The 1,153,433-nt window shown below is 38.4% G+C and overlaps 1 protein-coding gene, 9 long non-coding RNA genes and 1 pseudogene across 28 annotated transcripts; 8 read left to right on the top strand and 3 right to left on the bottom strand.

The window, feature by feature from the left end:
• Nucleotides 1-988: 988 nt before the first annotated feature.
• RWDD3 (RWD domain containing 3) lies at nt 989-149,495 on the top strand. 11 transcript variants are annotated; one of them, XR_006584566.1, is made up of 8 exons: nt 12,811-12,949; nt 19,795-20,282; nt 22,245-22,360; nt 22,459-22,595; nt 24,968-25,059; nt 55,114-55,161; nt 135,436-135,547; nt 149,259-149,495. XR_006584566.1 is itself a non-coding variant. In XM_045036238.1 (4 exons), exons 2-4 carry the CDS (start codon nt 12,160-12,162, stop codon nt 24,970-24,972), a joined length of 846 nt encoding a protein of 281 aa, XP_044892173.1. In that variant the 5' UTR covers nt 989-1,361; nt 6,767-12,159; the 3' UTR covers nt 24,973-25,059. The 11 variants fall into 11 exon arrangements, 6 of the variants coding, with proteins under 6 accessions (XP_044892173.1, XP_044892172.1, XP_006934992.1 ...); XR_006584565.1 differs by lacking the exons at nt 135,436-135,547; nt 149,259-149,495 and adding exons at nt 90,563-90,629; nt 91,283-91,627; XR_002744608.2 differs by lacking the exons at nt 135,436-135,547; nt 149,259-149,495 and adding an exon at nt 91,283-91,627.
• A 23,950-nt stretch (nt 149,496-173,445) lies between these two features.
• On the bottom strand, nt 173,446-177,942 carry LOC109502482. 2 transcript variants are annotated; one of them, XR_002744615.2, is made up of 2 exons: nt 177,865-177,942; nt 173,446-174,299 (listed from the first exon to the last, which is right to left on the bottom strand). It is a non-coding gene; the product is annotated as an uncharacterized LOC109502482 (long non-coding RNA). The 2 variants fall into 2 exon arrangements; XR_002161091.3 differs by having other exon boundaries at nt 175,653-177,930.
• Nucleotides 177,943-181,844: 3,902 nt separating this feature from the next.
• On the top strand, nt 181,845-247,490 carry LOC111561776. Of its 4 annotated transcripts, XR_006584570.1 has the most exons (5): nt 182,372-183,266; nt 184,608-184,716; nt 184,809-184,872; nt 187,817-187,906; nt 247,377-247,490. It is a non-coding gene; the product is annotated as an uncharacterized LOC111561776 (long non-coding RNA). The 4 variants fall into 4 exon arrangements; XR_006584568.1 differs by lacking the exon at nt 184,809-184,872; XR_006584569.1 differs by lacking the exons at nt 182,372-183,266; nt 184,608-184,716; nt 184,809-184,872 and adding an exon at nt 181,845-182,069.
• An 84-nt stretch (nt 247,491-247,574) lies between these two features.
• Nucleotides 247,575-252,459, top strand: LOC111561775. Its single transcript, XR_002744611.2, has 2 exons — nt 247,575-247,771; nt 248,052-252,459. It is a non-coding gene; the product is annotated as an uncharacterized LOC111561775 (long non-coding RNA).
• A 31,026-nt stretch (nt 252,460-283,485) lies between these two features.
• LOC109502481 lies at nt 283,486-288,237 on the top strand. Its single transcript, XR_002161090.2, has 2 exons — nt 283,486-287,261; nt 287,989-288,237. It is a non-coding gene; the product is annotated as an uncharacterized LOC109502481 (long non-coding RNA).
• An 82,375-nt stretch (nt 288,238-370,612) lies between these two features.
• Nucleotides 370,613-404,503, top strand: LOC111561779. Of its 5 annotated transcripts, XR_006584571.1 has the most exons (10): nt 370,613-370,674; nt 370,813-371,022; nt 371,553-371,654; nt 373,800-373,932; nt 375,551-375,625; nt 382,056-382,421; nt 385,894-386,059; nt 397,207-397,287; nt 397,598-397,793; nt 402,106-404,503. It is a non-coding gene; the product is annotated as an uncharacterized LOC111561779 (long non-coding RNA). The 5 variants fall into 5 exon arrangements; XR_006584572.1 differs by lacking the exon at nt 402,106-404,503 and having other exon boundaries at nt 382,056-385,006; nt 397,598-398,607; XR_002744617.2 differs by lacking the exon at nt 402,106-404,503 and having other exon boundaries at nt 397,598-398,607.
• Nucleotides 377,553-921,788, bottom strand: LOC123379706. Its single transcript, XR_006584574.1, has 6 exons — nt 921,673-921,788; nt 625,545-625,668; nt 385,505-385,610; nt 382,402-384,631; nt 379,961-380,148; nt 377,553-378,599 (listed from the first exon to the last, which is right to left on the bottom strand). It is a non-coding gene; the product is annotated as an uncharacterized LOC123379706 (long non-coding RNA).
• Nucleotides 565,712-579,198, top strand: LOC109502485. Its single transcript, XR_002745025.2, has 3 exons — nt 565,712-566,533; nt 573,704-573,754; nt 577,855-579,198. It is a non-coding gene; the product is annotated as an uncharacterized LOC109502485 (long non-coding RNA).
• LOC109502486 lies at nt 884,699-904,346 on the top strand. Its single transcript, XR_002161101.3, has 2 exons — nt 884,699-885,014; nt 904,190-904,346. It is a non-coding gene; the product is annotated as an uncharacterized LOC109502486 (long non-coding RNA).
• Nucleotides 921,789-921,861: 73 nt separating the features above from the next.
• On the top strand, nt 921,862-925,006 carry LOC101083354 (annotated as a pseudogene).
• Nucleotides 925,007-1,004,567: 79,561 nt separating this feature from the next.
• LOC123379707 lies at nt 1,004,568-1,005,446 on the bottom strand. The gene is made up of 2 exons (XR_006584575.1): nt 1,005,167-1,005,446; nt 1,004,568-1,004,998 (listed from the first exon to the last, which is right to left on the bottom strand). It is a non-coding gene; the product is annotated as an uncharacterized LOC123379707 (long non-coding RNA).
• Nucleotides 1,005,447-1,153,433: the final 147,987 nt, after the last annotated feature.

The following is a 1,153,433-nucleotide window of genomic DNA, read 5'->3' on the forward strand; positions in this document are numbered from 1 at the left end:
GAGAGAAACTGAGCCCTTTTGGGGTCCTGTGTTCTTTGAGCTGGATTTCCCTGCTCCCTCCTCCACCCCTCGCTGTGCTGATTAGGGCATACAGAGGTCCCCCATTATCTGCGGGCAGACACCTGAAAACGTGGGTAACACTGAACCCTGTATATACCATGTTTTTTCCCACACAGGCGTTTCTATGATAAAATTTAATTTAGGCCCAGCAATTGCACTACTAGGCATTTATCCATGGGATACAGGTGTGCTGTTTTGAAGGAACACATGCACCCCTATGTTTATAGCAGCACTACCAATAATAGCCAAAGTATGGAAAGACCCCAAATGTCCATCGATGGATGAATGGATAAAGAAGATGTGGTATATATATATATATATATATATATATATATATATATATATATACACATACAGTGAACTATTAGTCAGCAATCAAAAAGAATGAAATCTTGCCATTTGCAACTACGTGGATGGAACTGGAGGGTATTATGCTAAGTGAAATTAGTCAGAGAAAGACAAAAATCATATGACTTCACTCATATGAGGACTTTAAGAGACAAAACAGATGAACATAAGGGAAGGGAAACAAAAATAATATGAAAACAGGGAGGGGGACAAAACAGAAGAGACTCATAAATATGGAGAATAAACTGAGGGTTACTGGAGGGGTTGTGGGAGGGGGGATGGGCTAAATGGGTAAGGGGCACTAAGGAATCCATTCCTGAAATCATTGTTGCACTATATGCTAACTAATTTGGATGTAAATTTTAAAAATAAAGAATAAAATTAAAAAAATTAATTTATAAATTAGGTACAAGAAGAGATTAAAAACAATAATGATATGGGGCACCTGAGTGGCTCAGTCAGTTAAACTTTTGACTTCAGCTCAAGTCATGATCTCACGGTGCTTGAGTTTGAGCCCTGAGTCAGGCTCTGTGATCACAGCTCAGAGCCTGGAGCCTGCTTTGGATTCTGTGTCTCCCTCTCTCTCTGCCCCTCCCCAGGTCTCTCTCTCTCTCTCTCTCTCTCTCTCACACACACACACACACACACACACACTCTCTCTCTCTCTCTCTCTCTCTCAAAAATAAATAAACATTAAAAAAATTTAACAAGCCAATAATGCTAGAACAATTATAATGCTATAACTGTAATAAAAGTTATGTGAATGTGGTCTCTCTCCCTCAAAATACCTTGCTGTGTGGGACTCACCCTTCCTGTGATGATGTGAGATGACCAGATGCCTGCGTGAGGACATGCGGTGAGATGAGTGACCTAGACGGGTGATGGGGTGACTACTGACCTCCTGATGATTCGTCAGAAGGAGGATCATCGCTTGTCCACAGCGGTTGACCCAAGTAAGTGAAACTGCGGGAAGCAAAACAGATAAGGGAGCGCTACTCTAGTTTAAGTCCAATAAGAATCAGGTGCCTCTGGGGGCTCAGTCTGTAACCGAAACATTCCTATGCGGGCTCAAGTAAGTCGGTAAGGCTCAGACTTTGGGTTGAAGGTGTGTTAGAAGGAATATTTTATTATCACTAGTAAAATGTGTAAATGTATTAAAACTGTGAATTGTTGCAGGGGATACAATCCCAAAAAGAACCCGCTAAGGCAAAGAAAGGGTGTTAAGGATGTTAGGATTCTGGGGTATCTCACGCAATCGAAGAAGAGCTGCATTGCCAAATCAAGATAAAGTTGTTTTCAAGAACAGCCTGAACAGAACTGAATGCTGCTAGACTCTCATTCTCTCTCTCTCTTCTTTAAGCTTCCACTTGGAACTTCTGGGGATGGTGGAGTAGAGGTGTTACTCTACAATTACAAACTGAACAGAGAACTGGTTCTGAACTCAGGTTTGGGTGCTTGTGGTTCCAAAATCAATACTTGAGAGAGAAGTGATGATGGAAAAGGAAAGATTGTTTTATTCAGGAAGCTGGCAACTTGAGAAGATAGTGGACTTACGTTACCAAGACAATATTCCCAGTCTGGGGGAAGACAGAAGGCTTTTTTTTTTAAGTTTTATTTATTTATTTTTGAGAAAGGGGAGAGAGGGAGAGAGGGTGGGGAGAGAGAGAGATAATATCCTAAGCAGACTCCCCACTGTCAGTGCAGAGCCCAACGTGGGGCTCGAACTCATGAACTGAACCATGAGATCATGACCTGAGTTGAAATCAGGAGTCGGAGGCGCTTAACTGACTAAGCCACCCAAGCACCCCAGCCAGAGGGTTTTAAAGGGGGAAGGCATGGAAAAAGGGAGGGGGACTACTGGCAGGAGAAGCAGGTGCCCAGGCAGTGAGTTGTATGTTGACCTGACCCTGAACAGAGTTGGTGGCAGCCATGACAGCTGTCGTCAGACAAATGTAGTCAGGCCTTATTTTCTGGCAAAGTCTGGTCCTTCACTCCTCAAGGCCAGTGGTCTGCAAATCTCAAGGAAGGGAAGTTAGTTCCGCTATAGACCAAGGAGTGCAAGCAAGCAAGGAGTGCATAAACTTGAAGCAAGTTAACCCTTAAGACTAGTTGGAGTGCTGGGGCTCCTGGCCAGCTCAGTTGATAGAGCATGTGACTCTTGATCTCAGGGTTGTAGGTTTGAGCCCCATGTTGGGCGTAGAGATTATTTTTATTAAAACAAATTTTTTTAATGTTTATTTATTTTTGACACAGAGAGAGAGACAGAGCATGAGCGGGGGAGGGGCAGAGAGAGAGGGAGACACAGAATCCGAAGCAGGCTCCAGGCTCTGAGCTGTCAACACAAAGCCCAACGCGGGGCTCGAACTCATGACCTGAGCTGAAGAGAGAGATCATGACCTGAGCTGAAGTCGGACGCTCAACCGACTGAACCACCCAGGTGCTCCTGGGTGTAGAGATTACTTTTAAAAAATGACTAGTTGGAGTGCTGTTATGGGGGAGAGGTAGGCGAAGAAGTTACTATACAAAGATCAAGAGCTTTGGGGGTCAATCAAAACTAAGTTCAAATTCAGCTTTGCAAATTTACCTATTTAATAGCTCTGAACAGACGGAAGTCAGTTCAGCAATAACTCTCTCTCAGACTTTTTGGGGAGAATTACATGTATTGATATACATAAGGCACTTAGCGTAACACTGGCCTATAGTAGCTACTCAATAAATAGTATTATTGTTATAGATTTAATATTCTTTCCTGCCTGCTCTTTCATCTCTCCCTGGCTGAAAAGCTAACATACAAAAGTTGCAAAGATCAGCTTTAATGGCATCTAAGATGCCATCACTTGTAAGATAAGCCATTATTTTATGCACCATTAAAAAATAAGATATGCTGCCAACTATACTACAGCTCACTTTCTAATCACTTAGAATTTTTCTTTATACTTCTTGAGAAAGCTTTTTTAGACGTATTTAGACACATTATCAAATACCACTATTGTGCATACATAAAAAGGAAACTATAAGCAAAAAACCGGTTAAAATATTCCTGAAACTCCTTCACATTCTGTGTCTGATGACTGTGAATCAACATATCAAGTCAGAGACATCCATGCTTGTGTTTTTCCACATGTATCATCCTTTATTCCATCAAGAACATCAGTGAGATGCATTTCTTTTAAAGAAGTCACTTCTACTAACACTAGTGTTCTAGAGTCTTTCCCAAATTGTTAATACCATCCTGCCATTCTGCAAGTTCTGAGACTGCTGCTTTCATGATCTCGTCAGAAATTGTGGGATCAAGGAAAACATCCAAATTAATGCATGTGCAAGCCATATTGATGTCGGCTGCCTGGCCAATAGCCAATGCAAAGTGCCATCAGTGGTATTAAAATTCTCATCTTCAGAGTTGTTAAAATGTGAAAAATATGTGCATCTAAGAATTGAGGTACAAATGGTAGATAGCCCATGTCATTACAGGTCCCTCACTTAGAAAAAAATGTCTCTATAAAATTATTTGAAATAGTGAGCTTGCTCAGCACATTAAAAAATATTTGAATAATTCCTCTTTAGTCCATATAAAATGAAGGGTACTTTTATCAATCACATTTTCTTTTTTGTATACCAACAGGGAATGATAGGCTGAATTTTAGGCTAAAGACAACTTGCCCTAAGTGCAGGAATGGTTTTCTTCAGTTCTATTAGCATCCTACTCATGGAGACAAGCTGGTGCCATTTGAAGACACTCGAAACCTGCAGCTTTTTCTTGCCATGATTTGTTCTTATAAAGATCAAGCAGCAGCAAGGCTTAAAGATTTTTAAAAGAACAACTTCATTCGGTTTTCAAGTTAAGGGCATACTCAGCTCAAATTCAGGAAAAAAAAAAGAATCTTATAAAAGTATTATGAATTTACTAACCTGTCTTCTTCCCCCAGTACTCTTTTTTTTTTTTAACTGAGATATACTATATATAAAATAAAATGCACAGGTCTAAAAAGGTACAGTTAAAAGGCATAAACTCATGTAACCAGCACCCCAATCAAGAAATAGAACATTTCTGGGGCACCTGGGTGGCTCAGTCGGTTGGGTGTCCTACTCTTGGTTTCAGCTCGGGTCATGATCTCGCAGCTTTGTGGGTTTGAGCCCCACATTGGGTGCTGTGCTGCTTGGGATTCTCTCTCTCTTCTTCTCTGTGCCCCTCCTCCACTCGTGCTGTTTCTGTCTCTCTCAAAATAAATAAATAAACTTAAAAAAGAAAAAGAAAAAAAAAAGAGAACATTTCTATTATGACAGAAAAGTTCCCTGAGCCCCTCCCCAATCATTAGCTCTGGTCCCCTTCAACGTAACATGGTCTTTTAACCTAACTCACGGTCAACAAAACCGTCACGGTCAACAAAATCATGGTCAACAAAATATTGTTGAAAAAGAAAAGAAAAGAAAAGAAAAGAAAAGAAAAGAAAAGAAAAGAAAAGAAAAGAAAAAAAGAAAGAATGAAAGAAAGAAAGAAAAGAAAAGAAAAGAAAAGAAAAAAAAGAAAAGAAAAGAAAAGAAAAGAAAAAAAGAACCTTCTTAAGTGATCATGAGTTATAGGGTAAAAAATCTGTTTAGTAACTTAATTTTAATTACTACATCTATGTTGTTATATACAACTAGCCTGTCTTCAAGTGACTTTGTTATTTTTTAAATGATTAATATTAACTGAGTAGTAAATAAAATACATACCCTAGTCACACACACAGGTGGAAATATGATATATTTTTAGCCAGGCTGGATCAGGTACCATGTAGTGTCCCATTTCAGTTCAGGACATAAACACTATATAGTTTTACCTACCCTATGAATTCCAGAAAGCCCAGCAGTCTCAAAGCTTTATATTGTATATTAGCTGTGATAATTACTTTAAAATTTATTTTTTCTTTGCATATGATAAAGTGAAGTGGCAACTGTGGGAAACTATTACTCAAACATAGAATTACTATAAAGGTGATAATATACTTCTCCCATTCACTTTCCTGTATGAAACTGTTGGGTATTAGTAGGAATAATCCACTCTTTATTGCCCGTTACCTCATCACTCTGAATGTGATCCCAGTAAAGACACAGGTAATAATCTGCTTGCCTAATTGTTGATGTGTATTTACATGTTCAAGGGCTAATAAAATCTGGTGGGAATCGGAGTAGAATAAGAAAAAATGAACTACAGTCTATTTACTTTGACACTCTAACTCTGGGTTCACTCATTCTTGGTTTATTCCACAAATATTGCATGCCTTTTAATGCCAGCCACTGTGCCAATGTTGGAGATACAACCAAAGATAGAATAGCCAGACCAGAACCAAAGACAATTTTGGACAGAGTCAGGGCTCATAAGTTGTCCACCCAGCAAAGAGTCAATCACTGTCCAGAGAGCTAGGACAAGCACAGTGTCTATTACTCATCTCATGAAAGTCATTCTCTACTGGAGTTACAGACACGTGAGCAATTACAGTGCAGTCTCGCAAGTGTGTAAATACGATAAGTGGTGGGCCCTCAACTCAGACTCAGAGGGAGGGGTGCAATTCAGATGTAAAGAATGAGTAAGAATTTACCAGGCAAAGAGGTGGGAAAGTATCTTATGAGAAAGAGAGAGGAGACAGGACGAAGTATTTGGTAATATGATCCCAATAGTAGGAACCCTGGCTATGCTTCTCCTTAAAGTATAAAGTTCCTTTTAAAACTAAAGAAGCTATCAGTGAAGAAATTACTGGCCAATTAAGGTTTCAAACAGCAATGAGAATCACATAAATAGAGCAGGATTTTTATCTGAAACAATAGACCAAGTATTCCAGCTCAACTTTCCTATTCTAAGATCGTTTGTGTATTTCTAAGGGAGACCCTTAAAAGGGTCCCTTCCAAGTGATAAAGGTGCCACAAAGGAATTTTTTTTTTTCCTGCTTTCTTGACTTGGTTTGTCTCTCCATAGAAAATAGAACAAAACAGAAAAGTGAAAACAGTAGGGAAATACAGAAACCCTACCACAAAGGGACTATTGTCTTGATCCAGATTGTGTTAGAAACACTAGCAAACCAATGCTTCTCTGTTCCAGTTCCTGGGAAATACATCACTGTCATTATGAAATTCTTGAGATGCAGGCAGAGAATCTCACCTACTCCCATGATTTCAACAGACTGCAGATTACCAAATGACTTACCTCTCAAAACCTATCACCTGTACTCCACTACAACTTCTGAGAGGTCTGTGTCAAAAACCATTTCCGTGGGACCTGGCATAATACTAGGCACATCATAATGAGCTCAATAAATGCTTACTGAATGAAAGTAAAGTTTTATCTTCCAGCCATTTTGTACTCTAACTTTCCTCCTTGTAGCCTATGTTGGAGAATGTCTAACATGATGGCCAAACCAGGACTCCTCGGCCTTCTCTGAAAGCTCTCAGTTTACCTGGCAGGACGCTTATCGCCTGGTCCCAGGAAAGGTTGGTGCCTCTCCCAAACTGCATTTGGAGCTTCTGGAGGACAGTGACTGCGTCTTGTTCAGTCAGGGAATGCCTGAGAGCTCCTAAAGTCACTAGCATATAGTAGGTGCTCCATAACTCTGTTGAATAAGAAATTGTATAAAGAGTTACACTTTGCAGTGAGCTTATTTGTATCACGAATACTCACTGAATTCCTAATTTGCTAGGCACTCTTTTAGGCATGGAGGGTACAGAGGTGAACAAGACTGATAAGGCCCCGAGCTTCATGGAAATCAAAATTCTCATGGAGACAGACAATCAGCGGGTTGGACTCTGTTTTTGATGTCTGGCTGCTGACAGCTTTCAAGCCCCAGCCCTCCCTTTTCTCTTCTGTTCCACCTCCAGACAAGTGGGTAAGAAAGTCTGGGCACTCCCTCCCTTGTTCAGGCCACAGAAACCCCAGGGAGGCACAGGAGAATTCTAACCCCGGACCCACCCCCTAACCACAGTGAACAGCAGAGCCATTTGTCCCTGCCTTCAGTTAGACCATTTTGAATTGCCCTGCTCTTCCCAGAAAGCCTCAGCATGTGAGCAATAAACCCTTTCAGACCCTCCTGGTGCATGTGTGTCCTCATCACTTTGTATATCTGAACCACTTTGGTGGTGCTGGTGGGGCACCGATCCTGTTTTCTGTGGAGCAACCACGAGACACATGTAAACAAATAAACAAGTTGATTTCATATAATGGTAAATGTTATGGGAAAAATAAAACGAGACAATGAGACAGACAGTGAGGGGTGGTCGCGGTCAAGGGATGGAAAAAGGGTAAATTATGTGTGTGACGACTTAATCTCTTGACTAAAACTCCACTTGATGTGGTGGGGACTGCCAGCTGCCTCCCAATATTTTCCCTTTCTCCATAATAAGAAAGGAATAATAATAATAATGGTTCATTTCTTCCTCTACTTTTCGCCTGATACATGGCCTCTCAGTAAAAAATGACATTTTCCAACCTCTCTTTTTGCTGGGAGTGGTCATGGAACTAGATTCTAGTCAAATAGATTGGACAGAATCCTATTCTCCTGCCCAGATATAGACTTGGTGCTTGGAGTTCCGATGGCCGCCCTGCAGCACAGCACGGCATGCACAGGGGATCAAAGCTGTGCAGGGTAGGGCCACCGAAGGGAAAGACAGTAGGTCCCTACGCTGTGGGGTACCCCAGCGCTGCCTGCCTCCCTCCTCTTGAACCTTTAAGACAAAACCACTTGTCTCTTGTTAAGGGCACTGAAGTTTCAGGTTTTATGCTTTTTCTTAGGAATGAATCCTAAGCCACACATTTGTTGAACACATGTATGTGAACACATGTATGAACTTCAGAACCTGTTATCTTCTTTTCTTTTCCCTTCCCTCCCATTTCCTCCCTTTCTTTTCTGTTCTTTTTTTCCTTATGAGCAGTATGCAAAACTCAAATATCTGACGTATTTTCTATTGAATACATTTTAGAAATTAACTGTTATTGTAGAGAATATAAAATACACGAGAGTAGACAGAATAAAATACCGAATCCTTCTGCACCAAAACTCTGCCTCACCAACTATTAATCTGTGGTCAACTCAGCCACATCCACACGCTAGCTTCTCCCCACCTTCCTACATTATTTTGAAGCAAATCTCAGATCGCATATTATTTCCAAATGAAGTTTTCAGGTCTCTCTGTTGCTTAAAAAGCAGATGAAGCAATATTCTTCTTTTGGAAATAAAGCCAAATTTTAACTCATGTTCTTCTTTACCTCATAAAAAATCATCCTTTCTGTATCATCTTCTGAAGTGTTCCTATTTCCCACCTCTTTGCTCCTCCTCCACTCCTCTTTTTCTCCCTCATTCCCTTGTTCCCTCCCTCTCTCTGTATCTAATACATCTTTTGCCTATAGGTCCCCCACTTTAAAAAAAAAGGAAATCCAGGTCTAATTTTCCCATAGATGTGGTTCTTTGATCTACCTCCCTCTTTCAATTTTCAACCACAGAGAATCTATTTTGCCAAAATGGCAGAGTTTCCTCATTTATAGTCCCTTTATGAGTCTGAAAGGAAGGATTTTTAAAAAGTCACATAGTCTCCAAACTAACCCCCCCCCCCTTTTCCTCATAATAAAAACTGGCTACATTGTAGTACAATGTGAGAAAATATAATTAATAAGAGGAATCCAGTTACAGTAATTGCCAAAGTTAAGTATTGGATGTTATTTTAACTATACAAACTCTAAAACCCTAATGGTACTGAAGACTTGTTTTTATAAATTGATAAGGCATTGTGGGCGTGGGCCATGTGGATGTTTTCCCACAAAGCAAGCCGGAACTGTTTTGCTATCACTCATGCATAAGAATCAAGCGTGTTTTTCGTAGGCAGAGTGTAACCAATCTTTTGGAGTTAAGTACAGATTATCTGGACATGGCAGAGGCAGATCTTGCCACAAAATGGTATAAGAGTCACTGTCAAATTCTCATGGATTTTATTTGCTCTTATTTTGTTATCTTGGTGAAAAATAAATTTGTTGACTTTCACACTGTAACAGAACGAAAAGAGCTATGACCAATCAACACAACTGACTTTGTGTACTTTTGGAAACCTACGGTGTTCCCAAGCATTACAAACATATTTCTCCTCTGGGAACTTGTGGGAGGTACACCCATTGCTTTCACCTATTGATACTAAACTTCGCACCAATATGGAAAAGTGGTGAAAGAACCTGTAATTGTTGCTCATTGTGTTTACCCAGCTAACCGAAGACTTAAGTCTTTGAGAACAAGGTTCGTTGCTTTCATCTCTATATTTCAAAACACTCAGCTCCTAGGGCCAGACCAGTCAACAGTCCAGGTGTGCCCAAGAACGTTTTGTGAAATAAGTAAATACAGAAAAATACAGAAATTCTTTAGACAAAACCAGTAGCACAACTTAACTGAAGTTCAGGTTCATTTAGCATGTTGGCATTTAATGCCTCTTTTGTTCTTTAAGTGGTTCTCTCTCTCTCTCTCTCTCTCTCTCTCTCTCTCTCTCTCTCTCTCTTTAAGTTTTTATTTTAATTCCAGTTAGTTCTTAACAGTGTTATATTAGTTTCAAGTGTACAATCCTCTGGGTGGTTCTTAAAAGCATTTTTACTTGTCTTATAGTTATGATCATTTTCCTTACCACATCTCATTACTTCAGTATTTAGCTTTTTTGACATGATACTAACGTTTAACCAACCTTTCCTAATACTTTTTTTTTTTTAATGTTTATTTTTGAGAGGTGGGGAGAGGCAGAGAGAGAGGGAGACAGGATCCAAGGCAGATTCCACAAGGACAGCAGAGGGACGGATGCAAAGCTCAAACTCACAAACCACAAGATCATGACTTGGGCCGAAGTTGGACGTTCAACTGACTGAACTGCCCAGGCGCCCCTGTCCTAATACTCTTAAAATTGTGTGTTCCACTTCTATGCCCAAGTGGGGTTTGACTTAAAATTTCAGATACAGAGTGAGTATTTAGATCTACACACTACTCACGATAAAGTGAATAGAAGTGTTTTCCAAGAGAAGTTAAAGGAACTATCTCCTGGGCTAGTGGTTTTAACTGGAGATGAAAGATTGAAAACTTCTCCCCCTTATGGTCTTGGGAAAACAACTATTTAGAAAAGTTGTATGTATAAATAATATTCTAGCCACCCATACACTGTTTGAGGGAGAGGAAGTGGCAGAGAGGCAGAGAAAGAGACAGTGATCTAACTAGACATTCATCCACATGTCTAGACATTCATTCCACATTTAAATATTTAGAATTTTCAGTAGCCTGTGAATACAAGAAAATTTATTACATTAAGGTAGGCTTTAGATATTTGACATGTAGCTGATATTTTCATAGTGTGAGAAATATCAAGCTGACATTATACTTTCTCTGTGATGATTACTTCCAAATGTCAGAGAGTAGAAACTTATTCATGGGATTTCAGGGCCTTAGGATAGTGTCAATTTAAAAGACATTCACATCGACTTCTTTTTTATTTAAACATGCTAAATGGAGGATGAAAAGCAGGTTAAGAAATCAACAGAGAAAGGAAGAGCAAAGAAGAAACCTATTGACAAGAAAATTTTGAATAGATTGATGTACTCTTACATAAATTTCATGGAATCCTAGCTGACAGCAGCCTTCCTGATTGTCTCCTAATATTTCTGACAACTGGAGTCTTGCTGTTCACATTACTTCACTCATATCACTTACATTGAATTTGGGAAATTAAAAAAAAAGATACGAACTATTTGATTTTTTTATAGACCACTTTTAATAAGTCAAATAACTAATATTTGTATTTTAATACTGACATTAGACTTTAAAATTAAATAACTTAGTGATATTTTAAATTAACAATTTATTCTTTCGTTCACCAAACTCCTTAGAAACTAGTTATGAACCTACTGCACTGCTGCTATTTTGGAAATAACTCAAAGAAATTTAAAGAATTATTATTAAACAAATTGGCCACCTCAGAGATAATTGTGAGTTTAAATAAATCTTTGTCTTTCCAACTATGCATGGCAGTGCTCTTAATTACTTGGGGTCACGGAAATCCCATGGCAGGGCATCCTGTGAAATGCATTTCTCCCGCAGTCTATCTGGTTAGATTTCCTTTCTGTTTTTGGAAGTCAGCATCTTTCCTTTTTAAAATCCCTCTTTAGCAACAGTGGTAATGATGTTGAGGATGGTAACATGGATTCAGAATCTTAAAACCAGTCCCTTTTGTTGTGACTTCTGTAGGTCAGTGACAGGAGTCACTGTGTAGCCATCTAAATTCTCTGATTTATCTTACAAAATGTTATTTCTGATACAAACAAAAATTGTGGAACTTCCAAGAGCTAGACCAGCTACTTCTTGGCGTTGCAAAATTTTAAATTGTTATTTGGAAAAACAAAAGGACAAACCAAACATGCTGACTGATAGAACTATCACAGAGGATCACTGTAATCTTGTTCACTAAATCAAAACTGGAACAAAAGGGATTGATAATTCTAAAACCCTATTGGTATTGCTCAAATTCTTAAACTGAGGTGCTGGATTCAAGGATGATCATTACATTATTAAGCTTTAAGAGTCACATGTTTTGTAAGCATCGAATATCACAAAATGAATAATACTGAAAAGCCAGCGATCGCTACATTTACACTCGATTGTACCCCAAAGACCAAGGAGTCTGGGCTATCCCCTGTAAAGGCAGGAGACCAATGGGGAAGGTGAAGACGTTAAGAGGCCTATCCAGGACCACCCCAGTAACATCCGTAGAATGGCAGGACCGGCAGGTCCAGCCCTCTGCTTTTGCCGCGTTGAGAGAAAGAGGTCCCAGGAATCCAGCCCTGTTCCAGAGTCCCAGCGCCAGTTACAGCTCAGCATCTGGGGTTGTTACTGCCCCGGGGCCTTTTCCGGGAGTCCCACGCTGCCAGGGTCACTGCAAGCTTCATCGGACAGAGTCTCACCTGCTCTGTTACCTCTCATGTCCCCAACACCTACTTCAATTCTGAGCCGGACGAGGGCTCACCTCCCCGCTGGTCACTTTCCTGCTTGTTTTTGTCTCCCTAATCGCCAAAGTTCCTTTCGCCCAGACTGTTCTCTACCCAGGCAGCCTAAGGCCAAGTCTGGGAGGGAATGGTGGGCGTTCAAAGCTTTAGCCTGGGCTAAAGCTAGGGGATCTTGGGCTTTGCCGGGAGGCCTCCTCCCTCTGTCAGGAAAGCAACGGGTGAGCTGCACGATCGCCGCAGGCCTCCGGGAAAAGTACCCCCAGAACCACCGGGCCTCGCGTCCGGAGTCAACCAGCAGGAGCTTGTGGGCGGGACTCCTACCGCCGCGGTCCCCTCGCGGTCCAGCGCGCGGGAGAGGCGCGGGGCGCCCCCCAGTGGCTGCCCAGCCGCACCGCTCGGGCCGATGGAGGGAGGGACGGCGGCGGCGGCGGAAGGGGAGGGGCGGCGGCGGCGGCAGCGGCGGCGGGGTGGTCATGGCGGAGTCGGCGCGGGAAGAGCTCTCGGCCCTGGCCGCGATTTTCTGCGGGCCCGGCGAGTGGGAAGTGCTGAGCCACTCAGGTGACTACCCCGCGCCGGAGGGGCCGGGCGCCCTTCCTCCCCACCACCGCGACTGGGCTCCCTGCCCCGGGGCCCGCCCTGGGGGACCCGGCTAGTTGAAGGACGGAACGACCCGCCTCGGGACCGGAGATGTGTGGGAGCTGGCGGGAGAGTGAGGAGCCCCCCCCTCCGACGTGAACAGTGGAGCGAAGCGCTCGCCGGCCCGCCCCGCCCCACTGGCACCGGCCGAGCGCCGGGCCCTGCTCCCGGAGCGCGCTCCCCCGCGCTTCCCCGGCCGCCCGTATCGACTTTAGATCTCACCTTGGAAAGAGGCCTACCCTGACACCCTCTGCTTAAACCCAGCTGCCCCAAATTGCATTTTGTGCTTTGTAAGCTCTGCATTATTTCCTTCAGGGCATTCGCCATGATTTTAACTCCATCTGGGCATTCAATGTCCCAGCTTACGGGATGGCAGGCACCCTGTGTGTTACGTAATCACAAAAGTCCACGGCCCCAGGACAGTGCCAGGCATACGGTAGTCAGTAAATGTGAAATGAATTTTTGAATTCGCCCAGTGCTCTATCCAAACGTTTTCTCGGTCATGTTTCCAAGTTGATTGCTTTTTTGCTTTTTTCTAGTCCACTGAAGGGTGGCTGTCTGTTGCTCTTGGGGACTCGAACCATCAGCTCACGTGTGCTTATTCCCTTTAAAACACTGACAAGGTTTCAAAGACACCGCCCGTGCCCTCTAGGAGCTTACAGTCTAGAAAGGTTCTTTTGGCTATTTTTTGATGATAGTTCAAGCTAATTCTGTCCCTGTCTGTGACTTCTGCTAAGTAAAAACCAAAACTGCAGATTATGAAAAAGTGCAGTGATGCAGATAATTTTCAGTTTTCATTTAGATTTTAAATACATTATGTACATTTTTTGGCATGGGATTCAGCCTTCTGTTATGTTTCAGCAACTATTAAAATTGCCTTTGTGGCCATAACTTGGTTGACCTTTAAGTAGGTAGTCTAAAAATGGTCTGGGTGTTGTGAGAAAGACATCTAGGACTAAGGTTTCCTGGTATCGTCTGGTGGCCTCTTCACACAGGAAGCCAGAGCTGGGCCTTTTCGTTTATTCTTCCTTGCATCACCTGTGTTCGTGTGACCACTGCTCTGTTCCAGACACTGAAGCAATTCGGATAACAGAGCTTTATAATCCATATGAAGGAATTTACTTGTAGTGTTTTCTTGTCATCCCATTTCTTATTGGATAGCATTCATAATTTCTCATCATCTTACTGTCTCCATGTCTCTTTTTATTGGTAATTACTTCTGTCTGAGGCAGGCTGTTTGAGAGATCATCAGTTTTCCTAAGTTCCTTCATTATGACTCAGCTGGGAATAGCCTGGAAAATTGAACATATGGTTTCCCATCACACCTCCAAGAGGATGAAATGGTAGTGGGCTGAGCGTAAGACGCTGCTAACAGGTCAGAGAAAACCCAAAAAAGTCAGCGTAGAAAGAAAGCAGTTTCTTAATAGTGAGAACACTGTGGGCCCTTTATCTGCTGTTAAATTGAGCATGACTTTCAAGCCATGCCTCCTAATTAATTTAATTCAGTGTTCTGGCATCAATAAGTAATTGAATTATAAAATAATTCGGTGTAACAACTTAGGACATTTTGTTGCTGAAAGGTTCGTTGGAGAATAGAACAATTCAGTGACTCAAATAGGGATGTTTGATGTTCACAACTGGGAATTCAGGGTAAGGTAAGGACTTCTTTAACAGACCACAATAAACATACAGTGGGCTGCTGGCTGCCATTCTCATAGGCACTGTTAGCTTGGGTTGGAGGATATAAGCTTGATACCAGAATATTCTTAACACCATCACTTCCTTTCTGGCCTCCCCGCAAATACGCTGCTTCTTGTTTGCCACTGGAATCAGGAGAACATCATGGGACATTGTGGGTGGGATTGTACTTCCTGTATGAGGTAGCCCAGGAAGGGTTAGGCTGTCAACCCGAGGGTCAACTAAAAGGCCTTGAGATTGAAGAGGCTGAATCACTGGAATCAGTTAAGTTGGCCTAATTTGTGCTGGGAATTTCAGGGAAGTTAAGCACATGGCCTCTTTACAAAGGTTATAGTAAGCTTATAATAAGAGGCATCAGGTATAACTGTTCTCTTACGGATACGAATTATGTAAACCCTCACACTGCTGTCTACTAGGCAGGGTTGTGGGTAGATCAAATCAGGAATATTCTGCCCTTCCCTGTACAGTGCAGTCGGGCCAGGTGCCAGATTTAATGGAGTCACCTACCATGTACCTGATACTTCAAGCGCATTGAGAAGTTAACAGATGCTCAGGCTGGTTCAGTAACCACCTGGCACCGGAGTGTATGGACCCTTGCACTGTATCATACTCCTTGATAGTAAGGGGGCTGCTGCCTGAGGAAGATAATTCTTAGCAAGGATAACACTTGTGAAAGAGCAATAATGAGCACCCAGAGAAAAGAGATGGGTATGACCCAACTTTTATTCAGAACGATTCTGAAGGGGAGTGTTGTGCATGTATATGCGTGCACGCCGATCAGAGGAGAGTGATACTGTTATAAATCCTCATTTTCCTGATGAGATACTTGAGGGTCACAGATTGTATTGCTGTAGTCGGTGCTCATTATATGTGAAGTTGCATTTCTAGAAATTATCTTGCGGATCAAAAAGTTGTAAAATGGGAGGTATGTAAGACTCAATAGCATTTAATATGCTTGCACGGTAGCTTCAGAGTGAATTTTTGTATTCTGCTAACACTCATGTTCAGATTGCATTGGGCCCTCTTGCAAAATGAATCATGACTGTCACCCACTGACCCCTCTAAATCTGCTCAGCTCTGTTTCCTGCTGTTTGTCAGTACTGAGCTCACCTCTGTAAAACCAATTCAGCCTTGAACTTTACTTCTAAAGGATGGGATTGCCACTTTTAGCTTCCCTTATTTTTAGTTCCCCTTTTTCCTTTTTTCTCTAACCACATTTTAAACACCTAAAAACCCAGCTGTAACATAAAAACCAGCACAAGGGGGACGCATGCTTGTGGTGAGCTGCCTGGGAGCAAGAGGAAAGAAAACCCTGTGCCGTGAAGTATCAGAGGACACTGGGGGCCTCTTATCGGTTTTCTGAACAAAGTCTTACTCTGAGGATATTTAAAAATTGGAAAATAAAAAGCAAGTATAAGGAAAGCCAGTTGTATATGGTTTCTTAATGAGTCTAAATGAATCTTGAAGAACTTCTGTTAGATTGTTTACACTTTCCGATGTCTTCTGTTATTGGACAGCATTTATTAAGTTTCTCTTGTGTGACTATGAAGTAGGGGAAAGCCTTAAAAGTAACATTGCTGTGGAATTTCGTGTTCAGTTTTTCTAGTTTGAATTTCTGTTGTTTGGAGTGTGGTTAGGTATATAATTTCTTTCATGTATTTGTAAGGAAGAATAAGGTTTGAAACCTATTTTAGTTTGTGTTTTCTTGTGAAATTGATACACTTATTATAAGGCAGAGTGACTTATTTAAAAAAAAAAAAAAAAAGACTAGGGAATTTGTTAATTCTCAACCAGAGGCAAGACCTACATGTTTTGTGGGGTCTTTAGATTAAAATCGTTTTGGGACTTAGGAAAATTTTGGTTTTCTAGGGCAAGCATAAGTTTTCTAGGGCATAGGTGTTTATTGACAATGATGAATTTGTGAGTTAAACTTAATAACGAGTTTTTTGAGGCCAGGGAATGGCAGAGCTTAGCATTAGATTTAGAGCATGATTATTTTTCTGTTAATCGCTGTTTCTAAGCTGTTAATAATCTTAAAGCAGATAGAGACAACTTTGTTTTTTGAATCTCTTTTTTTAACGAAAAAATCAGATTGACAGTACATGTGGTTACATGAAAAATTCTGACTTGAGAGACACCCAGTTTAGTTGCATGTACAAACCAAGGCAGATATGAAATGGAGGGGTAATATGCATACTTCTAGAGTTTTAGGAAGAAAACGAGTTTTTAAAAGAATATGTACTTTTATTATATCAGCAGAGTGGTGTATGTTATTGGGCTTTTCGTTTTCCTGCAGCGATAATATCATTTTGTGTGATTTTAGTTTGCAGCCCCAGTGTGTGTGTGTGTGTGTGTGTGTGTGTGTGTGTGTGTGTGTGTGTGTTGGCAGGGGGGAATGGGCAGGGAGTCACTGTCACCAAGAAGACCAATTAGGAAGAATGTTAATCCTTTCCAGTTTTTGAATGACTCAAAGCAATTTTCCTTCTAAACATACACCCAATAATTTTACAATTTTCTAAGACAAAAGTCAGGATTTCTCCCATTGCTTTTCTTTTTGCTGACTGGGACCAGAAAATTACTAGGAGAGGAAAATGAAAATTGGTAAGGATTTGAATGGCCAGCTCAGTAGCCTTTTCATACTTTCTCCCTGGACTGCTTGTTTCTGTCAATTGGTTATCTGCACTGGGGAGGAACAGGTGGGTACTTATATGACAGGGATTGGAGAACACTGTGGGTTTCAGAGTTTTGTCAGAAAGAGATCCTGGCTCAAACGGAAAAGCTTGCTTTGTGGGCACAGGTATAGTATTAGTTTCCTGTGGCAACTGTAACAAATTTCTGAAAATTTGGCGGCTTAAAACACATATTTGCTTTTATAGTCCCAGAGGTCAGAAGCCTGAAATCACTTTCACTGGGCTAAAATCAAGTGGTCAGCAGGGCTGTGTTCCCACTGGGGACTCTGAGGGTGAATCCATTTCTTTGCCTCTTCCAGCTTCTATAGCTGCATTTCTTGCACCCCTTGGCTCATGGTCCTCCTCTGTCTTCAAAGCTGACATCATGGCATCTGGCTTCAGTGACTATATTGCCTTCTGTGGTACAGTCTCCCTCTTCCTTACTCTTATAAGGACACTTGTGTTATATTTTGCGCCTGTCTTGGGGTCGTTAACCTAATCACATCTGCAAAGGCCCTTTTGCCATGTTCTGGGCATCAGAACACATGCATCGTTGGACCATTGTTCAGTCTCGCACAGGTAGCAGTGACTTCTGCACCTGTGAGACCCATGGTGACGAGCTAGCCACATAATGCTTAGAGCTGTGTAACTGTAGAATGAAAAAGTTTCTTATAACTTGTAAAATTACTTCTTGGTTGTGGTCTAAAAAGAAAATTGAGATATTCCAATGTGAAGAAAATAGTTCATTTGGTTCAACTGCAGTAATTCTGGTATGAAAGTACCACAAAATAAGTTCAAAGTACCATGGGAATCATAAGACAGATTTTAGGTGAATATTTGTTGACTGATGAATGTATGAAGATCTTCAAAAGTTAAGCTTCCCCTCGAGAGAAAAATTGGGCTCCCTCGAGGTTTTCTGGACAGTTTATTCACCCTAATGGTTATACGTTGCCTGTAGGTGTATTTATAATGCCCATTTCACATAGTGAAGTGTACTGATCTGACATATACGGACCCTATTTAATAATAAAATATTTAAAAAAATGAGGAACTGGCCGGAAGAAACAAGGGTTTTGAGAAATGTGATGGATCGTAGAGGAATGTACTAAAATTTAGAGAATTTTTCTTTATACAGTACACATTTTTCTTACGTCCACAAATTTTGGCTGTATCACTTTAATACGATCTTTATAATGGTTACCATTCGTGTTTCTGGGTGGTGTCTTAAAATAGTAGTGCTTTGCAGCTGATACTGAAGAGTCTATTAAAAACAAAAAACAAAACACGACAAAAACCTCTGTGCAGCAGATATGTTTGGTCCTGTATGAATCAATGTCTGTCACAACAGCTTCTGTATTAATGGGATCAGATGGCTAGAAAGCCGTTTTAATGTTCCGTTTGGTTCTCTTAAGGGAGACACATTCAGGTTCCAGTTGTTGAGGCTGTGGGGCAGCAATCCAGGTATGAAAATGAGAAAGGTTTGCCTGCCTCTCTTGTGAAGGAGAATGGAACGAGGGCGTGTGGAGAAAGAAGTAGGGGTAGAGAGAGGCAAGTCGGCTTCAAAGAGATCCGTCTGCACCCAGTTCTCTTCTACTCTGCTCTTCTGATCTGTGTGCTGCTTGCCCCCTGCAGAATGAATCAGCCTGACGTTTTATCAACTTTTTGAAAAGTGGGGTGAAGTGGTGTGGAACACATCAGAGGGGTGAAGTGGAGCAAATCTGAAAGAGAGCAGAGTGTTTCATCTCCTATCCTGTGTGTGCTTCCCCCCTCCTCCTTCTGGAGCCAGAAAGGGCTGAATTGATGTCCGCCCCATTTTAGTTCATCTTGCTACCTTCATGTTGCACTGATACTAATATATTTGAAGTAAGAAAAGAGCAGGGCCGGGCAGTTACTGTATCATGCACAGTCATCGGTTTCTCTGCCCCTGCAACCACACAGCATCCCAGTGTTTGCTTTGACTTGAATTTGCCCCAAAGTGACCTTCCTTGAACGTACTGTATCACTTTTTAATTAATTACTGATTTTATATATACACAATACTGTTTCTCTGAATGTTCATATGAGTTTATTACGAGTTTCCAGAATTATAACTAGGTCTGGGTGGGAAAAAAATTTGTGATGAGAAACCCTCTGGGAAATCTGAATAAAAATGGGGCAATAGCCGGTGTAAATGCCAGAGAAGTCCTGGGTGCTGGTATGCATGAATCCATGAGTATATATGTATGGCTGAAGGAGATCATCTGTAATTCACAGCTCGCTTGGTATTATGTGTCTCTTCGCAAAATAACTCAAGTTTTCTCATGAAAAATAAGTAGATCTGGAAACACAAATTTTGACTTCTTAGTGTTCCATTCAAATCACATTATGTATAGCTAATAATTATTTTTGGGTGCTTTCCAGAGACAGATGGGACCGTGTTCAGAATTCTCACAAAAGCTGAAGGACTTATGGGTGAGGATGTACCTTTAGAATTGCTGTTCCACTTACCGGTAAATTACCCGTCGTGTCTACCTGCCATCTCGGTTCACTCGGAACACTTGACCCGGGCCCAGTCCATGACCGTGAAAGAGAAGTTACTTAAGCAAGCAGAGAACCTTTTGTCGGAACCTATGGTTCATGAGCTGGTTCTCTGGATTCGGCACAATCTCAGGCACGTCCTCAACCAACCAGAAACTGGAAGTGGCCGTGAAAAGTGTACCTTTGCAACAGGCACGACTGTGGATGGTGGACTGTGGATGACTCTTTTGCATTTAGATCACATGAGAGCAAAGACCAAATATGTCCAAACTGTTGAAAAGTGGGCTTCTGATTTACAACTGACAGGAAGACTGATGTTCATGGGTAAAATAATACTGATTTTACTACAAGGAGACCGAAGCAATATCAAGGTGCCAGAAAGTTGAATGTTGAATATGAATTTGGCTATTTTCTGCCAAAATGGTGTTAATGGATCTCTATCTTCTTAGGAGTGTCTTTAACTTCTAATTATATCTACAAACTTGTAAAGCTTGAATAAGTAGATGATATTTGAAAAATCATTCCAGGGGCGCCTGGGTAGCTCAGTCAGTTAAGCGTCTGACTTTGGGTCTGGTCTTGATCTCACAGTTCCTGGGTTCAAGCCCTGCATCAGGCTGTCTGCTGTCAGCACAGAGCCCGCTTTGGGTCCTCTGGCCCCCTTTATTTCTGCCCCTCTCCTACTCTCTCTCCCAAAAAAAATAAGTAAACTTAAAAAAAAAATCATTCCGCATAGCAAAAGTAAGGGGTTATAAAAAAGATCTCTGTGGTGCATGAATGTTTGTAATTAGCTTTGAGCCTTAGCTTTATAAATGTGCACGAAAAGTTTGTGCGTGTTTGTATTTCATTCTTTGGCACAGCACGGTGTCTATTTGTGGGTAGTCTGTGAAAGGTTAAACTTTTTGGCAGTTAAAAACACATTCTGACACTTTAATTTGGCTCCTCTAATACCTGGAAAGAGGCTCTGGTCCTTCCTAAGGAGGATTTAGTGTTAGTGGAAGTAGAATCGTTAGGGCTGTCAGCTTGTCACCACCCACCTAACTTTTGCTTTCCACCTGACTTGTCTCAGCAGCTGCTTTCAAAATCATCATCTTCAGATTTTCCAAGTTCGAATTCTCAACTCATCTCACCTGTTTTATGTGGTACCAGACAAGGAAAGCTGCTTATTATATTTTATATCTTAAAAGCGCTACAAATCACTTAATAGGTTTTGTGCTTTCAGATAGGTTGGGTCAAGAATACTTACAATTGAATTTATTCAAAACCGATTAAGCTTGCACAACCTATAATCTGAAAGATTTGTAAAATAACTACCTAGCTTTTTTTAGGGTGGGCGCTTATCACAATACGTAATTGGTATTTGGTTAACCGGATGAGTGCTGGGTTTATAGCATACAGAGACCACAAATAATTAAAGCTTAATCTAAATCTTGGTTTGAGGTCTGACCAAAGAGCCAGGTGTTTTAAGGTGATTTATAGTATATCTACAAAACTTGATATTTCAAGTAAACTACTGACTGACAAAATGAATACAAATTAATTTCCGTGTTCGTATTTCCCTGAAAGTCTCAGATTTTTCTTTAAGCCAGCTCAGGAACGTTAGTCTAAGTGCAGCTGTTCTGCAGATGTTCCGCAGATTGGATCCATCAGTCAATTAGAAGTATTTATTCATTTGACTCGAACTTTGCTAATGTAGAGAAATTACACTTTTTAAGGAATTCTTTTATTATTATTATTATTATTATTATTATTATTATTATTATTAGCTTTCCCTAAAATGCCACTTCATGTAAATATCTCTGTTCAATTTTCTAAGATTGCGTATCAGGGTGGAGAATTACAGGTACATATTTATAGATGCCATGCCATTTGGAATGGCAAGTGCTGTGTGCCTGTTAACCTCCTCCAGACATGGAAGTAGTGACATTAATGGCAGTAGTTGGTACTATTAATTGTGCCATAGCTGTGTGTGGCAGCCTCTCTGAGTGCTTTGCATGTATTAACTCATTTAACCATCACAGCTTCCCATGAGGTAGGTGCTGTTATGAGTACCATGTCATGGAGCAGGCTCTGAGGCACAGAGGGGGTAGGCGGCCAGACTGGAATCTGATCTAGTAGGCTGCATGGTCCAGATTTAAACCTGTGTAGTTTGCATCCTTCCACCAGCATATTATGCTGCCTAGTGTAGAAAGACACCATAGCCCTCTTATTGCTTGATTCAGAAAGGGGGTACTCTTTACGTAGGAAAATAAGCCTGCAGATTTATGGCTCCTTTGAAACCAGGACTTTGAGATTCAGAGTAGCATCTGTTTTTAATGTACTGATTTATCATTTAGGAATACCTGATTCTTCAGAAAACCTCCAAAGTAGATGTGGACTCAAGTGGAAAGAAATGCAAAGAGAAAATGATTAGTGTACTGTTTGAAACAAAAGTACAGACAGAACACAAAAGGTATAATTTAGTACTATTGCAGAACGAAAAGTAACTGAATCGATAATTATACTCTGACAAATCTAGGCATATTCATGAGTTTCTCTTGTATAATGCAGGTTTCTGGCATTTGAAGTCAAAGAGTATTCATCGTTGGATGAGTTGCAAAAGGAATTTGAAACTGCAGGACTTAAGAAGCTTTTCTCCGAATTTGTGCTTGGGCTGGTAAAATGAAATGGAAGACAGGAATCTTTTAGTAAGATAGCAATGGTTTTTTGTTTTGTTTTGTTTTGTGTTTCACATTGGGTTTTGGGAATGGCTAATTGAAATCCTCACAAGGGAACAATTTTAAAGTTTCTCTGAAGCAAAATGATAGCTACCATTCTAACTTCAGGAACAAAACCCAATTTTGTTTATGGAATATTAAACAGTAAAAACATCCATGTATTCTAATTTTTGCCAGCAAAGACTAGGTTCAATAGATGGAATGTTATTTGCAAGATAAATATAAGATGATGATGGTAAATGAGCCCTTGTGTTTGTATAGCAGATTTGTTTGGAACTGTGCAATTTTCTGGCTAATTTTCTTGTAATTAAATGAATTTTTTTAAAGGTTTGTTTTCGTGTTTACTTTTTTCATGTTTACATTTTTAGCATTTGATCACGATTTTCTCCTATTCAGCTTATTATATCTAATGTTTTAAGTTGAATGTTAAGAAAAATATAACACTGATTTCTTTGTGGAAGTGCATGAATTGTCAGCTTAAATAAAATCAAAGAAGTTCTGCAGAACTTGATTTATGATCGTTTTCTTTGAGGTACCAGATAGCACAGTACCTGCCAGTTACAGGACTAAAGACTCTATTTAAATTAAAATTCTTTTTTGAAAAATTCACCTTCTGGTTTTACAAGGGGAAAACTGTTTCACACAAAATGAACTTGACTTGTTGGATGGAGGAAATGATATAGAGATACCATTAAAAAAATTTTTTTTTAATGTTTATTCATTTTAGAGGGAGAGAGAGAGAATGTGAGCAGAGAAGGGGCAGAGAGAGAGGGAGACAGAATCTGAAGCAGGCTCCAAGCTCTGAGCTGTCAGCACAGAACCGTACGGGGGCTTGAACTCACAAACAGCGAGATCATGACCTGAGCTGAAGTCAGACGCTTAACTGACTGAACCACCGACTGCGCCCCAAGATACCATTATTTTATTTCTTAAGAAATCTGTTAAAGTATGATAATCTTAAAATATATTTACTATAGGGGCGCCTGGGTGGCTCAGTCGGTTGGGCGGCCGACTTCGGCTCAGGTCATGATCTTGCCGTCCGTGAGTTCTAGCCCCGCGTCGGGCTCTGTGCTGACAGCTCAGAGCCTGGAGCCTGCTTCATATTATGTGTCTCCCTCTCTCTGACCCTCCCCTGTTCATGCTCTGTCTCTCCCTGTCTCAAAAATAAATAAACGTTAAAAAAAAAATAAAAAATAAATAAAATATATTTACTATATAGTAAAGAAGAAGAGAAGACACCAGAAAATTAAAGGCTTGCATTAAAATCTCTAACAAGTGTAAGGAGCCATTTACATTTCAGAAAGGATATTTGTGTTCACAAAGCCAACTGTACTTCTGAAATAAGGGGCCAAGTGATGGAGGAAAGGCCACACAAATCCCTCTCCCTGCGATCTATGAAGTACAGTGATGTAATTATAAAATCCTAACCGATGGGAGGCATAAGCGAGGGCACGTTCGAGCATGCCGGTAGTGTTTCTTCACAGCGTTGCTCTGGCATCATGGTGGTTCGTTCTGATTGTCTCACTTTTCAGGCACCCTTACAATTAAGTTATTCCTACCTAATGATCATTTTATGGGGTTCCAACGAGGGGGGATTTTCGGTTCATTTTATCTCATTCAAGGATATTTGTGATTTTTTTTCCTGGAGAACTGGTAAATGTTGTTAGGTTGTTCTATGGGAATGGTATGGCAAGGAGACACTAGGCTACTGATATGCTAAATTGAAAATAGGCTTGAAAATTTGGGACTGGACGTTATTACCACTTTCTTTGATTTACTAAACGAGGGGATTAAAAGTTACTGCCATCAAGGTTGTAGCAGTAGCAGTAGTAGGAGGCTGGGTCTGAATTTTATCACAAGAGAACTGCGAGTGCTTCATTTTGCCTTGACTCTTCTGTGCTCAAGTGTTTGCCACACCATGATTTAATTTATGGTTCTCCTTCAAACTCTCATCTTCAGATTTGACCTTCCACCCCTAGAGAAGAGCTTGAATCAGGCAAAATTGAATGTTGGTAATGACTTTCTCCAAATTAATTACATTTCTATTTGCTAAAATGTTTTAAAAGTATTGGTTTTGATTTTTTTTTTTTTTGTGGATGTTTACATCTAAGTCTTTCACAAATGTATACACATTGGAATGCAAAACTAACCTTGACGGTGTTAGAGATTTATATGAATTTAATTTGATGATCTCTGAATAAAAGAAAATTTAAAATCATGTGCAAAAAGTCTGTAAGAGTCTCTGGTATTTTCGTAACTGGAGGGAGATATTTTATCTTCTTATATTTTTATTTTCTTAACTAGAGGAAGATTTTACTAAAACCCTGATGCTTTCTTTTCAGCTTGAGGTACTTCTGAAAAGCTAATTAGGACTTCCAGAAGATAGAAGATGGGGGGCCAAGGGCTGGGACCCCTGAAGGACTGCACTGTAAGAGTAAGTACTAGTTGTCCTAGTACTATAGCTAAAGTTTGTGGATTCTGTTAGGTCCAGAATGTCTTAAGCTTTGAATTTGGATTAGGGTAGTCCATGATTCTAATGTCCCATAGCCTCTAAGTCTTCTTTGGAATAAGATAACATTATCCTACGTGTCAAATTTATAAGTAATTTTAAAATTCAGTATTCAGCAAATAATCAGAGATAATTGGACTCATGAAGAGACAAGATACTATTAATGAGAAACAACAGAAATAATAGACAATAGAAATAGAACCACAACGGGGCGACTGGGTGGCGCAGTCGGCTAAGCGTCCGACTTCAGCCAGGTCACGATCTCGTGGTCTGTGAGTTCGAGCCCCGCGTCGGGCTCTGGGCTGATGGCTCAGAGCCTGGAGCCTGTTTCTGATTCTGTGTCTCCCTCTCTCTCTGCCCTTCCCCCGTTCATGCTCTGTCTCTCTCTGTCCCAAAAAATAAATAAACATTGAAAAAAAAAAAAAAGAAATAGAACCACAGGGACTCTACATGCTAGAATTATTAGACATAGATCACGAAACAGGCTTAATATGTTCCAGGAGATAAAAGCCAAACTTGGAACTGGAATTAGAAAATGTAAAAGGTGACATGCTGACAAGGTGACATTTATATTTGAAAAACAACAAAACAAAAAACAAATAGAAATTCTAGAACTGAAAAATATTAAGAATTCAAGAATGGTTCATTAGTTAAAGTGCAGTTAGGAACCCAGAAACCAGCCTAGGTATTTCAAACAGTGAATCTAAAACAGGAAGACCAGAAGACCAAAAGAGCAAAAAGGAGAGGGAGTGGAGCTAGGTGACAGAGAAGAAAAAAAGAGGGGAGGGCGATCTACTCAGCGTTTAGAAATTATGAAACATTTACCTGCTGCTGCACTTTAAAGACTATTGTAGTTGGTCCCAGAGCTACTGCTGCTGATAGGTACTATCTCTGGTCTATTGGAGTTGCCACTTGCTGCCACTGCAGCAAATGCCAACAGCTGTCACAGTGCTGGAACCTGTACCACTTGCAGAGTTCCCAGCAGTGCCTCCTATTGAGCAAACTCAACAGGAATCCACCTGGTAAAGAAGTCTGGGAAATGTAGTTTGAATAACCCAACCCCAGGAGAACCACAAAATGTAGGAGGATGGGTGTGTGTGTGTGTGTGTGTGTGTGTGTGTGTGTGTGTGGAGAGGGGAGAAACCTGTGTGCCTATAGTAAGTAACCAGCACAACCTTGCCTTTTAGCTTTTAAGCATTCACACCTACTCCCTACCCATATTTAAATTTCTATACAAGTACAGGTTTATGCTTCTATCAGATTTAACTATTTTTTTCTGTACAAATGAAGACTTTTAACTTTCCCCCCAAAAGTGGAGAAATAAGGTCCCATCAGTTACTATTAGACTCACTGGTGTTAATTCTTTTTCTTTTTGTTTTTGAAGTTTAATTCTATATTTTGAGAGAGCATGGGGGAGGGGCAGAGGGAGAGAGATGTGGGGCTTGAACTCACAAACCGTGAGATCATGACTTGAGCAGAAGTCAGATGCTTAACCGACTGAGCCACCCAGGCGCCCCTGGTGTTAATTCTTGTTCAATCACAATCCCACCTGGATGTTCTGTAACCTGAAGATAAACTGTAAAGTTCACCACCACCAACCTTTCTTATATAACTTGAGAGAAGGAAAGGGAAAAACTTGAGGGAAGTGGGAAGGAAAGACAGTTAATATATACAAAGATACACAGAACAAGCAATGAAGCAAATTTGTATGAGTACTCTGATCTTGTTTCTATAACTGATCTTGAAGCTGTAGCTGATATTTATAACTTCTCCTTCTACTCCATTTTTCTTTGCTCTTGGTCAGCACTTTCTCTAGTTAAGGCTCTCTATCTAGTAGGGTAGCCAAATCTTCATTTTGGAAGGATCTACGTTTTCAGGAGTTGGGTTTAAACTTTGACTATTGAACAAAAAATATTAAGAGGTATTCCCTGGGCTCTTGACATAGTTCTTGTCAACCCCATGGTGTAGCAGTAACCCAGTTTTCCCGTAGTAATCTGGATCAATCACCCCTGCCGTTTTGCGAACCTCTTTCTTTGCTTGTTCATTTAGTGTTCTAAGGAGCCTAATATATTCAGGTGTCAGTCTCACCTTCTAATTCATTTGAGCCCTTTTGTGTGGCTGGTAGAAACATTCCTTCCATGAGAACTAAGACTCCAAACCAGCATAGCCCAAGTTTACAGAGTTGGGAATAAAAATTTTGTGAGTGGATTATAAGTATAATACAGAAATCCATCTTATTTTAATTCCTTGATTTCTGGACCCATGTATTCTGGCAGTGGGAGAAATATCTTATATTGATCACGGATTCAAAGTACATCTTTATATTGTATGATAGCACCTCAACTTTCAGAGTCTTGTCTTCTAGCTAGCCAGATAACTGACTCTTTTGTAGGTCATTATATTATTCTATCAAGCTAGCCACTTCTGGACAATTTGGCACATGGAAGGCCTATACATTTCATAGTCATGAGCCCATTGCTACATTTCTTTTGTTGTGAAATGAATTTTTCACTTTGAAATTATATTGTGCTCTCACAACGTCTATAATATTGTGGTTGGTAGTATTATAGAAAGGAACTTCTGATTTATAACTGAAATAAGTATTTCTCTGAGGACAAATTGCTGGCCCTTCCACTAGAGAAGAGATCCAATGTAATTAACTAGTCATGAGGCAGTAGTGTCTCCCAGGATATGAGGCCCTACTGGTGGCTCAGCATTGATCTCTGTTCATAGCAGGTTAGGCACTCAGCAGTGATAACAGCAAGATCAATATTGGGGAGAGAAATTTTATGTTGCTGAGCCCATGTATAACTTCTATCCCTGCTGCCATATTTGCTTTGTATTAGAGCCCACTGAGCAAGCACGGGGGTGCTAGGGAAAGAGGATGACTGAAGTCTGCAGAATGAGTTAGCCTGTCCATTTAATCAGTGAAGGCTTTCTCTGCAGTGGTTGCCCTTTTATAAACATCACATGGGACGTAAATATTCTCATATTTTATGTTCATCCTGAGGGGTCCATTCATATATATCTGCCTCAGATCTCTGTCATTAGTCTTCTGATCTAGTTCTTTCAAAGTGACTGATTTCCCTGGCCAATCCATTAGCCATTGCCCATGATATACTATAGATCTACACCATGGACATTTCTTTTTTAATTTTTTTTATTTTTTAATGTTTATTTATTTTTGAGAGAGAGAGAGAGAGAGAGAGAGAGAGAGAGAGAGAGAGAGGCAGGCTGCAAGCAGGGGGAGGAGCAGAGAGAGAGGAAGACACAGAATCAGAAGCAGGCTCCAGGCTCTGAGCTGTCAGCACAGATCCTGACGTGGGGCCCAAAACCACAAACTGTGGGGCGCCTGGGTGGCGCAGTCGGTTAAGCGTCCGACTTCAGCCAGGTCACGATCTTGCGGTCCGTGAGTTCGAGCCCCGCATCAGGCTCTGGGCTGATGGCTCGGAGCCTGGAGCCTGTTTCCGATTCTGTGTCTCCCTCTCTCTCTGCCCCTCCCACGTTCATGCTCTGTCTCTCTCTGTCCCAAAAATAAATAAAAAACGTTGAAAAAAAAATTGAAAAAAAAAAACAACCCACAAACTGTGAGATCATGACCTGACCCGAAGTCGGTCGCTTAACCGACTGAGCCACCCAGGCACCCCACCATGGACATTTCTTTACCTAGATAAAGTATATAACCACAAGTACAACTCAGAGATTTACCCACTGAAAAGGTTTTTTCTCTTCACTTTCACCTCTCCAAGACACTTTAGCCTGGAATGGTAATGCTGAAGAACCATCCTCAGAAAGCCTGAGTTCGTTCTTCCTCGGCTAACAAGTTATGGGTACTCCCCGTGACGCTGGAGGCATGATCCTGGAAGAAGCAGCTATGTAGTAGTTTCTGTGGTCATCTGAGTCACTTGGTCATGCAGCTTGCCTGTGCCTTCAGGACCTGCTGGAGCCTGATCTTGGACACATCACTTCATTGTACATACCCATATTTATGACATCATGGATGAAATAATATCCAGTTCATGACAGGTAGCTCAGGTCACATAGTCAGTTGGTGTCCCACAGTCAAGTGTTCAGTGTCAATGAAGAACCAGGAGCAAGCTAGGAGCTCTTTTTCAAGAGAAGGATAACTATATGTAAAAGAGCATGGCTTTGATATAAAACCTTGAGTTCTATTGTACTCTAACTACATTGGGCTCCATTGTGTCATCTGGGCTGCAAGGCCCATGCAGCAAGACAGCTTATACTCAGTTAGGATCTGCAGCCTTTTCTTGCTCTGGGCCCCACTCAAAACAGGCAACTCCAAGGGTTAATCATCAAATGGGGCAGAAAATCACATTAAAATATAAAATACATTGCCTCCAGAATCCAAACATGCCTAGGAAGCATTGTATGTTAGCGGTAGGAGTGTAAGGTGAAGCAACTTGGGATATTCTGGGATATGCCTCAGAACACTGGACCCCTAAAAATTTCACCATGCTGGTGAGCTTCTGAATTTTCATGGGCTTTTATCTCCCTCTTTTTGGTAAGGCATTTAGAGTACTTGCTACTTTCTGTTTGCCAGGTCCAATCAGCATCATGTTCAGAGGGATGTTAAAATGAATGAAGAAGTCCTTGAATACTGAATTATGACACAGAGCCAGAGAGCTGACATAGTCCTAAAGTAAGATATAGTCCTGAAGTGAAAGTGTCAGGCTGTACTTGCCAGGCAAAAACCAACTACTTCTAGTGGTCTTTACAAATTGATACCAAGGAAAAGTGTTTGCCAGATCCAGAGCTAGATACCACGTACCCAGGGCTATGTTGATTTGCTCAAGGATAAGAGTACATCTGGAATAACAATTATAATTGGAATCATTACCTACCCAAATTTGATATTCTGCAGCCATTCTCTGAGACCCATCTGCTTCCGCCAAGCCCAATTGTTGAGTTAAATGAGGATGTTATAGGAATCATGCTTGGAAAGGACAGAACAAGGTTCTGGAACAACTGAGTGTCTGCATTGGAAAAAAAAAATTAAATTTTGCCCCTACTTCACAACCAAGATGAATTCCAGATGTATTAGAGGCCAAAATGTGAAAGGCAAAAATACTTTAGAAGAAAATACAGTAGCATATTTTCTTCACCTTCAGATCCTGGTGTTAAACAGGGCACAAAAGCAAAATCTTGACGGGAAAAATTAGTAAATTGGACTCCACTAAAATTAAAAATGTATGTTCATCAAAAGATACCATTAAAGATAATGGAAAGGCATGCCACAGAATGGGGAAAGGCATTTAACATTTTATTGATACAGGTCTCATTTCCAGAATATTAATAACAAAATAGACAACCGGATAGAAAAATGGGCAAAGGAATCTTGAATAGGTACTTCACAACTGAAACTATCCAAATGGCCAAAAACAGTATGCAAAGGTACTCAATGCCATTGGTAATCGGGGAGGGAATGCAAATAAAACCACGATGATACTACCGGCCACCCACTGGCAGAATTTATTTATTTGTTTCATATTGAAAGACTTTTAAAATGTGTTTTATTTATTTTGAGAGAGTCAGAGAGGGAGAGGGAGAAAACCCAAGCAGGGGAGGGGCAGAGTGAGAGGGAGAGAGAGAAAATCCCAAGCAGGCTTCCCTGTGTCAGTGCAGAACCCGTAGCAGGGCTCTATCCCACGAACTGTGAGATCATGACCTGAGCTGAGATCATGACCTGAGCTGAAATCAAGAGTCTGCCACCTAACCGACGGAGCCACCCAGTTGCCCCCGACTAGAAGAATTTACAAGATGATTAATAATAAGAGTTGACTAAGAAGTGGAGCAAGGTCCATACTGATGCATCCTTGGTGGGAGTATAAACCCACCCAGGTACTTTGAGCGAAGAGTTTGATATAATCTAGAAAAACTGACAATTGCATATCCTATAACCCAGCATTTCTGCTGCTAGGTATGTACCCTCCAGAAACATGTGCATAAATGTGTGAGGTTACCTATACAAGAATGTCCATAACAGTATTATTTTTCATAGCCCAAATGTGGCAACCCAAAACCTCCACCAACGCGGAACGGACAAGTAAATTGTGGTATAGTCATGCAATGGAATCCTATAAGCAAACTAAATGACTGAGGTATGGCCACATAGAGCAACATGGATTCATCTTAAAAAGGCAATACTGAACAAATGAAGTGAACACAAAAGAATACGTAGCATATGATTCTAAAAGTCCAAAAGCAGGCACAGTGGCACTAAATTACAGATGCATTCTTGGCTTTTATTATATGGCTTACAGTTACCTGTGGGGGGAAAGGATGGGGTTGTGGTTGGTGTTGCACGTGGCGATTATTTTTGGGGGGTGGAGGTGGAGATGAGGGTGGAGGAGGGAGAGCAATGGCTATGCTCTACTTCCTGACCAGGTGCTGGTTTCTCAGACATTTCAGTTGTAGTAATTCATTAAGCTGGATATTTAATGTATTATTTCTACTTTTTTTTTTTCTCTTGTGAAAGTAGGCCTGGCTTTTAAAAATGCCGGTTATTACAATATATTTCGTAAATAAGAAAAATATTGAAGGCGATTCTTAAATCTTTGTAATTAATGGCAACTTTTCCCATCATAAAGGCTCAGCCACATTGAAAAATTGGAAGGGAGGCACAGAAGAATAGGCTATTTTAAGTAGAGTGGTTAGGGAAATCTTCTCTAAGGGGGTGACATTTGAACCAGTGCCTGAATGAAAGAGACCAACCAGAGAAAAGTAGGCAGCGGAGAGTTCCAAGCAGCAGGCCCTGTAAGTGTAGCAGACACGAACCTGAAGGAACATAGCCTGTTTGAAGTAGACTCAACTGGCTGAGGTTTCTGTGCCAGAAACTGTATATCCGCCTCTCTTAGCATGCCAAATGGTCTCCGTCTTCCCTCAGTGATGCTAGCTTTATGAGACTTTTGCTTGTCAGCACTATTTTTGACCCTCCAATTTGCTGTTTTCCACTTACTTTTATACAAATGGGAAAATGTAGCATTCAAATAATTGTACAAATACAGCGATAGAAGATGAAGATGTTAACAGTTCTGGCATTGTCGCACAATAGCTTAATTTGTCTGTCTGTCAGTTGATGCACCCAAGTCTGAATTGGATAAATGAAAAACTACATTTAAAGTTTCACTACTATAGGTTGCAGAGGGCACAAAAATGAGTTTGAAATAAGAAGACTAAAAACAGGGGCAATGCCCCCGTATTATGAAAAATAGACAAAAATGTCTGAGGATTGCAAACCTGCCATTGATGTATAAAAATTCTCAAGAGATGAGAAAAGCTGGGGAATGGAATCTTCTTCTCTGATCACTTTGTCATTTCAGCTACTCTGATGCCTCAGTTTGCTTTCCACCATTTGGTTTTTGACTAGATTTTTTTTTCCCCCAAACAAGCTGGACCATAGATTTCAATTGCTTCAGATCACCTGAAGTGATGTTGCTTTATTTTTTCTATACCCTCTTGTATTAGTTAGGGTTCTCCAGAGAAACAGAACCAACAGGGTATATATTTATTTATTTTACGGAATTGGCTCAAGTGATTATGGAGGCTGGTAAACCAAACATTTACAGAGTGGGCCTGCAGGCTGGAGGTTCAGTAAGAGCCGATGTTGTAGTTTAGGTCCAAGGCTGCCTGTGTGGAGCCCCGGGGAAAAAGCCAGTGAAGGCCCTCAGTCTGCTGGTAGAATACCCTCTTGCTTGCGGGAGGTCAGGCTTTTGTTCTATTTGTGTTTTCAACTCATTGGGTGAGGTCCACCCACATTTTGGTGGGCAATCTGCTTTCTCAGGGTCCACTGATTAAAATGCAAACCTCACCCTGAAACACTCTCACAGGAACATCCAGAATGATGTTTGACCAAATATGTGGGCAAAATGGCACAGCCAAGTTGACATACACAGTTAGCCCTCACACCTCTCAGGAAGTTGCCATCCGTAGCTTTGCTTTTAGAGGGGAGGAATGTGGCTTTCAGTTCCTAGCTGCTTCACTCATTGCTGTCTCTTACTGTATCCGTGTCCGTTGGCTACAAAACATTAGATACTGATATGAATCTGTAGTCGTACTGGTAAGAAAGATACTGTTTACAAAACAAGTTAACAGCCTGACAAACTATAGTTTTCTTTGGCCTGACTGGCTCCTTTTGAGTCAGAACTGGCCACAATAATAAATTCCACAAAGAGTTGCATTTCTACTAGCCCAGGAGTATAAAAAACGTAGACTCAAAGACATGTATTGATTTTTTTAAAAAAAGTGAACTCACTTGCTTTGGGACAACTTTCTAGAGCTCTAAACTTGTGTTTGCTTAGTACATTGCTGGCAACAGACACCCTGAAGTGTTATTAGGAGAAAATTCCAGAATTGTGCTCCTTCTGTGTGAACTCCAGCCTAGTTCTTTTCTGATGTGTCTGACAATCCTGCTTCTCCATCACTGGGGGACAGTTAGTCTCTGCTAATCTTCAGCAGTAGACCTTTCATGCAACCAGGAAAGTTATGTTGTAAAGTGCTAGTGGTTTCCAAATTTCTATGCATGGAGTTTTTCACTTCTTTATTACTTGAGAATTTCATCCATTTGCAGAGCTTTCATTATCCCCTCCGTGTAGCCCAGGCTCAAGTTTACACCTCTCAGGTCCTGACCTCTTTCCTGAGCTCTACACACCCATTTCTAATTCTGCCTGACATTACAATCTAGATTTTGGATTGTACAATCTACACAACTGTACGCATCAAATCTAGTATGATTAAAACAAACGATTGCATTTTTCTTGTTGTTGATATTGTTACCGAAACTGTCACTGGGCTCCTAGGATTAACCTTGGATGTTTGCATTGACTTCTTCCTCACTTTCTTGCATCCAGTTAGCTGTCACGTCTAGTTTCTACTGATTCTTATATTCTCCCATCTTTTCCATTCTCTTGGGCACACCGTATGCCAAGTTCTTATTTTTTTCTGGCCAGGACTATTGGAAGTCTCCAATTTAGTATTCTCATCTCTGTTCTCCCTCTGTCCCATCCTATCCATTGCTACAGTTAATATTCCCTCATATAAAACTTGGGGTCAGATATGTTTCAGAACCACAGATTTTTCTTTTGGATTGTTGAAGTTTTAGAAAGGTAACACGGAGGGGCGTCTGGGTGGCTCAGTCGGTTAAGCATCTGACTTCGACTCAGGTCATGATCTTGCTGTTTGTGGGTTCGAGCCCTGCATAGGGCTCTGTGCTGACAGCTCAGAACCTGGGGTCTGCCTTGGATTCTGTGTCTCCCTCTCTCTCCCTCTCCCCTGCTCATGCTCTGTCTTTCTCTCAAAAATAAACATTAAAATTTTTTTAAAAAAAGAAAGGTAATATAGAGAAGATACTTTATATTACAAAATCTCCCTAATGGAGTCTGGAGAAGCATCCTATAGTCAAACCTTGTTTTTCTGCAGTGAAATGTATGAGTATTCACTTTAAGGAAGATAAATAAAAAGTATCACTGGTTTTGTATTGTTCGTGTTAAACTTTAATGCCAAAGGAGTTTAGATAAGACTGGCTTTTGTCTCCAAGTAAACTAGCAAAAAAGAACCAAAATAACATCCCATCATTTTGATCTTTAGGGCTTTTGGTTTTGGAACTGTGGGGAAGACGTGGTAGATCTGGACTAGGTAAATCTTCCTCATGTAACCATATCACTCCCATTTCCTGCTGGGTTCGTTGTAAACTCTACACTCTGCCATTTCAAATGCCTTCTCGATTTGACCACAAGCCATTATTTTCTGCTTTTATCTTCCACTCATCTTCTACATATTGTTTTGATCTACCTCAACTGGTTAAATACTTCTCATTTTTTCTTCTACATATACTCAGGTTCATCCTTTTTCCTGTAATGTCCTTGCCTCTTGTCCATTCTTCTGCCAACTCACTATCTATTGACATTTTTCTCTGTTTTCAGAACGTTTCCCTCCATAAACAGTTTGATCCCCATTCTGGGATCAATAATTGATCTTTGGTCTGAATTCTTGTAGCAAGCTTCAGTTTTCCTGTATGCAAAATGAGAATAATATCACTGTCTTACCTCTCAGACTTGTCACTGGATTAAATCCTGCACAAATGCACCTAGCACAGTGTGAGACCCATTGTAGAACTCAACTGGGGCAGGTCCTTTTTCTTCTCTTCCTCCTTCCTTGCTTTTACTTAGAATACTCTGTAGTTTATGTTATTGTTTTAAATATACTTTTAATTTCCCCACTACTAGATCAGAAGTTTTTTTTTTCTTAAGTTCATTGATTTATTTTGAGTGAGATAGAGACAGTGTGTGTGTGGGAGGGTCAGAGAGAATGGGAGAGAGAGAAACCCGAGGAGGTTCCACACTGCCAGTGCAGAGCTCTATGCGGGGCTTGAACCCATGCAACTGTGAGATCATGACCTAAGCTCAAACTAAGAGCTGGATGCTTAACTACTGAGCCACCCAGGTGCCCCACTATATCAGAAGATTTTTGAGGGTAGAACTTTGCTTATTAGAAGCTCAGCACTTACTGAGTTATGTGAAACGAATATGAATGGTATTACTAGAGACATTTCAACTCCTCCTTTGGATTCTGGACAGCCTGATTTCTGTGCCTATGAATGTACATTCAAAAACTCAAAACCAAATCAAACCTATGATCACAAGACCCATCTTGATGTTTAGTGTCATAATTTCTGTTTCAGTGGAATTCTGAACGTCCAGAGGCCTTATAATGGAGACTGCCCACCCAGGATCTTGGCAAGCCTCACGGCCTAGAGGGGCACATTCTTTCACATACACTAATAGCCAACCACTGGGCAGCCTTGCCAGAAACCAGTGGGTGGGGCGACCTACACAGTTCTTCCACATTGGTGAGATGTGGTGCTCGCTTGCATGGGAGAACACAGATTCTGTTCCTGTGCCATTTTCTGGGGCTCCCTGGAGTAGCCCTGGGCCCCCTCTGGGAGCAGGAGGTCTGAACATGACCTTCGCTTTCGTGCACTGCTCCTTTCAGGTTGGTTCTTCTTATCTCCAGGCTCTGCTGTCTCTCTCCCAAAACACCTCCTCCAAAGCCCCTTTCATCCCTGGCCTCCAAGAGTAGTATATCCTCTGGAGAGAGAGAAAAGCTAGTGTTGGTAGAGATCACTAGGTGTTTTCCTAATTTCCATTCTAACCTTCTTTCTTAGTAAATTTTCTTAGTAATTTTCTAAGTAATTTCTTTCTTTTTTTAAATTCTAATGTTATTTTTTAAATTTACATCCAAATTAGTTAGCATATAGTGCAACAATGATTTCAGGAGTAGATTCCTTAATGCCCCTTACCCATTTAGCCCATCACCCCTCCCACAACCCCTCCAGTAACCCTCTGTTTGTTCTCCATATTTAAAAGTCTCTTATGTTTTGTCCCCCTCCCTGTTTTTATATTATTTTTGTTTCCCTTCCCTTTTGTTCATCTGTTCCAAGTCTTAATGCCCTCATATGAGTGAAGTCATATGATATTTGTCTTTCTCTGACTAATTTCGCTTAGCATAATACCCTCTAGTTCCATCCACATAGTTGCAAGTGGCAAGATTTCACTCTTTTTGATTGCTGAGTAATACTCCTTTGTATATATACCACACCTTCTTTATCCATTCATCTGTCGATGGACATTTGGGCTCTTTCCATACTTTAGCTATTGTTGATAGTGCTTCTATAAACATAGGGGTGCATGTGCCCCTTCAAAACAGCATACCTGTATCCCTTGGATAGATACCTAGTAGTGTAATTTCTGGGTCATAGGGTAGCTCTATTTTTAATTTTTTGAGGAACCTCAAACCATACTGTTTGCCAGAGTGCCTGCACCAGTTTGCATTCCCACCAGCAGTGCAAAAGAGATCCTCTTTCTCTGCATCCTCGCCAACATGTGTTGTTGCCTGAGTTGTTAATGTTAGCTATTCTGACAGGTGTAAGGTAGTATCTCATTGTGGTTTGGATTTGTATTTCCCTGATGATGAATGATGTTGAGCATTTTTTCCTTGTGTCAGTTTGCCTTCTTTGGAGAAGTGTGTATTCATGCCTTTTGCCCATTTCTTCAGTGGATTATTTGTTTTTTGGGTGTTGCATTTGATAAGTTCTTTATAGGTTTTGGATACTAACCCTTTATCTGATATATCATTTGCAAATATCTTCTCCCATTCTGCCGGTTGCCTTTTAGTTTTGCTGAGTGTTTCCGTTGCTGTGCAGAAGTTTTGTTTATCTCAATGAGGTCCCTGTAGTTCATTTTTGCTTTTGTTTCTCTTGCCTCTGGAGACATGTTGAGTAAGAAGTTGCTGTGGCCAAGATCAAAGAGGTTTTTGCCTGCTTTCTCCTCAAGGATTTTGATGGCTTCTTGTGTTAAGTTTAGGTCTTTCATCCATTTGGGGTTGATTTTTGTGTATGGTGTAAGAAAGGGGTCCAGGCTCATTCTTCTGCATGTCGCTGTCCAGTTTTTCCGGCACCACTTGCTGAAGAGACTGTCTTTATTCCATCGGATGGATATTCTTCCCTGCTTTGTCAAAGATTAGTTGGCCATATGTTTGTGGGTCCATTTCTAGGTTCTGTATTCTGTTCCATTGACCTGAGTGTCTGTTTTTGTGCCAGTACCATACTGTCTTGATGATTACAGCTTTGTAATACAGCTTGAAGTCTGGGATTGTGATGCCTAATGCTTTGGTTTTCTTTTTCAAGATTGCTTTGGCTATTCGGGGTCTTTTCTGGTTCCATACAAATTTTAGGATTGTTTTTCCTAGTTCTGTGAAGACTGCTGGTGTTATTTTGATAGGAATTGCATTGAATATGTAGATTGTTTTGGGTAGTATCAACATTTTAACAATATTAATTCTTCTAATTCGTAAGCATGGAACATTTTTCCATTTTTTGTGTGTCTTCTTCAATTTCTTTCATAAGCTTTCTATAGTTTTCAGTGTATAGATTTTTCACCTCCTTGGTTAGTTTTATTCCTAGGTATTTTATCATGTTTGGTGCAATCATAAATGGTGCAATTCCTTGATTTTTCTTTCTGTTGCTTCATTATTGCTGTATAGAAATGCAACCATTTCTGTGTATCGATTTTATATCCTACCACATTGCTGAATTCATGGATCAGTTCTAGCAGTTTTTTGGTGGAATTGTTTGGGTTTTCCATATAGGGTATCATGTCTTCCGCAAAGACTGAAAGTTTGACTTCCTTCTTGCCGATTTGGATGCCCTTTTATTCCTTTGTGTTGTCTGATTGCTGAGGTTAGGACTTCCAGTACTATGTTGAAAACAGTGGCAAGAGTGCAAATCCCTGTAGTGTTCCTGACCTTACGGGGAAAGCTCTCAGTTTTTCCCAATTGAGGATGATATTAGCAGTGGCTTTTATGAATTTAAGCCATTTTTATGGCTTTTATGATCTTGAGGTATGATCCTTCTATCCCTACTTTCTTGAGGGTTTTTATCAAGAAAGGATGCTATATTTTGTCAAATGCTTACTCTGCATCTATTGAGAGGATCGTGTGGTTCTTGTCCTTTCTTTTATTGATGTGATGTATCACATTGATTGTTTTACAGGTATTGAACCAGCCCTGCATCCCAGGTATAAATCCCACTTGGTCGTGGTGAAGGATTCTTTTAATATATTGTTGGATCTGGTTGGCTAGTATTTTGTTGAGAATTGTTGCATTCATGTTCATCAGGGATATTGGTCTGTAGTTTTCTTTTTTAGTGGGTTCTTTGTCTGGTTTTGGAATCAAGGTAATGCTGGCCTCATAAAATGAGTTGGAAGTTTTCCTTCAATTTCTATTTTTTGAAACAGCTTTGAAAGAATAAGTGTTAACTCTTCCTTAAATATTTGGTAGAATACCCCTGGAAAGCCCTCCGGCCTTGGACTCTTGTTTTTTGGGGAGATTTTTTATTACAAATTCGATTTCTTTACTGGTTAAGGGTCTGTTCACATTTTCTATTTCTTCCTGTTTCAGTTTTGGCAATTTATATGTTTCTAGGAATTTGTCCATTTCTTCCAGACTTCCCATTTTATTGGCATATAATTGCTCATAATATTCTCTTATCATTGTTTTTATTTCTGCTGTGTTGGTTGTGATCTCTCCACTTTCATTCTTAATTTTATTTATTTGAGTCCTTTCCTTTTTCTTTTTGATCAAACTGGATAGTGGTTTATCAATTTTGTTAATTCTTTCAGAGAACCAGCTTCTGGTTTTATTGATCTGTTCTCCTGGTTTTGTTTTCTTTTTGTTTTGTTTTGTTTTGTTTTTTGGTTTCAGTAGCATTGATTTCTGCTCTAATCTTTATTATTTTCTGTCTTCTGCTGGTTTGGGTTTTATTTGCTGTTTTTTGTTCAGTTCTTTAAGGTGTAAGGTTAGGTTGTGTATCTGAGACCTTTCTTCCTTCTTTAGGAAGGCCTGGATTGCTATATATTTCCCTGTTATGACTGCCTTTGCTGCGTCCCAGCAGTTTTAGGCTGTGGTGTTATCATTTCATTGGTTTCCCTGTACTTTTTAATTTCCTCTTTAACTTCTTGGTTAGCCCATTCATTCTTTAGTAGGAAGGTCTTTAGTCTCCAAGTATTTGTTATCTTTCCACATTTTTTTCTTGTGGTTGATTTTGAGTTTCATAGCATTGTGGTCTGGAAATATGCATAATATGATTTTGAGCTGTTTGTACTTGTTGAGGGCTGATTTGTGTCCCAGTATGTAATCTATTCTGGAGAACTTTCCATGTGCACTGGAGAAGAATGTGTATTCCGCTGCTTTTGGATGAAATGTTCTGAATATATCTGTTAAGCCCATCTGGTCCCATGTATCATTCATAGCCATTGTTTCCTTGTTGATTTTCTGTTTAGATGGTCTGTCCATTGTTATAAGTGGGGTGTTGAAGTCCCCTACTATTATGGTATTATTATCAATGAGTTTATGTTTGAGATTGATTTATATATTTGGGTTTCTCCACATTTGGAGCATAAATATTTACAATTGTTAGGTCTTCTTGTTGGATAGACCCCTTAATTATGGTATAATGCCCTTCTTCATCTCTTACTACAGTCTTTATTTTAAAGTCTAGATTGTCCGACATAAGTATGGCTACTCTGGCTTTCTTATCTACCATTAGCATGATAGATGGTTCTCCATCCCCTTACCTTCAAAATGAAGGTGTCTTTAGGCCTAAAGTGGGTCTCTTGTAAACAGCATATAGATGGATCTTGTTTTCTTATCCATTCTGTTACCCTGTGTCTTTTGATTGGAGCATTTAGTCCATTGACATTTAGAGTGAGTATTGAAAGATATGAATTTGTTGCCATTATGTCGCCTGTAGAGTTGGAGTTTCTGGTGGTGTTCTCTGGTCCTTTCTAGTCTTTGTTGCTTTTGATCTTTTTTTTCCCCCCATCTTTTCTCCCTTCAGAGAGTCCCCTTTAAAATTTGTTACAGGGGTGGTTTAGTGTTCATGAACTCCTTTAATTTTTGTTTGTCTGGGGAACTTTTAATCTCTCCTTCTATTTTGAATGACAGCACTGCTGGATAATGAATTCTTGGCTGCATATTTTTCTGATTCAGCATGTTGAGTATATCCTGCTACTCTTCCCTGGCCTGCCAAGTTTCTGTGGATAGGTCTGCTGCAAACCTGATCTATCTTCCCTTGTAGGTTAAGGACTTTTTTTCCCTTGCTGCTTTCATGATTCTTTCCTTTCCTGAGTATTTTGTGAATTTGACTATGATATGCCTTCTTGATGGTCAGTTTTTGTTGAATCTAATGGGAGTACTCTGTGCTGCCTGGAATTTGATGTCTGTATCTTTCCCCATGTTAGGACTAAGTTTTCCACTATGATTTCCTCCCATAACCCTTCTTCTACTCCTTTTTCTCTCTCTTCATCTTGTGGGACCCCTATGATTCTGATGTTGTTCATTTTTAATGAGTCACTGATTTCTCTAATTCTTAAATTGTGCTCTTTTGCCTCAGTCTCCCTCTTTTTGTCTGCTTCATTATTCTTCATAAGTTTGACTTCTATATCACTGATTTGCTGCTCTGCCTTATCCATCCTTGTTGCTATTGCATCCATTTGAGATTGCAGCTCAGTTATAGCATTTTTTTTAATTCATCCTGACTGCTTTTACTTTTATCTCTGCAGAAAGGGATTCTAATCTATTTTCAACCCAGCTAGTATTCTTATTATCATGATTCTAAATTCTGGTTCAGATATCTTGCTTGTATCTGTGTTGATTAATTCCCTGGCTGTCATTTCCCCCTGCTCTTTCTTTTGGGGTGAATTCTTTTGTTTCCTCATTTTGAAGGAAGAAAATGAATTAGTAAGGTAAAAAAATAAAATTAAAAAATTAAAAACTACATATATACACACAAAAAAATCAAAAGATGATGCTAGATCCTAAGTGTGTTTTGGTCTGGTTGTTGAAAGGAGCTTGGTAGATCAGAGAAAAAAGATCTAGAAAAAAAAGATAAGAAAAGGAAAAAAGATCTAGAAAAAAGATAAGAAAAGGAAAAAAAAAGGAAAATGTTTGAAAATTTGAAAAAATGAACACAATGAAATAGAATACAATGAAATGATGTAAGTAAAATAGCGTTTGAAAAATTTACAAAAAAAATAAAAAATTTAGTAGAAAAAACATTAAAGAAAACTGTTTGTAATAAAAATTGGAAATAAAAATATTTTTTTCTCATTCTATAATCAAGAAAAAGAAAAGAAAAAGAAAAAGAAAAAAAAATGAATAGATGGACCAGCAAACAAACTGAAATACAATTGAAATAATATCGGTTTCCCCTAGAAGTGAAACTATGAAGCACTTTATAGTTCATAAATTAAGCAGGCGGAGAGACTTGCGGTGTTCCTGAAGAGCGAGCTTGGCCCAGTTGGGCAGGGCTTAGTGTAACACCTCTGTTCTCACTAGATGGTGCTGCTTAGCTTACTGGTGTCAATTGTTGTGGCACTTGTAGGTGCATATGCGCATGTGCGGGAGGGGTAAAAATGGCATCACGCAGCTACCCAGACTCTAGTAGCAGAATTCTGTCCTCCCTGACCAGCAATTGTGCACCCCTCCTTTGTCTTTGGCTTTTGTTCATTCCCCACTTTTACACTGTCCGTGACTAAGCAGTCAGGTGGCTGGGTGGCACTTCCCTCCTGTGTTTTATCTCAGATGCAGCTGTGTTTCCCAACCCCTCACTTCTGAGGGACTGCAGCTTTGGCCCGCCCAGATCCTCTGGGGGAGGGTCTCACTGAGCAATGGCTGGGTGCCCATCCACCCCCAGGGACATTCATGGGACCGTGCTGCTGCTGATGCCCAGAAGCTGCAGCTAGGTGCCAGCCCACCCCAGAAAATATTCATGCAATCATGTAGTAGCAACGTTTCAGAGATTATAGTAAGTCACAACACACATCTGGCACCAGGCTTCCCCCTTAATGTCTTTGTTCCGGCATCAGTGAATGTGGTTGTTCTCCAAAGTCCACTGGGACCTTTGCCTGTGGGGTGACCACACAGCCTCTACCAAATGTCCTCCCAACAGGAAAACTGCCTCTCCTTGTTTGGCCCGAGGACCCCTCAGACCTTGCTCTCTGCTCCTGGGAATTTGCCTTCCCACCAGAGCACTGCCTGGTATTGAGCTGCGGAATTTCAGACTCTGCACTTCCCCTGTTTATAGAGTCATAATGGAATTTAAACCCTCTCCTTTCTCCTTTCTCCCCTTTTTTTCCCTCAGTCCCTGTGGCTGTTTACACTTTTCCACTTTCTCTTCAGCTGCTTTTTGGGGGGTCCCATACTCTCCCCCTGTCTCCATCCTCTCTCTGCAAGTAAAAACAGCTCCCTGTCCTCCGCAGCTTCTCTCTCTCCCAGTTCACCTCTCTTTACTGCGTACCTGCTGAGTTCTGTGGTTCAGGTTGTGCAGATTGTTGTGTTAATCCTCAAGTCAGTTTTCTAGGTGTGCAGGAAGGTTTAGTGTTGATCTGTCTGTATTTCATGGACAAGAGATGCAAAGAAAACTTCCATGCTATTCCTCCATCTTGGCCTCTCCCCCTACAAAGATGGTTTAATCCAATTGCCCCCCCCACACACACCTTTTTAAAAGCAGAATACTGAAGTAAGTAATTTATCTTAGAGCGTTCATATATCTGGTAGCAAAACCAGGACTAAGACATAGATCTGTAAATCTTCATTTGGAAGAGAATTATATTAGCTCCTTAGTCCAATATATAATGCAAGGAGACCTCAAGGAGCCAAGCAAACAATTGTTGTCCAGTAACTACAGTCTCCAGGGAAATATCTGCTCCATTCTGTTCTGGCACTTTCGAGAGGAGAGAGAATCTCCTTTATTCTTGATTTGTAAAATTATCCCTAAATGTATACTCATAGTTACTTCACAGAGTTTCTTCACAAATGAAAGCTGTTTTCCTATGATTGCAATTGTTTATGTATGGATAGAACATACATGACCCAATGCCTGAAACTTGCTTCATACATACTGTATGTTTTATTTAAAAAATTTTTTTTTCAACGTTTATTTATTTTTGGGACAGAGAGAGACAGAGCATGAACGGGCGAGGGGCAGAGAGAGAGGGAGACACAGAATCGGAAACAGGCTCCAGGCTCTGAGCCATCAGCCCAGAGCCCGACGCGGGGCTCGAACTCACAGACCGCGAGATCATGACCTGGCTGAAGTCGGACGCTCAACCGACTGCGCCACCCAGGCGCCCCAGCATACTGTATGTTTTAAACAGCTAAATGATTCTTTTTAGTCAGGGGTAAGCACTCTGAATATCACAGAGTCTTATACTTATCTTTTTAAAAACCTTAAAAACATCTTACACACAATAATGGGCATATAATAAAAATCTTTTACATTGAATTTGGGTATTTCACCTTCTCTAGAAAAGTAAATTCTGAGACTTGGACAGAAACGTAGAGTTTTAGTTCAACTCCCCACCCAGTGCAGGAATTTTTAAAAGTTGTAACTCTGACAAATACCCAACTTCTGCTTGAAAACCTCCAGAGACTGGTATCATCCTTAAGAGGCAGCTGTTATTGTTACTGGACGGCACAAGTGGATAAAAATTTTCTTCTTGCATTGCATCAGAGTCTGCCTTCGTTAACTTCCAGCTTTTTATCCTAGTTCTGGCCTCTGGAGCAACACAGAATTAGTATACGATTCTCTCCATGACAGCCCTTCAAATATTTGAAAGCAGATATTATACCTTTTCTTATTCTTTCCTTCCCAAGTTGCTTGAATAATTTATCAAAAATTACAGCTTCTCCTATTCACCTGGACATTTGCCTTTCATTACATTCTAATTGGTCAAAGTCCCTCTTAAAATGTGGCACCCGGAATTGAATTCTATATTATAGATGTGGTTTAACTAGCTAGAAATCCAATAGAACTGTCATGGGTAGTGATCTGTGGGTAGTAATTTCTCATGGAAGCCTCCTAAGTTCCTTAAAGGAAGGTGGCTTGTATGAAAACACTTGGTAAACTGTAAAGTGCTTTATAAATGAAAAGCTTTGGTACATTCCATTTAAAAATACAAAAAATAATCAAGGAATTTTTCCCTGCCATTAACAACATTGATTTCAACCTTTGGGTCTATAGAGTTAGCAAAAAGGCTGGTATTTTTTCCTTGGCAAAAGTGTAAAAGCAATTTTAAAAACTCAGCCATTATGTTGTAGTACTGGTTAAACAAGTTTTAAATAATGAAGTCTTTTTGGAACATGTGATAAATGCATTAAAAGCGTATGATAAATGCCATTTTTAACCCATGCATACTTATTTAATAAGAAAAAGGCAGAATCTCCTATTGATGAGGCATTTAGTAAGCAGAACCATTTTCACATTTAAAGTACAGTTGCAAATATGTAATCTGTATTTCTTCCATTTTAAAATATAAATTTTAAACTTTAATTCTAAACATTTCTTATTTTAATTTTGAGTAAAGTGGGAATATGGTTTAATATTGTCATCTGACCATTCATTCTCAATTGCTTATTGAGTGTTGATTATGTGTTAAGGACTTGAAAAAGACATTAATAAATTGTTTATCCTTCTTTCTTCACTAACTCTACCAGAGTTTTGGAAAAATAACTTTTTACCTACAGTGCTTGGCATAAATTTATATCTTGAACATTCTGACCAAGGGTTTAATGTGCTGCTGAGTGGAATAATCTCAAAACTAGCTGGAGCAGTTACAGTTGGTACATATAAATGTGTATAAATGTAAATGCAAAATATAAATGTGAAACCCAAATGGGATAAAGGTATTGATGGGGGGCCCAACACACCTCCTGGCACATGCATTCTTAATCATTATTGGCCTCATGAATACTGACTATTAGGGAAGAATTACTCCTAATCTGGTAGTGAGCTTGGTGTGACAGCTGGAGGTTGAGTCCTGTAGATTGATGTCCCATCGCTCAAATGAGTGAGACACATTAGAGACTACACTGTATTTTAAGACCTCATATCTCTTTTGTAGGAACATTATTTCTTGGTTAAGAGAAATTACTACATTTTCTAAAACATGACAATGTTGTGGTGGTTATAGTTTGATTTGCAACATATGTCACGTACTCTAAAAAGAGCATAAATTATTTAAAACTACATAAATACTCAGATTAAAAATCCATTTATTCTGTACAGTCCAAACTGGAATGACATTTATTAAAGAAAATAACCCAGTAAATCACTTCCAAGGATTATAGTTTTCTGATGTTTATTTAGAAAAATAAGGGAGAAATCAGAATTCTGGAAAATCATCCATATGTTGGTACACTTTAAAAAAAATTGTATAAACTTCTTTTTTCTTGTGTCAAATCCTGGTTAGTGGGGCTATGTAAATTGGAGTGGGACTGCTTTGTAAACTTGGATTGGAGTCACATAATTTACATTTATATTACTAGGTCCATAATTTCTTTCTATTGGATTTTCTTTCTTTTTAATAATTAAAAAAAACTATACAAATAGGTAAACCTTTGTAGAGAAAGATCGTGTTCTGTTTATATTTTGTACGCTTAGTGTTCCAAATCTAGCTATTATTTGGTTAAACATACAATTTATACCTATACATAGACTGAAGAAATATAAATATTCTAATAACATATAGTTATTATTGTTTTTGGCTATACTGATATATGGGCTTTTATATCAATATTAGTGTTATCTACACTTCATAGTATTTTCCTCCAGCAAAGAACTGTCACTTGGCTGAGAAGGAAAAAAAAAAAGCTTGCTTATAAAATGAGGCCATTTTGCATATTAATTAGGAGGTCTTTGAACTTGAAGAATAAAATCCGTTAATGCTTTGGGTATGGAACAATTATGCATTCAAGGACTTTGATTTTATGCTAATAATGCGACAAGCTTTACATTTTTCTTTGTTTTGTTTGCATTTCCTAAAGATAATTTAATGCAAATAATCCAGCCATATACAGCACAGAGCGTGTCGGATGGTTTCCCTATAGTTAAGATTGTATCAGCACTCCCATTATAAATCTCTATTACCCATGGTTTATAATTTAATTGAAAAAACCCACTGCAGGCAGAAACTCAACACTTAGGGTTTCAGGCTAAAAGCAATATTTCTCTTTTAAAAATTGCCTCCTCTCTTTAATTTCATAGTTAATGGAAATGTAAGAAGGATCATCCTGGAGCTGATTTTGAACAAAGCCAAACAGATCATTGTCTCTAACTAAAATAATTTCTAAATAAAAGTGGTTGATATCTTATCATTTGCCTAATACTACAACATTTAACCAAATGAGAAAAGACAACAATGGAATCTGCTTATCCTTTCTCCATGCAAAAAATACACGCAAGGAGGGCAAAAAAATTCTGTAAGACCAGCTATCTATAAAAATGTATGTTAGACAATACGGTGTGAGGCATTAACGTCTTTACTCGATTTTGGAGCATACACTTCACTCCTTTGAAGTGGATTGGGGTGAAGCCTTGTCGAGTCTGCTTTTTGTCAGACTGAGATCGGAAGAGGGCGCAGGGTGGAGAGACGCAAGAGCGCTGATGCTCCGCAGTGCTTTACTTTGCCATGTAAACCTTATCTTAAGTTTACGCTTCAATTATCTTGACGGGATTCAGGGGTTAATTAACAGGCACAGCCGTTTCAACCTGCTTACACAGTAGAAATGAAAAGATCAGTTTTTAGACACATGGTGGTTTTGTCATCAGCTTTTGAACCCAAATCCCGTTGTGTTGAAAGAAAGGTTAACCTGCCAGGTAATATGCAACCTCCAATCAAGACTTCACCATAGTTTTATCAACCCGATGAGACAAAGAAACTGTGAGTTAGTTAGAACAACATGTTCTCTATTTCCTGTAACCCATCAACTTTTTCCTATTGAATTCTTACTGGTAATGCTGCATGAGAAATATATGCCATGATTACTTAACCCTAAGCAGACATCAGAAACTTGCTTAAAGATAATCTGGCTCTGTCCACGCAATGTATTGTGTTTCTAAATCAGTTGCATTTACGATCCAAGGGTGATTATCAAGGACAGTAGTAGAAACTCACATCTTACAGTGCTTAGCAGTTCATAAAGGGCTTCAGTATACCTAATATACACAACTGCTCAGAAGTAGAGAAGGCAGACGCTAGGAGATTAAGTGGTGGTTAGCATTCACATTCTGTCTTGCCTACGACTCTCTCTTCTGTGGCCTAGTGGCTCGTTAGTTCTCTTAGGGGGACTCATGTTTTTCACTTTGAGAAATAGAGTCTAGTGATTCCATGATGAGAATCTCCTGTACTTACTTGATATCTATTGTCAGAGACCATAAGGGAATTCATAGTTTCTTTTTTTTTTTTTAAAGTTTATTGATTTTTAGAGGGTGGGAGGAGGGAGAGGAAGAGAGAAAGAAGGAGAGAATCCCAAACAGGCTCCATGCTGTCAGCTCAGAGCCCAGCGCAGGGCTCAAACTCCTCTCAGGTGAGATCATAACCTGAGCCAAAATCAAGAGTTGGACGCTTAGCTGACTGAGCCACCTAGGCACCCCAATACAATTTCTAAGTCCAATTCTTAAAACATTCTATATTAGCTTAGATTCATAAATTAAGAAACTCAGAGCCTAGTTAAGATTCATATACACCTAAGCTACACAGTAAGTCAGTGATGAAATAAAAGGAAGTCATGGATTTACTGTCCCATGTCTCTGATTGAAATTATTCTTAATGTTGATATTTTGATTATATTAGAAACATAGCTTAAGTATAAAGGTTATGAGAAATTATTTTCTGAACACCAGTGATTGTATAGTCTTCAGAGATTTTTGAGAAAATAGTAGATAACTATTTTCCGAGGATGGTATAAATCTAGTACTGGTATAATGAAGCAGGGAATACACCTTAGGGCTGCTGTGAATCTGGCAGTCCATACTGCTTATGTATAGTGAAAGGCAGACTAGCAGACTAGCTTCTGATATTTACAAACTGATTCAAAGTTTTTTAGTTTCCATTTTAAGAATTTGAATAGGTCATTCTTTACTCCATGCCCTCCATTTTTTTTTTTTTTTGCTTTAGAATAGTTTTATAAACTTAAAATGTCATGCAGGATTTACTTCTAAATTTATTAATACCAAAAAAGTTTTCTGGAGTACCTTGCTGGCTCAGTTGGTTGAGTGCTCAACTTTGGCTTAGGTCATGATCTCACAGTGAGTTCAAGCCCCATGTCGGGCTCACTGCTGTTGGCACGTATCCTGCTTTGCATCCTCTGTCCCCCTCTCTCTCTGCCCTTCCCTACTCATGCTCTCTCTCTCAAAAAAAATTTTTTTCTGACCCTACTAGGTGTTGTGAATGATGTGTGATACTGTGTTCAGGAATTCAACTTAACATTTTATGTAAGTGAATGGTCACACCATGTGCCATTGGGAACCAATAACCTTGTTTCCTTCCCCTCCTCTGTCCTAAGCAGATGTCATTATTTGGTGCATTTTTTACCTCACCTCCCATACAAGTGCTAACCAGGCCCAACCCTACATAGCTTCTGAGATCAGGTCAGTCAGGGTGGTATGGCAGCAGACATTTTTTTACCTCCTTTGTTGTTCTCCATCCCTCAAGATGAACTTGGCAGATGCTCTCCTATTTTCTTGCATTGAAATACCCTTGCTTGGGCCGCAAGAGACCTTTTAGCGGCATCATCCAGTAAGTTTTAGACAGTATCTGGATAGGTAGTAAGAGGTCCTTGACAGACAATGTGTTTGGGATTTAGACCAGAGTTGGCAAACCTTTTTCTGTAAAGAACCAGATAGTGAATATTTTAGTCTTCTTGGGCCACATGATCACTCTCCCAACTCTACTCTGCCATCGTAGTGCCAAAGCAGCCACCAAGAAGATGTAAATCTATCTTCTCTGGCATAAACGGGCAGGATTGTGTTCCAATAAAACATTTCTGATGGACACTGAGATTTGAATTTCACATAATTTGTATGTGTCATAAAGTGTTCTCTTCCTTTGTTTCCACAATTCAAAAGTGAAAAAACCATTCTTAGCTTGTGGGCAATAAAAAAACAGGGGGCAGGTGGGATTTGGCCCACAGGTTATAGTTTGCAGACCTCTTCTTTAGACAGATCTGAGTTTACATAGCAGTTTTATTAGCTGTTGGCTTTGTGTCCTTGGGTAAATTAGTTTAATTCTCTGAGTTTAAATTTTGTCAGTAAAATGGGGACTGCACCAATTTTATGAAGTCTTTGTGATATTTAAATTTGATTAGGTATAGACAAGTAATTATTAGTAGTAGGTATTTTGTGAAGAGTCAATATAAAAGTAATACAAATTTTAAGTAATTAGTAATTAACTTAACCTGATAGCTCTTCCTGAATTAATGTTGTTGGCCTCTCCTTTTTTTCTCGAAATGGAAACAGATTTCTTATTCATGATTAAAAGCAAAATGTTCTTTTAAAACATGAAATAATATAGAAATACAGAGATAAAAAGAATAATAAGAGAATAAGAATAAGATGAACACCATCATCTCCTTTATTTTACATATGAGGAAACTGAGGGTCCGAGGTTGCCATTTATATAGTATTTATTTGCTTTTCTAGTGTCCGGAAGAAAATTTCTCATTTAGGGAGATTGTGGTTCTTCTATCCCAAACATGTGGTTGTGGTGAAAGATAATCAAAATTCTCATGTCCTTTTTTTTTTTTAATTAATGTTTCCTTATTTACTTTGAGAGTGGGGGGACAGAAATAGAGAGGGAGAGAGAGCACAAGTGGGGAAGGAGCAGAGAGAGAGAGGGAGAGAGACAATCCCAGGCTCTACAATTATCATGGAACCTTTGGGCTGACCTCATTGCCATGAGATCATGACCTGAGTCGAAATCAAGAGTCAGACATTTAAACTACTGAGCCAGCTAGGCACCCTAAAATTCTCATGTCCTTTAGTCACAGAGTGGGGCATTTGTTCCAGAAAGGGCCAGTCGCCATGCCCTCATCCTGTGGCCTACCATATGATTCAGTCATGGTTGGCCATGTGATCTACACTTGTCCACGCAGTGGCATTTTGTAGAAGAATCTCAACTGAAGTACCTGGGAAACTCTTTTCTCTCTAGCCTTGAGGCTTGAAGAATATACTTTTATCACTGCATTTGGCTATGGATTGAACTTGTGGGAACAGCTGGCCTGAGAGAATGAAGCCAACTAGAGGGAACAGAGCTGGTAGCCTATGGGAGGAAAGGGACAGTGGATGGAAGGCAGAGAGAGAGAGAAAAATTTGATAAGGTCTGAGTCCCTGGATCCAGGTATTTCTGAAGGCAGACCTATCCCGAGCTTCTCCATGGTTTGGCAGTGTGAGCCTTGATGAAGACTGAACTGTCTTCATCAGGTCAGTTTGATTTTCTGTCCTTTTTTTTTGTAGTCAAAAAAAAAAATACTAATTGAGCAGCTAGACTCAGGATGCAAACGCAGATCTGTCTGACCCTGCAACCCTGAGCTTCCTTCCCAACCTTCCTCAGAGACAACCTCTTCTAATGATTTGATATTTTTCTGTTTTTGTCATCTTTTTTTTTAATGATTGCACAAATATTATGGTAAGTGTAAATGTTGCCAAACCGTCGTTCAATTTGGCTTTCCTAATTTATACTTTTCCTAACCCTTACATGCTAGATATCTTCTGTTGCACCTTGGGGTGTACCCTCTACCCTTTTCTATCCTGTATTGAGCTCTGAGAGGCTGATCTGGATGTGTAGGTCCCTAGCCTTTGGGCTTCTGGTTGGGCTGCGTTGTCTGGGATGGGGGCACTGGCAGGAGATGAGAAGGAAGGAGGAGAATTAGGAGGAACTACTTCTCCTGGCTCCTCCTGTGGGATTACTGGGGGCTGGCTATCTTCTCAGACCTAAGGTCACAGTTTTCTCTGCTCAGCTCTGTTTTTCTCATTCTAGCCCTAGAGACTGCCCTATTTCTTGTGGGTTCCCTCCACCCAGCCTGACACCCTTATGAATAAATAACCCTTTTATTAAATGCTCTTCAAATTACCCAATTTGAGTGTACTCTTAATTTCCTGTCAGGACTCTGAGTAATACCACTCACAGAAGGGTATGTTTTCCCTCCACATTTCATGTCAACATGGGGTATTGCCCACGTTTTTAATCATTTCAATGCTCATAAGGGGAAAATGGTATCTGGTTTTAATTTATATTTTTTGATTATTATTGAGTTTGAACATCTGTTCCTATGTTAATTGACTATTTGCATATTTCTCTTAATTGCTTGTTAATATTCTTTGCCCATTTTTCTTTTGGGTGATCTCTCTTTCTTTCTGTTAAATTCATATTATGAGTAAAATATTTTTTCCCATTATATTTTCCAACTGATTGTTAGTATAAGTGAAAATTATTGCTTTCATATCTTGTTATTCCTCTAAATTCTTTGTTAGTTTTAATAGATGTTAATTGATTCTCTCAGATTTTCTAATATCATTTGCAAAGAATGATAATGCTCTCTCTCCTATTCTAATGCATGCCACATTTCTTTAACCCATTTTACTAACCCATTTTACTGGCTAGATTCTCCAAAACAGTCTTGGACAACAGGGGTGTCCGTGGGAATCTTTGTCTTATTACTGACTCTAACTCTGCTTTTCCCAGAGTATGCTTCACAGAATGCAAACACTGGCAGATACCCCTTGAGAAAAGTTCAGACTACATATTCTTAGACAGTCCCAATGCACATGAGCATGTTAAAAGCTCTAAGTTGTTGTTGTTGGGTTTTTGTTTGTTTGTTTTTTGGTCTTTGCCTAATATAGCTTTGGTACTGAATTTTATGTAGTACATTATCAGCTTGGTAATTTGAGTAGGTCCTAGAGGATCAAAATACAAACAAAATGTTTTGTAGTAATATAGCACTGTGGTTTTATGCAAAAACTCTGAATTCTTCTAAGCCTTATTTAATTTATTCAAGGCTTCTCAATGCTTATTAGTGTAGAAACTATAAACCATTGTATTTTGAATGTAAGGAATCATATGCATCATTGGCCACTTTGGTACATTTTACTCTCAAAAGAAACTACCGAGATTAAAAAACTAACTTAAATGGAAAGATGGGTATCAGGAAATCACTCTGGCCTCTCTCCCTCTCTTCCTTCACTGTTTTATGCACACACACACACACACACACACACAGCCAACAAACCGAACAAATAAAACATTCCAACCAACAGACCATAAGTTACCGTTTTCTTTCATTACAGGCTTCCTTATTTTTTTTTAAGTTTATTTATTTTGGGAGAGAGAGAGAGAGAGAGAGAGAGAGAGAGCGCGCATTCATGTGCATGGGCAAACAGAGGAGGAGCAGGGAGAGAGGAAGAGAGAGAATCCCAAGCATCCTTTGCAATGTCAGCACAGAGCCAAGTGTGGGACTTGGTCTCACGACCCTGAGATCATGACTTTTGCTGAAATCAAGAGTCAGACACTTAATGGACTGAGCCACCTAGGTTCTTCTGTACAGTTTTCCTTATTAACCCTGCGTCCCTTCTTTCTAATACTTTTCTGTTGTTCCTTCTCGCCTCCTTACCTTTGTCCCAACATGCGCGAGCATGTGTGTGTGTACATGTGTATGTGTGTGTGCTTGTGCATGAGCATGCGTGAGTCTCCAGGAAAACTTCTACCATCCCTCTTTTGCCATTGCAATTATCAGTTAAAAATTACTGTTATCATTGTTGATGAAAATCAAGTGAATATTAGAGATTACTTGCAACAAGAAAAGGGAGGAACACTTGTTTTTAAACTTACCTTTACCACGTAAAGTAATACATGTTATGTTTTCACATGAAATTAAGACTTAATACCGGATTGGTGACAATAACCTCCAAAGACCTTGAAAAAGCTCAGAAGTCCTGTTCAGAATTCTCATAAATGTCTCATCTACATTTGCTTTCTCTTCCAATTAAGTCTATTATTCCCAGAGCATTTAAGAATAATAAACTATCTTTTATTCAATTTAACTTTCCATTTGCTTTAATTACTAGTATTGAAACAGTTTTGCTTTCTGCTATATTTCATTGCAAGTCTTGCAGCTATGCTATAAAGCTAAATTAAGGCTTTTATAGATTTTTTTTAGGATGAACCTGATCCTTATTTATTGCTTCTAGGGTAATATTCATCTTAAGTTTTAAAAAACTGACATGTAAGTAAACTCTTAGAAAATAACTCACTCAAAAATTGGTGATTTTCTGTGTGGCAAATAAAAAAATAACAAAGCATGGATTTGTATTTTTACAGAATTTTTTTTACCTTGTTCAATTAGGCCATTTTTGTGGGTATGAATTTATTTATTTATTTATTTATTTATTCTTTTAAAAAAGTTTTTTCATGTTTATTTATTTTTAAGAGAGAGAGAGAGACAGACAGAGTGCAAGTGGGGGAGGGGAAGAGAGAGAGGGAGATACAGAATCTGAAGCAGGCTCCAGGCTCAGCACAGAGCCCAATGTGAGGCTCAAACTCGACAAACTCCGAGATCATGACCTGAGCTGAAGTCAGACTCTGAACCTACTGAGCCACCTAGGCATCCCTGAGGTCTGAATTTAAATCACATTTCAAGGTTAATATAGAATTACAGAAATTCAGTGTTACCTTAGCTTAATTGTTATCCAATGATTTTAGTCATATATTTATTTTTCATTTTTAGTAAAATTTCTTTAATTTCTGGAGTTGGAATTCTAGTGTTTAGAAGAATAGATCCCTGACTTTATGTTAAATGAAATGGTATACTGATTTTTTTGGGGGGACATGGTAGGGGGTGGTTTCTGGCAAAATGCCTTTTTCATTAAATAGATCTATGAGAAGAAAAATTCATTATTGCTAATGAATGCAGGGATTTTACTTACTGGAAGTAGTCAAATAGTCTGGTACAAAAATGCACATTGCATTATGAACCATAACATTGTGAGGTTTGTAATATAAGAGCTGCTAAATATATTTTAAATATCACAAAGTCTGTGCTTCTTCCCTGGAGCATGCTCTTTGTTATACCCTGCTTCTCATATTCTTATCTTTTTCATGAGGAGTGAATCTCAATAAAATCTATGGATTGTGTTATGTTTAAAGGCTATTTACTGAACCAATATTTTCACAGATAAGATCAATAATATATGTGTAAACCTTTGAAATTTAGATTGGAGAGGAAGCTGCCTAATAAAACTCTGGTACCGAATTTTATACAACTTCTTACCAGCCTTTTAATTTTATATTCGGGTCCCGAAGGATCAGAAGACAAACTGAACACTTCTGAAATTATCTGGATTTAGCCCGGATGGTTTTATGTAAAAACTCTGAATGCATTTAAGGTTTATGTATTGTGAAGGCGCTGTGTAATGGTTACTCATTTTATTTCTTTGTTAAGAACCTTTGTCTAATGTTAAAATTTTGAATGAAAGGCTTGATGTTTACATCTATTTAGCTGGACCATTAGTTCAAGATACAGACTAAGGAAGTGCTATAGTTCTAAAGCATGTTTCATCTGATGATTTTTTTACAGAGTTGGTATCTAATGCGGTATTTGTAAGGCCATCAGTTATCAAACCACGTAAGTGTTAAATTCCTTTTGAAGCTTTCAAGAGGTATTTTAATTAAGTTTTCAAAATTGCTTTTGGATCATCTTCACAATTCTTTAGTGCTTTATTTCCATTAACAAAATAGTAATTAAAATTAAATTTTAAAGGAAATAACCACAGTAGGTCAGACTTTTATTAACTTGAGGCAGATAATGAATCTGTCCTATATAAAAACTGAACTAAATCTGCTGAGAGGCTGGGGATAGTATATTTTAATTAAGGTAATCCTTGTTTGCATCTAACAAACAGCATTGCCACTTAGAAATTTAAGATCTTAGTGATGCATATTAGTACATTACCTCAACAATCTCATAGAGATTTAATACTTGTATTTGAAAGAGCAATTTGTCATAAATTAAGAGCATTTGCATAGTAAATTTCAAGGATGTTATTCTTTGCAGAGTTTTCTATAATTAAGGAATGCATTAAACATTAAAATTTTACAATTTTTGTAGTCCTAGGAAAGCTTGCTTTGTTATTAAACTGAGCCTTATTTTCAGCTACGCATAACCCTATGGAAAAGTGTGGCCTTAATAAAGACATAATGAATGTACTGTCACTAAGATTTTTTGCCCTCTTAAATCTTGAGCGAAGGTTTATGCATTTAAAGAATGTTTTATCATGCAAAATGCGGCTCTGAAGACATCTATTTACTTGGATGGAGAGTATTTAATCATTTAAAAAGTAGGCCAAAGAGACTTAACCCAACCATACCGCTAAGTAGTTATAAACTGCATCATATATGAATGAAGTGTTCTCTAATTGGGGATATGGGTAGAGTCTTTCTTTAGTTAGCCAAGTGTTTCCAGTATTAATATGTACTTTAGTTAAAGGAATTAAAAAGCCCGTTTTAATTAAGAATGACAACGTTATTCTCAAGGTTCCTTTTATTTTGATGGTTAACAAGATAACTTCAGCATTTGCATTTTATTGATCCAGAGAGAATGATTTTATAAAATATAGTTTAGGATAAGGTTCAGCAGCCCAGTTCACCTGTGGTCATATGGATTTTTGACTTGTGGTGAAAGTGTCTGTCACTTAGACATTTTTGCCTGGAGATTACCTTAGGATATGAAAGGATATGTTCCTCGGAGAAGAAGGATTTTATACCTTATTCTGTTTACCTTAGACTGCTGTGTATTCTTCCCTCTCGTTATCTTCTCTTGTGAACCACCTCACTTCCTTTTGTTTTTCCAACCAGGAGGAAAGGATGTAGAGGGTCTTTGTCACCAGTATGTACAGAGTTCATTGGCTCAAGCTTACAGTAATTTTTAAAAATTTCCTCTTGGCAGGGAATGCAAATGTTTATTCAGCATTCACTCAGTGAATGTCTTCTATCAAAGGACTAATTCAGGTTACGTGGGTGTGGACACTATGGCTCGTAATTTTTAACTCAGCACTGCATCAATTCTACCAATAATTATAGAATATTCAGATTCTTAGTTTATTGTATATCAGAGCCAGTATGGAAGATGATGTTTCAAGCTGCTTTCATAATTTACAGATTTCTATGCTGTTCATATATATCATCATCATCATTATATAATTAGCTAAGAGAGTCTAATAGTGGTAATATGTTAAAATTAGTTATACCTAAGAAATAATAGTAATGAAAGAGGATGTTTGAATTCTTCCTTTCCTTAGAAGAGCAGGTTAAAGTTGTGGAAATAGGCACCTGAGGACAGTAGGCTGTGAGTTCAAATCTCAAAATTGTAATTACTGGCTGGGTGATCTTGGGTCTGAAGTTCTACATTTGTACATTGGGATGTATGAATTTTGTTCAGTTGCAGCTCCCACTTTCCTTAACTTTCAAAAGTTATATTGATTTGAAAGCTCTGGTGGTTTCATTGACAGCATTGTGGTGAAGATCCCTTCTAATTCCTGTTTGCACCACCACTTGCTCATCTCTACCCCTCAGTATTCACAAGTTGGAAAAATTAAAGCCCGGAAAGATGAAATGATTGATTGAGGTAAAACACTAAATAATTTAAAAATGAAAATGAGTAGTGGATGCAGATAGACTTATCCAGGTCACTCAGTCCTCGGGTTGAACCAAATGTTCCCTGGGGGGATGGAGCGCTGAATTTTACCACTGGGACTTTGGAGGAATTGCCCAATTGTCCTTCATGGCAAAGAATCTACAGCCTGAGGTCTAACATTAAAACCACTTTCAGGCTATTTCGTTATCTAGGTTGCATTGTATTCAATGCTCAGTAAAGCCTAGTGATTGGAAGCTGGTCAGTGAAGATAGTGAATTGTGAGTGACCAAGTCTCCACTCTGTTGTAGCTGTTAAGAGCTGGAGATAGCATCTGACACCATTCAGCACTTTCTATGTCAGGCACAAAGCATTTCACATTTACTAACCTATTTAATTATCACTACAGCCTCATGAGGTTGGCATTATTTGCACTCCCATTTTATTTATGAGAAAAGTAAGGCACAATGAAGAAAATTGTCCACACAAGGAAGTCAGAGGACTGGGAAGCTAATCTAGGCAATCTGATACCATAGTCCAACAGCTAAATACCTTGCTCTTCTGCCACTTACAATCTGTGGGTTATCTAGAATTGGTATAAAGGTATGTCTGAAGACCAGATCTTTCCTTCAGTGATTGTTTTAGGTTGGAAGTAGCTCTAGTGGAGGGCATACACGGGAAAGGGTCTGAGAGAAGAGCGGTGCAATAGAGTAGTTGTGTCATAGGACTTTGGAAGCAGGAGATGTGACTTTACACATTGGCTGTGCAACACCCTAGCTTGACCTCCGGATGAGCTGCTGAAGCTCTCAGAATTTCCTGCTTAGTGCTTAGTAAAGTAGTGATGCTAATGTCCACTTGATGGGCTTGTCGTTCCATGTCACCCACGCAGCAGATGCCTGGTCCAGAGCAGGGGCTTTATCCACAGTAGCTGTTGTTAGAATTTACCCACTTATCACACCTTAGAGAAATAAAGGATCTCAGTTGTACCCTTTTGCCCAAAGTGTTCCTGTTCAAAAGTTAAGGTTGGCTTTATTTTTGTTAATCTTGGTGGCTTACGATGGCCCTTGTTTCTATGATATGGATTTTACAATTGTGTTTTCAAATAGATATAACTTTCTCTTCTGGTGCATCTATTTGACCACATGACAGGGTAATAAGCATCTGCGTGAGACTGGAGGTTCAATGAAAAATTCCAAGATATTTATATGAGGCACTTATTTGCAGTTAATCTCTAAGATAACACTTGGTGGGAATTAGTACTGTTTATGTTGATTTTGGAAGGACAGCCCTAACATAGAACATAGTAGGTTTTCATTTGGAAAGAGGAGAGGAAGTATTGTTTTTTCATTTCAAGAAATATTTAGAGAATACCTACCATGTGCCAGATACTGTGTCTGGGTAGAGTGAATACATTTCTTTTTAAGAAGTCATTAAGCAATTGATGGAAGCTGTTTGCAGTGTAACACAATTACAGCTGTGTTGAGGTGGATTGTGATCCCTAGCAGACAGGAAAGAGTGCCAGGGGTTGAAGGAGGGGGATGACAGAATTGGCCTATGTATTTACTGCATATAATGTAACTACAACAATATGAGCAGAATCCAAACCCAAATCACGTTGTATTAGAATCTTCCTATATTGGGATGCATGGGTGGCTCCATCGGTTAAATGTCCACCTCTTGGTTTCAGTAAGGTCATGATGTCTCGGTTTCGTGGGTTTGAGCCCCGACATTAGGCTCCATGCTGACTGTGGGGAGCCTGCTTGGGATTCTCTCTCCTCATCTCTGTCTGCCCACCCCCCACTTGCATAGTTCTGTCTCTCTCAAAATAAATAAACTTAAAAAAAAAAAAGAATCTTCCTGTATTTATAAAGTGTTTTGAATGTGTTGACTATTTTGGACCTTTTTCTATTATACATAATTTGTATTATGCATATATTATATGGTCATTGGTATATTTTGCCTCACCCATAGTGTCATTTTATACTAACTTGGTATGATCAGTGTATAGGAGCTTATCTTCAGAGAGACGTTATTAATTATTTTCACGTATATAACAAAGACACGGACACTTCTCTTGAGCAGTTTAGAGTTTAAATCAGACAGTAGTAAGACCAAAACACTCTATAAATATCAAACAGGTACCTACATTGAATAAAACATTTTGTATTTCCAGAAATGTCACTTACCTACTTTAATCAGCATGTGTGCTAGTAATTTTTGCTTCTGTTTCTGCAAAAACAGAAAGAACTAATGATTCAGTCCTAATGGGGAAAGAGCAAGATGTCACAAAATCACACAGTTCTTTAGTTTTTTTTCATACTTCTTATTAGGATTATGCTCTTTATCCATGATTGCTGCTCTAAAATATTAACCTTTAAAAAAGTTCATTGCAAAGTCAGTTGTAGCTCTGTGTCCTGCCCAATTACAGCATTCTGAATGTTTATACATCTTTGGGAATCCCCAGCTGGTCTACCTAACTTCCCTGAAGGGAAAGAAAAATTCCAATCATTGTTCCCCCCTTCCTGCTTTTGTTCCCAGAGAGAACAGACCTGTTCATCAAGAGCAAACACATGGAGGTGAGAGATCAGTGAAATTGTAGGACAAAGCAGCCAAGTTCTGCTTTGTTGGTCATTATCAGAAGGAGTGAGTCCTACAGTGTCCAAGAGGTGTCTCGCTGTCTGCCGAAGATGTGTGTGAACTGTCAGTTGAAAGCATTGACAGTGTTCCATTAGTAATGAATTATGGGAGTAATTTCATTAATTTCTGTACCTCAGTCAGTACATGTTAGTGTAAGTTGCTCAACCAAACATCAAAAGAACCAGTGCATTGTAACCTTTTAGTCTTTTACTGTGTAACCAGGAAGAGCAAAGAAATAAATTAGCGTAACGTTCCTTTAAAAAAAAATGACTGGAGATAAGCAGTGGACATAATTTTTCCTGTTTTTAATTTAATAGCAGGTTTATGGTTTTATGCAAAACCATTCACATTACATTTGACCCTCTGGGAGCTGCCTGGTTTTTTTTTTTTTCCCTTCTTCTTCTGTGGGTATAATTTTGAGTCTTTAATAATCTGTTGTTAAATCCGGTCTGAGTTTGATTAATGAATTGTGATGAGCCAGTGCATTAATTTGCAGGTTTGGTCTAATGCCCTAAAAGGCTGCTTTGTTGTGAATGTTATTAATGCTAAACTCCTCAGGAGGAGCCATGGGATGGCAGTGTGCCCCAAATAATGGACAAGCTACATCTTTGGGAAATCCCAATGAGGGAATGATAGCTCTACAAGTGACTACAGAACTATGTTATTGAAGGAGAAAATCCTGACTGAGCTTCATGTCTTAGAACAGGGGGCTGCAGCCCAAGGGTTCCCTGGGTGGAATTTAGGAGAGCCTGTGGATTTAGATAGTAAAACAATTCTTTACTTTCCTTAAGCTCTAACTGAAATTTCACATTCTGTTCAATTATAAATGTAGGCACCAGACTGCAGAATTATTAATAGTGTCTGTGACTTTGTCATCAATAAACATCACAGATATTTTTATAACACAGGGTTACAAGTAGCTCAGCAGGCCATTTGTGCTCATCACTGCTTCAAAATGATAGTTGTTCTTGGGACAGCTGCTGGATCTGGTTATTTAATGTGTTAGGAAAGAAATGCACATACCACAAATTGTAAAAATGATAACCATACTTCAGTGTAATTGGCTGCATTTGTACTCTTATGTTAGACATTTAAATACATGATTCTGAGAAGGGGTCTATGGCCTCCAAATGGTGATGAACTCCTCTTTCTAGAGTGGCTGTTGTCTTTGCTGCCTGCCATTTTTCTCTTTGGTAAATTGATACTTTACCTCTCCCCAGAGCTCTTTTCAGGAGCAGGTCCAAGGTCCGGATGTGTTACCCATGTGGCCACATGGTAGGCATGAGTACATGGTGCTAACATTACCAACTTCTCAGTTATTCCCTTACTTTCCGCCTTCTGGGTTCCTGGAAGCTATGGACTGTTTGTCTTTATTCGCTGATGATTTCTCTCACACATATTGTACTGTTTGATACATAGTAGGCACTTAGAAAATATTTAATGAATGAATGATAGTTTAGGTGGAAATCATTTTTCCCCCCATTGGAATGAATCTGGGTTTTCAAATCATTTTTTAAAATGAAATAAAAATCTGGCATCCACATTCTAAAGAATTTATTGCATTATAAAAGGTATTTATAAAGCATTAGGAATGCTCATAGGAACTAATATTAACCCGTTTATTGTCCAGCAACTCAGCTTATCAGGGAACTGTAGACTCTTGTAATTGATTTTTAAAAAGTATTGTTATCATTAAACAAAGAGAACTGGAATTCTTCAAAAGCAAATATAGCTGCAGAGAGATAAGAAAATTAGATTAAGGAAAGAGATTAGCATGTGTGTTGGGAGTGTGTGTAAGTGTGTGGATGTGTCTTTTGTGTGTGTCTCTGTGTGTAAAGAGACCCAGTCCACATGAGAGTCTTTAGAGCTTTAAGTTGCCTGGGAGATTATTTTTCAATTTAATTTAACAAGTATGGAAACTGAAGCACAAAGAGGTTAAATGATCAGTGACCTCCTAATTGCTAAATCCAATAAAGCCTTTCCAGACCTTATCTTACTTGACCATGCTATTGCATTTATGTTGTTTACCTTTTACTTTTTCTGGAAGTCTATGCATATGGTGTTTGCACCACCCAGAATACCTTCCTTTCCTGCTCCTTTCTATCTCTACCCCTTCTTCCAGAAGAACACATCTGTCACACCAACCTAGTCTCCATCCCTCAGGTAGAACTTTGCTCTACTTCCGTGTTTATCAATTTGTTTCTCATTCTTGCCATCCCTAAGTAGTCTTTTTAGATATTTTTAAAAGGTCTTCTCATCCTCTCTTCCCCTATCCTCTGGTGTAATTTTAGAATCACAGATATACTATAGATCTGTTTATGTATGATAGCCTTTTGCAGGGTAACATACCATTATAATATCTAAGATATTCCTACCTCCAAGAATCAATTTCACCTCTCTGGGAGTTGGATCGCTCCTGCTGAGAATGCATGCTCTTGTAGAACTCAAATGTTGCCAGATTGTGGATTCAGAAGAGATTACGAAGGGTACCAACCTCTGCCCATTTTGCTAACAGAAATTCCAGACTTTTCTATGGGATTTCTTCCCTCCTCCAGATTTTCAGGAGTGTTTACCTGTTTTGTATGAAAGTAGGTTTTGTTCTGTCTGCCTCTTTCTACCTGTGGGGAAACTGGGAACACAGTCAGTCTCTCAAGGATGGACTGGAAAAGAATTGTCCTCCATTTTGTCCTTGGTCATGATGGTCAAGCCCAGTGAGATGCAGCTGGTGGGCAGTGAATGTCAGAGCCCTCTATTGTTGGGGGCCTGGGTGGCTCAGTCTGTTGAGCCTCCGACTCTTGATTTTGGCTCAGGCCATGATCTCAGCATCGTGGGATTGAGCCTGGCACTGAGCTCTGTGCTGAGCATGAAGCCTGCTTAAGATTCTCTCTTTCTCCCCCTCTACTCCTCTCTGACTTGCACTCTCTTTCTCTCTTTCAAATTAAAAAAAAAAAAAAAAAAAAAGAACCCTGTATTGTTGCTGCCACAACTGCTTGGTGGATGGGAAGATGGTCTCCCTTGCTGCTCTTGCTTCTGGTGGCAGGTGCCTGTGTTTGCTGGCCTTTGCCTAGGTCTCTGGTAGAGTAATTGCTCAGCCACGTGTGCTTTTTGGAGATGTTAACTCTTCCGATTCCCGTCTCACACAATTATGTTCTCTAGGTATATCTAAGACACCAGGTCAACCATGCAGCTTCACAAATGTCCCAAGGTCTCTTTGTCCTCTAAGCTTGACCTACATTATTCCATCTTCCTGGGATGCTTTTCCACTTTTCAACTAGATAACTCTACTCTCAGTTACAATATGCACAGTCTATGTGTGATACCCTTCCTGTATGCTCCCATGGTGTCCTGGATTCCTGAAGTTATTATATACAGACTGCTTATTTTTCTATATATCCCATTATTGTTTAGGTTCCTTATACTCAGAAAGCATAAGGGTTGTCAGATTTAGCAAATAAAAATACAGGATGCCCAGTTAAACTTATTTTCAGATAACTATTTCCCATAATTGAATTTTTGTCTATGGAGCATACATATTTGAATGTGGGACATTTATATACTAAGAATGATTCATTATTTATATGCCATTCAAATGTGGCCTTCCATCCTGTATTTTATCTGGCAATCCTAAGAACATGTCATATGTTTTGATGCGTTCCTAGAGCCTAGTGTAGTTCCAATCATACAGGAGGCACTCTATAAATGCTTATGTAGTAGATGAATTTATTCTAGAAGCTGGTGATAGAGCAGTGAACAAAACAAACAAAAGTCTTTGCCTTCTTGGAGATTATATTCTAGTGGGAAAATATAGATAATAAATAAGTAAGTAAATAAAGTACATAGCATGTCAGTGTGGATAAAAGCTATGGAAGAAAATGAGGCAGAAAAGGGTTTATAACATGTCTAACATAGAGCTGTTTTTTTTTCTCTTCAAACTTGCTCTATGGTCATTCTTTCTCATTTCAGCTGATAGCGACTCCGTACTTATAGTTGGTTGGATCAAACCCCTGGAAAGTTATCCTTCCTCTTTCTGTTACACTCCTCATCCAATCTTTTAGGAAATTTTACTTGTTCTACCTTCAGAGTACATCCAGAATTGACCACTTGTTATCATCTCTACTAAAAAATCATTGGTGCAAGCCACCATCAACTCTCACCTGGATTATTGCAATAGCATCCATGATGGTTTTCCTTCTTTCACACTTGTCCTTCTATGCCCCATTTTCAACACAACCATAAAAAGAGTTTTTTAAACATTCCACTGGCTCCCTGTTTTCCTCATTTATTTATTTATTAATTTTTTTTTTAACATTTTTATTTTTGAGAGAGAGTAAGCATGAGCAGGGAGGGGCAGAGAGAGGCAGAGAGAGACAGACAGAGAGATAGAGAGACAGAGAAGCTGAAGTAGGCTCTGAGCTGTCAGTGCAAAGCCCAATATGGAGCTCAAACCCATGAACTGTGAGGTTGTGACCTGAGCTGAAGTTGGACATTCAACCGACTGAGCCACCCAGGCACCCCTATTTATTTATTTTTTAAATTGTTTTTAAAATTTATTTTTATTTTTATTTATTTAGAGAGAGATAGAGAGAGCAAGTGGGGGAGGGGCAAAGAAAGAGGGAGACACAATCTCAAGCAGGGTCTGTGATGTCATCACAGAGCCCCACGCAGTGCTTGAACACACGAACTGTGAGATTGTGACCTAAGCCAAAATCAAAAGTCAGGTGCTTAACTGACTGAGCCACCCAGGCACCCCTAAATATCTATTTATTTATTTATTTTGAGAGAAAGAGAGAGAGTGTGTGAGCAGGAGAGGGTCAGAGAGAGAGGGAGAGAGAGAATCCCAAGCAGGCTCCGCACTGTCAGGAAAGAGCCCAGCACAGGGCTTGAACCCATGAACACAGAGATCATGATCTGAGCCAAAATCAAGAGTCATCTTAATCAGTCATCTGACTGAACCACCCACGTGCTGTGCTGTTTTCCTCATTTTAAAAATCAGGGTCCCTAAAATGACCCTCATAGATCTTCATGATCTGGCCCCATTACTTCTTTGACCTCACCTCTTTCAACTCTTTCTCTTTAGGGTGACCAACCAACCATCTCAATTTGTCCTGGATGCCCTGAAAGTCACACATCTCAGGAAACTTCTGAGTTCCTGGCAGACTTGGACAGTTGCTCACCCTACCCACTGTTCTAACCATATGTGCCTTTTTACTGTCCTGCCAACATGCCAGGCACATTCCTACTTCAGGCTTCTGCACTTACTCTCCATTTTCAACAATCTTCTCCCTATATCCATGTAGCTAATTCCCTTCTACTTCCAAAGTTTTGCTCAGATGTTATTGCTTTCAATAAAGCTTGCTCAGAACACCTTATTTATAATTTAAACTCCTTTCTCACCCCCTCTTAACAGTCTGAGAAACATTGCTTAACCTGTCCCAGTATTATTTCCAGAGTATTTATTTACCTTCAACTCACTGTATAATTGGTGTATCTATGTTTATTCCTTGTCTCCTCCTTCTTGAATGTAGGCCCCATGAAGGCAGGGATCTTTGTTTTGTTTACCTATTTGTCATGAGCACCTAAGTACCTGGCTTGTATTGGCACTGGATAAATATCTGGTGAATTTAACTGAAAAGGGATTGGAACTTGTTGTTTATGGGAAGAATTGCAATGATAATGGTCAGGGATGAAAGTTATATTTATACAGAGATCTGAAGAAGTAAGGGAATAAGCTGTGTGGATCTAGGTGAAGAAACATCCAGGCGAGATGGAGACATGAGTACAAATCTCACAGAGCAGGAATGTGCCTGGCAGTTGTGCAAAGAGCAAAGAGGCAGTAAGGGTAGAACAGAGTGGTCAAGATGTGGGGGTAGGAGATGAAGTAAGTGATGGGATGGCAGTCCAGATGATGTAGGCACATAGTCGTGACAAATATTTGGCTTTTATTGTGAGTGAAATGAGAAGCCAATTGGACAATTTTGTGGAGAGTGGTAACATATTTGATTCAGCTTTAACAGCTCACCCTAATGACTGTGTTGGTAAGTGGCAATAGGGAGCAAGGGCAGAAGCAGGAAGACTAGACATGAAGTGGAGGTGAATCAAGAAAGAGATGATGTTGGTTTATACAAGATTAGCAGCTGGAGGTAGTGAGAAATGACCAGATTCTGGATAAATTTTGAATTGAAACTGACAGGAAATGTTGATGATCTGAATGTGAGGTGTGAGAAAAAGAAGAGTCAGGAATAATTTCTGATATTTTTAAAGTAAATCTTATTTTGCAGTATAATCATGCATACAGAAAAATGCCCAAATCATAAGTGTAGAGCATGGTGAATTTTTCTCAAAGGGACAACATTCATGTAATTACCTCCTCCAGCAAGACAGAATATTACCAGGCTCTACTCTACTATTTCTCAGTCATCTTCCCTCCTCAAAGTAACCATTGTCACTGATTTTTCCCACTAAGTGAAGCTTATCCTGTGTTCCCAAGTTTTGATGTCATGTTTTCATAATCTCTTAGTTCAAAGTATTTTCTGACTTCTATTTTGACTTCTTCTTCGACTGATTTCCAAATATTTGAGCGATATTCTAGTTTCCATTTGGTTACTGATTTCTTGCTTAATTCCACTGAATCTGAGAATACATTAATGGTTTCAATATTTTGAAATATGGGGGAACTTGGGGACTCATTCTATGTCCCAGAATATGGTCAGTTTTGGTAAATGTCTCATGTTCCCTTATTAGATAATTTTACATATATCAATTAAGTCAATTAATACATCATTTAGTCTGATTGTTCAGTGAGTAATTTTTGAAAGTTTGTTGAAGTCTCCTACTATAATTGTGGACTTATCTCTTTCTATATTTAGTTCTGTTAATTTGAAAGACTATGAATTTAAAATGGTCACATCTTTCTAGTAGATTAAGTTTTTTTTACTATTTAAAGAGTTTTCTTATTGTCAGATAAATCATACACACAAAAGAGAAATAATGTCTCAAATATATAGTTTAAAGAATAATAGAAAAATAAGAGTCTGTGAATCCACAACACGATTTAAAGATACCCTTGTTCTCCTCATTTATGTTCTTGCCTAATTCTCTCTTATGCCACTGTCCTGAATTTTTTAATTGCCTGTGCTTTTAAAGAGTCTTATCAGTGGCCAACTGACACATGAAAAAATGCTCAACATAACTCATCATCAGGGAAATACAAATCAAAACCACAATGAGATACCACCTCGCACCTGGCAGAATGGCTAACAGTAACAACTCAGGCAACAACAGATGTTGGCAAAGATGCAGAGAGAGAAGCTCTCTTTTGCACTGCTGGTGGGAATGCAAACTGGTGCAGCCACTCTGGAAAACACTATGGAGTTTCCTCAAAAATTTAAAAATAGAACTACCCTATGATCCAGCAATTGCACTACTCTTTATCCAAGGGATGTGGGTATGCTGTTTCAAAGGGGCACATGCACCCCTATGTTTATAGTAGCACTATCAACAATAGCCAAAGTATGGAAAGAGCCCAAATGTCCATCGACGGATGAATGGATAAAGAAGGTGTGGTATATATATACAATGGGGTATTAGTCAGCAATCAAAAAGAATGAAATCTTGCCATTTGCAACTATGTGGATGGAACTAGCGGCTATTATGCTAAGCGAAATTAGTCAGAGAAGGACAAATATCATATGACTTCACTCATATGAGGACTTTAAGACACAGAACAGATGAACACAAGGGAAGGGAAACAAAAATAATATAAAAACAGGGAGGGGGACAAAACATAAGAGACTCTTAAATATGGAAAACAAACAGAGGGTTACTGGAGGAGTTCTGGGAGGGGGATGGGCTAAATGGATAAGGGGCATTAAGGAATCTACCCTGAAATCATTGTTGCAGTATATGCTAACTAATTTGGATGTAAATTAAAAAATTAAATTAAAGAGTCTTATCATAAGTATTAGTATCCCTAAATTATTGTTTAGTTTTATCATTTTTTCATCTTCATATCTGGCAGATTAGCTTTTAAATATTCTTATGAAATGCCCCTTTTTATGTTTAATGATAGTATTTACATATCTCTCCATTCTTTCTCTGTAATTTCAGAGTACTTATTTAGCAAGGTAGAGTTGAATTTTGATTTTTTAATTTATTTTAACAAACTTTATCATTCAGTTGAAGTATTTAGTCCATTTACATTTAATGTAATTAATGTAAGGATATATTTTGGAGTATATTTACTGGGTATAACAACATGCATCCTTTACTTAATAGAGTCTAATATAAATTACCACTTCCCAGACAATGCTAAGATTTAATAACACATTAATTCCATTTATCCCCTTTGGCTATTAGAATTACTGCTGTCATGCATTTAATCATGTATGTATTTTAAACTCCAAGGTATATTAATATTGCTTTGTAGCTAATAGTCACTTATATTTATACTCATATTTACCTTTCTGTTGCTCTTCATTTCTTCCTGCACTTCTGTCTTTCCATCTGGGGTCATTTTCCTCCTGTCTAAAAACCCCTTCAGTATTTCTTTTAATGTGGGTCTGCTGACAACAAGTGCTCTTATTTTTATTTATTTTTTTGATGGCTTTGTGTTTGAAGGATGTTTTTACTGTATATAGGCTACTAAGTTGTCAAAATTTCTTTCAGCACTTCCAGATGTTATTCTGTTTTCTTCTGGCTTCCATGGTTTCTGTTCAGAACTTAGTTGTCATTGTTGTAGCTCCTTTGAAGGTAATATGCTTTTTCATCTGGCTGTTCTTATATTTTACTCTTTGTCTTTGCCTTTTGGCAGTTTTACTATGATGTGACTAATACTCTATTTATCATACTTGGGGGTTGATATCTTTCATGTATTTTATTTATTTATTTTTAATTTTTTTTCAACGTTTATTTATTTTTGGGACAGAGAGAGACAGAGCATGAACGGGGGAGGGGCAGAGAGAGAGGGAGACACAGAATCGGAAACAGGCTCCAGGCTCTGAGCCATCAGCCCAGAGCCTGGCGCGGGGCTCAAACTCACGGACCGCGAGATCGTGACCTGGCTGAAGTCGGAGACCCAACCGACTGCGCCACCCAGGCGCCCCCTCTTTTCATGTATTTTAGAAAATTCTCAGACATTATGTCTTCAAACATTGATTTGGCCCCATTTCCTCTCTAATGTACTTCTGGAGCTCCAGTTGCACTTCTATTGCACTTTTGTCATCTCCCAAGTATCTCTTGCACTTTTTTCTATATTTCCATTTTTTTTTCTTATTTGGTCTGAATATTTTCTATTGAGCTATCTTACAGTACTGATACTCATTTTACCTGTGTTTAATCTGCTCGTAAACCCTTCTGTTGACTTCTTAATTTTAATTATTGTACCTTTCACTTCTAGAATTTCCACTTATATTTTTAATAGATTCCATTTCTCTAGTGAAGATATGTTGTCATCTACTTTTGAATGTATTTATCTGTATTTGATAACTTTAACATCTGAATTATCTGTGGCCCTGTTTCTATTTTCTTTCTTTTTCTTTTTTTCTGACTTTTTGGTATATCGGCTAATTTTTTATTGAATGCCAGACACTTAAAAAATTGTAAAGGCTCTGGATGATGCTATTTTCCTCTAGAGGTGGTTAACTTTATACAATGGTAGGCAGCTGGAATAGGAGAAGAGCAACTCAATCCAATCAGGGTATGACTGAATAGAATCTGGGTTTCAGAATTTGAAAGGCTCTAGAGTCATCTGCCTGGGTTCAACTTGTAGGCTCGGTCGTCTTGGGCAAGTTATTTAATACTTCTATTCATCACTTTTTTCATTGATAGTACAGGGAAGATAGTAGTACTTTCCTCACAGGGTGGTTAAGAAAATTAAATGAGTTCATATGTGAAAAGTACTTAGATTAGTACCTGATACATAGTAAATGGTCAATAAGTGTTTGCTGGTGTACCTATTAATTCTTGCCCTGATCAGACAGACATCTAAGGCCAAAATCTCTCTCCATTCCTGCATTTAACAAATATTAATTGGAGTGGCTACTGATGGAGCTCAATATGTGGAGAAAGATTAGACCTTGTTAGAGGATAGGATCAGGAAATTGGGTGGAAATGTAAACCTCTTAAAAGCTTTTGCTATATTGACAAGTCAAAGATGTAATGTAAGCATCTCAGTGCTGGTCCTTTGTTTATCCAGGTAATTTCCTACATGTAATTCAGTTAGTTCTCATAATACTAAGTGGAGTTTCAAGGTGCAAGTCTTCCACTGTGGAGGTGATTTTAAAGACTGGTCAAGTCCTTCTCAGTATCCATGAAGTGGGACTGAGGGGTGGTTAGAGAAACAAGGCTCAGCAAAAAGGAGTAAATCGTTTCTAACATTCTCTCCATTCTATTACTTGGGCTTTGTTTTACTTCCTTTTGGAGTGCTGCATTCTTGATGTAGGCTCCAGGAAAGATGTTCCATCAAACCTTGAATTAGATATCATTTCATTAGAGAAGTTCCCAACTAATGTTTCTTCTTCACTTTTACAAGAATCATCCGAGTTGGATCATTCCAGTTTGATCGGATTCAAGGTACATGATTATGCCACAGACACTGTACATGAAGCAATCTGTGTTTTGACTGGTGATAAATTGATAATCACCTAGCCGGATAAGCCAGTCCACAGAGAGGCAGTTAATATTGTGAAACTTCAATAAAGTCGGCTGTCAATGCAATAGATATTACAGGTGAACTCCTTGATCTCTCATTGTAATCCTTTGAATCTCTGTTATCCATCACTCTATAATACATTTGTTTAGGAGGAAAATAAGCTTCTAAAATCTCACCATCAAAGTAAGTCTCCACAATAACATTTCTAAATCTGACATACAAGTCTCAACAACACTGTCAGAACACTATTTAGCTATCAAATTTAGTGTGGTGATGAAAATTTGCAAGAGGATAGCAAGAGATTGAAAAGTGCTCCCCTTTGTTTTCTTGGACAATAAAAAAGTATTAGAAGCATATCCTTTTCCACTCCCCTTACCAATCAGCCATTTGAGTAACAGGTTTTGGTACTAAGCTTCTGAAATTTCCCTACTGCTACGTGTTAAGTGGTACAGAGTAAGAATTAGATTACAAAAGGTACAGCTTTATTTTTATGAATGGAAGCAAAACTCTGAAGAAGCAAATAATATTGACAGATTTTTTTTATTTAGGAAAAAGGATTAAGTTTTTTGTTTTAGTTATCTTGTACTTGGTTTCATTGTCAAAATGAATTATCACCTCAGTAATTCTTCCTGGAGAACTTTAATCACACAAAGGTCAAAACTCAAGAGTAAAACCAATCATGGCTCCACTTAGCATTTGTAGGGTGTTCTCTTTTAGGAAGAAGACATTTACTCTTCCCGTGGTATATTTTGAATTTATATGAAAATTATAATGAATGATCTTACTGTATGTAGTTTAGTCTCCAGAGGAAAGAATTTTCTCCTATTTAATCTCAGGAAATAGGATCAGCTCTGCCAAAGTATTATAAAGCCCAAGGAAATACTTCCTGTATTTAAATGAAGCATATTTAAAATTGCTTACAGGGGTCTACTAATTAGAATTCCAGTGGAAAAAGCTTGGGAAGGTTTCAGAATGGTGTAACTGAATCCACTTCTCTTCTACTCCTGGTGGGAATTTTGAAGGGATTTCATGTAGTTTCCCTAGGAGATCAATTACAGACCTATTTTCCCCAATAATTTTTGAATTCATTATTCTCAAATATCAAATGCACAAAGGAAAATATAGTCTTTAAGCTATGGTATGAGACATAGTGATTGAATCAAATGCTTCTTATAGTTTAGAAAAAAAAATTGATTTTCCTCATCTTTATTCAGATTAGGCTGGGGAGAAGTATGGAATCAAAATCTTCTGAGGAAATGGACTTCATAACAGTAGGCTCCTTGAGGACAGGGATATGTATGGTGTATCCTAACTTTTCTTGGAATACCATGCACAATATTTTGTGCAAAATTTATATTCAATAAATGTGTGATTAAATCTACTGATTTATATTGCTTGGAAAAATACTTATCACTTAGGTATTCTAGAGCAGCTGGATCATTTTGAAAGAGATGGATTGTTTCAAGATGTGTTGCAAGTAAATCTTTAGAGTGTTTTACTTGTAGTTGACCTCTCATGCCAGTTGGACTTGCCTGGTGTCAGTTGGATATCGCTAACTAATAGGATGTTTGCTCTGGCTTTTGACCCCATCATAACCAAATTTAATAAAAGGGCTGGAAAGCAAGCAAGGCAGAAATAGGATTAAAAAAAATCTTTTTTTACATATAATACATTATTATTTCCAAAAAGAAAATTATATCTAACATTGTAATTAAAGCAAATTTTCACAGACTTGTTGGAGGCTTTGTGTAATACTTTTAATCATAGTAATAAGCAGTAAGTTGAAATGCTCAGAGAAGAAATAGTATTAATAGCTAAATTTGTTGAATACTTAGATGAACCATGTTCTTAACCTTTAGGAGTAGTGCCTTCCAGAGATGGGTCACATTTTCCTTTTTTTTAATTGAATAAGGTGGCCAACTGTATTTTAGGCCCCGCTTAATTTCTTTTAGTCCTAGGTATGTAAGGCTATGGTAATTTTCATAGTTATGTTAAAGGTTTTGAATCTTTTAATAGCATTTCATCAAATGCTTGTAAGGACCTGACAAAAAATTCTGTGCCCCATTTACCTTGTGTCTCTAAACCACATTCAGTTCTTCATTCTGGGACATCTTTAGTCATTGGACTCTGAGGAATTTGGAGAGCTCACCGAGGCACTTCATTTTGTGAAATGCTCCCAGTGAGCCTCCATGTGGTATGTGGAATTTCATTAATTAGGAACTCAATGTCATTGCATTCAGACAAGGCCAGTCTAGAGGGCAGGATTTCAGAGGAAGGATTTCACAGAAAGGAGGATACTAGAATACCCAAAGGAAAAACATAGAGGTAATATGCCAATATTGCTATTTACCACACAGAAGATGAGCTTCAAAGAATTTTCAAACCATTTTAAACCTATTAGTATAAAAAAGCTCATGGATAAATAAATTTATTGGATTTGGCGAAGACATGCGGCTCCTACATCGTGACACACAGTGACAAAGCTGTGGGCAGATAAACAAGAGAGCAGAAGTAGTCACTTCTCTCTCACTACTGTCTGAGGCTGGTGCATAGAAAGAGTCCAATTAACTTTTGGTGAGTGGATGAGAGAACTTGCTCTAAAGAAAGATTTTTTTAGGACATTAGAACAAAATACCAAAAACATGATCATCTCAAAAGAACATTAACGCTGGATTTACTTGTGCAAAGGAGAGGGACAGTGCCAGGGCAATGGGGACAAGTGATAAAAAATGCTTGCTCCCTCAAGAGTCAGTGTGCCCATTCACCAGCACACTTTACAGTGTAAAGGAGGCTGGTATAAATGGGGACCTGTGGAGCCAATTAAGCTTTTGTTTGAATTTTTAAACTGTTTTTGCTTATTTGCCTCCTACCTTCAACCATACTGCTATGTAAAAACAGTGGGGTGAGATAATCTTAGATGAGTCACTTGCCTTTGGGTTTTTCATCTTTAAGGAAATGGGGTTGAACAGGTGAGACTTGAATTTTTTTTGATCTATTATCTTGGATTTTTTTCTTTTTTTCCCTTTCTATCTTACTTGCAACTTACCTCCACTCACTTGGTTTTATTTTTTATTTATTAAAAAAATATTTTTTAATGTTTATTCATTTTTGAGAGACAGAAAGACAGAGCATTGGTGGGGGAGGGGCAGAGAGAGAGTGAGACACAGAATCCGAAGCAGGCTCCAGGCTCTGAGCTGTCAGCACAGAGCCGAAGTGGGGCTTGAACCCATGAACCGTGAGATCATGACCTGAGCTGAAGTTGGACGCCCAACCGACTGAGCCACCCACGCGCCCCTATTTTTTATTTATATTTTAGAGGCTCACCCCCATATTGAAAACCTCCAGGAGAATATACTTATGCTTGTCTTTGCTGTTTACTATTTGAGTAGAGCCCAGGCACTGTGAGGGCACACCATTAACTTGTAAATTTCTGTCTGATGGAAAAAAATAATCTCAAAGATTTAATTAATTACCCTGAGGACATTAACCAGTTTTGTACCTAATGTGACAGTTTTACTCTATCATTCCTTTATCAGATTGCCTGTAAACCCCAATTCCTCAACTGCTCTTTGTTTTTATCTTTTATTCAAATATAATTAACATATAGTGTTATATTAGTTTCGGGTGTGCAATATAATGATTCAACAATTGTATACATTTTTCAGTGCTCATTAAGATAAGTGTACTCTTAATGCCCTTTATGAACTAACTGGGTTGTCTGTATGTTGGTATACACAGAGTTTCTGGTTTTAAAAATTACCTGCAAATAGAGCACAGAAAGAAAATGAAGGATTGATTGGGGTGTGGTAGTGATGTACATAGGGACAGTTGAAGAAAGACCAATTCCCTGGTCTCTTCTTTTAAGGAATTTAAAAAGATGAAGAATGGGGGCACCTTGGTGGCTCAGTTGGTTAAGCATCTAACTTGGACTCAGGTCATGATCTCGTGGTTTGTGGGTTTGAGTCTCGCGTTGGCCTCTGTGCTGACAGCTTGGAGCCTGGAGCCTGCTTCATATTCTGTCTTGTCTTTCTGCCCCTCCCCTGCTCATGCTCTGTGTCTCTCTTTCAAATATAAAATAAAACATTAAAAAAAATAAAAATATGACGAATGGATTCCCCAACAGGAGAGACAGAGCAATGGATTCCTTTCTGTAGTTCAGATGTTATATAATCTTTCTAGAAAGACCTGTGCGAATCTCAACTCTGGAAATTCTCAAGCAGGAGATCTTCCCCCACCTGCGTCCTGTTTCCTACCCTCACTCACACACCTGACAGAGAAGCAGCCTGCTCCTCCCTTCTAGGAATTTGGGACAAGATTCCCAAGATGGAATGGTCTCGAGATATCAATAGGCTACCATCGTCCCTCAGCTAACATGTGTCTCTATTTGTTTCTATAGGTTGAATAAGGATGTGCTTTTCCTTGTTTTAGGAACTACCTTATTGGGACAAGCAGCTGTTGAGTTATATGATGGGGAAGAAGGGTTATCAAGTTTATTGGTCTGAATTCTCACTTTTTGAAAGCAATTTATCCTGTAATTACTTCAGATATCAGTTCTAAGTTTCATAAAGTTAAGCTTATTGAATGTTGGGGCATTATTTCCAGTGAGCCCTGGACTGTGTATGGAAAGATGAATGTGACATCTGAGAAGCAATTCCTTAAAAAAATTATGAATAGCACTTTATTGTATGTTAGGAGCTTCATGGATTTTTTAAAAAATGTATTTTCAAAAATTAAATTAAAAAAATATAAGTTAGCTATATCCCCCAGTGAATTAGGAAACTCATGCCTTTGATAATAATACTGTTTACTTGGGACTAAAATAGTCCCCAGTATCCCTAATCCTGGATCTTACTGTATCCAGTCATGGTGGAATATTAATGGGGCATCATTAGAAGTCTACCAAAGAGTCAACAACTACAGCCAGGGGTCCAAACAGAAACGCTCAGGTAGTCTCGGTAAAAGAGGTCTTGGCATGCAGAAGATGTTCAATAAACGTTTATTGAAAGAATAAACCCAAGGAAACTGCTCACTGCATGGTGGAGATGAGGAGGTTTCTGCCCATTTTCTAAGACATAGCAAAAGTAAACAATTACTTCATGCAGGAAACCACAGCATAGCAGGATTGACATGGGTAAACTAGGTGCCCGAGGTGTAGCTCAGCCTCTGCTATAAACTTGTGTCTGCAGACAAGTTATTCTAACCTCTGTGGGCCTCAGTTTCCTCTCTGTAAAAGGAAGTGGTTTCCAAACTGTGGTTTTCCTTTTTCAAACCAAATCTTCTGAAGAATTCTAATATATACAATAGGAAGAGTAGACTCTCTTGGGTTGAATCAGGGAAGGCAGACTGTATCCCGGCCAGCTCTACCTCCCCTGTCACCCCCACGGTACACAGTTTGAAAGCAATTGGACTTCATCTGTGAGGTCCTCTCTGGCCATGGCATTTGTGGGCAGTGTTAATACCAGTGTTACAAGCAGCTGTCTGGAGGTCAGTAGAGGGTACTTGAGGACATAATTTGAGAAGTATTACTTTAGAGTGTCATCTTCTCCCCTCAAACCTATTCTGGCCCCTGTAGTCTCTAAGTCACTTGACGACATCACAATCTACTTTGTCTCTTACACCCAAACCCTGGGAGTTATCCAAGACAGCCCCCTCGGTGCCCATAACCACTAAGTCACTAACTGCTCTCGGTTTTCACCTGTGACTATTTCTGAAACCTACCATTTCTTCTCCAACCCCGTTGCCACCCCCAGGATTCAGGTCTCTATCCTCTTTCTCTTGGACAATCACAAAAAGCCCTGACCAGTCTTCCAGCCTCCAGTCTCAGTCCGCTCTCAGAAGAGCAACTCCTTAAAAACTCTTTTCATTGCTTTCCATGGCCTAAAGGACAATCCCAATTCCCTTGGAAGGCACGCAGGCCCTTCATGACTGGCCTTACCCATTTCCCTACATTCTATTCCTATTTACCATCTTGTACTTGGTGTTCTAGCAGTATCAAACTGCCCAAAGTTCTTTAGATCTACTGTGTAGTTTTACACCCTTACCCTTGGGTCCTAGTGATTCTCCTCCTATCTTGCCCTCTACCTCTCTTTTCTGTAGCTCATTTATAATCTTTCTTTAAGAATTTGTGCAAGTGTCATCCCTATAGAAAGCAAGATAAAGGTCTCACTTTGTCTGTTAAGACTCTGCATGCTGCTACCACATTATATTAAAATGATCTAGATAGATATAGTTCCTCCACTAGATTGCAATTCATTGGAGACTGGTATTATTTCTTTTTATACCTCTTATTCCCTAGTGTCAAATACAGTGCCCATGAGGTTCTCAGGAGGCAGCCTGTCATGGGATTATCTCTGGTCTCAACATATCAGCTCGCTGATTTGGTTTCACATGAGATCAATCAAGAGATGTAAGCGGCCTCAGGGGCAAGGGAAGGGCTAATGTAAAGTATAATGCTTTCAAAATTTAAAAACCACTTTTTAATAGGAATATTATTCTAGTACTTTTTTAAATTTTTTTTAACATTTATTTATTTTTGAGACAGAGAGAGACAGAGCATGAATAGGGCAGGGTCAGAGAGAGGGAGACACAGAATCTGAAACAGGCTCCAGGCTCTGAGCTGTCAGCACAGAGCCCGACGCAGGGCTTGAACTCACGGACCGCGAGATCATGACCTGAGCCGAAGTCGGCCGCTTAACTGACTGAGCCACCCAGGCGCCCCTATTCTAGTATTTATCATAAAGCTATTGAAAGCTTCAGAAGTTCTCTTTGCGTTTCCTTTTAATAAACTGCATCATGTAAGAAGTGAAAAGTCGAAACACACAAGTGAAAGATGGTGAGTAAATTTACTCAAGTAAACCTTTGGGTATTTTGAGCAAATCACCCATTGTTCCTTTGTCCTCACACGAGCCTCATGGAGGTGAATGCCTACCATGTCCCCCAACCCTGTTACACCTGAGAATCAGGAAAGTGAACTTCATCAGTATATAATTCTCTTCTTTCCTTGTCTAGGACCAAGGCTACCTCTAGCCTATATGGCTCACACCTTTGTGTGAATGAGGAAAAGGCAACCTCTCTGCAGCTCCAAAGGCCCAGGGCTCAGCAACAGAACCATGACTTTGTGTTAAGACACAGGTGCCTGTCCTCTAGGCAGATGGCTCCCTAGGAAGGGAAGCTGGATTTGAGCGCCTCTACCAGGCACCTTTAGGAAGTGCACAGACTTACCCTGCCTAAGGCAAAGAGCCATCTTCGTCCCCAAAGATGTTCCCATCTCCTCCTTGTCCCCAAATGATAATCCGTGGCTGCCAACTAAGCAGGAAAATGAATAGTCATGATCTTTCTGAAGAGCATTTTGGTGGGCTTTCTTCTAAGTCTAGCTTGCCATTTTGAGGGGGCCAGATAGTGGCATTCTGTGGTACTTTGGGAGCTGTGACCCAGAGAAATCCCTTCTTTGCATAGAATTGTCGTTTTGTATAGCTCATTTTGCTAAGTGACAAAGCTGATTCTGTCACAACATAAGCCAAACAAAATGGTGATCGCTGGCTCATGTGTGAGGGATCTCCTCGTTTCGGCGCACTCTGTGGTAAGCATTATTCACGAGCAGTTAATTATTGGTCTTCATGCATAAAATGAATGTGACATTTGAGACAGATGTTTATTGATTGTTACATATATATTTTTTTCAAAACTCCAGCTACTGAAATTGGCTACAATTACCATCACAAAGCACAGCTTTTGTACATTCAGGGTTTTATTCTGATCTCTGACCTGTAGGAACAGCATGCAGGTGTGGTGATAGGCACATGGACATACTTTTCTGTCTATTGACAGCAGGGATGGAGTTTCTTGAACAACTGTGCTCAGGCTGAAACAACTGCTGAGTTCCACCAGGGGCTGCTGTTGAACTTCTAAAAAAAATCATATTTTGGAGAAGAAGGGGGGGTGGTGGTGGATGGGGAGGGAGGGATGGGAAGGGGGGAAGAGGAATAGAAGGAAAATCTTGGAAGAAAACCTGACATTTCTGTCTAAGGTGGAGCATGCTTTGCTGATGCCACACGTGGAGTGTTTCAGAAGTGTCAGTAATAAATACTTCTATCAGAAATCTTCCCATTCTATATCTCCGCATATTATACCCCAAGGAGAGTCATACAAAGACATAGCTGTCAGGGTCTAATTTTGGATCTGAAAACTATGGCGGTTGTCAGGCATCATTTCCCATGTGTGATATTTATCTCCTCTCACAAACAAACTGAGTGCAGAGTTTTTAATTAATTTCCAAGTGTCTCCCATGATAATTTCCCCCCTTAATATATTAATACGATGATTTAAACCTTCATTCAGAGGCAGACTTTTGGTTGGAAATCACTAAAGGCTTAGACAGTGTTTAGTATTATCAATAAGTTACACGTTCGTGGGTTTGCAGGGAATCAATAAAGTTGCCCTTTCCTCATTTTATTTTTAGAGGCATCAGTGGGATTGTATCTCTTTTAAGTATATTAAGGAAATCACGAGTGAGCTGATTTTGTTATTTTTCTTCTTGTGATTGGAGGCAGTTCTTAGGCTGCTCCTCTTATTGCTTGTGCTTAGAGTTACTTTAAGAAAAGTTCTTGATTTGATGATAAGGGAGTGAATTTTCTTCTGTAAAGTATTCCCTTCAGAGAAACTTTTTTTTTTTAAATAAAGGAGCCAGAAATAGACCATGGAAAGGGGCATATCCCTGAAATGTACAAATCAATGGGGGACAGCAAGTATATTCACCTCTTCTTTCCCTGCCCAATCTCTCTCCTAACAGAAAATATGGAATAAAAAGCATAGCATCATAAAAATTCTAAGGACAGGAGTAGGTTGGAGTTATAACGTATGTTTCTTAAATAGCATATTTTAAAAAAGAAATGAAAATAAAATTTATGTCTTCCAAAGGAAGAATTTTATTTATTTATTTTTGACAATGCTTATCTCTTTATTTATTATTATTATACTCTTAGCTAAAAGGTTGCTTCAAATTTCACAAAGATTTTTTTCTCAGTTCACCTTTAAGATATTTGATTACTGGGGTGATAGGGCAGTCCTTGAAGAAATATTTATCTTTCTCTGAAAAGGACATTCAAACACCATTGGAAAATCATGGCAATGAAAGGTAAACTCCTAAAGTCTTATATGAGGGTTCTAATTATCGGCAATCAAAATATTAAATTCTTGGAAATACACAAAACTCCTTCTTCTTACAGGACTGCAGCTTACATTTGTTACTTTTTTTCCGTATGAGGATTTATTGCTTTTCTTCTCTCTCCCAACTCCCAGCATCTGCTATACAAACGCTTCCCCTAGGTCCCTTAGGAAAATTTAATAACCAAATATCTATCTAGTGAGAAAGGAATTTTTTAAGGTTCAATTGCTCTGTTAATAATTTGTATTTTTTTCCTGTCTTGCAGTTTCTATGTAAGCGCCACAAAAATCAACCTTTTAAACACAGATTGATTCTGACAGTTTTTATTTTACGTGATTTCCAAGAATTGGTATAGAAATGCTTCTTAATTGAAATAGTTCTCCTTTTTGGCTTTTATTTTATTGTCCTTTACTTCTTGACATCTTGTACATTAAATCAGAGGCTGTTTTAGAGACATGAAATGACAGCTTTTTCAGAGCCCGATTCTGGATCCTGATAGATCTGCACTTCTCAAAGCAGACAGGCTGCTCTCCACAGCCTCCGAGAAGCTTCCTGCGTGATGGGCACGTCACCGGGAAACACAACCATAAACTGCAGGTTAATCACCAAGGACCGACTTGTGTCAATTCCCTACTGCCCCGCTCCCCATCTAAGAAGAATAAAGCCAAGAACTATTTTTTTTCTTTGCTATTTAATTTAACAGAAACTGGGCTCAACTTTAGTTTGAAATTATATTTCCTCTCCACCACGATGGAAAGGCTACTCACGTAATTTAGTGGTGTGTTGTAAAGAAAAATCAAAGCGTCCTCGCGGAATATTTTCCCCTATTGTATCTTCCTGTGATGAAAGAACACATAAAGTGAATGAGATGTGACACAGGCATGAACAGAGAACCCATTTGTTACACTGAAATTCCGAGAAAAATGCTATTTATATTACTATGGTGTTTTGGAGTTAGAAAAGGGTTATTTGGGGGAAAAATATGTATTTATATCAGAGTCAGTAGGAATAACAATGAGACAGGATGCAAAAATATGATAGCACGGGAAAGAACAGCTCCACAGACCAGACCAGTTCTCCTTCAAGGTAGCAAGCAAACATTTCATAATGGGAACGCTAACAAGATGAGTGTTCTGGATTTGTTTTTCAGTTCCACCTAACTCTTTGTAACTTTACAATGTAAGATTCAGAAATTGGAGCCAATTACCATAATATGTGGTGGTTTGGTGGGAGCGTGTTCTACATCAGACAGTTAAAAGGTTTTATTGCTATTAGGAGCATGTTAATGCCCTTGATAATGTCTCTACTTGCTTTGTAATGTCTCTCGTTGAAGTATAGAATTCTTTTATCTTCTTATTACATTATGCAAAAACTTGAATTGAAAAGATATTTGCAGGAACATTTAAAGTAGTGCATCAATCAGCTTCAAAGAAGAGAAAATGTTCTCGGAATAGCTTATAAAAGGATAACTGTCAGTTTTATTTTGGATGAACAAAGGCGGCAACGTAAAAAGCACTTTATTGTAAAAGCATACTGTGCAATTCAATAAATATGCCATATAAATATAAAAGAGAAGAAAGTTCATAATTGTCTGATGACTTAAATGTAATTTAAGTAATACTTTTAAAATGCATCTAACAGTGAAGTACTCTTTTTCTTTTGGGTTCCCAGTTCTAGGCTCTAAGCCCCCATCAGGTGATAACTTAACTCTCCCTCTGTCTCTCTTTTCTCTCTGATAACGTAAGGACTTGAATGGATTAGTCATGGTCCTGTTTTTAATATATCTCAGAATGATACGGAAAGGAGTGTGTGTGTGTGTGTGTGTGTGTGTGTGTGTGTGTGTGTGGAATGCATTAGCAAAAATTTTAACAGCCACTTACTGGTGCAAGCTTTTCAAAATGATTTGTTCTTATCTGCACTGTGTTCAGTGTTTCTCATCCTGTGCCATTGCAGCTATAAGACAATTTTTCATTTGAATGTGACTGTATTGTCACTTGAAATAGCATTTCTGAGTGTTTGGTGTTTGTTAGGTAAATTTAGTAGCATTGTAAGGTCTGGACTTTCTCAATCAGGGGTCTTTTTTTACTTTCTATATGAGGATCCTTGCACCCTTCCTTCTATCTATATCTGTCTATTTATCTATCTACCTACCTACCTACCTACCTACTTACCTATCTAAAATTGTAGAAAGTTGGCTTTTAACTATAAATGTTAACTATATAACTTTATTTTCAAATGTATTTCCCAGGTAATAAACTTTAGCCTGACAAATCCTGCAGAGATCGCTCTTTTTGACAAGGTTTAAAACTCTACAGTGTGAACTGTCTATTAAAGAAAATGTTCAGATCCAGCACATGGAAAACATATGTAAATATTTAGAATCAGAAAAGAACCATCTACAGAACTCAATTTTTCTATAATTTGTGTTTCTACACGTATCTATGCACATCTAGGCACAGATAATTAGCTCCCTGCATGTACAAAGCACGTGATAAATATTTGTTGATTAAGGTTAAAATATGAAAAGAAAAATATCCCACCCAGTAAAAATCTGTCTTCTGTTTTGTAACCTGACAAAGGGATGCTAATCTCTTATGAAAATAGGAATATACATTTTTTCCCAGACTCAGGCCTTGAATGAAGATTCAAAAAAACTTCATTTGAAGTCAGGTAACCAGGCTAATTCACTCCCCCACACTGTTGTAGCTTATAAAATTATATTAATGTTTGTGACATTTCTAAGAAATAATCTCCGTTTATTTTAAAACTGTAAATATGGCACCTTGTAATAAAAAATCAATTCATAACTTTATTTGTAACATCATTTTGCTAGCAACTTCTTTCTCATCACTATTGTACATGATGCCTAATTCATTAAAATAATGTTCTCATTTCAGTCAGTGGGTTCCATCCAGACTCCGTAGGAAACAGTCCTCAGTCTGTTGTTACTCTCTGATATCCCCATTTTCTCATCCCTTCTTTCTCTCAGCCTGCCTCGGAATGCTCTCATTTTGAAAGTACAAGGAAAATTATCTCATAAAAGAAATTGAATAACAACAGAACTTCTGAGATTTCAAAAACGTAGAAATCTTAAGTTATTGAACTATGGGAAAAGCCATAATTTATAACCAGCAAGTTAGTATGTTGTACACATCTGTGTACTGTTTCAGAAAATAAAGGTTGTTACTATAGCAACTGCCACATAATATGCAACATACGTTATTTGTGAGATGCCAGGCTTCCTGTTAAACACACACACACACACACACACACACAACTACCTCCTCATGGCTGCTCACTGATGTTTCAAGGATTTCCACCTTTTCCTTCACTATTGTAGGGGATTCTCATCTTTAATATTGTGTTGTTTTAAATCTTTTTCTTCTTTTAAGTTTCCTGTACTTTTGGAGTTTGTTGGCTAAATTACTAAGTTTGCATAGGACTGCTAGATTTGGTGACTACTACTGAGACATTTTTCTCAGTCTTACTTTGATTTTAAAAAAATTCTAATTAATGTTTTTGATATAGTGATAAATGCACAGGAAGGATACATATAGCACTGTGAATACACAGATGATATACACCTAGTAACATGTCATTTGAGTTGGCCCTTCCAGGGTTTTATAATTCTGTATTGTACAACCCTTCTGGCATTAAAACCTCTTTTTTGAAAAATAAAAATGTCACAAAGTATGCAACTACTTTATGGATATCATATGCCATTTGCAAATGTGTCTATCATACTTAATTTCATTTGAAACAGTTGTTTAGACAGTATGGATCATTTTATGATGAGAAAATTAACTCCTTGTGAAGGGTAGATTTCCAGTCTTTCTTGGTCATGGTGTGTCAGAGAATAAGAAAATTGACAAAAAATTCTGAAATTTCAATTTGGGGAGCGGTCCTTTTAGTTTTCTAGGCAGGATAATGAATCAATAAAAGAAACGAGATAATGATATAGAGACTCCCTTTGATGTGGCTGGACAAAGCATCACAGTGTCCAACTGTTTTGAAGCAAAAGTCTGAAAACAACCTGACACTAAGAACAATATTTTTTGACTCTTATTGGGTCCACTTTGTGACTGAGATTTTTGATACGTAGATGGTGTCTGATATGTGTGAATTTCTTGGGTATGGCGACTTTTTAGTCCAGATTTCATATATAATTACTGTCATTGACATATTTTGTCGTGTTAGAGGTTCATGGGGAGCAGTATCTGAGTTTCCCTTTGCACCAGAGGCGGCACTAGGTACTAGCTCTCCATAGAGACAACTACCTCTGTATCTTCAGAATGGTCTGTGCCATCAAAATATACCACCTCATGTCTGGTGAAACAAAACATGTCTGGTGAAAATGGCAGAATGAATAATACCTTTCCTTTTTTCAAAAAAACCAAAAACGCCTTGATAGTTTAATCAATAAATATTTATTAAACATCTACCATGTGCCAGGCACAGTTTGGGGGATATAAAGATGAATAAAAGCTTCCTGGTTTCCAGGGTACTTATAGGTCTAGTCAGGGAGAGAAGCGTGCCACACTACCCAGCACGGAGAGGCCCATGCTGGGACCCAGTGCTCCATGGGCCTCACCAGTCAACAACAATGACTCAACAACAGAACAATAATGGCTAACATCCACTGAACACTTACTTTTTGACAGATACCTCAGGTGCGTTTGTAATTTAACCCACACAATAGTAGTCTGAGGGTTTTACTGACAAGAAACTGAGGCTGAAAGCGTTGGAGTAACTTGTGTGTGGTTATACAGCCGAGTGGGGATTCTCATGCTTGTTCTATACCTGAGCCAATACATCTTGACTACTAGTGCCCATCTGCATGGATAGCATCCTCATAACTGGCTTCCCTGCTGCCACTTTGCCCCTGCAGTCCCTCTCTGTGCAGCTCCCACAGTGGAGAATGTGAATTAGATCACGTGTCTCCCTTGCTTGGACCCTTTCAGGAGCTTTCCATCATGTGTGGAATATAAGCTGACTTCTCTGCCATGGTCTGTAGTACCCTGCAGTTTGCTGCCTCCCGGCACCCCTTAAACTTCAGTTCCTATGGCTTTCACCCAGCTTGTTCACTAGGCTTTAGTCCAGAGATTGGCACACATTGTGTAAAGGGCCAGATATTAAATCTTACAGGTTTTGCAGGCCATTCAGCCTCTGTGGCAACTATTCATTTCTACTATTATAGCACTCAACTCTGCTATTATAGCACGAAAGCAGCTGGAGACAACAAATGAGTGTGGGCTGTGTTCTAATAAAACTTTATTTACATAAACAGGTAGCCGGCTGGATTTGGCCCCCACGCCGTAGTTTGCTGACCCTTGTTTTGGACTTACTATCTTTTTTTTTTTTAATTTTTTAATGTTTGTTACTTTTTGAGAGAGAGAGAGAGAACGAGTCAGGGAGAGATGAAGAGAGAGGGAGACCTAGAATCTGAAACAGGTTCCAGGCTCTGAGCTGTCAGTAACCGAGCCCCATGTGGGGCTCGAACTCAGGAGCAGTGAGATCATGACCTGAGCTAAAGTTGGATGCTTAACCGACTGAGCCACCCAGACGCCCTCGGACTTACTATCCCTCTTTATGTCCCTCTAATATGCCAAGTCTCCCTATTTTAGGGTCCCACACTCTGTCCCCAGATCTTCCCTGAGCTGCCTCTTCCTGGCTATTAGCCCTCACTGTGATGGAGAGACTTTACTTGGCTGCCATATGTAAGCAGCTCTCTCCACCCAATCTGTACACCATATCATCTATTTTATTGCCTTCATGGCTCTTAAACAGGCAAGATCCCATTAATTTGTTTTCTTGTTATTTGTCTGTGTCCCCTCTCTAAGGTAGCTCTATGTGAGGAGGAATCCTATTTGCCTTGTTCACTGTAGTATTTCCACCGACCAGAGCAGAGCCTGGGGCATAGAATAGATACTTAATAAATACTTTCAGTTGAAGCACAAGTCTGTCTGAAACCAAAGCTTGTGCTTTTAATGGTGTCTCAGTATTCCCTTTCTGTAAAAATAAAGCCACACCGATGATAATTTGAGGAATTGATCACATTGCACCCTAGAGGACCTCTGCACCCTGGCAAAAGCCCTCCTCCTAAGTATTTTTGGGTGACCTAGAAAATATTTCCATGTGGGTAAGTCTGATGTCTCACCTCGTGGGGTCCACGGAGTCCTGACCCTTCTTATGCTGCCATCCCTGTCTTTGTTGACAGTTGCCGTGTCCACTGGGTGGCTTCACTTGAACCAGGCTCCTCTATCACTTACGTTGCTCTGCACTCACCCGACACCTTGGATGTCTTGCAACATCACCTCTGAGTATGACAAAGGCCACACAGTGATGGCCATTGCTCCTGATGGGCACTGCTTCTGTCTCTGCTGAGAATCGACCCCTCTGAGCACAGCTGCCCCTGTCAAGCATTGGAGCCCTCTATTTCCAGTCCCAATAGATGCCACCACTTCAAAGCGCCATGCTGCTTCTGGCCAATGGTGGAGTTGGGAAGAACACCTATTTTTGTTTTCTTTCAACTTAGTGGTTCCAAGTTAGTGCTGCAGGTGCCCTAAGGCCTTATAGGATTTTCAGTTTTTTACTTAACTGTCATCTCTCTTCCTAAGTATAATAGGTGATGCTTATTATATGATGCTTACTGTGTGACAAGCACTGTTGGGGAGCTTTGTATTCATTAACTTGTATAATTCTCATGACAGAACCATGAGGCAGAAGCACTATTATTACCATCTCCCCTGAAGCTAGAGAGGTTAACTGACTCATTCAAGGCAACTAGTATGTAACAGAAGTGAAATTTGAATCCAGACACAGAGCTTTAGAATTCACACTCTCAATCCCAGTCTATATGACCCAGGCATATGTCTGTGGGGGTAGGCTAGGGACAGATACAGGAGACCAACACCACACTGTACTCCAATTCTCCCTTCCCCTGTCATCCTGGGGCTTGTTACCTACTCAGTTAGCCCTCTCAGTGCCCTATGCGCACAATTCCTGCATGCAAACCATTGTCTTCTAGATCTGTGCAGATGTATCTAACCATAAGCCGAGGGAGAACTGCCCTCCTGATACCCTTGATCAGATAAGTGCTAAAGTAGACGCTTGAAATGTGTCTGTAACACACAAAGGAGAAATCATGAACTCTTTAGGGAAGGAAGTGTAATTTGAACTGGATTCTGAAAGATGAATATGATTTTGCCATTCAGAGACTTTGGATAAAAGGGTATAACTAGACCGAGTACAGACTGCATGATGTATAAGGGAACAGGTTAAGACATGGTGAGAGGTAAGCTGGGGAAAGGAGAATGGGGTGGATCTTAAAGGGCCTTGATGCATGCTAAGAAATTTGGACGTTATTTTGTAGGCAAGTATGGGGTGGAAAGACGGGAGAAGTAGCAACAGCTTTAATGCCTGAGTGCTAGAGAAAAGAGCTCTCTAGTGTTCCTGTTGAGTAGAAGGTTTCAATTTATGGTTTAAAGTCTACTTGATCTGCTTGGTCTGTGGACTTTTATAATATTGGTTGAGACAAGATCGTATCTTCATGGTTCTAATGTTAACTGAATACTTACAATGCCTTTATCAAAATCAGTTCCATTTTGCTCATTCCTTGTGATAAAGTTTCCTCTCCCTGTGCCTGTTCCCACCCCACCCTCAGCAGAAGTGGGGGTGATTTCTGAGTATTCTATTCTACTAGAATGGCCCTAAGAAGTTCTAGAACTTCTGCTCCAGACGACCTCAACCATGGGAATGATGTCATACCTGATTGTCTTCAATGGTTTCATCCAAGTTAACCAGTCTTCTGGAGACCTCTGCGGAATCTTCCAGCCTCCTCTGTGAAGGTTATGAAAGCACTGATTCTTAGTCTAAGAAGCTGCCTTCCAAGTACAGTCATCTCTAACAACTTTGGAGACTCTTCAGTTTTTCACGGACACCTAATTAGGCATTTATTTACATTTCATTTTACTTACTCTCATGGCTCCCTTCTAAGTGGTGCACTAATGAAGTTCCTCTGTGACATCACAATGCTCCAACTGATGAAGTTTGTCTTCCCTTTGGGAATCAAATGCCCATTTGAAATTAATGAGTCTCTTGTAACCAAACTACTTTTGAATTTTGTCAACTCTGTCTGTAAGAAATATTTAGACTTGCCTGACTCTTGTCAGAACAGGTATCTTATTTCTTTGGCAAATTTACATAAAACAGTAGGGAGAATAACCCCATCAATCTAATCTATGTGTCCCTTCCACCCCACAAAGAGTAAGGGGTATGGAGAGTGGGAAATGATTTCTAAGGTCACAGAGGAGCAGGATCTAACTTAATGAGCCTTTGAGGAATTAAAAAGAAATGATCAGTCTGAAGAAACATTCACCATCCTTATAATTGGTTCTGTTTTTCCAGGGTCAATCCGGGAACATGAATTTTTCTATTCCCATGATTTTCCAAGTTTTAAAAACAGGGGCACCCTTTTATTTAAAAAAAAAAAAAGGACCATTTTTTTTGATTCCCATCTATCAGACAGGTAACAGTGGAGTTACAGTGGTCAGAGGGGATAGTGCAGTCCCAAGAGCTTGTCAAATAGTGTCTCCTTACCCTACAGCTCCTCACCCCAGCCTCCAACTACTGCAGTGCTCTGAAGAATTTGATGGGAAAAGACCAGCTCTATCCCATCCATTCATTCTAACATTTACTCTAGGAGGTACAGCTCATATGGAAAACGGTGTAAAGAAACATTTTAAGAATGGTCTGTTTTCTCTTCAGAGTGAATTACTCTAGATTTCCCTTGATTACCATTTGAAATGGCATGACTTCTTCAAATTACTACAAAGAACACCAAAATACAGTGGTTCTCAGAAGCATCCGTCTGAAGGTCTTTGTCTTCTTCCAGTCCATTAATTATTCTTATATTACATGTATACTCTTCCCACCAAGAGGAGGAAAAGGGTCCATTTGCTTCAGCTGTAATTATTGCTCTATTTTCAATGTTGGGGGTGGGAGGAGCACCGAATCATACAAAATATATATCCTAGAACCATTTATAAGTGGAAACCAACTTAGGACTATTTTTAGACTAACTCTAGTCTTTTTGGAGAACTGGAAATATAAAACTTTAAAGTCATCTACATTTAAAATTCAGAAGAAAAAATGAAAAACTTTATAGAAAGACAGTAAATAATGAAAAACTAGATTTCTATGCCCCCATTGTCATTTCAGTTGATGAAAGACAGGAGAAGGGAGAGGGCCGGAGGGAAAGCATAAGATGTGGAGTGGCATGGAGCATGGGGAGAGAAGGATGGCTGGCAATTCAGGCACTTTCATTTGCTTCCGCCTCTGGGACTCCACCCAGGGTCTCCTTCATGGGTGGCATCACCCCAATCCTGCCCTGATGTCACCTGCTGAGCTACTAGGAATAACCTGTACCTTGTCTGCAACTTGGCCAACACTCTTTTAAAAAAATTTTTTTTTATTAGTTTTCTTTATTTTTGAGAGGCAGAGAGAAACAGCGCGTGTAGGGGAGGGGCAGAGAGAGAGGAAAACACAGAATCGGAAGCAGGCTGCAGGCTCTGAGCTGTCAGCACAGAGCCCAGTGCTGGCCGAACTCACGAACTGTGAGATCATGACCTGAGCCGAAGTCTGACGCTCAACCGACTGAGCCACCCAGGTGCCCCCGGCCAACACACTTCTTAATCCCTGCCTCTCTTGGCTTCTTGTGATGTGCCTTCTAGAAAAATTCCTGAATCTTCCTGAGAGTGCTTGCTCCCAATCTACTCTCTGTGTTCAAGGCAAATCACTATGCTGTAGTGGTTTTACTCTTCTTGAGAAGTGTTTTCCATGAATCCAGGAGAAAAGTAAACATTAAAATAGTTTTTTCTTTCTTGAGGTGTTCATTTTCCTTGAAAATTTTTTTGAGAAATGCCCTTTTAATTTAAAAAAAAAATTAAGAATTCAGGGGCACCTGGGTGGCTCAGTCAGTTAAGAGTCCAACTGCAGTTCAGGTCATGATTTTGAGACTTGTGAGTTCAAGCCCCATGTTGAGCTCTGTGTTGACAGCTCAGAGCCTGGATCCTCCTTCAGATTCTCTGTCTCCCTGTCTCTCTGCCTCTCCCCTGCTCATGCTCTCTCTTTCTCAAAAATAAATAAACATTAATTTTTTTTTAATTAAGAACTCAGCCCTGATAGAGAAGTGATTTTCTAGAATACTGTTTCTTAAACATAAGTCATTTCTATAACTCTTTCATGACTTTGCTATGCCTGCATACCATCTGTGATATTTTTCTCCACATTTTTCTTTAAATCAACTTAATTTTTTTAAATGTTTATTTATTTCTCAGAGAGAGAGAGAGAGAGAGAGAGAGAGAGAGAGAGACAACGCACCAGCAGGAGAGGTCAGGGGAGAGAGAGGGAGACACAGAATCCAAAGCAGGCTCCAGGCTCCAAGCTGTCAGCAAAGAGCTTGACGTGGGGCTGGAACTCATGAATCATGAGATTATGATTTGAGCTGAAGTCGGGCTCTTAACCGACTTAGCCACCTAGGCACCCCATCTTTAAATCAATTTAAAAGGGAGCAATTCTAAGTAATAAAATTGGTGAAATCAAAAGTATAATGTGATGTTATATTTTTTAAAAAATAGGTAACAATGAAAATATTTGGATATGTGGCAACTAAAATTATCCCCCCAGCAGTAAATGTTCTACCATTTGGGAAATACCATGCATTATGGTAAATGGTCTGCTTCTGGCTTCTGACTTTGGATATAAACTTAGGGTTTATGCACCAAGAAGAAAAGAAATGGGAAAGCTATTAGACTAGATTGCCAGGAGCCTACAGGTCCCAGTATAAAATTTATTAAAATCCTAGAATTTTTTTCAATATAAATAAAATATATGTGTAATCAACATAAATAAAATATATATGCATATGTATTTTTCATTTTGTACCCTAGTTTGGAGTGATAAAATTATTCCAAGTCTGGGGCACAGAAGATGATGATGCACCAGAACATCATTTAGGTAATTTGCTTGTTAGTTTCAGCCAGTCATTCCAAGTAGCGGCGCATTGTCCTGAAGGTGGTGTGGTGGCCCTCTCACTGTCCTGTATTTGTTATCCCGTAAATAGACAGGGTTTCTGTGATTAAAAAAAAAAATCATGCTACTTAACAATACTCTGAATCAACCCGGCACCTTTGTGGTTTCTCAGGAAAAAGATAAAATAAGGTTATGTTATTACTTTATATTTTCCTTTTGCCATAGAATTTCTTTTTCAGTTTCCAGGGCAAATAGAACAAAGGATAGGTTTTTATAATTTGTTTTTTTTCCAAGAGTATGTTCTGGTGTCTCATTATTTGGAAGATTGCTATGAAAAGAAGGATCAAAAACATAGAAAAGCATACTTAATTGTGTAATTCATAATAATAGCAATTTTTCCTGTTCATATGTCTTTTTGGATGCATTTTTTTTTCCTGAGAAAGACTGAATGGAATAATTTTCTCCTTTTTCTCTCGTTTTTCAAAACTATTGATGCGACACAATGCATGTTCCATAATAATCACGGTTATCATGACTTTGGGGACGCAGGATTTCAAGTGCACATGCTGTACAAAGTATTTTATGAAAATTTTGATTCTCACGTTTGAGGATAATAAAAGGATTCCTTTGCTTCTTAGAAAGAAACCCTGAAAACAAACGAACAGACGGACTCAGTGCACGGACACCTAGCCGAGTCTGCGTCTGGGAAGAATGACATGCCTTCAGCATGAAGTAGCTACAAGAAAAAGACATGTAATTAAGGAGGGGAGAAAATCAGAAACAGGAGCCATTAAAGAGACTGTGATATGAAGAACACATTGTACAGGAGATGTGACCACAGATTTCAGATCTGAGAGCTGAAAGGAAATGAAACTAGTTAAAATTCCACTGCTCATTCACTCCACAAGAGAAATAACATTCCTGTTCGATGCCACTTGCCACTTCTGTTTTAGAAACAATTAAAAGATGCAAATATTTGTGAATTGCTGTGTATGTTGCAATCCTGTTTTGAAAGCAAACAGTGCCCTGTACCTTAGGTTCTCACTGCTGGTTATGTTGGGATTCAGGGGTTAAAGCAAACCCTTCAGAATGAGTTCACCACTGCTACTCAGACAAAAGGACACAACTCTGAGACTGTGTTCTGTTTGCCTGCAAGCTGTTGCCTATGCCAAATGAGCATTTTACAAACCATTCAAATTAAGTTGAAAATTTGTAATTATATTTTCCCTTTTAATTGTAACTTATGCAAATGTTATATTCCAGCTGTAGAAATAATTTTCGCTTCAGACTACAACATCCACATCAAATCTAGCATGTAACACCCCGATACAAGATTCTTCCCAAGCTGTAGTTGCAGATTTAGAAGGCTGGAGTTGGTGCTGTTAGTTATGGCTTCCATTGCTGTTACCCTGCAGTTAAGTATAGATTGCAAAGTGGCAATAGAGAAGAGAGACACCTTTGCTATAATTTGCTGGAGACAATTTATGAATAGAGCACGTAGAAAGAGAATAGAAGGCAAACAAACAAACAGGCACGAAGCCTAAGAAACCTGGATGTTTGGTAAAGTGAATATTGTATCCTTGCTGTAATTGATGAATCTGGCTTGCAGTGCATTAGATACAGGAAGAGGCTGCTTGTGACTCATTTGTTAATTGTCATGCATTTTAAACCATTTAGTGCAAACAGAAATTGAGTATTTTCCATTTTCAATGGAAATTTCACTTGGGGAAATCATGAATACCCTTAAAATTTTTAACCAAGAGTGAAAGAAGCATGGATTGTCTTAAACACACACACACACACACACACACACGACACATGTGTGAGAAATAAAAAAGAAAAATCCCCCCAACTGCAGTATATTCTGATTACTGAAGTGCTTTCTTTACATAAATTTGGCAAAGTTTTCATATTCTTGCTAGGCAAACATGCGGGACCTTGATTTACTACAATCCAGTTGACCAAATAATTAGCTTTTTGTGTTGAACTGTTCTGGAAGCAATGGGAGAGATGGAAGAAGAAAGTTTACTTCACATCCTTAAATAATTCACCATCTTGTTGATAAACAAGGCACTATAATAAATGACACTTGGGTGTTTGTAGAACTAGCAGAGAGCTCAACACTTCATGTCTCAGTGGGGCAAATAGATCTAGTGTGGCCTAGTGATTTGTTCAAGGTCACACCTAATAGTGGTGAAAACATGTTTCAAACTTTGGAGGTCTAACTTCTTTTCCTCCGTTTCTTTCCGTCATTAAGGCATCTGTTAATTGAAAGTTGTACAACTAAAGAATCTATTTGCTAAATATGGGTCCTTCCTATACTTGCCCATAAAATGAACTTCAACTCAGTTAGAAATTGTATAGGTTTTAAAATACTTTCACAGGTCCTAGATAGAGATTGGAAGCTTTTGTTGATCTCTAATTAGCTCTGATTAGTTAAGATTGATTTTTAAACTGGGAAAATCCAAGATAAAGATCCCATGGCCCTGAAAAGGATGCTGTAAATCCATACGCTTTAGGTCAAAGAGCAAATGATTAAAAGTCCAGATTGATTCTTCTGTAAAAGGGCAGCGCAAGGAAATGCTAAAAAAGAATGTCCATGGACAAAAACTCTGGTGGTGTGTGTCATAGCCTGGGAATGCTAATGACCTAAGCCTCATTTATTACTGCTTTTGGCACAGTCTGTTACATAAGCAGCTCGGACAGTGACTATACTCGTGTAGAGCTTAGGGGCCAATGTCTACAAATACAACTGGTGATAGTAGGGCTGGTGCTTTGGTCTGTGTGCCAGGATTTCCTACAGATAAGTATGGCTATGCTTAGTTCTTTATAAACCTATTCATTCATTTAGCAGTTTATGTATTTACTGATTCATTCATCATGAATTTATGGGGCATTTACTATGTGACAGGCAATATTATGTTTAACAGTGGGAATACAGGTTGGCAAAGTAAAAATTAAGTAATTTATTTAATGAATATCTACTAACTACATGTAAGTTAACAGTCTGATGGACCCAGAAGTTCTTCATTTCCAGTCTCAGCTCTCATCCATAATGTCAGCTGTGCTGCCTATGTCCAAAGCCAGGTTAGTGTCCCTAGATCTCTCGGCATCTCTCATCTAGCCAAAATGAATGTAGACCCAAAGATGGAGCCTCTCCCTCCTGTGTATCTTACCAGAAGGGCAATTTTCAAGCGTAACTCACTGAAGGGATCCAGCCTCTGTAGGATTGTGGGTAAAAGCATGGACTTTGGAGTTAGATTGTACGGCTGGCTCCACTAGTCACAAGATGAATGTCCTTACCACATATTTAGTTTTCTCCTCAGTAAAATGAGTGTACTCTGGAAAGGTTGCGGAGAGGATTAAATTTAAATGAATTAATGCGTGACACTTAATAAGGCCTGACAAATGGTGGCTAACGAGTACCATTTTGCTAAAATTTGTTCTTCTCTCAATACTCATTTCCATTTGCAAATGATGTCTCTTGCCTGCCATGTATTAGCTTCATGTGCTCATGACATTTTGCTGTGTGAGTAGTGACTTAGACATCTGGAGTTTGCAAGAATTTTTCTGGCTCCTTTTGGCTACTTTGATATACTGCTAATTGTTTAATTTTCTAGTGGTCACCTTGAGTGGGGCCACTGAGCTCATCTATGGATACTTTCTAGAGGGCGTCTGGAAGTGCAGCCTTGAAGAAGGCCGACCTATGCTGGCTTCCTTCCACAGGATGACTGTGATTTCTGGTGTGTAAGTTGCTTCGGAGTTCCTTGATCTGTTCTTCTCCTCCCCTCCCCCACCTTTGCTTTCTACTTTCTTTCTTTTTCTTTTTCTTTTTTTTTTTTTTAATTTTTTAATGTTTATTTTTGAGAGGGAGAGCAAGAGCACGCAAGCAGGGGCAGGGGCAGAGAGACAGGGACAGAGGATCAGAAGCGGACTCTGCACTGACAGCAGAGAGCCCAATGTGACACTCGAACTCAGGAACCATGAGATCATGACCTGAGCCAAAATCAAAGTCGGAGGCTTAACCAACTGAGCCATCCAGGTACCCTTCACTTTCTACTTTCATTTCTCTCTCTCTTCCTCCTCTTTCCATCTAGTCTCTGAGACATTTACAAACACACATTAGCTCCACAGTTCCTGACTAGGGTATTATCTTTATTAATGTTTGCAATTTGTGTGGATTATAGATCTTTCATGACCTCTGCAATGCCCCAGGATATGCCACTGCCGTTTATGTGTATAGTCTTCTACTTTGATGAAATGCAGATAAATTGAAAAATCTGCCAAGAATCGTTGTCCTCGGGATATTGGGAAACAAGCACTTTCATAGTTAATTGCGTGCGCGTTTTTAATCGTGGTCTAATAAATTGGCTTTTCCTTTTTATGCCTTTAAATTTGCTCTCAGAAATATCTCAGAATATTAACATTTTTGCTTCACATGTGGTCAAATGTTCATCCTCAGAGTACATGCTGAACTGGGCAGAGCAAACAAAATCAGGCAGAGTAGGCAGAGATTTTTTGTAAGTAGGAAGTAGGAGAAATTCCTTCAAGCCTTGAAATGCTATTAGGCATTGGGGTAAGGAAAATTCATATTTTCCCCATCTTGCTAACCTTTTTTTTTTCCCCCTGAGCAAGAGGTCTCTATCCAGAGCTTCTTAGTCTTTAGGGCACACAAGAATCACTCGGGTGGCTATTAAAATGCTGATTCCCAGGCACCACCATCCAGAGATTCTGAGTCACCGGATGACTTGGGTCCTGGCATCATGCACTTATCTTTTATTTTTTAAATGTTTATTTCTTTATTTTGAGAGAGAGTGAGAGAAAGTGAGTGGGGGAGGGGCAGAGACAGAGGAAGACGGAGAATCCCAAGCAGGCTCTGCACTGTCAGCACAGAGCCTGACGCGGGGCTTGAACTCATGAACCATGAGATCATGACTTGAGCCGAAACCAAGAAATGCTTCACCAGCCGCCCCTGGTATCCTACATTTAAAACCACAATGATGCACGAGGACTGCTTTACTCTGTCCTTTGGTTTCTACTCTTGGCTCTGCACCTTTTTGCAGGCTTGGCTAAGAAAGCTGGTGCAAGAGGAGGTGCCTGGTGAAACAGATGCAGCCATGTCAGAGCTGTTTATTCAGAGCTCACAGCACTGCCTAATACTCAGTGCCATTGGGTTGTTGCTCAGGGAGACACCTATGATTCCATTAATTATTTAGGGATCCAAAGTAGCCACCATTAATGAATTTGAATGTATTACAATGATCCTAATCAGAGTAACAGATGCAAAATGACAATATGATACACACAATTTTCCCCCAGCGAGTTACACACTATTAAGGTCTGTTGCAGTCAATGAATCCAGATGCTTCCACACTCTTACTGACCATGAAAGATCCTGGTTTCATTACATGAAAGAAAATAAGTTCATCCTGTCATCTTGCAGAGTTAAAGCGGGATCCAATTCAGCAGCTGGTAAGGCATCATAAGTTGGTTTGCAATAATCCTGCTTCCATTTCAGGATTGACTGAGTGGAAGAATTCTATTGCATCTGGGCTTATCATTCCCTTTACATTATTTTTATGCTTTCCCAGATGAGATGGTTTACTCTAGCTAAGAAAGCCTCTGATGGACTAAACAAGTTTTATACACACACTGAGTGAGAAGAAAGTGAACTATTTTTATCGAGGGTAAATTCATTAAAATCAGAGTAACAAAACCAAAGTCAACCATGATAAAATGGGAAGCATAAAGCTTCTCAAGAGAAGAGTATATCCCTAATAATGTTGTCAGACTCCTGGTATGCATGAGGCTGCATGACAGCACTTCCCCCCTTCTTGTCTTAGGGATCATACAAAAGGAAAAGAAAGAAAAAAAAACAGAAAAGGAAGAGCCCCTGTCATTTTCAACCAGGAGACAAATATAAACCACAGACTCGGCAACACCTGTTAGAGCTGCCAAGAGAAGCTGACACTGTGTAGTAGCTGTAGAGGAGGAAACAAAAAGAAGCAGCCCAGATGGTGAGACATCCCGGGGATGGTGGAACACAGGGGGTGCCGGCAAAAAGTACTCTTCCTGAAGGGGCAGGGCTCACTCGCAGTGCTAATGTTAACAAAATTGCACAGGAATTCAGGTTAGCAGGGCTGGTGTGGGAGTGCTCCTCTCCTGCTTTGAGAAATACAGTAAAGGGCTTAATAAAGAATCTGAAGATGAGCTGTATTGGCAGGGAACAGCCTAATTCTAGGGCAGCAGTGAAGGAGAATGGAGCCTGGAAGGCTACCCTGGCCCCTCCCTAGTAAAAGAACTTCTTGAAAATGGCTGATTTGGGAAATTGTAACTCATTCACTGATGAAAAGTTGTTTGTTTGTTTTTTAATGCATTGCTAGAAAGATCCTGTGATGAAAAAATGTGGGAAAAAGCAACAAAACTAACCAGCAGATGGAGAACACTCCTAAGTAGATAAAAATCTTGTCCTCACAATTTTCCATGAATTAAAATAAAAATATACTCAATGAAGCAATTACCTTGATGAATGAAGACCACAAAGCAGAAATAGAAGAACACAGAAGAGAGGTGGGAGTCAAAGGAAAATATGAAAGATGTACTGAAATGCAGAATAAGTTTGCTGAGTCCTCATGGGGAATAACTGACAAATTATTTTATTTAAAGCTGAGAGATAAAGTAATAAAAGTGAAAAGTTTATTTATCAGTACAAAGATAACAGAAAATTAATAATATACCAGTGGGTGATGAAGGGGAGAGAGAAATGAGTAGGAAAAAGAAAGAGAGGGAGAGTAAGAAAACAGCACAGGTGACTTTGCTGCATAGTATCTGGGGCCTCATCTGAATGGCTGGGGGCTAGACACATCTGGGAGATTCTTCACTCACATGGTTGGTGCATGGACTGAGACGACTAAAGCCTGGGTTCAGCTGGAACTCAACCAGAGCCCCAAAGTGTGATATCTCCATATTGCCTGGGCTTCCTCACAGCATGGTGGCTTCGGGATCACCAGACTTCTTACACTGGCAATCTAAGAGCAAGTGTTCCCAGAAAAAAGGAGAAAGCTGCATGGCCCTGTATGAAGTAGCCCTAGAGTCATGTAGCATCACTTCTGCTGTGGTCTACTGGCTGAAGTACCAGTCCACACAGACTCAAGGCAGGAAGCAGAGACACCTCACTTCTCTAGAGGAAGGAGTGTCAAAGAATTTGTGCCCATGTTTCAAATCTGCCACAGTGTTAAAGGATTCAAATTTTAGTCTAATAGAGTCGTTATAAATATTTATCCCAATAATATAGGGATAGATGAATATTTTCTTAATGTGATAAAATGTATTTGGCTCAATGGAAACGCCAGAATCAAGTTGACTGGCAAAAACAGAGGCATTCCTTTTAAAGACAAGTAAAAGTTCAGGATGTCTGCTATTGCTAATATTACTTAACATTGCTTGAGAAGTACTAGCCAAAGCAGGTACCTGAAAAGAAGGAAATAAAAACACCATTATTTGTAGATAATATGTAATCTTTTACCTGAAATTCTCAAGAGAATTAGTTGAAAAAAATGCTACAAATAGAGAATTTGGTAATTAGTGGGAACAAAATTAGTACAAAGAAATTGATAGCTTTCATATATGAACAGAAGATAGGATGGGGAAAAATACGCTAGATATAGTAGTGACTCATAATATTAAATACCTAAGAATACATGTTTAAATGACCTATTTAAACAACAGTAAGAATAACAACAAACTTTAAAACACTCCCTAGGAAAAGAATTCTACTGGCAAACCTTGAACAAATCAATAGAAATGCTTAACATCATAAAGATGTCATTTTTTTTCTGAGCTAATTCTAATAAAAATAAGAATTTGGTTTTTTGAAACTAGATAGTTCAATTACAAAATTTGCACTGAAAATTAAGGATAGCCAACAAAATGCTGAGAAGGAAGGGGATGGTGGTGGACCTGGTGGGAGGGAAACGAGACAGGTAATACCATATATCAAATCATATTTTAAAGCTTAAGTAGATGAAACCATGTGCCAGGTAAATGAATAGAAACAGATTAATGAAACAAAGTAGAGAATCTAGAAGTAGTCAAATATACACAAAAATAGACCTCAATGTATATTGGAATTTAGTACATGGTGAAAGTAGATTATTCAAAAATTAGTGTTGGGCCAACTCTATAAACATCTGAAAAAAAAAAAGATCTTCTCAACCATTATGGTAGAATATATTCCAAATGGATCAAAGATTTAAGTTAAGGATCGAAGTCTTGACAGTACTGGGAGAAAACATGGAGGCAAAGGAAATTCCCTTAAGTCCTTAGAGTGGGAAATCTTTCTGACAATAATGTAAAATCTAAAAGAAGAGCATGATAAATACAACTACACTAAAAAAAACCAAAACAAAACAAAAAAAACTTTTGCACGTAAAAAACACCATAATCAAAGTCAAAAGACAATATAAATTGCAAACATTTTCAACTTCTTTTTTTTTTAATTTATTTTCAGAGAAAGAGAGAGAGAGAGAAAGAGAGGGAGTGGGGGAGAGGCAGAGAGAGGGAGAGAGATAGAATCTCAAGCAGGCTCCACACTGTCAGCGCAGAGCATGACCGGAGGCTCGATCTCAGGAACTGTGAGATCATGACCTGAGATGAAATCAAGAGTCAGAGTTTTAACTGACTGAGCCACCCAGGCGTCCCCAAAATTTTCAACTTCTAAAGGGTTAATCACTCTAATACATACGGGTAAGAAATGGATAAGAAACAGGCCAATAATATAGCAGAAAATGGAAAAAAAGATACATGTAGATTACAGAAAAAGAAATCCCAGTGGCTTTTCAATGTATAAAAAAAATCCTAGACTTCATGCACAGAAAAATGCAAATTAAGTCTGCTCTGAGATGACATATTTTAACCTACAGACTGGCAAAAATCCATATGTTTGATGACACACAGTGTTGAGGAAGTTGTAGGGAATCTCATCGATTGCTGGTGGAAGATGAATACAAACACTGTAACTTGTATTTGATTCTCATCTCAATGGCTAGGAAAAGAAGAAAATAAACTATATACCTTCCTCTTGATTTCTTTAGTATTTTAAAAGCAGTAGAATTCCAGAGTTTTTATTAGCTCTTCTGTATGATGATGAATTGCTAACTTAGTCATTGTACCAGAGTGGATGAAAGCCCTAGATAGTGGAGTAAATATTACCCTCGCAAATTACTTAACTACTCTGACCTCAGTGTTCTCATTCAGGAAATGGAAGTGGTAACTACTTCATAAATTTGTATTGACAATCAGCAAGAGTTTTGACACATGATAAGGATGCAATAAATGCTAGCTAATAATAATATTACTTCAAACTATATCTTCATAAAAGAGTGGAGTTTTTTGGAGGGAGGAGGGCAAGGTTGGAAACCTTACCAAAAATACCACTTAGAAAATTCTCTCATCAATATGGATGAGTCTTTTTTTAAAGTTATTATGTGAAAAAATTTTATGTGAAGTAATGGGTACATTTAAAGGGCAATGGCAGAAAAAAAATGGAGTGATAAAAATACTCCTTTATCCCTCCTTAGCTGCTATTCTACCAATGGGGTTAGGTTGGGGTTGGGTAGACTAGAGGAAATGGATACTTTTCCTTTAGTTATCCTTTCTCTCTACCTTTTTCCATCTATCCTCTTCTCTCTTTCCACTTGGTCAAAAAAAAAATCATAATGTTCATGTCTTCCTTACCTTGGACAACATCTTCCTTTGGTTTCGTCGTCTCATGGAACTTTCTCTCTGACCTCACTAGCAAATTTTTGGTGGAGGATGCTACCTTTGCTGCCACAGGACCATCCCCTTACTTCTTGCTGCCTGGGGTCGAGCTCCTCTTTTCACACTCCCACTGCATCTGTTGACTCTAAGGATACAACCACTCAATGACGAAGTCAAAAATTCTTGGGGGCGGTCTTCTTCCTGGACTGTACCTGCATTTAGCAGTTGATTGTCTTTCTTTTGGTGCACACTTCATTCTCCTACTTCTCCCACTCTTCTGCCCATTTCTTTACTGTCTTTCTCTGACTTTGCTTTCTTTTCATTCCTTACTCATCAGTATATGCACATCCCAAAGTTTACTCTTTATCTTTCTGTTCTTTTTCACCATTTTCTCCCTTGGAGATTTTATGCAGTCTCACAATTTCAACTCCTGGAACACTATAAACTATTCTGTGCAAGGAATCAGGCTCTCTCTCTAAAACTATAAACCTTCTGGGGGGTGGCTCAGTCGTTTAAGCGTCCAACTTCAGCTCAGGTCATGATCTCACAGTGTGTGAGTTTGAGCCTTTCATCGGGCTCTCTGCTGACAGTGCAGAGCCTACTTCAGATTTTCTGTTCCCCTGTCTCTGCCCCTACCCACTTGTGTGCTCTCTCTCTCAAAAATAAATAAATTTATAAAAAACAAAATAAAACAAAAAGTGTAAACCTTCCAAGTTAGAGGCAGGGAGAAGAACTCTAAAGGGTCACTTTCTTTTGAGGCAGGGTAGCTATATACATATCCCTGACACTTGTTCCTCTTTCCCCATTTTTCTTCTCTTAAGGTTTCTCTAAATGTTTTCTTCTTTAGTTGTGTCTTTACCTGGGTTTTTCCACAATAGGGAGAATTTTCAAGAAAAGATATTTGGAAAATTCCAAAAAGAAAAAAAATGAAAAGAAAAATAGAGAGGGAATAGAGAAGTAAGGGTGGATTTGTGAGATATTTATTGAAGGCAGGGCTGTGATTGATTTGCTATGCCACTGAAGGTGAAGGAGGAGTTGAAGGTGACTCCAAGGTGACTCATTTGGGCAACTAAGTGAATAGTAGTGATATTAATCAAAATGGAAGCACAGTCAAAGGAACTCACTTTGTAAGGAGGATAATGAGTTTGATTTAGGACATCGTGAGTTTATTTATTTAAAAAAAATTTTTTAATGTTTTATTTATTTTTGGCAGAGAGAGAGACAGAGCATGAGCGGGGGAGGGGCAGAGAGAGAGGGAGACACAGAATCCGAATCAGGCTCCAGGCTCTGAGCTGTCAGCACAGAGCCCGAAGCTGGGCTCGAACTCACAGACCGTGAGATCATGACCTGAGCCAAAGTCAGATGCTCAACCGACTGAGCCACCCAGGAGCCCCAGGACATTGTGAGTTTAAGCTACCAGTAGGCACTTTGGAAATATGAGTATAGGGGTGATATTATTAAAATGTGTTTTATAATTTTCTTCCTCTCTGGGAGTCGAAGATCTCATTCATCCTCATAGCTTCACCTGTTGTCTACATGACTATGATTCCTATGGCAGTCATCAGTGTTGGTCATCCAATATTTTGGGTTTCTGCTTCCCAGATATATGGCAGGATGTACTTGCTGCCCTTTTGAAATTAGCTGTGATGACAGGGCTTTGTTTGCTAATAAAATGCAAGAAGTGACATGTGTAATTTCAGTGTGAAAGCTTGAAACCCAATACCTTATTGCCACATTTCCTCCTCAGTCACAATGGGATTGTGAAAGTCCTTTTTTAGGCATAGCCTCCTTCAGCTAAAGGCCCTGGTGAGTATGACACAGAGCACCTGGGCATGTCATGATTTTGAGAAGCAAACCTTTGTGATTTTAAGCTAGGTGTTTGTTACCACACCATAACCTCCTATTCCAATGAATATAATTCCTAAATGTTTATCTCCACCCCCCTCCTCTACTGAGTGATCATAAATCCACAAATTTTTCAGAGCAGACCTCATTTTGGGTAATTTTATCCTTTCAAAAAGGGTCAATTACTAAATGTAAAAGTAGATTTGACTTGCTTCTTATATACCTTTATAAGATCTTAGAACAATGGCTTTAAAACTCTTTCAACCATGATATATAGTAAGAAATAATTTTACATTGGGACCTAGTAGGCACATCAATCAGAAATAAAAACTTCATGAAATAATACTTAGTGTGAAGCATGATAGTTTATTCTATTTTATTTCACTTAAAAACACTTATTGCAAACCCCTAAGTAGATGTTATGACCCAGTAATGGGTCTTAACCTATAGTTTGCAAAACCCCAACTTAGGATGTGAGCTTTGGGGTTGGAGTGTCTAAGTTCAGTCCTGGCTCCTCCATTTACTACTACTGTTGTGTAACATTCAGTAAGATGTATGTTACCAGTGAGGGGCACCTGGGTGGCTTACTCGGTTGAGCTCCTGACTGTTGATTTTGGCTCTGGTCAGGATCCCAGGGATGTGGGATTGAGCCCTGCATCAGGCTCCACGCTGAGTGTGGAGCATGCTTAAGATTCTGTCTCCCTCTGCCCCGTCTCCCGCTCTTCTCTCTCTCTCTCTCAAAAAAAAAAAAAGGAAAAAAAATGTATAACCAGTGAGTCTCAGTTATGTCTTCTATAAAATGAGATACTAATTTCTACCTAATTACTTATTTTGTAATTAAATTGGATTAAATGAGAACACATACAAATATATAAGCATTTGAATAGATATACAGATATACAAGTAAAATTATGTATATGTGTGTATATATATAAATTTAAATTGCTGGGCATATTTCCTGAAACATTTCAAGTGGTCATAAGACCCAAACCTTATTTTTGGTTGAGAAGATAAGTCCTGGCAAGACTACAGATCTGATGATCCAACTTTTCAGGACTGTGGTGGGACAGACATATCCGTTGCTGACATATCAAACCTCCCTGGTCTACCTGTTCCCACGGCCATTGACTTCCCCCATATATGCTCAGTTAACACATTCCTTCTATGCAAGTTCAGCTCGTGCCAGCTCCCTATGGATGTGGGGCTTGTATACAGGGATCCCATGCATGTTGGGGACCAGAGTTTGCAGTGCCTGAGGATACTCTGCTCTTATGACCATATCATGTTTTTTCTCAGCCTTCTTCCTGCCAGTCTCAGTGACTTTGTTAAAAAGAACACCTCCCTGGGTCACCTGGGTGGCTCAGTCGGCTAAGCACCCGACTCCGGCTCAGGTCATGATCTCATGTTTTGTGGGTTCAAGCCCCACATCTGGCTCTGTGCTGACAGCTCAGAGCCTGGAGCCTTCTTCGGATTCTGTCTCTTTCTCTCTCTCTCTCTGCCCCTCCTCTGTTCGCACTCTGTCTCACTCTCTCTCTCTCAAAAATAAATAAACACTAAAAAAAAAAAAAAAACAAAAAAACAAAAAACAAGAACACCTTCTTGCCTCAGGACCCAGCTCAAATTATTAACCTGTATGAACCATGTGCTCATCTTTCTTGATGGTCTGGTGGCCTTATCTCCCCACATGATTATCAGCTCATAGAAGTTGCTCAGTAGGTGTTTACTGATGAGGTCTTCCTGTAATTGTCTTTACCTCCTTTTTGTTTTCCTAGACAATGCCTATTAATCTTTCAGTTCTCTGCTTAAAAACCACTTCCTCTGTGTGCTCCTATCTTGAGCTCCTAACGTCCCCCTTCATTTTCTTATCTTTTAATACTTTCCAAGCAATTATGAAATTCCTTGTTTAATTGTCTGTCTTTCCTGCTGGAGTATGTTTTGAGAAGGTAAGGGCTATTGTGATTGGTTGTAACCTAGGACCAGTCACAGTACTTTTTACTAAAGAACATTTTGGTGTAGATCATTCTAGACCAAGTGTCACATACTTGAATGTTTGTACAGGTGCGACAGCTCATATATGTGAGTCAAGTCAGCAGGTGGGATTTGAGGAAAGTGGAGATTGGGGGCCTCTTTACATCAGCCTAAAGGGGCAGCTACTACTTTACATCAACAGAACATTACACAGAGGAAGTAGCCTCTCATTGCTAAAAGTTCTGATTTTTTTCTTAAATTTGAAATATCCTTGGGTTTTAAATGTTGGCAGCTAATGTTATTTTTAATTTTTTTTAAGTTTATTTTTATTTGTTTTGAGAGAAAGAGACAGAGAGCAAACAGGGGAGGGGCAGAGAGAGAGGGAGACAGAATCCCACGCAGGCTTCCACCATCAGCACAAAGTCTGATGCAGGGCTGAACTCACAAATGCCAGATCGTGACCTGAGCCGAAGTTAAGACTCGTATGCTTAGCTGGCTGAGACACCCAGGTGCCCCTAATGTTTTTTTTAACTAAAAATAAATCCCTATAAAGTACTAGATAACAATCTTTACATTAGATATATGGAATATATGTATATATTTATAAATACATATTTATAACCTGATTTTTTAACCTTATTTGTGAGCATCTTTCTTAGTTTTACCTATAATTTTCAGTTCCCTTATTTGTCAGGTGGGGATAATAAGGTATTATTTCATAGGATTGTGTGAAGATTAAAGGAAATCGTGCGTGCAAAGCCCAGCGAGCAAAGCTAGGCCCACTGTAGGTGATCCACGAATGGGGTCCCTCTTCCTTCTCTTGTTGAGGCTTCACGTTAGAGAATCAGCAGCTCGAGAAGTGGCTAAAGAGAATGTGCTCCCTAGAATGCTCTGTAAGGTGTTCATAGATATTGAGGTGGAGGGGCTTCTCTTGGCAAATCAACTCGGAGATTGTGACCTAAGCCAATTTAAGCATATATCTTTACAACTTCTTAGAAACTTTAATATGCTAATGTGCCCGTGACCCTTCAAAAAGAGAATAGAGATGCAATATTCCTGAAATTTAATTGACCTGAATGAGTGTCTTATGAAGCACACTTTGTAAAAAGCTGAATCCCAATGCCTGAATCCACTGAAGTCTGACTTCAAAGTTTCTTTGGACACGGTGGTCAGAGCCCAGGACACAAGCTTCCACCATGTGGGCCTGTGTTGCCCAGCTGCCTACCTTGCTAGCCTGCATGGGGTTGGCGCTAGTAATCCTACAGAGTAAGAAATCCAGGGCCCCCAAACAACTTCATTGATCCTGCAATGCTTTTGTAGCAAAGCCATAAACAAATGTGCCCACTGAACAGCAGTAAGTTGATGCTGGCTAACGAAGCCACCCCTCTTGCTAGCATTGATTTTTATCTTTAACTAGCTATTCTCCCAGAAGAACCAAAGGAGGTGATTTTATTTCTGTTGATTCCATTCTTAAGATCGTTATGTTGATTATGTGTATTCTCTTTTTTCGTGTAGATGTTTGAAATTTCCCTAGGAAACATTTTCTTCTGCCTAAGATTGCATAGAGCATCATTTTAACACGTAGTAAATGTTGCTGAGTAGAAAAATGCATGCATTACCACGTATTTTTGCAAAGTAAGAGGTTTATATCTTTGTAATTATTTTCAATGTGTGTTTATTGATTTTTATAATACAGGGATATTAACTTGAAAGGGAACAAATTACATACAACAAATTAAGCACTTGCATGGATTAGAAAATCGAGGTAGTGCACTCAAGGCATGACTAATATGAAGAGTGTTGCACGATAGAAGAACCGTGTGGTTTTACATCACATCTGGGAGAATTTCATCCAGCCACTTGTCTGAAAGGATCTTTAACTGAAATGCAGGTGCAGGATGGCATGCATTTATAGAATTGTAGTATTTGAGAACTGGAAGAGAACTGTAGCTAGGGAAACTGAGGACAAGATGAGTTAAGAACCGTACAGAAGGTCACAGAATATTGTTGGCATGACCAGAACGAGAACCTAGGTTCGTGGACACTGACCTGTGCCAACTTCCCAGCCACCCATAGTGTCTCCCTATAACCATTTATCAGCTCTGTGTCCTTGGGCAAGTACCTCTTTCCTCATTCATAAAATAAGAACAATACCTAGGTGATGGAATAATGTACATGGACATGGCATTAGTTTAGTACATTCACAATGAGTAATGTTTCATTCATTTCTTTGAGATGTATATACTGAGTCTCTACTAAGTTTCAGGCATTAGATTCTCAGAGAACAGATTTGTCCTTCCAGTACAGATACTTACTATGAGTTTTAACATAATTTATATGGTGTATTTTTAAGTGTGTAGGCATAATACCTCACATTTGAATGGGGAAAAAAAAACTACAAAGAGGGTACATTTAATAAAGCAAAAATTCTAGAATCCAAGCACTTGTAATATGAATCTAGAACTCAGTAGACTAAAGTTGCTATATAAACTACCTTATTAATGTCATTAACCTTACCATCTTCTCATGTCTTTTTAAAAAGGGCAGTGATGAGTGATTCTCACCCTCTTAAATAATGGATCAAAAGTTCCAGGAAGGTGGAAGTGCAGGGGGGCTTTCAAATGATTTAGGTATCTCCTGTCTGTCCTATATCCAGGAGTTTCCCTTCAACTTGTTTTCTTCCCAGTTCAGTGATCTTGTTTGATTTATACTTGAGGTTTTTGGGAAAGAGGATTTCAAAATGGGAGACAAAAATTCATCAGAATCCTGGAAAGATTCAGTTCATGGTGCCCATGCCCTGGGTCTGCTTCTTTGGAGAGGTTGGAGTTGAACTTTGTAGAAATAGAAGACATGGTGAGTAGTGATCATGTAGGTCATGTAGCATTTGTTGAACAGTGCTGGGCACTTCCACCAAAGATAACCTTAGATCCGCTAGTTTTTTAGAAGTTGAAGGTGGGGTTGGAAGGAGTAGGGTGTGGAAACAGTAATAGATTTGAACATCCTCTTCATCAGGACCTGATATATATGACATATCTTGGCTAACTCTGGGCAGGGGAACTTCTGCTCACGACTATAAGAGATTGGAATTGCCTTACAGTTTCAGACTGAGAACTGGGGGATTCCGAGCAGATGACATCTACTCTTTAGGGGAAAGTCATCTCTAGATATCTCTGGTTGATTTCATTTTGGTTGATTGTTCTTCTTGGTTTCTAAATGCCACAGAAATACTGTTGGCTCTAGAACACTTTTTTTTTTTAAGTTGTTTGGAGCAAGTGCCAACTTTTCTAATAAGGTAGACAGATTTATTCTTCAATTCATATTTGGCAACCCTGGTATTGCAATAAAGTTTTCCACTTTCATAGATAATCAGTAATTATACATTGGTACTTGCTATCATCTGATTCTTGGCTTTATCTTCCTCTGTTTCATTAAATTTGAAAATACATTTTTCTGAATGTTATTATATTGCCTCAAATCTTACATATTATGTTGGTAAATGGGATGTCATCTATGGGATAGTCTTCAATTTACCGATTATTTCTTCCCTATAAATTTACTTATTTATTTTTTAAATGCTTATTTGGAACTCTGAAAGCACTTTTCCCACATAAATATGGTGAGTTTTCCATACAACTCTTTTCATCTGTAATGCAGCGGAAATACCGTACATTTATATTGAAAAGTAGAGAAGAAAACAATTACTAAAATAGCAAATAAGACTAAAAATATAAAGATTGAAAGATAAATAAACCAATATTTATTTATATTAATTGCTACATATTGGGAAAAATGATTTTAAGTAGCAAAGAATTTTTAAACCTTTAGAAGAACACCTGAAAGGGGTTTTCAGGATCATTAAAAGGGTTTATTATATGGGCTCTTTAATATGTCAGCTTTTGTTTTTTGATCCTTTTATATGAGGGTACTAGCAGCATTATTCTTACATAGCCTCAGCTATGACCAGGTCAACTCTTCGGCTTTATATATAAATTTAAGAGATGAGGTATGATAGGTATCAGTAAAAGAATTCCTGTTAAGCCCTGAAGGTCCTGAAGAGGATGTACATCAAGAATTGGAAATAGGGCTGCTATGGACTCAATGTGTCCCCTGCCTTCCCCCACCCCATCTGTATGTTGAAGCCCTAACCTCCAATATGATGGTATTTAGAGATAGGGCCTTTGGGCAATACTTAGGTTTAGATGAGGTCATGAGGCTTTACTGTGATATTCATATTTGGAATTTGAAGCTTTATGTTTCGTTTTTTATAAAAGTAAACCTATGGCTTTTCAATGTCTCTACTTTTTACATTAGAACACTATGAGATAGTTTTCAAGACCTCATAATAGGGCACTGTGTGATGTGCAGTTCTTTTGTTTAATGGTATTTTCTAAGCTTTGGTTCCTCTCCCTGAGTAATTTTCATATTTGGTGCTTAAATGAGGCATCACAGATTCTTGTGTGATTGTCTAATAAACTAGCCTTATTTAATTAATTTAATAAACTAGCTATTTGTACTACAAGGAGAAAAGTCAAAGTCATGAAATATTCATTGATGTCACACGTGAATATGTTGAATCCAGGGCAAGATGTTGCTGAAATATATCCTTCCCACACCTCCCTCCCAATTTTGAAGGGGAGTGGATGTGGATGGGTTTTCAGAATTTTTTCTCAACATTTTATAGATGTTTCCAAATGTCTTTTGCTGCTATAACACATGAATGCTTTTTTCCATTTGTCTCCTGAGGTTCTTTTAAGGATCAAGTGAGATACTGCTCATGTAAGCACCTTGTAAATGGTCAAGTTCTATGCATGTGTTAATTCTTCTCTGCCTTGCTACTTAGATACAATGGCTGTACTCAAACAAATGCACTGAGGGCAACTTCCAGGACCATGAGCTATAGCTCCGCACTCTTTCCTGCTACACTCCTGGGCTTACTTCTTAGTGAATGCTAAATGCATGTGGCAGGATCCTGACCCCAAATCATTACAATGGATAGACTGTGCGCGCAGAGCTTAAACTATACGTGTGCTTGCTGCAACATGATGGATATAACTGCTTGCTGAGAATTTGATTTATTTTCCAATAGTTTAGCATCCCTCTGCTTTTATCTGATATGACTATTTTACAAGCGTGTGTACCAAGCATGGCTTCAAAATTGCAGGTTATGAAATACAGAAAATGGAACAATTGCCGTGCATAGCAGAAATCTTCCTGTTCAGTCTGTGTGCTGTATATTTTAAAGTAAGATGGACTGCTGAATGGTGATGGGGGCTTTCCTTGGGCTTCATCATTTTTCCCCCTATAGGTAAAAGGAAATGCAAGACTTTCTTCTTCATTTTCAACTTCATATTGTTAGTTGGTTTTTCACAGGTTGGTTTGTGATGATGGGTTTTTGCCTTATCATTTGTTGGCATAATAAAAATGACATGATGATGGGGAAGAGAGCAGTTCCCTTTTAGGATGGAACAGAGCAGCTGATACTAGCAATGAAAACATAGCAGGCTGATGGGGATGCCTCCCCCTTCCCATTTCACCGCAACCCAAATCTCTATTTTTTAATAATACACTTGCTTGCCGAGAAATGCCCATCAGAAATGCACTGTTATTATGTATATGCATATGTTTGTGTGTAGAATAGGCTAGCTAGTTGGCAGTCTGTGTAGCTGATGGACCAGAATAGGGACATAGTGTCTACTAGGACAGCTTGCTTCGTTGGAAGCTGTATTTATTTCAGGGTTCTTCCCTCAAATATCCCTTCTTTCCCCCCTGGTCAAAATTGACTCTGAGTTGTGAGTAATTGGTGTCTAAGAACAGAGCAAATCAAGAGCTCATTTTGACTCTGATAATACCTCTACTCTGCTGGAGGTTTCCTTTAGGTCACCTGGGCGGAAGGGATTGCCGGGCAGTATGGGACTGTGATTGGCATCATTTGGAGCAGACTTAGGCAGAAGCCAAGCGTGACAGACCTGGGAGCTTGTGCTGGTGTGGCAGGGAGAAGGTATATTAATGGACAGTGCAGAGGCTGTACCTCTCTGATGAAGTGTGTACCTACTCATTGGATGTTTCCGGGATGTCGGTCATCTGGGACCTGGCCTGAGTCTTCACCTATGCATTACAATGCCTGCCGAAAATGCAGATTCAGACCTTGTGGATAAATACCCCACTTCCAGGTTAGGCAGCATCCTGTCAACTTATGTCCCATCTGTGCTTGGCACTCCTGAGTTTTTCCATTTTGAAGACACTGCATTTGCATCTCCTTCCGTTGCTTCACTGTCATCTTGGATGATTGATTGCTTGATTATTTTAAGTAAGTTAAGGTTATCTAGAATTTAGCAGTTATTTGGGAGGAGCAGATGGTTTCCCATTTCTTTTTGATAATAGCTCCTTAAGTGGCTTTTCATATAAAATACATGCCCAAACTTTATTGAGCATTTACTATGTTTCAGACACCGTGCTGGGCTTAGCATTTTACGTGGTCCTCCTAGCACTCTTATAAAGTAGATGCGATAATTACTTCCATTTACAGAAAGGAAACTAAGCTGTAGAGAGGTTCAGTGACTTGTCTAAAGTCACACGGCTGTGAATGGTAGAGAGGGATTTAAATCCAAGCATTTCGATTTTGGGGTCTGGGCCCTTAAGCCCTACCTGATGTTCCTTGGCATGGCATCTGTCAGGCACAACAAGTATTTAGTGAATGTTTCCAGTGTACTAGATTCTGATGTAGGTGCTAGAGTTGTACCTAAAATAGGTCAAATATCTCATGGAGCTTTCATTCTAGTGATACGGGGGAGGTCAGATGTCAAACAAACAAGTAAGATAATTTTAAATAGGAATAAGGAAGTATGAAAACCCAGGATCAGGTACTTGAGTGACTGGTGGAAAAGAGAAGGAGTAGACAGGGTAGTTAGAGAAGGTCTCTTTTAGGAGATGGCACTTGAACTTGGACCTTAATGAGAAGGGGCCAGACATGCCTATTTTGTGGGAAGAAGGAGCTGATGGCAAAGCCAAAGGCCATGTGGTGGGAACACATGTGCTGTGTTTAAATGCCATGAAGCAGGTCACTGAGTGTACTGAATGGAGGGAAAGCAATGAGAAATGTGAGCCAGAGATGCTGAGGGACATCACTCTTATTTTTTTTTATATGAAATTTATTGACAAATTGGTTTCCATACAACACCCAGTGCTCATCCCAAAAGGTGCCCTCCTCAATACCCATCACCCACCCTTTCCTCCCTCCCACCCCCCATCAACCCTCAGTTTGTTCTCAGTTTTTAACAGCCTCTTATGCTTTGGCTCTCTTGCACTCTAACCTCTTTTTTTTTTTTTCCTTCTCCTCCCCCATGGGTTCCTGTTAGTTTCTCAGGATCCACATAGGAGTGAAACCATATGGTATCTGTCTTTCTCTGTATGGCTTATTTCACTTAGCATCACACTCTCCAGTTCCATCCACGTTGCTACAAAAGGCCATATTTCATTCTTTCTCATTGCCACGTAGTACTCCATTGTGTATATAAACCACAATTTCTTTATCCATTCATCAGTTGATGGACATTTAGGCTCTTTCCATAATTTGGCTATTGTTGAGAGTGCTGCTATAAACATTGGGGTACAAGTGGCCCTATGCATCAGTACTCCTGTATCCCTTGGATAAATTCCTAGCAGTGCTATTGCTGGTCATAGGGAAGGTCTATTTTTAATTTTCTGAGGAACCTCCACACTGCTTTCCAGAGCGGCTGCACCAATTTGCATTCCTACCAACAGTGTAAGAGGGTTCTCGTTTCTCCACATCCTCTCCAGCATCTATAGTCTCCTGATTTGTTCATTTTGGCCACTCTGACTGGCGTGAGGTGATACCTGAGTGTGGTTTTGATTTGTATTTCCTTGATAAGGAGCGACATTGAGCATTTTTCATGTGCCTGTTGGCCATCCGGATGTCTTCTTTAGAGAAGTGTCTATTCATGTTTTCTGCCCATTTCTTCACTGGGTTATTTGTTTTTCGGGTGTGGAGTTTGGTGAGCTCTTTATAGATTTTGGATACTAGCCCTTTGTCCGATATGTCATTTGCGAATATCTTTTCCCATTCCGTTGGTTGCCTTTTAGTTTTGTTGGTTGTTGCCTTTGCTGTGCAGAAGCTTTTTATCTTCATAAGGTCCCAGTAATTCACTTTTGCTTTTAATTCCCTTGCCTTTGGGGATGTGTCGAGTAAGAGATTGCTACGGCTGAGGTCAGAGAGGTCTTTTCCTGCTTTCTCCTCTAAGGTTTTGATGGTTTCCTGTCTCACATTTAGGTCCTTTATCCATTTTGAGTTTATTTTTGTGAATGGTGTGAGAAAGTGGTCTAGTTTCAACCTTCTGCATGTTGCTGTCCAGTTCTCCCAGCACCATTTGTTAAAGAGGCTGTCTTTTTTCCATTGGATGTTCTTTCCTGCTTTGTCAAAGATGAGTTGGCCATACATTTGTGGGTCTAGTTCTGGAGTTTCTATTCTATTCCATTGGTCTATGTGTCTGTTTTTGTGCCAGGGACATCACTCTTAAAAGTGACTTCAGGAATGAGTGTCCCATCTCCCCAGGCTCCGTATGCAGTGCTTTGCACTTGACACAATGCTTAACTGCTTGTGATTCCCTAGACCCCATGCAGTTTCACTCCTCTGTGCCTTGACCTTTGCTTCTCTTGCCTGGAACATCTTTTCCCCACGTTTGTTCCTGGCCAACTTTCATTCTTACCTTGACACTCAGCTCAGGGGTCATTGCCTCTGGTGGAGCTTCTCAAATTGGGCCTAATGTTTGCCCCTCCTCTGGATTTCCCCGGATTTCTGTCTGAATACTTAGAATGCTTTTATAATTCTTCATTTACATACTAATCTATAAGAATAAGAGCTACCTGAGGGCAAAGAGTATGTCTTGCTCATGCTTGTATCCCCAGTACCCAGCCTGCGTCTGACTTATGGAAGGTAATAAATGTGTGGTGAACTGACCTGAAGGCAAATTGAAGGGTCACAAGTGGAAGCACAGCAAATTCAGTGGCACTTAGAGTTCCTAGGGGTGGGTGTTAGATGTGTGTCATTCATCTATCCCTGCTCCATTATAAGGGTTGGCCAGGGCTTCCTAGCTTCTTCATAATGAGGGATGATCTAGTCATTATGGCTAATGGAACATCTGCATTATCCCATTTAATTTTCTCAATAACCCATGAGAAGGGCACTCCTACTGTTCCATTTGACAGTTGAGGAAACTGAGGACAAAGGAGATTTGGCAATTTCCCCGAGGATGCACAGCCATTTAGAGGTGGGGCTGGGATTCAAGCGGAACTTTGACTCCCAAGTCATTCTGTTGACCGTGACACAATGGAGCCATTTTAGGCAAAGGCTGATTCAGCTAGCGTTTTCATCATGCGTGGCCTGATGGCTCTGGAAGCCCATAAGATCACCCAGAGAGTTTAGATGTAGGCAAAAATGCTCAACAGCATCCATCACTTTGAAGGGCAAAGGATTCTGGCCTCCTGGTCACCCCTTTCCTGAAGCCAGATCACCATCCCCCTGCTTCCCCATATACTCTGTGTGCATTCCTGCCTCAGTGCTCCTGCTCAGAGTGCCTCCCTTCCACATGCCTTCCCCAATTCCCTCCTCCTCCAAGGCTTTGCTCACTTGGGGATTGAACTTCATGCGGCAGAGATAATAATAACAATCTAAAAAGAGCCAGCATTCATAGAGTTCTTACTACATGCCAGACATGATCTCATTTAATTCTGCAATACTTTGGGAAGTTGGTATTATGACTATGTTACAGAGGTGTAAAAAACACAGAGAAATGATATGCAGGAATAATGACTACAGTATGGTGGAGAGTTTGTTTTCTCCTCTCTTCTCTCCTCTGTCCCTTTTCTTTCTGCCCCTCCCTCCCACCTCCCTCCCTTTTCATTTTCTCCTTTTCTCCTCCCTTCTTCCCTTTCTCCTCTCTTTCTCTTTCTCCCTCCCTCCTCTTCTCTCTCTCTTCTTTGTCTACTAAGCACCATGGCCCTTTTCTGTAGCTAAATAGTTAGCTCCCTGATGGCATGCGGAATTACCTTCCCCACATTGGGTGCAGCCTTGGTGAAATAGTCAATCAGGGTGACTTCTACCCCTTCTCTGTACTGCCACCTGCTCCAGCCAGGCAATGATGTGTGACCCAATCTGGGCCAGTTTTTCTCTTGAGACACTAAACTATGGCAGAATGGTACCTGGATGGAAAAGCAGCTGGAGATGATTTATCCGAGCTGTACCCTGTCAGGATATCAATTTGCTGCTGCTGCCTTGATCCCTGGAGCAACCTTTACTTTTGCCCCTTCTGCATCCATTTTTAAGCTACTCTTTCAATTCTGTGAGCCACGCTGTAGCTTTGCGATAAATCCCCATTTTGGTTGAGCTAGCCAGAGTGAATTTCAATAGTTTGTAACCAATGGATCCTATCAGATATAACTAATAACACTGACATCCATCCCATATTGTGTGACAGAACTTCCTGGATCACCTTGAGCACCCCCAAAATATCTCTTCCTTCATGACTGTCGAAGGTACCTGAAGCATTCACCATAATTGCCAAATCTATTTTCTGTCAATCTAGGCTTTGGGTCTCTTAATAACTATTCAACAAGTATATAGTTGGAATTATATTTTGATTCTTTTTTACTGAGTAAGTGGTGGACATTGGGGCCGTCCCCCACAGAGTGTGGAACATAAAATCATCTATAAGGAGGCATAACATCTGGAGCAAACTGAAGTGTTTCTTTCTGCTTCCCCCAGTTGTATGCAGAGAGACTTCTGGCTTATCACTTGAATTTTGATCTTTGCTCTGGTGGTGCTGTATTTAAGAATTTGTTTTGACATGACTGGTTTCGGATGTTTATTGTAGAGCTCTGAGTTTAAAATTCAGTTAGCTATTGGTGTAGCTGAGCTTACCTGTGGTCTTGTTGACCTACCATCAGTAAAGAGGGGATTTACATTAAAAGAATGTTAGATTTAGGTGATCATCAAGGACCACTTGGGAGGGAAAAGAAAGGAGCAAAAAAAGGTCCTATTCTGCAGCCTTAGGGTGAGGAAGGTGGGCTGGAAGAGGAAGAATAGTCGTTCACTCAGTTTTCTAGGGATGGCGGTGGGCTTTGGTCCAGGGTGTGTGATCATACCCCTCAACGAGGAAAATCCATCCTTTTCTAGCACAGCTGGGTTAGCGTACACTGTTTCCTTCCTCTCTTTACCATCTGATTGTGCAGATCCTCCAAAACACTGAGTGTGGGAAACTTGACAAATTCTAGGGTCAGCTGGAAATGAGTAAAATGCTTGTGGATGGGCTGAGGGTCCACCTTCGTTCATCTCCCTATAGGGAATTCTTGTCTTTGTCCAGTGCTTGCTCGCTTTTTTTCTGCTAACAACACCTTGATCTCATTTGCGACCATTTCTCCCGTGACTCACAGTTTATGCGGTTCTGTCTATACCCTCACTGTCAGCTCCTGACTGGGCTTGTGCTCTATCTATTTTACCCCCTAGGGTCATGGCAATGACGTACAATCCTAAGATTTGCTTGTGAGCTTCTTGGAGGAATCCCGCCTTCCAGTAGGCTTTACGGGACAATAGAAAATGGATGTGGAGCTGCTGGCAGCCTGCTTGCCATGCAGTGCAGGGGGATGGCATTGAAAGAGGCAGCTTTCTTTTCTTTCTTTTTCTTTTTGTTTAAAGTTTTTATTTCTTTCTTTTGAGAGAGAGAGAGAGAGAGAGAGAGAGAGAATCCCAAGCAGGCTCCACGCTGTCAGTGCAGCAGCCAATGGAGGGCTCGATCTCAAGAACCATGAGATTATGACCTGAGCTGAGATCAAGAGTTAGACGCTTAACTGACTGAACCACTCAGGTGCCTCAAGAGGCTCCAGTTTTGGAGCACCTGAATTCAGCCTTGCCATTTGTTGTAGCTTTTGACCGACATGAACCCATACATTTCCTTTTTGTCTCAAGGATTTTGGTTCCTAACAGATCCACCTACCAGGACGCCTGCTTAGCTTCAAGGTCATTGCATCTCACAGAATGGAAGGCTAGTAAATTTGGGAGACAGGAACTCTCTCAGCCTCCAAAGTGCTTCTTGTATCTTTCTCTATGCAGTTCCATTGAAGAATAGCCAGAGAAGGGATATAATAACTCCTCTGTCAACTTGAACTAAAGTAGAAAAGATCTGTGCAGGTGATCAAGGTGACAGCCCCTGCAGAAATGTCCCCATGGTGTAGGTGGAGTTTCATGGGTTGGATTATTACAGCAGAGAAATACCTGGATTGTCAAAAACAGTTGTATGAAAGGAAAGAAAAACATCTTTTTTTATCCTTGTCCAGTTACTTCCTTAAAAATTTTTGTTGTTGTAAATATGAACTGGGGAAGCTTATACCATCAAAAACAGATCCCCCCACCGCGCCCCAAAAAACAGGCATCAGAGTTTCTGGAAGATCTCATACTTTTATTTGAGTGGCTAGGAATAACCAGGAGCTAGCCTAGGAAGGAGAAGGGATGCCCCCTTTTCAGTTACCACTAATAGTGCCCCCTGTCTTTCTTTGGTGAAGTCTCCTCACTCCTGACAAGCTTCTCCAGGAACAGGGTCACAGTGTCCAGCAGAGTGACATGATATGATTTATCCTAAGAAATCAACTTGTCACAAACCTAAATTCTTGTTGGTTAATTAGAGCAACAAACTGTAGAATACTTCTCTGTAGCCACTTGATTTCCCCTGGAGTCACGACATCAAAGAAGCAGAGAAAAGTTTGTCTGATTGAAGGTTGAGTCACATAGAGAAGGGTCTAACGACTGCATGAAAATGAAGATATAACCAAGAAAGTGGAAATGCAGAGAAGGCTTGGTATGGAAGTGGGCAGAGCCAGATGTTCTGATTGTGAGTGAAATGGAAGATATCAGGATGTTATTGGTGAGAGAGGAAGATAACGGAAAAGGGGGAAATCTCCAGGGAAATAAGACTTGACTTGCTTTCAGAACTCCTCTGGTGCTGGAAGTTGATTGGCTAAGGTCAGTCTAACACCTCAGTGACTTTTAAAATAAGTTGCATTGGCAAGGGAGAGGAAAAGAGGAGAATATGCTGATCCTTTAGAGTTGTCTTAGGAAACTGCTTTATGTATTTAAAGTGGAATGATGTTTAGATTTAGGAATAAGGCAAAAGAAGCAAGTGAGGTGTTTCATATGCTACAATTTCCTTTTACGTATTAACTCTTCTGCACTTCTGTTATTTATTCAGATCTATGTGCACACATTTGCACAAATTTGCATTACCCAGGGTGCTGTGCTTAAAAATTAGTGGGTTTTTTTTTTCTTTGTCTTTGCTGCTCTACTTTAGGTGAAGGAGTGTGGTTCTAAAGTGGCAGCGAGGCACTGTATGGAAAGGACCCTCTGGTAGTCATCATTTCACGGAAGCAGGGGATATATGGAATCAGACAGGATTTGGAGGTTGGAATAAGCTGAATGTCATTACTGATTTCACCTAATTGTTAGACACATGATAACTTGGACAAATGATGTTTCTTCAGGGTGTCAGTTTCCTCATCTCTAAGGCAGGGATAATAATGCCTTTCTCCCAGGAGTGTTGTGAAGAGTAGAGGAGATGATGTATGATGTCTGAGTGTCCCCAACAAGGCTGCCATCTTGGACCCAGACTGTGATGTGAATGATGCCCTCTAGAGGTGTGCAGTGAGATTCTAGTCCCCATAACCTCTAGTTATCTGAGACCTACCTTAACTTTAAGGTAAACACAAAATGACTTAAGCCACCATCTTTTCGGTTGAGGCAAGACCAACTCCTTTCTCACGTTTCCTAGGATTCTCTTGGGTGTGGTTACTGGGAGCTCACATTTGCCTGGTTGTCTCTGGCTTTCAACTCTGGTCCCTGCTAAGACTTTGGTTGCCATCTTGCTTTCCACAGTTGCTGTTGCAGATGTGGTCCTTTCTCCTTCTTCCCCTAAAGATAATACCACAAGCCTTCAGATTTTACTGAAGGTTTAAATAATGGAGCAGAACTAGAGCATGAGATAGGAAATATATTTAAAATGAAATATTTTTAAAAAGGAGGCCACCTGCATGGCTCAGTCTGTCGAGCATCTGACTTTGATTTTGGCTCAGGTCATGATCTCTTGGTTTGTGAGATTGAGCCCTATGTCAGGCTCTGCACTGACATCAAGAATCCTGCTTAGGGTTCTCTCTCCCTCTCTCTCTGCCCCTCCCCTGCTCATTCTCTCTCTCTCTCTCTCTCTCTCTCTCAAAATAAATAAACATTTAAAAGAAATAAAATGAAATGTTTATTTTCACTGGTCTTAAACTCCCTGCCCATTCTGGCCCAGGGAATTCCCATTTGCTGTCTTGCCTCTTCAATTTTGGCAGCCCCTCATCCCTTGGGATCCACTCCCACACTCCCTTCCACCTTTTTTCAGATGCTCATATTTCCAGGTCTCCTAATCCCCATCTCCACATCTGCCACTGGAAAGCAGAAGCATTTTCTCACTTGATTATGTAGTGCGTTTAATATTGCCATTTCACATGAGGTTTCTGGAGTCCACTGTTGTGGAATCTAAAAATGCACCTAAGAATCCATCTGTTCTGTAAGGAATGTCTGTCCCTCCTTTACTACATGAAAGTGCTGTAGTCCTTTCTTCTGTGAAACAGTAATTGTTCCTCTACTCATTAAAACTGCAAAATATTAAGCCTGTGCAAGATGCAAATGAAAGCTAATGATAGAATGAAAACAATGATATTAACAATAAAAACAAGGCAGACATGGAGTTTATCTCTAGTCTATGGAGTATGTGATTCCTATGCTAACATTGAGGGAAGGTTGCTGGATCCTGGGGTTGACCGAAGAGGAGCTCATTCAACAACTGGGCACTGTCCCAGACACCCCAGTACACAATGTGTTCTCAGATAAGGTGCTCATGTGGCTTGAGTTTGTGCCTTTGTGTTACCCGTGGCACGGGTGGCACTTGGCTAACTGCCCCAAAAGTGATATAAGAGGGTAGAAATATTAACAAATAAGGAAAATTCTGCAAATATTCTGGATCACAGTTGTGTAACGACCAAGTATATCCGAAATTGGTATCAACAAGTTGGCAGGTGGACTTCATCCCCTCCTTTGGGTTTTGGTCAAATTGTCCTTCTTGCTGAGGAAGCCTTCCCAGTCACCCTTTCTCTGGATTGTAACCCCCTCCCCTCAATGTTCCCTCTGCTCATTTTTCTTCTTTATTTTTCTCTAATGCACTTACCACCATTTGACAAACTATATTTTTTTTATTTGTGGTGCCCTGTCTTCTCTCTGTTCCCATACTAGGATGTAGGTGCCACATGGGGTGTGATTTTATTCTGTCTTACTCATTGTGTCCTGGAGCCTAGCACAGAGCCAGGCTTGTTCCCGTCTCAGTACATATTCGTTGAATGTTTATCAACTTGCTGACTGGGAAACTGGATATGATAACAATGTCCTATTCTCCTAAGTGCTGCTTTATTTTTTACAGAGAGCTTTCATGCACGACATCCTGCTTAACCTCCCACCAACTTGGAGGGCAGAGAAGGAAGGCAGGCTAGCATGGTGATGTACGCTCTCGGGGTCATCTAGCTTATGCATAGTCAAACTGGGGGCTTGAGCCCTTCTCTTTTGACTCCAAATCCCAGGGTTTTCCCCACTGCATATACCAACTCTCAGCAAACAAGTGTTGTTTGCATAAAACGTAACAAATACTTTGGGGTAGAGAGAGTGATGGAAGCATTTTGAGCTAAGCATCCCACAGCATCTCTGTCGTCCCATTATCCTAGTCTGAAATGCTTGGCAGAGTCGGTCTTGCCTGCCAAAATGAGGCCAGGTACCATATACATCATAATGGCACCACACCAGCTGCAGTCTCAAATGTTGAGGTTCCATGCCAAGTTGAACAAAACCAGGCCAGATTCCCTGTAGGCCTTTCACACGCACATCTTAACTAGCTCAACAACATGGGGATGGGGGCACAGGAAAGAGCAAACCCCTGAGGGCAGATGGGCTTGGGGGCTCAGGCTCATAATAACAAACACTCACATCTGTCAAAGGATTTGCAGTCACATTTCTTTAACATTCACCATCAAATTTGATTAAAAAAAATTTAAAGGAAGTCTCTTGATTAAAGGGGAGGCAGACATGAATTTGTCTGCTTTACAGATGAGGAAGCTGAAGCCTGGACAGATTGTGCAATTAGTCTATTGTTAGATGATTCCTAAGGGACAGAATTGAATTTTCAGGAGTTTTGAAGCTAAGATTGGCGGGTTCTTCTTTTTATTGCAGAATGTTTCTCAAGGTTTAGAGTAAATGAGAATCACATGGAGAGTTCAAATACCCCCACAGATTTGATTCAGTAGATCTGGGTGACTTCCAAGAATTTGCATTTCTTTCTTTTTTTTAACATTTATTCATTTTTTGATAGAGGGAGATAGAGCGTGAGTGGGGGAGGGGCAGAGAGAGAGGGAGACACAGAATCCGAAGCAGGCTCCAGGCTCTGAACTGACAGCACAGAGCCCGATGCGGGGCTCGAATTCACGGACTGTGAGATCATGACCTGAGCTGAAGTCGGATGCTTATCCCACAGAGCCACCCAGCCGCCCCAAGAATTTGCATTTCTTATAAGCTTCCAGGTGAGGATGCTGTTGCTGATCTGCTGATCACACTTTGAGTTAGCATGGACATAGACATTAGAGCCAACTTTATAATTTCCTATCCACCTGGGCTTCCTTCTAGCCACCTCTCCCCATCCCTTGTATTACACATTTGATATTATTTCCTGCTACACACCCCTTGCTTACTGTACTCCAGCCATGCTGGCCTCCTCACCAGTTTTTGAGCACTCCATGCGTGATCCTACCTCAGGGACTTTGCACTTGCTTTCTCTTCTGCCTGCAATGTTTTTAACCCTAGATAGCCACCTGACTCACACCATCTCTTCCTTCAGCCTACTCAGATGTTACCTTTGTAGTGACACCTTCCTGACTACTCCCACTCCTAATCCTCTGTATCTATTACTTTCCATAGTATTTATCACTTTGTAAGGTACCAGGCAATTATTTCTTTAATTTCTTCATTGTCTGTCTACCCACTCTTTTATGAGTGTCAATGCTGAGGATGGCTCTTCTTTTTTTCACCATTATATCCCCAGCATCTAGGACAGTGCCTGCCATAGAGCAAGCCCTTAAAAAAAAAGTAGTTTCTGAAGGAATGGAAGGAAGGAGGGAAGGAAGGAGCAAAATCAAGGACTCTGACATCTTTTAAACCCAGATTTTCTTTTTTTCTTTTTTTTTTTTACCAATAAACCGAGATTTTCTTATAAAAAGATTTGTTTTTGTTTATTTAAGTGAGAGAATAGGAACATATTTTCAAACCCTTAATATATTTACTTAGTTTTGAGAGATTAAAAAATGGCAGAAAAGCACAAGGAAATCACCCAGGTATACCTCATACACAATTAGCAATTGTTGCTATTTTGTCAGATTTACTTCAATATTTAATACAGTAAATAAAATTACAAAGTTCACATGCCTGTTGTCTCATTCTTCTCTCCAGTTCCCCAGAAAAAACCTCTGTCATGAATGTTGAATATTCTCTTCCAGTCAGTGCCAATAGATTTATCGGTATGCAGCATTATGCATCTCAAAAATCACAACTAGACGCAAAAGGAAAGTTGCCAGATGGATTTTTATAGTATGATGTACTTAATTGAGATACACACCCACCCACAAAAAAGTGCTATATTGTTCAGGCATTAAATTAAAACTTCTTTAAGTATAAGAGAGCACTTGGATAAAGTTTCAGAAAGGTCAGTGCTATTTAAGAATAACTCTTCATAAAGGAAATCTTTATAAAGGAGGGAAACAATGATCTAATACCATTTAAGATAATGTCATTTTCATTTTACATGTTGTGTTGAGCTTGTGAAGATTTTTTAAAACTTTATGGTGATAAGGTCTAGAGGAATACTAACATAGGTGGGTTTGATTTTATTCATTGATATAATTGTACAGTTCAAAGAAGTCCTGGGAATGAATTAGATGCATGATTGATTAATGATTAGTTTCATTCATTCTTGGTGTAAGGTACTTGGGGATAAAGCTTTCCATACTGTGTTTGTTTGCAGAACTCTATTTAGCAAACCTTTGGTCTTGGTGACTATATAAATTGGCAATTACATGCACTTTAAACAGAGGAATATTGTGTTGAATTAAATTGTACAGTGGTTTGGCTTGAACTTGGTTCATGCTAGCAAGTCTTTTGCTTATTAAATCTGTGCAGCAGCTATAAAATCTTTATATTATCTGAAGAGTTTTACTCTTTTACAAAACAAGCACATTATCAGATGGTTTCTCAGAGTGTGAAAAGAATAAGACACCAAAACGTATTTGAATTGTGAATCACATTTGATAGCATATGTTCTTTTCTCTTTGCTTCGTTTACACATAGGGCTCAGTACTGGGCAGTGCATCTGAGGGCCGCTGTCAAAGTAGCCCTCCTGTCAGAGGAAGGAGAAAGAGGGCTCAAGGGCGCTGAGGTTTTGCTCAATGCTGCCTCCTGCAGGCAGGAAATATTTCTTTGAATGTTCATGTTTTTTAAAAATTTCTTTTCTTTAAATTAAATTGCATTCAATTCTGAAATAGTTCCATTTAAAAGGTACATATATTTGGGGCGCCTGGGTGGCTCAGTCGGTTAAGCGTCCAACTTCGGCTCAGGTCATGATCTCACCGTTCGTGGGTTCGAGCCCTGAGTAGGGCTCTGTGCTGATAGCTCAGAGCCTGGAGCCTGCTTTGCATTCTGTTTCTCCCTCTCTCTCTGCTCCTCCCCCACTGATGCTCTGTGTCTCTCTCAAAAATAAATAAACATTAAAAAAATAAAAAAATAAAAGATACATATATTTAAAATTATTAAAGTAGTTCACTTCTTTATCCCCAAATCCTGACGCAAAATGGATACTCCAAAGAAGATGACCCTGTTTACCCTGGCATTCTGTCATATTTCCCTGGGTTTGACGGGAATATTAGGGCGATAAACATGACTATAAAGTACTATGTTAAATTTGAGGACAAACTATATTGTCATTGTTTGTGATTTTCATTGCCTTACTATTGCTTAAAGTCATCTTACTGGCAATGGTTTTTTGGTGGTTTTGTTTTTGTTTTTTTCCAAGCCAATTTTTTTCTCTCTCTGCCTTGGTTTGTCCATTTATAAAATGGAGTAAGAAAAATACTGAGTTCCTCAGATTAAGGTAACTGCACACAAAATTATATGACCAATAGCTAACATTCACTGCATGTTGATCATGCATCAGTCAGTGTTCAATGGTTCAATGTACTGCCTGTGGATTCGTTTCTTCTCACAGCTGTCCCGTGGGGCAGCCACTTTGATCATATTCATGTTTGGAGTAAGAATCCACAGTGCTAGGAGGTCAGGAGATCACTTTACTAAAGTACGGAATTTTTCAGAAATTTTCACAATTATGATCGCATAAGTTTTGGAAATCCTGCTTATAATACTGGAGAGTCACAATGACAATATAGCATAAGCCCTGAAATGTGTTGCAGTGGAAAAAAACAAAAACAAAATGATATTTCCTTAATTTTGTTTAATAAAAAACTTCCTAAACTGATTTGATCCCAGGGTGTTTTTCTCCTGTCTCCTCCTGCAGACCAGCATTACTACCTCCCAGAATTAGTGTCCTCAGAACGAACTTGGAGAATTAGCAGGCACAGCTCCACAGTTCTGGGAAGGGACACGGGGCTTATGTGATTGGGAACAAGAATTCTTAATTGTGATACTGCAAAAACTGAGGGAGCAGCTTGCTGGGTCGTGGACATTGCTCTTTGGAGAGAAAGACAGTTCATTCAACACAGATGAGAATCTATCCATAAATTAATGATAGCTGAGAATTAGTGAAGATTTTTCAATTTAATCAAATAAATGTCGGGTACTTCCCATGCGCCAGATGCTGTTCTAGATGTTTGGAATATAACAATGAGTAAAACAGACATGTATCCCTGCCCTTATGGAGGAGATAAGCAATAAACAAAATAATTAAGTAAATTACCTATTACATGAGAAAGAGAATTATCCGAAACCCAACTTTTTGGATTTCTGATAAAATGCTTCCAGAATACTTTGTTAGATGAGAGCTGAGGCCTAGCAAGGGGAAGACAATGGGAATATCCACCCCAGTGCCAGCAAAAAGGGCTTGAGAGTAACAAAATAGTGATGAAACTGACACAAAGTTGGTCTTCCTGTAATTGTCACCATAGACTGGTACTTTTAAACAATGCCAGTAATAGAGTATTCTTCTTTGAGAAAACCTTTTGTTGATCTAATTTCTAAACAATTGTTATGGTTACTGTTCAATTTTAATATACATGTAAACACCAAGTAGTACATGCGCATTGCCTATTTAATAAATATTGCGTTGTACAGGAAAATCCATGTAGATAATTCCTACTAATAAAGTGTTCTCCCCTGCCCCTGGCAAAGTAAATGCAGTATTATTAGGGTTTGCTTCAGTACATGTCCTCTATCCCCAGCTTAGTATCTGTGTTTGCATGTAAATAGTAGATTTGATGTAAACAACAATAGCTGAGTGATTGTTGAGGCAAAGAAATAGAACAACTCAGGTTGTATCAATTCTGTCATTCCTTATGACCACTTGAAGATTTTATCTGTGTTTGCAATTTAAAACAATGAAACAGAGTGTGAATAGTGAAGTGGCATATTTTTGCTTGGTAAGTGAAAATTTCAGTTCATACATGAGATATTCTACTGCATTTGAATAATATCTTTAAAATAGAAATTTGTTTTTAGAAAATTCTTATTTTTCCCCCCTGTCTTTCATCTTTATTGTGTGGTGACCCAAAGTGTTGAGGGAAGAGTCCTGTGCTTTGGTCTTAGTCACTGACTGACGGAAAGCCCAGGTCAGTCCCCCGGCGGACATGAGAAGGGGAGGGTTGATGGCCATGCTTCTCACCTGCAGATTGGCCATCACTGCATTCGGGGTGATTTCCAACACCTGTCTCATTCTTAGAAAATTATTATTTGTTATTAAACCGAAATGTATTCATTTCTGAGGCAAACATTATGTAGGCATTCTATTTCTCTTTTTTTCCAAAAAAGAGAATAAATGCGATGAAAATTATCAACCCATTGCTTTTATTCCTTTTTTGTACTGTGATATTTATTTTTTTTCTTTGTTCATTGTTAAATTTTATTACTGGCATGCATGTGTGTAGAAGGATCAATGATAGAAAATGTCCACAGTTTCTGATTCTCCTCTGGCCATTATTATTGCTAATTTCATGATTATTCCTAAAACGAATTCTACTGTAAGGAGGAGAGAGAAAAAATGGTCTGCTCTGAGTGTTAAATATGCTACTTATGTCACTACACTTGAATGAGATTAAGGTTCCCTTTTGGGAAGTTAGATTTTTCAGCTCAGCTAATCATCTGTCTTGTGACAGTCCTAATAACTTTTAACCAGACATCTTTTGTTGTACCTAGTCTAACAATATTATCTAACCACTTTCCCCATGCTAGAAACGTGTCTAACAAGAAAAAAATCTGGGAATTGGCTTTCTCAGGAGTCTTTTCCCTGTGGTGAGTTGAAATAAAACTTGGGCCCGAGTTTACAGTTAGTCAGTTTAAAAAGTTGCTTTAGCGTATGTTTAATAAGACCTATCATTAAAAAAAAAAAAAAAAAGACAAATCGAAGCAGGGAAGGATAAAAGCATTGGTAGCAGGGATGGGGTATGGTGGGTTTCAGTTTAGAGCAGAGTGGTTAGAGAAGTAACACTGAAGCAAAGATGTGAAGGAAGTGAGGAAGTTCACCAGTCAAGTATCTGCAGGAAGAACACTCCAAACAGAAGGAATTATAGGCGCAAATGCCCTGAGGTAGAGAATTGCTAGTGAGCTTGAGAGAAAAGTGAGAGGTCAGTATGGCTGGTGTGAAGGGAGTGAGGGGCTTGTAGGAGATATGGTTGGGGGCCTTGGGAGCCCAGTAAAGACTGCAGAGGTCCTGTCTCTTCTTGGATGTCATTCCTTAAGATCCTGTTTAAAGCCTCATGTTTTTCCTTTCCTCCTGGAATGGTTTCTTCTTTAAAAATTTTTTTTTTAATGTTTATTTATCTTTGAGAGATAGAGCATGAGTGAGGGAGGGGCAGCAAGAGAGGGAGAAACAGAATCCAAAGCAGGCTCCAGGCTCTGAGCTGTCAGCACAGAGCCTGACGTGGGGCTCGAACTCACTAACTGTGAGGTCATGACCTGAGTCAGTCGGATGCTTAACTGACTGAGCCACCAGGTGCCCGTCTTCTTTTAAATTTATATAGAGTTTTAATTGCACCTTTTAATATTCTGCTTTGTCCTAAATCTTTGGTTTCTAGTCTTGTCCACCTTTCTAGGTTTTGAGCAGTTTAAGGGCATAACTGTAATTTATCTCCCTTTGTAATTCCATTCATTCACTTATCCATTAGACATTTACTGAGCACTTACTATGTGCCAGGAATTGTGCAAGGCCCCTGTTAAAGACATAACATAACCTTGAAGGTTATGTTACCACAAAATATGCCACTCCAAAATATGTTACTTTGGCATATCGATTGTGTATGTTAACCTGTAGGTACTTGAAAAGTGGCAAATGCAGGAAGGGACTTTCTATGAACATCCTTTATCTGCCCCAAGACAGATCCTCCAAAAAAGAACTCAGTTGTCATACATACCCTCTTAAGAGTTTTATCAACCAGGGAAGATTGTCTCTTATCACAGGAGAGGAGACTGGAAATGAACACCGCAGCCAGACAAACTTTGTCACAAACTCTCACACCTCCTATCTACTTTTCTGAGGGCCCATTCATCTTTCCTAAAAACCATTCACTCTCCTCTAAGTTGCCTATATATACCCTCTCCCCGTTTCTTATTTTTTAAAATGTTTATTTATTTTTGAGAGAGAGAGTGGGGGAGGGGGAGGGGCAGAGAGAGAGAGAGAGAGAGAGAGAGAGAGAGAGAGAGAGAGAGAGACAGGATCCGAAGCGGGCTCTGTGCTGACAACAGAGAGCCTGATGCAGGGTTTGAACACATGAATCATGAGATCATGACCTGAACTGAAGTCAGATGTTTAACCAACTGAGCCACCCAGGTGCCCCTCCCCTTTTCTTATTAAGATTTTTTTTTTTAAGCTTGAACTCTAAGCCTCCCCTTTGAGTTACTCATTTTTCCCTATGTGTATCTGTCATGTAAATATGGGCTATACATTTTAATCAATGTCTATTTGTTTTCTGTTATTAATCTTCTCTTAAGTTTATTTATTTATTTTGAAAGAGAGAGAAAGAGAAATAGTTGGGAGAGGAGCAGAGAGAGAGGGAGAGAGAGAGAATCCCAAGAAGGCTCTACACTGTCAGCATGGGACCTGTTGTGAGACTTAATCCCACAGACTTTGAGATCATGACCTGAGCCAAAATCAAGAATTGGACACTCAACTGACTGAGCCACCCTGGTGCCCCATTAACCTGTTTTTTTATTGGAAGAGTTTCAGACAAAAAACTCAGAGAGGTAGAGGGAGAATTATTTTTCCTTCCCTATAACTTCTACCCTCAAGGAACACATGGTTTACAGGAAGACATAGGAGTAGGGCAGTATTTACAGTGCAATATAAAAGGTCTCACTGGATCATAGACAGGGGCATCTAATGGGGGAACTAGAGAAGGGACAGTTGTGATCAGAGAAGACTCTCAGGAGGAGGTGATGATTGATCTGCACCTATAGCCCTCTGGAGGAACTTTCTGGTATTGAGGAGATTGTGTTTTGAAGTAACTCTCCTGTAGAGTAGAAGGGGTGGGGGAGGGAAGGTGCAGCCTATTTGCTTTTGAATAAGGCTACTTAAAACTGTCTGATGCCCAGGCTGCTGCAGCCCTGGATCCCATCACTGGAAGGGACATAGTCACCAGCTTCAGCCTTTTCTTGGTTCAGTTCCTTCTCTCTTGGTTGGAATGTCCTTTCTGATCCACCAATGTTCTTCAGCAGTCTCACTCTGATACCTCGGGGTGAGTTATTTCAGGAGACATGACATCCCTCTGTTTTTGGAATGTCTTTGATTCACAGTGAGATTTTTCCTCTAAGAGTAAGAAAGAATTTTGAGGCACATCCCATGAATATTCACAACCTTCCTGTGAAGCTAATGGCCAACACAAAATCATTTGAATGCATTGTTTTACTTTTATAGATGGGAAAATGCAGACACGGGTTGGATGAATGCCTTTGTTAGTGTCCCATGGTAAGCTGATGACTGAAGTGGAAGCAGGTCTGCAGATTAATAACTTGGGGGCCATTGTCCATCAGCTGCTAGCTGGCCTGGAGCCAGAGACCTTGACGTATAATAACTGCAAGTTTCTAGACTTTTGTGTTTAAAATGCAGAAAAATAATGATGCATTAACTTTGCATTACATGGATTTTTTTTTTAAATTCACTCATTTATTTTGAGAGAGAAAAAGAGCACATGCACACAAGTGGGGGAGGGGCAGAGAAGGGGGGGCGGAGAGAGAATCCCAAGCAGGCTCTGAACTGTCAATGCAGAGCCTGATGTTGGGCTGGAACCCACAGACCTTGAGATCATCACTGATGAGGGAGTGTGAGGCAAACTGAGGGAAAGTACAGGCTAACAGCACCCCCCACCCCCATCCCAGGTGGGACATGTATGGTATTCCTTGGACACTCCTGGCTACCCCAAAACAGGAGAGGACAAAAAACAAGTAAGAGTCTCACCCATTTTACAGGAAAAAGGCAATTCCATCAACGGCCTAAAGTCCAAGAATTCTCTACTGTTTTAATGTTAACACTTTGCTAGAGGGAAAAACAACCTCAATGTGACAATAGCTAGGCCTCCAGTAAGTCTCTACCTTGTGAAAGTGTCTTTGGAAACTCCCTCTTGACTTTATTTCTCCGAACTCCATAAAATGGTCACCCCCTACACTTGCCGTGCAGCTCTTCCTGCCCAAGGGTGCTGTCCCTGTGCTTTAATAAAATCACCTTTTTGCACCAAAGACGTCTTCAAGCATTCTTTTTCGGCTGTTGGCTCCAGACCCCATGAACCCCAGCATCCCCCCAAAACTTTATCAGTGACCTAAGCTGAAGTCGGATGCTGAACGAATTGAGCCACCCAGGTGCCCCACGTATTACATGACTTTGTTGTTGCTTTTATATGTATGTGCATGGGTGAGAGCATTTTTGTTCTCTTTTTTTTTTTGGAGTGAAAAAAGAGGTCTGTGTGCATGTAATCTGCTTGACTTTGGAGACTCTACACTGAGGGCATTCATTTGAATGACTGCATGGTTATTCACCCTGTTAAGTGCTTTGAGGTATTTATTTTGTTTTAATATTCAAGCACCCATGACACCTTCCAGCCAACAATAGGAGGTCGGTTACCCTGTCGTATATTTTAAAGTACTTAGAAAGTATTAACTTATTCTTCACTCAGCTTTTAGGAAGCTGACGGTATTGCTTGTTTTCTTCTGTTCAGGGGAGCAAGCCTATGTAAAAGAAACAGCCTGCCCTAGGTGCTCAGTGAAGAGCCTGGCTAGTGCTTTGTAAGACGGAGGATGGAGTCCCCTCTGATAAAAACATGGCACGGTAGAGTTCTCCAGCTTGTTGTAACTGAAAGGCTGTAACTTGAAGGAACCAGGGGAAGACAAGAGTAGAGAATCATGCCGACAGTCCTCGCCTGCTGGAGCTTGGATGGTCTTGGGCTGAATTGAAACTCCTCTATCCCCTGCAGGAACAAGATCTTGTCTGGGTCAACCTTTAAACAAAATGCAACTTTTGTGGGGAGAGAAGGTTTTATCTAGAAGGCCTCAAAGTGTTGTTGAGCAGGGTAAGTTGCTCGGAGAGGAAAAGCTCTCCCAGCCAAGGGGCACCATTATTTAAATTCCATCTGGGAGCTACACTCTTTAAATTTGAATTCAGCTTCTCTTGAGCTCCCTGACTTGCGTACTCAAGAAATATCTGTAGATTTATTCATTTCTTTGGGTTAAGTGATTGCCCTCTCGATTTGGCCTCTTTAAAATGCAGGCTCCCTGGAGAGAGAGCACATTAAGCTGTTAATATTTACACCTTAGCAGCAGTAGATTTATAACATTCTTTTTCTTCTCTGATGAGGGACCATTCAAGCAGCAAAGGAGGATTGAATTGATGCTTTGCAGTGAGAGGTATTGCAAATGGGGAAAACATTTAGTCCCTCCCCCATTTGGGGGCCCAGGAGAAGTGGTGTGGGTGGAATGGGTGCATTGCCCAGGTGCGCTGATGCTGAAGTTGGGTGCTGGGACCCTAAGTGCTGGAACCTGAGACCGGAAGGCGAGAGAAAGAACTAGAACTAAATAAGAGATACTGTTTAGTCTGGGTCCTCTAAGGAGCAGATGTCAGGCTGGGTTGGACAAATTAGAGATTGATGAGAAGAAATATTTATGGGGGGACATGAGGGGACACATTCTATTGTAGGATGCAGTGTCATGAGTGGATAGAATGCCAGAGCATTATAATTGGTCCAACTTTTAGCTCTGCTGCTTACTGGCTGCATGGTCTTGAGAAAGATACTATAGATCTCTGAACCTCAGTTTCCCCATCAGTAAAGTGGGGATAATAATACTTATCTCAGAGGAGACTGTGAGGATAAAATGAGATGATGTCTGTACTGTGTACATTCCATAAGGGAGCAGTGCTTGTGATTCTGTTTTAGGGTTGACTTAGATTTTCTGTTCGCTCATTGGTGTGTGTTTTAAAATGTGCTTAAGACCAATTTGACAATAAATTTCATATATTGAAAAAAAAATAAAATGTGCTTAAGAATGCTTTTGAGATAACAAAAGCATGCTTGTAGACCCCTCAATTGTCATATTTTGGCAGATGACTCCAACTTGTATGCATCTGTGTGGTCAGGCTGGCTGAGAACTCTAATAACATGTGACCAGGTTCATTTAATTTAATTTAATTTAATTTTTTGAAATTTAATTTATTTTATTTTTTTTGTAGAGAGAGACAGAGAGGGAAAGAGAATAAGGGCATGCAAGCTAGGGGTAGGGGGAGAATCTTAAGCAGGCTCCAAACTCAGTGCGGAGCCCAACAAGGGGCTCGACTCCCCAACCCTGGATTCATGATCTGAGCTGAAATCATCAGTCGGTCCTGATGATGTTTTTTGGGGGGTGATAATGGGGTTCGTGGGGTCCAGAGCTGACAGCCAAGAAATAATTCTTTTTTTTTTAGCCTTCCTCACTTTATTTTTTTAAATATAATTTATTGTCAAATTGGCTTACATACAACACCCAGTGCTCATCACAACAAGTGCCCTCCTCAATGCCCATCACCCACTAAGAAAGAATTCTTGAATGTATCTTTGGTGCAAAAAGGTGATTTTATTGAAGCATGGGGACAGGACCCATGGGCAGGAAGAGCTGCCCCAGGACCATGAGGAGAGACTGAATACAAACCATGGAGTTGGGGGAGGTAAAGTCCAAGGGAAGTTTCCAGTGAGATTTTCATATGCTAAAGACTTACAGGACACTAGAGGCCTGGCTAAGCTGGTCAAGCTAAGGTTGTTTTTCCCTCCAGCAAAATCATTAGCATTAAGACAGTAGGGAGTTCCTGGAGAAACATTTTACTCTGCCTGCCTCAAGTTTGTCAATGGGCTGCAGGGTATAAGAAAACTTAGTTCTATCTGTCATTTCCTTCTGCCTTGTTTCCCCACATCTCTATAGAGGGGTGATGGAGACTTAGGTCCTGCAGGACTCTGATCTCTATCAGTTTACCATTTGTTTTCCCCCTTTCCTTTGTTCTTGGGCAGCCAGGAGTGCCTGAGGACTATCACGCGTTTCCTACCTGGGAGGGGGCTGGGGTTTGCGGCCTGTCAGCTTGCCTTCTGCTCCCTCAACAGGACACTTAACTGATTGAGCCACCCAGGCATCCCCTAAATTCATTTTCTGTATCAGGACGTCTTAAGGCTGATTTGGCTTGGGATCACATGGAAGTTTAGCAAAGGCTATTCTGTTTGTTGACTACTTTTTTTTGACACATATTCATGATGTTTTTTAACACATCAGAATGACCAAGTTGTCCCTGATGAGAGGAGTGGCATGGGGTAGCAATAAAGAACAGTAATCAAAAGATAATGACAAGTCATGTATGTAAAAGGACTTCACAGTTTTTAAGGTCCTTTTGCAAAAACTGGGCTTCAAGGTATGATAGGTAATAGCATTCCATGCCACAGATATGGAAAACTGAAGTACATAAGTCTCACTATGCATAAGAATGTGTTGTGCGTGTCTTTAGGAGCACATGAGGAAATCAGGCCCCTGTTATGTACATGGTCCTGGAAGGGAGTCAGTGTACTTTACAACACTTCAAGAGAATTATGGGCTTGAGTCTTGGTGGGTGTGGGGGTGGAAGACAATATTCTTTAAGGATAGTCACTGGACCTGACCCTGGGGGTTGGTGTATTCCCAAAATTTGCTTAGGAGGAAGCTAAAAAAAGGTAACAGAATGGAATACTACCTAATGCAGTTTTAAGCAAATATGAAATGCTTTTAAAGAGCTATTTCTTGGCAAATAAGGATAATGGCTATGCCAATCATTTGCCCATTTACTTTCAACTTTATTCCCTACCTTTATAAACCCTGACCTATATTGGAGGAAACTATAATTTCCTGACTCCTGTGCCTTTTAGCTTGTAAAGAGGTTTTGATGTAGGCGGGCCAGGTCCAAGGACCCAGAGGGGGTCCCGCAGGACCAGCCAAGAGGGTCCTTGACTTCACACAGGATGGAAATCAAACGTGAGCCAGCAGGAGGTGAAAGCAGTTTATTAAAGAGAGAGAGAGAAAGCAGATATAGATGAACCATCCAGGAGACTTGGAAAGGAAAGGAGCATGGGTCTCGTATTTGTTCTGGGTCTGGGGGTTTTTATTGAGGACTGTGGTCTGGTGCTTACGTCCTTTTGGACGAGTCCATCATAAGTCACTTACTCCCTGAAACCAGGGATCTTGGCATTAAGATGTTTAGCACCAGTGGTATAGAATATGCCTATGGTACCTTCACCAGGTCATTCTCACCTGGTCCTTACTCAGATGTTATCTATTCTAGAGAAACCATTAAGTCTTTGTCCCTTTGTCCGAAGGAAGACATACACAGGGCACCTGGGTGGCTCATGTGGTTAAGCATCCAATCCTTTTATTAAAAATTCATTCATTCATTCATTCATTCATTCATTCATTCATTCATTCATTCATTCTTTACTTTACATCCAAGTTAGTTAGCATATAGTGCAACAATGATTTCAGGAGTAGATTCCAGTGATTCATCCCCTATGTATAACACCCAGTGCTCATCCCAACAAGTATCTTCATTAATGTTCCTTACCCGTTTAGCCCATCCCTCCTCCCACAACCCCTTCAGCAACCCTCTGTTTGTTTCTATATTTAGGAGTCTCTTAGGTTTTTTCCCCCTCCCTGTTTTATATTCTTTTTGCTTCCCTTCCCTTATGTTCATTTGTTTTGTATCTTAAGTTCCTCATAGGAGTGAAGTCATATGATATTTGTCTTTCTGTGACTAATTTCATTTAAGCATCCAATTCTTAATCTCAGCTCACATTATCAGTCTCAGTGTCCCAAGTTCAAGTTCTGCGTCAACCCCTAGCATGGAGCCTACTGAAAGAAACAAAAACAAAAACAGAAGGACATACAGTGTTTGCATTCTGAGGCGTATATAGAGTGGAGTGGGGGCGGGGGTGCAGGTCCTAGTAAGAAGAGAAGCCGGATAAGAAGCAAAGGGAAAAAAAAACCCAAACCCAGCCTTTATTCTCACGAGGTACCTTCGGTTTCCCTGTCTCATAGGTATTACGATTATTTGTCTGATTGTTCTGGGGTGAACTGGGCAGATGCCTGGCCCTGGAGTCTAGACCCAGCCAGACCCGAAGGAGCCAGGGAAGGTTCTTGGTCTTGTTAGGAGAATGAATACAAGGACAGACACGCATCACACTGGACAAATGACACCAGCGGGAAAGTTTATTAAAGCGAATAGCACACAGGGCAGGTGAGCTCCAGAGAGCCCCGCGCCTTGGGGGTTGGGTTCCTTTCCTTTACTGACAGTTGCTAACTACTGGGCGGAAGATTCATTACCTGGGCGGGAAGCAGGGTTTCCGCGCTTTTTCTTCCTAATATGGTCAGGGGTTTCCGGTCATGGTATCCACCATCTTGGTCCGGTCTGGTTTGATCCAGGCTTCTTACGGACTGCTGCCAGGACAGACCTCTGACCTTCCCGAATGCTGGCCATGACTTCCTGGTTGCCCACCTCCAGGTATGCTGTTAGAACCTAACTAACTGCCTAGTCTAATAGATTTACAGATGAGCAATGCGAAACCGGAAGCACTGAGGTATGATGCAGTGAGCCCAAGGTCAAACAAGTATCCAGCCAGGAGCTGTGCTAGGGTTTAAACCCAGGCGCTCCGGTGGAGCGAATATCACACCACCTCTGTACGACAGCCTCAAGGAGCTCCCTATCTGCCTCTAGAGGTGACATGGGCAAACTTGGAACTCGACATTTGCTTCATAGGTTTTAACTTTATTTTTCATTTATGATAAAAAAAAAAAAAAAAAAAAAAGCAATCTGGAACTCCAGGCAGAGATTGCAGAAATAATAGAAAATAGAAGTAGAAAAAAAAAATCACACATAATAATACCTTCATCTAGCAATCATTATTAATATCTGGGCAATTTTTTTCTTCCAATCCTTTTTCCTATGGAACTAAATGCCATTCAAACTGTTTTTGTGTAATTTGGGGGAAAAGTCGACTATGATCGGGGATTATGTCTTGCAAATGCGAGCATGTGAAAAGAGAAACTAATATATAATAAAAATGTTGTGCTCTATTGACTACATTGCCCTGAAAGTTTGCTCGCATGAGGCACTATAGGTATTTGGCCAGGTAGACCTAAGGTTAAAGAGGAAGTGTAAAATCAGCAAAACACGGGCTCTGTGCATACCCTGGAAATGTGCCTACTAAATCTTATTCAGTGTGTGTCAGACTCCTTACATTTCGGTTTTCCCAGAAGATGACTTTGGGATGAAATATTGGAGCTCTTTCAACTGGAACAAAACATTCTCTATTTGTTATACCAATAATGCTTTAACTTCTTGCATTTTACTAGTGTTCTCCACCTGAATTCTCCCTGTCCACCTAAAAAAGCGAAACCCAGCAATAATTCAAACCCCGGAGGTACATTATGAAAAACACGTGCAGCAGAATGACTGCATGCTAAGGTAGGCTCCAGGGATGAAATCCTGAGTTTTATTTCCCGAACTATCTCTGCTACTCTGTTATGTGGTGGGTGGTTCACTCTGCTTTTTACCATGCTTCGATGTTTCCAATCGAAGAGAGGCAAGTGGATGACATATTGGGCAGGGTCTTTTGTAAAGGCATTGTGGGAATGTGGGTGATTTGGGGAGGAACACTGTGTGATGCTTATTGGGTCCTATTTCAGGTTGGACTTAAGTCCTGAGTCCTAAAAATGAACTGTGACTCAGAGGCAGTCATTTGGGATGCTTTTGTGAATGTAAAGGTTTGACTTGAGCTTCTCCCTAAATTACAAATGTTTGTACCCATTCGCCAGTCTTGGAGGCTTCTTTGGCGCTGTCATTGTGCATAGGTAGATTTTCTTTCCGTCCTGCAGTTTTTAGCTTCTTCCAAGATTGCCGTGTGTGCTCTGCCCCCTCCCTAAGGACTGTCCCAGCAATCACTTTGGCATAAGGTATAAGAGAAAACAAGGAGACAAGGGTGGCCGGAGGCACCTGCCTGGATGGGGTATGGAGGCATTCTCACCAGTGACATAGGGAAATGATAGAGCTGGTGGATGTTCTGTTAGGAGGGAGAGAAGGAAAAGAGGAACATGTAGGAGAGCAGGGCCCAAAGGCGTCATAGGAAAGTGCAGGTGAGAGTCTGAGGCAGCTCTTTGACCTGGAGATAAGTAAAAGAGACTGATAAAGACTGCAATGTGCTTTGTTCCAAAAGGCTGCTTAATTGAAATGATGAGGTCAGGGCTGGAAAAAGGAAGGAATCAGCTGCGGTCTCTTTGTGGCAAATAAAGATCCTGCGAGGAAATGCAGTTAAGCCTGGGATCAAGGAATTGGAACGAGGAAAGGTCTTGATTCCAGCTTTTACTGTGTTAGCTCATTGCAATCTCTGGCACTAATAAAGATCTCTGGTGGGGACAGCTATACAAATAAGATGACTTTATCATTTTCTGGGGCAGTGGAGGAGAAAACAAAAACCTGGTACTTCATAAGACCATCATGTAGTCAAACAAGAGTATTACTCAGGATGGTGCATCTGAACATATGAGACGTTTTCTTAAAATCCCAATTTTTCTTATTTTTCTTGTTTTTTTCATAAGTTAATGTTCAGTTTTGTTGATTATTTGTATCTTTTTTTTTATCTGTTTGTAGTTTTTTCATAAATAACTGTTCCTTGGTGACCGTGTCACACACTGATGTATTATGTCCAGCACAATGGACACCTATTGTTTGAGAGATCAGGAATGCCCTTCCCTTGATGCCCTTCATGAGGGAACAGTACACCTTGTATAGTAGACACCGGATGATTTCACCAAAACCCATTGCATCTTCCTCCTCGGCACCCTGTGGAGAAGAGTCACCTGACCAGAACTATGCCATGAGCAAGAAATAAACTTTCATCATGTGAAACCACAGAGACATAGGGGCTTACCGATCACCAGTAATTAGTATTACCCCGGCTCAAACATCTTCTTTTTGTGGAAGTGCTTTTCTTCTCCATGCATGTAGGCAAAGCCACGTTCTTCAAGTCCACAGCTCAGCCCCATCCCCAGATACACTTTATTGATTCAAAGGTGGCATCTGATCTAAACTGAGCCAACTAGTATCCTATCTCAGGATTTAAGAACTCATACCAAGAAAGAGAGTCAGGCCTTCTCCAGTGGTGAAAGATGTAAGATGTGAAAAAAACCATCAGAAGTAACTGGGAGGGAAAATGAACACAGAGAAAGCCAGAGAGAAGGAGAGAGGGTGTGGGAGACATGGACAGAGAGGGAGGTGGAGAGAAAAAGAGAGAGACTTCTTTTTGAATCTGTGAGCCCCCTTGATCTTTGTCCACCTTACACCTCTGTCCTTTCCATAACTTAGATGTGGTATTCTCTGATATTTTTCCAATACATTCTCATTTCTTGCCTAAGCGAGTTTAGGTTGGTTTCTGCAATTTGTGACCAAAACTATAGTGGCCAATACATGTCATAGATGGTTGCTTCTTGAACTGTAATAAAGTGTTAAAGTTTATTATAATAGATGCCCAAAGAATCAATCTCCAATGAGTATTTAAGTACCTAATGTGACACTAAAGGAAATACAGAAGCAAGAAAATAAAAACAGGTTTTGATGTTTAAAAGCGTGTAATCTAGCTTGGGAATTAGATACTGTATAAACCAATGCCAGACTCCATGGCACAGAGAAGTAGGAAAAGACTACAGAGAAATGGTTAGGTATCTGGCATGGAGAATACTGATGAAAATCACTCTCACTAGAAGGGACCGAGGTCCTGCTAGAGTTGATGGAAAATGCTAGAGAAGAAAGGTTTGATTGGAGTATTTCTTTCTTTTCTCCTGAGACATTGACCAGTTGATAATGTTTTAACATGGGGGAAAAAGGACTCATCAAATCTACTTTTAAAAAGGTGGGAAATACATAAAAATATTTTTAGTTCATTTAACCAATAAGCAACAATTTACACGTGTCATGTCTAGGAGTACTCATCAGCTAGCAAAAAAAAAAAACAAAACATTTACACCATTCTCTTGTTTTTTAAGTTTCAGGAATACTGAGCCCCTGTGAGTTCCCTTTGCCTAAACACAATTAGTTTGCCTACTTCCTCCATTTGGAGGTGACTTCCACCCCACTTAGGGGCTGAAGAAATAGATCTAAGCAGCCACCTTCACAGTAGAACACACCAGCCACAGTCGATTGGACTGGGGGTGATTACCTGACCCAAGCTGGACTAATCAGATTACTTTTCTGTATATAGTTTGAACAGTGAGATGTTGAAGCTTTGAGGCCTTTGGAATTAAGGCTAATGTTCCCAGGTAGCCCTTCCCATACAGATACCAAACTTAGGAGAATAGGCATAAAATAGGAGGCAGAGGGAGCTGATTGCCAGAGAGGAGAATGGGTCAGATGTTCGGGTTAAAGTGGAGAGAAGAGGTTGTGTGGCACTAGTTCTTGGCATTACTGCCTGAAATTGGTTTCCTTACTCTTCCTTTAAGTCCTAATAATAGCCTTCCTTTTTATTTGACCTTGAAGCAGAGTTGGTGTCTGCTTTTTATAGGCTAATAATCCCTGATCATGATATCCCCAAACACATGTTTCATTCTCGGGCATGTATTTCTCCCACCTGCAGTGCTCTGCATGTTACAGTGCTTTGAAAACCCAGCTCAGCAGCCAGTCCCCTTCTTGGGGAGGGTTTTAAGCTGTTACTGAGAAGTAGATAGGTGATAGGAGGGAGAACAGAGACTTTCAGGAGCCCATTGACAGAGAAGACGTTGGGGCAAAGGAATAGAGTAGTGAGGACCAGGATCAAAGCAGAGATTTTGCTGTGTTGGAGAATAGAGGGAGGAACAACCTTCGAGTATTTCTGCGAGGCACATATTTGTGATTTTGGCGCCATTTTGTCTGAAGGCAAAGGGCTCACAACATGCTGGATGCCAGGGAGGGGTCACACTGTAATTTATCCCAGCAAAGAGAAAAGCTATAGCTATTCTTAGGTATCCATAATAACCCATTTCTGTAGCACGGGGAGGTTCAGTTCAGGACAGGGGGCCACTCAGATATACCTCAACTGTTTCTGCTAGAATTCAAATAATCACATTTGAAGACACTATACTGCTTCCCATCAGGGGTGAGAAGTGTATGTGCAAAATAGTGTAAGCTCTGAAGGGCTGGGAGGAGCAGTTCCCTGGCATTGCTGAGGAAGGCCATAATGAGGAGTGTCTTCCTGCTGAGAAGCACCAGGATGCGTTTATTGATTGGAGGTGAATGCAGTGAATGTAAAGTTGGGGAGTTTTGCAGTTTAATCTGACATCTGTCATTCCTGGAAGAATGAACAGTTCAAAGTAAAACCTTATCCATATTGATGTGTACGAAGAACTCCAGGTTAGGAAAAATGGGGCCCACGAGATCAGCACTTGGAAAGCTAAGACAGAGCAAACGTCTTCCCAGTAGCTGTTCACAACATGTGGACCAAGCGAATTGCCTTGTTGGAAGAATTAAGACAATGCTGTACCGAAAGCAGCTAATACAATGCCTAGCTCAAAATGGAGATTCAGAAAACGTTCTCTTCTCCTTTCAAAGAGTAGGGGGAGCTTTAGAAGCAGACTCCCTGACTTCTAGAGAGGAAAAATGGATTGGGAAAACACAGATCTGTTGTTCTGGTGTGCAGAGAAGTTGAATTTTTCCATTCTGGGGAGGAATTTTGCCCGGGGGTGGGGGGGGGGTGGGGAGGAAGCAAAGACAGAGAGGGTGCATTTTTTTCTTCTTTAGCTGAGGCTACCCAGACCCAGGCTCCCCTGATCTCCCTGTGCCTCCATGGTTTTCGGCAGTGTTGCTATTTGGCCAGGCAGCCCGAATCACATGCCCAGGCATCCCAGCTCTGTAAGGTGCAGCTGGTCTCGGGCCCTGTCTCAGGTAAGTAATGGGCACTTTGGGCTGCAATTTCTATTCCTGAATAGGCCTCCTATCTCAGAGTCATGCTTCAACAAACACTCAATTAAAAGGAAAAAACCTCTGGGTGATGGAAGGCACCCTATTACTGAGAAGCAGGGGATGTTTACTGAAGAGAGTGACTTCTCCCTAGTTACTAGTAGCCTAGCGAAGATTTATGAGCCAGTCTGTCCCACAGCAATCAAACTTGAAATGTGAAGTTTAAACCGGTGCGTTTTTTTTAATCAACAAAACAAACTAGGTCATGAGAGTTGCTTAGAATTGGGAATTAGGCAAAGCAGTGGAGTGTTAAGGCCACGGCTAAGAAGGAGCTAGGCCTGGGGTGGTTCTGGTAGCAAAATACACTAATTTTAGCATCAGACACCTACAAATGAGAAGTCGATATTATTTTTTCTTAAATGCTCGCTCACAACTCATGACCGTCTGAAAAAAATACATTTTCTCTCTGGAATACAGGAGTCATCAGAATTTATTCACGAGGGCTGACTCAGAGTTTTGACGTCCAAGGGCAATCCTGTCTGATTGATACCGCTCAAATGGCAATATTGTTTGAAGACATGTAGTTAGAGAGATGGCAATTTAAAGGCTGTAAGAAGTTACAGGCAAAACGAGTGTAACATTCCACACTGATTTCTGACACGCGATACTACACGGTACTGAGTTATCAGTAACTTGTACGTTTGGCCTTCCAGAGATGGAGTGTCTGAAAGGAAAGGGAGGAGGAAATGTGGTTTTCAGGTGTATTAAATACACCACAGTTAACTAGTTTTTCCCCTGGAGCACTCTTTGTGGTAAATGAGAGCTCTCGTATCTAATGTTAATAAACCATGGTCATTTCTCCCACGTGGGTTACTTTGAAAAACAGTTGTTTTCCCTCAGACAGGATTTTGTGAATAGGGACTTTAGAGCCATCCTCTCTCCTTAGCCCCAAAGAGGGTTCTCCAAACAGAAAGTGGCATGCGTGTCACCATGCATGTTTCTGAGCAAGACCTTGCTGTTCACCACTCTGTCCCAAAAAGTCCAGTATTGCCTGTGGCCTGCCCTCTGAAAAAGCCTTAGGGGTTAAGAAATTCCAAACAGGGAGGGAGAGGGGAGGGGACACTGAATTAAAACTCGTTTGGTCGCTTTAAAATTCTCAACACAATTATTTTCTCATTGGTCGAAACCAAAGTGACCAGCCTGTGGCTGTGCTAAAGATAAGGGGCCCAGACATCACGTCCCTTAAGCACACAGGTAGTGCCGCGCGAGATTTCTGCAGGGTAAAGCCCGGGAGACTGAGGGAAGGGGTTGCGGAGGAGTTGAAAGCGGCACAACTTTCAGTGAGCTAGAGGTGAAGAGATGTCAGATGAAACTGCCAGTTGAAAACAGTCTTTGCAGGAGGCCTGGATTGGGGGCCGCAGCTGGGAAGTGACTGCAGAAATGGAGCAGCCGTCAGCCTCGTCCTTGTCTCTCCCCCTGACCTTGGGTCACCCAGCAGCACCACACTGGGTGCTGGGTTCCAGAAATAAAATGGGGAACAACACACCCCAGTTCCTCTCCTTAGGGGGCTTATAGTCCAAGGGAGAAGAGAGAGAAGCTCAAGGAAATAGCACCCCAAATGATTCCAAAGTGGAATTAAGTGCTATGGAGGAAACAATCAAAATTCTGAGTTAGGGGATCCCATGAGGGTACAGAGCTTTCATAGAGTGGGTAGGCTGTGCTTTTGGAGAGACTGACCTCCAAACAGTTGTGCTGTGAGGAGGAGGGAGGATTGCAAAGTTTGCAGGGGGAGAGGTTGGTTAAGTGTTGAAAGAAGGGTGTGGTTGGAGAACAGTATGCCTCTGGAACAATAAAACAAAATGGAACCAAAAGGAAAGGAAAAATCAGCCGTGGCCACAAGTTCCATTTTGGTCACGCGCCTTCTGTTATCATAGTACCCTTCATGCTCCCTAGGCTTCCATTAGAAAGCCCTTTTAAGGAACCTGGATTCTTTAAATTACAAGTGACAGAAACCCAACCCAAACTAACAGGGGCAGTGAAGGGAAGTTACTAAATTGTTAGCCAGTCAGGGTGCAGCTGACTGCATGGATAGCTGGAACCGGGGGTAAGGGTCATTGAGGCTTTTTCTTCTTCTCTCACTTGACTCTCCTTCATTTCTCTCTAGCAGACAGGCTTATCCCACAGATGTCTGGGAAATAGTGTTTCCAGTTGCAGCCTGGTGCACATCTTCCCAAATTTGCCACCAGAGTGGGAGGGGGCCATCTTCCCTTAGTTCCAGTCTGACTCACCCTTGCCGAAAGTTCTGCTTTCCTTGGCTTAGGTCACATTCCTCCAAGGAGACAGGGTGCCCTGAGAGGCAGAGTGGGAGAAAGGGCATCTCCCCTACCAATGTGAGGTGTGTGTGTGTGTGTGTGTGTGTGTGTGTGTGTGTGTGTGTGATGCTCACATGTGTGTATGAGTAGTGTGAGAAAGTATAATCTGGATGTGCAAGTGTATTTTGAGAATATGTGGGTGTGTGTATGAGTATGTGGGAGAGTTTGCTCTCCAGGAGCAATTCATATGCTTGGATGTATGTGAGGGTATGTGAATGAGTCTACGTGTGAATGGGAATGTGTGTATGTGCGATTGTGTAGGTGTATGGGAGTACATGTATATATGTATTTGTGAGTATATATGTATGTGTGAGTGTTCTGGGATGAATTTTGCCCCCCCCCCCCACCCCCTCAAACCCCCTCAAATTCATATGTTGAAGTCCTAACTCCCAGTACCTGAGAATGTGACCATATTTGGAGACAGGGTCTTTACAGAGATCATCAAATTAAAATGAGGTCATTAGGGTGGGCCCTAATCCAATATGACCAGTATCCTTATAAAATGAAACCTTTTGACACAGTGACACTCAAAGAAGGAAGATAACGTGAAGAGATCCAAGGGGAAGATGGCCATCTCCAGGCCAGGAGCAGATTCTTCCTCATAGACCTCAGAAAGAACCAACTCTTCCCATGTCTTGATTTCCAACTTCTAGCTTCCAGAACTTTGAGACAATATGCTTCTGTTGGTTAAGCCACCCAGCCTGTGGTACTTTGTTATGGCAGCCCTAGCACACGGATATAATGAGTATGTGTATGACTATGGGCACCTGAGTGTCAGTGTGTGTGTGTCTGAGCGCCTGTGTAGAGACTGAGAGTTGTCTCCAGTCACAAATTACAAGGTGTGCATAATGCCTCCTCCTATTCTTTGCTTATGTAATGCTACCCATGTTTGACAGCCCATTACAAATCCCCCTCCTCCTTGACATCTCTTACAGGTTCTCTCAGTTCTCCAGGAGCAGTTCATGCTGCCCACCTACTAATCATGTGATTCACAATAACCTTGAGGGAAAGAACCTCCCTCATTAATCGTTGCATCCCCAATATCTGTCATATGACCCTGCACACAGTAGGTACTCAAATAATACTGATTTTGTGACTTACCCTTTTATTTGAAACTTTTACTGTGAAATAAAATGAATACAGAAAAATGTACAAAAGAAGGCTTTACAGCCCAGTGTGTGATCACAAAGTGAGCACTGTGTCCCTACGGCACAGGGCAAAAACTATGGTACTGGCAGCATTTTGAAGGCCCCTGCCCCACTTCCATTGCCCTCAAGGGTAACCATTGCTCTGATTTTTATGATCATTGCTCCATTGGTTTTCTTTCTAGTTTAACCATCTGAGCTTGCATCCCTAAATACCAGAGTTTAGTTTGCTTGGCTTGTAGTGAAAAGGGGTTGAACCTGACTAGGAATCAAGAAGACGCAAATTAAAAACATGATATAACACTACCCCCACAGCAGAATGATGAAAATTAACATGACTGGTAGTGGAGACAGGTTGGTTTAAGACAGGAAATTGAAACATAGCCAAGTAAATTAAACAAAAGTGTATAAACACTTTTGAAAAGTTTGGCTTTGGAGCACCTGCGTGGCTCAGCTGGTTAAGCATCTGACTTCAGCTCAGGTCATGGCCTCACTGCTTGTGAATTGGAGCCCTGTGTAGAGCTCTGTGCTGACAGCTCAGAGCCCAGAGCCTGCTTCAGATTCTGTGTCTCTCTCTCCCTCTGCCCCTCCCCCACTCACACTCTGTCTCTCTCTCCTTCAAAAATAAATAAACATTAAAATTTGTTTTTAATAAAAAAAAGAAACATTTGACTTTATCTTGAGTTGACCTTCTGCAAGCCCTTAGGACCCAACAGAACTGCATTCCCAACAGAATTGCATGTGCATGTGCACTGATGACCTGCACATGAATATTTGTAGCAGCATAATTGGTAATAATGATGCGATGGGAAAAACGCATTTTGCTTTTTGTTTGCTACATCTTGATTACGAGTGAAGCTAAGCACCTCGTGGTTATTGGTCATCAGTGGCATGGATTCTTTGACTGTTCTGAAGTACACCTGCAGAGATTCCTGCTAGACATCTAAGTGGTGATGTCACGTAGACAGTTGGATATATGTGGAGTTTATGGGAGAAGCCAGAGGAGGCAGATGTGAATTTGGGGCCGTAGCACATAGGTAGAACTGAAAGCAATGGAAGAGATCAAATCATTTGAGGGATATGAGTGTTGATAGAGAAGAGATCTGAGGATTGAGCCTCAGGTAGGAATGAGGAATCCAGTAAATAAAAGTGGGAAGTAACAGACATCAAGGTAAGAAATAAACTAGAAACACAGCATGTTCCAAGTTTAAGGGAAAAAAGTGTTCCAAAAAAGAGGGAGTGATAAATTATCAAATGATACTGGAAAGCCAAATTAGGTGAAGTCTAAGAAAAGATTTTCAAGTTTGACAACACACAGCTCATTAGAGACCTTAAAAGGAGTGGCTTTAGTGACACGGAGGGGATATTAAACCGAATGGAAGGGGTTCAAGAAAGAATAGGAAGTGAGACATTGGGTATAGGGAGCATACACACTCTTTTAAATAGTTTTGCTGTGAATGGGAGCCAAGAAATGGAGAGTGGCATTAACAGAGCCTGGAGGAAGATGCGGGGCCAAGGGAGGGCTTGGTTTTATCAAAACGAAAATATTACAATATGTTTGCTGATGTGTGTGACCTGGTAGGCAGCCAAACATGCTTACTCAGGAGAGACTGGAGATAATTGCCGTGCCAAAGTTCTTGAGCCAGCGAGAGGGGATGGATTCACTACATAAGGGGAGGGGGAGGCCCCCGAAAGGACATATGGTTCCATCACTGTTATAGGAAGGACAGGTGAAATGTGGGCACAGCAGGAGATAGGATGTAAAATTGCCTGCAGGATGAGAATGTTCTCTTCTGAGTGTCTTGTTTTTCTTAGTAACATAAGAAATGAAGTTATCACCTGAGAGAAGAATGTATAGGATGGGTTGGAGTTCTAAGTGAAGAAAGGAGTGGGAGATATACTTGTCTCCGAGGGTAGGAGAATGAATTGACTAGGACAGTACACTGCCATTCCTGGTGACCCTTGAGGGCAGAGTCGACATTTGTGGTCATGGACTTAAATGGAATTATTTAGAAGGGTTGTAGATTTGTCTCTGACACTTTGTGTTAGTTTGGGTGTAGGCATGGGGTAGGCAGAAAGCCGAGTTTAGCCAGGATTGCAGTATTGACAGCTGAGTACCTGGGAGGAGAGATGAGCATGAGAACCAGGAATGGATATGAGGCAGTGATTTTAGACATGGACCATGGAATTTAAGCTGTTGCATGGGGGAAGTGAGAGCCTGATGGACAGAAGAGTGGTGAAGCCAATGATTTGGATATCCTGAGGGAGCCAAAGCATTTTTAGACTTGAGGTAAAAAGAGAAATGAGTTAAAAAGATCATGGGTTATGATAATTAGAGAAAGGGATACTTGAAACTGAAAATTTGAAGTGAAATTATTGGTGATGAAAAGAGAGAGGGTGTGATCCTGAAAGCAAGTGGCTGAGATGGGATACAGGATGATTCCAATGGCAGGTGAAAAAAATCAAGGATTCTTGTGGCTGTTGAACCCACCAAAAAATATTACAGGAATAGAAGTGGAGAGAAAGAGAGTGAGCAAGGGGAAAATTCTTTCGGTTGGCAGAGAGGAAAGTAGATCATTGCATTGAAAAGTGTAGGTGGTAAAGATGAGGTTTGCAGGGCAGAATCAGGAGTATTCATCTGGATGTGGCAATGAGAAATGAGATCTACCCCTTCGATTGAGACAGATGGGATCAGAGAACAGATAACCACCACTTGAGGGAGCTGCAGAGAAAGCAGTACCTGTAGGATCTAGTTGAGCTATCAGCTGGAGTGAGAAAGTAACTTATGTATTCAGAGAAGTTGAATATATGGGTGTTTTTAGTCCTGACAGACCATGAGTTCTAGAAGACCCACGGGAAGGGTCTGGAGGATGGTGAGGGGAAAGGAGAGTGGGTTATATGGAGGGATAGAGACTACTATTTGGTGCCCAGAAGGTGACAGAGATAAAAACAAAACAAAACAAAACAAAAAAAACAACATTGAAATTCATTCCCAAATCTTCTAAGGAAAGGGTGGATAATTTTAAGCAGAGTGTTCTTTTTTTAAAAATTTTGTTTAAATGTTTATTTATTTTGGGGAGACAGAGAGACAGAGTGCAAGCAGGGGAGGGGCAGAAAGAGAGGGAGACACAGAATCCAAAGCAGCCTTCAGGCTCTGAGCTGTCAGCACAGAGCCCGACATGGGGCTCAAACTACAAAGAGCCGGATCATGACCTGGGCTGAAGTCAGATGCTTAACCGACTGAGCCACCCAGGTGCCCCTAAGCAGAGTGTTCTTGAACTGGCCTGCCAGTGAGCAGTGATCTGGAGAAGTGGTGCATGAATGTGCCACCAGTACTCACTTCAATCCTGCTGTAAGTGGGTCCAGGCCAGGGGAGGGGAATTTTAACTCTTCAGTCTTGCTAGTAAGATGTCAAGGCTAGTGGAGGGGCCAGTCTTCCCAGTACGAAGTAATCTCATTGACACAATTAGGGAGAAATAAGATCATTTAGGTGAAGAAAGCTCTGGGTTAGCATATTTACTGACTTTCGTTTGCTGATCTCAGAAGAAAATACTAGGACATGGTCTTCTGTTGAAAAAAAAATTGTTTAACTCATAAGCAGATAAAAATGCTTTGATACTCAAAGAATATTCTTGTCTTAGATGTTTTTAGCAGCTTATATTTAACCAGCTATAATTCTTTTTAAGCACCATTTTGTTCAATCTTTTGAAACTGAAGATTAGTCTTTCAATGAGAAATCTGCATTTCATTGTAAAGATGGAACACAATGCCTTTGGCTCACTTAGTCTGTGGAGAAGCAAGCTTATTTTGGTAATATATCTTTAGCATATTGTAAAACAGTGATTGTAGGAAATTTATTTCAGGCAAGACAGACTGAGACATGCACATGTATAGCTCAAGGGCCGTGAGAGCTATAACCTTCACTTTCCATACTTCAAGTAATAAAATCTCAGAAGTGACGTCAGTTATCTTTCATTCAAGTTGGGTGTCTTTGATGAAAGAACCAGTGGGGGGGGGGAGAGGAAGCAATTTCAGAATGAGAGATTATTGTAGTTAGAATCAGCAGCAGATCTCTGTGGTATGGAGATGATTCTTTACTTCCTACTTCCTTTGAGGAAATACAGAATCTTGAGAATTTTTCCCATTAGCTCAGACCAGTGGTCATTTCTGCCCCAGATTCTAAATATTGTACCTTAGTAGAAATTGTATGGGATCTTTCATGTCCTTTCCACGGCCTTAGCCTCATTCCTAATCAATTTTCTGGCAAAGAAGCATCCATAATTTTATCTGCCATCAGCCATGTAGCCGTGACCATTTGACCACCATTATGGATTTTGAATCTATTTTCTTTGTGGATTCTTGCTACCAGTGTCCTAACTCAGGCCCTCAGTGTCTTTCAGTTGTCTAATTACTGTAACTGGGAACAAGGTGGGTATGATGACTTCAGTCTGGATCAGTTGTAAGTGAAGGCTTTTGTGAGGTGGGGATTTGAATTAGTATTCAGGAATAGTTAGAATTTTGAAGGATACTCTAGGTGGGGCAGATGTTTTGAGTGAAGGAATCATGATGAAGAAAATAGGGCCCATTTGGAAGGTGCTGAGCTGAGCAGCTGACCAGAATTTCCTGTTAATGAAGATGAAGTAGAAAGCTGGGTTAGGGCATGATTTAGTTGAACCCTGGTTGCTCAGTGGAAGAGACGGGCTGGATTTAGAGAGTTGAGTAGCACTCCCCTCCTTTGTTTTTGGTAAGAAAGAGCTAATTTTTAGTTTTTGGATGTTTTAGATCACTGTGAGGAAGGAAGTGGGGCAAGGTTTATAGAGGATGGTAGTTACAGCAAAACCCTCTCCTGGAAGAGAGTCCTGCAAATAGTAATGGTGGGGAGAGGGCACAACAGTTAACAAAAGCTGCCACAGAGACCTACCAGCTAATGTGGCTCTTACTGCCAGTGGGAAGACACTTAGAAGTCAATAGAACACTGCCTCTGTTCGCCATCAGCAGGTCTTTGGAATATTTTTTGAGTTATAATGAACTTTTTTGTTGTAACTGCTGTAGAAGGATCTGGCCTGAGGACTCAATTTTGCTGCAATAAAATGTCATAATTTTTAAAACCCTAAGTCTGATAGAAGGCTAAGCGGAAATGCAGACTCTAACAGAAGTTGTAATTTTGCCCAGAAATAGGACAGCAAAGCAATCTCTACAAAAAAGCCTTTTTTGCTAATGAAGGAGATTGTTCCCTGGGGTGAAGATGGCCAGTGGCACATTCAAAATGCTAAAATAGGGCATCTGGGTGGCTCAGTTGGTTTAGTGTCTGACTCTTGACTTCGGCTCAGGTCATGATCCCAAGATCATGGGATCAAGCCCCACATTAGGCTCTGTGTTGAGCTTAGAGCCTGCTTAAGATTCTCTCTCCCTTTCTTTTTCTTGCTCTGCCTCTCTCCCCTGCTCACATGCTCTTGCTCTCTCTTTCTCTCTCTCTCTCTCAAGAAAATGCTAAAACATAAAAATGCACCATCCGCTTTGCTATTTCCTGTATTGTGCCTAGTACCAAGCCTGACAGAACATAAGTGCTTGAGGAATGACTTTTGAATGAATGAATGTGAAATGTTATGGGCTCGGGAAGTGGTACTTGCAATATTCACTTGGCTTAAAATTATTTTTCAGTAGTCATGTACAAAGACTATGCAGTAAAAACAAAGCAAAAAAAAAAAATACCCACCATGTCCTCCAAATTTTAAGGTTCGCCGGACCAAGATGAGGAATGATTTGACTGAAGAATCCATAAAGCAAATAGATTCTGGACACTTGATTCTGGCAGACTTATCATAAATTTGTTGAAGCCATCATAACAAGAGACAAAGGCAAGATATTAACTGATAACTGAACATTTTGAGTGCATTGGAGAGTGTGGATTCTGGTTACCAGATAGCTCGATTTGATTTCAAAAATGCAAAAATTACAGCAGAGTGATTTGTACCTCACTGTTGGCCTTTTCTGGAACCTGTATTACCTTTCCGAGTTTCAAAGCCTTTTCGCTGCTGACAATGTTAGTAGGATATGTAAGGTCCCGCCCTAGATCAATTGTTTGGCGGTGGATCAGGCCTGAATGAGGGTAGAATTATATATATTAGCAGCTACAGGAATTTGGGGTTTAAGGGTCTCACCCTAACGTCACAATCCACACATGAAGAAATGGGGTTTGGGATAAGGAATGAGATGCAGATGGCTCTTGGGCCGTAAATACTGCGTTTCTTGCAGGGTCTGCAGTATTTATGACAACATCCAGCAAAGCCAAAGGGCTGAACATAAAGGTCTGGTTTTGACAGGGGAGTGAACAGAGATGCCTCTTTAGCAGGCTCAACTTGAACCCGCTAAAGTCTTATTGAAAGAGAAAAGGCAATAGGGCTAAGGTGGGAGAATTTTCTCCCTTCATGCTTGGGAGAAAAAAACTACTCGTGCCCTCCAGCACACTGGAGAATGGAATTGTTTTTTTTTTTTTTTTAAACTGAATTTGTAGTTGTTATAAAAAGAAGTTGAAAATATATTGTCATAGAAGGTACACTGGGATTCTTCTTCTGGGAGAGAATGCGCCTACTTAGGTGAGGGGTGTACCTGGGATTACAGGTTGAAGGTGCAAAATGAGAAGAAACCTTTATCTGGTGGTTTCTTTATGTCTCCTCCAGTGAATTCTGGCTTTCGATCAGAAAGAGAGGATGGATTTTCTTGCCTTACAGCTTCCGGGGAGACATGCTGTGGGAGTCTCTCTGCTTCGAAATAATTCGTGGATGTTTTGTGAAACCTTTTGACCTGGCTGGGAGCCTGGGGCTTTTGAGCATTCAAGAATAATAGGCAGCATTGAAAAGGAGTGGATAGAATGTTTTATTAACTGTAGCTATTTTTATTAACTGGAGTCAGGGGAATATCAGAAAGGATCAAAATTTAGGAATTCTTTGAAAAGCCTTTATTTTACATTGGTTTTATTTTACATTGCTTCGATGCTTTACTCCATGGTATAACAGACGCTGCATTTTCTGCCCTAACAAATGAGAGGGCCAGGATGAAGCTTTGAAATTTTTATTTGTTGTTGAAAGTGGGCGGGGGGGGGGGGACGGTGTGGAGTGGAAGCAAGATAGAGGGAGAGAGAGGCAAAGAGGTAACAGTGACTTTTTTGAGAGCTGTTTCTTTCCTCCAAAAGGTCTACTGTTCACAATGTTTTAGCACCATTTATTCCTCTCTCTCCTAGTCATATTCTCCTAGTAAGTTTTATCTGTGCTTCAATTCAATAAATATATCTTGAGTGTCAGCTCTGCATAAGGTGTGTGCTAAATGTGTAAGGATTTAGACACAAGTAATATAGGGGCACCTGGGGTGACTCAGTCGGTTAAGCGTCTGACTTTGGCCCAGGTCATGATCTCATGGTTCGTGGGTTTGAGCCCCATATCGGGCTCTGTGCTGACAGTTCAGAGCCTGGAGCCTGTTTCAGATTCTGTGTCTCCCTCTCTCTCTGCCTTTCCCTTGCTCATGCTTTCTCTCTCTCTCTCTCTCTCTCTCTCTCTCTCTCTCTCTCTCTCATATAAATAAACATTAAAAATTTTAAACATAAGTAATATAGAGTCTGGGCTCATGGTCTCTTGGTTGGGTGTGGTTACCTGACAATTGTAGGTTTATTACCCTCCTTACCCTCTGTCTCCTGATCCCAAGACTTCCAGGCTTGATCTTTGTTCTTACTACAGGAAACTGTTAGGAATTTTTGGTTGTAAGCAATAGAAACAAATGCTGGCTAATTTATGCAAAAGAGATATTTATCAAAAGCTTTGGAAGTTGCTCATGAGATCAAAGAACTGGGTTTGGAATACACAGGAAATATGCATCTCCAGAAGTTCTACCCAACTGTCTTGTCAGGGTGGAGGGCTGCCCTAGCAATAAAAGAGTTCTATTTTACTGTTATTCTCATGATTCAAATTCTAGGAAGGGAGCACTTGATTGGTCAGTTAGGGTCATATGGCTGCCCCTTTGGCTGGGGATGATGGGGTCTCTTGGTTATTAGACATACAGGGAGAGAAGTAGCTTGTCAAAAATTGGGATCTATTACTAAATTAAAATGGAATAGATGCTAAGCAGTCAGAAAACTAACAAAAACACGTTACATTAGAATAAGGTGGAGCAGAGATTCTCTCCACTGTACTCCCACCTGTGTTAGGTTCTGATCTGGGTCACAGAATGTATAGGACCTTGGAAAAGGATGATGGTGAGTTGAGGAGTTGGGGGGAAAGCTGAACCTGTCTCTTCTACTCCCTCACCCCTATCCCCATGAGAGACCATATCCATCCAGAAGAAGAGGGATTATCTCAGCAACTGGAAGAGGGGACTCCTTGGTGGAGAGTTAGATCGTCTCTGACACTGGAATGCATACTCTCAGTTTGAGGCACCCTTTGTGAAGTGGCTGTATAGTAGAGAGCCAACAAGCCAGGTGTTTGGGGACTGATCCCAGATCAAAGGGATTTCCACTATTCGAAAGTCAGACAGGTACACTTCAGAACAGTCCATAGTGCTGACCAAAGGACAGCACACCCTACATCTGTCCTTCTGGAGCATGTCTGGCTTCCATACTCAGGATCCAGACAGATCATTCTGTGGCGATAGCTACCCATATGACCCAGTTTTTTTTCCCCAAAGGTTCAAAGAGTTTTACTGTATAAACTGTTGTTTCCTGCTTCCTATTGAAGAGTTGATGGGTCTTTCCAGAAGTTACTTGGAATGAACAATAAAGCTCTTTATGAGAGTCTTCTGGGAGAGTAAGGTTGTGCTGATGAAAGCAGCCCAGTAGTGATGTCCCCCTAGTGTAGACACTGAGCTGTGAATGCACAGCTGGATGGTCCATCGTACCTAGGGCCAGCCCTGTACACCTTCATGTGGTTTGAGTGTCACCTGGGGCTGGTCCTTTCAGCATCTGCAGGCCGATAGCATGTGGGATCTCCCATTTTTCTGGGCCTCCTGGTTAAAGAATCCACGGTGTGTCGTTGCACTGTGCATTGGCACTGCATTTCCCTCAGCATACAGGGGGAACAAAGTCACACATCTTCAGTCAATAGGCCTTCATGCTGATTTACAAATTCCATGAATAGAGAGTAGCAGGCCTGTGTCCTGCTCCCTGTGTACCTGTGCCTGTCTCCCTAGGTGAAGTCACTTCCTTTGGGGAAGGTCCTCTTCTCTCCAACTGGTCCCTGAGGTGACTGTGACCTGTGCTCCCAAGCCTGTCTCACTGGGGTGGACATCCCCCACCTTCCCCCACCACTGTTGATAAGCCTGACTACCTTGTGGAAATCAAGACAGAGACAGAAAGAAAATTTTGGATGTTTACACTGTCTTAGCATTAAAAAATTTACTGATGGAGTGATTCTAGGCTTGAAAAGCCAAGTTTTCTAGGAACAAAGCTAGTGCCTGCTTGATCTTTCTGTAACTGGATCTAGACTCCTTAGGGACTGAATTTCCTGTTTGTAATCTCCAGATTTTTTGGGGGTCTATGAAGACTCTCCAGTAGATATAATCCACTTGATTTGTTCAGTTGATTGAATTTTATTATATATATATTGAGTGTGCATGTATAATGGATATGCCCTGAGCTGAGCACCACAGGGATACAGAGTTAAGGGTCATGGGAAACAGGGAGTAAGGATGGGCAGTCAGGCTTGTAGCCCAGCTTCCATGCCCTCTTTAAGGGAAAATGGTGGCATAAAATGAGTAAGGTACATATATATATGATATGTAGATCTTAAGTGATAAGCCATGCTGTGCTGGGATGAACTGTGAATATGACATTGTACATTGGGGTTTGCCAACGGTGCTTATATCAGGTAAGGTTTGGCTACAGATAGGATGAATGGGCTGTTTTTGAAGCAGTATAGGAGAAACTATGGTGTTTTAAAAATATTTTTTTGACTATGGCTCACAGTAAGAAATACATTTTACACTGGGATACATATACCTCTCCACACCCACATACTCTAAGAACAAAAGTTTTAGAAGAATAATACTTATTCTTCCTACATGTGATACACTCTGGTATTTTTCTATTCTATTCAATCATACTCTATTCTATACTGGCCCAATCAATTTCCTAAAAAAAAAAGACTGATTATGAACCATTAGACTGAATTCAGGGCCAACTAAAGGATCACATATAGTGTGATAAATATTGCAGAACAGCTGAGTAAAAGTTTTGGAATCTGTTCACCCAGGTTCAAAGCTTGATTCATGAATTTCCTAATTGCCCTGAGTAACTTGATGTATTGTCAATTCAGGCTGCGATAGACCAGGTTAACAATAGAAACAATAGAAATTTAAACAATAGAAATTTATTTTCTCAAAAGAAAAAAGGAAGAAAGAAAGAAAGAAAGAAAGAAAGAAAGAAAGAAAGAAAGAAAGAAAAAGGAAAAAAAGAAAAAGAAAAACCAAAAAGAGGTGGGAGGCACCTGCGTGGCTCAGTCCATTAAGTGTCTGACTTTGGCTCAGATCATGATCTCGCAGTTCATGAGTTCGAGCCCTGCGTTGGGCTCTGTGCTGTCAGTGAATAGCCCGCTTTGGATCCTCTATCCCCCCTTCTCTGTGCCCTTCCCCTTTTTGTTCTCTCTCTTTCTCTCTCTCTCTCTCTCTCTCTCTCTCTCTCTCTCTCTCTCTCTCTTTCTCAAAAGTGAATAAGCATTAAAAAAGTTATTTTCTCAACTTTCTGGGGGAAATCTGAGATCAGGGCACTAGTATGGTTGAGTTCTGGTGGGGACTCTCTTCCTGGCTTACAAATGGCTGCTTTATTCCTGTGTTCTTACATGGCCTTTTCTTGTGCATGTACATGGAGAGAGAGATCTTTCTCTCTCCACCCCTCTTTTTATAAGGTCACTAATCCTATTGGACTCTTAATGACCTCATTTAACCTTAATAACCTCCTAAGAGCCCTATCTTCAAATTCAGTCATATTAGATGTTAGGGCTTCAATATATGAATTTTAGAGAACTATAATTCAGTCTATAACTCTTAAATAAGTTATTTAACTTTTCTACATCTCAATTTATCAGTAAAATGAGGGTAATAATGCAGTGTGTATACCATTCATTTATTAACAATATTAATTGTGTACCCAACATGTGCCAAATCCTAGAGTGGAGACTCAAAAAAGCAGAGTAAAATCCTTATCCTATAGAACTGTTGTGAATAACAAATCAAATAAAGTGCTTAGCAAAATGCAGTGCTCAACAAACATTAGTTGTTGTCATTGCTAATTGGTACAAGACACACCTGGTTGAACTTGGGTCCAACTCCTGGATGTAGAGGAGGTATCTGCTCTGTCACATTATGAGCGAGATGCTGGATTCTATTGTTAATGTGGTTTCATAAGCCTATCCACATGCTTGAATATGCCCTTCTGTGTATTCTTCCCTCCACCCGGAGAGTCAGGCCCAGCTCTGTGGGGAATGAGGCTGTATCAAGATAAATGGCATGATTTTCCATAACTGAGATGGATAGGAATCATAGGGCCTCATAATCGAGATGGATAGATAGACATAAACACAGCTCTAATGCATCAAATCAGGGCTATAATAAAGTTATGAACAAAGAGCTGTGGGAGTACAGGAAAAAGAGACCAGCTCTGCTTCAGGGTGGGAAAGACTTCTCAGAAAAGTAAGATTGGAGCTTTTCCCTCTTAATTTTCAAGTAAAAATTTAAGGGGATGGCGAGGATGTTTTCAGCAGAGGGAGAAGTGCGGGCAAAGATGAATTCCCATGCCCGGGGAAGGACAAGGACCCAGGGTGGCTGGAGCAAGGTCTGAATTCTGTCTTAGGAGATACAGAAAACAAACCCTCAGGGATTTTAAGCAGGAAAGTGTCCAGCAGCTTGGAGGAAGGTGGGAGGCCTTCCAGCTAAGAGGCTGTTTAATTCAGGTGAGAGATGATGAGGGCTTTCGTTGCAGGCGGCAGGGGAGGCAAGTGGGCACCTGAGCGAGATGTCTAGGAAGTTGCCGTTATGGGTCTCGGTGACTTACTGGATGTGGCAGATGAGAAAGTTGGAGTCAAGATGACTTGAAGGTCTTTCACTTTGGCATTCAGTGGGACCATAATCTGAGCAGGAAATACAGAAGGAAGAGTGAGTTTGGGGAATAGAAGGAGGTCGTGTTGGCCATGTTGAATTTGCGTTATCTGCATGGTTTGTGTAAGCAAGAACTTTAAGAGAAGTAACCAGACTGATTAATGAGAGGGTGTTCAGCTTCAATTAGCTGCTGATAAACTTGTTAATCTAACTCCCCCCCCCCCCAAAAAAAAACCATATCTGCAAGGTTGAGTTTGAAAACTACTTTGAATGTCTAGCTGTGACTGCATTGACAACAAGTGGGGAGGATGGGGCCTGACATGTTGCCTGTTTCTGATAGTGCATTCCCTGTTTCTTTATTTAGAACCTCTTACCAGTATCAATTAAACCCCAGTTAAATTTGACATTCCTTAACCTTGCATTGGATCAAATTCATTGCTACAGCAGAACCCATATGGCACAGAGACAGTTGTAGGCATCAGTTCATTGCTTATGTAGAGATACTGGCCCAGTGCCAACCAGTAATCACTGCTTTTTGTTAATAGACATGTTTGCTTTGCAGTCATTTCTATACACAGGGCTCTGGATTAATTAGATTGAAATCTGTCATCCATCTAAGAAACCACAAGAACTCATTCTCTGTGCTTCCAAGGGAAAGAGAACAGCAGATTTGGGCAAATTAAAAAAAAAATGTGTTTGCTTGTTGCCATAAGAACTTAGCAGACTATCCAAATAACCAGGGCATATGAAATTTTTGATAATTAATAAGGAGCATAGAGTGAGTTGGGGAGTTTAAGAGATGAGCCCTCAAAGGAATCAAGGTGAGATTCTTCTCAAGATATGAATTAGTCGAGTCTTTAAAAAACACATTTTGTTTTTGTATTTGCTTCCCTGAAAGTTGACAGATAGATTTTGTTTGGGTGTGAAGATTTACAAAGAGAGCCCCCCTTAGCCATCAGGTCAGAGGTCTGTTCAAGTTGAAGAAGTAAATAGCCACCAGGTTTCTTTGCACTCAAGTTTGGTAGGAAGAGAGGCGACCTTCCAGGTGATTCTGCAGCAGAGTCCTGCTGTAACACTGCCTTTGGGGTGTATATCACTGAGCTGCCCCAGGCCGAGATCCCTTCAGCTTGGGTACCTTCTGCTCCACCACTAATGAAATCCCCTTAGACATGCCTTATGCTAAATTCTTTTCTGAAGTCAGTATTTCCAGACCTAGTCTCTCTAACAGATATTGTTTATTGTTTCTTATATGGAAGAGACAAAGATTCAAGTAGTATCCTAGAATTTCCACTCTACGCATATGAGTAATATAGCCTTAATTCCCGATACATGTTTGTTGAATGAATGGAAGATGGAGGTAGAAAGTGTCTTTCTATGATGTTTCTATACATCTGCATTAGAAAAAGTCCCAATTGGCTATGTATCTTTAGCCTCTTAATTAAAAAAAAAAAAAATCTATGCCATGCAGGGTTTAAAAAAAAAAAAGAGAGATTGGTTAACCTGTTATTTAAATCATCTAGGTTGTTGCAAATATGAATGTTGCATTTTTAGCAATTTCCTATTTCATTTTTTTCAACTACCACTTTATATTTGTTGACCACTCATTAATTGGGTCACCATCTAGCTCTAGTGGGTGTGCAGAGACTGGCAGGTTGAGGTTGATGGATCTTTTCCTGCTTTCCATAGCAGTTTCCTCAAACAGTTGCATAGTGATCACACAGTAAACAGTCCCAGGCCAGCATGTTAGGGAGTGCTTCTAGGAACCTCCGTCTCTTTACCTACCCTGATCCCTGTTTCCCAACTTCCCCATGGAGAGAGGAGGATCTCCATTTCTTTACTTAATACTAAGTGAGATCTTAGTTGTAGTGTAAAGTTACCAGTGACATCAGCCAGGGGAGAAGAGCCGTGGACAAGGGACAGACTAGGCAGAGGCAGAACAGATGGAGGAAAAGTGGTCAAAGACTTGATGCTTAAGATAAGGCAGAACAAAAATGACATCAGTGCTTATCCTCAAGAGGATCTCAAGGGCTGTGGATGCCTGCAGTGTGTCAGGGAAGGTAAGTTACAGCCAGGAGAGCAGGATCCATATGGTTGGATATCTGTTGCTGTATCTTATTTCTAGTTAGCTGGTTGTCATATACACAAGGGCAAATAGCCAAGCAGTGTTCACACAGAGACTTTTGGAGCAGTGTTCGTTGGGGAAACATTCTGAGCTGAAACAGCAATGGTGTGAGGTCTGCCACTGTCCATTGCATTCCAGGGCAACACATGGCGGTCTGGCAGGGCCACATGAGCCTGGGAGATGTACCAGCTGCTTGGGTAGGGAAGCACTGGGCCCTCCTTTGACAAAATCAGTGGTGTGGATATAACAGTAATATGACGTGGCAGAGCCTTGGCTCCAGCCCTCTCTTGCCAGCTCAGTGTTAGTGGTAAAGGGAGAACCAGGCCCTCACCTATGGGATTAGGGAACAGAGCTCTAAGCCTCGCAGTTGAAAATGTCTATCAGGGCAATCTAGGGGAAGGGTTCACCACATCCATTTCTCTGGTACTAGCTTCTCCCTTGGCATGTTGTGTGTGGCATCCAAGCTTGGGGTTGACCAGGATTGGTCATCCTAAGCACTAGGCCATAGGTCGCCTCCATGGAATTGCAGGAGCCAGAATCCTAGGAGGCCAGAAAGAAGGGGATTATTCATGAGCAATTTAATACTTACCTCTGACCAGCTGACCAAGGCCTTGTCTTCATAACTTACCAGCATGTTCTGGGAAAGACCTAGAGACGAAGAAATAATAGAAACTACCATTTATTGAATGCTTACCATGTGCCAGACATTGTGTTAAACATTTCATTTGTTTATGAATTATGTCAGTAATTGATTGCACCACATAAAGTTCAATAGCATTAGAGGTAAGGAGACTGAGACAATCAGAGATTAAGTCTCTGGCTCAAGATCATTTGAGTCATCAATGACAGAGCTGGGATTTCTACTCAGGAGGTCAAACTTGTATGCACTGTGCTTTCCTGCCTCATTGCCTCCAGTGGATTCTGTCCCAAGACTATGGAATCCAACTGTGTGTCCTAGTGGTTCTGTTTCTGGGAGAATCCTTATATTGAGTTATGAAGCTCAATAATAGATATACCATCCCATTAAAAAGTACTGGTGCACATGCTATGTGAAATATAGAAAACATGCAAGTTATTTATTTAGCCATTTTAGCAAGCACCTTCTCTGTGTTGGTTCTGTGCTAAACAGAATTTCTGCCTGCTTATCCCTTTGGTAGTTATTTTTAGATTTTAATGTGAAGCCTTGCCTTAAAAATTCAGAATTGATCATCTTGTGAGCCTCCTGAAGAGCATATGGACGGACTTAAAACAATTTACTGACTGACTTTATTAAGCCCTCCTTGTTTCCATGTGATTGTTACTTAGTATTTTAATTCTATCATGTTTTTAACTGCCCAATATTAGTCATTGTTTTGCCTTTTTAATTTTATTTCAGTCAATGGTTATTTAGAATTCCTGAAACATTGGCCCATTCCTTTGCTCACCCTTGTTTCTTGCAACATACTCATTTCCCCCAGGTTTGATTTCCTTCTTATGGAAGGACATCTGTTTGCCATTTTTTCACCCAAAACCTTTTCTTGATCTTGGTCTGAAATGCTTCCTTTAATCTTAATTTGTGATGATTGTTTAGCTGGTTATAAATATTATAAATTGATAGTCATTTTTCTCTCAGTACTTTTTCCCCCCATCTTTATGGAGATATAATTGCCATATAACATTGTACAAGTTTAAAAAAATTTTTTTAACGTTTATTTATTTTTGAGAGACAGAGCACAAGTGGAGGAGGGGCAGAGAGAGAGAGAGAGAGAGAGAGAGACAGACAGACAGACAGAATCCAAAGTGGGCTCCAGGCTGTAGGCTGACAGCACAGAGCCTGACTCAGGGCTCCAACTCACTACCTGTGAGATCATGACCTGAGCCTAAGTCAGATGCTTAACTGACTGAGCTACCCAGGTGCCCCTAACATTGTGTAAGTTTAAGGTGTATGAAGTGATGCTTCAATATACATATATACTGTGAAACCATTACCACAATTAAATTAGTTAACACACCTATTGCTCATGTAGGTACAATTGTGTGTGTGTGTGGGGTGAGGAAGTTTAAAATGTACTTTCTTAGCAACTTCCATATATAAAATACAGTATGGCTAACTATAGTCACCATGCCATATATTACACCCTCCCAACTTATCTCCCCGCACTGCCCTGCCACCAACCCAAGTCAACTACTGTTCTGCTTTCTGTTGCTAAAGAATACTTTGCATTTTACAGTTGTTTCCCCTACAGTTTTACATAAATACAGTCATCCAATACATACTCTTTTTGTCTGACTTCTTTCATTCAGCAAAAGAATTTGGAGATCCACCCATGTTTTTGAGTATGTCAATAGCTTATTAATTTTTGCCTCTGAGTAGTATTCCACTGTGTGGTGTGATAGGTAATGTTATGTATTAACTTGACTGCATAAAGGATTACCCCAAAGCTGGTGGAACATTATTTCTGGGTGTGTCTGTCAGGGTGTTTCAGAGGAGATTCGATTTGAACTGGTGGACTCACAAAGTAGGATGCTCTCCCCAATGTGAGTTGTATCATACGATCTTTTGAGGGCTTAAGTAGAGCAAACGTGGAGGAAGCAGGTATTTGCTCCTTTTCTTCACTGCCTCATTGTTTGAGCTGGGACATCTCCTCTCCCATTCTCCTGCCCTCAGACTGGGGCTCCTTTGGCTTTCATACCTTTGGACCCAGATCGAATTACACCACTGGTTTTCCTGGGTCTTCAGCTTGCAGATTGTGGGATTTCTCCATCTCCACAATTGTGAGGGCAATTTCTTCATAATAAATCTCTCTTTAAAAAAAATTTTTTTTAAATGTTCGTTTATTTTTGAGAGAGATTGAGAGAGAGAAAGAGAGCATGGGCTGGGGAGGGGCAGACAGAGAGGGAGAAGCTGGCTCCCTCTGAAGCAGGCTCCAGGCTCTGAGCTGTCAGCACAGAGCCTGACACAGGGCTTGAACCCATGAACCATGAAATTATGACTTGAGCCGAAGTTTGACACTTAACTGACTGAGCCACCCAGGAGCCTCATTAATCTCTTTTTATAGTCTATTGGTTTCTGTTGCTCTGGAGAATCCTAACTAGAACAAATGTAGATACTACAATTTATTTATCCATTCACCTGTTGAGAACATCTATGCTGTTTCCAATTTTTGGCTGTTACAAACAAAACTGCTATGGCATTCATGTGCTAGTCTTTATATGGAAATATGATTGCATTTCCCTGCAAATGGAATTTGTGAGTTATATGGTAGGTGTGTTTAATATTTTAAGAAACTGCTTAGTTATTTTCCAACTAAAGGAAAAGTACCACTTTTCTTACCAACCAGAAGTGTATGATGGTTCCAGTTCTTCAAAATTCTCACCAGCACTTAACTTTGTATTGGAGGTAGGTCATTTTAATTTTGGACATTCTAATAGATATGTAGTGGTACCTCACTGGGTTTTAATTTGCATTTTCTTAACGACTAATGACGATAAACATTTTTTCATGTGCTTATTGGCTGTTGTTATTTCTTTGGTAAGATGTCTAATCAGACTTTTGTCCATTTTTAAAATGTTTGTTTATTTTCTTATAATTTCTTTAAAGGGTTCTTTATGTATTCTGGACACAAGTACTTTAACATGTATGCTTTGCAAATATTTTCTCCCTGTCTTTGTCTTGTGTTTTCATTCATTTAACAGTGTCTTTTGAAAAGCAGATGTTCTTAATTTTGATGAAATCAATTTATTAACATATTCTTTTATGGATCATTCTCTTTGTGTCCCATCAATGCAATCTTTGCCTAACTTAAGATTACAAATATGTGTTGTCTTCTAGAAATTTTATGGTTTGGGGTTTACATTTAGATATATAATTCATTTTGAATGAACTTTTGCATATTATATAAGTTGAAATTATTTTCCATTATTTGGAATGTTAATGCAAAAAAATGGAATGTTAATTCCAACAACATTTATTAAAAAGACTTATTTTTCTTTTGCTTTTGTTCCTTTGTCAAAAATAAATTGATCCTACCTGGAACAACATGGATGGATTTTAAGGAAAATTTGTGCTCAGTGAAAAAAGCTCACAATCTTGTACACTGCATGATTACATTTGTATAACATCTTTGAAATAAAAGTATTATAGAAATGGAGGAAACATTAGCGGTTCCCAGAGGTTAGAAAGTAAAAGGTGGAGAGAGTGGGTGTGGCTATATAGGGGTAGCAAGAGGGAGCCTTGCTGATAGAACAGAGCTGTCACTTAATTGCGGTGTGATTTCATGAAGATACGCATGTGACCAGATTGCATAGAACTATATACACACACAGATGAGATGGTAAAACCAGCTGTATCTGAGGATGTCAGTTTCCGGGTTGTGATATTGTACTGTACGTAGTATGCAAGTTGTTACCATAGCAGGAGGCTGAGTGAAAGGTTTATAGGATCTCCCTGTACATTTTGTTCAACTTTCTGGGAACCATAATAATTTAATAATTTCAAAATAAAATTTTTGAAAGCCTCAAGTGGCCATATGCATGTGGGTTTATTTCTGGACTCTCAATTCTGTCCTATCAATTTATTTGTCGTCTTGATGGCAGTGCCAGACTGTCTTGATTACTACAGTTTTATAAAAGGTTTTGGAGTCACTTAGTGTAAGTCTTCCAGTTTTATTATTTATTTTCAGAATTGTTTGGTATTATATTTCCTTCTCATTTCCACATGAATTTTAGATTTAGCTCTTTAGTTTCTAAAAAAAATCTTGCTTAAGTTTATTGAGTTTATACTGAATCTCTAGATCAGTTTTGGGGAAATTGACATTTAACAATATTTAGTTATATGACCCATGAACATGACCTATCTTTCCGTTTATTAGATCTTTAATTTCTCTAAGCAATGTTCTAATGTTTTCAGTGTACAGATTTTACATATCTTTTGCCCCATTTATTCCTAAGTATTTTATTTTTTGAGGGCTTTAAATTATATTACTTTAAAATATTAATTTTTGATAGTTCATCATTAATATATATAAATACAAATGATTTTTTTAAATTGATCTTGTACCCTACAACCTTATAAAATTCCACTATTAGTTTTAATAGCTTTTTAAATAGTGCTTTGGATTTTCTACATAGACAATCATGTTCTCTAAGAGTAGAGACAGTTTTACTTTTTCCGTTTCACTCTCAATGTCTTTTTTCCCCTTGTCTTTTTGAAGTTCTTATAACCTTTAGTACTATGTTGAACAGAAGTGGTAAGAAAGGACGTCCCTGCTTTGCTCCTGATCTTAGGAGGAAAGCATTTGGTCTTTCACTATGAAGTATGATGTGCATTACTTTTTTCATAGATACCCCTTTATTAGGTTGAGGAAGTCCCTTTTCTTCCTAATTTATTGGGAGATAAAAACGAATTAGAAATGACTGTTGGATTTTGTCAAATGCGTTTTCTGTATCTTTTTGGATAAACATACACTTTTTTTCTTTAGTCTGTTGACACCACAAATTACATTGATTGATTTTCCCATGTTAACCACCCTTGCATGCCCAGGATAAATCCCACTGGTCACCACATATTACCCTTTAAATATATTATTAGGTTGGCTTTTATAAAGTTTTGTTAAGAATTGCATCTATATTCGTGAGTGAATGAGCAGGTTTTTTTCTTCTTCTTTTCATAGTACTTTTATCTGGTTTATTACCAGGATTATGCTGATAAAATGAGGTAGGAAGTATTTTCTCGTCTTCAATTTTCTGGATGAGTATGTATAGAATTGGTATTATGTCCTCCTTAAATGCTTGGTATAATTTACCAATGAAGCCTTCTGGGCCTGGAGTTTTCACTGTGGGAAGGTTTTTAACTACAAATTAAATCTCTTTAGGGGTGTCTGGATGACTCCGTCAGTTAAGCGACTGACTCTTGATTTCAGCTTTAGGTCATGATCTCACAGTTCCTGAGATCGAACCCTGTGTCGGGCTCTGGGCTGACAGTGCAGAGCCTGCTTGGGATTCTTTCTCTTTCCCTCTCTCTCTCTGCCCTTTCCTCCCTCAAAATAAATAAATAAACTTAAAAATAAATAAATAAATATCTTTACCAGATATAAGGTTGTTCAGATTATCCATTTTTTTTCTTGAATAAATTTTGGTAGTCTATATCTCTTCAGAAATATATGCATTTTATCTAAGCTGTCAGTTTTATTGGCATAAAAAAACATGCTTAGAGTTGCAACTTTTTATTTTTTTTTAAGTGGTCAATTTAGTATTTATACTGTACACCTTTAACTTATCATAGTCTACCTTCAGGGATATGCTAATCACATATAACCTAAGAAGTTTACAGCAGTAGACTTCCATTTCTTCCCTCCCAGACATTGTGCTTTTGTTGTCATAATTTTACTTCTGCATGGAGGGGTTAACTCTTGCTTACTGCTCTTTTTCTCTTCAACATCTCAGTTTTTCTTATGCACCTAGAGTTGTTTTTGTGTGTGTGTTAGAATAGATATTTAAAATTTAATCTAGCAGTTCTGTAGTTTCTAGTCAGTGGGGAACGACAGTCTCAAGAGCTTAGACTCTAACGGGAGAAACAAATAATAAACATAATTATAGTTATTGAATACAATTATGATGTATACCATGGAGATATTATGGCAGGAGAGTTTCCTAATCTAGGCTTGGAAGTCTCTAAAGAGAGGACTTTTAAGAGGAGACCCAAAGGGTGAATAGCAGTTGGACAGAAGAAATGATCTTGGAGTAGAGAAATTGCGTTTCAGGTGTAGAAGACAATGTATACAAATGTGTGTTAAGGGAGTTGATAGAAAAATCAACATGACTAAAACATGTTCATCAAGAGATAGACAAATGAGAAAGAGAATTTTAAGAATTTTGAAAATTTCAATTGTTAAATGTTAGTGGATGAGGGTGGGGACTTGGGGGAAAAATTCAGGAAGAAAAATGAAATGTGAAGTGCAAAGAGAAATGTCCTCACCAGCAGTGGAAGCTGTTAACCCTGACAGGTGTACTATAGCTAAGATAGCCAGCTATTCATTTACTTTATGTATTTTTTTCCGCTTAACATTTATTATGTGTCTACCCAAGAGGAACTGTGCTTTCGATATCATCTAAGAACAGACATATAATTAAATGGTTAAAATATGTTTGATAAAGAGAAAGATAATTTATTAATTTAAGTGTTAAGTAAAGCTGGCATTTTTTTATTACTTTTTAATTTTTAGATTTTGGACTTACAGGCAGATGAGTGTGGGAGCTTACAGTATTGGAGACACATTTGAGACAGCCCAGCTGTCAGCCCCACAGAGTGGAGGTTGGAAGGGGACAGTGCAGAGACTCGTGTTCACGTTTAGGAGCTGTGGAGCTTGGGACTAAACAAATTGTATTTCCATCACCCTCCTACCTTTTAATGGAAGAGAAATTTGGGTTGAAATGAGCACAAAGGTCATTCTTGATCAACAAGTGTAAGAGGATCAAGGAAAGCACTTGGTGGGTCCCCAGGGGCCAGGAATAGGTCTTCTTTAAAATGGAAGACAGTGAGAGTTAGGTTCTTTTTTCATGCTGAAACCTGACCTACCAGACATCAGTTCTTCATCTCTACCTCTTTCTGCTGTGGCTATGAATCCCTTCAAAATGCAGGACCTGGGGAATCACACCATTGTACCAGCTCTCAGTGATAGCTCTGCATAAGGTAGTGAGTGTGAGAAGGGAAGCACAGAGGTAGGGTTTGGGCTTGGCGTTGGGATGTGGTCTTTGAGATTAGTGTGGTTAAGGAATACACATTGAGGACACATATCACTCTTTCTTTAAATTTGTTCAAATGACTCCTCCATATGACATCATGAAACAGACTCACTGAGATGGCTAAAACATCGTATGCTTTAGTGATCCCACCGAGAATGGCAGCTTTCCTCTATTCATTTGGAATTTGTGCTTTATTTACTATTTTCTTAGAGTCCCGTTGCCATAAAACTGAAGAGAAGTTCTTGGTATATTTTACTAATGTGAAAAAATATGTATCCCTCCTTCCAAGTAAGTGGTGTGTGCATGTGTGTGTGTACGTGTGCACTTGCCTCGTCTTATCATTGTAGAAGGACAAAGCATTGTGTTTTGCAGAACCAGATGGGGAAACTGGGCCAATTGTGTGTCTGGATACTTGTGTCTAGAATCCACAAGCCAGAACAGTTGTGGTTGCTGTGACAGGAGCAAGTTTTACAGCCACACAGCTAAGAGAAAACTTGCAGGTACAAGCACTGCTTGCTGGGAAACTGTGTTTGTGTGTGCACAGAGTATTTTTGTGGGGTGCTCACTATAGAGAACAGCGTCTCCTATCAACATTTTAAGACTGAATATTTCTCAAATACAACTTGACTTGCTGCTTGTCTTATGAAAGACTGGAGGCCTAAAGAGTCCCATAGATTATGTTCGTGGCCTGCCCTGGTGATACATGTGTAAATTACTATGCTCCAAACTCATTTTCTGGCCTGTTGTTGTCCTATAGAGGTTTTTAGTTTCTGCCACAAATAAAGGATGGATGGCTCCTACAGCGTGCAGTGTTGCTGAGAGTGAGAAGCTATGGTTGGCCAACGGTATCCAATGTATGCAAATATGTTCTAAGGGGTCCTACCATGACACTGGATATAAAAATATTTTTGTAAGGACAAGGTTTAATAACCATTTCAGACTCCACTTAAAGGCCACAAGGGAATTTGGCTTTAATGGGGCTGAATGTGTGTGACTAATGTGCTCAGACACTGTGGCCAAGAACTCAGGTGTTTAGAGCACAAGAGTAACTAGCTTAAGACTGTATATGTTTAATCATCAGTTGTTCCAGTTAATCCTACTGGCTAGTTAACTGCTCACAAATGCATAGGGTTGGTAAGTATGACAGGGACAGCACAAACCCCTCAGCAGGTCTGGGAGAAATGATGGGACATGTGCACATACGTATGTATGCATGCAGGTGTGTATGTAAGTATACATGGAGGTAGGCAGGGGTGGGAGGAAGAGATACCAGTGGATTTAAAAATTGTGAGGATATTCTCTGACTCGGAATAGCAAACTCTTTCATTTCATAAGATTAAGGTCCAACCAGGCGCCTGGGTGGCTCAGTTGGTTTAGAATCCGACTCTTGGGGCACCTGGGTGGCTCAGTAGGTTGGGCATCCGACTTCTGCTCAGGTCACGATCTTGCGGTCCGTGAGTTCGAGCCCCGTGTCGGGCTCTGTGCTGACGGCTCAGAGCCTGGAGCCTGTTTCAGATTCTGTGTCTCCCTCTCTCTGACCCTCCCCTGTTCATGCTCTGTCTCTCCCTGTCTCAAAAATAAATAAAACGTTAAAAAAAAAAAAAAAGAATCCGACTCTTGATTTTGGCTCAGATCATGATGTCACAGTTTGTGAATTCAAGCCCTACATCAGGCTCTGTGCTGACAGCATGGAGCCTGCTTGGGATTCTCCCTCCCTCCCTCTCTCTCTCTCTCTCTCTCTCTCTCTCTCTCTCTCCTTCTCTGCCCCTCCCCCCACTCACACTCTCTTTCTCTCTCTCCAAATAAATAAATAAACTTTTTTTTTAAAAGGGAAAAAAGATGATTCAACGGAAAGAAAGAGGTATTTGAAGTTTGAATACAGGAAACACTAGAACTGCTTTTTCTTGCTCAGAACAACAGAGCAAGATAAGCAGCTGAGAGATCAGAGCCCAAGATCTGCACTATGTGGGAGACCTTGAAGAGGGTATGGACTCTTGGTTCCATAGTTGGTATGAGGCTAGTGCTGGCCTGAGGTGGGTCTGCACATAGGGACAAGAGTGACTGGAGAAGTCAGTAAGGCCCGAAAGGCATATGTGACCAGGGGAGATGTGGCCAACATGGTGTTCTTTAAAACCATATGTTAGAGGGCCAATTTCAAAATAATCACCTGCTATATGACTCTCCCTTGACCATCTTTCCAGTGATTACGGTTGTAACGCGTTTCTTTCCTCTGTCTTCTTTTCATTTCAGGTCTGAGATATAGAATGCCGAGATTTCAGTCATCAGCAGTAGAATTCCAGTCAGGAAACATTGCCTAGAGGGCTTGGAGACATAAGGCTAAATGACTAAAGAGAAAAGTTCTCTTAGAGCGAATGTGCTTCCTGATTTCCTAGGAAACTCCCTTTATCAACCTCCATGGTTAGCAGCTGTCACCTTGACTATCTTCCCCAAACCTCCACCTCATCCATGCCCTGTTTCCATTAATAGTTGACACAAGTTTGTGGAGAAAATAGAAGCCATCAGGTATAAACTCCCATAGTTTCTTTGTTCTTTGTTCTGACTCTGTTCATCTTCATCTTCCCTCTTGACTCGGGTTGGAAAGACTAAGGCCACCCTACCCATGTCCTCTTGATCTGCTCTCCCTTCGGTCCTGAAACTACGACATCCACTCTCCTGAAACTGACTAGCCACTGTCACTACTGATCTTATAGTTGCAAAAGCCAATGGCTGTTCTTTAGATCTTTTATTTTTGTAACTTTTCACATGATTGATCGTATTCTCATTTTCAGAAGGTCTCTTTTGTGTTGGATTTCATGGAACTATTTTCTTCGAATTCACTTACCTATTACTTTTGATTAATCCTTTTTCATTTTTTTTTCTTCCTTGGACTGCCTTTAAATATCAGTATATTCAGCAATTTATTAATTACAAGGGAGAATGAATAACTTCAGTGGAGAAGCCTAGCAGATACCAACTTAATTAAGTGATCAAAGTGGACATAAGTAATGAGACAAATCAAGATTCTGTGCCCCTTGAGAGGAAACAATGAGAAGAACACAGCATCTCCTGTGACATTCATGTCAAAGATGTATAACCCGTTTCATGAGAAACATCAGAAAAATCTAAATTGAGGGTTGTTTACGAAATAAATGGCTTATAATCTTCAGAAATGTTGAGGTCCTAAGAGTCAAGGAAAGACTGAGTAACTTTTCCAGACTGAAAGAGATAGGTGAGACATGACAGCTAAATGCCCTGTGTGATTCTGAACTGCATTCATCTGATCTATAGGACATTATGAGGACAGTTGGCAGAATTTGAAGGGGATTCTGAGGATTATTAGTGATGTATCAGTGTTGATGTCACGATTTTTTCTGGTTATACAGGGGAATGTGTTTGTCAGATACACATAGTAAGGTTTTCTGGGATGATGGAGCATCAGGCCCGCAACTTACTCTAAAATCTTTCAAGGCAAAAGTTCTTTATATTTGCAACGTCTCTATAAGTTTCTGGGCTTTTTCCAAATTAAAAATAATTATATAAAAATTATAACCTGTGGTTTGGATCAGGGCATCTAGGTCTAAAAACAGAGTAGAAGAGGTTGATGAGTAGTGTGGGGCATATAGGATGGGGCAAGGTTGCTTAAACAGACTGTAATCTCGGACGGATCCCAAGTCCTTGAGTTGTAATAATTATACACTGAGAAAAATACTGAAGGAATCTTAGTGACCTTACACCCAACCATTGAGAATCAACAGAAAATCAAAGAGAAAGAAAAGAAAGAAACTCAGACAAAGCATGATCACACGAGAATGCCAGAAATGAGAATTTATTTTTCACTGGCAATGACTAGAAATGGGCATCTCTATCTCTGTCTCCTCTCTGTATCTATCCCTATCTCTCTCTGTCTATCTATTTCTTCTCCCCCAGCTTGTTATTATTTGATGAAATCTGATGTTAAAAAGACTCTTTAGTGGGTATGTAAAACCACATTCTTGAACTTGAAGATTTGGCTGGTCATCCAGTTACAGTTTAGGCGTCTAAGAGAATATTCTTCTTTTTGGATTTTAGCAGGTCATGAGTCACTTAAACATGTCCCCTAAGGGGGCCCCAAAAAAGACAGTCTCCCATCTGACCTTGTCCAGCATAGCAAGTCTTTCAAAATGGCACCTCCCCAGGGACTGCTCCTGTTCTCATCCGTCATGCAGGACTTACCCTTGTTTTATAGAGGGTGGCCTGTAGCCTCCTTGCCTTCTCAAGACAACTTTTTACTTAAAAATAGAGTGCAGCCTTCTTGTATCATATACGGCCTTAGGTCATGTTGGTGCATTTCTGCTGAATGGATGTTTGCACATGCACATTTATGTGTATTCAGCTATCGTGTATCTATGTATTTATTTAAATTTCCCAACTGAAAAATGGTCATAATAAAAAAAATTTAATGGAAAGCAACAGACAAAAATAAAACAACCAAATCATTTGAAATCCCATCCAGAGAAAACCATTGTGGCACTTTGTTGTGCATTCTTGGAGACTTTTTTCCTGGCAAATATATATGTACATATATATGTATGTGTGTATATGTATATTTATGTGTTAACAAAATAAGATCATACCAAAGTACTCCTCTGTCACCTGCCTTTTTTTCACTGAATAATCTTTTGCGATTATCTTCCCATTTCAATAATTATAGACCTATAAATTTTTTTGTTTCCCTAGTATTTCATTGTGCAACATTCCACACCATTAAATGCTTATAGTATTCTCAGTTTTTGTTATTGTAAACTTCAGGTCAGTAGATATCCTTATACATATACATTTGTGCATTTGTTTAATTATTTTCTTTGGATAAATTCCTACAAGTGGGCTTTCTGAGTCAATGGTTTGGGGATGCTTTTGATATCTATTAACAGACAGCATTCCAGAAAGGTTGTACCAATGTACATGCCTGCCAGCAGTGTTATGACAATTGTTTTGAGGCATAATTTATACAGAGTAAAGTGCACAGACCTGAAATGTATTGCTCAATGGATTTTTACAAATGTATGTATTTGTGTTAACTAACATTCAGACCAAGATATAGAACATCCCCATTACCCTAGAAAGTTCCCCCTTGAAATAATCACTATTCTGAGTTTTGCTATCCTAGTTAGCTTTGTTCTTGAACTTGATATAAATGGAATTCTATAATACATACTTTTGTGTATCTGGATTCTTTTGCTAAACATAATATTTTGGAGATTTATTTCTATTTTTGTTTATATCAGTGTAGTAGCACCCTTTATTCATAGGAGACTTTTAGTGGATGCCTGAAACCACAGGTAGTACTAAACCCCTATATATTCTGTGTTTTTTCTTATATATACATACATATGATAAAGTTTAATTTCTAAATTAGGTACTGTAAGAGATTATCAACAAGAACCAATAACATAATAGAACAATTATAATAACATACTATAATAAAAGTTATGTGAATGTGGTCTGCTTCAAGATATCTTATTGTATAGTATTTACTCTTCTTGTGATGATCTGAGATGATAAAATGCCTGCAAGATGAAGTGAGGTGAATTGTGCAGGCTTTGTGACTCCCTGTTAGGCTACTATTGACCTTCTGAAAATATGTCAGGAGGAACATCATCTGCTTCCAGACCATGGTTTACCCAGCATAACTGAAACTGTGGAAAGTAAAACTTAGGATAAGGGGGATTCTTGCATTCCCTCTTTTAAAAAAAATTCTAGGTATATTTCACTATATAATGGTACTGTAAACATTTTTAATCCATTCTCCTGCTGATGGGTATTTGTGTTGTTTCAAGTTTGAGGCTATTTTGAGAAGTTGTGGTGAATATGCTTTACATATCTTTTTTGTGAATATATTCATTCATTTCTACTGGGTGTATATTAAATAGTGGAATTGCTGGGCCGTCAGATTGGGATATATTTAGCTTTATTAGAGCTACTGCTAAACAGTTTTTTATAGTTATTGAGGCAATTTACATTCTCATCAGCAATGTATTAAACGTTCTAGTTGCTCTCCATCCTCCTCAGTACCTGAAAGTCCTTTTCTGGTCTTCTCTGGCCATCGCCATTAAAAATATGATGGGAAGCATTTATCTCCTCTCTTGGTTTATACGCTTAATCCAGCTCTTAAGTAAACTCATTCATTCATTAATTCTTATATTTAGCTAATAAATATTTATGAAGCAATTTTTATATGTCTGGTACTGTATTAAGCCTTGTGGATACAACAAGTAAGAATAAGCTCTTAAGAAATGTATAGCCTAACAGAAAAGACAGATATAAGCACCTAATTAAATAGATGATGAATGGCATAGCATAAGCATGTACTTGCACAGAAGCACGTGGTCATGCAGAGAAAAATTAACTAATATCAAGGAGTGAGAGAGAGGGGATGGCAAATGAGAGCCTGAGGTTCCAGAAAAGAAAGGCTAGTCCTAGCTGTTATTGAACACACAGTATTCTAGATACTGTGCCAAGTGCTTTCTGTGTCTTCCCCTAGTTAGTCTCCGGGGTAGGTTATATTTTTACTATGCTCCTTCTAGGAGTCCACTGTGGCATGGGGAAGTTAGGTAACGTGTCCACAGCCACACAACTGCCAAGTGAGGAAGCTGGGATTTGAACCCAGGAAGACCGACTCTAGAGCAAACTCTAGACCCCTGCCTGGGAGGTGTGTAGCGGGAGGGTCTTGCGAAGGCATTCTAGGCAGTGAACGCAGCTGTACGCAGGCAGGAAGATAGGATACAGTCTAGCAAGTTTGGGAAACCTCCAGCAAGAGGCCCGAGGGTACATGGTAATCGGAGCAAGAAGAGATTGGAGAGGAAAGCTGGCAGGGGCCAGATCTGGGGAGAAGGGAAGCTAGCATTTGTGCGATGGCTTTTCACTGGGGGTCGCCTCTCCCTCCGCCCCGTCACCAAACTCCAAACAATACTTAAAATGTTTCATCACGTCGTCGAATGAGCCATTTGGGCACACTTGCCAAACAACTGAGCATTCCAGTTTCCTCGAATGGAGTGGAAAGAATTACTTGAAAGTGTGCGAGCAGACCCTGGTTTCACGCGCCGGCACCCTTGCCCGGTGCATTCTGTTTAATGCACCCATCTGCTGGTGAGGCGGTGGCTTTCAGATGAGCTGAGGTCAGTGTTCCTGAGCCCTCGGAAAGGGACCAGTCATGAAAGGATAAAGCCCACGCAAAGGCTCGGATGTGTAGTGCGGTGGGCGACGCCAGATTCTGCTAAAATAGGAATAAGTTAAAACACGCACACTGTGAAGCATTTGTCTGGTTAAATAATTTAACAGGTCTCGCCTTCCTGCTTCAGTCAGTTTGAACAGAAATGCTTCTCTTGGGGCTTCTCCTTGTGAACATCATCAGACTAATCATGTGGAAGCCTGCCTGGTGCCAGTTGGATTGGGGGAGAGAGAGTGGGTGCCTGGTGGTCCTGGTGATGATGGGAAAGGAGGCAAGGCAAAGTATACCTTTGGGGAAAATGCAAACTTTTCTTGCCCGCGGAGTGTGTGTGTTAGTATTCAGAGACTGTTGGCCCATTGTTTGCGACTCCAGCTTTCTCAGCAGAATGCGTGGCAGATGGCTTACATTTGCATTAGCCTTCTGGAGAAGGAATTCGCTACCAACAACAGAAGCTGCAGCTTTTCTTTTCAGAATTTACAACAAATTGGCCAGAATGGCAATTTAAAAAAAAACATTAGCATCACTATTTCCACATTCCCTTTCTGAATAGGGTAAATGATTCCCTCTCCAACTGTGTCATTTGCACTCCCCCCCCCAAATGTTTATTAAAATGATTTAGGTATTTCATTATGCAAAATGACTTTTATAAAAAGACCTTTCTTTTTGCCCCACAGTCACACATAATTTCTTTTGTCACTTGTTATAGAGTGGAGTTATGTGAAGCTAGGACATATTATTTGTTCTAGTCTGTATTGGATAATTTATTACATTAAGAAACCAATAATTTTCAAATATAATCAGATTTAAGTTTTTAATAAGATTCATCTTCCCATTCACACTTGCTTAATTTAAGGATATTAAATCTGCTCAGGAACGAGCTGCCTCTCAAAGCCTTGTGTGCCCATTAAAGGGCTTTATTCCTGATGTGTTAATAGGATTTAATTACATTACCGTCTTCATGCAGAGTCACAGTGCAATAGTTAACCGTGATAAGCCAAGCAAACAACCGCCTGAAAAGGAAGTGGTGCATGGTGGTTGGTTTATCGGCTTAGAAAATCAAGACGATTATTATTTTAAAATTGATGGTTGCATGCATTTGCATCATGTTTGGTTCAAATGGTGGAGAGAACAAACTTTCTTTTCCTTTAAAAAGAAAATCACTTAAAAGGCCACCCACATAAAAGGTGAACAATAAACACTTAACAGAAACTACTTAATTGCCATTTATCTTTTGAATTGCAATGAGATTTTTACTATCTACTATAAAGAGATTGGTTTCAACAGTTTATCCTGCTATTCTTTTGTCTTTTTGACAATCACATCCATGATTTGGGGTTCAGAATAATAGCTGTGTTCATTGTTAAAAAGTAATGATTTTAAAATTGCTCTTTTATCCTGTCTTAAACTTTTTTTTTCTGTTCCTGACCTTGCCCCAGCACCAATTCCTGGGTCCCCCAGTTAGTTTAATGACAGATCACAGAGCTTGGGGATTCTATGGCCTGACAAGAGAAGGCGCCTGGATACATCCCTCAGTAAATCTTGTCAATTTCTCCATCAAGATCATTTGCATTGATTGGAAGTGTTGACTTCTGTGAATTTCCGTTTCGTGTGAACTTGACAGAACTCAGTACTTTTTGCTCGTCACAGATGCCTGTGAAATAGAAGAATGATTTTTAGAGCATTCCAATGAATGAAAAAGAAAAAAAAGAGAAAGAACCTGGCAATATGTTATCTGGTTGAACTTTTCACTTCCAAAGTGATTGACAATTTCTGCACATTTTCATGAGACATCACAGACCTGGCAAACAAAATTTGAGATGGTATACAGTCTTGTTTTACTCTATTAAAAGTTGTTATGGAGATAGGGGGGAAAAGTATGAAAAGGCCCCAGAGCTAATTTCTTTTTTAAGTTTATTCATTCTTGAGAGCAAGAGAGACAGAGTGGGGGAGGGTGGGGTGGGAGGGGCAGAGAGAGAGGAAGACACAGAATCCGAAGCAGGCTCCAGGCTCTGAGCTGTGGGCACAGAGCCCGACACGTGGCTCAAACTTAGGAACCATGAGATCATGACCTGAGCTGAAATTGGACGCTTACCCAACTGAGCCACTCAGGCACCCCTGCACCAGAGCTCATGTTTTTTAAAAGTCACTTTCTACCTTGGTCTGTCAGGATGATATTTCCGATGCCACTTTTTTCCTGAGCTATGTTGGTGGGAGGTGGAGAGAATGGGAAGAGAGCTCTGCCCAGGCCGTTGTTCAGCTTCTCTCCGAGCCATCCACTTTGATCTCTTCCATGTATCGGGATTTTGTATACATTTTTAAAGAAGCTCCACTTTTCAAAAAAAGTTTGAAAATCAAAGAACACTACTTTCTGTTCATCCCTCAGCTCATTTATTTAACATTCCTTAAATTGTCAATTACTGCATGTTCCTGCCATGTTCTTCTCAGACATTGTGGTCCACCGTGGGAATACAAAAGTGAGTGAGAAATCTCCTCATCTTCAAATATATCTAACTACATTATAACCAACCTGGAGAGATAGAAGATATGAATGCAGAATACTGTAATATTCCTAACTAAATGAAGTATGTATAGTTTCTGCCATTCTAGCAGATCTTAATAGTACTTCATAAAATATTAATGTACTTTATTTACATAGTTAATTATATACACAGTTAATATTTTCTCAGAGTTCACACTTAATGAATCTAACTTGAATGAATCCATAAGAGGACAATGAACAGCTGTGCACACTCCTATAGCTTTCAGAAACCATAAGCAGATACTGCCAAAAGGCTCTGTGACTTGGTGGTTACTGAGAGGCAACCAAATAGAAGACTATGTTAATCATAATTACGATTTTAAAAGTTAGGCCACACAGAACAAAGGGCATGTGGAGTAGGAGGCCGGCGTACAAGTTCAGGGCTGAGCAGCACCTTTTTCCTTCACTGTGTTCCTCCACGTTGATTACAGCCCTACAGTTATTCACATCTATCTGAATGATTACCCTCCAGCGTCTTGCCCCAAGCTTTCAATCATTGTTTTCTTTCTTCTGTTCATCTTCATCTCCCTGGAGCTTCCTTTTAGTGTTGTAGTTCCCCCGTTACTCCTCTAACGTTCAAGTAGCATCTCTTCTGAGATTCTCGTAGAGCACACATGCGCATGCGCTCTCACACACACATACGTAGTTGCACAACGGTAAAGAGGTAAAGAGAGGCCGCGTCCTATGTGGCCAGTGAAAAGTTGTTTGGTGTGGTTGAAGTGCAGGCGCAATAGGGGGAGAAAAGGGTGGGGGATTGCCAGGGGCTAGCGCTGGTGGTGGTGACACAGGTGCACTGGCCTGCAGGTGGAAGAGAATTCTGGATTCAGAGTTTGGCAACAGGAGCTACAGCTATACCTTGATTTTCAGAATAGTCATAGCTCTGGAAAAGTAAAGTGAATTTCTAAATCTCTTTAAATTGTTTTCGTATTAAAATTATTAGAGTCCTTTCTTTGGAGAAAAATTTGGTCTTAATGTATTGTAAAATGATACTTAAAGCCTATTGATGTCTACTTGTCCTTTTCTTCTTTAAGGCCCAGTTCTATGTGAATCTCCACATTTTCCCAGTGTGTTTTACTTCCTCTGAAGTTTTGTGGTACTAGTCAGATGCCATCTTTGTCATCTATTTTTTAAAATACTATTGAAAAAGTTATCAAAAACCTGTATATTAGACTATAAGGATAACCACATATCCTCTCTCGGTTTATTTCCTTTTCTGGGAGAGGGTACTGTTTATTGACTTTGTTGTCTATCAATAATTAAGGGCTCGAACTATGTGAAGTTATACATTGACTTGTGGGTTTGTAGGTAGATGGTTTGCTAGAAATCATCTTTGTTAAGCAGATAAGGTAACCGTAAAGGTTTTGGTTTGGTGCCTTACAGGGCACTAACCAGTTCCGTATCTAATTTAACAAACTGTTTTAACAGCCTTTTATTAAATTTCCAATGCTCTTTGAGCCAGTTTACCAACTTACTGTTTTCCTCATTCACTCATGAGCTCGATACATCCTTTCACGTGCATTCATTCTGTTTTGTAGGAGAGTCATGTTTTCAGCTTTTTGGGTGAATAGTATACTTTGATAATATAATCATAAATACTTTATAGGCTTTAAGAGACTAAAATACCAGAACTTGTATATTGTCAATGCCATCAGAGCTGGTTTACGAGTCATTTCACATGATAGCTTTGACTCATTTCGATCTAAAATCATACTTTATGGCTGGATCGTCCTCCTTGGTTAGTAGATATCTTTGTATAGTATTCGTTTGTTTTTTTTACCTCCTAAATCCAAACCTTTCAAAAGGATGGGTGGGAATTTGTTATCACTGAGGATACATGGGAAAACAGCAGTGATATAGGATCTGCTGGAAGTTATAAAATAGGACTATCTTAAATGCTTTTCTTTAAAGGTGGCATTTGGGAATACATCTACAGCTTTCCAGCCAACTACTCAGGGTTTAGTTCAATTCAACTAACTTTTATTGGGCATTTACTCTGGACCAGGCACTGTGAATGGGCCCTGGGGTATAAAGATGAATGGGTTGTAGCTGTGGGCTTCACATATTTATAGCAGAACGTGATGAGAACAACAGTGTATATATATATATCCAAGTTCCATTACAGAGGAGAGAATTGGTTCCATCTCTAGGTATTAAGGAGTGACGTTTGGATTTCTTTCCAGGATAAACTGGTGTTCCTCAAGCCGACATGTTTGGGGGAAGCAAATGTTCAAGTACAGTATTAAGGAGCTTGGCATTTTTGGAATTGGATGTGGTTTAGCATGACCGGAGCTTCAAGTTCAGTGTGGAGAGATGAGAGAGAAGAGGCATGGAGTGAGAAGGAGTTGGCCCACTGAGGACCTGTGGAGGGCTTTAAACAATGTATTGTCTCCTGTTGTTGCTGTAACAAATCTCCATGAATTTAGTGGCTTAAAGCACTAAATATATTCTCTTACAGCCTGGGGGTAAGAACTCTAAACTCTGCTGGCAGACCACCTCGTTCCTTCTGGAAGCTCGAGGGAAGAATCTGTCTCCTTGCCTTTTGCAGCTTCCTTGCCTGCATCCCTGGGCTGGTGTGCTACCCTCCACCCCCATCATTCCAATGCCTCGTTCTGTTGTCAAGTTACCTTCTCTGACTCTGACCCTCCTGCTTCCCTCTTCTAATAACCCTTGTGATTACCTTGGGCCCAACTGGGTAATTCAGGATAATAATCTTCCCATCTCAAGATCCTTAACTTAATCACATCTGTAAAGTCCCTTTTGCCTTGTGAAGTTACATATTCACAGGTTTCAGAGATTGGGATGCAGACATCTTTGTGAGGTCACTACTCAGCCTGCCATGAGCATTGTATCATTTTGGGAAAACCATTTGAAGATTATGAACAGATGATGTACTGATAGAAGTGGTTCTCGGGCCACCTGGGTGGCTCAGTCGGTTAAGCGGCCGACTTTGGCTCAGGTCGTGATCTCGCGGTCCGTGAGTTCGAGCCCCGTGTCGGGCTCTGTGCTGACAGCTCAGAGCCTGGAGCTGTTTCAGATTCTGTGTCTCCCTCTCTCTGACCCTCCCCTGTTCATGCTCTGTCTCTCCCTGTCTTAAAAATAAATAAAACGTTAAAAAAATTAAAAAAAAAAAAGAAGTGGTTCTCAAATTTTAGCGTGCAGGAGAATCAACTGGGGTGTTTATTAAAAGTGTAGGTGGTTCTCATTCAGTATCTCTGGGGTGAGTCTGGGAGCTGCAGTCTGAACAGGCATCCAGATGATTCTGATGCAAATGGTTTCAGAATTACTCCTTGGGAGACGCTATTCTGATGTATGGACAGATAACAGACTAGAGAGGAAAAGGACAGCAAGACCTGTGGATAGACTAATGCAGTAGCACACAGTAGAGGGTGAATACGTTGTTAATGATTAACAAAAACCTTTCCAAACAAACCTCTGGGACACAGTATAGTATGTCCATTAGGTGCAAATGCGATGATGGACTTAGATCTAGTTCTATCACACCTGTCACTGTGGCAAGTTACTTCATTTTTTAAGTCTCAATTTATTTACCTGAAAACGGAAATAATAACTCTTACATGGTGGATTTGAGGATTAAATATGTGTCAGAAAAGCACTCGGCTCAGTGCCTGGCAAATAGTAAGCACTCATGAATAATGACTATTGTTGGAAGTATCATTATATCTAAAGGATGGATGTTATTTCTTAGTAAAATGCTCAATTTAATTCTAAAATGAATGCAGACTATCTGTGGGTTATTCGTCTGTTACAACCTTATCCAAAGTTCTATGGAAAACAACAACAACAACAACAACAACAACAACAACAACAACAAAACCAGGAAGAGGCCCTTCTGAACACAGAGTCAGCCCATCTTGCTTTTAAATTTATAAGCCATTCCTCAGGACATGTTCCTCTTTGGTTCTACAGATGCTGTTTTCTAGCACTTTGTGGGCCCGGAGGTAATGATCAGTCTAAAGCAGAGGATGTAGAAACAGCAGAGGCAAAACATCAAATGCAACAGAGATTGAGGAGCCCTTAGGAGAGACCACTTGTTAGAACACACATGTGGAAATAATGGAAAATTCCACCTGTCAAAATATTGGAAGCAAGGAAATTTCATAAAATAGGACTCTGGGTTCAGAAACTCCTCTACTTATAAACTTGTAGAGAATGTTAGGACCTTTCGGAGAAGTGAAAACACAATTTATCTCAGAAGGAAAGATGGCCAGCTTTGCCAGCCAGGTGATTTTACCGGTCACACATAGGCACTACAAAGATGGGAAGCAGAGTGTTCCTCTGTGTTTATGAATACATGGATTTAGGAATAAGATTTTCAGCACTAACCTGTGACCAGGTAGAGGAGCTTCTGTTTCTTGATTCCAACGGAGTCCCCGTTTTATTAATTTAGTGATGAAAAATTCCCCTGAAGAGAGTTTCTGTATAATGAAGTAAATACATGTGCCTCCTGAAGAAGGGTGGGGAGCTCAGATTGTGTCGGGGGATGGGAGCAAAGTGAAACCCCTGGCGGCAGATGGTATCCCCACCCCCCCCCACCCCTTCTCTTCATTCCTGCAGTCAACCCTACAGATGATGAATACTGGACATCACTGTGGCAGAATGGATAAGAATGGAAAAGTGCAAGAACTGTATAGGTGTGTGCATTCAGATTAGGCTAATGTTGGTAGCCCAGTTGGTAGAACATTATTTGTTAGAAGAGCAAAGCCATCACCTACACGGAAGTCCAAGGGACTGTTTAACTTATTTAACATAAGAAATTGCTTTCAGGTGTGAACCACCTGTTAACATTTGAATAATCGCTATACAATGACTATTGACAATTATGCTTAGCTCTTTAAAGTTAGTCCTTAAACGGCCAGTACTTGCCAATTTTTGTTAATGTAGTTACAAGACTGCATTTTGAACTATATTAAAACCATATGTTTGGGAAAATATTTACACAGTTCCATTTGAAATAGTGTGGTTGTACTGAATTATCCCATTTTACAGGTGAAGAAATTGAAGAACTGATAATTAGCGTGCTCAAGATCCTATTGTAAGTTTGAGACTAGTAGAACCCTAGACAGGGAAAGGGAGACAATCCAAATAACATTTTCTAACAGTGAGCACATCAGAACTTTAGCAGTGAATATCCATGAGTTAGCATCTTTAAACCATAGCAGAAAAGTGGCTTTACCTGTCTTTTTTAATTAAAAAAGTTTTTTTTAATGTTTGTTTTTGAGAGAGAAAGACAGAGACAGAGTGTGAGCAGGACAGGGGCAGAGAGAGAGAGAGGGAGACACAGAATCCGAAGCAGGCTCCAGGCTCTGAGCTGTCAACACAGAGCCCGATGCGGGGCTGGAACCCACGAACCATGAGATCATGACCTGACCCGAAGTCGGACACTTAATCAGCTGAGCCACCCAGGCGCCCTACCTGTCTTTAGTTAACCAGTAAATGTTCCTGAAAGACTTTAAGATACATTTATGGTATTGAGCTTAGGCAAGAAATCCAGAAAGAGAACATTCAGCAAGATGTATCCTCAGTGAAAGGAGGGTACATGTCAGTTTGGCAAATTTTGAACAGCTGGTTCATCGAGATTTCTGTTTCTGGTGAACGGAATATCTCCTCTCTCTTCTCTCTCTTTAACCAACCTCCTCTCTCTACTGCTGATGTTGCTTTTTGATATTTCTCTGTTCATTTACACCTCACCACAGGGCAGAGAGGGAAGATAGGTGGGAATCAGTATGGGTCATGGGTTAAACCTCTAATTACAGTTCTTAAGGGGACTGGAGGAAGGAGGGTAAAACAAGGCGTGGGAGTTATTTGTTGTTCTGTGTCCCTCCTCCCATCCCTGGTGCCATCCATCAAGTTGTTCAGACAAGGCCTCTGGAAGTGTAGCAGAGCTGAGTTGAAATGTAAGTCAGACAAAGATGAGGTGTCTCTTTTCTGCTTAAAAATATTTTCCACTGGAATACTGAATTCACACTGCAAAGAAAAAAGCAAAATGTTTTAAACAGACATAGTAATATTGTTTTATCTTGGCAAATGTTCTAGTGCGTGTATATGCACACACTTGTAACATGTTCTCTGAATATATTTTTGGTGATTTATGGGAACAGATGGAGATGTGATCCATGTCGTGTTTTGTTTGGATAAATTGGTGTTAAGACTTCAGTTTTGGCCATCACTGCCCAGCACTGCTTTTCTCCCTAATTAAAACTTAGACGGCAGTCAAGAATTAAATGAACAATATTTTTCCTTGTAGAACTGGAGATACCTGCTGCTCTTGACTTCGGTAAAGTCTTGCCTGCTTTTATCATTTTCCACGGACAGATGATGCCAAACGAAGTTAGTTAACCGTCTTAGTTGTTTGACAATACTGTTTGGAGGAGTTTGATGAGAAAAACAACAAATTCCTGATTGTCTAAAATGCCTAGAAAATAGCTCTGTCTTCTTCCCATCCTCTGTCCCCTCCCTCCTTCCATTCCTTCTTTCCACAGACATTTGTTAAGTACCTACTAAATGCCAAGCATATGTACTATGCACTGCTGATGCAGTCATAAATAAGATAAATACGGTTTCTGCCACCCTGGCATTTGCAGAAATTCATTATTTTAAGTGCATAAGTAATTAGTTGAATGGAATTATGATACATGTTATCAGGAAAGTTTGGGGTGCTGGGGGGAATATAAGACAGCAGAGCAGGGGCCTCCTCTCTGGTCTTGGGGAGTCCTGAGAGATTTATGATGTCACAAAGGAAGTGACATTTAATCCGGGCCTTAGGGGAACCCGGGTGAGGGGCTGGGCCGGGTGGCCTGACAGGTTGTGTGCAAGGAAAAGCGGTCCAGGGATAAAGGATGGCTGGCGTACTCAGTCTCTGAGGTGGGGGAAAGCTTGGCTCGTCCAAGGAATGGCAATGGCATGAAGATGGCGAGCGGGAGAGGAGTGGCTGTTTGGACCGGGTGGTCGGATGCGCCCCATCACGGCGGCTCTCTGCCCCGGTGCTGTGCAGGCCTAGAGGATCTCAGGAACATTGGGGAGTTTCATGCAACAGTGACGGCACCAGCGTGCTGCTCTTCAGGGCTGGACCTGCTTCTGTGTGGAGAATGAATTAGGGGACGGGCAGGAGAAGATTTAGGGGACCAGACAGGAGACTCTTTAACTGCTGAGGGTGAGAGGTAACTGGCCCAGACGGGCAGTGGTGGAGGTGGATAAAAAGTGGGTGACTGTATTCAAAATCCGGCTGGGCCCTGTGATTGCTCAGGTGGGTGGGTGAGGCCAAGTGGCCGCCCAGGACGACTCCAGCCTTTGTCCCGCGTCCTGTCTTTGGACCGGAATGAGCGCAGCGAACATCCCTTTCATCGTCTTAGGTTTTACCTGCCTTCCTCTTTGTGGAAGTAAGGAGTGGGGTGCCTTGCAGGTCTTCAGACAACTCTCTGTCCTGGCCACCTTCCTTGCTTTCACAGAGAGGGGACAGATGCCATCGTGGCCTCTTCATCTGGGGTTTCAAGTCATCACTGGTCAGCTTCCTTGGCATCAGCTCCTCTGTCACTTCCTTTCTCTTCTACCAGTCTTTTCCCTCTATGTCCCCTTCTTCAGCCCGGAGGGATCTGTTACTTAGCTCCTTAATTTGGGTCATTTAAGTTATGAATCTTCCAGGGGTCACACATGCGTCTTTGAGTCAGGCCCTTAGATTTCCTTCCTCCCCTTTGTCTATGTCCTCCCCACAGGGACACGTCTTGCCTCCAAAAGAGCGTATGCCTGTATCTCACATCAGGCCACAGTCTTGGCCTTTCTCTGCAAAGCAGTGTGCAAAACACTCTTGTCAATCAAATCTTTTAGAAATATATGTTTCTGAGGTATCCTTGTAAGGAATCATTTTGTAAAACGAATAATCCTTCTGTCCTAATCGCTGGATTTCCCACTCTGCCCTGCCTCTTCCTCCGTCTTGAGTGTGAAGGCTCTGTGCTCCACGCTGGGCTGTGTGGAAGAAACGTTCACAGTCTGTGTCCACAAGAAGCCGAGGGTCTCATGCTGGCTTCTGCAGGCAGTCCCTCCATATCCTGCACACCTGCATCGGTAAGCTTGGCCCAGCATCAGATGCATCAGGACAGGCACCGTCGCCGGCAGCTGACGGTGGCATGCTTGAGAGCTTGGGGTTGGCAGAGAATAAAGATGGCGACGGAATGAGAAAGGAGGGAAAGAGTGGATGGCAGACTTTAAGACACGTGTGAGACGCCTGCAGGGAAGTCCCAGAACTATCTGGGGGGACTTTGAGGAGTAAGTAAGAGTGGGCGGGGGCCAAGTCAGAGGGATACCGTTTGCTGACTGATACCACCCAATTGTATCGCCTGGCTGATGAGTCCAGGGAACATGGTTTGTGGAAGGCGAAATTACCAGTGGAAGAATAGTAAGCGCAGGTTACATTATTGACTTGAATCTTTTCAGGGCGGTGCTCTGCAAGTGGGATTCTGAGTTAAATGTGGATTCTGACTCAGTAGAGCTGGTGTTGTTTGGGGCCGGGGTATTATAATGCTGCATCTGATGAGCTGCTGGTCCTGGGGCCTCACTTTGAGTAGCAAGGCTCTCTAAGTTAAAGAATATAAATTGTATGTAGGGAGACTTGGTGGAAATCTTTGATCAGAAGCCTGGGATGGCAGAAACGTCCAAGAGATTGTTTCTCAACTTGTAGTGCTCTAGGATACCAGAAGTGTGTAGCTTGGGAGTCAGTCTGGTCTGAACTTTAGCACTGGCATTCAGTACTGTGTGACCTTTGTGAGTTATCTAACCTTGTATGGTCTTGGTCCCATCATCAGTAAAATAGAAACCTCATAATAGTGCTTATTTCATAGGGGTTGTTGGTTACATTACTTAGTTGGAAGAATCTGGGTTAAAGAAAGTAAAGCTGGTATCCTTACTGCAGGACTTATCAGAACCTTTAATGTGCAAAAGTGATGCTGCAAGAAGGAGCTATAAGTGGTGTTTCCCAAACTGGCTTGACCATTGAACCTCTGATTTTCTTGGAGCCTTTCATGGGCCTCTGGAACCTCTCTTTTAGGAGAATTGATCTGGTGGCAGACAGAAAGATGAGTTCATTTGGGAAAGACTGTGGCTGGAGAATTCTCCAGGACCTGAGTCTGGCAAGAAGGGGGGCAGCAGAATGTCCAGGTGTTGAGCCACTGAGGCAGTGGTGTGGGGTAGAGAGGAAGGAGTGGTCAGAAAAAAACACTCTGAGGTTGACTCAGGCTGGAGACTTGTTAGACATGAGGGTTGGAGGGAAGGAGAAGTCATGTAAGATTCTTTCCCACCTAGAGAGAAACAGAAGGCCAGGGGAGAGTGCCATGTGTTTAATTTTCCATCCTGATTTAAATTCTGCTGCTTCTTGCCCACAAACTAACAGCATGCCTCTTGAGTCTCTAGGGCATTTTACAGTAAAGCCACATATTTTCTGAAGCTGGGTCAAGATTGAGCATATGAAATTCCTCAAGTGTGAAATTCTACTTAACCCCATTAATGCTTATAACCCTGAGTAGGTATTGTTTATAATTCACTTCTAGTTAACCAGTGGGTATTTACGTTTGCCAAATCTTTGCAGTTTCATCTCAAACTGCTTTATTTTAGGGGAGGAGATTTGCCTTCCTGTCAAAAAGCTGAGAAGAACCAGCCTCCCCCTCCTACTCCTACGGTTTGCACATTTGTCTATAACTCGTGTGTGTGTGTGTGTGTGCACTTGCGAGCATGTGTGTGTGTGTGTGTGTGTGTGTGTGTAATAGTACTCTGAATTTCATAATACTTAGGATAGTCACACCTTCATTGATAAGAGCCTCTACAGTTTACCAAAGGTTTTGACATAACGATCTCATTTTATTCTGACAAACCATGAAATGGGTATTATTTAGCATATCTGTTATTTTCCCTTATGAGGTGAAGGAAAGTGGGAATGGTATACAGTTTCATAGGCCGATCTATAGATACTTTCCTTCTCCTGGGAATTTTCTCCAGCTTTTATATAGAGCTTTCATACACGGTTGGTACTGAAAATACTAAAGCAATTACTTGAATTACAAGGATAAACCCATTTACGTGTAAGTGCAGTTACTGAACCGTGCTCCCAGTATAAAGAGCCTGGTTGAAATGCAGCTGGAATCACGTTAGCTCCCTCGTTCCTGCTCCCCGGTAAACCTGCTACTGTGGCTTCATTGAAACACACCCCCCACCACACATACGAACACATGCTGATAATAAACTCACATGAGTCAGTGTTCACTTAGGTTTAAAAATTTTTCAATGGCCTTTGACTTTCTGTAAAGTAATAACTGTAGTTAATATTTTAGAATCACTTGATAAAAGTCCAAGATATAAATCTTTTTGAGTGGCCATTCAAGAGCACTCCAGGATGAATGTGAAGCTCTGCATTTTCTGCAGATGGAGAACTCTGTTTTGGCCACCACCTAGATTTTAATTAGTGAAAGTCTCTCATCGCACTTTCAACACTGATTTAGAAATCAAGCTTTCAGATTCTATTCAGCATTGATCAGTAAAAGCCACTGCTCGTGGCACATTTATTTTACTTTGTGTTGAATCCTCTGAACGCTTCTGTGAGGCTAGGATTTGTGCCTCGTTTTCAGAAGAAGAAACTGCGGCTCGGAGAGATGAAGCAACCAAGGAGGAGTGCATTTGCACCGACCCCACAGCCTGCATCTGCCACTAGCTTGTGGGGCTGACAACTGCTGTTTGAGATTTTTGTCTAGAGAGTTTAGGTTACCTAGAAACTCGGAAATATTGCAAAACATCCGATTTAACTTTCACTCTTTATAGTCTGTCACTTCTTTTTGTCTTCTACAAAAGGGAAGGAGAAAACAAATCAAGGGTTGAATTGCTGATGATAATTTAATCTTTCAGTTTTAATGAAGAGCTTGGCTGTGGCTTTTGATCTGTAAACATAGTGGACAAATATACACATATAACAGCCAGGATGTGGAATTGAAAGAGACCGAGACCGTGCCGGTTGAGGGGTCTAGGGGCCCTGTTGAGGTCCCCCTTGAGGCTGGTGAGCCCATCCCCCACTTTTCAGAATGGGCCTCTAATGCTTACAATGTTCCCTCCTCAGGAGAAGGGATGTGTTTGCCTCACCTGGAAGTCTCTCCCTCATCTCCAGGTTGGGGCCAATACCAAGTGTCTCACAAGCGACTAAAATCCTGGTTTGCCCAGGACTGTCTTAGTTTTAATGCTGACTGTCCCATGTGCCTGGAAACCCCGCAGTCCAAGGCAAACCAGGGTGACTGGTCAACCCCTTGTCCCAGAGGGCCCTCTAGGCAAGACCCATCCTTATAAGAGTTTGCAGAACTTCTTCACCCTTAAGCCATGTGAGGTCACAGCAAGAAGATGGCAATCTATGAACCAGGAAGTGGCTTCCCACCAGATATTGAATCTGCTGGTGTCTTGACTTTCTGGCCTCCAGACGTGTGAGATATAAATCTCGGGGTGCCTGGGTGGCTCAGTCTTAAGCGTCCAACTTGAGCTCAGGTCATGATCTCCCAGTTTGTGAGTTTGAACCTTGCATTGGGCTCTGTGCTGACAGCTCACAGCCTGGAGCCTGCTTCAGAATCTGTGTCTTCCCCTGTCTCTACCCCTCCCCCACTCGCACTCTCTCTTTTTCTTTCAAAAATAAATAAACAGTTAAAAAAATTTAAGGGGCGCCTGGGTGGCTCAGTCAGTTAAGTGTCCAACTTCAGCTCAGGTCATGATCTCACAGTCTGTGAGTTCGAACCCTGTGTCAGGCTCTGTGTTGACAGCTCACAGCCTGGAGCCTGCTTCCGATTCTGTGTCTCCCTCTCTCTCTGCCCCTTCCCTACTCATGCTCTGTCTCTCTCTGTCTCAAAAATAAATTAAAAAAAAAATTAAAAGAAATTAAAAAAAAAAGAAATAAATGTCTGTTGTTTATAAGCCCCTAGTTTATGATATTTTTGTTATAGCAGCCCAAATAAGCTAAGACATATGTCAAACCAGTAACATTTTTATTTTAATTCTTCTCTGCTGATGCTCCGGTGTGAAGTGAGAACTGGATGTATGTCTCTGTATATTTCCAAACCTGGCTCAGCTTTATAATAATGTTTTTAAACCACAGTTCATGTTGAGTGTTTCTGACTTGCAGAACGTAATGCGAAATCTCTGCATGTATGTGAGGGTGTGGTGTGTGTCTGTGTGTGTGCTCACACAGTGAGGCTCCTTTTGTCCTCCAAGTCCTGAAGATGAGCAGGCTAATTCTTAGCTCCGGAGGACAGAGGGCCTGCAAGCTAACACCATGCATTCAGACTCAGATCCTGGCCCTGCTGCATGATCCAGAGCTGCATGATCTTGGGGGAAGTTGCTTAACTTTGGGAACCTGTTGGCTCATCTGTAGAGGGGGACAGACCGTAGTTTTCGGGTTTGTTGGGAGGAATAAATATACTAACACACAGTGCCCTGTTGACAGTGAGTACTCCATACATTGCTATTATCATTTTTCTCCTGGTATGATAGGTGACTCAATTAGTTTTAAGCCCGATTTTGGAGTATTTTACATAGATAACAAGCACACCACTCCTTTTTCCACCTTATACTTACATAGAGCTTTTGTTTTTCAACAGGCCTTAAATGAGGTATCTCATCTGAAGTTGACGGCCACTCTGTAAGGTCAGCGGAAAGGCATTTCAATCCCCTTGGTCAAGGCTACAGAGGTGAGTCTGGAGTCCATATCTCCCACTCACTGGTATTGCTTCCTAACATAACACGGGCTTGTCTAAAACAAGGGATATTTCTTTTTCATCTGAGGACAATGAGTACAGCAATTTCTCAGGTTTTTCAGAACCTTCTGAACCCACATTAATCCACACTATTCCTCTGAAAGGAACACAGGCAAAGAATACAGGCTCTCTTGTTCACAAGAATTGCCAGTGCTCTTTTTTTTTTTTTTAATTAAATGAGGATGGATACCGTCAGTCACCCACCCTCTTTTTAATTTCCTATGTTCAATTTGATTAAGATGTGTTTCTTGAAGATATGTGCTATCTGGTTCTTGTTGTATAAAAAGTTTAATATCTTTCCCCCTTTTATTGGACTAGTAAGGCATTTGACATTAAAAATAATAGCTTTGAATTTTCCTGTTGCTGTCTGCATTCAGTAGGGGGAATATTAAGAATAGATGGGAAAATTCATTTAGTTCTTTCTCTGAAGGGTCCTTTCAAAGCATGATACTTAACATGATCTACTCTATAATCCACAGATGCACAGAATAAATAAAATAGAGTGATAACGTAAGTTCCTTAGTGTCTAATCCAGGAAATGAATGTCTGTTAAAGAAATATGGCTAGCAATCTTTTAAAAAGTCACTGGAAACTTATTTCTTCCCTGTGTGTTTAGCTGAAGTGAGCATGTGAATTTATTTTCGAGGAGGGGAATTGCAAGAGAACTTAAAACCGCATTCTGTTTTGCAATTTAAACCTGTCAAATTACTACAACCTCTGAGTTGTGTCCTATGCCCGATCCCAAGTCTTTGTTTTTGGACGAAGACTTTGTTTTGGACAGAACTTATAATATCTCACTTTGGGGGGGGGGAGGAAGAATAAGAGAACAGGCTGAGGGTCCTGCACTAAAGTATGCCGGGTGCTGATAAGACGTCAGCCATGCTGGAGTCAAATGGAGCGGAAACTCTCAGGTTGGAGCCAATATGGGGTGGCTTTCAAATAAGAAGGGGGTCTGCTAAGTCTGCATGTTGTCCTCCAGATTGGCTCCATAATAGCTTAGTGGTTCTAAGGACTTAGGGCTCCAAATAGAGTAACGACCTCTGGGTGTAAATCTTGATTTCTCTAGTACAGCCTTTACACTTTGTGCATCAATTTGGTGATAGCCAGCTTCCAACTAGATTTATGACCCTCAAAAACTGTATGAAATAATACATTTGCTGTTTTTAAGTTTCCTATGTTTTGGGAATAATTTGTTATGCGCTAGTAGATAACTAATACAATTTTCTTACTGGCAAAGTGAGAATATTAGTAGTATTAGTACCTGCCAACGTACTAAGTGACATAGTATATATAAATGGCACAGAGTTAAATATTCGATGAATAGTGGTTGCTATTGTTATTGTACTTAACACTCTTGACTTGGCCAGTTGACTCTTCTCTCAGATCTAGAAATAGCTTTCATTACTGTGTAGTGCTGGGACTTTTGCTAGTGTCATTGTTTGGATCTCCATTTAGCAAATACTCTTCCCTTCTCTCATTTAACCAGCGCTGTCCTGCCTCGTCACTGCTTCTTGTGGAGGGATGGGGAGTCAGCTAATTTACCAAATAGTGTTTGTTGAGTCTCTGCCTTGGTGTCCTAGACACTGGGTCAATCAGCCTGGAAAATCAGTCCCTGAGAACAAGAAGGATGCTTTGGAGTGAGACTTTTGTAATTCATTTTTCTTTTTTGACAAATTTTTCCATTTTGAGAGAAGATGAAGAATAAGTTGGGCGATGGAAAGGATAAGAGTGTTGAATGGAGTGATTTAGAGTGATTCTAAATTTATTTTTTAGTAAAAATGGAAGAAAGCTCTTTGACCCCTCTATACTTTTTATTTTAATTTGTTTTAGTGTGAGATATCAGTATGTATTTGTAACACACAGTGGTTATATAGTATTGATTTTCTTCTCCTAGAGAAGGAAAATGCAGCTACTCTCAAATATTTATCAGAGAGGCACTCCTGCTCTTTTGGGAAAGTCTTCCTGGTTCTAACTTCTAGCTCTAGGAATTGTATGAGAGGAAAGGAGCACCTACCTAGTTGGCCAGAATAAGGGAATCGAACTTGGCAATCAGTACGAGAAACAGATGTCACATATGGATGTCACAGACTGTTCTCACAGCCTGGTTCTTTTAGCATTCACAGCTGTGTATGCCATGGATGGGTCAATACCCTTTGATAAATGTGTTATTTTCCTCCATAGTTAAAGATTTTGGTCAAAAAATGGCCTTTTCTATGAGGGGCATAGAAGATAAACAAAATAATGTCTTTCACAGTGGGGTAAACTGACAAACTGAACAATTATGTTATTTATCTCAAGATAGATAAAACCAAAAGCCAGGTACTTAACTTGCACAGTAATCTGCAAATTGATACTGTTTCATTGTTATCAGTGCTGTTATTTTTAAATCAACGCAGCAAGCACACAACGAATGCCATGGACTATGTAGATGGTAAGTTTGTTTTTGTGAAAGTGATACCATTTTTAATTGATTTACTTCAATTAAATATATTCAGATGAATCACTTAGATGTCTATGAATCTTTAAATCCCCTTTGGTCACCAAATCTTTGGATACCAAAGATACTCTGGAATAGTCTGTGGGTAAAAGAAAGCAGCAGATTTATCAAGAATAGACCTAGAGAAAAGAGATGTAAAATAGTAACCTAAGGAGTCAGGATGGTTCTCTAACCTTTATGTGAAGCTGTTGGTGGACCTGGGGCTTGATTGCTTGTCCTTGGAACAGTCTCAGCTATGTTTTAGTACAGCCTGAAGGCTCCTGTTTCCTTTCTCTTTTTCTGAGTCAGTGCCCAGTTATTAGCAGAGATGTTTGCCCTGGGGCCTAGGGCAAACAGGGATGAGTAATGAGAACCTTTCATTTGTGTTTAGCAGAGTACTGTAAATTTAATTGTTCTAAATCATGCTGTGCTATAGCATATTGACTTGCTAACTATAAGTTGAATGTTACTTGAGAAATGGTTCTTGTTCTATTTCTACCAATAAATTTCCAGGTTATTTTAATTAACAAATTCTTACATTTAATGCAGTGGGCCTCACTTGTCGAAGCATATTTGCATGTAATGCTTGACCGAATCTCACATAACATCTCTGTCCATATAGCTGTGCATGTACCTGAGGGCATTTCTGAAAAGTTCTCTGTCATTGTGATGATACATTTAAATTTCTTGTTCAGGGACTTTCACGTGAAATGATCTGGCAAACAGGCTTGTACTCTTGAATAAATTACCAAGACTGCTGCCCAAGTGGTTCCTAGACAGGGAAGCTATAGGGCAAATCTGTTTTATAGAATAACTAGCAACTTCTAGAAATAACTGATGAAATAACTAAAATAAAATCAGAAATGAGAGATGACATGGCATCCGGTACAACAGAAATACAAAGGATTGTGAGAGACTACCACGAGTAGGTATACACCAACAAACTGGGCAGCCTGTAATAAATGGATAGATTCCTAGAAACACAACCTACCAAGACTGAATTACGAATAAATACAAAATCTGAACAAACCAACTACTTGGAAGGAGATTAAATGATAATCCAAACTGTTCCGACAAAGTCCGGGACCAGATGGCTTCACTGGTTAATCTTACAAAACATTTAAAGAAGAATTAATTGCAATACTTCTCAAACTCTTGAAAAATAGACAGGAGGGAACACTCCCAAACTCAATTTATAAGGCCAGCACTACCTTAATATCAAAACCAGACAAGGGCACTACAAAAACAAAACAAAACGAACAAAAAAAACAAACAAAAAATGAAAAACAAAAGACAAAAAAAAAAACAAAACCAAAACAAAACAAAAAAACAGGGAAATATCCCTGATGAACGTGGATGCAGAATCCTCAACAAAATATTAGCAAACTGAACTCAACAATACATTAAAAGCATCACGCATTATGATACGTGGAATTTATTCCAGGGCTGGAAAGATGGTCCAATATCCACAAATCAGTTGCTCTAATAAACATTAGTAAAATGAGGCACAAAAATCATATGATCATCTCAATACATGAAGAAAAAGCATTGGACAAAATTCAACACCCTTTCATGATAAAAATTCTCATCTTGATAAAACCTCTCAACAGAGTGGGTTTAAAGAGATCATACTTCAACATAATAAAGGCCATATATGACAAGCCCACAGCTAACGTCATACTCAGTGGTGAAAAATTGAAAGCTTTTCTTCTCAGATCAGGAACAAGATAAAGATGTCAACTCTTGCCACTTTTATTTAACATAGAATTGAAAATGCTAACCAGAGCTATTAGACAAGAAATAGAGAATCCAAGTTGGAAAGGAAGAAGTAAAGTTGACTCTATTTGCAGATGGCACAATATTAAATATAGAAAACCTGAAGGACTCCACCCAAAAAAGTATAAGAATAAACAAATGCAGTACAGTTGAAGGATACAAAATCAGTATATAAAAATCAGTTGCATTTCCATACACTAATAACAAACTATCAAAAAGAGAAATTAAGTAAACTCATTTACAATTGTGTCAAAAAGAATAAAATACCTAGGAATAAATTTAACCAAGAAGTGAAAAACCTGTATAGTGAAAACTGTAAGACACTGATGAACGAAATTGAAGAAGACATGAATAAATGGAAAGATAATATATGCTTATGGATTGGAATAATTACTATTGTTAAAATGTCCATACTACTTAAAACAATCCCCAGATTCAACACAATCCCTATTAAAATTCCAATGACATTTTTCACAGAGATAGAATAAGCAATTCTAAAATCTTTGTGGAACCACAGAAGACCCCACATAGCCAAAGCAATCTTGAGAATGAACAAAGCTAGAGGCATCCCGTTTCCGGATTTCAGAGTATATTACAAAATTTTAGTCATCAAAACAGTATGGTACTGACATAAAAATAGACACTTAGATCAATCGAACAGAATAGAGAACCCAGAAGTAAACCCACATGTGTACGGTCAATTAATTTATGACCAAGGGGCCAAGAATATACAATGGGAAAGGGATAGTCTTTTCAATAAGTGGTGTTGGGAAAACTGGACACTCACATGCAAAAGTATGAAACTGGACCACTATCTTATACCATGTACAAAAATCAACTCAAAATTGTTTAAAGAGTTGAATATAAGACCCAAAACAATAGATCTCCTAAAGAAAACATAGGAGTTAAGCTTCTTAGCATTGTCTCATTAAAAAAAAAAATTGAGTAATAGAATCTCTTTGACTACTGTGGATATGAAGCTTTTTTGGTTACACGTGTTGCAAAATCTTCTATTTGTTACTTACCTATTTACATTTGTGATGGTGTATTTGATAAAGAGTTCTTAATTTTAATGTGAAATTTATTAACATTTCTTATGGTTAATGCCTTTTGTATCCTGCTAAAGGAGTATTTTTATCTACCTGCAGGTCATGGAGATATTCTTTACTTTTTCCTTCTGGAAGGTTTATTAATTTGCCTTTCATATTTTCATCTATGATAAATCTAGAATTAATTTTTTTGTGTATGGTACATAGTGAGGGTTAAGGTTTTTTTTTTTAATTTTTTTTAGTGGATATTTAGTTGACCCAGTGTCATTTCTTAAAAAGAATTATCCTTATGTGGTGCCAAACTTGGTTGTAAATTAGGTGTCCCTATATATATGGTTATATTCCTGGGCTCTTTATTCTGTTCCATAGTCTGTTTTTCTATTTTTGCCCCACTACCACACTGTCATAATGGAGCCTAAAGAATAAGTCTTGTTATCTGGGAGAACAGGTACTCCTAACTTTTCTTCTCTTTCTCTGATTGTCTTTGCTGGTCTTGGTCCATTGCGCTTGGTCCATTCATGTAAAAGTTGAAATTCTCTGTCAATTTCCACAAAATATATCTTTTGGTAATTTTATTGAATTTGCATTGAATCCATACATCAATTTGAGGAGAATTATCATCACATTGTTAGGTTCATTAGTTCATCAACATGGTAAATGGTTACATTTGTTTAGTTTTCTTAAAATTTTCTAAGTTATGTTTTATAATTTTCTGTGTAGTAGTCTTACAGATCTTTTGTTAGATTTACTTATATTTATCAAATTTTTATAGTATTATAAGTCATATTTTAATATGCCTTTTCAAACTGTTTGTGACTAACATATATAAATAAAATTGATTTTAAAATATTAAACCTTATCCAGAAAACCTGATACATCCATTTGTTAATTCTAATAATTTACTTGCATATTTTTAAAACACAAAAAATAATAGCATCTGCAAGACAGTGAGAATTTTATTTTTTTTCCAATCCTGGTATATTTTATTTCTGTTTTTTGCCTTAATGGACTGTATAGGCCTCCAATCAATTAGAATAGAAATAATGTTAGAGGTTTTCATATCTTATTCCTAATATCAGGGAGAAATTTTTCAACATTTAATATTTAAGTATCATGCTTGGTATTTGTTCACTGTGAAATTTTGTAAGATTAAGGAAGTTCCCTTCTTAGTTTATCTAAAAACTTTTAAATTCATTAATTTTTTAAAATTTACATCCAAGGTAATTAGTATAATGCAACAATGATCTCAGGAGTAAATTCCTTAATTCCCCTTACCCACTTAGCCCATCCCCCCACCCACAACCCCTCCAACAACCCTCTGCTTGTTCTCCGTATTTAAGAGTCTCTTATGTTTTGTCCCCCTCCCTGTTTTTATATTATTTTTGCTTTCCTTCCCTTGTGTTCATCTGTTTTGAGTCATAAAGTCCTCATATGAGTGAAGTCATATGATATTTGTCTTTCTCTGACTAATTTCGCTTAGCATAATACCCTCTAGTGCCATCCACATAGTTGCACATGGCAAGATTTCATTCTTTGTGATTGCTGACTAATACTCCATTGTATATATATACCACACCTTCTTTATCCATTCATCCGTCGATGGACATTTGGGCTCTTTCCATACTTTGGCTATTGTTGATAGTACTGCTATAAACATAGGGGTGCATGTGCCCCTTCAAAACAGCATATCTGTATCCCTTGGATAAATACCTAGTAGTGCAATTTCTGGGTCATAGGGTAGTTCTATTTTTAATTTTTTGAGGAACCTCCATAGTGTTTTCTAGAGTGGCTGCACCAGTTTGCATTCCCATCAGCAGTGCAAAAGAGAGCCTCTTTCTCTGCATCCTCGCCAACACCTGTTGTTGCCTGAGTTGTTAATGTTAGCCATTCTGACAGGTGTGAGGTGGTATCTCATTGTGGTTTTGATTTGTATTTCCCTGGTGATGAGTGATGATGAGAATTTTTCAATGTGTCTGTTAGCCATCTGGGTGTCTTCTTTGGAGAAGTGTCTATTCATGTCCTTTGCCCATTTCTTCACTGGATTCTTTGTTTTTTGGGTGTTGAGTTTGATAAGTTCTTCATAGATTTTGGATACTAACCCTTTATCTGATGTGTCATTTGCAAATATCTTCTCCCATTCCATCGGTTGCCTTTTGGTTTTGCTGATTGTTTCCTTCGCTGTGCAGAAGGTTTTTATTTCGATGAGGTCCCAATAGTTCATTTTTTGTCTAAAAACTTTTAAAAATAATTGTGAATGGATGTTGAATTTTATCAAATATTTTCTCTGTATCTATCAAGTAATCTTATGATTTTCTCCTTTATTTCATTAATTTGGTTAATTACATTTTATATATCTGTTATAAATAGCATATACTTGAAAAAAAAGTGTAGTCTGATCACTTTTGTTCTTCAATTGGAACATTTAGTCCCTTAACATATGATGTAATTTCTAATATACTATATTTAAATCAATCATGCAAAATTTTTTTTTCTTCCTCTTCTATGTATTTTTTTCTTGTCTTATTTGCCTTTGTTTTGTTTGTTTTTGTTGTTGTTGTTTTCTTCCTTCTTTCGGATTTATTATGTTTATTATTCCTTTTCTCTCTCTACTCACTTGATAGTAATATTAATACATTCCTTTCTTAGTCTTTTATTGGTTATTCTAGAGATTGCAAGGGTGCATTGTGTGAAATATATCTACTATCAAATATTCCCTGTCTTGCACCCCATCCTCCTGTGTCATTCTTCTCTTGTGCTTAAAACTCCAAAAATTTTCACCAAAATGGTAAAAAAGAATGGTGATATTGATAACACAGTAAAAATCTAAAACAGGCATGGAGCTCATGAGAGGCAGTTCTGCCCTCTCAGTGCATGCCAGAATGTTCTCAGCCTACATCTCCTCAATGCTGAGCAGCAGGGGAGAAAATATGAAGGCCATTGGCACTATCACCATCACCACCACTGTGGGGCCCCCTGTCTCAATTATGATACCTGGTCCTCCTGGTCTCTGCTGTCCTAGCCCATCCTTCACTGTTAAGGTACTATTTTTAATAAAGGCAAACTGAATTATTATTGTTATGACTTTCTTTTGTCTTTACAACTTCTGACAAAGATTTCATTCTTCCGACTTATTCTCACAAGATTTTCATTGGTATAGCTCTGCATCTTTGACCTTCACTTTTGAAAATGGTAATTTTTAATATTTTAAATGTTTCCAAAAGATATAAAATGTTCTCAGGTGTTGAATTGAACTCTTAGGAAAGGAGTCAAAACAGTCTCCTTAGGCAGTTTGGTCACAGGCATATTTTATTTGGCCCACAGAGTGTTTTTAAACATTATTTGAATTTTCATATCTTTCGGTGAACCACATAATCTCCATCCTCTCTCCTGTCTTAATGCCCAACCTCCCACACTAGTGTTACCCCTTTCTGGCCCCCAATATTTGGCAAGGGGCCTTATAAGAAATTGCCCCGGCTTTTGCAGTCAGAGATTTGTCTCTTCACAAGACTAGAACTGAAAACATTCTGAAAGGGACAATTTCATTTTCTTTTGTATTTTCTTAAAGAGAACTTGAAGATAGATTACTGAAACACTGCATCTCTCTCTATCCCTTTGTCTTCCTCCCTCACTCCCTCCCTCCCTTTCTCTCTGTCCCCACTTGAGTGATGTTCATCTTTGCTCACAAAGATCTAGGGTAAGTCTACTGGAGTGGGGACCCTAACAGAGCTGCTAATGTCATCTCTTTAGAGCGGTCTTTTCTAATTATGTCCTGCAGAGTAGTTTTCCTTATTATTCTGTTTCTCACCTCCCAGTTTCTTGCCTTCAAGCTGTTTATGAGTTAGTAGTTATTTTACTTCATTATTTGCTTACTTGTTTGTCTGTCACTCCTTCTGGACCTGACACTCCCTAAAGGTGGACGCTATTGTATTCTTGGCATATAGCACAATGCTTTGCAAGAGGAGACACTGAATAATGTTTGGTTTAAGTAATGAAAGAGAGAGGAGTCATGGTCATGCAAACTCTGTGTACGGTTTCCTCCCTGTGACCATGCTCATCCCCTGTAGAAGCTGCAGCCTACAGAGGCAGGGAGTTCGCGTAGGCACCATTGCTGGTGGTCAGCCCCATGGTAATTTTCCCACTGGGAGCCTGAGAAAGCAGTGAAAAATCTCTTAAAATGGAATCTCGATATCTCTCCTGGGGAAAATATGTGTGTACGTGGCATGTGGTCTAAACAATGAGAAAATTGATTAGGTCATACACCTGGAAGGGGAAAGGTGGGGGATTTCAATGTTATTAATCCATGACCTGATAAAAGCCCAGATTCTCTCTGCATCTCTGTTCTGTTGTCCTGGGCTGGCTTCACACTGGGGCAGGAACTCCTTGTGGTTGTAACATGCAGTACTGGTGCTACATCCTTCGTCTTTCACATCTGACTGTGTGTGTGTGTGTGTGTGTGTGTGTGTGTGTGTGTGAGAGAGAGAGAGAGAGAGAGAGAGAGAGAGAGAGAGAGAACCTCTTCCCCAGCCACTTAACAAAAGACTTTTTCTTTCCTTTTGGGTGGATTGGACCAAATTGGGTCACATGCCCATGTCTGAACCAATAATTCCCTCCAAGCTTTATTCAGAAATCACCTCCTGGGGCACCTGTGTGGCTCCGTTGGTCAAGAGTCCAACTTCACCTCAGGTCATGATCTCGCAGTTCTTGAGTTTGAGCCCCACATTGTGTTTGCTCCTGTCAGTACAGATCCTCTGTCCCCCTTCTCTCTGTCCCTCTCCAATTTGCACTTTCTCTTTCTCTCTCTCTCTCGAAAATAAACATTAAAAAAAAAAAAAGAAATCATCTCCTTCAGTCCTTCCCTGACCATTCACTCTAAAATCACAATCCAACTTTGCAGCTTCATTTCTGTCTAATTCACTTACTATCATCTAACTAGCTATACCTTTTACTTAGCTTTTCCTTTGTTTGCTTATTGTTCATAGTCTCCATAAGGGTAGAGATTTTATAAGTGCTATTACCTGTGGTATCTTCTTTGTCTAGAACAGTACATGACTTAGAAGCCATCTAATAAATATTTATTGATTGAATTAGTGAATGAATGTGGCCAGGGATTTCATGGGACTGTTGGCTTTGGCCCTTTTTTCTTTTTAACAGCTTTATTGAAATACGATTCCCACACCATACAATTCGCTCATCTGAAGTGTACAATTCAATGGTTTAGTACATTCACATAGTTGTGTCTCTGCTACCACAACCACTTTTAGAACATTTTCATTACCCCCCAAAGAAACTCCCCATCATTTAAACATTATACCTCATCTCTTGCATTCCTCTCAACCCTGGGTAACCACTAATCTACCCTCTGTCCCTATAGATTTGCTTTTTCTGGATGTTTCATAGAAGTGGAATCAGACAATACTTCTTTCACTTAGCATGTTTTCAAGTTTCACCCATGTTGTAGCACGTATTGGTATTTCATTTCTGTTTGTCGCTGAATGGCATTCTGGAGTATGGATACATTGTGTTTTATTTATTCCTCTATCCACTGATGGACTAGCTTTGGTTTCTAAACCAGTCACTATTAAGGGCGATGAGTGTGCGGTGATTGGTTTATGATACTCCTGGCCCCTCTTCTCAGTTCCTCCAACTGTCCCACATAAAGGGAGGGACATAGTGGATCTTAGTGGACAACCATCAGCAGATCAGTATTGTGTTTCTTCTTTTTTCTTTCTATCTTTGTATTGTAATATTTTCCTCCTTCCAGTCATTATTATTATTATTTTTTTATATTGGAGGGTCAATGGCTTGTGGCGTCAAAACCACAGTAAGACAGAAGGTAAGCCAGCAACACAGGGAATCATATTAGCTCTGTCTTCAGTTTAATTTCTTCATAAAAAAAATCTCTCATTTTTCAATGGACACTGAGGTGTTACTCTGGAGGACTGCAATAAGAAATATCACCATTCACCTAGGATGTAAAATATTTTCCCAAGGCAGTCTCTTCTTAATTTCCTGTGTTCTGTCTGTTGGAAGGCTCGCTGGTGCAAAGCCAATATGAGCTATGCTATATTTCAAACAAATGCCTTTTTGTTCTGGAGGACTGGGTATTCTTTTTTCTTTTCCAAGTAATTAACCCAGTCAGGGAAAAATATCAAAAGTCATTTTCCCCGGTTTTGTTTCCCTTTTCCTCTCTGGTCAAGGTTGGAACATTCTTCTCATCAAGAGTATTTCCAAAGACAACTTTGTATAGCCAGTGAGGACATTGTCCGCACTTTTTAATTCAGTGGCAGAGACTTTGGGAAAACAGCATGCTACTTGTAGTCCAAGCAAAAAGGTGTAAATGGCTTTATTGAAAATCAATATGCTCTTGTGAAGTGCTGCTCATTTCTGAGTTCTTCACCTCACCGATGAGAGTTGGAAGAAGGTTTACAGCTATGGGTCTCTGAGTCTGAGGTTTTATTTTTTTCCCGTGTTTTCTACCGTGAGCATAAGGTTAAGGGATCATTTGGTGTTTTATTTGTTTACTCTTCGGAAGAAGAGAAGTATGGCATTTCCCCCCCTCTTTGATAGCCAGAGTTGAACTCCCACTAAGGGGTATAGCTGTCATTCACAATGTGGTCTCCTAAGTGAGGTCAGATTTGGGCAGACTTTGGAAAGGTGTTTAGAGTTTAAAAGTTCCCTCAGGAGACTGTGGAAACCCTCCTTAAGCCCAGAGAGTGAAGTTGAGGCACTGGAGTGTTGAGTTCCGTCAGTGTAGGAAGGCAGATGTCTTCATACTCTATAAAGAGTGCTCAGGTGCCTAAATTAGGTCTAGTTCTGACCATTATTGTAAGAACACAGACTGGTTTTAATTGGTCGCAGTTTTGGTGACAGATGAGCTGTGAGATTGGATTTATCAAAATTTATGTGCTAGTTGCTGTTAATATGGCAGCATTTGAGGAAGATCAGGGTCATTTGTAATGACTTCATTTGATTTGTACAGATTTCGATGAATTACAACATTTTTCCTGTTGTAATTTACAACATTTTTCCTGAGAAACTAGATATTTCCTCATAAATTTCCATCAACCCTTTAAAAAGTTTAACCTTCATTTTAAGCCTAGAGATAACATAAATCTGGACAGTGAGGTATGGGTGATGGTAGCTGTGTCACAGCAAGGTCTTAATGAAATAGAGCCTAAGAGGGGGGCAGAGAAGAGAGAAGACTGGAAAGTATGCCCTTGGACAATTTCTTAATGAATCAACGTCGAAGGGTCACTTTATTTATTTATTTATTTATTTATTTATTTATTTATTTATTTATTTATTTATCTATCAGTGCCTTGCAAATACATGGTATTCCGTGCATTTAGTTGACCTGAACTGAATGTGACCTATAGAGACATGACCCCAAATAATTTTAACTCCTGCTTGCAAACAAAGTGTTTTACTTTTTGGTGTTTTGGGTTAGGAAGGAGGTGAGGACCAGCCCAGGAGTAAATAGTCTTATTTCTTAGCTTCACATTTTTTTTTCCTAAAAAATTCCTGCCTACATCAAAGCAAATAATATTTATCTTTGGCCTCATTTGCTACATCCTTTACCCAGACTGGTGCTTTCATTTCTTTTCAGTAACTTTGGATCCTGTTGTGAGAACTTTGAGCAAGCCCAGCAAGGCTTGCTAAGTCCCTAGAGAGGGGCTCTTACTACAAAGTATTACTAATATTCCATACTGTAACTTAAACATTGCCTACTGTACAATTTGATTACCAGTTAATTAGAATTCTGTTTAATTTGATCAGAACCTCTGGAATTAAATCATTTTATATTAAAAAAATTATAAAACTTGATTGTTCCAAGAAAAGATTATTAGAATGCCAATCAGGTGGTTAGAAAAAATTGTCATCAAATAATAAGACTAATCTTATAAACGAATTGGAAAACAGCCAGAAAAGCCAGCCTAAGCTTGTTCTCAAAGTGTGCCTCCAGGGAACTGAGAGCTGTTGAAAATCTTCCTAACAGTTCTATAGGCTGACCTCTTGTGGCTCAGATGGTTTTAATAAGACAGTGGCTACAAGTTTATCATTGCATGGATTGAAAATTTATTCGTGATATTTAGTAAAATAAAGTCTAGGCATAACCACCATTGTTTTGACTCATTCGGTGATATTATTCATTTACTTACGTGTATGTACATACCTTTATTTATTTGGGGTGATTCTTCAGGTGAGATAAACAGTATCACACCTGAAAGGTTTTCTGGAACATAATCTATTATGCAAAATTGAATCATTTACCTGGTAATATTTGGGCAACCCGATCATCCGTTTCTTTCCTTCTTGTGTGGGTGCTACCGTACATCAGATTGTAGGTTAGGGTCGATGCCATTTATTTAAAGTGTGTTGAGAGGAAATGGCATTGCAGGCATCTGTTAGGAAGATTTAAAATAGTTTCCTGACACATTTGACTCACCTCGGTGTGACTTGACCAGGTGAGAAAAGGCAAAAGGATGACAGCTAGCACTGGCCAGCAGGTTTGGTTGCCTTAGTCACTTATAACTGGACATCTCCATGTTGAAGTGACATGATTGTGAATTTACCTTTTCACAAAATATGACTAATTTGGGGACATTTAAGTACATAATACATGTTATTAAGTAAAAGAAGAATACCATATGGAGTTTAAAAAAAAAATAATGAAGAAACTTCTAAGTACGAATAGTTCATTTGAGCACTTGATCTAATATGCTATGTTCAATTTCCTTACAGAATTTCACAGAGTTAGCCAATTTTGCTTATTCTCTACTGTATTGTGTTTCTGTTTGCTTGATTGGTTAGTTGTTCGCATAAACAAACATTTTATCTCAGATAAAGAGCCCTATTAATCTAACGTTCAGAGAGATATTTTTCTATTGCCTCAATTCTGTCTTGGCAAAACCTGATGGGTTTCCTTCACCTCTCAAAAACCATGTTTTGTTTCTTTTGTTATTTTTTGCCATAATATCTCTTAAGGAGAAGACAACGAAGTAGATATTTTTTCACAGATGTAAAATGAAATTTTGGAAATTTTGTAAATTATTATTCTTAAGAAATTGGTATTATTAATATCGTTACTAGAATGTGTAATACTATGGCTTTTTCTTTTTTTTTTAATTTTTTTTAACGTTTATTTATTTTTGAGACAGAGAGAGACAGAGCATGAACGGGGGAGGGTCAGAGAGAGAGGGAGACACAGAATCGGAAACAGGCTCCAGGCTCTGAGCTGTCAGCACAGAGCCCGACGCGGGGCTCAAACTCACAGACCGCGAGATCGTGACCTGAGCCGAAGTCGGCCGCTTAACCGACTGAGCCACCCAGGCGCCCCTTATGGCTTTTTCAGAGAGTGTATCTGTCCCACTGGTCAGATTCTGGAGATTACAAGGAAAACACTCAATTATTTCCTCAATAGAGGAGGATTCCTGGAAGGATATAGCAATAACTTGAGTCTAAAAGAAAGTTCTTTCATCAATTTTCAATTTTCCTGGACTCTGTAATATTCAGTAAGTTTCTTAAATAGTAATATCAATGACAATGATAAAATGTTAATAGCTAACATTTATTGAGAAGTTCCTAGGTGGTACACATGGTACAGGGATTATGTAATCAAGCCTTCAAAGTGGCTCTATAAATTAGGTATATTACCTTCATTTTATAGATGAAATGGTGACTTGGTGAAGTTAAATAATTGTCCACGGTCACACTATTTTTAAGTGGGGATTGGACTCCAGATAGATTGAATCCAGACCTTGGACCATGTTGTGTGTTGGGTTCACATAGATTTTTAAATGATTAAAATTGCATTCACTGGCTCAAAAACCTGAACGTGAAGATCATTTTTCCATCCTTTATCTATCTGCCACTCCCAACCCCTCCAAACCGTTTAAGTCCTCTTAGTAGTTTCTTTCTAATCACTTGGAGTTTTCTTAATGCACGTATGAACAGCTATGAGTATATATTCCCTCATGTTATAAAATATAAATTGAAGCATTTACATACACTAGACTGTCATGCTTGTCTGTATCTTGTAGAGCCTGACCCTTAACTCCCTACTCACTCCACCTTTCATGACCGTCTTTGAACTGTTAAACTCTATAGACCAGCCACCTTGGTTGGGTGGTTTAAGCACATTCAAAAATGGAAAGACTTAACGCCAGCCTTCTAGAAAGTGGCTGCTCCTCCTAATGTCCAGTCCACATAGGATTATCTTACAACGCATAAACTGGTTCCTCCAAGGAGGCTAAGACTACCTCCATCTAGCATGGGTGAGGAACAATGAGTTGGAAATGCTCTGCTCAGAAATTAAATGTAAATGAGATAGGTACGGACTTTCTTGGTTTCTCTGTATGTCCATGTATTATAGTAAGATAGATAGTTGATATATCTATATATCTATAGTAAAATATATACATATTATGTATATATGTATATTTATGTATATATACACACATACACACATGTTATATATATAAGGTATATGTATAAAAGGTATATATATTATAATAAGATATATATATATATAAGGTGTGTGTATGTGTGTGTATATACATATATATGTATATATATCAGACTCTCTCTCTATATATAAATCTATTTTTTAGAGAAGTTTTAGTTTCACAGAAAACATTGAGCAGAATGTATAGAGAGTTTCTATAGACCCTCTTTCCCTACATATGCATAACCCCCACTCTCAATATCCCACACCACAGTGGTACATTCTTACGTTAAATTATACTGTCTTGTTTGCTTTTGTAATATGCTAACTCCAAAACAAGACTTACATTTAGTTGACAGTATATTGAGGGCACCTAGTTTGCTCAGGGCTCCATATAGTCTTGGTGCAGTAGTGAGTGAGGAGAGGGTGAACAGAGGTCCTAAAGGAAAAAAAATATATATATAGTGGTGCGTGCTTTCAGAAATTTGGGAAATCGGACCACATACATAAACTGACCAGAGAATTCATTTCCTGAGAAATAATACACTAACAAGTGCAAAGTAATCCCCCCATGAAAGACACAATTACTACTTAAGCAATATAGACCTTGAGATCATGTGAGCATGGTTTGGGTTGAAATTTACCTTCTATACCACTTCAGGTAAAAGGTAGCACCGAGGGTGTAAATCAGTTTATGGAGGTCACACTAAGTCTGTTTAAGGCAGTGAATCATTTTCTAGTATTTACCAAGCCACTTAAATGGCAGCCATGTGTTAGTAATTACTATAAATGGTTCTTAGTCATTTATTAAAACAGGTCCAATGAGAGCTTTACTTGACAATATTTGGTCTTTATTCAACATTTTTTGAGCCACTTCTCTGTGACCACAAGAGGCAACATGATACTGTGAAAAGAACGTAGACTTGGGTGCTAGAGACTGGCATTTTCTTTCTTTTTTTGTACCTTAACCACTTACTAGCCTGTGACCCTGATCCCATGACTTTACTTTTTAATGCTTCAGCACTTTATAATGTTGATATGAGGATGGATGAGACAACTCCTATCGAGTGTCCCACGTGGTGACCAGCACATGGTAGTTTCAGCATAAATATATAACCTATTTGTTCAAAAAGTTGGAGAAACCAGATCTGTTTAATAGAGCAAGACTGCTGAATTTTAACCAACAGGGAACATAACAAAATGATTTTAAACATATACATATTATAATTGAAGTCGGCCTACCCTTAAGCTCTTCTGAGAAGTGAGAGTTCACTGTGGAGCTGACTTCAGTGCAGTGGATAGAAGAGCAATTAACTGGAGAGGGCAGCACCTGGCAGCACTGCGGGGTATGTGGCCACTGAGGAAAGACCTTGGGCATTTAGGTAGAAAGGCCTTCGGAATTTGCCACAGTTTGAAGGTCTCAGATGACTCAGATGACTTCGTGTTCCCCAGGCTGAGCTATTGTCAACATCTTAGGTGCTGAGAGGCCGCCCCCCTAGCGGGTCCCAGTCGGGATGTTGCCTGTGGATCACAGGATTCTTGGATGGTGTGGTTGCCTTTCAGCAAATGGGCGGTGGGGTCAGTCATTGATTACCCCCAGTGAAAGCAAGATACTTGTCCAGGATGCAGCTGCCAGATTGCCAGACAGCCTGGAACATTTTATCCACACACTGCTTCCAAGGTAGCCTGTCTTCTAAAGGGGTTTCTGTCATTAGTTTTGGAGAGAGGATTTCAGTCTACCCTGCAGTCCCATTTTTTGACTGGTGGCCTTACGAGGGTTATTACTTTGTTGGCTAAAGAGCACTAAAATTTTATGACATGCCATATGGAACTAAAGAATTAAGGAGGTGACCTCCTTTGTCTGGAATTATTAATTCTAATTGTCACCCACCTCCTGCCTTCAGCCATTTCTCTGGCCCCTGGATGAGGTCTGTAACCAGTGGTCTGAAAGGGTATTGTTTTGGCTTCTGAAAGCTGTAATTTTCCTGAGGTGGCAGTTGTGGTAGAGGACTTTTTCTCTTTCCAATTTCCCGGATACATCCACACATGGAATTGAAATGGCCTCTCTCTACCTGCTGTGTGCATAGGACCTCTACACCTGTTCAGTCATGAAACCACTAATGAGGCCTCTCCTGTCCTATTCAGGATTTTGACGGAATATGAAATCTCATTACCAGAGTCAATGAATGACATCTGTTCCCCATCCCCCTCCTGAAGCCATCATTTCAAGCTGCTCAGTGCTGTGAAAAAGATGCGCCACGCAGAGAGAGAATTAGAGTCCAGAGGAGAAGGTGTCCCTCCCTTGTCCAGCAAGAGGGCAGATAGAGCTGTCTAGTATTTTGGTTCCTATTTAGACCTTTGCCCTAAAAGAATTAGCATAAAAGGAAATTTCAGTATTACAGGCTTAAAAAAAAATTCTGACTATTTGCTTCTGAAACAAATTGAAACCTGGCAATACAGGGTTTTCTTGCTAAGGAAGATATGGAAAATCTTAACCTGAAAACATCCAGCTAAATGGGTAAGTGATTAAATTGATTAAATGTTAAGTTGATTTAAAACGGGTATGAATTAAAAAGGTTATTTATTTAGTTTGGCCTCTCTCAAATCTTTTGGGAAGAGGAGGGCTATAAATAAATATACATGAATATAAAAAGTAAATATATATCATAAAAATTTTTATCTGGGGACTATTCATGCCTAGTAACATATATGTAATACAAAATCAATATAAAATGCCACACAATTAATTTATCCAAAATATTTCATTGTTTCCATTCATTATTCATTTATGGAAGTGGTCACTAAATCAGCATTTGTTGAACATCTATTATGTGCCAGGCATTTTAATTGCTGCTGTGGATACAAAGATGAATAAAATCTCAATGTTTAGAGAAGGAGACATGATAGGGGCCACCTGGGTGGCTTAGTTGGCTGGGCGTCTGACTCTTGATTTTCGCTCAGATCATGACCTCACAGTTCGTGGGGTCGAGCCCTGCGTTAGTGCGGAACCTGCTTGGGATTCTCTCTCTGTCCCTCCCTCTCTGCCCATCCCCTCACTTGCGCTTTTTCTTGCTCTCTCTAAATAAATAAATGAACATTGGGGCGCCTGGGTGGCGCAGTCGGTTAAGCGTCCGACTTCAGCCAGGTCACGATCTAGCGGTCCGTGAGTTCGAGCCCCGCGTCGGGCTCTGGGCTGATGGCTCAGAGCCTGGAGCCTGTTTCCGATTCTGTGTCTCCCTCTCTCTCTGCCCCTCCCCCGTTCATGCTCTGTCTCTCTCTGTCCCAAAAATAAATTAAAAAAAAAAAAAAAAAGTTGGAAAAAAATAAACAAATGAACATTAAAAAAGAAAAGAAAGGGCGCCTGGGTGGCTCAGTCAGTTGAGCGTCTGACTTCGGCTCAGGTCATGATCTCACAGTTTGTGAGTTCGAGCCCGCGTTAGGCTCTGTGCTGACAGCCTGGAGCCTGCTTCAGATTCTGTTGTCCCTGTCTCTCTGTTCCTCCCCCACTCGTACTCTGTCTCTCTCTCTCTCAAACATAAATCAAAATAAAAAAAAAAAAAACTTCAAAAAATAAAAAAAAAAAAAAGAAAAGGAGGCATGATAAAGTAAATCATTGTAGGCTTTGTGGGAAGTCCTATAGCTGATGGATTGGAGAAGCAGAATCACTCCTCCCTGAGGGGTGAAGGCCTGACAAGGATGGAATTGCTAGCCAGGGTCTTGGGGTGGCCAGAAAGACACAGGCAGGAAGTCATTCAAGGCAGAGGGAGCGTGTATGTATGAAGGTGAGCAGGAAGGAAAAGGCATCTCAGGTTTGGAGTCTTACCAGTACCTTGATGCAGGGGGAGAAGATGCTCTGAGAACAGAAATGATGTTAGATAGGTTCTTTGGGTCACATCACACGGGGCTTTTTATGCAAGTAGAAAGTTTGGGCTTTTTGCTGCAAGAGGAATTTTATTCTTCTTTGTCAGGAATAGACTCTCAATAAAAGTTTATTGAGCAAAGCTGAATTGCACTGAAGATTTTCAAAATTTTTATTTGTCTTGCAAAACTGTTATGTGCACATGGTAACAACTGAACTATAGTTGATTGTTTTATCGTGAAAACAAGCCTGCAATTCTATTCCTTCCTACCCCTATAAGGTATCACTCTCCAGAGGCAAACTCTTCCTCTTCTCCTCATCCTCCCCTTCCTCTTCCTCCTCCTCCCCGTGCGTGGTTTTTGCCATATTTTAGATAAGGCCTTTCGCTTTTATTTCTTGTTTGGTCAATTTTAGGTGACACCTAGTGATGTCAGAAGTAAAGGATGATGATTTAATTCACTTTTTTTCTGCCCCTTACTCCTTCTTTTCTGTTCTCAGAGTTAGATTCTCAATGTGGTCGTTATTTTTATTTCTTCCACTAATTACCATCATAACTGTTAACAACATGCTTACACCTTCAGCTCCTGTTCAGTCAGATTTGGTAGTGGCTTTTGATTCGCCACTTCATACAACAGATACCTTTCCCTTGTGCTTTCTTTCCCGCTTCTTCCCCTCCCCAGCCCTGCTCAGTCCACCTTTGTTAGCTGCTCCTCTTTTAAGTTTGCTTTGTCAAGGTAGTCAAGGTTTACATCTTGTACTGTGAATACATGTGAATGTTGGTCAGCATTAGTCAACGATGACAGGTCACTGTGTGCTAGGATAATACTTTGATCTCTGTGAGCCCAGTGTTGTAGTCCAAGCCATGCAATGCAGACTCTTCGTAGCGTTAAGATCAAAGGCAAATGGATTCTTCTTTCTTTCATTCCATGAATTGCTCAAAAATGATTCATTTTACTTTGTAGTTGGAGCCTCACTTCCGTGTGCACCTTCTGTTGTTTTCCTAGAGTTCTATTGCCTTTCTGTTGTTCTTGCATGGTTTTCTCTTAAGATAGCTTTAGTTTCTTTTTTAAATTATTAATGCTGCCTTCAATCCTATTGAGGGCTCATTCTAATTTTTCTGGAATCCTCCCTCCTGCCACCCTCTGTTCTTCTACTGGAGTCTGAATGGTAGCTCCCTGGGTTTGCTGCACGGCCGCCCTCTTGGGAGCCGTAGATACTGCTCTCTTGCATTGTCCAGTTGTTTCCTGGTTCCTAGTCATCTGTTCTTTTTGTTTCCTTGTTTCACTGGAGCCTCTCCTTAAGGAAATTCTCCCCCAAATAATCTTTCTCTTGTTTTTCACATCCCTTCAATCTTTATCTCCAATCCCTTTGCACTTCCCTTCTTCTACTCAGGCAACAATTTTAATGTGCTCAATGTGCATGTTTTTGCATGTATGTGTTCTTGCAAAAATGTGTGTTTTTTTGTTTGCGTACTTTTTTTTTTTCCCCATTTAAGTAAATGGCATTGTATTACTGTGCTGGTCATTTGTCTGTTTCCCTTCAGATCCATTTCCTGATTTTTCTTGCTGGGTTCTATATCACACACCAGGGCATGACCCCTGCAACGTGCATTTCCCAGACGTCACTGGCTTCTGGCTGGGTTTGACTAACGGAAGGCACCGGTGTGAGATTAGAGGAAAGGAGGAAGGGACAGGGAGGGAATATACCACCCTGGCCTCATGGCCTCGGCCTCATGGTGACTTGGACAGTGGCTGTATCACCGCTGCGCTGCCAGCACCAACCAGGTGACCCCGGCTTCTAAGCTCCAGTAACATCTTTTCCCTTTATTCCTCTAACACATGCATCTCAGTGGGGGAAATTTTGCCTCCATGGAAGCTACAGTGGTTCTTGGCAGAGGGGAATCTCACTTTTTTACGTATCGTGCACAAAGAGATGCATGGTGCATCACGGTAGGGGATGATTAGGGAAAATCTATCTAAAAAGTCTCAGAGGAATGATAATGAAAAAAACACACACCAGCAGTTGTTGATTTGTGCTTTGCCTCAATACTCCTCTGTCTTTTCTTTCAGCTCTTCTAAAATATTCTTAATTTTCCGTATTAAATGGCCTCTATTTAACTACTTGGCCTAAGTACTGCTTTCTGGGAAGATCCTTACTGACATAATTATATATTTAATTTTGTTCCTTACATTTCCCCCCACTAAGCATTATATTTGGTAGAGCAATCTTTGTTGCTATGTATATCTGACCCATTGCTTCTGGCTGCTGTTCGGTATTTTGTTTTGTACTTTTGGCATAGTTAACATAAAACCTCTCTCTCGTTATAGATAGTTAGATTGCCTCCAGTTTCTTACTCTACAGAAAATCTACATCAAGCATCCTCCTATATGAACCCCTGGTGACCAGTGAGAATTGCTTGGAGATAGAGATGCAGGAGGGGAATTGCTGAGTCAGGTGTAACATCATTTTGACTGCCAGCTTGTATGCCAGAAAGTCGGCATCATTTTACATTCTCACCAACTTCATAATTTTTGTCAGCCTGATGGAAATGATATCTCCTATATACTTTAATTTGAATTTCTCTGTTCACTGTTTTTTAAAAAATAACTCTTCATATATTTGTTGGTCTTTTGGGTTTCCCCTTTTGCAAGTTGCCTATTCTTATATTCCCATTTTGCCTAGTGAGGTTGTTCTTTTTCTTGTTATTTTGCAGATGTTCCTTAAATATTCTAAATAGTGACTTGTTTAGACATAGATATATATCTCAGTCTTACGTGTGTCTGTTGATTTTGTCAATGGTTTCAAATGGTAAGTGGAGCTTAAATTTAAAATTTGAATGTAACAAATTATGAATTTCTTTTTAGTTTGGTAGTTTATGCTTTAGTTTTTTTTTTTTTAGTCTTCTTTAATGTTTATTTTTGAGAGAGAGAGAGCAAGTGTGTAAGTGGGGGAGGGGCAGAGAAAGAAGGAGGACAGAGGATATAAAGCAGGCTCTGTCCTGACAGCAGTGAATCTGATGTGGGGCTTGAACTCATGAACTGTGAGATCATGACCTGAGCTGAAGTCAGATGCTCAACTGACTGAGCCACCCAGGGGCCCTAGTTTATGCTTTAGTTTTAAATAAAACTCCCAAAAATTCCTTTCTAGTCTTTAAACAGTGAAGATATTCTCCCACATTTTTACCTTAAAAGTTTACAGTTTTATTCTTTCATTTTTAAGCCTTTAATTCATCTGGAGCATATTTTTGTATGGAGTTTTCAGTAGGGATCAACAATTGTTTTCTGTATAATGAAGTAATTGCCCTAGCATCATCTAATGAAGGCAATAGATGTCTCCATGCTTTCTGTTCTGTTCAATTCACTTATTAGTCTCTTCTTGCATGAATACAACATGATTTTGATTACTATGGTTTCATAGTTTCCCTTAGGGAAACTCTCACCTCCTCTTATCTCCTTTTGTTAAGGCCGACTTAGTTATTCATGGATGTGTATTCTTTCTTATAAAATGTTAGAGTGTATCTATCAAGTTCCTCATAAAAACCCAAACTGACATTTTGAGGTGAAATTATATTGAAGAAAGATAAAATTTTGAGTCTTTACATGACTAAAATATCTTCACTTGCCCTCAAACTTAATTGATAATTTGGCTAGGTACAGAACTCTCAGTCTAAGATGATTTTCCCTGAGAATCTTGAAGGCATTCGTCTATTGGCTTCTAGTATCTGCTGTGTTGATGAGAAAAGGCATCCTGGGTAACTTGCAGGTAACTTGTTTTTCTCTGTAGAAGCTTTTAAAGTCTTTTTGTTATATTCAGGGTTTTGATATTTCACAATGATGTATTTAGATAGAGGTTTCTTTTTTTCCCCCCCTTTTCTTTTCTTTAATTCATCATGCTAGGCATTTTGTTTGTACTTTTAATCTAGAGACACATGTCTTTCTTTAGCACTGGGAAATTTTTTTATATTATTTCTTCATTAATTTCTTACCTTTTAATTTTTTCATTTTCTCTTTATGGAATGTTTATTAATTGGATGTTGGTCCTCTGAACTTTTTGAGAAATAATTTTTGTGTCTTTGTCTATTGCTTCAAGTTTAGGAAATTTCTTTGACTTTATATTTATTTTCCTCCTAATAATTTTATTTTGGGAATGATTTTAAATGTCCAGTATCTTAATTTGTAATTTGCACTACTTACTCCTTTGTCATAGCACCCTGATTTTGTTTTATGAGTGTGATAGCTTTTTTACTCTTTTTGTCTACATGAATTAGACTTTTAAAAATTGCTTCTCCTCCCTGACTTACTTTTGAAGTCAGTTTTTCTATTTCTACTTCATAATTCTGGTTCTCCTCAGTTTCTGGTCATCAATGGCTATCCCTTCATGTATAAGAAAGTAGGATTAGGGGCGCCTGGGTGGCTCAGTCAGTTAAGCGGCCGACTTCGGCTCAGGTCATGATCTTGCGGTCCGTGAGTTCGAGCCCCGCGTCGGGCTCTGTGCTGACAGCTCAGAGCCTGGAGCCTGTTTCAGATTCTGTGTCTCCCTCTCTCTGACCCTCCCCTGTTAATGCTCTGTCTGTCTCTCCCTGTCTCAAAAATAAATAAAAACGTTAAAAAAAATTAAAAAAAAAAAGAAAGTAGGATTGGATTTCTTCTCCCATTATAGCAGTAGGAATGTTTTCCTTGCAGTCTCTTCTCTGGATGAGAATTCTCAGGGGAACCCAGCATGGCAGGGCATGGCAGTATTTACTTTATGATGGGCCAGAGGGAAGCACCTCACAGTCCCTGGCTTCAGAATGCCAGATAAGAAGGTCTTTTCTCAGAAAAGAAAATCAGAAAACATGGTGTAAGTATTTGCTATTCCCATCTGTTCAGTTTCTTTAGAGAAGATCCAGTGGCTTTTGATCCAGGAGTAAATGGTCTCTGCCTTGGCCGGGGAGGGGATAACTTGCATTTTTATAGATAGAATTTATCTTGTACCTGGTTTTAGAAGCTCCCCAATCAAGACAATGTGTTTGTCCTTGTTCATGGGAAACAGATGGCACCTTCGGTATGAAATAATTAAAGGAGGTTTACTTACCAAGGGATTTTTATACAATGATATGGGTTTGAAGAAACCGTAAGAAATGGTGTAATAACTCAGTATCTTGGCAGCATCTGAGCTGATACAATGCTGAGACCCAAAGGTACCAAGAAGGGAGGGAAGTTTTGGTAGTCAGCCTCCTAGAATGGTGGACAGACAAAACCATCCATCAGAGACTCCTTCGGGAAAAAGCCACCACTCTCCTCCTTTCCATCTCTTACAATTGCTCCACATTAGCTCAACCAGGGTGCAAGCCACAGGGCGTGGGAACCAGCTGATATGGTCTATCCACATGATCTCCCAGGGCAGAGACTAGGCTGAAGAAGGGCAGAGAGGGGTCTGGCAGGGCAAATGAAAAATAGCACAGTAGTTCTATATTGTTGAAGCTCATCTGTGATTCCTTGACATCTGGAGCTACTTTTGTTTGCGTACTGGAGATAGACATGAATCAAGGGACCTTCTAGCTTTGGGTGAATTTGGTGCCACTATTTATTAATATGCCACAGAGGTGATCTTAGCAAGGGTATATAGGTTATTTTTTTTCTAGAAAATTATGCATTATGTGAAATTGGGAAAAATAGTCTGTTCTGATTCTTCAAATTGTCTTTGGATCTGAGATATTTTTCTTCTTTTATTTCTTACTATGTATATTTATTTGCTTTTACTCTGTTTTATTAGAATTCATAATGGTTTGTCTGATTTTGATGTTTTTAACCAGTAAAAAATTTTTTTCTCTTTAGGGGCACCTGGGTGGCTCAGTTGGTTAAGCGTCCAACTTTGGCTCAGGTCATGATCTCATGGTTTGTGAGTTTGAGCCCCACATTGGGCTCTGTGCTGACGGCTGGGAGCCTGGAACTGCTTCGGGTTCTGTGTCTCCCTCTCTCTCTGCCCCTCCCCTGCTCACGCTCTGTCTGTCTCTCTCTCTCTCAAAAAATAAGTAAACAGAGACAGAGAGGCAAAGTGTGAGCAGAGGAGGGGCAGAGAGAGAGAGGGAGACACAGAATCCGAAGCAGGCTTCAGGCTCCGAGCCGTCAGCACAGAGCCTGTCGCAGGACTCGAACTTACAAATCACGAGATCATGACCTGAGCCGAAGTTGGACATTTAACTGGCTGAGCCACCTAGGCCCCCTAAAAAATTTTTTTAAGTACAAAGAATTAAATTTTTTTCTCTTTAAATGTGTTCATTTTCCTTGTTTTTATTATTTGCATTGTTCTGCTTTTAAAAGGCTTAAATTGTATTTTTAAAGTTGAATGCATAATTTGCACATTTCCCTTTTTCCTTTTTGTCTTCAGTGAAGTATTTGAGGCTATTATTTTCCCTCTGAATTCCGTTTTAGCTATTTTCCATCGATTACCATGAGTTTCTGTTTGGATTTCCCCTTGCATCATTAAGGATACTTTATTAAAAGATTGGGAAAGGCAACATAAGGGAATTGTTTTAACTGATAATATTCTAAGTCATTGAACTTATGAAAATTAAGTTCTTAGTAATGAGAGTCTATGAAAATGTGTGAAAGAGTTGAAGTGATTTCTCTACACCAGTAGCAAACTGCCTTTATGTGTGGACTTAGAGCCAGCTAAGGCTGGAAGAATTGACCGAGACAATTAAAGGAAGAAGTAGAGGGCAAGTTTAGTGAAAACTAAAAAGCAAAACCTGGCTGACGTGTCAGCATTTGAAGCACCTTCATGAAAGAGCACTTATCCCATTTCCTTAAGCCCTTAGTGATTTCTTAATGTCCCACTGACCCACACAGTGCAGCTCTTGACTACATCTTGGGCTGGATTGTCATTGCTCATGCATTACCCTGCAAATTCCTTGAGGCCAGAGACTGTCCATTGCAGTAATAATCCGTGCTGTTCACTTGACTTCATTGTGCTGTGGCTGATCATGGCTGGTGAGACCAAAGTTTCACGAAACCATTGAAATACCATTAAGTGTATTTTAAAAGTAAATAAAACCTTGGGAATGCAAGCTGGTGCAGCCACTCTGGAAAACAGTATGGAGGTTCCTCAAAAAACTAAAAATAGAACTACCCTATGACCCAGCAATTGCACTACTAGGTATTTATCCAAGGGATAATACCAACAGGTGTGCTGTTTCCAAGGGGCACATGCACCCCAGTGTTTATAGCAGCACTATTGACAATAGCCAAAGTATGGAAAGAGCCCAAAGGTCCATAAATAGATGAATGGATAAAGAAGATGTGGTGTGTGTGTGTGTATACATATATATATATATATATATATATATATATATATATGTATACACACACACACACACACACACACACACACACACACAATGGAGTATTACTAAGCAATCAAAAAGAATGAAATCGGGGCACCTGGGTGGCTCAGTTGGCTAAGACTCCGACTTCAGCTCAGGTCACAATCTCACGGTCTGTGAGTTCGAGCCCTGCATCGGGCTCTGGGCTGATGGCTCAGAGCCTGGAACCTGCTTCTGATTCTGTGTCTCCCTATCTCTCTGCCCCTCCCCCGTTCATGCTCTGTCTCTCTCTGTCTCAAAAATAAATAAACGTTAAAAAAAAAAAAGAATGAAATCTTGCCATTTGCAACTACATGGATAGAACTGGAGGGTATTATGCTAAGTGAAATTAGAGAAAGACAAATATCATGACTTCACTCATGAGGACTTTAAGAGACAAAACAGATGAACATAAGGGAAGAGAAACAAAAATAATATAAAAACAGGGAGGGGGACAAAACATAAGAGACTCATAACTATGGAGAACAAACTGAGGGTTACAGGAGGGGTTGTGGGAGGGGGATGGGCTAAATGGGTAAGGGGCACTAAGGAATCCACTCCTGAAATCATTGTTGCACTATATGCTAACTAATTTGGATGTAAATTTTAAAAAATAAAAAATAAAATTAAAAAACATTAAAAAAATAAATAAAAGTAAATAAAACTTGTAGAAGGCATCTGTTTCTAATGTAACGTAGATGAGTTGGCATACAAATCTGTTTTCGATCAATCACCCGTTTGAACTGTTTGGGAAATATTGCTGCCCTGTTATATATATGCTGATGCAGACTTTCTGAAAGTGAGTCTTTAAAGTTTTCACAGTGTCCCTTACTTTGAAATTATATGCCTCTTGCACTTGTATATTCCTTTGTTTGGCTTTCTCTGGTCTCAGCAAAATGCTTGTGTCTGGCCTTTTCACAAATTATGGAAGTACTTAACGGTGTACTTTTCTGGGCTTGGTCTTCTCTCAGTGCATAGATATCTGTATCACATTCAAAGTGCTTCCTGGATCTGCCTGCTTGGGCTACAGAAGTAGGGGCAGTCATTGCTCTGGGTGTTTACAACGTACCACGTGCAGAGTGAATACACTACAAGTACATAAAAAGATAATTTATTACAAGTTTGTTTATATGAAGATACAGCATGATATTTAAAAATACATAGTGGGGGCACCTGAGTGGCTCCGTTGATTAAGTGTCCAACTCTTGTTATTGGCTCGGGTCGTGATCTCACGGTCTGAGTTTGAGCCCACTATTGGGCTCGGCCCTGGCAGTGTGTAGGCCTGCTTGGGATTCTCTCTTCCTCTCTTTCTGATCCTCCCCTGCTCTTGTGTGTGCTCTCTTTCTGTCTCTCAAAATAAATAAAAATAAACTTTAAAAAATCCATAGTGGGTGAAACCATTGTGTTTAGTGATTATTGCATCTTTTTTCATTAATAATAATAATAATAATAATAATAATTTATAATAGCAACAACACAACAATAACAACAAAATAGTAGTTATTGTTTATCAAGTACTTACTCTGCATCAGATACTGTTCTTAGCCCTTTCCATGGACTGAGTCATTAAATCTTCACAGCCATTGTATGACAGAGTAACTATTACCTTCCCCATTTTGCAGATAAGAGAACTAATACACAGAGATCAAATTTCCCAGATTTCTGAACTAGTAAGTGACAACTGTGGAATTCAGATCCCAAGCAGTACACCTTTGTAGTCCTCAAATGTTGCTATTACATATTGCTTTTTTTCTGTATCTCAGAGAAAACTATTAATTTAATTTAATTTTATTCCATTATAGTTGACATACAGTGTTATATTAGCTTCAGGTATACAATACAGTGATTAAACAATTCTATGGGTGCCTGGGTGGCTCAGTTGGTTCAGTGCCTGACTTCGGCTCAGGTCATGATCTCACAATTCACGAGTTCGAGCCCATCATCAGGCTCTGTTCTGACAGCTCAGGGTCTGGAGCCTGCTTCCGATTCTGTGTCTCCCTCTTTCTCTGCCCTTCCCCCACCCACGCTCTGGTCTCTCTTTCTCTCTCTCTCTCAAAAATAAATAAACATTAAAAAAATCTTAAACAATTCTATATATTACTCAGTGCTCATCACAAGTGTATTCTTAATCCTCCTCACCTATTTCACCCATTCCTCACCCACCTCCCCTCTGATAACCATCAGTTTGTTCTCTGTAGTTAAGAGTCTGTTTTTTGGTTTGTTTATGTTTTTTTCTTTGTTCATTTGCTTTGTTTCTTAAATTCCACATATGAGTGAAATCATATGGTATTTGTCTTTTCTGATGGACATTTCACATAACACTATGCCCTCTAGATCTATTTATGTTGTTGCAAATGTCAAGATTTCATTATTTTTTTCTGGCAAACTAACATTCCTCTATCTATCTATCTATCTATCTATCTATCTATCTATCTATCTACCTTTCTATCTATCTATCTATCTATCTATCTATCTATCTCACCTCTTCTCTATCCATGAGTCTATTGATGGACACTTGGGCTGCTTCCATATCTTGGGTATTGTAAATAATGCTGTAGTAAACATAGGGATGCATATATCTTCTTGAATTAGTGTTTTTGTTTTCTTTGGGTATATACTCATTAGTGGAATTACTGGATCATATGGTAGTTCTATAATTTTTTGAAGAATCTCCATACTGTTTTTCAGAGAGGCTGCACTAGTTTGCATTCCCACCAACAGTGCACAGGGTTCCTTTTTCTTCACATCCTCATCAACACTGGTTTTCTTGTCTTTTTGATTTTGGCCATTCTGACAGGTGTGAGGTGGTATCTCATTGTGGTTTTGATTTGCATTTTCTTGATGATAGTGATGTTGAGTATCTTTTTATGTGTGTGTTAGCCATCTGGATGTCTTCTTTAAAAAAATGTCTGTTCATGTCTTCTGCCCATTTTTTAATTGGATTATTTGTTATCTTGGTGTTGAGTTGTATAACTTCTTTATATATTTCGGATACTAACCCTTTATTGGATATGTCATTTGCAAATGTCTTCTCCTATTCAGTCGGCTGTCATTTAGTTTTATTGATTGTTTCCTTTGCTGTGCAGAAGCTTTTTTATTTTGATGTAGTCCCAATAGTTTATTTTTGCTTTTGTGTCCTTTGTCTCAGAAGACATATCTAGAAAAATGTTGCTATGATTGATGTCAGAGAAATTATTACCTATTCTTTTTTGAGTATTTTTATGGTTTCAGGTCTTACATTTAGGTCTTTAATCTATTTCAGGTTTGTTTTTATGTAGTGTATAAGAAAGTGGTTCAGTTTCATTCTTTTACATGTAGCTGACCAGTTTTACCAACACCATTAGTTAAAGAGACTATCTTTTTCCCATTGCATATTCTTGCCTCCCTTGTCAAAGATTAATTGAGCATATAAGCATGGGTTCATTTCTGGGTTTTTTATTCGATTTCATTGATCTTTGTGTTTATTTTTGGGCCAGTACCATACTGTTCTGATTACTACAGCTTTGTAGTATATCTTGAGATCTGGGATGATGATACCTACAGTTTTGTTTTTCTTTTTTAAGGTAGCTTTGGCCATTTGGGGTGTTTGTGGTTCTATACAAATTTTAGGGTCATTTGTTCTAGTTCTGTGAAAAATGCTTGTGGTATTTTGATAGGGATTGGATTAAATCTATAGATTGCTTGGGTAGTATGGACATTTTAACAATATTAGTTCTCCCAATCTGTGAACATAGAATATCTTTCCATTTGTTTATGTCATCTTCAATTTCTTTCATTAATATTTTATAATTTTCAGAGTATAGGTCTTTCACCTCCTTGGATAAGTTTATTCCTATGTGTTTTATTATTTTGGGTACAGTTATAGTGAGATCATTTTGTTAATTTCTCTTTCTGCCTCGTTGTTGGTGTATAGAAATGCAACAGATTTCTGTATTTTGATTTTGTATCCTGTGAACTTACTGAAGTAATTTATTGGTTCTAGAATTTTTTGGTCACATCTTTAGGTTTTTCTGTATTTAGTATCATGTCATCTGCAAATAATGTAAGTTTTACTTCTTCCTTACCAATTTGGATGCATTTTTACTTCTTTTTCTTGTCTGATTGCTGTGGCTACGACTTCCTGTACTATGTTGAATAAAATTTATGACAGTGGATACTCTTGTCTTGTTCTTAACTTTAGGAGAAAAGTTTTTCCCATTGATTATGATGTTAGCTGTGGGATTTTCATAAATGAAAAACTATGTTGAGATATAGTCCCTCTAAACCTAATTGTTGAGCTTTATATCATGAATGGATGTTGGAGTTGTCAAATGCTTTTTCTGCATTTCTATCAAGATGATTATATATTTTTTTATCTTTCTCTTATTGATGTGGTGTATCACATTGATTGATTTGCAAATATTTAACCACCCTTGCATCCCAGGGATAAATCCCACTCGATCATGGTAAATGATTTTTTTAATGTATTGTTGGATTTGGTTTGCTAATATTTTGTTGAGGATTTTTGCATCTATATCATCTATATATTGCTGCTTTTACCACAAAAGTGTTGGACTTTAAGTTAATACCTCTTCAGTGGCTCAGGCATTACTAATAACAACCTCCAGGAAAATAAAACAATAGGGGCCAATTATCTAGTCCAATATCTTCGGTTTTAAGATGACAAATTGGAGGCCCAGAGAGTCGGAAGAGCAGAATCACAGAAGTAGAAATGGATAGAGACAGGTGGTGAATTCAGGTCTTTTGCCTCCCAGGGAAAATTGTCTTTTCAATGATGTCATGTTGTCTTTTCTTGGTTTTTATCACACATTACCTTGTATAGAAAGTGGGAAATTTGGCTATTCTATTTTTAGTCTCTAATTGTGGAAAAAAAGGGATTAGAGGCATAATATTTGTTGAGCATCTGTTATATACTGGCTCTGTAATAATTCTGGGATGCAGATACTATCCTCTTCGTCCAACTGAGGAAGCTGAGCCTCAGTGATGTTAAAAAACTTGCCCCAAGTCCTAGAAGCCTATTTTGAATTCTTATTCATCTGGCTCTGAAACTGACAGTCTTTGTTCTCACTAGGCTGCCCCCTGGCTAAGGCCTTCAGAGCACAGAGACTTCATCAACTATGTATTTTTAGCTCTAGCTATTTATCCCCTTTTTCCTATTGCAACGATCCTTGTGGCTTTGGAGATGTGCGCTCATCCAATTTTGCAAATATGCCTGCTTCGGCTATCAATGATGTGCTGAAAGAAGAGGTTTCTACATCTCTCTGCTTTTTGGTGAAAAACATTCTGATTGATGTGCCTCCTGAAAAAAAATTTTCCACTAGTGAGAAACCCTTTTATTTGTAATTGCTTCTTAGGTAAGACTATCAGAGATCTCTCCCTAGCTGCAATATCTGGTTCGTAAATTGTCTGCACTTTGTCTTGTTGGGATTTTGTGGTTTAATTCTTCCATGCCACTTGCAGAGGGCTACATTTATAGGCACAAAGAGAAGCTGACTAATGTGTAGCTGTCTTGCACCAGCTTGCACTCTGGATTATCTAGTATCCCAGAAAAAGGGTTTGTATCCAAGATAATCCTTCCTCTGGACTTGTTTCCTTTCTGTGTTTTGCCCTCCCCAGAAGCAAAAGACAGTCACCTTGCATCTCAGAAAAAGCAGAGAAGGAAAAGGATTTTTGAAGTACCAGGTAGGATCGGGTCTCTTGCTCAACATTTTTCCCATTCTGCACAAGAAATCCTCTCACTACAGTTTTTGTTGGTGGATCACAGACTTCAAATGCATGGGATCTCTCTCAAAGTAAATCTAGTGCTTTAAATAGTTTAATAAAAATGAGGTAGAGGGGCTGTGAAATGTCTGTAAACATTTGGTGAGAAATTGTGTTCTTTTTGTTGTGGTTGTTGTTGCTCCAGCTATTAAAATTCCTTTTTGGGCCAATAGTGTTTGTTTTTCATCTTTATCGATACTATCTCTTTGGCTCGTCATGAAATCTGTTTCAGAAATCTGATACAAAGGCGCACAAGGACCCCCTTTTTCACTCCAGCAATTGTTGTGACAGCGGTGAGTTTGAGTAGAGAAGACTTAAATGATGAGGCAAAGGGTGAAAGCTCAGACCTAAGCCATTGATTTCCTTGTTTCTCCCATTTGTCTGTTATTCATAAGGCCAGTGGTAGTCAATCAAGCAACAAGAAGGGGTCCCAGTTACTTTTCTTGCCTTCCTCATAAAAGCAGTCACAGGAGATGGGTAAGTAGCAGAGCTTACATGTTGTCCACGCCTTCTACACGTCCCGCTAGCCTCAGCACTGAAAGGCCATTTCCACCTGGAGGACCCAAGCAGTTCTTTACAACATATCATTTTAGCAGCACTGCTTCCCTACTGCATGACAACCCCGGTTAGCATAATTGTATCCTAATGGAGCACGCCACTTTCAACTTGCCAAATATATTTAAAGTACATTTCTCAACAGCACTGTCATACCCAGTCAATCAAGTAATCCATTTACCCAGTCAGTCCTGGCTGAAGGAAAGGTCGTATGTCTGTCTTGTAAAGCAAAAGAGAATTGTTACAGGTTGAGGCCAATTGTAGTGTGTTTCAAATGCCTTTGGCTACTCGAGCAGCCTAAACTTGACTAATCTCATGGTAGGGGTGAGACCTACAGAGCCAATTCTAATAACAAAATAAACAAACAGACAAAGCAAATACAAAACCTTTCCCCCCTTTGATGCAGGGCATTACTTCAGCTTTTGTTTAGAAAAGGATGACTGTTATTCACATTCAGGAAGTCTCTGTGCGTTGCCAAATGTGACATGGCAATAATCAAGAATGCCACATGAAGGAATATTGGAAAAGTAATTAGATTTTCCTCAGTTCATTGTCTAATTAGAGGGCAGGTTAAAGTCCAAAGTAATGAAATTAAAATCTAACCGCGGTTAAGACAGTGATGTTTTTTGCTGAGTGCCACCAGAGTACTTGGCACCATAGGGGATGTGTGAGGACTCAGAGGCCCTGAGGCTGAGGAGTGTAGACAGCTTTAGGTAGAATTTGACAGCATTTGATTTGAAACAGGGAGGCTGAGAACAGACCTGCAAGATGCCAGAACATAAGTATAAATCCTTTGTAGAACAAAGAATAATATTAATGTACAGAAGTCTCCATTTGTTTACCTTCCAGGTTTTTCAAATCATGCTAATAGGACTAATGAATGGGTACTTTCCCTTTGTTAATATACTTTTATGGGAGATGGGCCCATTCATGAGAAATATGAACTTGTTAGTCACAGCAGTAGCTATGGCACCATTGGCAAATAATGAAATTATTTGAGAAAACCACATTAGAGAAAACCCAGGGTCAGCATGACAACCCTCAGAAGTCCCTGGACTCAGTCCATTACATTCTTAACAGGAGAAGAACAAACAACAGAAGAAATACTCTATCACACGCACACATGCACAGGCATGAACATACCATAGCATGGAGAGCCATAAATTATTGGCTTCCTTCCTGCCTGGATACAAAGAAAAGGCGCATTTAAAAAGCAAAGCCTCCTCAGGCAACCTTCCCACTCTCCCCTGGGTGGGCTCGTTGATCTGGCAGTGGCCAGCCAATGCTGGAGGCCTGAGTGGGCTTTTGTCTCCCTGGGAAGAAGTGGGTTTCAATACTTGGCTTCTTACCAGAGAAGAACTATATACAAAAGGAATAGCTACATTGGCCTGAGGGGGCCAAAGTGGACAGCACATAGAATTTTAGGTTTCCAACATGGTCAGGGATTCTATTACTTGAGAGTCCACTTTTCCTTCCCCCGTAGAGTTCCCTCCTATGACGACAGAGGAAGGAAGAGGGGCCATTTCATACCTGCTGCCACATTGCCCACCCTATCGTCATGTACTCCTTCCATTCCCCGCACGTCTCCAACCCCTCCCACCCCTGCAGTTGCCCCTGCCTGAAATCCCTGCTCCTAGCGTCTCCACTGTACCTCCCTCCGCAGGAAGCAGCTCCCTTGGTGCAGCCACAGAGGAGTGAGAATGTGGCCTACCAAGCTTCCTTTGGCTGCCATCTCTTGTTTCTGCAGGACCGTCTCACAGAGTTGCCAGGTATATGATTAACTACAAGGATGTTTAAAGCTGTGCCTATATACGACCTTTCCCAGACCGTATTTCATGGCAGACCCATCTTTAGATGGGAATTCTCTTGTCAATTCCCTGGTTATTAATTTTGCACTGTTTCTAAGTCAGGGTTTTCAGCAGGAGTGTGTCCTTTTTTCTTATCTTCACCACATGACTCTCTATGTACCTGCCATCCACAGAGGATCTTAATCCCCATCCCCAGTTCTTAAATGTGAATAACTCAGTCTGGACTAATAGCTCCCCCCTGTAGCCTCATATATACGAAACTCTGAGTCTGTGTAGACAGTCCAGAGTCTACCTGAACGCCCAACCTGGTCACCGAGGAGGTTGTCCAATGGGTAGAGATGGAAACATACTTCTTTATTTTTCTCAAAATTCAAGCTGTTGGAACATGCATATATACAGACAGAAAGACAGACGGATACACACACATGCACACTTCTCAAGGTCAACTGTTAATTCTCTGAGACAGTATGGTTGCAACTCAGCAAGAAACACTTTCATACCTGCCCCACTTGTTTGTATCCACCAGTTGAGGTGTTCGGATGATAGTACCCCTCGCTGTTTTATGTAGCATAAGAGTTTAACTCATCTTCCTTCTTCTCTTCTCCCACATTTAAATTCTTTTTAAAAATATTTTTAAATTTTTTTTAAATGTTTGAGAGAGAGAGAGAGACAGAGTGTGAGCAGGGGAGGGGCAGAGAGAGAGGGAGACACAGAATTTGGAGCAGGCTCCAGGCTCTGAGCTGTCAGCACAGAGCCCGACGCGGGGCTCAAACTCACGGACCGTGAGATCATGACCTGAGCCGAAGTCGGCTGCTTAACCGACTGAGCCACCCAGGCGCCCCTTTATTATTATTTTTTAATCTTTGAGAGAGAGAGAGAGAGACAGAGTGTGAGCAGGGGAGGGGCAGAGAGAGAGGGAGACACAGAATCTGAAGCAGGCTCCAGGCTCTGAGCTGTCAGCACAGAGCCCGACACGGGTGTTGAACTCACAAGCTGTGAGATCATGACCTGAGCCGAAGTCGGACACTCAACCGACTGAGCCGCCTAGGTGCCCCTATATTGTGTTTCTTTTGGTCCAAAAGGAATAGAAAGAGAGCTACCCCAGAGCCACATATGTCATGTAGATGCTCACCTAGCTGCAGGCAGAGCAAGGGCCCATCAAGAGCCTCCTAACGGCTCATTAAATGCTTAGCCCAAGTCATTTCCCATCTCAGCCTCTGCCTGGGGGTGGAGGAGGGGTTTGCGCACATGGAGGTTTGTTCTTCCAGCTTCTTAAGTAAATGTTGATATCATTTCTTAAAATATGACACAAAGCATATCACATTTTAACCTCTGTCAGATCACGTTCTATTTAAGGCACATTTTACAAGATCAGTGGCAAATCTGCTCTTTTACTTGATTTTAAAAATCCCCCTCTTGCTATGGCTGGCTTGCTCCTTCCCGTGCTTACTCAGAAATGTCACCTTTTCTGAGAGATCTTCTCTGGCCACACACCTAAAAGTGGTCCTGTGCGTACCTTCCACCTGTGCGTACCTTTATTTCTTGCATTGCTCTTGTATTTATGTATTTACATGTTTGTTATTTGGTTTTCCTTTCTAGAATGTAAATTCCTTGAGGACAGGGCTGTATCTGGCTTACCATTGTTGAATATACAACATAAGGTACATAGTAGACAGCCAACAAAATGTTTGCTAATTTGAGAGGGCAGACCAGGATGGAGGTAAAGAGAGTGCCTCCAGAGACATGTTGCCTGGGTATGAATCCTGGCTCTTCTCCTTCCTAGCTGTGTTCTGTTCCTTCTGGAAGCTCAATGTCTAGTGGAGCTTCCAATACACAGATCCTGTTTTCAGGGTACTTGTCTGTGCCTCAATTTCCCCATTCATACAGATAATAATAGTGCCTACATCAATCACAGAGCTATTGTAAACATTCAGTGAAACATTAAAGTACATAAGTGAAGCACATTAAATACTATATGAGTTAGCCAGTATTTTTAAATGATTTTATTTACATTGATCAAAAAGTGTATTGAATGTCCTGTGTGGCCGGCCCTATGTTAGCATAGCCAATATGCTGAACAAGCATGACTTATGAGATGTAATCGGTAGGCACCTCTAGGTTTCCTACTACTGTTCCTTGAAATTTTTTAGATATGGATGTTGTTTTCCTGCACAGAATAAAAACTCTGGCAAACTCCATGACTTTTGTAATCTTAGTTCCATAACTAGAATGCTTGGTCCAATATAAAACCTAACTTGACTTCGAATTCAACATTCTCCTTTCCCCAAGCTTCTGGTGGGTATTGACCTGCCTTGTTAAGAGCTACAGTATACTTCCTTCTTTTTCTTTTGTGCATTCTTTCCTAGGTTGCTAGTTGTAGGTTCTGGCCCCTTACTCTTGGAGCACAAAGGGGCAGGTGGGAAAAGTGAGAATGGAAAGTTCTCACTTGACTGGTACTATCATAAGATAGTTTTGCATTTTCGGGGCTCATTTTCTGACTCAGCTATTCAAAGCTGAGTTCCTTGCACTGGTTTCCATGGATTCTTAGGAGCCTCTCTGCTGGGACCCTGGAATTAAATGCTGGAGGAGTACATTTTCTCCTGGTAGCCAATATCTCCTTTAGCCCCTAGCTTTCCAGGGGTTCAATGTAGATACTACTCTCTCTGTTGGCATCCTTGACCCTTCCATGTGGTCCTCTTGGGCAGCACATAAACTAGCTCCGGGCTGTATTCCCCCCATGTGGGAAACATTTATGTATTCTTTGCCCTGATGCTGGTGGGGGTACAGTTACTTCTCAAAGAAAGCCCTCTATAATACCTTAGCACCACCTCAGGCTGATGAGCACAACCTCTCATTTCCAGATTCTTCAGATATGCATCAAGACCATTCTCCTGGAGGGGTACCTGGGTGGGTCAGTCAGTTAAGTGTCCAACTTCAGCTCAGGTCATGATTTCAGAGTTTGTGCGATCTAGCCCCACATTGGGCTCTGTGCCGATAGCTTGGAGCCTGAAGCCTGTTTCAGATTCTGTGTCTTCCTGTCTTTCTTTCCCTCCCCTGCTTGCACTCCATGTCTCTCTCTCTCTCTCTCTCTCAAAAATAAATAAACATTTTTAAAAATTAAAAAAAGACCATTCTCCTAGGCTTTGCACCAGAAATATAGGGGACACGGGGTGCCTGGGTGGCTCAGTAGCTTAAATATCCTACTCTTGATTTCAGCTCAGATCATGATCTCCTGGTTGTGGGATCAAGCCCTGAATCAGGCTCAGTGCTGAGCTGGATGTGGAGCCTGCTTAAGATTCTCCTTCTCCTTCTGCCCCTCCCCTGCACATGTGTGCACATGCGCGTGTGCACAGAAACACCGACACACACACACACACGCACACACACACACATGCCTTCTCTCTCTCTCTTAAAAAATTATTTTTTAACTTGAAATATAGGGTACACACGACAAGGCCTCCATCTTTCTTTATTTTAATTTTTTTAATGTTTATTTATCTTTGAGAGACAGAGCATGAGTGGGGGAGGGCCAGAGAGAGGAGACACAGAATCCGAAGCAGGCTCCAGGCTCTGAGCTGTCAGCACAGAGCCCAGTGCGGGGCTTGAACCCATGAACAACGAGATCATGACTTGAGCCGAGGTCAGATGCTCTGAATGAGGCACCCAAGCACCCCACCTCCATCTTTCAATGGTCAAGTTGAAGCCCCTCCTGCTATGCTTGAGCTGAGAGGTCAGGCAGCTCCTCTACCACCCTTGGAGGCAGAGAGTATATCATCTCCAGAGTTTTCCCAAAGAAGACTGTCTCATACATCTTTTTATCTCCATTTTCTTAATGCATCGATTTTCTCCTTGAGAGTTTTAGAGCTATCTAACTGGTTCTTGGTGCTTGTTGTGGACTGAGCTGTGTCCTCCCCCTGTCCCAAATTCATGTTGAATGTGACTGTATTTGGAGATAGGGCTTTTCAAGAGGCAATTAAGGTTAAATGAGGTCCTAAGGATGGGGCCCTAATCCTACAGAACTGGTGTCCTTATGAAAAGAGAAAGAGATACCAGGACTCTTTCCCTCTTTCCTCATGTACACAGGGAAAAGGCTTTGTGAGGACACAGTGAGAAGGTGCCCATCTCCAAGACAGGAGGAGAGGTCTTACCAGAAACTAACACTAATAGCACCTTGATCTTGAACCTCTATCCCCAGAACTGTGAGAAAATAAATTCCTGTTGTTCAAATACGCAGTCTGTGATATTTTGTTATGGTAGCTTGAGCTGATTAATATAGCACCACTTTGAAACTTCTGTGAGTTGTTATCTCAGTTTGGAATTTTCCATCATATCATGGAACCTCAGTGACAACTTCCAACTTAACAATCAGGTACACTAGGAACTGGGAATACAAAGTAAGCTTCAGTCCATGCCTTTGGAATGCCTTTGGAAGTTGAGTGGAACTTCCAACTCATACCCAATTTCTGTCTGACTCTTATCAGACTTTATGGTCTCCCCAGCCTCTGTCTTTGATTACTGACTCACATTCATTTTGCTTTCCCTTACATCTTTTTCTCTGTGCTACTCTTGTTTTCTCCTTTCTTTTGTCTTTCATTTTATTTTCCATCCTTTTCTTTCTCCCTGCCTTTTCTCCTCTTTTCTTGCCTTTCCTTCTTTCATACCTGTCCAGTTTATGTCATTACCAAGCTCAAAAATACCTCTGTTATTTTTATTATATTTTTCCTTCTTAATTCTTCCTTTTCAGTTTCTAAACAGATGGGTTACTTTGTTCCTACAACAATTTTATTTTCTATAATAATTATCTCTTGATTATTCCAGGCTGACTTTCATCCTCCACATTCTTTGAAAGCTGCCTACTTTTTCAGTTTTGTAGATACCCACAGATAGTGATTGATGTCACAAAAACCAAGATCTATACACTTTCCTTCTAGTTTATCTACTTCCTGTGGCTCTTCTTTGGTAGTTCTTGATGAATTTGGTTTTGGGGATGCTCCTTCTCAAAGGCAGAGGAACATTTGCTTATTGTTGTATCCAGCTTGGACATCACAACAAAGCACCTGATAAATATTTGGAATGGTTGAATAAATGGAAGCAAAGCTTACATTTGCACTGTCTTTGGTATTCATTTATTTGTTAACTCTTCTCACATTTTATTGGGTTCTTACTATGTGCCAAATATTCTTCTGTGTAGTAGGGATCCAGAATGGCTATGGTTCTTGTTTTCATGGAGTGTATATTCTAATGGGGGTGGGGTAGAAAATAGACAATTTCTAAAAATAGTGATTTCAGACAGTTATAAATGTTATGGAGGAATAAAGTAGGAGGTTTTTATAGAGAGTGACAAAAGGAGATAGGATCGGTGGACTATTTAGGTATGTGGTCAGAGAAGTTAATCTGGAGTGATTCCATTTAACCCAAGATCTACTATGACCAGAAGAAACCAGCCATGGCAGATTCAGAGGAAGAAGCTTCTAGGTAGAGTACATTATTTGTGCAAACATTTGAAGTGAGATAAAGCTCAGTATGTTCAAGGATTAGAAAAAGAGCCAGCATGCCTGGACTGCAATGAGGGAGAGAGAGATAAGCTCATTCAAGTCAGGGGCCAAATCATACAGGGCATTGAAGGCAGCATAAGAAATGTGGATATTTCTCTAAGAATGGTAGAGAACCACTGGAAAATTTTAGACAAGGGAGAAACATGAACTGATTAATATTTTAAAAGTTTTTTTAATGTTTATTTTTTTGAGACAGAGACAGAGTGCAAGCAGAGGAGGAGCAGAGAGAGAAAGAGACACAGAATCCAAAGCAGGCTCCAGGCTCCAAGCTGTGAGCACGGAGCCTGATGCAGGGCTCAAACTCATAAACCGCGAGATCATGACCTGCACCGAAGTCTGACACTTAACTGACTGAGCCACCCAGACACCCCAATCTGATTAATATTTTAAAAGATTTCCTTGGTAGCCAGAGAGAACAATTAGGAGGCTATTGCATAAGGTCAGGTGAGGGAAATAAATTGTGTCTTGGGCTAGGGTAGAGGGAGGGGTAATGAAGATAAATGGATGCATTTGAGATATTCTATGGAGTTAGATTATTGGACTTGATATAGGGGTGATAAGGGAAAGAGGTTAAGGATGATTGTAGGTTTTGGCTTACAGACTGGGTTCATGATAAAGACATTACTGAAACAGGGAAGTCTGGAAGAGGAGCAAGTTTGGGGGAGAAAATTAGGAGTTTTGCTAAGTTTGAGACCTCTACACATTAAGTTTGAGATCTCTACTAGGCATTGATGTGGAAATGTCACCTAGATGTTTGAATATCTGGCTAGAGTTTAAGGGAGATACTTGTACAGGGATCTCTCATGGAAGTCATCAATATATGGGTGGTATTTGAAACCATAGGACTGGATGAGATCCCAAGGGGGTAAGGGAAGACAGAAAAGAGAGGCCTTGCCCCAGTGTTGGACATGTGAGGGTTCAGAGGGAAGCAAAGGATGATGAATGGCAACTGAGACCAAGAAGGAGACACCTGTGTTTAGTAGGAAAACAAAGATACCATAATGTCATAACTGAGAAAAGAAGAGAATTTTACACTGAGGTGGTGGTTGGGAAGTTGAATTGAATAAGATCAGGAAAATGACCATTATATTTGGTAATGTAAAGTTCACTGGTGACTTGAAAAAAAGCAGTTACTGTGCCATCATGGGAACAGAAGTCTGATTAGAATGGGATGAAGAGAGATTGGGGGGTAAGGAAATAAAGATGGTGACTATTAATAGCTTTCTGGATGTTTTTCTTTGAAATGGTTGTAACAGGTGAACAGACACATGGAATCAATAGGAAATTTTTGTTATTCAGTATAGAAGATTTGCAGTGTTCCTGGTAAAATTTGTATGCTTTTTGGAGCAAGAGATAAATTGGTGGTAAGAGAAAAGTAGTTGTGATGACTCCTGATCTATTTATTTTTCTTCTATTTTACAAAGATAACTATGACACATGTTTCTTCTCTTTTTACAAATCCTTAGGACTTTTTCTGCTTCTCATGACAAGCCACAAGACTTTTCAAGGAAATATTTTCCTGCACTGTTGGCTCATTTCTTCATAGTCAGCTCTGGGGCCATGGAGCTTTGGGCAGAAAGATGTGATTCTGTGTCCTGTTGGGACTGAGCTTACATTCGAGGCTGGAAGAATATTTTGACAGTTGGTTCCTGTCCATAAAATCCTGTTGGGCTAGTAGTTGCTGTGCTCTGCAACTCTGGGTTTCAAAAGGGGAGACGGTTTTGTGATTTTTTTTTTTAAATATAGGGATGTGCAAAGAATGAAATGCAATATTGCAATTTTCACAGCATCATGGCTTGAGTAAGAGGAAAGTCTGTTTTTAAAAGAGGAACCTATTTTTAAGAGGACTTAGAGTTGGTGAGCTTTTCATATGTTTGGAATAAGAGAAATATACTTCTGGACTGGTGGGTAGTACTGTGGTTTATCCTGAACAAGCCAAGGTGAACAGGGACTAATCTATTCTCTGAAGAGCTGGGTTTTGTGCAGCAAATTGGAATTACCCTAGTTCCTCTATACAGTCTGTGCAACATGAAAAGTCAGTATAGAAAATCCTTATTGACTTGATGATATGGCTGTGTGATGAAAGCAGTAATCATGTTTAGACCAGCTATGAAACAAAATGCAATCCTCACGCTCGCTCACTGCCCGTGATAGGATTATATTCTGATTGACTGAAAATGTGGTCAGCAGGAGGATCATTTGGCAGCAGAAGAGGCCGATTTTTCTGATGATCCAGAAATCAGATTTTGATTCTGATGATTAGATATTTGGCTTATAGTCTTCGCACTTCTAAAGAATGCCGCCAAGGTCAGTCTGCCTTATATACTTCGGAGAATGAATGAATAATGGTTTATTATAACAACAAATAAGTCAACTTAAGCCTTATGACTCACTGCTATTATCCTTCACCAAGCAAATTCAGCCCTCCTGTCTGGATGGGTAGTGTGAGATTTACAGATGCTAGAGAGCTGCCATTTGGTTTTATTATTTGAGGAAAGAGTATAGACATTTATTTTGAGGGGAATTTAACTTGATAATATGACAAATACTGAAATACTCATGGAACAGTCTTTTAAAATCAATTTCTGATAGGATTCTTTAACTTTAAATTTAAATTGAGAAGTTTTTATTGTAGAGGTAATATGTTTGAATTGAAGAAAATCAAGCAGAGTAGAAAAGTATAAAATAAAAGTCTCATGCAAACTCTAAGCTCAGCCACACTTCCCAGAGAGAACCGCTGTGAGTAGTTTCTTGTGCAGGGTGCTAACTATATGTTCAGCACGGTGCTAAATTATTTACATGACTATTTCGTATAGGCCTCACAACAACCCTTAAAGCGCATAGTGTTATTCCCATTTTAAATATACGGACCATGCGGCACAGTGTGGTTGAGTAGTTCCTTTAAGGTCATTGAGTTCATTAGTAGGAGACCTGGTTGCAAAGTAGGCAGTCTATTTTCGGATGTCATGCCTTTAATCAAGGGTGGCACTACGTATCCTGCTCTGAAACGAACTGCCTCTGACCATTCAGCCAGTATTTCTTCGTCATCCTTCCACAGAGGTAGACGTAGATACACCCTGTTTTTTCTCGTATTTGCATGAAAGTCTATGGTATAGATGTACTATCATGCATTTATCAAATTCTCTGTTGAAGGTTGTTTTTAGTTTTTTGCTATTACAAATATCCTACAGATAATTTTACACATATATCAACTATTTTTGTAGGATAAATCCCTACAGGTGAAATTCATTGGTCAAAGAGTATAGCATTTCCAACTTGGATTAATATTGCCATAGTGCCCCCTCCCCAAAATTGGTACTAATTTATAATCTTGCCAATGATGTATGAGATTCAAGATTAAATATTAGAAAACTATGAAAATCATTGGTAGTCTGTAAAATATGATATCTCATTTTTGTTTTAATTTGCATTTATTAATTATGAGTGATATGTTTTTTTAATGTAATGTTTTTTAATGAAATTTATTGTCAAATTGGTTTCCATACAACACCCAGTGCTCATCCCAAGAGGTGCCCTCCTCAATACCCATCACCCACCCTCCCCTCCCTCCCACCCCCCATCAACCCTCAGTTTGTTCTGTTTTTAAGAGTCTCTTATGCTTTGGCTGTCTTCCACTCTAACCTCTTTTTTTTTTTTTCCTTCCCGTCCCCCATGGGTTTCTGTTAACTTTCTCAGGATCCACAGTTATGAGTGATATTGAATATCTTTTCATATATTTACTGACAATTTATATTTCTTTTAATATAAGTGGCTGGTTTATGTGTTTTCCCAATTTTTCTGTTAGATTATTTTGTTTTTCATATAATTAGTCCTTGTATGTTTTGTAATTTTTTTCTAAGTTTACAGTTTTTATTTTGACTTTTGTCAAAAAGAACTTTTTAGGATTTATGCATTCAAATTTAGCAATTTCTTTATGGCTTTTCCCATTCTTGAGTAATAATAAAGATTATTCATCTAGGTGTTATATTAGTATTTTTGTGCTTTCTTATTTATATATTTGAATTTTTGTTCCGTTTGCAATTTATTATTTTAAAATTCTATTTATTTATTTATTTATTTATTTATAATTTACATCCAAGTAAGTTAACATATAGTCCAACGATGATTTCAGGAGTAGATTCCTTACTACCCCTTACCCATTTAGTCCACCCCCCTCCCACAATCCCTCCAGCAACCCTCTGTTTGCTCTCTATATTAAAGAGTTTCCTTCCTTTCCCTTATGTTCATCTGTTTTGTTTCTTAAATTCCTCATAGGAGTAAAGTCATATGATATTTATCTTTCTCTGATGGTCTAATTTTGCATAGCATAATACTTGCTAGTTCTATCCACATAATTGCAAATGGCAAGATTTCATTCTTTTTGTTCACTGGGTAATACTACATTACATATATATATATATATATATATATATATATATATATATATACACACACACACACACACACACATATATATATATGTGTGTGTGTATGTATGTATATATATGTGTATATATGTGTGTATATATATACACACACCACACCTTCTTTATCCATTCATCTGTTGATGATCATTTGGGCTCTTTCCATACTTTGGCTATTGTCAATAGCACTGTTATAAACATTGGGGTGCATGTGCCCCTTCGAGATAGCACATCTGTATCCTTTGGATAAATACCTAGTAGTGCAATTGCTGGGTCGTGGGGTGGTTCTATTTTTAGTTTTTTGAGGAACCTCCATAGTGTTCTCCAGAGTGGCTGCACCAGTTTGCATTCCTACCAGCAGTGCAAAAGAGATGCTCTTTCTCTGCATCCTCGCTAACACCTGTTGTTGCCTGAGTTTTTCATGTTAGCCATTCTGACAAGTGTGAGGCGGTATCTCATTGTGTTTTGTATTTCCCTGATGATGAGTGATGTTGAGCATTTTTTCATGTGTCTGTTAGTCATCTGCATATCTTCTTTGGAGAAGGGTCTATTCATGTCTTTTGCCCATTTCTTCACTGGGTTATTTGTTTTTTGGGTGTTGCATTTGATCAGTTCTTTATAGATTTTGGATACTAATCCTTTGTCTGATATGTCATTTGCAAATATCTTTACCCATTCCGTTGGTTGCCTTTTAGTTTTGCTGATTGTTTCCTTCATTGTGCAGAAGCTTTTTATTTTGATAAGGTCCCAATAGTTCATTTTTGCTTTTGTTTCCTTGCCTCTGGAGAGGAGTTGAGTAAGAAGTTGCTGCGGCCGAGGCCAAAGAGGTTTTTGCTTGCTTTTTCCTCTAGGGTTTTGATGACTTCCTGACTCATGTTTAGGTGTTTCATCCATTTTGAGTTTATTTTTATGTATGGTTGGTGTAAGAAAGTAGTCCGGGTTCATTTTTCTGCATGTTGCTGTCTAGTTTTCCCAACACCACTTGCTGAAGAGACTGTCTTTATTCCTTTGGGTATTCTTTCCTGCTTTGTCAGAGATTAGTTGACCATTAAATTTTTGTTTATTTTTGAGAGAGAAAGAGAGAGTGAGTGGGGGAGGGGCAGAGGGAGAGGGGGACAGAGGATCCAAAGTGGGCTCTGTGACATCAGTGAGCCTGATGTAAGGCTCGAACTCACAGAAACATGAGATCATCACCTGAGCCGAATTCAGACAGTCAGCTGACTGAGCCACCTAGAGGCCCCTGCAACTTATTTCTGTATAAGCAGCAATTTAATTTTGCAAATGGCTAGTCAACTGGCTCAATATTATTAAATAATTCCACAATTTTTATTAAATTTATTCAATAAATATACTATATTACATTATTACTTACCTTATAATATACCGAATATCTACATTTGTTAGGTCTGATTATACTAGTGTCAATTGCAAACTTTCTAATTAGCATAGCTTTCTAATGCATTTTCATATTTGATAAAGCTATAACTCCTCATTTTCCTCTGTTCTTGAAATGTTTATTTTTGCACATGAACTTCTGTCACTTTGTCAACTTGAAAAAAATATTTCTAGGTTAATTTAAGGAGTACTGGTTAGTTTATAATACCCTTTTCCTATCCAGGAATGATATATACTTTCTATTTATTCAAATATTCTGTTAAGTTTCTCAGGACTGTTTTAAGTTGCTTCAAATAGGTCCTGTTTATTTCATATCGCGTGAATTCTAATTCTTAATGACAGTCATGATATGGATCTTGTGGCAATGATCCATTTTGTTTCCCTTCTCTCCCCTGTGTTCTCCACTTGGTTGCCTCTCCGGTGTTCCACTTTCCCCACACTTCTGGCTCCCTGTTTTTTGGTCTTCCCACCTGCTCTTTCTATTGCTTGTTTAGCTAAGAAGGAGGATATATGCAATGGACAGAAATAGACTTTGATAGTTTGTTTTTCTTTGACCATTGGCTACTTATGAAAGAATGAAAATGTTCCTTTCTGTATTTCCTTTCCTTACTCCTTCAAATATGTTGAAAGAATAAGAAATCATTTTAACCAGTATGAAGGGAAATTTGGGGTATGGTATTTTGCAAAGTATGGTCCAGGAAAATCCAGAAAAAAAATTACCAGAGATACTTAATAAAATATAGATCCCTGAGCCCATCCTCAGACCTGCAGAATCAGAATTTTCAGATGCAATGCCTAGAAATCTGCATCTTCAATAAATACCTCAAGTCAGTGCTTCTTTGTCTGTACTGTGCATGTGAATCACATGGGCCTGTGTTACAATGCAGATGCTGAGTCAGCAGGGTTGGGGGAGAGCTGTGATTCTGCATTTCTAACCAGCTCTCCGCTGGCAGTGATGCAGCTGTTCTGGCAACACCTTGAGTAGCAAGGCTATAGATACTTTTTTGCTCCCTAAATGTGAGAACCACTGAACTACCTGGAGTGGGGTGCTAAAGATAGAAAGAAGGCTTTCTCTGTGAAAAAAGGCCTTAAGAATGTTCATTCTCCTGTGTTGAATGTGGAACCATGCCCCTGCTCCTCTTTTTTTCTGCTTCATCAACTTTAACCTATTCAACTTAAACCTATTCATTGTGGTTTAGTTCACCCTGATTCCAAGTTGCCAAGTTTTGACAAGGGCAAGGGCTGTAGGAATAGCCTCTGCCAAGCCCTTCCTGGGACCCAGCCATGACTCCTGGTGTGATGGACTTCGCCAAAGCTCTTTTATTGATGTGTAATCTGAGGCTTGCAAAATACAAAAGACTTCTTCATAGGATATCTGTGAATATCTATGGTGGAAGTTCTGGTGCCCATGTCCTTTTCTTCTGGACAGACTGAGCTGGTATGGTAAGTACAGTGTGGTTAGAGGGCCCCTGCCATTGGGATTTGACTAAAGTATTGTATAGATGACTTCTAATAAGCAGAATTACTGAATGAAGACTAAGTTTCCCTTTTCACCTTCACTTCTGACCACAAGAATGAGAACCTGAATGGCCCATGAAACTCTCTGCTGTGGCCTCTTCCAGCCCACAACGTCCTTCATTCTCCCACAGGCCTTGCCAGCACTGTTTTCCTACTGGCACCCCACATTTGATATGGCTTAGTAAGTCTCTAGTTGTGGAATATAAGTTTCTGTTCTTATACAGCACATTGGTTTGTTTGTAGGCCACATCCGCCATTTGCTCTCCATAAACTGTATGCTAACGTTGGTAAGTAAACAAGCCAGTCATGCTCTCTTTAGAATAAAAAAAATCCATACTGGGTATCAGTAGGGCTGCTGAATATGACTATGTGTTGTGAAACTCCAGAGGATGTGATTCACATTTGCAAATGGCCCTCCTGAGGTTCTGCAACGTGGTGGCCCTAATACTAACATACTTGCAAAAATCATGAAATTGGGAGGCTAGTCTGTGTAGTAGGGGGATATTGGTTAGAGGAAACAACATGGGGAAGAAAAGAAACATAGTGAGGCTAGTCAAGTTTTTGTGCAAAAGAAAGTGTGTTTTCCCTTACAAATGACCAAAAATTTGAAAATAAGTGATAAGATTGTATTAGGACTCTTAGACAGAATAACAGAAACTTAAATCAAGCCAATGAAATAAAAGGAGAGTTTACTGGCCTATGTAATCCAAGAAAGGATTGATCAGTGAAATGTGGAGAGAAGAGTGATACAGTTAGAACCAGGAACTACTGTAACTAGAGATTCAAATGCTTTTAGAATTTTTTTTTTTTTTTTGTCTCTGAATGTCAGCTTCATTCTCTCTGCAGGCTGCCTTCCTCTGTGTGGTAGAAAACATAGCCCACTGATAGCTCCCAAGTTTTACATTTTAAGTCTTTCATTCCTAGACACTGATTCTCTGTCTTGGGTCCAATGTGCAGAATCCCAAGGGAAGGCTCTGGTTGGCCTCGCTTGGGCCAACTGGCTGTGGCCAGGTAGGCAAGGTCTTGGAGAAAAATGGCAGTTCTTCTATAGGAATCACACAGTTAAAATGGACTTAAGTTTGGAAAAATTCCCAGAAGGAAAGTCTCCTGGGCAGGACACATAGTAAATGTCCACTATGAAGCCCATTCGTCCTTCTAGATACACTGTAATCTCAGGGGATTGCTATAGACCACATGAAATCCCATCCGTATTCAGCAAAAATGCAGCTCTCTTCTGGCCTGTGGTTTCACTAAAGGCTTTACCCTAATGTTGTTAGAAGGGGCAGCTGTATCACAGCAATAGTTGCTTATTTATTCACTGTAGTGACAGTTACATTTCATGGAGCAGCTGCTGAAGCCAAAAATGTTCAGCAAGGGCAAAATGTGATAAAAGCTCAATGCAATTTGCTTGTGCATTATTAAGTTTTAATTTTTGGTTCAGGAATAAATTTTGTTTTCTGTAGCTATTTTCAACTTGTTGCTACAGTTGAAAAAGAAATGAATTACTCCCACTCTACCAATTAAACTGGCTGGAAAACCCTCTTGGATTTAAGACCTGAATTAACTTTGAGTAGAAACACAGGCAAAGTAGAGTTTATTTGGGGGTGGAAGTAGGGTCCCACTTGTGCTAGGGAATGAATTTACAGTGGAGTTCACTTTTCTGCATCACTGTTTCTTTACCTGTAAAGTGAGAATAGAATTAACACCTTGCTGTGTGGATCAAATGAATTAATGAATGGACGGCACTTTGAATGTATAGCACTAAATGTTAGCTAGTGTTGCTATATTGTTAATGCCGTATTTTGTGTTAAATGAGCAGTTTTTTAGTCAATAATCTTATTTACAAATTTAAAAAGTAGAGTTTATTATAAAGCTACATTAGACGATGTCATGGGCAAAAGGTTAAGTGTAGGGATTAAGTATAGGAAAACCCCAAATAGACAGGAGTCAGGAATGGATATAATCTCTCTTTCCCTGAGGCTATGTGGTTTCTTACCCCTCATTCTCTAGGTTGCTTTTCCATTCTCTTCTCAGATCAGCTTCTTCTCTATTCTTGCTTGCTGCTCTCATGGCCCATGCTAGAACCTACTCATGGCTTTGGTTTTGCCCTCAGACCTACATAGTTCTTAGTTCCAGAGCCCATCACAATTTGGTACATTCTCAGTGTCAGTTAGAGTCTTGTTAGAGAACAGCTGACCAGCCCTTGGCTTTGGATAAAATGTTCCATTCTGGGATATCCCATGAGCTATGATCAAAGAGCAGAGGTGTTGAATAAAACCACCTGGGCCTGTCCCTTCAGCGAGGGCTAAGGTCCAGGCAATTGCCAGAGAGAGGACTGTGGGCAAGAAAGATGTCTGAGGCCATGTATACTACAAATGGTTGTGACTGAAATGAAGGTCCTTCCTGTTATAAATCCTGAGGATGGGAATGTTTAGTGCTCTGGGGTTACCATGCTGGTGGGGGTGCCAAACATGGTGTTCTAGAGGTTGATACCAAGCCACTCTCTAGACGTAAACATGTCAGCGGGGTTACATCAAAAGATGATCATTCAGGAGAACAGCTCTTTAACATGTGTGAGCCTCAGTTTCATCTCTAAGAGTGTCTACCTCACAGGGTATTCGGATTAGGTGAGGACAAGCATCGTATATCTGAACAAGACACTTGGCACCCAGTAGGTGCTCAGTAAATGTTATCGCCTTCTCTTTTCTTTTCCTCCTGCTTATGCATTGCCCACTGTGGAAATACATCCATCTAAAACAGGCAGTTGAAATGATTTTCCTATTTTGTTGTACTTGAAAATAAATTTAATTATTTGTAAGTAATTGATTTAAATAATGTCTATCCAAACACCTTACTAGACTTTTCCTGTTTCTGATAGTAAAAGGAAAATCAGAACCACTTAATACTTTTCATTGATTTCTTGAGATAAATGCTGGTGTGACTTTGCAAGTGTCGTTTGTGTATTGAATTTGTAACAACAGACTACTTCAGGATTCTCTCCTAGTATGCAGCTGTCTCTGTAAGATGGTGGTGTTGTCTCTCAGACGCAGCCACCTGGAGAGGCAAGCATTTCCTAGGCTGCTTCCTGATCTCCTTCAGTAGTCAGATAAGAGCACCTGGCTCTTTTACCTTCTTAGCCCCCCGACGACACGCTGTCTTCTGGGTGAAGCGTTCTTACTCATCTCAAGACTCATGTGTGCAACTCTGTTCTTAATCCTCTCTTCTCTTTCCTCTGTGCCCTTTCCTCTTCTGCAGTTTTCACCTCTCCCTTAGGCCACGAAGCACTGACGCTTGCCCTCATCTTAGGAAAGTCCTTGCAAACCTGCTGCCTTTTCCAGCTGCCCCTATTTCTCTTCCTCTGCCGAATTTCCACAAAGCACCTTATGGGTTGATTTTCCCTGCTTTCTCATGCCTCCGTCACTCTCAAACCGATTGACCATGATGTTTCAGCCCATCCACTCTACAGTTCTGCTCTCCAAAGCCATTATGGTCACCTAACGTTAAATCATATAACCTCCTAACGTCTGATATGGGTTGCCATCTCTTTCTTGCTGAGATTTGCTACTCCCTTGGATTCTATGATGCAAGGCGTCGCTGCTTATTTCCCTGCCTCTATGTGGACCTCCTATCCTCCTTGCCACCTCATATTCTATTGGTTTCTTTTGTAGGACTTGACATCATTTATTAACTTACTTGTGTAGTGTGTGTCTGCACTAGACCATAAGCTGCAGGAAGGCAAGGCCATGTGCGTCTTGTTCACCACTGAAACCCACTGATACTCCCTTTCTCCTTGTCTCTGAGAATGCGTTTGTCTCCTCTCCCTCACCCTCTCATCTAACGAGGCACGGAGGCCAATTCTACCTCCAAGTTATCTCTCAACTTGATCTGTACATTCCCATTTGCGCTGCGCAGCTTGGAGCTCTCATGATGGCTCAGCAGAGTTGGCTGGGGGATGAGTTGACAAATTGGTATCCCTGCTTCCAGCCTATCCCCACGCCACCCTGTCCTTTGCACCGCTATCAAGCTGACCTTCCTAAAACACAGCTTGGGTCACCTCACACCCTGCTGTGGACTTCAAATTCATCATAATAGGTTACTGAATCAAGTCTGTGTTCCTTTCTTTCCCTTCATATGCTGCTCTCAGTTTACCTTTGATGCTTCTCTCCTGCTGCTCCCTATCCTGCTGACTTGTGTGCGTATGAGAAACTGGGCTGCCATAAGCCTGCAAGGGAGGGGCGATGGGTCTACCTTATATTCCTCCACACTAGTGTCCATGCGACTCTAGAGGCCCAGGTTGCACCTACTTAATTGGGAAGGTGAGACAAACTTAAAAAATAGTATCTGTAGGACAGACTAGAGAAACACAATAGCTAAACACATGCAATATACTCAATATACTGTTTTATTCAACTTGGAATGAATATATGTGACTCTGGTGGCAGGATTAAAATAAATGTCTCAAGATTGAAATAGACAGTAAAGAACAGTGGTTGAGCACATGGACTCTGAAACTAAACTGACCGGATTTGAGAAGCAGTTCTAGGGGCGCCTGGGTGGCTCAGTCGGTTAAGCGTCCGACTTCGGCTCAGGTCATGATCTCACGGTCTGTGAGTTCAAGCCCCGCGTCGGGCTCTGTGCTGACAGCTCAGAGCCTGGAGCCCATTTCAGATTCTGTGTCTCCCTCTCTCTCTGCCCCTCCCCCGTTCATGCTCTGTCTCTCTCTGTCTCAAAAATAAACAAACATTGAAAAAAAAAAAAAGAGAAGCAGTTCTACTATTTACTAGCCATGTAACTCTGAGCAAGCCACTTAAATCCTCTGTGACTCAGTTTTCCTCATCCGTTAAATGGGGATGATGGAGTTGTGAAAATTATATAAGCGAATACATACAAGATGTTTAAAAGAGGGTCTGGCACGTAGTAAGCCCTATATAACTTTTAGGTATTAGTGGTATTGAATCAACAAATATTCATCAAATATATACAATGGGCAAGGCATTATATAACCTTATCGGATAAGGTATGAGGAAGAAAAGGGGGAAGGAGAAGGTGAAAGTGGGAAAAAATGTCTAGGATAATTCTCATTTTTCTGGCTTGCACAGACACTCAGTGAAATGGATACTGTTCACTAGGGAAACACAGAAAGAATAGCAGGGAGTAGAACCCTATGTGCTCGAGCTTTATTTATAATTTCCATTGGTTTATTCTTAGGCCTTTTCAACTAGCCATTACTTCTCAAAGTGGGGAACACACAAATGTATATATTATTTTGAAATAACTTTAAGGATCAAGAAGCGCATATCTTTAGGTAGGTTCAAAAAAGATTTCAGAAATAGGAAGAAGTAAAGTTTTAAGGCCCATATTCCCATTCTAAACAGTCCCCGAGAGAAACCATTGGTGAAATGAGAAAATGCACCAGATGAGGATAGGATAATGGTGGGCTTGCTCTACTTCCTAGAAGTGAGGTATGACGTCAGCACCTGCTTTCCCCATTTCTCCCCATTTCCCCATTTCTCCATGGGCCCAGCCAGGGTCATGATCTAGGTCTGAGCTGCCTAGTCTCTGTTTTTCTAAGTTAAAGCAGCCAGTGTTTAGAGATAACTGATAGAACAGTAGTGACAGATACGGGAAGTTTCTCTTGTTATGAATAATGATTAACTATCACTTCCTCAGCACTCGTGCGCAAGATATCGTATTAAGTATGCTAAGTAAGTGAATATCAGTGCAAGATGGGGCTTACCCCCTCACTGTACAAATGAGCGAAGTGGGGTCACGGAGATTTCATAGAATGCATAAGATCTCACAGCCTGTTATTGTTACTAACAAGCTGGCAGTGCAACAAGGCTGACGAGGAACCAACTGGACACTATGACGTCATTCCGATTCCTCAATCTTTTTTCAGATATTGATAAAATCAAGTGATTTCTACACCTTGTGTCTTCTCACAATTTAACTAACTCTGTACCTGACAATCTTTAAAAAGACAAAGTATAATTTTCAGAGACAGTAGTGTGTCCTTTTGAACCCAACCCACTCAGGTTTTTGAAAAACATGAACATTGCATTGAGCTGAATTATTTCTTTTCTTCCCCCTATCTTGATCCTCATGTATATCTCTTTTTAATACCCCATTTAAAATAATGTAGATAGAAAAATGGTGATGGCATCTTGTCTGTGTGTGTGTATTTGTGTGTAGTGAAGAAAGAAATCTACCTAAAATTTCCACCCTCACGGTGGTTTGTGAACCCACACCTTTTCTTCCCACTGAGGTTAAAGAAAGAATAATCACACAAGTCTGGGGGGTTATTCTCCCGCTGGCTAAAATGGCCTGGTAAATACCCTGAACAATCTCTCCCCTCTGTTATCTCTGAATCCTCTCACATGCTCCGCGTTCTGCTTCTGGAAAACCCAGATGCTCTGGGCTCTGGCTTCGTCTCTGCCTAACATCTGATTTGAAACACTGCACTGAAGCCATCTGCTGTATTTGGGGAATAAAGGCGTGGGGGTGAGCAATGCTTTTACAAATGTGTCCAAATAGGGCAATCGAGAGAAGGATAATAAGACGGGGTTGCCTGTTTGGTGCCGAGCCCTCCGATCGGCTACCCGGCGACTTCTCAGGGTATTTGCGTTCTCTGCCTCACGCCAAGCTTGCCTCGGCTTGTGCATCTCACTGTTCCTTGGCAGTACGATATCTGGAATATCCTCTGACTAAACTGAACATTTTTAATGGCGAAATGAGAATTCTGAAGTTCAGAAACAGACTGTGATGGATTGAAAAGTTGCTATTCTTGAAGGATGCGCTTGAGTTCCTCAGCATCCTTTGTGACATGCATATCTGGAACAGCTATGATTCTTGTTTCCTTCCCTCACCGTGGACCCATTTCCAACCGAGCTGGATGTGTGCCCTTTCCAGCTCTGCGCAGGGATTTTGGTGGGCTGTTTGCAGGTTTTATTGAACATCTGTAAATCCTCAGCTTGGGTATGCTTCCAGCTACTACTTTAATCTGTTCCTGGGATGCAGCGCTCTAGGTTTTTAGCAGAGGGGGCTGGGGAGACATCTGTTCGCTGCTGCAAGTGGAAAATCGAATGGTGAACTCAAGTTTCCCATGCGCGAGGGAGCATGATGAGGAGCCCCTGTGGGACCTCAGTTACCTTCCTTAGCACACTACGCTCTCTTTTTCCAGAGAAGTGAAGTCTCTGAGAATCATGTTTTTCAAATTATCGTACATGAAGCATACAGGGCTGCATGGGGCAGGGAAATCATACATAATTTTTTTTTCAAACATTCTTTCTGCAAGAGGAGTCTGAGAGTAGGGAGGTGTCTGTGGGGCTCACGGAGACACCTCATGGAGACAGGGTGAGTGAGCGGGGAGAGGATGGGAAGGCGGCTGGCATCACCTGGGGCGGAGGAGGGTGCCGAAGGATCGGGCGGGTGGGCACAACGGGAAACCACGCCAACCAACATCTGTGCTGTGTCTCTGTGCCAGCTCTTGGTGCTTGACTCCTCGTGGAGGCTGGATCTGTGCGCAGCCAAAACCTGTTGCATTGCTGGCTTGTGTGTGAATTTTCCAAGGCTTTGGCTCACGTACTCTGCAGCCTGTCCACAAAGCACGCTGGTTCCACCCACAAGAAAAGCGACTCACTCAGAACCCGCTGCTGTCCCAGCGTTTCTCCTGGAAGCTGTGTTTGTCTCTGGATGGTGTCGGGTGTGTTGATTTCCACCCGACTTTTCAGCATGTTTCTGTCAGTCTCTCAGGAGTGAGTGTTTGCTGAGATTTTTTTTTTTTTAATCATTCTACAGACATGTGAAATACTCCCACAGTTTTTCACACAATCTGGGAAGTTCAAATATTCTTCTCTAATCTTTGAAGACACTGATAGTCAATTTAGAACTTGAAAATCCCCAAATCTCAAGTCAAGAAAAAAGTTTTTCTTCTAAAAACAACAACAACAAACCATTAATCAAACCCGCTGGACATTTAGGCCTCCCCACTTCCCTCCACCCCTTAAGAAAGGACACTGCAAGAGTAAACCGAAGCTACTTTGTGCTGACCCTGGCGTTTTCTTGCTATCATCTGAATACTTAAAAAATGCGTATGTTAATGGGTTTGCATTGATAACCTCCTCTCCTGGCAGGAGTGCCCAAGGAACTGTCCTTTTTTTTTTTTTTTTAATTATTATATAAGTGGGAAAACTTCATTCGTTTCTTTCAAACCCAGAAAGAAGACCCCCAGACTGACAGTTTCAACTTAATATATGAAAATAATAACACTAATGAATGTCATTAACTGACCACTCTTCTGGGCCGGACCCTTTATGAATGCTGCCTTCAATCCCACAACATCCCTTCAAATCATTATTGTCATCCCCATTTTTGAAAAATAGAAAAATCAAGGCTCCAGGTTACGTGAATTGATGAAGTTCACATAGCTACTGAGTGATGGGGTTGGAATTTGAACTTGGCTCTCTCTCAATCCCAATCTCATGATCTTTACTGATGTCTTTCTCCAGCATGAATTGCATTCTCTGAGAGGACTAAGAATGTCAAGCAAATTGTACTTGAGAGACATTGGTAATTAGGGCAGCAGAGGTAGTAATCACAGCATTTGCTTATTAATTACAGAGCAGTGGCCCACTAAATGCAGGAACCATTACATGCATTATCTTACTGAGTTCTCCCAACTATAGAGCCTGTCTTCTTCGACCTTTAAGTTGCCCTAACACAGTGATACACCTTGGAGTCCTTGGTAAGTGCCAAGGCACGGCACAGTCATCTACTGCCATTGCCCAAGACCCGGGTTCCAGGATACTCCTCCTTCATGCCTGCTCTGCTTCTGTTTGGTTCTAGTCCCCCCAGTCTATTCTTTGGATATTCTCCAAAGAATATCCCTTTTCACTTTCAACCCTGCTTTTGTCTTTTTGATATATTAGCTGCTATTGTTTGTCTCTGCTGGACCCCCAACACCAAAGACTTTGGTTGCCACTCACTCTGGTATTATTTGACTGATCTGGTAGGACAGCCCACCCAGAATCAAATTAAATTGGAAGGTCAGGTCAGCTGGGAAGCTGTCAGGGAGGAAGCCCTACCCAGACTCAGCTTAAATTGGGAGGTCAGCTGGGTCATTTCCTAGGGTGTCAGTAATTCAGAGCACTAGAATATTCCTGGGCTCTAAGCTATCCGTGGAAATATGAAAAGATAGAGAAAAATGATATTTCTGGAACTCCTCTCAGGGTTAGGAAACCACAGAGAAGCTGCTTTGGAGGGGAGGTGATGAGACACTGAAGGTAAATTCTTGAGTAGTTTAGCAAGAGCCCAACTGCTAAGAAAAAAGGGGAGATAGAATTTGATAGACAGCAGTTGTTCTTTCTCATCTCAGCCCTCAACATCTTCCATAGATAGTGTCAAACAGCTATTTTTTAAAAAAATAATACCCGATTAAGGACCACCAAATTGTTAGCTTGCTAGGTATCCAGTACATCTCGGTCTAATGCTAACTCCAACAGTTCCAGAATCTAGGTGTTAGAATTGGGTTCCTTGGCTAGTACTCAAGTACCAGTTCCTCCTCCTGTGAAGCATATTTAGACTAGTTATAGACATCACCATCATCATTGTCATCATCACGTTTTCAGATGAGGAATTCCGAAAGTATTTTACCTATAAAATACTCAAGGTTTTTCATCCAGGAAAAAGTGATGGCTTCTAAAACTACACCTTGGAAGGGAAACTAACACTATTCCAAAAATCTAACAGTGGTCATAGAAGACTAGAACTGGTCTTCCATATTTCCTGTGAAATGAACTGCCTCTGTATCTCTTCCTAGTATGTTTGGAATGCTTCTTTCTCTCTTTTGTTTCCCATTGTTTTAAAGTAGGCTCCATGCCCAATGTGGAGCCCAGCGTGAGGCTTGAACACATGACCCTAAGATCCATACCTGAGCTGAGATCAAGAGTTGGACGCTTAGCCGACTAAGCCACCTAGGCACCCCTTGGAATGCTTTTTCTTAAAAGCATCCTAACTTATGCTGAGAGAAAGTGAGTTATATTACTGCTTGTTCTAGAATATGTTCTTGATGAATAATAATAAGCACATATGTATCTACAGTGATGACACTTAAAGGACGTTTTTATATTCTTTCTCAATTGCTTCCATCTGACCAAGAGTAACATTGGGTTCCCTTGGTTGAGGAGCATTTCCATTAAAGTGTCTGAAGGGTTCTTTTGTTTAGGGCTAAATAACTGAGGGGGAAGGAACTCAAGATGACCTAAGAAGTAAACGCTACACATTACATCAAGAGTGAAGTCAAATTTAAATATATTTTTAAAATTCAAACCATATACAGGCATCCCTGTGGTATGAGAGTTCTGATGCATCCTGGGAGCTCTAGGTTGGAGGTGGTTTCGGGTTGGTGATGCCCTTCTTCAGCCACTTTTTAATCTCTCCTCCGTGGCTGTGTGTCATTCACAACAGACTCCATGGCTGCCGGGGCTGGAGGCAGTGTCCTGGGGACGTCCTCTAGGAGTGCTGGTCCTGGCTGTTAGCTGAGTTCTGCCCACTGGATTGTTAAGAGAGAAGTCCGGGGTCCACGTGGACTGCAGGGCTGGTTGCAAAGTCATGGACCCACTGAGGCAATGTAACACATAGCTCGTCTTTCTTTACCCGGAGGGTAAAGCGTGTTTCTCTCTTTGTTCTACCTGTTGAAAATTAACAAAGAATAATAATCTAGGGAAGACCCTTGAAAATAAAAAGAAAGAAAAAGAAAAAGAAAAAGAAGAACTAGGAAGGAAAGAAGAAAAAAAGTGAGGCGGAGCCTAAGAAAGCAGACCCAGACCTTTGACCCTTGCTTCAGCCACCCGTGCTCTGTCATTATCTCATTTCCTGTACTGAAGTTCTTCTGAATCAGATTTTGATTGAAAAAGGAGTCTACGACAAAGATGAAAAAAATTAAAAACCATTTATCTTGTTCAGTCCCTTCATTACACACATGAGTAAAACGTGCTCTAAGCAGGCTTTAATAGCTAGGAATATCAGAAATACCATGTATTGTCTTCTCTGCTTGGGGCTTAGTAAAATATATTGTGCATTATAATGATGACCTGTTATGACTAGCTACATGGAAGTTAGATATCATCTGTATTCACACAGTCTTTCCAGAAAATATTACTCCCATCCTGTGGCAGGAGTGCTCCATTCCCTTGTGCGGGTGAGAAAAATTCCTTGGGAATAATAATATCTTCTCCCTTAGAAGTGCTTCCTGTATTGCAAAGTTGCTGCCATATGGTTCCTGTAAAGGTTCTGCCAAAATCCCTGTGGTTCTCGCAAGAGCCTCTACCTCCTCTGTTCTTTTAATCTCCTGCTGTGGCGGCAGACATGGGAGAGACAGACAAGCTGCAAAGGGAAGTCGATGAAATGAAATTAAAGCCCTACAACTGTGTTTGTGTCAATGTAGATGGGGGTCCCCCCTCCTCGGTTTGCTCGCAGAGGTGGGTGTGAGAACCTATAGGAGTGTCTGGAAGAGATCCTGCGGAAGTCATTTTGCCCAGAGCTGGAGGAGAAGCAAAAGGCAAGTATCAAGTCTCTGGAAGGCCCTGGTGGGGAGATAGCGGAGGGGGGTGGGGGCTGGGGGTGGCATTTCAAGAGGGACAAGCTTCGTGGAATTTTTACTTTCTAGAGGGAAGAGAACGGTAGCTGGAGGCTGGTCTGCATTTGTAAAACAACATAGCAAGACTACCATTCCTGACTCTGTTCTGGCAGACGGGGGAGAAACAGGCTTGGTGCCCATGTGGGGACTGTTTTTTTTTTTTTTCTCCTTTCATGATGGCTTTGAGTCCCTTCTGTTTCTTGGTGAGCTGTGTTTTGGTTGCTAAGTTGGGTGTGGATTTGTTTTGTATACCTGCACGTGCATAGTTTTTTTTTTTTTTTTATCTTTAATAATAACTTATGTGGATCATCTGTTTCTATTTTGCTATCGCTGTTCAAAGTAGGTAAGATGAAAACAGAATTTTGGTATCTGCAATTCATTCCGAAAATTGTACTGAAGAAATAAAATTCCTAGCCTGGGCTTGCTGAGACTGACAAGCCCATTGGGGTTTATGTTTCTGACCTAATATCACTTCCTTCCCAGCTGTCGAGATGTGGACCCATCAGAAGTTTTGCCACACGTGTTGGGGAGCAGAGAGGTGAGACAAAGGTCGCCTGGGATAGCACGCATACCGGTCTTCATGCTAGCCAGAGGTCCATGCGTGTAAGTTCTGTGGGTGATCTTCCTCCGCCTTGGCAAGTGATTGCCCCCGCGCGCTTCTCCACGGATCCTTCTCCTGCGCCGGCTTGGGGATGTTGTACCTCTGATGTCGCTGGTGGGCCCGGGGCTTCCGCCGGGTTTGACTGAGACAGTGAACGGCTCTCACTCCCCCCCCCCCTTCTCTCTCCCCTATTTGAATTGTCTGTGTGTGCTTGAAGATGAGGTAATTAAATACATCCTTGAAGGATACAGAAAGCAATAACACTCCTCTCCTTGCCTGATTCTGGGGGAGCACAATTCCTTAAACTACCAGGTTGGCTTGTCAAATGAGTTATTGTTTTTCAAAGTATAGCCTGAACGGCATCCGTTATAATTAAGGCTTCTGGCTTTCGGTTTAAAGTGATATTTGCCAGTAAAAGCCTGCCAAAAAAATAAATAAATAAAAGCGGGCTTACCGTTAAATATTGATTTAAGCTTGGAAACTGGCTCCAAATTTTGTTATACCAGTCTTGATCTCTGTGGCCTCTGGGCATCTGTTTCAATTTGGTCAAATTGAAATGGGGAGGGACAGTGCCAGGCTAACAGCAAGGTGATCCAATATAGTACGATGAGTCGTATTTGATGAAAAAGAGCCAGGCAGAGTCATCTACAGATCCCGGGGACAGGTGAACTGGGCTCAGCTACAATAAGAGCTGATGGGCATCTTAACTCATCTTATGGGCTGACCTGAGCCGATGATGGGTTTTCTGTGATGTAAAAAATGTTGAGTAATCTTTTGGGGGCAGTATGGGATTTTTGTTTTGTGTTGTTTCTGCCTTTCTGCATATCCTGCTCGATGCAGGCTTCTCCTCCAGCTGGCCACTTTCCTCAGGATCCTTTCATGTCACTGGCAGAGATATTAAACAGCCCAGATCGAAAACTTTTTCCTGTGAACTGAATTTCTCGCTCCCTAACTGGAGGTTTTCTCCTATCCAGGAGAAAAGGCAAGGTCCTCAGGAGAATTTTCTCCCCCGGAATGTATTTACTTGAGGCTCGTTATTATCCACCTCTGTCTCTGACAAGAGAAGGCAAACAGGAAGAGGAGGGTTAAAAGTTCCTGAAAAAAGGGCTCTTGATGAGACTGAGCTCCACGGGTGCAGAGTGCCTGAGATCCATTCATTTCGACAACCTCAGTTATTCCGGTGCCTCTCATCATCTGTAAAGTTAACAAGGGCTGATAAGACATGATGAGGCAGGGTACTGGTTTGTATTTCCAGCCTCATAAATATTTCACAATACCATTTTCTTACAATCAGATACATTAGTTTGCCAAGTGTGGATGCTGCTGGATGCTCGCTCGGTGCTGGTGTTTCACAAAAGCCCTGCTTTTAAACCGGCACATTTAGGGCCTTGAGGTGCACATCACTTGCCACTGTACCTTGCTTTCAAATGCATGTTCTAATTCGGGTGAGAGAGTTGCTGTCTGACCTCTAGAAACTGCTGCTGTCTACCTTGAAAAATATATTGTTATGCTCTACAGGCAAAAAAGCATCCCTCTTAGCCACATTCTCATATTCTTTTTCGTTTTCCAGCCCTGCTATGCCCTTGTGTTTCTTTGTACTTCACACTGTGGACAGTAGAATCAGGAGCCAGAGGGTGAATTTAATTTGGAACAGACCCCCCTGTCTTGATAGAACTGCCTTTACTCAGGCTCAAACACAGCAACCTGCAATTTCCTGAGGCCGTAACTCAGCCGGGGCTCTCACAGGCTCTAAAAATGAAGTCCAGACTCAGCACCTCTCAGAGCTCACCCAGCTCCTACGAACAACACAGAGTGGTGTGGACGCCCGAGTCAGTCGAGTAGCAATGGTTTTCTCCCTGATGTAATCAAACGGAGTGCACGGATATCACTTGATTAACAGCTGCGGTATTAATTTCCCTTTTTGGTTGCTTGACTCACAGCAAGAATCATGTCAAGGCAGCAGAGAAGCAATTAAATTGATTTTAATCTTTGTCAGAGAAGATAACATGCCTCTTTCTCTTCTCATTTAAATAATTAAAGTTTCAGTAGGTATTATTTCTGGCTTTAAAGAAATTGGTATCTTAATGTAATAGAATCCTTGTAATTATATACTTAATGGTTCTTAATAAGTTAATCATGGTTTTTCATTTAAAATGTATTTTTTACTTATTAAATTTTTTTTGTTATAGTATCTTTGCTTTTAAGGAGAAGGGGGAAACACAAAGAAATGGATATAAAACAGTTCTGTCATTTCTCATTATTAATCCTTTCAACAGCTATCTCCTCCTCCTCTTGTGGTGCGTTGGACTTAAGTTTGAAGTAATATTTTTACATTTCAGTGCATTTACAAGAAGCCCACTTCTTTTAATGACAACATATTTAATTTTAATGATGATGGAGTTTTTGGCTTCTATGAAAATTTCCTTAAAGAACATCATGTGTATTTCAATTGCGTGGAGCGCCTTTAAACTTCACATTTCATTAAGGTCTTAGAGAAATATTGAAAAAATATTGCAAATGGTTTCATTCCTCTTTGGTACCCGGTCAGACATTCTACAGTTATTTTACTCCTCACCCCAATATTGTGAAATGCCTTGTAAACATTTCAGAGCAAAGACAACAGGGGTAGAATGCACAGATTGAGTGGCCCTCCTCATTAGAGGTACATTTTCACTGTAATGCATGTGTAGCCCCCAGGATATTGAGCATCACATAATTTAACTGTTGTCAACCCCCGTCGCTACCACTGGGATGAGTGACTTCTGAAAGAGGGAAAGTGTTATCCCAGAGAGAGACTAGTTCGCAGTTCAGATCCCGATCAAGAAATGAACATTTCACCAAAAGGCTTCAAAATGCCTCCTCCTCTTTCAGGATGCTGAACATGGATCAAGAGGAGAGAGACCACAGGCCCTGGACCAGAACCATCAAGGTTAGGGAGAGGCAGCATCCTGGAGCTGTCCCCTTTATCCAGAGTTTTGGAGGGATGAAGTCTTCTGTAGAAATTAATTGATAAAGACTGACTTGTTCGCTTGGTATTTTGAAAGAGAGATTCTGCAAGCTTATATATGCTATAAATCACCACATGTTGATGCCTGTTGGTGGACAGATTGGAAAAGACACCTCTTCCTCCTGGTACGGCTAGCACAGGACAGGCTGGATTTCAGCCCCTACTCCTACCACTCCCTCACACCCACCAAGTGGGTGCTTCTTTGCAGTGCGCAATCTGTACAACTGTACATGGCTTGAAAACATGCATAAGCTAAAGCTAATAACTCCTGAAACAAATTCTGAAGCAAGGAGTGAATATATTAATGCCAGTGGCAAAGAAGGTGAGCAGTATGGGCAGACGGAAGCATCACAGAGACTGCAAAAAGAATGCTGTAGACCAGCTCATAGTAGACACTTCTTGGCCATGCTGGTTAAGAATTATCACCAGTTTCTTAGGACTTGGAAACTTGGAAATACACTGAATGTCCTTTCTAGTTTGTTATAGCGTATGTATGTGTGGTTCCCATTATAGAGTATATCTTTGGTCATTCCTATTTAATCTTGAAGCTGTTAATCCCCATATGACTGTTACATTGAAGATTCTGAAGCCCAGAATATTCAAAACCAGCATTCCTTACTGGGAAAGGATGTTTATACAAACACTGAGGCATGGAAGGGAGTTAGGGGGAAAAGGGAAAGCAAATGTCATTCCAGGCAGAGGAGATGAGCTAGGCAAGGGTGTGGAGGTGCATTAAGAGGATGGAGTCTTTTAGGAAGTGTTTTTGCACCTGATTAAATCTGGGTGTCCCTGGAGATACTGAGTTGATTATAGCACATTCCCTGCCCCGGAGGAGCTAGAAGTATTTTGACATCTACCCTATTTGATCTTCACACAAATTCCATAAATTAAGTAGCAAAGATCTTATCAACTGAAAATCACTGGGGAGGAAATTGGAGCCTAAAAAAGTACACAACACTTAAGGTTACACAGCTAATTCTAGGTAAGCTGGGACTGAAACCCAGCCCCCCAGTGGCCAGCCTGCGTCTTCCAACTAGATCAGAAGAGGAGGGTAGCTTTTTCCTCCCTCCTTAGGATAGGGCGGCAAACTTTTTCTACAAAGCATTGTTATGATTATGATTACGATTTATCAGTCAGTAGATATGGAGGAAGAGAGTATAATCAGGTCCATTCACTTCTCTTGGCTACTAGTGAAAATATAAAAATTTTTGCAGGGTGAGTTAGCAGGAGTGAAATGCAATGAAAAGTGTATTTGTGAAGAGAATAAAGTTGATTGAAGGAGTGCTGAGTATTCATATCTTTAAGTTTATTTACAAATAAAGAGTTAAAAAATAACTGTACACTTATCCTGGTGAGCACTGAGTAATGTAGAGAATTGTTGAATCACTACATTGTACACCCGAAACTAATATAACACTGTATGTTACCTATACTGGAATTAAAATTAAAAACTTAATAAAAAAATGAATTCGTCCTGCCAATGAATTTCCTGTAAACAAACGAACATTCTCCTCCAAGAACACTGATCACAAGGCATGTTTCTAATGGGACACTACCCATGTTCAGGGATCTGTCTTATTTACTCTTTTGCCACTAGTCCCTAGCATAATGTCTGGGCTAGAGGATTCATTCATTCATTCAACATATATTTATTGAGCACCTACTAAGTGGTGGACATTATTCTGGAAACTTAGGATACAGCAGTGAACAAAATGGATAACCTAAAAGATACACCCATAGAGCTTATATTCTGGTGGAATAATTTAGTATTTATACAAGTAAATAAACAACCAAGATGTGCTATGAGGAAAATCAAACAGGGATTGTGATAATGACTAGACGTGATTCAGATGGGTGGCAGGGGGGTCCTCTTTGAGGAAATAATATTTGAACTGATATGTGAATGTGAAGATTCAAATGTAGGAAAAAGCTTGGTGTGTATCAAAGATGGAAGGAAGGCAGCGCGGCTCGAGGCTGAATGCACAAGAAGAGAGAAGGGATGTGAGGATGAATGGGAGGGGTTTAGAGGTGGTCGTGTCAAAGAGTGGGGTGAGAGTTAGGTGACGTCAAAAGCTGATCCATGCTGCTGGAGTGTTGAAAACACCATGCTACAGGATTTCTTTAAAATTTCATCAAAATTAAAAATGTTTGTGCTCCAAAGGACACCATCAAGAAAGTGAAGAGATAGGCCAATGGGAAAAAATATTGGCAAATCAGATATCCGAAAAGGGACTTATGTCCAGAATATATAAAGAACTCATAATAATAAAAAGACAAATAATCCAATTAAAAATAGGCAAAGAATCTGAATAGGCATTTCTCCAAGGAAAAGATACAAATGACTAATAAGCAAATGAAAAGATGGTTGGCATCATTAATTGTCTGAGAAATGCAAATCAGAATCATGAAATAGCCCTTTATACCTATTAGGATGGCTATAATAAAAAAGATGATAACAAGTGTTGGCAAAAATATGGAGAAATCAGAATCTTCATAAACTGGGAATGTAAATGGGAACATTAAGTGGTACAGCCACTTTAGGAAACAGTCTGGCAGTTCCTCTAATGATGAAACATGGAGTTACCACATATCCTAACAATTTTATTCCTAGGTATGTGTTCAAAAGAAATGAAAGCCTCTGGACACATGAAAACGTGTACAGCCAAATGTTTATAGTGGCATTATTCATAGTAGCCAATAGGTAGAAACAATTCAAATGTCCAGTTTGTCCAACTGAAAAATGAATAAACAACATCTGGTATATTGGATGGGGTTTGGGGGTTATGGTGGGGTTCGGAGCCAATGGCCAAGAAAGAATTCTTGAAGACGTCTTGAAGACTAAAGCATGGGGACACGACCTATGGGCAAAAGAGCTGTACTGGGGTTGTGAAGAGTGACTCATATGCTATGGGGCTAGGGGAGGTAAAATCAAGAGGAGGTTTCTTAAAGGGATTTTCCATATGCTAAAGACTGGATGACTGGAGGCCTAGGTGTTGTCAAGCTAAAGTTGTTTTTCCCTCTGGCAAAGCATTAACGTTAAGACAGTAAGGAGTTCCTGGAAAAACGTTCTACTCAACTCCTGGAAAAACGTTCTACTCTTCCTGCCTCAAGTATTTGTCAATGGGCTGCGGGGTATAAGGAAAGTCAATTTTATCTGCCATTTTCTTCTTTTCTTTGTTCCCCACATCACTCTGGAAGGAAGGGTGATGTTGGAGCTCCAGGAAACTGAGTCTATAGGTTTCTGGAGATTAGGCTATTGATAAGATTGCCTTTTTCTTTGTAATTGTACTAAGATAGTTGTAAACTGATGGAGATTCTTAACAGTTTAACCTTCTGCTTTCTGTCCTTTCCTTTGTTCTTGGGCAGCCTGGAGAGCCTGAGGAATATCACACATATCCCACTTGGGGAGGGAGTTGTGCTGGCTTGTGGTTTGCCCTCAGCTTGCCTTATGGTCCCTCAGCATATTCATACAATGGAAGTTTATTTCGCCATAAAAAAGAATGAAGCACTGATACATGCCACAACATGGATGAACCTTGAAATTATGCTAAGTGAGAGAAGACAGTCACAAAAGACCACATAGTATATGGTCCCATTCATATGAAATTTCCAGAATGGAGAAATCTGTAGAGACAGAAAACGTATTAGTTGCTTAGAGGATGAGATCATGGGAAGATAGAGGAGTGATAGCTAAAGGGTATAGGGTTTCTTTCTGAGGTGATGAAAATGTTCTAAAACTGACTGTGGAGATGGTTGCACTTAATCTGTGAAGATACTAAAAACCATCAAATTATGTACACTTGAAATGGGTGAATTGTATGGTTTATGAATTACATCTCAATAAAGCTGTTAAAAACCACTAAAAAAGAACCCAAACACACCCCAAAGCCTGAAGGTAGGCCTCACACTCACTAAGATTTTCAGGCTTTTCAGATAAAATTTACTAGTCCCATCAGAATATCTTTGTGCCCAAGGGAGAATCATCAATGAAACTATTCTTAGAACACAAAGCTTTCCTTCCTAAAATACTGGAAAGGAGCAACACCTTGAACACCACAGGAAACGCATAAATATCTAATTTGCACCACTGCATGATAAAAGCAGCTTGCTTCTTCCACTCATTAGCAACACTCAAAAATATATTCTAGCTTCTTGACTGCTAAAAGGATATTTACATTTCCTCTTTGCACCAACCACAGAAGCCCTGGTTATTCCCACAGTTTCTCTGCAGTTTTGGTCCACTTGAACTGTATTTGGAAAGCAGGCAGAGAGCCATTCTGGGACAAACGCAGTGGTGAAAAGTGCATGCGCTACATGAGAATTCATTTAAATTAATGCGTTTGGAATCATGGATTTCTAAGTGAATTGAATTTGGAAACTATTTCAGTTTCAGATGACAGGAAGCCAGCCATTGTATTCCACTACAAGTAACATGCTCTTTATCCTGTAGATGACAATCATTGCTTGCGGAGGCAAATTTGAAGTCCTTTACGATAGGAGAAAATCTTAATCATCTTTGTACTCTCTACAAGTTAGGGCTTTTGTACATAATACATACAAAAAATTTTAATTGAATTTGGATTAACAGGTCATGAGGGTTTGAGAATAAGATCAAGAAAATTTTTCAGTGATTGAACATATGACATATGTTGACATAAGAAGGAAATGGAAGGTAAGACTTTCCCAGTAACTTTTAGCCCGGGAAAGTCAAGCACTGTATCTGGTAGACACAAGCATTCAGTTCAGTGGATGGGGACTCTCTATGGCAGAATAGTTCACCAGGCTTTGCCACAGTTTACATGAGATATCTAATTTTCTTTCATTATGAGACTCTCGAGCTGGAGTATATGGGGTTTTGTATTTGCCAGTCATAGGAATCAAACTTGCCTCTTCCCTTTCTCTTGCCTCAATGTTGACAATAATGAGGCACTACCCTTATGTGTGAAGCTTAGTCTGAAAAAGCCTATTGGCTTCCCTTTTGGAAAAAAAAAAATTAACAGTGATTTCCATCAGTGTCTCCCTAACCTTTTCTCTTTCCTTCATCTAGTAGAGCAGAGCCTATTTTCTCATCTTCTCTGTGTCCATTCAGGTTACATGGATGAACCTGAAATGTCCCAGTCTCCTAAACGCATTTCTGAATGTTGGAGATATGTTTCGAAATCCTAGGTATAGGGTACTAATGCCATCTTTACCACACATATGGCTCTTAGCACTTTACAGCTCAATTTTCTGCTTAAAAGGGTGCCTCTTATAAACCAGCAAATACAGCAAGTGACTAATTAGCCAAATTAATGAGGGCTTGTTTACTTGAAGTCCCCAGTGCCCTTGGAACTTGGGATGTTTCATTATTACAATCTGCAAGTGGTTTCCTCCAATTAATTTTTAACATACGGCTCTTGCCTCTTCTCAGTAATATGTAATATCCTAATACTTCAGAGGGGCTTGCGAGCATTAACTCATTATTCCTCATAGGGGACTACTGGAAGGCTGAAACAAAAAGGAATCATAGTGCTTTTTTGTCAACACTGATTTTTTGCATACCTTATTACAAATCCTACTCTATAGGTCAAAAGCAAAACTAGTAAAGAGCAACCATTAAAGCCCATTCTGAGAAAAAGATAGGAATAAATATATGTAAATATGAAAGAAATTTCTTTTTGCCACATAATAAATGATAAATAAGCTAAGAAAAGTCATTCCCCTTATAGCCCTTTGTCTTCTAATTGGAGATAAACTCAAATCTAATTGGGCACATGGAAGCAAGTATCTAGATGCACATTCAAAAGTGATGTGTGCGTCTAGAATATATACAGAAAGAAGTGAGGTGCACATGTAGAGTACATTCAGAAGTAAGGAGTGCATCTACAACATTTACGGAAGTGAGATCTGCATGTAGACCACATTCAGAGTGATATGCATGAGTGATGTCACAGAAATGATGAAGTCGGAAGCTCTAAGAACTGGTTCTTCCAGTGAGGTAGCCATTAAACCAGTAAAAACAGATAGACTCATGTATTTCAGAACTCTAGAATCTAATTAAAAAAAAAAAAACCTTAAGATAATGGAGAGAGAGATTAATGAAGAAAGTGATTGCTAAATTTCAGCATTTAGGGAAATCTCTGTCAGGTCATTGAGTGTCTGCTGAGATTGAAGCAGACCTTAGGGATCACACATAACAAAGAATACAGTCTGCAAAAAATAGTTGGAAAAAGTCACTTAACAAATGGATGACTGAAGCCCTCAACAAACAATAACAGCAAACCATGGAGGAAGAGAGACTCTGATTTTCAGAGTTACCACATTTTAATGTCAAATGTCAACAAAATTTTCAACAAAAATTATAAGGCATACAAAGACACAAGATAGTATGGCTATTCACAGGAAAAAATAAATTGACAGAAATGAGTCCTGAGCCAGCTCAGACATTAGATTTACTAGAAAAAGACTTTAAATCTAAAGATCTAAATGAAACTGTTGGATAAAGAACTAAAGGAAACCAGCAGAACAAATGAATAAATAAAGAACATCAATGAAGCCATAGATATTATAAGAAAAAAAATGAAATAGAAATTTTGAAGGTGAAAAGTACAATAGCTGAAATGAAAAATTTGCTCGAGAGATTCAGCAGTAAATTTGAGAAGGCAAAATAAAGAAACAGTAAACTTAAGGACAGGAATATTGAAATTGAGTCTAGGAGCAGAAAGAGAAAAAAAGAATGGAGAAAAAAGAAAAAAACCTAAAGGATTTGTGGGACTCTATCAGCTATACCAACATATAATTATGAGAATTGCAGAATGTGAAGAGAGAAAAGGGAAAGAAGTCATACTGAAGAAATAATGGCTGAGAATTTCCCAAAATAGATGAAAGACATGAATCTACACATCCAAGAATTGCAACAAACCTTAAATAGGGTAAACTCCAAAGAAACCCACAGGAAGACATCTTATTATCAAACTACTAAAAGCTAAATACAGAGAATATTGAGAACAGCAGTTAAAAGCAATTCATCACTGACAAGTGATTCTTAATAAAGTTAACAACTGACTTCACAGCAGAAAGCATGGAGGGCAGAAGGCAGTGAGTGACATGTTGAAAGTGCTGATAGCAAAAAAAAAAAAAAAAAACAAAAAAACACAAAAAACCCAACTCAAAATTCTACATCTAGAAAAACTACTTTTCAAAAATGAAAGAGAAATTAAGACATTTCTCAACAAAAGCTGAAAGAGCTCATTGCTAATAGACATGCTCTGCAAGAAATGCTAGTCTTTCAAGTTGAAATGAAAGGAAACTAGATAGTGACTTGAAGCCATATGAAGAAATGAAGAACTTTGGTATAAGTAACTTACATAGGTAAATATAAAAGCCATATTATTGTATCTTTGGTTTGTAACTTTTGATTTTCTTGTATGATTTAAAAGACATGAGGGGCGCCTGGGAAGCGTCCGACTTCAGCCAGGTCACGATCTCGCAGTCCGTGAGTTCGAGCCCCGCATCGGGCTCTGGGCTGATGGCTCGGAGCCTGGAGCCTGTTTCCGATTCTGTGTCTCCCTCTCTCTCTGCCCCTCCCCCGTTCATGCTCTGTCTCTCTCTGTCCCAAAAATAAATAATAAAACGAAAAAAAAAATACTTTAAAAAAAAATTAAAAAAATAAAAGACATGAATAAGATTAATTATAATTCTAAGTTAATGGGCACACAGTATATACATATCTAATTTGTGATGATAAGGGCATACGGGGAGAGAGAAGTACAGGAGCACAGATTTTGTATGCTATTAAAGCTTAGTTGGTATCAATTTAGATTGTTAGAGACATAGTATGTTAATTGTAATCTCCATGATAATCACTAACAAAAGTAACTGAAGAAATATACAGGAAAGGAAATGAATAGGGAATCTAAATAGTACACTAGAAAAAATGAAAACAAGAGAAGGCAGTGTCAGAGGAATTGAACAAAAAGATATAATACATAAAGAAAACAAATGGCAAAATGGCAGAAGTAGGCCTTTCTTCTCAGTAATTATGTTAATGTAAATGGTTTAAATGTACCAATTAAAAAACAGACCACCAAAATAGATTAAGAAGTTGTTCATCTATATTCTGCCTGCAACAAAAGGTAGTAGTGAGGTGTGCATCTAGAGCACATTCAGAAGTGAGCTGCACATGTAGAACATGTATAGAAGGTCCATCTCTAGAGCATCTCCAGCCCATTCAGAAGGGAGATATTGGTGTCAGTGATTACATTGTAATTTATTCAAGATTATCACTTACATCTTTATTTAAAACTTAAAAAAATTAATAATTCTATCTTTGTATTTTGACAAATGGCTATCTCATATATTTGGGCACTGAATTTGGAATGAGTTTTTTCAAAAGAAAGGTGAGAACCTGGGTGGCTCAGTTGGTTGAGAATCTGGCTCTTAATTTCAGCTTAGTTCATGTTCCCAGAGTCATGGGATTGAGCCCTGCTTGGGATACTCTCTCCCTCTGCCTCTTCTCTGGCTTGCTCTTTCACACTCTCTCTATTTAATAATAATAATAATAATAATAATAATAATAATAATAATAATAATAATAAATAAAAAGAAAAGGGAAAAGAGGGTTTTTTTTGACCATCAACTACCAACGAGTAGTTCCAAAACATGACAACAACAAGGTTAGGATTTGCATCTGAGTCAATGGAGATTTCATGAAAAGGAATATTTGGCATTTTGAAATTTATAGAAACATTAAGAAGAAAGAAAGAATTCAGCATCTGTGCATACCAGTTATTCACTTAGAATGTAGGGAGAATGGGTTTTGAGGTTGTGTTTGATGAAAGAGAGCCTGGTTTGTTGACTTGGTGGGGAGGAAAAAAATATTCCAGGTTCAGGGAGGAGGCAAAGTAAGTGTTGAATAGAGAATGGCTTTGGAGGCTAGGGAAACAAAGGAAACAGTAGAGTCCAGCCCTTTCTTGTAGCCAATGGTAAATGCAGGTTCTTGGGAAAAGAAACAATAATCTTACCCTTAAATATGTGGAATTATGCTTGACACTGAGGAAGATAATAATGGACTGTTAGTGGCCTCATAACTTTCTCTCCTCCAATCATTTGATGTATTATTTTCTTAAGATGTTCTCAAAACCTTTTGATGACTGACTTTCCATTGACAGGAGTGTAAAATTCAAGCTTCCTGGCTTGGATTCAAGGCCTCCCACAATCTGATTCTTACCTGCCTTTCCACCCCTGTATTTTTTAGTCTTCCAACTTCTCAGATGATAGAGAAGACTATCAGGCTAGGAGACACAGGTTATACATATTTTTGATAAATCCACTGTTTTTTTTTAAAAACCAGGTATTTGAATACAGAGATAACCTAAGAATATTCTGAGCCTTTCTCTTTCCCTCGTCTGCAAAAAAGTGTTTTGGCTTTACCTGCAGTTTCTTTGCCTTTCTTACCTCCTGAAGAGTGTTCTGCTATTGCCAGGCCAGATTTTGGAGGATTCATGATGCAAAATGAGAAAGATAGGTGGAAAAGGTAGAACAATCAGAGTGTTCAGACTAGATGTGGAGGAGGAGGTATTTTTAGAGAGTCTTGAGGGGAGTGGCATGAGAGGTGTTCCAGGGTATGAAAAAAATATATGGGAGAAGAAGTTAAAGTTTTAAAAAACATATAGCTGTGAAATGTAATTCTTCAAATGTAATCCAAAGGGGTTGAGTGATTTCAGAATTACTCTGTTGCTGAACAGTGTTTTGCTGAATGTGCACTGTTGAGACTGAATCACATGGCTCCTGTCTTCAATAGGCGTACATGAATGATAGTGACGTTCTGGAAACTAAGTGGACATAAGGTGGAATTTGGATTAAAAGCACTAGTCCTTTTCGATTCCTATTTCTGAGACGCAAAGTTGTGTTTTATTTACAGTTGTTTCAAAGCCATCTTTCAAGACTTAGCTCAAACATGACCTTCTTTGTGAAAGCGTTTCCTGGTACTCTTCATTTCCCTAATGGAGTTGACACTCCTATGGGTCTCACTTCTTCTTTGGATATAATTCTCTCATTTCATCTGTGACACTAAATTTCTTTGTCTGTCTCTCCACTGACTGTGACTTTTTTGAGGGTGGAAACTCTCTTTGTATCTTTGGAGCCTAGCACTGCACCTGGTACATAGTAGGCATTTAGTGCACACTTGTTGAATAAACAACTTATTAGCCATTGTTCCTGCTTATCGTCTCTCCCCATTTCCATGCCCCCATACCACTGCCTGGGGAATATTCCTGAAGAAGAACAACAACAAAAATACACAGTGGCTCCACACTGTGTATTAAAATGAGAGTCCAAATTCATCAGCATAGCATTCAGGATTCCTGATAATGTGACTTTATTTTTTAGATCTCCTCTTACTTTAAAACACTTTTGTTCTACCCAAATTGGATAGCTTGAGTAGTTTTTCTTTTTCTTTTTTTTCGTAATGGTTCTTTTCAGTGCAAAGGAAGAACTTTACAAAATATCCCAGCACATTCCCTGCCAGCTTCAGAATTAGCCCTTGTAGTTGTTATAGTAAAAGGAGGTGGGACAAAGGGATAGGAAAACAAAAGATCACACAGGAGAATGTAAGTCATTGTGAATGTTCCAATTTCTGTGTTAGACAATGGGAATCACTGGTGTTTATTGTGTTTTAAATAAGCAAGCAAAATGAACAAATAAATAAGCAAAGCTGCATAGACCAATGATGAAAGTGTGCCATAAGAATCAAGGGTATGATGAATCTAATTCCATGAACTTGAAATAAACAGAAGGGTAGCTGCTATTTGCAGAGTAATGGGGAAGAAGACTATAAGTAACATACCTAAAGCCTCTTGTTCCCTCTCCTGCAAGTCTGAGACTCTTTCTGCTTTCTCTCTGCCACCTTCACTTGTGAAACAGTCACAAATAATAGAAGATAATATATTTTCTTAAATTTTTATGTGTAGGTATGTACGTAGAAAAGATATTCAAGGGGACGCCTCACTGGCTCAGTTGGTAGAGCGTGAGACTCTTGTTGTCAGAGCCTTGAGTTCCAGTTCCATGTTGAGTGTAGAGATTACTTAAAAATAAAATCTTTAAAGAAAAAGTAAAGATATTTAAGTTTTATGTTGAGGATTTGTCAAAATGACTTTTTGTGGGTAGTCCTCAAGCTTTAGTGTGCCTAAGAAAAACCTCGGACTTTGTTGTTAATTTAACATTTTAAATTTCTGCACTGGCCTCCTAGAGGTTCTGATTCATTAGGGCATTTTGATGTAGGTGATCTGAGAAAACTGTCATTATATGACTTTGGTGAAGCTTTTTTTTTTTTTAATATCAGATTGAGCCACAGAGTTCTCAGTGGTATAGAAATATACAAAGATACTGAAGACAGTCAAGAAGAACATCAGAAATGGTTAGAGTACTGGAAGGATTGATTTGAGGCATTTACCAGGTTTAAAGGGTCTAAATGTGTCTAATCCTTAAAGCCTAGCTCAGCAACAACTAATGGGAGATGTGATAATGCTCTACAAATATTTGAATGGCATAAACATCAAAGATGGAGAGAAATTACTTAGCTTGTTAGAAGACAGTATGGTTAAGAGTAACTAAAAATGACCTCTGGGCTGAATCTAGGATTAGCTTTATGGAAGCAAAGTGATTAGCTTTTAGGGTAGACACTTAACAGAAGTGATAAATCAATAGAGATAAATGTGAAGAAAAATTGATCTGCAAATGAGCTGATCTCACTTTTATTTGAAAGTTGGGAACGAGAGCTCCCACATTTCCTCTAGTGTCCATTTCTTTCTTTAGTACCTACCTGGCCCTTTCTCCCATCTGCTCTCATGCTTGGCCTTGGCAAATTTTCAGTTGTCCTTTGTCATATCTTTGGGGATGTCAAATGACAGGCAGCCTTGATTTTCCAAACCCACAGTTGCTGGTGTCCTTTTCTTCCTTCCTTCAATAAATACTTATTAAGCATTTATTGTAAGTCCAGACACTAGGTAGCAAGAAAGAGGCTCTGTCTTGAGAGAGCTTGTATCCTAGAGGATTACTGGTTATTATGGACTGAATGTTTTTGTCTCCCCAAAATGCATATGTTAAAATCCTGATCCCCAAAGTGATGATATTAAGGCATGGGGCCTTTAGGATGAGGTCATAAGGACAGAGCCCTCATGAATGGGATTAGTGCCCTTATGTAAAAGATTCCAGGTTGGGGCGCCTGGGTGGCTCAGTTGGTTGAGTAGTCCGATTTCAGCTCAGGTCATGATCTCATGGTTTGTAAGTTTGAGTCCTGTGTCAGGCTCATTGCTGTCAGCCCAGAGCCTGCTTCAAATCCTCTGTCTTCCTCTCTCTCTGCCACTCCCCCTGCTCATGCTCTCTCTCTCAAAAATTAATGAACATTAAAAAATAAAGACCTCGGACAGTTCTCCAGCCCTCTTTATGCCTGCCATATGAAGACACAGTGAGAAGTTGGCAGTCTTCATCCAGGAAGCAGGCTTTCACCAAATACCAAATCTACTGGTGCATTGATCTTGGACTTCCAGCCTCCAGCATAGTAAGAACTATGTTTTTTGAGGTGTCCAGGCCATGAGATTTTTGCTATAGCTGCCTCAACTAAGACATTTATGATATTCCACTTGCCATGTTTCTAGCTGGAAGTCGTTGAATTTTTTTTCTCCATCTCTTTTACATGGAGAGAGCACAATAGCTCTTGGCTGTGAGCAAACCCTACAAAGACAGGTGGCAGGGAGAAACACCAGTATGATACAATGATATATGAGCCTTGGCCCAAACTTCCTTTCTTTCTATTTCTTTTTTTTAAGAATTCAATTTATTTAAACAAAACAACAACAACAAAAACAAATCTGTTTACACATTTGTATCTCCCCTCACCCCCCACCTATTGCAACCACCAATCTATTCTCTGTATGTATTAGCTCGAATTTTCTTTTTAAGAGTTCACATATAGTAGAAATCAAATGGTATTTGTCTTTCTTTATCTGGCTTATTTCACTTAGCATAATGCCCTTGAGGTCCATCCATGTTGCTGTAAATAGTAAGATTTCATCCCTTTTATGGATGAATAATATTCCAATGTATATATACTACAATTTCTTTATCCATTTATCCATCCATAGACACTTAGGCTGGTTCCATATCTTGGCTATCATAAATAATGCTGCAATGAACATGGGGATGCATACATCTCTCGGAATTAGTGTTTTTGTTTTTACTAGGTAAATACCCAGAAGTGAAATTTCTGGATCATAGAGTAGTTTTATTTTTTATTTCCACAGTGGTTGCACCAATTTACATTACCAACTATAGTGCATAGGATTCCCTTTTCTCCACATTCTTGCCAGCACTTGTTATTTCTTGTCTTTTTGATGCTAGCTAATCCAACAGGTGTGAGGTGGTTTTGATTTATATTTCCTTGAAGATTAAAGATGTTTAGCATCTTTTCATGTACTTGTTGGCCATCTGTATGTCTTCTTCAGAAAAATTTCTGTTCAGATCTCTTATGTTTTAATTGAATTATTGGGGTTTTTTTTTGCTATTAAGTTGTATGAGTTCTTTGTATATTTTGAATATAAGCCCCTTACCAGATGTATGATTTGCAGTTATTTTCTCCCATTTAGTAGGTTCCCTTTTCATTTTGTTCCTGGTGTCCTTTGCTGTGCAGAAACTTTTTAGTTTGATAGAGTCCCATTTGTTTGCTTTTGCTGGTTTTGGTTTCGATGTCAGAATAAAAAAATCATCACCAAGACCTATGTCAAGGAGTTCACTGCCTATGTTATCTTCTAGGAGTTTTATGTTTTCAGGTCTTATGCTCAGGTCTTTAATCCCTTTTGAGTTAATTTTTGTGTCTGTTGTAAGATAGTGGTCCAGTTTTGTTCTTTTGCATGTGGCTGTCCAGTTTTCCCAGCACTGTTTATTAATGAAACTGTCCTTTCACCATTGTATATTCTTGGCTTCTTGGTCACAAATTAATTGACTGCATGCGTTTGGGTTTATTTCTGGGTTCTCTATTCTGTTCCATTAATCTATGTGTCTGTTTTTATACCAATACCATACTGTTTTGATTACGATAGCTTTGTAATATAGTTTGAAATCAGGGAGTGTAATGCCTCCAGCTTTGTTCTTCTTTCTCAAGACCACTTTGGCTATTCAGGGTCTTTTGTGGCTCCATACAAATTTTAGGATTGTTTGTTCTATTTCTGTGAGAAAAAAATGCCATTGAAATTTTGATAGGGATTGCATTGAATCTGTACATTGCTTTGAATAGTACAGACATTTTAACAATATTATTTCTTCAAATCCATGAGTTCAGAATATCTTTTAATTTAATTATGCCTTCTTTGATTTCTTTCATTAATGTCTTATGGTTTCCAAAATATAGTGTTTCACCTCCTGGACTAAATTTTTTTAGGTATTTTATTCTTCTTGCAGTTGTAAATGGGACTGGTTTCTTAATTTCTCTTTCTGTAGGTTCCTATTTGTGTATAGAAATGCAACAGATTTTTGTGTATTGAGTTTGTGTCCTGTAACTTTACTGAATTCATTTATTAGTTGTAACAGTGTTTTGATGGAGTCTTCAGGGTTTTTTATTTTATTTTATTTTTTTCAGGGTTTTTTATACATGATGTCGTGTTATCTACAAATAGTGACAGTTTTACTTCTTCCTTTCCAATTTGGATGCCTTTTATTTCTTTTTCTTGTTTATTTGCTCTGGCTAGACATGGAGTAAGAGATGATTTTAAGGTAAAGTAAAAAGAAAAAAACACACCCACAATTGGTGAACTTAGGTACCATCTCCTGCCCCCCTGCCCCCAAAAGGGACTATTCTTTCCTTTTCCATACTACTTCTCCTTCCATCTTAGACTGCAAGTTTCTCTTTTGTGATTTGCTCTCTCAAGGCTGGTATTCATGTAAAACCAAAACACAAACATATACTTAAATTTATCTACTTGCCAATGTTCTGGGGGGAGGGGTAGGACAGACAGATTAGGAGTTCTTGCAGGGGTTGGTTGTGAACTACACCACACATATCCACACTCAGAAACAGCCTGTGATTTCACCCATGCACAACCACTCCCTTGCATTCCATTTACGTTCCTCCAGCATCATGTTTTCTGTCTTGTTATTCTGGACCCAGTGAGACCTAGAACTTTGGGGCAGAGGCAGAGCCTTCTCTTTCTTTAGTAATTCCTTGTTAGGCCAATATTTGCCGGCCCTGATGCTTTTCACACATTAGTTCCTTTAATTTTCACTACAACTCCATGCAGCACCTGCCTCCCACAGCTGGGTGAGAACATGGAATACTTTAGCTTTGTCACTATGGTCTCTGGGTTTTCTTCCTTCTTACTGTCAGATATAGTAACCCAGGATTTTTAAAGAAGTTTTTTAAAAAATATGTTTTCTGGGTTGAATTTAGAACTGTGTTCATCTTGATTGAATGAAAGTACTCAGCTGCCCTCTGTGAAGAGGACACATGCAGATATTTCCAAGTGATTAATGAATCATGGAGAGCCTTCCCAGGGTCATCTTCTCTGAATATTTTTATAAGCTGCTAGCAGAGGTTAACTAGAGTCCTAAACGTAAGCGAGGGAAAAGTCTAGAACTGTGCTGTTGATTATGGTAACCACTAGCCATATGTGGCTATTGAGTACTTGAAATTTTTCTAGTCTGAATTGAGATGTACACTAAGTATGAAATACCAGATATAGAAAGTGAATGTAAGATTTTCATTAATAAATTCTTATATTAATTTCATGTTGAAATGATATTTTGGATACATTGGGTTGAAATAGATTATTAAAATTAAACCTGCTTGTTTCTTTTTACTTTTTTAAAAATGTGGCCCCCAGAAAATTTAAAATTACCTATGTGCTTGCATATATTTCTATTGGACAGTTCTGGTCTAGAAGAAAGATATCTAGAAATATGTGCTTCTAATTAAGCATGACACTCTTTTTTTCCCACTGGGACTGCTTGTATCTACCATTTAAACTAGCTTAGAATTAAACTGCCACCTTTGCTTTAAAAACATCTGGCATATAACACCCAGGCACAATTATTTTTCTGCTGGAGCCATGTTGCCATAGGAGCAAAGTTATGGTGTAATAAAGAACAACTTGAGCTAATAACTTGTATATGAAAATAGTTACATCTTCATTGTGGGAACCACGAAGCACCCATACTGTTTCATTGCACACACAAATCCCGTTTATAATGATGCTTTTTCATTCATTTGGCATGCTTTTATTATTATTAATACAACAGTGAAAACTCTCTATATATCAGGCTAAAAGCATCTATTTTGGATAATCAAACCTATAAATCTTGTGGCTGCTCAGATATAGCCAATTAACTCCCCTTCCTCAGAACTGCAGTATACCAGATGGTGCAAAAAGGGTGGCCACAGACTTTTTGCAGTGCGTTTGACTGAGTGACATAGTCGCAAAAGCCATGGAAACTAGTAGGGAGGGACATGTTTGTCAGTTGCTAACAGCACTCATTTTAAACTCTGATAAGAAATGTTTCTATTTCTTAAAACGTTGGCATCTTCGTTAACTAAGTACATTAACAGAATCCTTCATGGTACCCTAGCAGGGCCTTTCTTTATACTTCTGATACCCTACTGTTTGATGACAGATTTTTTTTAAATAAATAAACCAGGGGTAAAACTTTATAAAGAATTCTAGTCACATTTGGTACCTATTCTCTGATACTGCTTTATTTCTTTGCCTATAGCACTAAGTGATGTTGTGTGTATGGGGGTGGTGAGAAAGAGGTAGTTCGTATATAAAATGTAGTGCAGCCAGTAGTCAAAGTGGAATTAACATTGGTGATGATCTTTCATTTTCATGTACTGTTTTTTTCATGTTTATGTAAAAATCCCTGGTTACTATGTTTAAATGGTTTGATCGATGCTCCCTAAATATTTATTGAATTAACTAGTTGTATCACCAAAATACACACTTTGAAACTTCAAAGATCAGGAAATCACACTTCATGGTCACATGGATTTTGACTTGCGTGTGTGTGTGTGTGTGTGTGCATGCGTGCATGCGTGTGTGCCTGCATGTGTGTGTGTCCCCTCAGTGCAATCTCTTGAGGACATCTGGGATCCTGGTTTTATTGGATTAAAATTTGCCCCATGATTCCAATGTCGTTTTTTTCTTAAGCTGTGTTTTTAGATAGTGGTTGCTCTGAATTCCTCTGAGCTTATAATGGCAGACTTTTGAAGGGGTTAGATACGGTTTAAAAAACTGAATAAAAATAAACCGAGAAAACTTTCATATTTGTACACTTCTCATTCAATATTGTTTCTTGCCTCCCAGTCTCCTCCAAAAAGTCTTTCAGATTTCAATTTCTGTTTGAGTTGTTCATCATTCCTACAAACTACATAGCTGACCTTTTCATAAATTTGATTTTGGATAAAAATGATGACTTAGGAGATATTTCACCAAGGAAAACCCTGCCAAAACCTGATAAGTGGGGTTCAAAAAATCCAATCGTATAAAATGAAGGTTCAAGATATTGTGAGGTTAATGAAATGAGGGGGGCGAGCCTGTTCAGCTGGCTGCCAGGAAGTTCTTGGGGCTTTGGGCCGCGGAATTCAAATCTGTCTGCGTCCCAGTGGCAGTGTCATGCCACCTAGCAATGGCTGTCCTCTGACTTAAGTATCATTGGCACTGATCCAGCATCCTGGAATACTAGGACAGCAGCGGCGATTCCAGGAATCTCATGGTTAAGTTGTGCCCGTATCATTGGCCTCATCTGTGGAGGCTGAGCCAGGAGAAGCCGGGACCAGGGACCCACCCTCGTCTTCCCAACCTCCCGAGAAGAGGCTGCCTGCCACTGTCGACAAACTTCCCCTTCCTCTTTACATTCCTGCGCCATCTTTCCCTGTAGCACAGGGCGCCTGGATGGCTCAGTCGGTTGAGTGTCTGACTGAACCTCAGGTCATGATCTCGTGGTCCATGAGTTCGAGCCCCGTGTCGGGCTCTGTGCTGACAGCTCAGAGCCTGGACCCTGCTTCAGATTCTGTGTCTCTCTCTCGCTCTGCTCCTCCCCCACCCATGCTCTGTCTCTCTCTCTCTCTCTCTCTCTCAAGAATAAATAAAACATTAAAAAAAAAACCATAGCCCACTAGATCTGAGGATAGGATTAGGCAGAGAGGAGTCAATTATCCACATTTTTGTTATTGCTGGGCCTGTTCATGTGGGGTTTTGCTGCAATTTTGTTATTCTCAATGGAGTATCATCAGGAATGAGCTTAACAAAAACTGCACCCTACACCTACATGAGCAGTTCTAGATTTTAGTTCCCATATATTTTCAGCTCCTGCCTATGGATGATTATTAAATGTGTTGATTTTACTTATTTTTGTATTTTGGTTATTTATTTAGCTGAGGAATGTTACCTTCATTAGGACACGCAGTTGGTATTTTATCAAATTTTTGTTTGGTCCCCAGAATTAACTGTTTGAAACACCCCCCTCCAGCTTTGACTGGTAAGAAAGGGAATTAAGGTCAATTCATTTGATGGCCACAGATGAAATAATAGCTACTTTTTAAATGTAAGGTAAATCTCATGTGAAGGAGCCTTCTCCTTTTCTAGATACCTATAGCACTTGATTTGAAACGATTATACTGTGAGTCTTATCTCCCCTACTGAAATATAAAAAATCATCGGTAATGGCAGATCCCATTCATCTTTACATACCTCACAGTGCACACAGTAGGCCTTTATTAATATTTTAAAAAGCAAAAAACATGCACTCACGCATGTACTTGTAAAGTTCTGCCGAAAACAAACACAAAAGACAAGGTGCTAGCCCTAATCATAGCCTTTCAATGTCCTTCACCTGGAGTGTATGAGTAACTGTGAATGTAGGTTGCTAAAACATTATGTAATCGTGCATAGCACACTTGCTTCACAGAGCCAAAATGCTTTTCAACCTCCTTTGTCACTTAGCTTATTTGAATATCTGATCTAGGCATTAGAGATTGAAATCAGCTGATTTCTTAGTGCTGTAAAAGAAATTGAGCTGTAGCCACAGCCTTAATAAGCTTTCATTCCAGCTGAATGATCCTATCCAGAGAGACAGTTTTTTTGAAGGCATGTTTACCCAGTTCTCAGTAATTAAAACCTCCTATACTCCAACCAGAACTTTGGAAAGTTCTCAAAAGAAATTCAAACACCTTGAGGTGCTGTGAGAAGGTCACCTTCTATAGCAAGTCGTTTAAGGTATGTGGGTTCTTTTTGCGCAGTGAGAAACAGAAAGGCAATAGGTGGTGATTTTTGCTTAGTAACCTCTTCCAAGAAGATTTAGGATTCAGTCACACAGTGCTCAACAAGGCAGAGTCTTTCTTAGAGCTAATGAAATTGTCTTTCCAAGTCCCAGTTGTATAATAGTCATGAATTTAATTTTATGCCTGGATCTTTAGCTTGAGAGTAATGGAGAAAATATACTATGGGTTGGGAGGAGGATGCTTTAGGCATTGAAATGGAAATGTGGACTCTCAGCTGGGTCTGGAGACGGACTTCAGGTGAACATTGAATCCATCTATAGCTTATGCAGAGTTATTTGTGGATGTGCACATATAATTTTTTTTAGGTGGATGCATGGTTTTTATCAGATTCTCAAAGAGAATGCTCCCCAAAGAATTAGAACTGCTAATTCAAGGGACTCAGCTTGGTGGAGACATTCTAGTGGTTTGACAAGTCTCAGAAGTAATGTTCCTAGGGTTCCTTATGGATAATTGTAACACACTCCATGTGGATATTTTGATTAATCTGGAAAATAGGTAATATCACGGCCTTTGTGTATAGTCATACTCAGAGTGGTGCTGAGATCATGACTGTCAAGAACATAGTCTTAAAGGGACAGACATTCAGGGGAGCAAAGTTAGGTAGGAAGACAGAAAATTCATGTGGAAGGTCAACAAAATGGAATCCAGTCAGAGAATCACAATTAGGGTGGTAGAGGGTCTAGAAATTATAGAACAGGATAAACACAACAGAGCAGAGAACATTTAGAGACCAGAAAGCTTTGCCTGAGAGAGGGGAAACGTGATAGCCATCTTCAAATGTCTTTCGGAAGAGAAGCTGGACTGTTTTTATTCTGGGGGTCTGAGAGGGGCAGAATCCAGGCAAGAGTGGGATTTGTAGGTTTGACATTAGCATAAGAAAGCTCTCCTGGTAGAACCATTTAACTGAGATGCCCTGTGGGAGTGAGTGTGCACGACCAGCCTGGGCAGTTATCCCCAGGGAATGTGTTAGAAGGGACTCTTGCATTCAGAAGACTTGGACTGGATGATTTCCAGATTCATTAGTTCACTGCCAAGTCATCATCTCTACCTGGATGTCCAGAAGTCACCTTAAGTTCATTATATTGACATCAAACTCATGCATTTCCTCTTCAAACCTGACCTTCTCTAGTTCTCCTTTTTTCATTTTATGAAGATATTTTTGTTGTGTTCTTATTTTTTTTATTTTAAAAATTTAAATTGTAATTAATTCCAGTATAGTTAACATACAGAGTTATTATATTATTTTCAGGTGTACAATATAGTGATTAAACAATTGTATACATAATTCAGTGCTCATCACGATAGAGGTACTCTTAATCCCCTTCATCTCTTTCACCCATGCCCCCTAACCACCTCCCCTCTGGCAATGATCAGTTTGTTTTCTATAGTTAAGAGTCTTTTATTGCTTTGTTTCTTTTTTTCTTTGTTCATTTGTTTGGTTTCCTAAATTCCACATATGAGTGAAATCTTATGGTATTTGTTTTTCCCTGACTGGTGCAAATGCAAGATTTCATTCTTTTTTACAGCTGAATAATATTCCATGCTCAAAGGTATATAGATCTATATCTGTGTCTATATCTATCTATCTATCTATATCACATCTTCTGTATCCATTGATCTATCAATAGACTCTTGGGCCGTTTCCATATCATGACTATTGTAAATAATGCAGCAGTAAACATAAGAGTGCATATATCTTTTGAAATTAGTGTTTTCATATTCTTTGGGTAAATATTCAGCAATGAAATTAGTGGATCCTGTGGTAATTCTATTTTCAACTTTTTGAGGAAGCTCCGTACTGTTTTCCGCAGTGGCTGCACCAGTTTGCATTCCCACCAACAGTGCACGAGGGTTCCTCTTTCTCCACATCCTTGCCAACACCTGCTATTTCCTGTGTTGTTGATTTTAGCCATTCTGACTGCCATGAGGTGATGTCTCATTGTGGTTTTGATTTGAATTTCCCTGATGATGAGTGATGTTGAGCATCTTTTCATTCTAGTTTTTTGTCTTAATGCATGGCACCACTATCCACTCAGTTATGTATGCCAGCAACCTGTCTATTGTCTCTCCTCCAGTCCTCATTTCTGACCCATCACCAAGTCCCATTGATTTACCTCCTTAATCTATCTCAGAATGTCGACCTCAAAGGGCCGTGGACCTGGGGCGGCTAAGGAACTGAGAAAAAGAGGATGGTCAAGTGAGTCACAGGGGACCCCGAGCCAACAGCCCGAGGCACCGAGGTTTATTGTACATCTTCTTATATACATTTTCAGGAAAAACGGATCAGCAATGATTAACAACAGGAGCTTAGCAAAGCATGTCAACAATGTACATCTGATTCAGCTATGTACGTATCTTGTGTACGAGAGCAGTCTTGCAGATACATATGTTCTGATAAGAATCTTTACGATAGAAGCAAAGACAAAGAAGGGAGTGAATGCACTGTGCTATATACAGCTGGCTTCCTTTAAGCAAAACATCCCTATCTGCGTACTAAAGAACAGACCACATTTTCCAAGGGCCATTCACTCAAGTCCTTTCAGGTTATTTTTAACCTTACGATCTCATTTTCTCAGAGATCTTGGAGCCTGAATGAATATGCACCTATGGTCATTGTGGTGTTCTGTTTCCCACAGTTCCCTCTTTCTTGTTTCCCACATCAGAAGTGATCCTTTTGCTCTGTTCCTATTGTTACTCCTATATCTTGCCACTAACATCTCTTCCAGGCCACTGCAGTAGCCTGCCCATTGTTTGTCTGCATCCACCCTTGCTCTTTTGAGCCATTTTTCATACTTAGCCATACTTATATATGGTCCTATAAACACAGATCTGATTAGGTTCCTTCTCCATCCAACTCTCTCCTATGTCTGGTTACTTCTTAAAACTTTGGTGACTTCCCACCACTCTCTTTCTAGCTGTAGGACCTTGGTACATGTAGTTTCCCCTGCCTGGGATGCTCTTCTCACCCTGATGCCCCATCCTGCCACTACCCCCTTTACTGCTTAATATCTACTTTTCTTTTAGAATTAAGTTCACCCATCACTTGTCCAGTTCATTTTCTGACCTTCCTGTTAAGCAGTTATCCCTCATGTATCCCTCATGACATCCCACTGTATCCCTCATGACAGTGTGCTTTTCACAACGTGTCCCACAGGTGCCATGTAACATTTATTAGTGTGAGCCTTTGATTGATGTCATCTTTCCCAATAGACAGAAGTTTTATGGAGTCAGGGACTGTATATTTTAGTTGAAACGGAGCTTCATAGGTTCCTAGTAAATAACTGAAGTCTTATAATCCTAATCCAGGAGCTTGGGAATAGGGCTGAGGTACAGGGGCACTGAGTGAGCCAAGGCTTGAGGAAGGGGCCTTGGATGAGAATAGTTGTGGAAGCTGAGGACAAAATTCACCCAATTCCCAGACTCACAGGAGATCCTCGTTAATGGCAGCCTCAGAATGGTTATGATTCTAGTAATTCCCAAGTCTACTGTTTGGTCCCTGCTCCCATCAGGGGTTTAGTGAGATGGAAGATAAGATCTTTCCTGTTTCTAAGACAGAAAATGAAGCTGGGAAGAGGGTACCTCCACTCTCAACCTGATTAATGTGCAGTGCAGCCCGGTATGGCCCCCTTAAGTTCTCCCAGACCCCTAGAATAGAGGTTCTATTGGCTGCCCTGGGTCTAGTTCCTGAATTGCACCCCCCCCCCCGACCCCATTGTACACCTCTGCTCCTTGTTTTGGCTGCTCGCCCTGGTGCCTCTGCTCCTGCCACACATTCTCTTAGACTCTTACATTTCCTGCAGGCAGAACTTCCAGCCAGTGGTCTAGCCTGGCAGTCAGGACCCCGAAACATCCCACCTGAGTCTAGCACCAGTCTATCTCCATTTCACTACATACCTTCGTCAGACAAAGACCCATGGCCATCCATTCAATTCAGCTCCTGTAACATGCTTATTCTGAGAAACTTTCCATTTGGATTTTACTAATAAAGAAACAGGGACCTGAATGGGAAACTGGACTGCTGGAGGCCCCTGGGGGTGATGAGGTGTACTGAGTTCCATTTGTTTTTTGAGTGTTGCTGTAGCATAGTCACAGAGTTATGGTAAACCGCAAGCCCATCATTCATATCCTATATTCAGGTGTAAAGTGACTCTTTTCCCAGATTTCACAATGCAGTGAAATCTAGTGCGGCACACCGTAAGTCGGCCGGAAGCATCTGTGGCTCACATCGGAGTGTAGTGAAGTTCGGATTATATCCCTCAGGAGTGAAATGGCAGCCCGAGGACAAGGGTCCAAAGGCACTGCTCTCTAGGAGGAGACTTTGGAGGTGTTCACTCTGCCCCTGCTGGCTGCAGCTCCCCGTGTCTGGTCTGGTGGAACAACTGGTTTGTCCTGGGGGAAGTAGCAACGTGATTAATAAAGGAGCATCTTTTGCTTCTCTGGGAGGTCAGAGATGATTCTTTGGGGTCAGAAGAAGCTCTGGTTTGGGTAGGGCATAGCCATAATGCCATGGCTCTTGGATGGTGTTCCCCTAAATGCAGATGATGGAGACGATGGTTTAAGTCAAGTATTTCATTTCGGAGGTAATCCTAGGACATGCTATGAGGCAAGACAGAAAAGTGAAGAAAGAGTTATTACTGTGGATGTAGGGCTCAGTCCCACGGGAGAGCCCTGAGAGAATGTAGAGTGTCCTGCGGAGCAACATGGAAACCCAGGAGGTTATCCTCTGACCCCTACCCCTTGGCAGCAGAACCTCTACCAGGCTGGCACACCCGTGCTCACTTGTCTTCTGCTTCTTTGCATCTACACAGGGCAGGAGAACTGGCACACTGCAGCTAACACGGCTGGGATGCATCACTGGGGTGTGGTAAAGTGAGCCCTGTTTGGATCTCGGACTCTGCAACAGGGGCAAGAACTGAAGGAGCAGAAGGTGGGAGGAGAGATTGCATTGAGATGATGCTCTCAGGCAATGCTAAAGCAAAGGCCACGAGTGGAGATAGAGGTGTCTTTCCAGCTAACGACTACCATACTGCTCCCAGGCTCCAGTGAGGGGCTGGGGGCCTGGGGCTGACTCCCTGTTAATGGCACCCTCTTCAACACGTCCCCCTCAGGTTGTGCTTCTTTGTGACATTGCTCTTTATGGCCACCATGTTCCCTTTAACTAGATTCCCAGAAATACCAGGGAGAGAGGGAACAAAGAATGGGTGATAAGGGTAGAAGCTGTTTTGTGCTTTGCCACAGGCCTGCATCAGCCCTGCTGGGCACGGTCCTGCCTGTGCTGTGCTCTCAGAGTTGACCTAATTGAATTTTATCCAGGGAGTTCCAGGCAAGAAAACAGGCGTCCGCTCAGCTGGATTCTCGCTTATCCACGTAGCAGGTCAGCTAATGGAATTTATTCAAGCTCTTTAATAAATTTGTACTAACAACGACTGCCCCCTAAAACTCGGCCGAGGAATCAAACCAGGTTAAAGTGGGCCTTGTCAGCAATGTTCATTTTTCTTGTGGTTTTGGGATAAATATTCAAGGTGAATCAAGAAAATAGAACTAGCAGTGCTCACTTTTCATCAGGACTGCCATGTATACTTTTCCCCCTGCCCCACTCATGCCATGCCTCTCTCTTCCTGTGCCTCCTTTCATTCCATTCTTCACTGAGCGACCATTTCAGAGAAGATATTTCAAAAACGTGCTGACACAGAAACCGGAATCCCATGTTGCTTCTCTCCCCCAACCAAAAAGTAGACTGCTCACTCCATTTAAAATGTCACTAATAGCAATTCAAGCCTCAGACAGAAGAATATAAAAATATTTCTCGACCCAACTTCTATTCAGGTGCGTAGCATACAGTGGAATGTTCTGGAAACTAGACAAAAATTCGAGTCATAAAAGCCTACCGTGACTTTTCTTGTGTATTATGCCTTCTAAATTTCAGGCCTCCTGACTGGCTTCATTTTAAGTAGCTGAGGAAAATATAATCTGCCAAAGATGGTTTCCAGTGTTCAAAGTCAACTGAGACTGAGCTGGTGTTCAGTAATTACAACCTTGCAATTTCTACGAGATTCTGTCCCCACCAGACCTGCCATCTCCTGTCCCCATTTGTAACATTGTTCATTATATTCAACCTGCTGCCATCACTCTAGAGCTTTCAAAGGTATTCTGGGGGCTATCTTGCTGTAGGACACGGATAATGAAATAGTTAGATGTGACTTGTATTATAATCGCCTCACCTAACCCCCATTTAGGTTGAAAAGTAGACTTAATAAAAGCAGGAGTGAAAGGCACTTTATGTTTTTAATAAGGAGTCTCATATGGTATTACCTGCTGTTTTTCATTGTGTGTCTCGTCACATGGTTTTCCTTTGAGATACATGACAGAAGAAAGCCAAGCACATCTCTTAATCTTAAAGCACTTTAAGAATCTATTGCAGTAATCTACCAAAATTGATCAATAACTTCCAGCTAACAGGGCTGATTTCTAAAGTACATATGTGTACTTACAGAGACAGGCACATTCGTTCACTAGCAAGTAAAGGCCATCTTATGTCCAAGAAACTAGAGGATTCCACTGTATAATAATTTAATGTTCTGTTTGCAAAAGGTAATTATAAAACTCTCATTCCATCTCCTGCTCTGATGGGCTCAGGATGAATTTAAAATGGATTAAGAGGAAATGGATAAGACGTTCTGTATTGCTGAACTCTGCCCAGTGTCATGATATGCAAACAGTGAGCAGAGCGCGGAAACTACTAAATACACACTGAAGAGATGACAGGCTCAAATGCGAGAACGCCTGGATCTGCCAGAGAAAAGGCCTCCTAAAAATAGTGCTAACAATTTACAGAAGAGAAAAATCTAACTGTGGTGTAAAAATCTTTGAAGGCAGAGCTGCTTGGAGCTGGATGCTATAAACATATTCATGATGTGGTGTTTGGAGAGGCGTCTATTTTCTATGCATTAATCTCAGATGAGAAAGGGTAATAGCATCTATGGACCTGTAATATGTGAAGGGTAAAGAATCGGGCTGATGGCACAAGGCTTTATTTCCAGATGAGTCTTTCCCACTAATGAGTTCTGTGACATTCAGTGGGGCACAATACCTCTTTAGGCCTTACCTATAAAATGGGTCTGTTAAACTGATCCATGTGCTAAAAGATGGAGGCAGACTGGATATTCAGGAGTTTCCCTAAGTCTAGTCTGACTATGATACAAAATTGTTTGTCAATGTTTAGCGATCACATTTCTCTAAAGATGTTTGGCACCTCCCTTTTTTTGGTCATTAGGTGTTTTTAAAATAAAAAAGAAATGCAGTCTCATTGTAACACGTCAATAATATAGAGACACAGAAAGCAAAGGGCTCAACCTTAAGTGTCCCTCCCAAACCTTTCTTTAGAACCACCCTCTTTCACCCCACTTAAGGTCATCAGTGATAGCAGCTTAATATATATTATTCCATTATTTTCACCATCCTTTAATATATGCTTATATATAGGTTGGTCTTTAATTTCTTTGATTAAAATGACATCACTTTTCTTTTCATAGTTCGTCATGGACGTTCTTCCAGGTCAAGGGTAGGCAAACTATCTGGCCATACTAAATGGATTGTCTGTGGTGTTTTCGCACTACAAAGGCAGAATCGAGAAGCCGTGGTGGAGACCACCTAAAGCGGCAGAGCCAAAACTATTTACTGTTTATCCCTTTAAAGAAAAAGTTTGCCAACTCTTTTCAATATGGGTAGTTCCATCTCCTTGCTTTTAGAAAGTTGCATAATATTCCATAGAATGGATATGCATCATCTATTCAATCTGATTGGCCCAGGTAGTTGAAAAGTGCAAAGGAATATAGGCTTCGGTACTGTTAGATCCAGGGACTGAAATGATGTATTCAGGACTCTGTCTCCCTCTGGTTCTTATTTCAGCTTTCTTCTCTGTAAGCTCAATGCTCAATCTTTCCTCTTTTAGTTTTGACAAAATGGACTTCATCACTTCCAATCTTAAATCTCATTCTGTGGTGCTAAGAGAGCTTTTCTTTCCCAGTAGTTTTATCCAAAATCCTGGGTAGGACGTTCACTGGCCAGGTTGCTCAGCCCTGAACCAGCCTCTATGGCTGGGGCCAGTATTCTATTGGCCAGGCATAGAACACATGCTTTCCTCTGGGTCTTGGAGTGTGAGACCAGCCTTACCAAAACATATGGAGTGAAAATAACAGAAGTATGGTTACCCAAAGATTAACTGGGGTGCAGTTGTTGAAGAAAGGGAACGAATACCAAGAGCTTGAGACGACCAACTACAAGCAAGGATTTCCCAAAGTACGTTGCTCAGTTGGATATCTGTACTTTTAAAATTTCATTCAACATCGCTAAAGTAGTTTCCAGAAAGTTTGTTGTGGTTAATCATATTCTGGCCAGCGATCCTTAGAGTGTTGAGTTTTCTCTATTTCCACTTGTACTGTTAGTACAACAAAAACATTTTTTTACTGATGTTTGGAAATGGCATCTCCTCCTTTTAAGTTTGCATTCCACTGACTACCAGTGAGATTGGGTATCTTTTTATAGCTATATTATCGGTAATATGTGTTTATTTTTATACGTCATATTAGTTTTACATCCTTTGCCCATTTTTCTGTTGCTTATCTTCTTAATGTATAGTAGAGGCTCTGAGTATATTAGGGATACAAATCTTCTGTTCACCATATATGTTGGAGAAATTTTTTCCATCAGTTATGTCTTGACCTACTTATGACATCATTTACTACATGTTATGTAGTATGTTATATGTATGCTAAGTCCTGTGAAGGAGTCTTTCCAAATGTAGAAATCAATTCAGTCTCCCTGGCCTGAGAGAATTGAAAGTATTATTCAAAGTTATGTTCATCTCTGTAAATATATTTAAAATGCTCATCTTCAGAAGTTACACAATTTACGGTGTGGAAATACAGCGTCATCCAGATTGTTCTATTGCTATGTGATGTTCAGAAAGAGATCTGGGCTCAGACACTCAGTCCCCTTCATTCCCAAGGGCTCATCTGTGCCTGGCCTGGCTCATCTCTACCACTTTTGCCAACTAACAGAAGCCAAGGAATGTTTTTGCTTAAAAGTAAAGACCCTGAATATATCATCTGTCATTCAGATCTTCAGTCTAAAGAAATTACTTCTAATTATGTAACATCTTTGCTTAATCATCTTACAAGACACTTTTCTTAAAGCTTTTTTTTCATTTAATTCTGAATAAAAATTATAATAGAAAAGAGTGTGTTAAAAGTAGAACAGTTTTGAGTCATTACTGTAAAGGTACAAGTACAGCATTTCTGTGTGCAGAGTAGATGTGCAATAATATACATTTACTTTAATTCTGGATTGGACGGGGCGCCTGGGTGGCTCAGTCGGTTAAGCGTCTGACTTCAGCTCAGGTCATGATCTTGTGGTTTGTGGGTTTGAGGCCCCCGTCTGGCTCTGCTTTGACAGCTCAGAGCCTGGAGCCTGCTTTGGATTCTGTGTCTCCCTCTCTCTCTGCCCTTCCCCCATTTGCATTCTGTCTCTCTTAAAAATAAATAAATAAACAGTAAAAAAAAAATTCTGGACTGAACAATTGACATCATTGCACAGGAAACTGATAGACAAAAGGGATGTGGATCGTTTTTTTTTTTTTTTTCTATTCTTAATGACCTAAATTTCAAGAGTCTTAAAATAGTTTTAATTATCCAACATAGTTGTACTATTTCATTTTAGATTATGATCTTGTAGTGTTGACACAAGAACTTAGTGAAGAATTTTTTTCCAAAGCAGTGCTCATCCATAGCGTATAAATAGATACATTAAAAGATTTAGTTTCCCCGAAATAGATGAAGCTCACTTTTATATTGGATGTTGTTTTCCTTGACTGATTTTTTCAGCTCATTAAACAACCTGGTCGAAATTGTGGGTGGGATTTCCTCTACTGAAAGAGACAAGTGCTTTGCTATTAATCACAAACCAACACAGGGTAGTTGGCCAAAGGCCAACTCTATCTGTAGGCAGTCACTGGTTAACTTATTAATTAAGTGATGCATATTATGTATTAAGTGATCTCTATTATGTTTATGACCACAAATTAATGTTCTAGTCAATAGAATATCATATAAAGAAAGAATTATTGTAAAAGATAAACATAGGTCCCCAATCAGAAAGAATTAGATGACTGAATTGGAAAAAGTGATAAATGTGAATACGTTTTGCCTGATTTGTACCTGAGGGGCTCATGGTGTCTATCTCAGAGACATCATCAGCGTAGACATCTGCATTTGGTGCACTTGCTCCAAGTGATGGTGAAGGGAGAATTCTGAATATTAGGATGTTGAAGCAAAATACGTCAGTCCTCAACCAAATTACATTCCTCCAATGCACATGCCTTCTGATTGAGGAATAGTAATAATAACAAATGTGTGAGCACACACACACACAATTAAACTCATTAATCCTCTCAACAACTCCATAAGACAAACACTGAGGTTTCCCCCTTTTTACAGACGAGGAAGTAGAAGAGCAGACAGGGGAAGTGCCTTGTCTAAGGACACCACACCAGTAGGGAAGAGCCAGGATTCAAACCAAGGCAGCCCTAGCTCCAGACACATTTAATTTATACACATCAGGATTGCCACACAAGTCATCGTAATGGTCTGGGTGGGATGCAGACTTATGCTCAGTGCTTTTAGGAATACTCTCTCCCTCCTTCCAACACATGGTCATTTGTTTTAGCTTCTGGTGGCAATGACTCATTTACCTCGACCATTGCTCTACTTTATGGATTGTGTGGATTGAAATATCACAACTGGTTGCTATACACACTGCTGCTCCTGACTTGCTAAGCTGTTGGCAGCCTTAATCTTCATATTTAGTTCCACCTGTTTTCTCTTATTCTGTGCACAGTAGGAATGAAAAGCAGTCGAGTTTCTATTTTTGTCTGTTAATCAGCTCCACTACTTGGAAGCCATTTTTAAGTAGACCGCCCTCCTTTTCCAAGTTCAGCAATCTGTTCATTGTTGTCCTTGTCCAACTCTTTAACCATCATCAGGGCTCACCTTCCAACCCCCTCCGACATCTCTTTATTCCTGTGGAGCCCAGGATGGAATGAATATCCCAATAAGGCCTGACCACAGAGAATGGGACAGCACTTGTGGCCCTCACGAACTATGTAATTCTTTGTAGTTTCCAGGTTTCCTGTTGACATTCCTCCCCTGCCTCTGTCTTCTGCATCTGTGGCGTTCTTATTCAGCCGCAGCCCTTTAACAATGAAATTATGCAAGATTCGCTGCATGGGAGAGAAGTTGCTCTGTTCCTCAACTCCTACACATACCAGATGCAAACGGTGCCTGCATTGTATTTTGAATTTTGCTAAAGGGGTTATCAGCAGAACACATTTCAAAACAATAATTGGAACCACAACTATTCTAATGTCCCAACTGGGGGGTGTTCATGAATTCAGAGTCTCAGCTAGGATTTTTTAAGATTTTTAAATTTGAAATAGTTAATTTGGAAAAAAAAAAGTGGCCAAATACATGTGATTTATTTTTGCATAAGTTATTTAGTTTGATGGCCAATAGTTATTTAAAAGGACTAAAGTTTAAACTTTGTGTGTGTGTGTGTGTGTGTGTGTGTGTGTGATTATGAGCTTTTGCTATTATTACTTAAGTTTTTGGGTTTTGGCGGGGAGGGTGGTTCATCATTTGGTGAAATTGATAAAACACTAAAATCTATCTTTGTATAATCTAAGACAAAATAATTAGCTTCAAATCTTGCCAGAAAATTGTTCAATGTAAATAAAGAGCTACTTGTCTCAATGAAGGAGTTTTTTAATACCAGAGGAAGTTGAGTAGAGTATTAAATATTTAAGAGACAGTGGGTAAAATTCTATGCCACAAGCTGGGTCTACATCTATAGGTAGCAAAATCTTTAGTATAGAACTAAAGAGACTGAACAGAGTAAGGGGTGATCATCAATCCAGATAATTTAATATGATTCCCCATTTATTGTCACTAATTTTTATGAATTGTCCTATATTTCATTTGAGAAATGAGAATATATATTTTCCTTCTCCTTACATTCACATCATTCTTTGTTGAAGGATCTGGAATTTACAACATCAGGTACTTAGAGATTAACGAGCAGTGCAAGATATATGGATCCTTTAAAATATCAAAGATAATCTCTTGATAATTATGTTGGTTTTTTGGCAGCTATGTTATAGATGACAGACTAGATTATAAATTTTTACAGAGTAAAATAAGTCAGCATTAAGTACAACTATTATGTTTCATGTCTTTAAAACACTGTTTATTTTGAAAAATTTGCCCATACCGTATAAAGATACAATTAAATTAATCAGTTGCGTTAGCTTATCTGTGTTAGTTTAGTTTAAAAATAGTTCATTGAGGGGCGCCTGGGTGGCTCAGTTAAGTGTCGGACTCTTGATTTCGGCTCAGATCTTGGTCTCTCAGTTCTGTGGGATGAGGCCCCTGTGTGGGACTGTGCTGACAGCACAGAGCCTGCTTGGGATTTTCTCTCCCCCCCCCTCTCTGCCTCTTCCCTGCTTGTGCACACATGAGCTCTCTCTCTATCCATATCCTTCAATAAAGATTGATGTGAATGTAAGGAGAAGGAAAATATATATTCTCATTTCTCAAATGAAATATAGGACAATTCATAAAAATTAGTGACAATTAATTAAAAAAATAAAAATAAAAATCATTCGCTGAAACAAAATAAAATAACACATAGGTATAATTTTTTTTAATGTTTTTATTTATTTTTGAGACAGAGACAGACAGAGCATGAGCGGGGGAGGAGCAGAGACAGAGGGAGACACAGAATCCGAAGCAGGCTCCAGGCTCTGAGCTGTCAGCACAGAGCCTGACACTGGGATCGAACCCACAGACTGTGAGATCATGACCTGAGCTGAAGTCGGACGCTTAACTGACTGAGCCACCCAGGTGCCCCGTCACATAGGTATAATTAAGTAAAAAAAGAAATTGCCCCCTTACCCTTTTAATTTTAATTATCAAAATGAAAAACCCACAAAAAGCAGGTTGATAATATCCACTGTAGAAGATACATAGGAAAGGACTGTGCTGTTGGTGGGTATGTAAATTGATGAAAATTTTCTGGAGATGAAAAATCAAAACTTTAAACGTATGTGCTGTTTGATCCAGAAATTTTACCTTAGTAATATACCCTATAGAAAATTTCAAGGATGTTCATTACAGTATTATTTGTGATAGAAAAAAAAAAACAGGGATAGCTGAAATATCTATCATAGTGGGGATGTTACATGAATTGTAATACATTCTTACTAAGAGATAAGGCTTTAAAATATGTGGTAGGTCTCCATGTACATATGTGATGAATTATCAAGAGAAAAAACAGTACCTCATTCACGTAGTATGCCATAATTATTTTTCCTTTCCTGCACAACTTTTTGTTTTTCTTTTGGATTAATAATTGTCTTTTTTGTGTACTTGGTCTTCTGTGTACTTAGCCCTTGTTCACCTTCAATTACTCCCTCAATTGTTTCAGTCTCCTCTGATGAAACACATTGGATCATGTATGCACATCTTTCCTGACCTCTCCAACTCTCAGCTGGCTGCTGTCTGGTTATCATCTTATCTCCATCTACCGTCATCCCAAGAGGAGCCCTTCACCTTTCTCTAGAGTCGCATCCTCTGTTTCCTGCATTTTGATGAGCATCTGCTTTTTATAACTTCGTGACTGTAGCAAATATTGTGGGTGCCCTCCCCAGATTCCTTTGATATTTGAAATTTTGTATCCATTGTTGGATAGACAGGCACCTCTGAGGGGTTTTCTTGGTCTATTCACCAGAGAAGCCCTCTCAGCCAGTGAGGGCAGTTTTGGTGCCTGTTTTGTCTCTTGCAGTTTCTCAAAAGGATTGAGTCCCAGTTGTCCATTGAGGTGACCTATCCAATAAAGGATTCTTGTTTTGTTTCTTTCTCTTCTTTGTCTTAGTCTACTATTCCCCTAACAGTGCTCCCTAGGATCACCTCCCAAATAAACTATTTGTACTAAAATCCTTGTCTCAGAGGTTGTTTCTGAGGGAACCCAAATCAGAGATATTTTGCATGTTTGGAAAAAGTCTTTAGTATTGATATAGTTGGATATAGAATTCTAGGTTGTAAGTCATCTTATGAAAGTTGAAGTCATTACTCCCTTATATATCAGCGTCTATTATTTTTGAAAAACTGAACACCATTCTGATTCTTGATCCTTTGCAATATAACTTGATTTTTTTCTTTCTGGAAATTTTAGATCTTTCTCTTTGTTTCAAGTGTTCCAAAATTTCATGATACTATGCTATGATGTAAGTCCATTTTTTTTTTTATCGTGATAGGTACTGGGTGAACTCTCAATTCTTGAAACTCCTACCTTACAAGTCTGGGATATTTGTCTGATTTATTTATTTATTTTATTGATAATATTCCTCATTCTATTTTCTCTGTGATGTCTATCTGGAACTTTTATTATCTGATGTTGAAGTTCCTGATCTACCCTTAATTTTCTTCATATTTTCTACTTCTTTTTCATCTCTCTTCCTCTCTTTCTCTCTCTCTCTGTCTCATTTCTTGCTTTACCTTTTTGGAGAAATTTTTTGAACTCTAATTTTTTTCCTTGAAAAATTATGAAATAATATTCTTATTTTGTGGATGCTATTATCTTTCGATATCTCTCTAAGGTTATAAATGATAGCTTTTTATTTGAGGCTTTCCTCTTTCATAGTGTCTTTCCTCCAATCAGTTCCCCCCCCCCCCCCCGCTTTTTGTTTTGAGTTATGCATTCTATGTTAAAGCATTTTCTCAGCTATCTGATAATCCTTGGTTGTCTTTTTAGGGACACTCACAAGTTGATTGAAGGCTCTGTGTGCATGAATGAAGTTGTCACCTGTGTGTTTTGCTCTAGTATCCCATGGTCAGGCCACTATATAATCTTTGTGTTTGCTACTTTTGATAACTGAAAAATCTTTCATAGAGTAAATATAACATAATTGATTGATATTGAGCTACTGACTGATACTGAGTATGCATTTAAAGTTGTTACTAGAAATAATTCTCAGATGGACATCTTTTGACACGTATTGGATTATTTCCTTGGAAGAGAGTTTATTTTCTGAGTCTGTCATCTTCATGAAGATGCCACAGAGCAGGAAAGGGTCCACTGGCCTGCCATTGGGCCGCTATGATGGCAACATTGTGGTAAGGTTGTTGTCTGTCTTCAGAGTAAACATCCCTGTGGGACCAGGTCAGTGGGGGAATGAGTCCAAGTGTCTTCAGACTTTTTTAGATGCAAAGCCCAAATTCATCTTGATTTGATGCATTGCAGTATCATCCTCTTGTTCAGCTTTAGAGAGGAAGATATTTTGCTACTTTTTTAGAATGCCTAGGAATGTCAGTGATAGAGAAAATTTAATGTAGAATTCAGTAGTTTCACATTATTAGAACTTAAACATTTGGTGAGTTGTAATGGTCATAAATGACATAGCATGTGGTGTTATTTTCCCTAGTCGGCTTTACTGAGGCAATAATGGGGTTCATCTACAGGAAAATTACCTGTTAATATTTTTGTCCTTAAGGAACTGGACTGGCATTACCAATTCACTCCTCTTAGCTATTGAACTCCGTGGTAATGTATCTCTGATTTGTCTGTTTTACCTTGTTACCTGGGGAGAGTGGATAGCAGATAGCAGGTAAATGGATGGACTTGATGCCATTCATTTTCTCTCCCCCAAAAGATTATTCTAACCATTGTTATGGATTGAATTATGTCTCCCAAAAAAGAAATGCTAGAGTCCTAACCCATGGTACCTTAATATGTGACCTTATTTGGAGATAAGGTCTTTACACAAGTGATCAAGTTATAATGAGTCACTAGGTGGGCCTTAATCTAATGTGAATGGTGTCTTTATAAATTGGGGAAATTTGGAACCAGACATTCATAGAGAGAAGATGGTGTGGAGAGACAGAGGGAGAGATGCTCATCTATAGGCAAGGAGAGAAGACCTCAGAAGGAGCCAACCTCGGTGACATCTTGACTTTGGACTACTAGCTCCCATAGCTACAAAACGATAAATTTCTGTTGTTTAACCCACCTTGTTTGTGGCGTTGTGTTATAGCAGCCCTAGCAAACTAAAACAATCATTTATTCCATCCCAGTTTATTAATCCAGCTCTTTGTGCCATAGCCTCTGAGCACCTTTCCACGGAAGAAAATCTTAGCTTTAGGAGAATGTCAGGTTCATTTATGCTAAACAGACAATAATTTTCTAACCTCCTAATAGTAAGTATTAAGAGATTTTAAAACATAACTGTTGCTTTTTTTCTCCCCTTATTTCTGAATTTAGAAAAAATAATCTCATTCGAAATGTCGTTTTCATATATGTTAGCATGCCAATTAAAATATAGGCTTCTGGGTTTTGCCTGGATTGTCGTGATAAAGCTAATTATGAACCCAACACCCCGACTTTCTAAGTTTCCTCTTCTCAAATCAAGCTGGCAGTTCTGTGAGTGTAAAAGCACCGAATGGTCATTACCAGTGTGTGATGAAATCATCGATGAAGAGTTGACAGTTCGTAAGGCAGAGTAATGGTACTCAGATGTTTTGTTTTCTCCTTGTGACATGAGCAAGATCATAATTACAGCATATTTCAAATCATTGCTTACAGGGAAATGACTCACTCCATTATACAGTACTTCGTTGGGGCCCCAGCCATGGATAGAGACAAATATCTTCCTGTCCATGGTTTTCTCCAAGACAGGTAAAAGACAAACAGAGGCTTATGTTTGGAAATTTTACAGTGTATTTTTCCTTTTAATGAGATGCCTGGTAAAATTCAAAACTAATATTTTGCACTGACACTTGGTAAGCAGTGACACATCATCATGTCACACACGTGCTAGCCAGGACTTAGAAAACACAACTCCAGAGTGGTCCCGGAGTCTCCAGATAGCTATGGAATGAGCATTATGCATGAGTAGGTGGAGCCTCTTTGCTTGTGCTCTTGCCATTTTTTACTGACCTTGTTTGGAGCTGAACACTGCTGCAGGCACCCTTAAATTGGTGCCTCATGACAGATTCTCAGCTGAGTAGTCATACAGCCAAATTTACTGTAAGTTCTTTTTCTATTCTTTCTGGACCATTTGCCCAACTAATAATAGTTACTGTTATTCTTTGACTCGACTAGTAACTGAACAGTCACTTTTTATCTAGTTTTTTTTTATTCGATAAAAATTCAATAAGAAACTGCCCACTTTATGGGAAAACTGATTGCATGAAGAAAGGAACTAAAATTTGATATTTTTATTATTCATTATGGTCAAGACCTATTGCCATTTATATCCTCATTACATGTTATTTATGACGGCGTTGAAATTTACCATTCTCTGGGGCTGGTCTGTTGTTAGTTTTTACATTGGTCTCCCTTCCACCAGCTTCTCGCTGTTCAATCCTTCTATCAAGCATCCTGAAATCTTTTTGTCTTTCAGTGGGTCTCCAGCGTCAGAGGCTATAGTGGCTCCAATCGCAATCATCCACCTGCATCCAGCAACTCCTTAGACGTCAGAGTTCCCCAAGGTGTCTTCCTTCTCTTGTCTTTCCATTTGTTCCTGCTGGGCAATTACCACCCATTCCCTGGGCTCCAACAGATATTGATGACTCCCACAACTGCATCTCCTATTCCCAACTGCCTCCTCAACTCCAGACCTATCTCACGATTACAAAAAACGTTACTGACTGCTTTCTGTGTCCCACAGGTATGTCAAACTTAACACGTCCACACCAAATATGTCATGTTTTCTCTGAAACTCCTCCTCTTCTCAAAGAGCAACCCTCCGTGAATGGAATCTCCTCTTCTCTAGTCTCCTGAACTAGAATATCCAGCTCGTCTTCAGCACCTCTCTTTGCCTCTTCCCCTCATGTGCAGTTATCATCAAAATCTATTGATTCTTTCCCCTAAGTCTCGATTCTGTTCCTTCCTCTGGAACCCCACTAGGCAATAAGCTTGCCTGGACAATTGAATTAATCTATTGTTTCATTGTTAGCCATCTTCTCTTTCAGTCTTCCTTCCACACTGTCTCCAGAGTTATCTTTTTACTTGAAATCAGATCATTTCAATCTCCTGGTCTGAATCTGGCAGATTCTGCCTTTCAATCCACTGCCTTCACATAGACATTGAAAGGCATGTGCAATCTTAGCTGAAAACCAAATATCAAGTTTCACCTGCCTCCAGGTGGAGCTCCATTTCTTACAGTGTTGAGGGAATCTGGTTCTCTGCATATGTGATTCTTTTTTATTTTCATTGACTTGCAAATCCTGTGTCCCTATCTCACTGAATGGCACTGCTACATGTCCACTGGTCAAAATTTGAAAACAAAACTTCACAGTGATCCTCAGCTTTTCTCTATCCCTTCATACATAGCTCCAAATAAAATTACATCACTACTCTCAGTACTTCTCAAATATGCCCACGACTTTCCACCTCTACCGTTGTCTTTCTCCTGGATCCCTACAAAAGCCTCTGACCTAATCTCCCTATCTCTGGGTATGCTTCTTTGCCATTCTCCTGTCTGCCACACAAGATGTCTTCTAGAATGCACAGTTTATCATGCCCTCCTTTAAAAAATATTTCAGAGGCTCTCGTCAGAGTTTAGGATAAAAACTGCACTGCAGTTGGCTCCTGCCCTTTCCCCAGGTGCATGGTCCTCTACTGTCCTCCCCCCCTTTAGCCACACTGGGCTTCTCATTTCTTTAGCATCGTATACTTTGCCTTATTTCCAAGTCTTCATGTAGGTGGGTCCTTTTCCCTGGAACTATCTTCCCTTTCCTGGTCACCTGGCTAGCTCCTATTGAGCTTTTAGATCTCAGCTCAAGGCAACTCCCTCTGGCAGTATTCCTCCTCGCCCTTTGACTTCATTAGGTGCCCTTGCTATGTTCTGGCATAGCTTTCCGCTGTCAGAACACATGTCACAAATGAGTGCAATGACTTGTTTAATCAATTATCTCCTGTTTCCCAGGTGGAATGTGAAGCGAGGAAGGATATCCAAGTACCTTAGCCAAACACAGTACCTGGCAGGTAGTAGTTGTGTGATAAATACCTACTAGCCTTGTAGTGAGACAAACACACAGGGCACTTTAAGAAAATGCCTACATAAAACTGATGTTGAAACAATGAGTAATGAATTGACATTCTTCACCTTGAAATATCTTTCCTTCCCTTATCTGTGTGCTAAATAATCCTTGAAGAATCTGTTCAAAAGCCATGTTTTATTTTGAAGCCTTACCAGATCCCATCATCTTCTCCTCATTTACACCCTTCCCTACGTGTAAATCAACTCCTTCCTGGCTTGGATGTTTCTGGTAGCATAAACGTTTATAATAAATTATAAGCTTGCCATATTGGGATCATTTGTTTATGTGAACCCTACAAAATGATGAGATCTAAATTAGTGATCATAATTTATTTCTTTTTGGTTTCCAAGCATCTGGCTAGCAGAGATCCTAGTTCATAATACTTACTGAATACATGAATGAATGACTGAACAAATGAGTGAGTAAAGAGGGATGAGTAAGTTAATATCAATGCCTGAGCTCCCTTGTCTGATTTTTGCATCCCCCTTTCAATTGCCTTTTCTTCCCCCCTCAAGTATTTCTGTTGTTAGTTCTTTGCCTCAACAAACAAATGTGGCTTTGCCACATTTCAAATGTGGCTTTGCTCATGTGACTTGTTTATTTCCTCCTTTGCACCTTTACACAAACCATTTCACACCTCCTCTTCTTCCCTGTGCCTCCTGGATGCCTCACGTTGAAATTGCTCCCCATGTTTAACTGCCAACTATTATGATTATTCATTTAGCTATTGCTTTGCTCTTTTATCTTATGTTTACATAATTTCAACTTTCCGTTTTTATTTAGTACTTTTTAAACTATTTTTTTCCCTTGGTGTGTTTTTAAAATTTTAAAAATCTCTTCAGAGACTTAACGGGTCAGAGAAAGTCATATCAGTCAGGATACAATTCCCAAGACTCAGTGGCTTAAAGCAACAGATAGTTTTTGTTTTTGTTTTTAATGATTCATACAGTCTCCCTGTTATAGGTCATTTAGGACTTTTTCCCACTTGGTCTTACTTTAAGACCCAAGCTGACAGAACACAGCAGAAAGAGAGCACTGCAAATCTCATACTGGCTCTTCAAATTTTACCTGGAAGTGACGCTGCTTATTTGCGAAGCAAGCCGTTTTACCACGCCTAACTCTGAGGGGTAGAGAAATGCAACGTCACTGTACACGTGGAAAGAGTAGAAGTCTTTGATGAACAGCACTCACGATCACATAAGACTTCCTTCTATTCCTTTTGAAGGTTTGTGTAGGTTCTAGTATAGAACAGTAAATGCTAACTCTTTGCTGGACCTAAAGGATGTTCATTCCACAGCTCTGCCTTGACTTGATTTTGAGTGGTGGTTCTCCTGGAGATGAAAGTTCTGCAAAAGCCAGAAAATGAACTGCACCCAAAATACAAAGGCAAAAGAAAACCCGTTTTAAATGCTTTAGCACTTTCTGAACCTGGCAGTGATAAAGACCTCACTAATAGTGTAGATGAACTTGATATTGTGGCCCTATTTAAAAGCACTAAATCCTCCCAGCTGGAGATAATTGATGAAATGGCTATATCTCCAAGTTTCTCTGGCCGCCACTAACAATGTTAAATTAGATACCTAGTAGCAGCATTTTGAGGAGACGGGAAGCCATCTGATACCAGAGAATAGAAAATAGAAACAGATAAAAGCATCAGAATCCTGAAAGCTATTGTGTGAATTTTCTGAAGTTCAAGCTGTACTACCTTAAGAAGTTGAGTTGTAAAGATAATGAACATGGAAAAGGTGATATATATTGTATAGTTCTTTAATTGTGCTCCATGTGGGGGGATAAACATGATGTGAATAGAAATCTCCAAAGATGTCTTCCCTGTCTCGTCCCCTGATATGTCCATTAGTAGCCAGTAAGTCGTGGTGAGAAAAACTGGGGCAGTTGTGAACAATATAGTGTACTGTAGGGTTAAAACCCTCAATTCCATCATTTGTAAAATGGAAAATGTACCTTGGGAAGAGTACCTACCTCCTAAGTTTGCTGTGATGATTTAGTAAGATAAAGAATGCAAAGCATTTAGCTCCATGCCCAGCACAGGAAATGTTAGCTGTTAGGATTACTGTACAGTTATTTTCTTATGCTGGTTATTGATTTGTTTTAAGATAGTGGCATTTGCTCTATTTCAGAAACAGGAGAAATAAACATTTTACCTTTGATAGGAAAAAGAAAAAGAACAAGGCAATACCATATCACCACACAAAGATCAGCGTTTTTCCAACTGTCATTTGACCGGTTAGTGGGTCATGAAGTTAGTTTAGTAAGTCATGGCCAGTATTTAAAATAGGAAATGGGGGTTCTGGGTAGCTCAGTGAGTTGAATATCCAGCTCTTGATTTTGGCTAAGGTCATTATCTCTCAGTTCATGGGATTGAGCCCTGCGTCGGACTCTGAGCTGACAGCACAGAGACTGCTTGGGACTCTCTCTCCCCTTCTCTCTGCCCCCACTCTCAAAATAAATAAGTAAACTTTAAAAAGTAAAATAGGAAATAGAGTACAAACTCGAGGGAGTATTTGACATCCATGAACAGATACTTTTTCATGAAAATGTTATTTCATGTGTGGAGCATGTGGCTTTGTTAATGTGTACTTACACTGAGTTAAAATGTAAAATGTATTTCTAATCCTGGGATGTGGTCATAAAGCCCCCAAGGTCATAATTCTAAATAAATGTACATGGCTTCCAGCTTAGGAAAGACCCCACATCCCAAGGATAATTTTCTAAAAATGTTCTTATAAGCCACATTTGACTTGTATAAGTGTAACATACTAAATATGATGACAACTAGTTTTATAGGGTTTCTGGGGTCAAAAAAACAGTTGAGGAATTTTCTCCCTGTCTCCTTTCATACTCCCCAATCCGGTGAGATTTCTTTTATAATAATGTAAACTATAACACATTTCAAATATGAGAGTGCGAGCGCCATTCTGAAATCCTGATGAAATCTGCCTGGCTTAAACCCTTGGCCTAGCCACCCGGTTAGCATGCTAATCTAGTCAGCTCTCATCATCAGATGGCCTAGTCACTACTTGGGACCCAAGCTTCCATTTTTTCTTTTTATAAGTTTTTTTTTTTATATTAACATTTTAAAAAATGTTTTATTTATTTTTGAGACAGAGAGAGAGAGAGAGAGAGACAGAGCATGAGTGGGGATGGGGCAGAGAGAGAGGGAGACACAGAATCCGAAGCAGGCTCCAGGCTCTGAGCTGTCAGCACAGAACCTGTCACGGGGCTCGAACTCATGAATTGTGAGATCATGACCTGAGCCGAATTCGGACGTTCACCTGACTGAGCCACACAGGTGCCCCATCTTTTTCTAAATTTTAAAAAAATGTTTATTTCTATTGGAGAAAGAGAGAGAGAGACAGTGTGCAAGTGGGGGAGAGGCAGAGAGGCAAAAACAGAATCTGAAGCAGGCTCCAGGCTCCGAACTGTCAGCACAGAGCCCGACATGGGGCTTGAACTCACAAGCCATGAGCCCATGACCTGAGCCGAAGTCTGACGCTCAACCGACTGAACCACCCAGGTGCCCCCCAAGCTTCCATTTTAACAAGCACTTCCCAAATATAAAACAAAAACAAATGAAATTTGAAAAAAAAAAAAAAAAAAAAAAAAGGTGATGTATCAGAATGGCCCCTGAATTGCCAAGATCCTTCACTAGCCTTGCAAGACTGGACATTCAGGCCTCAAATTTTCCTTGGCTCCTCTTTCTCAGAGTATGAAGAGTGTGAGAAAAGGAGTCTCAAATGGTTTTGCAGTCTTTTAGCACGTTTGAATGCACTGCTTAGTCATGGAAAGCATCGTGAAGCACCATTTAGCAAAGGCATCCCGCCAACTCCTGAAAGGCTATTCACGCAGAGAGAACACAATAGTCCGTCATTAACAAAATCTGCCATATTTTCCTGGTTTTCCCCTGAAGATGCTGCTCCCTCTGCAGCTCTATCATTTGGTGTCTGTTTTCTCTCACACACGTTTCCTCCCTCCTTGTATTTTCATTGGTGTTTGCAAACCATTCTTAGCCCTCTAGGAAAAGCAAGCTTTGAATCTCATGTCCTCAGACTCTACCCACTACCCCCACATCTCCGTGGCTGGTTATCTCCTGAGCCCTGGGTTCCTGTGTCTTTAGTTCCTGACTCCCTGTCAGTTAGCCAGCACCAGCTCTGCCTTCCTTCCTCACAAGTGGATTATTTGCAATATAGTCTTCCCAGTCAACTGGCCTCTTAGTTGTTGGCCTGCTCTTCTCCAACCGTCTGGTCCTCGGTGCTGTCCTGGCCACTCACCCCATGACCACATCCTGGACCTTGTCTTTACTGTGACCTTCCATCAGACCCCTCACCTCAGCTTTACTGACACATAACTGACACGCAGAAATTGTGTATATTTAAACTGCACGGTAAGACAGTTTGATGTACGTATACTTTGTGAAATGATTACCACAGTCAATTTGTTAACACGTCAATCACCTCACACAGTTGCCTTGTTTTGTTTTGTTTTGTTTGTTTTTGGTGCTTGTGGTGAGAACACTTGAGATCTGCTCTCTCAGCAAGTTTCCACCATCACGGTTTTAAACAGCCCACTCGCGGATTCGCACTTTTTCTATCTGCCTCATGATACTGCTGTTAATCACAGTTTGATAAAGGGTGTTTGCTTCACATAGCTCTCAAACATCATTTTTTGTACTTATGTACCTCTACCCACAATCAATCCTTTTCTCTTGCTCTTTGGTTGTGTTTAACAGGTATAATATCTCATATTTAAACTACAGAAGGCAATGAACGACGTTTGGAATCTCTTTTTCATTCTTTCTCCAGACCACTGCTCGTTTGGTTTGCAGATTCACAAACCATGCCCCTCGTATAATTTTTTATCCATATATCTGAAGTTTCACCTCCTAAATTGGAGATTGAGGTGCCCCTGTAGCAGTTGCTATGTTTGAAGATTTATCTGCTTGGTTGATTTATGGGATTTGGATTTATTACATTAATGGTTTGCTGCAGCATACGTGCATAAACCTCACCTGATAAATGCTGCTTCTTTTGAGGCAAATTAGGAAATTACCAATTCATTGTATCATTAAACATTTCCAGCATGTTTCTATTCTCTTAAGAAAAATGAGAGAATGCTTATGTTTTGCAGTCTTTACCATTGCTTTTGCATTCAATAATAAAACAAATATTGAAATTCACCAACTCAGCTATTATTCGGAGTAACCAATTATGGGTTCATTGTATTGTAGTTATTTTAATAAAAATATAATCAGTTCAAAAATACTTGGCTTGATCTTTTCATTGAGGAAAGAGGTTATTTTTCACTCTGGTAGCTGCATTAATTTGCCTTTGCGACTAGAATATAATTAAGTAAATTAATTCCTTCAAGTTTTTTCTCCAACACCTCGTGTGCAAGTGAAGGAACTAAGAAAGCAAAGATATTTAAGCCATGTTTCCTGTCCCACAGCTACTTGCGGGCTAAATGATGAGATAGAGCTGAGCCAGTGGTTGACCACACTGCAAGTATTTCACATTTTTGTCCTTAAAAAAACTTTAAATGGCACTCTTGGGGCAGCTGGCTGGCTCAGTCAGTTAAGCGTCCTACTCTTGTTTTCAGCTCAGGTCATGATCTCGTGGTTCGTGAGATCAGGCCCCACGTGGGACTCTGTGCTGACAGTGTGGAGCCTGCTTGGGATTCTCTCTCTCTCTGTCTCTCTGTCTCTCTCTCTCTCTCTCTCTCTCTCTCTCTCCCTCCCTCTCTCTCTCTCTCTCTGAAAATAAACATTTACTAAAAACCCTTTAAATAACACTCTAAATTGTGGCAAACTGGCTAGCTGTCCACCAAACCAGTTTTCCCTACCCTCCTTGGCAATTTGTAGACTGTATTTTCCAGATTCCCTTTATAATAAATGTGAACATATGACTATGTGAAGGCCAATGGAATGTAGATAGAAGTGATGAGGGGCAGCTGGGTTGCTCAGTTGGTTGAGCAGCACACTCTCGATTTTGGCTCAGATCATGATCCCAGGGTTGTGGGGTTATGGGATAGAGCCCCTGCATTGTGGTCAGTGCTGAGTGTGGAGCCTGCTTGAGATTTTCTCCCTCTCCCCCTCTCCCCTGCTTGCACTCTCTTTCTGTCTCTCTAAAATAAATTAAAAAAAAAAAAAGAAGTGATGAATCCCACTTTTTTTATCTGTCCCATAAGACCCCCATACAACCCTTTATTCTCTCTTACGCCATCTGCTGGCCGGATGTCCACACCTGCCACTACCTGAAAGTCAAGTATTGAATGAAGATAGTAGAACCTGTTAGCATAGGTCCCTAAATGAAGCTGAACTTTCTACACCACCACTCCCTGCTGAGCAAGCGATAAATCCATATGTGTTAGGCTGATGAGATTATAGGATTTATGTATTGTATATTCTAGGGTACAATAACTAATATGCTAAGGAACTTAAAGAGGTGATCCTGCTCATCAGAGTCAAGAGTGTACTTTTATCTTGTGAGAAAATGAGGCTCATAATATATTTGAGATACATCATTATGGAAGCTAAGTATGGACTCGGTTGTACAATTGAAGACTGCCATGAAATCTAGGAATCATAGATTATTTGTTATTGTGTGCTAGAGACTATGAGAAAAAGGAAAACAGTGAAGTCACAGAAAAGTAAGGAGCGAATGGGAACATTAGAGGTGTAGTAAATTATTTCTGTAATGATGTTTCTGTATGTTCAAATACCCATAGTTGGGGCTCCCTGGTGGCTTGGATATACTCTTGGCTGCCCTTATTCATTGCAAGAGAGGGTGGAATTAATGAGCTTTAAAACCTTTAAATCAATAATTCAAAGGATGCTTAATTAAATAAATGTCATTGCCAGGCCCCAGCTGACTCTATTTCCCAGTTGTGATATTCGGACTTCTGTATTACTTTTATATTAGTAATATTACTTAAATATTATAAAATTTCAAAACATTTAACTTCTGGTCTATAACTATAATTAAATTTTCTGTGTGCCATATGTAAGTCGATTTGAAAAGCTGAATACCCTTTAAATAGCATTTGCAATTGTATTATGATATACGTATTATTCACTGAAGAGCTAAGTAGTGTGATTGTATCCCAAAAGAAGGAAATGTAATCCTATGTCATTATATATGTGCATTTAATGGCACATGCTCCAAGCATCAAGGAAAAGTGGCATCTCTTGTCTTGAACTCAAAATCATGCCACATTATAATTTTATTCATACTTGAATGACTTTTAGATAAAGCATTTTGTTTCCCTTTCTGAGTTCCTAACTATTCTCCCTTTTTTCTTTCTTTCTTTTTTTTTTTTTTTTTTGGTTATTGACAGAAGAGGCATATGCTTTTAGCATGGCATATCTTTACAGAAATACATGTGCAAATAATTTGTTTTTAAAGAGTATATGTGGGTGGTAAGCTTTTTAACTTCTTGCCTGTCAGAAAATGTCTTGGTTTTGCCATTACACTTTATTGATAATTAACTAGTTATAGAAATATAAGTTCAAAATAATTTTCCCTAGGAATCTCAAGGGAATTGTGACACTGTTTTAAACATTCAGAGTTCATATGTGAAGAAAGCTGATCCCACCCTGATTTCCAAATTTTAGATTTTCTTTTTATATTTGGATTTATGAAACCTTATCAGAGTATTTCTAAGTATGTATCTTTACTCTGTGCTTGGCACTCAGATGACATTTCAATATGGAAACTTAGAGAGATACAGAGAGAGAGAGAGAGAGAGAGAGAGAGAGAGAGAGAGAGTTTGCACGCATGCATATGTGTGTGTTTAAGCTCAGGGAAATGACCTCATTTCAATGCTTTTTTTCCTCCCTGATCATTTATTGCTTTGGTTTCCTCTTTTTGTAATTGCTCTTACATAGTTCTTGGATTTTTCTGGGTTTGTTGTCTATATTTCTTTAAAATTTTTTTTTCATTTTATTTATTTGAGAGTGGTGAGAGTAGAGGAGAGGGAGAGGGAAAGAGAGAGAGAGAGAGAGAGAGAGAGAGAATGAGAATCTTAAGCAGGCTCCACGCTCAGTGCAGAGCCCAATGCTGGTCTTGATCCCACATTCCTGGGATCATGACTAGCTGAAATCAAGAGGTGGATGCTCAACCTACTGAGCCACCCAGGAACCTGAGTATTTCTTACCATATTTTTTCATCTTTTCTTTTTGCTTAATGTTCTGGGAGATCTTGTCTTTATCTGCTGTCATTCATAATGATTCTATCTATTAAGCCTTTCTATTTTAGTTTTTAATTTCAGCAAACCTAACTAATGTCTAAATCCTCTTTCTTGTCTTTGGATTGCTCCTTTTTCATAGTAGCCTATTCTTGTTTTATTAATGCCAGATCCTCTCGAATGTCTCTGAAATTAAAATGATCCTAAAATTTTCTCCTATTATTATATCATTTTTGTTTCATAAGGGCCAGTCATTATGTTTATTTGGCTTGAATTTTTTTTTCATGCTCTTTGTTTTCTACAAAAACTAGCATTTTTGGTTCCCTTGTTATATGTATAAAGGGCTGTGCTGACTTTAATAAAGGTATTTGACATGTGCTTCCTGTGCTCGGTTTTAGTCCATTAGATTAAAGTCCTCTTTTGTGAGTGGAAGGACTGCCTGCAGACTCTGTATAGGTGGGTGGAGTGAATCAGAAGATTGTAGAGGATGCAGAATATGTTGAAAGTCCCATAATAGCTAAAGGCAGACTTCATTCTGGGACGAAGTGCTTTCATGCATTTCACTCCTGTGTAGTGTGGCCATACTTCTCAATTTATGCCCATTGTTATATCATAATTACTCATAGTGCCCCCCTTCTAAAGGGGTGATTCGGGTGATAGCTTACACAGTCACCCTCTCCTTAAGTGGAATGGTCTTTTTCCCTGTTCCAAGTCTCTGGTGGGGTCTAGAGTTACCACAGGCTCTGCTGCTGTGTATCTTTCCCTATTTCTAGCACATCATCTTGGGTCCTTTCTAAACAAAATCCCACTTTATTAAAAAACTATTTCTGAGGGTTTAGCTGGGCAAAATGCTGCTACTAGCTGTCTTATGTATACCAAGGAAGGGGAGGGAATCCCTGGCCCAGCGTTTTCACGGCCATCTCTCTATCATTGCTCCTGATTGCAGCCCCACAGCTCTCTCCTGTTCTATATTATCTATTGATTGCAAATTTGGAGCCTCTTTGAGACTTTTCCAAAGTCACCATTTCCTGTCTCTTTACAGCCATCTTCAGTGCTTGTTCTGGGTCTTGGCTGTCATTATTCATTTTTTTTTATCAATATCATCTACCCCAGGCTGTGTTCTTGTATTAGTTTTCTGTTGCCACATGGCAAATTACCACAATGTTAACATGTTAAAATAACATCCACTTAATACGTCAGTTTTTGTGGATCCAAAGTCTGGACTCTGGACTAAAATCAAGAGTAGGGGTGCCCAGGTGACTTAGTCAAGTTAAGTGTCTGACTCTTGGTTTCAGCTCAGGTCATGATCTCATGGTTTGTGAGTTTGAGCCCCACATCAGGCTCAGCACTGACAGCGTAGAGCTTGCTTGGGATTTTCTTTCTCCCCCCTCTTTCTGTCCCTACCCTGCTTGCACGCTCTCTCTCAAAATAAATAAATAAAAAATAAAATCAAGAGTAAAGTATGGTCTTATTTGGGTTGTATTCACCCTGGAAGTGTGATTAAGGAGGAGTCTATTTCTTTTTTTTTTTTTTAATGATTATTTACTTTTGAGTAATAAATCTGGGGGGAGGAGCACAGAAAGAGGAAGACACAGAATCCTAAGCAGGCTCCAGACTCTGAGCTTTCAGCACAGAGCCCAACATGGGGCTCGAACTCACTGACTGTGAGATTATGACCTGAGCCTGAGTCAGATTCTTAACTGACTGAGCCACCCAGGTGCCCCAGGAGGAATCTATTGTTGAGCTCATTTAGGTTGTTAGCAGAATTCAATTCCTAGTGGTTAAAGGACAAAGAAACCTGTTTCTTCCTGGCTGTTGACTGAGAATTGCTCTTGACTTGAGGCTGCCTTCAGATCTTAGCCACATGGCTCTGCCACAGCATGGCAGCTGTCTTCTTCAAAGCCAGCATGAGGACATCTCTATCAAGGACTCACCTGATTAGGTCAGACCCACCTGAGGTAATCTCCCTTCTTATTAATTTAGAGTGAATTGATTAGTGGTCTAATTACATCTGAAAAACTCCTTTACTGTTGCCATATAGTATAACCTACTCAGGACAGTGACATCCCATCACATTTCACAAGTTCTTTCAGCATTCGGTGGGAGGGGGCTATACCAGATATGTATGCCAGGTGGCAGAAATCCTAGGGAGGGCATCTTAGAATTCTGCCTACCACAGATCCCTACAGAGTAGACTCTGGGACAGACATTTCCATGTAGGAAGTTCACTTCTGAGTGCTTCAAAGATGACCGGTTGTGGAGTAGCATTGAGTGACCTGAGAAGTTAGCTATGTTATTGTCATAAGGCCTTGGCCAACAGCATGGGAGCTTCAGAAGCTGGGATGGCCCTTTAGATTTGTACTGAGTTGGGGGAGAGGCTGTGTTTTTATACCCTGTCCTTGGCTAGTCATTGGATACAAGCTGTCCTGAGAGCTGACCTTGTAAGTTGAGAGTGGAGTCTACAACCTTCACAACAGCTGGGGGAATAAGGTTTCAGTCCTAATAGGGTGCTATGGTCTGAATGTGGCCCTCAAAGTTTATATGTTGAAATCCTCAAGCCCAATGTGATAGTTTTAGGAAGTGGGGCCTTTGGGAGGTGATTAGGTCATGAAGGCATGAAACAAAATTAAAAAAAATTTTTTTAATGTTTATTTATTTTTGAGAGAGAGAGACAGACTGCAAGCAGGGGAGGGGCAGAGAGAGAGGGAGACAGGATATGAAGTAGGCTCCAGCCTCTGAGCTGTCAGCATAGAGCCCAAGGTGGGGCTCAAACTCACAAACCATGAGATCATGACCTGAGCTGAAGTCATATGCTTAACCGACTGAGATACCCAGGCGCCCTGGCATTAAATAAAATTAATGCCCTTATGGAAAAGGTCCAAGAGAGCTCCCTTGGCCCTTATGCCTTGTGAGAATATGAGAAGTTTGCATGCTTGGAGAGGCCCTTATCTGACCATCCTGGCACATTGATCTTGGACTTCAAGCCCCAGAACTATGAGAATAAAATTCCGTTGCTTATAAGCTATCTAGTCTGTAGAATTTTGTTCTAGCATACTGAATGTAGTCCATTCAGATACAGGGTGATCTGGGGTGTGCAGTACAGCATCTATAGCTTAATTTCACTTGTTTTACTGTCTTCAGGGCAATTATCACCTATGATCTTATTCACCTATTTACTTCTTTATTTAATTCCTACCGCCTTCACTAATTATAACCTTTATGAGCACAAGGTTGTTCTCTGTTTTATACTGCTCAAACCTCACATCCTACAATAGAGGTTGGCACTTAGTAGATGTTCAATAAATATTTGTTGATTCCACAAATGAATTGGCTTTCTATAGTTCAATCCAGAATGTATTAAAAAATCTCTGGTCTTTGGTGTTTTTGTTTTGTTTTGTTTTTTTTTTTTTTTTTCATTTAACGTATCTTTTCTTTCATTTCATGGAGTACGAGATTATAGAAAAATATTGAGTCAGCTATCTGGTACCTCTTTCCAGATCACTGTGATGCTGCCATCAGCCTACAGCCTATTCATCATCTCTGACCTCCATGGACTGGTTTCCTCTTATCTCCCATCACCGGTAGCTAAGTCCAACCCCAAGAACTGGATTCTCCCCAGCGTGCTCATTTAGTTTATAGACCCAGGATCCTCTTAATCATTCCTGTTTAGATTTTATCACAAAATACAATTTTCTACCCCAATTTCTAGAAATTAATCCTTTTTTTCTTCCTTTTTTTTTTTTTTTTTTTTGGACTGGGCTTAAGCAGTTGTTTGGAAAAGTTGGCCCAAGTTCCAAAATACTGAATAGTATGGAAATGCTTGTTATCACTTATTGAGAGGTATCTATAGAAGTGACATTGTTGTAAGTTGTTCCATAAGTCATTTTTAGTTTTTCAACAACCTTTCAAAGAAGAGCTCATCATTCCTATATTATAGATGAGGAAACTGAGGCTTGGGAGCTTTTTGTAGTGTTAATATGTAGCGTAAAAAGTGTTGATGCTTCAAAACCTCAGTGTAACAGACTCCAATATCAGTGGTCTTAACAACGCTGTTTCTGTTGCATGCCTCTCCCAGTCTGGAAGTCTGCTGCTTATTACCTTCCATGAAACAGGTTCTTACAATTTCATGCTCATCAGTGATCAGATGGTCAGATATAGCTTAGCACTGTTCTTCCTCTGTGAAGGAAGAAAGACGTGGACCTGGTTGATGATACCGAACCCCTCCAGCCCCATGCAAGAACTGTTCTTTATGAATATCATCATTTTGAAATGAGCTAAAGTTCCTTTTTGAGGGATCATAAGTGGCTGAAAGCTCAGGAACATTCTCTCTCTCTCTCTCTCTCTCTCTCTCTCTCTCTCCCTATATGTCTATGTCTATGTCTATGTCTATGTCTATGTCTATGTCTATGTCTGTCTATGTCAATGTCTATATCTATCTATCTATCTATCTATCTATCTATCTATCTATCTATCTATCTATTTTCACTGAGCCCGTATCACAACCTTCTAATACCTAACATATGAGTGTATCATGCTACTTTGCATCCATGTGCCTGTTTTGCAGTGTAAATCCAAGATCTCAAACATTTGATAGAAGCTTCACCAATTATTCAGCTGAAACAAATAGTAGAGTATCTCAGCAATAGATGTTAGTAGGACTTTTTATGAGAGCAGAGGTTTAACATATAAATCGTACCATGGAAAATTAATCGTTTAGATAATAAAGACAAATGGAGACTAATTTCTAAATAGCCTCCCTTCCTTGCTCCACCCCCACATCATAGAAACACACATTAGGAAGAGCATCTATTTGTCAGATTTGCTTGGTGTGTTGCATCAGAGCTTACAACAGTATTACCAACTTTCTGAAGGAGCTCATCGATCTAAATTGGTTTAGTCTCGAGGTTTTCTTTATCATAAATAGCTCTAAAGCAGTGACATTGTACTTTCCTCAGCTGAGGGATAGCTGAGTAAATTCTATAGAATCAGGAGTCAGTGGATTTGTTTGTTTGTTTGTTTGTTTGTTTATGTATTTCGAGCACGCAGGGGAGGGGCTGAGAGACAGGGAGACAAAATCCCAAGCCTGATGCAGGGCTCACACCCTTGAACCACGAGATCATGACTTGAGCCGAAGTCAAGAGTTGGATGTTTAAAAGCCACCCAGGCGTGCCAGGAGTCAGTGGATTTAATGTGATCCAATAATTATTTTATTTATGAAAATCTCAGCTATTTTAAACATTAGCATTGCTTTCTTCAAAAGTTACATATTCTATGAGAGGTTTTGAAAAATGTAATGTAAAACATTCAATGCAATTGAATGATGATTTCCTTTTTAGCATACTTTCACATTTGTACTAAGCATTTGATAGAAGGAATGGCTATCATAAACTGAAAGACATTTTAAGGGGGTACTTTTGATTCTACAGTAAATTAATGTGATAGCTATGGGAAAATGGCCAATGTCCCTCTGTGTAGTTTTACATCAAAAAATGATTAAGCGGACACTGAACTTGTAAGTAAATATAGTCAGCTATTCAGATGCCAGCAGCCTTTATTCCTAGGATGCTTCTCACAATGTGGAACATGACATGCAATGTGTTATTCTTGAGAATGCAAGCCTTCTCTTACCTATTTATCTAACATTATTACATACAGAGTAATCATCATGAAATAGAAACTTATGTTGGAAGCAAATACAAAATAAAAGGACCTGAAAAAGTATTAGCAATTAGCCAGAAAATGTAAGATGTAAATGAGTTAGTGCATGGAATGTTGAAGTTGGTGGTAGCTTGATCTGTGCTCTGAGCCATCTTAGAAGATGAAAACAGTGATTCATGATGCAGTTTGGGCAAGTAGTCAAGCTGATACAAACCGCTCCAAAATGTAGTAAAAGTCGAAAAGGCGGTTTGAGGAAGTACACAGGAAACCTGGAATTCTCTATTGGCAGTGTGATCTGGAAAAACTCCAGGAACCTGAGTACCCATTTCCACATTCTTGGATTAGGAATTGAAGGTGTTCAGCATGGCTCTTTCAAATGTTGGGCTTGCATTGTACTTGGCTGTCTAGTCTCGCTCTATGTCCACATCAGTCAATAAATAAAAACCTCCAATTTTTCTTTAAAAAATTTTCTAAAGAATACAATAGTTACTGTGTTCTCTTTGGTTTCTGGGCATTCAGATTTTCATTATATGCCCAGCTAATTTCTTTGGATAGCACGCAAGTATGTGACAGCCTATGATGAATGTCATAATAAGACTGTGCAGCACCTGTGACCCGGAAGTGAAATGTGCAAATCATAACTCCTTGAGCAGCCACAGCGGGGAGGACATTTTACAGTGGCTCTCACATTTATTTCAATTAAGGTTTTTATAGAATGTTTATTGTGTAATTTAGTGATTCCAATTTCTTCCCAAACTTAGTTACAAACCTATAAACTATATGAACTTGCTACCCAATTTGGACTTACTAGGGAGGTCTGTTCTCATGGTTCTCCATGTGAACCCTGGGGTGGGAAACAGGTCAATGATTCCTCTAAGAAAGTATCAGCCCAAATGGCCGACCTCCCCCTATCTCAGGGGGTCCAGAAAGCAGTTGTTTGTGACAACCATATATGAATTTATGCCAGAGTGGACCTCCCACATCTGTGACCAACTTTCTACTGTTTCCTAGTGTGATGTTTCCTAGTCACAACTATTTCTGTCAATATAACTTACCATTTAACTGACACCTGCGTGTTGGTGGTTCATCCACCAAGGTGTGACTATAGGAAGCACATCCTCTGTTTCCCTACAGGATTGAGGTGGGCCATGCTGAGCCACAGCCCATGGGGAGAGAGTAAGCCTGGCAGATATGATGACTGCTAATGCTTGGTCTTCTGGCCGCGGCCTTGTTTTTCATTAATGATCGCTTTGATGTAGGTTGAAGGACCCCCAGTGTCTCCTGGGATGTATCTCACTCTCAGAAGGTAAATCGAAGCAATCTGCTCACTTGGAAGTTTGACTTGTATTTGTGCAACACATCTATTGTTCTTGTGAAGAAATAACCCTTAAAAGTTTTTTTAAGGTAACAGAGTAAAATCTGATTTCTAAATCTATGTTGCTGGCTCAGACTTTGTTGACAAGTAAAATTATTTTTTTGAGGACAAAGTAGCTAAAAGACTCTATTTGTGATTATTAAAAATTAAATTATATATGAAGTGATTCACCTTGGAATCAAACTTTATTCCCAGGTCATCCAAACAACTCTCTAAAATTGCCAAAGGAACACGATAATACAAGTTCTTGGAGAGTGTCATTTGGCAAGGTGACCAATAAATGAAATGAAATGTCAGGAGTTTAGAGCAGTAATAGGGATATCAATATACTTCAGGTTGTATAAAATCTCACCAGGAACTTTCACTGGACAGAAGCCAAAGCTAAGAAAGAACCCTGATATCAGGCAGTCTTATAAAGACTGACTGACAAGAAATCAAGACCTGTAGGAAGAAGTTTCAAGTGTCCACCAAGAACCTCAAAAACTTTAATATAGAGTATTTTCAGGATTTAAGGTCTGTAAAGCATTCTTTTATGACTTCTTATCGGACACTGAGTTCTGTACCAATTACACTTTCACTTGTTCACTTATTTCTTCATTTATTAAATTTTTTATTATGTTTTGGAGACTGTGACAGGCTTTAGTGATACATAGTTCTGGCATTCGAGGTTCACAATGCTGGGTAGGAGACATATGAATCACATTTTTGTAATTTTTGAAGTATAATTTGCATAAGATGAAATTTGCCTTTTTTAAAATTTGAGTATAGTTGATACTAATGTTACATTATTTTCAGGAGTACAACTTAGTGATTTAACAAGTTTATACATTATGCTATTCTCACCTTAAGTGTAGCTCCCATCTGTCCCCATACATGAATTCACCAATTTTAAGTGTACAATAGAAGTTAGCAATGTATACAGCTGCGTAACTGTACAATCATGACATTAGTCACATTTTTTATCACCCCAAAGTCTCTAGTTCCTCCTTATAGTCAATCTACCCCATCTACCCTATGTCCATGGCAATCACTATTCAGTTTTTCCTCACAAGAGTTTTGATTTTTTCTAGAACTTTATGTAAAGGGAATCATATAATACATAGTCTTCTGTGTCTAGCCTTTTGCATTTAGCATAATGTTTTTGAGATTCATCCATTTTATTGACAATATCCATAGATTTTTTTTTTCTTTTACGACCAGCATTACTTACATGGCTATGCCAAAATTTTTGTAGCAATTCATCAGTTGATAGATTAGTAAGGTTGTTTTCAGTTTGGGGCTGTTATGAATAAACTTGTTACAAATCTTTGTGTATGGGTCTTTGTGTGAGTATTTGTTTTCATTTCTTTTGGGTAAATACCTAGGAGTAATAAATTCTGGGTATTATTTTCTTATGAGGTTGTTGGCATTTATTATGCTGTCCCCAGAGTTTGATTTAATCCCCATTTAATCTCCATGTTTTACACTCAACCTTCCTCACACATGCCATGTTTGTGCGTTAGGCCTCTCTAGACCTCGGCAGGGTAGGTCAGGTCCCCCCCTACCTGTAATTCCCTCTGTGCCTACACTGTAATGTGACTTCCTTGGTCCTTTTTTCTCAGTAATCACTTCTCTGTACTCTTTCCATATTGATAGCCAGGAATTAGTTGAAATATTTTGGCTATCAACAGTTCCTTTCCCATGCTCATGAAAGACGGAACTCAAATAGCCTTCTCTGACTACCCTAGCCTTTATTAAACTTTCCTAGTCATTGACATGTTTTACCTCTCTTAAGATCCGTGTTAACTATTGATACGATGTTTAAAAAAATTTTTTTAAATATTTATTTATTTTTGAGAAAGAGAGAGAGAGAGACAGAGTGCAAGCAGGGGAGGGGTAGAGAGAGAGAATCCGAAGCAGGCTCGAGGCTCTGAGCTGTTAACACAGAGCCTGACATGGGACTCAAACCCATGAACCACAAGATCATGACCTGAGCTGACACTGGATGTTTAACCAACTGAGCCACCCAGGCGTCCCTCATGAGAGGGTTTTATTTTTCATGTGTTTCTTATCTATCTCTCCTGCCAGAATGTGAGCTTCATGAAGGCAGGGAATTTATCGCATTCACTTTCTTTCAATTTTTTTTTTAATTAAAAAAAATGCTTATTTATTTTTGAGAGAGAGACAGACATAGCCTGATGCGGGGTTCGAACACATGAGCAGCATGATCACAACCTGAGCCAAAGTTGGACACTTAGCAGACTGAGCCACTCAGGTGCTCCTATTGTGTTCACTTTCTGATCCCAGCACTTAGCACTGTTCTTGGCATATAGTAAACACTGCATAGATATTTCTGATGAATCAGAGATGCATGAGTCCTCATCCTGACAGTAAGAATATATCATAATCTGGTGTCCCTTAATTTCTTTAATGTGAATCTCTGGATCTCCTCAAGCTTATACTCTTATTGGATTTTACCATGAATCATGATTTCAAAACTTGTATACGCTCTTTGCTTTTCTTTTTCTGTACTGAAATTATACTTATCCTTCAAGGCCTGATTCAAGTCTTCTCCACAAAGTTTTCCATGAAGATAACATTGCTTTTCTTCCTCCTGTGAATATTGACTGTATAGATGGTCTAAGTAACTATTTCATGGTTTCGTTATATTTCTTTATTCTCTAATTATGTCATGGGTTAGTTTTGTCTCCCTGACAGAACTATAAGCCCTCCTCATAGCCAGAATCCCTTTTATATCTGCTAAGAAGTGTTGGTCTGTATATTAGCTTTTAAGCAAATTTATGGTGCTCATATTTATGTAGATATATGAGGATTATAGATTACATAGAAGGCTACTAACAGTATCATCCATCCATCCGTCTATTCATTCCATAAATATTTATTCAGTGTTTTTTATGTGCCAGGTAGTGCTTTATATTTTGAGGATACATAAGTGAATAAAACAGCAATAGAGACAAAAAGTCTCTGAACTTTTTGAACCTATGTGTTTTAGGTTGACAGCAAAGACAATTTAATAAAAAAAATACATTATATGTTAAGTAGCCATATATAAAATAGGATCTTCAAATTTGAGAGAGAAAAGGAACTCAATAATTGAATTAAAATGTAATCATCAGGCCTTCAACAGCTTATAAAAGACATTTGACCTTATCTTCTATTTAGAAATGGAGTCCCTGGTTTGAGGAGGGGCAAAGAAGGCAGAGCAACATGGACATTTGCTGTTTCTCTGATCCCTGAAATGCATCCAGGTCAGCACCAGACCATTTTGCACAAATAGAAAATTGATGTGAGGACTCACACAACAATCTACATAACTTGGGCCACAGAACTTGACAGGTACACAGCACAAAGAGGTGAACTGGGGGAGAAAAGCTGCAGAGGGTGCAGAGCTGTTTTTGTTTGTGAAGAGAGGATGGAGATGGGGTGAGGGGCGGGGAGGAGAGTACAGGAAAAGTACTCTCCGTGAAAGCAGCTAGAATTAAAGAGTAGAAACGCCCACAAGGAACTTAACAAGAAAGGGACAAAGGAGAAAGGAAAGGGTTTCAATACTATTAAGACTCTATAAACAGGGGAGCACAGAGTCAGAAACTCTGCAACTCACTATCTGGCAGAGCTCTGGTGGTAAGGGCAAATCCCCAGGAGCAGACAGCGGGGTCCTCAGGGTCCTTGGGCCACACGGGGAGAGGTGGCTCCTCTGCTGGGAGGACATTTGGTAGAATCCATGAAGTCTCCCCACTAAGGTCCCAGCGAACCCCAGACTACAGCCACATTTTCTGGTATTGGAACAAGGATGCTAGGGTGTGGTGAAGACTGGTGCCAGATGTGTGTTGTGATTTACCATAGTCCCTAAACTGCTGCTGCTATAGGATCATGTGAAATTTTTCTGGAGTGGGCTGGCACTCAGCCACAGTCTCTGGGCCTCTACAGTGTCATAGTCACATGAGTGTTCCTGGGGATGGCTGGCACCCAGCCATTTTTTGGTGAGACCCTCCCCCAGAGAGTCAGAGCAGGTCAAAGCCTCAGGGAACCTCAGAAGTGAGGGTTTGGAAACAGCCCCATCTGAGATAAAATTATGGAGGGAGGTACTGCTTGGCAGGCTGACTGCTTGGACATGGACAGTATAGAAGCAGGGAATGAATAGAAGCCTGAGACAAAGGAGGGGTGCATGATGGCTGGTTGGTAAGAGCACAGAGTTCTAATGCTAGAGACTGGGAAGCTGTGTGATGCCATTTTCACCTCTCCTATGCATTCTTACACATGTACCTGTGACCCTGACTGATCCACCACAGTAAGCTAAGCAGCGCCACCTCGTGGAGAATGGAGCAGTTATACGAAGCCTTGTCCAACTGCGCCAACCAAGCCCTAGAGGATCACCACAAGTCTCTCTACCTGCTTACTTTATGGACTATAAAGTGCTTCATAGTTTTACTTCTAAAGGAAACTGGATGTAATTTCATGTAGATTTCATTCTGTTTGCTGGTCCATCTATTCATTTTTTTGTTTAGTTTCTTATGCTTTGACACAGAAAGAGAAAAAAAATTATTTTTCGTTAAATTTTTCTATTATATTTTAAATTTTTTTATAAAAATTTTTAGTCGATTTTACCTTATTCATCTCATTTTATTCTATTTTATTGTATACATATTTTTCCAATTTTAAATTTTTTCCTACTGTTTTTCCTTTTTAAAATTTTCATTTGTTTTCCCTTATTTCTCTACTCTATCAAGCTTCCTTCAACAATCAGACCAAAACACACTTAGAATATAGCTTTCTTTATTTGATTTTTTGTGTGTTGCTTTACATTTTTTTAAATTTTATTTTAAATTTTATTATTTTCTTCCTCCAAAATGATGAAATGAAGCAACTCACCCCAAAAGAAAGAGCAGGAAGAGATAATAGCCAGGGACTTAATCAATGCAGATATAAGCAAGATGGCTGAACTAGAATTTAGAATCACGATAATAAGAATACTAGTGGGGGTCGAAAAAAAGCATAGAATCTCTTTCTGTGGAGATAAAAGAAATAAAATCTAGTCAGGATGAAATTAAAAATGTTATAACTGAGTTGAAATCTCAGATGGATGCCATGGTGGCAAAGATGGATGAAGCAGAGCAGCAAATATAGAGGACAAGTATATGGAGAATAATGAAGAAGAAAAAAAAGAGGGAAAATAAGGCAAAAGAGCACAAAGAAGAATTAGAGAACTCAGTGACTCATTAAAAAGGAATAACATCCGAATCATAGGGGTACCAGAAGATGAAGAGAGAGCAAAAGGGATAGAAGATTTATATAAGCAAATCATAGCAGAAAACTCCTGACCTGGGGAAAGACACAGACATCAAAATCAAGGAAGTATAAAGAACTCTCACTAGATTCAACAAAACTGACCATCAACAAGGCGTACCATAGTCAAAGTCACAAAATACACAGACAAGGAAAGAATTATGAAAGGAGCAAAGGAAAACAGGTCCTTAACCTATAAGGGAGACAGATCAGGTTTGCAGCAGTCCTATCCACAGAAACTTGGCAGGCCAGAAAGGAGTGGCAGGATATATACAACATGATGAAATGGAAAAATATGCAGCCAAAACTTTATCCAGCAAAGCTGTCATTCAAAATAGAGGGAGAGATAAATAGTTTCCCAGACAAACAAAAACTAAAAAATTTTGTAACCACTAAACCAGCCCTGCAAGAAATTTTAAGGGGGACACTCTGAGGGGAGATAGATAAAACAAAACAAAAAAGACCAAAACCACAAAGACTAGAAAGGACCAGAGAACACCACCAGAACCTCCTACTCTCCAGGCAACACAATGGCAATAAGTTCATATCTTTCAGTACTCCCTGTAAATGTCAATGGATTAAATGCTCCAATCAAAAGACATAAGGTAACAGAATGGATAAGAAAACAATATCCATCTATATGTTGTTTACAAGAGACCCATTTTAGACCTAAAGACACCTTCAGATTGAAAGTAAGGGGATGGAAAACCATCTATCATGCTAATGGTCACCAAAAGAAAGCTGGAGTAGCCATACTTATATCAGAAAATCTAGACTTTATATGAAGACTGTAACAAGAGATGAAGAAGGACATTACATCATAATTAAGGGGTCTTTCCACCAAGAAGTTCTAACAGTTGAAAACATTTATGCTCCTATTGTGGAGAAACCCAAATATATAAATCAATTAATCTCAAACATAAAGAAACTCATTGATAATAGTGCCATAAAGGTAGGGGACTTCAACACCCCACTTACAACAATGGACCAATTATCTAAGCAGAAAATCAAGGAAACGATAGCTTTGAATGACACACCAGACTGGATAGACTTAACAGATATATTCAGAACATTTCATCCTAGAGCAGCGGAATACACATTCTTCTTGAGTGCACATGGAAAATTGTCCAGAATAGATCACATACTGGGACACAAATCAGCCCTCAACAAGTACAAAAAGATCAAGATCATACTGTGCATATTTTTAGACCACAATGGTATGAAACTTGAAATCCACCACAAGAAAAAATTTGGAAAGGTAACAAATACTTGGAGACTAAAGACCATCCTACGAAAGAATTAATGGGTTAACCAAGAAGTTAAAGAGGAAATTAAAAAGTACATGGAAGCCAATGAAAATGATAATACCACAGCCCCAAACCTCTGGGATACAGCAAAAGCAGCCATAAGATGGAGGTATATAGCAATCCAGGCCTTCCTAATGAAGGAAGAAAAGTCTCAGATACACAACCTGACCTTACAACTCAAAAAGGTGCTGGAAAAAGAACAGCAAATAAAACCCCAAAACAGCAGAAGATAGGAAATAATAAAGATTAGAGCATAAATCCATGCTATTGAAATGAAAAAACAAAAACAAAAACAGTAGAACAAATTAATGAAACCAGGAACTGGTTCTTTGAAAGAACTAACAAAATTGATAAATCCCTAGCCAGTTTAATCAAAAAGAAAAAGGATAAATAAATAAATAAATAAATAAATAAATAAATAAATAAAATCAATAAATAAAATCAAGAATGAAAGAAGAGAGATGACAACCAACACTGCAGAAATACAAACAATAATAAGAGAATGTTATGAGCAATTATATGCCAATAAATTGGGAAGAAATTCCTAGAAACATATACACTACCAAAACTGAAACAGGAAGAAATAGAAAATGTGAACAGACCCATAACCAGTAAAGAAATCGAATTAGTACTCAAAAATCTCCCAAAAAAACCAAGAATCCAAGGCCAGATGCTTTCCAGGGGAATTCTACCAAACATTTAAAGAAGAGTTAACACTTACTGTTTTGAAGCTGTTTCAAAAAATAGAAATTGAAGGAAAACTTCCAACTCATTTTATGAGGCCAGCATTACCTTGATTCCAAAACCAGACAAAGAACCCACTAAAAAGGAGAACTATGGACGAATATCCCTGATGAACATGAATGCAACAATTCTCAATAAGATACTAGCCAACCAGATCCAACAATATATTAAAAGAATCCTTCACCATGACCAAGTGGGATTTATACCTGGGATGCAGGGCTGGTTCAATACCCACGAAACAATCAATGTGATACATCACATCAATAAAAGAAAGGACACGAACCACATGATCCTCTCAATAGATGCACAGTAAGCATTTGACAAAATATAGCATCCTTCTTGATAAAAACCCTCAAGAAAGTAGGGATAGAAGGATCATACCTCAAGATCATAAAAGCCATAAATTAGAGACCCACTGCTAATATCATCCTCAATTGGGAAAAACTGAGAGCTTTCCCCGTAAGGTCAGGAACACTACAGGGATTTGCACTCTTGCCACTGTTTTCAACATAGTACTGGAAGTCCTAACCTCAGCAATCAGACAACACAAAGGAATAAAAGGCATCCAAATTGGCAAGGAGGAAGTCAAACTTTCACTCTTTGCAGACGACATGATACCCTATATGGAAAACCCAAAAAATTCCACCAAAAAACCGCTAGAACTGATCCATGAATTCAGCAACATGGCAGGATATAAAATCAATGCAGAGAAATCAGTTGCACTTCATACACCAATAATGAAGCAACAGAAAGAAAAATCAAGGAATTGCACCATTTATGATTGCACCAAAAGCCATAAAATACCTAGGAATAAACCTAACCAAAGAGGTGAAAAATCTATACACTGAAAACTATAGAAAGCTTATGAAAGAAATTGAAGTGACACAAAAAATGGAAAGGTATTCCATGCTTATTAATTGGAAGAATAAATATTGTTAAAATGCTGATACTACCCAAAGCAATTTCCATATTGAATGCAATACCTATCAAAATAACACCAGCATTCTTCACAGAGCTAGAACAAGCAATCCTAAAATTTGTATGGAACCAGAAAAGACCCTGATAACCAAAGCGATCTTGAAAAAGAAAACCAAAGCAGTAGGCATCACAATCCCAGACTTCAAGCTGTATTACAAAGCTGTAATCATCAAGACAGTATGGTACTGGCACAAAAACACAGATCAAGGGAACAGAATAGAGAACCCAGAAATGGACCCACAAATGTATGGCAAACTAATCATTGACAAAGCAGGAAAGAATATCCTATGGAATTAAGACAATCTCTTCAGCAAGTGGTGCTGGGAAAATTGGACAGCAACGTGAAGAAGAATGAACCTAGACCACTTTCTTACACCACACACAAAAATAAACTCAAAATGGATGCAAGACCTAAACAGAGGACAGGAAGCCATCAAAATCCTCGAGGAGAAAGCAGGCAAAAACCTTTGTGACCTCAGCCACAGCAACTTTTTACTCAACATGTCTCCAGAGGCAAGGGAAACAAAAGCAAAAATGAACTATTGGGACCTCATCGAGATAAAACAAACAAACAAACAAACAAACAAACAAACAAACAAACAAACACCTTCTGCACAGTGAAGGAAACAATCAGTAAAACTAAAAGGCAATGGATGGAATGGGAGATATTTGCAAATGACATATCAGATAAAGGGTTAGTATCCAAAATATATAAGAACCTATCAAACTCAACATCCAAAAAACAAATAATCCAGTGAAGCAAAGAACAAAAGACATGAACAGACACTTCTCCAACGAAGACATCCAGATGGCCAACCGACACATGAAAAGATGCTCAACATCACTCATCATCAGGGAAATACAAATCAAAACCACACTGAGATACCACCTCACCCCTGTCAGAATGGATAACATGAACAACTCAGACAAAAACAGATGTTGGCAAGGATGCAGAGAAAGAGGATCTCTTTTGCATTGTTGGTGGGAATGCAAGCTGGTGCAGCCACTCTGGAAAACAGTATGGAGGTTCCTCAAAAAATTAAAAATAGAACTACCCTACAACCCAGCAATTGCACTACTAGGTATTTATCCAAAGGATACAGGTGTGCTGTTTCGAAAGGGCACATGCATCCAGATGTTTATAGCAGCACTATTGACAATAGCCAAAGTATGGGAAGAACCCAAATGTCCATTGACAGATGAATGGATAAAGTTGTGGTATATACATACAATGGAATACCACTTGGCAATCAAAAAGAATGATATCTTGCCATTTGCAACAATGTGGATGGAACTAGAGGGTATAATGCTAAGTGAAATTAGTCAGAGAAAGACAAATATCATATGACCTCACTCATGTGGAATTTAAGATACAAAACAGATGAACATAAGGGAGAGGAAGCAAAAATAACATACAAACAGGCAGGGGGACAGAACATAAGAGCCTTAAATATAGAGAACAAACTGAGCTGGAGAGGTTGTGGGTTGGGGATGGCTAAATGGGCTAAGGGGATTTAAGGAAGACACTTGTTGGTATGAATACTTGGTGTTATATGTAGGGAATGAATCACTGGATTCTACTCCTGAAATCGTCATTGCACTATATGCTAACTAACTTGGGTGTAAATTTTTAAAAATAATAAATAATTTAATTAAAAAACCTCAAAAAATGCTTCTCTGTTCTATTTTAAAACAATGAAAAATATGTGGGGTCAAAAAGGGAAAAATATTATTGCATTTGCTTCAATGGGGAGTAGTTTGCAAACAATGAGTATGGTCTTCTAAAGTGATCCGAATAATCTCTGCTTCATTGTGAGCCACAAAAGTTGATTTAATGTAACTCTGAAAACTGCTAAAGTTGAAATTTCATTCCTGACTCTAAATCAACACATCATCAGGAGAGAAGGTTTGTACCTTGAATTGCTTGGGGCATGTTGGTTGCAGTCATTGCTTTCTGTATCCCTAGGCCATTCTCTCCTAAATCCCCTAAATCTAAAATCTCAAAATAATCCTCTTACTGTCTTCTTTTCCAAAAATCCACTCAGAGTGGATCACATGAGTGGACTTCCTTGTGGAATTCTATCTCAATCTCTTCTCGGGACCTCTGTCCATTAAGAACCCTTAACAGGCATGTCAACAGTAGGTTTATAGCTAAAAGTTTTGGTCCAGCGGCAATGTTTACACAATTGCATATTTTGGGTCATTCACATTGTATAAATATTGTCAGGCTTTGCTATTCAACAGCTTGCCTGTATTTTGTAGAGTATATGGCTTACTTTCACAAAGTAGCCCTTGGAGGAAAGTTAAAAATTGAGTATTAAAATTTTTTAATAGTACTGGCAAAGAATGAAAAAGAGTATTATTAGATTAGCAAATATATTGGTCAGAAATATTAATGACTATCAAAAGTAAATATCCGTTGATATAAAAATTCTACAGTGGGAAGCAGTAATGGATTTTAAAGCTAAAACTTATATGAACTTTTAAAATGTGTGATGTAAATATACTCCAATAGGAGTATAGGAATATAGAATTCATATTTTAAAGATGGGATTAATTTCTATTTGTTTTTAATTTTTATAAATGTCAAAGTATAATGTGTTATGAACAATGCAGAGAAGAGAATTTTTGAAATTTCCTAGAGCATTCATAATTTATCAGTGCTGGCTGTCTTCTCCCCAAACACCTTGGTATTTTTGAAATAAAATTATAAAACAGAGTGTATTCAAGATCTGGATAAAAGGTTTCCTGGGATAAGGAGGAAAGAGAAAAGATTTGAAGGCTATACACTGTATCTTCCTGACATTTTTCATTTCACATTTTTAACTTGAATACATGTCCATTTATTCATTCAACAGATATTTATTGATCTGTTATTTGCTTGGCACCATTCTAAAGGATGAAGATATAGTAATGAAAAAATATTCCTGTCTTCACAGAGTTCTTAGTGCGGCAGGGGAGATATACAATGGAATAAAAAGGTAAAAAAAAATGTAGGATACGTTAGATGGCAATATGTACTGAGGTTATAAGACGAATAAAGGAGGGAAGTGGGTTGAACTTTTAGTTAGGCTGCCCAGGGAGGACTTCACTGGGAAAGTGACTTGAAATACTTGAAGGAGTTAGAGAGCACGTATCTGGGGAAAGAGTGTTCATGGCAAGGAAACAGCAAATGTAAAAATCTTAGGTGGGAACAGGTTTGGGATGTGGACAAAAGGAGGTCAGCATGACTGGAAAAGAGTGATTGTGTCAGTGAAGCCACTGATACTCTTCTCTGCCTGTATAACTGTAAGAATACGGATAGTCTAACAGGTACTCTTTTCCTACTATTCATTAGTGGTTTCAGATCTATGTCAACTGAAAACAATGCCCTATTTCAGGCCAGTGCTTACTTTCTATGTTTTTATTTTTTTAAAGACTTAATTTTTTAGATTAGTTTTAGGTTTAAAATATCATTACAAGGGAAGTTGAGGGATTTTTCATTTACCCCATCCCTGCATAGCTTCCTCTGTTATCAACATCATGCACCAGAACGGATTTTATTAAGTTTTTTAACCAAGGATGAACCTACATTGACACATCATAAACACTCAAATTCCATATATACCTTAAGGTTCTTTCTTGGTATTGTATATTCTATGAGTTTAGACCAATGTGTAGTAACCTATATCCATCATTGCAATATCATACAGAGTATTTTCACTGCCCTAAAAATCTTCTGTGCTCCATTTATTTGTCTCCCCTCTTCTGTACTGCACACATTGATTTATTTACTACCTCCTCAGTTTTTCCTTTTCCTAGATGTCATACAGGCAGAATCAAACAGCATTTAGCCTTTTTAGACTGGCTTCTTTCACTTACTAACATGCATTTAAGGTTCCTCCATGTCCTTTTATGTCTTGATAGCTCATTTATTTTTAGTGCTGAATAATATTCCCTTGTCTGGATGTACCACAGTTTATTTATCCATTCACCTACTGAAGGACATCTTGGTTGTTTCCACGTTTTGGCAATTATGAGGAAAGCTGCTATAAACATCCTTGTGCAGGTTTTTGTGTGAACATAAATTTTCAACTCTTGTCGGTAAATACCAAAGAGTGTGATTGCTGGATCATATGGTAAGAATATGTATAGTTTTCTAAGAACCCGCCAAACTGTCTTCCAAAGTGGCTGTACCATTTTACAATTCCACCAGCAACGTATGAGAGTTCCTATTGCTCCACATCCTTGCCAGCGTTTGGTGTTGCTTACTTACTTTTCATTTCTAAGAGAAGTGTTGCTTCTGACATGAATTAGAATAGAATTAATTTGTCAGTCTATTCCTTGCTTTGATCAAAGAAAGGATTTGGGGAAATGAAAAGCTCGAATGTCTTTGTTAAATTAATTGAAATATGTAAAAATTTAAAAAGCAAAACTGAAAAAAATTAATTGACATTTTGCCAACTCCAATTTAATTCAACACACATTTTATTGAGATCCTCTAATGTAAAAAGTTTGCTGCTTGTTCCTTTGGGGGATATGGTTAGCAAAGAGCCATGGACTACAACTTTCTCAGTTCCAACCTTCTCAGGGCTCTTTAACAGAAGAACCCAATAATCTGTTCTAATAATACTGTCCCATTTATCTGTTGCTTTGGTCTGAGTGTCTTGCTTAACTTGCTTGCGAGCTGTGTTTTCTTAATACAGAAACTTATTATGCCTCAGTGAAGTAGATATTAAATACTACTCTCATTTTTTTTCAGAATAGTAGAAAGATTTCCAATGTTTGTCCTCAGATGCCTGTGAGATCCTTGTTATTCTGTGTCTGGTGCAGATGCTTCTAGGTGTCCACTTTGCACCTACAGAAATGGGCAAACCGATGCCTAACTCCCACATAACTTCAGAACATGGCTCCTCTTCAGAACATGGTTCCTCTATCCCGGAAGTACTTCAGTGTTAAACAGATGAGTTTTCTTCAGAAAGAATTTTCTGTGTATCCATTGTCAGAGCTAACATATCTGTGATAGTTCTTTCCCTGACTACACTGGATACTGTGGGTCTTTTCCTTTTTCTTTTACTAAGGTTTATATAGATTTTACCCTTCACTTTTCTCCCTCTTCCTCTCATTTGGTTTTTGTGATTTCCATCCAATATGCTTGCACCTGGATTCCCTCTATTTTGAAAGAAAGTTTTATTTCTCACAATGCATTGGTGAATATTATTTGCTACACTGTGTTTGGAAGGATTCTGTGACTGAGTCCAGGTTCAGGAGGAGAGAGTGTTGGGATTAATTAGTCATGAGAGAGTGTCAGGAAATAGTAGTTGTTGCAGAACCTCACTGTCTGTACTGTTGGCTTGCACGGATGGTGTAATCCCCTTGTACCAAGCCTACCATTCTTCTTGTTTTTATGGTTTATTTATTTTGAGAGAGAGAGAGAGAGAACACAACTGGGGGAGGGGCAGAGGGTGGGGAGAGAGAGTCCCAAGCCGGCTCCACACTCATCATGGAGCCCAATGCAGGCTCAATCTCACAACAATGAGATCATGACCTGAGCCAAAATCAAGAGTCGGACACTTAACCAACTGATCTACCCAGGCGCCCCCCAAACCTAATCCTACAGACTGCAGCATGAGGTCATGTCATGCACAGTTCAGGTCCTTGAACTACTATATCTCAGCAAATGTTCGATATTTGGAAGGAACTGCTTGCTCACTTTGGATGCAGAATATACTCAAGATATGCAAATTTGTCATATATGATTTTTAATGGGATGAAGCCTTTAATAGTTGATATCACTTGGGATCATCTATTTCAGACTTTCTGTTTAGTAGACTATCTATGGTCAATGGTATTAGCAAGTGGGCTGGGTATCTGAAAGACTCATTAAGTTTCAGATTCCTGAAAACTTGAGGGATTTATTTCCCCCTTTCTGGAATGCATGCTACTAAGGCATTTAAAGTGCCTGCTAGTTCCTGTTCATAAGGCTCAATAACATGATGTCATCAAGGTAGTTAACGTGATATTGTGTAAAATTCCAAGACGATCAACATCTTTGAGTGCTAGATCATGTCAGACAATGGGAAAGTTGGTATAGTTGTGATGCAAGACAAAAAGTCATTTTCTGGATCAATAGCTGCTTACCAGGATCCAGAGGTTGTATTTATTTACCCCTTGAAAAATGAAATACTGTATCTGAAGTAGCTGCTGCATTTGGAATAATGACCTGCCTGACATTATAACAACCCACTATCCACCTGCATTTTGCATAGGAAAAAAAGGAGAATTACATTGGAATGTGATATGAGTTATCATGCTTTCACCTTTCAGATTTTTGGTGAACTCCATGCTCTCTGTAATTCCATCGTGTTCAGTTGTGGCTTACTGCTCTGGTTGAGAGAGAATGTTTCAGAGGCCACTACCTCATCATCATACCATAACAGCCCTACCTCCAGAGGTAAGAGAGGTCACATGGTGATTCTGTTATAAACATGACTATTCAATTTATATATGCAAGGTCTGGGGATACAAATATAGGCCCCCAAATCCACTTTATCAGTTGACCTCCATAAGCCCCACATTGACCAGTGGACCACAGTGGCAGTATAAATCAAGAGAGCTAGAATCTAGTAATCTTGAGATAGGACCGGATGTTTTCCTTTTCCCAGAGCATGATCACCCTATATATAAGCACCTTTTGGAAGGCTTAGAAAATATTTCAGAATATAATTATGGTGATTCTGGATAAAGCCCCTGTACTCTGAGCTTATGAACTCGGTTAGGGCTGCACTGGGGGAGAAGAGGTGCTTCACCATTGTGGTGATCCCAGATAGATTTCTGCTCACTTGGGCTAGAATTTTTATACTTGATCTTAGCCAAAAGGCCGAGCAGCGATGGGCTAGAATTTTTAATTATAATTATGATATAGTATATACTTAATATAGATATATTAATATAGATATAATATAGATATATATAATTATTTAGTGGGCTACCTATTTGTCTTATTGAAACATTGTGATCAATAAGCCTTACTGCAGATACCTGCAGGTCAAATATAATTGTTTATTATGGTAATTATGCAAACCTTGCCTTTAGAGGTTAAGCTGGCCCCTAACATTCCAGAATTTCACTATCCACTTTAAAATCAGAAAGCCTATTTCAGTTGTGGCTTTTCTCACCATTATCCCTAGCTTATGAAAGACAGCCATCCACCATAAAGCTCTTCTAAGCATATAGTGGCCGCATCATTAATGCATTTCTCAATACTTAAGGGAAGAGGGAGTACTCTGGACTCTCAAGGGACATGTTTGTGTGGATATTCAGGTTTACTCCAGGGTTCCTATCTTTCTAAGCCTTTTGGTCTTTTCTTCTATTTTATGCCAAGGAAGTTCTGGCATCTCATCCTGATTGAATTAGGTCCATGTTTCAGTAATCATCCAAGCCAACTGTTGAAACTCCTCACATTTACCTCATTCTCTGTTAAGTTAAACCATAATAATATACTTGACTTCATCCAATATTGTGTTTTACCCTTCTTGGTCTAATATGTATAGAATCTACTCCCATAGTCATCCTCTAAGTTTCTGCCAATGTCTATTTGCAAAAATCTTGCTATTATTTTGGAATATGAACTCTCTTCTCCCACATGTGACTTGGCACTTGCCTCCATGGACTGTGTTGAGATACAACTCTAGTTGCAGGTCTTGAGGCAGTGAGAGATGATGAGGAGAATACACATCCTCTTTGAAGGCATCAGCCATAGAGGAGCTTATAGAGTCTTCAGGAAAGGTAAGGCTATGCACCTCTGAACCTAAGGAGCTGCTTCTGATGGCAAGTGAGGCTCAGAGATATCAGATTAAAAGTACTCAACTTTGTCTAAGTTGAACAAAATTTCCTCCTTCCAAGTTCAGGCATTCATTCCTTCTAAACAATTCCTAAATTTTTACATAAGAAACTGTCTGTTAATTCATCTCATATTGTAATTATGTAACTCGCAAAATTATATTTTGATTAGTCATACCTGCCTTATGAATCCAAGAAATAAGAGGTTCTTTCATGGCTACTAAAGATACTTCTTGTCTTCTGTGACTTGATGGCAGAGAGAAAGCTCGTTCCCAGTTCTTATAATTACGTTTACTACTGTAACTGTCAAGGACTTCAGCTACTTTGTTACTCAAAGACTTGCCTTCCGTAGGAAATTCATCCCAAGAAGACACAGCCATAATTTAAGTCATTTTGCTATTGTTGCCTGTTACAGATTACCAGCATCCCATTTGTCATTGGCAACGAGATTTCACGCTAAATTGTAAAGCTAAAGAGGTAAATAACCCAATTATAGAATCCTATCTTTGAGGGTCAGCTTCCTGGGTCCACTCATGCTACCAAGTCTTCTATCAATCAAGAGCCAACAACAGATATTTCAAATGGAGAACTTTAATATAAGGAATTGGTTACTTGGTATTTTAATTATGTGTTGTAACCAATAAACCAGTTACCTCAAAATTTAATAACTTGAAACAGCAATAATACAGTTATTATCTCACATAGCTTCTGAGGTTCAGGAATCCAGGAGAAACTTAGGATCCCTTATGAGATTGCAGTCGAACTGTGAGATGGCATTGCAGTTATCTGAAGGCTTGGCTGAAGGTGGGGGATCCGCTTCCAAGATGGCGCACTCATGTAGCTATTGGCAGGAAGACCTCCGCTTCTTGCTGGCAGTTGGCAAAAAGTTTCAGTTTCTCACCACGTGGGCCTCCCCACAAGGCTGCTTGAGTGTCCTCATGACAGAGCAGTTGGCTTCTCTCAGGCAGTGATCTAAGAGAGAGAGCAGGATGAAGCTGTGATACCTTTGATGACCTAGCCATACACCATCGTGTCTGTCACAGTGCACTCATCTGAAGCAAGTCGCTAAGTCCAGCCCACAATCAAGGGGAGGGGAATTAGGGTCCACCCTTCAGAGACAACAGTGTTGAAAAATTTGTGACATATTTTAAAACCACCACTCACCAGTATTAGAAGCCTTAAAGAGCAGAAAAGGAATGTGAAGGTTAAGTCCAATATTAGTATGTGTGAAAGTAGCTACTACTCTTGGTGTTGAAGGAACAAAAGGGCGCTGGTATAGGTAGTGGCTCAGAGGACTGGTCTGTGTGGCTGGCGCTTTGAGTGATGAATACCATGTGGCTGCTGTGTGGATCTCTAAGGAGGCTACCCTGTGACTATTGTTCAGCTCTCTGGGGGAGAGACTCATGCTTTCTGAAAAGTGCATGGTGTCGCTGGTACTCTGTCGCTGAAGGGGCACAGCCAGCCCTGAGGGGCTGAAGCAATGTTGGTATGGTATTTGTTTTCTGCTGCTAGAGGAAAACTTATAGGAACTGTAAATAGAAAAAGAGTTCATTCTTCCCTCCTCCTGTCTTTCAATTTCACACTAGTCTCTTTCACTGACAGAAACTAACAGGAATCCATCTGGCAAGGGAATATTGAAAATATAGTGCAAAGAAGCAGAGAGGATGGGTTGACTTGGCACTGAGAGATAATAGGTAACTAACTGGCATAGCCTGATTTTGGCTTATGTTTTTCTTGCAGGTACTATGTCTCAAATCGCCATTCTTAATTCTTCACAATGAACTATGAAAACCATCATATCTGGTCCAGATCCCTGCATAACCTCTTCCCAGTAAGTGGCTGGTGGCTGTATGAATTGGGTACTCTGTATTTTTTTTTTTGATACTCTGTATTTTAAACGTACTTAAGCAGATTTGTGGTAGATGGCTTTTAATAGGATAAAAGCTTGAAAAGTGGAAATCATTTGAGATCGTCATCAATTTCAGAACCCCAGTAGCCATTTGCAAATTGATGGTATACATAGGTTGGATATCTAGACGTCTCCATCATGTCACCCATAATGGTCCAACTTGTCTTTCTTCCCCTTTTGTGTGTTCTGATGGCAAATATGGTAAATATTCCCCAGTTTATAGTTGTCCTGTAAGGTTTTTTCCAGGCCAGAGCTGAACCAAATGACCCCTTGAAAGTTCACAGCTCTAGATAAGATTATGAATTGGGCACTGTTTTAGATCTCTGCAAAAGAATATTGTCATTGCATGAGTAGTTCAGAATCTTGCCCCTTCCCAAATATTTTTTGAACAATTAACCCGAAATGTGAAAGTTCTTCCCGTTCACTTTGCCCAACACCATATCATATCCCAGTTGTTTCATATCCTGAACAGGTTTTGTTCCCAATCTAAATTCTAGGAGCTGCCACCAGGGACGCTAAGTTGCTCAGGCATTTGATATGCAAGGAGTGTCTGCAGTCCATGTGGGTAAAAGAGTTCAAATAGATTTCTGCCATCTTCACTTATACCATTCTCCCTTTACATTCTCATCGCACAACCCTTAAAGAATGTTCCATGTTAAAATAAATTTAGTAGACACAATCAGGAACTTAATGGAAAAATGCACAGTAGAAACTAGCAATTGAATGACATTTTGCAGTTTCGCTCGTGGTTTATGAGACTTCAGTTTGGTCTGGCCACTCACTTCCGGGCCAAACAATGAGGAAGGCAGAATCTGTCATTGTCTCAGTCTTTCTTTTCCCTTTAGAGTTCTATTTCTTCCCTCCAGGGTGCGATTTTATGTCCCACTTTGATGGTGCCTTTGTGATTGGATGACCTGATATAATTCACAGCTTCCCTGTTTATACATTTTCTCATTTAAATGATCAACTCCTCTCTTTGGATGTCCACTAGGTACTTCTCACTTAAAATGCCCCGACTAGCTCCTGATCATTGCACTCCCTTCCCCAAAACACACACTACCCTCAATCTTTCCACTTCAGTTCATGAAAACACCATCCTTCCAGTTGCTCAGGCCAGAAACCTGAGCTTTTCGTTTTTTCTAATGTTTACTTTTGAGAGTGGGGGGGAGGGGAAGGGACAGAGAGAAATGGAGACCCAGAATCTGAAAAAGACTCCCAGCTCTGAGCTGTTAGCACAGAACCCGACACAGGGCTCCAACTCATGAGCCGTGAGATCAGGACCTGAGCTGAAGTCAGACACTTAACCAGCTGAGCCACCCAGGTGCCCCTAAATCAGAGCTATTCTTGTCACTTTTCTTTCTTGCAATCCTCATAACCAATATGTTAGCCAATCCTATTGGCTCCACTATCAAAATGTATCCAGAATCTGTCTACGTCTCACCATCCACTACCACTACCACTCATCCACACTGCTGTCTCCTCTCACCTTAATCAGTGCAACAGACTCCTGCATGGTTTATCTGCTTCTGTCTTTGCCCCAGTTCAGTCTCTTCTCAACATAGCAGCAGCATGGTCCTTTACATGTACAGTCAGTCCAAGCATGGCACTCTTCTGCTCAAACCCTCCAATTGCTTCGCATCTCACTCAGCCTATTTTTCTTAATGTTTATTTATTTTTAAGAGGGAGAGAGAGAGAGATACGGAGCACAAGTGAGGGAAGAGCAGACAGAGAGGGTGACAGAATCCAAAGCAGGCTCCAGGCTCTGAGCTGTCAGCACTGAGCCTGATGCGGAGCTCAAACCCACAAACCGTGAGATCATGACTTGAGCCGAAGTTGGACGCTTACCCGACTGAGCCACCCAGGAGCCCCAGCCTAAACCTATCTTGAAAATGTCCCCCAGGGTTCTGTGATGACTGGACTCCCTCACTCATCCTCTGATCTCATCTTCTACTTCTCTTCCCTTTGTTCTCTTGAGACGAAACACACTGTTCTCTTTGTTCTTTTCTTTTAAGGAATCATATGAATTCCTCTCTCATGATGTTTGGATTAGCTTTTCCCTCTACCTGGAAAACCCCTCTTGCTCTTGCAATCTTTGCTCCAACCCACCACCAGTCTTCTCTCAAATGTTATCCTCTCAGTGATGACCTCCTGATCGCTGAAATTAAATTGGAAGCCACCTTCACTTTCTGCCTCACATGTTCTCTCCCTCTTCCCAATTTTATTTTTATTCATTAATCAATATTTGGCAAACCCGAGAAGCCAAGAAAAAATACATTTTACTGATATATTGTTGATTGTCTATCTCTCCCCAATATAATGCAAGCTATATGAGGTCTTGGATTTTTGTCTGTTTTGTTCATTCCTGTGTCTCGAGTTCCTTGAGAAGTGCTTGGCACATAGTAGGCCTTCTGCAAAGATTGGCTGAATGAAAAAATGTGTAAGTACATGCATGACAAAATCAACCTCTTAAACATAATATGGGGGGGGGGGGACTAGATGATCTATAAAGCCCTTTCAATCTAAATCTAGGAAAATGAGGCTCAGGGTGGGATTCCTTCCTGGCTGCAGTATAGGCAATATATTTAACATCTGGTAATTTACTAGCACTGAATAATAAAAACCATTGGCAGTCACAAACAACCACCCTCTCCTTATTGATCATGTATACAGGCTACCTACCAACCCTGCTTCTACCCAGGAGTATCTACATTTTAAAAGGTTCTGTTAAAGATCGAGAAGCCAAAGGTTATCATTTTGTAATAGAAATTTCAGCATTCTAGTGTGCCAGTAGTAGTAAATATTTGACAATTCATCACACCTCTAGAAAGTATGTCTTTTCTGTACACTCATAAGGTTAACCCTGAATTTTTATATAAATCTCAGAGATCTAAACATACTAGAAGTAGAATTTGTATGATGTTTTCTCCCTGGGGTAGTATAATTTTTCCTGCTCTGGTTTGGTTGTTGTTTAGCAGTTGAGTGGAAAAACAAAGCAGTTTCGTGGGTTTTTGTTTTTTGGGGGGGTTTTTTGTTTGGTTTTTTTTGAGTCCTTAGGAATATATTTGAGGAGGTTGACACTAAGAAGGAAGCCCTCAAGGAGTTCTCAGTAATGAAATAATTAGCCAGCAAGGTCATCTCCAATCTATATCGGCATTTAATAGTGGCATAATACACCCTGCTTTAGCCTACTTTGCGCATCGTTATTTTAGACAAAGAATATATATGGTGAAGGACTACATAAAAGACAGTGACCAGATCTCCAGTTCAATGGCAAAATATGAAAGGATTCGTTCTTTCATTCATTCAACAAATATTTATTGACTGCTTACTATATGCAAGTCACTTTTTTAGCCTTTTGTGACTTTTTTCACAGAACGGGTTGCACATTTTATTCGTTCATTCACACAACATCAGTTGAGTGCCAAACATGTCAGATACTGTGCCAGGTACTGGCTATACAAAATTAACTGATTATGGACCTTGTCATTGGGAGTTTTATTTCCAGGAGGAGGGAGACATGTTTTTGATATCTGGGCAAAGTGCAGGGGGAGGGCCTAAAGGAAGGGGTGGTCAATTCTATCTCAAAGTTCTGGTAAGATAAAGATTTCCTAGAGAAGAGGGTGACCGAATGAGTCTTGGCAAATGAGTAGGTGTTTGGACAGGAGGTTGAAGACAGGAGGCAGACTTCTCAGGCAAAGGGATTCAGTAAGAGCAAAGGCAGGGAGTTACGAAACCACATAGAAGAGTCAGAGTTGTAAGAATTGTGAGGTCAAGACAACTGTGAGGACAGATAATTTAGGGTCTTCTATGTCATTTTAAGAATTTTGCTCTTTGTTCTGTAAACTATGGAGAGCCTTTGAAGGATTTTAAGAAAGAGGGATACATGGTCTTTCTTAGCTTTTAAAGATCACTATCACTTTGGTAGCATTTGGAGAATGAATTACAGGAAGTGAGGTTAGACACGGGGAGACAGTTAGGGGGCTATTTCCAAACTGAGATAAAGGGTGACGCAGCTGAACTCTGGCAATCAAAGGGGGAAGGAGAGGATGGTATAGGTATGAAAAATGGTAAGGACACAGGGTTGACACAGTGAGCGGAGGGAGGTGAGATGAAGAGAGAAGAAAAGAAGAAATTCTTGCTTTCTTGCTTGAGTAAAGGAGAAAGTGGTGGTATCTTCTACAGAGACAAGAAACTTAGGAGGAGAGCAGTTGTCAGTCTTGACAGGAAGTCTGGTTTTGGAGTTGTCTGTGTGGTCCAGCTAGAGATCCATACATAGCATCCGCCAGTGGGCACTGGTAATCTCAGTCAGAAGGTGTTTGTAGAGGAGACAAGTTTGGGGATCGGTAGCAACACGAGGGTGGGCTGGGGAAGAGTCTGCTCAACACTGTCCCCGCAGGACTTCCCAAACCTCTAAACCAGAAATAGGTTCATCATCTAAAGTAGACTTTTTTCAGTTAATGTATTTGAATCAAGATCCAAAAAATGCAGCTGAATAAATGGTATAAAATGACTTAAGGTGGTTCTAACCATTCACTTCCATGGTTACAAGCAGGGAGTCTACCTTAACTGCAGTGATCATGTCCATGTGACTTGGAGGCCGTGAGCAGGAGCTGACTAGGCCCTGGTGGTCCTTTTCCACCTCCTCTGATTGCGGGTTAAGACTCAATATTGAAGTATTAGAATTCTATTTCTTGAGTTTCAGACTAACTAGAGTTAAAATCTATTCTGCCCTGTTGAGTGGTAGGGCTTAACATTTGCCTATTATATATATGCACTATAATAATAAAGTTTTGGGGCGCTTGGGTGGCTCAGTCGGTTAAGCGACTGACTTCAGCTCAGGTCATGATCTTGCAGTTCCTGAGTTTGAGACTCACATCAGGCCCCCTGCTGTCAGCACAGAGCCTGCTTTGAATCCTTTGTCACCTCTCTCTGCTCCTCCCCTTCTTGTGTTCTCTCTCTCTCTCTCTCTCCCTCTCGAAAATAAACATTAAAAAATAATAACAAAGTTTCCATGACTTGCCTCCAAAATATTTAGTTGCTTCCATACCTGTGGCTCCATAACACTTCTTAATACTCTATTATGGTTCCAATCTTATGCTATTCAAAGTATGCTTTCCATGACATTCTCTGTTAGACTCTGTCTCCAAGCACAGGGGACCCACCATATTCACCACTGTATCCAGTCTTAAATATAGTAGGTATTCAGTTATATTTTTGAGTGAATGAACAACGTTTTGTGGAAATAGCACCTGATTGGCCCCTGAAGTTTCAAAATACTTCAATTTGTTTTTTTGTAACTGCAGCATGTATACCCTCCTTGGGAAGTAAGTGATTTTATTATCCCTATTTTACAACCGAGGAATGGCTCTGAAGAGGTTAAGTGGCTTGGACAAGGTTACGCAGCCAGCGAGAGATGGGACCCGAACCTGGGTTTTCTCATCCCAACTCCTTCCCTTTGCTCTCTGCATTGCTGTGCCTGCCCAAGGAGAGGTTTTAAAAGAGCACTGGGCCCTTCAGAGAAGTATGGGGTAAATGAGATTTTGTCTCAGAACATGGACGCTGGGAATAGAGGTGAAACACTACATCCACTGCCAATTTTGTCTAGAGTAGCCTTGAAAGCTAACATGTTATAAAGACACCACTGAGCTCAGATTTCCACAGAGGGCAGGTCAGCAGTAATCCTGGCATGATGTGCTCTCAGGCCTGTGACCACAACATAATGCTAGGGAAAGAAGTCTTACAGTCAGTTTGGGGACTCCATTTGAAAGAGCAGGTGTGGTTGTAAAGAGCCAGGAATACAGGGAGTGTGAGTTACAGGGCAGATGTTAAATATTCATCTCCAGAAAGGATCATTGAGGTTTATAATAGTATTGACTGCACTCTAGTTTTTTCTTCTTGGTTCAGAAAAAGGCTTCTGTTGCTGTAGACTCCAAGTGCAAGATTTAAGAATGCTGTGTTAAAGGCAAATAAACATTATTCGTGGTGGCAGAATTGAGGGCACTTAAATGAAACGCTGAGATGGTTAAATTAGTCTAAAAGGGGATGTGCCCCCTACCATTTTTAGGGCAAGAGCTCTTTCACTTAGGCTCTGTGGGGTGGTGCATAATGGTCAGATTAAAAAAAAGAAGGAAGGCAGGAAGGAAGGAAGAAAGGAAGGGAAGGGAGAATGTGGTGGGAACAAGGCTTCTTGTTCCCCTTCTGGTCCTGTTGTGGGCTGGTGTACATTGTATATTACAGGAAGAGTTTAAAGATGGCAGCGAGTAAATGTTAACGCCTTGTTTTGTTGCAACTTCTAAAGAATTGGAATTTGCCATTCTGCTTCCTAGTGTTTACGTGTGCATGGGGGTCTCCAGCAGGGTCTCTGTGATTTCTCTTTTTGTATGTATAGCAATTTGTTGCAAAGCCTTACATTCAGTTCTTTAGTTACATCTCCCAGTACAGACACTTTTTTTCAAAGATCTTTGGGAAAGGGAATGCCACTATGTGCAGTCATTATCCTCATAAAAGAAGTCACCAAATGGTGTCACCTCATTTCTTCTTCCTGCTTCCCTTGCTTCATCTCCCTGACGACAGTTTCTAAGCACGTACCTCGGCTCTGTTCTTTCTTTTACTGCGTTTCCCTTCATCACTCAGTCGCTCATCAGCAAGAAACAACAACAGCAACAACAACAAACCTGCATGTTTGGCCAAATGACCTTTCCACTGTCTTACCGGTTTTTGTCTGGTTCCACTTTGCGATGACAGAATGGAAAATCCTTGAAGGCAGGTGCCATACTTACCCATAATTTAGAATCAAAACCAGGCATCTTTTGCGTACTTATTAAATTTTATATACAAAGCATTATACAACTTTGATGGAATGACCCCAGACATACTTTATTCTTTCTTTTTATTTTATTACTGTTTTTCTTTTTTAGTGGCTGCTGAAAATAGGAAAAGGTGGGGGTAGGCATTTAGATGGGCAAAGACATTTCTCTAAATGTCAATACTTATGAAACGCCATTTTAAACCTTTATAAATGATTATCTTCCTCAGTACTGATGAGGCTGTTTCACATTGCTGCTCAATTTATTTACTCAGGAGACCAATTTATTCCACTACCTCTGTACTAACTGTTTGCACTGACATCTAGGTCTGCTTTGAGCAAGCAACTGTGACAAGTTGTTTATTGAACTGTAAACAGGTATTGTCTGAATCTAAACAATGGCTTTATCTAATTAGGAGACCCTGGGCATCATCTTAGCCCCATGTGGCTATTCTAACCCAGTCTAGCATCTCCTGCAGATTCCCCATGCCTTTTCAAATCCTCACGCTCACATTAAAACCCTTCATCACAAAGTGAAGAATAATCCTTATTTTGTCCTATAACTTTACATACTGGTGCTTTGTGCGAAAGGGCCTGACTATAATAAGCCAAACAAGGATGGCCCAATTTAGAATGGTTGAATAAGAAAAGGAAGACATGAATGAGACATAAAAAGAAAAGAAGGATGAATAAAGATGAACTGGGTCTGTTACTTAGGCTGTAAAAATATCTTGTATAAATTAAAAAACATTTTCTTTACCAAAAGGGGTCTCGCTGAAACGATGGCTCTCTGAATGTTCAGACAAAAATACAGGTATGATTCTGGGAAGCCTGGTGGGAGAGCTGAGGGGGAAAAGTTAATTTCCCCGGGCTCCGATTGAAATAGAACACGTTCAAAAGCGCTCGGGGACCCTCATCTTACCCGCCATTGCTTTGTGTCTGAAGATGCTAATTGGGTGCAGCAATCAATGTCTTTTGTTTTCAGCTGTCAGCACTTTTCTGAAAGGCTTTGCCCAATAGTGGAGAGAGGAAGCTCTTAACGAAGCTTCCCTTTTTGGTTGCTATTATTATTACAGTTTCCTCTCGGAAGGGGAGAATTAATTGCAATTTTGAAAAAAAAAATGTCACTGCGGTGAAGTTTTCAAATGTGAGGCCAAACATAGATATCTTTCTAAAAAAAAAAAAAAAAAAAAAATTGACAGGGGGATGCCCCGCTGGCATGCATTAAAAAGAAAAAGCTGTATCAAAGCGAGCAGGGAGATGAGATTTCTTTCCCAGTCACTGTATAGATACTCTGTGTATTTTATCATAAAGCCAGACTTTCACGTTCTTTTTGTCTCCTCCCAGGCATCGAAGAGTTGCTTTCTTGGTCGCTTCCTTAACGATTTGTGTAATTGGTTTCACTCACTGAGGCCCAATTGGTGGGCTCATCGTGAGTGCCTCATGAAATATGAATCTATTTAAAAATTAATCGTAAATCAATATTAATTCAATAAAATATTTTAATCTGAGGCATGAATATTTTATGCCTTCCCCCAGACATGCAGATTTCAAAAGCCGTTTTCATGTTTCTGACAGGCCGTCCGGTTTTGCCAGGACGACGTTGAAACCTCCCTCCTGGCGGGGGCGCGGGCCACGTTCTTGGCGCCAGAGCCGCCGGGTCAGCGCTCGTGTTTATTCAGATGCAAATGAGCCGGCGGCGGCGGCGGCGGCGGCGGCGGCGGAGGGACGCGCGGGCAAGTTTACCCGGTTTCAGTTCCTCGTGTCTCCGCCCCGCGGCGCGCGGAAAGGGAGTCTGGCGCAGCCCTCCGGGCTAATCCTTGTTCACACCAGGTGGGACTCCCGTCAGACCTGGCGGGCCGAGGCCCCTGAAGGCCGTCCCTGACAAGGGGCTGTCCGGAGATGGACTGCCACCGATCTGGGCGAAATGAGCCAGTTGCCCCCAGCTGATAAAACCTGAGATTCACTGGAGCAGACAGGCCGGGGCTTACACAGGCTTCTCTCTCTCTATTGAAACCCTGTCTGTCACCTGCCTCAGTCATCTGCCCTGTCAGGCATCATCAGCTAAAACAATGGAGTGGTGTCTGAGTTTAGCTGAAAAGAGGGCGATGTCAGATTACAGACAGGAGTGTGTTATTCTGATCGGTGGGGTTGGGTCCGCCTGTGTTTCCCTGTCTGATTTTGCAGAGGGTGGTTGCTCCTCCGGGTGCAGAAGAAAGGCGTGAGGACCTTAGGGCTGAGGTAATGATAATGAATTGGGGGGGGGGGTCCCCGTACTGATGCGGTACAAGAAATGGTAGGTAGGTAATGGCTACAACAATAATTTTCTTCCCGTCGGGCTTTCCCTCTTCATTTGTCTTTAATACGTCTCTGCGGTTACCTGATGCCCAAGCTATGCTGGTGGACAGAAATAAACTCCCAAAGAAGAAAACGTAAGCTGGATGCATTAAAAATTCGTTGGCTATGGCTCTTCTTAGGGGAGCCATGGTAAGTGAGGCAATTGAATTACTGAATGTTTTCTGTGCACGGCCCAAGCCCTGGAGAACAAGCCTATATAGGTTAGAATAGCCCCAAACTAGGAAGTGGAGATTATGAACACGGTGGAGGATTTAAATAAGATGCCTGACAGAAAAGAGCGGAGTCCTTCGCATCCCTGTGGGTCCCCAGAGCCCGCGAGGAGACTTGTGTGTAGTAGGCCCTCAGCAGACGTTGCTGAAGGAATGAATATGTATATATTCGTCTTTGACAGTTATTGAATTTGCCTTTGCAGCGCACTCTGGACACAAAACTGAGCCCTAGAATGATATATACGCTTAAGTGTTCAGTAATTTACTATTGTATTTTCCTTCTCGAGGAGAAGGTTGTAGCTTCGTAAAACGTATTGCTGCTGTATATTGAAGCTCAGGGAATGTCAGCACATCAATCAGTTCCCATGACAGGGCTCTCTCTTCTGTGTGTGGGAGGGCACTGGCAATAAATGTTCCTTCTGAGGTGTCCCCTGGCACCCAGATTACCCGCCTCTTCCATTTCCCTCTTATTTGATTGGTTGGTTTGTTTCTGAGTGTGCCTGCGTAGGGTCCCTTGTCGCCTTTCCTAAGCCTATTGAATGGGAGGTGTGGATCAGTGCCCCCAGAAGACCTGGGTCCGCTGTGAAATCTAGAGACGGCCGTGTCAGGTTAACCAACTGTTTGGTTTTGCCCAAGAGGGTCCCAGTTTTTTTTTTAATTTTTTTTTAATGTTTATTTTATTTTTTTTTTTTTGAGATAGAGAGAGACAGAGCATGAATGGGGGAGGGTCAGAGAGAGAAGGAGACACAGAATCTGAAACAGGCTCCAGGCTCTGAGCTGTCAGCACAGAGCCGGACGCGGGGCTCGAACTCACGGACCGCGAGATCATGACCTGAGCCGAAGTCGGACGCTTAACCGACTGAGCCACCCAGGCGCCCCAAGAGGGTCCCAGTTTTAGCACTGATGTTCCCACATCCTGGGAAGCCTCTTGGTTCCAGGCAGAAAGAGACGGTTGGTCACACTAGCCTTATAAGTTTATGACCTTTATGTTGTTCAGGGTTTGGGGTAAATGCTGAACTTTTGGAAGTTACATGGGTTTGAAGACTGAGAAAAACTGTGATACACATTATGATTTTGCTACTGATAATATATAAAATAACAGTCATGTAGCTAGAAATCACCCACCTGGTGATCTTCTTGACCTCCATTCAGACCCCCTCACCATGATCATCTTGACCGCCATTCAGACCCCCTAATTGTATTAAGAGTCAGTTTACAAGGAGTACCAAGTGTAGGAACCATAGCTTGGTAGCAGAGTGGGGTCAGCAGTAGTCTCCACTGGTAGAGCCGGCTTTCAAACCCAACCTCCTTGCTTCCAACCACTCTGCTGAGGGCACCCTGTGGTTAACAGGGACTAAAGATATTAATTGTAGTGTGCATGCTTCCGGTAGAGTTATTTATTGGTGTTTTCCCACTAGATCATGACTTCCTTAGTGGCAAGGATCTGGCCTTATTCAGCCTTACGGACTCTCCCCAGACCTTGTGAGCTTTGTGGGGTGGGGCAGTGCTGGGTTCTTCAGGAAGCTGCACCTGGCAGTGGGTTGGTTTATAAGAGCCTCACATTTGAAGTGCTTCCCCCTCCCCTTGCCCCTCTGCTTCGTCATTTCCTACCTACCACCGCCATTGCGGTTCACTTTGGCTCTCGCCCGTGGTAAGTGGGTGGGGGAAACCTCAGTCATTCTTGTAAGGATGAAAAATCAGGTCTTCTGGATTCTTGTTGTGTGCATAGGTGTTTATGTGTATATGTGTGTGGGTGTGTGTGTTTATGTTTGTACATAGATGAGAAGAGAGACACATGGCGGTCCTATTCATATTCATATATCTTTGCATACAGACAGATTTTAATACCCAGACATTTGTCTGTTTCTCCAAAACCCTTCAGATTTACTGGGAGTAAAAAAATAGATCATCATTCTGTTGCCTGAAAGCAACTGTTCCAGCTGTGTGGAGAAAGGGCATATGTAAATATCCCAAAGGTATGACACTTTAAAGGATGACGCTTTATTTAATAGTTAATGTTTTCATTTCCAAGAATTTAATTTCTTTGTTGTTGGAGGCGGTGTGGCATATTAGGGAAAACCACAGTGGGTGCAAACACTTGCTTTGTTGTGATCTTAGGCAGGTAAATGAAATTTTCTGAGCTTTATTTTTCACAACTAGAAGTGGGATAATGTCTACCTTGTAGGGTTTCTGTGAGGTTTAGTTAGAAGTACCGCATGAAATAACAATCTTTGGCACATCACGATGACTCTATAAATGATAGCTATTAAAAGTAAGAGAGAGAATTTAGTTCAGCCTAAGAAAGTGCTTTCAAATATTAACACTGTCTAGCAATGAAATGGCTGGCTTGGGAGCTGGCGAGCTCCACATCATTGGAGGCACTGAAAACAAGGCTGGATGATTATCTTTCTGGGATGTAATAAAGGAAATGTCTATGCAATGTAGATTTCTATTGTTTAGTAAACCATATTAAGAGTTTGGTCATTCTTACTTGAAGTTCTTTTAATAAAAACACTGGAATTAAAAGAAACACTTTCTGATAGTTCTCAGTGTAAATGTATGAAGTTGGTAGACTCAGCAGACAAGAGCCTGTTTCCCAGTGGGGAGACCAGACAAGCAGTGCTCTTCGTAAAATTGCATTTTGTGTCCCACCTATCTGTGCTATATTAGGGGGAAGTGGAGAACAGAAGATCAGGAACCTGGATGGCTTACTTCCATTTTGTCCCCACAGCGTCCTGCCTTCTTCAAGTCTATCCCTAGGATTACCTCTGCTGTCAGAGGTCTAGTAAAGGACTTTCAGAAAGGAAATCTCTAAGGACTATGTGGTCATTTAGCCATAGAGCCCAGGAAGCACATGGTGAAGTGGGTGGTTATTCCAGAAGGGCTGAGAGAAAGCTTTAGCGAGAATGAGTATTAACTTCCAATGCTTATGTCACTGTGAGCTCCTATGAGATACCTCTGCTCTTGAAGTGTCCAAGGGACTTCCAGTCATAGCCTTCTTTTTTTTAGTGTTTTTATTTATTTTTGAGAGAGCTAGCACAAGAGAGGGAGGGGCACAGGGAGAGGTGGGGACCGAGGATCTGAAGCGGGTTCCACGCTGACAGCAGTGAGCCTGATGTGAGGCTTGAACTCACCAACCTCGAGATCACGACCTGAGTCAGACGCTCAACCGACTGAGCCTCCCAGGGACCCCCCCCCCCCCCAGTCATAGCCTTCTTATAGGGAGCTTAAGATAATTCCATCTTTGATGACTTTTGAGTGTTTGTATATGATGTGGGGTAAAAAGTGACAGTTTTACTGAATTTTAAAGAGCAATGTTTTGCTAATTTTAGGGTTCTGCATCCCCTGGACTGTAAAGCTATTGGGCTGTTGGCTTCATGTCAGCAGCAATGTTCTTTCTGTTTTTAACATCAATTTATATAAAATATAACTTCCTTTTAAATGATGATGCTTTAAAGACTGTCAAGGAACTTAAGACCTCAAGTTATCTACAGAAGGGACTGAATTTTTTCTTACTAAGGCATCATTAACATACATATGGTATATTAGTTCTAGGTGTACAACGTAATGATTCAATATTTTTATATATTTAGATTAAATTTTTTAACATAAAAACTTGAAGCATACAGGAATTTTCTTTAAAACATCTAGATTCTTTAAATTGTTTTAGAATAGTTGACACACAATGTTACATTAGTTTCAGGTGTTCAACATCGTGATTTGACATCTTTACAGATTATGTTATGCTCACCGTAAGTGTAGCTACCATCTGTCACCATACAACACTACTGTGATACCCCTGACTATATTCCCTCCACTGTACCTTTCATCCCCATGACTTATATACTCCATAACTGAAAACCTGTATCTCCCACTCCCCTTTACCCATTTTGCCCATTCACCCACCCTTGCCCCCCCACCTCCACAGCCATCATCAGTTTGTTCTCCGTATTTATAGGTCTGATTCTGCTTTTTTAAAAACATTTTTTTAATATGTATTTATTTTTAAGAGAGAGAGAGAGAGACAGAGTGTGAGAGGGGGAGGGGCAGCGAGAGAGGGAGACACAGAATCTGAAACAGGCTCCAGGCTCTGAACTGTCAGCACATAGCCCGTTACCGGGCTCAAACCCACGAACCTGAGATCATGACCTGAGCCAAAGTCGGATGCTTAACCGACTGAGCCACCCGGGTGCCCTGGTCTGATTCTGCTTTTTGTTTGTTTATTCATTTGCCTTGTAAAACATCTAGATGCTTAAATATTCAGAAAATTTTGGAAAGACGGAAGTTTTTTGCCACTTCACCGAGTCCAAGTTATTTGAAATTTGCTCAGGACCATTTGGTCAACGTCCAGTAACTTTCTACCTGAAATAATGTCTTAGGTTCTCCAATACAAGATGTGATAGTCTTAGGTCTGGGCTTTCCAGTTTGCCCTCAGACTCTCCTTCCTACTTATCCTGTGACTTCCATTTTAAGATTTCAATTTGTAATGGGATTTTTATTAAAATATGAATCAGAACTATTATTCTTTCACATTTTTAACTAAAAAAGCACAAAATGGAATTCCAAATAAATACCGCAGGTTGAGGGGGTAGAAGACAAATATTATCAATGATTTATAGTTATTTTACATCAAGGATTTAAGATATTTAAAATATTATTTACTTTAAAAGATTTATTTGTTGAACATTTTGGATTTTTCCAGATATGAATAAGTAGGGTCCAGTCAGGGAAACATAAGGCTCTCTAACTGTTTCAACAGAGAGAGTTTAATATTGAAAATTGCTTCCACAGATGATGGCTTTCCACAAAAGCCACCTAGGGGTTGGTGTAGCATCCCAGACAGTAAGAAGAACAGGAAATCACTACCATCCCTAGGGCTGAAATAATCAAAGAAGTTGATGTTGTCAAAATTTAGAAGGTGGGCTGTGTGGTGGGAAATGGAACTCCCAGCAGCAGAAAAAAAGGACTCTCTGGTCAAATCTAGTTTCTCTGGAGCTACAGGGAGGACTTATCCTTGACACCATTCAAAGGAATCTGGGAAATATGATTTACTGGGATTCAGAGCAGAGCAGGAGCACAGTGGTGAATTTATCTCAGAACAGACAGGCTAATGGCCAGGACAATGGGAACCAGGGTAGATGTTGTCTGATACATGAAGCTATGTGACGTTTTTGGTACCAGAGATGAGACAGCAGGCCTATCATCGCCTTGCATCTCGGAGAGCATCTCCAGAATGGTGGCTGATTGGCACTGATTACTCCTTCCTCACTCCTTATTTTGTAAAGGTGCAACAAAACCCATCCATAATGGGCATGACATAATTAAATAGTTTAAGCCCATGTGGCTGTAGCCAAGTGTGAAACAAAGTGTAAAAGTGTGAGATGCCAAGTATTGTGCTCATTCTAGATAATACTCTTTGCATCCCAATGATGTGAATACTGAAAAATCCACTGACTGACAAGCATATCTATTCCTTTAAGATACAGGCCACATAGACTCAACTGAGAGGTGTGGCTCAGGGAAATGGACAAACTCCATTTGTAGCTGAAGAGGTAACAGGCATCTGAAGAGAGACAGAAGGAGAGGAAGTCTCACATTTCAGCACTTGTGTGGGTCTGAACAATAGCTGGTAGGAACAGGATGTGCCAAATCTACAGAGATACAGTTATTAAAGACCTGACACTTCAAGTGTAAACGTTGAGCAATTGCTGACAGAGAGGCTCAGAAGTCTTTACAGTTGTAATAAAAGCTCTCATGAAAGAAAACAGCAATTCCAGTTTTGGATACTATAGGATGCAGAAGAGGATCTGTGGATAATTTGGAAAAATAATGGAAGGTAAAGGATCCAAACAGAATCGGAACATTAACATTTTCTGTAAAGATTCATCAGGTCCCTGGTGGGAAAGAATAGGAAGGAAAGGCCTGGACAATGCCATACATTTTGTTTATACTTTTAAAGATGAGTTAACTTTTGGTTCATTTATGCATTCAACAACTATTAAATGCCCATTATGTGCCAGAAGATAATGAGAAACTGGATTAAACACGTTGTACGTCCTCTGGGGGTTTGTAATCTAGAGGAAGATACTAACTAGTAAGCAGAAAGCTCCAGAAAACCTTAAGAAGTGTCCTTAAGTGAGTGTCTTGGCAAAGGACCTCAGAGGAGCACTTAATTGAGGTGGGAAAGAAGGGAGGGCAGGGAAAGGTGGGGAGAGGAAGCCAACAAAATTGAGCTCTCAAGGATGAGTGGGACGTGTTCTGGAGAAAGGTAATTGGGGAGTTAGCATATGTTATAAATGAAATAACTCAAAATGACTGGTAGGTACATGGTTTTGTACTAAGTGGCAAGATGAGATACCGGAAAGGTAAGCAGGCTTCAGGTCCTTATACATCATATTGAGGAATTTAGATTTGACCCATTCATTCATTCATTCATTCATCTAACTGAATAGTAACTAAGTAGTTTTTAGTTACTCTTATGGGACCTACATGCTAGGGGCTTGGGAAAATGTAAAGGTAAACATGTCTTCTACACTCACAGAACCTAATGGTCTATCAGGGAAATACTGAAAAAAAGTAATTTCAATCAGGCATGAATAGTTCTATGATGAGGCAACTATGTTCACATGTAGGGTTGCCATGCAAACACGCAGCAGAGGTGCTCAATCTGATTTTGTTGGTGGATGTGGTGGTGGGGGGTGGTGGCAGGGGAGATAAAGATGTTCCAGGAGAAATGATGTTTAACCTAAAACCTAAAGAATTATTAGGAGTGAGGGAGAAAGGGATACAGGAGTACTGATGCACAGGGACACTTGTACCCCAATGTTTATAGCAGCACTCTCAACAAAAGCCAAATTGTGGAAAGAGCCTAAATGTCCATCAATTGATGAATGGATAAAGAAATTGTGGTTTATATACACAATGGAGTACTATGTGGCAATGAGAAAGAATGAAATATGGCCCTTTGTAGCAACGAGGATGGAACTGGAGAGTGTGATGCTGAGTGAAATAAGCCATACAGAGAAAGACAGATACCATATATTTTCACTCTTATGTGGATCCTGAGAAACTTAACAAGAACCCATGGGGGAGGGGAAGGGGAAAAAAAAAAAAGAGAGGTTAGAGTGGGAGAGAGCCAAAGCATAAGAGACTCTTAAAAACAGAACAAACTGAGGGTTGATGGGAGGGAGGGGAGGGTAGTTGATGGGCATTGAAGAGGGCATCTTTTGGGATGAGCACTGGGTGTTGTATGGAAACCAATTTGACAATAAATGTCATATATTAAAAAAAAAAAAAAAGGGAGTGAGGGAGAGAAGATGGAGGTAGCAGTGTTCTAAGCAGAGGGAAGAGCCAGTGTAAAGAACTCAAAGGAAGCAGAACAGAAAAGGCAGAACATGCCTTTTCTGAAGACGTGGGAGAATTTCTAAAGCATTTCTAAAGTTATTCTAAAGAATAACTGGTTTGAAAGCGTGTTGAGTTTGGATATATCCTAGAGGCATTGGCAAGAAACATTTGGAGCATTCAATAAAATAACTGGATATACATTTGAAGAAATCAATAGATATCCTATATATTAGCAATAATCATTTAAAAATGTAATTGAGAAAAAAATGTCAACAATAATATTGATAGTAATAGCAAATACATATGAAATCCAATTACTGGATGACTGGTGCCAAAGCCTCTACTGTGAAACACTCTACAGAATATAAATCTCCTACTCCAGTGCCCTTCACTGCACTACACTGTTTCTAGCAACTTCACTGTGTAATTCATACCTGCATTGGAAAGTTTTCTCTCCCAGATGACTTCTCAGTCCACCCTCCTTCCATTTACTGTAGGCGCACAGGCATTTAGCTCTGCCCTTGCCTAGAGGCAGCCCCGTGACACGCGGTCAGCAGAATCTCTGAGCGCAGTTCCTCGGGTTAGGGCCTGGGTCCTGTCCTAATGCCCTGTCCTGAATCTCACTGGCTTCCTTTCCAGCGTCTTCTTCTTCTACCTGCTCTCATTGCTACTTTTTACACTTCTCCCCCGACTTAAAGCCTCTATTGCTTCCCTGCGCTCCTGGATCATTTCCATTCTGCACGTACTATGTTGGCTAACATACTGGCATTTTAAAATGCAATTTTATGATTCTATGGACATGCACATAAGTTTCCCGGCATGCTGGCCTCAACGAACACATTTCCAACAGTAAAGGCAAGGTGCGTGGACAGCCCAGATGTCAGCTAGTTGAAGAAACTCTCTAAACTTTAGTTAAATGACCTAACATGCCACTTTGGAATTCCCATGATGCCTTTGGGAAAGACATTTATCTGGCTATGTTTAATTTTCTAAGGCAATAGCTTCAAGTAAAAAAAACAACAACCCAGGGAGGATTTATTTGCGCAATTCTTTCTGTGGTGATATTTTTATTTTGTATTAAACATACGCACTATATAAATTCAGTGCTTCCACGTTTTATCATAGTTTAGGTATATTTAAAATATCACATGCTATCAGCATAAGCGTGAAACTTGTTTACTGAATTTCTTCCTGAGCTGAGTCCAGACACTCCTTAACTTAGAACAAATCACACATACAAAATGAAGATAAAATGCCAACATCCAGAGCAGGGCGAGTAAATATTGTCACGAACACTGCTTGAATAGAGGAAAGAGCACTGGGCTTGGAGTAAGAAAAACTGGGTTTGCTACTCAGCTTTTCTCAGTAGCAGTGGGACCTCAGATAAAACTCACTTTTCTCATACAAGATTAGGACAGTGGATCTTGCCTTACTTCCTTTTATTTGTTCACTTATGAATTTATTACTCATGAAACCAACATTTACTGAATGCCTACTATGAGGCAGGCATTTTGGTAGGTAAACACAGTCCCTGTCCTCACAGGTTGTTATAAAAGTCAAATGTGATAATAGTAGCAGGTGCTACCATTCATCAAGGGCCATGGGCCTTATATTATTATCTCTATTGTACCACCTTCCAGGGACTTAGCTGTCATCCTCGCTTAAACCTTTGACGGTAGTTCTTACCCTGTTTACACGGGAGGTAACTGACACTCACTTGAGAAATTTGTCCAAAGTTGGATACCCATAAGGAGTCTGACTGGGATTTGAACCAAGGTGGATCTCATTCAAGTGATCCTGATTTTCGAATAAAGCCTATCAGTAAGAAAGGTCTTTACAAACAAAGCACCAAATAAAAAGAAATATTTACTTTATTGTTATTCATACCCTTGTGTGATTCATCAAAACCAGAACAGGAAGTGATTTAGTCATGTTACTATGGGAATTCTCATCATAATGCTTTCGATTCCTGGTTTTACAGTGCAAATTTCCATTCTTTTTGCCCCTGTGGGCACACATTGCTGCCGTTCCTTTTTCTGTCGACAGATCATGGCAGGGCTTTTGGTAAGCATGGTATTTTTAAAAAAATTGAATAGTTTTGCTAGAGAATCACTGTGTCAAGAAGGTTGTGTACCTCCTTGATGATGAAAATGCCAATTTCTCATAAAAAGGCAAAACTCTCATTTCAAAAGGTTGAATATAATGTTACTTAACTAATTTCAAATGACTACTTTTAGGTCACTGAAAAAGTCTAAATATAAGAATAATCTCTGGGGTCTGTAACATTTTCATTTGATTCTAGAGTAGATAAATTTTAATTCATTTTAACCTCTTGCCTTTTGGTATTTGGCTCTTCTGACAGGAAGCATCTGTCTACTGTGAAGTTTGTCTCAGTACGATAGCCTGCCTTAACCAGGAGTCTGTTTTTATATATCCTTGAAAGCTAAATAAGGTCCCAAGCTTTCTGACACAAAGTACATATGCTATTTCAATAGCTATATTGAAACTTTAATTGAAATACAACATACATAGAAAATTACAAAAATTGTAATTGTATTTTTACAAAATAGAACATTACGAGCACCTCAAAAGCCAAACGCATGCCATCTTTCAAGTATAGTTTGCCCCAAGGTAACCACTATTCTGATTTCTATTACAGGAGATTAGTCGTTTCTGTTTTTCAACTGTATGTGAAGGACACTAGAATCCTATAATATATATCTTTTTGTCTCTGATTTCACTCACTCAACATATTTTGTAGGATTCATCCATATTGTTCTATGCAGTAGAAGTTTGTTCAGATTTCCTGCTGAATAACAGTCTATCGTGTGAATACACTATAACTTATTTCTCTATATGTAGACATTTTAGTAGTTTCTAGTTGGTGACTAGTAAAATTACTGCTGCTTTGAATATGCATCTATATGTCATTTGCTGCATATATGTATTTACTTCTCAAGAGCATAGACGTAGAAATGAAATTGCTGGGTATTAGAGTATTAATATTTTATGTTCTAGTTTTCCAAAGTGGTTGCATTAATTTAAAAAATTTCACCAGTGGGGCACCTGGGTGGCTCAGTCCCTTAAGCGTCTGACTTCACTCTGGTCATGATCTTGCCGTTTGTGGGTTCGATCCCTGAATTGAGCTCTCTGCTGTTGGCACAGAGCCTGCTTTGGATCCTCTGTCTCCCTCTCTCTCTCAAAATTAAATCAACATTAAAAAAAAATCTTACCAGCAATATACAAGAATTTCGATTGTTCTACATCTCTACAGACTTTTTAATATTAGCCATTCTTGAGGGGTATAGTGGTATATTATTGTGACTTTAATCTCCGTTTTCTGAATGACTAACGAAGTTGAACACCTTTTCACATTTCTATCGGCTATTTCTATGTTCTTTTTTGTATGTGTTTTGTAGTAGGTAGAAAATGTCTCCCTAAAGATCTATATCCTGTAATTAGGGTATGTGTATATGTCTATACCCTAATTCCTGGAACCTGTAAATAGGTTGCATGGTAAGAGGGACTTAAGGCTGCAGATAGAATGAAGTTTGCTAATCAGCTGGTCTTAAATCAGGAAGATTACCCTGGAACATCTAGATTAGCCCAGTGTAATCACAAGAACCCTTAAAAGTGGAAGATGGAATCAAAAGAGAGAACCAGAGATAGCACTGTAAGAAGGACTGGCCTCAATGTTACTGGCTTTGAAGATGTGCGAATGGGGCCATGGACCCAAGAATACAGGCCCCCTTTAGAAGCTAGAAAAAGCAAGGAAATGGATTCTGTCCTAGAACATTCAGAAGGAATGCAGTCCTGCTAACACCTTTATTTTAGCATGGTGAGACCCATTTCTTACTTCCAAACTATATAACTGTAAGATAATAAATTGTATTATTTTTATCCACTAATTTTGTGTCAATTTGTTACAGCATAAGTAGAAAATTAAATCATGTGTTGAAGTCTTTTGCCTATATTTCTGTTGGGCCTGTCGTTGATTTGTAGAGGTTATTGATATATTATGTATATGAGTGCTTTGGTTTGTTTAGTATTTCTTACCTATGTTTTTAAGAGAGAGTCACATAATTTTCTTTTCTTGCAATGTCCTCATCAAGTTTTAGTAACAAGATTTTCCTGGCAAAATTAAAATCACTTTCAGATGTGGTCTCTCTTTTCTCATTCTCTCATAGAATAAGTGTAAGATTACTGTTCTGTATTTCTTAAATGGTGGAACTAATCAATGAAGCCATAGGAGACTGGAGTTTTCTTTCTGGCAAGATTTTTTAATTAAAGGATTCTATATGATTGGTAGATATAAGATTATTCATATTTTCTATTTTCTTCTTATTTTAGCTTTGATTCAAGGAAAATCTCTTCTAAATTTTCAAATTTACTTGCATGAAGTTGTTCATAATATCTTCTTTTTTAAATGTTTGTAGGATCTGTACTGATGGCCCCTTTTCATTCTTGAATTTGGTAGTACTTGCCTTCTCTCTCTCTCTCTCTCTCTCATCTTGATAAGTCTTGGTAGGAATTTATTAATTTTAACTTTTTAGGAGGATAAACTTTTGGCTTTGTCGATTTTCTCTGCTATATGTGAATTTTCTATTTTTTAAATTTCTGTCTTATCTTTAATATTTCCTTTATTCTAATTTCTCTGCATTTAACTTGCTGTTTTTTAAAGTTTACTTAAATCACTTAGTATTTTAGTCTTTACTTATTATCTAATATATATGAATTTTAATGCTAAACATATCTGTCTAATCACATATGCTGCAGATCACAAGTTTTGATATTTTTGTTTCACTCAGTTAAAAATTTTTCTAATTTCCTTACTGACTTCTTTCACCCATGGATCAATTAGAAGTAAAACAGTTAATTTTCAAGTATTTGATAAATTTCTAGTTATCATTTGTTAATTGATTTCTTTTTTTTTTTTAAGTTTATTTTGAGGGAGAGAGAGAGTGTGCATGTGAGTGGGGGAAGGCAGAGAGAGGTAGAGGGAGAATCCCAAGCAGGCTCTGTCCTGTTAGCATGGAGCCCTACATGGGGCTTTATCTCACAAACCTTGAGATCATGACCTGAGCCAAAATCAAGAGTTAGACACTTTTGTTATTGATTTCTTAATTAATTCCACTGTAGTCAGAGCATAGATTCTCTTTGATTTCAGTTCTTTGAAATGTGTTGGGATACGCTTTGTAGCGAAACTTATTGGCTTGACTTATTATTGGTGAATGTTTATTTTACATCCAAAAGATACGCATTTTATAGTTATTATGAACAGTGTTCTATATATGTCAAAAAGGGCTACCTTGTTAATCATGTTGTTCAAATAGTCTGTGTCTCTATAATATTTCAACATCTACTTATTCAGATATTGAAAGAGGTGTGTTAAAATCTATGAAAACATATTTATCTAGTTCTTGTCATCCTGTCAGTTTTAGCTTTTTGAGACGATTAAGTATGTACAATTATAGAATTATATTATTTCCTTGGGGTTTGACCTTTTTAACATTACCAAATGTCCCTCTTTATACTTAGTAATCCTTCTTACCTTAAATCTACTGTGTCTGGTATTAGTTTCACTATGGTAGCTTTTTTTGCTTAGTGTTTGCTTGGTATATTGGGCACTCCTTGTGCATGGCCTCACATTCTCTTGGCCATATGTCTGATTCCAGAAGTAACTGTACAGAAATAAAATTTTTTAAATTCTTTCTAATGTAAAGATTTGAATCAGATCAAGTGGTCCCATGTACTAGGAAAACATTGTTAGAGTAATTAATACTAGTATATATCCTAGTGAAGTTATTGAACCTGAAGGCTAAAGAAAATAATAAATTGGGCATTGGCATCAAGACAAAATTCAAGTCATGTACAAAGGGGAAAATAGCAGATTTATATTAGATTTTTTTCCCCTTTATAATCAATGCTAGAAAACAGTATGTTGCATTCTGGGGGAATGCGTACTCCCAAAATTTTCATATGAGCAAGTTGTCCTTTGTTTGAAGCATAATGAACAAACATTTTTGTGTTCATGAACTGTAGGAATCCAGAATTTGTAAAACAAATAACCCAAATGTAACTGGTTTGACATAATCCAAAAATTTAAGTTTTGAAATGATGAAAATATAATTAAAAAATACTAGTGATCAGCATTTAATCCCTCTAAATTCAGAACTAAAATTTGAAATCTACTTCATTTAACAGAATGTGAATGCTATAAACCTGAACAACATACAAACAAAATGATCAGAAGGGGGAAGAAGTTTAAGTGTGTCAATCCCATGCTACCATTTGGGGATGGTATGTTTTTGATGATTTAATTTTTTTTTCATCATTCTTTACCTTATCACTTGATTTTTCCTTTTTATGTAATGAACATGTACCATTTTTTCAAAATCTATAAAGTCATTTTTCTAAAAAAAACTAAAGGGAAATAGCAATAGAGCCATCTTTAGCAAGATGAATTTTTCCCACCTTTTTCTAAATTACTTTTAGGAAGAAACTTCATATTTTATCTTAAAAGACACTACAGAGTGAATTATTCTTTGTTATGGTGGACCTAATGCGATCAATTTTTATTTGGGTATCACTAATGAAGAGTGAATCTTTTTTCTCTGCCATTCCTAGCATTCTCTATCATTCAGGATAACCTTTCATATCCCAGTCTTCCCTGTTTTAAGTCAAGTCTGTCATCTCTTCTTAGATCTATGAACAGACAGCGTCACCCAAAAGGACACTCTCTGAGGAGCAGGATGGCGGTGGGGTGCTACTGGTTTGAAAGCTCGTCAGATTGACGGCCGTTCTGCTGTGTTCTACGATAGAGTCAAAAAATTAAAATGCAGAGTGTCCTATTTTAGGATCAAGGATGAAGAGGACAGGAAAGATTGGCTCATGATTATTGAGCACCTGATGTATGCTGGGATAGCCAGAGTAAGCCTGTGAGTTAGGTGTTCCCAGTCTCCTTGTATACAGGAAGAAACAAAGTTGGGGAGGCTAGATGAATTGCCTGTGGTCACGTAGCTATCAGAGAAAACCTGTGTTCCACCGTGCCCTTCATTCTCTTTCTATTGCTGTGGTGGAAATGCTCCCATTTGCTTTTTAAAAATTTTACAATTTTGTTTAATCTTTTTTTATACATTTATTTATTTTTGAAAGACAGAGCACAAGTGGGGGAGGGGCAGAGAGAGAGAGACAGAGGCACAGAAACGAAGCAGGCTCCAGGCTCCAAGCTGACAGCACAGAGCCCGATGTGGGGCTCGAACTCACAAACTCAGGTGAGATTATGACCTGAGCCGAAGTCAGACGCTCAACCGACTGAGCCACCCAGGTGCCCTTATAATTTTGTTTACTACACTTAAAAAAGTCTCAAAGTTTTGGGGCACCTGGATGGCTCAGTCGGTTAAGCGTCCGACTTGGGCTCAGGTCATGATCTCACCGTCTGTGAGTTGGAGCCCTGCGTCGGGCTCTGTGGTGACAGCTCAGAGCCTGGAGCCTGTTTCAGATTCTGTGCCTCCTTCTCTCTCTGACCCTCCCCTGTAAATGCTCTGTCTGTCTCTGTCTCAAAAATAAATAAACGTTAAAAAAAACCCTCAAAGTTTTACGTCTGATACAGATAGTAAATTTTTGCTCCAAATTGTTTTTACTTAAACAGTTTCTGCAAAGACAACAGGAGAAGATGATTCCAGCCAGAATCAAAATTTCGTGGTGAAACAAGATCAAGTCCACAAAGAGTTAATTGTTCTAGCTCTAATTAAGTGTAGTCTTCTAAAAAAAAAAAAAAAAAAAAAAAAAAAAAAAAAAAGCCTGCTTTATCCTGGCAAGAAGCCTGTAAAAAAGGGACGATCTGTCACAGACTCAGAGAACACAGTAATTAAGGGCTGAAACGCTTCCCAATCAAAGAACAGGAAGAGTTCACTCAGAGTTAACTGTTTAAACAGCATCCCTTGTGAAATGGCATTGCCACTGTATGTTTTTAGACTGAATTGATTTAATTTCTGGCTGTTTGCTTCTACGTAGGAATTAGAGCCTCCATTAGGAATCGCTAGCGGTGCTCATTCTGCACTGCCTTAGCCCAGGACAGAAGAGAGAAGGACTGAAATGCAGCGTGTGTGTTATGTATGCGGCAGCCAGAGCCCAGTCACAGGGCTAATGTTTGCAGCAGGCAGGAATAATGAACAATTAATGAACCCACATTGTGTTTACAGGTCTCATTTTGAAACCAATCATTTATATGCTCTAAGTAAGATGTTATGCTTTCACAAAAGCATTAAAATTCACAAGTGAATGAAAATGTGTGTATTGTTCCAAAAGTATGCTTAAATTTCAAATGTTTCATTTCACAGCAGAGACCTAGTCAGTCAACACATTCATGTAGTGACACCTGTAACTCACACATGGTGGTTTAATTGAGTAACAGTTGATTTCCTTTCATAATAAAACAATCACCTGAACCCTGCTACATGTATTGGTCCATTGTTCTTCCTTGCTGTCACCATTAACGTGTATTTAGGCTTCACCCAGGACATCTCCTCCACTTATAAAGTGTAGCAAATGAGCAAAAATGTTGAAATTGTCATTATCCTCTAAGAACCGAGGATACGAGAGTTGCCATTTTTCTCCACTCACTGGGAATTTGTTTTTATATGCACATCACACGATCATTTGTGGCTTGTATTAAGGGACAGATTTGGTAAATCCAATTTAGGTCTAATGTGGCTTGTGAACAAAAATATGTTACTCATTTTTTAAAAGCAATTAACTATTTCAGCTACTTGATAAAAATAATAGCTAATACTTGTTGAGATTCTATTTTTAATCAGGTGCTCAGACCTTTTGTGCATTGCTTTTTAAAAATATTTTCGGGGCGCCTCAGTGGCTCAGTTGGTTGAGCATCCGACTTCAGCTCAGGTCATGATCTCGCAGTTAGTGAGTTTGAGCCCCACGTCGGGCTCTGTCCTGACAGCTTGAAGCCTGGAGCCTCCTTTGGATTCTGTGTCTCTGTCTCTCTGCCCTTCCCCTGCTCACACACTGTCTTTCAGTCTCTCTCTCTCTCTCTCTCTCTCAAACATGAATAAACTTAAAAAAGTTTTTAAAATATTTTCAATAACCCTATGAAGGAAGTATTATAACTATTCCTGTTTTACATGTGGGGAATCTGAGATTGGGTTGAATAACCTGCCCAAGGTCACGTAGGCCAGGGTTTCTCACCTAATAGCTTAACCACGAAGGCTTGATGGCAGTACCTTGTGTCCTCTTCAGAGATTCGAATGGCAGATGCTCTTAGTTTGTGCACCAGAAGACTATTTAATGATTAGAAAGGAGAGGAGAATCCGTTAAGAATTTAACATTATGTCCTGATAGTGGCAGATTAACTAGGAGGATATGTCTCATGTCTATGCAAGCAAAATTCTGAATCATTTAAATCAGTGAAATGAGGGAAAGATGCTTTGGGTTTTCCAATTCTTACCCTTCTCATTTCCAACAACCGGAATGTTTTGTACAAGCAGAGCAAATGGAAGGGTCAACCATTTATGAGACCAGATGGATATCCTCTTCCTCCATTTCATTCCCTCTTTGTTTTGCTACCCTTTTAAAAGTTAGTTAAAAATCTCACCACCTAACTATGGGTTTACTAACTCATGCAATCCATTTTCCATTAAAAAAAAAGTATCTTACACTGGAGAAATTGTGACAGTCAATGGACCAAGACCATGAACCATTTTATATTTCTTAGTATGATCCAAACAAACTCTTTGGAGAAACTCTGGCCTCTGGCACAATATTTTCACAGCCATAAGAGTTTAGATTCCTGTGATCTCAGTGGTATTTAACAATAAATCCTGGACTACATGGTTAGCAAAAGCAAAGGGAAAATGGATGTCAAGTCCATTAATCACAGATGAAAAAAATTTTCTGGGTTGGAATGTCAACCAGGCATTAGCTGTGCTTTGCACTATAAAATCTATTCAAATGACCTCCTGATTAGGTCAGCTTGTCCTTTTGCCCTGAGATATTTTAAAAACAGAAACTGGCAGTTAGGGCTATAATCCTCATGATACTTCAGGCTGTACAGAGTAGATATTTGGTCATAAGGACAACCATAAGCAACTCCTCTGTAGCATTTTGCTCGTAGCTGTCAGCTTGACCAAATCGCATACAAAATCGATAGCAAACTGCATGTTCTGTAAAGTAAATATGTCCATTAGATGAGAAGTGTTTCAAGGTAATTCAAAATAGTCTGAAAATACACATTTGTAACTGAAGGATTTATTTAAGATTGATTTTGGGAAAAGTAAAAGTAAGCAAAACGATGTTTACTTCGTACCTCCCAGATAAAAGGAAGCACTAAGAAAAAAAATCTGAAATATACCTATCAACACTGATATGGTAGAGAATCTGATGTTGGCATTTGTGACTGTATTAGGGAGTGATATTAACCGCTAGCCATTTGTAAGTTGCAAATGCCCATTTATAAACTCCTGGTGTAAATGTACAGCCACACAATCAAGTGAGTGCATTTACAACCTGTGAATCACTAAAGACTTGGGAGGCAGCCCCTCGTCCCTGGCAGATGCTATCCACATTCCTCAGCTCTCCTGGTGGCGTTCAGAAACACAGGCTGCTTCTGAAGAAAACGAGAATAACGACTCCAAAAGGCTTAGATTAGAGCAGCTTTGAAATGGAATGCATTTTAAAAATGTGCTTTAGTGCTGCTGTAAAATGATGCTATTGTTGTGTTTGTCATACTTCTGTTAAAAATGAGGCCATTTATACAGCGTTAGGCTCAGTGAGGTAGGAGGGAGAATTGGGAGATGCTGGAATGTTTGATGATATTCTTTTCCTTTCTGGGCATCGGAAATTCCGCAGTTGTCATTCACATTAGCAGAATGTAGAACATTAGCTGAGCAAAGCCAAGATGCCCTCCTGGGGGGAATGAAAGCCACTTTGTCCATCATGTTAACCTCTTGAGTACCACATTGCTAAAGGATTTAGTGTGCATGGAGTTAGGAGTTTGGTGGGAAATATGATTCTACAAAACAAGATGGGTAAATCCAAAGGATAGGAATATCATAATGTTGGGGGACAGCCTCTGTGGTCCAGAAATTCTGGTACTCAGAGGGGCATCCATTTTACTTCCTGCTTTGTATATTCCATTGCAAAAATGAGCCTGCCCACCTCCCACCATTCCTAACCTTCTCATCCTCCTCCACACTCCCCTACATGCTCTCTTGGAAGAAAACTTCAGGAGACAGAGATCGCCACAGCCAACCTATTCTGATTCGTGCACCCAGTGAATGTAGTTTCACTGCTCACCTTAAGACCCATTTCTTTCAGAAATTTTTTTTTTAACTCTTAGATTTATCTGATCCATGTCCTTGAACTCTAAGTTTGAAAATGGGTGTAGCATGTATGAGTTTATTTGGGGAGACAAATGATTTGCTTGTACTTATAATATCAGGCATCTCCAGTGAACCAAGAGCTTTGTGTGGGGTGCAGCATGAACAAAGTACGATTTCTGCCCTCCAATGTCTTACACTGCAGCATCACAGTTAGCATATTTGTTTGCATATCGATACGTACAATTCTTCCTTCCCTTTCCCCCCAAGTTAGCAGAAAGATATATAGAACACTCCATTCTCCAGCCCAAGGATCATACATAGAAGTATATAAAAAAAGACATTTTGATTAGGAATTGAGAACAGAAAGTCCTTTCTGCAAAAAATAGCTCATGATTGAACAAAGTCTTATTCTGTTTATCTTAAGAGAAAATTCATATTTAAAGAATCCAGCCTCCTCACCTTATGCATTCTTTCTGCTTTGTTAATTTCCAACTGTTCAGCTCATAGGTATATTCGCTAATTTATCAAGTTTTCTTGATTTTTTTGTTGTTCCCCAAATCAAGAACCCCACTGTCTAATGGAGGAGAAAGGTATCAATGGAAATTAACTAGTTTCTATCAGAGAATTAGGAAGAAAGTGCAGTAGGGGCAAAGAACAGCCACAAACTAACATGGCTTGGTGAGGAAGTGAGCTGTATCTTTTTGGAGGAGATGATATGAATTTTCCAAGTGTAGAAGCAAGGGAAGTGTAACCTAGGCAACAGGAACAGCATATACAAAGACACAGAAGTGAGAACAATCTTCCAAGGTTGGGGAAATGTGGTTTATCAGAGGCTTCTTGAGAATCAGGCTACAATGAGGTAAAATAGGTGGGAAGTAGGTAGGAGTGTGAACTAAAGAGTCTTAAAAGGCAGATAAATGAATCTGGATGGTCCTTTTGGCAAGAGAGAGTTATGGCAGGATTTTGAGCAGGAGCATGGCAGGATCAGTGTAACATTACGAAGATCATTTTATAAAAAGAAAGACCTTAAAGCGAAATAAAAAGATGCCATCGTTGTGATGTCTGGCAAGTGATGGATGACCAGCTGTGACTCCATGAGGATAACCCAAAGAAGAGATGCCCAGATCCTAAACAGGACAGTGGTGGTGAGGATGCTGAAGAGGAAATACATTGGAGAGGCTGTCAGTAAATATACTAAACAGGAAAAGTGGTGACTAATTTGGTATGAGATGAGGTAGAGAGAGAAGACATGAATGACTCTAGATTTATCAGATTACTCAACTGATGGTTGGTGGCACAAGGCAAAAGAAGAAAACAAAACAGACAAAAAAACCCACAACTGTTAAAAGGAGCGTCTGGTGGGGACAAGGCAATGAGCTTGGTTTGGGATATGTTGGGTTCTGGCTGTCTGCTGGGATCTGTAAACATCTGCCTAAACTAAACTTGAATGTTTATTTATTTATTATTTTGAGAGAGAGAGAGCATGAGCAGGGGAGGGGCAGAGAGAGAGGGAGAGAGAGAGAATTCCAAGCAGTCTCCATGCTCAGCACAGAGCCTGATGCAGGGTTTGATCTCACGAACCTTGAGATCATGACTTCAGCTGAAACCAAGAGTCGGACGCTTAACCAACTGAGCCACCCAGGTGCCCCTGACTAAACTTTAAACAGAGAGCCTGCCACTATATGCCAACACACAATGCCAGTCAGTTTGGAGCTCTCCTGCTTTCCGCATGCTTCTCTGTGGACCGGGTAGCAACATAATGGAGAAGTAGAAGCACCACCTGAAGGAAGAGAGAAGAGGCTGACCACGGCTTCTTTTCGCTTTCAGACTGCACTCTCAGGGAAGAGAGGTGAAAAACCAAAAGTCCAAACTGAGCTTAAAGCATCCAATAGCAGACAATATGAGACAAGTTAATTACCAATATGGCTGAGTTTTTCTATTTCATTAACTTTGGGACTTTTTGTTGGCTAAGCGTAACAAGAGAATAACTGGAAAGTCAACCAATGGCAGGAAAAGAACTAGTGACACAGAGGAAAGTTGAAGGGACAGTGGGTGAAAAAAATAAAGTGCATGGTAATCCCCATCCCCATCAGGAGTCAACACAGAGGAAGAAGAGAAGGTCTGACACTGAAGCTTGAGTAACACCAACATCGAAAGAGCTGGCAGAAAAACAGCCACCTTCGGAGGAGAGATGGCTGGCATATTCCCACTTTGTTATGGATTGAAACCTCATAACAATGGCTTTTATTACCCATCATCTTTTCAGATAAGTAAACTGAAACTTATAGAGGGAAATATTAGCCTTGAGGCCACATCACTAGTAGATGGCAGAGCTAGGACTCAGAGCCTGATGTGATTGACCTCAAAGGCACCGTGCTATCTATTCCCTAAATCTTCAAAATATCACCACTTTAGAATTACAAGGAAAATATAAGTAAAGAACTGAGTGATACTAGAACCAATAACATAATGTTGAACCTTTGAAAGACAGGGATGGTAAGAATGTGATGCTGAGTCAAAGTATTGGAAATGAAATTGGCATATGATTCAAGACACTGTGAATCTTCAATACCAAACTGTAAACCCTAATAACAAATATGTCTTCTCTCTGATGTTTCCTACAAGGTAGGCTGACATTCAACTTATTTCAGCCATTGAGGTCAGCTGGAGATCCTGAGCAGCGTTAGCGACCTGCTGTCCCTGCTGTGGCCCTGTGTCTGGAGGTGATCCAAGGAGACCCCGTTCATCATTTCTCCCTGCACCTACACCTCATTTGTAGGTTTTTAATTTAATTTAATTTTTTATTTTTATTTTTTTCTATCTGTGATCCATCATTATAGAAAACCGTCATAAAAATAATTTCACATTTGGGCTTCAATTATGTACTGAATGAAGATCTTTAGTGATGTATTTATTTAAACAAAACAAAACAAAACAAAACAACCCACAAAAAACCAAACTGGTTTTTATGGGTTAATTCACCTATTTGAAAACATGTTTATAAGTGAAGCCCTAAACCGATTTGAGAAGCATAAGCTTCACTTATCATTTTAGTTTTCACGAATAATAATACATAATAAGAATGAGGACAGGAGCGCCTGAGTGGCTCAGTCGGCTGAGCGTCCAACTTCGGCTCAGGTCATGATCTCACGGTTTGTGAGTTCGAGCCCCACGTCGGGCTCTGTGCTGACAGCTCAGAGCCTAGAGCCTGCTTGGATTCTGTGTCTCGCTCTCTCTCTGCCCCTCCCCTGCTCACACTCTGTCTCTCTCTGTCTCAAAAATGAATAAAACATTAAAAAAACGTATAAAAAAAAAGAATGAGGAGACACTCCTAACTGAAAATGAGCACTAGTGAGCTAGATTATGGTTTGGGAACAGGAGAACCCAGCAAACACTCAGCAGTGGGAGCGAGCGGTTGTTAGCGAAGGCTGTCATGCAGTTAGTGGTGATTTTTTTCCCCTTCTTAAAGACTTTCTTTCTGCTTGACCTGGTCTTCATTTACGTTTTAATTTTGGAATTTTTTTTCTGATAGAAACATCATATAGAACAATAAAAATAGGGTTAACTTGTTCTTTTTGAAGGAAGGCAGATTACTGAAGTGAGAGAGCCCAGCCACATCCCCAAACTGCAAAATTTGTACTGTCCAACTAGAAATAAAAGTCTGTGGCATCCTGTTCTCCAGTATTACATGTCCATATTTTCTGCTCTTGCAACCTTGCAAATGTCATCTTATTCCAAAGAGTGCCTTACTGGGGCTCCTGGGTGGCTCAGGCGGTTGAGCGTCCAACTCCTGATTTTGGCTCCCGTCATAGTCCCAGGGTCGTGGGAGTGAGTGTGGAGCCTGCTTGAGATTCTCTCTCTGTCTCTGTCTGTCTCTGTCTCTCCCCCTATCCCCTGCTCTCTTTCTCTCTGTCTCAAACAAAAATAAAATAAAATTAAAAAATAAAGAGTGATGTATTGATAGTGCAATTTTCTGGTAAACTGAAATCTTCCCTCTCTCTTTCAATCTTTTCTTTCTCTGCCCCCACTCTTTCTTTCTCTCCTTCTCTCTTCTCTCAAACACACACCAACACGCACACACAGACACACACAACTGTATTACTAGTATAGTAAGGCTGCTTTGCCTGCCATTTGCCCTGGGTATGGACCTGACCACTGAAGGAAGACTCTGTCCTGACCCTAGTGATACTTGTTATTTGATTTCTTAAATTAATTTTTTATTTGTAATCTCAGGTTTTGTTGACCTTGGAGAACTCTCTGAAAGAGCAATCTGAGAACCGATTTCAGTGTGTAGACAGGCCTATGGAGAATACGAAATAATAGTGTAGTCTGATAGGTCAAATTTTGGATTCATATTTCAAAGGTCAGAAGTGCAAATTCCATTAAGGTTGTACTTATGATAAAATTTCCTTTAAATCATTTTTTTTATCTTTAGTTTGGAAATCTAGAAGATGATCTATGATCCAGAATATTTCCTATGTTGGGAAAAAAAGCTGAGTTGTAAAAATAAATATAATGATTAGGGCTAAAAATAAGATCTTATTACACCGAAATTTCGTTGAGTTCAATACGAAACAAGGGTTCAGAGGTGAATGGACAGATTTGCAATTGAAAATGCTCCTTTGGAAAAAATTAGAACCCTAATGTCACCAACAGAATTTCTGCTACACTCTTGATGTGACAGACTGGCCCGGTTTCACACAAGCTCTGGGATGTGGGTATGAGTTGGCTCAGGAAGCCTTGGGTGTGGGATGGTAGCTATGTTAGTTTCTAACAATTCAGTCCATAGCATTGTGCGGTTGCCCACCCCCTCCCCCCCGCCGCCAAATCCTTGTCCTTCTCACATACAAAATACATTCATTCCCTCCCAACAGCCCCCAGTGTTGAAACTTAATCCAGCATCAACTTGAAAGTCTAAAGTCCACTGTCTCGTGTAAATATCATCTAAGACAGATATGGCTGAGACGTGTGGTATGATTCATCCTGAGGCAGAATTCCTCTCCAGCTGTGAGCCTGTGAAATCAGACAAGTTGTGTGCTTCCAAAACACAATGGTGAGACAAGCAGAAAATATATATTGCTGTTCCAAAGGGAGACGTTGGAAAGAAGAAAGGGGTGACAGGTCCCAAGCAAGTCCAAGATCCAGCAAGGCAAATTCCAATGGATCTTATGGCTTGAGAATAATCCGCGTTGGCTCGATGTCTCATTTTCTGGGCCTACTGTGGAGGCAACTTCACTCCCACATCTCAGTCCTCCCTGCCCTTCAACTTTGTGAGGTACCACCCTTGGGGGACTGGATTGGGAGAACTCTGGCCTTAGAAACAGAAGAGGCCCCCTACTTTTGGAAACCCAGGAGGAACCAGCCCTAGTCCCTGGGACCGTGGTGGGAGAAGCAATGTTACAACGTCTGAATCCCTTTCAGGGTTCCTTCTTCCCTTCCTTAAGGAATAGTGAACATTCACAGCTGAATAGTTTTATGGGCCGGTCTTGTCAAATCCAGCAAGTCTGGCGGCCTTCCTTCCTTCTGTCCTGTCTCCCTTTGTTCAAAACGGCAGTGTCTTTGCTGGTGTAATCCTATTTTCTTTTTATTGAGCCAGGCTGTTGGTGTTATGTTCTGAACATGCATTCTTTCTTTTTTTTTCTTTTTGCTATATAGACAGGCTGAGAATTTTCCAAACCTTTAAGTTCTTTTCTGCTTAACACTTCCTTCTTCACTTCCTCTTCATTTCTCTCTTCTCACATTTTGCTTTAAGCAGTCAAGAGGCTCCAAGTTGCTCCTTCAACACTCTGCTTAGAAATCTCCAAAGCTAAATATCCAGTTTCACTGCTTGCAAGTTCTACCCTCTGCAAACCAGTAGAATACACTTTATAACAAAGACTGTCTTTCCTCCAGTTTCCAATAACACGTCCCACATTTCCAGCTGAGACCTCACCAAAATTGCCCTTAATTGTCCGTATCTCTGGCAAGCCGTTACCCAGTTCCGAAGCTGCCCCCATGTGCCTTGGCGTTTCTTACAACAGCACGCCGTTTCCTGGCACCACATCTATTTCAACCTCATCTAAACCTAATTACCTTTCAAAGAATCATCTCCAAATATATCACATTAGGGGAGTAGGACTTCAACACATGAACTGGAGGTGGGGGTGGGGGGATCTGATTCAGTCCCGAGCAATAGAGAAAAGGAAGGGAAAGAAATACTTTTTCCTTTGGCTGCGACTTCCCTGCCTCAGCTCTAGTTGACTCGCATTATCTGTGGATGAGGAAGAGCTTGGGAGATTCCTGTGTTCACCTGTCTCCACTCCTAGTTCCACAAACACATGCTTTGTTAATTCTATCATGCTGTGGTCTTGAACAAATTCTTGAATAGTCCTGAAGCACGGTTTTCAGGTTTTCTTGCGGCTGACTGAATAATGTCAAAGGCCGTGCAGATGATAAAATGTGGATAGAGCTACACCATAAAGGTTTCTGGCAAACCAATAGTGCATGCCCCAAGTAAGCCTATGCAAGTGGTGTCAGTTCATTTTAAATGTCAGAGGCCAAATCGAACATGCTAGACAAGAATTGGCCACACCTGGACTAGATGTTCTCTAAATTATCTTCAAGACTGAACTGTGTGAATTAGCTATAGATACCAACTGTATTTCCTCCTACTCTTCCCATTCTCTGAGACTCAGTGAGGATCAGGAAGCCTGTCCCATCCTTCATCACTTAAAAATATTTATTTAAGATTCTCTGCAGTTGTGGTCAATGAGATTGGATCCTTTTTTCCCCATAGAATCTTCCTTGAGATAGTAAGACCATGATGAGGCAGGTCAGATTTAGGAAGATGGTAAGTCAAAAGCACCCACCATGGGGTGCCGGGTGGCTCAGTCGGTTAAGCGTCCGACTCTTGATTTTGGCTCAGGCCATGATCACACAGTTCGTGAGTTCGAGTCCCACATTCGTGCTGCACTGACAGCAAGGAGCCTGCTTGGGATTCTCTGTCTCTGCACCCGCCCCCCCCCACACTCTCTGTCTCAAAAATAAATGAACATTTTTAAAAAAACAACCACTGAGATATTCAACTCTAATGAAGTCTTGACATTTTAAAAATCTGTTATTACAGTTAACTAGCTGGCTCGATGTCTTCCGGAATGCTATCTTTTCTCATCCTCATTTCTCAAGAAATGGTAATCACTTTTGCTATTGTCATTTTTTTCCTTTGTAGGGGAATCTTCATGTGGGGTAGAGAGGGAAATCATCTGAAGGTCTGTATATTCCAAACTGTCAGATATTATTGAAGATCAAAGGGCAAGATTATTGATGTCCAAATTGATTGGCTTTCTTGGCATCATGATTCCAGAGCCACTAAACCGATAAAATCAAAAGGGTATTTAATATTGCATATGAACATTTTATACAGAATCAGATGATGGCATGAAATGTAGGCTCATCGTCTCTTTAAAAGGTTGTAAGATTATTTCGTAAGATTTCAGATCATCTTTAGGGATTTTATCTGTAGCTAAGTCTGTTGTTTGGGTATTTATGCCACATACAAACCTAAAACCTGGAGTAATTTGGTTTCAAATGAGTGGTGTGGCAGTGGAGGGTGTGTGAAGGTGACTGGATCCAACAAGAAATTCTCCTGTTGGCATCTCGACTGTGACCTCCTGGGGGCAGGAGTGTGCTTCTCACTCCTTTGGTTCCTTTGGATTTGGTGATAATTTAGGGATGGCCCTACTGTTTTTTGTTTTCATTTTTGTTTTTTGTTGTTGGTGGTGGTGTTTTTTTTTCTGGCTTATAGCAGAACCCAACAGGAAGGATACACTTAAGCAAAGGGGATCCAGATCTTAGGCTCTGAATCATATTCCTTCACCAGGGACTTGCTGGACCTCAGCTCCATGTGTCCCTGGGGAGTTCTTATGAGGACTGGGTGACCATTATTGTTATATTTGCTACTTCCTCTCTTCACTGCTCCCCTCTGGCACACCAGCCCCTCATTCTGTGGCTTGCCAGCTATCACAAGGCCCTTAGCCTCTGGCTGTGGCTGTGAATCCCCTGTGGCTTTGTGAAGTCCCTGACTACCAGGGGTTTACTACTTTTGATTCTGATGATTACCTCCTGAAGGGAGAAAAGGCTCATTTTCCCTTTAGTGTTTATCATTTCTTAGGCCACAGTACAGACAGGCATTGCTTATTGAGTTCTATTCACTGGCCTTAACGGAGTATTATTTCATTTTATCTGAACTTTGGCACAATTTCCCTTCACGGAATTTGGGAGAAAAATAAAGGGGTTTTGTATAGTACCATACACAAATCATTCCCCCCAACCAGGGTCCGTACACTGGTCTTTGATGGAGTGAAGAACCCCTCGCTCTCTCCTCCCTCAAGTTGATTTATGGTGCTATCCAGCACCCCATCCCCCTTTCCCTCTTCCCTTTCCTTCCTTGCTTCCTTCCTCCCTTGTCTCCTTCCTTCTTGATTGCTAATGGATGTGTGGAGGCCAGACCTTGAGGAAAAGATTGAGAACTGGCTCCTGGTTCTGGGGAAAGATGAGGTGAGCAAAGACCAGGAAGCTGTGACAAGCGTTTGCAGACATTTACTTCTCCAGGCTGCCTCTGGAGAGCGAGCGGCTCACTAATCTCCCCAAGGCGGGGCCACTAAGCATTTGGCTGCATCCCTTGCTGCCCTAGAGACAGGGGCTTGGACTTAGAGTTCAGACTGCCAGACACGGTATTTTAGGAGCATCAACTTGAGGGGAGAGGCATCAGTAAGAGAGGGGGCTGGGGTAAGAACTGTTTTGACGATGACTATTTTTTTCAACTGCAAATAACCCAGAATGGGGTCTGTAATATAAGATGAAGAACTAAGGACAAAATGTAAGCCCCGTTTAATTTACCTGTTTGTCTTTGTGGGTTTACGTTAACCCTTATTATTGAGTCCCCGTAGTACTATTTTCTAATTAAAACATATATGTCTAATGAGTTTTCAGAATAACAAAGCATTTATAATACTCTAATGAAGGGCATTCTTTTCATCTTTATTTACTTAGCAGCATAATCAAGACCAACTTAGAAAGGTTAGCTGTGGTCAGAAGAAATTTATGAAGAGTGGCTATTAAGAGATAGAGCACATGTATGCAGACTGTGTTTAATAATGGTAAGTAGGACGTGTTTATTAAAATGATGCAGGGATTTTATCCCTTCATTCTTGATGTCTCTTAGTACCTGACATTATACTGCTACGGTTTCCATGGAAACAGCACACACTCTTCCTTTCAGCTGTCCTGAAGTTCAAGCCCTGCTGTTGCAATAGAAATTCTCAGGAACACCTCCACTTTTATTAAAAACAAAAATACCAAGTCTATGCAAAAAGTAAAAGCAAAAAAAAAAAAAAGAGGGCAAAAAAAATCCATCGACTATATTGCAGAGAAGAAATGAGAATGTGCAATATTTTCATTAAGAGGGAATCAAGAAACAATTTACTATGCTGGAGGTTGAGAGCATCTGTCATTTCCTTCCCCTAAATTACCTTAGAATTGATCCTCTGGAGCCTGCCTTAACATCTGCACCTTTCATTTCTAATTCAATATATTCTATTTTTAGTTTTCTGGAAATATCTCTTTTACTGATTTAAGAAGTCGTTTCTCTGTGACTCCCCCCAAAAATGTTGATTTCTGTCTATAAGTTGTGACTTTAATAAAGAGAGTTTACATTTAGGATACGATTGTTGGAATAAGACATTTCACATATGTTTGCCATGAGGTGGGTCTCCTGTCCATAGTAGCCTTTTGTTTGGTATATTAGCTAAGATGCTTTGGGTTGCAAGTAACAAAACACTTAACGTCAATTGTTCTGTATAGGAAAGTGGATTTGTTGGCTTGCATTACCAAAGCGTCCAGAGGCATGATTTGATCTGGGCTCTGGGTCTGGTCCTCTGAGTGCCAATACAGTCCTCAGGCTGGCTGCTTCACTGTGACAAAATGCCTGACGCAGTTACCCAGATTACACCAGCCTGCCATACAAGAGCCAGAAAATGAGGACATCCTTTTTAGGATCCCCTATGAAATAGCTTCTTTAGATCTGTAATTCTGATGGTGTCAAAGGCACGCCCTTGAGTCAATAACTGGGCAGGACAGAGGGTTAAGTTGACTGTCCTTGGGCAAGAGACACGTGTTCCATTCCTGGGTCATAAGGGCTGCATGGCAGAGGTATGGATATCAATGTAAAACTTGTGGAGATTAGTGAGAGAAGAATGGATAGAGGCTGGAGAAACAGATGCTTTCCACATTTTGGAAGAGAGATGTTGCTTAGATGCAATCTCACCTTCTTTCCTATCCCTGATTTAACCTTCCCTGTTTATTCTGATTTAATATTGCAGCCTGCCCTCCCAATCACATTATCTTGTATCACTCTACATTCTGTTTTCTTGCACAGTACTTAAGACTTCTACCATACTGTAAAATTAATGTTTATGGTGCTTACTGTTACCATGTTTGTTGGTTATTCTGTTCAATGGTGCATTCGAAGCACTTAGTGAATGTCTGGCTTTATAGATATTTGTTGAATAAATGAATGAACTGGATAAATGAATAATTGAATCTGGCAGATACTTTCTGGCCATTTATTAAGCCAATCTCATTGTTCAGATTTTTGACAATTAGAGATAGTGTCCAAAACCCTATTTCTAAGAGATCATTCCCCAAAGATTTTTTGTTGCTGCATGTTGTTGGTTGTTGTGCTTCTGTAAGCAGGTGGCAGAAACACCAGCCTATCTTGGACATTCTGAGAGAGATTTGTTTCAAAAACCCCTTGACTTGGTTGGGAATCAGAATGGTGGGATATATGAAAGGCTTGGTTCTATTGTAAGGACTGTATCTCTCTGCTTTATGCAGCCAAGTTCATTCTGGGCTTGAAGGAATTAACTGTGCCTTAGAGGAGTTGTCACCTGGCCGCTTAAGGTGTCGGTGGAGAGGATCTGGTAGCACTTGCCTACAAGCCTCTTTGGACAATTTGAAGTTTTTCTGAGAGAGAGAGAGAGAGAGAGAGAGAGAGAGAGAGAGGGAGAGAGAGAGAGAGAGGGAGAAAGCATGAGACTGTGAGAGCAGGGGAGGGACAGAGAGAGAGGGAGAGGCAGAATCTCAAGCAGGCTCCATGCCCAGCACAGAGCCCAATGCGGGGCTTGATCCCATGACCCTGGGATTGTGACATGGGCCAAAACCAAGACTGAGCCACCCAGGTGCCCCTGGACAATTTGAAGTTTAATGTCAACCTGAAAGCAAGATGTTGTCCTCATTTGAGGGTAAAACCCATCTCTTTCTCTACAGTGGCTATTCAGCCTGCGTTCATGTGACTCACGAGTGACCTAAGCAGTTTCTTCACAAAGCACACATGGAGAGCACAGACACAGAGGCAAGTTGGGGGAGAGCCCTGGCAGGTAAGTTTTCTGTGCTCAGTGACCTGGGAACAGGAATGAAAAATCCTACTGCTCTTTTGGGAGAAAGGCTAAAATTCACAGGCGGCAATCCTTGCTCAGGACATTTTGATTGCTGAGGGCACGTTCTAACTTTCGGTTCAGCTCTGTCTATTGGCCTGTCAAGCATACCTCAGGTGTCATACAATGGGTTCCACTTCAGTACAGTGACCCCATTCTCTACCACTGGGGTGTGAGAGTACAGGATTTAGGATACCACTCACTGGAGACTATGTCCCCAGCTCCAGACATAACTTCATCTAATTATTCCAAACAAATGCCTGTTCTGTGGGCTCTCTTGCCTTACACATCAAGTCCCAGTGACTTCCAGAGATGGTAACCACACGAATCAATATTGCCATTGTGTTAGATGTAGCACTCCCTGCCAGAAATCCGTCTCACTGTGATGATTACGTAAAAGGTTCTTAGATGGTTTTCTCACCACAATCCTTGACTCTAGGGTTAGATAAAGTTACCTGAAAAGGTCACCTTATTCAGGTGACTATATGCAAGAATCATCTGAGGCCAGTGTAGTATGAAACACGTTTAATGCCCTATACAGCATGGGCACCAGGCAATCCAAATGGAGGCTGGCCAATGAGCCGAATGTATCAGCCCTGCCAAAGAACTACCTACGTGAGCGGTGATCTCAGCCTCCAGTTCCCCTCACGACCTTTAGATTAAATGATCACTTTTCAGAGTTTTTGTGTGTCATCTCATCTCATCTATTTCAACAGGTTACCTCCCTTTTTTCTAAGGGAGGTAAGTGACATGCTTAAGGTCAGAGGTAATCCAAATAAATTCTGGAACCCCATGTGCTCCAATCTGGATATGTTGTCTCAGGCATAGAAACACAACCTAGAAAACCAAAAGTAACCGTACATCTTTCAAACCTTTTATCAGTTCTTCCAGGAAATGACAAAGAGGAACGCGTCTTCTTAATAAACAGCTAAAGTTATCATCTTTTCTCTCCACTGCTTCCTTCCTTAGCACATTTCACATAGACTGCAGCTGCTCCTTTACCAGCCTCTCTATTTTCCTCCTGTCACTCTCTCTGAAGGTCTTCCACATGTGTGGGCTCAACGATCCCCTTCCACTGCTTAAGGGAGCGCAGTGAGGTCTTACCCAGCAGCCATCTTGGCCATGCTGCGGGAGGAGCCGGGGAACCGGAAGCCATATTCCCCGTGTCCCCAGCAACCTAGACCTTCATATTTGTTAGGGAGAGAAGCACCCAGAGCCCACCGAGAAATGCAGTTCCTGCGGTCTGACAGATCTGGTGACAAATCATTTTTGGAAATTTCGGTAGAACAAAATTCTGAACCTCGTTGCATGTACACCTGCAAAAGCTAGAGTCCAGACCAAACCCTAGAGTTTCTGGGGTCTGTGCAAATGGAGAGAGAATATGTCTCATTTACTGCCGGCACATAGTTAGGACACAGTAAATATGTATTAAACCCAGGGTAAATTGAGAAATAATTTAGGAAGAAAATGACATTAGGAGGGACCAGGTATTGGATAGTTTTTGGCTGTCTGCCTGCCAGCCTGCCTGCCTTTTTTTTTTTTCCCTACCAGAATGATTTGAATTGACCATCTACATTGAAAAACTTCATTGATTGATGGTTTCATTCTTCCATTCGCTTTGTGCAGACCCTTTGTAATTTACTTTTATGTTCGGTCTCTGTTTTCTCTTCCTGTCACTTTGCCCCTCTCTTTTTCACTGCTTGCCTGAGAGTAATTTTCCATCATATTGTTACAGCCAGAGGTCTCTGACAGGGTGGCAGTAAAATGACACAGCTAAGTGATACAGATTTTAATGACTTAATGCCATAATAATTTCTAACAGAAACATAAGTAGAGACAGGGGTGATGTTTTAAAAGACATAAAAATGGGAAGTGGACCATGGACAAGTTGTACCTGAGACAGAACCGTGGCAGAAATGGGAGCGAGACAGCTATGCACAAAGTTGGTAGAGGCAGGCCCATAAAACAGATGCTGTTAGTAAAGGGGGAAAAGTCACAGAAGAGAAGAATATAGCATTTTGAAAGTATTCGAGAAAGAAAAAAAAGATGACAAAAAGAAAATGTGGACTGGCTTCTTAACAGACAAAAAGAGAAAATAGGAAATTACAGAAAAAGGACAGAAGGCTTGGCCTGTCTTATGAGCCAGCCAGGCTTGGTGACAAAGGTAGCATCCAGAAGAATACTTAAGGTAATAATAGTCAATGAGGAAAGAGCACGGAGAAGCAACGCGCCTCAGAATGCCCAGGGTAGGAAAATCGCTGCAGACCACAAAAGGAGGGAACAGAGGAGTGCAGGCCAGCTGGCAATTATTTCTGAAACCTCGTGGAGGATTATTAGGTTCCCAGGAATTTGAACAGGGAAAGGTACCAAATTGTTATTTTGACAGCGTGATGAAAGTGTGTTCAAGTAGGTCACAGAGAATCTGTGGAATTGGTGGGCTTCCTTGGCACCAAGGTAAACTCTTGGTAAAATGAAAAAAGTGGCTAAAAGATAAATGCATAGCTAACTTGCCCACGGGCTCACGTGTGGGTCTCTAAGGGCCGTGGGTCCGCCTCTTTCCATCCCCGCCCCCATTGCGTGAAAGCTCACGGTTTGTTCCTCTGAAGCTGGCTACAAATCCACCTGTGGTAGACCTAAGCGCCTCTCACCGGGGGTTCTGGTTCTCTTCCCTTCTGCGCATGCACGGAAGGACCACACCTCCTCACCCCAGGGCAGATGGGCATGAACTTGTCTGGATGGACGCATTCAAGGGTAAGTTGTGTTTCTCCATATTCTTTCTTCCCCTGTGTTTTAAAATACAGTGTATTAACAGAACATTTGAGGTATACTAAGGCCAACAGATAGGGAAGTGATCACCACTGTAAAGACAATTTACTTACTCCTGGTTCTCCTGAGAAGGAGGCACATGGCGCCTCGCAGGGTCACACAGGGGGCCCCGGGGTGCGCCACAAAGCAGAAGGAGATGAAGGAACTATGGACCAGGACTTTTATTGTGGTTCCTGCAAGAAGGAATGAGCGAGGCAGGGTAGGCAGGCCTAGAATTGGCCAGTTTGAATTATTTCAGCAGATCCCAGGGCATAGAAGCTGTCCCTAGTTTTCTGCTCCCTGGACCTGGAGTGATTAGGGCAAGTGGATAGTGGTCCTGGGTGTGAGCGCCTGATAGAAGAGGTGGTTGTGGTGGTGTTTGGTTGGTTTTTGTTTATTTTTTTTATTTGAGAGAGAGAGAGATTGGAGGAGGGGCAGAGGATGAGAGAGAAGCCTCTCCCGGTGGAGAGGCCAATGCAGGGCTTGATCTCACCACCCTGGGATCATGACCTGAGCCGAAATCAAGAGTCAGATGGCTTAACCGACTGAGCTACCCAGGTGCCCTGTTTGGTTGATTTTTAATTGAGAGTGCGCCCTAGGGAGAAGGACTCTTCCAGAGGGGTAGGAGGGTGATAAGAGAGGCAGGCGGCCAAAGCCAGGTGACTCAGGCATATTGCTGGGTTGCCCAGAACAAGGCACGTCCAGCATATGCACGTAGGGCAGGTGTTAAAACATCAAGCCGACAGAAGCTAGAAGCATGGTTACTATGTCCTGCCTCAGTGACCATGGTTGCATGTTCCTAAATAATCAAAGAAGCTTGGAGCACTGCCGCTAGGAGCTTATACCCGTTGCATGATTTTGCGTGAGAAATAAACTTTTGTAGTTATGAAGCCACTGAGATTTGAGAGTTATTTATACCACAGCATAACCTAAATTATCCGGACTAATCACTGCCACGCCACTTGCAGTGGGAATGAAGTGAGGTAATCCAAGTAAAATACTTCCTGACACATGATATAGTCTCAACAGTGTTAGCTATTATTATCATCCTTTGCTAATATTCTTCTGCTGCTTAGTCTGCTCTCTTACTTTTTCCCTGGCACCGGATAAATTAGTATTTATCTCAAATAAGATCAGTTGGCTTGTTGTAATATGTAGCTAGAAGCTATACATTCCTGTTCATATTTATCCTCAGAACAAAGGGTAAGGTAGTTATTCATAGAATAACGAATAATAATAACTGCAATAATAATTATGTTATTGTTGTTATTTTTACATTTTAAAGATGAGGAAAGTGAAGATCAGAGAAGGCATGTAACTTGTCCAAGGTCACACAGCTCGTAAGTGGCTGAGATAGGATTTGCTCCTGTCTGTCAGATTCTAATACCTAGCCCTGACCACAGTATTATGCCACCTCACATGTCCAGGATACCTTACAGATTGGAGAGATTCGATGTAGTGAGATATTTAGCTGAAAACTCTGCAAAAGTATAGAATCTTCTTGGCACAGAAGCAGCCTTCCAGCGGCACCAGGGTGGCTTAGTCAGTTAAACTTCCAACTCTTAGTTTCGGCTCAAGTCATGATCTCAGATTTTGTGAGTTCAAGCCCTGAGTCAGGCTCTGCACTGACAGTGTGGAGCTTGCTTGGGATTCTTTCTCTCCCTCACTCTCTGCCCCTCCCCAGCTCATGCTGTCTCTGTCTTTCACAGAATAAATAAACTTAAAAAAAAATTAAGAAACAACTTTCCATCAGCTTCACTGCCCAATTTGCATTTAAAGGTCCTCCCTAAGCAGCCTACTCTCTAGTCCTTAACGTTGGGAGAAATCGAACGTTGATCCTGAGGCTGGGACCAGATTGTAAAGTTGTCCTGCCCAACACACTGCCTTGTTTCAATATGGCTGCTTCAACCTCTTTTACATTCTGCATTCTCTCTCCCACCCGCCTTCGGTCCTTCCCCTGCATACTGCTGATTGACTACTTCCTTCTGCCATTCCCACCTCTGCGACAGAGGAGGGAAGGTCAGCAACCACTTGCTCAATCTCCCTGACAGCTAGGTGGCCACAGGAAACGGCACTGGCCCATGGGACATGAATGGGGTCTTCTAGGAAAGTTATTTCGCTTCCTGATGAAAGAGACGAGCGTAAGAGGAGACGTTTCTGATCCCGCCATTTTTCCCTTGTCCCTGCACTGAAAACAGATGTGATACTTGAAGCCACAGAAGTCATCTTACTACTATGAGGCAAGAAGCATAAGGATAAAAAGCCAAGGCTTGTCAGTGACACACTCACAAGTCACAAGAGCCTGAGTTCTGATGTTATCAATGAGCAGCTACATTAAAAACAGCAACCACCAGCCCCCTGCCTCTAGTTATGTAAGAAGAACAAACCTCTTTTTGTTAAAGCTACTGTTGGTCAGGTTTTTTCTGTTATTGGCAGCTAAATGTGTTCCTAAATTATATACCATGCCATCATAAATCTTCACATACATCATAAAATACCATACTTGGAATTTATCCTAATTTGTGTATCTAGTTCTCAATTTTGGAGAATTTAGATTACAACATTTTAACTACTTTAAATAATCCCATGTTGAACATCTTTGTATATAAAGCCTTTTCCATATTTATGATTACTTTCTTTACTCAGGATAGAACTTCCTGGAGTAGCTTCAGACTCTTGACACATATTAACAGAAAGCTTTACAAAAAACTGCACCAAATCTCAACATTTTGCCTCTTGTAAGATACCATATTATATGGATTCTATATTTGTTACACAAATTTAAAAAGTGGACAATCTAAGCAAATCAGAATGAAACTCTACATTCTAAATTGTGTGCATTTTCCTCCTAGGGGAAAAAAAACTGCCTTCATGTGTGTTTCAACTTGTTTAAAAAGTATAAAACAGTCTTTCTATAAAATAAAGCCTTAATATTATGTAATGGTTGTCTATGAATGGGTTTTTCTTATATTTACCAAGGTGGATGCCCTGGTGAGGCGTTGCAGATGCATTAGTTTGGGTCAAAGACTAGACTGAAATCTCACAGGTTTTGTATGGGCGCAAAGGTTGGCATGCTATTTGAAGCATGCAGGTGGGGAGCAGGCGAAATGGGTAGGGTTGGGAGACATTGGCCTGGTGCATGCACCTTCCAGACTTCCTCTCATGTATTATCTCACTGTAGTGTTTAAATGATCTCATTACTGATTCCATTTTACACATAAAGAAATGGTAGCCTGGCAATTTAAATCCCTTGCCAACCTCACAGAAATGGTAGCATTGCTGGGATTGAGCAGAGGTCTGTCTGATTCTCATGTTTCTGTACTTCCTATGCCTCCTCATCTATAAAAATGGGGGAAAACAGTGGATGGAGAGGCTAACATGACTTCCCTCACACAGAGATGGTCTAGAACCCAGTATGCCATGCACTTTACATTCTAAGCTTTGACCTCTCAAGGGAAGTGGTGAAAACATAGGGAATGAGATTTAGCAAAGGCACAGCCATTACTGGTGTTGTGATTTTCCAAGTGACATTGATGCTGTTGGATTGTAGTGGTTAAGCCACATGTCTCTTACACAGTTTGGGGGATAAAGTTAACCTGATGAAATATCATTTATGATGATGAAGGATTTTCTCAAGGAAGAGATATCTGAGGGAGACAGTACTGTGAGGCTGAGTGGTTAAAATTGCTGTCTCAAGTTTAACAGATCTGGATTAAGTCCTAGCTTCATCCTGTGTTAGCCATAGGACCCTGGACAAGTTATTTAAATCTCTCTGTGTCTCAATTTTTACAGCTTAAAAATTGGCATAAATAATGGCATAACATAGAAAGTTTTTGTGAGGATTAAATGAGACAAGAAAGTGAAACACTGGTCTGTACATACTAAGTGCTCACTAAATCAGACAAATCCTGGATTGTAATGATTCTATAACTGGATCCATTCCCCTCTTTATTTTCTTATCAAGCTTTATCTCTATGCTGAAAGTGTATTTAACTTCCCTGGTCACCGTCTGGCTGAATGCCTTGAGTCTAGTTTCTGTTCGGCAGACTGAATGAAACTTAGATGCTCTAATTCCAAATGTTCTATTTGGAGAAGGGTGTTTCACATAGAAGTTTTAAAGTAGATCAGTATGGTTGACTTACAGCTTGCCAGCCTCCCTTGCAGTAGGTTGGGGTCATTTCTACCTTAAAGATACAATGCAAGGGGCACCCGGGTGGCTCAGTTGGTTAAGGAACTTCGGCTCGGGTCATGATTTTGTGGTTCATGAGTTCAAGCCCCGCGTCAGGCTCAGTGCCTGGAGCCTCTTCAGATTTCTGCGTGTGCCTCTCTCTCTGCCCCTGCCCTGCTTGCACTCTCTCTCTCTCTCTCTCTGTCTCTTAAAAATAAACATTTAAAACAAAAGGATACAATGCAAGATTTCAGCAGAGACTTGTGGCTCATTACTCTTTCTTCAGACTCAATTCAAATATCTTTGGTGGTTTCTAATTGCCTAAAGCCACTTAAGGTTCTTCTTTGTACATCCAGTCACCAAATATTTATGTGGTTACTTCTGGCAAATGAACTGTGTGCAGAAATGACATGTGTGCTTCTGGGTCAGAACAGCTAGAAGCTAGCTAGGTGCCTCTTCCCTTGTTGAGATGAAGCCACATGTTCCAGATGGTGTAGCTGCAAGATTCACAAGACCTGTCCGGGCCACAATGGGCTTTGTGTGAGCAAAATATAAATATTCATTGAGTTAAGTCATCGAGACTTTGGGATTTATTTGTTACTAAATGAAGATTAGGTAAGTGGTTCTCAAAGCGTGGTTCAGGAACCCCTAGGTATCTCTAAGTCCCTTTCAGAGGGTTTGGCAAGTGAAAACAATTTTCATAATAATGTTGAGGTATCATTTGCCTTTTTCACACTCACACTTTCCTGACCGTCAAGCAGAGCTTTCCACATGCTATATAATGTGTGATGATGTCATTGTTCTGATGTCTAATGGAATGTGTCTTTGTGTATTCCTGTGTTAAAAAATGTTTCTCTTTTCATTTCTAATATGCCAAATATTGATAGTTGTAACCCTCATAAACAAAAGCTCTTTGGGAGTCCTTAACAATCTTTAAGAATGTAAAGGGGTCTTAAGACCAAAGAGTCTGAGAACCACTGGATTAGTCTACCTTGCATAATACAGAAATCATATGGGCAGTTTGAAGTGGGATGTGGTGATCCCAACTTATTTTGTTCTTAAATTTTTTTAATGTTTATTATTTATTTTTGAAGGAGAGAGAAAGACAGAGCATGAGCAGGGAAGGAGCAGAGAGAGAGGGAGACATAGAATTCGAAGCAGGCTCCAGGTTCTAAGCTGTCAGCACAGAGCCTGATGCAGGGCTCAAACTCAAAAACTGTGAGATTGTGACCTGAGCCGAAGTCGGACGCTTAACAGACTGAGCCACCCAGGTGCCCCATCTTTTGTTCTTATATTTAATTTTCAAAGCTTTCTTTATGAAGGAAATACACAATCAAAAAAAGCTAATGTACTTTTAATTCAATCAAATACTTGATAAAATAGTTGTTGTTGTTGTTTTTTTTTTCCAGTGGACTGAAAGAGATTGGGAGTTGATTGGATAGTCAGAGATGGGTGCAGAATTTAAACTCCTGGATCATAGAAAAAATTAATGAAATAGCAGAAAGAATCGTATAGTGGGCACATTTTGTTGCTGAACATGTTAGTCAAATGTTGGTTGATAATTTCTACCTACAACGTTAGCAAGAATTTTGGTGAATGGACTATGAAAAGATGGGCAGGTAAGTTTAAAAGACTGGCTGTACTGTAATTAATTGTTAAATCAAAGGAACTAGGAATTTATAAAAACCTACTATCTGCTAGATCTTTTATATACATTAATAATAATGATTAATCCTTATAACCTATGAAAAAGGATTTTGATTATAACCTCCACTTTATAGATGAAATCAACACTGTTAGAATCAGAAATTTAACTTTGGTATATTTTTTACTCCAATCCTTACTTTTTCCATAATTCCAAGCTGGCTTGATAAGATTATCAAGTCAGAGATAAACAGAGATGCATTTATGATGGGATAGGGGAAGAAGTCATGGCTTTTTTCTGATATTTTGTTTTTGGATAGTTGCCCCTGAAATGCAATTTCTACCCCAAAGATGCAATGCAAGATTTTGGCAAAGACTTGTTTCTCATTTCTCTCTCTTTGGACTCAGTTCAGACATCTACAGTGGTTTCTCATTGCCTGAAACCACTTAATGTTCTTCTTTGTACATTCAGTCACCCAATGTTTATTGAGTTCCTATTATGTAGAGACATTATCCGGGATGCTGGAGATACAGCAGTGAACAAAATCCACACGCCCCTCTGCCACCTGGGAGCTTACATCAAAGAGTGAGGTGGAGAATAAACAAGGTAAATACATAAAATACCTATGATTGACAGTGATAAGTGCAAAAAAGAAAAATAAAAAAGGGTGCCATTCTTGACAAGGTGGCTGGAGTAGGTGACCTGTGGCAAGGTGGCCTGTAAGCAAAAGGCGTGAGGATGTGAGGGCTCTGTGGATGTCCAGAGGAAGAGTTTCCAAGGCAGACTGAATGATCAGACAAAGGCCGTGAGGTGGGAATTGTAAGAGCAGCAAAGAGGCTATGTTGGCTGAAGTTGAGGGAATGAAAACTTGCACAGACTTTGGAAGAGTTTGGGGCTCTCCTGTGAGCAAGAGAAGGGCATTTTCAGTCTTGTGAGTTGAAGAAAGACATGGTCTGCCTTGCATTTAAATGGAATCACTGTGGTGCCTGCACTTAGAATCCTGTGGGTACAGGAGGGGAAGGTCTAGGTCTGTTAGGAGGATGTTGAAATCCAGGTGAGTGAGGATGTGGCTCAGTCTAGAGTGTGGCAGAGAAGGGGAGGAGGAGTGGTCAAACTCTGGTTGTATTTTGAAAGTAGAGTCAACAGGATTTTCTAATAATTGTTTGTGGTTGTGAGCAAAGGAGGAGTTGAGGTGATGACCCCAAGATTTTTGGCCTGAGAATCTGGAAGGCAATCAACCAGAAGGGGAGAGTTGGAGGAAGAGTAGACCTGGAAAAGAACACCAGGCAGTTTTAGGACTCATAATATTCTGATGTTTGTTAGACTTTTTGGTAGAGATGGTCTACGGGCAACTGAATGTCCCAGTCTGAACACTTCAGGACATGCACTGAAGACAGAAACTAGGGAGTCATCAGAATAAGGGTGGTGCTCTCTGACCTCAGCCATAGCAATCTCTTACTCGACACATCCCCAAAGGCAAGGGAATTAAAAGCAAAAATGAATTACTGGGACCTTATGAAGATAAAAAGCTTCTGCACAGCAAAGGAAACAACCAACAAAACTAAAAGGCAACCAACGGAATGGGAAAAGATATTTGCAAATGACATATCGGACAAAGGGCTAGTATCCAAAATCTATAAAGAGCTCACCAAACTCCACACCTGAAAAACAAATAACCCAGTGAAGAAATGGGCAGAAAACATGAATAGACACTTCTCTAAAGAAGACATCCGGATGGCCAACAGGCACATGAAAAGATGCTCAATGTCGCTCCTTATCAGGGAAATACAAATCAAAAGCACACTCAGATATCACCTCACGCCAGTCAGAGTGGCCAAAAGGAACAAATCAGGAGACTATAGATGCTGGAGAGGATGTGGAGAAACGGGAACCCTCTTGCACTGTTGGTGGGAATGCAAACTGGGGCAGCCGCTCTGGAAAACAGTGTGGAGGTTCCTCAGAAAATTAAAAATAGACCTACCCTATGACCAGCAATAGCACTGCTAGGAATTTACCCAAGGGATACAGGAGTACTGATGCATAGGGGCACTTGTACCCCAATGTTTATAGCAGCACTCTCAACAATAGCCAAATTATGGAAAGAGCCTAAATGTCCAGCAACTGATGAATGGATAAAGAAATTGTGGTTTATATACACAATGGAGTACTACGTGGCAGTGAGAAAGAATGAAATATGGCCCTTTGTAGCAACGTGGATGGAACTGGAGAGTGTGATGCTAAGTGAAATAAGCCATACAGAGAAAGACAGATACCATATGTTTTCACTCTTATGTGGATCCTGAGAAACTTAACAGAAACCCATAGGGGAGGGGAAGGAAAAAAAAAAAAGAGGTTAGAGTGGGAGAGAGCCAAAGCATAAGAGACTGTTAAAAACTGAGAACAAACTGAGGGTTGATGGGGGGTGGGAGGGAGGGGAGGGTGGGTGATGGGTATTGAGGAGGGCACCTTTTGGGATGAGCACTGGGTGTTGTATGGAAACCAATTTGACAATAAATTTCATATATTGAAAAAAAAAGAATAAGGGTGGTGCTTAAAGCCATGAGAGTGGGTAAGCTCATAAAAGATATGAGTAGAAAATGGAAGGGGTCCAAGTACTGAGCCCTGGGCTCCATTATTTGAGGTGAGGGCAGGAGACGAAGAAAGAAAGCAAAGGAGTGTGAGGTGGAGCAGCCAGTAAGGAAAGAGCTCAGCCCACCTTTCTCAGAATCTCATCAGCCCACCTCTCCACAGACTCCCTGTGATCTGGCTACATGCTGTAAACTGCTCACAGTGGTTCCTGCCTCCACGCCTCATGAACATGGTTCCTGTGTGTAGCCCAATGCCAACCAGTTCTTTCCTGACATGACTTTGTCCTGGGACACCTGTAAGGACCATTTTAATTTTTTTTTTCAACGTTTTTATTTATTTTTGGGACAGAGAGAGACAGAGCGTGAACGGGGGAGGGGCAGAGAGAGAGGGAGACACAGAATCGGAAACAGGCTCCAGGCTCTGAGCCATCAGCCCAGAGCCTGACGCGGGGCTCGAACTCACGGACGGCGAGATCGTGACCTGGCTGAAGTCGGACGCTTAACCGACTGCGCCACCCAGGCGCCCCATGTAAGGACCATTTTAAATGCCTTTCCTATATCCCCAAATCTCTCCCTTTTATTTGTACGAATGACCACATTTTAAAAACAACTTATGCAGCAATTTCATATTCCTCTTATTACAGTCCTTTGTGTATGTGTATGTTACTTCTCCAAACCATGAGCTTTTTGTAGGTAAGGGCCATGCCTTCCCCGAGACTGAGGAAGACTGAGCAGGATTGCATTTCACTGGACAATTACTGGGGGGGGGGGGGGGGGGGTGCGGTATAGACAGGAGGAAAATGCAAAGAAGCGTTGGGTGTTTTAGACTAAATAATACCCTCATTTGTTATTCTGTGCTGCTGTGGGAACAGACAGGCTACACTTCTGTAATAATAAGAAACAGAAGTAGTGGCTCATCTGCTTTTGGTATAGGATGGACCTTACTGCTGCGGTGCCTTTTGACTTAAAAATCCTCCTTGATAGCCCGTAATCAAAAGAGAATTTTGAAAATCCTCCCAAAATAGACATAACACTGAAATATAATAATTTTAATAAAATGGGAGACACAATTCAGTTTTCCATAGATAAATACTTCTTTAAAATAGCTCTGGAATGATATTATAAACTGGTGACCTGTGATCCAAAATTCAGCTTGCAGACATGCATTTGCTTTGTGTGCAGTGTTCTGTGCCCTCCAGTTCATGACAGGCCCCTCTGCTTCATACTGTTGTGTCTAGGGCTGCTCCGCACATCGACCTTACCTGCTGTGTAGCACCACTGGTTGTCCCAGCTCCACATAGTTATTAATCCCAGCCGCCCACTAACATGGAACGCAGCATTGAGTGAACGGGGCCTTGTAGTTGTGCAATTGCAATAGGCTGTTTGGCTCCTGAAGGCATTTAAGTGGGTGACCTTTATTTAAGTTAGTAAATAACATATAACTATTTAAAAAAATTTTTTTAAATCAAGTCTTACCATTGCCTGGTAAATAATGTATCTTCGTTGTTAGCTGGGCTGGAGAAACCACTAGAAATGAACAAGAAGATTCCAACCAGATGTAAATAGACTCAAAACAAATAAATAAAAAAAGGACAAATATAAAACTTGAGAAAACAAGGGGCACCTGGGTGGCTCAGTCGGTTAAGCACCCGACTTCGGCTCAGGTCATCATCTCACTGTTCATGAGTTTGAGCCCCGCGTCAGGCTCTGTGCCGACAGCTCAGAGGCCAGAGCCTGCTTTGGATTCTGTCTCCCTCTCTCTCTGCCCCTCCCCAACTAGTGCTCTGTCTCTCAGAAATAAACATTAAAAATAAAAAAATTTTAAAAATTTTTGACAAAAGTCTTATTCAGGAATGAAGTTTTTAGTTTTGATCTTCATTACTGACTGGCTTGATTTTCTTATTTCTACTTTAGGCTCTTTCTTGCCCTGGAGACTCAATGATTTTATGTCTGGAGGTTCATAAGTCACAAGATATCTGGAATTAGGTGGTAAGTCTTTTTCTTCCTTTAGTGTGAGCTTATAAGACCTCAGCAGTTTGTATTTTAAAGCAATCAAAATTAAATGGGGTCTTGCATAATTGGCTCTGTCTTTCTAATGTTTCCATAAAAACAAAATACTATAGACAACCCCTGAAAATGTAGAGACCTTTTTCTTCCTGAATGTAAACAGAATGAAACTATGTTAGGAACACTCTCCTTACTTTGATACACACACACACACACACACACACACACACAAATAGATGGATACATTATATATATAACATATATATAATGTACATATGTATACATTATGTATATAATGTGTATATGTATATAATATATATAATGTATGTATGTATCTATATGTGCACAAAGCCAAAAGTGATGAAATACACACACACACACACACACACACACAAATGACAAATATCACTTTTGGCTTTGTGCACATACTATAGAGTGATCAGAAATTTGGAGAATAATTGGAGTAATTACTCGTCTTAAAGATGAAATGCCAATAGGGGCACCTGGGTGGTTCAGTTGGTTAAGTGTCCGACTTTGGCTCAGATCATGATCTCACGATTTGTTGAGTTCAAGCCTCACGTCCAGCTCTGTGCTGACAGCTCAGAGCCTGGAACCTGCTTCAGATTCTGTGTCTCCCTTTCTCTCTGCCCCTCCCTGGCTCACTCTCTCTCTCTCTCTCTCAAAAATAAAATAAACATTAAAATTTTTTTTTAAAAAAGATGAAATGCCAATAGAAAACTTTTGAATAGCTTGAGCTTAGAGCACAAAATGATGATGGATCATTATTATTGTGTGAACTCCCTTCGAAATCTCTCTAAAAATAAAAGGGATCAGAGATAAGACCAGTGAAGCCTCAGAACTTTTATTAAATTGCCCATCTTTTCATTTTTATATCTTAAGAGTAGTCAGCTCTTTTGCTGTTAGCACAAAATGACCCATATGATACGTGCAATGGATTTTCTTAACCTTTTATTATAAGAAATATCTATCCTTGCTTTTCACCTTCTGGGGGCTTTTGGTCCTAGAACTTCTAGAAAACCAGAAAGAAATGCCTGAAGGAACAATGGAAGCTGAGTTGGAAGATCTGGCCATGGTTTGGGTGATAGGCTCTGACACTGAGTTCAGGATTTTTATTGTGATGGGAGATACTATTTTTAGAATCAAACATGCTACTTTATGGAAACATACAGTGTCTTTCTTCTAAAGTGCTGGCACTTTGATTGGGCCAGAACAGCATTCATGGGAGGGGCCTGGGGAACACGGCTGACAGGAAAAATCGGTAGACACGGCTCCCAGCAGAAGTGGGCTTCCGGGAGCTAGTTGCAGATTAAGATAGAAGGTATCAGGGTAGGAGATTATTCTGAACGTAGGAAGGCAGCCCAAGTAAGGCACAGAGTGCAGACCTGGGGAGCCCAAAAGAAGTTGCTGCTGGGAAATAAAAATGACAGAGGAAGGTCAGGTGTAACAATGTATAAAAGAAATAAAGAGCAAGGGGAAAATGGGGAAGAATTTAAAGAGACTTACACTTGGAGGAGAGGGCCAAACAGAATTAAATGACCTGGGAAAATAACTGACATATCCTAATGGAACGGCTACTGCGTGATGTGTCATGTCTGTATTTTCTAGAATTTTCTTCTGTCAAAATAACTCAGAAGTCTTTACTGCAGGTGGAGTGACTGGGCCAGAGGGCATTAAGGTTGTCTTCTACGGTACAAATTCTACATTATAAAGACTAGGAGGAGGATTCTTGTGGAAATGACTAGAATGTGAAAATAAACCCAATTAATTTATGGCTTAAATATCTGGAATACATACAAGGGAGCAAAAAATTATTTATAAACTTACCAAAGTAATAATATTTTCAAAAGTAATTGTTACTAGTACCTGAGAAAGGTCAAGAAGAGGCTAACAATAAAACAAGGGAAGAGAAAGTGTGATTTTAAGTCTAATTGGTACATTTATGATTTGGCTGTTAGGAGAAAAATTGATAAAACTCAATCATCTGTCTATAACAGAAATAATAATGCAAATAGGACTTAATTGGCTTCATTTAAAGGGTTCAAATGGACACAGCATAATTGTGGAACACTTTCTGAAGTGAACAAATTTACCACAATTTCATACATAAAGCAGAAGAATTTAAAACTAATGAAGATGTGCCTTATAAAGCCCCCAGATCACAGTATTCCATTTGCTTATTGTAATTGCTAGAAATACTACTACCTGTCTAAAAACAGTGGATGGGGCTAGAAGATATAAGGAGCCAATAGGTGGCATTTTAACTGCATAATGTCCACTTGAAAACGTAAGACCACCTGTATTTGCAATGTGTTGAAACAACTCTGTATTATATCTGCAAAGCCCTTGGCATTGTGTAGAATTTTTCCTTTCCCCTTAATTTTAGGAATGTTTCCAGCAAAGTTTCAGGTTAAAGAGATAGAATTTAATACCAAAAATTTCAAATGAAAGCTTTGCATTTAAGCTGATAAATATTTAATGTCTTGATGCTATTCACATTGATAGATTGAAAGGTGGGAGAAAACATCCACTCGATACTTCCGAACAAAACAGAAAAGTTTAATGACAGCACCAACCAGAAAACATTTGAAGTTTTCAACATCATTAACTTTTAGGTGAATAAATATTTTTAAATTAATACCAATAAATATTGGCCTCTCTTCTAAACAGTTTTTTCATTAAATTGTGACCTTTTGTCCCGAAGGGACTGTGGGCTCCATGATGTTCACTGGAAACCCTATTGAAAAGTCAAACATTTTGTCTTCCCAGTATCTCCAAGACAACTCTGGCCATGTCCAGAGCTGACACATCCCCTTCTCTTAAGTCCTTGACTTCTTCTGCCCCTGCTATCCAAAGCTGGAAGCTACCCAGCTAGTACTTCAGACAACCAGTGACGAAACCACCTTGGAGAGCATAAAAGATTGAGTCAGCTTGAATCCTGGAAGAGTATCAGAGCAGAAAGGCAAAGACTGATGAGGAAGAATGAAGTGTAGTAATTAGTGAGGTTCCTGTCCCGCTAATCCCCGCCCTTTCCGCACTGTGTAAAGATGTGGCTCGTGTCCCTATACTCGCTCCCCTTCTCTTCCTTGCACTTACCTCCACTGGTCACTATATATACATCTGTCTTTTCCTGCACAAGACTTGTCTTGTTCAGTGCCCTATTGGACAGCCTAAAGCATTGCCTGGCAATTAGTACGTATTCAATAAATTTTTTTTTGATAAACAAATGAGTGAATGAATTAGACAGCAGATATCAGATCTTGGCCTGGAATAAAGGCATCCATGCTTTTAGGCTAGCATCTTAAATATCTCCTCAGGGAGAAGATTAAAACCTTGTTTCAAATATACAGAGCCTCTGTATTTGATGACAACGAATTTTAACCAGACTTATTGTGGTGATAATTTCACAATATCTAAATACCTTGAATCATTATGTTGTATACCTGACACTAATATAATGTGATATGTCATTTATGTCATTTTTTAAATGTTAAGTTAAAAGAATAAAGTAAAATTTGACAAAAAAAATACACAGCATCCCTTTTTTCTGCCTGGCAAAGTATCTCATAGTATTATATACTATTAAATAATACATGTTCAAACATATTAATGTGTTTGAGTGAATTTATTGAAGACGAAGAAATGAAAGGAGGAATAAAAGGTGCTCAGGAGGGATACCAGAAGAAAGGAAAATGATGATGTATATAAAGCTGAGGGAACCAGGGCTGGAGGAGAGCTGAGGAGAGGAGCAGGTAGCAGGGATTGTGATACATTGCTCCCTCCAGGTGGGTTAGGCTGAGACTGTCCCAGGTAGCAAATATTTAGCACATCTTCAAATAAAAGTATTTATTTATTTATTTATTTATTTATTTATCTATTTATTTACTTAACACTTTTTTAAGTTTATTTATTTATTTTGAGAGAGACAGAGATCGTAAGGGAGGGGCAGAGAGAGGGAGAGAGAGAGAACCTCAAGCAGGCTCTGCACCGTCAGTGCAGGGGTTGACCCCATGAACTATGAGATCATGAGCTGAGCCCAAACCAAGAGTCGGATGCTTAACCGACTGAGCCACCCAGGTGCCCCTCAAAGCAAAATTTTAAACTGTGTGTGTGGTGTCTAGTTAGAAGCTAGGATGACTCATGGCGGAAGGACCGAGAAGCAGGTATGCCCTTGGTGGCAGCCTTCAGGTGTCCGCTACTGCCCAGCTTGGGCCCTAGACTTGTATCCCCACAAAACATGGGCTCTGGAGACCCACCCACATGTGGAGGCAGCTTAGCCAGGCCACTTGGTCTTCTTACCTCCTCCTCATGTCTCCGTATCTCTCATCCCAAGTAGCTTGTCAAAACATCCGCCAACCAATACTCTGTCCATCTCATCATCCCTCCAGAGATGTTTAAGGTCCACTCTCAGTTGCATTACCAAGCCGCTGCCTGGCTTCCATCCATCCTCACTCTTGAACCTAGCATTGCCTTTGGTGAAGAGTTCGCTGGAAAATGAGTAAACTACAAATATTTAGGGGTAGATTCCAGGAACATTAGTAAAAAATGTTACTAAGAGTGGTTATATGCAAGGTAATACATAGTTGACACAAAAGGAAATCGTATCATTAGACCTTAACCATGTATCACTCATTGGGCTTAGCACCTGACACATTATTATCTCAGTTCATCCTCATAGCCACCTGATGTAGGAACAGATATCCATGTTATACAGGAGGCAGCTGAGGTTTAGAGAGGATAAAGAACTTTCTCAAAATTATAGTGCTGCTTAGTGAAGGAGTCAAGCCTTAAACTGAGATCCATGCTGTACCCACTGCCTAGCCTGCCACAGTGGGAATTTATTCTCAGCTAGAGGAAGCATTGATATAGATGGACATCAAAGAAGTAAGCCTATCATTGAGGAATCAGTACAGGCTGGTGCTATTAATTACAGGAATGGGGTAAAGAATTGCATGACAGGGACGTATCTCTGTCTCGTTTCTGCCAGTAGTTTCCATGCTACACCCTAGAATTATTGAAATGTTTTCAAATATTAGTGCCTATTATGAACCAGGTGTCATATCTGAACTTGGGACACAGTGGTGAAGAAAACAGAGCTGCTGGGATTATTCATACAACCTCAGCCTTGTTACCCTTTTGGGAAACAGACTCTTCATGTGGCCCTACAAACCCAACCTTACCACCCTCTTGGCCTTATGAACACACCCCAATCTATCCCTCTCCCCTATGCAACCTCCCTTTCTTTCTTCTTTCCTCTGACACCCAACTGGCTCCTGCCACTCACTAAGGCAGCTTACTCACCGTGTGGTCCTATGGGAAGGGTCTCAGCAGGGCCACATAATCAATTCATAAGTTCTAGATGCTTTTGCCTTTGTGGGCCCTTTGCTTCATTAAAAATAAAAGTAAAAACTGTATTTTATGGCTGCCATAGTATCTAGACGAATGTAATAATACTATATATTAAAACGTTTTCTTTGACTAGAAGTTCATTTTTTTTCCTTATGCTTCTAAAGTAAATGAAAACATTCTCATACGCCCTTGAAACTATTGCAGGTCCTTGGTCCTGTGCCCAGTGTGCCTAATGCATATCTTGAGTGTGGGTCTAAGCACCATTTGCTAAAAAGCTATTGCTTACCTATTGCTGACCAGGAAGTCAGACAAAATCAGGCAAGAAATATCCTCTTTGGTTTATTGTGGTCTGACTGGGAGTGACTTCTCTGGGAGTTTAAGACTTGCCCTTTTGCTTTGATGCTATAATCATCCCTCAGTTGTCACTTGGTAATTGCCTAATTATATTATTTGGTGATAAGTGAAGTTTTTCAGCCAAAAATCCTTCTGAACAGCTGTGATTGGATTCGCTTTTGATATTTTATTTAATGTACAATTGCATTTATAAAATCATAATTAATCTAATTTATTTAATAACCCCCCCCCCCCAAACACAGGCTGTAGAACATTTTCCAAGGGTGTTTTAATTACACATGAATCAACACCATGATTTTAGGAGAGCTTGAGTGAACTGGACACACATAATTCTCACCATTGGTGAATTTTCCCCCACAGTAAAAAGGTTCTTAATGAATATAAAATGCTTTTCCAAAAGGTTGAATTCTCTTAGTAATTTAGAGATGTATCTTTTTCTTTTAAAGTTTTGGAATCTCGTACCTGACCTTTTCTATTCTGCACCCAGGATAAATATATTTTCTTTGGATAAAGTTAATGATGTTATAACTGATCCTGAACAAAAGGTTAAGTTCTTATAAGAACCGCAATTGAATTTTTGGTTTATCTGTTAAAAGTGGTTTCCTCTGCATTTTTGTTTTTCCTCTAAATGTAGGTGTATCTCTTAATTAGCTTTACTTTAGAGCGAATTTGTGTCATTTCTTGCTTTTAGGGAGACCATGCTGGTGACATTTGGAAGAACCTGGCTGGGGAAGAATGAAGCTCAATTATTTTTGTCTACTTTGCTAACAATTCAGAGTTCTGAAAAGTCTGGATCGCACTATGAGAAGTTTGTGTGCTTAGTGAAATGTTGTCCAATTGGCCAATCCACTTGGTCTTGGGAAATGTCCTAGAAGCTTGGCAAGAAAATGTTCTCAAGAGAGCACAAATGCTGCCAATTTCCAATTGGCCAAGACACATTACAAGGACAACCTTCTCTCCGAGCAACCTGGCATTTCCACTCCAATTGGAATCTGCAACACAAAGATGCACGCGGGGGAAAGACTAAGTAAACAAACCTTTCAGGTTTCCGCTCCAGGTGAGTCTTTCATTCCGGTCTATCTGGTGAATCTTTCATTTTACATCTGGTCAGCTCCAATCTTCTTTTGATCACTGACCATTGCAAATATGAGGGAACAGTGGGTGCCCATTACAGGTTAGTTTTAGACGTGAGAAACAGCCAAGGTGAATGCAGGAAGAGCGAACGGATCTATTTTTACACGTACACACAAGACATCGAACCTGCCTGAACAGTCCAAATTGTTGCTAATAAAATTTTAGATTTGCTCTGTGAGAAAACCTGCCTGTCATATTGGCCCTTGCTCAAGTAGCTCCCAAGCCCCCGGTGCCTGTGTGGAAAATGATGACAGCTGTGCTCTTTGCCTGGCTGCTTCCATTTATGAAAACATGGGGGTAAATGGCAGCCACCCCCACAGGCCCATTTACTGGGAATCTTCTTTTGTAGCCACAGCCAAGAGTAAAGGGCCCCAACAGAATTGAATAACATTCAGGCCCTACCTCAAATAGGTTTAATTTGCTTTTTACAAAAAAAAGACCTTAGGAAACTGGAAAAAAAAAAAAAAAAGATATTTACCTATTTGGAATTTCTGAAAAAATTTTTTTCTTATAAAACAGCACTCATTTTATGCTATTTTAACCAACCACTTGTGACAGTTTAGGTAAGCAAGACAAAAATATCCGATTATGCCAAATAAAATTTTCCTCCTACAGTTTATTTTTGGGTGTGGCTGAGGAGGGATTAGAAGGCTTGGAAGCCTACACATGTCCCTTGGCAAATCTGGCCTTATTCTGCCTGTAAGCACTATCAATGATGTCACCTCTGCAAACAGAGCCTAGTGGCCGATTAGTTGAGATGGTTCCTTGAGTGGATTTATTTTTTCTTGTCTCTAGAATTCCAGTTTCCTTTATTGCCACACCTCTCAGTCCTGTGCTTCTGGGATTGTGATCATGCCCTGTAGCTCTATCTGCCTGACCATCAGAGCAGCGCAGTGTGGTCCCTGCCCTGCCTTGTGCAGACAGCCCAGAAGGGGAGCTGAGGGCACCTAGGAGCAAGCCCAGCCCCATCCCCTGTGTACTCCTCTTGACCCATGCTCCTGGAACCCGAAAGCCATTCTCAGAAAACCTCCTCCACACTAGCCTCTTTTATTTCTGTTATAGCCACATTACTGTAAATCCCTTGGCCACCATAGAAATCCCAGTCTAGAAGGGCTTTAGCTGGTGAAGGTCTCTATCAGATGACTGGCAATCAGTAGAGATTTTGTCTTTCGCTCCTGTTTGGTGTCATCGTTCTGTACCAGAGATGTGACTCCATCCTCTGTATGGAATGCCTGGGGCAAAGCTCTCTTCACACATTAGTTATAAATGATGAGTAAATGAGTGGAAGGATAATCCCAAGGGACACACACCTATCAGCTTTCATGTCTTCGATGAATGCTGGGAGACCTTCCCAGATTGTTCCACAGGTTTTCATTCCAGTGTTTTAGCACTCGATTTGCTATCAATACATATTTTTCACCCCTCTTTGGTGCCAGGCATTGTTAAAAGTCCGATAATTCAGTGTCTTGGGCACCAGCCATCAAGTTGAAGGGATGTCAACTCAGCAATCTAAAGCAGGCGGAAGGTGCTTTGACAGGGACATGCACAGGTGTGGCGGGAGTCTGGAAGGAGCACCCAACCCCGACTAAAGGAGTTAGGGAAGTCTGCCTGGAAGAGATGCCACCTCAAATTAAAAAAATAGTTGGCACTAGTGTAGTAAGGAAGAGGTAGGAGAAGGAAGAGAAAGATTGACTTTTTGAAGGCATGCAGGCCTAAAGCTTACTGAATTAAAAGTAAATTCACAAGTTCTTTATTGTATCCAAATCACGTCTGCTGTCTTCTTATAGTCCATTTCCTTTTGTTGGACTAGCTTTGCAGGTGGGAGACTCATCATCCAGCATTTCCCACATAGTCATCTTCACATTTTTTGTGATAAATTCTGTATCCTCTATCTTAAGAGGGAGATGGGGACAATGGCGTTTGCTCAGAAAACAACAACAACAACAACAACAACAACAACAACAACGTTGTGAGAGAACTTAAAAGTTGGGACATGAAATAAATTTCTGAAGGAGCTGGTGTTGTTCTGCCTGAAGAAATGACAACTCAAAGGGCTCCAAATTTTTGAAGGATTATAGTTTAGAAGATGGATTCATCCAGCCTTGACAATTCTTCATGGCGCCACTGGGTTTCCTGTCAGATATCAAGAATTAACCCAACCCCATGACTGTGGTGCCAACAGCAGTCATTACTATGTATGCAGTACTCTGGATGAACTTTCCTCACTATTCTGAGGTTGGACATTGTCAGGGTGCTGCTGAGGGTTCAACTGAGACCAGTGGGTAAAAGACAGGGATTCAACTTTAGAAACGGCCAGAGGTGCTCAATGATGGAATAAGTTGCTCCTAGATGTGGAAGTCTCCTAACAGGAGAAGTTTTCAGAGGCATGTTTTGGGGAAAATGTCAAACTACCAAGTCTCCTGAAGGCTCTACCCTCCCACACCCAGCCGTATGGTGAAAGAGGCAAAAGAGAAGCTGTCTCTGAGAAGCAGCAAAGTCAGAGATCAGGTCAGGGATGAGGGGGGTGTTCTTTGCATCACAAGGGCTTTGAGCTCCACAGGGGAAGATGCTCCAAGGAAGGCTGGACCCCACACAAGGCGCTTCCAGTCCTGCCACAGTATTGATGTAGGGCAGATAAGAGCATCAGTCCTGCAGGGACTACTAGTGGCTTGGAAATTTGGGATCTTAGGGGCAAACGTGACAAGCTAGAGAGTGGTGGCTTCCACCCCTGAAGCCTCCCGAATTCTAAAGTGTCTGAGAGGAGAGGGACTTCAGTAATGGTGACATAGACGTGCATCTGCTCACATCACTCTAGACAGACGCTCTCTGGGTGTCCATTTCTCACAATTTGTAAAGGTCTCTCTGGACACTTGCCTGCGGAACTATTTGCCACACAGAAACAACAGAACTCTATTTTAGCCAACCTTGGGTTTACTTAGATCCACTCCCACCACCCAGGTTTTGGGTATTCTGCCCCCAAACCTGACAAATCCGATGAATACTTACTTGACGGGTCACAGCCAACAACTCCGAGTTAATAGGGTACCACCAACCTGTGAGGAGGGGCTGGTCCTGTTCTGCAGTATCTGGGATACGAAGGGCCTTTGTTGTGCTTAAAAAAAAAAAAAAAAAAAAAAAGAATAGGTTTTCTTATCAGTTTCTAAAGGTTGCTTTGGCAAGCAACTAGGGAGTAGGCTTGTAATATTTCTTACATACTATGCTCGAAATCGCTAATGCAAAATCAATTATCCCACCATCATTTTAGACACTGTGTGAAAAGTACAAGAGTTATACTAATGATTCAGAGAATACAATTTGCCCCCATGGAGGTTGTGCTGCTTTATCACCAAGAGTCCCCACCCTGTGCTTAACCTTGAACGATTTTCCTTTTCCAGCCAGTTGCCTGGTACCATGATGTCACCTACTACTGTTTAGTTTCCATCCACCAGGTCTACACTAGTGAATACTCCAGGACCAGTAAAGTCACTTGTTTGCCAGCAGCAGCAGTTATTTCTGCATTGACCAAGCTGGTACTTTGCTCACCATCAAACCCAGTCCAAGGTAAGCCTTAGAAAAGGTCCAGGTGTTGTCCATCATTGCAAGACACAAAGACTATTTCCCAAGGCCAGGTGTTTTTCCAGAGCTAATCAGACTGCTGTTACAGAAAAGTCCTAGGACAATGTCACAGTGAGGAAAATGTCCTTGATAAGCACTGAGAATTAAAACTTGGTTGCACTTTTTTTCCCCAAAAGGTAGTACAGCACAAAATGACTGCTAGCCTTCAGGGCTTTTACTAATGTTATTTATTATGGTGGCTAACATATATTGAGGACTTTCTATGTGCCAGGCTCTGTGATATGGAATTTGTTGGGTCATGTTATTAAATCCTCATCACCTGATGAGGCATCAATAATATTTTCCCCATTATACGAATGTGACACAGAGTGCTTAAGAAATTCGCCAGAGTCATAAAGTCAGTTCACTTTGGAAAGGGTGGAGGAAAGGTCAGAAAAGATTTGGTGGGCTCTGACTTCCAGCATCACTTAATTGCCTCCAGTTTTGGACCAAGTACAAGACCACCTGTACTTGAATCCTGGTTCCACAGCTCACTTAGACTGTTTCAACTCAGCTTCTTTGTTGACCGAATAAATCTAATGACAGTATCAACAGCAAAGGGTTGCAAAGATTAAAGGGGCAATAATAATATTAATTAACACTTATAGATGCTTATCATGTGCCAGGCACTGTTAATAAGTTCGTCGAACATGTCTGCTTATTTATTTCTGACCACAAATCTGTGAAGTTGATATAATACTATCTGCTTTCAGAGATGGGGACATTGACACACACAGAAGTTAAGTTACTTTCCCGAGGTTGTATAAAAAGTCAATGGTAGGGGCGCCTGGGTGGCGCAGTCGGTTAAGCATCCGACTTCAGCCAGGTCACGATCTCGCGGTCCAGGAGTTCGAGCCCCGCATCGGGCTCTGGGCTGATGGCTCGGAGCCTGGAGCCTGTTTCCGATTCTGTGTCTCCCTCTCTCTCTGCCCCTCCCCCGTTCATGCTCTGTCTCTCTGTCCCAAAAATAAATAAACGTTGAAAAAAAAAGATTAAAAAAAAAAAAAAGTCAATGGTAGAGCTGGGATAGGAGCCCAGGCAGTCTGTGCTTGGAACCACCACACTCTGTTACCTCCCATGACGTAGCCAGAGCCCTTAGCACAGTGCCCACCCACCACATGGTAACTGATCAATAAACGTTCATCATTTAAGAACATAATTCTGTGCCAGATGCTATGATAGCACTTTATATAAGTTATTTCAAATAATTCTCATGACCATCTAATAAGGTAGAAATGAACCCACTTTTGCATATTTGGACACTAAGTTGCAGATGAAGTACTTTGCCTAAGATTACATCTCTTTCTAACATCACATGTGGGTGACTCCAGTGGGAAAAAGACCTTTTGTGTCTTGAGTCACAAAATATATGGTTTTGACCAAAGCCAAGTAGCCAGACCATTGCTACTGGCTTTAGGAATAACAACCAGAGAGTAACATATTTTTATGCAAGCCTTTTACTTACATTTTTTGTATCTCTCAAATGGCTCCCACATAAACTTTTTGAAGCTTACTTAGGTTTGGCTTCTGGAGTCATGAAACTGATCATGGTTTACTACAGTGTGTTTTTTTTTTTCTTTCTCCCCTCTGCCCTGACATACAAAGTCTCCACATTTAGTGAAGCTTTGGCACTGCACGATCCATTTCACATTCTAGGGCTCTGCTGCTCCTCACTTTGGGGTGATATATCAGACAATCAGTCACAGCAAGACGCTAAATGCCAGATGTTGCTTTGTCAGCTAGGGTCATCCTTTGAACATCTGTCTCCAGTCCTGAGAGGGGAAATGCCCTAAAACATGGCTATTTATAAGGAAGAGTCTAGCTGCTAAGTAGGCATCAGGAGTGATCTGAAGAAGTAAAGTTACTGGAAAGGAAACTGGTCACATTCTGTAAACTCTGATATTCTCAGTGGGTGAGGATTGTAGGGATATTGGCATACTCTAGGGAAGAACTTGTTCAGGACCCTTTTCTTGCCTTCTTTCAATCCCAGTGGCTATGTGGTCTTCCTAGGAACTTTGTGTGTGTGTGTGTGTGTGTTTCATTTTTAAAATTTCTACAAATTTTTAAACGTTCACTTATTTATTCTGAGAGAGAGAGAGAGAAAGAGAGAGAAAGTGGGTGAGGGGCAGAGAGAAAGGGAGAGAGAGAGAATCCCAAGTAGGCTCCACATAAACCCAATGTGGGGCTCGGTCCCATGAACTGTGAGATCACGACCTGAGTGGAAATCAAGACTGGGACACTTAACCCACTGAGCTACCCATGCACCCAGGACCTTCTTTGTTTTTGATTAATCAAGTAAAGGAACGTTTAGAGAAGGCTCGTATTTAGGGAAGCCACTGTGCTATCTATGTATTGGAGAAGCTGTTATTATAAGCTCTTTGCCCTTTCAGAATTACTACTGTTAAACACAATTTGGTCAGTGTGTCTTTGTAGAATTAAAACTATTTCAATTCACTTGTTTATCCATTCATTTAAAAGTTTGGTTCTGAGTACCTAGTATATCTTTAAAATTAATTAGAACCATGACAATACTAAAATAATTGTTTGGTTTTTAAACATTTTTTTTAGCTTTGTCTTTAGTAAAACAAGTTTAGGGGTTAACCAGGAAAATTTTTATCTTGTATTAGTTTCCTACTGCTGCTATAACAAATTGCCATACACATAATGGCTTAAAACAGCAAGAATTCATAATCTTACTTTTCTGGAGGGCAGTCCAAAATGATTTTCACCAAGGTGCTAGCCAGGCTATGAAATCTTTATAGACTCCTCCCCCCACCTTTTTATAAGTTTTTTTTTTTAAGTTTTTGTTTGTTTGTTTGTTTGAGAGAGAGAGAGAGTGCACGCACGAGCAGGAGAAGGGCAGAGGGACAGAGAGAAAGGATCTCACGCAGGCTCCATGCTCAGCGTGGAGCCTAACACAGTGCTCGATCCCATGACTCTGGGATCATGACCTGAGCTGAAATCAAGAGTCAGACGTTCAACCAAATGAGCTACCCAGATGCCCCCAAACCTTCATAGGCTCTAGATGGCAGTCTGTTTCTTTGGCTTTTTCAGCTTCGAGGGACCTGCTGCATCCCTTGGTTTATGGTCTTTTCCTCTATCTTTCAAGCTGGTACCATATCATCTTAAAATTTCTGACAAATCTCTTTTTGACTCTGGCCCTCTGCTTCCATTGTCATACATCTCCTTCCTTTTATGACTCAGATTCTCCTCTCATATCTCACATCTCAAAATATCCCCCTCATAATGGCCCTTAGGACACTTGTAATGACACTGAGTTCACCCAGATAATCTAAGATAATCTTCCCACCTCAAGAATCTTAATCACATTTGCAAAGTAACTTTTACCACGTGTACTAGTTTCTTTAGGCTGCTCTAAAAAAGTACGACAAACTTGGTGGCTTAAAACAGCAGAAACTTATTGTTCTAGATGCTAGAAATTCCAAATCAAAGGGTCAACAAGGCCATGTTCCTCCTGAGACTCTCCATAGAAGTCATCCTTGCCTCTTCCTAGCTCTTGGAGGTGGCTATAACTCTTGGCATTCCTTGGCTTGTGGCTATATCACTCCATTGTCTGCTATTCTGGTCACATGGTTCCCCCTGTGTTTGTCTTCTCATGGCATTTTCTTCTTCTTATGTAGACGCTAGTCATATCAGATTAGGGCGCACTCTAATGACCTAATCTTAATTTGGTTACATCTGCAAAGATCCTATTTCCAAATTCGGTCATGTTCTTAGGCACAGGGGTGTTAGGACATCAACATGTCTTTTTTGGAGGATGCAATTTAACCCATAATACCATGTAAGATAATCATATGCCCTATATCCCTAGGTTACAGATAATAAAATTAAGAACCTCCGAGCATAAAGGGCTTGCTTGGGTTCCCAGTGAGGGTCTGAGCTGAGTCTAAAATCCAGATCTGTGGACCTTTTGGACTATGCAACTTCTTCCTGGGTAGGTAAATGCTTACTCTAGTGTCACATTAGAGTCCTTGGAACAGAAATTGTGTTCAAATCATTGACAAGGACAAAGATTTAGAAGTTTTGATGGCTATTTTTAGGGAATGCAATGGTCTGGCTTTATGGCCTTGAGGAAATCACCTTTTAAATTTGACCTTAGTTAGTTAAACTTTGAAACCGGATTATCATACAAATTTAAAATAAAATTGACTGGTGACTAATTAAAGGATCCTAACAAACCCAATGAGCAGGGAGAGCCACAGAATGAAGGAGCAGTACTTTATGTTAAAAGCCTGCAGGCAGAGCATAGGCATGGGTGTGGGATCAAACACACGAGCAGGACAAAGTTCTTGCCGGCTGGTCCCTGAACCCTTCCTCTGCATGTCAAAACACTTAGAAGCTACCTTCTTGCTTTCAATGATAGCATTTAAAATCTAAAGCCCATATTCCTTCTTTAGCACCAATTATTAAAAAGAAAAAATAGAACATTTCAGCTATTTTAGCCCTTCCTGAATTTCCTCCACTTTTCATTTGTTCTTAAAACTCTCAAGACTCTAAGATGAAAATTTTTCCTTTAATTAATAAAGACGGTAGGAAATACTTCACACGCCCCATTGTCAAACCCATGGTTTAAACTTGGAAAAATGAAAAAAGTGAGAGTTGGAATCTCCCCAAACCCCAATTAGGTCAAGTGGAGCTACATTTTAGAGAAAGAATGAGGAAAGCCTCCCTCGCGGATCTGTATCTCTAAATAGGTTGGGGATTTGCCAACGCTCTGGGTTAATCATGATGAGAAGGGAAACGGCTGGCTTTGCTGTCACTTAATACACAGGGAGCAGGAAGAGTCTGGAAATGTGAACTTGATCTTTTCCTCTTGGTATGTCATGTATATGTGATATAAGGGGCACACTTTTACAGAGGAGCCCACGGTTTCTTTTGAAAATGTTCTCTGTGCAAAGTGGGAGATAATATTGGACAGATCCATGCACGGAGACCCTGATGAGCAGGTGCACTCCCACCCAGCTCTGCCCTCCCCACTCCACTTCCTGTGTGACTTGGGGAATCAGTTGGCCTCTCTTGCCATTAGGTCCCATACCTATAAAGGATTGGATAAATCTTAAAGGATTCTATAATTCTATATGACGTTCAAAGAATAATCTCTTCATTATTACCTCTTCATTATTACCAAGGACATGTGTGGAAAGCATCACCTCCTCACACAGTGGTTCACTGTAGATTTGCACGGCCTCATGGTCCATACTGAGAAATATATTGTATGAGAAATGATGCAGGAAGGAAGTCCAAAATCCTTTGAATGGTATGGTAGGTGGACTCTCCCTTCTAAATGCCTCATGAAAATAGGGAGCTTGATGATGAGCCTCCTTCAGAATTTCCCAAAGTATTCTCCCTGCAAGATGAATTCCAGAGGACCTATCAGTTATGACGGTATTCTGCTGCAAAGAATAGAAAACCCTATTACCTTGCTACTCAACGTGTGATTCGCAGACAAGCCTCTGCATCACCTGGGAGGTGGGGAAGGTCCCCACACCACATCTACTGAATCAGAATTTGCATTGAAACAAATCCCCAGGTGATTTGCACACATATTAAAGCCTGAGAAGTACTTCCCGACACTGCCATAAACAGAAAGTGTTTATTTATTCGATGTGGTACGAAGTCCAGGAGTAGGCAGCTCTGGCTTAGAGCAGTATTTCAGTGATGCAGTCGAGGACCTAGGCTTTTGCCATCTTTGCGCTCCACCGTTCTCTAAAATGTAAGGTTTTGCCTTCATTCACTGGCCCTAGAAGCACATGGTGGCTGCTTCCGCTGCTAACTTCTGGCCAAGAGGAGAGGGGGAGGGCAAAGGCAGCCAGGAAAGAATAAAGGTGAGGCCTCCCTTGTTGATTTTGTAAGGGTGCCTGTCTCTAGTGGCTCCCCATCTTACCATAGCTATGGAACACTGCCAAGGATAGGCACAAGGCAGGCTAAACTATAAGTATTTAATGTTGCGGCCTCTGTGCTGCAGAAGGCACAGAAGTGGGCTCTGAGTTGCTCTTCGGTGTCCAATCCACCTCATTTACTAGATTTGTTATATATGTTCATAGAGAAAAACATAACCCATTCAGTTTGGGAAATGAATCTAAATAGGTTTCTTTTATACGGGACTTCTTAAAGTTTTTCATATGCCAAAGTACATTTTTAATCTCCCTGAGGGGAATACAATATGTAGTGTTTTCCATTTATCTGATCACAGAACTTTTCCTAGGAATCGGTTTTATGCCAAAAAAACACAAATGTCAAAAAAAAAAAAAAAAAAAGGAAAAGGAAAGGTAGATTGATATCACGTGATTCTTTTAAAGGGCTCATCAAACTTTTCCGTAAAGGTCCAGATAGTAAATATTTTTGGCTTTACAAGCCATATTTTCCCTGTCCAGCTACAGAACCTACCATTACAGCATAAAAGCCTTGGACAATACATAAATGGCTGTGGCCCTCTGTGGTCCAGATTTTGCCAATGGGCCATAATTTGTTGACCTCTGTTTTAGAGTTAACTACCACGAAAACAGGATTAAAAGCAATAGAGCCACAATAGCATCTACTAATACTGTAATGGTGCCCTAGATTCTACAAAATATTTTAATATAAATTTATATTTATATTTTATATTTAATGTAAATATATATGTATATATATAAATTAATATATATATAAATATAAATGTTATATATATGTATACACACACACTCACACACAGGCACACACAATCTCTTCTGATTCTAACAAACCCGTGAAAGAGATTATCACCATCGTGTGGTTTCCTGAAAAAAATTAGAGGGTCAATTTCCCTAAAACACGGAAGCATTCACTAGGGCTCTTGATGTCGTATTTAGTTAATTGTATAACCGCTATAACGTTTTGAATTTATATATTTTTCCCTCAGTATGCTCAGGGAATTTCTTCAATCTAATCTTCATATTTTTTCTTTGAGGGAGTTCAGAGTCTATCCCTTTACTCACATGGGCCTTTGAAAGTATTACATGTGCTTTGGATTTACTATCGGGCTCTTAAATTTCCAGACCATAAATGCTTCCCCCACCTCCCGTTTCAACCATACTGGATGTTTAAAGGCAGTTCAGCTCCATTGTTATTATGTGCTACTATTATACTACGTATGTGGGTCTATCATAGTGGTGTCTCTGGTATTTTAGTGCATTTGCTCATGTGAATGCCTATGTGTTTTCCCTTGAGAAACAATAAGCCACTTGAGGGCCAGGCCTGTGTGTGTTCGTTCTGTTTGCCCCTGTGCCCTCAGCGCTGAGCAGAGAACATGGTAAATGAATGTTGCCGAGTGAAGTGTTCCATGTTAACAGCAGGGGTGGGGTAGTACGGGTGCAGCTGCTGGGCTGCCCCTGGGGTTTCAGAGCCAATGTCTGCTGCACTCACTGATGCTCTGTCTTCACCAGTGCAGTCGGCCATCCATTCTGACTCTGCTGGTATTTTCTGTCACGTTGCAGCAATGAGAACAGATCCCAAGGCGACCACAGCAATGTACCTGTGGATTGAGTTCAGGCCATTAAATTGCCATCATGCGACCTATCTAATGTCATTATGGTCCAGTTCCAGCAAAGCAGAGAAATAGAGGGGGAAAAAAATGACACAATTACCAATGGACGTGTTCTCAGACTTTTAAACGAGCCTAAAGGAAGAAGTGTCTGTAATAGATAGAATGGTACCTACCCACACCCACCCACACACGCGCACACACGCACACACACCCACACACAGCCGCCCCTTTGGAGGGGAAGTCTGTAAACCATAGGAGGAAGAGAATTACTAAACTAAGGCTTTCGTTTGCTTGTGAGCCCAGTGCACTCCCTCTGGAAACCTCCACAGCCAAGTCTGTTTTCCAGGGGCTTATGGAGGAAATGTTGCAAATTCAAACGGGGAAGTTTTGAAAAGCTGAGGCTCTTAAATCATGCTAGGTATTTACCTGGTGATATAGGTTGCCTTGCATTTCACTTTGAGGTTAAAAGGAGACCAAACAGCATTGCTGAACCATGAAATGGGTTCAATAGCGTATAATAGGGCCCTATGTAATTTTATATTGAACACCCTGCAGCTTGGATTTGCTAACTACAAAGTGACTCTTAGAGATGCTGTTATGGTAGTGTGGGTTTGGAATTTTTCCCCTGAAAAAGTGCATTAGGGACTTTCAGGTAGTTTCTTGCTTTAGCAGGTTTCCCAAGTAACATCTTGCACAGTGCATTGTGAGGCTCTCCTGTCTCTGTGTTCATGCGCTTTCTTTCCTTTGTTTTGCTGTTGTTGTATTTGGCTCATTTCTTAGGGAAAGTGTTGTGCAAAATGTCCGCTTCTCTTGGCTTCTTCCGCTTTTCCTATCAGTCTCTCTCTTGTCACCTGGTCTTGCAAACAGGCCTGGGAACTTTGGGCGTCCTTGTGCTTTAATATCATTTTAAAAAATGCTTCCCACCTCCTCTCTAATTAACTGTAATCAGGAAGGCTAGTTGGTGGACACATGGTGTCGTAGCTCTGTGAAATGCTGCCTGATGGCTATAAACACGGCCATATGTTCTCGGTGAAAGATGGCTGTAATCACCAGCAACAGGGACAGCCGATGGAAGACGAAGGCTCAGCTCTTCACTTCCTCCTGCTTTATTCTCAAAACCTGCGAGGCACTTTGCAGATCAGCTTAATATTTTCTCTTAGCCATCACTGCCTCTGCTAAATTTCCTTTGTATTTCAGCTTCAGTTCTTTCCTACATATACTGGAGCTTGAAATTGCAGTTATCAAAGGAATATGTTTAGCACCTTCCGGTTTAACATCACAACACTTTAATTAGGATGGCCTCTCTTTAAATCCTGCACTACACACATTACACAGGTTTCTAAAACTAAGTGGTTATCAAGAAAGAGGATAAAACCATCAAAATTTTCACAGTGAATGAACAAGAATTTCTCAGCAAAGTTCAATAGATTTGCCCTGAACTGGTGCAGCTTATAAAACCCTTGAGCCTAATTGCTTTCCTGCATTTTGGCAAGAAAAATAGCTGACTTGCAATGGAGTAGAAAGAGAGGTTTGGAAGAAAGTTTCTTTTAAGAAAAGCTTCCAATGAAAATTTCAATCAATATTTTTAATCCCAGAAGACTAGATAAAATATGATATTATGTTGCTTGCACTAAGAGATTGTGGATAGGGTTGTTCTTCAGTGTCAGAAGGAGAGCGGTTTCAGGAGCAAAGCCGCCCAGTATCCCTTCACTCTGCAATGTGGACAGTGAGCTACACACTGGCATTTCAGCAATGCCTTGTGTCTCAGGTCTAAGATGGTGGCCCTTGGATGCCACGTCCTCATTGAACCCGGGTGGACTCCTGGTTTCGTGGCTGGCTGCGAGGCACAAATGTCTGGCTCTCCCGTGGAAGCAAGGGAGAGGAGCCGTGTATGAGACACATAACGTACTCACGTCTCTCCACTTAGCATCATGTGGCTGCATATTAAAGTAACCAGACAAAATTGAGTGCAGAGTAGACACAATGATTGCTTTTGAGCCTTCACTTTCCCATTTAGAAATGTTTTAGATTACTAAGTTTGATAATCAAGTTTTTTACCTTGAAGATTGCATATATATGTGTAGGTAGAGAGATAGAGATATATCTCGAAAGTTTATTTTATTGCCTCTCGAATGCTTTTGGGGCTTTGTGAAAACAGGGCTCTCACCCCTTACCCTTTTTTGCTTTTTTTCCTTTTACCTTGTATGTACTGCACAGGCTATTAAACTGTGTGCAGGTGATTGATCTCTTTAATAAAAGCAAGTTCTTTAGTAAGCAAAGAGTGATAAAGATAAACAAATGTACTGGTTTGTCCAGTGCTTTGGAGATTATGGTAACACGAGGGCATCAAGAAAGCCTATTAACAGATAAGTTAGATGAAACACATCAATTCTGATCTCAGTAAGTCGGGAAACCATTCCCTTTAAGTTAATTTTATCCATGTTTTCTCTTCATTTGTAATACTTGGTGGGTTTTAACAGGAAATATTTAATAGTGTGAAGTGCAGTCCGTAGATAAACGATGTTGGCAATTTCTCCACCCAACTGCTTGTCAGGCCCTTTAGCAAGGTACACAACGCCCTGCAGTTTATCATCTCGCTTTCTAGATTGTTTTGGAAGATCATTGTGAGGGCTGAGACTCCCCAGAGGACTGTGCTCTAATCCTGTCATATTTTTTAAAATGCTGGAAGGCATGAGGTTACATGGTAAGTTGGTTTTACGTAGGCATTTCTTCAGCCCGTCGCCATGGCATATTCTTTCCATGGTAACCACTGTTTCCATGGCACGTACTGTGAGCTCCTCCCGAGGAGCTGAGGGGTTTATGAAGATGCTCAGCCACCCACAAGTGCGCACACACACTTGCCTTCTTTCTCTCCTATCGGCACAGATTCAGCCCACCATTTATGTGAATTTAGGCACCTTTTCTAGCGAATTCGCGAAATGGAGCAAGGCTAATTTTGAAATAAAACCTGCTTTTCTCTCTAACATGTGAGGAGACGAATAACTGACTTGGCCTTTTCAAATGATGTGAAGATATAACCAAAGACTGGCGTTGTCCTCAATGATATGGAGTAACGGGATACAATCTTGGGAGGCAAAATTTGACAGAAAAGACAGTCATCCCTGGACCAGATTTTCTAAATTTATCTCCATTTTTTAGACCCTGAGCTAAGTCTATACTCAGCATCCTGTTAGACGCTGTAGAGGATAAGAGAAATTTATGTCCACGGGGACTTTGCATTTTCTGCAGGCTTGGGGGAATGAGATTTAGACACATGTAATAATTAGAAAACAATATAGCACTGTAAATAACAACAATACATTTTTCACGTAGGATAACGTCAACATTTTTAGGTTTGGGGACAAACAACATGGCTGTTATTTATTTTTAAATTCCCATCACTTTTATTCTTAGGACTGGGGTAACCAAAACATTTTAGGAAAATACACTGGCTTACGTGGATATAATGGTAAATGACTTTTTTGAGGTGCTGATTAGTTTTCAAGAATACATAACAGTTCTGTTCTCTTGTCACTGACTTCATAATTGGCATCTTATCCTGTCTCAGTATAGGTGGCTGCTTCTGGAATTAACTTCCAAACGCTGGATGGAAGTCAGGTGTGTTTTCACCGGGTCCGTGCAAATCCAGGTAAGCTGAATTCTCATCCTATTGACTATTCTTATACTATCCTTTAATTTTGAAAAGCAGAACATAGCTTTGGGGTTAAACAATTCCATTTGAATTCTGGATCTTTTGCTTAATTACTTGTGTGGCCTTGGCCACATTAACTGACCTCTCTGAACCAGGACAGCAAGATGTTACTGACACAAGGGTGGGTATATATGTTCCTCTTAAGGCAAGTGTGAGGATTAAATGAGATATTGGTATGTTCAATAAATGGCAGCTCATGTGTTCACACTGTTCAACGAATATGCATTAATGTTCCACTGTGTTGCAGGCATTGGGTTGATGTTGTGGATATAACAGGACTGATTTCTGGCCTTTGGGGAGCCAGCACACAGACAATGAAGCAGGAAAACATGATGACCTATGATCCACCAGAATGGAAGCTCCATGAATGCAGGATGGTGCTTTTTTCTGCTTTTGCTCACTACTGTATCACAAGCCCTTAGGGCATTGCCTGCAAGCAGTAGGTACTCAACAAGTATTTGTTGAAAGGTTAAATATGATAAGAGAAAAGTAGAAAGGTGACCAAACATGGGATAGAAAGGAATGTTAACCAGAGGAAGTGACATATAACAACCCCCTAAAGCATAAGTGAGTTAGCCTGGAAAAGTAGGGAGATCATGATTTTTTGCTTTTCACTTGCTTTTTATTTGGGGTCTGTACTGCTTCCTGTGATGTCTCCATAGCTAAATTCTTTTATTTTTATTTAGTTTCTGACAAACTGACATGCAGTAAGTATGGATCTTTATTTAGCATTTGCAATGTCCAAAGTGGAATTCTTAACCGAAGCTACTACTAGCTTCTGACTATTTAGGTCTCCTGAGATCGCTGAGGCCAGGTCCTGCGTGCTTAATTGAATACGTCACTTATGTATGCATTCACGTATTCATTCATTATACACATGTTTGTTCAGCACCCACCGTATGCAAGATAATAGCTATGTACTAAGGTGCCAGCAGAGACTGATCAGCAAGCATTGGATCAAGGAATTGACAGTTCCCCAGATTTGAGCGTTTATGGGGAAAATTGATGACAGAAGAATAAGGTTTCGAACAGCCGTGGTCTGTGTCCAGTCCATTAGCAAGCGATTTTGGCATAAGCAGCATAGAAATTAGCAGGTCATGCAACTAGATCTTTCCCTTCTGTAGTTGAATCAAATTATCTCTTAGGGCGCCTGGTTGGCTCAGTTGGTTGAGTGTCTGACTTCGGCTCAGGTCATGATCTGAGCACCCTGGGTTCAGAGCCCCGTGTCGGGCTCTGTGCTGACAGCTGAGAGCCTGGAGCCTGCTTCGGATTCTGTGTCTCCCTCTCTCTCTGCCCCTCCCCTGCTCATGCTCTGTCTCTCTCTCTCTCCAAAATAGACATTAAATTTTTTTTTAATTATCTCTCTATAAATTTTTTTAATGTTTATTCATTTTTGAGAGAGACACAGAGTGTGAGTGGGGGAAGGGTAGAGAGAGAGAGAGAGAGAGAGAGACAGAATCTACAGCAAGCTCCAGGCTCTGATCTGTCAGCACAGAGCCTGACGTGGGGCTCGAACCCACGATCCCATGACCTGAGCCTGAGCCGAGGTCTGATGCTTAACCGACTGAGACACCCAGGTGCACCCTCCCCCAAAATTATCTCTTAAAGTGAGCCCTACCTGAGTATGGTGCTTGGAAAGTGTTCTTGGTAAAGAAAAGTCTAAGTAGTCATACCCAATTCATTACTTTTTTCAAGGAACATTTATTTATTTCCCAAGTGTGTCTAACACTTTCCATAAAGAGTTTTCTTTTTTCTCGGCAAGAAAAATAAGATAACTGTGTGAAGCAACTAAGGAACAACTGAAGCCTAGAGGCCCCTTGGAGATTCAGAATACAATAGAAATTGTGAATTGACGTGAGTCTAAGATAATGTTATAAAAGTGCTGTTTCTCTAATTGTACCTCAAAGCAGCAGCAGCAGCAGCAGCAACAATGAAGGATGTAGGTGGGTAGAGAGGAAGGGGAAAGGTGTGATACAGAACCTACAAAGGATGAAGGCAGGAATGAACCTGGTATACTATGTTAAGTGAAAGAAGCCAAACACAAAATTCCAAGTAGTTTATAACTCCACTTATATCAAATGTCTAGAGAAGGCAAATCTATAGAGACAGAAGATGGGGCTGCAGATGAGAATGGGATTAACTATAAATGAGCACAATGTATCTTCTTGGGGTGATAGAAGTAGCCTAAGACTAGGTTATGGTGATGGCTGTATGACTTGGTAGACTTACTAGAAATCAGTGAATCACAAACCTAAAGTAGGTGAATTTTATATTACGTAAATTAGGCCTTAAAAATGCTTTTTTAAAAAATATAGCAGGAAGGGGCACCTGGGTGGCTCAGTCAGTTAAGTATCTGACTTTGGCTCAGGTCATGATTTCATGGGCCGGGAGTTTGAGCCCTACATCAGCTTCTGTGCTGACAGCTCAGAGCCTGGAGTCTGCCTGGATTCTGTGTCTCACTCTCTCTGTCCCTCCCCCAGCTCGTGCTCAGTCTCTCTTTTTCAAAAAAAAAAAAAAAAAAAAAAAAAAAAAAATTAAAAAACTGAAATAAAAAATATAGCAGGAGGAAATGAATGTAGGATGAGTAAGGGATGGTAAAGAAATTGACATGGTTGCAATAGGGGCATCAGAGTCTCAGAGCAGGGACATAAGTTGACCAAAGTCACATAGCTGGTAAGAGATAGATCTTGGTAAGTGGTAGAACCATGTGGTTCTATGATAAGTTTGGATAAGTGAAGTGGTGCCAATTGAGGTACAATATTGGATTAATTGGGAAAAAAGATGGTTTGTTTTTTTTTTTGAAAAGTTATCTGGGATATTTTTGACTCTTCACTAGAAAAGAGGCATGCCAAGAGTGGCATTTTAGGAAGGTTAATTTAGTGACAGGATTCATAGATGGAATATATTTTAATGAGTGCAATTATCCAGGTGAGAGGAACCTAGGTAAGAGCTATAGGAAAGAAAAGGGGGAGGGATATTTGAAAAAAAGAAGAGTCTAGTTATGGTGACTGATCCCATAGGATTAATTGCATATGAAAGGGCTTTGTAAACCAACAAGTGTTTAAAAATGTAAATAATGAATCTTTGCTATCGGGCACACTGAAAGCAGTAACAAAATATGCAGAGAAACTCAAGATGTTGGAGAGGAAAGTGATAAGTGTGGGAATAATATCCTTGAGGGCATTATGGGTAAAGAGGGAGATGTTCTTCAAAGAAAGCAGCAGAGGAATTAAAGCAGCATATCATGCACATATAATACTGTGTGTGTAAAGCACCGTGCTGGATACTGCAGATGTTTCTTAATCAGAGGTTTGGGTTGCATTTGACAGAAACCTGACAATTCAAACTAACAGAAGAAAAGCCGACCATGTATTCTCATAATACAAGGAAGTCCAGGAATTGGATGCTTAAGCAGTGCGAGAATTCTCCCTATTTAAATCTCTCAGCTCTGCTTTCCTCTGTTTTAACTCCATTCTTAGGCTGGCTCTCCTTTTTTTTTTTTTTTTTTTTGCAAAAATAGCCACTAACAGCTCTAGATTTGCATGCTCCTTGTAGTTAGCAATCCCAGAAATTATAAGAAGTTTCTGTCGCAGTCATCATCAGATGAGTCACTAGGTAGACTCTGATTGCCCCACTTGGGTTATGTCCATGAGCCAACTCCTGTGCTTAAAGGTGTTGCTTCTCTAATTGGCCAGGACAAGGCCTTTTATCGCATCCCATGGAGACAATCAGCTTCATTCAAGCCAAAAGGAGAGTGTGGTTTTATTACTGGAGATGGAAAAAGGACCAGGCAAAACCCCCAAAATGTGCCCACATTGTGTTGGAATCTCCTAAACTCTCCACAATAGGCTTTGTTCTTTCCATTGTAAAGTTGTGGAGACCAGACCTGGGAAAATCTAAGAGATTTGCCTGAGGGTGTACAGTTACAAATAAAATTGTAAAGCTGAGATTTGAATTCAGTTCCATTTGTTCCAAAGCCCAGCCCTTTTGAAGAGAACAGTTGATGTAGAACAGGTATACGTGGAGATGAAAAGGGGCGGGGAGGAGTCTCTCCTCTGAGGTATTAAACACAAGTACAAATCAACTTGAATCAGCAGGCAATGTTGAGGAAGGGAGAAGTGGGAAAATCCGGGGGCTGGGAAGAGAGAGTTGTTAGTTTAGCTGTTCGTTGTTAGAGAAGAAGGTTCGGAATACCCGCTTCAGAATACGAACCAGAATTTCAGTGACAGGTGGTAGTAGACTTGCCAAGTGGTGGAAAAGCCAAATTGTAGTTGGAGCTGGTTATTTAAGTTATGGGGTTATTTCAGGAAGCACCCTCTCGCCTAGAGACAACACAAAAGTAGAAACAGTGGACATTTTAAATGCCCAAGTCATGGTACTTTTTCACAAGGAAAGCGCCATGGGCTTGGCTCTGTGTTTGACTCTAATCCTGGCCGATGAAATGGCAGGTCAACACTGTGGGAGGCAGCAGTGAGTGTTTTGATGCCAGGCCTAATGCAGGCTGGCTGTAGATACATGCTGGAGGGGGTGGAACTGAAGAGGCTGAGCAGAAGGTGGCTGCTAATAGCAAGAAAGTTTGAATATTTAAGAGAGGTATAAATACTTTGAGTAAGTGGAGTTCAAAGAGCTGCTGAGGAAGGAGAGAGGAAGGAAATGGAAGCAAAGTGAAAGACAACTCATACCCATCTGAGTGAGTTAGGGTAAAACACAGTGAGAGATGTCAGATAATCTAACACAAGCCAGGTTTTTTTCCAGGTAAGGATATAGAAAAGCTTCTGATGGATCGAGGTGTGTTTTGACTTGCTGATCATGTGGGCAACTACAAAGAACATGGACTCTGGAGTCAGCTAGACCTTGGACTGAACTCTGCTCTGTTACTTGCTACTTGTGTAACCATTGGCAAGGTATTGATCGTGAGTTTCCTCATCTACACAATGGAGATAAATATATAAGTATGTATATGAGAGAGAGAGAGAGCTTAACATTCACAGATAGGAAATAAATGGCAGCTTGTCATAATAATAGCACATTTTAGGATGCTTTGCCCTTAAAAACTTTGTTTTGCTCTGAGGTAAGTAAAGAATAAATGCTGAGTTCTGGTTTGGCTTGAGAAGTCAAAAGCGGACCGATCTCAGGGCACCTGTGTGATTCAGTCCATTGAGCAGCCAACTCTTGTTTTCTGCTCAGGTCATGGGCTGACAGCATGGAGCCTGCTCAGGCTTCTCTCTCCCTCTCCCTCTCTCCCTCTCTGTGCCCCTCCCCTGCTCACATCCTCAAACAATGTTAACTAGGCTAAGTTATTTTATCCCTTCTTCAAATAACCTAAGTTTTATGTCACATATTTTTAACATAAAAATCATCCACGTTCCCTTTAAATTGTGGAACGCAGTATTAGATGTGCTGGCGGATCTGCTGGATAGTTTATCTTGGGTTGTCTTGAATTGCCTGGGTCTCCATCTTTGGGTCTACCTTGGTTTTGCTTGTGGGAATGGCTACTGTTGCATATGCAGTTGACTGATTGTGTTCCATGGGTATCCAACCTTTATTTTTTTCCTCCTTGACCTTACGCATATCTGATTCCTATGCTTAAGAAGCATGAGCCGTATCTTCTTGCTCCAAATCTCCTGGTAGGCTACATCCAGTCTGTGTTTTTATAGGGGGACTGATGTAGATACAAAGAGAAAAACAAGTATTGAGATTCATTTATTAATTGTTCATTCACTCACTCAACAAAACTTTATTTGAAACTTTCTATATGCAAAGCATGACGAGGTGCTATAAGAAATATACATGACAAGAATACATGTTCCAAGGCCTCAAGGACCCCACAGTCGAGACAGCATACTGCCTGTGAGATATTAGGCCTTATATAGAAATGGGAGAAATATTTCTCCCTTCAACTGGACCCTGCAGAGTATGTGGAACAATCTAAATAGTTCTTTTCTTAATCAGCTTGAGAGGAGAAAAGTCAACTGGGCCTTTCCCTTCTTTGATATTTGAGATATTCTTGGAATGGTATTTCATTGCCCTTTGGTAGAATAGCTCACAAAAGCCAAATAATACTTTGTGTAAACTATAGACTTCCCTGAAAGAGTGTGTTGGAAATTTTTGACTCAGCTAACTTTCTGTCAAGTTAAACACCCAACATCAAGAAGAAATTTGAGCATTTGTACAAAAGTCTAACAAATTCTTACAAATTAGGATAGAATTAAGGAAAATTCATTATGGTCAACAAGCTTGTGGAAGCTTTATTTTATTCAGTGTATCCCCAAAACTGATTTTTTTTCTGGTTTTATTGAGATATAATTGACAAGCAACACTGTATAAGTTTAAGGTGTGCAGCATAATGAAAAAAGACATCTATATTATGCAATAATTGCCACAGTAAGTTTAGTTAACATCCATCACCTCACATAGTTGTGAATTTTTTCCCCTTGTGATCAGAACATTTGCATTTTACTTTCTTGGCCACTTTCAAATATACTATACAACATTGTTAACTATAGTCATCACGTTGTACATCACATCCCCAATCCTTACTTATCTTATAACTAGAAGTTTGTACTTTTTAACCACCTTCAGTCAATTCCCCCACCACTCACCTCCTGCTTCTTGAAATCACAAATCTGATCTTTTTTTTTTTCTATGAGTTTGTTTGTTTTTGATTGCACATATAAGTGAGATCATACAGTATTTGTCTTTTTCCGTCTGACTTATTTTACTTAGCATAATGCCCTCAAGATACATCCACGTTGTTGCAAATGTCAGGATATCCTTTTTTTCATGGCTAAACAGTATTCCATGTAAATGGGATTATTGAACACTTAGGTTGTTTCTATGTCTTGGCTATTGTAAATAGTGCTTCAGTGAACATGAAGGTACAGATATCTCTTCGACAGAGTAACTTTGTTTCTTTCAAATATATACTCAGCAATGGAATTGTTGGATCATCTAGTAGTTCTATTTTTAATTTTTTGAGGAACTTCCATACTGTTTTCTAGGATGGTTGTACCAATTTATACTTCTACCAACAGTGTACAAGTGTTCCATTTTCCACACATTTTTACCAGTATTTATCTCTTGTCATTTTTTAAATGTTTATTTTTGAAAGAGAGAGAGAGAGAGAACAAGTGGGGGAGGGACAGAGAGAGAGGGAGACAGAGGGTCTGAAACAGGCTCTGTGCTGACAGCAGAGAGCCTGACATGGGCTCGAATCCACAAACTGCGAGAGCATGACCTGAGCTGAAGTGGGCTCATGGTGAGAGCATGACCTGAGCTCAACTGACTGGGTCACCAGGGACCCTTATCTCTTGTCTTTTTGATGGTAGACATTCTAACAGCCCTGAGGTGATAATCTCATTGTAGTTTTGATTTGCATTTTCCTATTGATTAGTGATGTGCAGCTTTTCATATACCTGTTGGCCATGTGAATATCTTCTTTGGAAAAATGTCTATTCAGGCCCTTTTTTAATTTTTAAATTGGATTAATTTTTTTGGTTTTTTCATGTTTTGTTTTTTTGCTATTGAGTTGTATGAAATCTTTATATATATCATGGGTATCCAAACTGAGTTTTAAATTATTATTGATTTGGATTACATCGTGCTCACCCCAATTTCGCATTTCTGGCTACCTACATACTATGGAGCCGGATTGGGAGTAGGCCTCTTTCATAAGTTCTCTCAAATCAGCTTGAAGGGATTATTTTAAGCATAATGTTCAAATGCACTAAGTACTGTCCCTCATTATTCAGTGGAGGAAGTTGAGGCTTGGAATAGTCCAGAAACCAGACTGCAACAGTTTAAATGGTAGTGATATCAAGATTTGAAACTCGCTCTAGACTCATTTTTATTGGACATTTTTGATCATTTGTTTTTAATTTCCTAGCAATTTATAGTTTCTTTGGCAAACCATTCCATCCCCAGTACTAAGACTAGAATTCTATTGTTCCCATTCTCCTATTTGCCCACCAGTCACTCTTCAAATATACATGAATTTTGAAAATATATTTCTAAAAGGTTAGCTTTTCAGTTTCACCAAATTTCCACTAACTCCCTATGGTTCTTCCTGAGGAGTCAGAATATTGTAAAGATTCAGAGCAGGAGTCAAAAAAACACTGGGTTTTGGTTCTAGTTCTACAATTTATTAGTGACCAGAGCAAGCTATTTGGTAATGTGGTAGACTGCACTGATGCTCTGTAGGACTTCACTTTCTTCCACTTCTTGCATGGGGTCTATGTTTTTCCACACAAATGATGTCAGTTTTGGCTGTATCATTTACTTTGTTCAGATATGTTATCAAGAAGAAGCTTTGATCAAACGTTACCGATATAGAGTATCATAAACGTACTTGCTGATTTGGTTTGGTCTCTTGTACTCCTGCCATCAGACACGGGAAGAGCATGCTCTGAGTAGCTGTTGGTCCCAGAAGAGAGAAGTCTCAAGCAGATTTAAAACCAAACTGCAGCTTGTAGCCTGAGGCCTCTCCCGCTATTCTCAGTTTAGGCCACAAAGCCATCCTTGTTAACCCACAAACTTATTAGTAAGAAAACTAAATATTTGTTTTTGCAAGTCAGTGACATTCTTGGGTTGTCATGCAGCATTATCATAGTAATAGCTGACTAATACAATTTCTCTGTGTCTCAAATTTCTGATCTATAACGTGGGGTAATATTTATACCATACTTAATTCCTTCATGTTTGAAGATTCATTGAGATGATACATACATTATGTTTAGAACATTGTCACACTTTAGAAATACCATCCATTATTATACATTATTTAGTGAACTATGCTCTCCCCCAAGTAATTACATCAACAAATATATGTTAGTATGCTTATATCACCTTGATATAACTAACAGCTTCCAATAGAGGAAGAGTACAAGGAAACACTATGAGAGACCTGAACTCATCAGCATTAGTTATACCTCTCTCCCAACTGCCTAAGTCCTTGCTTGGATAAGGGGCAACAGGAGCCCATTGATGGGTAGTAGGGCTCTTCTTTCTACAGAATACCTTAGTACTTCTGCCTGTGTCTGCTACCTCCAGAGCATATTAAGAACATAACAGAGGCTGAAGCAGGTACTCTTGACACCCAGCTGACATTCCTTAGGCCCATGTCTGAGTTGCATACACACTGAAAGCTTTTCTATCTCAGACACTTGTATATCTTTACTTCTCAGCCTAAGAGCTTTCTCTAGTGCCATGGAAGCTTGTTTAGCAGGGTAGCCAAGAAGTGCCTATGGGGCAGTCTTTAAGCCATGAAAAATGGTAGATTAGTTCTCTAGTTTTCCTGTCCCTCTATAAGACATTTTGAGTAATATTTTATTAGATTCCAGCAGAATTGAGCCCCAGTTTCCAAAAATGGTAACCCTGGCATACCATTTACTGGGTTTTCTCCCTTTTCTGTCTCACTGCCCTCCTCCCTCACTTGTACTTTCTTGGATCACATCCCCCCAGAACTGCCTGAACTCAAATCTCTTCTCAGAACATGCTTTTATGGGTAACATATTCATATAGTGAATTAACCCATCTTTCCTCTTTTTATTTATCCTGTTTGTGAGCCAGAAGGACCATGGCAGACATCCACACTTATGCTGATAAATTAGTAATCAATCTTAAATAGGTTTTCTGTAACTCTGTAGCTAATGGAAACCAGTGCTTTTATTTGAATAGGCTTGTTACCTCAGTGGAAGGAAGATGCTTTACTCAAGGTTATGTGCCCTTCCTAGGGGCAGTCCATATCAAATAACTGCTGATATAGGGGTTCAAAGCTTAGCCCTCCCTTGTCTCAATTTGATACACTTCTGAAGGGGATTCCTTTCTTCCTAGCCACCTGTAGAGCTGAGGTGGTTAGGACCTGTAACAATTGTATTTCTTCCTCTTTTTTTTTAAATGTTTATTTTTGAGAGAGAGAGAGAGAGAGAGAGAGAGAGAAAGAGAGAGAGAGGGACAGAGGATTGGAAGTGGGTTCTGTGCTGACAGCAGACAGCCTGTTGCGGGGCTCAAACTCATGAACACTGAGATCATGACCTGAGACAAAGTCAGATGCTTAACTGACTGAGCTACCCAGGCACCCCACGGTAGCAGTTTTTTTTTTCCTTTTTATTATTAAACTTTATTTTTTAGAACAGTTTTAGATTCACAGCAAAACTGAATGGCAAGTACAGAGAGTTCCCTTATAACCCCTGCCCTAACATATGCACAACCTTCCCCGCTATCAACAACCTGCACTAGAGTGGTACATTTGTTGAACCTACACTAACACATCACTGTTTCCCGAAGTCCACAGTTTACATTAGGGATCATGCTTGGTGTTATATATTCTATGGGTTTAGACAAATGTATAATGACATGCATCTACCATTGCAGTATCATACAAAGTAGTTTAGAATATCCTCTGTGTTCTGCCTATTTATCCTCCCTTGCCTCAAGCCCTGGCAGCCACTGATCTTTTTACTGTTTCCATAGTTTTGTCTTTCCATGAATACCATATAGCTGGAACAATACAATATGTAGCCTTTTTCACATTGGCTTCTTTCACTTAGTAATATGCATTTAAGTTTCCTCCATGTCTTTCCATGGCTCCATAGCTCATTTCTTTTTAATGCTGAACAGTATTCCATTGTTTGGATGCCCCACAGTTGGTTTATCCATTCACCTACTGAGGACTATTGTGGTTGCTTCCAATTTGGAACTATTATGAATAAAGCTGCTATAAACATCTGCATGCAAATTTTTGTGTGGACGTAAGTTTTTAATTAATTTGGGTAAATACCAAAGGGTGTAATTGCTGGAATGTATGGTAAGGATAGTTTTAGAAGAAACTGTCAATCTGTCTTCCAAAGTGGCTGCACCATTTTTCACTCCCACCAGCAACGAATTAGAGTTCCCATTGCCCCACACTGTTGCCAGCATTTGGTGGTGTCAGTGTTTTGGATTTTGGCCATTCCAATAGGTGTGTTGTGGTATCTTGCTTTAATTTGCATTTATGTGATGACTGTACAGAATGGTTTCATAAGCCTTTTTTTTTTTTTTTTTTTTTTTTTTTTTTTTTTTTTTGGCCATCTACGTATCTTCTTTGGGAAGGTCTGTTAAGATCTTTTGCCAGTTTTTTAAAAAACCAAGTAGTTTGTTTTCTTATTGTTGAGTGTTAGAGTTCTTTGAGTAGTAGTCCCTTATCAAATGGGTCTTTTGTTTTTGTTCTTTAATGTATTTATTTAAATTCAAGTTAGTTAACATACAGTGTAGTATTGGTTTCAGGAGTAGAACCCAGTGATTCATCACTTACATACAACACCCAGTGCTCATCCCAACAAGTGCCCTCCTCAATGTCCATCACCGTTGTAGCCCATCCCCCCACCTGCCTCCCCTCCAGCAACAAGAGAGGAAAACCACAGAGACTCCTAAATACGGAGAATAGCGTTTTCAACTTCTCATTCTGTTCATTCCTGATTCTCTTTCTTTCCCACAGCTATTATCCCCAAGAGCACTTTCCAATAAACCTCCTGCTTGCCAATCTCTGTTTCAATATCCACTTGGTGCCAGGAATGGTCCTCGGAAGTAGACTTTAAAATGGGATTTTGTAGCTGGAGCATCCACTGGCTAGCTGACAGTGAGGACTCCACCACAGATAGGAAGTGGGGTACTGATTGCCCTTGGCTTGCTGTTGTGGTGCAGTTGTTGTAAGAGGAATGAACTGTGATGTGACACCAGTGGAAGAGAATGCCTTGGCTTGGCTCGTGCAGTATCTTGGGGATTTGAGGGGTCTCGGGGAAGTGGTCATTGCAGACTATGGAGTCAACTCTTGCTTTGAACTGTTCCTGATTTAATGAATGGAACAGAACACAGATGCCAGAAATAGACCTACATTTACAAGTCAATAGATTTTCAATAAAGGTGCCAAAGCAACCCATAAAAAAATTTGTTAAAACAGCAACTTTTGGAACACCTGGATCCCAGGTGGATAACTTAACACTTTTGCCCTATTTCATAACACTCACAAAATTAATCCAACATGAATCTTAGACTTCAGTGTAAAATCTAAAAGTACAAAGCTTCTAGAAGATAATACTGAAGAATAACAGGGTAGGCAAAGATTTTGTAAACAGGATAAACAGCAATTGTAAGTTTTGTTTTGTTTTTCTTTTGAGAGAGAGAGAGTGCACGAGTGGGGAGAGGGGCAGAGGGAGAGAGAAAGAGAATCCTAAGCAGACTCCATGCTCAGTGTGGAGTGGAGCCTGATGCAGGGCTTGATCTTATGACCCTGGGATTATAGCCTGAGCCGTAGTTGAGAGTCTGATGCTCAACCGACGGAGCCACCCAGGCACCCCAGAAATAATAATTTTTAAAAATGGCAAATTGTATTTCATTAAAATGAAAAACTTCTGCTGATAAAAAGACACCAGTAAGAAAATTATTAGACAAGCCACAGACTATAGTCAAATATTGTATAGTACACATCAAGATGTGTACTATATATTAAATACTTAGTCTAATGAAAAAGTATCATAAAATAAAGTCCTCAAATACAGATACACAAAAAAATTCCTTCCACTCAATAATAACACAATTGGGAAAAGATTTGACGGCTCAGATACTTTACAAGGAAACATGGTCAATAAGTATCTAAAAAACTGCTTGACCTTCTTAGTCACAAGGCAAACATAGTTGGGATTAGTTACCACTTCATACCCACTCAAGCGGCTAAAGTGAAAAAGACTCTGAACACTAGATGCTGGCGAGGAGCTAGAGCATCTGAAACTCGTAGAGGTTGCTAGGGGGAGTGTTAAGTGGTGCAGCCACTGGGAATGTAGCTTGGCAGTTTCTTTCTTTTTTTTTTTTTTAATTTTTTTTTCAACGTTTTATTTATTTTTGGGACAGAGAGAGACAGAGCATGAACGGGGGAGGGGCAGAGAGAGAGGGAGACACAGAATCGGAAACAGGCTCCAGGCTCTGAGCCATCAGCCCAGAGCCTGACGCGGGGCTCGAACTCACGGACCGCGAGATCGTGACCTGGCTGAAGTCGGAGGCTTAACCGACTGCGCCACCCAGGCGCCCCTAGCTTGGCAGTTTCTTATGAAGTTAACCATAACTTGCCCTATGACTCAGAAATTATATTCCTAAGAATTTACCCAAGAAAAATGAAATAGCATGTCTGAAAAGACTCAACTGGAATTTCACAGCAGCTTTATTTACAAAAGTCAAAAACTAGAAACAACCGAAGTTTCTACCAATAAATAGAATGGGTAGACCAATTTTAGTATACTCATGCAGTGCTACTCAACAGTCAAAAGGAGTTAAATACTGATATGCTGCCACATGAACGAAGTCTCGAAAACATGACGCTGAAGGAAAGAAGCAAGACACAAGAGGATACATTGTGTATGAACATCTAGTATACGCAAAACTGACCTATAGTTGGAGAGACCACATTAGTAACTTCTGAGCATGGAGGCTGACTGAGAAAGGGGCCATTAGGAACTTTCTAGGGTGATATAAATATTCTATATATTGATAGGAGCATGGTTTACAGGTATATTCACTTGTCAAGACTCATCAAACTATAACACTTAAAACCAGAGCATTTCCCTATATGTAGAATATACTTGAATTAAAGAAGGGGATAAAAAGATAAAAGCAAGTACACTGAGGATTTTACCAACACTTTGGATACAGGCTTTTTTGAGCTTGATTAGGTTTCATATTCTCTTCCTGTACATTGTTTGTTGAAGGAATGATCTTTTGGAGAGTGTTTTTACATAAATAAATTGCTGTCACAAATTCCTAATCTAGAAATCCTTTCTGGGAATACAATTAGAGGAATATGGACCAGAATGTAAACATAAAGTTGTTTATTGAGGTGTTTGATGTCATATTTAAAGATAAAATATTTAATGAAACCAAAATGGTCAAAAAATTATGGCATATTTGTATGATGAATTATTTCATAGCTGGAAATATTAAATACAGGTATTCCCTGCTTTTCGAAAGTTCACGTTACAATGCTTCACTTTTACCAAAGATCCACATTAGTACTTTTCTCTAACCAAAAGATAGCCAAAAGAGGATTTTTACTTTTACAAAAAAAAGGAAGAAGAAGAAGAAGCAGCAGCCAAAAGGCAAAGGAACATTCCCAAGTCATTCTGCAGTGAACTCTTACAGAGGCAGTGAGCACCCCAGCAGTGCAGTGGCCCGGCCCAGCTCCCTCCCAGGGAACTGCGCCCAGCATCTCCGCATCAAGCTGCCAGAGCTTGGAACTGTGTCTGTGAGCATCTGTGCTTTCTCTCGATTTATTTTCTGCCTCTGTTAGCAAGATGTGTCCTAAGGCATCAGAAAAGCCTAAGAGAGGTTATTTTTGGGGTCTGGGAACTCTCAAAAATGTTTCCGTATAAATGAATGGTAATTGCTTTTTTTTTTGCTTTACACCATTTCAGCTTACAAAAGTTTTCACAGGAATGCTCTACTTTCAGATAGCGGGTGGGGGTGGGGGGACCTCTAACTGTTATATAATGAGGAGGTGATAGTGAATTATCGGTGAACAATATAGAACGTGGAACTGAATAGATAGCATGATTTCATCCAGACAAATAACATGTGGACGGAAAATCCTGAACAAACATGCACCAGATTATTAATAATGGTTATTCTGGGATTGTGGATGACTTTTATTTTATTCTTTTTAAACTTTATTGTCTGCATTTCTACTTACTCTTCTCCAATCTGCCATGAATCACAAGAGTTATAAAGTTTTAACAGTGAAACAAAAGTAAAACCTAATAAAGCCCAGAGTGTTTTTGCTTTGGTCTTCCGCAGCCACTCGGTAACGGGTAAATCATCTATGGAAGCACATGGGAAACCCACCATGCTTTCTCAGAAACCAGCTGCTCGGTTCTTGCATAAAGAGGATACTGAATTAGATTTTTTTTAACCTTCCTGATGAAACCAGCTTTCCTCTCTCCTCTGGCTCTCTCCCTCATCTCTCCTCTCCATTCGACTCCAATTCTGCTAGTCTCTGGACCATGAAGAGCAGTGATGCTCTTTAGGAGATCCCAGCAAACACTGATATCACCAACTACCATGCCATTCTAGAAATACATTTAATTTGGCTCCATTTCCTAGTCTGCAAACTTGTTTTAATCAAAATTGGAATCAGTGCGATAAGAAGTCATGTACATCTCAGCCCCACTGTTTGGTATTTTGCTGAAATTAAGTAAGCTCAGGATTCTGTAAGGGATCGTCCTGCACGAGAAGGGTTTGTACAAGCTTGCAGACATTGGGCTCAGTGATTACTGTAAAAGACAATTTTCAACAACGAATCAGTTCATTAAAACCAAGGCAATGAATAATCGCATATAAGAGGAGGTGAAAAGGGACTGAGGAAAGAAGAAGGAATATCAAAAATCTCTCCGCGAGGTTTTATTTTGTTTATCCAAAAGCAAATCCAAAGGTTGCTACAGGACAGTGCTCATAAAACAGGTCTGCAGAGAGAATCTCCTACAAAAAATGCTGCCTCGCCCGCTTCACTGGCAGTTGAGTTCACAGTAGAAATACATTCAATTCCACATAGTAATAGTGCTTTAATAACAGATGAAAATATGTTTTATGGTGTGTGTTGATAACTAAATGCTTATCCTATATATAGAAATTCAAATAATTGGAATTTCTCATAGCCAGCATCCAGTTGAGACCACTGGAGAATACCTTGATATAGAAGGTTAAAATCAATAGACTGTGTTTTGGTTATTTTTCAGAAGATGTCTGCTGTATGTTTAATATACTATATTTGTATTATGGGCTCTGGTTCCTGTAAATCTGAGGTCTCTCTTTCTTGAATGAATGAGGAGATAAGCAATTGAATTTGAAAGATACTTTATGCAACAGAAAAGCAATTTTGTTCCTGGTTATCAGAGGGCAAGAAGTGAACCAGCAATTGAATGCTAAATATTTTTAACCCTTGGGATTCCGATTTACTCTGGGTTCAATCTATCTCCGCTCTAATGTTACTTATAATGGAGGAGAATTTTGTTGAAAGTTTAATCAATTTCAATTAATTATCTTTTTCTGTTAACGGATATGGATTTATCTTAAAGAATCTCAAATTTCCATTTTTGGAAAGGAGGGAGATTTGCATTTCTTCCAAAGAGGATGCACAAAGTACAGAATACTGTTTGCTCTGCTTTGTGATGGACTGGTGTTGGTTTTAACCATCGTTTGTAATGGTCTCTAAAGTTCTTGGTGCTCTCTTGGTGAAATAAATGAGGCTGGCAGTTTCCCACCACACTTTATGGTGAAAACCTCCTTGTCCAGCTCCTCAAATAATTTTTTAAGAAGTTTTAAATTCTTTACTCCTGAATCTTAGATAATAATGGCACTATATTGGTTATTTAGAGATACATCTGATGCTATTTTTTTTTCTCAGTGTTTCCAAACATTATATCAGGTCACAAGGTGATGTTGTTTGGGTTGTCCCTGTAGATCACACATGTAGTAACCAGCCTCCAAGGTGGACCCCAGTGGTCTTCCCTTCCTGGTATTGATGTCTGTGTAGCCCTCACCATTGCATTAGGTCTGGCCTTTGTGATGGATAGTATGCAGCAGAAGTGTCAGTGTGTGTCTTCTGAAGCCAGAACATATAGGATATTGCCACTTTTGCCTTCTTCTCTTGGATCGCCTACCATGTCATGAGGACACTTAGTATCTCAGTGGGAAGTTTGGTGTGACAATGAACTGAGTACAACAACCAGCCTCTTACAACAACCAGCACCAATGCACCTGCCATGGGAGTGAGGCATCTTAGAAGTGGATCCTCTAGCTCCAGTCAAACCCTCTGATAACTGCTGCCTTGGCCAACATCATGACTAACCTCCTGAAAGACCTGGACCCAGGAACACTCAGCCAAGGCACACTCAGATTCCTGTACTGTAGAAACTTTGAGAGATAAAAATATATATTCTTTTGCTCTACCCTGCTAATTGTTGGGGGGTAATTTGCAAATGTACTCGTTGCTTTTAGTACATTGGTTGCTAGGGTCAAAATCCTCCACGGGTCTGCTGACATGAAACTGCCACTTAGTTTATGCAAGTATATTTGCCTCAACATTTTCACAAGTATCAGAGTGTGACGGGGGCTCCAGCAGTCATTAAAGAGACAACAGAAGTGTTGAATTCTGTGGTGAATTCCTTCTGACATGTGAGTTAGAGAAAGAAGAACCGCAAATGACAGACTTTCAAGAATTGTGATACAGGGAGGGTAGGATGTGGTGAGTAGTGTCTGCTTCCCAAATTCAACTCTCCTCACAGGGACAAAAGCTTTTCCTGCCTGGATCAGGTTGACCTGTCAATCTTAGAATAAATAGAACATCAAGAAGCAACATACACACACACACACACACACACACACACACACACACACCCAGAAATAACATGTGTGTCTCAATAGCTCAGTTGAGTAAATATTTATTGAGCCCTTGCTGTATGCAATTCACTCTGCTGTGAATTCCAATTAATAGAAGATGCAGAATCTGCTTCCTGGCCCATTCTGTTCCATGACCTAAATGATTATCATAAGCAGTCCTGGATGGAAGTCCTACAATCCCTCCTACCCTAACCATCTGTCATTCAATGTAATCTTAGATTTCTGAGTTCTTCCCACTTAGGTCAGAAGCCATCTGTTTGGAGATTTGATGTAAGCATTTATTAGTTGTCCTGCCACAGGATTACATTTTTTGTTTCCAAAATTTCTCACCCTCGGTCACTTAGGGCTATCTTCCCAGTATTTACTATTGGCATACTCACTATTTACTCTGGTTTCTTAATTACTGGTTGACCTCCTACCTTCTAAATTCTCTTATTTCTGCTTTAATTTATTGAAATACATTCTATTAATATGACAAGGTCTCTACCTTTAAGAAACTTATAATTAAGTAGATCGAGTACCAGATGTGACAGAGGAATGCACAAAGTCTCTATTTTGATCCCTATTCCTTGTAGATACCAATTGTCTGTGTATCTACTCCATTTTCTACTCCTCTGCACTAGGAGAGAAATTCTGACTAATACAGTCAACCAAACATAACCTATCAGGCCCACTTTGTTCAAAATTAACTGCTCAGGTTCTCATACCTGATTTCATGAGAATTACAGTTTAGTTAAGGAGGCAAGACCTAGTGGGGAAAAATTAAATAGTAGGAGATTTCAAAACCACAGTAATAGAATGGATCTAATGAGACACAGAACATGGTTATTATTGGCTGACAAGCATGGACATTGTCATAACGTACAGAGGAAGGTAAGATTCCTCCAGATGGGTCACCAAGGAAGGCTTTTCAGGGGAGGTGATATTTTGAGTCTGGTCTTAGATGCCAAATAAGATTTGGGTATGCCAACTTAAGGAGGAAATTTGAACTGTATAAAGATGTGGATCACAGCAAACATTTCAAAGACAGGAGTATGCAGGGTCTGGCAAGGACCCTGAGCTGGGTAGAGGAAGAGTTGGAGAGAAGGCTGCAAAGGCAGTTTGGAGCATACTGGGTTCAGCAAATGAGGTAATATATGGGAAAGAGCTTTGTAAACTTCAAGGCACCATGGAAATGTGAGAAAGTATTATTACAATAGCAGAAAATGTAGTGGTTGCCAGTAAAATAATATTTGACTTAGGGCTTTGTTATTTCTTTCAAAGAAAATATTTTTGAAGATCATTGCTTTGAATAGCTCTTCTCCATGTTCCATTGCCTGTAGCTATCTTTCTCTCTTATTGACTTCTTTTCAGCCACCTTTAGTACAAATGGTAAAACTGTAGAAAAACTACAAGGCTTTGCTCTCTACTTCCTTTAAAGGTTCTTCATCTCTTTAAGAGTTTAGGCTCCTTTTTATAACTGTGGCAGCTGCAACTCCCAGAGGTCCTGCCTGGCCCTGAGGTTTGTTTACCACTCAGCAGGGATTTGTTTACCACCTGGTAGGAGAAGAGTCAAGAAGATAAAAGCCAATCAGGGAAGTAGAAAGATAGAACCAGGCAGAAAATACCAAGAAAATAAGATTAGAAACACCAGACTCAAGTAGAGTTGACTTTAGCAAGATGGTGACCCTGGGAAGGCTATTGACTACACATGTTAAATCACTTTATTGTGTAGGTTGTTAGAGATATAGTGCATCTTCTAAAATCACTTTGTGCCTGTGAACATGCACCACCATTTTAATTTTTTATGTTAAAAAATAATCCCCAATCACTTCATTTTCTTTTAAGTTCCCAAATATGCATATTTCTGGCTCTCAAATTTTAGCCTGGCTGCTCAGATTGTATTTGGGGAAAAGTCTTCCTTGGTCTAATAAATAGTTGATAAAATATCATTCATCCTGAAATACTAAGACAACAAGGTTTTTCTTTTATACAATTCTTCAGTAACTAAAGTTCACCTTGACAGATTTGAGGTACCATGATATCCTAAAGCAAAATCTGAATTCACAAATCAAATTATTTTAAGAGTAAGTGTATTTTATTCTCTTTCTTTGGAAATCTAGTGTGGTTATGGTTATGACCACTGGTTATAGGGTGGGTATAGTTTTTTTTTTTTTTCCATTAATTAGAATAGCCAATGAACTAGAAATTCTGGCTCTTAAAGTGTTTAGAAATGTAAGGTTTTAGGGTAGGAATATTTTATAAGTTAATGCATATTTGGTGATGATAAAGATTACTGAATTATTTTGTTCATAAAATCATTTAATATATACATTTTAATAATCTATTTTTAGCCAACTAGAGACTCTATATTTGATACTTCTGTTCTTGCTAATTCACTTGACTATGGAGTAAGATAAATGATTTTTGAGTATTTAAAAAAGAGAATTTAAAATCATTGATTGAACTGGTTTATTACAGCTGGAAGCAATTGTTTCTTAGAGGTTCAGTATTTATTGTATATGAATTATTTTAAGAATAATTAGGGTGTGTAATTCAGAATACTTTAAACTGAAATTTGAGACCATCCAACACCATTAAAACATATTAATGAATCATTTATTCAACAGACATTTATTGAGCACCTACAAGTTTTTAAAAACTATGTTAGCCAGAGGTGTTTTGCAAATGTCAACGTCTAGAAATTAGGTAAAGAACGATGAACTCATTACTACAAATTGAGCAGCAGGTAGGTAATTATCTTCCGAGAAAAGTAATGCAATATTATTTGTGTTGATGGGGGAAGCATCTCTATTTACTGGGAGTTCCCGATAAATATCATTCTGATGGTGAGTCAAGAGTAGTCTGGGACAAATCATGGAGAAAGGAGACCCACCTTGAAAGCAAAGAGGAGGCTCACACTTAGTAACTTGTTCTTAGACTATTTTATAAGCCATTACTACACTTCAAAACCTGATGGTCCCTGGGCAAACTGTGGATATTTCAGAGATTCCAGACAGAACCAGCAGAAAGGTAATTGTATCCTGTGAAGCTTGTGGGAGGAGGTAGGAAGGGTTATCAGAATTTATTAATCATCCTAAGGGATTTCCTACACACCTTTCTTAAGGACTCCGAATTTTGTCTTTTACTCCTCACTGACCCCTTTAACCTTTAGCCTTTTCTTTCTTCCAATTAATTTTAAATGTTTCTACAAGAAATCATATTACCAAGCTTCTACATTGACTAAAATACTGAAATGACTTCCCAATATACTGTGGATTTGACCCTAGGCATCTGAGTTTTCTCCAACCAATTTTCATTATTTGCTAGTAATTTCTACCGTCAAGTAGACAGGGCATATCTGTCTCCTACCTGGAGAGTCATTCATTCATTCTACATAAGTTTGTGGCTACCTACCTTTTGTATTATACTAGGTGCTAGTGGTACCGAAAAATTGATTTCGATTCCATCAGTCTCAAAAAGGAGCCCATGGCTTAAAGAGAACGTAGGCACATGAATAATTACAAGAGCAAAAGTATGTACTGCCATACTCTGGTGATGAACAAAGACATGGGAGCACAGGAGAGGGAGTTACTAATTCCTTCTGAGGGATCCCAGAAAGGCTTCACAGGAAGGATGATGCTCCAACAGTATTGTGAAAAGTGAACATATATTTTCCATGTGAAAATAATAGGGAAATAAAAAGTAAATAAATAAAAGCATAAATTGGGAAACAGCAAATAACTAAGTAGAGTTAGAGAGCTTGTGGTGAGAAATAAGGCAGAGAAAAGTAAATAATCAAAGCACATTTAGGCACATTTTGAAGTAGAAATAAATTTAGAGAGTCTCTTCAAAAGGGCAGAACAAGCTGATGCATGGGAAGTTCCCAGTCCAAGCTAAATAAATGAAGCGTTTGTAAGAGTGCCAGGGGTGAAAACGGACCCCACAGTGGTGAAGGCGACGTGAAGTGCCATGATGTGTAGAGGTGCCTCATCTTAAGGGCTAAAGTTGGAACCCAAGTTATTTTTATGTCAAAGAAACACACACACGGAGCTCCAGCATTAAGTCGGGAGAAATTGCACATACTGATGTTAGGATAAGGCACAGCAACACCCCATAGATGTTGCCATGTAGTGCTATCATTTCATTGCCTTCTAAATATATTTTGGTTTTTATTTCCTCTTGAACCGACGATTTATTTAGGAAAAGAGTTGCCATGCTGCCTGGTAGGATTTCCTGTGGGGTGCGATGGGAATTTGTTTTTTGGGTGCAGGGGCACCCTGATTCTTCCTCATGATTGCCATAATGGGGACACTGATTTCCAGTCACAGAACGTTCTCTGACAGTCTTTGGTGGCAGAGGTCTTACTTTGGAAAACTGAACAGGATCTGATGTTCTGAGAATGGGTGAGGGCGAGGGCAGGATTGTTCTACCCTTTCGATAGAGCCACCAGATATAATTACTCCTCTGCTCATTCTAGAGGGATTCTTTGAAATATTCACATGGTTCTCTGGCTGCCTTTTATCATCCTTTCTTTCTATGTTGTTTCTATTGTCAGTTTGTTCCCATTTATTTTATTTCTTGTATCTTCCGCGGATCCCTCACTATTTGTATTTCTGGCGGCTTTACTCCCTCCACTCCACTTATTCCTTAGCTGTCCAGTGCTGTTTTGGATTTTATTTTCATATCTATTCTGTGATTTCACTGGAATTTTGCAAGGGGGAAGGGGTAAACTGTGTGTTTGGCTGGCTTTCATGAGGAAGATAACTGTCTATTCTACCTGCTGTCTAGTTTGTATCTCTGATTCTTTAAAACCCAAGGAAACTATATTATTTATTCAGATTGTTCCACAGCCACCGAAGAAAAGTAAAATTACTTTAATACTGTAGAATAAGAAACTGTTGTTTTCCACACTTGATATTTCAGGATAGCACTAGTCCCTCAGGAGAAAACTCTAGAATATCATTGTGTCCCTTTGTCTTAGAGATTCCATCTGCTACACTGCTATGTCCTCTCACACCTGTCGTCTTAGTGAGGTACTTCAAGGATGGCTTCACTGACCGTGACTTAAAGGTAATTTTGTCAGTTTAGCAAAGGGAGGGCTTTTGTAGTAGCCTAGAAGCCAACTTCGATTTGTATGGCTGTGTAACACTGTGGTTAAATATCCCTTTTTCTGTCTAAGTCCGGAGTGAAAAAAAAAAAAAAAAAGAATTCAAAGACATTACTTAGAGAGCTTTATAAGTGGTTCTTAGAATCAGGGAGCCTGGTATATTTGATTCAAACCTGAAAAAAAATCTATAGATTGGAGACCAGCTAAAGTGACCTCTGGCAGCAGAGCAGGGGGCTATGTTTGAGAAGGGACCGCTTTCCCCTGACAGGTCATGAGTTTCTGTTTCCCAGGGACCAGATAAGTAATCTGTAGCAAAAATGTCTGTTTAGGGGCATTTAAAAATGAAGCCCGAGAGTGCTTCTGCAAGGATTGAAGGAACCTCAGCCAACACAGGCTGCTATGTTCTGTTCAGGTGCAGAGGCTGAGGGGTGGTCATGGGCAGAGGGCCAAAGCGGGGGGATGCTTCCCACATCACGTGTTCCACCTGAGCATGCCGGAGAGAGGACTTCAAATCCGCAAGGGTCCAAGGAAACCAACACAGATTACACTCATGTCAGTGAAGTGAGATTTCCTCCACAGCATCTTTTCTCCTTCCTCCATGACCCCTTCCACCCTGGGGATGCCACTGGCCACCCACCAAGTGGGAAAAGAGGAATAGAACGTTAGACGGAGAAATAGAGTGCCCCCCTCCTCCACTATAGGTTTCCAATGTGAAACAGACGTGAGCTGGGGAAATGGGAGAAGCTTGAAATCGAAATGCAGTACAGAGCATGGAATATTACATGGAACTTGGTAATTTAATCATCAGTAGACATCCTGGAGATTCATGTGTCCAGAGGACATCTTCATGGTCAAGAATGTCCAGAGAATCTTTGGGACCTGACTGAAATCTCCTCGAGGCAAAGAGAATAAAATGACCACAGGTTGCTTTCTGAGTGCACCTTTCTTGTTATCTCACTGTCTTACATGTGCAAAGCATCATTTTTATAGATGCAAGCCCCACCCTGCCCCAGAGTTAGGGTTACATTGCTTTGAGCCCCTATGATCTCTCTTTGGCAGAATTTTCTTGGACAGAGTTGAGGGCGTGATAATCTGGGGTCCTAGTCCCACTGTGTACTGTTGTCACAGCTCTGGGTTTTTGTTCCATTAACTGGTGCCTTATCATTCTCATTGGTTCAGGAATCTGAGCTAGTTTGTCATTTTCCTAACATTAAACCCTAGGTATGAGGGAAGAAAAAGGGGGACCCTTAGTGGTTTTTAAACTAAGTTCCCTGGGCCAGCAGCCTTAGCATTACCTGGGAACTTGTTATAAATGGAAATTCTGTGATTTACTGAATCAGAAAAGCCATGCCTGAGATCCAGCAATCTGTATTTTAACAAGCCCATTAGGTGGTTCCTCTAACACACTAAAGTTTGAGTGGCATGCATAACAGAACCGCATTTTATTAAACTGTATTGAAATGTCAGTGTTTCTAAAAATTTCTTGCACTTTTAAAACACAGAGGGCCATTGTTTGGCATGGTATAAACCATTTGGGAAAACTCTGTCGTATATGATTCCTTTCTCATTTGGGACGAGGTTATTAAAAGACTGCTTGGGTTCCTTGAGTACAGAATTTCCGAAATGTGTTGCTTGAGCAGAGGTGAGTCTCTGGGAGTCTGAATTCTAGCTGAAGTATCTCCCAGTGATTAAGCTGGAGCCCAGCAACAGTGAGACCTGGTTTTGAGTCCTGTTATTTGCCTCCTACTGGTTGTATGACCTTGAGTAAATTATTCAAAATTTTTAAGCCTTGGCTTCATAAATGTTGACACTGGGATGCCAATAAAAGTACTAACCTTACAGCAACTGCTGAAAGGATTAAATGCTATGCTGCATATTTAATGTGGGCAAAGCACTGAATTCAGTGCCTGATGCAGGATAGGCTTTGAATGGATGGTAATAGTTATTACTGTAGCTGGGATGTCCTCTACCCAGCTCGGGCTGCACATCGGGTGTCCTAGTCTATCTCCAGGAAACTGTGAATGTGTGTGTGTGTGTGTGTGTGTGTGTGTGTGTGTGTGTGTCAGAGAGAGAGAGAGAGAGAGAGAGAGAGAGAGTGAGAAGGAAAAGAGAGAGGAAGCCAGCCTCAGTGAGATGTCTGAAAATGGAAATTGAACAACTTTCTTGCCCTTCCCAGCAGCCATGAATGTTAGACTTTCAGGACAGGCCATCCTTACATGACTAGTTTTCTAATAATAAGTATTACCAAACAAAACACTTAGTTTCTTGGTCTAAGAGTACCCATGTTCTAGTTAATTGTTACAGAGTTTTCTCCTGGAATAAGTATGAATTGCATTATATTCATATATATATATATATATATATATATATATATATATATATATAGGTTACTAAATCGGACTTTTAAGTGGTTTTCTCAGGACAAAGAAAGTATTCTTCGTAAGAAAAAAAATTGCCTCCAACTTGAAAATGAGTTTTTCTGGTTTCTACCAGTCCCATCAAAGTTAAGAAATTTAACAAGCTCGTAGAGTAATTCAAAACAGTGGGTTGCAAACCTCTGTCCACAAATCCTAGTTTTGTCTCCTGCAACTTGTGTGGCATGGGAAACTCTCTGAATGTCCACTGCATCATCTATAGACTAAAGAGAGCGCCAAGGGCATCTCCTTCATTGTCGTCAAGAGGGTTAGATGAGAAATCAAAATAAAGCACGTAGCTTGATGTCTGGTGCATGGAAAGACTCCGAAGTTTTCGTTGTTGTGTTAGGTCTTCTGAGAAGCTGACACCAAGAGGGGATTAGATGAACAAGAGAGTAACTGGGGCGTATCCCTGTGAGGGTTGGAGGGGAGGAAGCCGGGGAAGGCAGGGAGAGCTCCTCTGAGGCCTGAAGAAGGAGGGGAAGGAAGGACTGGGCAGGGGAATCTCAGACTACCGCACAGGTGTAAGGGAGTTTGGCCAGGCTAAAGGCAAGTCTTCAAACCAAACCTATCCTTCGGAGGGGTACCACCTCCTACAGGAATCTTTGGGGACCTTTGGGGGACCTTTGGGGATCTTTTGGGGACCTTTGTCTCACTCACACCCAGGTGCATCTGGCCAAGACACTTCATGCCACATTGCAACATAGGACCCGCGAGGATAATAGTTCTATGTGTGTGTGCATCCGTGCGCATCAAGTATCGAATAGAAGTGGGGCACGCTGACGAGAATCCATCGGGAGCTGGCACTGTAAAGTAGGAAGCCATTAGCATAGTGTTAGCTTACTCTCTGGAGGAAGGGGCAGGGTCTGGAGGATCCCTTCCAACCCAAAATGTGAGTTTTGGTAATTAATCATTTGAATATAAGAGTGTCTCTTCTATTGAAAGCAATCAGACTCATCACCTAGTGAAAGGGGTCAAGTTCTAAAGACTTGATTTATCTCAGTTCCTTTGTACTCAGCAGTGTCTGCACAAATTGCTTATAAAGTGAAAAGCATGGGGGAAAAGGCACGTGGAAGGTTTCTGAGGAAAGCTTTGTTTTAACTCTAGGCATTTTCTCCATTTATTATCAGAGGAAACTACATCAAATATTTCTGAGCTGGAAACAATGATTAAAAGCACCCTTTTCATTTGATTCTAAAAACAAAAGAATGTAAGCTGTTCCAAAAAGAAAAAAAAAAAATCAACCGGTGCCAGGCCTCCCAGCCCCCAAAAAATGAATGGCATAGTATATGACAGCGTGACTCAGGGTGTGCTTTTGTGTGCCCTAGACACCTGGAGCAGGTTTATCTGTGATGTGTCCACACCACGGTGATGAATTAGTTAACCGTCTACATAATCTTCATGTGCTGCAGCTAAGATTTCAGGTATTTTAAATCTAAATGAAGGCACTTTGCTTATCCTGTGTAAATGGAACTTACAAACAGAACTGCAATTTCATTTAATAGCTATAAACCATTACTCTAATGGTTTGACAAATACCTATGAGGATAGACTGCAATATTTCATCCAAGAAAGAACTGAATATTAAATAAATGTAACCTCCCAATGGGTTCTACTTTAACCCCCTACTAATTTTGGAGGGTGGATTTAAAAGCTGAAAGCATTTCAGAGTAAATGTTAGGGATGGCTGCAGCAGGTTCTGCGGTACAGATTAGCACTTTATCCCGGTAATCACAAAGCCTCTTTTCATCTCCCGTTATCACTTCAAACTCATCATTGGAAAGTGCAGAACTTAACTCCGAAGTTGGAAACACCATTGCTTCATGTCTAACATCCTGCTGGGGGATTTAAGCAATTAACTGATTTCTCTGCTCATGCTTATTATTTTTCTGGGGACAAAAAAAAAAATCTAACAGTACATTTACAGACCTCACCCAGGTTGATATCAATGGAGTCAAAAGTGCATGCCTCCATAAAATGGAAAGATGGGTCTCCCCTTCATAGTCAGGGAATATATCAAAGGCACCATCTCTGGACTCAAATAATAAAGTGTCATTGGGGGACTTTCAAATTAGAGCCCTCATAAGTTGGAAAATGTGAATGGTGTCTAGAACCAGAAAAAAAAAATAGTTTCTATAATTATCTGCTGTAATTAAAGATACATTTGATGTTGGCTGATCGGAGAGTGAGAGAAAATAGGACAATGCCCCAAGGACAGATGTGTTCAAGGAGAGATTTGATAAGGAAAGGGAGAGTTTTCATGCTGAGCACAATACAGATTGAGTTTCATTTGATTCATAGACTTTTTTTCTTCTGAAGACCTATCACTTAGAGGTACCACAAATGAACTTTTATCCTGACAATCAGGAAAAAAATCTGGGGGACCCATAAAATTGACCATGTTGGTAATGACCCGAGCGAAAGAACAGCAGCTACAAACCCTTTAATTATAACTGGCTTTAGGAAAACCTGAAGCTGCTTGTAATGGCTGCTTTCATTCTGTAGTTTTGTTTTGTGTTTGACAAGAGGAAAAAATGTGCTGAAAGCCTCCGATTACCTAATGACAATTACCAGAAAACCAATCAAAAGGCAATTGGATTTTTAGAAAAGTGTGACTTATCAATTTATCCAATAGAGTTTTTCTTTTCTTTTCTTTTTTTTCTTCTTAAACTAATTGGATGGTGGTTCAAAATTTTTTCGTTTCACAGGAACACATATTTCTACTAATAGAATAGACCAATAAGTCAGACCTGAGACACATCTCACTGTGGGAGAGATCATCCCTATCACTACGCCTATCCATTTCCTGACTCTTCCTGCTTTCCAGATTTTCTAATATTTATTTGGCCACTGCACCTGCCGCAGATCCAGAAGCTGCTGTGAGGAGACCCTGTTTTCAACAACAAAGCAGGCGTGGGGTGCAGCATTGAGCTCCGATGAAAACAGAACATCACCATGAATTTTCTAAATTGCATAATGTTTCTTCAAATGACAGGAAAAGGATACAAATACTTATAATGAACTGATTTGAAGCATGGCCCCCTTCGTAGCATGATGGTGCTTCAAAAAAAAAAAAATATACGAAGCAGGAACCTCTGTCTTCTCTCAGCCCTCTTTCCCCCACTGCCATCCACCTAAGCTCGACACTACATCCCATTTGTCTGTGAATGGAACAGCAGCGGCCCCCCAGAACCCCCTAGTATGTGGTGTATGTATGCATAGGTTAAGATTGTTTCTTTCCGATTTGGGCTGTAGACAAATCCCCCCTTTATAAAATCACTGTATTCACAGGTATAATTCCTAATGGCGAGCTTTTCAAGAGAGGTTCGTGTGATACCTGAAAGTTGAACTAGCTCCACGTTAAGAGGAAAACAGAAAGAAAAAGCAGCCTCTGCTCTACTGAAACTTGCTTTTCAATGGAAAGATGCTGAAGGCAGAAGTGTACAATTGCTTGCCTTTCAATATTCCATTTGCAAGAACATCTTTTCATTGATCTCTGTCTATATGTCCTGAAAGCGTGTGGTGTTAATTTGTTTTTTGAGATATAGATCACATAGTGTTACCAACACTTACGCCTCCCATTAAGGTTCTTGTAACATGGTCTATTTTGACTTCTGCAGCAAACTCACATCTACTATTGTAGACAGAACTCTATACAAATCCAAACAAAACAACAAAACAAAACAACCCAGTTCCTATGAAGGCTGAGGTCCAAGTACCTCTGATGGCAGTTTATTTCACAGTGGAAATGTTTTGTCGTGACGTGTATGGATGCTTTAGTAATCATTGAAAGTTTTATAGACAACTTCCTGATGAGAAATTTGTTTCTCATTCATTGAACTCAAAATAAAAACGGAATTTTCACATTGATGTGTTTTGCTAAATTTTAAAATGTGAGGGGATTGTTAAAATTAAAATTCCACTGCCCCATCTATTCAAGTATAACAAGTTTTGATGGATGAAAAGGTCTTTTCAAATTAATTTGTTAATGCTACTGTTTTTGAGTACTTCCAACATGCTGCCAGCCCTTGTGTCAAGAAATGTATTAACATTGTTGCATCTCACCCTCTCAACAAACCACCCAAATGTGCATTTCTCCCATTTCATATTGATGTTGAAACTACAGCTCAGAGGCATGCCTGGGTGGCTCAGTCAGTTAAATGTCTGACTATAGTTCAGGCCATGATCTCATGGTTCCTGAGTTCGAGCCCCACATCAGGCTCCCGGCCGTAGAGCCTGCTTTTGATTCTGTCTCTCTCTCTCTCTCTCTCTCTCCCCTTCCCCTGCCCTTTCTCTCTCTCTCTCTCTCTCTCTCTCTCTCTCTCTACCCTTCCCCTGCCCTTTCTCTCTCTCTCTCTCTCTCTCTCTCTCTCTCTCTCTCTCTCAGAAAATGAATAAAACATTTAAAACATTTTTAAAAAAAATCTAAGGCTCACAGAATGAAGGTGGTTCACCCATTGTCAGGACAGATTACAGAGCCAGCCCACTGGCTCAGTATGCCAAAGAATTCTGAATGCTTCAGGTAAAAGAAGGTCATGATTTTAAATCTCACTGGGCTGATAAAACAGGCATTACACTGAGGGTTTATATTACTATTTCCATGGCACTAGAACTTCATATGCATAAAGTGTTATTTTCTGACATTATGTAGCTTGATTTATTTTTATGGTAAGTCCATTGTAGCGTTTGATACATATTTAAACAAGAAAAAGGAAATTAAATCTTAAAAGATCATTTATATAAGATTAGAGAGGCTATCCTAAATACACACATGTGGATAAGGGAAATGTTAACTAAACTGCATTTCATATCTGAGTCGTATTCTCTTCCTGATCTCCTCTGTCTGAATGAAAAGTTTTTCAATCACTATGTTTTTACTGAGGGAAAAAGGCATTGGGATCATCCTTTTCAGTAGGCCCTGAAATACTGGTGACGTTAAACAATGTGAAAAACAGTTAATTTATTAAAAGATATCCAAGGAAGGTCTTGATGTATAAGAGCTTTAGAGGTACCTGACGGATACGGGCACTTTTCAAAAACTTTTTTTTTCTTTTTGTCAAATCAAGCATGTCTCAGACTTTCAGAGCAAGATCCACAGAGCAAGTGATTCTCTTTTTGGTTTTCTATACCTCCTGCACCCTCACTTTTGGCTATTCTCAGTCCTGCCCCAATGTCCTGAGGACTCCTGTGATCTCAGCACACATATGATGCATTAGCTCTGGTCCTTCCAGACTGGCTGGGAACTCTGGCTCTGTTTGATAAGCAGGACTGATTTTCCAGAGTTCTGGCCAGGGAGTCTACATGACAGCTTGCCCCTTGAGAACAAGTACTGCCTGACTCTCATTGGACCCTTGGTCTACAGTTTACTGAACAATGAAATTTATTTTACCATCTCAACTTTTTAGCCATGCTATGGGCCTACATGGAACAATTCTAGAGAAGAAACCAGCAATAGTGGGAGAAACTTCATTCCTGATTTTTTTAAGTACTTGGGATTAAAAATTTTTTTTTTATGTTTTATTTTATATTTGAGAGAGAGAGAGAGAGAGAGAGACAGAGCGCAAGCAGGGGAGGGGCAGAGAGATGGAGACAGAATCTGAAGCAGGCTCCAGGCTCTGAGCTGTCAGCACAGAGCCCGACGTGGGGCTTGAACCCACGAACCATGCAGGAGATCATGACCTGATCCGAAGTCAGATGCTTAACTGACTGAGTTACCCAGGTGCCCCAGTATTTGGGATTTTTACTTATATTTGCAGTAAGGGGTCATGGATTGGTGTAGTAGAATTGTGGCAGAAAAGTTAGAATAATGAAGTTGGAAATAGTATTTTTATTTTTTCTTTCTTTGCCTTTGCTCTTTAGGGACTATTTCAGTGATCAAAAATAAAATAATTTTTTTCTGTGATGTTAGCGGTGTATCCCCATGACAGCCCCAAACATAGTGGCCCTTGAAAAATAGTGGTTAAGATGACAAATGTCCTAGATGCCCCCTCATCAGCTCAGACGTGACATGCAAAAAAGGCCACATTGTGCCTCCTCATAAATCATCACAGGCTCTCACATCCTGCATTCCCAGGGCATCACCATTCTCTCAGGGTCAAAGGGTCACACATTAAAGTCTTGCTGGACTTTCCTCCTATCCTTCCTATCCCATCAGCCACTGAATCTATTCATCATTCCTTTCTATTCTGCCACGACTCAGCCCATTCCTCATCACCTCCTGACCTAATGTCCTAGTTTATCTTTTCCAGTTATGCATTTAATACCCTTACATACATATGCCTCATACTCAGTTTGATACTCAAGGATCCCCAACATCTACTTCCTTTTTACCTTGCTGGCCTCATCTCCCCATGGCCTGTCTGTCGGTCACCTGACTGCCTCCCCATCTCACTTTTTCTTAATACATACTGTGGTCAATCCTTATTATTATTGATAATATTTCCTATACATAGAAGCCATTCACTCATACAACCAACATTTATGAGATGCCTACGACCTTTAGAAAGTATGCTAAAAGCTGGGGACATACAGTGAGCCAGACAGACACAATTTTTGCACGCAAGAAGCTTGTTACCTGTTCTCTTCCCTCTCCTGGACTCAATCCCATTCACACTATTTACCTACACGAGGCCTTCACTACCTTCCTTCCCTCTAGCCATGGCAAACAACCTTTCTTTGAATTTCCTCAGCATTTACTGTTCTTCTCTCATATTTTGACAATTGGTCCATTCAGTCAACAAACTTTGTTTAAAGCACTCACTTCATGCCAGAGACTTTGCCATTTTCCATGGAGAACATAACATTGTAAAATACACAATCTCTTACTTTGAGCCACTTAACAATATTTACATAACTGACAATAGTAACAAATGGTGGCCATACAACAGGGCCAAAGAGTGCATGTCACTACGTTGCTTGTGCACTGAGAGTTCTCCCTACGTGGATATCATTTCTGTACTACCTAAGGACTCACAGTAGGCAGCAGAGCTAAGATTTGAACTCTGTCCACCTCACTACAAAGTCTGACCTCCTCTTCAACATATTCAGAGACAGCCAGGGTCTGTATCATCTCTCTGTATTCCTCTGAGTGCCTAAAACTTATTGGCATTTGAGAAATATTTGTGGAATAAAAGAATTTAGTCTTGTCTTCATAATATCTTGGTCCAAACATCAAATAAGCCCTCTCTATGGGAGCAGAGGAGGCAACCAGTCTCCAGGAGGTACAGTGGCCTCTGGGTTACCAAGCAGAGATTTGTTGGGGCAGGAATGTCTTATCTGTTCAATAAAGGGACATGGCAAAGAGACAGTTAGAAAATACCATATTCAGTTCCAATTGTAGACCATCTGAGCTGGTGAGAGCTTGCTATAAAATGATAATAAATTTAGAGATCCTTCTGGGCTGAGGCTTGCTTAAAAGGGTAGAGTCAAGAGGTGATACTCAAACAATCTGAGTGTTGAAAAAGCTTTTTTTGGTTGCCGAGGATGTAAAATTTCACAAAGATCATTTTATTCAATAAAACAGACATATAAAGAGCACCTACTTAAAATATACACACACACACACACATACACACACACACACACACACACACACACCCCTTTGGGCATAGTCAGAGGGTCAAAAAAAATAATGAAATATTCACTAGTATTACAGAGTAGCATCTATAAACAAAAATAATAGTATAAAATACTCTAATGAAAGTATAAAGGTGTATTGTAGAGTGAGAAATTAATTCCAGCTGAGGAAGTTTAGATGACTTAATAGCCAGGGTGGGTTTTAGGTGAGCATAAAATACAGCTAACCACTGATGGCTAACATTTCTTGAAAAGGTGTGTCAGGTAGAGAAAATAGCCAGGACAAAAGCCAGAGCAACAGGGTTCAGGAAAGAAGCAAAGTACACAGGAAAACACACCTACAAGGGTCAATAAAAGTTCCACCAGGGAAGACATTGCATCCCAGGGCCAAGAAAGGGATAGTGTCCTCTATGTTAGTGGGGAATGAAGGAGTCATCTCAGATTTGAGGGCCCATGGGGCGCCTGGGTGGCTCAGCTGGTTGAGCATCCAACTCCAGCTCGGTCATGATCTCCTAGTTCGTGAGTTCGAGCCCCGTGTTGGGCTCACTGCTGTCAGCACAGACCCTCTTCAGACCCTCTGTCCCCCTCTCTCTCTGCCCCTCCCCCACTCATGCCCTCTCTCTCAAAAAAGAATAAAAACATTTTAAAAAATTAAAAAAAATGTGAGGGCCCCAGACCAAAATGATGTCAGATGGGATAACACTAATGAGTGATCAAGACAGTGTCCTTTGCAGTTAGGGGGTGGAAAAATGCCGAAACCTCCATATTGGCAAGGTCACAGCACAGATGGCCCGTTCCTAGGATGACGTCATGCTCCCAGCTCACTATATCATTATCGTTGTTAGAATTAAAATAAGTCAAGCATTTTCCAAGATAATTTTATCAGATCCTCTCAACTTAAACTTTTCCATTATTTTTTTACATTTCCTCCTAGCACTCCTAACATGTGAAAGATGGGCTTTATTGTGATTAGTTTGTCTTTTAATTGCATTTTACACTTCCTAAATGATTTGCAACCACTAAGTTTGTGATGACTACGCAGTCATTTGTAACCACTATTTATTTTTAGCATTACAAAATCAGAGCACAGAGATATTTTTGCATTGAACTGAAAGGTTTCTATACATGGAAACAATAAGATTCCAGAGTCAAAACCAAGATATCTTTTATATAAAAAGTTAGGGAGATGACATTATGCCCAGCTGTCTCTTCCACTAGCTTACTATTTGACTAGGGAATGTTTGGTTTGTGTTTTTATAATTTGCAAAGATGACAAGAATTGGTCTTACTGCTCTATATGGCCCCATCTACCCCTAAAACGTGTGTTGGGAATTCAACTTTTCTTCACAGAGGTAATGCCTCATATGTTCTCCCTTCATCTAATATTTTTGAATAAAGTCTTACATTAACTATATTGAAAGATGCTTACAAAACACGATAGCAAATCACCTTGGACTTTAAGACAGAGGAATATTCAGGGTATAACTTTACAGCATAAACTTGAATTAAAACACCTTATAGGGGGACCTGGGTTTGCTCAGTCGGTTGAATGTCCGAATCTTGATTTCGGCTCTAGTCATGGTTTCATGGTTGTGGGATCGAGACCCACGTCGGGCCAGGTGCAGAGTGTGGAGCCTCCCTCTGTCCCTCTCCCTGACTCCCCACTCACTCTCTTCCTTTCTCTCTCTCAAAACAAAAACAGAAAAATTCCTTACAATAATGTGAGGGTGTTGAATCGGTCAGACCTGAATTTGTGTCTCTAATCTGTCACTTAACTAGCTTTGCAACATGGAGTGAGATATTCAACCTCCCCAAATCACAGTTTTTTTTCATATATAAAATGGACATAATAATCAGGTTGTGTAAAGATTTATTAAGTTAATTGAAATAAAACATGCAGAGTCATAGCACAGTGTTTTCATATGTAACAAGCACTCTAACATTACCTGCTATTCTAATAATTACCTGACAATGCTGTAAAAATGTATTAGGCAGGCATGGTCCCAGCCCTTAAGAAAACAAGCTTGGACAGGAAGATGAGGCACATTAACAACACTGTTATGCAGGAAAGGAAAGTGCTATTGTCGTGATAACAGCACAGACAAAAGGCTAGGAAGTCAGAAGTGGTATCTGCATGCTTCCTATTTAGTATTTATACCAATGACCTTTAGCCAGTGGTTGAATAGCTTACTTTCCAGCAGCTTTGTACTGTTTCTTACTCCTTGCTTGCAAGACGCACAGGAGAGGATTCTCCCCAGAGCATGCTTGAGGGCTGGGAGCAAAAGCAACTCTTGCTGGAAGTTCTCCGACAGCGTCAGCATGCTGTAGGCAGGTGGTAGGGCAATGGGATTTGGAAGATCTCAGGCTCGATCCTCCCAGCTGTTACAAGGTCCAAGGACTCCACTGTTAAAACAGATAGTTCTTTGGAATAAAACTTGGCACCTCTGAGAAGCTTTCCTCCACTCATAAAAATACACCCTCTATTTCCTTGATTCTAACACACAGAAGGCATACCACCATTTTAATAACAGTCTGTGCATGGAAGGGAGGGAGCTAGAGAACCTGTTACATTAAAGTATATATCCCTTTGTCAAAAACATCCTAATTTCAAAAATGTTAAGGTGTATAACCTGAAGATACATCTAAGAGTTGAAGAGGTGTAATGTTACTGAGAAGCCAGTAAGATGCACCATGTTTAAGGACCAAGTCTAAAGTTCCTTCATTCACACATCCCTTCATTCAACCACTGTTCATTGAGCATTTGATATTCAATCTTCAGGACTATGAATGAGGTTAAGACATAGTTCATACAAGCAGGAGCTCTGAATTTAGACAGGTATGTCCAATCACAATGTAGTGAAGTAAGTGCTGATACAGAGAGTTACAAAGGGATGCTCCAACACCAAGGATGCAGTAACTAATTGCCTGGGCCACAGGACCAGGGAGGGCTTTGGGAATCTTTGGAGAGGATGTAACTACTGAAAGATGACAGGGTCTGTTTGTCGTGCCTCCATACATTTAGAGTGAAACCAAACAAGGGCTAGGACCACAATTGTGCTGTGAAAGCCAAGTGTGATGTCTCCATTTCCAGAATCTGGCTGGACCAATGATCATTTTAATCGTTCTAATCTGCAAATCTTTTTTCTTGTCTCCATGATCCTTTTCTGCCAGTTCAGCTCTCAATGCTCATCTCAGACTCTCCTTTTCAGACACCTTCTGGGAACCATAGATTCTTGCTCCAATTCCAGCTTTTCCCCCTGGCTACGTTTATTCTCTTACTGCACTCCCCATGTCTACAGGTAAAACACATATACACTTCCTGCCATATACCAATGTGACCTAGTATCACTCTTCTCTCTTATGTTAAGGGAGAGTAGAAAATCTGACACCTTCAATTTGGGAGGATGGGTGAAGAAGGGAGGGGAGGAAAGAATTCTGAGCAAATAAAGGAGCAATGGGGAAGAGTTATAGGACTTTATACTTTCTTTGATCTATAACAATAAGATGATTATACCTCACTTATAAGGCATAGTGAGATGGAAATAAATAAAGGAGAGTATATACATATGTCCAGGGCATTGGTGGCACATAATAAATATTCAATAAATGTACCTCTTCTTCCCAAGCCTATGCAATAGGCAGCTTCTGTTAGAGAAGTTCGGTTGTCTCCAGTAGAAGCCACAGGAGACTCCTTCTACAGGTTTGTTCAGATCTGGCCTCCCGAATGTCATCTGGATAACTGGCCCAATGGTAACTGAAAATTTCTTCATAATTTCATGAGTATCTGACTTAACTGTCCCCTCCTACTTCTCCTAACAAGTGCCTGGGCAAAGGTCAATCATGAGGCTTGTTTTGAGAATCTCCTGTTACATGGAGAGCTGTTGTATTCTCTAGCTAATCAAATCTTTTGGGACTGAGAATTCTTACTAGATAATGTGTGTGTCTGTGTGTGTGTGTGTGTGTGTGTGTGTGTGTGTGTGTGTGAGCGCACACACGTGCGTGTATGTGTGTAGAATATTTGGATAAAGGGAAGCCAGAAAGAGAGAGGAAGATAAAGGATGATGCTGACCATCATCAGAATTTCCATAGGTGTACATCAGAGCTTAATAGAATATATGCTATTTGAAGGATTATTTTTATTTTAAAATTGTCTTTATATCTATTAAACATATTATTGCTAAAATGCATTTTGCATAAACTAGAGTATATAAGTTTTTATGTTGATGTCTAGTTCACGGGTCTAGAAGAAGCACTGGCCTTGTACAAACTGTAGTGAGGTTAATTCCTGGCCACTAGAATGGATTCATTGGTATATTTACCCAAGGAAGCCAGCAGAAGACATACTTCAGGGAGTGAGCTCATGCTGTCACCAAGAGTGGAAGCTAAGGTTAATATCAAGGAACAAGCACTAGGTGTCAGGACCAATAGCATGCACAAACAGTAAAGAGTGGACGAAAGGCGAGAAGCCAAGAGCTGAGGACATCAGAGACAGTTTGAAAAGTAGTCATCAGGTATGATTTTATTATTTCAAGCAAGTGTCAGGCACATACCAAGGCATATAGTTCTTAATTAACTATAGTTTCAGAATGTCTTCTCTGGGATTTTGTTTTTTTTTTTTAAATTTTTTTTTCAACGTTTATTTATTTTTGGGACAGAGAGAGACAGAGCATGAACGGGGGAGGGGCAGAGAGAGAGGGAGACACAGAATCGGAAACAGGCTCCAGGCTCTGAGCCATCAGCCCAGAGCCTGACGCGGGGCTCGAACTCACGGACCGCGAGATCGTGACCTGGCTGAAGTCGGACGCTTAACCGACTGCGCCACCCAGGCGCCCCTGCCTTCTCTGGGATTTTGGAAATGGCACAAGTACTTTGCTTGATTTATTTTGAATTTATTTTGAATTTTGATTGATTTATTTTGATTTATTTTGAATCAAAGAATAACTGAATCATAGATCTCCAGGGTTTGAAGAAGGGGCATTTGAATTCAATTAACAGAACCATCGCTGATGTTCAATCCATTCCTGAGCACCCAACCAATTGACTGATTTGTACAACAGGAAACTTATTTCTTCTTGAAATAAACTATTACACCTGCCTAAGATTCTGAGGGAAAGTGAGACTATCCCATTTCATATGGCATCTTATTCCATTGATTTCATGTTTCCATCCATTTATCCTAGATTTCCTAAGTCATGAGAACGAATCTTGTTATCTTGTATGGAAACCATGTAATATATTATGTGTCAGCTAATTTCATTATGTTTACTTCTTATCAACCTATTTCAAGTAGAGCTTTGGGGATCAGGTAGGGGAAATTTAGTGAAAACTCAAAGTTCACTAACCTATCACAACATATGCAATATGCCTATAATAGATGAAGGATATTGGCTAATTATAAAATTAGTCCCATTGGTTTAGCATATAGACATAGGACAAGTTTGCATGGGAAAGGACAACTGTCCCCTTGATGAAACCATTGTGAAAGATTCAAATCAAAATTATCGATCATTTCTGAGCCATTGAATTCAGAGAATTTCCAAGTTGAGTTGACTTCTTTGGATTATAGATTCCATAAGGCCAGATTCATGATTGCGCTGCCCTAAATTTGGAAGTAGCTAATTGTAATTGGATTGACTGTGGATGTCCATTTTGAATGCCTTCATCTACAAATCTCTGTGACGGGCTGGGCGCGTTTCCTAAGTAATTCCCTATGCAGAGGTATGTATTAAAAACAGCTTGTCAAATTGACTAAGAGGGAAACTCGATGTTGCCCAGTCCCTCTTCCTACACAGACACATTTTGACACAGTGTATTTGAGTGCTAATAATGACATTAGAAGATGTTGGAAAGAGATCTAATTCAGCATGCAGAAGTGACTTTGCTGTCATCTCCTATTTTCTGCGCAATTGACAGCAGATACTTGGGGCTGAATTTTTATTTCAGGTCAAATTTCCAAGGCATGAGGCTGTCTGTTAGAAACAGATAAGACCAAAACCAATACGAAAGCACTTGTTGGAAGTGTCAGTGGTGCTGAGAATTTGAAAGGGATGCTTCAGTTTTCTGTTTAGGACATGACACAACAACATATGTTTTAGCATCAAGAAAAACCAACCAGCAGCTCCCTGTCATTTCTCCATGGTTCCTACTGGGAAGGTTTCAGAAGAGAAGTCTGATTTCTTTGGGAGATGAGATGACTTTTTTAAAACACAGCCTCTTTTGCCATTTTATTTTCTCCTAGCCAATATTTCCCAGAATATTTCAAGCAAATCAAACTGACCAGCATTTTTTTTAACAGAAAGATCAATAAGGCATAATTTAAGACTTCTCTAATCAAACAGAAATAGTGTTTGCATAACTGTCTGTATCTAAGGTAGGCGATCAAGGAAGTTGAAGGTTTATATGATCATTCAGATGTGCTGCCTCACTGAATTAAATGTTAAAATGCAGGTGTGTTTTAAAAGTTACTTTGTACACGCTCTGGGTTAGTCTCTGCATAATTCACATCCCCCTGTCTGGCAAACGTCCTCATGCTTCCCTCAGCTTGAGCAGGCTAAGTTAACATTCATCCAGCCAAGCTATAGCTAACACCACCATTTTGTTGCTAAGAGCTATTGATGCCTCGGTAACATTTTGCCACTTTAAGTTTAAATTTGAACTACTTCCACAAAAGTCGAGAGTTTGTTTTATCGTTGGGACGGAAGCTTCAACATCAAAATCAAAATCTGAACATGATCACAGTCCTAAATTGACAAAATTGTCTCTTTCCTGAACAGAATTCCCAGTACCCAGGAGCATCCTGTATTTCTTACACACACCCCAAACCAGAATGCAGGTGTGTGTTTCTCTTTTCCCTTTTTGTGCCTGCTTTATTTCTATTAGTATTACTACTTAAACATTTCCTGTGGCATTGCATTAAAATTTGTCATTTTGTTTTTCTCCTCAAGAAAGAGTGATTTAAAACCCAACCATGCACATAAAGATATGATTTGATGTAGTGCCCTCAACCATTTGTCATCATAGACGGTTTGTTCTTTGGAATAGAAGCCTTGGGGAACCCTAAACTGCAAACCTGAAACTACCTCGCAGGAGGCCCGATTTGCAATTTGTAACAAAAGTGAACCCTCCTGGACTCATTAATCTCAGGAGACTCATGTCTCATATTGCTCCCATTCCCCAGTAGCTTTGCCTCAGGGACAAGCACTTTCCTTCTTTTTGCATTTCTTTTGTGTAGCTGGATTTCTTTGCAAGGCTCTACATAAACAATAGATTTTGCAACATCATTGCCACAAGGTCTTTCTATGAGCAGATCTCTTTCCGGAGTCTGCGAAACTGTCATCGCTTTGGTCTGTATTTATGTAACTTGTAGAAGGTAAAGCCATAAAGCTATAGTCCTTTTTACTTTTTTTTTTTTAATTTTTTTTCAACGTTTATTTATTTTTGGGACAGAGAGAGACAGAGCATGAACGGGGGAGGGGCAGAGAGAGAGGGAGACACAGAATCGGAAACAGGCTCCAGGCTCCGAGCCATCAGCCTAGAGCCTGACACGGGGCTCGAACTCACAGACCGCGAGATCGTGACCTGGCTAAAGTTGGACGCTTAACCGACTGCGCCACCCAGGCGCCCCGAGTCCTTTTTACTTTTAAATAGGCAGCGTTTTTCCTACAACTGAATGTTGTCTTTCAAAAATAATCTCTTTTGGAGGCTATGCACCAATGCCAGCAAATCCGCCATTGTTTAAACTTTTCCAGAAACTTCTCTATTTGAGTTTCCTTTGGAGTCAGTGTACAATTTCTAAGAAAATGTTTCATTGTTGTTTAAATTATCCACTCATAATTTACAGTTTTTTAAGCATTAGTTGCCAATAACATATTACCTTTTCTTATTAATTACGTGGTTATAAGAACTGACTGCACCATTGACCATTTCAAAACAATAAAACCTGCCATCAAAGGAAGAGTAATGACACTGTGGTAGACAGTTGAAAGAACGAATCCCTGTCTCTAGAGACAGTTCTGAAAAAGGAGATGCAAAATTACTTTAACCTATGGTATCACCAGAATAAGTGGATTACCTCTCATGCTCCTTGGTGGGTCCAAAATTCTGTAAGTTATTCAGATAAACTTTGCACATTTGTCTATAATGTACTACATTATATTGTCTACTATAATGCAGACAATAATATGACTATAGTTTAGTCTCAGTGTAACATTTTTTCCTACCTTGACCATTTTTATGTTTGACCTGCCAGTGAACACTCAGAGCAGTTAGGTTTTCTTGGTTTTCTCAGTTCCATGGGGGAAGCTTTGCACGAACCAGTTACTCCCTATCTACGTCCAGATGAAAACACATGCACGTACATGTGCACACGCATGCATGCATCTAAAAAAAACATTCGTTTCATTAAGAAATTCTTTAATGCCTTTGAAGTCAGTTTCTGTATATTCATGTAACTGGCACCTAGTGTCTTCCATTTAACATGGTTCTTTCCCTGGAGCTCCCCCATCACTGAATTGTGGGAGGCCACCTCTATGTTTGCACAGAAAGCAGAAATCTGACAGGGGATGTTTATCACTGGAGGGTTTCTTTTGCTCCAGAAGCTTGGTGTAAGCGTTTGCACCATGGTTCTCTATTATTTAAGTCATTCCATGGATCCCTTTAAAATATCATATCTTGAAGACAAGATACTCCTTTTTTGGAGAAGAGCAAGATGGAACGAGCTTTACTGTGTGAGGTGATGGTTTACAAAGCATTCTCCAAACAGTTATCATAGGATGTTCCAGCTCCTACATAGAGTGACTTTCTTCCATTTTGTCCCCTCTGGATGTCTTAAACACTTCTGAGCCAGGGATTAAGTCAGGAGGGATTTCTGTGGCTCAGATTCAGGACTTGTAGGCACAGAAGGGATAAGCCCAGCAATAAGAGAAGTGTAGCCATGTAGGGACAGGTCAAACATCCCTGGACGAAGCCCTTCTGTACCACACACTGTCGATGCTACTAAGAAATTCCTTTGTATTGAGTAGAGTATCTGCCACCTTTACCCCAATATTAAATCTATGAGAAAATCTGATTTCCTTCAAGAAACTCTCCTGTCCATGGAGACACTGTGAAAGCATAAACCTTAAACAACTGATGCCATTTGTGATTTTTTTAACCAGCTAGAGTGGTTTCTTTCAAAAGTTAATATTTATCTTGCCATAATATTTACCTTCACACAGTAAGTGCTATTTTCCCATGACTGCAATGAAGAATTGTGGTAAGATAAACTCACCTCTATAAGATAAATGTCAGATATTTAATGAAAATCACTGGATGAGCATCTCCGGTTTACTTTGAATTTGCTGAGGTTCTGGACTCCCAGTAAAATTTAGCTCACAAAATTCTCCAAATATGAGTCCTTGTGATCAAAACTGGGGGTTGCGAGAAATGAATTCTGAGAAGTCATGGGCTTAGCAAACAGAAGGCTGGTCCGGGAAGGCAGAGATGTGAATTCTCTTCCCTGTTCAGATACTGATTGGTTGAGAGATTCTCTCGGCCTTACTTTCTTCTGTGAAATGAGTGGATTTAATCGGGTGATCTCCAAGATCCTATCCTATTCTAACATTCTGTGATTCTATGTTAATATATGATCAGGGTGAAGTTTATTATCCATCATAAATTTCATACTCTAATATTTCAGGGATAAGACATTAGAAATTATTTTAAAGATAAAAGAAATATGGGGCACCTGGGTGGCTCAGTCGGTTAAGCATCCGACTTTGGCTCAGGTCATGATCTTACAGTTCAAGGATTCCAGCCCCACGTCAGGCTCTGGGCTGACAGCACAGAGCCTGGAGCCTGCTTCACATTCTGTGTCACCCTCTCTCTCTCTCTCTTCCCCTCTCCCACTCATGCTCCATCTCTCTCTTTCTTAAGAATAAATAAACGTTAAAAGAGAGAGAGAGAGAGAGATCTGAGGTGTGTCATCTACTGACCAGAAATCACAACATATTTGACAGAAAGGGACAGACACATTAAGGGCTAAGTAACACTGTACCTTTTGTTAAACTTAGGTATTTTCCTGGGAGAAACTGAAAATAAAGTGCTTGGTTGGTGCTGGATCATTTGATTTATGAGTACAAATATTTAGGGCTGTTTTCCATAAAGTGCTTTGATGGCCCTCTTGTGACTCTTTTTGAAGAGGCAGTGTGCAGTTCAAGTCCTGGAGTGAAGAGCCTCTCACCTCAGCTTGAAGGAGAACTACTCCATTTTTACCTGTTTAATGTATGGGCTTCTTTGTCAAATCTAATTTGAAGTTAAGAGTCTACTTCTCTAAAAAGTTTGAGAGCCTTTGGTCTAGTCCATCCAATTTCTTATGGTATTAAACACATCTCAACTAGCACCTCACCTTCCACTTAATCAAGATCTTTCCTCCCTTTATTGCAAACTCCCATAAAGCATGCTTCTTGTAGAACTGCTATGGACCGGGGCACTTGGGTGGCGCAGTCGGTTAAGCGTCCGACTTCAGCCAGGTCACGATCTCGCGGTCTGTGAGTTCGAGCCCCGTGTCAGGCTCTGGGCTGATGGCTCAGAGCCTGGAGCCTGTTTCCGATTCTGTGTCTCCCTCTCTCTCTGCCCCTCCCCCGTTCATGCTCTGTCTCTCTGTCCCAAAAATAAATAAACGTTGAGAACTGCTATGGACCAAACTGCATTCTCCCCAAATTCACGTGTTGAAACCCAATGTTCACAGTCTCAACGTAAGTGAATTTGGAGATAGAGTTTTTATGAGGTAACTAAGATTAAATGAGGTCGTAAGTGTAAGGCCCTGATTCAACAGGATTTGCCTCCTCATAAGAAGAGAAACTAGAGAGCGGGCTCGCTCTCTTTCCCCAGGAGCACACATTCAAAAGGGCTAGTGGGGACACAGCAAGAGGCAGCTGTTTACAAGCCAGGAAGAGAGTTCTCACCAGAAACAGAATCAGCTGGATCTTGAACTTCTAGCCTCCAGAACTGTGAGAAAATAAACTGTTGTTTAAGCCACCCACCGTATATATTTGGTTATGGCAGTCTGTGCAGGCTAAGACAAGAATGCTAACCTGGGCCACATGAGGGACAGAAGTTTCTCTTTCAGTCACTTTCTAGGCATAGGTTTTTCCCTAGAGCAACTAGTTCAATATGAAGAACTGGAGTAAAAACAAAACGCAGTGCATAACTAACTTTTAGCAACCACTGTTGTGTGTTTACGTACTCTTTATATGCTGTTGTGCTCAAGACTGAGTTGTTAGGAGGTGGCTGTGGGAATACAAACTCTGTAGATGTAAATAGCCACACAAAAACTATGATGTTTGTGCCCTGTGCGTATTAGCTCACCTCTGAACTTAAACTCTGGAGAGCAGTATTGTGCACTCACCAGCACATTATGGGAATACAAGGGAAAAAAAAGTCAGAAATAACAAAATTACTAAGAGGTAGGTAGCCAAATGTTATTATTATCATTTTATAGAGGAGTAGCCAAAAGGTCAAGTATCTTGTTCAAAGTGACACAGAATAGTAGAGTTGAGCCCCGGAATTATTAACTTCTGTTTTCTAATCTAGTGAACCTGAGGTTATAGAATCCGACTAGGAAGGTCAAAGCTATCAGTTTTATGTCACACGGTAGTTATGAGGTGCTACATGCGTTGCTCCTGTTCTTTTGTCCCCTCACTGGGGAGCCGCTTGATGACTGGAGCCTCAGCAACTTCCCCCATCCTGGGAAACCTGAACCTGAAACCAGAGACTATATTAAAAGTCAGTACCTCTGACTGCCTGTGAATTTCAGATCTCCTGCTCTCTAGGCTGTTCAATGGCGGTATCTAATCAGAATCCCTTTTGCTCAATCTGTGTTTCCTTTGTTGGGAAATGGCCTGGTGATCTCTTGAGAAGAGTCCAGGGGCTTCTGGTGGTGAACACCTGCGAAACCTGTTCCAAGACTAAATATTAGAAGTGGTCAGCCTGGCGACTGAAGGTAGGATTGGTTCCCTACACTTGGCAGTCAGTCCACAGCTTCTTAAATATTATGTTAATGTTTAGATCTCCATTTGAAAAAGAGACTTGATAAAATGACACTTCCTGAAAAAGGGCTTTGTAATAATTAATCAGTGGGCACCTTCTTTTGCCTCCCCAAGGTTTAGGCACTGTTGATCATGCCTTCCCTCAAACTCTCATTCTCTCTCTCTCTCTCTCTCTCTCTCTCTCTCTCTCTCTCTTTTTGGCGCAGGGACAATTGGCTGACTTCTACAATAGCTTCTACAATAGCCACTCCCTTCCTTCATTCACTTCTGTTTGATAGCCCCCTCCCTGAATGTGAAGAGATTCTCAAATTCAGGGCTCTATGAAAATTACAGGACGATGCTGAGGACAACAGGGCTCACATCCTGAAATCAGAACTGCATGCCATGCTGCTATCAAGTTAAATCAGGCATAATATATACAACAAAATGAAAAGGGCATGTAGTACAGTTCTGGTTTCAACTTTCAGCTCCTTCTCACTGGAAATCCGTTAAGAAACTTTTATTTTTTGAGACTAAGGGAGTAAGTGGTGTTTGTTCTGGTTCAGTTTGTGATTATTATCCTAGATGTTGATACTCCTTTCTGTGTGCACCTTTATGCATGTTGCTGAATTTGTTACCTCTTTGCTTCAGTGTCTTTATTACTATTTCTGGATTAACCTCAAATTCTGTAGTAGGTGATTATCAAGAGTTTAGAACTGGATCCATGTCTGTTGTTTTCCTACATCAATTCTCTGATACCAATGGGAAGTCCTACAATTCACTTAAATTCAGAAACTAACTTAACCTAACTACTAACAAGTTAGCACAGACCCCACAGGTTTAGGGGCTCAGTATCACAAGACTGCCTGCATTTCAGCTGCTATCTGTAAGTCCCTGGTGTCCTCAAGGCATCCATACTTCTATTCAGTCAACTGTAAATTTGGGGGCTCCCATAATCTTCTTTCAGATTTGAAAATTCACTAGAATGACTCACAGAACTCAACAAAATGCTATGTTAACAATGAAAGTGTTATTAGAAAGGATACAACTCAGGAATAGCCAAATGCAAGAGATGCACCATGGGTCAAGGAATAGAGGGGGCGGAGCACAGAGCTTCTGTGCCTTCTCGGGGCATGCCACTCTCCTAGCATATCAGTGTGTCCACCAACCCAGAAACTCCCCAAACTCATTGTGCAAGAGCTTCTATGGAGGCTTTATCACTCAGGATTGATTAAATCATTGGCCATTGGTGAGTGAACCCAGTCTCTAGCCCACTTCCCCTCCCCAGACGCTCTCTGGGGGCTGCCAAGAGTCACCTCATTAGTATAACAAAGACATTCTTATCATTCAGAAAATACCAAGGGGCTTTGAAGCTCTTGTGCCAGGAATGGGTACAAAGACCAAAGGTGTATTTTATTATACTACACTATTAATTGTTTTTCTTCCCTCTTATGTGCTCAGGACACTGTGAGCTCATTGTTCCAATCTATTGAGTTTTTTTAGTGAGCTAAGCAGAATTTTAAGATGGCCCTCAATATTCCTTCTCCCTGATGTACTCTTCTTCTATGAACACCTCTCCTGAGTCGGGGCAGGACCTTTGAACATGACGGGATTTCACTCTAATGATGAGGTTATGTTTTATAGCAAAGGTGAAGGGATTTTGCAGATGTAAATGAGATCCCTCATCAGTTGACTTTGAGTTAATCAAAAAGGGAGATTATCCTAAATGGGCCTGACAGGACCAGGTATGCCCTCAAAAGAGGGTCTAGAGGATAGAGGCCCTCCTACTGGACTTGAAGGGGCAAGATGACCCATGTTTTATAGCTGAAAGTAAATAAATTCTGCCAATGACCACATGAGCTTGAAAGAGGATCCCAGCAGCCCCAGATGACAATGTATCAGGGCTGAGACTTGAGTCCTATGACAAGTTGAGATCCCCTTTAGTATCTTTGCTTTAGTATCTTGACTTGCAATCATGTCTCAACCTTACCAGGGTCTTTCATGAATTGACCTTATGGCCTTTTTAAGGAAGACTTGTACCAAGACAACTTGGTGATCTGGGTGAGAGATAATGGCGATTTAAACTAGGGTGAAAGAAGGAGTGATCACATTCAGGGTGCATCTGGATGGATGGGCAAAGCATTTCCTGACATGGAGTTCGAAGAAAAAAGTAAAGTCAAGATTTCAGGACTAAGAGATCTGAAGGACAGAGTTGCCAGCAACTGGATTAGGAAAAGCTGTGCTCGGAGAAGTTTAGGGGGTGGGAGGATGGTCAGAGTTCAGTTTTGGATATTGAATCTGAGATGCCTAACAATATCCAAGTTGAGTTTGTTACTTGGATGTACAAATCTGGAAGTCAAGAGAGGTTTGGGCTAGTAGACATAATTTTGAAACTTGATGGCAAGTAAACTTTACTTAAAGCTAGATGAAATCACCAGGGAAGTGAATATACAAGAAAGAAAAAAGAGGTCCAGAGACTTCACCCTGAGACAGTGCAACATTTAAGAGGTCAAGGAGAAGAGACACTGACAAGCAATGGCTAGTGGGGTAGAAGGAAAATCAGAGAGATTCTGATCTCCAGTCAAGTGAAGAGAATGTATCATGAAGGAGTGGCCATCTCTTCAAAATGTTGTTTAGCAGGTCCAGTAAATATGAACCAGAATTAACCACTTGATGAAAGAATATGGATGGTATTGGTGACCATTACAAAAGCAATTTTGGTGGAGTGGTGGTGGTAAAAGCTGGTTGGAATGACTTTAACAAAGAAAGAGTGGAAAATTAGAGAAAGGTATATATGGTTGTTCCAAGGAATTTTGCTTATGGAGCAGGAGCTGTTAGAGAAAGTGGAGTAAAGAAAGGTTTATTTTTTTTTAATAAGAAAAGAATGGCATATTTGTATGCTGGTGGAAATAATCCTATTGAGAAGGAAATAGGTTGATGTAGGAGATCATGGGGAAAATTGCTGCAGCATTGTGCTTGGGTCGTGAGAGTGGATGGAATGTAATACACAAATAGAAGTATTGCTTAAGTTAGGAACATGGGAGTTCATCAAAGTGGGAAGGCAGATTCTGGTAGGCGGGAAAATGTGATGGTGGGAATCTGCAGAACTTCCATTTCTCATTGCTTTTATTTTTTAGTAAAGTAGAAAGCAGGTGTCAATAGTCAAGAATGAGAATAGTGAAGGAGACATTGGGGTTTCCAGATAAAAGAGAAAGTATGAAATATGTAGAGGAGTGGATGAGTGAATGCACTAGGGATATACAATATGATTGAGGTATACGCTTTTAAAATATAATCTATGATGTGATGATATATATTGTGATATATAATATAATCATGTATAATAATATGATTGCCTAGCAGCATTAAGCAGCCACTTGAAACTGGTAAGTTAGTAGTGAGACCCATCGAGGTGGTTGCATATTTTGTCCCAGCCACATTCCACTGTATGAGTATAGGGGTAGAGCAGGTGGTGCCATTTTGTTAGGGGAGTAAATCAAAGCAAGGAGTGAGAAGCAAAGGAGTGCAAGCAATTTACAAGAGTAGTGGGTGAGGGAGTTCAAAGCTGATGAGGGAAGTGAAGACATTAAAAGGTGAAAATCATTGAAAGGGTGTAAGGTCATCATCATTAGAGGTCGTGATGGAGTCAAAACATTGTTGGGGTTGGGATACTAAAAGGAATGAACTGGAAAAATCGGGATGGTCAGTAGAGCGAGGAGCATGAAGCAGGAATAACGGAAAGATTTTAGTGTTGGTGATGACAGGGCCTCCCGTGTGACCCTAGGGAGAGTGGAGAACCAGATGAGTGGAGGAGAGAAATCCAAAGTACTAAGAGGCGGAGGTGTTACAGGGGTCATTTACATAATCACCAAAAAGAAAAGCAGGTAAGTACCAGAGTGAGTGACTATGATACTGGAAAAGAAATGAGGAGAAATGCCCTGGGTATGTGTGGTGGGCATAGGGGAAGTTGTCATTGGATGACAGCAATAATGAAGGGCAGGTGACAGCTGAGATTCAAAGCCAGGGGTTTTTCTAAGAAGAAGAGAGAATGACAAGAATGCCCAGAGAATAACTTCTGATTCTAATTGGACTTCCTAGTGACCTTCTTTGTAGTATGCAAGGAGAAGGGCCAGCACAACCTATGCATTTAGAAGGCTATCATCCCAAAAATTGTTTATTTCATTTGCTATTTTGTTTGTATCCATAATATTAGATGCAAAAAAAGATTTATCTTTGGACATTTTCTTCTGACACATTGCAACTGAAATGGGCCATGGAAATGGTGTTTATGTAGCTAAGATTTTGACTGTGCAAATGATCTTTACTTAATTGGTTTTGATAGATCAAAAGTAGGAAAAGCAATCTGCATGCTGGGCTGTGACTTTATAGGCTTATATATTTGGGACGTGTTAGTAGGGTAGAAAACTAAAGCTTGTAGATTACTTATTATTATCAAGGTAAGAAATAGAAATTGTGAAGGAGTAATGATCTTGTAAACCTACGAGTTTCCTGAGTGGTTACAAGTAGTTTAAAAACACAAACAAAAGGAAAGCCTAGCCTTGTAAATTGTATTTGTTTATTTTGTTAATTTCTTTGTGAAATAAAATGCCTTTCATTTGGTCAGCCAGTATTTAACGTTTTAGCTTTCTTCCAATTGATATGCCATGGGCAATAAATTATGCACAGTGCTATTAAAAACAATCCAGTGTAAAGAAAAAAAAAGAAGCAATAATTACCAAAGACCAGAATTACAGTCAACATTAAAACAGATAATGTTGGCCCACAGCTCTTCCCCTGCCTCTGTTACTACCACAATGGCAATTGGTATTTATAAGCTGCAAAACATGCCCCCAAATTATTGGCTTTAATGTGCTAAGAACCTTGAAGAAAGTACAATGTTGGAATAAACCATACTACTCCCTCACCCCTTCCCACCCCTACAATCCAGGTTTCTGATTGTCTTATGCCTGATTTCTATCTTCTTTCTCCAATTTCCACACATCCGTCTGTCACCTTTAACTGGAATATGCCTAACTCCATTTTCCAAATTCCATGAAATGGTAATTTCCCCAAAGCTCTTTCTTCCTATTTTTTTTCTTTATTTTGTTTGAGAGGTTCTAAATCAGGAATATGAAAGTGAAGTTGAGGAGAATTATAAGAGGGATACCAGAGGGCTCTGGATAGCCTGGACTTGACCCAGTGATTATTTTGCAGTCTGGTCTTTTTTGTGCCCCTGGGTGGAAGGTGGGCAATAACACTTTCTCTCACATTCAGCGTTTACTTATAAGGAGCCAGCTGGTATGGTCTCCACTTCCTCTTGTCTCTGTACTTTTATGGGCTCCATTGTGATTAGAGTATAGTTGGCTAGTTAGAGATGAGGCTCTTTGACTTACACTATTTGCTAAATGGATAGATAAATTTTTGGTCATCTGATTCTACCAGGTATAAACACATACAGGTATAAGTGGTATTCTTGTCACCCAGTACTTGAGAGAACTTGTATCCATTTGGAAATATTTCTAGGGAAATACTGTGATGCCAGTTGCCCACAAAAAGAATATATTAATCCCTATGAAGAGAATTACCAAGTTCTCCCTTCTCCCGTCCCTCACTTTCTCTCTCTTGCACTGGTGAGGGAATTAAGGTAATATTATGCTGGGAGGGAAGGGTCTTTGCTGTTCTGTAGCTCAAGAAAATTTCCTTTGGTAAGCAGGGCTCGAAATGTTACAGTGTTTGCCTTAATGGTTGCAGCGGAACTGTGAGGTAGTAAAAGGTTCCTAAATGATTTTGGTCTCCATTCAACAAACAATTTCGGGTATGTCCATTACGTTCTCCTGACATCATAGGGAAATTAAAATAAGCAATGTAGAAGTTATGGTAACACATTGTAGACTGAACAATAATAATTGTACACCGAAACTACTTCTGAGGTTAGCTACAAGGGCTCATTTCAGAAAAAAAAACTAAGCTGAAGCCTTTAAATATAAAAGCATGGACTACCTAATCTCTAGAAGGATCTGAAACCCAACTTGGGGGACCTTTTGATGGAAAACCTCAAATAAATAGAATGCCCAGGGAATAAGCGTATTCCAATCAATTTAACTGGAATGAGTCCATTTTCACTACCATTTCAAACATACAATAGTTGGCCTGCATTCCTTAGTGACTTTAGTATCTACAAGAGAATCTTTACTTGATGATTAATTGTGGCCAAAGTCTCAAAGTCATCATGCTGAACATCATTCTTCACTGAGGATGTAGTTCTTCACTGTAGAGGTGTAGTTTCTAAGTCTTTCAAATAGAATTCATATCTTCTGCCTCATTTGATTGTCACTGAGGTTAGGACAGCTTTTTGTAATCCAATAGTAGATGTAAACTTTGTAGGCAATTGTACTGAATATATTCTCCTCTCTAGCTTCCTCTTTTCCATCTCTCTCTGTTTTAAAAACCATTGTTAGCAACTCATTTTCTCATAAAGGACAGCAAGCACATGAGTATCTACACTTCGGTTTACAATTACTCCAGCTTTTGATGTACATGTCTATAATGATTTTCATAGTGATAAGAGGAGAGCAGATTCAGCCTCAGATGAAGCCCTAAGAAAGGAAGAATCTAGTAAATTAATGTTTGTTAATGTAACTTTATATGACTTCTCATATAGAAAGTCAAGTAGGACATCATGAAGTTTTAGCAAGTTCCTTCAGTTCTCCAAAGATGATTTGGGAATGGAGACCTACAAAGTATGTAAATGAACTAAACAGCATGATTAAGGCATTCTGTTTTCCATTTGCTTTTATTGGTAGGTTTAATTCACCATCTTGTAAAACATTATGAACCCAGACTAAAATTTAATACATGTAAGAATCGATATTGAAAATGGTGGAACCACTTGACTTCATAAAGAATAAGTTTTAAGTTGTAGAGTAATTTATTCAATGTCTTTAGGTGTCTACTTCTATTATAGGTACTATGAGACTTATACAAGAAATGCAAACTGTGACCTTTACTTCAAAATACATCTTGTTGAGATGTAACACGTATACATGAACCAGATGACCTAAGGCTACAGATGCTAAAGGTATTGAAATTAGTGGCATGTACCATTAGTTGGTCATGGAAAAGGCCCAAGCTTCTGCATTTTTAATGAGATGCCAGGTCAAACAATTCTGGCCTGTGGATCACACTTCGAGTTGAAAGGATATAGATTAGCACTCTCTAATAGAAATACAATTTAAGCTAGAAATGTGAGAAATACAATTTAAGCTAGAATTGATGCACTTATATGTGTAAAGATATTGATATATTTTACATTCATTTTTTCACTTTAATTCCTCAAAATCCAGTGTTTGGTTTACACTTACAGAGCATCTCAATTCAAACTAACCACATCGGAGATGCTGAAAGCACATGTGGCTGGTGGCTGTGGGCTGGACAGAACAGATATAACATGTGCCATGGGACTACAGACAGGACAAAGGAAAATCAATGGTCATAGAGGAAGAAATGGCAGGAAACTTGACAGTGAAGGCTAGATACAATTTGCAAAAAAAAGGCTGGTGGGATTCAGAGTAGAAAAGCTTCAAACGAGAGAGTATCTGATATATTTAGCTCATTCAGAAGTTTAGTGATGCCCAGACTTCACAGTTTTAAAGGGAAGTGAACTAGATTTATGTTCTAGCCAAAACCCCACTGGGACAGATAAGTTCTCACTTTCTGCCCTGAACTGTGGACAAGGTATCTCAAAGCAGTGGTATTGGCATATGAGGAATGGAAACAATTTATGATGTTGACTCTTAATATGCAAATGGAAGGTCCATGCAGCTCTGTGCCTGTATAGAATGATCCAATGCCCTAGAGATGTCACTGAGATCTTCCTGGTGTTGCATTAGGCTGTTTAGGTCTCCATCAGCTCTATCAAATTCCCTTGCCCTTTTCAGAGCATGTGTTTTTAGAAGGAAGTTTGTCAGAAAGGGGAATTCTGTGGCTATCAATGAAGGTGATGTCCTTAACACTGAGGTTCCTCAAATAAATATATGAGGAATAAAGGGCCTAGCATGTAACAGATAACCCATAGGTGATTGATGCTATGACTTTGACCACTCTTATCAGTATCATTATCATTGTGTTACCGTTCTTTAGACCCCACTTGCATTAAATGGCACAGTGCCTGGGTGGAAGGTATACACTCAAAGGTACACTTAAAATGAGAAAAAAATGATTTCACAGAGTTTGCATACAGATACAAAGATATGATGGCTTCAGAGTCCCCATCACAGGGCCAAAGAGCATGTTGGGAAAATGTCAGTCATTCCCAACCTTGTTCCAGCCCTTCCTGCTCCTTTTGGGCTGTGAGAATCCCACAGTGCCTGCAAAGCCCTGCTCCACGAGACCTCAGTCACTTTCCTGGGATGGACTATGAAGCAGCTAATGAGGTTCTCACCCTTCAGTGAACAGAGTCTAATGGGGGAGAAACATAAGGAAATTACAGTAATTAGAGTAAAATAAATACAGAAGGACAAGGAAGCACCTAACCCAGATATGGAGCCCAGGGAATATCTCAGAAATGCTCTAGGAATTAGTAAGAATTAGGATGGCATGAGAATTTTTGTACATGTCAGCTGCCTGGATTCCAGTCCTGCCTCTTAACCATCCGTACAACTCTGGGTAAGTCCCTTCACCTCCTTGAACCTCTGTGTCCTCATTTATTATTATTTTTTTTAACATTTATTTATTTTTGAGACAGAGAGAGACAGAGCATGAACGGGGGAGGGTCAGAGAGAGGGAGACACAGAATCTGAAACAGGCTCCAGGCTCTGAGCAGTCAGCACAGAGCCCGACGCGGGGCTCGAACTCACATACCGCGAGATCGTGACCTGGCTGAAGTCGGACGCTTAACCGACTGAGCCACCCAGGCGCCCCCTCATTTATGGTTTTGACGACTAAATATAAAATCCTTAGGACAGAATCTGACATACAGTAAATAATAAATGTTAGTGTTTATGTCTTTCTTATTAGTTATTATTATTGTTAAAGGTCTAATTTCATTGAAGATCAAATCCTTGTTGCTTCTTTGATGTAGCACAATTTTGTTGGCAGCTTTTTATTTAATAAGCTTTTGAGTTAAATTTTATGAAGAATGTTCCAAGGAGTCAGAATTTGCAACAATCATTACTCAATTTTGTGATGAATTGCATTTCAAGTGAAATTTCAAAGGCCATGAATTCTGACAATAGAGATAGTGGGAGAGAAATATGCCTTCTTCCATTAAGAATGTATTAACAGGTTTACATGAAGACTTGGAGAAAAATTCAGACAGTAGCTAGCTGCAGGGGTAAGGAACTGAGTCAGGGCCCATGTCTTGCTTTCTTCACAATTGAATTTTTGCATACGTGTTGGTGGGACTATTCAGCTGGCTTCATCATCTTGTCTGTAACAATTTGAGCACCGGCCTCCCCTAATCCTTGATTTGACTTAATGAGATGTGTTTGGGATTTTTGTGCTTGCTCTTGGAGCTATGTGTAGCACATCAATACAAACCAGGTAAGTAGAAAAGTCTCAGTTCAAAACTCAGCCTTTACTGAACGTAACTATCTATAAGGGACTATTGTAGTTTCAGGTGAATTTTTCCTTTGCTTTAATATAATATATTAAAAACTGTTACCATACTAATTGGTGAGACCTCTTGGATTTGGTGTAATTAAAAGATTACAGGACTGAGACCCAGAAGACATTTCCTCTTATTCCTAACACTGAAGAGCAGTAAAATATCCTCACCTTTCTAGGTCTCAGTTTTCTCATATATAAAATGGGCAACATGAACAGGATTAGGGGTCAGCAAACTATAGCCTGTGGGCCAAATCCAGACCACACCCATTTTGTACATAATGCAACACAGCCTATTTGTGTAGGTCGTATCTATGGCTCCTTTTCTGATGCAACAGCAGAGTTGAGCAGTTGCAATACAAAGCCTGAGATATTTATGATATGGTTCTGTACAGAAAGTTTGCTGGGCCCTGAATTTGATTATCTCTAAGATCATTTCAAGCTCTAAGTTAAAAACACACCTCTACTGTTTACCAGTGGGGTGACCTTGAGCAAGTTGCTTACCCTTTCTGGGTCTCTGTTTCTTCATCTGTAACACAGGAAGGATAATAAAAGAAACAACTTCATAGGCTCATTGGTTAGACTAATTGAGATAAGTCATGTAAAGAGCATAGTGCAATCCAAGGACATCATAAAGGCATAGCAAAACTTAGCCATCATCATCAGCTTCATCCTTATTAATAATAGTGCTATAATTTCCTACTTTATTAAAAAATAACAATATACTTAACATTATATATAATCTGTAGAGTTTTATATTAATATTTTTTTAGGCTTGCATCCCATGGCAGATTTAAGGCTATGACCAGGAATGTCTGGAACCGGCTGTGGTAATGTCATTCCAGCATGCTGGGCCCTCCTCCCACTGACAATTCTGGGGGCACCTCCAATCTGTACACAATGGCTAGAAAGAGTATCTGTAATCTAGGAAAACGGAGACCTCTGTGTATTTTGCATAGCTAAATAAAACCACCATTCTATGGGTTTGAGCAGGGAAATGGCATAATCACAAAACTTCTACACTGATGTTAAATCCATAACTCCCCATGTGATAGATAAGGGAGGATGTTACTTAAATAGTTTAGTCATCTCTGGGTTTATTCTTGGGTGCAACAACTCTTATTGTCCTTCATAATTAAAGTTCATTTTCCCCAAGCACAAAAAAGTGCATAGAGACACTTCTTCGTTCTCTATTTTAGCTTCTTTGACCAAACACAATCTCTGGGGGTGGTTTTGGTTTGCTGAGTCAAGAACCCATGTATCTGGTAGCTCCAATATTTTCCTCTGTGCACCCAGGGTCTGGAGAGAGACTAACCACTCCAGGAGCACCCCAGGGAAAAAGTCCTCTACTTCCACAGAAAGAAGCAAAATCCTCCTCTGAATCCTTCCATGACTGTGTCAGCTGCTGAATGCCATTCCGTGCTCATCTCTAGAGCTGTCTTACATCTGCCTCAATAGATGGAGCTACTGTTTGCATCAGAATAGATGTTAAAATCCTTTCCAAAAGAGCAAAATGATAATGAGCTCAGATATAAATGAAGTGTAATATCCAACACATGATTTTATGTCAGTGTTACTCAGTTATGAGGCTGTAAAAAATGAATTCTGTTGTGGTGAATGTCAATACTTTACACTGAAGGTTCAAAAACCCACAGTTTTTGAAGTGTTTCAAACCATAGGGAATAAAAATGGAAGTTTCCAGTAGCTTGTCTTTGCAAAGAGAAAGTGGAAATTGAAATAAAGAGGGCAGGCAATTGGGACTCCTGAAGCAACCAGGCTTATGTTCCTCATTTTCAGTGCCTTATTCAATTTTAATCAGACAAAACAAGTTCTTCAAATGTGAGTCAATAGCATTAGCTTCTTAATTGCTTCTAAATTATTTTTCTTTTTTCTCCTAGACACTCTTATTTGATGTCATGTTGAGCCATGGTTTTGTTTTTTAGAAATCTATTTATGCAGACAGCTCACCATGGTGGTACAAATGTTGCTGTGAGTACAAACTGCATCTCTGGATGTACACATACATAAAATGTCCTCATGTAGAATTTGATCTCCTGCTGGATGAGTAAGCTCTGTGATATTTGGCCAGATAAAGGGACGCTAGAGATGATTCACATTTGAATGAAGCAAGTGAGATCTATTTACCTTTTGGTTTAGTCCCTGATCTGCAATAGATGCTCCCTCCAATGCCTTTTGCCCTCTTCTATGGTTGTGGTCAATTTACATGACAGTGAGTGGTCAGAAGCTAGAACTTGATGTAGTATAGAAAGAACAAAACACAACAGATACACAAAGAAAAACATGGATGATATCATTTAATACCCACCGGGTTAGAGAATAGTTTCCTTTTTGTTATTTCTGATGATAATCAGATATCTGATTATTGGATACTTAATTTGGTCATTTACCCACTCAGTAGAATTTCACTATGGCTTATTTTAGTTCTACATTATTGTAATCATTGGGGATACAGAGACTATGTGAGAGGTCCATTTCCCTATTCTCACAGATTTTACAGGTCAGGGATGAAAGTAGACATAGAGACAGACACTTAGTGAAGAGAGTAAAGAAATAAGCTGACTGAAATAAGCTTTTTCTGCAATTGATTTTCAAAAGATAAAGTATTATATGATGGGATCTCAGTGCTCCCTCCCTCTGTCCCTTACCTTCACCACTACATACATGGAAATTCTGTTATTGTTTTTCAACACCTGATTCTCCCACAAACGTTTTATTATGGTAGCTTCTACCATAAAAGTTTGATTGCTTTGGCTTATAGCTTTACCTATACAAATGCCGTCTATTTGAGTGCATATATATATGAAAGAGAGAGAGTCTCCTTAGGTTGTTATATGACTTTTAATTATAAGTGAGATCCAACTCCTTTCTCAAAGGATTAGATTAAGAAATAGGAAAGAGAGCAATGATATGTGCCATCTGTAGGGAAGAGCTGGTGAATAAAGAGTATAGAACACTTCTGCAGAAACTGGCCTGGGGATTTCTGCACCCTATACACTCCACCCTTTACATCTCTACTCTCAGGATCTTCTCTTGAACTATTGAGGTTTCAAAAGAAATCTTCCTTCATATCTTTAAAGTTCCATTCCCAGCCTAGGATCCACATTGTAGAATGACTAGCTTTTTACCCTAACCACATTAGCCTCTAGAGCTTCTTTCTATTCGAGTTACAAAGCCCTGAGCCTCACTCCATAGACTTCATTTATTTCAGCCCCCTTCTCTTTCAGCTTAAGTGTCAAGGGCAAACGGCAACTTGAGTGCCATTCTTACAGGTGCGCAAAACAAAGAAGTTTTGCAGTAAGCCATGTTGCTCTTCCATGCTATGAAGCTGGCTTTGCAATGTTGGGTCCAAACTGGTCCAAGTCAACCTTTCGTTGTGGGCTGATGTCAGTTTCTTAGACTGTATCCTACTTTCTAGGGTGGGTTCACCAAATCGTTTCCTGCACACAACCATATTCAGAAGACCAGGCCTTGATATTCTAGGACGTGGTTGATGACTCATTTTTTCCTAATAGTCTTGTGAGCAATTCTAGAGGAAGAGTACCAGTAGGTAATTGCCTCAGTTATACCCAAGTTAACTGTGTATATTAGACTTATAGCAATATACTGTGGTCTGAAGAAATTACTCCTAAATATAGCAATATACTGTGTTCTGGAATGTATACTATCATTTTGAAGTATTTACTCAGAGTCACAAAAGTGTTTTATTTTGTTTTGTTTTGGAGAAGTCTTCAATTGGGATGGAGGTGACTAGTAGTTTTGCCATCATAATACAAAGAAGAAATCACAAGTGTCTTTTGAGAGTGGACTTGTCCTCACTGTATGCACACCACAGTGACCATTTCACCTCTTCATGACCTCTGGAAGCTGTTATTAGAAAGTGGCTAGTTCTGCCAGTCATTTTTGTGTGTTATTTCTAAGGAAAAATACAATGGAATAATTTTTTACTTCTTTGGACTGTGACCATTAATACCTGGAGTAAATATTACCTTATGCCCTGAGTCAATCACATTCTGAACATGGTACTTGTTCAAGTTCAAGGTCCTTGAACTTCTTCATAACAATGCATAGCCCCAGGGCCTCAGGTCAGGAGGTCAACAGAGGAAAAAAGGATATAATTAATCTTGAAATACCTAGGGCTTCTGATATAGGTATTTTTAATGTCTGAAAAGTCTGTTACTAGTTGCAATCTTGCTGAATACACCCCAAAAATGTACTTGACTTGGATGGATGATTGAAATAAGAAACATGGCAATTCATTTCAAAAACTGAAGTCACAGGAAGAATGAGAAAGAAATCCAAAAGCTATAGTAAATAATGCTAAAATAAGTACTATATTAAAAAGTTGTTAGACTTCCATAAGATTTAAATATGTCAAACAACAACAAAAAAAGTCAGTGACTTTATCCTTTTAATGACATGTAAATCACCAGATTTCCACTAAGTAGAAAGTTACTATTCATGGTAAGAACAAAATACCCCATACAAAAAGGAGCTAATGTAGCTTAATTTTTCCTTAAAAGTATGAGTTAAAAAGCTACAGCAAGAAGTACAACAGATATTTCAACAACCTGCACATGTACTAAATAAAAACAGGAGCAAATGAGACTCTCCTTCATAAAGGTATCTCAGGACAATTATTTGCAAATCAATTTGTGAAGGACATAGAAATAGTGCTTTCTGGTTTGGGTCTTTCTGGAAGCAGCATTTTTGTTAGTAATTTTGAGTAATTGTGAAGATTGCTTCATAATATCTAGTTTAGTGTGGCAGCTTCTAAGAGCCCACCACAGGTACACAAGCTGGGCTCTGCATAGAAGGGGGCTAGTTCCTCTCTCAAGACCAAGCTTGGCCAAATTAGTGTATTCTCCATACCACGTGCATTTTATATTTGGCTCCCTTTCATTTATCTCAATCCATGATTACCAACCTTACTACTAGTTCAACTACCATTGTCACTTTTGGCTGCCCCAATTTACGATCACAACTTTCTGATAAGCAGCACCTGTTCTGCCTTCCTCCTCCCCCAAAACATTTAGTCTTGACACCTTCCCAGAGGTGACACACACTGAAGTAGAATTATAGGTAAAGGCATGGGCAGGAGAGAACTAGGTTCAATTCTCAGCCCTGAAACTTGCTATTAATATGACTTTGAAGAGTCTGTGCTATTTCTTCATTTATGACAGATAAAAAAATTTTCCCTAAGGATTGTGAAGATTTTAAATGATACAATAAAGGCACATAAAGGACTTGACGCTATGCCTGGAAAAGAATTGGAACTTGATAAACAGGAGTGAGACTAGATATTTTCATTGCTCTAGCTGTTATCATAGACTACCTGAGGTCCAAGGCCTTCCTTTTCATGTCCTTTCCCTTGTTGTACCCAAGTCTAGGTACTGTCACCTTATCACAGAGCCTCTAAATCCACGGTCCCTAGGATATCCCAGCCTAGCAACAGGGAGATAGTTCAGAGCTACTTTGAAGTTACTGACTTGGTAAAAATCCACCTTCAGAAGGAAAGCCCTGGAGTGCCTGGGTGGCTCAGTTGGTTAAGCTTCTGACCTTGGCTCCGGTCATGATCTCGTGGTTCATGAGTTCGAGCCCTGTGTCAGGCTCTTTGCTGACAGCTCAGAGCCTGGAGCCTGCTTTGGATTCTGTGTCTCCCTTTCTCTCTCTCTCTCTCTGCCTCTCCCTCCCTCTCTCTCTCTCTCTCTCTCAAAAATAAACATTAAAAAATAAAAAAAAAAAGAGAGAGAGATAAGGAAAACGCCAGGGCACAATCAAGTCAGGGAGGTAAATGTCAGGGTGTTGAATCTTGGGGTAACAAATCTTGCATCCCTATTTTGAACACACGTTCCGAGGTTGTGGTTGGCTTACCTATGTCTGAATGCTTTCTTGATTACCTAAGCAATTGAGAAACTGCCCCCCACTCTCTTTTCTGATACTCATACTCTCACACTGAAAACGTGACACCACAGGCCCTATCTTCAGATCTAGGACTTGAGCACTGGGTATATTCTGGAGGAAAGCCTGGTTCTAGCATCAGAGGGTGGGAGCCTGGGGATGAGGCTGGGAAAGCCCTTTCCTACAGTTTAGGTGTGAGATAGTCAAATGAAAAATGGTAGCACCCTTTCACTAATTTATTTGTATATCTTCTGGTCTCACTTTCTTCCACCATTTTTTCTCATTAGCTCTAATAAAGTCAACATATTGTCTAATTCTTTTAAAGACTCCACCTTTTGAGTGTGTTGAAAGAGAGGGATTATTACCCCTGATTCCTACTAGCTAAGTTTGGAAGCCCCCTTAGAATTTAAGGGGAGCCCTCTGAAAAGAACTTCAACAAAGCTATCACCTCTTCCAGGAGGTTTCAGAATGAGGGCAAAGACAGAAACAGCAGCTGGTAAGCTATAAGCTATGGCTTTTCTTGATCCATCCTGTGTAATTCTCTCTATTCAGACCTAGGAGACACAGGACAACCCTTCATTCTCTGTTCTCCACTGACGCCTAGATCCCACTGTCTTGGTTTTGTAAGTGGAAGCCTAACACTTATCATACTTACCATCATATCCAGGGCCCACACCAGGTAGGTCTGTTAGAATCTTATTGGAGATTTCCAGAGTTTTCCCAGCAGGGTCTCCCTTCCACAAAATTCGGAGGAGAGGAGCTGCTTCTGATTTTCTAGTTAGCAGAGGTTTTAAAATCCAGCAAGGCATTCATAGGGGAAGAAGAGGTAGATTTATCACAGTCACATTCCAGAGTTGAGTGTCGCCAGGGGACCCTCTGTCCTGGATTGGACACCAGCACATTTGCAAAGGGCTTGTGGTATGGAAAGGCAGGATATACAGCGGTGTAGGCTTGCACTAGCACAAGCTCATAAGTAAAGACCCTGGGCCACTGTGGGCCCTGGATTCATTGAGGGCTCGTAATCTCATGCATAGTTTATACTTTCTTTGAATCACAGGATCAATTGCAGTAGACAAAATATACAATGTTAATTCAAACTCTTGAATGGAGCTATAGCTACCATAGATGTTTACTGTTACTTTCATTAACTTAAATTGTCAACATGGTTTAAAATAATAAGAATTTTCCCCCTCCTAATGCTGTTTCTTATCATAGACAATGGCTTGAAATAAAATATCATGGCTACTATTTGACCTGAATCTACTTTTAAACAGTCTTACTGAATTCCTAAAAATACAAACTGAGGTGCCTTCCAGATTTAGCTTTCACTATTGAATTGGGAACAGCATGACTTTGCCATTGCTAATAATACACACACACACACACACACACACACACACACACACACACACAGACACACACACCCCTATGTATACATATATATTTATGAATGATATTATATATTGCTTTAAGATCTTATCTAAGAAATTGGAAATCCTTTGTAACTTGCTCCTTTTCTTTTTTGGCATTCTGACATTTTTGCAGATGAACAATTGCTCAATATGTAAAGTTTAAATGGCTCTCTTTATTCAATAAAGTATTGTATTATTGAATGAATTACAAAGAGGCAGTATCCTTTGCACATTAACTTTGAATCTGCTGCTTAGAGCAAAATCCTAGTTTTCTTTCAGATGCTAATAACATACTGTCCAGGCAAAGAAAAGTTATTCTCTAAAAGGATTTGGTAAGACTTGGTTTTCTTTCATTATTTATTTTGCTTAATAATGATTTCTTAACAATAACAGAGCAACTTTTCCCCTTACTGTCCATTATGGTAATTTCAACTCCGTTGATGCTTTTCTGCCTTGGGTAAGTTAAAATATTATTGATTATTAAATAATTCAATGAAGAATATAATCCTCTTCTGACGGTTCCTGTTGATGGATATTTTATTTTTTTATAAAGAGAATGAAATGAGTTAGTCCTTTCTTTGTACCTTACTTAACTATGGTGACTGTAGTAGGTTTTGGAAGATGAAGTTTGAAGAAATCTGAATCTATTAGTCATGAATGTTAATAGGTTAGAATAATGAATACTATGAGTGCAAATGAAAGGGAGTCTGATCATCATCTTTTATGAATCTTCTGGAATTAGTAGTAGAAATATCCATTCATTCTTCTCTATTGAAACTGTTGATCGTGGTGAAAACTAGCTGATAAGTGAAGATAAATCACACATGGATATATCAGCAAGAGCCAAATCTTGAAAACTGAAACCACAGTAGGTATTTCAAGAGTGGGAATTTAATGCAGGGAGGTGGCTACACAAGTGTTAAAGGCATAAAAGGGAAGAATATGACACGAGAAAATACAAGGACAACTGCAGAAAGCATCACCTCCTGGACTGAGGCAACAAAGGGAAAAGGACAGAATTCCAGAGCTGGCAGCTTTGAAGAACTGGAGCTCAGACTTCAGAATAGCAAATGTGCACAGGAGCTGGGAGTACCTCAGAGACAGCAATGGAAGACCAGTTCTGAGACTGTCACAAGAACTTAGAGGTTGAACCAATTGCTGCTTCTGGAATCAAGTATATTGCTGAGAGAATGCTGATAGGAATAGCAAGAAAACAAGGAAAAAGAAATCCCTGTACTCTTCTTTAAGGCTTCCAATCTCTGTTTAGTGCTGTCTATTGGTGGACCCCTAGCGAAACTACAGGCAAAGGGAAAATGTTGTTTGTAGAGCCCCAAATCCCGGCATCATGAGAGTCTGCAAGGGAGGATCTGGAGTTGAGAGACAGTAGCTTCATGACTCGTCCACATGGTTTTATAGAGACTTGTGCATAGTCTCAGGCCTATGGTCATAAATAGTGGGTCCCTGATGGGGAAGAAGGAAGAATGGCAGAGTGACTGGAGCTACGCATCTTTTCCTTATTGTGGCAGTGATAATAACTTCCCACACAATGTGCCCAATCAAATGTGATTTAGTCTTGAAGCTCCAAATACTTAAAAGAACATGTAAGTCCCCATCCCCTGAGTTTCCACTTCATTTTAGTCTCTGATGTCCTTGTATTCTGAATCTCTCAGAAGATTGTAGAAAATGAAAGAGGAGTAAGACATAAATTTAGAAAGTCACTTTAAGTTGGTCTTCCACTTGCCTGAAGCTTTGTGCCATGGCTTGACGTTGATGTATCTTAAAATAAAAGAATTTCAGAATAGAAGTGACCTTAAGTTTTAGATCAGACATTTTTACAGATAGGAAACTGAGGGCTAAAAAGTTAAATCACTTGTCCAGAACATATTTAGTAGCAAAGTCGATATTGGTTTCTGGGATTCCTCATTCTCGGGGTCATTCCACACTGCCAGCTAGGATTTGTTATTTCATGCATGTTTGTTATCAGTACATATATTCGTTGACCTTAGACATTCCTATGAAATCACAAACAACTTCATTATGATTATGTGCGTGTTGCTGTCATTTCCAAAGAAGATATGGAACCTAGACCCATGTCTCTTTGTCATGTCATTGTACCACTACTTTTGGCCATGATTTTTATCAAAATCCAGGGTTCTCTTAGTAGTAAAATGATATGTTATGTCTCACTGGCTGAGAAAACAATTTTCATTGTTATGAGAGCTTAATATGAAATAGAATTTTGTTAATCTATAGCCAGTTGGACAAATCAATTCTGCTGCTGTCCTAAATATTACAAAGATCTGGGCTGGATATTTTTACACTTAAAAAATTGTTGTCTGAAATGTTTTTTATGTATATCTATTTTGCTAGCAGCCTTTTTGAAGTGTATAAAATAATTTTTTGTTCTTCTTCCTAATATACATGGTTTGAAAAACTGTAGCAGAAACCTTTATAAATCCAGTAAGTTAGAGTATAAAAATTAATTGCATTTAAAAAATATTAGCATTTGATTGGGTTCCTAGCCCTTCAATTTCCTATAATTCAATTCAATAAATTCTTATTAATTACTTACTTTATTAGTAGACTCTAATCACTATTACCAAAAGCAATGGTAAAATATGAGCAAAATTATCTTTGTCTTTCCATATACAATAGTTTCACAAGGTTGTTCACACTCAATTTCTATTTTTTGTGTAAGAACTCCTCCACATCCTGTGACTGGCTAAAACTTTTCCTCCTCAAAACTTCTTCACTACCCTGAACATAAAGAGTATAATGATTCACTTTAGGAAAGTCTTCATAGAAAAGATGGCCTTTGAATCATGTATTGAAACAATAGAGGGAAGCATCTTTAGCAGAGGAATCAGCAGGTACAAGGCTTAGAAAGGTGAAATAGCATTGACTTTAGGGAACTGCATTGGTAGGGTGGAGATCCTGGCAGAGAGGTCTATAGGCAATTGGATACACACACCTGAAGCACATGACAGAGATCCAGGCTCTGGATCTCAGGGAGTAGATTCAATCACCAAAGGAAGAATGCAAGGAAAAGAGACCAAAGATAGAAGCCTGAAGACCACCACCATACTGGGTGACAAGAGGATGAGAAGCCAGCCAAAGGACCTGTGAAGAATGGTTGCAGGAGAAGGACCAAGCTGACATATCCCTGGTAGAACTGGGAAGGTGGCCATTATTGTATGGCATGGCACATCTGGAATGCTATCTCCTACCAATCTAGAGAGAAAAGGGAGACCAAGATTCTCACCAAGGCAAGGAGAAAACAGGGAAAACTGACTTCGCTATCAGAGATAGTTCTGGAAGGATGGCAACATGTATGAAACATAACATATGAAGAATACAATATTCTCTTTGTTAATTCTGGAAATGGTATTTAACCTATGGAAGTGGCTAAGGCTGAACAACATCCTGCCATCAGTCAATATTTGGAAGACAAGTGACCTAGTAACTATTCTTAAGAATTTTATCCACATGTGACAAAACCCTAGCAGGGAACCAAGGATACAGGAACAGGTTATATCTCTTGGGAACTTGGCAAAAACTAGGCGGGAACCCAGCACATCAACCAATAAGCTAGGGTTCCTGAAAGGGATGCAGTTGTGGAGAAGAGAGTGTCATAGAAGAGAATATCATAGAACAACTGACCAGCATTAAGAAATGGGACATCGTGTCTAAAGTCCAGTCTAATAACCAGGCATGCGTGGGAAAAGAAAGACTAACATTTTGCTCTCTGGATGTTCAGTGGGACACCATGAACATTTGTTTAATGTAAACTCCACCAATAAGCTTTAAAAAATGAATTTAATGCAATCCATTTAATTATATTGGTAACACAGTGCTTTACTACTACCAAATTTGCAGAAGTATGATGTTTATACTCCTCCTTTAGTTCAAAAATGACTTTCTTTAAAAGAAACACATGTAAAGGAAGTAAGTTGGAGCCCTTAAATAAAATGATTGGATCCACGAAGGTAAAAAGTTATACAGGTTACCTTTTTTTAGGTATAATTTTCTTAATTATCCTTGGAGATACCAGTTTATACTCAGGGGGAAAAAGGGTTTAGTGTTAGTGAAAAGATGAAGTTGTGAAGAAGAAAGAAGAAGAAGAAGAAGAAGAAGAAGAAGAAGAAGAAGAAGAAGAAGAAGGAGGAGGAGGAGGAGGAGGAGGAGGAGGAGGAGGAGGAGGAGGAGGAGGAGGAGAAGAAGAAGAAGAAGAAGAAGAAGAAGAAGAAGAAGAAGAAGAAGAAGAAGAAGAAGAAGAAGAAAAAGGAGGAGGAGGAGAAGGAAAGGGGAAGGGGAGGAGAAGGAGGAGAAGAAGAGGAGAAAAATACAACTTATTTGAATATATTCAAGTAGAATAGGTATGTTAGTTTAAGGCCAACCATTTTGATTAAAAATTTTGAGATTAAAGTCAGGTAAATTGGCACAGGGAGGAAAAGACCTTTTTAAAAAGCCAGATAAACATGAGTTTACTCTTTGAACAAAAACCTGTCAGGTAGAAAAGAGACATTTTGAGCCAACCTGTTTACATCAGAAGAAGTGTTGACCAAGTTTGTCCTAGAAGGTAAAGGGAAAATTGCTAATTTTATCTTCCCTGCTACACCCCCACCTAATACAAATATTATCATCCAGTTTCTTAAGTGGACTAAGAAAACTATGAGTGTGTATTTAAATTCCAAAAAAGAATTTAGTCTCACTCCCTCAAATAGCCAGTTCTTTGACCTCATAAAGTTAAACAAAGGGTACATGAGAAGAGACACCAATAGTTACAACGATGGAAATTGTGAAAACGATGTGTGGAATGTTGACATATGCGTTTGTTTGTAAAGACTTTTTTATTTTCTAGAACTGAAAATGCCCCTATAAGTCTAATTTTTTGAGGTAAAAAAAGGAAGTCTGTGAAGCAAAGATACCTCCCTTGACTATTATGTGTCTGTGTGCTTTCTGTCCTCTTGTACTCATGTCTGCTACATACTCATGGGGAAAAAATACACCTTTTACCTTATATTCCAGGTTCAGAATAAGGGGAAGAAGTTATCAGCATCTGACTAGACAAGGAAGAACCGTATTGTTTTATTGAAGCAAAGCTCATTTGGGTCCTAATGGTTCGAGTACCAGTAGTGTTTCCACTAGACAGTTCTGTATTTTTTGGTAAGTGTTGAACTCAGCAGTGGCACTTTGCTTCACCTTTATTCAGAATTTAAAACCTAACAACCACACAAGTGACATCCTTAAATGTCGAAATATAACATTTCTTTTAAATAATTTTGTAGTGATACGAGATTTAAAACAAATCTGTCTGGGCACCTGAGTGGCTCAGTTGGTTAAAAGTCTGACTTCGGCTCAGGTCATCTCATGGTTCATGGGTTCAAGCCTCATGAACTGCGCTGACAGTTCAGAGCGTGGAGCCTGCTTCAGATTCTGTCTCCCTCTCTCTCTGCCCCTCCCCTACTCATACTCTATCTCTCTCTGTCTCTCAAAAGTAAATAAGAGCTAAAAACAAAACATATATCTGTCCATTTATGGTACTATAATGAGAATTAAAAATGCAATATCATCCTATATTTTTGGCAATATCTTCACTCACTTTATTAATTAGCTAATTAATTAATTAATGTGTACAGTGAACCACTCTTCAAGGTGCCAAGGACACAGCAGTGAATAAAACAGAAAAGAAAAAAAAAATCCTTGCAATAAATTTACATTTTAAAAGGAGAGATGAATAATAAAAATAAAATGAGCAAATTGAAAAATGTATTAGAAGGTGATAAATGCTTTGGAAAGAATTAAAATGGGAGCAGAAGAGACAGCTTTCAGGAATTGTGAGAGCCCAGGGTCTGGCTCCAATTTTAAATAGACTTCAGGAAAGGACTGACTGAGAAGATTTGATTCAAGAAGGAGATAAGGGAGCAAACCATGCAGATACCTGAAGAAAGAGCAAATCTGACATAAGTGTTCCTGATGTGTTTGAAAAATAGCTAGTCGGGCAGCGTGACTGGAATGGAGTTTTGGAAGAATAAGAGACCAGGTCAGAGAAGTAAGACAGACCATGTACGTTTTTACTTTGAGTGCATTAATAACAGATTGGGGGGGTAGTAGTGAAAGAAGGAGAGCTAGTTAGGAGGCTCTTGTAACAATCTGGGTGACAGATGATGGTGCTAGCAAGGGAGGTGGTGAGAAGTTGTTGGATAACGAATCTATTTGACAGTAGAGCCAACAGGATTTCCTGACCGAGAAGATGAGTAACTGGCAGAACGAAGTTACCACTAACATGAGGAAAACTGTGAATGGAGCAGTTTGGAAAGGTGAGAGACACGTGGAATTAATTCTCTTTTGGGGCATGGTAAGTTTGAAATCTCTACGAAATACAAATAGAGATTGTGGCATATTCATTTGGGTATATGCCCTTGGGACTCAAGGGTGAGATCTAGGCTGCACATGTACACTGGAAGTTATCAATGTTTGGATGATATTTCAAGTAATAATACTGGATGAGACAATCAAAGATGTGGATTTAGATATAGAGAGGAGGTCTAAGAACCAGGGCACTCCACCATTTAGATATTGAGTTGACAGAAGCAAAAAAAGGCTAAGGAAAAGTGGCCAGTGAAGCAGAGGGAAATACAGAAGCCACGTGAAGATAACTTTTCCAGAAGAGGGAGTGACCAATTTGCCAAGGACTGCCAAGAGCTCATGTAAGTTGAGAGTGGAGAACTGACTACAGAGCTGAGCAACACGTAGTAGAAATTTCCATGTGACAATGATCGCTTCAGATCTTGAAAAACAGATGCTATGATTAGATAACCCTGGTCAGCCACTTCCAGACTGCCATGACATTAGAATGTTGTGGTGATATATTTTAGGATTAGAGTTTCTCCAGTTGTACATGGGAAGAACATATTTCCTCGAGGTTAACTATTTCATTGTAAATTGTCTCTTTTTATTTTGTTATGGCTTTATGGGGTATAACTGATGCAAAATAAACTGCATATATAGAGTGCACAATGTGATAGGTTTTGACATATACCTACACATACCTGTGAAACTATCACCACAATTAAGACAATAAACATATCTATTTGTCTCCAAAGTTTTCCTGTTTGTAGTCTATACCCACCCCATGCCCAGCAAGCAGTGGATCTGATTCCTGACATTTTTATGTTTACCCAAGTATTTTTTCCAGCTTTACTGAGATATGATTGACAAAAATCATATATAGTTAGGTTATACAATGTGATTTTTAAAAGTCTACAACATGATTTAATATATATATTAAATATTTATTAAATATATTTATTAAATGTAAATATATATTAAATATATATATGTATTTGGTGAAATGATTTTCACAATCAAGTTAATTAGCACATTCATTACCTTACATAATTACCGTATTTTTCTTTGCTGGTGAGAACACTTGAGATCTACTCTCTTAGCAAATTTCAAGTACAAAACACAGTGTTATTAACTATAATCACTATGCTCTACTCTCCAGAGCTTATTTATCTTATAACTGAAAGTTTGTACCCTCTGATCACTATCTCCCCATCCCCCGCCCCCACCCCACTTTTAGCCTTGGAAGCCATTCTACTCTCTGGTTCTTATGAGTTCAATTTTTTTAATTCCACATATAAATGGGATCACTCAATATTTGTCATTTTTTGTCTGGTTTATTTCACTCAGCACAATGTGTTCCAGGTTTATCCATGTTGCCAATGACAGGATTTCTGGATTTATTATATATTATTTATTATATATAACAATATAATAAATATTCAGCTATACATAATATATATTATATATTTTAAATATATCTCTCTCACACTTTCTTTATTCATCTATTGACAGACACAGTTAGGTTGTTTCCTATTGGAAACATGTTGGCTATTATGAATAATACTGCAGCAATGAACATGGGGGTGTAAACAACTCTTTGAGATACTGATCTCATTCCTTTGGGTATACACTCAGAAGAGGGATTTCTGGATCATATGGTGGTTCTTTTTAAAAATATTTTGAGGAACATCTACACTGTTTTCCATAGTCATTATACCAATTACATTCCCAACAATAGTGTACAAGTGCTCCCTTTTCTCCACATCCTTGCTAACCTTTGTTATCTCTTGTTTCTATGATAGCTATACTAACAGGTGTGAGGTGATATCTCATTGTGGTTTTGATTTGTATTTCCCTGATGATTAGTGATGCTGAGCACTTTTTCATGCACCTATTGACTATTTATATACTGTATACCACACTGTTATATGTATATATCATGCAGGATATATGTACAATATATATGCACACATATATGTACATACCATATGGTGTGTGCATGTATGTGTGTGTGTATATATATATATACACACACATACTTATATATATCTACATGTATTCCATCAAAGGTACCCAGAACTCTGTTTGAATGTAGAACTAATGTAATAATCAAAATATCATTCCTCACTAAGATGTAAGAGCCTCTAAAATTGTTATGCAGCATATTACTCACCCCCTTGGAAACCATGTGCTCCAAAAATTTACAAGGAAGATTCAGGAAGCCTGATCATAATGGCCTATGTGAAATTAGTCCAGGGCACCGAGACTCATTCTCAGTAAATGTGCAGTGGGGCTTTTACATGCCAATAATGAAAGAAGAGACAAAGGCAGCCTTGTTTCATAAAATCATAACTTGTTGACACTTGAGTTCTAGGAATTAAGAAAGGGCAAGATATCTATAATCACAGTGATCTTAAGTAATTTAAGAAACTTAAGCCATAAAATATATTATTATGAATTAATATAAAGATTGCCAAAGTAGAAGCATTTCTTTTCTAAGTGATTTTGCTTGTACATTTTATCAGCTTCTAATGATAACAAGCTTTACCTGTAAGCTGAAAATTGCCTTGCAGAAACCTACAACCCGGTGAGTTAAATGTATTTCATTTATAACTGCTCAGTGAGCAAGGAAAGACCCAGGGGCATTTAGGAGTCAGAAAACCTGCCTTTTCCTCGATGTCATAATTGTAACTACAGTACAAAGAATAAATGATAAATGAGACAATGATAGATGAGTATGGTATGAATTATATTTAGAAACTCAAATATAAACACATCATATTATTTTGTGCCAGAATTTTTTTTCCAGCCCAGAGAAGTGATCCTATTCTCATAAAGCAAATTGAAGAAGAAAAATTGAGGACACTAACAAATGAAAAAAAAAATGCATGTGGAATTCAAATATGCAAATGATAAGTATTCCTTTTGTACATGCTGTCGATGGAAGAACAGAGTACATGATCACAGCTGGAATTCACGCTGGGATCTTATACAATGTAATATTAGCAGCCACCTTCAGATCAGGCACACCCCAGCTGTTCACTTTACAGAACTTGCCTCCTCCTTTTCCTTTCCCGTCCCCTCCACTAACCCTTCACACTAGCTTTCCTCATTTTTTTAAAAGGCAGAAATGAAGCTAAAACCTTTTGTGTAAAGAAAAAACACTATAAATCAGAATAACTTGCAGTTATTTAAATAACTAAATAACTAAGCAGTTATTAAAAAAAAACATTTTGCTTTAGTAATTAGAAATTCTTTCCCTCCAAACCAGTACCATTTCAAAACACTTGTTCTGCATTTCAGGGACAGCCATTGTCTTCTGTGCATGCTGGAACAGCTGATATGACCCTAATGCTTTAGTGGATGAGTATCAGGATAAAAATTTTTGCATTGTTTAATCTCCACTCTCTTGTGCTTGATTTTTTGCATTTTGTTTGAATAAATGTATATCTAGTTATGCTGTCACGTGAGTATCATGCTCTGCATAATTTACAGAAATATCTACTATGAAAAAATACTTCCACTTTCTAATATATAATTGATTTGTGACCATGAGCAAAATTATTTTTTCCCATGGTGTAGTGAGGTGAACAGCGTCCTCCAGAAAGATATGTCCAGGTGCTAATCTCTGGACTTGTGAATATTACCTTATTGGCAATTGACATGATTAAATTAAGGGTTTTGAGAGGAAGAGTTTGTCCTGGATTGTGCAGGTGGGTTTGTCCTGGATTGCGAAATCATATGTATCTTTATAACAAAGAGGCATAGGGGGCGCCTGGGTGGCTCAGTCGGTTAAGCGTCTGCCTTCGGCTCAGGTCATGATCTCACAGTTTGTGAGTTCGAGCCCCACATAGGGTTCTGTGCTGACAGCTCAGAGCCTGAAGCCTGCTTCAGATTCTGCGTCTCCCTCTCTCTCTGTCCCTCCCCTGCTCGCACTCTGTCTCTCTCAAAAAAATGAATAAATGTTAAAAAAGAAAAGAAAGAGGCGTAGGGATTTTTGGAGGAAAGGAGGTAATGTGACTACAGAGGCAAAACTCAGAGTAATGTGGCTATAAACCAAGGGACTCCTGAAGCCACAAGAAGCTGGAAGACACAAGAAAGAGATTCTCCCATGGAATCTTCAGGAAGACTGTAAACCTGCTAACACATTGATTTCTGGATTTCTGGCCTTCAGAGCTCCTAGGGGATAAATTTCTGTTGTTTTGAGATGCGCAGTTTATAGTAATTTGCTAAAGCACCCCATTTGGATCCCTAAAAATAATGTTATTAGTTACGAGTTTGTATGTCAGCCTGGATTCTGTAGAAAATGGACCAAAGGATAAGGTTTGAAGTGCAGATGCTTATGGAAAGCACACAAGCAGCGTAAAGAAAAAAGAAAGTGAAGCATGATGGAATGTGAAGCAATGTAATGTGAGCTGTTACCATACTGGCTACTGCTTATGACTAACTGCTAGGAAATACAATATGTTGCTCAAGAAGTGTATCAGATCAACATTTGGATTTCTCTGCAAAGCTACAAGGAAGAACCTGGTAGAGTTCATGGAAAGGTCAAAGGAATGAACATTTATCTGCTTGGCTCTATCTGAGTTCCTGTTTCCTATGGTCAAGATTCACTGATAACAACTCAGTTCTGAGTGGAGCCATCCAGCCCTTTGGTGGTGACTCAGGAAACCAGATCCTATGCTATGTGGTGTGGTACTGCACACCTGCCCAGAAGTGTGTATAGGCTTAGCATGTGGGGCACAAAAGCTATCCATGCTGAGGCTAAAATTTAGCAGGATGGTGGCCATGTAGGTGGCAGATGACTCTGGTGGTCTGGGTCTGAGAGACAGAGGAAGAAATCTGAGGAGGATACAAGGTTTGTGCCTGGTACTCTCTCTGACACCTGGGGCAAAATGCTGGGACTCATGATCATGATAGAAAATATAAGCAGTTGTAATATATTTGACACTTAGATTGAAGTCTGAGAAAGGTGTATTTCAGGAAGCTTTCTGGCATGATAAAGCATTAAATAAAAATAAAATCATTAATTGATGGAGATTATCACTCAACACACATTGTTTTTCTGTTTATTTTTTCTAAGTGTTTCCATGTTTTTATTACTAAATGATGGTGGTGTGATGGTAAGTGTTTAACAACTAGCTCTTTTCTAAAATGTATTATCTATACACATATGACTTCTCATAAAATTTACTGATATAAGGAACGCATCACACATAATTTACAAGTAACAACTGCATACACTTTTTACTAATAACTCCAGATAGATGATTGATTCCCACAGAATGCTTTCTTTGATTTTTGCCAACTCTTGTAGGGTAGCCGATGTATGGCTGCCTTTGATGAATGAGCGTAGCTCTGACACGAAATGTTAGCTGATATTTTCATTTGTGTCAATGAGTAAGACAAAAATGAAACAATGAAGACATATGTTGGAACTTCACTCATTCATCAATGACCAGTGACTTCTTCACTGAAGAAGCTTTCAAGTACTGGAAGAGTCCGTCCTCCATTTTTTGTGCCATTCACAGCGTAATGGCTATAGACCTGCCACATATTTAAGTGTAATCTTTATTATTAACATTTTCCCCATCACTGTCTTCAGTCTAGTCAATCAACACAGCGTTAAATCAAGCCATGCTCTTTAGTGTTTCCCAATTTTCCTGGTGTAAATACTCTCATGGCTGATTTCAAGCTACCCATGTGATGCCTCTGAATGCAAAGCTGACATACAGCACGACATTGTACAGCATTTCCACCCCAGACACTCGATAGGCATACATTAACTCGAGAGCATAGATAATGGTAAAATGCAATAAAATAATTAGAATTACGGTTTTTGAATACTTATAACCATCTTAATATAATTTATTTATTTCTACGTTACCCATACAATTGATACGATTTAGTCTTTAATATTATCTGTGCTTAAAAACTGGCTTGTAAAATTCCAAAAAGAAATTCACTGTTGGCTCTAGCCAGATGAGCTGGTTCTAGTAGACTACTGGGGATACCACTGAATTAAAGGAAAACTGCTAATGGCACCTCCCTGGGTGGTTGTGAGAATCAGTAAAGATATTTTAAATGAAAATATTTTGACACATATAAAGGTGCTAAATAAATGCAATATACACTCACTGAGAATAATTATCAAAAGGCCCAATTCAAGTATGTTAAGAAGTAAATATTTGGTTTTGGCCCTTTGGGGAGAAAAAGTATGGATCAAATGGAAACAAAAATTTGAATTCTACTTGCTCCATACATACAGAAAAAATTTGATACTTAGAATTTCCCTTATCTACTGAAAAGCACAACGTTAGACACTTTCAATTTTTTTTTTTAAATTTTAATGTTTATTTATTTTTGAGACAGATAGAGTGTGAGTGGGGGAGGGGCAGAGAGAGAGAGGGAGACACAGAATCTGAGGCAGGCTCCAGGCCCCGACCTGTTAGCACAGAGCCCGATGTGGAGCTGGAACTCACGAACCACAAGATCATGACCTGAGCCAAAGATCGAAGCTTAACCAACTGAGCCACTCAGCAGTCCCTGACATTTTCAACTTTCTTGAAAGTAATTGTAACTTTTTGTTCCACTGAGTTTACTAGAAGTTGTTATTTAGTATACAATGGACAGAAAAGGGTGGGAAGATAAAATCACAGATTTAGTTTTGGTGACCTAAGTATGAACTACCTGGCTGTATCATCTTTTTGCTTTTTTTCAGGATCTATTTATTATTATTTTCATTAACACTTGTAATAACTGCTCATATTTCTATATCCTTCTAACATATTAAAACACCTTATTTACATAACAGATATTGGTTAAATAGTTTTTAAGTAAAATACACCACTTCACTTAGGAATCACAATAACTTTTGTGGAATAGGCAGAAATTGTTCACATTGTTAACAGTTGAGAAAACCAAGACTCATAGTGGCTAAGTGATTTTCTCCAAAGTCAGAGCAAAACTTAAAAAGAACTCTGGTCACTTTTGTCTCCTAATCCTGTAATTCTTTCCTCCCTCCCTTCCTTCCTTTCTTTTTTTAGAGAGAGAGAGAGAGAGAGAGAGCGAGCGAGCATGAGTAGGGGAGGGGCAGGGAGAGAGAGAGAGAGAGAGAGAGAGAGAGAGAGAGAGAGAGAGAGAGAGAAAGAATCCCAAGTAGGCTCCATGCTGTTAGCACAGAGCCCAATGCAGGGCTCAATCTCAGGTACTGTGAGATCATGACCTGAGCCAAAATCAAAAGTTGGATGCTTAACTGACTGAGCCACCCAAGTGCCCCCTAATCCTATCATTCTAATGGCTTCCATGTTATGACTGAAATTTAGTATTATATTAAGGTATGTTGTGAATTGCAGAGAGCTTTTAACGCCAATGTGAAAATTTTATTAACTTTAATTAGCTTATCTTTCTGATTAGAAAAGCATACCATATGCCCTGGTTAAAAAAAAAATCTATCATCTATCTATCATCTATCTATCTATCTATCATCTATCTATCTATCTATCATCTATCTATGAAAGCACTAACAGCAGCCACAACCATAAATCTTTTTTACCCTAATACCTATGTTATTCATCGCTAACATTTGAATGTGTTTCCTTTCACACACACAACACAAACACACAAATATGCATACATGTTATGCAATTGGCATTATTGTACTTATTATTTATGTACTACTTTTTATATAATCAATATAAAACAAATTGTGTTGCCCTATATGCTTCAAAAACACTGTTTTTATACTTGCGTAATTCATTGTGTAACTGTAACATAAATGAAATTAGCTGGACATTACATTATTTCCAATGTTTCATTATTGTAAGTAACAACAGAATGAAAATCTGTATTAAATCTTTGTCAAAACTTTCTATTATTTCCTCATACCATTCCTGGGAAAGAGATTTTAAGTCCACAGGGTATGAAATTTTAAAGGGCTCTTGGTACTTGGTAACTATTTCCAGTTTTTGTTTTTTTCTGAGAGCTTGAACCAAACTGCCCTCCCAGCAGTCCTGTGTAGGAGTGTGTATTTACTTGCATTCTTGCCAACACGGAATTAAAAATAAAAATTTAAATCTTGCTACTTGCATTAGTTCAAAAATAGACCTTGGATTTGATTGATATTCTTTGATTACTAATAAGCTTGATTTTGATATGATTATTTGTCATCTCTATGTGTTTTCCAGTCATTTCATAATTTGTTCATTTTATTTCTTTTGAGGGGCTGTTGAGATATTTCCGTTCTTCTCCCCTATTCTGAGACCTATAGAAAAATTTTGAGCAGGGAGGTGATATATGATCAGATCTGTTTTCTTTTTCTACTGAACAGTGTAAAACATTTTGAACAAAACATATGGGGATAGATTTAAGCATATTTACATAGTACTAATCTCACATGTACTGCATTTCTCCCTTTTTAAATTAAATTAAATTAAATTTTTTAAGCTGCCAAGTGGCACAGACTGGCAATATACATACTCCTTAAGTTACACAACAGTCAAGCAGCTAAAGTCACGATTTATGTATGTGTGCCCAATTAGAAAAGAGGCTAGTGCCAAGATAATCACAAATTTGCCATAAACTAAAGTTTATTACCATTACACAAGAAGAGATATTGGAAGAAGTTCTTTTATTTGTTCCAGTTGTTCTGAAAAAAGAAAAAGATTATGCGAAACACATTTCAGATAAAGGTACTAGTAACATTTATTGAATGTTGACCAGGCATGTAAGCACTTCCACACGTTTCTCATGTATTAAGTTATTTAATTGTTATAACAACCTATGAGATAGCCCTTGTTTTCGGCCCCAATTTATGGATTAGGGAACTGAGGCATACATGCAAGTGACTTTCCCAAGACAATTGAGTAAGTAAGAGATTTGATCCCAGGCAGTCAGGCCCAAGAGGTTACGTACGTAACCTTCCCTATTAGAAGTGGAAGAAATGTTTCAATTCCACGTAATTATATTTATTTAGCACCTGTCATATACTAAACACTGTACTCCATTCATGCAGATAAAAGATAAATAAGGTATGGTTCCTAAATTCTAAAAGTACACAGGTCAATGAAGATACATGCCCATAAAGAGTGATAACCACTGGGAAAGGCAGAGAATTCTATGGAAGCACAAGGGAGTATTGTCTCCTGGAGATAAAATCTGAGCTGAGGCTTGAAGAATCAGGAGAGGTTAGCCAGGTGAGGAAAGAGGGAAAACAATCTGGGTAGATGGAACAGCTCACGCAAAAACACAGAGGCATAAAATAGCTCCAGCTATTCCTGTGAGGTTTTGCTGAAACTGTGAGATGTTTGGTTTTATTGGTATGTGAGATAGCAGGTGTACATGCTTGTAAATGAGCCCATGGAGGTAGGTAACTAACAATACTAGTCAGCACCTCTCATGAGTTAGCATTGTACTGAAAGCTGAGAACATCACCAAACAAATCAGAAGTGCACCACAGAGGAATGTATCAGTCATACAGCAAGTAAGAAATGAACAAAATAGAGGTTGTGAAAGATACTGTGAATGAAGCAAATGGGGAAATAGGGCATTGGGAGGGAAAACAACTGGGAATGTGTTTCAAGTGGGGCTTTCAGGGAAACACTGGGCACCAGTCATGTGGAGATTAGAAGAGCTTTCCAGGTAGAAGAAAGAGCAAATATAAAAGCCCTGAGGTCGGAAGGAACTTAACTTGTTTTAGAAGATTAGTGAAAGCCAAAGAGGCTACATCATAGTGAGCAAGAAGGAAGATGGCAGACAATAAGTCTGAGATGTAGGCAAAGCCAAATCTTGCAGCCTCTTGTAGTTCATGGTAAGAAGATTATATTTTAACCTATGGGTAATAGAAAGTTATTAATAGGCTTCTAAGTCATGGCTCTGGCATTGTCTCATTTCTCACTCAGCCTGTTGTGGGGAGAATGGCTGAAGCAGGACACAAGAAGAAGTAGGGAGATCCTCAAGGAGGCTCTGGTTAGTGGTGCAGCTGAGAGATGAGGAGGAATGAGATGTCACTGCAGAGACGCTGGGCTTTCTCTCGCAAGTGATAGACTCTTTGAAGAGTGTTTTTGCTGAAGAGTCATGTGCTGAAATTTGGGGTTTAGACATATCACTTTACTAAGGTTAGGGAAAACAGGGAAACAAAGTTGCTTGTCAGGAAATGTTTTCCAACATGTGTGTAAAAGGAACTACAAATCTATATATGTGATTATAAATATGTATATGCTTTTCCCAAATGTAAATTCTTCCTGGAAATACAGAAGACTCCCAAAAGACTTTATAAACTGTTTGAAACTTTGACTTCTTTCTCCCTTTCCTGAGGGCTTAGGGCTCCGTGGAGTACTTCCAAAATAGATTTTCGATCATCTCTAGAATGGATTATCTAAATTTCTACTTGAGAAAGGAGCTGATTTTAGCCCATAGGAGGAAAAACAGTGAAGGGGAGATGTTCTGCATTTGTTCTCTGAGTAGTGGGTGATTGGCAATGACCCTCCCTAGCATGGCTCATGAGGCTCTTAACGATCCTCACCGTTGTCTTTCCTTTGGCGATGTGATTCCTAGAGTTGCCCTATTACCCTTGACCCCTGTCCTGGACCTCTTTGTAGAGGGCCCCACACGTGAGACTTGTCAGATCATTCCTTGCAGATAGCACAAATCCAATAGATTTTTTTCATGATAAAGTACTGTCTTCAGGATTTCTGAGCATTGTTTTCCTGCTTCTCTTTGTGTTCCAGATTGTAATTGTGGGACACTCGCAGAAAACAGTGCTGTGTTCACCACAGTTGTATATAGCAGTAGAGGAACATTTTATGTTCAACAAGTCACATTTGTGTAACTATTTGTTATCTATAGATTCAGGTGTAGCACGATACCAATGTTTTATGTTAATAAATACATGGAAATGGGACCAGAGTTGTCAATAGTTTCACTTTTGTGAAAATTTTCAATAAGATTTATTATTAAAATTTAAAATTATTTTTAAAGTTAAAATTATTAATTTTAATTAAAGTGGTAATTTGAATAACATTTTAATTTAGATTGAATATATTTAATGAAAATATTTTTTAAATCAAATAAAATTTTCAGCTTTATTTAAATATTTTGAGTAAAAATCTAATGTTCCCTAATAATGATTTTTCTTTTTTCTCAAGTTTATTAATTTCTTTTAGAAATAGAGAGAAAGACAGGGAGGGAGGGACAGAGAGACAGGGAGAGAGAGAATCCCAAGCAGACTCTGCACTGTCAGCATGGAGTCCGATGAGGGGCTCGAACTCACAAACCATGAGATTATGACCTGAGCCGAAAACAAGAGTTGGACATTTACCAGACCGAGCCATCCAGTGCCCTTCTTTTCTTTTTTAATTTGAGAGAGAGAGAGAGAGAGAGAGCATGAGTGGGGAAGAGGGGCAGAAGGAGAGAGAGAGAGTCTTAAGTTTAATAAATGATTTTTAGTATTTTAAAAATAAATAATTTGGAAAAATTTATTAATAATTTTAATTTTTTACATTGGCGGCATTTTTTATGAGAATACATTTAATTTTTTATACTTAGAGTACAAATGTATATATTTTTTTACTTTTTAAGTTATTAATGCAATGAATGCAAATATGTACAAATCTTGTTCACAACAACAGGGTGATTTTGCTGCACTGGAAGCAAGAAAATGTCATGAAATAAATACAAGATAATTTATGAACTCTTCGTCTTTAGTTTTTTACTATTGCTTTTATTTTTATTTTAGTTCGTCTCCAGAAATGTATATTTCAATTTTATTGTCATTAAGATATGTTTTCAGGGTAGGACTTAGAATTTTTGTATTTCCCAGTTTTCAAGCTTGATTTATAATTTTTCAATATTTAGACATATGATCTAGGGTCCTCCTTCTGTACCCTTGCCCTAGGCCCTGCAAATGCTGGAGGAGGGGCAGTCAATCCGCACACAATCCCTGCCGTGGAGAGCCTTGGTAGCTGCCTGTACACTCTGCTCTCCCCTGCTTGGCTCTTTCCTCATCCTTCCAGACACCCCAGTGACGGTGTTCTGTGATCCCTCTCTCTGGGCCTACTCACCACTCCCTCTCAGGCTTCCCACTATACTTTGCATGTTTTCTCATGATTATCCATTTATATGGATCCCTCTCCTCCTTACTGCGAGCTCACTGAGACCAGAGATTGCCCAGTCATCTCAGGATTATTAATGTTTGTCACAGAACCTGGCCTGTTTGATGAGAAAACAAACACTCACCCCTGCTCTCCACCTGCAGGGCAGTGCTTATGTTCACAAATTGCATTTTCTTGTTTGTGATAGGACACAGAGGCACATGCCCCAAAACCCACTCTCTCCCACATATACAGTGTTTTTGGAGTCTGCTTCCCAAGCCAAACAATATGTCTGTGCTATACAGATATTTTTAAAATTGTGATCTTATTTCCTTTGTAAGGCAAGTTCAAACCTTCCTCTTCCTACTTTTGGAATGGCAGATATAAAGTTGGCATGATCACCTGTTCTTAAGGTTAAGAGCACTTGCCTTTATTTTTTGCAACTTTTGTTATTCTTATTAACAGCTTAAACTTCTTTTTTGTTTGCAACTCAGCTTGTTAACACTATAAAATACAAATTTTAAAAGAAAGAGTTTGAAGTTTTGGTTAGATTTAATTCAAAGACATTTGTTTAGAAAGAATCTTCGGGGCGCCTGAGTGACTCAATCAGTTGGTTAAGGGTCCAGCTTCGGCTTAGGTCATGATCTCACGTGAGTTCGAGACCTGTGCTGACAACTCAGAGCCTGGAACCTGCTTCGGATTCTGTGTCTCCTTCTCTCTCTGCCCCTCCCCTGCTCGCACTCTGTCTCTCTCTCTCTTTCAAAAATAAATAAACATTAAGAAAGAAATTTTAAAGGAATCTTCAAATGTGAATACTTCAGAACTTTTCTCTATACCAGTGAATACGAAGACCAAACCTACCTTGCCTCCCTGTGCTAAACAATTCTTCGACCAAGCTTACTTTCTTATTTCCATGCCAAACAATACTGGGGCCAGGCAGAAATAATTTAGCTACTTGGAATAATTTAGCTACTTGCTCCAGGAAATACCTGCTAGTGCAAGATAAGACTTGAACCAACTAAAGAGATTACTTATCAAGACTAACAGCTTGCTCATCAGGACCTGTTTCAAAACTTTTACCTCACTGTGCCCACCAATCCAAATCTATTATATCATAAAATCTTCAGAGTCCCAACTAATATGCCTCTTTGCAAGACCTCCCTTAAAATCACCCCCATAAACCTTATAAATATCCTTCTCTGACACCCTCCTTCTCAGTTCAGACACTACTAAGACTCTATCAGGGGATGGTCTTTGCTGTTACATCAACAGGATTTTGGGGCGATCTTTTGGGGATTCAACAATAAAAATATATACCAAATATGGGTCTCAAGATTCTAGAATTAGAATAGCACACTTCTAGGAGAACACTTCAGCTTCCTGTATGTGGTCTCTCTGTGATGGATAACATATTCCTCAGTGGGTTGGAGCTATGATTTCATTATTTTCAGCTTCCAAATCTCTCCCAGGAATAAGAAATCCTTGTTTAGGAATCCTTTGCTTATCTGCTCAGATTGAAGTCTCTTCCTTATAAAAAGCCATCCTGTGACTAGGAAACACTACTGTGTGTCTTTCTGTCCTCAACACTTTCTGTTGAAAGTATCTTTTTTTTTTTTTAAGTTTTCTTCTAATGTTTATTTATTTCTGAGACAGAGAGAGACAGAGCATGAGTGGGGGAGGGGCAGAGAGAGAGGGAGACACAGAATCAGAAGCAGGCTCCAGGCTCTGAGCTGTCAGCACAGAGCCCGACGCGGGGTTCAAACTCACAAACTGTGAGATCATGACCTGAGCCGGAGTCGGTCGCTCAACTTCAGTCGGTTGACTGAGCCACCCAGGCGCCCTTCTGTTGAAAGTATGTTAAGAAGATGGTCAAAGGAGGAATATGGGTGTAGGTCTGATACATCCATCCCTGGAGGAGTTCATACCAGGCTCCTTATAAGGCTAACTTTAGCTGTGAAAGTGTGGGATCTTGACTCAATCTTGTCTTGATTTATCCATGAAAATCCATTTCAAGGCAAGTTCTTTATTCCAAACCTCTATCTGCATTTGAGATGGCTAATGAATAGGTTAGGGGCTGCAATGGACTGAATGTGTCACCCCAAACTTCATATGTTGAAGTCCTAATGCCCAATGTGTCTATATTTGGAGATAACAGCTTTTTTTGGAAGTATTTAAAGTTAAATGAGGTCATAAGGGTAGATCCCTGATCCAATAGGATTTGTGTCCTTATAAGAAGAGACAGGAGAGTGTTTGCTCTCTCTCTCTCTGCATGTGAAGACATCATGAGAAGGTGGGCATCTGCAAAACAGGAAGAGAGCTCTCATCAGGATTCAAATTGGTTGGCACCTTGATTTTGGACTTCCAAGCTTCCAGAACTGTGAGAAAATAAATTTTTGTTGTTTAAGCCACCAAGTGTATGATATTTTGTTATGGTAGCCTGAGCTGATTATTACAAGAAGACTAGCATACAAAGCGTACAAGCAACAAATTCAGAAGACCATTGTTTTCATAGTGATGTCTTAGTCTCATTTCCTGCCGTATCATAGAGAGACCTGAGAGTGACAGGTTCCAGGGACTTCTGGGAGAATGTTATTTGAAGTCAAGGTCTTTGAGCTCCTGGATCTCAGAAGAACTTTGGGAATTTTGTTTCTAAAATGTATTTTCACTATAATTCATTTATTTATCCATTTAGGTGGCATAATTTTTCCAAAGACAATTTAGAATTACAGTGGTTATTTTGGCCAACTTCCATTTGAAAAAAAAAAAAAAACTGCTCATTTGAGAAATACTTTAGAAGGAAAATGGTCTTCATTTTTCCTTAGCATACAAACACTTCCAAAGGAAATCTAGTTTCCAAAATGAATACTTTCAAAAGATTCTTTAGCCAAGGTAAATAAGAAGTATAAAGAATTTAAAATCATTTCTCTTAGATCATTCTGAACTGGAATCTGAATATAACTGCCTTGATTCCTTTATTCTTCCTCTTCCTTCCTAGGTTCCTACATTACCCATATTACTACTGCCTTTCTTCATCTCCTTTCCCTTCAAGTCAACAAGAAACTCACAAATTTCAACTGTTCCTTAATGCTAAATTCACATCAGAATGTAATCAAATTCTATTATGGTTGATTTGAAACCCTGGTCTTTGAACTGGGAGCCACTGTTAGGCATTTTCTAAAACTTAAACACACAAAATAGAGACAGAACTTTACAAAGGAATTTAGATTTGTTCTAAAAACAGATAATTTGGGAATCCCAGGTTGAAATCAGTTTTTTCATATGTTAACAAGAACCTCAGATGCCAAAAATTGGATGAAAAAGAGTTGAAAGTCAGATTCTGAGAATGACCTAATGGACCCTGACTTGCAGAGATTAGAAAAGCTACAGATGTTGGGTAAGAGCTGTAAGAGGCCATCCTTAAAGTCTGTTCTGTGAAAATAGATTGCACTGTAATCTTGTCCTGCAAGCAAAGAAAGGATGAGTCTATCGGTGACTTCGGGAACAGGCTCTTTAACACAGTTAGACAGCACTCAGGAATAGATCCTGAAGCAGATGTGACCCCCAACTCTCACTTTCTTTGAACAGCCTTCAGCCAGAACCAGGGGATATCACACGAAAGCAAAAACAGGAATGAGAAACAGCTCTGTTGCCAGATCTCCAGCTATTCTAAAGATCTTGACATAGCCTTAAAACAAAATCAGAATGAAGTTTAGAATAAATTAGTGATCTTCCAGATAAAGCAATTGGATGTTCCCACCCCAATCATGAGAGCCTGAGTAAGGAATTTATTGGTGAAGACACTCATAAGTATTAGAAGCAGAAAGAACAATGAAAAATTAATTAAACTGTGCTAATTAAGAAACTAGGGAAAAAATTAAAGTGAGTGGACAATGACAATGCTCCTAAAGGGCAATCTAGTATTCATTTTCCCATTTTTACCCTCAAATTCACATGGAGAAATCTCTGCAAATACTAAAGGACAGTTTGCCAAATTGTTAATTGATACCACAAACTCTGTTGCCATCACACAACATACATTTTAGAGTTAAGAAACTACTAATCCTGGGGGAGCCTGGGTGGCTCAGTTAATTAGCACTGGACTCAGGTCAGACTCAGGTCATGATCTCACGGTTCGTGGGATCGAGCCCCACACTGGGCTCTGCATTGACTATGTGGAACCTGCTCAGGATTCTCTCTCTCCCTCTCTCTCAGCCCCTCCTGCACTCGTATGCTCTCTCTCTCAAAATAAATAAACATTAAAAATAGAAACTATTAATTTCTAGATATTTCTTTACCTCAGTCTATAACCATCACTCTTGACTTTTAACCAAAGAACATTTTTTCCTCCTCTGTCATATCATACCTGTCAACTTAATAAGGAAGGATCTTGTGGGAAGATGGAATTTTTAGATTAAATGTTCTATTGTTTATTTCTTAAAATGCTGAGGACTCTCCACTTATAATCAAATAATAGATAATTTGAATATTCATATCTGGCATTTTTGATTTTGAGTAAAGTCCTAATTGAAAATCTTCTCAAGATACAGGACCACTTGTGGTTAAAAAAAAAAAAAAATTCTACTCACGTTGGCAAAATTACTGGGCCAAACTCATCAGTTCAGATTGAGCCATATAAATCTCTATCCAAGTTTACACAATACTGTTTAAAATGAGAAACTAAGTGGGGTGCCTGGGTGGCTCAGTTGGTTAAGCGTCTGACTTCAGCTCAGGTCATGATCTCATAGTTCGTGAGTTCAAGCCCCACGTCGGGCTCTGTGCTGACAGCTCAGAGCCTGGAGCCTGATTCAGATTCTGTGTCTCCCTCTCTCTCTGCCCCTCCCCCACTCGTACTCTGTCTCTCTGTCTCTATCTCTCTCTCAAAAATAAACAATAAAAAAATTAAAAAAAAATGAGAAGCTAGGCAAGACTAAAATCAGTAGTTGAAAGACTACTAGAGAAAGGACTCATCATACCTAGTGCCAATCCTTATAATTCTCCTAAACTTCCAGACAATAAACCCAATAGGAAAGGATGCAGATTCAGTCAGGACTTCAAGACCATAAATACAGTAATCCTTCCCTCTTCTCTTCTTTGTGGTATCAAACCCATTTATTTTGTCTTTGGTATCCCTTAGGGTGACAGGGTTTTTCTTGTTTTGTTGTTTTTGGTTTTTTTTTAATTTAATTTTATAGTTGTAGATCTGTGTTTTGCTTTCTTTCTAGATTGTCTTTAGCTCAAGATAGTTAATACCTATTTGCCTCTTCCTGGAGAGTCAAAAATACACACAGACTTTTCAATTCTAGTAAAGATGGAATAGCCCCACGCCTCCCAGGTCCTCCTTACAACTAAAAAACAGATATTACAAAACAAACAAATGTTGAAAGACTAAAAGGTGGACAGAGGGTGGACTGTTTAGGAATCTCTCTTTTTTTTAAAAGTTTATTTTGAGAGAAAGAGAGATAGAGCATGAGCAGGGGAGGGGCAGAGAGAGGGAGAGAGAGGATCCCAAGCAGGTTCCACACAGTCAGTGCAGAGCTCGATGTGGGTCTCAATCTCTTGAACCCTGAGATCATGACCCAAGCCAAAATCAAAAGTCAGACACTTAACCAACTGAGCTACCCAGAAGCTCCAGGGACATCTCTACTAGAGGAAGGACACGATGGCTAGTCACCTGGATTTCCATATTACCTCCTATATATTTCATATGGGAAGTTCCAAAAACCTCCAATCCAGAACCATTAACAAGCACACACAAAACAATTCCAAGGAAAAACTGTTGCCCCTAGCCCAAGGATCGGGAAAAAGGTAGCTTAACAACAAAAAAACTTTTTTGGTAATTCCTGCCCTACAGCAGACAACCAACAAAAAGTCACATTCTTCCACTGCAGTTTCAGCAGGACTGAGCAGAGAGCTGATTCTCCATGCCACCCTCCAACCCAGAAGGAACAAATGGTGATATTCAGATTCCCTTGCTGCAGGTGTCAGCAGACCGTGGTGTATCTAATCTATCCCTTTCCCAGTGGATGTAAATGGTGGTGCTCCAATTCCCCTTCTGGGGTAGTAGGAGCACCAGAAGGGGGGGACCCGATCTGCCATCTTCTGTCTGGCAGAGGTAGGCAGCACTTTGATTTCCCCTCTAAGCAGTGCCAGTGGGGCCCAGTGGCAAGCTGAGACCTAATGAGAAGATGCAATACAGGGCTAGTCACCCTTTGCTTCCATACACCCCCAGCGTCATTGGGGCCCAGCGAGGAGCTGAGCTTCCCCCTGCTCCTGGCGTCCACGAGGCTGAGAAAAGTGTTGCGAATGGGGCTAATCCCCACAGCACTCCACTTTCGTCCCACCTCTGATGTTAGTGGGTCCTGGTGGGGCTCTGTCTACACCCACCTGGAGGCAACGAGACTGAGAGGGGTGGAGTAAAGCAGGGTTAATGAGTCACCCTACCCTTAGTGTCTGCGGGTCCCAGTGGGAGCTGAACCTCCACCTCCATCTGGCATCAAAGAGACTCAAGGAAGTAGTGCACATGAAGTGGGGTGTCAGTACTCCCCCTTCCCACCCTGCATAGAGCGGAGCATCCACAGCCACCTTGATCAAGGCCGAGTGAGGTGGTAGGAGGTGGGGCTAGTTGGCATATAAATGGATCTGGTTTTGTGCCAGTAACTTTTGGAGTGGTTTATTAAATAGCAGCAGATAACTGAAATAGAATTTGGGTACTGGAAGAAGAGCGTGCTATAACAAATTCTAGACTATATGGCATTGATTTTGCGAGCAGGTATCAGGCAGAAGCCTGGTAATATTCAAGAAGGTTGCCAGTGAGGGCGTGAAGGTATGAAGAAGGTATTGGAACAAACTGTCGCCTGCAGTAACATGGAAAGTAGGAAATACACCTAATGAACTCCATGGCATTGGTAAGGAGATTTCTAGGCAGTGTTGAAGGTACTGTGTGGTTTCTTCTAGTTGCTTATAATAAAATGTGAGAGGAGAGAAATGAATGAACTGTTCAGTTTTAAAGTAAGATTTAGAGGAAATATGGAGGCTCCAGATATTCTTTATAGCCCGCAGGTTCTCAAAGTAAGAAATAGCCTATGGCAAAGATAAATTTCAGGATGCCATCAGGAAAAAATAAAGCCAATAATATGACTAGTAAAACCCCTTGTTAAGACCTCAGAAATATTTAAGTCAGAACAGCAAAGACCTTTTTCATTAGATAAAATGTCTTCCAACGGTCTTAAGTATAGGCCTTGCACATCCTCTCCATTAAACAATAGGATTTCTAAGTATCTCAAGGGCGTTGTTCTATAGCTTCAAAGACGACTTGGGAAGAAAAGGGCCTATTCTGAAAAGACTTGCGGGTATACTTTTGTCTAATGGTGTGGATTATAAATTGATATGTAAGAAACCCACAGTTTTTAAAATAATACAACAGTGAATAGGCGGGCCTCAGGTTGCCTATAGAAGCTTCCATGAGTCTGCCCACCTCGATCTCTAAGGTCCACATCATCCACACCATCCCCATGCCTGTGGCTGAGGGTCAGAGGCTCAGTGGAAAAACCCTAGTGCTCCTCAAAGGGGTGCAGCTTCCTTACTTTTATTATTAAAAAAACCAAAAAGATAATAAACATTCAGCTCTCTACTTGTGTGCAGTGACTGACTCTCATTTAGCTTGATTTTCCCAATTTATTCATATCAATTAATTGGATAATGAGTCACCAGCAGTCTTTAGGTTTTGCAGAACCATTATCCTCATTTCCTAATTTACTTCGAGGGAAATGATGTATGTAAACATTTTCTGAAATATTAGGAGAGTATATCCATTTTTCGACACACATAAATTATTTTTTTCACTTCAACTCCCATCTCAAAATATGCAAAAGTGTTTTGTAAAATCCTTTTAGGACTTTTGTCTATTTATAGCTCCCCTTCCGCCATCCTTAACACTGTTTTGATGTGCTCTTTCTAAGATGCAAATCTGATTCTCTCATCTTTACTTCCTGGCTTAAAAGCCTTCATTGGCTTCCCATTACCTTCAGGATAAGGATTCTAAATGTCTTCCCTCCTCTGTGCCCTGCCCAGGTCTGTCCAGCACTTAATACCCAATTCCAAACTTCTGGCATTTTTCCCACCTGCATTTTCTCTCCTGTCTTCCTATGTGTTACACAAGTAGGTACCATTTTTTGGATAGCTTTTTGCCATGTGTTGTGGCACAGCCTTCTCTTGAGCCCAACTTCTTACCAGTTCCTGATACTTCTTCTTCTACCTTTCACAGTAGTCTAGGTATCCCTCTTGTGAGATCCTCTCTCAGAACTGGCTCTCACTTGTCCCATCTGTCCCATTTAACAGGGAAGGCTTTGAGGACAGGGACTGCCTTTCATTTGTAAACGCTCAAAGCTCCAAGGATTGCCAGGCATATATGAGGCTCTCAGCATCTTTTCTGAATGAATAGAAGGAACATATGAATTGTTCTAAAGAAGTGTGTAGATGTTCACAAGTGAAAAGACATTCATCTTTTAGAGAGGGGAGGGAACTGTCTGTCTCCTTACTTTTGGAGAAATCCTCAAGTCATCAAGCTTCAAATATTTCAGTGTAAGAGCTTTTAGGAGGAAACCTCCTATTGGAGCCCAGAAAGCTGCAAATGGTGATAGGGCTGCAAGAGAAAGATTGTCTTTTCAGATGATCATATGGGATGACCACTGCTCCTGGTAGAGGGGCACAAAATTACTGTCACTTTGATTCTTTTTCAGTGAAAATTCATTAATTTAATATATAATATTTTATTTTTTTTTATTTTTTTCAACGTTTATTTTTTGGGACAGAGAGAGACAGAGCATGAACGGGGGAGGGGCAGAGAGAGAGGGAGACACAGAATCAGAACCAGGCTCCAGGCTCTGAGCCATCAGCCCAGAGCCCGACGCGGGGCTTGAACTCACAGACCGCGAGATCGTGACCTGGCTGAAGTCGGACGCTTAACCGACTGCGCCACCCAGGCGCCCCAGTATATATATATATATATATATATATATATATATATATATATATATATAATATTTTATATTTAAAATTTTTTTAAACATTTATTCATTTCTGAGAGATGGAGAGAGACAGAGCACGAGCAGGGAAGGGGCAGAGAGGCAGAGGAAGACACAGAATCCGAAGCAGGCTCCAGGCTCTGAGCTGTCAGCACAGAGCCTGATGCAGGGCTCGAACCCACGGACCGTGAGATCATGACCTGAGCCAAAGTCAGACACTTAACAGACTGAGCCCACCCAGGAGCCCCAACATATAATTTTCTGAGCACTGACTATGTGCTTGGCACCAGGGATTCAAGAATGAACAAGATATGTGTGATCTATTCTCACCAAATTAAAATGGGTCATAGGAGACAAACATAAACAAATCCACAAACAGGTGACGACTAAATCCCAGTCAGCTGAGCTAAAGACCATGAAGGGGACGCAGAGTGCTTTATGAGGCTGCACATTTTAGATTTTGTGGAAACATTAGCTACATTTGTTCATTCAAGGAAATGTTCAATGCAATTTAACTTGATCTGTGGAGGCAGTAAAAGCTTCCCCAGGAAGTCTAAGAGTTTAGGGATAGTGGGTAGGCAAAATGAATTCAGGAACTGCATGCACAGAAGCCTTGCAAGAGAGAAAAATGGAAAGAAGGCGATTATCGTCAGTCTGCGGTGAACAAGGAGTACTAGTAGCCGGAGGAGAGGGGGGCATGGTCTGGATGACACTCCTTGTAACCCCTTGCTGAACAAGTTCTGCTCTTTTGAACTTTTGTTGTCTTTGCAACAAAGTCTTACAAATTTAATCCACAGAGGAAATAGAAAGCCTCTGAAGATACCAGACAGGTGAGTTTGAAGTTCATATTTATGTTCATTTAATAGTATCATTCTGTTGTGTGGAGAATAGTTTGAAATGGAGAAGCTGTGGATATGGGCAAGTCATGAGAGAAAATTTATCTAGGCAAAACCTGTGAACACTGCCATGGGCGAACAATGACAAACTTTCTGTCCCGGCTTCCTCAGTGATTTTCTGTATGGTTCTTACACTAGAGGCAATTCAATAGCTGGGTGCCAAACACCAGAGCCCTGTGGGGGCAGGTGGATACATCTTACAGTTGGGTTTCTTGGCTACATCTTTTATCTGCCAGGCCCTGGTATTGTTCAGAAGGGAGGATATCACAGGAACAAGGGCCATGTCAGTGAGCTGACTCAGCCACACATAAACAGCCATTTGGAGATTCTTGAATTGATGGTATCTACAAATAAAAAGGTGTTAATAATCAAGTCAAATTCTACCTTGGACAATTAGATCGCGAGACAGGGAAACCAAAGGCACCCCATGAAATAAAAACATGTAAGGAGTGATTGCGCAGGGCTGTCATGAATGTTCTCCAAGACCACTGACTCCAAACACGTTAACGCCAAGCCCCCTCATTCCAGGACACGAGTGACTTATGGAGGACACTGAGTGCTTGTCCTTGTTCAGCCAGTTCCTGATGCCTGAGAGGACATGGACAGCGGATCATCATCCTCAATTAAAACTCCAGATCCCAAGCAAAGATGAGACTCATGCTCCTTTTCCTTTCCAAGTCTCCCAGATGCTCTGTCTATGTCTGTTATCTCTAGTCTTCAATAAACTCTGTTCTCACTTCCTCCTGGCTCGCATTTGATTTACTTCCTGTGCAAAGCTAAGGGCCCTCCTGGCTGGTCCTGTGGGATCCCCTCTGGGTCCTCTGTCCTGGCCTGCCTACGGCAGTTTGACTTAAATAGCTCTCCTTACATTTAAGTGGCTGTCCCATCCTGCTAAAACCTTGGCAACTGAGTGGAAAGGAGTATCACTGAATGACCCCTGCTCATTGCAAACATCTAAGAGAGGAGTATAAGCTTTTTAATTTCCTGAATGACAGGGTCCTTATTCATCTTTGTGTTCCCAGCACCTAGAGATGCCTGGCACTTAGTAAGTCCTTAATAAATAGAAAGCCTTATAACATAGTTAAGAGCTTGGGTTTTACAGTCAAATGAGGGTTCAAGTCCTGAATCCACTGCTTCTCAGTAGTTTCTGGGGCAGATTAATTAACCTTTCCAAACCTCAAATTTGTATCAGCAAGATAATAATTAAATGTTATATTCTTAGCTCATCACCTAGCAAATATGAAGGACCTAATATCTATTAGCTCTTGTTATTAATGTTTATTGAATGGAGGAATGAATTCATGATGAAACAATTAAACCATTCATGAACCTGATGATGGAAAGAGCAAAACGTGCTAAACTTAGGGGCTGACCATATTTACTAGGTTTTTCAATGTCCGCAGTTGTTCTGTTTCTGGAATAATATTTGATGTTTTTAACACATTAATTTATATAATAATATATTTTTTGTGGGCATCAGGATAGAGCATGGATGGAAACTCAAGCATGTGTCTACAGCCTTCTATAGTCTGGTTGACTATAGAGCCAAACTTCTGCTGCTTCAATCCAGATATGGGTTACTGGTGCAGCCCTGGCTTTGAGGCAATGGAGTGAGACCTAAACTGGTCTTGGTGGTCCAATCAGGTAGGAAAGGCATTCAGCCAGCATAAATTATGAATTGGGAGAGACACTGATGATGGGTCTGAGTGCACGTCTACCAGAAATGAAAGTATTTCAAAATTACATACAAATAGACCTATGTAACCTGGGTTATTTTCTACTTTGCAGAGAAGCAATTAAAGCTTAGAGTTCCTAAGAGATGAGCAAGCATTAAGTTAGAGATTATTACAAAATTTTTTACATCTAAATAGTTTCCAAGGATGGATTTTAGAGCACTTGTGTACATTGCATTATATTTTGCGTCTGATTTTCCATAGGTTTCTAAAACTGTACATTTTTAACAGACTAATGTAAATAAAATAAAGTGACCCATAATCCCATCATTTTAACATAACCTTGGCCAATATTGGAATTTTGGTATATTTCTCTTTTAAGTTTGTTTTCTAGCTACTCTTTTTATTTACTTGTAGGCAAGGCACACATAAATGTTTATATCCTATCTTTCTACTTAGCATTTATTACAAAGATTTCTCACGCTATTTCATAGTAATAAGCATCATTTGATTTTGATTTTTATAAAAACTATTCCCACTAAAAATGTATATGGTGTCAAATAATTTTATTTATTTTTTCATTTTACTTATTTATTTTAGAGAGAGCGTGTGTAAGGAAGAGAGGCACAAGGAAAGAGAGAGAGAGTCCCAAGCAGGCTCCGCACTGTCAGCACAGAGCCCAATGTGGGGCTTGATCCCATGACCCTGGGATCATGACCTGAGCTGAAATCAAGGGTCCGATCCTCAACCAACTGAGCCACCCAGGGGCCCACCAACTATTTTTTAATTAGATTTATAGCTTACACAAGTTTAAGTTCTAAAGCCAGTATACAAGTAAAAAACTACGTTTAGATGAATTATTCTTGGAACTTACTTACAGGACTTCAAAGTGAGCATACTAAACACTAACTCTTCCTCAGTCAATACTTTTCAACAACCCTCAATTAATTCTTCAATTTCTTCCCCAAGGATGTTGACAAAATCACACCTCTTATTTATCTAATTATGGAAATATTTTAAGTTATAGTCACAGGGAAAATCTTAAAAACATGCACATGTATTTTCCATAAGTTTCCATGCAACAACATTGATTATTTCAGGTGTGATTACATATATCGCCAGAAGCAGAGGATCACTGAGAGAAATGGCTGGTAAAACTTCCAGTGTTATTCAAATATCTTTCCCCTACCCCCTGCCCCTGGAAAGTTGCAGTCGATTTTATGTGACTTAAACAGAAGTAACTATGCAACTCCGTCATGGAAAATACTGCCTACCTTGCCACCTCCTCTCCCTATCCAAATCCCAGTAGTGACCTTCATTGAATCTTTTTAAATGTGTAGCCCTGTTATTTAAGGCCCCAACATTCATTTAATAGATATTCAAGGGTCTAACAACGAATTGTACAATTCAGTATGCCTTTCACATAGCATTTTCTGTACATGCAATGAATGGCTTCCATAATGAATAATAATAATGACTATAATAATAACACAAAACTCCTGAGGCATTATTCTGCATCAGGTTCTGGATTGATCACTTTACATGCATTATTTTCCACCTTCTTCACAATGACCATGTGAGGTAAATACTATTATGAGAGGTTAGTAACTTGTTAAGTCAATACCATGGAGCTAATAGCTGATAGAGATGAGTTGATAATTCTGGGTCTGTATAACTTCCAAGAGCAGTATGCTGACCATTGTTATTAATATCACTTTACACTTTGATAATATGCTAATACTTCTAGTTCTTTTTAAAATCTTTTTTATTTTTTAGTGAAATATAATTGACATGTAATATAGTATTAATTTTAGTTGTACGATGTAATGATTGGACATATGTATATATTGTGAAATAATCACACAAGTTTAGTTAATATCCGTAACCAAACCTAATTACAATTGTTTTCAGTTTTTTCCATGTGATGGGAACTTTTAAGATCTACTCTCTCAGCAACTTTCAAATATACAGTACAGTATTTTAACTCTAGTCCTCATTCTGCACGTGATATCTCCAGGACTTCTTTGTCTTGTAACTGGAAGTTTGTACTTTTGACCACCTTCGCCCTTTTGCCCACCCATCTGGCGCCCACCTTTGGCAACCAACAATTTGCTCTATGTATGTATGAGTTCGTTTTTTTTAGATTCCACATATAAATGAGCTCACACAGTATTTGTCCTTCTCTGACTTATTTCACTTAGCATGATTGATCCATCCAATAGATACCTCCATTTCTTGATTTATTTTTTTTTCTTTTTTTTTGGTATGGACTCCTTGCTATTGAATCTGAAAAATTTAACTTGTTTATATTTCTAGGGTACCCAACTTGCCCAGGTTTGTCTAGGACTTTTTCATCATTCCAGGAAACTCATCAGTCCAGGGCAAACTGCCTCTTGGAATTATCTGGTCCACACTCTAAGTTATTTGAATAGTTCTTCTAATTGTAAACTTATGGTTACTAATTATTAACTAATAATTGTTTGGGTAAGAACTTAAAATATGCTTACCACGCTATTTTTCCATAAACATCAGACTGTACTTCTTGCTTTCTATGCAACATGAAAAAATTAGTACTCCTGCATTCCCCTTCTCTTTTCTTCTTCCCATCCATTTCCAGATTGCTGCCAGCTGTGTGGCATGTACTTTCTGTATCAGAGACCTGAAATTCAGTATATGTTCTTCATCCAGAAATTGAGTCAAAAAATTCAAAACTTGTAAAATGGCATTCGAGACCTTATGATTAAGTAAATAATACTCATTTTTATTCAAGTAGGTCATTGGACACCTAGAAAAGGAAATACCACTACTGCTAAGTCTGTGTCATAACTGCTAAGTTATGGGAGTTTTTCCTTAAAGTGGTTTGTTTCTTGAAGCATCAAAATCAAGTGAAAAGTCATCTTCTCTGTGCGTCAATTTCTCGGTTTGAGCTACATTTCCATTTGTTTCATTTGGAAAATTATTTTATTGCTTAAAGTTTTGTTTTAGTTCTGTGTGGAATTCCTACATGTCTTTCTTGTTCTTTATTGGAAAAAGCAGCGCAGACCTTTGTCCGGTTATCGCTAGTATCTTGCAGCTTCTCAAACAATCCGTCTGCTGAACTGAATCCATCCTGTTCTTCCTTCCTGCGGGATCCTGGCCCCCCCCCCCCCCGCCTCCTTCCTGTTCCCCTTGTGCCGGTTGTGCCCCTGGTGTGCCATCAGCTTCCTGGAAGCGTGTTTTGAAGTTCTTCTAGATTGGTTCCCACTGTTTGTTTCTTTACTTTGCATTTTGTCTGTGCCATTTCATCTTTCATTTTGCTAAACTTTATCTTTAGGTAATATTTCAGAACATGTACACAGAGGTAAAAATCTCTCATTTCTTGACTAGCTTCAAATGTTTATTTTCACCCCTCCCTGTACTTGACAGTTTGAATAAGAATGAAATCTAAATTCAAAAACATTTTCCCCAAGATCTTCAAAGACTGTACTTCATCACTGCTGATATCATCAATATAATCATTCCTTTTAGAAGAGCTTTGTTTCTGCTGCCTTCTCACCCCGCCACCTGATCTTATTTTCATCTAATGTAATTTTCCTGTTTTATCTCACGATGTTTATGTTTTTTAATATTTTTAAATGTCTCTTTGCTTAAAGAGCTTGAAGAGGATATACATACACATAGACATGCACACATGCTCACACATGTATGATTTCTTTCTGTCAACTAGGATAAAATGTTCAGTGACGTTTTCCTTTAGCGAGATCTAGTTTCAGAAGACTATTCTCCTGCATGGCTTCAGACAGTGTTCTAAACTTAATCTATGCCTCCATCTTCTATTCTCTCATCTGTGCACCCTGTGGGTTTATCATATACTCGTATTTCAACACATATTTTATGACTGTAACACTACAACTGGCAAGGTGCTCTATTTTTCTTCCCTTTATGTACCATACTTTTTAAAAGCATTTGGAAGGATACTAATCATTCAACTTCTCATGACATTTTTGATGAGTGATATAAAGCAAGTAAAAAGAGATGTCTTTCAAATGGAGAGGTAGGAGATGTGTGTGTGTGTGTGTGTGTGTGTGTGTGTGTGAATGTTTTAATACGATTTCTCCCACACCCTTCCCCACAGCCTCACAATTTTCCTAGAGTAATGACATGGATATAAAGGCTCTCCTAGATGTAGCAATTTTAAGAGAATACTTACATTGTGAGATTGGAATGGCCTGGAGCAATGCCTTTATTTCCTTGTCAAATCTCATAAACTGAAAAGGTATTAAAGAAATGGTGTTGGGGACTTTGAGAGAAGAGTGTCTTCTTTTTTTGATTCTCTTTCTTCCTATTCCCACAACGCTGTCCTGGTGGGCATGAGACTGCCAAAGGGATTGGTCTTTGAAGAGCCAAATAAGTGATATTCCCCTTGCAAAGACACGCTTGAGGTAGATGCTCTGAGAGAGTACACGGCTTTCTCACGGTCAGGAGGCTTGGCCATTCTGCTCTCTTAGAATTCAGGGTTAGCACAAAATTTCTCTGAGAGAATGGGATAGAAAATGTGGCGGTAGCTCTCCTGATGTGAGGAGAAATCTGATACATTAAACAATGATAATAATAATAATAACTAATAGAAATAATAATAGTAATAATAATAATCCTTAACTCCATGGAACACTTCCTGTGTGCCAGAAACAATGCAAAGTACTTCACAGCTATCATTTTACATAACTTTTATAAGAATATTATGGGGTTAATGGCTATTATGGTCCCCACAGAAAAAATGTAGTTTAGAGACGTCAACTACTTGCCCAGGGCCACAGATAACAAGTAAGGTAGCAGTGATTCAAATGGAGTCACTGAACCACAGAACCTGAGCTCATAAGCCTACTGTGTCATTCACAAATACTTACTACTAATTATCCAATTAGTTCACAGGACACTTATGTTAGAAAAATATTTTTAACAAAAAGATTTACGCCAGGAATTAGAGGTCCAAGTCATAAGATTATGATCACTACTTTCCTCAGAAAGCCAACAAAACAAAACTTTCCTCAGAGTCATTTTGATGTAAAATCTAGCAATATCTGTTACTCCTCCAACCTTTGAATATCTTAACAAGCAAGAGTGCTTTTAGGCATTTTTACTTTTGGAGATCTCCCCCCCACCCCCCCCATCATATTAAATGTATTCTAATGTATTCACATCCTAGGCTCAATTTAACTTCTATATAAAAAATAAGAAGTGAATCAAGGAAAAGTTGAACAACAAGCTGAGTAGTTGACATGTTACATTTCATAGACATTTAATTAATTTTCATTTTCTCCAGAGGGTTGTTTGTTTTTTTTTTTTTTAGCTATAATTTCCAACCAGTACATGGGTTTTTTTTGGATGCAAATACTTTTAGACACCTTTGCATAGCTCACAGGATTGAATCAATGAGAAGAGGCAAAAGCAAGCACTTTTATTGGAGCGGGGGGCAGGGTTTGGGATTGAGCGGGACAGGTGATAGTCTGCTATCCTTACAAGGGCACCAGGCCTGTCCATTCCTAGCTAGAGCTTTAAGAAAGTCAACTTAATCTCTTAGGGGCTCAGTTCCTGTGCTTAAAGAAAAAGGCAGATACAGCACTCAGATTATTACAATGATAGTTACATTGATAATGTAAAAGTATTTTTCTATGCAAAAAAGTATGTAATGAGGGCTTATTATAACGCATCAGGTGCTGCTCTAATGTTAGGATGCACCAGCTCTCCATGGTGGCGAGTGGATGAGGACTACAAAGAGCCTGCCCTCTTGGACATTATCTTTGAGGGGAGGAAACATCAGTCAGCACTGTATGCACACTCAGGCGGTAATAAGGCTGAGGAATAAAAGTGAAGTCAATGAAAGGGACAGAGAATGAATGAATGAAGTCTTTCTTTCAGAGAGATGGTCATAGAAGTCTTCTTTAAGAAGGTGACATTTGAGTAGAGAATAGTTCGTCAAACCATGTGTGCCTGACATTTCCTAGAGGACAGGGAAGGACATTAAGATTGGAAGTAGTAAGAGGGGTATTGTGGCAGCATGACACAGACATGACACAGATGTTTCTAGAACTTCATGCCATTTTTCTAACTCCCCAGGCTGGCTCTGTTCTGAGTGCTTAGGAACTAAAATAGCACAGAATCCCATTTGGTGTCCATATTCTCCTCAAGAAATGTGTTAGAAAATTACAGAATTACAGTCCTGTGCAAAAGAGTTTTTTTTTTTAAAAGTTTACCTGATGCAAATTCAAGTCTGTGAATTTACAGTAAATGCCAATCTAAGTTTGCAGTAAATTATTACGGAAGCCATAAAGTAGCACATAATAAGACTAAAAAAAGACACGAAGCGATGATTTAATTTACCTCTACCATACAGTGGTGTCGTAGATAAGTGTTACCAACCCTATTTCATGGATGACGCCCAAGGCCACATGGATATTAACTGAAAGACACTGAGTTGTGATCTTGGCCCTACCCCAGCACAGAGTGTTCAACCTTGTACCTTAACCGCTTTTCAAAGCATACACTTTGGTTTTATATGCAGACTTTTAAAAAATTGAACACCATTATGAGTGTGGGTCACTTATCCCTAGAGGCAACCAGGATAAGGTTCCCTAAGAGAATCTAAAAAATGCGTCGGCTAATAAATGTCTGTGTGACAGCTCCAGCCAGTGAATGAACAGAGGGGCCAGAGATACAGGAAGAAAGGGCCTAGGTCCTTAAGGAGCCAAGAGAAGATGGAAAATCCAGCAACAACAAAAAGTCACACATGAATAAATATCCAGAGGATTTCTCTTCTCATGCCCCTTAGGGAATTTCTAGCTTTAACTCCTGAACTTTATCATGAGCTTTGGCACGGAAAGAAAAAGAGAAGCTAGATGGTTTACCGTGGAGAGAGGAGGGGAAGGGATAACCCGTGGTTCTTAACCCATGAGAATTACCCCGGGAACTGTGAAGGATCCTGATGTTCCTGCAACACTGTAGGCACGTCAGGACATCTGTGTGGGTCTAAGGAACCCGTATTTTTAAAGTACCTCCATATATTTCCAATTTGCAGCTATGTTGGGGAAAAACTGGGCAAACAAAAGAAAAACAAACAGTATAAGAAAAGGGAAAGAGGGCAGACAGGTAGAGTGAAAGACCTTGTGGGTTAGGCTTAGGAAATTTTAAGGATTCAGCAAATACAGTGACCAAAAGAAAGAATTTAGGAAAGCATCTGTCATCCATAAGGATGATCTTGAGAATTGCAGAGCTGGAGAGGAAGGAATTTGGAGATGTTTGGCTCTTCAGTAATAACATATTCCCTCTCCTGAATCCAAAACCTCCAGTAGTTTTTCAAGAATCTAAGTAAAAATCAAAATGGTTTTCAAGGTTTTTTTTTCCCTAAAAGATTGCTTTTTTTTTCATACCATGCAGAGAATACATGATGCCTCACTTATTTGGGGGTCTCAGTAGTTTGAGGGGGTGAATAACAATGCACTAAAAATAGTTATGTAGAGGTCCATTTGCCTCTGATTATATGAATATAAATGATTAAGAAGAAGAAGAATGATAATCACAGAATGATTGAGCAGTAAGCTTGCCAATATTCTTCTATTAAACGTATTAAGTAATATGTCCTGATAATGATATTATTTCTGCTTTCAAATGAGAAAATGAAACAGAGAGAGATTTAAAAAAAAAACTCCAGGTTATACAATTAGAAAGCAGTAGAGCCTAAATTCAAGTCCAGACAGTTTTATTCCCAGGAACTGCTTTTAAACACCAAGCTCTCTGCCATGAAAGAAAGAGAACCATGGTAACTCAGGAAGAGAGCATTATTGAGGGTGGATAGGAGCCATTTAAAAAAAACAAAGTTCAGAGGCCTGCAAGGGAATGGGTTTGAAGAGTAGGAGAATCAGGAGCTAGGAGGCAGCAAGGATCAGCAGAACAGAGAAGGGCAATACAATGGAAGGCTACATGCAGTGGCTGGGTCTCAGTCGTTTATAAATCAGGAGGAATTCATACACCAAACAAAGAAATTGAAACTTGCTTTGCCACTATCATGAGTCATTCATTCCATCAATTTCTGATAATGAAATAGTGACCTCGGATCCAAGGAGTTTAGTAATTTAAAAAGAGAACATGGGAGGCCCCTGGGTGGCTCAGTCGGTTGAGCTCCTGACTCTTGATTTCGGCTCAGGTCATGATCTCACGGTTTGTGAGTTTGAGCCCCGTGTCCGACTCTGCCCTGACAGCTTGGGTCCTGCTTGGTTTTCTCTCTCTTCCTCTCTCTCTGCCCCTCTCTTGATCATGTTCTCTCCCTCTCTCTCAAAAGAAATAAACAAAACAAAAATAAATGAAAAAAAAAGAGAACATGAACTATAACATACTATAGAAATGAAGTGAGAGAGAAGTTTAGAGAATGCTGCTCAGGCTTCTTTAATAAAATGAACACAGCAGATAAAACCAGATGTGCCATATTATATTATCAGTAACACTCTTAGTTTATTAAAAAAGAAGATAAATGCTTTATTACAATCTTGAAATTATTTATAGGATAATTAAAAGTGTGCATTACATTGAGTTCCTTTTGAAATTAACTTAGGTATCATCTTATTTCCAAGTGGGTTAAGTCTCCAAATAAAATGAATCAAAAAATATATATTCATGTATATAATGAGCAATGAAAAATGAATAATGAAGTAAATTCTGACTCACGACATCAGTTACCGTGTTTGTAAAATCATGTGGCTGATAGTTCTTTTTCTGCTCTCAAATGCTATTAGTTTACGTTTGTTTTATCAGTATCTTTTCTCTTCATTATATACAACTTGAAATATCATGAGCCACAGATAAACAAAACATGAGCCAATAAGCAATCAGATGCCTTTTTATTTTAAGGAGGCAATGTTTGATTTCCAAATTTTATTCCAGGTGCTTCTGAGGTTTTGCACATTTTATATTTCATTTTCATTGTTTTAACACATAAGTACAAAATGCAATGAATAGCAACATGTGTACTTCAATGGCAACAAACTAACTTGCTCACCAGGTTAACCAGACAGTCAGCTGTCCTTGGCTAAATTGCCTCACCGCATTCTTGCACATGTATCTGAACTATTTGTTGAGTCACCGGTAGGCTGCTTACACTTCTGCCGGCCTCTGTCTCCTCAGGTAACGCTGTCCACAGGAGGGCGCCATTCAGCACTGTTCATCCCTGCTCTCGGAAATGGCTCACGGGGCTCAGGTGCTTGGCCTCCATGCTGGTGCCTCTCCTCGCATGTGGCCTGGGCACAGTAAAAGTGAGAGCGCTGACCACCACAACACCACAATGCTGCCCTGTGGAGAGTTTCAGCACTTGTTCTTGTTTTAAGGGCTTCCTGTATGATTTTTATTGTACTAAACACAGGAGTCCATAAAGAATATTTGTTTTGACTGGGCGTTAGGAGCAGCGAGACCTGTAATTGAATTCCCACCTTCCTACAAATAGATTCTGTGACCTTGGGGAGCTTACATAACCTCTTCTGCACAACAGGGATAACAGCAATGTTTCAATATTTCCAAAGGCAGTTAAAGTACCTAGCACAGGGCTTGGCACAGAGGGGGCATTGGAGAAATGCAGTAAACAGCTGCATGTACTATTATTATGACTTAGGAGTTTAAATGGAGAGGTGAAAAATTAGGTATGATATCCTCATTATCGCCAAATCGAGTCAGAGGTGGCATTAGCTTCTAATGGTTGAGGAAGCTGTAAGATCAAGACTGTTTCCTTCTATGAGAAGGTACGACCATAAGGAGCCTCTTCTGTGATCAGCATTCATCAGGTTTTTATGGGAGCACAGGGTCCAATTTGAGGCCCTTTGTTGGAGGCAGGATGGAGAAAATTTGGGGAGAGCTCAAAAGAGAGTGACTAAAAATGATTAGTTTAGAAAATGGGTCCTTTGAGGAAAAGCTAAAGAGATTTTGGTTATTTCTCATGAAGAAAAGTATCATGGGAGGTGGGGAGAGGGGTGGGGAAAATATGAACACAGTGAATTTTATTTAAATTTTTATTTAAATCATTAGGCACAAAAACTGCACTTTAAAATGTAGTTCTTATGAAAAGCCAACTCCTGTAAACTCATGTTGTTTACAACGCAGAGAGATGCCTAAATGCCGAGTTTTTTTCTCAGAAGATATGCGTTATACATTTTAAAGCAGTAATTTTTTTTCACATTCCTCTTGCAGTTACAAAGAGAATGGGGTGGTTTTTTTTTCTTTTTTGAGAAATTATTAAAATCAACTGAAACAGAGACTTTTAAATTCTTTGGGGGGAAAGGCAAGTTATGTCTTAATTCAGAGGTAGTTTTCCCCTGGTGTATTAAGATGTATTAACAGCCGTCTCCCAAAATAAGGCATCCAAAATATTTACTTAACCAAAAACAACAAGCTTTATATATTAGGTGTACATTTGTTTTTGTCAGCAAATGACTTTTAATTACTTCTTAGCAAAATAAGTTATGTATATTTATTATTTAAGTCACACTTGGGAATTATGCTTTTTAAGAAACAAAATAAAATAGACATCATTTAGTCAGGTCAGTGGAGAAAAAGTTGAAATATTCAGCTGCATGTTGTATTCTTGATCTCCTTTTTCTTTTTATTCCTGTCCTGGGAAAACAGGAGCCTCTTTGTTTTTTTAGTTCCTAAATGTTTTCTCAATTTAGAACAAATTAGTTCAATGAAAGTAAACATTCTTCCTACACCTGTGAAAGAGCTACTGCTGCTAAAAATTAGATCATTGCTTTAAAGATCTGGATTGAATTCAGGTGTTTAAACACCTTTTCCTAGTCGACTGTATAAGTTCCTTTCAAATCTGATCAACAAATGCTCGTCTCAAATGGTTCCTTCTCAGTCGTGAGGCGCATTCTTCTTGATTTCGGAGACGTGTGTTCCATTTTCCTCTCCCAGTCAGTTCTGCTCACAAGGGAGCGTTAGCAAGAAAGAAAGGAGTTGGGGGTAGTGGGAGGCGCCTGAATACATATTAGAGTATTTTTCGTAAAAGGTATATAAATAAATGATACTTTGTAATTCCAGGTCGAAGAGAATAATCTGTTTTGACTCCTCTTAGATAGAAACTGGTTTTGCATGGGTCTCAGTTATTTTTAAAGAAGAAAAATGGGGCACCTGGGTGGCTCAGTCAGTTAAGTGTCCCACTTTGGCTCAGGTCATGATTTCGCGGTTCATGAGTTGGAGCCCCGTGTCGGGCTCTGTGCTAACACTTCAGAGCCTGGAGTCTGCTTAGGATTCTGTGTTTCCCTCTCTCTCTGCCCCTCCCCATCTACTGCTCTCTTTCTCAAAAGTAAATAAACATGAAAAAAATTTAAGAAACTAACAAGAAAAATCAACACAATCTCAAATCATTATATGATTTTTTAAAATCAACATTTTAATTCACCCCAAGCTTTAACAATATGATAGTAAGTTTTTGTTGAGTGGATTCCAGTGAAAATAAGAAAAATGGAAACTTACAATCAAAAGCTTAACTAGATCTTAGAGTCATCTTTTCATACCCTATAACATGTTAGAGGGAGGGACTGCCCTAAGCTCTCTGTGAGCAAGTGATCTGGCAAAGGTAAGGGTTCACAGTCTGTTGCAGCTACTTAGTGGGTAGGGCAGGTGTGATAGCTCAGAGTGGTGGCAATTCACTGAGCGTTATTATTACTACACCCAACACCATTGCCCCGGAACAGACTGCAAGTTGTGTAATCATTTTCTCATTAGATTTGAAAGAAAATAAGGGATGCTACTACCTTGTCTGCGACACCGGTAATGAATTTTTGTGGTTGACCAAAGGAGGCTTATACAAGCCCCTTGGTATTAACTTCTAAAAAGCTTAGGTGGTACTTTCTCCCAGAGACCCAAGATAGGGTCTAATTTGGGCCTGAATGTTCTGGTACTTTCGTCTCATCTCTGTGTTGGGGAGCTGAAACTGCTCTTTGAAGAACAAGCCTTAACTTCTTGTTAATGCTGCAAATGCCCATGGAGCTTTAAAACCACCTGCCACTGTAGAGGCTTTTAGCAATTGAGTCAGGTGTTAAAAAAAAAAAAAAGCAATTGAAGTCTGCCATTTCTGGTATCTACCCACACAGTGGAAGCTATTATAAATTCATAGAAACATAAATAAAACCATCCCCTTGAAGTAAATAATTAAAGGTGGATTATGATTTGAAACCTCCTAAACCATACAGGTGGCACATTTGCAAATTAATATATTGGGCTGACTTTGGTAAATTCCACAAAATAAATGAGAACCAGATTTTCAATGAGGCGAGGCTGTGTAGTGTATTAGTTGGGGTTCCCCAGAGAAACAGAACCAGTAGGAGATTATAGATATAGATAGATATGGATATAGATAGATAGATACATGACATAGATTAGATATGTAGATATATAGATATAGATAGATATAGATATAGGTTAGATATAGATACAGACATAGGTACATGTAGATATGGATAGATATAGGTATAGATATATAGATATAGAGATATAGATATAGATATAGATATAGATATAGATATATAGATATAGGCAGAGAATTATGAGGAATTGGCTCACACAATCATGGGGATTGAGAAGTCCTACAATCTGCCATCTGCATGCTGGAGACCTAGGAAAGCAAGTGATGTTATTTAGTCCAAATTCAGAGGCCTGAGAACTAAGGAGACCAATGGTATGAATCCCAGTATAAGGACAACAGACAGATGCCCCAGCTCGACAGGCAGAGAGGAAGCGAAAGGAGTAAATTCTTCCTTTCTCTGCTTTTTTGTTCTATTGAAGCCCTTGGCAGATTGGAATATGCCCACCCACACTGGGAGGGGGGGGGGGACAATCTACTTCACTGAGCCCACTTGTTCAAATGCTAATCTCATCAGGAAACACTGTCACAGACACACCCAGAAATAATGTTTACTATGGGCACCCGTTGGCTCAGTTGAGTTGACACCCCATATAGTAGGAAAATTAGTCACCTCATGTAGTAGGAAAACTGATGTTAAGGATGGAATCTTCAACAGGAGAGAAAAGAAGATTCCTACCTTAGTGTTTGCAAGTGTTTCATAAAAATGTAGAGAATCTTCAAGGCAACTGAGTAAAGTCTCTAAGTGCAATGAGTGTTAATTATATTTTTTGCCATGTTAAATGCTGTTACATTTAAAATTAGAGTATTTATTATTAGGATAATTTATTATTAGCCTTATTTGATTTTACTGTCAGCCCTTCCCTTCCCCTAATTTCTCTCCTCACATGTACTATCCAATCAACGAACCTGTATTTACTGAATACTTGTACCTCTGCACATAAGGAATTTCTCATTTAAGTATTTGACGTTTAAGTCCATAAAAAGACCATTAAAATTTCACCAATATTGTGATGTATTTGTGAGGCATATATTGTGGAGCACTTATCAGTAGTACATACATGTTTCTTCTAATTTCTCACAAATGAGTTATCATAGCCATGCAAAAGGAAGAAGATTCTTGAGTGTAAGGTTTTAGAAACTTTATCCTTTCCCAATGTTAATGAAGAAGACTGCTCTATAAGACAGGATCAAAATATGACAAATTTCTATTAGATTTTTATTTTAAAATTCTTTATATTTTTATTATACTTCAGATGATTTGAAAGAAATATTCCCCTTTCATACTTTTGTTTTCTTATTTGACGTTAAAGAATTTTTTCATCATTGATTCTATTGTTTCAAGCCTGGAGCCATTTAAATTAATTTTTATATACTGTACTCAGTTTAGTAAAATATTTAGTGTTTTTATAATGATGTAAACCATTAGGCTGTAATTACACTAACCTGGTACAGAGACTAATAGTTCTGTTGGAATACAACAGTGATGCATGATGGCCTTATTAATATAATAGTCCTGAAACACTAAGAATATTAAAAAAATTAATCATTGTTACAGTCTGTATTTAGTTACAGCTTATAAAGAAAACTACTTAGAATTTTACTGCTGTTCTTACAGCCTCTTGGAGAGGCCCTAAACAATTTCAGTAAAGGTTCAGAAAGTTTTGAGCATGGCTTCAAAACACCTTGATGATCGGGCTGCAATTTAGTGAATTTTAAAGCATCAATAATGTTACAAATAGGAGCCAGGCTACTTGAGAAATGACTTAGTGTTGATCTATTCATTCAAATATATCACCTCACGGCTGCTAGATGGCTATAATAAGGCAGATGGATATCAGTAGGAGCTCAAATCTACACCCTACCTTGTTCACTATCTCCCATTAGATTCTAAGCTTTGATGAGGTCAGGCTACTTTCTATGTCTCCCTTACCGGGAGCATGAAATACATGGAAGGGGCTTAATGAAACATGGGTTATATGAACAAATGTTCAGAATCTAATACCTTAATCAGGCCATGCTTTTAGTATGAACACTGTATACTCACTGTCTTCCACTCCCTTTCTTGCTTCCTACTTCTTTGGCTCTGCTGACCCAGACACCTTAATTTTCCCCTTTCTCTCGACATCTTCCAAGCCAGAGGGTGAAAATGGTAAAACTCTGAGACTTACATTTTGGATATTGAGGGAAGTATGCACATCCATTTTACTTTATTAGAACTCTGTGCTGGAGTGCTAACATTCTTGAAGCTATTAATAAAGTGGAACTTTGGTTCTTAGTAGTAATTTTAAGTAGTTTTTGCAGGTGGCCAAATTCGACTCACTAGATAGCCTGCTATCTTGCTAAACTATCTGTCAATTGCATAGTTTTGGACTTGTTAGCACCAACACCTCAGTGCAGATGACCCACCTGCTTCTCTCAAAGTCTCCTTCTTCTTATCTAACCCTCTTGTCCTGCCTTCCTATTTGTGACTAAACTCACTATGTTTTAGTTTTGACAATTTTAGCCCACAGGATTAGGGAGGATCTATTTTTCTTATTTCTCCCCTTTGCACTATTGTATACAGCAACTAGTGCCTTTTCTGATTTTAGCTCTTAGTGCTCAAAAATGTTGACTGACTGCGTCTCTGAGTTTTGACTAGGGTTCTAAATGGGAAAATTAGACCTTGAGGATTTGGAGTTTAAATAGTCTGGATCCACCAGCTACTGCATTGAGCATCTATCTAAATTAACTTCTCTAGAATCACTGTATAAAATCCATCTAGTAACTACTTGTAGCAAACAATAAATGTAAAATAAAACATCATAAGATAGCAAAAGCCTCATTATTACCTCAAAGACACCTAATAGGAGGGCGTTATTGGCAAGGATAGGTAGGCTGGATGATTTACTGGAGAATAGCCTGCTCATAGGTATATGAGAAACCTATGTTTAATTATTCAAACGCAGACTATTGAGTCACTGCTGTGAATAAGATGCAAATTTGCTGGTGATTAAAGATACATAATGATGAATCTGACAGTGATCTCATCATCAAGGACTCTCCATCTAGAGGAGGGAGGGGGTATATTCATTAGTATAAAAATGTGTACAGTGTGAGAAGTGAAGCCCATTAAATGATAGCAGTTGCCTTGAGGTAAAACAGAAATTCGGGACTGGACAGAATTTAAAATCTCCCCTTAACCTCCCCATCATGTGGCTATCCAGCCTTGACTTAAAAATCACAGGAGATAGGAAGTATGCTGCCTCCCCCAAGGCAGCCTCTTCCAATTTTAGGTCTTAGCGTTCATATCTGTCTTCCTACGATTTCCACTCTGGATCCTACTTTAATTTACAGGATCCATCCAAGGTTAAATCTAACTTACTCTTCCGACAATTCCCAAAATGTTTGACAACAGTGATGATAATATGGCTAATATTGATTGAGCAAAGAAAACAAAGACATTGTTTAAAGCCTTTATATGTCTTCATTCATGTAAGTTTCACAATAACTCATGAAATAAAAATCATTTTTACTGCCATTTCACAGATGAAGACATGGAGACACAAGGAGCTTTAAGTGACTTGCCCAGTATTGCCCCCCCCCCCCCCCCCCCCCCCGTGAGTTCTGGGGCAGAGATTTGAAGCCAGGCATGTGGCTTCAGAGCTTACATTGCCTCCCTTCCTTCCAAGTTATTTTTCAAAAGAAATCTCCCTCATTTTTCTATGGCATGTTTTTAATTCCTGCATTATGCTATTCCCATTAACAAAGGTTTTTTTTCCCCTATGTAATTTTAACTTTAAAGGTGTAGTTTAAAATTTAAAGACTAATCTTTACATAAGTTGCTTTAGAAAGTTCCACAATGTGTTTAAAATACAAAAGTTTCTCTTTGAAGCTATGATTAACTACATACCATACTTTTGGATGAAGCCAGGGTGCTGATCAATATTTAATAATGATTTCATGGTAAATGGGTGGGTATGCTCATTAGAACAGTGAGAAAAAGATGCATTTTAATGGCGAATTAACAAATGGAGCTGGAGGGCAGGGGATATTTGCTTTAGAGATTTGCTGAAATTTAAAATAAGGTGTCTTAAATATAGCATTCCATGCATTTCTTTTAAATGACAAATTGTGTCCTAGATCTAAAAGTGTTAACCATTATTATGATGGATGTGATCTGAGATGAGGGCTGAACAGCTTAAATAAATTAACATTGTGAAAACATGGCTCAAAACAATTTGGAATGGCTTCAGCTTTTAATTCATTCAGAAACAAGATGTATTTCCTATGTTCTTAAATTCAGTAGCATAATTAAAAGTCTAGAATTTTAAGTAAAACTTTTGGTAAGTCCTCTACTCTTTTTTTTCTCCTTTCTTTTCCATGGAATAAAGTTAGATCTCCTTCAAGATCTCCTTCCCCTTCCCCTTGGCTACAAATTCAACCTTGAAAAAAATCTCCTTAGATCTAAAGAAGATCTCCATTGGTCAAAAAAAAAAAAAAAAAAAAAAAAAAGAAGTAACTACTGTAATGCTGTGGCAAACTGAAAAGAGCACGCTTGATCGGCCATCACTATACAGTACAGTAGCATGTGCTAATTAAACAACAGTTGATCTGAAAACAAAATTCACATTCCATGTTAAACCACAAAGACAGGGAAAGGAGAGTTTCGAAGTTTACAGACCACTGAGAGCCTGAATTAGCATCTATTAATTTGCAGATAAGTACAACCTCATTAGAATAGAGAACTCTGAAGACGAAAGGAATCTAACTGGCCCTGAGCTGCAACCAGAAAGAAAACAGATCTTCACCCCAAGATCTTATTTCTATTTTTAAATGCTGGAGTTTTATAACAGATGTGAAATGAAAGACGATTTACTTTATCTTCATTTTGTTCTAAGTGAAATAAAGTGAATAAATTACTTTCATGTGCTATATTTGTTGTGTCAAAACAAAAAATTAAAACATAGAGATTAACTTTCTAATAGCAAGTCATTCTAGAGATCACTTTTTAAAGTTTATGTTTTATTTTTGAGACAGAGAGAGAAGGAGAGGGAGGGGCAGATAGGGAGAGAGAGAGAATCCCAAGCAGGCTCCACACTGTCAGCACAGAGCCTGACGTGGCATTTGAACTCATGAACCTTGAGATCATGACTTTAGCAGAAATTGAGAGTTGGAAACTTAACCGACTGAGCCACCGAGAAGCCCCTAGGGATCGTTTTTTTAAATCTAAGCATATATATCTACCAAGATCTTATAATCTGTTATTTTTAGTTATTTTATTTGTGCCAAGTTTATTTTACTTAAAGTACAATTATGGTTATTTTGTTTACAGTCAAATAAGTTTAGAAAGAACTACATGGTGGTTAGTATAATTCAATACAAAGGTTTAAGGACTTTCTGGGTTTCAAGGAAGTATGACATGTCAGAAAGAGTTCAGGGATTATGTGGACTGTGGTTCAAATAATACACTCATGAGTGTGCAGTCTTGGAAAGCCAGAATCCTCTGAAGCCTCGGTTTCCTTGTCTGTAAAATGGGGAAAATCACATTAGCATAACATAGCTGTTGGAATAAATGTAAGATGATTCGTCACCTGGTGTTACCAATTTTACATGGTAACTATGCCAGAGGCTGGAATAGAATAAATAGGTGAAGATTTTATTTCATTTATATGGGAAGAAGAGTGAGAGGAGTGAAGAAACATCTTGGCCAAGGAAAGTAAGTTGCAACTTCTCTCAGGCCGGAGAAGGTCACCAGTTCTTTCTCACCTCCCTAGCCTCTAACCATGATAGTGTGGAGAAAGAGGAATGGCAGACTTTTGCAGTGAGAGAGCAGGCTCTGGGATAAACCTTCCCTCCAGGCTTCTGGGAAGAAAAGAGGTCAAAGATTGATGAATCCCACTTGGATTCTGTTATGGGCTGATCATATCCCTTCAAAATTTGTACGTTGAAGCCCTAATTTCTAGTATCTTAGAATGTAACTGTATTTGGAGAGAGGGCCTTTAATAAGTGATTTCAGTTAAAATTAGGGTGGCCCTAACCTAATCTGATTGGTGTCCTGTTAGGACAAGGAAATAAAGACTCACAGTGACACCATGGGTGCATGTGCACAGAAGAAAGACCAGATGAGGACACAGTGGGAAGGCAGCCATCTGTAAGCTAAGGAAAGAAGCCTGGGAACCTCAGAACCAAGCTTTCCAACACTTTGACAGCAGACATCTAGCCTCTAGAACTGTGAAAAAACAATTTCTGTTGTTCAAGCCACGTAGTGTGTAGTGTAATGCTATGGCAGCCTGCCAAACAAAGACTCCAAGTATTGCTACCTCTCTTCAGCACACTTGAAACTTCACCCACTAGCATAGTGCAACGCAAAATAAATTTGATCCTTGACTCTGACCAATGCATGAGGAAGAGTGGAATGAGAGGGAATGGAGAAATGAAGAAACTGTCTACTAACCTAGGAAGTAAGGGAAGGTCTTCTGGAGGAAATCATGCCTCAATTAAGTCGTGATGGAAGAGTAAGTTTTAGCCCCATCAGTAACTATGGGAATGTCTTTATAGACAGAGCTACCTGAATGAACTCAGAAATAAAGGCAAGAAAAACATGATATTTGACTAACAAAACTATCTGTAATTTGATATTAATAGAGAGTATAGCATGAGACAGGAATGACAGGAGAGCCTGGAAAAAAGTAGAGGCAGTTGCTGTAGGGTTTTCTTCTAAGCTACAGGAGGCTGTATCTGCGTTTTCAGCCAGAGACACAGGTGGTCCAGGTGTCTTAGAGCTCTCTGGCTGCCATATTAGAATGGATTCAGAGTGGGCATGGTTAGAAGAGGATGAGTTAGGCATTCATTGCAATCAGGCGCACTAATGAGGCCTCAGTTGGGCAGTGATGACACCTGTGGACTGGAGGTCATGGATTTCAGCCACGTTTCCAGAGGAGACTGGAGAACCTGCTGATTCACTGGATGTAGTTCAGGAGCTGTGAGGCTGGATCCTGCCACTGACAGAAGAAAATGTTAAAAGGAGACGTTGCTTCTTATTTTTGGAGCCAATACGCTGAGTTCTCCATTTCTTTCTTTCTTTTCATTTTGTTAAATTAGGTATGTTTTTTCCAGATATTTAAAACTTTATTCTGTTATGTAATATATCCAAATTTCCTTAAACTTTGTCATCGACAAACTTGATAAGCATGCTTTCTAGGTCTTCATTCAAATTATTGAGTGAGAGAAGGTTGCATACACACTGATCTGTTTCATATTGCCTTAGCCCTTTGGAGGTGATACTGATTCAATAGTATAAACTTTTTGTACATAAACCAATTAACAACAGTATTTTCCAGCCCATATTTTCCTTTCCTGTCAATGTCTTGATGAAATCCAGGTAACTGTGCCTTTGGTAATCCTCTCTTCACCCCTCCAACTCCCACCATTCCTGAAAAACCTTAGTAATCTGATGATCTTATTTACAAAAGAAACTGTTCATATACTGTACTATATCTTATAAACAACTGTGAAAAACATATTTATGTCTAGTCTATATGTGAAAAGATTGCTAGGAATCATGTCCATTTAAGTAACTATAAACTGATGGAAAGGTATTTATATCTTTATGATTAGCGTTTAAACACACAGGGCAAGAGTTCCATTTGAAAAAATATCACAACTATCTATGATTAATTCTGTAATTATGTGTGAAGTAGGTTTTCCATTGAATAGGTCAGGACTTCTTAAAAAACAGTCTGGTCTTGTGAACCAATAAAGTACAAAAGTTATTATGCCTTCATTTAGAATGTAATTTTTCTAAAAACCAAATGGCTTATAAATTTATAAAGTAGCAGAAACTAAAACAAGCCTACTAATTTCATGTTTTTATTTCAAATTTGTGTACCTACTAGATTCTTCATCACATATGAGAAGATACGTCTTCTTGGGCAAAGAGGTCACTTTAGAACAGTGATTTCCCTGGGGCGCCTGGGTGGCGCAGTCGGCTAAGCGTCCGACTTCAGCCAGGTCACGATCTCGCGGTCCTTGAGTTCGAGCCCCGCGTCAGGCTCTGGGCTGATGGCTCGGAGCCTGGAGCCTGTTTCCGATTCTGTGTCTCCCTCTCTCTCTGCCCCTCCCCCGTTCACGCTCTGTCTCTCTCTGTCCCAAAAATAAATAAAAAAAAAAAAAGTTGGAAAAAATTAAAAAAAAAAAAAAAAAAAGAACAGTGATTTCCCTTCCATGGGACGTCTCGTAAGGTCTGGAGACATTTTGGTTGTCATGACTGGGTGGAGGTGGTACCGGTACCTGGTGGATAAAGCCTAGGGATGCTGCCTAACATCCTATGATGCATACAATACCTTCCAACAATAAAGAACTACCTGACCTACAATGTCAATCTTGTGGATATTGAGAAACCCCACTTTAGAGGTGCCTGATTATTGTGCACTGCTTTCTGGGGCGTAGCACTAATAACCACATCTATGCTACCATAATATAAGTTTTCTCAAAAATAAGTTACTAGAGGTACCTGGGTGGCTCAGTCGGTTAAGTGTCTGACTGCAGCTCAGGTCATGTTCTTGCGGTTCATGGGTTTGAGCCCTGCAAGAGGCTCTGTGCTGACAGCTAGGATCATGGAGCCTGCTTCAGATTCTGTGTCTCCCTCTCTCTCTGCCCCTCCCCCACTCAGGCTCTGTCTCTCTGTCTCTCTCTGTCTCTGTCTCTGTCTCTCTCTCTCTCTCTCTGTCTCTCTCTCATAAACATTAAAAAAGAAGTTACTGACCTATAGCCCAAAATACCTGCTACCCAATTGCTTTCCAATGGGAATGCCTATTAAATTAAAGGCTGTACTATAGTTTTCTACTAAGCCTTTTTAATTCAGTCTTACAATCATTTTTCTTAAAAATGCTTTAGTATCAATTCAATAAATTCCTCCATCCATTAGTTCTTCTTCAATTGATAATTTAAATCTTCCATTATTATTGTATTGTTAGAACTAACAAAACCCAACTGCTCTAATCCCACCCCAATCTGTGCTTTTTTTTTTGGTTGTTGTTGTTTTTGTCCAAACTTAGTCCTAAATCAGGTTTCCCAGAAGCAACCCATGGAATGCAGATTCCTGTGCAAATGATTTATTGAGGAAGTGCTCTTTGGAGAAACTAGCAAAGTAGGTGTTGGAAAAGAACAGGGGAAAAGGGAAGTAGACCAGAAAAGAGGCGATTTCAGGACAAGTGCTGCAGAGGGTTGCTTCTGTGTCTTCTGGTAGTGGCATCTCTGAAGTGGAAGCTATGCATTGGTCACCCTAGTGCAATGGCAGAGAGCTGGGCTCTCATCTGCCCTCACAGATTGGTCATTAGCTAAGAGCCTCCTTCGTGGTTATGAATTCCCAGCACTCCCGCTCTCTGTGCCTGTGGGCAATGCTACTCCCTTGGCATGAGAAGTCCCCTAAAAGAAGAAAGGGAAAACACAGGGAAGGTAGGAGGGAGGTTCCTAAAAATTGTAAGAAGGTACAGGGGAGATCTGGGAGGGCCACTGGCAGTGCTTCCTCCATCCTGAAGTAACCATATGGTGATAAGGCTGACCAACATGGGGGTGTCGAGTACTTTCCCTGTGGGACAGATATCTCTATAAAGGTTCAGACTCACAAGGGTAATAGTTTCCTAGAAAAGTTAGCTTAAATTTTACTGCATGACTCACTGTCACTTTATAATAATTGCATTTTGTATCCTAGTTTTAATATGAATGTCACATTTCCCATTTCTCTTCTTATATGTTCTTAATCACAATAACCATAACTTCTGTACTTCAGTGGGCTTAGCATTCCCCCATGAACTAGAACTATTAAATCGTTAATAGTCCCTCTATGATTTTTCTACTTGACTTGTTATGACATGTTAGTAATTTCATCAGAGTTTAGGTATTGTGAAATGTTATAATTTATACTGCTGGGCTTCAAACACAATGCGTCAATAAAGCAAACTGTCCACTGAAAATAAAATATTAAATAAGTTAATACCACATGAATTATTCTATATTACTTATTTTTTCATTAAAATTTTTCCTTTTATTGATTGTATAGAAATCATGAAGATATCCTAGATGCTTTTTGTAAGATATATTTCTGATTTTTATGTAAACGCTTCCTTATTGCTCTGACCAGTACTTGCTTCAAATATTACATAAGTCAAAAATTAACTTACAAGCCATGTACATTTCAACTTTGATTCTATCACTTGTAAGAGCTTACATCTGGGAAACATAAAGTGATTGGTTTTTGTAATCATGCAAAGCTCCAAATGGCTAGATTCCAAGTCCACTTCTATTTGAGACCATAGACAAAAAAGGGTTTTTCCTTTTTACCCAGAGTTCTCTTCTTCTCCATCTCTACTTGGAGACTGAATTGTTCTATCCTGGATTTATCTCTCTTTTATAGAACTTTGCTGAGAGTGAGGAAAAAGAGTAACCGCCACCATTTTGAATTTTCCCTACATTTATTCTTTTTGTTACTTCCTTAAGGATACTCTCTGCCTTCTAGGATACCACTGGCTGATGTTGAAACAATTTTTTTAACAGCAAAAGATTCATCATTTTCTAAGTTCTGATATTTGAGACCTTCTGATCACCTTATATTCTAGGGTTTATTATGAGAGCTATCCCAGTACAGGTATCAAATTCTATAACAGGATATAGATTTGGCAGAAAATAGATATCCCAAATCACTGTAGTGTGGACAATAAAGAACTGTTTCTTTGTCCTGTCTCTCTCTTTCTCTCTCCCTGATAACAGTCTGGAGGTAGGAAGTCTAGGGCTAATATGATAGCTTTGTTCCACAAGAATGTACAAGGATCCAACCTCCTCCCATCTGGTTACTCTACTTTATGCTCAAACAATAGTATGTTAGAAAGGAGGAAATGAGGATATATTTTCTCTTTAAAGATAAAAGGGGCAGTTATGTTCACTTACATTCACACCCATTTGTCAATACTTTATCAAATGGCCACACCTAAATTGAAAAGAGGCTGGGAAATGCATTCTTTATTCTGGGCCATACACCAAATTAAACATTCTTTTACTGTGTTAGAAATGGTTCCACATTATGGTTCTTAGAGGATCTTTGTAAGTCCCCACGATGCTATAGCTATACTATAATGATATATAGTTCAATTAAACAGGAATATATAATAAACTATGCAATTAATCACATGGCTTCTAAATATATAATACAAAATTTAAGAGAACTCCAAGAATAGATAAATGAATACATCTTCATAATGGGAACAAATACAACCTCATAATGGGAATTGTTTTATTAACAGTTTTACTAAGGATTAACTTATACACAACAAATTGCACGTTTAAAGTGTACAATTTGATGTTTTGATACATATATATTACATGAAATCATCACTTTCAAGATAATAACATATCCATTGTCCCCTGAGTTTTCTTTACGCCCCTTACTGCTACCCCCTCCTAGCCATTAGCCACCTAACTCTGTCCAGGCAGTCACTGATCTGCTTTCATTTCCTAGAGTTTTATATGAATGAAAACATACAACATGCATTTTTAGAAATCTGACTCCTTATATTCAATGTGATTATTTTGAGTTTCATCTATATTGTTGCTTACATCAATGAGTTAATTTCACTTTATTGCTGAATAGCTTTTACCTTGGTGTGTTTACCCATTCATCTGTTGCTGGGACTTTGAGTTGTTTTAGTTCTTGGCTATTACAAGTAAAGCTGTTACAAACATTTGCAAACAAGTCTTTGTATGGACATATGCTTTTTTTTCTCTTTAGTAAGTATCTAAAAAATAGAACAGGTGGCTATGTGGTAGGATATATGTTTAACTCTATAAGAAACTAAACAAACAAACAAACAAATGTTTTTCAATTTTACATTCTCACCAGCAATGTAAGAGAGTTCCAGTTCCTCCATATCTTCACTAGTACTTGGTATGGTCAGCCTTTTTACTTTTAGTCATTCTAATGAGGGTGTAGTGGGATTTCACTGTGGTTTTAATTTAAATTTCTCCAATGACAAATGATGAATGTTTTTTCAAGTGCTTAGTAGCTAACATATCTCTTCCTTATTGAAGTGCCTGTCCACATTTTTATCCCAATTTTTTTAAGTTGTTTCTTTCTTCGTGAGTTTTGAGAATTCTTCATGTAATGTGAATATAAGTTCTTTATCAGATATCTAATTTGCCAATGTTTTCTCCAAGACTATGTTTTGTTTATTTATCTCTTTAACAGTGTCTTTTAGAGAACATATTTTAATTTTGATGAAATTCAATTTATCAATTTTTTCCTTTCATAGATCTTGCTTTTGGTATGCATCTAAGAAATCATCTACTCTGAAATCACAAAGATTGTCTCAATTTTTTTCTAGAAAGCTTACAGTTTTAGTTTTTACATTTATGTCTAAAATCCATTTTGAGTTCTTTTTTTATGTATGATGCGAGGTATATATTGAACTTCTGCTCCTTCTTCTTGCGTATATATTATTCAATATTTCCAGGACCATGTATTGAAAAAACAATTATTTTTTCAACTGAATTGCCTTTCACTGTTGTAAAAAATCAATTGGCTTGATTGTGATTTTATTTCTGGATTCTATTTTATTTTATCAGTCTGTTTGTCTGTCTTGACCCCATCACCATGCTGTCTTTACTAATGTTTGTAGCTTTATAAGTAAATAAACCAGTAAATAAACTTTATAAATACATAAGCTTCAAGATTTTGGATGAGTCTTGTAGTAAATTAGTATAAGTCCTCCAACTTTCTTGTTTTTCAATGTAGTTTTTGTCTTTTCTATTTCCTTTGCTTTTCCATAGAATTTTAAAAATCAGCTTGTCAATTTCTACCAAAAATTCTAGGTTTTTGATTGGGATTGCATTTAATCTATAGATAAATTTAGAGAAAACTAATATCTTAACAATACTAAATCTTTCAATCCATGAAAATAATGTATCTTTTATTCTAGGTCTTTAATATTGCTTAGCAATGTTTTTTTTAAAATGTTTATTTATCTTTGAGAGAGAGAGACAGACAGAGTGCGAGCAGGGGAGGGTCAGAGAAAGAGAGAAACACAGAATCCAAAGTAGGCTCCAAGCTACCAGCACAAAGCCCAATGAGGGGCTTGAACTCATGAACCACGAGATCATGACCTGAGCTGAAGTCAGACGCTTGACCGACTGAGCCACCCAGGTGCCCCTCTTAGCAAAGTTTCATAATTCTTGTTGAACTTGTCTTTTATAATTTTACACTTAACCCTAAGTATTTAATTTTTAAAAAATCCAAAATGGATATAAATTTTGTCAAGTACATTTTCTGCATCTATTGAGATAGTTGGATCAATTTTCCCTTTTAGTTTGCTAATATGGTAAATTACATCGATTGATTTTCAAATGTTAAACGAACTTCTTATTCCTGGGAGTAATCCAACTTGGTCATGATGTAATATACTTTTTATGGATTGTTGGATTCAATATGCTAAAATTTTGTAAAGTCTTGTTTCTTTCTGTTGTCTTTGTCTGGTTTTGGTATGGGAGTAATGCTGGCCCTTGCAGAATGAGTTGAGAAGTGTTACCTCCTCTTTGATGGTCTTTCAGAGTTTTTGTAGAATTTGTATTATTTCTTCTTTATGTTTGGTAGGATTTACCAGTAAAGACATCTTCAGTTTTCTTTGACAGAAAATTTTTACTAAAAATTCACTTAAAAAATATGTACAGGGCTATTAAATGATTTATTCCTTCTTGAGTGAGTTTGGTAGTTTGTCTCTTTCAAGGAATTTGTCCATTTTGTCTAAGTTGTTGAATTTACTGGCACAAAGCTGTTTATAATATTCTCTCACTAGCCTTTTAACATCTGTAATGATACCATTTCTCATTTATGATACTGGTAATTTTTGTCTTTTCTCTTTTTTCCTAATCATCTTGAGAAGAAATGTATTAATTTTATTGATTTTATTAAAAAAAACTACCAGTTTTTGGTTTCATTTATTTTCTCTATTGTCTTTTTTCTTCTGTTTTATTAATTTGTGATCTGATCTTTACACTGTCTTCAGCTTACCATGGGGCTCATTTGCCCCCTTTTTTTAGTCTTTTAAGGTGGAACTGAAGTCATTGCTTTTAGACCTTCCTTTTTGCTTAATATAGGCTTATAGTGCTAGAAGTTTCCCTCTTGGTATTACTTTAGCTGTATCTTACAAATTTTGATTTGTTGTTTTTCATTTTCATTCAGTTAAAGATATAAGAGTAAAAAGAAAGCAAGGGAGCAATGATAATAGGATTGAGATTAATGATTACTTTGGGGTAATGAGAGGCAAGGTATGAGATAAGGGGACTATTTTCTTTACATATAGGTATTGTAAGGAACTATCTTAAATTAACCAAATAGAAGCAGGGAGGCATGAACAAATCATAATGATGACAGTGTATCATCCAAGAATGTGATTAATCACATTCTATATAATATAGGTGGAGCCAAGAACTTCACTGTTAAGCATATATTTTAAAGAAATTCTTGAATATAAAAAAGAAAGTAAATAGAAGAATGGTCAGAGCACTATTATTCATAATAACAAGAAAATAGAAACAACTTAAATATCGATAAACAATAGGTATAATATGCTATGTTTACATATGAGAATGCTTTATACTAATGAATATACATTGCAGTTATAGAATCCACAATTATGATTTCCTGGAAAAACTGGTAGCTTAAGAATATATGACACCAAGAAGAGTATGACACCATTGATATAAAGTACAAAACCTTGCAAAAAATTGTATATATTTTTGAGCAGTTAACTTGTATACAGTCAAAGGAAAATAAATTAATGTAAATGATAAACACCATAATTCAGAAGGGTGGTTATCTAGAAGAGACAGAGAAATGAGAAGAGAAAGGAAAGTCAGAAGTCTTGAACTATATTAATAATAATTTATTTCTTAAACTTGCTGGTGTTTGCTCTATATCAATGGAAGGGCTAGAAGATTATTCCTAAAACCACTTTATCTTTTTACCACTGCCCATTCAAACCTGCACAGGAGAGTTCATTTTTTTTTGTGATCTTAGGTTAAAATCTAAAGTGAATGGAATGACTTTTTTGGTAACAGATAAAAAATTTTCCAGTTACTTCTAGTCACTAAAAAAGCCTCCCTTTATTAATTGGTATATCTAGGTCAGTGCAGTAATAGAACACTGACTTTATGTGGAGATAAAGTTTCCTCCCCTACCTGGGGCCTGCTTCAGGTTAGCATTTCTGCATGGAGTGAGTGAGATGAGCTGGACTTCTCATTGCCTAAAAAGGTACAGGTTCCCTTCTTCCAGAGACCTGGTTGCTTCTGGATTCTGTAGGGTTGAATTGTTCTTGTGGTTGGGAAGGAGGGGGGGAAAAGCAATAACTCACTGGAGTAAGACAGTTGCTATGATCTAATGTTGGAATTCCTTGGGCTTGAACTGTGATTGAAGGCCCTGACTTTCTTGAGGCCTTTTTGTGTTTCTGTTGGTTGGAGAGACTGCTCTTCAGTTCCACTACTGGGAATCTTTGACTTTCAATTACCCTGTGTAAAGGAATTCTCTTATCCCCTAGGCATCCGGTGGTACACACCCAGCCTCTTTCAATCCTGCTGTCATGGGTTTTGGTCAGGCTCTCAGGGTCTCTCAACTTCCCAGCTGGTCTCTCTGCCTTCACCTTGTCCAGGCTCCAATAATTCCTCCATATTTCCATCAGTGTTAGTGATTGTGCCATTTTTCTATTTCAAATTTGAAGGCCACTTCTTGCTATACAATATTGCCTATACTTTTTAGTATAACATACAGTGACATTCACAACCTACAAAGAATTTAACCTTTCCAATTTTATTTCTTACCCCTCTGTGCCATATACACTCCATTCTAGCCACACCAGCTTCTTACACATTTACTTTCATGAATGCATATGTTTATACATGCTGGGATTTAGTTGTCTTCTATCTTCTGTATTTCACACTTGAACTGCTGCCCTATATAACACACATTCATTAGCGTGCTCCTTACCTCAGAAATATATATTCATGCTTCTACATTCTTTGTATCTATCTGTCTATCTATCTATCTATCTATCTATCTATCTATCTATCTATCTATCTACCTATCTAATGTATTCATATGATTGATGGTTAGTCTAGGCTCTTAGCCAGTGAGCAATAAGGAGTGTTTCACAAGATGAATAAAAGTGGTACCACTGGAGGTACAGCAAATTTGCCAAGAAACTATACCATGAGGTCTTATATATTTTATGGCACATTCAAAGTAATAGTCAACTAATGAGAAAGCAAAGATCGGCAAAAAGCTAAAGATGAGGAGAAGTACTTTCACCTTATAAAAGGCATCATACAGATCCCTACAGCTTGGGAGGATTTCTCTACTACTGTATGAACAGCATGTGAATAAAATCATGGCTTGAAATTTGTCATGTTTGAGGGCATTTAAAGAGAATTCCACAGCCGGTTTGTGTATGATGCTTGGTATGTCTTTCCATAGGGACCTTACCACAAAGACAGCTCATATTGCTTAATCATTTGTTAGTTCATTCATTTTTTAGAAACATGTACCCTGCACTACCCGTGTTATCTTACCAATTCTTTAAGGCCCCATTAAAAGCATACAAAGGTCTCTGCAACCTTTGTTCCTGACTAGCCTAGACAAAGCCAACAATTGCATCTTTTCTATTACCATATCATCTATATATACCTTTCCTATAGCACTTACCATATTGAAATGTGTATTTGTGTCTCCCTAAATATATTTTGAGCCCCTTTGAGGCAGGGATCGTGGCTTATTCATCTTGTGTCTCTAACACCTAGCATAGAGCTTGACACATAGCAGATGCTTGATAAATATTTGTTGAAACAAAATAAAATATTTACTATCGTTCTTCATTGAAACTCATAAAATTTGCACTCCCTTCCTCCCCAGACACTTAACCATCAATGTGAAGGGTAAACTTGATTCAGAATAATGAATAGGCAATATTATACTATGTAAAGCTGGCCCTGAAATAAAAGCTTTCTGGCTTCCACTTTTTTCACTCCTCTCAATGGCTGTCATCAGAATCACCTAGGACCTAAATTCTGAATATAATGATAAAGATTTTTCAGCCCTGGTCTTACCTTCCCACTCTGCCATATTGACACAGTTAACTGCTTGTTCTTGCACTCTCTGTCTTGGGAAATTCTTTCCTGTCATGATTTCCTTAATGTTGTTCTGCTCTTTTTTCCCCCCCTAACTCTCTCACTGCTCGTTCCTAGTTTCTTAGTACCTGTCTTCTTAGTGTCCTTCATTCTTTGGCATTCTTATCTTCCCATCTATACATGCTTTTCTGGGAAATCATTCCTACTTGGGTTTTAATTATCATGCATATATTGATCACTCCCAAATCCCTTTCTGTAGCCTAAATCTCTCTATTGAATTCAGAATTATATAATTACCACTTATCTGTACTTTCAACGAGAACTCCTTCTCCAAGTATAACACCTTCTCCAAGAAACAGACAAACTTCCTATAGTATTTTCTATTACTATTAGAGTTCTACCAAGGCAGAAATCTGGGAGGCAATGATGAATCCTTGCATCTCCCACATAGGGTCATTCTTACTTGGAAAACCCCCCTCTCTCTACCTTCACATCCATTGCCTCTGTGTGCCATAACTTCACTCTCTCCAAGCCCCGGCTCCACCATCTTGCCAGAACAATCCCTCCAAAATGTGAGCTGATGACATCACTCTCCTGTTTGCAGTCTGTTCATGGATCCTTGCTGCAATCATAAAGAAATCCAAATTTCTTGGTACAACATAAAGATTCTTCGTAATTCAGGCCATTTCCTGTCCAGCCTTACCTCTAAGCTTCCTCATATCTTGCTCTAAGTCCCTTCCAAGCTGAAACACTGGTGACTCTTTAAAGTGCTCCCCTCATCTTCTGCCTTTCCAGATGCTGCCTGTCCACTTGGAACATCCTTATCCCACTTGTGTTTCACTTGGCTAAAGTGCCCTTCTAAAGTTCATCAATCATTAACATTTATGCAACACAGATTCATCATGTGTTTGAGACACTGAGCTCCAGAGACAACTGCTGAACAGATTTAGTTTCTTCTCTCATGAAGCTTACGTTTTAACAGGGGAGACAGCAATTAAAAAGATAATTATACTAATAAATATGTAATTACAAACTTAGGTTAAGGTCATAAAGAAAAGCAAAGAGTATGCTGAAAAATGGCCACAGTAGAATTTTCTTTTCCACAATAGTTATCACATTGTATTGAAACTGTTTGTCAAGCTCCCTAACTAGACTATGAGCTCCTTGAGTGCAGGATTTCATTATTATTTCTCTTTATATTTGCACTGCTCAAAAAGGATTTGGGATTTGGGTCCCAGAAGGTGATGTGTAGCTAGCTATTTCTCAAATTAATGAAACCATACTTGTACCTGTTGAAATAAAAGTTGGCAGGGAGTTGGCTGTCTCTGGAAGTGTCATGAATTGTGGCATAGGTGGACAGTCTGTTGCTTATGATTCAATGAGATCAATTCCCATATTTTGGAAGACATGAATGAATTGATCTCTAAGATCTCTTCCAAATATCATGATAAGGTAACGACCCATGGGATTAAATAACTTATAGAAAGGAACTTCTCTTGTATATTTTACTGATATGATGTCTAGGGAAATGCTTCTCTTGAGCAAAGCTTTACTCTGTAGGATATGAGATTACTGATGCCTGGTTTTTTAAGCTCCATTTTTAACTTCAGAATAATCCAGAATAGGAGGAGATAGTCCACAGATAGACTCAGGGGTGATGTCTTGGCAAGCTAAATAATAGCTGCAGGGCTTAGCAACTATTATTATTTTCAATGTAATATTTTCTCTGTTAATTATATTTACTCAGTTCATGGGTCTCAACCGTGCTTTTACATGATATAAAATATTAGAGCAAAAAAGAGGCAAATTGCAATTTTCTGGGCATACACTGAAGTGCAAAACTAGGTGACATTTAATAAGCCAACTCGTTTTTCTTCCTTTTCTGCTTCCTTCACCATGGAAGCACAGGCCTGCTTTCTGAAACTGACAAGAATTGAACACCCTTTGTTACAGCATGAGATGCCTGATCCTATTCCAAGATTTTCTGTCTTGATGCCATAATACCCACCCCTCTTTTCTTTGAATGGCACTTAACACAATGCATTTGTGACTTGCCATGTTCAGGCATGGAAATGACTATTGCCTGGTGGAGGAAAAAATTACTTTTCAGTGGTTTTTGTTTTTACTTGTTATGGCTCTGAATTTTTCCTGCTTTGCCATGACGGCTAAAATGTGCACAGCATTTCTGTGCCATCCGCAAACATATTTTCAGCATGCCTGTTTTCATGAAGAAAGTGAAGGAAGCATAAGCTTGGCACGACACTAAGTATGGGGTGTGTACATGGGGACCATCTGTTCCACATACACTCTGCTCTGCTCTGACATGCAGTAGAAAAGAAATCTGTGAAATAGGAAGGTGGATTTTTTAAGGTGTTAACCACCAAATAACTTGGGTAATGGGTTTGGGGGGCACCGCCCTTGCTATTTATCGGGAGCTCTTCCTCCCTGTCAACTTCAACCCCACGTCAGTTAGTCACGGTCAGACCAATATTCACTTATTAGGTCAGTATTTCATAAGACAAAAGCTGTCATTATTTTTATGTTGCAATTGGAAGAGGGAGGGATGCAGAATGCTAGTTAATAACATATTTGTGTTAAAAAAATGTGTCAGTTAGCCATTAGAGAGAGGTGTGGCTGCTTTTGCTATTCCTTTCCTGGGGCTAGATGCATATACCTGAGACTCTGGAACCCACCATGCTGCAGAGGCAACGCGATCAGTTTCTTTTTGGGGACCGGAATTCTGGGGCAGCTGCCAGATGCCACCAGAAGTGACCACTTCTTCTCACTGATTTCTTCCTATGGAAAATCCAGACTCATTCTGCAAAACTACAGTACTGGCCTCAGCCGGGTTAATGAAGATTTGTGTCCTACTTATCAATAGGAAACATGGTGAGGAGCCAACCCCAGGTATTCCCGAAACTGGTTTCTCTAAGCATTGGCTTAATATTAGTAGTCCCAACTTAATATTTTTGATTCAAATGAGCATCCGCATTCTCCTGGGCTACTTCTTGATCCTGATATAAAAATAGAACTGATGCTCAATGAAAGAAAGAGAGAAAATTGCACCCCCATGAGGATCCTGTGTGATGTAAATGGAGGCATAACGAAAACCTTTTTCCTTTTGTCTTTTGCAGAAAAGGAAATAGTGGGGCCAAAATCAAGCTGACTCTTACCAGGTTCCTTGATCACAGAAATGATGATCTGGTGACTGCATCAGTTTCCCTAAAGAGTCAGGGTTTAGGAAATGAGTAACTGGTGGATTTGCATGAAACAACCCTGAAGCAAGCAAACGTTTGGGCTGTCTTCTGTGGACAGTCAGATCCACTGGGCTGGACTTGACATTGCAGAACAGCGAATGATGTCTTAACATCTCTGTGAAGTAACAGGACCACTCCCCTGAGATGCCTGGACAGTGTTCTCTTGCCTCATTTGGCAGCTTCCTTTTCTGACTGAGCTGGATTTTTGTTGCATTCCTGAGCCCAACCCACAGCTCTTTTATTGAGGAAAAATATGACTTAAATACAAATAGACAAACAGATAAGTTAGGGTCTGTCCCCAATAACCCATCATCTGGAAAACTGTACTAAACTGTTATTATCAAAATCTATTTCTACAATCCTAATGCACATGGAGAACTCACCAAGTAAACGTCAGGGGTGAAGAATGGGCTCTATCAATTGGATTTAATCAACAAGCATTTTTTTTTTCCTTTGGCTAAGAAGGGAACTGGTATGAAATATAACATAAAAAGAGCAAAAAAGCAACTCTTAGGTCAACTAAAAAAAATGTATGTTTTGGAGCAACCTATTATGTATTGGCTGTTAAGGAAAAAAAATGAAAAATTAAGTTCTTATCTTTAAGTTACCATCTTTTGAATAATCATCTAGTAAGCCAATTTGTGGGATGGCTGAAATGAATGCATTCTCAAGACACTGAGGAAGCAGAGAGGAAAGAACACTGAAGTCTGCCTGGATGAGGGAAGTTTCCGGAGGAAAGAGTGCTGGGTCATGTCAGAAAACCAGAAGTTTGGAGTGGCAGTGTGGTAGGTGAGAGGTAGGTTTTCTTAGGGACCAGTAAATGCCCACCACAGAAAAGATCCAGTGGACTTCAGAGGAAAGCAGGGTTTGGTATGTCTGAAACTCTGGAGGCTGATGATGGGGAGAAAAATGCAACTGACAAGAGATATCCAGTGGCCACACTATACTGGCCTCTCATGACTACTGAAGGCTCATATTCTCCTTACAAACAGAAATAACAAAGGTATGTCTCCATGAGGGGATGCTGGTCTGCCTGACTATGTACTCCTTGAGCCCATGGCTTTTCTCTTCTTCATTCAAAGATCTTGGACTGTTGCAAGAAAGCAGAAAGAATAGGAGAACTATGCCCCAATTCCTGTTTCCTCCACTTCTGACTGCTCCCCCTTGGGAACTAATCCTGAATGGCATTTCAATACTCTGAATTTTACATCAGAGCTTTGTTAAAAAACAAAATTCAGCTGAGTAAATTTGAAAATCTAATTGGCTTTATTCAAAGATTCATGAATCAGGCAGGATCTCATCTAGTAGGTAGAAAGAAGCTCTGAGGAGCTGAACAAAATGGAAGGTTTTTACAGGGAGAAGGGGGGAAAGAGTGGATTGTTTCAGGCATGGTCACCTTTCTTTAGGGGATGAAAGAAGTGTAGAAAGTGGATTACCTCACTGGCACTGACCAGGAAATTCGAGACTGATCAGTAAAGATTACATTCCTGGAGGAGCCTGAAACTTCAATTAGGTTAGGAAGTAAGTCTTGGTTTGGTGACATGGGCTTAGCATGAACGACTCCATTTTGGGCCTGTTGTATTTTTTTAACAGTTTCAATATACAGCAACTGTTATTGGGGAGAAGGAGAGATTGCATCTCTTTAGCAAATATCCTTAAGAATGTGAACCCACAGAAAGGGACATCCTAAAGGGTATATTTTAGGTCTGGCTACCAGGAATAATACAGTAATAATAGCTTTCCACAATCAATGCAAAACAGCCTGAGATATTCTCTATCCCTCTTATTAATACCTCTATCTCCTACTATCTACATTAGCGTTTCATCATTTGAGGATTTAGTGAAGGGCACAGATTCAAGACAAAGTAAGTTTTTGCATTTCATTTTCCCAGTTGTTGTCTGACTGACATCCGGGATGCAGATCAAGTAAGAGCGAGGGCCTCTCTTTCCCCCTCCTTCCTCTCTGTCAGCCTGCAATCCTATTATCTTTAAAGGAAAAGAAATGATTTCTTTGCCTAGGTACTCATCCCATATCTCTCCCACATGGGAGAAGTAGACCTTCTATTTTCTAGCAGATTAATGAAGAGGAAGCATCTTGTTCAGCAGGCGTCCATGATTGGAGGTTGGTTGCTGAATGTGCTTATTCACATTTTCACTGTGCTGGCTGGGCTGCCTGCTGTCCCACATTCTGTTTCTATCACTAGTTGCCTTTTGCCTTTAGCTCCTTCATTTGGCTTTATCTGTCTGTTTTAGCTGCTATCTATTTCTCCTGTATATTCAGTATACAGACTGCAAATTGTATTTGTGATGAAGGGAGTTTTCATTTTGATGGTTTTGATTTTATTTCACAACAGAACTAAAGCAAAATAGCCTTTTTTGCACCCCCCCTTCCTTTTTGGATTATTGATTCAAACTAATTTCAAAAGTAACCTGTTTGGTGTGATCTAGCCACATCACACATTCTAGCTTATCAGAATTCAAGTCTCATGACTAAATGCAATAAAAATGCTCAAATATATCCAAACAAGATAGGTTTCGAATTTAGATGAAAACCTTATGGTGTCAATCAAATATACATGACACATGTAACTTAAATTCTTAGCTATTGCAGTGACTCAGAGAAAAGAAATCAAGGACCAAGTTGGTTTCTCCTGACCTCTTCCTGGGGTGAGGTTTCTAAGCCCTATAATTGTATCACTCATGTCTCTATCATGAAATGGAAGAAAATAATTTTAATATTCGAACAAAGGCATTGGATCTATGATCTGGAATTATTTAGTAGGTTTCAACAGTCACAGAATATTGCCAGGGTTTCACATGGTTTCACACCATTTCTCTTGATGTGTGAGGTGGGGTTAATCATGTGTTAATATTCAATGAAAATTCACCGGTGGAAAGAAATCTTTACCAATTAATGACTAAGCTAACGATTTCCTAATCTCTACTGCGAATACAAGAAAGCCATGGAAAGAGTGCACAATTAGGCTTACAGGAGAACCTGTAATACTCCAAAGACAAGTTAATTGTATCTTACAGTATGTCTAAATTTTACTGACTATTTGATATTGATGTTTTAAGCTTTTGATATATGGATAACCTTTTCAGAAGCATTTCATCTTTATCACTCTAGAAAATTTTCTTTTGTTCATTCACCAAAGGTATAGACTGTAATCTTAAAGCATCTTTTGTTTCTTTGAATACAGTAAAAACTTAGACATTCACAATTTAGCTCAAGTATTAATGCTTTTATTTTCAAGTAATAAAAGTATTGGAGGATTTGATAGTGACAGATATTATATACTGATGATTTTGGTTACTGAGAATAACTAGACTGTAATGAGCTTAACCCGGGGACTCTGTGCCATGGTATATCTTGATTTTTCTTTTTGCCTGCTATAAAGTGCAATAGAGAGGCTTCTAAAAACTGTAGGTAACAGGGGACTGACTTAAGGAGGGGGTTATTTTTCAGACATAATTAGGAGCCTGGAAAGCAGGGTGCAGCTGGCATTGGTTGAGGGGTTTGATGATGGTAGAGCCACTGCCTCTGTATATCTCTTGGCCTTCTCCTCATGTGTCAACTCATGGTCACAAAAAAGGGCTGCTGCACTTCTGCTGATCATAATGGTATTTACATTCCATGCAGGGAGGATGGGCGTGGCTGCAGGCCATCTGACTCGGGAGAAGGACTAGGATAAGTGACCAATAGCATCTCTCACAGAATGTGCTCAGCATAATTACAGTGCTAGGTTTTATTTACTCATTTTTAATAATGCCTTAAACAACAGTTTTATGATACAGAAAGGAAGTGGGAGCCATCTAGCTGGTCTTTCATATGTCCCCCTTCTGTGTGCTGTATTTGTCAGCGTCTCCTATGATGGTTCTTTGGTATCTGGGTTGAGTTTAACTAAACATTCACTAAATTAAGTATAGAAACCAGCACAAGGTGTGCTACGTCGTGCAACATGACATGCTGTGACTATTGTCAACTACTGCTGCATGCCACAAACTTCCAAAACTCAGCAGATTAAGACCAGCATCACTTATTCTCAAGTGTTCGGGGGCAGCTGATTAGCCTGGGTTACCTTGGGAGCTCTGCCATGCCCCAGCCTCTCTCAGCCTCCTGCTGGGACCGGCCAGCAATCCCAGCCATATTCTTCCAGGGTGAGAGCTAGGCTCAAGCACCGAGTCCATCACAAAAGCACCCTCAGAACCTCTGCTTGCACCCTGCTTCCTAACATCTACCTGGCTGAAGCAAGCCCCACAGCCAGTACAGAATTAAGGAGGTTGAGAAATTTACCCACAGAGTGAACGTTTTTGAAGACTAACCTTATCTGCCACCACCTTCAGGCACAATGACTGAAAACTAGTGATTGCTCTGGCATGTCTAGAACAGCATAGGCCTGTTTTCACCAAGTGTTTGAAAAACAATAAGGATTGCTTCATATTCTAACCTTCTATTCTTAATAAATATATTTTAAACACTGAGGGTGATAACACCTGCTCTCCTGCCCAGAGTCACTATCAGTGTTAATGGAGGGGCACCTGGGTGGCTCAGTCGGTTAAGCATCTGACTCTTGATCTCAGCCCAGGTTCTGATCTCAGGATCATGGGATCGAGCCCCTACCATCTGGCTCTGGGCTGATGATGCGGAGCCTGCTTGGGATTCTCTCTCTCTGCCCCTTCCCCGTTTCTCTCTTTTTCTCCCTCCCTCCCTCTCTCTCTCTCTCTCAAAAATAAATAAACATTAAAAAAATAGAAATAAATAAAATTCTTACTCTCCTATAATCATCAATCTCTTACACAGCCCACACCCCATTATTGCAGTTACGATGACCTGGATCTTTCTAGATCCTTCTTATTGTTTCCTCCTGCAAAGCAGGTCCACTATTCTTGGTAACACATTTTAGGATGTACAGCAACTGAGTGATAGTAGTAAGAATAAAACTAATAGATAACAATTATGCATTTCAGACGTGTACTACATGGGATAAATGATATTGTTTCCCCCTTGTAATAGGTAAAGGAATGACCACTGTGTACATTTAAGCAACTTGCCTAAGGCCAGCTGGTGGGTTTTATTTACTTAAAACCTAAAAAGAGTCTATAGTTTTTAAGTTCAAGCTAGAAATAAAAGATAATTAATATGTTTTACTGTGTATTGAATAAAAAATATTAGCATTGAGGATGATGGACATGTTCTTTATTATGAATAGATTAACTACATCTGGTACACAATACCACCTACCTGACATAAATAAAGGAAAAAATTATCATTGACCTTTGTGGTGCTTCACGAGAAATAGAAATTCCAGTGATGAGGTCTTCAATGTGATCTTGAAAGAAGATGAACAATTTTAGAAAGGAAATATAGCCCAGAAATACTTTCAAAACACTGCAATGCAAATCACAGCACTGGTTCATGCACTCATTTGAGGAGGAGGTGGTCTCTGAAAGATGATGGGATTGACCCGAAGAATTATGATAGAAAGAGTTCACAGTATTAAACTACTTTTGTAAGTGGAGGAGAGACAGAACTCCATTTTCTGGAGAATTGATGTGCACAGTGAGCAGAGTGAATATCATCCATAAAGTCAAGAGGAGCTGAGCTGGTTGAACGGATAGGGCACATATTAAATTGATAGTGATTAATTAGTTTTATGTCACTTTGGCGCTTTTAGACTTGTTCATGGTGTGGTTTTCAATTATTTTAGTATTATTGGAAGAGCCAAGATTAGACCATAGTTATTAGAATTAGATGAGTTACCTTATTTGCAGAGTAGGATAACCTTTGCTATTTTCCTTTCACGTGATCAGTGCCATTTGCAAAGAAAAAAAGGAGGTGGTGTGAACATATACAAAGGCTTAACAGTGGGCTACATTTTTTTTTAAAAACAGGATCAGATAAACCATGTGCTTAAGATTCAAAAGGATATTTAAGATAGTTGTTTAAATTCTCATTGTCACTTGCTGTCATTTGTAAGTTAGTCATATAAGATGCAAAAAGACAAACGGGAACTGGACATCTAAATTTTTAAGAAACAATTAGAAAATGAAAACATTTTGAAATCCTCGCATTCAATTCAGAAAATATTTTCCCTGTGAAGTCACACAAGAGACTATGCTTGCAGATCAATCTCTATCTCTATCTATCTATCTACCTACCTACCTATCTATCTATCTATCTATCTATCCATCCATCCATCCATCCATCTAAGAGGCTCTTAATGAGACTCTCTGAATTACCACAGGGATCAAATGGAGTATAAAGCTGGAAGCCTTGTTTCTTACCAAGCTTTATTCTATTACATTGTCTGTTGAGGAGTGAGATCAAAAAGGTCAATAATCCTTTGGATGTTATTAGAAAATGTGACAAATAGTATTATGCTCCACATGGACAGAAGGTCCAAGAGACTGTGTGCATATGTGGGGGGGGGGTGGGGGGTGGGAGGCAGGAAGAGAGGGAAGGAGAGGGAGGTCCAGCAAGTAACTAGTATGGAAATTCTTCTTTCATAGTAAACTCCTGGTGAAGGACAATTCAATCTCCTGATATGAATTCTATTCCCTGTCACTTCTTCTGAACTCTCATTCCAGTAATTGACCTATTGTCTTCTGTATAGTGAAACTTGTTCCCCTTAACATACAAATAATCTCTCTTATTTTAAAGCAAAATAAAGGCCTGCTGTTGATCTCACGACATACTTTCCTTCTTTTCAGAAACACTTTTCTGGAAAGAGTATTCTCTGCTTCCATGTTTTCATCCAGTGAAAAATGGCTATATGTTTTAGTCATGATGCTTGTTGGTTTCTAAATCCATCTTTTAACATCCTATATAACGTATTTACTATTTTTATTATCTGCCTTTCTGCCATTAGAATGTAAGCTCCAAGAGGGCAAGTACCTTTATTTGTTTTTCTTACTCTTGTATCTGCAGATTATAGAATGGTGTCTGGTGCATAGGATGCTCAAACCAAATCTACTGAATAAGTGATTAAATTAATGAGACGGGAGCTGTAGCCTGTAAGTTGTTATTGCCATTACTGTCTCTCTTTCCCATCTGATGTCCTCTGAGTGGCAAATATCCAATGGCTGGGTTTTTCTCTCATGGGGTGCTTTTGTATGTTCTTTACAGACCCCATTAGAACCCTCTATACTTCACCGTCTGCAGATGTGGATGATGCATTGTCTGGGGAATTGGGCACAATCCTTTATGACAGCTCTAATCTGCCTTCTTCTTAGACATGGGAGTTCATAAACCCTTGCATCTCTCATTCAAGTCAATAAAGGAAAAATAGAATTTTGCTAGAATAAAGACTACTCGGAGAGAAAACTGATGATTAAAAAGAACTGAGAAGTTGTGAGACTAAGTTTATCTTCTAAATATTCAGCTTTAAAACCTACGCGAGTCAGAGTAGAGATAAGCACTCACCTAACTCACAGGCCAGGGAATGAAGGTATTAACATATCTGAAAAAATAATAGGCTACAGAGTTATAGGAATGGAAATACAGGAAAAGTCACATGCAAAATTTGGCAATAAACATCCAAGAGTGAGCAATTTTATTTTCTTCCTTGATCAATGAACATTTTCTACTGAAAGCTTAGTGCCTTTGAAATGAGAATAATACAGTGTAATTTCCTTTTAAGAAGTCAAAGAGCTTAAAACAAGAGGCATTTCTATGAACATCAGAAACAAACAAGGATAGATTGTGTGGCAGATCAATGAAAGTAAATGGAAATCACATGTGTCATTTCAGGTCTAACAATCCTCCCTTGGTCTTGTCTACTTTTTCTCTCTCTTCCCTCATCTGCCTCACCAGAAGAGGGCTCTGAAATACTGGGAAAGGTAAAAACTTCAGTCTTTGAGTCATACCTTGGAAGCAAGCTAACTGTCCACAAACAGCCACATTACACCCTTTGCTATTGTGGTAAGTCACTTAAATTTTAGAGTTTTTCTTACAGCCCTTAGACAAACCTGGACACAGAAACTGTGACCCTGAAGTGGGGTATTAATGTAACTTAAGATTTGTAACATTGACAGCACTAGTCAGCAAAAAATAGTTGGACAAGTTGAAAAGAGGGAAACTCACGTTATGCCATTGTGGAACATTTCATACTATCACCTATAATAAGTCATTATATAGGCATTTCATACTATCACCTATAATATCATACTATCATACTATCATCACCATACTATCACCTATAATAAGTCAGAAGGCAGACCATGTACTTTCTACACCTGTAACGTGAGATCAGGATTTCTCAAGAGAAGCACAACTGACATTTTAGGCTAGGGAATTCTTTGCTGTGTGGTGGCTGTCCTGTTAATTGTGGGATGTTTAGCAGCATCTCTGGTGTCTACCACTAGATGCCATCACGTCTTCCTAGTCCTGATATTGCCAAATGCCCCCTGGAGGAGTAAATTGCCTTGGATTGAGAACCACTGCTTTAGAAGAAGTGACTGGAAATAATAAAGATTGTTTATATTGGCCCCTTCCCCTTTGGTGAAGTATTAAAATAGATCAGCTCAAGGAAGAACTGACTGGTTTATAAGCAGAAATAAGAGGGAATACAGAGACTATACATTTGGAGTTTCCAAGGCTAGGAAAGGTGAATTGTTCCTGGACTTCAGACAGTAAGAGATAAGTTTGAAAAATACTTTGAGCATCAAAGTCTCAGTAAAACTTCTCAGAGAACAAAGAGAGTTAGTCCTACAAAAGAGATCAGATAGAGTATGATCTTTCCACCTTTTATTTCAGATGGCCTAAAGGTATTCATCATTATACTAAAAGAGAGAGGCAGGGAGGCTAGAAGAAAATAAATCAATTTGGTTTCAGAATTATGTCTAAGAATAAACTTTGAGTGTGCTTCCTGGCACACGAAATTGACTGAAAGCAAATAGATCAGATACCTGCTGAGGTTTTTTTTCAAGCTTTATGAAGATTATATTCTAGGAAGAAAAAAGATAATAGGTTATCAAATAATAAATAAATAATAAAACATCACCAAAATTAAATGCTATTTTATGCTTCCTTGCTTGGCAAAAATTAAGAAGGAGTCTTATGATACCATTAGAGATGGTGTGGCCTGAAAGATTATCTAAAATATCGCTGCTTTGAGTGTAAATTGGAAGACAATTTGTGTTTGCTTTGTAAAGTTGAACATAACCTAAATCCCAGCAATTCTATTCCTACATACAGACTCAAGAGAAACTCTTGCATATTTGTACCGGGAAATGTACACAGAAATGTGAACAACAATACTGTTAACAATAGCAGAAAGTTAGAATTTACCATAGAAAAGAGGGTAAAATTGGTAAATTGACCCTATGAAATATTACACAGTATATGAAACATAACTACAGATACCTGTAACAACATGATTAGGTTGTACTTGAGTACCAGAAGTGGGCCACAGATTACAATTGGCGTGAAGACCTTTTATAAAATTAAAAACAATTTCCATTAAAAAATCATTGTTCAAGCAGGTGTGTGTGTGTGTGTGTGTGTGTGTGTGTGTGTGTGTGTGTGTGTGTTTAGATAAGAAAGAGATAAACACAGAATTTAGGATAATGGCTAGCTGCCTCTGAGGAAGGCAGGAAGATGGAATGAGAAAGAGCATATTAGTGGAACTTCATTTTAATGTTTTAGATCTAGGGGTTGGATGTTAGGTTTGGCGGTGTTCTTTATATCTGGAAAGAAAAAGAAAGAAAGAAAGAAAGAAAGAAAGAAAGAAAGAAAGAAAGAAAGAAAGAAAGAAAGAAAGAAAGAAAGAAAGAAAGAAAGAAAGAAAGAAAGAAAGAAAGAAAGAAAGAAAGAAAGAAAGAGGGAGGGAAGGGAGGAAGGAAGGAGGGAAGGGAGAAAGGAAGGAAGGGAGAAAGGAAGGAGGGAGGGAGGAAAGGGAGGAAGGAAGACAGAGAGGGAGGGAGGGAGGGAGAAAGAAAGAGAGAGGGAGGGAAGGAAGGAGGGAGGGAGGGAGGGAGGGAGGGAGAAAGAAAGAGAGAGGGAGGGAAGGAAGGAGGGAGGGAGGGAGGGAGGGAGAAAGAAAGACAGAGAGAGGGAGGGAAGGAAGGAGGGAGGGAGGGAGGGAGGGAGGGAGGGAGGAAGGAAGGAAGAGAGGAAGGAAGGAAGGAAGGGAGGAAGGAAGGAAGGAAAGAAAAGAAACGTACTAAGTTTTGATTGAATTGTATTGCAAAAAAACCCAAGTCCAGACTAAACAATCTGCTGGCTCTCAAGCTTGCTCCAGCAGAAAGCAGGCTGTATAAACTATTCTGTCCCCAGAGCAGGAATGCTCCCCAACATTCACTTCAGATGTAACAGAGGAGAATGACAGAGAAGGAAAGATAATAATAATGATAATCAAAGAAGAAGCTACAGCCAGGAACCATGAAGAATAATGGACAAGAACATCTAGATAGAGAAATCAGGGCTTAACTGAGAAGGTAATTCTTGTTCCACTTTTATATGAAAAACATTCCATTTCATATAAAAAATATACATACATATGTGAGACACATACACATACATGTGAACATACACATTCATGCACTTCCATACCTATAAAATTTAAATTTAGCAAATTAAAAAGATAATAACTTTCAAAGATAATAACCATGATTCTTAAGAGTACTGATGTATCAGCCCTGCATGGATGACTTCAGTGGTCATGTATTGTCACTGTAAGTTCAGTCACGGTGCCATTTATTAGCATTACAGAATGTTTGTTCTGTTTGAAGCAGTTTTATTGTCAATTTGATTTTGATCAAAAGAAGAAAATTAACATGAAATATTTTTGAAAAAAACTTAGAATAGAAAGAAATGAGACAAATCAAAAGCACTGTCATCAAAATTTATGGTTCTTGTGAAATTTAATTTTATATGCATGTTTATACATTTGCATTTTGTACAATACCACTTTATTTCAGTGTATATTCATAAACACAAAACTGATATATGCACATTGAAACAAATGAAATGATATGAATAAATAAAAAGTTAAGATATTTCCCTCCCCAACCCCTCTTACATTCCAATGTTTCTTGCTTAAATCAATGCCAATAATTTTCTAGTTTTCTAGTCATTTCTTCAGGTTCATAAAAGCATATTAATACAGATAAAACAGATGAGAGAGAGAGCATGCGTGAGACAGATTTCTGGTGTTTGGTTTGCTTTGCTACACTTTTGCTTTCTCTGTGTTACTTTTGTGTGTTGGTGTTGGACAGAGTGGTATCTGGGCGGATGATTTTACACTTGTCCCCATGCCTCTCACACATTCTTTCCCTTCTGTCCTCAGAGGCCTGGGAGGCTGTTCTGTGCAGATTGCACTGATCCCTTACCTAGGGTTTGGCTTGTGAGAAGTGCTGGAAGACTATCAGAAGAAGGGAGGAGAACTGATGCCCCTTTGTTCCCCTTCTCCTGACCACAGTCCCTTCCTCCACTGCTGCCAGGCTGGCTGAGGCTGTGTTCCTTGCCTTTTCCCTGTCACACAGAGAGGCGGCAGAGACTTTCTGCTGTGGCTACCCCACCGGCTCCATCATCCTTTGTTGACTTCCTTCCTTACCCTTGTTCCCCCTAGGTAAATAGCCCCTCATCACGTGCTCATCAGTCAAACCCTACCATTGTGTTATTTCTTGAGTCTTTCTGACTCAGACACATATCCACAATATGCTATGTACTGGGTCACTTTTTTCCCCACTTAATCTAGCATGGTCATCTTTCCAAGTCAGTATTTGTATGTTCCGTTCATTGTTTACAACAGCTTTATTTTGTTAACACTTGTCTGTTATGTCTTACTCTGATTCCTCCTTTAAATGTTTCTGAAGCTTTTGGTTTTGGAAATGTCATTTTTAAATGACATGTAATGGATGTTTAAAACTTAATCTGACAATCTTTGGTTTTCCATTGGAGTATTTAGTGTGTTTACATTTATTTAATTTTTGGAAACACCTTGATTAAGGTATAATTTATAAGCAATACAATGCACATATTTTAAGTATACAGTTCAACAAAAGCAGACACCTATTTAACTACCACCACAATCACGATATAAATCATTTCCATCACCCCAAAAGATTCCTCTGTGTCCCTGCTTAGTCAATCTCCACCCCCACCCCAGCTCAAACTCAGAAACCACTGATCTGCTTTCTGTCACTGTATATTAGATTTCCCTTTGTTAGTATTTTATAGAAATGAAAATCATTATATTACGCACTCTTTTGTGTCTGGCTTATTTTGCTCAGCATAGTGTTTTTGAGATTCATTCATGGTTTTGGATGTATTAGCAACTTATTCTTTTTATGGTGAGACTCCGTTTTATAGATAAACTACAATTTATTTTTCTTTTCAAAGAAAAGAAAGTTGGATCATTTCCACTTTGGGCTAACATGAATAAATCTCCTGTCGAGCAGGAAGATCTAGCTACCCATCCCAAATGGGGATTCCCACAGTGTGGATGATGGCAGAGACTGTACCATGGCCCATCACCAGAAGTGGGCGTCCACAGACCTAATCCAATGCATCTTCTATGCATTGGGAGTCACCAGGAAGGACTCACACACCAAGCACTGATTGTAACACAAGGTATTCACAGAAAGAAGAAACATGGTAATATTAGTGTCTGTAGGGTGCACTGGACTCCCATGGCCAACGAGTCCTTTCCAACAGCTGATGCAGGCAAAGACCTGGTTTCCTCCTGCAGGTGACAAATACACTGGTGGGAATGGGCAGGTGCCAGGTGACGCACATGCTTAAACAGTGCATGGAAGTTCACAGCATACCCAGAACAGAGAAAAGCTTTCTCCTAATAAAGAAGAATATGGGACCAAGCAACACCTTGCACATAGCTTCCATAGATGACTGTTCCAAGCCCAGGGCAATGATGAGCAGTCCCAAAGAAGGGTGACTGGTCCCACAATGGCTTCTTCCCCAACACCTCCCATGGACATTCTTGTACAAGTCTTCGTGTCCACAAAGATTTTTTTTATATTATTTATTTTTTAGAGACAGAGTGAGACAAAGTGAGAGTGGGGGAGGGGCAGAGAGAGAGGAGACACAGGATTGGAAACAGGCTCCAGGCTCTGAGCTGTCAGCACAGAGCCTGACGAGGGGCTCAAACCCACAGACTGTCAGATCATGACCTGAGCTGAAGTTGGATGCTCAACCGACTGAGCCACTCAAGCGCCCCCACAAAGATTTTTAATTTGTCCTAAGTATATACCTGCGAGAATTGCAGGGTCATATGTTAAGTGCATATTTAACACCTTAATAAACTGCCAAACGGTTTTCCAAAGTAGTTGTGCTATGTACATTTCTCCCAAGATATGAGAATTCCCATTGTTCCACATCCTTACTGACAATGGTATAATCATTGTTCTACTTTTAGTCTTTTTTCTGTGTGTGGTTGTAGTTGTATCACATTGCAGTTTTAATTTGCATTGACCTAATGGTCAATGATGCTGATCATCTTTCCCAGTTTTTACTGACCTTTCATATATCTTATTTTGTGCAGTGTCTGTTCAAATTTTCTGTACATTTTTTAGGTTGAAATACTCAGTTTTTAAGTTGTAAGAAATATATACTTAGAACCTATATCTTAGAACACACATACACACACGCGCGTGCGTGTGCGCGCGCGCGCACACACACACACATATATGTATTGCTAATATTTTCTCCTTGACTGGCCCTTGCCTTTTCATTTCCTTCATGTAGTCTTTCAAAGAGCAGAAATTTTAAATTCAATGATTCCATTTTAAACTTTTTTCTTTTATAGATCATACTTTTAAAATATCTTATTTAAGAAAATTAGTCTTTCACTATGATGGCATATAGTTTATCTTATATTTTCTTTTAGTTTATAAGAAGTATTGCAGTTTATCTTTTACATTTAGGTCAACGGTCCATTTTGAATTAATTTTTGTGAACGGCATGAAGGTTCATAAAAATTAAGGTTCATAAGGTTAAAAATTATACGTTCATTTTTCTCCCTGTGGATATCCAATTGATACAGCTTCATATGTTTTCCTCATGGAATTACCTTAGCCTCTTGTCAAAAATTCTCTCCTGGTTGAGCCCTGAAATGCCTGCAGACCTGGCTAACATCTTGCTTACAATTTTACAAGAGACTCTTGGAAGCCAGAAATACCCAGCTAAACTTTTCTTGAATTCCTGATTCACAGAAACTGTGAAATAATCAATATTTCTCCAGCCATTAAACTTCAGGGAAACTTGTTACGCAGCAACAGATACCTCATATACTGACCTCATAAAATGAATAGATAAGTATTCCCTTGATCTATTTTCTAAAAGAGTTTGTATAGGATTAAATGATAGAATTCACTAGTGAAGTCAATGAGCCTAGAGTTTCCTTAATGTAAAGATTTTTAATTGAAAATTCAATATTTTTAATAAATATAGCATTAGTTGGGTTTTCTATTTTTCTATTGTAGATTTAGCAATTTATATCAGTCAAAAATGTGTGTACTTTGTCTGAAATCCCCAATCTATTAACATACAGTTATTCATAATATCACTCTATTATTCTTTTAATGGTTATAGTTTCCGTAGTGATGATCCCTTGATGACCCCTATTGGAGCTATCGACTGAATTATTTTCCTCCAAAATTCATATCTAAAATCCCTAACTCCTAATGTGGTGATACTTAGAGATAGGGATTTGGGGAGGCATTTAGGTTTATTTAGATGATGTGATGGAGGTGGGGCCCTCATGATGAGATTAGTGCCCTTATAAGAAGAGACAGCAAAGAGCTTGATTACATTCTTTCTCTCCTCAATGTGGGGACATAGTGAGGAAGCAGCTGTCTGCAATCCAGGAAAAGGGTTCTCACCAGGAACTGACAATGACTATGCTGATACCCTGATCTTGGACTTTTCAGCCTCTGGAATGATGAAAAATAAATTCCTGTTGCTTAAACTATCCAGAGTGTGATACAGGAGATGCCTTAGAGTGTGCATTAGTATTACCATGCTCTGCGGTTAAGGTCCATGGAAAACTACAAGAACCCAATTCAAATAGAGCTACTAATGGCCCAGACGTTTCAGGAATGAAGTTTTGGATCACTCTACTGGGTCCTTACCAGCCACAACCTGTTGATGTCCTTGCTGAAGGCAAAGAGAATACAGAACAAGTAAAGGAAGAAGGTAGTTATAAATATGGGACCATTTACAGAAACTAAGACTGTAATTTTTATGAATATCTCCTCCCTGTTTTGTTATGTTGGCTCATATGGCAAGAGCGAGTTCAGTTTCGTAAGACACTGCCATATATGGGTGTGTGTGTGTGTGTGTGTGTGTGTGTATCAGAAACTTATAATAATATTCAACATAAGTAAAAGGAAAGAATACAACAATTATAGGCTTTCTTGGCTCCTCATCCTAGGATCATGCCTTATGAAGGATATTTTATTTTGTTAGGAATTTATTGATCAAACTCACCTCTTATATTGAAGTCAACAATGTGTGCATGTGTTAATTGTGCAATTCTGGGTTAATAATATAATGTTTAATAAGTTTATGGCCCTATCTTTTTACAGGGCAATGGGCTTTGATACTTTAGCGATTTTGTTTGTTTGCTTTTTTTTTTAAGCATAGAGAATTTAGGAGGACAGTGTCTTTCTTCTCTCTCTTACAGGCAGAAACACATAATGATGTGATGGTAAGGTGCACTGTCAAAGAAAGGGGCTCAGCTTGCCTTTGATGTAAGCACAGCTCTTTTTGGAAGGTATTAGTCCCCTTAATACATAGAAAAAGAGAGCATGAAGAAGCAAAGTTTCATTTCTGGAGTAGAGTATAGTGAATTTAAGTTTCAAAGGGGAAATCTTAAACTCAGATGAGAAGAGGAAAGGCAGCAGGGAAGGCAAGTGGGGCCCGAGTACTTAGATATGACAGTAGTCAGGGATAAATAGTTCAATGCTCTGAGAATTTTTCCCTTATGGTTTTTCTATATATAAACGTTCAAATCACAGTCAGCAGTGTCTGATAGAAAACCCACTGGACTTTAAGTTAGAAGACAGAATTCTAAGAGTGGATCTATGACAAATTGTGTGATATGAAGGAAGTCAATTAGCTCGAATGTGTCTCTAAAACAGAGATACTGCCAATTGTCCCATCGCTGCCCCACCAGGTAGAGGAGAGTCTAAGAAGCAATGCTGCGAGTTGCTTCGAAAAAGTCAATATAGATGGCATTACTTTTCAATATTAGACTTTTCAATGGAACGATCATTTGAATTGTACCAAACAAAGGTTTCTTCTGACTGAAACGTGACCATTATTTAAGGCTTTGAGAGCTTTGAGGAGTAAAGCGATGTCTGCTAAGCAATTTATTACTGGAAATTTATTATTAACCAAGAAACAATTTGTTACGCTGGACTGCCAGGAAAACCTTAAGACTAAATATTACCAAACCAATTCTGGCCTTTTGTAAGACCAGGGAAGCTGTCGAAAAAAGTTACTGAGGAGAAATATTATATTAAGACAGTATCTAGTCTGAATATTACCCTCTCAAAAATTCTATTTTCTCTCTTTGGATCTTAGATTTCACTTTGCTTTACTTGTTTATTGATTTCCTTTCTTCTGGTATCTGGATCATCTTTTTTTCTATGCTACAACCTATACAAAAAGTGTTGCAGTAAGTTTAGTAGAATTCGAACGGGAGATAGAATTTTGTGACAGCTTTGCAAAATGCACATTTATCCCACATAATGGTAAGGCTTATCATAGCAAATCTTTCATAGACCAATTTACTTATCTTTAATGTTGCAAAATGTAAGTAAAGCAGAAGTTAACTTCTTTTGTATGCCTCCACACCCTGTCCTCCCATTACACACATCTAAGCCCTAGCTATTAAGTTCCACCTCAAGATCAACCTCTTTCTCTAAGCTTTCCCTGATCTCTCCCTGCCAGGCTGATCCCTAACCCCCAGGATGCTAACTGCAAATATGGCCTTAACCACTTTCTAAGTTGTATTTTGTTTATGTCACCCTTCCCTATCCAATCTTACAGGAAACACCACATTTTATCACTTTTTTCCATTTTCTGCCCCTAAATTTAGTGTTTGGCATATAGTGGGTGAGTGTTCACTAAATGATTTTTGAATAAATTAATATTTAATCCATCTATCATTTGAATTTATTGATACTTTTTTCTAAATAAAAAAAAACACTTCTCATCAACAACAAGTATTAGTTGAACATCTACTTTGGAATATAAGTTACTATCATAAATATTTGCTAACTGCCTAATAGTGTTTCCCTATTTATTTATTTATTTATTGAGAGACAGACATTGAGAGAGAGAGAGAGAGAGAGAGAGAGAGAGAGAGAGAGTAAGAGAGAGAGAGAGAGGGAGAGAGAGAGGGAGAGACAGCATGCATGTGTGCACGGGGAGGGGCAGTGGGAGACACAGAATATCTTAAGCAGGTTCCATGCCCAGCGTGGAGCTGGATGTGAGGCTCAATCTCATGATCTTAAGATTATGACCTGAGCCGAAATCAAGAGTCGGACACTTAACCGACTGTGCCACCCAGGCGCCCCAATAGTGTTTTCCTTTAAAAAAAAACAACTTTATTGGTAATATAATTCATATGTCATAAAATTTACTCATTTACAGTGTACAATTCAAAGGTTTTGGTATATTCAGAGTTGTGTAATCACCACTATTTCAGTTTAAAATTTTTTTATCATCCCCAAAATCAGTACTCATTAGTTACTCTCCATTCTCCCCACACCCCTGCACACCCTCATCCCCCAAGCCCTAGTCAACCATTAATCTACTTTCTTTCTCCATAGATATGCCTGTTCTTGACATTTCATATAAATGAAGTAAAAAATATATGTGGTTTGTGTAACTGCTTTCTTTCCATTAGCATAATGCTTTCATGGTTCATCTGTGTATCAGTGCTTCATTGTTTTATGGTTGAATAATATTCCTCTGTATGGACATATCACATTTTATGTATCCCTTTCTCAGTTGATAAATATTTGTTTTGTTGTCAATTTAGGGCTTTGATAAATAATGCTGTTATGAACATTCATACAAGTTTCTGTGTAGGTGTATATTTTCATTTTTCTTAGGAATGGAAATGCTAGGTCATACGGGAGCTTTAGATTTTCACATTTGAGGAGCTGCTGACCTATTTTCTGAAACATTTGTAGAGTTTTACATTCTCACCAGGAGTGTATGAGGATTCCAATTTTTCTACATCCTCATCGACATTTGTTATTATCTTTTTTTAAATTTTATTTTAAATTTTTTAAAATTTACATCCAAATTAGTTAGCATATAGTGCAACAATTATTTCAGGAGTGGATTCCTTAGTGCCCCTTACCCATTTAGCCCATTCCCCCCCTCCCACAACCTCTCCTATAACCCTCAGTTTGTTCTCCATATATTTATGAGTCTCTTCTGTTTTGTCTCCCTCCCTGTTTTTATATTATTTTTGCTTCCTTTCCCTATGTTACCTGTTTTGTCTCTTAAAGTCCTCACATGAGTGAAGTCATATGATTTTTGTCTTTCTCTGACTAATTTCACTTAGCATAATACCCTCCAGTTCCATCCACGCATGTTATTATCTTTTTTATTTCAGCTATCTTAGTGGGTGTGAAGTGGTATCTCATGTCATTCTGATTTGTATTTCTTCAATGGCTAATGATGTTCAGCATTTTTCATATACTTATTGGCCATGTGTGTATCTGTTTTTGGAAAATGTCTATTCAAATCCTTTGCCCATTTTTAAAAATAGCTTTACTGAGGTATAATTGATAATACAAAAAAGCTGTATTATGTTTAATGTATACAATTTGATGAGTTTGGATATATGCATACATCTGTGACATATCATCATGATCAGTGGATAATAAACATATCCATCACCTTTGACAGTTTCATTGTATCTCCTTTTTCCTTGTATCTCCCGTGGTAAGACTCTGAGGTCTACCCTCTCAACACATTTGTTAAGTGCACAATACTGTGTTGTTAATTGTAGGTCTTGTGTTGTACAGCATCTCTAGAATGCATTCATCTTGTATAACAGAAGATTTATACTTATTGGACAATAGCTCCCCATTTTCTCCTGTCTAGCCCTTGGTAACCACCATCCTATTCTCTACTCCTATGAGTTTGAATATTTTAGATACCTCACAAATGTGGATCATACAATATTTGTCCTTCTGAAACTGGTTTATTTTACTTAGCATCATGTCCTCCAGATTCATCCATTTTGCCATAAATGGTAGGATTCTTTTCTTTTTAAGGCTGAATAATATTTCATTGTATGTATATACCACACTGTCTTTATCCTTATATCTACTGATAAACATTTACATTGTTTCTATATCTTGGTATTGCGAATAAGGCTGCAATGAACATAGAAATGCAGATGTTTCTTCAAGATCCTGATTTCAATTCTATTGGTTATATATCCAAAAGTGGAATTCCTGGATCTTATGGTAGTAGCACTGTTAATTTTTTGAGGAACCAACATACTGTTTTCCATAGCAGCTGTACCATTTTACATTCTCACCAACAGTGTTTAAGGGTTCCAATCTCTCCTCATTCTCACCAATGTTTATCTTTATATATTTCTATATATATCTCTTTTTATATATATCTTATATATATATACACATATATATACACACATGTGTATATATATGATATATATAAAGAGAGATATATATATACATATACATATATATATCCATACACACACACACATATACACATATGTAGTAGCCATCCTGACAAGTGTAAAGTGGTATTACATTGTGGCTTTGGTTTGCATTTCCCTAATAGTAAATAAAATCGAGGACCTTTTCCTATACCTGGAGGTGTGTTTTCTTTGGAAAAATGTTTATTCAGGTCCTTTGCCTATTTAAAAAAAATTTTTTTTAATCTTTATTTATTTTTGAGAGAGAGATAGCATGTGATCAGGGGAAGAGCAGAGAGAGAGACACACACAGAATCCGAAGCAGGTTCCAGGCTCTGAGCTGTCAGTACAGAGCCCAACATGGGGCTGGAACTCACGAATTGTGACATCATGACCTGAGCTGAAGTCGGACGCTCAAGCGACTGAGCCACCCAGGTGCCCCCCTTTGCCTATTTTTAAATTGGTTACTTGTTTTGTCCTACTGGGTTGTAGTAGTTTCTTATGTATTTGGGATATTAACCTTTTATAAGACAGATGTTTTGCAAACATTTTCTCCCATTCCATAGGTTTCCTTTTCACTATTTTCCCTTTGCTGTGCAAAACATTTTTTTGTGTTTATTTATTTTTGAGAAAGAGCGCACACACGAGCAGGGGAGGTGCAGAGAGAGAGAGAGGGAGACAGAGGATTCGAGGCCAGCTTTACACATGTACAACAGGTCCAAAAAGAATAAAATACTTAGGAACAGACCTAACCAAGGAGGTGAAAGACTGTACACTGAAGATTACAAAACATTTGATGAAAGAAATTAAAGAAGATGTAAAGAAATGGAATGATATCTAGTGTTCATGAATTGGAAGACTTACTATTAACATATTCATCCTTTCCCAAGAGATCTACAGATTCAATACTATCCCCATGAAATCCTAATGGTATGATTTAGAGATATAGAAAAAACAAACCTAAAATTAATATGGAACCTTAAAAGACCCAGAATAGCCAAAGTGACCTTGAGAAAAAAGAATGAAGCTAGAAGAATCACACTTGCTGATTTCAAATTATATTACAAATGTACAGTAATTAAAATAGTATGGTACTGTCATTAAGACTGACATACAGACCAGTGATACAAAATAGCCCAGAAATAAACCCATACATATGTGGTCAACTAATCTTCAACATAGGTGCCAAGAACACACATGGGGAAAGGTCAATCGCTTCAACAGTGGTATTGGGAAAACTGGATATTCTTGGCGAGTTTTAATTGGATTATTTGTCTTCTTATTGGATTGTGTCCTTATATGTTCTGAATACCAATCCTTTATGAGATACATGAGATACATGAATAGTGCCTGTAAGTAAGAATTATTTGCAGATATTTTCTTCCATTTTGTGGGTTGTACCATTTGCAGCAATTATGATTTTCTCAAACTACATTGAGACTGCTGTTAAGAAGATAATCAAGTTTTGATTGCATCCAACAAATATTTTTTAATTTACATTACTGACTTGCAACATAAAGCAAGACAGAAAAAGTCCTTACTTCCCAGAGTTTTCAATCTGAGGGAAAATCAGAAAATTACTTTTAGTAAATTTTTATTTAATAATAAGAGAATTTTAGGCTATAAATTTGTATTGGAATATGGCACTGTCAATATTATACTTATTAGTCTAATTATTTGAAATGTAGTTTTAATTTCCCCAAAATAGCAGAAAGAATTTAAATTAGGGGAATTTTTTGTCAAGTGTAAGAAAAGAAAGAAAGAATGTGCAAATTGTAAAAAAGGAGGAAATAATTATGTTGATTTATTTGGAAAACTCAAAGATTAAACAAAAATTATTACCAAAAAAAATGAATTTGATAAATACTTGGGTACAAACTGAATAAGCAATAATTAGTAGCCTCTATATGTATCAACACCAAGCCGTGAAAAGATTCGATGGGAAAAATGAGTCTGTTTACAATAGCAACGGGAAACCATAAAACATCTCTGATAAATTTAACCTGAAATGTACAAGCTATACGAAGAAACTATAAAACTGCCCTAAGTAGCACAAAAGAACATAATTTTTTTTCAGAAAGGACAACTCATACCATAATGATGTCGGATTTATTGAAGCTAATTTATAAATTTAGCATGATGCCAGTAAAAATATAAGCAGAATTTTTAGAAAACAGACATATGTAAAGTTCATAGATAAAAACAAAAAAACCTATAAAATCCAGAGAAATAAAGAACAGTTAGAAAGGAAAAGCATTATGAAGTATTCAAATACATTATAAAGCTATATTAAAACATACTCAGAAACTTCCAAGTAAAAAGTACTGAAAGTTCAGATCACACTGAAATAGTTTATTTGATGATGATGACATTTCAAGTCAGCAGAGGAAAGATGAAATCATTCAAAAAAAGTGGTGTTGGACCAACTGGACAGTCATTTGAGAATAAAGTTATATTCCATTTTACATATCTTACTAAACGAAATTTTAGGTGTATCAAATAAATAAATGGTAAAAAAAAATTGAAAATCTAAAGTCCTAGAAGCAACCATGGGAAATATTTTTAAAATCTCAGAGTAGGAAAAGCTCTTCTAGGAAGTATACCACAACCTGAAGTCATACCATTAAAGATGGATAAATTGCATCACATAAAAATATCTTGATTGTAAACACCATCAGAATCTAAATCAAAAGACGAATGGCCAGTATAAAAACATATGCAACACATCTCAGAAAAAGACATAAATAACTTGATACATAAATAGCACTTATACTTAAGTAAGGATAAAGTGAAGAATGCAACAAAAATATGTCCAAATAATTTGAACAGTTTTTTCAAGGATTCAAGAAAGTAAGTTCTCAAACTCCAAGATGACCAAACTTACTCATATTAGGAGTAATACAGGTTAAAATTAAGAGATATGTTTTGTCACTTAGATTGGCAAAGATCCAAAGTTTATGTTAGCCATAGAGTGGGAAAACAGGCAAATTCTAAATATAGGAGAGAATGAAAATTATTTCCAGCTGTATGAAAAGCACATTGGAAATACTTATCAAAATTTAAATGCACATACCATTTTATCCAGCAACTGCATAGCTGGTTTTATATATTTTTGGTTAAGTTTATTTTTAGATACTTTAACTTTTTCCTTGCTACTTGAAAAAGTGACTTTTTCTATTGCATAATCTAACTCTTGATTTTATATAAGAGGGTGTATTTAAATCACTGGATACTTATCCATGTGAAATTATCCAATTATTTGTAATGGCAAAGTATTGGATACAAACTATATTTTCATAGTAGCAGATATTAATTTTACATATTAGTAACCACCCACTAAAAAAGTGAAATATTTTTTTCATATACAGAACTAACATAAAGCAACCTCTAAAATACATTTTTTGTTAAAAATAAAGATGCAAAAGAGTAGTTACAAACTAGTAGCCACAGAATATTTCCGGAAAATTATCCCTCCCTAAAATGCTAAGAGATGTTCCTTCTGGGGTTACCACAAAATTCTCCACGTGTTCTGCCATATTTTAATCAATGTGTAAAGTTTACTTTTGTTACAACTGAATATGTATCCTGTTACAGAAACAAAAGTCAGTGTAGGGAGGTGATAGAGTGATAAGGATGTAGGTTTAAGATTATCTAGATTCAAATACTGCTTTGCCACTAACTAGCTATGTGTCTTAGACTGTTGTGCAATAGTATTGTCATAACTAACATGAGAGAAAAAAGAACAAAACTCGTTGAATTCTAGTGAGAATACCTACAAAATTCTTTGGTAACTGACACACAGTAGGCATTCAATATATGCTGGTAGCTTTTATCATACTAGAAAACTGAACTGAGCAGATTAGACAGAGTAATAGACCATAGGTACAATTTGTTATGAATAAAGGTGATTTGGGGTTTGCTGGGATAGATAAAATTTTAATGTATGAGTATTAGAGAACACAGTGCTAATCAAAATGACACCAAGCTAAAGAGCAACAAAGTAAATTATGTGATGAAATGGCTGTTCCTACACACTGAGCTATAATTAGCCTTAGTTGCCTAAATATAAATGTAGTATGGTTTGGAGACCCATCTTTTTTAGTCTCCAGTTTTGCAACAAATTCTAGTTTCAAACTGTGTATCTTGTGATACACAATGGTGAAGGAGTCTGACATAGAACTGATCCTTTTAATCCCATTCAATGATTTTTGCCTTCAATTCCTAATTTCATATTATTATAAACATAGCATTGTTCCCCATCTCACTTCCTCCTCCTTTTTCATGTTTTTTTCCTTCATTGATTTGTGTTTGTTTGATATATGTTTTCCCATATTTTCCTTTTATGTTTCTGTTTTATGCATTATTTTTACAGGACAGAGTAGTAGGATTTGGACTTTGCCTTTACCAAGTTAAACAACTTATATTTATTGCTTTTGCTCACTTATTTAATTCTTTTTTTTGTAATTTAATGTTTTCTAAAAAATATTTCCTTGCCATATTCTGTTTTTCAAAATCTCCTGCAATGCGTGCTTATTTTTACTTAAGTTATTTATCTTGTTTTTAATTTTTTTAAAAATTTTTTTTTATTTTATTTTTTTTAATTTTTTTTTCAACTTTATTTATTTTTTTTGGGACAGAGAGAGACAGAGCATGAACGGGGGAGGGGCAGAGAGAGAGAGGGAGGCACAGAATCGGAAACAGGCTCCAGGCTCCGAGCCATCAGCCCAGAGCCCGACGCGGGGCTCGAACTCACGGACCGCGAGATCGTGACCTGGCTGAAGTCGGACGCTTAACCGACTGCGCCACCCAGGCGCCCCATATCTTGTTTTTAATTTTTTATGCTCTCATTTCATTTTTTAAAACACTTCCGTTTGGAAAAGGCAACCTACAGAATGGGAGAAGATATTTTCAAATGCCATATCTGATAAAGGGCTAGTATTCAAAACATATAAAGAACTTATCAAGCTCAACACCCCTCCCCCAAAATGAACAATCCAATTAAACAATGGGCAGAAGACACGAATAGACAATTCTCCAAAGAAGCCATCCACATGGCCAACAGACACGTGAAAGATGTTCAACATCAATGATCATCAGGGAAATGCAAATCAAAACTACAATGAGATCTGACTTCACACTTGTCAGAATGGCTAAAATAAACAACACAAGGAACAACTGGTATTGGCGAGCCCTCTTGCACTCTTGGTGGGAATGCAAACTGGTGCAGCCACCCCACTGTAAAAACAGTATGAAATTTCCTCAAAAAGTTAAAAAAAGAACCACCCTATGATCCAGCAATCACACTACTAAGTATTTACCCAAAGAATACCAAAACTACTAATTAAAAGGATCCATGTTCCTGGATGTTTATAGCAGCATTATATACAATAGCCAAATTATAGAAATAGCCCAAGAGTCCATCAATTGATGAATGGATAAAGAAGATGCGGTATATGTAGACAATGGAATATCATTCATCCATAAAAAAATAATGAAATCTTGCCATTTGCAACGAATGACATGGATGGAGCTAGAGAGTACTGTGCTGTCAGAGAAACATCATATCATTTCACTCATATGTGGAATTTAAGAAGGAAAACAGATAAGCAATGGGAAAAAAAGAGAAGCAAACCAAGAAACAGACTCTTAACTCAGAGAACAAGCTGATGGTTACCAGAAGGGAGGTCGGTGGGAGGAGGAGTTAAATACGTGAAGGGGATTAAGGAGTGTGCTTGTGACAAGCACCAGGTAATGTTAACAAAGTGATGAATCACTCATTATACTATACACCTGAAACAAATACCATACTGTGTATTAGCTGGAATTTAAATGAAAACTTTAAAAAGTATAAAAAACAAATACAAAATTAATAGAATAACCATAAAAAGCCTATTTTAGTTTATACTTCCTTAATTATCACCATCAATAAAATAGCATATAAATATAAAATATATGCTAATATATATAATATAAAATAGCATATTTTTAGTCTCTTGGTGCTCCACACCCATACTTGATCCCACTATTTACATATTTAATTTATAAATTAGACCCATTAGCTTCTTCATTAAAATGCATATGAGATTTATTATTATTATTAATTTTGTATTTTTTCAATTTAATTTAGACATTTGCATTCTTTGATTAAAGATTTTTTAGGGTTAACTATATTTAAATTACTACAAAATGAGAGACCATTATCATCCTATGATTTTTCTTTTTTTGATTTATTTATTTTGATTATTCCCTTGGTTGGCTAGGGCATGTTTTCAAGGAATTTATCTTTCTTTTTTCCCAGACAAAGCACAGCGGTGATAATTTCTCCATATCTAAGAATATCATTCTGTTGTCTTTATACATGAGGATAACTTGCATTTAATCTTAATTTGTTACTACCTTTTTTAATGCAAAGATTTTCAGATATTTTCCTTTGTGTTCTGGCCACCAACATATGGACTATGGAGTACACAGAATTTCTCTAAGTGATTTGGCACTAACATAGTATCTTTGTGGAATACACTTTAGAAACATTGATCTAATTAATTCAATCCACTCTAGTCACAACTACATTTGAATCATCTGCAGTTTATGTGCGAACCAAGCTGGCTTAAGGACCATTATGGTTGATTCAGTCAAATAGTCATAATTATAAGTTTTAGACTGACTTGAATTGTTCTGTGTCTAATTCTTTAAGATAACTGAACAAACTGCAGAAGCATTTTCTAGTATTTTTTTTTTTTTCTTTTTGAGGAGTTAGAGACTGGCTACATGTATAATAATGGAGAAATAAGAGCATCCAAATTAGAAGTAACTTGTGGATTAATACGTATATATGCTCACACATATGTACATATGTTTGTGTGTGTGTGTGTGTATCAACTTGTAATGCTCTCTTAATGAGATTTTAGAAATATCTGCCTTCATGTCTAGAAACATTAGCAGCCACTACCAAGAATATAATGTCTGTGAAATGTCTGTTCCAGACATGTCCCTGTGTGTGACTATGACTAGAAATGTTTATAGGATATTAAAACCAAGAAAGAAATGGAAGAATTGATATTATCTTAATGAAGTTTATTTATAGGAATTCTCTTGTTTTCCACTCTTAATTAATTCTTTTTTTTTCTGTGTTGATAATGCATATTGGTTTACAAGTTAAAAATCTCAGAGTCCTGTCTTTGCTTTATTTCCCCCCACCCCCCATATTCTTGCTAAGACACAGCACAGAATCAGTCCTTATCAAGCACTCACCCAGTCTGGTAGTAAATGGCATAGAATTTGTTGGTTTAATTATTTGGTTATTTGTTTTCCTTTTGGAAGGTATAAACAGATGGTAGCTGCATATTATATATGACATGCTTATTATGCAAAAGATATTTCTAAATTTAGAGAAATGAAACATCGCTCTAGGACAAAATACCTTTTATTCATTCTTCTTTGCAATTCTTTTCATTTTTTTCCAGCATTTATTTATTTATTTATTTATTTATTTATTTATTTATTTACTCACTCACTCTCCCCGCGCCCATAGCTTTTCTGCTTCCTTCTCCTTCCCTTTCTTACTTTTATCCCTTCTATTCTCCCAACCAGTTTCCCCTCCCTCTGGCATTTTTTTTGCAATTGTTTTCTAAGTAGGAAATAAGGTCTCTCTCCTGCTGCACCTGCTACTCCATCCCCTGCTGCACTAAATTGACACTTGGGCAAAGCAATGGCTCTCGTCGTCAGTCACTCTGAAGCTGCTACTTCCAGAAGTGTCGATTTAGTACAGCGGGGGCTGAGGTGCCAGCTGCAGAAGTAGGGCACAGAAAAACTCAACAAAAAGCTCTGCCTTCCCTTACTGTATGTGATATTTAATATGAGGAAGAGGAGGAAAAGACCATCATTATCAGAGATTAAAAACTGGAATAATAATAAGGCACCAGAATAAACACCGGAATTAGAAACTGAGCAGCTTTGTAACCGTAGCTGATTTATGGAAGAAGGCAAAGACAAATCTAAATTGAGGTTAACTTCCTTTCACTGGGTTTTAAAACTAGCTGAAAACACTGAAAAATCTGAATGTCTGATCCTTCGTAGATGGCATGTATTCATTGGTCATGGTGATTTCCTTACACATCCCCAAAAGTAAACAAATACCCTATTGACTTGGTTGAGAAATGAACAGTTTGCAAAGGGAAACATGTGAAAGCTCTTAACTTTCTTGGCAAGTCTTGCTTTTCATTTCCTGTTGATATAAATACCTACTCTGCTTAATTAAAAGTCCTCTGTGAGCATTAACACTCCTGGCATCTCAGTTAACTGCAAGCTCCATAGGTAACCCTTCTACCACGTATAGTAAAAGTGTAGTTATATGTAAGTATACATATTCTAAAGACAGAGAAAGAGGCTCATCTTTCAGGAATATCCCCCCTCTATTTGTTCAGGTAATTTTTTCTATTTGTGTGAATATAGTAGCTGCCCTACCATGACCAAAGACAGAATATAGAGGATGAATTCCAAAATGCTATGTGAAAGGTATTTTTATTGCATACATTGGGATTTTTTAAAGTAACCATTTTAAAGAAAGGCTTGTTTCAAAAGTGACACCATAGAAGCAAAAAATGCATGTGTTACTTGCGCTGGATTCTGACCATTGTATTCATTATGCACTCTTTGAGGTCAATTGCTATGGTAATTTGCCCTTCCTATGAAATGTAAGATGGAAGTGTTTTTTGTGTCATGGAGTTCTGATATAGCTCCTTTGCAAGGACCTCGTATCTAGGTCAGTTGGGTTTCTTAAACCTGAAATAAATGAGATCTTTGATAGTGTAGTATCACAACGGCAGGACATAGATTAAAAAAGAAAGGGACTTTTGCTGAGACAATTGGAAAAAAATTTTCTATAATGACTTATTTTTATCTTCTCATATTAGGAAAGATCCAGGATGATTTTATTGAGGTGCTCCTTTTCCTCTATTACTCCTTTATTTGTAAAATACATTTAAAATATATTTAAGTGGACATATATTAAGGGTCTATTTAAATAGACACAATCTCTCTTTACTACATACTAATAGAGAATATAAAAGAAAGTAGTGACAGATTTATTCACCAGTTTGGGAATGTATTAAGTGCATGATAAGTGAAGGGATAGGGTTAATTAGGAAATACTTTTTGGAACAGGTGGACTCTAGAGAATGCTTTAGACTTAAAAGAGCAGGGATGCCTGAGGCATTCAGATGCCCCTGCTCTTTTAAGAAATTCTTTTATTTCTTGACTGCAGCTCAAATCAGGACCTCACAGTTTGTGATATTGAGCCCCACTTCGGGTTCTGCACTGACAGTGTGAAGCCTGCTTGGGATTCTCTCTCTTCCTCTCTCTCTGCCCCTCCCTTGTGCTCTCTCTTTCTCTCTCAAAATAAATAAACACTAAAAAAAATAGACTTAAAAGAGCAACAAGAGTTGGCCTCTGGGGGGAAAAATGCAGACTGTGGAAATGTTCAAAATCTAATGTCAGGGGACTGGCAAACTGTTTCACTTCCCAGAAGAGGAGAGACAGGAAAGATAAATATCTGGCTGACGTGAGGATAAGAAAAGACAGCTATACTGATATGGTCCCTAAAACTAGGCTATAGAGTTAATCGGCTATATTAGGTGGTGGGGAACTCTACTCAATAGGAGAGATGTGTATGAAATGGATGGAAATCCTAATCTAGGAGGATTTTCTCAATTTTTCTGCCTACTCATTGGGCTTCTTTAGGGATTCCTTTCTTGGTCTTCTTTTCTTCTCACTTGACATCAAAAGCACTTGCCTTCCACAGATGGATCCCAAAGGATCTATCAGCCTCTTGAATTGTCCTTGAATTTTATAATGAGTTTTCTTAGGAAAGAAAGTGAATGGCCTCCTTCAAATGCTCGAAGGGGTCTGTGATCCCTAAATTTAATGATAGTATTTAACATGTGTTAAAAGCTTATTACATGCTAGGCAAAGTTCTAAGTGATATGTAGTATTAACTCACTGAATCCTAAGAATGTTATATATGAGGCACTATTATTATTTCCATTTATAGACAAGACTACTAAGGCAAACATAGGTTACTTATGTCTGAAGTCAGAAGCTAATAACAGGTTGAGTTAGAATTTGAACCCAAACACTATGGGTTCAGAGCCACACTGGATCATACCATATCATTTTGGTTTTACATGATTTAGTTGCATTTACATTTCTCCATAAGTATGTATCACATTTATTTTAGGAGCCTCTTCTCTAAACAGACTTTCTAGACAATCTTATTCAGAATTAAAGTTTCAGTTACCACCACTTCCAGTCATTCTCACATTCATAACATCAATCTCATGTTTGTTTATTAACTTCAGAACATTAGTTCCAAAGTCTTACTGGACAGTCCTACCTAGCCATCCTATAGGTACGCCAAACTCAATCTGTTTAACATTAACCTGATTGTTCTCTTACCTTCTTCATAAAAAACAAAACAAAAAACAAAACAACTCTTTCTGTCTTCTTGAGATTCTGAATTAATGGCAACAACACATGGACCAATAATCTGATTTAAAAGTTCTTTTCTCTCTTAGCACTCGTATCCAAACAGTCATTGAATCCTGTTGAATCTATTTATTTAATAACTCCTCTCCATTCTCTTTTCCGCTGTCAATACTGGTTTTTAGATCTTTCTTTCTTCCTTCCCTTTGTCCTTCCTTCCTTCCTTCTCTCTTTTCTCTTCTTTTCTCCCTTTCTTCCTCCCTTCCTTACTCAATGTACTCTCATTGTTCTTATTACACTAACCTTCTGTCTTGCATCAACCAACACATCTCCTAATGTGTTATCCAAACTATCCCCGGGGTGATCCATCCCTACTTCCTTCTTTTCCTTCCTTTTTTTCCCCCTCCTCCATTTTCTTCCTTCCTCTTTTCCATTGTCCCTCCTTGCCTCCCTTCCTCCTCTCTCTTTCATTCTGTCACTTCTTGAAATTTGAAAATTATAAAATAATCCAAAGGAAAATAGCAATAACCCATACTTTCACCCCAGAATGAATTATTGTTAATATTTAGGCATATGTGCTTTTATTTCTTCTTTTCTTTTTTTTGCACAGACATAGCCTCCACTCGACCACTTCCTGCCATTCTGGCTATCTTCAGCCTTTCTCCAAACTTTGCCTGCTTTTATAATTTCCTTTTAAAAAATCCTCTTATTAACACATTAGTTTTTGTAACAGAATATTTTAGAACTTCCAAATGCATGAAGATTTGGCTAGCAGCTTAAAATGACACACACTTATTAGTTCACCATTTATATGGGTCATGAGTTGAGGCATGGCTTAGCAGGTCCTCTGCAAGATCACAAACTGAGGCTTGACTAGGAAGGAATGCCCTTCAGAATGGCATCATTCAGTTCTCTGCAGGTTGTAGGACTGAGGGACTTAGTCCCTTGCTCACTGTCAGCTGGAGGTCCCTTCAGTTATCTGTCATATGGCTGTCTCCTTAGGGCAGTTTAAAATATGGCAGCTTGCTTCTTCAAAGCCAACAAGGGGGAGAGACTCAGTGTAAGGCCCTGGTTACAATCTTATGTAACATAATCATGTACAGCTTGTCATGTTTGCCATACTTTATTGGCCAGAAGCAAATCATTAAGTCTTACCCCCACTCAAGAGAAGGACACCACCAAGGGCATGCAGGAATCATGTGGGAGCACGTTAGAGTCCACTACACCATTTATATATTTATGCAAATAACAATACCTGTAAGCAAAACCTCCTCAGAATTTCTCTTCCCCTTCTTGCTTAAGAGAAACCTGACTTTCCTCTAGAACACTGCTTCCCCTTCCCCCACCCAAGTAGTGGCAAATGTGTTTTCAACCATAAGCTTCTTAGACTGTGCCTGAAGGTGAGGTAAGTGCCCTCCCTACTCAACAGACCATTCTCCTCTCTCCCTACTAACCTGCATCTTTTAAATCTTGTTATCCAGTATCCCTCATTGTTGCTCTTATTCCCCTTCATTTTTTTCACCATTTGCTCTTGTCAGTCACTCTAATACCACTTCTGTCTTAATCCTAGGTGCTTACAATGCACATGTAGATGATCTTCCTAATACCCTGACCTCTCAGCTCCCTGACTTTGTCTCCAAGGATGTGGTCCTACCCGAACTCAACCACTAGCTCCCATGGGCATAATCACTGGAGACACATCAAACTTTTCAATGCATCATAATTAACAATATCAAGCATCTCACACTCTGAACACCACCTCTTATTTCCCTATTTCCTTTTAGGACTCTGACTCCAGCAATTACTGAACCTACATATCTGCTCTCCCCCGTTCTTACCCAGCTTAAACTCCTGGACAATCGTTATAATCACTGCCTGCACACACCCTCAACTCCCATACTCTCTTCCTCCTTTGTTGTACTTGCTGGGCAGAACAATAATCCTAATTCAGGCAAGCTGTCTACCTATTGCACACCAGCACCCACGTACCTGAATGTGGGTAGGGGAAACACAGTCGTGCTGCTCAGTTTCAATTTAATTTCACAACTGTGAACCTCCACTGGGCCCTTAGTGCTGCCCAGGAATCCCATTTCCCTCCTCCTTACGGTTTCAGGTCACACATTTTCATCTTTAATCCATTTTTGAGTGTATTTTGTGTATAGTATAAGAAAGTGCTCCAGTTTCGTTCTTTTGTATGTATTGTCTAGTGTTCCTAGTATCATTTGTTAACGAGACTGTTTTTTTTCCCTTGCATATTCTTGCCTTCTTTGTTGAAGATTGATAATATATTCATGGATTTATTTATGAGTTCTCCATTCTGTTCTATCGATCTATGTGTCTATTTTGTGCTAGGATTATACTGTTTTGATTACTACAGCTTTGTAGTATATCTTAGAATCTGGATTGTGATACCTACAGTTTTGTTCTTCCTTTTCAGGATTGCTTTGCTATTTGGGCTCTTCTGTGGTTCCATACAAATTTTAGGATTTCTAAATTTAGTATTTCTTCTAGTTCTGTGAAATATACTGTTGGTATTTTGATATGGATTGTACTGAATCTATAGATTGCTTTGGGAATATGGACATTTTAACAATATTTGTTCTAATAATCCATGAGCTTGGAATGTCTTATCATTTGTTTCTTTTCAATTTCTTTCATCAATGTTTTATAGTTCTCAGAGTAGAGGTCTTTTACCTCCTTGGTTAAGTTTATTCCGAGGTATATTATTATTGTGCAATTGTAAATGAGACAACTTTCTTAATTTCTCTTTCTGATACATCATTATTAGTGTATAGAAATGGAATGGGCTTCTGTATATTTTGTATCCTGTAAACTTAGAGAATTCATTTATCGGTTCTAATACTTTTTGGTGTAATCTATATAGTATAATGTCATCTGCAAATAGTGAAAGTTTGACTTTTTCCTCACCAATTTGGATGCATTTTATTTCTTTTTAAAGCCAATTGCTATGCCTAGGACTTCCAGTACTATGTTGAACAAAAGTGGTAAGAGTGGACACCCTTGTCTTGTTCCTGATCTTAGGGGAAACGCTCTCAGTTTTTCCCCTTTGTGATGTTAGCTGTGGGTTTTTCATACACGGTCTTTATTATGTTGTGGTATGTTCTCTCCAAACCTACTTTGCTGAGGTTGATTTTTCTTTTTCTCTTCTTTTCTAATCATGAATGGATGTTGTACTCTGTCAAATGCTTTTTATGCATCTATTGAAAGGATCCTATGGCTCTTATCTTTTCTCTTTTTGATGTGATGTATCATGTTGATTGATTTGCAAATATTGAACCACCCATGCATTCCAGGAATAAATTCCACTTGATCATGGTGAATGATGTTTTTAATGTATTGTTGAACTTGGTTTGTTAATATTTTGTTGAGGACTTTGCATCTACATTTATCAGAGATAGTGTCCTGATGCATGATATGACTTTAATCTCTTTTTATTGTGGTGTTTTTATATTTTGGGTATCAGGTAATGCTGGACTCATAGGATGAAATTGGAAGGGTTCTTTCCTCTTCTATTTTTTGGAATAGTTTGAGAAGAATCAGTATTGACTCTTCTTTAAATGTTTGGTAGAATCCCTCTGTGAAACCCTCTGGTCCTGGACTTTTGTTTTGGGGTGTTTTTTTTTTTTTAATTACTGATTCAATTTCATTGCTGGTAATCAGTCTGTTGAAATGTTCTATTTCTTCCTGATTCAGTTTTGGAAAGCTATATGTTGCTAGGAATTTATCCATTTATTCAAGGTTGTCTAACTCATTGACATATAATTTTTCATAATATTCTTTTATAATCCTTTTTATTTCTGTGGTGTTAGTTGTCATTTTTCCTCTTTCTGGTTTTGTCTATTTGAGTCCTCTCTTTATTTTTGATGAGTTTGGCTAAAAGTTTATTAATTTTGTTGATCTTCTCAAAGAACCAGTTCCCAGTTTTCTTGATCTGTTCTATTGTTATTTTAGTTTGTATTTTGTTTATTTCTCTGATCTTTATTATTTCCTTCCTTTTACTGGTTTGGGGCTTTGTTTGTCCATCCTTTTCTAGTTCTTGCCTTGTAGTCAGAAAAGATGCATGATATGACTTTAATCTGTTTGAATTTATTAAGGCTTGTTTTGTGGCCTGACATGTGGTGTATTCTGGGGAATGTCCCATGTGCATTTGAAAAGAATGTATATTCGGGGCGCCTGGGTGGCTCAATCGGTTAAGCGGCCGACTTCAGCTCAGGTCACGATCTCACTGTCTGTGAGTTCGAGCCCCGCGTCGGGCTCTGGGCTGATAGCTCAGAGCCTGGATGCCTGCTTCCGACTCTGTGTCTCCCTCTCTCTCTCTGCCCCTCCCCCGTTCATGCTCTGTCTCTCTCTGTCTCAAAAATAAATAAAAAAAGTTAAAAAAAAAAAAAAGAAAAGAATGTATATTCTGTTTTAGGATGTAATCTCCTGAATGTATCTGTTAGATCCATCTGTCTAATATGTCATTCAAAGCCATTGTTTCCTTGTTGATTTTCTGTTTGGATGGTCTTATCCATTGTTGTAAATGGGTGTTAAAGTTCCCTACTATTGTTGTATTGCTATTGATTACTTCCTTTATGTTAGTTATCAGCTGCTTTATGTATTTGGGTGCTCCCATGTTGGTTGCGTAAATATTTAGAATAGTTATATTTTGTTGTTGGACTGTCCCCTTAACGACACACTATATGTGTCCTTTTTTGTCTGTTGTTACAGTCTTTAATGGTTTATTTTGTCCTATGCAAGTATTGCTACCATGGGTTTTTTTTTTTTTTTTTCACTGCCAGTTGCATGATAAATACTTTTCCATCCCTTTACTTTCAATCTGAAATGAGTCTCTTGTAGACAGCATATAGATGGGTCCTGTTTTTTCACCTATTCCATTACCCTATGTCTTTTGATCAGAGCAGTCATCCATTTACATTCGAAGTAATTATGGATAGGTATGTCATTTTGTTACTTGTTTTATGGGCTTTTTTTTTTTTTTTAGTTCTTCTCTGTTCTTTTTTGCTCTGGCTCTCTTCTCTCATGGCTTGCTGGCTTTCTTTAGTGATATACTTGGATTCCTTTCTCTTTATTTTTTGCATTCTATTACCAGTTTTTGATTTGTGGTTACCATTAGATTTATATAGGTAACATCTTCTCCATATAGCAGTCTATATTAAATTGATGGTCACTTAAGTTTGAACTAATTTAGTATAAAAGCACTAAATTTTTATTCTTCCTACCACCTTTTAGGTATATTGTGTCCTACATTATATCGCTTAATTTTCTGAATCCCTTGACTTATTTTTATAGATATACTTATATTTACTGCTTTTATGCTTCCTACTTTTTTTTTTTACTCCTGTTTATGTTCTTCCCTTTCCACTAAAGGGTCCCCTTTAACATTTCTTATAGGACTAGTTTACTGGTCATGAATTCCTTTAACGTTTGCTTACGAAACTCTTTATCTCTCCTCTATTCTGAATGATAGCCCTGATGGATAAAATATTCCTGGTTGCAATTTTTTTCTTTTCTCTTTTTCCAGCACTTTGAATATATTATACCACTCCCTTCTTGCCTGCAAAGTTTCTGCTGAAAAATCAGCTGATAGCTCTATGGGGTTTCCCTTGTGTATAAGTATTTTCTTTTCTCTGCTGCCCTTAATATTCTCTCTTTATCACTACTTTTTGCCATTTGAATTACTATCTGCCTTGGCACCTCCTTGGTTTAATAATGTTGGGGGGAGGAGGGCTCTCATGCCTCCTACATCTAGATTTCAGTTTCCTTTCCCAGATTTAGGAAGTCTTCAGCTATTATTTCTTCAAATAAATTTTATGCCCCCTTTCTCTCTCTTCTACCTTTAGGGTCCCTATAATGTGTCTGTTATTATGATTGATGGTGTCATAAGTTTCTTAAGTCTATTTTCTTATTTATTTATTTATTTATTTATTTATTTATTTATTTATTTATTTTCTCTTTCAGTTTGATGACTTTCCACACTTTGTCCTCCAGGTCACTGATTCATTCTTCTTGCTTCCTCTAGCCTACTATTTATGCCTTCTAGTGTATTTAAAAAAATATTCTTTTCAATGTTTACTTATTTTTGAGAGAGAGCCAGAGAGCACAAGTGGGGGAGGGGCAGAGAGAGAGAAAGATAGGGAGACACGGAATCTGAAGCAGGCTCCAAGCTCTGAGCTGTCAGCACAGCACTTGACGCAGGGCTAGAACCCATGAACTGTGAGATCATGACCTGAGCCTTAACTGACTGAGCCACCCCGGTGCCCCCTCTTTAAAGATTTTTATTTTATTTATTTTTTTAATTTTGATGTCATTATTAAGTTCTTCATCTCTGATTCTTTTTTGTGTTTTCTATCTCTTTTGTGGAGGTCCTTCACTCTTTTCTCTAATCCAATGAGTATCTTTATAACCATTGCTTTAAACTCTCTATCAGACATATTAGATATCTCCATTTCATTTAGCTCTCTTGCTTTGATTTTGTTTTATCTTTGTGAGTACTAATTGATATTATATTCATAATGGAAATTGTAGGTCACATGATGAAGATAATAATTATAATAGACTTACCATAAGTAGTGAGATATAAAAGAGAGAGAAATTTAAAAAATTACATAATGTATGGAGTTGGAGTGATCTCTGTGATAATTGTGGGGAAGATGAAAGAAACATCCATTAAATTCAGAAGGAAAATAAGAATGAGGAGTTGTTAATTTAAGTCTTACCTCTCCATACAATGGTGGCTGACTGGTAGAATATTTGAGAAATGTGAATAATTAGTACCAAAGTGTAAAGAAAGTTAAAGATATTAAAGATGAGGTGTTGACGTATTTACTAGATATGAATACAAAATAATGCAATAGGTTTTAAACAAACATAAACATTTACATAGGCAAGCATAATTTTCTGTCCACACTGTTGAGTTGTAATTTATCTTTTTCCAAATGTTTGATTTTTCCACTCAACTGAGTTCTTCAATTCCTGGAGTAATATCAAACTTTTCTCTTCAGTACTAAACTAATGCTCAAATATTTACTGAATGAAGATAGAAGAGAGAGAAACTAAGGGAGAGAGGGAAGGAAAAAGGAGGAAATTTGGATAATGCTATATAAAGTAGTTATACTGCAGGATTATGTAATCTTTTGAATGATGCTGCATTGTTCAGAACATTTTGGTAACTTTCTTTTGGGGACTGCCTTAAAAACTTAAGGATTTTTAAAAAGTTCTCAGTGGCAGAACAACTTGATCTTTCAAAACTGAATTTGCTTTTGGTAATACTGAGAATTTAGCTGCAGCCACGTCTATGGAAAAAGTAGGATCATCCTTTTCAATAATAGCATGTGGGATTAGGATATTAGGTGTGACTAAAAGATAAGAACACTGATTTTCTTCTGTGGTTTATAAACTGTTTCCCAGAAGGCAATACTAAAAAAGTATCCACAGATATATTTAATATTTTTTTTTTTAGCAAATGACATACAATTGGATTAAGTGCATAGATGCCCAGGGTCATTGTTTCAGAGATAATATTCATTTATAGATATGAATTTGAGTATGCTAGTAAGTCATCCTTCTTATTTGTTTTCAGCATTTTATTATGAAAAACTTCAAGCATATAGAACATGTGAAAAAATTTTACATTGAATATATACCCACCACCTATATTTTACCATTATTTATTTTGTCTGCTCATCACATATCTGTTCATATAAATATCCATATAACTATTTATAAATCCACTTTATTTTGTGACACATTTCACAGTAAATTTCAGATATCAGTATATGTCCTCCTAAATACTTCAACATACATGTGATTCATCAGAAGTCAGTATTAGCAATTTTTTCTTTTGGTGTAAAATTTACGAACAATGAAATACACAAATAGTGTATATCAAAAAGTGTAAAGCCACTGCATTTTGACAAAGGTATACACTTGTGTGAACCAAATCCCTCTCAAGAACACTACCATAATCCTGTTTGTTCCCAGTCCATCTGCACACTCAATCCCAGTCCTTGCATCAGAAGCACTTCTGAATTTTTCCCATCATAGATTAATTTAACTTGTTTTATAATTTCAGGTAAGTGAAATAATATGGTTTGTATTTTTTGTGTAAGTTTTCTTTCCTTTACCATAACATTTTTGAGATTCGTGCTATGGGTTGTGTGTATAGTAACTTTTCTTTTATATCGCTAAGTTTCATTCCATTCTATATTTATGTCACAGCCTGTTGACCCATTCTTCTGTTGATAGACACCTGTCTCTTTTCCTATTTGCCTATCATGAACATAGCTGCTACACAAATTTTTGTATCTCTCGACCAAATACCTAGGAGTGGAACTGCTGGGGCACTGCTTAAATGTACATTGAGTTTTATTATAGCCAGACCTTTTTGTGCCATTTTACATTGCCACTAAAATGTATGAATTCTAGTTACTCTATTACCTCACCATTATTTGTTGTGGTCTGTTTTTTCAATTTCTGTTATTTTGATTGTGTCTTGTAGTGATTTTTCATTACAGTTTTACTTTGTTTTTCCCCTGATGACTAATGTAGTTGAGCATACTATCATGTGCTTATTGTCCATTCAGATACAGTCAGTTCTTTTTATCTATGGTAGTTATGTTCAATAAAGTCATTGCAAACACTGAATTAGTTCCTGCCTCTAGGTAAAAGAAAGTGTTAGGTTCCTATAAACCTCTGGCCACATCATTTTCATCATCCAATCACTACATTATTTAATATGTATTGCTGCCTCGTAAACATTGAGATCTGCCAACAGCACTATAGCTCATGTCTGAATGAAGTATCTCTAATGTATGTATTTTCTCCATAAGACACCATGATCAACACCAAATGAATACACACACCATGTGCAATTGTAAATAAATAATTTGCATTCTCTGGTTGGAAGTTATAGTGTTCCATAAATATCAGTTAAATCAGGCTGGTTGATGTTTTTCAGATTATTTACACCTTTTAAAAATTGTTTAATCGTTCACTTAATTGCCAAGAGAGGAATGTTCGAATATTGACTTATAATATTGGCATTGTCCATTTTTCTTTTTATAGCTTTCCATTTTTGATTTACATATTTGGATTTATAATTGTCTGTCTTCCTGATAAATTAGACTTTTATCAATTTGAAATGATTATCATCCCTGATAATATTCTTCATGTTTAAGGCAATTTTGTCTGATATTAATATAGCCATTCTAGCTATGTTATTACTACAATTTGCACGGTGTATCTTTTTCATAACTTTTCCATCTCACCTGTGTCTTTATATATTAAGTACATCACCTTTAGACAGTATTCACTTGTGATTTTGCATTTTCACTCGTTCTGACAATTTCTGCATTCTAATGGAATGTGTATTTCAATAACGTTACTGTAATTTATATTACAAGCCAATTTATATTTATATAATTCACATTACTATCCTATTTACATTATTGTATTGTTATTTATGTATATTCATATATTGTTCTTTAGCAATCACAAAATTTGTTTTAGTAGGATGTACATATATAATCTGCATACAATGCCTTCTAGTCCCCCCTCCCCTTTTTTTTCCTTTCTAGTTTCTTTAAAACCCAACTCAGGTGTCACTCTCTCTAAGATTTCCTTTCCTACTCCATTACCTCAGGCTCTCCTCCTATTAAACATTGTAAGTACATCTCTTAGTATACGCCCTCATTTATATATGAGTATATTTATTCATTTACCACAGTGTGTTACAATGATAAATTTATGCATCATTTTTTCTACTAGTCTAAAAAGTCCTTAAGGAAGAGAGCTATGTCCATATTGCCAGGGTAATGCCAGGCATAATGACTGCATGTTGGATTGAGCTTCACAGCTTAAATGGCATCTGTTGTCTTTCCCCAGAAACCCTCTGAACGTGCAGGGTGCATGTTATCATCCTTATTTACAGATGAGGAAAATGAGACTCTGGGCCATTTGAGGACTTGCTCAAGGTCATACAGCAACAAAGTGGCGGAGCCAAGTCTTTGTGTTTTGTGCTGAGAGGGAATAAGTAGATTGTATTTAACTACAAAGGATTTTCTGAGCAAGTGTAATTACTACTAATCTCTACCACATGCATGTTATTTTAATTGATCTAAATATAGTATTTGCTTTAAGTAAAAACAAATGCATGATATGTACTTTTCAAACACTTGATTAGTCTTCTGAAATTTTGTTGGGTGAAACACATGGTTCAGGACTAAACAAATGTGTTATAGCAATGTTATAGACTGCATGTATAGCATCTAATTTTTCTGGGGATTTCATTCTTTCTGCTGTTAAATACTCAAAGTCCAGGTTTTCATCGCTACTGAGACTGGAGAGAATCTAGTCCACCTAGGAACACTATGTCCATCTGTTCCTAGCACGCATTATTAAATTGAAGGCAACTAGAAGGTAGGTGAACACTTGCCAGATGCAAACTAAATTCTCCAGAGCCCTCGTAGAGTCCATACATTTCCTCGGGTTCATTGCCAGTTTCTGACTGTAGGGAATTTTAGTCTTGGGATATTTGTACGTTGACAAGTTGCATCGAAATTCACTACTGTTTCATTATCCTCAATTTGTAATCTTTGGATACAGTTTCCTAAGTCCCTGGAGTCTTTTAAACCATATGGTTTGTTTTTTTTGTTGTTGGTTTTTTGTTTTGTTTTGGTTTTGGGTTTTGTTTTTTTTTTGTTTTTTTTTTTTTTGTATCAGTCTTTCTAGCTCTACTTGTTTTTTGAGAAACAAATAAGCCACATTACCTGTGAACAGGAGAATGGGGTCCTGATAAGCACCCTATCCATGTATTTTTGGAACTCACAGGAATTAGTTTGACTATTTACAGATTATAACAGTTGGTAGTTGAATGTTTTATTTTCATTCCCAGTTGGTGCAATATGTTCACAGCTGATGCAATGGCTGGCCCATTTGATTTCACATATGGTCCACTATTCGGGGCCCTCGAAGGCTTTCTTTTGTAGTTAGTCTTCTCTAACAGTATCATGTTATTTAGCTTTGCTTTTGTCTGCTGGTCAAATAAAGAAAAAAAAAAAAAAAAGAAACCTCAGAACCTTGGCAGCTGTAGAGGAAATCAGCAACTCAGCTGATGAAGATTCAAAGAACTGGGTCAAAATGTCCCAGGAAGAAGATTTTCCTTAACCGATGCAAACAAACAAAACGCTTCTCTACGTTGCATGAGACTGAGAGCACACACACAGACGCAGTCTTCTCTTTTGTTTTTCTTTCACTTTGAAGCTGTGCCTAAGCTGTTCTTAAGTGTTTTCAGCACAGTTAAGTGTCAGAGAGACCATGCTGTCCTAGGCATCCATTTACATTGGAAAACCTCGTGCCACAAGCCCTTTAGAAAATACTGCCTTTCGGGCAGTTTTTACAAACTTAATTTCTTTGCTGCTAAAATTCAGTAAGAAGGATAGTATCAGAAGTGAGCCGGAGTCACTTTGGCAAGACTGATTCCACAAAGCATATTAGACACGAGGAGTAGAACTGCAAAATTAATAACACTGAAAACCCAAACGCAAGCACCCTCCAGCAGTCATTATAATGCGATACATAATCAGTGTTTATCCTGACTCTAAACTATAACTGATAAAGCCACAATCTCATAAAAAGATTATTGTCAAGACTATTGCATTACCCTCTGAGAGCTAAAATACTCATTTATTCATAGTAGCAGATTGTAATAGCTCTAACTCCCTGAGAAGTGGGCATTGTGTGATAATTGAGTGGGCTGGGATGTTAATTGTCCTCCACTTCACCTCTAGATGTTTAACTGCTTATCTCTTCAACCAGCAAACAATAATGCACTCTTACTTGCGCCTTCCTGTTCAGATAATTTTGTGAGCTGAGTAATTTATTTGTAATAAAGAGGAAAAAGTATCTGTGCAGGGGCAATGTTTAAATTCTGCCATGTTACATATTAAAACCAATTGGAAGTAGCGTTGTGTACTTAGGGAGCTTTCCAACAGAGATGCTCTTGCAGGACCTGGGGAGTAGTTGGAAATGCAGGAATATGACCAAAACACAGAATGACATTAACAGGCATCACTAAATCAATAATGCTTGGTTACTTTCCTACACTCTTTTCTATTAGGAGCAACTTGTCTCAAACTCACATGACAAAAGTAGCCTTTTACGGTTCAGGGAGCTATGCTGGTGTTCCATGTTGCTTTTTGTCAAACATTGCAAAGTGGAAGATGGTAAACTATCCAGACTTGTTACCATTGCTGCTGTTTTCACAGTAGCTTCCTTTTGGAACTTTGTAATCATACAAGGGAGTTGGTGGAGAAAACCCAGTACCAGACACTTCCTATCACGTGTTGAACCTTTACTGTGCACCAAGCATTAAGTTGCCCTTATTTTGCATATTATTTCTTGGATTTTACCATAATCACATTTTGTAGAGAAATATAAGAAAAATCATCAAAACTTGGAACTGTCGAAGAAAAAAACTTATCCTCTTCCCCGTTAAATTCAGGGCCTGGAGGCCTCAGAACTGAAGTGACAAAAAACAGATTAACGGGAAAAAAGGCATACCGTTTTTATTGATGTTAGTATCTTTCTGTGCATGGCAGCTTCACTGAAAAGAAGTGAAAACTCAGATTGGTTAGACTTGGGGCTTATACAGCACTTTAACAAAGAGCACTAAATTGTGGAGAAGTAACTAGACAAAAGGAGGAGGAGTTTGGGCTCTAGGGAAGGTAAACTGTGTGGCAGTGACTAGGAACTATATGGGGGAACTGATGGAATAGAAGGGTTATTTTTTCATAAGGTCCAATTATGCACACTCACTTCTGCATCAAGTCCCCCTCTCTGGTTCTGAGATTCAGTCTTTTTTTTTTTTTCCTGGCGCAAGAAAGGTGCCCCCTTCTCATGAGAAATTTATGCTCTGCCTCCAGGAAGATACGGGGAGGGCAAGTGCTCTCTCTCTGCCATTTGTCAGGTGCTTTCAGCTTAAAATAACGCTTATTTCATTCATTTCTAGATCAAATTTCAATAGTTGCCTTAATTACCAAAGGATCCTACACTAAGATTAAGAAAACCAAAGTCTTACCTCTTATAATCATTGGTTTTGAAATAGTATCTCCACAATTGTTGAAATAAATAAAAATAATAGATCAGCTGATCTTCGAGCTGATTTCTTGAATCCCTCAAACTTTTGGGTTTATGGTTTTATGGCATTATTCCTTAGCATTCTTGTTGATAACGACATTACAGCACTCAAAGAACATAAGAAAGTTGATCAAAATACTGATTAAGTGCCTACTGCTGGGTCTCAGTTTCCTTTTGAGCATAATGAGGATAAAAATACCATCCCTCAGGGTTGTTATAACAGTCAAGTGTGATGATGTACGTAAGCATCCAAGGATGTGTCCAGTGTGCAGAGTTTGTATTTGTTGGAAAAGTTTGTGAAGTCCTCTCTGTGTCCAGAGCTCCGGAAACAAAGCATTTTTCCATTACCTTAAACCGTTGAGTCTCAGTTGCAGAAGACTTGTCACCACCATGAGCTTTCAATGTCATGTTGGCTCTTGGAAACCTGTGGTGAACAGGCTGGCACCAGTCAGCAATGGGCAAGACAAAGACATGGATCCTAGAAAAATCTGCACTGGGAAGAAAGCAGTGATTCTCTGGGCCTTGTCCTTCTGTATATAAATCCGAAGCAGTAGCTATGTGAGCCCTCAGAAAACTCCCCAACTAGAAAAGCAAACCAGGATGTGGATTTGGAAGCCATCTGCATCCAAATGAACATTGAGAGGATGGAGAATTTCTCTGAGTTGGAATCACAAATGGAGCCCTCAAGAGTTACTAAGTTTAATAATTTTTTTATGTTTTATTTATTTATTTTTGAGAGAGAGAGAGAGAGAGAGAGAGAGAAATCATGTGTGCATACAGGGGAGAGGCAGAAAGACAGGGGGACAGGGTATCTGAAGTGGGCTCTATGCTGATAGCAGAGAACCTGATGTGGGGCTGGAACTCACAAACCACAAGACCAAGACATGAGCTGAAGTCAGAAGCTTAACCAACTGAGCCATCTAGGTGCCCCAAAAGTTGCTCAGTTTAAACCTACCCTCCAAAGTCCTCGATGTATCTTGACTCTGGATTCCTGATCACAGTTTTTTGACCCACCTCCTAATCCCTGAATGTGGACCCTGATTTTTGGATCAGAACACATCTGGGAAGAATTCAGTAATCTTCGGGCTGACTCTCCACCCCTAGGAGAGGCCTCATGATCTTAACCCAGCTTCCTGATATCACTGCCTGGCTAGATCTGAGTATTGGCCTTGTTGGTTCAGAGTAACTCCACCTGTGTTCCCAGGTCAAAGTGTTTTTACTCAAGGAGATAGGGAGCCTGAATTGGTAATGGATGCAATACCAAGCATCCTGTCTGGTATAGCCTGAAGACCATCAGTTTCTGGGTTCTGACTCACAAGCCAAAGTCTGGTTCAATTCTTTTATTTTGTTAATTCTGTGCCCATTGGCTTCAGTCCTTCCTGTCTGATTCTTGACTGCAATGTTAGTTTGGTTGTAAACATTCTTGGACTTGCAATCAACTCATTTCCTCACATCTGCTTTCCAGAAATGGCAGTAGCAAAATGGTATCATAAGAAAATTGACACTGAAGCAATTTAAGACACTCCATATCCCCAACAGGAGGAGGAGAAGAAGGAGGAGGAGAGGAAGAAGAAGGAAAGGAAGAAGAAGATGAGGAAGAAGAAGGAGAAGAGGAAGAGTTTAACATTCCCTGACTCTGGGTAATGTGATCATAAATTTCTTTGGCTTCCAGCCTCACAATGATGTTGTCCACTACTTTTTTTTTTTAAAAAAAAGGTTGTCATATCCTGAATTCACAAATTTAGTCACTTTTCCATAGTCTCATCATGCATGAAACATGTTACTCTAGTACTTTCTGGAGCTGCCTTGCCTCATATACAGGTAGATGGATTTGGATATATTATATTGGTAACTCATTAACATTGAACTCATGGCCAAGAGCACCGTAAGTCATGTCTGGATGAAGGCTATCTAACATATGTATACTATCTGTAAGGCACATCACAACTATCTTCCACTTAGGAACACCATGCAGCATTTAGCACTGCATTGCTAATTGCATTCCAAATGCATTGGAAGTCATTTTAAACATCAAAATCACCAACAAAAAACACAAAATGTGAAAAACATGACACTAAATAGACCAGAAAAAGGTCTTGTTTACATTATGAAAACTGAAACAAGGCAGAGTATTGCTTTGTTCCACTTCAGCTGGGACATGTGTGTCGATGACTCAAACTTTTTGCGACTCTCTGCATATCCACAAATGGCTATGACAGTGAAGCGACCATTGATTTGGGGGTTACACATACATTTTAGTTGAGTAGGTGAATTTACAAAAATGGAACCCACAAATAATGAGGAGTTACTGTCCTGTGTCATTTCTTCAATGTAAAGGTGTTAAAAAGAAGAGGAAGAATTAAAGAAAAGTCTGAAGTTTCTAGAAAAAAAAAACATGCAGTTATCAGAAAACGGGGCAATAGATTTTGGATAAACAAAAGTATCATTCTATTAAAGAGTGTTTCTCAAATTTTAATGAGTAAAATTACCAAGACATCCTGCTGCAAACACAAATTCTGCTTTAGTAGGTTTCAGTAGGTTTGAATTATGAATTTCTCACCAACTGCCAAATGACACCAAGGCTGCTTAGATAATCTGTGGGGACACTGTGAGTAGCAAGACTCAATAGCTCTTTTTTAAAAATGTTTACTTATTTATTTTGAGAGAGAGAGACAGCATGAATGGGGAAGGGGGTAGAGAGGGAGAAAGAGAATCCAAAGCAGGCTCTGTGCTCTCACCAAGGATACTGACCCAGTCTTTATTCCATGAACCATGAGATCATGACCTGAGTCAAAATCAAGAGCCGGAGGCTTAACTGACTGAGCCACTCAGGTGCCCCTCAATAGCTATTTACCAGATTCCTGACCTTGGGCAATATACTTAGTATCTACACTAGTTTATGGTAGGATTAAATAAAACAATGCATGTAAAGCTCTTAAAACTGTGTATGCTACATAGTAAGTCCTTAATAAAGGTTATTGATGATAATGACAGCGAAGAAATATGCTCCCATTCCTCACATTCTAAAAACAACAAGCATACATACATAACAATAAAATATTCATATTTAATTTTGCTTTCTTTTCCTTTAATATCCAAACTTAAGAGAGTAGGTTGTTACCATTCTCTCAATTTCTTCAGCTGCTCTTCATTCCTTAGCTTCTGCCCCTACCAGTCTCTAAGATATGCTCCCACTGGCATTGCCGGAAATAATTTTTGTAGATCAATAAGATGGAGTCTGCTCAGTCTTATGCTACTATATTGTTAGACAGCTTTGTAATAACTGGCCCTGCTGATCTCCTCCTCCTTGACACTATTTCCTTGAAGTGGTAGATTAGATAACTGCTCCTAATTCTTCCCTCCTTCTTTGAATTAAAAGTATGTATCTGAGCCCTCTACCATGTGACTCTGCAGAACCTCTTTCTAAGGTGGGTAACATATACATCCTACTACATTGATATTGGGCTAAACCACCTGACTTGCTGTGGCTGATGAAATGTTGGCAAAATGAGAATGTATCAGCTCTAAGGCACAGTCATAAAAGGCAATGTGTGTTTTTACTCAGAGCCTTGAGTTCCTGTGATCTACCATTACAAAAACATTCCAGAGGCAGCAGCTAACCCTTCAGCCTGGGCCCCAGAATGAAGATATATGGGTAGATCTGAAACTACCAAGAGGCTTGGGGTCCAGCCTAGTGTAGCTCAGCACTGCTTAGACAAACTGCAGCCGGCCTGCAGACCCATAAGCATAAAAATAAATTGGTTTTGTTGTAAGCTTTTGCAATTCTTACACAGGAAAACAACGTCAACAACAAAAACAATGATAAATACACTCGACTTCTGTTACTTCACCCTTAGTTCTTAGATTTTCTTCTCAGTCTCTTTTTTGGGTGTGCTTCCCTCTAAAAAAACTAAAAACATCTGTGACCTTTAGGATTTGTTCTTAGGACAACATCTCTTTTCATTCTGTAAATTATCCTGGACATCTCAGTCACTCATGTTCAAAACTGCCACTTATAGGGTGGTGAGTCAAAGTTTTTATCTCTAGCTTGACCTGTGCCTCTCCTCAGGGACTTCAGACTCCTGCTTGGTGTTGTCAGCTCAGTATCTCCCCCTGGATATCTTACGGACATCTCAAATTAAAGGTTTCCACAACCAAACACATATTTCCCCCCACTCCCTTAACCATGTTTCTTTTCAGAAATGAATTCCAAGCTCCGTCCTGCCTTGAGGACTTTTTGTCATCACTATTCCTTCTGCTGAGAGAACACATCTGCCTTAGGCAGCTCATTCTCGTCCATTGGGTTTCAGCCCAGGTATCTCTTTAAAAGGGTCCTTCACTGACTGCCCTGTATGAAGGAGTCCTTTCTACTTATTAGCTACTTTAAAAATTACATCTGTGGGGTACCTGGGTGGTTCAGTTGGTTAAGCATCTGACTTTTGATTTCGGCTCAGGTCATGATCTCATGGTTCTTGGGATAGAGCCCCACGCTGGGCTCTGTGCTGACAGTGTGGAGCCTACTTGAGATTCTGTCTCCCTCTCTCTGCCTCTCTCTCTTTCTCTCCTTCTCTCTTTCTCTGTCTCAAAAATAAATTAACATTTAAAAAAATAAAAATTACATCTTTGTTTATTTGCTTCATAGTACTTAAAGCACTCATACTTACTCCTTTATTTACATATGTGATCATCTCTCCAAACATAGTATAAAGTCCACAAGGGCAGCAAATTTTTTGACCTATTGACCACATACTCAGTGCCTAGCCTAGAACTGGCAAGGAATTATTTCCCAAAATATTCCAGAAAGAATAAATAAATTTGTTGTCTATTTCACATTTGCATGAATGGCTCTATCATGTATCTAATTATCATTCCAGAAATGTAAAAGCCATCCCTAAATTGTTATTCTTTCTCATCACTACCCCACCACCAACTGTCAAATCTAGACTTTAATTCTAAAATATTTCTTATCTCCACCTCCATCCTCTTTGTCCTCATCTTTACTATCACTGCTGTATTCAAGCCTTGATCATCTTTCTCCCAGGATACAGATGCAACCTTTGGAATAATCTTCCTGTATTTGCTTGTTCCTCCCTGTATTACTCTGATTTCACTTGTGATAATGCTGGGTAACAACTAACCCCTAACTCTTAATGATTTAAGTAACAAATAGGTATGGCATGCTCATTAATTTGTAGATCTACTGCAGTTTGGCCAAGTTCAGCTGAGCTTGGGTTGGTTCCAGGCTTTGGATCAGGCTCATCAATCTGGAACTCAGATTTAAAGAATGGCTAACTGGTACCTGTTCTTTCCATGGCAGGGGAAGAAATCTGAAGAGGGCAGGAGAAAACTCACAGTGCCTCATGGAGCTTTGGGAACTGAAACACTAATTCTTGCTCATATTCTGGAAATTGGGCAAACCCAAGCCAAACCTCAATGGGGTAGGAAGATTAGACTCCAGTAGGAGGTACTACAATTCACATAGCAAAAGATATGAGCATCTAATTTTATTATGAATGAAGAACTGAGAATGATAATATAATATAGTCAATCACACTCAATATCTTTTCTTTACCTGAGTCCCAAAGAGATCTTGGTGAAAAGCAAAACTTCATGTCACTTCCTTTAATTATGTCCTAGAAGATAAAACTCAAACCATTCCTACCTACTGCTCAGGCCTTCTCTCCTTTTCACATTTTATGCTCCAGCAACAGCAAACTGCTTGTAGTTCCCGGCTGTTCACACCAAGCTGTTTCATGCCTCTTTGCCTTTGCTCACGACATTTCTGCATGGAAATGCTTTTCTCACTCTCCATTCCATTTCCTACTGGCTAATTCCTATTCATTCTTCAAGATTCAGCTCATGCATGACCTACTGGATGAGACTTCCCTGACCCTTCTCTCAGTTCAGTATATCCACAATGCCTTGTGCATTTTCCTATCATGGCATTTATCAGGTTGGATGGAAATTATTCATTTGTGTATATTTGGGTACGTCTTCTTTTGGACCATAATTTTTCTAAGTGTAGAACAAACTTTCTAATAATTAAAAAATTGTATTTATGCTTCTAGCATCTAGAACAATATGTGGCATGTAGTAGGCACTCTATAAGTTTTGTAGAGTGGGACCACAGTAATTCTTATTTTATTGCACCTAAGTTTATTATTCTAAGCCTTAAAAAATTCTACTTTCTGTTGAACAAACCTTTGTTCACCCAGTTCATACACTGTAATTTTAGAAAATTAAACTATATTTTCTCTTGGCGTGTAACTGCCCCCTCCCCCCCCCAAACACGCTCTCTAAAGAAATTCACCAATACAAGGCATACCAGTCAATATGTTCTAGGTCCTAGAATATTACATTTATTTCAGTGAGTTATAGCATGTACCTTTTTGCTTGGTCTTTTTTTTCTTTAATTTTTTTTAATGTTTATGTATTATTTTGAGGGACAGAGACAGAGTGTGAGCAGGGGAAGGGCAGAGAGAGAGAGGGAGACACAGAATCCAAAACAGGCTCCAGGCTCTGAGCTGTTAACACAGAGCCCGATGCAGGGCTCGAATTCATGGACCGTGAGATCATGACCTGAGTCAAAGTTGGACACTTAACTGACTGAGCCAGCCAGGCGCCCCTGGCTTGGTCTTTTTTTTTTTTTTTTGGTTGCATTTCTAGGGTTCTTATCCAGACTGCTGTAAGAGATGTGATGCTCCACCCGCTTATGAAAGGGTAAAGGGTCAACGAGACAATGCAAATGTGATTTTAGGGTAAAGAAAGAGTGAAGTGAGAAATAATGAAAAAGAAGGAAAATCCTTTTGTCTCTAGGAGCCATTGATTATGTTGCAACAATCAAAGGATAAAAAGAGCCTGTCTTTTGTTTTGTTTTCTTCTGGAATGAGAAGTGGCAGGCAGAATTTAAACTAAAGACTCTAATGGCATGATGACTTCAGGTAATCATTGGAGAGATAGCATTGAGGAAAAGTCTAATCATTTTATGGGCAAGAGTCCTGAATGAGAATAACAAACTCTTCCTTAATTGACATCATTACATTACCTACCACCCTAAGGCAATAGGTAAGCAAGCCTTAAATTGTCAGGTGCTTTCATTTCTTTCATTTGCCTTTGTTAATTTCTTTGGTTCATAACTCACCCAGTGGCAGTAAAGAGAATAATTTTTAAAATTTGGTTTTCTTCTGTTCAAGTGGCAGAACCCAGAACTGACACTTTGTAATGAAGGCTACTAGAAGAGCCTTCATTGTATTCTTATTTGTGTTTGAATTTTCTTGTTAAGGCTGGGAAAAGTAGGGGCTTGCTCCTGTGTTTTCCTTTGCTTTATGAAGTGATATGTATTTTTGAATTTCTTTTTTTTTAATGTTTATTCATTTTTGAGAGAGAGAGAGAGAGAGAGAGAGAGAGAGAAAATGAGCGGGGGAGGGGCAGAGAGAGAAGGGGACAGAGGATTCGAAGTGAGCTTTGCGCTGACAGCAGAGAGCCTGATATTGGGCTCGAACCCACCAACTGCAAGATCATGACCTGAGCCAAAGTCAGATGCTTAACTGACTGAGCCACCCAGGCACCTCTATTTTTGAATTTCTTAAGAGCTATTAACTTTAGGTAGTAATGCTGGTTTTCTAGAACTGTGAAGTGTATGATAGGTATGTTACTCTTTTTAAGGTATTGTTTCCCTATTTATTCATCAATCCCTGTTTTTTTGTTTTTGTTTTGTTTTTTTTGTTTGTTTGTTTTAAATATCCCACATTGCTACCTTTGTCACTGGTCTGTGGGGAGTTTTCATTCTAATGTAAGCTGGTGTTCAGGTCACTTCAGGTTTATTTATTACAATTTTTCTTATCTTTTTTCCAAACCCAGCCCTTCCCTAATCCATTATGCTCAACACCTCTTATTTCTGAGACATTTTCTTAACATTCTTCTACCTTCCCTAGTGATATTCAAAGCATATTTCCATAAAGTCACTAGAAACATTCAGTTCTTGTGTCTGCCACCCTACCCTTATCCTCACCTCTCCTCACTTGCCACATTCTCCAGACACCTCTATTGTTACCTGACGTCCTATTTGGATCTCACTCTTTGCCACTTCAGTTGGCCAAGTACTCTTACCCTTGGTAAGTACTCTTCTTGTTCTTCTCCAAATATCTCCTGAAATCTACTTCCTCCTGGCACTGGGGCTTTATCATTTTCAAAAGCAGCACCTCTGTGATTCATGCCTTTTGAACTTTTCTATATGGTAATCTATGACAGTGCAACAAGATACTGCAGAACACAAATAATAGAGATCAATATTTATTAAGCCTTTATTATGTGTTAGGTGCTGATCTCAGTGCATTATCTCAATTAATCTCCATAACAATCTTGTGCAGTGGGTATTGTACTATTTCCATTTGTCTGATGAATGAAAACCTGAGTCATAATGAAGTAACTCTTCCAATGACTCCAATAAAGGGTGGAGCCCAAAGAACAACTTTACTAAAGAAAGAAAAAAAGCTTAGTTATAATTACTGTGAAAATTGAAAAATCAATTTTTTAAGATATTTGAACTCTAGGGTATTTTTGCAGGAGATGGCAAGGGAAATGTAGGACTTTCAGTTTAGAGATGAGTGAGAAAATATGCCACTTCTAGGGTAAACTTGACTTAACTGCACAAACAAATCTGAACAGAACTTCAAAAACGGTGGAGTAGAGTCTGATCATGACATGACATCCAAACACTGCTAAGACACGTATTTTAGTCTGCACAATGGCTATAACAGAAAGATCACAGACTTAGTGCCTTACACACAGCAAACATTTATTTCCCACAGTTCTGGAGCCTGAGAAGTCCAAGATCAAGGTGCTGGAAGATTCAGCATGTGGTAAGGACCCACTTCCTAGCTCATAGATGACTGTCTTTTCACTATAAACTTACCTGGCAGAAGAGTTGAGGGAGCTCTCTGGGGTCTCTTTTTTTAAGGGCATTAATCCCATTCACGAACATTCTGCCCTCATCACCTAATCACCTCCAAACACCATCACTTTAGGGAGTAGGTTTCAACTAATGAACTTGAGAGGCACATAAACAGTCTATAGCAATACTCCTGGGATCAGGACTCAGATTGAGATAGTCATGGAACCTAAACACTGTAAAGGTTACTGTACCCATTTAGTAATGTGATTATTATTTCCAAACAATAGTTCTGAAATAAATCTAATAAATTTAACAGAATTCTCATTTTGTTATGATGACTCTTTGCATCTTTCTAGGGAATACCTTATTCTTGTAAAAAAAATCTATTGTTGATGCCCCTTTGTTAGATAATGCCTTCAACATATGCTTAATCAGACTACTAAATAGCCTGTTACTTTATGAACAGATGAAAAGAAACAATGAGAGGCAATGGTGTTATTACTACTAAGTCACCTCCAAAAAAATATGGTTTCCTGGAGAGCTTTAAGTCACAGACTTTTAGCTCAGATTGAAGGCAGTTCCAGAAGATAGGTGATCTATCTTTCTTTTGGATCCCATTCTGGTCCACTGCCTTTCCTAGAGCAAGGAGATCCTCAAAATTAGGTAGGAGCAGTTGCTTGTTCCTTTACAGGACCAACCACCACATGTTTTCATAAAGACAGTACAGAAAAGAATGTGGTCTAGGAGATACCAAGGAGCAGACTTGAAAGACACTCGTTAATATAAATTCACAAAAGCTCTCAAATATATCCCCTGCCATGTGAAGGTTTCAGTTCATATAAGTTCATACTAGTGTCTTGACCTTGACATTCACCCTGACCCACATCAATATTCTTCTTCTTCAGAGGTGGAACAAGTCCAATAAGATAGTTTTGAGCTTCCTTTGAGTAAAATTTGGTTTGTGTGCTGTGTGTGTGTGTGTGTGTGTGTGTGTGTGTGTACATATAACTTTCTCAAAAGGAATGAGTTTCAAACCCAAAAAGCATTTTGAGCCATTGTCCTGTTTTTCAGCCATTCGCCCAAAAAATATAATTAGTTGCACCGGGCTAAAGAAAAAATGTTCCGTTTTACTTTAATTTAGCTGGTAAGATAGATTTCAGTAATTCTGTGTCTTATCTCTTATTCAGAATCTGTCCTAGAGGCTCAAAACAGAGAGTCAGGACTTCTGCATGGTGCACTTTACCAGATGTATTTTAATAAGAAAAAACTGTTTTAGAGGCTTTTCAAGATGGCAGCATAGGAAAGTACTGAACTTACTTCCTCCCATTAACACAATAAAATCTACAGTTACATATAGAACAATTCTCTCTGAAAAAGACCTGAAAACTAGCTGAATGGCTTCTCCACAACAATGGGCACATCTAGGGGCACCTGGGTGCCTCAGTTGATTAAGCAGCAGACTCTTGATTTCTGCTCAGGTCGTGATTTCATTATTTGTGAGATCGAGCCCTGTGTTGGGCTATGTGCTGACAGCGCTGAGTCAGCTTGGGATTTTCTGTCTCCTTCTGTCTGCCCTCCCCTGCTTGCACTCTGTCTTAAAATAAAATAAATACACTTTGAAAAAAGAATCTTAGGTAGGCTCAATGCTCAGCATGGAGCCCAATGTGTGGGGCTCGATCTCACAACTATGAAATTATGATCTGAGCCAAAATCAAGAGCCAGACGTTTAACCAACTGAGCCACCCAGGTGCTCCAAATACCATCTTTTTAATAAAATACTTCCTGATCTTTTCCTTGATCCCAGATGGGGTATCTTTTTTATTAACTTTAGGTAATTTATATTTTCTTTCTTTAAAAGAATCATTCATTATAAGACATTTTAGTCAAACAAAAGGTTTGAAGAATAATATAATGAACATCTGTGTACTAACCGCCTACCTCAAGATACAAAACATTATTGGATTATACTATGAATCATCCATGCAAGAACATGTAGCTCTACTTAATTTACTCCTTATTGAATAATGCCCCTTCATATGATTATATCATAATTTATTTATCTGCTCTCTGATTTATGTATAATTTCCATTTTTGGTAACTTTCTGTAATTATAAACAACAGTTCTTATGAACATATTTACACATATGTCTTTGTGAACATGAGTAATAATTATCTGACATATATTCCTAAGAGTGTATTAATGCCCAATTGTTCTCCATAATGACTTCATAAATTTACACTCTTGCTGACAGTTTCTTCTTCATCGACATTTGATACTGTCAAACATATAAATTTTTGCCAATATGATGGGTATAAAGTGGTAATATAACCTTATAGTGTTTAATTTGTCTAATTAGTGGTGGGTTTGACATATTTTCACATATATATTTTGTCCAACCAAATTCTCTTTTCCTAAATTGCCTTTGATTTTTTTCAACTAAAAAAATTTTTACTGTCTATTTTTTGAGAGAGTGAGAAAGAGAGAGAGACAGAGCATGAGTCAGGAAGGGGCAGATAGAGAGGGAGACACAGAATCGGAAACAGGTTCCAGGCTCGAACTGTCAGCACAGAACCTAACTAAGGTGGGGCTCAAATCCATGAGCTGTGAGATCATGACCTGAGTCAAAGTCAGATGCTCAACTGACTGAGCAGCCCAGGTGCCCCCTGAATTGCCTTTTATAGATTTTTGTTCAATTTTCTCTGGTCCTGCTTTGTTTTTCTCTTATCTATTTATAGAAGTTCTTTATATATTCCAGATGCTAACATTTTATTGAGTATATGCATCTCAAAGAACTTGTTCCAGCTGTTGGATTGGCTTTTCGCTTTTAAGTTTATTTATTTATTGAGAGAGAGAAAGAGAGAGAGAGAGGCAGAGAGAGAGACAGAGAGACAGAGAGATAGAGAGAGCAGGGAAGGGGCAGAGAGAGGAAGACAGGGAATCTCAAGGAGGCTCCGTGCTGTCAAGTGCAGAGCCTAACACAGGGCTCGATCCCATGAACCGTAAGATAATGACCTGGGCCTAAATCAAGAATTGGACACTCAACTTACTGAGCCACCCAGGCGCCATGCTTTTCACTTTTTAAATGGTTACTCTAAATGCGCCAGAAAATTTTAACATATAGGTACTTGACCATCTCCTCTTCATGTATTAGCTAATTTGTCTTGTCTAAGAAAGGTCTCCTCACCTTAAGATTATAACATTATTTCCTGCTTTCTTTAAAAACATTTTTTACCTTGTTTCTAATTATCCTAAATGTATTTGTTAATATTGTTAGATTGAGAGTCATTTTTTTTTAAACTACAGGGATAGCCCGTTGTGTTGGGTTGGATTCTCCAAGAAATAAACTCTGAGATGGAGATTTGTACCCATGTAGTTTACTGAGGAGATGCAAATTTAAAAAATATAGAGTAGAAAGGAAAGAAAAATACGATACCACAGATATTTTTAAAAGCATATAATAAATAAGTACATTTGAAAATTTAGATTAAGTGGAGTAATATTTGGAAAATTAGAAAATGCCAAAATCATCACAAGGAGAAAATCTGACCACATCAAAACCTACTAAAGAAAATAAAATGTTTATCTAAAAGCTTTCCTCTAAAAGTCTCCTGACTCAGACTCCTTTAAATGTAAGTTGTAAACAAAATTTTCACAGAACAGATAATGTTCTCTTCCACAATTTTTTCCAAAATGTAGAAAAATAAATGCTGTCTCATTCATCTTGAGGCTACTACAGCACTGATTACATAGCAAGGTAGAAAAATTTAAATAGAGAAAATTTCCATTTCACAGAAAAGCCATTGATCTAAAAATCCTCAATAAAGCATTAGCTAAGCAAATGCAACAATGCATTACCTAAGACTACATAAGACATCCATGAACCCTGATGGAGTGAATGGTACTCACATTACAATTTCATCATGAGCAAGAAAACCAAGGGGAAAAAAATGAAACAGCACTCTTTTCAGATTTAGCAACAGACAACACAGCATATGATCCCTGAGAGAAGGTAAAAAAAAAAAAAAAACGAAGCAAACCTCACAATCTTTCCTGCTTTCTTCCTGGAGGCACTTTCCAAACTCTGATGCAAGGAGGATAAATCCAAGCAGAAGACACAGGATTCTTTGAATTCGGGAGAAAGATCAGAGTTTAAGGAGACGGCGACAAATGGAAAAGGTATGTATCTATATATATCTAAGATTTTTGCTTCTCTTAATGATTGGGGAACAGGATTTAATTTATATGGTGTCCTAAATAACAAAAAAACTGAGCAAAGTATATGAAAAAAACTTTCAGAGTTTCACAGACAGAGAACTTGTGAGATCTGCAGAGAGGTCTTTTCAAGTGTTGGACTGAGTACTGATAGCACATGTGCGGGATGAACACAATGCTGGGGAAAGAAACACTGGAAAGCAAACAACTATCAGAGCTCACACAGGGCTGAGAATGCTTTTGCTTCCATAGGCAAAGTGTCTCAGTAAACATGGAAAATTAGGTAGTTTTTGTTTGTTTGTTTGTTTTTTAGTAATGGAGCTAAATTAGCCCTACAGCTACTTTGGACTGACTCAAACTAACTTGAAAGTAAAACTGTAAACATTAAACTGATTGCCACTAAACTAAATACATCCAGAACATTTCCCAACACTCTTTCAAAAAAAGCAATTGTTAACAATGTACAATTAACCATGTTTAGCATCTACAAAATGCTATCAGTCATGCAAAAAGTAAGAAACTATGACCCACAAGAAGGAGAAACACCAATCAATGACAGAAATATTACAATTAGCAGGAAAAGATATTAAAACAGCTATTTTAATGTGCTCCATATACTCAAAAATGTAGTGAAAAGATAATAGGAGAAAAACAGAAGATATGAAAAAGATCTGATAGAATTTCTAAAGATGAAAAATACATTTTAGGTGAAATATATGTACAAATTTTGCTGGATTCATAAAATGAAATCGTATTCAACAATAAAAAAGAATGTATTACCTATATTCTCAGCATCAATGAAATTAAAAACATGTTCATCAAAAGAAGCACACACCAAAGTGAGCACACTGTATGACCTAATTGATATGAAACACTAGAAGTACAAAACGAATCTATCCTAACACAAGGCAGATTATTTATTTCCTGATTTTAGAGATTGGGGTAAAATGACTGCAAAGGTATAAATACAATTTTTTTTTTTTTTTTTTTTTTGGTGATGGAAATGACGCATGTCTTGACTGGGATGGTAGTTTCAAGGCTACATGCATTTGCCAGAACTCACTGCACTGTACTTAAAGTGGGTTTACTCTGTGGTGCACAATTTTTAAAAAATGTCTGTTTATTTTGAGAAAGAAAGAGAGCATGTGCAAATGAGCAGGGGAGGGGCAGAGAGGAGAGGGAGAGAGAATCCCAAGCAGGCTGTCCACGCAGAGCCTGACGTGGAGCTCTATCCCACCAACTATGAGATTGTGCCCTGAGCCGAGACCAAGAGTGGGATGCTTAACCGACTGAGCCACCCAGGCTCCCCCCATGGTATATAATTTTTACATCAAAAAAGTTGATTTAAAGAGAAAAATACATCATGCTGTAATAAAGTTTATTTTATGAATGAAATGATGGCTAATATTGGGCAATCTATCCATTTCTGATAAAACATATCATTAAACCAGAAATAGAAGAGTGTCCTTAACTTTATCAAGTGATAGAGATGAACAAAACCCAAACCTGTGTGAAACATCATATTTAATGAAAAAACTTCAGAGGTATTCCCAATAAAGGCTGGAACAAGACAAGGATGCCCACTATCACTGCTGTTATTGAATACAATGATGAAGATCCTAGCCAACTTTCTATTTAGGGAAAAAGAAATAAAGTTTACTAGTTAGAAAGGAAGAGATGAACTGCCTTTATTTACAAATAATATGTTTATCAATATTAAAAAAAACCCTCTGCATACAATCAATGATCCAATTATTCTAGAGAGTTCAGCAAATTTGCTGCATAAGCAAATTAATACTGTTCCTCTGTAGCAAGGGGTTGACAAACTATTGCCTGCTGGACAAATCTGGCCATCACCTGTTTTGTAATTAAACTTTTGTTGGAACATAACCATGCCCATTTGTTTATATACTGTCTAGGGTTTCTTTCTTGGTACTACGTCAGAGTTGAATGCTAGAATGGGAATTGGCCCACAAAGCCTAAATTATTTAGTTTCTGGTATTTTACAAAAAAAGTTTGCTAACCCCCACTCTGAAGCAACAATAATTAAATAGAAAATATGATACAAAAATAAGATGCAATTTACAAAAGTAACAAAAATTGTTATATATGTATAAATTAGCCTAAGAGTGAACACTGCCTTTATGAAGATAATTAATGCTTTTATTAAAGACTTAAAAGCAGATCTATCTAAATGGGAAAATATTCTGTATTTACGGATGGGGCAACTTATCATTATAAGATACAAATTTCCCTTACATTAATCTGTAAACTCAAGGCAACCCCAAGAAAAATTACAGATGGATCTTTTAGGAACTCAGCAAACTCCTTTTAATCTTTACATGGGAGAATAAAGATCCATAAAAAGAAGAGTGAAGAGAGATAGTTTCCCTTCCAGATATTTAGATAAACCTCAAAACGATTTAGTGAAAATGATATGGTGTTCATGAAGAAATGAATATTCCAAAGGAACAGAACTTGGAGATCTATTTATATATGGAAAAAATGATAAATACAGCACCACAAATGCATGTATGTAGTATTTAGAAAAGTGTGTTTGGAAACTTCATACTACTTGTTAAGAAATAAATAAACCCGGATCACTAACTTACACTGTAGAGAAGAGTACGATTCTGATATAATATGTATCTAAATGTAAAAGGTAAACTATAAAACTACTGGAAGAAAAGGAGGAAAATTACCTTGTTACTTGGAGCATGGTGAGTTAAGTCTTCAACAAAATTCCCAAAAGTAAAACTCATGGTACAGAAAATGGAATGGATGTTGTTATATATAGTTAACTACTGTTACAGAGTGAAGGACGCTGTAGCATACAGTACATGGTACATACTGTACAAATTATATAACATATAATATATTATACTCATACATAATATATAATAATACATATATGAAAGGAATTCCTGAAATCACACAAAAAATGACAAAACAATCAATTCAAAAGTACAAAGGTTTTATATTTATAATTCATAGAAAGGTAAGGCCAAACTGATCACAAGTATCTTAAAACTCATTAGTAATAGGATAAACACAACAAAAATGAAATAATAATTTGTATTTATGAGATAAGCAAAAAATTATGAATAAAGCAACATTTGTAGGGAATATGAGAAAATGGGGACACCGGCACCACTGGTAAAACCACAGCTATTTTAAACAACAATCTGCAGCACGTGTCCTCAAAGTTAGAGGTAATCTGTACTGGGTGTAGGTACATCCTGAGTGTACCTTGATTATGTGGACATCTTGATTATGGAGTATATGTTTAGCCCCACCCATGCTGAGCACATCCTTAATGAGTCTGTCTTCATCTTTCGTGAGGATGTGCATACCCCTGTAACCTCGCCACGTATGTAAACATGGTTTGAGCACGGATTCATCATAATGCCATGTGTTCATCTTTGCTGAGTATGTGTGCATGCTCTACGAGTGGGACTCAGGAAACCCACTCCTGTAACATAGCCTAGAGAAATTTTTTCACAGGCTCAGAAGGGGACATATGAGAATCTTCATCATCTAGCACAGCAGAGAGTTGGAGGTGCTCTACTTGGGGAACAGTTAAGTAAATGTGGAAGATGCACACTTTAGAACACAGCGCTGCAGTGGAGAGCACAAACGAATGGTATCAGAGATAAATGGATACATATGAAAATTGTATTGAAGGAGTAAATTATGAAAAAGTATTATTTATATAAGTGCAAACAGAAAACACTATATTTTAAAAGGATACATATACAAAGATATAACTAAATACATTAAAATAAGTACTTAGTGGGGTACAGGAAGATGAATGGGAATCAGGATCTAGGATGAAGAAGGAGGGAAATGATAAAATAATGCACAATAATGCACAATGGCTTATGCATATATATGCAAGTGCTGTGCATATGCAGTAAGGTGAATGCACCCACTAAGTTTATGAAGTGTTACAGCCCTGATGATGAGGAATACAACTAAGTCAACTTTTTGTAATTTACCTAAAGAGAACACTGAAATCAAAGATGAACGAGAGAACTGAATTTATAAAGCATGGACATTCACAAGGAGCATATATATTTCAGCATATCTGAAAATATATTATAAAGCTTTCTGAAGGTATTTCACCACATCTTTACCCAAAATTCAATGAGATAATTCAGTCTATCCTGACTAAATACTTTATTTTGTTTGTATTTAGTTAGAATGATCTCATCATAATTTCTAATCCAATTTAAATATATTTTTTCCAAATTGCAGTAAATACACTTTGCAAAGTCATTGTTCCTAGATGGAATTAAATTACTTACCTTGGTAATGGAGAGTTACCAGAAGGATGTAAATGAGTTGTTAACATGGCACTTCATTGCCACAATAATTTAGAGCCACTAGCTAGCTTGATGTGTCTGCAATAAATGTTTTATTATTTAGGAAAAATACACTATACAAGTTGCAATGTGCCATGCTCATTCATGCTGTAAATCAACAAAGATCAGCAGACTGAATAGAAAAATGAAAAGCTTATTTAGAAACTGACATAAGCTTTCAGATGAGCAGGGATGGTTGAAGTTAACTGCATTCATTTTTCTTTGCTTGTCATAGTTGCCACTTGAATTTCACTGCTAAAGATAGAAGATAGTTTTGCTTTATGAAATTATATCCACAGAAACAGTGTTTGCATTTATATAGATATAGTCATAATAAAGTGGAATATAAAGAAGCCACACTAAAGTAGTAGTAGCCCCAAATTTATGAAGTGTGGGATGGAATTTGTTACCCCACACCTCTACACTCAGTCAAATCGTTCTATGAAGATCAAAGCTCATGTTAGAAACCATGGTATGACTTTATGCCCCGGGACTATATAGTAATTGCCAGACAATAGAGTATAAAACACCATACGTTTAGCATTGTAAAGCACCTGGCAATTTTTTCCTTATTTGCTTTGTCCTTATTTTGACAAGCTCAAAACCCCAGAAAAATCATCGCTCTGCTTGCAAACCACATAGTGCCAGCCACGGTGCGAAGAGATAGGCATCAATTTCTGAAACCTGGTCCTCACCCTGATAACTCCTCCACCTTCACTGAAGGAACCTAGAAATTGCCACAGCTAACCACAGATGATGTTCTCAGTATTGAAACCGTGAAGAGCCAACTCCTAACTGTTACCTCCCTTTCTGCCATGAGAAGACAGTGTCCCAGGCTACCAAATGCCAAATTCTTTTGTGTGGAAGAGCCACAGATAAAGGACATCCACCTGTCTTAGAGTTAGCTTCATAATATCATTAGTCATTAGTTAAGTCCATCTTTCTCACATGTTACTTTACAACACAAGAGTGACCCTTCTCTCTGTAAAATTTGTCAGGGGATTGGTAACCTGCTAGCTACCATTTTAAAATTAACTCCTTTTGGAGGTAGACTTGCCACAGATTTTGGGAACTAAAGCCTAAGTTGAAAAAAAAAAGTTCTCATATTAATTTATTTATGATGGTGAAAAGAAATCAGAATCCTAGAAAGAGATCATTTAAGTAATAAGGGAAACATAGCTAGACGAAAAAGACCTATCAGCAGTAGGGAGCTGTGTGAGTCCACATGAGGGTCGTCTTGTGGCAACCCAGGGAAAGGCTGCAGAGGACACGCAAGGCATGAGAGGCTATCAAGGACATTCTAGTGATAAGAGAATGCAGAAGCAGACAGAAGCTATATTTCTGGGGGCAGACAGGGTATAATTTACAAATGGTAAAATGCACAGGTCTTAAAAGTATATACACTAGTCCCTACTTATCTGCAGGAGATGTATTCCAGGACCCCTGGTGGTGCCTGAAACTGTGGACAGTACCAAACACTATTTATACTGTGTTTTCTTCTATACATATATACCTAAAATAAAGCTTAATTTATAAATTATGCACAGTAAGAAATCAATAAGAACTAATAATGAAATAGAACAATTTTACCAATATACTGTAAAATGTTATGTATATATGGTCCCTCACTCAAAACATCTTGTACTATATTCACCCTTCTTGTGATGATGTGAGACGATAAAATGCCTATGCGATGAAGATAAAGTGAGGTGAAGGATGTTAGGCTGCTACGGGCTTCTTTCAGATAATTCATTAGAAGAGACCGTAGTTGACTGAGGTTAACTGAAACTGCAGAAAGCCAAACTGAAGATAAAGGGGGGACTACTGTAGTTCCATAAATGTAGGCAAATGTACACATCCATCTAACTCATACCCCTAACAAAAGCTAGAACATGTCCATTACTCTAGGAAGTTCCCTGTACCTCTTTCCCAATAAAATCACCCCTTACCATAGGCAACCAATATTTTACTTTTTATCACCCAAGATAACTTTTACATGTTTCTGAACTTTATATCAACAGAAACATAGACTATGCACGCTCATGTCTATCTTCTTTCATTCAAGTTAGTATTTTTAAAGTTCACCTTTGCTATTGGCAGTACAACTAATCCATTCCTTTATATTCTGGAGAAGTATTGTATTGTGTATAGACATCACAATTTGTTTACTCTTTTCTCCAAAAATTAATGAATACTGGAGTTGATTCCATTTTTTGGCTGGTATGAATAAAGTTTCTAAAAGCATTCTTACACAATTGTTTAGGTGGGCATATGTTTTTATTTCTTTTGAGTAAATACTTAAGAGTGGAATTGATGGGCATATATATGTTTAACTGCCCAACTATGTTCCTAAATGTCCCCACCAGCAACGTATGAGAGTTCTGGTTGCTTCACACCCTCACCAACACTTGGTATTGTCAGTTACAAATACAGATTTTAACTTAAAACCAATGGAGACAGAAGAAATTCAACATTTTAAATTATGCACAAATATTCACATCATACTGGTAGGACTCAAATCACTATTCTAAGCTATAAATATCAAGGTATGCTCTACAAAATTAGTATTCATAATACAGTGAAATGAATTTCATTGGCATTCATCCTTACCTTCCTTTGATAAGTCAGTGTATATATTCCCATTACTTCAATGAAATATCACGAATTGATATTAACTTGCTAAGATGAATACCAACATCTTTAAGATGCTGAACTATAAGCGTGTTTAGAATCAGTATAGAGCCTGGAAAAAAAAAAACCTATCTTTGTCTAATATTTGTTGCACTTGATGTCTTAGATCATGCAAGAACTCTGGAGAGAAGAGATAAGAATCTCTTCCATGTGGAATAATCATGAAAAAATGTATCCGTCCTGGATTCTAGTTTTCCTTTTTGAAACTAGAAATGATGTTAAAGAGAGGATGAGGGAGAGAGAGAGAGAAAGATGGAGAGGGAGAAAAGAAGGGGGAGGGGGAGAGATTAATCTGGGATTCCTGGCACTCTAGGGAGTCTATATAGGGCAACATAAAGTCTGTGATCATTCTAAAATATTATGCACAGCGGCTGGGTGGCTCAGTCAGTTAAGTGACAGACTTTGGCTCAGGTCAAGATTTCACAGTTCATGGGTTCAAGCTCCGCATTGGGATCTCTGCTGACAGCTCAGAGCCTGGAGTCTGCTTTGGATTCTGTGTCTCCCTCTTTCTCTGCCCCTCCCCCAGTTGTGCTCTGTCTCTCAAAAATAAATAAATGTTAAAAAAATTTTTTTAAATATATTATGCAATATTTAGGGTGTATAGTGCATCAGAATCTATAGGGCAGGGAGAAGGAATGTGTGCTCAAAAAAAGTTCATGAGCCAATGACTTTAAATCACTTTCTTCCATCTTGGTACTTTCTAGATGATTCTGCTAAGAGAGGCTCTGCCTGTCCTCTGCAATTAACTTCTTTAGCTGAGGGAGACTAGTTGCTGTGAGACTATGCTACTAGAAACAGCTCTTGAGTATATAAGCAGCAGGCATTACTTTAGTACTTCGTGTGATTTTGGTAAAAAATTTTTGAAAATCATTCCTTATGAACACAGTAGACTTAACTCTGGCAGTCCAAAGTGGATGAAGCTGTTGATACTCATTAGAAAGAAGAAAAAGTATTGTGTTTTATTTGCACTTAGATAACAAAAGACAGTCTTCCTGCCACAACTATTTTGTGAAAATAAAGTTGAATGCCTAAACACATCAGAGAACACTCTCAGGTAAGGTTTATGAACCATGACTAACCTTGTCTCTGTGCATTTTAGCACATCTTCCCAAGATGACCCAATGTGCATGCTGCCCCAGTTTAATCTGAAATTAACCTTCATGATGCCATTTCCTGTGTGGCACCTGCCTTTGAGTGGTGTCGTTGTCACACAGTGATTTGGTTCACTAGTTCATGGTGTTCATTTGGACAAGTTACCACTAATGTGTCTATGCTTCAGTATCCTCGACTGTGAAGGAGAAATGACCCTGTTAACAGTATGCTTCCCTGAGGTGCTGTGATGGACAGCCAATACAATTATTGTGGAACATTTTACCTGATGCAAAAAAAGGAGTTTTTATGGGAAAGTTATACGACCTTCTCCCTAGCATTACATAATGGTTCAGAGAGCCTGGTTATTGCTTTATTAAAACATTTATTTAGAAAATGCCTTGACAACCTTAAACAACCAGTGTTTTATAGTATAAAATATTAAGACTATTACTTTTTCTGCCATCAATTATTATTGTTTTCATTACCTCTGGAAAAATGTGAAAAAAGACCCACAACTGTGGACAGAGTAGGATGTTCAAAAGTGTAATGAACCAGATGAGCCATAATATAATACATTATTACAGCCCTCCTATTAGCTCAACCATCCTGAAATCTCCACAGGTGCTTAAGATAGATGTGGGAATAATATCTAAGAATCTCCTTAACCACCCAAGAATAAAAGACAATTAAGTGAAAGCTATGAATTTGATTTCAGCCTAAGATACATTAGATACCTGGATTAGAGTCCGATACCCTACTGAAAGAGTAATGTGATGCTACTGTCCAAAGTGTAATGAATTTGATTAATTAAAAGACAACTAAAATTGAAACTTCAATTAACTAGACTTCTCCAACCCCCTTTTAGGGAAGAAGTGCATTAAAAAAGTAATATCTATAATTTTGGGGAAAGTTAAATAAATAAAAGTTCTAGAGGTCCTAGAAAGAAAGTCACAAGATGATGGTGGTGGTGGTGGTGACAGATTGATGATAAACTGAATTCTGGGGCATTTACCTTCTTTAGACACTGTGTTAGATGCTTTATAGACCTGATCTCTAATTCTTATTAGAACACTTTTATAGTATAATGCTGACTCTACAGGTGAGAATACTGAGAATCAAAGGATTAAACCTTATACATGGTCATTGTTAAGTCACCAAGTCAGGATTCAAAGCCAATTCTGTCAGCCCCATAGTTTATGGGCCTTTCCACAACAGCAACTGCATGCCTCATTGGAATTCCAGTTCTTAGGAAGTTGACATAAATAAATTACAAAAGTAATAACTTCTCTACTCAGATAAACAGAATCAATGATTTTTTGTAATTGTTCTTTTTGGAAGGATACTTCAGAAATTTAGAAATATGCCCCAATGACATTATAAGAGATGACTATAATAAGCAATATTATCCAAACATGACTAACTATGGGACACTTGTGTAGAGAAAAGAGAGGGGAGAGATGTTGCAGGATAAGCATTCTATGGAACCCAACTGAGAAATATTTCACTACATCCATCTCTACCTGCATCTGCAAATTCATGCTCAAAGTGATGAACTGGAGCAGTAGAAGATTCAGTATTAATAAAAATAAAATTTAAATACATTCACTGTGTTGTATTTGGTAAAGAAGGAAAGGCTCTTATGTGTCTAAGGAAGATTTTTTCTAAAACTAAACCAAATGCTTTTCTAGCTAACCAGAAAATACAGTTAACTAGAATGCATCACGCCTTGATTATGCTGGCAATTTAGGTTGCTCTGAGCAAACTTGATAGCCCCACTGTATTAAGAATTATTCTGTTTGGAGCCTTTGGGTGGCTTAGTTGGTTAAGTGTGTGACTCTTGATTTTTGGCTCAGGTCATGATCTCATGGCCTGTGAGCTGCCAGCACAGAGCCTGCTTGAGATTCTCTCTCTCTTTCTCTCTCGGGCCCTCCCCTGCTCTCTCGCTCTCACCCAAAATAAATAAATAAAATTAGAAAAAAGAATTATTTTGTTTTATCTTTAAAAGATATCTTTAAAAGATATCTTTAAAAGATATCTGAGACAGCGGCAGCTACTGTTGATCAGATAACTCAGTAGCTATTCCCAATTCTGTTTGGCCTCGCCCCTTTCACCCACAGAGTGGGAAAGAATTCTGCTATTCCTGTTCACTTTCCTAGTCTTCATTGAGACTAAAGATGCCTACAGAGTACACACTGGGCATTGAAGCATAACTGCAAAGCTTGAAAATGAATTCTGTGGAGGACTGAAAATACATAAACAGTAGCCTAAAGAATGTTCTGTTTTAGACATATGGTCAGCTTTTTAAAATAAAATTTATTAGGGGGTGCCTGGTGGCCCAGTTGGGTAAGTGTCTGACTCTCGGACTCTTGATTTTGGCTCAGGTCGCCATCTTGCAGTTCCCAAGATCAAGGCCAGACTCAGACCCTGTGCTAGCAGTAGAGCATGCTTGGGATTCTCCCTCCCTCTCTTGCTGTCCCCCCCCTGCTGGCATGTGTGCACACTCTCTCTCTCAAAATAAATAAACTTAAAAAATAAAATGTATTAGGATATGATTAATGTACAATATATTTCATCAATTTAGGTGCACAATTGGATGAATGTTTAAAAAATGTACATACTCATACGACCACTGCCACACGTAAGGTAGAACATATGCACCTTTCCCTTAAGCAGAAAAACCTCTTTCCTCATCTTTTGCCATTGCCAAACACTGATCTGCAATCCTTCATTGTACTTTTGCCTTTTCTAGAATTTCGTAACAATGGAATCATAGAGTATATAGTCTTTGGTCTAGCTTCTTACCCTTAACATAATGTTTTTGAGATTCACCCATATTTTATTGTGTACTCATAGTTCTTTTCTTTCTTTCTTTATGTGGATATACCACAATTAATTCATCCATTCACCAGTTGATGGACACTGGATTGTTTGGCTATTAAGAATAAAACTGCTGGAGTGCCTGGGTGTCTCAGTCGGTTGAGCATCCAACTTCAGCTCAGGTCATGATCTCACAGCTCATGAGTTCGAGCCCTGCATCGGGCTCTGTGCTGAGCTCAGAGCCTGGAGCCTGTTTTGGATTCTCTCTCTCTCTCTCTCTCTCTCTCTCAATCTCTCTCTCTCTCTCTCTCTCTCTCTCTGCCCCTCCCCTTCTCGCCTCTGTCTCTATCTCTCTCAAAAATAAACAGAAAAAAAAAAGAATAAAACTGCTGTGACCATTCAAGCATGCATCTTTGTGTGAATGTATGTTTTTACTTATTTTCAGTGAAATATCTAGGAATTGGATTATTTGGGATCATTTTGACACTTTAAACAATACTTTCAAACCCATATCATGCTGAAGACTCTACCCAGTGCCCTCATGTTCACAAAGTCTCTCTCTTCTGGCTGGTAGGGCTACAAACTATTTCCAGTTTTCAGTGAACTCTAGATATATCATGAAGTACTACTTTCTGGTATTGTTTTTTCTCAGCCTTATGGAAGTTTCCTCCTACTGCACAGATCCTTACAGCTAAAGGTTGAAGGGGACTTCTATGTGGTTCTCTAGAGCAAACTTCTATGTATGGCTCCCTCCTTGCTCATATTCTGGCCTGCCAATCTAACTGACTCTGTGTTTATGAACTCTGTATTCTGAACTCACTGAAATTGCCAGGTTCTGTGTGAGTCCCCTCACTCTGTGCTGTGGCCTTCAAACTGCTTCTGGGCAGTAAATTGGTTCAGTTATGGGGCCCATTTTGTTTACTTTCTCTCAGGATCACAGCCCTGCGTTTCCTGTTGTCTGATGCCTTGCTGGTTATGATGAGAGGATAATTCCCTTGATAGTTAAGCCTTCATTGCAGAAGTGTAAGTTCACGTGTCAGTTTTTAATTAACTACAATGATGGGGTAGAGAGATGACTTGGATAATAAAAATGTTTATGAAATATATGCAAGAAATATGCAACAGCATTGTATTCACTTCCTAATAATAATGTGGAATGATGAGTGATATGTAGGGGGAAGTGCTTCAGAAGCGTTCTGGGTAAGAGTGAAATCAAAGTGTCATAATTAATTTAAAAATTGATGATTTATAAACTTAATAGGAGTCTATAATATGTATAACAATAGCACCATATATTTTATATTTTATAGAGGATATGTGATCCTCTTCACAATGTAGCCTCATCACAATCTTGATCTCCATTTTGCAGATGTGGAGAGTGAGATTCAATGATAGGTACTGACCCAGGATCACAAGACAGCAGATAGAGGAAACAGTTTACTTAATCCATTAATTCAAGCATCTAGTCTGTGCCAGACATTAGGTTGAGTTGACTATGTAAAGTTTCATAAAATAATTTCTACCCTCAAGAAATCAATATCTTGCAAAGAAACGTTCAAAACAACACAGGATGCTAGTTGGTTCCTAGAGGACAGATATCTAACACAGACCTAGAGAAGAGGTTAAGAGGAAGTAGCATCTACATAATTTAAGGGAACGAGGAGACTCAGATTTTAAAAAGAGGAAAGAGAAAAAGCACTCCAACCTAAAAATATCCCATGTCATGGCTCCTCTTTAGCCCTTTCCAATGGAGCTTCAAAGTTGTTTCTCACCTTTTTTCCTTACTATTGAGAATGAGAAATTCTCCTTGTTCTAATGACCTCCAATACTGGACTGATAATAAAAGAATTTGGTTCTTTATCCCTTCCCCCCTGTTTTTTTAAAAAAAGAATAGTTTTCATTTTACTTGCATTTTAATACTCAAATGATGGTATGTCATTATACTTTGCTGGTAATTCTTCTTTCCTAGAAATAATGTTATGCTTTTTTTCCAAGTCCCTGTCCAGGTTTAGCAATCTTTATGATCCAATTTCATAAACATTCTTGAGTTCTCTTTTGATACTAGATATTGTGCTAAGTGCTTCAGGGGATACAAATATGATTAAAATACATTTCCTCTCCATAAAGTAGTAATAATCCAGAAGGTGACTTAAATAAGTACATGACTGGTTATACTGACGGTGAGTCTGTCAAGAAAAACACCATGGTTAAAGGGAGTTCAAAGGAAGGAGGCATTAAAATTCCTCAGGAATGATCTGAAAAATCTTTACAGAGGGAAGAGGCTTCATTGAGCTTTGAAGAATGGGCAATCTTGACAGGGAGAAAGAGGGGGAGAACATTCCAACTATGACAAAGTATGTATATGGGGCACAGATTATGGACTGAATGTGTCCTCCCTAAATTCATATGTTGAAGTCCTAAGCCCCAATGTGATGATACTTGGAGGTGGGGCCTTGGGTAATTAGGTTTAGGTGAGTTCATGAGGATCAGGACCCCATGATGAGACAAGGGTCCTTATAAGAAGAGTAAAAGAGCAAAATGGTAGAGATAAGACCAGAACCTTGAAACCTGGATGAAGGACTTAGTATGCATTTTTGTAGACAGCAGAGAAACACAGAAGATTTTCAAGAAGTGATGTGAAGAGAGTGGATCTCAGGAGGGTAACCTGGCTACAGGATGAATGATATATTGGAATTGGGAAACATATTTAGAATATGATGGGAGGTAGAAGGCCAAGTAAGTTAATATAACGTCCTAAATGAAAAATAAAAAAGATACTGTATAAGGATTGTTGGTGTAAGGATGAGAAGGAGGGCCAGGTTAGCTATGAAAGGCGTTTCCAACCAAATGGATGTTTGACAACCAAACAGATAATTACAGATTATAATGCATAAAGAGAAAGAAGAAAAGAACAGAACTGAGATAGTTGTACTGAATGAATGACGATTCCATTTACAGGTATAAAGAAGTCTAGAGAAACTGGGCATTTAGGGCATAAAGAGTTGGTAGGGCATTCAGGTCAAGACGTATAACAAGCAGTTGGAAATGTGGCATTGGAACTTTGGAGAAACACTGGGCCTTGTGAAGAAAACATATGAAGTTCTTAGAGGTGAGGACTGAGAGAAATGGAAAGATCTAAAAAGTACTGAATGACTGTTTCATTGACAATGTCTAACATTTTAGAATTTCTCAGCTTTATGTAATATAAAGCAAACATTTTTTTTTACTAGTGACAAAAAATATAAATGTAAACTTGCAGTCATTTATTTTAACTGATTGTTACCTTTCTACATTAAAACTTTTATTTGATATTAGCCTAATGGGAAAAGTTAAAAAGGCTTTGATTCAGTCTTTATGAAGTTGTAAAGGTTTTGAGCCTCATAAGCCCTACTTTTCATCTGTCAAGTGGAGTGCTATACCCAGCATTTTTAGGATGATTAAATGAGATAATGGTTGTAAACAACTTAGCACATCGCCTGTGGCATGGCAAGGGTTAGATAATTATAGTATTATTGGCAGTTGCATAGTAGTATGTACTGTAAGATGGTAAATACATATCCTTGATTCCCTGAGACTGGAACATAAGAAAATGTCTTAAGTTTACTAGAATGCTCTTAGATAAGGGAGATATGAAAAACCAATCCAAACACCACAAAATGACACACTCAACAATAAGGAATCAACCAACCAACTCAACTCAACCAACAAGAAATCTTAGTTGAAAGTAATAAGTTATTAACAAAATATACTGCATAATTTTCTTTCTAAATGTTTTTAAGGAATAGCACTGATAAGCAGCTGCTTTTATTATGTGTTATTCTTCCCAGGGGTTTCAGACAGCCCCATGCTTTCTATAAGTTTCATTTTTGTGAGTATTATAATGACCTGCTGACTGAGAGGAATGAGATGATTTGGAACCTTTGGGTGATTATCCTGCAAATGAAGGTTAAACATTTTGCTACAATATCCCATCCAACTGGAGATATAAACCATTTGGAGAAATGATTTTAAAATTAAAGAGTGACTCTTTCATAACTGTTTTGTCTTTAATTGTGTGCTATTTATGAGACACTGCATATCTTGAGTAGGAAAGTACGTGTAAATGTATTTAAGAAGGTAGATAGGTAAGTACATGTGTGTGCTGGTGTTGGTGTGTATATGGGTTATAAATGGGAAATTAAGTCTCAACTCACATACCCAAAGCAATGTAAATGGCATTTTTCTGGAAGAAAATATCTTACCATACATTGTACTCTTGAGTGCTGCTATTGTTGTCATAGAAAATTACTGAACAAATATTAGTGCCGTCTATGCTTGGGAGAATAAACATCAAATGTTCCCCCAAAGTATCTTCCAATTATCAATCAGTATATTTAAAACAAGGACATCATGTTTTACACACACACAAACACACACATGCAAACACACACACACACACACACACAAATACACAGTTCTGGTCAGAGGTTAAAAAAATGACATATGTAACAACCAAAAGACAGGCTGTCTTCAAAAAATGATTCATGACATTGGAGAATGTATAATTGATGTGTGTGGTTGTCTGGATGGTAAAATAACAATGCCATCCATTAGAGATGAGAGCTCTAACAACTCAGGCAGGGAGGCAGTACGTATTTTATAGGTCATCTGGGTTCCATTTGGATCTACAGGTTGCTATTCCTTCTCCATACTTGAAAGCATTTAATGGATTATTATAAAAAGAAAAAGATGGTATGCAATAATGGTTTAAATTGAAGCTCTGTGTGTATATCACCACTGTGTGACTCCTAAATGAGAGCTTCATTTTTAAAATTCTCATATGGCATGCTTGAAAGTTTGCCAGTGCATGAAGGAATCAAAACAATGAATTCAGCAGCAGGAAAGAAGGACATAGAATGCTGGGGAGAAGTGGGGTTTCTTTCTTCCTTCCTTTCTTTCTTTTGGCATCCATGACTATAAAGAGTGAAAGTTCATTCGAAAAGGAAACTGCAGATATTTCTGAACTTCAAATGAGGAGTAATTGGGCAGTGTTTTTAGAAAACACACTGATTCAGAAAATGGGGTATAAGGACAAAGCTTAAAACCACCACAAAACAAGCTGGGGAAAAAAGATCTTGATAGTAATTGCGGGTGAAAATCAAATCAAACAGCAACTCATCTGGAAAATACCTCCTCCTTTCTGAAATTGAGATAAGCTGCAGGGTGGAGACTCTTTTCTGCATTGTTAGCCATGGGTATAAAAGTTTATTTCTGCTTTTAATGACTAGTATTTTAGAAATGTAATGGAAGATAATTTTACTGGATTTCCCTGAGGAAAAGCCTTAGCCCAATTATACAGGCAGTCCCAGCCATTCTAGTATAATGCACACAATATACATGCATAGAAACGAGTATTTCCAGTTAAAATAAAATGCAGTGGAATCTGAAGAATCAAAAGCAATGAAAGCACAGAAGGTGGATCAGGAATGATGAAGTATTATTAAGATACTCTTAGCTTATGATGATGTATGTTCTAAAATGAGGCTCTCCAGGTTAGTCCAAAGGGATTGACTTTTCTAAGAACAAACTTACCTCTCTATGGTTTGGAAGTGGGGGCTGGGGGCAGTGAAGGAAGGAGATTGTAGCACAAGTAGCTATTTCCTTAGTTCCCATGTTAACCAGGCTCCATGCAAAATATCTTCTGTTTAATTATGGTGTTGGCACATTTTGCATTTAGCAATTATAGATTGGTAATTCAGTGCTTAACACCAAAACACGGAAGGCCAGTTCTCAGTCTTCTAGGTAAGTGTATGCCTTTCATAGGTACAGTTAATGGCTCTTAGATGATTTTTGGTGGAAGAGCTTGTTATCTTTCCCTTGAGTGTGATATTCATGAATGATATTTACTTTAAAAAGTATTTGATAATCTCACCGAGATAACAAAGATCAATGAAACAAGATTCCTGTCTTATCCTCAAGTTGTTCAGAACCTATGGAAGACTGACATGCTAAGTATACTATTACAGGATAAGTGATCTTATGTCTAAGATGTTGTAGGACATAAAAGAGTGGCTCAGTCACTGTGCCAGGGTCTTCTACAAAGGATGTGGAGTTCTGGGAGCTGAGTCTTGAAGGATGAGTAGAGATTCACCAAGTGAAGAAGTAGGGACAGGACATTCCAGATGGAGAAGGCTCAGAGCACTCGAACATACCCAGTGCGAGAAAGCATGGGGTACACATGGAAGAGCAAGAAGTTCAGAGGACCTGGAATATGGGGGGCCTGAAGACCGCTTTCAGGAGTGAGGCCAAAGCAAGGGGTTGGAGAAGCATGAGGAGCTCAGGTGCTGAGGAGCTATGTGTCTTGCTGAAACATCTGTTGGTAATGTAGACACTGGGGAGGGGTTCTAAGCAAATGATCCCATTTTTGTTTTATAAAAGTAATCTTTTATAGAGGTTAGCTATTGGAGAACAGCTGAAAGAAGAAAAGGGTGAGGAATAGAGCAGGGGAGAAGAGGGAATGTATTGAAAAAGATTAACTGAATATTGGTGAAGAAGAGAACAGTATCACACAGTTCAGAGGTTCTTAGTTTTTGTTTTGCAGATTTTCCTATGCGGTTCTGTTTGAAAAGGGTGGGTCAGCTCTAACTGGTAATTCTTAGCATGGTAATATTGTATGGAAATGCAAAAGACAGCTCAGGAAAGGACCTTGTTGGGACTCCTGGGTGGCTCAGTCCATTAAGCGTCCGAATTCGAATTCAGCTCAGGTCATGATCTCAAGGCTCCTGAGTTTGAGCCTCAGGCTCAAATGTTGGGTTTTGTGCTAACAGCTTACAGCTCAGATCCTGGAGCCTGCTTCGGATTCTATGACTCCCTCTCTCTCTGCCACTCCCCTGCTCGTGCTCTGTCTCTCTCAAAACTAAATTAAAAAAAATTTTTTTAAGTTAAAAAATAAACATTTAAAAAATTAAAAAAAAAGAAATAGCATGTCTATTAAAGGACACTGTCTAATTTCTTTATTGGAAGCTCTATTGAAAGTAGGTATAAATTCACAACCCCTTATTTGGAACATGTGGGACCAGAAGAGTCCAGGATTTACTGGGGTTTTTTTCCATGTTATGTTATATTATGTAATACTTGTGCTATGTTACGTAATTTGCCAGCAGGTTCTGAGGTAGCATCTATTATCAAATGTATTAATATCTCTGTGGAGAAACATATGAATATTCATGGTAAGCGGTATAAACAAAAACTACACAGAGCCTCCTGTCAATTAGGATCAGGCTTTAGGGGTGAAATTTGAGCCAAACTTATTTAAAATCTTAGTTTTTAGAACTTTGCAAGATTCAGGAATTACAGAAGAAGAATTGTGGACTCTATTTCACTCACCTATCTGGTTGATCTGACAATTTTCTACTGGTGGAACAGAAAGGTGTCAAAATCAGTTTAATTTCTGGAAACTCCTTTGAACTAGAAATGTTGATGGGAGTATTAGAACTAAATATCTGTCTAGAAGGTCTCATCTGCCAAAATATACTGAAACCTGGATGTTAAATCTTTGCCTATATTCTTACCCAAGAAATTATAACTACCTGCATCTATAGACATTTGCTCTGTACCCAAATTTTCTGAAACATTCTGGATCAGAGGAATAATATGGTGAATTCATCCAAGCCTCTGGATGAAACTGTCATAAAAGTTAAAGCAAAATCAATGACATATACAGGAAACAATTTAATGGAAAGAAAAGAGCTGTGAGTATTGAAGAGATACAAATAACATTAATAAATAACTAAAGGTAGGAATATTGGTATGAAATAAATTGATGAGTCAAATAAAAATAAATCAAGGATCCTATTAACTATCTAATTTAATTTGGCATTTAACACAGTCGAGTGAGTGTATATGTGTGCATGTGTGCTTGTGTGTGCACGCTCACACAACTTTCCCAATTGTTACACATGAGAGTTGCTAGTTCTTAAATTAACTCAGTGCTCTTGAACTTCAGATTCCAAAGGGAATAACAAACGATATTCAGCATGAACCCAAGCTTCCTTGAAATACAATGTACTCTGACTGGTCACACTCATTCTTTTCATGTACATGTAGACTTTGAGTCTACTCCTTTCAGGTTTCCTTTGAAATGAATGGGTGTACTGGGAACAAGACAGGCACCTACTAGATTATTCCATAAGATGGCATCCAATTGTCTCATTTTTTATTAGTCTGGCCTTAAAGAAAAACATTTCTATAGAGGATTCTCTTCAGATCTGATACCAGTGGAATGTACTTTAACATAAATCTCTAAGACTTAGGGTTCCCCCCACCACTATGATGCATTTGAAAGTAATACAGAGAAGGTTGAAATATGGCATCTCCCTTCAGAATACTCATGTGATCATATCGCTCCCCTCTCACAGTCTGGTGTCTATGTTCGGCAGGCACTGGTTAAAAGAAAACTGAGTTCTGTGTAATTTTAAAATATTCTTATCTCTAGATATTCCTAGAGATAGGTTGAACTGCAGAAAAGCTTTCACATTCCTCTTTCTCTGTAGTATTGAATGGATGGCAAGCAAAATGGAAATTTCCTCTTCATTTTTGGTTCAGTCCCTGTGATGAATTTAAACCCAGTGATTCTACTTGTTCATCTGATTCTCTAAGTCAGCTTTAGTATGTGGAAACCAGAACTCATGGCATTGTGACAGTAGAAAGGGCAAAAGAGAGTTGTTTTAAGAACTTTCAGGAGAAAGCCTTCACTGGGGAGGGGAGTCTTCCTTCTTGTTCCATGTGCTCAGAATAGCTGCTTTATCAGACATCTGTTTCACTGATGATGCAGATGGTACTAAAGAACAAGGGGACAGAATCTACTTCTTTAAGGAGTCTGGCTATTAATTTCTGTTCTCCGTGGAAGGTAGGAGAACAATGGATGGAATGACAGGAATAATTAAGAGACAGAGCATAAATTCAAATACTGCATAATGCAATCATTCAACATTGTTCAGCGAGCTATGGCTCCTTCCCTTGCCGCCTCTCCTATTTCCCAATATTACTCACTACCGTCATTTACTATGTTTGGACCTCTGGAATTTTCAGTTTTCTCCTTTATAACTCACAGAAGTTTCAGGTGCTTTCCTATTCTCTTTTTGCTTGAAACAAAATTGAGTAAAGTTACTGAGACTAATAACAGCATATAATTAGGCCTTTTGCCCCGGACTTTCAATGATATTGCACATGTATTTTGTGAATATACGTAACATATAGCCAAACAATCACACAATTTCCTTTCTGCTAGAGGAGCGTTTTTCAGACACACCTATTTTAATGTTTAAAATATTTGGAAATAACAGACACAATCATTAATATAAACATGGATTAATAAGTATATGTCTCATTATTTATCACGCATAAAATGGAAAGTTTAGAAAATCTGTAGATAATCCCTAGGAATAGTTCATGCAATTTCACATTTCACTTCTGCCAAGTCAAGCCAAGGTCAGAGATTTTATTTTACCCCTTTCACATTCCCAGGGTCAAGAATAAGATGATTTGTGCCTATGAGGATAAAAATCACAAAATCTTCCTGAATGGGCTTTGCATGCAGAAGGTACTTAATAAATGAAGTGATAGCAATGCATTCAGCAGTAGAGCTCAGTATTTTGACCCTGGGAAATTATTTTGTGTGATTTCTTTGCCCATATATTTTCAGACTAGTACATTGTGAGCAAATTCATACCAGGTTGCTTCATTTCCTCTGTGCAGTGATAGCTAAAAGTAGAATGGCTGGATTATATACAGACTCAACAGCAACAATGTCTACACTAAGGCATAGGAATTCTTTTCTGAGATGTATACATTCTTCTGTTCCTGTAAACTGCCTGAATTCTGTGTCAGAATACCTAATATTTATCACCTGTAAGAGTAAATACAGTGCTCAAAAACTGTGTACTGATTTGCACACATCAGCTACAGTTAGATTCCAACACACATTTAGAACAGTGGTTCACAGACTTTAATGGACGTAAGAATAACCTGGTTTGTTTGCTAAAAATGCCCCTTAGGCCCCACCTAGGCACAAACTAGGACCCGTGGCAGAAATTCTGTTTCACTGGGTCTGCAGCTACTTGAAAATTTGCATTTTAATAGACATCTCCAGGTAATTCTGATGTAGCTTGTCCCTGGATAATACTCTGTGAAACACTGCTTTAGAGCTCACAGGCTACAAATAACCATTTATTTCTTTGTCCTTTCAAAAGAGTTTTTTATATTTGTATTTGAATGTCTAGCACATACGTGTATATAACAATTATAAACACATCCCCATACAATGGAAGTGTAAGAGGGCTCTGGAATCAAAAGAAATAAATCACCATTACGCAAATGAGCAGGTGGCTACATCGAAGCTTAAACTGTTATATATGTTTCTGTGATTTTTTTTAAATGAACGACTATTCGCCCTACACTAGGGATTTTTAACTAACAATACCATTTTTAGAAGGCAGACACAATAGACAGTGCCCACCAAAGAGATACTGTATTGGTTTTGCATTCCTTGGGGGACAAGAACTCCACTTTCCTACTCTTTCCTCGGGGATGGCCAATAATTTCGTCTGTCATTTGGCAAAAACTGCCCTCAAATCAAAGTGTTAGAGGATGTACTCATGCATTCCATTTGATTCACCCATTAGTTTTTAACCTGAGAGCCTCAGGTTCTGTCGTTCTCAAGGTAAAAGAACAATGTTTCTTTCTGCCTCTTCCGCTCTCCCTCAACCCCTAAAACTTGGAGTCTGGTCAGTTCAGTGTGACTCACAAGGAAGATTTCCTGTCAGGTGTACTGCAAGAGTATCTCTCTAGCTTTGATATGTCCCTTAACCTTTACTATTCCTTTCTCTGACTACTCCCTTCCTTTTTTCCACCACCCTCCCCATAGAAACTGTATTTGAAAGAAGTAAAGAAAGATCAAAACAAAAGATCCTATAGATTCAACAACAAATTATTCATTTGCTCACAGTTAGTAGGTTTACACCAGATGGAGCCCAGTACCTTTGTGGATATTTCCTTCTTTTTATCATGAGTAGGGATTTGCACATGTCTGCCTTTGAGATGTGAAATATCTGTGAGCTTTTGCAGGCTTTCCTAGACAGATAAAGCATATTCCCACCAAAAACAAGCCTTCTTCACAGGTATAAACCAAAGGAGAATTATTTTAAAATAAATCAAAGGAGAATTCAAAGTGGGAGGGAAAGTGAGTCTATTAATTAATGACTATTTTTTCTAATTTTCAGCACTGCTGTTAAAATTCAAAGATTCTTCACAAGAGATTGTATTACTATGATTTCTATTTCTAGAGGTAGCAACAAGCTGAGAAAGGATGGGAGAGAGACAATTTCTTAACAATAGCATTTTTTATCACAAGGTGAACATACAACATTTTTCTTTAAATTCAGCTGTTCTCTTTGTAATCACAAAGATTTCGCATCCTAGACAGAGGCTCCAGGATTGTCCAGAGTACTCATGGTGCAGTGAGAACGAACTTGAAGGCATTAAATTTTTCCTGTATTTCATTTTATTAATGGCACTTGGTCATGGATGCCCAGTTTATGGCTACCTGTGATTATTGTGCCTTTGGTCTCTAGAAAAAAATGCCTGAAACCAAACTTTTTCTAGGAGCAAGATGTAATGGCAATTAATAATGCTATTTTATGATCAAATTAAATTGTTTTCCAGGGAGCTTAAAAAGTCCAGCATTACATTTCATTTTACTAAAACTCATGTGTAGCTACTCTTCCATGTGGAACTAATCATTCTCAATACACTTTCCTATAGTTCTTGTGTAGTACTCAACACAATTTAGTGAGGTAGTTCTTACCATTCCCATTATAGGAACGAAGAAACTAAGGCTCACAGAACTGCAGGAGAAGAAAAACTCATTCTCTACTCTCTTAGGCTCAGTTGTAGAGTGCTGCAAATTAAACTGACAAAATACAGATTGACAGAAGAAAAAAGACTTTACTCATATACGTGCACCTCACAAGTAGGAGATGAGTAACTCACAGGAATGGTTAGAATTTGAGGCTTGTATACCATCTTAAAAGGTGAAGAGGAAGAAGAAAGGTAAATATGGTAAACCAAAAGATTTTTTTTGGCAAGATAAATGGATTTTCAGGATAGGAAACATAGGGTAAGAATGTTTGTGATAATGTTTGTCTGTACATGTATGAGTGTTCCTTCCATCTCCATCAGGGCCATAAAACCCCCCTGGAGAAAAGATTGGGAGTGGCAGGATATCTGGCCTGAAGAGAAATTGATGGCAACATTACTTCCCAGAAATTGTTGCTCTTAGTCAGGTTAAGGGAAGCTCCGTGGTTCCTTCTCTCTCCTTTCTCCTTCCTTCCTTTCCTTTTCTTCTTTTTCCTTCCTTCCTTCCTTCCTTCCTTCCTTCCTTCCTTCCTTCCTTCCTTCCTTCCTTCCTTCCTTCCTTCCTTCCTTCTTCCTCCTCTCCCCCTTCGTTCCTTCCTTGCAATTGTTGAAGCTCAAATGTTTTCAGCTTAAAATAATCTGTGTGCCAAAGTGGCATATTTTGGGATGGCACATTCTGATGCCCTTCAGAAGGTAAGTTATTTAAGATTAAAAAGCAAATTAAAAAAATTTTTTTAAATGTTTATTTACTTTTGAGAGACAGAAAGAGAGAGAGCACACAAAGCGAGGTTAGACCAGAAAGAGAGGGAGACACAGAATCCAAAGCAGGCTCCAGGCTCCAAGCTGTCAGCACAGAGCCTGACATGGGGCTCAAACCCATGAACCGCAAGATCATGACCCCAGATGAAGTCAGATGCTCAACCGACTGAGCCACCAGGGTGCCACTAAAAAAGAAATTTATAACAAAATAAACCACAAGTAGCTAAACTGACTTCCAGGCTAAAATTCTTTCCATATACTAAACAGCAAGTAAGAAAGGGGGAAATGGAAGAAAAAAGACTACAGGTGACAGAAATTTTGCTAGCATCATAACAAACAATAAGACATTCTCATAAGAACAAAAATTTCAGGGGCACCTGGCTGGCTTAGTCAGAACAGCTTGTAACTCTTGATCTTGAGGTCATGAGTTCTATCTTCACACTGGGTACAGAGATTACTTAAAAATAAATAAATAAACTTTTTTTTTTAAAGAAAAAAATTTCAATCTCCCATTTCATGAATTTATTCCTGAAAATTAACTTGAATATTGATGACTCAGTGTTGCAAAATAGACTCAGGCTGTAAGCCAGTGTTCTGATCTCAGAGAGCCATAGTATAATGTGCAAAGTTGTGATTAGAATACCCCTGCTTTGGGTAACCAGATAGGTATAAACTTCCCAGGGTTTCTGAACCTATAATCCTGGCCTTCCAGTAGTTCCCTCAGAGAGGCTGTGCCAGAAAAATTGGAGAATAGCTCCCATATTTAAACCTCTGCCCCAAGAGCCTTATTTATCTGGAACACATGAGTGAGCAGACTTTTAAAATCTCTTCAGAGTTTACTGTAAGCCTCCTCACACATATGCAAGTCTGTTGTTGGCTCTGCTCCCTCCCCACTGCTAGAGAAACTGAGGACAAATGAAGACTTCAGGGAAGTTAGACCAGCAAAGTGGCATCTGCTGGTATTGAGACTGCACTAGGTAGGGAAGCTCATGAAGCCCAGTTATCCACTGGCTTCGAGAAGAGTGGCACTCATGGTGAAGGGCATGCTGTGTGAACAGTCACATTGTAAACAATCTCCCCTATGGTTGCACTGAGAGTAATGTACAAGCCAGAAAGCAATACTATACTGTAGATAAATATCATCATTGATCAGCTGGTGAATAAAACATTCCATTTGATGTACGAAGGGTGATTTAGGGATGTTTATTCTACTGTCTACTGGGCTCCAGCCTATTCCTGCCGTTGTGATTGGTCATTACTTCTACATAGGATGCTCTTCTCCCAGATACTCACTTGGATAATTACATCACATTTATCAAGCCTTTATTCAGCTCTTAACTTCTTAGTGAGGCCCACCTGAACACTCTTAAAAATTCTAATTCCCACTCAGCTACCTCAGGACTCTCTGTCCACCTTACTTTCATCTACTTTTTCTTTTCTCAATACTAACTACCACATTAACACTCTATCTATGTATCTATGTATCTATCTATCCTCTTATTTTTAAAATATCCTTCCTTAATGTCTATATCCCCCTAAGAAATAAGTTAAATGAGACTGTTGCCTTTTACTGTTCCTTGCTGTATTATAAGTACCTAAGTGCTCAATAACTTTTTTGTTGAATTAGTCAATCCATGAATAAAGAAGTTGTGAATTTGACAGCTTTATAAAAATCAAATATTTGAATAACTAAGACCACCTGTATATAATACACAATAATAACTGATGTTTGTAATGCTAATCCTAAAATATGTGAAAGCTTACTAGGTTTCCAAAAGATTTTCTTCATAAAATGTTTAACATTTTTTAAATTGGCATTTCAATTTATCTGGAAAAATAACTTCCATGTTGTATTGGGGCATATCCTTTGACAACGATATTAGCTTATAAAACTACACTGACAATGTGATACAATGGAATATGAATTGAAATTGAAGACATGGGACTTCAAATTTTTACTCCATTACTTTATAGATAACTTACCTCAGACAGCCTTCCTTTCTTTTTCTTTTTCTATCCTTTCTTCATCCTCTCTTTTTACTCTCTATTTCACTTATTAAAAAATTTAAGTTGCTTATTAAAACACATAAAATTTAATAAGATTATAGATTATTAGATCAATATATCAATAGATAAATCAGTGCAAAAAGTTTTTAAAGAGCAATGGAAAAATAAAGTTAGGATAGTAAGGCGAGATTAAAAAAAAAAAAAAACTGCACAGAAATGTAGGTCTTAGGAGAGCCTGGGTGGCTCAGATGGTTGAGGGTCCAACTTCGGCTCAGGTCATGATCTCACAGGTCATGAGTCTCAGGTCTCAGGTCATGAGTCTCAGTCTCAGGTCATGAGTTGGAGCCCTGCATTGGGCTCTGTGCTGACAGCTAGGAGCCTGGAGTCTGCTTCAGATTCTGTCTCTGTCTCTCTGCCCCTCCCCTGCTCACACTCTCTCTCAAAGAAAAAGAAACACTAAAAAATTAAAAAAAAAAAGGCAAAGAGAAAGGCAGGTCTTAGAGCCTTATTCTAAGATGGGGCATTACAAAAAATTAGATTTGAGTTGCCAAAAACTGGAAGCATGATCAGAAATACATTGTACGTTGGCTAAAAGGAGTCTCAACGCTAACATGTATGGATCCCAGGACAAGACTCCACACAGAAGCCCATACATGTCCAAATAATTAAAAGTTAAAATCCATACAGCATTTTAAGTAAATTATGCCTTTATAATTTAACAAAAACACCTTCAAATAACAAAACAAAAATTTTAACATGCTGCACTTAGATACATTAACAGTGCAAAATGTTCCTGAGTCACCAGATGCAACAATTGTGAATACTTTCCTAATTCATGCATTTCTCGAGAACCACAAATTGGAACACAAAGGGAAAAAAAGAAAATGATTCTTGGTACAACTGAGAAATGTTACTTTGTCATGCAAGAATCTACTGCCTATATTTAACTGTCAAAGCTCACCATGCCAATGCTGAATTCAGATCATGAGTGACAGGGACAGCAAATATTCTTTAGAAATTTAGTATTTGTATTGGGATATGAATGGCTCCCTAAAACTTGGGGTCTAGAGCTCAGGCCTCTCTTGCTAGGTTTAATGATCATACTTAATTAAAGATATCAATATCTCAGGAAAGAAAAATCCAGATGAGAGATTTTTACTTTAAATCTTCAAAAGGACATCCTGAGTGATATCATCTAGTGATTTCTAACCTAATCATTCAAATAGCCTAGGAGATTCAGATTTAGTAGATCTGGGGTAGTGTTTAGGGATCTATGATTTTAAACCACTTCAAAGATGATTCTGTTAAGTTGACGATGGCAGTAGTGGACAATTTCCTCCATGATATTCCTGCTTAGTACATTTAATTGTTACATTGATAGAGCCCTTTTTTTTCTCATTCAGAAATTAGGCATAATAATGCTGCTACTTTTTATGTGGTGGGGTTTTAAATATTATGTTCACAAAAGAAGTGTGTGCAACAAAGAGCAAGTATTCCACAAAAGTTAATTAAATCTGTGTGTCTGAAGCCTGTGAATCTCATTAGATTTTAGGATATGGATTATTTATGTTTCACCTTTCCTTTCAGCGATTGATGAAAATTAGTTTTAGACCCTTGTTTACATCTCCTGCTTACAGGAAAAGCTTCTTGTTTTGAAAAGTTAGGACAGACCATAAAAATTCTAACTTAGACCACCTTTCATATGTACCTCTTCTATTGAATTATTAATCCTAGTTACTCCGAAACTTTGGATACCCATATAATTGATAATTTAATCTTATCTCAATATGGTCAATAAAAATGTATTTATTACAGATTGATATTTGTTGTAGAAACTTAGATGGAGCAGATCATCAAAGAGAAGAAAGGATATATCATGAATAATCTCACTCTTCAAAGATGATCACTGATCTATTTGGATAAATCATTCTAAATTCTTTTCTGTAAAATATTGATTATATATGCATGTTTATTTTTTAAAGAGATCATAATATACATATTTTTTGAAAATGTTTTCTATTTAATAGTGCATTGGGCCATCTTCCTTGGTTTTCATTCAAATAGTTTGCATGATCATTTTTTAATGGCTGCATGATAATCAACTACAGAGATACTCTAAAATGTATTCAACTAATACCAAACTGTTAGACATTTAGATTTTTTTTTCTAAACACTGCTAGCTGAACATGTGTATACATACACATTTGCCTATTTGTCCAATTACTGTCATAAGCTAAGCAGCAAGAGAAATTGCTGCCATGGTGCCAATTGTTCTCAAAAAGTCATGCTTCTTTAAATTTGCAATACATGACTACCATTGAGAATTCTACTTTTTTTTTGTCTGATAAGCAACAGATGACAGGTCTTTGATTTGCATTTCTTTAATGGTTAATAAAGAAATATTTTTCTTAATTTATCAATCACTCTTGTATTTTTTCCTTTTGTGAATTAACTCATATCGTTTGTTCATAAAGAAGTTTACTGCTCAGTGTTTTTGTTTTTATTTCTAAGATAGATTTTTGTGTGCAAAAATGCCTAACACTTTTTTAGCTAATGGCAAACTCTAGGTAGAATTTAAGTATCAAGGGCCCAAGCAATATGTGGCCTAAGGGCTTTTAAAATAGAATATCTTTTTCATTGAAACTTATATTTATGGCTATCTAAAATTTAGGAAACTCAGCTTTAATCAGTTACTTTTTTGTTATTTAGTTTAGTCCATTATTTCAGCCTCCCTTTTCTTCCACATTTGACATCCCTATAGCTTATTCTGCTGACTCAGTACTACCCTCAGCAGTGCTAGCTGTCAATCATTGACAGTTCCAAAGAAAAGCTGACTTGGTGGAAGACACAAATGCTTCCTTAGATGGTCAGATCACACTACAGTATGGGGGTGGGGACTGAAATCAATTAGAATATGTGCACAAAAGAAGACGGAAGTAATGAAAATTTAAATGAGTCTCAGGACAAGAAAATCTACACTCAAAAGAGAAGGAAAATTAAGAGTTGAGGTATAATTGTTAAAAAGGAGGAAAACAGAAAAAAATAGAAAAACCAAAGGATCAAAAAACAGGAAAGAAAAAATTCTATTTGCAATATTGTAATGTGGAATGGAGGATCTTTACGGGGTTTGGGGGGGGGTGGTTCTAAGATTCATGAGGCTTTTTTTTTTCTACATGGAAATAAACCCAGCAGAATACTTTGTTAAGTCAAAATAGCACCAGAAGGTTGTAACCTCTTAGATCGATAGAAAACTAGTTTTCCATAAAACAGGTTTTCTATCGACTGGTGACATCATTCTCATTAATAAGTAAGCAGGGTGTTTACTCAACATGCATCAACAGGCACTCACAGTATTTTGTTTTGTAGTGAACACTCTTGACCCGTGGGTAAAAATGGGCCCACGAAATACTTCTCATTTGCTTCAAGAAGTCCCAGAGGAAGAGAGTTGTCCAGAAAGGCCCCAGACTCTTGTTAATGCTTAAGAGTGCAACACTACTAATTGTAGTAGAGGATAAACCCTGTTTCCAAATTGCTCTAGGATAATTCACACTTAGGTGTAACAATAATCCTTGTCCTTTGTCTCTGGCTTTTAACCCAGAAGGTGTGAATAATTTTACAATAACTCACTGGATGCCATGTCTAGGCTCAGTGTAAAAACAATCTTTCACACAGTAAGTTTATGCTTGTTCTTGGCTATGTTTCTTGGTAACTGATACCACATAGCAGGGGGGAAAAGAATAACAATCAATAACATGGACATTTGGTAAAATAACAATTATAATGATTTTTTGTAGAAAAAAGGGTGATACCATATACATGACATTTACCACTTATTTAAACATAATGCACAGTCCTGCAGAGGTTTTTTTTATGGCATCACTCATCTAGAAGCGTGAAACAAAAGGAAGTAAGTATCTTATATATGTGTGCTCAAATGCTACATGCTTTGTTCTTAAGTGGCAATTTATAATATGCTGTACATTCCTTTCTAAAATGGAAAGTTCTCTGCTCTAGAATTACTTTAGATGTAGTGAGCCAGTTGCCGAAGTCTCCTGCTGTGGGGCTTACCCTCAAATGCTGTTGAACTATTGCATGAAGCCAGTGCATAGAGCTGGTAGCAAATATTTATTTGCAAATTTAATCATATATTGTATGTACCAATTTTTTTTTATTTGCAAACTGTTGGAAGAGGAATGGCCCCTAAGCAGTTTTCTAACACAGCTTTAGATCCCAACAGTATTATACAATGCTGCAGTCTTTTTATGAAATTTGCACTAGTATCGTTATACCTGTTCCTGACATCATCGCCAACGTTTTCACTTTTAATCCTTCGGTAATGCTGGTGAAATAGTCCCAAAATTAAGCAGCCCATTTTTGTTGTTGTTGTTAGTTATTTTTTAAGTATTTTATCTCAGTCTTTGATAACAGAAAATTTTTCACTACAAAGTTGACTAGATCTTCAAGGAACTCAGCTTTCTTGTGAATTTAAATGGAGTAACCAAGTAGGGAACAGGTGGTCACCACTCCAGAATCAGCGTCCAGCTCTTGGTTTCAGCTTAGGTCATGGGATCAAGCAGGCTCCATGCTCACAGTCCAGAGCCTGCTTGGGATTCTCTCTTTGCCCCTCCCTGTGTGTGCACTTGCTCTCTCTCTCTCTCTCTCTCAAAATAAATAAATAAAATTAAAAACAAATGCAGGTTGTTTCCAGGAGAATTTTCAAGCTTCCAGAATTGTCACTCTAATGGTTTTCTGGGTCCTTTGTTTTTAACTTTTAGTTCCATTTATTATTTTCTGTTTCCAAGTGATTATGTTTGATTTAATGGAAGCTGGTATTATTTATGTCTTAGTGATAGCCACATGCTTGAGTTGAATCAATTTAGAAATATTAATGATGAATTTCTACTAGGTATTTACTATAACCTAGTATCTGTAAATGACAATACCTGCAAATAATTTGGGGAATTTATGTACTGACACTGGGGATTAAGAATCAGATTTCTGCAGGGAGCCTGGGTGACACAGTCAGTTAAGCATTTGACTCTTGATCTCAGCTTGGGTCTTGGTCTCAGGGTCGTGAGTTTGAGCCCTCCGTTGGGCTCCACACTGGCTGTGATGTCTACTTAAAAAAAAATCATATTTTTTTGTACTGCTAGGAATGTGTGATGAAAGAAGTTGAAAGATGTTGAACGGCTGGATAAAGTCCAAGTATATTCCCATGACAGGCCAGTTCCTCCATGCTATGGCCTTTGCCTGCCTCTTCAGTCTCATTTATGTTCACTGCGTTCCTTACATTCTCTGCATCTGTGATATTGAACTACTGTAGTTACCTGAAAATGTCAAGGGGTTTTATAACTTCATTGCTTTACCATGGTGTTTTTCTTTGCCTCAAATCCCCTTTGCTTTCTTATTTGCTGGTAATTATGCATTCATTATGGAAAATCTTGTTTTCTGAAAATATCTCTTACTTCTTTAGCCCTTGGGACAGAGTTCATAACTCTGTCTGCTCCTTCTGTCCTTCGTATGTACTTCCAACACTGCCAATATTGACATTATTTCTTTACGGAAGTACTCTTCACTGGCAGACTGAAAACTCCTTGAGGGCAGGACCAGTGTGTTAGTCATCAGATTCACCTCAAACAGCTGGACGGACACTTCAATACATGCTTATTGAACAGAATCACTTGGATAAAGGTGTTTATAACACAAAATTTCTTTCTTTTTGTATCTCTGTTTCTTCAGTCCAAAAACTAGAATCTGAAGCTCTCAGTATCTATGTGTAGAATGAGCTAATTTTTATTACCTTTTAGAGATGATCTAAATTTAGAGATTGTTAGTTTGGGTTGGGTTCAGAGAGGTATCTTACTTTCATCATCATCTAAATAACTAAATTAGAACTGCTGCTAATGTGCTAATGTAAAGTGGAGGCCTTTGTAGTAAGTGTCTGACTGCACTTTTTTTTTTTTTAATGTTTGGCTGCTGAAAGCTTTCAAAGCTCACTCTCCCTTCTTTCCCTTCCTGCCCCACCTGTGGGCAAGTGGGAAAGAGAGGCCAGGTGCTCCTTCCTTTGGCATCTATGGGAAGTTCAATGTGCTGGAAACCTCAGCCAGGCCACACTTCCTAAACACCATAAAAACCCCACTTCTGTCTCTTTTCCCTGCCCTAGAAAGCCAGGGTCTTGCTTAGACTTGCTTATGAAACACCTTGCTTTCTCCAAAAAGCCTCATCACGAGAGTAACAAAGTTTTTCATATCTTCTTGACGTGTGTGTGGTGTTAATCAGCCTCAACAAACCAAATTTTGGGTGGGAGTTCATCCTGATTCTGTGTGACATCTACAAAACAGAATCCCTCTAGATTATGATAAATTTCAAGGACAAAGGCCCTGGTAAGTGATACCCACCAATTTTATATCTTCCCATCGTCCTTTTCATTTCCTTCATGTTTCTCTTGAGCAGGGTAATAGGGCTGTGTGTTTTAGATGCAGTTCAAAATAATGACATGCATTATAACAACTTCCTATCTGTCAGGCAGGGTCACACAATTGACCATATGCTCTTGGATTAAGTCATGTGGTCATGTTGCCACACATTAAAACGTCCAATTACAGCTGTTAACTGTCTTTCATAATCATCTTTATTTCCAAAGGGGAAAATATATTATCATTGAGTAAGCCCCAGTAAACATGTTTATGCTTGAATTTATTAGCCTCCATAAAATAACAGTTTTTGGTAAAATCCTAACATTCTGATATTTTATATTAAAATAAATAAATCATACTTTTCTCCACTCTTATGTTTTCAAAAGAGAGGAAAAAACACTTTGAATACTTTATGTAATGTTTAAAATATATTTTTCCTGAAGTTAATTTTTCCCCAAATTACAATTCTTTCTCTATTTCAATTTCTTGGATTTGATTCAGATATCATTTATATTTATTGAGTGTGTACCTTGTGCTGTGCTCTATCATACATGTATTATTTTATTAATTTCCTTGTTTGAAATTGAATTCAATGTAGTGTGGATATTAAGTAGTGATATTAATTAGTCTCCACATCCATCACCAAAATGTCTCTCCTTTCCACCCCTCTTCCTTAGAGATACAAATCTAGAGTGGATTTCTCAATAACACAAAATTTCCTTAGGAGAACAATCTTTTAAATTTAAGTTATTCTTGTGGCTAGAAAGAGATCTTCTTAAGGTCAAAGAGTACAGAACATTTGGAGAAAAAATCTAGCCAGGAAGCTAGATTTCACAGTCTAAATCTACAAAATATCAACTGGCCCGGTTTTAAATTAGGAGACAGTCTTATTAGGTATGAGCTCCAACCAGGATCTGACATACAGTCAGAGCAGCAGAAATTGCTCTGAGCTTTCCAAGGAGAAAATTATAAACCAGCAGCAGAGAGCAGTATGGAGCCATTTTTAAAACCAGAGAACCAGGAAGGAGTACCAAAGAGCCCAGAAAGGGTTGGGGGAGGGGGGAGAAAAGGTTCAAAAGCTGTCTAAGGTCTTGATTACAGTTTCTCTCTTTATATATGCTTTTTCCTATACAAATAGCAGGTCCATTCTTTGGATGAAAACTTACACATATTTTTTCCCTCCTGCTATTCTTGCTTGCTTTTTCTTCAGTAATGTGTTTAACGTGGTTTTTTGTGTTTTTTTTCTTTTTGTTTTTTGGAGGGGATATATAATTTTTGTAACTTGTCTTCAACCCTCTTTAGGAAGAATGAATATTGAACTAAGTTGTGTTGGCTGCAGTACAATTCCATGCAGGATATATTAATCTATATTTCATATGCAGCCTGGATATCCACAGCTTTCACATTCTTAGATAAGCTTATAGATACAGTGTATCTACATGCTGATTTCCTCTAATATTTTCTCTCCAATTCCCCTTGGTAACTCTTTGAGTTAGAGGATGTTATTATATTGTTGATCTCAGTTTGGTTAAATTTCTATCCAATTTAAGTCTGGATCAAATGCAGTGTTTGGAGAGTAAGCAGTGTGTGTGAACACAGAAAGCACTCTCTCTGGCCCTGTCATATTGTCTGTAGATGAGTGTGCCTTCATTTAATTAAATGTTCTTTTTATATATATATAAACAGAAACATTTATTTATGCCAGTGCCCTGCAAATGACACAATCTGCTGCTCTTGTTTCCCTGCCATCATCATAAAATGCCAACCTTTGAGTCACATTAGCCTTGGGCATCCAATATAGGTGATCTTTTCAAAAAGCCAGGGCTTTTCTTTCCTGTTTTCAAAGTCTGTCTGGGTGATTGCCACTGTGCCACTGTGTGCTGTGTGTGCGTGTGTGTGTGTGCGCGCGCGCGCGTGCAGGAACAGGGAGGGTCAGTGTCAAAAAATGGGGCTCTAAGAAACCAGATTAAGCATTTTCATAATGGAACTCTCCTGTCCGGTGTTCAGTTTATTACTCTCTTGATTACTGGGCATTGTTTGATGAGGGGTGGGTCGAAAGAGTTGCTGGGCTCGTCATTTCCACTAGGTAATCTTCAATAACAGTCTGAATTTCTCAGTGATGGGAGTGAATTAAAAGGTTATGCCACTCCTTAAGGCCACCTTCTGACCACGAAGCACTAGGCAGCTTTTCCAACAACAAGTGAATTTTGAGAACAAAAACAGATCATCTCTTCAGGCACATAAACTTGGACTTTGAAGAAAGATGCCATGGCATTTTTCTATCAAGAAGGTTAAACTCATAGGATTGTATGAAAACACTCATTTTACCCCTGCTAACCTGTAAAGATTCCATTTTGCTTCATTTATCTTCTCTCTTACCCTATGCTAAACCATCCCTGGCTTCGATGAAAGAATCATGTCTCCATTCATTTCCTATCTTGCTGAATTGCCTTCACATTTCCTATCATCTGCACATAATCCTATTCTCTCCATTATTGTCTTAATACCAAGAACAGCACAAGATAATGGATAGGCACTGTAATAACAGCGTGGCCTGTAGGAGCCCCTCGAGGGAAATATCTTTGATGCTGGTGGAATATTAATGCATCCTAGGTCCCTGACCTTCCTCTTTCACTTCATCTTCTGTTTTCTAAACTACATAATGACTTTCATATACATGACAAAAGCATTAGAACAGAAAAAGCCTCACAGATGAGCAGCAGGGCTGTGTGATATTAAGAAGTCCTATTCTTACTCCTTTGTACAATTTTTGACCACCATCTGAGACTGTATGTGCAGGTAATTTCTGATTTGAATAGATACTGGTGGAAAGAAGCATAATCATATTGTGTTAATGCAAATGCCCATCAAAAGCACTGCATGAAGATAAATTAAAATATAATTCTTCAATAATGCATTTGTCCATAGGATGATTTTGGACAGATTAAAAACAAACACCTTGATATCACTTAGACAAGTGTGTGGATTGTTTCCAGGGAGGCTAATCAGCAGCAGATTATGAATGGGCCAGTAAATCAAAGCCGCCTACATTAAACCTTGTAGATTAGGTTATAGTCACAATTTGTTGTACATAATTTTTCAATAAAAGGGAAAGAATTGATTTTTTCCTAAGCATAAATAATATAGCCTAGGAAAATTCCGTAGCAAATAATAAGAACTAGAATGTCAGAGGAAAACAACTTGGTAGCAGAGTGCCGATAGCTTTTAATTGCTTTGAGTAAGGTAAGCATCCTCAACAACTTCCAAGAAATGCAACTTTCACAACTCCGTCTTTTTTCCCATTTGTTTACCCCTACCCCTTTGTGCTGGTGGTCACTGTATTTCCTGCAAAAATGTTTGAGTAAGTTAAGAAGCTTACAAAAAGTATATGCATCCAAGCTATTTTGAAAAGGGATAAATAAAAAATGCCCCTGACATTTCCTTGAGCCTTCAAAGAAAAGATCACAGGTTTTCTGTATGGAGAAAATGAAGAAAGTTGTTTGTAGAGGCTTCTTTTGTAGACGACTTTCCTCCTATTTAAATGACATAAGAAGGGATGAGATCTGAATTTGTCTGTTGAACATACTATTTTTAGTAATTCCATAGAAAAGCCACCGTGCAGGGTTGTGGTTTGGGGGATTTTTGGTGTGTGTCTGCAAACATTCATTATGCATTATTTTGTTCCTGGCACACTGTTAGGCAGTTGGTTACAAAGATGATCAATATAGACATGTTTCTCCTGCACTTAGGCAGATCATAGTCTAGAATCTTATAGATAAAAGCTATATTCATTAATTTATTGGACAGAAAATCTACCATGTGGCAGGAACCATGTTAGACGCAGTGAAGGACATCGAGTTAAGCAAGACATGGTTCCTCCCCACCCCCTGAGGCATTTTCAGTTAGTAAAAGAGGCACCTGTGTACATTTACAGTCTTAATTGAGGTTAACCATCAAATGTGTTATGAAGAGAGATGGAAGTAAAATGCTAGGAGATTCAGAGGAGAGAATAACTTCAAGCTTGAGGAACTAGTGACAAGGATAGGATCGTGGAAAGGATGGCATTAAAAGTATCTGTAGGATTTAAACCAAAGGCATTTGTGGGGAGCTGGAAAGGCACTTAGGTGAAGGAAACAACGTGAACAAAAACGTGAAATTTGTGTTTCAGAAATTCATCTCAATGGATAAGAAGGTAGAAGATAGTGGTAGATATAATGATTTGATGTCAGATGATGGAACATCAAAGATTTGGTATCTTTTCAGTCAGTGAAGGGGAATTATTGAAGGATTTTGTCCACTGGAGTGTGATTAACAAATGACTGATATGACAGTGTGGTGTATCTTGCAGAAAATAGAGGAGAGAGTGGAGATGGGATAATGAATTAGGAAGTCTCCAAAATAATGCAGGCAAGTAACCCAAAAAGTTCAAATAGCAGTGATCTAGTAGAAGAAAGAGTTCAATGCAATTATGCCCAAAATAATAGACATTTTAAAAAGCTTCATTATTTTGTAATGAAAATGTGAATAAAAGGAAGGTCAGCCAGGATTCTAAGAAAATACTACTAAACACAATAGATCTGGAATTTCTGTGAGAGTTGTTCTTGAAAGAGTGAAAATCAGCACTGGGGTGAACAGGGCTTGTGACTTCAGAGAGCACTGGGGCATATTTTCTCATCAGCAGGTGTAAATCTCTTGGCAAAAGGGAAAGACTTTCCTTGTTTCTTTTCCCTGGAGTGCTGGTCTCAGAAAAGCTGTGTCTTAATTCAGTTTACAAAGTTTCATCCAAACCCAGCTTGGTAGCCATGAAAGGAGTTCTATCTCTAGGGAATAGAACAGAATTAATCTAAAATGATCAACTCCAAGGAGAAAACTAGTGCCTATGCGAACCTATCACATAGCTGTCTGACCATTTTAACTTCATTTAAAAATAGTGCAACACTTGTTGTTTAGTGCGTTTCAGAGCGTGGAAGAGATTAATGATGGACTGAGATAGTGGGGCTTCTTTAAAACCCATATTAAAGAAGAATAATGATCTAACATGCAACTTCATGGCACTGAACTCTAGAAACTTAAGTCCATTGCTTTAAAATCCATTAGGGACAACATTATTGCATTTGCTGGATATTTTTCCCTTCACAAGTCCTGCTTTGTGACCTAGGCACATCATTTGTAATGTGGGTGATAATGAAACTAAATGCTTAAGACTATGTGTGGTATTTTCCACTAGGCTCGATGGCAGAATGTTCCAAAACTGTTTTATTTTCAATGCTAAATGCTTTGGGTTTTAGACAGCTTAGCTTCTCCTGTTTCTATAGTCAGTGATTAAGAAGGGCTGGTCACACCCTCTTGAGGTGAGAGGACTGCAGCCTATTTCCCCTCCACCTCTTTCTCCATCTCCTTTCTGCCGTGAACCTAGAGAAGTAAGGAATGGTCTCAAGCCTGCTCCTTGTGAAAGAAGTCCCATTCTTTCTTTTTTCTCTCCCTCTTCTTTTTCAGAGACACCCTCTTCTTCCACCTGGCAGCTGGCTTTCGAGGGCACACTGTTCAATGTTTGTATACTAATCCTCAGTCTTCATAACAATCCTAAGTATACTATTACCATTATCCTTATTTTATTTTACTTTATTTTTAATTTTTAAAAATTTAATACAGTTCACATCAGTGTGCCAGGTTCATTTCAGCTCTATGACACCCAGTGCTCACCCCAAAAAGTGCCACCCTTCATACCCATCACCCATTTAACCCATCCTCCCACCCCCACCCACCTCTAGCAGCCTTCAGTTTGTTCTCTATATTTAAGAGTCTCTTATGGTTTGTCTTCCTCTCTGTTTTTATCTTATTTTTCCTTCTCTTCCCCTATGTTCATCTGTTGAGTTTCTTACATTCCACATATGAGTGAAATCATATGATATCTGTCTTTCTCTGACTGACTTATTTCACTAACTAGAGGGTATCATTATCCTTATTTTATTTATTTTTTATTTTTGGCTGTTTTTTTTAATGAAATTTATTGTCAAATTGGTTTCCATACAACACCCAGTGCTCATTATCCTTATTTTAAAGATGAGGAACCTGAGGTAAGAAGAGGTAAAGTCACTAAAATGACTATACTTGCATGATCCAGAACTCTCTTGCTCCAATGACCGCAATCTGAGCCACAACACTATGCTACCTCCTCAAACTGAACCATATATTTATTTAATGAACCACTCTAGGGTCGTGACCTACAGTTTGAAAAATAATAAATGAGAATATACTCAGGGGAGGATGAAGTTGATGAATGAGATGATTAGAATCCACATTATTCGGATAATGAAAGGAACTAGAAGTATAAACGAATGAGTAATTTGCAACTTTTTTCAGATATTTGAAGGCTTGTTTGGGGGTAAGAAGAGAAGTTTAGAATTGTTCTTTATGACTCAGAAAATAAGATCAATTCTGTAGGCAGGAAAGGTCCACAGAAAGCAACAAGTTTTAACTCAGTATTACAGAATTTTCTAATCATTAGACCTGTCTAAAAGGACAGTGGGGTCACTTATGAGGTTATGAGTCTCCTTCTATTTAGTCAGTAATTATTGAACATAAACCAGATATACAGCCATGGGTGAACAGAGCCAGCAAATCCTATATTCTCATGCATTTCCATTCTAGTGAAGTAAGACAGATAATAAATAAAACTGGGTATATGTGTGTGTATAAAATATATAAATAAATGCATAACAAATTATATATAATATTATAAATAAACATGAAATATAAATATATGTTTACGTATAAGTATATAACATTATATACATATAACATATTCAATACTTATTATGTATTCATATTTTATGTATTATAGATCAATATATTGTATAGCAATAAATATGTAATATAAGTAGATATATAAAATATGTAAAATTATATATATAAAGGAAATATAAATCAATAAATAATACTGCTACACTGTGCTAAAGGCTATGAAGAAAAACAAAGGAACATAAGGTGATAGAGAGTGATGTAGGGAGAATGCTAATTTATGGAGAGTTTAATAAAAACTTCTTATAAAGGTGACGTTTGAATAGAATCTTTGTAAAAGTGAGAAACAGAATCTTGTGTTATTAAGGAGGACAGTATCACAGGCAAAGGAAGCAGCAAGTACAAAGGCCTTGAACTACATGCACTTACTTGGTAGACTTAAAGAATACAAGTGGCCAGTATTTGGGCTGGAGTGATCAAGAGGAAACTAGTAGAAGATAAAATTAGACAGTTGCAGGTGGAGGAGAGGCATGGTAGATTATGTAGGACCTAGTAGGTAAGGCTTTAGAATTACTTGAGTAAGAAGGGAAGGAGTTGAGGCAGAGGAATGACTTGATTCACTTTAACTTTTAAAACTTTTTTATTTTATTTTATTTTATTTTATTTTATTTTATTTTATTTTATTTTATTTTATTTTATTTTATTTTTTAGTGTTTTATTTATTCTTGGGAGAGAGAGAGAGGCAGAGCACCAGCGGGGGAGGGGCAGAGAGAGAGGGAGACACAGAATCTGAAGCGGGCTCCAGGCTCTGAGCTGTCAGCACAGAGCCCAACGTGGGGCCCGAACCCACAAACTGCGAGATCACGACGTGAGCTGAAGTCAGACGCTCAACTGACTGAGCCACCCAGGCACCCCTCACCTAAACTTTTAAAAGAATCACTTTACCTGCTGTGTAGGAAATTGTGGAATAGATTAGTTAGGTCATCACTGTGTCACTACAGGGGTGCAAGACAGCCTTGGATCATTACTTATTTGGGATGTCATCAAGGAAATTCACTGCTTTCTATCTTACAAATTACACTAGAGCACCTCTAAAGTCTCTTCTGACTTTAGGATTTGTGATCTTGTACTTCACCCCACATTTCACATTCTTTCCAGTGCTAAAAGGTGATGTCCAAACAGCTAATGATGTTAGAAAAATAAAGGTAGACTTAATGGCAACTAAACAAAAGGAAGACTCTTAAAAATAAGTTTTGTACCTTATAATCCACTGTTTGTAACTGGACTAAAAGCAGACTGGAAACGATTGGTCACTTCCATGTAATTCAAAAGAGGCCAAGTCTGTGAAACCACTTAACTCCACCTCCTTAGTCACAATGACTAAAGCTGTGCCCCTACCCTCTACTGAATAAACAAACAAACAAACAAACAAAAAGCTAAATGCTTTTGAGACTGTACGGTTTAAAAGTATGTTTTAGGGGTGCCTGGGTGGCGCAGTCGGTTAAGCGTCCGACTTCAGCCAGGTCACGATCTCGCGGTCCGTGAGTTCGAGCCCCGTGTCAGGCTCTGGGCTGATGGCTCAGAGCCTGGAGCCTGTTTCCGATTCTGTGTCTCCCTCTCTCTCTGCCCCTCCCCCGTTCATGCTCTGTCTCTCTCTGTCCCAAAAATAAATAAACGTTGAAAAAAAAATTTTTTTAAATAAATAAAAAAAAATAAAAGTATGTTTTAGGGGCACCTGAGTGGCTCAGTCCATTAAGCATCCAACTTCGGCTCAGGTCGTAATCTCACAGTTTGTGAGCTCGAGCCCCACATCGAGCTGTCTCCTGTCAGCACAGAGCCTGCTTCAGATCCTCTGCTCCTCTCTCTCTCTCTGACCTTCCCCTGCCTGTGCTTTCCCTCTGTGTCTCTCAAAATTAAAGAAAATGTCTAAAAAAAAAGTATGTTTTAAGTTAACTGAAAATATTTTCTAGAGTTTTTAGTAAAAAACATCAGACAGATTGTTTAAACTCTGATTTGGTCTTTGTTGAACTTCATGCCTTCAATACTTTATTCTTTTATTTATGGGATAGCATATATAAAAGTCTATCTTCAGGTACAAGAATTCAGTAATTCAGTAAGTTTTATAAAAATGCAATATGATGCCAAAATGATTTGCATATGTGTAGTTTATAATTTTATGTTTTCAATTAATTTCATGTCGATCTCATCTTCAGAGCAATATCATAAGCTGGGTAGGGTAGCTCACAGTATTCTGTGAGTATTAGGAGAGGATTTGGATGTTCTTATCTTAAAATAATTGTTAAATTACTTCCCATTTTCTTGTTTGCCATATGAAAGTATGACCTCCTTCAGATCAAGGTTCATATCCAAATATATTTTCCATGACTCCTCAGAAGTAGAAAGAATGCACTAGGCACTTAATAAATATTGTTGGATAGAAGCCTAGAAGTCTGAATTTCTCTCCTGGTGTCACCCTGTTTTCCCATGGTACTAGAAATTTACTATCCCACACTTGTTACTCTGTAATTTCCTGGCTGAGACTCCTAGGAATCAACAGTCAATATGTAAAGAAGAAAGAATAACAAGTCTTTTTCTATCTGAGAAAGTGCAGATGGGAAGTCAGCTAGGGGGGAAATCTCCCAGGTCTGAGAGGAGTTTACTGTAATAAAGGGTGGTTTCTTTATTTGAATAGTCGTGTGGATTCAACTAAGCATTTAGAGGCTGCTGGCAAATTGAATTCATTCATTTATTCTTTTATTTTTCACTGTACAGTGGTAAGAAAACCAAAACAGTACAGAAATTTAGTTTCTCCCTACACAGAGTATACATACAAGACAGGGATGCAAAGTATGAGCACATGAAGGATGTGAAAGCAGAGTGGGGAGAAAGAAGCCAGTGTGGGCACGAGTTGTGTAGGGGTTGGTCTTTGAACAGTAAACAAATGGCCAAGAAAGCTTTCAGAGTTACAAGGTATGTGTAGGTTTTCTCAAGACTGCAGACGTGCATCTTGGAAGCAGATGGAAAACAATGGGGAGTTGGTGGAGAAGAATATGGATACAGGAACAATAGAACTCCAAAACTGGAAAGCACTGAGATCTACATGACACCTTGTAGAAAAGGAGAGGCATATTTTCTTCTGAAAAGAGAAAATGGGCTATAAAGAAAAACATGCATCTTACTTTTCCCAAATGAAAACTGTCCCTTCCCTTAATGTGAACCTGTGCCTTCATACTATGTGAAAAGTACTCATTCCTTTATCTTGTATATTCTCTTATGACTTTAAGGAATTGCTAACTTGACAGCAAAACAAGTCTATTTACAACCCATACTTCTCATATGTATTATCTTACCCCAAAAATCTGTATTAATAGGTGAATCTGCTATTTGACTCTTCAGTGGTTAGTACAGTCTATTGCAATTTTTTTTTCAAGAGACATAACCTTGTTTACTAAACTTCAAAAATAAATGTGACCTCTGTAGATAGTTTCAACACATCCAAGTGTGATTTGGTTGAGGCATATGGGATGAGAGGGAAAAGGCTCACGAGATAAAAGGTTACTTCTCACTCACATTCTGCCTTCAACATTTTGCATTTCTTAATGAATCCACAGAACCCCTGCTGCATCAGGAAAACTTTTAAAAGATACCATATGCTTCTGATAACCCTACTAAATTTCTTAGTACTTTTAACATGTTTTCCTTGTAACTATTGCTACATTTGAAGTACACTCGTATGCTATTTAGCTGATGCTTCCAGTATCTATATCACAATCACAGTATCGGAGCTCATCCCCCATAAAGAAACCTAGAAAAAACAAATCTCAATTACATAATCACATTATTAGGGCTAAGAAACAAGCTAATATCGTAGTATATCTTCTCTCCTAATATACACATATATCATTAGAACTGACAAGAAAAGACATAAAGTTATACATATGCCAGCTACATAGGAATGTGGTTTGAAAGTTCTGAACCTTTTCCAGGCTGTCTTAAAATGACTTTCTGCTATTTCTGTAGGTAGGTCACACATTAACTCATTTTACTTTCAGATGTGTAAAAAAAATTATGCATGAACAAGTCCTCTAGGTTATAGATAACGTAACATAACAACTGGGAGATAGTGTATTTTAAACTGATAATGAAAAGTCTTTCTTTTCAAACAAACTCTTCAACCATCCAGTTTCACATCACTGATGGACGACAATTCTAGAGAATATTCAAGTACGTGAATAAGCTTTCGCTTGGCCTCCAATATTTTTCCAGTGAATATTTAGTCCATCAAAAAGTGTTTTTTAAAATATCTAGCTATCACCCAGCACTGTGCTAGGTAACAGGAAATATATCTAAAGCACTTAAAATCTAGCTGAAAAGACTACTGAATAATTCAAGATGGTACATAACCAAGTAGTTGGTGAGTGACACAAAAATCATGGATTTTCTAGAGTTTAGCAATTTTCTATTCCCTTCCCCCTTGAATTGTGAAAGAAGAAACTAAAGTTCCATGAGCTGATATGACCTTCCCACAGTCACAACTTATTGGGGGTGAGTTTGGAACTAGAGTACATCAATTTTTGACCCACTGTACAGCGCTTATCTCTAAAAGGCAAAGAAAGGAAATACAGGTGTGGTTTGGATTAGCTGGAGATAGAAATATAAAGGAGCTCAAAGTTGAAATTAAATACTTGTACTGAATACTTCAAACTGGAAATGGTATTTTATTCAAAATGGTATTTTATTCATGAACGCTTTCCAAATGTTGATAACTGCATGATGCAAGGTATTGACAACTAATGCATTTATCATATATGCTGTGTTCATAATTGATGCCTTAATGCACTTGTAGCTTTTCACCTGAATTTATATAAAAATGAGTGAGAAAGCAGTTCTGTTGCTTTAGAGTGCTTTCATTTATCATCTTACAAATTTATCTCTGTGTTCCTGTTTCTCTCAACTTTTGGAAAAATAATCTTTCATACCAGTTATCTGTGTTCTAAGGAAATTTGTTCTGCTTTGATTATTTTGTCCTTTCATTTCTATGGGGCACATTCAACTTCAGAGTGATCAGATATTTCTCTGATAATATTCTTATGATTTCTGATGCTTGGTTTTAAAATTTCATATGGGAGTATAATTCTAAAATTATTTTCATGTAAAATGCTGTCCTTTGAATTATTATAGGTTTAATTTAACAACCACCTTTAAATACCAAATGCTTTCTACTACATGTTCTTTTTCCTTTTCTAACCAGAGTTCTAAGTTAACATTCTGATTAATTTATTTTAATTTAAATCATAAGAGATTGGGATTTGTTAAGCATAATACATATATACTTGGATTTATTATTGTTCTACTTGGTCAAACTACAATGAAAGATCCTCCTTCTAGAGTCTTTCATGTTCAGTCTTATACCAAGATATTGTATAATATCTAAACTATCAACATATCCACCAAACAACATTTGGTGATATCCATTTTATTGTTCATAAGAGTTTTCCATGTGCATTTTTTCATGTCTTCAGACTCATAACTTGATTTAAATGGCTCCAGAAATATTTCTTTACAAATGAGTTAATAGGTAATATCCATTTGACTTAATTATTTCAACTTTTTCTCAGATACCAAGATGCATACAATTTTAATGTCCTTGAGGCTTATTTGAAAATCAGGATACAGAACTAGTACTAGCAGTAGATGTCTAATCTCATGACTGCTTTACGCCATTACACTTGCTGTCGTTCCATATAGATCAAGTGGACCCTCAATACTGGTCCATTCATTGGTCTTGACCTTGGTTCTGAACCCCTTTTCTAAAGATATTGTATGACACTTCTCTGTTTCTCTAGCTGCTAACCCTGTGATTAAATTTACCTTTTAAGACATTGACTTTTTCTCTGAAACTTGTTTCTCTCCTTAAGTATGCTTTCAATTCTCCCTTGAAAATCCTATCTGATTCAATTAGATGTTGTTCCCTCCGGTAGGGTTTGCCCACACCAAAAGAGGAGGGAATGAGACTCATTTAAGGTAAACTTTAAACCTCAGGGTCTGACTGTGGTATCACGTTAGTGTCACTGAATGAGATATTGGGATTGTTATTTTCTTTGGCCTCTATTTTGTTTTCCTCATATAGAGAAAAAAATTCCAGTCATGCCAAAGGCTATATGTGGTACTGAAATTATCCTCTGGGAGGATATGGCATTTGAAGTCAGCAATTTCTATGTGTAGGTCTTGCCTGAGTTCCCTGAAGGCCCTGAATTATGACATTTTCTACTTCTCCTATCACCTCCAGAAAAGTAACTTATAAATAAAAAGTGCTTTGTAACTACTGTTTTTATTTGTTGACACAACTTTGTGCAAAGGAGAAAATTATTTTACAAACATCACCAAAAGATCTGACAATATCTTGCAACAGTAGCTAGGAAAAGAGGTTGTTCAAATATCAAAATAATGTACAAGAGTCTTAACTTCGCTAAAGAAGACAGTCCCACTACAGAACATACATAAAAGCCACTGTATGTGGTTTCTCTTCTCCCCAAATGTTGAACATCTACATTAACTGTTCCCAGACCTCATGTAAGAATCTCAATATACAGTTTGAAACCTCTCTATAAACTTTACATGACTGGCTAGGCCTTTCAGCAATTAAGGTCAATTTCTAAAATCTTGCTATAGATTCTCAAGGCTGACCACACACATCCCATCTGTTTTGGCAAAGACGCAGTGAGTCATGTTGAAGTGGCAGAATCCCACACTTACTTGTCTTGTGAAGACAAGTAACTCGGGTCCTAACAAATCTTATGTAAAAGGAGCCACGGTATTCATAAAAATCCTAAAATAAGCGTACATATACCTACCTACATACATTACATTTATGTCTCAATTAAGTATTTTCATTTATTTTTGAGGAGAAAATCATAAAAGCTGAGCTAAAATATTACTATTTAGAAACAGCCACTAAAATTCAGTGCTTCATTAACATTTGGAAAGGAAACTGGGGTTCTAAGAAATTTCAAGCAGGCAAAAGTGGAGAGGTTGTTTTCCAAAAAGCTAAACTCCTCTTAAAAACCCAAATTCTCATGTCCTTATTTGGCGCCCTGCTGCTTGAGGCCTTAGATCCTCTTGTAAACACACACTCACGAGTTTCACCCTCAAACCCTTCAAACCTTGTTACTGCTCTCTTATTACACAAACTTCTCTCCTGTTTCCTCCATAATGTCTTATCTAAAGGAACTTTTTCCTCCCTCAGAGAAGTACTAGCATTGAGGAGGATGCAAATATTAATCCTTTCCCACTGCATTTCCCCAAAATCTTTTCCAGTCTACCACAAGTTTCTCTTTTTCTTTCCAGAACAGCAGAGAAGTACTCATCACAGACTCCTCTAGACAGTGGTTACAGTGTTACTATTTTTAAAAGGAAAAGAAAATGACACAAAATTTATCTGATACATTGGTTTAAAATAACATGAAATCACTTCAATTCATATATGGTCTATTCCACCTTATGGATTTCAAATTCATTCTCTGTGAGTACTAGTGGAGCACTTCCTTTTTATTTATTAATTTTTAGCATGTATTGATTAAAAACATAATTTTGAACCCAAAAAAGCACATTCTTCAAGCAATTAGGTTGGATCTTACATCTCTAAGACTGTGCAATTATAAAAACAAACTGATAAAAAGATTATTATATTGTAAGACAAAAAACAAACCAATAGATCTATAAAGTGAATTACAAGATAAGCTTCCTGCATTCCCAAAGGCAAATGATGCTGGGGAATTTTTTTCAGATCGAAATTACCCTTAAATAATTCACATTACCTGCTTTTAGGGGATTGCAGCTCAGGTATAAAGTATTAATTTTTGATGCTTCAAGTTGTAGTTCTATATATCATATTGTGACAAAATATATTCTACCATCTAAGGTGGATTCATACTGTCTTTAAATATTGGCTTGAATGGAGAGATTTCTTTAGTGATTTTTCACTTTGTAACAATAAAATAGAATTTCTTTATAAGCAATGAAACACTTTCCCCTGAAATTTATGTTATCATCACCAAACACTTGACTTTCAAAATACCAATTTATGCACTTCTTCTGGGTTAGATAGTGACCCTTATCACTTTCTTTTAAGGCACTTTTCTGTTTAAGAGGCAACACAACAATATAGAAACATCATTGAACTACATGTCAGAAAACCTGGTTTATATTCTATATTTTTCTACTCATTAAAGAAACCAAAAGCAAGTTACTTAACATGTTTCTTCCTCTATTTTGTCATCTAAGGGCACTGGGTCAGACACTCCCAAAAATTGTTTTAAATTTTGGAAATCATGGCTCTAAGAGTATTTCCCATTTCACTATATCTAAAAATATAGCTAAATCATCTCAACCAGCTTTTCTATCATTTAATTTGTCACCACTCATAACTACTTAACCTCCAGATCCTATAATATTTTCCTAAGTGTTATATATCAAACGCTGACAACCCCCAAATTTATTTTGCCAGATTTTTCTCCTGCTGCCAAATCTCTCTTCAAAGAGGCAGACAGAGGGTTGGACTTTGGACCAAATACTAACTGCTTTCCAGGGAATATGATTAATTTCAATTTTGTGATTAAGCCAAACATGCATCTTATGATAAACATTCAATTCAATTAAGTGAGAATTGCATTAGCCCTTTCCATGAATCTGACACTGCTCTTTATATTTAATGACCCCTTATTTTAAAGCACCATCACATGCATTTTGTTGTATTCAAATATCTACCTTTACTTTTTTTCCATGATGAAACTTCACAAATCCAGAGAGGGCTTGGACTTGGAGAGTGAGGCCTATATTCTTCAAATGCAGAACGGTCTGAACTGTAGAGTACGGTCATTTTCCAGCAGTTCTAGGATGAAAAAGAGAGTACTAGGAAGTTGGCTATTTTCCAAGCAATCAAGAAAAACATGTCAGTATTAAGCAGAAAACGCATAAACCACATGAGCATTCTTATCCATTCTGCAGACTGAGAAATTGCTTCCGGTACCTAAGGAAGAGGCCCATTTAGTCTGCTCACATTCCATTTCCTTTTTTCCATTTCCATTGTGTTGAGGTATAATTTAAAAACAATAAAATGCACCCATTTTAATTACAGAGTTTGATGAGTTCAACAAATACATGCTCCCATGTACCTACTACTACTGTCAAGACAAAGATCATTTTCATCACTCCCCAAAATTCATTTATGCCTCTGTCCAGTTGACCCCTTTTTTGCACCTCCTGACCCAGGCAATCTGCCTTCCACATAACAACTGAAATTTGCCTTTTTTTGGCTTTCTTATAAAAAGAATCCTACGGTATGTTCTTTTTTGTATGCCCAGATTCTTCTGTTCTCCATAATACTTTGAGATTCATACATGTTGCTATGTTTATTGCAGTTCCTCCCTTTAAATGCTGACTAGCATTCCATTGTATAGATGTACCACAACTTGTTTATCTATTCACCAAGTGATGGGCACAGGAGTTGCTTTCAATGTTTATACTATTGTGAATAAAGCTCCTATAAACATTCATGCACAAGTCTTTGTGTGAATATGTTTTCATTTCTCTTGGGTAAATAACTAAGGGTAGAATTACTAAATCATATGTCAGTACACTTTTAACTTTATAAGAAAATGCCAAACTGTTTTCCAAAAAAAGTAGTACCATTATATACCCACAAGCAATATGTGAAAGTTCTTTCAGTTACCAAGATAGTAGTGCTGAAGACTCTAATTATGTTTCACTTCTATTTATAATTTAACTTATTTGTATTTGCAAATGACTGCAATATAGTGTAATGGTGAAGACCATAGACAGAAGCCAAACTAGCAAATTTGGGTGTTTGAAGTAGAAAATATTCAAACAAAGAAAACTCTATTAAAAAGTTCATAATGACATTACTATTTATATTTGCCACAAAAACCAAGATAGTACATAGTACATATACTCTTTCTACAAGTATGTTTTGGAAAAAAAAAACAAAACAAAACTTTTTCCATTAAGTAATCAATAAATTAAATGCTTCTTAAGATATGCTTTATAGACAGTACACAGATTCTTCTCATCTTAGTATTTTAGAAACAGTAGGTAACTATTTTTAATATGCTTAGACTCTTAAAGCTTGACTAATATAAGTATAAAAAATCTTCCTCCTTGTACAACAAAAAGATAGTACAAGAATTCTACTCCCATATTAGCTTGTGATCACCTCAAGGGCAACATCCCTATATAATTCTTGTTTTATTCCCTTTGGGTAGAATGTGGGACAGGAGGCAAATTTTCATTAAATGAACTAGGAAAGAAATAAAGAAAAGAAATAAAGAAAAGAAAAGAAAAGAAAAGAAAAGAAAAGAAAAGAAAAGAAAAGAAGAAAGAAAGAAAGAAAGAAAGAAAGAAAGAAAGAAAGAAAGAAAGAAAGAAAGAAAAAAAAGAAAAGAAAGAAAGAGGGAAGGAAGGAAGGAGGAAAGTTAGGAAGGAAGGAAGGAAGGAAGGAAGGAAGGAAGGAAGGAAGGAAGGAAGGAAGAAAAGGAAGGAAGGAGGGAAGGAAAGAACTCCTCTCGTACCATGTAGCACTTTCTACTTTGCATTGTCTTTGTTTGGGTATCTCATCTCCCTTCCAAAATTGACAAATCTTTCAGGGTAAGAACAATGTGATCCATTTTTACATTCCTTACCACATGCTGCCGTAATGCTTATTGTTTAAATAAATGAGTAAAACTCTTTCCTTTAAAATTTTTGAATTCTAGCTGAGGTTTTATGGAAAATGAGAAGTATCCAATAGGGAAATTCACTATTTCATTATCAAAATTATCCACGAGCACGTCAGACCTTAGGTAGAACTGGGTCATTTACAGTTCACCATTAAAAAAAAAAAAAAGGTGGCAGGAGCATTCTATCTCTAAAAATGCATTTTTCACAGGAAGGTACATTGTCGTGTTCACTGTTTTCTCCTTAGTGTCTGAGCACTTGATACCTCTTTTGTAAATGAATGTATCCAAAGGTGAGTCATCGAACATTTGTTTAACAATCTTTTAATGAACATTTTATCTCCAGTGATGTGCCAAATGTTGTTCTAAGCACTGAGGAAACAATGATAGATACATTCTCTGCCCTCATGAAGCTTATATTCTAATAATGGAAACACATAACAAATATTCTAGTAGGGGAACAACTAACCAAGCAGAAGGTGGTAAGTGCTTTAAAAAAATAAGAGGGAGACAATATCAAAGATCAATAGGCAAGAAGATTAAAATACAGTTTCATCAGTGAAGGTCTCTCTTTTAAAAAAAAATGCAACACATGAACAGAGAAACTTGGAGAAAAGGGAGATGTTCATGATTTTGCTCAGGAAGGAGCCCTCCAGGCAGAGGGAACAACACGTGGAAAGGCCCTATTATAGAGGTGCATTTGGTAGATTCCAGAAATGGCAATGGGGCCTGTGTGGCTGGGTCCAGTGAAAGAAAATGAATAGGAGAGGAATATAAGAGCATTTTTATCCTTTATTATGACTTTTTTTTTTTTAAACTCTGAGTGAGATGGAAAGCCATTAGAGATTTTTGGGCAGAGGAGGGAGATGATCTGAAAATATCACAAAAACTTAAGACCATGTGACCAGACTGCATAGACTAAGACCCTCTCATGGCCTTACCTGTTTCAGGAAAGGGACTGGTCACTTAAACCTCATTAGTTCCACTATCAATCCGCCTCTGGATCTCCCTCGTTTTAACAAACTCCCTCTTTGGCTGCTTTAAAAATAATTTATAGGGAAGCCAAGGATGGAGGCATGAAATCCAGTTGGACTATTGCAACATAGGCAAGAGATGATAGTAGCTCAAGCCAGATAAGGGGGGTAGCAGTAGATGTGGTAAAAAAAAATTGTTGGATACTTGGATATACGTGAAAAGTAGAGTTGATAGAATTTGCTGATGTACTGAATATAGGCTTTGGGAGAAAAAAAGCAGTCAAGGATGACAGCACAGTTTGGAACCAAGTGACTAGAAAATGGAGGTGCGGTTTACTTAGCAGTAGAGTAAAAAACTATAAGGTAGTAGGCCTGCCAAGTAGCACTAAAAGCTCATTTAAGGCTGATGGTCGTGTAGTCTAAGTAAGAATATATAATATGATTATGTGTGTGGTCTCCCTCCCCCCCACACACCTAATATTCAGCTTCCCTTAGTATATGCTCAGAATTGGCAAAGAACTTAATTTAACCAGGTTTGGGATGTTTCTAGATGATTATAAAGGGCAGAAGAGCAAAGGGGTTTATACAAAGGAATTGTATAAAGAGGGTTTATACAAAGGAATTGCTATAATGACAATCCATGGGATATAAGCTTGTAAAGGAGGGCAGCAAATACTGGGGCGAGGGGCAGGTGAGGAGACAATGAAAAGGTGGTAAGATGGATGGACTGGATTGGCAGTTCCAGTGAAAACATAAATGCTGGAGTACATGTATATGAGAGGTAAAGCTGGAAACATAGGAGGTGGTAGCTGGGGAGTGGTTATAATTTTTAGAATTTAAATCATGGAGAGGTGCATTTATTGGTGATGCAAGGCTTATGGTCAAACTCTAGCTTTGACATAACTAAAACATGCACCTACACTATGTTTGGAATGGTGGTACAGTTAGGGTGGAGAATTGGAGTACTTATTAGAGAAGATGTCAAGGAAATGAATGGCCAGGCCAGGCTACCCTTAAAAGCACAATTTCAGCCATCTGAGTACAGATCCTTCCTAGGTGTAGGCTATGTCTGTAAAGACAGCACTAACCAAGTATCTGGCAATAATCACACACATTTTCTGTTTTGCTTCTGCATTGAAGAGGAAGAACTATAGTAGTTACCTTGTCCGATTATTTGTGGAAAATAACAAAAAAGGAAAATAACTTACAGTTGTATTAATAATTTGAACACATTTTTGGAGAAAGGAAAGACTTGGAGGATTTAACAAGAATATTTTAAGGACAGGGAGATGACCTGGGTCCAGTTGCCATGCATTTTTTTTTGTACAAATCATCCCATGGAATTTTAATGAGGCATTGTCATAGGCTATTAATTAATAACTATTAACATGATATGTAGCACTACTGCAAAATATAAATATATTAAAAATAGTCTATAAAGAAAAAGAGACAAAAAGGTTATTAGGGGCTTTACTTGATTTGGAAAATTATTTCATTGTTCTCAAATTTTGTTATGAGGTATTCTTTTCTTTTTCTTTTTTTCAAATCCTCATCACCTATTTCACCCATGCCCCACCCACCTCCCCTCTGGTAATCATCAGTTTACTCTCTATAGTTAATAGTCTATTTCTTGGTTTGCCCCCCCGTTTTTCTTTTGTTCATTTTTTTGTTTGTTTCTTAGATTCCACATATGAATGAAATCACATGGTATTTGCCTTTCTTTGACTGACTTATTTCACTTAGCACATACCATCAAGGTCCATCCATATTGTTGCAAATGGCAAGATTTCATCCTTTTTATGACTGAATAATAATTCCTTCATTCATTTTTTTGGTACATGAATTGAGCACCTACTATGAGCCATGAATTTTATTATACCTTATGCACATAAAGATCTTGCCCTTGAGAATTCTGGGCCAACAGAAGTAACAAATCCTTTAACTCAAAATTCCAATTTAATAAAATGGCTGCTGTGATAGAATTACATACACAGTGCTCTAGTGATCCCAAAGATGGTATGCCTGAGATTTCCCAGAGGTCGGGAAGATACCCCTAGGGAAAAGGGCATATTAATTATATCTTAAAGTGGTAGTTACAGCAGTTTTTCAGGCATAGAACACGATGGACAAGCATTCCCAAAGAGAGCAACAGCAGTGTGTTCAAAGGCACAGGAACATTAAAAAGTCTGATGTGATGGAGGAGAGAGATGGAAGGTTACTAGATGGTGAGGGAGTGAATACAACTGAGAAGAGAAATGGGCCAGGAGAAGAGGTTTAAGAGGCGCGGAAGGGCCAGATCAGATTGTGATGGGTGTGTGGGACTCCAGGATGGATTTTATAAGGCAGGCAGAGATCATGATTTTTAAGTGCGTGTGCAGTATGGAGGAAATAAAGAAAATGAATAGAAATAGGTCCTTGCCTCCCCACAACTCTCTTTTCCTCTGAATTTTCCCATCCCCTTCATTTAAGATGGAAATTTTGTTGAAAACTAAAATGTGGACAATGTCTTCGCTCAGACTGTTAATCGAGAAAGAGACTAGGTCTTTCTCTGTGCCTGGTATTTGGCAGAATGCTGACCACTGCAGCGGCCCACATTGTCTGGTCAACATTTGTTGGGCATGATGGGAAAGAGTCACTTTCAAACTGATGTAGCAGAAGGTAGCTATGAACAATCAAGAAACGGTGGAGGCAAGGGCTGACTGTGACAGCCAGGCACTTCTCTGCATATTTTTCTGTCACTGTTTCCCAAAACTGGAGATTTCAGTTTCTTTAAAGAGAGAGTCTTTGAAAGCTCACCAGTTTTATAAGAGTCATTTTCTGTGTATGCGTTTGTTTTATTCAGGGTAAAGAAACCACTTGTGAGGCCTTGGAAAGTGTTTATTACACTCTCTGGTAGGTCCTAAGCTCCCCTGAACTTCATATATTATTCTTTAATAACAACTTTCCATCTCATGAGAGTGGAACGCAGGAAGGCTCACTAGAATCAATGACCAGGTAATTGAACCGTCAGGAGCTCTGTTTTGCATGAGGCTCTGGCTTCGAGAATACTTGATAGTTAGCAAATTTGCTTTTGCTAAAAGAAACCAAAGTGATTCATAAAATGAAATTCAAAAGGGTCATGCATAGAGGCCAAACTGGTTTTGATTCTCTGTTTTCCCTCTCCCAGGTATATTAGCAAAGGTTGTTGACAAAAAGTGAACACTTTAAACTGAAAAGGAAATTGAATATGAAACTGTCTTACATGCAAAGGCACAACAGCTGAATAATATCTTGTGCAGCCATAGGTCTTTTAATGCAGTCCTCTTTATTGAAAAAAATAAAATATTTTCTCTAAGAACGTTTGTGTGGCACCAATACTGTATTTTGTGGTGCATTTAGGTCACACCAGAAATTACTGTTTTATTCTGAAAATGAAAACTGAATGAATCTCAGCTGGCTGCTCGTGTAAGAAGAAAACAAAGCACCATTTTTTTTGTATCCTTTTAATGGAGAGTGCCCCACCGTCAATTTGTCTGCAGAATATATGAAATACTTTATTACTTGTATGCTTCTGAGAGCAGACGAGGGAAAGTAAGATTTGATAACTCAACTTTATGTGAACCAATCTGCCTTGCCTAGACAGAGGGAAGCAGAGTTTTATAGGATTTTCCATGGGCTGCAACCAACTGGAGTCACTCAGGAGTGCTTTCTGACCTGTAATAATTTATGAAATTTATTGCTACTTAAGCTCGCCTGGACAAGTTTTGGCCGTTAGAAGAGTAAATAATTTATTTGCAGATTATAGCAAGGTCATCTTAAATACTTCATCAGAAGAAGAAGAGATGCGATTGCATCATCTCTCTGACCAAACAGCACATCCCCCTTGAGTAAGGCAGGGGGCTCATCCAGAAGGGGGCTGCAGAGCTGTAATGGATTAGCAAAAGTGATGGAATCTGAGTTGAGTAGACCAGGTTCTGCCATTAACCAGATGATACCAGTGACGTTGCCAGAACATAGCCCTCCCGGCCAGGTAGCATTAGCTTGAAACTATCTGTGGGGGAGAAATTAGACTTGGGCTGAACCAAGACTGAGCCTCCCCCCAACTTTGTTTAGGACAAGCTTACATCATGTTCAGTGAAGAAAAAGCCTGGAGACGAAGGGAACGAAGGGAACAAAGGAAACTCCACAGCAAACTGGTGGAAGTTTCCTTCCAACAGGCAGAAAACCAACTGAGAATCAGAATCAAGGTTTCTGTCAGCCGGGAAGTAAAACAGGAACTGCTCTGGAGATCCAGAGGCATGATAGGGACTAGCCTCTTTCTCTTTATAATGAAAAGTGGAAAGCGGTAGTTGGGGAGGCAGCTGTGGTCTTTAGCAGCCCCCCAGACCCCACAAGCAATTATAAGGTGGTTTCAGCAAATAGTGGTGATGGTAGGCTTTATTTCTTTTGAAGGTAACTATATCTTTTGACATATCTTAAATCATGAGAGAGGTTTATGTCCTATCACTTTTTCTATATCTCAGCAGTTCCCTAATGCTGGGCTCTCGATACAAAAACCCAGATGGCTCAGTAAATGCATGATTTACTTTTGGTAATAGGTGAGGATTATCCTCCTGGTTCACAGACAAATTTAATAGTTTCTGTTTGAACTTTTTTCCTTTTTTGCTTTTATTAGTTATATGCTGTTATAATTTTCATCAAGTTATTCACAGCCCTTTCTTACACTGCATTTAACATAACATTACAATTCTCGAGGAATGGAAATCCAGAAATTACAAAAATTGTATAATCTGAATCTAATTTTACTGCTGTATATATTGACAGCATATCAAGATTTAGTTTTATGTTAAACTAAAATCAGCATGGTCTTGTCTCTGGGTTCTGGCAATAATTTGTTAAAGGTTAAAAGAAATATTTTCTCATTTGATCAAGAAATACTGGTGCAAGGAGTCAGTTAATCCTCTTTGAAATTATACTCTATAACTTAACATTATAATTAAACTTGCGTTCATTTTAATTCACTTATTCAACAAGCACTTATTAAACCCCTATTGTGTGCTTGCTACTCTGCTGGCACTGAAATATTGTAAAAATTATACACAATAATCCCATCAAGAAACTTTTAGTTTATTAGAGGGTTATAAGACATGAGTATAATTAATTTTGAGTCAAAGTAGAAAGTGATATGTGACAACCAAGTATAAGTAAATGACAATGGGAATCCGGAGAGAGAATATTTGCAGCCAGAGAAAGCTTCATAGGAGATGTAATTTTGAATTGGACTTTGAAGGATGGATAAGGACAAAGTCATTCCAGGTAAAGGGATAAACACGAGCAAAGGCACAGAGGTGGGAAGTTACAGGTTGTGTTAATTGTTAGGGTAGACGGTAGGACAGATTTTATGTATACTTGGTCTTCATGGATGAGTTTCTTCAGCTGTTGGGCAAATTCTTTCTATTATGCAATTTAGAGGTAACACTTAAGATGGTGGTCATATGCTAAATTAATTTTCCATTAAGACATTAATGAGTGTAATTAGATCCTTTCTTGTGGAGTTTTGGCTTTGCAAAGGCTCTGGCTGTATACAGTAGGGGAAGTAGAGTTACCACGAATGAGGGGAGATGGACCAGCACCTAAAGAATACAGAAAAAAAGGTGTGATAGCACAAACAATGCCTTTTCTTTTGTGATATCTAGAAAAACACATACATTTTAAATGCAAATTTAGTTCTGTTCTAGTCCTGACACTGTGCACTGATGTGTGATTTATATTTTATCTTAGGTGATCCTTTCTATACAGGATTTCTATTTGTCTATTCAGCTTGATACTCCAAACTCTACTGAAGCTTTCAAGTTTCAGAGTCTTTTCCCCCCCTCCATTTGAACCAAGAACAAGTTTTGCTAGGAAAAGTGAGAACTCAGACTGATTCTAATATTCGATTTTTTCTTTAAAAGCACATTCTTCCTTTCATGGCTCTTAGGAAATTAGGGTAACAATGGCTTGCATCTCATCAACTAGCTCTTGGGTCAGCTGGCCAAACCAGAGATAACTCGGTACAGAATTACTAAGGATTTTATTACCTATGAATTTCACAGGAAAGGCTTTCTTTGACAATAACATTTTGTATTAAAAAGAACCACCACACCACCAACAGCAAATGCAAATTGTGCAATACTTTAAAATAAATAAATTGAAGCTATGATCATGTATATTCCCAGCAGAAAGGCAAAAATGGCCATTAATAAAACTCCTGAAAGTCCAGTTAGTAATGAACAATGAATAGATGGTATCCAATTAAAATACGTTTTGAAGCCGAAGGGAAATCTGACTGCCTAAATGGAGAAATAGAATTAAACACGCCACTAGCCAAATCTTTTTTAATTAAAAAAAATGTTTATTTATTATTTTGAGAGAGACGGAGTGTGAGTGGGGGAGGGGCAGAGAGGAAGACAGACACAGAAGTAGGTTCCAGGCTCTGAGCTGTCAGCACACAGCCCGACGCGGGGCTCTAACTCACAGACTGTGAGATCATGACCTGAGCCGAAGTCGGACGCTTAACTAACTGAGCCACCCAGGCACCCCACCACTAGCCAAATCTTATGGAAGAGTCTCAAAGAAAGATGTTTGTGTAATATTAATATAATGCAGGGGAGTAACTAGCACTAAGGTTCACTTCACTGTTTTTGGTTATCAACAAATGTCCCAAGTTTAGTTGCCACAGTTGACAGGTTTATTTGTCCACGTGACTCTAGCTGATGTTAGGAAATGTGATTTTAATTTTCTCTCCCATTTCTGTGACTTTTCTCCTCTTACAAATCTCTTTCTGTTCCTCTGTCTTCCCTCCCCTCCTTCAACATTCAAACTCATTTTCCTAGGTCTTCACTCACAGAAGAAATTAGGTGAAAATGTTCACTGAATGTGTCTGAATACTCTTCCTAGGAATGTTTGCATTTTCATGTATAATAATAACTATATGAATACAGAGATATATATCGATCTGTTTTGAAACTTCAGCCATTAATGATGGTAAGGAGTCTTCATAGGTAGTCTTCCCTATGCTTTCAGACCATCCCCATAGGCAGTGCCTTGCCCATTTGATGGATGAGGCCAATTGTTCTAGTGTGCAGCAATAATTTTGAGGAAGATGGGTGACCACAGATAAAATATTAATCAAGAAGTTTTTCTTCAACCTCATCTACTAAGAAAATTCTGGATTTCCCATCAAAAAGGCACTATCCATCCTATACCTTAGTTCCTTGAGGCTTCCATCAATAGCAGCTTTCTCTGCTATTGAGAGAAGCTCCAGCCCCCAAACTGCACCAGTTAACTAGGTTTCCATCCTCCGAAGGCAAAGACCTGTTGGTGGGAGCAGTTCCTGAGGGCGCAGTTACGTCAGCAGGGATGCTAGTGGCAGAGTGGCTGCTGGTGATGACACAGGATAGCAGCTCAGTGCATTTGGGCCTGTCACCGCTGCTTCAATTCAAGGATTACTGGATACAATTATTTGTTGACATCTATGGGAATACTTGGGGGGATTTCAGCTTTTAAAATTGAAACACTGGCATCAGGCTTAGTTAGAATGTGTAGCACACTTATTTTATAAGTGAGCAAAGAACAGTAAAATAGGAAGGGAATGGAACTGGCTCTTTATGCCAGGCAGTGGTGTCTTGGCTAGCAGTAAAAGTGAGGTCAGATGAGGGTTATGAACAGGGACCTCGGTATTAGGGGTTTTAGTTCTTATTCCCACTTTTTAGCTGTTGATATTCAGTTTGCAGTGCTTCTATGTGGATTAAATTAGGTAACACACTTCAGGCATTAGAATACCTGGCACATAGAAGGCATTCAATAAATGGTTCTCTATTGCAATGTTCTTTCATATTTTGTAAATTGTTTTCAATTTAACATTTCTTAACATGTTTTGGAAAAGAACCCCTTTGACATTCTAATGAAAACAATGGACTCTTACCTCTCAAAAATGACTGTGTATTCTAAGTTTGATATATTTGGTGGCTTCATGAACTTTCCTAAATATACCAAATGTGATGTTTATTATATATGTTAACTTGGCTAGGCTATGGTACTCAGCTGTTTGGTCAAACACTGTTTGCTGTTAAGGTGTTTTTTAAATGTGATTAAATCAGGAGACTATAAGTAAAGCAGATTAATCTCCATAGTGTGTGTGAGCTTCATCCAATCAGCTGAAAGCCTTCAGAGAAAAGACTGAGGACTTCTGAAGAGGAAATAATTCTGCCGCCAGACTACCTTTAGACTCAAGACTGCAACACTGACTCCTGCAGGAATTTCCAGCCTGACAGACTGCTCTCTGGATTTTGGACCAGTCAGGTCCCACAATCCTATGAACCAATTCTTTAAAAATCCCTCTCTTTCTGTCTCTCCCCTTCTCTTGACAGATAGAGGGAGGGAGGGAGGGAGGGAGGGAGGGAGGGAGGGAGGGAGGGAGGGAGAGAGAGACCCTGATCTATTTATCTATCTCTCTACATCCTATTTGTTCTGTTTCTCTGGAGAACCCTGGCTAATATACCTAAGGACTCACTAGGGAGTTCATGGACACACACACACACACACACACACACACACCCCACTTGGAATCCTCTGGAGAAGACATTCTGAAAACAACTTGATCTAATTGCTTCATCATGAAACCCTGCATTTCTCACAGAATGGTTCTATCACTCTTCTGGTGGTAGTTACTCAGGAGATAGAAAGGGCACTATTCAGTATTAAAGTACAAAGTAAACACTTCAGGTAAGTATTGAATAAATGCTTCCCACTTTACTCTTTCAATTCCAGAAGTGATTAGAAAAGTCAATGATGTTTTTGGAAGAACCTAATGACAAGGATCAAAATCCTTTCAACTGCTGGTTGGGACAAGACTCCCTTGGTGCTACTGTGTAAGGCCCACCACTGTCTGGAGGACTACTATACTGACTTTAACCATCTCAAGTGTGCAGATGAGAAGATCTTATTAGAGTCCTGGAAGAAGTCTAAGCGAAGAAATATCATTTTTTCATCATGCATGCGTATTTTAAGGGCTATCTGTTTGAATTTTTCATTTTTCCAAAGGGCTATGCGACATTTTATACAAATCAGGGTGAAATGTTTGCAAATACTTAGAAGCAATGATGCAAGCAAACTCCTAAAAGCTTCAACAACAAAGGACAAAAAGAGTAGAAAAGTTGGGAATTAGCTATAGATGAAATTTCTAGGCACTATCAACTGCAAGTTAGCTTAACACTTTCCTTGAGGATGTGTACTAAGAATCTGTGAGATCTATCCAATCTCCAGTGCAGGAACCTCACTCAAAGGGAACTCTTTTCACCACATGAGATACGTGATAAATGGATAACTAAGCCATTGGTAAGACTAATTTTGCAGTTCTTTGGAAGGATAATTCCGGTAAACTATTTATTCAGAAAACAACAATGTTACTGACAGTATGTTGGTCAAAGAGCAGGGAATCTTCTCCAAATGCCCCATTCTCTCACCCTTTGTCCAGCAATGCCTCTGACATACTTCATGACCAATTTGTGACAGGTTTTATCTGTGAAGTGGAAATAATATCTGGTTTTCTCCCAGAAACATTGTGAAGATAAATGAGATAAATCATTTGAAGTGCTTTGGGCTCCACTGATGATGAGTGCTATATTTCAAAGCATTATTATTTACTTCACAAGTGACTTGTCACCATTCCTAATCTGTGTAAAGCACTGTGAATTCCTCAGAGAAAGACTTGATATTGAGTGAAATTTTAATACAAGTGGATAATATGCAATGCATAGAATCTATTCTGTTAGAGGCCCCATTACTATTTGTGGGGGGAAATAATGTATGCTGTAGCATGGTAGATAAGAAGAAATGTCAGGGCATACTTAATCTTTTAAACTTTCTTTCTAATCAGGCTTCCCAAACTAGCCTAAGAAACTTACTTATATTAGAGACAGAGCATGTAAGTGTATACTTGGTCAATGTCACACTGGTCGTTAAAACTCCCCATCTTAGTTTAGTAGTTCATTCAAAAAATTAATTGACATATCAAATATTAACTGAGCATTTGCTGTTTGCCACTGGACTAGATTCTAGAGATTAAAAAAAATGGTCAAAGTAAGAAAAAGCCCAGTGGACAATGAAATAAATCATATACAAAGAAAAGTGAGACAAGCAATCTAATCAGTTAAATTAGAAGCACCAATGTGACACACTGACCTTAAAATGACCTTTTTAAAAAAGCTAACACTAAAGCTTCCCAACAGAAGTAGCAGTAGTTCTAGAATTTACCCATTGTCAATTGTTTAGGGTACCCCCAATATCAAGATTTTGGTATCTGAGATTACACTCCACTATTAAACACCAGGACTGCTTGGAGGGGAGCCACTTTCATGCCTCAGATCAGGAGAAAATTATAATGGACCTGGACATTTTGTTTTTGCCCATTAATCAAGAATGTTTACATGGGTAATGGAAACAGTGCGACAAAGGACAAAAGAAAAAAATTGAAAGGAGCTCCAGATGGCCATGTTGAAATAGTTGGATTATATAAGAAAAGTTATAGTAATACTATAGTTAATTGGAACAAATTGAACTCGTGAAAAGACAGGAATTCTTACTGATATTCAAATTTAAATGCACTGTATTTAAATCCAGTCCTTCATTCAACCTGTATGTATTTAGTGCCTAGTATGAGGCAGTCACTAGAGCCTGAATTCTAGTGGAGAGAGAAGAAAGACAAGCAAGTAAGATAAACAAATAAATAAGCAAAATATTGTATGCCAAGGGGGATGAGTACTATAGAGAGAAATCAGAAAAAGAGGCTAAAAATGATGGAGAGGTGAAGCTGTAAAGAAAAGGCAGAGAACTTGAAAACTATAGAAAGCTTATGAAAGAAATTGAAGAAGACACCAAAAAATGGAAAAAGATTCCATGCTCCTGGAAAGGAAGAACAAATATTGTTAAAATGTTGATAGTACCCAAAGCAATCTACATATTCAATGCAATCCCTATCAAAATAACACCAGCATTCTTCACAGAGATAGAACAAATAATCCTAAAATTTGTATGGAACCAGAAAAGACCCCGAATAGCCAAAGCGATCTTGAAAAAGAAAACCAAAGCAGGAGGCATCACAATCCCAGACTTCAAGCTATACTACAAAGCTGTAATCATCAAGACAGTATGGTACTGGCACAAGAACAGACACTCAGATCAATGGAATAGAATAGAGAAGCCGGAAATGGACCCACAAATGTATGGCCGACTAATCTTTGACAAAGCAAGAAAGAATATCCAATGGAATAAAGACAGTCTCTTCAGCAAGTGGTGCTGGGAAAACTGGACAGCAACATGCAGAAGAATGAGTTTGGACCACTTTCTTACACCATACACAAAAATAAACTCAAAATGGATGAAAGGCCTAAATGTAAGACAGGAAGCCATCAAAATCCTCGAGGAGAAAGCAGGCAAAAACCCCTTCACTCTTGGGCGCAGCAACTTCTTACTCAATGTGTCTGTGGAGGTAAGAGAAACAAAAGCAAAAATGAACTACTGGGACCTCATCAAAATAAAAAGCTTCTGCACAGTGAAGGAAACAATCAGCAAAATTAAAAGGCAACCAACAGAATGGGAGAAGATATTTGCAAATGACATATCAGATAAAGGGTTAGTATCCAAAATCTATAAAGAACTTATGAAACTCAACCCCTAAAAAACAAATAATCCAGTGAAGAAATGGGCAAAAGACATGAATAGACACTTCTCCAAAGAAGACATCCAGATGGCCAACCGACACATGAAAAAATGCTCAACATCACTCATCTTCAGGGAAATACAAATCAAAACCACAATGAGATACCACCTCACACCTGTCAGAATGGCTAACATGAACAACTCAGGCAACAACAGGTGTTGGCGAGGATGGGGAGAAAGAGGATCTCTTTTGCATTGTTGGTGGGAATGCAAGCTGGTGCAGCCACTCTGGAAACCAGTATGGAGATGCCTCAAAAAACTACAAATACAAATACCCTACAACCCAGCAACACACACACACACACACACACACACACACACACACACACACACACACACTGGAGTATTACTCGGCAATCAGAATGAATGAAATCTTGCCATTTGCAACTACGCGGATGGAACTGGAGGGTATTATGCTAAGTGAAATTAGTCAGAGAAAGACAAAAATCATATGATTTCACTCATATGAGAACTTTAAGAGATGAAACAGATGAACATAAGGGAAGGGAAACAAAAATAATATAAAAAACAGGGAGGTGGACAAAACAGAAGAGACTCATAAATATGGAGAACAAACTGAGGGTTACTGGAAGGGTTGTGGGGGGGGAGATGGGCTAAATGGGTAAGGGGCACTAAGGAATCTACTCCTTAAATCATTTTTGCACTATATGCTAACTAATTTGGAAGTAAATTAAAAAAAATAAAAAAATTAAATTAAAAAAAAAAAAGAGAGAGAGAAAAGGCAGAGAACCAGGAGGTTGGTTATCCATCGAAAGAGTGGTCTAGGCAAAGAAAAGAATGTTGGACATGAGGTCAGAGATGTCTAGAAAATATCCAGAGATGACTCAGATAAAGCCTTATAGGCCCCTGGAAAGAGTTTGGCTCTTTCCTGAGTGAAATGGGCAGCCATTTGCAGCTAAGTGGTCAATGGACTGCAGGTGGGGCAACAACAGGAATGAAACACCACGTGGGAGGTTATGCAATCATCAGTCATCATGTTGGCTTGAAAAGTGATCAGATTCTATATTCCCAAGTCAACACTAATAGGATTTTTTTTAAAGATTTGATGTGGGATATGAGAGACAGAAAGGTGTCACGGGTAGTGCCATAACTGTGGCTTAAAGAACTGCAAAACTTGAGTTGGTATTTACAAGGTTGGGGGAAAATGTGAGAGAAACAGGTTTAGGGAGGAAGATCAGCAGCACCTTTCTAAGTGTATTCCATTTGAGATGCCTACTAGGCATACAAGAGATGTAGAATAGGTGTGAATATGTGAGGCTGGCAGTCTGGGAGGATAGAGCTGATAAGTTTATTAGTCGTGTGTGTATGTGTGTGTGCGTGTGTGTGTGTGTCTGTGTGCATGTGTGTATGCATGAGAACACTGGGGCATGTGTACAGACTGAGGAGATAAGGAGGAAAAGAAGAAGAAACTGGCAGAACAGATTAAGAAAGATTAAGAAAGGGAGAACCATAAAAGGGTTATCCTGGATTCAAGTGAAGACAGTGTTTCAAAGGTATTTGTAACAATAAAGAAGAGTGAAAAACAACGAGGTATATACTTTTCAAGAATGTTAATAAACAAATTCTTTTTTTTAAATATTTTTTAAGTTTATTAATTTTGAGAGAGAGTGTGTGTGAGTGAGTGGGGGGGGGGGGTCACAGAGAGAGAGGGAGAGAGAATCCTAGGCAGGCTCTGCACTGTCAGTGCAGGGCCCGATGCAGAGCTCGAATTCACACACCTTCAGATCATGACCTGAGCCGAAGTTGAATGTTTAACGGACTGAGCCACCCAGGTACTCGAGTATATAAGTTCTTGATGTATTATTTTGAGTTTTTTTTATTATTTCATTTTTCATAAAGTTTCTCTGAGTGTAATTTAAGTCATCCGGGAAAATGTAGCAGTATTCCAAGAATAGAAAGGAGTGATAAATGCTAATGGTCATTCATAACAACCAGATAAAAAGTGACTCCCACGATTTGTAATGTGTCTAAAAACAAAATCCAGATGGAAAGAAGGTTCCAAGGGTTTAAAAATGATAAATTAGCCAAAAATAAAAAATAAAAAAATAAAGAGGAGAGCTAATGATGCAGCCTCAGTCCTTCATCTCCTATGGATGGCTTTTGAATAAAAATAAAATACTAATGAGAAATTCATTATATCAGAACAGGTACTTTGCTGTAAAGACATTTCAATGAGTTAAGTATTGCAGGCTATTTGAATTTTAATTTATTGAAAAGACAACAACTTATAGAAATAAAAATATACAACACTGTATTGGAGGGGATAGATAGGGAGAGAGGGAGCGAGGGAGCGAGGGAGCGAGGGAGCGAGGGAGAGAGAGAGAGAGAGAGAGAGAGAGAGAGGGAGGGAAGGAGGGAGAAAGAGAGAGACCATATATATAATAAGTGAACATTACTATTAAAAGGGACTCATCCAAGTAACATGTCATTGGGGTTTAATTCCCTTGAATTGCATGGTTGGAGAATATCCTCAGTAACTATTGATAACCTAGATCTGCAATACGTACTGTTCTAAGGAGAAGGAGAATCTGTAACGTTCAATACAATTCCAGGAAGGAATCAATGGAATACTTTTTAAAACCACAGGAAAATACCAAAATAACTATTAAAATAACCTAGGAAGGTATAAAATCTGGTACAGAAACAAAAAAATAACTAACGAAAAATATGCTGTTGATTCTTTTAGACTAGAAGTTTAATGTGAATGTCATAATAAATTTTGTAATTATTGCATTTGTTTATATTGTATCTGTTGTTTAAGGTATTTATAAATGTCTTATTGCTATATAAGTTATTTGAGAGAAATTAGTCAAAATTGTAATTGCTGTTTACATGTTTAAGGAAAATTAGCTTATACTTTTATCTTTTAGATACGAGTTCAATACATTAACCATTATTTTAGAAAGGGAGGTGAATATTCCTCTTCCCCATAAAAGTCCCTTGGATACTGAAGAATCAAACCAAAGCTGAATGAAAAACAGCCCAGTCTTTAAGGATAGTGGAGACACATCAACATGTATTTATAAGGCTGTGTGGTACATAAAACCGAGGCATGCATTAGGGAAATGGTTCTAGAATGTTTTAATCTCAGACCCTTTTATAACTCTTTTTATTTATTTAAAAAAAAGTTTTAATGTTTATTTTTGAGATAGAGAGAGAGAGAGACAGGGACAGAGCACAAGCAGGGGAGGAGCAGAGAGAAAGGGAGACAGAATCTGAAGCAGGCTCCAGGCTTTGAGCTTTCAGCAGAGAGCCCAATGCAGGGCTCAAACTCACAAGCAGTGAGATCATGACCTGAGCCGAAGTCATGTGCTTAACCGACTGGGCCACCCAGGCACCCCTTGAACCCTTTTATAATTCTTAAAATTACTGAGGACCTGGACAGACTTCATTTATGTGTGTTCAATCTATCAATATTTACTGTACTAAAAATTAAAAATGATATTTAAAAAATACGTATTAATACATATAAAAATAATAAACCTTATACATGTTAACATAACACATTTTTATGAAATACAACTATATGCTCTAAAATACAAATTTTAGTGATAATAATGGTATCGTATTACACTTTTGCAAATCTATTTAATGTCTAGCTTAGGAGGAGGTATATGGTTCTCTGTAAGCTTCTTTTTTTTATGTTTATTTTTGAGAGAGAGAGAGAGAGAGAGAGAGAGAGAGAGAGAGAGAGCACGAATGGGGGAGAGAGAGGGAGACACAGAATCAGAAGCAGGCTCCAGGCTCTGAAGCAGGCTCCAGGCTCTGACCTGTCAGCACAGAGCCCGATGCAGGGCTTGAAGCCACAAACCATGAGCCATGACCTGAGCCGAAGTCTGACACAACCAACTGAGCCACCCAGGCATCCCTCTCCACAAGCTTCTGAACTTAATCTTTTGCAATATGTTGTTTTGATTGTTGCCTATGAAGAATATATGGCCTCTCACTGGTATGTAGTTGGAAAAGGGAAGAGAATTTTAAGTCTCTTAAGATAATTCTTTTATATTACACTAAAACTCAACAAGCAGTTTCTTAAAGGTTAGCATTAAAGTGTAATCTGAAATAATATAAACTTTTCATGTCCTATACAAATATTCATTCATTTATCTATCATATTAACAGGTCTCTTAGTCATGAATCATATAACAACATCATCATTTTTCATTTGAAAAATACTGATTCATAAATTACACAAATCTTACAAAAGTTGACACATTTCATTATATAATATCAAAAAATAACATTTGTTAACATCATCACTGATCTCAAGAAAATATTTCATGTACTGGGAGAGATATCAAACTTACAATGGCTGATAAGAGCTTTTCACAAAATAATTTTCACTTAAAAACCAAAATTTTATCATAACTACAAATCATGTAGTTTATACACATAAACTACAAAGCACACTTGGAAAACCACTGCATTAGGCTATAATGGGAGCACAGTGAAATAGCACCCACCCCAAGCAGGGTAGTAGGGATTAGAGACAGGGAAGACTTTTTAGAGAGAAGACACCTGAGCTAGGCCTAAGGGAGATTTAATTAGCTGAAAGAAAGAAAACAAGTAAACAAGTAAAGACATGAAGCCAACACACAGCATGATATGGGCAGAAACTTCAGTAAATTAATGATGCTGCAGTAGCAAAACCATGGCAAAGTAGAAAGTGTCAGATACAACTAGATGGGTAGGAAAGTGCTGGGTCAAAGGAGAAATATGCCACATTAAAGATCCTAAGTGTTTACCCTTTAGTCAAAAGTATGCAAGTTTTAAGAAGAGTGGAATTGTCACATTTGCATTGTAGAAAGATCACTTATATAAAGCATAGATTTGAGAACAAAATTGGAAGCAGGGACAGGAGGTTTAGAGGATTTTTCTTCTTGCAATGGTCTAATGTTCATCTCCTCCCCAATTTCACATGTTGAAAACCTAACCCCCAACGTGATGGTATATGGAGACTCTGGGAGATGATTAGGTCATGAGGTAGGCCCTCACAGATATGGTTAGTGCCCATACAAAAGAGACCAGAGAGAGCTCCTTTCCCTTTCCATCATGAGAGGACACGGCAAGAAAAAAGCCACCTATGAACCAAGAAGAGGGTCCTCACCAGATGCTGCATCTGCCAGCTGTGTTTCTGTTGTTTGAGCCAAGCTGAACAGACTAAAATGTTTCTTTTTCCTCCTCTTCCTCCTCCTCCTCTTCCTCCTCCTTTTCCTCTCCTTCTCCTTCTTCCTCTTCCTCTCCCTCTCTCGCCCCTGCTCCCCCTTCCCCTCCTCCCCTTCCTCTCCTTTTCCTTCTTGTTCTTCATTTCTATGTGGTACTTTCCAAAATACAAACATATGCTTATTATAAAAAGTGAAATAAAATAGAAAACAATATTGAAAAACAAAGCTAATCTCTCTGTCTCCCTTCACCCCCATGCCCCTGAGATGGCCATGTACAGCCTGGTATGCATCCTCCAGAGGAGAGATCATTCTTACGTTTCTCTGAGACTTTGAAGTAGTTTATCTGTTCCACAGACAACTGAATATGAGATTGAAGTATATAGAAAGATTAAACCAGGACATGCGGAATGTCATCATATGACACATCATATGGTAGTTAGAACCATGAGTGTGGGTGATATCATCTTGGGATATCACACAAAGAGATCAGTCCACTGCAGCCTGACATGTGGGGATCACCACAGAGATGAGGCATGCAACAGCCCATAAGAAAAAGAGAGGACGATGGGTTTTTAGTGAAAATCCTGATAATAACTTTAGCTTAAAACACTGAGGATGTGCCTTGACAATAAGAGTATGCCGAATAAATGTCCTGAAGGAGGTTGGTAGGTTTTAATAGAAATTGAAAAGGGAGGCTTTATTAGACTATAATAATTTTCCTGTGGTTTTGTGTAAATTATTTACATATAATGTAATTCATCTTCAGTCCAGACTTCAGGGATGCTCCTTCCAGGAGACCAGCAGTCTGAGAAATAAGTGAAGGATGGGATTTATTATATATTTAATATTAAACAAATGGGTACACATTTGTATGTCCTACTAGTAAAAAAGAAAAGAGGATTGTTTATTGATCCATTTCTAAAATATTAAGGAAACTGCAAAATTTCTAGGAAATATCAGAAAAAGGAAGATACTGAGAAAGCAGTCACTTCAGTGTATGAAGGGGTGAGAAAATCTCCTATAAAAAAGAAGAGTTTGGAAGATGAGGAGAAGAGGTATATGGTGACTTTCTAATAGTTAACATACATAGGTTACATACACATATTATATATATCATATATATCATAAGCATTGCTTTACCTTAGTTTTATTCAAGTGGAAATAAGTAGCATTCTGGAGCTCTCAGAATGATATCAGAATAGGTATGCATTCGAAATCTGTAAGTACTTAATATTGTTACAATGAGCAGATATCAGTGTGTGTGCATATTTTCCCATGCAATACCCTGTATTTATTATATAGCACATCCAATAAAATTAATTTTTTTTAACATCTATATATGAGACACTGTGATAAGCACTAGGGATATGGAGATGATAAAATACTGTTTTTCTCTTAAAGAATTTACATACTCCCTAACAAATCCTCTACCTTAACCACTAACAATAAATACACCATAATAAATATGGTACAGGGATTGACTTTCAACAATCAGTTCTACTATACCTTCTTAAAGGGAAAAATAGTTTTTAAGCTTTTTATCTCTTTTCTGTTCTCCACGTGCAAGCCTTTGACAAGACAAAATAATCTTCTTACATCTGATCTAAGTATCTCCCATATAGGAAGTGTTGTAATATTAGAGTCCTGTTGTCCAAAAATACATCATGCAATTGAGCATCTATGTCCTTCTACTCTATGAAATGGAGTCCCAATTTATTTAGCTAAATATGGTGACATGTACAGAGATGTACTAATTGTTAAGTGGCTAGGTCAGAGTTCTCTGCAGTAGGTAGTCTGCATAGGCTGGCTTTATTTGAAATGCTAATTATCTTAGAGCAGATTTTTTTCCCTGTATTATATTTTAGGACACATGGTTTGTACAGTTTGTTGAAATCCATGTAGTGATAAGCCATTTAGTGGTGAGAGAACTATTTGTGTAACATACACTGTTTTTCACACGAATCTACTAGGTCTAACAAAGTGACACTTTCTTTCCTTAGGTATAACTACTCTGTAGGGAGCGAACTCATCAAACTGGGTCTAATTAGAACAAGAGTTGGGTATCCTTGCAGTTAGTTCTGTTCAAAGGGTAATATGACCAACTGGTTGACTAAATTTGGCTTAGGCAAAAATCTACCAGAATGTAGAAACATTACTACATTCATGAGGATTGGGTACTTTTAAAAACATACTTAGCCTGTTGTTTTTTTAGCCCCGTCCCCCCAAATAAAAGCATTAAGACATTTTCAGAATCATATAGGCAAAACTATAAAACTAGAATTTAACACAGGAGAAAATCCAGATGACTTGGGTTTGGCAATGACTTTTTTCTTTTAAGATTTTATTTATTTATTTTTATTATTTTTTAAGTTGATTTATTTATTTTGAGAGAGAGAGAGAGGGCATGAGCAGGAGAGGGGCAAAGAGAGGAAGAGACAATCTTAAGTAGGCTCTGCACTGTCAGTTGCAGAGCCTGTCATGGGGCTTGATCCCACTAACTGCGAGATCATGACCTGAGCTGAAACCTAGAGTCAGATGCTACCCAGGTGCCCCTTATTATTTTTTTTTACATAAACTCTACACCCAATGTGAGGCTTGAACTCACAACCCCAAGATCAAGAGTCTCATGCTCTACTGACTGAGCCAGCCTAGTGCCCCTTGGTGATGACTTTTTAGATACAACAGTAGAGGCATGATGCATGAAAGAAAGAATTGATAATCTCGATTTCATTAAAATTAAAGGCATCTTCTCTGTGAAAGACACTGTTAGGAAAATGAGAGGACAGTCCATAGACTGGGAGAAAATATTTGCAAAAGACATATCTGATAAAGACTGTTACCCAACTCTGTGCTGACAGCTCAGAGCCCAGAGCCTGCTTCAGATTCTGTGTCTCCACTTCTCTCTGCCCCTCCCATGCTCATGCTCTCAACAATAAATAAAAAACGTTAAAAAAAGCTGTTACCCAAAATATACAAAGAACTCCTAAAAATCAATAGTAAGAAAATAAGCAGACTTAAAAAAAAAAAGGCAGCTACCTCACCAAACAGATAAACTGATGATAAATAAGCATATGAAAAGATGCTTCACATCATATATCATCAGGGAAATGCAAATTACAACAATGAGATACTACTACACACCTATTAGAATGGCCAAAATCCAGAACACTAATGACTACAAATACTGGCAAAGATGTGAAACAACAGAAATTCTCATTCTTTGCTGGTGGGAATGCAAAATGGTACAACAATTTTTGGGAGATAGTTTGGTGGTTTCTGGCCAAACAAACATACTCTTTCCATACAATCCAACAACTGTGCTCTTTGGTATTTACCTATAGTAGTTTAAAACTTAGGTCCACACAAAACCTATACACAGATGTCTTGAGAAGTTTTATTAATAATAATCAAAACCTGGAAGCAATCAAGACATATTTCAGGAGGTGAATGGATGGATAAATAGACTGTGGTACATTCAGACAATGGAATATTATTCAACAATAAAAAGAAATGAGCTATCAAACCATGAAAAGACAAAGAAGAATCTTAAATGCCTATCAGAGAGTGAAAGAAACCAATCTGGGAAGGCTATATACTATATGATTTCAACTATATGACATTCTAGAGAGGCAAAGTACAGGGAATTTTTAGGGCAGTGGAACTATTCTGTATGATAATATAATGGTAGACACATATCATTATACATTTGTCAAAACCCATAGAAGTTACATCACTGAGAGTGAACCCTAATGCAGACTATTTACTCTGAGTGATAACGAAGAAGTGTTAATGTAGGTTCACTGATTATAACAAATACACTTCTCTGGTTCCAGAGATTGACAGTGAAGGAGGCTGTGCCTAGATGGGGGTAAACAATATATAGGAACCTCTGTACTTTCTAGTCAATTTTGTTATAAACCCAAAATTGCTGTAAAAATTTAAAAAAAAATTTTTTGAGTCGTTTGGGAAGATCATCATCATGTTAACAGAGTGAAATTTCAAGGTACTTATGAAAGGCATAAGATCTATCATAAATGCTCTATTCATTCAAAATCTAGCTTCCTTGGTTTGTAATGCAGGAATCCAGGAGGTAGAAAACAACCCTCATTAAAGAGGAACCCAATGAATCAAAATATTTTGTTGCAGCCAACATGGGAGGTGTTTATTTTCAAGCTAGCCTTTTGAGGTAACAACTATTTTCTCTATTAACAACTAGTTACTTTCACAGTGACCCAGCACAACGCCTTATAATATCCTGTCATTCAAATTTTTTAGAAGATATTTAAGAAACGGAGAAATTGTGTTAAACTTTATAGAAGGCAGAAGAGCCTTGACTTAGCTAGGATTTAAACTTTCACACGTGGTTCCTCCAAACAGCCTCTGACTCAGCCCTCCTAGTGAGCCTGAGGAAGGGTTACTTGTGTGCATGGTCAACAGTCTCTTATTCCTTTAGTTGATTCCTGCTTTGCCTACTTTGCCTATCCTCAGAGTATGTGAAAGCAACTTGCCTTTTCTTTAGTAATTTTGTTAAGGGTGGCAGCATGGAGAGCTGCTTATTTGGGGGATGAGTGTTTATGATTTTAGATCTTTTCTCTGTACTGTTCAAGCAGTGAACAGACTCTTAACAAATCTCCAAAATAAACTCATTTACCAAGGCTTTCTCATATTTGTCATTTTTGAAAGACTGAACAAACATCAGTAAAAGAAGCAATCCAAATTCTCATGCCAAATATGTGTATGCCCAAGACCAGGATTTCTTCATGTTTAAATGTGGATTTGGAGCCTCAAGCGCTAGGTATTTTTAATTTTCTTTCTAACCTATTTTTGTTTCTCCTCCTTCACTTGCTCCAGTTTTGATGGACCTTAAAGGTAGGGCTGCTTGCCACTTACAAAAAAGATGTGCTCTAGCAGACGGAAGGCTGGGCTACCTTCTATTTTATTTGGAAGAGAACTTGATTCCAGGCCAATGAATTACTAATTGTGGCTCAGAGAGTGCTATCCAGATGACTGTAGGTTGGTCCAAAACACAAAAGGACCCAACTGGTCTAAAGTCTGAATGACAGTCTCAGAGAGAATTAGAGAAAGGTTGGAGGGGATTATTTCTGTTGCTGGAAACACATCTATAGTAACTGCTGAACTAGGCTAAACTGAGCAAGAAGGAAGGACAGAGTCCATCTTTGGTTTCTTCTCCACACTCTTTCCACGTTTTTTTTTTCTTTTAAGAAAAAGCAATATAAGGATTTGAACTCAATTGTTTTCACTGTAACATTTTATTAATAGAGATACGTGGTTGACCATCAAATTCATGCCTGCTTCCCTAACATCCCCTTATCTATGTGCATTTCACTGTTTCTTCCTCCTCTCCCCAGTTTTTGGACTCTGTAATTTCTCTTTCTATTTCCGTCTCTCTTTCCAACCTTTAATGTCATTTCCTTTGTATAAAACCCAAACGCTTTCAGAGGCCAGAAGAGCCATCTAAATATGTTAAGTGACAGGGTAGTGCATCAAAGACTTGTGAAGACTCAACAAACTGAATGCACGACCCATCTAAAGGTGGTCAAATTCTAATGTGAATTTATTGACTAATAAACGAAATCTGAGTGTCAGGTCCCCCCACTGGTCATCACTTTGCAGCTCTGCTCTATTTCATTCATATCTCCCTTCTTTTCTTTCATCTTTCTAAAAAATTTCAGGGTGACGTGAGGGTGTTTATAATCTTCAAATTCTGGTTCTACCTTACTTTGCCAATTCAAAAATTTATTTATAAATTATGTATAATTACTTATAATTAGTTAATTAATCAAATGTATTAATTCAAATTAATCTCTCTGTACTTTAGTTTCCTCATCTGAAAAATGGGATAATCAAGGTACTAATCAGGGTACTTACCCATTGAGATGTCATGAAAATTACATGATTACTTATTTTTTCAAAAAACTGTTTAACATTTATTCATTTTTTGAGAAAAAGAGAGAGCGAGTGGGGAGGGCCAGAGAGACATACACACACACACAGAATCGGAAGCATACTCCAGGCTCTGAGCTGTCAACATAAAGCCTGATGCGGGGCTAGAACTCATGAACCGCGAGATCATGACCTGAGCCAAAGTTGGCCACTTAACTGACTGAGCCACCCAGGCACCCCATGAGTGAGTACTTATAAAGCACTAAGAATAGTACCTAGGACACAGATGTACTATATAAATGTTTTAAAAATAAATACTAGATTTTATTACGGCCATGAAATCTGACCAAACCTTTTCCTGAATTTCACTTTCTTGCCTGCCTCCATTCCTCCTTCACTTCTGTGTTCCTGAGGAAAATGCTTATAAGGAATCAACAAGAAGACACATTATGATTTGATTGATTGACCAATGATTGGTTACCTGGTTGAAACATGCTGCCTAGGCTTGAGACCTACACAATTTCCTCCTACTCTTCCTTAAGCATGAGTTTAAATCTTCGTAGCTTATTAGCAGAATCCGATGTTAGAGCTTCAAAGGAAGTCAGCATGATCTTTGTATTGTAATATATTTTCACATAATCTACAAAAATATGAAACTTTATAATCAGTCCTTTTCCTTACTGACTCCCCACTCCTCACCCCCTTCCCTCAACACATTTCCCCAGGCATAAAGAAGCATTCATATCCTTGTGGGCATTTTGGGGTGATGTGACTACAGGAAAATTGAAGGAACATTTAGTTTGAATTTCTGGGAATGTATTTATGAGGTTTGTAGTCACCTCTTTGTATAGTTCAATTATAGCTAACTGTTCCACGATAAAGGGGCTTCTAAGAATGCTTCTAGTGCTTTTCAATTCAACTTAAAAATTTTTTTAATGTTTTACTTATTTCTGAGAGAGAGAGACAGAGAGAGACAGAGAGAGAGAGAGAGAGAGAGAGAGAGAGAGAGAGAGAGCGCACGGGAGAGGAGCAGAGAGAGAGGGAGACACAGAATCGGAAGCAGGCTCCAGGCTCCAAGCTGTCAGCACAGAGCTCAATGCGGGGCTCAAAACTCTTGAACCAGGAGATCATGACCTGAACTGAAGTTGAATCCTTAACCGACTGAGCCACCCATGCGCCCCTCAAATCAATTTTTAAATGTTTGCAAGAATATTTAAGACTCGTCACTGCACAAGAACACTTAAAATGTCCTGAAGTCTTACAGTCATATTTGGAAGAACTTGAAAAAGATTTTTTTAATTGGCAACAATCCTAAGAACATATATGTCATTATAAACAATTCATTGTAAATTTAATATATTATGTAAATATATTAAAACTTTTTCATAAAAAGTGTTTGAATCCTCTTTTTCTCTTTTAGGACCCAAACTAATTACCGAATAATACTGTCATTAATTTTGTTGTTCAAATTGTACCACATTGTATTTAGTTGTTGTGTCTCCCTATTGTCCTCTGGTCTGTGATAATTTGCCTTTCCTCGTTTTTCATGACCATGACAATTTTGAGAGATACTATTTAGGTATTCCAATGTGTGATTTTTTCAAATGCTACACCAAGCAATTAACTTAATTCTGACACTATCTACCTGAAGATAACATCAAATCCCACAGGTTAAGAGCTCAGTCTGACAAGACTTTGCCCACCCCTCATCTCACTTTGGATGCCACCTGAAGTCCAAGTTGTCACATGTGCTTCTGACCCATGAACTATAAAGCAGACGTTCCCACAACCCTCCTCCTTCAGCTTGATTAATTTCCTAGGGCAGCTCAGAGAACTCAGAGAAAAATTTTACTTACTAGATTACCGGTTTATTATAAAAGTACATGATTCAGGAACCACCAGATGGAAGAGATGTGTATGGCTAGGTATGGGGAAAGGGCTCAGAGTTTCCATGCTCTCAAGCCATCTTCTCTGCATCCTCTTATGTTCACCAACCTGGTAGCTCCTGACCTCATCCTTTTGGGCTTTTGTGGAGGCTTCATTACATAGGAATGAGTCATTAACTCATTGGTATTGGCAACTGATTCAACTTCCAGACCTGTTCCCCTCTCCACGGACTAGGGAGGTCGAACTGAAAGTTCCAACCCTGTAATCACCTAATCTTTCTGGTGACCAGACTCATCCCAAGTTTATCTAGGGACCCACCCTAATTATCTTCTTAGTATAAACTCAAGTGTGCTTGATAGGGACAACTAATGAATGACCAAAAGGCATTCTTATTACTGAGAAAATTCCAAGGGGTTTGGGAACTCTGTGCCAGAAATGAAGGACAAAGACCATATATATTTCTTACTACACCTCAGTTTTTTTTCTCTGCTTTTTTTTTTAATGATTAGATTAGGGTTATAGGTTTGGGGGAGAATACTGAAGAGGTGAAATATCCTTCTCATCATATATATTCATAAGTAATGGATGTTCCCACAACACCACTGGCTACCTTTGATCATTACTTGGTTGAGGTAGTGTTTCCCAGGGTATTTTTTAATTACTAAGTTTTTCCTTATTAAAGCACTAATCTTTTAGAAGTGAATCACTGTGTCTAGTCCACTCTAAAGGAAGAAGAGTGTTGGGAAATTAAGTTCCACCTCTTGATAGAGCTTAAATGTTGTAATTGTCATGTAAGGAAGATTAGCCTTTGTTTTTTATATCAGTATGGACTCCTGAATACTTATGCTATATTTTATTATTTATTTTGTTACTCAAATTGTTCTAGTTTTTGCTATTAGGAGCTCTTTCAGTTGCCTTCTCTGTTCCTTTGACATGTTTTATTTTTTTTGTCAATTCCTTACTTTCTACCAATGTAACATATTCCAGGCTCATCTTGTATTTTCCCTGCCTCAGCACCAGAATCAATTATTTCTCCAAGGACTCCTGGGTACTTTGATTAAAATGGTATTTAGAAACCAAGATCTGGATGTGTGTGTGCTCATCAATAGTAGGGTATCATTGCTTCTAGGACCTCTCAACAAACAGATTTAAGTAATATCTGTATATATACTAACGTAAGTATATATATATATATATATATATATATATATATATGATTATTTCTATATCTACTATCTGTATCAATATTAAGCTAAACGTGAGATCACACTGATATCTCCAACTCTGATCCACTACCGTGGTATTTATTTCAGTTATCCTCTCGTTTATCTGTAACTTCTTTCTCCAACAATGAGAAACCTAGCACCCACTATCCACCTTCCTTTTATTTATTTATCCAACCTCAATACACATGTAAAGGCTTTCAGAATTGCGAACTTGTACTTCTATTAAAAAAAGATGCCAACTGGAGTACAATGTTTATACACAATTCCTTTCTGTCTTGAGCTTTACAGTTTCTTTACTTTTGTCTTCGACTTTAAAGTTTAGCTTTATAGTCCAAACATTGTTTTTCAAAGTTACATATAGGTCAGCTCTTCTTCCCCTTATCTTCTTCAGTGCTGGTATGTCATACATTTTTTTAAAAATCCACTTGCCCTTCAACATCCTGGTTGATGCTTTCTTTCTCTTAGTTTGCATACGTTAAAAGTTCACCCTTTTGGATATACAATCCTATGGTTTTTGACAAATACATGAAGCCATGTATTCACCAACCAGTTCAACTCCTTTTTGAACTCAATGAGGTTAATTTCAGGTCCAGACCTGCATCCAAAAGTTCTGCCATCAGAGGACATCTTATTATTTCCTATCCACACATCAAATGACTTTCATGTGACCCCTCAGTGGTCTCCAAAGAACACTGGATTCTTCCTTTTTCTTCAAATACTCCAACTGCGCAGCTTTTGAGTGGTTGTGCTACCAAACACCTGAAACTTTGGAGAAACCTGCACAATAAAGAACGTTATTCCTTTTCTAAAATATTTCCCTGGGTATATATTTTTTTTCTTTTTCCTTTTTTTTTTTTTTTTTTAAGAGAGAGAGAGACTCTGTAAGCTGGGGGAAAGGGAGAATCTCAAGCAGGCTCCGTGCCCAGTGCAGAGCCTGGTGCAGGGCTTGATCCCACAACTCTGGGATCATGACCTGAACCAAAATCAAGTTTGGACACTCAACTGACTGAGCCACCCAGGTGCCCCCCAAAAAGGGCTAATCTTAACATCTAACATTGTGTGCATTTGTTCTATCTCTATTTTTTCTATTTTCCTATTTATCAATATATTTATCAGATTAGGATCAATAATAGATCCCAGTCTGTTCCCACAATTATATTCTAGGTTCTATCATTTATAGACAATTTAACTCTTAAAGTTTGCAAATTCAAAAGAAATTCATTCACAGAAAATATACCAAAAATAGCACATCTGTTTATCATCTGTATAAACCACATAAATATTTCACTAGTAATGTCTTGACCAATCTTTTAGTATGTAATTCCTTTGTTGTTAATTCAGCATTTTTTTTTTGCTAAAGTATTTTTCTAATTGTTTAATTTTGTCTTGGCTTCTTTAACAGGTTTTGAATCTGAATAATTATCACCTTTCATTTAACTTTTTTTCTCTTGGAGATGTAGAATACATAATTGTAACACCTTATAAATCTCTTTTTAAATTGATAACAATTATCTTTCCCTGGATTTCTATGGAGATTAATAGGAGATGCTTGCAAACGTATTTGCTGCAAGCCAACCTGGAACACAGAACTCTCAGATCTGCACATATAAGTATTTTGCTTTGCATTCAAGGTTGTCAACATGATGTGTGGGCTTCTGGTTTTGCAATTATTTTAAATGTGGTTATTAAATCCCTTTGGGAAATTATTCTCTAGTTCTTGAATTTTCTTATGTACCCTCCTTTTATTTAGTCAAGGTATTAAAAGTATGTTCCTTTTGAGAAATATACTTGCTTTTCATTAAGAAATGAAAAGAGATGGGGAGCCTAGGGAGGTTGGCAGAAGACAGAAAATAGGGCTCAGAGAAAAGAGAAACTATTATTGTTAGCCCAAATTTCGATTTTTAAATGAAAACTTAAAGGTCAGAAGAAACTAGTATTTTATCCCAAAGTAAAATTTAAGATAACATCAACTTTAACTCAAAAAAAAAATTCAGTCGTTTATTTACATAATTATTTTCTAGTTCCTAGTTTCAAAGTAAAATTGAAGTAACCATTTCCAAGTTGTTTTATTAGAAGATGGTACTACCATGCAACTGAACACCTTCAACTGGACATCTCCCGAATGAAACAAAAGATGTGCACTTTTATTCTTGTCAAATTTAGGGTAATCAACAATATGATTAAAGGCTTTTAACTGAGTTGTCGCCAAAGACATAAACCAAAGATGGCAAATATCTAGTGCAAGCAGCACCACTCTACAACATACCCAAGGCAGACATCAATAATCAATCATAGTGATTTCACCACTCGAATCAAGAAAATATCTCGAACCCTTCTCCTCATAGCACTGTTAAGCATCTACTGCCAAGTATATAAGGGCAAAGGAAAAGTTAAACTTATTTGCCATTGACCAAATAACTATAACCTTCCCACCTCCCTGAGGTATCAAATGCATGACAAAGGATTTTCTGTGTGTACAGGTAGTTGTGGAGGTTGCATTAGTTCTTGACTGACACCAATAAATCATGTTAAATGTCATGCACTTTCCCAGGATTTACTCTAGTAGATCTTATTTCTGCACACATAATATTATAAATTAACCAAAAACTCTTACTCAGGAATATGAAAAAATTTCAAAAGATCTGTTATAGATACATTCTTTCCACATACAGGACGTGCTTACTGCCACAGGCATGGAGATTAAGTGATAAAGTCACTTAACAAAATAGTCAAATACATAACATCTATTTTAATGAAACTCAGAGAATATGAGGATTACGAGTAGAATTAATACAGTAAAATAATGAGCAGGATTTACATTTACTGGGAGCTATATAAAAAACAACAAATCAATCTACACTAAGTTCATTTAGCCTCAGTTTTACATCTCCTAGGACAGGAATTGTGTAGCCTACAAAACAATTTATATTTTATCTGTACCATCTAATTAATTAAATGGCCCCAGAGTACCAGACTCACAAATCTCGTTAATAGCTGAATACTGAAATAAAGGCTGTTCACCCTTACTAGAATAATATTTGCATATCCCCACCTGTGATGGGTAATAAGTACCTGCCACAAATCAGAATTATGAATTTTGTACGCCTAACAAAACCGCAGGGGAAATTATACCTCAGACATTCCATAATAATTGCAGCTAAGCTGTTTAGTGCCATCCACTTATTCTGCCTGAAGTGTTTAAAGCAGCAACAGTTGTAAATGAATTCAGGCACATATTCAAGGGAATGTGTTTTTTTTTTTTTTTTCAAAAAGTTTTCCTGTCTTGCCATATGTAATTATCTTTACGGAAGTATTCAACTGCAAGTTATAACGCATTCACATTTAAAGAAGCAAATTAGAAAAAATAGACAGAGTTCTTTCCATCAGCCTACTAGGTGTATATTAGAATTCTGTTATTGAAACTCCGGAATAGCTCAAGATGGGTTTCAAGGTACTGACACTCTGAAACTTAGGAAAGCTAGATAGGATGGGATTCTAATTGTGCAATCTGTAAACTGGTAAAATGATATTCAGAGTAGATATCCAGGAAATTGTGATATTATGATGAAGCAAATGTTGGACAAGTAACTCCAGGTTTCAAGACTGCATAATGTGGCCCATCTTTAAAATGGTTTATCTGAGCTCCAGGTTTGGGCTGTGGAGTCCACAGGTCCCTAGGAGGAACTTAGCCTAAGACCACCACAATCCTGGACCATTAGCTGGGAACAAGGAAAGTTGCAAAGGGCATACATATCTCTTCTCAGTTTTTTTTTAATTTTTAAAAATGCTTTTATTTATTTTTGAGACAGAGAGAGAGCGAGCAGGGGAGGGGCAGAGAGAGAGGGAGACACAGAATCCGAAGCAGGTTCCAGGCTCTGAGCTGTCAGCACAGAGCCTGACATGGGGCTCGAACTCACAGACTGTGAGATCATGACCTGAGCTGAAGTTGGACGCTTAACTGACTGATCCACCCAGGTGCCCCTATCTCTTCTTAGTTTTAAGCTCCTACAAGGGAAGTGTGATGGTAGGACTCAGCACACGGTATCATGCAGGGAGAAATAACAGATACTTTAATATTCACTGTTAAATAGCAGTGACCATTTGATGGTTAGGTGAACTATCTCATTACATGACAAATAACTACAATAAGAGCAAGATAGGACCTGTTTAGGAAGCATAGACATTATTTAACAATTTAAATGGCAGTGAGGTATACTGCAGAGATAAATGAACTAAATATTGGAAGACCCAATTTCAACTCTTGCGAAGAATTAACCTTGAGATCTTGACCAAGTCAGTTTCTCTGAGTTTCTCTTCCCTCATCTATAAAATGTTAACAAAAACCAGTTTCATCTACCTAGCAATGAACTGTCCAAATTACCTACTGCTTAGGATGGCTGTGTGCCCCTGCAGCTACACTGTATACACCTTAGCATCACACTGTAAGTAACTGTCACTATTTATTTTCCCCCATTAAGGATTTGGCTAATTGGCTGCCTGCCTTCTCAAGCAAGTTTCTCTAAGAGGCTTTACTGCAAAGGGGAAGGAGGGACACTGAAGAAAACATATGAGAATAATCCAATCCTTTGGAGACAAAGAGTCTCTTCTAACTACTTTTTCTGTGTATATGCTGAGCCTGAGTGTATACAAGAAATCAACCTCATTTTCTAGAAAAAGGCTTTAAAAATAATTGGGATTTATATATTTTCAAAAGAGTGGGCAGGGCGAAATGAGTCACCAAGAGGTGATTAAGTCAGGTTGTTTGAAACTCCCTAAGGTGACAGGATGGACTGCAGGCTTTAGAAAGAAAGCTTATATAGCCTATTACCATGATAAAGTGAAATTTAAAATTACATTTTATATTTGTAAAGGACTAACAGGCAAGGTCCCTATAGATTGTCAAATACTACATAAAATGCTATAAAAACCAGACCATAATCTCTCACTAACTTACACATTAGCCTGAGGCAGTAAAGATGGTTTTTATTGGAACTAGATTTTGTGAGGGGAAAAAGAAAGTTACGCACAGTTTATCCTGGCTTTTCAGGCACTTTGTTTCTTCCTTGAGTTAACATGACGTATTCCAAGTGATTAAATAAACTTGTCTAGCAACTCTTCTCATGCACTTGAAAGAAGGCAAAGTAAAGAAGGATTTACTCTGAAGAGAAGTCTTCATTCTACTACTGAAAAGTGTCCCCATTCTATTCTAATCATCACTACAGAAACCAAGAAAGGCCACAAAAAGTAAAGCTTCTAAAACAGCCAATTGTAGAGACCCACTTACACTCCATGTACTATTTCACTTACCACATCACACCTTTGCAGATCTAAAATAATATGTGTGGGGAGAATTCAGGAGATGGAGGGAGGTAGCATTGTCAGCACATGATCCTGGTGAGGTAACAGTTTGGATTTTAGTTCATTTATCATCACTGAGGTGATGGACAAACATTTTGGCAAACTGGTAATTTTTTCATCAAGAGTAACTTCAAACAGCTCACAGTCAGATTTACAGTATGTGGCGGATTTATCAACCATCTCTAGATTCAAGCAGTCAAGCAGTTTGCATATTGGTGTCTTTTCACCTTTCAAGAGTTACAGATTTGCAGTATCCTGGAAGCTAGGACTAATCTTTTATGTGGGGACGAACTGCTGACTATGTAAATTTGGCTCTTTTACCTCTTAATTTAATATCTATAAATTAGGGCTGTTTCCAGGCTTAGCTTAAGCCGAAATACAAAATTCTGGCCTCCCCTAATATTTAGACTGTGCCAACTGAGGATTAACCTTATGTAACTTAGGTAAAATGTAGAGGGTGGTAGTGAGCCTGAGTCCTGAAAAACTCAAGCAGAAGGCCCATGTCTAATTTCATGCCTCATGAGCTCCTGAAAATGTGGTGTGATAGCATGTACGAGCTTTGCTGTCAGAATGACCCCTCTCTTATCCCACACTCATCCCAACTTATTACCTCTATGACTTTGGGTAGGTAAAGTACCTCCCCTGAGCTGCAGTTTGGGTCCCCCCCCCCATTAGTAAAATAGGAACAATGACAGCTGTCTCAAAATATTGCCAGGAAGATTAAATAAAATCTCATATAGGGCTCAGGTTAAATCATCTTACTGGAACATGGACTCATAGTACCCCAGAACCTTAACATTTAAATGATAATCAGCAAAGGAGGAGCCCCCAGAGTCTGGGACATAGTGACCAAAGTTAAGAAAACGTTTTTAAAAAGAAGAGATTAGTGTTCATTGCTATAGAAAGATCTAATACAACAAGGCCTAACACAATCCCTTCCCCTTTGTTTTTCCAACCACTGTCTCCATCCTCTCCTTTGCTAGCATTTTCATCAAGATTACCAGTGAATTCCTGTTGCTAATCCCAAAAATCACTTTGGTCCTTGTTTTATCATGGTAAAACCAGTACGGTTTAGAGACTTGGAAAGGAAGACTTGTGGGTGCAAAGAGTTTGCTTGGGTTGACAGTGACAGCTTGAATGGCAAATTGCCATTTTAGTAAATGTGTCAACTTGAGCAAGCTACTTGACTATTCTGAGCCTGTTTTCCTTCTCTATTATTAGGAAGAAAAAAAAAACAAAAAAAACCCTTACCAAGTTCTGCCAAGGACTAAGATCTGATAACAATACACATAAGCATACAGTACCTTGCTTGCAATGTGGTAGTGCCCAATAAAAGTTTTGCTTTTCCCTTCCCTTAATATAAAATGGTACCACATAGCAGCCATCATTTTCTTCTGCCCTTTGCCGTGCAAGCTCCTCCAGGTTGAGAAACATATTTTAATTATCTGTACATCTACAATGCCCACTGTCTGAAACATAGTGCATGTTCAATAAATTCGTACTGGTTGAATAAAAATGGAAACAATGTGAGTAATGACACAGGGGAATTCCTATAAAAGAAATGTTTGATGGCGGTGACACCAGTTTCCTAGTGGAAGTTTTTTCTGGAGGGTCTCTTGAGGGATTGGTTTTTCAAAGATGTTTTTGAGTGTATCATGGAAGGTCTGACACAGATCAAGCATAATGAGAAGATTACAAATAATAATCAGTAATATTTTATAAGAATTTATTATGTGTACCTTGTGATAAGTGCTTTATATGCATTACCTTAATCATCACACAACCTTTAAGAAAATTGCCCTGTGTTCATTTTACAGAAGAAATAATTGCTTACACAATTAGGTAACTATCCAACATTATACGCTGGCTGAGAGGGAAGCTGGCTTTTGAATCTAGAGCTGCTTATAGAGTCTATGTACTTAACCACTATGCTATGTGCCTGACTCTCTACCAAATATGTGTTGTAAATACCTGACTGACAAAGCCTCCCTTGATGTGGCTGCTGCCCACCTCTTCAGGCTTTTCACATGCTCCTCCCTGCTCTCTTTTCCAGCCATATTTTCCTTCGTTAAACATTCCATGATCTTTCTCACCATCAGGCCTTTCCACAAAGCTTCCTCATCTCCTCCCATCAAGTCCCCTCTACTCGAGCAGTCTTGAGTGTGTTTCTTCCCCTAACCACTAAATTACCCTTGATTTTAACATTTTAATGGGAGGAAGTGTTGCACTGGTTTCAATGGAGCATGAGCTTGAGGCCAGATGAAACCTGATTACAATATGTATGACTCTGGGAAACTTAGTCTTTTGAATGAGGCACTAACCATGTGTACTTCACACGACTGCTTTAAGGACTGAGGGAGAAAACGCATTCAAATCACTTGCTATAGTAAGCACTTAATAAATGGCAGCTATTATTAAGATGTTGAATACTTTTATTCTAGTTGTAAGATTCCTTACCAAATTCATGGTCTAAAAGTTTTTCCGACCTTTTAATGTTCATTTCAGTTACAGCTAAAATCAATGTCTATTAATGTAGTTCCTTATATATTGCATCTTCAAAAGAGAAGCAAGACAGGAGTATCAGTAATTGAGCTTAGTATATGAATGAAGGAAACTTTTTCACAGTTTCTAGGGAAAAGGTTTCACAGGAAACATTGATTTATTTCCTTTTGTGTAAGACCAGAGAAATATGACAATTAATTTTTGAAATTAAAATAAAATAGATATTAAATTATATTTGAGTATGATTTTGACCTGGACTGAAATTATTTTGCTTAACTGTTCCAGTTTTAATTTAAGGTTTAATTCAAATTAGGTGATACATTTCTCTCATTGCTATTTAAATTAGAGACAAATTGCATGTATTTTATGTATTTGTATATATATACCATGTATGCTATTAAGCTTTGGAGAATATTATGAATTCACAATGAAGATTATTTTTAAATTACAATAAAAATACTATTTTCTATTTCCAAAACTGTATTTTACAGTTTATAAACTATGACTGTTTTAATAAATGCTGGAGTTCTCCCATAATTCTCTTGGGTAATTTAATTACCCAAGGTTTTCAAAAGCTTATGACTAAATTAGGAATTACTAAAACCAGGATATATTTAAGCAAAACTTTCACAACCAACTAGGCTATGCGTCTTCTATCTAAATGTCTGATTTCTGCAACAGGTATGCTGATGCATGTTCTCAAAGCTGTGCTAAAGGCTGGTCAAAGCTATATTAAAGAACTATGTGAAAGGTGATTTTCATGTCTATGTGTAGGCTAACTAGTCCTGTGGAAGGTTAATCTTGGTTTTTTTTTTTTTTAATCTGCTCTTTACATCTCTTCAAAATGCTTCTGTTCTCCTTTCTCTATTTCCCAAAATTCGTTCTCAATGATGCCATTTCTATTCTCAAAGATCTTTAGTGTTTGTTTAGGACTTAACAAATGAAACTAATTAGTACAAACTTCTTATCTTGGTGTTTAAGAATATCCAGATACCCAGATTACCCTTGAAGATGCCATAGAAAAAAAAATGGGAATTGACATTTAACAGACACAAATCCATTCATCTTTGGCCACTAGGATCATTACCTTGACATATCACCTTGCATAAATAATTTCACCTTTTCTGAGCCTTCCAAATTGTAGGATGAAAGAGTTAAATCATGGTTTCCTAAGGTCCACTGTAGGTCTAGAAGATGATGTGTTTCTGATTTAATCCTTCCAGATATATTTTTTATGAGGTTCCTACATGTTTCATTAGTTCCACCTAAACCATACCACATATTGATTTATGCACATACCTGTCTGTTGTTTTGGCTTCTTTTCTCTTGGTGTTACTGACTGCTTTCAACAAAAAGTTATCTTCATTTCTGTCAGTTCAAATTCTTCCAGTTCTTCAAGATTCCTTTCATATTACCCTATCAAACCCTTCCTGACATCTTCCAACCCATGATGTTATGGTCTCTGAAATTTTGCTCAAAACTCTTCAATATACACCATATACAGATTTTTATTATACTGTAGTCTCCCCTTTCTCATGGTTTCACTTTCTGTGGTTTCAGTTATCCACAGTCAACTGTGGTCTGGAAGCAAATGGTCTTCCTTCTGACATGTTGTCAGAAGGTCAAAAGCATCCTAACCCCAGGTCACAATGCCTACATCATTCCCCTCATTTCACCTCATCACTTAGGCATTTTATCATCTCACATCATTACAAGAACAAAGGGAAGTACAGTATATTTTGAGAGACCACATTCACACAGCTTTTATTAGAAATTGTTATAATTGCTCTATATTATTATTGTTGTTGTTGTTAATCTCTTACTAAGCCTAAATCATAAATTAAATCTTATCATAGACATATATAGATGGATGTAGATGTAGACATAGATATAGGTATGAAAAAAACATCAAATACATAGGGTCCAGTACTATCTGCAGTTAAGGTCTTGGAACTGGGAGTCCAAGGCATTCACTGGGGGTCCTGGAACCTACTCCCACAGATAAGGTTGGAAGGGACTATTGTATTGCTTCTTATTTTGTCTTATCTACTAGACTTGGAGAAAAAGCATTCTCTCACTGCCTTCTGCATGTTTCTGTAGCACCTAATAGTGCATGGTACATGATAGGCACTCAATAAAACCCCTGTGGAATAAAAAGTCTGGTCTACCATTCTGATATACTGTAAACGGTAAAATTATCTCTTGTTACAGAAAATGCTGTTAGCCTTTTATTTGAATTCCATTTTGTGTGTTGTTTTTGATTGTTCAAAGATGCAGTTTAATACTGTTTTTTAGTGCACCATCTGAGTATTAGCTCTCCCCTGACACTTAGACAGGCAGAAAGATGATGCAGTTTGGCTCTTTCCTTTCTCTAAGCCATTATACAGAGAATAAGCTCTGTGTGATGAGGTCATACCCCTGCGTCTAACAAAGAAACAGGTTGCTTCTTAGAGTTAAATATCTCAGACCATTCCCTGTAATCAGCTAACAATTTCTTCTTGATTTAAATGTGTATGACTTTCCATTTGCTTAATTTTTTAAATTTCCATTTTGGATCAAACTAGGAAGTTTTGTATGTCCCTTCTCCCCTTCAAAAACATTTTTCCATCATAAACGAATCTGTAATTGGAATTTAAAGGTCATTCCCCAGTGATGAGTGCTATGTGGATGTGAAAGCCAAGACGGCTCCCATTTCCTACCATCCATTCACCCCTTGTTACCATGATGGAGGCTGCATAGATCCAGTGGAATTTGGCAGGTAAAGGGATCTGGTTGAATCATCTCAAAGCCCTGGAGTTTTGGGCCTCTGGCTATTATGGCTGAGTAGCTGCGAGTATACAGAAATTGTTGCTTTGTTTGCCCTGAATCCCTGAACCATCTGCAGCACACAGAAAAGCACTGTGAACTCAGTCATTCAAAATGAATATTTAAAAGTTCACTTTTGACATGCTTTTTTTTAAATTTTTTTAATCTGTGCTTCTTAAATCTCTTCATCCCAGCTGTCCTGTCTCTCCTTGTGCTAGCATCATTCTGTATTCCACTTAGTAGGATCAGAGATTGCAGATTATCAAATAGAAGCCATTTTTTAGCCTTGAATTATTTTCATGGTAAACAATCAGGACAGTCTCATGTTCTATCAAGAGTTTGCTCATTTGTGTTCACTAAAAAATATGAATACACAGGAGGTATTTTATGTTATCTTCTTTTTGTTTTTGCTGGGTTTGTATGCTTTAAGCCATTTACTTTTTCAGAACATTGTACCCATGTGATAACAGTGAAAATTAATGTCCTTTCACAGATTAAGAAATATCTATGGCAATTCCAAGAAACTCCCATAGTGATAGTATATATGAACTTTCTCTGTAGGTCTCCCATTCTGGAGATATTTGTGGCAATGCAATGATTAAAGTGTAGTATGTAATATCTATTACCAATTTTTACTAAGGTCAATGGCTGTTACTGGTCTCAAGGCAGGGAAATTCTAGAGAACTAGTATTTATAGCAAAAATTCACGATAGTACAATCCTTTCAGTTTTACACATTAAAATGCAGAATTTAGAAACTTAAGCCTCCCAAATTTGGTAAAAGGCCAATAAGAAGATGTCAGAGAGAGAGATCTGTTCACACTTTTGAATACCATATGTGACTTTAGGATCTGGTCCTGCTCAATAATAAAAAGCCTAATCCTCTAGCTACAACCTGTTGAAACCTTACTTTGTTCCAGGATTTCTCAACCTTACTATATTGATGTTTAGTGCTGGATAATTCTGTGGTGTGGCCTGTGTCTTGTGCATTATGGGATAATCAGCAGCATCCTTGGCCTCTACTCATTAGATGCCAGATTTATGGCAAAAAAAAAAAAGAGTCTCCACACATTCCAAATGTTCCCTGGGGAGTTATGTTGCCTCCCCACCCCTATTTGAGAACCTCACATAACCTTTTATAATTCTCTGTATGTGCCAGGCCCATCAGTAAGGATTCAGTATAGTTTTTAGGTGTTTTAACCGAAAAGAACTCAGTGTTTGCAACACTAGAAGAGACTAGAGAAGAAAAATTCAGAAGAACTCCTTCAGACTGCAGAATTTTAAGGGTGAGCCACTTAACAATTGTGAGTCAGATTAAGGAAGCAACTTCTACCCCTGCATCACCACAGCTGTCTCTCACACCCACGTAGCTTCTGACCAGACTCAGGAAATCAGAGCGTGTATTTCTTCCCACCTAATTACCAGGACAAGCAGAAGCAACAATATGCCCAATCACACTTTATCCTTTTAAACCTCACATACCTGTATATTATTCATTGAACTGAACCTAATTCATAAACAGACTTCTAGCTTCAAGGAAGTTTGGGAAGTTTTATTTATCCCTCGCTGGCTCCTGCAATACATGGAGAAGGTGAAAATTTGCTGTGGTTAAAATATCATATCTAGCACACCGTAGTGTGGCACACCTGCTTGTTTGGGGTCTCTGTGCCCTCTGAAGAGACATGCTTCATCTGTCCGTTCATTCATTCATTCATTCATTCATTCAATCATCAGCCAATTTCTCAACCAGTTCTATTGAATAATGTGTTAGGACTCTCCCAGGTGCTAATAACTTGAATTAGTTTATGGAAACATTTTACTGGGGAACACAAGAAGTTGAGAGGGTATTGAGAATGACAGACCTGGGCTTACACATGCCTTTGAGACTCTCTCTCTCTCTCTCTCTTTTTCCTTCTCCACCTCTCAACATCCTTTTCCTAGAATGGTTTCTCCATGAGGTGGTGAACCTAATTACTGGAGGTTCCACATTCGCACCCCAACAGCTTCCTCATCATACAATCATTTTTTCAACAAACATACATTGAGAACCCACTAAATATTTATCTCTGTTAGGTGTTGGGTATGAGCTGTGAGAATTTGAAAGGAAAGGGCTTTCTTCTCCCAACCAAAGTTAAAAAACGAATAAATGAGTAACAGAGAAGAATCCTAGGTTTTCCAGCTTGGGTCATATGCTTCTTCTTGAGCCAAGCAGTGGATAGGGTATTACAATTGGCCCAATAGGAGTAAAATGTTTATACATTTGGATCATTCAGCTAAGGAAGAAGTAGATGGTGGAAGTTAAGGTAGGAGAATTGCATGACCTGACTATCAGAGGAATCTCTGTGAGGGAGAAAGCTGCCTTACTTGTGTCAATTACAACTGCCTGCTATGTACCAGGTACTAGACTAGGTGCCTGAGAATATTGCTGTGAATAAGACAACTTTCCCCTGAAAGACTTTTTTTGTGAAACCTGATCCTGTTACCACCTGCTCATCACCAACAGAGCTAACCACTACTTCTTCTGGGCTACTATTCATTTGCAGATATTATTAAGTTGCTATTATTTCTATCTATCTTCCTCAGTAGGCCATGAAAACCTTGGAATGGAAGCCTCTGGCATCTTACCTTAACACTGTGCTTGGCATGCAGATGTGATTCCATGAATGTTTGCTGGCTAATGTTGAAAGAGTGAAAAGAACAAATGGCTGGTTGATTAAATGAATAAATAAATGCCTTCCCTTCATACGGAGACAACTGTAGATGAGGGCCTTTCTCCTTTCCTAAAGCCACCCTACTGGAGATGCGAATCTGACTCACTGGACGGGTGATGGAAGGGCATCTGATCTACTCTGACATGTTTCAATTTAAGCTTATTCTTCTTTTGCTCCTTTGCTGTAAGTCTATCTTTTTGGCTATGAGATTTTTATTGAATTTTTGATGTGTGAATGAATCACCATGTAAAATGTAAGCTCTTTCTTGAATAAAATTACACAAACAAAATACTCCTGGAAAAATGAGGCAAATAAGACTCTTTAGAGGTGGTTATTTATTAAGAACCCCCTCCACATTTAAAATGCTCTCATTTCAATAGCCTTAAGTGTCTCTAGTTGGAATTTTAGTGAGAGAGACATATGATCTGTGAGAAGTGGCACTTTATCTTGGCTGGCTATGAAAGCATTTAAAAAGTTATAATGACTTAAAGTATTTTAAAGTCGCCATATAAAATGTCTACAGATTTCTTTTATCTTTTTATGGAGGGGGCAGGGAGAGTGAGGTGGTTATGACTATGATTAAAATCAATGAAGACCATTGCTGGTTTTAACACATGATGACAATATTGTACACCACGGTGGCACATAAAATGATATCACCCATAAATCCTTTGCCCTTTCTGATGCTCCTAAGAAAACACATGAAATCATTTTGACTGATTAACAAGGCTATGCTCTGCAGGCACTACTGACCCTGGAGTTATTGGAATTACCTAAAGTATTTGAAGCTATAAATCAGGAGCAGTTTGCATTATTAGCAGCAGGAAGATGTTTCCTAGGAAGAGAGAGGAAGGCAACAATTATTTAGGGTTATTTGTGATGTGTTTCCACTGGATCACGGATAATAGAAGAAAATCTGTAATATTCAATTCTTACAAATGGGGTTAATGAAAATTAAAGGAGGCATCCCAGATTCAGAGGAAGGCAAGCAGCCCTCCACAGGTTAGGTTTTACCTTTTGGAAGGGCTGGTTGCGGTCGCTTAGTGGAACAGATGGGACCAAATGGGGCTACTGATTTTCTATACCTCCTATTCTCACTCACAGTTGCCTACCTCACTCTTAATCCTCCAGTCCAAATAGTCAACTTGCTCATGAGTTTGTGGTTGTAGTGGAGTGCTGGGAGAAAATGGAGGAACATTGGATAATTGTGATTTAAACATGGAAAAAATAAAACAGTAGTACATTGTGAAAATAAAATGTCTAAAAATTGGAAAATAATCTATACATAAGATGATGTCTGTTGTTTAAAATCACAAAACAACCAACAGGTTGTGTTATATTAATTGGAGGGTACGGAGGCCCATTCTCATCACCAATCATATATGTATCTCTCCAGAGTATTTCTCATTCCTCTATCAAAACCTTCTCCTGAGACGGAAGCAAATACCAACTGGGCTTGCTAGTTCCAACACCACAATTTATGTGATGTTTAGCATTACTGTAGTATTATATGGGCATCATTCTAGATAAAATCTGTAGTTGAGAAACATGTTAACAAATATTAGGTGAAAGTTTACCAAAAAACTGTTCACTAGATCTATTTGGTATTATTTCACTTGATTTTACTATCAGAACTTCTTTTGGTTGCAAACAATAGCAATGGAATTAGATTAATTTAATTACAATATTAGATTTTTAGCTTCACCTGAATTGGACTGCAGTATGTATACCTTTCTTCCTCTTATATATCTGTATTCTTTACTTTCAATCCATTTTCCAAGCCAGCTGGTTTGATGTGACAGAGAGAACAAGGGACAAGTTTTGTACCATAGGCTCTATATTTTATTAGTCATGTGATTACTGGTATTTAAAGTTCTCATTTGTTCATCTGTATAGCAAAAATTAATAATATCTGTTTCTCCTGGGATTCCTGATAGAACAAAATAGGAGGGTATGAAAGCACTTTGTAGGCTGTAGGACACTGAACAAGTATAAGATATCTATGTTTCCTTGCTTTCAGTTTTATAGTCTAAATAACTGTACTCTAGAATCTCCAAAAAAAGAAAGTGGGTTTTCAAAGGATACTAGTTGAACTCAGAGAATCAAAGGAAAAAGAATAACCACACATCAGGAAGTGGAGGGATCAAGCTGTGGCTGTGGGGACTTAAGCTCTTAAAAATATAGGGCACTGTCTTCCCTATATGTAAAACTTATATAGCTTTACTACATATATAAATTACATATATATATAGATATAGATATATAGATATAGATATATAGATATATAGATATATATATGTAGTTATAAACAGTAAACTCTTTTATTGATAGGGATCTCTAAATTGATTGACAATAGATCCTTATTGATACCAGAATTTGAAGAAGCTCAATAAAGTTCTCCTTTTTCTTGCTACTACCTTAATTTTTAGAAATATAAAAATTTCAAATACTTAATATTTTGATTGACTTTGATGTGCAATATCACACATTTTTCCATTTTTCACTACCTATGCTTTGCTGGTACTCTAAGCAGATGCTTAGTCTGTCACTTGGCACTGCCACTAATATGACTCCATTCCAGTGACTTTTAGATTCTATTTCTCTGCCTTCGTATTTCAAATATGCCATAGAAAGGATCCAAATAGCCCATCTCAGGTCAATTATCTATCTTTGCATATCTAAGAGTACAGGAACAAGTCGCACTGGCATGGCTACCAAGGACCCACCCTTTTCAACAGAGACCATTTCCATAGAAAACAGATGACTGTAAACTGGAAATTCATTCCCCTCCTCCTTTTTTTGGTCTATCTGTTGTATATTTTATCTTAAGTTGAGGCTGTTCACGTCCTCACTGTCAGCTACCTGGTCCCTCATTACTTAAAATACCCTATTTAAAACTGAAATCACAAACTATGAAATAATACACAAAATGAAGTAAAAACTGGTTAGATATTCATTCTGCTACATGATCAATGTAGAAGTTTATTGAGAAAAAATTCACAAAAGGGAGAGAGAAAAATCTTCACCCAGGGGATAGAAGATAATGGAGATTTCCTCATCTCTGTGATGGGTGGTGGCCTCTATTTTATTTATAATCCAGACCTCAGTTTCTACAAGAAGGAATCTTGAGATGATACTTCTTCACATTTACTCAAAAGTGAGCCATCAACTTTTTTTGGTGACATCTGGCATTTTCTTCCCTTCGTCTACTGGAATAGCTCTAGTGTTGTCTATTGCCAATACTTCTGATATAGTGATGGCATTAAGATTCTTCACTTCTTGGGGTGCCTGGGTGGCTCAGTTGGTTAAGCGTCTGGCTTTGGCTCAGGTCATGATCTCAGGGCTCATGGATTCAAGCCCCACATTGGGCTTTCTGCTGTCAACGTGGAGCCCACTTTGGGTCTTCCATCCCCCTTTCTCTCTAACCCTCCCATTCTCCCTCTCACTCAAAAATAAATAAAACATTAAAAAAAAAAGACTCTTCACTACTTGCTGTAATATTCACACATTATTTTTATTTACTATGTACTATCTCTCACTGGGACCTGATAAATTTCATGTCTAATACATTCAAATATGTTTTAATGGAAAGAGAAGACACCATTCAAGAAAATTTCATTTTGTTTCTGATAGCTATAACAAATGGACGAAACTGTTTTTATATATCATAAGTTCTTTAGTTAGAAGGGTCTCTAAAGGACTTTCTCTTCTCACTCTTCCATAAAGAGTAGTATATGACTACAGCAAAGTTAAACTATCATTATAATCCAATTTTATTGTTTAAAAAATGAATTTTAAAAACAAGAAATCTTTTTCAATATGGCAGAGTGAATAGATGTTTCTCTTCCTTCTCTCTACCAACATGAATTCAAATAATAAAAAAAAAAGGGATATATAAAGACATAAACCAAAAAACAGTGGGAGTGCAGAAAGTATTTATCAATCCAATTGCTCTGGATTTCTTCTGGAAAAACATACAACAGAAAAACATATTGAAGACTGGTGGCCAATAAGGCAAAAATGAGAAGGATAAAGTCAAGGATACTTTACAAAATTTTCAGTGAAGGATGAAACAGATTTCCTCTACAGAAATTCAGTAGGGCTTGGAAGTTGGAAATACTATATCTAAAAAGACTAGGGACAGGATATAATTAAAAGTCTGCAGAAGAAACAGTTGATTTTCCTATCTCTCTCCTATGTCTGCACACAGCTGGCATAAAGGAGTTAGCCCATATGGAGAAAAGCAAAATGGTAAAAACTTCAAGTAATGCTCTTCAAATAAACTAAAGTATCTTTTGCAAGGAGAACTAAGGTAACTAGTGTGAGAGACAGCACCCAAGGATTAAGTGATAAATATTCTGCCATTAGGGATCTGAAAATTTAACTGCCAGCTCTTTGCCCACTCATATTAAGTGAAGTCTGCCAAACTCCACAGTGTTCACAGCCATATTTGCTGTAGTCTCTTACTTAAATGAAGAATAAGCATCTCCAGACATTAGAAAAAATCCTATGCAAAGAATAAAGACTCAAATATATATTTAGAAAAAAAGAGACAAAGCGGGGGGGGGGGGGGAATCTTCCCCACCTTCCCATTGGAAAAAGAGATATTTCAAAGCATAGAATACTTAGAAAATATTCTAATTAGTATTCCTAGTGGTATTTGGAAGATGCTGCCTTAATAAAATGAGAGCAGCCTTACTTGAAAAGGAAGAAATACCAAACACAAACAGGAAAAGCATAGTGGAATTTGAATACATATTCCAAAAAACCTAGTGTGTTCAATCTCAGACTATTAAGTATTCCAGGAAAGTGCTAAAAATTCCAGAATTACAGCTTAACTGATAAACTAGAAAGCTGGCAGGAGTGGAAGGATTAGAGAAAATTAATTGGATGCATCATATATAATAAGAGAGAAATTAAAAATAGGATAGAATTTTGTGGAGCATAAAAGCCCATGGAACTTAACTCTAGAAATATTCTCCATGAGTAGAAAAGTGGATGGGGTATTAAATTATGGGAGAAGAAAATCCGAGCACATTACTTGGCTCTTCAGTAATAACTGTTACATAGCCATAATAACACGAGTGCAGTTTGTTGGTTTTTAACTTTTAGAAGCCATTTATAAACAAATTGTGTAAGACTTCACTAAGTTCTCAAAACATGTTAGGGCAGCCAACTTTGATATAGAAATGTGCAACATATCTGCCATGTTATTCCTACTATAATAAATTGAGAAAATAGAAAAACCAAAAATTATCTTTTTTTTTTAACACTGTTGGAGAACTGTGGCCATAAAGAAGCCTAAAGGAACTACATTCTAAAGAAAAGATATTTTTAAGTAAACAGAAATCATCTGCCACTCTCCTCTCTGGATGGTCTGCCAAGTTTGGGTATAAGCAAACTAAAAATCAAGCCTGCGAAAGGTAGAGGCAACTTCATGAGGTAAAGAGAAACAGGAGATTTCATAACATTGTGTGCTGGTCGACATATTAGATCTATAGGAAACCCCAACATGTAGCTAATTCTCTCTGCTGGTGGATTTCTTTCCCCACGGGACTTTAGTTGAGCGTTTGGCTGTGGCCTCATGGAAGACAACAGTTTTGGCTGGAAAGCAAAAAGAACTCTCACAGTTCTTAGATCTTGCAAGAGGGGAGAGATGGCAATATATACAAAAAGATCTCACCCTGAAAATATTTGAAATAAAGGGTAAGCTGAAACTAAGTAAAGCCGTAACCTAGCCCCAAACTACTTCAACTACTGTTTGGATTGAAGTGGGCATTTTCTTATACCATTTGCCTAGTTGCTAAGTTCCTATCTGGGGAACAACATTTTCTTCAGTTTATAAGGTTTTAAAAAATATCCTGTCTGATATACAATAAACAAATAAGAGCTATGCAAAGAAGCAAGATAAAGTAAATGTTAACAACAACAACAACAACAACAAAAAAAACAGTCATAGAAATAGACTTAGATGTTGGAATTAGTAGACAGAGACGCTAAAGTAGGTACCACAAATATGTTGGCAGAATACATAATAGTGGACAAAGAGACATAGAATTTGAACACCGAAACTGAATCTACAAAAGGGAACAGAATGAACATTTTAGAACTAGAAGATATAAAACTTGTAATTAAAAATTAATTGGACAGTTAGCCTTCTGAGAAAATAGAGTAGGTATACTTTACATATTCTTCTTACGAAGTACAATTTAAAATCCTGGAAATTATGTAGAAGAGGACTAAGAAAGATGGAGGAAAGAGAGAAGACTAGCTAAGAACTCAGGACTCAAAGAATAACATACTAATGAGTTTCTTAGGTTTTCTTTTTGTCTCCTCTATCCAAGACTTGGGGCTGAAGAATCCAACAGCCTAGAAACCAATAGGTATAGACAAAAAAGCCATAACAAAGTATGTTTTCTCCAGCCAAAGACCCAGGAAAGTGGCAGCCTACCAAGACAGTAGGCACCCAGCTCCAGTCAAAGAGCACAGAAAGCACAGGGGCCCAACCCCATCCATGCAAACAAAGCTGAATGGGAAGTGAGGCTGCAAGGAGGCATCCAAACACCTCTTCTGAGGTGGTATCAGAGAAGGCAAAATAGAAAGCCTGGATTTTTACCCCGACCTGGCAGGAATGACGTTCCCCCCACAAATTGTGTGGTGTCAAAGGAGTTTTTGTTCACCATGCCCAGTAGTAATGAGATAACAGTGGGAGCTTGACTTTCCACTCCTGCCCGGCACTAACAAGGAACCTCCCACCCCCTAAGAGTGTCAACCAAGGTTCAGTACAGAACATGGACCTCTAGGTCCACTGGACAATAATGAGGCAGTGCCACCTCCCCCTCCCCCCACTTCTAGCCCCCACTATAGTGGTGTTAGAGGAAGCCAGCTAAAACAGAAGGCTTTAATAAGATCTAGAAATATGTAACACAGTGTGAAGTTGTACAGATGCCAATCAAAAAATCACTCCTCAGACCAAATACCAAACAGATCTCAAACTAAATGAGAAAGACAAGCAATAGATGCCAGCAATGAAATAACAGGATGTTAGAATTATCTGACAAAGACTTTAAGGCAGCCATGATTTAAAAAAAAAAAAAAGCACTTCAGTGCGTTTTTATAAATACATTTGAAACAAACAAAAAACCAAAACAAACAAACAAAAAACAAAACAAAAAAATGAGAAGCCTCAACAAAGAGAGTCCAGCAAGGAAACAGAAGATATAAAGAAGAACCAAATGGGAAACTTCAAACTGACAAATATAATAATTGAAATAAAAAGCTCAGTGGATGGGATCAACAGTAGCTTGAAAGGGACAGAGGGAAGAAAAGGAGAATAACAGAAAATACCCAACTAAACAAGAGAAAGAAAATAAACTGGGAAAACAGTTAATACATCTTCAAGGATCTGTGGGACTATAACAAAAGATCTAAATTTTGTGTCATTGGTGTCCTGGGAGGAAAAGTGAAAAGGATGGAGCTAAAAAAGTATGTAAGGAAATAATGGCTGAACACTTTGCACATCTGGCAAGAGACACAGAAAGACTCAAGAAGCTGAGAGAACCCCCAACAGGATGAATTCAGAAATAACCATGATAAGACACATCATCAAATTCTGGAGACTAAAGACAAAGAAAATATCTTGAAAGCAGCCAGAGAAAAATGACACTTTACCTACAGAGTAAAAGCTACTTGAATAACAGAGGATTCCTCCCACAAATCACAGAAGCTGGAAGGAAGTGACACACAATTTTTCAGCTGCTGAAAGAAAAGCCTGTCACCCCCAAATCTTATACCCATCAAATGTATTCTTTAGGAATGAAGGGAAGATCAGCAATTCTCATGAGATGAAGGAAAACTAAGAGAATCTGTCACTAGTAGATCTGCCCTAAAAGCATGGTTATAAGAAGTTCTCAAAAGAGAAGGGAAGCAGTGAAAGAGGAACCTTGCAAATATCAGGGAGGAAGAAAGAGCGCTGTAAGCAAAAATATGAGTAGATACTTTAGCCTTTCCTTCTCTTCTTGAATTTTCTAAATTGTGCTTGTTGGTTAAAGCAAAAATCATAACACTGTCTGATGTGACTCTAAATGTGTTTAGAGGAAATATTTCAGACAATTATACTATGAACAGAGAAGGATAAAGAAATGTAAAGGGAGGTAAGTTTTCTACAGACTGTGATATGTTATGTAATATAATGTAGAGCAATCACAAAGAAAGTTAAAAAAAAAGAGGTACACTCAAAAACACTATTGGTAAAACAGAATTCTGAAAAATATACAAGTGACCCATAGAAAGGCAGGAACTACAGACTAATAGGTCTTCACTGGGGAATTTTACCAAACATTTAAAGAAGAAATATTCCCACCCTTGCAAAATTCTTTGCAATGGAGGCCAACATAAAACTAATACCAAACCCCAAAAGAGAAATTGCAGGAAAAGAAAATTACAGGACAATATCGTTTATGAATATAGTCACAAAATCCCAAATATATTAGCCAGTCAATTTCTGTTCTGCAAAAAATAGGTAAATCAATATGACCAAGTGAGATTTTTTAAATGAATGTAACAGAAGTTACATTTAAAAAATAAATAAGTATAATTCACCAAACATAAATATGTCTCAATTGATGCAGGCAAGTATAACATTCAAACCCACTTTATTTTTTTATGCTTATTATTTTTTTATTTTAAGAGAGAGAAAGCAAGAGCACACACGTGCATGAGTGAGGGAGAGGCAGAGAGAAAGAGAGAGAGAGAGAGAGAGGGAGAGAGAATCCCAAACAGGCTCTGTGCTGTCAGCACACCCCAACATGGGGCTTGATCCCATGACCCTGGGATCGTGACCTGGGCCAAAATCAAGAGTCGGACATTTAATCCACTGAGCCACCCAGGCACCTCTCAAACCCACTTTAAATAAAGCAGGTTGTTTTTTCACTTTGAGCTTTAAAAACTTAACCAAATATCCTGCAGCCCACAGTATATTTAATGATAAAATATTGAAAGTACTCTGCTTAAGGTCATAAACATGACAGGTATTGCTCCTATCACCACTGACAGTCACCATTATACTAAAGGTCCTAGCCAGCGTGTTAAGGCAAGAAAAAGAAGTAAAAGATACAAACATCAGAAAGGAAGAAGTAGGTGTATTTTTATTTGTAGGTGATATGATATATACATAGAAAATCCAAGGAAATCTCCAAACAATGAGAATTTATCAAGTTTACAAGCATGAGATCAATTTACAAAAATCATTTGTCTGTCTTTATGCTAGTAGCAATTAGAAAATAAAATAAATAAATTCTACAATAGCATAAAAATTATTCAATTCCTAAGAATAAATGTATCAAAAAGTATATATTTTTATCCTAAGTCCTACAAAACATTGTTGAGAGAATTAATTTATAGACTCAAAGCAAGGCAGTGTGCTTTACGTGTGGAAATTGAAAAGCTACTTCTGAAACTTACATGTTAAGAACTAGAGAAAAAAAAACAAGCAAACAAAACTCAGAATGTTACTATTACAAATTTTGGCAATATAAAGGTAAAAGTACTTTTGATGGACGTAATAAAAATGGAAGGGGTATAAGAGGAGAAGAAGAAAATGCTACTTTTGGAATCCGACCAAATGCTGTATGAACACCGACCAAGACTAAAGAACAAATAAACATTGAATTCTGTTGTTTGAGGGTGATCTGTGGAGATGCTAATAATAATGATAAAAATGATAAAATTATAAATGATAAAAATTATGTAGGTTGGTTGTAAATTAGGGAAAGAGGACGTAGTATACATGAACTGATTTCTCATCTGTTATGAAAATAAATCAATAGACCTCTCTGAAACCAGAAAACAAGGGAGAGGGAGGAGAATAAGAAACACAATCCCAAATAATAAAGGTTAAGAGGAATTGCTCTGGGCACCAGGACTAAAAGTGAGGAGAGGCATATGGGAGATTGCTGCTTTTTATTATATTTAAATCCTCTGTATATCTACTATGATAAAACTTCTTTAAAATGTTAATTGATAAATTAGAAGCAAATTACTTAAATTCAGAACATGATATCCAGGTGCAGAATGTGCATTAAGTTGAGCTCTATCATGAAGCGGAAGAAGGCAAAGTTAAGTCATCTTGGGGTGTAGTGAGAAAGAGACTTTCATATCGAGATGCTAGTGGATGGCTCTTTGTATATTTTTTATCTGATCCTTCCTTTTTTTTTAACGACAATGACTATATTGTTTAACAAAAATGATACATATTTACTATAAAAATCCCAGTAGAAAATTACAGAAAAAAAGTAAAAATTTTCTTCTAATTCTGTCTTTCTCTATTTACAGGCACTATCCTAGCCAAGGGCTCTATGAGCCAAAGCTATGAGGCTGGATGGTTGAGTGGTAGACAGATAAATAAAGAGAATGTATTTCAAAATAGCATCAAACATTACTACTATTTAATTAAAAAAATTTTTAATGTTTATTTTTGAGAGAGAGAGAGAGAGAGAGAGAGAGAGAGAGAGAGAGAGAATGTGAGTGGGGGAGGGGCAAAGAGAGCAAGATACACAATCCGAAGCAGGCTCCAGGCTCTGAGCTGTCAGCACAGAGCCCCACGTGGGGCTCGAACTCACAAATCGTGAGATCATGACCTGAGCTGAAGTCGGATGCTCAACCGACTGAGCCACCCAGGTGCCCCCAAACATTACTACTGTTTTAAACAAAATAATTACATTTTATTTACTTGAGTTTAACAAAGAAAAATTTCATAACAAATAGAAGAAAGGATTGCTGAACTTAAAAAAAAAATTATTTGCTTCAAAAGATACTATGTCATAATAGAGTTCCCTAATGCTAAGAAACTGAGAAAAACATTGCATTTAAGTTGCTATTTCTAACTATATGTTTCAGCCTTACTATCAATTCATCTCTGCTATGAGAGATGAAGATATTATCACATTATACTTGCTCCCAGCTTCTATCTCCACCTCTCAAATTTTTTATTACCCATATATAATATTTAATATATATTCAAACTGTATATTATATTTTTATTACAAAGTTTGTGTTTACCTTTATGTTAGAACCATAATTATTATGGAAAATAATATTGATTATGTTCAAATGGTTCTTGTTCCAATTCTTTTACAGCGAGTTCTCCATTCTGAGGTGTTTAATTCTTGAATTATGAATAGTTTTCATAAGAAGTATTCATCAGATCCCTATGGAGAATATGGGAGCTCTGATTTTGTTTCTCATTATAGAAGAAATACAGAAGCATGTTTGAGAATATTTTTGGTTGTCCCTTCACATAGCTCACATCTTATCTGGGTCTAATATCTTGGGCCACACATTCTTTTAGAACCTCGCAGAAATTGCTCCCTTTAGTTCTGACATTGAATATGGCTTTGAAGACGTCTGGAGTTAGCCTAAACTCTTTTCTGCTTTAATTTAATGTGCCATTTTAAATCAGAATTACCAAAGACTGTTTCCTTTTTGGATTTCAATGACAATCAGAATTGGTCTCACGGATGGTTCTTTGTCTAAGATTTGTCTTTGCAAAGCAGGTCATTTCTGCTGTATTTCTATCAGAGTTTTTCTTTCTACCCTCTACGCACCCATTTACTTTTTTCTCTTTCATCAGAATTAGACAGTTCGGATGTACAAACTTTTTGGAATACTGTCCTTTATAGTACTAATCACAAAAAAAAAAAAAAAAAAAAAGGCTGGGGCAGAGGTGTACTGATCCTTCCTGTAGAAATAAATGTTAGCAAAGCATTGTGCAAAGAGAGCACAATAGTACATTACTTTTAGTAAACACCACACATTTAGAAATAAACACATAAATCAGTGACTGTTTTCATCTAGAGCAGCCTCTTAAAAGCACAACCTGTGAGGCATTGTATCCCAGAGACTCGGGGACTTGTCTAATTTTGAGATATACTGTTGCCCTCTGACTATCATCTAGCAGTCAGGGAAATTTCAATAGTGAATTAAGGCTAATCTGTTCAGATTTCTTAAGGAGAAAAAATACAAGTCTCTCACAATGTACCGAATGGTTTATTTAACCATTTATTTAAACCATTGAAATTAATGGGGCTGGTCTTTTGTTTAAGAAAACTTCTTTAATGGTTATGATTTAACATCCTATCCTACATTGACCAGGCATTTGCTGACATAAATTTAGTGCAAAATTGCCAGTTATTTTAATTTATGAATTGCTAGTACTAGCAGAATGTGTAGCACAGCTGTTACTCAATATTAGAAGGACATTTTTAACATAATTTTTCTACATGATTAAAGACTATTGTAGAAGCAGAAGCTTAAAGCTCAGTTCCACAAGCTATTTTGCATCCTCATTGTTATGATATTTGAAAAAAGGCCCTCTGAAGGTGTAAGATGTGTACTGGTCACTAAGTTCCCTTTTTAGAAGCAATATTGCATTCTAAGACACTAAGAACATTGTTTACCTTTTTCTTTTTGAAAGATTTGTTGCAGATTTAGTGCAAAAACAAAAATATATTACACACTCTGTTCTAAAAACTAGACTGCACACTGGTATCACAGATAACTCTGTCACCTTGGAACTCATTTGTATGGAAGAAAAATGTAGTGAAATTAAAAAAAATTAATGTTTATTTCCAAGAGAGAGAGAGAGAGAGAGAGAGAGAGCGAGCAGGGGAAGGGCAGAGCAAGAGGGAAACACAGAATCTGAAGCAGGCTCCAGGCTCTGAGCTGTCAGCACAGAGCCCAATACAGGGCTCCAACACATGAACCCTGAGATCATGACTTGAGCCGAAGTCGGACATTTAACTGACTGAGCCACCCAGGCGCCGCAGGAATGTAGTGGATTTGTACATGAATCCTAAAATTACAGAAAATATTTGGACATGAAAGGTGAATCTAGTAGAAGCCCCTTATTTTACAGAATGGAAATGTACTTCTCCATACTATGGAAAGCCTAATCCAAGTTTTTAACATATAAGGCAAAAGCAATGACTCACTGAGTCCTTTCTTCAATAAACAGAAATCAAAGATTAATTGGGCTTGCAACAGTATAGTAACCTTCCTCCTTATCCCAATTTCACCTTACTTTGCACTTAAGTTTCTACACCTGTAGCTTCTAATGGCTTCATGCAACTGATGTTTTAGGAAGTAATCCCCATGTTGTTCCCTGTAGGACAGGCTGATAATAGCAACCACTGACTCTATGTAATGTATTATAATCAGAAAGCTTGTCATCAACTCTTATAGGTTCATTAAGAGGCCAAATTTGAGCTTAGTTTCTTCATTTATTAGATTTTTTTTTTTAGATATGTCTACTCCAAGTCAAGGAAATGATTTCCCACTGCTCTGTTATTTTATGTTTGTTTTCATTTAGAAGAGAAAGATAGAGTATACTTTCTAGGATTCTGAAAGGACTAAAATGTGATAGCTTCCTCCAGGGCCCAATTCTGTTCATTGTTGTTTGAGTGGAAGAGTCCTGGCTCTGCCTTTGGGAAATGTATATATATAGTTTCTACATGAAGTTGTCCTGTTGCCAGGTAAGCATAAGTAGATCAGTTTCATTTGAACTGCAAACTGCAAGCTTTGTAAGGACTAGGAAGAGAACCCCTACTTTGCAAGACAATGAAGTTATAGCTATAGGTGATAAGCATTTTGCAAAGCAGCACATTTGACAAGATCTTAGAACCACGTTTTCCACAATCTCTTTCACATGTTTTGAAGATAAAGAAATCGTTTTGTTCAGATGCATCATTGTCCATAGTGTCTTGACCCGGTTTGTAGGACAGTGCAAATTCTTCTAAATTTTTCTTCAAAGAAGATATAAGCCGTTTATTTTAATCCCCTTCCCCCTGCCTTTCAAGTTTGCACTCCCAAGACAATATTCTCAACTACAATATTAACTTGGAGAATATAGGAGGAGGTAGCAATGTACATTCATCCATTCGTTCTTTGTTCTTTCAACAAATATTTATTGAATGCCTAAACTGACCAGGTACGCTCAATATAAATGAATTAAAATATGTTCCTTGCACTCACATAGTTCATAGTTCAGCCTCAACAAGATACACGTATTTAACTCCACGAATTGGGCATCAAGAAAATACTTTTAAAAGTACTCTTTATTTGGAGGCTCCTGGGTGGCTCAGTCAGTTAAGCATCCGACTCTTGATTTCAGCTCAAGTCACGATCTCACGGTTTTTGGGTTCAAGCCATGGTATCAGGCTCTGTGCTGATAGTGAGGGGCCTGCTTGGGATTCTCTCTCTCTCTCTCTCTCTCTCTCTCTCTCTCTCTCTCTCTCTCTTTTTCTGCCCCTTCCCTGCTGTGCTCTGTGTGTGTCTCTCTCTCAAAATAAATAAATAAAACATGAAAAAAATATCTAAAAAAATAAAGGTACTTACTCTATCTTGACTCTGTGTGATCTTTATAGTATAAAGACTCTTTTATATATGGTGACAACTTTTGAACTAAGAAGAACATATGAGTAGTTGCAAGTCCTCTAAGATAATGGGCAGTTTACAGTTTTGATATGTTCTGAATGAAGAATGAGGATGTACAGAAGTTAATTCAGCTTCTAGTACTGTCTAACTGGCTCATATGTGAATGAAGCTTACATAGAGAGAGGTGTCTATGAGAATGAGGTTCACAGCAAGAGATCCTATGCAAACCCTCAATTCGAAGCTTGTCTTAAAAGTCAAGAAAAAAAGTTACCTCGGTCAGTGCTGTCAGGTACTGTGCTCTGGCAGAAACTCAGAAAACCGATTCAGCAACTTAATTAAGCCCTCACAGGAGATCACGTCCAAACCAGGCAATTTCTGGACGGTGAGATTTCCTTCCCTGTTGAGTTCTAACTCACCTCAATGTCTTAGGCTACTTCAGTAGCAGGAAGATGAAAATTCGGTGCTTTTGGCTCCCATTTAAGTGTTTTAGGCAGACAGCAAAGTGAGGTAGCAATTTTTTAAAAATCATTCCCAGAATACACTAGAGAGAAATTGTCATTTCTCAAAAGTCTAAAAGGAAGTCTGCTAACACTGAGTTTTTGAGAGAGAAAGAAACAAAATCAATGAGGAGAAAAATTCCGAGATTACTGTTTGAGTGAAGTGTTCTGATTAACACTAAAAATGTAATCCACAATACAGTAGCATTTCAGATTGAAGGGTGATTTCACCAGAGAGGATTCTAAAGCACAGAGTGAGTAAGGCAATCAATTTTTTTTAATTCTCTCAATATGAAAAGAAATTTTAATCTGGAAGTTTATTATCTCTCTCGAATTTTACAGCACAATAGCAGCACACTTGTGCCTCGGATTGCCGAGATGCAGTTACAGTGTCCGTGAGATTTCATCATCTCCCCAAACCCCGCATGTGCTGTTCGACATCATTAATTCAGGCCAGCCCACATTTGCATGTAGCTCCTTAATTTAGCAATTCTAGCACTGGCCTTGGTTTTGTTTTGCTGTCAAGTATTCTACTATGGTGTCTTCTTCACTGAAGTATTTCCACATTACATTGCCCAGGACAAAGCTGCTTTGTATGCATAGGAACTCACTTCAGGACTTTAAACTATTTTCTATTCTATAGTGGTTAATTTTTCATTTATGTGGCACCTTACTGAAGACTAGTCAACACAGTTAACAATACATTGTGCAACAATAAATATTTTACTGGGTATAAAATCCCCACAATTTAAAAGTTTTATTTTCTATGTGGATCTGTATAAAGCTAGAATTGTTTTGTGAACGCACATTTTTAATAATATGCTCTATAATCACTATCAAACAAATGACCTGCACTTTAATAGGCACTCCAGACATTAGCTGCCATTTCTGCTAAACTTGGTAAACTCTAATAAAGGTATTTTATGGGCAGAAGGTTTATTTTTTTAAAGAAGATATATTACATAGATTTCATCAGCACATAAAAATGTTATCCTGGGAACACTAGATGATTCATCTATTTCTAAATTACAGCACATTCCTGTCACTTTCACATGAGATCATTCTAATTTTTAAAAAAATATATATAATAGTTTGGATTGGGTCATGTTTCACACTTTATTCCATTTGAATTAATGATGTTATTTACTTGGAACTTGATTGTGTACTTGTCTCACACTCTACAAGGTAGTTCATAAGAGGCAGCCAACATAATAAAGAAGGAAAATGTTATTTACTCCCTTTCTCAATTCTCAGGAGCTTGGTGTAAATTCTACCCAATAAAACGTGTTTAGTTTGTTTCTGTATTCCTTTAAGGCTCAATATACAGGAGCAGGCAGCAGGGGTGCTCAGAGTCACAGCCTTTGTAGGATTTTACTCCTGAGCACCCGCAGTGCTTGCCCTTGATCTGGGAAACAAATGTATTCTTAGCTCTGGAACTCCTTGAATCCAAGAAACAAAACTGTCTCTTACCATGGAGCTTCAGCAGTTCAGCCCTTGCCTCCCTAGCCCCAGGAGAGGCCAACAATATCACACCGCAAGAACTCAAGTGAGTTGGACACAATGAATATTTTCTCTGAGCAGCTCTATGCATTAAATGAGAAGTAGGTTCCAAACAAAAATCCCCCTACTTCTAGAAATAATGTAGTGCCCATCAAGTAAATCTAAACCTAGACCTGAGCCTAGTCCAAGGCCAGAGTGCCACATTTTTGGTGGGACTGGTCATATTATCCAAGGGGTCAGAAGGAGAACAACTACTGGCAGCAGAGCAGCAAGGGAACAGGGGAGAGTCCCGCTTCTCCTGGCGTGCATTTCAATCTCAGGAGCTCCCTACTAGAGTTTTGTCATCAAAGGAAACTGCAGAGTTGAGCATCAAGGCCAGCATGCCAGGCACCTCAGGCCATGTTATTTAAAATGTCAATAAGCTTGTAGATCTGTGGCTGTTACGACTCATGGACTGAAGGAAAAGGCATTCCAACGCCCTCTGGCTTTGCCTCAGTTCTGGGGCCCCAATAGCATTTCAAGCTAGCATTTCAAGTACCCAGGAGCCATATGTAGGTGGCTGTACTCCAGAGACTGCAAGTGACCAATGTGAGGTTTAAAATCAGCTTCTGACAATGAGGGAAAGCCATAAAAATCAGCAAACTTGAACTGTGCCAGGCAATCCTAGGTAACACACTGGAACAATCTGGGTCTCAATTTCTCCATTTTACACAACCTAGGTGCAAACAGAAATACCCTGACCTTTAAGGTTCAAATGAAATATGGTCAAATTGAAACTGCTATCATCTGAATGTGTGTGCACCCCCAAATTCATATGGTGAAATCCTAATGCCAGAGGTGAAGGTATTGGGAAAGGCCACCTTTTGGAAGTGTTAGGGAATGAAGATGGAGTCCTCATGAATGGAGTTAGTGCCATTACAAAGAGGTCCCAGAGATCCAGTTCTTCCCTCCCACCATGTGAAGGTGAGACAAGAAGTCCCCGACCCAGAAGAGGGCCCTCATGAGACCACACTGCCATCCTGACCTTGGACTTCCCGGCCTCCAGAACAGTGAGAGATAAATTTCTGCTGCTTATAAGGTACCCAGTCTATGGTATTTTGTTATAGAGCCAAACAGACTATGACAGGGCTGTACGAAGCTATGGCTATCATTCTTTCTTCATATTTTGGGGAGGATAGAGTAGCTTACATTGTCCTTCAAATCCTGTTTACCTGCTTGTCTGTAAGTATCTACCACTCATCTGAGCTGTCACTGTTGTATATTGAACCAGACATGGAATCCAGCCCCTTTGGCATTTATCAACAAAATAACCATAACTACAGTTCAAAAACAAACAAAATTAAACAATAACCCCCCCCAAAAAACCCCAAAACCAACAAATAAATGCAAAAAAAAAGACTTTGTTAGGTAGAGCAGAAGTTAGTGAATATATTGAGAGATAAAAAGGATTTAGGTTTTAGCAACACACTGCTTAAGATTGATTATTGGGTCTTCCCATTCTAAAGAAATCCCACAGCAGCCATTTATGCCAATCTGAGCTCTAGACCTTGGCAATGTTGCTCTCTCTCTCTTCAATCCACCTTGCCCCTGGCTGCTCATGAGGATTTTTTTTTTTTTTTTTTTAGGTACAGGCCTATACATACCCTAAGCTCAGAGTCCTGCAGGATATCCCAAAACTGTATAGTATTCCTTCCTAGCAAGGGTCCACATGTTCCAGGTCTCATGATTTCTTCTGCCTCAAGTGGTAAGGAAGAGAGATATTTATTTATTTCTACAATGACTTAATTTTAAATGCTCTTCCACTCTTTTCCTTTCATATGTAATGTAAGAATCTGATACTGAATTATTTTTAAGGTTCCTACCTATTTGATGCATCAGTAAAATACCTCAATACTGTATAGATTTGAAACACTTGAGAAGGAACCAAATCTTTATGCTCATGATGAAGAGACACTGACAGCTCCAAGGAATGACAGAAGAATGGCTGGGGGGGGGGGGTGGTGATGACGGTTTGAAGTGAGTATGTCTCTGTGTTGTGGGCATGGAGAATGTCAAGAGGCTCTTTATATGCTGCATTTAAGGTTTAGGAATAAAGTACACTGTTGGTGGGACTGGTCCTACGTATTTCTCCACTGATCAGTGAAAGATGTTTTCCCTCAGTTGTAAAGATCAAATTAGGTGTTGCGATGCAAAAAGAGATGCCACTGGGTGATCACCCAAGGGGACCTTCACACTGTCATTATTTTGCTGAATTTGTAATGATTCATAAGAATATGACAATCAATTTTATAGGTCTAGGGCTAAAACTACTCAGGATAGAATAATCAATTCATAAGAACACTGAAGTATAATCCCAAGAACCAGTTTTGGAATTTACAATGGAAATCATTCTACGTCTCTAGTTGCCACATGGGTCTTTGGTCTTACCTATAGTGTGTTGGATTTAAAGTCTCCTTCTCAGAAGCAACATTATTTTTCTAATTTGCAATTGCTTCAGGGCAACCTTAATGTAGCCCATAATTTATAAAGAAGAAAAATTGAAAATCAGAAAGATGTGATAGAATCAGATTTGAATTAGGTGTGTTTACAGCAAATTCAGCTCCTTTTTCACTATGCCAAACTGCAAAAGTTGTTTTCTTTTTTTTAACTGCAGATGTTTAAACACAGCAAATAAATATAAAAATTCTTGGCACTATAACATTCTATGAAGAACATGTTCTTGAAATTATTTTGTTCTCCCTGTTGTGAAATAGAGGCTAAATTCCTAAAAATAGTTTTAAATATAATAAGATTTATATACTACTCTTTTATATTTTCCTTTACAATATACTGTTTAAAGTAATTAACTTTGACATTGTAATGCCTGCACTTTGAAATTATGTTAGCATTAATGTTACATTCAACATTAATGAAACCACTGGAACCGAGTGTTGTAAATAAGAATGATAGTTGAAGACAACCTGATATATGGACAGGTTGTTCCATAAAAACTTTAAAAAAATCAGGATTTGATTATTAAAAGCATCAAATATGATTATCAAGGAAACAAGGATTTATCTTAAGTCATCAGGTCTGCCTTCCTAATTTTGCCTAATAAACTGCTAAGTTTATTTTCTCCCCTGTTTTAAATATTTCAAGAGACAGCACTTCCTCAAGTTTTGTCATAAAAGACACTTCCCCAGACTATTAGATTTCACTCTCGAGTTTTCCTTTCATGAAATTTAGTCTGAATTTTCTTTCTTCTTCCTTTCCTCCTTTCTGTCTTCCTTTCCTTCCTTCCTTCTGTCTTCCTTTCCTTTCTTTCCTCCCTTCTTTCCTTCCTCCCTTCCTCCCTCTGTCTCTGTCTCTGTCTCTGTCTCTGTCTCTCTCTCTCTCTCTTTCTTTTTCACCCTACTACTTATATCATCTTGTAGCTTGCTAAATAATTTCTTTGCTGCTTTGGTGTTTACAACATCAGATATTAGCAAGCAGTTGGTGTCTCACCAATCCATGCATACTTAATTCTATTAATCCCTCTTTGTGAATCACCTCAGATCTCCATCACTTTCTTGTGCATCTGTTAGCACTGTCCAAAATGTCTATGTCATTCTGATAATAGGGCACCCAGAATGAAACACTATTTCCCTGCATCTTAGGCTGTACACAGAGAGAATCATTTATTTTTGGTCTTAAGTGATATACTTTCACTTTATGTAAAATAGACGAGTTCCTGGTAAAGTGTACAAACCCAATAGTTGTACATTAAATGGTATTTTAAATTCAGCTATTCTACAAAGAAATTTTGTTGTTGTTGTTGTTTTGTAAAGCCAAACAAAATTTGCTTTTTCCATGTATGGAGGGGAGAGGATTGAAAATACTATTTAAGTATTCTGAAAACTGCATGTGGTCAACATCATTAGAAAACATCCATGATTTATCACAATATATAATATTTGTAAAGTTTGCAAAGTATTTTTACATAGTGTATCTCATTTTCCTTTCTCAACCCTACAAGAGGTATGTAATACTATTTCTTTTTTATGAATAAGAAAACCAAATTTCTGAGACTTTCATGGGCTTGCTCTGGATGATACAGGGAGCGATGGCAGAATCAGATCTTACCAAGGGCTGTTGCTTCCAAATTTAGTAATTTTTAAAATAGAAATCCTGGTGGGGAACAGAACCTGGGGTAACAAAGAACTGTGCACAGTCTTGGTTCTTCCATTGACTCTGACTACCATCAGAAAATGGAATATCCTTTATAAACCTGAATTTTCTCACTTGAAAATGGATTGGATATTCTAGTCGTCCAAGACAGAATATGTTAGATAAGATGAAAAATTTAACTAACTAGGTAGAAGCAAACATCACGGACCCTTTCTCTCCTATTTTGATTGCCCACTGCAATGAATACATAAATTTCGATTTTCTAACACTCAGTCATGGCTGTCTTCTAAGGTCTTGATAACTAACAACTTTTCTAACACAGAAGTTTTTGCAATACAATATATATTTCCTGTGTCCCATGAGCTATTACTAGATGTTCCTTAAAAGGAGACATCACTATAGAGAACATATTTATTATTGTCTATTCCATTATCTGATGCTTTTAAAATTTAAAGAATAATAACAAAAATATCAGCTAAATTTTCCTTGGTAAAATCACTGTGAGTCTAAAATAGTATTTATTACACTAAGAGACAGTTTGCAAAGACTTTCCTGAGCTAATCCAGGCATGAATAGCTTTAAGTAATTCTCCCACTTTACAAAAGGAAGGCAGAGCCCACATCCATTCTGGGATGGTAGTGTGGTGCACTGCCATGGGACATGAAATCTCCCAGAGTCCCCCAAAATAAGATATATGGAAACACTGGATGCTCCCTCAATACAACTCAAGAAACCTTAAATTAATAGTACTTCCTATATTTTCCTTGGGATATGTTGGTCCATACTGGGGTGCTCTAAATTCATAACAGTATAGATTAGTGATAGTTTGGCTTATTAACATAACAGGGAATATTTTACAGAAAATGTTGAAATGTATCTGAGCCTTGTAATTCTGGAAAACAGCTATGGTGAATGAAATCTCCCCTCCCTTTCCCTTTGTGTTCTAGTAAACAAATGTCTCTTTCCCACATGACTTAGATAATTGATATGGATAATCCCCTTGTTTTCCTAGCACAAGTCAGACACAGACCCTCCAAATTTCCATTCTTTGCCTTGTAAATGAATGAACTTGTTGTCCCCACTAAACAATCAGAACAAGGTGATTATTAACCTGACCTGACCAAACTTCTACAGTTAAACTTCTCTTCTCCACATTGGACCTCAAACTTTGACCCACCTTCAGCCTGAGCCAGCATCAGAACACAACAGCTTCTTTTAATGACTCCTCCCCAAACTGTCTACGAAGAGCAATATTCCCTGATCAACTGCCCAATTCAGGTTCTTTCCAGACTTGTTGACTCCTCCGTGTGAAATAAAAGCCTTTTTCTGCCTCATCCTAGAAGCACTTGCCGGATCTTGTGGTCTGAACATTCTTGGTATTGCAACAGTCTTTTCAAATAGTCTCACCTTCCATAAATCCAGATTGTCTATATTTGATAATACACTGAATAAAACAGATAAAATTTATAAGATTTCTGTCAGACTTGGCAAGCTTTATTTAATTATATACTTAATATATATTGTATCAAATTATATTAAAAAATATTTATTTCAGTTGCAGTGAATTCTCACTACCAAGAAATGAACTTATTTAAAACTTATAATGAAAAATTTTCATGTCAGCTTAAAATGTGCAAGAGGGTACATAGTACTTCAAAAATTATTGTAGGAGTTACATAAGTGAAAGTATTTGAGGACTTCTGCGCTAACAAATGGAATCTAGACAAGAAAATCATTGAGAAGATATGGTTATATTTCAGGTTTGCTTCCTGAAACCCACTGATTTATTACTTCTCCCTCTCAGAAATGAAAAGAACATTTGTATTCACACCTTTTGAATAGAAGCTGTAAAAAAAGGTTATTCGAATTTCCCTTCTGGGTAGTGTGATGGGGGTGAGGGGATTCTTGCAAGCTGGCAGCTGGGGTTCTGGGAGCGAGGGCTGGGCTGTGGGCAGGACAGTCCTATAGCTTCAGAGCACAGAGGAATGTAGAACTCAAAACAGCCCTGCACTAACGTGGTCTGGGAAGCCTGAGGGCAACTTAAAGAAAACAGAATGTGCAATCTCATGACGGAGATGTAAAACAGAGATATTGACAGAGCCAGGAGAAAGGGTTTGGTCAGCAGGGAGCAGCCACTTTTTGGTGGGAGTCTTGTCCAAGGGTCTTGCCCAAGGACAGAGAAAGATTTGAACTGATAGGATATGCCTGAGACCAGAGAGGTTCCAGTAAACTGTTTAGAAACTGATTTTACATATCAGCTCATTCATAACAATGACTCTTCAGGCTTCTCTAAGCTCTGCAGCTTCATTTTACCAGGTATAAATTTTAAAAGGTTGTCACTACTACTTTCTAGGGTTTTTGTTTCAGGTTTGCTTCCCAATTAAATAATGTCCCCAAATGAATATTTTGCAGCATATTAGCTTGAAATGCATTTAGTTAATGTCGATTACCTTGTTCCCTCTCCAAATTTTACTTTTGCTAATGTACTGGTATCCTTAGGAGGTCTTTCTTATATTAGTCAGAGTCAGGAGATATTGGTGAAAGACCACCTATAGAAGTATGGACAAGGTAAGGGTACACAAAGGAATGTCAGGTGCCAAGAAACCAGCAGCAGCAGGGAGCTCTTAATATCCCTAAGTATGAGGGGATCAGGGTTGTGGAGAGCTCACCAAACACCCAGTGAGAGGAAGACATAGAGGAGGGGCTGTGAGACTGGAGTATAAGATCCAAAAGCTGTGAGAGGAACAGGATCTACCAGAGATACAGCCCCTAAACATGTGGAGGCAGGAATAAGGAGACAATCTGGCCTCTCTCACCTCCTGCTTTTTGACTTCCTGCTGGTGCCTTCCACTGGTCCCAAACACCAGAAACCAATAGGCAATGGAGCCCAGGGGAAGCGATCCATAAGACCCTGACCTCCAAGTCACAGAGAGGGCAGAGAAGAGTGGAGAATGTTTAGGGAGGCAGACAAAGGGACCTTAACCATCATAGTACTTCTTAAGGTTGTATGCCTCATGTATTTTACTAACTTACTTTTTTTTTTTTATCGGTAAGTATGATGGGAAATGGGAAAAATTCTCATTTAGAAATCCCTCCTTCACTGAATGTAATTTGAACATTCTCCTCATCCTATTTCCCTTTTATGCAGCAAGCTTTTGTGTATATCAATTTTTATTAATTTGGTGAGACATAATATAAATAATAATTATGACAAAATACCAAAATTTTTATTAAAATACACACAGAAATTGATTTGGTAGAGCTACTCATCTACTAATCTTTTAACTTTATTAAATATTTGAAAAATCTGGCATTGATTTGTTGTTTAAAAATTGTATTTATTACTTCGGATTGAATTAACTTATTGATATTTCACTTTTTAAAAAAAATGATAAATTCAAGAACTGATTTTGTTTACTCCTATGAAGTTAAGCACTGGCTTTTTCTGTTTTCTACCTCCTCTTTCACAGCTGTATTCTACATCTTCAAAAACAGTTTTTGTTGCTCAAGATGATTTTAGTCAACTAAATTTTTATAGATATCTAGATTTGTAAGTGTATCTTTTATTATATATTTTATTAAATATTTTTTCATATTCATTATCTTCAAATAATGTTTATCCATTGCAGATAAACTTGAAACATGAATTTAGTATCTCATTATGTATTTATTCAACAACTATCTATTGAGCATCCATGCTATTAAAGATATTAATAGCTGACAATTACTGGGTGTTTAACATGTGTTAGTGAATTAAAGGAACTATTTCACTCGACCCTAACAATACTCTCTGAAGCACGTTTCATTATTATCACAGTTTTTTCTCATGAAAAAAGTACACAGCAGTTAAATGACTTGCTCACAGTCCCAAAGCTAATGAGTAATAGCTGGTATTTTAATTCAGAGTCAAAGACAGAGGCTGTGTTTTTAATTATCATGTACCTGATATGGTTTACAAAGAACTGTAAAACATAGCTCTGCTCTCAATGAGTTTAGACTATTGGCATAGATCAGGGATCAACAATCTGTAACTCATGGTCCAAATCTGACCTGCTACCTAGTTTCATAAATAAGGTTTTATTTGAATACAGCCACTTGTTCACGTAGGCTCTGGTTGCTTTTGTGCTACAAAGCGGAGATGGGTAGTTATGACAAAGACTGTACACCTGAAAGACCTGTAATAATTTACTATCTGGCCCTTTACAGAAAAGTTGGCTGACTCCTGGCACAGATATCTACAAAACTAATGATAATGAAGGCAGTATATGTTAAGCATTATTTAAACAAAAACAAAAAAGTGTAGTTGGACTGCACCAAGCAAGTGCGTTAATTGCAGTTTGAAAATACAAGGAATAGGAAATTTTTATGAAGATAATATTACATCCTGATCACTGAAAAGTGAGTAGACCTCTAAACCAGTGCACTACACAGTGAAGATCAGATACTGTGAATCTCCTCCCCTATCTTAAGAAGATTAAGGCAGTTCTATTTTCATTTCCTCCCTACCAGCCTTCCCAGACCAACAGTCCCAAAGTATTTCCAACTCCCTCTTTCCAAGACCAAGAAATTCTACAAATATAATGTCTCATTGTCCTCACCAAAGTGTTCCAGAGATGGGCAGGCAAATAGGGCTCTTCTCCATCTACTGAAGATCCCAATACCAACAACATGAACATGAAACAATCCTGCTCTTACCAAGGTTATGTTTTTGTCCAATTCTGCATCACTAATTACACTTCTGGGACATGCACATCTTCTGTTTCTGACTGTGCTGCAGATTGGTACACTGCTGGTGGCTGAGTCTCAAAATGATCTTCCCTATTCTCATGAGAATTAGTGACAATCCAATTGCTTTTGGTTAACTGGAAAGTGCTTTTTAAACTCAGATTGTTTCTTCTTCTGTCTTTTTTTAAAACTCAGATTGTTCTTTAAGGAACATATCTCTTTGGAAAATTTCCAAACATTTATGAACACACAATGAAAGATAAAATGGTCAGAGGGCACACTCAAGAGAAGTCATTACCAGAGTTACTCCTACTTAGTAATATGAAAGCCTAAGAGAGTCAGATGTTTGAACAAGAAAGCAATAAAGTGGGAAACCACGGAGACTGGAAAAGGGATGGATCTCTGTTCCCCAGAAGATCTTATTGGGAGTGCTTACTTACTCAGAGGGAATACTTAATTATGCACCCTTGACCTCCTCTATTTGTTTTACTACCTGTGTATTTCTAGTTCATCAGAGGTTACTGAATATGCAACACAGCCATTATTTCCTAAAAGGAGTTATTGCCTGCACTTTAAACCAGAGCTATGTGAAACTGAAAATGAAATATTTTGTTGAGAAGGAATAAGAATTACCAGGAACTAGAAGGTGAAGGAGAAGGCTGAATTGTCAGCAGGAGGGGAGCATTGGCTCTAAGTCCAATCAAATCCTACTTCTCTGGAAACAAATGTAGGGTTGGCACGAAGGCAGTTTCAATTAGGGATAAAGCATAGAAGAGTGTGGTATAAACTTGGATTTCTGCCATACACAAGAGATTTGGGGAATTAGAGCACATTTTCTTGACATATATATTCATTCCATATATCAAGTAACCTAAGTAACTGATTTGTCAGTATGGAAATGTAAATATAATTGTAATTCTCATTTATTATTTGTTAATTCTTGCTACAGGCCTAATTTTAATCCTTAGCCATTAATTATATTCAAATCAATGAAAGATTATTTTTATTTTAGCTGTAAGAGTTTAAAGCAAACAAGAGTAAGAGAATGGACCACATGCCTGCTAAGTGGGGCTGAGACTATAAGAAGCAATTGTAGACCTCGACATGAAGGACCAAGGCTTTCTCCTCTGACTCCCACCGTAACCTCAGAAAAAGCAGTGTATAGTGAAATAGGTTAGTTTCCTTCACTTGTCCGTTTGTCCCACCTCCTTTTTCTCTACCACTTTCTAAACTAATTCTGAAAGATCTGGGAAAAAGACAGAAAGCAGAAGCCTTGATCATCTCCAAATGTGGGAGCCCTAATTGGTATTTCCATTTATAACTGCTATGTTGTGCTGAAAACTTTGATAAAATTATGCTTACAGGAAATGCTTCCCTATAATTTGATTTTGTGTACTTGTGGAGACTTAGTGGTCTACCAAATTTTATACCTTCTGTCTTCTTCGGCAGTAGACTTGTAGCTGGGCACCTGGCTGCCCAGGGTGGAACTGCATTTCTTAACCCCATGAAGCTTCTGCCAATGGCATGTGAACACAATTGATATGTTTTTCCTCTCACTTCTCTCTCTGGTCCTAGGCTTCAACTCTTTGCCTTTCCAGCTATCTACAACAGTGATGACTAGAGAAACATGGCCCCCATGCATGGAAGTTGGCAAAGATGCTATCAGCCTGAGTTCATGAATTACTGCCTAGCCTCCTTCCAACATGGAACATTAACCTCAGCCTGTTAGGGGAGAGAGAATAAGCAACTTTGTTCTCATGCCACCTTTGTCCAGGTCTTGTGGCAGCAACTTACCCTTTACCCAAACTTATGTTATATCCATTCATACTTAATGAAGAAAAATTAAAACTCTTCTTCATAATACATATTAACATATATATGACATATGTAAGTGTATGCAAATACATATTAAAATATATTTGAAAATATATTTTTTCAGGTTGGTTAAGCATCTGACTTCAGCTCAGGTCATGATCTCATAGTTCATGAGTTTGAGCCCCACATTGGGCTAACTGCTGAGAGCCTGTCAGTGCAGAGCCCACTTTGGATCCTCTGTCCCCCTCTCTCTACCCTTCTCTTGTGGTGGTCTCCCAAAAATAAATAGTTAAAAAAATACATTTTTCTCTTAACTAAAAAACTGCTATCAACTTTTATTGAGTGAAACAAATACTTTCAGAACAATAAAACTTAACTGAAACTTAGTTTCTTTCTCAGCCTTTCCAAAGCCTAAATCCTACATTTAGTTTTTAGTAATTATTTTCAAGTATCATTTTCAAATTTTCTCTAAGCTTAACATAAACTCAAAACTTTTATGACCTCTCCCTCCTTAGGCCTCCTGTGTAAGGACCCATATGAATAACCATAGCTTCCGATGGCTGCAGTCCCTACCTGCCCCATATACCAGTCCTCAGAAGTCCCAAGTCGCTGTCCCTTGAAATCTCCAACCATTATTCATCTTGTCAAAGAGAACTTCCTCTCTTCCTTTTACTATTAAATTCTTAAAAAACGGTAGAAACAGATTGCTCTTTTGTAAAGTTCTAAAAAAATAAAAAAACAATTTTGCCAAAGTGTTTCATCTTCATAGTTAGGGTGGATTACAGAAATAACAAACATCACAACCTTTTTCAGCAGCATCAGTATACTAAATAACCACAGAAAACCATTCCCTTTGTTTGTCTTCCATGATAAACTACCTGAAGTCAAGGACTGGGGCTGTCTTGGTCATCATTTATTCCTAAGTACCTAGCATAGATACTGGCCATTATAGATATTCACCGAATGTTTATTGAGGGAATAAATGCTGATTTTTTTTTCTCAACAGCAAGACTCAGTAGCCCTTTTTATTAATGTTTAGTCCTTGAGAAGTTGTTCAGTACATATTTATTTGTCCTGGCAACAGATAGCAGGCATGTGACAATGGATGTGGCATGAATGTAGATTGTGCTTTGGACTGTTTATACATGAATTCTCATGATTGATTACTACTTCAAAGATTGCTACCTGAGACACAGGGAGAACCACAGATGAGAATCCAACCAACACTTCCTGATTTTTTTAGGTACTAGTTATGGTACTCATATTTCCTTAGAGTCTGTTACCTGGCCAACTGCAGTCAACTCACTCTCCAGGCTTAGCACAGATGGTTAGCACATCCAAAGAAAGTTCACAGATAAGATCAACGTCTCTTCAAAGTTGCTGATTTTTCCCTCTCTCCAAACACTGCCAAAATCTGGCCCCGTGATTGACATGAACATTGTGTTCCACAGGGAAATCGATTAGTGATGAAACTGGTAGTGAACTCTATTTTAACTAGCATCAGAATAACAGTGGCTCCAATGAATTGAGCTCCTTAAAAAATAAAAGATTCTGTCTCTAATTGTTTCTGACTATTGTGATCTGTAGTTTGCATTTTGCTTTTTTCTCTCTACCTTTCCTTTGGCTCTCAGAGAGAGAGAGTGAGGTCCATAAAATGAAATAAAAATAAAAAAGAGTTGTGATAAAAGACTCCTCCATAAAGCAGGAATCGGGCTAGGGCATTGCCAGGGACTACAAGACAGCACTGACAATGGCCAGTTCCTGGTTTGGGCTGGTGGGCGTGGATGAGGTCTCCACTCTTTCCCTGCAGCTCCACTGGTGCCTGCCATCAAGCAGACACAAAAGTGTATTTGCAGTGTGTGATTCATCTTCATTGACCATCTCGGATCTCTCTGCCACAACACCATGTCCAAAGCAAAGGACTGTGAATTAAGAAAACTCCATCATATTACACCCAATTAAGAGAGAAAATTAATGGAGAAGCAAATGGGACTAGTTGGAAATCAAAATTTAAAGATCCTAAAATTTGTGCCGAAACATCTTTATCAAGAGGAAACAAGTATGGGGGTCTCCCTTGGCTCATTCCTAGACAGCAAATATCAGAGTGGCTCAGGAGCCTTGTAGTTCAAAAGCTCTTTAACCTTCTCATTCCCAAATTTATACTGCCAGCAGTTTGCCCTAACACTGGGGATATCACTTCCTACTTAGATGGGGTTATCCACAAAGGCTTTAAAATAGTGTAGGTCACATGGCAAATCATCAGTAAATGTTAGGTATTATCATCATTATTGTTACTAATTTTAGCCAGGTATTCGCCAACGTGTACTGAGAGGAATCAGTTTTGGGCTGAGATCCAAATATATCTGGATTATCAAACACCATTATCAAACACAAAATATTATGATAGCCTGTGTACAAGGCACCCTTTTAAAAAATGTTTAATGTTTATTTATTTTGGGTGGGGGAAGGAGCAGAGAGAGAAAAAGGAGAGAGAGAATCCCAAGCAGGCTCCCTGCTGTCAGCACAGAGTCCAACGCAGGGCTCCATCCCACAAACCAAACCATGAGACCATGACCTGAGCAGAAATGAAGAGCCGGACCCTCAACAGACTGAACCACCCAGGCACCTCTATAAAACACCCTTTAAAAGGAGTTGAGCCTTTCTTTCATGTCTGTTGTCTTATCTACAGCAGTCTAATTTCTCTGTGGCCAACTTGGGAGAAAATTATAGTTGCAAATACAAGAATTGCATGCTCCTACTTAATAATAAAAAAGTGCATCTTCTCAAAAAGTTTGGTATTCAGATACATTTGGAGATTTTATCTTTCATCTACATTTTCTTAGAATCTGTCTTCATAAAACCAGATGATTCAGAAACTATGTGGGAAAAAAAAGGAAGAAAGAAAAATAACTAGAAGTGTGTACAAGTAGACATTCAACTCATTAGCAAGTAATATCCAGAAAAGACAGTTACCATATGGACTGCCGTTACTGAAAAACTTCTTGCTTCCATCAAGAGGCTCAGGGATAGTTGTTAGAATGAAACCTCACGCTTATTGCATCTCTCCTGAGCAAGTTTTTTTCCCCCTGGCTGACAAAGGCTGCTGCCTTTAAGGCTTCATTTTCTTTGTGAGCCTTTCTGAATGTTAATGTCTTTTCGACTCATTAACCTGGGGTAGTTGTTTTGCACTCTGAGCACCAAGACATCTCATCAGGATGAACTGGGGCAAGGCAGCCTCCAGAAACACACCTGGGTCTCTGGGCAGTCATCTGCAGGTGATTGCCTCCAGGTGTTTGCCAGTGGGAACCCATTGAAAGTCAATGCAATTTAGAGCAATTTCTCTGGCAGTGGAAATTAACCTGCAGGAATCTGCCCGCAACAGGTGTATTTTAGGGCATTCATACCAGCGTCCTGCACTGCGAAGACAGGACCTTGACTACCAGGTGTAGTGCGGGAGGCTGGATAATTGGAGGAGGCAGGAAATCAGTGCAGAGAAGATGGCCAAATTGCTGGTCGGTATGGGTTGGTATAATTATTGGTTAACCCTCTCCTGCCTGTTAACTAAAAACTACTTCTATGCTTGAAGAGCCAGGAAATCTTCACTGAAGGGAAAAATTATCACTCACTGATAATTATCAGACGGAATTTGTTGGTAACTGAGGTTTTCTGCAAATTGTCTTTAGTGTCTGGTACTCAGAATATATGATTGCTAGGAACCCACAGATCTTCAGGAAGGCACAAGAAGTGAATCGTGAGTGTGTAAAAGCCTCCTTCCTCAGAAGCAAACATAATTTTACTAGTGTGTTTGGCTCTTTCCACTTCTTTTGAAAAGACATATGAGGAATATATACGCTTGCCTCTTCTGGATTTGTATTTCTATCTGTATCTTCTCCTTTATGATCTTATATTTTGATTCCTTGGTATAATTGTCTTTTCCGAGATTCATTAATGTCTATTGTTCCTTCCACAGAACTTAATTGTCTTAAATAACTATGTAATTAAGCATAGCCAAAGCCCTGACCTCGTTAAATTTCTAACCACAGAATAAATGTTCACTCAAATCTTAATATTGATATAATATATATTCATGTCATACACCAGTGTAATTTATGTGATAAAAATAAATGCAAAGTTTTCTGATATAATATTTACGCCATTTTTAAGAATGAAGTAGAAATGTACATTTATAATTGCCAAAGTAATGTGCGGCCATAATTAATGATTATTGTGAAAGTAACTGATTTTATTACAAACAATTATTTGACATTTCCAAAGAATCAAATAGAGAAATAGATTTATGGTTCTTATGAATACTATTATAAGTGTTAGATAACTTTAAGAGAAATATCCTTTTTTTGAGCTAACACATCTTTATAAAATTTTAAATAAAAGGCAGAATAATTGTGATTAGAATAAATCATAATTTTAATCTTTGTAAAATTGTTTGACCTAATAGTATTTACAACATTAAGCAAAACTGTACTTAGGAATTGTATTTAGCATTTAGCTAATTAATTCTATTTATGCCAAGATGTCCTTCAAGAAAAACTCCCATTTGGAATTTTTCATGATTTCTGAGGATGAAATGAAAGTGGATGTCAACTTTGCCACCTCAAAATTTTGATTAGAAGGAAAAATCCCCAAATAATTTCAATGATAATTAGAATAAATATTTGATCCAAACAAAATAAAGAAAATTACATGAAGTTAATAAGAAAATACTCCACACATTTTGTTCTCATTAATCAAAATTCAAGATAACAGACACTGCAAGATGACTTAGAGACAGTTACTTGTGATTTTGAGTCTCTGGAGGTTGAATATGGTGTTTGAATTTTGTCAAATTGACTATTCCTTTCCAGTATTTCTCAAAGTGCTGTCCCTGACTCAGCAGGTCAGCATCATCTGTGAGTACAGGGCCACAGTGAGTTTCATTAGGAATCTTCTAATGATCCAGGGTTGCAACAAAGTATGAGAATCACTGCTCTTGACTGTTAACCATTTTCTGTAGTTGAAAAGGAAAAAAATTTGAAAGTTGCCCAGTTACACACCTGAAGCACACAGTTTCTTCTAGAAAAGACATTTCTTATTTTTTTTATTTCAAAAAAATTTTTTTAATGTTTATTTATTTTTGAGGGACAGACAGAGCGCCAGTGGGGGAAGGGCATAGAGACAGAGAGAGGAAGACACAGAATCTGAAGCAGGCTTCAGGCTCTGAGCTGTCAGCACAGAGATGAACACGGGGCTCAAACTCATGAACCATGAGATCATAACCTGAGCCTAAGTCAGACAGTTAACCGACTGAGCCACCCAGGCATTCCTAGAAAATAAATTTCTGAAAAACATGTTTCTGAGTTTCTTTCTGCTGAAAGCAAAAAGGTATTACTAAATGTGTTCATTCAAAGCAAGCATATTTTAGCACCACCATAAGATAGTAATGGTGAATATTATCTAACAGCTGAAAGTTCTTAAAATCATTGTTCTTGCATGGTATTTCAAACTTTAAAAATTTGACTATCAGTTTTAATAATACAATTGCACTCATAATAAAAATTTTGATACAATTTTAAGTTTATCTTTCTTCCATGAGTTGCGATGGTGACATTTGTCTTCAGCTGACTATTGGTATTAACAACTGACCATTCTCCATTAGACCAAAAGGTGAATTTTTGGTTTACTTGTAGTATGAAGTTATAGTTCCCTTAGAACTCAAATTAGGAAGATATCCTTTTGCTTTTTCATTCATTTATGCAGACCCCTCCGTTTCTCTATCTTGCCTCCTCATTTGTGTCCTCATTTGCAATATAAAATTGTTTCATATATTCATTTGCTTAATGGATTGTTTCTCTCTCCTACTTGACTGTCAACTGCATAAGGCAGAGAACATGTTGGATGTTTTATCCCTAATGTTTATAACAGTACCTTGTTCCAAGTCAGCATTCAATATTGGTTGAATAACTGAATTCATAAATTAATTCATTAGCATATTCAATTAGAATGTACTAAATGTTGGTGGGGCACCGGGTTGGCTCAGTCGATTAAGCATCCAACTCTTGATTTTGGCTCAGGTCACGATCTCAGTTTGTTTGTCTGAGCCCCCCAGTGGCTGACAGTGCAGACAGAGCCTGCTTGGAATTCCCTTCTCTGACCCTCCCTTGCTCATGTGCACTCTCTCTCTAAGATAAATAAATAAACTTTAAACAAATAGTATTAAAAAAAAGAACGTACTGAATCCTAGATATATGAGCCAAATGTCAAAATACAAGGTAAATGCCCAAGAAATGCTCCTTAGTTACACTTAATTTCTAGTTCCTCAAAATGAAAATAAGAGATTAAACTAGTTCTAAAATTTATAGATTGAAAGAGTCTCACATGTAGTTATCCAGGCATGCATTTAATATATTATTATGACTAAAGATGATACAAACAAATGGAAATCTATTCCATGCTCATGGATTAGAAGAACTAATACTGTTAAAATGTCCATAGTATCCACAGCAATCTACAGATTTTAATGCAATCCCCATCAAAATACCAACAGCATTATTCACAAAACTAGAACAAATAATCCTAAAATGTATATAAAACCACAAAAGACTCTGAAAAGCAAAAGTAATCTCGAGAAAGAACAAAACTGGAGGTATTACATTGTCAGATTTCAAGATATGCTACAAAGCTGAAGTAATCAAAACAGTATGGTACCAGCCCACCACAGACACATAGGTCAATAGAATAGAATAGAAAAAAATAAATCCAGAAATAAACCCATGCTTTTATGGTCAATTAATCTATGACAAAACAGGAAAGAGTATGCAAGGAAAGAAGTTCTCCTTAACAAAGGAGAATGGTGTTGAGAAACTTGGACAGTTACATGCAAAAAATGAAACTGGGCAACTTTCTTACACCATACACAAAAATAAGCTCAAAATGGATTAAAGACCTAAATGTGACACCTGAAACCACAAAATCTCTAGAATAAAACATAGTAATTTCTTGGACACTGGCTGTAGAAACATATTTCTAGATCTGTCTCCTCTGAAAAAGGAAATAAAAGCAAAATTAAACTACTGGGATTATATCAAAATAAAAAGCTTTGCATAGTGGAGAAAAGCATCAACAAAACAGAAAGGTAACCTACTAAATGGGAGATGCTATCTCCAAAAAAATATCCAATAAGGGATTAATATCCAAAATAGTTAAAGAACATATACAACTCAACACCAAAAGACAAATAATCCAATTAAAAATTGGCAAAGGACCTGAACAGACATTTTTCCAAAGAAGACACAGATAGCCAACACCCAAATAAAAAGATCCTCAACATCACTCATTACCAAGGAAATGCAAATTAAAAACACAATGACATATCATTTTAAACTGTCAGAATGGGTAAAATCAACAACACAAGAAAAAAACAGGCATTATTGAGGATGTGGAGAAAAAAGAACCCTTGTGCACTGTTGGTGGGAATGCTAACTGTTGTAGTTACTGGAAAACAGCAATGGAGGTTCATCAAAAACTTAAAAATAGAATTACCATATGATCCCATAATTCCACTACTGGATATTTACCCAAAGATTACACAAGCACTAATTCAAAAAGATATATGCACCCCTATGTTTATTGTAGCATTATTTACAACAGCCAAGATATGGAAGCAACCCAAGTGTTTATCAATAGATGAATGGATAAAGAAGAGTGAAACACACACACACACACACACACACACACACACACACACACACACACACACACACACAGTGGAATATTACTCAGCCATGAAAAAGAATGAAATTTTGCCATTTGCAACAACATGGATTTATCTAAACGATATAATGCTAAGTGAAATAAGTCAGAGAAAGACAAAGGCCATATGATTTCATTCATTGGTGTAATTTAAAAAGCAAACTAAGCAAACAAAGAACAAAAGAAACAAACTAAAAAAAACCAGACTCTTAAATACAGAGAACATACTGGTGGTTGCTAGAAGGGAGGCAGGTAGGGAATGGGTGACATAGAGTAGAAAAAGAGTACACTTATGAGCACTGAAAGATGTATAGAAGTGCTGCATATTGTACACCTGAAACTAATTTAACACTGTATGCTAATTATACTTAAATATATATATATATTTATATATATATATATAATTTTTATTCTGTCATCTCTTTCATTATCTTGAAGTGATACACACCCCTTACCCTCAAAAAAGTCTTTGTTTATATCCCTTCTGAGCAAGCATATAATATAGTTGATGAATCATTTCTCTCCCTCTTATATTGTAAGCTCCCTATGGGCAAAAGAAGTGCTATTTTATGTATCTTTGCATCCTCTGATATCTCATCTATTGTCATGCTATATGAACAGAAAGAAAGAATTAAAGTTAGTAGCTTCAAGAACTCATGCCAAGCTTTCCTTTCTCCTTTGCCTTTAACCTCACTGTTGTTGGCTAGGGTGAGCAGAGTCAATCATACCGCAAAGATATCTGGGCCTGTGAGGAACTGGTATTCTGACCCTTGCGAGACACATGGCCAATGAGGAGACTTCAGAATCCCTAGTCATAAAAGGGATCAATGAAGTCCATGTAGGTAAACTAAGTGAGCCTCTTTTGAGATCAGGGAAACGTGTGGTTAAAGCTGCCATCCTTGTCTTTCAAAAACATCCATAGCCGGCTAGATGTGTAAATCTAAAAGCACACTAACCATCAGGAAAAGACAGTGAAGAGTGGTGTGCAATCTGGAGGCCTCCTTGGTATGTTCTGCTTGGAGAGCATGAGGAGGCAAGGCTTCTAGTCTGTTCTCTGATACTCATTAGCTGTGAGACTTTAGTCAATATGATTTAGACTCATGAATTGAAGATCCTTAAATATCATATTCCCAGTTTTCATTTGACTTTCTTAGGGCCAACTTTTTCTGAAGGGTTTACTCTAAATTTACTTTCTTTTATTCATTTCATAAACTATTTTGAACCTCTATGAAAGACATCATAGTCTAGTTCAGTAGTTAAGAATATGTGCTCCGCTTTTGGATTGCATGGATTCAAATCTTGACTCTGCCTTTATTAATTATGTCAGTTGAGCAATTGATTTCATATACTTCAGGCCTGTAAACTGGGCTTAAGAAAAGCCCCCATGGTTGACATGAGGATTAAAAAGTTGGCTCATCAGAAGTACATAAAGTCATGCCTGGAACACACAAAGAGATGAGTAAGTGTCAGCTATAATTACATATGTGGGAGAAACTCCATAAAGTATGTGTCCCATAGCTTACATCAGGAGAGAAATAACACACAGCATAGTGCCTGTCCCCACAGTGTAAGCTCACACATTCATGGCAGAGAAATGAAATAAGAAAACTAACCATTACACTAAGGGTAACAGTGCTACACACAGGGTCTCAACACAGCCCAAGGGTACCAGATTTTACCTTATGAAGATCAACAATTTTTTCTAAGAGGAGCAGGTACTTAGCTCTCGCAGGACACACTGCTGTAATGCCCGCATGAGGGAAGGAAGGTAATTACCGACAGAAACTGACTACAATAAAGAAGGTCCAGAGGTTTTGCAGGTCCCTCTGCCTTCAGGGGAAGTGCCCTAAAGTAGTTTCAGTATGAATCTCTATGCTGTCACCCCAACCTGTACAAAGGACTTCATAATCCTTTACTAACATCATTGGGATTTCTTCTATTTTAGCGAGAAAAATATTTAAAAATAATAAAGCAGTGTATCTTTTAGAACAGATAGGAATTTAGGAATTAGATCTAGATTCAAATTACGGCTCCATGTCAATGAATTTGAGCTAGTTCTCTAACCTCCCAGAGCCTTTCTCCTTTGATAAAATTAGACATAATCACACCTACCTCATGAGTGAAGGAGGATCACCCCTAAGGAGGTGTATGGCGCATGGTGGCAGCTCCTTTAATCACTGCATTTATTCCTTTCTACTGAAAGCTTTCAAAAGCGAGATTATTTGAAATGCAAAAGAGTTACAAAGATGGTTTAGCAATTAAATAATTTATCTCATCTTGGTAATAACTACTTGCAAATACGGTTCCCAGAGACCTTTTTGTAGTATTTTAATCACAGAGGTTAGAATTTAACAGTAAAGAACATAAAGAAGGAGGAGGAAGAGGGGGAGGGAGAAGACGAGTCAGAAATATTCTAAATCAACATGCCTTGATCAACTTTTGCTTAGGTAATAACTTGTCCTGACATTTCATCACATTGTAGTGATAATATCATAAATAGTTTTCAGTTTTTGAGTCTTTTCCAAATCTACATTGACCCCCAGTCAAAATAGATCCTTTTCCATTTTGATCACCTCCTCCCTATTTTCAGAAACCTCTAAAGCCAAGCATTTGCCAGAAGCAAGCCCAGAGCTCTTGGACAAATAAATACACATTTCCATCACAAGGAAAAGACAACATAAACTGGGAGAAGCTGCAAAACACATTACGTTTAGTCCAGCGGCCCTGCCCTATTTTTCTGGCACCCTGCTGCACAGTGTGTACTAGGCCCTTCCAGATTTCTCTGGGACACTGAAACAAGGCATAATCCTCTCTGTCCCTTCAAATATAGAATTACTCCCATTACAATGAATTTAATTGCTGAAATAGAAGTGGTAGACGGCCCAGCTGTAATCTGTTATCTTGCGAAGGGAAACCAGTTTCAGGAATATCTCTCAATGGCTTCAGCATTATATTTCATTTCTCCCCTCCTCCCCAGTCCATAGACAATCTTTCTCCCAAGCTATGCCAAGAGACATTTGTATCACAAGATAGCAGGCTCAGCTGCAGGAACTTGCTACAATACCTTCATTTTTATCACGGCCATGATTTTACAGCCCCTCTTCTTTTCCTAGAAGTGCATGCACATTCTCAGTGTTGTGCTTAGTTAAAAATAATTGTGGAATGAGCTCAAAGCAAAGAAAGTAGAAGGTGTGATTTGCATGCGCAGAATTCTTGTTAGAAGCATCAAAACTTGTGGAGGAAGACTGCATTCCTTCTATCAAGTGTTTCTCTTCCTACCAGTTCCATAAACTAGAAAATGCAGTAATCATGCTTTCAAAAATAATAATGAGAACGACAATGATATATTTTTTAAAAACAAAAAAGCCTGGTTCAATCTCTCTCTTCGGCTACGTTTGTCAGTTTTCTGACTAGCCTCAGTGGCAGACAATTAGCACAAAGCACTTTCTATTCGGATGAGATATCACTGTGGTGGAAAAACACGAGGAAACGTGAAAAGTGTTAGACAGTGTTGGGCTAGAAGGGTGAACTGCTGCAGAGAGAGCAGCACAGGCAGCTTGTTATTATGAAATGTCCCTGGATGCGATAAAACAGTCAAACAAAGGGTATTTCTTTTCTTTCTTAATTAACAACTCGAAGATAAATAATTTTCCTCTTAAGCTCAAATCAGGATCAAGCAAAAACTGCTGTGTCCGCTGACTTTCCAAAGCTGCTGCATGAAGCATCACAGACAGCCATTTTTTTTTAACCTCCTGATTTATTCACTTAAGATAAATGCCTTCGCTATCATAACCTGTCAGTGTCATGCAATGAAAAGGAAATCAGTGGTGGTAACCAGTGCAAAGCTGCCTAGCATTGCCAGCCTTAGACACCAGACTCAAACTTTGCCTAAGTCCAGCCTCTCCGCTACAGGAAAGAGCCCACCAGCACGTTCCTCATTCATTAACTTTCTAAAGACATCTGTCTTTGCAGAATCTCTGAGGCGGCCGAACATGATATATGAAATAAAGAATCCTGCCCACCTCATGCACAAAGAGAGAGGGAAAAGCAGTGTGTGGAGGAAGCAGTAATACTGTGTAGGTTAGCTTCAGCGGACTCAACTGGCAGAGATGCACCTCATGAAGATTCAAGGAAAGGAGTTTTCTCTGTTTTTCAGTTCTTTGAATTTGGCTCATTTCCCTTGAGTACAAGTCACCTCTAGAGGCAGCTAATGAGGTACAATTTACTAATAATAGCAATAGGAAAAAATAAGAAAATTGCCCCTAAGATAACAAACAATCTAGGTCAAGTTTCATCCTCTTCCCATAAACTTGCAACATATTTACATATAATGACTCATCAACACACCTGCTAGTCTCCTTTTGGATTGAGAAAAGCGAAAACAAAAACAAAAACCAAAAAACCTCAAAAGCCAACATAATACTTAGACAAAAATAGATGCTTTTGGGGTGCCTGGGTGGCTCAGTCAGTTGAGCGCCCAACTCCTGATTTCGGCTCAGGTCATGATCTCAGCGTTGTGGAATCAAGCCCTGGGTTGGGCTCTGTGCTGTGCTGCTTAAGATTCTCTCTCTCTCTCTCTCTCTCTCTCTATCTCTCTCTCTCTCTCTCTCCCTCCCTCCCTCCCTCCCTCCCTCCATCCCTCTCCCCTGCTTGTGCATGCTCTGTCTCTAAAAAAATAAAATAAAATAAAATAAAATAAAATAAAATAAAATAAAATAAAATAAAATAAGAGGATTTTGTTGGGATTTTCATTTAGATATGTACAGCATCCTATAGCCCCCTGGATATCATTTACAATATTTACAGCAACATTTATAGTAATACAATCTTAATGATATGTATGTGGAGATTTTTTTACTTATCATGGAATTTGGTCTTTTTTCTTGTCATAGCTGGATATCATGAAATGTTATTTTAAAAAGTGGACTGCCAGGCTACATACAACTTTCTTTCTTTTATCACCTGTAATTTCTGAGGTCTTCCCAGAAGGAAGTTAGCCAGAGGCTTTTAGCTTACCTAAGGTAGTATGTAAAGGGGAAACATGTTCCCTTTTAAGAAAGGTATTCCTTCTTCAGAGAAATGGCTGCTATCTATATAGTCCATGGCTTCATAGTGAGGGTTCATAGCCTGTGCTCATCTCTGGCAATTTCTAAAGTTTGTCATGAAAATGATCCAGAAAGTGAAATCAGAAACAACCCACTCTGACTTATCTGACCTCTCCGATAGTCCATCAACACAATTGACCCTATTCAGTCTTACTGATGCTATTCCTCACGTCAGAAAGACGTCGCTGGGTCGCCTGGGTGGCTCAGTCAGTTGAGCATCCGACTTCGGCTCAGGTCATGATCTCACGGCTTGTGAGTTCGAGCCCCGCGTCGGGCTCTGTGCTAATAGCTAGGAGTCTGGAACCTGCTTCAGATTCTGTGTCTCCCTCTCTCTCTGCCCCTCCCTTGCTCATGCTCTGTCTCTGTCTCTGTCTCTCTCTCAAAAATAAACATTCAAAAAAATTTTTTAAAGAAGACATTGCCATAGGTAGCATTTGTTCTAAGGCAGTAAAAGCAGGAAGGACCGAGTTTTGCCTGTAGCACAGGTCTCCAGAGATGTCATCATTTTTATTAATGTTGGTTGCAATGATATTTCCTAGGTTTGTAATGAGATTTCAATGCTGAGAAAATCTCTGTCTTGGGCCCCTACTTGAATCATTAGCATGCCCATTTGATGCCTCCATGGTGGGCAAGGGTAGTGAAGAAGTTAGAAGCTCTGTTAATAGTCACTTGCTTTTTTTCTTGAGTCGGTCCCTTTCAGTAGTATAATAAATGACAAGTTACTTGACTCATCTGAGGTCTATATTCCTCTTCTGTTAAACATAGGAAGTGTTTGGGTAGATTGAATGAAGCAGTGTGTGCAAAAGTATTTCAAATGCTACACAATGCCTTATAAATGACAGGCTTTAAGATATTTATTTGAGAAAAATTAATTAATGCATTCCTTAAAATTACGCTAACCACAGTACTGATTAATATGCTAAGAATAGCATCATGATGAGCTCAAGTTAGGAGTAATGCCCTTGGGGTCTGTCTCCCTGAGTTCAAATCTTGGCTCCTTTGGTTCAAATAGGTGACAATGGACAATTTCCTTAACATCTCTGTGTGTCAGTCTTCTCAGCCGTAAGGTGATGCTAATTCAAGTGCTTGTCTTAAAGGAAAATTTAGAGGACTTAATAGTTGATATATATCTGAAGTACTTAGAATATTTTCTGACATATAGTAAGTGCTCATTAAAAATTAGCTATTAACCTCATTGTCATCACCTGAGGTGATATCTGAAGTATGAATAAGAATGGTAAAGTTAGAGGTGGGAGAGCATCAATTCACCTTGGGGTTTATTCCTCTATGCTTTCTGGAACAGAATAGCCCCATGTATTTGTACATTACTACTACGTTTATTAACTATTATTATCCCCTCATGAGACACTTGAGGCTTAGACAAGAATATTAACTGTAACAGAATTCCAGAATACCTTTCTTCTAATAATGTAAATCTCTTTCTTTTCAAAAGTAACTAGCTTAAATATCAGCTTCTGTGACCTTGTGTTCCCTAGTTAAATTTTGTAGTTCATCAGGACTAATCTATAAAGAATTTAGGTATATGGCATCTCCACCTCTGACCATGAAATCTATGGTTAAAACAATGTAGCTCATTTTGGCATTATAGCCTTGATAATGTTCAGTAAGTATTACTACTGAACAATTACTATCTGGTTTCTTTCAACAGCTGTAATTACCCAATTTGGGAATTAGTTAGTACTTCTCCTTAAACTGAACTTCTCGCCTAAACTGAACTTAAGTTGACCAAAATCATGATCATCTTTTCTTAATTTCTTGATTTTCTTCAAATCAAGACATACTTTGGGGAAGCTATCTGACATATGTTTGTACTCCTCCTGGTACAATATGAAATAAAAACTAAACTTATTTAAAAAATTTTTCAGTGTTTATTTTGAGAGAGAGAAAGACAGACTGGGTGCAAGTGGGGGAAGGGCAGAGAGAGAGGAAGACACAGAATTGGGAGCAGGCTCCAGGCTCTGAGCGATCAGCAGAGTCCGATGCGGGGCTGGAACCCACAGTGAGATCATGACCTAAGCCAAAGTTGGATGCTTAACTGACTGAGCCACCCAGGTGCCCCAGCAACTAAACTCTTTTTAACCTCTTGTTTTTCAAGAGGTGACTGGGTGGCTCAGTCCAACTCCTGATTTTAACTCAGGTCATGATCTCACAGTCAAGACTGAGCCCCTTGTTGGGCTCCATGCTGGGCATGGAGCCTGCTTAAGATTCTCTCTGCTCTTTCTCTGCCCCTCCCCTGCTAGCGCTTTCTCTCTCTCTAAAAAAAAAAGAAAGAAAGAAAAAGAAAAATCTTATTTTTCAAAACTGTATAAGGCTCTAAGACACATTCATGATGTGGCATTAAATGGAAAAAAATCAAGCAAAATAATATTATAACGTTATAAAAATAATTTTAATAGAAAAAGTACTTACAATAGACATTAAAATGATAGTGGTGATCAACAGAGTTCTAAAGCCTGAACCATTTTTATTCTTTTCCTTACACATGACAACAATTTCAAAATTTTCCTTTAAAGATATGAATTACTATTATCTGGAACAGAAAACACGCATATGACAACAGTAATAAAATATTTTTCCAGTTTAGCTCAGAAAAATAAAGGAAAAAAATGAAAACTCCGCAGATGAAAAAAAGGGTTCTGAATAGGTCAGGATTTTCAAAGGAATGTTCCTGGGGAAAGTACCCTTTGGGGATTTGGACAAGCTTTTGGGTATTCCCTGAATAGGAAGGAGGAAAACATTTAAAAGAAGTGATGGAGACCCGGAGAAGAAAGAAAAGTTACAAGGGTATAAAAAATAACCAACCACAGACCTGGCCTACCTCAATGTCCTATCTTTGCCTCTTCATACATTCTCTAATCATGAGTAATAATAACATGCTTTACAAAACAAGATTCTTCACTGTCCAGGCTACACGACCTGCTTCTCTTTGCTTTTAACCTCTAGGACTGGGCCCTGGCTCTGGGTTCCACTTTGCTAGGCCTACCCTACCCTTCTTTTGGATGTACAGTGGGCCACTCTAGATCATTAGCTCTTAGAGGGCAGAAAAATCTTTATCTTTCTCACTCCCTGCTGGGTTCTGCCAGGTATCTTGAGTACCGTTGGAGAGTTTCAGTTAATAGAAATTCTGAGCTACAATTGGTGGGCTGTAGCTCTGGAAGCAAAGGAGTAATAAGAACAATGTGAAAGAGAGGGAAGAAAAGCAATGCCCTTTCATTAATCCTTCATTAATCTGATTAGTTGAGTCCCCACCAGGTACAAAGCACTGCACTAGGTGACACAGGGAATATAAGGATAACGGTGGGGTACCTGGGTGGCTCAGTCAGTTAAGCATCCAACTCTTGGTTTCAGCTCAGGTTGTAATCTCAAGGTTCATGAGTTCAAGCCCATATCAGGCACTGCACTGGCAGTGCAGAGCCTGCTTGGGATCCTGTTTCTGACCAACCCTCCCACCCCTCCCTCTCTCTCTGCACCACCCCTGCTCGCTCGCTCTCTCTCTCTCTCTCTCTCTCTCAAAATAAATAAATAAACTTTAAAAAAAAAAGGGGGATAAGCGCAATTCCATTTTGGTAACATAAAGTAAGCTCCCAGAGGATGACGCTCCTCATAGATAACAACTATAAACTCTGAACAAAAATTGCACAAAACAACTATGTGAATGCACAGAAGACTGAACAAAAGCAACAGATTTTGGGGAGGGAGTCAAAACTAAAAATGGTACTACATAGGGTGCTTTTTCCATTTCTGCAGTTTTCACCCAAGTGTGGTCTATAGTTCTCATGTAGGATGGGTGCACGTGCTGAAGTTCCACTAGAATCTGGCCATCTTTCTGATCTAAAGAGCACAGAGCCCAGGGCAACTCCAGCTGCTAGCACTTGAGGGTATATCCTTAGAAGGAGAGAGCTGGAGCAGAGGAGACCCTGATTCTGTGTATAAAACCTGCCACAGTCCCTGGCTGAACCCTGGACTCTGCATACACAGAGTGGACTGCAGACAGCCTAGTTAAGGGAAAAACTTAAAATGACCTCAGCTGAAATTTGGGCTCCTAGCCATGCCAGGCAAGACAAAGTTAGCAGGTAGAGGTACAGGTCTGTGGCTTTTCTCTCCCCTTCTCTGTACAGGCAGGGATGGACTGTGTTCTCTCTTCAAGAGGGCTTGGATTCCAAGAGACACAATCCCAGGGACTGCACTATAGTAGGCCATCTTAAGGGAGAAGTGATACCTCATCTCTCACCTGAATGCCTGCTTGTGTAATGGCTTTTCTAGTCACACTTCTGTGTCTATTTGAGCAAGGGATAAGTTGGGAGAGAAAAGATCAGCAACATGAGGGGGCAATGTGGGAAGGCTGTACTCTCTATGTTTGGCATGAACACATAGATGAGTTGGGTGAATAAATTTCCTGAGGATCAATAGTCAGCCTTGAGCTATTTTGCTGATACCCATGCCCATTAAGGCTACTGACAGGTAAGAGACTAACATGGGTACATCAAATGGTAAGGACTAAGGAGGATGCCAAGAAGAGATCATGTGGGAGCACATCTTATGCCCCTACAAAGAGCCAGCATTAAACGCCTGTCATGTACCAAGCATCATCAGCCAATTAAAATCTATGAGCAGCATCAGTTAAGAAAAAAACGACTTTTTAACCCCTTTCTTCATCCTCAACCTCTGCTTCAACTACCTGAGGATTGAAGGCCTTAAGATAGACAAGCAAAGAGAGTATGAGAATAGCCTGTGCTTTATTCCCCAATTAGAAACCCTTGAGCCAGGAGTCAGGCCTGAACTCTCATAAGAGGAAGAGCTTTTGTGAAGATAAGCAGGAATGTTCAGTAATATAAATTATCCTACAGGCTGTCTCAAGGTTGACTGATAATGAGCTAACAGATACTGGGTTTCCCTTCCCCATCCCCCAAGGCCAAGCTGCCTTCCAACTCAGCTCCTCATGGGACCAGGGTTCCCAAGGTCTCTAGATGCAGGGAGCTGGCACTTTCCAGCATTCCCCTAAACACATGCCACCAAAGCTAAGAATGCTTGGTGCCTGGGCCCCAAATGTTTATTCACCCCTGTAAAGCCACTTATACAAGTGTCCTATTAAAAGGGAGAGCAACAGAGGATCCTTCTGTTCCTGGAATAGTGTCCCACAGTGAATCTAGCAATGCTCTGTCTAAAACATGCCTCTTTTTCAGTAGATTGCTAAACAAACAAACAAATGGGGATATACACATCTGCTGAAACTTATCTCTGAGTTTCTACCTGAACCAAATGACACTTTCTGTCATTTCCAACCACATTAAAATAAACGTGAGATCCAAATTTTAAATTGGAATGCATTGTAATGAATTGAACTTGACTTGGATTTTTGTTTTTTTTTTTTAATTTTTTTTAGTGTTTATTTATTTTTGAGAGACAGAGAGAGAGAGAGCATGAGTGGGAGAGGACAGAGAGAGAGAGAGGGAGACCCAGAATATGAAGCAGGCTCCAGGCTCTGAGCTGTCAGCTCAGAGCCCGACGCGGGGCTTGAACGCACAGACTGCAAGATCATGACCTGAGCCGAAGTCGGATGCTCAACCGACTGAGCCACCCAGGTGCCCCTGTTTTTGTTTTTGTTTTTTAAGTAACAGAGAGTGACTAGAAAACTATGGGATCCACCCAAGATTTTTTTTTTTTAATTTTTTTTTTCAACGTTTATTTATTTGGGACAGAGAGAGACAGAGCATGAACGGGGGAGGGGCAGAGAGAGAGGGAGACACAGAATCGGAAACAGGCTCCAGGCTCTGAGCCATCAGCCCAGAGCCTGACGCGGGGCTCGAACTCACAGACCGCGAGATCGTGACCTGGCTGAAGTCGGACGCTTAACTGACTGCGCCACCCAGGCGCCCCCACCCAAGACTTTAGTAACATGGCAAAGGGATACACAACATAACCTAACAAGTAGTTGGAGACAAAATAAAATCATCCTACATGTTACTCCTGTGATGGGGCCTGCCTGGATGGTGATCACCTGGCTGGGTGCCTACCAAGCTGCCATGGATGGTTTTAGGATTCAAAAAGTCCCAATCACAGAGATTAAAAAAAAAAAAAAAAAAAACTTAAAAATCAACATCCACAGGAGAGGGTCTGAAACTTCCATGTAAATGAGTTTTAGCAAAAACAACAGATAATATTAGAATATTTTTGTTTCAATGTGCAGAGTGGTTATGACAGGGACCCAAGGGCAGTCAGGGCAAGGAGAAAAACTGCAACAGCAAAAAGACCTTGAAGATGTGAACTTGGGCAGGGTGACCCTGATGGAGAGGACAAGCTGGAGAGGGCCATGGGGATCAAAATCCAGGTGGCTGATTTCACACGGCTCTGCTCAGTTATCTCCATCCCCAACCCGCCCCCATCCCAAGACAAGGAGAAGATGTAGACAAAGGTCTGTTTCACCCTCCATATCCTCAATCCTCTCTTTTTAAATGGCTACAATGATCTCAGCAAAAGAATTTACTTAACCATATTAGTAACATCTTAAATGATGCAATTTTATCTTGTCAGTGAAATAGCTGCAATTAAAACAAATTATCTTTTTCCATTCACAGCTTAATTCAGATAGCCTATCTGATAGATACTTTTGAAATGTTAACTTCTGTCAGTCTTGTCTTATTTCAAAATTAATTCATGTTTATAGTATGGATTTTAGAAAATTCTAGTGCAGGGCAAGTCCATGTTTGTGTAGTTCCCCACGGAGGCACCAGTGCCAGTACAGAGGATAGGAAACCACCTGTGATTTCAATACTAGTAATTATCCTTACTTTTTGATATCTATGTTCCCAGTCACATGTTTGTAAGTACACACAAATAAGTGTATGCATATGGGTGTAAAATGTGTGTTCACATAGTTTTACAAAACAGTCAGATGGCTGTTATAGGGCACCTGTCGAAAATACCGTTACAAGGATGAGTCAAAACTTTGGGACCATTGCTCTTCAGAGTCCCAATATTTGACCTTTCCACAGCAGCCCTGAGACAGAATAAATGATTTCTGCAAAACACTTATTTAAATCTCCCCTCCTTTTTTGAAGCATCCTGCTCTCTTGCTTTTATTCCTGTGGATAAATTAGAGAGAAATATCTCATCATGTATAAATAAGATTAGAAGTAGTAACTATGGGAAAAGTAAAGAAAAATCAAAATGCCTCCTTTTCTTAATAGACTGTTCCCTAAATGGTCTTTAGGCTCTCCTGCAGGCTGTAGCTAAGACCTCTTTAGCATAAGTCTCCCAATCACGGAGTGAGAAAACACCACCAGGGGTCAGGAATATTCAGGCAGTTGAAGATTTCCACATTCAAGGACAGCAGTTCATCCAAGTATCAAGGGAAATAATGAATACACTGTGGTACATTCATACGGTGGGATACCAGTTAAAAAACATGCTTGAGTTCCATGTAACAACATGGATAAAATCCCAAATGCAGAATTTTAAGAGAAAAGGTAAGTTGCAGAATTAGAGGTGCAGTATAATACCACATATATAAAGTTTAAAAACAAAAATGTGAAATATGCTTTTATGGGGACATTCATTTGTAAAAATTAAAAGTATGAATGAGAATGATACAGACAAATTTCAGGAGATTCATTACCTTAGGGAGAAAAGGAAATGACAGATCAAAAGGGGTACAAGAAGATCTGAGTTAAATCTGTGATGCCTTATTCCTTCAGCTGAGTCAGTATACTCAAAACCATTTGTGGTGTCTGAAATATTACATAATGTAAGAAAAACAGACGATATAGTTCCCATACATGAAGACCCAGCATGCTAATGATGGAAAGTGTCTCATGGCCTATGAGCAAAGCTATTATAAAGACAATTTTTAGGTTATTCTTTGGGAAAAACCTAAGGGGATTGCATAAAAAGTGAACAGCTTCTCTTCTATGGCCAAGGAGTAAAATGGAGCCAAGGCCTTCAGGAGTAGCATATCACAGCGGAAAAAGAGTTTATCTGTCTTTGTTTTAAGAATAAAAATGTCTTTTTCCTGCAAACTTTCTAGGATGTATCCTGCTAGAGCTTTACATTATGACGACATCGCTCTCATTATTCTTCTTTCAATGGGTATCCCTGGAAGCGCCCAACCCTACTTAATTTCAGCTTATCAGACAGAATTTCCTGCTACTTCTACCTTTGACATTGCCATCTGACACTGCCCATGCTGAATGGAAATACCACCCAGGTCTAGATTCCCTTCCCAGCTGCGTTACTGTCACCCACTATGTCAGCCGTTAAGACTCACCGGTACCCCTATGAGATCAGGAGTCCCCTGTCTGGAGGTGTTCAAAAAGAGGCAGATGGTTGGCGAACTAGAGAAGGGATTCTAGTAGAGCCCGGTATGGTGGAGTAGACAACCTCTGTGTATTTACATCTATATTCACCCAATCAAGAAAATCTTTGGTGTTTGTATTTACTTTGTGCAAAGCACCTTGCTTGTTCAGTGTATATATAGTTCTAGGCTATGTCTTTGCAAATGTGTCTCTGTTTTCACAAAAATGGAAATCAGGACACAAGGGAGAAGAAACTTATTTAAGGAAACAACAGGCAGGCTGTGGTCTGCAGACCCATCACTTACAGTCTCATTGCCAAGAGCACTACGAGAGTCACAGGATCATTTTGGAGATAATGGTTAAATTCACAGACTCATAGATGTCTCACCATGGAAGAGACCCTAGAGGTCACCTAATTCAAATACTTCATTTTACAGATGAGGAAACAAAAGGGAGGTTCAGTGGCTGACTGCAGAACCTATTCTCGGATAGAGTATTTATTTCCTTTCCAACCTTGAAGGTTATGTTCCTGAAAATCCCCACGGAAATGAGAAATTATGTTTGAGGAACTTATGACCTTTAGAGGAAAACAGTTTGGGAAGTAAAACAGTGAAAGAGTCTGAGAAAGTTATATAATTGTTTTACATTTACTAACATGAAATAATACAGATGCCATTAATATTCACTTTATTTTACGCTAAACAAATTTGTAAGGATGAGTCCCTGAAAAATGATTTTTATTTACATTTCAGAATTCCTTATTACCAACTCTGAAGACACTCCTACTCCCTCTGCACAGTATTTAAAAACTTGTCATTTGTTCTCCTCTTTGCAAATAGTAGTTACAATGGATAGTTTTCTGTTTCAGGTACTGTGGTCTTTACTTTTTTGTGCTTTTGATATGGTCATTCTTGTGGTCTCTCTTACCTTGACTCCATTTCTTCCTGATTCTTCTCCCACTTCTTTAGCTGTTCCTTCTCTGCTGCACTTTAACTGTAGCTACTCACCAAGATTATGCCCCAAATGTTCACCTCCTCTGTTAAGTTTCCTTATCATTATTTGATAACTAGGGCCTGTCAAATAAACCTTCTTAATTACCTTTCTGATCTGTGCCCTCCCCTCTATTCCTGCTGCTACTGCCTTAATTCAGGATATGATCATCTCTCACCTGGACCATGCAGTAATCTCTTTATTGATTTGTCACTAGTTTTACCTTTCTCAAAAGCATGATCTGCAATGTAGTCTGAGTGCCATTTTTCTTATGACTGCCTACAGCTTTCAGGGGCGCCATACTGCCTACAGAACATAGTCCAAACTCCTAGGTCTTGCATCCTGTGCTCTGGCTATATTAACATATTGAATCTATTTAACGTTGCCTAATGCACTAGGATTGTTTCATCTTTGGTGACTTTGTCAACAGATGGTTCTTCCTCAAATGTTCTCCCCTCTGCCCCATTTCTCTTCCCGTGTGCCACCACCTACCTGGTGAACACCTTTTTCTCTTTAAAGACTCTGCTCAACCATCACCTTTCCTTGAAGGTACCATGCCCTACTCTCTTTCTGCTCACATCATACTTCATTGAGAATAGGAGTTTTCTACCTTTTCTGAAATCTGAAAAGCTGAAATCTGAAATCTTCTATCTGAAAGATTCTATCTACCATCTCCTTCCCTCTTTACAAGTGAATGTGTCTGCTTTTCATCAAAGGCCTGTCCCTCATTGTGCTTGGGATCCCACTCCTTTTACCTTCTCAGGAACTTCAGGGCTTCTATCACACCTCCTCTACTGAATTATTCCCACCAGCATATAACATAATCTAGTATGACCATCCTAAAAATCCTAAAAAAATAATATTAAAAATTCTATATCGATCCACATCTCCTTCCACTTATCATCTCATTCTTCTATTTCACAATAAAACTCCACAAAATAGTTGTATATACACAGTGCCTTTATTTTTTTCACTTCATGCTTACTTTGTAATTCACTTGAAACTAGTATTCATCCTCACAACACAACTGGTCATTAATGGCCTCCATATTATGAAATCCACATTTTCACCTCATTAGAACTTTCAACAACATCCAATAATTGACTTACTCTTCTCTTAAAATTCTGTCTGTTCTCAGCTTACATGATTCCATATTTCCCTATTTTTTCCCTGCTTCTGTACCCATTCCTTCTAAGTCTCCTTTGTGTCTCCTCTATCATATCTCTAAATATCGAATTTTTTAGAGTATTCTGATCTAATTCACAAGCATAATGTTTCCATAAGTGATTTTATCCATCTTCATGACTTAAAATGCTATGTTCAGGCCAACAATGCTTACATTTGTATCTCTAGTCTTAACCCTTCCCCTGACCTCCTGACTTATATACCTATTCATGTAACACACTCTCATGGATGCCTCATGGTCAACTCACATAAACATATCCAAGAGCCAGTTTTTATTTCCCGCACCATCATCTATCTAGTTGCTCAGACATGAAACCTAGGCATGTCCTCCCTGTCTCTCTTCTACATCTAACTGATCACGGAGTCCAATCATGTGTGTCTTATAAATGTATTTCAAGGTGGGGCGCCTGGGTGGTGCAGTCGGTTAAGCGTCCAACTTCAGCCAGGTCACGATCTCGCGGTCCGTGAGTTCGAGCCCCGCGTCAGGCTCTGGGCTGATGGCTCAGAGCCTGGAGCCTGTTTCCGATTCTGTGTCTCCCTCTCTCTCTCTGCCCCTCCCCTGTTCACGCTCTGTCTCTCTCTGTCCCAAAAAATAAATAAACGTTGAAAAAAAAATTTAAATGTATTTCAAGGTGAACTTCACTGTCACACTCTAGTCCAAGTTATCATGATCTTAAAGTCAGCTGCAGCAATACCACTCAAACTGATTTCTGTGCACACAGAACACAGCTATGCCCAGTTCTAATTGATTCTCTACATAACACAGAAATAGCCTTTCCTGAAACACAAATCTCAGCATGACACTCCTGACATAAAATCTCACTTTGCACTTTCTCTTAAGTCCAGGCGTACTGATATGGCTATAAACCCCACTGGTCAACCTCCTACCCAGATCCCCAAGCTCAGCCTACACCAGCATTCCCTCACCCTCCACACTCTCGACTCAGACTCCTGATATTTTCTCAAGCAAGTTCCTTTCTTTCTCCTCTCAATCCTTTGCACAGCGATCCCTTTGCTTAGAACCCCACTCTCCCTGTGTTCTCACAATGACTTAGATTTCTCTTAGGTCCCAGCTTAATGCCATCTTACTTAATGTCATGTTTTCAGAGAAACCTTCCCTGGTGACCTTATCTTTGTCAATGTCCCATTCATTCTTTTATCTCCATGTCCTGTTTGTTTCCATAATTTGTAATTATATATTTATTTACTCATTTTGTTGCTATTTGTTTCTTGCTTTTTCTACTACTTGACTCTGTGGAAGGCTCTGCATAACTGACCAAAATAAATCCAGTGCTGTCAGAGAGCTTGTCACCTAGTAGCACTAAATAATTATTTGTTGAATAACTTAATGATTTTTGCAGTCATGTAAGTGTTTTTTTGATTGACTGAAAATAGATTGCCTGAGGTGACATGTAGGATCAAAGAGGGAGGCATAGAAGATAGCACCACTTTGGGATAAAATTTCACTTCAAAGTCAGCAACGCTTCAAGAAACAGTTACCAGCATTCCTGGAACTATTATGCCATTATCTACTCCAGCCTACTTTGGCACATTAGCATCTCTACTTACTGACCTTTTGCATAAGAATAGAATAGAAAGTGGCTTGAAACCATGAATACCTGAAGGTTGACATTTAAAAATTCATCCTCAGAAGAAATAATATCCTGATTATCGTTGATTGTGCTAAAAGATTCTAACATTGGATTTCATTTTGAATACTCTACTAGGGTTCTCCAAAGAAACAGCATTTTACACACATGTTACATAATACACATAAATACAGGTATAAATATAAACATATATCTTATACATATAAAAATATAAACATAAATATATATAAATATAAGTTATATATATACACGCTATATTACATGTATTTCTTATATATCTTCATTTTGGGTACATTTTTGTCTTCCAATTCAAGAGCTTTCTTAAATTATATATATATTTTCCTACTTTATTGTTTTGGTCTTCTTTGGGGGAAATTTATTAATGCACAAACTGAATTTCCTTTCTCTTCTATAATCCCCCTTTTTTCTTTATGATTATTTTTTAACTTAATTTTAATTTATTCCCTCATTTCTGTTTCACTTTGCTTTTCTATTTTTTATCCTCTGCGTCTTACTCTCTGCAATGTCTCTTCACTCATGCTAATAACTACTCTTCACTTCTGAAATAATTTTATTTTATCCATTTCTTTCAGTACCTGCTTTAACTTCTCCTATTTTGATATCTTTAGTCTAGGCAACACTTCCTTGATATCCTATATTTCTGTTTTGTGGTTTTCTTTTATAATAGCAATTGATTCAGTATACTTTTAATACTGAGTTATAATTTTCATCTATTTTGTGGATAATTTTCTTCCTATTGAAGGTGGCTTTGCCGAAAAATTTTGCTCATCTTTAAAAACATTTTTTTTGTGTGTCTTTGTATATGCACTGTGCTTGTTCTTTATTTGATACTTATATTGAATGAGGTGGGTTCCTTTGGATTTGGTTAAGAGTCAGAGTTTCATAGAGAAAGGACAAAGGATAGGGTATCCCTCAAGGCTTTCTAGGTCAAAGACACCTTTGGTTGCTACAGAGATAGACATTTTCTTTAAAATATAGCACAATTCTTCTAGAACCAAATTTAATTCAAGAGGATGTATTCAGCCAGTCCTGCATTTGCCTGGTTCCTTCACCAGCTGCCGGTCTTCCCCTACCCGCATGGGTACAAGTCTTGCTTTCCAAAATGATCCACTCTCTTTTGAAGGTACTTTTATTTATTTACTCATTATATGTTTGTTTGTTTTCGCTGTAGCATTCCAAGATCTATCTTTGGGCCCACTGGGCGCCTTCCTCACCTCTCAATATGCCTCTTCCACCATTTGGTTCCTGTTAAATCTCAGCCTACCTCCCAGCAGTTCCTGTTCTGGGCAGAGTTCTCTCCTTTTAGCAATGTATGTTTTCTGGAAATTTCTGAGATCTGCATCCACTCAGCCTCTCAGCCTGCCCACACCTTCTCAGTAGTCTGTCTCGGTGTTCTACAGGACAGCTGAGAGTTCCCTTGGTCTTAATTGCTTTGAAAGAGTTTAATTTTTTTTTCTGTTTCCTAGTTTCAATGAAAATGGAATTTGTGGCCAGTTTTGAAAAATTCTCCCATTGCTCGTTTGTTTTCTAGGAGGAAACATGGAAATATTCGAAACTAAACTACTACTGCTTTTCTGCAAAAATCTCTATGAAAACGTTCTGTTGCCATCAGGCCTGCCCCTAACATCTTCGGTTTCAGGAGCAAAAGCACATATGAAGGCCAACATACCGTATGTCAAAATCTTTAAGGTTATAAATCAAGCTAACAAACTATTAAGTGAGACATGTTCTACTCTCCCTCCTTTGTAAGTACATCTTCATAATGATCCCAATGGGCAGATTCAAACACATTATTTTCAGACTCTGCTGAGTTCCGCTCCGGTCCTCACCTGCCCACTGCACTTCTCTTACCACCTTAAGCTGTGTCTCACATCATAAGGGCCTCATGAGCACCTGAGTGGACATCCCAGCCTGACTTTCCAACTTCCCTCCACATCATCAGCTGTCCCTTGGCTACCACACAGACCTGAAGGCGTACCCAACTGCAATGCAATGCCCAGGGAAGGTGTGAAGGCTTTGAAGGTGGACTCTGGACAAAGAGTCTGGCCCCGGATCCCTGAAGCATGTTCTAAGAGTGGGCTGGGGCACTTTCCTCTGGCCCTATTGTTTCCTTACCCAGGGAAGAAGAGCTTTGGCCAAAGGAGGCCAGAAGAGGACCATATATTTTTCCAGTGCTATTTTAATTTCTACCATTAATAATGGCGCACCTGGGTGGCTCGGTCGGTTAATCATCTGACTTCGGCTCAGGTCATGATCTCGTGGTTTGTGAGGTTGAGTCCCGTGTTGGGTTCTGTGCTGACAGCTCAAAGCCTGGAGCCTGCTTTGAATTCTGTGTCTCCCTCTCTCTGGGCTCCTCACCCTGTTCACGCTCTGTCTCTCTCTCTCTCTCAAAAATAAATAAACATTAAAAAATTTATAATATTTATTTGTCATAAAATGATTTTTTAATAAAAAGGAATTCTAAATGAATCCATTTTTTTCATTTAAAAATATTTTATAATTTTACTATGGGAAATTTAAAAGCTAAGCAAGAGGAAGTCAGATTACTGATAATTTTCTTCTTTGTCCTTTCATATGGCCATGGATTTTCTACTCTCAAGATGTATTATTTTCATAATTAGAAAAGAAATTGTTATTAAAAATGAAAAGAAGCCTTTGAAAATAAATAGTGAGACCCCCCCTAAAATGGAGTCTAATACTAATATTTACAGGCAAAAAAAAAAAAAAGTCTGACTGAGGGCATATTTTCCAAATGCTTTTCTCCCAACACACACACATGCAAACACACACTCCCAGATCTTAAGTGTATTATTCTAAAATGTCCCTTACCAAGACAGCCGATTTGCCTTTGGGTTTAGGATATAAGATGTACCTGGGTGGTGTCTGTAGCTATGGCCCTTGTGCACTGTCCTCTCTGATGTTCAGGTGCATGGTCAGCAAACAGAATATCTACAGAGAGCAGCCAGCTCCTCTCCATAGGCTTTCTTTTCACCTGTCAGGGTGCCTACATGACTATTTCTATTTGTGTGCATACAGTAACTGCCTACGGTGGGCTCCAAACAGAAACAATGAGTATGAAACTGTCAATGTCGAAGAAACACTAGGTCCAGAATTCCCCAGAATCAGTTCCAAAGTGAGGGTTTCCAGTATTTGATTTATGGCCCTTGTTCCCTTTGGGTCCCAGGTTTCTCATTTTGGAAAGCTTTCAGAATTTTTCCTCAGAACATTTCCCCTCTCCACCTTTAGGACCCCTAATTGGATAGAACTGATTATATTATTAAACTTTTGTTTTATTAATTACCAATATTTGTGTGGAATACAAGTAAGACTTGATTTCTTCTATCATAACAAATCTGTCTTTAGAGTAATACTTCAATTTTTTTTTTGGCTTGGAACTAGAGGTAGGATACCAATTTAATTCATCTCAAGTTCACCATTTTTCAATTTGCCTAATTAATTACCACTTGTTCTTCACGTATAGGATTCCTTTTATGAAGTCAAACCTCTTTGGGGACTCACACAGCAAAAAACTTAGACAAGAATATTTGTGGCTTTAAACAATTCTTGTAGGTCTTGAGTTAATGGGGCTCTGATGAAGAGGTCATTCCTCCCTTCTGAGAAGTGCACCTCCACATCTGACACTATGTCCTTATCATCTGTAGCTTCACTTCCCTATAATAATAAGACAACATCATCACCCTCATGGCCAGATAGCTTCTATTCATCCCCCAGGTGTGTCTTCTGCTCTGTTAAGTGTGCTGCAAAGCATCCCAAAGTTTGTTTGGCATGTTGGTATTTTTTATGTGTATTCTCTTGGCTTTGTTTTCTTTTCCTAAGAACAGTTCCTTTAGAAAATGGATCTCCAGCTTTTATGTTTTTATGTGTTTTTTTGTTATTTTTTTCTTTTATGTAGTTTTTAAATGTACCTTACATAAAAATTAGGATGACTATTTATGCAAAAAAAAAAAAGAAAGAAGAAAAGGAAAAATCATCTGTAATTCTATCCAAGATAATCGTTGTTACTATCCTCATTTTAGTGCACAATGAAAAATGGAGGGGTTTTTTCTCCTTTCCAAATCCACTGCTATACATAATGGAAGCCTCTCCAAGGATAACCCTATTCATGAGCAATTATTCTAAAGTGTTTCATTTCTAAATATAGAATCTAGATTCTGAGAATTTACTAAATGCAAGGATGACATCATATAAACAGATATCCAAACCTCTTATGCCATATTTGTGAAAGTGCTCATTTCTATGTTTGAAGATGTATGGCTCTTATCTTTTTATACCATGTTTTGCCTGAATTTTATTTCTCCTTTCTACATGATCCAGCCAGCCATACTGCCTGTGTAAATACAACTCAGGCTTCTTTCTTTTTGATGCTCAGAAATCCATCTTCAACATTTTTGATCAGTGTGCAGTGCATTAAATACTACAGCAGATGGTGCTTTTTGATGATGTGTTTCTACATGAAGCAACATTTTGTCCTGTATGCTGCATTATCAAAAAATCAAACATGTAATTATGCAAATATGTATGCCTTTATAATAATCAAGTTTTATTGTAAATGGTTGATGCACATCAATTTGATCCTGTAGTGCTGTTTTAAGTGCGGTTTAAGTGGCTTTTCAGTGTACCCAGAGGCAACACAAATGCATCTCTGGAATATTAATAAAATCCTGAATCTTTGAGACCCCAACTGGAATCTCATTGCTTGTACTGATTGAAACAAAATGCTAATCCTTTCCTTTAAAAAAATCCCCTTTGTTATTTAAAACACTGATATTAGTATGATATGAAGGGCCATTTTATTTTAAATTGTATTTTAATGTAGTTGTTAAAATAATGCCTAATCATACTATATTCAGTCTTCACAATGTAAATTTGATGAGACATGAATCCAATCATTTTGCAACAATGAATGCAGTCATGTATTTTAACCAGTCCGGTTTTTCTAATTCCATAAATTTCTATTGCCACTGGCTGTTTACTGGTTTCACTTTTGGATGCATTAGCTGTCTTTTGTGGGGACACGTATTGTGAATATTCATTGCAGAAACAATTGACTTCTTAAAAAAAGAAGGGGAATTCTTTAAGTTGAATTCCTATGAGCATTTTCAAGCAGGATTATAACATAGACAGTGGAATTTATTACTGAACAGAATCTGGATTTTATACATTAGATTGTTTCATTGGTACATAATAGTGCCCGCTCATCTCTCCCCAAATACAAACACTCTCGCACATTCTGTTGTGGTTAAACTAACCAGATGGACTGTGGGTACTGATAATCTATGATTGTAAATTATTTTTGCTTGTTTCTTCCTCTTGAAGAGAAATAAAAGGATGCGAAAAGCAGAATACAAAAGGAAGCGCTTTAAAAGGAATGTAGCTTTTAAAGGGAAGAAAATAACCATGTAATTTCCCTTTTCTATTTCCAGTTATCCTTCTCTTTATATTTGCTTTGTTTATTGGGTTTTCTATAATTATGGGTTATGTTTCCAATGGCTGCCACTCCCTGGCAAAATGAAATATTCACTTTTCCCCTTTGGTCTCATGCCTCGTTCCCCTGTGCTATCCTTCATCTTAACATAGACCACACCTTTCTTCCAAATATGTGGATTCATTTGATGTTTTCTTTCTTTTTCATAAACTTCCATTAAATCTCTGGCTATTTTTATTTGCCTTTTGTACAACTTTCTGATTCATAGTCCCCAATGCACCATGGTCTATATTCACTGTGTCCTCCTTATTTTGGTCCCTTTGGGGGTTGTTTGCCATGCAATCTGCTGTATGCATTTCTTTGTCAAACTTACATCATTTCATCTCTTTCAAATTCTTGGGTCTCCATTTACCCATTTCTCTGACTCACCAAGATCAAGATGCATAGAAACATAGATAAATAAATTTGGGGAGCAGGGATGGAAGGCACGCTGGAGTGGAGACTTTTATTGCTTAGATGTCTATCTATAACCACATGTTGAAATAAAGCATTGAGGATTCCTATGTGAATATTCAGAAATAACTTCAGTGCACTATCGTTTTCTAAAAATCCTTAGGCTTAAGACTTCCTATAATTTAATTACTCTCAGAGATATCAATTATCCATGTCTATTTTGCTCCTTGCAGGCCTCCAGGTCTACTCTTGATGGCTGAAACTGTGCTGTTTGGGTTAAATCATTAAAAATTCTATGGGTTTTGTTACTTGTTACTGCAGTGGGACTTACAATACAAAAATGTTGTGGTCCAAGGACTATTTAAATTGCAAACACACACACACACACACACACACACACACACACACACACACCCCTACATTAATGTAGTAGCCATTTGTAAAGGTCAAGGCAAGCTCTGGACTGTTTTCATATTCCAATCTATGTGATTTCCTTCTCTGTCCATAATCAGAGCCCTAGTGATAGCTCCTGGAATCAAGAGGAACTGAGTCTGCATTTATGTTTGAGTGGCTATTATATCCAGATTTTACTAATCACCATGGTATGAGTGTGTCAGGGCTGACCTGAAGATCTATAAAAACTCATATTCATAATCCATGTATGACTAAAGAAGTTATTTCACTCAGACTTTATAATCTTATAAGTAACTGGTTTTTTGTTTTGTTTTAAAGGTTATTCATTTTGAGAGAGAGAGAGAGAGAGAGAGAGAGAGCGAGCGGGAGAGGGAGAGGGAGAAAGGAGAGGGGGAGGGAGAGAGACAGAATCCCAAGCAGGCTCTGGCTCTGGCAGTGCAGAGCCAGACGCAGGGCTCAAACTTATGAACCATGAGATCATGACCTGAGCCAAAGTCAGACGCTTAACAGACTGAGCCACCCGGGCGCCCCAGTAACTGTTACATACAAAAGATCAAGAACCAGTTAGTTTCTTGGGTTTTTCCTCCAATAGTCAGATTCATACATGACTTGAAGTGTATGTTGATGTTTCATTCAGCCTCTTAATCTTTATTAGGAAAATCAATAGTGTCCCTGGCCTTCTGACTGCTTTTTAAATATGCAAATGTAACACAATACTGTTTTTTCAGCTTTTGAATTTAACTTTAGATGACATGACATTTCAAGCTCAGTTTAGAGATAAAAACACGACAGTAACATACACAACTGCAGCACTGATTTTAATAGAGTAACAAGAAATGTAGTCACATATTCTGCTGAAGTTTCCCCAGCAGAAATTGCTTCTGCATCAGAGCCTATTACAGATGCAATTCACTAAGGTCTTATGGGTGACAAAGCTTTAATTAGCATCACATTGTTTTCTAATGTGATTTTGCACTTGTAAAAACAGGATTAGGAATCAAAATATACTTTTATAAATGCCAATTTTAATTGCATTACTGATGGTTTGCAGGTCTTTAAGCACCCCACGCAGCTTCTCACATAATACCTCTCCATTTGAAGGATTAAATGTAAAACATAAAGAAAAGATGGCATATATTGTCCTATAAAATACTTCTAAATCAGAAGAGGAAATACAGTCATTTATAGTATACAATATTTCATCTAACACCAGCACCTTCCTAGTAAGTCTATACCCTCACAGCAATCAGTACCCATAAAATAGGTAATGCTTAGTAATTGTCTGCTGTTTTATTCCATAGCAGGGAAATTAGAGCAGCAGTGCTCAATGGGTGTGCCTACTTGAGAACAAAACTCAAGACCCACTAAATTCTTTCTAGTCCTTCCTTTACAAGAAATCTGCATTGTTTTGTTATTTCTTTTTTTATTTAATTTCCTTGCCATCTTTTTTTTTTTTTTTAAAGTAGGCTTTATGCCCAGGGTAGAGTCCACCGTGGGGCTTGAACTCACAACCCTGAGATCAAGATCTGAACTGAGATCAAGAGTTGGATGCTTACCTGACTGAGCCACCCAGGCGCCCCAATGCCATATTTATTTTACTTTTGTGTTTATTTCTATACATGACCCATTTAAGAAAAGGGCCATCTTCTTTTGCTGAGAGAATTTTCTCGAAGATCATGGTAAGTACATTTGACCCTCGAATTAAAGATTTGCTTTAAAAATCACACTCTTTCATCATCCCATCAGGTCTCTATTCTGAGTGCTTAATAGACTTGTGCCCACTCACCCACACCATACGCTTTCCACAGGTAGGCAACAACTTTTCCTCACCTTTAGTCAGAGGCGGGTCCAAAGACACAGTGGGGTTAAACTATTTATCAAAGGTTAGCCAACATTTCAGTTGGAGAAATATACCAAAGTGTGTGTTTCTATTCCCTAGCTTGCAGCTATAATCAGTAGACCTGACAAAGGTAATAACTGGACATCATATGAAGGGATCTTGTTTTAAAAAATCATAATAACTTTTGTTCGATTTTGTTTTACTTTTGTGGATGAATACTGCTTCTAAGGTTTGGTTATTTGGCCAGGGGTTAGAATGGAAATGATCTTAATTGAAAGTGACAGTTTTAATTTTGAAATGTTGCCTCTGTGCCACAAATGAAACGATTTTGGAAATGGATTCTTATTCTATAGCAGCTCTACACAGTCACAGCTCTTTTTACATAGTCACAAACTATGTTGGTGTCCACTTAGCTCTTTTCCTGAATCGGTGGGAAGAGAAGACATTTTATATTACCATATAAATGTAATTATGTTATTTGTTGTTAGTTTTAAAACCTTAAAGTTCTTTATATTTTTTATATTTTTACTGTTTTTTTCCACTAATTTTTTATTTAAAAAATTTTCAAATTAATGAGAAAGAATGCAAGAGCAGTAAATGAATTCGATTGTTTTTAAATTTTTGATTTTCTAACAGGAAAAAAACCGACTGCTAGATCAATGTAAATTTTTAAGTTTTTTTCATTTCTCTTTAATTGCTTCTTAATTTCTTATTGATCCACTAACTAAAGGATTATTGTTTGATTCACTGAGTGAGCTGGCAAGATTGTCTGGGTGAAATTAAATCAGTTGACCCAGCCTCTTTTGCTGGAAATTGGGTTGTGCAATTGTAATAGCTTTATGCACTCAATAAGGCGAAGAGAGAAAGGACAGCCCAGCCAGGTAGCTCCAAAACATGCTTCCTATTTTAACTCATTACCTTGCCTTTGCTGTACCAGTTAGGCAAGGATCTCGCAAGAGAAACCACCCCCGCCCCCCCCCCCCCCGAAACAGCTTTGGCTCTATTACCCAGAGCCAAAGTGCTGCTCAACTGTCATGAACTTTTATTTCTTTTATTTATTCTTACATTATGGTATGAAAATACCAAAAGGGAAAGGTCAGTCATTAAACTGTCCCATATTCCTTGTCCAACTTTAACCCATACTTTTCATATCAATGTTTAGTTTATTCTCAGCTCTCTCCTTTCTGCTCCTCTATGTCTTTCTACTTTACCCCATCCCTTCACTTACTGTCGTCTGTCTTAATTCCTATCGTTTTTCTCACTTGCATTTCATCCAACTAATGCAGAACCATCTGTCTTTTTTTTCTGTCTAAAGACCCTGAGCACTTCTGAATATCAGCACAAGTCCTGTGGCCTCTGGAAAGCTGATCCTGATGTGGCTACTGGGCATGTGGCACTCCCTTTTATAACTCTTTTGGTGCTTATATGTTATCTTGTGCAACTGAACATCTTACAAAGCCTGAGTGATTATCTAATTGTTTCATATATGTCTGTCTTGTATACATTAGATTGGTAAACAGCTCTGTGCCAGTAGGTCTTCCTTTTTTGTATCCTTCTTGGGGTCCCTTTCCCCCCACTTTGCATAGAAATAGATCTTATCAAACAGGTGTGTGGGAAAGTGAGGTGTGCCCTGAGATCTCAGGGAGAAGGCAGCAAGTAGATTGGAGAGGACCAGATCCTAACAAGGAAGGAGGAGTTCCAGGACAGGTATGGGGTCAAGGACTCAGCCTAAAAGTACAGCACAAAGAAAGTAAGGATCTGAACAGGATTACATGGGTGACATTTCAGCATCAAAAATGGGTAAGGACTAAGAAGTGTCTGCACCCTCTATGATTACACGTATGTAGGGATCAGCTTCCTGACTGATCTCAGGGTAGGGACAGACCCTATACACAGCTGCATGGAATCGGGTGGAAACATCTGTAGCACAGAGAGGAGTGAGGGAGCAAGAGCCTAGCAGTTTCTAACAGGCATACAAATAGTGCTTAATAAATGCTGGTTTATTAATTAAAGTTCACTCAAAAGCACTAATGTAGCTCCTCTTCCCCTGGATGCTAGCTCAAGATATGGTAAGTAGATAATATTCAAATCAAAATCTACTAACATAAATTTTTCTGAAGTCTATCAATCTAAAGCTTTTTCCTATTTACCAAGTTTTCACACATTGTATACTAAGGACCACTGCAGGGACAGGAATAAAAATTTTATATGCAGCTTGTTTCAATAGCTTACCCCAGATTTTAATTGCCAAATTTCTCTTCTCAACAAACAGTTCTCACTATCTTTTGTTAAATATATCCTGGTAGCCACAGCCAGTTTACAGTCATGAGAAAGAAGTGTCTTTTAATTATTTCTATGAGCTATGGTCCTATAAATGTTTACTGGCCCCTAAATGTCTCCCTTTGAAGTATTATTGAGTGGTCTTCCTGATATGTGTAGGGCAGTATTTCAAACATCTCATACATGTTGCCTACAATGGAGAACTTTCAGTCAGTTGTAGATTCTAAAACCTCTGTTTCTGACATAAAGACAAGTTCTGGCACTCATTTTTATGTCCATTTCTCACCCACAAGAATAATGGTAGACATAATTAGTGGAAAGAATATTAGCTTGGTTGCCAAGAGACCTTGGTTCTAATTCTGCTTCCATTGCCAACCCTCGCTTTGGTCTTGAACACACTCCTTCCTCTGTAGCCTCTGAACCCAGTTCTCTCATCTGTAACAGAAGGGAGTCAATCTGTATTGACTAAGGCTCCTTGTATTCGATTTGATGTTTCCTTCCCTGGACAGAATAGAAGATTTTAGATGTCGTAAAGTTTATATAAATACATGGATTCATGACAAATTAAAGTGCAGATGGGATGTATACAAAGGTACTTGATATATCTTTGTAACTTTCTGGCAGTTTTGATACTGAGCAGGAAATTTTTCTCATGCGTTTAGTGGTCTCCTGATGGCTGGATTAGTCCTTGTCATAGAGCATTCATTATTGCTTATTTAATCCCTGACTCTTTGAGGTTATGCTTAATAGGTCTTAATTTTTATTCTCATAACTTAATGGGCCACTTATTATGTGTCATGCAGCATTCTAAGTCCTTTATATCTACTTATTCATTTAATCCTGAAAACATGAGTGCTATTATCTCTTATCAACAGACCAGGATACACAGGCACATACAGCTAAAACTGTTGCTTAAGATCACCTAGAGAGAAATTAGAGATCTTCAATTGGAAACAGGTAGCACAGGTCCAGAATCTATGCTCTTTGATGGTTATACTATTTTATTTTGCCTCTTCTCCTCAAAGCACTTGAAGAGAAAGCACAACCTTAGCTAATGTTTTCAGAGTAGGTGAAACTTTCCACATATGCTCTATGATCACAAGTTACTTGTAGGGTAGCTGTTAGCACTACAAAACAGTTGGTTAAATTTTCATACTTTAAAATGCATCCTAGCCAGCAGGGACCGAATAAAAATGCTGATGCTCTGAGAATGCCACCCCATTTGGAATTTGAGGGAATGAATCATAACAATCAACAGGGACACAGAACATCCCCACATCAAAGAGGTGAAGTTAGTCACAAGTGACAATCCAGTGTTAAATAATTAAATTGTTTTAGTTGTTAACTGTAAGTGAATGTTGTTTTTAATTGCACTTTAATAATGCCATGCCCTTTATAACCAAAATTAATGTTTTCTGTCACTCTGTTTTTGAAGTATGTGCCAGTTTAATTAAACTATTAATGGTACGGATTCTAAGTACTTTATATTCTCCATTAAATGTATCTGTTCAACAAGCATAAGCAGGAAAATGGAGTCAGTGAGGAGCAGGCTCACATTCTGCCCAGTTAAATCACAAATCAGCAGATAAGATGATGCTGTGTGCTTATTTAGGTGCTTACTCCCACGGTAAACAAATCCACTTCCAGGTTGTAATATTCACTATTTTGTTTAAAAAGAATGGTGACTGGGGTGCCTGGGTGGCTCACTCGGTTAAGCGTCTGACTTTGGCCCAGGTCATGATCTCACAGTTCGTGAGTTCAAGCCCCACGTCGGGCTCTGTGCTGACAGATTGGAGCCTGGAGCCTACTTCGGATTCTGTGTCTCCCTCTCTCTCTCTGCACCTCCCCAGCTCATGCTCGCACTTTGGCTCTGTCAAAAATAAATAAACTCAAAAAAAACAAATAAAAAATAATGGCGACTTGAACTTTTAAAAACAAGAGTTTATGGAGCTTTTAGGAGACAGACAACCAAAATGCAGGACGTGAAGAACTATGGTGGTAACCGTTCCAGTTCACTTGGGATCATGGGCCCCTTTCTGCCATCTAACTCTGACAATTCAGGGCAGAGAGACAACAAGAGGGGTAGGCTTCCTCTTTTATCCTGTCTGGATTGCGTAATTATAGTCAAGTCTCCTGCAAAACGCATGAAACCAACCTAACACAAAGCAGCCATTTGTTTTTATTGCCAGAAATGACAATTGATAAAGTAAACACTGTGCACACCCCAAGCATCTCCTGGATTCAATTCAAGAGAATCGATTGAGTCTGGCTTAAAGATTAGGAAGGGCTAGAGCAGGATAATTTCTTGTCCCTTCAGCCCATTGACAACATATGCAAATAGAAAGGGGACCCTAATTGGCAAATGCTTCAAGAAGCAGGACAGTAGAGAAATTACACTTCTCCAGCAAGAGGAATGGTGGGGCAACATCTGCTGCTTAGAGTTGAAGATGTAACATGTTATAATAGAGACAAGTGTGTCTTTCCTTTGTGTGGCAGATCAATCAATAGCTTTTCATGTGATCTTGTTCACTATTATGTTAGTAATGAAACCCTCGTGTGATGTGACAACTGTGGAATAACATTTGGTCACAAAGCTGGTGTTAACAAGCACAACTGGCACTCTGGTAATTAGACTGATTTCTGGTCTCTTCTTTCACAAATTGTCGATAAGTGCAGTAAACAGGCCGTTGATTCCTTTCTGAACAGCTATATTAAGCTTCATATTCTTGGAAATTCATCTAGGTTTGTTTGCGGGGGTGAACAAATAGATTACATGACAATCTTTCTTTCTTGGCCAGCCTGTGCATATGTAAACACATGCATGTAGATATGCATCTATCTATCTCTGCTATAGAATCCTGTCAGGAAAATGTAAAGCGTATACTAACATGTTTAGTTTTAATTAACCGGCAGTGGGCTGAGAACAAGAGCCAGATAAACGGGGACTTGGTGCAGATTCTTGGGTTTAAGATTCGCTAAAAGAAGCAGAGAGATAGACCTTAAAAGGAAGGCAAAACACATAAAAAAAAAAAAACCCTAACCATTTATTTTACACTTTTGTACAAGAAGAGCTCTGTTTAGAACTATAATTAATTTACAAGCTTAGCCTTGGGAAGAAGCTTAAATATATGTTTCTAATATCTATTCCTTACTATCCATTCTGATAATTATTTCTGGCCTTAATGTTTTCTCCTGCTATATGGATTTTCTGCAGAGGGGCCGTAGAAGCTCTTAAATATAGAACAACATGAAAATCTGATCCATCTATAGACAAATCAATGGGCTTTTCCCTGAGGACTTCCCCATTGTTAACAAAAGGTGCTAATTGCATTTAAATGTGAGTGGCACTGAGTGCTGGGTGAAAAAGTTTATCCAGATGGGACCTCTGCTTCAGGGAAGCTCTGATCTGAGCCAGCAACCCTAAAAAGGCCTGACATGCTTTCAGCCAGTCAAAAGACAACTTCAAGTAAATCAGCATTATATGATCATGGGAAACATTTGGACGCCAACATGAAAAGCGGGTAGAAATGGGTCCTTCATGAAGATTCTCTTTTAAGCTCCTCTGTGTTTCAGTCCATCCCTGTCCCAGACATTTGTTTGCTGCTTGGTACACAGATGCTTAGAGACAAAAATACATTTGGTCATGTCAAGTTTTTCTTTTTTTTTTTTTCTCCTCCTGGACTTAGAATTGCATTCTCTGACAGGTTTTTAGATATTTTTTGTTGTTAAGTTCTAGTGGATGTTGAAGTATTTCAATCATATTCCTCCACAGAGATGATTCTTGCCCTAGTCCTCATGTAGCTTTTCCCTAGTTTCCCTACTTTTAAGACAGTTGCTGAGAGGATGGAGTGCCATCTCCGGTTATAAATGTTTCATGGGAGTCAAGTGGAAGCTTAGTGTGTCATGAACTTGGCTTTCTGACCAAGTATTCTCATAGGCTGATTACCTCGTATAATGATTCCCCCGGTATGACGATGATTTATGCAAAACACCTCCACAAACTTTTACCCGGTGGCTAGTCCCCTGATAGTGAGGGTACAGAGGTGTCAAGACATGGACACTGGAATCCTTTCACAATGTATATATATATCAAATCCTCATGTATATACTTTCAATATCTTGTAATTTTATTCGACAATTATACCTCAATAAATGGGGAAAAAAAAGACACAGTCCTCACTGTGCTCACAGTCTTAATAGAAGCTTTCTGGGGGTGTCTGGGTGGCTTAGTCAGTTAAGCATCCAACTTCAGCACAGGTCATGATCTCACGGTTCATGAGTTTGAGCCCCGTGTCAGGTCTGTGCTGACAGCTCAGAGCCTGGAGCCTGCTTTGGATTCTGTGTCTCCCTCTCTCTCTTCCCCTCCCCTGCTCCTGCTCTGTCTCTCTCTCAAAAATAAATAAACACTTAAATTTTTTTTTTAAAAAGAAGCTTTTCTGTAAGTCATTTTCAGAGGTTTGACTTAATTCAGAAAGCAATGATGGGACATTGAAGGAATGAAGCCAGGAGAAATATATGGGTATGAAGGATAGTTAAAGTGGGGAATCTGTAATATTTGGCACAGTTAATTCATTAACTATACCAATATTTAACATTCTTTCTATGGCTCCTGTAGAAAGATATGCAAAGCAGTGGAGATAGCAAAGAGAAATGAGACAAGATGTTACTCCAAAGCCATATAGTTGATATGGTCTAGGTAAGGCAGAAAGGCACCCAGAGACTGTGCTATGGACCAACAGAGGCTCTGAGGGAGAAAAGCCAGAATTCAAATAACTACAGAGTCTGTTCTTGCTGCTTATGCCTCAAATGTTAGTGTTCTGGGGTCCGCTGAATGCAGGCTCCAGTAATTTGACTTAAACACAGCCCTACATGAAATATTACTTAACCTTCCCAGTAATATGTCGAGGCCATTGCTATTGTCCCCATTTAGTAGATGAATAAAATTGAAAGCCAGAGGAGGCAATTTACTTGCCCAAAGTAATATAGTAAGGAATGGGTAAAAAATTAGGACAAAAGTCAAAATCAAAGCCCACCTATGCTTTCTACAGCCCCAAAATTTTCAGGGACTCATAACATATGTTGTAACATGTGGGCCACCTACCTAGGATTCTCAGGACACAGGTTAGCCACCACCCTCTACATTTCAGTTATGTAAGTCATAGAGGGTTAGTCCTCAACTGGTATCGTCTGAGCACTAGAGAAGATCAGAACTTGAAATTTCTGCTCAAGGCAGCCTGAGAAATAGACCAAATTTATAGATATCAAATTAAGAGTCAAAACAACCAAATCTAAATAGCCAGCAGTGTATCCCCACATAAAAGCTTAGACCTAGCTTTCAGGCAACGGCAAATCCATAACTCTTGAAAGGCTAATGAAACAAAAGACACCAATATGCTCACTGCTTGATTGTGGAATCCAGAGATCATTTATAAATCTGCCAACTGTTATAAATCTGACTGTAAAGACTCTGTGTTGAAAGTTGGGACTTTACTTTGAAATATATGGATGTCTTTGTCCACATCATTCATGGCCCTTTATCCATAGCTGTCCCTCTCATACTCTCCCAACTAGTCACTAATAGCTACAATAAGAATCTATCTCATGCTAGGCAATATACATTTTCTAATTTATGCCTGATAATTACCCAATGAGTTAAAGGGAAAGTTGAAGCTTAGAAACATTGCTCTAGGTTATATTGCTCTATGGTTTGGAGCCAGAATTCAAACCTAACCCCTTCTTGGTCTTCTCGTATTTTCGACCCTCTTAAGTATATGAAAAAGTAGCAAGGGATAACAGATTTTGTCCCAGGATATTAGCTAGGGATGCTCCCCATGTCCTTGCAGCTGCCATTTGAAGCTCATCCCCACTGTTCCCTGATTTATGGCTTTGGACACCTGCTCTTGGTCCTTCAATTTGGAGACCACATAGATTTCCCCTGTATATGCCCCACTTATGTCTGTTTTCTACACCCTCTCTAATATTATCATCTACTCTCTGCAAGACTATCTTTATGAGACTCAAGTCAACAGAGCTGGGGTGTTTATACCTTCACGAACACGTCTTGAAAAGGGAGAAAAACTGAGATGCCATGCAAAGATGTTAATAAATTCGTGATGAGATTGAAGATGAATTTTAAAAAGAATATCGGTTGCAGCATGGAGAATGAATTGCAGGGAGGCAAAAGTGGACACAGAGAGACCAATTAAATGGCTACTGCAGCAATGCAGATGAAGAAATGGTCTTCGCTTGCACAAGGATAGGTCCAGTAAAGAGTAATGATTAAGAACACAGACTCTGGAGTCAGACTGCCCAGGTCTGATTCCCAGCTTTGCCATTCTCTATGTGGCCTTGGGCAAGTTATCTAACTTCTTTGTGACTCAGTTCTCTCACTTGAAAAATGAGGTTAATAATAACAATAATAGTATCTGCCTCCTAAGGTTATGAATATTAAATGAATTAACATAAACAGAAGTGGCTACCACATAGTAAGTGCTATTAGTGAGGGCAGTTAAAAGTGAGTGAAGAGAAGTGATGTAAAGTGGTAAAATACATGTCATTTAGTCGATTTGGTGTAAGAAATGAATGATTCCTAGGTTTCTATCTCGAAGCACTGCTTTCTAAAGTTTCAGTCTTAAAAAGTGTAATTTTGTAAGGAGGGAAAAGCGGAATGGGAGGAGACCTGGGATTGATAATTATGCCTGATAATTACCCAGTGAATTAAAGGGCCAGAAAGAGATGGCACAAATCTTCCCCTGATTCTAGGGCCTGTGTTGTTTCACTGTGGCCCGCTGCCCCACAAGCCACAGAGTGACACACAGGTTCAGACTAGCAAGTGAAGGGGAAGAATCAGGTTAGGGCAGCAAGCTGATGAATGATGATGAATGTAGTTCAGAGGGTGCATTTTAATGGGGTAATGCATAAAACCCTCATCTGGTACCATGACACTCGAGGTATTTGATTATTTATTTTGTTCTTACTTTTATGCAATATAATTAACTTTATGAGATAAGGCTTATTACAACTATTCTATCTTCAGAATGGTTTGTATCATCTGCTTTTTGGGAGTTTTTGTTGTTTTTTAACCAGATGGTATTTAAAATTTAAAAAGCAAGTAGATCGCTTCTCCCCAAGTACGTAATGGAGAGTTAGAAAATAGTTGACCATTTTCAGGGAAATTAAACTATTTGTTTTTAAAAATCAATGAAACTGAGATCTACAAGATACAAAACATCGTAAACATAAGGAAAACTCTGAGTTCATACTAGAGAGCAACCACGATTCCTTTTTAAGTTTTAAAACTTAAAAAACTTAATTAATTAACCATAATCCTCTAGATAATCATTACTTATATCCCTTTAAAGATGTCCTACCTTGAAACATCTATCTGCCATATTATAAACACAGATGATGTCATTCCTTTATTTATTCACAGAATACCCGCTGTGTTCTAGGCAGTAATCTGGACACCGGGATACAACAGTGAACAAAATCAAGTCCCTGTTCTCATTCACCTTTGCTTCCAGTGAGGGCACAAACAACAAATAACTGAATAAATGAGTAATATAATGATACCATATTTCTACATGTATAGAATAAGACCCAGAGCAACAACTCCCCTCCCTCTGTAGTAAGTAGCTTAAATCATGTTTTTCTCTTACAATAGACCAACATGCCTGATTGGTGAGCACCTTAATCCCTTGGTACGTTAAGGGATGTCCCTTCCAAGTATCTGCTCCACCATCTCCTATAGTACCGTTGTTGTGGTCTGGTCAAGTTGGGTCATGATTACATCCAGGGGCAAGAAGGTGAGGCACCAGGCACTTCCCTGTTCATTCTACTGGAGAGACTTCAGACACTAAGGGAGGCAGAGAAGTGTGTGGCTACACAAGCACATGGTCAGCTTTAATTCCATTACTTTGGAAAGAGAGGGAAAAAAAATTTGATGGACTTCTACTGATCTCTGCATAATACTATATGTTAGTTTAATTCAATATAGGAAATATTTATGGTAAATTGACATAAAAGTTTCTTCACAAGCCTTGATTAACCATTCTCCTGGGGCATATAGTTCGCATCTAACTTTTTATTATTATAGACAAAAGAGCCATTAATAGTTTGTGGTTATTTTTTTAGATTATTCCTTGGGGCGCCTGGGTGGCGCAGTCGGTTAAGCGTCCGACTTCAGCCAGGTCACGATCTCGCGGTCCGTGAGTTCGAGCCCCGCGTCAGGCTCTGGGCTGATGGCTCAGAGCCTGGAGCCTGTCTCCGATTCTGTGTCTCCCTCTCTCTCTGCCCCTCCCCCGTTCATGCTCTGTCTCTCTCTGTCCCAAAAATAAATAAATGTTGAAAAAAAAATTTAAAAAAAAAAAGTAGATTATTCCTTAAGATATACTCTAAGAAATATAATTACAATACTTGGAAAATTTTATTTGCTATAAATCATTTTCCAAAAGCATTATAGGTATGTTTCATTTACCCACTGAGTTTCTTTCATACTCTTACTGGACATGAATATGAAACTGGTTATTCCATGTTAATATGAGGGAGAAAAACACTATCTTACTATTTAAATGTACATTTCTTTTATTGTTAATTAAAGTATGCCCCCCCATAATTGTTTAGTTAACTGCATTTTTTCCATTTACTTTGTGGAGTATTTGCATTGAATTGAATACATTTTTATACATTAAGGATAAATTTTTTGTCATATTTGTTACCAGTATGTGTTTTTCCTAAGTACGTCTGGAGGCGCCTGGGTGGCTCAGTTGGTTAAACAACTGACTCTTGATTTCAGCTCAGGTCATGATTGCACGGTCTGCGAGTCTGAGCCCCATATGAGGCTCTGCAACCAAAGTGCAGAGCCTGCTTGGGATTCTCTCTCTCCCCTCTCTCTGCTCCTCCCCTGCTCTTTCTCTCTCAAAATAAATAAATAAACTTAAAAAAAAAAACTAAGTATTTCTAAATACTGTTATCAGAAAATACTAGCAATTGATATGTTGATGGTGTACAATTATGTTCCAATAATAACCCTCATTGAAACTTTTTGCTTCTCTGGTCAATGGTATTCAGCAGTCATCCCTTCTATTGCTTGTCCCTCGAGCCTTCACGCATCCAACTCTACACAAGCCTGAGCAACTGCATACTCTCCATCCCCAGTCTCTAGTGTGACTGAGTCATGGTCTGGGGAAGTTGTATGGAGTGCTGGGAAAAGATGCCTCCTGCTTTTCTCTTTTTCTTCAGAGCATAACCTCAAGGATGTAATCTTAGGTAATGTTGTCCATCCTTTATCATTTCACCTTTGAGAAAAATTTGAAAGAGGAAGGTTTAGGGTAGCGTGAGATCTCATTGTTTTGCTTCCTCCGTATGTTTAGTTGTCCCATTCATTCTCACAATATTGCACATGGTACATTCTCAAACAACTTTCTTTCAACCCATTCTATCACTTAATGATGTATTCTTAATGATGTGTCTTAATTAATACATAGTGTATATAATATGTATTTTCTTAATATATTTTAAGCTCATTAATGATGAATTCTTAATATATATTAATACACATATTATATACAATGTATAAATTTAATATATTTTAAGTTCATAGTCATTATTTAAACATGAAAACACATGAGAATTCTATTTCTCAAAACTATATAATTGCATTTTTTAAAGGACATTTTGATCTAAATAGATCAGTCAGCTTTTGCTAAGTTATATTGTGAAAACAACCCTAAATCAGAGTGTTTTTTTCAAATTCTCTGAATTAAAAATTAGAAAGAAAGTGAAATAAATTTAAGAATAAAAACAAGTCACCTTTAAATAAAACCTACTCTGACCACCTTATTTAAGTTTATTTATATATTTTGAAAGAGAGAACACAAGCAGGAGAGGGGCAGAGAGAGAGGGAAAGAGAGAATCCCATGCAGGATCCACACTATGAGTTTGGAGCCTGACACAGGGCTTGAACTCATGAACCATGAGATCATGACCTGAGCCAAAAATCAAGAGTCAGTGGTGCCCCGGCCACCATATTTTTAAAAGAAATCATTACTACCCCTTTACTCATGTTCTTTTCTGATTAATTTTTATCCATGATATTATTTCTTACTAGCATACTATATTATTTACTTTTTAAAAAATTATGTCCAGTTGAATATAAATTCCATAAGGGCAAGGTTTTTCTCTGCTTGTTCAGTCATACTTCCCCAATGTCTATAACAGTGCTTGGCACATACTGGGCACTCAAAAAATAATTGTTATATGAATGGGAAAAAAATTTCAGTGGCTTGCACCAACAACAAAATTTCCCTACTCATGTAACATGTCTTTCAATGACTGGAAGCATCCCTGCTCTATGGCCTTCTCATTCTGAGACCCAAGTGACAAAACAGCCATACTTTTGGAAACACTGGCCTTATTTGGAGACAGAAAAATTTATGATAAGACGCAGGACAGCTCTTACACCTTCAGCTGGAATCACAGTTCACTTCCACTAACATTTCCTTGGCCAAAGAAATCAATTTGGCCAGACATTATATCAATAGGGTATAGAATATATAATCATCCCAAGGGGCAGGCAGTGGACATTTGAGACAATCATATGGTCTACCACATTAGTGTTCTTCTCATTTTCCTTCCCTAAAACATGTATGAAAAGTGTCACCTGAAAGCAGAGAAAAATCTTCACAATGTATTATGTTCTCTTGAAAGAATACAGTGCAAGAACAACCAAGTGATAATGGGATCTAATCTATAGTTTGGGAGTAACTAGGTGAGAATAATTGCTCTAAAAGAGATCAAATTCGAAGTAAATTTGAGTTCTTCTAACTATGTATTCCCATGTGCCCTCTCGTCCTTTCTCTCTTGTTCTTATAAAATACTCCATTCATAGGTAGTAATTTTTTGAAGATGTAATAACCGTAATATTGCCTGCTTTAGATACTAACAGAATTCTCAATGGAATATTCAAAATGAGAATGAGTTATACACGTAACCATTCTATGAAGCTTAAGAAACCCCAAACCAAACATACTGAAAATTTTAAGTGAAAAAAAAAAAAAACTTTCTACCATTACAAAGGCAAAAACTATCAACCTCCATGAAGATTATGGATCCTAACTCAAAATTAAAGTAATTTTGAATATCAAAGGAGAATACCTGGTAAACAGATTCCCCAGGGGCTTTAGGAATTAGCTGAGGTTTTTTTTATTTTTTTATTTTTTAATGTTTAGTCAGTTTTGAGAGAGAGAAACAGAGAATGAGTGGGTAAGGGGCAGACAGAGAGGGAGACACAGAACTAGAAGCAGGCTCCACACTGTCAGCAGAGTCCGACACGGGGCTCAAACCCACAAACTGTGAGATCATGACCTGAGCCGAAGTTGGACGCTTAACCTACAGAGCCACCCAGGTGCCCTAGGAATTAGCTGAGGTATTAAAGGGGAGGGCAAATGCACAGATATCAAACTTGCCCAAATAGTTCAGTCATGCCCAGTTGATTTTGATGTATAGAATAACCAAACATATACTTATTATTAAATTGACCTGAGTGCTTCATATCATACTGGCTATAAATGCCTTTCCATAACCTTACTCACTAACTGTATTATTTGATAAGCCACTTTCCATTTTGACTTTCTCCCTTCTTACTATTTTTGTTTTTCCTCTTTCCCTTGAATTTGTCCCCAAGTACACCAGGAAGGATCCTAGGAGCTAAGGATATAGAAGATATGTTCCCTGCCCGTGAGGAGTTTACACTGTGTAGTAACACAAACAGTTAGGTAAAATAACTATTAAGAAGATACTAAGTGCTTTCATAAAGGTATTTATGTGGGAGTAGAGCAGAAGAGCACCAGCTCAGTATGGAGCTGACAGGAACTCAAATGTGAAGGATGAAGAGGTGAGCTAGGAAGTACAAAGTCATAAATTTAGATGGAACAAGTTGTGCAAAGTCAGAGAGATATGGGAGAGCCCAGCCCAGGGAACCTAACCTATAGAATGCATGCTGGAGAGTATTGGCGGCAGGACTATAGCACTGGTTCTCAAGGAGGAGTGAGGGGTAGGAAGAAGGGGAAGACTACAGCCACCCAAGGAACATTCTGCAATGTCTGGAGACATTTTTGGTTGTCACAACCTGAGGGGGTTCCTACTGGCATTTAGTGGGTAGAAGCCAGGAATGCTGCTAACCATCCTACTGTGAGTGGGACAGCTCCTCCCCCAAACCCCCGCCCAACAAAGAATTATATGGGCCACAATGTCAGTAGTATCATGGTTCAGAAATCCTGGGCTAGAGAATATTAGAAGCCCTGATCCTCCTACATATTCCGCTTAAGTTTTTAGAATACAGAGCCTGAAAGAAAAACCCTTTAATATCAATGTTCTTCTCAGCATGTGGCTGGCAGGGATAAGTCCCTGATAAATGCAGTTATCCCATTTTATTGATTCTAGGGCCTACTGAGGAATTTCTCGACTCTACAAAGATTCTGCCACAGACTTGTTATTTATTTGGGTAAAAATCCGTGATGAACACAGCATCTATAATGGATCAAATCAGTGATTTTGTCTTGAATTCAACAGATGAGTTAACTCGGTTTTTTTGTTTTTTTCTGGAATTCTAAATGAATAGTGCTGCTTTGTGGTGACACAAAATAAAGCTACCAGGCTCAGTAGACCCTTTATATTTTATCCCTCAATCCTACCTTCCTTCCTAGCATGGCATGTTTGAGTTCTTTCTTCTTTTCTAAAAGAAAGTAGAAAAAAAAATCTTCTTTCTAGAAATCTTCATCTACTTGAAGGAGAGTCTGAGTACCCCGTAATATCTAATCTTTCCTCGCCCATCCACCGAGGCAAAGTACTGTTCCTCTTGTAGGATTTTTGTCTAAAGTTATGATGCATACTGAATGCATAAATGAGCAAATTAATTACACTGGAGTTTTGTATCAACCACAGTTAAGCCACTTATTCCTCGAGTAGTCTGGTCAAAGGGAAAACTACTCCAAGCTTCTGTGGATTATACAGATCTAAGTTATATTATTAACACTCGAGAATTGTGCTATAGTTATTATGTATTACACACAATGTATGTTATATTTAATTACACAATCATAAATCTCATAAAGCAAAGAGAATGGAAAACCCCTTTCTTACTATTACAGCCTGTTTTCTACTCATTGTTAGGATTAACACTTGAAACTCTGGGATATTTTAGGTCATCTGAAATCACTTGGTAGAATCATTTGTATCCATGCCCTCTCTCTGCCTTAGCTATGATTTCCATCTTTCATACTGAAACTTGGGACAAAAGTAAGAAAATACATACAATTATGTGTGCAGTTTTCCAGTGTAATTTTCCTTTTCCAGTATAAAGAAAATCCTGTTTTGCCAAACATCCTATTGAAATTGGTTAAATTTACCCCCAATTGTTGTTTGTTGTTTGCCGATTAGTTTTGCTAATGAATTAACTAGTGCAACCGACCACTTGCAGAGCTATTCTCAGTATAATGAATGTAATTATTTAGCACTAAACCAGGACAGCATCTTTCTTTTTCTGTGACAAGCATAATTCTTTATTCTCCCATTAGCCAGGTGCCCTGGTCTCTGTAAACTAGTTATTGACCTGCTCATTTAAGGAGCTTCGCTCTCAATGCTTCTTCCCTTATTTAACTCAAGTAAGCGCCTATAATTTCTCCACACCATACGAGGTTAGCATGTAAAGAGTTCATTGTTCATTTATTGTGAGTAAAGCAAGGCGTCAGGGAGCTATTCTTAGATAGATGCTCAGACTCCTGAGCCCTGCTTACTTGTCCCTGGTTATAATGGATACAAAACCGTATGGGGCTGAGCGAGCATCATGTAAGCTCCGTAGGAAATCTGAGGCAATGAATCATGGAGCCGGACTCCTGCTGAGGACTGTGTGCCTGAACAGACTACAAATAGACAGAAAAGCAGCTTAAGCAAGTGGCTTTCATATGACAGGAATGCATATATTAGGCATAAGAGGAAGACTATTTGGATAAGGATGTTTATATATAAAGGGCAATAATAATTCTTCTAGCCAGACTCTGAGAAAGCAAACTGTTAGAGAAGAACAATGCCCCTTGGGTCCACATTGACGTGTTTCAGCCGTATCTTCTGCCACCATTTAATATCCTTTTTTTAAAAAAATGTCACACGATATTGGATCACCTTGGCCTGATTTATTGTGTCAGGGCACACGCAATGAGACATAGTGAGATGTGACTGGCGAAGCCTAAAGTAAAGATTAGATGTCACAAATTAAAGAAAAAGCCACTGCCATCATTCACAACTGAACTCCCCTTTGAAACCAGGGGAAAATTAAAAGAGTTTAAAATTACATAGGAAAGAAAGTTGTGTGTATAACGTTTGAGGGATAGTGTTCTCTTTCTCCCACATTTTCTTTAAATAGCAAGTGCTATAAGTTATACCTGACCTCTATCTGTAGAAACATAATTGTGCTGTTAAAAAAAAAAAGTAAGTAATAAACACCCCCACCTTGGGGAAACCTTGTTAACATTTTTATTAAATTTTTATGTTTGAATAATGATACTTTAATATATCTTTCTCTTGACTGCAATTCCCAGAGTCCTTTTAAGAGTAACTTGGCTTGACAGCCCAGGAATTTTGAGATAAAGAAAAGACAAATTAGGACCAAGTCTATTGGGGGAAACAAGATTATATTGGAAAGTTTATGGTGTGAAGAGAGCAGAAACAGAATCTATTGGTTTTCTTTCAAGGCTGTTTATGTATATGTATGGTAAGTGAGAACAGTCATACAAACATATACATAAACATGTTTACGTTGGTCCCCACGCATGCTCTCTTGACTTTTTAAGCTAACCATACAAATATAAACATGGATGGAAATAAACGGTTTCTTTCAGAATAACAAATATGATTCAAGCTGGGAATACGCCCAATGAAGTAAACACTAAATTAAGAATATTACCAAGCAAGAGAATGCACTAAAAAGAAAAGGACAGACTTACAGCAAATTACAGTGCAGGTACTTTGAATCATTTGACAGAGCTGTTCTGTTGTGGGTTCAGTGAGCATGTGGCTATTGGGCATTCTAAATGAAATAATGCTTCCATCAAATAAAAGCTAGGCAATACCTCATCACATTCTCAAGACACACAAATTGAGCTCCAAAATTCACAGGTCTGAAATCAAAATTCCCTTGCCGTGTTTAAAAAAAGAATTTAAAGCTTCAGAAATAATGTGCATATCCTTGAGGTTGTTAATTACAACCACTAAAGGTGAAGGGCCATGTAAATCAGGTTTGTTAGTGCACTGTCATCTATGTGCCACAAAGCCATGGACATAGAACACGGCCAGTAAATACTTTTGAATAGACTTTGAAATGACAATGTGTTAGCTGACTTGTGTTGCTGACTTGATAGTAAAAGAAAACACAAGAAGTTAAGATACAGAAGTTCTAAGATAAATAGTCGAAGCCAAGTACCAGTTTTTCGCTATACTTTCAATATTATTTAATACATAGACATTTTTAATTTAGATGTGATCAAATGTATCATTTTTCTACTTTAACAGCTTATAGTTAAGTGGTAAATGTATCATTTATCAAATGTGATCGAATGTATCATTTTTCTACCTTAATGGCTTCAGGTAGTTACCCGAAGTTAAGATCTTGTCTAGTAGTATCTTACTTTTTTTGACGCCCAAATATTTACTTCTTTTTTATTGATTAAAACTGACATACAACATTAGTTTCAGGTATACTATATAATGATTTGATATGTGTATACATTGTGAAATGGTCACTACAATAGGTCTAGTTAACATCAACTACCAGACAAATTGACAGAATGTTTTGTTGTGTGTGTGATGAGATCATCTGAATTTACTCTTAGTAACTTTCAAATATGCAATACAGTACAATTAACTACAGCCCACAGGCTGCACATTTTATCCCCATGACTCATTTATTTTACAACTGGATGTTTGTACCTTTTGCCAGTATTCATACATTTTGCCCACCCTCAAGCTCTGACCCCTGGCAACCACCAATCACTTCTGTGTATCTGTGAGTTGTTGTTTTTGATTCCTCATGTAGGACAGATCTAATGGTATTTTTATTTTTCTATCTGATTAATTTCTCTTAGCATAAGGCCCTCAAGGCCCATCAATGATACTGCAAATTACAGGTTCTCTTTATTTTTATTCTTTCTTCCTTCCTCCCTTTCTTTCTTTCCTTTCTTTCTTATTTTAAGTTTTTCTTTTAATTCCAGGTAGTTAAGATACAGTGTTATATTAGTTTAGGTGTATAATATAGTGACTCACAGCACTTCCATACATCAAGTATTATCTTCCTTTTTAAATTATGCTTTTCACATTTAGATCTTAAATCTACTTGGAATTAACTTTTATAATTTATGTGATATAATTGATGCATAATCAGTTGTCCTATGTGTTTTTTTGTTAATCCCTTCTGTTACACATTACTACATCTGGAATATAGTAGTTACTTATGACTATATTACTTTTATAGTAAGTTTTAGGGGCCTGCTTTTAGGCAATCTTTTGTTCCAAAAATATTTTCTATGACAGTGCCACAATGTTTTATAATTCTAGTTTTATGGTAATAATTTTGGAAGCTTGACATGGCAAAATTTCCCACCTTGTACTTCCTCAAACTTTTCTTGGCTAATATTGGCCTTTGCATTTCCATGTGATTCTAGAAAAAATGTGTCAAGTTCCATGAAAAATTCTGTTTTTAAACTAGATTTGCATTTAATGAACATATTAACCTAGGGAAATTAAATGTTTTAATATTATTGAGGCTTTCTAGCCATGAACACATAAGTCACCTCATTTGTTTGGTCTGTGTTATGTTTTATTATTTTCCACATAAAGGTTAAGAATCGTTTGTGAAATCTGTTACTATATTCAGCTTTTGTGCCCCTTTATATGATGATTTTGGTATTGCATTTCTAATTCACTTTTGTATATTGAATTTGTGTCCAGAATACTTGCTTAATGCTCTTATTGATTCTAATAGTTAGTAAATTATCTTGGGTTCTCTATGTAGACAATCATATTGTCCTTGAAAAACGAGATTTTGATTTTTTTTTCTATCTGTACATATTTTATTTCTTTTTCTTAATTCCTTGCATTAGCTAGGCCCTTGAGGACACTATGAATTAGAAGCAGTCATAGTAGCACCCATCTTGATCCTGACTTCAAAAATAAAAAAGTTCTAATTATGTGTAATATTTGCTACAGCTTTAGTAAATACTGCTGAAGGGGGTGCAGGATGAGACACCCTAAAATGTACCACTTCGGCATAAAGACTATCTCAAGTTAGGGGCCCCTGGGTGGCTCAGTCAGTTAAGCGTCCGACTTCGGCTCAGGTCACAATCTCACACGTTTGTGAGTTCGAGCCCCGCGTTGGGCTCTGTGCTGACAGCTCAGAGCCTGGAGCCTGCTTCACATTCTGTCTCCCTCTCTCTCTGCCCCTTCCCTGCTCATGCTGTGTCTCTCTCTGTCTCAAAAATAAATAAACATTAAAAAAAAAAGACTATCTCAAATTAAAAGTAATAAAAGCCTAGCAGATGCAGGAAAAGCTTTCTGCCTCCCCCGTAACTGCCTAATTTACATTGGAAAGGAGAGCCTACAAGAGAAATATTAATGGACCCCCTTTTACCTAAGGAACTCATCTGCATAGTAGAACAATCTTGTTTTTTCAAACATCTCCTTTTACCTTCTTGCTAACGAGTTTTCTGTCCTTTGCATCCTCAAACCCTACGTCTTCTGCTTAGCTCATATAAGCTTCATGTTTCCTCACTGTTTTTGGAATCTCATGTCTGTGTGTAGATTCCCCATACATAATGCCTATTACATTTGATTTTCTCCTGTTAATCTGCCTCATGTCAATTTGATTCGAAGTCCAGCTAGAAGGACCACAGCACAGAGGAAGGTCTTCCACCCCAACAATACTTTATTAGGTTAAGGAATTTTCCTTGTAATTCTATTTTGATTATTGTTTTATTTTATCATTAATGTACACCTGGATTTTTCTGTATCTATTGGTATAGTTATGTGTCTTTCATCTTTATCTGCTGTGAGAAATTACATTTATGTATACTGTAGAATATTAAACCTTGAGTACATGCAACTTGATGGCAGTCAATAATTTCCTTTTCCTCTAATAGCCTTTCTGAAATAGTTGAGTAATTTTTCTTCTTTCTTCAGTTTTTGGAGAATTTCACATAAAATTGGGATTATCTATATTTAAAGCACTGGCAGAATTATTTTAAACTGCCTAGGTCTGTAATTTGTGGATATATAGACAGGGTTATTTTTAAGTAGTGAATAAATTTACTTAATAATTACAGATCTATTCATATCTTTAATTTATTGGCAAGTCAGTTTTGTTAAATTATATTCTTTTGGGAAGCTGTTTCCATTAACTTTCTAATTTACAAATTTATTTATAAACAAATGTTTAAGTATTTCAAATTTAAAGTTTACTTTGTATTATACCATAATTTTTTTGCTTATTTATTTATTTATTTTTATTTATTTTGAGAGAGAGTGCACACATGTGAGAAGGGAGGGGCAGAGAGAGCGAGAGAGAGAGCGAGAGAGAATTCCAAGTAGGCTCCACACCGGCAGAGGAGAGTGCAACATAGGGCTTGATTTCACACTGTGAGATAATGACCTGAGCCAAAGTCAGACACCCAACCAACTGAGCTACTCAGGTACCCCTACTATAATTTTTTTTAATCTCTACCTGTAGTTGTTTTCTTTGCCATTCTTCATTGTATTCTTCTGTCTTTTTCTTTACCTTTAATCAGAACCATAAGAATGTAGCTTATTTTAATGTGTGTGCGTGTGTGTGTGCATGTGTGTTTTGCCTTACAGCCAACAATTTTTGTTTGTTCCCTCTTCTATTCTTGCTTTTTCTACTTCTATATTTTCTACTGTTAAACTACTTCCTTTATTATACTTACATGGTTTAACTTATTTTTTCAATTCTTTAAATTGTTGACTCAACTCATAATTGTTAGTTTTCTTCTTTTCTGACAAATATTTAATGATAAAAATCTCCCTCTAAATCATGTTGGTATTATCCCTCAAGTTTGATATGTAAGCTTCTCATTTTCAATTTTAAAATAGGTAAGAATTTATTATAATTTTTTGACCCATGAGTTAAACATTTGTGTTTGAATGTCCACGGAATGGTTTTTGTATTAATTGTTAATGATTTAAATAATGATGCAATGACTCTGTTGTTCTTTTTGTTGTTGATTTCAATGACAATGCAATGATTCAATTGTATTTTCATTAGAAAACATGGCCTATATCTTATTGATTGTTTGCTGTCAGTGAGATATGCTTTAAACTTGTTGTCATTTTTATAAATGTTCTCTTTGTGCTTCAGAATAATGCTCAGGGTTATATATAAATCTATTAGAATAAGCTTAGGTAACTAGATTGTTCAGATTTTCATACACTTACAAATATATATTTTCTGTGTAATCTACTAATTGTTCACAGTGTTTTGTTCAACTAAGCCAATATGACTGTATATTAATCAATTGCTCCTTATAATTCTCTCAGTTTGTTTACTAATATATTCTGAAGCTATCTTATTAGGTACTGAAAAGTGTGGAATTTCTATATTTTCTTGGTGAATTGTTCATTTTTCATTATGTGCTGACCCTTTTTATCCCTAATAATGTCTTTGATTCTATTTGATAATAGATCAACCACAGTTTTCATTTTCATTGGAATATGCTTATTGCATTTTTTTCCATCTCTTTACTTTTACCTTTTTGTGTCTGTATGTTTAAGTGTGCCTTATGCAAATAACAGGAAGATATTTTTTTTAAAGATCTGAAAAGTCTCTTTTTCAAGTGTTAGATTTAGTTTATTTATATTGTTTGTTTACTGACATATTTAGAGACGGTTCCATCACCATATTTTGCTTCCTATTTATCACGTCTTTTGGTAGGAAATGAGGTTATTTTCTTCCTTTATCGATTATAGCTATTGTGGATTTATGCTTTTACCTTCCTCCTTTACTGATTTAGAAATATGTTTCATTTCTATCCTTTTAGTAATTAGCCTTCAAATTTTAACACACCTTAATGAATACCTTTTCTAAATCTAATCATAATCCTTACCTACTCTCAACAATCAAAGGACTTCATGCCTTAACTTAAAATTCCTTTAGTATTACATGTATTGTTGTTCAATATTTCATTACCACAATGAAGTGATTACAATTACTAATTTATGCCATCAAAATTATTTAGCTATACTTCACGTTTTACTAATTTGCTTACTACTTGCATCTCCTTCCTTTCCAGTTTCTTCTTCCTCAAGTACTTCTTTTAGAATCTCTTTCTGTAAGGATGGATAAATGATGTATCTAACAATCTTTGTGAAGAATGTTTTAAGTTACACTAAGTCTTAAATGAGAATTTAATCATGCAAAGTTTATATTTACAGTTACTATTCTCTCAGAACCTTAAAATTATTATTCTAACACCTTTTGACTACTGTTGCTTTTTTCAAAAGTTTATTCTGAGAGAGAGAAGGAGCGAGAAAGTAAGGAATTTTCTTTCTACTCCTATTTTGATTATGGTTTTATTTTTTTTTAAGTTTTTTTTTTCAACGTTTTTTATTTATTTTTGGGACAGAGAGAGACAGAGCATGAACGGGGGAGGGGCAGAGAGAGAGGGAAACACAGAATCGGAAACAGGCTCCAGGCTCCGAGCCATCAGCCCAGAGCCCGACGCGGGGCTCGAACTCATGGACCGCGAGATCGTGACCTGGCCGAAGTCGGACGCTCAACCGACTGCGCCACCCAGGCGCCCCCATTATGGTTTTATTTTATCATTAATGTACACCTGGATTTTCTGTATCTATTGGTATAGTTATGTTTCTTTCGTCTTTATCTCCTATGAGAAATTACAGTAATGTATACTGTATAGTATTAAACCTTGAGTGCACGCAGCTTGATGGCAGTCAAAGTCAAAGAATTCCTTAACTCTGCACCAGTGGGGAGGGGCAGAGAGAGAGAATCCCCAGCATTCTCTGTACTGTCAGTGTGGAGCCCGACACAGGGCTCAAATTCACCCACCGCGAGATCATGACCTGAGCAGAAATCAAGAGCCAACACTTAACTGACTGAGCCACGCAGGCACCCCAGACTATTGTTGCTTTTTATTTGGTATGTTGCAATTCTGCTATGATGTATCTGTATGTGGATTTATTCACTCATTCATTAGTTTATTTAGTTATTTATTTAGTTCTACTCTGATATTAATGTTCTATATTACATTATATTATATTATATTATATTATATTATATTATATGTATTATATTAAAAGCAAAAATAAAGTTGGGCTGTATGTAAAAAAGTATTATATGATGTTCATCATATTTTATTAAATCTGAAAAATTCTTAGACACAACCTCTTATGGTAGGTTGATTAATGGCCCCCATAGGGATCCATGTCCTAATCCCCAGAACCTATGGATGTTACTTTATATGATTAAAATAATTTTCATAACATCTATTTTCCATTTCTCTTCTCACTCTCTCTTTAGCAGTTTGTAAAATGCTGTGTAAAATGCCCTTCAATTCCCCAAATGAATTCTTAATTTCACTGACTATATTTCTCTTTTATAAATATTCTATTTGAATCTTTTTCATATCTGCTTCCTATTCCTTTTAAATCACATGTTATTGTATTTTTGATTTTGTAAGCCCTTCTTCTACATTTTAATAAACTTTAAATGTACTTATAATTTCTTAGTTTTATATCTAAAGTTCATAAGGATCAAACTAATGTTTGATATGCCTGCTGACTCTCCCTCATTGTGAATTATTTCCTTCTTTGTTTATGATGTTGAATTGTGAGGTTATATTTATGTGTGGGAGTCCTGTGTAGTCTGGTTGGAATGCATGTCTCCCAAGTGAATTTGAATGTATGTATTACAGATGCCACAAAGGGATCATCAGTCAGAAGTAATTTTGCATTACTTTTTCCTATTTTAATTTAATTTGGGGAATTTTAAACTCCCAGGCACAGACTAAACTTAAATTCCAAATCTTAGAAAGGGTACATCCATAGGTAAAAATCTCAGAGGAGACATTCTATCTAGATCCTAGGTGAAAATGAGCAAGTTTCAAGTTTCTTTACACATGCTCTGTGCCGTTAGTAGATTTCCCTATCCATCCCTCCAAATTTCTCCATTTTTTTTTCTTTAAGTGTCCTCCTAAGACCTGCATTTTTGGGTGGGTCTCAATTCCCATTCTTCACCTTGAATAGGTCCATAATCTAGTCTCCTATTTCCACTCATATTAGTCCACAAATGTGTACATGTCCCAATGGAAAGGCTCTCATGGCATAGTTTCAGAATCAATTCATTTGCTTTCAGCTCTTTTTGGTTTGTTTTCTGCTTCATTTCTTGTCGCTAGAGGTTTTCCCAGTTTTCTGAAGAACTTAGCTTTTATAAGGATGATGGTTCTATTTTATCATGCATTTGTGGGGATAATTTTGATAGAGTTGAAAGTCTAGGAGACATTTTTTTTAAATAATATTTTAAATCAAACCCATCTTGAGACAAGGCTGTTTTTTCTTGCTTAGACTGAAAGTATTCAAGCAGAGTTGGAGATGATATTTATGTAGATGTTCAAAAAGTTTTTCCTTTGAGAGAGATGGAGGAGATCATTTATAAGCTTGCCCTGAATCTGGGATTTAGTTTTCCATATCCAATCACTAATCCTGAAACTTGTTTTCTTTTGTAGATGTTCTTGGATTAATTTAATTAAATTAAAAGGCTAATTTTCTTTAATGAAGATGGCTATTAGTTATCGTTTTCTTCACACAGTATTGTCAATATTCTAATAACCATAGATCTCCTATTTTAGAAATAATAATCTCAAACATAAAGTTGTTAGCTCAAGGAATTAATATAAATTATATATGACTGAAATATGATATTTAATGAAATTTGATTCAGTCTCTGAGCTATATAAACTTATTTTTTTTCCTTTGTTACTTTTTTGCTCTCTTTCCTAATAAAAGAATTAGGATGTTAGTTATAATCTGTGTGGATATTAAAAGAAAAATGATAATAATCCTATAATTGCCACTGTCTATTAAATGATTACAATGGTCAGATATTACTATAAATATTCCATATATATATTCTATATATATTGTCCAATTCATCCTTAGAATAGTCTTACAATATTCATATAATTTCACCTACGTTTTATTTATTTTTTTGAGAAAGAGAGAGAGAGAAGGGGAGGGGCAGAGGGAGAGAAGAGAGAGGCAGGAAGAGAAACTTAAGGAGACTCCATGCTCAGTGTGGAGCCCAACACGGGCCCTGATCTCATGACAGTGACATCATGACTTGAGCTGAAATCAAGAGTCAGACGTTTCACTGACTAAGACACCCAGGTGCCCTAATTTCACCTACTTTTTAGATAAGAAAAATAAGTATGTATATTATAGTGTGTAGTAAAGAATTTAACCTTATCTATATAGAGGCTTCTGGGAGGCGATCTCTAAGCCTTTGGAATGTCATATTTGATAGGAGTGTCTTTGTTTGCCTGAGGTCATGCTGTAGTATGGTTTCAGGTAGAGACTGATTATGCCAGAAAAACCAACAATTGTGTGGTTTAATGTGGGAGCTTTGGGTCACTTGGAGATCCACCATACTGGCAATCAATCAATTAATTAATCAATCAAACTGGGTGATAGAGCAACAACAAAAACTCTGGACTCTGGGAAAACACACACACACACACACACACACACTCACACACAAAAAATAAAACAAAACAAAACAAAACAAAATAAAACAGGACTCTGGAGCTCAGGGGAACTTCCTAGATTGGTAATATTCCATGCGTATTGTCATACATTGATATCAGAAAAGTTAGGTGTTCTTACTCCAAGGGCAGAGGACAAAGGAAGCTCTGTTTTCGATATTTTCCTGGATTCTGTCCTATGTGCTTTTTCCTTTAATTCTAATTTGCATCCTTTCTCTGTAATAAACCATAACAACAAGCGTAACAGCTTTCAGTGAGTTCTGTGAGTATTCCTGGAGAATTATTAAACTCCTGGTGTTTTGGGGAACCTCCAGAATGTGCAAGTAGTGTTAGAATTCAGTTTGGTCTTGTATGGACTGTGTTCCCTCTACCTGAACAGTTAACTCTAAGCCAATAGACAGTTACAAAAAGTGGGCTGTAGAAACATGGAAAACTGAGTGGAAAGAAATGTCTATGCAAGTCAGAAACTTCTAACAGTTTATCTAGAAGTTAAGGAAAGAACATTATTCTAGGTAAAATAAACAAAGGCAAGGAATCAGGAAGCGAATATCATATTTCACTTAATCAAATACTCCATGGAAGAGCTACCAAATAAAACAAATAAAGCTACCAATTAAATTGTCATATGTCACTAATTTTAAGGTACATCCTCATATTAGTGGTAATACTATCTTAGAATCAATAAAATATGGTAGACTACTTAGGAACTGATGTAAACTAAGTGTGGCTGAAACATTAGATATTTCAAGGCCGGGAATAAAGGAAAAATATAGATGGGAGGGGTAGCAAGAAATGATGTTAGGGAAGCAACTTAGAGGCAGACTGTGAAATTTAGGTGAAACATAAATATTCACTGTATGCCATTCTTCTAATAAGAGCCTTACATAAAGTATGTCTTTCAGTGGTAAGAATGACTTGAAAGTACATTATACATATAGAGAAATTGAAGTTCAGAGAAGCTACAACGTTAACCAAGGTCAGAGACCTGTTAAGTTGGAAGGCTAAGACTTTAAAGCTGGTGTTTCTGCTTCTAAAAGACATAAAGTGTTCAGATTTTAACTATAGCGGGGGCCATATGGAGGGTAATGACATTTTCTTTGGGAATGTAACTCTGGTAATACTGGGAAAAGACTAGCAACAAAGAGAGGGTAGACTTTTGCAGTAGCGTGAGCTAATGTTTTGTGGTCATAAGCTAAGGAAAGATGAAAGTTTCAACCTCAAAAGGAACATTCAGGGAACAAGGACTACTCTGAGATACCTCAATTGGAAATGTATGACTATTAGAGTCACAAAACATTTGGAGAGAAAGTGAATTATGATTTAAACTTCAAACTCATTTTAAGTTCCAGGCACTTACTAAATATCCCAGTTGGGCTAGCCCATGTATCTGACAGGGTCAATTGTTGCACATTTAGATGTCAGAGTACACACAAGTTTAGAATATTCAAATGAATGAAATCACCCAAGCACAGCATATATAGATAAAACGATTAAGGCCAGATCCCAAAAGCACCCCAACATATAAGGGGCAACCAGAAGAAACAACTAGATCAGTCAACAGAGAAGCAGAAAGAAAGCTTCCCTGCTGTTTCATAAGAAAAGAGAAGTCAACCACAGTGTAGCAGAGAAGGGCTGTAAACCAAGAATTACAATTAGGTCAGTAAAACCGACCGCAGCAGTCACTAGTTAGTGACCATAACAAAGTTATTCGGTTGATGGAGACTAAAACTACATTGTAATGAGTTAAAAAGTGAGTATTAGTTTTTGCTGTGATTTAAAACAACCACTATTCAGTTAACTCACAATTCTGTGGGACAGTAATTTAGGCCAGGCTCAGCTGGGTGATTTTTCAGTACTCAGTTGCACCTACTCTGCCAATCAGTTTCCGGTGGTTGCCTGGCTGTCAGCTGGGGTGATGATGGTGCTTGGGCCGCGTGTCTCTTAGCGCCCAGCAGGCTAGCCCCAGATTTGCTCACATGGCAGCTCTGAAGGGATCCAAGAGAGTGAGGAGAAGCATGAAAGGACTCTTGACATCACTTTCCCCTTCTACTGGCCAAAGCCAGTCTCAAGGGCAGTCAGATTTAAGGGGAGAGAAAATGGACTTTACCTCCTCATGGGAGGAATGGCGAACACACTTCAAAAGGATGTAGAAATAAGGAACTGTGGCCATTTTTGCAATCTACTACGAAGGACAAGATGAGGAAGAGCAAACAGGAAATAGTACCTTGTCGATAAAGTGGTGATGAGAAAAATAATACAGAACACCTCAATGAAAGGAGACACAGCAGGTCTTTTACTCCATAAGCAGGAAAATAAAGCTCGCCTTTAAGGCTGTTGCATCCCCAACTCTTTTGGTGCTACTGCTCATCATCTGCATCCATCTTGCTTTCAGTTACAAGTCACTGCCAGCACCATCCATCCCCATGTTTGGAAACGCTTCAATATGGATATTGATTTGAAGACATAAATCAGAATGAGGTATTTGATCTCATCTGGTAAGATTTGTTTCTGTCAAATGTCATTTTCCAATTAGCTACTGGAGTAATCTTTCTAACCTGCCTTTTCTAACAGTGTTGGCTCAGGTCCTTTCAAGAAGTAGACACCAAAAGAAAATTGTGATTGAAAGAGAATTATCAGGGAAACGCTCAATCTAGGCTTTTCTACATATAATTTAATAAATTATCACAGGACTATAGTGTTTTATCAGCCTTCGATTTGATCACTGTAGGTATTTAAACTAGCTGTTGGCACAAAAATCACCTGCTATAAGTCTTGATGTTTGAGAACACTACTCTGTGACCTGACCAATGATGTAGTATAAGAGTCCTAGAACAACAAGATCAGTTCTTTCTTCATACCGCTAGTTAGTATTCAAGTACAGGGTTTTGTTTATGATGTCATTATGAAGTATCATTCTCTGGTAAGAGAATTTAAGGATACTTGTTGTGATACAAATTTAATGCCACTTATTGAAACATGACACATCTGTATCATCAAGAGGATGAAATCTCTCATATAAGCCAATGCCATAATATTATTACTAATAATAACAGCGATAATAACAACAGCTAAAGTTACAAGTGTTATAACTGAATATTATGTGCTTTGCTCCAGCTCTTATCAAGCAGAAGGAAGAGTTGGTCTCATTATACTCTAAGATGACTGTTAATTTTTAATAGTGTTAATGTTTATTAGTGACAGATGATTGGCTTTAAGTGTCTTATGAATAATAAATAAACTAGGTGGATGTCTGGTGTCTGTCTCAAATGTGCATTCAAGGCCAATGGAGCTGCCCTTCACTTGGCTTTGGAGACCTTGCATGCATAGATGATAACAGAATGTACCTTCAGGAATTGGGGCCAACTTTTCACATTTTAGCACTGAAAACAGTGGGGGAATTCTTGGCACTTTTTCAAACCTCTGAGATTCCACTGAAGTCCTGAGATGCAGGAAAGTTCATCTCAGATGTTTTAGCAAATAGAAAACTGCTGGAAAATGTTTCTCTTGTTCCCTGGCCCTGTTGAATTCATAACACTTAAACACCTGTGTCCATCAAATAGAACACACAGGATCACAGCTAGAGCTGTTCTTGACTTTGCAATTTCATTGACTGACAGTTTAATATCTATTTATTTTCACATCTGACACCAGTAAAGACAGGCTGGCATCATGAATGTCAAGACATTATGCTGACAACTGTATTTTTTTTTTTTTTATCATTTGGGGGGATAGAGGAAGGTTCAACATTCCCAAGGAAAGTATTCTTTTCAGGCACTGCAGCTCCAATAAGACCAAATTATAGTTCAGATATAATTGGCAGTAACTATTGATAGGTTACCTGTACATGTTTATATAGGAACGGGTACGTTCAATTTGAGATTTACTAGTAAACTAACTGTTACTGTTATACTCTGGAATGAAATGTGTAATTATACTATTTAAATAGCTGAAACAGCTGCCATTACTGTGGACCGTGTAAACAGTGTTTTCCATGCTAAAATTGAATGTTTAGAATATGGTCCCTTATTTTCAGCAGCTCTTGTTTAGTCTCTGAAATACAAACAAGAGGTCTAGCTCCATTCCAGTCCATAGTATCAGAACAACACTCCAGGTAAGACACAATCACAAAATGAAAGTGAGATGGATTTTTAAAACCTTAAGCAGGACCACAGTGTTGCTCACAATTAACCACAAAGTAGAGAACATAATGTTCACATTGGGAACTGTGCAAAATACATTTTCGTTTCCATATGCTGAAGCAGCTCTGGAGAAAGGCCTTTTGTCTCTCTCATTTACACCTGCTATCTAAACAGAAAATAATTCAATTTTACTATACCTCTATGTATGGCTGGGGAAATATTATTATGATGCTGCGATCACTGAACTTTTCAGTCTGCTATCTTGAGAATTTTCTCATGGCTAGAGGTAAGGTCTGATAATTCACAGAACCAGTTTCACTGTGCAACCATTAAGGAGCTGCCTTATAATCAGGCAGTACTGAACGGACTGACTTTATTGCCTTTATAGTTTAGGACTGAAGTATACTATTACATCTTACAATTCTCCTCCCCAATGTCATTTTGCCAAGTACTCTAAGAATGAAATATGCTCTCTAAACTGAAATTTTGTTCAGAGTGCATTCATTCACAGAAATTAGGCCTGAGATTGATTGTGGATTTCCACAAAATCACATTAATTTCAGTTCTTGGCAATTACAGTATAATTAGTGTTATTGATGTAGCAGCCTCATAAATAAATATTTTGTAGCCATATAGAGGGCTTTTGTTTGTTTCTTGTTTTATGTGTTTGTTTAGGCATCATTTATGGCTGAAATTAGGACTGGGTGTCTTCACTCTTTCTGTGAAGGGAAGCATACAGGGAGGGGTAAAGAGAAGAAAGGAATCAAAATCCTCTCCTCCAACGTACTGAATCCAGTTCAGTGGCACATATATGCAAACCGAATCTTGATTTCCTGTAACCTGAGTTCTCCATATCCCACGTCCCCAGTGCACTGTCAATTTCCTTGTGTCTATCCATACTAACCCTCTTCTTGGGTCTCTATGAAGTTGTGACCTCAGATGCAATGTTCTTAGGTCTTTTCTCCAATACTCCTAGTGGTTTCCTATGCTTATTTTGCTTTCACCTCATCTCTTTGTGGTTTGTAAATCTAACTATCTTGATTTGCAAGGTGCACGGGGTTTGGAACCTGGAGCACTGGACTTGAGTCCAGCCTCTACTACTAACATATATGTTAATTGAGCAAATACTCATTTCTAAAATGAGAGGGATACTAATTTATTGATTCACCAAATCGTTACTGAACAATGACTATGTGTCAGGCACTATTTTAGGTACCAGGGCACAGCAATGAAAACAAAATCAGCCGAGGTTCCTCCCTCAGGGGACTTACATTCTAAAGTTATCTACCCTTAAAGGATCAAATAGAAAACAGGGGCACCTGTGTGGCTCAATCAGTTAAGTATAATACTCCTGGTTTTGGCTCAGGTCACGATCTACAGTTCAAGAGATGGAGTTCTGCGCTGGGCTCTGCACTGACAGTGTGCGGCCTGCTTGGGATTGTCCCTCTCTCCCTCTCTCTCTCTGCCCCTCCCCTGCTCATGCTCTTTCTCTCTAAATAAACTTAAAAAGATATCTGTGAAAGTTTGTTATAAAACTATAGCCTATATCTCTAATGTATTTTATGCCAATGATAACAAGAAAAAAATTGTTTTGCTTTTGTTTTGCCTATCCCAGAAAAAAATTAGCATGCCATTGTATAAAGCCTAGCTTCCTAAATTTGGTGAAAAGGAAAGGAAATAGAAAGTATTTGCAAAACTGTAACATAAAGGAAGTTATTGGGAAGAGTGGGAAAAGATGGAGAAGTAGAAAATAGAAAAAAATACAGATGATCAAATTGACAGTATTGAGTGAACCCACACACAAAGTATATGGTGTTAAAGAAGAGGGGCCAATGCTGATTTACTGACCAAGACAGAACAGTGCAGCAGAAAGAGCCAGGACTGGGAGTGTGCTGACCGGGTATCTACTTACCTTCTCTTCTTTGATCTGTATGATCTTGGACCAGTCATTCTACCTGTCTGAGCTACATTCTTCTAGTCTATGAAAAGAGAAGGTGGACTCCCTGACTTCCAAAACTGCATTTCAGCTGTTGCTTTCTATGACTCTAAAGCAGGAGTTTGTGTCTTTGAGTTTAGTCTTCAACTAGAACCCTTCGAAATGTTGCCCCAAGAGAGACCCAGGATGTTTTTTTGTTAATAGAGAAGTATTTGGTTTTTTGTTGTTTTTTTTTAAGGTTGTGGTAAAATACAGAAAACAGTGTTTATCATCCTAGCCATTGTTAAGGATACAGTTCAGTAGGGCTGAGTACATTCACATTGTTCTGCCTATTTCACTTTTAAATGTTACAAAAATAAATGATGATGCGTATTGTCTCTTCATTAAAAAACTGACAGACATTTAATCTTAATGAATATTCCATCTTTGGATTTTTCAGGAAAGTATATGTTATTCAGCTATGTATAGTTTTCAGCAGTATTAATTCTGACTAAGGAAACAACCTCAAGCACTAAATTTCTACAGTGACTAAATGCAATTCAAATTACTTTCATATGTTAGTCCTAAAGGTATTCTCAACATTCCCCCCCCCTTTCCTGAGAGTCTATAAAGGCCTTGGCGACGGGGAGAGTCTTAGATTTCCACCCAGCCTTAACAGTGGATTTTATAAATAAACAGGGAAAAATAGACTATCATATTTGTGATCTGCAACAAGGAAAACTCGAGCTTCTCCTGACTCCATGTCACCTCTCCTGCCCCCCAAAATATCCAAGATGACAAAGAGTTCTAATCTAATTATGAATACAAAGAGACATCATATTCCAGAAATAATAAAATGTAAGTAAACAATATTTTCACATTTTAAGCCCTGTGGGAAAATCCTTATCTTTACTGGATGGAAGAAAACTTACGTGGGTGACAATCAAGTGACCAAACGCTAACCCCCACCCCCCTGCTATCCACTTTCTCAGGGAACAGTAACCGCTTTTGCTTCTTTCCACAGCAGATTCTGTCATTTTCCAGACTCAGCACTTCAGGCCACACTCATGGGTGTCCAACCCCCATGAGCTTTGACACTGCTGCCACCCAGCCCACCTGAACTGAGTATTCCCAGTAGAATGGGGAGGAAGATGAGACCATCATATGATTATAATGTCATTGTGTATGTCCCCCTAAAAATAGTTTTAAGGGATAATGTGATTTTCCATTATTATGTCACCCTTAATAATCTATTTTGCTAAAAAGAGATAAGCAAAAAGAATGGTATATGAGTTGGGGCACCTAGGTGGCTCAGTCGGTTGACTGTCCAACTCAGGTCATGATCCCAGGCTGTGGGATCAAGCCCTAAGTTGGGCTCTGCACTGAGCACACAGCCTGCTTAAGATTTTCTCTCCTTCCCTCTCCTTCACTTGTGTGCTCTCCCTCTCTCTCTCTCTCTCTCTCTCTCTCTCTCAAAAACAATAAATAATAAAAACTAATTATTTTTTTTAAAAAAAGGAATGGAATATGTGGCAAAGCCATAAAGCAGGTATCCATCCAATTCAGGCACTCAAAAATGGTGCCAGGCAATATTTACTAACTTGCAACAACTTAAAAGAGCTACTACCTTCTTTGGATATGAAGTTTGTAGGGTTTCTCACATAACTCTTCCCACCACAGCCATTGTCTAATATGGGTGGTATAACAGACAATACTCCAAGAGTGACAAGCTCTTTCCAAAGTAGCTGCAAAATTAATGAAAGGGCCATCTTAGCATGTCTCTGTGTGAAAAACCTGCATGGCCTTTTCAATCAGTAAATCAGTTCAAATAAACTAAAGGCATTCTTAAATCACCACCTCTGGTTTTAATTTGGGGAATGGCAAGTTTGCCACCAGGCCTATCATTACTTTTTTAAATGACACCCATCACTGGGTCATATTTATGAGTATTTTATTTGTTCATGTGAACATAATTCTTAACACTGTAATAGTATAATAATAGTGACTTTTCATTTATAAGCATTTAAATGTTCAATGTACTTCTACCCATATGATGTATTACACTGTCTATAAAGTGCTATTAAATGAGCAGTCAAATAATAAATATCTCAAATACAACCATTTGGAACGTGGAAAGTTCTGCAATATCCTTATAAATTCAAAATGTCTCATTTGCTGATCAAATGTCTCAAATATGAACACTGCCTAGAACTGATAATGAAGATACTAGGAGTTCTGAAAACCTATAGGAGAGATTCGTCTGCTTTTCTTCTGACAAGTTCTACATTTAGATCTCAAAAGTAATTACCAAAATCTTGTTCCCCTTAAGTATTTTACTTGTGATATGTCTCTGAAAGTAGCTCATGATCTCAGGATTATGGAGTCCATTCAAGCCATTGAGATGGTAGACATAACAACACGTATTTTTTACAATAAACAGTATATTTGTTCTGTAATTACCTTATGGATTGCAGGGTCAGAAAGAAAGGGAATCTGCTGACAACTGAGCACCACTGAGCCCACAGTAATTTCTGGCACTAATTAAATTACATGTTTAGCTTGATTAATTCAAATAGTTTCCTTCTTTTCAGGACACATTGTTCCATCATACTGCTTTGCTATACTGGTTGCTTGGATCTAACACTTCAATACACTGCATTCATTTTCAGAGTTGATGTGGAGTGTGAAAGGTAAGAAAGTATTTGTGTGTAATTTTAGATATCCAACACACAGGGAAAGCCTCTACACTGCGGTGGTGTTGGATGTGGAAAGGGTCTCGGCTACAAAGCCATTTGGAAGAAAGCCTCGTTCCCCCTCCCCAAAAAGAAAAAAAATTTTTCACAATGCTTATCTCCAACTTACAGGACTGACAGAAAAACAAGCATTTAAATACAGAAGCCAGGAAGCAATTGGAAATACTTAGATATACATTAAATTTTGATCCTTTTACATGATATAATCCTTAATTCAATTCTTAATTGTCATCAGGTATGCGTAGGTAAGTATTGCCTTTCTGGGTTATGATCCCTAATAAAATAGGCTTCTCTTTTTCTTTGAGGGCCAAATGTAGAATATTATGTGTATGGTAGTACAAAAACCAAGACATTTTTCGCTTAAAAAAATAAGCAAATATACTTATCAAAGTTTTAGTCTTAAATTAGCCTCAGCTATTGGATTTGTATTTTCACCTCCAAATAATGAAGAATAGCACTTCTGAAAGATAAAAAATAATGAACGATCTTGAGTGGTTTTATTAAAACAACAATAATAACATAACAACACATTTTTTTGCCAAAAGTGTTGTCCTCATATACTTCTTGCAGCTATAAAGGTAGTATCCAAAAATGAGCACGTCTTTCTTTGCAATTACCAAAGGGCTGCATTTGTGTTTGTGTGTGTGTGTGTGTGTGTGTGTGTGTGTGTGCGCACGTGTGTATGCGCATATTCCCAAATCATGCTCATGTGCTATGTAGCTTTCCAAAGTCAAGGGAGAAAAATATTCATAGAAATCACAGAAAATCAGGGAGGTGGTAAAAGTTCTGGGTCTTTTCCAGCTGAGAAAAGGAAACTGGCTTCATATCGTTAAATAATACAGCCACCTAGAAAGTTAGCAACAGATTCACTCAAACATTATGATCCTAAATGGACCACCTGTATGTTTTCTATCACATCATTCTCTCCTTATAGACAACTGCTTTAAAATAAAGTTTGTTTTAATGTTTAATAATACAATCATAGTGTTTCAAACACAGACAGGGGAAAATAATAATGGAAAACAACATGTCCCTCACCCCACTCTCTCTTCACTCCCAGTTCTGCTTTTGAGGGGCTCCATATATGATCATTTGCAGTTTTGTCCTCCTGATATACCTCTCCCCTCACCCTCTCCATAGAACACTCAAACTGACATTTTTTGCTTAACTACTTAAAACACTGTCTCTTACCTTTGGCTGCGATGGATAAGAATTTAATGCATTTACACCACTTCTCACTTTTCTCTCCTCAAACATGCAAACTATTTAAAACATTTATTCTCAGTTTCTCCATTGGTCATCTTTGCAATTTCAGTTTTTTACCCTCCTTTATTATCCAGCAGTAGCTCTTTCTTCTCCACTTTTAATGCAATGACATTAACCTTCCCATACTCGCCTCCACCTCTCCTTCTCACCTGCTTTATGAACATGTCTCTCAGTCTATCCTGACTTTTACATTGTCTAGGTGGCTTTCATTTAGATTCTGTTTTTACCCATAAGAAAGCCTTTTGTTGTTTGTCTATGGATGGATCCTAATGAAGACTATCCATCATCATTTATAACATTATGGCTATGTAAATAGTGTTCATTTCATAGTCAAGGAGTTTGCAGCAATTATATTTTCTTCTCCACAGATTTAGTGACATGAATCCTATGACACCCAAGGTGAATTTTTCTGGTGTCAAATTTGAACAGATTCTCCTTTTTTTTTTTTTTTACATTTCCCAGATGTCTTAGTCTTTCCTTTTGCGCATTCAATAAATACTTAGCAAGCATCCATTGTAGGTGCCAGCATCTCAACAGTAAGTAAAACAAAGTCCTTGCTTTCATGGAGCTTCTATTGTAGTGAGGGTGGGGGGATGGAGAAGACGGTAAACAAGGACACAGTAAGTATATCCTCATGCCAAGTGGTGGTGTGTTGTCAAGAAAAATAAAATGATGAGAGAGAAAAGAATAACAAGACTTGCTGTTAAGTAGGGTGGTCAGGTAAGACTTGGGTAGTAAAGTAACATTTGATGAAGCAAGGCTTTGTTCTGTTTTGTTATTTCTGGAGTGATCTGCAGAGATCTAAGCTAGTTGATTTCTGTTTGCTGCCACCTGGAACTTTTCTTCATTGGTCCATTAGGCTGAGTTCACTGTTTCTTACTTTCAATGAATTCCTTTGTTCTTCTCCCCTTCTAGATTTCTGGTTTTTTGCAGCATCCATCCTCGGTAACTTCCTGAGAATGTGAGGCATCAAATTTTCTGTGTCCCTGCATGTGTGAAGATATCTTTATTTTCCTCTCACACTTAACTGATAGGTTGATTGGATATGTGTAATTCTAGGGTAGGGAGAAGTAAAGCAAAGGAACTCCTGTTTGCCTCCATTGTCATGAATTTTGCTTATCAGAAGCCTGTTGTTACCAGTTTGATAATATTCCTTTACAGATGATCTCATGATTCTCTCTGGAAGCTTTTAAGGATCTTTTCCTTCTCCTCACTGTTTATAAAGTTTCAAAATGATGTAAAAGAGGTTAGAGTGGGAGAGAGCCAAAAAATAAGAGACTCTTAAAAACTGAGAACAAACTGAGGGTTGATGGGGGGGGGTCAGAAGGAGGGGAGGGTAGGTGATGGGTATTGAAGAGGGCATCTTTTGGGATGAGCACTGGGTGTTGTATGGAAACCAACTTGACAATAAATTTCATATATTAAAATAAACTTTAAAAAATGATGCACTTGGGATCAGGTCTTTCTAACATTAATTGTACTGAATAATCAATATATTTTTATTCTCTGAAGACAGATGTTTCTGCTCAACAAAATTCTCTTGCATTATTCTTTTGATTTTTTTTGTGTCTGCCAATTATTCTTTCTTTCTGTAACTTTTATTAATCAGATCATTAAATGTATTAGATTGATCTTCTATCTCTCTGACTTTTTCTTATATATTTTATGCTTCATTTTCTCATTCTGTGTCCTGGGGCAGTGACATGTATTTAAACCCCAACACTTCTGGGGCGCCTGATGTGGATCAGTCGGTTGAGCGTCCGACTTTGGCTCATATCATGATCTCATGGTTCACGAGTTCGAGCCTCACATCAGGCTCTGTGCTGACACCTCAGAGCCTGGAGCCTGCTTCGCATTCTGTGTCTCCCTCTCTCTGCCCCTCCCCTGCTCCTGCTCTATCTCTGTCTCTCAAAAATAAATAAATGTTTTAAAAAAATGGAAAAAAAAACACTTAAAAAAATAAACCCCAACACTTCTGTTGAATTTTATATATCAATGTGGTATTTTTATTCTCTGAGAAATCTCTCATTCTCTGATTGCTTCTTTGCCTAATGTCTCTTACCTGTTTTGGTTGTTTCATTTTGGTTGGTTTGCAATTATTTTTCAAATTTGTCTGAGTTCTAATTAAAAGGATTCATTTATGGAGGTTTTATAACTTTTTTATGGGGCATTTTTTGGGGGTGTTTATTTTCAATTTCATGTGACCAGCTTTCCCAAAATGATGATCTGTGACTATATTCTGAATAAGGATATTTAAAAACACTGCTTGTGAGCACTATATTTTTAACTTTTTTTTTTTTTTTTTTTGGAAGAGAGAGCAAGAGCAGGAGAAAATCCCAAGCAGGCTCCACACCCAGCTTGAAGCCTGGGCTCAATCCCACAACCATGAGACCATGACCTGAGCCGAAATTAAGAGCTGGACGCTTAACCGACTGAGCCACCCAGGTGCCCCATATGAGCACTATATTTATGGGCAGGATTTGATGACTGGGCCCACTGTTACTCTGGGACCCTCAAATGGCATGGCTTTTTATGGTGTTTTGACGTCTACCTTAGACACACTAGTTCTCATCAGATAGCTCAATTTCTTTTGAGAAGAAATTTCCAATCTTTTGCCTGAGAAAAACATCTCTCTACCAAGCATTCCATGCAATGCATGGACATCATGCTGGTGATGGAGGTCAAATGCTTGGTAGACAGAGTTAATTAACATTTCTGCTTTCTGGTTTACTTTCCTTCACACCTAATATTTCTGAGTCTTGAGTTCCTTGGGCTTTCTAGGGCAAGTAGGTCCCTCTCTGAGCCCACCTCTCTTCTGTTACCAACCATTTGCTGCTTCCCCCCAACCTGAAATTTTTTTTTGTCATGTCTCCTCTGATAATTTCCTTCTTATTTTGGGGGGTTTGAGGAGGGAGAGACAGATTGGAGAGGAAAAATGCACATGATCTATCCACATTTTAAAACCAAAAGCAATCTGAAGTGCATTGTAATCCTAGGTGTCTCCCTTCAGAATGTTCCCCCTTAAATTGTCACGGACAACATAACTATTGCAGACAAATGAGTGTAGGACACAGCCATTTAGGGTGTGCTTCTTGAATGCATATAAACACTTCCATAAAAAGACTAATCTACCCACTAATCCCAATCAACCACCCACTGCAAGGTGATGGAAATAAAATGACAGGTATTTAATGCCACTAAAATGACTTAATCCCACGGTGTCTTGCTGGATAATGCTCTGCTCAAAGTAATTCTTCTGATTGTGCCTGTTGTTATTATGCTGTTAATATTACTAAATTTAATATCAATACCCACAGAGAGACAATGGTTACTTTTCATGGAAACTCCATGGTTCCAATTTGTACCAATTGGATATTAAATAACTCACAAAAATAACTCATAACAAAGAGCAGAATGATATAACCTATGTATCATAAATTGGATACTATGTTATGATGAAAGCTAAAAACAACTGAATATGTTTAATGTTTATGGAAGAAAGCTGTGTACTGAAATTCAACTAGTTTGACTAAATTCAGTTAGAAAACAAGAAGAACAAAACACAGGTGGAGATGAGGGGATGGGAATAAAATTGTGCTCATTTCTAGGTGTCTGTCTCCAAATAAATAGATTTGACTGAAGTATCTCTTTTCAAGCAGTTGTGTATCTAAAAATAATCTTCCCTTTAAGAAGACTTCCATATATAGTTGTTCTGTAGGAAGCCCTGGGGGCAAAGAGAAGACCTTTACTTAAGTGAAAAGGAGCCTGAGAATTGCCTCTAGGCAAAAGCCATTATACACTTCTCTTCCATCCTTTAGACAAGCAAAAAGCAGAGCTTCCCACTGATACAAATCAGCTCACAACTTGGCTCTCATTAGCTCTAAGTTTATGGAAATCTTTAGAAGCTTGGTTCACCCCACCAAGCTCATTAGGTGTTTAAAATTAGGCATTCTTTTCATAAGGAGCAACAGGAGTTCTTCCTGTAGCACAGGTATATATATAATGTTCCCCCAGGCTTTGTTAGGTTAACAAAGTGCAGTGAGAGTGCTCACTAGGCCTCCCTGGCTGTACTTGTTAGTTCAGATTTCATACTTAGCGCTAAAATAGAGCAGTGATTGGTATACCTAAATCCATTTAGAGTCTAGGGCCTGGATATCTGATTTTTTTTCATATACTTTTAATCCCAAATGCATCCATTTGTTTACTTCCTATTTCTGAGATTGTTGGTGGGGAGGAGGAGGCAAGGAACATTCAGTTACTAGTGTCAAGTGTTCTAAAATCACATAGAAAAATATTCCTGCAAGGGATAAAGGATTCAGGAATACGCCTCCAATTGAATTCTGCTTTATAACAAGGCCTACACTTTTCGACTTCCATGAGACTAGGAAGTGAAATTGTCTGTGCTCTCTACGATGTAATTATAGTCATAAGGTGTCCAAAGTCTTTTTATTTACGTCAAATTAGGGCAGATATCCAAGGCACTGAGCTTGCTGAAATGGTTTTGTTTAATGTGTTCCATACGACTTGTAAGATTCTGGGAAGCAATGGGGGCAACTGGGGAGTCAGGATGTGTTCCTGTGCAGTAAAAAGATGTCTTAAAGAAAAACCGTAGCTGGCAGACCCACAGCTTTGGATCAAGGGTCAGCCAGTGTCTGCAACCTTGATAACTCCTGTTGCTTTGCTCCCACTACTTCCCAAATTACCAAGACAATGTAGAAATAGATTTCTCCTTATTACAAAACAATGCTGTGGTACATAAAATGTCAGTCTGCTGTCCCATTACCTCATACATTACAGGTATAAATCTTGAAGAGGGCATAGAGTTCAACTTGCCTTTAGCATGGAAAAGAAGCAATTACTTAGCTGTTAAGAAAAATCCTAATATCATTACCAGATAACCCTAATAGCCACCTGATATCTAGCTATTATTTTAAATGCATTTAAAACACATTTTAAAATCTCAAATTCAAATCATATGGAAATAATAACATAAGTTATCATAAAGGTGTTTTGAGATAATGCTAAATGTCAATTTAGCATATTTTCCTATATTGGTTTTCTAGAGTAAATGAATAGGTCCTTTTATGAGGTAAATGTCCTTTGGTCAAATGAAAGGGACAATCATATTTAAAGGTCAGTTAATATAGTGAGGTAGATGTAGTCACTAATGTTCAAATTTCAAATCTCTAAAAAAGGGTGCCCACTATTTTGACTAACCCTGTGCCCAACAGCTTGGCTGCTTATCTCCTTTGTTCTCACGCTGTCCTACCATGTTGATCTAGTATTTCTTTTTTTAGCCTCAACCATTCTGTCTAGTGTGTCTCACAATCTAGTGACAATAATCTAATTCTCTTTCTGTTTTTGGTACAGTGACGCCCACCATCACATATATTTCAATGGCAACCCTTTTTGTAATTCCAAAGAATTGTACTGCAGAACTGAATTATTTTTTTCAGCAAGGTAAGAATTCTCTTAGAATAAGGGAATTAAGTCTTCTTAAACAATAACAACAACAGCAACAACAACAACAACAACAACAACAACTGAAAATCTGACAATTCAGACATATCCTTCCAGTCCTGGGACCATGTTTCTTAAGACTACCTGGGTGAAGGCACTTAACAACCACTTAAACTGAACAAACCTTCCTGCTTACAAAACAAGATTACATTGTAGTAAAAAGCAACTCTCTTTTTCCCCCCACTCGACCCTCAATCTGTGCATACCAACACATACACACAGCATGCATAACTTGGACTAGTTGTTACCCTGAATTAGCCACAACTCTATGGAGTTACAGAATTGGCCTCTTTTGGGAAAAAAATATTTCAATAATTCTAGTGTTTGAACTGGAAATAGAAAAGTAGTATTTTATAACTATTTTACCATTACAATCATGAAGACACAGTTACTAAGAATTTATTTAGGCCTCTCCACTGATGTAAACCGTTCTATGAGATTAACAACAACCACCATGACAATCGAGTCATTAGTAAAGTGAAAAATTTGAGTAGAGTGGTCATTTACTCAAGAACTCGTAAATCCTAATTTTTCTGTGTTTAAATATCTGCGTTAATGGTATGTTATCTCAGCCTGAGTGTCCCAATTCACAGATGCTACCAGAACAAAAAGGAACCTGAAGGCCAGAGGTCACAATGTGTTTTTCATGTTCATCAAAGTCAACATAAATATTTAAAAATAACAAAATTCATCATACTTATTTATTTAACTGTGATATTCTCCTCCAGGACTATTCTTTCAAAATTGACACTCAAGTAGAGGAATATATTTCAAGTTTGCAGTCTTTGAATAATCCAATTCAAGCTGTAGTATATTTTCTTAAATAAGCTTTAATAGGAGTTGATAAAAGGCTTTGTTTTACTGGTGGGTATAGTTTTATAAAGCTATGATCATTGATAGTTATTCATAGGTAAACTAAACAGTAAAAACATTTTTTTAAAGAAAGAAATAAGAATTTCACTACAAAAAACTGGCTTTGGGCTGATGAGGCAGATCAACCCTAGAGTGACCCCAATAGGACACATGTTTGTCTAACCTCCTCCTCTTAAGTGCAGACAGAACTTGGGACTTGTTTCTGGCCAATAATATATAGCAAACGTGAAAAGATTTTTCAAATGTAGTTAAGGTCCCAAAGGAGTTGATCAAAAAGGAGATTATCCTGTGTGATCTTGACTTAATCAGGTGAGAGGCCTTAAGAGAGGGACTGAGTCTCCCTGACTTCAGAGACTCTCTCCTGCTTTGAAGAAGCAAGCCACCATGAGTTGTACAGCTGCAAAGAAATAAATTCTGCCAGCAGCTACATGAGCCTAGAAGAAGACCCCAGGCATCAGGTGACAATACAGCCCCAGCTGACATCTGGAGTGTATACGGCTTAAGACTCTGAAGCAAAGAACACAACTAAATCACACCTGGATAGGTGACCTACAGACTCTGTAAGATAACACATGTGTGTTTTGTGATAATTTGTTAAACAGCAAAAGAAAACTGACACAGCTGAGCAAGAGAATATTTTCACGTGGACCAAGTGCGGGGAAAACAATTTGTATAAATGAGGCTGGGAATGGGAATGGATTTGGGAATTTTTATTCGGAAATTTAAGTGGATTGGGGGGGGTTCATTTGGGAGCTCCTCCTCAAACTATTGACTGGTTAACCTTGCTTAAAACTGACGAAGTAAGAGAAGACATTTCCCAAACTGATGCATAAGGAACACTATGATATTTTACAACCTCATCCACCTTACCTCTGCCCTTATCAAATGACCACGAAGGAAGATCCTATGGTCAAATATCTTTGACAGGCATTATATAGATCCCACTTACCACCACCGCTTTCTCTACAAGCACCACCACTGGTACCCTACCCTTGAAGGTTCGCAGTGCAAAAGTTTCTCAGCCCGTAGTAATGAAACAAAACAAAACAAAACAAAAACAAAACAAAATCTCACCTTTTTCAAAAACTATGTGGCCATCAAACTGTATAACAGAGTTCAGTAGAACACACTTTAGAAAGCAGAGTGGCAGGGAGTTCCAGTGTGCGGAGACTGTGCTAACTGGGAAGTGGAATGACATGAGTAAGGATCACCGTCCTCCTCAAAAGTAATGTGCTTTGGCAAAAAGGGTGACTAGGGTGGAGAATGGCGCAAACAGATGCTGGCCATAGGAAGAAGTTATTTCAGACGGCAGAGGCTTTCTTGACCTTGCCATTCATAACTCCTTCATAGGAGGGTATTTACATGTAACTATTTATCTTTTAATTTCACCTCAGCGTGAGACTGGATGAGCCGCTAAATGTGACTTGGTAACAAAAAAGAAACCAAACTAGTGGGGATGATGATGATGATCTCATTTCTTAATGTTTTATTTTGACCCAGGACTGGCAAACCCATCTCTGGATAGAATAGTGAGACTTTTGACCTTCAGTGGCCTCACACCTCCTATTTCTCCATTGTGGCCCCACAAGATGCCCTGTGCTGTTATATCATCCTTAGGTGCCACATTCTCCTACTTCTAGTCCATCTCTTCTGCGGTGGGTCTTTTCCTTCAGATTTCTCTCTTCAACCTCTTCCTGTCTAAACTCACCTATTTCTACAGTCCTAGCTCTAAGCCAATCGTTTTCTTGTTTGAGAAGTACTCAGATGGGGCACCTGGGTGGCTCAGTCGGTTGGGCGTCCGACTTCAGCTCAGGTCACGATCTCACGGTCCGTGAGTTCGAGCCCCACGTCGGGCTCTGGGCTGATGGCTCAGAGCCTGGAGCCTGCTTCCGATTCTGTGTCTCCCTCTCTCTCTGCCCCTCCCCTGTTCATGCTCTGTCTCTCTCTGTCCCAAAAATAAATACACGTTGAAAAGTACTCAGATATCTTTGTTAATAGGTATTAAAAAGTCCTCTTGGCTTTCTTAATTCCAGTAATGGCTGCCCAGCCACAAAACAATAAGCCAAAAGAATTATGGATTAGACTCAAATACAAAACCAAAGTATTTTTAATAGAAAAACTTAAATTTCACTATGAAAAGAAAAATGATCCCTCTTAGGCCAAGAATCTCTTCCTATTCCTATTTAATTTACCCTTTCTTGATACTTACAGGCCTTTTTCTCCGCCCACCAGAACCATTACACCAGCCGTACTCCATAATATATGCCTAACGTACCAGAATCCCTCCGTATGTACCTAATCTCATAGTATTGCAGTTACCTACAAGCATCATACTCTTGTCGTGTGCATTTGTGTCACCGCTGCAGCCTTGTCAGCAGAATGGTAGATGACTACCCAATACTGATAATTAGCAAAGAAAGGATGGAACTACTGAAGTCCTACAGAAGATACTTAGTCAAGGGATGGAACCCTGAAATTAGGCTGGCTCTCTACTTTGGATCTGTATAATATACAATGCTTTGCAGGCAAATTGCATCAAGTGTCATAACATCAGACACCACTTTAACTAATAGATACCTGTGTTGTGCAACATAAGTGATTTTCTCTGATTAACTAGAAAAAGAGGGATTAGCTAGATGAATGGGCATGCTTGTGGCTAGCTAATGAAGCTTGCAAAAAACTTGTGTACCAAGTTGAGGGTGTGAGGCCATTATCTGCACTTGTCAGCAGGGCTGGCACAGGGTGAAGTGAATGAGGCACTTGCCTCGGTGCAAAATTTAAGGGCACAGGGTGCCAATAATCAAGAATAAACCTATTCCAGCCCAGTATTTTTAAAAGTCTAATGTAAGAAGTCATGATAAAGTATCAAATGGTTAACAGAGGCAAAACTAGTAACAATGCTGTGCCAAGCTATATTGGAGCCTCAAGCCAAAGGAAAAATCAGCAATACTAATCTGTCTTTATTTAACATTTTGATATTTTGTTCATCATAAACTTTTCCATAATTTTTTAATTATTTTTTCAAAATACTTCCTTTGGCACTTCTCTAAATTTTGTGCCTGAAGCTAGTGCCTCACTTGCCTCATCTTAGTCCTGGCCCTTCATTAGATCTATATGTTAATGTTCTGGCTAACTCCTTCAAAATATTTTCTCATTCTTGTTAGTCTCTCATAGTTTGGGGTCAAAAGTCTGTGACAGACATTTATAGTCAACTGGTTCTCAACAAGAATGCCAAGAATTTTCAATGGAGAAAGAATAAGTCTTTTCAACAAATAGTACCAGAAGTTAGATATCTTCCTTACACATAAGTGAAAACTAACTCAAAATGGATCACAGACCTAAAATAAGAGCCAAAGCTACAAAACTCTTAGATGAAAACGTAAGAGTGAATTTTGTAACCTCGAGTTAACCAAAACCGTTTTAGGTTTCACACCAAAAACAAGTGACAAAATAATAGACAAAACAGACTTCACCATAATTAGAAACTTTTGTGCTTCAAACGAAACTATCAAGAAAGTAAAAAGACAACCTGAAAAATGGGAGAAAATATTTGCAAATCATATTTAATAAGGGACTAGGAACTAGAAAATACAAAGAACTTTTACAAATCAACAATAAAAATGTAAATAATCCAATTTAAAAATTGGCCACTGATCTGAATAGACACTTCTATAAAGAAGCTAAATGGTCAGTAAGCACATGAAAAGATGCTCAACCTCATTAGTCATTAGGAAAATATAAATCAAGCCACAATGAAGATGCCACTTCACACTCACTAGGATGCCATAATCAAAAAGACAGAAAATGTTGGCATGAATATAGAGAAACTGGATGAAAATGTCACAGCCATGTTGGAAAAAGTTTGGCAGTTAAACATAGGGGCACCTGGGTGGCTCAGTCAGTTAAGCACCTGACTCTTAGTTTCTGCTCGGGTCATGATCCCATGGTTCTTGAGCTCAGTACCACATGAGGTTCTACACTGGCAGTGCAGACCCTGCTTAGAATTCTTTCTCTCTACCCACCCCCCCCCAAAATAAATAAATAAACTTTAAAAAAAATGTTTAACATAGAGTTACCATAAGACCCAGCAACTCTGGAAGAAGAGAAATGAAAACGCATCCACAAAAACTTGCACACAAATATTCATAGCAATATTACTCAAACAGCTAAAATGTGGAAATAAATAGTTTAAATAGTTTAAATTTCCTTATATCACCCTCACAGAATTCAGCATTCCTTAATACCAAACCACAACAGGTAGAAGCACAAAATGCTAGTATTGCCATAGCGGGGCGTGGGCTCTTAAAAAATACAAATTCCTCCCAACATTTTCTACCTTGTATTTCCTGAATGTATTCAAGGCATGGAAAGACTTACAAACAATATTATAAGAGGAAGCATTGAAGAAACGGGAAAACCTTTTAATGAAGAGCTATGGGGAATGGGAATATGGTCACTGCCTTCCAATTTTGAAGGGTACTGGAGAGGGAGTTGAGTTTTCTTTACAGCTGTAAAAAGGAAAACTGGTATCAAAGAGTAAATCTTATCGATGCCCGTTTTTTTGTTTCAACTTCTTATAAAGAACTCTCAGCAGTCAATAGATGGAACAGAACCTCCTTTTTTCCAGGCACTGGAAATGTTCACACTGAAACTGATAAACTGTGTTTCTTTAATAAGGTAGGACATTAAAATCTACTCCATCTGAGATTCCATAATTCATTGTATCACCCAGTGATGTCACTCATGTTAATTAATATTCCTTTGTAAATTGTAAAAACTAGTAACTACCTCCAACTCATTAACACCATAGTATTCATTAGTTTTTTTACTCATTTCAACTCAAATAAAATAAACTGTTCTGAAGAGTTATATTTTGTTTTGTTTCGTTTTTAGAGGATGGAGAGAAAAATTGGAGCATGTGGCAGTTTAGAGTAAGTTTAGAAGCCAAACTGAGAGCCTCTTGGGTCAATCAGAAACCAGTGTAAGGGCAACACACTCCTCAGAGGGCACCGAAGAGGGGCGGGAGGTCACTGTTCTCAAAAGTCACCTACCTTTCTCAGAGGATAGGGACAAGATCCAAAAAGAACTTTCCTCTCCCAATAATTGTCCAGCATGCTGGCTGTATAACACAAGTCCCAATGTTATTTCCCCTAGGCAAGAAAGGATGGTTCAGAGAGGTCCCATCAGCTCTCTGCTGGAAACCATATATTTTTTTAAAGAAGATCTTTATCATTCACTTCTTTATTTGAGATACTAAGCAAGATAGAGTAATAAAAATAAATTAATTGATAATTAATAAATTATGTGGTATATGAGTACTGAATCATTGCTATTACCCTATCTTAATTCATTTAAAAAAAAACGTATGTTTTATTTTTATTTTTGAGAGAGAAGGGGGGGGGGTGAGTGGGGGAGGGGCAAAGAGAAAGACATAGGCTCCAGGCTCTGAGCTGTCAGCACAGAGCCCTATGGCAGGCTCAAACCCACAAACGGCGACATCATGACCTGAGCTGAAGTCAGACACTTAACCAACTTAGCCACCCAGGCGCCCCTTAATTCATTTTTTAAAAATGCACTCAATAGGGGTACCTGGTGGTTCAGTTGGTTAAACATCTAACTCTGGATTTCAGCTCAGGTCATGATCACACGGTTCCTGAGTTCGAGCCCCATGTTGAGCTCTGCGCTAACTGGCAAAACCTGCTTGGGATTCTCTCTCTCCCCCACCCCCACCCCTCGGCCCCTCCCCTGCTGTGCTCTCTCTCCCTCAAAATCAGTAAATCAAACCTATAGATAAAGAAGTTTTTAAAATTTTAAATTTATAAATAAAACCAACAGATAAAGAAGTTTTAGAGTAGGGAAGTCTTCCACCCATTTCCATCAGTTATGAAGAAAACAGCTGTGAGCAGCTCTGAGGTTGAATTTGAGGTATTGTTTAAGGAAAAAAGCACAGTCCGAATGTCAGGGATCTAACAGGGTTGCTGCTCTGCAGCACAACATAAGGAAAAACACAACTAAGAAACATCTATATTCATTATCCCTCTATAACCACCATGCCACATATTCCAAAATGGCTCCATAGAAATATGCCGAAGAAGACAGCTGAAACATTCATTGGTAAGTTATTGGCTTTGTATAATATACATTTAAAGGGAGCTACAAATGTAAAGGCAGATGTGTAATATATGGCTGGCACAGTTTTTATTTTCTTATACATCTTGCTACTGTCTGGGGGCAATGCTCTAGCGACTACTGAAATATAATAGCTGCTTTCTCTCTCAGTACACAATTTGACAGCATTTATTCTTTCCTTCAGTGAACATAATTACTTCACATATGGAACCTGTGATAGCCTACAGGCATCTGAGAGAAACCAGAATCATGCAATCTGTCCCCTTTGTGAGCTTAATTTACATTCACAAGTGTCATTTTATTAGGGCTGGCATCATGTAGGATAAAAATTACAGGTCAGCTATGGCATGTCACTGGGAGTGTGCTTAAGTCAATAATGTGGTATTATTACATTTGGGATAATTTTACAAGGGAGATCTCACAGGAGGAATCCGACCCTTATTTCTTAGTTTTCAGCTTTACTATTACCAACAAGGTAATTCATTTAGAAATGAATATCGTAACAGTTTAGCCTGCTGTAAATATTTGTGCTGAGTGTCATACACATCAATGTAACTTTCCAGCATCATCTACAATCTTAATGGACATGGAAGATTTACCTCGCTAACTATTAAAAGTGGGCATGTTCAAGTCCGTGGAATCATAACGGCATCGGTCAGAAGCCTGTGCCCTTTATTTTGGCCTGGTTGAGAGTAGAAATTAAGAAAATTGTGCTACTGACCCTCTCCATCATAAGTTAAAACAACACTGTTGGTTTAATAAATGTTCCCTGGAAATGGGAAGTGTAGGGCAAGCTGTAGGCATTACAACTGGTGATTGTTTCCCTGTTTGAACAGCGAGATGGACTTGAGGTAATGCTTCCTATTTGGCACCTTTCTCTGCTGATAAGGTCAGAAATAAATTTTAACATGAGAAATTAGACATGGTCAGTAAAGTCTAAATCATGATTTCTTCATGATGCCATATTCTTTTATGAGATACATGGTCTAATAAGCCATAATTCAGAGATGTAAGGATGATGCAGGCTGAGAGATGAGCCAAGTCAGAACAAGCCTTCAAGACAGTTGCTGAAAATGCTCAGCTTCATCCTACTAGGGGTGTTCACAGTATGAGGACAGTGGATCAAAGTAAAACCAAAGCTGAGTCTGTAGAAGGGCAAAGTTAGGGAATAGAGTTCAGATACTAAACAAAAAGCAGAATCATTAATATCATAGTGAGTGTCTAAATAAGCAGGTAAGAGTATTTGGGATTAGGTTCATTTACCAAAATACTCTTTTTTAAGACTGATTAAAAAAAAACTGACTTAGGTGTCATTGAACTTTAAAACTACCTTATTTTCTTAAATACATTTAGTTAATTTTTTATCATATTAGTCCATAAATATGATCAGAAAATCCAATGGCAGGTAGCTAATTTTGAGAAACTATTATCCCATATTTTCACATATTTATTATCCAGAAGCAAATCCTTTTAAAACCTTCAAGTTATAGCCATAACCTACATATTACTTAAATGTATGCCTAGGCTGACATTTTTTTTCCAGCTCTACTGAGGTATAATTGACAAATAAAAATTGTAAAATATTTAAAGTGTATAATATAATAATTTGATATGTGTATACATTGCAAAGGATTACTCTATCAGGTTAATTAACACATCCATCGCTTCACATATTTATCTTTTGTGTTGGACATTTACATGTCTTCCTTGGAAAAGTGTCTATTTAGGTCTTTTGACCATTTTTTAATTGGGTTGTTTGTTTTATGCTATTGAGTTGTAAGAGTTCCTTGATACTAACATTTGATTAGATATGTGGTTTGCAAATATTTCCCTCCATTCCATTGATTGCCCTTTCATTTTTTTTTTTCTTGATGGCTTCTTTTGTTTTGCAGAAGCTTTAGTTTGATGTAGTTCCACTTGTTTAATTTTGTTTTTCTTGCTTTTGCTTTTGGTGTCAAATACAAAAACATCACTGCCAAGACCAGTGTCAAAGAGCTTATCACCTATGTTTTCTTCTAGGACTTTTATGGTTTCAAGTCTTATATTCAAGTCTTTAATCCATTTTGAGTTGATTTTTTTGTGTGTGTATGGTGTAATACAGTGGTCCAGTTTTATTTTTTGGCATGTGGCTCTCTGGTTTTCCCAGCACCAGTTACTGATGAGACTATCCTTTCCCCATTGTATATTCTTGCCTCCTTTATTGTAAATTAATTGACCGTATATATGGGTTTATTTCTGAGCTATCTAGTCTGTTCCATTGATCTACGAGTCTGTTTTTATGATAATACCATACTGTTTTGAGTACTATATAGTTTGAAATCAGGAAGGGTGATGCCTCCAATTATGTTCTTTCTCAAGATTGCTTTAGCTCTTCAGGGTCTTTTGTGGTTCCCTACAAATTTTAGCATTCTTTGATCTATCTGTCTGGTTTTATGACAATACCATACTGTTTTGATTACTATAGCTTTGTAATATAGTTTTAAATCAGGATGTTATCTACGGGCTTCTCATATATGACCTTTAACATGTTCTCTTTCTGATAGTTTATTATTGGTGTATAGAGACACAACTGATTTTTGCAAATTGATTTTGTATCCTGAAACTTTACTGAATTTATTAGTTCAAAGAGTGTTCTGGTGGAGTCTTTAGGGTTTCCTATATATCATATTATCTCATTTGCAGTTACAGTCAGTTTTACTACTTCCTTTCTGATTTCTGATGCCATTTATTTCTTTTTCTTGAATAATTCCTCTGGCTTGGACTTCCAATACTATGTTGAATAAAAGTGGTGAGAAATAGCATTCTTGTTTTTCTTCCTGATCTGGGAAAGAAAGCTTCCAGTTTTTCTCTACTAAGTATGATGTTAGCTGTGGGCTTCTCATATATGGTCATTATAAGATCTACATATTGTTCCCTCTATGCCCACTTTGTTAAGAATTTTTGTCATGAATGGATGTTGACACTGTAATTTTTAAACCATGTTTTTATACAATTGAGAGAACAGCATGCATATTTTGGTTCTTTTCAATATTGCTTCTGAAAATGCTCTACATATGACTATAAGAAAGATAATATTGTCTATCCATCCTCTACTAGTGGAACATTTAGTCTATACTTTTTTGCTATAAATAATGCTACTATTATTTTCTATAACTAGAGTCAATAAGAAATTTTCAAATGAGTAAGTATAACTTGAAAGTTTGGATACTATAAGGAAGAAAATAATTTCACAAATGGGAGCATGAAATTACAGCTACCACAACAGAAGAAACATACATGTCCTGTGCCATTGTTAGAGGATAACTTTATTCTACCCTATCCACTTGTTTGAGGGATGGATATTTACTTGGATCCAATCAGGTAAATCTTTGGTTTGTGCCTCATTCCAATTTTTCTTTAGAGGTGAGAAAGATAGGCTTTATCAACAGATCATATTCCACAGGTTGACAGAACAGCCCTATCGCAATTATTTTTATGAGTAACAATTATAACCTGTCTCTAGTGTTGCACCTTATGAAGAAGGTAAAACAAATATTATTGTCATCTGCATATTCCAGAAATGTAGAGAGCTTATGGTTACTTACCCCAGGTCATGCAACTATTAAGTGATAGATTACGCCAGTTACATAACTGGTCACATCATGCAAATTATACACCAATACACACGCACAAAAGCCAAGTGACATCCTTAACTGCATTTCTAAATCAAGAATTCAAGTTTATATAAATTCAGTTTACACAAAAGCCAACTGGCATCCTAATTTATATCTTTAAATTAGGATTTCAAGCTTATTTAAATTTAGTTTATTGAAAGCAAAGTAACATGCTGAACTACATCTTCAAATCAAAATTTTATATTATTTTATTTTATTTATTTATTTTTTTCAATATATGAACTTTACTGTCAAATTGGTTTCCAAACAACACCCAGTGCTCATCCCAAAAGGTGCCCTCCTCAATACCCATCACCCACCCTCCCTCCCTCCCACCCCCCATCAACCCTCAGTTTGTTCTCAGTTTTTAACAGTCTCCTATGCTTTGGCTCTCTCCCACTCTAACTCCTTTTTTTTTTTCCTTCCCCTCCCCCATGGGTTTCTGTTAAGTTTCTCAGGATCCACATAAGAGTGAAAACATATGGTATCTGTCTTTCTCTGTATGGCTTATTTCACTTAGCATAACACTCTCCAGTTCCATCCATGTTGCTACAAAGGACCAGATTTCATTCTTTCTCATTGCCATGTAATACTCCACTGTGTATATAAACCACAATTTCTTTATCCATTCATCAGTTGATGGACATTTAGGCTCTTTCCATAATTTGGCTATTGTTGAGAGTGCTGCTATAAACATTGGGGTACAAGTGCCCCTATGCATCAGTACTCCTGTATCCCTTGGGTAAATTCTTAACAGTGCTATTGCTGGGTCATAGGGTAGGTCTATCAAATCAAAATTTTAGATTTATATAGTTTTAAAGTTGATAATTCCACTCATATATCTGTAGATAGCACCTCTTAGAATTTTGCAGGGCTTCTCTGCTTACCATGATAACCTTTCTTAAGTTTAGAAAGAAAACTGTGTTAAGGAAAATTATATATTGTATAAAGAGCATATAATATATATTTACTAAGAAAGTCTATAATATGTAAGATAAAATACAAAATATATAAAATTATACTTACATTTAAAAGTATGCATTATAAAATTGCTAGGCAAAATATAAACATACATGTTTTTCTAAACCTCAAAAATGAGGATTATGAACATGTACTTTTAAAAAATTTTTTTTCAACGTTTATTTATTTTTGGGACAGAGAGAGACAGAGCACGAACGGGGGAGGGGCAGAGAGAGAGGGAGACACAGAATCGGAAACAGGCTCCAGGCTCTGAGCCATCAGCCCAAGGCCTGACGCGGGGCTCGAACTCACGGACCGCGAGATCGTGACCTGGCTGAAGTCGGACGCTTAACCACCACCCAGGCGCCCCTGAACATGTACTTTTGAAGGGGAAGTAGACACTTTCTGCATGCAGTTTCTTGTTTTTATTTTAAAAACAGATTTGGCTTATAGACTGGTTAAAATTGTTATTTAACCCTGGAAGCCTTCACAGAGGCTGTCTCCAACCCTCTTACCCATTTGGGCAGATTTCAAAAAATGTTTTTTATTTTGAAATAATTATAGATTCACAAGGAGTTATAAAGATAGTACAGAGAGATCTCCTACAATGAGCTTCTCCAACAATTACCACTTACATCACTATGATATAGAGTCAGAATTTGGAAAATGACATTCATACAATGTGTGTATATAGCTCTATCCCATTTTATCATATATATAGATTCAGGTAACCATCACTACCCCTTACAGTCATATCTACTTCTCCCTTCACCATCCCTAATCTCTGGCTAATTTGTTCTCCACCTTTATAATTTTTTCATTTTAAGAACACTGTATCAATAATGGATTGTATTGTGACCTTTTGCATTGGCTCTTTTTTCACTGAGCATAATGGCCTTATGATGCATTTGAGTTGTATATCATTTTTATCATTGAATAGTATTTTATGGTATGAACATGCCACAATTTGTTTAATCAATTTTTTTTAATTTTTTTTAACATTTATTTATTTTTGAGACAAAGAGAGACAGAGCATGAACGGGGGGAGGGCCAGAGAGAGAGGGAGACACAGAATCTGAAGCAGGCTCCAGGCTCTGAGCTGTCAGCACAGAGCCTGATGCGGGGCTCAAACTCACAGACCGTGAGATCGTGACCTGAGCGAAGTCGGACGCTCAACCGACTGAGCCACCCAGGCGCCCCTGTTTAATCAATTTTGGGTGGATGTTTTTAACTAAGGGTCTGAACTGGACTCAGAAATGGAAGCATAAGGAAGAATCTTGTCTACCTACAAGGCATACTTCTGGTACTCAAGGGGTTTTGCTCATGAAAGAAGTAATTGAAAAGGAGATAAGGTAAAAGGTAAGCGTGATTAATGCAGTTTTCTTTTTTTTTTAATTTTTTTTTAACATTTATTTATTTTTGAGACAGAGAGAGACAGAGCATGAACGGGGGGAGGGCCAGAGAGAGAGGGAGACACAGAATCTGAAGCAGGCTCCAGGCTCTGAGCTGTCAGCACAGAGCCTGATGCGGGGCTCGAACTCACAGACCGTGAGATCGTGACCTGAGCGAAGTCGGACGCTCAACCGACTGAGCCACCCAGGCGCCCCTGTTTAATCAATTTTGGGTGGATGTTTTTAACTAAGGGTCTGAACTGGACTCAGAAATGGAAGCATAAGGAAGAATCTTGTCTACCTACAAGGCATACTTCTGGTACTCAAGGGGTTTTGCTCATGAAAGAAGTAATTGAAAAGGAGATAAGGTAAAAGGTAAGCGTGATTAATGCAGTTTTCTTTTTTTTTTTAATTTTTTTTTAACATTTATTTATTTTTGAGACAGAGAGAGACAGAGCATGAACGGGGGGAGGGCCAGAGAGAGAGGGAGACACAGAATCTGAAGCAGGCTCCAGGCTCTGAGCTGTCAGCACAGAGCCTGATGCGGGGCTTGAACTCACGGACCGTGAGATCGTGACCTGAGCAAAGTCGGAAGCTTAACCAACTGAGCCACCCAGGCGCCCCAATTAATGCAGTTTTCTGATTGAATTTTAAAATGCTATAGACTAGAGATTTCTGGAAGATGGCTTAGGTCCTGATAGTGGTTTGAATATCTTGTTCCTAGAAGCCAAATTTTACACAAGTACCAGTGTTCAAAGGACCATAATTAAACCAATCAAGCAGAAAGTCAAAGCAAGAACCAATTCATAGACCTACAACCAAATCTATTTTAAAAATCTTGTAGTTTATCACTAAATATATATGTTCTAAAAAAGTTATCAGAATACTTTATTTTTAATCTATGACTTTTCTTTCTAGAACAATACAATCTTGATCGAAAGTGTGAAAGAAAAAATAAAATTAATTACAATTGTCCCCCTGGCCCTCCCTGTTGTGCATATTTTCAGTAGTGTTTCCCTACAGTTTTGTATGAAATTTGGTTTGGCAACTAAAAAACCTAGTCACTGATTTCCTGATTAAATAATAGCTCACCCTCTGATTTTCATTCTGATTGCTAACAGGTTTATGAAGTTAATTACCTTTTTTATTGCTATTTATAACTTAAAAGACCAGTATGAAAATCTCCAGTGGAACAATTAAGACTTGTTTTTTCATGAGAATTGTGGAATATATCTTTTTTTTTTAAGATTATTTATTTATTGGGGGAGGGGAGGTGGTATGTGAGCAGGGAGGGGCAGAGAGAGACGGATAGAGAAAATCCCAAGCAGGCTCTGCCCTGAAGGGCAGAGCCTGATGCAGGGCTTGAACTCATGAACTGCGAAATCATAATATGAGCCAAGACCAAGAGTCAGGTGCTCAACCGACTAAGCCACCCAAGAGCCTCTTGAGAATTGTGGAATATATCTTATTTTCAAATTGGAGTTTTCCTATTTTTATAGATTATTTTTTAAATAACTTACTTGATGTAAATGTCAAAATGTGTCTACATGATACTATATCAATGATGGGTAGAACTTTTTGTGTGTGATTCTAAGAATTCATATCTAATAAATAAAGCCTTGCTATCTAACATTTAAAGAGCTCCTTGAAATCAATAAAACTCAAGTTCCCCCCCTCAAAAAACACCTGCTTTACAAATAAGGAAATATAAATGGTTAATAAACATTTTAAATGTTCAATCTCAATAGTAATAAAGAAAGTAGTCAAAGTAACATTAAGATAATATACCACATTTTCAAAGACTTTTTCTTCTGTTTTTAGTTACAGTATCTAGTGTTGAAAAGTATGCAGGGAAATAATCACTCATGCTCAGCTGAAATGTAATTTGGCAATGTGTGTCCAAACTCTTAAAATTTAGTAAACCCTTTATCCTGCAATTTTATCATAAGGAAATGATACTGGATATGTTAAATTTTTATGTATATAACATTATCACTACATTTTTAATATGAAAACTAAGGATAAATCTATGACCAAAGACTAGAAATTGGTTAAATATAGTATATTTATATATTAAAATTCTATGCAATAATTAAAAATTTATGTTCTAAAAAACATAATTGATGGGAATGCATATGTATGCATTTCTAAGTAAAAGTAATTTATATAGCAGTTTTAGTTTAAGATGCCTGTGTGTATGTGCATGTGTCTCCATGTTTGTTCATGTTAACTATTATTTCATACTGACTATTCACAGAGCATGAGAAAAAAAAAACACTGGGGAGATACTACGTCAAAATGATAGTAGCTATGGTATTTCAGGTATTTTTCTAACATATTATACCTATTTTTTAATTTATATAATCATTATGCGTTACTATCATAATCAGTATTAGAAAAAACAATAAAAGTTCTTTTAAGAAGAAGCTAGAGAAAGGTACACCATTTTTCTTAGTGAATTTGACAAGAATGATAAGTCTAAGATGAGAATGCAGAGACTCCTTTCACATACTATGAATCGTTATAAAGAGAGCAACTTAATTTAAAAAAAAATAATACTCTTGATTCAAGAATGGTGATTAGAAACAGAATGACTTACTATATTCATTACCTTAAGGACAAATGTGAAGACTTGGACAATAAAAGAACTCAGTGGTTCTCAGACTTTGATCCCATTGGGAATGAAAGTCTCTCTCTCCCCTTCATGTTCCAAGTTCTAACATGTAATTCATCCAGCAGATTCCTCTACAACCACTTAGGTCTTTGATAATTGCTAAGCTGACCAACTGTTAAATGCCTTGGTAAAACTAATTGCTTCTACGTATGGGAATTCCAAATCTCAACTTGCATTCTCTTGTGATTCTAGAATGTGTTAGTCGATGTGCATATTTGACAAAGGGTCTAGTAAAATTGTGGAGTAAGTAGGCAGCACAGAAGGGGACTCTTCCTATTTAGGGTCTATGAAGCAGGTATTTAACAATGTCTGCTCAAATATCCTACACATTCAAGAAAACAATTTTTAATAAACCTGCAGGCCTATACACACTCTACATCCAATCATATCAGACTATTCCTGGTTCCCAAGCAACTCCATGCACTTTGACCAACCCATACCTTTGTTCATGCTTTTTCCTCAGTCTGGTATGTCCTTGCCCTTTGCATCCTTCTGTTAAAATCCAATTCATCCTAAGGAACAATTCTATTATTCCATTACTGCTTCTTCCCTTTTCCATATTACTTTGTTTCAGGTTGAATTCAAGCTCTCTCTTTTCCTTTCCCTGAAGAATAAGTCTTTTCTTTTTCATTTTTCATTCACCTAACATGTAACTAAGGGCCGTTACTCAGTAGACACTCAGAAAACATTTGGTGAACTAATATGGCCTAGTAATCTAAACTTACAGATGCTTTTGGGTTTAATGATCCTCTCAGATATTGAAAAGTCATTTGGAATGATAAGATTTATCAGAATTCTAAAACATCTTAAAAGACTTGTAATACTGCAGCTAGGGTATTATTTATGAGTCTGTATTCTACCACACACACAGAACATACTTTTTTTGAATAACACATAATAATGAATTTAATGACCTCTAAGTAATTTTTTTGTCCCCATGAAAACTTATCTCTGGAGCGTTTGAAAGCAAATTTTTTCTATTCTTTCTTCTTTTAATCATATTTATGTTAATAATTTGCTTAGCAAATGTTTGGCACATTAGAATAATTATAAATTCCAAAAAAGTGAGATTGATTCATTCAACATATATTTGCTAATCACCTGCTACATGTGAGATACAAAGTGTTAATAGCAGTTAGCTCCCTCCCAAACATATACACCCTTGCCCTTATGGAGCTTACTTCCTAGCAGGGAGAATCAGACAATAAGAAAAACATGTAAAATACAACCATGTATATATTCCTGTAATAAATACTATGAAGAAGTACTGATAAATATATGAAGAAAAGTAAAACAATGAAAGGCTGTCAGAATTTGATGGGAAAATAAATCCAAATGACTTAGACTTAACCGTATATCTCCTTTTACAATTCTTTGTTTATTCTGTTTCCTGTTCTTTGTATCACTCCAGAATCTCTACATTTGTTAAGTTATGATACAAAGCATGATGGAGACTAACTTGATCTGAAAGCACAGGATTTTAATGGATTATGCAAATTTAGTGCAATGTGGCCAAGACCATTTGAACAGCTTGGAGAAATAATGAGAACATCTCACATGCTTCTAAACAGGTAAATTCACGTAGCATATTGGAGTCAATAAATTAAAAGACAATAATTATTTATTTTTATTTTTTAATGTTTATTTCTTTTTGAGATTTGAGAAAGAGAGGGAGAGAGAGAGTGAGCGCAAGCCAGGAAGGGGCAAAGAGACAGGAAGACAGAATCCGAAGCAGGCTCCAGGCTCTAGGCTGTCCCAACATGGAGCTCAAGCCCACGAACCATGAGATCATGACCTGAACTGAAGTTGGACGCTTAACTGACTGAGCCACCAAGTGTCCTAATAATAATTGTTTTTTATTAGTTTTCTTTTTGACAGGAAACATCAAACATTTTAAGAATAGATATTTGAGTCCAGTAATATAGGAACTATATTACAACACTATTGGGATTAAGTATCACTGAAATAACCTTAGGTTTGCATGGACAATTTTCCCACCATGACCATCCCCAGGATTGCTTCTTTCCCTTTAAACTCTGAACCTATCCTGTCAATGACTGACACTACCTACTAGGTATGCAGAAGCATCCCGACTTTTGGTGTGAACCTGTCACTTAAAGGGACCTTGGGTAAATTATGGATTCCTGAGAAAGATGATCCAGGCCTTTGATTAGGCATTTCTGAGAGGAGAGAGGAAAAAGGGAGAGAGAAAGCAGGAAAAAAAAGAGGGGCAATGGAGAAGGGTGGGGGGGAGAGAAGAACAGAAAAAAGAGGGAGGGATAAGGAAGGAAATGAAATATCGGAAGAAAGAGAAGGAAGGATAATAATAGAATTGTGGCAAAATTTAAAAGAAATAACATGCCAGGATGTAATATTGTCAAGTGCTGCCTAAATAACTTTTGACTTTCTGTCTGTTTCCAAGAAAATTCTAATTTTCTTATTTACAAAGTTTCTGCTCATTGACAATGCCTTGGCTTTAGGTCTATCTTTGACTTCTGTAAGCCATGTTTTTCTTTGGCATTACCTATCACAGAAATTTTATCTAGATATTTGTTTATTTCCAGAATTACTTTTTTTTAAACTTACTCTAGCATCTGTTGCCTAATATTGGTTTTAGTTCTCTCTTACCCTTTCTTTATATTAAATAGATATATAACATCCACTGAAAATTTTCAGTGCTAAAGGTCTTGATATTTTAAATTTTTTTTCTTCGTTTTTCTTTATTTATTTTTGGGACAGAGAGAGACCGAGCATGAACGGGGGAGGGGCAGAGAGAGAGGGAGACACAGAATCGGAAACAGGCTCCAGGCTCCGAGCCATCAGCCCAGAGCCTGACGCAGGGCTCGAACTCACGGACTGCGAGATTGTGACCTGGCTGAAGTCGCACGCTTAACCGACTGCACCACCCAGGCACCCCAGGTCTTGATATTTTAAAGCTTTTACAGCTCTGTCCTGAATTAGTTTCAAAACATTTACACAATAGTTTCTCCACACTACTCAACACAGCCACAGTATTCATATTTCACTGATGTAGGGATGATTGTATGTGTGGTACAACCCTTGTTTCTCAGTTGGTCTTGAGATCCAGTGGGCTGACTATAATAAGTGGGTCATTTTGACATTAGTAACCTTTATTTGGCTTGTCTGATCCAGTTCCCACCTGCTATTAGAGAGTCCTCAAGCATTGTAAATATCTTCCTCGCCACTTAAGAACTTCTGGAACTCCCCAAGGGCTTCTAGCATGTGCTTGGAAATACGATCCGTCAAGCACTGTGTGGATTCTGACAGGTACTGCCGCCATTCCCCGAGTCCCACTTGCATGAATGCTGTACCAGCCAGTTCTACTATCCAAGTACGCACACCAGGGTGGCCTATGCCAGACTCTCCAGCTTCATCCTCTAGTACCATCACCACCTCTTTTGATGGGGCTGCTCAAGTACTGGAATGTTTATGAAGCTGAAGCGCCAATGAATTATGTGGCAAAAGAGAGAAAAATGCTTGCTTGCTTCCTTCCTTCCTCCCCACTCCATCTCTCCCTACCTCCCTTTTTTCTGTCTTTCCTTCCTTTCTTTCATGCAATACCTTGTTGTAACGGGCACCCAAGCTGTGCGGCTTACACCTTAATTAATGACAGTTTCCAGTGAACACAGATCTCTCCGTTTCTATGCACACCCTTCCTTCACATTAGATTGAAGGTATGAAACTACAGACAGGAATGACAGAAGCTCTGCTGTGGTTAGAATCCCTCCAGCAACTGATACAATGGTAACTGGGCAAATCAAGGATGCCCCACTCCCTCTTTCCTAACTTCTACCAGTCTCTGCAGCCCCTTAAATCAATAGACTCCTGCTTTGTCTAACTTAGGTCAGGAGACGTGCCCACAAGGGTCTTGCTGTCAGCAGCAGAAACTGTTTAGGCATAAACTAGGAGCACCACCCCACAAGATAATCCAGGATTTTATCTTCCCATTTCCTGTCTTGACCACTTTACTCTTCTAGGTTTTGACCACTTAACAATTTTACATTTTCTACTTCTTGCTAATCATATAGATGATAATTCTCCCATGCAGTAATTTCACTACTTATTTGACTCCAAGAGAGATTATGTTGAGAAAGAGAAAAAGATTACTTGAGAAATATCTTGCGGGTCTCAATAACCCATGCTACTCATGTCTTCCATTTTAAAAGCTAATGGATAATTAACTCACTTGGCAATTAAATTTGAATTATACTACTTGTTTGCTATTTAACAATACTTCATTTTGACTAGTTAATATGTTTCCAAAATGGGGCTGCATCCTATTACACGCAATCAGCTTTATTATTTTCATACTTAGAATTAAATCATGACAAAGCAGACTTCAGCTAAAAATGTGTTCATTTGCCAATCCTTTCCTCTGATAAATTCCCACAGTTTAGCAGGGTGCCTGGAACGTGTGCTAAACATGTTGGATGACTGCATGAATGAATGAATGCATCAATCAATCATTCAATCAAGTTCTCCTGGGATACACTATGATCTTGTTAATTCAGTCTTCACCCATCCCCATGATTTATTCGGATCTCTGTTCACCTAACTAAATTCTTACCAAAGGACTTCCCTAGCATGTACTCTTATTTACACGTCATATGTAGGGATTGGCCTCCATTCCTGGGTGTTCCATTTTGTATGTTAGGAGTTGTTTTCAAGGAAGAGTTAGTTCACTGATTTCCTTCAGTGCTGTCCTACCATACCTTCTCCTTTGCTCCCATTTGCTCTCCCTCCCTTTATTGTCACTGGTCTGGCCCTCCACTTACATGACTTTACATGTCCAGTTCTCATGGCCATTTACGACTCTGGGCCTTAACCCCTAACTCTCTTCTTTTGGATTCCTAGTACAAATTCTCTCCTTTTGATGGGATATTTCCTCAGACATATCTCCACAAATCAGGTAAGATTTGAGACTTCCTCTCCCTATCAGTTGCCTCCACCAGACCTGTCTAGTCCCAGAGGCAGACAGATGGATGTTACAGAGTACTGTTTTTCAACAAGAGATCTATGAATCTCCTGATTCAGAATTACCTACAATGGTTTTAAAATGAAGTTTTTCACCCTCCTGTTTCCAAGAAACATGTAACTGGCAAAATTGAAGATAATTTTCAAATGCATAAGAACATGCCCTCATTTTTTCTTTCTTTAAACTGTTCTTTATCCTGATTGATGTAAATGTAATAATACCCCCAAACCATGTTAGATCCAGTACCGCTAGGGTTAATTTCAATTTAATAATTTCAATTTGCGTGTCAGAAAGCACTGAAGCTGATATAACTGGCTTAATTTGTAAAGCCCATTCCCACATTTGTGAATTCCTCTGAACAAAATGTGAGAATTCTCTGTATGTGTATCCTTGGGCACAGTTATGTATATTAACCATTCTTAAGCTGTCAAAGTGTTTTGTGGGTCAGAATTTTGTTAGGTTTATAAAAAATTCTCCCCTACATAACTTGAGGCAGCTTTTTTGATAACATATTTTGAAATTCACAGATTTAAGTTCTGATGTCACTGTATGTCTTGAACTAAGTTTTCCTGGATTTCCCTAAGAGTGGCATTTTCCAGCCCCAAACCCTATAGCATTCTGTTTATCTCTAAGGCTACTTATCATGTTGTATCTTGAATTACATTTGTTTTCATTTATTTTATCTTGATGGCATTTCAGGGCAAACCACTACCACCTGTCAGCAAAATGTGAGGGTAATGAAGCTGAAAATCAGGGGAGGGTCAGGAATTGGATAGTGAAGAATTATTATCAAAATGCAAAACTCATTCATGTTCCTTTCATGGAAGCAGAGTTGAAGATGTGGCTAATGGAACAAGACACATTAAATCTATATAGGGCATGTGCGAGGATCAAAGTCCATGGGGAAACATGAGGTCGCAGTAGGAGGAAGCTAATAAAAAGGCACATGTGGAAAGTAATGGTAGCGTTCACTTGTTCTATTCAGATTTATTGTCATAGATGGACTCTCATTACCATTTTGAGTTTTCTTTCTAAGGTTCAGGGCTTCTCATACTTTACTTCATCTTAATGAAGTAGCCTGCTTCATATAACAAGTCGAGAATCCTATTTCCTGTACTCCTATAACTCCATTGGTTATTCCTTTTTTTTTTTAATCTCCACAGCATTTAACACTCACACATATAAAGTGATAAATCTGAATGGATGAATTATACATACATTTTTCACTTCTAAGGGTTAACTAAAATTTTTGAACACGCACTGGTATTTGGTTGTGCATGCTAGTATAATTTTCTGTGGTTGAGGTAGCAAGTTCTCCAGTTATACTTTCTATTGCCTCATTAGTCTTTACCTATTAGCAAGTAAGTTGTCCTTAATGGGGTATTTCGGATCATTTTAGTGATGGTCATTTATAATAAAAAGAAGAGACTACAGTAAACCTTGCACTGAGCTTTAATGTATTATTTAATTCTTACTCCATCTGCAAGTGTTTATTTTCTTTTATTAACTGTATCAGAAGAGGCTAATTTGTATAGCGTTTACATGTTATTTTCCCCAGTGAGGTGTCTGCTGTCATGCTTCTATGGCTCTATTATACCAGAAAATGATACAGCACTGCTTTCAATTGCTTTAATATAAAAATCAATAAAAAGAATTATATGGGGAGGGGGGAAGAATTCCCCTTACAACTGAGAATATGTAATAAACAGAAATGAGGAAAAATCTTGTAGTTGGTCAAACTTTTTTCTTCTTCTTTTACCTTTCTTCTTAAAAAATAGAAAGTCCCCTCCTGTATGTCTCAGAGGCACAGCTGTGTCACTGGCGTGCCACCGCTGAGTCATCTGTGGCAGTCACTGTGTGCTAGTTAATTCTGCACAGTGCAGGGTACGAAAAGGACCCATCAGAGAGTCTACAGCATAATTAAGAAACACTCTTCTCATCCCACTGCTCTCCATTATCTCTTCTTTTCACCTTGCCCTGTGTTTTTCTTCTTTATGAAATGGTAGTAGTTTTTCAGTCTCGGTGAGAAAATAACAATTTAGCTAACCCCAAATGACTTGTGCACCAAGTTTGAGGTATGTGGCTGAAGTGAGAGATCTTGCCTAGTCATTTTCAGGCCAAATTTGAGGCAGATAAAGGGAAAGATAGAAAAATGTCTCAGGTCAAAAACTGTTAGCCAAATTCATTAAAGAAAACTGGATGCTGTTTGACTAATTAGAGGCTTTTTATTCCAAGATTTTTCCCACCCTCACTGTCTTCAGAAATTTTTGTCTTCATAAACCAAGCATTTTGCTTAAGTAATCTGTAAATCCAAAATGGGGCTCAAACTCACGATCTTGAGATCAACAGTCACATGCTCTACTAACTGAGCCATCCAGGCAACCCTAAACTAAACATTTTTGATAAAGCCTTTCAGGTAAAGCTTTTTTTTTGTGGGGTGGGGGGGGATAGTAATATCCACACCAGTCATGACCTGAAGTGAAGTGATACCTCACTAAAATTCCACTTTGTTTCAAGGTCTCTGAGCTGGCAATCAGTCAGATTATCAACATATGACAAATATTTACTTCCGTGTGTGTGTGTGTGTGTGTGTGTGTGTGTGTGTGTCTGTGTGTGTCTGTGTGTCTAGCAAAGTTATAGGTACACAGTATGGTATGTCTGAAAATTTGTTTCAAGGATATGGCTTCACACTGTAGAGATATTTTATAATGGAATCCCCAAGCATTCACACACCACCAAGATGTTTTTCTGTCTGTCTTCTCATTCCAGTATTTAAAATGAATCTTACAATATAATCCCCAAAGTATTATGTTATATACTTATTTTATGTATATGTGGATGTGTAATCACAAAAATTTTTAAGATTGATATGACTGGACTAATAAAGCAAGGATTATTAATTAAAATCACACATATGAACAAACATTATAAACTATAATTAAATATAAAGTTTTAATAATTTTTTTTAAGTTTGCAATTGGATATACACTTGGGTTTATCTCCCCTAACTTCTGTTTACCAAACTGGACTCATTTTTGTTCTTCATAGACTATCATGGAGTCATTTTAAAAAGCATATTTGAGAAAAAGCAGCAAAAGGCTTTGTCATACTCTAAATCAGGAGAAAAGTCATGTTTATATAAAAAAAAATCAGGATGGCTTACAAAAAATAAAGGTGGGGGAGGCAGAGGATGCTAAGGTCACTTGGAAGCCATTCATGTGGGTGGTGGCCATTTACGTTTCAATAAAACATGACTACTTACCATAGCAACCACAGGAGTGGATGGTACCTGTGCTGCCTCTGAGATACAATACTTTAATAAAGAAATACTTGCAGCGAAGAATGGACAAACATATAGGCACATTTTTATAATCTCATAATAGAAAACAATACCTTCTGAAAAAGCATTTATATTTTCCCAATTTTTAATACCGAGCTACTGTTTGATAATCAATACTATGCTATAAGCCATCTGTCTTGCGTTGTGACTAGCTTGCCTTTGAAAGTGATGATTTTTGTTTGTGTGCTTGTTTCAACAGGATGAATGTTGCATTTCAGGAGGCACCAAGAGGTCATGGGAAGGTAGCCTTTCTTTTCCTAGAGAATGGGGTACAAAACGACTGAAGTTCCTGCTAGGGGATACACTGGTTCTTGTGATTCTCTAAGGTCTTTCCGGGGATATGGCTCACATAGTATCTCCTAATTTCCTTCTAGTTTCACACAAGGAGAAGGCTCCAGAGGGGTTTTAACGAACATAGGAGTTAGGCTGCAGTGGTATGCGGAGGAGACTGCTTTTGGCTACAAATTAGATCCCCGTGCTTTTTTCAAACCTCATTTATATACTTTGATTGCACGTTTACAGTTTACAACACCCTAAACTTTGTCCCTGAAAGAGTCCTGAATTATCTTGTTATCAGTTGTTTCATATTTTTACAATGTTTATTTTGCATGTGTAGGATTATTCATGTATAATTACTATAAGCAGGCATATTCCATATGTTATAAAAGTTAAATTTTTACCTAGAAATCATAGCCAAGGAACACTTTTTTTTTCCAATGAAAGTAATTTAAATTGAAGTAATACCCTCTAATACCACCATCTGTACAAGTATGCTACTTTCAGAGTAATTAAATATGCATATCTGATCCACGTACAGATGAAGGAAATTTTATTGAGGCAGTATGCTATATAAATCCCCTATGTATTAAAGATGAGGAACCAATGGCATTTTATATTCATGAATATACAAATAAACACAAAGAGAGATATCTGATAAGTTTTATCTTTTCTAGAAAAATATTTTACCAACTTTTTCTAGTTAATATCTTTACTAAATAGTATGATCAACATTTTATTGGTCTAATATTCTGCATTGATTTCAAGCTTCACCAGCTATTTTCATGTTGTATGTATGTCTGGATTTATGATAGGTGCCCAACCACTTATCGTTTGTAGGTTCCCAGAGAGCTGAGCAATGCAGTGAAACTGAAATCATTATGTCGTCTGAATTCATTACAGTTGGACTTGCCCCTCCATGAAACAGCACTGCACAGCCAATAGGAATTCATGGCCCCAGACCTTTATTACATCATCATGGTTTATAGTCCGTAACAAATACAAATACAGAAAGGAACCACAACAATATGATCTGCCAGTCTACCTTCTGGGGCTCTGCCTGATGAACTTGCATTTTTACTGCATGGGGCAGAAGCAAAGGGAACACACTCTGTTGTTACCCCTTGTAAGACCAGACCATGGGTTCCTAGTCTCATCTTTGACCACATCATCACCACCATCTATCATCACAACCAATCTCAATTGGGAAATGCAGTCATTTAGGTAAGATCTCCCAGCAACAAGGTTTGGTGAGGTTTTGCTGATACCAGTTTAAAAGTGGCTTCCCAATGCAGCGAAACACCCCAGTTACTTTTTATAAAGCATTACTACCTCCCTTACTGGAACTGACATGTGAACTGGGCCAGAGAAATGGTCTGTATAAATTGACAGCTACTAAAGGAAGACTCTGTTGAGGACATTGTCATCCCAAATATTTAGGAATGGAATTTCTTTTTCTCACACTGTTCTTAATCGTTGGGAATTTGGTAATCAATGTTAATTTCCTTCATATCAAAAATTCACATTGAAGTCAAATTACACGTTAACTGGAAAGTGTTGGAACTTTTTCTTCTCTTTAGCATCCTCTCAGTTTTTGTAACCATACTCAAAGTGGGTAAAACTTGCAAGTGGTATGGAATGTTTCTTTTTATAATTCATACTTAGCTGTCCTTTAACAAACTAAGAAACTAAATGAATAGTTTTTCAACAAAGGGAATTCCAAATTGCTTCTAGAACAGAAGCACAGTGCATGCTCTGCATATCTTATCATGTAGTTTTTTGTTTTTTGGTTTTTGGTTTTTTTGCTTAGGACAATTTTCCTTTTTCTTGTTTATAATAACTTAAAAGGACATAAAATGCAATACCTTAAGCATCAGATTAAAGTTCCATATAATATCATTGAAAACGCATTAAAAATTATGGTATTAGAAATATGGAATTGTCCTCCAAATATTTTCTCTTTGCCAATGAATTGAAATTGCTATCCAAAATTGACTACATATTCCAATGTCAAATGGTAATAACAAAACAAAGTCCAATATACCTTAGAAAATTTTAATCATGGAATCTTACAAAAATGTATACCCTAGGGTTTGTCTATTTTCATCTACTCTGGATAACTTTTTGTTTGTTTGTTTGTTTGTTTCCCTCTCAAGTTGCATTTAAGGTTCAAGGAACTGTTTGCAGGGAAAGGTCTCGTTTTTATTGGAAACTACTGACAAAGTTCCAGATTCACCCGATCTAAAGTCTGTCACATCTGATACCCAACAGTCATTTCAGAGATTCCATAAAATCTAAAAGACTCAATAAGAAAGGATAACTGGATAGCCTGCACACCATCATGTCTTACTTGGAAAAAGATAGGTTAGATGGGACAGAAAGAGTTAACACTGGATTTCCGTATTTTCTTCATCTTCTTCAATTGATGAAGTTTTGGGGTGATGGTGGGTGGTCTGGAGCCAATGGCCAAGAAAGAACTCTTGAAGTTGTCTTTGGTGCAAAAAAGTGATTTTATTAAAGCACGTGGGACAGGACCCATGGGCAGGAAGAGCTGCACTGGGGTTGTGAAGGGTAACTCATTATATACTCTCAGGTTAGGAGGGGGTCAGGGATAGAATAAGTCTCGAAGGAATTTTGGAAGCAAGATTCCAGAATCTTGAGGGGCTAGCTGTTGCTAGCAAAACAACATTTATTACTGTTCAGTAAAACCTCAGTCATAAGACCCTCCCAATGTATATCAGGGGGCCATAAACTTGGAGTATGATTACCAGCATATATCTTGGGGGTGGGGTGAGATAAAAAAAGTTTCCAAAGGAGTTTTTATATATTAAAGTAGACTTACAGGTTCCTGAGGGGTCAGGATAATGTTAAGCTAAGATTCTCTTTTGCCCCTAGCAAAGTGTCATCATCTAGGCAGCTGAGCTCCTAGAGGGAGGTCACTGTGCTCATATCAAGGACTTGTCAATGGGCTGCAGGTGGTAAGGGAATTTAGTTTTTCATTTGCCTTAGTTTCCCACATTACCATGGGGAGGACTTAAACGATTTTCCTTTGTTTTTGGGTAGCCAGGAATGTCCGAGATATATTATACATATTCCACCTGGGGGGGGGGCATATCACCCTGTATTTTGCTCTCAGCTTGCCCCATCCACACTCCCTCATCACAATGATTATGTATTACCTTTATTCGGTAAAATAATTCATAGCTTTAAAAATAGTTGATCTTGGCTTTAGGCTGACTCTGTGTTCCAATTTTAGAACTCTAAGGTACACCATAATACAAACAACTAAGTCTTCCTAATCCTCCTACAAGTATAGTATAATCACAGTGACCATCATTTTATTATATAATGAGAGGAGTCTCACGCAGAGTTGGTTTTTTGATCCATCTAGTGTCCTGAGACTGGGAGGATTCATAAGGACTGGTAAAAGTATGGGAATGAAGTACCCTTCAGAAGAAATTAAAAGCCGAACTATCACAGGAGGGTCAGGCTTGTTAAAATAAGCAGCAGATAAGCAGCTCTCTCAAAAATGTTTGCTTTCTCAAGACATTTCAACCAAATATGAAAGCAGCTCATACTACCTTTAGTCCAAATGTAGAGGACCAAGTGAACGAACATATCTCTAGTTTGCACATTTTCTGCCATCAAACTTCTAAATACCTCTCAGTGAAAATCTGAGTAGTAAAAACTTTACCTGAAAACTTTGCCCCTTCAAAAAGTACATACTTTCTTATCATGGATTTCAAATACATGGTTTTTGAATGCCCTTTGAAGTAATCTTCAAATTCTTTATGCTACTCTAAATTAAGGATTCTCCATCACAATACACTTTTATATATTCACATAAATAAACCTATACCGCTTCTGAGCACTCCTCTTACTGTCACCATCATCCAAAATCACAGACCAAGCCGAAAACTCATTAGTAATCCACATTATAAAACTAAAAATATATTATGGGGGTCAAAAGAAATCTGTAATTTAATTTGGAAAATTATTTCAGATGTCTGACCTGCTTGCTTCTCCATGTATTTTCTGTTAGTTTTTGTTTGTTTTGTCTGTTTTTATTACTATTTTTGTGTGTGGAGTTTTTGTTTCAACTTATTGTTATTATCATTATCATTATTATTATGCTTTTACTGAGATCATGCTGGACCATGGCTTTTGTACTAAAGGGATCTGAGAGATGAAGTCAAATGAATATGAGCTCTCAAAATGAAAACTGACTTATGCTATCAAGTCCAGAAAACATCCAAAAGCATTCATTCCCATCTTCCAACATAAATAAGGTTTCACCTATTCATGTGTGAACACAATCTAACTTAGATATTTCCTATTTCCTTCTTTTCCAGGAAATGTGCAGCTACCTGAAATTTTTTAGGTACACTTTAGTTTCCCACCTTAGAGAAAGATGGTGTGGCATGAGAGATATCACAGCTACGCATGATTGAAAGCTTTCTCTTGTCTCAACGTAGGTATATTTATACTTGCTCATGACCTTTGAAAACAAAACTATGTACACTCTTTAAAATTATTTCAGAGCCTAAATAAAGTAGATCTAAAAAAGAATACTTTTTAAATGGTTAGGAAAATAACAGAATGATCTTATGTTTACAATTCTCCCTCAGCTCTTTTCAGATAGAATTTTAAAACAGATTTTTGTCTACGAAAGATAGTATTCATTTATATTGTACTAGCATGAGGTGATGCCACAAGGTATTGTCATCTATTTAAAATAGTTTTTAGTCTCTTGGGATGTTTATTTGAAATAGTTAAACTAAACTACGGTTTCTACTGGGGAAAAACTGAAACTCCAGAATTTTTTTTATTCAACATTCTACAAGGCAAAAGAAAACTTAAACATTTGGAGGGATAGACAGGGAGCATCTCCGCAGACACTGAGGCACTATTCAGTGCCTAAATTCTAATACCAACTACAAAACTAAAACTACATTTGTGTTTAGATCTTTGGCAGAATATAATAAAGGACAGATGTAAAATATCATCTCTCACTTAATTCTCAATTTTCTCATTCTGGAAGTTAGAATTAGAGTAAAAACTATATGACAATTCAATTAGTAAAAACTATAGTAGACATTCAATTAAAAGGGAAGCTTGGAAAATAGCTAATATGTACCCCAAAGAGACATTATTAAGCCTCCCTAGACAAGAGCCTTGGAAGGTTTACTCACAATCCCACAATAGGAAAAAAAAAAAACCCTGACAAAAACACATTCAGATTTTTAGCTAAAACTTACTTCTTTTTTTGTTTTTGCACAAAAATATTCATAGCAGCTTTACTTGTAATAGCCAAAAATGCAAATGTCCATCAATTAGTGAATGGTAGATGTATGGTATATCCATATAACAAAACATAATTATCAGCAAAAAGAAATAAATTATTGATACACACAAAAACCTGGGTGAACCTCCAAATTATGCTGAGCAAAAGAAACCAGGTAAGAGTACATGCTGTGTAAATTGTACCCACCTGTGTAAATTCAAGAAAACATAAGCTGATCTATGTTGATAGAATGTACATCATTGGTTTCCTGGGGATAGTCAAGAGGCAGGAAAAAGGAATGAAAAGTTGCACAAGAAAACTTGTGAAATGATGGACATGTTTGCTGTTTTGGTTGTGGTAATGGTTTCATTAGTTAAGCATATGTCAAAGCTTATTAAATCACACACCTTAAATATGGCATATAGTCTGTGTGTCAAACCTCAATAAAGCAGTTAAAGAAAAAGAATTCACTGATAAGACAAACTTGGCTTCCTGCCTATCCAATATTTGTTTTCCCTTTCGTTAGCTTAATAGAACCCCAATCTGGTGTGTGGTGGCAGTGTGAATGGATCATAATCTATGCCACTCATAACAATCCTATTGCCATCCCTCTACCTGCCTCTTTTGCAGTTGTGAAAAGCCATATAACCCAAATCCAAAGAGACCTAGGCTGAAGTCTGCTGATGATGGTTCTCAGAGTGTTGACTCTCTCAAGGAAATGGGATTAAGATGGTTTGATCCTTTCCCTTTCTGCCTTCTTCCTTAAAACTAACCTCTTTTATTAACAATTATCAAATCCAAACTATGACTGCGATGAGAAAACTGTATCTAAATGGTAATGAGAGCAATATTAATAAAAACAACAAAAATTAATTTAAAACTATACAAGGTGGTCTTCCACTTCTGACCATGAAAGAGGAGGTAGGTACAAACTTACTCTCATTATAAACAACTAGAAAACTGGAAAAAAAAAATATATATATATATACATATATATATATATATATATATATATGTATATATATATATATATATAACAACAGTTTTTAGAAACTTAATGCTTTATAATGACCCCAGGTTTCTACTTGGAGGCATTCTCCAGGCTATGGTGCAGGGAAAACAACAGAAGTCTTACCAAAATGAGGACAGGAATCAGCTTTTGGTAAGGCCAAGGACACTAGAATTTTCAAGGGAGAGTACAGAAAAGGAAGGAGATACATAGAAAGTGCTTCAGAAATCTGCACAGAGTCCCCTTGAGTATGTTAATAGATACTAATCTACACACACCTATTAGAAACTCTATGAAGCCAAGCAAAAAGCAACTTTTAGAAAAAGAACAATTATAGCATAGCTACAAAACAAATGATTCTCTGATTCTCAGAGGTCACATAAAGCAGGAAATCATTCAAATCTCAACAAACCAGGTTGGGGAGATTTCACTGACTATATGGGACATTCATTAAAGAACTCAGAAGGCTGACAACTTATTAGCAGGACTAAATTTGGCCTAGAATAAATCCTACTCTCTACCTACCAAAAATCCTTAAAAAAAAGACTCAGATCCAGTGCTTACAAATGTGAGATTCACAATGTTTCATTACTATAAGAAGTAACAGCAAAAACTGACTTATAATCAGGAAAGACATCAATTGATAAAAACATAATCAGAAATGACAGAAATAATGGAAGTAGCCAAAAAGATGTTGGTGAGTATGCCCAAAGAATTAAAGAAAAACATCAACATAAAATGGAGAACAGGGGATTTGCAAAGACCCAAATTGGAGCTACTACAGATGGAGTATAAATAAATAACCGAGATTAAAATCTCACTAAATAGTGTTAATAGCACAATAGATAATGCAGAGAAAAAAAAAATCAGTGAATCACAAAATAGCATTAGAAACTCTTCAAATGAAACTCAAACTGGAAAAAAAAAATCTCAACAAGAATAACAACAAACACAGAACCTCAGTAACCAATGAGACAATATCAAGTACTCAAACATATGTATAATTGAAGTTGCCAAAGAAAAGGAAAATATGAGGACAGAAAAAATACTTGAAGGAGTGGTGACTAATTTTTTTTTCAACTTTAATGACAAGATCAACTTATGGATCCAAGAAACATTTAAGGTCTAAGAAGAATGAACAAAAACAAAAATACACTGAGGCACACATAATCAAATTCCTCAAAACTACTGATAAGGAGAAACTCTTTAAAAGGCTAATAAAAAAGATACATTATATACAGAGAGGGAAAAAAATGGCAACAGATTTCTTATCAGAATATCAGTGATCCAGGAGTAGACAATGGAATGTAATCTTTAAACTGCTAAAGAAAAAATAATCAGGGGTGCCTGGGTGGCTCAGTGGATTAAATGTCTGACTCTTGATATTGGTTCAGGTCATGATTTCATAGTCATGAGATCGAGCCCCATGCTGCACTCCACACAGCATGGAGCCTGCTTGGGATTCTCTTCATCTCTCTCCACATGTGTGGAGCTCATGTGTTAGCTCTCTTTCTCTCTCTCAAAATAAATAATAAACATTAAAAAAAGAAAAAAAATAAGTAACTGTGAATATAATATTTGAAAAATGAAGATTAATAAGGTACCCTGAGAGTTCTTTCAGTCTGTTAAGCATCTGACTCTTGGTTTCAGCTCAGGTCATGACCTCATAGTTCATGGGTTTGAGTCCCACATCAAGCTCCTCAATGCCAGCACTGAGCCTGCTTGGTATTCTCTCTCTCTCTCTCCCTCTCTCTGTCCCTCCCCCACTCATTCTGTCTCCTTTAAAATAAATAAACTTTAAAAAACATTTAAAAAAATTTTATTCAGAGCATAACTAACTAATTAAATCAGAAATTATAATGTTTTGTGGAATACTTAACATATGTAGAAAAAATATGGTAACAACAGGCATAAAGGATATGGGAGGGAAATGATAGTAAACTATTATAAGGTTTCTACATTCCTTATAATGAAGTATCATATTTGAAGGTAGACTGTAACTAACTAAATATGCAACTTTTAAATCTTAGCAACTACTAAAAGTATAAAACATAGAGGTATAGGTGATAACCCAACAGTGAAAATAAAAGAGATTCATAAAAATAGTTAAACAAAAACAAAAGGCAGAAAAAGATAAAAAGAAAACAGAAGAAGAAAAATATAAGTAGAATAGAAAAAAATAAATTTGCATATTTAAACCTAGCCACACCAATCATACTCCCACTAAATGTAAAAGGAAAAAACACTGTAATTAAAAGGAAGAGATTATTAGACATACAAAGAAGCAAGACCCACTCATCAATAATAATATTAGAACCTGACTTTAAGTATAGACATAGGCAGATATAGATATAAATATAGATGCAAAGAGATTTACCATGCAAACACTCACCATAAGAGAGCTAGCGTGGCTACATTAATATCAATGTGGGCTTTAGAATAAGAAATGCTATCAGAGATAGAGACATTTCATAATGATAAGAAAGACATAACAATCCTGTGTATATATTCAGACACAAAGCTTCAAATACCTGTAAGAAAGCCTGACACGACCTAAGGAAGAAATAAATATATCCACAATTGCAATTGAACATTTCAACATTCTGACTCATAATTAGTAAGACAAACAGAAAATCAATAGAAACATATACATGATTTTAAAACATTATCAACCAACTTACCTAACATTCACAGAACACTATACCAGCAGCTGGTAAGTACAGATTCTTTTCAAGTACACATGGAATATTCCCAAATATAGAATATATGCTGGGTTATAAAGTAGTCTCAATTATTAAAGGAGTAAAACACAGATTATGTTCTCTTGCCATGATAGAATTAATTTAGAAATGAATGATGGAAAGTTATCTTTAAAATCCCCAAGTGTTTGAAAATTAAATACCACAGGTGAATATTGTACTGGAAATCCTAATTAATGCAACAAAATAAGAAAAACAAATACTATACATACATTAAAATGGAAGAGACAAAATTGCCATTATTTATAAATATTATGGTTGCATACACAGATAATTCTGGATAAATTAATCAACAGACTAATATGTAGTGTCAAGATTCCCGCATATAAGGTCCATATACAAAATTCAAAATCATTCCTATATAGTCATGATAAATGAGAATATTTAATAGAAATAAAGGATTTCATTTAAAAAAATGAGTAATTTTTAAATCAATTTCTTAAAAAAATATCTTGAGGAATGTGACAAACTAATGCTAAAATGTATATATGTAAGAAAAAGACCAAGAATTGCTAAGACAATTCTAAAGAAGAACGAAGTATGGGTAGTTGTTCATTGTAAACAAATCTACTACACTTCCATAATAATTAAGAATATAATATTGATGCAATGATAGATCAATAGACAAACTGAAAAGGAAAAAAGCCCAGAAACAGACCCATGTACATACAAAACTTCATATGTATCTGTGGTGACATTACAAATAAGTAAAAAAAGGAGTCTGTTAAATAAATGATATAGGGAAAATTGGTCAATTATGCAAAAAAAAAAAAAAAAATAGAAATTGGATCCCTGCCTCACATTGTACACAAAAGTTCAAGCTGAAATTAGTGATTTCCTAATTTGTACTTGACTTTGCAAAACATTACATTTTTATTTTATTTTTTTTTAATTTTTTTTCAACGTTTATTTATTTTTGGGACAGAGAGAGACAGAGCATGAACGGGGGAGGGGCAGAGAGAGAGGGAGACACAGAATCGGAAACAGGCTCCAGGCTCCGAGCCATCAGCCCAGAGCCCAACGTGGGGCTCGAACTCACGGACCACGAGATCGTGACCTGGCTGAAGTCGGACGCTTAACCGACTGCGCCACCCAGGCGCCCCAAAAAAACATTACATTTTTAAAAGAAGATAAGACTGAGTAGAATTTCTTAAACATGACACAAAGTAATATGAGCCATAAAGGAAAATATTAACATTTTTCTTCAAATGTTTAGAAAAAAAATCTTCAGATAAAGTAAAAAAAATAGTCATAGTCAAAGTTGGAACAATTTGAGAAACAAAATAAATAGAGCGTCATTGGATTATAATCTAAAGTATAAAATAAATATCTATAACTCCATACTGCTATAAATAAATGACTGAATAAATGGGATAGAATAGACAAATCTCTTATGCAAAAGAATTCCAAATAATTTATGTAACATTTCATCTCCAAGGAGGTGGAATAGAGCTTCCCACTACTTAAGTGTGGACTGCCTATAGTGACTTTCTTCCAAAGAGTCAAATATGGAAAAGGGAAAAAATGAATTACTTTACAATGCAGAAACCTGACAAACACTACCTCAGGTGACTGATGTTAATATCAACAGTAAATAAGTCATGTTGATAGTATGTACCCTTCATCTGATGTGATTAGAACGTCACTTTTCATCTGTGATTTTCCTCCCTAAAACCCTCAACCTCAGAATAACCATGAGAAAAATATCATACAGATTCCAACTGAGGAACACTTGATCATTATTCCTCAAATAATTAAGGTCATCAAAAACAAGGGAAAATTGAGAAACTGTCATAGCCAAGAGAAGCCTTAAGAGATATGATGACTAAATTAATGTGATACCCTGGATGGGATCCTGGAATGGGGTGGGGGTAGGGGAGGACATTAGGTAAGGAAATTTGAATAAAGTATGGATTTTACTTAATAATACTATATGATATTGGTTCATTAATTATGATAAGTGTACCACACTAATGTCAGGTATTAATTAATAATAGGGGAAACTGGGTGTGGGGTATACAGGAATTTTCTGTACTACCTTTGCAACTTTTTTGTAAATCTAAAACTGTTTTAATTTAAAGGTTTTCTTGAAAAAAGAAGAGAGCCATAGTTTGGGAGAAAGTTTTTGCAATATGTGCAAAATATGCAGATTAACATTGAGGACATATAAAACACTCAATAAATCAATAAGTAAAAAGCACGTAATCTAAAAGAAAAATTGGCAAAGAATATGAACTGTCAATTCACAGAATAGGTAATCTTAATGGCCATATACTTATTACAGAGAAACTCAATGTCATACTTATGATGGAAATACATATTTAAATTTCAATGTGATAAAATTTCAGATACACCATGTGATTTAAAATTTTAAAATTTGACATTGTAGAAGGGGAGGTGGAACAATGGTGATTCTCATGCTCTAATTATAGAGTGAAAATTAGATCAAACATGCTGGAAATCTGCTTAAAAACATTTAATAGAGTTGAGGATACACCCTACCTTTCAATCTAAGTATTCACCTCAAAGTATATATAGTTGGAGTAGTTTTCTTCCTAATGGTGTATTAACACAGCTGGGGGTATACAATGATGTTCATACAATGATATGCAAGCATAGGTAGATCCAGGTAGATCTCTCTGAGAGACAGAGAGATCTCATCTTTGAGTTGAGATCCAATCCAATGGTGGATTGCCCCAGGTCTAAAAAAATCTCTCGGTGCTGAAGAGATATTTCAAGAATGCCCAGCTCAAAAGGGAAAGTCCAAGGACTGCAAAAAGTAAGAATGGTTAAAAAATACTGAAGGGAGTAGGGCCTTATTTAATCCAAGTGACAAAAACAGGCAAGGCCCATGTCTTTATCTTTTTATCCTTCTTTCTTTCCATCTATCTTAGAATTCAAAAGTGAATTGGTTGTCATAGAGATGAGTATAAAGCACTCATATTTGAATTGAAAAATAAAGTCATATATTTCTGACAGAAAGTAAGTCTGATAAGTGTTTGTTTTGACAATGAAGACTGGTTTGCCCTTTTAGTTAAATGATAAACATTTCCCATAAATCAGATTAACCAAATCTGCTCCAAGGTTTTGACCAAAATATATTTAAAGCATAAATGCAACATAGAATATGCTGAAACATGTATCCTTTGTAATTCTTACCTTGAATTCAAAAACAAACAAACAAAAAAGCATTAACTTAAAAATGTACAGAGGGATAGTTTTCAAATAAATGAAATGTCTATCAAAATGAAAACAGAGTAATGAACTCTGGTGTATTCATACAATGTAATAATACACATCATCAGTTAAAATGAATGGATTTACGTGTACCTTCAGGTACATCAAAAATGTGAAGTTGAAGAAATAAAGCAAGCTACAGAATACGTTCTGTGAATATCCTGTCAATTAGTATTTATTGAAAAGTTATTATATTGCAGGCATCATTTTAGGTGCTTGGGATATAGTGTCAACAAAACAAAAACCTCTGCTCTTACAAGACTCAATATTCCCTTGGAGGAGGAAACACCCCATCAACAAACAAAATGTCAACAAATACATGTGATTCTAAAACTATCCAGTCAGATAATGGCAAGGATGGGAAAGCAAGACAGGGAGTGCTAGCTAGACAGAGTAGGTGAGGGACCAGGGGAGTTACAATCATAAATAGACTGGTCAAAGACAGCTTCACTGAGAAAGAAACACATGGAATACTTGAGCAAGTGAGCCATGTGTTCATCTGGGGAAAACAAGTTACAGGCAAAAAGAACAGGAAGTGGGAAGGCCGAATATGGAGGTTTAAGAAACAAGGAGGCCATGTGGCTCAGGCAGTAAGGAAGAGAGTAATCAAGGGGGTCATAGAGTAAGAGCTCCTAGATTGTGAATAAAAGAGGAAGGAGTCTTTGGAGGATTAGGAAATTATCTAATTCTACTTATAAAAGCATCATAAAGCTTCTAAGTTAAAACAACAACAACAACAACAGGACTGCCTGAGGGGTGCAGTGGGTTAATTGTCCAGCTCTTGGTTTCAGCCCAGGTCATGATCTCACATTCCTGAGATGGAGCCATCCCTGAAATTGAGCATGTGCTGACAATACGGAGCTTTCTGGGGATTCTCTCTCCCTTTGTCTCTGCCCCTCTCCTGCTCACTTGTGCGCGCTCTCTCTCTCTCTCTCTCTCTCTCTCTCAAAAATAAATAATAACAAAAACCCCCAAAACTATAGAGGTAGGAAGCAAAAGCAGAAGGATGACCACTTATTTACAAGACTGTTTAAATATTACAAATGAAATATGATTATAGTTTGGACTATTGTGGTGGCAGAGTAAGTGGTCCAATGCAGTCAGATAGGGGTTATACTTATTAATACAATTGGAAGGAAAAATCAAATTGCCTTAATAGAATAATATGCATAGCATGATACTATTTTTAATACATTTGAAACTATAAAAACCCAAGATTCTACATTCTCTTTTTATATACACAAATATAATTAACACATAGAAACATGAATGTGAAAGATGAAGACCAAATTTGTAATTGTAATAATCACTGAGGAGACAAATAGGGGACTTCTACTGTATGTATATTATACTTTAAACAGAAGATGTATTATTGCTTCAGCTCTCAAGAAACTTTCAATCCAGCCATAAAAAGATCAGCATACATTAGAAAGTCAAGATCAATACAAGATAGAAAATGTGCTGAATTATAGGTATTGATTAAAATACCAATGAATCCAAAGAAAGCAGCACTATGGCTTGAATATGTCTAGTGTGTAATGTTGCACAAAATCTTTCTTATGGCCAAAACTTATTTGCATTCATTGATTTATACTAAGCTAGAGAAACAAACCTGGGTGATAGTGAGGTAGTACAAGTACCGTGTCAACCATATCAACATTGCACTTCATAATCACACCACAATGACAATGTGTGCATGTGTGTGCTCAGGGATAGGGGCAACAGGTGTCAAATTTTAAAAGGAATGGAGAAAAGCCAACATAGTCTCATACAAACTCTTCCAGGAAACAGAAAAACAAAATACTTAGCAGATCATTTCATGAAACAAGATTACACTGATAATAAAATCTCACAATAATGTTAGCAAGAAAGAAAAATGCATGCCAGTCTCTCTAATAACATACTTACAAAAGATTCTTAAGCAAATAATTAAATAATTGAATCCAGCAATATATAGAAAGGATCATTCATCCCAACCAGGGATGGGAGTGTGGATTTAACATTTAAAAAACCATAAACAGAACTCACCTTTTTAAGAGGATAAAAAGATAGAATATGTGAACATCTCAATACATATAGAAAAAGCATGATAGAAGTGAATAGCTATTTATTGTTTAAAAAGTTACAAATTAGAAACAGAATAGTCCCCTCTTAATCTAATAGTAGTTTCCACAAAAAAAATACAGAATATTGAAATAATGAATCATTAAAAACTTTTCCCCTGAAAACAGTCATAAAATGAGATGCTGAATATCACCATATTTCTTCAATATCACACTGGGGGGTCCTAACCAGTGAAATAAGGCAAGAAAATAAAATTAAAGGTATTAGATTTAGAAAAAAATAAAATTTCATTGTTCTGGGAGGACATGACTGTGTATAAAAAAGATCCAAAAGAATCTACAAACCATAAGAAGTAAATTTGGCAGGTCACTGTACACAGGCTAAAATGCAAAATTTATATAACTACACACTAACAACAAACTATCAGAAGATAAAAATTTTTTAAAGTATAATTTCTAAAAGCATAAAAGCCAGAAATTATGAATCAATCTAATAACTGGTGTGCCAGACCTCTACAGAGAAAACTATAAAATTCTATTGAAAAAGAGTAAAGAAGACCTAAATAAATGAAAGATAAATCATATCTGTGAGTTGAAGAGCTAAATGTTTTAAAGACAACAATCCTTTACTTGATCAATAGATTCACTGCAAATCCAACTAAAATTCCAACATGTTGTTTTGTGGAAGGTGACAAGATAATTCTAATATTTATATAGATATACAAAGGTCTAAAATTGCCATGGTATCTTGAAGAAAAGGAACAAAGGTGGAGAACTTACACTATCAGATGTTAAAACTATGACGTATTGGCACTAAAAAAAGAAAAAAACAGACATAAAGAATAAAATAACAAATCCAGAAAAATATCTACATTTAACTATAATAAAAGTGAAAATCAATGATGCTGCAGTACAGAGGGGTCAGGAATTTATTTTTTTAATAAATGGTCCTGGGCCAATTGGAGATCCATTTGACAAAAAAGAAATCTTTCACCCCCTTCCTCATACCACACACACACACACACACACACACACACACACACACACACAAAATCCAGAATGATTAGAATCTAGATTGAAAGATAAAAGTAAAATTTAAATGAATGAATGAACAAATGTATAATACCTTTTAGAAGAAAACACAGAATATCTTAATGAGTTGGGGTGAGAATAATTTTCTTAGAAAGGATAAAAAAGAAGAAAAATGGGTGAAATGGACATTAGGATTGAAAACTTCAAATTGTCAAAAGGCAACATTAAGGACAATAAAAAACAAAAATAGTAGTAATAGTTATTTCAATGTCATGAATTCCTATTCACAATATATAAAGATCTCCCAACAAATCAATAAAATAAAGGTAGACAACCGATTTTTAAAATTGGGAAACACTTGGGGCACCTGGGTAGCTCAGTCGGTTAAGTGTCCGACTTCAGCTCAGGTCATGATCTCATGGTTCGTGGGTTTGAGCCCCGTGTTGGGCTCTGTGCTGACAGGTCAGAGTCTGAAGCCTGCTTCTGATTCTGTCTCCCTCTCTCTCTGCCCCTCCCCTGCTCACACTCTGTCTCTCTCTGTCTCTCAAAAATAAATAAATGTAAAAAAAATTTTTTTAATTGGGAAAAACTGAACAGATAGGTCTCAAAATGAAATGACAAACAAAATGTGCTCAACTTGGATTATCAGGAAAATGCAAAATTAAAACCACAATTAACAAGTATACAACACCAGAATGGCTAAAATAAAAAAGGCTGTCAGAACCAAGTTATTAGCAGAATTTGGATCAACTAAAACTCTCACACAATGCTGGTATAAACTGAGGAGTGGTAAAATCTTTTGGAAAACTGTTTAGCAGTATCATTTAAAACAGAATGCATGTACTTAATGACCTAGCAATTTGTGTAATTTTCATAGAAGTACCATTCATAATAGCCATAAACTGAAAAAATCCCAAAAAACTGTCAAGAGTAGAATGGATGAATTATTACATATTCATAAAATGGAATTCTATACTCCAGTGACAACAAACGAACTGTAGCCAAATGTAGCATTATGCAAATCTCACCAACATAATGTTGACCTAAAAAACTACACATAGAAGTATATACTGTATAATTCCACTTACATAAAGTTCAAAACTAGACCTCTTTAAACAAAAGTTCAAATCTACCTGTGGCATTAGAAAGGAGAAAATGGTTACTCTCAGGAAAAAAGACAAGTGACTAAAACAGGTCTCAAGGAAATTCAAGGAAACAGGTCCTGATTATGTTCCGTTTCTGAATCTGAATGCTTATTATTTCAGTGAAATTTTGTGAAAATTTACAAACTATACATTTGTGATCTCTGCACTTTTCTACAGGCATGTAACACTTCTGTATAATTACCAAAACAAAACAAAACAAACACATGTACTTGAGGAAACTAGGGAGTGGGGAGTGGGAGGGGAAAATGCTTAAAGATGAACTAGGCTCTATATTTAAGTTAAAATTTTAATAAATAAAAAGTAAAAATTATAAGCAAATTTTTAAAAATTAGTAATGGAACCCCAAGCATAAAATTCACTAAGAAGAAAGAAGTCTGGTAAGAAAAGCCAGAGCAGATATAAGTCCTGATAGTAGGCAGTTAACAATGCCTAGTATGAAGCAGCATGTTCTAAAGTTAACTCCCTAGGTTGTGATATAACCCTTGTGTTAGTCTGGTAAGGTTGTCACAACAACATGCCACAGATTAAGTGGCTTAAACAGCAGAAATTTATTTTCTCACCATTCTGGAGGCTAGAAGTTCAAAATCAAGGTGTTACCACCTTTAGTTTTTTCTGAAGCCTCTCTTCTTGGTTTGCAGTTGGCCACCTTCTCCTTGGACGTGGTCTCTCTTCGGTGTGTGCCTACCCCTGGTGTGTGCATGCATATGTGTGTGTGTGTGTGTGTGTGTCGTTAGTTTTTTAAAAAATAGATCCAGGGATGCCTGGGAGGCACAGTCAGTTAAGCACCCAATTCTTGATTTCAATTCAGGCCATGATCTTGCAGTTCATCAAGCCCCACCCCAGGGCTCAATAGTGGGGAGCCTACTTGGGATTCTCTCTCCCTCTCTCTAACCCTTCCCCATAAATAAATTTTAAAAAATAAAAATAGATTTTATTTTTTAGAGCAGAAAAACTGCAGAAAGTACAGAAATTTTCCATACATCTCCTCCTCACACATGGATAGCCTCCCCCATTATCAACATCCCAGCAAAAGTAGTACATTTGTTACAACTGATGAACATATATTGACATCTCATTATCATCCAGAGTTCATAATTTACATTAGGGCTCACTCTTTAGGTTGTACATTCTATGGGCTTGGAAAAATTTATAAAGCCATGTATCCATCATTATGATATAATACACAGTATTTTCACTGCCTACAAATTTGTGCCCCACCCATTCATATTTCCCTTACCCCTAATCTCCAGCAGTCACTGATCTTCTTGTCACCATAGTTTGGCCTTTTCTAGAATTAATTGGAATCAGACAGTATGTAGCCTTTTCAAAATGACTTCTTTCACTTATTAGTAACATGAATTTTAAGGTTTTTAAGGTTCCTCCATGGCTTTTCATGACTTGAGAGATCATTTCTACTTAGTGATGAATAATGTCCCATTGTCTAGATGTACCGCAGTTTCTTCATCCATTCACCTACTAAAGGGCATCCTGGTTTTGGTAATTATCAATAGGACATCCTCAAGTTTTGGTAATTATCAATAAACCAACTATAAACATTCATGCATAGGGTTTTTTGTGGATGTAAGTTTTCAGCTCCTTTAGGTAAATATCAAAAAGCATGATTGCTGGATCATATGGTAAGAGTATGTTTAAGGGCTGATCTTTAGCATTTAGAAATGAGTTAATGAGGGGCTGAAACTACTTCCAGAAATTACAATGTAAAAACAAGGAAGATTTGACCAGATTAGTTCATGTCAGCCTAGAAACTGCCCCACAAGCCACAATACATTTTGCACTTCCCACTGCCTTTTTCCATGTCCATATCTCTTCCTTTACTTCTATTTCTTCTTCTTTCCTATCTGTATCTGCCAAGCACTTTCTTCTTTTTTATGTCTGTTGATAGGTATTCCCATTACCATGGTTATATTTCTTCCCTCACTGTTTTTCTTCCTTCCCTTTCTATCTCTCTTCTGCTCTTTTCTGTCTTCTTTTTTCCCACAATCTATGCCTTTCCTCACTTAAATCAGTCATTATGTAGAAATCAAGTGGATTTTTAAACTATGCCATATCTAATTAAAGTTTATGTTACTTCTTGATTTTAAAAGTATTAACCTATATGATTTTTTTTAAGTTGACTTATTTTAAGAGAGATAACACAAGCAAGGGAGAGGCAGAGAGAAGGAGAGACTGAATCCCAAGCAGGCTCCACACCATCAGCGCAGAGCCTAATGTGGGGTTCGAACTCACAAACTGTGAGATCATGACCTGAGCTAAGATCAAGAACCACCTGCTTCACCGACGGCCACCCAGGTGCCCCTTAATCTATATGATTTTAAGGGAAACTATAAATTAGTTGTATCCCAAGAACCAGAGGAAAGGCCTCCTCAATGTCAAGGTCAACTCCAATTTTCAGGAAACCCCTGTAACCTCTAGATTAAATCAACACCTTCACCTGGCCTAGGAGGTACTAAGAAACTTAATAAAATTCAGCTATTATTTTTTCTTTTCACTTAATGACTTTTTTCTGCTAATGTATAAATCTATGAAGTCAGGGATTATAGTGTTCTCTACACCTTATAAGCTAGCATCTAGCTGTGTATCTGGAGCATATAAGGTGGTTAAACATGTTAAATGAATAAATAATGAATAAAAAATTTCAACCCATCTCCATTTCCATGATTTTAAAAATAGCCCAACTTTCTCAATCTTTTTAATTCATCTAAAAGTTTTCTACTCATTCCACAGGTCTCTGAAAATGTGAAGACCAAAAGTGAACTGTGGGGAATGAGATAATGAATCCAGAATGGATTCATTTCTCATAGGCAGTGGATTCTGAAATAAATTCTATAAATTTTAAACGTTTCTTGTTGTGATCTCATCTTTAGACTATGATGTGCTACACATTTTTCTATTTTCCCCTTACCCCTTAATGCTCCAGAAATATCTTCTTTAACATTGACTTACTCTCTACCTATTAGACTTTCTACCTATTAACCACAATGGGCCTTTTTTCCTTACGGTTTCTTATTCCCATCCTGCGATGTGTATTTCTTTTTTTTTTTCCCCCTGAAAGGGTGAAAACACCAATAAATGAAGATAAATTGTTGGCTTTGTTCCAAAACAAGCTTGTTGTTTTAGGACCCCAAACTGTCTCAAACATCATTAAGAAGCAGCAGGCCATCCAAGGTTGTGCATCAATTAGCAATTAGGTCACACGTTGGGTGGCTGGAGGCACTCAGCCTTTGGCCTTGTTCCTTGCAACACACCCAAGCAGGGCACGGTATCCAAACAATGCCCACCCTGCTGTATCTTGTTCCTTAATTGGGATAACTTAGAGATGCTAATGTGCACAGGCAGACCCTGTCGCTCCAATTAGGCCTCATTAGTGGCTCTGCCAGTGGTGACCACTGCAAAGTGATATTTGCTCTTGGGAAGGTTTTGTGAGGTGCTCTGGGTTCCTGCAGAGAAGCAGTAAGGACATGTTTAACACTCTTTCCAGCAACAAACTCCTTCCCTCGGTTCTCTACAACCGCTGTCAGTGTGGCAAGCATTACTTTTCGTGGTTCAGTTACAATACCATGACTACTGTTGTCTGGGGTGGCAAGTGGAAATTCTGACAGACACCCACTTGGAGAGGACTGGTTTATATGCCCTCCTTTTCCCCTAGCTCCCACTGACTTTGCATGAAATACAGAAAATGTATTTCATTCATACAGAGACAGGCTTCTGAAACCCAAAGACAACACCGCTCTGAATCCTGAAGTATCCCATAAACAGTTGCCTAAAAAGCAAAAACTAGAAGGCAACCATTTTGAAAAATGCCTAGGGAATGAAGAATGCAATTTTTTAAAATTTTTTATGTCTGGGATATTTCAAAAGGGCAAATTTTGAGAAGGATGCTGTTCTCTCCACAATGGGAATGAGAATGACATCACTCTCCACAATGGGAAACTGGATGTTGGCGCACTAACAGAGGGCTCTAGATATTTTAGTCTCTGCAAATTTAGTTTAAAAGGAGACACAATGTGATCCTTTATGAGGGTCACTGGCACAAATCCACCCAGGTTATACCATTGTTAGAGTTCACCCCATAATCCTGGCAGACAAGAGCTCCTTAAAGGCAAGGATGGCAAGACAAGAATTCCCTACAATGGGATGGGGCAGGACTGAATAGGCATGTGATTAGAGCGTCCTGCTGCTGTCCTCTCAGTTCACTCAAATGCCACTGTAGTTCTTGTTTCAGTATTTACATCTTTTTTCTTAAGAATAGGAGAGAGTGAAATACATACACTCAAATGTGTAAGACTGGAGACAGATTGATCAATAATACAGGACATTAAAAAATGGCAGATCTGACAGTGTCACTTGCTTGCAATTAGTTGTTTAAAAGATCCTTTTTTTTTTTTTTTTTGACCATTCACATTCTAGGAGCTGCCTAAACTCCTGGCACTGTAGTATGTATCAAGACATTCACTACCTAAAGAGCTGTTAGGAGAATCATGAGAGTAGAGCTTTGCTAGTGGCCATTTCCATCATGTGATTTTTTCCCCCTAGTTACTTGCATCCTTCTTCCTGCCCCTTGACTTGTATGAGCAGTTGCTGCAGAGATGGCAGGATGTCAATGCCCCCAAAATTGAACCTGTGATTTGTTTTTCTTTGATTTATGTTCTTGTAGTCAATAAACTTTATAAAGGAAAGTATCAGACTGAACAATCAATCAAAGATAAACAGATTCCTGTCCTTTAAAAGCATTTCAGCCCAGTAGGTGAGTGCCTCATTCATCTTTTGCAGGCACGCTTTTGGCCTTTCCACTGAGACACAACGGACTGCTCACTACAGGCAGCTTTTCTACCAAAGGGCTGCGGCAGTTGAGCTGAGATTTATCAATTTCATGGCACCAGTGGTCCTGATATAGTATCATTTTCAGGATCTAAATGGTTAAGCATGCTGTTTGCATGCTGAGACCCGGCCTTTCCATCTACCTGAAAGGAGAGAGAAATGAGTAGTTTTAAACACTCTAGGTTTACACTTTATAGTTCTATAAAAATTTTTATGTACTTTTTTTTTATTCTAAAAAGCTGAATTCCTTCTTTGAAAAGAGAATTCCCTCTTCGTTCTATTAGTGGTTTCTGAATCTTCCCTCGAATCAGGCAAATGTCATCCTGCATTTTTTTGCTTCTCCGCAGCACAGATGGTGTGCATATGCAGATTGGTGATTTTCTAATCAATACAGTGGCACTTGGGAATATCTGTAAGTATTGTAATAATGCATTAGTCAGGAGTGATGTTGTAACACACTGAGATCATACACATAAATCTAAGACACCATGTCTAGACACTCCAGGGAAGATGGCATGGCATGGGTTAGAGCAGGCATTAAGGGAGGGCAATATTTCAAATATGATGGGAAAATAATGCAATTTGCAGACTTTAATAAAACCACTGGGGAATTAATTTCAGTAGGGGTACATTCTCTCCCCAAACATTCGCATTCTTATGTTTGCTTCATGGACACTTGTAATGAGATACTTTTCACCTGTTATCTCAGGCATAAACACAGAATGGGATCTGTGAATTGAGCTGGATTTTTAATGTGCTGAATATGAAAATAATCCCTTTATAGGTAGTGCTTTAGCTGTACAAAAGTGCATTATGCAAACAACACATAGAGAGAATAAACCTTAGAGATTCAGAGTTAGAAGAGCTTAGAAATTAATTTCCTACACATACCTTGAGCGTGCTCAGAGTCCACTCAATCATAAAACTTGACCAACTGAACCTGCAAAGTTTTAATAGGGATGGGTTTGATGATGAAAAGTGAAAACAATATTAAATGTATGCCTGTTTTAACACTACCCAAAAGTTCCAGGCTGGTTATATATACTCTCTGCTGCTTTCAATGCCATTTGCCCTTGAGTCCTTTATTTTAAGCAGCCACACTCAGTTTAAATTCTGCAGGCTGATGGCGGACCTGATGTCAGGTATTCGCCTTGACAGAAATGCTATGATAAAAATGTTAAATCAAATGTACCCAGAAATGAAGACTGTAAGTATTTCCTTTTTTTAACGTTTATTTATTTTCAAGAGAGAGAGAGACAGAGCATGAGTCGGGGAGGGGCAGAGAGAGAGGGAGACACAGAATCCCAAGCAGGCTCCAGGCTGTCAGCGTAGAGCCCGACGAGTGGCTCGAACTCACAAACTGAGAGGTCATGACCTGAGCTGAAGTCGGACACTTAACCAACTGAGCCACCTAGCACCCCTAGACTGTAAGACTTGTGTTTTCAAACCAAACACAAGTACAGGATGCACAGACTACCCCCACCCACTTGCCTATAAGTTTCAAGCAGTAGTAACACAATAGGCCCCTGGTCCCACAGACTGCTTGGTCTGTCCACTGGTTGTCATTTTGGTCCACTGCTGCCTAAGTGAAGACCCCTCAAGTCTCAGGCCAGCTCTGTGCTTCTAACACTCCGGAGGCTTTTCAGTTAAAATGCGAGAGAAGTGAAGGCTAGATGGAATCAACCCAATTATCTCCGTAGCCATAGAAATGCACATGATAAATGAACTCCAACCTTTTCCTTTCTGATGACAACTTGGGCACTGAATGGAGGTGTGATTTTTTTTTCTTTCGTGTGTGTGTGTGTGTGTGTGTGTGTGTGTGTGTAAGAATGTAGTTTTCTATACTAGAGAGTGAAACACCACTTCCTTGGCAAAATATCTCAAGGCATAATGCCTCCAAATACCTGTAGAGTTTGGTTCTATGAAGGCTTAGGCTTAGAAAAAAGTTTATTTTTTTTTCCCTTCAGACTTCTGTCCAGAGGGAAAGTACATCATTGTAGCATCTCATTTACAGAAGTCTCTTCTTGCAGCTTTAGTGATTCACTTCCTTATTATGTTAATTTTTAAAGTTGTGTTACTAAATATTGTCCCCTGTATCTTTCTTTCAAATATTGCTTTTAAAGAGGTAATAAGAATACAAACAAAGTATTAAACCTGTTTCATTTCCTAGGCCCTTGACCTACTTCCCTCTTTGGTAGAAGGCACTTTTATATACATTACTAATAATGGACACACATTTTGTGAGAAAGGTTAGAAAGCTCAGCAAGAGCAGAGGTCAGGCTAAGGTTTTCCATATTCCGCGGGTCTTCTGCCATTCAGACACACCCAGTGGTCACTCAATATTGCTCAGTGCAGCTTCAAGAGCCCCTTAGTAAGTAGCATCCACTCAAAACATAAGACACAGTTGCTCTCCCTTTCACATTGAGGAAAACTAGAAAATTCCATCCTAATATTTCTTCTGTAGCTCTTACTGTATCCCACTATTTTCTTTTTAACTTCATCAACCTTTCTGTCAAATGCAGGGTACAGGAATCTGCCTGTTGTCCTTTCTTTGTCCATCTGTCTACAGTTCAAAATACTACTGGAGTTTATCCCATTTGAATTCTGAGTCGTACAATCATCAAAACTTAAACTGTCATGTTCCTTTTGCTATTTTTTCCCCATCTTATTCTTAGGCCCTAATTCCCTAGTTTCTTTCACTTTTAAACATTTTATGATAGCTATCACCAAACTATGTGTTTAAGAATATGTTGCTGCAAACACTAACAATTTCCACTCATTTTTTATAATCCACTTCACTATGATCTGATTACCCAATGGCAGTTTCTTCCGGTTCTAGAGAAATTTGTGATGGTGGTATGATCACAGAGATAATGTGTGTTCATTTTTATTTAATAATTTGTGTTTATAAAGTGCATTTGGGTGGGGATGAAAAGGGGAAAAAGGAACAATTATTAAACAGCATGTATGCATGATCCTTCTCATGACTCAATGATTAGGGTTTCAGCCTGAAGATGAAGCATAAAGGTCTTTGTAAGGGGTTGAGCATCATGTTACCAGAAGGAAGAGATCTCAAAAAAAAGACACAACATTGCCCCTCAGAATGGGGTCCATGAGGGAACAGCAACCATTTGAAACAGAAAACAAAATCATAGGGTTCCTTACATCAAGATCAGTCATAAATAAAATTATTTTTCAGGAGACAAAGTTCATTTCTACATTTATAACTCAATCCCTCATTGTGGTCATTTCTTCCTCAAGCTCATCAAAGCTGTTTGACTTTCATAACAATAACCTCTAAGCTTACACTTCACCATCTTGCCCAGCTAATAAGATTGGATCCTGCATGTGTCAGAAGTCTGGTGAGAAGATCCCACCAAAATATCTGTCACCAAACCAAACAGAAAAACTCTGATTTCTTTGATTTAAGGATTTGTTTGCCTGTTAAAATGTAAATACCCCTGTGGAAGATAATATTTTATTAATCGATTACATTTCAGTATTAATGATATTATCAGATCTTTACCTAAAATCAAGTGTTAATATACAGGTCTTAATAGTCCATGGCAGAGAATATCTCAGAGAAATGAAGTGTGTGTCACTAAGCTGGGGAAGGAAGGTGGGGGCAGCAGAGGATAGTTGCTGAAACCTAGCTATCCCAGCCTGAGTGGCAAGGCCCGGGCTGTGGACGGATTGGTGACTGCAAGGTGGACCACCGACAGTGAAGCTTCTTGTACTCCCGCTTTTAGGTAATTTGGCCTTAAAACTACCTGGGGTGTTGTCTGTTGGGGAATTGCCCTCGGCAGGCCCCCTGGGAAAAGAACCATTAGGGAAGAAAATAAGGTTCCGCAAGAAACTGAGCGGCCTTACGTTTAGCCCTTGCCATCCCCTATGGAGACTCCTCTACTTATAGGAGGGATAGCCTCATACATTTGCCAGCAAAGACAGCCTGTAAAGGAGAGACAATGGATTTGAAAGCCTCACTCTGGCAACTAAGGAGTGTATCTCTGGGCACACGTGATTTCAACCCCTAGGCCCACCTGGCCCCCCGGAGGCATTCCAGATGATGACTGAACCTAGTCGGTTAAGGTACAGAATGGTTCATTGGTTCCTAGGCGCATTGTCTCTCTGAGAATGTATGAGGCATGGGTTTCTAAGGCTTTTTCAGCCCCTTTCTGGCACCTCGGACCGAGGCAAACACATTGTTCTTCTGGGCTCATGTGGTTAGGAGGTCATGTCCCTATAACTGTTCCACTTGAGGTGTTGAGAAATGGAGGGCCTTTCACTAGAACAGCAAAGCAAATGCTTTGTAGATTATAGATAAACGCAGATGCATAATGCAATAATGTAAGAAATTAATCAATAATCAAAGGGTATGCGGGAAAACTAGGGGAAAATCACCATGTTACTTCTTAAAGGTTGATTACACATAGGAACATTTTCAAAGTTAGGTAATGTTAGAAAAACATAGATGACGTATGCTACAAGGGAATCAACTAGCATATATAATGTCATGTTTGCTACAATAAATCGGCCAGTTCAACACACTGCTGTTGTCTGTGTCCATTTTTACTTTAGCTTTATTTTTTATTTTAGTTTTTTATTTTTTTATTTTAGTTTTGTTTTATTTTCACCGACGCCATTCTTCCTTCGGGAACCCCTGGTTGCTGGAGCTGGCCTCCAGCAGATAGTGAAAAAACTGTAACAATACAAAGCTAGTGGCACTGAAAACTGATTTCTTTGCTTATCAATTATGCCTTGAACTGTCCCTACCTGAAAGTGAAAAAACTGTAACAATACAAAGCTAGTGGCACTGAAAACTGATTTCTTTGCTTATCAATTATGCCTTGAACTGTCCCTACCTGAAGGTGAAACTATGGAACAGGTATTTAAGAAACAACAAACAAGTATTGCTAAAATAAACAGTTCTCTGTGTGTACTCTCTAGCCGACTCAAAACTGAAGACGGGCACTAATTAATTACTGTTTCCCCAGCATGAGACATTATGCCCAAAGACATGGAGCACAAAGCGAAAATGTAGATTCCCCATCTTGTGGTGTTTACCAGGAATGCTGGGCTCCCTCTGTCTCCTAGTTCTTAGTCCCCTCCTATTTTCTACAGCAGATCAATTTATCATCAGATGACAGATTACTGATTAAACCAGTCTTAGCATCAGTTTAAGTCCAAGTCCTCTAAAGAAAGAATCCGCCATTTCAAAGACTATGGGACTCTCATTCTCTCCCCACTCCCCCAACCATTTTAAACAACTGAGGACATAAAGTTCATTGAACAATGCTGGAAGTAATTTGAATTATTCACAAAATAGTATTTCTACATACTATTTTTATGCTTTTTTGCAACTCCATTTTTTTTCACTAATTGTGCATGGAAATAAGAAAGGACTATTTTCTGTTTCTCTTCTGACATTACTGAGATAATGACTGTGTAATATTTTATACCAATAATGCCATGCAAAAATAAAATGCCATTTTAAAGTATCTGCATTAAATTAAATTGTCTAAACCATCTGGTAAAGAAGATGAGCACTGGATTTATAAATCAAAATGGACCCAGTCCCAGTTCTGCCCTCTCACAGACTGTCTAGGGCCCATGTCCGCTTACTCTGTAAGATAAAGGGGCTGGACTCTTCAGCATCAGCAAAATTGTTCCATCTTGTCTGCCAAGTCAGACCGGTTTGCCAGTTGACTACCTGAACATCTGGATTAAAAAGGGTCCAATTCCACTGATCGGCAACATTGGCCAGAAGCAAAGTAGTGGGGAGTAGCAGGACCCGGACTAGATTCAGCCATGCTGGAACTAGATGATCTTAAAATGCTCCTCTGACTTCTGGAATCTTCATCCTCAACTACAGAATAATTTGTTTTTGTTGTTTAAAAAAACTATACACAGGTACAAAACTGACAACTATCAATTTATTTTTTAAAGAAAGCAGAAAATTATCGGGGCGCCTAGGTGGCGCAGTCGGTTGAGCGTCCGACTTCAGCCAGGTCATGATCTCGCGGTCCGTGAGTTCGAGCCCCGCGTCAGGCTCTGGGCTGATGGCTCAGAGCCTGGAGCCTGTTTCCGATTCTGTGTCTCCCTCTCTCTCTGCCCCTCCCCCGTTCATGCTCTGTCTCTCTCTGTCCCAAAAATAAATAAACGTTGAAAAAAAAAAAAAAAAGAAAGCAGAAAATTATCAATAAATTACATACTTAAGAGTAAAATAACTTGTTAATAGGGTTAAGTAAGCTTTACTGTAGCCTGGAGCACACAGTGTATTTACATAAAAATTTGTCTTAATATCTGTAGATTCTGTCCCATTGTTTTAAACTATTTTGTCAATCCCCAGTGCTTAAAATAAAAAAGTCATATAGTTCACAGTGCTGATGGCACTGTGATAAAGTAATGCCATCTGAAAAAAACATATTTATGGGATTTTAGGGTCTCGTGTGTTTTCAAACTAACCATACTTTTCACCTAAAAGTACATGATAATTGTCAGGAATTGTGACAGGCAGTGTGTAAGTCCCATTTTACACCAGCATGTTCAATATGAAAGAACTATAATTTTGTGATTGATATTAAATTAGGAAATCCCATGTGATCACACCATATCACAGGTTGGGAATGACTGTATGACTGTGTGTTTAAGGACTTTAATTATTATCTTGTCTTTTTTTTTTCTTTAAGAAAAAAAGTCTTTTCTTTTCCTTAATCAGCTAATGTTGTTCCCTTCACACTGAAAACCATTTAATTCTCTATTATCTCACTTCATTAGCCAAATGTCCTGTTTAGGCAAACTCTGAATATAAAGCACATTATAATGTAGTAGGAAAATAATATTTAGAAATAGCCTTTAACTGAAAAGAAAAACCCAGCAAAACAAGTCAATGCAGATGATACGTATTCATTATATTCAGGCTATTTCAGAGATTTAACTGTTATGTGACCTTGGAAATCAACTGGGAGAAATTTCCACATGTTGTACTAAGTTAACAATGAATTATGGGACAGGCAAAAGTAAGAAAAGTTAGAAAATAATTCTCAGTAAAGATTCTGAATATATGTAAGACCTTGGGCTAAACCAGAAGGGCTTTAGAGATGAAGAAAATCCTGTATATCACCAGCCCATATCTCTATCCACCACTGCTCTCTCCCCCAGCAAAATGTCCTTTGAAATGTAAGGAAATATGAATATGGGGTACATTTAACAGGACAAATAGTTACAAAGAAGAGCCTGCACTGTGTGGATAAAGAAAGAAGGCCATCCCCAAGAAGGAGGTATGGGAGAGGCAAACATAAACACTTCAGAGGTATGTTAGCCCTTGCTGGCAACATCCTTCACCCTCTCAGATTTCCATTCTCAGTTCCCTGCTCACTCACTGTCATCAGGAGCCTTGCCCTAAAATAATGGGGCCTAATACAGTCAACATAACATAAATGACCCCTCATTGTCAAACTCGAGTGGTCCCCTTTACTAGGAGCAGAGCCGCAAAGAACTGCTTTCCTCTAAAGCTCAGAGAATGAGAGACAGCAAATGTCAGGTAGGCCTTCCTGTTCCAGCTACTTCTCCTTCACACTAACTGAAGGAGCTGTTTTAGCTCCTTTTCAAAGATGAAAAAAAGATCATTGAAAACTACAAACCCACACATACTATGAAATGAACTTTCCATTCTTTACTTAGTACTGAAATAGAGGATACTGTAGTACCATCATCATACTGCTGTTCCCTCCTTCCTAGGCCTACTCTAAGGGAGGATTACACCTCTCAACCCATTAATGTCAGACTTAGTCATATCTTTTTTGGCCAATGAGTAAAAGTGGAAGTGTCAAGGGGCACCTGGGTGGCTCAGTTGGTTAAGTGTTCGGCTCCTGACTTCAGTTCAGGTCATGATATCATGGTTCACGGGTTCGAGCCCCACATCAGGTTCTGCACTGGTAGTGACTAGCCTGCTTGGGATTCTCTCTCTCTCCCTCTGTCTTGGCCCCTTCCCCACTTGTGTGCTCTGTCTCTCTCTCTCTCAAAATGAAGAAATAAAAAGAAGAAGTGGAAGTGTCAAGTGCCACTTTTTCTTTTAATATGAAATTTATTGTCAAATTGGTTTCCATACAACACTCAGTGCTCATCCTAAAATAGCACTGCTAGGAATTTACCCAAGGGACACAGGAGTGCTGATGCATAGGGGCACTTGTACCCCAATGTTTATAGCAGCACTTTCAAGTGACACTTCTGAGAAAATTTAAAGTCACATCATTTCTCTTTTGCCAGAAAAAAAAAAAAGGACGTGCAGTTCAATTTGAACTATATGAAAAACAAATAACTTTTTTGGTATATGTACCAGATATTGCATGAGACACACACTAAAAAAAATCATTTGTTTATTTAAAATTCAAATTTAACTAGGTGTTTTCTATTTTTGTTTGCTGCATTTGGCAATCCTTATTCTGCAGGATCCCAGGTAGCAGGTGCTCTATGGGTCTGTGTTCCACAATAAGGAGCAGGTGTAATAAGCCCTCAGTGGACTTGCAGCCCACCTGAAATGCAATCAAGCTTTGTGGTCTCAAGCCACTTAGAGTCGAAGGTCACTGTTTCTGTAGTGCAATCTAGAGAAATATGACTGATAAAATCACCAAATATTCCTCACTAAGATACTAATGAAACCCTTAACTAAGAGAAGCTAGGGAATGTCCCTCTGGTTCTAGTTTGAATCCTTTCTATGCCACTCTTCACATCAGCTTCTATGTCCACTGCTTATCTACATTGGTCTAGTCTGATGCTCTTCCCAGTTGGGTTTGGTCACTTCTTTTTATCAGAGATCCTTGTTAATGGTAGCTGTCAGTCTTCCTAACTGCAATTCCTGTGAATTCAGATTCCATGGCACAGAGGTTTTACTTCCCTGACTATATGCATTTCATCAATGGTATTCCTAATACTTTACTAATGTCAATCAGTCCCTAGTTGCCATTGCAGAAACTGGGTATAAATTCTGGAAATGCTAGAAAGTGTATGTGATCTCTGCAGAAATATTCACTACAAAATATATTCTGGTTATGTAATGGTGGTTCCTTCCCACTAGTGGTTGAATCCCACTAGACAGAGAACCAGGGAACTGGCTTTAGTGTGATGAACAGAGCAGGTGTGATAATTGGCCTCATGGAGCTTACAGTCTAGTGGGTTAGAGAATTCACAGACCTCCCTTGATTTAGGAAAAAGAAATACATTAAGTGAGGTTTGGCTATTTTCTCCTTCTCCTTAACCATCATACCTCCCAATTTACTCACATGCTCTCTTACTTTCAGATTTATATCTGTAATTAATACTCGAATGTCCCTGTATCTGTAGCAGCTGCTGGTTAAACTTTTTTATCTTCTGCTAATATGAGCTTTGTAATTTAATTTTTTAATGCCCCTTTAAGTAAAATTTATAATTGGTTCCCTTAGGGAATATACCATATTTTACTCTTGTATATGCAAATTCAAATAAAGCACACTACCAAATGCTCACTTTTAGTAGATGCAGGGCAGGAGGAAAGTGCAATTAAAAAAAAAAAAAAAGGATGACACAATCTCTACCCTCAAAGAGCTTGCCTATAATCTCCCAGAAAGAATTAAAACCAGCACCACTAAAATAGTTAATTAACTATGGCATAAATAGTAAATGTTAAGAAAATGATTAAAATAATAACAGCTACAAGATTTCAGAGAATGAAGAGCCCTCTGTGGCCCAAGAACTCAGGGAAGGGAACTAAATGTGGCCATGAAGGATAAGGAGGAGTTTCATTGGGCATAGAGGAAGAGGGCAGGGCCTCGTAGGCAGGAAATAATGGCAAAAGAACTTAGTGAGAAGCAGCAGGGAGGAACTTTATAGAAATGATGAAGGGTCCTTTCCACAGGTATCCTATGGGCAGTTTATGGCAGATCTAGAACACCAGACTCAAGGGTTTACATTTTAATGACAATGGTTAAGAATAAAAGTTTTGAACCAAATAATAATAGTGTAAATTCTAATTTGCCTCTTCTTAACAATTATATCTGTGGCCTTTATTATTTTATAAGATAGAGTCTAGACTACACACATTTTAGGATCTGTATGGGGGTGTATGTGTGTTTGCACACAGCTGTGTGACTGTTTAACCATTCATGGCCCTTAGACTGGGCCATTCAAAACTACATGTTCCTCTCATGGATTTGCAAAGGCAGAATGTATTCATGACACATATTTTAATTGCAAGTGACCAAAAAAGCCAACTTGAAATGCTTACAGAAATTGGAGGAATTCTGGCGAGAATAATGAGATATCCCAGGGAATCCAAGAAAAATCTCAGCCACGAAAAGTTCAATAATGTAGCAGGGCTCAGGCACTACCAGAACCACCAGGGAATAGAAGACTATTTCTAGTCAATGTACCTTTATGGTCATCGTTCCATTTCTTTTCCTCCTTGTGTAAACCAGTTAGTTCCAACTCAGGTCATACTGGCCACTGAAGGAGCTCCCAGGTTAATTTACATTTTACATCTTTGATTACAAGAGAGATTGCCAAAACTCCCACCCTAAAATTCAAAATTTCACTAAGTAAAATAAGTCAGAGAAAGACAAATACCATATGATTTCACTTATATGTGGAATCTAAAAAACAAAACAAATGAACAAACAAACAAAAAGCCGAAACAGACTTCTAAATATTTATGAGAGTGCAAATTGATAGGGGCCATAGGGGAAAGGGGAGTCAGATGGGCAAGATGGGTGAAGAGGAGTGGGAGGTACAGCTTTCCAGTTATGGAATGGATAAGTCATAGAGATAAAAGGTCCAGCATAAGGAATATAATCAATAGTATTGTAATAGCATGGTATGGTGACAGATGGTAGCTACACTTATGGTAAGTACAGCATAACATACAGACTTGATGAATATACTGTATACCTAAAACTAATGTAACACTGTGTGTCAGCTATGCTTCAGTAAATAAATAAGTAACTCACAAATTCAAAATTTCAGGGAAGAGTTTCAGTGGTCCAGTTTGGATAAGATTCTAACTATTGAGTCAATCAACTGTGGCACCCAAGGCCAAAGTCATATTGTATAATATGGTCATTCCCATAAACAACATGGATGCCAAGAGAAGATGTGTGCCTAGAAAAATTGGAGATAGGCCACACACGAAAAAAGATGTCTTGTACACAGAAGTGACAATTACAACCATCTTTTACACAGAAAGAATGTATAACTTTAACTAAAAGGACACCTATTACACAGGAATGCTAAATCACTATCCAAAACAGAACAAACTGAGACAATTCTGATAGGACACCAGTCTCACAAACCTGCTACTACATTTAAGGGCCTGGGTTCCATCTCTAATATGAAGACAACAAAGGAGACCTAGGAGATAGGACACTGATGGAGAGGTGAAAAAACAGCTTGTGAATAAATAGCTCAGAATAAATATTGATGTGGCCAATAGTTTCTGAAAAACTAGAAGGGTCCCCTCAAAATGGCCCCAGCCACATATTCACTGGTCAGTCTGAGCATGTACTATAAATGACCTTCTAATTTGCAAAGAGCAGATGGTAACATCAGCTATTACTATACAAGGTTTGCTGCCATTGCAGAACTGGTTGCTGTAACAAGCATACATGGGAAAGAACGGTGTTGAGATTATCACAAATGGATTTTAAGGTCTTTTCAAACTATCATTAGGATTTATCTTTAAACTGGAATTTTGAAAAAATGTATCATCTTAGGAATTTTAAATGCAAAATGTTGTTTCTATATGCACCTATTTGCAAGTACTGTGCAATCTTGCACTAAACTTTTTAGTTTACTGCAATGCGCATTTCAAGAGAAATATAAACTCTAAAAGTAAGGACCCTATCTAAAACTTTTTGTCTACAATCCCCTTCTCTCCATGCCCCACCTCATCACTTCTACCTAGCAATTATGCCTAGCATATTGCCTTGACCCAGGAATTGTACAATTAACATTTATTGGTATATTCATGACATAAAATACTACAGAATCCTCAGATGGTTGTAGGCAAGATAGATTTGGTAGTACATAGAAAAAAAGACTAAATATGGCACAATAAATTTGGCATGGCTTATTAGCCTACATACATACTCCACAGTGTGATGGCAATGAATATGAAAAAAAAAGACTTTTTTCAAAATATTAGGAAGAAAAGCAATTGACGGGATTTAGAAATTGGCAAATAACACAAGAAATAAAAAGAAATAAGTAAAGGGAAATGTGAGTTTTTAAACTAGGAATATCATAGAGTTAGATAAATCTGGAGGGGGATTTGGGAAAAGGATAAGTTTTAGGAGATAAAGAAATATTTAGATGAAAATATCTAATAATATTTTATTATTTACAGTCATAACATCTTCCAAAAGAAAGCAACATATTGAACATGCTGAGTACTGAACTCAGGATCAGGCAAGTCCAGGCAAATTATCACCTGAGATGATAATCAAAGCCATAAGGTCTTATGCTTAAAAAACGTGAAACAAACTGTACCGATATGATATTGTCACCACCCCTTAAATTTACATATACAAATGGGGTTGGTAAAACCCCATTCCATGAGTTCCATGTGTAACTCATAATCTACCATAACAAACAGGCCTACAGTGGGTCTAGAGGAAAGAATCTGGAATTGCAGTTTATGGTTTGGATTCTTAACTCTGCCACTAAATGGCTAGGTGATGTTGGGCATAACACATATCCTTGCTAGGTTCACTGTCCATCTATAAAAAGAGGATGTTTGCATAGATGTTCTCCCAGTTTCCTTCCAGTTCTAAAATTCTAAGATTCTACTCTCTATCTGGACTTGTAGACTTGGCTTTTAAGGGCTGCCATTCTGTGTTTTTACTTAATAAAAGGTTGTTGATTCTGTCTGACACCTAGAGGTATCAGGGAACTAGGACTCAATTCATGAGCAGAATAAACAACTTTGGCATGAATGGTTGAGTAATTATCTTTTTGCCTACAGTAATCCAAAATGGCCATCAATTTGAGCCAGTCTGTCAGGAGTAGAGTAACAGATGGTTTTACAATATATCTTGATGTTTTACCTATAATAGTCTATTTTGGTATGACAATCCTATCCCCCATGAGACGAATGGCAATATCTGGAGATAGTTTTGTCACAACTGGGAAGGGGGTACCACTAGCATCTTGGTGGGGCAGGGGCAAGGGGTTCCGCTAAATATCCTATAATACACAGGAGAAACCCCCCCCCCATCCGCAATAAAATATGATCCATCCAAAGTGGCAGTAGTGCTGAGCTTGAGAAATCTTTTCTCTTCTCCATCTTTCCTAAATCCATTACAAATTAGCAGAAACATCATAGAATATAGCCATTTCGTGGATGTCCTATTCACACAGTCTTTTCACATTTCCAGCCTTGCAAAGTTGAAGGCGCACAACTCTGTTTCCTTAATCTCTGGGAGGTGAGGGGGGAAAGAATTAAAAAATGGACCTGCAAGATGACTTTACAGTTGTGTCTACACCCACAACATGATTAAATTATATTTGCAAAAGAAGCTTGGTTATCATAACACAATGGGCTTTATTTTTTTTTCTCTACTACATTTTTCACTTTGAACAAGTTATTTTGGCAAATAGAAACTAAGACTTATAGGGAAAGCTAATGGATCTATTCAGGAAGCACAATGTAAAATTAGTGGCAGGTTTTAAAAACTTAACTCTTTTAGACAAAGCTCAAAAACTGATTAACAAGCTAGTAGTGACTATTGAAAGAACATGCTTTCACATCTTTTAGAAAACTGATTTAAATTATTGTGAAAGCTTACACATATTCTGAATTAACATACATTTAAGTATTTCAGTGTTCTTTTTTAGTCCTAATGTTCCATTTTCAGTTTCTTCACATTTGATTTACAATTATATTATCTGGAAAATAGAAAAAGTGTGCAACAGCAAACTTCAGGTGGTGTTATAGCGATCTGTGTTACCTGGCTCCATTTGTCATTTTCTTTCTTCCCTTTTTTGTTATTATTTATTGGCATTTTGCCTGTGGCAAGACACAGTTTTTAAATGTGGACTTCATGATGTTGTGAGTCAATCCAGAGAAGGTAAAGTATCTCAAGGGCAGCACAGACGATAAGTATTTCTGAATTTTAATTTTAAGCATTTTAGCATACATATGCAATGGAGGTTTATTTATTGAATTTGAAAAATTAATTCCTTACAGCCTTGAGTGTATTTTGCTTTGTCTGCCCCTGGGTTTGTACATATTGGTGTTTTTTTTCCTTTTTAATATTTCAACAGGTGAGGTTAGCAAGACAGCTGATGATGCTGTTTTACACCTAGAGGTCTTATGGAACCAGAACTGCATCCAGAAGCGGAACAAACAATTTTGGGGGATGGTTTAATAATTGCCTTTGGTAGGACTTGTCTCACATTCATTAAAAAGTCTAGGTGAGGCTGCTTCCTTGATCTTCATTTCTTTTCAGTTGCCAGGCAAAAAAACAAACAAAAATTCTTTCCTGAAAGCTGTTTAGTTATCTAACCTCGAATATCTTTGACTAGGGTGGAAGTTACACATCTCAAATATCTCCATGTTTAGAAGTTAGAACTTGGCAGACATTTGCTGGAATGCGTGACTAGTCTGTTTTTCTTGCTTTTGAAAGCATTTAAAGTAGGCTAGAATTTTAACCTTTATATAATACCATCATAATAGTTTTCACTCTTAAAAATACTTTTGTGTTCTCTCTTTGGTAAATAAAAAATACATTGTTGTCTAATTATCTTTGATGTAGGAAGTGACTGGAGAACAATTAATATAAAGATCATGATTTTTATTACTTAGGAAATGATAAGGGAATATTAAAGTTCTCTAGTTTATACTTACAGATATTTGAACTTATCTTCTTTTCTCATTTAGTTTTATAACTAAATCTGAACTTAGGCTTGTAAAAGTGACAATATATACAAAGCCTACAAAAATGTATCTTGTATAGAAAGTAGACAGCAAGTATTCACTTTTGCCTGTCAAGGAAATGCCCATAAGAATTGTTGGTAGGCGTCTAAATGTGGAGGTAAGTAATAAGCAGGTATTGACTTCTGTTGAGATCAATATCAAGATTTGTTGACCCAAAGAGGTTAAAATTGACTGAAGAGTGGGACAATAAATCTTGTTATTGACTAGAAAGCAGAAGTCAATATATGTATTATTATCAACATTTTTCTTTTACTGTAGATGATAGGGGTGGAGTCATTTTTAAGACCTTAAATGCATATAGCCACATGTTGTTTATACCATCGTGGTGGCCAACGTAGGCTCCTTGGCTTACCAAAAATGCATTTACTCAAATGACATCAATAACATTCCTAGATCATTGTTCATGATGTCAAACATTCTTCTTCCTGTACTTAAGGTTCTCTCATCCTGATTAATATCAAACTGAAATGTATTCTACATTTCAAACTTGTATGATGAAATTTTGTTAGAAAGGGAAAAAAGCAGAAAAGATATTTAATTTTTTTTTCCTCTGGAGTGTAGAGCTCTCCAGATTCTCTGATTACTGCTTCCACTGTGTGTGTGTGTGTGTGTGTGTGTGTGTGTGTGCATGTACATGTGCACATTTTGTGGACACATGCACATGTTCTGTGTGCCCACTTAATATTCTTCTATTTTCAGGCAACAGAGACTTCCTTCCAGGTTGCCCATTGCTAAGATGACTCTGCTCCTCACATGAGATATTATATTTACCAGGTAATTTTAAAAGCATGACAAGATAAAAAGACGTTTAAAAAAGTACACTTAAAATTAAGTTTTTTTGAAACCACAAAATAATGCAAATGGGGTGTTACCAGGTCATATTTTAGTTTTTCTATTCATACTAACCACCCAGTCACACATAAGCCAAATAGAGATTTTATATTACCATAGTTTAGAGAAGTGGAAATGGAAAACAATTTTCCATTGTTCCAAATAGCTCTCATGTTGATAAGAAATCAAACTCTGTACATCCAAGCTGAACAGGGCGTGCTGGGTTACACTAAGTCTCTGTTTGTCTAGTAGCTTTGCCTGAACTGAGGTCTGTACACATAGATCGTGAGTGCATGAAATCCTGGAGGAATATCTGGCCAAGGACATTGATGTTACAGACTACTAACCCAAAATTCTCTCATGCAATATGAATCCACCCTCATCCCTCCATCCCCAGCCTCCAGGTAATAACAAAGGAAACATTCATAAAGCATCTTTTCTTTCTAACCATCTCCCAAAAGATGGCACTTCACAAGGAAGAGTCAAATCCATAAATGCTCCATAATCTGCAAGTTAGGGATGAAACATGAGAGATGCCTTCAATGTCTCACACTACAGGATGCCTCCAATTCCTCAATACACCCCATTGTGCCTCACGGCTGGAGAAAGCTCTGCACATCCCATTTCCTCCTTTAACTGTGAATTTCCTCGCTTCTATGGGTTTAGATTTTAATGGGTGAATTACATTTACATCTACTTGTGCATTTGCCATCAGCAGCCAAGTTCCTGCCTAAAGCCTTTACTAACTTTGAGAACAAATTTCTCATAAACAGCCTCATTTAGTTTATCTATATAAATTCACATAAGAGTTCTTAACTCCTAGGGAAGCTCCAGGACACCTCTCTGTACTAAATGGCAGATCTTAGCTGTCTATTGGTTTTAAGTGCTTTACAATGAATCATAGCTCAAGACAAATCAGTAATTAGGCTGAAATGATTCCAAAACCATTGAAAATGTGGCAAAATGTTGGTTAGCCAGATAAGTCTTAGAATTTGTGGTCTCTAGTGAGAAGAAAATAGTTCTACAATGAAAATACACCCAAATGGTACTGAAGAATCATCAAATACGGTAGTATATTGATAATACCTTAGAAATACACCCAGGTTCATACACCAAAATGTCTGCATTTTTACCATAAACATGAGAAAGTACAACATGAGGCAAGCATGTAGTTAGGGCATGGCTCTCGGTTACCACCCCCACACAAAAAAATTGTTTTTAATCTGATGAACCCTATTCCACAAATTCTATCTATGTATCTCCATATATATGCGAATTTTCCACAAAAATTAAGAAATTCCATTTGACTCCTTACTACTTATGATTACTATGATAATATACAATCTTACCCTTTGCCTCATAGATATTCTCTACATAAAGATGAAAAAAATAACATGATCTAAGCCCTCTGTCTTCTTGTAGTGATAGGTTTACAGGGGTCACCTGAACTTTCTCACTTGTTCTGCTGTTTAGCAACTTAGGTGGGTTAACAGATGTCCTTGAGTAGATGAAGGTCAGGGATATACTTAAAAAAACTTGTTTCTAAGTTTTGATGCCCATGACATAACGACTTTGAATAGGGCTCTGCATAACCCATTAGGTCACTAGAAATGATTCATTCAATATGTTAGCCCGTATCTGTTAATACTCAATTTTGACTAAGAAATTATCCCCCATAATTGCTTTGGATGATAAAATTGTTTCCTTGGTAGATAAGCATTTTTTTAACTTGGAAGTTTAGAATTAATTACAGAGATATTTAAGAGAATCAAAGACATAGTGTTAATATTTATGTGTTAAGGAAGCATGATTAAATTTTGAGTATTTATAATGTTTAAGATATTTTAGTTTATTAGAGAACAGGTAAAATTTGTGATTCAACTTAAAATGTGTAATTATGCAATTGATTTAGGCCTGTGAATTTAAGTAGAAATTTAATTTAGTTTATACAGTAATTACAGTAAGTATATAAAGCAAGTACTAAAACATTTAAGAGAACTTGAGGTTCACAATATTTCTAGGTTTAATTTATTAGAGCAATTAGAAGTATTTTAAGTATTCTGGAAAGTTTGTTTTTAATCACACATTTGAAGTATCTAAATAAGAAGTCACATATATTTAATTTATAAATTTAGTTTAAAATGTTTGAAGGAGATTAATTAACTTAGTTTGTACATGGGTCTAAACATTAATCAAAGGCTTCATAAAAGTGATTGCTAAATTTGCTAGACTTACAATTACAAGATTATGGAAGAGCTAAGTTTTCAAATTTTTACAACTAATAATTCAAATATATTTTTAACTAAACTCAACCTTTGAATAATCTTTCCTGAACACAAAATCTACCCTTGAAATTACTGTTACTGACAAGGCAAAAGAGGCATATCAGAAGCAAAACATTCACATTGACAAAGGTGGTGTGTAAGAAGGTAAAGAAGTATTAAATTATTGTACTAGTAAAGACCTCCTACAACGACTGCCTACCAGAGACGTCTTCAAATACTCTCAACTTCTGGCAAGTTTGAGAGTATTAGTACTGAGAAGCAGAACAGAGCAAAGGTCACAAACTCAGTCCTGGGGTCAGATCCCTGTGGTTTATACCCACGTTGCTTTATGTACTAGCTATGAGATTCTGGGTGAATGCTCAACTTTTTAAGATTCACTTTCCTTATTTGAAAACTGGAGGTATCAATAGTGCATTGTCATAAATTATTGAGAGACTTGAATGAGATAATGCTTACAAGTACTCAGCAGAGTACCTGGCATCAAGATAAAGGCTAAATAAATGTTCATTAGTACTAGGAAGAGGAGGAATCTTCTCCTACAGGAACTAGTCTCACTCTGGTTTTTAAACAGATACCCTTAGACACAATATATGGTAATTGCAAATTCAGTGAAATCCTTTCTAGAAAGTTATGCACCTGGTAGTGGATAGAAAGAGGAAAGAACAGCTTTTTTTTTCCCCTGGTGAATAGAAACCACAATAATCTAGAATTAAGAAGGATATTGTTTATCAACAATAAGCAACTCTTGTCTTCTGATAAAAAACTATTACCTGTTCACTCTCAAGAGAATTATAGTTTATAGCACCCAATAATTTTATGACCTCTTTAATTTAGCCCCTGCCCAAGTGTACTATTATAAAATGAAGCAAGAAAAGAATAATATCAGAACTCAGAACTGTACATTTTAAAATATTTAATGCTGAACTTTTTATAACTATAGGAAAAATAGGAACGAACTTACCTTTAAAACAAAAACTAATGTATTAAATAAATGATAATATATCTATAAATGGGTATGCCATTCAGCCATTAAGATTAATTATGGGAGTGGGGGCGCCTGGGTGGCTCATTTGAGCATCCAAGTTCAGCTTAGGTCATGATCTCGAGGTTCACAAGTTTGAGCCCCACATCGGGCTCTGTGCTGACTACTCAGAGCCTGAAGCCTGCTTCAGATTCTGTGTCTCCCTCTCTCTGTCCCTCCCTGCTCATGTTCTGTGTGTGTGTGTGTGTGTGTGTGTGTGTGTGTGTCTCTCTCTCAAAAATAAATAAAACATTAAAAAAGATTAATAATGGAAATGTATTTATGTTATCAGGGATATGCATCTAGAATATACTGATAAATGAATTTTATAAGCAAGTTGCAAAGCAATATATATATATATAATAATTCATTTTTTGTTTAAAAAAGAGGGGGGACTATCCCGTTTTACCTATGTATATTATATATATCTATAACATATATAATAATAACAATATATGTAAACTAATATATATATTATATACATATACACATAGAAACAATCTAGATAGCTATATATGGTTATATGCATTATTGGCAAAGATTTTAACGTTCATGTCAGAGTTTGTGAAAAAAGGTCTCCCCTACATTATTTGCTAATAAAGGAATCACTACAACCAACCAGAAAAGTAGTAGAACAGTTTCCAATGAACTGTTAAATGAGGAATCCTACTTTCGGAACTCTAAGTAAGTAAAAGTACTAGCATATACAGAGATATATTTCTTAGCCTCTTTTTCTGTTGACTAAAAGGAGGAACAATATACATACTCGTTAGGTATGCCACAGAAATGATGCGGTGAAACTTCCGCGGTTATGTGATAAAAGACACTGAATCTTCTACCTTGTTCTCTGTTGGATTACTAACCCAAGAGAAAGAAAAAGCCAATGCCAGGTCATGAGGATACTCAAAAAGCCATATGTAGAAGTCAACATGTAAAGAAATAGAAACCTCCTTCCAATAGCCAGCAAGGAATTGAGGTCTCCAGCCCATAGACAGCTGCTTTGGAAACAGATCCTCCAAACCCAGCCAAGCCTCCAGATGACTGCAGACCCAGCCAACACCTTGACTGCAGCCTCATGAAAAACCCTAAGCCAGAATGACCCAACTAAGCTACTCCCAGATTCCTGACACTCAGAAACTGTGAGCTAATAATTGTATTTTAAGCCTTAAAAATTGTGCACAGTCATACAAGCATTTTAGCTGCTAACGGAAAAAGAATGATTTAGATATATACATAGGTATGTATATTAACATATTTAAATTTAACTATCATAGTATCAAAAGTACAACTGTAGAATAACGTGTATAGTACAATTCAATGTTTATTTTAAAAAAATCTAAACCTTTTGTCTGTATTTGTTTGAGTGTAGAGGAAAGCACCAAATGATTCATAGAAAACTACTAATAATGCGTGGAAGAGAAGATTATAAGCTTTTTCTTAATATACCTTAGTACTATTTTCATCATATGAAGATGATGTGCTACTTTTACAATTTTTAGAAGTATAATAAACTAAATAAAAATGGGAGGAAATATCAGGTGTTGTATCTGGGTATTAGGATTTTGAAATTTTTTAAATTACATTTTCTTTCTTTTTGTGTCCAAGCTTTGCAATGACCATACATGAATTAGTTAAATGAATTTAGTTTTAAATAAATTTTAAAAATCAGAAGTCAACTATAAAAGAACTTTGAAATGTAAACGAAGCCATTGTACTCAGTGGAGCTTCACTCACCAACCTGATTGTAATGTTTGCTCACAGAAACGTTTAAAATGTGAAACTCGTCAGATGCTTTCCATCAGAAGAATGCAGAGTGTCTAGTCTATGAAATGACTGGTATTTAAAGCATTCTTTATTTCTGAAGTGGGCTTCATAGGGAAGACGGTCAAGTACTATTCCTGCGAAATGCAACCACAGCAAAGTGATAAGGATCACCCAGGGCTATCCAGTAAACTGGGAATAGGACACCTCTCTCCATGTCTGGGCCAGTCAGTTGACGTCTTGCTCCTACGGACACAAACTGGTACAACTGAAAGAACTATTTGTACACTTAAACATTTCTGGGATAAAACAAACTAACATACAAACACAACACCTCACTGGTCACTTTATATAGCAGGAAATTTTTTGTAGTTGTAGCCAACAACATGCACAAGTTACAACAGCTATCACTTTGACGACAGGCTGATGAGCCAGAATTCTGCTTAATCCATTGCAAACCACAGTTTTCACCTAGCAAACCACATGATGTGATTTAGTTGTCTCATGTTTCTATTTTCTCTCTGCCTTAGCAAAATTAGATTCTTCTAGTCAACCTGAACTTTAAAGATATAAGTATACTTGCATTTTTTAAATGAAAGATTTGTTTTGAAGAAGGTGAGAGGAAAGAATCGTCAACCTTGATCATCTCTTCTGAGCCAAGATGTTTAACTCACAGCAGCAGCCATTAAAGTTAGGAGAAAGACATGAAGAAGAAGGAAATGCATACATCCCAATCTCACTGTAAAAATGTTCTCGAACTATCATGTCCCTAACAAATAAATATACCTTTAATGAAACCCTATATGTTTTTTTTCTTTTTAAAAATTTGTTTTAATGTTTTATTTTTGAGACAGAGAGAGACAGAACATCAGCAGGGGAGGGGCAGAGAGAGAGGGAGACACAGAATCTGAAACAGGCTCCAGGCTCTGAGCTGTCAGCACAGAGCCCGACGCGGGGCTTAAACTCACAGACCACGAGATCATGACCTGAGCCGAAGTCAGACGCTCAACCGACTGAGCCACCCAGGCACCCCTGTTTTTTTCTAAAGATAAAAAGAAATCATTTTATTTTTCCTTTTTAACGGGTTCATCATTGCTGAGACTGATTCAGACTCATGTTCTCCTTAGGTTTCAATTGGCAATGCCTTATTTGCTTTAGATGACAAATCACTTCCATGGTTGTGATGTTTAATTCTCATAATAACATTTTAAAGTCAGTTATCAGCCCTCTTTCACAGAGGCAACAGATCAAGTGCAAAGAAGCTGAGTGATTAATTCATAGGCATTCTGTGGTATTGACAGGACTCAAAATTAGGTCCTCTCTCACTCTCTAAATGTTATAGACTTCTCTTCTACATCGGCCTTCCACGCTCCTGCCTCTGTTGCAGGCTTTGAATGCTTCACAAGAATACCTCAGCCCCATTTTGCTTCTAAACACCACCCCCAAAGCCTAAAATGGAAAAGCCAACACATCAGAATTAATGATTCTAATAAACATTGAGCTAGAACACTGATTATTGGCAACCTGCCCACACCTTTGATATGTAAGCAATTATTCAGTCTACACCCATCACCTAAGAGAGGGGCTCATGGGAAACTGGTGACTCATTCCAAGACGAGTTTGGGCAAATAGAAAGGCCGAGGAAGCACCTGCACATAATAATCAGGAGGTATTGACTTCTGCTGTGGTCAGGAACAAGATTTATTAACCTAAGAGATAAATATTGACTGAAAATTTGGACAGTTCCTCTTTTTCTTCCCAGAGACCTGGTAAATTACTCGGACTGCCACTCAGACACTAAAAACTTAGAGTTTTCCTCCAGTTTTATGTCCATCTTTAGTTATAGACCTCCTAGGGGAGGAAAATCTTTGTACTATATTTTAGAGAGATATTTAAAATCCTACTAATTATTGCTTCATATTTATCTGTTCTAACACTTGCTGGCCAGAAGCCTTTTATTATACAGCAATAGGTTTTCACATCCTTGGGGCTTTTTTTCTATGGTCTTCAGTGTCTGGCTGTGAGTCCAAATTTCTATTCATCTCATATGATAGCTTCTATTCTTTCCCTCTCTAGTTTTCTCTCATCCTTAAGAAGTGGTTTGCCTCCTGTGGAAACCCCTCCTAGGCCTGCAAATTGTGCAAGCGATGCCTTGGGAATGTTGTGTTCTGGAAGCTCCTTGTTGTGACATGCTTATCACTAAGTCATAGCAAACTCTTTCCTCCTCAGATTGGTTATTCACAGATGCCCCAATCCAGAGGGCCTGGTTTGAAGTGTCAAACATCCAGGTCTCTGTCCTTTTGCCCCATAGCTTGGAGTGGTTTGCATGTGTCTTCAGATGTTGGTCAGATTTATTCTCTTTTCACTTTTGAGAATGCATAACAATCACCTCACATAACCTGCTTTCTTTTCAGGTCTTTTTCCTCAATATTTCTTTTCCTTTCTTGGAGCTCATTCTCCTTTCAGGAAATTTAGATGTACATCCCCACATTGTATTAAAAGCTTCACAACTGTAAATCAGTGAGGCTTCAAAAAATGTACTCTCCTCATTTAAATATACTCCTTCTTGATCAGAAAAATCAACACGTTCCACAGACCGTTCTTCTTCATGAGTATGTTTAAAGCGCTTATCTCCTTGACTCCAATAAATTATCAAAGTATTTGTTCTAGTTACTTTGAAATATCTTAGAAACATTTGTGGCATTAACACAGTGTACTGCAGATTTTGAAGTTTTATTGCTTTTCAGTTCTTTTCATTATAGTATATTTAAACTCCAATCCTTTTCTTTTCTTGAGATGACTGTGTTTGACAGAGACCTGCACAGAAGTATGTCTATCTTTATATGCATTTCCTCCCCCATCTCATTCCTTCAGAGACTGTTATGGTTTTTTAACAGCAGATGTTACTAACATATTTTCTAATTCTTTTTGAGAGTTTCTACCAGACTTTGGCATGACTGGAGCCTGCAAGGCACTGAGTCCAGTGTGCTGCCCAGCTTAGGAGGTATAAAATACTTGATAGAAATGCTTAATTGTGGATTGAGTAAGACCCACTTTCTAGTAGTAACACATTTTCTCAGCAAGTAACAGTAGAGTGCGTGACAACTGCACTGTGCCCTAAAATAAGTTTTAGGTTGCATTGAGCTGAGGTCTGTAAAGCACTCCTTCTTGCTTCAATATTTTACATTGTGCTTGTGACACTGAGGTTGGGAGGACAGAGCTGAAGAATGGGGCAAACTGGCCACCACAATAATGTACCTAATGTGTCTTCCAAGACTTGTGAATGGAGAACATCCCTAGGCACAAAAAAAGGTGATTCTCTGGGCTGAATTCACAAAGCAGTCCTTGCTTCAGGAAAGAGTTGGAGATAATCAACAGCAAGAAAGCCCTTGAAATTCTCCAAGAGATCCAAAGAGGCTGAAAATCAACCAGCAGCCACAAGGTGGCGTAATCACATTGACGTCCTCCTTCCTGCTCTGATTTCCCCATAGAAACCTTTTAATGTCAACTATCTGAGGACAAAGGTATCATTTTTACATTTAAATAAAAACCACTTATCACTAAGATTTACAAAGCATCTCGGTGCATCCAGACAGCTATCTGCGTATACTGGGTAGTGTATAAATACGTAAGGTTGAGGCTGCTGAATAAAAAAAGAACCTGTGCTTTCCCCACATTTGATGACCATTTTCTTTCTGGAGGTAGTCGATTTCGTATGATACAACATCCCTTAAAAAATGTAATTTAAAGATTAAGAATAGAAAGCATTTGAAATATATTTTAGACCATATCAGAGAACTTTTGTAAAGTGTAATTTACCTTAGATATATAGGGTGAACATGAACAAGGATGCAGATATTACAGAAAATGTCTTAAGTGCCACCACAGGAGGGACAAGAGGCAGCATCTGGATGCACTCATGGCCACGTATCTTGCTACTGTTGCTCACTGGGGCATGGGTTCCATTCTGACTGGTGTTTCAAATCCTGGCGCATTCACTTGCATTCTTGGGGATTTCATTAAACTCTCTGTGCAACAATTGCCTCGAATTTGAAAATATTTGAAAACGATACTCCAAAGCACTGCTGTGGGATGAAATGGATGAATTCATATAAACAGAGCTGCTAGTAGCCAGCAGCACATCGTGGAAATTAGATACAGATGTCCTTCAGGGTGAACACATACCCTCTCTAGGGTGAACAGCACAGCAAAATAGCTCCTGCTAGATTTCAGCACACTCACCCCCTTACCTGGCCACCCCTGCTCAGGAAACACCTTGTACAACGGTATGTCTAGGCTCTGAATGTGAAGCACATAAAATGAGGGCTGACACAAGTAACATAAGCCCTCTCAAAATGTTTCCTGTCATCGTCATCATCATCGTCTCCCCTATGGCCTTTGCACTGTAACCTTCCTACGTCAAGTTTATTCTACAGATACATCAAAAATGTACCCATAGGTAGAATAAGGTGGAGAAGCAATATTTACTAACAACTTTATAAACTAACTTGTTGACCTGATGGTAAAAACTGTGACGAATCAAACTTATTAGTGGGGTTAGTGTGAGAGAAAGATAATGAAAGAATAGAGAAGTCCCACAGGGTAGGACCTGGTTCCCCCATCAAGCCACTGGACAGCTCTCCCTTCCAGCCCTAATCCCCTGCCTCGCTGAATGCTCACCCCAATGGGTACTGAGACCTGGCTATTCTTTTAGAATAGGCTTTCTGCTGTATTTAGTGCTTTTGGAACACTAGGTCTCTGGGATCCAATGCCACCACATGACTTCCGAGGTGATGACCATTCTTCAGGGTCTGCTTGCCCAAATCAGTTTAGAATGACTACTATCCTAACTGGTGGAGGAATACATGGCATCCCTGTCATTAGTGAGTATGCAGAGGATACTGGGCAAAGAACCAGTTGGCAGAATCAAGCCCCGACAAGCCACAGGGTTTCAAGGTGCCTTTTTATTTAAAGAGCATTGTTACTTGCATTAACTGTGGCATTAGGAACAGCGCCAATAATTGGCATTCAAGAGAGTGCATAATATAGGTGAGGCACCTGACCAGGGATCTTTCAATCTAAATAAAACAAGTATTAACAAAGAAAAGGTGAAGAATAAGAGTTTTGCCCTTACCGTTTGCATCTAGTTCCAAGGACCTTGGCTCCCTTTTAGAAAAGGAATAAAGAACGTTCATGCCACACCACAGTCCACTTGACACGAGTCCTCTGTTTTACTGATTTATTCTCAGAATGTAGTACGTAACTATATGTTTACATTGCAAAATGAAGATTTCTAAAATATTATTAGAACCTTGTATGAGGGAGGGGTCTAGCTTAGAACTCAAACATGAATAATATGTTTTAATGATATAGCAATTAAGTCAGTTTTATTGTTTGGGAACTGCTAATTTTCTACTCATTCAAGAGAGAAGGGGGCTTTTGTTTTCTAAAACAAAAATTTTCAAACTGTCAGGTTTTATGCTACAGGCTGCAAGCCCTTTGACATTATCTTTTTGTGAGGCACTTTTGAAGTAAATGTGTTATTAGCACAAGAAAATTATGACTATTGTAAACAAACAATAACTACTAGTTTTTGTTATGTTTGACACATGGTTATGGAGCTGTGGCAGCACTAAGCCACTTGAAAAGTCATTGATCCAAAGCACAGTATTTTCAGGGCAGCTACTGTAAATTCTTCCATAACACAATCATATTGGGTAGTTTATGACAAGCTCTGAAGCAGTCACTGGTTACTACCTGGAAACATTCACAGGGCAAAAGGAGAAACATTATTATATAGGAGCCCCATCCACAGGGACAGCTTGGGACCAACATGAAGTTGTACTGGGGGATATCCCATAGGGGTTCTGGGCCCTCAAATCAGCCCAGAGAACTGTTGACATGGTACCTTAGTGACATGGTGCTCACTCTGCATGGAACAGCAGCTTGGAGAGGTGATGGGGTTGTAAAATTGGGGGGTGGAAGTGACGTTCCAGGATCTCTACCCAGACTTCAGAAGAACAGATTTGAACATCTGTTTTACATATTAAACTTCCGAGCAAGACTATGTTTAAAGGGCTACTACTTTAAAAAAAAAAAAAAAACTGCTGTTGTTGTTATTTTAACTGATGTAATAAAAAGGGTTAATACTGGGGAAACTGAGAAAGGGAAATGAAAGGAGAATGAAGTTAAAAGAGGCATAATTAACACTGAGTCCTTGGGGTATGATTCCTGATAAGTGGATGAGGGTCCTAACAGCTTTTCTGGGCTCAAGGATGGAGTTCATTTGGATGATGAACAGCCGAAAGAGAAGAAAAAATTAATAAATCAAACAAAATCTCTCCTGAATAGAACTTTTAATCCTAGCCATACCAAGCTAAAAATTTAGATTATCTATTTCATCCATTTTTTTTCTTAGCAGAAGCATTTCATTTATTTAAGTTGGCATAGTTAATTGTATATGTTAACATGGCTAGGCTATGATGCCCAGATGTTTGGTCAAATGCTAGTCTAGATATTACTGTGAAGGTGCTTTGTAGATGGGATTAACATTTACAATCAGTTGATCTTAAGTAAAGCAAATCAGCTCCCATAATGTAGGTAGGCCTCATCCAATTAGTTGAAGGACTGATGAGCAAAAAAACTGAAGCTTTCAGAATTCTGCCTCAGTAACAGAAATCCTGCCTCAATTTCCAGCCAGAAAGTTTGCACTACAAATTTCAGAGTTGCCAGCTCCCATTATAAATACATAGACACAAACATACATAGATAAATGTATCCTATTTGTTGTTTCTCTGGAGAACCCTAACATGCCAGTCATCTCCTTGAGGTTCTGATTACACTCTAGTCTTATATTAAAAAATAGAGCATGATTTCAGCAGCCACACAGCCCAGATTCAAACCCCAGCTCTGCCAATTACTCGCAAAACCCTATGTAAGTTACTCAATCTCTTTTATCCCCAACTATAAAATGTGAGTAATGTTCCTTATCTTCCTGGTATTGCTCTTATGAGAATTAAATGTGAAAATATGTATAAAAAGACAAAACAAGATTTGGCTTCTAGCAGGTGATCACAAATGGCAAAAACATGGATTATCTATTTTATCTAATATACTGAAAAATCATTCAGATTGCTTTACCAGCTCTTCAGGTCTATAAATACCAATCCTATCTCAATTCCTACTTCTAAACATAGTCAATTAAAAATAGCCTTTAGTATATTTAAAAATTTCCTACTTTGAATTCCAAGGAACAATAGTGCCACAAAATCATTGAAGAAAAAAGGTCCCAGATTCAAGTAAGAGCAACAGCATGCATACTATAACACCCTCTGGGAGATCTGCATTTTACATTAGTATATTAAAGACTGAGAAATTCCGCAGTCTCATTTAACTTCGTGTAATCTAATTACAATAGTCATTAGGCCTGTTTATAAACTTCCAAGTTTCCCTCTCATTCCCTAGGAGCATGGTAACTTTTACTTCCACACTCTTGGAAATTAGATGTGGTCATATGACTTGCTTTGGACAAAAAACTGTCAATGGAGTGACACAGAACACTTCTGGGTGGAACCATCAAAGTCACTGCCCTTTTTCCCGTGGACACTGCAGAAGCATGCTTTAGATGGAACTTCAATCAGCCTGTCGCTGAGTGACGACAATAAGCATTGCACCCTTCTCTGCTGGCCTGCTTTGGACATGGTACACATGACTGAGAAATCAATTTTTTGTTGCTCTAAGCCAGATTTTGAGGTTGTTTGTTGCTGCAGCGTAAGTTGGACGATCTCATGTCATACAGGATTTTGGAAGAAGAAAAAAAAAGTTAGGTGCCGCTGTAAGAAAAACCTTAAAATATATAGCATGTGAGGGGCGCCTGGGTGGCTCAGTCAGTTAAGTGTCCAACTTCGGCTCAGGTCATGAGCTCACGGTTCGTGAGTTCGAGCCCCGCGTGAGGCTCTGTGCTGTCAGCTCAGAGCCTGGAGCCTGCTTTGGATTCTGTGTCTCCCTCTCTCTCTCTGCCCCTGCCCTACTTGTGCTCTGTCTCTCTCTGTGTCTTAAAAATAAATAAATGTAAAAAAAATTTTTTTTAATATATATGGCATATGTTAGTCATTAGGTTGCAAGTAGTAAGAAAACTGGTAGCAGAATCTGAAAGGATAGCAAAATGTTTTTTCAATATCAAAATGCATATTACCACGGAATCATTTATCTCAGAATTTCTATTAGCCAATTGGAAAATGCTAATCCACAGCAGTCCTTTCCTTTCTCTTTGCATGTGAATTATTGCCTAAATAAATAAATTTGCAATGAAATAGTATATGGATGGAAAATGATTATCCAACATTTCTTTCATAGGCTAATTTTTAAGCCTCCTCAAACTGCAATGCTTTTTCCTCCCTCATAGTTTCCTTCACCCTGTCTTATTCTTCATAGTTTAGTTCAAACAGTACCTCTCAATAAAATCTTACCAGATTCAACATTGTGACTGCTCCCATTCGTTTTGGATTGTATCTCATTTCTACCATTTATAATCCTCTTCCTAATAACGTGATTAGTGTGCATATGTATCTCATCCGCATCAGATTGGAATCTCCTCTAAACTTGGAACCTTAACATATCTTAATATCTCCTACAGGACTCAGCACAGGATTTTACATTCATATTAAACTCAAAGAATGTTCGCTGAATGGAATTATGCTAAGGGCTAAGTCATGATACAATTACCAAATACAACAGTAACGACAATATAATAAATCTTTTTGTAGCACTTACACTGTGACAGAAACTATGATAACACATTTATAGAATTATTTTATTTTTTATATTATGCCTATGTGGTTGGTACTATTATCTCCATTTTAGAGACAAGAAAATTGAGACAGAGAGAGGTTAAGCAACCTCACCAAGTTCACACAGTTGATAAGCAACTGCCACATTTGGCAAATGTAAACGTAGATACTGGCCTCAGATGCAGAAAGGTATTTACAATTATACCTGCTATATCAGCATGTGCTTGTATTTCTTTTTTCCAATTTAGGACAGTCAACCCCATAGTTTGGCAGATTTAAGGTGGAACAACACAAAAATAAGATTTGGGCTGCAGAAAAAGAAAGGAATAAAGAGAGGAATTATAGAAAACAAAGGGGGCATACCCTGTAGAAACAAGTCCTAATGCGTGACAGCTCTCCCCTTCCCTTCTCACCCTCCCCTTCTCATAAATATGGAGCAGTGGCAAAGAGCAATGGAAGAGAAACTAGAGGAGGAGGACGCAGGAGAGGGCCTGTAGTACGTGCTGCACATATTGCTGGGCAGAGATGAGGAACCAGTGATCTCCTGGCTTCAAAACCTTAGAGGTACTGGCAGGGAAAATATTCAAATAGCCATCCTTGGATATTGGATGTTGAAAGAGCTAAGATAAGCTGCAGATTACTTTTTAATAAAAGTAGCATTGGAAGTTGTCTCTGTCTCCTATCCTTCTTATTTGCTGTATTTGTTGGAAACCCTGCCATTAGCATTAATTGAAAGAGAGCACACAGTGTGCTTAAATCTTTGTCAGGGGAAAAAGACTCCTCCAGGTCAAAGAACCAACCTTATGCTCCGATGAAAAGACAGTCCTATTTCTGTGACTTGCCACAACTGATTTCTTTGTGGGCCGTCTGACAATCCCATTCACACATGACAGCTGGTGTTCAATATATGTGTGGTTCAACAAATGCTGAATGAATGCCTACTATGTGCTAGTCCCAGGTCAAGTGTTGCTGGGTACAAAAGATACAGAGAAAAACTGCCCCTTCCCTCCAAGGGTATAGAAAGATTAAATGCAGGTGAGATGACACATTTGAGATGGTAGAGTCACACTGGATATATATGGACTCTCCGAAGAAAGTACAGTAAAATGGCCCAAAGTAATGTCAGAACAGTTAATGGAGGAAGGGTTATAAAAGCAACTTCAAAACTATAAATAGGGTATTTCCAACATGGGAAAAGAAACTTCAATTTGTAAAAATTAAAAGAAAAAACAATTAAACCACAAGCCATACATATTAGAGTATGGAATATTGACTCCCCCTCAATGTCCAGGGCTTCGAAGGTGAGAGGATGTGAGAGAAGTGCACAGGCTTAGGAATGAATACAGAAGGGAATTCTACGGGGTAAGATAAGCCTGGATATGCCTTATCCGAAGAGGTTCACAAGTCTCATTTTGTAGATAAAACCGAGTCCCAAGGATGTAAGCAAGTTGTAAGTTGTTATATACAGATAAACAGGTTGAAATTCAAACACAGACCTTCAAAACCCTAAAAATGTCTTCTTTCATTTTGTTTTCCTCCACATTACTCAGCCTTCCCCTCCACAGTCAGGAAATGGCTAAGATCATTCTCAGGAAAGACAGGATAGTAGATATCTACCAGAACCCTCATGTCCTCTAAAAACAGCTGGAAGAGTTCTCACATCTGCAGAGTGACAGCAATTTGCCCCTGGTAACCATTCCGCCCCTAGTGTCCCTCTCCTCTGGCCAAGGTTTCTGGGCCAGAAATGGTACTGGACACAGCTGGGACAGTGATCTTTCCCTGGGACAGTAGATTTCAGTCACCTGCAATAAAAATAATTTGACTCAAGACCTTAGGTGGATCTTGGTGGTGAACTAAAGATGCAATGTTAAGACAACTGGCTTATAACCAGAGAGGTTTAGAGAAACGATAAATGGTGCCATACTGAAAGAGTAACGTGGCTTAGGAAGTTATGGTCCAACATGGAGTAAGTAACCTTCTATACTGCACCTGACATGGTAACAGATTCCTGAGCAGATAAGAGTTGTCGGAAAATGTGGTTCTGAACTGATCAACAGCAGACTGTCATTGTGTTCACAGGGCTCTCCCTTGGTTGAGAAGGAGTTAGAATGGGTAAAGATGTTTACTGTAACAGCTAACAAAAGCATAAATGGTGAAGGGTAGCAGAATATGCCACTACAAAATATTCAACTTAGGCATAAGAATTATTTTGAGCTGACGGTAACTGAAAAAAAGTACATACAAACAAAGTCCTCTGCCCTCCCCGTAATTACCCCTATAAACAGCACATAATTTTTAAAGTTTTCCCCCACTCTCCTCTCTACCAAGAAAGGACAAAAGTTAATCACAGAGACAACTCTAGATCCTCATCAGCCCAGAGATAGCACCAAAAAAACCTATATACCAAACTTTACTAACTAGCCCTTATCTTCCATTAGTTCCCCCTTTTCTATCTGCCATCCCCAAATTTGCCATTATAGAAATTCAAAGTCATTTTACTTTGTGTTTTGTAATTTGTCTAAAAATTTATTGTACTTTTGTTAAGATACTATATAAGCCCAAGTCCTAACCACCTCTTTGAGTTATTCCTTGCTAAGTGCTCCCACGTTTATGAGCAATGCATATGTTAATAAATTTTTGTATGTCTTTCTCTTGTCAATCTTTTGTCAATCTAATTTATAGAGCCCCAAGCAGAGAACCTAAAATGGGTAGAGAAAAGGATTTTTTTTTCCTTTCTCCTACAGTTTAGCTAGAATGTGAACTATGGTTGAGAAAGTCATTCCATTAAGTAGAATGGAGATGAGGTGAGGCAATAATAAAAAGACAAATCACAGATTTAAATATGCCAGTGGGAAGAGATAGGAATTCATTGTGAAGTTTGTTACTATAAGTGATTCAGGAGTAAAGATATGGATGGATGATGGCAGACTGGCCTCTGTTCATCTTTGTGCTATGCAGCTTGCACTTAAAGCCACATGGCACAATATTTTAAGAGCACGCAGACCAGAGTCCCACTACCTAGGTTCAGATCCCAATTCTGCTTACTTTTAGCTTTGGAACCACTGACTAGTTATTATACCATTCAGTACCTCAGTTCCTCATTTATTAAATGAGTATGTAACTTAGCCATTGCTATGTAATACAACAAACCCAAAACTCATTGGCCTAAGACAAACAGCATTCATTCTTGCCCACAGTTATATGGTTCAGTTGGATTTTTTTTATAGTCTCAAACTCAGTGCTTCTTCTGATCTCAACGAGGCTATTCATGCCTCCAGTGCCCATGTTCCTAAACCATTATGCTATATAGCTTCACAACCATAAACTATATAATCTGCTGATCTTGGCTTGGTTCTCTCACGTATTTTGGATGAAAGCTAATCTAAGATGGCTTTGGCTGGGACAGATCTGTTTGTAATCTCTCACCCTTAAGTAGGCCAGCTCAGGCTCGTGCACATAGTGCTGGCAGGGTTCTGAGAGACAGAGCAGAAATGTGCAAGGCCCTTGAACCCTGCACTCAGAAATGCCATAACATTGCCCCCACTGCATTTTACTGACCAAATCAAATCACAAGATCAACACAAATTCAGAGGGTAAAAAATATACACTTTGCCACTTGACAGAAGAATCTTAGTGTCATATTACAAGGGGTGTGTTTACAAGGAAGGACTATTTAAGTATGAGGGTATTTTGCATTCAATCCATCACAATGGAGATAACAGCAGTATCTACCTCACCGTGTTACTACTGTGGGGATTAAATGAGTTTAGCACAGTATTTGGCCAATGACCAATGCTACACAAATGTTAACTTTTATTATTATCCTACTACCTGAAAGGAACCAGGCAGAATAACACATATGCCACCTTCTTAGCATGGGGCAACAATGCCACAATCATGGGGGTTTTTTAAATAAGACTTTTAAATTCGAGCCAAACTGTGTATTTATTATTGAACAGAGTGATTTTCTGACAAACTCACGAGCCCCATGTTGGGCTCTGTGCTGACAGCTTGGAGCCTGGAGCCTTCTTCAGATTCTGCATCTCCCTCTCTCTCTGACCCTCCCCCACTTACACTCTGTGTGTGTCTCTCTCTCAAAGATAAAAAAATGATTTTTTTTAAATTCTAATCTCCATTTCCATTTTTGCCATTGCTTTACTGTGACTTTGGGCACGATACCACAAATGCCCAGTCTTTTTTTTTTTTTTTGTCAGTTGTAAAGTGAGGAAAGGTTTGGTCTGCATCATCTTAAGTATCTCTGTTAACTGTTAATGAATTCCTCCAAGAACATTCTCCCCAGTTTTATTCCAACAACTAACAGAGAAGGATGAGTCTTCCGATTACATCAATGGCTTTTAACAAGAGAGACTGGCAGAGGGAAATGGGCTGCTGAGTAACCAAGAGCTCAAAGTGAATTGTCAAAAACAAATTGACCTAAAAGAAATTTCTCAAAGTCAAATTGTTTGAAAGGATAAATTGGTCAAAAATATTATCTGATATGGATTTTTCATCTTAGTAATTTTGATGCACTTGAAGAAGCCTGTGAGTTTTCATGAGTCATTAAGCCTTTTTGTCTTTTTTTGTTTTTTCAGAATTTTGGGGGGAACAAAAGTTCCTTTTCTTCTTCATTCCTAATTCACATAGAGTCAATTATGTCTGTTCTGCTCATTTGCCTGAAGGGTAATTGGTCTAAAATCAATGTTTCCAACTATCAGTTAACATTATTTTATAATTTTTTGAAACTTGTTACAATTTTTACAACTTTCGGCCATATTTTTAATTAAAAATCTTGCTTCTTTCTATGTAATTTTGCTTTTTAAAATTCATTTTTAGCCAGTGATGTTAACTTCATTTACTTAACCCTATTTGTGTTCCATTTTGGTTGTACATTTCTTATGTGTTTCAGCAAATTTTACAGGAAAGTATTTTTACTACTCAATGTTGCTGTCAGAATTGAAGCTATAATGAAAAACATGCAGTCTCAAAGTGGCTTCTCAGACAGCTTTAAGGTTAGGTTTAAATTTATCAACCTAACAATGTATAAAATGATATATGAGTAAAACTCTTGATAGCAAATGACTCTGAGCCACTGATATCTTCACTGTAGAAAGGGGAGAAGAGAAATAATATGCCAGCTTTTCTAACCCAGTAAATCCTTACATTATTTTGATAGCTGAAAGACTTTAAGATTGAGAAAAAAAACTCAGAATCTTCTAGGTGAATACAGTGATTAATACAAACTTCAATGACATCAAACGACTTCATTCTCTTCAACCAACCTTAACTACATCACGTCTTTAATTCTGCAGATTCCCTGGGGTATACAATAAAAGAACCAATGACTCATTAAAACAGATTTCAGACTGGCTTGTTTTGGGCAATCTCGTACAAAATCTATAAAGATTTGCTAAGAAAAGCAAACATTATTGGATGAAAATGTGTCATGAATTAAAAATCAAAGTTCAAAGACCAGAGAAAAATCCCCAAAATTCTGAAAAATGTTTTATTACATTAAAATTCTAAACACCTTCTCCAATGTTTCAACATTAATAATAGACGAATAACCAATTACAAAAAGAGTCATGTTTAACCATCTTTACCAGTTTGGTTTTAGGCAAATTATTTTCACCAAGGTGGCTGCAAACAAATAGAAGCAGTGATCAGAGCCAAGACTCTTCCACTGCAGCCAGGGCTAATCATGATGCTGCTTCCAACAAGGCACACTTTGGTCAGATTTTGTTGACACACTTTCTCTCTAACTCCTCAACTTCCTGCCCTCTGATTCATAGAATTTTCAGTTTTGACTTCCCTATGTGTGTCTGATCTTGGGATTCTGGTCCCTGGCCTCTGCCTTAAACTACATCAAGTTCTCAGCTATCTGCTTTTATCCTGTTTTATTTATTGACTACTTTTCTTTGGGGGTGGGGGTGAACTAAAATGGGCCAAGATGGTCACCGAGGTTTCTCCTCTGGCATATTTTGAATAGTCACCCTGTATGAGGCTGCTATCTCAGGAGTTTCCTCAATTCCCTCTGGCTCCTATAATCAAACCTGGGCCACAGGGTATTGGTCTCCAAGATCTGTCTCCCAGCTTCCAGTGGGCCTGATATTCTCACTTCTTCCTTCAGAAACATGGGGGTGTACATTTCTTATGTATTTTAGCAAAATTTACAGGACAGTATTTGTATTAGATGATATCGGACCAGGATGAGCACTTAAAAAAAAACAAACAGAGTCAGATTTCTAGAATTTAGAAGACTATTATAGTCTTTTTAGGGACTAAAGTATATAATATAAAGTCAGATGCTGAGGATGGGAGGATATTCTGCATGATGTCAACCAGCAAATCAGAGAAAGCAGGGTTGTTTTTAACCTCAAGAAGGTATTTTATTCTTTATTAAGGAATACTGCTTCACTAAAAATCAATGTTGAACAATTTAACATTTACTGCTACCCACCAGAGGCTGGTTCTCATCCAATTGTATGCAATATGTGTCCACTACTTAACATTACTTTCCTGCGTAGTAAATCCATATGCACTATTACCAGACAAACTAAATTACCTACAATCATTTACTTTTTTTAAATTGTGGTAAAATATACATAATCTAAAATGTATCATCTTAACCATTTTTAAGTGCACACTTCAGTAGTGGTAAGTACTTTCACACCAATCTTCAGAACTCTTCATGTTGCAGAATTGAAACTCTATACCCATTAAATAACAACTCACCATTTTCCTTCTCCTCCCAGCCCTGGCAAAGCCATTTTACTTTCTGTCCCTATGAATTTGACTACTCCAGTGAAATCATAAAGTATTTCTCTTTTGTGACTGGCTTATTTCATTTAGCATAACATTCTCATAAAAGTGAAATCATAAAGTATTTCTCTTTTGTGACTGGCTTATTTCACTTAGCATAACATTCTCAAAGTTCATCCTTGTTATATTATACATCTGAATTTCTTTCCTTTTAAGGCTGAATAATACACCCCTGTATGTACATACCACATTTTCTTTATTCCTTCACCAGATGATGGTCACTTAGTTTGCTTCTCTACCTTTTGTCTATTGTAAATATGCTGCTATGAACATGGTATACAAATAGAAACCAAATTTTTAAATGGAGAAAAGAATTTTTAAAAATATGCAGAGAAAATAAGAAACAATAAACAGGGGTTTCTGATACCTCTTCTGCTCCTGGTTCTCATTATCTGTTGAAATCCACCTGCATTTCTGTTCTTCGGTTATATGAGTCACCTCTGTATTTTTATACAATAAATTCTCCTTTTTCACTTAAGATGGCTCAGGCTACTTTCTGTTATTTACAACAAAAAAGTCTTGACTAATATATGGGTGGGAGAATTAAATAAAGACAAGTTCAAGTCATAACATATTCCTTTTACTCTGTACATAAGAAATATGAGAAAATTTCAGTATTGACAAAGGTACTAAAAATTTCAAGTATCAGTGTAAATCAAAACACTTGTGAACTTCTAGACCTTTAGCAAACAACTGAAAAATGGAGGAAATTTTCTAGATGAAACCTAAAAAGGGAGGTCGATGAAATTTGAGATTTTATTACTAGTTTTTGTTTTAATTTTTTACTGTCTGTCTGCAAAGTCAGAACAATCCAACAGGGATGGAATTCTCTGTGAACAGTTTGCTCTTCATGAACTACACAAATAAATGAATCATAAAGAGAAAAAAAGATGATGCTATCACTTCTCCAAGTTTGAAGTAGTCCTCCCAAATAGTCATTGTATCCCTCAATTTTTGTTAATCCCTTAACTTCATCAACTTTGTAATTACTGACAGAAAAGTTAAGATAATACATATTACTAGTGTCCATGGCTTCTAAACAGAAGAGCTGCTCTCATCCCACACCTCATAGAAACAGCTGAAACAAAACAAGCAAATCCCAACATAGGCTCTCACTCCTGTCTCGTGGTTTTTATAATTGCTTTAGCTTGGAAATTTCATCAAGTCTGAAAAATGCTGAGCGATCTCTTCCCAAAAAATGGCAGTAAATTTCCCTCTTCAAGAGAAAATTAATTTCTATATGTATTTGGCACAGTCTTCTATCCATTTTCTTCAAAGTAATTTCAGTATTCAGACCTTGACTCCCCACCCCCACAAAATTCTTTCTGTTTCTGTCCCTTCCTTTCCCATCACTCCTCTAATTCTCTCAGATGACCTGCTTCTTTTTCTCATCATACTTTGGCCTTGTATTTTCTTTAGACTTTTTCCCATCCTTTTTTTTTTTTTTTCACACTGTCTGGAGAATTTCCTTTTAAAGACTTGATTTCTAAGAGACAGTGCTACAGAAAGTATATATGACAAAGAGAAAATGAGGGGAAGAGACATATTTTTTAATGTTTCTAAGTGCCCATGCTGGTATTCTCCCTGTGCGCTGAGACGCAGCAACCTAAATTTATGGCATGTTTAGAGTTTTGTATTGAGAAAATATAAAGACCTATAGGAAATCATCCCAAAAGCCTCCTGAAGAAACCTGTACATGCTGATATAGTTGAGCAGCCAGTTCATTTATCAGGAAAAAAATAGCATTTAAGTAATTTAAACATTTAGAAGAACTGGACTCTTGCAAATTTTCTTCAGGTTGGAACCTTTATCTGACTAAATTTCTTATATTAAATCAATGTTAGAAAGGCCAGAAGAAATAATAGTCTGGTGTAGATTTAAAACAGCTGCCTAACAAAAGGCAAAAATAAGCAAGTGGGACTACATCACACTAAACTTTGGCAAAGGAAACAATCAACAAAATGAAAAGGCAACCTATGGAACGGGAGATATCTGCAAATCACATATCCAACAAGCTGTTAACATCCAAAATACACAAGGAACTCATATAATTCAAGAGCACAGACACACACAGACACACACAATGGGCAAAGGCCTAAATAGACATTTTTCCACAGAAGACATACAAATAGCCAGCAAGGACATGAAAAGATGCCCAACATCACTAATCATCAGGTAAATGCAAATCAGAACCACAAAAAGATATCTTATACCTATTAGGATAGCTATTATCAAAAAGACAAGCGATAAACACTGGGTGAGGATATAGAGAAAAGGGAACCTTTGTACACTGTTGGAATTTAAACTGGTGTAGCCACTATAGAAGTTAGTATAAAGGTTCCACAAAAAATTAAACATAGAACTGCCATATGATCCAACAATCTCACTTCTGGACATATACCAAAGGAAACAAGCCATTATCTTAAAGAAAAGTGATATCTGTACTCCCATGTTAATTTCATCATTATTTACAATAGCTAAGATAAGGAAACAACCTAAGTGTCCATTAATAGATGAATGGATAAAGAAAATTATATATATTATATTATATTATAATTATATATTGTTATATTATATTATATTACAATTATATTATATTGTATATTATATATATACATATATACATATATACATATATATATATATATATATATATATATATATATAATTTAGCCCTAAAAAAGAAGAAAATCCTATCATTTGCTACAACATGGATTAACCTGGATGCCATTATGCTAAATGAAATAAGCCAGACAAATACTGCACAATTGCACTTTTATATGTAGAACCAAAATAAATTCAAACTCATAGAAACAGAGAGTAGAAAAGTGACTGCCACAGTTTGGGGGGTGGGGAGAATAGGAAGAGGTTGATAAAAGGGTATAAACTTTCAATTATAAGATAAATACAGTCTTAGGATCTAATGTATAACATGGCAACTAGTTGATAACACTGTATTGGATAATTGAATTTGTTCAGAGAGTATAACTTAAAGTTCTCACCAAAAAAAGGGGGGGGGCGGGCAGGGGAGGAAGCAAATATAGGAAGAGATGGATATGTTAATTAGCCTGAGGGCTGGAGAAACCTTTAACAATGTGTATGTATAGCAAATCATCACATTGCACACTTTAAATATGTTACAGTTTTGTCAATTATAGTTCAATAAAGATAAAAAACAGCTGCCTAAATCATATAAAAATTACTTTGACTTTTAAAAAATTATTACATATTGATAGCATCTTGTCTAGTCAATAGTTTCCATTTAGTACAAACATGTAAAAGCAAATGCTGAATCTCAAGCATCACAGCCTCTATAAAAGCTAAAATGCATTGTAAGTATATGAAATTCATTACTTAATAAAATTTTTATCAATATCTATTACAAGCTTTGTAGGGAAGAGATCTGTACAAGACATGGGCAACTTCCCTTGAGACTCCTTAGCCTAGTTGGAGAGACAACATATATACATAAAAATATTATTTAAAATACAATGCATAATCTGATAAATATAAAAATATCAAATGAAAATTATGAGCAAAATTCTTAGAGAAATTCAGACAAAGGAAATATTCATTGACATGGATGAACATGGAAGGTTCCACATGAGATAGAGGCTAAAGCTTACTTTCAAAGAGTTTGTAGGGATCAGAGAAGTAAAAACTTAGAGCATTGCACTATAGGTACATAGCTACAGGATGGATAATATGAATGATGATACAAGCAAAATCATTCCCAGCCTGTGCAGGGGAGGGGAAAAAAAGAAAAAAAGAAAGAAAGAATAGAGCGGTGCATTGAGACAACAGTGTATTCAAGGGAAAGAAAGAAAGTTATCTGACTTCTCCAATAAAGGAGAAAAAACCTTTTCAACAAGTAAACTAGTTATAGAGGTACAAGTATCTAACTTGATTCTGTTTTATTTAGAGAATGAAACAAGTATCTGCCTAATTCCAACCATCTTAATGACTTCCAACAAACATTCCAGTCACTTCTATGTTCACAGTTTCTAAGCTAAGAGATCATTTAATGGGAAAGACACTTAAAATTTTAAAATAAAGTAAATTGCTCTTAGTATATCTGTGGATATTTTCTTCAAGATAATACACATATATTTCCTTGAAAAAAAGCACATACACATAAATACACATGCATATATGTCAAACTTAAATACAAATAAAGATCATATTGCTGGTGTCTTCTTTGCTTCTTTATAAGCAAAAGACTGAGATCTGTGAATAGAACATTACAGTTTAAAATCAAGAAGCAAAATTTAATCAGCAAGAAAGTTGAAAAATATTTCTTGTGCATCTTCATTAACGATTAGACATAAGATTGCCCTTATAGGGCACAAAGAGGAGTATTTCCTAAGCTTGATGCATTTTATTCTCATAGAGATCTTCTCAGATTGGATTATATGCACACCTCAGGGTATGTGGTCATGTGCTGGGTGCACAATGTCATGAGATAAATACAGCATATCTTTCTGGAGGAACAATTTTATCTGATGATTTAAAGGTAGGGTGGGCTAAGTAATTTAATAGTAAATAAATGAAAACACCGTTTTTACATTACAGCACATACAGAAAAATATACTGCAGAACGCAAAATGCTCCTGAAACTTCATGAAAAAATATGAGGCATCAAACAAATTTCCTGTTTGGTTGCATAAGCTATTTCCTCAAATGGAAGGAGGAGCAAAGAAGCTACTGAGAGAGGTTTAGGGCAGGTTTACTCTCTTTAGAGGTACTTTGGGAGAAATTTTTACAGTATCATTGCTTTAATAGATTCCTTATTTCTCCCATAACTATGTATCCTACTTTTTACTCACCTTATTATTGGCAGAATAGGAAGATTATAATCAAGTAAGGTTGTTTCCCCAGTTTTAAGAACAAGTATAGTAGCCCATTCTAACTTTTATAGCAAGGTCCTTTAGTTTTTGCATAGCCTCTGGAGCTGGAGGCTGGTGACAATACCTCCAACCCTATCTCCATCCTGTTTAGTTGGTCCTGGGTCCCAAACACTGTTCTCTAGGGCTCTGGGTAATGCCAGACAATCAGTTCAGTCTGCACCATTAACCTCCAGGGATTAGTAGCTCTCTGTGCAATTGAATGTTCCCAGATTAGTCCCTGTGGTGAGCCACCTGCCAGGACTCAGCACATCACAGGCAAGCTAAGAAGCTGGTAAAAGATTTAAAGCTCAAACTTGAGCTGAGCAATCAGGATATTTTTCTACCACAATTTATAGCCACTGTGGCATGACCTAATTTTTCATTCCCATTTTGACTTTTTTCTTTAAATTTTGTAGCCTTATTTACCTGATAGAATTTGTTAAAGAAAATTAATGGAAGTAATTTCCCCATCAGAAAATTGGAAAACATACTGCAATCCAACATATCCTTTAACCTTCCTTAAGTTCCCATTGTGAACATTTGATATGTATTAAAATAAGAGTTCCTGGCCTCGTGCAAGTTAAGGGTAGCCATTCTTTTGTGAGATACAGACACTCAACCAGTAACAGAAAAACATGTAAGGACTCCAGGTCTGCAGAGTGTATCCAAAGTGTACAAATCATAAAAATCCAGGCTTGATTTGCCACTGCCAATGCACTGATATAAAATGGTATAAGGTTATCAATTTGCATGCTTAAAAAAGGATAACTGTTTTGCTATCAAATGAACAGATTTACTCTACTCCTGCCTGAAATAATGAAAATAAAACAGACAAAATATATAATAAAGCAGTTTTTGTGTGATCAGGCAATGAAGGGCAGTAAATTCTGAGAGATGTAAAATAGCAAGGTGTACACTGTGATTTCCCCAGCTTACTACCTGAAGCATCCTGAGACCACAGTTCACAAAGGGAACTCTCAGGTAAAGCCTATAATTTCTCTAGGTAGAGTAGACAGAGCTGGAAATTTGGGGAGAACAAAGTAGCTAGTTTTCCACACAGAATCCTGGAGAAGACATAGCATACACAGAAAGAAAATCGCAGAGACATAGAGCATCCTCCTCAGCTACTGATCAGTGCTACTGATGTGTGGGGAAACTCCCCAAGGCTGGGTAGAATCATCTCAAAGGACTAAAGGGAACTCTGCTCAGTGTTCATGCCAGAATAGGAATAGTGTCTCCTTCCATCACCCAGACCAGAAAATTTCACAATTCATGGCACATTAGGTGAAATATTCAGAAGGCTCTTGCCTCAGCAGTGGAGAATAATTAGCCCTAGACTAAACACTGCTTTGTTCTTACAGTTAGTGGGATATATATATTGTAAAAAATCTTAGAAGAAAGACCAAAATGGATCAAACTATTTCTTAGGAACTGAACTGTTTCAGAAAAAAGCTCCTGGGGGAGTAGTTATAAAAATACACAAGTATCAGAGCACCTGGGTGGCTCAGTCAGTTGAGCATCCGACTTTAGCTCAGGTCATGGTCTCTCAGTTCGTGAGTTCAAGCCCCGCATCGGGCTCTGTGCTAACAAACAGCTCAGAGCCTGGAGCTTGCTTTAGATTCTGTATCTCTCTCTCTCTCTCTCTCTCTCTCTCTCTCTCTCTCTCTCTCTCTTTCTCTCCCCCCTCCCCTGCTCACACTCTACCTCTATCTCTCAAAAATAAATAAATGTTAAAAAAAATTTTTTTTAAATACAAAAGTATCTAGCACCGAACAAAGTAACAGTCACATCTTATATCCAATCAAAGATTGCCAGGGATGCAAAGAGGCAGGAAAATATATTTCATGATGAGGAAGAAAATCAATCTATTGAAACCAATTCAAAACCAACAGAGACATCAGAATTAGCCAACAGTGACATTAAAACAGTAATTATAACCATATTGCATACATTTAAAAAGACACAAACTGAACATCTAAAAATGAAAACTACAAGATCGAAATGAACAATACTCTGGATGGAATTAATAGCAGATCAAATGTTACAGAAGAAAATATTAATGAACCTGAAGACAAAGCAATAGAAACTATCCAAAATGAAGCTAAGAGAGTAATATATGAAAGAGCATCAGTGATCTGTGTAACAACTTCCAGCAGCCAACTATAAATGTTATTGGAATTTCCAGAACACAGTAAAAGAATTTGAAGAAATGGCTTAAAGTATCCCAAACTGATTTAAAGGCATATATATATATATATATATATATATATATATATATATATACACATATATATGTATATATATGTGTATATATATATATTATATGTAACATGTTAATTATATAATTTATATATTACATATATACATACATATACACACACATATATACGTATACATATATAAACTCTTAAATCCAAAGAAGCTCAATGCATCCCAGCATAACATATGAAAAAAATGATATCCAAGTACTTCATAATCAAATATTAAAAAAAGATAATAAAGAAAAATACCTTTAAAACAACTAGGGAGAAAAGACACATTAAATACAGAGGACCAAAGATAAGAATAATGGTTGATTTCTCATCAAAAACAATGCAAGAGAGAAGAGATTAAAGCAATATCATTAAAGTAGTCACAAGGGAAAAAAAACCTGTGAACTCAAGAACTCTACACCTGGTAAAAATATCTTTCAGAAACAAATGTGAAATGAAGATCTTTTTTCAGGCATACAAAACCTGAAAGAATTCATTACTAGTGGATTCACACCAAAAGATATGTTAAAGAAAGTACTCTAGGCAAAAAGACAGTAACATCGATTTAAAATATTTATTTACATAAAGGAATGAAGAGAACCAGAAACAGTGATGACATGTGTAAATACAAAAGACTTTTTTCTTTTTTTAATTTCATTTTTATTTTTATTTTATTTTACTTTATTTCATTAATATGCAGTGTTATATTAGTTTCAGATGTACAATATATTGATTCAATAATTCCATACATCACTCAGTATTCATCACAAATGCACTCCTTAATCCCTATCACCTATTTAGCCCATTCCCTAACCACCTCCTTTCTGGTGACCACCAATTTGTTCTCCATAGTTGAGTCTGTTTCTTGGCTTTCCTTTCCTCTCTCTCTCTCTCTCTCTCTCTCTCTCTCTCTCTCTCTCTCTCTCTCCCTCTCTCTCTGCTCATTTGCTTTGTTCTTAAATTTCACAAATGAGAGGCACCTGGGTGACTCAGTCGGTTGAGCATCCAACTTCGGCTCAAGTCCTGATCTCACAGTTTGTGAGCTCAAGTCCCACAGAGCCCACCTCAGATCCTCTGTCCCACTTTCTCTCTTTCTCTCTCTGTCCCTCCACCACTTGTGCCCTCTCTCTCAAAAATAAATATTTAAAATTTTTTCACATATGAGTGAAATCATATGGTATTTGTCTTTAACAGACTTATTTCACTTAAGACTATACTCTCTAGCTCCATCCATGTTGTTGCAAATGGCAAGACTTCATTCTTTTTTATGATTTGAATAATATTTAATTACACACACACACAACATCTTCTTTATCCATTCATCTATCCATGGACATTTGGGCTGCTTTCATAATTTGGCTATTGTAAATAATGCTGCTATAAACATAGGGATACATGTATACCTCTGAATTAGTGTTTTTACATTTTTTGGATAAATACGCAGTAGTACAATTACTAGATTATAGGGTAGTTCTATTTTTAACTTTTTGAGAAACCTCTATACTGTTTTCCATAGTGGCTATCCCAGTCTGCATTCCCACCAACAGTGCACATCCTTGCTAACACTTGTTTCTTGTGTTTTTGATTTTAGCCATTCTGACAGATGTGAGGTAATATCGCACTGTGGTTCTGATTTGCATTTCTCCGATAATGAGTGATGTTGAGCACCTTTTCATGTGCCTGTTGGCCATCTGGATGTCTTCTTTGGAGAAATGTCTGTTCATGTCTTCTGTTCATTTTTTAATTGGGATATTTTTAGGTGTTGAGTCATATCGGTTCTTTATATATTTTGGATACTAACCCTTTATCAGATATGTCATTTGTAAATATCTTCCCCCATTCAGTAAATTGCTTTTCAGTTTTGTTGATGGTTTCCTTCACTGTGCAGAAACTTTTTATTTTGATTAAGTCCCAACTTTTATTTTGCCTTTTGTTTTTATTTTGTTTTTACTTCCCTTGTCTAAGAAGACATGTTTAGAAAAATGTTGCTATTGGCGATGTCAGAGAAATTACTGCCTGTGCTCGCTTCTAGGATTTTTATGGTTTCAGGTCTCACATTTAGGTCTTTCACACATTTTGAATTTATTTTTGTGTATGGTGTACGAAAGTGGTCCAGTTTCATTCTTTTGCATGTTGCTTTCTAGTTTTCTTCCCAACACCATTTGTTGAAGAGATTGTCTTTTTCCCATTAGATATTCCTTCCTATGTCAAAGATTAATTAACCACATAATTGTCAAAAGATGGTTTAATATTTCAATCTCTTTAAAAAATAGAACTGACAACAAAAACAAAAATAATAATATTGCCTTGATAGTTTATAATAAGAATGAATAAAATGTACCACAATAGCAGCATAGGGGAAATGGAAGTATACTATTATAAAATTATTATACATAATCTCACTTGAAGGTATACTGTGATAAGTTAAAATGTATAATACAAAGGGCTATAGTTAATAAGCCAACAAAGGAGATAAAATGAAATGAAAACATTCAATTAACATAAAAGGAGGCTGAAAATGAATGAGTAAAGATGGAATAAATAGAAATCAAATAGCAAAATGATAGCTTTAAACCAACCATATATATAAATCACATAAATTTAATGGTCTTAATGCTCAGGTTAAAAGGCAGAGATTCTCAGATTGGAAAAAAAATGAAGAGAAGGGAATACTTCCCAACTCATTCTATGAGGACAGCATTATCTTGATACCAAACCCAGATACAGACATTAGGAAAAAACAACTACATTTTTAACGAACAAAATTTTTATAAATCAAATCCTAAAATACATAAAGAGGAATTATGGAGTTTATGTCACAAAAGCAAAGTTCATGTAACACTTGACAATCAATTTAATTTTCCATATTAATAAATTTAAAATGATATGATAATTCAATATATGCAGAAAAAGCATTTGACAAAACCCAGCATCCATGCTGATAAACACTCTCAGCAAACTAAGCATAGGAGAACACTTCCTTAACTTATACAAGGTGAAAGCCTACAGTTAACTTCATATTTAATGGTAAAAGATAGAATGCTTTCCCCCTAAAATCAAGAACAAGACAACATTGTCCACTCTTAGGACTTCTATCCAACACTGTGTTGGAAGTTCTAGTCAGTGGAATAGGCAAGAAAAAGAAATAAAGGCACTGGAAGGAAGGATGAAAACTCTGTTCATAGACAATATGATCATATAGTTGGAAAACCTAACGGAATCAATATATAAGCTACTAGAACTAATAAGTGAATTTGATAATTTTGGCGGGCACAAAATCAAAATAAAATATCAACTGCATCTCTAAATATTAGCAATAAATTAAAGACAAAAATATTATTTACAATATTATAAAAAATACTGAGGGATAAATATGACAAATAATTGCAAGAATTTTACAGTAGAAACCACAAAAGTGCCAATTAAAGACTTAAATAAATGTGAACAGGTCAGAGGACTCAGTATTGTTAAGATATCAATTATCTTCAAATTGATCTCTAGATTCAAAGCATCCCTTTGAGTAACAAGAGGATTTCTTTGTACAATTTGACAAACTGATTCTAGAACTCATATTGAAGCATAAATGAATTGTAATAACTTAAATAACTTTGAAAAAGAAGAACAATATTGTAGGGCCAATTGGTAGGGCCAACACTACCAATTTCATGACTTATTATAAAGTTGCAGTAATCAAGATAGTGTGGTTGTTACTGTCACAAGAAACAAACAGAATAAAAACCACAACTGAGAGTCCAGAAATAAACCCACCTTTATTTATGTCCACATAAACGAACAGCTTATTTTTGACAAAAGTGCAAAGGAAATTCATTGGGGAAAGGACAGTCTTTGCAACAAATGGTGCTATAATAACTAATGATTCACATGTAAAAAAAATGAAGACCAATCCAAACTTCATCCAAAAATTAATTCAAAATGGGTCAAAAGCGTAAGACCTAAAGCTGTAAACCTTTTAAAAGATTTCTTAGCTATGACATCAAAAGAATATTTCATAAAAACAAAAATTGAAAATTGATACATTGATAAATTTTTAATTCAAATTTAAAACTTCTTTTCCTGAAAGATACTGCTAAGTGGATGAAAAGATAAGCTCATCAATGATAAGAAAAAAAAAAGAGCCCTATTAAAAAATGAGCCAGAACCCTTAACAGATACCTCACCAAAGAAGATATAAAGATTGCAAATAAGCATATGAAAAAATAGTCCATGTATGTGGAAAGGGAAATTCAAATTAGAGTGAGAAAAAGATACCACAAAACACCTATGAGAATGGCCAAAACCCAGAACCCTGACAATATGAAATGCTGGCAAAGACATGAAACAAAAGAAATTCCTATATATTGCTTATGGGAATGCAAAATGGTACAACCACTTTGGAAGATAGTTTGGTTGCTTCTTACACAACAAAACATACTCTTACCATATCATCCACAATCATGTTCCTTGGTACTCACCCAAAGGAGTTGAAACTTTATGTCCATACAGAAACTGTACACTGATGTTTATAGTAGTTTTATTCATAATTGCCCAAACTGAAAGCAACCAACACATCCTTCAGTAGATGAATGGATAAACTGTGGTACATCTAGACAAAAAAATATTATTCAGTGCTAAAAAGAAATAAGCTATCAAGCCATTGAAAGACATAGAGGAAACTTACTAAGTAAAAGGCGGCCATGTGAAAAGCCTACATAAATTCCAACTACATAACATTCTAAAAAAGGACAAACTATGGAGACAACAAAAAGATCAGAGGTTGGGGTGGGGAGGATAGATGAAAAGATGGAACACAAAAGATTTTTAGGGAAGTGAAAATACTTTGTATGACATTATGGTGACATATGTCATTATACTTTTGTCCAAACCAACAGAATATAACACCAAGAGTGAACCCCAAGGTCAATTATAAATTTTGAGTGATTATGTAGTGTCAATGTGGATTCATCCCTGGTTTTAAAACAATATGCACCATTCTGGTGAGTGGAGATGACAATGGAGAAAGCTATATATGTGGGGGTAGGGAGTACATGGGAAATCTCTACCTTCCCCTCAATTTTTGTAAACCTGAAATTGTTTTTGAAAGTCCCTTAGAAAAAAAGATAATCATACTGGAAGAAAATATTTGCAAAGCATATGTCTGATAAAAGGTTTATAGACAGAACATCAGAGAATTCTCAAACTCACAAATAAGAAAACAAACCAATAAACAACTAAGCAAAAGATTTGAATGGACACTTTTCCAAAGAAAATATAAAGACATATGGATGGCACATAAGCAGACAGAAATCTATAGAATTAGTCATTAGAGAAATGCAAAGTAAACCACAATGTTATACCACCATTAGACACCTCTTAAAGTGACTAAAATTAGGAGAGACCATAGCAAGTGTCAAAGAGAACTTGGAAAAAATGAAAGTCTCAGATACTTGTGGTGGGATTTTAAATAATGACACCACTTTGAAAAACAATCTGGCAGTTTCTTAAAAAGGTAAACATACAGCCATTATATGTTCCAGCTATTTGGGTAGTGACTCAAGAGAAAAGAAAGTACATGTCCTAATAAAGACTTATACACAAATAAACAACCCAAACACCCTTCAAAAGGTGAACAGACAAACAAATCCTAGTATATCCTTACAATGGAATACTATTCAGTAACAATGAGGCTGAATACTATTCAGTAACAATGAAAGAGTTTGACTAAAAAAGAAAACATTTTATATGATGCCATTTATGTAAAACCATAGAACATGAAAATTACTCTCTAGTGATAGTGGAGTAGTAGTTGGCTGAGGAAGGGTGAAGAGACTGGCATTACAGAGGGATTACAAAGGGTATGAGGAAACTTTCATAGATAAAGAATATGTTCATTATCTCATTTCTGTGAGGTTTCACTGGCTTATACATACATCAAACAAAATAGTTCAGTGTATTTATGTCAATTATAAAGCTCTTTTTTAAAAAGGGGGATAAATCATCTCAATGAAAAGTATAATCCTACCTAATTTTTCTTTTCTATCCTTGAGTGCCTTAATCAAATACATTCATTTGTATCTGTCTGTTGGCTCCCTAAAATCATGGTGCCCATCTACACAGTTCACCCAATAAGGTGTGTTTATATATATGCTGACTATTCACAGGTTGAATATTTCAATTTTTAGGTTGCCCCTTATTCTAACCTACTTTGTCACTCCTAAGTACAAACCTTGATGTTTGCTTCATTTTTATTTTTAGTTGACCTCCTTGGCTTTCAGTCTGAGGTCTGTCTTTCTAGTTATAACTGTAGCTCATCTCCAGACAATGATTTTGGGTCTTTATCTCAGCTACATTTCCACAAGCCCTCTTAGATTAAGTCTTCCTGGTTACCCAAGGCTTCTTCTACATTATGAGTCTACTCCCATGTGATCATTGACTCCAGGAGCAGAATCATGCAACCTTTGTCTTGTAAGAACTTAAGGAAGAGAGCTAAATGATGCAAGCAGGAATATGACATGGCGGAAAGCTACATGCTTGCTCCCCTAGAGGATGTCTACAAGACTGAAAAAAGTTGTTTAAATAAACCACTTTTATTTTTTTAATGTTTATTTTATTTATTTTGAGAGAAAGAGAGCACGAGTAGATGGGGGGCAGAGAGAGAGAGGGGGAGAGAGAGAATCCCAAGCAGGCTCTATTCTGTCGGCACAGAGCCTGACATGGAGGCTCAATCTCACGTCTCAATCAAGAGCTGGACGTTTAACCAACTGAGCCACCCAGGTGCTCCTAAATAAACTACTCTTAAACAGTGATGAAGCATCAGAGCCAATATAAGAGGTCTCAGGAGATATCCTGACAGAATTGTCCATTTTATGAGATTTCAGAGTCTTAAAAAGTTGAGAGACAAATGGAAGTATCTGCTTTCTGGAAGCCATGGGTCATGGGAACTGCCACCATTTAGAGCCATTACACACAATGGCCAAGGATGCTCGGAAGCCCAGAGTATGAGAGCAACAGACCATGTGATTAACTAACGGGGCAGATAGAATTGCTTGGGGGGAAGACCCATTCTCTTTTTAAACTAGCATGAATCACTCAGTATGATTCACTCATGAGTCCTGAGTCTGATGGCTTAAACTTCATTCAACTACACAGAGAAGTAAGAACAGCACTTTCCTTTCATGAAATCTGATGAAACTGAAAACTCTGACACTCTGGTTTGGGGCTCAAGTCAGTAATGATGATTCTAAATTTATGACTTGGCTCTCAAAATCCCAGCGGAAGGTGTGGCCCACAAAGAGAAGACCTGTGAAGGGCATTCAGGAATGTAATTTTCCCCCATAGGACACTTGAGAGGTATCTTTTGGGTTTTAGGCCTTGAGGATCAAAATACACTCAATCATTCATCTAAGGTGACTAGGACATAAAGTCTTCCAAAGACAAATATGAACCTGTGGTTGGTCTAAATGATAAAACCATGAAATTATTAACTTGGAGATATTTGGGTTTCACAGAGCCCCACCCCCACCCCACCCCCATACATAACAAAAGTAACAAACACTGGGAAATATGAAACAACTTCAAAACAGTAACAATGCTAAATAACAGATATGACTGTATTTGGCCAGTTTTAGTTTAAATGACTAAACTGGATCTGGTGGCTTGGGCAAGGAAGACAGACTGTGAGGTGATGGTTGTAGATTATGCACAAAATGCTGATAGAGAATTAATGTTTGCAACAATATATTACAGACCTCGAAACACAAATTCAAATAAATGTTTTTAACTTTCCTGTCTTTATAAAATAACTCTAAAATTAGAGCAACTAAGAATCAACTTAGATTTTCCTTACATACACAGTACTCGATCTATTTTTGCTCCATGGGGCAGAGAAGCAAAAGAAGGAACAGAATGAGGGAAAGGTGGATAGTTAAAACTATACCAAACTGTGGGTTACTGATTCCATGTGAAGGGATAGAGACAGAACAACCCAGTGCCGTATGGTTATTATCCAATTCTAAGTAGAATAAGTAAAAAACATATACTTACAGCACATTAGAAGTCACTAAATTTCACAGGTTTTTATTTTTCAAAAGAAAAATTTTAGGAAATATAAATAGCTTTTGGCTTTACCTTAGTGGATTTTTGAAAGAATACATGGCAGTACCTTAGGGCAACACCTGCCAGTATAGCAAAGGCCAACAGCTTAATTTGAGTCACCAAAGTAGCATGAACAATTTCAACACTCTATCCACAATGCAAAAGCCATTTACTGCCCTTTGCAGGGTAATAAATTGATTTTGCTGCCTTTAAAAGAAGATGTTTTACTTAAATTGTGCAAACACAATTTACAACAATTAGCAGCAGTGTGATTCTCAGACAATGGAGCCAGCTCAAAATGGGCAACTCACAAACCACAATTTCTAACCCAGCAGATGGAAAAGGATCCAAAATTTTATATACACTTTTGTACCCTTTGGTTTTTTCTAATATATATAATACAAAAGTATTTTCATATAAAAACACTAAAAACAAAAGCATTTTTCTAATATATATATAAGTATGTAAACATATATATATTAGAGAAAACAGTGCCAATATTTAACCTATTATTATGGGTGTCAATTTTAACACACTTGCTTTTCCTTCCTTTTACTGCACCCCTGGAATGTTAATGGCAAAGAGATAGACTCTGATATGCTCTGGCATTGCAAACGCATTTTGCTGAACTATGGCACTCCTCATGTCAATGGGAGAAAATCAAAGACTCCATAATTTGTAACTTATTCTTTAAAGGTCCTTCATGAATTACTTCCCACATGGTTGAATGACAAATGCTGAGGACTGCAACATCCCCAGAAATATATTCTGACATGGCCATCACCATACAGACATGAAATCTCCCACTGCTGCTTGAAATTGCATAATAAGAATTCATTCCTTGGTTAGGTATTGAGCTTTCCATAGGGTAATATATTTTTTAAAAAACCTTATTTTAGTTATTTAGTATTTTGGTTTATTACCTTATTTTAGTTTATTTTTATTCAGTTTATCAAATTCTATTTCATTTAGTTTAAGATATGCAGGAAAACTGAGAACATAGAATTTTCATATACCTCAGTTCCCAGTTTCTCCTATTATTAACATCTTATATTAGTATCGTACATATGCTGCAATTCATGAACCAACACTGATACATTATAATTAACTAATATGCATACTTTATTCAGATATCATTTGTTTTTACCTAATGTCCTTATTTTCTATTTCAGGATACCATCCATGATACTATATTACATTCAGTCATCTGTCTAGTTAGGCTCCTCTTGGCTTTCACAGGTTCTCAGACTCCTTTTGGCATATTACAGATGCGCTATCATTGGGATTTGTTTGATATTTTTCTAATAATGAAATTAAATTATGTTTTTTTTTGGAGGACGACCCAGAGATAAAGTGCCCTTCTCATTATGTCAATATCATGCTTACAGTGTTATGGTTCACTGTTGATGTTCACCTTGATCACTTTGGCAGAGGTAATGCTTATTGGATTTCTCAACTTTAGAGTTACGTTTTCCCCCCACTTTTCATACTTAAAGGAAGGGAACTCAGTCATGATGAACCTAAAGAGTGGGGAATTATGCTTCATCTCCTTGAAGGCAGTACTACATAACTTATTTTGAATTCTAATGAGAGATTTGTCTCCTTTTTTCAAATTTTTCAATTGTTAATTCATATCAGTATAGGCCCATGTACATTTATTTTATAATCTAGATTATAAACCAATGCTACTTTATTTTTATTTCAAAAATTTTCAGTTTTGGCTCAAAAATTTTCAGTTTTGTCCACTGGGATCCCTTTCAGTAGGCCCCTGTGTCACTTTGACATACCCCCATATTTATGGGTAGGTTCGTTTCTTACTAACATTTTCGGACTTTCTAGTAGTGTAAGATGCTCCAGAATCATCTGGTGTATTTTTCATCCCATTCTAGAGCCAGCCATTTCTCAAAAAACACACAGTTCCTTTTATTAGAGAATATTAGAAACCAAGATCATGGTACTAAGTGTGCTTGTTGATACTGGAGTGTCATTGATTGTAGGTTCTGTCAACAGAGCAAAGAACTACATGTGCGTTTACTAATACATGTAGATACATACATACTTATCTATAAATTGTTCTGTATGTAAATACCTACATTATATTAAGCTACACATGAGTTCATACTGATGTCTTCAACTGTGGAGATTTTTATCATTCTAGCCTCCTACCCTTGCTTATCCGCAGACTCACTCCAAAATTGAAAAAGCTGGTTCCCATTATCAACCATCCATTTACTTGATTGTTTACTGGCAACAGGCATGTAAAGTGGAACCAGAATTGCTAACCTGTGGGAAATAACTTCAGCAACTTTAGAGCACAGTGCTTATGCTTACTTTCTTTCACCATCAGTCCTACAAGCTTCCTCATTTCCAAAGTTACTTAGGTCAATACCTGTTCCTCCCAACCTCTTCAATGGGGCTGTTTGGTATATTCCTAATAGTTAATTTGTTTTACCACATTCTATATTCCATCCTGGGATCCCCAAACCTTCTAAATTATTTTTAATAGTTCATACATTAAGATTCACTCTTTATGTTATAAAATCCTATGGCAAAGGCAAAGTGCCATGTATCCATTGTTACAGTATAATATAGAATCATTTCACTGCCCTAAAAATCCCCTGTGCTTCAACTATTCACCTTCTCTTCTTTCCAAGTGAACCCCTTGCAAATACTGATCTTTTGTTTTGCCTTTTCCAGAATATCATTTAATAGGAGTCATACACTACTTGACATTCCAGGCTGGCTGCTTTTACTTTCAATATGCATTTAAGATTCACCTATGTGTATTCATAACTTAATATTTCCTTTCTTTCTATTGCTGAATAATATTCTATCATACACATGTACCATAGTTTGTTTATTCATTCACCTGCTGAAGGATATCTTGGTTGCTTCCAGTTGCTGGCAATTTGTGAATATACGTAGGAGTGCAACTGTATTACCAAATTATTAGAATTTGTTTAGCTTTGTAAAAAATACTGCCAAATTGTCTTCCAATGTGGCTATACAATTTTCCATTTCCAGCAATGAGTGAGAGTTCCTGACACTCTTCATCCTCATCATTGATTGATACTGTCCTTTTCTGTTTAATTCCAGTGTGGCTTAAGAATATACATAGTATGACATCTATGACATCTATACTTCTAAATTTGTTACAGTGTGCTTTATGATCCAGATTACGGTCCATCTTGCTGCATGTTTTTGTAAGCTTGAGAAAAATGTGTATTCTACTGTTGTTAGATGGAATACTCCATAAATGTCAATTAGATCAAATTGATCAATAGTACTGTTCAGGTCAAATCCACCCTTACTCATTTTCTGCATGTACAAACTATCAATTACTTAAAGAGTAGTGTTGAAGCCACCAGCTCTAATAGTGGATTCATCTATTGCTCCTTTCAAGTCTATCAATTTTTCCCTCACACATTTCGATATTTTGTTATTAGAAGCATATTTACTTAGGATTATTTTGTCTTCTCAGAGAATTGACTATTTTATCATTATGCAATGCCCCTCTTTATCCCTCATAATTGTCTTTGTTTTGAAATCTAATTTATCTCAAATTAATATAGCTACCTCAGCTTTCTTTTGATCAGTGTTAGTACAGGGTATCTGTTTCTATCCATTTACTTGCTTAACTGTCTGTGTCTGTATACCTAAAATGCATTTCTTATAAACAACATATAATTGTGGATAACATATAACTGGGTTCTTTTTTGCCCACTCAGACAATCTGCATCTTAAATTGGTGTATCTAGGCCATTCACATTTAAAGTGATTATTGATATAGGTAGATGGATATCTCTGGTATTTACAACTGTTTTCTATTGGCTGCATTTGTTCATCACTTCTTTCTAATCTTCTTTGCCTTTTTAAAAATTTTTTTTAATGTTTATTTATTTTTGAGAGAGAGACAGGGCACAAACAGGGGTGCCACCGAGGCGCCCTTCCTTTACTGGGTTGTTTTTTTTTTAATTTTTTTTTCAACGTTTTTATTTTATTTTTGGGACAGAGAGAGACAGAGCATGAACAGGCGAGGGGCAGAGAGAGAGGGAGACACAGAATCAGAAACAGGCTCCAGGCTCTGAGCCATCAGCCCAGAGCCTGACGCGGGGCTTGAATTCACGGACCGCGAGATCGTGACCTGGCTGAAGTCGGACGCTTAACCGACTGCGCCACCCAGGCGCCCCCCTTTACTGGTTTTAATTGAGCATTCTGTATGATTCTATTTTATATCCTCTCTTACAATATCTTTTTAAAAACATTTAGTGGGTAGGTGCCTAGGTGGCTCAGTCGGTTGAGCATCCAACTTCAGTTCAGGTCATAATCTCATGGTTTGTGGATCAAGCTCTGTGCTGACAGCTCAGAGCCTGGAGCCTGCTTCTGATTCTGTGTCTCCCTCTCTCTCTGCCCCTCCCCTGCTCACACTCTCTCTCTCTTTCAAAAATAAATAAACTATATTAGAATTTCAATACATTTCTTTATGTTTATTATTAAATGTTTTATATATTTGGATGCTTTCCAAGTTGGGGGCATATATATAATTGTTAGGTCTTCTTCTTGTATAGACCCCATTGTTATGACACAGTGACTTTCTTTATCTCTTGTTACAGTCTGGTTTAAAATCTAGTTTGTCTGAGGGGTGCCTGAGTAGCTCAGTCAGTTAAGCATCTGAGTCCTGATTTCAGCTCAGGTTATGATCTTACTGTTCATGAGATTGAGCCCCACAATGAACTCTGCACTGACAGCGCAGAGCCTGCTAGGGATTCTCTCTATCCCCCTCTCCCTCAAAATAGTGTTAAAGTTAACTAGTTTAAATCTAGTTTCTCTGATAGAAGTATGATTACTCCAGTTTTCTTTTGATGTCCATTAGCATGATAAAAGTTTTTCCATCCCCTCACTTTCAATCTGCAGGTGTCTTTGGGTTTATGAGTCTCTTATAGGCAGCATATAAACGGATCTTGATTTTGTTGTTGTTTCATTTTTTTAACATTTATTTATTTTTGAGAGAAAGATAGAGTATGAGCAGGAGAGGGGCAGAGAAAGAGGGAGACACAGAATCGAAGCAGGCTCCAGGCTCTGAGCTGTCAGCATAGAGCCCCAAGCAGGGCTCAAACCCACAAGTGGTAAGATCATGACCTGAGCCGAAGTTGGACACTTAACCAACTGAGCCACCAAGGCGCCCCTGGATCTTGGTTTTGTTTTTGTTTTTCTTTTTGTTTTTGCTTTTTATCCATTCTGACACCCTAGGTCTTTTGATTGGAGCAGTTAGTCCATTTACATTCAGAGTGATTATTGATATATATGAATTTAGTGCCATTGTATGTTCTATGAAGTCAGTATTTTTGAAGATTTTCTCTGTTCCTTTGCAGTCTTTGTCACTTTTTGTCTTCCTTTCTGAAAGAGTCCTCTTTAATATTTCTTGCAGGGCTGGTTTAGTAGTCACAAATTCCTTTAGTTTCTGTTTGCCTGGGAAACTCTTTATCTCTCCTTTTATTCTGAATGACGGTCTTACTGGATAAAATATTCTTAACTACATACTTTTCCCATTCAGCCCACTGAATATATCCTGCCATTCCCTTCTGGCCTGCCAAGTTTCTGCGGATAGGTCTTCTGCTAACATTATTTGTCTTCCCTTATAAGTTAGGGATTTCTTTTCCCTTGCTGCTTTTAGGATTTTTTCCTTGTCTCTGTATTTTGCAGATTTTACTGTGATATGTCTTGGTATTGATCTGCTTTTGTTGATTTTGATGAGAGTTCTCTATGCCTTCTGGATTTGGATGTCTATTTCCTTCCCCAGATTAGGGAAGTTTTCAGCTATAATTTGCACAAATAACCTATCCGCCTCCTTTTACCTCTCTTCTTCTGGGATTCCTATCATATGAATATTATTATAGTTTATGAAGTTGCTGAGTTCTCTAAGTGTATATTAGTGATCCAATATTTTTCCTTCCCTCTTCTTTTCAGCTTCATTATTTTCCATAATTTTATCTTTTACATCACTTATTCCTTTCTCTACATCTTCCATCCTTGCGGTTATTACATTCATCAGTTTTGTATCTTGGTATAACATTTTTTATTCCAGCCTGACTAGGTTTTAGGTCTTTAATTGCTGCAGTAAAGGACTCCCTGGTGTCTTCCATGATTTTCTCAAGCCCAGCTAGTATCCTTATGATTGTTGTTTTAAATTCTGGATCAGGCATATTACTTATATCCCGATTAGATCCCTGGCCATGACCCTTCTTCACTCTTTCTCTTGAGATGAATTCCTCCACCTTGGCATTTTGTCTAGGTCTCTGTATTCTTCTCTGTGTTAGCAACGCCTGTTATGTTTCCTCTTCCTGAGAGTAATGGTTTTATGATGAAGAGATCATATACTATCCAGGGCCTGGTGCTTCAGGAAATGTTTCCAATGCATGCTGTGTGCACTCTGCTGCTGTGTTTTGGCTGCTCTTGACCTCAGGTCAGTCCTCTGCAAAGTTTCACTCTGCCTGCAGTGGATAGTGTTTGGACCTTGTCCAGAGTGTGGTGAGTTTTAACTACGTGTGCTCTTGATATGCCAGATCCTATTTCCACTAGTGCTGAAGCTTTGTAGCACTCTATGGTCAGTAGATTTGGTGCATGCAGCCGGGGCCAGGGGCAGCGGGGAGAGACAGTCCGTGCTGGTCTTCTGGGAGAGGGGCCTGCTGCTCTGGTTCTCAGGCACACTTTCCCTAGTAAAGAAGCACCAGTGGAGTGCAGGGGGGCAGGGCTTGATGTAAGCAGCGGAGGCCTACACTGTGGGCACTGTGCTGCTCACTATAGTTGGTCTGTGCTGATGGGACGGGGAGAAAAATGGCAATAGCACTCTCCCTCATCCCTAGAGAGGCAAGTTCAATCCTGCCACTGTCTGGGAAGCCCTCAAAGAAAAGCAAAGAATCTCCCCTTTTGTGTCCCAAGCGTCCCTCAGATCCCTGACTTCATGCTGTCAGTGTCTAGGCCATTTGTCCACCCCACAGAACAGTGCACCTGTGTTTTATGTCAGGTACTCAGGCTGAGTTTCAAAACTCCAAACTTTAGGGACTCAGCACAGCACAATCTATACTTGTCCTCTTGGGGAGGGTTTCACCATGCTGGGACTGGTGTCATTATGTCCCAGAAGGGTAGTCACACCAAAGGGTAGTTGTCTAGGAGCTTGGAGTTTAGTGTAAAGCATAGCAAAAAGGCAGCATCCAAGTTAACTGCCCTCAGCAGATGTCTCTGTCCCTACGCTAAGGGACACAGCAGCACAATGGTGCCCACTAGGTCTTTCATCCCAAAAGCCAATGCTACCTCTCCCAGATACACTCTAAGAAGAGAGAAACGTCTCTCCCAGTGCATCTCAGGAGATCCTCAGATCACACCATCTGCTGCCCTCCTTCTCCACAGGAGCACTGCAGTGTCCACTAGGCTCCACACTGACCATGGCACAGACTCCAGTTTTTGAGCTCCAGTGCTTGTAAAAACTCATGATAATCAGCCCCTCTCACTTTCCCAATGGTTTGGGGGAAATGTTTGTCTTGTGCAATACCTTGTGTGCTACTCTCTCTCTCCCTCTGTCTCTCTCTCTCTCTCTCTCTCCCTCTCCCTCTCTCCACTCTCCATGATCAGGGCCCCCTCCCCTCTGCAGCACCCATGATCCTTTTCTACCTCAAATCATGTCTCTGTACCTCCTACCTTCCACAATGCAGCCTCTTCTCTCCCTCTAGCTGTGCAGTTTGTTCTCTCAGTCCTCAGATTTATTTCTTGGGTATTGAGAAAGACTTGATATTTGTCTAGCTGTGTTCAAGGGTGAGGTAAGCATAGGGTCTTCCTGCTACTCCACTGTCTTAACTCTCCTAGCCTTCTGATTTTTTTAAAAGCCAGATATGATGTACAGAGTGATAGGAAAGGAGGTAAACAGGCCTTTAGTGTGAGATTTTATGTTCACTGACTGTATCTCTGTCTGTATCAGAGGCTTTAGATTCCTAAGGTGTTTCTGTTTTGGACTCCTCTCTTGACCTAGGTTTTCTCTAAACACTTCACAGACAGCATCTGTGTCTCACAGCTCTTTCATCTGTAATCCATTATGAATTAAACCAGAGCCCCATTAGTGTGGTGGTAAGGGATGGGGGAAGGAAGGCATGCTATAATTTTATGATTAAATCTCAGTTTACCTACATCCCTGAACCATTACTATTACAAATGCTTCTCGGGTTTTTTTCCACCGCTTAAGTGAGACAGGAGAGCTAGAGGAGACTGGAAAGAGAAAAATGCCCTTCCCTCAAGTGGAATGAGGCTCTGGTAGTATTTTCCCTTGGAGAAGAGGCCAAGAGGCCTAAGTTATGGAGAGCACAATGGGCATAGTTTATGGTGGTTACTCTAACCTTGCCAGTCATAAAGAAGAGATCTTCTTCAGATCTTCAAAGGGAGAACTTAGTGGGGTTTCTGGAGGTGAAACCCATGAAACTCTGGGGTCCCCTAAGATCGTGGTCCCAGGAGTTTCTCACACTCATATTTGTCCACACTTAGCCTCCAGCAATTCATCAAAATATGGCTCCAGTGACTTCTGTGCTCAATAAGCAAATCTTATCTCTGACTGTAATTTCACCTATCTGAATCAGATTTCAGGGTACAGTTTGCCCTGTGACCTCAGATCTCTGGTGGATCAAGAAAAGTTGTTTAATTTTCAGTTTGTTCAACTTGTTCTTGTTTTAAGAATGGGAATGATGACTTCCAAGCTCTTTTTACATTAGGCAGATTCCAGAAGTCTACATAGAGTAATATTTTAAAAAGCAATGTTCTAGAGGAAATAACATGATAAATCCTTACAATTAACATGCACTAGGCAATGTATTGTACCCTTTATATATGGTGTATTATTTAAAAGATATAAAAAAATCTATACGATAGTTGTCAGGAGACCTAGTTCCAATACTATATGTTTCCATGAATTTATGTTGTCTTGTGTTTCAGAAACCTTGGTCTCTCACATTTACATGGAAAGAATTATGGGGAAATATTGTATTCAGCAGAAAATATTTTGTTCAGCAGTACTAAACTATATTAATTACTGAAACACTGTTTGACAAGTAGATTCCATGTTGAGAAAGGCCTTGAGGCTTCTATCAAACCCTCTTTTTTCTTCTGTTTTAGTCTTAAATGAGTTACATTTTATTCATACACCTCTAGAATGAGAATAGGATTTATTTTTTACAAAATGAAATGGCAGTTTATTTTTCAGAAAGTCAATTCTGAGAACTGGGAAAACTTGCATCTTTAGAAATATTTTTCAAATAAAGGAAATTTTGATAGGACAATTGTCAGGATAGAGAAATCCTTAATAACATATGAGAACTGTAAAAAAAAATGTAACATATGGCACTGTATTTTCTTTAGGAAAGCAAGCCTCCTGGGACCCAATTCTTTGATACTAATCACAGCAGTAATTAGAGATGATGTTGGTTAGTGTTCACGAATGCTCTCTATGTTAAGTGCAAATACACAACCAAAGTATCTTCCTTCTCCCACCCAGCTGGTGGCCTGACAAGTTCACCTCTAAGACTGGCTTCACTATTGCTGATTCTGAAAACTTGTCACACACATTTCCAAGGATGAAATCAGAAAACCATTTATTTGGAGGCAAGTGAAAGCTTTTCTTTAATTATAGTTGTTTAGCCTCTAAATAATAGTTCTGAGATTTGAGGGAAGGAAAGGCAAATAGGAGGCAAGTCCTAAAGCAAATTTGAGCATGTAAAATTAGGTTTATCGAGTAAGCATTCAAATAAAAGAATGCACATACAGTCCCATAGAATTTTCACCATCATATTTATGTGAATTGCATCACAAATTTAAGACAGAGAACCTGTAAGCTAAACAACTACAATAAGAAATACTGGCATTAAAATAATACATAGAATAAACCTACATTGTGAGCAGGTTGTTTTCAAGCACCATGGAAAGATTTTAATCAGGACAGCATGGGCAGTATTGGTGGCAGAATTCTGTGCTGGAAATAAGAGACCTGTCTAAGCAGGCTGATGGCACAAAATGTGGAAATAAACTAGAAATAAGGAAATAAAGTGGAGCAATTTCTCTAATATTTCTAATAGAGAGTGGGACCAGGGGGGAAGTGACAGAGCTGACAGAGTTTTTTGTTTGTTTGTTTGTTTGTTTGTTTGTTTGTTTGTTTGTTTTACCTATGAGGTTTATTTATAGTAATTTCTTTTGGGAGGTCTATATTATTCTTCTTATCCCTGTCATCATTGGCCTGTGAAAAGGTTAATGTCACTTCTGACTTTTACATGGAAGGCTGGAGCCTCAGAAGTTTCCCCTGCTTAATGCAAGGAAGGCTAGCAAGTCACAGAGAAATTCAGGAGCTAAGCTGCAGAACAAACTCACAGGTCCACTCTGAGCACTGGGTTGAGCAGTCTCCTAGGAACAGGGTCAAGAATATAGAAGAAGCAGACCTCTGTTGGATTACCTGGTTGAGCAAGCTGCAGGGTGGGCAAAATGAATGCTACAAAGACAAAAGGAGCCTTATTATGGGAAAGGTGTATATCAGAACTTCTAAAGGTTGCTTGTAATTTTTTTCCACTGGAGAAATCATGTGTCTAACATTTACAGAAGCTGAAATTTTAACCTGGCTAAACATGCTTTGGTTCTTTCCTTTCCTAGCTGTTACCAGGCATTTAGAGTTGGCATCAAAACACAATAAATTCACAAGAGATTTTTTTGAAATATCTCTTATTATGGATGTTCCTCAGAGGGTTGATTATTGCGCAGCTAGAAATGTACTCAAGTTGATTCTTGATTATATGCACTAACAAAGAGAAAGGGAACAATCTAAACCAAAAAAAGCTTTCTATGTGTGATATTCTCCAGAATACATACTTTTATAATTTTGCATAGTTTCCCTCCTAAAAAGCCCTTCAATTTTCCTATAACCTATAGAATACAAAAGCCCAGCATGGCCTTTATGATCTGTGACCTATCTAGGTTTCCATAGGTCTCTGTTCTCCAATCATACTAAATTATTTGTAGTTCCTTTCATCTCTGTAGCTTTCATATCTATGGACTAAAGTGTAGCTGAAATTCCCTACTCTCCTTTTTCCACTTCGTAAGTTTTTACTCTCCCTCCCATTATAAATTCAGACTCTCCTCTGAATGTTTTTCCTCCTTCTGGCTCAATTCACTGGAAGATACTAATGAGCTCTACTCTACATTCTCTCAGAATTTGGTCACCACTTCAGAATCCATGGAACTACAGAATAATTATCTACTTATGTAGACAAAAATGTGAGACACTTGAGACCAGGGACCAGTCAGAATTCCCAGGGATCCCAAATAGCAATATGATGAATGATAAATGACTGAGGGACTGTGTTACAAAAAAGAAAATGTAGATCAGAAGACTGCAAGAAGAGAGATACTCTGGAGATCTTTTACAGGAGATAATCCCCACAGTACAAAATTTCTCCGGAATGAGTTCGCAATTAACACTTCTATGTGCATGTCCCCTAGACTCCCTAGACTTATGGAGGCCAGAGAGGACATTTATACAATTATCCTGCCCAAACAGAGTTCAGTTTTCCAACACACTTCCAGAAGGGAAGGATTCACTGTCTCATAAGGAAGACCATTCCATTCTTGAATGCTTCTAATTGCTAGAAAGTTTTGGGTTGTTTGTTTCAAATATCAAACCAAAATCGTTTTTTCTGTCAGTCTAGCTCTTCTCTCTCTTGGGAGTTAGAATTTGCACTGATAGGCACAAAGAATAATGTTAACATAATTCCACATATAAAAAGATTATCAAATATTTGAAGTCTGAGGTCTGAGGAAGTTATTTATATTCCTAAGACTCAGTGTTTTTGTTTCTTTTTAAAAAATCTTTCAATGGAACCATTATAGCACAACCTTACAGGTTTACAGTAAGGATCAAAAGAAACAAGGCAATGAAACATGGAATGAAGCTATTATGTTATTATCATTTTGTTGTTATTATTTGAATATTCCTATTCTATACCCTTTCTTTCCCCAGTTAAAGAGTTCCTGGTTCTTTCAACCATTAATCATATAAAATTTTCTCCAACATCCTGACTGCCCTCTTCTTGATGCATTTTTGTTTGTAAAAATCCCTCTGGTAATAGTGTCCACAACAGTACACATTATAACAAATGTGGATGGACCAGCATAGATTCCAGTGGGATTATTTCAATCCTTGATGAGACACCATTCTTCCACTGAAGCAACATTTACATTAGCTTTTTGGCAGCTCCATTAACACTATTGATTTATATTGAGTTTACTTACAGTTGACAAAACTCCTCAGCCACTTCTGAATGAAATGCTCTAATCCAGGTCTCTACCACTCTGATCTTGTACATTTGGTCATTTTGAACAAATGTGTCAAATTTTAATTTTAACCCAATTCTATTTCTTCTTCTTAGGTTTAACTCTTTGTTAATCTCCTCAAAGTACAGCTTCAACATAACATTAGCAATCATTTTGTGCTCTTGCTAGGAGAATAAAATATAAAGTAAAGAAAATAAAATTCTGACCTGGATTGTGAAAAGGATTAAATGACATAGCATATATAAAATTTCAATCATATGGCCTAAAACATAATTAAGTGCTTAATAAAATATACTTTCCCTTTAAGTGATACTCAAATTTGACCTTATCTCAAATCAACACCTTACATATTCCAGGACAGGACCAAAATAGACTACTTCTCAGTAATAAAAATGAAACAGACATTAGTCAACCAATAACACTGTTCAGAGATGGCTTTACAATCAGCTATGAATCCATTTAATTCTATTATTACATGTACTTTCTGATTATCTTACACTGACATTACACCTACTTTTGATTATGCTGTTGTCCTTTACAAAGTGGCCCACCAACAACTGGGGTATATTTTATGAGCTCCCCTGCTTTGGTGGGTGTGTGTGTGTGTGTGCACGTGCGCACGCACGCACATGCACACATGTAGGAACACATTTCCCAGATGATTGTGCATGGCTACAAGTATAGGGAGAATGCATTCCTTTAAAGAACTGATTTTCTTCAGGCCCCTCTCCTCTCTACAGGGCCTTTGTCTTCTCTTTAAGTTTTTCCTTTAAACTTTGCCACTTTTATATAAGGCACTGCCTTGGGTGACATACACTGATTCTGCTAAGATGTTGGTAACAGATTCAGGTTTAATTCTTCTGGAAATATTCTCATTTTAATAAAATACCACTGAATCTTTCATGATTCAAAACAATGATCATAATCTGATAGGATTCCAGGTGGCTTAATTTTGGCAAGGTCTTCCTAGCCAGATCCAAAAGAGCACTGCAGTTTTAACAGTCCATTGATAGAATGGATAAAGCAAACTATCCACCACATTAATTCATGCATTCAACAAATGCTTACTGATTATATATTACACATGCCAGGTACTAAAGATAAATGATGAACAAGACAGATATGGCCTCTATTTCATTATCTCCTACCTCATTATGCTCCCAGCCTATTGAGGAAGATGGGCAATAAACAAATTAGCTCAAAACCAATTGTGATGATACTTTGTAGGATGATATTTTAAGATATTAGTCTTTTTGAACCTTGTATTTTCCCTTTTCCTTCCTCATTGGTGTCCAAGGGAAGTTTGTGGTACAGAGAAAAGCTAAAACTAGGCTAATATGTAGTCCCCTTCCTAGCTTTCGTGTCCAAATGTCAAAGGTAATTGAGGAAATTATGCGAGATGTTCTAGAAAGTTATTTTGCTTGAAAATAAAAGTAATACCCAGAGGTTCAAGGGAGAGAAAACTACAGGCACCAGGAGGAGTGGAGACAGGAACCTGCCCCTGGCAGCACCCTGGGAAGGAAGCCAGCCCTCTGAGAGGAGAGGCCATTTGGTCTTCATACCTCTGGAATGAGAAATGGAGCAGATGGTTTGCCATGAGGCTGGGCCTCCAGATTACCTTGAATGTTTCCAACAACCTAAGGCCCCAAGATTGACTGAGCTTAGAATCTCTTCCATCCTATGAAGATGACATCTTAAAATTAAAATGGATATTTCAGGCACGTTTGAGTTCTTTTTTTAAGTTTCTTAACATGTATTTATTATTTTTGAGAGAGAGAGAGAGAGAGATGGAGCGTGAGTGGGGGAGGGGAAGAGAGAGAGGGAGACAGAATCCAAAGCAGGCTCCAAGCTCTGAGCTGTCAGCACAGAGCCTGATGCGGGGCTTGACCTCACAAACCATGAGATCATGACCTGAGCTGAAGTCAGACACTTAACCGACTAAACTACCCAAGTGCCCCATGGTTGAGTTCTTATAACAAAGTCAATAATTTTTAAATACTCTAAATAAAATAAATAGGGTACTATGATGGAAAGTAAGTGGTCAGGACAGGCCTCTCTGAGAATATTTTTAACCTTACACCTAAAGGATACAAATGAGTCAGCTATGTAAAGAGCTGAGAGAGCTCAGCTATGTAAAGAGCAGAGAAACAGTAAGCACTGGGCCATCAAATAAAAAAGAGCTGGGTACATTTAAGCACCCAAAAAAAAGACCACTGTGGCCAAAACAATGAGTTAAGGAGAGAGTGGCAAGAGGTGAAGAAGGCAAAGACCAATCTATGCAGGGCTTTCTAGATTTTGTTAAGGAATGTGGATTTTACTCTGAATGCGATGGCAAGCTATGGAAGCATTTTATGTATGAGACTAGTTTCATCTAGTTTTCCTTTTTTTAATGTTTGTTTGTTTGTTTGTTTGTTTAGAGAGCGGGTGCTGGGGGCAGGGGTAGAGAGATAATCCTAAGCAGGCTCGCACCGCCAGGGCAGAGCCCAACATGGGGCTGAAATCAAGAGTCTGATGCTTAACTGCCTGAGACACCCAGGTGCCCCTATCCAGTTTTCCTTTTAAAACTATCATTCTGACTGTTATATGAGACTGAATTAATATATGGTTGGCACATGTGAAGAGATAAGGATAAGAGCAACAATCTAGATGAGAAACGAAGGAGGCCTAGACTAAGAGGGTAGCAGTGGAGGGGGCATATTTGAAAAACAGGTAGGAGAAAGAATCAACAGGATTTACTAGTGGGTTGGATAGGCAGTGGTGGGATATAAAATTTCTAGGGGATTTATGGATATCTCTTGGTTTCTGTCTTGTAAGCAGGATGAACATTGGTGCCAGTTATGGAGATGGGGAAGACTAGAGGAGGAACAGGACTGGAGGAGGAAAATAAAAATCTCTGCAATGGCTGTCTCAGGTTTAGAAATTCAGAGACAAGTCTAGAGTGTTTATGTGTATGAGCTGATTCTAGGTTCCACTTCTGGCCCCAGCATCTTACCAGTGCAAATCCATAAGAGCTTTCTATGTCAGTGAAGAACACAATATCTTATATGGTTCAACATATTAGGCTGCTTATTGTGAAAATACATAAAGCTAGATGAGTGGGGGAAGCAGAGACAGATGCACTAGTCTCTTCTCTGATAAACATACTAAGGTTGTTTAACTTACACATATACATAAACCTTAAAATCATTGGGTGGAAGTGGTAGAATTAACATGTTCACTAATCAAATATAAGACTGACATAACTGGGCTCACTACATATAGAAACCTTGAGTTTTAACAGCTTAGTGGCATATGCTCTTACCGTAGGAACACATGAAGTCCCTTCACTCTTCTAATGCTTGAAGATCAAGCTTCTAGCTTCTAGGCTGAGGCTCTGGACCTGAGTCTGGTGAGAACCTCACAGCTACCCCAATATGCAATGGATTAGGAAACTATCAGGGAGGGAGAGAGCACCCATAGCCATACCAACGAAGGTAAGATGCCCACCCAGAGGAACGATGCTTTTGTATATTAATAGAAAGGTTTGGTTTGGGTAGATTATATAACATTAGGTAAGTTTGTATTTGAAATCTTTTATTGTGGGAACTAATTCTCCAATAAATAGAAGTAATGGGGTCAGTTTCCAAATTATAACATCTATGCTGATGATTATGTAAACTGCTCACTGTAGGTTCCAGACAAGCCTGTCTTCATCCCTACTTCAGTCAATTAGAGATGTCATAAAACACTTAAATACATAAGACTAGAATTCACCTGATAAGTCTGGGCAGAATATCTGTAATGAATTCTGGAATCATCATCATATAAATAGTTTTAAGAGCCATGAGGAACAGGGCACCTGGGTGACTCAGTTGGTTAAGCATCCGACCTTGGCTCAGGTCATGATCTTGAGGCCTGTGAGTTTGAGCCCCACGTCAGGCTCTGCCCTTACAGCTCAGAGGTTGGAGCCTGCTTCGGATTCTGTGTGTGTGTCTCTCTCTCTGCCCTCCCCCGCTCATGCTCTGTCTCTCTCTCTCTCTCTCAAGAATAAATAAACATTTAAAAAAAGAAAAGAGTGAGAAACACCTGGGTGCTTCAGTCCGTGCTTCAGTTGGTTAAGCATTCAACTCTTAATTTCAGCTCAGGTCATGATCTCATAGTTTGTGAGACTGGGCTCTGCGCTAACAGCTCAGAGACTACTTGGGATTCTCTGTCTCCTTCTCTCTCTGCCCCTCCCCTGCTCTCATGCTCGCTCGCTCTCTCTCTCTCTCTCTCTCTCTCTCTCTCTCTCTCTCTCTCAAAATAAATAAACATTTTAAAAAAAGAGGGGGGGTGCTCCTGGGTGGCTCAGTCGGTTGGGCATCCGACTTCACAGTTTGTGAGTTCAAGCCCCACCTTGGGCTCTGTGCTGACAGCTCGGAGCCTGGAGCCTGCTTCAGATTATGTGTCTCCCTCTCTCTGCCTCTCAAAAATGAATAAATGTAAAAGAGAGAGAGAGAGAGAGAGAGAGAGAGAGAGAGAGAGAGAGCTATGAGACTAGATGAGATAGGGAGATAGGGAAGAAAATTGCAACTTCTGGATTCAAAGTGATTCAGTGAGAACCTTCTGATATCACCCCTCTTCACACCAATCATACTGCAGCCAAACCAAACCCAGAAAAAAATAAGACAAAAACATATATTAATTAATAAAATCATGACTGGAAAAAAGAAAAGGAAATTTCCTTGGACCACAGTTTGTAACAAAATATGAGAAATATGTTTATAATCTTGGAAGAAGAAAAGTGTCTCATATAAAACACACACACATCAGTGCATGCACACACACACACTCACACACACAGACACACACACACACACACACACACACACACACCATAAAATGTAATGGAAAAGACTGGTACTTATAGCTTCCTCATAATTAAAATCTTACAGAAAAATGAAGGACTCATCTAGAAATTATAAAGAACTCTTATAAATCTGTAAGAAACAGGCAAAAAATCATATATAAAAGATCAAGAAACTTCAACAGGTACTTCACCAAAAATTCTATCAAAAGAGGCCAATAAATGAAAGAAAAAAAGTGTTCAACTTCATCAATCTTCAGGGAAATGCAATTAAAAACCACAATACGATATCATTAAACATTGAGGCAAATGAAAATTTAAAAGCCATGTAGCTCTACATGTTTATGAAGTAATAAAGCAACTGGAATTCTCAGGTACTACTAGTAAGAATGTAAATCAGTACAACTACTGTGAGAAAACATAAGGTTATCCTATTATCTAGAAATTCTACTCCTGTATAAATACTTGTGTTAGTATACAAGCATTCAGAGAAAGAGAGAAATTTATATGAGGAATTGGCTCATGCAATTATGGAGGCTGAGAAGTCTCATGATCTACCATGTGCAAACTGGAGACCTAGAAGAAGAGCCAGTGGTATAATTCAGCCAGAGTCCAAAGGCTTGAGAGCCAGGAGGGCCAATAATGTAAATCCCAGTCCAAGGGCAGAGGAAAATGGGGTAAGATGGTCAGCTCAGTCAGTGAGACATGCAAAAAAGGTATGAAATCTTCCTTCTTCCACCTTTCATTCTATTCAGGCCCTTAAAGGAATGGGCAATGCTTGCCCACGTTGAGAAGGGCAATATACTTTACTGAGCCACTAATTCAAATACTAATCACATCTGAAAACAACCTCACAGACATACCCAGAAACAATGTTTAATCTGGGCACCCATCACTCACACAACTTGACACATAAAATTAACCATCGCATTACCCAAAAGGGATGGTATACATGCACAACAAGTATTCACAGTATAATTATTCACACTTGCCCCAAACTGGAAATCATGCAAGTATCCATCAAGAAGAAAAGAGATAGAAAGGAATAAAACATGGGCTTCAAGACAGTGGTTATTTCAGGTGGGGGAAGACAAGGGGAAGGAATAAGGAAGAACCATATATATAATTGTAAGTTCTAGTCAGTTTTCTAGTTTTAAGTTTGGAAATTTGTTTCACAGGTTCTTATTAGAATAGTAGGGAAGGAGAGAGAGAAGGAAGTGGGGGAGAAAGGGAAAAAGAGAAAAAAAGGACCTTTCATATCCAATCATTGAGAATCAGGAACCAAATATATCATATCAAAAGAAGCTGAGATGTCATTTGGAAATTATCAAAAATTTTAGAGTTTGTGCATGAGAATCATGTTAACGCAATTATGCCACGCCTTTAATACTTCATTTGAAATTGAAATTATTTTTAATTAGCCTATCCACAACCCCAAGTTCAATTAGCTTCTGTAAGCCAATGACTCACAAAATCTGTACCTCCTGTCCAAAATTTGCTGTAATAGCTTGTTGGGCTCCTTAATCTGCATGTGGAAAGAATGACACAGAGGTCTGGAGTTTAATTTGGATTGTGTCTCATGTCCTACCACCTGCTGGTTTTATCACCTTAACTTCTTAAGAATAACTTATTTCTGGGGCACCTGAGTGGCTCAGTCAGTTGAAGGTCCGACTTCAGCCCAGGTCATGATCTCATGGTTTGTGGCTCGAGCCCCACACTGGACTCACTGCTGTCAAGCCTATCAGCGCAGAGCCCGCTTTGGATCTTCTGTCCCCCTCGCTGTGCCCCTCCCCACTTGCACTCTCCCAAAATTAAGTAAATATTTTTTTAAAAGAATAACATTTCTCCTTTAAAATCTACTTTTATTTCTATATTCTCATATATTTAATAGATTATAACTCTATAATTGTTAGATCCAGAAACCTCTCTTTTAATAACACTCCATATAATGTCAATAGTATCCACTGATTTCATTTCCTAAATGTAGATCAGATACCTACCATTTCCTCTCTTTCTCAATGACTTATTTCAAAATTAGAAAATAAAATTAAACTGGTTTGGCAATCTTATTGGAAAATCTCATTAACAAATTTTTGCAACAGAACTGGGAGAACATATCTATATCTGTGTCTATCTATATAAATAATTACAATAAATGGTGACAAAACTTCCACAAAAATGGGTAAGATATTTTAAAATTTAAATGTAAACATCTTACCTTATTGTCAGTAAGATGATATTTTATTGATTTGGGTGTGACACATTTTTCTCTACTTTTCATTGTATTAAACTTAAAATTAAAAAAATTTTTTGAAAACTACAGAGATAAGAAATAATCAAAATATTAATTTTAACATATTAAAAAACAAAAATTAATAAGCTATAATTGTTAAACAGATCATGCTTCATCAGTATTTCCATTAGGGCCAGAAAGACACTTAAGCATCAGGGTAGAGTGTAATGGATATGAAATATCTTCACTGTTGTGGTAACAATGAAAATATAAACAAAATAAAAACCATTCTTTTCTATGGGGATTGCAAAGAACAGTTAAGTGTAAGAAAGTCTTGATGAATTAAATCGCAAAGAGATACGAGTCCTTCACACAGGTGCCTTACTTGGGAACAGGTAACTGTTCTCTGCACAACCAGATGAAGGGAAAGGCCTGGTATTAATGAACACACAGTACTAGGACAAGGAGACAAGATTAGATAGAGAACTTGAACAACTTTTCTGTAAGGAAAAAGGTAAGAGATTGCATGTGAAATGACCTAGCCCAAGAGAAGGTTGGGGGAAAAAATTATGCACCTTTCTGCAGCACCACAAGAGGGCATAGATATAAACAGTATTTAACAAAGTATTATGAGGTAAGCAACAAGGGAGATGGGCATATGAGACATAAAAAGTTGCTCCAAAGCATACCTAGAAGCCACTCCATATAGGACCTTTTCACTGCCAGATGCGACAGCACCTGCCAAATTGGACTGGGGTACAATCATCAGACAAAGGATAATAAAGATAGGGAGGCTCTGGGGAGGCTACCAGGACAGGCTTGTAATTGAAACACTAAGAAAATGGACTACGGGTATTTCCAGAATTACTTTGGAAGACATATCATCATGTCAGCTACACTAAGTATCCCAGCAGCTCTACACTTAAGAGATAAAGAACTGTTTATTCATCAAATATTTGAGGGTCTACTGCATACTGCACACTACTAAGTGTGTGACTTAATTTCTTTGATTCTGCTCCTTCACCTATAAAGAAAAAACTTATCCCTCACAGAATTGTTGTGAAGACTAAATGACCTAATCATCAATTAATCTAATCACTAGAAAATATCAGGCAATCCCAAATAAAACAACATTCTACCAAAAACTTGACCTGTCCTCTTTGTTTTTTTTTTAATTTTTTTTTTAATTTTTTTTTTCAACGTTCATTTTTGGGACAGAGAGAGACAGAGCATGAACGGGGGAGGGGCAGAGAGAGAGGGAGACACAGAATCTGAAACAGGCTCCAGGCTCCGAGCCATCAGCCCAGAGCCTGATGCGGGGCTCGAACTCACGGACCGCGAGATCATGACCTGGCTGAAGTCGGACGCTTAACCGACTGCATCACCCAGGCGCCCCAGTCCTCTTTGAAAATACAAGTTATGAAAGACAAAGAAAGACCAGGTACTATTCCACATTAAGGAAAATTAAAGAAACATGACAAAGACATGAAATGGATTCTGAATCAGAAAATGTTTTTTCTTCTTTTGCTATAAAAAGCATCAGTAGACGGGCGCCTGGGTGGCTTAGTCAGTTAGGCATCCAACTCTTGATTTCAGCTCAGGTCATGATCTACACAGTTCATGAGTTTGAGCCCTGCGTCAGGCTCTATGCTATGTCAGCATGGAGCCTGCTTGGAATTCTCTCTCCCTCTCTCTCTCTCTCTGCCCCTACCCCACTCATTCTGTCATTTTCTCTCTCTCAAAAAAAAAAAGTAATAATAAACTTTAAAAAAATTTAAAGAGTAAAAAAAAAGTATCAGTAGAACAATTTGCAATAGTTGAAGAGCTACAGATTAGATAATAATATTGTATCATTGTTAATTTCTTGATTTTGTACCTGTACCATAGTAATACAAAACAATGTTCTTGTTTTTAGGAAACACACACTGATATACATAGCGGTAAAGGTTTTTGCATATCAAGTTGCTCTCAAATAGTAAAATTTAATATGAATATTATACTTAAAATCTAGAGTTACTATTTCTTTTACTTAAAAGTTAACATTTCTACACTTCTGAATGACTCCAGCAATTCCATCTTATCTGTCATTGTTAGCCATTATCACTTTTAGCCCAAAAGTAGAGATTACTATTATTACTTACACAATGATTATTTGTTTAGAATGACCTACTCACTTTTTACATTTATTCACCGTTCTTTCTTATATCCTACATCATTTTTCCTGGATCATTTTCCTTTTTTTCCTTAACTACTGCCTTGAGAATTTCCTTTAATCAGTATTTGGCAAATTCTTGTCTGAAAATGTCTTCATTTCAGCAACATTGTAAAATGATACTTTTGCAAGATGCAGAATTTTACACTGACCGTAATTGTCTCTCAGATATTATTTCCCTTTCTTATGACTTTTGATAACTATACGAGAGTCAGCTTCTAGTATAATTGTTCTTCCTTGTTTATTTCTCTTTTTCCCTCTGTGGCTAATTCTAAGATTTCATTGGTTTCACTCTAATGTATCTAAATGTGAATCTACTTTCCTTTAATCTTCTTGGGTTTCCTTTTTGCTTCTTGAATCTGATCATCCGTTCTGGAATCAGCTCCCAGGTCTTCAATTACTCTCTTGCCTCCATTCTCTCTATTCTTTTCTTTGGAAATTCAAATAGATATATCTTTGAATAACTACTCTCATCCCCATGCCTCTTACATCTCTCTCACATTTTCCACCTCCTTCATTTCTCTACTTTATTTGACATTTTTTTCTGGTCAATCTGCCATTTAACTAATCTGTTCTTCAGTTATTTCTAATTGCTGTCTCAACCACTGATTTCATGTTTGGTTTCAATTATTATATATACTTTTTCATTTCTGGGAGTTCCATTTGATACCTTTTACACAGGTACTGCCTAATCATTTTTATGACCTTTTAATCTTTACTCATATTTTTGGGTCCATATTTTGTCCCTTGAATAATTTTCAATAAAATCACTTTGTATTCTTTAATTATTCAAAAATCTAAACTTTGGAAGTTTAGTTCTCTTTCATATGTTTCTCTTAAGCTCGTTCTCTTACCTCGTTTCCCCGTGTAGTTTTAATTTGGGTTTGTATAAGTGACCTTAATCTGCAAGTACACAGACGAGTGTGAATTGAGGTATAACCTGCCAAAGAGGGTATGTGTTTCTTCCTGCCAGGCCTCTGGACATGACAAACCTAAGAACACTTTAAAATTATATTTTTACTTGAAATTTCCTGTATCACCCAGGCAGTGTAAACTCAAATGCCCCACCTTCATAAGTAGAGGGTTATGGCTATAAATTTTCTATTTGCAGGTGAATGGATTTTTGTAGACCTCATTTTCACCAAAGTTTTTCGCTTTCAAGGGTTCTAATTTCAGGAGTTCCTACACGATGTCTAGGCAGGTCCAAGACCTTGCCTCCTTTACATTTTTTCAACCTCAAAATGTTTCTCAAAGCAGGCTTCGTATCAATTTATGCTCATCACACTGGTGGCCATTTCTCTCCTCAGAATTTGCCTGTTTTCCTTTTGCAAACTCAGCTACAATATTTGATTTTTCATTCGAGTATTTTTAGCTGTTTGGTAGCTGTTTGAGCTGTTTGGCTCAAATAACAAATAATATTTGTTTCTCATGATTCTGGGGGCTGGAAGTCTGAGCAGGGTGCCAATATGGCTGGGTTCTTGATGAAGGCCCTCATCCTGGCTATGGCCTCATATAAGTGAGGAGAGAGACCACCTCTCTCATATCTCTTCTTATTTATAAGGGCACTAATCCCATTCATGAGGGTTCCACCCTGAAAAGCAAATTACTCCCAAAGGCCTCATCTCCAAATACCATCACAGTTGGAATTAGGGGTTCACCATATAAACTTAGCGGGGGGGGGGGGAGCAGGGGACACAAACATCCAGTCCATAGCAATGATCCAATACCATCATTTTTCAAAACAAAAGACCCTCTTTTGAGTTATTTTTCTTTCATTTATTTATTTGTTTACTTATCTCCTTTCATTCTCATTCTGCACTTCAATTTTCTTCTTTCTTAATGGGTCATTCATTCTGAAGTGTTTAAAGTGTAATCTTTCATCTTGAGGTACTTGTAAAACATGCCATATTATTTTACACGCATATGTTTTTAACTGACATTAATGCTATTACACTCGGCTGACTTGATTTCTACTCTGTCAACCCAAGCTGTTTTCATGGTCTATCATGTCAGTGCACTTCCATCTGTTCCTTTGCCTCCAACTGCTGAACAGCATTTTACAGTGAGCACTATTAGCAGCAGTTACCTAGATTGCCTCCAACTCCCTGTTACCACAAACTATATTGCAGTGAATACTCTAGTGCGTGGTTTTTGGTTTTTTGTTGGTTTTTAATGGACACATGAGAGAATTTCCCTGAAACATATATCTAGAAGGGACACTGCTGGGTCACATTTATTTATATTTCCAATTTAGCTACTCCTGACAGATTGCTCTTTAGAATGCCTGCACGAATCTACACGCTCAGAATGTGTATTTATTTTTACACCTTCAAAGATTTGAGGGAAGCATCTTGTCTTATTCATCTTTCTATCTCTTACAATTTGCTCAGCACCTGTCACATAGTCATAGTTCAATATATTTATAAACTTCAACCAGAAACCTAGTTCACAGAAATATGAAAAACAAAATGTTCCTAAATGTTTAGAACCAATGCCAATATTTAAGACTAATACTAGAGTAACTACTTTTCATAAAATAAGCACATAGTATGAGCATTACTGCAGTTTCATTTTCTTTTAAGCTTAATAATTTTGTTTTAGCTCACATTCTAATATAGAAAAATTACTACCCCTATTGCTTTCTTTCCTCTATCATTTTCTATAGGTGAATTACTGACACAACAAAAGTCTTTTGCATATTACATCCAGTTAAGAAAAAGTCTTAAGTCAATAATTCAGGTCAGTTTTCAAACTACCTCTGCCTCCTACTAATCTTTATGTTTTATTATGATGATTTAGGTCTTCAAAGAATTTTGTTTTCTTCACTGGAACCAGGTATATTGAAGTTAAAATTGTGTTATGTAATAAGAAACATTTTAAATTCAATTTATTAATAATGTAAACTCTAATCTTGATAGCATCTCTTGAAATATTGTACTTTGGAAAACTTGTAGCTTCTACTGGGAAAGCTATTTTTTTTCCCCCTCTCTAGATTGGTACAAAATATCCCAGATTTGGGGCAATAAACATAAACATCCCTGTTTCAAAGATATTGTTCTTGTTCCAAATTGATGTTTAATAAGTTGTTCTGTATTCAAATACCCCATTTTATAAGTTTTAGGCCATAATGCTCCTAACAAGAATGTGTGACTTTGAGATAGGTAAAGGTAATTTATAGAAAGAGCAGTTTATCATTCACTTCTATTTCCTTTAAGATATATGCTTTTACTTTGTTTCTAGAGGAGTTTGTTCTGCGTATTTGCCATAGTCATCTTCAATTTTACAATCTTTGTCACAAAGTAAATGCATTATATACCTTGTGCTTTTATGTATGTGGTACTTTCAGAGCTTTTCATAACATGAACTAATCTATGCCTCCTAACACACTATATTAATAGTTGGTTCTCATTCAAATTAACTGATTAAGTCTCTATTGGTAAAATAATATTTTTGTTTATCATGGCTTTGTCCCCAGATCAATAATGATAAATGATCATTTCAATAAAACCAACAAAAGGAAAATGTTGCTTGAAATTATTCAATTATTCTTTCCAATATAAAGAAGAGACCCATCTCTACTTTGCTGCCATTGCTTTAAGTATGTCAGAGTACATGATGATATCACTGAAAAAGGTTTGCTGGACCACTGAATTGGAGGATATATTCAGTTGCTGGACTAGAAACCCAAAATAAAAGTTACCTAAACATGCCAGAACTTTACTTCTCTCTCACGGAAAAAACTAGATTGAAGCATCCCAGTGCTGGTATGAAAGCTCAACAGTGTCAGAGACCAGGCTTCTATCATGTCTCTGCCATCCCTAAGATCTTGTTTTAATCCATGTAATCCAAGAGTAGGCACCATGATATCTACATTCAACTGGCAGGAGGGGGCAAAGAAGGAGGAAGGAGGGAAAAGGCATGCATCTTCGTTTGAAGGTCATGATTCAAAGGCTGAATTTATGCAACCAAATCCCTTTGATTTAGTCATGTGGCCAAATATAACTCCAAGACAGCCTTGAAAACATAGTCTTCATTCCGTGTGGTCATCCACCCAGCTAAAATTCAGGCGCTCTATTAAAATAGAAAAAGGGAAGGGGTGCCTGGGTGACTCAGTCGGTTAAGCTTCCGACTCATGATTTTGAGCTCAATCATGATCTCACAGTCGTGAGATTGAGCCCTGCATCGGGCTCCCGGCTGGACATGGAAGCTGCTTATGATTCTCTCTCTCCCCTCCTCACCCTCTGTCACTCCCCACTCTCTCTCTCTCAAAAACAACAACAACAACAACAACAACAACAACAAACTAAAATAGAGAAAGGGAAGAATTGGGGCACCTGGGTGGCTCAGTTTGTTGAGTATCAAACTTTGGTTCAGGTCATGATTTCACAGTTCATGAGGTCAAGTCCCGCATCAGGGTTGCTGCTGTCAGCACAGAGCCCACTGTGGATCCTCTGTATCCCTCTCTCTCTGCCCCTATCCCACTTGCACTCTCTCAAAAACTAAATAAACATTAAAAAAAAAAAGAAAGAAATGAAAAAGGGAAGAATTGATATCACGAAATGAGCAGCCATATTGTCCACACACTGTAACTTAATTTCAGCTTATACTCCCCATCCAAAATGGATAACACTTAAGGATGTATATAAACAATTCTAACATTTTATTTACAGATTAGTAAATGATGAGTTTTCCCTTTATGTGAAGATGCCATTTGTCAGTCACACGCATCTCAGAATTCCAAAGTAAAAGTAAAAAGAGATAAGTTTTCTATTAGTGGAAGAACAAAACAAGCGGATTCGAAACTCTTAATTTTTATCTTCCAATGTTATCTTTACATTATCGACAAACGGATCCCTACGTTTAAAATATAATTGCTGTGATATTCCTTCTTTGTGCATGAAACAGCTTCTATTTTGTGCCCAATGAGCATGATGTAGAAAAGGAAGTCTAGGTGATTCCAAACAAGTCTTGAACAAGAGCAAAGCTCAGAAATGTAATTGGCAGGATGGGGGAGATAAGCTGAGTTCTAACTACAGAGCATAATACAGGCAAGAGAACTGACGATTAAGAAACTCCCCATTTTTTTCTACAGCGAATGATGTTAGTGCTCACCAAGATTCCCTTTAGTGGCCTAAAAAGTCTGTCCCCTAACTGCTGCAGGCATTGACTGCTGAAGCTCACATTTGCACCTTCTGTTCTTAGTTAATATCAGCTGCCTTGCTTGGAGATGCCTAGGATTTACCCCAGCCCATGGCCAATGACTAGCAGAAATTTACTTATTTACTTATTTATTTATTTATTTATTTATTTGAATATAATTTATTGTCAAATTGGCTAACATACAGTACGTAAAGTGTGCTCTTGGTTTCTGGGGTAGATCCCCATGGTTCATCGCTTATATACAACACCCAATTGACTAGCAGAGATTTAAAAGCCTAGCCCGTTGCCTCCAGATGGACCAAACCCTAATGAGATATACCCTCCAGAATTTCCATATGATCAGACTTGAGTCTAGACTCCTCTAGAGCCATATTTTTTTTTTTAGCTTCTTTCCCTCCCTATTTTCACTCCCTTCAATAAATCCCTGAAATCCACTCCTTCAGTAATCCCTTGCATAAGAATTCCCATCTCAGGCTCTGCTTCAGGGCAAATGAAGACATTTTTCTTTAAGTAGCCTTAATTTTTTGTTAGTATGAGATGTAATCAGACATACACAGATACCATGTTCAATCCATGTCTTCACCAACTATCATTCCGATGAGAAACATCCACATATTTTCACTAATGGTTTCCTTATTCAGAAAATAATAGATGTGAAATTCGTAGCACAGATAAGCACAGCTTATTTAATCTTTCCAAGAAGTATTTTAGCTATAAAAGATGCAGTTGGTTATAGGCCTAATGCTAGTCAATAAATAACTTTGATAAATATATACAATAAAATTTTACCATTCTGTTATAAGGAGAAAAAAATTAATTACATAAATGCAGTCATATTATCATGAAGGTAATGAAATGGTGCATGCGAGCCTACTACCAAGAACAGGAGCTAATCTATGATTATACTACTGTATATCCAAATTTGTATTATTGGAAGGTTTATTATTACAAGTTTCCACTCTATGTGATTCTTAAGATCTACAAGATAAATTTGGCCCTGGAACATCTCAATTCTAACTCTTGCATTGCATCTAATATTCAGTGTCAAGTTTGCCAATTTATAGGATGAAAATGTGTTTTTTGAAAGCCCGTAAGATGCAAAAATTGCCCAGAGTTTAACAACACAGTCCAAAATTTTAGAATAATTCTAAGAAATACATATGTATTTATAAAATACTATTCCATACTTTTTATTGGGCATTTTTTTAAATGTCTATTTATTTTTGAGTGAGAGAGAGAGAGAGAGAGAGAGAGAACAAGTGGGGGAGGGGCAGAGAGAGAAGGAGAGAGAGAACACCAAGCAGGCTCCACCCTGTCAGCGCAGAGCCCAATGTGGGGCTCAATCTCACACACCATGAGATCATGACCTGAGCTGAAATCAAGAGTCAAATGCTTAAATGACTGAGCCACTGAGATGCCCCTTTATTGGGCATTTTTAATTGCTAACCAAATCAGTTTCACTTGAAACTTATATATCTGATATATTAAATACTAATATTTATATATATATATTTAAGCATGTATGTACACACGAATTATATATACATAATTATAAATTCTCCTTATTTCGTAAAGGAAAGGTAGCACATTATACATATTCATTTGCACCTTGTTTTTTTCCATATAATAATATACCCCAGAAATCACTCCATGTCACTTTAAAGAGATCTTTATCATTAATTTTATTGGGTAGTTACATAATACTACAATGTAAATGTGACAGAGCATATTTAACTTTCCACATGGCTTTTAGTTTCCGATTTTTTGCTAATATCACAATGAATAATCTTGTATCTATGTTTACTTGTATTCTTGGGGTTGTATCTTCAGACTGAGTTCCTAGAAATGAGATTGCTAGATCAAAAAGTAAATGAATATATAATTTCAAAAATAACACCAAATTCCTCTTCATTGTGGTTATACCATTTTGCATTCCCACTAGCAATGTATGGGAGTGTCCTTTTCCTCTACCCATCTCGAACAGAGTCTGTGGTCAATCTTTGGGTCAGCAATTTGGTAAGTAAAAATTGATACATCAGTGTGTTTTATATTTTTTTCTGTTAATATGATATAGCACTTTTTCCATACATTAGAGGGTCATTTATCATTTTGTGTAAACTGTTCATAATTTTGTCTCTCTTTTTTTCCTTTTATTCTCCATTTTAAGAGTTCTTTACACATTAAGTCAATTTTTCCTTTATGGTCCATTTATTATTTTCCTAGCCCTCAGTCATAAAGATAGTCTCACATAATCCTCTATCAACACTGTCCAATAAAACTTTGTTCAGAGACAGACATGTTCTATAACTTTGCTGTTCAATACACAGACTGGTAGCCACATGTAACTAGCTGAGCACTTGAAATGTGGCTAGTGCAACTGAGGAACTGATTTTTTTATTTTAACTTTAGTTAAAATTAAGTAGCCATATACAATTAATGGCTACCTTATTGAGCAGCATCATTCTACACAGATACTTGAACTTTTATATTTTGAATTTACATGTATAATCTACCAGGAATTTATTTAGAATTGTACAGTACCAGTTTTATTTTTTCCATATGGACAAGCAATTGCTACAGCACCATTTATTGAAAACACCCTATTTTGTGCGGTCATATTATAATAAATCAAGTAACCAGGAATATATGGTTTTGTTCCTGAACGGTTATCTGCTAAACTATATTTCAATCCTTGTACCATTAATGTACTGGTGTAGAGTGGTTTCATAATAATCTTAATATATGGACATATATATCTTCTATATTTATTATCTATAAGATACTATTTTTGGTCCTTTAATTTTTCCACATAATTTCTAAAGTTATATTACTTTACACAATTGGAAAATTTTAATCTGTAGGTCCATATAGAGAGTATCAACACCTCAAAACATTGAATCATCTAATCTATGAACATAGTATACTGTTCCACCTACTTGTTCTTTAATTTCACTAATACTTTGTATATTTCTATATCTTGCATATCATTTTAAGATTTAATTATAGATATTTAAAATATGTTCATACTCGGTATGATTTTAAAACATCTTTTTTCTAATTATTTATTGCTGCTAACTAGAAATTCAATGGATTTTGTATATTGACTCCATTTTTTTAATATTTGCCAACTCACTTATTAATTTAAATAGTGTATCCATAGGTTTGTATTTGCATTCTTCAGTGAACACAATCATGTCATATTATGAACAATGAAATTTCTTTTTCTTTCCAATCTTTAGCTTTTATTTCTGTTTCTTGGGTTATTTCATTAACTAGAAACTTCTATACTTTTGGTTAGAATGGCAATGGGCATTTCAGGGGAATTTTTCCTATATTTTATATACAGAAATACATTTCCATATTTTTCTCTATTTCACCATTAGCCTTCACCAAATTAAAAAAAATTCATCTATTCCTAGTTTATAACAGCTTTTATCATGAGTGAAATTTGAATTTTATCAATAACTTTTTCTATATATTGAGATAATCTTGAGATTTTGTTCTTTCATTCTGTTACTGTATAGAGGTATAATGACTGATATTTTAACCTATCATTTTATAAAATTTCAAACTTACCAAACTATTGCAAAAACCAAGGAATTCCTACATATACTCATTAACGAGATTCCTACATACACTCATTTACATTTTTCCCTTTTCATTTTCTTTTTAATATTTTATTTATTCTTGAAAGAGAGACAGAGCACGAGTGATGGAGGGACAGAGCCAGAGAGGGACACAGAATCCGAAGCAGACTCCAGGCTCTGAGCTGTCAGCACAGAGCCTGACAAGCCATTAGATCATGATCTGAGCCTCAGTCAGACACTCAACTGACTAAGCCACCCAGGCATTTCTTATTCTTTTACTCACTTTTACTCTCTCACTAATTCTAAAATATATACTTTTTTTTCTGAACCATTTGAGAGTAAGTTGGAGACATCATGCTCCTTTACCACTAAAAGTTCAGTCTGTAATTCCTAAGAACAAAGACATTCTCATATATAATAAGATTAACAACGTACATTAAATGCACATTAAATTGAACACATCAATTGTCCAAATAATGATTTTCCTTTCCCAGTATAAGATCCAATAAAGAATACTAAATGCATTGCATTTAAAGTCTCTTTTGTATGTATATATTTTTTAATCTTTTTTTAAGTTTATTTATTTATTTTGAGAGAGGGAGAAAGAATGGGAGCAGGGAAGGGGCACAGAGAGAGGGAGAGAATCCCAAGCAGGCCCTATGTGGGGCTCAATCTCATGAACCATGAGATCATGGCCTGAGCCGAGATCAAGAGTGACACTTAACCGACTGAGCCACCCAGGCACCGCTGGGTAGTGCGCCCACATCTTTCGATTTTTTTTGACCTAGATATTTTTGGAGAATACTGATTCATTATTTAATAAAATGTTCCACAACTGAGGCTTGTCTAATATTTTCTCATGATGAGATTCATGCTATGCACTTTTAGTGAGAATACCCAGAAAGTGATACTATGCCCTTCTCAATGCAACAGAAGATACATGGTATTAGTTTGTCCCAGTAACAATGACATAAATTTTGGTTCATGGTTAAAATGGTGTTTTCTGAGTTTTTCTACTATAAAATTAGAACTTCATTGACTTTTTAATACTAAACAAAATACTGTATTTCTATAAAAAGTCCAACAAGTTAATAATTGTATGTATTTTATATACATTGCTGAATTTGACATTCTAATATATATTTTTTTATTTTATGTTTATTTATTTTTGAGAGAGAGAAAGAGAGACACAGATGTGAGCAGGTGAGGGCAGAGAGAGAGAGAGACACACACACAGAATCCAAAGCAGGCTCCAGGCTCTGAGCTGTCAGCACAGAGCCCGATACAGGGCTCAAACCCATGGATCATGAGACCATGACCTGAGCTGAAGTCAGACAACCAACAGAGCCACCAAGGCTCTCTAACATTCTAATATACTTTTAAGATACTTAATCCATGTTCCTAACAAAGATTGGCTGGGAACTTCTGGTTTTATCAAGTTTTGTATTGAGGTTATACTGACCTCAAAGATTAGTTGGAAATTATTTTTTCTTTTGTATTTTTTAGAAAAAAAATGTTTTAGAGATATGATTCTGATTTCATTTTATCTAAACTTGCAAGTTGGGGGGCAAAAAGTGTTTAGAATATTTACTCTGTTTTAATGTTTTGTAGGCTTTATTGTAATGTACCCCCATTTATTCCTAACATTGTTCACTTGTCCCTTTTAATTATTTTTTGGTTAAGTCTTGCTATTTACCAATTTTTTCATTTGAAATTTAATTAAACAACCTTTGGTTTTGCTATTTTTCTCTATTGTATTGTTTTATTTCATTAATTCTATTATTCTTCTCATTCTACTTTATTTAGATTTAAATTGCTGCTTTTTTGCTAACTTCCTCAGATAGAGCCATATAGATCATTAGTTTTCAAGCCTTCAAATATATACTTTAAAGTCTAAAAAATTTTCTCTAAAGATGGCTTTAGCTCCATACCACAAATATTATATATTCTCTTTTCATTATACTTTTACTCAAAATATTTTCTAGTATGTTATTGACAACTCTTTTACTTACAGCTTTTTAATTTTCAAGCTTTAAGGAATTTTATAATTATTTTTAGTTACAGATTTCAAATTTACATCTATTGTAGTCAGAAAACACACTATATTATTTTAACTATTTGAAATACATTGAAATTGCTTTATGTAAATGTAGTCAAGCATATGAAAGTTTTGTAAACTATTTTATGTGCCCTTATGTATATTGTGCACATGGACAGTACTCTATATTGTCAACTATGGCAAAGTTTATTAATCTTTCATTTCAAGTATTCTATTTTTATTTTTTTTTTTGTCTGCTTTCTCTATAACTCTCTGGAAATTCTGTGTTAAAAATTTTTCACTGTAATGGTGGATTTATTTATCTATTAGTTCTTTCAGTTTTTGTTTTATAAGCTATGTAATTATGTGCAAACAAACAACATTTTTATGTATTCCTGGTAAACTGACTTTTTTAATCATTATGAAATGCCTCTCTTTACCTCCAGGAATGCTTCCTGTCTTAAAGTCTGTCTCTTATTTTTGATATTGGTAGAGTTTACATGAAGTGTTTTTTATTTTCTGTTTCAGTGCTACACCTTTTTTCATTTACTTTACTTTCCAACTTCTTGTGTCTTTATATTTAAGTTTTCATCTCTTACAAACAGCATATACTTGGCATTAATTGTCCATTCGGAAAATCTTTGACTATTAGATAATTTAATAACCTTATTATTAATTTAATTAATTATTGATACATTTGGGTTTTAAAAAAATTTTTTTAACGTTTATTTATTTTTGAGACAGAGAGAGACACAGCATGAACAGGGGAGGGGCAGAGAGAGAGGGAGACACAGAATCAGAACCAAGCTCCAGGCTCTGAGCCATCAGCCCAGAGCCTGACGCGGGGCTCGAACTCGCGGACCGCGAGATCATGACCTGAGGTCAGAGGCTTAACCGACTGAGCCACCCAGGCGCCCCGATACATTTGGGTTTAAATCTGCCACCTTAATATTTTATTCTACCTATACCACATGTCCCAGCTTTCCTTTTCTCTCTTTTCTTGTCTTCTTTTGGGTTTATCAAGTATTTTTTAATTACACTTTTCTTCTCTTTTAAGTTAAACATTTATTAAGTTTTAAACATTTATTTAATTTGTCTTTTTGGTTGTTCTTCTATGGATCACTTCACTTTCTAAGTCTTCTATATATTTGCAATTCTAGACAATGCAAGAATATAAAACACTTTATCCCTTCTCACTTTTGTGTTATTCTTGCCATGTACTTAGAATAAATACCACAGTACATTATTATCATTGATGTTTACAGTCACTATTTACTCGAATGTATTCACATTTTCACCACTTAACATTGTTTTTCTTTCCTCTCTCCAATTCCATGCCACCCCATGAGATGATATTCCTTGTACTTAAGAAAATCTTGTAGCATTCCTCCTAGTGAGGTCCTGCTGGTATCAAATCTTTTCTTTTTGTTTGCAGGAAAATCTCTTTTGTCAATTTCATTCGTGTGTGTGTGTGTGTGTGTGTGTGTGTGTGTGTGTGAGAGAGAGAGAGAGAGAGAGAGAGAGAGAGAGAGAGAGAAAGAGACAGAGACAAAGACAGAGAGAGAGAGAGAGAGAGAGAGAGCGAGCATGAGTGGGGGAGAGGCAGAGCGAGAGAGAGAGACACACAATCCGAAGCAGGCTCCAGTCACAAGCTGTGAGATCATGACCTAAGCCAAAGCTGGAGGCTCAAATCACTAAGCCACCCAGGTGCCCTCTTTTGTCAATTTCAAATGGCTATTTCCACTAAGAGAGTTCCAGTAAAGCAATTTTTTTTTTCTGCATTTAAAGTTTTCATGTTATACTCTTCTAGCTTCCATTGTTTGGCTTAAGAAATAAGAATTGTACAATTGTTCCCTTAGTTGTCTTTTTCCTCTGGCTGTTTCTAAGATTTTTTTCTTTGTCATTATTTTTCATTAATTTTACCACAATGTGGCTTGGTTTTCTTTGTTCTCACCTTGTTTAGTTTTCATACTGTTTCTTGAATCTGTGGCTTAATATCTTTCATCTTTTTTGGATCATTTTTGGCCTTTCTCAGGTCCTTCTTTCAGTCCTAAGAGTCTGTGTGTCACAAATATAGACTGTGTATTAGATATCTCTTACTCTCTTTTCTATATCCTCAGTCCTTTTGGATATTATTTACTGACTTATCTTTCAGAATCACTAGTCCTCTTTCTTGCACCTCTTGGTAGCCAGTTAGTATAGAAGCTGATCACCTTAATGTAATTAAGGGTTGAACTATTTGTAACTGCTTTTAGGCTTGGTCTTCTAATTTGATATTATTCTTAGAATATACTCCTTCAGGAGACTTAATCAATGCCTAGAAATCTTAATATAAACTTCCCCATTGGTTGACTTTTAACTCCATTTTTTAATCTCCAAATATCACTGTAATTCTTTCTTTTCGCATCTGCTTTTAGCTTCTGAGCTTTTCCACCCACATCGCATATGTATGAACTAAAGACTCAAAGGGAAAGGCTGCCAAGAATAACACACTTAACTAGTTTTCTTTCCCTCTGGAATCCAAGTCTCCAGGTTTTGGTTGCCTTGATTGCTTTCTGGTGTGTTCGAACAGTTTTAAAATGTTATTCAGCTTTTACTTTTGCTCTCAGGGGGAGAACAGTCTGCAACAAACTAGTTTTCCTAGCTAGACTATGAAGTTCTAGATTTTTTTCAAATCTATATTAATGATAACTTATCCATGAAACTTTTTTCTCATCATTTCATCAGAAATAATCTCTCACTCCACTAAATCCCTATGAATGTAGTGGTTAATAAGATAGGATGTGCCATTTGAATCAACTTCCATCATAACTTTGGAGAAGTTATCTAACATCTTTTTGCCTTAGTTTTCTCATTATAAGATGAAGATAAAATATGTATTAATGTCACAGTGTTGTTATAAAGACTCAATAATACATATAAAAAAACAGTAAGCACATAGCAAGCATTACATAAATATTAGCTATTGTTAGTAATATTAATAATATGGTTCTATTCTAATAAGTAATTTCTTAAATACTTTGTTATTTGGGTGCATACATACTTAACTAAGTTGCACATTCTCTGATAGAGGACAATGTCTTCCTCACATTCATTTATTTCCCAGCCTTGAGATATTCCCACATAAAATATCTACTCATTGCATTAATGAATGAATGTAAAATTAATTGAATACACGCGGATTGGCTAATTCAATGAAGTGAAATGGTAATTTGTTTTAAAAGATCTATGGCAAGGGGAAGAAATTTAGCTACAGTAAATGGGAATTGGATCTGTAGATGTTTCAAATTCATTTTAATATTTTTGTAGCTCCTTAAAAGAATAAAATTGTTTTTATTTCATGTCTTCACTCAGCACTTAGCTCAATCTTAATGAGAGACAGTGTTTATTAAATGCCTGAAAAAAATGATCATTTCGTCATATTTATTACTACTGATTACCTAAAATTGTCATTATAAATATTTATTTATGTTTCAGGTTATTGTATCTTCTCCAAAATTAAAAAAAAGTTCTAATTTTTCTTTGAAGTGTCAGTTTTATTTCTCTTTTTCAGTGTGTATTTTCTGCTGACTTTATTTTTTTTATACATTTTTTTTTAACGTTTATTTATTTTTGAGACAGAGAGAGACAGGGCATGAACAGGGGAGGGGCAGAGAGAGAGGGAGACACAGAATCTGAAACAGGCTCCAGGCTCTGAGCTGTCAGCACAGAGCCTGACGCGGGGCTCAAACTCACGGACCGTGAGATCATGACCTGAGCAGAAGTCGGACGCTTAACCGACCAAGCCACCCAGGCGCCCCCTGACTTTATTTTTAAAGCTGCTTATAAATGATCTGCATCAGGCAGGTATGTTTCTGTTATATCGAACTCTTAAAATGCAAGTGTGGCCCAGAAGTTCACAAACCAGCACACCAAATAATTTAAACACCTCACATGCTACAGAAGGCAATGAAAGATTTTCTATATTTTTCTTTTAAGCCAAGATTGTCCTTTTAAACTTTTGATCCTAATCTTTATTTTTCATAACATTAGCCAAAGTCTCGTGGATTTTATTTTTCTATATGTTGCTTTCCAAGATGTCCTTTGATGAAGAGAAGAAAATGTTCAAAGACTCAATCTGGACAACAGAGCACCACACAGCTGTGCTGCTCCTTTTTTTTTTTTTCCTCTGCCTTGACCTCACCCTGAAAAAAGTACTCCTTTAGGCTCAAACTCCTGAAATTGACTGAAGTGTCTCTTAGGATATACTTCGGTCATAGAAAAAAACTTATTTAAATTCCATTCCAGGTACAATCTCTTTTTACTTTATAGATTAAAGTGGAAGGTATACTGGGAAGGGAAAGGGGATCATGAGTATTTAAAGTTTATCACAAATGAGAAGTTTGTGAACAAAGCCTGCCCATGAGACTGGGGTTTGTGTTACATCACCTCTTGAAATCAATCTGCAAAAAGGAGTGTGCACCAGACAATTGTACCAAAAAAGAAAAATCCAGTGCATGCCTCATTATCACCCTGAGAAATGCCAACACCAATGGTCTTTTTTAACCTCTTGATCACCTTTTGACATTTTTCCTTTAAGTCACATAGGCTTTGGTGGCTCACACAACAGAAAAATTATTTTTTTAGTCAATTATAATTGATTTTTGTTTTCTTTCCCACAGGTTTCTGAAATAAAGAAAATACATGAGAAAGATATTTCTTATATGAAGACAAGGCAAAGGAAATACCTGGCACAAAAGGATTCATTACCGAAGTTATTATTTTACTAGAATGGAGAACCAGTAGCCTTTGAATAAATGTTTATAATAACAATGTTAACTATTCACTTATTTATCAATAAACATTAATTAAAATATGCTATGTGCCAGACACTGCAAAATGGTAACTGAATTTATACTTGCCATGATGCCTATTGGATCCAATTTTCTATTGTCACATACTAAGCTCTAATCGGCATACAAACCATAAAACAAGGCTATTGGCTGAGATTATATAAACCCTATAGTACAACTCCACTCCCAGGTATTGCTCACGTGCATTGCTTTCACAATACTACACACTCAAATTACAGTGTCTACTGGTGAAGAAATGATATGAAATTCGTTGTCCTTATTGCTACTGAAAACACAGTATCCATTCAGTGATTGATTCATTTATTCAACAAACATTAAAATTCCACTGTAAGCAAGGACAACCTGTATGAATCACACGTACCACTTCAGTATACTCCATATTGTTGAAGTTATTGGGTCTAAGGCAGAGATCAGCACATTTTGCGTAAGAGACCAGGCAGTAAGTATTTGGGTGCTGCGGGTCACATATATCTCTGCAGGTCACATATATCTCTCCTACAGGTACTGCTGCACCTTCTTTTTCTTCTTCTCCAACAACCCCTTCCCCAACTCCTACCTCTTCCTCCACCTTTTCAACCCTTTAAAAATGTAAAAATAATTTTTGGCTCATAAATTTTACAAAAACAGGCCTTGGGCCAGATGTGGCCAGCAGACCATAGTTGGCCAGCCCCTGATCTAGGGGAATGTCTCTACCAGGATATCCAGATTAAGTTTAACACTCTTACTCTCAACCTCTTTAGGATCCCTCAATCACCATGAGAGGATTATTGGCCTTCATGTTTCTTTTCTCGTCATCAGGTTTCTGCCTCAGTCCTCATTGGATAACTGATTAAACAAGGAAACACACACATATTTACATGTAGAAATCATTTTTCTAGTGAAATATAATCTCCACAGTTGCAACTCCACTCAAAGTGAAGACCCCTTAAATATTATCACGCAGCATGGTTTTTCTCCCATTGATTCAAATCTCTCTAACAAAATCTAGAATTTTTATTTCCTTCCTATATATATACTTTATATATATAGGAAGTCCATTAAGGTGATCTTTCATATCAAAGAAGCAATGTGCTTTAAAATACAATTCTTAAGAAACAAAGCACTACGGTTTTTAAATGTCAATGCCTAACCACTAGACTCTGTTTTCCAAGATTCCAACATATTCTTAAGACCAGGCTTGGAAAATACAGTCACACACAGACACACAGGCCAACTTAGAAAACACATATGCACACAGAGAGAGAGAGACCCTCATATATTATAACAATGAAGGAATTAGACTGAATTTTGTATTATGTCTCTTGAGATCAGTACCACTTGTTTAGTGTTATATCTAATATGTACATATATGGGTATGCCATATTACATTGGAATTAGCAATACTAAGTGACTGCATTAGTGAGGATATATAGTTACATGTAACAGACACCCAAAATAACAATGGTTTAAACAAGACAAGCATTTATTTTGTTCTCACTTAAAAGTCTTGGGGCGCCTGGGTGGCGCAGTCGGTTAAGCGTCCGACTTCAGCCAGGTCACGATCTCGCGGTCCGTGAGTTCGAGCCCCGCGTCGGGCTCTGGGCTGATGGCTCAGAGCCTGGAGCCTGTTTCCGATTCTGTGTCTCCCTCTCTCTCTGCCCCTCCCCCGTTCATGCTCTGTCTCTCTCTGTCCCAAAAATAAATAAAACGTTGAAAAAAAATTTTTAAAGTCTTGATATAATTAGTTTCATGACTGAAAATGGCAGCTCCATAGAAATCTAGGGCTTCAGTAATATCTGTCCTCCTCTTTATCCCCAGGATGGGTTCCTCAACCTCATGTTGCAAGATGTAGCTTCACCTCACAAAGATGGAAGAAAGACCATATCCCTTTCATTAAGAAGCAATTCCAGAAGCAGCATACATCATCTACATTCCTGAGGCCAACGTTTAAATCTTAAGGCCAAAATTAGCCACAGTGTGGGCTGAGAAATATAGTCTTCTGCTAGGCATGAGAATCATGGATTCAAGAAGAAAAGATATGTTGAGACCTTATCACCAAACCAACTGTGATCAAAAGTTTTAAGATATTTAGGGACATTTAAACCTAATGGAATTACGATGAAGTAAGTGAAGAGGACTAAGGGTCCTTATTGTGCTGAGCACAACAGAATGTATAGAATTGCTGGATCATTATATTGTACACCTGAAACTAATATAACACTATATGTTAATTATGCTTCAATAGAAAATAATCAAAAATTTTAAAAATTTAATGTTTTATAATTAAAAAAGATGGAATTATCTATAAAGAAGAAAACCTAGAGATACTTCTGACACCGTAAGTAAACACCCCATTAAAAGCTATTTGGAAATATTCAGTAAAGACTTAAGAACCTTAATTGGAAGACACTAAATGGCAAATAAAATTATAGAATAACTTTTTACATCAGGCCCATTTGTGATATTTTAGCATTAAGAAGAGAGGGGATAATTGTAGCTTTAGAATATCCTACATCCATTCTCCTTCTGTCTGGTTAGCAACATCCCCACTTTCCTTTGGAAGACTCACTTCTATTCTACTGTGTGCTGCCTTGATATAACCACAAATAGATGCTCTGCCCAACTGATGGGTGTGGGAACTCAGTTAAGCCTAGGAAGTTCTCCTTTGGAACACTGAAACCCAGTCAAGATGACACCAAGTTGAGAAAGGAGGTTGGAGTGGTTCATTCCCGTGACCTTCTGATGACCTGCCAATCCCATAGCTTCTGCAGTTCCTGTTCTATTTGAATCCTACATCTATATGCCTATTTCTTTATTTCATTCAGCCACCCCAAATCATTATAGGTAATTTTCTTTCTGCTTGTGTTAGGAAGCATTATATCCTGCTACTACTTATAAAAAATAACAACAAAAATATGGCTACATCTGATTATAAATTCTGTACTGGAGTCTCTCTCTCTCTCTCTCTCTCTCTCTCTCCCTCCCTCCCTCTCTCTTTTACACACACACACACACACACACACACACACACAATAGGACTCATGAAAAAAAAGAACATAATTTACTCTATCCCTTTCTCTTTTATGTGACCTTGGTCTATTTAGTTTTTCTGGACATATATGCTGAAGGATGAGATATCCTACTCTAATCATATGAGAAATAATTGTAGGAAATACTGATAGCTAGGAGAGAAAGTGTATGCTTTGGTAGATGGGAAAAGGTAAAATGAAGCATTTTTAGGCCAGATGGAATATCTACCCAGAAGCTTAATGATCTTGAGAAAGTGATTTTTCTAGGTTATATACAAGCCTAATATTTTTAAAGGCTCTTGTTCCTAAGGATAAAATCATGCAATCCAAATGAAAACACAATGCATGTATTAAATGCCTCTGGTTATATGAATACTGAGGGTTTTTTAAATATATATGTGTCTTTATTATAGCTCCTCTATTGTCATTTCAAAAAAGGATTTCTAATAGAGCCCTCCTAAAAGGTACTTCAGGCTTAATGGCTATAGCATTTGTAAAAGCGTTCACAGGGTCAAATTGATTCAATTATTTTCATTTGGATGAAAGTAACAAACATTTTTGAGAGTCTATGTTGGTTCTTAACCCAGGTTGAATATTAGATTCACCAGGGAGCTTTTTTAAATGTAGATTTTCAGAACATTTAAAGCCCTTCTCCCCATCTCTGTGATTTTGATACATCTAGTAAGTGCTAAGGATTGTGCTGTATACTTTATATATGATATTACACAGGGCAGTGCAGCAATTAAGAGGCCAGGCTGTGGACCCAGATTTCATTCAAATCCTCCTTGATCACAAATTGGCTAGATAACTTTGGGCAATGTACTTAACCTCACTGTGCTTCTAGTTCTGCTATAAAATGAGGACAATATTACTACTTGCTTCATTTAATTGTACCTTCTATGTAGTTAGCATTCATTATTGTGGATTTCATAATAACTGATTTTTTTTTAATTTTTTTATGTTTATTTATTTTTGAGACAAAGAGAGACAGAGCATGAATGGTGGAGGGTCAGAGAGAAAGGGAGACACAGAATCTGAAGCAGGCTCCAGGCTCTGAGCTGTCAGCACAGAGCCCGACGCAGGGCTCGAACTCACGGACCGTGAGATCATGACCTGAGCCGAAGCCGGACGCCTAACCGACTGAGCCACCCAGGCGCCCCTCATAATAACTGATTTTAAATCCTTATGAAGACCTATTGAAATTATTAATATTTTCACTTTACATGTGGGGAAACTGAAGCTTAGAGATGAAAACTAACTTCCCCAAGGTCATCTAGTTGCCACCAAGCTAAAATATGATATGTTAGCAATGATGGAGAATATATGATAAAAAATTACTGGGGGGGGGGCAGGTAGTTTTGGTCATGGGGACTTTGAAATAGTTATGGAGCAGCTAGGTGGAGACACCTAGTAATAAGTCAATTGTGTAATATGGCTCAGGGTCTCAGCAGAGTGGTCATGGCACAGGAATATTCATTAGGGGTCTTTGATATACAAATTGTGATTAAGTCCATAAGTAGGCATAAGCCCAGGCAGGAATAATATAGGAAGAATAGCAGAAGATTCAGGGCATAGCCCTTGAGAACTCCAACATTTTATAGGACAAGTAGTCATGTCGAGATTAAAGGAAGACTGAGAAGCCAGAGGCAACAGTAAACTCTGAGAAAGTGTTAACATAGAAATTTAGAGAGAAGAGTTTCAGAAGGGGAAGTGTTGGTTAAAAGTGTTAAATAAACCTGACAGTTCAAGGAAAAAAGGTGTCATATGGCTTGGGGAAGAGAAAGGTTATCTGGGACCTAAGGCACAACAGTTTCATTAGAATCACTAAGTGGACATAGCAAGTATATACTCCCTTTAAAAAGTTTGGTAATAAAGGGAAAGAAAGAGAATTACATATAGGGAAAGAAACAAGGTAGTGGATTTTCAATGGAAAATGAAGCCAATGGATCTGTGGCTAAATGACCTTAATTTTCTCTGGTCACCTTTTCTGAATTGAATCACTTCTGAGTGAGTATGCCATATGTGCATGTGTGTGTGCATACACAAACCTAAGTCAGAGGTATACATATTTTGAAAATTTGTTCAATGGCCTTATGAAACTTATCCTCCTTGAGTCATAAAATTATTCAAGTCAAATGACTTATACAAGTCAACACCGAGCTGGAAGATGTGACAAACTTTACCAAATAAAAACAAAGAAAGTTTATATTTTCATTTTAAAGTTAATTGTACATAGAAGAAAACTGAAGTTTTTCTTTCTATTTAATTCCCAATAGACTGAGGATCCAACAAATTTTGGTAAGAAATTGCTGTCATCTTACAATGTCCTCAAGTATATTTTCTTCATTATGGTATTTTTGGAGATAGTTTTAAAATTCAATAATTGTGTATTAATATGCCAAGCATTCACATTTCTAAACAATGAATGATTCTTTTTCCAAAATGAATGTATGGAAGTGAACACAAAAGGAATTAGTGTTTGAAGTATATTTATAAAGTTTTAGAGGTCATACCTCAAAGACACATGAAGATTCTAGCTTCCTTACTCTTAAAGTTAGTACCAAAGTATCACATGTAAACAGTTTCCTTTACATATAACCTTTTTTATTTTAAAAACATATCTCTATGAGACATGCCTCTGTGGAAATAGAACCCCAGAGTTGCATCCTATTGTATAACACATTAGAACCATTCTATTTATTTTCAGTTCTGTGAACAATTTTAATATAAAGGTGGTGATCCTGGATTAGATGTTTGAACTAATTCTTTAAGGGAAAGTTTTAATTGAGAGCCAAACATACTGCTTCACTCATCATGTCATAAAGCTTTCTTATCACAATGTTAAGAGAACCCAATCACTTAAGTGTTTCTTGAATAAATTTAAAAAAGCAGTCACAGTGTCTTTGTAGATGAACAACTATAAATGACCTCCAGTGAAAAACATATCACCTAAAGGTAGAGTAATGAAAATGATATGGGTATCAATCCTATTACTAAACGCCAAGAAACAGTGGGATGGGAGCCTTCTGGAACAGCTTCATAGAGCAGAAGCTGATCACCTCCCCAAATGAGATTACAATGAAAAAGCTTCAAACAAGAAAAGACCATCTACCAAAATGGATGTAACTGCATCTCATAGAACATATGTGTAAAAGAAAACATTTTATGTAGGAATATTTGAATGACTGGAACAAACAAATATTTGTTAATAGCTCCTATGCAGTGACAAAGGTTGTGACTAAGTACCTGGTAAGAGACAAATAAAAATATAAAACTGAACACAACTACAGAGATGAATACAAATACAAAACTGTACTTCTGGAACCTTTTTGTTGAGTTGTGTGATTAGTCTGTATATCCTCTGAAGGCAGAAACTGACTTATTCTTGTATTCCCTGAAGTGCTCAGAAAGTCCTTGTTAAAATTCCATGCTTAATAAATGCTGTTATTTGGGAAAATGTGGGCACTGTAAGCACTGTAATACAAACGTGAGTGTCTATCTATCCTGACCTCACTAAACACTAAACATGAGTATTAGCAAGTTCCTTAAACATTCTGAGGTTGATTTCTTTCATTTCCAAATAATAACATATAGGTTGAAAGTTTGTTGTAAGAAGTAAATAACAATGTTGATATAATCCCTTAGTATCTCTTGGCATAATGTTTAAGATTCATAGTGCTGAATAAACACAAGTTCTACCCTTCCCCCCCCCTTTATGATTCCTTTTTATATTCAATTCTTGATTTCCTCTGAAAACTCAGAAACTTTCATTAATGGCTCTCTTCTCTGATTCTGGCCCAGGAGAGTCCTCTGTACTAATCCTCGGTTTCTGACTCCTGGCCCTGACCTAAGCTGGTTGCCTCACATATTTCCTGTGCACACATGATCCATCCCCCCAAACCTCCACTGTCAGGTCCCTCAATTCCAGGACCATTCACTCCAGGAGTTCTTACACCACTCTATCGATCATCACTCGCTCCAAGCTCCTCAACAATCTCGACCTAACCCTCTGGGTACTGACATTAACTCCAGGTTCTGGCTTTAACTTCCATGTTTCACTCTGTTTAGTGCTTTACCTACATCATAGCCCCATCTGGGGTATCTTTCTTCACCATCAACTCCATTCCACATCCGTAACCTACCTCAAAGTGCAGTTCCAATAACACCTTTTCCAGAAAGGCTAGAAAACAAGCCTCCTTGATCTTAGAAAACAAGGAGGAATTTAACCCTAAATTGTTGTCGGGAGGGTGCTCCATTCTCCTCAAGTCTTGTACGGATCAGTCTTACTCTGATAGGCTGCAATGCACTGGGGAGACAGCATAACTCAATGAGGATCTACACGGTCTCTGAAGTCTGGAAGATTTGGGATTAGATTCAGGATCAGCAAACCTGTGTGACACTGGGCTAGTTACTTCACCTCTTTGTGCCTTAGTTTCCTTATAGCTGAAATGGAGATAACACTTAACTCACAGGGTCTCTCAGAGGATTAAATGCAGGTAAAGCATTTAGCAAAATTTCTAGAATATAATAAGTCTTTATTAATTGGCTACTGTTAATGGGTTTGTGTGTGTATGTTTTATTACTTCTTACATTATCTTGCAGGTGTCTGTGATGTTTAATGAATGTTCAATTTGTCATTATTTCTCAAAAAATAAGACTTTATGTCTTTTTTTGTATATCCAATTCTTGACTTTCCTGATTAAATACCTAATATCTTTCCATGCATATGTTAAGGATGAGTAATCCAATGATGGATAAGTGAATGATCCAGTTCACATCTATGAATAAAATTACTATTTTTATAGTCATGTCTAAGTCCTACCACCTACAGCTTATAAAATGTACAAAAACTAAAACTGACTACTGAATCTTGAGACAATATGAAGATAGCCTTTGGAATTAAGATTTATTTACAACTGGGGATGCCTGGGTGGCTCAGTCGGTTTAGTGTATAACTCTTGATTTTGGCTGAGGTAATGATCTCATGGGGTTCGTGAGATCGAGCCCTGCACTGGGCTCACGCTGACAGCGCACAATCTTCTCAGGATTTTCTCTCTCTCTGCCCCTCCCCTTCTCAAAATTAAATAAATAAACTTAAAAGAACCTAAAAACAATATTTAATAACTATTTTTTAATTTACGAATTCATAAGATATATATAAACTTCATATTTTTATACATACAATATATACACATACATGTATATTTGCAATAATATCAAAAATAACTTTTGGGGGGTGCCTGGGTGGCTCAGTCAGTTAGGCACCTGATTTCAGCTCAGATCATGATCTTGTGGTTCGTGGTTTCGAGCCCTGTGGCTGACAGCTCAGAGCCTGGAGCCTGATTCAGATTCTGTGTCTCCTTCTCTTTGCCCCTCCCCCACTCATGCTCTGTCTCTCTCAAAAATAAATAAGCACTTAAAAAAAACTTTTTGAAATTGTTCATTTCTTCACTTGAATCCAGCTTCATCAAACACTTGTTAAAATGCAAAAGGACACTGACATATATACACATTATCACTGGGCAAAAGTAGAAAAATGAAAGGAGCAGTAATTTCCCTCATGTATTCCACCAGTTCCATCGGTTGTACAGAGACATTCACAAAAATGAACCTTAGCGTTCAGGTGCTGATGTTTTAGTAGGAAAAGTTATAAATTTCTTGACATAGAAAATAGAGATAGTAGGTTTCCTACATAGTGCTCATATCTACATAGTATGTGTATCTTAGCTCCATTGTAGTTCTTAGGTTAGTTGCTAGTGAATGACAATATGCCTTTTACCTATTTTTATTGGATTAATATCTTCTATTTCACACTCTGAACTCCTAAAGTCATAGCATGGAACCTATATAACAGATAATAATCAAACTGCATTTTTATTGTGTAAAAAGAAAAAAAGGGAAAAGGAAATACTAAAATGATTGATACATATTGTAATTGTTTTTTGGTAATTCAAAATGGTAAAATAATGGATATTAAATACTAAACAGCAAAGAACAAGCAACCAGAGTATAGTTCTCACAAAACCTTAGATTAATAAGAATATGGAAGCCATATAATCAAGCTCCTTTGGAGGGGAACAGCCTGAATTGAATATTGAAAATTGGCCTTCACCCCAAGGACATGACTTGTTCAAATGAGAAAGCTAGTAATTCCTAAGACCAGACTCCAACTTCTCTACCCAAACTCTGCCCTTCTTTATGTCCCTTCTATTACAAATCTCCCCCATAATCCATCCTTGTCTTCACTCTTATATGTTCCAGTAGCTTCTAAGTTAAAGGTACCCAATCTACAGATATTTTCATCTTGTCACTTGTCTTATCAAAGGGAAGCTATCTGTAATCTTTGTCTCCTGAGGAGTCTTAGACAGCAGATCTGGTCACTTGACTGTTATTATGCATTTGATGGAATACCCAAGTGTCCCAATCAGCAATTGTATCTAAGGAAAAGTAATACTAATTATTGTAATTTATCCAAATGTCTTAGAATCTGTACCTAATCACTATGCAAGACAATAACATTTATGCATATCTTTAAGCATGTCAGATTAATTTTATTAGACATTTGGTTTATTGTTAATATTGAATGCAGATCATGCTCAATTCATCTTTATAGTTTGTACATACCTAGCTCAGCACAAAATTTGAAACAATTAAATGTGAACAATGATCAGGAGACCAGAGCTCTGCCCTGAACTCTGCCAGTAGGTAACTGTTGACCTTGGGCAGAGCACTCAATTTTTTTGAGCATCAGCTTCCACAGTCGTGAAAAATAAATAAGAATTTGCCCACATAATTCACACTGTTATGAATTAAAGTAAGAACATAGATACCATAGTTTTATTCAAAATGCTCTGCAAGAACCCTGTAGCATAAAAAATCTGAGACTTGGAATTCATTCATTCATTCATTCATTTAATCAACAATTTAGCTAAAACTCATCTTGTCAATTAAAATAATTGTCATTAAAATAATGTTTAATTGTCACATTTTGCACAAAGCGCTTTTATTGCTGTATCTAATTCCCTTATTGAATTGTATTACACTGGATGTTCTTTGCAGGTACTAATCACAAAAATTGAGCTGTTTCACCATTAAATTACCCATACGAAATTCTCAACATTGCCAAAGGCTGACTAGATAGAGCTTCCCACGGTTACATATCAGGACAATAACATACTGTTAATCTTTTTGAAATCTGTCAGAACCACCAAAGAAAACCATTTCAAGTCAGTTCCTCATGAAATTGATAAGACAAAAGATACTGACATCATTCCATAATATAGCCTCACACACTGGATAGCTGCCATTAGAGAAACAACATTCAGCACTGGTATCAATTAATGCTGAAGTGCTATAATAACAATAATTTATAAAATATACCAGGCAAGTTCTAGATTTCACACCTGCTAAATTATTTGACTCGGAAGTTTGATCCCAATGAGCAGATTCTTGTGAATCATCTTTCCTTCTTAAAGAATATATTTTACTGATTGATAAAACAAAGCATCACCCAAGAGAGAGGCAATTTTCTCCATATGCTGCTAAATAAATTATAACAATTTAAAAATATTTATTGAGAAAAATATATCTACACTTGGCATACCAATGTATGCTCATAGTTGGCCTATGCCTCAGTGAGTCAATGCTCAAAGAGAAAAAAAATGAGTTCCTAAAGAAAATTCTCTTTTCAGTCTTCTGATGTTTTTCCACATTTAACTTCCCTGAGCCTCCATTTTCCAATCTGTAAAATGAAAGTACCTATTTATTGTGTTATGGTTCTAAATTTAACCAAGTAATATATGTAAAGCACCCAGCATCTTGTCTGGCACATACTGTAGTGTTTGTTAGCTTCATTCTTATTCCTCATTTCCCTCTAGGTCCCCTACAAGAAGTAAATTAGCTGTGTAAAGTCTTTCAAAATTCCAGAAACGTTTATTCATTCCTCCAGAAATGCTCATTATTTCTCCAAGGATGAAATCACTATACTAATACTTGTGTAGATTCAACGGTAAGTGAAACACATTATAATTCCTAGAAGAACTAGAGATAAATGAGGGCACAGAAATTGCTGTAAAATATTTTTAGCCACCGCTTGATATAGGGTATAAACTATGCACACAGATTGGTCATGATTTGCAAGCATTCTGTGTTTCATAAATTTTGTGGCAATATCAATTATTTATATTTGAGAACACATTTTCCAAAAGAAATATTAGGTATGGAGGTTAAAGCCACACTTCAATTCACATGGGCCTAATTATTTCATTCATTTTTTTCAGCAAACATTTATAAGTATTTACTATGTATAAGGCAACAGGTAGTCTGCAACACAAACACGAAAAAATGAAATATGAAAAAGTGAGTCATTATATAAATTAACCTATAGGCCCAACTAATTCATATATAAATACATATTGTAATAAGTCCTATAAAGAAAAACAGTGTGCTAAGAGTGAAGACAGCTACAGCTGAGGCTTTTTATAATTTTGTATTTAGGGCTTTAGGAAAACTTTGGGGAAATAACATTGTGAACTATGAAACAAAAGATGAGTTAGCCAACTGAAGAGTTAGGATGTATGAGATATCTTTGCCTGCACCATCCACCTTTTTCCTCTCTGTTCTGGGTAGCAGAAGGCTGAGCCATATGGACTGCATTTGTGGGTTCCCTTATCCTCTGACTTCTGGTTTGGTTTGGGCAATGGGACAGAAGATATTACAGAATGGGAGAGAATGAATTTGGGTATTTATTTTCCTAGTTTTTTCCTCTATTGTATTATGGTAGATGACTGTGTCCCTCTGCTAAAGACTATAGTTCTTGCCAGTTATCCTTCAGTACACAACAATCCTTTCTAGCTCTAGTAACCATTCCCTTTCATTGCCTTTTCAGGCTTAGGAGTAGTAACAGTCTCCCACTTTCAGTGGCTTCCAGTACTTAATAGTGGCATGGGAGGAAGTACAACAGGAGAACAGACATAGGGAGAGCAAATGGCTGTGTCAGTTGATTACGATGACATCAACCATGATTATAATGATTATGAGATCAGTTGGATGCCTCAGATGACCTCAGAGAGATTACCCAGGAAAAAAAATGACAGTCATGAATTTCTAATTCAGAATCGGGGCTGAAAATCATAAAGCCCTAATGATAGCTCTGAAGGGTCTTTCATCTTCTGTAGTCTCAGGGGAGAATGGATGCCAACTAAGCCCAAAGCCTGGTTATAAGCATTGTAGAATGGCAGTACAGATTGAGTGCTTGAATGTCCTGTGCTGAAATCAGGGTACTAGTGGGAAGGAGTAGAAACCCTGAGTGAAATCTATTATGGTAGAAATGACAAATGAAAACCCATGTAACTCCCCACTTTCCTCCATATCTGTCAAGAAAAGTAAACCAAAAGCAATTTTGCATTCTCAGAGTCATTACAGAGGTTAGTAAAACCATCAAAGACTTTAAATATTCCTATAATATCCCAATTTCTTACAGCTGTATGTGTAGTTCACAAACCAAATGGGTCGTGGAAAATGAAAGTAGATCATCACAGACTTAATCAGGTGGAGATACCAATCACAGGTGCATTTCTAGATGTGATATCTTTAATGGAGCAAATCAACCCAGCCCCTGGCAGCTAGCATGCAGCAATTGACCTGATTGACCTGGCTTTTTTTTTCCTTATACCCTTCAGCAAAGATAATCAGAAGCAGTTTGCCTTCACAGGTACAACAGTATACTTTTATGGTCTTGCCTCAGGGTTATGTCAACTCCTGCGCTGTCATAATACAGTCTTGAGGCCCCCTGATCTGATATCCCATGGAACATGACACTGGTTCATTACATTTGTGACATTATGCTAACTGGATCTAATGAACAGGAAGTGGCAAGCACTTTAGATGCCTTAGTAAGACATATGCATGCCAGAGAGTAGGAAATAAGGCCGGCAACAATTCAGGAATATACCATACTCTAAGGGCCCAGTTGTCTATGGACTGTCAGGATATCCTCTCCATAGTAAAAAAACAAGTTGCTGCACATTGAAATGATCACCATGAAGTACAACTCTTGCTGAGTTTCTGGTAACCTATTAGGCTTCCCAGTTTTTTCTGTACACAAGTTGCTCTTTTCATTAGCATTGCAATCTTATGGACTCAATGGCATTGGAAGTGTCTGTGGAAGACAGAGATGGCATATGAAGCTTTGACCAAGCCCAATAGATGAACTGCAGCTTAGACCATTAAGAGTTGGGAAGCAGGCAATGCCTTTATGCTAACCATAGTTCTTTTGAAAAAGAGTTCTTGACTAGCTTATGGGCCCTAATGTTGTCTGAATTTTTATCTATGGGATCCTAGTGATTTGTAATCTATCAATTAGAAGTTATCTGATTTATCAAACCATCAACCTAGAAGTGCACTATAGCATTACATTGCAAAAAGAAGTGATATATTCAACTTGGTGCCCAAACATATCTGGAAGGCACAAGTTAACTTCATTGGTTGGTTAATTTCATTCATTGGCTCAAATTTCTGAGATACTTGCTGCTACAGTTTCACCAACTCTGCCACAACCTACACATGGAACCACATAGGATTTCCTTAAGACTAATCAATGAGGAAAGAAAAGGCAAGACTATGGTTTACAGATAGAACTGCTTAGAATGGTTATTTAAACTACAGTTGATAGTCACTTCAATATAGTCCAACTCAGGAGGACTCCTGAAAGACAGTAAGTAGTGAGGGTAAATTATTTCCTATAGGCAGAAATTGAGGTAGTGCTTCTGACTGTCCATTTTGCATGGAAGGAAAGACAGCCTTAGGTGCAAGTCTATACTGATTCATGAGCAGTGGCTAACAGATCGCCTAAATAGTTAGGGACATGGAAAGAATAAAATTGTATGAGTGATGGTTTATGAGAGAGGTTTGTACAGAACATCTTAGAAAGAGCACAAAGTGTGAAAATATTTTTTCCCACCAGAATAAATCCACTGTGGAGAATGTTTCAATAATCAGGTGGACAAGGTGTCCTTTCCAGTGGCTATCAGTCAGCCTCTTTTTCCAGCCATGCCAGTGCTTGCTCAAATGAACTATGTCTAGAGTATTTGTGAGGGGCAGGGTGGAAGGCTATTCATGTGTTCAATAACATGAATTTCCCCTCATAAAGGCTGGTCTTTACCACCACACCAAGTGGCCAATCTGCCACAAGCAGGTTGATATAACACCATTCCCCAGGAGACTGGTCTACTTCCCGGTGGCAGTTGATTGCAATAAACATTTCTATCACAGAACAGAAAGTGATTTGTCCTCACAGACATAAACATATATTTCAGATACAGAAATGCCTTTACCATCCACAGCATTTTTGTCAGTACCATCCTTCCAAATACCTTGTCTACAGCCATGGCATTCAACACAATATAACTTTACAATGGGTGACACATATTACAGCAAAAGATGTGTGGCAATGGACTTACGCCCACATAATTCACTAGCCTTACCATACTGTCCCATCACTGAGAAAGCAGGTGGCTAAACAGGATAGTAAGATGGCCTTTGGCATGGTTATGGAGTTAGCTAGTTAACACCATGAGAGGGTGGGGTCCTGGCATAAAGGATTAAGTATATTCTTAAGCCAGCAGCCAATACTTAGCACTTCTGCCCTATGGCCAGAATTAAAATATACAGGAATCATATCATATAGGTGAGAATGGACCCTCTCGGTATTATATACCAATAAACTACCAGAGGAAGTTTTTCTTCCCTTCAAATTTGTTTTTTGGGAATGTTTGTGTCCAACAGAGGAACGCTGGTTCTAATACTTGGACCTGTGTATCTACCAAGATACGTAGTCACAGTCCTGTTCAGCTAAAAGCTGATACTGTCTTCTGAAATTTGTGGACCCTTGTGCCATGTAACAAACAGACAAAAAGGGTATCACTGCATAGTCCACGATGACAGATCATGATTACAAATGGAAACTGGGTTGCTGCTACCCAGTAGGTACAAACTATTACTGGAGGCAGAAAATTCACTAGGGCATCTTAGCATTCGCTGAACTCAGTAATTCTGAACTATGGCAAACTATGACAATCCAATAAAAATAGGATCAAGGACTCAGATCCTACAGGAATGGAGGTTTGGGTTACCCCACCAGGTAAAGAACACTATCCAGCTGCCATGGATAATAATAGGAACATAAAATGCATTGTGAAAGAAGGCAGCTATCACTATCAACTTCAGCTTCATGTTCAGCTACAGAAGTAGAGTCTATAGCAGCTATGGTTTAAGTTAGTTAATTGTTTCCCTTACACTGTTTCCACCTCTGTTCCCATTTTCTTATATAAAGAAAAACAGTGGTAGCTAAACTTTCCAGATACGATTTTGACTGAATTAACATACTCCACAATCAGATATTATTTTGGGGTAGTTTGGGTTTCCCCTGCAATGAGGAAACAAATCTTTCACCTAGACAAATGACAAGAGGATGCTGAGAGGCAAATGTGCTTGGTTATGCTGGGTATCTTGCATATAACCCTCATATCCTTGCTTCACCTTCCTACCTGGGCTACATCCCGGGTATGCATTGCACCAACAAGCTCCTCTGCTTCTGTTTTCATTTGGGTTGCAAATGGACAGGGGTTTATGGGGAAAGCAGAGGCAAAATTTGGAACTTTTCTTTGTTTATCCCTTTTTGTGCCACAGTTTGTCAGGGTCTGTTTCTCTAAGGCCAGCAGTCTTGTCCTGTGGCCTTTTCCTGTAGCTACAGCTCTCTCTCCATCTCCAGATTCTATTAAATCTTTTGCTCCCTTTTCCTTCAGGTCTGTAGATCACATTTAAATCTTATGCGTACATGGACAACTGATTTTAAGACATGTGAAGTATTGCTAAATAATGGAAGAAAGATGCTTTCTCAATCATGCTTCATTAATTAAACATCCATACGGAGAAAAATAAAACTTGACCCCTAACTCAAACCATATACACCAAAATTGATTCTAGGTGAGCTGTTGACCTAAACATCTACAATATAACATCACCAGGAGCTAGACGTAAGGAGATATATTTTTAACCAAGTCACCAAGAAGCACTAACCAAAACATCAAATATCGAACTACATTAATATTAGGATTTTGTTCACCAAAAGAAAACATAAATAGAAAAAACAAAATTTATACCATGGAAGAAAACATTTTCAAAACATATAGCCAATGAAGGACTCTTTCTGAATATGTTAAAACTCCTACAAATCTAAGGAAAAAATAGATAACCCAATGGAAAAATAGGCAGGAGACCTAACAGGCACTTTTCAGAAGAGGCAACCTAAATGACAAATAATACAAAAAGAAGCCCAACTTTGCTCTGATAAATGCAAATTAAAACCATAATGTGGTAACACTGTACCCAAACTAGCAAGTCTAAAGTTTTTTTTGTTTAATAACAATACAAAGTTTTGGCAAGGAGACAGTTTGATGGAAAATACTGCTAATGGGAGTCTCAGCTGATATAATAACCACATTGAAAATTCTTTGGCTTTATCAACTAAAGCTGAGCAGACACAAACCCTATGTCCTGGCAGATCATTCCTATGTGTAACCCAACATAACTACATGCTTGTGTGCAACAACACATGTTCAAGAACATTAACGGCAGTGATTTTTTATAATATTCCAAAAACTGAAAATAACCAAATGTACCTAAATGAATTGTGGTATAGTCACTCGATGGAATAGTATACATCAATGAAATGAAGAAACCACAGTTTCAGGGATGAATTTTACGAACATAAAATTGAGCAAGCCAGACAAGAATATATTCTATATGATTCCATTTGTTTGAAATTCAGAGAACATTTAACCTTAAACCATAATGTTTAAGAAGACAAGTTTGAAGTGTTTACCCTATGAGGCATGATAATGATTACCTTTAAATGACAGTGATTAAAAAATGGTACCACTACTAAACCTACAGAAATAAAAAGTACCACAGTATAATCAATTGTATGCAAATAAATTAGATAATTTAAAGGAAATGGGCAAATTCCTAGAAACAATTACTGAAACTCACTCAAAACGAAACAAAATTCGAGATCTCTAATTTGTAATTGTAATTTCAAAACTTCCCACAAAGCCAAGTCCAGAACCAGACTACTTCACTGACGAATTTTGGCAAACATTTAAATATGAATTAACACCAACCCCTCACAAACTTTTCCCAGAAGTCAACATTTTCCAACTCAGTCTGTAAGTCCAGATATATAAAACCAACGATGTCACAAGAAAACGAAACCAGCACACATACTTTTTTATCCGTGAGCGAGGCACCACAAGGCGGAAACTGGCTGCTCAATCGAAGCCCCGAGAGGGCACGTCTTCTTTCCTCTGCGCAGGCTCGCCAGATCCGACGAGACCCCGCCTTCTCGCCCTGCCCTGCCCCGCCTTCTGACCCCACCTCACCCCGCCTTCTCGCCCCGCCCTTCCTCACCTTCTTGCCCGCCCTGCTCCTCTGCTCTCTGCAGCCTTGCAGGGCCAGGGACCCTGTGTAAGAATGTCTGAGTGATTATGGGGTTTCAGAGAACAGCTAATGTCACCGATCAAGCTCACCACGTCCGTAGGAACAAGAGAGGTCAGGTGGGAAAGACCACAGGTGCCTTCCATGCTTGTGCAGTTTGGCTGACGGGCTCATGTGGAGCCGGGAAGACCACGGTGAACATGGCTTTGGAGGAGTATTTGGTTTGCCGTTGCATTCCATGCTGTGGCGACACTTACGGTGATAACGCTCGCTAAGCTCTCGCTAGAAGTCTTGGCTTTAGTCCAAAGACAGAGAAGAGAATGTTCGATGCACTACAGAAGTTGGTGAACTGCAGATGCTAGCTTACTGTGCGTCACAAGTTTTCTATAGCCTAGTACTCAAGGATGCAACAATGCAAGGCAAATTCATGAGGGTTTACCCTTTTTTTTTTTTTTTTGAAATGTTTGTTCATGCTCCTGTGTGTGTTTGTTACGCAGAAATGTCAAAGGATTCTACAAAAAAGCACAGGGCTGGGGAAATTAAAGGCTTCACTGGAATTAATTCTGAATATAAAAAAAAACAGAGGCACCTTAATTGATGCTGAAAACAGACTCCTGTGGTATAAATGACTGTGTCCAACAAGTTGTGGAACTTCTACAGGAACAGGATATTGTACCTGTGGATGCCACTAAGTAAAAGAACTGTATACGCCAGACGATAAACTTAATTTGGCAAAAACGTATGGAAATATTACCAGTATTGAAAATTAATTAAATGGATATGTAGTGGGTGCCAGTTTTAGCAGAAGGTTGGGCAACCCTACTGAATGGCTCCATGAGAGAGAGAGAGAGAGAGAGAGAGAGAGAGAGAGAGAGAGAGAGTCCTTTCAGTGCCTTCATTTAAATGGATGGGGGGTATCATTAACTTGTCAGTGCATATAGTTCTGGCAACTAAGTCATGAAGGTAAAGAGAAGCTGGATGATTGGTCTGCATTTGCTCTGACATAGGAGGGCTGCTGTATGACTATTCTTCACAACCCAGAGTTTCTTAAGCACAGGAAGGAGGACTGTGGTGCCAGACAGTGAGGAACAACATAGGAGAACTACCCCTACATCAAGATGGTTATGGAACAAGGAGATTGGTTGATTGGAGATTGTCAGGTCTTGAACTGACTTTATTGGGATGATGGTCTTGATTAACATAGTTTTACTCCTATTGGGCTATAGTAGATGTTAAATTTTTTTGAATGCTGATGCTGTCATTGCATTTCAATTATGCAACCCAGTGTCTGCTAGGTTGAATCTAACTTCATGCAATGGACATGCTTTATTAATGCAGGATACCTACAAGCAACTTCCAGAGAGTGGCTACAGGCACTCTGTCCTTCTACTTCACCCTCTTGGTGCCTAGACAAAGGACAATGATGCTCCTTTGATGTGTATGAAGCATCATCATTCAGTGCTGGAGGAAGGAGTTCCATATCCTGAAACAACAGTAGTGGCCATCTTCCCACCTTCCACGATGTGTCCTGAGCCACCTGGAATCCAGTGGCATTGCAGAGCATGGATGGTTGCAGGAGACAAGTTTAACATTGTTGGACAAGAGCCTGCTGACATATCTCATTCAGAAACAGGGAAGAATCTTTATGAGACAACTCATAGCACCAAAGTGCTGACAATGACTCCTGGCCTAATGACCTTGGAAAGAGTTCCCTTCTGAGTTGCAGCCTACAACAAGCAAAAGAAGTGTTTGGACTACTATGACCCTGAACACCATGAAGACTTTGAATTTATTTCAGAAGCTTGAATGGGCAAACTTGCCAGGGAAGGCCAGAAACCTCCTGAAGGTTTCATGGCTCCCAAGACTTGGACTGTACTGATGCAATACTACAAATCTTTGGAGAAAGCTTGAGCTGTTAACCCAGTCACTCTACCCTTGATACTTCACTGAGTAACAACAGGGGACCACACAGTTACTGTTGGCATTTCTTTGAGGTAACATCTCTCTGGATGCACTTCCTAAAAACAGACCATTTTCCTTAACTAATATTAGTTTTTGTCTGCCTTATGAGTTCTTTCTGGACCAGTGTAACACACTACTGGTTTTAATATATCTTTCCCACTTATTATAGCTAATATTCCTATAATACAATTTTAAATATTATCTTTTATATTTATGCTTCTATCTCATGATTTTTTTCAAGCAGTAACCAGTAATATATACATTGAATCTCTCTCTTCATCCCTTGAAAACAGACAAAAATCCACTGAACAGTAAATTTGGCTAGACCTTGTTTGTTAAATTTTATAAAACATCTCTAACAATTATTTTTCTGCATTAAAAATATAAACTGCTTTCTTTCTTCCTTATTTCTCTCTCAGCTGTTATAATCTGAAGTACCCTTATGATCAGTAGTAAGCCCTGAATGAACTATAAAATTAAATTATTTAGCTTCTTAAAAAAGAAAAGAAGAAAGGAAAGAAGAGAAGGAGGGAGAAAGAAAACAAAATCAACATCCTCTATTAATATAGATGCAAAATCCTCAACAAAATTCAGTAAAACCTTAGATTGTGAGTAACTTGTTCTGTGAGTGTTCCACAAGATGAGCAAACATTTCTAATAAATTTTAACTTGATAAATGAGAGATGTCTTGCAATATAAGTAGTACATGACACCAAACGTCACATAATCGCATCTGAGCCAGTGGTTCCCCCCCCACACTTCTCTCTCTCCCTCTCATTGGGGGTAATCATCTCCCTTGCTCAGATCCTTGGTCTCAGGCTGCAGTGTTTGGCAGAAATCAGTGATTTTTCAGAATGTTGGAAGGTGCCCACAACTGGCACTAGTGTATTTTTTGTCACTTGAAAGCGCCTATGGACAGTCCCCTGCTTTTCCATATAAGAGTAAGCTTAGGAATGCTTTGCTTCATTCTAGGTCAGCTGCCTACAGATGTAGACCCTTTCCTGTGCTGCCTATTGACAGTTACATTAAGTACAGTATATGACAAGAGTATATAAATACTGTACTGTAGTCAACATCTGTTAGTGACAGTGAAAATCATCGTACACAATAACCCTCCTCTCTCTTGTCTCCTCACACCAGCCACGAAGGTTTTCAAAGGTAAGTGCAGGTTAATTTGTTTATTTTTCTTTATATTTTGTATTTTCTTTATTATTTTATATTATTCTATAATATAAAATAAACCCAGTATTGTAATCTGAGTTTCTCTTATTTCTTATGGGGAAATTGGCTTTGATATACAAGTGCTTTAGATTACAAACATGTTTACAGAATGAATTATGCTTGCAAACCAAGGTTTTACTGTACTAGCAAACTATATACAGCAATAAATAAACAGAATTATACACTGTAACCAAGTAGGATATATCCTAAGAATGAAAAGTTTTAAAATCAAAATCAATTAATGTAATACATCACATTAATATCATAAAAAGAGAGACTTGAGGTACCATTAAGTAAGGTGAAAAGATTTTCTTTTTCCTAGCTGTTGGGTTCCATCTCCGCAAATCTTTCCAATAATTCCCATTCTCTAATTTGTATCTTTCTGTTCCTTGAAAACAAAGAATCTTTGAATAGAATTAATATATTTGTCTCCATTTAGTCTCCAAATCAAAATACCCATGTAGCATTTGTGATAGAAATGTTTCAGTAACATGTGACCAAAAAAATGTTTCAGTAACATGTGACCAAAAAACAAAGCTCTAAATTCAAAAGAACTTGAACAATAAAGGGGATATTGACTTATGTAACAGAAAAGTCAAAATGAGTCTTGATCTTACACCTCAGATGAGATCTTCCAGGACCTTCTTTCTCATACCCTCTCTATTCTGCTTCTCTGTTTGCTATTTCCCCACGCTGCCCTGGTAGCCATCTGGGAGTTCCTAATTCTTCTGGTAATTTCAGCAAAATGTTTGCATCAATTCCAGATGTCATATCCTCAAAAGAAAACACTCAGGAAAGTTGGAGTCTCTTACAGTAGCTGCTGTATATGTCCTGGGAATCAGGTCCTTTCACTGATCTGAATTGGAACTCATGTCCTTCTCTGATACAATCACTGTGACAAGGTTGCAGTAGTCTCCCCGATGGGGTTTTAGACAGCAAAGATCCATCTCCAAAGCAGAGCAGGCAATCAGTCTCACCCAAAATTCAAGGCTGAGAAAATGGAGGGAGCAAACTTCCTCCCCAAATATAAAAATACTCTTGGTTATAAAAAACAAACAAACAACCCAAGTGGGAGAGGGGTAAAATAGATGCCAGGAAGACAATAAAAAATAATCTGCAAAATGGTTTCAAGGCACTATTCTATACATGGCATCATTCTATGTAGACCGGAGATCTCGAAAGTTACTTTAGATTATTTTCACCTTTGAATCAATGAAAAAGTTAACATCACAATAAAGCCTTCCAGGCAAAAAAAAGAAAGAAGGAAAGAAGGGAAGGAAGGAGGAAGGAAGGAAGGAAGGAAGGAAGGAAGGAAGGAAGGAAGGAAGGAAGGAAGGAAGGGAGGGAGGAAGGGAGGGAGAGAGGGAGGAAGGAAAAGAAAAATAGTATTTTGTGTCTCTGTATTGCACGATGGAGCCAAGGCTTGAATTGTAGTGATAAGTGTTACCATGCAAAGTCAGTGCACTGAATATATCATCTATTCCCATCTTTCATTCAAATTCCTTGCATATATTAGTAAGGGTCACTCAGAAGCACACATATTATTCAAAAAAGAAAAACTATGGTGTTGCATGCTACAAACAGTTTCTATTCCAGCATGAAAAAATAATACTTAAAGTTGCTTGCCTTTCTTTATGTAGCCAATATCCTGCAGGTATTTTAAGGGAATAGTGTTCCTAAGACAGCCACACAAAAATATTAATGAAAATATGGTGATGTATCTTATTAGTCTATGAAAAGATTTATAGTTTTTGCATTTTAAAATTAGAATATTTAAAGCTGCCTCCAAATAAGTACATGAATGAAATTGCTTTGTTATTCAAAATATAAGAGAAAAGGAGAACCTGGGTGGCTCAGTTAGTTGAGCGTCCCACTCTTGATTTGGGGTTAGGTCATGATCCCAGGGTCTTGGGATCAGGCCCCAAGTCAGGTTCTGCACTGAGCATGGAGCCTAGGTAAGATTCTCTCTCTCCTCTCTCTGCCCCTCCTTCGCTTACACACACACACACACACACACACACACACTTGCACTCTTTCTCTAAATAAAATAACAAATATAAGGAAAGGAATACAGTTATGAATTACACCCTTATTTTACTCTTCTCTCTTCAATGTACAAAGTATTTATACCTGCCTCCTGTATGCAGTCAAATGAACAGAAAATCCCATGTTTGTAAAACCTATTATATATAGTTTATATACTATACTATATATATATAGTTTATATACTATATAGTTTATATAGTATAGTTTATATACTATATACTATATAGTATATACTATATAGTATATACTATATACTATACTTATAGTATATAAGTATACTTATATAAGTTTATATATACTTATATAAGTATATAAGTATATATATACTTATATAAGTATACTTATATATATAAGTATATAGTATATATATAAGTATATAGTATATACTTATATACTATACTTATATAAGTATACTTATATACTATATACTATACTTATATATACTTATATATACTTATATACATATATATTTATATATATATATAAATAGGTTTGACTTTCAAATCATATTATAGTCTGATTTGTCATTGAAACATTTAAAATATACAATCACCATGTTTTTGTTATCAAAAGTATGTATAACAAACATTATTTGCCAGTCTTCAGTTTTGTATTTATAATGAGGTCCTACATAAAGAGGATTAAGAGTAATGTACATTACTATAAATGTGTAATATTTTATCCCAAATCTAGAATTTGATGTAAATATATTTTAATTCATCATTTTTATGATTTATTCAATGAGTTTTATTTTTTTAAATAATCTCATTTAAAACACAAATTTAATTATTCTTTTGAAAGTTAAAACTAGGGGCACGTCAGTGGCTCAGTCAATTGAGCGTTCTACTTCAGCTCAGGTCATGATCTCGCGGTTCACAAGTTCAAGCCCTGCATTGAGCTCTGTGCTGACAGCTCAGAGCCTGGAGCCTGCGTCAGATTCTGTGTCTGCTCCTCTCTTTGCCCCTCCCCTGCTTGTGCTCTGTCTCTCTCTCTCTCTCAAAAATAAACATAACATTAAAAAAAAGTTAAAACTAAATGCTACAACCCCTTTCCCCCTATTAGCTGAATGTTCATTTTCCCCTAGAGAAAAAAATATATAATATCTGAAGTTTGAAGAATTCCACGTATTTAAATTCAGTTTTAAAATTATTTGGCTTGGGCTATGAAATGTTATTGATTCTTTGAACAATAGTATTTTACCCAAGGGAAGAATAAATGTGATCCACGAAGGCTCTGTATACATAACATAGAAAAACCAGTTCAGGAAAAAACTAAACAAAATTATTACATTAGTAAAAATTTTAGACAATCGTAATGTTTGAGTTCATATTACCAAATAAAAAAATGGACTAAATTTACACCTTTTATTCTGAAGTCATAAATATAGTCTCTTAGAATTCCTCCAAAACATTCTAAACTATTGCTATCATAATTAGATCTTTAATCCACACAGAATTACTTTTGGTGTTTGGTTAGAGACAGAGCTTCTCAATTTTTTTCCTTATATTGATAACCAAAGGTCTGAATACTTTTTAATCAATAACCCATCCTTCACTGGTAGACAGTGCACCCTCTGCTAAATATCAGGGTTCCATCTGTGCATTGATCTATTTCAAGTCTCTGTTCAGTTCCATTGGTCTATTAATCTTTCCTAGAACAATGCACAGTGCTTTCATTGTTCATAGCTTTATATTGTTTATAGTTTGTAATAAATATTTGTATATGGTAAGGAGGTCTCCTTATATTGTACTTCTTCAAAGTTGTCTTGGCTACTTTAGTCCTTTGCACTTCCATATATTTTATAATCATCTTGTCAAGTTCCATAGAGGTAAAACAAAAAAAGAAAAAAAATCATCTGAGATTTTGATTAGAATTTTGTCCTATTTTACGGGCTCAGATAGCCAGTTGATGGGCGTGGGGAAGGTGAGACTTAGATTTTAATCATCAATTCATTTTTTTTAACAATTAAGGATTAGTCAGGTTTTAAATTTCTTCTTGAATTACTATTGGCTAGTTATATTTCTCTAGAAAATGAACATTTGTCTTAAGTTTTCAAATTTAATGACTTAAAATTGCATATAAATCTTCTTAAAAAAAAACTTATGTTTCTGGGGTTATGACACTACTCTTTTCACTGCTAATGTTCTTTTTTAATGGATTCTCTCTGTCTCTGTCTCTGTCTCATTTCTTGCTCAGTCTTGCCATAGGGTGTCTATTTTATTAGACTTTTCAACAAGTGAGTGGCTTTGTGAATCCTCTTTATTTTATCTTTTTTTTCCTATTTAATTAATTTCTCCTCATATCATTAGTTTCATTATTTAAATTTACTGTAAGTTTATTCTGCTATCCTTTTTATAACTCCTTTAATTTGAAACTTAGATTATCAACTTTCAAACTTTGCAAATAATAGGATGTTAAAAAATTATTTTAAGTATTGCTTTACCTACATCCCTTAAATTTTAGAATGTAATATTTTCATCAATTGTCAGTCCTAAATATTGTCTAATGTCCACTGTTATTTGTATTTAGAACCAAAGATTATTTGGAAGTGTCTTTTATTATAATTTCCAAATCAATTTTTAAATCAGCATTTTTAGTGATTTCTAAATTAGATATATTTTAACAGAAAAAAATCACCTGTTTAACAACAATTATTTGACTTTTATTTTTTTAATAGCTGCTTAATAGTGTAGAATGTGGTCAGTTCTAAGAAAAGTTCTATGATACATTCTCTAACTGTTGGAAATAGAGCTGCATATGTGCCCAGTACATCAGACTTGCTAATTTTGTTGTTCAAACCCTCCATATCCTTACTAGTGTTTTGTCTGCATTCTCTATTAAGTACTATGCATGAGTTAAAAACTGCCTATTATGCATATTAATCTATTAATTTTACTTTACAGTTTTATGGCTTTTGTTATATATATGAAAAAGTATATTACATATATAAATGTATATTCATATATAAAGGTTATGCTTTTAGGTGCTTGTAAATTTAGATTTTTTTAATCTATGAGAATTGAACCTTCTATCAGTAAATATTATAATATTTAATTAAATTAAATATTTTTTACTCCAAAAAACATTTTTACTTTGAAGTCAATTTTGTCTAACAAGGAGAGATAAACTTACATAGCTATATTTACGTATTTACATAGCCATATTACCAAATTATTTTGTTAAGTATTTGCCTACTGTATTCATCCTTTAACTTTCCACTTTTATGGGATAACCATTTAAGGTGTGTTTTGTTATTCCGCCAAACTTGAGAATATTTGTATTTTGGCTTGCATGTTTACTCTATTGACATTTATTGTGATTACTAATGCATTTTGAGTTCTACAACTTTATATTTATCCTGCTTTTTCTTTTCTTCTTTTTCTTTTCTCCTTTCCGGCTTGCTTTTGAATTGACTATGCATTTTACTTTCATTTTCCATCTACCAATAGCTTGAAAAATATGTATGTACTATGTAGGGTAAAACTAGCTTTTGTAATAAATCCCATATGTTAGTGGCTTCATACAATGCTATACAACTTATCAGGAGCTGGAGCAAATAACTGCTGGGAACAGAAGTGGTAATTTTAAGTTTCTGAAGGTTGGGGCACCTGGGTGGCTCAGTCGGTTGAGCATCTGACTTCAGCTCAAATCATGATCTCGTGGTCTGGAAGTTTGAGCCCCGCGTGGGGCTCTGTGCTGACAGCTCAGAGCCTGGAGCCTGCTTTGGATTCTGTGTCTCCCTCTCTCTTTGCCCCTCCCCTGCTCATGCTCTGTCTCTCTCTCTCTGTCAAAAATAAATAAACATTAAGAAAAAAAAATTTTAAGTTACTGAAAGCTGAGTGTGGACTAGCTCAGGAGTTAAAACTCCTAGAAGCCCAGTCTTAGGGAGGCCCCCTACACTTCTATGAGTTCTACTTCCAGTAGCCTAGATAAGAGAAAAATCCCCTCCTGTTTAGGGAAGGCAGAAGGTAAAAGGCACCATTTTGAAATATACTCAGAGCATTCTGCTCTTCATAGCAAAGCTCCGTCGTCAAAAGAAACCACTGTACCAAGCATAAACAGGGACATAATAAATATAATGATAAAGGGGTCAATTTTCCAAGAAGACCTACCAATGTAATGTGTGTGTGCATTTGTATACATATGGGTATACACTTACATATATGCGTGCATATGTGTGTGCCAGCTCATGTGTATGTGTACATACACTCATACTTTTATGTGTATGTGTGTTTATATATGTGTGTGTACATCATGTATCAAGTTTGGTTTGTCAGTCTTAACAAATGTAACTTAACTAATGCAAGATGTAAATAATAGAGGGAACTAGTGTGAAGGTGGGGAAGAGTATATATGGGAACTCTGTATTATCACTCAGTTTTTCTGTAAACCTAAAACTTATAAAGTCTTTAAAAAAAAAACAACATTCTTACCTCTCTGGCCTTATAAATTCAGGCTGCAGGCCAGATTTGGCCTGTAAGCTCTAGTTTCTTAACCTCTGATCTAAGAACCCTTCCTTCTGGTGTCCTCATCTTCTTGAAGTCTTTCTGGAATGACTTTGGTGAGGTATGATAAACTCTGCTGGTGGAAAGCTCTCATTTTTGGTTGTCTGAAGACATCTTGATTTTATTCTTTTTTTTTTTTTTGAATAATAATTTAGTGGGAAATTCAATTTAGGTCAATAGTAAGTTCCTCAAACATTTTAAAGGCAGTATACTTCTGTCCTTTATCATTCTTGAGAAATCCGCTCTAGTTTTGGGGTTTTTTTTCCCTCTCAAATTACTTGTAATGTCTGCTGTTTGTCTCCAGTGTTCTACATTTTCTGGAATATGTTCAAGATTTTTGGAGGATTCTCAGCTCTGAAGTTGTATATCTTTTAATAATTCTGGAAAATTCTCAGCTATTATCTTTTTGAATATTTCTTCTAATCCATTTTCTCTATTCATTTATTTTAGATTCTATTTAAGTATATTTTAAACCTTTTCACCCTCAACTTAATATTTCTTAACCTCTTTTATATTTTTATATTTTCTATCATTTAGTTGCTTTGCATTGCATTTTGTATAATATTTTTATATTTATTTGATTTCACTAAATCTCTTTTTAGCCATCTCTACTTTATGTTACTCATCCACTCAGACTTTGATATCTGGATTTTTCCCCCAAAGTTCTGTTCAGTTTACTTTAAAATCTTGCTGATCATTTATTTTACTAATAGTACCATGATTTTTAAAAATATTTTTATTGCAGCCCTTATTTCTTTAAACAGTCTGAGCAGTCAAATTCTGATATCCCTGCTCATAACCCTTTTCATTCACCTCTATAAGCCAAAGTCTATTACTGGATGCCTTCAGCTCTCTGCCTGATAAATTTTTCCTGACCCCAGGAGCATACTCAACCCATACACAAGGCAAATCCAAAGGCTGGAAGAGTTAATGTTCCCAGAAGCATCCTTCATCCAATGATGGATGAGAAGTCAATGTCTAAATCAGCTTCCTTGTCTCTCGTTTGGGATAACACTGAGGTATGTTCTATCCTTTTTAGCAGAGTTCACAGGGGACAGTGGGATCCAGTTGCCTGAAATAGAAACTGGTTTAGTAACTTTGTCTACTGACTTTTTCCCCTTTTCTATCTATTTTCTCAATATCCTACTGGTATATTCTGGGACCATCTACTCTATAAACTATCTGTATTTGAATTCTTCCCTTAGAATATGCTTCTGGGGGTGGGACTCAAATTTTGATTTTATATTTACCTTTTGATATTCTCATGTGGAGCTCTTGAAGGATATATCGGCTGGGTTTTCTTTTTCATTTTCTTCCTCATTATTCATGCTTTTTGTTGGCTTACTTACGTGTGTGTGTGTGTGTGTATGTTGCCTGTTATTTTTGAATTGTGAATTTATGTCTTATCATAAATAGGTTTATCTATGGGAACCCTACAAAATTTGGGCTATGGGCTCTTCTTATAAGGGATTTGTTCTTTGCCTTTACCAGGTTTGCCAGAGTTATTGCCAAACCAATAGTCAAATTATGATCATTTTTAACTTGAATTTCCCTAGCAATGCATCCAGGTGCTTTATTTGAATCCATAAGTGGTTGGAGGAGCCAGAGTGTCTCCTTGAGTGCACTTGGGTTTGACCTCGTCTCCAGAACTGCTGCAGCTCCCCTAGAAAACATAGAAACCATTGCAGATGCTAACAGATAAGATGGTGGCAACTGCAGCTAATTCAACAGAAACAACAGCTGGGGGTCTCCATGATGAAGCAGCTGAGGGCTCCAAAGATGTGAAAGGCCAACCAAATTTGAGAAGGCACATAAAGTGTGTTCAATACATTGGGTCAGAGATACAAATTCTCAGAAAAGAACTTTCTTCTACCTTGACCCCAAGCAAGTTTAGACAACTTTTATTTTTTTCTTCCTAACTTACCTTTTCACCGAGGCTAAAGGCTTTCATGTACCTTTCTTTATTAGGGGTCTCCGTTCCAAAACTCCCTCTTGCACAGACCTAGCACCTTTTCTCCATTAGCAGTTGGGCCATTTCCACCCAACCTTAGAATTAACACTAGCCTGTAAACACGTCTTTCAGCTCTCTTCTCATTTTTTATCTCTGGCAATTTTCTTTTGCCTTCTTGGACACTCTTCTTTGCATTCCAAAAAGCTTTTAGCTAGCACCTTTAGCTATTGTACTCTGAGTCTTTCAGGTTTCTATTACGTTGTCAGGAAATGATAAGTATCTTTTCTTTTGAAGAAACATCTATTTGCAGTTCAGCAAATCTTGCATTTCACTTGTTTTCCTTCTATTAAATTGAATTTAAAATTCAATTTAGTACATGTTATTAGAATGAACGTTAATTATCATTGGTTATTCCAATTTTCTTATATTTTTACACTTTACAAATTTCCTGTTATGACTATATCTTTATAATTCAAAAATATTTAAAAGTATAAAGAAATGTGCAAATAACATGCCCACATGCCATCTAAGAACTATAAGCCAATTTACATTAATAATAGTTAACCAAAAATGTTGATCTACATCACTGGGTCTCAGCCTTGGTTGCACATTAAAATCGACTGTGGGAACTTCTAAGAAATAGTAATGCCAGACTTCATCTCCAGGGAATGACTTTATTGTTGTGAAGTAAAGCCCACACATGGATAGGTTCATGAGCTCCTCAGGTGTTTCTAATGAGCAGTTACAGCTGAGAACCACTGATCTGGCTTTAAAGACTCCTCTGTATGGGGCACCTGGGTGACTCAGTCACTTAACCATCCAACTTAAGCTGAAGTCATGATCTCACAATTTACAAGCTCGAGCCCCGAGTCGGGCTCTGTGCTGACAGGTAGGAGCCTGGAGCCTGTTTCAGATTCTGTGTCTCCCTCTCTCTCTGCCCCTTTCTCTCTCTCTCTCAAAAATAAACACTAAAAAAAATTTTTCTTAAAGACAACTGTAAGGAGAGAGAGAGGGGACTAGACCTGGAAAAGACAGATTCAATTATGGTGGAGAATGTTCACAACTTGAATGAGCATGTGTGTGCTGACTGTAAGATCCAGTGCTCCTCTTTCTTTATAACTGGTGACCAGTAGCTCTGTTCTCTAACTAGGACCACCAGTCTGAGCTTTGGAACCAAGCACAACGTGGGTCCAGTGTCCCAGTTCAAGAACCCAGCTCCTTTCTTGCTCCTATAACTTCATCTCCACCTTAACCTCCTGTTCAAGGAAAGGGATTTCTGTTACCAGTCTTCAGATCAGTTCTCTGCCTTAATAACCAGGATTCCATCGGAGCTGTCTCTGGTTGGGGCTGTTTTCCTCTTGCTGGATCCCTTGACGGTTCCTACATTGTAGGTGGTAAGAGCTCTCAGTTCTGAAGTCTCACCAACCTGAGTTTAAGTCTCAGTTCTGTCAAATGCTGTGACCTTAGGCAACTAACTTAAGTTTTTTTTCCCATAAAATGGCTATGGTAATAGTGCCTACATTACAAAGCTAATATGATAATGAAATGTAATAAGGAATGTAATGAAATGTTCTGCCGTAACATCTGGCAAACAATAAACTTATAATATCGTTGTTGATGATGTTATTATTATTATTTTAAATGTTTATTTTTATTTTTGAGAGACGGAGCATGAGCAGGGGGAGGTGCAGAGAGAGAAAAGGACAGAGGATCCAAAGCAGGCTCTGTGCTGACAGCAGTGAGCCCGATGGGGGGCTTGAACTCACAAACAATGAGATCATGACCTGAACTGAAGTCAGACGCTCAACAGACTGAGCCAGCCAGGTGCCCCATGATGTTGTTCTTATTACTTAGGAACTCCTTCAAAAACTCAATTTCTCCTGCTGCCTCACCTCAGTCAGGGTGAAATCCAACACAGTCACTGCATAATGCCTGCTTCAGGACACTCTGACATCATTCTCCCCTGCCTGCTCTGGCACCACTGGGCACTCCTTGATTTAGACCACTCATTCACTTATTTGTTCAGTATTTACTGAGTGCCCAATATGTGCTATCACCTTTGCTGGAACTGAGGATACACTGAGGAGGAAAAATTGTCACAGCCTGAAACATCACTTCACACGCCTTACCTTATGTTCTAGAATAAGAGACAGAATTATATGAATTTTTTAAATGTTCCCCAGTTAAGGAAAAATAAGACAAAACCAGAGAGGGAGGCAAACCCTAAGAGACTCTTAAATACAGAGAATAAACTGAGGGTTGCTGGAGGGGCGTTGCGTGGGGGGATGGGCTAAATGGGTGATGGGCATGAAGGAGGGCACTTGTTGGGATGAGCACTGGGTGTTATATGTAAGTGATGAATCACTGGGTTTTACTCCTGAAACCAATACTATACTGTATATTAACTAACTTGAATTTAAAATTCAAAATAAAATACAAACAAACAAATAAATATTCCCCGGTTACTGCTGAGAGATGCCTGCTCACTTCATCCTTCACCACACACACATACACACACATGCACACATGCACACATGCACAATCTGAGATTGTTGGTCCAGCTGAACATTTTCTCCTGTTCTCCTTGCTAACTTAACTCCCAAATGCTGGTTTCACCCTCGTGAACAAGTCTTTCCTTACCATCTCCACCAGGCCCTTTTGAGATCTAAGATCCTAGGCGCATAATAGACATAACATCAACATATTAAAATATGCTCACATCACACAATAAATGCATAATATAGTAACACTATATAAATTGGGCTGAGTTGTGGTTTGAGCCAAAATTAGTTTTTCAGACCTTGAACTGTATCATAGTTCTTGAATTTTTGCATACCTGAGACACTAAGCCTACATGTCATTAGCCTACATGCCCTACTCACTTTGCCACCCTCTCTGACCTGGCTCTCTAGAGAGCCCAGGAAAGAAGAACTGAATAGCCAAGGTATTCACATGGAAATTAGGAAGATTCCAATTTTTCTTCCTTCAGTTCTAAGACCCTGATAGTAACTGATAAGAAATGCCTACATAAAAATGCCCAATTATATTTAGAAGGGGAAAAACGTACATTCTCTTTCTTAAATAGGTCCAACCTAGTGGGAACAATTTTTAGCATTTATATGGTGCTTGATATATAGTACATACTCACTTTCTTTTATTTGCTCCCTAATGTTATAAACTAAATATAATTATAATCCCACATTATAGATGGCACGGTTGAAAATCAGATAAAGACTATAACTTGACTAGGATAACACAGATGGTAAGAGAGAGAGTCAGGGCCTGGATGCACATGTGATGTTTTGATGCCTTGTTTCTTTATTCTACAACCAACTTCCTGTATAATAAGGTGTTCCCTGCAGTAGAGGATACCTCCCTTAGTGAGACCAGAAATGTATGCATTTATGCTCTCAGAGTACCACTTCCGTCTTCTTAGAGTTTTTCAAACATATCCCTAAAATGCAAGTCTGCTGATTCTAAACCCTGAGTGGATGGAATTGCATACACACATGTCTATTTAGTGCCAAGCATTGTTTTAATGTGACTCCCCTGTCTTTAGCAGCAATCCAAGAACAAGGACCTCTAATCTCATTTCAAATTTTCACTGCTTCAAGGTCAGCCTTTCTCTTTTACCAAAGTTGTAAATGCATCCTGAACAGTTTTAAACCAAATAATAACCATCCCATACTGACTGGGTCTGACTTCAACATTATTGCTTTCTTTTTGCTTTTTTTTTTTTTCCTTAGGTCCATAACTGTCTTAAATTACTGTCCCCTCCAGCATTGGCAATGCTGTAAAAATTTCAGGGACAAGACTTTACTGCTTCCTGCTTTATTGTCAGTGGCAATTTCAATTCATTTCTGTGTCACTGTCACTCCAACTTCTTTCTTCAGCTCTATGTGGTGTCCTAAAGTTCAGAGCTGATGTAGAAACCTTTGCCTTAATAGAAAAATAATGTTCTTTGACTTTTTCTAACATTAATAGAGAGTCAGCCAAGGCCAGTCTCCAAATTCAGCAAAAAACAAAATTCTTTCCAAATGCCAAGAGGCTCTTTGCTGTCTTTGTGTGAGTTATAGCGAGTCAAGGATTGTCATTTACCTGCAATAAGAAAACAGAAGACTTTAGGAATTCCAGGGGACTAGTTTTTCCGAGACCTGGCTTCAGTTTCCTGTGCTATCACTGAATGGATGGACCTATGACTTCAGGTGAAGGTCTTAATCTTTCTAAGGCTCTCCCTCTCTTTTCCTCTCCTCCTGCCCCCGTGTGAAAATTGAGATACAGCTTTTGCCATTTATTTTCCACTCAGAGATGCTTTAAGTCTGAGCCCAATGGAAAAAAAAAATGTGGTACAAACTGTTACTGCTGACAATGGGTCTGATCTTGTATTGAGCTAAGATGAACAAAATGCTCTCCGGGGAAGAGAAAGGCTCACCTATGTGAGGTAAATGAATTCTTTCATGGCTCTAGGGAATGGTATGATTGCTGTATGGGATATGGATGCCCCAAAGAGTTTATTATCTTCAGCCCTTTTGTGGATAACTTGCCTGACTTGATATAGAACCAAGTCAATAATAATGTCTTCTTGGATTTACACAGAAAAATTGGATAATATGTGTAGTACTTTGTTTTTATTTTGGTATCAATAAGTATCTTATATCAGAGGTATAGAAGAAGGGATGGCTATTTCTTAGAGCTAACATCTGTCCCTACCCTGCTCCCCACCCCAGCCTAGGTCTGTGGGAGAACAGTACCTGAATTGGCACCTAAAATTGAAAATAAGGGGTGAGGAGGGGGAGAAGGAGGGAAACAGAAAGCAGACAGAACTTAAATGTCTATACAATTTCCCCACACCTAGGTGTCTTTTCCTTGCTTTCTGTCTCTATAGGAGAAAATGCACTGGAAAGAAGGAAATCATAAAGAAGGTGAGGGATTTACAAAACTGTAGTTATTTCTGGGCAGCTGATAAGAGTTTCTGGTAATAAACCATGGAAAGGATGAGTCATGTGACTTATGGTCTTTACACTCTGTGATACTTGAGTCACTGAGGTGAACTAAATGAATCAATCCATATTAGATGTACGGTCTTTCCAGGAAAATACCACTGTATGACTTCTTTACTTCTTACCTGTACCTGAGAATAAAAACTTATTAATCCTGTTTTCTACCTCTCTTTTCATGCAGCAAATATTTTAAACAAATAATTATGTCATGCTAATAATAGGGTAGGCACTTTTCTAAGAACTTGGAAAAATATAAATTAGTCATTGGTAAAACAACCTTTACTTAGGGTTCCCTGAGTCTTCAAAGTTGCTCATTTTTCATTTAACCTGTAAGTAAATAGCTTTTCTTTTCAGACTCATAATATCCACAGTAAAATTGAAAAGCATGGTGGCATTTTTTCTTTAAACTTATAGATGTTATTTGGTTGTTTGTTCTCAATATGTGTTGAAATTATATATTTTCCCACTTTCTATCACATTCATTTCAGAAGTGTGCCACTCCCAGAAGAGACAGAAATTTATACTGCTTTACCTTAAACAGATTTAAGTGTTCTTTTATTATTTTATGTTCTTAACTTTAAAACATAGAGTGAAATAGGAAAAGCACAGCAGCTACTGAACATTTGGAAAATTATTTTTCTATCAGCAATACTCTTTGCACTAAAAGTAAGCAACTAAGTATAGTGATTGGGACTAATTAGTAAAGATTTTTTGGCTACAAATAACAAGACTCCAAATGAAGTTATTAAATCACTGAAAATTAATTATATCACATAACAAAATTTTGGCAGTAGACAGTTCTAGACTTAATTCGGCAACTCAAAAATCTCAGGTTTCTTTATGATTCTCTTGGATTTTGCTCAAGGTCGCTAGATGGCTTCAATGGCTCCAAGTATCACATCCTTACATAACAAGATTCAAAGATAAAAACACAAGCTTTTATTAAGTATCGCTGCTTAAGGGCAAAAAACCCCACCACTTTTCATAGTGCTTCCAAGGGACTTCCTCTTCTATTTCATTGGCTAGCACATCCATACATGTCCATGTCATTTGCTAATATAAGAATAAAATTATGGGGGCGCCTGGGTGGCGCAGTCGGTTGAGCGTCCGACTTCAGCCAGGTCACGATCTCGCGGTCCGTGAGTTCGAGCCCCGCGTCAGGCTCTGGGCTGATGGCTCAGAGCCTGGAGCCTGTTTCCGATTCTGTGTCTCCCTCTCTCTCTGCCCTTCCCCCGTTCATGCTCTGTCTCTCTCTGTCCCAAAAATAAATAAACACTGAAAAAAAAAAAAAAAAGAATAAAATTATGGCCATCTTCAACATTTGTCCCTGTAGGTTTGGGAAGTGATTCATGAAGAACTTGAGAACCCAGTGCTTATATAAATCAGGATACTCTTAGGAAGAATGAGGGTGGGAGCTATTTACCAAAGCAGAGGTATCGGTGAACAAAAGCATCAAAGGATGGGGCAGTACTATGAAGCTAGTAACAGTGGGAACTGTTACCATGCCTAAGGCATGAAGAGGCAAGGGCAGGAGAGAAAAAGCTATGAAGCATGGACCACCTGGAAGGAGCTGTGGACTTCTAGAGAGCAAGGAGGAGCCAGGGGAATAAATACCTCAATCTAACTCTCTTCCCCCTCTCTATTCTCTTCTATTGGCAGAATCTATCCAGGAACCAGAGAGTATGGGAGCCAATGGCTTGTGCTCTGTGTCAGTCTCTTGGGATACAGCAGGACTGTAGAGTTCGAGGAGGCTAGAGTGTGGTTCAGGAGAGACAAATGATATCTATCATAGCTGTCATTAATGGAGCACTTATCCTATGCCAAGCAGTATGATAAGTGATTTACATGCATAAAACAGGGATTTAGTATGGCAGCATTAACTGCAATAAACACACTCTTTACCATTCACCTAGGAAAGAAATAGCAGCATTGTTTGTAAAGACCTTCTGAGGAAAAATTATGTGACAAATGCCCAAGGTTGAGTGGAAGAAGCATGGAGGGATAGAGGTCAAACCCAACATTGTGAACCTGAGGAAGGGGAAGATCCCCCAAGCCTGGGAAGGGGATGGAGATTTCAGCTGATTTTGCAAATAGTAAAATCCATACCCAACTCAGTTTTAGCTTTCTCAAAAAAGGTATTATATGCTTATTAGCTCTCTCTCTCAGGACCTTAGAAGTAATGGTTTCTATATTACCTAGAATCACTGAAGGCCTAAGCTCCCAACCTTAGCAAAGACACTCACACCTAAACTTGACACAGAGATAACAGCACCTCTCATAATTGAGTGGATCATGTGGCCCTGGATAATGATCATCCACACTGATCAACCACAGTGGGTTGTAGAGTTAAGACTTTTCTTCTTTCCAGCCACAAAATATGACTGAGACTCTAAGGCAATATTTATCTCTGACTAGAGGCAAGGAAGAACAAATATAAATGATGACTGTCTCACCATCTTGGTGAATGGCTGCTCGGAGATTTTTCATTTAAAAAAACATTTTTTATACACAAGTATGGTGAAGTAAACTGGAATCATCTGTTTTATCATATCAACTTTGCAAAGGAAGCATTACTCTCTCCCTTTTATTTATAATATTTTGAAATAGGTTTAAAGTTCCAGTAACTTGTCTATGATCTTACCACCAGTGAATGGCTGACCTGGGGCTTGTACTTGGGTCAATGTGCTCCATGGTCTCTGCTCTCAATGACTCTCTTATTTTACAAAGAATTGACTGGGATGGAAATGTGGCATCCCACATCCAGGCATCATGAAGCATCCTGCACAACACACCAGGTAATTCTATTGGATAATACTCACTGCTACTGTGCATTAAGTGAATAACAAGCCAACAGAGTTTTGTTGAACCTTTATAACTGCCATCCCTCTTGATCACTACATTTGATTCCTGCAAGGCAGCCAAAACTTTACTGCCACCATCACCACCCATCACCATTTACAGATGAGGAAACTAAAGTTTAAAAAAGGAAGGGGAAAAGGAAGAAAGTAAGTAAGGGAGGAAGAAAAGCTACCTAACTTGAGGAATCAGGACAAGAACCAAAACTCTTTGACTTCTGGTTCTGTATTCTAACCCCTCCCTGCTTCAAAAACAACAAATTTTAAAAATCAAAAAACAGGGGTGCCTGGATGGCTGAGTGGGTTGGGCACCTGACTTCCGCTCAGGTCATGATCTCATGTTGCTTGAGTTCGAGCCTGGTGAAGGGCTCTGTGCCCTCAGTACAGAGCCTGGAGCTTGCTTCGGATTCTGTGTCTCCCTCTCTCTCTGCCCCTCCACCACTCATGCTCTATCTCAAAAAATGAATAAACGTTAAAAAAATTTTTTTTTCATCAAAAACCAAATCATTTGTTTCTGCTTCCCAGAATACAGACAGTGATTTGGTGTTTGGGCAATGAGACTAAAAAGGCAAAGAAGTCTGTATGTTTCAGTGTGGGAATGCCAACGGACTGCTAATAGAAGCTAGAAAGAATGGGTAAATGTCAGACAAGGATCAGTGATTCTTTGAGGATCACTTACCTTTTCAATATGGATCAAAATCCTTAGTACAAACTGTTAATATGCCACATCTGTCATATTACCCCTCAGTTCCATCAACAATATCAACGGGCGGCAGGTCTCCCAATCCCACTAGGACTACAGCTCCAGCCTTAAATACTGTATGTGTGACATAAGATTTTTCTTCTGGGCCATATTATTGCAGCCTGAGAAACCTTTTCTTCCTCCTTTTCTGTTCTTTCTCTTCTTGGATTGATTGATCTTGATTGAGGCCATCATAATTCCCTCAGTTTTCTAAGAACAAATTTGAGTAATTACTTTTGAAACTCTTTTTCTTGATTCTTCAGATCTCTGGTCAGCTCTATTCTACTTTTGTAATGTGCATTAAATCAAACCCTTCTTTTTCTTTTCCCACCACAATCATTGCTATCCTTTTAGTCCAGTCTTAAATCTTCTCTTGCATGACTCCAGCCCAACCCTTCTCTGATCTCTTTACCAGAAGTCTCTCCCACTCCCATGCCACTTTGTTGTATATGCTCCTACAAGAGTTATTTTCATTTTTTATTACTTCATTCCCCTGCTCAAATATTTATTCGATAATAATCACTTATCTCTTAAAACCTAAGTTCCTCAGAATGGGCCAAAAGGCCTTCCCAATCAGATGTTAACTTCCCTAAGCAGCCCATCTCTTTCCATTCTACCTCCTCTGTTTACACTCTTATCCTACTGAATTTCCCTTAAGTCCCTGATAATCACATTCTATGCCTTTCCCCATGCCATTTCCTCGGCCTTTACTTCCCTCTTTTAAATTCTTTACTTCCCTACTTCAGATTCTCCAACTAATCCTTTGAAACAAGCTAAAGCATCATCTCCTTCATGAAATCTTATCTAACTCCTTAAGCATGGGTAGTCAGTCTTGTGTCAGGGTTATAGTACTTTGGCATGGAACTGGAGGTAACAGCTAGAGCTTAAGCTGTTTATGGTGGTATCAAGCTATATCTAGCAAGGCTGGCAGCTTGGAGGGAAAAGCTCTGTGGAAAAGTCTGAGGAGCCAGGTGCCTTACAAGCATCAAGCCCAGACACTGATCAGATCCAGTTTTGTGAAAGGCGATGTTGTATACACAGTACTGGATCTCTTTCTCAGATTTCCCCCCTGATCCATCACCACCCTAAACTCCTGTCTAATTCCTTGGGAATGAAGGTTGCAAAAAGGACAAAATTCTATTCCATTGATAGTTCTGTGGGCTACTAAAATTGTGACTCACAGATTGTTTGATCATAGCCATGATTTTCCCTAAGGTTGTATGGAAATAGCTCCATGGCCTAAATGGATTTGTGCACCTAACTCTAGGAAGCTAGAAGTGTCCATTGCCTGCCTCTCTGTGGTAAGGGGTAGGGGGCATGGAAATAGCTCCATGGCCTAAATGGATTTGTGCACCTAACTCTAGAAAGCTAGAAGTGTCCATTGCCTGCCTCTCTGTGGTAAGGGGTAGGGGGCAGAAGGAAAGAAGAGATGGGCTGCAAAAACCCATCCCATGTAGCTATAGGACAAGAAGAGTTTTTAGCCAAGATATCCCTGAAGGAGACTAAAGCAAGAGAAAAGTGGTGATTGCCACAAAATAGTTTAAAAATTTTATTGAGGCACCTGGGTGGCTCAGTCAGTTTAGCGTCCGACTTCAGCTCGGGTCATGATCTCACGGTTTGTGAGTCTGAGCCCCGCATTGAGCTCTGTGCTGACAGTGCAGAGCCTGGAGCCAGTTTTGGATTCTGTGTCTTCCTCTCTCTCTCTCCTCCTTCTCCCTTGCTCATGATCTGTCTCTGTCTCTGTATCTGTCTCTCTCTCTCAAAAATAAATAAACATTAAAAAAAATTTTTTAATGTATTGATGAACCCAAATAAGATACACCTTAGGGACTTCCATGCATTAATTTAACCCTTATTCATGAGAGTCTACTGTATGCATTCACTATACCAGATGCTGAGGAAATGGCTGAAAACAAGATAGGCACAGGAAGGTGAAGACAGATAACAAATAAATCCACAACAAAAGGAAAAGGCCATTGCAGGTATCAATAAATGCAATGAAAAAACAAGATGGACTGATATGATAGAGAGTTGGAGATAAGGTTAGGTTTTATTGAGGCAATGTCACTTGCACTGAGACCTGAAAACATAAAAGAATCATCCATGTAAGATCCTGGGAGAACATTCCAAGTAGAGTGAATAGCTGGTGCAAAGGTGTCAAGAGAGTAATGAGCTTGGTATTGCAGAGTCTTGAAAGAAGGTCATTGTGGAAACCATAGTAAGCAGTGAGAAGGGTAGGAGATGATTCATGGAGATAAACAGGCATTGAGTGGTGTAAGAACTTTTAGAACCTGTTCAGCAGTTTGGACTTTATTCTGTGTGTAATGGGAAGGTATTGGAGGTTTTTGCTAGGAATTGACATGATCTTAATTTTATTTTTAAAGCTTCATTATGGCTGCTCTGCAGAGAGTGGAAGGTGGAGGGAAGGGGGCAGCAGAGAGACCAGTTAGAGGCTATTGCAGTGTTTCGGGCAAATAATGGTGGGTGCTCAAAGAGAGTAACAATGGAAAAGGGGGGAAATGTGGCTGACTTGGAGTGTATTTTTGCAGGTGTAATGGACAGGATTTTCTGACACGTTGGATATCAGGGTGAAGAAGAGAGCAGAATTAGAAAACACTGCATGGTCTCTGGCTAGAACAACACTTAGAGAAATGACTGTTGAAAAGGAGAGAACTAAGAACTGGTGTGTGTTTGGGGTCGGGGTGCAATGGACTATTAATTTCATGCCCTATTAAAAATCTAGCGGATTTGTCAGGCAAGCAATTGGATAAAAATTCTAGAGGTCAGGAGAGAGGTCTTGGCTACAGATTTAAATTGAGGAGACATCAGATACTTATGGGTTTATTAAAGTAATGAGAACAGCTCCAGAAATAAGTGGGGGAGACTTGAGGAAGCAAATTGAGGTCCTACAATCTTATATGGGAGGATTATTTATTAGAAAATATTAACATTATTTTTAATAGGGAATGTTCCTAGAGAATGGAATGAACTACATGAGGCACCAAGCCAAAAGGACAGAGGTCTGAAGCCAGAAAAATTTGTCAAATCTGCATTGATCTTTTTTCTTTCTTTTGCTTCCCTAGTCTGTCATTTTAATAGCCCTTAAATATCCTACATGCCTTTCCTTAAAGATGCAGAACTTCCTTTGGTCTTTGAACTCCTATGGCATCTTTTGTGATTACAGTAACATCTGGTTAGAGCTGGAAAACTTTACATTAAAAAAAAATTATCCATTTTTGAGACAGAAAGCATGACAGGGGGAGGGGCAAAAAGAGGGAGACAAAGGATCCAAAGTGGGCTCTGTGCTGACAGCAGCAAGCCCGATGCAGGGCTGGAGCTCACAAACCATGAGATTATGACCTGAGCCAAAGTCAGACACTCAACTGACTGAGCCACCCAGGTGCCCCCAAATTCATATTTTTTTTAATTTAATGAACAATACTTATGCCATTTGAGAAAGATACATATAAAATGGCAAAGTGTCTTCCTAAGGGACTAGTTTCTAGAGCCAAATAAGGGCAAAATTTCAATAACCAAAAATTATTCTTGAAAATCTTTTAAATTGTCCATATAAAACAAAAATACATTGTATATCAAACCTATACAGACACAGATCTCTCAGGAAGTCCAAAGCGTCCTGCTTCTCCTCTAGCATCAATAGACTGCTGCTTCTGTGGTTGAGTAATAACTAGATGAAGCCATGATTGTACTGGAAAATATTAGCACGTGGAGATGAATTTGTAAATGTTCAAAAGACACATGAAATGTCTCCATGTTATGTCTAATACTGCTGTAAGCATCTTCACAGCCAGATATCCACATTATAAAGGAGATTTTTCCCAGTAATAATAGAGGGGAGTTTTATGCACTAAGGTGTCAAGAGTGCTAAGCACACAGAAATTTGATGCACCCAAATAAGATACATCTTACGGACTTTCATGCATCAATTTAACCCTTATTCATAAGAGTCTACTGTATGCATTCACTGTACCAGATGCTGGGGACATGGCCAAAAACAAGATAGGCACAGGAAGGTGAAGACAGATAATAAGTAAATCCAGAAATGAGTCTGCTGAGAATGTCTCTGATTCAGGACCAAAGATTGAACTTGCTTATTACAGAGTACAGGTGTGGTAATGTGTGAGAATTTGTAAGCCACAACACAGCAGTAATGTCACATTTGCTTATAATTCTCTAGCACAAATTTTATGCTTTGAGTTCCCACTGGCAAAAAAATTCAATCTTCTTTATCACTGAGGCTGCTACGCAAAGACTCTGAAGTTCTGTGTGGCCAAACTCTCTGAGCACCTCCTGGTTTCCTACTCAGAAGGTTCGCGGTCCATTTGCTTATTGTTTAAGTCAGTAGGGTCTCCTGAGACTGCTGGTTCCAATACATCATCTTTCAAGCACAAAGTATCCACTTTCCTGGGTGCACCAGGCAGTGACTCTCCTCAGAGATTCTAATACCACCCCAGGCAGGTACTGTACACAATTCTAGAAATTGCAAAGCCCTGGCCTGACCTCTCCCTTGCCTCCTTCTTAATCCAGAGTGGTGCTTCCACCTTTAACCCCACCCTCAACTTCATCAGTATTACTGCCCCTTCCAGGGAAGATCCAGCCAAATCTCTTCATTTAGGATAGACTTTTTAAAAACAAAGTGACTTTTCTTGTGCCCACAATACAAAGGAACCTCTGACAGGGAATTACAAAGCCTTGGTATGTAGGAAGGAAAATCCATACCAAAGCAAACACATTATAGCACAGATTAATATTTTCAGAAATTATCCTACTACCATGTTTATGGTACTGGGAAACAGCTTTACTGAGCAGGGATTGCAAACTATTTTACAAATACAGAAAATGGATATCATCTATTGAAACTACAAACGCCATACAAATCCAACACCTTTCTCCAAATTTAGTCCTTTGAGTCAGGCTTGAATTGGCAAATTTCCTATCACCACTACTAAAGAGTACTGCCCTAGTCAAAAATTCTTCTAAGCATAGGCAAGTTAGAATGGCTGTGTTCTCACTATATTACCCTGGAAACATAAGAGGCTGTAGATTCTAAAAGAGTACAGTGCTGGCAAGAATCTAAGCCCATTAAGCGCTGAATTTGGTGAAAAACAGGACGCATTCCAGCCTGCATGCAGTCTAGTGGGAAAGACAGATTTGCAGATAGGACACGTAGTATGTTGCAGCGTATTTTATCTGTCTGCAAATCTGTCTGTCCCACCAGACTATAACTTCCTATATACTTAGACTAACAGCCCGGCATACGGAGGACACTTAATAAGTGAAACACATTGCTATGACTGGGAAAAGGCTTTTCCTGCTTAGTTTTCTATTTATTTGTCATGACTATGCTCCCAAACTTGAGGCCATCATTTATTTCTTATATAGTGTGATCCATTTACCTACTGGTTTGGTGGGGCAATTTCTTTGGAGCTCTCTATGACAAAGTCAGTCACGCCTCAGCCTTTTGGCCTTTCTCCCTGCAGGGCTATTCCAGAAGCTACAGAGAATGCTTTTTTATCTTAGGTCCACTGCTGCTCTCAGGTTGACTTTGGTTTAAGAATGCTCCTATAATCCCATTAGGGTCAGCTCTACTCCCTCTGTTCCTTATCACAAATCACTGTTAGATGGAAGACAAGAAATCCTATCACTTTGGTTAACTGGGTCACTAAGAACGGTAGCATTCCTATGTTCCTGCCCTGAAAGCATAATTAAGCCTTGACTAATTAGTATTAAAGTAACCTTAATTAACTAACCTAACTTACCACTAATCAAGGGAATGGGTCTTCTGAGAGATCATGGATCATTTTCTAGTCAGTATACGATATAAGGTAATATACATATATACCCTTAGGGATGCACTCATTTAAAAAAAAATTAAAACTCTTCATTATTAGCACTGTAAGTTGGAGGTTACTTGCTTACTTGCTTATTTATTTATACTCTGCCTCTTCTCACAAAGAACTGGGCTCAGAGGACATTAGCTTGCATTTGTACTGCCGAGCTCTTGCCATAATTATGAGACAAGAAGGTACTTAGCATGCTCCTTACTTGCTCTGGGTTATTAGTAAGCCCATGATAATTATTTTAGCAGAGTAAGGCAGAGGCTGCTATATGTGATTTCCACATTACAGATACTTACTAGTTATCCATGTGACTTAGCACATGTCATTTCACTTCCCTGGACCTCAGCCTCCCTGCCTGTAAAATGAGGCCAATATATTTAAGACCCCTGCCAACTTTAACATGGTCTGTTCTCTGAGAGTAAAGTTTCTTTTGATCCCTAAGTCCTCTGCCTTACAAGCCAAATAGATGTGATGTTTATTCTGCAACACAGAGTCATTTTGTGTATGACTACTCAGTAGTGGCCCCTCTTGAAAGTTTTCATTATACAGTCTCCAAAACTGCTTAGCGAGAAGGCAAAATAACAAACTGCCTCTATCACGTGATTTCAGGAACACAGGAGAGGATTGACCAAAATACCTACCTTACTCAGCTCTAATATCTGACGTTCTACACTTCATTTCTACAGTGAAAGCCTTTGCATTTATTTATCATTTGTCATTGATACGAATGAGCATCTATCAATTGGCATTGGTATGAATGAGTTTCCCAAAACATTTCCTTAACCCAGGATTGGACTTAGAGGGGACCAAAAACAAAACAAAACACAAAAACAAAAACAAACACATTATGATGTCGGTTTGGAGATACCACTGAAAGAAACCAGTGTAAAAACAGGGGAACTAGCTTCTTAATATTTCTCCAATGGGCACCATAGATTTGCTCCCGGCTAGCCCTGCTTTTTCCATGATAAAAATCTGCATCTATTGTTGACACTCAAGAACTTGTAGTGGAAAAAGTAGTACTAAGCACTAGATCTAATATATAAAGGAGGCTATCAAATCTCTTGTCCTAAATAGGTTAAGAATAAGTTACCTTTCTTTAGTCTGGGATTGTTTCAAAGAAATCTGCAAAAAGCCTAGAGGTAGAGATGCCTGTGGGCATCCCTGCCAGCACAGTCTTTCTCTGTTCCTTGACTGCTGAAAGCATCAACTGCTGATTCATCATCTGACAACCGCAAATAATACCTAAGAACATATTTGTCCTATCTGTGAAAATAGATTCCACAAATTCTTCAAGTTTCATTATGTTTTTATCTTTGTCCCCTGTTCACAGTAAATAAGTGAATGAATGAAAAAGTAAGTGAACAAATGAATGGCCAGTTAAATTAAAGTGGTTTCTTCCTTTCTATCTAAATAATGGGATCTATTTCATTCATCTGTATAATATATGTGAAAAATAAACAAGAAAAGACTTTTTCTCAGGCACCACTAAATTTAGTGTCCGTAAGTAGCACTCAGAAAACTTATTAAATATGCAGATTCTTGGACCCTCACAACTAGAGATTCTGAGTCAATAGATAAAGCATAAGAACAGGAATATAAATAGTAATCGCTCTCTCTGTCTCTGTCTCTGTCTCTCTCACACACATACACACACATACACATATACTTCAAGTTTGTTTTTGATGTGAGTGGTCCACAGGCCACACTTGGAGGAAAACTGCTACATAAGTAAGGCTTGCAGATCCTCGTCTATCACTCTGATATCAGAATCTTCAAAACTTGTGAGTTGCAACCATCGCACTTTTGGGCCCATGGCCAGTCGAATGGAAGCAAGAAATACCCAAATAGGAGAATTCCAGGGACTTGCCTGAGTGCAAATGAGCATTACAGTGTCTAATTTTAAGACTTACTCTAAAGAAACAGTAATAAGAGGGCATGACATTGGCACACAGACAGATTACCAGATCAATGGGAAAGAATGGAGTCAAGAAATAGATCCATATATGTATGGGTAATTGATTTTCAACAAAGAAGAAATGAACTCATTGGTGAACAAATTGGCTTTTCAACAAATGGTGCTTGAACAATTGGATATCTGTATATAAAAACACACTTTTTTTTATATAAAGTATATTTATATACCACAAGACCACAACCCAAAAAGTGAAGGTTGGTACAATGGATTTTACCAAAATTAAGATCTTCCGTTCTTAGTAAAACACTTTAAGAAAGTGAAAAGGGGGCGCCTGGGTGGCTCAGTCGGTTAAGCGGCCGACTTCAGCTCAGGTCATGATCTGGTGGTCCGTGGGTTCGAGCCCTGCGTCGGGCTCTGTGCTGACAGCTCAGAGCCTGGAGCCTGTTTCAGATTCTGTGTCTCCCTCTCTCCAACCCTCCCCCATTCATGCTGTGTCTCTCTCTGTCTCAAAAATAAATAAACGTTAAAAAAAATTAAAAAAAAAAAAAGAAAGTGAAAATATGAGGGTGCCTGGGTCACTCAGTCAGTTAAGTGTCTGACTTCGGGTCAGGTAGTGATCTCACGGCTCATGAGTTCTAGCCCCACATCGGGCACTATGCTGACAGCTCAGACTTAGAGACTGCTTCAGATTCTGTGTCTCCCTCTCTCTCTGCCCCTCCCCCACTTGGGCTCTGTCTCTCTCTCTCTCTCAAAAAATAAATAAACATTAACAACAACAACAAAAAAGACAGTGAAAAGATGACCCATAGACTGAAAGATAATACTTGCAAATCACAAATAAAATGATATTTGCAAATTACTTATCTGATAAAGGACTTGTATCCACAATATAGAAGTAACTGTAAAAACTCAATAATTAAAAAAATTTTCTTAAATGGACATTTGAATAAATAGACATGAAATAGATAAACACTAATGGATTTAAATAGCCAGCAAATATATATGGGTAGCAAATAAGCCCGTGAGAAGATGCTCAGCATCATCAGTCATTAAGAAAGTGCATATTAATACAAAGATACCACAGCATACCTACTAGAATGGTTATAATTTAAAATACTGAATAAATCAAACATATTCGAGGGGATGGAGAAACTGGAATATTACTCCACAATGAGAGGAATGAACTGTTACTACATGCAACAGAGATGAGTCATAACATAATTATAGTAAGTGACAAAAACCAGGCAAAAAAAGTACAGATTGTAAGGTTCCATTTATACAAATTCTAGAAAGTGAAATTCAATCTATAGTGACAGAAAGTAGATTAGTGATTTCCTGAGAAGTAGGGAAGGGAATGATGGGAGGGAGGAAGGGATTAAAAGGGGGGGGCCAAACAATCCTTGGGGGTTGATGGATATGCTCATTATCTTTTTTGTGACCTTCATTTCATAGGTCTGTGGTACATATGTCAAAGTTTATCAAATTATACACTTTATGTGCAAATTACTGTAGGCCAATTATAACTTAATAAGACTATTTAAAACGTGAAAGATAAATGTTTAGAAACAAACAGAAAAGTAGTAATTGAGGAAATAGTAATCTTCAAATAATTCACGTGTAATACAAGAAAGAAGATATCACACTACATTACAGATTTTCCTCAACTTATGATGCGGCTGTATCCTAATAAATGCATCATAAGTTGAAAATATCGTGAGTTGAAAACGCATTTAATACACCTAACTTACCCAATGTTATAGCTTAGCCTAGCCTACCTTAAATGCGCTCAGAGAATATGTACATTAGCCTAGAGTTGGGTAAAACCATTTGACATGAAGCTTATTTTATAATAAAGTGTTGAATATCTCCTGTAACTTACCGAATACCATACTGAAAATGAAAAATAGAACGGTTGCAGGGATACAGAACAGTTTTCAGTGTATCGGTTATTTACCTGAATGATCACATGGATGACTGAGGGCTCTGGCTCACTGCTGTGGCCCAACATCACAAAAAAGCACTGTACCACTTATTGCTAACCGAAGGAAAGATCAAAATTCAGAATTCAAAGTGTAGTTTCTCCTGAATGCATATTAGTTTCACATCATCATAAAGTTGAAAAATAATAAGTAGAATGGTCTTCAATTGGGGACCATCTGTGTTTGACTCACCAGTGAACAATATTCCTATAGTTATGGACATGTATACACTGGAATATTTATTTTACCCAAAATATGATGTATCTTTATCCATAAGGAAAAAGAAGGAAATGCAAGGTGAGGGGCAGGGTAGAGCAGCATGTAAGAGTGTTGATTATCTTGATCTACTATAAGAAGAAGTCAGGAGATAATGGATAGTTATTACATCAGGAAATGTGGGATATGCAGGTTATATAGAGATATGGAGGTAAATAACATAAAAACAACTAAAAGTTAAAAATATTTACTTCTTAGGAATAGTACTGAGGGACAAGAGCAGTAAGACAGAAGACTGCTGGTTTGATGCACACAAGTATAACTTATGGTGCCATTTTACCATTTGACTTAAACAATTGTTGGCAGGCAATGTTCCATGAATATTTTCATATTTCTGTATAGCCTAGATTTTATAGTTGAATGGCAAACATGCCTTGGAAGTTAGAGAAAGTAAATTGCTCTGGATAAGATTTAGAGATTTATCTCCCCTAGAGCCATTTGCTTATATTCTAAGAGTAATAAAACCAGAGACAACTTTCCCCTGTCACCCAGAGATACTTGCTCATAATATAGGGTATTCCTCTCCTCTCCTCTGAGAGGATTTATTTACATTAGGCATAAAGTTCTTTCTCTCTGTCAAAAGGAGAGGAGGAATATGTAGGCATCTGCCCAGCATAATTTTCAAGTCTCCTGATTTGGGGGATCTTTTCCTATGATGCAAAACCTCCATACATGCTAGTAAACATCTGGGCTACATTGACTTGCCTTGTGGCACATTGGGGCATGGATGACTATCTTAACCATGGATAATATTCTTTGTGAAAAAGGTATGTATGTATGTATGTATATATATATATATATATATATATATATATATATATATATATATGATACCTGTGGCCAGAGAACACATACGTTGAGCAATATGCATATGAAACTATGGTAGGCCACTTCTTGTAAGCAAACTTCTTAGCTTGAAAGTAGAATAAAATATGTCTTTCACAGTTTGAGGACTTAATAATGTTAATGTATTATTTCTATATAGTGATTTGGGAAATTTAAATTTAAATAAAATAACATTACCCATCAGAGAGGGAAAAACTTTAAAAATAGAAAGTTAGTGGCGCCAGAGTGTCTCAGTCAGTTGAGTGTGTCCGACTTGTGATTTTGGCTCAGGTCATGATCCTAGGGTCATGGGATTGAGCCCTGCATTGGATTCTATGCTGAGTGTGGAACCTGCTTGAGATTCTCCCTCTCTATCTCTTTATCTCTCTCTAAAAAAACAAATAAACATGGGAACACAAGCTGGTGCAGCCACTCTGGAAAACAGTATGGAGTTTCCTCAAAAAACTGAAAATTGAACTACCCTATGACCCAGCAATTGCACTACTAGGTATTTATCCAAGGGATACAGGTGTGCTGTTTCAAAGGGGCACATGCACCCCAATGTTTATAGCAGCACTATCAACAATAGCCAAAGTATGGAAAGAGCCTAAAAGTCCACCAATGGATGAATGGATAAAGAAGATGTTGTATATGTATATATAATGGAGGATTACTTGGCAATCAAAAAGAATGAAATCTTGCCATTTATGACTACGTGGATGGAACTGGAGGGTATTTTGCTAAGTGAAATTAGTCAGAGAGAGACAAAAATCATATGACTTCACTCATATGAGGACTTTAAGAGACAAAACAGATGAACATAAGGGGAGGGAAACAAAAATAATACAAAAACAGGGAGGGGGACAAAACTTAGGAGACTCATAAATATGGAGAACAAACAGAGGTTTACTGGAGGGGGTGTGGGAGGGGGTATGGGCTAAATGGGTAAGGGGCATTAAGGAATCTACTCCCGAAATCATTGTTACACTATATGCTAACTAATTTGGATGTAAATTAAAAAAAATTAAATTAAAAATTAAAAAATTAAAAATAAAAAACAAAAACAATATAGTTGCTAGTAATGACGTGCAAGAATGAGAACTCTCATTATTCTTACTTTCTTCTGATTGGAATAAACATAATTACTTTGATTATTTTGTAAAGTTTATAAAATTAAAAATGTAGGGCCGCCTGGGTGGCTCAGTCAGTTAAGCGTCCGACTTTGGCTCAGCTCATGATCTCACAGCTCGCGAGTTTGAGCCCCACATCCGGCTCTGTGCTGACAGCTCAGAGCCTGGATCCTGCTTCTGCTTCTGTGTCTCCCTCTCTCTGCCCCTAACTCACTCGCATTCTGTCTCTGTCTCTCTCAAAAATAAATAAACGTCAAAAAAAATTTTTTTAAATGTACATACACTATGTATTAGTTTTCTATTGTCACGTAACAAATTACCACAAATTTAACACCTTAAAACAACAGATATATAAGATGTCATAGTTTCTATGGAGCACAAGTCTGGGTGTGGTTACCTGGGTCCCCTGCTCAAGGTCTCACCAAGCTTAAATCAAGATGTCAGCTAAGGCTGCAGTTCAGGGTCCTCTTCCAGGATCTATGGTTGTTGACAGCATTGAACTACTTGTGATTGTATTACTGAAGCCCCATTTTCTGGCTGATTGTCGGCCAAGAACTACTATCAGCTTCTGGAGGCTGTCCCCAGGCTCTTTCTTTCTACATGACCTCATCCATAAGCACTTCATAACATGGGTACTTGTTTCTTCAAGTCAGCAGCAAAATCTCCTTTATGCTTCAAATCTCTTTTGAAGAAGGGTCCAGTCCCTTTTAAGGACTCACCTGATTAAGTGTTGTCTATTCTTAAGGGAGAGAATTATACAGGCTTTGTACACTAGAGGACAAGGAACTTGGAAGTTATCTTAGAATTCTGTCAACCATATTATTACCCAGCATACCTGAAGACAGGTGCAAGTACAAGTACAAGGATGTTCATCACAGCATTACTGGTAACATGAGAACTTACTGCCTACCATCCAAATGTCCAAAATAGGGAATATATAGATAAAATGAGGAATACTCTTAAGTGCGAATAAAAGTTCAGCAACAAAAAATGAATAAGTAGGTAACAAAATATACGCATCTTAAGCATGTTCCTTCTTTCACTGAATATGATGGTTAGTGAAAAAGTTAGATATGTAAGTTTTAAAATACACAAATTATGTCTTGTTTGTGGATAAACATCATGCTTTATTTCTATATTTCTAGTGCTTTGATATCAGAAGTCTTGCTGACCATGGAGACACTCCCCTACCCAGGGGTAGTCCGTTCCTTGAGATAGTAAATGACTATAAGCTGCCTTTCATTGCAAACCAACCAATCCTCAACCCACATCTCAACCATGTCCTCTATCAGGCTCTCACACTCAGGGTCACTATTCCCCTGCTCTAATCTCCCCAAGGCCAGGTATCAGATAACTAAAGACTATCTCTGTTCTCTTAAGCCTGATGAAATTGTTCGAACTAGCTCATGTTAAACCTGTTTACCCTGCCTTTCCCATTACTTTATGTGGAAGCCAAAATAAAGGCTCTTGTCCATGTTTTCCCCTAAGTCTGACTCTTGACCAACTCTGTTTTTCCCTGGGTGGCCCTGAATGGTGAGATGTGCCTCTTCCTCTTGGGAGCTATGACAGACTGTCTTTTCAGTGGCAATTGTTTCCTGAGCTGTTGGCTTCAGCACACCTGAATGATAAAACCTAAATTTTAAAACATTTGTTTGTGGATATATATGTATGTTAAAGTATTTTTTTAGAACCTTGGCAGTATATACACTAAATCCATCAGGTGACTGGCTCTGGGAAACAAGGAAGGGAATAAGACTGGGGAGTTGGGATATCAGAGGTTCCTAACTTCACAAGAAGCAGCACACTTTCACAAAGTAGGACACTTGAAGCAAATATAACAAAATGTTTAAAACTACCCATCCCATTCAGTTTATTATATATGATTTTTAAACATTTTAAACATTTTTAAACTTCTGAAAATAAAAATTACTTTAAAAAATTTAATATTACCTATAACATTCAAAAGATGTGGTTAAAATAATACTACTAAATAAAGAGCAAAGATAGTAGTCAGTAAGCTTGTACACAAATTGGGATGAAATTTATAAAACAAGATAAGAAATTCAGGGAGGAGACATGAGGACGGGTGTTTATAGGGAAGTAATGGTATGCCAGACACTTCCATTTATTTATTCATAGCTTGTTCAGCATCCCTTCTCAGCAGAGTTCTTGTATCAGCTATTTACCACCATGGTAATATACGTATCAACAACAGAAAATACAAAACGTCATGGCTTGTAGCAATAAACACTTATTGCTTACGAGTAGTGTTGATTGGAGCTGGGCTCAGCAAGACTTACTCATGTGTCTATTGCTAGCGTAGGTCAATTAAATGCTGACCGTGACTGGGTTCTCTCACAGGTCTGTACCGTCTCAGCTCTGTTGCACATGACTGTTCTCCAGCAAGCAAGCCCAGCCTTACTCTTATGGAGAGGACAAAGGAGCAAGCGAGAGGAAGATGAAACACACAGGGCCTCCTAAGACTTAGGCTCCAAACTGGCACACTCAGTCCCCCACATTATATTTGCCAAGGCAAGTATAGACTCAGCCTCTTTGATGGAAGGAATCAAAAAAAAAGAAAGTTCACTACTATAATCAATCTACCATGGTTAAATAAGAACTATCTTATGTAAGTTTCTCCAGTTTACTTCATTCACTGTGAGAATTTAGGACAGGCTGGACAGAGAAGGAATTAGCTCTCATGAGGGTGTTTTGTTTTGTTTTGTTTTAAACGGGTCCTTATGTTCCCACATGAGATAATACCTTAATGTGTCAACATCTTTACCAGCTGGCCTATCCAGAGTGCTGTAACTTAAAAACAACATAAAGCTCAGGTCCTTCAGAAATACAGTCTGAGATAAAGGCTAACTTCTCTGACTATTTGTCAAAGAAAGGACAGAATTATATGCTAAAGAGATTAAAGTTTGTGAAAAGCCACTTTCAGGCCATGATGACCATTATACTCTTGCCAGAATGCCTCTAAAGCCTTCTTAAAGGAAGGCTTATGAGGATATGTCCTTCCCCATGTATCCTATACCTATATACAGTCTGACGATTGACTCTATCAACCAGCAAGAGGGTACAAAACAAAGAACTGTGGGAAAAGATGGTGTGAAAACACTGCACATGCCCATATTCCCCACCTCGGAAGTCACAATGTACATTAGTTATAGACACTGCTGGTTGCCAGCCTAACATCCATTCCCTCTTCCTTTTCTCACTGATACATTCCCGATTTTGCTTCGAATGGCAATACACCAGTTAAGAACACTCATTATTTCAGACTCCTGTATAGGTATGGATAGTCCCATGACCTACAAACTGCCAGTGGGATATAAACACAAGTTCACTAGGTGGACAACTGAGAAAAACATTCTTCTCTGAAATAAAGGGACATATTTCCCTGTCATCCAGCTTTTTCCCTTGACTAGTCTCTTCTCTACCTACCTAGAAAGCAAGTAAGATGCTTGGAAATACAGCAGCCACCATGTGAGCATGAGCATGATGAACAAAGCCCAGCACTGTGTTAAAGAGGGTGGAGAGGAATGAGGCAAGAAGTCTGACCGCTAGTGGCATCCCAAGCTACCATTCCATTCTGAATGCCTATCTCTGCATTTATTTTTCCTACATGAGAAAAATAAACCCCTACTTGTTTATACCTACACATGCACATGCAGCCAATTGCAAATCTAAATGATATATGGGTTCTAAGAATTTCTAGATAAAAGAAAATATATCCAGATATCTAGATATTGATAGATACAGATGATACTGATATAGGTATAGGTATAGATATGATATAGATATAGATATAGATATAGATATAGATATAGATATAGATATAGATATAGATATAGATATAGATATAGATATAGATATAGATGTAGATAGATATAGTGCAATCCTTGCCAAACTTTTTTCCACACAACACTTTTTAAAAAAGAAATGTTTTTATTTCATATAACATTCCACAACACAATGTTCCCATAGAATACTTGCTTAAGAAACACAGTTTTACTTTCTGTTTTAAAAAATACTTTTATAATAACCAGTCTGTTTCACTGCCAAAGTACTGAAATAATGAGTTTAAGGCATGCAACTGGTCTTTAAATGGTCTTTATATGGACCAAGTTTCACCTTGTAACACTAGCTATCTTGGGAAAGATGGTATTGGCTCACCCATGAGTCCATCCATCACCAAAATATTAACTGGTCACCTCATAGGCTCTAAGATCTCTGCTAAGTTCTACAGATACAAAGATAATTTAATCTTGTTCCCAGGTCTTGTTAGCTTAAAGTTTAATAAATGTGACTAGGAAAATTATGTGATGTAAGTGTGATGTATCCAACATTCTGTTAATACAACTTAAGGACAATTCCAAACATTCAGAACACATAGTCATATTTCTTCTGAATCACGAATATTGGCCCACACATTATCAAGCTCATGGGAAAACTGAGTTCCTTTATTAGGAAGGAATCTGAGCCAACTATCCAGCACTGACATTTCAACTCAACTTTGATTTTCTTTAATTGTCCTCAGACACACAGGATTCGTGTCAAAAGACTAAAATGTCAACTCTGTGAAGACTGTAAACTAACATTTAAAGCTACTGATAGAAATGCAAATATCTAATATGGTGAGAAGAGAAAGATGTCATTATAACTAGAAGGAGGGGTTTAGGTTTAAGGGATGGATCGCTTAGTAGGATGAGGGAAATGAGCACGTGTTCAGAATGCAGGGGAGTTTTTAGTGAAGAGGCAGAAGATGAACGAGCCAAAAAGAGTGGCTAGTTAATGGTGCAGAGTTTCATAAGACATAAGAGAGGTTGGAATAATGAACGCTGAATTAACCTGAACAGAAAGAAAACCTTATCCTGTGTTACAAAAGGAGTAAGATGAGAGTGTATAGAGTAAGTGTGTAGATAAGGAGGGGTTGTTCTAAGTTGAGTTGTGTTCCCCCAAAATATGTGAAGTCCTTACCCTACCTTACACTACCTAAGAAAGTGACCTTATTTAGAAATAGGGCCATTGCAGATATTAGTTAAGATGAGACCACACTGGAGTAAGGTGGGCCCCTAATCCAATATAATAGGAATGTCCTTAAAGAGGGAAAGAGGGAAATTTGAAGACAGGCACACGCAGAAGCAAGACGATGTGAATATACATGAAGGAAGACAGCCATGCGACAACCAAGACAAAGATACGAGTAATGCATCTATAAATCAAAGAACACCAGGGATTGCCAACAACTTCCAAAAGCTAGAAAGAGGTAATGAAGGATTCTCCTCTACAGGTTTCAGAGGGAGCATGGCCTGCAGATAACTTGATTGCAGACTTCTAGCCTCCAGAACTGTGAGACAATAAATTTCTGCTGTCATAAGCCACCAAGTTTGTGGTACTTTATTTCAGCAGCCTTACAAAATTAATACAGGGATGCTGGGAAAAATCCCACTGTGGCCTTATCTTATTGATGAAGAGGGAGTTAAGGGAGTAGCATGAAGGTTTAGAAGGGGGCATTGAGCTGTAGTGAAGTTCTAATACCTGAAGGGAATAGAAATGGAAGCCAAGCATGAAGATATAAAAATGAGTCATAAGAACCTGGCTGAAGTCAGTGACTATGAATTTATGGCAACACTAATATGATAAAAACTCCAGACACAAATATGAATTTAGCACATGATAAAGGTAGTATTTTAAGCCAATGAATAAATGATGGCTCTAGTACAATACAAGCAACAATTTGGAGGAAATAATAAGGTTAAATATCTACAGACAAACTTGCCTGTTCTCTTGAATCTAAACAATGATCTTAAAGAATTGCTTATAATAATAGTAAAAAAAAAAAAAAAGAAAGAAAGAAAGAAAGAAAAGGAAAAAAGGACCTAAGTATTCAATGACTGGAAATTGCATACAAATGATATTTGGTTGGTAGCAAATTTTTCAGAGTGAGAATAAATTTTTTAATCAAAAATGCCAGTACATATCATTTTCAACTATTATTACAGTCTTGTCATATATGTATATGTTATGTATCTGAAAAATAAATGAGGGAATTCTATAAAAAATAACTGGTGAAACTATAATACAATGTTGTTACCTATTATCACTAAATGATGGAATTACAGGCTTTCTTTCTCTATAATTTCCTTATTCTCCAAATTACACGATTAATATGTGGCTTTAATCATTTGCAACTTTATTGAGAAAACAAAGGACTGAAACAATTGTTATTCTAGAATCTTCAGGTCTTATGTATGGTTGTATGTTTATATGCATGAGACCCAATCACTGCCTCAGAAAATGGGGGCTTCTACTCCCTCTGCATGACAGGAAATCCTTGACAAAAGTTAACAAGAAAAATAATTTGCCTGAAAGGAATAGACATATGTTTGTGTGTCTCTATAAGCATACATGTATGCGTGCATATTCAAGTGCAACATCTGTAAGAATGTTTAAAAGAAATCACATCTGTGGGGTGCCTGGGTGGCTCAGTCAGTTAAACAGCCAACTTCAGCTCAGGTCATGATCTCACAGTTTATGAGTTCGAGCCCTGCGTCGGGCTCTGTGCTGACAGTTCAGAGCCTGGAGCCTGCTTCAGATTCTGTGTGTGTGTCTCTCTCTGCCCCTTCCCTACTCGCTCTCTCTCTCTCTCAAAAATAAATAAACATAACATTTTTTTAAATCTTCACATCTATTATATGTCACTTTCACATCCCCAGATTCAATGAAAATAAAAGTTCTGCTGAAAATAAAATGCTCTGAAAAGAAGAAGCAGGTCAGTTTAAGAACAATTAGACTCAAAAAAAGTTTGAGTATTATCTTCCTGGTGGGCTCAGTTGTGTAATATAGTCGAGAAAAAGCACAAGTTTGTAGAATATTCTCAGAGATGAGTTTTTGAGATGTTTTATTTTAGTGCTTTCATTTTCTATAATGAAATGAGATAATAAATCCCTATTTGTGTCTGAGTATTCCAAAATAGCTTGTAAGAATAGAAAAATCTGACAGTTGCTGAGAAAAAAGAAAAAAAAACATGAAAATAGCTGAATCTGTCCAATCTTGTATTTATCCATTCAGGCTAAAAATGGTGTTATTGTTGAAAAGAAGTTAAGAAATTTTCTTCAGAGAAAAAACTTTTTTTGTGGAGAAAAATGGCATTTGTTGCTCACTAAATACAAACGTGCAAAATTAATTTGATTCTCTTCTATTGGTAACTAAGTGAAAACATAATAGTGGGGTATCATTCATTCATTCTTCAAATCTTACAAATCCCAGGCTGTGCTAGACCCCAAGGCCCAGTACTAATGGAAATGGACTATGGTAGGAATTAAAAGTAGTCTTTCCCAAGAACCTTATAATCTTCACAAATTAAAATCATGACAAAGAGCATGAACAGGCAGTTCACAAAAGAAGAAAAACTAATTGTCTAGAAACATATATAAAATATTCATCTGTGCTAGTAATCAAGAAATGCAACTTTAAAATAACAATGACATCTGTTTTTCATCAACCAACTTAAAAAAGATTTTCTAACAATAACACACAAGATCAGTGCATAAAAATAGACCCTCTAATTAATCATTAGTTGAATGTAGATTTGAAAAACTTTCTGGAATATAATCTGGCACCATGTATCAAAAGAATTAAAAGTGTTCATATTGAATGACACAAATCCAGCACAGGAATTTCAACTGAGGAAACAGATTATTGAAGTTTTCATAATAGAGCAATGAGAATGTTTAGCACACAGTGTTTAATAGTGTTTGATAGCTAAAAAAAACAAACAACTCTCCCCCCCCAGAACATTAACAACCAATGTACCGTAAAATGGAAGATTTGTCAAAAAATATGGCACCTTCTCATAACATAATGCTGTGCTGCTATTAAAAATCAAACAGTAGAATAATACTGATATCAAGAATTTTATGGTATAATCAGTGAAAAATAAAACCACAAAAATTGGATACAGCATGATGCCATTGCACATAATACACTTGTATATGTTTTGAAAAGACATACACAAGTGGTAGGATATACGCCAAAAAGATTGATTAGTTATAATATGAAGTAAGATTATAGGTAATTATTAGTTTCTTGTTTCTGTTTCTTTGAACATACCAATTTTTTATACTGAACACACAACCTTTCTTCTGTTAAAAATTAACTTTTAAATGAATGACTTTAATCTGCCTAAGTTTCGGACCCAAATCTTACGTGCTTTCTCAGATTCCATTGAGTGTCTCCTTTTGTCTCTCCCTTGACTACCCACCTCTGTTGGATTTCCCTCTACTTGTACGTTTGAATGAAACACCACGTGGTAGAGAGTGAGCTTTAGCTTCCTGAGAAGGTACTGACAAACCAAATAAAAAAATTAGTTATTTCCCATAGGATAAACCTTGCCCAATAATAAATAAGAGATGAGAGAGGGGCGCCTGGGTGGCTCAGTCGGTTAAGCGGCCGACTTCCCCTCAGGTGATGATCTTGCAGTCCGTGGGTTCGAGCCCCGTGTCGGGCTCTGTGCTGACAGCTCAGAGCCTGGAGCCCGTTTCGGATTCTGTGTCTCCCTCTCTCTGACCCTCCCCTGCTCATGCTCTGTCTCTCTGTCTCAAAAATAAATAAATGTTAAAAAAATTTTTTTTAAATAAATAAAAAACAAAGAGATGAGAGAAAGTCTGATAAATGAATTCTCTTTTCTTTCTCTCATCCACACATTACTCAGAGGCTTGATTCCTCTTTGAAATCTGTCTGGTGAAGTCTCAAGTGCCAAGTACACATGTGAGCTGAGAAATCTGCTATATCTCATTATGAAGTAGTAGATTCACATTAACATATCTTTCCTTGATTCTCTTCTCTTTTTCTTCACTTTTGCTGCCTTAGGCCTGCACCACCAAGATAAAATATCAACACCTTAAAATTTTCCTCAGATTCTCTTTTCTAGAGAACTCAAGCTAATATAGTCAAATTGGAAAAGGAGATATGTATAAAGATATGTATGAATTCTGGGTAAGAGATGCTAATTGGGTATTAAAGTAAATATGGTAAGAAGGGGTCACTCCCAATAGGGATTTTTGAGAAATCCTCTATAAAACATCACTTCAATTGGACCTTACAACCTGAGTATGATTTTTGACCATGGAAATGCATGTAATGACAAATAAGGGATATCAATGACCTGAACTCTCATATAACCCAAATTAGGATTCTTCATTCAGCTGCAAGTAAAAAAAAAAAAAAAAAACCAAAATAGGGGCGCCTGGGTGGCGCAGTCGGTTAAGCGTCCGACCTCAGCCAGGTCAGGATCTCGCGGTCCGTGAGTTCGAGCCCCGCGTCGGGCTCTGGGCTGATGGCCCGGAGCCTGGAGCCTATTTCCGATTCTGTGTCTCCCTCTCTCTCTGCCCCTCCCCCGTTCATGCTCTGTCTCTCTCTGTCCCAAAAATAAATAAACGTTGAAAAAAAAAAATTAAAAAAAAAAAACAAAAAAAACAAAAAACACCAAAATAGCAATTGTTTAACTAAATAGAGATACGCTTCCTATTAAGTTTACAAGTAGACAAACTTGCATTGGAGTAGAGTGGTTCAAGGATTAAGAGCCAAGATAGCTGCGGTTAGCTCTCTTGGACTTTCTTTCATGGTAAAAAAAAAGATGGTGGCTATAGAGCCAGCTATTATATCAGATTCCAGGAAGGTGGTGGTGGGTAAAAACAGCTTATCTTAATTAAAATGTCCACACTTTAGGAAACTTTACTCAAAGCTCCAGCTAACAAAATCCAAACTTGATTTATTTCTAATTGACCAGGAAAGTGACATGTGGCCACTCATTTATGAAACTGGAACAAAGGAATGAAGGTTTTAGCTGGGCATGTTGAAACAAATATCCAAGTCAGGACTCTGATACAAAAGAAGAAGGAGAAAATGCATAGTGGGTAAGCAATTAGCAGTATCTACCACATTCTATAGTGGCCTTGGGAATGGAAAGAAGCCAGCCAGAGGAAGACTCATAGGATCTGGAGGCTTACTTGTTATGAATAGTGTCAGAGGAAGGGAGCAATCAAAGATGACTAAAGTTTCCAGGCTGGTTGACTGTGAGAATGAGCATCTAATAACACTGGTTTGCCATTTGACCATGAATTAGTTACTTAATATTTTAAGCCTCAGTTTCTTCAACTGAAGATGATGATCATGTAATACTATGAGATTGTTTTGAAATCTAGATAAATACCCAAGAAAACCAAAAACCTATGTGCACACAAATAGCTCTACATGAATGTTCACAGTGGCATTTTTCACAATAGCTGAAAAGTGGTAAATAATCTAAATGTCTATCAACTGATGAATAAACAAAATGTGATATACTACACAATGGAATATTTGGCCATGAAAAGGAATGAAATACTGATACATGATATAACAAGGACAAACCTTGAAAACACTATGCTAACTGGTGTTAGCAGTCTTTTTTTTTTTTAATTTTTTTTTCAATGTTTATTTATTTTTGGGACAGAGAGAGACAGAGCATGAACGGGGGAGGGGCAGAGAGAGAGGGAGACACAGAATCGGAAACAGGCTCCAGGCTCTGAGCCATCAGCCCAGAGCCCGACGCGGGGCTCGAACTCACGGACCGCGAGATCGTGACCTGGCTGAGGTCGGACGCTTAACCGACTGCGCCACCCAGGCGCCCCAGTCTTTTGTGACTAGTAGCCAGTCACAAAAGATTACATATTATATAATCCATTTATAGGAAATGGACAGAATGGGAAAATCCATAGGAACAGACAGTTCAGTGGTTGTCAGGGGTTGGGTGAATGGGAAAATGGTGAATGACTACTAATAGGTGTGGGGCTTGTTTTGGGGGTGATAGTTATACAACTCTGAATATACTACATAAAAAATACTGAATTCTATACTTTTAAAGGGTGAATTTTTGTCCTATGTGAATTATAGCTCAATAAAGCTACTACTTAAAAAATGTTGCTGTTAAGAGAGTAGATCTTAAAAGTTCGCATCATAAAAAAAAATTGTCACTGGGTGGTGATGGCTATTCACTAGACTTATTGAGGCAATCATTTCACAGTATATCCATATATCATTATTATGTTATACACCTGAAATTAATATAATGTATGTTAATTATATCTCAATGTATGTTAATTATATCTTTAAAAACTTCTATTGAAAACATTGTGAAGATCAAATGCAATTATCTATATAAAGTACTGGATATGATGTCTGGTACATAGTCAGCACTCAATAAATATCATTGAATATTACCATTTTAGATTGGTTGGATTTATGAAGGTTGTGTGCCAAAAAGTCACTGAGAAAAAAAGGGATGAGTCAGATATTTTTTGTAGATGAGAAAGTGATCACAGTCACGGTGTGGAATCCTATGTTCTATAGTGGCCATTGCAGCTATGAAATCCCATCTTCCTGATGCCAGCTAAGGTGGATGGTGCCTTGGTGGCAGGGGGTGAAACAGGGTCAGTGCACAGACACAGAACATTTCAGGCCTGTGTCTCTCAGGTATGAACAAGTCTCTCTAGTGCCTAAAGACTGGAACAGAGAAACAAAGGACACCAGAGCCAATCTTGATGCTGAGAAACTACAAATGAGGGGAAATTTCCCACAGTACATCAGATATTTTTACCAAAGTCATGAACACAATTTCTGCCAATAAAAGAGGAAGGTGGGATTTAAGCAAAGAAGAACTATGTTAAAGCTGAGCTTTCCACACAGTCTGGATCTATGTAATCCAATAAAGGGGCTTAATGTTTTTGCAGTATGTTCTGGAAGAGCCACTTTACTGTGACAAGATGGTCTATTACATGCACAGGGCCCTAAAAGTGTACATAGCTGAGGATTAGTTAGCTGTTAGATTGTTCTTTCACTGATTTTTCTTCTTAAAAGAGGGGGAAAATACCTGAAGAAAGACTTGCAAGAGACAGAGACAATTATCAAAAATGGCTATATATATTTTTTGCCCAAGATGCTCCAAACTCACTCTTAAGAAATGCCCTGTTGAATTTTAATTGAAAAATCCAAACCATTTAAAATCCTTAAGCAGTGCAATAGAACCAAATATTTACCTAGCATTCCCAATGTTCTTTTCATTATGAAAATACTTAAAAATGTGGGAAAATTAATTTCTAAAGGTACTCTACAAAAAATTTAATACTAGGATTTATATCAGAAATGGGGTTTTCCTAACCTAAATCTCCCTTTGTTCAAATGAAACAATTGTAAGCATGATTCTAAAGTATATTATAAAAAGTACTCTATAAATATCAAAAGGCTCGAATAGTAAAGATGTATTAGAATGATATTAATAATAATAGTGCCATTTTTTCACTTTGAGTTTTGGGAATCGACAATAATGTCTGTCTAATGACCACATAGCATTTGAGTTCTAGGTAGTGACCATTTAAATTGCACTGAGAACGCACAAACATACACGTGGATGTGTTATATGACAACATAGGTATTCAACACCAACATATACTCCTAATTGCTGACACTCTTTGTTCCATGTAGCCAACTTTTATGGAAGCCTACTGTACATTTGTCACTGGGCTAGGCATTGAGGGACACACAAAAGATATTGGACACGTGATGCCAGATGTCAAGAGCTGGCAATCTCAGAAAGAAATGATAACAAGAGCACTAACCTTTCCATTCTGAAGTCCAATGCTAATGCCAATAATAAAAGGAAGAGTTATGGGAGCATTAACAAAGACTACTTGTTAGGAGATTAGTGAAGAGCTCATCGGTAAGCAGGCATTTAAGCAGACTCTGTTGTAGTGACAATGGCAATGAGCTTAGAGAAACACACACACATACACACACACACACACACACACACACACACACACACACACAAAACGCTCCAGTTCTCTATTCTAAGAGAATCTGTCTTTTTCCAGAATGGTGATTCCATGTTGTCTTGCTTATATCCCAACTGAGTGAACCAGAGCTGTACAGGTGATTCAAGGTGGACAAATGAACTACTTCTCTCTCTATTTTGTTCTAAGAAGTACAGAGGTCAGACAGGTCCAGACTATGGTCATTGGTCAGGAAAGCTGGAAGCCCTTTTTAGCCGTGAGCAAACTGAAAGAAACAGAGACAGTGAATCTTTGGAAAGAAGTGTGAGAGTTACTAATTTGGTAAAAGAAGCCGGGGCAAAGGTTCATGAAAACTGAATGAGAAAGGGAAGTTGTTTTTGACTTCCCAATTCCCAGTCTGGGCTGTTTTATTCCTAGTTATTGAGTTCCTTGAGTCTGGGTTCATCATTCCTTCAGGTGGTATGAATTAATCTCTGCTCCTTGCAACCAAACCATTACTAATTCTAGCAAAGCCTCATAGATTGAGGCTTTATCCAAAGATGGCCTCTTCTAAGTTTTCTTAAACTTAGAAATTTGATGCAACTAGAGTTTTGCCAAGAAGCACTCACCACATTCCCTCTGAAAAACTATGTTCCAGCTGCACTGAAAAACATCCAGTACCTCACCTAACCTGCTGGGCACTAAAACAGAGGTGGGAGAGCCTGCCCTAGGTTTGCAAGTGGGCGCTGCTCATCTTTCTGAGGCAGTCTAGCCTAATAAGTAAGAATGTAGGCTCTGGTGGCAAACTACCTGAGTTAGTATCCCAGTTCTAACTCTTGGCTGTGTTACCTAGGTCAAGTGCTGTAACCCCTCTGTGCCTAAGATTGTTCATTTGAAAATGGGCATAATGGTAGTACCTACCCCATGGATTGTGTAAAGATGAAATGAGATTATACATGTACTACAATTAAACAGCCCTTTGTATATGTAACCACTCAAGAAATATTAGTCATTATAGTTTTCTTACTATTTATAACTCTTCATTTCTCACCAACCCCTTTAATTCTATTTCTGAGATTCTTTAATTCTACTACCAAGATTGCCACTATACTAATGCAGACCATGGTTAGCACTTTCTACTCTCCATGAGTGGTTACATTTATCTGTTATCCCTGGTCTCAGTCTTACCTACTTTGAATTAATCTATATACAAACCTAGAGTGTTTTTCCCACAATTCAAATCAATTAGTATCTCCCCTGATTAATAGCCTCAATGATTGCTTTTTGGCCTTAAAAAAAAACCCTATCCTTCATGGTATCTTCTTGATGTGAATGATGCTTAGCTGTCCAGCCTCATCTCTTGCCATTGACTCTCCCTGATCAAGTTTCCCCCTTTGAAAAGCTCTTTTATTGGGCCATGGTACACTTTGGAACACTCTTCCCCTTTCTTCTCTCTACATTCTGCTTATCCTTTAGTTATCAGCTTAGACATCACTTTCTTAGAGAATAACTTTTCATACTACAAGATTTATCTTTATCCTCAACTACAGAGTAAGCAACTCAATTTTGGGCAAGGTATGTCATTCCCCATTCTCTCCTCAATACTTAATATAGTACTTGACAATATTTTTAAGTGAATGAATGGATGGATGGATGAACAAAAAAAAAATGAATGAATGCAACTTTGCAGTGAATGAAGCCAGTTGGAATACAGGAAGTCATATGCAGGGGAGAGGCCAACAATGAAGTCAGGTTAGTATATCTAAAACTGAGTTATCAGTCCTAGTGACCACACAAAGTGAAGGACAAGCAAGAAATCAACAAGAGCTGAGTATTCCAGAAAATCCAAGGAGCAAGTGCAAGGAGATACTGAGGAAGGATTCACAAGGTAGAACAGAACTGCTCATGGTGACTTTTCAAGAGGACCCTCAACTGGCTTTACTGGTATATGGAGTTTATTTAAAAAGGGACTCTAGAAGAGTTGACAATAAGCAGGGGGAGATATTGACAGATATTAAACAGAAAGATGACATGATCAACATTGTTTTGGAGAAAGATGGAATTTTCAGCATTCTAGAAGGTAGATTGGAGACACCAGTTAAGACACCAGTTAAGAGCCCATGCCAATAAGCAGATGAAAGATAGTAACATTCTGAACCAAAGCAGAAAGGATGGGAAAAGGGAACAGATTGAGGCAACTGTGATCAAACACACATTTGAGCACACTCAAAATATAATTAAGATTTAGTTTGCTGAGAAAATTGTGGAAACTACCTTTAAAGGGAAAGCAAATATAGGGAAGTATAGGATAGTTGTATCTTCTCTGAATTTGGAGTTTGGGTTTAAAATGATAAGTTAACCATCACCTCTTCAGCCTTATGGCACTACAATGCCAATAGGTTAAAACGAACAAAATAAAAAGACTGTACCCTAGATGAATTAAGAAACAGGGTTTTCCTAGATGCTGATCAGGCCTAGAACATGAGGGTAAATGTACTTGGCTTGAGACTTTCTGCCTTTAGATTTCCTACCAATCCCTTCCAAGAGTCAGCTCCTGATGGCTATGGGCTCCTGTTTAAAACACAGCAACTCTGTCATCCACACACAGTGTCATCCAGGACACATTGTGGAAGCTGCCAGCTTCCCATTTCACTCAAGTCGGTGTGCTTTTCATTCTACTGACAACAATGCTGCCATTATGCCCTGTGTGGGGAGACACCTCACCCTGGAAAGTGATCAGTACAAGAAAAATGTGTTTTAGTGGTCTCTGAAAAACAAGGAGCTAATTCAGCTTGCTTTTGTGGGACTTCTCTTTTTAAAATTTTGAACAAATGATTTTTGACAGAAACACCAGTTGAGGTGTCACAGTTAAAATTCTTCCCCAAATTATCGAACACCTGTTGGGGAAATTATATCAGAAGGTTAATAGTGAGTCTTGAACATAATATATCAAAGAACAAAGAACTGTTCACAGTTCCTGTTCTCTACCTCATCCTTTTTCTGACTGCCCTCTCCTTAAAAAAAAAAAAGTCTTGAGACTAGAACAGAGGGTAATCACAGTTTTTGAGCCTTCTCCGCCCCCCTAAAAAAAAAGGTGCTGAGAAGGGGAAACATGCTACGTTGCTTGAGCCCTCTGAGATATCACAGGACTTCTGAGAGGTGAGAAGCTGAGCTCTGAGAGCTTGGGCTAACCTGCCTGACAGTCAAGGTCTTGTTCCTTTCAAAGTAATCTCCCCTGGGCACTCCAAGACAGGCTGGCTTAGGTGGGCTCAATCCAATTTAATGGATGATTTGACAATGGAAAATTGAGGAAAGAAGGAAATGATACATGCCAGATATCAGCCCAGACGAAGCTGAAAGGGTGTGATACCTGCCATTCATTTGCCAAGTGGGAAGTGTCTGAATGAATAAGTGCTGAGTGTGGGGGCACATTCTAGCAGTCTCTGGGGAGGAGGAATGTCCATCTAACCTCTAATCCTCCTTCACAGTAGTCAGTCTTTGGGGGCATTCCTTGGCAATCTCTGACAGTCCAGCTCTGCCCGATTTGGCACACTTCTTTTGGGGTCTTCCCTTTCTCAGGCCAGTATGAGAGCATCAATAATTGTGGCTTCAGCTCTAATCCGTCCGCATTGCCACATGTCTCTGTTTCCACATGTCCCTTCTCCTCCCTCTACATTTCTCTTTCTGTTTATCACCATCCAGCTCTAATTCCCTGTTGATAATTTTCGGCTTCCATTGGTAATGAATGACCGTTAAATTGTCTGCCTTGGAACTTCTACTCTCATAAGATTTTCTCATAGTCAGCCCTTCGGGGCACAGTACAACCCAGGGGGACTCAGGCCAATCCCCTTCTTAAAGTATGTTTCTTAGTATCCACATATCAGATGGCATTACAATCTGCCAGTGTATTAACATGAATACAGAAGGAAATGAATTAACTAGTTGTAGCTATCACTGTTTTTTATCACTTTTATGTTATTGCTTACTGCCATTCTTCAAGGGTAGAAACAGATGTTGGTGTTTGCTTTTAAGACCTAGATCTCCCAGAGAAGGTCAGCGTAGTTGCCCTGGGAAGCTTCCGGATTCATTTTAGAGGTCCTAATGATTTCTTTCATGGTGCTTTAAAATTACTCATCTCAAACCTATCATTATATACCTCTTGCTTACACAGGCAGCATTGGAGGCCCTCTTGGCATTATTTATTGTGCTTCAGTGGTATCAACGGGAGGAGGATCCAATTTCCCTTCAGAAAGACAATCATTCATCTTTCTCTGCCCTAAGGCTTGTGTTTGAACAACTACCTTCCCTATCTACAGTTGGAATGCTCGTTAGAAAAAGACCAATCTATAGGCAAGCTGAGAATACACTCAAAAGGACAATTCCCCACTCCCCTTCCTAGAACGCAATTTATACAATCAGTAATAACAGTATCTATCATTAATAAGCACTTACTATCTGCTAGAACAGCTCGTTGGTTTACATGGATGACCGCATGAAGACTCACATTTAAATCAGGAAGTAGATGCTATAATGATTTCTCATTTATATTTAAAGAAACTGAGCAAAAAAATAATTTTCCCCAAATCAGGTGGCTAGTAAGTCATAAGGATTCAAATGTAAGTCCTCTCTGTTTCCCGAGTCTCCGTTATACTTCCCCAAAGGTATCCACTCCATTTACAGGAGTCAGAGAGATGCTTTCCACATGGGTCTTTGCTTGTCCCTGTAGGCAGCCCCAGCCACCACCCCTGACTTTGCATTCCTGGTACTCTTCTCCAGTAAGTTTTCCTCCACTCTCCTAGTGCCAAAGTTAGCTCAGGAGTTGTAGCTGTCTATTTCCCAAGGAGGTTCTGTCATGCTGCAAAGATCTGACTTTTAAATTAGATTGCCAGTTTTCCAAAAGCAATGAGTCAGACCTTGAAATCATGTAAAAAGTTTAGGTATTACTTCTACATGATGATCACTATCAGATAGTTGTCTATTTTTATACCATGTCTCACTCCGTTCCTGTCACTATCATGGATTGCGACCCCAAAGCAAGAAACTTCTTTGACTGTGTCTTTTGTTGTTGTTGTTACCTAGAGGCTAGGAGGAGAAGATGAATAAAGAATGATTTTTAATATCTAATTTAGCATGGTTCAGTTCAGCCACTATTTTTTTTCTCTGTGTCTATGATATGCAAGACACAGTGCTTTAATGCTGGGCCGAATCCACAGAGGACAAGAACACACAATGGCTTCAGCTCACAGTGACTGAGAATCTACTGGGGAAAAAACATCCACACATATTAATAGAAATCATCTTGGGTAGGTTGTTCCACAGTAAGATATCAATTTACATATCAGAAAATTATGGTTAAAATGTGCACATTGCACAACCTCCAGAACATTTATTAATTCTTATTCTACAGCAAGATATGTTATGAATAGAAAAAAGTGTCAAGGAGGAGAAGGCATCTAAACTCAACGATGTAGTTTACATTTGTCTTTTCAAGTAAATAATATCAATTTCCAATGTAAACTCCTTGGGCACATAAAGTAAACACTAACACTTATTAATAAACTGTAGGGAAATCTTCTTAATTATGTTTTCTCACTTTGATTATTTGTGATTTCTTCCTAATGACCAATTTTAAATGTTTTTTTTTTAATTTTGTAAATGTTTATTTATTTTTGAGAGAGAAACAGAGCGCAAGCAGGGGAGGGGCAGAGACAGGGAGACACAAAATCTGAAGCAGGCTCCAGGCTCTGAGCTCCTAGCTGTCAGCACAGAGCCTGACACTGGGCTCAAACCCACGAACCATGAGATCATGACCTAAGCCGAAGTCTGGCACTCAACCGAGCCACCCAGGCACCCCTAATTTTAAATGTTTCTTAAGCCATATCATTAATGGTCATGGTAACTTGAGCCATAAACATCTGTTTAGTAAGATTTACTATATTCCATCAGTCTTTATATTACAGTCTGACAATTAAAGCTTTTATATTTAAGTTTTGTGGTGCTTTAGAAAGTATGCATACTTGAAAGTTATTAGGTTGGCTTGAAGTTGCATTATGATTAACTGCAAAAACAATGATTATATTACAGAGATAAAATCCAGTACTTGATGTAATCATTTACATGACACTAATAGCCATATTTATCAGTACATTATGTAGAACAAGGCTTTTCTAACAGAGATATGAAACAAACCTCAAGATTTAGCATTAAGTGACTAAACAGGGACAGGGTACATAACTGTGTCTACTATTCTACCACTTATTTAAATAAAACAATACAAAACAGTTTAAATGAAACATATATATTATATGTACATATAATTTCTCCTGTGGTAGCTAGTGAGATTTTTGTAATCACATTCTGGTTTTTTTAATTTCTAAGAACTTTCCCAGAAACACAGTTTTTCCTTCTTTAATTTACACCTGTCTTTTGTTTCTATAGCTTTAGGTGAATTTTCAAGTCTTTGCTTAGTGGCTTTCATTAGGAGAGATCTGCTAAGCCTTAGCCACCGGGAATGAAATACGGTGCCATACTGAAAGTGTCCCTTCCAACAACTCAAGGGCTAGAGTCAATGCAGGAGGGCTCTCTCACATCACTCTTCAAAACCTGAAGAGATACTTGAGGGCAATAACACAGGCATCAGTAGGTGCTGATGGATGTTTGGCAGTTTACCCTCAAAGTTGTGATCTCCAGTCAACTTACTCATTATTATGGGTCATAGAGAAGGCAAGTTGAGAGGTGAGGCTAGCATCGCCTTAGGTATCTGGAGGACAAAGACATGTTATCACCTGCTTTTGCTGAAAATTTAGAGGATTACGTTATCTTCTCCTGGCTACAATCATTTGGGGCTGAGTTTTCATTCTGACAATTGTCTGATGATGAGGAAAGGCATGGGAAATGTGGCTTCCGTAAAGCCTCAGAGGGAGGCAGCCAAATTGAGGGGGAAGAGTCAGTTGAAAGCACGGACATCGTGGAGAGGGCACAAAGTCAAGGTCAGACATGCTCATGCAACTTAGTCAGGTTGCAGCTCTGTCTGTGGCTATAGCTGGGGCACTGCCAGCATAAAATAAAAAGTGGATGGAAAGAAGACTTGCCCTAAAACTGCAGTGCACGGCAAGGCTCATGCTTTTAGTTAGTTTTCATATGTGTTTTGTGTCTACGTCAAAGGCTTGAAGATGCATTATCCTGGAAAGCACACAATTGTTACTAAGCTTAGTAAGATTGTGTGTTTATTTGGGGAGATAAGGCCACTGATAGAGATTGTAAGAAGGACAAAACCCCTACCCACCACACTGCCGTCTCCGCTGAGCAGTACAGTCTGCAGAAACAAGTAGAAATTTATCAGCAGAGCTGGCAGCAAGGGCTGTCACCTCTAAGACAGCTGCCAGGACACGGCACCTGCCAGGTGCGGGTAACATGTTCTTTGAATGAAAATGTTCACCCCCACTTGTAAAGTGGCCACAATGCCCCTGTGGTGGCACATCTGAAACAGTACAGTTGAACCCTCAAAAAGAGAAGGAGATCAGAGAAGAGAGATGAACTCACCACATTTCTTCAAGCTGCTTCAGCTGGATGAAATGTATCTGGTATTACAGCTCTATTGGGACACATACTCCAAAAAAGATATTTTACACATAATTGTCAAATTTAACTGGCTTTAAGGCAGCAAATTAATTTGTATAGGTGAAAGTTTTGACTTCCCCACACAGCAGAATGTAATTCGCTACATCAGAAATCAGCAGCTGCTACCCATCAGTTGACTTACTGGTGTTCAAAAATATCTGACATCAGAATCCCTAAAATGAAGCATGTCCGTGTCTCAGGTTAGATTCTCCAAAAGTGGATCTAGAAACAAGGTTTTGAATGCAAGTAGTTAATTTGAATGTTAACCCTAGGAAGCCCCAGTAGGGAAATAGGGAAGTAAAACATAGAAAGGAAGAAAGACCATGTAGTGTGCATTACAGCTAAGTAGACACCAAGGCTCAGTACCACAAGGAAACTGTTGGAGATGGTGTGAGAAATGCCCCAGAGCTATCCCCTACTGAGGGGTGAGAAGGCTGGGTTACTTACGCCCCAAGTCCCATCTGTCACAGAGGTCTGCCCCCAAGGACACTTCAGACCTGCCCAGATGAAACCTTCAGGAAGAGAGTAGCAGGAGCTTAGAGTAGACACCACTGACACACATGAGGAAATGGCAAGAGCCATGGGGGTTTCGAAGGGGCCACATCTGCCATAGTTGGGTGGTTCGGCTATTGTCAGCCCAACATCTCCAGAAGTGGATCCAAAGGACAGAAGATTAAGCAGCAACTAAACTTCTGGGCCACTATCTCTAGTTCCTCTCAAGCTGGCCAGACAGGTGGCTTGGGACAAGAGCTATCCCTATAAAAATTCTTATATAAAATCTTGACACTAAAGATTGGAAAACCTGAAAATAAGATGTCCACTAGATTTGACTATGTGCGTCCCATCTCATTTTCTCACTGGGAGGCTGGGTGGAGGGCCACACATTACATCTACTACTTGAGAATGGGGAGGTGGGAGGGGACTGGCGTAGGTCTGTAAAAACCTTTACCTTATTTGGAACTGGGGCTTAGAGCTCACAAGCCCAATTCAGAAGGGTACTTGCTTTAAAGCCCAACTATATACAAAATTAAAAGCTTAGGAGATGAGTTAAATAAGGTCACTAAAGCTAACAAGTCAGAGGGTGGTCATTATAACTAGCTGCCTCAATCAAAGTAAAACTCTGTGCCATCACCAATAAAACCCCAATTCTCAGTGGCTTCTTGTAAGCCAAAACTATTTCTCCCTTATGTAAAATTCCCTGTTCTTCTCAAGCATGACTCATGTTCCTTCTGACTATGGCTTCACTTTTTACAAGTGCCTTGGATCTGCTGAATCCTCTGATTCTGGCTGACAGATTGGGAAAATAGAGGGTGAAAGACTGAGTGGGAGCGTATTATGGGACAGGCCTGGAAGTGGCATGCATTGCTTTGGCCCAAAAACCATTGGCAAGAACTTGGTCACAGTTCCCCCACCTAAACGCAGAGGGACTGGGAAAAATAGTTCCTGGTTTAAAAGAAACTTTCTAGCATACCATCTACACTATGAAAGGGAAGCATGGCTCTTGGATAGAGAGTTAGCCATCTCTACTACAGAAGCCAAATCTAAACAGCTCAATAAGACAAGGCATTACTGGAAGTGGAGTTCAATGAGCTTGGAGAAAACCGACTATGTGCCCATTCTGAAGCCAGCCAGAGACCAGATGCTTCTGGTATAGTCATTCCTGCCAGTTAGGGCATGACCCAGTTGATTAAATTACCAGGTGGAATGAACAATGTGGAAAAACTGATCAATCAGAGAACAAATCCCAGCAAGAAACTCGGGAATTTTTTCTGTCCCTTGCATGCATCCAAAGATGGGCTGCCTGTCACAAAATTCAATCCAAATTTGAATTCTACTTAATATCACCAATAGATTTTTTCACTGGGTTTGTTCTGCATTCAGTGATAAAAGCAGCATACAATTATTTTCGATTGGACCAATGAGACCGTACTGAGAAGTCTCTGAAGATTGTCTGCTGAGTGCCAGTTGTTAATGAATCCCATTTGTCTTTCTTGATTAAGTCTGCTATTACCCCCATTTAGTCCTGTCACCGACCCTTTAGCAAGAATTTTCATATCACTGTTTAGATGAGAAATTAGCCTATGAGAGCAGCCCTCATCAATCAGAAGGCAGTTTATTTAATACAGTTTACAGTTTATGAGTTCAAACACTGTAGCCTCATACATTAGAAATGGATCACTGTCCTAGGCAGAGACAATCAGGGGGTTCAGTTCAATTGACAGGCATGGAGAGACGACATTGAATTTGAGATACGTACTTAGAGAAGGCCTGCAGTATTGCAAGCCCGCAGCTGAGTACCAGGAGGCTTTCACTTCTGATTAGAAAATCCCCTTTGGTTTAAGCAAGTGCTCCATTTTAGGTACTTAACCATGCCTTCCTACAAAATGGCAACCAGAAAATCCAAAATGAAATTTTAGAATCAACCATCTCTTTTATGACATCAAATCTTTTTCCTTATTTGCAATATTTTGAAAAGAGCTCATGTAGGATATTTATCTGCTGCTTGGCATCATACAGAGCAAGATGTCCATGAAAATCTTAATTTTGCAAAGAATAGTGCAGTTTCCATTCAGCGGCCACATATAAACAGCAAAGAAGAAAATGGAGCGTTGGCAGATACCTAACAGAGCGAGGTAGAGATGTGACCATACAAACTGGATGATTCTAGCCCCAAAATGATTTTAGGAGGCCCACGTTGGCAGGATGTATTGGCTACTTGATCGTATGAAAGACTATAGTTATTTTCAGATTTCTATTTCACATCACAATGCCAACAAAGAATGCCATTTGTATAGTTGGTTTAGAGAAGTAGTAATTGGCAAACATTCGCTAGGAGCCCTCAAGTCCTGCCTCCCACTTATTGTGCCCTTATATCTTAGTAAGAGAAATGGCTTAGAAGGACATTAGTCAGAGAACACTAGCTCTTCTTAGAGCATTAAACTTTGCCATTACCATCACTCTCTGGTGACTATTTGGAGACATATAACAACGTCTGTGACCTCTGCAAAAGTCTTAATGACTTCTTACGATATTGATCCCTATTTTAAAGAAAATCTGGTTTTCCCTTCAGAGTGATCTCTTTTGTATCTAGATTAGGGTATGCATGCCAAAGAGTGTTTCATTGCAGTCATCCATCAACTGTTATTTCAGTCTTTAATCGCTTTAGCTGTTGTCTCACATAAAGAGTATATGTTTGTTGTAAAAAAGAAATGAAACAACATAGAAGTATATGAAGCAAAAAATCAGTCTATCAACTCTTTATTCCCACTTGCAAAGTGTAAGCACTTATAAAGTTGATGTGTATTCTTGAAACCATTTTTATGCATGTCCAAACACTATTTGTAATTCTTAACCAGAGAGAGAGAGAGAGAGAGAGAGAGAGAGAGAGAGATTATACTACCTATGTCGTTCTACAACTTTCTTGCTTTATTTATACAACATTGTATTGGTCAGTGTTCTATAAAGGAAAAACTCTGTATCTAGTATCTATTATCTATCTATCTATATATCTATAATGAGATTTATTACATGATTTGCCATCCACAAACTGGAGACCCAGCAAAATCATTGGTATAAATTAAAATCTGAGTCCAAAGTCCCGTGAACCAGAGGTGTAAGTCCTAGTTCAAGGGCAGGAAGAGATTGATGTTCTAGTTCCAGCAGTCACATAGGAGAGTGAATTCAACCTTCTTCCACATTTTTGTTCTATTCAGGCCCTCAATGAATTGAATGATGCTCACTCTCACTGGGGAGGTCGGGATGCCTTCTCCAGTCCACCAATCCAAATGTTAATGTTATCTGGAAACACATCCAGAAATAATGTTTATCTGACCACTCAGTGTCCCAGTCAAGTTGACACATAAAATTAACATAAACATATCACAAGCAATCTTCCATTTCAGTATATTCATATACATCATGTTCTTTTTATTGACTGCTAAATGGATGTACAGACTTCACTAAACCGTTACTATATTAAAAGGCATTTAGATAATCTGCAATCTTTTTGGTAGAACAAACCAGAATTTACACCTTTTTCAACTTTTTCCCTTGACCATTTGTGTGCAATTCACCTTTGCTGAATTGAAAGCTACGTGTTTTTAAACTTTAAATATTTCTGACAAATCTCCCCAAGATAAAATAGAACTTAACACCTTTTAACTTTTCATACCATATAAAATTCAGTGTTTCACAAGCTGATCTTCTTGAGATAGATTCATCTCACTCACGGTTGACAGAGATTCAAATACAGCACAAAGCAAAAATATAAGTAAAAATACATGCAATAACTCAACTGCTGCATATTTCTACCATGCCAAACTAAGCTATTCTGTAGCTGTCTGAATCTGAGAATAATTTATATCAATGTTTCATGAGACTGGGCAATGTTCACAATACTTTGGAAAATGCACGGAAGTAAATCAACGAGTATATTCAGTTTTAAACCTACCTATTCATTATTGTCAGGATGAGTTAAGTTATGCCATAACAACAACTTAATCTGGACACCCATAGCTTTTACACAATGACTTCTTTCCTACCCATGCTACAGGTACATAGTATGCTCATTATAGTGCTCAGGTCAGCAGGGGCCTCTATTCTACACAGTCCTCTGGGGACTTGAGCTGATAGAGGCTCCTCTTTTAATTGCACTTTCTAGAACACATGGTTTCCTCAATCACTGGGTTAGGGGAAGAGTGACTGTGCACAGACATGTTTGTTTCTGTACTATCACTACAAAACAAAGCCGGAACATTTGTTTTAATACAAGAATTCTAGTTCTGAAGGCTATATTTATCTCCAGTACTTCTATCTCCATGGCAGTGGATCATCAGTAACTCTGATAGGACTGCTGAAATTCTGCAGTGTGCAAAAATGTTAGGTGGTTGGGCCACCTTCTTTTGCTGTCCAATTGTTACCATCTTTTGCCATCATCACCACTGACTGTAATTGACAGACCAAAATCTCTATTTATTTCTCTGGTCCTGTGAGACATGCTCCCTGTCTCAGAAGCATATTCAGAATTAGAAACAGAATGAATCCTCCAATATTTGAGATCAAGAACTATGAAATTGATCAAATCCTGATTGATTTCATCTAAATAATCACAAAGATTATTTTTAATTTTTAATATTTATTCAAGTTTATATTTAAATATTACACACCTAGCTGATAGGAGATTCTATAGTTCATCATGTGTCCTCATGTCCATTATGTGCAGTATGTTGACTAATTTGTTTTAAAAAAAAAAAACTCCTAAATCATTTGATATATTTCAAACTCAGAGACAGGTGCAAGATTTATGATTATATTTGGTCAAAAATTTTATGGCTTTTGTAGAGACTAATTACGTTTTTTTTTAAATAAAACTCTTTAAAGAGCAAACAGCAGGTTAAACTAGTTGTAGTTTTTTCTCCCAGTAAGAAGTTCCTGTGGGTAGCTAGGTTTTGTGACAGACATTCAGACTAACCACAGAGGATCTTGAGATAAGATGCCAAAAATCTGGTGAGAAAGAGAAAATGAGATTTATATTCAAACCCTGCCCCCTCCCAAGGTGCCAAATCACCCAAAATTCTGTCTGGTTGTATTATTTCAGTGTTCACATCTCCTGAATATTTACTCAAAAACAATTCTTGGACAATATTAAATGTCTCATTCAGTGCTGGGCAATAAAATTACCAAAAATATCCCAAATTGTGAGTCTTGACTTCAGGAAGCTTACACCTGTTTAGACATAGCCACAGTGAACTAGTTTTTAAAAAAATAAATAAAAAGTAAAATGAATAGATCTCCCAAGATCAAGTCTCAACCTTCTGGATGCTACTTCCAAGGCAGATGTTCCTTCACACCATCAGGGTTGGTATTGTTCTTTACAAAAACACAACACTGCATATAGGTGAGTGGCAGAATTTGTGGCCACATCAGGAGATAAATGACTTGCTGAACAGAACTTGATTAAAGGGAAATGGATTATGAAAACTCTCGTGCTGGGATAAACGTAAGCTTCCAAAAGTAGACAGCACATAAAACAAGGCAGGTGAGGACACAGAACAAAGAGTCCAGGAGTTCAGAGAGCACAAAGTGGGTGAGGCGAGCACACAGGGCAGCTTTCCATCAGCAGCTAGATTTCCAGTGGGATTTCCAGGATCTCCAAGAACTTTTCCACTAATGTATTTACTAAGGGGGTAAATGTGGGTTAAAGCTTAAGAGGGGACTCTCAGGCTTCAGATTTGTCAGGAAACAGGACACAGAATAATCAGAATATGAACTCTTAACCAAAGTACAGAGTCTATTTATTGAGACAGTCACCTTGGTATCATTAGTCATTTCCCTCTGCCCCTGTGTGACCTTCCAGCTGCTTCCCAAAGTCAAAACTGTCAAGATCTGGCTGTAAATTTAATCGTGCTAAAGCATCTCAGTATAGGGAAGAGGGTGGTGGACAGAAAATTAGAAGTTATGGGTGCTTATTTTGGTTCAGTATATAATTAGCAGGTGTACCGTAACTAACAGCACTTATCTCTATGCCTCAGTTTGTTCTCATCTATAATCTGAGGGTATCTAAGACCCCTCCTGATTCTACTATTCCTGCTAGTTTCTATGGTTCTATTTTTTCCTATTTCATCTGTCAACAAAGTGAAAAGCAAATTTTACCTATTGTTGCATTTAATTTACTATTTACATTTCCTAAATATTTGATTGTTAATGGACTGGAAGAAAGAAAATTGTAGAAGGTTTCTTGTTGGAGTCATTTGAATATCATTACTAAATCTACAGCTCTTATCAAAGCAAACCATGACAATTGCTCCTAAGCTTTCCTTTCGGAGTCACTCACAAATGAACACATTTTATTTTAATAGAAAACAAGAACATTTTAATTGCCTGAGCTAGGTACTTTTATTTTGTTTTATGTGTGCAGTCAGAACCAGACCCTTGTGGATAATGTTAAAAGATGGATATTCTTTTCCCTGAGCTTTTTTCTTTTTTTGTGTAAATTACAACAATTGCTTGGGGGATTGGGCATTTGGACAAGCCATAAAATAATCAAAATTTTAATGCTGTTTGGTGGCAGCCTAGGACTCTTTGAATTAGTGGCTAGATTAGCCATTCACAGGTGTAAGCATCCCATTCCTAGCTGGATTTAATAGACCTGGTCATTGAGGGAATAAATTCTCTCGGTTGGTTCAAGGGCTTAACAAAATAATTTCTCGAACATGAGAAAGTGACCCCAGCATCCGTCACTAGGTTTTCTGTAGGTCTAACGCTATGTCTACATTCTGCCAAAATAACATTTAGAAGTGAATTACTCATCCTCCTTTACTAAAAAAGAGTGAGTCAAACCCCAAACCATTTAGCTGCACTTGCCAAATTGTGTGTGTTTATGGACGTTTCCAGCCACAGTCTTAAGTCTGTTTATACTGTAAAACTTTCCAGCGGGTGTTAAAAATCACTATCTCAAGAAAACTACGTTCAGAAATAGTTACAAACAAATACATGATATCAATCATTCAAACAACGAACCTGGTCACCGTTGGGGTCACTTGATTTGGTCTTTGTCACTGTTGGGGGATTCAAATGCAATCTCAGATGAAACGCCCCAGCTCAATTTTTAGTTTGATTAGTTTCTCCCTCTCTCTCTCTCTTTGGGTTTTTTTTTTTTTCACTTAATTACTTTAAATCTATTCTGTCACTTTAACATTTCAACCTCAACTGTTTTATGACTGTGAAATATTGTCACAATATATTATGCTAATGGGCCTAATTAATTCCCAGGGAAACTTTCCTGTGGATTGTGGTAGAGTATATGATAAAGCCACCAATTCTTGATAGTGAGCACGTTTTTTTTTTCAAACTTGATGTCTATAACTGCTGCTGTATGATTTGATTTCTGATGGCAGAAAGCTAGGGAGCATATATTTTTTTTAATGTTTATTTATTTTTGAGAGAGAGAGACAGGCAGAGCATGAGAGAGGGAGGAGCAGAGAGTGGGAGAAATAGAACCTGAAGCAGGCTCCAGGCTCTGAGCTGTCGGCACAGAGCCCGACATGGGGCTCTAACTCAGGAACCAGGAGATCATGACCTGAGCTGAAGTCAGACGCTTAACCGACTGAGCCACTCAGGTGCCCCTAGGGAGCATATTTTAATGGCTCCACTGCATCTATAATCTTCATCAAACTGCTAGAACATGCTAAACGAATGTTGGCTTAGTTGAGACACCAATACACAGGGTCCATATATATGTAGGCTGAGGTGAGGGCCAGTCAGGGGTTATTTAAAGAATAGAACCGCCTATGGAAGAGATTCCCACTTTAACACTTGGCAGAGATCAACAACAGTCTTCACATTTCCAATTTCAATAGACCCCTCAGTTTTAATCTTGCTCTAGCAGAGATGGCTGAACACCAAAATGTGTGCCCTCTCTTCCAGAGCATGGAGTTGTTTGGGGGAAATGAACTACATACTTCAGGCTCCCTTGCATCTAGATGGACCCATATGATTGGTTCTCTCCAGTAGAATTTGAGTGACGATGTTGTGTGATACATCTGGGCCAAGGTAGTTAAGAAGCAAATGTGCACTGTCTTCTCTTTGCCTACCTGCTGGATGGAGGCCAAAGACTCCAAGATACTAGGCCATGCACAGGGCATGTAACGGATAGGCTCCGCATCTCTAGGTCACCAAGTAGAGGAAAGTTGCCTGATAACCAGGATTATCCAATTTGAATGATTATGGTTAATAACTCATTGTGTTAAGTTATTAAAATTTGGTTTTTTATTTGTTATAGTACTCTAACTCTATTATTAAATATCCATGCTGCATTTTACATTGCTTATTATGACTTCCTTTGTTATTTGCTACTGCCTGTAGAGATTTCACCCTTTCTTTGACACCCCCCCCCCCACCTACAGTCCTGGATCTTTTTTCTCCACCTATTTCTTTTAAAGTTCTCATCTGTAGCCCACTGCCTCTGTTGTATCCCCTCCTCTGGCAATCCCATGATAGCTTTAAGGCATATTATTGATTTCCAAATTTTACCTCTTGTCTAATTTTTAGCCTGGCATATTCAAATGCCCACTGAATTTCTTTTCCTGGACATCTGACTGACATCTCAAACTTAATTTGTCCAAAATTGAAATCATCATGTTTCTCCCTTCCTTTCCCTCTACCTCAGGTGTACCCCCTACTGCATTCTCTCAGTAAATAACACCATTATTGTCCCAGAACAGAGCATTGAAAATCATCCCAGACTCTGCTTTTCCCCTCATTTTCCAATATTCAGTGTATTTCCAAGGCAGCAGATTTTATTGACCAAATAGTTTGTGAATCCATCTGTCATCTCCACCCTAAATAATACTGTCCTAGCTCTGGGTCCCATTATTTTTCACATAGGCTTCTCCAGAACACAGTGATTAGTCACATGGACTTTGGAATCAGAAAGATCTTTGTTTAATTTTGCAACTAGTTCTTAGCTGCAACCAGTTTTTAGCTGTGTGATCTAGAGGAGTTAACTAAATGCTTAAACTCACTCCTTCCAATCTGAGAAATAGAAAATACTACTAATACTTCCCAAATGGGACTATTATAAACAATGAAGGAAATTAGGTATAGAGAGGCCTTAAGACAACTTGAAAGAGAGTAAGGGCACGATCACGTTAGCTATTTTGATTGGAAACTCAATGCTTCTAAACTCATCTCCATAAATCCACCTTACATAAGGGAATTATCTCTCTAAACACAAATTTTGCCATTTTCCACCCCTGTAATGTGGATGGAAAGGAAGAGGTTGGGCATGAGAAATATTTAGAGCTGGAACTGATAGGAATTGGAAACTGATTAGGGTGATAATTGGTAGACACTTACTAGAAATGCCTATATCAAAAGACATAAATTAGATAAATTTGCCTTTGTGAGTGAATTAACTGTATAAAAAGTCTTTTATTTCTTTTTATCTTCTCTGGATTGGGTCTGTGCATTAAAAACCCACATACTAAATTAGTGAGTATCTAAATTTAGCATAAACCATATTCACTGCATAATGGCCAACCCATTTATTTACTTACAGTACAGGCATGACAGCTTAAAAATAGGAAATTCAAATTAACCAAAATTTCCCACTAAGAGAACATAATATGAGGAAAGCTCCAAGTATAGTATATTTTAATTCTCATTACCACTCTTTCCACATACATCTCGTCCCAGTAACATTCCCTCTCCTTTTTTTATCTCATGCAGAGGGTATCCTGAACAGACAACAAGAGCATTTGGAAGATAAGAAATGGGTGATTAGAGTGGAAATAAGTGAAGAGGGATAAAATCAGGAGTGACTATGCATCTACCATGTGCCAGACAACGGGGATGACCTTCACATATGTTGTCTAATTTAATTCTCAGATCAGAAAAATAAACAATAAAAAAGCAAAATAAATCCCATGATTTGTATATGTACCATGTACCGCAAGGAACATATAATTCCTATCATACAGAAAAGGATCTCAGTGAAGTTAATCTACTTGCTCAAGTCATACAGGAAAGGTATTTATTTGCCAGGATTTTAGTCTACTTTCATTTGACACCAAAGCCCACCAAAGCCCACCAAACCAGTATCATACTGTTATATCCTAGATATCCGAACTACTTTTTAAAATCTACAAAACCATGTATTTGACTACTCTGTATCCCTTTAGTGTGTGTGTGAAAAAAAGAAAAGGGAAAAGGAAAGTATAGTTTGTGGATAGCCCCTTCTCACATTGTCACATTGTTTGTGTCTACGTGACAGCTGAGCCTGTGAAACACAGAAACTTCTGTGAGGAAGAAACCAGTCACAAAAGGTACCAAACCACCAATGAAACACACACATATCCCAGTGGGAACATCCTCCATTTCTCACGCCCTTCCCACTTGATGAAATAAACATCCCCTAGCTTCCAGTAATTTGGGCTTCAAAATGTATGGAGAGTAAATTCACATTCTTCTATATCTGTGCCATAGGGGGAAGGAGTTCTATAAAGCAGGAGAAAAGAAATGATTGGTGAATAATTTTTTAAAATCAGATTCTTTCTGAGACACTGATCTCATTATTTGTTCACCAGATGAGCTCCCACTAAATCTATTCACAATTAAAAAAAAAAAAATTACCCAGCTAGTAGTATTGAACTGTGCCTTAATTAGGGCAGCCAAGAATGTCTTGTATAATTAACTGGGCTTTGTTTATAATTATTTCCTTGTGGTTAGAACTGTTTTCTGCGTGTAACTGGGGCAATGCTAATAGTAATGCTAACCTTTGATTTTCATAAGAGAGTAACTGAAGGACAGGCAGAAGAAACAAGGCCAGACCTGGGAAAGCAAAACCAAAGGACATGAAACACAGGATTTCTTTTTACCTCTGTTTTGCCTCAGGATGAACATAGTCTCCCGAGCCTCTGACCCAATCTAAAGCCTAGATGCTGACATCTGGGCTCCTTTATCAATTGTCGAGTTAAAGAAACTATTCCTTCCTTTTTGGAAAATGGAGTGATGCCTTTTCTTATCAAGGTCCACGTGCTAGATTTGCCCTTCTAGATCCACTCTCTGATCTCCCTGACCCAGCTCTGTAACCCGTTGAATGACGTCAACATCCTTTGCCTTCCCATTAAGTTTGGTCGATAGGGAACCCAAGCAAGAGATCTGGAAGAAGAAAGGAAGGGAGGGATAGAAAAGAGTGATGTCTCATTATTTATTCTCCTGGCCCTTTCCTTACAGAGTTATCTTGGGAAGACTGTATCTAATCTCTAAGCCAATGTCTTAGTTCCTACAAACTGACTTATCCAAGTAGCCACCCTCTCTATGGACTCTGGCAATCACTCTCTTTTCTTATCACTCATCTCTAAGTTTGGTAACAGTACACTGCACTGTTGTTACACTTGCTGAAAATACTACACTATCTTTTGTGGTTACTCTACACACTAACAAAACTTTGTAAATAGTCCCTATCAAACTCTCCTCAAATTATCATAATATGAATGTAACCTCTATTCCTGGCTAGCAAAATGGACACAGCCTGGATTTGTAACTATACTCCTGCCCCCACAAACCCCCATATGTTCTAGAAGACTACAGGAACAATAGGATTTTTAGTTATAGGAGTTTAGTAATTCACTGAATGAGTAATTAACCAATGGTATTCAATGTAGTAGAGTGTGGTTAGGTGGATTCAGGCTCTTGGCCAAATATGATTATCCTGGTTGTGATGAATAGCAACAGGAGTTTTATGGATACTGACGAAGTAGAAATTATTTTTATTTTTCCTGTAAACCTTGCTCATTGTAGTTGGCGCAGTTAGCATGTGAATCTAATAACTCTAGAACTTCTTATCACATTTCTTCTGCTTGATGTTTCAGATACACTTTCCTAGAAAGAGAGGTCAAGGAAAAATAGTTAGGAAAGGAATAAAGGTAAATAAACTTGATTAAATACACCACTTTTTGATTGCTACAGGATGGGGGACAATTTGTTAGGTATCTAGGTTCCTTCCTGCAGGTATCCCACAGCCCACTGGAGGATACAGATCTCTACAGGGTATAAAAGAGAGCAAAATTAATTTTTTAGGTAGTAAAGTAGCCTTAAATGTCTTGACAAAGAGGATAACCGTGAAGGCAAATCTGGAGGGATCCTGTCAGGTGGATCAAGTAAGGGATGGAAATTCCAGGCAGAAAAATAGCACTGTCAAAGGAAAGGAAGCATGGGAAAAAAGTGTAATGTATAAGAACGGCATGAGTAGTTTGTTACACACAAAAAAAGGACAGGAGTTTTAGCAGTGGAAATTTAATAAAGCATAAGATTCAAGAGGGAGAGTGCCTAAGGATGAGACTAGAAAACTCCAAGATGGTGAAATAATAAAGTTCCTACCAAACCAGCACAAGCTTAATGAGGCCTTCAAATAGATGTGGAAGTTATTCTATAGACAGTGATAAACCTATGAAGTTATTTTTAACAGAATATTTATGTGACTAGATTTGTTTTTAAGAAATATAATTTCAGGGAAAACATATAAGGACCAAGAAAACATTATAAGTATAATTAATAGTCACATAAACCTAGCCCAAATTGAAAGTTCCTAAAAGGACTAAATAAATTCATAAACAGCTAGAAGACTGACAATGGAAATGAGAGAAGACACAAATTACCAACATTAGTAATGAAAACGGGGACAAAATTAAAAATTTTCTATAGATATTGAAAATATCAAAGAGGTGGGGTGCGTGGATGGCTAAGTCAGTTAAGCGTCCAACTCTTGATTTCAGCTCAGGTAACGATTTCATAGTTCATGGGTTTGAGCCTCACATTGGCCTCTGCACTAGCAGTGTGGACCGTGCTTAAGATTCTCTCTCCTTCTCTCTCTGTTCCTCCCCCACTCCAGTGTGCACTCTCTCTCTCTCTCTCACACACACACACACACAAAATAAATAAATGAACTTAAAAAAAAGATCAAAGAGGATATTATTGAAGTGTTTGTCGAATATGAAATGGAGAAATTACTTGAAAACTGATATAAGAAGAAATAGAAAATCTATATAGTTTCATTTTGTCAAAGAAATTGATTTCATATTTGAAGATTTTCCCACAGGGAAATCTTTAAGCCAAGATAGCTTTACTGGTGAATATTTCTAGGCAGTTAATGAAAAAAATCTCATAAATTTTACACAAGCTTTCAGGTTTTTTTTAAGTTATCACTGCTGTAAGACAAGAAGAAAAGATATAAGAATCAAAAAGTAAGTAATAACATGAGTGTCATTATTCATAAATTACATATTGTTGAACATAGAAATTCAAAAATAACCTTAATAAACTTTACTTATTAAGTAAAATTAGTAGGGTCAACATATAAACATTAGTTGTATCTCTACATACTAGTCCCCCCAAAATGAATATTTTTAATGATACTATTAATAATAGCATCAAAAACACCACAGTTATAGAAATAAATCTGAGGCACCTGGGTGGCTCCATCAGTTGACCATCTGTCTGACTCGGTTTTCAGCTCAGGTCATGATCCCAGGGTCATAGGATCAAGCCCCAGGCAGGACTCCACATCATGGAGACTGCTTAAGATTCTCTCTTTCCCTCTGCCCCTCTCCCCTGCTTGTGCTCTGTCTAAAAATAAAAATATAAAAATAAGGAAAGAAAGAAAGAAAGAAAGAAAGAAAGAAAGAAAGAAAGAAAGAAAGAAGAAATCAATTTAACAAAATTATGTAAGACTCCTATATAGAAAATTAAAAAATGTAATTGAAAGATATTAAAGAAGATTTAAATAAAGGGAGGAATATACCATGTTTATGGGTTGGAGGTTTCAATGTTGTAGAGATGTCAGTTCTCCCCAGATTGATTCAATGCAATCCTAATTAGATTTCCAGCATGTTTTTGTGTTTGAATATGGGAAAAACCACACAAAAATTCTAAAATTTCTATGGAAATTCCAAGGACAAAAAGAATCAACAAGTCTTAAACCAAAATATACATATATATATATATATATATGTAACTTTTTATATATGTATATAAATGTATATATATGTATATAAAGTTACAATTAAGATAATGTGGTATACAAAGTGAATCCATTGGTCTAATAAAACTGAATTTGAGTCCAGAAACAGACTGCTAGGTCAATTGGACATTTCCAAGAGGAAAATATTTATCTCAACTCTTTTCTGATACCAGACACAAAAGTCAACAGCAAATGATTGCAGTATACATGGAACGCTAAAATACAAACACTTCTAGAAGATAATAGAAGAGGAATATTTTTGTGACTTTGGGCTAGGCAAAACTTTCTTAAGTAGAACACAAATGTTCTAATCAAAAAGGAAAAGATTGATACGTTGAACCACATTTAAATTAACTTCCACTTATCAAATATACCACTGAAATAATGAAAATTCAAGTCACAGGGGAGGAGAAGATATTTTCAAAATATATGCCCAACAAAGAACTTATACCTGGAATATATAAAGAACTGCTATTTAACAATAAAGAAAATACAGACAGACCAGAGAAAAATACGCAAAAGATTATAAAAGGATATGCAAATGTCAATAATACATGAAAAGATAGTCAGCTATAGCAGTTATCAAGGACATGTATATTAAAACCACGATGGCTAGAATAGCTGAAATATAAGGGACTGATTTGTCAGGGATTTGGAGGATCTGGAACTCTCATAAACTGCTGGTGCGTGTGTTAATTGGCACAATCACTTTGGAAACTGACATCAACTGAAGTTGATTCTACATATACCTTATAATTCAGTAATTCTATTCTTAGGGATTTACCCATAAAAATTATGTGCTCATATACATGAAAAGACATATATAACAATGTTCCCGGCAGCACTATTTATAATAGCCCAAACCTTGCAAATTCAAATATCCATTGACAGTAGAATGGATAAATAAATTGTGGCATATTCATAAAATGGAATACTAGAGGGGCACCTGAGTGGCTCAGTCAGTTAAGCATCCGACTTGGTCTCAGGTCATGATCTTGCGGCTCTCAAGTTTGAGCCTCACATCGGGATCTGTGCTGACAGATCAGAGCCTGGAGTCTACTTCAGATTCTGTGTCTCCTCCTCTTTCTGCCCCTCCCCCGCTCACATTCTGTCTCTCTCTCTCTCTCTCAAAAATAAACATTAAAAAAAAATTTAATGGAATACTAGAAAGCAATGAATATAAATGAAATATTGCCTCATGTAACAACATAGATAAATTTCACAAACATACCTCTGAACAAAGAAGCCAGATACCAAAAAGAACTTTGCATTATCGCGTTCTATAAAGACCAAAAAGTGTATAAAACTAATCTATGGTGATGAAAGTCAGGATAGTTTCTTTTGGAGCAGTGGTCAGAAGAAGCTATGAAGAATGCTTCTGTTGTGGGTAGTTGTGGATTCTTTCATGATCTGGATAGTTTTATATGAATTTGGTGACATTGTAAAAATTTATTCAGCTGTGAACTCATGATTCACTAACATTACTGTGTATCTGTGATACTTCAGTAAAAATTTTTATTAAACAGATGCATGAATTAATCAGTCATATGTAAGTAAGAACTGGGTCAGGAAAAAGAAAACCCACAGTAAATGGTATCAGGAAATCAATTTCAGGAATGAGCAGGTGGTTAGCAATGCCAATTGCTAAAAATTCAAAGAAGGGCTCTTTAAAAGGACACTGGCTATGATATACAGGACATTGCTTCCCTTTAGACAGTGCATTCATTCGTATGGGTTCCAAATTTAGGATAAGATGGTCTCATTCTCACACCACAGCTTGCTGCTCTGGATAAGGGATATAGGTTATGACAGAGTTTTCTTGGCACTGTCTGGTATATTTTTGGGTTTTGTGGGTTTTTCAATGGAATTAACCAATAAAATTGATCCAATAGTTAATTGTTCCTTTACATAGATACAGTCCCAAAACAGGTTTGGACTAAAATGTATCTAACATGATCTATAATTTTGATAAATGGAACGATTTGATAGAACGATTTTTTTCTTATTTAATGTGTGTTCAGAAAGTAATAAAAGGGATGGCTGCATTGCCATTCAACACGAGTCAACCTGCTTAACTTTAGCTAACTTTTTATAGCTCTGTTTCCTTATTTCCTAAGAGTAAGAGTAAGAGTGAATTCTTATTGGATTTGTGTATATCTAACTACTCAAAAGTACTCAGTTAACACTTTGAAATCAAGCCACTGTGATAGGTAAATGGGTTTAAAATGTGTTTTATTCTATTTTGAAAAAGACATCCTCCTCCCTTTCTTATTCCTCTTTAAACATAAGCTTAATTAAATTGCTGGTATCATGAACAGACAGCTGATGGTCAGTGATGTACAATGAATGCATTATGGTACAGTTTTATTGCCTAGTTTATTTGAGAGATCACACAGATCTGAATTGAATTCTCACTACCATCACCTGATTTTGTGACCTTGTGCAAATTAAGTAGCATCTCAAAGTCTCAGTATTTTCCATATGCTGAATGGGAATAACGATGACCTTAAGAGTTAAGAAAAGGTCACAAAATATGTGCAAAAAGTTTTTAGCAAGCATCCAGAATGTAATAAGCACTAAATAAATGAAAGCTATTCATGAGATTTTTAAAATTTATCTACAGATACTTGAAATGTTAATAAATATTTCTTTCCTCAATAATACTCATAATTTATGAAAAAGAAATGCATATATATATATACATATATCTCCATTATTTTTCATCTTTATTCCCTTCTACTATTTTGAAAGCTCATGCGAGTTCTAGTTATTTGTTGACAATTTTTCATGGAGGAAAGAAGAGCTAGAATGGAAAAACAAAGAACAAGGAAAGAGCTGTCAGGCTTAATGCAACCTGCCTCTGTGACATTAATGTCCCAGCCCCTTATAGTCTGATAATCCCACTCTGTGTCCAGGCCTTTTGGTGCCTAAATAGTGTCCACTGTCTAAAAAATGCCAGTTTTATATGGTTATATGTGGTATTTCCTCACTACATCCAGGACAGAAGTTGGGTGAGATGAAAGAGGTAGCCTCTTGGTAGATATGCTGAAGTGCAGACTATGCTCATTTGACTTATTCTGGGTTATCTCATTCACTTCTTGCATCAATTTACTTAATTTTACTTTATAACAATATTCACAAAAAGACTATTACAGCTATTGTTCTTTTAGATTCATATCCAAATTACTTGTAAGTATTCATTTTAGATTTTGCTGATGTTCTTTGGAAAAGAAATAGTCAGGGGATGCTTTCTGTATTTAAAAGAAATTGATTCACATACAAAGGAATAAATTTTCTCCACGAATATGCAACATTTGAAAAAAAATAGGTAAGAAAATTAAATGAAATCTACTTTGGTACCACTATGGATTTGATATAAAACTGAATCAAATGATTTGCAGGTGAAAAACATGCCAAATTTAAATATATATAACTTTCAGAAACTCACCTTATTGTTTGAGGGCAACAGTTTTGACAGACAATTAAGAAAAGGAACTTTGGTCATACATTTACTTGCACTGACCAGAATCCACACATCACAGTTCAAGAAAAGCTATTGTTTTTCCTGATAAATCTCTGTTCTTTGCTTTGGTAACTTCAGTTTATTCTTTTCTGTATTTTTTAATGTTGCAACAAAACAAATTTGAAAAATAAAATGGCCTATTAACTGATCTATTATTTTTTATAACAATTACAGAAAAACAGTTTGTCTATTTGGTTCTCCAATGTAATTGATCTGATAGGTGTTCTGTCATTATGCAAACATAGCCCAAATGGAGTAGATTACAGTAGCTGATTGTCAAGTTAGTGATCATTTAATGAGGAATTCTTATGGGATCTAGACTAGTTTTTTTTTTTTTTTAACAAACTTTCCTGATGACTAGGACCAAATCATTCATTCATTCATTAATTCACTCATTCATTTTCAACGAACGCTGAGTGGCTGGGTACCCCAGGCATTGTACTACAGTGTAACAGTTGGTACGGAAATTTCTCGAGAAAACTGAAAATTAATAAAGGGACGCCTCACTAAAGTGGAGTCAGGAGGCTCGGCAGGGGGAGCTCTCTCACCCTACGACTCTGTCAATTGCAAATCCAACAGGAAAAGAAGGGCCTTGCAAGTGGCTATACTTTACTATCCTAACAGGAGGAGGAAGGGTTCCTGCTCCTTCTGCAACAGCCCAGCCAGTGAGAAACTGTCACAACTCAGCCAATGAGAAGCCACTATACTTCCAACTCCCAGTTTACTCCAGTGGACTTCTGTTTATAACAGCCTTCTTGTTTTCCTCCATAAAAGAAAGTTCCTCTCCTCTGACTGGTGGCCTTGCCTATGGTTTTTGCCTAGCTTGCTTGTCCCAGATTGCAATTCTCTGCTGTTCCCAAATAAACCCATTTTTGCTATTTAAAACAAACAAACAAACAAACAAACAAAATTGGCAATTTTATTTTTAAGGTTAACAGAACAAACTGCTTTTTCCATCTTGGTATCCCTGGTACCTTGTACATAACCTCATGTTGGCAATTTGTAAAGATTTGTTATTACTACTTTCATCATTACTTGCTGTTACTGCTGCCACTGCTGATGAAGATGGGTAAAGTAAGAAATTGGTGCAACAATGGAACCAAACCTCTATATCAACCTCTATATGTTTATGTAATTTGGGAGAATTTATCTCTAAATGGAGTGCCTTGTCCCAGGGACAAAGGAAAATCCAAGTAAAGAAAATTCTTCAGATAGTAATGCTTCACTAGAAAGAAGCTACGTCATTTTCTAAGTTAAAAAAAATATTAGTCTCACATCCTGGAAATACTGCTCATTATATCAAACAAGTTTTGGTCCTTTTAATCACTGCTAAAACACTAACAACTCTCTTTAATGCCTAGTCAATAAGCAGATTAAAACATAAATGCCACTAAATATGCTTTAAATATCAGCTCCATTGAAATATTTCTAAGTTCTGTATCCTCTTAAAATAATCCCCATTCAAAATTGAGAGGAAATGTCACCCATATGAGTTTCTTCAAAATTTAAGCTCTGATTATACAAGGAATTAGGTACTATAGCTTTAGAAATCGGATAATTAAAGAAGCACCAGACTCTTTGTTGGTGACATTTTTAAGCCTAGAAAGTTTTTATCAATGCTATAGTAAAATTTCATTTTTAAGTAATGTTGCACATGCTGAGTATACTTCTAACCCCAATTAAAGCTAGCTACCTTCAGAGGGAACTATGAAGAAAGGTAAAGATGGGTAATCACACCAGACAAACCAAAGACCCTGGCTACAGAACTGTAGAAAGGCCACTTGCTTTGAGCAGGTCTTAGTTGGGAAAGCAAGAGAAGTATAAAATTATTTTTAAACATAGCTCTAATTTTCAAGGAAATAATGGTCTGCTAAAGAAATTGAATTGGTTCAATGGTGAATGGATTGGCTCTCTCCAGATATTTTTTTCGTTTCCATTTTCAAATATGATAAACAGGATGTCTTTCATAGGACCTCAGAATAAATCTGAGTCTTTATTGGATGAATGTAGACAAAAGTGGCCCAAATATATGTTTATACCTAATGCAGGCTAAAGGACATTTGACATTAATTGTCCTATTATCAGAGCCTTTAGGAGTACTTTCTCTAAAAGGATCCATATTTATCCTTTTATCAGTCTCACTGAAATATTTAATTTCAATAACCAGGGACCTATATTACAAGTTCCTAAAATCCACATTTTCTGGGCATGTGGATGGCTCAGTCGGTTAAGTGTCCAAATCTTGATCTCAGTTCAGGTCTTGATTTCAAGGTTGTGAGTTCAAGCACTGCATTGGGCTCCACACTGGGCATGGACCCTACTTAAAAATTTAAAAAATAATAAAATAAAATACACCTTTTACTAAAGTCTTTCAAATGCTGCATATTCAACTTCAGCTTAATAACCAATCCACTGATATTTGCCAATATTTGTATCTTTCAGATATATAACAAAGGTCTATTCTTCTTAGTAACTTCCTTTATTAAGAAAATATATTATCTACACATAATCTTATTGAGAACCTAAAACCCAAACTCTAATATTTAGAATCACCACATTGCTTTCCTTCTGGACCCAGAACTTTTTTTCCCCTCTCATACTATCCTCTTTCCCACCAACGAAATGTAGAAACTCATTAGTCATTTCTCCCATTAGAATGGAGAAGATTTCTCACTGTTCAGTCGCAGATCATAGGGTGCAGAATTGGAGGGTAGCAGAGATCATGTATTCTTTTATTTTGCAAATGAAGACACTGAGCCCCAGACAAGTTAAGAGTCTTGCTTTAAGTCACACAGCCACTAAGTGTCAGAGCTTGGATTGCTTGTTTTATAACCTCAAGCTGCCATTAAGATGGAAACTTTCCCATTCAGAGATGCTCCTGGAAGAGAAGTACAAAACATCATCATAAAGGCACCTTTTGGAGCAAGTTGATTGATAGGACAAGAGAGGGCTTTAGAAGTCTCCTGAGAGCATTGACATCTGGGATTTCTGAAACTGAATTAGTTGAACCTGATAGCAACTCAGGAGGAAAGGTCACACAGGTTTGGGTGAGAAATTCATGATTTGCAAATGTCAGCTAAGATTTGGATAAGCATCTGGCTTTTGGTTATATATCTGAAAATGAATAAACACTGAAATCTGGACGATTCATACTCACTGGACCTAATCCACCCAGGATTTAACAGCCAGAAAAGAAATGCTGGTTATGGCATGGATTCCACAAACTTTTAAATCATTTACACACAAAAACAAAGAAGCACATATGTATATGTCTGTATACATATGTAAACATGTCTATACATAACCCACACACACAAATATGTGTATATTTCTACGCATTTCATGTATATATGCATGTAGGTTTGTGTGTGTGAGTGTGTGTGTGAGTGTGTGTGTGTTTAAATATTCCAAAACATTGGGCCAGTTGGCCATGCATCTAGTTTCTCTTGGAAAAGATTTGCTTCATATCTAATAGAAATATACAATCTGGTTAAATGTTGCTGGTAAAATGTCTAACACATGGGTGGATTGAGATTGTGAACAAGTAGAGAATACTAAAGCAGCCTGATGGAGATAGGCCCTTGGAAGGGAGGCCAGAAAACATTCCATTCCAAAGAGAGAGGATACGCATCTATTGTTTCTCCAGCTGGCTAAGCAACGGCAGGGATGTTTCCTACTAAACAGCCTCATTAACATAAGCATAACTACAGGGTAAGTTTTCAAGCTCATTCCAAGTGAATTCAAAGGGGTGGGGGAAGAAAGATGCCGTTAATATGCACAACTCATGCAGACAATGATATGAAGCTAATTCATTTCATCATATTATCACCATAGCATATTAACTTAAAAGAAATAATAAGACAACATGGAAATGTTTGCATATTAGAGAGAATTCTCGTTGTACCCTATTAGCACCATATCCTATTAGTATTGCATTAGGCTACCATGCTGCAATGCTAAAATGATGAAATCCCACTGTGAAAACTGATATTGAATTCTTGTAATGTTTCAGAATCATTTTTAGCACTGCATATAAATAATTCATGTGAGCAGATCTAATGAATTGATGGAAGAAAAAAACATCCCTTGGCATTGTGAGCGTATTTATGAATGTAAAGTCACGAGCAAGTCGCTTTCTCATGGAAGGTGGGCAGGGGCTGAAGTGTGACATCTATTCCAGAGCCGGTTATTAATATAATGAGGAATTCTAGGTCAAGTCCCATCGAAATATTCCTGAAAGCACATTTCCTTCTAGGAAAGGTGGCACAATATTGGTTGGCACTCTCCTGTCCTTTCTGAATCTAGATTGTAGATCAACTGAGGTAGAGACCCTCACTTATAGACACTAGCTGCACAAAATCCAAATTCAATAAACTAAGAATCCAAAGTAACCAGTGTCTTTTTGCTCCCAATGTCTTTGGTCAAGCCTTTATCAAACTGCGTTATAATTATCTGAGTCCTCACTCTCCCTCCCACTCTCCTTCCCACTATACTGTACACTCCTTGAAGGGTGGGATCATAATTTATTCATATTTGTAATCCTAATTCCCAGCACACTGCATGGCCCTGATGGGTACTCAAACACTGAATGAATGGATGGATGAATGAATGAATGAATGAATGAATATATTTATTCAATTCCAAAGATTCCAATTAAAAAGTTGGAATAAGGTGGGGTGGGCGTTTACATTTAAATCTGATTGTTTTGCTAAATTAAATCTTTATTTGCAATGTTGAATTCAGTCAAAGCAGTCTCAGCGTAGAAAGGCATTCTAATTCAATGGAATTCTTCCTGAGTTAGACACAATTGTTTAAGTTCCAGCTTTAGATTAATGGCTTTTTGGTTTCTCATACACATATTGCATATTGGTGTCAGTGTGCTTGCAGAGAAGTAATCCTAATGCAATTTCAACTCCCCAGGATGGAGATTTCCTGCAAAGAGAGCTGTCGTGCAAAGCGTGTTCCCCTATGTAGAAATATCGCTGGCAGTTACAGTGAATTGCAGGGCAGAAGCCAATGACCTGTTTTTGGTTCTCTGTGTAACTGGCTTGTGGGCACTGTGATTCTTTGCTACTACTCTCCGGAGTTCACTACACTTAAGCTCCAGATCCCTCATGGCCTATTTCCTGCATTCTGCTCAGCGGACAGATCACACATAGCCCCTAGTTCCAGGCTTTCTTTCTACATAATTACTGTTTTAGAGACGAAGAAACTGGGGAAAAGTAACTCATAGATTTCCCGGAAGAAAAACCTGGATTTCTTTTTCTCTTTTCCATGCCAAAGAGAATGTTCTAATGTGGGATTGAAGGAGACCTCTTCACATTCAACACCAGTCTTGCTGTGTTTGTGTGCGCAAATGTGCATGTGTGTGCACACACGCTTGTCCACATGCACAAACACACAGCTCTTTGGCTATGGTTGGGTGTTTATTCAAGCCTCAGAGTCATTCATCTGCAAGAGTATCTTCTTCATTATCCCAAAAGCCCAGAGAGTGAGTTAGAAATGCAGGCCTCATAAACAATGGCTATGTTGAGAAAATAAAAGGTCATTTGTCCTCTAGTAGACAGGGTCCTGTAGCAAAGCTAGGTGGGCGAGACACTGGAAGAGTCCCATAGATGCTTTTCCGTGCTTTTAACTTCCCAAGGGTTTCATGTGGTGGACTGTCTCATTAGTTACATTGAGAAAAGTAATGGTTCCCTTGTGCAGGGTGGCAGCATTGGAAACAGAGAACCAAATGGGGAAGAAGTATTCCCATCCCTGTCAGATGAGTTAACAAAGCCAATATTTTGCATGCTCTTCCCCACCCACCAAGAGTCTGCACATGGGATGACAGGTTGAGGTAGATCATGCAGTAATATATAAGTAGTATTGAGGTGTGTTGATGAGGCATAAGGAACAAAATGAAAACTCACAATTTTGTGTCACCAATTAAAAAGCCATTTTAGGGGGCACGTGGATGGTTCAATCAGTAAAGTGTCCAACTCTTGATTTTGGCCCAGTTCATGATCTCACGGTTCGTGAGCTTGAGCCCTGCATTGGCTTCGTGCTGACAGCATGCAGCTGCTTAGGGTTCTCTCTGTCCTTCTCTCTCTGCCCCACCCCCTGTTCTCTCTCTCTCTCAAAAATAAACTTAAAAAACATCCATAAACTATGCACCTTAAAATGCAACTGGAAAGTGTAAAGTTGAATTTGAAAGAGTTTGAATTAAGGAAATGATCAGCAAGCCCAGGTGGTGTCCGTCAGCAACAGTTTATTTCGTTTCACTGGTGGATACATTTGAATTTCCCCGCTGTCCTTCAGTGGCTCCCAGACCACTGCAGGCAACCCGCTGGAGTTGTTTCCAGACTACAAAATACAGGTCAGAAAAATCGAATTGTAAGGTTTAAAAGGCTCACATTTTTTCTTTTTTGTTTGAACGGATAGTGTTGAGGCATTTTCTCCTAGTTTTCATTTCCATGTATTGGCTGAGCACCAGCTGCATTCCTCATTTTATTTCATTCCCATTTTACAGACTAGAAAACAAGACTCAGAGAATTTAAGGAACTTGGTCTGTGAATGGAGAAGAATAGATGTGAATCAAGGTTGATCTGATTCCAGAGTCTGTGCTCTTAACTCTTTCCTCAGAACACTAAGAAACAAGGCCTAGGGGCACCTGGGTGGCTCAGCTCAGTCCATTAAGCTGCCAACCTCAGTCAGCTTCCACTCAGGTCATGATCTCACTGTTCATGAGTTTGAGTCCCGCCTGGGGCTCTGTGCTGACAGCTCAGAGCCTGGAGCCTGCTTCGGATTCTGTGTCTCCCTCTCTCTCCACTCCTCCTCCACTCGCACTCTGTCTCTTTCTCTCTCAAAAATAAATGAACATTAGAAAAAAAAAAAAAAAAGAACAACAAAGACTAAACAAGCCCGAGCAGGTCTGAAGATGGATACAGTCTAACACTGATAAAATAAATACCGATTCCTCATTCAGACTCTGCAAATAACTGGTCTGAGCCCGAGCTATTCCCATCACTCTGTGAAGAATAATTAAATGGACAAAACAGGTCTGAGGTCTCCGGGTTCGTGAGTTCGAGCCCCAACGTTGGGCTCTGCATTGACAGTGTGGAGCCTGCTTGGGATTCTTGGGATTCTCTCTCTCTCTCCCTCTCTCTGTGCCCCTCCCCCATGTGCGCATGCACACATGCATGCATGCTTGCTCTCTTTTAAAATAAATTAATTAACATTAAAAAAAAAAAGGCAGGTGGATCCCAAGTAAACCTACTTCCTTTCTTAGGAGGTAGCCTATCATGGGGAAGAGCATGGACTTACTAAGTCACATAAAAATCGTTTTATATCTCGACTTTGGTGATGACTAAATGTATGAATCTGGACACATGTCTTAGTGTCTCTAAATTCCTAATCTGTAAAATGGAAGAAATGTCTAATTCATAGAGTTGTGCGAATTAAGTGGGATCATGGCAGTGGCTCACACATAGTGGTGCCTAGCAATTATTATTCCTCTTTTCTTGATTTCCTCAGCTGGAAGCTGACTGGGTCCAAGCACAGAAGACAGTTTTACCCTACTCTGTTCCCCGCACATCCATGCCTACAAACTCTCCAAACATCTCTGGTTCTCAGATGCTTTTGCCAGTCCAACATTTAATCTCCACCACGGTCTTAGGATTCCTAGAGGATCCAGAGCCAGGTTCAAAATGTAGGCTTCTGCTGTCAAGTGGTATTATGTGCACAGCCAAAGGGCATCACTTAAGTAATGTTTAACTCTAAAATATTCTTAATATCTCCACAGGAGGTATAAACCCAATGGTATCTTTCTCCATGTACTTGTCCCATAAAATGCCCAGTTTTCTCTTTTCCTGTTTTCCATTCCAGCTAATTTCAGTTCATCGGATTTAGAGACAAATCTCATACTGAAAAAAATCCATAAGTACTGGACCCTGAACACCTTAGCAAGATTTCCTCGTTGCCTTGGAGGCTAGCTAGTTCTCTTACAGATCAGTCAATAGCATGTGCTCTGGGTCATTCTGGTCCCCGTCAGCACGGGGTTGATTCCAAGAGCCCTGGAGAATATGAGCTATTGTGGAGGTTCAAGTAGTGTCTTAGGGACCGCCAGGGCCCCAAACCTCACCAGAAATTCAACATAGTCTCACCCTAGAAAGGACTTTTAGGGGAGGTTCAGCATGGCTTGCCTTCGCTGTATGAGCCAGGTCTCACCGGAGGCTGGGTACTGAATGTGTACTTCAGTGTGAATGCTGTCTTACTGCCATATCACTGAAACCCACAAATTTGCTAAGGAAAGTTCACAGCCTGTAAGCCTGTAGGGCAGTGGACGGTGCAAGCCTCCCTCCTGTATTTCTTGCTTATGAAAAACAATCCAAAATTATACACTAACCCTTAAGCTGAGATTATTTGGGAGTTACATATGACATAATTTCAAACTATCATGGCAACTGCAAATTTTTTAAATGCCTTTTTAAAGGCTTATTGAATCTCTCTTCTTAATGAAGCCTTTCCTCAAAGAAGATTCGAAGCTTCCATTGTTTCTCTGAGCTAATAAAATATTCAGGACACCTTTCTTGTAAAATCAGGACATAGCAGGGTGACCCCACACACCATCACAATTTCTCAAGGTATTTCACCTTTCAATTAACCAAGACAGATCTGTGTTCATCACAGCAAGAAATTCTGCTTTTAATTGGATGCATGAGTAATACAGTGGCTAAAACGTAGAGTTATTGCCCTAGATTATTTACATTTGCAGTAACAGTTTCAACTCAATGTCTTCATGAAAATGTCAAATTTATTTCTGACGTAACAACACACATTCAATGGCTAATCATGTACTCATTAATATCTTGTGTTGCCATCATGTCATTATTGGGTCTAATAATACCTAATTGCAATAATAAATACCTAATTTTGGGGATTTATTTATTTTCTAATTAGACATTTTTCACATTTCTATTCTGTAATTATTCATGAGTAATTATCGTGAGTCACAAAATAGAATTATCGTTAAGCCTGTATAAACTGCAACCAGCTTCTTATTGAAAAGAGGAATTAAACTTTTCCCGCTTTATGTTCTAATTAACTTTTTTCTCTATTTTGTGGAATTGCTGGGAACGATGTTGAGGGAAAATGGAAAGTAGAGGCTGATAACTCAAGACATTTTCATAATTATGAACTTGCTGAAGGGAAGTTTGAAGAATCATATAATTGGGGTTGTATTCCCACCCCACCCCCACACAAAACCAAATTAGCTTTTGCCAAAAGACTTTTGATTTGTCAGGCAGAGGCTTGGGGCTAGGCCACCTAAAGCCAAGCCAATTTTAAGGTACTGGGCAAATAGCAACAGCACAAAAGCCATCAGGATCTGGCTTTATCTCCTCCTCTTCCTCCGTCATCTCCTCACCGGCCATGAAAACATTACACACCGCCTACACAGAACTTCAGCTGTTTCTAATAAGCCTTTTCACTTCCCTGACTGTTTACACATTGTTCTTTCTTGGAATGGCCTTTCTTTTTTTCAGCCTCAAGGACTCTTGCTTATCAATTCAGTTAACAATTTCTTCATGAAGATTTCCTGATGCCCTGATGGAAGCCTTCTTCTATTCTTCTTACCTTATGAACTTATCTTTACCATTTCCACTTACCCCTAGATTTTTAAATATGGCATTTCTTGACTATCTCTCCCAGTAAACTGTGTCTCCTAGTAGAGGCTACAAGTGTATCTTGTTTTTAGCCTTGCTCTTGAAAGGGCAAGGGGCTTAACACTGCCCTCAGGCTTAACCAGTGAAGGTGGAATTGGTGGATAATTACTTCCTCAGAGGGTCCCCAGTAGGACTGAGCCCCAGTTGCCCGCAGGGGTAACCAGTTCAATAACGTGCCTTAGTCCTCTCTCATTCCCTATTTTATTTTCCCAATCCCCAATTCCTTTTCCCTGGTGTATCAGTTTTTATTGCTGCTGTAACCAATTACCACCAATTTAGCAGCTTAAAACAATACAGATTCACTCTGTTACCATCCTGGAGGTCAGAAATCCCAAATCAGTTTTACTGGCCTAAAGTCAACTTGTCATCAGGGCTGTTTTCCTCAGGAGACCCTAGGGGAAGATCTACTTCTATACCCTTTCTACCTTCTGGAGGCTGCCTGTATTCTGTGGCTCATGACCCTGCCTTGCATCCCTCCAACTTCTTGTTTCCATGATTATATCTCCTACTTCCCCCTTTGACCTTCTTGCCCCCTCTTAAAAGGACCCTTTTGATTATACTTAAAGCTCACCCAAATAATCCAGGAGAGTCTCCCCATCTAAAGATCCTTAATTTAATCACACCTACAAAGTCCTCTGTTGCATAAGGTAACAGGTTCCCAGGACTGGGATGCAGATATCTCATTGTGGGGGATGGGGTGGGAGGTGGTGGTGTGTGTGGGCAATTATTCAGCCTACTCCACCTGGAATCACTTCCAAAACTGATTTACTGCAAGTATGCTTGGATTTCAAGCCCTGCATTTCCGGGGGAGAAACATTCAAGCTAAGACAGAATCCAAAGGGAATTAGAATAGTAAGACAGGAACAGTTACTATTATTAAAAAGTGCAGATCAACAAGATGTGGCTTAGAAAGATAATACCAGGTTTGCAACAAAGAGGTCATTGGTAGACTTAGGACAGTTTCAAAGGGGAATTGCTAAATTGCAGTGGATTTAGAGTTAATTCTCAAAGTTGCCCAAAGATATAAATGTAAAAAGGGCTCAACATCATCCTGTTCCTGAGAAATCATGAGTATCTAGAATATAAAACCAGCTCGATGTTTTCACAGGAGACAGTAGTTATCGAGCTTAAACTTTGTTTTTCAAGAAAGGTGTTTCTTGGCCTAGTCAATCTCCCTCCTGACTACTGGGTGCTTTTATAACTCCCAATATTTTCTCTGTCCTCACATGCATCACCCTGTGACAACCTAGTTAGTACCTGGCTTCTGCCAGTGACTGAAGCCCTGTGATGGGAGATGTCATGTCCTTCTTGTTTGTTTTTCATCCTCAGCCCCTCATGTGATTCCTGCCACACCGTACATGATCAAGAAGTAGTTATTAAATAAAAGAAGGAGCCAGCACCATCCGTAAGTGTGACTGAAATGAAATCACAGTGCATAGATTATGAGGCAGAGCTGAAAGGGAGTGGGGAGCTCTGCTTTTCAGGCTGAATGTATACACGGATCACCTGGGGGTGCCGCTAAAGTGCAGGTTCAGGTGTGTGAGGTGGGGGCCTAGATTCTGCATGGTATATAAAGCTCCCCAAGGATGCTATTCCCCCCGGTTCTCAGACACATATTTGGAGAGCTGAGTCTGAGGGTTCTAAATCCTCTCTACATTTTGAAGCACCTTGGAAGCTTTAAAAGTGCATGCTAATTCGGGAGCCCCGTGCACAGATTCTGATTTAACTGATGGGAAGTGGATCTCCGGTGTTCGTTTTTTGTTCTTTTGTTTTGTTTTTTAAGGTCCCGGGATAATTCTAGTGGGTAGCCATGGCTAAGGCACCACCAGTCTAGTCTATCTTCTGGTTTAGCAGGTGAAGAAACTGAGGCACAGAAAGGGTCAGCCGGGGGTCAAGGCCAAAGAGCGAGGACCTGTCAGAACGGGGAGTAGAATTCTGCCTGCTGCCACCACCCCCCCCCCCCCCGCCGCTCGCAGCATTCCCGGCTGCACAAGGATTTCAGGAAAAATGGGGGAGACACGTTGGCATTGAGATACAGGCTCCGTGATCCCAGGGAGGGGAGCTGGAGAGAGATGACTCACATGTGAATCCCCTGCTGGCTCCCATTTTCATCCCCTTGGGCAGTGTGTAGGGAGGTATAACTGCATGAAGAGAGCATTGTCAAAGAAAATATGCCGGCTGATCTATTTTAGTTAAAACAGCTCTTTTCCCCCCAGGTACTGTGAGATTGCTTGTCTGTCAGGGTGTTGGCCTTGAGCAGGAGCTGGGCACCAGGGAAGGTGTTTTTAGTGGAGGGAGAAAATAGAAATAAAGAGGAGGGCTGAGCCGAGGCGCTGGGAGCAGAGAGAACGAGTGCTGTCTGCTCAGCGGCGAGCTCTTCAGTGCAAATATCTCTGGGCTAAGACCCTCTGCTTTCAGGGTGCCAGCCGAAATTAGCATTTCCCACATCCCAGGGTTTGTCTGTCGTTATCCATAGCGTCGTGCTATGTACCCAGCTCTTCTTAATTCTGTTATGAATGTACGCTCTTCTGAAAATGCAGGCTGCTCTCTGGGAGAAGTGGATGAATCTGAATAAAGAATAGCATGTGTGGAATCCGGGTGTCAGGACCTGGGCACATCCCTCAGGAGCAGGGGCTGAGGTGGTGAACAAGGACCTGGGCAGCATCTGAGGGAAGTAAAAGGAAGATTTCTAGGTGTCAGGGATGGCAGGGAGCGGGGAAAGAGGCTCTAACGAGGGGGTCAGGAGACCAGAGAATACATTTGGAAAAGTAAAATTGCCAGTTATCTGTGACAAGGAGGGTGAAGTTCCTCAAACTCGGTCAAAATTCTTAACCTGAGGAAGATGGCTTGTCCTCGAAGTCACTAACTGCTTGTCACGGTGGTCATAACCTTGGAGTGTGGACATCTTGCTGAAGTCTGTTTTTCTCAATAGTAGCTGTCCTGGATGTATCACTTTCTGACAGTGGTTCTCTTTATAGGCTCTCCTATTCCAAAATGTTAATATACCTGCGAATCACCTCAGGATTGTTTTTATAAGGCAGATTCCGATTCCCTGAGTCTGAAGCAAGGCCCAGAGCTCTTACATTTCTAGCAGGTTCTTCAGGTGACGCCAATGCTTCACTCAAAGCAGCAAGGCGGTATTTTGGTTCAGCCCTGTTAGGCCACTGGTGTGGGATTGGGTACACCTGTGCTGTGCCAGGTGGTAGCGATAACTCAGGGACACAGCAAGAGGCACCTAAAAGTTACAGGGCAAGACGGAGGTCTGCCTCTGTGGCACACTTTGCACAAAGGAACCATCCTTCTTGGCTTTTGGACACGCTTTATCTTGACACACAGGGGCCTTCTTGAAATCGAAGCTCAGAAAGGACAAGGGCCTCTGGTCTTGTGCACAACTTTCCCTTCCCACACTCAAAAACACCACGAAGACCGTAATGTTCTCCTCAGCTGTATTAAATTTTAGGCAGACTTCTTGACCCTAGGCCCCGACCTCCCTTTTCTTAGAACAGTTACTCACAAAACTTATAATTGTAAATGCTTTCTCTGCCCTTCAAAATGGGAATCTTTTTAAAAGCCTCTTTCCAATTTTACCACCCAAGAATGTTTTTCTCAAGGACCTGGGTGCCATTTCTTTGAAACGTGAACATCAAGGGAAATAGCACGTCTATTTCCCAGTTTCTGTTTGGGAAGATGGGGTGACTAACATAGTGGGGGCATGACTTCCTCCAAGTTGTAAAACTACCTTCTGTCATGAAGACACAAGAAGTCTTATTTTTCTTTTGGATAAGACCAATTAGCAAACAAAAGTGGCCCAGAATCCTCCCTACCCCAACTCTGAAAATCTCTCCTGGCCTTTGTTTCAGCAGAATTGAGTTCAGACTGCATTCTGGTCTGCTTTCTCCTACAGCCCTGAGTAAAATCTTCCTTCTTTGCTTGTTTAATTTGGTCCAGTGCGATTTTTGCTTGATGAAAACACACAGTTTAAATTTTTGTGCAAACATATGTAATATGTCCTTATGCGTGTACATATTTTCTGGGAAAACTGAACCTCGGGAAGGTACATAATTGTCCACTTGTCCCAGTTCTCAGAGCTTTGGTGACAGTCTTCCATATGTGTGCTATTTTCTCCTGGTTTTGTTCTTCCCAAGACCTGAACGTAAGGTGTCCTGGCCACTGACTCTATCCACTATTCAATGATGGCAACTTGGAGAAAGATAGTGGAACTATTAACATACTTCAAAGAGTTTATATTAAATTCCCAAATATGTATACTACCTAAGACCATGTTTTCAAATTAGGAGACAATGAAATTGCAAACACAGTTCATTCCTCTAACCCTTCACCAACTATTTTATGCATTTGGTGAGCATTTGCCTTTTTCTGTGTTCCTGATGAGGTTTTTTGGGGGGACAGTGGGGTTCACGGGGTCCAGAGACGACGACCAAGAAATAATTCTTGAAGACCTCTTTGGTGCAAAAAGGTGATTTTATTGAAGCACAGGGACAGGACCCGCGGGCAGAAAGAGCTGCCCTGGGACCATGAGGAGAGACTGGTTATATACTATGGGGTTGGGGGAGGTAAAGTCCAGGGGAAGTTTCTAGTGAGATTTTCATATGCTAAAGAAGACTCACAAGACTTTGGAGGCCTGGCTGTTGTCAAGCTAGGGTTGTTCCCCCCCCCCCCCCCCCCCCCCCCCCCCCCCCCCGCCTCCGCTAGCAAGGCATTAGCTTTTAGACAAAGCGAGTTTCAGGAGAAACGTTTTACTCTGCCTGCCTCAAGTACTTGTCAATGGGCTGTGGGTTATAAGGAAATTTAGTTCTTTCTGCCTTTGTTTCCCACATCCCCATTGAGGGGTGATGGAGACCTAGGTCCCCGAAGGACTATGATCTCTATCAGTTAACCATTTGTTTTTTCCCCTTTCCTTTGTTCTTGGGCAGCCAGGAGTGCCTGACGAATATCACACTATCCGACCTGGGAGGGGGGGGTGGGGTTTGCATCCGGTCAGCTTGCCTTATGCTCCCTCATCATTCCCACTTATCTTTGTCACCTGAAAGAGCCCTTTAGTTGGTCTAAAGGGAACTCGGGAAATGATTCTTGGAAGAATCTGAGGAAACTGAGCAGTGTGGAGATACACTCAGTTGTGTGAGGGGACATACAGGAGTTCATCAAGGTATGTTGGAGAAATGAAAAGTGAAAGAAAAAAACGTAAGTTTGACTTAAAGAAGGAATGTTTGTGAATCAGTATCCACACTGATTATATATGTATCTGAAAGTAGCATCTAGAAATGATTAGGTGATAAGGATCAAAATAGCTACAACAAATGTGCCTTTGGGGAAGGCAGACATAGTAACATAGGGAAATGTATCTCTATATGTAACAACTCATAGGTGAATGTACAGGACCACGCATGCCTGGCAGAAGGACAGATGACCACTGCCCACATTAAGAGAGCTGTTTAAAACCCTTCAAAACAAACAACTGAAATGTCAACACACTTTCAAAAAAGATTTTTAATGATGCAAATTCCAAATTGCCCCCTGACTTGCTCTAAGCAGAATAAACAAAGCAATAAACCCATTAGCATGTACTTGTGAGACATTTAGGTTTTAAGAGCCTTGCTCTGATGACTATGAAAATAGAGCTAGTTCCCACTTGGGAAGGGCTTTTGTTATTCTGTTTAGTTTAAATCACAGCTAACAATCCTACCTGCTTTGAAAGAATGGCAATTATTCCCTGCCTTCCAGTAGGACCCAAGCTTTTCCGAGAAAAAAATGTTTAAGTGCTTTTCTGCAAACGGGCGGATAACTATTTATGAAAGGCAACATGTGTCCCTTCAATGTACACAGGCATGCGTAGCTCCCGCTGTTCGTTTTGCTCTTCTCATTTCAACTATCAGACATTCAGAGAATAAGGGTACCATCTCCTCTAAACTCCAGATAAAATCTGTTGATATTTCCAGAGAATTTCAATCCTACCACCAAGAAAAGGTTTGGATTGACCCATCCTCTTCAGTCTGGATGTCAGGCAGACTTCTGCCGCCCTTCTGCAGCCAAGATGTATCTAAACGGAGAAGTTGAAGGAATCATTTTCTACTTTCTGAAGGGAGTCAGACACTGTATCTACGACCATCCTTTTATGATAGGAGAAGTTGGATTCAGTAGCCAGAGAAGGAAAGATTAGGACCAGAGTTCCCTGGGTGGGGAAAGACAGATTTTGGAACCATGCTGGGAGTGTCTGACCACAGCAAACTCCTTCAGGCATGAGGTTCCCCATAAGAATGTAACAGACCCCACCTACTCCCCCTCAGGAATTTGGCAAAAGACCTAAGTATGGTCATAGACCACCCCTGTGCAATGGAAAGGAGCCAATCAGCCAATCAATAACACCCAGAGCTACCAAACCAAAAAGGTAAAACCTGAGAAGGAACAAGGGGGAACAAGGGAGAGGGCTGACCAGAACCTTACAAAACAAGGAGCCTTGCTTATAGCCCTCAGGCATTCACTTTTGAACGTCCCCCCTCCCCGTTTGTAAAGAGAGCTTTCCTACATTTTTTCCTCTTTAACCTTATACTCTAATAAACTTTTGCCTGCTGCTCATTTTGCGTCCACCTCTTCATTTTTCAAAGTGGTGAGACAACGAATTATGGTAAAAAAATCCTGCAACACTTTTATCAATGACTCAACCGTGCATGGAAAAGAGGAGTTTGAATGAATACATCCATCAATACTATCAAGTGCTTTGGGAAACTGGAAGTACACTGTAATGACAGGGTTGGGGCAGCCCCAGTTTCCTCTTTTGTATCTGCAGGAGCCTAACCCCTCCTGAAGTAAGGACACTGAAGGGACCCCATGAATGACAGTCTTGGCTGCCTCTGCTCTTGCTAGGAGCTGCACCCCCACCTCACACAAGCCTTCTGGTAGTGATAACGTATGTCTTCCTTGTAAAGGTCAAGGAGTTCACCATTTCTCCGGAGGCTTCCAGCACAATAGATTACATCTAAGGAGCAGCTGGGCAGGTCTTCCTGTAAGTTCTCCAAGACCACTGACTCTAGAAACCTCCAGGGCATAAGTGAACTTACGGCAGACACCTGAGCGCTCGTCCTTATTTTGAGCAGATCTAGGACACCTGAGAGAACACGTGCACCAGACCTCTGCCCTCAATAAAAACCCTGGACCCTGAGCAAAGACGAGGCTCATTCTTCTCTTCTTTCTGAGTGTGTGGGACGCTCTGTCTGTATCTGCACTCATTCTCTATATCTTCAATAAGCTCTGCTCTCAGTTCTTCTCAGTTCGCTTTTGGTTTCCATCTTACATGAAGCCAAGGACCCTCTTGCCTGGTCCTGTGGGACCCTCTCTGGGTCCTCGCACCTGGGCAGCTTACATGACGACTTTACTGAATCACTGCAGAGATAGAATGAGATGTAGGGTCTGGAGCCCTCAGCACGTTGCCTAGCACGCGGTTAAGTGCTCAATCAATGAAAGTTGTAAACGCAAAGCAGACTTTCTCCCGCATCATTTAGGACTAGTGCCAAACTGTGGCCTTGCCTCAACACACTTAAATTAAGTGTGAACTCTTGTTGTCCTTTGGCTTTCTGGTTTTACAACCCTCCTTGGATCGGCTCTAGCATAACCGTGAGATTCCAGGGTGAAAAGCTTCCAGAAATGACACACCCTTGAGGGCAAAAAGAGTCAGTTATCATAATCATCCTTGTCAGCACAGCAGGATCCCTGTCTCACACATCTGCCTGAGTGCAATGCTCAGGGCAGCATTAGACAAGTATCATTTTGTCAATTAACCTTTTTCCATTCTTAGTTTATTAGGGCCTAAGCAAATGCATTTACTAAACTGCGAGGGGCTTTTATTTTTCTGACACCATACTTGCAGCTTTACACACAGCCCACCTGCACTTTCCCCTCACAGCCGACTCAGTTGCACCTCTCTGGCAAATTGGATAACCCTGTGTCATGCTGCATACAGAAACCATTTTAATTTATGGAAGGCCTCGGTTTATGTGACATAAAGAGCAGTGGATGTCATGGTGTTTCACTCTGCTTTTCATATCCAGCGGGTGTGAGAAAGCAGAGGATGTAGGTGTTGCCTGCCCCTACATCGGTGACTGGTTATTCCTCTCCACCTGTAACCCCCTTGGCCCTCCTACTGGGGACGGAGACAGGTGCCATGATACACATGTCTCCAGTGCTACCTGACATAAAAAGTAAAGCAAATTGTAATCTCCTGCCCGTTTCTTCTATCTCAACACGAACCCCACCACCCTCAGTGTTCTAAGGAATATGTAATAACAGATGTCATTTTGCCAGTCCCTAACTGGGCCAAGTTGTGCCCAGTGCTTCTCATTTACCATTGCCTTTTAATTTCCCAATAACCTTATGAGGTAGGTGTTATTACTTCTGTTTTACACATGAGGAAACTATTAACAAGTACTATTACTAGCCAGTCATCAAGCCAAGGTTGGAGCCAGGTTGCCCTAACCAATATAGACCACATACTTCCAATTCATGCAGTAGCTTGGATCCTAACTCCCATCTTATAAAAATACAAGTAAGAAGTGTGATCCTTCCACTAAATAACCTGAATTTTAATTATATGTGATACCAACTAAGAACTAAAGCCATAGCTAATAAAAATAGTTAAGAATAAGTCTGGTTGCAGCATGGTATTGGCACAAAAACAGACACATAGACCAATGGAATGGAATAGAAACCCCAGAACTAGACCCACAGAAGTATGGCCAAGTAATCTTTGACAAAGCGGGAAAGAATATCCAATGGAAAAAAGACAGTCTTTTTAACAAATGGTGTCGGGAGAACTGGACAGCAACATGCAGAAGGATGAAACTAGACCACCTTCTTACACCATTCACAAAAACAAACTGAAAATGGATAAAGGACCCGAACGTGAGACAGGAAACCATCAAAACCCTAGAGGAGAAAGCAGGAAAAGACCTCTCTGACCTCAGCCGCAGCAATTTCTTACTTGACACATCTCCAAAGGCAAGGGAATTAAAAGCAAAAATGAACTGTTGGGACCTCATGAAGATAAAAAGCTTCTGCACAGCAAAGGAAACAATCAACAAAACTAAAAGGCAACTGACGGAATGGGAAAAGATATTTGCAAATGACATATTGGACAAAGGGCTAGTATCCAAAATCTATAAAGAACTCACCAAACTCCACACCTGAAAAACAAATAATCCAGCCAAGAAATGGGCAGAAAATATGAATAGACACTTCTCTAAAGAAGACATCCAGATGGCCAACAGGCACATGAAAAGATGCTCAATGTCATTCCTCATCAGGGAAATACAAATCAAAACCACACTCAGTTATCACCTCATGCCAGCCAGAGTGGCTAAAATGAACAAATCAGGAGACTATAGATGCTGGAGAGGATGTGGAGAAACGGGAACCCTCTTGCACTGTTGGTGGGAATGCAAACTGGTGCAGCCACTCTGGAAAACAGTGTGGAGGTTCCTCAAAAAATTAAAAATAAACCTACCCTATGACCCAGCAACAGCACTGCTAGGAATTTACCCAAGGGATACAGGAGTACTGATGCATAGGGGCACTTGTATCCCAATGTTTATAGCAGCACTCTCAACAATAGCCAAATTATGGAAAGAGCCTAAATGTCCATCAACTGATGAATGGATAAAGAAATTGTGGTTTATATACACAATGGAATACTACATGGCAATGAGAAAGAACGAAATATGGCCTTTTGGAGCAACGTGGATGGAACTGGAGAGTGTTATGCTAATGAGATAAGTCATACAGAGAAAGACAGATACCATATGGTTTCACTCTTATGTGGATCCTGAGAAACTTAACAGAAACCCATGGGGGAGGGGAAGGAAAAAAAAAAGAGGTTATTGTGGAAGACAGCCAAAGCATAAAAAACTCTTACAAACTGAGAACAAACTGAGGGTTGATGGGGGGGGGGGGGGAGGTGATGGATACTGAGGAGGGCACCTTTTGGGATAAGCACTGGGTGTTGTATGGAAACCAACTTGACAATAAATTTCATAAAAAAAATAAGTCTGGTTGTACTTTCATTCTTTGGGAGTGAATGGCAGTACTGAGCGTGATGCTAAAATGTGCAAAATTTCTTATGGCACTTGCTTACTCAGATAAGGAAGTTGAAATTATTTACCTGTGATTAATCTAAGAGGAAAACAAGTTTGAATTAAAGCAAGCAAATAGGGGCGCCTGGGTGGCTCAGTCGGTTGGGCGGCCAACTTCGGCTCAGGTCATGATCTCACGGTCTGTGGGTTCGAGCCCCGCGTTGGGCTCTGTGCTGACAGCTCAGAGCCTGGAGCCTGTTTCAGATTCTGTGTCTCCCTCTTTCTGACCCTCCCCTGTTCATGCTCTGTCTCTCTGTCTCAAAAATAAATAAATGTTAAAAAAAATTTAAAAAAAAAACAAGCAAATAGTTGCTAATTCAGTCTTCTCGTTACGAAACGTGGCGTCCGCTGGAAATTCCTCTCCAGCCCGATACAAGCAGAAGGCCCCATCTCTCCCGTTTCTCCTTTCCCTTCTCTCTACTGGAACTCCCCCATCCCATGATGAGGGAGCCTCCTCGTCCCCTTCTGTTTCCTTCCTTCTCCGTGGCTTGGCACTCAGATCCTCTGTCTGCTGCTGTGGCCACACTGCAATCCTTGTGTCTTCTCCTCCCTAGCCCTGTCTCCCACATTATCACTGTAACTTTTCTCCCCTTCCCTGCTGTCATATGCATCCTCGGGCATTCTTACCCTCCTGCTGGTGTGGAGTGGCTTCTTTCCTTCTCTCCTTCTATTTATATCACTGTGGAATGAGAGGCTCGATTTGAAATCATAAACTCTGATAAAGTCTGGAAAGAAAGCACACACAGGCATTAAAAAGAGACTTTCCTATTTCTTAACTAAAAAAATAAGTCCATCACTGAGAATTTGGGAAAATTAAGTGTGCTGTTGCAGAAACACACACACACACACACACACATATACACAAAAAATATACACAAAATGATGGTCTGCAGGCTTCTTGCTCTTCTCATAGTTTCTGAACAATAGTTAACAAATGAATCTCCCTCACCAGTGTTGACCTCGCCAGTGATTCTAGTAAGACGAACAAGGAGAAGGCATTTAAATTGAGGTCCATAAGGAAAAAAACCCCACGAAAACATGAATGTTTGCCAAGTAGACACAATCAGAAGGAACAAGATTGGAAGAAGTATAAAGCCTGGAGAGTAAACATGAGAACTAGAGGAAAAAGAGCTCTTTTAATCCTAGCTTTGGGTGTTACTGCAAAAGATTCTAATCATCAAGTTATCATTATTAGTATTATTATTGTTATTACCGATAATAAACATGTGTTGGCTGCCAACAGGATGCCAGGCGCTGCACAAGAGAGAATTAGAGTCTGTCCCTGCAGTGCAGGCTTACAACAGATTATAATTGCAATAGAAAAGCATATTAATAGAAACTCAATATTTTATTAGAAAAATAGCATTGTTTCTCTCCTCTCTCTGGGCTTCCTACCACCAAATAGAATACTGACTCTAAGCATGATGGTTCCTGGTCATAAAACCAATAAATCTCCCGCCAAGAATTCACCCTCTGCAGTTTCCCAACATTGAACACTTTGCTTCTGTTTTTATATGATCCAGTGGAGTCATCCTACATCTGTTCAGTTTGCTCCCCTCCGGACCAAGTAGGTTCTCTGATTTAGGTCAAGTTAACGGATTTTACAACTGTCATCTCAAGCAGTGGTTTTCAGACCGCTGCTTCCAGCTCGTTAGTGGGTCTTGGAACCCATTTAGAGGCTCACACCACATTTCTAATAAACGTGAAAGAATGTAAAAGAATAGAACGGGGCGGGGGGGGGGAGCCAAATGTAAAATATTTAGTAAGAGTGGTTTTTTTTTTCCCGGAACTTTTGTTTCACTTTTATATGTGTATGTGCGTCTATTTAATGGGTTGTAAAATTAAATTATTTATTGCCATTGCTCACAATCAAAAAAGTTGAAAAAGCACAAAAGGTATGGAGATATACTTTTCACTTAATCTGAAATTCAGGTTACCACCCAAACTGTGAACATGGCAGACCATGAACATAATTTTCGAGAGAATCCAATCATTCGTTGTACCTTAAAATCAGCTAATATTTATTGTGGTTACAATAACCTCACATCTCAGAATTAATGCTAATCTCAACTATTCCTTTCCGTTACCACGATAAATACATCCAGACTTGTTAGACCCCAAGTCCTGACTATTGGTTTATAAAAGATACTTACTATAGGATGTCATTTATAAAGCAGTCCATTTATTCTGTATTTTCCCTGGATGTCCTAGGCTCTTCTCTCCCATACCACTTGTTGATGACTCCACTGGAATGACCGTTTCCTCCTAATGTATACCTTGCTAAACCTACAGTAGAGCTTACTTCTCCCCACCCCTACCCCCTGCAAAAGAGAAAGCTTTCCAAACTCAGTCCTAGAATTTAGCCATGTGATTAATATATTACAGTTTGCACCTGCCTCCAGCAGATAAGTGACATCATTTATCCTATCTTCTTGTTAAGCGTGTTTTCCCTTTGCTTTTATTCTAGCTAGACTTCCTATGCTTTTCCTGTACTTATATTATTACATCTTTTTAAGTTTGTAGAAGCTAAAGACTAGGTTATATGCTTTCACACACTTTCCTCTGATTTTAAATTGAAGCCAAGCAAAAATATTTGAACTGGAGGTGGGGAGGAGGCATGACTGAATTATCAAGACTATCTTGCAGTGAAGACTCTGTGGGAGACTGAAGGAGCTGGGGTAGCAAAATATGTAGCAAGTACCATTAACATGGAGAGGCTTGCCCGGTGATGTTTCAAACAAAGACAAACACTGCTTTGGGAGAGCTTTTACAGATCCACAATTCCAGGGATGCTTCTAATTGTTCTGTTCATACTAACGAGACATTTTCTACTGCTCATGGAAAATACTCTGACAGTTTTATATTCCAAGCTCCCATCAATCTCTCGATGATTCCAACGTTGACCATAAATACAAAATATAGAATTATATTCCTGCTTAGAAGAAAGCTTATCATTGATAAAATTTATTTGCTTGTAATTTTTACTCTCACCAACAGTCAGAAGGACATGAGGGTGGATGTAAGGGCAATTTATTTATTTTTTTTTTAATTTTTTTTTCAACGTTTATTTATTTTTTTGGGACAGAGAGAGACAGAGCATGAACGAGGGAGGGGCAGAGAGAGAGGGAGACACAGAATCGGAAACAGGCTCCAGGCTCTGAGCCATCAGCCCAGAGCCCGACGCGGGGCTCGAACTCACGGACCGTGAGATCATGACCTGGTTGAAGTCGGACGCTTAACCGACTGCGCCACCCAGGCGCCCCTGTAAGGGCAGTTTAAAATGCAACACAAGATAAGGTATTGAAGGGTAAAAAGAGAACAAAGTTCTTTCATACAAGAAGGGGGAAGAGATGCTCTTAGTGACTCGAGTTGAGCCAATTACAACACTTAGAATAATACATTTGGATGTAAATTTTCTGGAAGCTATGATAAATAAAGGAAAATATAAAAGTCATCTGAATGGCTATAATCTTTCTTGGAATTGAACCCAAACAGAAATATACCATATTTTCCTTGTTTAAAAACATTGAATGTGGCCTAGGTTTCCCCTGCATCTGGTTATGGCCCTGCCTTCAACTTTCGTATTGCCCTGGACAAGTCATTTCACCTTTAAATTCTCTCTATGGTAAGGGGCCGTAGAGATGGGAGCTTGGAACTAGAGAATTGGTAGGATCCTTTTAAGAATTAAAATCCAGATTCTATGACATGGATAGATTTGAACAAATAGGGAGCTTTTAAGCCAAGAGCGGTATTAACCACTAAACAATACAGAAGTTGAAAAATAGCGTTTTTTGTAAAATTAGCCAATTGTTATTTTTCCTTATGGAAATAGCAGAGTCATCCATCCTTTCATGTGCGATTCCAAAACCCCTTGTTTAATTTCAAAATATGGTTGAGTCATTCCCAGAACCTAATCAGTCCTAGATTCTCTTTGCTCTGTCTCTCCCTTGCATTTACCCACATGTTTCTCTTCCCACCGCACCTAAGCTTTGCACAGCCCCTACCTTTTGTCTCCGTGCCTCCAGCTTTAGCCCCCTCACTCGCTGTCACACTGCCACAACAGGGATTTCTACAAGGTGAATGCTTTTCATAGTACTCCTCAGTGACTACTCAGCATCTGCAGGATAGAGTCCAAACTCCTTAACTCCCCATGCAGAGCCCCCATGACTTTGACCCTGCTCATGTGTCTGGGTTTACATGTCTGCACATCCCCTCGAGTTCTAATACTTTATCCAGCCATTCAAAACTACTCACTGATCCCCCAATGACCCCGTCTTCATGCCTTTGCATATCCTGTTTCCTCCCCTAAATATTTTTATTTTCCTATCTCACTTCCTCAGTTCACTTGGCAAAAGCTTCTGTAAATTTTAAGATCCTATTAAATTGTCCCTTTAGGAAATCCTAACTGGCATTCTCTTCTCTAGGATTTAACAACTCTTTTCCTCCACAAGTTCTATCATAACACTTATGACATCTTATTGCTTAGATGTCTGTTTTTCTCTCCTAGATCTTTACCACCGGGAAGCATGAAACATTGCCTGTTTTTATCCCTGGCATTCAAGGAATGTTTATGGAATGTTGGGTCCTCTCCCTAATGTCTAATTCCTGAAACACTGAACAAAACCCTTCTTTGTCTCTTTTCCATGATTCCTCATTTCAGTCTATTCCCGTATTAACTCCTCTCAAAATGACGTCTTTTGTTCTCCTTCCCCTACTCAGTGGTGCTGTTAGCCAGGACAGCCTGGGTAATTTAATAGCTGACTTACTTCACCTTCTTTACACTTATTTCTTTAACTGACTCATCCATATTCTGTCCTACTCCATATATTTCTCATTGCCAGATTCCTCTTAGCGATCTTTTGTGTGTGTGTGTCTATTAAATCCTTTGCTCATTTCTGGCACTCCATAAATACTAAATGTGCTTGTTGAAAAGCGGTAATGTTTGCTGAATTGATTTTTGCTGTCAGGTCAAATCTAGAAGTATCTTCTTAAAAAACAGAATGGAGGCAGGGTAGCACAGTAGATATCAAAGGCAGCAGAGGAGAGCAGAGTGGTTAATGGTCTTGGCTCCATGGACCGGTGGTCCTTGTTGGAGCCCTACCTCCAGTCCTAACCCTCTGGATGACCTTGGGCAAGCAGCTTAACTTCTGAATTGGCTTGCTCGTTCGTGAAAGGGAAAAATCACACCTACGTGTTTGTATTATTGTGAGGACTAAATAAGATAACTCAGCAGAATGTATAGCCAACAGCAAACAATAAACAAATGACAGTTGTTACACTTACTAGTGATTACTTATTACTATCAACTATTATTACTATTACTATTATTGATTCCACACACTTCTGGTGCAACATTGAAGAATAAATATCTGGAGACTACTTCTTCCCCTTTGGGTTTGAGGTGTGGTTCAAAGTGTGTTTGCAAAACTGGTTTTTATTTATTTATTTATTTAAAAAAATTTTTTTTCAACGTTTTTTATTTATTTTTGGGACAGAGAGAGACAGAGCACGAACGGGGGAGGGACAGAGAGAGAGGGAGACACAGAATCGGAAACAGGCTCCAGGCTCCGAGCCATCAGCCCAGAGCCCGACGGGGGGCTTGAACTCACGGACCGCGAGATCGTGACCTGGCTGAAGTCGGACGCTTAACTGACTGCGCCACCCAGGCGCCCCTGGTTTTTATTTTTAATATTAAAAGCTTCACCGAAGATCTTTGCTGTCCATTTGTTTTTTAACCAGGGCTCATCCTAGTAGATTATTATTCCACAGTGATTCCATCTGGAGTGGATGTTGAGCCCAACCCAGCATCAGAAGCTCCTGTGTGATGCTGAGACCAAAAAGCTACCCTCTGGAGACACTGTGACAAACCAGAAAGTGGCGGCAGATTTTCTGACTGGCTTTTCCAGGGTCGTTCCATTATTGTTGTGGTTGTTGTTTTTATGGTTATTCCCCTTTTCTCCTTTTCAACAAAGAGCTGAGAACCACTGGAAAACAAGAAAAGGACCCAGTAGCTTCAATAATGTGATAAAGTGTCACTGGCAGCAGGAATTTGCACAAACTCACTGCCGACCCAGGTAACAGCTCATGACTTCATTTTGGACAAAGGAAATCACTCTCTTTGATGAACACTTTGGGATGATTTTCAGCTTCTGATATTCTCTTCCTTTTTAGACAGCTACTGTCACAAAAGCCTGTAGGGAGAGCTAAAGCTTCGCCTATTTACAATAACCACATGCTGACTCTCTATTTAATTTAAAAAAAACAAACCCAGAGCTCCAAATCACTCTCATATTTAATATTTTGTCTTAAAATAGCTCTCTATTTTATTTTGCTTTTAAAAATTAAAACATAGCTTTATATAACGGGTAGTAGGCAAAAAAGGAGAGATAGGGAAGAGAGAGAAAGAGAGAGAAAGACAACGGGAGTGGCTTTTACAGAAGCTCATTTCTTCCTCTTTGGAGGCAAAGAAGGTGGCAACAGTTATGGCGTTATTTCTTGCATCCCAGCTAGAGCCCAAAACGACGACATGCCATCAATTTCAATAATGCCTGTGTGTTCTTGAGGAAACACACACACATATGCACACACACACACACACACACACACACACACACTTTAAATAAATTCTACAATGAGCCACCTGTCCATTAAATATGATTCCACAAATGTGGTTTAAGACACCTTCTGATTGTTCCTTTCCGTTCCCTTTTTATAGACACATTGGAAGCCACCTGTGGATTCCAGACCACGTTATGACCCCCTTCCTGGCTTCTTTCCAAACTCAAAAACCAGTGGCATAATTGCCAGTCTGGGTTCAAGCCTTTCCCACCTCCTGAATGAGTTACCGACCAGTGAAACGGTACACAAAAGCACCTGCAAATCATATAACTTGGTCAATCACTTCAAAACCTCTCTCTGGCTTTTTGCAGGCTGGGCTTCACGCTGCCCACCACAGCATGCTGCTTGTGTTTAGCCATTATGCAATGATGTTCTACGTTGCCAGTAAACCATGGCTTTATGCCACGGTTCGGTATAGCAGCTCAATATAGCTTTATTTATTGGATTTTTAAATCCTCTTGTATAGTAGGTGTTGATCTCTCCTGAAGTTGTGATTATAGCTTTAACTATTGACACTTTTATCACAGCCAATCCCTCCAATCTTTGCTCTCATGCTGACATGAAATGGCAGTTCTTCCAACACTGCAGTGTCTGAGTCCTCGAGCCCCAGCCCCGCACGCTCTGCCACATGAACATAATAGAGGTACATGCATGCTGATTAGCAATTTGGAGTCTTCAAGTTGCTTTTCCTTGCTGTACTGCTTCTTCCAGGAGTCCTGGACTGGAGACCTGACTCTGACCGGAAGCATTGCAACTGCTCTGGAACCCATCCACATCTAAAAAGCTGCCTCTTTCCAGTTAAAAAATTTGGTGTCTGCCATTAACCCCCTAGAACATTGTCTATTGAGTTATTAAAATAATTGACAGTGAGCATTTGCCCAGAAGAAATTCTAACTTTCTGTTTGTTGTCTAAAGTCAAGGATATACTTTGTAAACTCTAGCGGTTTGGAATAGTCAGGAAGAAGCTTCGTTGAAAATCAAAACATCCAAGTATGAATATCAACTCAGCCATTAACTGGTTGTGTGACCTTGAGCAAGTAACTCCTCTGAGCCTCAGCTACGTCATCTGTAAGATGAGAAGAATTTAAGCTTCCTCCCATCTTTATTGTGAAACTCACATGAGGAAATGTGTGTGGACTGCCACACACACTGACACACGATGGATTGTCAGTCAGTCTTCCTTTCATTTCTAATTTTGGCCTTTGCTCTATCAGGTTCACAAGTTCAATTGTTGCTTGTGAAAGACTAGACAATCATTTGTCCTAGATCTTCACCGTACTGGAGGTCAGATGAAGGAGTTTGATCTTATCATTTGAGCTTGTCCAACTTGTGTTACCCCTATGACCCTGCCTTGGTGCTTGAGAGTCCTCCAGTGTGTACTCCTTTTGGTAGAAGCAATGATACAATGATACAGTGACACAATGAGCCTTGATGAGTTTTTCCCCTCTTACTTAGCTGATCAGGTTAACTTTCAGTTCGGACATTTGCTTACGTTAGCTTTGAAATCGACTGCTCCAAGTAGGTCCAGAATTTTTGTAAAACATTCCCACAGAATTCTTTTTTTTTTTTAATATATGAAATTTATTGTCAAATTGGTTTCCATCCCACAGAATTCTTATCAGAGAAATATAGGAGCCTTGTACAAAACCTTCCATGCCTTTGGAAGGAATTTTTATTCAATGTAATACAATTTCAAGGAGGAAATACCTAGAAGACTGATGGGAGGTGTGATAGCATTATTCCAATTTTTCAGTTGATTATCCTCTCTTAGTCCAAGAGGGTCACCTTAGTGGAGGACAGTTTGTATACTGGTTGTAGAAAGGCCTCAAGTTGCTGCCTCTTTCTTCTTGCTTTTGAAATGTGGGAAAGAAAGGACAAGGAACATTTAGAAAGCAAGGGAGAATGTACGAGAAATTAGTTAGGTAAGATTGCCAAAGTCACTTCCTGTGACTTTCCTAAACACCACAAAAGGTTGAAGTTTCTAGAACCTAGATGACGGTCAAGCACCCTTCCAGTTTATCACTCAGAGACTCCTACATCTCGGAGTTGGGAGACACCTTAGAAACCATCCCAGTTACAAATACTTGTTGTTGTCCCAGAAAGGCAAACACCAGGTTTTATTTGGACATTCCAGAGCAGAGAACGCACCTCCTTGCAAGAAACTCCATTCCACTTTGAACAGATCTAACTGTAGGAAATTAGATCTGTTACTTATTTTGAATCAAACCTCTCTCCATTATTTCCTTGCACTTGTCCTTATTTTACCATCTGGAGTCACAAAGATAAATCTGAACCTTCAAAAATATGAAGGCAGCTGTCGTCTCCCACAGGTGTGTTATTCTCTCACATAAATATTCCTAGTTTCTTCAACCATTCTTCTAATAACAAAGTGTGGGTTTCCTCAACACTGTGATTACTGAATTTTGAATATGTAATAGTTTTCCAATGTGTATATAAATTATAGCACCCGACACTGAACACAATATTAGGTGTGTGTTTTTCATGGCCAATTGAAAGAGAGCAATGCTCTCCCTTCTGTATCTCAACACTACATACATATTAAGATATGTTTTGCATTTGCTATAGATATCAGGCACTGTTCAATGTGCTCTACATACATTAACACATTTACTCTCACCACAACCTGTGAAGTAGATACTTTGATTATTCTCATTGTTTTATGAGGAAACTACAGTGTAGCTACATCAGTGCTCCTCCAACTTTAATGTGCATAAAAACCATTTGGGGTTTTTATTGAAATGCAGGTTCTGGGGCACCTGGGTGGCTCAGTTGGTTGAGCATCCGACTTCAGCCCAGGTCAAGATCTCACGGTTCGTGGGTTCAAGCGCCGCCTCAGACTCTCAGAGCCTTGAGCCTGCTTCAGATTCTATGTCTCCCTCTCTCTTTCTGCGCCTTCTCTCCTCACGCAGTCGTGCTTTCTGTCTCTGTCTCTCTCTCTCTCTCTTAAAAATAAACATTAAAAAATAATAATAATAAAACAAAATGCAGGTTCTAATTTAGTGTGATTTCTGTGGGTCCTAAAATTCTGCATGTCTAACAAGCACCCAGGTAATATTGGCACTGCTGGTCCAGGGAACATAATTAAAGTAAGAAGCGTCTATGTAACATGATAAAATGATATGAAATGGCAAATCAGAAAAATCCTAAGCTGCAGCTGCAAGAAGTATCTTTAATGGCATTATAGGAAGTTTCATAGAATTTGTTTATTTAGTTGGAGGACTGTTTTTAGCTTGCTACCTAATTTGAAGGATGTTCTTCCTACCAACAAGAACTGGTTTGTAAAACCCCTTCTACCACTGAAGGATGAAATAACCACAATTACTAACATTTACTAAGCACTCGCCATGTGTCAGGCTCTCCTCTAAGCAACTTACACTTCCTTTTTTTAAAAAATTTTTTAAATGTCTTTTCTTATTTATTTTTTGAGGGAGGGAGAGAGAGAGAATGAGAGAGAGAGTGAGCAGCAGAGGGGCAGAGAGAGAGGGATGCACAGAATCAGAAGCAGGCTCCAGGCTCTGAGCTGTCAGCACAGAGCCCAATGCGGGGCTCGAACCCACGAACCGTGAGATCTTGACCTGAGCCAAAGTCGGACGCTTAACTGACTAAGCCACCCAGGTACCCCAAGAAACTTACACTTCTTATCATGTAATGTTTCCAACAGTGATAGGAGGTAAATCCCATGATTATCTTGTTTTGAAGATGAGAAAACTCAAGCAAATAGGAGAGCAGAACTAACACCTCTAAGTTTCTATTTAATGGAAACACAAAGATCCAGTAACTAGACCAAGATCACACAGCTAGTAAGTGGCAGGGTTGGAATGCAAGTCCACCTGACGCCAGAGTCCAGGTGCCTACCTATGGTACTACGTCACCTGCTTACACTCACTTCACAGAGAATAAAGGCAGCAGTCAGAGACTCGGACAGAGAAATTGCAGAGGCCAGCAAGTGGAAAGTGGTCACTTGCCAGGTAAGACAGTTGTTAATGGAGCAAGCATTTCTTTAAATCAACCTGTGTTAAATCCCACGTTAAAGACTATAAAAGTGAACACTGATCAAGTACATAAACAGAGACCACAGATTTTCTGTAGTTAATAATAAGGATCTTAATGTTTAACATACCGGATCTGGCTCAGATCCAGTGCTAGGTGCAAATGTATACATGCAAGTCCTTCCTGCTGTGAGTTCATGATCTAGCTGGGGAACCATTTATAAACAAATGATTCCCTAATAGAATATAATAGATGCTGTAGTAATAATGGAGGAGGGTGAGGTGGTTAAGGGAGAGCAACAGTGAAGATACTCATCGGGTAGATTGATGCTAAACAGCATCCTGGCAGAGAAATCCAGAAGAGCAAAGGGAGGCAAAACCTAATCTTACTATTTCCCAGGTAGTTGTAATGTCCACAGAATGGTTTTTTGTTTAAATATTTGTTCCAAAAGGGTGATTCGTTTTCATGGTTCTCAAATTATTCTCCTAAGGAAAACTTCTCTTGTATAAAAATAACAGAATCTCTCAATTTTAAGTTTGATTTCCTTATGTTTTTCTCCTTAAACCCGTTGGCAACTACTTTTGCTGGCTATTAAGAAATATCAAGCAGATATTAAGGAAACCATTAAAAGCAGATGTTTGAGCCTGATTTAATAGCTTGGAGAGTAAAATTATTCCTAGATTCTTTTCATCAATGAATTAATATAAATCAGTTTCCATGGTATTGTCAAACATTATAGTTTTCAGGGCTTATGCTGTGTGAAATTAAAAATTGTCAAATTCATCGGTTTGGGTCAGGTTTATATTTATGTTTTAAAAGTTTACTGCGTACCTTGGGCCAGCACACACAATGCAACAAAGGGCGACTTGCCCTATATGTCAGTAATGCAAGCAAGTTCAAGTCCTCTGGCTTTTTATGGGACCCAGGAGAGTATAAATAATACAAAGAAAATAAATAGTTTGAGTTGGAGAATTTACCCGTGAAAGTATATAAAAGAAGGATTGATCAAGAAACCCCATGTGGATTACAGACACAGCATATGGCTTGTGGTTTGGACACTGTGACCAAGACATTTATCACCAGCTGGTACCAGTGTAACTAGTTGCAAGAAAATATCCAGGAGTAGCAGAGACACTTCTAGTGCTGAAAGCTCTACAATCCTTATTTTGCTAACATATAGCAAATGTCATTTGTATAGAAATTCTATACCTATTTAGGAAGGAGACTACCATGAAAGAAGAAGCATAAAAGGAGGTTAGCCAATATTGCCCGCCTCATCACTTTTCGGGAACAATATCCCGTAACCTCTTTTAAGGTATGCTACTTCAGCACTACCCTACCTCTGGGCCTTGGGACATTTCTTTCCTGTTGAAGATGTCTGTTTATTCATCCAGTAGGATTCCCTGAATTCACTGATTGTCGCTACTAAGGACTGGGGAGATCCATGCCTCATGCCTCCTATCAAAGCAGTGGACAATGTCAGAGAGAGACAGACATGCAAAGAAAGATAATTAGTAAAGCGTTAGGTGCTTCACTGGGTACAGTGGGGACAAAGGAGCATAGGCATTTTTGCCTAAACCAAGTGAAGAGAGGAAGGAAGGTAAAAGGGGGTGGGGGAATGCTTCATTTGAAAGAGAACTGACCCTTGACTAGAATATGGAAGATGAATGTAGAACTTTAGGAGGACTAAACAGAAAGAGCTTTATAGAAAGAAAAAGAACTGGATATGGGGATCTGAGAGAATAGGGCCCATGTAAGAAACTGCAAACAATTTGGTATGGCTGGAGCTCAGCATGGTACTCCTCACAGCACACCTATCTGTTGTGGTGGATCTTGGAGACAAGGAGACGAAATTTAGTTCTATTGTAATAACTCAAACACAAGATGCAAGTCTGCCTGGAGTAGAGAGATAGCAAGGACAATTACACGGGTCTGACCATAAATGAACCAATTTAGTCACCAATTGCCAACTGGGAGTGAGGGGAAGGGCACAATGAGAATGATTCTCTGGATTCAGGTGGGGGGGTGCATATTGGAAAAACCCACAGTTCTCCTGTATCTTTCTGTTTTACTTTCTCATAGAACATTTCACTTTTGACACTTTGGTCACCAAAGCAATTCTCTGACACAGCTGGCTGTCCTCCAATTTAACTCAATTCTGACACTCTCTACCTGGAGATAGCATCAGATCCTGCAAATTAAAGGCTCAGTCTCAAGAGACTGCCCCCCACTTCAGATGCCAACCACAAGTAGGAGGTCCCCAGGTTACTCCCAACTCTGTCCAACTTGGCTACAAATCCCATGTTCCTACCACCCCCTCCCCCTCAGAGTTGATTATTTGCCAGAGTGGCTCCAGAATTTAAGGACACACTTACTTACGTTTCGCCAGTTTGTTCAAAGATATATTAACAGACACAGATAAGAAACTAGACGAAGAGACACATAGGGTGAGGGAAGGTCCCAAGCATAGGAGCTTTTGTCCCCATTGAGTTGGGGTGCATTACCCTCCTGGTACATGGATGTGCTCACCCACCCGGAAGCTCTCCAAACCCCATACTATTGGAACTTTAGAGGAGCTTCCTCATGTAGGCATGATCAGTTATTAACTCCATTTCCAGCTGCTCTCCCCTCTCTGGAGAGTGGACTGGAGGTGGGGAAGGAGAGGTGAAAATTCCAAGCTTCTAATCATGGTGTGGTCTTTCTGGGGACCAGCCTCCATCTAGGTGCCCACCCAAAGTCACCTGATTAGAACAAAAGATGCTCCTGGTGGTCTTATTACTTAGAAATTTATAAGGATTTTAGGAGTCAGGGATGTCAGGGATGGGGTCAAAGGCCAAATATTAGAATAAGAGACGCTCTTATCACTTAGGAAATTACAAGTGTTTTAGGAACTCTGTGCCAGGAACTGGGGGCAGAGACCAATATATACATCTTCTATTGTCTCACCAGTAGTACGAATGGTGACGCCATTTAATACATACAAGGGATATGTGTAAAATTTTGGAAATTTCTCTTATAGAGCTTTTGATGAGTTTCCTTCAGATTAAAGAAAGGGATTAGGAAAGGATTCATTATATTGTTTTATCTAAGTAAGTTCTATGAATATTCGAATGATCCCACATAGTCTTTGAGCTAGAATGAGACACTATATGTTGTTTTATTGTACCACATTATTATAATATTTCTTTTCACTTGGGACATGGCAATCCCTTTGGAAACAGCCTGGAAAAAATGAATCACAAGTAGTTAAAAATGTAACCAAGAAGCATCAAATTATTAGGCAAGGCTTTGAAAAGATAAATGGTTTGTGAAGGAAAATGTAATTAACAGGTTACACTGTATATGTTTGCAAAATGCCTATGATGCATGAAAATGTTTTTGTCTACTTAATTTTCCTAACATTGTGTGTATATTTAAATTAATTAAAGGCAAACAGCCTTGTGTTCTTAAATAACTCTGTAGTACCTGATACGTGCAGTAGTCAAATTGATGGCATGTAATTAAAAATAACCAAAAAGCTTGTGGTCCAAGATGCCATGCTCAATGATGGAAGCCTGAGGACAGTTGTTCCCCAGAGTCAGCTACTGTCCTTAAGGGGAAAGAACCTTAAAGCCTCCCTTCCCGCATAAAGGGAGATTTTCAACACGTTAAAGGAGAACCGAAAACATAAGCACCTTCAGAGCAGACATCTTCATCTAATTTGCACATTGACATACCCTAAGTGCTTAGAACAGCCTAGGTGTTCAGTAGTTTTTTCTTAATTAATGAGTTGATTAATTCTTTAATTTCCTCAGCCACTTGGTCACATGATATGAGAACAAAAATTTGGCATCAGAAGTCCTGGCTTTTAACCCTTATTGGTAGTATGATCCTAAGTAATTCACTTAATTTTGAGCTTTAGTTTCCTCATCAGTAAAATGGAGACAATAGTTATGAAAATGAGGTTGCAAGAGACAGTTTATGTGAAAGCACATCATAAGCATTAAAGAACCGATGTGTCCATTTATCCCTTGGGCGGCAGAGTCTGCTTATGCATCACTAAGTAATTTCCAATCCCCACGTATTACTTATTTTTCAATCCCCTGACACGATCAGTCTACGATGAATATTTATTAAGAGGCCTTGAATACACCATGGCTGTTACGTTTTACATTGGGAAGTGGGGGAGAAAATGGTTGATATGAATGAAAAGACCTCATTTCCAGAAAGTGTCCTAAGTTGGTTCACTGGGGTTTCTAGCATCTGTTTGTTTTGTTTCGTTTTGTTTCCCTCAGTCTGGAGGCTCTCTCAGGCTGATTTCTAGGATCACTTTGGTCACGACAATTATTCCTATACTTCCACTTAGAATTACTACATTACATGACAGAATGAGCTCTATCTATTGGCTCTCTGCAGTGTGAATCTATTCCTGACAATGGCACCTCTTTTGAAAATGTCCAAGTCTACAAATACCATATATAGATATGGCAATATGTATGGTTCCATGCCCAGGAAAACTTTCTCAGAGTACATGTATATTTAAATGAATTCTTGTCTCATGGACAGATTAGGTTTCAAATTTTCACTTGTAAGAACTTTATTCAAGAATTTGTTAAACAAACATTAGATCCTTTTTGTTCAGGTCTCTATGTTAAGCACTGCAAAATGAAGATGCCTAATATGTTATCCTTACCATTTCTGGTGACTCTCCTTTTCTGGAAGCTTAGAGAACAAGGAAAGAGCTGTATGGTAAACATGAGCAAAAGATGCGTTGGTGGCAATGCATATTTAGAAGAGGGCTTGGAAGAGTGAGATATTTATAAGGTAGAACTGATCGGGCTGGGTGATTGTTTGGATATGAGAATTGATGGAGTAGATACAATCTAAGATGGCTCTCTGGATTTATGGCTTCAGTGATTGGATGAATGGTTTTACAGTTGCCAAAAGAGAGATCCCTGAAGAATAAGCTGTTTTAAGGCAGGAAACAATGATGCTAATTATGCTTAGTATTTAGCATTGAGTTCAGCAGATAGTACCTCGCCAGTGTCTTGCACACACTAGGCACTTAATATATATTAAACCAACCAATCAACGAATTCCTGCTCTACCACTTACAAACTGTATGACTTTGGGCCAGTCACTTAACCTCTCTAAGTCTCATTTCTTTCAACTGTAGAGATAATATTACCTACTGCATAAGGTAATTAATTGTATTAAAAAATAGAATGACAAACTATATAAAGTAGATAGGGCCATGTCAGGTACATAATAAGCTTTCAATAAATGGCGACCACTTTATCTATCCCTGTCCTTGAGGAATTTTGTCTCTCAGGACAGAAAAAGAAAACAGACATCAACAATCATTAATTTTATTAACAGTATTAGCACATTTTTTTTTATAATTGTTGACAGAGCCTCTCTTTAACACAGAAAACACAGCCTTATATGGTTTTGTGGGAAGATGGCACTCTGATCAACTGGGTCTAGTGCCCTCCAATCTAGGGTGTGGCTCAAATCCCTATCAACACTCTACCCTCTGCTGGCCAGGTCCCTATGCATCTTGCCTTCACCTTTCCCACAAGATGGCTAGATCAATGACAGAAGATGAGTGAAAAAGAAGAAGGCAAGAAAAAGTAAGAACTGACTCCCTCCAGCCTACTAACGGAAAGTTTAATATTGTGCATAAGGGCAGACCTTACTGTCGACATAATTATATGCATAGTACGTGTGGATATGCAAAAACATGTAAATCATACCACTTTAAATGCAAATATATACATGGTCTTTTTGATTATCTGTGCCACTTGGATATGACCCTCAGGATAACCTTAGTGGAAACTACTGCCCTAGGTACCATTTTTTAACTGAATCACTGATCTGAGATGTTTTTTAAAAAGGAACTCAGGAATGAAAAAGAAATACATTTTACAGTTCACATCTGCGTGGGTTAAACCACCTGCTATGATTCTGTAGATTGTATTCCTTTTACTGCCTTGTTCTATTAGTTAGTTTTTATATGTACATGTTTTCTCTCCCACCGCCCCCAACTCCAGATTGTCAATTCCTTGAAAGAAGGCACTGTGTATTATAATCCATTATATCCCACTATCACTCTGGCAAATAAAGTCTTTAAAAATGGAGGGAGTCCCCTGACACATGACTGATACCATCCTATCTGTTCCTCACTTTTCACTCCATTCTCTTTACCCCTAGCTTCCACACTTTTATCCCTTTCTCCCCTTGCCAGTCCTCCTTGCCCTCCTCCCCTCCCTTCTCTTGGAACTGAGCTTTTGACTCCCCTCCTTAGCTCACCGTATTCATGGATGGCCTGAATAGTAGCAATCCCCCCACTTTACCTGAATCCCCCAAACTACCCCCCCTTAAAGCAGTCTCCCACCGCTTTTCTCTCATCTCGTGTTGGAACACCCTCATCCACAATTTTTAATTCTCTTTCAGGTCCTACATGAATCTCTACATCTGGTTTGAAGCCATCCAGGCACCTAGAATGTTTAGGGTTGCTAAAAGACAAAATTCAACTGGGTAAATTTTAAAGATCTTACTGGTACTATTCAAGATTCATGAATCCGGCAGCATCCAATCTAGCAGGTAGAAAGGAGATCTGGGGAGCTGAACAAAATGAGACTTTTATAAGCAAAAGGGAGCAGGGGCAAGCAAGTTATACCAGACAAAAGGGCAGATTAGTTATTGCAAGGTCACTTTCCTTTAGTGGATGTCAGGGGTCTATCAGACAGATGACTGAACTAGTGCTGATCAGGCATTTCCCGATTGACTGCTTTAAGCTTCCATTTCTGAGAGAGCTGAAAATGTAATTAAGCCTTGCTTTGGTGATGTGGGGCTTAGCATAAGTAACTCCACTTGGGGCCTGTTGTCTTATTTTTAACAGAGTTTAGATAATATCATGTCCCTACAGGGATTTTATTGTTTTCTCCCATAGTGAGACAAAATTGCCTGCTGACTCTCAAGTGTACCCTAACAAAAAAGACCTTCACAAACCTTTCCCACAGCCGGGTCTCACACTGTAGAAGTGTGGGTGTCGGCCTACAAGTAACAAGAAATTGCTGAGAGTAATGTCCTGTCCAGGGGCTCCTTTAGTTACTTCACGTGCAAACGTCCTTATTTTGCCGTTCCCTTAGTGTTCTGAAATTTCCATTTCATCTAGGAATTCTCCATACCCAAGTTCATGCTTGTTGGCTGCTAGTCTTTTCTCATTCCCATGAACTTGCCCAAGTCCCAAGTCTGTCTGCACTGGGCTTGTCAACGGTTTTCACTGGGTTTAGGCATATATTACCTGCTCAAATAGCTTCCAGAGTCCACGGGGAAATGAACAACTCATTGTTACTCTGTCAGTGCAACCCCACAGACTGTGTCTCTTCTTTTTAAGGAAATAGCTTTTTAAAAGAACAGTTCTGCTATGTATGCCAGGGAGGTCCAATGTCTTTGAGATTTTGTTCCTGCAAAAAGTAAAAATCAGGATAATTGGAAGCAATTAAAAACCCATGCTGCAGGGCACCTGGGTGGCTCAGTGAGTTAAGCATCTGACTTTGCTCAGGTCATGATCTCACAGTTCATGAGTTCAAGCCCCGTGTAGGGTTCTGTGCTGAGCTTAGAGCCTGGAGCCTGCCTCAGATTCTGTGTCTCCCTCTCTCTCTGCTCCTCCCCCACTCACACTGTCTCTCTCTCAAAAATAAATAAACATTAAAAAAAACCCACAAAAACCATGCTACAAGCCTGCTCATTTCTGTTTTGGTGATCCCTTCCTATACAGCAGGGGTCAGCAACTTTTTTGGCAAAGGGTCAGATGGTCAATATTGTAGACTTTACTGACCTTACAACTATTTAGCTCTGCCACTGTAATGCAAAGGTAGCCAGAAATGAATGAGGTGTACCTGTGTTAGTTACAAGATGGGAAGGGAGAGCGAGGGAAGGAAAAAGGACAACTGTAGAGTTTAAGGGGGAAGGTAAAGAGCTCGCTTTCTTCTCCAGTCTGATGGAGAGCACATGATATACCCAATATTTAGATCCCAGCAGTGATCCATTCTTCCTGTCTATATTCAAGTCAATATCATGGAGGAGAAGAGTAGTAAGGGGTAGGATTCAAATACCCACTCCTTATATTATTGATAATGATCTGGTTTCTCAGAAAACAGAAAATGGAATCTGTTTTCTGACCTAAATTATGAAAATACATTAACACATTACTGCTGTTAAATTAATTGAACAAGGAGACCACGAATTGAGGTGGTTCTCATGCCTGGGTGACCCACGTGAGCAAACCAGAATCTAAACCTTTAAATGCCTCAAAGTTACAAAATTGAAACCTAAAGACAACCAATCACAAACAGGCAACTAGGCTTAAGCTATAGCTAATGAAATAGTTTCCTTTCTTTGCTTCTGGACCATCTCTGGAGAAGTCTCGCCCCTGGTTTCCAAAGGCTGAGGCACACCTGACTGCTTCCATTTTGGTGCTGCCTGATTTCAATTTTTATTCAAATAAATTCTTAAAATTATAATATGCCTCAGTTTATCTTTTATTTTATTTTAACTTTATTTATTTATTTTGTGAAAGACAGAGACAGTGTGAGTCAGAGGGGGCAAAGAGAGAGGGAGAGAGAGAATCCCAAGAAGCCTCTGCACTGTCAGCACAGAGCCCGATGAGGGGCTCGAACTCACAAACCATGAGATCACGACCTGAGCTGAAACCAAGAGTCAGATGCTCAACCAGCTCAACTACCCAGGCACCCCTCAGTTTATCTCTTGATAATGGTTTGTTACAGAACCCAGCACTTTCTGTAACACAGCTGATCTATATCGAACACTTCAAATGTGAGCTTTTTCGTTGTTCTCATTTGGGTATTTAAAATCTCCAAGAAAATAATCAGCCTAATAAAAGCATTATTCCATCACTGCAAATATACCATTTGGCCCATCACTGCAATTTAAGAAAATTATTTGCTGACATATTTATTATAGTAAATAGACATATTCATATTTACTATGAATCACATAGTAACTGGTGTAAAGCCCTCCAGAAACTCTTTTTCACTAACTCAAAACCGGTATATATAATGGCCCACTGTCTAGCCAACAAGACTTTGTCATTCTATGTATACCATAACAAAAGGAATAGCTCCTTTTAAGCTTAAATTTTTCCTCTGATTATAAAAGTTTTCACTTAAGACCATATTTATAGTAATTACCCAGAGACAAAAATTTTTAATATTTTGGCATTTTTATTTTGTTCTTTTTTTGAAAATATAGACACCCCCCTTTATATTTAATTGAACTTCTACTTAAACTGTTAAAATCCTAGGAACTATTCTTTCCCTTTAACCAAAAGCAAGGTAAGGATTTCTTGTCTTTTATTAAATATTATGTGAAAAGACTTTATATGCCTTTCTAGTATGCAATCGTATAGATGTGCCCTACTTTAATTAATTACCAATTTAGAATATTTTGATTATTTTCAATTTTTTAAATATTTTTAAATTTACATCCAAGTTAGTTAGCATATGGTGCAACAACGATTTCAGGAGTAGATTCCTTAATGCCCCTTACCCATTTAGCCCACCCCCCCCCCACAATCCCTCCAGTAACCCTCTGTTCTCCATATTTAAGAGTCTCTTATGTTTTGTCCCCCTCCCTGTTTTTATATTATTTTTGCTTCCCTTCCCTATGTTCATCTGTTTTGTCTCTTAAAGTCCTCATATGAGTGAAGCCATATAATTTTTGTCTTTCTCTGACTGACTAATTTCTCTTAGCATAATACCCTCTAGTTCCATCCACATAGCTGAAAATCTCAAGATTTCATTATTTTTGATTTCTGAGTAATACTCCATTGTGTGTGTGTATATACCACATCTTCTTTATCCATTCATCCATCGATGGACATTTGGGCTCTTTCCATACTTTGGCTATTGTCGATAGCGCTGCTACAAACATAGGGGTGCATGTGCCCCTTGGAAAAGGCATACCTGTATCCCTTGGATAAATATCTAGTAGTACAATTGCTGGGTCATAGGGTAGTTTTATCTTTAAGTTTCTGAGGAAACTCCATACTGTTTTTCAGAGTGGCTGCACCGGTTTGCATTCCCATTATGTTAAAGTTTTTAATATCACGATAAACTTGCTTTTACATATATTTTGACTTTGATTCGGCTTATTTTCATAGAAAAAAATTACACAGAAAGTTAAAGTTTAAATGTGTGTGTGTATGTACATTGTGTCCAAAAAAGTTTTTAGGTTGGGGCTGCCTGGGTGGCTCAGTCAGTTAAGTGTCCAACTCCCAGTTTCTGGCTCAGGTCATGATCTCACCGTCGTGAGATTGAGCCCTGTCTCAGGCTGCTGGAGCCTGAGCAGCGTGGAGCCTGCTTGGGATTCTCTTTCTCCCTCTCTCTTTCTGCCCCTCTCTCCCTCCTTCCGTGTCTTTCTCTTTCTCTCTCCCTCCTTCAAAATAAATCAATAAACTTAAAAAAAAGTTTTAGTGTGCCTGGCTGGCTCAGTCAGTAGAGCTTGAGACTCTTGATTTTGGGGTTGTAAGTTCAAGCCTCACTTTGGGCTGAGAGCTTACTTAAAGAAAAAAAAGTCCATTAATAAAAAAGTTGTAATAATTTATACCTCTATTTTTCAAAAACTGTCAGCACTAGTTTTATTTTTTTATTAAATTAATAAGTGAAAGTAGCCTCATAGTACCTTAATTTACATTCATTTTAGTACTGGTACGGTAAAACATACTGTCATAAATAGTTTGGTCATTCACAGTTTCCCTCTGTGAATGCCTTTATTTCTGTTGAGTTGCTCATGTCTTAAAATATTTTGAAAAAGCTACTTATTTAATTAATTTTTTACCAGTCATTTATTGCAAATGTGTTTTTCTTATTTGACATTTGTCTTTTATATTTGTTTTTAACATTTAACACGTTAACAGTTTATTTTTACATATTTTATGTCATCAAATTGATTAGCCTCTGTCTTTATAGTTCTATCTTTATTTTTATACTTATCTTTCCCAACCAGATTTCAAATTAATGTTTAGTCAACTTCCTCTTCTTTTCTCCTCCTTCTTCCTTTCTTTCTTTTTACGTTTCACTGTTTCATCCACCTTGAATTTAATTCTGAGTGTGACATAAGAATTTAACTTTTTAGTTACAAAGTAATTAACCAATACACTCAAACCATTGAAATATTACCTTTATTCACATATATACATGCATAAAAAAAACCCAAACACATAGAGCTGTATTGCAGCACTTTCTCATAGTTTGTCTATCCTTGTACTTTGGGTGTTAAAAAAAAATTTTTTTTTTAATGTTTATTTGTTTTTGAGGGGGGTGAACAGATAGAGGGAGACACAGAATCTGAAGCAGACTCCAAGCTCTGAGCTGTTAGCACAGAGCCCAACACGGGACTTGAACTTGTGAGATCATGACCTGAGCCCAAGCTGGAAGCTTAACCAGCTGAGCCACCCAGGCACACCTCTCCTTGTGCTTTGTTTTAATTACTGTGGTTTTGAATACAGTTAAATTTATTTACAGCACAAGTCACTCCTTGTTAATCTTTTCAAAATTTTCGTGGTTGTTCTTATGCAGCCCTGAATCATCATCTTTGGTTCAGTTACAAAGGGGAGTCATTATCACTTTTAGGCTTAAAGTTGCAAAAAGCTGTGTTGACATTTACTGGACAATAGAGGGCTCATTCAACCCAAGGTGATCCTACAAGGAGGCAGGAGTTGGAATAAATAATACCACCCTCCCCCAAATAACCCTGCTCCTGCCCTTCCATCTACTGCAGGGCAAACTAGACCTGAAACCAGAAGATAAGCAAGCCCTCTGATACAGTCCTTTCAGGTCAGCCTTGTAGGACACGAAGCATGGTGGAAAAGAGAAAGGAGGTAAAAAAGGAAGGCATCTAGCACTGAATCACCTTGTTTAGTAATAAAAGCAGTCTCCCATAAATTTTTAATGGAACTAAATTACATTTATGGCTACATTTTCTGAAAATTGGCATCATTGTAATTCTGAACTTTGAAATCTGAGAACATGGCTTGCATTTTCTTTTAATCAAGGCTTCTTTTTAGTCCTTCAAAAATATCCTACTAACATCTTAAGTTTACTGTCTTTTTCTTTTCCTTCTCTCCTTTCCGCCTGCTTCCTTCCTTCCCTCCCTCCTTTTTTTTTTCTTTTATGCTACCTTGCAAGGCTCTTTTATTTATTTATTCATTCACTTGGAACCCTACCTCCCATTCCCATTTCCTTCCTTACCCTCAAATGTTACAATTTTCATTTGTTTTTTTATCTTTTTCAAGTCTTCATATGTGTTTCTGTGAAATGTGTATTCATTTGTGTGCATGAATTGTTAATTTACACAAATGCTATTGTGTGTTGTAAACTTCATTCTTTATTGCTTTTCTCACTCCACCCAAGGTTTTTAAAACTTATCCACGTTGCTGTTAGTGCACATCTACACATTGCTCATTGGGCCTAACTAGTATGTTTTTCCATTGCATGCATTCACAATATTTATATAGCCATTCCTCCAGTGAAGGATAACTGGATTGCCTCCAACTTCCTGCCACCACAAACAATGCTTCAAGGAACATCCTCATTCGTTTCCACTTAATGGTTCTATGAAGAGTGGAATCGCTGGTCATAGGCCATATCCTTATTTAGTTTCAGTAGGTACTGCCACTTTGTTACAGGTGGTCTATGTTCTACACTCCAAAGAGCAGCGCCTGAGTATTCCTATAGCTCTCCTCCCACCAACACTTAGCAGCATCAGCTAATGTTTCATCTACCTGACAGTTCTTAAGGGATATGTCATTGTTATTTTAATTTGCTTCCATCTAATTACTAATGGTTTTAAGCATCTCTTTGTAAGTGTATTAGTCCCTAGGGTTTTATCTTCTATGAATTGCCTGTACATGTATTCCTGGACCATTTTTCTATTGGGGTTCATATCTGTTCCTTGTTCATTCTTATGAAGCTCATGTATATTCCAGATATTAGTCCCCATGGTATCCGACATTGAGTAAAAATCTTCAGTGTAACGTAATCAAATTCAGCAATTTTCCACCTCATGATTCTGAAGTGTTGTATTTTTCCACAATTCAGATACTAAAATATTCTTCAATATTTTCTTTTTTAAAATATATTTATTTATTTTGAGAGAAAGAGAGAGTGCTCACAAGGGAGGGGCAGAGAGAGAGGGAGAGAGAGAATCCCAAGCAGGTTCTGCACTGTCAACACAAAGCCTGACATGGGGTTCAAACCCACAAACCATGAGATCATGGCCTGAGCCGAAATCAAGAGTCTGACACTTAACCAATTGAGCCACCCAGGCACCCCCCCCTCTTTTTTTTTTAAGTTTACTTCTGCATTATTTTCTTAGCTTTATAGTTTTACCTTCATGTTTAGACCTTTAACTTATATGGAGTCTTTCTCTATACATCATGTTTTACTTTTGTTTATACTGTAAGACATTTTTCCCAATACCATCTACTAAACAATCTGTCTCTTTTCTATTAATATTTTGGGCTCCCTGTATTGTATATTAATTTTCCACATAAACCTGAGTCTCCTGAGATCTCTAGACTGTACTATGATCTATTTTCCTTTGCAATAGATTCTATAACTATAGCTTTATAATATAATATATGACAACATCTAATAAGACAAATCTTCTTTGAGTTTTCTTTTTTCAAAATAGATTTAGTTCACTCTAGGCATTGATTCTTCCATATAAATTTTAAAATAACTTTACTGAGTTCCTTTCTTGTTATTACTTACATATAGATTTTGTTTCTAAAGTGACTGGTGCTTCATTTAATTTTCATTCTGATTATTAATAATATATAGGAACATTAATTGTATATTTCATCTACATTTGACATTTTCATTGAGCTATATTTTATCAGTTTTTCTGTTGACTTTATTGGAGTTTCCACATAATTCATATCATATGCAAACAGGTTCTTTTATAATTATTATCTGAATTATTTTCTTAACATGTTGCATTGGCTAGAATTTCCTGAAGAATGTTAAATGATAACAATAAGTGACATCCTTGTCTTATTCCTTATTTAATAGGAGTGATTTATGAATAGTCCATTAAGTATGATAGCCATGCCCTACCATCATAAAGGAGTATTCATTAGCCAACAGATTGTATAACTAGACTTTGAATATTACCAAATGTTTTTTATCGTTTATGGATCAAAGTACAGTAGAACCTTGGATTGTGAGTAACTTATTCTGTGAGTGTTCTTCAAGATGAGCAAACATTTCTAATAAATTTTAACTTGATAAACAAGTGATGTCTTGCAATATGAGTAGGATCTGGTGCCAAATGTCACATGATCACAGCTAAGCCAATGGTTCTTGAAATTCACTTTGATATACAGAGTACTTTGGAGTATAAACATGTTTCTGGAATGAATGATGCTTGCAAACCAAGGTTTTACTGTACAGCGTTTCTCATTTTATTTCTTAATCTGATTGCTGTTCTAATGAGTTTCCTAAGTAAATCAATAAGGCATATTGATTTTATCTATGATTATGACTTTGGATCCCTGATGTTGTGATACATGTTGTTCTTAGTATCCCTATTTTCTAACTATTAAAGCCACAGTTTTGATTCCTGTTTTAATCCAACAATTATTAAGGGAAATTGTGGTAGCAGTTTAATTCCCAAACAGCAAGAAAAAGGGAGTTCTTTTATATGCTTATAATTAACTTCTTACACTGTGGTCAGAAATGATGAGTCCTGCACACTTGTTGTGACTTGGCATTTATTTAAGGGGTTCTTTGGTCTAATATACTTCGAAGTTTTTAAAAATATTAATTGCCTCCCTGAACAAAATATATTATCTGAGATTTAGGAAACAGTATTAGTTAGATCTGTTAAATCATCTGTTTCAAAACCATTTAAATCTTTTACATCCTCATTTGTGCTTCAGCCATTAATCTTTGAAATATAGAGAGATATTTCTGTCTCCCACAATGATGGTATACTGACCAGCTTTAGGGCATTGTTACCTGTTTCAGTATGAAATTGACGTCTTTATTAAACATACATTTAAAATTCTTTTGCATTAAAATCTACCTTGAAAATAGCATTTGTCTTTCTTTATGTTTATTTTCATTTGCTTGAAATGTTCTTGCCTATCTTGTTATTTTTAAACTTTCAGAGTTACTTGAGGCGAAGGGGAAGGTTGTTCTTGTAGAGAGCATAGAATTGGGTTTGCTTTTGGTTTTATTTCATTTGTTCACTCAATGTGAGCCTTTTTTTTAAGATAGGGGAATTTCACTTAATTGTTTTTATTGTCTTAATTAATATGGCTAGTATTTTTTTAATTAATTAATTAATTAATTTTGAGAGAGAGAGAGCGCGTGCGCACGTGAGTGCCAGCAGGGGAGGGGCAGATGGCAAGGGAGGGAGAGAGAATCCCAGGCAGATTGCACAGAACTGAGGCTGGAGTCCAAAGTGAAGCTCCAACTCACAAATGTGAGATCATGACCTGAGCCAAAATCAAGAGTTGGATGCTCAACCTACTGAGTCACCTAGGCACCCCAACATGGCTAGTCTTAATTATGTCTGTCATATTTTTTTGTATGCTTTATGATTTATTGCTCTTTCCTTTGTATTTTCTTGTTATTTTTCAATTTTATTTAGCTATGTTGAAAATATTATTTTATGAAATGAGGAGAATATAAGCACTTATATAAAAATTTGTTGGGAGGTTTCATTTACCTATGTAAAGGTATATTGCATAGTACCTGATGCATCAAAATGCTCAGGAAGTGTTTGTTATTATTTTCATTGTCATTCATCAGCAGCAGCAGCATTGTTTAGTCAATGAAATGACCAAAGAAAATCAGAGACCTGCTTGACTTTTACTGCTAAGTGTCTGACAGGATGATGATGGAAATCATTTTTGAATCTTTGAAATTCATAAATTTCCCAATAAGATGTCGAGATGTTGTTCTGTTCTGAAATCTCAAAAAGTTATTTCCATTTTAAACATTGATTGTTGCTTTGTTTTCTTTTCTTTCTCTTTTCTTCAAGAACATAAGATATCTACGGGTTGGATTTCCTCACTGAGTTCTACACATCCATGATTTTTTGCCAGCCCTTCTAAGTTTTGTAAACTCCGCTCAGTTCACTACCTGACATGATTTTCTCAGTGTTTATTCTGCTTACTTCTAGGGCACATTTTGATTCCTCTATTACAGTACTGTTATATTACTTCCTCATCTTGTTATTTATGCACAAAAGAGAATTCCTCTCTTCTCTCGTCTCTCATTTCATTTTTCATCTCTTCTTTGCTTAAAGTCCGCACATTCTAAACTGCTACATGGCGCACAAAATAAACGTTATAAATCTACTAGCGCTTTATTTCAAAAATTTGGTTTAAAAAATCTCCCTTAGCTTTTAAGCACTATATTTTCCTCGTAATTTTAGGTTGAAAAACCTTTTTTGTTGTTGTTGCCCCTTATTATTTATCTTTGAATGAAAATTCGGCTCTCCCGACCTCATTATTTGCCTAGGAGCAGAAGAATGGATTATCTCTCAATCTCCGTTTTATCTTCGCGGTGATAAATCTTTCTCCAGACCTCATGCTGGAGGACGGCAGAAGCAGGATATATTGAGACGTAACCCCCTGAGTGATGGGAAAGTGCCCAAGCCCTGGGAAGTCCATGTCAGTCTCTAAGCAGTTGTTTAGGGGAGTTGCCACACTTGGCTATACTCAGCGTTCTATTGTCACATTCTCCATACTATTTACCTTGCGTGGCTGTCTAGGCCCCCTTTCTGGGGCTGCCCTTAGACTGGGGAAAGTAGCCACAAGGAATTCAGCTAGAATTCAGTCTGTAGTGTGCCTAGTTGCAAAACCTCCACGACCTCCCATTGCAGACACACCTACACGTTATCCTTCAAAGGGAGAGAAATTCTAAAAAAAATGTTCCCATTTGTTCCACGGTCCACTACATTTAAAAGCATTAATTGGGTTCTACCAGGTATTTCCCAGCTTTCTAGAACGCTTTACTGCTATACCAGAGGAGAGAGTTGTACAACAACCTGCAATGACTTCTTTTGACTTCATTCCATCTATACTATATTAGTTCAGTCAAAGTACCTGGCAGGGAACTGATAATTCTCCCTGGTTTCCCGCATTGGTGCAGGCCTTCCCTTTTTTTTTTTTTTTATTATATTTTATTTTTTGGTGATTTCAATATACTTCTCAGGCAGAATGGTGAGGGCAATTAGAGAATAAATTCCTTGCATGTACTCAAGTTGTCATGGAGCCTGAGAGTAACAGCAAAGCAAGTATGTAGTGTCCATATTGCGAAAGTCTAGACGTTCTTGACGACCATCTATGAATTCTACCATTAACTGAATGCATGCCATTGAAATCTACACTGACATTCATACACATCAACCATGTTCAGAATGTGAAGGGTTGCCCCATCTTAAAAGGGTATCCAGAAAAGTTCAAAAGAAATCTCATGAAAGGTCATGGCAAGTCATAGCATCTGGCGTTGAAGCATTTACCTTGCAGTCATGACAAACAAGCCTGGGAATTCATGAGAAGGTTCAGAGGTTCATGGGAAGATATTTGAGAAAACTGCAGGCTTTTGCACAGAATTAGAAAATGACCAGAGTGCCAGATGGGAGTCAATACCAGCTCTGCTGTGTCAGTCAGTAAAAATACCAACAATGAGGCTTTTTGCCAGTGGGTGGAGGCCATAATGCACTTCTCAAGATTGTAATCGTTATACAGATGGTATCCCTAGAAGCTACAAGCTGAATATGCTGCATAGCTTCTTTAGAGAGAAATCTTCCATCAACTCTGAAAGGGACATTAGAAGCCTCTTAATAAGGAACTAGGCTCTACCACAAGAATCTGTAACCATGACATTTATACCAGTAGAACAGCCTGATCACAGGAATTGGTCAACAGACTCCCTGAGGCATCCTCCATAGATTCTAACCTAAAAACATTCACTTTAAAGAATTTTTTGCTCTAAAGAAATATTTTAATGGTTTAAGTCTATAATCCAAAAGGAGTTTCTTGAGACAATTACAGGTAGATTCTTTGAATAGAGCATAAAAGCTTTTGACTAGCTTAGGCAAAGAAACTGGTAACATAGTCAAGACTTAGGGGTGCCTGGGTGGCTCAGTTGGTTGAATGTCCGACTTTGGCTCAGGTCATGATCTCACTGCTCATGGGTTCAAGCCCCACATCAGGCTCTGTGCTGACAGATTAGAGCCTGGAGCCTGCTTTGGATTCTGTGTCTATGTTTCTCTCTCTGCCCCTCCCCACTCACACTTTGTCTCTCTCTCTCTCTCTCAAAAATTAATATTAAAAAATATAAATAAATTAATTAAAAGATTAACAGCCCTTCCCAACCGTGCCTGATCCATAGTAGGAGGTAATTTTTTTGTTCGATCGAAGCCGACCTAACCATTTTGGACAAGTTTAGCACCTGGTCAAAATGCTGACTTGGTGGTGTCCAACAATTCTTTGGCCTCATCTCCTATAAAAGGCTTTAGAATTGTGAAGGGAACAAGCTAAATGATATATGACAATCTTATAAATAGATCCATAACTCTATAGTATATCAAAGGCTGGGGCGCCTGGGTGGCTCAGTTGGTTGAGCGCTGACTTCGGCTCAGGTCATGATCTCGCCGTCTGTGAGTTCAAGCCCCACGTCCGGCTCTGTGCTGACAGCTTGGAGCCTGGAGCCTGCTTCGGATTCTGTGTCTCCCTCTGTCTCTGACCCTCCCCCATTCATGCTCTGTCTTTCTCTGTCTCAAAAATAAATAAACATTAATTTTTTTTTAAATATATATCGAAGGCTGAATATCTCAAATGGCAAAGCTCCTGCTGGTCAATCACCTTAGCACCTCAAGTGTATTACAGCCTCCCAATTCTTTCAGCACCATCTATTTTCTTACTTATCATTGACATGAAATCACCTTTACAGAATTCAACACATGAACATTCTGGTTTATTTTCAAGTGGAATATATTTGCTGGATGTGTGTTAAAGTCTTTCAGAATTTGCTGTACTCAACAACACAGGTTAAAAAGTGGCAAAATAATATGTGAAGACCTTGACTAATTCTGCTGTTTGGGTCTCCAAAAAAATCAAATAATACAAGTTCAAAGTCTTAGCTGGACTGTTACCTGCCTCTTGGGAGGGAAATAATTCCCTTGCATCCTGCCATGAAACAGGCTGCTGCGTACCCTCCACTCCCAAGCCAAGGGTTGAATGCAAACAAAATGCTCCTCTAGTTACATTCCCCATTAGTTGCTGTTGGTCTCTCTTCAGTTATCTGCTGACACATCCAGAGGAGAATAAAGGCAGGGAAACATACCCTACTTTCCTTTCTTGACAGGCTGTCTTTCTCATGTTAATAGAAACCTTTAATAGTATTAGGAACCTTATCTCATTTAATCTGCACAGAAGCTCAGAGAAGTAGATTCCATTACCATTGCTATTTCACAGATGAAGAAACTAAGGTATGTAGAGATTAAATAACCTGTCCGAGGTTACATAGCTCATAAAAAATAGAGCCTAGGATTCAAACCAAAGCTTAGTGACTTAACCCCTCTGCTCAGCTCTACTGCCATCTATTGTAATTTACATACAATTGATGCAAGTTTCCTACTGTATGAAGGACACTTGAGGCACAAAGCAGTAAAGAGTAAGAGCCAGCTACAAACATGGGCTTTCATTTCTTGGTTGCTCCAGCATGAGCTTGATTCCAATGGTTTGTTCCTGCTGTGTGCTCAGATTCCTTCTCTCTTTCTCACCCATCAACCCCTCCTAAGACCTGGTGTTGGTTTTTTCCTAAGACTTCCCTGGGATTTCTGCCAGGCATTAGTCAAGATCTCTCCTCAAATCCTTAGGTCTATGAATAAAGATATCTTTTTCTGTTTGGGCCCAAACCCTTTTGGCTTTGAGAAAGCCCGTGATAGTTAGTGATGGTCTGCTTCCCAAACTTAACTGGAGACCCTGCTGGTTCAGCCCATTAAACATTTTCCTCAACTCTGAGGACTACCTGTTATTCACTCTCCCTAAAACTGAATTCTGATATAATTAGCTTTTCCTGGTTTCTGTTGTCTCTCTCTTCTTCCTGCACCCCACTCTCCTTCCCTCACTGTCCCCATCTAATCTTGTTTCTTTTCTATTTGGTCTCTCCTACACTTCCCCCTAATCCTTTTCCAATTGCTGTTTCCTCAGGCCCTTAACCCGGGCTCAGCTCCTCCCTGTTCCTCTAAGCCTCCTTCTCCCTTCTCTCCGTAAACACATAGGTTCACTAAAAGCGCTCTTTCCTTTCTAACTGCTTCTGCAAGCCCCTGGCCAGGGCATTCCATCCCTTTCTCCTGTCCCCCAGCAGGAATGTGTGCATCTTTCTTTCAAGGTGTCCTGTCACTTAATAAATATCCCTTGGCATGTTGAGAGACAGCCACCATCTGGCTCTGATAAGGTCCATCAGCAAACATCCTTAGAAATATTAAAATAAAAAAAGAAATATTAAAATCATTTATATTGTACATAAAATGTACTTCACCTTTCCAGAACTGTTAATCACACTCACGTTTTGGATTTGGGTGCTCTCCTACTCTATTTTTTCATTTGTTCCTACAGGACAATTATCTCACAAGCTAGAACTTTTTATACAAATATTCTCAATGATACAATGTGTGATAAGCAATATATTTCATGCACAGGGCGTGGTAGGGGATAGGAAACTAAACTCATAGCTTGGTTTTTGAAAGTTTTGCCTATTTGTTGTTAGAAAATTATGTTTCAACCACAGTTACAGACACAGAGGGCAAGACACATTCCCAGCAGCAAAAAATCGGCAGGAGAAAGTCCAGGCAGATGGCAAATGTGCATCAGGGGAGAGTCAGCAGTGAGCAACAGGTGTGCTGGCAGAGAAGGCAAATGCAGCATCAGGAGCTGGGCTGGCAGCAGACAGAGTCGATATCAGGGAAATCTGGCAACAGGTAAAAGGCGCCAACCATAAGCAGTAAAGTTTAGGTCCATAAAATGACTCAGGTGGCAGGACAGGAGCATAGCAGTGGAGGGGAATAGGATATTGCGCAGAGGCTGACAGTAAACACAGAAGCACCAAGGGTGTACCTCAGTTACTGGAAGTGAGATTCGAGATACAGTTTTACTCACAAGGGAGGTGAGAGGTAGGGTAGAAAGTCAACAAGACTGGAGACTGAGCCATTGAGCAATTGCCTTCCACTCATTTCCACCTGTGTGGGACCAAGATTGACCTGAAGGTTGGAAATGGAATCAAACTTCCGGTGGGAATCAAGCAGTCTAGCTCTCCAGTTCAAGGCAAATGAGCCTATCAGATAGTTACTGGGTGAATCACAGGTGGTTAAAGGGTTATGAAGGGGGAAATAGCAGCATGGACAGCTTCTGGGTCTCCTGGGTTGACAAAAAGTCCTTATCCCTTATAGGAATTTGTCTGGCACAGATTCTAGCCTCCCAATGGAGACCTGCCTGCCTGCCCCTGGGCAGGTCCCAGAGACACCTGCTCTACAAATCTGTAAGTCCAAGGCATAGGGTAATGATGTCCGTTATATACACTAGAAACAAACAAAACTTTCCCTGTTAGTATCATCTCACATGCATTTGACAGATTACATGTTAAGATTACAGAACGCTTTAGATGTGCAGGCCAGAGAAGGCAACATGGCTTCCAGAATACCTTTTGGTCAGAGCGGGCATTACATAAATATTTGGAGAACTGATTAATTTTTGCCCTTATGTTAAGGTTTCCAGACAAGTAGAAGCTTGATTCTAACCAAGTCCCTGGCCACTCTCGTTTATCCAGGAGCCAAATTATGAGTAATCTTGACCTCAGTGTATGTTTGGTGATGATCAAGTGTTGAGTATTGCATAAAGGAATAGTTCTCTGAATGCTGGGAGAACTGCCATAGAGATTTCCTGACATAATGTCTATAACTTGAAATGCAAAATATCTACTGTCTGGGAAACTGTCCAGAGTTTCAGAGCTGGCAAGATGCTGAGTTGCCCAGGTAAATACTTTTGTTTAAATACAAAGAATGGTATGTATAGGTGTGTTGCATCTATCTGAATGCTAATTGTTTCAGAATTAAGGCACCTTTAGTAACTATTATTTGTACATTTCTCAATGAAGTCACTGTTGCCAAATAAATCATACCCTAATTGAGCGTGGCAGAAACTTGTACTTTTTGCTGTCATGAACAGTTTCGGAGACCCTCATTTCCCCTGCCACAGAGCAAATACTGATACCTCTCTGCCATTCGGGCATGTACAGGGTGACCAATAAATGCCAGAAATGGCTCTACTTTGACTGTCCAAGCAGGAGGTGGAAAGAAGTAATCCATTTCATTTAGAGTTGTGAGTATCATCTTGGCATCAAAATGACAAATGGTCCTTCTCCATGTGTGAAGCATGCTGGAGTTAGTGGGCTATGTACCAGGGCTATAAAAACTTGGAAATGTCAACGGCATTTCCGAGCATCTGCTCTCTCTAGCCCACATTTCTGGGCAAGTGTAAAAATTCTTCAGGATGATGCATTCAAGCCCCAGTTTCCAGCATAAACTGTCAGGAGAAATTTTAAATTTACATCAAAGAAATTAGGTGAATCATCCTATTCTCCCCTGTTACTGCTCCGTGGGGGTCTCTGGGATGAGATGAAATTGTGGTTACATTTCCAAATGGGTTATAAACCCAGTACAACTATCCTTAGAGACTCACAACTCACACTTCTCCATTTTCTGATACACTAGTGAGTCTCCATACACACTTGATGTAGCAGTGAGCCTTAAAGAAAAGGCAAAAATAAGGAAGAAAATGGATAGTTGAAAGCTTTGTGGACCTGATTAAATGTGTGTGTGCGTGCACGTGCGTGCATGGGCGCGCGCGCACACACACACACACACACACACACACACACACACAATCTCTAGCCCTACATCACTGTTTCCTGGATAACTCCGTCCCGTTATATTCTGGTATAATGGCATACTAGCAAATAGCTAAATAACAACTCTCCATCCCGACAGAGAATTTTCACCCTGTGAAGTCCCCTTTATTTTTGTGACTACTGAGCTTTTAATGGAGCTTCACTTCAAAGCTTTCAAAGATAGAATGTTGGGGAGTAGTGACACCCTAAATCTAACTAGACTTTTTAACTAAAGTTTTTGGGTAGATGATTATGTTTGCCAGAGGAGGATTTCCATTTGGAGGCAGAGTCATTTTATTTTGAGAAGATCTATCTCTCGCCTTAGCCCAGAAACAACAGTAAGAACCCCCAAATGGCAAACTCAGGCAGCCTTCATCCTTCTCTGTCTCAGCTTCTAGGGAATTACCAAGATACTCATAGCTTTCTCTAGGTATTTTTAGAAAACAGACAATAACCAAGAAATAAACACATTGACTAAGTGCACACGTCACTGAGATGATTGCTAATTTAGAAATACACTTCTAGCAACTCATTTTCTCCTACTGTTTCCAGGCACAGTACCAGCAAGAAATTAATTGCTTCAGAGAAGGAGGGGGGAGTAAAATAAAATCAAATAAACCTCTCTTTAAAAAATAGCACATATGGAATTTTAAGAACATTCTAAAGTTGCCCAGTAAACCGAATAGTCAGGCTCTGCTTCAGCAGGCTGAGGCCAAAGTTGGTGCACAAACACACGCTTCCCAGTCTGTGGTGGTGGTACCTCTCTGGCAGTTTCTGTGATATATGCACGCTTGTACTCATCTTGAAGTTTTTGATTAATGTGCAGTTAATCTTTCTTCTTGCTAATAGACCAAAATATTTCTCATCAAGGAATAAATGATCGGACTACTGATACAAGCGGCTTTTGAGAAGTCCATTTATAATGCAGCACCTTCAGCAAAAAACTCTTGATTTAAAAAAAGAAGAAAAACTAAAATTGATGTCTTCAGACTTTTACAAGTCTCTCCCATTCCTTTTCTTGGACAGGGGCTTTTCAGTAGTAGAAATGAAGGGGGAAAGAGAGAAAGAAAGCAAAGGAGCCTTTATTGGGGACTTAGAGTGTGCCAGGCCCCATACTGGGCACCGAGTTAGCACATGGTCTCATTTAATTCCCACACCAACATTTCAGAGCAGGTATCGTTATCCCCATTTTACTAATGAGTAAACTGAGCTTCACTGATGTTAGGTTGTCCAAAGTCATGCAATTAGCAAGTGGTGAGAACTAGTTTCAAACCATTATCCTTCTGACCATAAAAGCCATGCTATTTACACCCCCATGGTATTGAACATCCACAGATTTAGCATAAAGACAAACTGTATAATTCTGTTCATTAGAGATGTTAATTTTGGACAAATTCCTATAAATATATACAAGGTTTCTAGAATAGCTGAATTCAGGGTGCTGACCATTCACATAGATATTAAAATAGAAAATAATGCCTAGGGTTTATTTCCTCACAAAAGCATGAGAGCCTCAAAGAGACAGAAGTCATCAGCTAGAGGGTCAGAAGAATTTTACTCACAGGACCAACACTGACATTGAAAAAGTTGCTTTAAGAACCTATCACTTAAGGGGCATGTGGGTGGCTCAGTCAGTTGAGCGCCCAACTTCAGCTCAGGTCATGATCTCACAGTTTGCGAGTTTGAGCCCCACATCGGGCTCACTGTTGTCAGAGTGGAGCCTGCTTCAGATCCTCTGTCCCCCTCTCTCTCTGCCCCTCCATGCTTGTGCTCTCTCTTTCAGAAACAAATAAACATTTTAAAAATTAAAAACAAAAAAGCCTATTGCTTAAATCCACTTCATCCCATAGTAAGGAGTAATCACTAATTCTTGGTCAAGTAATACAGGCAGCAAAAGATCTTGGCATGAAGGCCAGACTTTGGGGCCAATTCTGGGAGGAACACAAGTTGACATAAGTACAGTGGCCAACCCAGCCTTTGAGAAGGTCATGAAACGCTGAGAGGTTGACAGGTGCAGTGACATTATATACAACTAGCCAGGCGATCCACTGGATGTGGATTCTGGTCCTAGTTATTATTTATGGCAGGATTCTAAACACGTCACTAAATCTCTCTGGGCTTAGTTTCCTCATCTCTTAAATAAGAGTTTGAGGTCAACTACCTTCAAGATTCCTTGCAAACCATTTTAGCTTCTTTGTTCAACACAGTGGAGTTAAGAGAGAGTTCAGAGTGGGGCACAGAGGAGGCTGTACTGACGTTCAGACTTGCCTGTAACCAAAAGCATGTACAAACTGAAAATCTCCTTGTTTCCAGCCAAGCAATGACAATGAAGAGAAAGCCAAAATCCAAGCAAAAGACTGTATAACAGTGACAGGATACCAGCAGTAAGAAGGAGCTAAGAGCAGTCCAGTAAGTTTTAATCCCAGGCTTTCTTCCACAAGAAATTTAAAAATTAATAAGACAGTTGGGAGTAGTGGGAATAGCTGGTCTGAAAGAAAAGTCTCTAACCAGCTCCTACATATTGACACATTACTTTTATTGTCTCTCAATACAATTTTGACCAGCATTTCCAAGCATTTAGTATTGGTCTCAGTTCTGTTAGTGATTCCCATATTCTTCAAGGAGCAGAACTAAAGAAATCAATAAACCACAGAGACATTTTAATAACATCCTTCTAATAAAGGAATTCGAATCCTTAGGTTTTTCCTTCAGGGAGATTCATTTAATTGACTTAGAGTAATAGCAGCTTGATTCATAAAGAATTTTTTTTCATCTTCACTACATTTTAAATCAGTTTGGCTAATAGCTACCACTCACTTACCCAGCTTTAAATAACATAGTCCTAGCCAAGTGATTAAAAAATGTGGTTTTGTTTATTTTACAATTTTATAATTTTTTGAAAGAGATGACTAGGTAATTTGAGGACTTCTGTGGGTTTGCAAACTGCCTTCAAAGTCAGGTGGGACAGTTTCTTGACTATGGGAAGAAATACATACATCATACATATATAATACATATAGCAATACATATAAATTATAATTCTTAATTTTATTATACATAATGTATTGATTATATTAACATATATGTGCATATGTATCAGATCATACACTCTGACTTTTAGGTCTGAAGACAAAACATGGAATTCTGGGTTAATAAATATAGTTAACACATAACTATATACAAGAATGAATTTTGTAGCACTCACTTTTATAAGGAGTAACTGTTGATAACTTAAATATTAAGTATTGATTGGTTAAATAAGTTATTGTTTAACCTTATAACAAATACTATATAGCTGTTCAAAAAAATAGATATGGATTTATATATACGGACATGAAAAGACAAGGAAAATATGTCATCCAGTGACTAAGGCATTGCAGCACAGCAGTAGATGTGTGTTCTCACGTTGGTGTACGTGTAAGAAAGTTCAGACAGTATACCATATGATTGCTAATGGTTCTCTCTGGGCAAAGGACTTTTGTTTTCTGCATGATGGATTTTCTGTTATGTGCAAATCGGATGCAACTTTATATTACTATTATAATCAGAAAAAACACTCAGAGGAAAGATGCAAGCTAATTCAAAGATTGATGCAAGCAGGCTCCCCATAGACATATATGCTTCTGATGTCTTACTCTGAGTTAAGCAACAGGGCGGAGTTTGGCAGTGTGACAGGAAGTCATTTCAGAAGACTCATTATCTTTCAAATTTGTATATACGGTAACTCACAGGTGTCACTCAGGAATCTCTTGATGATGATGGGACTGATCTTGGCTTTCAAAAACCCATTTGAACACATTATTTCAGAGGGGAGCCAAGATAGGGAACTGTGGTTGATAAAATCTTACATGTGTTTCGGCTTTGGCAATACCAAATATTTCAGGACCTGCAACCCAAATTAACATGAAAATTTCAATTTATTAATGAATACAAATAGAAAAAGAATAGAGGAGCTGTTAGAAACCAATATGGTGTTTCAAGGTCAATAAATACAGCTACATAGCACTGTGCTAGACACTTCAAACCGAAGCTATTGCTGGTTTTGTTGCTTTTAATGTATTCCACAAATGGCAAAAGAGCACAGTGCATTAAGAAAATTCTAGTCTGGGGGTGCCTGGGTGGCTCAGCTGGTTAAGCATCCAACTTCAGCTCAGGTCATGATCTCGCAGATTGTGGGTTCGAGCCCCGCGTCGGGCTCTGTGCTGACAGCTCAGAGCCTGGAGCCTGCTTCAGATTCTGCGTCTCCTCTTGTCTCTGCCCCTCCCATGCTCATGCTCTGTCTCTCTCTCTCTCTGTCTCTCAATAATAAATAAACATTAAAAAAATTTTTTTTAAAAAAAAGAAAAGTCTGGACTGGAAGTCGGGAGACCTGAAGTCCATACCCAGCCCCAGCAATGATAGACAAGCTGTGCAATGCAGACCAATCCACTTACCATCCATGGTCTCAATTTCCTTAAAAGGATTACACTGTCTTTTGTCTACATTTTCTTCCACTGAGTCTATTTTACGTCACAAGCAAAGAATCTAAACCGCCTGCGTTGTTGACTGCTGCATCTCCAGCATCTGGGATGGTGTTTGCTACATAGACGACACTTAACAAACACACGATGGAAGGAAAAAAGTCTTCCGTGGTGCACACTGAGGCTTTTTATGAGAGGTTTCAGCATAACCTGGAGTAAAAAATGGGAGGGCAGCAAATAAAGATGAGGATCAGTCTCTTGGACAAAAGAACTTCTTTGCCTAGAAACCAAAAACAAACAAACCTGAAAAACCCATGGCAAAGCCATCACTGAGTCCTATTGTGTATCAGAAGCCTCACTGCAGGCCCTGCAGAGTCCCTGCTGGGAAGGTTACACAAACAAAGCGGAGCCCACTTAGAGTCTCACTCAGAGCTCCAATAATTGGGCCTTCCTCTCCTCCCTCTTTGACTGTCGCTGAAACCTGCCCTATAAATCAGATTTAATTATCTATAAAATTTGGTGTAGAAAAGGATTTACTCATTAAAAATGTTCATCAACTTGCTACCCACGTTCCAGACTAATAGAAGCGGAAAAGGAACACCATGGAAACACCAGACGGGCTGGAGAGATAAGCAAGCTTTGAAATACCTGAACCTCAATTAAATGGCAAGTTCCAGTTTCTGTATTTGCCTTTTAAAATATCATGTTGCGAATAAGTAAATGTCACCAAATAAGCAGCCTATTTTCCCATCTTTTCTCTTTCGGTTACTTGCTTCAACAGGTCTTTAAAACTGGGTTTTCCTAGTTGACCTCCATTGCCTCTGTGTTACCCAAAATATTCTCCCCACTCATGTGTGTGTGCGTTTGCAAAATGTCACAATCCTCTCTACAGCCAAACACAGGGCTCACGTTTAGTCACAGAGTGAGGAGCAGTTAATTAATGAGCGCCAAGGGAGGCAGCGAGGAAACTGGAGAAAAACGTCGCCAGTAGAAGATCAGAGGGGAAATGTCTGAAGTCAGTCCAAGATAAATCTACTGTCCTTAGAGATAGCCCTGGGACAGATGATGCTGGCTGCCAGCTAAGTTGCATTTCACGTGTGTGTGTGTGTGTGTGTGTGTGTGTGTGTGTGTGTGTTGGGAGGAATGTTTGTTGTGTTTGTTTGTGAAGGTTAGGTAGAAGCAGGAAGTGTGGGAACAGGAGACAATGTTAGAGTAACTTTAACAAAGGCAAAGTTCCCATCTAAAATTGCACATCAACTTCCATGAAACTCTTCATTTGTGAAAAAGGCAAAGATCTAAAACTTTTTCTCCTTTTCCAGCACATGACAGGATTTTTGTCGTGACTTTCCTCAATTCTCCCTGTGCCAAGAAAGTAAGTGCCCACAGGAGTGGGAGGGAAAAGACACATGGAGTGGCAGCAAAGAAACCTGCCCAGGGAGCCAGCCTTGCCTTCTGGCCCCTCGCTTCCTTCCAGAGAGAACGTCTTTCCTTGACAGTGCTTGCCTCCTGTCGTTTCTTCCCCACACTCTGCCCAACCCTGGAAATCTGGATTTTCTTTTTAAAGAAAGATGTCTAGAGAGAAAAATAGACCATGAACAGCCAAGAGAAAATACAGCCGAGCTTGTTGATATGGGCCTGTCAGATATTTCAAGTGTTAGTGGTAAGGCTCACTTATTTTCTAGAAACTTGTTTCCTTTCATTTCACTCTGTATATTCTTTTTGTTTATTTGTCTCTAGTGTATATAGTCTTCTGTTATTTGTCCCTTCAATCTATTGCTGAGCCTTCTATTCTCTGATCTATCTAATCTCGTGAACATATCAAAACTGACCCAAATTAAGATTTAGGATGTCTTAACTAAGTTTTGGAAAAGCAGGTTGCTCCAATTATTATCTACTCATTAATAGAATGGGTGTATGTTCTCAGCTCACATATGGTCTTCAGAGACTCATGTTCTTGACCACACAACTGCAAGAACATTCCACAGCCACACTCCCCAGACTGATGGTCTAATCGAGTAAGAAGGCTTGGTCTTGGTCTAGTATGAACCTGGGGGGTTAAAAAAAAACGTATTGCAGATTGTACTTCATGATTCCTTCTTTTTTTCCCCTTGAACCATTTTATTGTTGTTGTTAATGCACTGCCTATATGACTCCCTAGATTATGAGCTACTCAGACCAGAATCATGTTTTATTCATTTGGTATCATTAATGTCTAAGACAGTGCCCAACATTTAGAAAAATTTTAATATTTTGAAATGAATGAATGAATGAACTAATGAACAAATCACCTTTTTTGGGGTAGTAGAGCTATAGAGCCATCTTATTCAGATACAAAAACTAAAATTTAAAAACCCGTAGCATTTTGACCTTCTGGGTTCTCCCCATTACTCAGAGTGCAAGGCACTATGAATGATGGCCCTGGTATTTTCCATGAGCACTGTGTTCTCTATTTCTTGTTGTTCCTATTTTGTCATTATCCTTGCTCTTATCCCAAATAGACATAGAAGGCATTTACTCAAATCACTGTGCTGTCAGTAAAGAAAATTTTTGGATTTTATTCAAATTAATATCTAAAACTCTGTGCTGCTCAACTTCTGCTGCCAGTGTAAGTGCATTCATTGGAAGTAAGGGTAGAGCAGAGTTGCAAATGTGATTAAGGAGAAGGGTTTGAAGAAGAGAATCAAAGAGAGTGTTGTTCATTCAACCACCATTTATCATTTTCTTACTCTAGGCCCAGTACTGTACTATTCTCTTGCAAGAGAGTGGTAAACAAGACATAGTCCTTGTTCTCAATGAGTTAAAAATCTAGTAGAGCCTGTTGTGTGAATCTGGTAGCCTTACTGATTTCACTGCCCTGAAAATTATACCATATAAATGGTTGTGAGGCCTTAGGCTGTTCTCCTCGTGTTGAGGATAACTGATAATGGATGAAATTTCCCAGAACTTGAGCCACGAGCTTGACTATTAGTTATGCATTGTTGAGTTCTATGGTCATTCTTCCATGCCAATAGGCTTGTTGCCACTGCCCAAGTGAATACTGAATATACTCCTTAGGCAGTGGCAGAATCTGATGAAATCCAATACAGGACCAGTTAAAAACAGAAGGCAGCCATCACAGTCTTTCCAAATTTTGTAAATATAGTGGTTGGCATTCATAGACAAAAACGACAGACACCCACATCAAAAGATTGAAGGCACCTCAAAACCCCATCCTGTCCTAAAAACATGTCCCTCAAACCAGCAGTAGATTCTTAATACTCCCTCCAGGAAAGGTGGTGTCATCAGATTAAGTCATCAGGTTCTTGGAAAGAAAAATTCATGATCAGATTTTACCCACTATCAGGAATTTGCTATTTAATGAATCCATCACCCTCTCTCCTCCTAACCTCCTATGTTCATCCCCACCCATTCCCATCTCAATCTCTGCTCAAGTAGTGAGAAGTCCCAAACTTGGAGGTGGAGTGTGGGGCGAGAGTTGGGGGTGGGGGGTCAGGGGGTGGTGATTAATCCTTAATTTGAGAAGGACATCTGCTTTTTTCAAAAGGCTTCTACATATCTCCCTGGGGCTCTTGCTTGGGTTGTGGGGATCTGGAAACAAAACACAGGGAAAGGGAAAGAATTACTGGAAACAAATTTCCCCATGTCACGATTTTGTGAGCTACCTGATCTGCAAGTGATAGCTCTTCTATTCAAACCTCAACCCTGGTTCAGAGCTCTCTAGAATGTCTGCTATAGGCACAAAACCCCCATGAAGATGCTTGACAATCTCACCCATGCAGTTCCCCTCTCAGCTGCAGCTACATTAAGTGACATCCAAACGTTGGTAATGAGGAGACATCTGCATACACACTGGTTTTGAAACATAAAGCACTGGAGGAGTTATGAGCTGTCAATCATTTCAGCTGTTCTCGGCCCTGTGTTTATTCAGAAATAATTTTCAAGGCTGCAAGAAGTGTTGTTACTAACTGATGAGCAAGTTTGAACACTAAGAATGAAGAATGATTGATGTTCTTTTAGGTAAGCTGGGAAACTCTTCATCCACTAGAGGCAGCCACAGCTCAGGATGCTGATAAGGTACTGACATGGAGAGTGAGTGATGAGTGGTGTGTAATGTCTGTTGAAAATGAGAAGCTATGACAACAGTGTGAGGAGGAATCCTCTGAACACAAATATTATGGCTCCACACAAGCAAGCTAATAGCTCTGAGATCTTGACTTTGTCTATGGCGAAACTCCAGTCAGGATCGCTTTTCCTTTTCTGTCAGAAGAGAATACAAAAGCAAAGACTCATTATTGGTAATGAAAATCCCCTTTCATTCATCACCAAATTGATTGGTAATTTTGGAATTTTCTCATCGGAATGCTTAATTCAGAATATTTCCCACCTTGCCATAAGTTACAGTCTTACTGGAGAAAAGGACAGGAACTTTTAGGAAAGTTAAAACTCTTCCAATCTGGAAAACGTGAATCCTATCTTGGGATTCATGTCAGCAAGTCAATAACCCTGAAGTATCACCCGGTTAGCTTTCCTGAACCTTGGTCTCGGAAATCAGAATGTGGCTCAATACAAATCCACATTTCTGACAACTGGAAAAACTTCTTTTGATCATTGGCCATTGACCAGCTGGCCCACAAGCTATGGCAATGCCCTCATCACTTTTCTCTGCAAACCCTCACCCTTACATGCAGCACCTGAATGTATATATGCTCTCAATAACATTCAGTTGGGGCATCTTCTGTGCCTGGTGTGGTGCTGGCTCCAAGATACAGTTGTGGACACAACAAAAATGCTCCCTGTTTCCATGGGGTCCATAGTGCAGCACTGAAGGCAAAATATACATTTTGACAAGTGCTCTGAAAGGTAAGTTGCACAGAGTGTTGTGAAAGAGAATAATGAAAGGCATGCAAAGGACTCATGGAAGGTCTCTCTGAGGAAGTTGTATTTAAGTTGACTTGACATGTGAAGCTTGAATAGGAGAAATCCAGGCAAAAGATAGGGGTGGGTGACTGGGGAAACGTTCCAGGCAGAGAGAACTGCATATGCTAAGACCCCACTGCAGGTTCAAGGAAGAGAACAGCACATGAATGGAACCTGTTTTCCTTAGACAACTGAAGTCATTCAAATTCAGTGAATATCTTCTCTATCGTAAAATATAAAATCTCTAAATTTATCATAAATAGTGAGTTATTATAAATCCTGTCCCCTGTCACTTGCTCCAGATTCTCAATACTTATTAACTAGCATCTTTGGGCTTCTTCCTCTGGCCTCGTCTTCATTCCTTCAAAGATTTATAGATCTTTTCTAGTAACAGTGGGAGGGAGATAGGATCATTAGTTAGGACATTGCTCTGTGATTGGACCCTGCCATGGAAGACTTGAAGGATTAGAGATGTGGTAGAAGCAGAGAGTGTGGGAAGTTGGACAGAATGTTGGAGTAACTTGAACAAGGCAAAGCTTCCCTCTCGCCCTCCCCCTTGGCGGCAAGGAGGCCAGGCCTTACCTTCTGAAGTCTTTTTTTTTTTTCTATCAGTAGACAATTAACAGTTTACTTTTGTGTCAGAGCCCCCCTGAAGGTTTGTCATTGTGTAAAATGTCAGTCAAAATGCCCATCAAGAGGAAAACAGTAGAGATAGGGCTTTAAGTTGAGGAGGAGAGATTATCTGCTTTGTTGGCAACTCATTAACACTTTTTTGCCATCCTAAAATTCAGTCAAAATCTCAGCTCAACAAGTACCTTCTGCTAAATTAAACCTGACATCCCCTCCCCAACTGTTCCTCTCCATGGCCATATTCATTCTCAGTGCCAAGTTCTAGTCCATCAATTCTCTCTTCTATAGTATATCTCAAGTCTCTTTTCCTCTGTGTTATCCCCCATATCCACTTTGCACCTCGCCTGTATTTCAATCTCTCATTTTCCTAATGTTCCGCAATACTCATTGCCTGTACTGTGCATGCTGTTGTGAATTGCACCCTCTTATATGTAAAACAACTAAAGAGCAACGCATTCACTTTTTTCTCAACTAATTTGTAGAAACCTTGATTACAGAGATGAAGTCCTACACTTCCTTAAATCTTTTCCAATGCTAGTGCAAAGCTGGATCCATGGCAAGCTCTCAAAAAATAAAATAAAATAATAAAATAAAATAATAAAATAAAATCATTTGGCATCCCGTCTGTGTACGATGCCATGCTAGGAGCTATAAGGATTCATAAAGGTCCTGTCAGCCTGGCCAATTCCTTCTCATCTCTCCAGCCTCAGTTTGTATACGCTACTTTTCTCTTGGTCGCTTTCCCAAATCTAAGTACAAATTAGATGCTCCTCCAACGTAACCTAAAGTAACCTGTACTCCCCATAGTATACCACTTTACATGGCGAGCTGCTGTATGTAAGAGTTTATTTACAAGACTTTCCTCCAGGCTGAAAGCACCATGGGGATGGGGACCACATTTGACTTATTCATCATTTAGCCCTAATACCTACTTGTCCCATGGTAGACAGTCTGTAAATATTTGTTGAATAAATAAATCAAAAATTTACTGACCCCAAGGCATAAATGATCTAGTTATTGAAACAGAAGAAATGCTTAAATACATATATGATGTATATACATACTAATTATGTATGTTTCTATATACCAACGCATCTATTTAATCATATGCCTCGAAGACTAACTATTGTGGTTTGAATCTACTTTTGAAATGGTAAAAGCTCTGCATAATGGCAGTTGATAAACTGTAAGACTGAAAACAGTAATTATTAACACAATGTACAGAATTGTAGATTTGCCATGGATAACAGCAAATTGTGAAACTTAGCCAGGTGCCCACCTCAAACCCCTATACAAGCTCTCACCCTTTCTTTGTCCTCACCTTTCTGTCCACTCTTTATTCCTCATTGGGACCCCCACCTAAGTAAAACATATTCACTCTTGAGTTAAGGACAAACACTAATGAGAATAACTTTTGTCCTGTGTTTCTGCAAGTTCAAACTTTTGTAAAAACTGAATTGAGAGGGAGGAGGTTTTTATGAGCCACCATAACCTTTTCTCTACTTTTAAACCAGACTGCATCAAAATCTGCATTCCAAAAGCATAAATTCTGAATATAGTTCAAAATACTTGTAATGACTAATATTCCAGAATAAACTCCTCCCACCACTTAACTCAAATACACTTCCATCTTTACACCTGGATTATAGGTGCTAATCACTATGGAACACTGCCTAAACACTTTCTGGCTGTCTACCAAAGAAGATATCATTTAAAATTTACTAATTCCCACTTAAGGTTTGTAAGAACAGATACATATTTGGGCGCCATAGCGGTTCATTCATTTATTCTTGCACTGAACAATATTTAAGGAGCATACACTGTGTACCAGGCACAAGTTGCCAGGAGTTTAGCAGTGGGAAAATAAAGAAGCATTTTCTTCCTGAGGTCTCTATTCCAGAGGAGAGAGACAATCCAGTTTCTCTTTGCTTAGCATCTTTGGCGCAGGTATGTAAGTTCCTCAGGATCTACATGATTATGAACGTGAACGTGAGGCATAAGGGACCAAATGAAATGGTCATTTCATCATTACATTTGAATTCCTCTTGTTTTCTTTAATCAGGCTCCACGCGTATCGTGGAACTCGAGCTTACCGCTCTGAGAGCAAGAATCACAGGCTCTACCAATTGAGACAGCCAGGCATCCCTGAATTCCTCTAACTTACTTTTGATATCATTAATTTGGTATCTTACATGTTACCTGTACTGTTAGTCATAACTTACGTACCTGTTTTATCTGCCTAAAGAGATTATAAACTCCCGAGGACAGAGGCCTTGACTAAGACTTCACTGTGCCTTGCTCACAGGAGGAAAATATTACTTATTCTGCAGATTTTTCATTTTGAACTTCCTTTCAGGAGCCATTCTGAAGACACCTGCTGCAACTATAATGAATCAGCAGGAGTTCACCCTGACTGAATAAATTATTTTTTATGAACCATAAAAATAAAAATGAGGACATCTTATTTGCAACTGATCCCATTAAATCCCACTCCTGGAATTTCAACATGTTTCAACATTAAATGGGTGGGGGGAGCTATCCGTTCCCCAGTACCAATCAGGAATCACCTTAAAAGAAAATAGAAAATGAGGAATATTCATAACCCAATGGAAAGACTCCAGGAATATGACTGGGAAAATGTGGAAGCCAGAGATCGGACCTCAGAAAGGTAATGTGCTCCTGTAACAAGGTGTTGTGCTGGTACCAGGCTGCAAGGAAGATCAAGATGGGGTATCTGCCCTTTCAGGACTAAGTGAGTGCCATTAGGGCTACCCTGCCAACTAGTACACGTGGGCGATGGTAGGGATGGCATAGACCAAGTATCTTTACATTCAACACTGGAGACTTTTCAACCCACTGAGGAAGGGGTGTTCTTTACTGTCACCTTGTAGATCAGCAACTCCTTGATTGGGAAATGAGTGTTTTGGGCTGTAAAGGAAGTGCTGAATTAATTATTAATATTGGTATATATCCAAAAGGTCAGTTTTACTCGTTGTTCTCTCTTTTAGTGAGGAAGAACTGTTAAAATGTTGTTTCAACATACGATTGTTTTAAACTGTGGTTTTAAAACGACGCTCCTGGGAGCCCAAAGATCCTGCCAACGTGCCCCAGGGCTTCCTCCCGATAGCCTTGGGAGGCGGCTAAGGCATTTTCCAGCCCAGCCACCCCTACCTCTGCTTGAAAAGCTCCGTTTAATTTTTTTTCTTAATTTTAGAGTTTAGTGGGAAGTAGGTTTCTTGAGGGTCAGGGGAAGAGAGAGTCCTGCAGCTTTATACAGTGTATAAGTTAATGACTTAAAAAATGAAAAGCTAGGGCACCTGGGTGGCTCAGTCTGTTGAGCGTCTGACTTCGGCTCAGGTCATGATCTCACAGTCTGTGAGTTTGAGCCCCACATCGGGCTCTGTGCTGATGGCTCAGAGCCTGGAGCCTGCTTCCGATTCTGTGTGTGTGTCTCTCTCTCTCTCTGTCCCTTCCCTGCTCATGCTCTGTCTCTCTCTGTCTCAAAAATAAATAAAAACATTAAGAAAAAAATTTTTAATAAAAAAAGAAAAAAAAAGAAAAGTTGTAATATATGCACATGCTTTTTACCTATTTCTTTTTGAGAAGCATATTGAATTTCAATGATGTGCACAGAATGTAAGGGAACGTTCTTTGTGGATTTTTGTTTGCTTGGCCTTTGTTTATGCAAGTTAGTGTCATGAAGATTACTTCTCTAGTAGGTCAGAGTGCAAAGTGATACCCTGGAATAAACATTTAGGAAATGCAAAGTTACTTGTCAAGGCAACTTAATATCGTTACTTAGTTTCCTGCAAGAAGTTCCAATGGAACTCGGCATCACTATCAATTCTGTTTTCCTAGCCCTGGAAACCGAGCCCACGTTGAAGTGAAACACATACCAATTTTGACAGGAAGCCTAAATATATAGAGTGCTTATGTAAGATAAATATGTGTTCATTTCCAAAGGTAGTTTAAAATCCAACCAAACTAAAACGCCATACTATTCATTATTTGAACTCTCTCATGCATTTTCACATCCTCCCAGTGCCCACTGTGAACTATTGCTACAGGGTGTAATTCCCATTAACAATATGACAGAAACAGCAACTGTGTAACTAATTCCCCACATTGTGTGTGTCTTCTGCTCACACCACATTGAACATCCTCCCTCGTGAGTCTGAAAGGAAGAAAACAGCACACCAGCCCTTTGAAGAGTGGAACAAATAGAGAAATTCCCGGGATCGTGTTCAGCACAAGAGACGGAGTCGAGTCTTGGACGTGATCTGTGCTGTGTGCTGTGTATTGGAGCCATTATCTCTATGCATGCACAGGACACTAATGCCGACATTTAATTAGCATAATGAAACTGATTAACTCTCAATAAAGTCAGCACAAAGTACAGAAATATGTCTCGATGCAATCTATTAGGTCATTTATTTAATAAATTAAAATACTTAAGGAAGGAAAGTCAGTGTGGCATTTTCTCCAGCCTATTCTCTTTGGTGGATGACTGAATTGCAAAGAAAATTCAAAGAGTGGATGCAACACTACATTAAAAGCTCCATAATCAAAACAGAGAGCATAAAAACACTTGAGCATTGTCTAATGGACAATTTATCATCCAAACAGATGCATTCATTAAGGGAAAAATTACCTTCAAATATCAGTAAAATAAATTGGGTCTCTTCTGATTTCTTATTTCTGCAACAAGGGTGTTCCAAACTATGGAAGCAAGTATATAAAAGATGCTTCAGTGCGTGAGCAGGACATTTTAGGCATTTAAGTTTATTGGGCAAAGCTGTTTGAACTGCTTGAAGATGGTAAATCAAGCAAATATGGAACATTCCAACTGATAATGTCTTTCTGGGCCAATTACTTCTCTCCTATATTTCAAAGACAGAGACTGTTTTGTTACTTCATGGCTATTGTTATTATTAATGCGACAAGGACTACTAACAAGAAATCATTCTCCGCTTCGCCTTAGCAGTGTGGACTCCAATCACTCCCCACAGTTTCCCCTTCTGTGGTGGAGAAACAACACATCTCTCAAGCACAGAGCAGAAAGACCAGCCCCATCGTGTTATCTCTCCTTGTGTGAAGTCTTCTTGGCGCTGAGCTCACTGTTGGATGGCCGAGGAAGTCACCCTGTGCAGCTGGTGGCCTGAGCCTCCTGCTCCATCAGTTTGTGGCATCGCTCTGGAATTAACACTGAGAAGCTGCACTGTGGTTGCCCTAAGGCCGCAATGCAGCCACTAACTGGAATAAGGAACTTTCATAAATAAACAGGCTAAGCAGTAGCTCACTGAGCTATGGCCGTAAGGCACATGGAAAGTTCCTCTTTTCCCTATGAATGAACTTACAGAGAACATCTCTAGACTTCTGGGCAAATGATGACAGTTATGATGCTGCTGCTGCTGTTATTTATGAAGCACCTACTATGTGCAAGCACATGCTGGGGATTTCCCTGCATTACTCCTAATCCTTATAACCATGCTGCCCAGGGTATTACTTCCATTTTAGAGAGGAGGAAACTGAAGTTCAGCATCAGATACTAAAGTCTTTCCATTGCGGAAACTTCCTCTCCACTTACTGATCCCAGATTGTAGAAAAAATTTTAAATGCTGATCACAGTCTAATGAACATTTGGGTCATTTTACTTCTGCATATGAGAAAATAGAGTAAAGGGTAAAGTGTACACCATCAGTTTTCACCCAAACAGGCTAGAATTTAGATAAAACCACATGTGGTTTTAATTCATTGAGCCAGCCTGCCTCTATCTAGTTAGAGAGCGAGGCATTGTAGTGACAAGGGCAAGAAAGGATTTTGGTGTCAGTCCAACCTATGTGATCTTTGGGAAGCTAGTTAATTTTTCTGACCTTCGTCTCTTCATTTGTGAAATATGAGTAGTAAGCAAAATTTATTGAGCACTTACTATGCATGAAATGCTTTTCTAAACGCTTCACCATATATAAACTCATTTAATCTCCAGGACACCTGTATTACTAACTCTAAATGATAAACCTGAGTTCAAAGAGGTTAAATGATTTGTCCAAGGTGATAAGACTGGGAAATGCTACAACACACACTCTAACCCATGTATTCTGACTCTACCTATTGGTGTGGTAACTACCTTATGCCTTCCTGCTCACATGGCTGTTTTAAGGATCAGAGAGTATATACGCTATATGAACCACATGTTCATATGTAATATGCCTTATTGAGACAGTGGGCATGTTTTACAGAGTGTTAAATTCTAATATATCATACATAATGGTAACTACATTATTATAATTGTTTAGTGCAAACCGACTTTGCAAATGAGACCAGGTATGTGTTGTAGAAATTTGCCAAGTTGTGAAAGAGGCAACATACTTCCTAGATGTCCTTATTTAAAATGTATATATAACTGCCATTAAATGGTAAGTTTTGGGAGAAGAAGCAGTGTCTTGGGCATCTTGTTAGTTTAGAAAGCTGTACTTTGCATTTAGAGAACACTCAGCAAAGTGACTCAAATTGTATTGCAACAGGAAAAAAAATAAACATAACCATTGATGTATATTTTAGTCATAACACCAGTCAGCTATGCACCAAGCCCTGACCAAGACTCTGAGGATGCAGAGGTGCATTTGTGCTCCTGTCCCTGGGGAATCTGTAATCCGGAATGTCATAACTCAAAACATTCCCTGAGTTACTCTTAGGTAATGAACAACTTCAAAATCTCAAACACACACACAAATCAAATCTTAACAAATACAAAAGAGCTTCTTGCTCACACTCTGCTACATGTGCTTTGCGGGAAGTCGTAGGAGACTCGGCACAACATGGTCCTTGGCACCCAGGCTAACGAAGGCTCTGTGGTTTGCAGCTGCACCATCTGGAACAAGTGGCTTCTCGTCGCCAAGACAGAGAAAGAGGGTGCTGAGGGGTTTTGCACAGGCAGCTAAACGCCTGGACCTGGAAGTGGCTGTCATTTCTTCTCGCAGCCCATGCCCAGAACGAGTCACACAGTCCACTTTCCTGAAAGCAGGCTGAGAAGTGCAGCGCTTCCCTCACTCGGGAAAGGAGAACGGGGAATGAGTGAGAACTTGTGGTCTCTAGTATCTGAGGCAAGCAGAGGAACTATATCGGGGCATCTAGAAGAACATCCCGTACTCCCAGCCTTTCTGGTAGAGAGACTGAGAAGTAGGTGAACAATGCTAGCTAGCAAGGCAAAGTGAAAAGAATCTGTTACGTTCTCCATCTCTCCACAGTCCTTTTAAGGGAAAGAAATCCACACTCTGAAATAATTTCCGCATTATCTCCTAGTATCAAGAGCAGACTCCCAATCCCCACTTGGTTTGTTTTAGAGGGCTCAATTTTCAAAACAAATAGGCACCTTCCAATGAGCAAAAAAAAATTTGTTTGTATTGACTCCTTATACCTAAAGTCCATTTCTAAACTTGAAGCTTTTACTCAATAGGAGAGCCGAATCACATTTTAACAATAGCTACATTGCATAACAGAATGCTTTGATTTCTCCCATCTAAGTTGAAAAAGTTGTCACAAAACACCAACAAATTCAAAACAGCTCTCAAAATGACTTTTGTTAAAGGCAGATTCCTGAACTATTCATCTGTGTTAAAATGCATTTTGCCTTGAATCATATGTCATGTTTCCAGCGAAGAGTTGTTTCCATGCCAACTCGTTTGCAACACGGGGGAAAAAATCAAAGCTACTAACATCTGGAAGATGTCAGTACTGATGTAAGCCACTTGCAATGAAAAACACAGGACTGCAAGTATCTGCCAAACAGACCCAATGTACGGGGTAGCATTTTATAATGTAAGTGCCTAACAGTGCATTACTATTCCTTTTTTTTGGCTGTTTTCTTGATCTAAACTCTATTCTAGAAAGGGGTTGCAACAATAAATACATAAATACATAAATAAATAAATATTAATATGCTTTATCTGCAGTGTTTTTATTTTTGTTTTTATGAAGCCAGCGCATTTTTCTGACATGAGCCTTTTAACAAGCCACTTAATTTCAGGCTCCCTCTTAAAGGAGGAACAAGAAACAATTGCTTCCTTTTCTATACCTTTTCCTTTACATCTGTGGTTCCAGGAAGTCGCTTTTTCAATAAACACTTACCAGTGAGATAAGTTTGAGACGTCGTATCTCAAAAAATGAATCTCATGACCAGCAGTTCTACATATTTAATTCTCTTTCTGTATTTCTTTTTCTTTATCTGTGTGTGTGCACACTCATGTGCACGCATGTGTATCTATGTCCTTAAATAACACGATTAGTTTATTTCTTTCCTAAGTAATAAAGAATGTCACAGACCAGACTGGCCTCTTGGAATAGTATCCTATTCCAAGTGTCAAAGATCCTCAGGACACTGATGCTTAAAGCTGTCACAATAGCTTAGGTATTTTACAGGTAACAAAGATTCGCTGACTATACTTAATTGATAGTAGAAAAGCACAGGTGTTTCATGTTCTGACTTAAAAATGGAACAAAAGTTTGTACTAAGCCTCAACAGATTGTAAGCACCCAGGGGGTCATGTGAACAGAAGTGGTTTGTGTGTCTCACTCCTCCTTACTCATACAAGACCTCAGGTTCTCCCCCAAGTCCTCGTCTCCCCAATATTTTTGGGTTTCGGCAAGGTGTGCCTCATTCGTGATTTCAGGAAAATTCTGCTCAGCTGTACTGCCAACAATGTCCTTCTGCTGCTGCCCTGTTCGCCTTCACCCCAACACACCAGGTCTGCCACCAACACTGCGGTCAACCGGTTAAGACTTTGATGTGTTGAAGCTGTGCCAATGAATATTATAAGCTGGGAAAGAATTTCCTCGTTTAGTGTCTTCCTCCACTGGGAGTTTACTCAAATAGTAGTATTTGGGGGCCAGAATATTTGGTGAAACAACTTTTAAGGGCATTTTTAGAAAACACCCTCTGGTCAGTCAGAGAAAGACATATTATCATGTGTTCTCACTCGTATGTGGAATTTGAGAAACTTAGCCGAAGACCATGGGGGAAGGGAAGGAAAAAAAATAGTTACAAACTGAGAGGGAGTCATATCATAAAGGACTGTTAAATGCAAAGAAAAAACTGAGGGTTGATGTGGGGGGGCATGGAGGAGGGGGAAATGGGTGATGGGCATTGAGGAGGGCACTTGTTTGGATAAGCACTGGGTCTTGTATTGAAGTGATAAATCACGGGAATCTACTCCCAAAGCCAAGAGCACACTGTATATACTCTGTATTAGCTAACTTGACAATAAATTATATTAAGAAAAAAAAAAGAAAAAGAAAACACCCTCTGCTTTCCATAGGAGTCCAGCGAGACTTGGGCCAGTGGTAATCCATGAGATAAATTTCCAGGACAGTCACTATATGGTATCTTCCCCTCCCTGCTGGCATTCAGATTCTCTTACTGGGTCGATGGGGTCTTGTTTGGCTGCTCTTCATTTGAAATGAGTTCTTTCCCCAAGAAGCTTATCAGTCCCTCTTCTAAAAGGATATTTGGCAGGTGCATCCCATCAGTTCACCAGACATGCCCTGGTCGGTCTGAAGGCCAGCTGAAATGCTGGGTGACAATCAACTACAAAGTGGTCAGAATATCTACTGCTTTTCAAAGGCCCAAGGTCCCTGAGTCATTTTCAGAGAGAACTCTTTCTTAGGAACAGCCCAGGATTGTTCCTTCAGGTCCTCCACCGTGGGCTCTCACTGCTTGCAAGGGATTGCAGGCATGGTCCTGGATGTTCTCAACACAAAGACGTTTACTCTCACTGAAAAGACAGATCGGTGCCCTCTTGAGCCATTTCACACTCTTGACATTTTGGTCTTCTGGTCCCTTTTGCTCACAGCTGAATTCTAGTCAAGGTTCTAGCTGATTTGCAGGCTTACCCCTATTTTATTTTAGGCTTTGGGGCTAAGCCTGCTCTGATTGTTGAGTGGAAAGAGAGCCCTAATTCAGTAATTGAAGTGACTGTTGTGCCATCTATTCTAACACTGCATCTATTTCACATCAGTTCTAGTTCATGTCTGTCTTGCTCCTCTCACTCCCTCTTCCTCTCAGGAATCTTGCTGCTAAGCATATGTGAACAGGCTTTAGAGACAGACATCTACTCCCTCCTCCCCACTACACACACTCTGTGCCCACTGTCTGCTCTCACATTCCCACCTCTCCCATCTGTTATGTCTTGCTGAACTCCTGACATGCCCAGAATGACTCTCTGGGACATGTGCCACCCCCCCCCCCCCCCCCCCGCTGCTAAGTCTACGTGGACCTCCTGCTTCATCCTTGGGGCTGTGCCTCATTTCTAGTTATCAGCCCTAATGTTTCGACTGCCCCACTGCCTACTGAACTCAGAATACATGTTCAGACAATGGAGTCCCTCAGATTCCAACCCAAGTACTACAGAATCTCAATCTCAGATGATTAAGGCATTGGAGTATCTGGAGAAGCCAGACCTGGAAGAGAAATCGCACGAGCCATTGGACCACATTCAGCTGGAAAAGAGACTTTATTTCACCCATGTGGTGTCTTAAAAATATTTGTGTCAATCTTGAAAGTTGGTAAATTTCACATAAATCCCTGGATTTTCAGTTTTTCTTGAGAAATCAGAAACTCTCACAGATAGGCTCAAATTTTGTCATGGTAACAATCAGCTGGAGCTGAGCAGTGGCTCCCCCAAAGGACACATGTTCCACAGAACATGACAGTACTCCGTGTTCCCTGTGATGCAAAGGTTACTTAATGTTACTCTGGCACTGATGCTTTTTTCTAACAGTAGAGATTTCTCTGTATCCCTGCCTCTATAAAAAGTAAGAGAATGAACAAAAGAAAGAAAAGTCCCTGTATTTGAAGAAATACACGAGAGACAATATCATGCCTATGTGTGTGCATGGGTATGTGTACAGGAAGAATAATCTCACATAGTTAATAAGTGGAATGAACGTGTGTCAATATTTCTTATACACTGGCCACACTGCCCACTTAATAGCTATCTTGATCCAGCCCCTAGCCTGAAAGACTGATAGGACATCTCCAACCAGGTCTGTCTCTATAAATTCTTCAGATAAATAGCTACCTATGCCTTATGATTGAAGAACCAATCATACCTCCCCTCCCCGCAACAGCACAGGTGCAATTGCTGCTATTAATGCTATTGAACTCATTCTACCAACATGTACTAAGCTCCTCCATGTGCTTGGCAGGGAACTGTGCACTTTACGTAACTATATTTACTATCATTCGTGGCAGGCCTACTGAGTACAGGGCTCTCTACCAATCCCTTTCCAGGTACTGTATTATTTATAATCCTTCAAGGTTGCGATTATCCTCATATTACAGTAAGGAAGCTGGTACTCAGGACGCTACACAAGTGGCCTATGGACACACCTGGAGCCTTGGTGCCAAGACTCAGGCCCGGGCCAGTCTAAGTTCCAACGTTATTATCTCTCAAGAGAATAGAGTATCAGCATCTGACTACTGTTTGCTTAGATGGTGAAGTCTCTCTATATTGCTGACGGCTGAACATTACCCACCTTGAGCAGAAGAGATGGCTTAGTCTGAATCTGCACACTACTTTCACTTTCCCTTGCATTAACGCGGAAGAAACTCACCTACGCAGAACAATTGTCTCCCTGGACAGAATTCAACCTGGGTGTTAAAATTATTTTTAATTTCTAAAATACACTCGGCACGTTACAATACTGGCAGGAAGCTGGTTTTGTTTTGTTTTGTTTTGTTTTGTTTTATAATCTGACTTCCGACTGCCTTCCCCACCGCAGGGTGGCACTTAGCCTTCCGTAATGTTATGATCGGCATTTTACACAAACTTTAACCTCTGCATGTTAATAAATAGCAGCACAAACCCATATGTAGGAGCACAATGAAAAAAAGTAATAAAGCTGTTCATTACCCTTGACTCTTCTGCTCCTTTGCCCTTGTTTTCCCTCTGCACGTGGTCAGAAATTGAATTGATATTGAATTTGCTGCACTTGTGTAATACTATTCATACATGATTTTGTAATTCATTCACTTCACTCACATTTCACCTCTTGTCATTTCAATCACTTTAAATCTGCTTTGGCCCCTTTCACATTCAGTCTACTAAGTTCCTGGGCATGAGCAGAAGATTTATTAACTTTACTTTCTGTGGCTCTGGTTCCAGTAGGAATAATCTCATCAGGAGACAGGTTTAGATATTGACAACAGTGTTGGCCTGAAATAAGGCCTGGAGAGTAGAGAGTCGCCAGCTTCCTGTGTCAGACCCTCCAAAGCAGGCACACGATCAGGAAGGTAGGTCTGCAGCACTTTGCTGCGAAAATATCACCAAGTGGCTATGTGCACAGGCTATGTAAATACGTTCTGCAGTGCCGTTTTCTGGGAACATTTACAAGTTTCTTAGCTTCGGTGTCCTCGGTTTCCTCATCTGCAAAATGCATACAGTAATAGTATCAACCACCTGGGACTGGCTCGAGGATTCATTGGAAGAAATGTACATCAAGAACTGAGCTCATAATACATATTCAATAAATATGCACTATTATTACGGTGAAGCTGAAAAAATGTAGAGCTAATGTCTGTACTTGGAAAGCACTGCTGAAAACATGAAAAAGACCTAAAAAACACACTACTTCAATGATGTAATGAACACAAAAACAACAAAACTGCTTCATTCAAAGTAATTGTTTTTTCAGCCTGTCAACAGTTGTATTTAGTAAACAAACCTGGTTGCTTTTCAATATCATCTTCAAATGTTGTCAACGCTGAGTATACGATACATTTCCTTCAGTGACATAAAGGATCAATCTTTCTTTAACTGATTTAGGCTTTTTTGGGATTCTCTTGACTTCTGTTTCGTGTAACTCTGGGATAATAATATTCCTTGGGCCTGCTACCTACTATGAAAGGGGCATAATTTTTACTTCTAGTTCTTAAATTTTAGAAACTTGGTGAATGAATCACAGTTTTGTAGATTTATCCATATCCCCTTTCTCTTTGCAGGGGGAAAAAAAAAGTGCTAATATCTCCATCTTGGGTATAAAGGCAAAGCTGACCAAAGTGACCAAAGACATCAATGAACCAAAGCAGATCAAGGCCAAGGCAAATGCCATGGGAAAGACATGGTTGACTTCCTGGGATTAAAAATGACAGCGACATTGACGTGGGTATAATTGACCCAGGTAATGCTTACAGTAGGAATAACAGATGAGGAAACACTGAGTCTAGATGCAGGTACATGTCAGAATTAGGCCTGGTTTAGCAAGCTGGATAGATTAAAAAATTGAATCTAGGTGGAAAATCCTAAAAGCAGCTGTTTACTCTAACAAAGATGTGGAGCAAAATAGACTTGATTATTTGGAGGCAAGCTAGGTGTGTTCCATCTTAAGTGACCACTGTCTGTTACCACAGGCCTGAGTCTTTAAAGACGGAGGTGATCTCCTCATTCATTCAGGATGACTGGCAGCTATATCTGTGATAAAGCTACACATGCCAATCAGGCCCAGGGATCCTTTGCCACCCAGTCTCAAGGATCTCTCAGGAAACCAGCCCAATAGAAGCTACCCCCTTGGAGTTTTTACTATATATTTACCGGAATCTTCTCTCTTTATACCCTATTATAGATGTTTCCCTGGTAGCAAAGGCTTCTAAATGAGCCATGATAGTAGTCATTTTAGTTTGTTTTCATTGAAGCTGTTCCAGCACCTTTATCAACCCCAAACTGCCCATCTCTGGCCCTTTTCCAAGGTCAGTTATAGCTTTCTGGAAGTGTAGTGACTAGAACATGTTCTTCCTCAAGGGTAACATAATACTTTCTATTTTCATTCTAATACACCTCTTGGTGATGCCAAGAACACTCTGGCCTTTTTTTCCCCCTGCAGTTACATACAAAGACTTCAAGACCCGAGACTCTACGGTCCCTTAGAAGCAATTCAGTCCAACCACTATTTACTGAGCTCTTATAGAGAACAACAAAAGAAGCAAAAGACTCAGTCTTGTCCTCGAGTAGTTTTCTGACGCCATGAACACCTTAAATAACAAAGCAATATATTATTAAGTATCATAGATTAGATTATTAAGTATCATATATTGCTTAAATAACAAAGCAATATATTATTAAGTATCATAGATTATTAAGTATCATATAATAGATTAGATTAAGTGTCATATTAAGTATCATACAATAGATTAAATATTGTAGAAATTCAAAAGAATCCCAGCACTTTTATTTTGAAGCAAGTATATTGCTGGGGTATAGTAATAGTAATGTAATTATTCAAAATAAATGGGACATAATAAAATAAATTAGGTGATTATCTCTTCTATTAGTTGCCATTCAATGGTAAAATATTTGACCAGGATCTTATTGTTATTGCACATTCTCAAAGGACACTCAGACAAAGATAGACATCAATATTAACTAGAACCTTGGCATTATTGGCCCTGGGGAGGTGGGCTATCTCACCGTGAGCTAGAAGAATCTCTTTTACATTTCTAGGCTAAGTCAGAGATGGCAAATACAGAGCATAAGTATTCCTCTGCCTCCTAAAATAAATGTCACTAGTAGATCACAGGCTTTTTCTTACCAAGCTGAGAAATGGCCACAGAATTTTTCTCAATTCATCCCTCCTGATGACCATCGCCAAGAACCAGAAATTAGCATTGAAAACTGATACCTGTTTGTCAACCTGACATCAGAGCCAAGTATGTCTACCCCAAATTACAGCCTGGATAAAGGGGCAAAGCATCTACCATGTCCTAATAAATCTTCGGGATGCCTTCCATCTTTGTTAGAGTCAGAAATAACTACAGACCCTTAATTATGGTAGATTTTCATTTCCAAATAGAAGGGGAAGACATAAGTATAGTTACAGTGCAATGTGCCAGCTGCAACAAGAAATATATTGATGGGCTCTGATAATGGGAAAGGTGTTTACTTAGGTAACCATATGCTAAACGGCACTGAATTAGTCAAAGTTCTCCAGGGAAACAGAAAAAATAGGATGTGTATATATAAAGAGAGATTTTGTTTAGGGAATTGGCTCCTATGATTATGGAAGCCAGCAAGTCCAATATCTGCAGGGTAGCCGGCAGACTAAAGACCTAGGGAAAAGCCCATATTGCAGTTCAAGTTCTAAGATCACCTGCTGGCAGAATTCCTTCTTGCTCAGGGGAGGTCATTCTTTGTTCTGTTAAAGTCATCACCTGTTTGGATGAAGACCATCTAGATTATGAAGGGTAATTGGTTCTACTCTAAGTCCACCAATTGAAATGTTAATCACATCAAAAGACACCCTCACATAAAATAGAAGAATATTTGATCAAAGGTCTGTGCACCATGGCCCAGTCAAGGTGATATACAAAATTAACCATCGTAGGCACTTAAATTTCTTCCCAATTCATAATCTGCAAAATCTGTGATTACTTAGCATTAAAGTACCTCACAGCCCCAGTCAGTGATTTGGCAAGGTGTCTCCCACTTTGGCACTTTTTATTTACCAAAGCCTTTCTTTCTGTTAGGCAAGGGTGACCCATATCAAAAAGTGTAGAAACTGTAAACTTCCAATTGTAACAGATTAATACTATCTGAAATTTTACAGTCTATTCTCTGCATCCAAACTAAGACATCCTTTGGTAAATGCCATTTTTAAAACCCTGTCATCAAAGTGGTGGTCTCATATAGTCTCATTGTCAAATAGGGGTTAAAAAAATAAAACTCAAAACAGTACAGGTGTCAATTTTTTGGGGGCAAACTGACCTTTTATAAAGTTTTCCCCCAAATATTTAACATATAAAAATATTCTCTAGAAGAGGATCCAGAATATAAAAAAGGATTCTTTCAAATCAAAAAAAAAAAAAAAGACAGCAACGTAATACAGAGAAAAAAAGTGTAAAAAATGTAAAAAAAGTAAATTTACATAAAATGACTAATACACCCACAGGGAGATAATCTATCATTGTTAGAGGAAATGAAAATACCATTGAGATACCATTTCACACTGGAAATATTGTCAAAGTCTTAAAATTTCTGATAGTATTGTATGTTGCAAAGAACGTGGGGCAGCAGGGACCCTTTATAGAGTAAAGCCACATTGGAGAACAATTTAGCTATATGGAGTGAAATTGAAGTGACACCTTCCTGCCAAGCAATTCTATTTCCAGAAAAACTCTCACACATATGCACAAAGAGATATGCTAAAATATTTGCAGTGACATTTAAAATTTGTTTGTAATAGCCAAAATATTTTTACTCTTATTGCTACTCCTGGGAGTAGGAGAATGGCAAGTAAATTATGGCATATTCATACTTTGGAATGCTACACAGCAATTTATTAAATGTACATAGTCCATGTGTACATATTTTTAACCCCAAAAATATATTAAAAAGGCAACTGTGAAAGAAATATTTTTTAAATAGAATTTTTTAAACTATTTGATGAGAGAGACAGACAGAATACGAGTGGGGGGTGCGGCAGAGAGAGAAGACACAGAATCTGAAACATGCTCCAGGTTCTGAGCTGTCAGCACAGGGCCCGATGCAGGGGTTCGAAACCACCAACAGTCGGTTAAGCGTCTGACCAGAGTTGAAGTCAAACGCTTAACCGACTGAGCCACCCAGGTGCCCTGTGAAAGAAATATTTTTAACATGCACAACTCTATATTCTTAATGTATGCATTGTAAAAGGGGAAAGAATAAACATACAATTTACTGGGGAGAAGAGTTTAAGAATGAGATCAGGTTACAGCTGAAAGAGGCTTCAACTAAAACTGGATTTTCTTTTTTAATTTTAAAAAGAGAAGTGAAGTAAATGTGGGGAAATGTTAATATATGCGGAGTCTGGGTATATATGTGATTATTCAAATATTCTCTGCATTTTTCTAAAATTTGAAATATTTTAAAATTCTTTTCCAAATAATTTTTAAGGTATAGGAATTTTTCCTCAAGGTTTATGTGTTGGTTTGTTTTATATGGTCAAGGCAACTTCTGTCAAATAGAGGTAAATACAGAAAATGTACCTTCTTGGGGAGTTTCACAAGTCATAAGTCCCAACAGATAAGGCCATCACTGACCTCGAAGCTGAACCATAGTAATTTTCTCCTCTTCAGAGCTCCCTTCCTTTCAGAACCAAGGACGTCTTTCTGTTTGTTTTAGTTGCTCCAAACTTCCGCCTCTAACGTCACCTGGTTCAGGAAAGCCTGAACTAACAGTCGTTGCACTTTTCCCTCCAGCACCTTGCTGTGGCTCACTGCCTCACTTCAGGCCCTTTAGTGTGGGGTTGATATCAAGGCCCAAGGTTTGACTGGATAGGCAGTAAGAAAACTTGGATTCCAGACTTTGATTTTACTGCTTGCCCTGCAGATGACTTACTCAGCTATTCATATTCTTGCATTACATTTAGGTGCCTTAGGTTCCAAAAATACACTCAGGAAAAATGCCATGTCTAACTATACAAGGGTTGCTTGGGACGTTCAAACAATAAAAGAAACAAACTTGTTGTAAAAGCACCAAACAAGCCAATCTCCATTTTCTCATTATTCCTTGACTTTGTTCAGTCCATCCCATCAACTCATTCATTAGTTCATTCAGTAAAAACATTTTCATTCTGCACCAACAACATGCAAAAAAAAAAAATGGTTAACTCAGGAACTCTTAAACATACCAGGTCATTCTTTCACATAGTATTTAAACTAATGGGGAAAAAAAAACCCATAAATTCTTCAGTAGGAATGAAAAGCGATCTATCTCAGAAGAAAATTTAAACTCACGGACTCTAAGACCACATGGGATTATAGATGGAGAAAAAATTAAAAGTTGATAGCAAATGTTGTCCAAAGAACTAACAGGTTAAGGACAACCTTATCTGGTAAGTGAGGGCAGCGTATTGTATCCTTTGCTTGATAGCAGTACTGGTCAGACTTGGTGATTTCGTGAACTGATGAAATTTTCCTTCCATATTATATATGATGCAAACTTTTATTTTCTAAATAAAATCATTAAACAAACAAATCCTACCGTCATCTATTACCAAATTTAATTAGAAGGAAGTACATAATTAATACCTTAGTCCACTCGGACTGCTGTAACAAAATACCATAACTAGGTAGTTTATAAACAGAAATTGATTTCTCAGTTCTGAAGGCTGGAAGTGTAAGATCAGGATGCCAGCATGGTGACATGAGGCCTCGCCTGGGTCTCAGATTTCTCCTGGTGTCCTCACATTGGTAGAAAGGGTTCGGGAGCTCTGTGAAGCCTCTTTTATGAAAGCACTAATCCCGGATGCCTGGGTGGCTCAGTCAGCTCAGTGTCTGACTCTTGATTTTGGCTCAGGTCATGATCCCAGTATCGGTGAGATCAAGGCCAGTGTCGGGCTCTGCACTGACAGCACAGAGCCTGCTTGTGATTCTCTCTCCCTCTCTCTCTGCCCCTCCCTCTCTCTCAAAATAAATAAATAAATTTAAAAAAAGAAATATAAATAAAAGCACTAATCCCAATCACAAGGGTTCCATCTTCGTGACCTCCCGAGGATGCTACCTCTAATACTTCCATCTTGGGGATTTCAACATATGAATTTGGGGGTAGGGTCGACACAAACATTCAGACTATAGTACTTACAGAATTAAAAACAATGTTTCCAAAGGGTGGACTGTTTGCTTATTTTGCTGTGGTTTGGGAAACCTATAGTGTCATGGGAATGATGCAGTTTCATTTAGTCAATACGTTCCAGGAACTACTTTAGGCATTTCGCATACATCCGTGGATAAAATTAAGGTTCTTGCCCTCTTTTTTAAGTTATGGGGGAAAAAAAGAGTTTATAATGATTAACTTAGCCTGAAATACAAAATTTGCTTTTCATATTGAATCTAGGAATTTTCTTTTAAAACCAAATGTAGGTCTTAGATGAGAGCACACAAACCTGCCTCATATTTGAAAAATATAGTCTATTAAAATTAAAAGGCAACTCTGATGCTTTATTGCAAGTGGCAAATTTAAGGCTGAAGACAGCAAACAATATTTCAATGGACTGAATATGTAAATAGAAGTTTATTTTGGTAATATTAAAATCTGCATTATTTCCATTTCCTTTTATGTAGTTAATATGCATATTTCTGTCTTTTTCGAGAGAGAGAGTGCATGAGCAGGGGAGGGGGCAGAGGGAGAGAGAGACAGAGAGAGAGAGAGAGAGAGAGAGAGAGAGAGAGAGAATCCCAAGCAGGCCCCACGGACCCCAATGCAAGGTGCAATCCCACGACACTGGGGATCATGACCTGAGACAAAATCAAAAGTCCAATGCTCAACCGACTGAACCACCCAGATGTCCCTGGCTGTGAAGTTTTAATGACTCAATTGTTGTTAATATTTCTATTGAACCTGGGATAGGCCACTTTCTGATGTACTCCATGATCAAAATAACTTTTTTTCGTTATTATTATTCTCATTTCATCTCTTAGGCAAGTGGGAACCTTATTTTTTATTAGTCATGTCAATTTTCTGAGGCTAATATTGTCTGATTATCTTCGTCTAGATTTCATTCTTACAAGTAGTCTTGAGCCAAACTATACCTCATCTAAAAATTATTGGGTCAGACTTAACATGCTCTATTAAAGAACATCTATCAGAATTTCCTTTGCTTCCCTGAAATCTATGGATTATCAATGAGTTCATATGTGGTGTGAGTTAAGAATACACCTAGACATGTAGCAGCCCTTGAATTTTCAGCTTGCACTTATGATCAGTTAAGCTTTTCTCCACCTGTGCTTCATTCAAAGGCGATGTCCCTATTTCTCTAGCACAATTCTTTATTTTACTTTTTAATTTTTTTAATGTTTATTTATTTATTTTTGAGAGAGATGGAGAGTGAGTGCAAGCGGGGGAGGGGCAGAGGAAGAGAGAGAATCCCAAGCAGTCTCCGTGCTATCAGCACGGAACCTGACACACTCCACACAAAGCCTGATACGGGGCTCAATCCCACAACCGTGGGATCATGACCTGAGCTGAAATCAAGAGTCGACACTCAACTAACTGCACCACCCAGGCACCCCTCGCGCAATTCTTAATACTTTTACCTTAGTCTTGATCCAGATATACACACTTAACTGCAGCCAGAAAGATGAGAGAAACGAATTCAGCCTATAACATAGCAGGAGATAATAGGGACTACAGTAGAACCAGAGCACATATGCCCCTCTAAAGACATTCAAATATGTACCATTTTTTTAAAGCACTGTGCATGACCAAATCAAACACATCTGCAGATACAGCCTGCAAGTCTGCACTTTGCAGCCCATGTCTTAAACACTGCTTGTCTAGATTACTGTAATACACTTAGCATACGTCAGCCTGACATAAATCCCCAGGTTCCAATTATTGTTACATAAAATGAGTACTATTAAATAACCAATAAAGATCTAGTACTGTGCTAGCTACTATGATTAATCAAAAGAAGTATAACATACAGCTTCTTTCCCTAAGGAATGAGAATGGAAGGGAGCGCTTACCTGGCCCCTGCCGTGTGCAAAGCATTATACAAATATAAAAGACATTGTCTTCACAAGTTCGCAATTAGCTATTATTCATTACAGTTATTCATTCATTCAACAAATATTAAGTGCAACTACATAGCTAGTACTTTGCTGAGGTCTGGAATTTTAAAGAGAAAGGAAATGAAAGGCAGAAAGATTAGGAAATTCTCCCAAGGGCCGGGATTCAACCTCGTACCTTTGTGAGCCCATGATGTTTCCCTCACCAGAAAGCAGAGAGGAAGAGTATGAGCTCTGAGTACATCTGACATGATTTTGAATTCTACCCAAGCACTTTATAGCAACATCTCTTTCTTTCTGTGTTGCACTTTTTACTGTCTCTCTCAGACTATTGTGGCATTGGAAAGGGCTTTATAACCAGTCCTGGCTTTTTGATGGATAGAGAAAACCTTCCAAGCTGAATTCTAACTGAAATTGTTTTCCCACTGTGCAAAAATCATTGATTCTATGATACTTCCTGTGTAGCCATATCAAAGAACTCCCTGCCTTCAGAGACGAAGGTTTTGCCATTTAATTGTTCCTAGAATATGTGGGTTAGGCTGATACATCTGTAACCTCAGAATTCCTCTCATATTTACATATATAGAGATGTAACACATAAACATGTCTTATCTACATATGCACATATATACACACACAAACACACACAGCTATATATATGCAATTATCAGCAATAAGCTGGTCATTGTTCAACATGAAAAAATAGTTTTGTTCTTGAGGTTATTATTTCATGATTAACATAACAGATTCAGTTATTTTCTTCTGAGCTATTTATATATTTTGAAGTACCCTAATGATTAATCATCAGTCAAACTGGTTCATTTACACCTTATGCTAGTAGGATATTAACTAAAGACCAAAAGTTCTTTAAGGACAGAGGCTTAACTCCTCTCATTTATTTACTTATTTTTCTCATCCCTCACAGCCCAGGGAGAACAGTTGATGAATGAGCAAGTGGGGGCGTAGATAAAGAGGCTAGTCCTTCTCCAGATGGTCTCCAAATTTGAACAAGTCATTTTTTAAGGGAAGCCCATATCTCAGGGATTCATTTTCTCTCCTGTTTGACAAATTTCAAATGTTTCAGGACATGATGCAGTGTCCTGGCATTCAATCAAGTTCTGATGGATGGAGAGAGGTGGGTTTGTGCTTGCAATAGAAACGTTTGCAATTGAATGTTGTGTGACTGATAGTAAAGTTCCGTGGCCTAGCCATTAAAGAAAATACATACAAATAAAAATATTAACAACAAAGTGTCATTGAAGGAAATTATCAAAAGCTTTTTCTAGGAGAAAGGAGGATACATTGCTATTTTACCCGGAATTTGAAAGTCCTTACACTTCAGTTTTTATCAGTCATTACTTTCTTGATCACACTCATATTTCTTAACATAGCATCTAGTTCATATCCTCAAGGGTACATTTCATCTGGCTTATATTGAGTTAATTGGCAATTTTACTCTGTGTTGACCTTATTTCTCATCTGTAGCTATTATTTGCAACTACCTCTCTTTGATCTCCAAGCTGTTTGAATAGTGACCCTGATTTTGTCTATTAGCCTTTCACATAGAGAAGAATTGACATTATTGCATTGGGGAAAGTATAACTGCCCTCTGCCTGTTGTCATTTCTGTACGCCTCAGACAATGCACTTGATTCATTCTTTGTTCTGGCTTTGCCTCTCCAGAGTGAACCCTTAGCAGCTGATTTTCCCTGAGTTAATTGAGTACCAGCACTGCTAGGAACTTTCACATCTTCTATTTCATTTAGCTTTGACCCACATACTAGACTCTACATCTTTTTTTCCTGTGTGTATACTGTAGCTATACTGATGTATATAGCTTCTTCCAAAATACACCAAGCAATTTCCTAAGATAATAACTAACATTATCAAGTACTTCTCAGGTACTACTCCTGGATTACTTCATTTAATCCTTACAACCACCCAAAGAGGTAGGTATTGTTATTATCCCTATTTTACAGGTGAAGAACCATGTTCTTAACTACTACTATGCTTACAGTGTTGCTGTTTCAAGCCATGGGACCTTTACACCTATTCCCTCTATTTTACGGCCAGTACTGCCCTTATTCCCCCTCTACAAGGGGATAACAAGCTTCTAGTTAGCCTTCAATACCCATCTTGGCTTATCTGTAAACTCTTTCTGAATCCACCCAAAAGATTTAATCATTACTTTTTTTGTACCAAAACTAAACTACCAACCACAGAACTTTAGTATTGTTCATCTCATGCTTTGCAACAGTTTTTGTTTGTTTGTTTTTGTTTTACATATCTGCTTCCCTTACCAAATTATAATGACTTTGAGAGCAGGAACTTAAATTGTTTACCTTTAAATCCTTGTCTTATATGCCAAATAAATGGCCCATCTCAGGGTTAGTTTCTAACCACTGCTTTGCTTCTTGACTATGAATCATAATTTCCCCATTTCTTTGTATGTCCAGTAATTTTTTTTATCGGATACTGGATATTATTGCTAATACGTTTTAGAGACTATTCTGTCATCTTCTGAAGAATATTGATTCTTTTGTTAGCAGACAGTTCCATTGCTGGCTGGTCAGTGTGTACTGAAGTAGCTTAGTTTTATGCTTCTCTGTTTGGATCCATGCAAAGCCTAATGTGTTTCCTGACTACTACAATACCCAAATTCTGCCTTCTCTGAACATCGGATGGATTTTTGTTTTAGGCTTTGTTAGGGAGAGTCTAGTGTATGCCTCACTTGGGTTATGGCCCTTATCCGTAAGGTGTGGCCCTTCTAGTGTCTCAACTGGGTGGAGTGTGTTATTGAGGTAAAATGATCTCTCCATTCTGTCAGTGCCAGAATTCCAGTGTTTCCTGGCACTGCTCTTCCCACAGATGTTTAGCCTCTAGTGTCCCTACTCTACTCTCCAGTATGTCTTGGGTGGTTCCATCCTACATACATATAGCCCAATCCTCAGCTACAAACTCATGGGGGAACACCACACCACATTCTGGGACCCCTACTCTGCATAGTTTCCTGTCTCTGATGCCTCATCCAGCAAAATCCAGCCATTTCAGCTGACTCAAACTTTGATCTCACTCTCTTTAGCTCAGTAAGGTCACCATGCTTTTCTCAGACACCAGCCTTCTGCACTATTATCAGGAAATTATCCCCAGCCAGAGTTAGACAATCATGAGCCTCATCTTTTATTTCCCTTGTCTCTCGGATTGCAGTGTTGTGCTGGCTGTTGTCCAATGCCTAGAAATAGTTACCTCATTTATTCCAGTCTTACAGTTGACTATGGCAGGAGAAGTGGTCTGGTATCAGTTATAATAGCATAGCCAGATGCAGAAATCTACTCTCTTATTTATCTTTATATCCCCAGCACTTATATGTATCTAGCAAATAGTCTCCAATAATCAGTAAATCTTTATTTAACAAAGGATTGAAAGAATGATGTTTTTCAATGAGTTATACTATTCTAGCTAAGTAATATTTTTATTATCCTATGAGATCATCAACATAGATTTTATTCTGACATAAAATTAATTTACTGAAATTAATGGGGAGTGAGGAGAGAATAATCCCTGCTAGTTTTCAGTTGCTTCCATTTATTTATAACTAACACAATTTTCTAGTCCTTTGATGGTAGACAGATAAATACATAGGCAAATTAAAGCAAAAATCTAGGTTAACAGGAGTGCCTCAGAGGATGGAATTTTCTGTTAATGTAATTTTCCTACCCAGTGAGGGTTAACAGAAAATCCTTCTGTTTTGTTGCTTATTATTAAAAATGTCTACGAAATCAAGGAATTCATTTTCCTTTACAAGAAGCATTTTAGCACACAGCAAATTTGAGGGAGATGACACTTCCTTCAATGCCTCTAAATACCAATCCACACTGTCCAGCCCAGACAGGCTCTAACACTTGGAACATGTTCACAAAAGGAAGAAAATATCCGGGCAACTCCTCTAAATTACAACTACACCAAATTCTAATCACACATAATATGTGAGCTTTAGGGAAATAAACATGACTCTACCCCCAAGTTCAAGTGTGATTCCAGAGACAAATGAATATTTTCTCACAACACCTCCTATAAGCAAAACAAAGTCTCTCATCCCAGCTCTCTGTAGAACTAGTTGAGGTAACACACACTTGCTTTCCCTGTTTCCAGCCAAGATAAAAAGAAAAGCAATACCCAGCCCTCTGAGATCCCTGAACTCTCCAATGACAAAGCGCTGACCTTGAAGGAATCCTGGACCGGTTCCTGGGAGAAGCGTCCTGATACTGTGACACTTTGTTTCTTCTCAGTTCCATCCCTGAATGTAAGGTAACTAGCCAGTCACTTAGCTGGCTGAGGATCAAAGCTTGCCCCGTTTCCTCTTTCTTTCTTTTTTTTTTCTTTCTTTCTTTCTTTCTTTCTTTCTTTCTTTCTTTCTTTCTTTCTTTCTTCTTTTAAATTATCCTACTTGGGACTTATTTCAGCTCTTGAATCTGTGAATTATATCTTTCATCACTTCTGAAAATCTTCAGTCATCATTCTCTTCAAGATGGCCTCTGCTACATTTTACTTCTCCTCTCAAAACATGAGTGTTTTGAACCACTCATGTGGGTTACCAACCCATTTGAGGGCAAGCTGGTGGTTAAAACTTCTTTGAAGCAATTTTGGTTTTCCTCTTCATCTGATTAGCTTAATGTCAGATTTCCATTTAATCCCCAGAGACTGAAAGGGGGTTGGAATTACTTTTGATTACTGAAGATGTAGGTCTTAGGGTCTCTTTACAGGGATATAACTCTCTACCTTGTATGGGCCAGAGGCATTGTCTCCCATTCCTCAAGCTCAGGAGACCACATATTTCAAAGCTCAAAGTCACCAGTTTCAGCAAGTGACCTCTAAGCAGCATCAATGTTAAACTTTATATAGATTTTAGTCTGATAAGATATACCATTTTGTCAGTACTTCCAACCATTTAAGGTCACATATATATGACACACACACATACACAGCAGTATGCTGGAGCTGACTTGTACCAGCTCCTAAAGTGGAATTGTTAACATCTCTTCACAACTATCTATTCAGTGACATGCATGGTACCTCAGAATCAGCCATGGTGGGAGTGTTTACACCATGAAATTTGACAAGCATAAGGAATTAGGACGCTTCTTTCTAGAAAGCTGATTGTTAAATATATAACAGCACATAGCAATACACATATCCAATCCAACATTTTCACTCATGTTCTTCAGAAGGATTAGTCTAGGGGTGCCTGAGTGACTTGGTTGGTTAAGCATCCGATTCTTGATGCCAGCTCAGGTCATGATCTCACAGTCCTGAGATTGAACCCCACATTGGGCTCTGTGCTGGGTGCTGGGCATGGAAGCTGCTTAAGATTCTCTCTCTGTCTCTCTCTCTGTCTCTCTCTCTGTCTCTCTCTCTGTCTCTCTGTCTCTCTCTCTCTCTCTCTCTCCCTCTCTCCCTCCCTTGTTTATGCTCTCTCTCTCTCTCTCTCAAAAAACAAACAAAAAAGAAGGATCAGTCTAGCTATTGAACAAATATAACTGTCTTTGTTCCTTACTCCCCACTATCATAGACTTTGTTTTTGCTAGAGACTCATTGTGTATACTCAGGATAAAGCTGGTTTTCTTTTGCTTCTCCTGGTTTCTCATTCAACCATGACCAAATGTTCCAAATAATTCAACTCCAGATCAAGACTCTCTTTTTTTTGGTTTTCCAATAATTTAACTGTAGTCTTCAAAAATACCCTGTAAGGTTGTGGTTGTTATTTCTCTATTTTGTAGATAAAGGAACTGAGGTACAGAGAGATGATGTAACTTGATGAAATTTACAGACCTAGAAAGGGCTAGAAGTGAGTTTCAAACTCAAGTCTGTCTAACTCTGAAGCCATTCTGCCTCAAATAACCATATCATTTCTGGTCCGTAAAACTGACTGGTTCCTTCCTTCCTTACTAATCTTTTCCTCTTCCATAGTCTTTTATAACATCTATAATTTCTTCTTTCAGTTTTAAAAGGATAACTTTCCTAAGTATGTTCATGAAAAATAAAGAAGAATTGGGAAGATGTTCTGGAGTCAAGTTAATTTTAGAAATGCTAGATATTATAGCCTCCTTTTTTGGAGATCCATACATACAATCATATATCAAGAACTCTGAACAGTACTACAATTAAAACCTTTTTAACTCTATTTAATTCAGCATTTTTGAAGTTTAATTTTACCACAGGACTCCATTTTTTTCCTAACACTTATTGACATCCCTATTTCTGCACATATTTTGAGAAATGACATAATACAGAAAGAGAGCTTCGTGGTCAACTATCCTGTTAAATTCAAAATTAAATATATGGAAACTCCTTTTAATTTTATTTGATTTGCCACAGAATATTTCTGGAGACTGAGTTATAAAGCAACTTGGAATAACGTTATGATTTGAATGCCATATGCTTAATGAAGGAAATCAAATAAATTAAATATAAACAATAATCTTCCTAAAAAACAAAGGCACCAAAATGAGATTTTATAAGATTTTAAAATACTAAAATTGTACAAATAGACTGCATTATTTGATTACTGATAGATACCATGGTACTATAAAGAGAATTCACATCTCATAAAATATGTAATCCTGCTGTTTCATAAATTTGATATGAAACTAATATTCTGCCATAGTAAACATGATTAAGCTTTCAAAAAGTCATTGACTTTTAAGACATTAGAAGGACTTTATACATTAGTGGAAACATCCAAGTCAATCATAAAATCAAACATATTTACCTGTGTGTTAATATGGCAACTCAAAGATGGTGAATATTGCCTTTACTTAATTTAGATTTTAGCTATTGGTATTGAAATCCTATAATTTTTTAAAAATTATAAATGTAAGCATGTCACCTGTTCAAGTCTCTTGTGCACTTGATATGCAAACCATCACATATTATATGGATGCCATTGAAAAATATATTCTGAATTTCAAATAATCAAATGAGATATAAACATTGGAACATGACACTCTGGAGCTACCTACACCCAGAAAAAGAAGGAGGAGCTGTTTGGTCCAAATGTATATTGAAATAAGGGGCTATATATAATTATATATATTCCTGTAGGAGCTTATTTGTTTGAAAGTTATCTCTTTCTCTGTTGGAATTATAGGTGACTCTGGTTAACTAAAGCTATCACTCAATTAAGATTTTACTTTACACTGACATATTGCAAATGGATCTAACATTTTGAGAAACTGTGCTATGATTATCTACCTTTCATCTCCTCAGATTCTTATAGGACATTATTTCCTTAGCTGTGTCTCAGTTATTTGACTTTTCTGATGTGATAAATTGACTAACTCAGGCATGTGAGGATTACTTGTATGAGAAAATTTTTATTGCTCCTTCTCTTTTGTAGGATCATTTTTCAGGGTAAGGGTTCTAGTTGGTGGTTTCTTCTCTCAACACTTTAAATATTTCACCCCACTTTCTTTTTGCCTGCAAAGTTTCTGAGGAGAAGTTGTATGTTATTCTTATATTTGCTTCTCTATTGGTAAGGCATTTTAACCCTCTGGCTCATTTCAGAACTTTGTTTTTGTTTGAAAATGATGAACTTAGGTACAGTATTTCCGTCATTTTTTCCTACTTTATTTGAGCTTCTTGGATCTGTGGTTTGGTGTCTGACATTAATTCAGAGGAAATTTTCAGTCATTATTGTTTCAAATATTTCTTGTTTTTTGTCCATTTGTTTGTTTGTTTCTCCTTTCGGTATTGACATTATGCCTATATTACATTTTTTACAATTGTCCTGCACTTCTTGGATATTCTGTTCTGACTTTTTTTTAGCCTTTTTTCTCCTTGCTTATCAGTTTGGAAAGTTTTTATTGAGATATCTTCAAGCTCAAAAATCCTTTCCTATTTTGTGTGCAGTCTGCAAATAAATCCACTAAAAGCATTTTTAATTTCTGTTATATTATTTTTTAATCATTAGCATTTATTTTTTGCTTTCTTTTCTAGAATATCACCTCTCAGTTTACATTGCCCATCTGTTCTTGCTTTTTGTCTGCTTTATCTATTAGAGCCCTTAGCATATTTTAAAAAATTTATTTATTTTTGAGAGAGAGAGAGAGAGAGAGAGAGAGTGTGTGTGTGGTAAAAGGGCAGAGAGAGAGAGAGGAAGAGAGAGGACCCCAAGGAGGTTCCACACTGTCAGCACAGAGCCCAACATGGTGCTCAAACCCATGAACCATGAGACATGACCTGAGCTGAAATCAAGAGTCAGATGCTTAACCGACTGAGCCACCCAGGCACCCCTAGAGCCCTTAGAATGTTAGTCACAGCTGTTTTAAATTCCAACATCTCTGCTGTATGTTTGATAATTCCAACATCTCTGCTGTATGTGAGTCTGGTTTGGATGCTTACTCTATCTTTTCAAAGCTTTTTGCCTTTTAGTATGTCTTGTAATTTTTTTCTTGGTAGAGAGGCATGCTGTACTGGGTAAAAGGAACTGCTATAAATAGGCCTTCAGCAATGTGTACTAAGTTTTAAGGGGAGAGGAAACATTCTACTGTCCTCTGATGAGGTCTCAGGTTTTTAGCATCACTGCATATTTGCTTTGTGAACTCAATATGTATTTTTTTAGTTCCCTTCCTCTCTCTGCCTCTTAGGTGGAACAGGATGAATATATTGGGCTGGGGTTAGGAATTTCCCTTCTCTTGGGTCAGTCAGGCTCTAATAAAACCCCAGAAGGTTCTGGTTAGAGAGCTTTTCCTGAGTTCAGACTTTGTTAAGAATGACAGAGTGCTCTGACAGACCTCATATTTCCTCTCCTCTGCCAGAAGCACAAGGGATTTTCTTTTCCTCAAATATTCACTGTGAGAACCAGTTAAGCTGAAGGTAAAACTTACAAAAATGTGGGGACCTCTTTATGATGGAGTCCTCCTGGACATTTTAACTCTGAGCTGTACACACTGAGCCTCCAGCAATTTTTCAATTACATTTTAGGCTTCCCTACCTTGATAGTGACTCCCACAGAGGTTGTTTCTCATGGGTATCTCCATTGGTAACATACAATTCTCTATATTTACTTATAGGTCTCTCCAATTTGAGGGACAGCAGTTTGTCCTGTGACCTCACTTCTCTTATGGATCTAAGAAGAGTTGTTGATTTTTCAGTTGTTCAGCTTTTACTTGTTGTTAGGATGAAATGGAGACTTAGAAGCTTTTTACATGCCAGGCTGAAAATTTTCTTTTGGGATCTGGGGATTGTTGACAGAGTCTAGACTTGTGTTGACTTGAATACTTTTCAAATCTTTTTTTAGTTTGTAAGTATCTTTGCAAAAGAGAAACATTCTGTTGGTCCATTTATTGAAGACTTTAGCTGGATTCACAACATTTTTTCAAAAATTTGTTAAACTTAAAACATCTTTGGAATTTAGGAGTATTTCTTTTATCTCTACCAGTCCACTTGCCTGGTGAATTTTCTACATTTGAAAATATAAACTAATGGAATTCAAGATATTATCTCATGTTATGATTCCAGAGTTACATTTCTGGCTCCTTGTCTTCTTCTTCTTCTTTTTTAATCTTTTTCATTTATTCTTTTCTCATTGTCTCAGAGGATACTATCTTTGCTCTGATTGTCAAAGTCAGGCAGATTTCTTGTCCCTTTAGGTTTTCTCCATAGAATTCTTTCTATTCCTTTCTTATAGCAAATAATATCTCACATCCTCTGATTTCTTAGATTTTTCCATGTAATTTTAGTTATCCATTGATCACTTCTATTATATGAAAAGAGAAAAAGTTAATATAAGAATCTGAGGAAGATTTTCTATTGGACTAATCGTCATTACTTATTAGATTCAAACTGTGCAGACTTATTTCCCTCTAACTGTAGACTCACGAGTTGGTGGACCCAATTCAACCCAGATAAGTGTTACTCATTCATAAATTACACCACTTTAAACTCTAGTGAAAATATAGTCACAAAATTAAATCAGTTGCCATCTGGATTCTTTTCCTAAGAGAACTGAAGCTTTCATCATAATAGGATGCTTGCTATTGATTGGCTATTCTTAAATTTCAGATTAAATATATACATATAAAGCATCTGTTGGTTCTAGTATAGATCTAATAGCCAGTTTTCCTGGTTTTTGCTTATTTGAGTTCTCTTGTTCTATGATCTTGTGTTAGGGTTTCTCAATGTTATGAGTTGGTACCTTTTAGATATTTGGGTACCTACTGATGTTTGGTGATTTTTTAAATTTTAATTATCATTGCTGATATCAATGCTGATTATGTCAAATAGAAATTGGTTTTCCCACTTTCATAGAGATACATGCCATCATATCTTTCTGTTCTCAAATGCTACAAAATGTTATAATTCAATGTCATTGATCATATTTTATTCCTGTCCTTTAAATTCTTAGTAATTTCTCTTCTTCTAAAGTAGAATTTTAGATATGAATCATGAATGTTTACCCAGACTACCTAGAAAACAACATGATTAATATCCATTCCTTCAAGTAGTTTAGATATTTAGTAAATTGATACCAAGAGTTTTATTCTTTATTTACGGTTTAATTCTAAAAATTATGTCCCTTGGACGTTTCTAGTTGAAGTAAATGTTATGCTTAACTACGCTGCCTGAATTACATTCACAGTAATGATAACTCTTATTAAGTGCTCATACTTTTGTGACAGTAATACTACATATATTTAATCCTTTCTTTAAGAACACTGTTTTACAGATAAGGAGGCTGAAGCTCATAAAGATTAATTAATTTTCTCAAATTCAGCTAGTATATGGAAGATTCAAGATCTGAAGCTGGAGTTTTACAACTCCAACGCCTATGTCTTTCCTCTATACTGCATTACCTCTCCATTACACCGGTGAGCTGTCTCTTTAGTGATCACGATGTCTGATTAATATCTCAAGTCTCTGCCTCATTTTTCCTGTATAGATTATTAATATGTGGCAGAACTAATGAACTTGGCACAATAAATCCATTTATTTACTCTCTAAGTGACTGATATAGATCACTGGGTGGTCATTAATGCCATCGCTATTAACGTACATTGTAAAGATGGCTGAAATGGATGAATCAGCTCCAAGATGGGGGTACAGGGCACAGTGTTTCCCAGTCTTCCATGGTGATGAAACTCAGAGCACTAGCCTTGGGATCACAGCTTGAATTTAGATTCTGCGCAACTACTTCTTAGATGTGTGACATTGCACAACCCACTTAACCTCTCTGAACCTCTTTTTCACATCTGTTAAATAGGGATATTGACCCCATAGCATTGTCAAGAGGATTAAATGAGATAATGTGTGTGAAAGGGTATTATATTCTGAAGAGCACTCTATAAATTTAAGCTATGATTATTATTTTATTAGAGCAGTATTCACAGATAAATTCTTATGATACCAAGACTACTTGGGAAAGAGAGAAAATGTGTTGCATGTTACTGTTCTATTATTTAAATCTTTTCACACTTGGACTCCTACATTGCTTTACAGTCTGGATCATGCCTAACTTTCTGTTTGCAACTTAGCATCCTGCAAATGATTTATCACTTGCTTTACCATCTGTGCCTTCTATAAAATCTAGGTTACATTATAGGATTTTTGTGTATTTAGTGTCCTATGAAGATTTGACCAAAAATTTTTGGGATCTTCTAATGCATATTTAAGTCTTCATTCTTCCTTCTATAATATTCCTCAATATCTTGGTATGAGTGAAAGGGAGTATATGAATTAATCAATAATAATTAATAAGCTTTTGACTGTGACATATGCTGAATACAATCAAGTCCCGAAGGGCAACACATACGGCATGTTAGAAGTCTATCACAATATGTATGATTTATGTATGTAAATACTAGATCATAATCAATCTTCATTTGAAGAAATCACATATTTATAAAACAACATAAGTCAGCATTTAATATTACTTCTATAATCAGCAATGTTGTTTGAAGCTCTCCTACTCTATCATTAGAATAATGTATTGTGGTATTTAAGAAGAAAAACATTTCATACAGGTATTTCAAAGTAAGGTGGAAATTAAATAGGGCATCGCCTCTTTTAAAATATCATTTTTTTTTCTGTATTCCAAGTAAAACACACAATGAACAATAATTAAGAGGGCAATTTGATGGTCCATTGACAAATTTTCGTAGGTCCATTTCCCATGAAAGTATATATGGTTGAAATACACAAAAAAATCTTCCTGTGTGTTTTAATTAGTGAGATTTGATAATATTCATTATAATAAATTATTTCAGCTATAATGTTAGAACAAAGATGTAACACAAAGCAAAATTGAACAAAGGTCCAAATGGGATATTATTAAAATGTCAAAGTGAGTAAGCAGATGGGGTTTGTATGGCTCAGTGGATTAGTCACCAGGCCCCATTACCTTGGGGACTCTAGTGAAATCCAGTCTCAGTAGAATGATCAGAAAGTAAAAATAAAGGGTATATGCAGAAGCAAGTAAATCATTTCATTTGTGTTCCCAACTAAAACCCAGAGGTTTTTAATTTTTTTTCTTTAATCACAAGACTACACGAAGATTACATTACTGCTACATTTGTTTTTATCAAAGATCGTTTTCCTCTAAGGTTGTATAAAAGGAAATAGAAGGAGTGATTGGAAACTATGCAAATTTGTCATGCTCTTCTCATAACAGTGTGTGCAATGCAGTTGGCTGGATGAAAGCATGCATTCTCTCTAATGGAGCTTCAGCACAATGTGCACTAGTGTGTGGGAAGCAGTGACTTTGTAACAATCCCGTAAAGAAGAAATTAAAATTTTTACTGTCTTTCATCCTGGTCAGCTCCCTAAAGCAATTACTAATACCTACTCTTTTCAGACACAAATTGAAATGTAGCCATTTACATGTCTTCGGAATTTTGACAAATCACTTTGACTTTTATTATGGCTCTACACTTTAGCACACATCAAACCTCACGATCTGTACTGGTAAGTTAAGATTTAGAACACGAACATACATCCTACAGGAAAAATTAGAACTGGTAGAAAGTCCTTTCTCTCGATCAGATAGAAGTGTTGCTCTGATATTTCAAGATAAAAAGAAAGCAATTGCATGTTACACACTAGAGTTTGTGAAGTGTGCTTTCTGGATGACTTTTTGGTAAGAGCTCAGAAATGTTTGGGTGGCACTCTACTACGTAAAATAAACACTTACTGAATGCAGATTCCCCATGTAAGTAGCTCTTGAGACAGCAGCTGCAGTGTAATCGTGGACCCATTATCACTCTAGAGACGGAGGTCAAAGCCAACTAACAGAGTAAGATGACACAACACAGTCTACTCAGAGCAGTGTGTTGATTTGGTTTTCTTGGGGAGGTGGGGCAAAGGAGTGGTTGGTAAGATAGATGAGCACAAACTTCTATTAACATTTAGTCTGCTCTTTGAGGATTCTTTGAGCCCACGAGTGCTAAGAACATGTATATGTGTATGTGGGTGTGTGTGGACAATGTTTTCCAGAGCATCAGAACCAATAGAATGTATGTGTGTGTGTGTGTGTGTGTGTGTGTATTTCTAAATATATATGACAATATATATAATCAAGAGATTGCAATAAAGGACTAAATTGAAAGTAGGAGTCTCTATTGCTACACTCTGCCAATTATATTACTACATTGTTTCCTCACTCCAAGACTGATAAGAATCTACAAGCACCCAGAGCCCAAGGGACTTGAACATGTCTGGTGAAAATTTGAAATCAATAGGAGTCTCTAATCGCAAGTGAACGGCATCATTTTCATTGGAGTAAAAGATGTCAGGTGTCATAGAGCTTGTACAGAGCTGTTGCACACAGGGCCAAATGACACCCTTTCTCCTCGGCCTGCCTTGAGTGTCCTAGGTTGGACACCGGGCTGTTTGTTTGTTTGTTTGTGTTTTAACACAGCTCTTGCTTACAAAAGAGAAGCAAATTATTCTTTAAATTTAGACAACAAAAGGACGGCAAACCTTTTTACTGAACTCATGCTAATTAGATAATATTTTTTCTGAATTTACTAGGAATGGGAGAGAATTCATCATTTTAATTTGGCACTTCTGCTTGTCTACATTCCTGGTATCAAGTGTGCAAATGTTTCCAGGCTTTCTGTCAAGTCACCACGAATTCGTCTCAATTCTGGCTTGAGGAAAACTCCATTTCCAGAGCTAAGAGGTAATTTAGGCTCCAGGGCCATTTGGTCCTGCCCCTTGTTTGAGCAAAGTCTACCAATTCAACATGAAAATGAACATCACTATCACTAGCGGCCAACCTAAACCAAACATTTAATTTTGTTGCAAAAGATTATTTCATCCCAGCTGAAATTACAAAATTCTTTTTTGTTGTTGTTCTCAATTTTTAGCCTATTACATGATGTGTCCTATTCAAAGCTGTCCTTGAGTTCTCTAGCTGAGACAGAGAGACACAGTTCAGCGATATGAATGTGTGGTCATTATGAAAGTTATGAATGTGTCAACCCATAGACAGGCAGGTAGTGCACTCAGTAACAGCCTCTCCAAGACTAATGCAGAAAGAGATGTCACTCTTCAGACAACAGTGCCTTCAAAAGATTTTCAAAATGTAAACCAAAGTTAGCTTCACAATCTTCATGACTATCCTGTCCACTTTTCGAGCAAAGGAGGATGTGCTGAATTTGATGGGTGCCTAGGTCAGTTCTCAAAAGACAATGTCTGGCCAGATGTCCATTTAGTTCTAGCATTTCTGAAAATATAAAACGTCCCAGGATGCCACCTCGTTAGTAGAAAGTGAATAGAGGTTGTAAATGCTGCCCGTGTGGAATGACAAACACATGGCTGGATTTGAGGGCATTTTTGAGGGTGGAGTGCTTTCTATCTTGAAGGTTCTATAAATGAGCATAAGACTTTTCAGAGAAATACAGGCTTCACTTTCTGGATGAGACATAAGTTACCAGTTACCAATGTTATACAGTCCACAAAATTCAGGTTGAAGGGAAAATGCTTTTAACTACAAATAGACCCTTTCTATCTCTTCTACAGTGCTTATGTTCAGGTGATTTAGTTTGTTGAAAAGGAAATCCTGACTCAAAATCGAGATGAAACAAAAAATAATACTCAGTACAATGTTTTACATAGAAGACACAGTAAGTAAAGGTTTTTTGAAAGGCATACAGAAATTTCCAAAGAGTTTAATATATGCTCTGTCTTTCAGCGTCTGGACTCATGTAACCTGATTTCTCCTTTAGAGAAAGCTGTCTCTTCCTACCATGAATTCAGAACATTTTCTCAAGTGTGCAAATTCCACAAGCACAGGCTAGTTCTGGGCATAGGCAGAATGGACATCAACTTATGGACTCTGATTTCATAAGAACCCAAGAACTTCTCTCCTAAGGCTTTCTGAAATGACTGGAGCTTCCCTCTGGGCCGATCATATTCTCTCACAGAGTTCTTGCCTCACTTCCTTCCAAAAGGGCTGTTATTCTCAACACAGCTCTGCCTTGTTTGTCTTTTCTTGCACTCACCAGTGGCTTGTCCATTGCAGGATGGGGAGCAAGGGGCGGACAGTGAGTCTGAATATATTGGGCATTTTAGAACGCCCCTGACAGGTTTCATCATATCTTCCTAATTTTATTTCTCCTACACCTCAGCAGCATCACAGTAAACAAAGATCTTACACTTGTATCCATCTGAGTCAGTAGCCACTCTCCACTGTTAACCTTAGCAAATTCCTACCCTATAAATCAGTCACCTGCAGGCTGGCACACAGTATATGCACAATAAGATATGTCGTTGACGAATGAGGGTATTATGGGGACTGAGATGACAGCTGTCTTCATAGCACCCATTTCGGACTGATGCCCAGAGGGCATTCCCCCTAGAACTCAGAATTTTATAAGATCCCTTTCCCTCTTGTTCCTGAAAACACTTCCTGGAAAAGTTGGCAAAATATATTTGTTTTGCTATAAAATTTATAATAAAAAAAAATTTCGATGCCTTCTTTTCAGGGAAAAGGGGTGCTTTTTATTATACAAAGTAACATCTAATGTGTTTTGATACACCATTGTTTAATCTTCTATCTTTACCAGGTAGATTATCAAATATCCTTGGTTTTGGATACTCAATATGTTTGTGAAAGAGGTTTCTGGGAAGAATCTCTTTTGGCCCTGGGGAAAGGGTAAAATATCAATGTTTGTGTAAAATGCAACATATAAGAACATCTTCTTGTCTGGTTTTATGTCTGCTTTTTATTGAAGACAAACAATCCCTGTCCCCCCACCCACACCTTAGGAAAAGCTTGAGAAAAACTAGTTTTCTTTGATGTGGGTATTAGTTGATACTTTGGTCCATTAAAGTTTCCTTAGTTATTACTCATATTTCTTGTGCTCATTGTTCAACTTATATATTATTATTCATATACACTGTTCATTTAGTACCAGCTGATTCCAAAAGTACTACCCTAAAAATAAACTTGCTATTTGGTGATTGTTTTTCTTCATAAATTTCTGCATTTGGCACCTTCATATTTTCCAAAGTATGTGTATATTTCAGAAATGTCATTATTCTAAGTGTATTTTTAGTGTGCCTCCTTTTAATATTGTACATACATTGCATCTTTGATTTATGGTAATAAGTAATTTCAAAAACAGACTTCTAAAAAATAAGTTAAAAAATAATGAAATAGGATGTCCTAATGGAAAGGCAAGAGTATAAGGAAAAAGACCGTCTCACAGTAGTTCATTAGTCTTTGACAGAGTCCAAATTCACCTAGGACGATCAGTAGCTATGACTATCTCCACAGCCGAGTAATCCAACCCAAATGTACATATTGGATTAAATTTTTTTTAATTTTAATATTGCAAAAGGTGTGATATTAATATATGCTCTGTGAAATGAGGGTACTACTGTGAAATGAGGGATCACTTTAAAATGTATCAAATGAAAAATAATAACTTATTTTAACTTCATTCTACTTGATGTTTATAATCTTAGCATAATTTTGTAAACCTGCTTGTAAAATTGTATGCTTTCAAATCCACAAAGCAAAGGTCAACCACAATGGAAAACAGTCTCTATCCACAACTTTCCTGTACATACAGATTTTTTTCCAACAGGCAACAATATTTGCAAACATGCTTTAAACTTCAATAAAACTGCATGATATCATGCTTTCCATTAAATTTTTTCTACTCTCTTAGGAAGCTTAACCAGGAAAAAGCGTATAGGTATGGCCCAACTCTAAACACTACTGGTTTGGTGATGAGGATTAAATTTTTGACCAAAAGTTTGGTGGCTTTGGGTTGCAATTTTGACCTAAATGATATATGAATGATCACTACTATAAAACATATTCAGTAAGGTGACGTTATAAAATAGGGTTCCATCAAAAATGTGTATTGGCAGTTGTATTTGCGTTTTAGACAGGAAACAAAGCATGTTCAATTTTTAATATGTGAATAACTTAAACAAATTAGTCTGTGAAAGTATGCTTAATAGAAAACCTTAAAACTTTAAACACTATGTTAAAAGTAACCAGGGGCACCGAGCTGGCTCAGTCAGTTAGGAGTCCGACTTTGCTCAGGTTGTGATCTCACGCTTCATGGGTTTGAACCCTGTTTCACGTCAGGCTCTGTGCTGACAGCTCAGAGCCTGGAACCTGCTTCAGATTCTGTGTCTCCCTCTGTCTCACTCAGACACTCCCTCACTCACACTCGGTCTCTCTCTCTCTGTCTCTCTCAAAAATAAATAAACATTAAAAAAAATTTTTTTAAGTAACTAAAATAAGGTAACCAAATTTTGCTGTTTGAAAAATGTTGTGTGTTGATGTTGCCTTCCAAGATACAAGGATAGTTTTCTTCAGTTAGGATAGAACTATGACATGAGAACTGTGGAGTTCACAAATTTTGATTATAAATGTGATGGCTGCATTTATTTTTTATATAAAAACCTCCTGCATTGAACAAGGCAGAATTTTCTGCTGCAACGGTAGTGTTCTTTTGTACATAATGCAGAAACGAAAATGATTTAATGGTCACTGATAGGAAGGAATTATATTGTCTAGAGCTGTCTGGTGATTCGTGCCTTGGATTAAGTGTTCTTGATTGTCATTCAGTTATCATCTTACCATGGCTCAGTTCCATGGTGTTCATCTCCTTGTGGTCTTGCTGCTCTTTGAGCCTAACCTGCTCTGCACCATGGGCTTGTGCTTCCCCCTCTCCTCAGCCTTTGCCAGCTACCACTTCCTCTCCTCTGTGCTCCAGTCCAGCCCCATCTTCATCTTGCTGATGCCATAAAAAGAAGGAGGCCCCTCAGTGAGTATTGATGGTAGAGGCTCAACCAGGCGCTGAGGACTGAGCTGCCCAAGGAGGTGGGGGCTCCCCAGAGCCTGCATGGATATTCTCCCCACCCCAGCCTTGAGTTCCTGCCCCCTCCTCAAGTGCCTTGTTGAAAGCCATGGCCACCTCCCTCTCTGAGGTTCTACCATTCCCCCCTACCTCACCCCTAACCGCAGAGTGGACAGCCCAGATGGACCTGAAGGCACCTGGGAGAAAGGGAACAAGCAGGACAGGCATCCAGCAACGCGGGCAACAGTCTCCAGGCTGCGCCTGTGTGGAGGACCGGGGACTTGGTGTGTGCTTAAATGACCTGGATGACCAGGCCAGAGCTGCAGCTAGGCTCTTTTCCTGGGAAATGGGTAAGGCTGTATGCTCATGTCCAAATTAAGAAAAAAGGTCAGGATGGGTGGTTTCCAAGAGACTCTGTGTGTGTGTGCGTGTGTGTGTATGTGCATCTTTCTGAATCTAGGGCTTTGTGGCACTTGGGTAAAGTACTGTTCCTCCAGCAGTCACCCCTCCCCACCATCAGCCCCACAGCCAGCTGGCTCTTTTCCCTTCTCAGCCTACGCTGCTAGTCTCTGAACCTGGGAGCACCCCAGTTTACAGAACAGAATTCTGAGGCCTGTTGCCCCCTCCCTTCTCCTGGATGCCCTCTCCCTCACTCCATTCCTGCCCTGTAGGTTCTTAGTGAAGCGTTCTCAGGAAGTCCCTACACCCTACTCCCTGGCCTTGCCCTATTTATATCTATAAGACTCCACGACTAGTGCACTCCACTGCTCACAAACACTGACCCCAGAAGCCCACCTCTGGTGTCCCTGACCCTAGACCTCTAGCCTATGGTCACCCTCTCGTAGCCCTCACTGTGCCCCTAACCCTGTCACTGCTGATGTTGCCTTCATGCCCTCCTCCCTACGCCCGCCCCTGCCCTCTGTTCCCACCTACAGGAGTGGCAGCAGCTTGAATTTTCCTCTCCCATGTTGTGACCCTGCCCCCACTGCACTGGCTACTACAGGGGACTCACTTTTGTTGAGCAAGCTCTGTATTGCAAGAAATGCAGGGACCCAATCTCAGTGCCTCTCTCTGTGTATAAAGTATATAGGCCATGAAAGAAAATCACTTAGATTGAATTTTCCACTAAGCCAGCAACATAGAGATTTGAATTTGAAATTAAATGGATTTTTTTCAAAAGTTAATCTATTTCTTGCCCACCAAAATTTGAGGATGGAGATTCAGGCTCACTGTATACAGAAGCCAGAAAGGATTTCTTTCACATTAGAGATAATTTTGAGAAAGAGGGGACCATATTTGTTTTGTGCAATGTTTCCAAAGTGGCATAAAATAAGCAGTCAATTAATAATGGTTAAATAAATGAGTGACTGGATCAACACATTAGCACAAATGTCATTATTAAATTAGCCAGTTGTTATCCAGCAGAAGGCACAGAGTAAGAACAAATAAATTTTGAGCCCAGAAAAGAAAATTTCCCAATCATTGGATGACAGGAGGTAAATGGGCAACATACTGCTACCCTAGGCTACAAACATGCTGTTTCATGAATGGCTGATGGAGGGGCAGGAACTTGTTTGAACTTGGAGTTGTATATGGAGGTGGCAGTGGTAGGCCGTGTGGTGTAGAATTGCCAAAGACAAATTTGTTCTAAACTCTTACCAAACTGATGCAAGGAAGGGTTGTAAATATGGCTACCAAAGGAGACCTTTGAATTTTAGCCTTACAAAAATAAATAACTTGGAAAACTTTTCCAGGTATGCCAAAGTCTGTCTCTTCAGCTGAAACGTTCCCATCTCAGCCCTCCTTCCATTTGTTTTTTCTCTCTTTCCTCTTTTGAGCAGATGTGAGCTCGTAAGTTCTCCATCATGCACCTGGAATCTAGTTGGGCAGCTGGTGGCTGATCAAGCTTATAGAAAAAGCCCAGAAAGATGGTGTATAGTAAATAAAGTCTGTCTTTCCTACCACCCAGGCCCAATGGGGCCTTCTACAAAACCTTTGTGCCCAGTGCTATCTGCATTCTTGCAACTGCTCAGCCAGCTGAGACAACGACCTTTCCAGAACTTGTACTAGAAGGTCATCCGAAGGCCCTGGAATAATCTATTTGAACACCTAGCACAGTGCTGATCTTCCTCCTTTCCACGCACTCAGACACTCCTCCATCCCTACCCCCACCCCTTCCTAGGGAAACCCACCAGTATCTTCTCTTTCATGAGAGGGCAACAAATGATCAAATAATTCACAAGACAAGCTACAGCTTGCAACGAGGTATAATTAAAAGGTGTCACATATTTACCAACTGGCTCACCTGTAGCTCAGCATATGGGACTGGAAAACTCCTTCACTCTGCTAGAAGAACCCAGCCGCCTGCTGAGAAAACCATGTCAGCCTGACAGCGCCTGCCTTAATTACTTCAAACTTAAAATAATTAATAAGTTCCTCATTTCCAACAGGAAAGCACTTAACGCTGTTCAATAAAATAATTCATAGCCTACATAACTTGCTGCAGCTAGGAGTTGTTTTTTAGTTGTTGTTTGTTTTTTCCTTTAACTTCCAGTAAGTTATCCCCTGCACATTTGAAATATGTTCTTGCTGAGCCTTCCACAAGAATGTGAGTTCTGATCATTACACTTCTTCTAGCAAACCCAGTCTTCCTCAAAAGCACCAGGGAGAACCTTGCTTCCCGCCCGCCTTCCCGTTTACTAATCTTTCTGAATCAGGCTTTGTTGTAAATGGTCTGAGGAGACGTTCAGCCTCAAAACCTAAATATTTGTTTAAAATAATAGAAATAATAGAAAGAGGGTGTGAAGAGGCGATTGAAAAAAAGGAAAAAAAATGTATGCTAAGGAGAAGAAACCCCCCAAAAGGAATCATAGTACAAAAACAGCAAAGAAGGATTGGTAAAATGGGCCATAGTTTCACTTTCTTCATTGGGATCAATAGGTTTTCCATTGCACTTTCCATTAGACATCTTCACAGGTGCCACCATAAGGTAATATGGAGGCACAAGGCAGCAAACCTAATTTTAAAAATTGTTTAAAAAGAGCTTTTTAAGGCTGCAAGTGAAATTTCTTTCAAGGAGGAAGTTTTAGTTGAAAATGCACAATGGAGAGCAACAGAGGAGGCTGTGGTTTCTCAAAGGTTATAATCTCGATACCTGCCTTAAAAAGAAGTAGGGGCGCCTGCGTGGCTCAGTCAGTTGAGCGTCTGACTTCAGCTCAGGTCATGATCTTGCATTTGTGGGTTCGAGTCCCGCATTGGGCTCTGTGCCAACAGCTCAGAACCTGGAGCCTGCTTCAGATTCTGTGTCTCCCTCTCTCTCCACCTCTCCCCTGTTCACACTCTGTCCCTGTCTCTTAGAAAATAAAATAAAATGTGAAAAGGAAGAAAAGTATTTATCTCATCCTGGGTGGGTTATTTTTAATACAAAAGTTATTGTTGGGAGCTCCATAAGGCTATTCAAAGTTGAGGGGTAGAGCAGGAATAAAAGGTATCTGTCAGCAAGGCCTGTACCAGGGACCAGCTGAAAGGGCCTCTGGCCCCTGCCCACTGCTCTCAAAGTTTAGTGTGTGAGCACGAAGTTCCTCAGAGCTTCTTAAAGTGCTCGGTGCTATATCCCATCTCCAGGGCTTCTGATTCAGTGGGTCTGCAACAGGACTTGGAATCTGCCTCTTTACTAACCACCCCAGGTATTTCCGATGCACATGATCAATGGTCCACACTTGACAAAACACGGCTGGTTTCAGTGACTGGGCAGTGGTGGGCTCCAGGGAGTGGCCTGAGATGCTCTGATGCTGCAACTCGGGAGAAGCAAATGAGATTAACAAACAGTTGTTATTGTCGTTGTTGTTGTTGTTGTTGTTGTTGTTGTTGTTGTTGTTATCATTAAGTGTTCTTAAGCAAGAAGATGAAAGTTTCTAGTGCCTCTTCCAAAAAGATAAGCTATGTGTCAGCAGTGAGGCAGAAGCAGTGAAGACGAGACTCCTTACTTAAATCTGATTTGATTCAAAACCCTGCTACCTCCTGTGAGAAAACAAAACAATAAATAAATTGAGGGAAAGCTCTCCTTTTTATTCCAAAGGATATTTTGTTAAAGTTATGATTGGATGTCACGATGGGTCCACAGATCTTCCCCAGGAAAGTGTATGTTTACTGCCCCTTCCTTTGCTGGAAGTACTGCCCTGTTATCCTCACAGGGGCCTGACTGCAGACTGTGAGAGGAGCCCCCTGGTGTCCACACACATCGGCACACTCGCACACACTGCACCAGCATGGGTCCTAAGGCCAGCCACACAGACATGGAAGGCCACGTCCCATTCAGGCATGAAAGCACTGAGGGCGATATCAGAATACAGCGTGGCATTGTTCCAGACAGCAAGTCAGGGGAGTGAAACTCTGACTTGTTGCAGTCCCTGGATACCTTTTTCATTATGATCACAACATCAAAGCACATACTCTTGCCTAGACAGGGGAGAAGTGTCTACTTTTGGCAGATCTATGTATTGATAATACGTGTGCATCAAACTGTCCAGAGGAGCACAAGTTACCCACTGCTGTCGTCTAGTGTTTGAACATCAGCTCTTCAGCAACGAACAGTTCAAGGTTGAGCCCAACCCTGCCCTTCATTACCTGCATGGTTTGGGCCGTGTCACTTCCTTTGCTGAAGGTCATTTTCTTTATCGGTAAATGAGGGATAACAATAGGACCTAGCTTGTAAGTGTTGCTATGAGGATTAAATGAGATAGTTTGGTAGAGTGCCTGGTACAGGGTAAAGGAATTAAAAAACGCTAGTTATCCTCACCATCCTATTAATCCATGAGGCAGGATCTATGTCTCTGCTGTTTATCATGGTAATTCTGGTACAGATCTTGGCATATGGTTCCTGTTCCATAAATACTTTTGGAATGAAAAGAAGAAGGAAAAATGGAAGAAGGAAGGAAGGAAGGTAGAGAGGAAAAAAAGAAGGAAAGACAGACTTTAGAAGATAAAAGAACTCTAGTTCCAGGCAAAGAATGAGAAGGGTTCACAAACTATACGTTGTCCTTGACTATGTATTAGTAACAAACAATATATATAAACTCATTTCTTGATCACAGAAACTCCCTTGTACATGCAAGCAGTGAGTCAAGGATCCATTCAGATGCCATGAGGTGGCCACTGTCCTTGAGCATGTGTTTCTAGAGTACCCGTGGAAGGAGACAACAGACCTAGAGAGCCATGCCTCAGCCTACGAGTGACATACTGCACTTCCATTCAGATCCAGGGGCTAGGACCAGTCACATGACCTAACCAGCTGCCAGGGGAGTAGGGAATGGAATGTGCTGTGTGCTAAGGGAGGAGAGGGGAACCAAACACCGGGGAACACTAGCAATGTCTACCATATTGTGTGTCCTAGTTCCAAAGTCTAAGGAAAGGCAACTGGCAAAGGATGTATAGGAAAATATATCCTAGAATGAATCAACAAATATAAATATGTTAAGTGATTTTGGTGTTTCAGATTTTCTCCTTATTCTCATTGGGTTTCTCACTTGGTATTTGGTATGTACAGGTACATAGTAGAGGCCTTAAAAAGCACACTACAGTGTGAATTGAGTTAAAACCTTAGCTTCCCTCCCTTCCTGCCTCTCTCTCTCACACACACCCACACATTATAATACACACACTTTCTCATACATTAGGTTACATAAGAATCCTCTCTATATCAGCCTGGACCCTAAGACAGCGACAAATGTTTGTTGATATCTAATATATACTGAGAGGCAATAGCATATTAGGCATGGAAAACCCTGACATGTTAACTGCCCTGAAAAAAGCCTTCATTCTCACTCTACTGGATAAACAAAAAAAATGGAAGCTTTGACCTTGAACTACCAATTGACTTGGACCAGGTCAGTACATCCGGGACAATTAAATTACAACAGAGTTGTTTCTTTTGGTGACCTAAATTCAATAAAGATAGACACACGATTAATTCACTAAAATTTACCAGCATCCAAATTTGGCCACAATAACCCAGATGTAATCTGCTCACAGTCCATCTCAAGACTGTTACATAACTGTAGTTTGTAGGATTCTTGGACTAGAACTAGTCTCTTTTTTTGGTCATAAGCTTCTAAGCAGACTGTCAGAACTTTTAATGTCTTAGATTAACATACTGTAGTCGAACTCCAGGCAAAGTGTTTCAGCTGGCTTCAGTGTGGTGAATAAACAACTTCCAGAATCTCAGCGACTTACAACAAACGTGTTGGTGCACGTTGGCAGCTGTGGGTCATCTGCTGGGGCTTTATTCAATCTTCTCATTCCAGGACTCACATTAGGGTTAGGGTTGTGTTTTGAGTCAGAAGCAGTTTTTTGTTGAGACATGCCATTCTCACAGCAAAGAGAAAAGAGCAAGGGCGGTGATGGCAACGCTGGATGCTTCTTAAATGTTCTGCTTAGACTTAGCACGCATCGTGTCCGTTCATGTGCCATTGGCTAAAGTCAGTCACACAGCCAAGGAAGGGAGAGAGAAGTATATTCCCCTTCCGCAGGACATACTGTAAGGGACACACACAATCCTCTTATTATACGAAGGGGAGTGAATATTTGAGAACAATACAATCTACCATGGTAAGTAACCAATACTGAATCTTTCTCATCTTAATATCCCTAGGGCCTAGCACAGGTGTCCAATGAATATTTATCGAATCGCATTGAATATTCATTGTATTGAATGAATATATCATTTCAGTGTAAGTCAGTCATCTGAAAGAAAGAGTATTTTATCATTAAACCTATCACCTCTATTATCACCAAGTGATACTTTTTAATTACCCTGTACACCTCGTCTTTACTCTGAGCATTCTACAGGTAACCACAATAGATTGTATTGATTACCTTTAGTAGCTCGACAATCTGAAAAAGAAAAAAATAATAGAAACGAATTCTAAAATAGACATTAGCATACATACTCATTTATTAACATATAAACTCGTAATTTCCTTTTTGAAAATACTATTGGTGATGCCAATCAAGCCCTGAAAAAAAGGGAACTTGTTTCTTTGACCACTGTCTCTGAGATTTAAAATTGTATTTCTTCTACAAGAGACAATTTTGGAGAAAACACCAGAAATAATAGGAAGGATATGAATGATTCCCTCTCCATAATGAACTTAGGAATTAGAAGTTGTCTCGAATCTGTTGATTTTGAAGGCAGTCACTGAAATGGTTATGAGGCTCAAGTACAAAATGAAGATTGCATGTTCAGCCTCAATGAATTCAAAATATAATAAAAGTTTGACGTAAATTTAAAGAAGGGTTGGTTATGGTGCTTTCGGATAAAAGTTCAGGCAAAATGAAATTCTGAGGCTCTGCCAGCCCCTCTTAAGGATCTGGGTACAGAGGCCACGCTACAGCACACTTCACTATCACAGAAATCACTCATTTCAATTTGCATCCATTTCAGGAGCTGGTCACGGGCAAATTCACACATCCAGAACCTGGCTTTTCTTCAAAGATACCAGGATGCTACACATTACATTACAAGAATCAGGACTAATACCTTTATCCTGTAAAACAATGCAATCCCCTCCTAATTGTAACTGGAAATTGTACCCAAGTTATCATTTGTGCTCAGTGAGTTTGTGAATTAATTCATTATGCTGTTAAAATCCCAGCGTCTCTTATCACCTGCCGCTTTGAAGACTCCGGTCGCATTACTAGCGCTGCCCCGTCAGCTGCCAACTGCATGAGCTGGAGGCAGCTAAGAAGTGAATCCTTGAGCTGAGAAATTCCACCTAGGGGAGGAGACGCAGCTTTGACTTGCAAACATGGCCCAGGAACCCAGCAGAGCTATCTGGAGAACCACCTGAATCATCGATCCATAAAACCATCATGAAAGTCAATGTCTCCTCCAGCACAGATCAGAGTCAGGCTTAGATAAAATGCTGTCGGTAATGATAGCCCTGTTCTCTGAGCGTGGACAAGACTAAGGGATCAGTTGTACCTTACGTGGAGGAAGCCTTGTGCAAACACGAACCTGAAAATGGTAGTCAGAAAAGCCAAGCCAGCCCTTTGTTTTGAAATCCTTTCCTAGATATATGTGACTTATGCATTTAAAGTTTGATGTTACCTTTGAGGAAATAAGCCAGCATCGCTGATTAAAAGAATATTTATTTTCTGCAATGCCACCATAAGCCGCATACATTTGCCTGGCTGCCAAGCGATAATTAATTTCCTAGTGTGCGCTGCCTGTCTCGAGACTTCCACGGAGCCACCTAGTATTTCTCATTAAAATGAATCCTGAAGGCACTTTGTTATTGTTTAGTCTCAGAAAAAATATTGACAGGGGTTTTCTTTTTCCCTCCATCAACATCATTGTTTTATAAATGTTAAGTGTAAAAGAATTTTTTGCACACCTTTGAAGTATTCCTTATCAATAATTCATTTGGAATCACAAAGGAGCAAAATAGCTGGGTGGTCGAAACTGTAGCAATGTTAGGAAAATCACTACTGCTTTTAAATCATCACAGTGCTGAGATAAAGCTTCACTGAAGGCACAGTAACATTCACAAATCCATGGGTTTCTCTTTGTGCTCAATTCAGCTGTGCTTTTTAACTGAGCTTTAGGGGGGTGTCTTACCAGCATTCCAGATGACAGCACCGAGGTGTGGGCACTCTTGCATCCATTCTTGTGTACTAAATTACCTTCTGAAAGAGCACAGTGCTTGTGTAGTGTTCTACCTTTGCCTCATGTCGTGGATAATTATCTCATAATATTGGGGTTTTGTTTACCTACTTTTTATACGATGCCCACTGGGAAGGGATTATTCCTACTCTGTGATACTCCGTGAAGAGCTGAGTCTATTGCCAGTGCTAAATAAATGTTGAATAATACGAGTCACATCATTCTGAAATGAAGAACGTCAATTTAAGAAGAGAAGAATAAAATTGAAACCTATTGCACATTTGCCAAAGCCGGTCTCCACAAAACTCAGATGTAAAAAGTCTGACTCCATTTCACTTTCAGTGTCACATGAAAAGGCCATGCTATTTAATTATTCCAGCCACAGGTTAAAGAAAACAGCCATTAGCTCTTTTGTTAAAACATTCTTCTAGTCTCCTCATTGATCTGAAAGTTAATAATGCCAGTGGTTTTCTGTCACTGCATTGAGTTTTAAAATTACTGACCCTTATTCCTGAAGTCTAAAGTGACAGTAAAATGTTACATAAAACGCATGCAATAAACTAAATATTTTCTTGGGGTTATTAAATATCTTAGAACTAATGTCATTTTAGAAACTACAAAAAGAGAAATAAAAATGTTGGTTGAGTCCTGCTTATATGCTTACATCTGAAAAGTTATCTCTTGACACACTCAGAAACCCATTCAAACTTCCTCTGGGGATCACAAGAAACTTTTCCAGCATGTCTACTTTGTAGTCAAAAGCAATAAGATCTAATTTAATCTGAGATAAATCTTTAATATCTCTTTAACCCCTCTTCCACAACAAAACATGACATTGTGTGAAATTGGCTATTGAATAAAAAATACCAATCCTATCTCATAATTCACTTTCTTGCCCTCCACAAAAATCTTTCAGTTTCTTTCTTTTGACTTTTTACCAACGTTGAAATCTTTATGGTTCATTTCATTTAAGCTGATGGGGAAACAAACTTTTTGAGAACTTTCAGGAAGTGGCTACTAAAGAAAACTAAACCCAGGTTGACTTTCCAAAAAGAAAAGCATGCATGAACGCTTACCTCCTCAACTATTTATTTAGTCCTGGGTCCTCAGCAATGGTAGACGCTACCTGGGTGCACCTAACTCCAGAGTTAGAAAAGCAAGGTTTTACTCCATTGTGTACAGAAACATGAAAACATCAGCCAAAGATTTTACAAACCAAGAAACATGAGTAGATTAAAACTGTTTATTAGATTATTCCAAGAATAAGAGACATAAATGTAAATATATCAATGATCCACAAAGTAAACCAAGCCAAAATTACTTCATTACTTTTTTAAATCAGGTTTTAGTCAGATATAGAAAGACATACACTAATCAAATCTGTTCACAATATCCTCACAGATAACAAATTTAATAATAGCTTTCATTTGTTGAATAATTACCGTGTGTCATGTTCTATTCTATATATACATAGGTGCTATATATATATATATATATATATATAACCTTGGTCTTTACAACAAGATTAGTATTATTATTCCCACTTTTCAATGAAGGAAACCAAGTTTTAAAAATATTATATTATTTGGCCATAGCCAAAACAGCCAGGCCAGGATGTGAACCTATGCTTGTCTGATTCAAAACATGTATCCTTAAACATTACTAAGTAATATGATAGTTCCAAATCTTAATAGTTGATAAACAGCCACATCCAAAGAATATGGATAGATGTGATTAGTTTGTATTCTCCCAGAGAGAGGCCTTATACACAAATTGTCACATTTGGCCTTCCCTGGTTCCCTTTCTTTTCCTTTCCTCCTTTTCTCCCCAGATCCCTCCCTCCCTCCCTTCTCTCTCTCTCTCTCTCTCTGTCTCTCTCTCTCTCTCTCTTTCTTTTATCATTAGCTTTATTAAGATCTACTTTTCAAATTTACATATGATATAAATCTGGGAGGAATAGATAGCTAATATACTGGATTACAAAATCCATACTGAAAAGGAATTCAACACACAGGAATAATGAACCCAAACCAGATACATTTAATACAGAGAACTGTAAAGAGGAAGACCTATTTTTACCTTGGTCACAGTAAGGGGAAAAAAAAATCCTACGGATTTTAAATGGCCACGGATAGCATGAAAATGCTGCCCACAAACGAAAGATAAAGTACATTATCTAGATAGAGGAAAACAGTTCTAACATTATACTTGGTAACTGTCGGGTCATATCTACAACATAAACATTTTTCCAAGAAGGACAAGAGATCACTTGTGAAAGGTATGCAAAGGGAACCTGTCGTCGTTTGCTACCAGACTACAGACAGTATCAGGTTCAGCTGCAGAAGCTTTCTGAAATTACACAGAGCTATGCTCCTTTCTTCTGAAAGTCCCCCACTCCACCCCACCTGGTATGGTATATTTGTTCAGAGGCTTCAGCTGATGTATTTTGAAAATGGTTTCCCAGTGACCCTGGTACATTTCTCTACGCCTTGCATCTTCTACTCCTAGAACTATGTCTATACCACCCTCAACCTTTTTGTCAACACCCCAAGTAAAAGCCATCTATCTGCATATAATTAAAACTGCAAAATAGAAGTAGACACTAAAATTCATACAGTAGGAGAAAGAAGCCAATACAGTATATCTTTTGTGTAGAATGGCCAGAATTAAGCAACACATCAACTTAAATATCCTAACATCAAATCAGCCAGTGAGAAACCGAGGTTCAAAGAAACATTGTAATCAAGTGGTGAAAAGCTAAGATTTTAGAGTCTGATCTTGTTTGAACTTTTGCACCATCGGTTACTAGGCTGTTGACCTCGGGGAAGTTTTTTAGACTTTCTAAGCCTCAGGTTTCTCATCTGCAAAATGGGGTAGGAATTGGTCCTCAACTTGAGTCCCAGCTCCACCATTTCTGGCCATGCAACCTTGTAAACTGCTCAACCTCTCTGTGTATTCGTTTCTTCATCTGCAGAGTGGCACAATAATAGCATCTATTTCTTAGGGCTGCGAAAAGAAATACATGAATTAATATATGTAAAATATTCAAACAATGTATAGCTCATAGTTGATCCTCAATAAATCTTGGCTATTATTCACTCTCTCTTCACAGTGGAGATTATGTAACCTGCCTTATCTATTTCACAGAACTCTTACAGGAATCATATCATGATGAATGAAGAATCATTCCATAAACTGAAACTCCAAGTGAATATTCACCGGTATTTCTTTCTTTTTTTTTTTTTTTATCAACCAGGAGTCCACAAGGCATTAGTATAAATTTCAACTTAAATTTTAATTGTAATTCTAGTTGCATGCAGTCAGATCATTTATCAGCATGTTTGGGGACTTGCAATGAATCTCAAACTATGTTGCCCATAATTTTGCATACATATTACCAATATATACTTACACATTCGCATTTGCAGGAGACTTTGAGCAGAATACAAAAGTTGTGAATTTCAAAACAACTTTTTTAACGAACATCATTTTCATGCTTCCAATGGAGAAAGCACACAGTTGTTTTTGGTGTGGATTTTGTTTTTCCCAATCAGACCTAGGATTGTTTTTAATTGACTTTATTTGCTAACCTCAGAAAGAAATCGTTGGTTCATAGACAGTTACAATGCATGAGATCCCCAAACAGCCATCAGTAACACTCATTCGCAGCCACAAGAAGGTGAGTCATCTTCTAAAACATGGATTCAAGTTGCACTTTGAAGTTGATCTCGCTATTTTTTTCAATTTCTAAGACGGATTTCTGTGGATCTGCTGTTTAATAAACAGCATTTTGAATTCATGTTTGAACCTCCTTTAGCCTCTCGATAACAAATCACACACATTGTTTGTCTTGTTTTCTCTTCCATTGTTCCACATACAAAGCTCAAAAGCTGAAACTTCTGGGATACAACTATAATACTTGGGGGCTAATATTATCAAACCATTTTATGTATAAAATGGTTTTCTAAACTTAGCAAAAGAAAGTCTTGTACCAAAAGCATCTTTAAAAGACTTTGTTTTCATATTTTATTGTAGTGCTCAATTGAGTATTGTAGTACTCAGCCAATGAAAAGCCATGCTGCCTCAAGATTTATTGGATTTACTGAACTGTGTCTTCAAAGAAAAGGTTATTTTATGAAGGAAAAGAACGAGTTTTTTTGTTTTTTTCCCCCCCGATCAGAAGATTATCTAGTTTGAAGTGAACTGTTATCTCAAAATAAATGAGAAGCAGCAATAGAAGCTAAGTGAAAACCCAGGAGACAATGCTCGCTTTGAACTGAAAGTGGAGGCAGCATTACACCATGTGTGAATGTCTAGCAAGACCAGCCGAAGCAAGGCTTCTTCAGCTCTATGAAGCGTGGTAAATCCGCAGCCCATTTGCTGGCCATCAAAGCCTCCAAAAAGGAAATTTGTTTAAATGCCCTGGAGTGTTGATGGTGCCCTTAATTTCACAGGAACCAAACAAAGGGAGAGAATGAAATCTCTTTTTGTTGTTGTTTTTCAGTTGTGCGAACGCAAGTTACATTTCTCACAGTCATCTCCTAGTAGATTAAAAAATAACCAACTGTTCACTGGGAAAGTAAGTACGTATAGAAGAATATTTCTAACAAAGACCTCTCAAATGGACAATTTAAAACAAGGAACAGTCTTGAACCAAAGGCTCACCAAGACTTTTTTAACCACAAGAAGGTACGTATTTGGCATGCTTACTCTACTTTTTAAAACAGTGTTCACATAGTTACTCTGGGATAAACTATCTGCCAAAAAAAAATATGAAGGTTTAGACTATGTTAGCTGAAAGATAAATTGTGCCATTTAGATTTGCCAAACCTTTACTACCACAGAAATGAGTCCTGTTATTCCTGAAAAGGAAGGGAAAGAGAAAAAGCCACAGCTACTCTGAACCCATATATCCTACCTTTTCCTAACAGCAACCCTACAAGCCTACCTTTCACCCTGCCCAACTCATGCCCACGGATTAGATCTTGTGGCTTTACAACAAAACAAAAAAGTCCTCAATATTGTCCTTTTCTTTTATAAAGACAAAAGTGCCCATTAAAAAAAAGAAGACTCCTATGACTCCATTACTCAAAAAAAGGAGATAGCATCCTGAATGCAGGAAATACCCACTCCAAAGCTTAAGAGAGAATGCCTTCGAAATTTTCTCCAACTAACTTTTTGAAGAAAGAAGGGTCATTAGAATTGTCATATACACCTCCCAGGAAGCAAGAGAATAATCTTTGCACTCAAGGTAAAAATATTCTGTGATTGGACCCAATTTAAACTGGGACTTCCAACAACTTTCTTGCTCTAGGAAATAATATGTTAAAGAATAAGAAGGGTGTCAATTTAAGACATCAACATTTAATTCTCATTATCCAAAATATAATCATGGAAGGGAGGGCTTCTAAAATTAGAACCCAAGATAACTATTGAGCTGAACTCATCTTCAAAGGCTGTACTAAGCATTTAATTAGGCTATTTCTGCAAGGAAAGAGCTGGTAAATCAATATAATCTAATAAGCTTTTGGCCAGGGCAAGGAAGAGTGATCACAATTGCTTGCCATGTGTTTACTCTTCAGGCCTTTTATTGGGTAACTTTTGCTAAAGAACAATACAATCAAAAGGAAAGGAGTTGAGAGATTTTTTTTTTTTTAATGGAAGAATTCTGGCTTCAGGATACTATTTTATATACTGAAGATACATAAACCTTCTTTGGAAATTCTCCCTAACTATATAGTTTGAGCTTCGTAAGTTTGATAAATGGCTGTTTTTTCTCCAACCTATTAAACAGAAAGAACAGGATGACCAGAACATTCATGGTTTTAAAGTACAATACGTGAATCTGGGAAAGTTAACAGCTTTTCTGATATGATTCACTGTAATACAAAAAGGAATTGGCTTACATTGCAACAAGAAGAAAATATCTTTAAATAACTCACTTAGCTTTTCTGGGTGCCATTTTTATTGTTTGTAAAACAAAAGGGTTAGGTTAAATGTTTCTTAACCTTCTCTGCTTATGGGAATTTGGTTCCTCTGTGCACATAATATTAAGGAGAAAATTATCCTGACACTTTTAAAAACAGTGAGGAAGTCTTTATTCAGTACTATCGCAATAGGGAGAGATATGGGACCCAACTCCACTCAAATACAGCAAAGGCAAGTGGGGGGTGATAGCTAACCAAGACAAGGAGGAGGTCAGCGAACAGAAAATTACTAAGACAAGACATCAAGGGTAGAGGAGGCTGTTGTTAAAGAGACTTAGTAGGATTCTTGCTGAGAGCATTCGGGGTGATCAGATCCTGGGGTGTGAGGAATTTGATCAGGTATCTTCCAGGGTGGGGGATTCTCACTAAACTGACTTAGCACAATTCTTGCTACAACTGGTCTATGGAGGCCCAGCAAGGACAGGGTCAAGGTTGAAGCCAAGTAGAAAAGAGAGCTCTAAGGAGCCTGACTAAAATCTGGTCGTATGGAGGTTAGGACACTAAAGCAACCAAGAGATTGCAACTGGAAAAAGCAACAAGTGCACTACAGGGTTAGAGACAGATTAGGATGGTACCAAATGAGACACTTCCTGCAAAGGGAGACTTTGTTCAGGCATCTGAACAAGGGACAAAAAATGGGACTCCTTCAAAAGTCAAATAGAAGAATGCAGAAACAAATGCGTTAAAGTCTGACCCCACTGCTCAAATAGCCAATAGCACAGCAGAGCCAGGGAACCAAAAAGTGTTCTTGGTTCTGATGGTTTATCGGTTCTAGAAGAGGTCTGAGGGCTACCGAAGAAACTTTTTACTATCTCTTCTATGTTATGACCAAAAGCCCTCAAGGTTATCTCTGGACAGAGACTCCAGATGGTGAGAGGAAGCTACACCTGTAGCCAGGGTGTAGACCTTCCCTTTCTCCTGGCTATGCTCTCCAGTTTGAACATTCCATCCCCCACCAGGTCTGTCCTAATGGGCATTACCCCTGAGAAAGAGTTCAGTCTTGTTGTAGTTCTTGTATTACTTCCTTGGAGTGACTGACACAGGGGGACAAACGGAGAACAAAGCCTTCCTGGGGGGCAGATGATGCATCTTGAGCCAGACTCTGAACAACTCAATCCGCAACTACATGTCACACTTGATTTGCAATACAAATTCCAGCGCTAGCAATCTTGAGATGGTACTTGTCATGGACCTTCAGGGACCATCTGATCCAGAGATTCTCAATATATCTATTGAATGACTGTGCTGTTTTTTTAGAATGCAAATTCCAAGGCCCCACTCTGTGAAATTCTGATTAGGTCAGTCTTGGTTGGGACCCAGGAATACACATTTTTAATGAGGCTTCCAGAAATATTTCTAGGAGATCTTGATGTATTCTTTGAGACACCCTGTCTGGTCAAAATCACAAGTGTCAAAATTCCTCTGAATTCCAATAACCTGCTATCTGGGCCAAATTAAAAGCATCATACCTATTATACACAGCACAAAATTGAGAAGCGAATAATCACATGAGAATAAATCAAGCTAAGGTATCTCTACACTGTGAAAGTGTGGAAACACAATGTACTTACAAATGTCCTTTATTTTTTTAATTTAAGTTTTTGGAGTTTTCTTTAAGCTAAAACCTCTTGCTTTATAATTGGAGGGAAGGAATGTTGTTGTAAAGTCAAAAATTGCTTCCTCAGCCAAGTACCACTATAGTAAGGTCCCTGATTCACCATAGCCAAATGTATTTTTCAACTCCCCAAATTAAGACAATCTATAAAGAAATGTTCATTTATTAGCGACTTGTGTTTGACAGTTTATTTCACGTCAGCCTCCAGCTTTCCTTTGCAAGCTTATTTGCATAATGTGTTATTATGTCTAAATGGAAAACTAAATGCCTCCATGTGGTCTTTAAATGACAAGTGCTTGTCAGCTTCATGCAATATTCAGAAGTAATAGATCCAAATCACAACAGCACTCACTGAGATGTTAAAAAAAACTTGTTGTGTATCCTTCCTTGACAAATTTACACTTTGGTACAGAATTGTCAATTAGACATTCCATGTGTTAAACAGTTTAGTTCAACTGTGAAGGAATTTACTGTAGCTTTATTCTACAATGTTCTAAGTAATTACAATTCACATTACAATTTTTTTTTATTTCAAACAAAGTAGCTCAGGGAATAATCTCCAAATGACCTTGGCAAGAAATCTCGAAGAACTTGTGTTTAATTATTTTAGAATATATGGAAGTTTTATGATAATGTTTTTAAGAACTCTGAAAAATCCATTGTGGGACTCTAAAAATTGTTTTTGCTTCAGACTTGATGTTTAGAACCAGCAAAATGGTGCTAATTTCTGGTATTTAACAAAAAGTCACTATTTTAAAGGAGATTTTACTGCTTCATGGTCTTCCCTCTCATAGATTTAGAATAGTTCTTATTTTAACATACCGATTCCACATGAACGTTTGATTTAACGTTAGCACCTACAACCGAATGCAGGAAGCTTCCTTCACATGAGCCACTGAAAGGAAGTCATTTTGTCTCAAGGGCCTTTTCAACTGAGAGACAACAAAGATAATGTGGCTACAAAATATCCATTCACACAGCTTACCCCTGCTCCATGCTGTCTTCCTCCCCTCCCACTTGGACACTGCTCCAAAAGAAGCTCAAGCCTGAAGTTGAATGACCTCAGCGGAATCGGCCCTGGAAGATCCCCATCAGAGAAAAATATAAACAGAAAACAGAGGCTTGAGACCCCTGGTCTGAGATCCTGGGGATCTTAAAGCCAAACAAGGCAGGACTGAGTTTCCCGTGGGGAGACAAGACTGACCTGGCCTCGAAGGAAGAGGAAGAGAGGAGGCCTGGTTTAATCTATATGCGCCACACAGATCCTCTCCATAAACTGAATGGGCAGGAGTGGAATGACAGAGCTGACAATGTGACTGATTTCCCAAGTGGATCCCCCAGGACTCAGTTGATATGGGACTCTGAGTGATGAGAGTCTGTACACCAAGTGCTAGTTGGTGGGAAATGTGCTTTTAGGGATGTTTGACCCTCAGCCTGACCCTTGAAAGTGATGATTTGTTCAAGAGGTTTTGTTTGGGAGATCTGGAGACTGGTGATGGATGGCAAATGAGTGGGCAGAAGCTGACCTCAGAATAACAACAAGGACCCAGTGAACCCAGATAATGGCCTATTGAAGTCAGTTCCTAAGAGACCATAAATGTAGCCACAGAGAAAGAATTCAAAACAGTGTGATAAAAGTAAGCAGTTAGATTGATTTATAAAGAAGAAAAGTAATTGATCCAGAACTGTGGGAATCCTGGAATGTTGAATACAGAAGGTCCCTGAAAGACATGCTAGTCTAGTTCTGTTATTTTACAAGTGAAAAAAGAGAAGCCCAGAAAAATGAGTTACATGATGATTTACCCAGCTGCTAATGGCAGAGTTGGACCCAGATTTGGGTCATCTAATGATTAGTCATGGCTGCTTTCACTGTCACGTAGGAGAAAATATCAGTTTACCCAGGCTCTCTCCAACTCTTTAGTCATAAAGCAAAATAGAGTTACTGGAGAGATAATAAATCCAATCCTGTTTCATTTACTGTCCAAGATGTTCTTGGCAGTTCACATTCTTCTATTATTTTTGCTAATATTAATATTGTTATCTATTATAATCATAGTATCAAGAAAAGGAAATTATTAACCAACTGGTAAGTGAAATTGCTGTTTTTGGAGTCCTATTAAACCATCCTGATTACACTACATATCTGCCCAAATCTCCTCTTAGCAGAACAAGAACATAATATTTACAATATTTGTGTATTAAGAACTAAGCCAATAAATCAACTTGTATTCTCTAGCACCTACTCCGCTCATTCATTCATTTATTCATTCAAGAAAAATATATTCACCACCTACTAGGTGCCAGCCCTTGTTCCAGAAACTTGAGATATAGCAGTGAACAAAACATAGGAAATCCCTACATTTGTAGTGTTTATGCTCTAGAGGAAGCAATAGTGATTACATAAGATAATAAGCAATAGGGGCACCTGGGTGGCGCAGTCGGTTAAGCGTCCGACTTCAGCCAGGTCACGATCTCGCGGTCCGTGAGTTCGAGCCCCGCGTCAGGCTCTGGGCTGATGGCTCAGAGCCTGGAGCCTGTTTCCGATTCTGTGTCTCCCTCTCTCTCTCCCCCTCCCCCGTTCATGCTCTGTCTCTCTCTGTCCCAAAAATAAATAAACGTTGAAAAAAAATTTAAAAAAAAAGATAATAAGCAATATAATCTCAGCAATGATAAGTGCAGTGTAGAACAAGGAAGCCAACTCAGTAGATGGGAGCATTAGCCTACTCTGTGATCAGTGCTAAGTAAATTATTTGGCCATAATGGCAGGGCTAACTCATGGAAGAGCTTTAGATGACTAAACCTGCATTTCACAATCTGTGACCCACATAATACCAGTTCTTTCAGATAATTATAGGTGTTTGTGTAAAAACAAACAAACAAAAGAAATCCTATGGTGAAGTAACTTTAAGAAATCTTGGCTTAAATAAGGTAAAAGAAATATATTTCTGTACAGCTCTTCAGAGGGTGTGGAATGCTAATTTACACTTGGACTCTACAATACAGAATATTAGAATATTATATGGAGGGGGCACCTGGGTGGCTCAGTCAGTTAAATATCTGAGTTCAGCTCAGGTCATGATCTCACAGTTGGTGGGTTCAAGCCCCACATCAGAGTCTGTGCTGACATCAGAGCCTGGAGCCTGCTTCAGATTCTGTGTCTCCCTCGCTCTCTGACCCTCTCTCTTTCTCTCTCTCTCAAAAATAAATTAAAAACAAAAGAATATTATATGGAGCATTTCCCTCTTTGACTTGCTAAATGAGTTCTCTGTGGAAAGTATTTGGGGAAAAAATGCAGTGCTATAGATTTTGATAGAATGGGGGTTGGAGTTTATATCTGCAGAAATTTGTGCTATGTAGACACATCCTTAGTGACCCAAATATCCATTTTGTTTACTAACATGGTGGGTTCAGTGCTGAATTTTAAGAAGTAATTGAAGCATCCAACTTTGGAAATTGGTACCTAAAGAAACATCTACTGCACCTTTGCACTAAAGAGAAAAAAAAAACCCTGTTATTTATAACTGGAAAACTTATAGTTAACTTGTAAAGTGTGAGGTGGGCATTCCAAGAAGGAAAACTTGGATGGTCCATATAAAATACTTGGATTTGTCTATATTCCACCTACACAGTAAGCTAAGAAGACACCAACTAAGCCTATCCTGATGATGACACATAATACAGTGCTTGGCAAATGGTACACACGCAATGAGTATGTGTTAAATAAATGAACAAATCAATCAATAAATGAGGGTACCACACAACATTCCATATTTGCGTGGCTACCTTACCTGTAACATATTGCAATACTGTTTTTATTATCGAGGTGAAATTTACATAACATAAAATTAATCATTCACTTTAAAAAGTGAACAATTCAAAACAATTTACTGAATTATAAATTAGTATGTTTATAACATTGTGCAACCACCTTCTCTAGTTCCAAAATAATTTTCCATCCCAAAAGGAAACCTATACCAATTACACAGTTATTCCCCATTCCTCTTTCTCCAATCCCCAGCCTCTGGCAATGACAAATGTGTTTTCTATCTCTATAGCTGTAGATATTACATGTATTTCATAAATGCAAACATATGGTATGTAATATTTTGCTTCTCGTTTCTTTCACTTAGCATGTTCTCAGTGTGTTTTTACTTATATATCATGTAGCTGTATTCCTTTTCATAGTTGAATACTATTCTAATGTATGTATATACCACAATTTCTTTATCTATTCATCCATTGATGAACATTTGAGCTATTTCTTTCTTTTGGCTGTTGTGAATAAAACCACTATGAACATACATGTACATGTATTTGAGTACCTGTTTTCAATTCTATAGAGTATATACCTATTTGTGGTTTTGCTGGGTCATATGATAATTCTATGTTTAAATCTTTGAGGAAATACCAGCAATACTCTTGGTAATTAAAATACTTTTTTTAATTAAAAAATCAGAATCTTGAAACCTAGCTAAAATTCTGTTATTGTCCAATTATAAAGAAGAAAAAGCAGAGTGAGTCTGAGATACAATTTTTAAGTAGGCAATTGTTTTGGAATCACCTTCTCCTGGATATTTGTTCTTTCTAAATCTTTCTATTATTTATTCAGTCCAACTTTAGTAGTCCTTTGCTCCCCCCAGCCCTACCCCCATCAAATCTTGCTGTCATTTATATACTATTGTGAATTTAAGCTACTGTGTTATTTTTGTGTGTTCTCTCTACCCTTACTAGCTTACAAGATTCTAGAGAGCAAGGATGTCTCTTTTTTTATTATTGAAGTGAAATTTATATAACATAAAATTAATCATTAACTTTAAATAATGAACACTTCAGGGCACCTGGGTGACTCAGTTGGTTAAGCGTCCGACTCTGGCTCAGATCATGATCTCAAAGCATGAGTTCAAGCCCCGCGTTGGGCTCTGTGCTGACAGCTCAGAGCCTGGAGCCTGCTTAGAATTCTGTGTCTCCTTGTCTCTCTGCCCCTCTCCCACTTGCACTCTCTCTCAAAAATAAGTAGACATTAAAAAATTTAATAATGAACAATTCAAAACAATTTACTGAATTGTAAATTAGTACATTTACAATGTTGTACAACCTCCTTCTCTAGTTCTAAAATAATTTTACATTCCATAATTATACCCCCAAATAATTTATCTTGCTCTTTACTGTTTTCCCAGCACCTTAGACAATGACTGGCACATAGGAGGTGCTCAATAAATTTTTATTGCCTGATTTCTCTAATTATGAAACCCCAATAGCTTGTGCTTGTTAAAATCACTTTAGTTATCAACAAACCATCGTGTGTGTGTGTGTGTGTGTGAGAGAGAGAGAGAGAGAGAGAGAGAGAGAGAGAGAGGTAGTTATTTAAGGAGGAAGGGGACACTGAAATATTACTAACCTAGACAGCCACTTATTCTATGCACACACTAGTCTACCAAGTGGACACCACAGTCCCCCAGGCCATACAGCTGACCAGTTCACTCCTAACAATTACAAAAGTGAGTTACAAATTTTGGAATCCTCCAAGTTTCATTTAGAAAAAGAAATTATGGAGGCTGTTATTCTCTAAAGTGATAGTGATTTATATGTATAGCTCCCCAGGTATTAAAGAAAAAATGAACCCTAAGATGTCTGAAGCTAATAGGAATAAAAAAAACTTCCTAATGCATCTGTACATTAGCTACCAACTAGATTTAATTCAATTACCTGGATGGCAATCAAACTGTCTCTCCAGGTAAGAAAAAATTAAAGGTAATAGAAAATTATATAAATACTGCTATTCATTTTTTAATCTATTATAAAACTGGGGAGAGAACAAATACAATCCTTCACCCTTCTTAGGCATCCTTATTTGGGAATAATTATGCATGTAGAGATTGGTTGCAACCTTCAAGGCAATGACAGTAGATTTCAGTGGTTGATAAGGTCCACTGGCAATAAAATGAAGCGGGACCCTCAAGACAGCTTGGTGGGGGGCAATTATGACCCATTACTGTGTGAATCACACACTGTGATTAAACTCGTAGGAGGCACTCAGCATCCGCACTTGTTGTGAAAAGGGTCCTGATTAGCATTTGTACTATGCATTTTGGTAATCAGAAATCATTATAGAGAATGCAACATTAAATGAAGGAATATGGCAATCTCCCATGCATTAAATAGGCTAATTTTTAAAAAGAAATGACTTTATATCCAAAGCAAATAACATCATTTCTTTTCCTGCAAAGCATTAACACTTGGTCAGATGTCCTCTGCTACAATTCTATAAGTATTGCCACAGCGAACATTTGATTAGCAAATATTCCACTCTGCATGATATAGAGGCTGTTTTCATTTAAATTTTGATATGTAAGAGCTATTTTTGCTATGTGTCTTTAGTCTTGGAGAGAGCTAAATGATGAATTAAACTAGCCAGAGACAGAAACAGCAAGTTTTAAATTCTTAAATCATTCCAACAAATTAGGTCAAGATCCAAGAAAGCTTCTGACAGAAGCATCAGAAATGTTTTTCATTCTCTAAAATATTAGCAGGGTTGAAACCTGCTAATATTATGTTTTTGGCATATTTTGACACCTGATCTATTCAAGAGACTTGCATCCACCCATTGTATTAAAGTCTTAAACAAGTGTATTGGACCATTTTGTATGTGAATTTCAAAGGCTTTTTCACGGTTTTATATCTATAAATAAACACACTCTGAGAAATCCTTTTTTGTATCAAATCTTTGCAAGTTCATATCCCACCCACAAGTATTCAATTCCATTTGTTTTAATTATATAGATCCCTTTGTAAATGTCCAGAAAAAGATGCATTGTCAAGTATTTGAAAGGGGCAGTCAAACTCTGCATTTACTCAAAAGAAATTTTAAACACTTTATTGTTAACAGGTAAAATTCAAACTAATTATTAAATAACCATTTACTCATTATTTTATGCCATATGATTAAAAGAACTTTTTACCTTGACTATAATGTTACCAAATTAACTTGCCTACATGTTCAGTGCTGAGTTTTTAAATATCTCTTCCCTGGCAAGCCATTTGAATTGATTAACCAAAGAGCTAAGGTTGGCTAATAATAAAGTAATTACCACTTATTTCAAAGTGCATTAGACAATAGCTAAATAAGGAACTTCATTAACATTTATTATTATAAAAAGATAAAAATGTGGTGACTATCCAACATTTCCCCTTGCTTTGCTTTAACTGGTAGTACTCTAAAATTATTCTGGGGTAACATAATGTTTTTGAAAATGAATGTAATGGCATACCCCAAATTGTAATAATCTGTGATTTTTTATAGAGATGTTTACTAAGACTTTTTTCCATGTTCTATCCATACACTATATCTCTGTTCCACATTGTGACCAGAAGCATATTTCTGCAAAGCTATCGGACCTTAAGAACTGTGGTCATTCACATAAAACAGAAAGCTGGTGACATAGTCCCATACTGAGATGTGACAGTTTTGAAAATGCTATGCTTTGTCCATTGATGTCTGTCCTGACATAGCCTGATTCTTAAAGCTATGTCCTCTGACAAAATCCTATTTGGGTGTTAGGGCTGAATACTAAGCATTTCTCTCTGCATATCTATTCTGACACCACCATTTCCAAGGCAGGTACATAACTTGGGCTCACTAGACTAGTCAATAAAAATACTGTCAAAGCATAAATATCATTACTACATTTCAAATTATCATTTCCATTACACGTACAATATGTGATCCTTTTAAGGCAATGATGTGCATCAATCTTAGATGCACATCAGAATCATCAGTGAAACTTTAAAAAAAAATTAATTCCGGTACCTAACCAGGCCTACTTTGATAGTTTAGAATCCCCGAAAACCACCTGTAACTTAAAAAAAAAACAAAAAACAGAAAAAAACCTCCTTAGGTAATTGTGATCTGCAATTAAGCTTAAAAACCACTGCTGTTGAAATAGCCAAAATATGGAAAGAGCCTAAATGTCCATCAACTGATGAATGGATGAAGAAATTGTGGTTTATATACACAATGGAATACTACGTGGCAATGAGAAAGAATGAAATATAGCCTTTTGTAGCAACGTGGATGGAACTGTAGAGCGTTATGCTAAGTGAAATAAGTCATAGGGAGAAAGACACCATATATTTTCACTATTATGTGGATCTTGAGAAACTTAACAGAAGACCATGGGGGAGGGGAAGAAGAAAAAAAAAGTAAGAGAGGGAGGGAACCAAAGCATAAGAGACTCTTTAAGACTGAGAACAAACTGAGGGTTGGTGAGGGGTGGGAGGGAAGGGAGGGTGGGTGATGGGTATTGAGGAGGGCACCTGTTGGGATGAGCACTGGGTGTTGTATGGAAACCAATTTGACAATAAATTTCATATTTAAATAAATAAATAAATAAATAAGTAAAATAAAAAGACTTATACAAATAAAAAAAACCCACTGTTGTTGAATAATAGAAGAATGAATAAAAACATATACTTTGGAAAAATTGGGCCTGGATACTAATTCTCATCCCATTTATTTGAATAACCTTGGTGAAATTAGTTAACTTCCATAAGACTCACTTTTTTCAAAGCAGGGGGTAAACAGTAACTACTTTATAGGGTTGGTGTGAGTATAAAATGAGATAATGTATTTACAATGGCATCTGGCAAACACTCAACAAATGTTAACTGTGATTAATATCCCCATTTTATAGATAAGAAAACAAATTCTCAGAGAAGTTATGAAACTTTCCCATAATCCCCAGCTAATATGTAACAAAGCCAGTGGATGAATCACTCTACCTCTGACTTCAAAAACCATGAATGAATAAATGAATGAATATATTAGGATTCAGACTCAAGCGTATCTAACTTCAAAACTCACATGCTTTCCATTTCCCAATACTGCTTATGAAATTCAGGTGGCAAAAAAAAAAAAATCAAGGTAGATAAAATTAAAATGAAAGAAGAAATAATCGGTTCCAAGTGATGTTCCCAGTATGGGTGGAACTGACTGGGAGCGGGGAGACATTTGACAGGTGTACCGTAATAAACATTTGCCTGTGTGCACAAGTTTCTGAGTAGAATTTGTCAAAGAGTAACTGGGAACCTAAGGGCTCAAACAATGTCCCTTGATGTGGTTGACATCGTCACTTAATTTAATCTTCACTAGAATATATTGCTTCAATCTCAAATAGCAATGGCAACTGTTTTTCCAAAGACTTAATTTGAAACTCGTCACAAAACAGCTGCTATTTTGTATCCTCAATTAAACCTTCCTCTTTGTCAGGTGTTTTGTATTCTTTTACGAGATGGTCAGTCAGGTATGGCTTAAAAGAAGTCAACGGAGAGGCTCAGGAAAATGAAGTTTATTCTGGTCACAGGTCCTAGAGATGGGAGGCATGGCATGCAGGGACACGTGGGCAGACACAGAGTGGTCAGGAGACAGAAGACAGGGGCAAGAGCATAGTTGAGACTAGAGTCTTTAGTGGTGTTTCCGTAGGAAAGGCAAGGTAAGGCAGGGTAAACAGCTTAAGATTGGCTAGTTTGAATCATTTCTGTGGGCTCTAAACTAAAGGGGCTGTTCCTAGTTCTCTGGTACCCAGCCCTGAATGACTAAGACAGAGGAATATTGCTTCCTAGGGTGAATAGACCATGCAGAGGACGTACAGCTCTAGGTTGGGTAGTTTATGTATCAAAGGCATATTCCTAGCTGAGCCCCTTTAACAATTGACTAGCCGTGGGAGAGGCAGTCTCTCCTCACAGCCAGAAAGATTTTTTTTAGGATGTTAAAACATCATAACATACAGAAGGATGTATACACACAATATAGTATCTTTTTATGTACTGTACAAATTTTTCATATGTAATCTGAGAAATTTTTCTTATGTAATGTGAGAAAGATATTTTGAAATGTAGTTACCTATAAATCAGATGGATTTAACTGGCTACCCGTACAGTGGTCTGAAATTATTTACTAAATCAACTAATTTCCAATGACAAAAACTGATGATTTGGGTATATTTCTTTGATGACAGGTTATGAAACTTCTAATTAGGAGTCCTTTGACATATGCTTTGTTTACACATGTCCATATTTGTTTTATTCTTAGTCTTGCTACTGTATGGATATCGGGATGTGGTGGGCGGGACTTCCTTTGTGAGGGCTCTGTGAAACGAGACCGCATTGTTTCTCCCTGTGGGATGAGGGTGATGAGGACCCCAAGCATCAGGTTCTGGCTGATGATCATATCTCACTGACTGCACCACCTTTTCCTTATTGACACAGGTACCGTCAAAGCTGCTGCTGTTCAAGGGTGACAGAACGTGACCTCCACAGAATTCAAGACAAATTGAAATTTCAGGTAATTTATTTCAAGTTAGAAATGTAACAAAAGCCTTGTGCTGATAAAGAGGCTCTCACGAAGGATCAGAGCCATTAATCTCTAAGACCCAACTGAACAAAAAGTGTTAGTCACCTAAAACGCAGTATCCTATTAGTGATGGAGAAAATATTCACATTTGTGAAAATGGTAGATTCAGAAATCATCTAAACCACAATTATTGAAAATATATCCATTTATTGAATATTGCTATATCTAATGCCCTAGACTAGATATGGTAAGGGATAGAAAAATGCTTTCATTATGGTCTTTGCCCTCAAAATACTTATAACCTAAAAAAAGGAAAGACCAGGTAAAGGGGGTAGAATTATCTGTATTTTTCTTGGTCTGGAAAGACCTCTAGACACCCCAACTCTACCACTCCTTATCCCCACTTCTTTGGCACAGAAGCTCCAACTCATTTTTCAAAATTCCGTTTCTCTTTGAAATCTTCCCCAGATCTCCCAAACATAAAGTGACTCCCTGTTCAGTGCTCCTCTGGCAATTTGTATTCACTCCTCCCAGAGTACTTACTATGTTAGATTGTAGGGTTTCTCACCCCTTCCATTCTTCCCCAACTGGAATATGAGCTCTTCGAATTATACTTATCCTTTGAATGATGCTTCCCCCAACCCTTCAACCCCATAGACACCTTACAGCACACGTCCTGGCATAGACTCACAATAACCATTGTACAGAGATGACTGATTGGAGGGCACGCAGAACTATACAAGTACAGATGATTCTACTCAATGAGATGGATCTCAGTCTTAGTTTTAGCCTGTATATATCTCAGTGGCATTTTGCTTGCACCTTAGTTTTCCCAATTTCTAAGCACGACAAATTGCCCCTGGCTTGATTGCTTTAGCTGGCCAAGTGAAGAAAGACATGCCAGCTGCCCTCCAAATTTTATCCAAGAACAGAGTTGAAGCAAGACCAACTTTTCAGAACTGGAAGGGGCTTGTACTAGAGGGGACAATTTTCTGATCCTTTAGGTTTTAAATGATTCGCGTTGGCTAGAATAGCCAAAAAAAAAAAAAAAAAAAAAAAAAAAAAGAGGACTCCACCAAGTACTTGTGCTGAAAGCTTGGCTTTCAAGCCAAGAGAATTACAGTGTTCAAATTTCAACCTTGGTTGGCTTGACATCCTGTCTACCTAAATGTTTTGGCTATTCTTTGAACAGCTTGCATAGCCCATATGGTTACCATGGAACCCATGGTTAGACTGAATGCCACTTAAATCTTCTAAGTCCCTCTGTTAAAGTATTTCATCCCACTCTCTGCTTCCTCCAACAAAATAAAATTTGAGCAGGGGCAGTCAGTAGGTAATTCAGAACAAGCTATCGATTTTTCAATTTCTCAATTTGTAAAACAGAAATGTGATTTCTTTTCACGTAACATTTTGCTAAGAAATGTACCAGTAATTAGGTTTTGATGTCTACAAAATACACTGAATTCCTTAGAATTAAAGCTGTCGGACAATTCTCTCCAATTTGAAAAAGTTTGATTAATTTAAAATATCTGTAATGAAACACACCAATAATTCCTGGTAATTCTGCTAAATGTGTACATTTTTTAAACCTTTTTCATTTAAAAAGAAAATAAATTAGAAAGTGAAACCTTGTTTCCTTCCCCTCCAGATTAGAAAGGACAGTTTTCTGTTGTTATCGCAGTTCTTTCTTTGGCCTTAATCATCGATTCATCTTTAATTTATCAGGTGGCATTTTCCCAAGGGATCTAAGCAACTGCTATTTTTGGTGTAAGAGATTTGTAATTTTTTTCTTCATACTTTTAAAAATATGCAATTATTCACACAAACTAATAAGAAATGTCGTGCTGGTACACATTTCAGCTTTCCTGGCTGGAGAATTCTGTCTCTAAAAACGGTATAAACAAATGGTTTGTGGGAGGGTATGTTTGCTCTCCATTATGTTAACAGCAGAATGCCAAGACATTTTCCTCGAGAACTCATCAGAAATCTATCATCCAAGCATGTATCTAAACCTTTTAAAATACATTCCTATTTCAACCTATATTGAATCTTGAAGTAATACATTTCCATAATTTCAATATCCGTTATGTAAAGTTCTAGTACCATTTACTTGTTTTACATTTTTCTTCTTTTAAATCCCAAAGGATGCCCCCATTCCAGTTCGACAGGAGGCAGTGAACAAGTCAGTGAGAGTTACCTTTTTGGATCTTTCATATGATCAATTTTGATTAAAACCTCTCTCACCTTTGGACTGAAATGTTCTACTTATTTAATATATTTTATAGCCACTATCACTGATGACCTGATAAATATCAAGACATTAGCCCTTTCCAGTTACTGTTCTTTTTATTTCTCTGCCATGTATGACGTTGTTGAGCATAATCTGTTTCTTTACACTCTTTCCTACCTTGGCAACTCCAACACACTACATTACCTTAATGTCTGTACTGTCATTTGCTCTTCATTCTGGACATATTCTCTTTTTCTTTCCTTGGCTCCAGTTCTTCCTGTGTGTGATCTACATTTATTTGACTGCCATTCTTCTCAGCCATCCTTATCCCTTCTTCTAATTTGCTTTTATTTTTTTTTTTAATTGACTTCAGGGGTCACTCTAGAATTGCTTCTTGCCTAGAATACAGAGAAATCTTGAACCAAAAATGAAAGATTTCAGATTTTTTTTGAGAGATAGAGCATGTGCACCCACTAGTCTGAGAGTGGGGGAGGGGCAGAGGAAGAGGGAGAGAGGGAAACCAAGCAGGCCCCACACCTAGCACAGAACCTGACAAGAAGCTCAATCTCTTGACCCTGAGATCATGACCTGAGCCAAAATCAAGAGTCAATTGCTAATTGACTGAGCCACCCAGGCACCTTATTTCAGTTTTTTTTAATGTGGATATGTTATCTTATAATATCCCCCCTGTGTCTCTACTGACAAATGAAACACTCTATCACATGGCTTCGATGGGTTTTTCCAAAGTTTATGTGTGAGCCTATCTTTCCCTATTTGTTTAAGTTGAGTGATCACTGAAAAATATTACCCTTTCTCTGGGTCATTTAAAAATGTGTTAAATAAAATAAATTCCAGCCCCAGTCTTTGGAAAGCTTCACCTCTTGTATGTCTGCAAGTTAGCGCTGCTTTCTAAAAAGCAGAGATGCAAAATTCAGTGAGCTTCATTTGTTATTAGATTTCCTTGACCATGTGAACACTAAAATGCAGACCTCTCCTAAGACAGTCCATTCTCTAGAGATGCCTACTTTCTTGCAATGTTCTGATCATACTTAAGTATTACACTATATGTACTTTTACATGGAGACTTTTAAAAAAATGCAACCTCTTGTTTATTTTGTGTGTGTGTGTTTGAAGCTCATTATAAAAGGAAATACAATGACTACATGAATAAGAATTACAAAACTTCTAAAGAATTTTAATGGCTACTATGATGTTATTATGAATAACAGTAATAAAATTCCATTTATTTATATTTAATTTTAATTATATTGAAATGGAAATAACCAATCTACATTAAGTGATCAAGCCACCCTTAGTGAGGCAGAATGACAAGACAGATAAAGCATGGGGTCTTTCTAGAAAGGAAAGTCTAACTGCTAACATTTGATGCAATGATTGTTATAATAATCTGGAGAAATAGTTTTACATCTGTGCCATCTCTCTCTCCCCTATCCCAAATCCTAAATACAACTTAAATTGCTTGGGAGTATACCAAGAAATAAAAATGTTTTTACTTAGTTGTTTCATTATGATAATTAAGAAACAATTGTGCATTTCAAAACAAAACAAAACAAAATTCTAGTTGTGTGTGTGTGTGTGTGTGTGTGTGTGTGTGTGTGTGTATGGACAAACTGATTCTAAACTTTAACTTGAAATGCAGTCAATAACAATGATAATTATGATATAAAACTAAGTTAATTAACTTACACTACTAAAAATGAAGATTTGTTATAAGGTTATAGTAAGTAAAGCAGTGTGGAACTGGTACAAGAATAGACAGATGGAACAGAATAAAGAATTCAGAAAAAGACCCATCTATAAATTGCTGCTTTATTTATCTATCACAAAGGTGTCACTACAATGCTGTGAAGAAAGGGTAGTCATTTCAATAAATAGTGCTAGGTTAATTTATATTCATATGGGCAAAATGAAACTTGACTCCTACTTCATACCATACATAAAAGTCAATGTCAGATGAGTCATAGACTTAAATGTGAAGATTAAGACAATGAAGTTTATAGAAGAAAATATAAAAGAATTTCTTCATGCCCTCAGAGTAGGCAATGATTTTTGAGAAATCACAAGAAGTAAACCCCCCCACACACACAAAATACAAAAGTACTAATCATATAAAAGAAATTAGCAGATAGAACTTCATTAACATTAAGAATTTCTGTTTACTGAGCTACCATTAACAAATTACAAAGGCAAGACATAAGAGTAAGAGAAGATAACTGCAATACACACATCTGACAAAGAACTCATATCCAAAATATATAAAGAACTCCTACAAATCAATTAATAAAAGAGAGAAAACCCAATTTTAAAACATGGGCAACCCACTGGAACAAGCAGTTAACCAAACAGTGTGAACAAATGGGCAATAAGTATAGAAATATATCATTAGTCATCAGGGAAATGCAAATTGGAACCACAACAGATACAATTTCATACCCGCCAAAATAGTTAAAATTAAAAAACCTGTAATGGCAAGTCTTGGTGTGAATCTAGAGCAGTCAGACCTCCTAGACTCTGCTGGTAGGAATATAAGTCAGTACCACCACTGCTTTGTGAAAGTTTTTGGCAGTCTTTACTAGAGCAAAACGCATGCCTACTGTATGACCAGCAATTCTCTTTCCAGTTATATACCCAGTAGAAATGAGTGCATATGTCTAACCAAAAGACTATTCATAATGATCGAAATGGGAAAAATCAAAATTCTCTTAACAGTGAACTGGATAAATGAATTGTGGTAAATTCGTATAATGAAACACTATGCAGCAATAAAAAAAAGAATACACATAGCTACAGCCAAAAACATGGATTAATTTTGTAGACATAATGTTCCAAAAACCATATGACATAGAGACTTTCTATGGAGTTCAAGACCAGACAAAACTACCCTTCAAAGTAATGGCTTTTTGGCAAGAGGATATTGACTAGGAGAGAATGCAAGGGAATCTTTCAGGGTACTGGAAGTGGTCTAGATATTGACCTAGGTGATGCTTACCTGAGTGTACATATATTTTAAAAATTCATTGAGCTATACACTTAAGATTAGAGTACTTTACTGTATGTGTGTTTTGCTCAAAAATGGGACAAGGAGGGGAGGAGAAGGACAGGGAGGAAAGATAGAGGAGGAAGAGAAGCAGGCAGAGAAACAATCCTGTGAAAACTCGTGTATTCAAACTGCTACAAAATAATTATATTTATTGGAATATAGATACTTGCTTCATAGAACAACCTTGGCCTAATATAGATCGACTTCAATCAAAAAAAGGAAATTTAACTGGGGGAAAAAACCCTTTTCCGTCTTTGATTGAAAAAAAAAACAAGATAAAGCCACAGAATATACCCTAATTTTCTGCAATAATTTATTTTGCTGTTTTCTGGATTTATATTAAAAGGTTTTTATGGGTTTTCTTATTATTTTACCTTCATCCATGTATTGAGCTGTTTAAATTTTCCATAATTACCAAACTTAAAAATACCTTATAGCTTCAAAGGTCATAGGATATATTTGCACATTTATAAAGCACATTATTAGAGAAACAATATGCAAATTTTAAATGACTAGTCTTCTTATTTATTAAATCATACTGTTTTCTAGAAGTGAACATTCATCAGTATTTTTATTCAGACTTATTTGTGTTACCAAAATCATATTAAGTCATATTAAATAAGTTATAGGTAAAGCAAACTAATTATAGTAATACCTTCATGAAATTTTAGTCACAACATTAAAACAGTGCAGGGGCGCCTGGGTGGCTCAGTCGGTTATGCGTCCGACTTCAGCTCAGGTCATGATCTCCTGGTTTGTGAGTTCCAGCCCTGTGTCAGGCTCTGTGCTATTAGCTTGGAGCCTGGCGCCTGCTTCAGATTCTGTGTCTCCCTCTCTCTCTGCCCCTCCTCTGCTCTCTTTCTCTCTCTCTCTCTGCCTCTCAAAAATAAATAAACATTAAGAAAAATTTTTTAAAAAAGTGCACCCTTAGTGTAGCATGCTATTAATGATTATGCATTAGAGAATAACAAATCATCTGAATGGCATTGTTTAACATAATACCTCACTTTTTTAATTGAAGTATAATTGACATACAATATCATATGAGTTTCAGGTATATATCATAGTGATTTGATATTTTTATTCATTCCACAATGATCCCTGCAATAAGTCTAATTATTATGTCATCACACAGTTATTACAGTATTATTGACTCTATTCCCTAAGCTGTACTTTTCATCCTCGTGATTTCTTTTATAACTGGGAGATTGTACCTATTAATCCCCTTCGCCTATTTCATCCAAGCCCCCCAACTCTTCCCCTTCTGGTAACCAACAGTTTATTTCCTTTATCTATGAGTCTGTTTATAGTTTGTTTTGTTTTGTTTTGTTTGTTTTGTTTTTAGTTTCCACATATAAGTGAAATCATATGGAATTTGTCTTTCTCTCACTTATTCACTTGTCATAAAATCCTCTAGGCCCATCGTTGTGGTTGCAAATGGCAAGACTTCATTTTTTTTAAGTGACTAAGTAATATTCTATTGTATATACAGGCATACCTCATTTATTGCATTTCAACTTAATATGCTCTGCAAATATTGTGTTTTTACAAATTGAAGGTTTGTGGCAACGATGCATGAAGCAAGTCGGTTGATACTGTTCTTCCAAAGCCCTTTTGTTCATTTTGTGTCTCTGTGTAACATTTTGGTAATTCTCAAACTTTTTCATATTTCAAACTTTTTCATTATCATTTTATTTGTCATGGTGATCTGTGATCAGAGATTATGACTCACTGAAATCTCAGATGATGGTTAACCTTTTTTAGCATTAAAGTATTTTTAAATTGCTGTATGTACCTTTTAAAGACATAATGCTATTGCACACCTAATAGACTACAGTGTAGTGTATTCATAATTTTATATACACTATGAAACCAAAAAAAGTCATTTGATCCATTTCATTGAAATATTCTCTTTATTGCAGTGGTCTGGAACCAAACCCACAATTTCTCCAAGATGTGCCCATATATACCATATCTTCTTTATCCATTCATCTCTCAGTGGACACTTGGGTTGCTTCCATATTTTGGTTATTATAAATAATGCTGCAATAAAGATAGGGTGTTTGAATTATGGTTTTTTTTTTTCATTTCTATGGATAAATATGTAGAAGTGGAATTGCTGGCTTGTACAGTAGTTCTATTTTTAATTTTTTTGAGGAAATTCTGTAGTGGTTGCACCAATTTCCATTCCCACCAACAGCATATGAGGGCTCCTTTTTCTCCACATCCTTTCTGACACCTTATAACTTTTGTCTTGTTGGTAATAGGCAATCTGACAGGTGTGAGGTTGTGTCTTGTTGTGGTCTTTATTTTTACTTTTTGGTGATTACTAACTTTGAGCATTGGTTCATATGCCTGTTGACTATCTGTATGTCTTCTCTGGAAGAATTTAAGAACTCTGCCCATTTTTTAATCAGGTTGTTTAGGTTTTCTAATATTAAGTTGTGAATATTATACCTAATTTGACACACTCTTTTCATGCATTCTTTAGATTAATTCATTTTTCCAGATATTTACTTGTAGAATCAAATCTATGTAGCCACATCTACTTGAGCTTTCCATGTAAAAATTTGCTGGCAGTTATATTAAATATTTGCACTTTAAAATTTGAAAATAAACAAGAAACATTACTTCACAAGGAGTATTATATGCCAGTTTTTAAAGAAATGATGTGAAACTGAAGTGGCAAGAGTAGTCAATTAAATCTAGTTCCCGTCTTTTAGGGGTACCTGGGTGGCTCAGTTGGTTGAGTGGCCGACTTTGGCTCAGGTCATGATCTCATGGTTCGAGGGTTCAAGCTCCACATTGGGCTCTGTGCTGACAGCTCAGAGCCTGGGGCCTACTTTAGATCCTGTGTCTCCCTCTCTCTGCCCCTCCCCCACTCACTCTCTGTCTCTCTCTCTCTCTCTCAGAAATAAACATTAAAAAAATCTTTAAGGGGCGCCTGGGTGGCTCAGTCGGTTATGCGTCAGACTTCAGCTCAGGTCAGGATCTCGCGGTCCGTGAGTTCGAGCCCCGTGTCGGGCTCTGAGCCGATGGCTCAGAGCCTGGAGTCTGCTTCCAATTCTGTGTCTCCCTCTCTCTCTGACCCTCCCCCGTTCATGCTCTGTCTCTCTCTGTCTCAAAAATAAATAAACTTAAAAAAAAAATCTTTAAATAAATCTAGTTCCTGTCTTTAAAAAAATTTTTTTTCAATTTCTTAGGAAGAACAATGTGACCATTGAGTAAACTAGTATATACACTGACTATCTTTGTTCTGGACTTTCTCTTTAAGCATATTTGTATGGCAAACAGCCTTAGAAGAGATAAAGTCTCCTTTTAGAGTGGAGGGCAGATTTGTTTACTGTCTGGTGTAATAGAGGTACTGTCTCCCTTCAGGGCAAGGTCTGTCAGGTTTGTTTTCATTTTATTATAAAAGATTTGGGTCCCCTGAGCTCAAGGTTCTTCATCTGTGACACAATTTCACTGCATGCACAGCATCTACCTGGGTCTCTCGCATTACAAGGCGAATATAAATCTCATGTTAATTTTTCTGCCGTGAATAATAAAGTCTTTTGTCTCTGACCCAGGAGTTTCCTGTCTCTATGTTGTGTCTTTATCTATAAAACTGTACCAGGCTCAGTTGCAAGTAGTGTTCTTGACCATTTATAGCTTGCCAGTTAAGAGGTATTTACACAATCAAGGATAAGCTCCTGTTTCATTAAACTTTTCATTTTTCCTAGGATGTCACCAATCTTCTAACTGCTAGGAACTTCTGCACATGCTTTTCTTTCCCCTAGAATGCCCTGTTCCATGCCGGTCAGAAATACATATTGAGAGACTGGCCAGGGACCATTTGGTACACTAAATGTGGACAAGACAAATAGTTCCTACCCTCATGGAGAATACAATCTGGAGGCTCCTCTGTTTTAGCAAACTCTTCTTTGCCCTCTAAGACCTAGCTCAACTCTTATGTCTTCAGAGAAGCCTTTTCATTCTTTTTTAGATGTGCTTGGTTCTCTCCTCCATGTTCCCATAGGGTTTTGACCCTTATGACTTCATTCTGTCTCAGGGCAGATAGTATGGCTCATTTTTATAAAAATTCTCATTACAAGGGGTGGGGGCGCCTGGGTGTCTCAGTCGGTTACCTGACTTCAGCTCAGGTCATGATCTTACAGTTTGTGAGAACCTGCATTGGGTTCTGTGCTGACAGCTCAGAGCCTGGAGCCTGCTTCAGATTCTGTGACTCCCCCGCCCCTCTCTCTGCCCCTCCCTGCTCATGTTCTGTCTCTCTCTGTCTCACAAAACATAAATGTTAAAAAAATTCTCATTACCAGGGCACCTGGGTGGCTCTGTCAGTTGAGCATCCAACTTCAGCTGAGATCGTGATCTCACGGTTCATGAGTTTGAGTCCCGCATCAGGCTCTGTGCTGACAGCTCAGAACTTGAAGCCTGCTTCAGATTCTTTGTGTCTCTCTATCACTGCCCTCACCCATTCACTCTCTCTCTCTCTCTCTCTCTCTCTCTCTCTCTCTCTCTCAAAAATAAACACACAAAAAAATTCTCATTACCTGCCTCAGTGCCTGGCACATACTTGGTACTTAATAAATGTTTAACATAGACAGGCAGAAGAGATGAACAAACAAACAAAGAAGCATACAGATGCTATACACTGTTTAGTCTGCTCTGGTGCTAAGGAAAAGATTAGGATGAGGCTTTGACTTGGATTTTATTTCATTTGTGTGTACCTTGTCTCCTAAATGAACCAGACTTAAGTTTCCTTCTCAGCGCACATCCTTATTTTTTACCCAGAGAGTTACAGATAACCTTTGATTAGGAGACCAGCCTTGTACAAAAGAAAGGGTGTGCACTTTAACAGAAGCTGCTGAAAGGCTGGGCCAGTGGTACAGGTGTTCTGGGACTCAGAATAAGGGACAGTAAGACATCAATAAAAATGTAAAGAGATGGAGAAAATTGTTTTTCCCAGTAGTCCTCTCTGGAAAAAATACTATAGAAGTTTGGGGAGAATTCTGTAGTATGTCAGGGATGATGAAGGAGTAGCAAAGTAGCTGATAACAGTTACCACCTTTCTCAGGAAGTGGAACATATAAACTGCAGGGCTCTGGTCTCTGCAAGGGTTATATAGATTTGAAGCCAAAAAAGGAAAAAGTTGGGCACTGCTAATGGGGATCTTTCGCCTCCATTTTCCTTCCCCCTAATCTCTCAGCATCTCTGTTAAATAAATGTCAAATAATAACAGTTAATCACAGTTAAAAATTTTTCAGTTTGGTGGCACAGGTAGAGAGGAACAAAGCAGGTGTCTTATTCTGGCCTTGTACTTTGGAATGACACAGACCTGGATTCAAATCTTAATTTTGGAAAAGGAGGTAGGCTCTCTAGGCAGGATCAACTACAAAATTTGCAGGATACAGTGCAAGATAAAAACGTGGATCCTACTTGGATGACTGTGGTAATTCTAGAGCTGATCCATGCCCATGGATGCGCCTGTAACCCGCCCCCCCACCTCCACCACCCGCCCCCCCCCCCCCCCCCCCCGTGAAGGAGGGAAAGCCTGTATTTATCAGATCAAAACCAATCAGTGGCTTCCCTGGCTGTGGGAGGGAGAAGGGAGGCCGTACACCTGAGACTTTGGTGACTCTAGATAACCTCAGGCCAATCTCATGCCCCCAAAATAAACTCTTCCATTGTCAGAAAAAAATGTGGAGCCCTTTGTGAAAAAAAGTAAGAGTTTCAAGATAGAGTAAAGCACTAAACCAATCATGGGAGCCCTTCTAAGTATAGGTTCTGTCAGCTGCAGAGTTCACCTGCTCTGTCTCTGGGCTTCAGATTCCTCATGTGAAAATTGATGAAAATGATGCCCTTGCAAGGATCTTGTAAGGGTTACGTCAGTTACCGGGTAAAAAGTGCCTAGCCTGTTGTAAACATTCAATAATTATTGGTTCTCTTCTTTCCCTTACCTTGCCCTCTCCTCTTTCTTTCCCACATACCCTTCATTATAAAAGGGATAATATGCTAAATATACCTGTTACTGGTTAAATTAACTGTCAAAGAAACAAATATAATGTACATGCAGATAATTTTAGAGATAATTTTCTATAATAGCAAAGATAGTACAGAAAGATTGAAATCCATGAATTATCTTAAATCACCTCCTAAGCCGTAACATAAAATTTTTCCCCATCAATTACTTTTTAATTAGAATTAATAGGAATCAATTTTTCTAGTGCCATATTTTACAATTACACAGTATAGTGCTGGAATTAGAATAAAGATCTTTTCTTAGTTCAATTTCATATACATTAGAGCACGATGCTTTAGTTATCTTACAATTCACTGCACATTCAGAAAAGAACGGTATCTCCTGTGTGTAGATTTTTAACAGAGTATATATCAGAAAAATTGGTTTTATTTTGGTTATTTTTTTAACAGTCAGCCTGGACAATAGCAGAAATGCACAGCATACCAAGTGTCTTGAATATGAAACTTGAGTATTTTATGTGAAATTCCCTCCTGAAAATATTGAGAAAATGCCAAAGCGTCTGTTATGTAAATTAAATATCAGCCTTGGGCGGCTATGAGTTATGGGTCATTCACATTATACAGTAAAATGTTTTACTTTTTCTCAACTAGCACAAATTCCCTCTAGACCTGAAGTCAGAGTGGCTCACAATCACACACTTAAGTACAAAATATGCAAATGACAGTGCTTCTGAAACCCAGTCATGACACCAAAGAAAATGCATCTTACAATCAATGAAAATTATATTTTCACACAAATTTTCTAATATTTTTGTTCCAATTGTCAAAAGGGCTGATGCTTTTCTTTCCACATGTTTATGCCTAGAAAAGATAAGTACTGTAAAACTGGCTTGTTAATAGGATAAGAAAATATCCAATGTATCTTATAAGCATGTTCATCATGCAATATATAACATGGTTCATAGGCCAAAAGATTCACTCTATTTTCTTCATACAACTTAACAAAAAACATTATAAACATGTTCAAATAATGTGTGTGTATCTAAGAGAAGAAACGGTCCTTGGTCTTTTTCTACTTATAGTTTATTGAAATTTAAATAGCCCCCGAAGACAGGTAATTTTTTGTTCTCCCCTGGGGTTATTAAATAAGGCCTTCATTGCTAACTTCGTCACATGCAGGAGTTGAGTGGTATAACAGCTTCCAAAAATCCTATAAATATAAATGCAATCACATCAGTCTGTATAATTTAAAATGAGGATAATAATTCCTACTCTGCCTATCTCTGAGGGTTGTGATGAGGATCAATGGAGATAAAGTGTAAGGAAGCTTTTGTCAAGCTCTAAAGCTTTCGGTAAGTGTGTGGGAATACAGTAAAAGGGTGACATTGTCATTTCTAAGCATTGTCAGACACCACTTATTAAATGCATGATTGCCTATAACACCGTGTTAGGTGTAAAGTGCTGAACTGAAATACTGGCACCACCATTGTGTTTGCAAGCTTTGATGATAGTTTACTTCAGAAACCACAAACTCTCCATGGAATATAATGATTCTCCTCCCAATACCCAAAGGAATAGTTTTTACTAATATTAATGGCTAGAAAAATACTTATTTTGTTTCGCTTATTGCGTGGGGGTAGTACTATAGCTTTTGTTAGGACTCGTTAATTTAATGATTCTTTTATCCAAAAAAAAAAAACTCACTGCGATGCGACAAATATCGTAAGTATCTTTCCCAAATGTTTCTAAATGCCTATGTTGTTCTATTGTAAAAATTATTTACAAACATATTTTCATTTAATGGTATTTAGTTTTAAATACTTTAACTAGAAATAGTTAAAAATTTAAGATACACGTATATAGTATATGCACATATACTATATACGTACACATATATATAGAAAGTGGCCTAAGAAATATATGTATAATAACTATATATGTAATTATTATCTTGCTACTTAAATGTGTCTTCCACCTAATTTGTTTTATTACTTAAGATACTGCATTGCATTTTAGAATATTTTCAATTTGCTTCTCCATTGGAGTGTTTTGGCATGTATGAGACCAAGGTAGTCTAAATGTAGAATATTGCCGCCATTTTCTTGCTACTTCTGATTTTTATATTTTGCTTAGCGTTTTACCATATGGATGTATATTTATTAGGAAGCATACTTTTGAAAATGTTCACACTCAGGTAGGGCTCTAAGGACAAATTAGAAGGTATACATGATTTACAGCAATATAGTAATCACTATGATATAATCTTATATATGTAGATAATTGGTAATAGATAAATATGGTTATTCAGGAAAATAAAACTACGTCCTAAAGTTAATGTATCTGAAACAGTGACAAACAAACAAACAAACAAAAACCACCACCAACAACAACAAAAACCACTGAAGAAATTACAAACTTCATCTCCTGAATTTACTTTCTATTTCTCTAGAATAAGAGCATTTTTTAAGGATACTCCGGTCTTGACATTCCCTAATGGAAAGACTCTACCTAGGCTTTGCCAGTGGATTTTGACAACTCAAACAAAAAATATTGCTTTATAAAATCACATCAGGACTTTCTGCTTTAGAACTTCAAGTCTCTGGATTGGTCATCTGCTGACCCTGAACACTTTAGTTTTTGAATGACAAGTGATATAGAGGAAAGAGAAATTGACAAGGACTTAATGTGTATGGGGTGTCTACTATATATGAGGTATCGTATCAGTTGGCATATATTAAATATTTTATTGAAAGAGAATGAGGCCCCAAAATTTCTGAGAGATAGAACACACACTACCAAGGAGTTACTTCACAGCTAATATGGATACAGATATATAGATATATATGACAGTGCTATTGAGTGAATGCTTACCTAAGAAATTACAAATAATGAAGAAATGGCTGTAGTAATCAAGAAAGTGTGCTACTGGAGGTAGGATAAACACATAGATCAATGGAACAGAATTGAGAAACCAGAAAAAGATTTACTTAAGTGCACTCAGCTGATTTTGGACAAAGGTGCAAAAGCAATTCAATGCAGAAAGCATTTGGAACAGTAACTGAACATAAAATAGGAGGGAAAAAAAGAAACTTGACCTTTATAAACCTTACTTTTTATAAAACTATTAATTCAAAATGGATCACAGATCTAAATATAAAATGAGAAACTATAAAACTTTTAGAAGAAAATATTTATGGCCTACAGTTTGACCAAGAGTTCTGTATATATGACAACAAAACAAGGGAAAAATCAATAAATTCGACTTCATAAAAATTTAAAACTTTTGCTCTGTGAAAGACTGTGTTAAAAAGATGAAAGACAAACCACTGACTGGGCAAAAATGTTTGTAAATCACATATCTGACAAAGGACTTGTAAGCCAAATGTATAAAAAACTCTCTAAACTCAACATTAAGAAAACAAACAATCCAATTAAGAAATGGGCAAAAGACTTGAATAGACAATTCACCAAAGAGGATATGCAGATGGAAAATAAGCACATGAAAAAATTTTCAACATCACTAACCATTAGGGAAATGCAAATGAAAGCCACAATGAACTACCATTACATATCTGCTGGAAGACTAAAATGAAGAATATCAAGGATGTGAAGCTACTAGATCTCTCATACATTGTTGTGGAGAATGTAAAATAATACAACTACTCTGGAAAACAGTTGGGCAGATTCTTATAAAGTTAAACATTCACTTAATGACACAACCCAGCAATTGCATTTTTGGGTATTTGTCATAGAGAATTTAAAACCAAGTCCACAATGGGGCGCCTGGGTGGCTCAGTCGGTTGAGCATCCGACTTCGGCTCAGGTCACGATCTCGCGGTCCGCAAGTTCGAGCCCCGCGTCGGGCTCTGGGCTGATGGCTCGGAGCCTGGAGCCTGCTTCCGATTCTGTGTCTCCCTCTCTCTCTGCCCCTCCCCCGTTCATGCTCTGTCTCTCACTGTCTCAAAAATAAATAAAACCTTAAAAAATAAATAAATAAAACCAAGTCCACGCAAGAACCTGTATGTAAATATTCATAGCAGCTTTATTTGTAACAGCCCAAAGCTGGAAACAACCCAAATGTCCTTCTGTGTGTGAATAGATAAGAAACTGTTCATACAATGAAATAAACAGGAACAAACTATGAATACATGAAGCAACATAAATGGATATTAAGGGCATTATGCTGAGTGGAAGAAGCCAGTCTTAGAAGGTTACATGCTGTAGGATTCCATTTAATGCTCAATGACAAAATCATAGTGATGAAGAACAGACAAATGTTGGCCACAGGTTAAGATTAGAAAGAGGGTGTGATGATGAAAGGTAAACTTAAGGGACTCCTTTGTGGTAACAGAACAGTATCCTTATTGTGAAGGTGGTTATGTGAATCTATACATATGATAAAATTTCATAGCACTACATACACACACAAACATAAAAAAGTGCATGTAAAGGCTGAACAAGTTCTGTGATTCAGTCAGTAACATTATACTAATGATAATTTCCTGGTTTGATAACTAAGTATGATTACTTAAGATGTTCTTGGAGAAAGCAGGGTGAAGTTTGCACAGGAAATCTTCATAGTATTTTTGCAACTTCTTGTGGGTCTTACATTATTTCAAATTAAAAAGTTTTAAAAAATTAATGTGAGATGTGACTGGAATGTAAATTTTCTTCCACCTACAATTTCAAGTGTCAATGAATAATCTATATTGACAAAAAAGGAGAAAAGTCTTGATACATCTAAAATATTCAAATCCATACTACAACAGAATGGAAAGAACCTAGATTTCTGAGTGATTTTTTTTTTTTTTTTTTTTGGTAACAAGGTATTCTAGAAACAATGTTTATGAAACCAGGAAAAATAATGATTTATGGGCCTGGCAAGAGGTTTGGAAGTGAAAAAAGGAGGGAGTGAGGAGATTTGAAGCTAACACGAGAGGCTACATTTGGAGATAAATTCAGGGAGAATAGACAGAGAAAGTTTGAGTTATCAGAAAAAAAATTCAGTGATGAGCTTGCTTAGCACTGAGTTATATTTAGTGATAGTAAGACAAAGATTACAATTTTGATTTCAAATTGCTGTTTCTGTTATCTGTTGTCATTTTAAGCTAATGATTGAACTACTTTGAAATTTAAAGTTCTGGTCTTTAAAAAAACATGGAAATTCTTATCTATTTCATAAGGCAAAGTTTATGTTATGCCAACATTTGTCTCTAAAAATGTCTCTCAAAATTCGAGGAGTTCCTTTGCGGTTGGAAGTATTTTGTGATCGTTGTAGGGTCTGTGTTCATGTGAAGTTGTTTACAAATTACCTCACCATCTTGGAAACATAACTGGCCTTGGCCCATAATTTCAAGAGGGTACATTTCTCCAAAGTTACAATAGGAAAGGTTACAATCTCTCTAAATAACTTTTTTTTTTCCGGAGAGAATTTGCTAACATTTTACATGTTTCCTCTAAATTAAAGATCATAAAACAGCGACATCAGAAAATTGGGTATTTGTGATATGGAAGACGAGCATCAGTTTTTGGATGAATATCCAATGCACCAGATTATAGACACTGATGCAGCCACCATTGCAGCAAATGGACTGCAACTACATATTTTGAATTATTGAAGCAGTGGCTTGAAACTATTCAGTAGATCAGATGTATCCCCTTCCTTCATGAGATTGATGAGAATTCAGTTCTGCTCGCTACACTCCAGTGCAGAGGACTGGAGGGCATTTAGCAAGCTGAGAAAGGTCAAAGTAAGACTGTATTGGTTTCTGAACCTAAAAATTCCAAACTCCTTGCTCCCCATTAAAATGAATGAAGAAAAGCTATGTTTTGATAGGTAGCATCCCAAAGACTTGCTTGAGGCATAAAGGAAAGAAACTACCATGTCTAAGACCAGGAAATGCTCATTTGCCACCTTGTAGAGCATATGAAGGAGCACAGTGCTGCACACTATCTCATTCATGAAACATTATCATCTCAAAAGTTATAAGCAGCTTAAATAATGGAGATTCCAACATAGAAAATGCATTAATAAGAGGGAAAAAGAGAGAGAGAGAGACAAACCAAGATACAAACTCTTAACTATAGAGAACAAACTGATGGTTACCGGAGGGGAGGATTACAGCAGGGGTGGGGGGTGGGGGGGGATTTAGATGGGGGAAATAGGTGAGGGGGATTAAGGACGGCACTTGTGAGGAGCACCAGGTGATGTATAGAATTGTTGGATCAGTATACTGTACACCTGAAACTGATATTACACTGTGCGTTAACCAGCTGGAATTTAAATAAAATTTTTTTAAAAAAGGAAAATATATTACTATATTTGGCTCTTCTTTTTGGCAGATATTCCAGGAACAAAACAGCAAAGTAATTTTGCTATTGAAATCGATTGTGAAATGGTTTTTCATACAAAAGCTGGAGTCAGATTTCACTGTAGGCAAAAGTTTTAAAAGTTTAGGAAAAGCACTAGTTATGCAGAATATTCGATTTCTGAGAAAACTTGTGACCAAATATATTTAACTCTTAAGTTGAGCTCAACTCTTAAACCACAACAGCTCCAAATTGTATGACATGTTTTCGCATGTGAGGAATACCCTCAGTCAAATATGGGAATCAATTGCTCTTCGAGCTGAAATAATGGGAATTTGAAATGAAGAAGGTTCTTTCCCTGCTTATGTGCTTCTTGTTAGCGTGTCAGATCAGTCAGAACTAGGATTCTATCACTCTTTCCCACAATTTCCCTTTCCTCTGACTCTCTAGCATCAGAGATCACAAAGGGCTTGACACATCTATTGAAAACTTCTGGAAGAAGGAAATGCGATTAGTAGTGTGTTTGTACACACACACAAACACACACACACAATTTCTTCTCTTTGAGTTTATTTCTGAAAATTTTCTGCTATTCTTAGCCAAATTAAATAATAAGTCTCCAAATAAAATCTTTGTTTGAGGCCCCATGATCGGTAATCTCCTGGAAAAAGAAGGGCGATATTCGTTATCAGTAATTTAGAATGCCCATGGTAACAAAAAGGGATACGTTCATCAATTAGATTTCTATTCTATCCTTTTACTAATTAATATTTGGTATATATATGAATATATATAACATAAATTATTTGAGACACAATGAATTGAACAGTTACTAACCTACCCCCAACTTACGAATATTGCCAATAATGTTGCATCTGTGTCTCTTTTCTTTGCCTCCCTATGCCCCAGGAGGTATGACTATTATGAAATTTGTGTATATCCTGTCCCATGTTCCCCCTGTCCCATAGTTTTATCACAAATGTATTTAGGTCTAAACAGTACACTGTTTGTTTTCTTGCTTTGAAGACTGTAAAACCAGAAACCTACTATACACATTCTTCAATTATTTTCTTTGTTTAAGCAACATCTTGTTTCATTCATGTTGTTGCATATAATTGCAGATCGTTCATTTTCACCACTGCATGAAATCGCTTTGTGTGAATATTCTAACAATTTAATGATCCATGATGTTGTCAGCAGACATTTGGGACATTCTAACTGCCACCCAGTGATCCCAGACTTTATCATCACCCATTTCAGGTTGGGTAATCCTGACTATCAACAAGCTAAAAAGTTTCTTCAGTTAGAACAGGATAAGCACCATGATAAATTATAGCCCTTTGTAAGGAACAACCCAAGAAGGCTCTTTAAATCCTTCTGATCATAGGATGCTTAGCTCTACTGTAAGACATATTACTGGTTCTAATATTTATTCCTTCCCTTTTTGGTATACAGGTTTTGTAATAGTATAATATGCATTGTGATTAATTTGAATAAACATGGCTTGAGTTTTGAAAACTTAAATGGAGAAATATTTTCCACAATGGAAAGAGCTTGTGCTTCGGATTCAGTCACATTTGGATTTAAATCCTGATTCTGTCACTTTCTAGCTATAAGAGCTTGAATAATTTATTTAACTTCCCCAAGTCTCAGTTTCTTTTTCAATAAAATGGAAACAATAATACATATCCATGTGATAGATATCATTATTAAATAATATATTAATGCTTCATATAATGTCTAGCATATAGAAGACATTTAATAAATGTTTAGGGAATAAAGGATTGAAAAATGAATAGTCAAAGTGTGAGCAAGGAGGCAACATGAATACCTACAGAGCAAAGAAGGTAGCAAAACTGTGAATCAGGTGTGAGAAAATACTTAGTGGTGGGTCCTGTTAGAAGGTGGCCTTCTCCCAGGCCTACCATGTTAAACACAAGTGATGTTCTCTAGAGTTGTGCAACATGGCAGCCTTGTTTTAAGACACTTATATTCTTTTTTTAAACTTAATATGCTGGTGAAACAAAAACATATCTGCAAGTGACTGGCCTGGATAACTATTATCCAATTCCTGATTTATAGAACTCTCATCTGGGGATGTAGGAATTATCAAATATGTGGCAAAACCAAAGCTAGTATCTTTTGTGTGCCTACTACATGTCACATATCTTCTGGGATGAGAAAAAGGAAAGTGCTGTTGAAAACATCTTGTCCCTTTGCCTGAGAATCTAAAATTCACTCCTTCTGTCTTGACATAGTCTTCTGACACTTCACTTGCTTGGTGAGTTCCTCTTTGTCTAGGCCTTGTGGAGTCTAGTCCAAGCCGAAGGGCTTTGAACACCTAAGATATGCTTCAAAACTGCAACGTACCCAAATTTATTTTTTTTAATTTTATTTTTTAATTTACATCCAAGTTAGTTAGCATATAGTGCAACAATGATTTCAGGAGTAGATTCCTTAATGCCCCTTACCCATTTAGCCCATCCCCCCCACGACCCCTCCAGTAACGCTCTGTTTGTTCTCCATATTTCAGAGTCTCTTATGTTTTGTCCCCCTCCCTGTTTTAATATTATTTTTGCTTCCCTTCCCTTATGTTCATCTGTTATGTGTCTTAAAGTCCTAATATGAGTGAAGTCATATGATATTTGTCTTTCTCTGCCTAATTTTGCTTAGCATAATACCCTCTAGTTCCATCCACATAGCTGAAAATCACAAGATTTCATTCTTTTTGATTGCCGAGTAATACTCCATTGTATATATATACCACACCTTCTTTATCCATTCACCTGTCGATGGACATTTGGGCTCTTTCCATACTTTGGCTATTGTTGATAGTACTGCTATAAACATTGGGGTGCATGTGTCCCTTCAAAACAGCATACCCATATCCCTTGGATAAATACCTAGTAGTGCAATTGCTGGGTTGTAGGGTAGTTCTATTTTTAATTTTTTGAAAAACTCCATACTGTTTTCCAGAGTGGCTGCACCAGTTTGCATTCCCACCAGCAGTGCAAAAGAGATCCTCTTTCTCTGCATCCTCACCAACATCTGTTGTTGCCTGCATTGTTAATGTTAGCCATTCTGCCAGGTGCAAGGTGGTATCTCATTGTGGTTTTGATTTGCATTTCCCTGATGATGAGCGATGTTGAGCATTTTTTCTTGGGTCGGTTGGCCATCTGGATGTCTTCTTTGTAGAAGTGTCTATTCATGTCTTTTGCCCATTTCTTCACTGGATTATTTGTTTTTTGGGTGTTGAGTTTGATAAGCTCTTTATAGATTTTGCATACTAACCCTTTATCTGATATGTTGTTTGCAAATATCTTCTTCCATTCTGTCGGTTGACTTTTAGTTTTGCCGATTGTTTCCTTTGCTGTGCAGAAGCTTTTTATTTTGATGAGGTCCCAATAGTTCATTTTTGCTTTTGTTTCCCTTGCCTCCAGGGACGTGTTGAGTAAGAGGTTGGTGCGGCCAAGATCGAAGAGGTTTTTGCCTGCTTTCTCCTCGAGGATTTTGATGGCTTCTTGTCTTACATGGAGGTCTTTCATCCATTTTGAGTTTATTTTGTGTATGGTGTAAGTAAGTGGTCCAGGTTCATTCTTCTGCATGTAGCTGTCTAGTTTTCCCAGCACCACTTGCTGAAGAGACTGTCTTTATTCCATTGGATATTCTTTCCTGCTTTGTCCAAGATTAGTTGGCCATATGTTGTGGGTCCATTTCCGGCTTCTCTATTCTATTCCATTGATCTGAGTGTCTGTTCTTGTGCCAGTACCATACTGTCTTGATGATTACAGCTTTGTAGTACAGCTTGAAGTCCGGGATTGTGATGCCTCCTGCTTTGGTTTTGTTTTTCAAGATTGCTTTGGCTATTTGGGGTCTTTTCTGGTTCCATACAAATTTTAGGATTATTTGTTCTAGCTCTGTGAAGGATGCTGGTGTTATTTTGATAGGGATTGCTCATAATATTCTCTTGTTATTGTTTGTATTTCTCCTGGGTTGTTGTATTCTGTTGGTTGTTATCTCTCCTCTTTTATTCTTCATTTTATTTATTTGGGTCCTTTCCTTTTTCTTTTTGATCTATAGCAAGGATACACTTGATATTAATTTCTACCACTTTTATTCTTCCTATCCTCCAACCATTTTGTAATGTTTCCTATTTCTGTCATCTTTCTTCAAAGCCCTACTCTCTAAAGCAAAGAGGTTCTAGGCCATCCATCTCTAATCCCATTTATTCACCTTATCCTGGAAACAATCATTTTGTTTGACTAATTGATGTAGCTCAAGTTCTTGGTTTGTCTTAATGCATATTATCTACAGCATTAGTGCAGTGAAACCTTCCTCTGCCATCCCATTATTAATTCACATAAGTTATAGTCAACCATACAAAATTTAAAACATAACTGAGCAAATTTCAAGGCCAAAATGTACTGAAAAATAGTGACTACATTCTACCAAATTCTGACTTGTAAAGTACTTATTGAACTTGAAAAATATTAGCTATTCTGGCCTCTTTCCCACCCTTTTGAAAACCTGGTCTTATATATATCGCCCACTATTGCCACTGGGTGATTATCCTAGGCTTGTCATCAATCAGAGCTGGTTGCCTTGCATGCCTTAAGGATTTCATTTTATCTTGGCTAACCCTACCATATATCGCCTGGCAATTTCAAATAACATCTTTGATGATTTTCTCTTTTCTCACTATGTTAGAGGTATCTGAAACACAGAACAGGTATAATCTGACCTGCCCATTTTGTAGCATTGTTATGACCAGATTAATAAGAAAAAATGATTAATACACAAATTAAACATTATATGATAGATGACATATAATAGTTGCAACATTCCAGCCTTTAGGACATGTTGGCTTCATTCATAATGGCTGGGAAGTGAAGAGGTCTAACCTGGCTTTCCTACTTCCCTCTGTTGCATGCCTCATGATGTAGTACTCCTGTTTCTTCTTCTCTGGTTCCTTGTATGTCTGCATCACTTCAGATCTTTCCAGAACCATAAGCAACCTTCTGGCCTATCACTTATTCTCAGTTCTGTGCTCCATTCTCCAGGCTACTATGATATCCATGAGGACTAATTCTAATGAGGAGGGGCTAAGGTAAAGCTCATTTCCTTTCTGAGAACATGTATGTTAATGTCATCCCCCTTTTGTGTTGTTAGTATGTCAGCTGCTCACCATAGTGGCATGCTTCAGTAGGAAGAGCTTGCCTTCTAGTCTTTATGCCCTTGGGAGACTCTCCCCCATTTGACAGCAGCAGAGCAAAAGCCACCCACTGCCTGTTTATGCATTCAGCTAAAAATGGAAAGGAAATATTATTAATACTGGCTTAAGCAAACAGTTTATTTCTCTTATATAAGCACAAATTTAGAGGCAGGAAGCCTACTGCAACTACTTTACAATGCTGTCACAGACAAGGCTCATCTAGGCTATCTTTTTGCTCTGTGTACTAAGCATGTAGTGTTTGTCCTCACATTTACAAAATGGCTACTGCACCTTCATATATCACATCTGTATTCCAAGCAGGAAGAAAGCAGAGGGTATTTGTCATTTTATTACAGAGGTTATCTCCTGGGCTTCCCTTCCCAAGATGTCTCTGTTTACATTATCATTGACCAAAATAATCCAACCTACAATCATGGCTGAGAAATCAAGTGTTTTTACTTTCCAGTCCTCATAGTAGAAGACACAAATTTTACAAACATATTACTCTTAGAGGTTGCCAGAGAATTTTTCTTAAAGTTTAAGGAACTTGTATTCATGAAATATATATTTCTCTATGTATATCTGTTACACTTTATTACGATTTTGACAAGGGTGCTTAAGGCACTACATAAGTAACTCTCAAATGATAGACGTTTTGCAAAATAACTAATATCTTAAACATTATACTGCAGGGCCAAAGTATGTGAAATAAATAGGGGAAGATAACAGGGAGAGGACAGTACAAAAAGAAGTGCATTAGGAAATGGAAGAGGAGAGAAAACTGAATTCAATATGATAACAATAAGTTAGAAGCCATCTTAGGTACTTGTTCCTCAAAACCAAAGTCAACTTGTACTCAATCTCATCTTCCCAGGATGCTGATGAGGGTGGTGCAGGAGAGAAAACCTCCAGATCTTCAGTGCCTCCACAAAAACACGTATGTAATAATTTTCAAATATAGAAAAATTTGTTGATTTTATTATGCTACAGAAAAGTATTAGACCACAGGCTTAAAAAATGTTGTTTCTATCTGAGGAATTCAAAACAAGTACCTTAAAATGTACTCAGAAGAAATTTGTTAACAATATACTATATATAGAAATTATAGTGAATCACAGATCCTTTTCTCGGGATGCCTGGGTGGCTCAGCTGGTTAAGCATTGGACTCTTAACTTAGGCTCAGATCATGATCTCACAGTTCATGAGAATTTAGCCCCGCGTCGGGCTCTGTGCTAACAGTGTGGAGCCTGCTTGGGATTCTCTCTCCCCCCACTCTCTGTCCCTCCCCCCACCAAAATATAAACTTTTTTTGTTTAAGATCCTTTCTCAATCTTTCTCTTTTCTTCCGTTCTTTCTTTTGTGTTCTCATGCTTTCCCTTACTCTCCTTTCCCTACACACATATGCATAAACATACACAAACTAATCCAAATGATATTGTATTTCCTAATGTGTTTTGATAAAATATACATTTTAATAACAAATATGCCTATTTGTAAATAAAAGCAAGGTATTAGAGTATTAAAGCATATGGTTTAAGATAACAAATGTTTTAAATTATTCCCTTTAGTTCTCACATTTTTTTTCAATTAGACAAGATAGGATGGCAATAACACCTTCCATTATCTGACCTTCTCCTTTATCCTAGCTTATACCCTTCTGCATGAAAATGCAAATACAATTTGCTACACATTTATTATGGTGCCCAAAAATAGTTACAAAAAATGTTATTTACATCTAGGATATGTCTCTAACATCCTACTACAATAATAATAGCTTCCATTTTCAGTAACACTTCAAGATCCACTTTTAATGTTTACACATATATCTTGAAATCGACAATTGTGAATATATCTGTAACCATATTATAATCAATACATTAAATAGAAATCTCATGAATGGGATTTGATGTTTTATCACAACAAGATAAACAGTTGCATTTTAAATTTATTAATTCATTTGACATAATTTTTTGAGGCCTGGTCTGTACCAAATATTATGATTGCTTCTTTTCTTTTCTGAAGCCTGTGATTAAAGGCTGGAGACTAAGCATGGGGTGTATCTTATTCTCCACTCAGTTGCTAGCATCTAACTTAGTATCTGGCACATAGTAAGTGTTGAATAAACATGTGTTGAATGCATAAATAGACATTCATCTTAAAAGTCTGTTTCTGTTTTCTGGTTCACTTTTTAGTCATTGTGAATCTAAACTTTTCTTTCCAAAAAAGTAATCCTTTTCCTTTCAGCAGACTTTCAGGCTTGAATGGTGGTTACATTTGTTTCCCAGCCATCTACGCATGTGCCAAACTGCTTGAAGCAGCATTTGAGTGAATTCTTAAAGCATCTCTCTTGCTCTTCCCATTCACCATTACCTGAATTCAGATCACGAGCCAGGAACTTCTTGACTATCTTCTCAGAGACATTCTGTTGTGAAAATCAAGCACTTTAAGTAAAAGCATCATCGAGTCACCCAAAAGATTGCTCAGCAAAAATTATCCTCCCCACAGAGGGCAAAACTTCTATGAATATCCTTTTTAGGTTCATTTTCTTAAGAAGTATAAATGAATAGAACATTAAATTTCAATAATCTTAAAATAAATAATGCTAAGATTGCTTTCCTTCTGAGAGAAAATATTCAGGCCATGTTGTGACTACTGGGAGTTTCCATGTAGTTCTCAGGGATTCTGGAACCATCTTGTACTTTCAACAATATGCCACAATACTTTATGTAAACTGTTTGTAAGGTTAATGGCCATATAAAATAAGGCTAGTGGAGGTGAATGTTTTCTTTCTAAGAAAGATTTTTGTATGTGAGAACACATGTACTGGATTGTTAAGGTTACAGTTGTGACATATCAAGACTGTGTGAGTTTATGCTGCATATTATGCATATTTTATTAATAACTTTGTGAATCATCTCAGAGATGCATCATAGAGTAAAAAATTTTACATATACTAGAAATGTCTAATTCCATATTTAGAACCAACTGCCAGCCCACCATGACCCAGGGCCTAATTTTATGACTAATTATGAAGCAGGTAGGGCATGAATTATCTCTCATCAAAAATCATTCCAGGTCAATGAACTTCTAAATAGTTCCTGGAGCTACCTGCTCCCTCATGCAATTCATAGGAATCCATATATTTAGATAGCTACAAATGTTCTCAGAAGCTGTGAATTCTAATCCTGTTCTACCACTAAATTGCTTTGTAATTCTATGTTGCTTTTCTACTCCAAGTTTTTTTTTCCCACTATAAAAATGAATATGAACATAATACTCTTCTCACGAGGACATTGTGAGGTATAATTAATTAATGTATGTAGCACATTCTGGGAAACTCAGAGGAGAGATATTGTATAAGTATAGAGTATTACACTAAAATCTCTAAACTGACTTAATTATACAACAATGCACATTTTCAATATGGATATTGTGGTGCTGTATTTTCTGTGCCAATATTATAATTTAAAGTAATTATAGCAGCTTTACTTTTCAAAAAAAGACATCTTTTTCTTAGAATACCAGATGCCACTAGTCTTTTAGCTACGGTTACAATGATAGCCTTAGTAAATTCCTATTAGGAGCCAAAAGTCACATATAAGAAATTCAATGAGAGTGAGGAAAATGATTGCCACAGTTAGTCTGGACTATGGATGTTTATAATGACATGCTGAGACCATTAGTGATGCATTAATGTTCAAAGGGTGGGCTTACCATGGTTCCGCATAGAGAGTCAAATTTGAATTTAAAGCAAAACTTGATTAAATAGTGTCTATGTAGCAAAAGGCAACAATTTTAAGGGGTGGGGAAAACTCTGAATGTCACAATGACAACCCTAAATTTTCTTTTGTTTGTTCTACCAAATTGAAAGCAATAACAACCCATCATCCACCTATTATGCATTAAGTCCCATAACTTGTCAGCTGCTGAAATAATTGTCCAACCACTTAAATATTTCCAATATATGTCAGCAAGCAATGACAGTGTCAAATTCTCCCAAAGTGTAGAATTTATGATCTTAGAATCTACTTCCTTTCCTTGTGGAATGCTATATATATGTATGGGATATATATTAAACCCTACTTCTAATAACAGAATTATTTGAGCTTATCATGCCTGTCATCTGTTATTCTCAAAGTATTTTACTAGTAATAAATAATCTGTGAAATTTTTCTGCGCTATCGGCATTACTACTTGTGTTTCATCAGCATGTCTCTGACCCTGGTCCCATCTACTACTGCCAAGATGTCTGATTAGGGGAATTAGGGGTGAAACTGGAAATCAGAGCTAGATTGCAAGATGGGTGGCTAGTGGTTCTGCTACTTTTTTGTGTGTTGTACTTGTCAAAAAACTTCCAGCTGTAGTTTCACACAGGGATCAGTTTCAAAGGCTGACTCCCTGAGGGCGCCTGGGTAGCTCAGACGGTGGAGCGTCAGTCCAGCTTTGGCTCAGGTCATGATCTTGCATTTTGTGAGTTCAAGCCCCGTTGGGCTCTGTGCTGACACGTGCTCAAACCTGGAGCCTGCTTTGGATTCTGTGTCTCCTTCTCTCTGCCCCTCCCCTGCTCATGCTCTGTCTATCTCTGTCTCTCAAAAATAAATAAACAAAGTCTGACTCCCTAGCCAAACAGCAGTGCAATGAAAGTCAACACAGCAGTCACAGGCCCAGGACAAAAACACTGTCCTAATTCACGCCTGTTCTGAGCTCCTGCAACCTGCACTTGATTCACTGTTCCTTGCTCGTGTTTCCATTCCTCTCTCCCAAGAAACCAACAGAAGACCAGAATGACCGCTCACTTTTTCTGAGATGATCAAGTGGAACTCATAATAATCTTAGAGCATTGGCATCAGGAGCAGTATACCTTGCTTGTCTATTTCCTACTTTTTTGTGATAGTAACACTGCAAAAATAAAGTTGCAAGGATAGTAAATGTATAAGGGGAGGCATTGGATGGTCAAGTGGTTCCCATTAAACAACTTAATAAATATTTGTCTTTTCAAATATTGTATAATACACAGCCTCTTCAGTTTTCTTGTGGTTGTTAAACCTCTGACCCTAAGCACCAAAAGATTGTAAGTTTATTATTATCTATTTATTAGTATTTGTAGATAATGCCTAAGTAACACTACCAGCCTTAAATTAATTTTAATTAATTTCCAACCCGCTTGGCTATTTCTTACAAACTTTCATTAATCATTTACACAAAGAAATGTGAGTCTTGTATAGAAATGGAAATTCTTCAGATTTGTGAAGATGTCAAGTGTCCTAAGTGTATTCAGAAGTTCTAAAGTAAATATTAGAGCTGGAGTGAAGTCTTTTTTTTTTTAAATAAAAATGTGAAAGATCCTGGAGTAACTGACATTGTTCAAATTATCAAGTAAAGCTTCTGAACTCACATTTTTATATCCTTTCTTTCCCAAATTCCATGCAGTAAAGTGAAAAGATCTATATTAGCACTGCAAGTGGTTAAAAATGCTGTTTGCAGACCAGACATTTTGATAAATTTCAGGAGAAAACATGGATGAGATCATATTCAGAGTGCTGACCACATAGCACATTTGTGAAAAGTAGAGAAGGACACCTTCTGGGGAGACAGAGCCCTGAAATCACAATCACATCTCTCTAAATGCTAAAGGGCCCCAATATTCAGTTCTTGATCTCTCCTCTACCTACCCTTACTCATTAGAAAGTTCTCATGTCTTTAAATATCATCTTAAAACTGACAGCCAGATTTGTATTTCAGCCCCATTTGCCTGTCTCAGCTCTTGATTCATGTATCTGTTCACTCAGCATACCCAACTTGATATCTCATTGGACAAAGTTAACATGGCCAAAAATAACTCTGGGTTCCCTTACCCTCACCCAAACCTGATCTTTCCTAAGTCTTTCCCATTACAATTAGTGGCACTACCCTTCACATGTATATTTAGCCCAAATTCCCAGAAATCATCCTCAATTCTTTTCCCATCTCCTACGGTAACCCTGAAGCATCATATTTACCTTAAATCCTGAATCAAACCATTCTCACATCCCTTCTGCTGTGACTAGATAGTACAAGCCACTATCGTTTCTCATCACAACTCTTATCATAGCCTCCAAATACTTCTCCTGATCTTTATTTTTGCTCTCTATACAGTTCATTCTTCATGCAGCAGTTATTTTTTTAAATTATAAATCAGACCATGGCATAACACAGTTCAGATCCCTCCAACAATTCATCATCAGAGTTAGAATAAAATCCAAACATATGATCATAGCGAACAAGGTTCTATACAAAGGTTCTATATATCTGGTCACTAACTCTCAGGCCTCATCTAAAATACTCTTGCTCTTAGCCCTCCTACTATTGGTGTTTTGGTCCTTTCTCAAAAGGGTCATGCTTGTTTCTGCTGTAATATTGCTCTGGTCACCCATGCACCCATGCTACACGTGTTTACTGAGCACCTGTCTTAGGATAGGTTGTTTTATGCAATGAAACAATAGCGATGATGACAGAAACTGCCCTCAAGGAGTTTACCTTCTTGTGCCGAAAGGAATGTTCTATCAAGACTCCTAAAATAGCCTCCTAACCCTTCTCCTTGCTTCTATTCTTACTCCCTTTAAATTCCATTCTTCACACAGCAATATGAGTGTGACGTGCTCCATAGAGAGGTTTTTTTCCTAAAGATTCTATATAAAACAGTGTTCTGGGTCCCTATCACTTTTTATTCTTCTTAATTTCCTTCACAGCTCTTATAACTATTTAAAATGGTATTGTGGACTTATTTGCTTACTTTTCTATTACCTGTTGTTCTCACTGGACTATAAGATTCAAAATGACAGAGATTTTGTTTTACATCCCTGTATGGGATGTCACAATACACAAGCACAGGAAAGAGCTTAAACTGAGTGGAATTCATTCCTTCTGGAAATGAAAATGAAAGGTTTCAAACTTGAACTTACCAAGTATGTGGAGTGGAATAGTCCATGGGGGGAAGTAAGGTTATTTACTAGATGACTGTCTATAAAATACCTGAGACAGTAAAGCCTCACCCTTTAAATGCCCTATATAGAATGATTGGTACAGTGTTTGTTCCAAAACCAAAGTCAGCATTATCTTCTAAAGACAGTGAACACCTCTGGAATTATCCAAAACTGTTAATGTAGCTGGTAATACTGTAGAGAGAGGAGAGCAGAGACTACCGTAAATGTAGACCTTCAGGGCTAAGGGGGAAGAGAGGACAGGGAAGCCAACTCTGCCTGTAGGAAACATCTTTCAACGTTTATTTATTTTTGGGACAGAGAGAGACAGAGCATGAACGGGGGAGGGGCAGAGAGAGAGGGAGACACAGAATCGGAAGCAGGCTCCAGGCTCTGAGCCATCAGCCCAGAGCCCGACGCGGGGCTTGAACTCACAGACCGCGAGATCGTGACCTGGCTGAAGTCGGACGCTTAACCGACTGCACCACCCAGGCGCCCCTGCCTGTAGGAAACATCTTAAGTGAAGCCTGTCTGTTCATTCCTGCACATATGTCTCCAGTCTGCCTGCTCCAGTCTGCTCATCTGCAGGCCATGATTGTTTACACTGAGCCAGAGATCAGTGATCCATTTCAGGAAAAAAATGTTTGAATATAAATCTGCTCAATTGTAATTAGAGTTAACATTTGCATAGCACTTGCCATGTACTAGGCACTGTTATACATGCTGTAAATATATTAATTTATTTAATCCTTATAACTGCTCCATGAGGTAGGTACAATTATTATTCTTCCCATTTTACAGATGATACACAGAAATGGTAAAGGGACCAGCCCAAGCCCTTCCAGTTTTTAAGTTACTTAGTAAGAGCTTTAAATCTGGAAGTCTTTCTCCATGGTCAACACACTTCTCTACTGTCTTTATAGAACAAACCTATGTCATTGCCCAATGTTAATCAACTTTGTTCTTTGCTCTTTAATAGAAATGAAAACTGCGAAAAACAAGACTTGAGATAAATATACAAAACAAAAAAATAAGAACTAAAGGAGAAAACAGGACAATTAACACTATGGGAAACAAAATTAATTTAGGATGCCAGTAAAATTCTAATAGTATCCTTTAAAGGATTCAAGAAGTTCTTACACCCATAAGACATGATCAGAATGTTTTGAAACAAGGGTAAGTCAGAAATGTGAAATATTGTTGCTAAAACTTTTTAAATAGTAGATCTAAAGAATAAAATGAACACCATAGAAGACCAACCAATAGTATAGAAAATAAAGGTAAAGAAATTTCAAGAAACATAATTCAAAAAAATAGATTAAAATATGATAAAAGTAGCTAATAAACATGAAAAAATTGATCTACAAGGTCCAACATCCAACTATTAAAAGCTCAAGAAAGAAAGAGAGTGAGAGCAAGAAAAAGGAAGCAGGGGGGGAGGGAAAAGAGAAAATGAAAGAAAGAATGAAGGAAATGGAAGAGAAGATACATTATTAATGGAAGACATTTGGGAAAATAGCATAATGAAGCAATAATAGAATAAATTGAGACATGAGTCAATATTGAAAGGGCTTGAGTTTTAGTAGGAGAAATTGTTTTAAAGACATACATGGAAGAAAACTCATGAAATATAAAAATTCCGAATATTAAGAGAAAATTCCAATATCTTAAAGACAGAAAAACTGCAGAAAATTGCATCAAAAACTTTGGATATTAGACAATAATACAGGAGGTTCTGACAAAATCTAAAATTGGAAACTATAATTATAAATTTAGTCAAGGACTGGATACATACAAGAACTCAAAATTTACTCCCACAGATGTTTTTGTAAAAGTACTGAAAAATATATTTCACAAAACACAAAACAAACAAACACCAATATATTTTATATATATATATGTATATATGTATATGTATATATATATATACATATATATATATATAATATATATATAATATATGTATATATGTATATGTATATATATATATACATATATATATATATAAAGAGTTATAAATGTGCTTTCAGGAGCTATGAAATTAATACAGAATATAAAAGTAGGAAAATTACTCAGTAATTACTTACTGCATAATTACTGAGTAATTTTCCTACTTTTATGTGGGTAGATAATAT

This window comes from Felis catus, chromosome C1, assembly GCF_018350175.1.
Source record: "Felis catus isolate Fca126 chromosome C1, F.catus_Fca126_mat1.0, whole genome shotgun sequence".
Taxonomy (NCBI): domain Eukaryota; kingdom Metazoa; phylum Chordata; class Mammalia; order Carnivora; family Felidae; genus Felis; species Felis catus.

Bases quoted from the DNA above. Each gene is read 5' to 3' on its own strand.
- RWDD3 (XM_045036237.1), top strand. From the start codon at position 12,160: ATGGCAGGACCGGCAGGTCCAGCCCTCTGCTTTTGCCGCGTTGAGAGA. The intron at 12,950-22,244 runs GTGACTACCCCG...TTTATCATTTAG, and splicing joins GGAAGTGCTGAGCCACTCAG to GAATACCTGATTCTTCAGAA.